At 37.7% G+C, this 1,153,433-nt stretch overlaps 3 protein-coding genes and 4 pseudogenes across 3 annotated transcripts; 4 read left to right on the top strand and 3 right to left on the bottom strand.

Moving 5' to 3' along the window:
* Positions 1 to 293,327: 293,327 nt before the first annotated feature.
* IL1RAPL2 (interleukin 1 receptor accessory protein like 2) lies at positions 293,328 to 1,082,713 on the top strand. The gene is made up of 10 exons (XM_037822409.1): positions 293,328 to 293,426; positions 333,705 to 333,978; positions 379,240 to 379,426; positions 396,094 to 396,247; positions 675,674 to 675,748; positions 951,024 to 951,153; positions 1,019,595 to 1,019,740; positions 1,047,234 to 1,047,377; positions 1,069,960 to 1,070,130; positions 1,081,068 to 1,082,713. Coding segments are annotated over exons 1-10 (1,980 nt in total). The 5' UTR covers positions 293,328 to 293,425; the 3' UTR covers positions 1,081,766 to 1,082,713.
* LOC119523252 lies at positions 312,583 to 322,087 on the top strand (annotated as a pseudogene).
* Positions 361,186 to 362,457, bottom strand: TEX13A (testis expressed 13A). Its single transcript, XM_037822026.1, is given in 2 exon segments — positions 361,186 to 361,897; positions 362,027 to 362,457. Coding segments are annotated over 2 exon segments (1,143 nt in total).
* LOC119523250 (mediator of RNA polymerase II transcription subunit 7-like) lies at positions 367,640 to 374,564 on the bottom strand. The gene is given in 4 exon segments (XM_037822025.1): positions 367,640 to 368,017; positions 368,019 to 368,098; positions 369,992 to 370,007; positions 374,520 to 374,564. Coding segments are annotated over 4 exon segments (519 nt in total).
* Positions 377,386 to 377,556, top strand: LOC119523595 (annotated as a pseudogene).
* On the bottom strand, positions 563,894 to 565,764 carry LOC119523593 (annotated as a pseudogene).
* Positions 1,030,351 to 1,030,969, top strand: LOC119523594 (annotated as a pseudogene).
* Positions 1,082,714 to 1,153,433: the final 70,720 nt, after the last annotated feature.

The raw sequence follows: 1,153,433 nt of genomic DNA, 5'->3' as shown, positions 1-1,153,433 counted from the left end.
GCTCAGACAGACGGAGCTCACAGCTAGCTGGAGCTGAGACAGTCATTTTGAAGACAGCCATTGGAAGCTGATGCAAATATTTTGGAGAACGCCATTTTGAAACGCAACCTAGGAGCAAGCAGACACCAGCCACATGCCTTCCCAGCTAACAGAGGTTTTCCGGATGCCAATGGCCTTTCTCCAGTGAAGGTATGCTTTGTTGATGGACATTTTATGGCCTTAAGACTGTAACTATAACCAAATAAACCCCTTTTATAAAAGCCAATCCATTTCTGGTGTTTTGCATTCTGGCAGCATTAGCAAACTACAACAGATTTTGGTACCAGAGAAGTGGGGTGCTGCTGCGCTTGCAAATACCAAACATGTTGGAACGGCTTTTTAAATGGATAAGGGGAAGATTCTGGAGGAATTGTGAGGAGTTTGACAGAAAAGGCCTAGACTGCTTTGAAGAGACTGTTTATGGAAATATGGACTCTAAAGATACTTCTGATGAGGCCTTGAGCAGAAATGATGAATGTGTGGTTGTGAACTGGAAGAAAGGCGATCCTTGTTTTAAAGTGGCAGAGAATTTGGCAAAATTGAGTCCTGGTATTGGATGGAAGGCAGAATTTGAAAGTGACGAGCTGAGATACTTGGCTGATGAAATTTCAAAACTAAAAGTTGTGGATATAGCATGGCTTTTCCTTGCAGCTTGTAGTAAAATGTGAGCCAAGAGAGAGAAACTTAGAACTGAACTCTTGGGTTCAAAGAAACCAGAAACTGATTGTTTGGAAAATTCCGGGCTTCCAGGGGGTAGAACCCCAGAATCTACAGCTCCATGTGAGGATTTAACCAAACATGGAACCCGACCGCCATTTCAGTACAAGCCAAGATTGGAAAAGGAGTTATCCAGAAAGAATTTGTGGAAAGTCCTATTGTCTGACGGCTTTGACCCCTGTGTGCTTCATGTGAAGCCAACAGAATTTTTGCGAGATCTTTATAGATGGAGCTGCTGCTGGTCAGGACTGGAGGAGATAGAGAAGGAACAAATTGAAGGTAAAATTTCTTCAAAGACAGAGCCATGGAGGTTGAGTTCTGGAGTCAAGAGGTCTCAGGCTGGGAGAGTGGAGTAGCCCACATGCATGGAAAGGGTGAGTTTGCCCCAGAAGTCGAGGGTGGGCCTTCCACCTCGATGTTCAGGAAGAGTTCTGCTACCCCAGGTCCCAAAGAAGATGGAGCACATTCCCAGGGCATTGGGGAGAGCCTGGCCACCACCCCACTGTTCTGAGAGGGTAGAACCTTTGCCCCAGAGAGGCACAGTCCATGCGCTGCCCCGATGTTTGAGGAGGGTGGGGCCAAGAGGGTGGTCTCCCCAGTGTGTGGATATGTTGGATCACTCATTGCAGTGTTTGGAGAGAAAAGGGCTACCACGAAATCCTTTGGAAAGGGTTGGACTCCCACTCTTTCAAACCGCAATGATTCAGTGTCATTCTATTAATGACTCTCAGACTTTGAAATCTAATGGAGTTTGCTCTGTGGGTTTTAGGAATTGTTTTGGTCCTTTAAACTCTGTTTGCCTTTCAGTTTCTCCTTATGGCAATGGGAATGTTTACCCTTTTGTCCCTCCTTTGTATATTGGAAGCAGATAACTTGTTCTAAGTTTCACAGGTACAGAGCCAGAGGGTAATTTTGCTTTTGGACAGACTATGCTTGTAACTGATTTTGATGGGATCTTGTATGTACCTATTGTTACTGAAATGATTTAAGTTTTTGTGATATTGTGATGGGATGAATGTATTTTGTATTTGGAAGAATATGTTTTTCTGGTGTCCAGGGGGTGGAATGTGCTGGTTTGTGTATTTATATTCCCCAGAAAAAGCCATATTCTTTAATGCATTCTTGTGGGGGCAGACATGTTAGTGTGGATTGGGTTGGAACCTATTGGTTCAGTGTCCATAGAGATGTGACCCACCCAACTGTGGGTGATAACTCTGGATAATTTCCATGAAGGCGTGGCCCCACCCATTCAGTGTGGGCCTTGTTTAGTTTACTGGAGCACTATATAAGCTCAGACAGAAGGAGCTCATAGCAAGCTGGAGCTGAGACAGACATTTTGAAGACGACCGTTGGAAGCTGATGCAGACATTTTGGAGAACGCCATTTTGAAACACAACCTAGGAGCAAGCAGATGCCAGCCACATGCCTTCCCAGCTAACAGAGGTTTTCTGGATGCCAATGGCCTTTCTCCAGTGAAGGTATGCTTTGTCGATGGACACTTTATGGCCTTAAGAATGTAACTGTAATCAAGTAACCCTCCTTTTATAAAAACCAATCCATTTCTGGTGTTTTGCACTCTGGCAGCATTAGCAAACTAGAACACCCCTTTTCTCTTCTCTCTTTCTGGGACACCTATAACATATATTTTTGCACTTCATATTGTTCAATTCCCTAAGACCCTGTTCATATTTTATCATTCTTTTGCCTATCTGATCTTTTTTGTGTAGGTTTTCAGATGCTATGTACTCTAGTTCACAAATCCTTTCTTCTGCCTCTTCACATCTGCTGTTTTATATTTCCCTTGTGTTTTTCATCTCTTCTATTATGCCTTTTATTCCCATAAGTTTTGCCATGTGTGTTTTCAAGCTTACAAATTCTTCTTTATTGTCCCCCAGTGTCTTCTTTATATCCTTCATCTGTTTTGCCACATTTTCTTCAGGTTGTTGATTTGATTTAGAAGATTTGTTTGAACATATTTAAGTAGTTGTTTCAACTCCTGCATCTCATTTGAAGTGTTAGTTTGTTCCTTTGACTGGTTCATATCTTCATGCTTCCTAGTATGATTCATGACTTTTTGCTATCAAGGCATCTTATTTCCTTGATTAGTTTATTCTGGAGATCCTTTTCACTCTTTTAACTAGGGTTTTCTTGTTAGTTGGCTTTGTTCTCTGTTCTTTGGCATTCAGTTCCACTTATTCTGGACCTCTAGCATAGCTTCTGTTTAATTGATCAGGATTTTCAGCTCTTATTTTTCTAGTTCTTGCCCTGCCTATATGGTACCTGTTTTTTCGAGGGAGTGTCCCTAGATATGATCTACCCCAATCAGATTTTCCCAGTCCAGATTGTCCCATGTCTTGGGAGGAGGGTGTAATCTGCATTGTTTTCCTGAGAATGAGACCCAGCAGGTTGTCAGACATTCCTGTGAAGCCTCTAGACTCTGTGCTTTTCCTATCCTCTCCAGAAGGTGGCACTTGTCATTTTGCAGCTCCCCACCAGCGAAAAGAGATGTGGTGCTTCTAATTCTTGGTAACCCCTGTCCAGGGGCATCGTTGTCTCGAGATATTTCTGCTTTCCAGCCTCTGGGTTCTGAGTTCTCTGAAGGAGGGCTGCCAATTGAGCTGGTCTCTGCCCCTCCTTTCCTTGGGGAAGATATGCCCTTTATGGAATTATCTCTCAAACTTGACTCATTCTTTTGTCTCTCAGACCTATCTGAACTCTGCCCTTGCCTGGGTCCAGCTGTCAATTGCAAATATCTGAGGCTTTCTCTAATTAGCTACTTAGAATAATTTCAAAAAGGAAGAAAAGCTAAAAAAAAAAAAAAATTAAAGGAAAAAATAACAAGGAAAAAAAGTCCCTTTTCAGAGGCTTTCCCCAGCCCTCAAGGTTCACCAGTCAAGAGCCAGAGTGGTGCCAAGCTCTGTGCACCCCTCTTCTTGGGCCATAGTCCTTTTCTCTGAGCTCAGCCAATTCCAAAAGCCTCCATCTTTACTCTTTTTTATTTTATTTCATTTTGTTTTTTTCTGTCATCCCTGCCTCCTCTCTTCCTTGATTAAAGCTGCAGTTGGATCTTGGCTGAGCTACTTTCCCTTGCTCCCAGTGGAGACTACTTGAAGAGTCACTCTTTAGGAATTATCTTCTTCACCTGACTAATTACTCTCAGACATAGCTTAATTCTGCCCAAGAGACAGTGCTGAAACTTGAGAGTTCCACATTTCTAATGGGCTATTGAAAAGTAAAAGAGAGAGGGGGGAGGGGGAGAGGGGGAGAGGAAAGAAAGGAAAGGAAAGAAAGAAAGGAAATTAAAAAAAGAATCCCTTTTCAGAGCTGGACCCCAGGTCCCCTGGTTTGCCAATCAAGAGCTGGTGTTGGTACCCATTTCTATGTGCCACTCTTTCTTGGGGCCCAGCCCTTTTCTAGTATTCTGAACTCCAAATCCAAAAGTCTCTGTTTTTGTTGTTGTTGTTGTTGTTATCTCCACCTTCTCTCTGCCAGGGTGAAAACTCCTGGTTTCTTTGGTGCTTGTTCTTGATTTATCTGTCCTTGGAACTTTTATTCAGCAGTCCAAATTTGTTAATTAATTCTGAAATTGAAGCCTGTTTAAGCCACCCTCTTTGCTCCCAACAGAGACTGCTTCTTTTTCCCTCAGGGAACGAACTCCAAGACAGCCTGTCATGCTAGTGGGGGAGGGGTGCCAGCCCTCTGGCCAGGGAAACTTACAATTCTTCACTGCAATCTGAGCTATTCCACCTGTTCCAGTCTGGTGTACAATGTGTGTCTGGTTGCAGAAATCCCCCAAACAGTTGTTCTAGACCATTCCTGGCTATTTACCAGTTGCTCTAGAGGAGTAAGTAAATTCATACCTCATCATGCTGCCATCTTGAGCCACTCTAGTGCCATGCTGTTTTGATTATTGTGGTTTAGTAATAACTTTAAGATCAGGAAGTTTGAGTCCTCCAACTTTGTTTTTCTTTTTCAAGATTGCTTTAGATTTGGGGTCCCTTACCCTTCCATATAAAGTTGATAATTGTCTTTTCCATTTTTGCAAAGAAGGTTGTTGGAATTTTTATTGGGATTGCATTGAATCTATAAATCACTTTGGGTAGTATTGAAATTTTAACAATATTTAGTCTTCAAATCCATAAACACAGAATGTCCTTCCATTTATTAATGTCTTCTTTAATTTCATTCAGCATTGTTTTTTAATTGTCTGTCACCAAGTCTTTTACATCCTTGGCTAGATTTGTGTCTAGATATTTAATTCTTTTAATTGCTATTTAGAGTTGAATTTGTTTCTTGATTTCTTCTTCTGATTGTTCACCACTTGTGTATAGAAACACTACTCATTTTTGGATGTTGATCTAGTACACCTCTACTTTGTTGAATTCTTTCTTTAGCACTAGGAGCTTTGTTGTGGATTTTTCCAGGATTTTCTGTATATAGTATCATATTATCTGCAAAAAAGGGAAAGGTTTACTTCTTCGTTACCAATTCTTTTATTTATTTTTCTTGCCTAATTTCTCTGGTGAGAACTTCTAGTACAATGTTCACTTACAGTGGTGTCAGTGGACATCCTTGTCTTGTCCCTGATCTTAGAGGGAAAGGTTTCAGTCTTTCACCATTAAGTAGGATATTAGCTCTGGGCTTTTCACATATACATTGCATCATGTTGAGGAAGTTTCCTTCTATTCCTAGTGTTCTAAGTTGTTTTTTTTTAATAAAGTAAGTGTGCTTTATTTTGTCAGATGACTCTTCTGCCTCAATTGAGATGATCATGTGGTTTTTCCTCCTTCCCTGCCTTAATGTGGTATATTACATTACTTGATTTTTTATGTTGAACCACCCTTGCATACCAGGAGTAACTCACACTTGATCATGGTGTTTAATTCTTTTAATGTGCTTTTGTATTTGGTATGCTAGTATTTTGTTGAGGATTTTTGCATCTATATTCATAAGAGATTTTGGTTTGTAGGTTTCTTTTCTTGTGGTATCTTTTTATGTCTTTGGTATGAGGGTGATGTTGGCCTTGTAGAATGAGTTAGGGTGTGTTCCCTCCTTTTCAATTTTTGGAAGAGTTTGAACAGAATTGGAGTTGTCTTCTTAGAATGTTTGGTAGAATTCCCCTGTGAAGCCACCTGGTCCTGGGCTTTTCTTTGTTTTTTAGGTTTTTGATGACTGATTCAATCTCTTCACTCTAATTGATTTGTTGACATCTTCTATTTCTTCTTGAGTCAATGTAGGTAGCTTGTGTATTTCTAAGAATTTGTCCATTTCATCTAGGTTATCTAATTTATTGAGATACAGTTGTTTATAGTATCCTCTTAAAGGCCTTTATATTTCAGCAGGAGCAGTAGTAATGTCCCTCTTTTCATTCCTGATTTTTGTTGTTTCCTCTCTTTTTTTTTTCTTTGTCAGTCTAGCTAATGTTTTGTCCATTTTATTTATGTTTTCAAAGAACCAACTTTTGGTTTTGTTGATACTCTCTATTGTTTTTGTTTGTTTGTTTTCTATTTAATTTATCCCTGCTCTAATCTTTGTTATTTCCTTCCTTATGCTCATTTTGAATATAGTTTGCTCTTGTTTTTCTAGTTCTTCCAGTTTTGCAGTTAGTTATCTGATTGGAAGTCTTTCTTTTTAACGTAAGCATTTAGACCTATAGATTTCCCTGTCAGCACTGGCTTCTCTGCATCCCATCAGTAGCTTTGGTATGTTGTATTTTCATTTTCATTTGCTTCAAGATAGTTCCTAAAATCCTTTCTGATTTCCCTTAAACCCAATGGTTATTTAAGCTTATGATTTTTATTTTCCACATATTTGTGAATTTTCCATTTCTCCCTCTGTTACTGAATTTTAGCTTAATTTTGTTATTTTCAGAGACTATACATTGTATCATTTCAATATTTTTGAATTTATTACAACTTGTTTTGTGACCCAACTTATTATCTATCCTGCAGAAGGATCCATGTGCACTTGAGAAGAATGTGTATTCTGATCTTATAGGGAGCAGTGTTCTATATATGTCTGTCAGGTCTATTTGGTTTCGAGTATCATTCAAGTACCATATTTTCTTATTGATCTTCTGATTAGATATTCTTTCCATTATTGAGTGGTGTGTTAAAATTTCCTACTATTAATGTAGACCTGTCAGTTTCTCCCTTCAAATTTGTCAGTATATCCTTCATATGTTTTGGGGCTCTACTCTTAGGTGGATATGTATTTATAATTATTACAACTTCTTGTTGAATTGTCTCCTTTGTCAGTATGTAATGACCATCTTTGTACCTTGTAATTTTTGACTTAAAGTCTATTTTATCTAGTATTAATATAGCTACCCCAACTCTCTTTTGGCTACTACCTGCATGGTATATTTTTTTCCATTCTTTCACCATCAACCTACTTTTATATCTGAATTTATGGTGAGTCTCTTGCAGATAGCATTATAGTTGGGTCAGGCCTTTTTGTCCGTTCTGCCAATCTCTGCCTTTTGACTGGAGAGTTTAATCCATTTAAAGTCACTGCTGATAATAATGGGACTTTCTTCAGCCATTTTGTTATTTAGCCTTTGTGAGTCAATAACCTTTTTTGTCCCTCGCTTCTGTTAATGTCTACTTTTATATTTATTTGTTTTTGTGTGTTGTAACATATTGAATGCCTTCTCATTTCTACCTGGATATATTTTTCATCTGTTTTCCTCTTGGTTACCATGGGGTTAAAATTTATCATACTAAATATGTAACAATTATATTTGGTTTGATACCAAATTAACTTCAGTAGCATGCTAATATACTTTTCCTATACTCCTCTGTTCCCCCTATCATTTTCTTTGTTTTTTTTGTTTCCATGTATATCCTTTTACATTGTATGTTCAAAAACATAGAATAGTCATTACTTTTTATGCATTTGCATTTACACACCTGTAGGAAGTAAGAAGTGGATTTACATACTTAACAATACAATACAATGATATTGGCTTGTATGATTACCCAAAGGGTTATCTTTATCCCAGGTGTTCATTTCTTTATGCTGCTTTGAGCTACTGTCTAGTGTCCTTTCCTTTCAGTCTGAAAAACTCCCTATTCAGTTTGCTAAAGCTGCAAAAAATGCAAAATACCAGAAATGGATTGGCTTTTACAATGGGGATTTATTAGGTTGCAAATTTACAGTTCTAAGGCCATGAAAATGTCCAAATTAAGGCATTTTCCGTCTCTGAGGAAAGGCCAATGGCATCTTGGGTTCCTCTGGGTTCCTCTGTCACATGGGAAGGTACATGGCTGGCTCTGCTGAACTTCTCTCCTGGGTTTAGCTTCTAAGGTTTCTGATGAAAATTTGGTACTTGATCTAATTGGGACCTCTTAAACATAAAACGTTACTTTCCTCTTGCAGCTTTCAGAACTCTCTTGTCCTTTGCAAAATAGTGGGATCGATATATAATGGGGTGCGTTTTTCTTCATGTTTATCCTGTTTGGTGTTTTCTGTTTCTTAGATGTGCATATTCACATCTTTTGCTAAGTTGGGGAAGCTCTGTATCATTATTTCTTTGACTATTCCTTCTGCCCTTTTATCTCTTTCTTCTCCTGGGACTCCCATAATGCATATTTTGGTGTGCTTGGAGTTGTCTTAGGCTATTTTCGCTTTTAATATCTCTTTTTTCTTTACACTCCTCAGCCTGAATCATTTCAAGTGTTTTGTCTTCAAGTTTACTGATGCTTTCTTCTGCCTTCTCTAATTTGCTCTTGAAACCCATCTGGGGTTTCATTTCAGTTACTGTGGTCTTAAACTCCAGTGGTTCTGTTTCTTTTTTAAAATTTCTATCCCTTTACTTTGATTCTTATATTGCTCAACTCATTGTTTTCCTGATATCCTTTAGTTCTTTCTCTGTACTTCCCTTCATCTCAATGAACAGTTTTAAGATAATTTTTAAAGGCTCTGTTTAGTATTTCACATTCTTGTCTTCTTCATTGGTGTCTTCTGGATTTTTATCCTCTTCCTTTGGCTGTACCATCATTTCCTGTTTCTTTGTCTTGTATTCTTCTCTTGCACACTGTAAATTTTAATATTTTAAAATGTTACACATGACATATTCCCTGAGATGTCTGTTACTTGGTTTTTTTTAACCAGCTTCTGTCCTCTTGTCAGGAAGTTGTGCCCAAGGTGAGTGCATTGTGTGGGGTTTTCCCTGTCTTTCTGGGCATGTGTCTTGTCCTGGGCTTTTGCTTATTAGTTGTTTTGGAGTTTCCTGTTTACAGAAGTTTGGTTATCCCTCTCTGATTCCCAGAAAACATACCTTCTTCTCATGGGTGTTTGAGGCTGGCAGGCCTTTGACCCAGACTGTCTGCCTCTGTAGTTTTTGACACACCTTTTGTTGCCTCTAGCTGCTTTTGCCTGGAGGGCAAATTCTGGGAGGAGGCACATCCTGAGAGGACTTTCCCAAGTCAGTCTTTCTCAGTCCAAACAGGGCCAGAGACAATGAAGGGAGGTTGACCTGCTCCAGTGTGCCCTGGGAGGGAATCAGGAAAGGCACTAAGCATTTCTCTGATGGCTCCCCAAAGCTGAACTTTTGTGTCCTGCCCAGGTAATTACTGTTCCCCATAGTCCTGTGGAAGTGCTGTATCTTCTTCCACTGTCTCCACCCCTATTCAGGGAGGGTTGAAACAGTGGCTGCCACTTGTCCAGCATGGGTTTGAAACAGTGATTGCCCCTGCCTTTGTCTAGGGCTAGTTGAAACAATTGCTGCCCTCAAGCTGGGACCCAGCAATTCAACTTTGCTAGTCAGAAGGTGTGATCAGTGGTCAGCTGTGCCCACCTCTGTTCTTAGGGAAGAGGATTTTTATGTCCATTTCTGCCATCATTGAGCTAGCCAAGGGCTGGATCCCAAGCTGCCTGCTATAAGAGTGGCAGATGTTTGCCTGTAGCTGCTGTGCAGAGAGAGCAATTTTCTGTTTTTCACTGTCATTTATCAGCCTCTTTCTTCTGCTCTTCACTGGATGCTGTACAGTGTTCTGGCCTCCAGAGTTTCAAAATAATTCTTTCAGGCAATTCCTGCCTGTTTAATTGTTGTTTTGGTGTAAGGACTGAGTCCTGGAGCTACCTACTCTGCCATCTTCCCTGGAAGTCTTCCAATATGTTAATTCTTTATTGGAGTATTTGAAACTCTCTTTCTTGAGTGAATTTTATATATTCTTTGCAATAGGTTATACAACATTAAATTCTTGCCTGAAATCAATTTCTTCCAAATAAGTCCACCTCCCCAAATCTTGTGCAAATTATGGCAATAGTTCTTGTTGGCATGATATATTGTATTTTATAAATGTAGCCAATTGACTTCATCCTCTAAGTAGGTGTGTAGTGAGCTATCATGAGGTGTTTTGTGATAGCTTCTCACTTCTTTTCTGGGTAAGAGACATATGGTTTGTGTAATTCCTTTTTGTTGATGTGGGAGGAAAGTAGAGACTGGAAGTGAGAAACACTCAAAATGACAAGTAAGCTTATCCAAAACAGACTAAGTCTGAACTGAACTATGCCTGAGGTATGGTTTGTAGGCAGCAGAAGGGTTTGGTGAAGTTGCCAATCAATTAGGGTAATATGAAAAGTACAAAAGTAGGTGTGTAGAGTTAATTGATTCCTTGGTAATCAAACTATAGTACCTCTCATTTTCCCCTGCTCAGTCCACAAAATCTGTTTTGCAATACTTTCCTTTCCCTCTGCTACTCTTCATTTCACCTTTAGGTAATTACAGTCAGCCACACATATTCCAGTCAGCTTTTCTGACAAATAGGATTGGAGTTCTCCTCAAAGAATGCCTTCAGCATTCTCCCATAGCCAGCCCCTGAATTAAGCTTCTATGGGACAGCCCTGTCAGAGATTGGCACCCTTCTTAACCCCCAAATTGTCCCTTGGGGATAGGGCTTCTTCAGAAAAAAGTATAGTCCCAATAAGTAGACAACCTCTGGAGTGGTTTCTCATATCATAGGACTTCTAGGAATCGGGTAAAATTGATTTTCCACTCATTTTATGCCAACTTATAGGTATTTTGTTATTGAAGACCAGGACAAATAAGACTGTTTCCTACATCCAATATTTTACAGGAGTATTGCCTTTCCTTCAGATCTCTACTTGTTCACTTTCACCATCCTAATTCAACATCTAGAGCCCTTTCCTAATAAGGAGTCAGAGCTTCATGATACATTTTGCACAAAAGAAATTTAGTGATTAGTATATACAAAATCAAAATTTGCTGTCATTTGGATAAGCCTGTGTGATTCTTACTTTATAAACTATTTTAAATAATGCAATCCTATGGAAGTATAGTTTCTTATAATTTAAAAAATTTGTTACCAAACTATAGATTTTTGTTTTCCCAAATCAAAGGCCCAGTGGAATAAGTGGTCCTTCAAAGTACTTTCAACTTCTGGGTACCATGATTCATTTTTGTATGCAATAAATGAGTCATATTTCACAATATGAAGTGATATAGAATGATTTTAGATACTAAATATTTCAGTAATGGTCTCATTTTACCCAATGGCTATTAATGTATACTGTAGATTAACAGGCACTTCATCCTTTATAAAAGTAGCTTGAAATTCAGATTTTACACAAAATTATTCCAGTCCCTTAAACTTAATTTGATATAAAGTGAGATTTAGTAGTAGAAATGTAGGGTTAGCTTCTCATTTGAAGATGGTGTTTCCTTAATTGAGTAAAAATGCGAATTTTGTAGCTATTTTTCCCTGACCCAGAGAAATTTTAAAGGGTTGAAAAATGAGATTTATCTTTCCTTATGATTATATTCTGTGTAAATGAACATGGGGTTCTTCATTTCTCTTCTTAGAAATGTTGCTGGTTTTAATTCACTAAAAAGTAGTCATTCCTCATATTTATCTGTAAATTACATTGAATCTTGTTGTAGTCACATTAGGAAGTGATGATTTATATGCTAATTATTTATCTGCTTATATAAGCAAAGTTCCATTTTTAAAATCTTATTGAATTAATGCTGTAATACCTGGAACAAAGAGAAATAATTTCCATAGATTAAACTTAGCTTTTCAGGAATATGATCTTATCAAAACATGCCCTTCTCTGTAATATAGGTGTATGTAAGTACCTAACTGGTAATTTATTATAAAATTCAAATAGACTCTGGGAACAGTATATAGAAAATGCTTATCTACTGAAAAATGGCTGTTTCCTTGAATATAAACTCTTAAGAGGCTAAACCATGGTAGTTAAAGTATCTGTCCTGTTTAAGAAATAGGGAAACAATACAACTGGAGGAGATATTGGTTGCTCTCTTTTTCCATGCAGCAATATTGGAATGAGTTGGTGGATGGTGGGTATATTCTCAGGAAACATTCTTATATTCTCTTATATGAGAATTCTTTTGAGAACTTTTTCCTAAGTTAAACTGTTAAATTGAAGCTTAGAAGAGCTGAAAAATAAATGGCTTTTAAGGAAAAGAAGGATACAATGAAAGTTTATGTATTTTGAAAAGATGGCAGTTTTGTAGACAATCCAAGCTTAAAATGAAAAAAAAAAAATATTCTGTCATGTCAGAAGTCATACTTTGAATACAGGTGTATATGCTTCTCTTTATGGAATAATTGTTTTCCAGAAAAAGCCTGAGCATCCTATTGTATAATAGACAGGACATGACTATCTACAGGATGTAAATATGCTTACAGAAATGTACAAATATATTACCCAAATGTTGAAGAGATGCAGAAAAATAATAAAAAGCTGCCATCTGGCTTATGGTGTTTTTTAAGCATTTTAAGCAGAATTTGAAGGATGGAAGGGACATAAGTTGGTGTGAGGAAGAAGAGAAAAACATATACATGATTTGAAATTTTTCTTCTAAATAAGTATTCCATTTTCAATGATCAATCAAGAAAAATAGTTGCCATTTGTTGGAAGCTAATATGGTTATCTATTGCTAAAAACAAACCGTCCTAAACCTGTGGTTTTTACAATAATTTGTTATTATCTGTTATTATTCTATAGATTAGGCTTAACTAGGCAGTTCTCATTTGGGAGCTTATGGGTTGCAATCAAATTGTAGGGCTGAAGTCATGTGAAGGCTTGACTAGGATGAATATCAAGATAACTTCTTCACACACATATCTAGAGACTAGGTTAGTATGACAGGAATTGCTAGGGACTGGCTGGGCATTTCTCTCTTCACATGGCCCTTCCACATGGTAGCATGGGCTTCCTCACAGCATGGTTGTATCAGGGTAGGTGGATTTCTTATATAGTAGATTGCTTCCCTCAGAACAACGGTTCCAAGAGATAGGAAGTGAATATTGCCAATCTTTGACGTTCTGGACTCAGAAACTGGCACAGAGTCATTTCCCCATGTTTGATTAGTCAAAATACTCACAGAGACTACCCAAATTCAAGAAGGATGACATGGATCACACTCCTCAATGGGAGAATTGTCTAAGAATTTGTAGCCGTTATTAACCTACCACAAAACTAAGCATGATAGGTTAGCAGAATACTTCTTATGTTTTTTTTTTTTTTTTTTTTGTTGTTGTTAAAATAGCAGGGACAAGAAAGCAAATCCTCTGGAGAAGCCATTGTATCAACTTCTGCATATGCAAAATCAATAGTAAGTGCAATTCTAGTCAATAGTAAAGCAACTCCTGGCATCATAGTGCCTGTGACTTTGATATCAGAATCAGCTCACCCATGAAAAATGCCATAGACATCACATTTTATAAGTCAAATTCTATTTGTATGCACTAGGGTTGCTGGCTATTTAAAGAAGAAACTTTTGTAAAGTAAGAAAATTTTAAAGGCATTGAACACACATGAGGATGAGGTACAATGATAAATATTTAGTTTATTCCCCATCCCCACCCCCGCATTCCATTAGTATTTGGGCCCCACTTAAAACTTGACTAGGCCAGTCTTAAGCCTTGACTATAAGCTCCAGTTATTGGCCTTGGAATCCAAAAGTAAATGGGTATGATAGAGGGAAGAGGTTGGCAAAGGAAATCCTATAGGAGACATAAGGCTGTAATTTTCAACAGGGTCTACTTGGTTTCCATGGAAATTGGGTCAGGTGGTGTTTCTGTTTCTCAGCTACTAAACCAAATACAGTACAATCAGTTGATCTAAAACAGGAATTTATTGGTTCACTGTTTCAGAAGCTAGAAGGCTTACTTCCTACCAGGATAGGTATCTTCTGCCTAGCCTACAATCTTTGGGGTTCCTTGGCTTTTCTGTCATATGACAATGCACATGGCAGCATTTTATCTTTTCTCTTCTGGGTTCCATTGATTTCCAGCTTCTGGCTGCTCCCAGTGGCTTCTCCTCCATATCCAATGTCCTTTGCTTGTAAGGACTTCAGCCATATTAGATTAAGGCCCACCCTCATTCAGTTTGGGCACACCTTAACTAATAACATCTTCAAAGGTCTTATTTACAAATAGATTCACACCCATAGGACCAGGGGTTGCAACCTAAACATGCCTTTTGTGGGGACATGATTCAATCCCCAACAGATGGTGATTCTCACTGGGTGTTTGTGTGCTTCTATGTACAGATCTTTATCTTTATGGGGGGATAAAATGATAGTGGAGTGTCATTAATAAAAGTTGGAAAGACCAATACAGATCTTGTGTAGCAAAAGAGATTTCTCAGAGTCAGTTATGTTGATTTTATGCTATTGTTACTACTCTGAGCCACATATACCTCATGTAGCATACCTGATGAGAGACAAGTAAGTACAGGTATGTTAGTATTCATAGATGCAAGTGGCACCAAGCTAAATCAAATTTAATAATAACACAAAAATCTGTAACTTTTCTAATTCTTATTTCAAGCAGGAATCAGAAAAACAAAATACTGTTGCTGTCCTTTTTATGTATTGCTTTTCATGTACCTTGGTGGAAGTTTTGGGCTTTTGTCCTGAATTCATTTGAAAATTTGATTTAAAATATTGTTGTTCTCCACCCCTTCCTCACCCCTTTGTAAATTGTCAAGGGATTAAAGGGGGATCATATTAGATGTCCATGTTTTCATGATTGGAAGAATTATGAATAGAGGAGGACTTAATGTATCTGTATCCAGTTACTACTATCCAGTTACTACAGTGACCTTTAAAAATGGCATAATACAATTGAAAAAATTATCTTAGCATTACCTTTTTCCAAAACCAAATGATTTTAATCACACTCTGGATTTTCTAACCATTATTTTTGGTTGAAGGCTTACTGTTTATGATTGCCTCAGTTTTATGGTGACAACAGAGAAGGGAACAAACAAAAAATAAAGAGGGTTGAGTATGAGATATATCTTTACTCTAAGTGATTATTCATAACAACATCAGACAAGCAAATATGTTTTTATAACTCAGTGTTCAGCAAAAGGTTTTATTTGGGAGATATTCCTATAGATTTTAAAGTATGTAGCTGCTAGAGTACTTGACTAGTAATCTGACAAAATTTATTGATTGCCAAGGAATTAGAAGAATAGAAAGAAAATCTCTGTTTTTATTTTTTTTAATGGCTAACCCTCTCTTGCAGAAGCTGATTCATGGCTTCTGTTTTGATAAAGGCAAATTAAAGTTTGGCTGCTTGGCCTAAAATGGCAAATTTTTGAAAAACAATCACATTCCTGGAAATGCAAATATCGTTTATGAACTAATGTCTCAGCCTTTCAAAAATGAAAGCTAAGAACTTTCAATTTTTCTTTCCTCACCATTACTAGATATAACCATCCCCATCAGATTTGGAATGAAGTATCACACTAACAGATGTACACCAAATAAAAAATTAAATGTAAGAGAGGTGACCTACTAGCCTCCCTTATCTACAAAAAGAATCCATCATACATGGGTAGAAACACTGAGTTTTATTCCTTTGGAGTCATATTGAAAGGATTTATTTTCTCTCTTTTTCTAAAGTAGTGTCTAAATCAAAATATTGTCTCACTCATTATGATAAAATATCTGGCTGTCTCCAAAGGAGAACCTTTCTTTTGGATTAGAATGATGGCTATAACATCGTGGTTTACCCGAAACAGTCCTGGTTTATGCCTCTTGTCCAAACATAATTATTAATAGTGCCCCCATTCACTCTCAAAAGTGTCCAAGTTTGAATGATCAGTAACGTGATGACCATATTTATACACTAATACCAAAGCATTAAGGCATTGATAAGCACCTAACTGTTCATGTTGCCTTGTGATACATTAATTATATTAAGAAATAGCAGACACAGAACCTCTGCCCTCTGGGAACTTCCTGTCTCAGAGACACAGTGCTACTGTAAATAGACATATAAGAGATCAATGCATTAAAAACAGTAATCCAAAGACCAAAGTGTATATATCATGCTCTGCAGAAACACATTTATTGTTGGACCAGAGAAAGAGAGGTAGAGAGCTCTGGTCAAGTGAATGTGGGAGATCCACATATAGGAATTCTGTCATGAAGAAAAGCTCTCCTACAGTTTTAGTTTATCTGGAATGGTGTTCTAGAAAAGGGCTGTTTGTATCTCTTTTGCTGTATCATGCTATGGGTTCTCTTCCATGAGTAAGAATGGAAATTAGTTTGGTCTTCAGTAGACTGCCTTTGTCACCCATTATAACACTGGAAACTGCCCACAAATCAGGACTGAGTTTGGCTAGGCAAAAGATTTAATCAGCAACCATTTCTCCGAATTGCTTTTTAGCATTTTCTCACAATGCCTCAACGTGTGAAGTAAAAAGACATACAGTAAGGATGGTAAATTTTATCCCAAAGGCCTATGTTAGCAACATAATATTGCTTTGAAAACATTTTTTAAAGAAGATCTTTATCTAGCATGACACCATCTGACATTGACTGAAGAGTGAATTTTAAAGTAGCTATATATTCTTTAGGCCAATAAGACTCCAGAGTATCAGTGAATTGTACAGTGATTTTAAAAGCATCATTGGGCTAAGACAGGATACTGTTCTGAAGTTCTGTACACAACTTACCTTCCCCTGGCCCTAGGGCTAACAGGAGAAGAATGAAAGAAACTTCTCCGGTTCCCTATCCAAAAAGGCACAGGCAACTTCAGAGACCAAGGGCCTGTGAGGCTTTGGAATTATAAAAATGAGAAAAAGATATCACTGCCATTCGATTTTGGAAGTATCCTTTACCCCATGGGACAGTCCCATTTGTAACCCTGTGGGGAAGCCCCCCACCACCACTCCAGAACTTCACTCACGTAGAAGGGAGTCAAAACTTCAGCCTCAAGTTGGAAGGTTATCAGTAGCTTCTGATCTTCAAGTCATAGTATCAGGATGTATCTGAATTTGGTTGAAAGCATTTTATCTTTCTGCTTCTCTTGCTACTTAGTAAGTCAAGTTATTCCTCTGTGATGCAATGTTGTATAGATACAATTCTTGGATACAGTAAAACCTTGAATACTGAAAACTCTCAGTAAACTCTCAGATATTAGAGTGTACCCGTTATATTTAATTTTTCATGTTAAAGAAGGGTCTTGGGTTAAACCTAACACTTATTAGTTTGGCATAATTGCAATTCCCCAAAAATGCTGTGACTGGTCATACCTCTGGTATTTCATGTTATTTCCTCTGCCTGGAAATCCCTTCTTCTCCCTGTCTGTCTGGAGAACCCCTACTCATCTTTCAACACTTAACTCAAGGATTACTTTCTCTTTAAAGGCAATATTGACTTCCTCCCAAATCCCTTCACTCCATAGCTAGGTAGATGTGATGTCCTTTTCCTTTGTGGCCCCTTCCTGCATGTAATGCTGTATGACATTTACTTGTTATCTATCCTCCCCACTAGATCATAAGCTTCTTGAAGCAAGAGACCTAGAAGAGGCTTGTGTATACTGGGAAATCTATAATTATGTGTGTGTTAATGAATGAAAAGGGAAGGAGAGAATGATCCCCATAGGCTAGATTATATCCTGATGAAGACAACGAGGCTTCTATACAAGGCCCCTGGGCCCCCAGAGCTCATGGACATTCCTATAAAATTTTGAGCTTGCTCCAGAAGATAGCTGGTCTGTCCAACATCAGCCTGCACTGCTACCTTCTTGTTCAGGTAGAAAAGTTGGCACTTTGCTTAACTCTTAGCAAACCAGATATTTAGCCAGAACTCCTACTTCCTGCTGGTTTTGTATAATGACACTATATAATGAAATTTTCAAATTGACTTTTTCCCCCCAAGAAGACTTTTAATGGTCAGTCATCCCCAAGCCTTATTTTTGTTTTAATCTCTGAGCTACACATTTTCTTTTGTTCATTTTTATTTTTCCCTGGAGGCACTCCATTGATGATAATTGTAGGAAATACATTTAAGAAAATGATACTCTTCTATTAGCACTGTAGTCAAAGAATCATTTTGTTTCTTTCTCTGCTGTTCATTTCCTTTTTTGGTGAGTTGTTTTTGTGTGATAAAAGATTAATGAAAGGATATACTTGTTTATTACAAATATTTTGTGTTTTATGCCTCCAGCAGGAGTAGCAGTATAAATGCGAAGCAATCTGAATAAAATAGTTTAAGTAGTAGTATTGCTATTCCAATTGCTTGTCATTACACAGGACATTATGGTTACAGCTGACTATACAGCACTACCTGAGCCATACACTTTACATTTGCAGTCACCCAATTATAGATGAACTGTGAAAATTGGAGAGAGATTTTTATGATAATTGGAAGATGTTTTCCTTGAAGTATGTAAGGCCCTTGAGAGAGCTTGAATTACTTGTCTAATTTTGTTATAAGCTTTAATGTCATTTATTTAACTTGAAGTTTATTGCTTCTGAATATATTGTCCTGTGTCTTCCTATCAAGCAACATACATCCTATAATCTCAATAACATTTTTATTTTGAATATCATTATAAATTTTATTTTGCTTGTTCTCAAAATAAAAGTGTTATCTTCCCTTTGGACATGATTCATAGAAAAACAAAACTACCTCTGGATTTTAAATTAAGAATATGAATGGAAATATAACAGACAGTCTCTCTGATTCTACCTGGCTTTTTTGTGTTTTAAGTAAACTTGACCCGCATTTCAGATACTGACTATGAATCTTTAGGTGACATGTTCAACATATTATTCTACCCTTAATGTGTGTTCTTGTAGTTTTCCTTCTTTCCCTTAAAACCCTTCTCTAGTATGGCTGGTCTCTTCCCTGCTCTCTGAATACCTCATGCTCATTCCTACTTCTAGGTCCTTCCTTAAACTGTTTCTCTCCCTAGAATGTCCTTCCTCTTCATGGCTTATCTAAATCTCCTTATACCCCTCTTTGACAAGATGGTCCAGCTCTACTGCTTCTATAGATATTTACATAATTACTCCAGGCCAAATTGATCTCTCATCTGCCTGCTCATAGCACTTATTTTCTAGCCCTCTTTGTTAGCACCTAATCATAGCAATACACCTTACTTCTCTAGAGATCAGAAGTATGGGAAAGCCCACCTGACAGATGAGCACAAAGCTATTGCAGTATTGGGCATATTTTACTAAGAGCTTTAATACACTATTTAATTCCAATTCTTAGTGAACTTGATTATCTGGTTTCTAAGTCTTCAACTGATGAGACACAATTAACCAGACCTCATTTTATTCATCTGTTAAATGGAAATTATAGCTTCATTTCATCACACCTAAGATCCAATTAATTATAAAATGCATTACTATTTTATGTACCACTAAGAAAGAAGACGCTGCCCATAAAACTATGTCACAAGGGTTTATTATCACTTAGAATTAGCATTTTGTACTTATTGAAAGAATTATTTGATTATTTAAATAATGTTTATCATATCACCCTTTTATGTACCTAGCATATTGAATCAAATGCACTAATGATTTGGTGACAGTTTTTTTAATCTCTGGAATTTTCTCTTCATGATCACTCTTCTGAAGTAGAGTACATTGATACTAGTCAGACGTAAGATCAAACCCTTCCCCTGCCAATTGCTAGCTTCTTAATCTTAGCACATTATTTAAATTTTTGGAGCCTTAGTTTCCTCATCTATAAGTTGGGGACAATAATTCCTACTTCCAATCATTATTTGAAATAAATGAGATAATACAGGTGATATGCAAATGTTATTTCTTTGTCATGCATGACTCTGTACTTTTAGCCTTCTTTTTTATGTGGTTTTAAGAAAATATCAAATATGTTTGTTTAAAATAGATATAATGTCTTGCAGTCTGAACATTCATTATGATTTACTTTGTGTTATATAAAATGAATTAATATCCTATTTTATATCATTGTATATGGTTTGAAATTTTTACAAATTTATTCAAAATAAGGAATGATTAGCTATCTAGTGCATTTATTTATAGTTAGAGAACTGACTAGCATGTCAAGAACATTTCAAATAAATAAAAAAACATCTCTATAGGGCAGACATGCCTTTCATGTCTTCTATATTCTACACTGAATATTACTCAGATTTCCCTGGATGCTCTATAAATATCTGGATGCCTCCCAGACTACCTCCATTATTGTCACCGCTGTAAAATGTTGGGATTTGTTGTTTACAAAACAAAATTTTAAACTTGTGTGGAGACTGTAGAAAGATGCGTATATTGTGCCATCATGCTGCTTTTTAAATGAGACTCAAAGATTTTATGAAAAGTAGTGAGAAATTAGTCAATTGGTAGACACAATTATAAGGTAGCACAGTCTTTTGAAGTTACCATCTTTTAAAGTTACCTACTTAAAGTTACAGTCTTTTAAAGCTACCAACTGTAGATGTACAATTGAACTAGTTCTTCCCCTTACTTTAGATTCCTAAAATGACAGTAGCTAAAAGCCAACCTAGAATTGGACAAAATAAGAACAGATCAGTTTGTGTCTGTTCATCTTGATTTCTCTGTTTTCTATTTCTCTATCTTCCTTCATCCTTAATTTTCTTCTATATTTATTAGATGGCTGGAAATGTAAAATTGAGTAAAACATGGTCCTTTCTTTGGAGGAGCTCAGTCCCTTCACTTTTCCAATGAAACAAAAATGAGGCCCAGAAAGGCTAAGTGATTTGTCCAAAGTCACATAGTTAGTAGGTGACAGAGCTGGGACTAGAATGCATTTCAGTTTTCTACCAATTAATTAAATTCTATAAGTATTAATATGGTATCTAAGTGCAATGGACTCTTCCAGACCCTGCTTTGTCTGTCAGCTGCTTTTCTTTCTAGAATGTAAAACAGAAATGGAAGGTTGGCAGCCATATACCTTGAACTCTGTTGCATGGATACTTATGCAATCATTGTTCATGTGGACTGAGACTGAAGAATCATTCTAAATTTTCAGCCACCAAAAAGTAGCAAATATTATATATTTTATATAAAATAAATACTGCACTTTTCTGAGAGCCAGGCTTGGAAATTCAGATACTCTGCTTTAAGAGACCCAGGGGTCAAAAATCCAAGCTTACCAGAGAGGTAAATAAGGAGAAGATTGTTCTCATTAGAGAAGGATTCTTCAACTTACAAATGGACTCACTGCAGGGTTCCTTTAAAAAGATTCTCTCTTCATACTTTTAAATGTAGTTTGAGTTGATCATTGACTACTCATCAGAAAAACTTAGGAACAGAGAGACAAATAGCTAAAGTGTTAGGAATTGCGATCAAGTGATGATCATTGAAATGAAGATAAAACGCCTCAAACATAATGTAAGTTGATGGGGACCACAGCATATGATTTATATAAAGCTGAATTCAGACACTAATTTTCAAAAATATGTGTATAGCATAGAAAAGCATGCTGGTACTTACATAGTAAGATGCTTTAGAGCCGAGGTTCTTAGCATACAGTACATAGGCTCTAGAGATGGAGAAAGTTCTGTGAAAAGGTGTAGCAGTCAACTATTGCTGCAATAATGCTGCATTAAAAACCACCCCAAAACCCACTTGCTTAAAACAGAGATCATTTATTCCCATTTATAATTTGTAGGTCATGGAAAATTGGCTGATCTAAGTTGGGCTCAGCTGGTCTGGACTCTGTAAGTTGCAGGTTGAGCACAGGTCTGCTCTACCTGTCTCTCATCTGTGGGACCAAAAGACTACCTGGGACACGTTTTTCATGGTGATGGCAGAATTGCAAAAGGGATGAGCAAAAATACCCAATGGCTTTGAAAAGCTAGAGTTGGAATGGACACTGATACTTTTATCCTTGCTTTATTTTGTATATATAATATCTCTCTATCCTGTAAGATATTTTCATGAAGAAATTTCTGAGTCCTATTTCTTCTTATTCTTTGGCTCTTGAAAACCATTATTAGCTGTTTCCTTCTATCATCAGATTCTAGAACCAAAGTCTATTCACATTCACATTTGGCATTTCTATGATATCTGGGCAAAATTTCTTTGCTGGTATGAATGCTGTGGAAATAAAGTGGCTTCTTTTTTCTGGAAGGGGACTGCCAGGGCCAAAAAGAAATTGAACTTTGCCTTCCTAGCCACCTCTGCCCTTTGACATAACAGAGACTTGGGAGATAAAAAATATTTCTTAGTAAGTAAAGTAATTTTTGACACAGTAGATTAAGCAATAATGGAGAAAGTTCTGAGATGCTGTCTTACACAAATTACCACTGAATCTCCAAATTACAACAACTGAGACAATTTTTTGTTCTTTGAACTCTGACACAGATTGAATGTGTCCTCATTGGAAGTGAGAAAAAAATATCTCACTAGATTAGTAGAAATTGGTCTATTTTGAAACATATTCCACCCAGTAAAAGTGCTGTTAAGTTTGAAAATCTAACTAGATCTGAAAAGAAATACTTCAACATCTAAGTATTCTATTATCTTTTTAAAATTTTCTCAGCTTTAAGCCTAACAGATTTAATATCTAGCATTAAGTGACATTGTAGTTCTAGGATGGCAGCTGTGTAATTAATGAATGATAATTTTTAAGATATATTCTGTCTCCCTATACTAGAAAATTGCTGATGTTACAAATAGCAGTCAATTCCAAGTTTGGCCAATGTGTATTAAAAGAAGGCTGGATTAAAAATCTTAAATATTTTAAATCTGAAATGCCTTTATATTTCATTCATTAAAATCTAATGAGAATGGCAATAAACAGGTAAAAAATAAAGGGAGAAAACAGATTATAAATTGTTATGAATGCTCTGGGAGTCCCTATCCAAAGGGACTGAAAAGGTTGCTCTTTAAAAGAACATCTTCACTTGTTATTGCAAAGGAGAAGGTAAGTCTACATAAAATTGTTCCTAAGAGTCACCCCCAGAGAACCTCTTTTGTTGCTCAGATGTGGCCTCTCTCTCTAAGCCCGCTCAGCAGGTAAACTCACTGCCCTCCCCCCTACGTGGGACATGACTCCCTGGGGTGTAAATCTCTCTGGAAATATGGGACATGACTTCCAGGGATGAGCCTGGACCTGGCATCAAGGGATTGAGAAAGTCTTCTTGACCGAAAGGGGGAAGAGAAATGAAACAAAATAAAGTTTCAGTGGCTGAGAGATTTCAAATGAAGTCGAGAGGTCATTCTAGAGGTTATTCTTATCTGTCATATAGATATCCCTTTGTAGTTTTTAGTGTATTGGAACAGCTAGAAGGAAATACCTGAAACTGTTGAACTGCAATCCAGTATCCTTGATTCCTGAAGACAATTGTATAACTATGTAGCTTACATAGTGTGACTGTTTGATTGTGAAGACTTGGTGGCTTACATTCCCTTTATCCAGTGTATGGACAGATGGGTAGAAAAATGGGGACAAAAGTTAAATGAAATTAGGGGGGATGGGTGGATGGAATGCTTTGGGTGTTCTTTTTTACTTTTATTTTTATTCTTATTGTTACTTTTTTGGAGTAAGGAAAATGTTCAAAAATTGTGATGAATGCACAACTATATGATGGTACTGTGAACAGTTGATTATACACTGTGGATAATTGTAGGATATGTGAATATATCTAAAAACTGAATAAAAAAGAGAACATCTTGAATACATTTTTAAATTTCTGTGTGTTAATTTAATCAAATACTACACAATGAGAGATTAAATACCACTCAGCAAATGTATTGTCCTATTAGAGATGTAACTTCTTTTTTGGCTGAGGAGGGGGCGTTAAAGATGGATGGCATTTAATACAATACCCCAAACTTTTTTATTCTATTGTGTATTTGCTAATAAATAGTGAATTCTGTATAAGCCAGAAAGTGAACTATTTTAAGGGCTTTAATTTAGACAAACATGACTAATTATGGTGAAAAAATATTTCTATAAAATGTAGTCAGCTCAGTAAGCAATACATTAAGTTATCACCTTTATATATGTCTGTTGAATGTTATTCCCTCTCCTTTCCCCTGAAAATCTGGTTCTACCAAGATGAAAAGTTTTAAAATAAAAACTCTTTACAAAGTAAATCCCCATTAGGCTTTCACTGGAGATGAGCTCTGGAAACAGCTAGAAATGTAAAGACCACAGTAAAATCTGAAGAACTACTTCTCTTGGGAGCTTACTGAACTGATTTGTAACAAAGGGAAAAGAATGAGTGTCCTCTAGGATTCCTGGACCATTTGAAGTCAGTTATATTGTTCCTATTTTACAGATAAAGATAATGAAACACAGAAGGGATAAGTGAAGTTCTGTTCCATGTCATACAGCTAGCAAGTGTCAAAGCCAGGATTAAAACTCAGAGCATTCTATCTCTAAATGTTCACTCATAGTTTAGATTATTGGGTCCAAGGAGAGGAAGATTTTTGGGTCAGAAATTTACTGAAACAGTCTGCCTGTTGCCTTCTATTCATAAATATTCCTCTCTTTATGTATGAATACTATATTATCACTAATTAAAGGCCATTCCTTACAGTCACTGGGTAAGTAAATCGTTTCTCTCTTGACAATTCTGCTTTGAATTGAAAAGTAATTCTCTGAATGTATTTCAAATACTTGAATTTATTCTTTGGGTATGATCAGCTTATCAAACTTGGATTTCTACAACCTGCTTAAGTGATATCTTGGGTTTTTTTTCTTGCTTCTCTTTTGTTCCTAATGTTTTTATTAAAAAATGTATAACTCTCCTCACTCTCACAGCACCCCTTCCTGTATACCCACCCACACACCTAGATTATGAGTCCACTGAACAAAAAGAAATAATGGGGATGTCTATGGGATGTGCTATTAAACTGAAGTATTTTAAGATGTTCCTTAAATCACTTTCCCTTGCAGCCTTCTACTTCAAAGCCTGAATCATTAGGCTTATTGACCAAGACAAGGGGAAAAAATGGAAAGAAAGGCCCATGTAAGCAATTTTAAGAGTGAAAAAGGCAATATAATGATACATACAATAGAGATTTGAAAAAATCAAAAGAGAATAATATGGAGCAATTTTTGCCAATAAATTTGAAAGTATAAGTAAAATGTACATATTAGAAACAAAATAAAGTTTCAGTGGCTGAGAGATTCCAAATGGAGCCGAGAGGTCACTCTGGTGGACATTCTTACGCACTATATAGGTACTCCTTTTAGGTTTTAATGAATTGGAATAGCTAGTGGTAAATACCTGAAACTATCAAACTGCAACCCAGTATCCTTGACTCTTGAAGATGATTGTGTATCAATGTAACTTATGAGGTGTGACGATGTGATTGTGAAAGCCTTGTGGATCACATTCCCCTTTATCCAGTGTACTGATGGATGAGTTAAAAAATGGGGACAAAAAACTGAAGGAAAAATAGGATGCGGGGGGGGGGGGGCAATTTGGGTGTTCCTTTTTTACTCTTTTTTTAAATTCTTATTTTCACTTTTTCTGGTACAAAGAAAATGTTCAAAAAATAGATCAGAGTGATGAATGAAGAACTATATGATACTAATGTGAGCAATTGATTGTACACTTTGGATGATTGTATGGTATGTGAATGTATCTCAATAGAATTGAAATGTACATATTAAAAGAATATATAATTGTATATATAATGTATGCAGATTCTCTTAAGAAAAATTAGAAAACCTTCATAAACCAATAGGCTTAAGCAGATTGAATTGGAAATAGAAATCAACACCCTCCCAAAAGTCAAGGCACAGGTGATTAGATGCTTTTACTGGCAAATTTTCCCTAACTTTTGAGGACCAAATCATCCAACTTACATTAACAATTTCAGAAAATAGGAAAAAGAAAGCAAGCTACTCAACTTACTTTATGAGACCAGTATAACCTGGATAACAAAACTGGGCAAGGACAGAATAAGGGGGGAAAAAGCATAAGTAAATCTCACTTATGAACGTAAGTAAAATGTCTGAAACAAGAGATGTTAGATAATTGTTGCTCAGGTCAAAACAACAAGAGTCATTGTCATTTATTCTTTTACCCTCATATCCCACCTCTGATGTTGGTAATTGCTGTTGACTGCCTCTGAAACGTATCCCAAATCTGTTCAGTTTTCTCTGTCTCTACTACCTCCACCATAGACTAAGCCACTAACATCGCTCACTGCAGCGGCCTCCTTAAACATCTGTCCACTCTTACCCATACCACAATATATTGTCCTTTAAAATGCCATTCCTGAATCAAAATTCTCTAAAGACTTCCCATGATCCATAGAATAATATCCAAACCTTTTCCCATAGTCTACAAGTCCCTGTATGATCTAGTTTCTGCCTCTTCAAACCCTACTTCCTACTACTCTCTTCCCGGCTCACTCCACTCTAGCCACTCCACTCTAGCCCTGTGGACTTTCTTCCAGTTCTTTTCAAAGTGCAAGCTTGTTTCTACCTCAAAGCTTTTACATTTTCTGTTCTCTCTGCCTGAATAGTCTTCTTCCAGCCTTTTGTACAGCAGTCTCCTTTTCATCATTCTGACCTTTATTCAAATATCATCCCTCAGAGAGGCCTTCCCTAACCTATCTCGTCATTCTCCTTCCACCTTCCCTCCACTCTATATACCCTTACCGTTCTTCATTTTGCTTCATAGGATGCTTTAGTATCCAAAATTATTATTTTCAAATATTTGTTTAGGAATTCATTGTCTTTCTTTTTTAATAGAATGTAAGCTCCAGGAAGGCAGGGACTCTTCTTGTTCTTTGCTGTATTCTTGGCACTTGGAAAAAGGCCTGGTAGGAATTAAATATATATTGAATGAATACATCTAGTCCAACCCTCTTCATTTCATAGACAAGAAAAATCTCAGGGAGGGAATATGACTTGTTTAAGGTCATTTTCCCAACTGGGAATTGAACCCCTTGACATCAGGTCCCATGAGCATAGTCCAGCACTTTTCCTACTATACCACGTGAATCTATCTGCCTCTAGCCCTGTAATTCTAGTTTTTAAAAGACCATCCTGTCTCCTCCTTGGTGGACCAGTATTTCCAGTATTAATTTCTGGAAATATTTATGAAGCATGCTGCAGGCAAATTAATATGATAATGAGACTTAGATATGGATATTGTATTACTCCATGGCTTTCTGATAGTGGCTATGTTTCATTTTAGGAGTGCCTTCATTTCAGAAGTAGGAAAAAGACTTATTTTCCAAGTGTGTATCTCTTTGCAAACACGTTCCTGCATGTTGGGCTGATGACATTAACTTATCCCAAATAACTGTGAGTCAACCGCTTCAGATTAACGTCTCGTAATTCTAATCATGCAAAGTACTTTTATAGTTAAAAAATAATAGAAAAGGTCACACGGCAATGGTGTGTGTGTACATGCTTTAGTGATACAACTGAATAAATACATTTTGCAAGTACCATGTGCCTGTGACTGTGCTGCTGGATAGACAAAAGACACAGCAGGTGTAATCCTTGTCATCAAGGATCTTACAGAATATACTCTTGATAGAACTAAAAAATAATTCTGACAAATTGTATAAACAAGGCAGGATAGTGAGGATAAGACTTTATCTACTAGGACTGGTAAGATTCAGAATAACAGAAAAATCACTCTGAGGTGAAGTTAACCTGAATATGCAACATAAGAGACTATGCAACACAAGAATATGTGTGGCTTTTCTTTCTGCTTTTTGTGGCAAGACTCAGTCTATTGATATATCATTTAAAATAATTTATTTTGTTTGCATTCAGGCTGAAAGCCATCGATCACAGGAGACAGAGTTTTCTAAGGTTTTAAAGTAACTCTTAGAAGATATTAAGGTCTGGTAGTAGCCTTTGATTTTCTAGGTAGAAACACAGTATTCAAATACCCTTTGTCTCTCTTCAGAAGTGAGAGTGGGAATGTTGTCCCTCCACTGTGGAATATTTCATAAGGTTTCATCAAACTTGGAGAAAATCAGTGTGTTTGTGACATAACACTTCAGGTCCCTAGACAAACCGGAAGAGATATGTTCTTTTTTGTTTGCTCTGGGCAGCCTATATCTCTGGATTGTCTGTTTCCTGACAATTGCCACTAGAGAGAGGTTGAGTAAGTGCATTTTATTTGTGGATGGAATTTTAAATGAGACTCTCACTAAACATGCTTAGTCTTTGTAGGACTAATCCTCCAAATTCCAACTCTAACTATGTCCATTAAAGGTATAGACAATTTGTCTGATATGGGCAGCATGGCCAACCTAGACATCTGTGATGGTGGGTAAAGAGGTTATTCAGAACTTTGCAAACATTAAGTGTCTGCAGGAAATTTACATTAGCTTCAAAGTGAGCCTTCCATTTACAACATGCAAGATGCTACCCATGTTTCTTCTTTAAAAAATGTGTTAGGGAAGAAATAATATGCTAGAATATTAGGTTTGTTATAATAAGAACTATGGAGACCTTAAAAATAGATTTTAGATGCTGAGAGTAGAAATTCGGTTCAGAGTGATAAATTTTCTGCATTTATTTATCAAAATAGGGCCTGCCTGCAATAGAATCACCTGGGGAACTTGTTAAAAATGCAGATCCTTAGTTCCCACACTAGTCTTTCTGAATCAAACTCTCTGAAGTTAGTTCCTAGGGATCTTCATTAAAAACAAACATTGTAGAACAATGTTCATAGCAGCCCTATTCACAGTAGTCAAAAGGTGGAAGCAAAAGTGTCCATCAGCATATAAATGGATAAACAAAATGTGGTATATACATTATATACATACAAGGGAATATTATTCAGGTATAAAAAAGGAATGAAGTTCTGATACACACTACAACATGGATGCACCTTGAACACATTATGCCAAATAAAATAAGCGAGACACAGAAGGACAAGTTAGTATGATTCTGTTTATATGAATTATCTAGAATAGCCAAATTAATAGAGACATAAAGTAGATTAGAGGCTACCAGGGCCCACAGGGAGGGGAGGAAAGGGAATTATTGCTTAATGGGTACAGAGTTTGTTTGGGTTAATGAGAAAATTTTGGAAATAGATGGTGGTGATGGTTGCACAGCATTGTGAAAGCGATTTATGCCACTGAATTGTACACTTAAAAATGGTTAAAATGGCAAATTTTATGTTATACTTTACAAAAATTAAAAATGTTAAAAAAGCAAAGAAACATAACTGGCCAGGTGTTTCTGATACGCTCCAAATTTGAAAACATTGGAAGTTGAGAAATTACTTAGAAGAGAAATAAAGTTGGTTGGAAGGGGTTAAAACAGAAGGAGAGTGCGGGAAGAGAGTGCTGGTCATATTCTTGACAGCTTTTTACCTCATCCGCACCCCAGTGTTGTTATCAGAGTGAAAACGTCATGTGCCCAATAAAAGATGATTAGATGTATTGTGACATACCCATGCAATACTATACAGCCATTTTAAATGATTTCATAGAATGATGTATAAGTGCATTGAAGGTTGTTTGGTCTATATTGTTAATTGACAAAAATAAGTTATAAAATGTTATGTACATTGTGATTGCTTTAAAAAATACTGTATCATTATAGGCAAAATAAACTATCTGGAAGGACATATACAAAGGAATTAACAGTATAAGATTACAGGTAATTGTTATAGTCTTCTTTTTATTGATTGGTCCTTTCTTAATTTTCAGTAATGAAAATATATTACAAAAATAATTTCAAAATTGTGATAACAGGAAGAAAGTATCCCCTTTGTCTTAGCTTCCCAGGCTGTTACTGCAAACACTACACAATGGGCTGACTTAAAAAGAGGCATTTATTGTCTCATGGTTTTGGAGGCTAGACATCTAAAATCAAGGCATCAGCCTTGTAATACATGTAATATTGTAGTATTATAAGTCTGTAATATTCTGGTGCTGGCTTGCCACAATCCTTGGGGTTCCTGGGCTTGCATCTCTGCCTCCGGTCACATGGCAATTTTTCTTCCTCTTGAGTCTAGTCTTCAGGTTTCCTCTGACTTCTGGCTTCTTCCTGTTGCTTTCTCTTTATAAAGCCTCCAGTAATATGGATTAAGACCCATCCTAATTCAGCTTGCCACACCTAAATAGGACCTTCGAAGATCCTATTCACAAATGAGTTCACACCCTCGCTCACCTCATCATATGCGAAGATACTGTTTACAAACGATTTCACATCCTCAGGGATATGGATTAGGATTAAGTATTTGTCTTTTGTTGGGGTACATAATTCAATCTACCACAACTTCTTATGCCACAATATGACTTTTAATTTCTTAATTAGAGGACTCCTTTGGTGCCACACTAGTATTTTAGCACCTCAGATGTTGAGGTTATTAAAATAAAAAGTTGTTACTTATTATGTAGTAGCATTACTTTATATAATATAAACCCTGGAAAAAGTTATTTATAAGTTGAGTTTTTGGTAATTGAATGCTGTTTTCAATGGAATGGAAGAAAAGAGTATTTTTATTTTGGTCCACCTTACCTTCATTGAAAAGGATCACTTTCCTATTTTAAATATTTTTATTGCAGCCCTAAATAAACTATTGTATCAAATTTAAAACATTTTTTAAAGAGAGTTGGAGGTCCAGCTTCTAGACCTGTAGTGTCCAATATGGTCCTACCTACATGGTACTACTGAACACTTGATATGTGGCTAGTTTGATTGGATATGTGCTCTAAGTGTAAAATGTACAACTTCTTACAAAAACTTAGTATGAAAAAAATATGTAAACTATTTCATTAATAAAATTTATTTTGATTACATGTTGAAATGATAATATTCTGTATATATTGGGTTAAATTGAATATACTATTAAAATTAATTTCACCAATTCCTTTTACTTTTTTAATGTGCCTTCTAGACTATTTAAAATTATACCCATGGCTCACATAATACATCTGTTTGACAGCACTGCTCAAGTCTAGGTAGCATGTTTTTAAAGGAAACTTTATAGATGACCCAGCTTTCCTGGAGACCAAATTCAGTTTAGAGCAATGGTTCTCAGTTTGGTCTTCATACCCACAGCATCAGCATCCTCTGGGAACTTGAATATTCTTGGGCCCCATCTCAGACCTACTGAGTCAAAAACTTGGGGATAAGGCCCAGCAGTTTGTGTTTTACCAAGCCTGCTTCCCCCAGGTGATTTTGATGCACGTTCAAGTTTGCAAATCACTGATTCAAAGAATCCTGTGGTGAATGTTACCGTAAAAGCAAGAATATTTGCCTCTAGTTTATCATCGTTGAAAATCTGTCTTTTCACCTTTTGTTGCTTGCTTAAATCATGGCCCAGTTGCCTTAAGATGATTACAAAATGGTGATGATGATATTGATGAAAAGGCCCTGATATATAATTATCTTCTATTTAGATTTAGAAAGGAGAATATGACCTTCTACCCCAAAAGTACATGAAGAGTATATATTCACAATCTAAATGTGTATTAAGTAAAAATAACATCTATATGTGTATTATTTGTATTGAATGTAGTCAAAGAAAAAGGCCTGGTAAGAAAAGGATGGGATAAAGAAGAAAGATGATTTCAATGTTTACTTCATTCATTCACTCATTCATTCATTTAGCAAATATTGAGTAACAGTGGGAAGAACTTGGATTCCCTTTCCCTGCCTCTGCACAGGCAATTCCATTAGGGAATTAATGGGGCTACTAAAAGGAATCCATGGAATTATTACTGTAGGCAACTGCAACCTGAGCATGACAAGAGGAAACAGCATTCTTCATAGCCAAGAAGCCAGTGATCTCAAGTATCTCATATCCAGGTGTGGACTGATTAAGAAAGAAAGAAATTTTTAGCATCAACTTTATGTGATAATAATAGTAACAGCTTTTGGGAGCAGAGGCTTTTGTAAGTGGTTTTAAAAAATCCATGAATGCCAATAATGTGTGTGCTTTTCTTTTGACCTGTGATCTGGCTCTTAAAAGCAAATGAAATAATTTTAGATGTCGTACTCTGTCAAGAAATGAACTCATGGTGTCTACTACATATGTAAAGGCCTTTAGGTTACATAGGAGTGTTGATATAACAATATTACCCCTGAGCATTTGGCATAAGTCAAATCTCTTTTTAAAACTCATTTAAAAAGAGCTACAGTTTAAAATATTGTTTCCCAGTTGTTGTGCTAGGTTCTAGGGTAAGGAGAAAAATAAAAGACAGGGTTTACTTTCCTTGAACTCACAGTTTGCTGCTGCTAGTCACCTCTGGCTATACTTTGGAATCCCCTAGAGAGCTTTTGAAAAAACTGCCAAAGCTCAGGGCCCTCCCAATTGAATAAAAGGGGTTGGGATGAGGTATAATCATAGTTGAGAACTTCTGGTAGAGCTAAAACAGACACTTAAATACAATGCTATAGAACTAAACTAAAAGTACAAAGAAAGAGTTACAAGAAGGCAGCTAAATTTTTCAGGGGAAAGTTTCTCAATGTTTGGAAATTTCACCAAAACAGTAAATTGGACAAGAGTCAATAGGGTATCACAACCACCTTCTTGCTCTGCTTTGTCTGAGATCTCTGTTTCCTCTCCTGTTTTCTGGGAACAATACTATTTAGTCATTTTTCTGAATTTCTTCTTCCATTGAGCTTTTTACTCCCCATCATGTATACTAAATATTCTTGGACCATTCTCTTCCGTGTAAATTTTTGTGAACCAGATAGCAAGACTCATTTTACTTAATTATGATGCCCATGGGAATTACTTGCATTCCCAGTTGTTAGTTCCTTTTGTTTTGCTGAACTCCTGGGCAGCCCATTGATTGCTCTTAAGATTGCTTTGAAATTGACATATATCATTAAATTAGTTTTTCATGAATAGGTTGTAAATTCTTTCCCAACTTTATAACCTTTTCCTGTTTTTTTTTTTTTTTTTCCAGATATCCCTCAGTGTGGCAAGTGAATTACCTGATTTTGTCAGCACTGCAATGTAGTCAAGGAGATCCTAACCTTTGATTTTCAGGGGGGTGTCTCATTACAGTCTCACAATTCTCCCTATCTGTAATACCTGGCTAAGGGGTTAAGGGATGGGATGGCAGATGTCTATAACAGATTCTTACTAGGCTTTCTACTAACCATCTTTTCAGTCCCACCCCAAAGCCTGTCTTCAGGGGTACCTGATGTCTTCAATTTCAAGAGTTGTGTAGGGAAAATTGCCTTGTTTCTTATTGCTTTCCTGCCATGTAAGTTTAGGTTTTCACTTTCTTCATTGTTCTAAAGTATTCTAAAGTATATGAAAGAATAGTTAGTTCCTACTCATTTATATTTTTCCCAGCTTTCAAAATTTTATTGACATTTCTTGTTTGCTATTATCTTCTCACCTGTTCTCTTTGTGCATGTTATTTATTTAATGTCAATTTAGTGAGCACATGCTGTTGGAAAAATGACACCAATAGACTTGCTCAACGCAGGGCTGCCACAAACCTTAAATTTGTAAAAAATGCAATATTTGTGAAGAACGATAAAGCAAAGCATAATAAAATGAGGTATTCCTGTACCACAAATAGCAGGTCAAATATGGTAATATATTTGGGAGGGAGCTGGCTATAAATCATCAAGAAGAATCAATGCAACAACCAAATGTAAATCCATTCATTTAACAAATATATTGAGTCTCTAGTGTAAGCCAGGCATTATGTTAGGCCATGTTAGCAATACCAAAATGAATTATATCCCTTGACTTCATGGAACTGATAAGTGAATAAGGCATGTAAACAGTCAAGTGCAATACAGTGTGATAGATGTTTAAAAGTAGAGTTTATAAAAACAGTTATAGAGATGGCAAAAGGATGTCAAATCAGCTTTGGTGGGTCATGAAGTTTTAATAGAACAGTAGAAGCTTGAGCAGAACTTTTCTGAACAGAAAAAAACTAGGGAAGGACACTTAATATAAAAGGAAAAATATTTATAAATACATGAAATGTAAAATAGCTTATTGAAGTTGGGGCCCTACAAGTAGTTCTCCATGGTTGGTACATGTGGTTTGAGACAATAAGTGGTGTATTCATTTTCTATTGGTGTATAACAAAATAATACAAATTTTGTGCCTTAAAATAATACATTTATTATCTCATAGTTTCCATAGTGCAGGATTCTGAACATGGCTTAGAATGTTCATGTTCTCTGCTTAGAGCCTCACAATACTCAAATCAAGGTGTTTACCGAGATGCATTCTCATCTGGAACTTGGGAGGCTTATCCAAGCTCATTCAGGTTGTTGGCAGAATTAATTTCCTTGTGGCTATACAATTCATGGTAGTTTGATTCTTCAAAGCCAGCATTGGAGAAAGAGTCTCTGTTGCTTCATGTCTCTCACTTCATAGAAGGAAGGCCTAGTCCTTCTTCTAAAAGGCTCACCTGATTAGGTCAGGCCCACCCAGGATAATCTCCCTTTTGATTAATTCATGGTCAACTGATTAGGGACTATATATCTGAAAAATCCCTTCACTTTTGCCATTTAATGTAACATAACTAAGGGAGTGATATCACATCATATATTCTGCTGGTTAGAAGCAGGCCATAGGTTCCACCCAAATCAATGTGAGAGGATTACAGGTCAGGAATTACTATAAGGGCATGATTCATTAAGAGTCTATGTAGAGTATATCTGTCACAAATGGGAAGATAAGGTAAGCCAGACAATAGAGGTCATGAGTATCATGCTACAGAGTCTGAATTTTATTCTTTAGTCAGTGGGGAGACCCAGTGGAGTGTTTTAACCAAGGAATAACTTCTTGCCCTACATAAAGACAGCTTGGTCTTTGGCAGACACCCCAAGGGGACATTGCATGCAGAATGTCTGGCTTACCAGTTTCTTGGGCTGTAGCTTCCCAAGTCCCTGCTACCTTGGTTGCACCAAACTCCAACTTCTATCTCCCTAGTGCAGTGAGATTGCTGTGAGTCCCAGACCAATGCTTCCTTTCTGCCTGTATTCTCCACATTGTTAGAATGTGAATGCCCTAGGGAAAAAGCAGATATGAAAGAGGAACTCACTTCAGTGAGTTTTCTATCCAGAATCTTGACCTTTTGGGGTTATATTTCCTTGGATGTTCTCTGATGCTTTCAAATATATATTTTTAAGTTGTATACAGTTTTTGTGGTCATTCTCAGTCTGATAGAAGCTACTCCATCATGGTCAGTAAGCAAGAAATAGCCTTGAAATTTAAAAAAAAAATTCCGGGTTGGTGAACCAATTGTTTTAACCCAATGTCTTAGCTTGTTCCTGTCATTTTGGCTCATGTTCCCAAGAATGTGACCTTTTGCTTTAGTAAGCCTATCCCTGTTATTAGGGAAGAATATTGATTGGCTCTCCACACCCAATCCCTCAGCTCTGAAAAAATCTAGTAGACCATTATTCCATGCTTCCTAGAGGAAGGAGCATGATCTTAATGACAGAAAACAGCTATAGTGTTCTGAATTGTCTGTAGGAGAGAACCATATATAACATCTCACAATGCCAGACCAAAAACCATAATGTAATAAATAGCAGGACTCTGCTAAAATGAGGGTACAAGACTTTCATCAGCAACGGGTAGCTCAGAACAAATCCAGCTACACCACTGGGGTAGCCATACCCTTCTGACAGTAGCCCAGGGGCATTCTTTTTGTACATGGAGGCTAGCACATTACTAACAAGAGACACACAGAAGTCCAGATATTAAGAATTTTGACAGAGCCTTGGAGGGCACAAAAGCAGCTATATAAGTAGCTTCCTTTGTGATTGTTGGCCCACTCTTGGGTCTCATTAGGGCTTTCAAAAACAATTTGCAGCTAGACCTTTAGCATACTTTTCATTTCAAGCTTTGCTGTTGTTTTTAAAAAAATTTGCAACATTATATATCAAGGTTTGGTTAGACCTGAAAGTTTCTTCTTGGGTTTTTAACCTTGAATACTCTGCCAGGCAAGGATGTACTAATGTTCTAGTTTGCTAATGCTGCAGAATGCAAAACACCAGAGATGGATAGGCTTTTATAAAACGGGGGTTTATTTAGCTACACAGTTACAGTCTTAAGGCCACAAAGCATCCAAGGTAACACCTCAGCAATCGGGTACCTTCACCGGAAGATGGCCAATGGCGTCCGGAAAACCTCTGCTAGCTAGGAAGGCAGCTGGCATCTGCTCCAAAGCTCCGGCCTCAAAACGGCTTTCTCCCAGGACGTTCCTCTCTAGCAAGCTTGCTCCTCTTCAAAACATCACTCCCAGCTGCACTCAGTGAGTTCCCTCTCTCTGAGTCAGCTCATTTATATAGCTCCACTGATCAAGGCCCACCCTGAATGGGCGGGGCCACGCCTCCATGGGAACATCTCATCAGAATCATCTCCCACAGCTGGGTGGGGCACACTCCAAGCAAATCCAACCAACACCAAAACGTCTGTCCTACAAGACCACAAAGATAATGGCATTTGGGGGACACAATACACTCAAACCGGCACAACTAACAATATTTTCTTTATGCTAATATACCTGTATTCATGAAAATTCATAAATAAAATGGTGTTTTCAAAGACTAAATACCACTAGTTCACTTCTTGAAGCTTTATTCAGAATGTAGGTTTGAATGACGTAAAACCAATCATTCTTGTTATCAAGATTTGTAGTATGTAACTGAAAAGATACACAAAATGATATTTTTCTTATTAAACTTATTGGATTTATAATTTTCCTTTTTTCTGCTATTACGAATGTTCACATAATAAGTTTAAAATTTTCTTTCTAAAATAATAGCTTCCTGACTAAATAAAATAGATTAAATGAACAAAACAATGCAGTTAGACCAAGTAAACAAAGCAGTGCAACACTCTGGGTTTTAAGGAGTCCTTTTGCCCATAAATGGAACATAAATTGAGTATGATTATACAATTTAAACTAATTTGCTTGCCTGAATCCATCCATCCTTCTTCACTTCTCTTCCCCTTCTTTCTTACTTCCTTCTTTATTTCTTTACTAATTGCAATGGCTAGTACAGAACACATGATTAGATATTCCAAAAATCTGTTTTCAAATTCAGTTGACTCTTGGGTTGGAATTGGTCTTATATATAGAACATTGTTGCAAATTGCCTGACATGAATTGACCCAGTTGAAGGCTGAAGGCAACCAAATGAAGCACATTAAGAGTAAAATAGTGTGATAATAAGTGAACTTGGCCAAAGATATAAAGTACACGTGAATGGATTGGAATTGTCTAGTCGGGAGAAAAAACTCCAGAGGGTAGGAATATGATGGCTACCTTTAAATAATTTAGGATCTGTCATGTTGAAGAGGGATTAACCTCATTCTAAAAGGTCACCAAGGTTAGAAATAAGAAGCTTCCATAAGAAGCTACAAGAAGAAAAATTTCAGCTACCTGTAAGGATGAACTTTCCAATAGTCACTAAAAATAGCATTGTGTTTCCAATTTATGAGAAAAGATTTCTTAAATCTCAAGTGTTGCTTAATTTTTCTCAGTTAATTTAACTAAGGAAATGATTTTTTAATGCAAGAAACAACTATTTGGAAGCTAAGTATTGGAAATTTGTGACCTCTTTAAAGTACTGAAAGAAAATTGCTATTAACCTTGAATTCTGTACCAGCAAAATATTCCCCCCAAAAGAAGGAAAAATTTATTTCAGTGAGAAGCTATTTTTAAAAGGAGATAAAATGGTGTTTTCAGGCAAAAAAAATGAAGGAATTTGCCACCTGTGGGACTGTACTGAAAGAACAATGAAAGGAAGTTCTTCAGGCAATAGGAAAGTAATCGTAGATGGAAGAAAGTGAAAGGTACCGCTGATCCCCAGAGAGGAGAGACAACTGAGGAGTTCAGGCAAAGGCATTTATTCTGAGAGTGGAAAGGAGCCCGCCTGGGCAGTGCACAAAGTGGCGTCTGCACCGGCCGTGGCAGGAAGAATGCATTATATGCACATGGGAACCTGTGGAGGGAGGAGGAGGAGGAAGAAAAGTTTGTAGCAAAAAGTTTTTTAGTTGATGTCAGTCCTGGATGGGGGTGGGGGGGCGGTTAATCTCTTATTGCCGTGGGCTGGTTTCTGTCAAGGCCTCGGAGGCTGCTGTTATCTTTCTGCTGTGGGCTGGTTTTCTTCAAGGCCTCAGAGGCTGCTGCTGCTCTCTGCATTTCTTGAGGAGGCCAGACCTATCACATACTACTACGTTAAAGAAATGAAATAATAAATAACTAAAAAATGCAGGTTTAATGCAAAAAAAAAAAAAAGGAGAAAGATAGGAATAAAAAAAGCTAGGACAAGTACATGGTGGATTTAAACCCAAATATATCAGTAATTTCATTAAATGTAAATGGATTGACTATTCCAGCTAATGATAAAGATCATCAACTGGATTTTTAAAAACTGCATGCACCTCCCCCCTACGTGGGATCAGACACCCAGGGGAGTGAATCTCCCTGGCAACGTGGAATATGACTCCCGGGGAGGAATGTAGACCTGGCATCGTGGGACGGAGAACATCTTCTTGACCAAAAGGGGGATGTGAAAGGAAATGAAATAAGCTTCAGTGGCAGAGAGATTGCAAAAGGAGCCGAGAGGTCACTCTGGTGGGCACTCTTACGCACAATTTAGACAACCCTTTTTAGGTTCTAAAGAATTGGGGTAGCTGGTGGTGGATACCTGAAACTATCAAACTACAACCCAGAACCCATGAATCTCGAAGACAATTGTATAATAATGTAGCTTATGAGGGGTGACAATGGGATTGGGAAAGCCATAAGGACCACACTCCACTTTGTCTAGTTTATGGATGGATGAGTAGAAAAATAGGGGAAGGAAACAAACAAACAGATAAAGGTACCCAGTGTTCTTTTTTTACTTCAATTGCTCTTTTTCACTTTAATTATTATTCTTGTTATTTTTGTGTGTGTGCTAATGAAGGTGTCAGGGATTGATTTAGGTGATGAATGTACAACTATGTAATGGTACTGTGAACAATCGAATGTACGATTTGTTTTGTATGACTGCGTGGTATGTGAATATATCTCAATAAAATGAAGATAAAAAAAACCTGCATGCTACTTTCAAGAGGCATAACTTAAATAGAAGAAGACAGAAAGATTGAAAATGTAGAAAAAGATATACCATGCAAATACTAACTAAAAGGAAACTGCTATAGCTATACTAATATCAAATCATGTCAACTCGAAGGCAAGAAATATTAGTGCTAAAATAAAGGGATATTTAATAATGATTAAAAAAAGTTCAACCTGACAGGAATAACAATCATAAATGTTAATTTACCTAATAACATAGCCTCAACATGTATAAAGCAAAAATTAATAGAATTAAAACCACAATCATAGTTAAAGGCTTTAACATATCACTTTCAGTAATTGGAAGAACAGAAGAAAAAATCAGTAAGTATATAGAACATCTGAGTGAATAATTGGCAACTTGAACTAATTGACATCTATTGTAAACTACACCCAACAACTACAGAATGCTCCCCTCCCCTTTTCCAAATGCATATGAATATTTACCAAATAACTCTTGGGCCATAAAGCATGTTTCAACACATTTCAAAGAATTGAAATCATAAATGGACTTTTTAACACAGTGGAATTAAGCTAGAAAATCCCAGTGTTTGGAAATTAAGCAAAACATTTAAAAATAAAACATGGGTAAAAGAAAAATCAGAAGAGAAATTAGGAAATGTTTTAAACTGAATTGATAATGAAAATATAACATTGTAAAGTGTGGAATGAAGCTTAAAGAGCACTTAGAAAGAAATTCAGAGTCTTGAATCGATATATTCGCAAAGAGAGAATGAAAATCAGTGTCCTAATTATCCATCTACAGATGCTCAAAGAAGAATGTAGAAAGAAGGATATTTATAAGCAATAAGAGCTGAAGTAAATAAAATAGAAAGTAGTCATAAAGAAAATCAATAAAGCAAAAAAAATGATTATTTGAAAAGATTAGTAAAATTGATAAACCTGTACCTTGAGAAAAAACAGAAAACAAAAATTAACAATCAGGAATGACATGTCTTATAGATATTTTAAAAGATCATTAAAATATTATGAAGAACTTTGTGCCAGTTTGAATGTATTATATCCCCCCAAACGCCATTATCTTTGATGTAATCTTGTGTGGGCAGACCTATCAGTGTTAATTAGATTCTAATTCTTTGAGTGTTTCAATGGAGATGCACCCCACCCAACTGTGGGTGATGATTCTGACTGGATAATTTCCATGGAGGTGTTGGCCTGCCCATTGGGTGGGTCTGAATTAAATTACTGGCACACTATATAAGATCAGACAAAAGGAGCTGGCTTGCTACAGCTAAGAGGGACACTTTAAGAAAGCACAGGATCTGCAGATGAGAGACAGTTTGAAAATGGCCGTTGAAAGCAGACTCTTGCTCCAGAGAAGCTGAGAGAGGACAAACATCCCAAGTGCAACTAAGAGGGACATTTTTGAGGAACTGCAGCCTAGAGAAGAACGTCCTGGGAGAAAGCCATTTTGAAACCAGAACTTTGGAGCAGACACCAGCCACATGCCTTTCTAGCTAACAAAGGTTTGCTGGACACCATTGGCCATCCTCCAGTGAAGGTACCCGATTGCTGATGTGTCACCTTGGACACTATGGCCTTAAGACTGTAACTGTGTAACCAAATAAACCCCCTTTTATAAAAGCCAATCCATCTCTGGTGTTTTGCATTACAGCAGCATTAGCAAACTACAACAAACTTTATGCCAAAATTTTTTTAAAAATTTAGATAAAACGTACAAAATCCTTGAAAAACACAACCTAATAAAATTGTCCTAAGAAGAAATAAAACATGTAAATTGTCCTATATTTACTATTTAAAAATTAAGCCATGCTGAGAGATATCAAAGAGAGTCGAAAGGTCATTCTGGAGGTTACTCTTATGCAAGCTTCAACCAGGTATTACAAATTGCCATGATATGTCAAGCCCATACAACAGTATTCCTGAAAACCCTAAAGAAAGCCCAGGGCTCTATCTAAGACTTTATAAAAGTTTTACTTATTAAGTTTATTTTCCAGAAACTTAAGACCTCCAGATTTTTCGTGAGCCAGATAATCTCTGAAATTTAGAGGTACCAGTCTCTCCCAGAACATCAACTAGTTACATTTCCCTACCTCATAATGTTGACACCCCTTTCAACATGAATAAGTTAGAATGGTCATAGCCCAAATATCCCTGAAGACAGAAAATGATCAAATGAGAAGGAGGAATTGTAACAAAGAAGTTAGGATTTAACAAATGATTATGACTACTGAATCATTATATAGATATTTCTTTTTAGTTTCTAGTGTATTAGAACAGTCAGAAGAAAATTCCTGAAATTGTGGAACTGTAACACATACTATACTTTGAAATTTGCTCTATAACTACCTATTAAACTGCATTTTGAAATTTATCACTTTTCTGTATATATGTTATATTTAACAATAAAAAATGTTCTAGAAAATTAAGCCATAATTAAAAATATTACTACGAAAGAAAAGACAAAAAAAGCAAAACAAACAAAAAAAGGCTTAGATGGTGTTCTAGTTTGCTAATGCTGTCGGAATGCAAAACACCAGCGATGGATCGGCTTTTATAAGGGGGGTTATTTGGTTACAAAGTTACAGTCTTTAGGCCGTAAAGTGTCCAAGGTAAGTCATCAACAATCGGGTACCTTCACTGGAGGATGGCCAATGGTGTCCAGAAAACCTCTGTTAGCTGGAAAGGCACGTGGCTTGCATCTGCTCCAAAGTTCTGGTTCCAAAATGGCTTTCTCCCAGGGCATTCCTCTCTAGGCTTCAGTTCCTCAAAAATGTCCCTCTTAGTTGCATTTGGGGTACTTGTCCTCTCTTAGCTTCTCTGGAGCAAGAGTCTGCTTTCAACAGCTGTCTTCAAACTGTCTCTCATCTGCAGCTCCTGTGCTTTCTTCAAAGTGTCCCACTTGGCTGTGTTAGCTTACTCCTTCTGTCTGATCTTATGTAGTGCTCCAGTAATTTAATTCAGACCCACCCTGAATGGGCGGGTCAACACCACCATGGAAATTATCCAATCAGAGTCATCACCCACAGTTGGGTAGGGCACATCTCCATGGAAACACTGAAAGAATTAGAATCTAATTAACACTGATAGGTCTGCCCACACAAGTTTACATCAAAGATAGTGGTGTTTGGGGGAACGTAATACATTCAAACTGGCACAGATGGTTATGTGATGAATTCTTACAAGCATTTAAGGATGAAATAATACTACTCTTAGAACTCAGAGAATTGAAAAAGAAGAAAGATTTTCCACTTCCTCTTATGAAACCAGCTTAAACATGACATGAAAACCTGACAAGCACATTGCAAGAAAATAACATTACAGGCCATTTTCTCTCTTGAGCATTAACAAACATCCTAAACAAAATATTAGCAAATTAATTCCTGCAATATAGAGAAAAGTTCATACATCACAACCAAGTTGGGTTCATTCCAGGGATGCAAGGTAGGCTTAACTTTGAAAATCTAACCAATGATCCCCACCCCAATCAAGATGGTGGGGTAAGATTCTCCAGGGCTCTGTCCCCCTACATAACCTTTGAATAACCAATAAGAACTGCCAGAAACATCTTTCTCAAAGCTTCAGAAAGAGTTGGACTGCAGTAACAGGGCAAGTGCCAAATCAAGAAAAAGTCCATTTGAAAGCAGTAGAATCTCCTGGCTGCCCCCTCCCCACCCTTCACTGGCTTTGAATAGAGCCAGCCCGCACTCCTAGTGTGGATCCCTGGCCCTGATTCCAGAGGGAGCACAGTAATCCACATGCACACACTGGGGGCAGTATGTCTGGCTTAATCTGTCTGGTAGTGGCCTGAGTGACTCGCCATCCCAGAACTTGCCCTGCACATTTAGAAGGTGGCCCACAGAGCACTCCTACAGAACACGGTTGGAGAGCTGTCAAGTTGTGTGGCTTGGGGCAGGGGCTGGCTGGCTGTGGAACACCCAGTGCAGTGCCTGGGACAATGAAGAAACTGTTTCCTAAAGAAGAAGGAACCTTCAGAACCATGCAAACAGGGGAATTCCCAGGGCCACATGTACATGCCTAAGAAAAGGCACTTGTGCAGAAGGATCAGGAGGCCCCTACCCTTTGGCACTGAATTCTTGTCCAAACTCATTGTATGGATAAGCCCTGAAGGAGAGCACTCACAGGTCAATCTGCAAAGTAAAAAAAGGTGTTTCTTTTTTTTTTCCTTTTTTTTTTTTTTTTTTGTTAGATCCTGACATTCAAGGAAAGCTCTGTCATAACATTGGCTGGATATAAGCTTAAGGAACAGATGCCACAGAGTCTAAATTCCAGTGATAACACATTAAAATATCAAAATTTCCAGGTTTCAACAAAAGACTACAAAACATACAAAGAAACAGGAAGCAATGGCCAAGGCAAAGGAGATGATTAAAGTGGTAGACACCATCAATGAGGAGGACCAGACCCGGAACAAAACAAAGACTTTTTAAAAATGGTCTTAAATATTCTCAAAGAGCTAAAGGAAAACATGGACAAAGAACTAAAGGAAATTGGGGAAATGGTAGATGAACCCAAAGCAAGTATCAATAGAGATATGGGAAATCATGAATGGATGTGAATATCCACATTGCTAGAATAAGTGCTGTTTTAATAAAAAATGGAATTCAGCAGACTGCTGTGGATAGAAACAAGATGAAAACCTGCCTTTGTATTAATTGGGAATTTGGTACTTTTATCTATGAATAGAATAAAGCTTCATATTTTAGACTGATCTAATTGAAAACACTTCACCCCCATAATGTGGGAAACCAATGTCTTTCTGTGTTACTTGTAAATTTCAATATATGCTTATTATTTTTGCTTCTTTTAAAAAACTCTTCCTGGGTCTCTTGAATAACTATCATTTTCCATATGGGCTTACATTGCCATCTTTCTCCTTTCTGATGTCTGTCTTTCCCCAGTAATATTTCAGCTTTGTCTTTGATGTCCTGAGCCACGAGAGTGATGTGAATCCTGTCTAAATCACACGCAAAGGTTTCTTCATTCTTTATGTTGAGTGCTCTGGAATTGTCAGCAAGAATGTAAAAGTCTGCATTGCTTCTGAAGTAATTCATAGAAAATAAAAATGTGTCAACTGTGTTGTTAATACAGAATACTAAAATGGCAGAATAAGATTGATAACTTTTTATTTTATTACCTTTGTGGTCTAAAATGTTATTTATTGATATTACATAGGGTAGAGCCAGAGTAACTGATGAAGCAAAACAAGAAACCATCCTTGATAAAAATACATAGCTGGTTTTCTGGTTTATGATAAGAATGAAAAGGAGAAGCAGAGGAGTCTGAAAAGCTCAAGGTCTGATATCAGGGAAAACAATTAACTTCTCATTATATTTCTGATGTAATAGTCAAGAGGAGCAAACTAAGTCTTTGCAAAGGAAGATTCCTTAGGTTATATGTGGTCCTTGGTGGAAATGAAACTAGAAACTCCTCCATGTGATTCTTGCCCTCAGATTTGATTTTTTTTTTTGATCTTAGGGAAGCTTCAAAGTTGGCTGTGGGTTCTAAAGTGAGAATTTTGCCAAGTAAAGTCACCAATATGCAGGAGTGGAGTAACTTCCGCATGTGGACCAAGCAAATTCAGCTCCCCAGTTCCCTGACCTAGAATGGGTTATCTCATTGCTCTCAGAGGAAATGCCTAATTACCCTCTGGAGCAGTCGAACCCTGTCTGCAAGGTAAGAATTTAAACACCAGAGTTTGCAAATAAGTGTGCTTAGCTGAGCTGAGCCAGCAGCTAAAAATTGTGTGAAAGGACAACTGGCCTAAAATGTTGCCTAGAAACAATTAATGGATGCATTTAGAAGCCTGGATATTAAGAATTTCTAATTGAATTCTATACAAGATGAAGCTGCTTCTCAAGTCAGAAGTGTGAGAAAGACCTACAGCTTTTTAAAATCTTTTTTTTTTCTGCTTTCCATGATCTATATTGATTTTCAATAGGTGTGGCTTCTGATTTTACTTTACAAATATTCTAGTTACCACTGTAGGTAATAATACCAGAAGAGATACATTTAGGACTCCAAAAGATAATTTAATAGAACATTTGTTAAAAGTCCAGTGTCGCGCCCATGAGGGCTCTGCCAGTCCAGAGGCCAAAGAAGACACTGGGCATTGTCTGATACATGAACTTTTTTATTCAGGGCTTACCAACAGGGTGGGAAGTTGGTATAGAGATCATGACAGTTCTCTCATGCCAGTCGGGCATTGCATTTGCAGGGAAGTTGACCACGCAATTAAAAAGAGGACAGCAAGCCAGTTATGAGGGTTTGAGACAAAGACATTCCTAAGGGTGCAAGCGTGGGAAAAGAGTCTTGGGGGTGGGGGATGGTGATCAATAGAAAACCACAAGAGTGTTAACATTTGGGAGGCAGGAAGCAGGTAGACTAGATTAACATTTGATGGCAGGAGGTCTGCAGTACATTTACATCTTGCTCTTTTGTGAGAACAAGAGTTTCTCACCTCTTGCTTACTTTCCGTTTCACATTTTAAAGTTACATTTTAAGGTTAATTTACCGTTTTCTCTTTACTGGCTTACAAAGATGATAGGTTAAACATTAGCTGCCTAGGTCACACAGACTGCTGTGCACTAAGGTCCGCAGGCCTGTTCTGTTCAGGCTAGGGGCTGCCACATCCAGTAATTGGAAAATTAGAGAATTAGGTGGTGATTATGTTTTTCTATAGTACAATGCTACCTTTTTCTCAACAATAATTTGGAAATTATATAAACTATGTTAATCTTTCTCAACATTATACCTTTTATCTCAGGCTGACCACCTCAGCAGAATAGAGCATATTCTTAATCAGGCCAAGATTCTAGATTGGTTTCCTATAATAGTAACCTTGACTGTATTACATGACCACATATCGCCAGTTGGCTCCATATAGAGGTCATAAAGGGAACTGAAAGAGTGTCTACTCTACAGAACCTAATTCATACATCAAATAATGATTAAGCAAATACCATCACCATGGCATTTTGTCAGAAAAAGCAAAGAAAGAAATGGGAGGGGGACTCAAATACTATATTTATGATGGATGAATACAGTTATATTAACATGTGATGTTTAGTACATTTATTTAATATTTGGAGAATTGCAAGAAAAAGGAAGTTTGCATTTATTCCATCCTTTGACAATTTGGCTTTGGTTTTTATTTCTGTTGGGAAGATAACTACTCACTTAGAGTCACTACTGAAAATGTATGAAAGAACTTGTTTGTTTATACCTCAGAGGTTATAAGATTTAGGATTCTGACCAGTAATTTTCAATATTTAGGAAGACAAAATGGACAAAAATTAACAAAGGCAAAATTTCAGTTGAGTATTCTGTTGTGTTAGAAAGCTCACTGGACCAGGTTCTAAAAACCTCAATACTGTCCAAAAAGGAATTAGCTTTCTGTTGGTTGTCAAACTTAATTTTAAAGAGATGGTACCCTTTGAGCAAAATAGCACAAGAAGCTCCTCTGTGACCCCCTCCATAAAATGTTAAGGATTGTTCATAGTATCTATGAACTTAGCTTGAAAAGAATCAGGTTACTTGAAAGATGCTAAATGTCCATTACTGGGACATTATGATAATTCTGTTTAACTTTTTAAGGAACTGCCAAACTGTTTTCCACAGTGGCTTCACCAATTTACATTTCCACCAGCAATGCATGAGGTTTCCAATTTTTCCACACCCTGATGAACACTTATTACTTCCCATTTTTTGAAAATAGCCATCCTAGTGTGTGTGAAGTAGTATCTCATTGTGGTTTTGTTTTGCACTTTTATAATGAGTAATGATGTTGAGCATCTTTTCATGTGCATATTGGCCATTCTTCGGAGACGTGTCTATTGAAGTCTTTGCCTATTTTTAAATTGAATTATTTGTCTTAGTTTTTGAGATGTATGTGCTTTTTATATATTCTGGATATTAAACCCTTATCAGATGTATGATTTGTAACTATTTTCTCCCATTCTGTAGGTTGTCTTTTCATTTTCATGTTAATGTCCTTTGATGCAAAATTCTTAATTTGCATGAACTCCAATTTACCTATTTTTTCTTTTGTTGCTTTTGCTTTCACTGCCAAATATAAAAATCCATTGCCAAATCCAAGGTCATGAAGACTTTCCCCTATGTTTTTTTGAAAGATATTGTCTTAGTTTCCCAACTGCTAAAAGAAATAGCATACAATGGCTAGGCTTAAACAACAGGAATTTACTGACTCATGATTTTGAGACTAGGAAAAGTCCAAAATTGAGGCAACATCCAGGTTGTGCTTTCTCCCTGAAGACTGTGGCCCACAGTCCCTCTCTGCCTTGGGCCTATGAGTCCCTGGGATTGGAGGAGGGCTCCTGGCACTTCCGTGTGGCACCCCTGCCTCTAGGCTGTGCACACTGTGGGCTTCTGTGTAGGAAGGGTAGACACCATCAGAAGCCTGCCGAATCCTGAATTCCCTCAAGGATGCTCTCAGCCACAGGACTGTGAAGTATTATTTCCCAGCCAGCTGCAAATATGGCTGCACAGGGTGTGGAAAGCTGCCCTTTCCACACTTGTCTGCCTGCTCCAACCACCAGTCCCTAGCACGTGGGCTCTTGGTCACGGGTCTGTGAAGATTTCTCACCCACCCCAGGTACTGAGGAGGGTGCCCAGGGCATGGAAGGCTACTCCCATCCATGTTGTCCACTGGCTCCAGCCACCCATTTCCTGGCAGCATTCTGGGCCAAACACTTACCCGTCTTGAATGCAGCCTCTCATTTCTCCAAGTACACACTATGGGTGTAGAAGTCCCTGCCCAGCTGGTGGCACCCTAGAACTGCTGTTCTGGAGTACTTTCTGTCCTATATCTAATGTTTTTCATGGAGGAGAATTTTGCTCTGTCTCTACTAATCCACCGTATTGGATGCCCCCCTTCATATGTTTTTGAGCCGTTTGTATTTTTCCTCTTCAGAAAAGTGTCTGTCCATGTCTTTTGTACATTTTAAAATTGGGTTGTTTGTCTTTTTGTTGTTGAATTGTAGAATCTCTTTATATATTGTAGATATTAAACCGTTATCTGGTATGTGGTTTCCAAATATTGTCTCCATTGCATACGCTGCCTTTTTACTTTCCTGACAAAGTCCTTTGATGCGCAATAGTACTCAATTTTGAGGAGATCCCATTTATCTATTTCTTCTTTCATTGCTCACTCTTTGGGCATACAGCTAGGAAACCACCTCCTATCACAAGATCTTTAAGATATTTCCCTACATTTTTTTCTAAAGGTTGTATGATCTTAGCTCAAATATTTAGTTCTTATCAAAGACTAATTGTCCATAGATGAGAGGGTCTATTTCTAAACATTCAATTTGATTCCATTGTTCAGTATATCTGTCTTTAGTCCAGTACCATGCTGTTTTGACTACTGTAGCTTTGTAATATGCTTTAAAGTCAGGTACTGTGAGACCTCCCACTTCTTTGTTCTTTCTCAGGATATTTTTAGCAATTCAGGGCACCCTGCCCTTCCTAATAAATTTGATTATTTGTTTTTCTGTTTCTGCAAAGTAAGTTGTTGGCATTTTAATTAGTATTTCATTGAATCTATAAATCAATTTTGTTAGAATTGACATCTTAACTATATTTAGTCATCCAAACCATGAACACGGTATGTCCTTCCATTTATTTAGGCCCTCCTTGATTTCCTTTAGCAATTTTTTTTGTAGTTTTTGTGGATAGGACTTTTATGCCCTTGATTAAATTTATTCCTAAATATTTGATTCTTTTGGTTGCTATTGTAAATGGAATTTTTTTCTTGAGTTCCTCCTCAGATTGATCCTTAGTAGTGTATAGAAACACTACTGATTTTTGCATGTTGATCTTGTATCCTGCCACTTTGCTGTACTCGTTTGTTAGCTCCAGTAGCTTTGCTGTAGATTTTTTTTAGGATTTTCTACTTATAGGATCATGTCATCTGTAAACAGTGAAAGTTTTACTTCTTCCTTTCCAATTTCTCATTTACTTTTGAAGTTCCCAATTGTCTGGGTTCTTTGTGACTAATAAGAAAAAATCATGTAGAGCTAAGTAGTACTAATGAACTAGTAGAGATTCAGCTCAAGGACTCAATTTGATTAAGGACCAGTGAGTTTCACTTTTCTGTGGCTTTATATGCTGCCTGGTTTACCCAGCTGTATTGGTCCAGGAATCAGCTGTGGTTTCACCTTGACTCACCTGTGTGACTTTGGAAAGATTGCATAACATCTCTGGACTTCAGTTTTCTCATTTGTAAATGAAACATTTGCACTTAAGGGATCTTAACTTTAAAATTATGTGATTCTACCAAAATAAACAAGGAACATTGAGTGAAAGAATTTGGTGAACCTAATGCAAGTTCATTTCTCTTTTTGGAGACAAAGCCAAAATATCACCATTCTTAATACCACTACTTTTCTTACCTCTCTTCCTTTTTAAATCCTACCTTTCTTGGAAGTTCACTGCATTCCCCACTACTTCCATGAAGCCTTCCCTATACATGCCAGCAACACCCAGTGATATCTTCTCTTTTTCAATTATAATATTATTATCATTACTATCCACTTAGTATTCTCTATCACTTTGTATTGCTTTTTAACTCTGGTGCCTTTCAGGACAAGAATGATGAGTTATTAACATTTATATTCAGTATATTGTTTATATAACAGGCTCAGGATTTGTTAAATGGATGAAGAAAGTTTGAAATACATTTTGAACATATTCCAAATTCCCAATTGAAAGTATGATTGAATTTTCCCAGTTTTCTTTCCCAAAAAACACATAAGTATGAAGATATTTAAACAAATCTAAAATAAAATTTGGAATTTACCTTAGATATGAAACCTTTCTCTTTTACTTTCCAAATTTTGTCTCCTCTATAAAGTCAAGAATGCTTCTTTTTTAGCTTGACTGCTCTGCCATGGAAACATTTTTCTTTTACTTCTATAGTCTACAAAATACAACATGATTTATTCAGCCAGTGTATGGCTGGCATATTATTTCCTATTACCCTCTTAATAAACATGACAAATGACATTGTCACCACTCAAGGGAGTGTTTGGTTAATGCTAAGTACCAGAGTCAGTTCTCTAGTGTTCAATGAAAACAGATGATAGTATTCCCAACACAAGGTGAATCTCAAGTCTTCAGGTCTGGTCAGGGGCAAAGTCAAAGTCAATATTCAGCTCAACATTTGATTATATTAATAATAGATACTAACCAATCCTGTCTCAGTTCCTTGAGCATTTTCCACCAAGTGTCTTGTCAGTCCTTTATTCTCTTTCATAGCCTGCACAGAGTGTGTGTTGGAACATAATGCCTAGAAACTCAGAGTTCATCTGGCCCAGGAGTTTGAAGAAACCTTTTAGCTTTAGTCTTCATGCTGAGGGAGCCATGTTGTTCCTCTGTCAGTTTGGGGCCATGACACACTTAGAGAAATTAGTTATTTCAACAAAATTGTTTTCTCTCTCCTTTTATGTGCCAGAATGAGACTCCTTGGAATAAGCAAAGTTGATGTTGCTTGAAGAAATTTCTAGAGTTCCCAATTCCCAGAACTCAAGTAGCCATGGAAATAAGTTCTGGCTAAAACTGTTCTTGGACTGGATGTGAATTGGGAGTCATTTGAGAGAAGGGAACTTAAATATGTGCTATGTGATATTTCTCGGAAGAATTGGAAAGGTTTGTGTTTTAAGGATTAATGGTAAGAAATTGGGCTGCTTAGTGTGGGTTTGTGAGGTGGGTGGTGGTGAGGGGAATGGGTTGGCTTTTCTGTATGAAGGCAGGACTGATGATGATAATGTACATTGAATATTTTTCAAGTAAAGAATTTTTGAAAATAAAATAAACTGGAATTTTCTTAGCTGTATTCCTGCTTTATTTGCTTAAGGAAACTGACTTTTCTCATTGGGATGGCAGAGAAGAAAGAAGTGATTTGCTCTTCTGTTGTGGTTTTACTAGAAAGAAAGCTATGCCATGCTCCTGAGTTAGCCTATATGCAGAACATCTAGTTCAATTGAGACTTTAGGCATGATAAGGTGTTTCAGACACTGGTATCATTCATGGAATTAATGGCATTGTTTTCTTGTGGTTATGAAAATATCAGCCCCGTCAAGAAAATCCTTACTTAGACTTTCATTTTCTTTTTATTATTATTATTATTATTTTTTATTTTGAAATAAATTCAAAGTTATATGAACAGTTGCAAAAACAATACTAGCCCCATACACAGAATTCCATCATACCCTGACCCTCCCTCCCCTGGTAGCTCAATCCACCAACTTTAACATGCTGTCACATTGCTATTTCTTTCCCTCCTTCCCTTCCTCCCTATCATCCATCATCTATTGCTCTGTCATCTGAACACAGGAGAGTTAGCTGCACACATCCTTGAGCATTCACTATAATTCACGTATACACTTCCCATGAACAAGAACATTCCTTCATGCAATCCCATTAAGCGCAGCTAAGAAGTACAATAGATTCAACAATGATAAAAAGCTTACATTCTATATTTCCCTTTCCTTATGTCTCAACTGTGTCCCTTTGAGCCACCTGTCCTCTATCCTCCTGTCCCATCCAAGTTCATCCTTAGTATTCAATTGTCATCTAGATAGACTGACTTTTTTTTTTTCAGTTGTGGAAACATATATATAGCCTAAATCTTCCCATTCCACTCCCTCCCTAGCCTTTCGTTAGTGGGATTAATCACGTTTAGAATATTGTAATGCTCTTCCCCACCATCCATTACTAGAAATTTCCCTTCACCTCAAACAACAACCCTACACTCATTTCTTAACTCCCCATTGCCCCTTCCCCCATTTCTCTTAACCCAAATTCTACTTTTCATCTCTATGGTTATATTCTCTGATAATTTCTTTGTGTTTACTGTGGGGCTTAAAATTAACCTCTTAAATCCATATCAATCTTGTTTTTCTTTGATACCAACTTCACTTCAATAGGGCACATAAACTATGTTCCTATACTCCTTCATTCCCCCACCTTTATATAGTTGTCTAAAATTACATATTTTACATTCAGTTCAAAACCACTGATTTGTCCTTAGAGTTTGTGTATTTTATATCATGTAGGAAGTGACTAGTGGAATTACAGTTCAAAAATTATTGACTTCTATTTGTATTCCATTGTGGTTGGAGAATGTGCTTTGAGTATATTCAATGTTTTTTTTTTTTATTTCTTGAGGCTTGTTTTATGTCCCAGCTTATGGTCCCTTCTCGAGAAAGATCCGTGATCACTAGAGAAAAGTGAGTGTCCTGGTGATTTGGGATGTAAGGTACTATATATGTCTGTTAAAATTCTCTATATCTCTTTCTCCTTTCCCTGTCTCTCCTCCAGCAGGGCTCCCCTCAGAATCTGAAGTAGGGCAGGTCTTTCATTGGCAAAGTCTCTCAGCATTTGTTTGTCTGTGAAAAATTTAAGCTCTCCCTCAAATTTGAAGGAGAGTTTTGCTGGATAAAGTATTCTTGGTTGGAAATTTTTCTCTCTCAGAGTTTTAAATATGTCATGCCACTGCCTTCTCACCTCCATGGTTGCTGCTGAGTAGTCACTACTTAATCTTATGTTGTTTCCTTTGTATGTGGTGAATTGCTTTTCTCTTGCTGCTTTCAGAACTTGCTCCTTCTCTTCAGTATTTGACAGTCTGATCAGAATATGTCTTGGGGTGGGTTTATTTGGATTTATTCTATTTGGAGTTCGCTGGGCATTTATGCTTCGTGTATTTATATTGTGTAGAAGGCTGGGGAAGTTTTCTCCAACAATTTCTTTGAATACTCTTTCTAGACCTTTACCCTTCTCTTCCCCTTCTGGGACACCAATGAGTCTTAAGTTTGGACGTTTTATTTTATCTATCATATCCCTGAGATCCATTTCGATTTTTTTTATTTTTTTCCCCATTCTTTCTTTTGTGCTTTCATTTTCCATTCTGTCATCTTCCAGGTCACTGATTCGTTGTTCAGCTTCCTCTAGTCTTGTACTATGAGTATCCAGAATCTTTTTAATTTGGCCAACAGTTTCTTTTATTTCCATAAGATCCTCTGTTTTTTTATTTACTCTTGCAATGTCTTCTTTATGCTCTTCTAGGGTCTTCTTTATGTAGCTTATATCCTGGGCCATGTTCTTCTTGATGTCCTTTAAATCCTTTGCCATGTTTTTATTCCTCGATTGTAGATCTTTGATTAATTTTGCGAGGTATACTGTATCTTCCGATATTTTGGTTTGTGTGTTTGGAGCTGGATTCTCTATATCTTCTGGTTTTATCATATGCATTAAGATTTTCTGTTGTTTTTGGCCTCTTGGCATTTGTTTTGCTTGATAGGGCTCTTTCAAGTTGTAAAGAAAAAGGGATATCTATCTAATTTTTCAGGAACACAGTTTGGTGACGTACACTTTCTCTAACCAACCAGCAGATGGTGTCTGTGAGTCACCTATAGCCCTCGAGTCAGTTCTCAACCTTTTTTCCACTTTGTGTGGGGAAATGATTCTTGTGGGTTCAGTTGGAGAACTCAGTTTGGGTGTGTTGCTGGAGCTGTCCGCCCTGAATGTGGGGCGTGTGTATGGGTAGCCAGGGAGGAAGGGCAGTTCTAATGTTCAAATCCCCCAGGATCCTGGAGATTCAAGGCCGCCGCAAAAGACTAAGCCTTCATTTCAGTTCAGCCCCAGCCTCTCTCTCTCGCTGATCCATAAACCACCAGACTTGGTGTAGTGTCCCTGTGTTCTCCGAGTGGATCCCCTGTCCCAGCCACGCTCCTCCAGTAGCTCAGCCAAGGGAAGGCTGTGCTGCGTCATCAGTGCGTGAAGTCCCACAAGGGAAGCCCCGGGCCACCGGGCCGTGCGGTGGCGCACTCCCAGCCCGAAGCAAAAATGGCCAAGCGGGGCATCTCAGCCCCCTCCTCCTCGCACCGTTCCTCCTTCCCAGCTCCGGGACAACTGGCGGGGCTTTGGGCTGTGGGCACGGCCCCGGGCAGGAGTTTATCCAGCCCTCCAGGGGCTAGCTGCTAGCTGCGGGGTTTCTTTCTGCTTCCGGCTCTCCCCTCCGTTCCCCCGAACCCAAGGGTATCTGCTGCAGGCTATCTTCCCGGCCAGACAGCAAGAGGCCAGCCCAGCCCCGTCTTGCTGTGTTTTACTGCGTGGTTCCCACAATTGCTACTGGAGCCGCTCTTTTTTTTTTTTTTTTTAAAAACAGCCAGCTGGTCTCCATACGCTGAACCCTGGCTTCCCCAGCCCGCCGCACCGCTGTGGGTCTTCTAGCCAGCTTACTCACTCGTTTCAGAATGCCAACTCTCGGTTTCACCAGGTATACGGCCCCTCTGGAGCTAGGAGCCCTCATCTAGTTGGTGCATCGCTGTAACTGGTATTCTAGGTCACTTTCTGGTTTTTAGCTAGTGTTTTTCACGGAGGCATTTTTTTCGCCCTGTCTCAGCTAGCCGCCATCTTAGTTCCCTCGCCAGACTTTCATTTTCATTCGTTCATAAGCAGACTTCATAAGATTTATAGTCAGTTACTATTCAGTTGTTAACTAGAAAATGAGCAGGGCACCCAGGGAGAGCCAAACTGCTAGGTAAGTAGGTTGTGGCCTGGTCTGTACCCAAAAGACTCAGCCTTCTACTAAGAGCTAAGCCCGAGAAGACTCTGCAATTACATTGTGGGGGCCACTTTCCACACCACCTGCTCATACCTATGTCCAATGCCTTTGGCTGGGCCAGTGGGCCCTCTCTAGCAACAGTAAACTCCAGAGTTTGTCTTGCCAATTTTAGCATACATTCTCACTTCCAGCATTCTAGCGTCATACCTTTAGTGTTACTTGTAGGCTTTCTTATTACGGTGTCTATTGCTCTCACTGCTTCATCATTTTTTATTTATCTGACTCAACTCCTGGTAATTTTTGCTCAATCTCTGGCAGGTTGTTAACCAGCATGTGTGTTTGGGGCAGCAATTCATTCATCCATTTTGACACTCACACCTGACATCTTCATTAATGCACAGCACAGATTTCTCAGATTCCATATCTGTTTGGTGGCTCTGTATTCCTTGTGCATCTAGCTCTTTGTCACAAGTATATTTCATGTAAATGTTACTTTTTCAAATGCTTCACATATTCTACAGGAGAACCATATGCCTTGTAGAAATGATGCCTTTTTAGGTCTATAGCCAAACATAGCTTGTCAATGACTGCTCACAAATTCTATGTCAGCTTGTAAGCCTTTGCACTTTTTTTGAAATGTTTTCTTTGGGGCATATAAACTCCTTCCCATGTTACTGCCTAGTTGCTGTACTCTTGTGTTCTTTTTGACATTAACTACAACCACCTTACCACCTTTTTATTGTCCTTTCAATTCATCACATCAGCTGAGCTGCTGTCTCAGGAGAGTGCTTCCTCTCTATATCTGTTTATTGAGTTTGAGTCTATCTCTATCACAGAAATTCTTCTGCCTTGGTCTTTATTCAATTGTATGACCATCTGCTAAGGTGTTCAGTTCTTAGAGGACCTACATTGGAAAAGAAATAGTGTTGCTAATTTTAGGGAATTAATTTAAGATTTATAGTCAGGTACTGTGAGTTGTTAACTGGAAAATGAGCAGGGCACCCAGGAAGAGCCATACTGCTAGGTAAGTAGGTTGTGGCCTGGTCTGTAAGTGTGACTTGAAGGTTGTTGGTTTTCCTTGTTTACAAAGTTGTGACCATTTGTGTGGCAATAGTTAACATTTATCAAGTGGTCACTAAGTGCTAGGTACTCTGCTGAGGTCCTTATGTGAAGTACCTCATTTGATACAGCAGCCTTGCAAAGTGGTTCTATCATTCTCCCTGTTACACAGACGAGGATGGAATCAGGAGGGTAAGCTTCATGTTTAAGGACATACAGCCAAGAAGTGGTAGAGCAGGTATTAACCTGGCTGTCTAACTCCAGAGCCCACATTTCTTTTAACCTTCTGTATTACACTGCCTTCTTTATAATGGTAGCTAACATTTATTGTGCACTTACCATGAGCCAAGCACACAGTAAAGTTAGCCACCATACACTCGTTAGTTTACTGAACCTTTTCATCAGCCTTTTGAGATATGTGACATTATTTTTCTTTTGCAGGTAAAGAAACTGAGGCTTAGAGAAAATAGGTAGTGTCTCAGAAATTATATAGCTAGCAAGTAGAAGAGAAAGGATTCGAACTCTTATCCTTAACAAAAACAGCAAACTGAAAAGCTGACCCATAAGCTCCTAATCATACCTTTAAACTTGCTACTTGCAAGATCTATTAAATAAAAGACATTGGGATGTATCATTAATATAATTAATTAATTAATGGCTTGTTATTCCTGGGATTAAAAACAGTGATATTTCCAAATGGGCAGGGAATCAGTGTTTCTTCAGGCAGAGAGTTGGTTTACCAAAGATTTCACGAACCATCCTGTCAGAAGTAGCATTAAGGAGGAGTGGAATAGAATGGGGAGTGTACCTCTAGGAAAAGTGACTATATATAAACGAAGAAGAAACAGCAACATAGCAGAAGTAAGTGTGAACCAAGGAATTGTATTGAAATTATGACACCCTCCTTCCACCTAAAAAAGGAACAAAAACCTGCCACTGAGCTAATTGGGTCTATCTTTGAACATTTGGTAGGAGAGATTGGTGCACTTAAGAGACAGGATGTTTTTTTGGAGAAGGGTAGGAATGATAATTTAGGAGTATGAGTTGCTGCACAAGGAAGGTGAGCTGGGGTGGATTTCTACAGTGGGTGGCATGAAGGCCCTGTGAAGGGGGGAAAGTGTGATATTGTTTGCGAGAAGGCTACTGAAAAGATAGGTGGATACTCAGAGATAGAGCTTACCTACTTCAGAACTTTGAACAGGGCTAACTTTAACTTCAGGCATTCCTTATTTCTACTTCTGAGAATCTTCAAATTATCTGAAAAGAAATTAAATAACTTTCTTTTTAATACTAGAGTTTGGGTTGGGAGATTTCTGCTGCCTAACATACTGGTGTTAGCAGGGATTTAGACTTTCCTGCCAAGCTTATCTTGGAATCTTCTTCCCCTGGCACAGCCTTAGAAATGCTAACTTTGAAAAATGGCATCTGCCTGGCAGCCCTTGACACAGCCACTCTTGAATTTCCACTAACAGAAAATGATGAGAACTCATCCGATAATTCAGATCTACAGTCAAATTATTGCCAAAACCAGGGAGAAATTTCCACTAGTTAAAAATCAGAAGGAAACAGATTGAAAAGTGCAACCAGTGAACCACTGATCCTATGCTGCTAGAAATTTGGTAAGCCAATGCATTGACAGTAGTTGAAAAAACTCACCTTTACTCCTGTACAATCTAAATCCTGGTTCTGAAACACAAGTTCTATACCCAGGTAAATGAAGGATAGTTTTTTTTTTTTTTTTTTGCATGCAAGGTATTTTTTTAGAGGGTTGGAAAACTATCTCCAGGCCCTTAAAATATTGCCTTTCTTCCTCTATACTGGGGAACTGAAATGTGCAAAAGACAACTAAGGAAGAAGGCAAAGGATGGTGGTGGCTTTGGAAGTTCTAGTATGAAGCAGTTGTGAATCACAGTCTCAGGTTCAGTCCCCACAACCAAGTTGCTGTCAATGGAAGCAAAGAAAATAAGAACCTTGGTAACAGTGTACTCTAGGGATTGTAGTTTTTCATGTATTCCATCAGTTCAGATTATCAACAAGTCAGGATCAGAAAAGAATCCAATCTTAGTCCAAAGGTACATTAGATGAAATCAATTTAGATGCTGAGAATATTCAGTTGCGAATGAGAGATATATAAATTAACCTATCATGTATCTGTATGTGATATGTCTGCATATAGCTCTATATCCAAGAAAGGGATTTATTTAACACCCAGTTTGAGTACAGCCTAGGGCAACTGTTGTCTTTTAACTATTGGCAAACAAGGGGTCAAGATAGATTGCAACCCCTTTGAGAAAAAGCAATGAAAGAAAAAACATGGAACATACGGAAAAATTTGCAAATATGCTAAAGGAAAATTTATTCCGCAGCCTCAGAGAAAGTATACATTCTGAAAATGAGTTTTTAAAGGGGTCAGAGGAAATATTAGAAACAAAAAATGTTTTGTTATTTTATCTAAACGCAAGATGACAGCTCCTAAGAAGAAGCAGTAGCAGAGGGAAGGGGTTCATAACCTCTTGTGAGTCAAGGACTAGTTTAAAAGTCTATGAAAATTCTGGGCCCTTTCCCAATATAAAATGAATTTATATATATACCCACAATTTTTTGCATTCAGTTTCTGGGGTTTCACATATCCACTGAAGCCTGTCTATGAATCTCAGTTTAAGAACCTCTGCAATAATCAAAGAACAGATGAAGATAGCAAGTCAACAGAATGAGATGTAAAGTCAGAAGGTAATCAAGATAAGGAAAGATTATAGGAAATTAAAATTCAACCTCTGATTTTTATTATCAATGGCAGCTGTGGACAACAGAAGTGACAAATGTTGAAAATGAAAGCAGTGAGAATGCCATACATCCTTGAAAAAAAAAATTTTCAGAAAGCAATGAAAAAGACAAAGATGAAACTAATGTGTGAGCAGATGACAAACTTGAAGAATGGTGTGATGGCTTGAAGCTGTATGTACCCCAGAAAAGTATGTTCTTAAAGTTAATCCGTTCCTGTGGATGTGGGCCCATTGTAAGTAGGATGTTTTGGTGAGGAGTATCTTTACTTAAGATGTGACCCACCTCATTCAGGGTGAGTCTTAATCCTCTTACTGGAGAGAGAGGTATTCAGGAAGAAGGTATTGTCTTGATGATGCCTTGATTTGGACATTTTCATGGCCTCAGAACTGTAAGTTTGTAAGCTAATGAACTCCCATTGTAAAAGCCAACACATTTCATGGTATCTGCTTTGAGCAGCTTAGCAAAGTAGTACAAATGGATATATAATTTAAAAATTTTAAGTATTCCTAAGGAAGAAAATCTAAACAACTAAAACATCAATGAGGCATAAAGAAAAATAAAACTTGAGTTTTAAGAAAAAGCTTCCGTAGGCTCACCCTAGTCTAGGCAAAAATAGAGCCATGCTTTCTGGTTTTTGTTTTTGTTTTTGTTTTTGCCAATTTTTGTTTATTTTGTAGTCTTAGTCATTTCTTTGTGATTTGTAAGAGGCCTATTTATTCTGAAGACATTTTCACATTAAATACAAATGCCAAACTTTATTACAAAGTATATAGAATTTTATAATATTTTTGACCAGTGAGACTAGAGACTATAATTTTTATGGCAAAATGAACAAGGAAAGAGAGCTTCTCTTGAGAGAATTTGTGACTTCTAGCCAAGGCTTTCCTTCTAAGCATGTGAAAATTAACATATCATCTGTTTGATCCATAAATATACTCTTCAGCAATCAGTTTCACTTGAAGATTATGCCATACTAGTAGAGCCAAAATGTTTTTTTTTTCCTTCATTTCTTCTGTTCTCCTGTCTTTTAGTCCCAGAATGTACTGGACACTTTCCAGGGCTGAAATTAGATATCTTACAGGATCTCAGTTCTGGAAAATTTTGTGAATGTGTATGTAACTATTATGACAGAGCAAGACTGTAGTTTAGTAAGAGCATAAAATTTTCATTTCGGGTGTCCCTGGCTATCTTTTCTCAGGTTTTTTTTTTTTTTCCCCAATATCTTTATGTGTACATTCGAAACTGAAACCTCTGGCACTGTTCTTACCTGGGCTACTTCAACCTCTATTGCTCCTACTATGAGCATATTCTATACCAAACCCCGCTGATGGTATGTTCCTTGATCATATGCTATTCTTTTCCTTCTTCTATTGTATTCCCTCCGTTTTCAAGCCTGTCATTATTTCCCTTTTCCCTTTCCCCCCACCTTTAACCATTTTATTATACCTTTCTTCCTCTATTTCTTTACTTGTACAAGTTTTCACTTTCTTGCATTCCAAAAAATAAAGCCAAATGCCATACTAAACAGGAGCCAGAAGGAGCCACTCAAGAGTGTTTGTCAAACTGTGAGTTATGACCTGTTAGTGGGTTTTGAAATCAATTTAGTGGATTGCAACTAGCACCTTAAAATGAAATAAAATAGAAAATATCAGAGCGTATAACATATAATAAGCCAATTACTTTTTCATGATGCAAATGTAGGAGTGTACTGGGTCCAATGTAAGATTAATTTCATGAGTGGGTCAAGGTCAGAAGTGTTGGAGAAACATTGCTATAGAGCACAGTTTAGGATGTGTGACATAGATCTTCAGCCAGGTTAAGGGGTCTGTTAGTCAGGCAGCTGTTCTGGGTGCCAATCTGCAGGTGCTACAATGTTTCTCGGGCAATAAAACATCACTTGGAATAGAATAGAAACAGATGGAGAACATTGCATTTACCAGGATGCTTCTCTATGAGAGTTTTGTATATATGAGTAAGGTAGATGAGTTTGTGAATAGGGTTGTATTGCTTCGAGTAGCAGAGGAGAGGCTGGGTCCTGCCACCAGTAATCCTTTCTTCTATGTTCTTTTCCAGCCTCCTCACAGAGTTCAGCCTTCTGTCACAATAAATGTTGAACAAATATTTAAATAAATTTGGGTTGAAGGGACACCAAATTATTAGCATTCAGAGTTTGCTCATATGTCTTGGCTCAAATCTATATAGACCTTAAACTGAGAGAAAAATGCTGCTGTAAAAAATTCATCTAATTTTTGGGGGTAGTAATAGGTGCTGCAGTAAGTAAATTGCAAAATTTTCAGTGACTTAGCATGATAGATTATTTCTTATTCATTTATAATCCATTGCAGATATAAGCTGATCAGTGGGTAGTTTTCCTCCAAATGGTGATTCAGAAACCCAGATTACTTCTAAGCTGTGGCTCTGCCATCCCATAAGGTTTGGGGAGTCTTCTGCATCCAGCTTGAGGATGGGTAAAGAGGGAGTGGGGAAGACTCGCCCACGTATTAAAAACTCCAGGAAATGATACCCATCCCTTCTGTTCACATTCCGTTGGTAAAATTTGGTTACATAGCCACACCCGGATTCAAGGAGGGGCTGGGAAATGTAGTCCCTGATTAGGCAGCTGCCTGCCAGCCATAGCACTACACTCTGAAGAGGGCATGGGTTTTTGGCGAACAGCTAGCTGTCTCAGGCACAAGAAGTTACAGTACTCAGCAAGGTGTCTCTGGAATTTCCTCCTCTTGCTGTCTCCATGCTTTTTTGCAGTGTAACGGGGTTGTGTTGCATTGGTGTGTTGTTACACTTTTGAATAAAAATAGACCCTCTTATTTTTTATCTTACTAAAGTAGTGATTTGTGCATCCTCACATTCGGCTGCATATCACTTTTAGTTTAAATGAACGTAGTTAGCAAGCATGAAGTATATAAGATAGTAAATCCTAAATTGTAGGCAGCCACCTCATTTATTCAGCTGCTGATTTCCATTTGGTTGACAAGACAAGGCACTTTGCATTATATGATTTGTGATATTTGGATGCAGTAGAATGGCTTTAAGTTTTGATTAAACAGAAAGCTTGAAAAGATTTAAACAGTAAGCCAGAAATATTGAAAACATTGCAATCTGGTTTAGATAAACAGTCTTGTGAATGAATTGGCTATAAACATATTTATTTTGCCCAGAGAGCACTTGTTCAGGAATTACTCTTATGATGTGATTTTTATTTAGGCTTCTAAATATCAGAGTAGTCATTAATTATGTATAACAATTTTGGCAAATGCATTATTACTTTATCAGAATTCCTGTCAGTACCTATATGATATTATTATTTTATAACTTCATTTTGTCTTTCTGATAATCAGAATAAAATGTTGAAATTTGGAATCTTCTAATAGCAATTAGTTTTCTTCATCATCTCTTTCAACTTTGGGGCTATGGAAAATTGTGTTGCCTATTTCTGAGATGTGATGTGCGAATATCTTCAAAATAATGAATGCAGTAGATTTGTTGAATTGCAACTGATAAAATGACTTCACCTTCACTAAAATGATTCTGACATTATACTTATATAATAAATTACTCTCCCTTCTTTCCCTTTTGTTTCCTCCTCTTGTTTAGGAAGCAGGTTAATTAAGTGCTGATATTAAACTTGCTGGAGTTGGTTAAATGGCAAGGTGGAAGGCTGGCCATGATGTTTAATTGGAAACATGGGAGCTGTTTGGTTTCTTTGTGTACTCTGGACATCTGAATCTTGATTCTTTTCTAACAAATGACCAAGGACAAAAAGAAAAATGTGAGAGGAAAAATAGCATTTGCTCATTTAAAAAATATTTGATAAATAACCATTATGAACTTAACTGTTACTTTGCACAAGTTTTTGGCAATGTGTGTTCCTTTGAAATATCTGTCTTATGAAACATTCCTAAGAAAGGGTTCTAGAAGCAAATAAATTAGGGAAACACTAAATACTCTCTCTTAGATAGTCATAATGCATGTTAGGATTTTAAGGAATTTGAGAAATCCTTTATTTAGGAAAACGTTTTGACTTTTTTTTAACAATCTCAATTTATTTTAAACAGCTATTTTTGTTTTATGAGTATTAATTCTAATTTTTGGATCTCTGTCCACCCCCTTTTTTTCTTGTAAGAAAGAGTCGAAAGATAATGCTTATGATGTTTTTAAAGAGCAGAAATATTTTTGCTATCAAAACACTTGAATACACATAAGCTCCTCTTCATAAATATGAGAAATTTTTTATAAAGTTTATGTTGTCCTGAGAAAGCTGCTCATCATTTTAGGATTTTCAGTTTATAAGTCTCACCAGTAGCAATATTATATACCTGAAAATTGGTATATCATATATAATAATAATTTAGGCTACATATGGGTATTTGGTAGTATATACATATACATTTGGTAGATATACATAGTTTCAAATGACCTGGTTTAGAGTAAAATGTAAAGGCATTTAAAATCATATTAATAGAATATTTTCAAAAAGGTGTAGAAATGTAAAGTAATAAAAAATAAATGTCCAATAATAGACACTTAGGAGTATTCAGGCCTCAAGGTTTTGTTGTGAATGTTACAGAAAGGCAGACAAATTTTGCATTTTAGGATTTATTGGTTCTGGTTCCATCTTCGTTACCCTTTCATCTCAGTTTCCTTTGTCAATCCTCTTCTTTTCTCTCATCTCTTAACATTGGAGTGCTGCAGGGCTCAGTCTTTCAACCAATTCTCATCTCTTTCTGCACTGATTCCTTTGGTGATCATGTCATCTTGTGACTTTAGATGATGATTCTAGTTTCTATCTCCAAAAGAGTTTTCTCCCCCAAACTCCTGACTTGTATAGCCAACTTGCCTACTGAACATCTCCATTTGATGTCCAATACATATCTCACATTTAACATGTCCCAAATAAAACTGATCTTTCTCCCAAATCCTACTCCATCCAGTCTTCACTTCTCAGTTAATGGTTAATTCATCTTTCCAGACTCTCAAGTTAAAACCCTAGAGTCACCTTGAGTGATCTCTCTCTCTCATGCTTCAGGCATGCTGCCAACTCAGGTCTTTTGTACTGGCTGTTCTCTCTATCTGGAATGCTCTTCCCTTGCTATCCATATGCTCAAGTCCCCCTCCTCCCTCAAGTCTTTGCTCATATGTCACCTTCCTTCTCAGTGAGGGCCACACCAATCACACCATTTAAAAATGCAACCACTCAGCACCACTGATCCCCTACCCTACTCTATTTATTTTCCATAATACTTACCACAACATCAAACATACTATAAAATTTACTTATGTATCATGTTTGTTGTTTAAATGGTTCTCCCCACTAGAATATAAGCTGGACAGGAACAGAGATTTTTGTCTAATTTGTTCACTTTTGTATCCACAGTGCCAAAAAATGTAATCAGCACATAGTTAATACTGAATAAGTACTCAGTCAATGAATGAATGATGCTATATCAGCAGTCTCTATGTTATTTATCTTTTTAAACTTTTTTTTTAATTAGAGAGTTACTGGTTTATAGAAAGATAATGAAGAAAATCCAGAGTTCCAATATGTCACCCCTCATACAAGCAATTTTCCCTGTTATTAACACTTTGCATTAGTGTGGGAACTTTGTTATAATTGACAAAAGAATATTAGATAATTGAACTATTAACCATAGTCCAATATAGTTTATGTTGTACAATACTGTGGTGCCTTTTTAAAAAATTTTTATTCCAGTAAAATATATACAACCTAAAATTTCCCCTTTTAACCACATTCAAACATATAATTTGGTGGTTTTAAATTTATATTGCTGTGCTACAGTCATCACCATCAATTACCAAGACTTTTCCATCACCCCAAACAGAAACTCTGTATCAATAAATTGCATTAACTCCCCATTTGCTTCCCCCACACTGGCCCCTGGTAACCTATATCATAGTTTCTGACTCTATGAATTGGCTTATTCTAATTATTCTAATTATTTCGTAGTGAGATTATGCAATATTTGTGATTTGTGTTTGGCTTATTTCACTCAACATGTCTTCAGGTTTCATCCATGTTGTAGCATGTATCAGAACATCATCACTTTTTACAGCTGAATACTATTCCATTGTATGTATAGACCACATTCCATTTATCCATTCATTGGTTGATGGACAATTGGGTTTCTTCAATCTTTTAACAATTGTGAATAATGCTGCTATTAACATTGGTGTGCAAATATCTGTTTTAGTCCCTGCCTTCAATTCTTTTGGGTATATACCTAGATGTGGGATTGTCAGGTCATATGATAATTCCATACTTAACTTTCTAAGGAACCACCAAACTGCTCTCCACAGCAGCTGCACAATTTAACATTTCCATCAACAATGAATGAGTATTCCTATTTCTCTATATCCTTCCCGACACTTGTTATTGCCTGTTTTTTTTTAATAGTAACCATTCTAGTAGGTGTAAAATCATATCTCATTGTGGTTTTGATTTTCATTTCTCTAATGGCTAATGATGTTGAGCATCTTTTCATGTGCTGGCCATTGGTATATCTTCTTTGGAGAAATGTCTAGTCATGTCTTTTTTATTTTAAAATTACTTTATTTATCAAATAAAAACATTTCCAAACAAAATAAAGCAAAGCAATGGGAAAACAAATATCCTGAAATAACTTCATTCCTTCCAATATACTCCTACCATACCAAAAGAAAATTAATGAACCACAGTCACACCTGAGCATTCCCATATCATTAAGATTACCCTCAATATCTTGTCTGTTCTTATTATAGTTTCCCCTTCCCTAGCTGCTGTTTTACCTATTTTTAATTTGCGTTGTCTTTTTGTTGCTGCATTTTGAGATTTCTTTATATATTCTGGATATTAAAATCCTTATTGGATATGTGGTTTCCAAATATTTTCTCTAATCTGTAGGTTGTCTTTTTATTTTCATTATCAAGTCCTTTGCACAAAAGTTTTTAATTTTGATGGACTCCCATTTACCTATTTTTTATTTTATTGCTCATGCTTTTGGTGGAAAGTCTAAGAAATCATTGCTAACATGAGGTTCTGAAGATGCTTCCCTATGTTTTCTTCTAGGAGTTTTATAGTTTTTGGTACTTATATTTACATCTTTGTCAATTTTGTTTTAGTTTTTGTATATTGTGTGAGGTAGGGGTCTACCTTCATTCTTTTCTATATGGATATCCAATTTTCCTAGTACCATTTGATGAAGTGACTATTGTTTCCCCATTGAATAGATTTGGTACCCTGCTCAACAATCAGTTGGTCATAGATATGAAAGTTTATTTGTAAACTCTCAATTTTATTCTATTGGTTTATATGTCTGGCTTTATGCCAGTACCATGCTGTTTTGATTATTGGAGCATTGTAATAACTTTTTAAATTGGTAAGTGTGAGTCCTCCAACTTCGTTCTTCTTTTTCAAGACGGTTTTGGCTACTCAAAGTTTCTTGTCCTTTCAAGTAAATTTGAAGATTGGCATTTCCATTTCTGCAAAGAAGGCTGTTAGGATTTTGATTGAAATTGCATTAAATCTGCAAATTGCCTTGAATATAATTGGCACCTGAACAATATTTAGTCTTCCAATCCATGAACATGGAGTATCCTTACATTTATTTAGGTCTTCTTTGATTTCTTTTAGCAATAATTTGTAGTTTTCTATGTGTAAGTCTCTTACCTCCTTGGTTAAATTTATTCCTAGATATTTGATTCTTCTAGTTGGTATTGTAGGTGGAATTTTTTCCTTGATCTCCTCTTCAAATTGTTCATTACTAGTTGTTTTAGTTTCCTAGGTTGCTCAAGAAAATACCATGAAATGGGTTGGATTAAACAATGGGAATTTATTTGAGGCTAGGAAAAACTCTAAATCAAGGTGTAATCAAGGTGATGCTTTCTTTCTGAAGACTGTGGTGTCCTGGGGCTGGCTGCTGGTGATTCTTAGTCCTAACATGTCACAAGGCAAGGCACATGGTGACATCTCCTGGTCCCTCCTTTCTCTTCTGGATTCCATTGATGTTCAGCTTCTTGCTTCCTGTAGCTTTCTTTCACTCTGAATTGTATTCTGCTTTAAAGGACTTCAGTAATAAGATTAAAACCCATCCTGATTGGTCTTGGCCAAACCTTAACTGAAGTAACCTTATCAAAAAGTCCTACAGGGGAGGATCTAAGATGGCGGCATAGAGAGGCGTGGAAGCTAAGTAGTCCCCCTGGAACAACTAAAAAAAAACAGAAACAACTAGTAAATAATCCAGAATAACTGTGGGGGGACAAACGTGACTGTCCACTCATCATACACCAACCTGAATTGGGAGGAATGCCCAAGATCACAGCATAAAATCTGTAAGTAAAACCTGTGGATCCAAATCAGGAGACCCCTCCCCCACAGCCTGAGCTACAAAGCCTTGTGGTGCCAGAGAGAAGCTTTCTCCCAGCAAGTGAATATAGCTCAGCTGAGCTCCAACTGGGGTTTTAATTAGTGAGTTTGAACTGCTCACTACGAGGTACAAATCCCCAACAAGTAGACAGAGGCTTTGGGTGATGACTGACCTTCGAGAGCTGGAGGGTCACCTCAGACTAGCTCTGTTCCTTTTTTGACTCAGTGGAGAAAACCCCAGCCATTTTCAGTTCCCAGTTCTGTGACCGACACAGGTGGAGACAGCACAGGCAGAGAGAGACCATTGAAATGCTAATGACCTCCCCCTAGGGTGTCTATCTTCTCTAAGAGGAAAGGGGTGGGGCCCAGCTCTACTACCTGCCTTTTTTATTCAGAACTTGGGGAAAAAGAGCCACACCTCCTTACACAGTCAAGAATTATAGGCTAACAGGTGCCACCTGCTGGGCAGAAAAGCACAGTGACCGGAGGCATCAGAGGGTGTACCAATTTTCTAAGACACACCCTCAGGGAAACCAGATACTGAATATTTCTTCCTTCTGGGACCTTAGCCCATTCTGGTCTGGGGAGGCCTGATTGGGGTAACCAAGGAAACCATGCCTAGACAATAGAAAACTACAATCTACACTAAGAAAAATGAAGTTATGGCCCAGTCAAAGGAAAAAACTTACACTTCAACTGAAATGCAGGAATTGAAACAACTAATAATAAGTCAATTCAAAAAGTTTAGGGAAGATATGGTGAAAGAGCTGAACCATATAATGAAAACACAGGATGTACATAAGGTAGAAATTGAAAGTTCAAAAAACCAACTGGCAGAATCTATGGAAATGAAAGGCACAACACAAGAGATGAAAGACACACTGGAAACATACAACAGCAGATCTCAAGAGGCAGAAGAAAACACTCAGGAACTGGAGAACAAGGCACCTGAAAGCCTACACAGAAAAGAACAGATAGAGAAAAGAATGGAACAATATGAGCAATGTCTCCGGGAACTTAAAGACAAAATGAAAAGCAAGAATTTATGTGTCATTGGTGTCCCAGAAGGAGAAGAGAAGGGAAAAGGGGCAGAAGCAATAATAGAGGAAATAATCAATGAAAATTTCCCATCTCTTATGAAAGACATAAAATTACAGATCCAAGAAGCACAGCATACCCCAAACAGAATAGATCTGAATAGGCCTATGCCAAGACACTTAATAATCAGATTATCAAACATCAAAGATAAAGAGAGAATCCTGAAAGCAGCAAGAGAGAAATGCTCTATCACATACAAAGGAAGCTTGTTAAGACTATATGTGAATTTCTCAATAGAAACCATGGAGGCAAGAAGGAAATGGGGTGATATATTTAAGATACTGAAAGAGAAAAACAACCAACCAAGAATCTTATATCTGGCAAAACTATCCTTCAGATATGAGGGAAAGCTTAAAATATTCTCTGACAAACAGACAATGACAGAGTTTGTGAACAAGATACCTGCTCTACAGGAAACACTAAAGGAAGCACTGCAAACAGAAAGGAAAAGACAGGAGTGAGAGGTTTGGAAAACAATTTTGGGAGATAGTAGCACAGCAATGTAAGTATACTGACCAAAGTTGACTGTGAATATGGTTGAAAGAGGAAGGCTGGGACCATGTGGGACACCAGAACAAAAGACGAATAATAAAGACTGGGAGTGTGTAACTCAGGGAAACCTAGGGTGCTCAAAAATTATAATAAAGGTACAAATATGTTTTTACATGAGGTAGAACAAGTGAATGTCAACATTGCAAGGTGTTAAAAATAGGGTGGGACTGGGGTGAAAATACAATCAATGCAAACTAGAGGCTAGAATTAACAGAAACATTGTATTATGCTTCCTTTAATGTAACAAAAGCAATATACCAAAGGTAAATGCATATGGGGGGGTGGGGAATAGGGGAAGGGTATGGGACTCCTGGCATTGGTGATGTTGTCTGACTCTTTATTCTACTTTAGGTTAATGCTATCTTTCCTTTTGTTACCTTCTAGCTATCAAGTTTTTTGTTTGTTTGTTTTTCTCTCTTTCTCTTGCCTTTTTCTTTTGCCTCTCTGCCTTCTTTGACTCTTCCTCTGTCTTTGTGGAAAAAATGTCCTTATATAGAGAGTGGTGATGGTTCTTAATACATAAATATGTGACTATACGGGGAACCAATGATTGTTTACTTAGGACAGAATGTACAGTGTTTGAACAAAACCATCTTAAAAGAAATGGGTTGATGAAGAAACCTTGAGGGCACTATATTGAGTGAAATAAGACAGACACATAAAGGCAAATATTGCAGGGTCTCATTGATATGAACTAATTATAATATGTAAACGTATAGACATGAAATATAAGTTACCAGGATATAGAATGAGGCTAAAGAATGGGGAGCGGTTGCTTATTATGAGCAGAATGTTCAACTAGGGTGAACTTAAATATTTGGAAATGGACGGGGTGATGGTAGCATGTAATGAGAATAAGTAACAGTGCTAAAAGGTGTGTGAAAGTGGTGGAAAGAATAAGCTCAGAGTCACGCATGTCACCAGAAGGAAAGTTGGAAGTTAAAAGATGGGAATGTATAAAATAGTGAATCTTGTGGTGGACAATGTCCGTGATTAACTATACAAATATTAGAAATCTCTCTTACAAACTAGAACAAATGTATGACACTATAACTAGAAGTTAATAATAGAGAGGCATATAGCAAAAAATTATATACCTATGGCAAACTATATACTACAGTTAGTAGTATTTTAACATTCTTTCATCAACAGTAACAAATGTACTATACCAAAACTATGAATCAGTAATGGAGGGGGGGCGTGGTTAGGGGTATGGGAGGATCTGAGTTTCCTTTTTTTTCTCTTTATTTCTTTTCTGGAGTAGTGAAAATGTTCTAAAAATTGAAAAAAAAATAATTGTGTTGATGGATGCACAGCTGTATGGTGGTGCTGTGGGCAACTGATTGTACACTTTGGCCCTTTGGATAGTTGTATGGTATCTGAGCAATCTCAATTAAAAAAAAAATATATATATATATATATATATAAAGGCTTACATACAAGTTCACATGAACAGGAGTGGATTAGATTTAAGAACATGTTTTTTCTGGGGTACATACAGCTTATATACTAGTGTATAGAAACACTACTGATTTTTTTTATGTTGATCTTATACCCTACCTCTCTGCTGAATTTGTTTATTAACTTGAGTAACTTTGTCATGAATTTCTCAGGATTTTCTACATATAGGATCATGTCATTTGCAAATATGAAAAGTGTTACTTCTTCCTTTCCAATTTGGATCCTTTTTTTTTTTTGCCTAATTTCTCTGGCTAGAACTTCCAGAACAATGTTGAATAACAGTGGTGACAGTGCACATCCTTGTTTTTTTCCTGTCTTAGAAGGAAAGCTTTTAGTCTTTCAACATTGAGTATGATGTTAGCATTGGATTTTTATGTATTCTCTTTATCATGTTGAGGAAATTTCCTTCTTCTCCTAGTTTTCTAAGTGATTTTTGTAATCAGAATTGGGCCTGGATTTTGTCAAATATCTTTTCTGCATCAATTGAGATGATTATGTGTATATTTTTCCTTTGTTTTATTAATGAGGTATATTACATTAATTGATTTTTTTATATTGAACCACTCTTGTGTATCTAGGATAAATCCCACTTGATTATGTTGTATAATTCCACCCTGCCCCCCAGTGGCAGAGTAAGCTTTAATGAATGCTACATGAAGCAGATTTAAGTTCAATAAAATAAAAACTCAACAACCAGAATTGCCCTCCTGGGGGATGTGTAGTCTCACAAGGTCATTAGCCTTGAACAGGGGTCCAGATGGTTGGTCATAAATCAAGAAGAAGGGATTCCAGTACAGAGTAGTAGGTTTGAATGACTTCAAAGCCCCTTGCAACTCTGACACAGATATTAGTGCAAGCCTTTTACTAGAAATGTTTTTCATCTTGTAGGATGGTACAAAATGCATAGCTTAGTGGGAAAACTGATTTTCATTTCCTAAAGTTGTCCAAGGTGCTTTTGCTTTGTCAAGGAGAATGATGAAGTATTGTAGAGGTATAATGAAATAAACACAAAGTCATCCAAGGACCAGAACAAGTTTCATTGACTGTAGAAATGTAGTCCGCCTTCTTCCATAAGTTATATTTACTTATAATTTTTGGTTTTTTATTTTATTTTTTTTCTGTTAACCATCCTTTTATTTATTTTTACTTTTATTTTTAACTATGCTTATTTATTTTAAAATAATTTATTTTTAATTGTGGTAAAATATACAAGTGGACAATTCTTTGACATTAAGGACTTTGACAGTACTGTGTAAATTTCACCACTATCTATTTCCAGACCATTTTCATCACCCCAAACCAAAATTCATACTCACTTAGCAATGACTTCCTTATGACTCTTGAAGAGGTTCTTTCCTCCAGTTGTTATTTCTAGTCCCTGTGCAATGGTCTTAAGGGACTTTGCTTTAGAGGTTTGTCCAGGAAAATGATTCATTCAAGTATAAAGCTTTGACTTTGGGAAAAATGAGGAACTATAAAATGCTCCTGAATGCCTCAGTATGAGCAATACCTGACCATTTGTAATGAATACATCCTTCAGAAATATGGTGTGGGGGAAAGCCTCCTTCTCAAGGGCCAAAGCTAAAGACTTGTGTCTTTGAGGCAAGACTACCTTTCCTCAGGCAGGGTGATGGCCTAGAGAACTTTATATATAGGGATCTGAAGGAAACTACAGGTTTAAAATAAAATTTAAAAATAAGTAATTAGGAATTGTAGTTAAAGTTATAACTTTGTCTGTAGTCAGGCTAGGATATAAACTCCATTAAGTCAGGAAGTTTTATCTGTTTTGTTCATTGCTCTATTCTCAGCATTCAGATCTTGCCAGGCAAGCATAGAGTATGTACTCAATAAATTATTTAGTGAATAAAATGAAGAACTAAGAGATATTCTGTACTCCCCATGTCAAGGATAGGAATAGGCCACAGTAGTAAGATAATGATATCACTAGGATACTGTGGTGGTTTGAAATTGTTATGTGCCCCAGAAAAGGCCATGTCTTTTAATCCATTCCTGTGGGTGTAGACCTGTTGTAGGTGGGACCTTTTGATTAGGTTATTTCAGTTGAGCTGTGACCCACCTCATTTAAGGTGGGTCTTAATCTCCTTACTGGAGTCCTTTGTAAGAGGATAAAGGACACACAGAAACAGCCCAGAGAGCCCAGAAAAGACCCAGAGAAACTGAGAGACAAGGACATAACCACAGAAATTGAGAGAGGAATCCACTGAAGCCAGATGCTGAAAGCAATGAAACTTGGGAGAGAAGGACCAGCAGACACCAGCCATGTGCCTTCTCATATGATAGATGTGTCCTAGATGCTTCTTCAGAGAAGGTACTGTCCTGTTGATGCCTTAATTTGGACATTTGCACAGCCTTAGAACTATAAGCTAAAAAATCCCCATTATAAAAGCCAACCCATTTCCAGTATACTGTATTCCAGCAGCTTTAGCAAACTGAAATAGATATTATTAATGTGGTGGCAGTACAGACCAATAATTCCCAAAATGTGTTCTGTGATCAAATAGTTTCATGAACTATAGTTGTAAACAAAGTTAAACAAGCTTGTTTATTGCAAGACTTCTGGAGCAATAACTTCTAGAAGCTCCAAGAGGGGATTTGTTACAGGTTTAAAACTTATTTGACCCTTACTTTTTCTGAGTGCAACTTGTAGAACTAATGTTTCTTAGAACACTGTTTTGAAAATACTGAGATACACGAAAAGCTACCATCCTCTGTGTCATTTAATTTCTTCGGATGGCACCATGGGATTATTTACCATTGAGAACACTGTTTGCTCTATGTTTTTCATTGTTGACCTTTATCAGATTGAGGGAGTTCCCTTCCATTCCTAGTTTTTATTTTTCTCTGCTTTTTCCCTTTATTTTTTTTAATATCATATACTGCACTTTATTTTTTTGTTTTTTTTAAATCTTCATTTTATTGAGATATATTCACATACGATGCAGTCATACAAAACAAATCGTACATTCGATTGTTCACAGTACCATTACATAGTTGTACATTCATCACCTAAATCAATCCCCGACACCTTCATTACCACACACACAAAAATAACAAGAATAATAATTAAAGTGAAAAAGAGCAATTGAAGTAAAAAAGAACACTGGGTGCCTTTGTCTGTTTGTTTGTTTGTTTGTTTCCTTCCCCTATTTTTCTACTCATCCATCCATAAACTAGACAAAGGGGAGTGTGGTCCTTATGGCTTTCCCAATCCCATTGTCACCCCTCATAAGCTACATTTTTATACAATTGTCTTTGAGATTCATGGGTTCTGGGTTGTAGTTTGATAGTTTCAGGCATCCACCATCAACTACCTCAATTCTTTAGAACCTAAAAAGGGTTGTCTAAATTGTGCGTAAGAGTGCCCACCAGAGTGACCTCTCGGCTCCTTTTGGAACCTCTCTGCCACTGAAGCTTATTTCATTTCCTTTCACATCCGACTTTTGGTCAAGAAGATGTTCTCCATCCCATGATGCCAGGTCTACATTCCTCCCCGGGAGTCATATTCCACGTTGCCAGGGAGATTCACTAACCTAGGTGTCTGATCCCACGTAGTGGGGAGGGCAGTGATTTCACCTTTCAAGTTGGCTTAGGTAGAGAGAGAGGGCCACATCTGAGCAACAAAGAGGCATTCGGGAGGAGGCTCTTAGGCACAGTTATAGGGAGGCCTAGCCTCTCCTTTGCAGCAACAGTCTTCCCAAGGGTAAATCCTGTGGTAGAGGGCTCAACCCATCATACCACCAGTCCCCTATGTCTGTGGTCATGTTAGCAACCATTGAGGTAGGGCAGGCCAATACCCCTGCATTCTCCACAGGCTCCTCAAGGGGGCACTACATCTTTTTTTCCTTGTTTTTTTTTAACTTTTTTTTTTTTAAATCAACTGTATGAAAAATAAAAAAAATTAAAAAAAATTAAAAAAACATACAATAAAAGAACATTTCAAAGAGACTATAACAAGAGAGTTAGAAAAAGACAATTAACCTAAGATAACTACTTTACTACCAACATGTTCCTACTCTACCCCAAGAAAGTTGCCTAATATAGCAACATTTCTGTGAACTTGTTCAAAATATACCCATCAGAAATTAACAGACCATAGTCATTCCTGGGCATTCCCAGAATGTTAAATTTACCCATGATAGCTTATCTGTTCTTCTCGGATTATTGTTCCCCCTTCCTTAATTGCTCTCTATTGATAGTTCCCCTACATTCTACATTATAAACCATTTGTTTTACATTTTTCAAAGTTCACATTAGTGGTAGCATATAATATTTCTCTTTTTGTGCCTGGCTTATTTCGCTCAGCATTATGTCTTCAAGGTTCATCCATGTTGTCATATGTTTCACCAGATCGTTCCTTCTTACTGCTGTGTAGTATTCCATCGTGTGTATATACCACATTTTATTTATCCACACATCTGTTGCAGGACATTTGGGTTATTTTCATCTCTTGGCAATTGTGAATAATGCTGCTATGAACATTGGCGTGCAGATATCTGTTCGTGTCACTGCTTTCCGATCTTCCAGGTATATACCGAGAAGTGCAGTCGCTGGATCGAAGGGTAACTCTATATCTAGTTTTCTAAGGAACTGCCAGACTGACTTCCAGAGTGGCTGAACCATTATACAGTCCCACCAACAATGAGTAAGAGTTCCAATTTCTCCACATCCCCTCCAGCATTTGTAGTTTCCTGTTTATTTAATGGCAGCCATTCTAACTGGTGTGAGATGGTATCTCATTGTGGTCTTAATTTGCATCTCTCTAGTAGCTAGTGAAGCTGAACATTTTTTCATGTGTTTCTTGGCCATTTGTATTTCCTCTTCAGAGAACTGTCTTCATATCTTTTGCCCATTTTATAGTTGGGCTGTCTGTACTATTGTCATTGAGTTGTAGGATTTCTTTATATATGCAAGATATCAGTCTTTTGTCAGATACATGGTTTCCAAAATTTTTTTCCCATTGAGTTGACTGCCTCTTTATCTTTTTGACAAATTCCTTTGAGGTGCAGAAACTTCTAAGCTTGAGGAGTTCCCATTTATCTATTTTCTCTTTTGTTGCTTGTGCTGTGGGTGTAAAGTCTAGGAAGTGTCCGCTTAATACAGAGGTCTTGAAGATGTTTTCCTACATTATCTTCTAGGAGTTTTATGGTATTTTCTTTTATATTGAGATCTTTGGTCCATTTTGAGTTAATTTTTGTGTAGGGGGTGAGGTAGGGGTCCTCTTTCATTCTTTTGGATATGGATATCCAACTCTCCCAGCCCCATTTGTTGAAAAGACCATTAAGACCTAGTTCAGTGACTTTGGGGGCCTTATCAAAGATCAGTCGGCCATAGATCTGGGGGTCTATCTCCGAATTCTCAATTCGATTCCATTGATCTATATGTCTATCTTTGTGCCAGTACCATGCTGTTTTGACAACTGTGGCTTTATAATAAGCTTCAAAGTCAGGGAGTATAAGTCCTCCCACTTCGTTTTTCTTTTTTAGAGTGTCTTTAGCAATTCGAGGCATCTTCCCTTTCCAAATAAATTTGATAACTAGCTTTTCCAAGTCTGCAAAGTAGGTTGTTGGAATTTTGATTGGGATTGCATTGAATCTGTAGATGAGTTTGGGTAGAATTGACATCTTAATGACATTTAGTCTTCCTATCCATGAACATGGAATATTTTTCCATCTTTTAAGGTCCCCTTCTATTTCTTTTAGTAGAGTTATGTAGTTTTCTTTGTATAGGTCTTCTACATCTTTGGTTAAGTTTATTCCTGGGTACTTGATTTTTTTAGTTGCTATTGAAAATGGTTTCTTTTTCTTGAGTGTCTCTTCAATTTGTTCATTTCTAGCATATAGAAACATTACTGACTTATGTGCATTAATCTTGTATCCCGCTACTTTGTTAAATTTGTTTATTAGCTCTAGTAGCTGTATCATTGATTTCTCAGGGTTTTCCAGATATATGATCATATCACCTACAAGCAATGACAGTTTTACTTCTTCCTTTCCAATTTGGATGCCTTTTATTTCTTTGTCTTGCCGGATTGCCCTGGCTAGCACTTCCAGCACAATGTTGAATAACAGTGGTGACAGTGGGCATTCTTGTCTTGCTCCTGATCTTAGAGGGAAGGCTTTCAGTCTCTCACCATTGAGTACTATGCTGGCTGTGGGTTTTTCATATATGCTCCTTATTATATTGAGGAAGTTTCCTTCAATTCCTACCTTTTGAAGTGTTTTTATCAAAAACGGATGTTGGATTTTGTCAAATGCTTTTTCAGCATCTATTGAGATGATCATTTGATTTTTCCCTTTCGAATTGTTAATGTGTTGTAATACATTGATTTTCTTATGTTGAACCATCCTTGCATGCCTGGAATGAACCCCACTTGGTCATGGTGTATGATTTTTTTAATGTGTCTTTGGATTCGATTTGCAAGTATTTTGTTGAGGATTTTTGCATCTATATTCATTAGGGAGATTGGCTGGTAGTTTTCCTTTTTTGTAGCGTCTTTGCCTGGTTTTGGTATTAGATTGATGTTAGCTTCATAAAATGAGTTAGGTAGTGTTCCATTTTCTTCAATGTTTTGAAAGAGTTTGAGTAAGATTGGTGTCAGTTCTTTCTGGAAAGTTTGGTAGAATTCCCCTGTGAAGCCATCTGGCCCTGGGCATTTATTTGTGGGAAGATTTTTGATGACTGATTGGATCTCTTTGCTTGTGATGGGTTGGTTGAGGTCTTCTATTTCTTCTCTGGTGAGTCTAGGGTGTTCATATGTTTCCAGGAAATTGTCCATTTCCTCTATATTATCCAGTTTGTTGCCATACAGTTGTTCATAGTATCCTCTTATAATTTTTTAAATTTCTTCGGGATCTGCAGTTATGTCACCCTTTTCATTCATTATTTTGTTTATATGGGTCTTCTCTCTTTTTGATTTTGTCAGTCTAGCTAGGGGCTTGTCAATCTTGTTGATCTTCTCAAAGAACCAACTTTTGATGTTATTTATCCTCTCTATTGTTTTTTTGTTCTCTATGTCATTTATTTCTGCTTTCATCCTTGTTATTTCTTTTCTTCTACTTGGTTTATGATTGGTTTGCTGTTCAGTTTCTAGCTTCTTTAGTTGATCCATTAGTTCTTTGATTTTGGCTCTTTTTTCCTTTTTAATATATGCGTTTAGTGCTATAAATTTCCCCCTCAGTACTGCTTTTGCTGCATCCCATAGGTTTTGGTATGTTGTGTTCTCATTTTCATTCGTCTTTATATATTTAGCAATTTCTCTTGCTATTTCTTCTTTAACCCACTGATTGTTTAGGAGCGTGTTGTTTGACCTCCAGGTATTTGTTAATTTTCTAAGTCTCTGATGGTTATTGACTTCTAATTGTATTCCACTGTGGTCAGAGAATGTGCTTTGAATAATTTCAATCATGTTATATTTATTGAGCCTTGTTTTATGTCCCAGCATATGATCTATTCTGGAGAAAGTTCCGTGATCACTAGAGAAGTATGTGTATCCTGGTGATTTGGGATGTAATGTTCTATATATGTCTGTTAAATCTAATTCATTTATCAGATTGTTTACGTTTTCAATTTCCTTATTGGTCTTCTGTCTGGTTGATCTATCTATAGGAGAGAGTGATGTGTTGAAGTCTCCCACAATTATTGTGGAAACATCAATTGCTTCCTTTAGTTTTGCCAGTGTTTCTCTCATGTATTTTGTGGCACCTTGATTGGGTGCATAAACATTTATGATTGTTATTTCTTCTTGTTGAATTGCCCCTTTTATTAGTATGTAGTGGCCTTCTTTGTATCTCAAAACATCCCTGCATTTAAAGTCTATTTTATCTGAGATTAATATTGCTACACCTGCTTTCTTTTGGCTGTAGCTTGCATGAAATATTTTTTTCCATCCTTTCACTTTCAGTTTCTTTGTGTCCCTGTGTCTAAGATGAGTCTCTTGTATGCAACATATTGATGGTTCTTTTTTTTTAATCCATTCTGTGAATCTATATCTTTTAATTGGGGAGTTTAATCCATTTACATTCAACGTTATAACCGTGAAGGCATTTCTTGAATCAGCCATCTTATCCTTTGGTTTATGTTTGTCATATATATTTTTCCCCTCTCTCTATTAATATCCTGTAATGTACCCATACTGAATCTCCTTAGTACTGAACCTTTCTCCAAGTCTCTCTGTCCTTTCTTTGTTTCTCTGTCTGTAGGGCTCCCTTTAGTATCTCCAGTAGGGCAGGTCTCTTGTTAGCAAATTCTCTCAGCATTTGTTTGTCTGTGAAAAATTTAAGCTCTCCCTCAAATTTGAAGGAGAGCTTTGCTGGATAAAGTATTCTTGGTTGGAAATTTTTCTAACTCAAAATTTTAAATATATTCATGCCTTTATATAAAGGCCTTCTCGCTTCCATGGTGGCTGCTGAGTAGTCACTACTTACTCTTATGCTGTTTCCTTTGTATGTGGTGAATTGCTTTTCTCTAGCTGCTTTCAAAACTTGCTCCTTCTCTTCCGTGTTTGACAGTGTGATCAGAATATGTCTCGGAGTGTGTTTATTTGGATTTATTCTATTTGGAGTTCGCTGGGCATTTATGATTTGTGTATTTATGGTGTTTAGAAGATTTGGGAAGTTTTCCCCAACAATTTCTTTGAATACTCTTCCTAGACCTTTATCCTTTTCTTCCCCTTCTGGAACACCAGTGAGTCTTATATTCGGACGTTTTATATCATCTTTCATATCCCTGAGGTCCATTTCGATTTTTTCGATTTTTTTCCCCATTCTTTCTTTTGTGCTTTCATTTTCCATTCTGTCATCTTCCAGGTCACTGATTCGTTGTTCAACTTCCTCTAGTCTTGTACTATGAGTATCCAGAATCTTTTTAATTTGGTCAACAGTTTCTTTAATTTCCATAAGATCATCTATTTTTTTATTTAGTCTTGCAGTGTCTTCTTTATGCTCTTCTAGGGTCTTCTTGATATCCTTTGTATCCCGTACTATGGTCTCATTGTTCATCCTCAGTTCTTTGATTAGTTTCTCTAGGTACTGTTTCTCTTCTGATCTTTTGATTTGGGTGCTTGGGCTTGGGTTATCCATGTCGTCTGGTTTTTTCATATGCTTTATAATTTTCTGTTGTTTTTGGCCTCTTGGCATTTGCTTAACTTGATAGGGTTCTTTTAGGATTTGTAGAACAATTGAAGTCCTTATCTCTAATTTATCAGATCTACAGCTTTGTGGAGTACACTTTCTCTAACTAACCAGCAGGTGGCGTCCACGAGCCACCTGTTCTCCACAAGCCAGTTCTCCCCTGCTTTGCCTTTGTGGTGAGTGGGGGAGTGAGTCTTGTGGGGTCCGATTGGTGTACCAAGCTTGCGTGTGTAGTTGGTGTTGCCTGCCCTGTATATGGGGCGTGTGTCTGGGCAGTCAGGGAGGGGGGGTTGCTCTAATAATCAAATCTCCCTGGTGTTCCTGGAGTTTTAAAGCTGCTGCAATAGTCTAATCCTTCAGTTCAGTCCTGCCACAGTTTGTGTCTGCCCCTGACCCACAAGTCCTTGGTATTGGCGTATGGCTCCTGAGACTTGCTAGTGGGTCCTTCTTCCAGGCCGTGCACCCCCTTGTCCTCTGTTGAGGGATGACTGTGCTGTCACAGGTGAGTGCCATCCCCCCAGGGTGGTTCTGGGCTGCTGGGCTGTGTAGGGAGGCTCCCAGTCTGCTGAAATGATGGCTGAATGGGGCTTTGTTAATTCACACTGCTCCGCCTTCCCAACTCTGGGACAACCAGCTGAGGTTGCAGGGAAGGCTAATGTCCACGCCCAGTTTTGTGGTGTGTGCCTGTTATTTGAAGCACTTCCGTCACACTGGGTTGTCTGGGGCAGCTCTGGGCTATGGGGCTGGCGATGGGCAGGAGTGTTTCCTGTCCACCAGGATGATGGCTGTGAGCGGACACCCCCATTTTCTTGGGAAGTTGTGGTGTTTAGTGAATTTTCTCAGCCACTGGATTATTGCCTTTTGTCTCAGAGCTCTCTTAGTTCTGGTCTTGTCTTGACCTGCCCAAATTGCAAGTCTTTGAGGCTTTCTGTATTGGGCTTCTTAGAGTAATTGTGTTAGAAACAGAAAAAAAAAGTTAAAAAAAAAAAAAAAACAAAAGCAGTCCTGGCAGATCTAATGGGTTATTGAAATGCTAAGAGACAAAGCAATTAGGGCCATTAAGGAAAGATCCAGGGGGCAGAGAGATCAGTTTTTCTTTGGGATTTGCATATGAGCCTCAGGGCCTGAGCTCTGCCCTTCCCCTTTCTAAGATCTCCAGAACTCCAAAAATCCTCTGCTTTTATTTTGGAGTTTTTCTTTGCTGTTTTTTGCTATGCTTGTCTCTTCTCTGCTGGGCTGGCTGGTCTCAGATTCTCTGGTGTCTGGTCTCAGTCTATCTGTGGTTGGAGTTTGGATCAGTAGAATGAGTTTCCGATAAGAGCTGCCACTGCAGTTCTCGCTTCTCCTTCCCAGCACTGACGGCCCCTCCTCCCATGGGACTGAGCCTGGCAGGGAGGGGCATGGGTCCCCTGGCTGCAAAGACTTACAGATTTCGCTGATCTCAGCAGTGACGTGTTCGTGAGTGTTGTATGAAGTATGCCCAAAGTCAAATTGCTCTGTGGTGTCCAGTCCACGCATTTCGTGGCTTTCTACCTACTTTCCTGGAGGAGTAACTAAAACATACAGCTCACCAATCTGCCATCTTGCCCTGCCTCTCTCTCCTTTATTTTTTATTAGGGAAGTTGTAGGTTTACAGAAAAATCATGCATAAAATATAGAGTTCCTGTATACCAATCTTTTATTATTATCTTGCATTAATGTGGTACACTTGTTGAAATTGATATAAGAGCATTTTTATAAATGTGTTATTACATGTATAGTCCATGGTTTACATTAGGATTCACTTTGTGATGTACAGTCCTATGAGTTTTTCATTTGTTTGATTTTTAATTTTTATTCTAGTAACATATATGCAACCTAAAATTTCCCCTTTTGTTAGCTTCACAATGTTTTGTCACCATCACTGCCATCCATTAGATTGTATACCATAATAGAATCTAACATTTCCCCTTTTAATAACCTTTAGATACAGTTCAGTGCTGTTAATTATGTTCACAATGTTGTGCTACCATTACCACCATCCAATACCAAAACTTTTCCATTAACCCAAACATAAACACTGTACGAATTTCAACATTCACTACCTGTCCTAGTTTGCTAATGCTGCAGAATGCAAAACACCAGGGATGGATAGGCTTTTATAAAACGGGTTTATTTCACTACACAGTTACAGTCTTAAGGCCACAAAGTGTCCAAGGTAACACATCAGCAACCGGGCACCTTCACCTGAGGATGGCCAATGGCGTCCGGAAAACCTCTGCTAGCTAGGAAGGCAGCCGGCGTCTGCTCCAAAGCTCCGGCCTCAAAACGGCTTTCTCCCAGGACGCTCCTCTCTAGCAAGCTTGCTCCTCTTCAGAACATCACTCGCAGCTGCACTCTCTTAGTTTCCTCTCTCTGAGTCAGCTCATTTATATAGCTCCACTGATCAAGGCCCGCCCTGAATGGGTGGGGCCACGCCTCTATGGGAACATCTCATCAAAATGATCATTACCCACAGCTGAGTGGGGCACATTCCAAGCAAATCTAACCAGCACCAAAAATGTCTGCCCCACAGAAGACCACAAAGATAATGGCATTTGGGGGACACAATACACTCAAACCGGCACATTCCACTCCCTGGACCCCAAAATGACATCATCTTTCCAAATACAAAATACATTCATTTCATCACAATATCACAAAAATTTAAATAATTTCAGTAACAAAAGTTAAATACAAAACCCCATCAAAATCAATTTAGGCATGGCCATTCCTAAGGCATAATTTTTCTTTAGCTGTGGATCTGTGAACTTAGAACAAATTATGTGCTCCCAATATACAAAGGAGAGACATTCATAGGATAAACATTTCCATTGCCATAAGGAGAAAGAGTAAGGAAAACAGGGTTAACAGGACCAAAACAGTTCCTAAAACCTGCAGGACAAACTCCATTAGATTTCAAAGTCTGAGAGTCATTAACATAACAACGTTGCATCCTTGGGGCTTGAGAGAGCAGGAGCCTAACCCTTCCCAAGGGCCTTTTTGGCAGCTGATTCTTCTCCAAATGCTTGGGTGAGTGCTCCAACACTTCCACACACTGGGGAGACCACCTTCTCGGCTCCACCCTCCTCAAACCTCGGGGCAGCTCCCGGATTCCCTTCCATCTCCGGAGCACACGCTCAACCCCTTCAGAACAGTGTGGTGGCAGCCAGGCTCTCCTCAATTCCCTGGAAATGTGCTCCACCCTCTTTGGGACCTGAGGTGGCAAAACTCTTCCAGAGCATCGAGGCGGAAAGCCCGCCCTCGACCTCCAGGGCAAACTCACCCTTTCCATGCATGTGGGCTGCTCCGCTCTCCCGGCCCGAGACCTCCTGACTCCAGACCTCAACCTCCATGGCTCTGTCTTTGAAGAGATTTTTCCTTTAATTTTTTCTTTGTCTGTCTCCTCCAGTCCAGACCGGCAATGGCTCTGTCTATAAAGATCTCGCAAAAATTCTGTTGGCTTTGCATGAAGCATGCAGGGGTCAAAGCCATCAGACAATAGGACTTTCCACAAATCCTTTCTGGATAATTCCATCTCCAATCCTGGCTTGTACTGAAATGGTGGCTGGGTTCCATGTTTGGTTACATCCTCACGTTGGGCTGTAGCTTCTGGGATTCCACCCCCTGGAAGCTCGTAATTTTCCAAGCCATCAGCTTCTGGTTTCTTGGAACCCAAGAGTTCAGTTCTAAGTTTATCTGTCTCTGCTGGCATTTTACTATAAGCTGCAAGGAGAAGCCAGGGTATATCTTCCACACGTAGTCTGGAGATCTCCTCAGCTAAGTATTCCAGGTTGCCACTTTTAAATTCTTCCTTCCATCTGACACCAGGACTCAATTTTGCCAAATTCTGTGCCACTTTAAAACAAGGATCGCCTTTCTTCCAGTTTACAACAACACATTCACCATTTCTGTTCAAGGCCTCATCAGAAGTATCTTTAGAGTCCATATTTCCACAAACAGTCTCTTTAAAGCAGTTTTGGCCTTTTCTATCAAGCTCCTCACAATTCTTCCAGAATCTTCCCCTTATCCACTTAAAAAGCCGTTCCAACATGTTTGGTATTTGCAGACTCAGCAGCAAAAGCACCCCACTTCTCTGGTACCAAAATCTGTCCTAGTTTGCTAATGCTGCAGAATGCAAAACACCAGAGATGGATAGGCTTTTATAAAACGGGGGTTTATTTCACTACAGAGTTACAGTCTTAAGGCCACAAAGTGTCCAAGGTAACACATCAGCAACCGGGCACCTTCACCTGAGGATGGCCAATGGCGTCTGGAAAACCTCTGCTAGCTGGGAAGGCAGCTGGCGTCTGCTCCAAAGCTCCGGCCTCAAAACGGCTTTCTCCCAGGCCGCTCCTCTCTAGCAAGCTTGCTCCTCTTCAGAACATCACTCCCAGCTGCACTCTCTTAGTTTCCTCTCTCTGAGTCAGCTCATTTATATAGCTCCACTGATCAAGGCCCACCCCGAATGGGTGGGGCCACGCCTCCATGGGAACATCTCATCAAAATGATCATTACCCACAGCTGAGTGGGGCACATTCCAAGCAAATCTAACCAGCACCAAAAATGTCTGCCCCACACAAGACCACAAAGATAATGGCATTTGGGGGACACAATACACTCAAACCGGCACACTACCCTTTCCTTACTACACTGCAGCCCCTTGTAACCTATATTCTGGAATCTGACTCTATGAATTGCCTTATTCTAATTATTTCATATCAGGGGGATCATACAATATTTTTTCTTTTGTGTCTGGCTTATTTCACTCAACGTGATATATTCAGGGTTCATCCATGTTGTCACATGTATCAGAATGTCATTCCTCTTTACAACCATATAATATTGCATTGTATGTATATACCACATTTTATTTATCTGTTCATCAGTGGATGCTTAAGTTGCTTCCATCTTTGGGAAATTGTGAACAATGCCACTATGAATAGCGCTGTGCAAATATCTGTGTAACTTCCTACTTTCAATTCTTTTGGATATATACGTAACAGTGGGATAGCCAGATCATATGGTAAATAAATACTTAATTTTCTAAGAAACCACAAAACTGTCTTCCACAGTAGCTGTGCCATTTTACATTCCCACCAACAATGAGTAACTGTTCCTATTTCTCCACATTCTGTCCAACACTTATTATATCCTCTTTTGTTTTTTTTTTTAAATAGTAACCATCTAGTGAGTGTGAAATGGTATCTCACTGTGGTTTTAATTTGCATTTCCCTAATAACTAATGATGTTGAGCACCTTTTCATGTGCATTTTGGCCACTTGTGTGTCTTCTTTGGCAAAATGTCTATTCATGTCTTTGGCCCATTTTTTAATTGGGTTGTTTGTATTTTTGTTGTTCAGTTTACCATTTCTTTATATATTTTGGACATTAAACCATCATTGGATATAAAGTTACCAAATATTTTCTCCATTCTGTATGTTCTTTTTACTTTCATGATAAAGGCCTTTGATGCACTAAAGTTTTTAATATTGATTACATCCAATTAATATAGTTTTTCTTCTGCTGCTTGTGCTTTTGGTGTAAAGTCTAAGAAAGCATTGCCTAACCCAATGTCCTGAAGATACTCTCCTATGTTTTCGTCTAGGAGTTTTATAGTTCTGGTTCTTATATTCAGGTCTTTGGTCCATTATGAGTTGACTTTGTGTATGGTGTGAGGTAGGGGACCACCAGCATTCTTTTGCATGTGGGCATCCAGTTTTCTCAGCACCAATTGTTGAAGAGACTTCTTTTGCAGTTGAGTGGACTTGGTAGCCATGTCAAAAATGAGTCGGCTATAAATGTAAGTGTTGATTTCTGAACCCTTAATTCAATTCCTTTGGTCTATATGTCTGTCCTTGTGCCAGTACCAGGTTGTTTTGATTACTGTGACTTTGTAGTAAGTTTTAAGTATAGAAAGTGTAAGTCTTCCAACTTCTTTCTTCTGTTGCAAGATGGCTTTGGTTATTTGGGCCCCTTGACCCTCCCATATAAATTTGATGATTGGCTTTTCCATTTCTGCAAAGAAGGCTGTGGTAATTTTGATTGGGATTGCATTGAATCTGTAAAAAGCTTTAGGTAGAATTGGCATCTTAACAATATTTAGGCTTCCAATCCATGAACACAGAATGTCTTTCCTTTTATTTAAATCTTCTTTGATTTCTTTCAGCAATGTTTTATGGTTTTTTGTATACAAGTCCTTTGCATCCTTAGTTAGATTTATTCCTAGATATTTGATTTTTATTTATTATTGTAAATGGAATTTTTTTCTTTATTTTTTTCTTCAGATTGTTTATTATTAGTGTATAAAAACACTACTGATTTTGGGGTGTTGATCTTGGAACCTGCCACTTTGCTGAATTCATTTATTAGCTCCAGTAGCTTTGTTGTAGATTTTTCAAGGTTTTCTATATATAGGAACTGCAAATAGTGAAAGTTTTACTTCTTCCTTTCCAATTTGGATGCCTTTTATTTTTTTTCTCTTGTGTAATTGCTCTTGTTAAAACTTCCAGTCCATTGTTAAGTAACAGTGGTGACAGTGGGCATCCTTACCTTGTTCCTCATCATACAGGGAAAACTTTCAATCTTTCACCATTGAGTATGATGTTAGTTATGGGTTTTTCACATATGCCCTTTATCATGTTGAGAAATTTTCTTTCTATCCTAGTTTTCTAAGTGTTTTTATCAAGAAGGGGTGCTGGATATTGTCAAATTCTTTTTCTTTGTCAGTTGAGTTGATCATGTGGGGTTTCTGTTCCCCTTCATTCTGTTAATGTAGTGTATTGTATCAATTGATTTTCTTATGTTGAAACACCTTTGCATACCTGGGATAAATCCCACTTGATCATGGTGTATAATTCATTTAATGAGCTATTGGATTTGATTTGCTAGTATATTGTTCAGGATTTTTGCATCTATATTCATAAGAGAAATGGTTCTGTGGTTTTCTTTTCTTATAGTATCTTTTTCTGGCTTTGGTATTAGGGTGGTGTAGGCCTTATAGAATGATTTAGATAGTGTTCTCTCCTGGTCAATTTTTTGGAAGAGTTTGATTAGGATTGGTATTAATTTTTTTGGACTCTTTGGTAGAATTCACCTGGAAAGCTATCTGGTCCTGAGCTTTTCTTTGCTGGGAGGCTTTTGATTACTGATTCTATCTTCTGTCTTCCTATTGTTTTATGAGATCTTCTATTTCTTCTGAAGTCAGTGTAGGTTATGTGTGTTTTTCTAGGAATTTTTCCATTTCATCTAGGTTGTCTAATTTGTTGACTTACAGTTCTTCATAGTATCCACTTACGATCCTTTTTATTTCTGAGGGGTTAGTAGTAAAGTCCCCCCTCTCATTTCTGAATTTATTTGCATCTTTTCTCTTCTTTTGTTTGTCAGTCTAGCTAAAGGTTTATCAATTTTATTGCTCTTTTCAAAGAACCAACTTTTGGTGTTGTTAATGCTCTCTATTGCTTTTTTATTCTCTTGTATTTATTTGTGCACTAATATTATTTTTTTTTCCCTTCTGCTTGGTTTGTGTTTAGTTTGCTGTTATTTTAATAGTTCCTCCAGGTGTGTGGTTAGGTCTTTGTTTTTAACTTCTTTCTTCTTTCTTTAATGTAAGCATAAAATTTCCCTCTGAGCACTGCCTTCACTGTATCCCATAATTTTTTTATATTGTATTCTCATTTTCATTCATTACAAGGTGTTTTCTGAATTTCCTTGTGATTTCTTCTTTGACCCATTGATGTTTAACGGTGTGTTTTTTAACTTCCATACTTCTGTGGATTTTCCATTTCTCTGCCTGTTATTGATTTCCAGCTTCATTCTATTTGGTCAATACCCATGTGCACTTCAGAAGAATGTATATCCTGCTGTTTTGGGCTGCGATGTTCTATATATGCCTGTTAGGTCTAGTTCATTTATCATATTATTCAAGTTCTCTATTTCATTATTGGCCTCTATCTACATGTTCTATCCATTGATGAGACTGGTGTATTGAAGTCTCCAACTATTATGGTAGAGGTGTCTGTTTTTCCCTACAGTTTTTGCCATTGTTTGCCTAATGTATTTTGGAGTGCCATGTTTAGTTGCATAAATATTTATGATTGTTATTTCTTCTTGGTGGATTGACCTTTTTATTAATATATAGTGTCCCTCTTTGTATATAGACATATCTTTTGACTTAAAGTCTATTTTGTTCGATGTTTCTATAGCTACCCCAGCTCTCTTTTGGTTACTATTTGTATGGATTATCTTATTCCATCCTTTTACTTTCAACCTATTTGTTTCTTTGGGTCTAAGGTGAGTCCTTATAAACAGCATAGTTGGATCGTGTTTTTTTTTTAATCCGGTCTTCCAATCTGTGTCTTTTGATTTGGAAGTTTAGTCCATTAATATTCAGTGTTATTACTATAAAAGCAATACTTTGTTCAGCCATTTTGTCCTTTGGTTTTTATAGATCGTACATCTCTTTTTTGTCTCTCTTATCCTTTATAACAGCCTCCTTTTCTGTGTTGTTGATCTTTTGTGATGTATCTGACTGATCTATTTCTTATTTATGTTTCTGTATATTTTTAAAATAATTTGTTGTTGTTACTCTGAAGTTTGTATTGTACAACCCAAGCCTATAACTTACAAACTTGAAAAGATTCCAACTTAACTTCAAGAGCATACACGTTCTCTGCTCCCATATCCCTCTGTTTCACCTCTTTATGTTCTGTTTGTCCCACATTACCTCTTTATATTTTGCTTCTCCATTATCAGGAAATATGACTATTTCTTATTCAATTGTATTCCAACTCTTATAGAAATTAAAGAGAGGAGTTATATATTGAAGATAAAGACTATTGGGTTTTGCATTTACCCATTTAGTTACTTTACTGGAGACCTTCACTTAACACTGCTCTAAGTCCTTCTCTCCTGTCTTTTCCCTTCAACTTGAAGAACTCCCTTTAGCTTGTAGGGCAGAATTTTTGGTGACAGACTCTCTCAGTCTGTTTATCTTTTTTGGTATTTTTCTTTTCCCCTTTTTCTTCAATTCAGTGTTTTTGGAGTCCTCCTCCAATCTCTATCATCTTTCAGAGTTACAAGCAAGTAGGGTTTGTCCTTGTATTAGTTGTTTATGAGGGGAGTCTTTTCCAGGGGATATTTTATGTCTCCATGTTGATGATGTCACTGTTCCTGTTTATTTAAAGATAACCTTTAATAATGGCTTCATAGTAAGATGCTTTGCTCATTTTATTAGTTTTTAATTAAGTAAAAAATTACAATAGCATTTGCTACAATTCCAGATCAGAGTGTCGGGTGATCCCTATTTGTGAAAATAAAATAACATGAGTGTGATAAATCCCAATTACCAAAAGAGTAATAAATAGAAAAGAAAATCACTAAATTGAATAGTTGGGAAATGTAAGACCTAAGTTTTGAGATTGTTTTCTTTTTCCTTTTTAAAACAAAAGAGCACAAATCACTTAAAGTGAATATAGAATCATTCATATTTCACCCACTGTATTGAAGTTAAAAAATGGTTAAAGTAACAAATATTCAGCTACTATAGAAGAATTCAAATAAAACTCAGTTCATGAAAGTGGCATTAATTTTTTGGTGTTAAGCTTAACAGTTCAGTTCAACAAACATTTACTCTGAGCAGTGTACCATGGTATTTAAAAGCATGGGCTTTGTAATCAAATAGGCTTGGGTTTGGTTTGTTGTACCACAAGTTATGGCTGACCTTGGGTGAGTTAGTCAACTGCTTTAGAGTGTTAGTTTCTTCAACTGTAAGTTGGGGCTCTAGAACCTACTTTGCAAGAATATAGTAAGGATTCAGTAGGAAAATATGTGTATGTGCCTGGCAATAGTGAGCACTTAGTAAATGGAAATTTCTAATACAAACTCTGTGTCAGTCTCTGTATGTTGGGTATATGAAGATAAATGAGACATTAGCTGGTGTCCTAGTTTGCTAATGCTGCAGAATGCAAAACACCAGAGACGGATAGGCTTTTATAAAACGGGGGTTTATTTTGCTACACAGTTACAGTCTTAAGGCCACAAAGCGTCCAAGGTAACACACCAGCAATTGGGTACCTTCACCGGAGGATGGCCAATGGTGTCCGGGAAAACCTCTGCTAGCTAGGAAGGCAGCCGGCATCTGCTCCAAAGCTCCAGCCTCAAAACAGCTTTCTCCCAGGACGTTCCTCTCTAGCAAGCTTGCGCCTCTTCAAAACATCACTCCCAGCTGTGCTCACTGAGTTTTCTCTCTCTCAGTCAGTTCATTTATATGGCTCCACTGATCAAGGCCCACCCCGAATGGGTGGGGCCACACCTCCATGGGAACATCTCATCAAAATTATTACCCACAGCTGAGTGGGGCACATTCCAAGCAAATCTAACCAGCACCAAAAATGTCTGTCCAACAAGACCACAAAGATAATGGCATTTGGGGGACACAATACATTCAAACTGGCACATTCCACCCCCTGGACCCCAAAATGACATTATCTTTCCAAATACAAAATACAGTCATTTCATCACAATATCACAGAAACTTAAATCATTTCAGTAACAAAAGTTAAGTACAAAATCCCATCAAAATCAATTTAGGCGTGGTCAGTCCTCAGGCATAATTCCCCTCTAGCTGTGGATCTGTGAACTTAGAACAAGTTATATGCTTCCAATATACAAAGGAGGGACATTCATAGGATAAACATTTCCATTGCCATAAGGAGAAACAGTAAGGAAAACAGGGTTAACAGGAGCAAAACAGTTCCTAAAACCTGCAGGACAAACTCCATTAGATTTCAAAGTCTGAGAGTCATTAACAGAACAATGTTGCATCCTTGGGGCTTGAGAGAGCGGGAGCCTAACCCTTCCCAAGGGCCTTTTTGGCAGCTGTTTCCTCTCCAAATGCTTGGGTGAGTGCTCCAACATATCCACACATTGGGGAGACCACCTTCTTGGCCCCACCCTCCTCAAACATTGGGGCAGCTCCGGGATTCCTTTCCATCTCCGGGGCACACGCTCAACCCCTTCAGAACAGTGTGGTGGCAGCCAGGCTCTCCCCAATTCCCTGGGAATGTGCTCCGCCCTCTTTGGGACCTCAGGTGGCAAAACTCTTCCAGAGCATCGAGGCGGAAAGCCCGCCCTCGACCTCCAGGGCAAACTCACCCTTTCCATGCCTGTTGGCTGCTCCGCTCTCCCGGCCCGAGACCTCCTGACTCCAGACCTCAACCTCCATGGCTCTGTCTTTGAAGAGATTTTTCCTTTAATTTTTTCTTTGTCTGTCTCCTCCAGTCCAGACCGGCAATGGCTCTGTCCATAAAGATCTCACAAAAATTCTGTTGGCTTTGCATGAAGCACGCAGGGGTCAAAGCCATCAGACAATAGGACTTCCCACAAATCCTTTCTGCTTAACTCCTTTTCCAATCTTGGCTTGTACTGAAATGGCGGCTGGGTTCCGTGTTTGGTTACATCCTCACATTGGGCTGTAGCTTCTGGGATTCCACCCCCTGGAAGCTCGTAATTTTCCAAGCCATCAGCTTCTGGTTTCTTTGAACCCAAGAGTTCAGTTCTAAGTTTATCTCTCTCCGCTCGCATTTTACTATAAGCTGCAAGGAGAAGCCAGGATACCTCCTCCACATGTAGTCTGGAGATCTCCTCAGCTAAGTATTCCAGGTTGTCGCTTTCAAATTCTTCCTTCCATCTGACACCAGGACTCAATTTTGCCAAATTCTCTGCCACTTTAAAACAAGGATCGCCTTTCTTCCAGTTCACAACAACACGTCCATCATTTCTGTTCAAGACCTCATCAGAAGTATCTTTAGAGTCCATATTTCCACAAACAGTCTCTTCAAAGCAGTTTAGGCCTTTTCTATCAAGCTCCTCACAATTCTTCCAGCATATTCCCCTTATCCATTTGAAAAGCCGTTCCAACATGTTTGGTATTTGCAAACTCAGCAGCAAAAGCACCCCACTCTCGGTACCAAAATCTGTCCTAGTTTGCTAATGCTGCAGAATGCAAAACACCAGAGACGGATAGGCTTTTATAAAACGGGGGTTTATTTTGCTACACAGTTACAGTCTTAAGGCCACAAAACGTCCAAGGTAACACACCAGCAATTGGGTACCTTCACCGGAGGATGGCCAATGGTGTCCGGAAAACCTCTGCTAGCTAGGAAGGCAGCCGGCATCTGCTCCAAAGCTCCGGCCTCAAAATGGCTTTCTCCCAGGACGTTCCTCTCCAGCAAGCTTGCTCCTCTTCAAAACATCACTCCCAGCTGTGCTCACTGAGTTTTCTCTCTCTGAGTCAGCTCATTTATATGGCTCCACTGATCAAGGCCCACCCCGAATGGGCGGGGCCACACCTCCATGGGAACATCTCATCAAAATTATTACCCACAGCTGAGTGGGGCACATTCCAAGCAAATCTAACCAGCACCAAAAACATCTGTCCAACAAGACCACAAATATAATGGCATTTGGGGGACACAATACATTCAAACCGGCACAGCTGGTATTGAGCTTTGAGTAAAGTATAAGCAGAGTAAGTATTTGAGACATGACTATAATGCAGCTGGCTTGACAACACGTACCAATCAACCACAATACTTAGTTGCCTATATTGTACATTTTGCAGGAAATATGTACTACACAAATGATGCTAAATGGGCTCTCTGTGTATAAATGTTCAATAACGTACACATGTTCCAACCCTGACATGAAACTTCTGGTGAGGCATAAGTTGACTGTGGTTTTATAGAACAAAAGATGCTAGTTAGAAGTTTTTTCGGGAAATTCATTATACTTTTAACATCTTTGAAATGAGATCAACATTCTTAAAAATAAAAGTTTGCTTTGTGCTAAAGAGACTCACTTTAAAATAAAATTGATATTTTGTATTTTTTGTTGTTCAAAAGCTTTGCATAAAAAACTTACATAGGGCCAGAAGTGCATGCCTCAAGTATCTACAAGTTTGTCAATCCCTTCAGATTGCTTTATAATTAAAAGAGACAGCCCTCCAGAATGCAGTCAAATGTAGAATAAAACACAAGAACACACCATGACTTAATTTCATAAAGAGTGCATTTACTTTAACAAAGGAAACATCAATATACAGAATAACATTATAATTATCTCATTGAGAATTATGTGTTAACTTCTCAGAAGAGATGAACTTTTGAAATGCACCATAAGCCCTAATCATTCATGAATTAATAGATATTACCTAGATGGTTGATTATATGGTAGATGAGCAAAAGGTGTTTTCCACAGCACCTACTCTTTCCCTGCATCTGTTAGCTGATAGAGTTATAAGAGTACCATTAGAATGATGCCAAATCCTTCTTATACCAAATTTACAAATTTCCATTTTCAACTTAATTTAGCATTTTATCCAGAAGGTACTCTCTCTCAACTAGCAATCCATGCTTGCCAAATTCTAATCAGTGTTCATAATTGTGAGTCCCAATGTTCAGCCAGATTCTTCTGAATCAGAAGAATATTCCTTTATGTTCAGTGTAATATTGAAGTGTGGACTATATTTTGATCTATTCTTAAGCAATTTTTCATCTCTGGATAATATATTAGGTGCAATTGTAAGTAAAGTGACTGCTCTTCTTAGGTGGCTTACAAAAGTGGTTCTGAAGGCAATTGCAAAAGAAGAGTTCAAAAAAAGTGTTTTCAACAACTTTAACATTGCAGTAACTTTAAAGTTATTGAAGATATTTTTTTAACTCTTGCTTCCCATGGCTACCACATTGAAAGGTCACTTTCATTATCTATACCTTGCACTGCTAAGAGGTTATAGAGATGAGAAAGTCTTGCCCCTGTCTTCAAAGATGTTACAGTCTAATGGAAGAGATTAACAAATCAGCAGGCATTTACAGAACAGCATGGTACGTACTCTAATAGAAGAAAACACAGGTGCTGTGGGAGCCCCGAGAAGGGGCAGAAAAATGAAAACATTTATTTGTTTATATAATTTCTGAGATATACATGCCACATAAAATATACATTATTTTTATAAGTCACATTTTGGCATCCTCTCCAGTGGCAAAATCATTAACTAAACTTTCCAGATGAAAAAGTTACACAATTGTTTTGTTTTCCTATTCCAAGGAATTCATGTACCCAGGCTAAGAAGGAAGGTTGCTGGTGTATCAATTACCAGTGCTCTGCAGTTTTGCTGTGAGCCAGGGCCTCAGGCCAAGAATGACTTCTGAGTACAAAGTTATTGGGAATAAGGAAGGAAAAAGTCCCTGAAAGCATTGAGTTTGTAGGGCAATTGCTCCTTGTCCTTGGATGGTACCAACTGGACAGCGAGACCAGTTCTGAAGGACCATCAAAATAGGATAGCACCCAGGCAACTTAGGATTGGGAGGTGAGGTGGACAAGGAGACCCAATTAGATGGAATGCCAATTTCTCATCAGAAACCATGGAAGCAAAAAGGTAGTGGGTTTAACTATTTAAAGTGCTGAAAGAAAACAGCTGCCAGCCAAGAATTTTATATCCAGCAAGATTTTCTTTCAAAAATGAGGGAGAGATTAAGACATTCTCAGATAAACAAAAGCTGAGGGAGTTTTTCTCCATGAGACCTGCCCTACCAGCAATGCTAAAGGGAGTTCATCAGACTGAAAGGGAAAGACACTAGACAGTGGTTCAAAGTGGCATGAAGAAATAAAGATCTGTGGCACAGGTAACCATTTGGGAAATTATGAATCCAGTATTATTGTAGTGTAATGTTTGGTGCATAATTCCACTTCTTACTTAATACATGTGCTAAAATGCAAATGCATAAAAAGTAATGATGCGTCTATGGTTCTGGACATACAATGTACAAGGTTATACGTGGTAACAAGTACAAAAAAATGGTGGAGGGACAGAGGGGTACAGGAAAAGTGTATGTACATGCTATTGAAGTTAATTTAGTATTACACCAAATATGATTGTTAGGTATTTAGAACTTTAAATTTTAACCCCAGGTAACCACAAGGAAAATAGATGAAAAGTATATCCAGATAGAAATGATAAGGCACTCAATATGGTTCAATACAAAAAATCAAATAAATGTAAATGTAAGCATTAATGTAAGTGAGGGACAAAAAAGGTATAAGACTTAGACTAAATAGCAAAATGACAAAAGAAGGTCCCATATTATCAGTAGTGACTTTAAATGTAAATGGGTTACACTCTCCAGTCAGAAGTCAAGGATTGGCAGAATGGATAAAAAAAGCATGACCCAAATATACGTTGTCTGCAAGAGATTCACCTTAAATTCAAAGATACAAGTAGGTTGAAAATGAATGGATATAAAAAATTTACCATGCAAGTAGTATCCAAAGAGAGCTGGCATAGCTATACTAATATCACATAAAGTAGACTTTAAGTCAAAAATACAAGGGACAAAGACAGTCTTTATATACTGAAAAAGGGGACAACTCAACAGGAAGATGTAACAATTATAAATATATATGCACCTTAGAGCAGAGCCCCAAAATATATGAAGCAAATGCTGACAGATTTGAAGGGAGAAATTCATGGTTCTATATTATAGTAGGAGATTTTAATACACTACTTTCAAGTAATGGATATCAGATCTAGGCAGAAGATTGATAAGGAAATAAAATACAAGACATGAATGATACTCTAAATTGAATAGAGCTAACAGACATATATAGAACAGTGCACCCAACCAAAACAGAATACACATTCTTCTCTAGTGCACATCCTTCCCCTGGATAGATCGTATGTTAGATCTCAAAACAAGTCTCAATAAATTCAAAAATATTGAAATCATATATGTATATTCTTCAACCACAACAGAATTAAACTAGAAATCAATAACAGAGGGAGAAATGGAAAATTCCCATCTATGTGGAAAATAAACAGCATACTCCTAAATAGACAATGGGTTAAGGAGGGAATCAGAACTGAAATTAGGAAATATCTTGAGGGGAAAGAAAATGAAAATAGAACCTACCAAAATGGATGAGATGCAGCAAAGGCAGTGCTGAGGGGGAAATATATAGCTTTAAATGCTTATATTAAAAAATAAGAAAGGCTACAAATCAGAATTTCTGTTTGAGGTGATGAAAAAGTTGGAGTAGTGGATATTGGTGATGACTGCCTAATATTATGAATGTAATTAATGCTACTGAATTGTATACTTGAAAATGATTAAAATGGGCAATTTTTAGTTGTATACTTGTTACTACAATAAAAAGTTTAAAGAATAAGAAAGACTACAAATCAGAGACCTAACCTCAAAAACTGAAAGAATGAGAAAAGGAAGAGCAAACTAAACCCAAAGTGAGCAGAAGGAAGGAAATAAGAATTACAGCAGAGCTAAATGCATTAGAATACAAAAAAAAAAAAAAAAAAAAAAAACCAAAAAACTGGAATCAACAAAAAATTGTTTCTTTGAAAAGAGCAATAAAATTGACAAATCTTTAGCTAGACTGACAAAAAGAAAAAGAGAGAGGCTACAGATAACAAAAATCACAAATGAAATGGGGGGGGGGCATTACTACCGATGCAGCTGAAATAAAACAGACTATAAGATGATACTATGAACTACTGTATGCCAATAAATTAGATAACCAAGATGAAATGGACAAAATGTTACAAAGCACAAACTATCCACATTGACTCAAGAAGAAATCAAAGATCCTAACAAACCAATTACTAGTGCAGAGATTGAATCAGTAATCAAAAACCTCCAACAAATAAAGGCCAAAGTCCAGATGGCTTCACAGGTGAATTCTATCAAACACTCCAAGATTTAACTCCAGTTCTGTTCAAACACTTCCAAAAAATTGAAGAGGAGGGCCCCATTCTATGAGGCCAACATCACCCTCATACCAAAGTCAGATAAAGATACCATAAAATAGGGAAACTATAGACTAATATCTTTTATGAATAGAGATGCAAACATCCTCAACAAAATACTGGCAAACTGAATCCAACAGCATATTAAAAGAATTACACACCATTTTCATGTGGTATTTATCCCTGGTAGGCAAGGTGGGTGCAAAATAAGAAAATCAATTAATATAATAATATACCAGATTAGCACAATGAACAAAAAAACAAAAACAAAAACACATGATCTTCTCAATTGACAGAGAAGAGGTATTTGACAAAATCCAGCAACACTTCTTGATAAAAACACTTGGAAAACTAGAAGTAGAAGGAAATTCCTCAACATGAGAAAGGACATATATGAAAAGCCCACAGCCAACATCCTACTTAATGGTGAAAGACTACAAGCTTTCCCTTTAAGACAGGAACAAGGCAAGGATACCCACTGTTACCACTGTTATTCAACATTGTAGTAGAAGTTATTGCCAGAGCAATTAGGTAAGAAAAATAAATACAAGACATCCAACTTGTAAAGGAAGAAGTAAAACTTTTCCTTTTTGCAGATTATAGGACCCTATATACAGAAAATCCTAATAAATCTACAACAAAGCTCCTAGAACTAATAAATTAACTCAGCAAAGTGGTAGGGTACAAGATCAACCCACAAAAATCTGTAGTGTTTTTATACACAAGCAATGAACAATTGGAAGAAGAAATCAAGAAAAAATTCCATTGACAATAGCAATTAAAAGAATCAAATATGTGGGAATAAATCTATCCGAGGATGTAAAGAACTGGTACACAGGAAACTGAAAAACATTGCTAGGAGAAATCAAAGAAGACCTAAACAAATGGAAGGACATTGCATGCTTATGGATTAGAAGACTAAATGTTAAGATTTCAATTCTACTCAAAACAATTTACAGATACAATTCAATCCCAATCAAAATTCCAACAATCTTTTCTGCAGAAATGGAAAAGCCCATCATCAAATTTATATGGAAGGGTAAGGGGCCCTGAATAGCTAAAACTATCTTGAAAATGGAGAATGAATTCGGAGGACAAACCCTTCCCTATCTTAAAAGTTACTACAAAGCCACAGTAATCAAAATAGCATGGTACTGGCACAGGGACACACATATAGACCTGTGGTATCAAATAGAGAGCTCAGAAATCAACCTTCACATTAATAGCTCACTGATTTTTGATATGTGGGCAAAGACTTTCTCCATTGTGAAAGAATACTCTCTTCTGCAAATGGTGATGGTAAAACTGGATCTCTATTTCCAAAAAACAGAAAGAGGGAGGACCCCTACTTCACTCCTTTTACAGAAAATCAGCTCAAAATAGATCAAAGACCTAAATAACAGAGCCAGAACTATCCAACTCCTAGAAGAAATCATAGGGACGCATCTTCAGGACCTTGTGTTAGGCAATGGTTTTTTAGGCTTTACACCCAAAACAACCAAAAAAATCAATAAAGGAGACATCAAAATTAAAAGCTTTCAGATCTCCAAGGACTTGATCATGAAAGTAAAGTGACAGCCTACATAGGGGACAAAATATTTGGAAACCACATATCCAGTAAAGGTTTAATATCCAGAATATATGAGGAAATCCTTCAACTTAAGAACAAAAAGGCAAATAACACAATTGAAAAATGGGCAAAAGACTTGAATAGACATCTCTCCAAAGAAGATATACAAATGGCAAGAAAGCACATGAAAAGATGCTCAATATCATTGTCCATCAAGGAAATGCAAATCAAAACCACAATGAAATACCATTTTACACCCATTAGGGTCACTGCCATTTAAAAGATGGAAATTAATAATTGTTGGAGAGCCTGTGGAGAAATAGGAACACTCATTTGTTCCTGGTGGCAATGGAAAATGGTGCAGCTGCTGTGGAAGACAGTTTGGCAGATCCTCAGAAATCTAAGGATAGAACTACCATATGACCCAGCAATCTCACTACTAGATATATACCCAGAAGAATTGAAAGCAGGGACTCGAACAGATATTTACACACTGACATTCATAGTGGAATTATTCACAATTGCAAAAATATGGAAGCAACCCAAGTGTCTGTCAGCCACTGAATGGATAAATAAAATGTGGTATATACACACAAAATGGAATATTACTCAGCCATAAAAAGGAATGAAGTTCTGATACATGTGACAACATGGATGAACCTTTAAGACATATTGAGTGAAATAAACCAGACAGAAAAAGACAAATATTGTATGATCTCACTGATTTGAAACAATTAGAATAATCATACTTGAAGAGTTAGAATTTAGAATATAGGTTCCCAGGGGACAGGATGGATCAGAGAATAGGAAATTAAGGCTTAGAATGTACAGGATTCCTATTTGGAATGATGGAAACATTTTGATAATGGATAGTGGCGATGGTAGCACAACATTGTGAATGCAATTAACAACAGTGAAATATATATTTGAATTTGATTAAAAGGGAAAATCTAAGAGCATACAAATGGTAACAAAATAAAAATCTTAAAAAAGCCCATGGAATAGCACTACACAAACAGTGAACTCTAAGTTAAACTCTGGACTATTTTTAATAGTACAATTTGCTATCATCAATTGTAACAAATGTTCCACACCAATGCAAGGTGTTAATAGGGTAGTATATGGGAATCCTGTATTTTATGCATGATTGTTCTGTAAACCCACGGCTTCTCTAATAAAGGAAAAAAAACCCACAGTAAGATGTCATTTCATACCCGCTAGTATGGCTACTATTTAAAAAATGGAAAATAACAAGTGGGGAGGATATGGAGAAGTAGAAACACTTGTTCACTGTTGGTGGTACAGACACTGGAAAACAGATTAGTGGTTCCTCAGAAAGTTCAATATAGAGTTACCATATGACTCAGCAATCCCAAGTCTAGTATATACCTTTAAAGAATTGAAAACAGGTACTCGTATGGATATTTGCACACCATTGTTCATAGTGGCATTATTCACAATTGCTAAAAGATGGAAGCAACCCAAGCATCCATCAGCTGAGGAATGAATAAACAAAATGTGGTGTATACCTACAACGGAATAGTATTCATCTGTAAAAAGGAACAAAGTTTTACCTGCGACAACATGGATAAACCTTGAAGACATCATGTTGAGTGAAATAAGCCAGACAAAAAAGGACAAATATTGTTTGTTCTCATTGATGTGAAATAATTAAAATGAGCCAATTCACAGAGTCAGAAAATAGAATACAGTTTACCAGGGGCCATGGTGGGGTAGGGAATGGTGAGTTAATGCTTAAAATTTATAGCATTTCTATTTGGGGTGATGGAAAACTTTTGGTAATGGATGGTGGTGATTGTCGCACGACATTGTGAGCATAATTAACAGTACTGAATTATATATTTGAAAGTGGTTAAAGGGGGATTTGTAGGTTGTACATATATTACTGGAATAAACATTTAAAAAAAACATAGAGAAGTACAGCACGAGTGAACCCTAATGTAAACCATCGACTATTGTTAATACTTCAATTATAATAATATTCGTTCATCAGTTGTAACAAAGGTACCACACTGGTGCAAAGTGTTAATAATAGGGAAAATTGTGTGTGTGTAGGGGGGCGGGTAGTATATATGGGAACTCTGCATTTTTGGCATGATTTTTCTGTAAACCTAAAACTTCTCCAATACAAAAAAATAAAATAAAATCCCAAAGAAGATATGTACTTACTCCTCCCACATTAAGGAAATAGCTTTAAGAAGAGTAACTCAGGGTTGTGAAGCCTGTATGCATCATGCTTGTTGCTTACAGCTTACATTGCCCCATCTGGAAATGGGTTATCATAAATCTTTTCATTTCTAAGCCATTATTTACATTTAATATTAGCAAATTTGGCGTTCAGCACATCCACCAGCAAGTACTTTCAGTGCTCAGGGATTTACAGTGGTCACTTGCAGTTTCTGAAATCAGTCTTGCTCTGAAATGGGGCAACCCAGTTTGTAATTTCTCCCTCCTATAGTCATTTAGTTATTGATCTGCGCTGAAAGAAATCAAAGTTGGAGCACATCTTTTTTAAAAAATAGATTCTTTTTTTAAGGACAGCCAGGAAGATCTACCCCTTTGCCAAATATAATGTGGACTTGTTTGACTCTAGTGCCTGTTCCAGTTTGCTAAACACTGCCTTATGCAAAACACCAGAAATGGATGGGCTTTTACAAAGGGGGTTTATTTGGCTACAAAGCTACAGTCTTAAGGCATCAACAATAGGGTACCTTCACTGGAGAAAGGCCATTGGCATCCAGAAAACCTCTGTTAGCTGGGAAGGCATGTGGCTGGCGGCTGCTTGCTCCCAGATTGCGTTTCAAAATGCCGTTCTCGAAAATGTCAGTGTCAGCTTTCAATGGCCGTCTTCAAAATGTGTCTCTCAGCTGCAGCTAGCCATGAGCTCCTTCTGTCTGAGCTTTTATAGGGCTCCAGTGAACTAATCAAGGCCCACGCTGAATGGGTGGGGCCATACCTCCATGGAAATTATCTAATCAGAGTTATCACCTATAGTTGGGTGGGTCACATCTCCACAGAAACAAACTAATTCGAAGTTTCCAACGTAATCAACACTAATAAGTCTGCCCCAACAAGACTGCATCAAAGAGCATGACTTTTTCTGGGGGACATAATATATACAAACCAGTACAGTGCCTCATTCTTTAGGTTTTCTCTGGCATTGAGAGTATCAACTGGAGATCATGCCCTACTAGCACAGCTAATTACATGTGTTGGTGCAGACAGTGACCATTCCACATCAAAGGCCCGCTCCACTCCTCTGCCATAATGTTTCATTCTCTCTGGCCTGCTAAAATGTGAGATGCCATATTATGTCTTTCCTTTCTTTCTATTGCTCTCCTTTCCTTCCTTTTTTCCCTCTCCCTGCCCAGACCCATCTTTCATGACTCCCTCACATGCCATCTCCATGAAAGCCTTCTCTAAGTACTTCTTCCCAAACCCATTATCTTACCCTCAGAACATGTATGATACTTAAGCTCTGAACCATAATGTTTGACCCTTAATTATCCTGTACCTTGAGTTTCTTTTTCTTGTCCTTGTTCCAGTTCTCCTTAGCCATATAACTCCTACATGGAATATACTTGCTTCTTTTTATTTATTTTTTATCCCACAGAGCACCTACACCACTTATTAAATAAGTCAGTGTAAGGGTTAAATCCCTGATGGCCTCATTAAGAATGTAAATATTATCTGAGAAGAGCAGCCATTTACACCTTCACACAAATTAGCTTATTATGTTAACCCTAGAGGTGGGTATTTTATTGGAAAGAGAGGCGGAAGCAAAAGTGCCTAAGGTGTTTCTTAGAATATTCATCAAAAATATTATCATCCCTGTTTTAAAGATGAGGAATCTGGAGTGTAGAAAAATTAACTGATTTGGATTTGGATTCCATATGTAGTAAGCAACAGAACCAAAATGTGAACCCAATCCTTTAACTAAATGTTATGCTCCTCCCCACAGTAAAACATAGTATCTTGGTAATCCTACTTGCTGTGTGCTTCACTTTTCTGTCTTTCTTAAAACGTAGCACCCAGGAAAGTGTGTGTTGGAGGGGAGGGGGAGCAGAGGAGAATAAAAGAATATCCACTCAATTCTTAGAAATTTGAGGGCTGCCTAATTTCAATATGTGAATCAAAACTGTAATGTTAATACCTCCTCATCATCCCCCTCATTTATCTAACAACCACTCCCCTCCTCATTCATTTCACTCCGCTCTTCACATTCCACCTCCTCCCTTCCACCCCCAAGTATCTCATTACAGTTTTGCAAGGAAAATTACAGACTACGTACGTACTGCTATGTTCACACCTGGAATTTACATCGATTTTACTGAATCGAATTCTGAGTGCCACTTTGTGTTGCATTCCCATAGCAACCCCAAATAGCAAAATGAGAGAAAGAAAGGGAAAAAGCCTTGAAAGCTCAGCAAGTGCAGCTCCTGGATCTTCAGCATTTATGACTTTGCACTTGCCTGACATGTCGCCTACTTTCTAACTTCGCTTTTGAAAATGAGAAACGAATTAGAAATATACCACTTCATATTTTGATTGCTTTGCATTTGAAAAATGCTTGGAAGAGCATTATTCTACACCAACAGAAAATAATGATTTTTAGATGAGAGAGAGGAAAGGGTGTGAAAAAGTTTGTAAAATCATCCGGGGAGCTCTAGTCTTTCTGACCTACTATAGTAAGAATCAGAGGGATCTGGGGGGCCTTCACACTTGCTTTTATCTACAGTGACCCTCCCCATGCCTACCTGCAGGCTCAGTGTCACCCGTGCTCAGAAGGAAGAAGAAAAGCAGCCAGAAGTCAGACGTTGCTGCCTTAGAGACAGAGCACATGTGGAGATAGGAGCTGACCTTCTGGATCCTGAGACCTTGACTTTTTTTTTTATGTCTTGCTTGACCAAAGCTCTGATTTTGCCCCTCAGCTTTGTTTGAGTTGCTGGATCCCTTGTCTCCACCCTGGTAAAATGATGTCTGTTTTGCTGCCAGCCATGTCTTGATACAAAAGGGTTGTTCTGTTAGCATGACTTGGCTCCTTTTAACATGGTTCATATTTTTCAAGGCTCCTTCCAGTTTCAGCTCAATTGTCACTTCACCTGAGGGTTCTTCCCTAACCAACCAGTATAAAGTAGCTCCCCCCATCCATCTACCCCAGGAACTCTCTATGCCATTATTCTGTTTTATTTTTCCATAGAACATATTAATAACTGAAATTATCTAATACATTCGTTTATTGTCTGAGCTCCCCCATTGGAGTGTGAGCTACTTAAGAGCAGAGACCTTGTCTGCCTTATATGCAGCACTTGATCTCTAGCTCCGAGTACAGTGCATGGCCTAGAGTAGGTGCTCAATAAATATTTTCTGAATGAATGATTGAATGATTGAGGGAAGTGTTCACTGAACACCTATTATGTGCTTACCACCTGACTAGATAGTTGGGGGGAAAGTGGAAGTAGGAAATAAAAGGTAGCTTGGTAGTCTCTAAGGGGCTAAAGCTAGCACCAGAGTGCTTTTTTTTTTTGTAATTTTTATTGGGATTGTTCAGATACCATACAATTATCCAAAGATCCAAAGTGTGCAATCAGTTGCCCCTGGTATGCTCATACAGCTCTGCATCCATCACCACACTTAATTTTTGTTCAATTTTTAGAAACTTTTCATTATTCCAGACAAGAAATAAAGTGAAAGATGTAAAAAGAAAAAAAGAAAAAGAAAAGGACACTCAAATCCTCCCATATCCCTAACCAACCCCCCTCAATTGTTGACTCGTAGTGTTGGTATAGTACGTTTGTTACTGTTTATGAAAGAATGTTGAAATACTACTAAATGTAGTATATAGTTTGCAATAGGTATATATTTCTTCCCTATATGCCCCTCTATTATTAACGTCTAGTTGTATTGTCATACATTTGTTCTGGTTCATGGAAGAGTTTTCTAATATTTGTACAGTTAATCATGGACATTGCCCGCCATAGGATTCAGTTTTATACATTCCCATCTTTTGACCTCCAACTTTCCTTCTGGTGACATGTATGACTCTGAGCTTCCACTTTCCACCTCATTCATGCACCATTTGGCACTGTTAGTTATTCTCACATCTTGCTACCGACACCTCTGTTCATTTCCAAACATTTAAGTTCATCCTAGTTGAACATTCTGCTCATACTAAGCAACCACTCCCCATTCTTAAGCCTCGTCCTATATCTTGGTACCTTATATTTCATGTCTATGAGTTTACATATCATAATTAGTTCTTATCAGTGAGACTCTGCAATATTTGTCCTTATGTGTCTGGCTTATTTCACTCAGTATATTGCCCTTGAGGTTTTGTCATCAACCCATTTTTTTTTAAGATGGTTTTGTTCACACACCATACATTCCATCCTAAGTAAACAATTGATGGTTCTCTGTATGGTCACATATTTATGTGTTCACCACCTTCACCACTATCTATATAAGGGCATCTACATTTCTTCCACAAGGCAGGATGGAGAGTCAAAGAAGGTAGAGAGGCAAAAGAAAGAGGAAAAAAAAATGACAGCTAGGAAGCAGCAAAAGGAAAAGTAACCTTAAATAAAAGTAAAGTGTCAGACAACACCACCAATGTCAAGTGTCTAACATGCCTTCCCTATCCCCGCCTCTTATCTGCATTTACCTTGGTATATCGCCTTTGTTACATTAAAGGAAGCATAATACTGATTCTGTTAGTTACAGTCTCTAGTTTACGTTGATTGCATCCCTCCCCCAATGCCTCCCCATTTTTAACACCTTGCAAGGTTGACATTTGTTCTCCCGCACCAGAGCGCTTTTAAAATACAAAACAATCAGTATATAAGTGCCAGTGGGAGTGGGAAATGTACTAAGTGCTATGGGGGAATATCTCTGGGCTTGAGGCAATAAGAAAGGCTTCGTGGGGAATGTGGGCATCAATTTAGATCTGAAGGGTAGACAGAAAAGAGTTGTGTTTGGTTCAACTTAAAATGTCATGAACTGTGTGTGCGTGTGTGTGTGTGTGTGTGTGCAGATGTACAAACATACAAACACTTACAGTGTGTTTACATTCTTCTTTTCTGTGACTTAAATATTGTTTGCCTTGAAACAAGATTAGACTAGAAAGAGAAGTGGACTCAAAATCAGAATACTTGAGTTTGGTTAATAGCTTTGGAGACTCTTGGATATATAACTTCTTAGAAAATAAGTTTACTTGCATGTAAAATGTTTGGATTAAATATGACCACATATGGGGAAGGGCTTAGCATAAGCTGGAGTATAATAACATTTAAAAGATAGTTGACTACCAAATCGATTTCAGTACTTGAAATTACAACATGGGTTCCTATAATAGAAGGGAAATATACTTTCATGGAGGGAATAGCATAAGGAAAGCAAAAGAGGCAGGAGACCAAAGGGAGAAAAACATTTGAAAAGATGAGGCATTGAATGTTTGGTAGGGAACAGACTTGAATTTCCTGTCTGGAAGAGCATTTCCTTTGTGAAGTTCTTAAGCTTCATGTTAGAAGAAAATTTAGGGGATAGGATAATTTTCCAAATGCAAAAAGTATCTATCTTGGAAGAACTTCTTACAGGCTAAAGCTTTAGGTTGAACTGTTATTTTTCAGAATATTGTGTTTAATCCCAGAGCTAGTGAAGGTGGTGAATATAGTTTTGCAAGATTTTTGATAAACAGAAACATGATTCCTTTTCTAATTGCCAAGGACTCATGAAAAAATTCCATTCTGTACAATAGTTTACCACAATAGATTAACCCTATAGGTAAAGTTCCCCAAAGTTGAGCCCCAGAGAGCCCCAGATCTGGAGATAATATGGAGCAATTATCTCTTAGCTGGTCACAATGTCGGTGTTTCCTTACAAAAGATGATGCATAGCATCTGGCATCCTGTGGCTTCACTTTGTTTTCTGTTCCTTATACTCCACTAAGAAGGCAATACTAATGACAGCTTGGGAGAGAGCTGCTTTTGTAGGGTCCTGCATTTTCTTTCTCTTCATCCTATCAGTTAGGGTCTTCTGCAGTATATGGCTTTAGACATATAGTGCACCTGCAGCACCAAATGCCAAAGCATGCCTTTTAGGATATATTTTTTTGGCTATAGTATTCGTTGAACTGAAGAAGCAGTAGAGAGAAGTGATTAAGAGAATGGGTAGTAAAAATCATGGCCTTCGGAGTTAGGTGTCCCAGCTTCAAATTCCTGTTTTGCCATATACTAGCTGTGTAATCTTAGGCATATCACTTAAATTCTTTGTGCCTCTGTATCCTCAACTGTAAAATGGAGTTTACTATTGCATAGGATTGTGTTGAGTACTAAGTGAAATGACACTTAGCAGAGTGTCTGGCACATAAGTGCACTCAGCCTTCACTGTTTTTATTTTTTAATGAAAAAAGTTTCTACATTTCTTTGACATGTTCATTACCAAAATTTTGAGTTTCATAGATTTCATCCCAGTGCTGATTTCCAAGCTTTAGGCACTCCTAACTTTAGGCTGTTTTGGAGAATAGATACTGCTGGCCTCCTGTAGAGTTCACCAGCAGAAATGCCCGCTTTTGAGAGGTTGGTGTGTGCTGTGTTCTTTGTTGCTTCCTGGCACTGGTAGGTCAGGAACTGTTGCAGGCCTTCATGGGCCAAGATATTTCCAAGGCACTGTTCAGAGCTGGAGGGTATGGCTTGGCTTGCTTCAGGTATGTTTCCAGCCACCTTGCATCCTTCTGACTCAGTATTGAACAATTGAGTTCTAAAAATGTTGGCATCTTTAAGTCAGTCTCTTAATGTATGCCCAGAATGATTTCAAAGGTAAGCAAATATGCTTTAGAAGTTCACAGCCAATATTCCTGTCACATGCACTTAAATGTAAAGACCATTAATACAGTGAAACTAAGCAAACCTCTTCACGGTGACTAAGGTATTTTAGCAATTTTCTTTAGGCTTATTGACTTCTTTTCTGTAAGAAGCAATGGAAAGGCTAAGGAACATCACTGCAAGAGGAAAAATCATTTGCCCAGGTGCACAGACTAGAAAACTCTAAATCAGCAGCTGCTACTGATGAAACCCACCACTAGGACTATTTAGGCACATAGCCTACTCTATGCCAGGCACATGCTAAATGGTTTACATGCACTTACCTGGAAGAAGAGGACATGTTATACTATGTTATAATTTACTTTAGGGACGGTGAAAGCTGCTGTTTTGAAGGCCTTAGTTGTACTGTTTTAGCTGCTCTCCACAATCCTGGGGTTACTTTTATAACCTCTCCCTCCCGGCTTCATAATTCACTCACCTTGGCTGGCTATCTGCTTCCCCCATTTGTACAATGAGCCTGATGTTCTAGGCTGTATCTACATAACAGGGTGTTGGGTGGCTGTTCTCTCATTTTTTTCTGCTTGGTAAAAAGTTCATATAAATACTAGGCTTTATTTTGGTTGTTGTTAATGTTCATCATTGTTGCTACTTGCCTGAGTTGCTTCATCCATGAAAAGTACTACTAATAGTGATCAGTTCTCATTACATGTGGCTGCCTGCCAGAATCAAAGTATCCATGGCTGTTGGAGTCTTGGCAACAAGATATCAAATAGCATACTGAATCTCGTAGTATTTTGTTAGTTGTAGCCACTGTATTTAAAAAGTGAGATCTGGATTTAATTGAGCTATGATAGCGTGTTTCCAGGTTTTAGTAGGTGTAGGTTGAGCTTTATTAAAAAAAGAAGCAAGTTATAAAAACTTCTCTTCACATTATTTTGATCCTGAAAAAAATTTTGTATAGTCTTAAGGCAATAGTTGACACATTTGCTCTTAGAACCAGGACATTTCACAATGAATCTAATTCATGTAATCCTATCTCACTGGGTAATGCTATTTGCATAACAATTAACCATTTCCTTAAGGAATGCTGAATTTGTCCTGCCTACATCAGTATGGCTTTATGGAAAACATTGTGACATCTAGGTGTTTCTCATGGGCATTAATGGGGTTAATGCCATCACCTGCCATCTCAAATTAGAAATCACCCCTGGATCTTGTTGTGCCCTTAGAGCTAGTAAATAGATTCCATCCCCCTGGACCTAAATATCATAGCAGTGTCTTTTACCTTCCTTGGTATGTGACCTGAAATAGGTGACAATTTTAAATTTGAAATCTAAAATTGGGGCAGAAAAGGAGCAAAATGCCTCCTTTTTTTGACTCCTCCGTGATTCTTCCAAATCCATTTTCATATTTTTGATGCTAAATTTCTGTCAATCTTGCTTTAATAGGTTCTTCCTATAGGACTTTTTATAAAAACAGTGTATCTTTGCAAATAAGCAAACACAAAGGTAAGTATTTTTCAAGTGTGTAGGATTCATTTTCCATATTTACCAAACTTAATAGGATTGTGCATATGTATGTTTGTATGTATATATAATTATGCAATCAGGTACTCCTCGTTTTTGAATCTATGATAAGATCATAGGGACTTTTGTTGATCTATGAAATCTGACGGTGAGCAGATGATACTCAAAATTCACTGATCAACCCAGAATGGATTTGAAAATTGTCCAATAACTGCTTTTCTGAACTAATATCCATTTATATTCATTGATGTCAACATATTCCTAAACAAAATCTTCAGAGAAAAAAAAATCTCCTATGGCTTTGCCTGAGAAATATGCATAATGGATGACTTGCCATTTTATATTATATTACCTGGTTTTATCATGGTACTACATTTTGCCAGGTATTCCTTTCTTATGTATCCAAGGAAAAGAAGAAATAACTGTCAACACATCTTTCTACCTGAACCAATATAAAATGCATGCAGATACAATTTATGAATATTAGTTTCCTTGGACATTATGGCAGACTAGATGTCTAGAAATCCTCATGATAAAGAGCCTGGAAAACTGGAAAACCTATATTAAAAAAACATTACTTAAAAATGTATAGCTGCTTTCACAAGAAATTCAGAGAAAACTGCCAGGGCCCGAAATAAAGAGGAATCTGGAAACCAGAGTAGTGAGTCAACAGTAAAGTTGTATCTGCCCTGGGAATATTTTCCCATGTTGGCAACATAGCACGTGGAAGACAGAGAGAAAGAGAGAGGGAGGGCTCATAGATAGATGGATGGTAGATATAGATAGATGATAGATAGATGAGATAACACAAATGAACAATATTAGGAATTAAAAAGTGTGATGTGGTTAGAGATCATCAAAACACACCATTAATAATTAGTATCTGGTATAAAATATAAATATAAAGAATTCCTACTAATAAATAAAAACAAAAAACCCAAGAGAAAATTAGCAAAGGTTATGAACAGGCATTTCACAGAAGAGGAAGCCTGAATAGCCAATAAACATAGGAAAAGATGCTTAATTTTACTTGTAATCTGTTTCATGTAAATATATCTAAAATGGTATGTAATTTCTCTACCCATTTGATTAGTAAAAATTTAAAGGTGCACTATACTAAGCATTAATGAAAGTGGGCAAGAATGGGAACTCTTGTACACTGCTAGTGGGAGTTTAAATTGGTGTAATTACTTTGGAGGGAACTTGTTAATATCTAGTAAAATTGAAGATGGGCATATCCTACAAATCAGCAGTTCTACTCCTAGCTATATACACTAGAAAAACTCTTGCACATTTGCACCAGGAGACATGTAAGATATATACAAAAATATCTATTTTGAGAATAAATTGTAGTATAGCCATAAAATAGAACACTAAATAGCAGTGAAAATAAATGAACTAGAGTTATATATGTAACAATATTAATATAACAGTGAACAGAAAAAACAAGTTGCCAAATGAAATGTACAGTATAGTTCATTTCTATAAATTATAACGACATGCATGACAATACTATATATTGATGATACTTCTGCATATGTATGTATCCTCAAAAAAGTACAAGAGAATGATGAACAACTAATTCAAAATAGTGGTTACCTCTTGGGAGGGGAGTAGGAATGGAAATGCACACAAGGGCTTCAACTATATTGGTTATGTTCTAAGCTTAGTGATACCTCGTGGGTGTTCATTATATTAATATTTATGCCTTTTTGAATGTCTGAAATATTTCATAATACATTAAACAGTAGCTTACTATGCCTCCTCCACCCTACATTAGTGTTTCCTACTAAATCCCCTATTTTTATTAATGGTGCTATCAATTTTCCTGTCACCTATCCTTGAAACCTCAGCCTCATCTTAGAATCATCCCTCTTCAGTGCCCTCCACAGCCAATCAGTTGCCAGCCTTATAGCATTTCTTCTGTAAGGTCTCTTATCTGCTCCATTTCCCCCCTTTACTTCTGCTACTGTTCTTGTTTTTTATCTTTCACTATGACCATTGCATTAACTACCTAACTGGTCTTCCTGTTTCTAGACCATTGGTTTTCAACCTTGGCTGCACACTGGAATAAAGCAGTGTACTTTCAAAGAAAAAAAACCCTCATGCCTGGATCCCACTCTAGGGATTCTATTCAAATGGTAGGTTATAGGACTCTGGCATGTGTATTTTTTAAAGCCTTCCACAAAGTTCTAATGGTCAGTCAAGACTGAAAACTATTGCTGTAGGCCAAGGATTGGCAAAAATTTCCTGTAAAGGGCCAGATTGTAAGTATTTTAGGCTTTGCAAGCCAGATAGTCTCTGTTGCTGCTATTCAACTTTTCCATTGTAGCATGAAGGCAACCATCGAAAATACATAAATGAATGAGCATGGCTGCATTCCAATAAACCTTCATTTACAAAAACAGGTAAGAGGGTCGGATTTGGCCTGCAGGCTACAATTGGTGACCCCTGCTCTAGGTCAGTGGTTCTCAGATCGGTGAAGGGCTTATTAAAATACAGATTGCTGGACCCCTCACCCAGAGTTTGTGATTCAGCAGATGGGGGGAGGAGGCAAGAATTTGTATTTCTATCAACTTTCCAGGTGATGCTGCTGCTGCTGGTCTGGAGACCACACTTTCAGAACCACTGATCTAGACCCATTTGATGCTAGTCCATTTTCTACATTGCTTTATGATTAGTCTACTACAGCCCATTTTAAGACTCCCAGTTAAAATTGGTGGAATAGCTGAATAATTCCTTAAATGACAAATATGTTAATAAAATATCAATACAGAACCAACATCATGTTAATTATGAAACTGTAAATGTATTCTCATTGAAATTGGGAACAAGGTAACATCACTACTATTATTTGACTTTGTTCTGGAAGTACCACCCAATGCATACCGATGAAAGAAAGGAAATATTTAAAAATTGAAAAGGAAGAGTCACAGTGATCATCATTTACAAATGATATGATTGTATACCTGGAAAATCCAAGAGCGTCAACTGAAAATTATTAGAATTATGTAATAATAAATATTTAAATATAGAAAATATAAAAATAGATTCCATGTCTAAAGGCAGCTAAAACCGAGGAATAAACTTAAGAAACTTGTAGAAACTTGAAGAAAAATGTTAAAACTCTATTGAGGGACATGAATAAATGGAAAGAAATACCTTGTTCTTGGCTAGAAAAGCAATATTGAAAAGATGTTAAAAAGTAATTTGATCCCAATTAAAATACCAAAGGAATATTTTGGACTAAGGATTCTAAAGTATATACGAAATATGAAAATAAGTGTGAGAATAGCTAGGAAAATTATGAAAAAAGGAGTAATAAGTAAGGATTAACTTTATAATGTATAGTATAAGCTACAGTGATTAAAGGTGCATGAATAGGAAAATAGGTCAAAGAAATAGAAATTTAGTCCAGAAATAGATCCAAACAATAACATGTATAATTAAGGGACCTTATCAAAATAAAGAGAAAATTATATTGGAACTGTTTATCCATTTAGGGAGAAAAAAGTCAATAAAAATAACTTCCAACCTCATTCTTTACACCCAAATTAATTCCAGGAAGATCACAGATTTGAAAATAAAATAAATGAAACTGTAAAAGTATTAGACATAAACATGGGCCAGGGGATGGGAAGCATTTTGAAATCTAGAAGGCCTAAGGCACAAAATCTAGAAACTCTAATGGAAAAATATTAATAAATGTCACTATATAAATGTTCAAATTTCTACACAGAAAAAATATGAACTAGGGAAATGCTGGAAAATATTTACAGCACATATGCCAGCTAAAAGGCTAATAATTGGCACCCTTATGAACCAATAATATGTCACAATTCAATGCCTAAGGAAAGAGATATGAACAGGCAATTCACTAAAAGAGAACTATAAATGGTTTATAAACAGAGGAAAAAATCTTTGAGAGTAAATGCAGATTAAAGTGAGTGGAAAAGATTAAATTTTGTTAATATGAAATGTTTGCTAGTAAGCAGATAACATAGTTAGAAGCAAATCAATTACTAGGGATTTGTCCTACTGATCAGTGGTTCTCAGTCTAGGGTTATTTTGTCCCCCAGTGGACATTTGGCAATGCCTTGGAGACATTTTCGATAGTCACAACTGAATGGGGGGTAGGGATACTACTGGAATCTAGTGGTTAGAGGCCAGGGACATTGCTAAATATCCTGCAATGCACAGGACAGCACCCTACAACAAAGAAATATCTGACCAAAAATGTTCAATAGTGCCAAGATTGAGAAACTCTGTTATAGATACAGATCTATGCAAAGATGCATATTTAAGTGTCTTTGCAAAATTGCTTATAAAAGCAAAAGACAGTAAGCAACCTAAATGTCCATCAATAAGGGTCTGGTCAGATAAAATATGACACACCTGAAGAGTGCTGTAATGCAGTCTATAATATAAAAAGAATAAAGTATATTATTCAGCCATAAAAAAGAATGAAGTTCTGATACATGAAAAACATGGATGAACTTTGAAGACATCATGTTGAGTGTATGATATTACTGATATGAAATAATTAGTATAAGCCAATTCATAGAGTCAGAAACTAGAATACAGTTTGCCAGGGGCCACGGTGGGGATAGGGAAAGAGAAGTCAATGCTTAAATTGTACAGAGTTTCTATTTGGGGTGATGGAACAGTTTTGGTAATGGAAGGTGATGATGACCACAACATTGTGAACATAATTAACAGCACTGACTTATATATTTGAATGTGATTAAAAGGGGAAATTTGAGGTTGTACATGTTACTAGAATAAAAACTTTTTTAAAAACATAGAAATGTACAACACAAGCAGTGAACCCTAATGTAGACCATGAACTATAGTTAATAGTACAATTATAATAATATTCTTTTATCAATTGTAACAAATGTGCCACACTAATGCAAGGTGTTAATAATAGGGGGTGTGTATGGGAACTCTGTATTTTCTGCATGATTTTTCTGTAAAGCTACAACTTCTCTAATAAAAAAAGAATAAGGTAAACCATTCTAATGGGAATATATTTGCAAAATATGTTAAGAAAATAAAAAAAGTTAGGATACAGAACAGTGTGTATAACATGTTTCCATTTGTGAACTAGAAACAGGTATATACGAATATATATATATGTATATATATATATATGCATCTACTGTGAAAATCGGCAAGTATGCACAAGAAATGATTGAAAATGGTCACCTCTACGTAATGAGCCTGGAGTAGGAGACTCACTTTTTAGTGTTCTCTCTTTCATACCATTTGAAATTCTATGCCAGTGTTATTTTCATAATTTGTAAGCAACCCAGGCTGATCTGTTACTCCAACTTACTTTCCTACATCTTCTCTCACATTTTCTCCCTAAACGGGACTTACACTCCAGAGAAAGTGGACCAAATATACTGTCTTCATTCTTGGCCCTCTGCTTATGAAGTCCTTCTTCCAATTCCCATTTTTGCCCTTTAAAATCCTTCAAGAAAAGTCCCATTTCAAAGACCACCTTCTACACCCAGTCCTCCCTAATCCCCTTAGTCATTAGGGATCACCCTTTCATTTAACAATTTGGATTTTTTTTAAAGCACTCATACCCTGTGCTGTAGTGATTTATGAACTTAGAAAAGTTTCTTCTCACCTCCACCCCACCTGCCCACCCACATTAGATTGTGAGTTCTTGCAGGGCAACAGCATATTGTATTCATCTCCAAACATGCTACAGTGCCTAGCATAGTCACTGAAGCATAATAATTGCTCAATAAATATTTAAATTGAATTGAATTGAAAGAAGGTTTAGAATATGTAGGGAAATATAAATAGGTAAACATAAAACCAAAACCAAATAGAAAAAAAATCACACCAAAACCACAACAAAATGTTTCTTCAGGCTATTGGTAGCCTAAACTCTGGCACTGTTTAGTTCTTTCTGACCTTTAACAGTTAAATACACTTTGCATTTTCTGAACAGAAGCCAACCGTGTATACTGTAATATATCTAGGTGATATTTTTGTATTCTATTTCCTTTAATGAAATCTTTTCTATTCTTATAGCAGTTCCACTGAAATTGTAATTGCTACTTTTAAGTGGCAGACATTTTTCATATGTCTCACTGGGGAAAGCACTCTTTATTGTACATGTGGTGCATCAATTGTACAAGTGAATGTGACGTTTCTTTTATCATCTCTAGCCTCTGTTTCTTGACTGTTATATGATGATGCTGAAATCCAATCCAGCATTTCAGATACACATGAGCCTGATACATGTCCATTATCATTGAATTTCCCATTTCTTTAGGGAAAACTGAAGGAGAGAAACTGAAGGTTTTATTTTTCCCTGAGGCATGCTTTATAATCTATTTTATACATTCCATGATAAGGTTAAATGATGGTGGAAATTTTATTGTGAGATTAGGAGTTCTTGATGTTTTAACCACTGTGCATCCTCAAAAAACCTTTCCATCATATCTGGGCTTGGTTGGAAGCTTGAGAGAATTGAGTCTTGCCATTTCCTAGTCTTGCTAGGTAGCTTAGTAAACTCTTAATGAAGAAGCATATTTCTTAATTCTTTCCCAGTTAGAACTTGAAAATTTGTCATTGTACTTCTAATTTCTTTACCAGAGGAGGAAAGTATTCTGCCGTATCTAATAGCCTAGGTATATACCATTCTCTATTTCTGACACAGATTTAGTGTCTAATACAAATGGACAATGGTTTTTGTCTCCCTCTGAAGCAGTATTATATTCATTGACCACCCACTTAACAACAGTCACTGTATTTCAATGTGTTTGCCACTGATAAATGGCTTATTGGCTAGACTATCTGGATTGCTTAGAGCAAACTCATCTCAGTAAGTGGAAAGTGGGTGTGCTCACTTTCTATTGACAGTACTCTGCCCATACAGCAGTTTCACTTGTTAAAATCAAATCACTTTATCAAGGTTAGATGTAGAATTTTGGGAACCTCTGGCCTTTTTGCAGGTATTTTTCTTGGCAAGGGCCCAATTGACAGCCATCTAGTAACCTACATGGGGTGGGGGTGGAGGGCAGAGCGCCATAACAAAAGTTACACAAACATCTAGAACTAACATAGTTTCTGAAACAGAAGGTAAAATGTAAGAACCAGATGTTGTTATTATTACCTTTATTATTTTAGGCAGTGGTAATATTTATTTGATTTCAATCACGGATAAATTTAAGGAAGCAGAAGGGAGAAAATTAGTTTGTAATTTGAAAACATAAACCCAATGTAAGAAAATCTGCCATGGCTCATTATAGTGTCCAGATTAAGCATTTTCAGTCTTTTCCAGATAATATATGAGCATAGATTTAATCACACATGTGAGATTTTCAAAACATTAAGGAAAATTATGAAATGCACTTCTGAGAAAACATGGCCTATAGCAACCCCATTAACCCCCACTGTCAAACTTCCCCCACAGGCTGCTGTTTTACTTATTTATTCGTATCTATACTTTGCTAGGTGCCATGTGAGGGGGCTACAAAAGTAGAATGAGACCTGATCTTTACCTTCAAGCTAGCTCTGGAGACAGGTCTTAATATGGAAACAAGTGTTTCATTGCATGATTCAAAGAAGTATGGTAGGAGCATCAAGATTCAAATGGACTGGGGTAATCAAAGCAGGTCATGGAGTAGGTGAGCCTTGAAACATTACTGTTTCAAAGAGAAAGGTGTAAATTAATGCTAATCATATGGTTCAGAGATTCTATCCTGTATTAAGAGGGTAAAAGGGATAGTCTCAGATTACAGAAAATGATTTAATCTAAAGAAAAGATGTTTTAAAATAGTACCTTGATATATATATATATTTGAAGATGTGTTTATAGTTTTGTTATTGGAAAGTAGCAGAAAGGAAGGATGAGAGTGATGTTTTACTACTTTTAACTTGTGGTTCAGAAATAAATAGAAAGAAAACAGATAAAACTGACTTTAAATAATAAGAATAAAAAGAATGAAAAAGTATTAGGAGATATGTTTAACTAAACATTGAAGAAAACTTAATATATTGATTAAAGCATGCTATTGAAAAGCAAATTCGCTTAATTTTTTCATTATGTTTACAGAAGACTAAATTATATGACCTTACAGCTACAAAATCCATAAATTTATTAAAGCATCAATGCTTACTTATCCCTTCCAAGAATAGATACGAGTGTTTTCAGATAATGGTCAAGTATCAGAGTCCCTCACATCAAATTTTTAGAAATTACAAAAAAGAAACATAACAAGAACCCACTGATGCTTTGCAGTTAAATGACTGGCAATTGGAAATTATACATGCTGAAGATGGGTAGGTGTGTTATTCCAACCTGTATCTGTCCTCAAAGATGTCAGCTTATAATTACTGCCTCTTGTCAGAATGATCCTACTCATACGGATTTTCCAGAATTTAGTGAAGAGAGTCAGAATGGGGAAAGTGAAGGAGTTTTGTCTCAGCAATAAAAAGACATAATATACAACTTTTCCCCCTTAAAAACACATTTCTCAGCATAAGTGAAGCATGTAACAAATGTCTTTGGGCTGTCAAATATTTGTCTTGTCCTGAGATCCTGATACATTAATGTTTACAAACTACTCCATTGTGTGTACCTGTATTTCAATGTTGACATTTTAACTTAGAAACTCATGACATACAAAAGGAGTTGAAAGCTGTCAGTAGACCCCCTATACCAGTCTTAGAAATTCAAACCAATCCATTAATTTTATATTGGTCGATATCACTCATTTAGTATACATGACTATGGCATTCTCCTCCCTTCTTGTTATTTGTCCATGAGGGTTCTGCTCAATTCCCACCTCCTCCGTGAAATTTTTCCTGACTGTTTATCTCCATGTCTTCTTCCCATCTCTGAATGTCTCTGTAGCACTAAAGTCTTGATTATATGATCTTACATTAGTCTCTAGATTCTTATTCTGATTTGCTTCACTATAGTGTCTACTCCTCCAGGACTGTGCACTGCTCAGAACCTCAGTTTCTCTGTCTACACAATGGGGGTGATAAAGAGTAATCTGGAGGATTAAATGAGATAAAACATGTTACCTGTATAGCACAGCATCTGACACACAGAAGTACCCAATGTACATCAGCTGTTATTATTAAATGATTAGAAATTCATAGTTCGATTAAACTTCCTTCAAGTCTGTATTCCAAGACAATACAATTATTCTGCTTGAAAGAGCCTCTGGCTGTGTCTACAGAAGCAAAACAACTGGTTAAAAATTGAAAATACAGTCAACTAGTTACTTTCTCTACATGTCACTAATAACTAGTTTGGCTGAATTATCTGAGGGAAATAATTGGCTGTTTAGATGTCTTGGCATCAGAATGTGCATGATGCATAAATTTCCACAGAAAAAATCATTGCTAAGTAAAAGAATTTGAATAATAAAGTCATGCCTATAAGGCATTTATGTAGAACTGGCACTTAACTCAGGAAAACAACCATTTTGACAGGCATGTTTAAATTTTTCTGACTTCATCAGTTGATTCTCTAATTTGATTAAATTTCTTGGAGTTTCGAGTGCAGACACAGCTTCAGTCTCTTTTGGACCTGGCCTGACTTCTTTTAAGCAACAAACACATGGATCTATACTTACTATCCTTATTCTCCCACTGTTGGGGTTTTTCTGGTGGCAGCAAAGAATTAAGAAATGGCATGAAATACACATGTAGCACCTGCCTCACAGGCTTTAATGTTAATACTAGGCATTTATGCTTGGCAAATCAGCACTGCATGAATAGGGACCTTGTTACCTATATACTTACATATAGTGGTCTGTTCTCCATTCTCATCCCCTCATATTTTGGTGGTATGAAATGCATTCCATTTTGAAATAGATTTCACTGACTATCCAGACAGTAAGTATGCAGTTACCCCAGGCTGTGTGCAAATATATTCTCAGCAGTCAGGGCTGTTCAGGAAAATGACCCTTTCAGCACAGGAAATAGTGCTCCAGGGATATGAGTCAATACAGCTTCTGAAAAGGCCATGGGGTAGCACAGGCTTGTTGAGAATGTGATTCAGCATGATATATACTTCTGACAAATACATCAGGGAAGTGGCAATAATTATTTAGATTTTATACCCTGCTCTCTTTCAGAAGGCTTTGAGGTAGTTTATAAGATGAGCATAATGCAAAAATGGAATAATTAGGTATTAAAACAGAAGAGAGACCATACTTATGACTGCAACCATGTCTCCTGACTATGGAAATTTACTGTTCCTTTCTTATTGAATCAGTAAGGATTTTTCCCCCTTACTCTGTGCCCTATACCAAATTTTGCCCTAAATGAAATATTTTGAGCACTCTATTGTTGGTTAAATCACTGGTGGTATCTGAGATCCCTCCTACCTCTCCTACTCCTCATGAAATTTGCCTAATGAGGGAGTGACAGTTTGGAGCTGTATGTACTCCAGAAAAATATGGTCTTAAATTTAATCCATTCCTGTATGTATGAATCCATTGTAAGTAGGACCTTTTGATGAGGTTACTTCACCTAAGGTATGGCCCACCTCAGTCAGGATAGGTCTTAATCCTATTACTGGATCCTTTATAAAAAGAATGAATTCAGAGAAAGCCACAGAAGCAAGAAGCTGAAATCAACAAAACCTGGAAGAGAAGGGAGAGACCAGCAGATGTTGCCATGTGCATTGCCATGTGACAGAGGCACCCAGGACCAAGGATCACTGGTAGCCAGCACCAGAATGACAGTCTTCAGGGAGAAAGCATTGCCTTGATGATACCTTGATTCAGACTTTCTCTTGGCCTCCAAACCATGAGCCATTAAATTCCCATTGTTTAAGCCATCACTTGCATGGTATTTGCTTAAGCAGTGAAGGAAACTAAAATTTTGGGAGTGGAGTGCTGCTATTGCAAATACCAAAAATGTGGAAATGGCTTTAAATTGCTTAATGGATAGAAGCTGGAAAAATTGTGAGATGCTTGATAGAAAAAGCCTAAATTGCTTTGAAGAGTTTGTTAGTAGAGATATGGATGCTAAAGGTACTTTGGATGAGGCTTTGGAAGGAAACGATAAATGTGTTATTGGAAACTGGAGGAAAGGCGATCCTTGTTTTAAAGTGGTAGAATACTTGGCAAAATTGAGTTCTGATTTCAGCTGGAAGGCAGAATTTGGATATTTAGCTGAGGAGATTTCCAAGCTAAGTGTGGAAGGTGCAGCTTTTTTTCTCCTTGCAGCTTATAGTAAAATGTGAGAGGAACGGATAAGCTGAAAACTGAACTGTTAAGCACAGAGAAGCCAGGCACCTCTCTGAGCTACCAGAAAGTGAAACCAGGAGAATAGTGCTCCATGTAAGGATTTAGCTGAATGTGGAACCAGTCAGCCATTTCAGTGCAAGTCAGTATTGGAAATGCAGTTATGCAGGAAGGATCTGTGAAATGTTGTCTCATGGTTTGCAAAGCCAACAGGGTTTTTTGTGAAACTTGTATGAGCAGAACCACTGCTAGCCTGTACTGAAAGGGACAGAGAAGAGATACATTTAAGGAAGAATGACTTCAAGGGCAGAACCATGGAAGCTGAGGTTTGATACAAAGAGGTCTCCTCAGGTCAAGAGACCAGGCCCACCCATGCTTGAGGAGGCAGGTCATCAGCCCCGGCCCTTGGAGGTGGTAAGCCTTCCACCTCATTGTTCAGGGAGAATGCTGCCACCTCAATGCTTCAAGAGGGTGAGGCCTGTGTCCTGGCATTCGTGGAGTCTGGCTGCCATCCTGGTGCTCAGAGAGGATGGAGCTTTCACCCCAGTGTTCAGGGAGAGCATAGCCATTACTCAAGCACTTGGAAGGGGTGGAGCTACTGCTCCATCAGGCCCAGAGGACAAAACAGCAATCCACAGATGACTCTCAGACCTTGAAATCTAATGGAGTTTTCCCTGCTGGGTTTTGGAATTGTTTGGGACCATTGACCCGTTTTCCTTCCATTTTCTCCCTGTTGGAATGGGAATGTTGATTTTATGTCTATCCCTTCATTGTATATTGGAAACAGATAATTTGTTCTCTATGTTTCACAGGTCCAAGAGGGAAATTGTGCCCCAGGACCATGCCCATAACTGATTTTGATGAGACTTCGTACTTAGCATTGTTTCTGAAATGAATTAAGGCTTTAGAGATATTGTGATGGAATGAAAGCCTTTTGTATGTGGAAAGAACACGTCTTTTTTGTAATCCAGAGGGTGGAGTGTGGTGGTTTGGAGCTGTATGTACCCCCAGAAAAACATATTCCTAAACTTAATCCCTGTGTGTATGAACCCATTTTAAGTAGGACCTTTTGATGAGGTTACTTCAGGTAAGGTATGACCCACCTCAACCAGGATGGGTGTTAATCCTATTACTAGAGTCCTTTATAAGTGGAATGAAATTCAGATGGGCAGAGAAACAGTCGTGGAAAACAAGAAGCTGAAATTCAATAGAACCCAGAAGAGAATGGAGAGGGCACCATGTACATTGCCATGTGACAGAGGAGCCAAGGACCAAGGATTGCTGGCAGCCAGCCCATTGCCAGTCTTCAGGGCAAAAACATCTTGATGACTTAATTTGGACTTTCTTTTAACCTCAAAACCGTGATCTAATACGTACATTCTCATTATTTAAGCCGACCCATTGCATGGTATTTGCTTGAGCAGCCAAAGGAAAGTAAAACAATGGGGTTTGCATTATAGCTTCATCTTGAACAGGGTACATAGGGACCAAGGATGGCCCTACTGAGTCCTGCAGAGGAGCCCTCAGCTGCTTTGTGACAGCAAGTACGAATGGATATGACTTGGGTGCGTGCTTCTCAGTGAATCACTCATTACCTGCATGATGGTTCTCTCCCCAGGCAGTAGGCATGATAGCATAGCCTCTGCGGTAAAGCATGTCTGATAAATTTTGTAGACTGGAAGTGGAAATTTTCAGTGTTTTTCTAAATGCTTTTAGTTTATCTTGCCATCCAAAGGCATAGTAAAAACACCTTTTTGCCAACATCCATGGGACTGCAAGTCCAGGCTCTGCTTTTAAATGTTTGGAAAAGTGATTTGTATTGTTTTATATTGTATTAAATCTTTAGTCTCCTGGATGAAGAGTTAAAGTTGCTACAATTCTGGCTTTAATGGTTTTTCTCTGACCACTAGCCATCTGCTCTGGTGCAGAGACATTTCCTACAGGGATATGTGCCTTAGCAAATTTTTGTCATCACTCTTATCAACTCAGCATTTTCTTTTCATCTTTCAGTTCTTATAAACTGTTTCTGAATTGACAGCTGTCACCAATATGCTTAGGTAGCAATATAGAGGCTAGCCTAATTGACCAAGGTTAAATTTTCTATTTGCTCACTAAATGCTAAGAAATTGGGGGTGGTTTATAGTAAGGAGCTAATGCGTGGTTATGTATAATTTTGTAAATGAGTTATGAGACACTGTAGTTTCTATGCATCCTATTAATAATTGTTCACACAGAATTGGTTATAGAATTTTATTTCCATATGCATCAAATATTGAATTCACAGGCACTCTTAGAGCTCATTTTATTATAGCTTTATTGATAGAAAGGGACCAATATATAAGCTTTGCCGCCTTTTGTTAGCACTTGATATCTTATGCTAGTTAAGCCTTGAGTGCATGAGCAGGAACTGTGTGAAATATTTGTTTTACTTTTTATGGTGCTTTTATTGAAGTCTAATTTTTTTAAAATTTAAAAACATTCACTCCACATGCACTGAAATGCTTTTGAGAAGTTATGTTTTGAAAACTGTGTGCCCAAAAAGTTCACTGATTAAGGAAAGCTACCCTTTCTCCTCAGTTATGTGCAATTTTTCAGTGAGTAGGGACATGTACATTTCTAATGTACAAACATACACGCTATGATAAGGGAACTGCTGATGCTATTTGCACTGCATTTAAGTTAATAAAGAAACTTATCCTGAGCTGACCACAAATTGCATATTCATAAAGTGAATTATATTTCCCCCATTTTATGAATTTATTTTCTCCTCTTCCTTTCCAGCTGGAGAGGCAAGTGTTAACCATGAGTAACTTGCCTCACCCACAGTGACATGATAAATAGTTGGCAGACAAATTGTGTGTACCTTTCAAGAAAAGCCTGCTGGCTTTCTGAAAATGCAGTGTGTAAGAACTGTAGTCCCTCTTTCACTCATTCTCCTGGTGGTTAATTTCAGTGCAGGCATAATGGGGTGCACACCTTGAACTATAGTAGCAGTTAAGGCATAGTGTTTTGCCTTTCTTGTTCTTTGGGTACTGAATACACTAACATCATTATAATTTCTCCTAGAATTGGCTAGCTTTCTTATAAATCTGTGCTTCTAGTCCCAAAGAGAACTGCATGAGTGAGTGTGGATGGCCCAACCTACCCTTGTATAACTGGGAGACCAACTTAGAATGGTTTGTACCTGTTGCAGGGAATAAGCAGTATTTGAAAGAGTAAAAAACCATATTATTAACAAAGTTGATTCACATTAAACCTTTCCTCAGATTTCTGAGTCTCTTCTAGGTGCATCAGTGGCTGCTTTTGCTCCTTTGGACTGCATATTCTCATAAGACAGGAATCATGCCTGTGATTTACCCTTGTACAGGGCCTCTTCCTGCTCATACTTGAGATACTTTATTTTAGGAGAAAAAAATGGACAGAAGACCATATTCCCTCATCACAGAATTGTTTCCTGCATCAGCAGGCTATATTTCTGTTGGCTGGAGAATTTGTTTGGATATCTTTTCTCTTGTTTGGATTTCAAATGTAAACCATAAAATCAATTTTAACCATGTCTATAACTATTCCTCAAATCATCTCATACTAGTTATTTAAACTCCTTATGTCACAATAATCTGTGTAAAAGCCAGATGAAGAAATCATACTGAGATTTGTTCATTCTTGCCTTGTATGCCATTCTTTTGAAGTGTGTCATGGCACCATTTCACTCTTTCATTTCTTCCTCTCTTCCATTTTATTATATACGGTATCAGAATCCACTGCCATACTTTTCTATTTTCTCACGTCCACCTCTTGCTTTTAAAGCAGCCATAAGCAGTGCTCAAGTTCCCCTGGCCTGGTTCATGTTTTAGGTAGTTGATTCACTATTCCTTGTTTTCTTTGCAAAAGTTAGAAACTGGCTCTTGGCTACCTAATGTGCTCTCAGTCACTGTAGTTCTTCCATACATATTAGATAATAGGATATTGTTGCCAAGTCAAAAATGAGCCCTACTGAATTCTGCCTCTGACACCAACCAAAACCTACATATTGGCTAACAAAATAGGGCCAGCGCCGATCTCTTCACTCTTAACAGGAAGTTTGGATGAATTCTCCACGCATATGGCCTCGTTAGCAAACAACATAAATATCTGGAGCCATATCTTTCCTTGTGTGATTTTGCGTGGCTGATGGGAGATATAGAAGTTTCTCCTTCATTTGTATCATGCAAATGAAACTTTATAACATTTTACAATCACCCACCCCCACCACACTGGGGATGAGGAAGGAAGGATGTTTATAACAAGGATAGTATTCTTTGTGATGCAAAAACAAGAGATTTCAAATTACACTGACACAATCCTGTGTTCATGCTTTTTTCTTTACAACTCATCTGAAAGGAAAAATAATATGCTAATCTCCACAGCAAATCATGAGATACTGTGGATCTCACAAAAGATTATAAGGCGACTTAAATATTATAAAAATATAACAAGTATTGAAGACTCTTCAAAAGCACTTACGTCATTGGCCTGAGAGAGAAGGAAGACCTTTGAAGCATTGAAAATTATTATTAAATAGGGCAAATGTGTTGATACTTTCTTTTGGGTCAGTAGCAGTTGAAAGACCTGTGTTGCAAAATTACATTTAAAGGTCAACAGCTGTTTTATTCCAGATGCAACCCACTCCAGAAGCTTTTTAAACAGTTTTTAAAAAAGAAATTGTGTTTACTGTAGTGATGCTAGCCTATCCCCACAGGATGTTTAACACCTATTAGAGAAGAAACAGTTTTAGTAGGATTATCTGCCCTTATCAACCCCAGTGAAACCCAGTGGAAAGAACCAGAAAGTGCCTGAATGTGTGGAAATTGACCCCAAATTCAGTTTCCCAATAGGAGACATTGGACAAAACCATCTGCTATAGATTTAGGGGGACAAATTGCTCTTGAAGAACAATAAATCATGAAAATGCTTAGGATAAAAGATGGGATGAATAGGTATATAAAATTCCCATCAACCACTTGATCTCTGCTCATTTTCTTCTACCCTTTTCTCCAGGCACCCTCCCCCTAAAACCTTGAGCATTTGGAGACTTTAGATATACTACATTTGGTTGTATTTAATGCGTCACCATTTATTAACAAAATGTTAATATATTAGTGTATTTAAGTTATTAGGAAATCTGGGTAAATAAAGATTCCATGCTACCCATGCTTCAGGATCATAGTCAAGGAACCAGACATGTTACTTGAGTTGGTCAAAGGGAGATTCAGAGGGGAAGACATGGAATGCCCAGAGGAAGAGCGAGACTCTTGGAATCAGGTCCCAAAAGGAAGTTGACATGGTAACCAGAATATGGAGGTAGGCCAGAAAGTTTTTCAAAGAATGAACCAAAGGCAGGAGATTTGCTCTCCAACAGGTGGGAGGCCAAAAGGGATGCCCAAAGGGTCATGGAACATAAGTTGGGCACAGAATTGTGTTCATTGTGTTCATATTAAAAGTTTAAAGGTCAAGGTTATCTCTATTAGGAACTCAAAACATGAGTGCCTCAGTTGGAATTTCAAGGGTTATTTTCTTCCTTTTTTATTGAATCATTTAAGCCAACATTTATTGAGCACCCACTTTAAGTCAGGTACTAAGACAGGCTACAGGAAATACAGAAATTTATAAAATAGGGTCCCTGCTTACCACAAGCTTCCAAATAGGGAAGACAATTGAGAAAATCTACAATTATAAAAGCTTTAATTACTATAATAAAGTTATTCAGTGTTCTAGTCTGCTAATGCTGCTTGAATGCAAAACACCAGAAATGGATTGGCTTTTATAAAAGGGGGTTTATTTGGTTACAAAGTTCCAGTCTTAAGGCCATAAAGTGTCCAAGGTGACACATCAACAATCAGGTACCTTCACTGGAGGATGGCCAATGGTGTCTGCAAAACCTCTGTTAGCTGGGAAGGCACGTGGCTGGCATCTGCTCCAAAGTTCTGGTTTCAAAATGGCTTCCTCCCAGGATGCTCCTCTCTAGGCTGCAGTTCCTCAAAAATGTCACTCTTAGTTGCACTTGGGATATTTGTCCTCTCCTAGCTTCTCCAGAGCAAGAGTCTGCTTTCAACGGCCGTCTTCAAACTCTCTCATCTGCAGCTCCTATGCTTTCTTCAAAGTGTCCCTCTTGGCTGTAGCTCCTCTTCAAAAGTTTGCTCTCAGCTGCACTGAGTTCCCTCTGCCTGTCAGCTCATTTATATAGCTCCACTGATCAAGGCCCACCCTCAATGGGTGGGGCCACGCCTCCATGGAAATATCTGATCACTGATCAGAGTTATCACCTACAGTTGGGTGGGGCACATTCCATGGAAACACTCAAAGAATTCCAATCTAATCAGCACTAAAATGTCTGCCCCACAAGATTGCATCAAAGATAATGGCATTTGGGGGACATAATACATTCAAACCGGCACATTCAGTAAGAGCTAAGGGAGAGGAAAGGAGGGACATGTAAGTTTTCTTGTAGGTCTGAGTTGTGAATTGTTGGTCATATGTGAGCAAACCTAAAAATGATCTTAGGAGGTATCACTGGTTTTCAATCTTTAAAAATAAGGAGAATTGGCCAGGTGGATGAGGGGGAGGAAGACACTCAAGTCAGCATGAAAAACATGCCCTAAGGCATTAAGGATGACAGTGGGGCTTTGTGGAGTTGCCATAGGTAGTATGGATCAAGAACTGAGAGTGGAAGGGAAGAGATGGCAGGAGATAATGCCAGAAAGGTAAACAAGGACCAGGTCATGAAGGGCCTTTGTAGGCTCAGTACAGTGTTTGATGTTACCTTGGAAACAGCTGGAAACCACTGAAGGATACTAAGCAGGGGAGTGAGTGACATAATCAGATTTGCACTTTAGGAAAAATATGAAAGTGGCAACTGTGTGATAAGTACTGTAATAGAGGTAAGCGGGGAGTTAAAGGAGTACAGGTGAGGAACACAGAGGGGTGCACCTAACTCAGCTATTAATAACTGACAAGTTAAATAAGCCCATAAAACTGGTGCAAGCATCTTTTGGAATGCAAGTTTTTTTTTTTTCCTTGACCTGAGCTCTTACCCACCCCCCCACCCCACCCCCGAATTTTCAGGGCTTTTTAGTTTACAGGATTTCAGGACATTTGCCCCAATGTGATGGTTGAAAGACATAGTGATTTTAGACATGTTCATGGATTAAAGCTGCCTGAGGTAGACAGGGGGCTATCAAGATTCAATGGCAATTTCCCTAACCTCTGAGGATGACTTCATGAAGACTTTAGCCTACAACATGGCCCTCATGGCTTCATCAGAGGCAGAATCCTGATTTCTTATAGCACTAGGAATGTCATCAGGGAAAATCAGGAATTTGATGTTTCTCTTTGGGCTGTCTCTATTCAAAATGGGAGTTTGAGATTTGGCGCTTTCTGTTCAAAGAATAGAAAAGGCCACAAAATCCAAACAACCTTTCAATTTCCCATTAAAATTCATTTAAGGTTATATAAACTTCAGTGCCCCCCCCCCCCCCGTCAAGCAACACTTTTCAATGATTTAGCTGAGGGAAGAACAGGAAAATCTTAATTTAAGACTTTAGATTTTCAGTTTTCCTTGCATTACAGTCCACAGCTACACCAGTGTTCACAGTTTCCTTTAGAAATGAAATCAAAGGTCACCATTACCTCTTGAATTGTGGCCTGGCATTTGCTGCAGTTATGAAATCAAACCGTTAGACACCTTGACATTGCAAACTGAGCAGTCACTTGAAAGGAAAGAAAAATTCCCCTGATATTTACACATTTGTTTTTTCATTGTCCAATGCTAGCTGACCAAAACTGTATTCAGCAGAGAGTGTCGGGAAATTGACTTTATTGAAATTGATAAGTAAAAAATATATAAATTAGTAATTGCAAAGTCATAAAATGTTTTTATAGTTTTGTCATCCTTATGCATGAGTCTGGTATTAATTGTCTCTAAAGATGCTGAATTGATCCTCCTATTAATACTTTGCAAGATCAGCTGTTAGTATTGGCACCTCCTATGAATGTCAACAATTCACTTTGCAAAGAAGAACATATTAGCACATATATACAGGCCAATATTATTTAACAAGAAATAATGTTGCTGAAGACAAGTTTGTCTGAAGAGTAAGGTGAAAAATAGTCTTTGCTTGTGCATTATTTTTAAGGGGAAATCAGTTAACTTAAATTTTGATTGCTATTAAGCTCAGAGTTTGGTTTTCCTTGTAATTTAATTGCATAATTTTTGGTATATGGTTGCTTTTCATTTTGATGTTATATTCACTGAAGCTTTAAAGGAAATGCTTGTAGGAATTAAGTTCCCTCATCCCTAAATCAATATTTATTGAACCTTTATGAAATGCCCAGGCACTGTCCTAGGTACTTCCATAGAGAATAATATCTTGTTGAATCCTCACTGCACAGTTCTATGAGACAAATGTATTTTACATACAAGGTATCCAAGGTCTAGGATCGTTAAATAACATGCCCAAGGGCTCACAGCTATTAAATGATGATGGAGCCAAGATGTGAATTTAAGCAGTCTGAGTCCAGAAACCTCACTCGTAACTATTATGCTACCTGACTTATACAGTTTTTTTTTTTTTTTTTTTTTCCCAGCCAGAGTCAAGAGTGTCAGCACCCAGAATGGTGTTTATACCATTACAAGCAGGTAGTCTGGCTGTTTAGAGCCAAAGTTTTATATACATTAAAACTCTTAATCCTTTCCTACTCTATGATCCACTGTCTGCTTCTGGATATTTACTCAAGAGAAATGAAAACATACGTCCACAGAAAAACTTGTTCACAATGGTTCATAGCTGCTTTACTCATAATAGCCAAAAATTGGAAACAACCCAACTTTCTATCAGCAGGTAAATGGATTGTGGTATATTTACACAATAGAACACCATTCAGCAATTAAAGGGGGTAAACTGCTGATACATGCAACAGCATGGATGAATCTCTCAGTGCCTAGAATAGTATCTGGCTTATAGCAGGTGATCAATAAATATTTGTTGAAAGTAATATATTAATGATAAGGCCTGATGATGAGAAAAAAATAGTACAGGTTTATCCCAGTGAGAATATGGCCTACTTTTCACATGGTACAAACTCTGTACCTAGAGTTAGTATATTATACTCCGAAACATTGCTGTGTTTCATAAAAAGTGCTCATCATAGCTAACAAAGCTGTTAATGATCAAGAAAGGTTAAGTAAAATCCTAGCATTCAGGCTGAATTGAGTTACCTTCTACTGTAGTTTCTTTTTGCTAGCTGGGCCATGGGGTTCAAATAGTCTCAAGAAGGAAAGCACTTGCTCTAATTCATCTTTGATAGAAGCAGAAACTGCTATTTTTCTATGTGTTGACATCTGTCAGAGCTAGTCTCCTTTCATACTGAAAGAGAAAAATCCTTCATATGATAGAGGATTATCCTCTTTGCCACCCATAAGCTGGCTTTGATCCCTCTTATCTCTCCTGAAAGGGTGTCCCCATTTCACCATTCCTCTAGCAACTTTCAAGGTTCCAAACAAGGCACTATCTTCATTTCATTTACGTCAAGACTTTTATCTATCCAACCACTCGCATACATGGCTGTTTTAGTGGCTTGAACCTTCTTGGATTTTCTGAAATGAAATGTCTGAATATCGAATTCTTATGCAGGATAATAGAGGAAGGGAAAGCCATGATTACCAGAGCAATAAAAAGTTTATGCTATTTTTTGGTCCTATCATAGAGTCATTCCCCAAACATGACAGGTTCAATTTTCCATCATAGTAGGAACTTAGAGTCACTCAATAAGCAAGTATATATTGAAGTTCAGACTTACTAGCCTTAATCCTAGTATGTACAAGTTCATTTTAATTCAGTCCAACAAATATTTAATGAGCTCTTGCTCCATGCCAGGCACTGCACAAGACAGAGGTTTAAAAAACAATAAAAGACCAACACAGCTTCTGCCCTCATGGGGAATATAGTCCATAAGGGGAAAACCAGTATTTAACAATAACTAAAGGTATGTTGAGTAATAAAAAGAGGATATGCAGTGTACTGTGGATACAAACAGCAGGGGAAAATTAGTCTATAGGATCAGGAAATGCTTCCTTGAGGAGTTAATGTTTTAGTTGAAACTTACAAGATAAGTAGAAATTAGCCGTGAATAGATACAAATGGTTACTACTTTTCCCATTAAGTGACCACATTTTTTTTGTTCCTGACATTCATGCTAGCATGCAATTATGCCAAAATCCACTAGCTTTTTTCTTAAGTAGACAAAAAATACCTGGTTATAGAGAGAATATTTTGCCTTGAATGAATTTATCCATTCAACAAATATTTATTGAGTGTGTACTATTTTCCAGACACTGTTCTAGGCTTTTTGAGTAGAGTAGCTAATAAGGTAAGCAAGATTTTTGTGCCGAAGGAGCTTTTACCTATTTGGAGGAGAAAGACAACAAAATGATGAACAGTAAATATCGGGTACTGATGACTATTGAAAATGGAATAGAGTGAGATGAAAGAGAGAGACTAGGGGATCCTTTATGATTAGCTAGTAGGTAATGTTTAAGCTGAGATATAAGTTATAAAATGGAGCCAGTCAGGTGAGGACTGGGGGATGACATCCCCAGAAGAGGTAACATCAAAGGCAAAAGACTTAAGACAGGAAAAATGTGGCAAGCTGGAGGGACAGACAGGCCACAGTGGGCAATAAGGAGAGAGCCATTTGAGATGATAGAATAAAATCCAAAATGCTTTCCTGTCTAAGTGTGAAGGGAATACCCTAGAACTTCACTGCTCAATATGGTAGCCACTAGCCACATGTGGCTATTGAGCCCTAAAACGTGGCTAGTCCAATTTGATATGTACTGAGGTGCAAAAGACACTCTGTATTTCTAAGATTTAATATGGAAAACAAGACGTGTTTTTATATAAACTACATATTGAAATGGTAATAGGATTTGGGTGTTAAATAAAATAAAGTTTAAAATTAATTTTACCTGTTTCATTTTACTTTTTTAAATTACTAAGATAATTAAAATATGCATATGTGACTTGCTTTGTGGCTCACATTATATTTCTATTGGACAGTGATGCCCTTGGAAGTTGTGAGCAAGGAGGGACATGATATTATTTCTAGCTATTTAAAGATCACTGTGACTATTGTATGGAGAAAGGATTAGAAGTAGGCAGTGAGGGAGAAGGGGATTAATTAAGGGATTCTTGGAGTAGCTATAAAAAAAGGATTTAAAAAAAACACAAAGACTTGGGTTTTAAGCTTGAACAATAGGAAATATGGTTGTTACGGGTTGACTTGTGTCATCCCAAAAGACATATTCACATCCTAACCCTCAGTCTTGTGAATGTGACCTTTTTTGCCAATAAGGTCTTTGAAGATGTTATTAGTTAAGATGAGGCCAAACTGGATTATGGTGGGCCCTTATCCAATATGACTGGTGTGCTTAGAAGAAGGAGAGAATTGGACAGAGAGAGACACAAGGGAGAATGCCATGTGACGACTGAGGCAGAGAACACCATGGATTACCAGCAAACCACCAGAAGCTAGAAGAGGCAAGGGAGAATTCTCCCCTATAGGTTTAAAAGGCAGCATGGTCCTGCTGACAACTTGATTTCAGACTTCTAGCCTCCAGAACCCCAAGACAGTAAGCTTCTATTGTTTCAAGCCATACAGTTTGTGGTACTTTGTTATGGCAGACCCAGTGTCACAGGTTCGTCTCTTTACACCTCAAACCTATGATCTCTGTTAGAAAAGGCCTGAGCCTTATCAGGTCATGATCCAGTGGTTTGGGCTTCATCAAGTAACCTCCCACTCAATTAAGAGTATAGGGAGAGACGAGTTTAAAAGTAAAGGGCATTCAAGACAAGAATTCAACTTTAACACATTTTTACTAAAGGAGCACTTAAGGTAAAAGAAACAGGCTTACAATGTAAAAATTGATTGATACATTACAAGCCTGGGAGTCCCTGTTCCTCCAGATGCAGCTGGACATGAGATCAGAGAGCTCCCCTTTATCTCAGTTAGAGAATTTATAGCACTTTTGGTTTACATTCAATCAAATCGTATTCTATTTTTACATTAAATGATGCTTTGTGAACATGAATGGTTCAAGATCAAAGGAAGGTATCTACATTATCAGTCTTAGCCTTGAATGCCTATAAAATTCTACTGATAATATTTTTACTAGTTAAGCTATGATTTCTGTAAGAGCAATATAACCTACATTTACTTGTATAAAAATTAGAAAAGAGATTACTATTACTTGTTTCTAACTGATTAATGTTTTTTATTTTATTCTATTGATTAGTTTAGCCATTACATCATATTGATAAACATACATTTGATTAGGACTGTATTTAACTTTGCTACATTATTTACAACTTCTCTGATTATAGTAACCGCTGCAGCCCATCCTGTTTTCACAGAGGGCCAGGTGATTACATGTTATCTATATTTAAGAAGGCCGAGAGGGCCTTTCTGATTTCTTGAAAACATTCAGTTTTTTTTTTTTTTTTTTTTTTTTTAACTGGCTTCTCCTTCAGTATAATTTTCTAATATGGGACTTGAAGGGTATGAATCATCTGTCCCAATTTTTATAGTAAGGCCTTTCCACTTTTTATCATTTGGAAATTGTACTTGAGTGTTTTTAGGTAAAAGTTCTGTTAAATATGCATCTATATCAGAAGGAATAACTGGTTCTTCACTATTGGAACAGAAAATATGAGAGCAGCATAGAGAGGAGTCAGCATCCTCATTATTAGATTTCTTAGTAGAGATATTATCCTGCAACGTCAGGAAACTAAGACACTTAGATGCGGAAGACAGAGGGAAGGAACAGTTTCTGGCTGAGGGTAGAAATCAAGCATTCTCTTGTAGACATTAAGTTTGAGATACTCATTATATATCCAAGTTGCAGAGGCATGTAGGCAATTGTGCATAACACTCTGAATTTTGGGGAAGAAGTCAGAGCTGGAGATGTAAATTTAGGATTCATAAGCAAGTAAATACCATCTTTGTAAATAGATAACACTACCTAGTTACAGCCTACAGAGAAAATAAGGGGGGCAAGGACAGAGTCCTGGGGCATGGCATCATAAAGAGGTCGAGTGAAAAAAGAATCTAGCTAAAGAGAGAGCAAAGGAGCATCTGGTGTGGTAGAAGAAAAAAACAGGAGTGGTAACACAGAAGTATAGAAAGGGTTGAGAGGAGGAGGAAGTGGGCAACTGTGTCAAATGCTGTTGAAAAATCAAGTAAGGTGAGGGCAGATAAGTGATTATTGTACTTCTTAACATAGAGGTCATTGGGGACCTTGATTAAAGCAGGGTGGTGAAGTGATGGTAGCAGGAGCCACATTGGAGCGAGTTGAAAGGAAGATGTTAGTGAGGAAGTAGATACAGTGAATAAGATGACTCAAGATTTGCTCTGAGGGTTAACAGAAAAATGGGACAGTAGCTGGAGAAAGATGTGTGTGTTTTTATAAAATAGGAGATACTAAAGAATGTTTAAATGCTGATAGGAATAGATCCTATAGAGATGGAGGGATTGACAAGGGAGGAGAGAAAAGGACAATTGTGGGAGTAAGGGCTTGCAAAATTTAGACTGTATGCTTTAACAGAGGGTCATATCATCCCTTGTAGCAGTAGAAGGCAGAGAGTATGACAAGCTGAGATGGGTGCATGGGATGGGAGTGTGTGGTGGGGATGACAGTGGAGTGGGGAAGAGAGCTATTACAGCCACTGTGAGGAGAGTAGAGATGTGTGCAGCATTTTTTTCAAAGCCAAAAGTAAACATACTAGGGAAGTGTAAGAACATCTCTGGGCAGCATTGTGTGCTGTTTGAGATTTGTGGTCATACATTTAAGGTGAGTCCAATATACACAGTTGTGTAGTTTTCTCCAACAACATTCTGGAACTGCAAAGGAACTTTTAAAAGCCTTGCATGACTGATTTGATTTGTTCCCAAGAAATTCTATGGCTAAGGTCACTGAAGGCTACTTCTTACTTTGTGTTGCCTGAAGTTCCTTTAGTCTGGCCTACTAAGCACTGGATTTTCCAGTGTGCAGGCCCTTATGACAGCAACCTAGAGGTTTGCTGGGTGGAGCCCCCTTTTTCTTCACAGCGGTACACCCACTATAACTGCATGAAAACCAGATCTCTAGGTGGAGACTGAAAATGTTGCCCAAGCTTGCCTTATTTCTGGAATACGTTCTGGCCTATGATTGTGATAATGCCAAATGGCATTTTCCCCTTTGTACAAGGCATACATTTAATTTCATGTCTGCCGTTTCCAATTTTCTACTTAGTCTTCTGCCATTTAGCCTTCCACTTCAACATCATTCTCTCTCCCACCCATACCATTTCTTTTTCCTCCCCACATATTACTTTGGTCTTATTTCTCTGCTTTCTCATTCTTTATAAATATCTCTGTTCCTCTGTGGCTCTTCCATCCTTCCTCACTTCCATCTTCCTCTTTCATTTCCTTCTCAAAGCTTCTTACTTGTAGATTCCCTTTTACCTCTTTATATGGGTATATTTTTATTGTGCTCTCTTTCATATGGAATATGTTCTCTCAGCAAAGTATTTACTAATATTCCTTAAAAGGTTCTCTCTGCAGATTATTTTCTTGAACTAGCCTAAGCTATTAGGGAAGGACACTACCCATTATTACATGGAAATGCAATTTTAAGTCCACTTTACATGTACAACTTTTTTTTTTTAATCACTTGGTGTTAGTGATTCAATTAGAAATAGAGGATTGTTCTTGGAAGCTTGTGACAGCAAAAAGATAGGTACTAGGAGTTGGGGAGGTATTTGTCCTCTACTAAGATGGTATGGCATTTAGGTATCAAGGTCCTCACCCGAGATTGTTCAGGTAAGATTCTTCCTCAGTCTCCATCCTGTTGGCGTAAGTATTATTACTGTTTTTAAAATATGATTCCTTCATTATCCCTGGCTTTTTTCTAACAAAACACTCTCACCTGATCAATAACTGCATCCACTGAAGTACAATATAAAATTAATTTTGAATTAAGTTTTTAAAATGCTTTCAAGAAGGTCTAGAGTGTTTTAAAATGCTCTAAATAGTAAAGGGTACATTAAAATGTTGCCTGTTGCCAACAACTGCACTAGTTCCAGTGTGCTAGACAAAGACCAAAGAACTATGTTGTATTGAGTTCTAACTATAATGACAAGCCCGGTTCTCTGCTATACTGCCTTCAGGCCCCATGGCTGGGGCATTTTAATCCCCAGCATTGGTCTAGCACCTGAAGATCAATCTGGCCACTAGTCAGAGGAAATATTGGAGATTTAGGTCCACAGCAGTCAACCTTCTTTTACTCTGCCTCCTATAACCTGATTCTTGTTCCTTGTGACCAGATCCTTGCCTGATACCCAAGTTTAAGTAACTTGGTCTCCATCTTTTTTCCAACACCCTCACCACTTGCTCTCTTATCTGCCCCTGACCCTCTGACACTGTCAACTAGACTGTTGCTGCTGCCAAATTACCCTAACAATTGGTCCTACCTTCCTGTTGAGATGTCCTATGTCACTATACATCAGCCATTCTTGATGTCAACTGCCCATCTAATTAGACTTCCCAATAGGCTTTCTGCTGTAATCTGCACACAGAGTACCTGTCCTACTCAGGCGAGTATATCTAGTCACCAGGATTCTGAGCATCCACTGTCTCGCCTACTCTACAGAAGGATGTTCTTTAGGCTCTTTGTTAGAGTGACACAATATAATCATTACAGGGGAACTGAGTTCCTTCCCTTCTTTGACTAAACAAATTCAGAGAAGAAAGCTGGCCCTCAGGAGGCCCAATCTTTTTTTTAAAATCAGTAAAGTGTGACTTGTCTCTATTTGAGGCCAGACAAACCATTTTAGCCAGAAGAGAGAAGATGAAGCTTGGTTAAAGCCCAAATCAAACAGGCTCAAGAACAGTTAAATAACTGCTTTCTACGAGGGAAAACCAAACAAAGGCATTTGAGTGTTGATTCTTAGAATGAATTTCTTGGGTCAATTGGGCATCCTTTAAAGAGAAGTTTGAAGACTGTAGTTCTATACATGGCATCATAATAGATGGATATACCAAGTGGCGACATAAGGACCTGGTAAAGGGTTTTCTTACTACTCAGCAGGTAAACTCAAGAGGGAGAAAGCAAAAGCAATTCATAGGCTCAGATTTGCATATCAAAAGAATGAGAAGGTGATGTGAAAAGTGAGGGTACTTATTGCTGACAGGGCGACGCAGGAATGAGACACGGACACAAAACTAAGAGTTAAGGGAGCAGGGGGCCCACTTGCCTCTAGGGCGAATGGACGCCAATGCATCTTTGCTCCAGCTATTTATTAGAGCAGATCATGTGCATATGCTAAAGATCCTCGGGCTCGGGAGAGCCCACCAGATACCTACGTTTACATCAGATGCATTTACATCAGGTGCGTACATCTTGTTTACATCAGGAACGTCATAGTCACAAGTTACATCAGGTGTATATCATAGTCACAAGACACATACATCAGGTGTATATCGTTATCATAGTCACAAGGCTTACATCTTTACAGGGCGGGCCTGCATGGCATTCTATGCAGGCCTGCGGCTCGCATTCTCAGCCACCACCCTAGATATGCCTCAGGCAGCATGAAGGCTCGGTTTCCCACAGGTACTCCTGAAGTGAAAGGAAATCAGAATCTAGTTAGGTTGGTAATTGGGACCAAAATGAAAGCAAGGCAGTAAAAATTAAAGTGATGAGTTTCTGCAGAACGAATTTGGGAAGACTGCAGCAAGAGCTGTGTGAAATTGAATGAGTACAATAAGGAAATAGCACGGAATAGAAATGCAAAGCATTAGAGGTCCTTCAATAGGGTCCTAAAGGTTCCGCCTGTCATCCACCAATAAAAATAACAGGAGCTAAAGAGGCCTTCTTGATTGACCTGCTATATGCAAAAAGCATGACAGGAGAAAGGAAGGTCTATTCAAAGAATAAAACATCAGGTTTACAGGGAGACAGGAAAAGATCACAGAACAAGTTTGCGTGTAAAATGAAGATAAGCCTGACAAAGGAAAAGAATGAAAAGAAGAGCTAACATACATAAGATGTCTTGAAAGCCCTCCATTTTACAATTTTGGTTTTCTGAATGATAGGCAGACACGAACTCCACCTAAATAGCATCTTTTGTGACCTGAAAGTTGGACCTTACATATTTTGATCTCCTTGATTTGGGAAATGAAATCTTGGAGTCCTTTTGCAAATCACAAGGAACTGAATGTTTTAAATCTTGTAGAATATGGTCCATGAACTCTATGGGAAATAAAATGATAAATTTCATTTTCATAATCATGGCATTTGTATTGTTTACATATAATACCTTCCTTACCATAGTGAAGAATGTCAGTAACCGCTAGCCCAACCAGTGCAACATATCCACGCATGCCAAAGTCAATTTGTATTAATCCTCTAGGAAAAAGACAATTTTTCTGAAGGGACTACATGAGTTAAGGGCTTTTAAAATGGAGTATTAAGGCAGAAAAGTAGGTTAAAAATATATTCTATGATGTTGTAAAGGACTCAATTTCGGATGATCTAGCTCTGTAAACACCATCATAATGTTCTGTCATACATAATGTTTTATTGAGATCGTATGTGAGGGCTCTAAGGTCCTGCATATCCCAGAGAGTTACTGAGATTGGTAAAGAAATGGGTTGACTGTTTAAGACAATGGATTACTCTGGATGAGAGGATGTGATCAATGGGTTTTCCAAATGTTCTTTGTTTTCACCATTGTGGTGGAATTTATTTGTGATAGATTTGCTTTTATATCAGTGTTGAGAAGGGAAATCACCCAGGACATTCTTAAAAGTATATTTCAGTCCCTTCAGTCTCTTCCAAATGTACAATGCACAGCTGTTTTTAAACCATTTGTTACATTATATAATTTTTTATTACCCTACATTTATTATAAGTATCCAGTGAAAATGAGAGTGAAAATTGGTATGGCCTCTAAAATCAATGAGCCATCAAAGAGTTGACAATAATTTTGATAGAAGTTTGGAGTACTTAATTATCACACAAAATATAGATGCTAACTTTCATCCTTACTCCAGATGTTTTTTTTTTTTAAATATCATATGCTTAGTTTCCCCACTTATAGTTTTGGTTTCACAGGTGAATATAGCAAAGTCCTAACTTTTAGTGCGTAGCAATTTTCCATATCCTATTTGGATTACAGTCTTTCATACACACACAACATGCATACACATTTAAAGAAAGATAATTATTTTTTATCCTTTACTTATCTTTCAGTGCTTTTTCTTACCCATATTTCAACATTTCTGGAACAGGTTTTCTTCCATTTTCAGTCTGTAAATGGGTCACTTGGTAATGGTGGTGGAAGGAGCCATTCTTCTTCTCCATTGCATCTTCCATAACTGGTTCTGCAATTCACTGCTTTAGTCATCTGTCCATCACCCTTGTTACAAGTATTATTTTTTTTCTGTCTGTCTCTGTCCCTCCCTCCATCTCCACATGCTCGGATCCATACTTGCAGAGGTCATTTCTCCTCTCTTCTATGAAGAGAAATAATTATTTTTATAAAATAGCTGATGTTCATTGAAAGCTTACTATGTTCCAGGCACTATTCTAAGAGCTTTACAGAGAGCAATTCATCTAATCCTTATTATAACACTATGACACAGGTACTATTTATTATTATTATTATTGCATACTGATTTAACAGATTAGAAAATTAAGATACAGATAGACTACATAAATTCCTTAAGTTTGCATAGATAGTGAGTGGCAAAGACAGGTTTCAAATTCCAGATAGTCTGGCTCAAGAGATTATATTCTTTATCAATATTCATATTATATTGCATCAAAATGAGGAACTCTAAGATGTTGAGCTGCCTGAAGTACTCCCTATTTAGAGTACTAGGCTTTTCTCCAAATTATTCCCAAAATTCAAGAAAGTTGCAGATATGTAAGGTCACAAAAGGGGGAAAATAATACATCTCACTCCTGAAATTTCCTTCTCCAGGGATTGAAGTATCTTTAGATGGGAGAGACTTTTAGAGTTCTAGGTCACCTAACTACTGCCAGAATGGACTGCCCAATCACTATTCTGTTGGATGACTTAATATCCTGTTTTCAATATATACATGTCTCCTGGTAAAGCAATTTTCATGCTTCAAGTCATCAGAAAAGGAGAGCGACTTGGATTTCAAATGATGAATGGCCAGGATAAGCAGCATGAGGACTGGGTGAAAATAAAGTGCTTGGACAGGGAGAGGTTGAAGTTGGCAGCTGAGTCTTGAATTCATAGTAAAAGAGGTTGATGTCACAAAAATGGAAGACATTTCTTTCTTAATTATTAAGCTTTTTTTTTTTTTTTTTTACAATGCTGGAGGTAGACTTTTAAAAACAGATTATGGGAAACATGCAGTTAGTGAAATGAGAGCAAGTTGAATTTATGATAAAATTTGGTGTCTCGCCCTCAGAGTTCAGCAATATAATTTGATTTTTATTAGAATCCTACTTACCTTTAACATTGAAAATTATATGAAGGATGAAAATTTAGAGAAGCATGTACTTTTCAAGGCTCAGGAATATAATTTTATTTTCGTCAAATTATGATGACATGTAATGTTGAAAATTCAGGGAAGGCAGAAAGTATTGAGGAGACCCTGAGTCCGATTTCCCCTTGTTTTGAATAGGGATCTTGTGGTAACACATGACCCAGAGTATCACTACTATTTGTCTTTAAATGGTGTTTACTGCACCCCTATTTTACATGGTGTGATGTTTCATCTGAAAAATGTGAGATGATGTTATCTAAATTCACTTCACACATTTGGTTCAAGGTTAAAATGCCCCCATCCCCCAATGAGTGGGAGGAGGAAAACCACTTTGTTCAATTTTAATGGAAAATTTTCACCTGTGAAATAACTTCAAATGGTGAAATTAAATTTCGCATATATGATCTATGCTCACTCCCTTAGCCTTCTTCCCCTACCCCGAGCTACTATCCCTTTGGACTCTTCCAAGAAAGTATTTAAATACCCTGTCGCACAGAGAGTGAATCAAGAGACGTGAGCATGAAGGATCAGTTCTATGACCTTGGGGGAAAAATACTCCCCCTAAGTATTGCCTCTCCAACTAGATTGCCAGCTGACTAAGGAAAGCAACGGAGATTTTATTTTCACATAGCCTTCTACGATGCCTCACATAGGGTAGATACTTAATAGAGGTTTAATATGTTAACATGAAATAACCAGTGTTCTTCATCAGTAACACCCCAGATACTCAATAACCTGCTGTTTATGGACATAGCTATGTCTGTGGTCCATGGATCAAAAATATGGGCATCACATGGAAGCTCATAAGAAATGCAGAATCTCAGGCACCATTCCAGATTTACTCAATCAGAATGTGCATTTTAACAAGATCCCTATATGATTTGTATGCACATTAATACCTGAGAAGCACTACTCTGTTGCTTTTGAGGTTGCATTTTACTAATCCTAACTGAAGTGTCTCTTTCTCTTTATCTAATATTTTTCTTATGTGTCCCAGCCACCCTTTTCTCTTTGCCCTTCCTCTTCTACTTGTGTTATAGGCCTGCTAGTTCCACCTTTCTAGTTTGCCAGATAATTCCAAGTTTTGTGAGGGTTAGTGCTCAGTAAAATTCTTGGAACTCTTCATAAAAATCATCGACATCTAACCATCCTTGCTTCCTCAGCTGGCTTTTTAAAAATTATATGAATTTAGATAACAGAGGGGAGAATTTTCAGCCTTCTCAACCTTATGTTCCCTAGGCCAAAGTGGCCTGTCATACATTTATCTAAAAAATCATGGATTCCAATATTGTTCCCTTTAAGTAATGAGCATGGTTTTGGTAGAGAGATGTTTCCTCAAAGGGAATAATTTATGATTCTCATAGCTATGGAATCTCACTTACATTTTGTATAGATAAGGGGCAAGGCAACTAGAGAAAGTTCATTCTGAGATTTCAGACACGTAAAGGATTTTTATCTTTACCTAATGTGGATTTTTGCTGCGTTTTGTCTTTCTAAAAGCCAGGATGCTTCAAAATTTAATGAGATTATATGATGTATTATCATCATTTGTGCATACAGTTATCAGCTGTGATTAATCCTGCTCATTCTGAGAAGCAGTATTAGGTGTTATTTTCCCCCTTAGAGGGTATTTGGGTCACTCTTACTTTATGAACTTTGACCAGAACTACTTTAGAAAGAAAGGGAGAGCAAATGATTGCATTTGGGATAAGACTTTTTATGACTGACTTTATGGGGACTTTTGTGAGTACCTGGGAGGAACATCTCCCAGGAATTCATATCATTTGGAGAGAAAACAATTTAAATTTTAATATATGGATATAATGTAGATTACTAACTTATAGAAGAAAAGTTATAGTGGATATTTCCTGCTGAATTAAAGCTTACATTCTATTAAATTAAAGCAATATTGGCTCCTTGAATGTGACTTTTTCAGGATGTTGTAAACCTGAGATTTCAAGGAACACATAGATGATTAGCCCTAGAGTTCTGAGATTCCTCTATGTGTTTAAGTGGTAAAATTTTAGAACCACAAGATTACAAACCAATTAATCAATTATTGAGCATTTAAGCTTACAAACCAATTAATCAATTATTAAGCATTTAAGCTCACCTGGGACCCTGGCAAACTACTGTCTCCAAGAATGAACGCATTTTGAGATTGTGTTAGTATTGGCTGCCACTTGTGTCATCTTACTACTACCATTATCTTTACCACCACCTAGGCAGGATGACTGAAATCCTTATTGATTCCTTTCTCAGAGGAAGGGAGTGGATTTGTGAGGCTTGGAGTGAGAGCATTCGAATCATGACCCATAATAATTAAATCTCAATCTACCAGTGTGTCTAAAAGCCTTACCTGCTGCAATTCAAAAACAAGTTACTGCAATTACAGCCCCCTACCATGGGGAGGGTCTCTGCCAAGGGAAAAACATCTGTCAGCTGACTTTCCTGTTCCGTATGTGTGATTCACTCTCATAACCACCCCTCGCTCCTATTAACAACTTATATCCCCAACTCTCCCATCAGTGAAAGATTTCATTAAATGCTGAAGCAGGTACAAAGATAAATGAAGGGGAGACTGAAACTGAAAGAAATGAAGTGACTTGTCTTCAATTGCAAAGGTAATGACAGAACTTGCCTATTGATAGGTGCTCAGTTATTTGTTGAATTAAACAGTTCTTCAGACTTTGAGGAAAATTGAAAAGAACAGGTCCTCATCAGGAACAGCTTTGGAATACTGATGTATAGTCCTACAACCTCATGTTATAGATGTGGAACCCATGGCCCAAATGGTTTGATTCATCCAGAACTGACTAAATCTAGGTCATATGACACTGAGGCCAGTGCTGCTTTTTCCAGCATGATGTCTTATTTATATTCCACAAGCCAATCATATCTGCCACTATTTGCCACAGTGTAGGACTATATCTCCTCTGCTTGTGCTGAGGAAGAAAATTCTGTCCTAATTTGAATCCTAGTGACATAAAAGAAGGAAATTCTGTTCTAATCTGAATCCTAGTGACGTAAAATAGGATTTAGGGTTTAAATTGGGTGGCAGATTCTAGATGCAAATCCTTCGGCTCCAAAGGTAAAAATACTTCGTGCTAAGCATAATGCCACACACACTATAGCTCTACTCCTCCTCTTTAAAGAAGATGGAACATTCAATTACTACATAACCATGTTTTCCTTTAAGTGTACTTGTTACCAAGGGTAGTTATGTGGGAGTCATAGTGCGAATGTGACCTGACAATGCTGATATGCTACAGAGATGAGAAATGGCGAAGTCAGAAATGATACAGACATGTGGAACAAGTGAGAAGAGAAAGACCAGGAAGAGAAAAGTCCATGGAAAGAAATTACAAAGGCAAAGTAGTAAAAGTCAGAAGCTTCTTAATAACATAAACACTATACCCTGTGCTGAATTTGGTAATCACAAATGATAAACCAATTAAGAAGATCAATACTACTCTTTCAAAGTGACAACTGCACTTTCTAATAAAAGAGAGAACCATCTTTCCTGTGTCCACATACCAATTTTAGGCTATAATTTTCCATTGTTTACAAGATACAGTGTTATCCCTTACATATTGAACCATGCCTTTTCAGATGGGTTCCCCCCGCTCTGGAGCTCATCTGCATTGAGCTAGCCATATTTTTTCTCTGGGCCTTTATTTTTTTTTCTGGCAACATATAGTGTACATTTGTAATAAGGTCATGGATAGAGGTGTAGAGTCTGTGGTCATCAAATAAAGGAATGATAAATGGGCTAAACAGAGCTTAGAAGTTTGGCCTTGGCTTAGTGAATGCCATCCTTACCCAAGAATGGTGTTTTTTTGTTTGTTATTTTTGTTTTTTTTTTTTGTTTGTTTTGTTTTGTTTTGTATGGGGAAGAGTTATCCCCTATATGGTGCAATTTCAGGCATCAGGAAGGCTGGGGCATTTCCTCTCCCTCTCTTACCTCATACCTCTCTCACAACTAGCACCTAACATACCACTCTCTGAATTTTATTCCATTAGTTTAAGGTCCTTAGTCTCTAGTACACCACCCACCCACCAACAGACCACTCACCAGGTTGTCATGAATCCTTGGCAGCTTAATGTGAATGAAGTGTCTGAGCACATATTTGTAAAGGAAAGACAAAGAGCAACAAGGAGGATCTTGGGCCCCTAGTCCAGGTAAAGGGCTCACAACATGCATGCTACACAGTGATAGAGGTAAATTTCCTACTTCAAAATGTTGCCTCAGGTGGGCCTGGCCTAGAGGCAACTAACAGTGTTTGTCTGGCAAATAAGTGAATAATGCTGATCCTGTTCATCCTGTTTAGAAAGTGAAGGCTGATGCAAACTACTGCTATATGAGACATGGAAGAAATATAAGGCATTATTGTAGGCTTTTTAAAGTTTGAGAGGTCTTTAGAAGGTGCAGCCATGACTGAATTATGCAAAGCAACTTGTCCAAGATTATAGAAGAGAGTGGCAGAGCTCTGACTAAAGAAAGGCACTAAATATTGTTTGGCTTGAACAGATTTTCAATTAGAGAAATAACGTGATGAAAATCGTGTTTTCATCTCTTTGCAATACTGTTTTGCTACGTGTAACTTTCCAAAATTGTGTTTTTAATGGTATGTTTCCCATTGAGTATGTGCTGCTCCTTACCGTCCTCTTGCACATGCCTGTACCTGCTACCTAAATAAGCTTAGCCTTGAGGTCTGTGTGCTCTTTGTAAATAATCTGCATAATAGTTTTTAAATGAATATTATTAAAAAAAATTTTAAATACAGTATATAGTATTTTAATAATTTATCTTGACTCTGCAAGGATGTCATATTATCTTGCAAAATAATTTTTGTTGTATTTTCTGTAGTTTTTTAAAAGTAAAACTGTTTTAAGAGCCAGTAGCTCTCAAGAGTAAATACTGAATCACATATTTGAGTGGCTCCCCCAAAAGTTAGGGTACATTCCATTAGCCAAGAACTGCCAACCTAACAGTGCAAATAGAGATTTTTCCCAAAATAGCACTTGGCACTGTGGCAATGTTCGCATTTCAGCCTGTTTTATTGCCTACTGGGCACAAGGGTTTTACTCTCATTCTGGGATGGACTTTGAGTGTTTCATTTGCATGCTTGTTATGGTGGTAACAGACTTTATAATTTTTTTTAAGATACAGTTTTGCCTTTTATCATCATTTGTTTCTCTTTTACCAGACTTTTAAGTTTGTTGGTAAGATACACAAGGGAACTATCTGCTCGTCTTCTAATGTTAGAAGGTTTACTGGAAGAGAGAATGTCACTGTGGTAATTGGCCATTTCCCCCCACGTTAATAGCATTCCAGAACAAAGTTTGTTTAGATAGCAATGCTCAAAAAGAGGCATTTGTACTTCTTCACCTTTGATTTGTCCATCCTTACATCTTTGAGTCTTTTGAGAGCCTTTGCCAAATGGGCTTACCAAAGAATCTAGGCCTGCTGTTTGGCATTTCCTGCATTGCCAGAGAAAGCTACAGAGAATAGAGCAAAAGCAATTGGAGAATTCTGGAATACTGGAGAATTCTGAATTAAAAAGTGTTTAATATTTTGGGTAAGTTCTAGCTCCAAAGCAATTTTTGACTGTAGCATTTAAAGTATTTTTAAAGCATTTTTATTGAGACATAGTCACACTCCATACAGTCCATCCAAAGTGTACAATCAATAGCTCTCAGAATAGTCACAGATTTGTGCATTCATCACCACAATCAATTTGAGAACATTTTCCTCCCTCCAAAAAGAAAAACCCCATATCCCTTAAGCCCCCCTATTGTTGACACTTACATTGGTGTGGTACCCTTTTTACAATTCATGAAAGACTATTAAAAATTACTGTTAACTATAGTCCATAGTTTGCATTAGGTGTATTTTTTTCTGCATACCACTCTTATATTAACACCTTATAATAGTCAATTACATTTGTTCTAGTTCATGTAAGGACATTCTTATATTTGTACTATTAACCACAGTCATTGTCCACAATGGGGTTCACATGTTTTATCCACTAGCTTTTCTTCTAGAGACATAAATGACCCTGAACTTCTCCTTTCAACTGCATTTACACACAATTCAGCGCTGTTAATTATATTCACAATAATGTGCTACCATCACCTATATCCATTTCCAAATGTTTACAATCAATCTAAATAGAAATTCTGTACAAATTCAATATCAGCTCCCCATTCTCTAGCTTCATTCTATATCCTGGTAACCTGTATTCTAGAGTCTAACTCTATGAGTTTGATTATTATAATTAGTTCATATTAGTGAGCTCATACAATATTTGTCCTTTGGTGCCTGGCTTATTTCACTTCACATAATGTCCTCAAGATTCATCCATGTTGTTGCATGCACTAGGACTTCTTTCCTTCTTACAGCTGAATAATATTCCATCATAGCTGTATACCACATATTGTTTATCCAGTCATTGATTGATGGACACATGGGTTGCTTCCATCTTTTGGCAATTGTGAGTAATATTGCTATGAACGTTGGTGTGCAAATATCTGTTCATGTCCCCACTTCCAGTTCTTCTGGGTATATAGCAAGTAGTGGGATTGCTGAATTATAGGGCAACTCTATACTTAGCTTTCCTGAAGAACCACTAAACTGTCTTCCACAGCGGCTGCACTATTTTACATTCCCACCAGCAGTGAATGAGTGTCCCTCTTTCTCCACATCCTCTTTAACACTTGTAGTTTTATGGGTTTTTTTAGTAGTGGCCATTTTAGTAGTTGTGAAATGATATCTCGTGGTTTTGATTTGAATTTCCCTAATAGGTAGTGATGTTGAGCATCTTTTCATGTGCTTTATGGCCACTTGTAGTTGCTCTTTGGAAAAATGTCTATTCAAGACTTTTGCCCATTTTTTGTGTTGTTAGTCTTTTTCTTATTGAGTTGTAGGATATATTCTGGATATTAAACCCTTATCAGATATCGGTTTTCCAGATATTTTCTCCCACTGAATAGACTGTGTTTTCATTTTGTGTCAAAGTCCTTTGAAGCACAAAAGTTTTCAATTATGAGGAGGCCCCGTTTATCTATTATTTTCTTTTGTTGCTTGTGCTTTGGTTGTAAAGTTTAAGAAATCACAGTATACCACAATATCTTGAAGATGCTACCCTACATTGTCTTCTAGGAGTTTTATGTCCTGGCTTTTATATTTAGGTCTTTGATTCATTTTGAGTTAATTCTTGTTTAAGGTGGGAGGGAGCAGTCCTCTTTCATTCCTTTGGATATGGATATCCTGTTCTCCCAGCACTGTTTGTTGAAGAGGCTGCTCTTTCCCAGTTGAGTGGACTTGGCAGCCTTGTCAAAAGTCAGTTGACCATAAATACAAGGGTGTATTTCTGAACTCTCAATTCAATTCCATTGTTCAATATATCCATCTTTATGCCAGTACCATATGCTGTTTTGAGCACTGTAGCTTTGTAATATACTTTGTAAGAATGTGTGTCTTCTAACTTCATTCTTTTTCAAGATGTTTTGGCTATTCAGGGTCCCTAACACTTCTAATTAATTTGATAATTGGATTTTTCCATTTCTGCAAAGTAGGCTGATAGAATATTGATTGAGATTGCATTGAATCTATAAATCAATTTGGATAAAATTGACATCTTATAATATTAAGTCTTCCAATCCATGTATAAGGAATGCCCTTCCATTTCTTTAGGTCTTCTTCCATTTCTTGTAACAATGTTTTGCAGTTTTCTGTGTACAGGTCCTTTACATCCTTGGATAAATTGATTCCTAGAAATTGCATTCTTTTAGTTGCTATTGTAAATGGATTTTTTTCTTGATTTCCTCCTCAGATTGATGGGTACTAGTGTATAGAAACACCACTGATTTTTCAGTGTTCATTTTGTATCCCACCACATTGCTGAACTCGTTTACTAACTCTAGTAGTAGTTTTGTTGTAGATTTTCTGGGGCTTTCTACATATAGAATCATGTCATCTGCAAAGAGTGAAAGTTTTACTTCTTCTTCCCCAATTTTGATGCCTTTTATTTCTGTCTCTTGCCTAATTGCTCTAGTTAGAACTTTCAGCACAGTGTTGAATAACAGTGGTGACATTGGGCATCCTTGTCTTGTTCCAGATCTTAGAAGGAAAACTTTCATTCTTTCACCATTGAGCATAATGTTAGCTGTGGGTTTTTCGTATATGCCCTTTAGCATGTTGAAGAAGTTTCCTTCTATTCCTATCTTTTGAAATGTTTTTATCAAGAAAGGATGCTGAATTTTGTCAAATGCCTTTTCTGCATCAGTTGAGATGTTCATGTGGTTTTCCCCCTTCAACTTGTTAATGTGGTGAATTATATTAATTGATTTTCTTGTGTTGAACCACCCTTGCATGCTTGAGCTAAAACCCACTTGATCATGGTATATAATTCTTTTAATGTGCTGTTGGATTCAATTTGCAATTATTTTTGAGGGTTTTGTGTCTGTATTTATTAGATAAATTGGTCTGTAATTTTGTTTTATTGTTGTATCTTTATCTGGCTTTGGTGTTAGGGTGATGTTGGCTTCATAGAATGTTAGGTAGTGTTCCTTCCCCTTCAATTTTTTGAAGAGTTTCAGTAGAATTCTTATTAATTCTTCTGGGAATGATTGATAGAGTTCAACCTGTGGGCTTTTCTTTGTTGGGCGGTTTTTGATGACTGAGTCAATCTCTTTACTTTTATTTGGTCTGTTGAGGACTTTTATTTCTTCTGAAGTCATGTAGGTTGTTCTTGTTTTTCCAGGAATTTGTCCATTTCAACTAAGTTATCTAATTTGTTGGCATACAGTTGTTCATAGTATCCTTGTATGATCCTTTTTACTTCTGTGGGGTCAGTAGTAATGCACCCCCCCATTTCTGATTTCATTTATTTGCATATTCTCTCTTTTTCTTCCCTGCAAGTCTGGCTAAGGGTTTGTCAATTTTTTGATGTTCTCAATGAACCAACTTGTGGTTTTGTTGATTCTATTGTTTTTTTAATTCTTAAGTTCATTTGTTTCTGCTTTCATCTTTGTTTTTTTCTTTCCTTTTTCTTGCTTTTGGATTAGTTTGCTGTTCTTTTAATAGTTCCTCCAGGTGTGCAGTTAGTTTGTTCATTTTAGCTTTTTCTTATTTTCTAATGTAGGTTCATAGGGTTATAAATTTTGGCTACTATTTCCTCAAATATTCTTTCTGTCCCTTTCCCCTTTTCTGTTCCATTATGCATGTATTTGTGCACTTCATGCCATTGTTCAATTCCTTGAGACCCTACTACATATTTTCCATTCTTTTCTCTGTCTGTTCTTCTGTGTTTAAGATTTTGAATGTCCTATCTTCTAGTTTGCTGTTTCTTTCTTCTACCTGTTCAAATATGCTGTTGTTTGCATCTAGAGTATTTTAAATCTCTTTTCTTGTGTCTTCCATTCCCATAAGTTCTTTTATGCTTCTTTTCATATTTTCAGTTTCTTCTTTATGCTCACTCAGGGCCTTCTTAATATCCTTTATCTCTTTAGCCATATTTTCCTTCATCTTCTTGAATTGATTTAGGAGATTCATTTGAACACCTTTTATTAGTTGTTCCAAATTCTGTATCTCCTCTGACTTTTAATTTTTTTTCCTTTGAATGGGCCATATCTTTCTGTTTATTAGTATAGCTTGCAATTTTTTGCTGATATCTAGCCATCTGGGTATCTTGATTAGTTTACTCTGAAGGTGTTTCTCCTGTCTAGGGTTTGGTGTTGATTGACTTTGTGTCAAGGCTCTTCTTTGACATTTGGTTCATCAGCATTTCCAGCCAAAATAGGGCAAGGGACCCACAACAGTGGTGCAGATCAGTTCCAATGGGCCCTGGGGAGAGGGTCAGGAAAGATTCCAAAAAGTCTTTTTGTTGGCTCTCCAAGGCTGCACTTTCATGGCCTGCCAAGCAGATGGCACTCTTTGGCAGGCTGTTCACCACAGCCCTAAGAAGGGAGTGTGTTTTTAAATGTCTTCCAGCTTCGCCTCTGTCAGAGGCAGGATCAAAACAATGGTGCAATGGCCCCTGTTCTGGGTAGGCTAAAGCAGCAGGACCTGGCAGTCTAAATTTGTGGACCAAAAGCCATGACATGCACTTGGTCATGACCACCCCCTTCCCATTTGTGGGGAGGAGGGCTTCCATGCCCCTCTCCATTCTCAGCATCCATCCATCCAGGGACTGGACCCAATGCTGCTTGCCTCGAGATTGGGTGATGGGCACCAGCATCTGTGGTGGATCGAGTTACTCACAGTTATTCACCACAGTTTCCATGATTCTTTGTCCTGCTTTCACTAGATGCTGCACAGTGCTCTCCTGGCCTCCAGAGCCCAGAGCAGATGTTTCAGACAGTTTCTGCCTGTCCACTAGCTGTCTTTATAGTATACCCAGATGGCTAGATATCAGCAAAGATTCACTGTTTTATACATTCCCATCCTCTGCCATGTTCCCCCAGAAGTTCTTAAAGTATTTTTTAAAGTCTCTCAAATTATTTAGATCTCCATAGCAGCAAGTGCAGGCAGTAGAGAGACTCTGAGGATAAGGCACTCTGCAGGTGGGTAGAGAAGTGACAGTTTTGGGAACCCAAGGGCAGGGTCTTGAATGGGAGTTAGGAGTAAGAAGTCTACTTGAGGTTTAGAATACCTTGCTAAAGATTTCAACTTTGGTTCCAAATCCTGGCTCTGTCCTTTAGTCTTTAGTAGCTGTGTAACCTTGTATAATTTACATAACCTTTATGAGCCTGTCTTCTCACAAATGGGAAGGGGGTGGTCATGACCAAGTGCATGTCACGGCTTTTGGTCCACAATTTTAGACTGCCAGGTCCTGCTGTTTTAGCCCACTATCTATACATGAAAGAAGTATAGTAATTCTACTTCACGATGTTTCTGTGAGGCTCAAAGGAGATGATATATGTAAAGCTGTTAGTGAAATGCCTGATATATGGTAAGTACTCAATAAATGGCAGGTGGGATGAATAGTTTTTTTGAAATTCTCCATTTTTATTTTGGCTTCCCTAGCTTTCTCCTTTCATTAAAGTTCCTCTGGAAAAAAATGCTCTTCTAGCCATTTCCTTTGCTTTTTTTTTTTTTTTTTTTTTTTTTAACACAGTGCAGTCACAACTTTTTTTTGAATTTAATTTTATTGACATTGTTCACATACCATACAATTATCCAAAGATCCAAAGTGCACAATCAGTTGCCCACGGTACCATCATACAGCTGTGCATTCATCACCACAATTAATTTTTTTCAATTTTTAGAATATTTTCATTACTCCAGAAAAGAAATAAAAACAAAGAAAGAAAACTCAAATTCTCCCATACCCCTAACCACCCCCCTCCATTATTGACTCATACTATTGGTATAGTACATTTGTTACTGTTGATGAAAGGATGTTAAAATACTACTAACTGTAGTACATAGTTTGCAATAGGTATATATTTTTCCCTATATACCCCTCTATTATTAATTTCTAGTAATAGTGTCATACATTTGTTCTAGTTCATGAAAGAGATTTCTAATATTTGTACAGTTAATCATGGACATTGTCCATCACAAGATTCACTGTTTTATACATTCCCATATTTTAACCTCCAACTTTCCTTCTGGTGACATACATGACTCTAAGCTTCACCTTTCCACCACATTCACACACCATTCAGCACTGTTATTCTCACAATAACATGCTACCATCACCTCTGTCCATTTCCAAACACTTAAGTTCAACCTAGTTGAACATTCTGCTCATAATAAGCAACTGCTACCCATTCTTTAGCCTCGTTCTATCTTGTGGTAACTTATATTTCATGTCTATGAGTTTACATATTATAATTAGTTCATATCAGTGACACTATGCAATTTTTGTCCTTACGTGTCTGACTTATTTCACTCAGTATAGTGCCCTCAAGGTTTCTTCATCAACCCATTTTTCTTTTTTTTTTAAGATGGTTTTGTTCACCCACCATACTTGTCATCCTAAGTAAACAATTGATGGTTCCCTGTATAGTCACATATTTACATATTCACCACCATCACCACTATCTATACAAGGACATCTCCATTTTTTCCACAAAGAAGGAGGAAGAGTCAAAGAAGGTAGAGAGAAAAAAGAAAAAGAGAGAAAGAAACATGTCAGTTAAAAGGCAACAAAAGGAAAGATAGAATTAAACTAGAATAAAAGAGTCAGACAGCATCACCAATGCCAAGAGTCCCATACCCTCCCTTATATCCCCCTCTTATAGGCATTTACCTTTGGTATACTGCCTTTGTTACATTAAGCATAATGCAATGTTTCTGTTAACTATAGTCTCTAGTTTGCATTGATTGTATTTTTTCCCCAGTACCACCCAATTTTTAACACCTTGCAAGGTTGACATTCATTTGTTCTCCCTCATGTAAAAACATATTTATATTTGTACATTTTATCACAATTGTTGAGCGTTCTACGTTATAGAATTATTATTAATTCTACTGAGTTATACAGTCCTAGTCTTTATTTTCTTATTCTCGTGTCCCACATGCTTCTAACCTTCTTCTTTCACCCATACTCACAGTCATCTCTGTTCAGTGTGCTTACATTGCTGTGCTACCATCAACCAAAACTGTGTTCCAAACCTCTCACTCCTGTCTTCTCCTGTCTGTCTGTAGTGCTCCCTTTAGTATTTCCTGTAGCACAGGTATCTTGTGCACAAACTCCCTCATTGTCAGTCAGAGAATATTTTAAATTCTCCTTCATATTTGAAGGACAGTTTTGCCAGATATAGGATTCTTGGTTGGTGGTTTTTCTCTTTCAGTATCTTAAATATATCACACCACTTCCTTCTTGCCTCCATGGTTTCTACTGAGAAATCCACACATAGTCTTATCAAGCTTCCTTTGTATGTGATGGATCACTTTTCTCTTGCTGCTTTCAGGATTCTCTCTTTACCTTTGACGTTTGATAATCTGATTATTAAGTGTCTTGGCATAGGCCTCTTCAGATCTTTTCTGTTTGGGGCACACTGTGCTTCTTGGATCTGTAATTGTATGTCTTTCATAAGAGGTGGGAAATTTTCATTGATTATTTCCTCTATTATTGCTTCTGTCCCTTTTCCCTCCTCTTCTCCTTCTGGGACACCCATGACATGCACATTCATGCACTTCATGTTATCATTCAATTCCCTGAGACATTGCTCATATTTTTCCATTGTTTTCCCTATCTGTTCTTTTGTGCATAGGATTTCAGGTGTCTTATTCTCCAGTTTCTGAGTATTTTCTTCTGCCTCTTGAGATCTGCTGTTGTATGTCTCCATTGTGTTTTTCATCTCTTGTGTTGAGCCTTTCATTTCCATAGATTCTGCCAGTTGTTTTTTCAAACTTTTGATTTCTACCTTATGTTTGCCCAGTGTTTTCTTTATAGCCTTCATCTCTTTTGCCATATCTTCCCTGAACTTGTTGATTTGGTTTTTTATTTGATTTAGCATATTTCTTTGAAAATCCTTAATAGATTGTTTCATTAAAGTGAAACAATATCTCAATTGTATCTTGATTGAGGTGTAAGTTCATTCCTTTGACTGGGCCATATCTTCATTTTTCCAATTGTAGATTGTAGTTTTCTATTGTCTAGGCATCTGATTTCCTTGGTTACCCCAATCAGATTTTCCCAGACCAGAATGGGTTCAGATCTCAGAGTTGGGTTTTATTCAGTTTCAAGTCTCCCTGTGGGTGTGTCTTAGAAATTGACTGACTTTCCTGTGAGGTCTCTAGCTACTGTGCTTTTTCCTAACCTGCCCAGGAGGTGGCGCCTGTCAGCCTGTTGCTCCTGACTGGTGTAAGGAGGTGGGGCCTTTTAGTTTCTGTTTTGGCTATTTTCCCCCAGGTTATGGGGTCTAGTTCTGAAGGGAAGACTGGTAGTAGAGCTGAGCTCTACCTCCTTCTTCTTAGCGAAGATACACCCTCTAGGGAGTTATCACCTGCATGTGAATTGTTGTATCTCTGACTTTGTTATCTCCACCCCTGTCTGGGTCAGAGCGCTGCAAACTGAAAACGGCTGAGGCTCTCTCCACTGAAAATGGCTGAGGCTCTCTCCACATGGCCCCTCAGATTGAGAGAGAGAAAAAGGGACAGAAAACCCCCTTTTAGAGCCTGTACACAGCCCCCCAGTTTCACTTGTTGGCCAGAAGTAACACTGGGTCTTCTGGCTCCTCCTCCCGGGACAGATGAGTTTTCTAGTTCTTTAAGGTCAGTCATCACTAAAAGCCTCTGTCTGCTTGTTGGGGGTTTGTAGCCTGTATTCAGCAGCCCACATTTGTTAATTAAAACCCCAGTTGGAGCTCAGCTGAGCTATACTCGCTTGCTTGGAGAGTGCTGCTTTCTACCATAGCAAGGTTTTGCATCTAAGCCTGCTGTGGGGGGAGGGGGCTCCTGGCATGATTCCATAGTTTTTACTTACAGGTTTTATGCTGCAATCTCAGGCATTCCTCCCAATCCACGTTGGTGTATGATGTGTGGACAGTCATGGTTGTCCCCCAGCAGTTGTTCCAGATTATTTGCCAGTTGTTCTTGGTTGTTTATTAGTTGTTCCAGGCTACTAACCAAATTCTACTCCTCTCTATGCCACCATCTTGTCCCCTCTCCTCCTTTGCTTTTTACTGCTTTTAAAAGAAACAACTTTATTGAGGTGAAACTTGCATGCTATAAAAATTACCTATAATAAGTATACAATTAAATGATTTTTAGTAAAGTTACCAACTTTTGCAACCATAACCATAATCTGATTTAGAGCATTTTCATCTCAACCAGCCCCAGGCAACCATTAATCTACTTCTGACCCTATAGGTTTGCCTTTACTGAATGGTGTCATACAGTTTGGGGTCTCTTGTGACTGACTTCATTCTCTTAGCATAATGTTTTCAAGGGTCATCCTTCTTGTACCTTATATCAGTACTTTGTTCGTTTTTATCGCCAAATAATATTACATTGTATGAATATAATGCATTTTTTAAAATCAATTTCATCAATTGATGGTCATTTGGAATGTTTCTACTTTTTGGCTATTGTGAATAGTGCTGCTATGAACATTAGTATGCAAGTCTGTGAGGACATATGCTTTCTTATTTCTTACCCTAGGAGTAAAATTGTGGTTGTATTAATATTACTATTAATAGTAGTATTTATTACTCCCAATAATATTTCATAATTTACCTGAGAGTCATGTACATTGATACCTATGGAAAAACAAACAAGCAAAGTAACTAGTATCAGAGGTTCCTCAAAGTAGCATCTCTTAAGCAAAACATAAGAAAGCAAATAGCCATTGACTAAATAAAATAAAAGTTTCCTGCAAGAAACAAAATTTAATCACAGGAAGGATCCTTTGCAGACATTTTATTCACATAACCTTTGGGAGAATTCAAAAGACAATGGCTTGTTTTGTTTTTGTTTTTTTAACATGTCAAGTTTTGTCTTGTCTACACTTCTGTAAGATCACTATCTGAATGTCAATGGGACATATGATGCCTCAGGATGGCAAAGATTTCCCAGTGATTACTACAGAGCATAAATAATGGTGTCTGAATCTGGGCATCAAAGCAAGGAAGATATATCTTGTGACATCCCTACTTGTATTCCTGGGTTGCACAAATCAGCCCTTAATACTAGGATAAGAGAAGAGGAATGCTTTCATACCAGCCAATGGAATGAAATACAATTCTGTGGCAAAGAAGGCCTAAAGAGTTTGTTTGTCCACAATACACGCATCAAGAAATTCTAGGTTCCCAGCCAAGGGGCTATATTCAGATGCCCCTTGCTTGAATCAGTAAATGAGTTTATGAAAAGCAATCAATACACATATTGTGGGCCTGCTATTAATATTTATCTTAGTACCAACTGTGCAGTCAGCTTTCAGATCTCATCATCAAGACAGGGAGGCAACTCGAGCTTTTTTATACACATTCTCACTCACACACACACACACACCAACAGAGAATGATAAAATACCATATTACTAAGTTCTAATTTATGTGTTACCACAGAATTTCAACAAAAAGCTAGGTAATGTGGAGTACTCAGATTAAACAATCAATGGAGGCCAAGAAAAGCCTCTTGGCCAAAAGTAGTTCTCCCACCCACCGAGATGTGCCTGAAATCCTCACCGCTGAATTCATTTTTTGGTTAAGGCTTTGGTTTCCGAGAGCCATTCATTAAAAGGCAATTTAAATTTACAGGAAGTGTTAAAATACATACAACAGTGATACCCTCTGTGAACTCTTCCCCAAAGATTAGTTTTTAAAGACTACTTTTAAATGTACTCAATACCCAAGAGGACAAAGCACTTCATGATCTGACCTGCCCAGCCTCATCTCTTCATAATCCCCACCCCCTTGCTTGTTACACTGCAGCCATAAATGAGCACATTATGTTCTTTTGTGCTTCTGTGTCTTTGTATGTGTCATTTCCTCTGCTGAGAATGCACTCCTCATCTCTTTCCACCAATTTCAGCTCAAAAAGTCCCTTCTCTGTGAAGCTCTCCTTGAGTTGCCTTTTCCTGTACTTTCACTGCAATTTGCAAATGTCTTACTTTGAGCCATAATGTTGTGTTGTAATTAGTGGCTTTAATATCTATTTTCCTCTTTAGACTACAGTTTCGTGAGGGCTGTTTCCAAAACTCCTAGTAGTACAATGTTGGACTCTATGTAGGTATCCAGTAAATGCTTTAATATGTAGAAGAAGCAGTCTTTGGGTTCATATAAAGAAACTATTAGACATAAATTGCCTCATATGAAGTACTTTAGTATTGAAATAACTAGAGTCCTCTTAAAGTGAGTCCAGAAAGGATATCTTAAACATTAAATTCTGATCTATCTATAATGAATTAATGAGTGGATAAAATGAAATATTGCATGCTGAAATATAATTGGAGACTTGACTCATTCCTTTCCCCCTTACCTGACTATAATTTTCTTCATAGCAGTTATCTGTTTAGTTAATCTGTCATTCCTCAACTATGATGGTAAGCTTGATGAAAGCAGAGACTCTACTGTGTTCACTATTACATCTCAGGAGAACAGTGTGAGGCACATAGTGAGCACTTAGTGAATATTTATCAAATGAATGAATGGTTCTCCTATAGTTCAGACCGTACAAAGATATGGTAGATTCTCCAACCTCATCCCTCCTTATGCCCTGCTATCACCCCACATCAGGCATCTTGAACTACTTTCAATTCCCCAAACCTAAAATTGTTTTTCATTTCTCCACATCTTAGATTAAGCTCCTTTTACAGGTTGAAATGTCATACCCTCTACCTCAGCCCCCATTAGCGCTAAATACATAAGTGAAGCATCTTCTCTTGGAGTGCCTTCCAATGACTTGTTTCCTTCATGCTCCTATAACAACCTGTACTTATTCCATAATCAAATGTACCACATGGTAGAGGCAGTACTATGTTTAATATTTAGGGCACTGGAGTCACGGGAACTTGGGTTGGAATCCCTGCTCTGACATTTCCTAACCGTGTGACCTTGGAAAGTTATATAAACTCTCTGAGACTCAGTTTTATCATTTAAAAACCAGAGATAATAATAATGGCTCAGATAATTATTGAGAGATTTAGATTAAATAATGCCTGTGAAAGTACTTAGTCTGTTCAGAGGTTTTAAGCCTCAATCTATGGAACAATACAAAAGAAACATGACTAGGAGTCAAGAAAATTGAGTGCTATTTTGGGTTCCTGCACTGACTCCCTTTTTATTTCTAGCAGCACATTCAAGGTCCTCATTTCTCCTATTTCCATCAGACACCACCAAGATATTGGTCTCCTACGTTGTCTATGTGACTACTGAGTTTAAACAGAGGGAATAACCTAAAAAGAGACTGGGGTCTTTCAGGTGAGACAACCAAGGAATGTCAGGTGTTGCTATGGCCATGTGTGAAATCGATAATCATCTTAATCACAATGCTGACCATTTTTTTTGAGGATTTACTTATAATGTGCCAGGCACTTAACCAAGTATTTTATTTATAGTTCCCTATTTTTAGTCATGTATAAGCCAAGGCTGGTTGGTCACTGGGCAGTCATGCAATGAGAGTATTCAAGTATAGAACTGAGTAACCTGGGAGGGTATGGCTCTATTCTTTGGTAGTATGTTTTGATTTCTTCTAGAATGAAGTTTTTTTTTCTCTTTCCTTCCTCACTGTCCTTCCAGACATATTTCCTTTGTTCAAAGCAATATGAAGAGAACTGTACCTTCAACTATTGTGTGTTGTCTTATATCATGTCTGGAAGCTAGTTCAGGGGGAAAGCTCTAAAAGTTGAAATGCTAGCTCTGTAAAAACAGCCATAAGTTCCTTCTCGCTGGAGTGAGGTTACTGCTAAGGTATAATTAGTAGTAACACATATATTAGCAATTAGAAAGTCAGGGGAATCGAGACATGAACAAAAGACCATCTGTTATGAGAGAAATAACCAACCCTCAAAATCAGTGGGTAATAGATGCTGTCTTCTTAAAACATAATAAACAGTTAAAGAATAACAAAGGAAGGTCTTATTGCTTGCTAAAAATACTCTTGGGAATTCCCCCAAAAAAGCCACAAAATAATAGTAAAAGCTCTGATCTTTTTTTTTTTTTTTAAATTGAGCTAGAAATAAGAAATGACAACAATTTTCCTCTAAGCTTATCTCGTTGTTCAGGGACCCCCTCAAAACTAATTGTGGACCTCAACTGTTCATTGCTAAGTAAGATGATTTCTGGTTATGATAAAAAAAGACTTTGATTTTAAAAACCCCCTAAATCTTTTCTGAAATTCACATAAAGGATACTTAGATTACCTCCTGAATGTAGCAGAGCTAGCTAGGACACCCTAGAGAGCAGGGGAAAGGGCAGACTTTGGGGCCAGAGATATGTGAGTGTTCAAGTTTTGCCTTCCCCATCTAATGTGGGAACCTCATAAGTTTTTTATTTAACCCCATTAAACCTCCGTTTCCTTCTTTATTAAAGGGAAATAATAACAGTTCCTAGATCATAGTATTATTGTGAGGTTTAAAGGAAATACTACAATCAAAGCATTTAGCACCAGGCTGCCAAAGCTGCTAATTGTTGTCCTTTTAGTCTCTGTGACAGACAGAATTCTGGGCAGGATGGACCAGGAAGCTACCCTGAGTGACAGTCTGATGTCTTTACCTAATGGAGGCAGACTGGTATAGCATCTATAAAATGAAAATTAATAATAGTAGTACTTACTGCATAGGACTATGAGAATGCAAGAGATGATAAAGGTAAAACTTGGCACAGTGCCTGTCATGTAGTAAGCACTCAATAAATGTTAGCTATTATTATTTTTAGCACAGTATCTGGTAATTAGGCTCTCAATAGGTATTAGCTCTTATTATTACTCCTTAGAATCCATCTGTTCACTAAATAATTATCAGGGGGCAGAAATATCCCCAGAATTGGCTGGTATTTTTGGGAAACCCTGCATTGTTGTTGCATTAATCAGTGACTCAGGGAGGCAGACAGACAAGGGACAAAAGAAATGATACTTCTTATATAATATAGATTAGATATAGTGGAATGAGGACTTTATGCTAAATTAAGGTGACTAGGCATTCATTGAAAGATGGTCCCTCCCTGCCTTAGCATTTCCACTTATTTTCACATCATTTATCATGGTTATTGGAACAATGTCAGCAGGTTTCTAAGGCAAAGCTGCACTGCAAAATAAATTGATGTCCTGTTGCTTTTCAATTCTAATCTGATTGCCAGATCTAACTTGAGGAGGTAGACTTGAATTACTTCCAGATAACCTATGTGAACATTCCAGAAATCTCTTGAGATGTACTTAGGTCAAAGTGCTGGTTTACATTCAGTTGTAATGCAAGATCAATTTCAATCCTTTAGTGCTTATTCCCTGAGCAGGACTGTGGATGTTAACTGTAGGGTGCTGTGGCCCCAGGGTCATCCAACAGGCTTTCTTTCACATTTTTATCCCATGAAATCAGGTTAAATGAAGGATCATGAACAATCTGTGAAAAGAAAGGGAAAGCTTATTCCTGAGTATGATACTAGGAGCTTGTGGGTGGCTGTGGGGCTTGTGATACAAAGGAACTAACTAGGGAGCCACTGATCTCTCTTCTGTCTGCCTCACTGAGTCCTGCTCAATTCATCAGAGGTGTAGGTTTCCCAGAACACCAGCCCATGCCAGGGGCATCTCTGTCTCTGATAATTATTTAATGAATTTAATGAATAATTATTAAATTCATTATTTAATGAATAATTATTAAATTCATTATTTAATGAATTTAATGTTTCAGTTTCGTAAAACTGCTGAAATGCAATATACCAGAAATGGGTTGGCTTTTACAATGGGGATTTATTAGTTTACCGATTTACAGTTTTAAGGCCATGAAAATGTCCCAGTTAAGGCATCAACAGGACGATACCTTCTCTAAAGAAAGGCCTCTGGCATCTGGGGTTCCTCTGACAGATAGCGAGGCATATGGCCAGCGTCTGTTTGTCCTTCTCTCCCAGGTTTCATTGCTTTTGGCGCATGGTTCCAGTGGCCTCCTCTCTGAGCTTCTGTGGGTCCTCTCAGCATATCCAGGGCTTTTCTCTCTCTGCTCTCTCCAAATGTCTCTGGTTGTTTCTCTCTGAGCTCTCTCGTCTTTTTCTGTCCTTTTTTTTTTTTAATCCTCTCATAAAGGACTCCAGTAAAAAAGGATTAAGACCCACCTTGAAAGAAGTGGGTCACATCTCAATTGAAATAACTTAACCAAAAGTTCCCACCCACAACAGGTCTGCACCCACAGGAATAGATTAAACTAGCATAGCCTTTTCTGGGGGTACATAACAGCTCCAAACCAGTGCAGGAGTTCTTAGGAGATTGTTTCAAGAGGCTCAGATGTTTATGATAGTGTTTATAAGTTCTTGTTTGCCATTACTGCACCAGCTCTGTTAAGTTTGTTAGTGCTTTGGATGATTTTGGTGATGACTAGGACAGCACTGCCTGAAACAGTAAGTGGGCATTTGTCCATGATAAGCTAATCTGAGCCCCCTTCTCCCCTCCCTGTTTCCTTCCCTCCTTCCCTTTATTTCTTCCTTTTTTTCATTCATTCAAATAATAAAAAATAATTGAGCATATCCCTACTATATAACAGGCACTGTGTAGGATTACAGATATATAATAGCAATCAAAATCAATATGGTCCCTGCTCTCAACTGGTCAGTACAGTTAGGATGTGAACATTAATATCAGCTATACAATTGTACCAAGTATAAGTGAATTGGGACCACTTCCTTAAAGCACATTTCTGAACCCTCTATATGTTATTCTTTTCCTTCACAAGATTTGTGTCAGCTCTCTTTCCTCATTAGGAGCTTTTAAAAAATCTAAATAAAATATATAATTAGATAAGTTTTATGTCTGATTATACCTATTAAATATGTCATACTAAAATTATTGAGGACAGAGTCTATGTGGAGACCTTTGGTACTTGATTTCACTTTCCTCTATGTATAAAGACTGAACCCTAAATATATTCTTGACTTTCCCAGAGTAATGATTCCCTTAATTCGTCTCCACATACGGCTTTCTTCTAAATGTGCCATTGTCAGATGACTCATTGTTCATAAAGGGAACGATAACTTTTCTCCCTCACCTTCATTTCTACTTAGCAGACTGTTGAAGCATGTTTCCACAATTAAGTATAAACAAAGAATTGCTTTAGTCTATGTATTTGTCTAAGAGTATAAACTCAAACTCACTGACCTCAAGTACTAATTATCAAAAACTGCTGAAAAGAAACATTTCTTATGAAGGATTGACCGAAGCCTATGAGATCCATTCATTTCTCTAATATTCTAAAATATATCTATTGTTTAAGTCAGACAATCAAAGAGCTACCCAAACAGCAATCTTTTGTCCCTTTATAGAATTGTCTTCCATTAATGTATGCTTGGCATTTTGTTATCAGCATGTTAGAAAGGATTTAAAAAAACAGGACTATGTACATTGTTGTATTTAGTTTCAGAACATTATTGAAGTCATTGTTCAACACAGTAAAAAGTATCTGTCTTTTTTAAAGTTCTCTTTTAATTAGAAAAGTTGTGGGTTTGTATACATTTATTTTTAACTACAGTTTTGAAATATTTGTAGGTCAAGGTTATTGAAATTCTTGTAAAGATAGGGAGATCAGCACTTGGGAGGATGGGGCAATAGATGGAATATGACAGCTTCCAAAGCGTTCACTTATACTCATTCTGATACAAAAGAAAATCAAGAACCAGATTGCATTCTTTTTTTTTTCTGAAGATTCTGCTATTTTACTTTTTAAGTACCTCTTTTCTAAAGAGTTCACAGTGTCATATGCTGAATGACTTATACACATACCCTCCCCACCCTCCATCTCAACTTAATCAGGAAGTAGAGGAAATTTAAAACTTTCCACTCTAGGTTACTGAGGAGATTAAAAGGGTCTTTTCCTGGTTTGTCCAGGCTCCTTGGCTTTCAGCTCTGTGACCAAAGCTGCTGGCTGACCCCACAGGTAGAATGCAAAGAGACAGCTCATTATACAGAATGTGAGGGACCACAAAAGTTTCCCCCACCAGTCTCCTCAGAGGCAGAGACCCCTCCCCCATTTCAGTGACTCCTTTGGGGCCTCAGAAAGTCTGTATTTGAATGTCAAGTATCTGTTCTGAAAGGGCAATATCACATAGTTCCATCCCATGGAGGGGATGGTTAGTGGGCAAGTGAATTTTTCCCCATTTAGAAGCACTCCATAAAGGTCCAAAACTTATGAAATGCCTTTGCACGGATTGTTACAATTTCAGAGCAGTGGATGCTAAGGCCACTGAATCTTGGTACTACTGATACTAGCTGCAGGCTGAGGCATATATACATTAAAGTGAAAAACATAGGGCACTAAAAGAAAGGGAAATGGGCATGGAAAGGAGATACAATATGAGTGACCTAAAATGAACCTTCTCTATTTTATAATTTTGTTATGGTCATGTTGCCCTAACATGCCTCCTTTATAGAGTTAATCACAATATAAAGGGTTGAGTTCTCGAGTTTTGTATCTATTTGTTTAGTGCAAGCTCTTTGAAGGTAAAAACCTGGTTTGGTATCACTTGCACCTAGGTCTGCCTTAATGCATGATAAATGTTCAGTAAATATAGGGAGAAAAGAGAAATGAATGTTGTTTCAGGTGGCTGAAGCTTTTGAATCTTCTCTCACACATTTTATTCTGGTCAAATATCTCCTGATCAGACATATTCCCTGACCACCCTATCTAAAATTGCACCATCAAGCTCCAGCCCCTTAACTTGCTTTATTTTGCTCTATAGCATTTATCATTGCCTGGAGTTATATAATATAATTAAATCTCTGTCCATCTACTGTCTCTTCCCCCTGCTAGACTCTAATCTTCATAATGGCAGGGGCTTGTCTGTTTCCTACTGAATGAATCTCCAGTACCTAGAATGCAAAATCTCATCTCAGTAAATATTTGTTGAAGAATGTATGAACAGGTTGAGAACATTCTTCCAAATAGTTTTACTTGATGATTTTTATTAAATTTGGATCTCAAAGAATATCAGATAATTTTGGAAGATGATATTAAACACAGACAATTAGGGAGAGAAAAATCTCTTCTAATTCTAGGTTTTATTGCTCCAAATAGTTAATAAAATAAGAGCAAAAAAGTTAAGTAGACATTGAGTAAGAAAGTCACTTGGCAACATCAATATATTAAGTTTTCATATTATCAGAGGCAGGTGGCTTTTGTAAGTACTGATTTATTTCAAAAGGTTGATATTCTTTGATATAATTCACTAGTTACAGCCCTCAGTGTCTGAAAGTGATTTTTCACGTTTAAATTGTCTTCATCTTCTGAAATATTTTCAAGGACAATGACTTCATGCTGAGGGTAGAGAACATACTTGAAGAGCCATATGTAGCTCATGATTAACTGAATCTTTGTGAAATGAGACTCTTCATGTATATGGCAATTATTATACTTTAAAATAAGATTTGAAGGAGAAAAAAAATATTTTACAACCAAAAGAAGTTTTTGCCCCATTTTATTGTATGTCTTGCATCTAACAGGTCACTTAGTAAGTACAGTCCCTTCTGTCAATTTCAAATTCACATTTAGCACTTTTCCCAGGCAAATAGCTTTCTACCCATCATAACAGTGGCATCTTAGCAATGAGAAATATAGGGAGATTTGGAGTCAAATCCTGCTTTAAATCTGGTACTAGAAGCAGTCCTTTATCTTCCAGGTGGATCTTTAGATGACATGTCTGTGATGCTTTCTTTTTCAAAAGTCCACCTTCTGGATTTAGCTATGATCACTATTCATTATAGACAGATATGAACTTAGGTTCTTACAATGGTTAAAGTAGCATAAAAGAAGACAGCAGTGTAGGACCATGATGTGAACAGGAATCCCACCATAAAATTCTGTAGGTAGAATAGAAAGTGGTCAAAAAAAGAACAAAATGAAGCTGTGAGAATGAAATTATGTCCTAGAGGTTCCTAAGATTAGAAGCAGGTGAGAAGTGGTAGTAATAACAAAGACTGAGTGTGAAAATTAAATTATGCTGGTTTTGATGTTGTTTAGGGCAAGTGATAATCTCTGAAAGATTCACTAGTTGAGCAGAGGGGTGTAATTCTATGAACAAAAGAAAAAAGGAATCGTTACCTTTAACTGGCAATCTTTTATAATTCTCTGTCCAATTCCCATAACATATAGCTTCTGGATAGTGTGTTGGGTGGTGTTCCGTTAAAAAGACAGCATCTTTATGTTGACAGAGATGGGGCAGTTATAAATTTCTTAAGTAATTCTCATTAGTTGTTTTTCTGTTAACTTCTTTCCAAATTATGCTTTGTGAATGGTGTTGCTATGCTGTTTTTCACACTTTTCCTTTGCTTTTCTTTAGTAGCAGTGATGTTATCTTTTTTTATGGAAATGCTTTTTCTGTGCCTACTGATACCAAGTCAAGCTTTTACTTTCCTGACCATTTCTCTGTGGTGGCATTTGAAAATGAACTTTCAATGTTTTCCACTGCAGAAGGATTATAGACAAAAACTCTTTTAAGATATCCTGTTTTGTTCTTGCTTAGAACTATTATCAGTTTCACACACTCTTTAGTCTTCTTGTCTTGAGGAAGGATCAAGCAAGAAAAGAGAGGAGTTTCAAAATATATTTTTCTAATTCTCCCTGTTTATTATTACAAGAAAAAATCAAACTTCCTTGCTTAAAACAAGGAAATCCTTTTTAATGTGATTTTATTTGAAAACTTATAGGTATAATTATTGGGCAACCGTGTCAGGACCACTTTTTTTAGTAAAACAGGATTGAATTTGAAGCCATTTCTTTTACCCTCTATCTAGCTAGGCTGCTGCACTTTTCTTAAGCAGTAAGCTGACCAGACTTTATCTCTGACTTCAGCATATTTCTGGCCTGCCCCTAAATACCAAACTAATCTTAAAAAACCCTTAGGATTAATGTTGAAAATTGTTTACTTTTTTTTTATTAGTTCAGCAGTACGGTAAAATGCCCTTTTCCTCTTTCTGGGTATAGGACTGTAAATTTGATTCAATTTTTTAAAGGACTAAAGAGCTATCTTATTAGATTATGTTACTTCAAAAGAAAATAATAAAACAACATTGGGGAAAGATGTTCATAAGTTATATATAGAGCAAAGTCATTCATAAGTGGTTCTCAATGTTTCTTATATTACGTCCCTTTTCAGGAATCCATTAAGAGCCATAACATTCTTTTACAGTCATATTTGGCAAAAAGTACTTCATAAAAGGAAAAAGTAGTTAAATAACTGCAGCTGTTCCTGTAGTCAAAGTGGCAGGAAGAACAAAAACAGCTGCTTGGTTTGGGGAGACACATAAATGAGCCTATTGGTTATGGAGGAAAGGCCCTGGGCTAAGAGTAGAGTTTGAGACAAATGGAAGCTAAATTGCTCTTCTAATAAGAAAACAGCATTTTAAATTTTCTAACATGCCGCCAAAGATACAAGAGTAGAGGGCCAGGAATCTGTGGAAAGGAGCTGATGGGAGAGTGGGCTCCAAAATCATGGCAGCTGGCCAGTAATGGAACAAGACCATGGCAGGAACAGAAATCTGATAGTCAGTTTACCAAGTTGTTACCTGCTCTGTGCAGTAATCCACCTCACTAGCCTAACCTTTAGTAAAAGTCTATTACATACAAGAGAATTATGTTAGTGGTACCTGGAGGAGTCATGAGGAATGGATTGAGTCAGTGTAGAGAAAAAACAGTTGTCAGTAATAAAGATGCCAAGATAGCCAAAGCTGATCAAGAATTGAGCTGGATGCTGGAATTCAGAATTAAAGGTAACAACAAAAACCAGGAAATACAAGGGAATATTGAGGAGAGTGCTGGACTTTCTACAAATCACATGAGAATAGGGACTTGAGGCTTTTCCTTAGCTATTAAAAGAAAGAGTGACCCCAGAAGGCTGGAAAATTGGGGCACCGCTCAATTTATACATGTGTGAGGGCACATGTATAAACATTCACTTGGGGCATGGTAAGTTTATGAATACTTGGATTTTATATATTTGTCATTCTTGTGCTTCACAATTTTATGGTCTTTAAACAAAGCTCTTCAAGCTCTGTTTATAGTACCTATATGTTTTGGTTGGTGGTCCAGTTCATATTTTAGATTTATGAAGTATTTATCATTCTATATCTTTGCTCAAGCCCCAGACATATTTTGCTAGTTGTCCTATAGCTTAATTTTCAAGTTAATGATAAGAATGTTACCATGATTTTATGTAAAGTGCCTTATTAAAAACTGCATTTGTAGGAACAACCAACCCCAAGCATGCAAGAAGTGGAGAGACAGAAGCAAGGTGCAGATAACAGCCAGAAAGGTAAAAATATCCCATCAGGCATGTTCAGGCAAAAAACCCTCTGTAAATCTACTACCCATTCAAGAAAGAGTAAGGCACCATTAAGGCCAACAATATCTGTCTGTTACCACTAGGTGATAAAGAGAGTGAATCAAATAGAGACAGAAAGAGCTAGAGCAGGAACTAGAGACCCTAGGGAACTCTACCACTAAGTAGTAATACCCTGTGCTTTGCAAAGACAAGAGACCTAGAATTATATCTGTTGTTTCTACAGAGGAGAATGTGGAGGAATGGTCAACCACATAAAGACAAATCCTACTCCAACAAGGTACTTGGATGGTGATGATAAATGAAAGCAACAAGCTGTGAAATGCCCCACCTTTCAGGAAAAAAAAAAACTGCATTTGCTAGAGTGTTCTATGACACATTTAATCCTCTACAGAAAGGGAATCATGTTCAAAGAATTTGAGAGACACTATTAGCTAGAATCTACCACAAGCAGTTCCTCAATTCACATGAACAAAGTAATGTTTTTTTTTAAATGCGGTTTTATTGAGGTATATTCACATACCCTACAATCATCCACAGTGTACAGTGTTATTCACAGTGCCATCACATAGTTGTGCTTTCATCAGAATCAATTTTTGAACACTTTACTTATTTCAAAAGACATAAAAGTAAAAAAGAACACCTAAAACATTCCACCCCCCATCCCACCTTATTTTTCATTGAGTTTTTGTCCCCATTTTTCTACTCATCTGTAAATACACTGGATAAAGGGGGTGTGATCCACAGGGTTTTCACAATCACACTGTCACCCCTTGTAATCTACATTGTTATACAGTCATCTTCAGGAGTCCAGACTACTGGGTTGGAGTTTGATAGTTTCAGGTATTTACTTCTAGCTATTCCAATACAATAAAACCTAAAAAGTGTTATCTATATAGTGTGTAAGAATGTCCACCAGAGTGACCTCTCGACTCCATTTGAAATCTCTCAGACACTGAAACTTTGTTTCATTTCGCTTCTTCCTTTGGGTCAAGAAGATTCTCTCAATCCCATGATGCTGGGTCCAGACTCATCCCCGGGTGTCATGTCCTGTGTTGCCAGGGAGATCTACACCCCTGGGAGACAGGTCCCATGTAGGGGGGAGGGCAGCAAGGTCACCCACCAAGGTGGCTTAGAGAGAGGAGGCCACATCTGAGCAACAAAGAGGCACTCAGGGGGAGACACTTAGGCACAATTACATGTAGGCTTAGCCTCTCCTTTGCAGTAACAAGCTTCATAAGGGCAAGCCCTAAGATTGAGGGCTCATCCTACTAAATTGTTAGTCCTCAAAGTTTGTGAGAATATCAGTAATAACCCAGGTGGGGAAGTCCAACATCTCTGCATTTTTCTCCAGTTCCTCAGGGGGTCCCTGCAAATATATTTTTTATTTTCTGCTGAAATTACTTTGGCATATATTGGGACTTCACACTAACCTGTACAAACCTACCAGATCTCACTTCCTATTCAAAGTTCCATGTAATTATGGTGTTTGAATAAACTGACCATGTAAGTTAAATTATTTATTGTGCTGCAGAAAATATAGATCCTGCACCAAATAAACATCTCTTCCCTTGGTCTTACACAGAAGTTGAACTTTTAAAACACAGTCAGTATCATCCTTTACCCTTTGGCCTCATTTGCCTTGGTCCTAACCAGATCCTCTTCATTCATAACTCTAACTGAAGTCTGAACTCTTTTCCAGCTTTTTTTAAACAGGTATTGTATGAGGCAATACTGACATTCATAGCTGCTGAGCTCTAGCTCTGAGTTTCAGGTGTCACAGAGATACCCAAAGTTCCAGAGACCAACCAGGTTGTACACAGAGAGCTCAGCATCTCAGAATTTGGAGATAACCATTACAACCCAGGAATAGATGTGACTGCTGTAAGAGATTACAGTCTAGTGACCATTACAATAAGCATTCCTCTGATAAGCTGTGCTCTAAGATTCAATTCTCAGAATTTACACATTATATTTAGTCCATATTACTGAGGCATTATAATGTTTATCTTTTCATTTCTGGCAGACTTCGCTCAAGATGCTGTCCTCAATATCCATTCACCTAGTTGCGTGTCTCACAGCTTCATTCCTTCTTGCAGCTGCTCAATATTCTATTGTATGCATACACCACAGTTCACCATTTTGTTTATCTGTTGATGTACTCCTAGGTCACCACTGTCCATTGTGAATCGTGAATACTGCCACCATAAACACCAGTGTGCCCATGTCCATTCATGTCCCTGCTCTTAGATCTTCCAAGTATATACCCCATAATGAGGTTACAGGACTTCAATGCACCCACATACTAATCTTCTTGTGGAACCAACACACTGTCCTCCAAATAGTCTACACCATTCTACTTCCCCACCAACAGTGAATAGATACATCCCTCTCTCCATGTTTTCTCCAGCACTTGTATCCCTGTTTGTATTTTTCCCTGCAATATTATAGAGATATATTCACATACCATACAATCATCCACAATGTGCAATTGCTTGTTCACAGTATCATCAGGTAGTTGTGCATTCATCACCATAATCAGCACTTGAACATAATCATTACTCCAAAAAATTTTTAAAGGATAGTAAAAAAGTTTAAAAAATTTAAAATACCGTAAAAAACAATATAATAATAAGATCAGACAAAAACATCACTACCAATAATCCCATATCCCTCCCTTATATCCCCCTCTCATAGACATTTTGCTTTGGTATATTGACTTTGTTACATTTATTGGGAGCATATTACAATGTTACTGTTAATCATAGACTCCAGTTTGCTTTGATTATAATTTTTCCCCAATACCATCCCTTTTTCAACACCTTGCAAAGTTGATGTTAATTTGTTCTCCCACATGTAAAAACATTTTTATATTTGTACATTTAGTAGCAATCCTTGACCACTCTAGGTTTCACTAAGTTATACAGTCCCAGTCTTTATCGCCTATCTTTCCTTCTGGTGTTATACATGCCCCTAGCCCTGCTCTATCAGCTTTACTCAAAAACATCTTTGTTCAGTGTACTTACAATATTGCGCTAACATCACACAGTATTATGCTATCCATTTCTGGATCTATGCAATCAAGCCTGTTGAAAGTTCTATAGTCCTTCAGCATCAAATGTCTGATCTCTACCCCCTTTCTGTTTTCTGATAACCTGTGTTCTCAGCTTTTAACTCTCAACATTTCCTCATTAATGTTAGTTCATATTAGTGAGACTATACAGTATTTGTCCTTTTGTTTCTGGATAACTTAGCTCAACATAACGTGTACAAGATTCATCCACATTATTGTATGTTCTGTGACTTTGTTCTGTCTTACAGATGCATAATATTCAATCATGTGCATATACTACAGTTTGTTTATCCACTTGTCTACCGATGGACATTTGTGCTGTTTCTATCTCTTGGCTATTGTGAATAATGCCGCTATAAACATCGGTTTACAAATGTCCATTCACATCTTAGGTTTCAGTTCCTCTGAGTATATACTTAGCAATGAAATAGCTGGGTCATATGGCAAATCTATACTTAGCTTCCTGAGGAACTTCCACACCGTCGTCCAGAGTGGTTGCACCATTCTACATTCCCACCAACAGTGAATAAGTGTGCCTCTTTCTCCATATTCTCTCCAGCACTTGTAGTTTTCTGTATTTTGGATAATGGCCACTCTAGTAGGTGTGAGATGATATCTCATTGTGGTTTTGAATTGCATTTCCCTTATATCCAGTGAAGTTGAACATCTTTTCATATATTTTTGAGCCATTTGTATTTCCTCTTCAGAAAAGTGTCTGTCCATGTCTTTTGCCCATTTTTTAATTGGGTTGTTTGTCTTTTTGTTGTTGAGCTGTAGGATCACTATATATCCTGGATATTTAACCCTTATCTGATATATGGTTTCCAAATATTGTTTCCCATTGCGTAGGCTGCCTTTTTACTTTTCTGACAAAGTCCTTTGATGTACAAAAGTGTTTGACTTTGAGGAGATTCCATTTGTCTATTTCTTCTTTGATTGCTTGCGCTTTGGGTGTAAGGTCTAGGAAACCACCTCCTAGCATAAGACCTTTAAGATATTTCCCTACATTTTCTTCTAAAAGTCTTATGGTCTTAGTGCTAATGTTTAGGTTTTTGATCCATTTTGAGTTAATTTTTGTATATGGTGTGAGATTGAAGTCTTCCTTCAATCTTTTGGATATGGATATCCAGTTCTCCAAACACCATTTATTGAAGAGACTGCTCTGTCCCAGTTGCTTTGGCTTGACTGCCTTATCAAAGATCAATTCTCTGTAGATGAGAGAGTCTATTTCTGAACACTTAATTCAATTCCATTGGTCAGTATATCTATCTTTAGGCCAGTACCATGCTGTTTTGACCACTGTTGCTTTGGTAGTATGCTTCAAAGTCAGGTAATGTGAGACCTCCCACTTTGTTCCTCATTTTCAAGATATTTTTGGCTATTCAGGGCACCCTGCCCTTCAAAATAAATTTGGTTATTGGCTTTTCTCTATCTGCAAAGTATATTGCTGGGATTTTAATTGGTATTGCATTGAATCTATAAATCAATTTAGGTAGAATTGACATCTTAACTATATTTAGTCTTTCAATCCTTGAACATGGTATGTTCTTCCATTTTTTTAGGTCCTATTCGATTTCTTTTAGCAGTTTTTTTGTAGTTTTCTCTGTATAGGCCTTTTTTGGCCTTGGTTAAGTTTATTTTTAAATACTTGATTCTTTTGTTTGCTATTGTAAATGGATTTTTTTTCTTGATTCCCTCCTCCTGTTGCTCATTACTTGTGAATAGGAAAACTACTGATTTTTGTGTGTTGATCCTGTAGCCTGCCACTTTGCTGTATTCATTGATTAGCTCTAGTAGCTTTGCTGTAAATTTTTCTGGATTTTCTACATATAGGATCATATCATCTGCAAACAGTGAAAGTTTTACTTCTTCCTCTCCAACTTTGATGTTTGTTATTTCTTCTTCTTGCCTAATTGCTCTAGCTAGAACTTCCAGCACAATGTTGAATAACAATGGTGACAGTGTGCATCCCTGTCTTGTTCCTGATCTTAGAGGGAAAGCTTTCAGTCTCTCCCCATTGAGTATGATGTTAGCTGTGGGTTTTCATATATTGGCTTTATCATGTTGAGAAAGTTCCCTTGTATTCCTATCCTTTGAAGTGTTTTCATCGAGAAAGGATGTTGAATTTTGTCAAATGCCATTTCTGCATTGATCGAGATGATTATGTAGTTCTTCTGTTTTGATTTATTGATGTGGTGTATTACATTAATTGATTTTCTTTTGTTGAACTAGCCTTGCATACATGGAGAAAACCCCACCTGGTCATGGTGTATAATTCTTTTAATGTGCTACTGGATTCAATTTGTGAGTATTCTGTTGAGGATTTTTTTAATCTATATTCATTAAAGATATTGGTCTATAATTTTCTTTTTTTGTAGTATCTTTGTCTGATTTTGGAATTAGGGTGACTTTGGCTTCATAGAATGAGTTAGGTAGCTATCCCTCCTCTTCAATTTTTTGAAGAGTTTGAGCAGGATTTGTACTAATTCTTTCTTGAATCCTTGGTAGAATTAACATGTGAAGCCATTTGGTCCTGGGCTTTTCTTTTTTGGGAGCTTTTTGATGACTGATTCAATCTCTTGACTTGTGATTCATTTGTTGAGGTCATCTATTTCTTCTAGAGTCAATATTGGTTGTTTATGCTTTTCTAGGAAGTTGTCCATTTTGTCTAAGTTGTCTAGTATTACTGTATAGTTGCTCATAGTATCCTCTCATTATCTCCTTTATTTCTGCAGGTTCAGTAGTTATGTCCCCTTTCCCATTTCTGATTGTGTTTATTTGCATCTGCTCCCATTTTTTGTCTGTTAGCATAGCTAAGGGTCCATCAGTTTTATTGATTTTCTCAGAGAACCAACTCCTGGTTTTGTTGATTCTCTCTATTGTTTTCCTGTTCTCAATTTCATTTATTTCTGCTCTAACCTTTGTTAGTTCTTTCCTTCTGTTTGCTTTGGTGTTAGTTTGCTGTTCCTCCAGGTGAACAGTTAATTCCTCAATTTTTGCTCCTTCTTCTTTTTTAATATAGGCATTTAGGGCAATAAATTTCCCTCTCAGCACCACCTTTGCTACATCCCTATAAGTTTTGATATGTTGTGTTTTCATTTTCATTTTTCTTGAGTATTTACTAATTTCTCTTGCAATTTCTTCCTTTACCCCCTGGTTGTCTAAGAATGTGTTATTTAGCCTTGATATATTTGTGAATTTCCTTACCTTCTGCCTGTTCTAGATTTCCAACTTCATTCCATTGTGACGCGAAAAGGTGCTTTGTATAATATCAGCTTTTAAATTTGTTGAGACTTTATTTGAGACCCAACATATGGTCTATCCTAGAAAATGGTCCATGAGCACTTGAGAAAAATGTGTTTCCTGCTGTTGTGCGGTGTGGTGTTCTATAAATGTCTGTCAAGTCTACTTTATTTATCATACAATTTAACATCTCTGTTTCCTTATTGATCCTCTGTCTAGATGTTCTGTCCATTAATGAGAGCAGTGTATTGAAGTCCCCAACTATAATTGTAGAGGTATCTACTTCTCCCTCCCTTCAGTGTTGTCAGTGAATGCCTTATGTATTTTGGGGCACTCTGGCTCAGGGCTTAAATATTTATGATTGTTATGTTTCTTGATGAATTGTCCCTTTTATTAATATATAGTGTCCTTCTTTGTCTCTGTTAATTGTTTTATATTTGACATCTAATTTGTTTGATATTAATATAGCTACTCCCGCTTTTTTTCTGGTTGTTGTTTGCATGAGATATCTTTTTCCAACCTTTCACTTTCAGCCTATTTTTGTCCTTGTGTCTAAAGTGAGTTTCTTGTAGACAGCATATAGATGGGTCTTGTTTTTTAATCCATTGTGCCAGTCTTTGTCTTTTTACTTGGGAGTTTAATCCATTAACATTTAGTGTTATTACTGTAAGGGCAGTACTTTCTTCTACTATTTTGTCTTTTGGATTTTATATGTCATATCTTATTTTTTTCTCTCTCTCTACTTTTACACTTCCTGATAGTCCTAATTTCTACACTCTTTGTAAACCCCTCTCTTCTGTCTTTCCCTATCAGCTTGTAGCACTCCCTTTATTATTTCTTGAAGTGCAGGTCTCTTATTCACAGTGTCTGTTTGTCTGAAAATATTTTCATCTCTTCCTCATTTTTAAAGTCAGTTTTGCCTGATATAGAATTCTTGGTTGGCAGTTTTTTTGTTCCTGTATCTTAAGTATATTATACCTCTGCCTTATTGCCTCCATGGTTTCTGCAGAGAAATCTGTCCATGGTCTTATCTAGCTTCCCTTGTATGTGATGGATCACTTTTCTCTTGCTGCTTTCAGAATTCTCTCTTTGTCTTTGACATTGGAGAGTCCAATTAGTAAGTGTCTTGACGTAGGTCTATTGGGATCTATTCTGTTTGGGGTATGCTGCACTTCTTGAATCTGTAATTTTATGTCTTTCATAAGAGTGGGACATTTTCAATTATTATTTTTTCTTTTATTCTTTCTGTCCCTTTTCCCTTCTCTTCTCTTTCTGGGACACCCATAACATGTATATTCATGTACTTCATGTCGTCATTCAGTTCCCTAAGACCCTGCTCATATTTTTCCATTCTTTTCCCTACCTGTTCCTTTGTGTGTAGGATTTCAGATGTCCTATCTTTTAGTTAACTTATCCTTTCTTCTGCCTCTTCAAATGTGGTGTTGTAAATCTCCATTGTGTTTTTCATCTCTTCTATTGTGCCTTTCATTCCCATAAGTTCTGCCATTTGTTTTTTCATACTTTTGAGTTCCTCCTTATGCTCACCCGATGTCTTCTTTATATCTTCATCACTTTTGCCATATCTTCCCTCAACTCATTGATTTGATTTTTGAATTGATTTAGGAGATGTGTTTGATTAATCATTAGTTGTTTCAATTCCTGTATCTCAGTTTAAGTGTTAGTTTGTTCCTTTGGCTGGTCCACAGTTTCATCTTTCCTAGTATGGCTTGTTATTTTTGGCTGTCTAGGCCTCTGATTTTTTTGTTTAGTTTTTTCTGGAGCTCATTTTCTCTCTTTTACCTAGTGTTTTCTTGTTGGTTGGCTTTGTTCTCTATCCTGTGGTGTTCAGTTCAACTTATTCTAGACCTCTAACATGGCTTCAGTTTAGTTGACCAGAGTTTTTCACCTCTTGTTTTTCTGGTTCTTGCCCTGACCTCTGTAATCTTTTTGTGACAGGGTCTCCTCAGATTTGATCAACCCCAGTCAGATTTTCCCAGTCCATACTGGTCCAGGTCTCAGGATTATGGGTTTTCCCTGAGAATGAGACCTTCCTGTGAAGCCTCTAGACTCTGTGCTTTTCCTATCCTGTCCAGCAGGTGGCACTTGTCAGTCTGCAGCTCCCTACCAGTGTAAAGAATTGCCACAGGTGACTTTAATTTTCCTCAAGCCCTGTCCCTAATGGGTACGGCTAACTGAAGCTGGTTTCTGTTTTCCAGTCCCTGGGGTCTGAATTCTATGAATAAGGGCCACCACTTGAGCTGGGCCCTGCCCCCCCTTGTCTTGGGGGAAGTTATGCCCTTTATGGAATTGTCTCCCCCACTAGACTCATTGCTTTATCTCTCAGACCTATCTTAGCTCCACTCTTGCTAGGTCCAGGGTCCAATTGCAAATATCTGAGCCTTTCTCTAATGAGCTACTTGGAATAGCTATTTCAAAAAAAAAAAAAAAAAAGAAAGAAAGAAAAGAAAAAAGAAATCCCTTTTCAAGGCCTTTCCCCAGCCCCTAAGTTTTGTCAGTCCCAGTATGGACTATTTAAAGATAAGCCTTTAGGCTATTAACTCTTTCACTTGAATAGTTACTTTCAGACAACTTTGATTCTTAATTCCACCCTCGCCTGGGGCAGTGCTGAAGCAGGAGCTCTGGTGGGATATTGAAAAATAAAAAGATAAATTGTTGGGGAGCCAGAAAGGAAAAGGGGGAAAAAAAAACCCGTTTCAGAGCAGGACCCCAGCTCCCTGGGTTTGGGAGCCAGAGCTTGAATTGGTACCTGTTTCTATGTGCCCTTTTTTCTTGTAGCCCAGCCGTTTTCCAGTGTTCTGAACACCTCCAACTCCAAAAGTCTCTGTTTTTTTTTTTTTTTTTTTTTTTTTTTTTTTTTTTGCTATTGTTATAAGCCCCACCTCCTCTCTGCTAGACAGATTCCTCTGGCTCCTTGCATGTCTGTTCCTGGTTTATCTGTGCTTGGAGCTTTTATTCACCCATCTGAATTTGTTAATTAATTCTGCAATTAGGGCCATATTGAGCCCCTCCTTACTCCCAGCACAGATTGTTTCTTTTTCCCTCTGGGAACCAGCCCCAAGACAGTCTGCCATGCCTCTGGGGGAGGGGTGCTACTCCCCTGACCAGGGAAACTTAAAGTTTTTTGCTGGTATCTCATCTATTTCACCTGTTCCACATTGGTGTACAATGTGTGACCTGTCATAGAAGTCCCCCCAACATGGCTGTTCCAGACAGTTCCTGGGTATTTACCAGCTGCCCTAGAGGAGTAACTAGATTCCACACCTCATCACTCCACCATCTCACCCCACCCTCAAAATAATGGTTTTGAGAGTTCCCACAGGAAAAAAGAAAACACTATTTAATGTAGTTAATCTAGCTTTATTTGACCATTGAACTCACTTTTTACCTAATACCTAGTTATGTCCCATGGAAATAATGTTCATTAAAACAAAATAACCCGAAGTGTTTTTATATTATCTCATTCATTCACACGAGTATTATATAAAAAAGGATTTATTGGTCAAAAAGAGAAAAAATCATATAACCCCATTTATGTTTAATGCAACTTTTTATATAAAGAGATTATAGTAAAAGCAATTTGTGCTTTTTATTCCATGAAAAAATTAAATTTAATCTGACTTCTTCCATTTTCTCATCTACATATGTTTACAGAATGCTCTATTCTTTCATTATACTCCTCAGTACAATGTTAAATATATGCTGTGTTGCACTGAATAAATATTATGAGGTGTTGCTACAATGCTTTAATGTACTTTCCTTTTTTGTATGAGTGTCTAATTCCTGAATCCAGCATCTTATATAGACTATATAGCTCTCCTCCACCAACCGTGGCCTCCATAGAAAATCATGAGGTATCAACAACATTCTTTTGTTAATGAAACAAAAGCAAAAGGAGCTAAAAGGAATTTGACCAAGTCTATGACAAATCCACTTTAACTGAATTTAGGACTTCTTAAGTCTAAATCTGTGGTTTTCCCTGTACCTGCCCCCACCCCCAGTTCCCCCAGGAGAGGCCCCTGAAACACCCTGGGTTGTAGACAACCGTGCATCCAGACCAACCCCATCAGTTAGATATTAAGAACTGAGAGCACAGAAAGCTTGTTATTTCACCAAGATCACACAGCTAGATACTAGCAAGGTAGAAACAGTAAGTCATTCAACTTTGACCTGGCTTCTCTTTATGTTATAACAATTCTAGGCATTTTGGAGTTTCAAAAACTAACTACTACCCAAAACATACATACTTACCCATAACACACAAACTAAATAGATACTCCACCTGGAAAAGGCATCAATGAGATATCTTATTGGACCATTTATTAAAATGAAATAAAAATGCCAGAAACATTTTCCTTTGGAAATTTCGGTAAGAGTTTTTGTTTCCATATGAGGTTTCACTGAGAAGATTTGCCTGTCTATCTGACATCTGCCCTGATACCATAGCATAGCTGGAACATTCAGTCGGTGTCAAGAACCCACATGTTTGTGACTGACACTCCCTTTACCCAGTGTATGGGCAAATGAGTAATAAAGAAAAAATATATATATAAATAATGGGGGGGATAAGGGGTATGTGATGTTTTGAGTATTCTTTTTTATTTTTAATTTAATTTTTTCTTTATTTTGGAGTAATGTAAATGTTCTAAAATTGATTGTGGCAATGAATGCACAACTATGTGATGATACTGTGAGCCATTTATTGTATACTTTGAATGGATTATATGGATGGATTTATATCTCAATAAAATTGCATTTAAAAAATCCACAAGTTCAAGGATTCCTGAAATCCCATTAATGTTATAAACTACAATGCTTTTATGGCATGAATTTAAACTCTCAACATAGTCAGAAAAATTGATCATGACAATGCTTTTGTAGCTATTGCAGCTGAGTATGATAATAATACACAATAAAAGGGATAAAATAGAAGGTTCATGAATATCTATAGCATGAAACTTTTTATTCAGTATTACTGTATTTTATATTGACCTTAGGGATCTGTCAGAGATAATGGAGAAACTTCATCTTAACTCACAAGTTAACTTCGCATTTGCTTCCAGGAAGCACAGAAACTTAGAAGATGGAGTAATTATTTATGGATATTAACAGGCACACTTTTGCTAATATATAGTGCTTGAGTATCTTCTAGAGGACAAGAAGAGTAGGGGGATTTAGCATGGGTAGAGTGTAGCCTAAAAGGACTGACTGGGAACTTTGTGGGGTGATGCTCATTACCTGAATGTCAAAATTGACCATTGGAACAGAAAAGAAAAGAGAGAAATGAAAGGGAAGATGGTGATATTACTTGAGAGATGCTTATAAGAAAATTGAGGAGAGAAAATCTGTTGGGGAGAACTGAGAGAGGTGTGGGGCTGATGGTGGGGGGGCAGAGGTGGTGGTGAGCCTGAATAGAACAAAGGATTACTGTCAGGGAAGAGAGAGAGGCAAAATTTTGGTTAATTATAGGGGATGAGCAATGCGAGACTGGGGTGTATGGATTAGATACAACAGAATGTGAGATGGCAATGTAAGCAGCAGGAAAGGGAAGCAATATTAAGCACGTTGAATACCTTCTTTCTGCCAGTCTATATGCCTGGAGTTCACACTTATTAACTTCCTGAAATCTTGATAGCAGTCCTATAGGGCATATTTATCACTGAATCCATATCCATGCTCTGATTTCCCTTCTATTACAATGGATGAAGTGTTTAAGTCCCTACCAAAGTCCAGCCCTACCATTTGAGCTCTGAATCCCATCCCCTCAATTTCTTTCTTTTTTACTGAAACATCCCCAATAGCATTCAACCATGCTACACACTCTCCTGTCTTAAATAACAAGCAAACAAAACTCTGTGATCTGCACTTCTCCCTTAGATACTGCGCCATTTCTCAATTCCCCTTTATAGCAAAACTTCTTGAAAGTATTTCTCACTCATTGACTCCATTTCCACACCTCAAATTGGCTTTTGAACATAGAAGTGGAAGCAGAGGAACTCTACTTTCCCTTGAGCCCAATTCTCCAGAAGTATTATGTTGACATGATGATGGTTATGAGTGTATTCAAAGACATTCGAGTAAACTCTATGACAGCATGACCATGAGACAGAGAAAGTAGCCAAAAGTTTTCCCTTTTTTTAAATGTACTTGATCCTCCACCAACCAATTGCCCAGACCCTGTGTGTGGTGGTTTACAGCTGTATGTACCCCATAAAAATATGTCCTTAATCTATTATTGCAGAGTCATCCACATTTTAAGTAGGACCTCTTGATGAGGTTACTTCAGTTAAGGTGTGACCCACCTCAGTCAGGATGGGTCTTAATCTTACTACTGAATCCTTTATAAGCGGAATGAATACAGAGAAAGAGAACCACGGAAGCTAGAAGCTGAAATTCAAGAGAGGCCAGAAGAAAACAGAGAGGCCAGAAGAGGCCACCATGTGCATTGCCATGTGACAGAGAAGCCAAGGATCAAGGATCACCAGCAGCAAGCCCCAGAAGGCCAATCTTCGGGAAGAAAGCATCCCCTTGATGATGACTTGATTCGGACTTTCTTTTACCTCAAAAGGGTGAGCAAATAAATTCCCATTGTTTAAACTGACCCATTTCAGAGTATTTGCTTGAGCACTCTAGGAAACCAAAACACTACCTGTGGTAGGTTGAATTATATACCTCAACAAACACATGTTCTTAATCTTAATCTGTGTCCCTGTGGGTGTGAATGAATTGTAAATAGTTCCTTTTGAAGGTGTTATTTTTAGTTAAGGTGTGGCTAACTGAATTAGGACTGGTCTTAATCCAGATTACTGGAGGCCACAGAAAGGAGCCAGAAGCCAGAAGTCAGGGGAAACAGAAAAAACAGGCAGAAAAGAGAGGACATAGCTATGTGTTGGGAGGCAGAAATAAAAACCAAGGAACCCCTAGGATTGCAGCCAGCCAGCGCCAGAATGCTTCAGTCTTCAGGGAGAAAGCATGCCTTGTCAATATCTTGATTTTGGACTTTTAGCTTCAAAACCGCGAGTCAGTAAATTCCCATTGTTTAAGCCAACTCATTGTGGCTTAAGCCAGCTCAGGCAAACTAAGACACTGCTCCCTCAGGCCTGGACCCTCCCAAAGCCTCAAGCCCAACTTCTTTTCAATCTACTCCAGTTTGGCCTCTGTCCTCTCCAATAGACTGAAACAACTCTTGTTAAAGTTACCAGTGACTGCAATGTTGCAAAATCCAATGGTAACTTTTCTGTCTTTACTCAACCTCTCTGTAGCATCTGGTCCTGTCAATCAGGTCTTCTTGAAGCACAATTTCTCCTAGATAGCTTGACATTATACTCCTTGTTTTTCTCCTAATTTATTGCCCTATCCTTCTCACTCTCCTTTACTTTTTCTTCTTTGTCTACCTGACTTTTAAATCTCAGAATGCAGGGCACTGGGGAAGAGGAAGCATGCACACTAGTGCATGATGTTTGTTAGAATGAAATACCACTTTAGTGGAAGAACACACAGTGCCTATAGAAACTCTCTCTAGGTAGATGATTAGTGACTGGACCCTCTTCCCCCCACCAGTGCCCTGTCTCCTGACGCTGGAGGATCAGTTATCTACATCTTGTCTTAACTTTTAGTTCCTTCTTTGCCCCTCTGCCTTCCCTTTGCATTTTGTGTCTTTATGGGAATAAACCCTTTGAAATTTATCCTTCTGAATTCACTTTGTACTTAATGAAAGTAGTACATTAGAGGGTCAGAAAGGAAATATAATGGAGGATCAATGCCTATAAAGCTATGTTGTCATATCAAAGAAAAAAAAGGCATGTTTCAAAAGTATGAAGAAATGGGTTTCCTTTGTTTAAGCACTGAGAGGGGGTAATTTATAAAGGAAGATTAAAGGAATAAAATACATATAACTTGGTTTATAGGGAGGTCTGAATATCTGTAAATAACTCAAACTGTGCAAACATTAGCTGGAGAAAATATTTATTTAGCTTAGTACAAGGTACAAGGGCTGTAGCTAAGAATAATGAAGATAAACTTAAAGAAACCAGAGAGGATGCAAAATAAATATTAGAATAAACAGATGGTGTAAACCATGGAATGATCTTTAAAGGGAGCCTTTTCTAATAAAGTAAAACCAATTCTGTGAGATGAAACAAATGACTATTATGCAAAATCAGCAACATCCTCAACTTCAAGTCTATGCAGCAACAAAGAGCACTAATTCTCTGTCTTGTGTAGCCTTGATGGGGATGATAGTTCCTGTGCTTCTTAAGATACCTATAAATAGGTTCTGGGTCAACTTCTGCTTGTAGACTTTCCTTGATCCTTTAAAGACAATGATTCCCAATTTTTTTCACATCAGAGCACATATAGAAATGGAGAATATTTGTGTGGTGTGCTGGATATCAGAGGTGACTAGCTGGGGTGCAACCTGCCTCAGGCCCTGTTCAACCTCCCTGAGGACTGAGGGAACCAATATGTTGCCTTGCATGTAACTCATTCTTGGCAAACCAGTTTTCTTCAACACACTGGTTGGCAAGCACTGTTTTAAAACCTTTTGTTTAAGTAGAGAAGACATCCAGTCTCCTGTCCCCCACAAAAGGCATATTCAGGTCCCAAACCCTGGTCTTGTGGATATGAACCCATTTCTAAATAGAACCTTTGAAGGTATTATTGGTTAAGGTGTGCCCAAACTGAATGAGTCTGAAGTCTTTATAAACAAGGGGAATCAGACACATAAAGAGGAGCCATGGGGAACGGGCAGAACGTGTAAGTCAATGAAACTCAGAAGAGAAAAGGAGAAGGCATCACCGTGTGCAATGGCATGTGACATCAAGGCTAAGGACCAAGGATCACCAGCAGCCAGCCCCAAAATGCTAGTCTTTGAGGAGGAAGCGTCATCTTGTTGACGCCTCAGTTTTGGACCTCTAGCCTCAAAGCCATGAGCTAATAAATTCCCATTGTTTAAGCCAACCCATTGCATGGTGTGATGGTTAGCTTTATGTGTCAACTTGGCCAGGTGTGGTGCCCAGGTGTCTGGTCAAGCAAGCACTGGCCTAACCATTACTGCAAGGACATTTGTGGCTGGTTAATGAACCAGAAGGCTAGTTTATTAAATCATCAGTCAATTGGCTGCAGCTGCAACTGATTATATCAAGGAAGGGCATGTCTTCCACAATGAGAGGATCCAATCAGCTGGATTTAATCCAATCAATTGAAGACTTTTAAGGGAGAAGAGAAAGAGAACCTTCACTTCTTCAGCTAGCCACCGAAGCATTTCCTGAGGAGTTCATCAAAGTTGCCACTTCGTTTCCTGAGGAGTTCATCGAACATGTTCATCAAAGTTGCCACTTTGCTGCCTGAGGAGTTCATTGAACATCTTCATTGGAGTTGCCAGTCTGCTGCCTGCCCTATGGAATTTGGACTCGTGCATATCCACAGTTGTGTGAGACACTTTTATAAAATCTTATATTTATAGACATCTCTTGTTGATTATGTTTCCCTAGAGAACCATAACTAATAAACATGGTATTTGTTTTAGCAGCTAGAAAACTAGACTAAATCCCCAATCACCTCTTCCATTCCTCTTCTTTCACTATCTTCATATGGAAGCACTCAGATAAGTCCCTCACCCCTTTCCCTTCCCTGTCCCCTTCTCTTTCCAGTCATTGCTTTGATATAATAGCCCAAATGGTTTTCTCTAAGATCCTTACAATGTGGAATCAGAGCCATACTCAGTATATCCTCAGAAGGTAGGTAGGCATTTTTCTAGTTCGCTGAGAGACATCTGAGTTTACCACTACTTTTTACAAGTTTGAGTGGAAGGGAATCATCTGCCATGAACTTTGTAAAGAACCCAATGGGAGTTTGCCCAGTCCTTATTTAGGTTGCTCTTTTCATTCTGAATAGAACCCCAGTTTACTAACCACCAGCACGAGCTATAACCTTTTTTGAAGTTGCCATATATAAATAGTAACAACAAACTAAGTGCTTAAGTTTTTCTGGCTGCAAAAGCAAATACCATGCAGTTGATTGGTTTAAACGATGAGAATTTATTTGCCCGCAGTTTTGAGGCTAGGAAAAGTCCAAAATCAAACTATCATAAAGACAATGCTTTCTCCAAGAAGACTGTTAGGTTCTGGTGCTGGCTGCCAGTGATCCTTGGTCCTTAGCTTTTCTGTCATGTGGCAATGCACATGGCAGCCTCTCCTGGCTTCTCTTGGTTCTGTTGACTTCCGGTATCTGGCTGCTCCCTGCCGCTTTCTCTCTCAGTGACCCTCCCCATAAAGTCTAATAGGATTAAGACTCATCCTGATTCAGCTGGCCATACCTAAACTGAAGTAACCTCATCAAAAGAGTCTTATTTACAAGAGTTCACATACACAGGAATGAAATAAGTTTAAGAACATGTGTTTCTGGGGTATATAACTCCAAGCCACCATATTAAGATTCTGGTTATTGAGTCAGATTTTATGAGTATCACCTATAGGATTTTAATTATGTATTCTTGAACATACCTAGGCCTGAGTACTGTTTAAAAATTGGCAAAGTAAACAACTCTTGGAGCAATGAGCAATGAAACTAAAGGCATTAAACCTTGTAGTCAGAACACTTGTTACAAAGCTCTAAACACTTATTAGAATGTCAAAACACTTGAGAAGATAGCAGTCTTTGCATCTAAGGGAGTCAGTGAGATATAGTGGAAAGAGCACAGGACCAAGACTTAGAAATTCTGGGTTCTCTCTAGGCCTTTTTCTGTCATTTGCAAACTTTGTAGACTTAGACCTACTGGATGCCCCAGGTCTTAATAATGTTATATTTAAAAATTAATGAGGTTAGACACGGTGAAGTGAACATGAGCATTTATTTCTATTCCACCTTCAAACCCCACTGAAATGAGATTAAAGGAATAAAAAAGGTATAACTTACAGAAAGAAAGAAAGAAGGGAGGAAGAGGGGGAAGGGAAGAGAAGGGAAGAAGAGAAGAATAGAGGAGACAGAAGAGAGAAAAGAGAATAAAGAAAAGAAGAAAAGACAATTGGATAGTTGATGATAGCAGACAAGGATGGCAACAATATCTGGAAAGTGGAAAGCAGATGAGCAAGTCTTACACTGACTCAGGAGACCTTAGAAAACTGAAACCTAAGCTTCTAGAGGAGAGAGATGGGAAGGAAAGAAGCAAGCAAATTCCCACCATGTAATCCCAGAAATGTAAAGAATTAAAAATATCGAGTAACTCTTATTGCAGGGCAGTAGGGTGATTCTGAAAACAGGAGGACTGATGAAATGTCTTTAAAGCAAGCATTTTTTGTTCCAGACCTAGTAAAAGAGTTACCACAAGCAATATGTCTTGAGCATTTCAAAATCTCCCATACTCTTCCCCCCCTCTCCCATTTGGCAGATCAAATGATCTTTAACCTCATGCTTCCCTCTTCCTTCGCTCCTGAATATCTAGAGATTCCTGTTATGGTTCTTTCCACACGTGGGGAAGCACCCCATATCCAGGCCTGTCTCACCCTACAAATACCAAAAAAAAAAATACCTTAGCTGTCTAGATTTCCATCCCGTTTGGGTCGTGTTCTCTGCCAGGGGATTGGTACAGAAAACCTAATTCGAGTGGTAAGGATTGAGGTATATATAATATAATTCCCTTCCCTGGTAATAGCTTTACCTTAACAGGTTCCTTCACCGTACATAACCCTAAGAAGTTGCAGGTGTGTGTGTGGTGCGGTGACTGGAGAATAATGGATAGCAGGGGAGGCAGGACAATTGGGGGTGGGTGGGGAGTGCTCCTGATGTCTTTCACTTCTCATCATATGCAGGGAGTTACATAACTTCCTTACATGTGACATTCCTTTTTTGAAGGTGGACTTAATTTGAGTATTTGAATTTTGGTTTTGAAGATGACACATATTTAATAGACATTATTATTCCAAAAAAAGTACCACAGTTTGGTAACTCATATTTCCTTTAGGCTTCATTTTTCTTCCAGACAAGCAATAATTTTGAATCCTCTATGTAATTTTGGTATGTCATTTTGCTCTATGTAAGATTGGTATGCTGTTTTAGCTAATGAAAACAGAAAATGGCTTTTATTTTGTTTTAATTAATCTATGTAGTTTTTCATTTATTTTTGGCAAAAAAGGGAGTTCACGTCCCTGAAACATTCCCTTCTGGTTGATAATACTTGATGTTAGCTTGAGTGTTACTGTTTTCGGTCCAGCTATTAATGATACAGCATTCCTATGCTCTAGAGAGAAGATTTTACAAGTAATTAACTGTGATTGCCTCCTCATCAGCTTGTCTTCTATGCTAACAAGAATTTTGCTTATTTAAAAGTGCCAGCTCTATTCGTATTCTTCTCAGAACCAGCACTTTAGGATTATGTGATCAAGCCATGTAGTCTCCTCTGATTCAATCCTTGTATTTTGGAGAGAGAGATAATGTGATGGAAAATGGAGATGCTAACTGAAAAACAACTGTGATTTGCTAACACTGTGAAAGATTGGATGGCATCATAGGAAATCTGTGGTGGAAAACTATGCCTAAAACTTGGCTAGTCTGGTAAAAGAACTCTTTCTGGGTATCAATAGATTGAGGAAAAAGAAGAGAGAAAAAGAGATGGCATGTATACAGCAAGTACAATAAAAGAATGGTGACTAAGACTATTTCTGTTTTAGGAATAAATTCACAGACCATCTCTGAGACCAATGCTAAGGCAGAAATGAGGTAAAGAAACAATGAAAGGGGAAAAGAAGGAATGGAGATATCATACCAGGAAGAGAGTCCATTGTGGTAGTCTAGGAATAGGAACCATAGCTCTGAGGGAATAGTTAGTCCCCCATAATATATTAAGGAGGTTTTTATGATATGAATCTTGAAGCACATAGCAAGGAAGGAGTCTGTTTAACAGTGGAATGATCAAAGAACTGTAAAATTTTGCTTGCACTATTTCAATGCTTTTCCACTGACTTGGTATATTTTCATGCTTAATGAACTTAATCATTGACCTGATTTGTTCAGGGCAGTGCTGTCCACAAGAAATATAATGTGAATTACAAAATTAATTTTAGTAGACTAATTTAATTTAATTTCTAGTAACCAAATTAAAAATGTAAAACGAAGCAAGTAAAATTAACTTCAATAATGTTTTATTTAAGCCAATCTATCAAAAAATATCATTTCAATGAACAATCAATATAAAAAGTATTAATGAGATATTGTGTATTCTTTTTTTCATACTAATACTTTGAAACCCAGTGGGCATTTTACACTTACAGCATACGTTAATTTGGACTAGCCACATTTCACGTGTTCAACATCATGTGTGGCCATTGGCTGCCAGATTGGACAATGCAGGTTTAAAGGTACCCTTTTATAGGTCACACTTATGAAGTAATCTTGAAAACAAAACAAATCAAAATGGAATCTGATCAAGCCTCTAGATTGCCCTGTCCAACACAGAGCCACTAGCAACATGTGTGGGCAATTTAAATTTAAATTAATTAAAATGAAATAAAATTAAAAATCCAATTCCTTAGTTGCACTAGCCACATTTCAAGTTCTCAATAACAACATGTGGCCAGTGGCTACCCTACTAGATACTGCAAGTTCAGAGGCCTATTGCCTCTATCCTCTGAATTGGAAACTAGAGAGAGTCATGTTTAAATCTTAGGAAATTTGCATTACCCTCAATGAAAAAAAAAATTCACCATTTGCATTTCATTCCGAATCTGCTTTCACCCTGAGAATCTGCCCCCTGCCTCCCAAAAACCTTACCATAGTGTTGCCTACATGATGACAAATTGTCCCAGAGAATCCTGAAAAATGCAGTCAATTATGTGGATAGCCCTTCTTGCGCAATAATTGCTTTTTTTTTTTTTTTTTCCGGTTTCATAGAGATGTTTGGCATCTTATGTTTGGAATATGTGGCACACCTGGAAAAGAGTGGTGATGAGTGGATTTCTGAAAATGCTGACAATATCATCTTAGTTTGCAATTGTAGAAAGTGCAGTTTGGAAGTTTAAAAGAAAGAAAGAAAAAATGTGAACATACAGCAGCATTCTTCATTCTTCCCCCCACCCCACCCCTTCTCCTATATTTTAGGCTATTTTTTTTTAGTGCTCTGGGCAGGGTTCTAACTTAGTATTTGCAAGTCAATGGCAAGGCCTGCTCAGTGCTGAGGGAATTACATAGTCACAGACAATTAGTCTTTTAAAAGGTCTGCTGCTTGGAAATTTGCCATTAAACTCAGTATAGCCTCAGCACATAATGTAAATTTTTAATGATTATAACTTTTCTAAATTCAGCCTTTAACAAATCTTATAGTAGTGTTTTGAAACTTTTAAATCAAACATAATCCAATTAGGTTGGTATTTGATTAAACTGAACTGCCACTTCATTGAAGTGTTTAAATAAATCATCATTTATATGCTTTACTACAGTAAATAAAGTTACGTCTATATAGTTCAAATGCCAATACTCACACATGGCTCTTGAAAATTAAGTGTTCCCTGCAATCTGAATAATGAATTTAGATTTAATTTGGGGAAAACTATTGATTTCTTTTTATAAACCTGTGGGAGTATTTTACCCCAAAGCTCTACAAGTTCTTAATTAATAAAAAATAATAAACCAAATATTTGTTGAATTCTAAAATCATTATGGACTAATTCGTGGTCTTTTCTCTCTACAATGCAATACTGATTGATTCTTAAAAGAATAGCTATTTAAGGAATCTTTTTCAGTTTAGTAGGATGAAATTGTTAGACCTTTGCCTGCTTTGCTTCTCCAATCAACCACCAAGTACTTGCATTGTTGCCCAAAAATATATTTTCTATAGCAGATAGTCTTTATCAAAGATTAATGAGAATCAGGTGGCAGGATCAAAGTGACTAGACCATACTAGCCCTGCTATGAACCTCTGTACTTGAGTGCATGAAAGAAATAACACATCTGTTTAAACCACTCTTCTTTAAGGTTTTCTGTCACTCATAGCCAAAGCTAACTCTAACTAATCATTGCTGTTCTAGCTGAGACTGTGTAAACATCTTTCCAGTAAGCAAGGCAGACTTGCTTTAGCTTTAACTTTTTAAAGTAAGAGATTCACTATCAGAGGATTAACAAATAAGAATTTAGTGTACTTTGAGACTCATCCTATACAGGCTTCAAGGGCCAGTCAAGAATCAAATAGAATGGTAAAGGATGCATAAAGAGGAAATGTTGCTGAAAATGTAGAACTATGAATGTTACAAAAACTGTGGTATCTTCTTATAGCATCTATCTTTTGAATAGCAACGTAAATGGAAAATGGAAAACTGAATCCAGAAACCCTACCACCACCACCACCACAATATGCCCTGATTCCTTGATATTATTCTAGATGGAAAAATCTAGATCTGTGCTGTCCAAAATAATAGCCAATAGCCATGTATGGCTATTTACATTTACATTTTAATTAATTAATTAAAACAATTAAAATCTCAGTTATTCAGTCATAATAGCCACATATCAGGGCTCATTAGACATCTGTGACTAGTGGCTACCATATTGGATAGTGCAGATATGGATCATTTCTATCATCACATGGAGTTCTAGTGGACAGTGCTGATCTAGATAACTCTGGTACTAACCTAGATTTCTTTTTTGCCTGAGTTTTTGGGCTGTCTGTGTAGATACGGCTGCAGAGAAATAGGTGCAACCTCTTAAAGAAGATATTAGCTAAATTTATCATTTTGCCGCATAAACTCCACATTTGTGAATAAACATTTTTTTTTAATCTTCATTTTATTGAGATATATTCACATACCACGCAGTCATACAAAACAAATCGTACTTTCGATTGTTTACAGTACCATTACATAGTGGTACATTCATCACCCAAATCAATCCCTGACACCTTCATTAGCACACACACAAAAATAACAAGAATAATAATTAGAGTGAAAAAGAGCAATTGAAGTAACAAGGGAGTAAGAAAAAGACAACTAACCTAAGATAACTGCTTAACTTCCAACATGTTCCTACTTTACCCCAAGAAAGTTACCTAATATAGCAACATTTCTGTGAACTTGCTCCTACTATATCCATCAGAAATTAACAGACCATAGGCATTCCTGGGCATCCCCAGAACGTTAAATAGCTTATCTGTTCTTCTTGGATTATTGTTCCCCCTTCCTTAATTGCTCTCTATTGCTAGTTCCCCTACATTCTACATTATAAGCCATTTGTTTTACATTTTGCAAAGTTCACATTAGTGGTAGCATATAATATTTCTCTTTTTGTGCCTGGCTTATTTCGCTCAGCATTATGTCCTCAAGGTTCATCCATGTTGTCATATGTTTCACGAGATCGTTCCTTCTTACTGCCGTGTAGTACTCCATCGTGTGTATATACCACATTTTATTTATCCACTCATCTGTTGAAGGACATTTGGGTTGTTTCCATCTCTTGGCAATTGTGAATAATGCTGCTATGAGCATTGGCGTGCAGATATCTGTTCGTGTCACTGCTTTCCGATCTTCCGGGTATATACCGAGAAGTGCAGTCGCTGGATCGAATGGTAACTCTATATCTAGTTTTCTAAGGAACTGCCAGACTGACTTCCAGAGTGGCTGAACCATTATACAGTCCCACCAACAGTGAATAAGAGTTCCAATTTCTCCACATCCCCTCCAGCATTTGTAGTTTCCTGTTTGTTTAATGGCAGCCATTCTAACCGGTGTTAGATGGTATCTCATTGTGGTCTTAATTTGCATCTCTCTAATATCGAGTGAAGCTGAACATTTTTTCATGTGTTTCTTGGCCATTTGTATTTCTTCTTCAGAGAACTGTCTTTTCATATCTTTTGCCCATTTTATAATTGGGCTGTCTGTACTATTGTCATTGAGTTGTAGGATTTCTTTATATATGCAAGCTATCAGTCTTTTGTCAGATACATGGTTTCCAAAAATTTTTTCCCATTGAGTTGGCTGCCTCTTTACCTTTTTGAGAAATTCCTTTGAGGTGCAGAAACTTCTAAGCTTGAGGAGTTCCCATTTATCTATTTTTTCTTTTGTTGCTTGTGCTTTGGGTGTAAAGTCTAGGAAGTGTCCGCCTAATACAAGGTCTTGAAGATGTTTTCCTACATTATCTTCTAGGAGTTTTATGGTACTTTCTTTGATATTGAGATCTTTGGTCCATTTTGAGTTAATTTTTGTGTAGGGGGTGAGGTAGGGGTCCTCTTTCATTCTTTTGGATATGGATATCCAACTCTCCCAGCCCCATTTGTTGAAAAGACCATTATGACTCAGTTCAGTGACTTTGGGGGTCTTATCAAAGATCAGTCGGCCATAGATCTGAGGGTCTATCTCCGAATTCTCAATTCGATTCCATTGATCTATATGTCTATCTTTGTGCCAGTACCATGCTGTTTTGACAACTGTGGCTTTATAATAAGCTTCAAAGTCAGGGAGTGTAAGTCCTCCCACTTCGTTTTTCTTTTTTAGAGTGTCTTTAGCAATTCAAGGCATCTTCTCTTTCCAAATAAATTTGATAACTAGCTTTTCCAAGTCTGCAAAGTAGGTTGTTGGAATTTTGATTGGGATTGCATTGAATCTGTAGATGAGTTTGGGTAGAATTGACATCTTAATGACATTTAGTCTTCCTATCCATGAACATGGAATATTTTTCCATCTTTTAAGGTCCCCTTCTATTTCTTTTAGTAGAGTTATGTAGTTTTCTTTGTATAGGTCTTTTACATCTTTGGTTAAGTTTATTCCTAGGTACTTGATTATTTTAGTTGCTATTGAAAGTGGTATCTTTTTCTTGAGTGTCTCTTCAGTTTGTTCATTTCTAGCATATAGAAACATTACTGACTTATGTGCATTAACCTTGTATCCCGCTACTTTGCTAAATTTGTTTATTAGCTCTAGTAGCTGTATCGTCGATTTCTCAGGGTTTTCTAGATATAAGATCATATCATCTGCAAACAATGACAGTTTTACTTCTTCTTTTCCAATTTGGATGCCTTTTATTTCTTTGTCTTGCCGGATTGCCCTGGCTAGCACTTCCAGCACAATGTTGAATAACAGTGGTGACAGCGGGCATCCTTGTCTTGTTCCTGATCTTGGAGGGAAGGCTTTCAGTCTCTCACCATTGAGTACTATGCTGGCTGTGGGTTTTTCATATATGCTCTTTATCATGTTGAGGAAGTTTCCTTCAATTCCTACCTTTTGAAGTGTTTTTATCAAAAAGGGATGTTGGATTTTGTCAAATGCTTTTTCAGCATCTATTGAGATGATCAATTGATTTTTCCCTTTTGACTTGTTAATGTGTTGTAATACATTGATTGATTTTCTTATGTTGAACCATCCTTGCATGCCTGGAATAAACCCCACTTGGTCATGGTGTATGATTTTTTTAATGTGTCTTTGGATTCGATTTGCAAGTATTTTGTTGAGGATTTTTGCATCTATATTCATTAGGGAGATTGGCCGGTAGTTTTCCTTTTTTGTAGCATCTTTGCCTGGTTTTGGTATTAGATTGATGTTAGCTTCATAAAATGAGTTAGGTAGTGTTCCATTTTCTTCAATGTTTTGAAAGAGTTTGAGTAAGATTGGTGTCAGTTCTTTCTGGAAAGTTTGGTAGAATTCCCCTGTGAAGCCATCTGGCCCTGGGCATTTATTTGTGGGAAGATTTTTGATGACTGATTGGATCTCTTTGCTTGTGATGGGTTGGTTGAGGTCTTCTATTTCTTCTCTGGTCAGTCTAGGTTGTTCATATGTTTCCAGGAAATTGTCCATTTCCTCTACATTATCCAGTTTGTTGCCATACAGTTGTTCATAGTATCCTCTTATAATTTTTTAAATTTCTTCAGGATCTGCAGTTATGTCATCTTTTTCATTCATTATTTTGTTTATATGGGTCTTCTCTCTTTTTGATTTTGTCAGTCTAGCTAGGGGCTTGTCAATCTTGTTGATCTTCTCAAAGAACCAACTTTTGGTGATATTTATCCTCTCTATTGTTTTTTTGTTCTCTATGTCATTTATTTCTGCTTTAATCCTTGTTATTTCTTTTCTTGTACTTGGTTTAGGATTGGTTTGCTGTTCATTTTCTAGCTTCTTCAGTTGATCCATTAGTTCTTTGATTTTGGCTCTTTCTTCCTTTTTAATATATGCGTTTAGTGCTATAAATTTCCCCCTTAGCACTGCTTTTGCTGCATCCCATAGGTTTTGGTATGTTGTGTTCTCATTTTCATTCGTCTCTATATATTTAGCAATTTCTCTTGCTATTTCTTCTTTAACCCACTGATTGTTTAGGAGTGTGTTGTTTAACCTCCAGGTATTTGTGAATTTTCTAAGTCTCTGATGGTTATTGACTTCTAATTGTATTCCATTGTGGTCAGAGAATGTGCTTTGAATAATTTCAATCTTTTTAAATTTATTGAGGCATGTTTTATGTCCCAGCATATGATCTATTCTGGAGAATGTTCCATGAGCACTAGAAAAGTATGTGTATCCTGGTGATTTGGGATGTAATGTCCTGTATATGTCTGTTAAATCTAATTCATTTATCAGATTGTTTAGGTTTTCAATTTCCTTATTGGTCTTCTGTCTGGTTGATCTATCTATAGGAGAGAGTGATGTGTTGAAGTCTCCCACAATTATTGTGGAAACATCAATGGCTTCCTTTAGTTTTGCCAGTGTTTCTCTCATGTATTTTGTGGCACCTTGATTGGGTGCATAGACATTTAAGATTGTTATTTCTTCTTGCTGAATTGCCCCTTTTATTAGTATGTAGTGGCCTTCTTTGTCTCTCAAAACATCCCTGCATTTGAAGTCTATTTTATCTGAGATTAATATTGCTACACCTGCTTTCTTTTGGCTGTAGCTTGCATGAAATATTTTTTTCCATCCTTTCACTTTCAGTTTCTTTGTGTCCCTGTGTCTAAGATGAGTCTCTTGTATGCAACATATTGATGGTTCATTTTTTTTGATCCATTCTGCGAATCTATATCTTTTAATTGGGGAGTTTAATCCATTTACATTCAACGTTATAACCGTGAAGGCATTTCTTGAATCAGCCATCTTATCCTTTGGTTTATGTTTGTCATATTTTTCCCCTCTGTCTATTATTATCCTTTATTGTACCCATACCGAATCTCTTTAGTACTGAACCTTTCTCCAAGTCTCTCTGTCCTTTCTTTGTTTCTCTGTCTGTAGGGCTCCCTTTAGTATCTCCAGTAGGGCAGGTCTCTTGTTAGCAAATTCTCTCAGCATTTGTTTGTCTGTGAAAAATTTAAGCTCTCCCTCAAATTTGAAGGAGAGCTTTGCTGGATAAAGTATTCTTGGCTGGAAATTTTTCTCACTCAGAATTTTAAATATATCGTGCCTCTGCCTTCTTGCCTCCATGGTGGCTGCTGAGTAGTCACTACTTAGTCTTATGCTGTTTCCTTTGTATGTGGTGAATTGCTTTTCTCTTGCTGCTTTCAGAACTTGCTCCTTCTCTTCTGTGTTTGACAGTGTGATCAGTATATGTCTCGGAGTGGGTTTATTTGGATTTATTCTATTTGGGGTTCGCTGAGCATTTATGATTTGTGTATTTATGTTGTTTAGAAGATTTGGGAAGTTTTCCCCAAAAATTTCTTTGAATACTCTTCCTAGACCTTTACCCTTTTCTTCCCCTTCTGGGACACCAATGAGTCTTATATTTGGACGTTTCATATTATCTATCATATCCCTGAGGTCCATTTCGATTTTTTCAATTTTTTTCCCCATTCTTTCTTTTATGCTTTCATTTTCCATTCTGTCATCTTCGAGGTCACTGATTCGTTGTTCAACTTCCTCTAGTCTTGTACTATGAGTGTCCAGAATCTTTTTAATTTGGTCAACAGTTTCTTTAATTTCCATAAGGTCATCCATTTTTTTATTTAGTCTTGCAATGTCTTCTTTATGCTCTTCTAGGGTCTTCTTGATTTCCTTTGTCTCCCGTACTATGGTCTCATTGTTCATCTTTAGTTCTTTGAGTAGCTGCTCTAGGTGCTGTGTCTCTTCTGATCTTTTGATTTGGGTGCTTGGGCTTGGGTTATCCATATCGTCTGGTTTTTTCATATGCTTTATAATTTTCTGTTGTTTTTGGCCTCGTGGCATTTGCTGAACTTGATAGGGTTCTTTTAGGATTTGTAGACCAATTGAAGTCCTTATCTCTAATTTATCAGATCTACAGCTTTGTGGAGTACACTTTCTCTAACTAACCAGCAGGTGGCATCCACAAGCCACCTGTTCTCCACAAGCCAGTTCTCCCCTGCTTAGCCTTTTTGGTGAGTGGGGGAGTGAGTCTTGTGGGGTCCAATTGGTGTACCAAGCTTGCGTGTGTAGTTGGTGTTGCCTGCCCTGTATATGGGGCGTGTTTCTGGGCAGTCAGGGAGGGGGGGGTGGCTCTAACAATCAAATCTCCCTGGTGATCCTAGAGTTTTAAAGCTGCTGCAATAGTCTAATCCTTCAGTTCAGTCCTGCCACAGTTTGTCTCTGCCACTGACCCACAAGTCCTTGGTATTGGCGTATGGCTCCTGAGACTTGCAAGTGGGCCCCTCTTCCAGGCCGTGCACCCCGGGTCCTCTGTTGAGGGATGACTGTGCTATGTCACATGTGAGTGCCGTCCCCCCAGGGCAGTTCTGGGCTGCTGGGCTGTGTAGGGAGGCTCCCAGTCTGCTGAAATGATGGCTGAATGGGGCTTTGTTAATTCACACTGCTCTACCTTCCCAACTCTGGGACAATCAGCTGAGGTTGCAGGGAAGGCTAATGTCCATGCCCAGTTTTGTGGTGTGTGCCTGTTATTTGAAGCACTTCCGTCACACTGGGTTGTCTGGGGCAGTTCTGGGCTATGGGGCTGGCGATGGGCAGGAGTGTTGCCTGTCCACCAGCATGATGGCTGTGAGCGGACACCCCCCTTTTCTTGGGAAGTTGTGGTGTTTAGTGAATTTTCTCAGCCACTGGATTATTGCGTTTTGTCTCAGAGCTCTCCTAGTTCTGCTCTTGACTTGACCTGCCCAAATTGCAAGTCTTTGAAGCTTTCTGTATTGGGCTTCTTAGAGTAATTGTTTTAGAAAAGGAAAAAAGGATTTAAAAAAAAAAAAAAAAAAAAAACGGGCCCTCCTCAGAGATCTAATGGGTTATTGAAATGCTAAGAGACAAAGCAACCAGGGCCATTAAGGAAAGGTCCACAGGGCAGAGAGATCAGCTTTTCTTCGGGATTTGCATTTGCGCCTCTGGGCCCTTCCCCTTTCTATGTTCACCAGAACTCCAAAAATCCTCCGCTTTTATTTTGGAGTTTTTCGTGTTGTTTTTTTTCTCTGTGCCTGTCTCCTCTCTGCTGGGCTGGCTGCTCTCAGATTCTCTGGTGTCTGGTCTCAGTCTATCTATGGTTGGAGTTTGGATCAGTAGAATGAGTTTCCGATAAGGGCTGCCACTGCAGTTCTCCCTTCTCCTTCCCGGAGCTGACAGCCCCTCCTCCCACGGGACTGAGCCTGGCAGGGAGGGGCGCGTGTCCCCTGGCCGCAAAAACTGACAGATTTCGCTGATCTCAGCAGTTCCACGTTTTCATGAGTGTTGTATGAAGGATGCCCAAAGTCAGATTGCTCTGTGGTGTCCAGTCCACGCAGTTCCTGGCTTTCTACCTACTTTCCTGGAGGAGTAACTAAAACATACAGCTCACCAGTCTGCCATCTTGCCCCGCCTCTGTGAATAAACATTTAAGTGAAAATGTGTATGCTCCTTGAATATTGTTTCTGAAATCATCACCAGCCCATTATCATGTCCTCATCATAACCCTACTCATTGTTATAAAAATTTGATACTCCACTGGTTAAATCATGTCACAGATATAATATTAATTCTATAAAGTCAATATCTGATATAATACTGCTGACCTCCATAGCATTCATGGCATCTGTTAGTTCTTTCAACATAATAATGTAATATCTTTTGTCTTATTTTTCTCTCCAGTATACAGTGCATGTTTTAACAGTGGTAAAAATGAAAAAATGAGAAATACAAAGATATATGTCTGTTGTAGGAACTAAATACAATCACTTGTAATTGTACCCTATTTACTATTTTATGGTTTGATATTTAAGTTAAAGACAGAAAGATAGGTACTTAGAAAAGAAACTAAGGTTATCTGTGAATTTTATGCACAGTCAAATGCAAAATCCTATTCTTTAGACTTGCCAGTAGTTATAACTTCAAAACCTTTGTGGGAAAAGTGCTTTAGTTCCACAAAATCATTCCAGCTTTTATTGAAAAAGCTCAGTGGGTTTACCTATTTGAAAATATTATATTGAGAGAGTACTCTGGTAGCTGGCCAGGGAAAGAGCAACCAAAATGACTTAATATACTACTGCATTCATTTAGGCCCACTTTTCTTTTTTCCCAAAGTGAAAGGAAAAACTTTTAACTTTTAAAATCAACATTTTCCTGTAATTTGAATATCTATTCTCTTTTTGTGCTTAAGAAAACATATTGAGAAGCTAAATTAGCAAATGCCTTTGATATTTTGATTTTCAAAGAAAAAATGACAAGTTTCTTCTGGTGAGCATCACAGTCAAATCAGTCATTTTCCTACCTGTATTCCTTCTGAATTTAAGAGCTCCAACTGAAAATAATAAAATGTCATATTAAGGAAGTGAAAATTCTCACCTTGGTATACTGAAATTCTTGTTAGCACTAATAAGTGTTCTGGAAAAAATAGATTTGCATTTCAATCAAAGAACATCAGCCATGGGATAGAGCAGACTGATGATTTTCCAAAATTCCATTTTAATGCACCTCTGAGATAAAAGGAGACTTCCGATAATTTTCAGCACCCTGTGTTGCATTGTCTAATTTGAGGCACTATGCAACATCCAACAATGTGCTTTCCCATTATAATACTCACACCTCTGAACTAGTTTTAAAAAACATTCTGATGCAAGTATAGTAATCACAGTCTTGATTTGAAGAAAATAAGAAATTTAGGGTTGAGGGAGATATTTAAGATCATCTGAACTAATTCTTTTATTTGAGAGAAAGGTAAGCAGAACCCCTGAGAACTTATTGCCAATGGGTATAGTAGATCAAATCCTGAACTCTGAGAGAGGAAATCTGGATGTATGGCTCAGCTCTGAGATTAATTGTCAAAACTCCTCTGTAAAAAAAAATTAAACCCTTTTCAGATCTTAGGGTTTGTGCATTTCTTGTCATTTGCCAACATTAAGCAGCTAGTTAGTATTTTATAATAGACTCTACTTCACTAAAATTCTAAATTAGCCAGAATATATTATCATTATTATTATTACTATTATTAAGCATTTAATTTGAAGAAGAAAGAGGCTAAAACCCAAGAAAATAGTACTAGGAATTCATTTGAAAACTGGCTTCCAGGAAATGTTCTTAGATCAAACCACACTCTTAGACATTCTCATTTTCCATCTGCAACTCTGTAGAGTGAATGTTGATGTGCACAATGATGATCATGTAGTTCTGAATGATTATCATTACCTAGGGATAATACAACTCTGTTTGCTCGATTGCACTCATGTGAGCTGGAAATTTGCCTGACTGTCTTAAAAGAATTTTCAACAAAGGCTGAAAACAATGAAGAGGCTTTCTGCTCAACTTTTGGCTAGACAATTCAATTACCCACAATATCCTATTCCCCAAGCATACCACTTAACTAAGATTTTACTGTGCATTCTTTAAACTTGCTAGTAAGTGAATTAATTGGAGCAAGTGAATTGTTGGTCCAGGCTACATGTCTGTACTGATGTGACTCCTTGAATTTTATTGTTCTGTTTAGTAAAGAACAAAATTGCATGTACAGTAACATATGTGGGCTTGATTAATACAAAAACACTTTATGATGAACATGGTCAGGCTTTAGCAGAAACAGTTGAAATTGCTGTATGGTACCCTAATCATGCAAAGTTCCCCAGCCAACTCAGCAAAAGACACTGAGGCCTGGACCCAGTATCATGGGATTGAGAAAGCCTTCTTGACCAAAAGGGGGAAGAGAAATGAAACAAAATAAAGTTTCAGTGACTAAGAGATTTCATATGGAGTCGAGTGGTCATTCTGGAGGTTATTCTTATGTATTATATAGATATCCCTTTTTAGTTTTTAGTGTATTGGAATACCTGAATCTGTTGAACTGCAACCCAGTAACCTTAATTTTTGAAGATGATTGTATAACTATGTAGCTTATATGGTGTGATTGTGTGATTGTGAAAACCTTGTGACACACACCCTTTATCCAGTGTATGGACAGATGAGTAGAAAAATGGGAACAAAAAGTAAGTGAATAATAGGGAGGATGGGGGATGGGATGTTTTGGGTGTTCTTCTTTACTTGTATTTTTATTCTTGTTTTTATTTTATTTTATTTTATTTTATTTTATTCTTTTTGGAGCAATGAAAATGTTCAAAAATTGATTGTTGTGATGAATGCACAACTATATGATGGTACTGTGAACAAATGATTGTACACTGTGGATGATTGTAGAGTATGTGAATAAAAAACTGAATTAAAAATAATTAAAAAAAGACACTGATGCCCCATTACCTACTTCTAAGAACATTCATTAGTCAATTCTCTTCTCTGGCCCTACTTCCTATGCCAAGCCATAGTCTAGCTATCTCCATCTAGCATATTTCCCTTGCTGTGAACTGAACAGCAAGGTCTCTCTATTGTGTGGAAGGAACTGGAGTTTTCCATCTTTGTGTCCCCAGCACAGAGCCACAGTGTTTTGCACATAGTAGATACTCTAGAAATAAATGATGAATTAAAAAATGGAACAGCAAGTGGCAGTTAATTTTTGACTAGTAGGTTATTTTCAATGGCAGGGTAGCAGTTGCTCTTTCAGGGCCAGCTTCGTAGCTATCTTAAATCCGGACCCCAAATAAATTTTAGCCAAGATGAAACAGCATGTTATCTGAATGCATTTGGAAACTTACTTCTCCCTTTCCCTTCCCCTGATGTCAATAAGAAAAAATTAGCCAAATCGTTGATAATAAATGTCTTCCATAGTTACACACACAGAGTAGGGACTCAATTAAATATGTCAAATGAATATTTTAGAAACCAGAGCAGCTTAGGAAACAAAGATAGAGCCATTTTGCAGATTTTTCCCTTTGCTCCAGAAAAAAAAATAAATGTTTAACTTAGAATTAACTCAATATAGCTTATGACACTGACAAAGTGGAGAAGGTGTGCATACAGAAGGGAAGAGTTGACACACTAAACAAATGATTTTCTCGTAAATATAAACATAAATCAGCATCAAGTGAGGGGGCTGCCATGTCTGTTTCCATGATGAAAGCCAAATATTTTAATGAGGGTAATCACACAGGCAGTTTTCTGCCTAATTACTTCAAAGCTTTAAAATCCAAGAGTGGGATCAAGGCCATTTTATCTCCAAGAGGAATCCTGACAACTAAGAGGAAAGATGTTTGTATATTGTTGGCAGATAATTATCAACAGTTGTCTGCTTCAGAGGTAAATGCAAATATGCATGCTAGGGACATGCTTCATGACAGTCTACTGACTGACCAAAAACTGAGGTGCTGAAGACACTCTTCATGTTGGAAGAGCTTGGTTTCTGTTTCATTTCTGGTAAGGAACAAGCATCTGATTTTAACAGCAACTACAATGTTGACCTTTTGCTCTCTGGTAAACAATGATCATAGGCCCTCACCTCCATCAGCAACATACAAACTCAGCCCTTTTGCCAGCAGAATTCAGGGCTGGTCTTTGCAGACTTCATGTTTCCATCTTTGATCTCTCTGCCAAAGCATCTAATCAAGAAGCTGGCTTTATTTATTCTTCCTTATTTGCTTAGCCAGCCCATTGCAATTAAATGCAGAGAAGCCTTCAATTTATTTCATGGAAAGTTTCAGAAAATGTTCAGCTTCAACCCTCCTGACAAAACCTTGGAGCTATCTGGTCTGAATAGCTACAAAATGGTTGTGAATTTGCCCTATTGCTCACCAGTCAGCCAGTTCCCTTTGAATCAAAGGAAGGGCAAACCTGTTGAGTTTCTAAAACCTACAGCCCATATATAGTGACACTGTAAGTGAAGAAAGCACTTTGAAATGGTTTAGAGGTTTGCATGTTTTATGTATATATGTTTTCTGGAAAAAAAGCTATGAAGATGAAATGGGCAACTCAAATATAGGAATTTCATTTGACTGAGAAAAATAAAACAAAACCAAAATTTGCTTGTAGTGGAACGTCTGGCTTCTGAAGAGTGAGTCCAATCTAAATAACTAGAAAAGTCAACCATCTGTTAACTGTGTGAAGGTTCAAATGACTAACGTATGGAAACAATGTTTGCTTTTTACTTTGACATATAATACAGCTTCTCTAATGGGGTTTGGTGAAAAATGATGGTGAAAAAAATAATGTGTCCTGGGTGGCTTGAGACCTGATCCCTCAGTATTAATGCGCTCATGGTTATTTTTATTAATATATTTTTCTTGGACTTATATAAATATCTTTCATTGACATCTCATCTTAAAAAGCGCTAGTTTCTCATTCTGATTGGGTACCCTGCCCCTGCAGGCCAATATAAGAAGGGGGCAAGGAGTCAGGTCAAAAACTATTTTGAAAATACAAAGACCCAGCATATGGTCTCCAACAGAATAACCTACTTGAAGTCTTGGAGAAGAGCTAGAGCTGAAGGATATGAAGGACTTTGCAAAAAAGTATATAGTCTCAGTGTTCAAATAAGTAAAATCTATCCCTTTAACTTAAAATGCTGACAGTGGGGTTATATTGCCATTGTTGTTTAAAGAAATGGTTTTAACTATACTTTGTTTGAATTTAATCATCCCTTGACAGGTTGCATTGATTAACACCTACTGTATAGAAGGTACTACCATAGACAAGAGCTGTATTAAATTGGATAACCAAGATAGGATACCTGGCTGTTGGGAGGTGATTTTTTTTTTAGGTTTATCTGTGCGTTTTTATCTTCCCCTTTCCCAACCCCTATTCCATCCCACCCCTTCCCAACTTCAGAAGGGAAGTTCTCAGAAGTGGTTTTCATATTTAGGCTTGATTTTACACAGGAAGTAAAAGGGAGGTTGGAACTATTGGAATTAGTTGAACACTTCAAGTTATTGGTGGTAGGAGAGACAGGAAATAAAGCTGAAGGAACACTCAAAGACTGAATGGAGGGCAGGCTGAAAAGTATTGGCACAGAAACCTGAAAGGCTTTCTATTGTTTTGAAATATTGATGCCAAATTTCACCTTTGTTTCCCCACTCGTGGAATTAGATCTCTTCTTTTTGCTTTTCCCTAATACTTAAGTGAGATATTTGCCTCTGTTCTAGTCTCAGAATATGTCTTCATTAATTTCCCTAGCCATCCTGCCTGCCTACCATATCCAAACCTTGTTGCCTTCTACTTTTTAACCACTTTACATCCAAAATTATCTTTGATTTTCTGAATAACAGCTCACTGAAACAAAACCTTTTGGTAGCAACTGTGATACTGACTAAACTCAAATGTCTCCTAGGAGTTGCTGCTGTGGTTTGGCTGACAAAATATGATAGGTTGAAAGGAAGAGAGCAGGTGGATTTTGTCAGTCACATAAATGCCTAGCCATGCTTTTGCACATGATTTTGGACAAAGACTAATCAGATTGGATTTTGCTCCCAGCCCCATCCAAATTTATTTTTGATTGGTGTCTTAAGGATATGAAACTCAACAAGGACTAACATGAATTTAATACCAATGTCACTTGGTAGAAATTGGGGACTCTAAGTTACAGAGAATACTCTGTATTCTCAAATGATAAACATTTTGATGGTGGGCTACCATGGCCCCCCTTCTCCCTCAATACACATTTTTAATTTACATTTATTAAATATATTTCAGTGCAAGGGAAGGTGCATTAGGGAAGGGTGTGAAAAAAATAGCACTGGAAATATTACAGTGAACTTTTTTTTAAAGCTAAGGCAGAGGCAGCAACAGAGATCTAAGTGATATGCCAAAACTCTTGCTTCCCAGAACCCTTTTTGAAATGCTACCTTATTTAATGCCATATCTCTTTAAGTATGATCTAGACGTGGTATTAGGAGATGCTTCAAGAATTTTTCACTTAGGGTAGGTTGAGAGGATTGATTTGTGCTGTTGAATTAAAAATGGGAACCAGTTTGCTAAATTCTCGTCTTATCATCTCACAGAAAGTTAGAAAGAACCTCACATAGTCACCAAGGTCTAGACCCATTATTTTTTTAACCAAAATTATCTAGGAAACTTTAAAATGAACATGTTCAACACACACACATCAGATTCAGGGACCCTTTCCCCCAAACTTTGCCTCCATTGGAAGTTCAGAGTCAGTAGATCTGGAGTAGGGCCTGAACATCTGCATTTTTAAATGCATAATAGGCCGTTCTGATATACAGCCAAAACTGAAAACCACCTGCCCCAGATAGTTAAATTCAGTTTGGAGTTTGATGGCATCATAGATGCTTTAGTGTGTAGCAGCTTTATTTAACAAATAACATGTGCCAGGCACATTTCCAAGTGTTTAAAATATTAACTCATTTAATCCTTATATCAAACCTTTGAGGTTGGTACTATTATCACCACCCCATTTTGCAGATCAAGGCAAAGACAGGTAGGTAGGTTGTTCAAGATCACCCAAGTCATTTTCTATCATAAGGAAAAAGACAAAAAATGATAAACCATAGAAATATATGAACTATTATTAAATTAATTGTGTATCAAAGCACTATGAACTTTGTGAAATAACTATATGTAATGATAATTTGTGCCATTAACCAGAGTGAGAGGAGACACCTTGGTCTGGTTTATGAATACTGAGTAGTACACGAATCAACTTTTTTTTCCTTAATCTAAAACAAGGTGTGGACTCTCCAGGGAAATTTTATTCTGGGAGAAGGGAACAGATCAAGACATGAGTCAAACAAGTTTTAGTATCTGAATGTTTACTACTATCACATTTTCATCATTGAAATTTATGATTGTGGTCTTCCCTTCTTGTCTTTGTACAAATCAAGAAGAAAACCCCTGGTCTTCTTGATGACCTCAAAATGGACTCCAAGAATATTACCAATGGTAAGACCTGTTACCACCAAATCCAGCAATCAGAACTTCAGAAATTAATCCATAAATGCAGTCTTCTGTGTGTTTAATTCATAGTGCTGTGCTGACCCTTCAAAACAGTCATTTATTAGTAAAGTTAGGTCAGAGAATGATCCAGATCCCAAGGGACCTGGGTGCTTGTTTCAGTTCTGAGACTAATGGGCTCTATGTTCTCTACCCTCTTGGAGCCTCAGTTTCCTGATCTGTAAAGTAGATGGATTTGAGCTAGATGATTTCTGAAAGGCCTCTGCCAGTACTAACATTCTATAATTCCATTAAGAACCATTATGACAGGAAGCTTATGACTTCCATTTCTTTGAAGTAATAATTCGTTCTTGCCTACCTTCTGGGACATATGAGTGAATATCAGTTAGAAAGAATGTAGTGCTCTTCAGTCGACAGATACCTTTTCTTACCCAGCAAAAATGAATCTGTCAACTTTCATTAGGTATTGTCAGGAAACATCATGCTCAGTGATAGATTATACCAGAAGTAGTGTTAGGCTAGCATTCAATTATACCAGAGTTATAAAGAGGCAGTATATTCTACTACTCTTTGAATCCTGAGAATTTGGGATACTACAAAACAGAAAATGGTTGAAGGATGCAGGAAATTAATTGTTCCCCATGCATTTTAATGCTCTCAGTTTGAGCACTGTTGATGCTGCATCTGGTTTTACTGTAGATAGAAGTGTCTTTTAAAATGTGTCAAGGTCAGAAGAAAAGGTTTCTGGAAAACCTCAGTGTGGCAATCACTGCTGAGCCTTTGTGCTTTTAGCCAACTTGCTCCCTGGCCTTTTCCCCAAGATGACAGAAGGTGAGAATGTCCTCCTAGGGAAAATTGTCCAAGAATGAGCAAGGTTGGGGAGAGGGGTTACTCGGAAGCAGGGGAGGTTTAAGAGCTTTGGAGTTATAATTTTTTTCTTCCAACGGGAGTTGAATTGTCAGAACTTTTTTCATTATCAATTTTTCTCCATAATCTAAAAGTTAAAAGCTGTTATTCTCATTGGGGTCGATTTTCTGTTTCTTGCTTTACTTCGCCAACCTTTTTGTGAGTAGCCATTGAATAATTCAGGACTTTGTCCCTGAGATATAAAGTGAGTAAGTATGGCTACCCCTGCTCTTTAATCCCTTTTCTGGATGAGGACGAGCTCAGGATAACTTCTTTAGCTGGGCAGAAGAGGATTTATGATTTTCTTAATGTGGTAATTGCCTGATATTTCAAGAATTTCTCTAAATTTAGCTAGGGAATTCTCATGGTCTGGGCAAAGCCAAGCTAAAGTGACTGTTTTGCCCCTTGGAGAATACTATCTCACTAAAGCTCCTTATTAACTGGGCAAAATTTTAAAAATCTATTCCTCTGCCTTTGGCCCAGCAGATCCTTATTCTAATTAGTACTTTATTTGGCAGTAGACATTCGTTGTGTGTCAGGCACAGAGGAAATAGCCAAGCAGAGCCCTCAGGTGAATATACTTTTCCAGGAAGGGCACCAGCCCCCGCCCCTTCAGGCTTTTCTAGTTTGCTTGGAAGGGCCTTCCTTATCTTAAGATCTTAAATCAGTCTGTGTGTTTGCAAAATTGGTCACTTTCTAAAAACATTACCATATTTTCTTAAATTGCAAAAATAATAATGAATACATTCACCTTTTAGAAGGTTCAAATTATTTACAAACATACAGAACAAGTCATGAAAGTCCTCCTTTCCTCCCTGCCCCATCCCCAGTAGGTTGACATGTATCTCTCCAGTTCCCTTTCTATGGTCTTACATATACATGTATATATAAATGTATGTAACTTTTCATTGTTTGTATGTAATAGAACCCTCTGTGGTTGAAAATGTTCTAAATCTGCACTATCCAAAATGGTAGCAATTAGCTACCATGTGGCTGTTGAGCATTTGAAATGTGACTAGTGTGACTGAGGAGCCAAACGTTTAATTCTGTGTAATTTTAATTAAATTTTAATTTTAATATCCATATTTGACCATTGTCTACTGAATTGGACAATGCAAATCTAAATAGCATGAGCCAGGAACTCAGACAAGATAAAAGCAACAGTGTGAAGAATATTCCTATGGATATTGGGACACCAGTACTTTACATGCATCATCTCCCTTAATCTTCCCAACCCCATGATATCATCTCTATTATTAACAGATAAAGAAACTGAGGCATTGAGAGGTTAAGTAACTTGTCCAAGACCACACAGAGTGAAAGTATTAGATATGGATTCAAACGCAGATAATCTAGCTCCAGAAAGCACCTCCCTGAGCTTATGCAGTGGGAAATCATGTGGTGAGCTGGAAATGGCATGAGCTTGGAGTTAGAAAAACCTAGGTTTCAATCTTGATCCTGCCACTTACTGTACTTCTTAACTGTGCAATACTGGGCAAGTCATTTAGCTTCTCTTAGTCTTAATTATAAAATCTATAAAATGGGGCTTTTAACATTTTCCTTCTTTTCGACTTCAATGGGACAAACCCTTTAAGATAGCATGTGTGCTTTCCCATCTTTGTTCCATCATATCAATAATGTTTGCCTTTGGGGAATGACTATCTATAGTTGGGAATATTGTCACTGGCCATGGAATATTAAAATTAAGTAAGCTTAAAGTAGATTAGAACTAAACATATGCATTGATACTTGTGGGCCAGGTCACATTAGCACAGAATTCTAGTCAGTTGAGATAGTTGAGGATTTACTCTCAAGGGAGGCAAAGGAGTCTCCTAAACTACCACATAAGCCAAGGAATAGTTTGATCTACGGGAGATGAATTTGTTAATGCTCAGGGTTTGTAGTCAGACTGTGTGGTCCAAGTCCCAATGCCAATGCTTACTACCTGTGTGACCTTGGGAAAGTCACCTAGCCTCTTTCTACTTCAATTTTCTCATCTATAAAATGGGGGTAATAATAGGAACTACCTGGTATAGTGAGAATTTAATGAAATGTGCCTGTAAAGTACTTAGGGTCTAACATATGGTATACAGTGGCTGCTGGATACTGCTGCTTCTGCCATGATCACTTCCTACAGCAGCAGCTGCAGTAGCTTAATCATCCCAACAACAACAACCAGAGAACATAGATGCTGGTGACTTAAGTTCTGACCCAAACTCTGCAACACCCTGAGAGACAGAGGGCAGTGTCCCCAAACCCTGTGTCTCAGCTGTTTACTCTGTCTAAGCAGGATTAATGACAACTCTTCCCACAGGACTGCTGTGATGATAATTAGAAACACCTACTAAGTCTCTTGCATACTTAGGCTATATAGATCCTTCCACCTGAAAGTGTTTCTTTAGAGTCAGTACCTGTAAGGATGACAGTTTGTTTGATGTACTGGGAGTGTCCTGACTTTAGTCTGAATTTCATGAGATACCTAATTTCTCCACTGGGCCCTCTTTCCCCCTTAATCTCACTGCCAATTACGTGGTGCCTTGTAACACTTGAGGAAAGATAACATATAAAGCCTATTTCCCTGAGATTCAGTGTGGAGGTTACTTTTGAGTCCTTGGTTATCCCTTCGTTTTCTTAGCTCTGAAAGAAATGTAGGCACTTCTGCTTATGTGGTTTATGAACCTTGCCATGATCCAATTGGAGTAATGTGTTTTTTGTAACACATTTGGAATATATGGTTGTGACATGTTCCATTGCACATTCTGGAAATGTCAGAGTCTGCTTAAAGGAAGCTGTTAAACTGTTAACATAAGAAAGTTTATGGAATTCTTCCAGAAAAGGATACTGTATAAATGATAATATCACTTCAAATGGTCAGCCACCATTAATTCAAACTAATTGTGGGAGAGACCGGGCTGAACTGCTAGTGAATCTAAACAGTAAAAAGAGTGCTGGGTAGTTGGTGATGAGTAAGAATCAGGCTGAACCTGCTTTAATGAAAGGTAAGATAATTTGTAATTGTAATCACTGTAATAATGGGATGGAATTAAAGTATTTGAAAGCACAGTTTGGTCTATTATTTGAATAGTCTTCCAGCAATTCTGTTTATGTCCTTAATTTGCTTAGCAAAGCCTTTCTTCATAGATAATGCAAGGTCAACTTAAACCCAGCCTGAGTCCAAATGATCACAAAACCTAAGTTTATGAGGTCCACCTTAATGAGGATTTATTGTAATAAATCTAGAAGGATCAAAACAGAGCAGGCTATAGTTTTTGCTCTCTTTATTTTATTTAATTTCTTTGTTTTTATTATTGTAAGTTTCACCTTTAGGGACACTCTACATGTGATGTGGGATTAACAGTCACCTGAAAACATCAGAACTAAATGTGTACTTTTAAATAGAGAGCCACTTGTTGGAGCCAGTTAATCTTCAAGGAATGTAGCATTAGTAAAGTAAGCAGATAATACAAAAATGTTTAATTTTATTGCTAATCTTAAATCCTGCTTTAGGAAGAGGAAAAAATACTGTGGCTACAGAGTAAATTCACACTAGATTAGCATTGTTGTACATTAATAATGAAAATAGCTGATCCTGATGAGTGTCACTTAAAGTTTTGTGAATCAGAGTTATGGCCTTACAGTTAAACAGCTTGAATACCAGATAAAGAGTCAAGGAGAATAATTGTTATTAAAAAGTTAAAACCTTCACTTCCCTTCTAAAGGAAAAGTTATCATTGGTATAGAATTACATACCATTCACTCTATAGCATGAAAAGGATGGAACTTTGAAGACCATAAAAAGTGTAATAAAGGAGCCACTAAAATTGATTTTCATTTAAGTACATTTCCAGTGTTTTCTTCCTTAACCGGAAGGAGTGTTCTGTACTTCTCCAACCTATTTTCAGCCAGGATACTCTTTCTACATGCACCAGTAGACACTGCCCCGTTTAGAGATGGTTTAGTCTCCCTTGTGATCTCCATGCTCAACTCCAAAATCTTTTAAAGCCTTGCAAAAGAAGGGACAATGTATAGAAGGAATGTGCAAAAGTTTCAAACAAGTGTACAAACAGATCAAATTATGAGGAAGAAGAAATGTGTCCCCATTATTCTACTCTCTGCACCCTTCTCCCTTTCCAACCCTGCCCAACCCTAATATGCCCAGGGGTCTCCTCTCTAGACCAGAATCTTCTAGGACAATGCCCCAAGCAAGCCTGCACTCCCCTTGCCTGCTGGGCCTTGATAAAACTTACTCATTCTGTAATCCATTTTCTCCAACCTTTGCTGTCTGTCAAGTGTTAGCAGTAATAGTAATGGTAGTAGAAGGAATCATAATGTAAGGATGAAAATAATACATGTTGAGTATGTAATGACTGTTTCATGATGCTCCAGGTAATCTGCAAAGCATTTTACATCTAGTATTTTTACAGAGGGTGGAATTGAGGTTTAGAAAAAATAAGTGACTTGTCTAAGGTCCCACAGTGAGTAAGAGGATGAGCCATGACTAACTCTTGCTTGTTTAATTCCAAAGGCCCAAACTCTTAACCACTACTACTCTATACAGCTTTCTTAATTTTGAGAAAAGTAATTAGTTAACATCAGAAACTATTTTGAAAAAATGGCATTAATGGTTGTTACCTCCTACCATTTATATTTCATTATCAGACTTTGATGAATTCTGCCTTATTAAAACAGAAGGGGGAGAGAAAGGGAAATGAGGAAAGGGTAGCAAGAGGAAGAACGATTGACTCACACAGCCTAGAGTGGACAGTTTGCCTCAGTTGGGTGCCCAAGTGGATAAACTCTAGTTTTCTCATTCTCCTTGGTGAGGTGCAGGCCACCCAAAGCTGAGATGATGCGGTGAAACTGGCTTAAGTGTTCCCCATGTTTCATCTCCATCCACGCACAAATTCCTGTTCCAATCATTTGTGGCCAGGGTAGCAGGGTTGATTTCATTGCAAACAAGTTATAGCAACTTACATGAGAAAGAACTCCTTCAGGACACTTTTCTTAAAAGGTCTATAGACACAGGCTTGGAAGCCCCTTGAGGCTACCTCAGCTTATCCTAGAGCCTATCAAGTATAAGTGGTTTTCCTAGGGGTCTATCAATGTGTGGACAATAAAAAATTGAGGACAGCCTCCAGATGGCTGGAAGAGTAGTCTTGTCTTAGGTGTGGAAGGTCTTCCAACCCCAAGACTATGCCCTGCAACATTTGCTGCTCTCCTTTTGTTTCCTTCTCACTTCAAAAATGAGTACTCTCTTATTGGTATTCTCTAAGGTCTTACTGGTTTCAACTTCTATTCCTAATTAGCCACTTGATTACAAAAATCCTTTTGTTTTCTTTAATATGAACCATGAAGGCTCAGGATCCAGCTGGCCCTAGATACGTAGGGGAACTGCTCAGCTCTATTTTGGTGGCAATTGCCTTTGCTGAGAGAAAGTTCTGCTTTGTTTCCCAACTCTGTGTGTGCATGTGTGTGCAACTTGTATAAATTAACTGCTTTTGGAACTGCAGTTGATTTTACGGTAAAATCTTTCACTCTAATAGATACAAACATGAAGACCATACCTTCTGAAACTAACCTGAAGAAATACTCTTGCATCTGCTTCTTGACCATACTCTAGCTTTTTTCTCCAACTGGAGCAGTACTTTACTGGAGATGGCCTGGAGCTTGTTGCAAAGACACCATAAGTGTACCTAACAGTGGTTTTTCCATGAATGGCCTTTGATGCTAACAATCTCTGGATCATCTGCCCTTTAAATCTCTTCTGTTACTGACTCACTAACCATGATCCATGGCAAAGTCCACAACTATGGAAATTGACCTTAGAATAGGTAGAACCAAGTCACTGTGTCCTAAATGTTAGGGTGACCAACCATCCTGGTTTGCCTGGCGTTGTCCTTGTTATAGCACTGAAAATCCTATGTTCAGGGAAACCGGGATATTTAGCCTACTAGATGAATGCTCAGGGCGTGTGGTGTATTGAAAAGATCACTGGACTTCAAAAACCTGGGCTCAAGTTCTAGCAGTGTCGCTAATTATTCTATTTAATCAAGCCCTCTTCCATTTTTTTTCATAGTATTTATCAAAAGTTTTAATTTTGTCTGGGCATTTATTTAATCTTTGTCTTTCTCACTAAAGCAGTAAACCTCATGAGTGCTAAGGTCTTGTCTTCTGTTGCTCCCCATTGCATCTCCAACACTGAGCGCAATGAAGTGCAGTAGGTACTCAACACTTATCTACTGAATTAATGAATTAATAAGTCACTTAGCTACTCTAGTCTTCTGTTTTCTCATTCATAGTGGAGATATTAATAACCTCTTTCTAAAAGTAGTTGTGAAAAATTAGTGAGAAAATGTATGTGTGAAAGAATTTTGTAAATCGTACAAAAAAAGATTATTGATTGATGTAACTATGGTGTGTGCCTGAAAATAATGCCTGCCATTTATTGAGGAACCTACTGGATGCTAGGACTTTGAATATTATATCCCATTTAATCCTTATAATTATCCTTCAAATAGGTAGGTAGGCAGGTAGTATTATCTCCATTTTAGAAAGGAGGAGACTGGGGTGCAGAGAGGTAAATCAAATTGCTGAAGGTTGCACAGCTGGTACATGTAAACACTAGTCAGCCTTGCTCCAGTGAACCATGCTTTTATTTTCCATTTTGTGCCCTGTGTGCCAGACAAATAACGTTGTAATGTGCTACAGAATGAAGTGTGCTCTCATACATAGATCAAAACAGGGCTTGACTGGAGGGAAAAAATGGGCAGAAACCATGCTCCTTCCCCATCTACTATTTCCCTTCCATAGATCTCAAGCTTGAACCCTTTTTTTATGCCTTGAACCCTAACTTAGGCCTATACTGGGACAAATGCAAAGTGGACAAAATTGGATAGAAAGTTTGTCTGGGCTATGCTCCTATTCCACCAACTTCCCCTCTTGTGGAATAGGGCTTATAAACACAGTCACATGCGCACACACACACACACAAACACACGCACACACTTCTGCTCACAAGGGGCTCTATTCTCCATGGTCTGTTCAAGAAATTCTCTTTTAAATGTTAAAATACAAGTTGATAATTCTTCCTGGGACCATTGTCTTTTTTTTTTTTTTGAGATATATTCACATACCACGCAGTCATACAAAACAAATCGTACATTCGATTGTTCACAGTACCATTACATAGTTGTACATTCATCACCTAAATCAATCCCTGACACCTTCATTAGCACACACACAAAAATAACAAGAATAATAATTAGAGTGAAAAAGAGCAATTGAAGTAAAAAAGAACACTGGGTACCTTTGTCTGTTTGTTTCCTTCCCCTATTTTTCTACTCATCCATCCATAAACTAGACAAAGTGGAGTGTGGTCCTTATGGCTTTCCAAATCCCATTGTCACCCCTCATAAGCTACATTTTTATACAACTGTCTTCGAGATTCATGGGTTCTGGGTTGTAGTTTGATAGTTTCAGGTATCCACCACCAGCTACGCCAATTCTTTAGAACCTAAAAAGGGTTGTCTAAAGTGTGCGTAAGAGTGCCCACCAGAGTGACCTCTCGGCTCCTTTTGGAATCTCTCTGCCACTGAAGCTTATTTCATTTCCTTTCACATCCCCCTTTTGGTCAAGAAGATGTTCTCCGTCCCACGATGCCAGGTCTACATTCCTCCCCGGGAGTCATATTCCACGTTGCCAGGGAGATTCACTCCCCTGGGTGTCTGATCCCACGTAGGGGGGAGGGCAGTGATTTCACCTTTCAAGTTGGCTTAGCTAGAGAGAGGGGGCCACATCTGAGCAACAAAGAGGCATTTGGGAGGAGGCTCTTAGGCACAATTATAGGGAGGCCTAGCCTCTCCTTTGCAGCAACAGTCTTCCCAAGGGTAAAACCTATGGTAGAGGGCTCAGCCCATCAAACCACCAGTCCCCTATGGGACCATTGTCTTTTAAATATGAGTCTTTTGAAGATGGAACAACTGTAACCACTCAAAGAAATTAATATCATTTGATGGTATTTCAAACAGGAGTTTGGGGGAGGGATATCTAATTCTCCTGGGATTACCACAAACCACAGTATAGCCAGCCATCTCCTACACTTCTGTGGTCCTAGGGCCTGGGAGAGGGGATAGAAAAATGACAATGAAAGGAAAGAGAAACATAAAGGAAGGCAGGAGGGATTCTCAGAAGCTCTGAAGTAATCTGCACCTATCCAGAAGCGGGAAAACAGAATTCAAAGGGTTGCACCACACAGAATATCATCCAAAGCTTAAATAAACCAGAGCAAGCCAGGAAAGACTTGAGAAAGGAAGAAAAAGTCTTTGAATATAGCCACTTTTTTGTTATCTTTCTAATGGAGGAGGAGAAAGAATGCAAAATTACAGCCAATCTATTGCCCAAGCTAGCAATAGAAACAGCACTGGCCTTAGAGCGAGACATACCCGTATTTAAATCCCAACTGCATTATTAGCTGTGTGACCATAGGGAAGTTACTTACCTTCTCTGACCCTCAGTTTCCTCACTATAGAAATGGTGCTAATAAATAGAACCTTCCTCTTAGGACATTTACAGTGATTAAATAAGATAATTCATGTAAAGTGTTTAACAGTGTCGGGCACAAAGTGAACCTTCGATAAATGTTAGTCATGATGATGATGATGATGACACATATTTTTCATCTGTAAAATGGATATAACTGACCTGATTATATCACAAGATTATATGAGGGCCTTTTACTATACTGAATGCAAAAGTACTTTCCAAAAAGTGCAATACAAGGCCTTTGAAGTTAGTGTTGCTTCTAACCATTATTTGACAATAAGCAATGTTGCATGAAAGCCTGATGACTGGAGTATATGCTGAGTCATCTCCACAGGTGTCACAAAAATGTTGGTAGAGCTTTATTACCCTGCTTGGTACTTGTAAATATCTTGCATTATGGAGTCACACATCCATGTTATGTTGTGTGCCACTTACAAGTTGTGTGACCTAGATGAAAATAATGAGCCTTTCTGAGACTCAGTTTCTTTATCTGTGAAACAGGGTAATAGCACATATGTTGCAAGTTATGTAAAGGATGTATCCTACAATGTCCAACGTATAGTTAACCCTCAATGGGTATTTTTTTTTTTTTGCTCCCCAGTGTTTGCAGAGACTAAAGAAAAAGGATCTTGCCAAACAGATAGATTCAATAAAATATTTTTGTAAAAACCACTTGTCACACACATGCACTCATACATAATATGTGTGTATAAAAATACAAACATATATTGAAAAGACTATTCTTTCCCTATTAAATGGTCTTGGCACCCTTGATGGAATCGGTTTACTATAGATGTATGTTTTTTTCTAAAGTCTCTATCCTATTCCATTGATCTATTTGTCCATTCTTATGCCAGTACCACACTGTTTTGAGTACTGTAGCTTTGTGGTAAGTTTTGAAATATATAAGTGTGAGACAAAAATAAGCCAAACCTCCTCCAGATGAGTCTGAAAAATAAAATGTATACAAATAATACAAAAATCTATTATCTGCCCTAAGTTTTGCTAGGTGTCTCTGTAATACTTCAAGCTATCTAGCCAGTCCTTCACAAGTTGCAGCAGCTTAAAGGTGCCAGGGTCCCCTCAGGATATTGGCCCAGGTCCAGGCCAATCCGGGATAGTATGGATCCTGCCCTTCTTCCTTTACAATACAAATGAACAGAGATGTTTCATTTCTAAGAAAGGAAGTAAGGAGCCGAGTACAGTGGTCAACTAAGGTCAGCTAAGATGAAAGCTCAGCCTCAAGGTTAAGCAACTTTCCATATCAGCTGGAATTGCATATCTCTTTACATCCACTTTATAAATTCCCCACTTAAGATAACATGAAAACATATTTATTCAGTTGCACACACCATTAAAGTCTGAAAGTTTGATATTCATATGCTGTAGCAGTAATTAACTATAATTGAAAAATATCCCATTTTATGGTTCTCTAAATTCTCCATGATCTTTTCTCCTTACTTTTCCCATAGCTTATTACACCCCACCCCCAAACTGCATTGATAGAAATAAAAACAATTTAAGAAAAGTCTCCAGCACAAGGTTCTGAAATTGGTAAGTCTCCTGCCGAGTCCCCTAGTCTGGCCTATCTTTTAGATATATGACTCTGTGCCTGAAACTGTGGAGAGCAGAGCTGGGAAATGTGCCTATCACATAGGGAAAAAGGCTTCTAAGAATGAAATACAATGCTGTTTCAGTTTGCTAAAGCTGCCGGAATACAATATACCAGAAATGGATTGACTTTCACAGTGGGGGTTAACAGTTCTAACCCAGAAAAATGTCCCAATTAAGGCATCAACAGGATGATACCCTCTCTGAAGAAAGGCCGATGGCATCTGGGGTTCCTCTGTCTCATGGGAAGGCACGTGGCTGGAGTCTGCTGGTCCCGTCCAGGGGTTAGCTTCTCATTTCTGTGGCTTTCTCCAAAATGTCTCTGGGCTTCTGTCTCTCTGAGCTTCTCTCTTAGCTTCTCTCCAAAATGTCTCTGCCTTTTTATCCTCTCATAGAGGACTCCAGCAAGGGGATTAAGTCCTACCTTGAATGGGCTGAGTCACATCTCAATTGGAACAACCTAATCAAAAGGTCCCACCTACAATAGGTCTGTACCCACAAAATTGGATTAAAAGAACATAGCTTTTCTGGGGTACATAACAGATCCAAACCAGCACAAATGCTCATTCCAGAAAGAAGATGGGAGTAGAATACTTCTGATGTGGTAGAGGAAGGGGTCTGTGCCTTTATCAGGGCCCATGAGAGGCCAATGACCTTTGTAAGGCTGGACTATTCTGAATTTTAACATTATCTCCCTCTTTATTGTATGATGTTCCTATATGTCTCTTGTAGGCTTTTTCTCCTTTATTGGCACCTTCAATTTCCTCCTTTGGTCTCTTACCCTCCATCTTTATTCTTTTTTTTCTCTGTTATTTCTTTTGATAGATTCATGTTTTCTTATTCAAGCACAGTTTATAATTCTTCCATTTTTTATTTCTAGGTGAGATTTTCATAACCTGGTCTGCCTGCTTTTCTTGATCAATCCCCTGCTTTCTGGCCACACCTATCTGCTCTGGTTCTACCAATTATTCTTGACTGGATTCCCAATTGACCCTACAACTGATACCCCATAAACTACCAGGAAAAATACCGAGCATACATCTTTCACTTTGAAACACTTTCTGTCTTGCATCAGAGTCCCAGAAATTTGGTCACCTAAGCAAGGGAAACATTTTCAGGTACTTATGGGGTGTCTACCTGGGCACAATTTTGAAATGACTCCTAGGAAAATCTATGATCTTGCATTCCCAAATATTTAGCTATGGTTTGATCTGCAGGCCTTCCCCATGCTATCCACAATTTGTATGAAAGGAGTATGCTTCATAAAGCATCAGGGTGAATACAAGAAATCAATAAGCAATCTGTGTGATAATTAATTAAGGTGCCAGAATGAATTACTGTTTCTTCCCCTCCTGATTTGGGTCAGAGTCATGTTTGATTTGGGAAGTTGTCTATTTTCAATTATGGTTTGTTCTGTTGTTCTTTTGATGTGACTGGAATGAATGACTGGCAGAAAATCATGCTGTGGCAGAAAACTAATGGCATATTTAAACATGGTGAAGATGTTTTTAGAAAAAGTTATTTTCAAGCCAGACCTGATATCAGGGTGAGGTAGTGCAAGGGAAAGTTCTCTCTTCACATCTGCAGGCAAAGACTATGATTCAGCCCTCCACTGCTCTGCCCTGAGTTTTTGTATATTTATTCAACAAACATTTAGTGAGCAAGTACTCTATACCAGGCATTGTACAGTACACTAGGGATACAGCCATGAACAAGAATGCCATGGTCCCTACCCTCAAAGAACTTATAGTCTAACAAAGAAGACCAACATTAAACAAAGAATCATATGTATAATTCATTAATTGTAATTTTTAAAGTGCTACAAAGGAGAAGTACACCTTGTTTGTCTGGATTCTCCCACATCCCTAAGATTACTATCCAAACTAAAGTCAGCAAACATCCTGAAAATTTTCTATAGCCTTCTGCACATCATAAAGTCTAAGGATATAAGTAAATAATGGATAATGGTATCTCCTTCTCAGGGATGCAGTGAAAAGTCTGGGTGACAAAAAAAAAAAAAAAAGTCTGGGTGACCCCAGTTTGGGGTTTAGAGTATCAGGTAACATGACCAGCAAAAGAAAGCCCTAAGTTGTGTAATGCAGCTCATTTCCTACTCCCAGTCCCGGCTTCCTTTATGCTGCTTTTACTTGGATAAGAACTAGTCCTTACTCTACCTGACTTAGACACCCTGATGATAGTAATCAAGCACAGGCTGTTTTAGCGGTTAATGAATGCTTGAGGTGGAGAGAGACCCAATACTCTGGAAGAGGGATGTCCTTCACAAAAAGGACTTCTGGATTGCCTAGTGTTTAAAATGTCAAAATGATTGAATGAAGGAGGTTGGAGTACTTCAAAAGGCCAACAGGTTCTTATTTGTTCTGGATAATGTAGATATCATCAGCCTGAAAGCAGGGGACCTGGAACAGATCTCTTCAGGTATTAGGATTCTGTGAAGTTTGACTTGCTGAAGCACTAGCACTCCTATAAGAATGGCTGAATAACAACGCCACCTTCCTTAAATGTACATTTAAAGAGCACTTACTGGTGCCAATTTATTCTTAACTCTGTGGGCCTTCCCATGTATATGTCACATAGATAGGGACATTACTTATATTTGCTGCTAGTGTCCCAGATTAAATGTACTCATAGTTTCCATAACTTGATTTAGTGTAATTATACTCAACTTAGGGAATGAGTAAGTGCCCCTGTCTCTCCTCTAAGGACACATGATTGATTGGTTTAGTAGTAAAAATGGCTTTAACCGAGACCTAAGCTCCAGTGGGCTCCCACAAGTTTATGTTTTAAATCTAGGTAGAGTTTACTTGGCCCTTCCTCATTAAACTTGAATTAGTCAAGTTTAAAAACTGAGGCCTTTGCATATCAGCAAGGGCAGGAAAAACCTACAGTTAGCACAAAAGTTTACCTAGCTTCCAGACAGATGTCTAATGTTAGCTGACTAGCACACCTTCATGCCAGAAGGTATTTTAATGATTTTGCCCCATTTTAGAATAAGTGGCATTATAATCTTTCTGAGATCTTTTGGGAATAATAATATTTTTAGGTCATTCTGACTCCATTTGCCCGTAAGCACTCATTACTATCTGCTTGGTCTGGGATTTAGTAAGTGTTAATGACCTTAGACATGTTCAAGTATTTGTATAACCAATATTATGTGTACGTAAATGTATTTGTGGCTGTCTGAGGATGAATGTGTGTGTTTCTTTCAGTCCCTCTGTGAGGAATTTGGATTTTGTAGGAATGGAGCAGCCCCTTTGATAGATGTATATGGCTGACCCACCCACAGATTCTGAGAACTCCATAGTCAGGGATTAAAGACAATGTTTCTGTTAAAAAACAAAAAACAAACCAAAAAAGAAAACCTCTAAACACATATTTCTCTAATTGGGGGTAACTGCTTTGCAAGGATTGTATGTTCTAGCAAAGTTGGTTTTAAAATCAGTTCTTGTCACTCAGCCTGTGGTCATAAGCAACTGAGGGCAGGAAACAGGTCTTTTTTCATGTTTGAATCTCCCATAGCATTGTGACCCTGATACCTAGTAGTTGCTCAGGAAATAATTTTGAATGGAAAACTTAAATATGTTAAAGTGCATAGCAGGTGAAATGCGGGATGAAGTGCTATCTAAAGAGCCTCTATAGGGAATTCTTAGTTCCATCTAGTTTCCAAGACCTTGTAATGCAGAAAGTGGCAAATAATACTTTTAGTCTGGACTTGGTTCCTGAGGAATCATGTTTTAAGTGTCTGTCTTCCACGTCATCATAGTCCAATTTAGCTGACCAGTCTAATCCTTCACCCATACCAATTGCACTTTCTGAAAGATTCCAGTTTAGCTGCATGCAGGTAGTTTCTAGGCCTGGAGATAAAGAACGGTAGCTAGAGCTATGGCATCCAGTTGCCTCAGCTCTTGAAGAGACATGATTCTGACCCCACACGCAAATCTGCTAGAGTCTCCATTTATTTCCACTCTTCCCCTAGTCCACTCTTCTCTGTCTTCTGTTTCTGGCAACCCCCATCTTCTCAACTGACTTTCTGGTTCTTTAGCCTCTGCTTTACAATTTGTCTACCTGGTTCAAACTCACTTCCCTTCTCCCCTGTCTGGCTCCCCCTCCTGAACTGACTTCCCCAGCATTTACCTAGTCCAATTGCAGTGATGATAGTTGTCTTTCTTTCCATCCCTGGAAGTGACTGTACCACTGTACCATTCCAACAGCTTTAGTGATGGTGGCCTTCCATCTATCCTACCTGAAAATAATTTGGCATTACTGCTTAAATGATATGGCTAAGGAAGAGTAGGTAGATTATTCAAAGGACCTAATCATGGTCTTCTTTTGATATAGATTCCTTAGAATTAGACCCTCCTGTCATGCCTCATCTAGGAAATACCCTTCATTTCTCTGTTGTCCTTACTTCCCACCTCTAGTCCATGTATATTTAAATAGTCCTTCCTGTTCTACCTTGTGAGATAGCACACCATGGTGGTTATGGGCCAGCCATGTAGGGCATAATAGGTCTTGGTAAAAAGTCTGTGGATTTTCTTCTGAATTAGATGCAGTGTCAATGGCTGGTTTTGAAAAGAGTAGTGACATGATTTGACATATGTTTTAGAAAGATCAATTTGGCTTCTCGATGGAAAATAGATATAGGAGGGCAAAGGTGGAAGTAGGAAGACCAATTATTAGACTATTACAATAATTTAGAGTGGGAGAGGATGGTGATGTGATTAGATTCTGTGCATATATTAAAAGTACAGCTGACAGTATTTGCTGATGGATTGGAATGAAGGGTGTGACAGAAAGAGAGCAAAGATGGTAATGTGGGTTTTTACCCTGAGCAAATGAAAGGATAATGTTTCTGCTTACTATGATGAAGACGATGTGAAAGGTGGTGGGGTTGAAGGAATCATGAGCAGAGGTTTAAACATGTTCAGTTTGATACCTTTTCAACATCATTTTGAGATACAAATTAGATGTCTTCCATGTCCAGAACAGTGCCTCACATTAGGAAGACACTCAATAAATATTTTTAATGAAATATAATAAATGTCTTTTAAGTTCCTTCTACTTCCTCTCAGTCACAACCACATCACCTTATCAAGTCAGTCTGCTCCTTCTCCATGATTGGTTCTCACACTTGGTGTCAGGTGAACCTTGAAAACGATTGATAATTTCCTTTAGCTGCTTTCTAAACTATCTCCACTTAGTCTCACATATTTCCTGTTTTCCGGGAGTATTAAGAAGGCCCTGTTTGCTCTGGTTTCCCATCTGTGTAGATGAAAAACAGCCAGGAAGCCTGTTATTAATCTTCTTGCATCAATACTTACATTGTAAACCTATGCCATCTTCTTTCATTAGTCACAGAGAAGACTAATTACATTGACTAGACTAATGAACTCAGTATGCAAGTGTTTCATGTAATGAAATGATCTGCCCAACTTTCCCCTGCAGTTGTTCAAATGCCTGCCCAAGTTAGATTTATAGCAAAGGCAGCAAGTTCTGTAAAAACCCCACAGTTCACTATTGTTAATAAATACGTATTGTGTATGTATGTATATGTGTGGGCACGTGAACCTATGGATACATAAATATGTACAATTGGGCACACACACTTATCTTTGCAACTGATGGTAGACTAAGCAGAACTGGAATGTTGGAACCAAGAAAGGCATTAGGGAAAGTGACTGTATCCTAAGTGAAGACTGAATACGTGATGGAGATTTACAAACCAGCACCAGCACAAACAAGCTATTACAACTGAGGGAGGACAGAGTGACCCACAAAGATTATTTCTGTCACCCTTATGGTGAGCCAGATTAAGAGAGTTACTGATTCCTTAATAAAGGATAAATGATTAATTCTTTTGTACAGGGCAGTTTTCAAATCCCTGGGTAAAAGTCTTCTGCAGTACTTTCTCTTCCTTAAGGGATGGCCTTAATCACTACAAGTTACCCTGCAGCTTTAGTAACTATGGTGGCTATCGTGAAAACTTGGTGAACAGCATTTCTGTCAGAGAAGAGTATGAGCTTCAGGTCTTTGTCTTCATTGGTGGGTTCTAGTGCAGCTGATAGCTGCCTGCTAAGCAGAACTGCAAGCTCCTCATGGGCTCTACTGACACCAGCTACAGGACCAGAAAAGAATCTTGTGTCATTAAAGATGGGTCATTGGCTATAACTATTTTCTCTCCACAAACAAAACTGTATAACCAAGGGTCATCATCTCCCACTGAATATGGCATTCCATTTTGGAGAAAAGTTCAGAAGCAGCCCCAGAGAAAGAGCTTTATAACAGATGTTGGAGGAGGGGAGTTGTTTTATTCTTGTTTTTTTTGTGTGTAGGCAAGTTTGGTATAAGTTCTAAAAATTAAATAAAAAGACGATAAGGATGGCAACTAAGGGAAGGAAGGAGCAAATTTATTTTGAAATATGGTGAGTATTGTTGGATGTACCATGGATGTAAATGTGAATAGCCTGTCATGACCAAACTAGGGGTAGAGCCCTTAGTCGGACTCTGGGGCAGCTGGGTGACAGAAAGAGCTCACTGGGCAGAGGTACAACTTTATAAATTTAATTAACACTACTGAATTGCATACTTGAAAAGTGATAAAAAGGGAAATTTTAGGTCGGATGTAAGTTACCACCAAAAAGAAAACTTAGAACTATACAATACAAAGAGTAAACCCTAACGTAAACAGTGGGCTAAAGTTAATAGCATAATAATAATATTGTTTCATCAATTGTAACAAAGGTACCACACTAATACAAAATATTGAGAATGGGGAAAGCTGTGTGTGTGAGGGAAGTATGTGGGCATTTTGTACTTTCTGCACAATTTTTCTGTAAACCTACAAATGATCTAATTAAAAAAAAGCCTACTGGACCCTGGAACATGTTCCATGGTCCATGGTGCTAGGGAACCAGGAAGGCAAGATTCATTCATTTATTCATTCAATAGATATTTGTTGACTACTCTGAACTCCATTAAGGCCTTAGGCTACATTGATGAATAAAATAGGCATGGTCTATGTTCTCTTGAAAGTCACATGTCAGTGGTTGAGAGAAACAAATAAACAATAATAAAAAGTTCTAATAAATGCTACTGAATGTTGATCATTGCCAGACACTGCTAGGTCATTTAATCTTGTTACTTCAAAGCAGGGATGGACCCTGTCACTCCCTAGCACATTTTCACTGCCTGATATGATCTTACTTCTCTATTCATGTATTTGTTTTCTGTTTCCTCCAACTATCCTCAGTCTCTGTGAGAGCAAGGACTTTGCCTGTCTTGTTTACAGCTATATCTGCATCATCTTGCACAGTGCTGAATAATTATTTTTAGTTGATCGAATGGATGAATCATATGCCATGTTCATGCTAGTCCTATAAAATGGAAAGTGCAGAAATTATTTTATCCAATTTATAGATGCGTATATGAAGCTCTGGGATGGATGCAGCCTTGGGAGTTAGCATCAAATAAAGATAGCACTAGTACTACTACTAAAGGTAATTTATGGAGTACTTAGTGTGTTGTGTGTCAGGCAGTGTGCTATGTTCCCTATGTTGTGAATCCTCACAACAATCCTGTTAGATAAATATTATTATCCCATTTTTATACATAAGGAGTCTGAGAATTAGGGAGGTTAAGTTCCTTTGAAGGGCATAAAGCCAGGAAGTTATAGAGTCTAGAGTTAATTCCAATGTTTTTTTTCAAAGCCTAAGCTCTCTTTACAACACCAGGGTGCTTGCCTTGGGCTGTGAGGGCTGCTTGGGCTTTATTTGTGTTGCGGAAGAATGCCAGATGGACAGTGTATTTCTGATCTACTTCACTGCCATTTGGGCTTATTAGCTTAGTTTGAGTATAGAAGAGGAAACTAGGACCACTGGGGAAAAGTTAGTTGCTCAAGGTTAATACGGTTTCTCATGACAGAGATAAGGTCAGAACTAGGTTCTTGACTTCCAGTTCAGTTTTCTTTGACACAAGCATGTTATCTCCTCCCTTTTCTTATGGGCTTTTAAATTTAATTCCTCCTAAGAATGTTTACTTTCTGAATGGGGATACAAATATTAAATATTCCTTTCAGGGAACACACATGAGAATATCTTGAACCTGAAGGGACATGCATTCCAATTATGTATCTGGACAACTCCAACTCCATATTTGCTATGTTTACTGTTGAGAAGGAGGGAAATAACCTAAGCATGGTAGAATCCAAAGTCTCTTCAGCCTAAAAATCTATCCTCAGAGAATTTATAGTCTCCGAAATAAGTTCACAACAAATTTGTGGGAGAGAAGTAGCCAAAAAGATCCAAAATAAATGCACATGGTGTAGACAGCTAAGCAAAATGGGCCCACTGACGTTTCCCTAGTACAGATACAGTGAGTAGGCAACCTCAGTTTGGTGTGGATTTGAGAGGCCTCAAAACAGGAAAGTGCCATCATTTGCTCTTCAAAAATAGTTCTTATGTGACCCCTATTAAATCTGTAAATATAAGAATACATGGAATAAGGAAATTTAAAAAAGGTAATGGCACCAACCATTTGTCACTGGTTCATTTATAAATGGAGCTATCACCTAGAAAAGTATGAAGAATGCTCCATAGAAGAGCCAAATTCAGATGAGAGATGTATTTATGGTTAATAGTTTGGTCTCTGGAGTCACTCTACCTACATTTGAAGCCATCTCTGCCATCTACCAACTTTATAGCTAGGGAGTCACTTTATCTTTTTGAGCCTCAGTCACCTATAAATTGGGTTAAAAATAGTACCCACAATCTAGGGTTTTGGTAAATGGGATTATACAAATAAATGGCTTAGACCAGTGTTTGGCATATTAGTAACTAGTAGTAATTGTCGTTGGTATGATGTAGCAGGAAAGATCAGAAAATAAAAACTTGTTTCCTTATACTATACCATGTGATTCAGTAAACTCATTAAGCCTGTCCTCTGGGCCATGCACTGTGCTAGGCACTGGGGAGAGGCATGAGTTGCATCCCTTGCCCTCAGGAGCATCCAGTCTAAGAGGATACAGACTCATACACAACTAACCATAATGCCATATCTGTTTTCAGTAAGCATTTCCAACCACAGGCATTATTTGCCACCATTTATCTCCTTCTCTTAATCACTTTCGTATTCAACATACAGGTTGTTAAAGACCAGATGGTGTTAAGCTGCCAATTATAGGGCTAGTTGTAAAAGTTCATTCCCTATTTTACATTCAACACACTATCTTAATGAGAGAGCCATTAACAAAGCATTCACGGAGTGCTTACTCTTAGTGGGTGCCTTGAGAAGGGTATTTAAAAAAATGTAGCTGAGGGCATTGGGAAAAGCACCAGACTTGAAGCCAGAATTTTTGGGTTTATTTCAGAGTTCTGCCACTGACCAGTTGGGTGATCCTGGATTAGTCAATATCTAGGTTGCTGGGATTATTAAGTGAACTAGAAAATGAGAAACCACCTGGATTTCAAGAATTATCCAGTCTCATTCATTCAGCATAAGATACAAGGGTCTCTGTTTTTAATGAACTCATTCATTTTGAGAATATTTAGAAGCAAGCACATAATAGGCCATATCTCACTTCCCACCCACCCATTCCTCACCATGTCACTGAAATTGACTTTGCTAAGCTCATCAATGATTCTGTTGTTAATAAATCAAATGATCACTTTTGATTCTCATTTTATGTGACTTTTCAACAGCATTCTCCATAGTTGACCACTCTCTCCTTCTTGATACGGTTTTTTCCTTTGGTTTCTGTGACACACTCTCCTTCTTTTCTTCTATAGCTGCTTTTCCTCAGTGTCCTCTTTGAGTCCTTCTGTTTTATTTAATAATTAAATGGCAGAGGTCCTCAAGGCTCATTCCTAGTACTAGACCCTTTTCTTACCAGTCTACCCTCACTCCCTAGAACTTCAGTAACCATCTATACATAAATGTGTCTCAAATCTACATTTCTCTAGCATAACTCTCTACTAGGCTCCAGACTCACATAGCCAACTGCCTTGTCAACATCTGCATTTGGAAGTCCATATTCTATAGGCATCCTGAACTCAACATTTCACAAAATGAACTCATCAACTGCCTCCCTTCTGCAGCTCATCCTGCCTCTCCTCCAGTTTTCCCCATTTCAATGAAAAGTATTTGATTAAGCTAGAAACCTGGGCATCATCCTTGACAGCTCTTCTTCACCCCACTCCTCAATCTAATCCATCAGTAAATTCTGTTATTTTTTACACCAAAATATATCTTGACTCTGTTAAAGTTTTGATCTTCTCTGCAACCATTTTAGTCTGAGCCTCAAATGTGTCTGGGCAAGACAGCTGCAATATTCTCCTAACTGAATTTGGCATGTGCACTTTTGCCACGCCTTCTCCTGCCACTTCCCATAAGGTAACCTGAATGATCTTTTACAAATGTAAATTGGATCATTTCATGTCCCTTCTTAAAACTCCTTAATAGGTTCCCATTGCCCTTAGAATATTGCCTTAAATCATTTACAGTGGAATGACCTGTAGGACCTGACCCATCAGCTTCTGTCCACTTCTCCATCCTCATCTTGTACCTTTCTCCCATTTACTCTCTCTTCTCCTCGTTCTAAAAACATACTGGGCTTCATGTCTTTGAGTCTTCGTGCATAATCTTTATCTCTCCCCTTCTAAACCTTCAGGTTTTAGTTTTATATCACTTCTAACCAGTAAGCCTTCCTTGACCAACCCTTGCCCCCAGGCTAAGTTAAGCCTACATAATTTGTGTTCCATAGTACCCTGAACTTGCCCCTTTTCCTCATGCAGAATTCATTTAATTACTTGTTTACTGTTTTACCTCCCATTGGACTGTAAGTTCCATGAGGGTAGGACTGTCTGTTTTAATCACCAAGCATACCTGGAACATAGAAGATTTGTTAAAAATGAGTGAATGTTACACAAATGTACATTGCGGCATTATTCATAGAGACAAAAAGTGGAAACTACCCACATGTCCATCATCTGATGCATGGATCAGCAAATGTGGCATATCCACACAATGGGATATACTATTCAGCCATAAAAAGGAATGAAGTACTGATTCACGCTACAATATAGATGAACCTTGAAAACAGTATGCTAAATGAAAGAAGCCAGATATAAAAGGCCACATATTATATAATTCCATTTATATAACATGTCTAGAATTGGTAAACCCATAGAGACAGAAAGTAGATTATTGGCTACCTAGGGCTGAGGGCCAGATTCAGAAGGGGAGTGACTGCCAATTGGGTGGGGTTTCTTTTAGGGGTGATGAAATGTTCTAAAATTAGATAATGGTGATGGTTGCACAACTCTGAATATAATAAAATCCAATAATTGTACATTTTATATGAGTAAATTTTGTGTTATGTAAATTACATCTCGATAAAGCTGTTAGAAAATGAATGAATGAGTATAAGCAATGGAAACTACTTACCTGCCAACATAAAATAATACTTGGTGATTTTGAGTTTATTACAGGGTATAGAAACAGGAAATTGTAAAGCTTCATCTTATGAAGTGCAAATGCTGAGTTCGTGCCTTTGTCTTTACCTCCTTGGGAATGGCAACTGGAAGGGAAAACAGAGTCCTAAATTTGGAAAGGACCTCAGAGACTATGTAATTCAACTGTCTCCCTCTACATATAAGAAAATGGAAGTGCACGGGGAAAGTGACTTACCAAGTTCACACAGCAAATTATGACCAAATCTGTATTAAAGCCCTTGCCTCCTGAGTCTCATTGCAGAGTTCTTTCCCAGCCAACTCATCCTCCATAGGAGCTTTCCCAAAAGCCCTTCTCAACAACTTTGCTTACAAATTATTTTTCCCCCAAGTGCAAGGGAAGCTGAGAAATGCAGTCTCTCGTGGTGAGGGAAAAAGGGAGAATGGACTTTGGAGAGGCAACTAGTAGTTTCTATCACAGGTTCTTTTACTAAAAACTTTGGATAGGCCAGTATTTAGATTCAGAAGATATAACTCTGAAGTCAGCATCAACATTTCCAGTAGAGTGTGAAGACAATAGCCACACATCAGAACCCTTTCATGATAAACATCTCTAGCCCCAGAAAACAGGCTCAGCAGTTCCTGAGTAAATTGCATTTGGCAGGGACTGCCTGCAAGGCATCACCTACTCAAATGACTGCAACTTTACTTTAGAAACAAATCAAGGGAACACTCACTATCCTGGAATAAAGAAACAGAAGGTGAAAGACCCTTTTAGAATGCAAATTGCAACCTGTGATGTAAAAATAGTGAGTGACTTTTGTTGCTGTCTTCTTTTAAAAATGAAGGTTCAAAATATTTTCCTACGTTTTCTTCTTGGCTTGCCGAAAAGGTTTGAAAATGCTAAATAATATTTTTATTTAAAATTACTTTAGAATGTAACAAAAATTGCAGGGATTTAAATTTTTTTAATCATTTGCTTTCCTCTTCCCTGTAGTAGATTTAATAAGATGTGATTGACATTTTCCACATTTCTTTTTCTATTTGTTTTCTCTAGTTGTTGGAAACAACCTCTCTGAAGTAAGATTATATTGGGGAGGTCTAGATTGCAGATGGCACAGTGGCCTCTGTTTTCTTTTAGTTTTTAACAACTTTCCTCCAAGAAAATTGATGTTAATGGCACTGAAAAATACCTGGAAGTTTGAAGTCTGGAGAAAAAAAAGGAAAGGGTGGCTAGTTCTTCCCTATTTACTGTATGCTGATAAAGAAACCAGATCTGCAGAATTCCGTCATCTTTTTTGACTTCATTTCATATCTAACCCCAGGAGTCATGTAATATTGTCCATTTGCAGGAAAGAGCAAACAATGACAACAATTCCTCTAAATAAGTTAATTATCCTCCTTGAAGATTGCTTCAAGTTTCTTGATCTACTAATGACATTAGATAGCATGGGCTGTTCTGAAGCATTTTAATGAGTACCCATGCAATGGCAGTCTTCAGGAAAATATTTCTGACTTCTAATTAACTTATAAAGTTTTCTTGAGCATGTTTTGGGGGTTGTTGTTGTTTTGAAACTGAGAATGAAGGAAGGAAATTATATGGTAGATACTCAATGCATTCTTTCTGAGTCTCTCTCTAGATGACATAAATTAGTGGCTGGTCTCATTTTTCATGCTCCCATGCATGAAAAGAAAGAAATTAAGACAGTGATGCTATTTAAATATTACAGCAGGAATTCATTTTTGATCAGAATTATCCAGAGCTTCCCAGCTTTGGCATCTATGTACTTATTGAGCCAACTCCTCAGCCAATGAACCAACTTAGGCTCTGCCAAGTGGGACTGCTTAAATGTTAGCGATTCTGGCCCCAAACCTTACTGACTGTATCCAGTGCATTGGGAGGACACCCTTTTCTAAAGCATAAGGAATTCTATTACCCAGCAGCCTGGGACAAGTTAAATTAGTCCGTAGACAATTTAACTAAAAGAATGCTTGCCTCTAGGAAAATCATTAATTTTGTTTAAAGTGACTCTATTACAAATGTTGGGAACTTTCCAAATTATTTTCTGTTGCCACAGAGCCTTGCTTAAAGAGAAGAATGTTGATTGACTACATGCTTTTCCTTTGCTTGCTTCCCCTCTAAAAAAAAATCACATGCACAAATTTGCATATACAGATATCTAGCTAAATTTTGATTGTATTTTATATGGGTTTTCTGGACAATTAAAATAGGGCTTTTATAGACTACAAAGAGAAACGAGACTCTGGAACTGGATTTGTATTATGTACTGCACTAATGAAAATGCCTCACATAAAGGCATCATATAAAAAAGTGAATGGAAAAGTATTTGAATAAGATATTTTGGGAAAAGTAAGATGTAAGATGTGTAGTTGCCAAAGTTGCTTCAAAGGAAACTGTTAAAATAGATTAATTATGCTTGTAGCTTTATATGTGCCCTTAAGGGCAGCAAATATTCCTGAAGGGAATTATTCATGTTCATTCTTCACTGTTTTCTTCTAAAGGGATCACATTTTATCAGTCAAGGGCCCCATTGATCCCAGGCCTACATTAGAACTGGTTTTTAAAAGATTGTTGGGCATGCCTAACAGTTAAATAAAATACAAAGACAGCCTGAACATATCTCACCTCTGGTAACCAAAGGCAAACATCTTTGTACTAATCTTGTGTTTTAGTTTCCAAGGCTGCTTAAAGCAGATAATGAAATGGGTTGGCTTGAACAATGGGAATTTATTAGGTTACAGTTTGAAGCTGAGGAAATGTCCAAATGAAGGCACCATCAAGGCGATGCTTTCTTCCTGAAGGCCAACTACCAGTGATCCTTGGCTCCTTTGCCACATGGCAAGTCACATGGTGGCATCTGCTGGTGTCTCCCTTCTCTTCCAGGTTTTGTTATTTTAGCTTCTTGGTTCCATAGCTTTTTCTCTCTATGTTTTCTTTCTGTTTATAAAGGATTCCAGTAAGAGGATTAAGACCCATCCTGAATGAGGTGGGTCAAATATTAACTGAAGTAGCCTCCTCAAAAGGTCCTACTTACAATGGGTTTACACTCACAGGAATGGATTAAAGAACATGTTTTTCTGTGGTACCTGCAGCTTCAAGCCCCCACAATCCACACTCTGGGCCCCAAAAAGACATGTTCCTTCCACATACAAAATACAAAATACATTCATTCCATCACAACATCCCAAAACCCTTAAGTTATTTCAGTAACAATGCAAAGTACAAAGCCTCACCAAAACTGATTATTGGTGTGGTCTGTCCGGGGGCACAAGTCTCCTCTGTGGACCTGTAAAACTGAGAGAAAAAGTGATCTGTTTCCAATATACAAAGGAGGGACAGGCGTAGGATAAAGATTCCCATTTCCATAGGGAGAAATTAGAAGGAAAACAAGGGTCACATCTCCCAAAAAATTCTAAAACCTTGCATGACATACTTTTTTTTATTTTGGTAGTTTAATGTATTTTAATAGCAAACTTATAGGAACAAAACGGAAAATAGACAACATTAAAAACATGTACTTGCATGTAGGACAGCTCAGTTAGAAAAGTATAGTGAATGGATGGAATCTACTGTATGATAAAAATGTCATAACACCATTTAGTTGCCATGAATAAGAAATGTACTCGTTTTTTAAAAGATCCAAATGTTGGCATTATCCAGTAAAATGTAACAGATTTATTTATAATTGTTATAAAGTTGAACAGTTGAAACTTGTTCACTGAAACATTTTGACTTACATGAATGCTTTATGTCCCTGCATTTATATTAAAAATTCACACACAAATGAAAATGGAAAAACTGCCAATACCTGATTTCTGTCCCCCATTTTTGAATTCACAATCATATACTCAGTTACCTTTTGACCCCATGGAAAAAAATATCTAATGTTCAGAGCTACCAATAAAAGGAAGAACAGAAAAAAAAATTTTGGAGGGGGGGAATGAAATGTTTCCCATCAAAGTGGATTCTTAAGCATGTTCTCCACTTAAATGTCTGAGAGTCATCTATGGAATGATGCTTTGTCCTCCAGGCCTGACTAAGTGGCAGCTCCACTCCTTCCAAGTGTTTTTACAGTGGCCATGCTCTCTCCAAACACTGAGGTGAAGGTTCTACCCTCTTCAAGCATCAGGGTGATATCCAGACTCTCCAAAATCCCCAGGGAATAGGCTCCACCCAATCTGAAGACTGGTGTGTCAGCACTTTTCCTGAACAACAGGCCAGAAGGTCCGTCCCCTCCAAGCTCTGCGGCACTCACCCTTTCCACACATATGGGTGGGTCTGCTCTCTTGGCCTGAGAAGATGTCCTCAGTCCAGACATCAGCTTCCATGGTTCTGCCTTTGAAGGGATTTTTCCTTCAATCTGTCCCTTTTCTGTCCCTTGAAGTCCAGGCTTGCAGTAGTTCTGTTCTCGCAGAGAGATGCATGTAGTACACAGGATCCAAACCATCAGACAGCGGGACTTCTCACAGATCCTTCCTGGATAACTGCATCTCCAGTCCCGACTTGCACTGAAATTATTGACTGGCTTCATGTTCAGTTAATCCCTCATACAGAGCATGATTCTCTTGGTACTTGCTTTCCAGGAGCTCAGAATTTTCCAAACCATCATTTTCTGGTTTCTTTGTACCCAAGAGTTCAGTTCTCAGCTTATCCCTTTCCTCTCACATTTTACCATAAGCTGCAAGGAGAAACCAGGCTGCACTTTCCACATTTAGCTTGGAAATCTCCTCAGTCAAATATTCAAGCTCATCACTTTCAAATTTGCCTTTCATCTAACATAAGAACTCAATTTTGCCAGTTCTCTGCAACTTTAAAACAAGAATCATCTTTCTTCCCATTTGCAATGACACATTCATCATTTCTGTCTGAGTCCTCATTGGAAGTACCTTCAGCATCCATATTTCTACCAACAGTCTCTTCAAAGTAATCTAGGTTTTTTCCATCAAGAGACTCATAATTCTTCCAGCCTCTTCCCATTACCCATTTCCAAAGCCATCTCCACATTTTTGGAATTTGCAAATAGCAGCACCTCACTCTCCAGGTACCAAAATCTGTTTTAGTTTCCTAGGCTGCTTAAAGCAGATACTATGAAATGGGTTGGCTTAAGCAATGGGAATTTATTAGCTTACTGTTTGAGGCTGAGAAAATGTCCAAATCAAGGCACCAATGAAGGAGATGCTTTCTTCCCAAAGACCAACTGCCAGTGATCCTTGGCTCCTTTGCCACAAGGTAAGGCACTTGTTTGCATCTGCTGGTCTTTCCCTTCTTTCCCAGGTTTCATTGCTTCTATCCTCTTGCTTCTGTGGCTTCCTTCCCCTCTTCCCCTCTTTCTTTCCCTTCCTCCCTCTCTCTCTCTCTCTCTCTCTCTCTCTCTCTCTCTCTCTCTCTCTCTCTCTCTCTCTCTCTCTCTCTCTCTCTCTCTCTCTTCCTCTCTCTCTCTTTTCATTCTGATTATAAAGGACTCTGGTAAGAGGATTAAGACCCATCCTGAATGAGGTGGGTCACACATTAACTGAAGTAGCCTCATCAAAAAGTCCTACTTATAATGGGTCCAAACCCACAGGAATTGATTCAAGAACATGTTTTTCTGGGGTACATAGAGCTTCAAAGCACTACACCTTGCATCATTTGCAATTGGTATTGGGCAAGTGTTGTAATTATATGGGGATGATATTGAACTCTACTGAGAGCCCAAAACTCTATCAGCAGTGCATTTTCCAGAGTCTGACTACCAGCAAACAGAAAATAAACCTATCTAACTTTAGTGAAGACAGCTATTCCCTGGGGAGTTTCTTCAGGGTAGCAGTGAGGCTGTTGTGTGCCACACTTGGGCACTGACTCTGTGTAGCTCATGGTAACTGGGAATAACCTTTTCCCAGACTCTCTACTTACTTCCTCTACTATGAATAATTACATTATGGGGTCTTGGTTGTCCTTTTACAGCTGCAGGACCAAACATTCCTCTGTGTGTATGTGTGTGTGTGTGTGCATGCATGCATTGGGTGAAGGAAGGGAGATTTGGAGGTTGGAGGGTCTGGCCACATTACACTAATCATTTTATTATTCATAATGATGTGTAGCAAAATGAGATTCTCTGTGTATACAGTTTTCCAAGATATATTCCTATTTTCTCTGCCTCAGGGCAGGCCTTGTCAGAGTGGAACATTGTGCCATCACTGATGGCATCTTGCTTTGAATTCTGGCTATGATTATTTATTCCTACTCCCTCTTCCCCAACCTTCATATACCTTCCATGAATCCTCTCTGACATTCAGCTTCTTGTGAATTATATATGAAAATGAAAACTTACTAGACTTTGTCATTTGTTATTGTTGTTCTTTCTCCATATCCTGACTTCAGCTATGAGGAATGGTTACAACTTTTGATTATCCATGATCATTCTGGGGAACTTGAAGGCAGTTAATTTCAAAGTACTACATAGGAAAAATGAGGTCTTTAGAGTGGGGCAGACCTAGGTTCAAGTCCTATCTGTATCACTTACTAGTTTCCTGATCTTGGGCAAATTACTTAACTTCTCTGAGCCTTCTTTACTTCCTCTGAAAAGTGGAGCTAATAAGAGTATATAACATTGGTGCTTTAGGATTGAAAATCATTCCCCTTTCCATATTCTGAGTTAGGAGCCACTCTGAGTCAGGCAAATGAAGGTCAAAATGTCAATCTCATCATTAATAAAGTTGATTTAAACCTGAGACTAATTACTGCTAATATTTTCCTACACCTATACCTCAAATTAAACTTACCCAGTCAGGTAGTTGCAGGCAGAAGTGGACAATTATAGCCCTCCCCCTCAAGGGTGAACTCTTCCAAAAAAGCTTTCCTAATGGCTGAGCTGGGAATTTATAGGTTCTCTGGAGGAATGACTAAAGATAGAAGTGAATGAATCATACTTTCCTCATCACTTCTCAGTATTACCAAGCAGATACATCCCTCCTCCCTTGGGCAGGAGTGGTGAGGAATGGAGAAGGATTGGAATTATTCCTCCCCTATTTCCCCACTAGAAGGGATGTATCCTTCTCTCTGGAAACTTGACTTGTGAGGCATTACAGATTCCCTCTTTACAATTAGGAGTGTTATATGGATTAAATGACATACTGCAAGTTAGGTAGCTTGCACTTTGACAGGCACATAATAGGAGTTCAATTAGATAAAACTGGGATCAAAATCCAGCTCTACTCACTTGTCATGTGGCTTTGGGAAAATTATTTACCAAACATTTCTGAACTTTCAATGTGTAATCTCTAAAGTAAAGATAATAATAACTGCTTTGCACAGTTATAAAAATTAGAGAAAGTGCATATGTAGAGCTGAGCACAGAGTAGGCACTTAGTAAATGGCAACTATTATGATTATTATTACAGTTATATAAATCTGCTTGTAGAAAGTATTACACAATTCTTTTCCACAACAGATTGGTGTTTCTAGATATATTGGATTTGGCTTGTATGGCTTGACAGCCACAGTGCTCACGCCATTGATGGAACCAGTCAAGGGGTGAACTGGTATGAAAGTAGCTCAGAAGCAAGTCCAAGAACCAAGGAATACATGCTGGGAATGGAAGAATTGTGGCTCATCCACAGAGCAGCAAACACACATTATGCTTGATAGGTGACTGGTCTGAAGTGCCCTTTTTTATTTCAGAAAATTTTGAATATTAAAAAGTTTATACATATACAGATATAATTATTATTTTACTAAGGATGATATTTCCAATTCCAAACTAATTCTTATTAGGGAATTGGGGTTGAAGAGCAAATGCTTTAATGTCTTTCACTCTTTCTTAGGCTCACAAAATATACCCTATCTGGAACACCAGCTCATCTTGGCTGATTTAACATTGCTGACAAATGGAAAACTTTTTTTTTTGCTGACAAATGGAAAACTTTAGTATCATCTAGGTCTGGAGAATAATTGCCAAGATATTTCAGAAAAACTCCTTTAAAAAATTATGTTCTTCTCAAGTGAGTGATCTGATACTTCTTGAAACATCTTTTTGAAACATCTTGAAACATCATTTGCAACCATTTTAAGTTCTAGGTTGGTGAACGTATTACTGCTATATTTCATTACTGTGTGTCTCTGGTGTATCTTTCACATGAAAACTATGATTCAAAATATTTTTGTGAACTGAAAGCCGAAGTGTTTTTTTTAATGGCACTTTTTCTTTTCACAAATAAAGAACAAATGTGAATATTCAATATCTGGTAGTCGAGAGTGTATGGCTACTTGTTTGTGGGAAAGATTTGGATTTGATCATGAGTGGGGTAGGGAGATTGGTATAGAGAGAAGGCAAAATTTTGTTTTGGAGTTTTGGGGGTGTTTTTGTAGGGTCTCAGGAAACATTGTTTTATTAGCAATTTGATTCAAATGCTACAGCAGTAACCCTCTGGGATCATCCACAAAAATGACCCAGTTTCCTTCTCAGAGTTGATACACATAAGCATTCAATACATGACTGAATGGGCTTTGACTTTGAGACTGTATCTTTCATCCCAACCAGTTGATACTGCTCATAAGAGGGAAGCCAGAGTAACCCTGCTACCCTCCTGGATAAACAGGTCAAAGCTCAAGGCTTTTTAAACTGAGATCATTAACATCATTTAGTTGCATGAAGGACAGTGACTTACTTTCTACCTTGCAAAGCTTGCAAAGAAAAGATGGAAATAAACTCCCCTTCTAAGCTGCTTCTATTATTTGTTGCTTGAAAGCCTTCAGTATTGGATCCATAAAGTTCTGCAAACATTCAAACGGAAATTCTGAAATTGTTTAACGAGACTAAACTCTCAGCCACTGTAGAGAACAGAAGAGTCTATTTGTGTATACTGTTACTGATTCAAGAAAATATTTGAGGCAACATTATCCAATATTTTAAATGGGGCATTTGGTGATCCAGAAGCAATATCCTCCAGATGAGGAGTTAATCTGTGTTACTGCCAGAGGTCAGGACTAATCAGCCCCAACAGCTGAAAGAAGGTGATAGTGCTAAGAGTCCCTGGTAAGACTAAAAAGTGACTCTTGTGAGATGAGAGGAGACAACATCAGGCAGTTATTCTCCTATGTTTTTATCTTAGAGGCAGCTGGTAATACAATTACTCCATTCACAAATGTGCAAGTAAATTGAGGCCAATTTGTTTCAGTATTAAATTCACTACAAAGATGTGACTCACTTGAATGGTCTGAACAAACCAGCCTTTTAGCAACCTCAGCTCTGTGGGTGAGTTTGGGTATACCAAACTAACCAAATGAAGAAAAGAAAAAAAATTATATAAATTTAAAATCTCCATGGGTATATGTACAATTTCTGTAGTTCTTCTGAAACATATTGCTTTTCCTTTATCCAGATTTGGTGTTTAAGTGATAGCTAACTTTCTGTTTGGGGAGACTCATACACAGATAGCTATTCCCTGTAAGCAGGGATGTGTGAGCAGATTATGAAATGTCCATCATGTGCAATAGTTCAAAAACATGGTACAAAACCCTAATAACAAATGAGATGCAGAAACTAAAATGGGTGAGTGTTTCTGTGTTTTTTTTTTCATTGTTATCCACAACTATGTAAATTTAAAACATTTGTTTTTGCAGGTGAGTTTCTGATATATTGGTTAGTCAAGTCAGTGTCTTGGGGACAGGCCTTATGGATGCCAGTCTTGTAGGGAAACCAGGTTCAGTGCAATTGTTACCTTTCATAGGACCCCCTTTGATCTGTGTTAAAGTCAAGCTTTTAACTACAAGCTCTGTCCTAACAGGGTTCTGGTGTATTTTATACAGTTCAGTGAATCAACTTGAATATGTCTTCTGTTGGAAGAACTTAGGCCAGGTTTAACAAAAATGAGGAAGCAAGCAAGAAGGATTTGAATACAAATTGTGGAATATCATTACCTGGCCCAATTGTCTTAGAGATTATTTGATTACAACGAACAGAAACCCTTAGCAGCTCATCTGGAGTAAAGGAAAATGCATTTTAAGAGTAAAGGGAACCTGATAGAACCCCATCTTCATGGGATTCTTCACAGAACTGGAACTGGTCAGGCAGCTCATCTCTCTGTCCTGTGTTCTCCGTAGCCACACAATCTGTCATCTGTGTCTCTTTCTGCACAGCTGCTTGATCCTGTATTCTGCAGAATGGCTTCCTGTGCCTATTTTTTTTAAATGCAATTTTACTGAGATATACTCACACACCATATAATCCATCCAAAGTATACAATCAGTGGCTCACCATATCAGCATATAGTTGTGCATTCATCGCTTCAATCTATTTGAGAACATTTTCATTATTCCAAAATAAAGAAAAAAAATTAAAATTAAAAAAGAAATAAAAAAGAATGCCCAAAACATCCCATACCCCTCATACCCCCCTATTATTTATATATTTTTGTCATTATTTTGTTACTCATCTGCCCATATACTGGTTAATGGGAGTGTCAGTCACCAGGCTTTCACAATCACACAGTCACACAATAAAATCTATATACTTATACAATTATCATCAAGAATCAAGTCTACTGGATTACTGTTCAACAGATTCAGGTATTTCCTTCTAGCTATTCTAATGCAGTAGAAACTGGAAAGGAATATCTGTCTAATGTAGTAAGAATAACCTCCAGATTGACCTCTCAACTCTATTTGAAATCTCTCAGCCACTGAAACATTATATCGTTTCATTTCTTTTCCCCCTTTTGGTCAAGTCAGCATTCTCAATCCCACGATCTGTGCCTGGTTTTTAATTTTTACTTCCCCATACCTCCAGCATACCAAGGGCTTTGGGTTGTTGTCTTCCCTATTCTGGCCCCAAATGTGTTTGACCTTAGACATACAGTGTTCACCAACTTTTGACCTATTTAGTGTTTGTTTCTTTTTGTTCAAATTCTCAAGAGAATTGGATTGGCTATTGCCAGTCAATGGATTGACTACCACAGCATGTGTGTCCACCCAGGCAGTGGGGAGTAACAAAGAATGTACAGCTGTGAGCAATGTAGGTTAAGCTAGAAGAATTAGTTGGGTACTGCAGGCAAATTGACTAATTCATCAGATACAGCCATTATTATAATGATGATGATAATGATGACTATAGTAATTAAATTACTATAGTAATTAAAACAGCTACGTTTATGGAGCGCTTGTCAAGCATATTACATACACTGTTATTTAATCTTCACAACAACCCTATGAAGTAGATACTATTATCGTCCCCAGCTTTTACCAACAGGAAAATTTAGGCACAAAGAAGTTGTGAGTTGCCCAAGGTCACATGGCTATTAAATAGTTGAACAAGACTCAAACCCAGACAGTCTGACACCAGAGCCTGTGCTCTTAACTACTGTGCTCTACTGCTGATTCTGGCACTGTCACGATGAATTAGTGAGGTGTGGGCTGCACCAACAAAGCCCTTATATTACTTGTACAGTATACCCGTATTCAATTCCCACAAAAGTCCTTACATAGGGAGAAAGGGATTAGGACATAAAGAAATATTTGTCTTTATGTAGGTGGAAAGAGAAGAATTTCTCTCTCATTTGAGTTATTCTAGTGCTTTCAGATAAATGAAATAACCTTTAAATATCCATGGTCAGAGTATTACCCATTTGTCTCTTTGCCTTAATATTTATTTGAATTCAAATTAAATCTGCCTTTTAGCAAAGATCAAGGATAAGATCCGGCACTTTGGAGTGGAAACAGAAGCTGGTGTATGTGATATTACTGCCCTCTTCCCGAGCTACCGTTTTATTGCTCTTCTGGGAATCTAGTTAAATTACAGCTGCTGATATATTGTGGTCTGTGGATCTAAATTCTGGCTTTGACCAAGTCAAGGGCTGGTTTCTTTGGGCAGTATTTCACCTCCTGTTTTATCTGTACTGTCACCTAAATTTAGCACTTAGACTATACTCCCTGATGTCTGCAGAAGTTTTAAATTATTTTCCAGTGATGCATACTGTGTCCATGCAGAGTTGTGTGTGACAGATTTGCAGTAAAATACCGAAGCTCTCCAACTCCTTTTTAAATGAATTAGATCAGTAGCTCCCTCGGATTTGACTTTGGGATGGGTTGTAAGGTGACATGTTTCTCACCAAACTGATTGAGTTCTCTTCAGGACTTTTTTACCCTGCTGTATGCATTTTACCATCTGACAGATCAATCAGCTTCTTGAGAGCAAAAACTGCTTCTTGAAAGCGTCGTTTCCTGTGCCTTAGGAGGTGTCAAATGCCTGGTGCATTATGACCCTTCCTCCTAATTGCAATTATGCCTCAGCTGTGGGCAGACCTTTACTAGTGTTCTAAATTGAGGATGCTTGAATAAGACATAAATCCGCATTCCACACCTTTTTTTATATGTGCTTCAGCAAGTGTCAGCTGTAAACAGTCTGACCTATTAATCCTTAGATAAAAATGATTCAATTAAAGTAAAATATAAATATTGGAGGGAACATAAAACCAATGAAGCACATCACAGAATTTATGTGCAAATAAATTCACTGAATAAAAATTCTCCAGTACATACAAAGTCCATATGCTGTCTTGGTAATGCTATAATTAAGTCAGAGAGTCATGTCATGCTGGCCTTTTCCATCTGCTGTGTGATCTGTTAAGGGACCAATTCAAACAGAATGACAGCTGACCTCAAAATGATACATTCTACTACTGCCCATTTTAACAGGGCTGTTGGTTATGCACATTTTGTCTTCATTTATACTGAGCTATGAGTGGTTTTGCATTAAATCAAGTAAATCAGAGCATCTGGTTTTCTATTAAATGGGTTTATTTAACCCATTATTTTATTGTCTGAATATTTTTTTTTTTAGTTTTCACAAGCAATAGATTTTGTTGGAGGGTTTTTGTTTTGTTATATAAATTCGAGAAGTGTTAAAAAGAAGATAGTGATTTAGAATAGCAAAATAGAGGCACTCCTCTTTTTTTCTTTCTAATTTTTGATATCTGATCAAAGCAAGGTGGTTAATACTTGAAGCCTCAAAATGTTGGGTATGTGCAATTGACAGGAAAGACGTGAAAAAGGAACTAGCATTTATGATCCTAATTGATTCATTTATTTTGCTTCCTTTGTGCATGCCTCACTGTCATTCTTGCCATTATCTTAATGCTGTTGTTTCCAGTAACACTCAGAAAAGTCATTTTAAAGGCAGCGGATCTGGAGCACAGATGTGTCAGGTGTAAAGGCCCTCATCCTCAGAGACATTCAAATTGGCTAAAGGAAACCCCACCGAATGGTATAGCTGAAGATACAGCATTTGTCCATCTGTTTGTATCTAGATTACCTTGTCACAGTCTATTTAATTTTTGGTCCCTAGAGGCTCTCATTTTCAACAGTTCATGCATAATTGTTATTAGAACTGCACAAGGGGGAAAAGGTAACCCTTGGAACCAGGGTGACCTTTAGAAGGTTATGGTTTGGTTTGGTTTTAAATTCAAGTATTAATAAGAGGGTTTGCTCTAGTCAAGCTCCCATTTTCTGAAAGGGGATTTTTAAATGTCCCCTCTTTGACTTTTGAGGAAAAAGAAGGAAAAAAAGAAAGAAAATTTTTTCATGTGATATAACAGTACTTAGAAAACTGAGGTCTAAAATATGCACCAATTTTTTAAAAATCAATAAAACATGAGCCACAAGACAGACAGGCAGTATCCATGTAGTAAGCCAGACTAACTCACCACGAGACTGGGAAATTTAAAAAAGACGGTAACCAGGAAAATGCCTATTGCTATCTGGGGGGTGGGGGGATGACCTTGGCATGATGATTTCTGAATCAAATTGGAGAACTACTTCAGCAATGTGAAAAATATCACTTAATATGTGAGATTTATTCATAAATAAGGATACAAATGGTATTTCCTAGCAAAATGCATCTGGGTTTGTCTATGAGGGGCAAGAAACATATTCATTCATGCACACGGTTGAGAAACATTTGCTACACATCACATAGGTTCCAGGCATTGTTTTAGGTTCAAGGGTTCTGTCAGCATGAAGTCCATGCTCTCATGAACCTAACATTCCAATGGGGGCATGAGGGAGATAGATAATAAACAAATAAACATATTTGTTATCTGTTTTGTACAGTGCCCAGGACCCATTAATTAGCCTTGTATTTGGGTGTGATTCAAAGATAAATATTTATGATGCTTTCTTACAAGCTTTATAGTTAAGAGCATCCTGATGAGCTTAGCTGAAATGGAGCATATATACTTATTTCAATTAAATAATGTTCATATTAGTCATTTACTTTGAAAAATCTCCTTTTGTTGTGCCAAAGTCCAAATAATACTTGACTGCAGTGTGGTAGGAAGGATACAGGATTATGTACTCCCAAGACACTTTTTTTCTGGGATACTTATATCCTGGTTGAGTGAAACAATGACTCCTAAAAAAAGGTAAGGATAGAAACAAGAAACAGAGCCAGAGAAAGAAAGACAGTGGGGGTGGGGTGGGGGTGGGGGTGGGAGCAACCAGGAAAACTTTATTCCTCAGATCATATTTAAGGATTTACTTTATTTTCATATTGGGGCACTATCTAAGTAGCTTAGTTGGAGAGCCCCTATTCGAATGGCATCATAGTTAAAGATTCATTCCTTATTTGAAATTTGATTCCGTTACCTCTGATCTGTCCCATATGCTTACCCAACTAGCCATCATACAAGTACAAGCCACAGATCACAGGTAGGTATATTCCTCTTTCCTCAAAAAAAAGAGAATGTATCAAACTCTCTACACACCATTCCCACAGTAAGTAATAGTATCCTCTTTATGTATGATCAGTGAAGCATGGGAATAATCAATAGATTGATGATCCGAGATTTAGTTGGTGAATTAGAGGCACGAATTCTGCCAGACCTTTGGAATGGAGAAAATATTGAATGGGATTTCTTTGTGGGTGGTGATGGAAGTGGTAATGTGGAAGAGGAGTATTTGAATATTTGTTTAAATGTTCAAAGCTACTCATGCTGGTTTGAAAATGAACTGTTATTTTACTTTATGTGCACGGCCTTGAGATAAAGCTACATCTATCTACATTTTCATTCTATCCCCCACTACAGTCTTCCTTCCAACCTTATAGGATTTTAAACAAAGGCCCTCCATGACTCTAATCAACATATGTGTTCCTGAGCCTCTCCCAAGATGATTTAGAGATAAGTTGCCTTAGAACTGGCTTGGTTCATGCTGTAATCATTTCTGGTTCCTTTTGGTGGTAAAAATTCTCATCAATTTCATATTAATCATGTATCTAAATGTAGCACCATTGGGAAATTTCAATATTTTTTAAGTCACAGCCTTGACTTCTCATCATTTGTAAATTGGCTCCTAACAGTCCTGGCATTCTACTAATATGCTTAACTTGTCATTTTTCCTCCCGTATTACAAAGCCTTTGTGCTGCCACTAGTCCATCTCGCTTTTCTGGTGTCTCTTACCATGTTACCTTTAAAACAGTGCTTTTTTCTTTAACTTTGTAGTTGGGAAGGGGTGAGGGTGGGGGTGAGAGTTGACTGATAGGCCATTTTTGAGAATCAGGAGGAAGCTATGAAATCTCTATAAAGGAAAAAAAAATACACATGTACACATAGTTTTGCGTACATTTTCAGGGTACCATAGACCTGTGAAGACCATCCATAGACTTCAGATCAGGCTTCACAAATATATTTAATTGAAGCAAACCCTCTCTATGCCTAATTATAAGCAAATGGATAGTATAACATTTTAAAATTATTTTATTGAGAAGATGTGACTATTTCTGTTTGTTTTGCCTTTTTAGATTTGTCTTTGAATTTTTTCACCTCCTTCGAAACACTTGGTTGTTCATTAAGTTAGCCACAGTGATGAATTTGAATAAAATGTTCCTGGTATGAAGAAGTTTTTAAAGGACTTCACACCCTATATAACTAAAAATATATCCAAGGACAGTCTTTTTCTAAATTAATTTTTTTTATTAGAGAACTTGTGGGCTTACAGAACACTCATGCATAAAATACGGGATTCCTGTACACCACCCCACCACCAACACTTGCATTGGTGTGGAAAATTTGTTACAATTGATGATAACACTTTTTTTTTGTAATTCTACTATTTTTAACAGTATTTACATTTGTTACAATTGATGAAAGATTATTAAAGCAATACTATAACTATTGTCCATAGTTTATGTAGAGGTATTTTTCCCCATGTTCCCAACCATTATTTTTTTTTTCATGCATGTCTTTATTTTATTACTCATCTACCCATACACTGGATAAAGGGAGTGTCAGTAACAAGGTTTTCGCAAGGACAGTCTTAACTGTCTTTGTTCCAATGACATAGCTTTCTCTGCCAGCTGCTTCTTGTTGATCTCCAGACACATAGAAGGGGGTATATGTGTTTGTTGTTAAGTTCAAATACATTTCTTTACCAAAGGTACAATGGTTAATAGTATAAATTCCATGAGAGAAGATGTTGTCTCTTTTATTTACCACTGTATCTATTCCCAGAGATTAGCACAGTGCCTGGTAGACAGAAAGTGCTCAAGAAATGGATATTGAATGAATAATAAGGCACTAAACTTGCTACTGTGGAAAAAGCTCAGTGTTTTAAAAAGTCGTTTAATCAGCCTAATCCTGCAAGCTTCTTAAATGCTCATCCATTTTTCTCAAAGTTATGTGCTAACTCTTTACTTATTCTGACTGAATGGTGATTATAGTGACAAGTATCCCAGGGAAAGAAGGCCAGTCAGAATAACAGAATATTGAAGGAATGCAATTTTCTTTCATTCAAACACAGAAACTCCAACTAAACTGAAAAAAGAAAAACAAACAAACAAACAAAAAAACCCAAATATTTCCAAGTGGAGGTTCTTTGTGTTAAAGAAATTGGTATTAATTTGTCAGTAGGTACTAATGAAGTACTTAAAAGATGTTCCCCCAAGTAGGTTAGACATGGCCCTAGACATAGCATTTCAAAATTAGATGGGATCTAAGAAACGAGGTAGTTCAAATTCCTTCCCAGAATAGGAAATCCTTTGACAATACCCCTTTGCAGTGACAGAGAACATACCATTTTTCATGGGCAGCTTATTCCATTGTTGAAAGTTCTTCCCTAATTCTTACTCAAATTCTGCTTCCCTATAATTTTCCTATATTTGTTCCTAGTTCAGCCTCTGGAGCCAAACAGAATAAGTTTACTTGTCGTCCATATGAAAGTGCTTCATATATTCTGGGTATATACCTTGTAGAGGGATTCTCAGGTCATATGGTAATTCTATACTTAACTTCCTGAGGAACTGCCAAACTGTCTTCCAGAGTGGCTGCCCCAGTTTACACTCCTACCAGCAGTGCATGAGTGTTCCTATTTCTCTGCATCCTCTTCGTCACGTTTAATTTTGTTTTTTTTTAATAGTAGTCATTCTAGTAGGTGTGAAATGATATCTCATTGAGGTTTGATTTGCATTTCCCTAATAGCTAGTGATGTTGAGCCTCTTTTCATGTGCTTTTTAGCTATTTGTATTTCCTCTTTGGAAAAATGTCTATTCAAGTATTTTGCCCATTTAAAAATTGTGTTGTCTTTTAATTGTTGAGTTGTAGGATTTCTTTATATATTCAGGATATTACACTATTAGTGGATATAGTAGTTTCCAAGTATGTTCACTTGTTGAATAGGTTGTCTTTTCATTTTTGTGATGAAGTGCTTTGATGCACACATTTTTTTTTTTAATTTTAAGGAGGTCCCATTTATCTATTTTTTCATTTGCTGCTTGTGCTTTTCTTGTAAAGTCTAAGAAACCATTGCCTAACCCAAGATCCTAAAGATGTTTCCCAATATTTTCTTCTAGGAGTTTTGTTTTTATATTTCATATGGTTTTTTAAAATTTTTATCATAGTTTTTATTGTAGAATATAACATACATACATAGAAGTCATAACTTTCCAAGTGCAATTTAACAAGTAGTTAGAGAGCAAACTTCAAGGAATGTTATGGGTTACAGTTCCACAGTGTCATATGTTTTTTGTCTTTCTTTTCCTTTATTGCAACCTCCTTTTCTATATAGTTGATATTTCATGATGTATCTGACTGATCCTTTTCTCTTTTCTGTTTCTGTATATTTTTAAAATACTTTCTTTGTGCTTACTCTGGGGTTTATATTAAACAACCTACATCTATAACCTACTAATTTGAAAAGATACCAACTTAACTTCAATAGCATACAAGTTCTCTGCTCCCATATCCCTCTGTTTTCCCTCTTTATGTTGTTTTTGTCCCATTAAAATTCTTTACATTTCATGTCCATTATCAGGAAATATGCCTTTTTCTTATTCAGTTGTATTCTGACTCTTATAGGAATTAAAGAGTAGAGTTGTATATTGAGGATACAGTACTATTGGGTTTTGCATTTGCCATTTTAGTAACCCTTACTGAAGATCTTCATTTCTTGGCACTACTCCAAGCCACTCTTTCCTGTCTTTTCCTTTCAACCTGCAGAACTCCCTTTAGTAATTCTTATAGGGCAAGTCTTTTGTTGATGAACTCTCTCAATTTCTGTTTAATCTGTGAATATTTTAAATTCTCCCTCACTTTTGAAGGACAGTTTTGCCAGATAAAGTCATTTTTTCTCTTTTAGTACCTTAAATATATTATACCACTGCCTTCTCGCCTCCATGGTTTCAGATGAGAAATTGGCACTTAGTCATATTGAGGATCCCTTGTATGTGATCAATCACTGTTCTCTCGCTGCCTACAGGATTCTCTATCTTTGGCATTTGACATTCTGATTAGTATGTGTCTTTGAGTAGGTCTATTAGGATTTATTCTGTTTTGAGTACATTGTACTTCTTTAGCATGTATAGTTTTTCTTCCATAAGAGTTGGGAAATTTTCAGCCATTATTTCCTCAAATATTCTTTCTGCCCCTTTTCTGTTCTCTTCTCCTTCTGGGGACACCCAAACCATGTATGTTTGTGCATTTCATGCTGTCACTCAAATCCCTGAGACACTGCTCAGGTTTTTCTATTATTTGCTCTATCTGTTCTTCTGACTTTATGATTTCTATTTTCCGGTCATCTAGTTCATTGATTCTTTCTTCTGCCTATTCTAAGCTGCTGTTGCATGCCTCTAGTGTCTTTATAATCTCCATTATTGTGCTTTTCATCCCCATAATTTCTGCTAAGTTTCTTTTTAAACTTTCACATTCTTCTTTGTGCTTACACATTGTCTTCTTAACATCCTTTAGCTCTATATCCATATTTTCCTTCCTCTCCTTCAATTAAATGGGGAGATTTGCTTGAACTTCTTTGATTACTTTTTCCAAATTCTGTGTCTCCTCTGAAGTTTTAATTTGTTCCCCTGACTGAGCCATATCTTCTTGTTTCTTACTATTGCTTGTAATTTTTTTTCTGATGTCTGGGCATCTGATTATTTTGATGAGTTAACTCTGAATGTCAGTTTCTCCCTCTTGTCTAGGGTTTTATTGTTGATAAACTTTGTGTCAAGGCTCTTCTTTGACTCTTAGTCTAACTTATTCTGGACCTTTAGAGGAGCCCATGTTTAACTCTTCAGGTTTTCTCAGCTCTTCTTCATCTGATTCTTGCCCTGGATATGTGGTACAATTTTTAGGATTGCACTTTTTGTGCAATTATTTCACCTTCAGCAGAAAGCTCCTTTCCTCTCTTGCTTCTCATAGAATCTTGATCTGTTCTGTTTGTTTTTGTACAGAATTTTCTCTCCAGTTCCTATGATTTGTTTTAAATTCTCTCCCTCATTTAGTGTCCCATTTCCTTACACTTTTCGGTTCAGTTCTGGAATCCATCCTGTCTTACGGAAGTTCAGTGCACACACATCCCTTTTTTAAATTTGAGGCTTTTCTGCCTCCCATGTCTTCCCTGTTAGTGTATCCCATCAATCCAGAGACATGGGTCAATTGAGAATTGTCTGTTTCACATTTATGTGGTCTAGTGAATGGAGAGTGGATTGGGTGTGCACAGCTCTTGTAAATGGTTCTGCTGCAGTCTCGCCCCACCCTTCTCTCTATTCTCCCAGGGGTCCTTTTGTATATAGCACTCCTCAGCAGCTTGTGTTCTGCCTGGGGTCTCTGCAGACTTGGGTCCCTGTGCCTGGATATGCATGGAGTTCTAACTTGCTGCTGTGAGTAGCTCTATAAGCTGCATACACAGCAGAAGGGTTCTGGGCTGTGATGTCTCTGGGCAACAACCAAGCTTCATGGGACTGAGTAAGGAGGAAGTGTCTGGACTGGCATGTCTGGGAAGAATATCTACTACCTGATTTGAGGGATTAATTTTCTTTTTCTTTAATTTGGCATTTGTGGAATCTTTCTCTAGTCTGTATTATCCTACAGTTCTAAGTAATTGGAATTTGTTCTTTTGTTGATTCTTAGGGGAGACTTCCAGGGAATATCTTACATCACTATGTTGATGACATCAATCTTTTTTTTAACTCTTTGCCCTTCCTCTCATCCTTTCCTACCTTCCTCCATCAGTACTACCTCTACCCTCAACCAATATTAACAACCTGGTGTGTATCCTTGCATAACTTTCTCTACACATAAGCACACATGCAGGATGTTTTGTTTGTTTTACAAAAGTGAGATTATGCCATATACATGGCTCTGCACTCTCACTTAATAGTACATTTTGGAAATCTCTCCAAGTTAACTGGTATGATACATCTAATTCATTATTTTAATTACTTTATAATGCTATGAGGTATGAACATATCACAATTTAGTCAATCATTCCCCAAGTGTTTCTTGATTCTATAAATTTGCTAATGGTGCTGCTCCACCCTTTTTTTTTCTTGTGGCCTGGGTTCTATATATTTTTCAAGTCACTTCTCTTACTACTCTTGCCCTGACTGGCCCACCTCTTGAAACACTTGCTTCTATTCTATCTTGCATTGCCCTCCAGTGATTTCTGTATTTAGGCCTTGGTTCTGTAAATGAATTGTAAGCTTCTTGAGGGCATACATGGATTTTGTCTAATATTAGTCACAGTATAAAAGTATGACCTCAAAGCAAGTGTCAGTTTAATAATTTGGCTATCAAGGAATAGAAGTTTTATTGCTGTGAATCTAAGTCAGGGAAGGATAGAAGTACTTCAGCACCTTTAAATTTTCTATTATGCTATTATTTCTGCGAGACATTTTTTTTCCTAAATCCCACTCAAAGTACATCTCTCCTAAGAAGATGCTTGGCTATAATAATTTTTTATTGTTGTCATTTTCCCGTTAAGTTAGGCTTCCTCCTGGACCTTTGATTTTTGTCTTCCTCTTCCTAATGACTGTTAGTCAACAGTTGATTTATTGGCAAAAGAAAAAGACCTCAGGGATTTAGGGTATAGGGGTCATTCCTGATTTGAGGTAACTCTGAATTTTAAAATCTGAGGCTAGGAGGTATCTCTGAGCCCTAGATCAGCTATTATTTAATCTACGTATTGAGGATGACTGGAATTAAAGTGTTCCTAAGATGCAACTCAATGCCACAAGCCTATAGAAAACTAGGTGATACTTCTCAATCTGTTTTGGTCTAGATTCCCTCACCATCCATCAAGGTCCACGTTTATCAAAGCTTGTGTTAAATCCTCTGTTTAGAGTCCTTCAATGATTCTACACTATGTACAAAGTGTGGGTTTATTAGTATGGAATACAGGACCTACATGAGCTCTTCTCTTCCCACCTATGTATGCAACTTCATCATTCACCACTCCTGTTGATGATATAATGATGATGATATCAAAGATAAACTAAGGCATTTAAAAATTTTTTTGTTATAATTTATTTGGGCAACAAATGATTCACAAATCAGGCAGTGCCAAACGAAAAGTGGTAAGGAGCTCCACCAAGGGTATGGAAAGGGGACATTTAAGCTTATATAGGACAAACACAGAAGCAAGCAGGGGAATGTTATCATTGGATGACATTAAGTTTCCATTTTACATAGGGGTATCCTACAAGTAGGGAGCAGATGTACATTGATTAGTTTTGTATGCTGGTCCATTCTGATACACTATTTCTACTAGTCTGAATCTGATTTAGCACCATGTGTTGCTTATCTGCAATTCTGTAGGGTACGATACATTGTTCCATTTTCTTGGAAAGCCCCTGAAGTTCAATTTTTTTTTTTGTCTTCTAGAAAATCCTTTCTCAGAAAGGGGTCCTTTCCAGGAACACCCAGTGAATGCAGGTGGCCATTTTGTTTTACTTAACAGCCCCCACTTCTGCTCATTTTTTCCAATGATCTCATTGGAATCTTTACCAAAACCTTCTGGACACTACAATTGATTTCTTTTCTTGTTGGGCAATCAAGTATGCCTATTCAGTCATTCTGTTCTCTTTTTTTCCCTTTCTTGATTGCAGCAAGGTTCTTTGGGGGAGCGGGGCTGTTCAATTACATTTAAGACCCACAGAGTGGGGTTACTTGCTCAGTTGAGTGGATTATGTATGCAGCCCTCTTTCCAAGTCAGGATATCTATGATTTTTTTAGTTTTGACCCACTAAAGTCAGTCCCATTTCTATCTCATTTTCCTTGTGATTAGCTATCTTAAGAGCAACCATCTGGCTTGAGGGTGACAAGAAATTTGAACAGAATCTTGAAATGCAGTTTGTACAACAAGAAAAACCTATAAACTGATAATCACAATTAAAAACATAAATTCAAACTGTACAAGTTGTCCCCATATTCCATGAAACCAAGAACCTAAGTCAGGAAATAAGTATGTCCATTGAAATGTTTGAGCCTGACTGATATCATGAAACACTTTAACTTGGTCTTTTGAAATATTCAGGCTCTTTATCACTGTACCAGACTTATTAACATAAAAGAAACAGTGTTCATGGGCAGTCAGGGTATCTAGAGCCTGCCTGTTCTGCATGATCACTAATGTTAAGCTATCAACTTTAGCCTGGAGATTGGTGTTTAAGCCTTGTTTCATAACCTTAGATATATTTATAACTGTTTGCTCTAGGCCATATGCTCCTAGGGAAGGTATGATGACGTGCATGAAAGAGTGGAAACCAGTGTCATGATAGGTCAAGGGACTGGAGGTATTATCCCTATTTTGTTGGGTTGAGGCCTGAGGTACTAAAAATACTAAGTTAAAACTTTCTGACTGACATTTAGGTTAAGACAATATATGCAGGATCACAGGACCAAGTCCAATTTACAGGTAGGTAACAAAGCCATGCAGTTATCTGCAGTTTACAAGGGGGGTGCAAAATAGCTTAAACAATGAACAGGAGCAGAGTCTGATAACCCACAGAGGTGTGCTATAGTTTTCTTTTGAAACACAAAATTTCTCTCTATAGCCACCCTCCTTTTGATCAAAGATAACCTCAAGAAAGGTTATTCTTTATCATAAAATAAAGCTCATTGCATTAGCTTTGGTCTGATTATTTACATAAGTATGCTTTGATTGTAGTTTTTACAAGGAACCTCTGAATGGCCTTTTAAAAATCTCTTGAAGGTGGGAAACCAAACAACAAACTTGATACTAGATTACATCTGCAGTATTTTTTAGATTTGAGTGAATTCCTCTTCCTCAAGATCCCTAAAGTATCATATGGTTCCTCTGCTTGCCAGAAAGTAAGCTTCCTGACTGACCTGTAAGGCTGGGAACCTTAGAACCAGATACCAGACCGGTTTTTCCAAGAGGATTTTGTAAGCATTGGCTCTGTAAAGTCAACCTTACTTCCTTATAAGTTTCTGGTCAGTCTGATTAAATGAGCATCATTCTCAAACATGACATTCCAGTCAAAGCCTTGGTTATATAACCAGTGTCTCCAATTGCATTCTGGTAACAAGGAGGACAGATTCTTATTGAACTTATGCAAATAATTATTTTGCCTTAAAAAGAATGTTCAGTAAGAGTTTCTGAATTCTGGAGGAATCAGGCAGGGAGAAAAAAGGTAAATGTTCTATGAATTATAGATAGTTGAAGGGAAAAGAGTAAAGGATTTCTTGTATCTAGAAAAATAGAATATTAAAACAAAAACAGTAATCCAAACAAAACCTATAATAATTCTTTATCAGTTTGTTCAGTCCTAGGTAATAATCCTTGTTCTTCTCAATCTTATTTTAGCCATCTTATAAACCTATCAACTTCTTCACTAGAATACTGGATATCTTGACTCCATCTGGTTGTATGGCCTCAAAGTTATTTAAGCAATTTTATTAGAAGCCAGTGCCCCAGAGTACCTGGCATGTCATTTCTATGGGTCTCTGAGAACAGTCATTTTTGTTAAAGATGAAGCACTCTGGTCTGTGGCTGATTGCAAGTGTTTTTGGGGAAACATCAGACTAAAAACTATCTGTACATGATGAAAGACATAAAATGGCCATGGTTAACTTTGTTTTACAAAGGTGATGAGAGTTCATTGAACTATTTTTTAAGAATAACTGAAATTATGACCAATAACACTATACCATTGAATAATATTAGATCATACTAGGGACATCCCATTGACAGGATATTGACAAATCTCTAGAAACTTTATAGAGCTTATGAAATATTTATATTAATAACCTTATACCTATACAGATTTAAACAACAGTAGGTTAGAAAATCCTTTTTAATTTGACAACACTTCCCATGTAACCCAGAACATATCAGATAAACCTAACTATACTTGGAACCTCTTTTTACAAGGTGAAAGAACAAATCCTTTGTGATTTTCCAGGGGCCCTCTGGAAAATTCCAATGGCAGTTTGAAATCAAGAAGACATCATTTAGGATTTGATTTGGGGAAGGTGAAATGTCAAAAGTTTTCAGGTTTGAATATCTTGTTAAATAGGATCATGAGTCACTGTGAAAAAATACTTCAGTCCCTATTTAACCAAAGTAACAATAAAAGATCTTAAAAGTAAATAGAGGAGTTGGCATGATTGTACAGATTAAAAATAAAACTTAGTTCTTTCAAAATTAGACCTGTTCTCTAAAACAATAAAAGATGATAAGACCAATATAAGGCTCAGGAGATTATCCTGATAAAATACAGACTCTTTCCCTTATAGGCAGATTACTCAGATGGTTAAAAACAATTTTCAGCTCCTGTCAAGGCCCAAGAGGGCTTTTGTAGCCAAAGAACTAAAGAAAGTACAGGACACGTTCTGAGACATGAGCCTTTATTATGGGGCTTACCTACAGGGTGGGAAGTCAAGTCACATTGCCCTGAAATCAGGAGCTTCTCTGAATGGATTCAGGAGCTGCTCTGAATGGCAGTGGGTTCAGAGCACAATGTAGAAATGGTCTGCACTTTGGAGGTGTTGAATAAGCTGGTTATAAGGGCTCGACATTCCGATAGGTATGAGAGCATAAGGCGGGGAGCGGGGCTCATGCAACGTAGGGAGGGATTGATTGTAATCAACAGGAGGTAGTTTCGGGTATAGATTACATTTATCACCTGATATTACAAGGAGAATAGGTCAAACCTTAACTGTCCTAGGTCAAGCAAACTGCTGTGTGCAGTCTTCAAGACACTTGGGGGCCCGGGGCTCCCACGGCCTCTAAGAGCAGACCAGTATTCCAAGATAATGTTGGCATTTTAACAGAGAGAAAACCAAATTCTAATTTTGCATGAAGATACTATTTGATAAGAAAACACTTGGAAAATCTTATAAACCAACTGTCAAAGATTGAATCGTATCCCCCACAAAAGGCATGTTCAGGTTCCAAACCCTGGTCCATGGCTGTGAACCTATTTGTAAATATGACCTTTATAGATGTTATTAGTTATCATGTACCCCAACTGAATGAGAGTGGGCCTTAATCTGATATGGCTGATATTTTATAAGCAAAGGGAATTGGACACAGAAAAAAGAAGCCATGGGAGAAACAAGAAGCTGGAAGTCAATGGAACCCAGAAGAGAAAGGAGAAGACCTTCCATGTGCATTGCCCTGTGATAGAAAAGCTAAGGAACCCTAAAGGTTGCCAGCCATCCAGAAGATACCGACCCTGGCAGGAAGCAAGCCTTATGGCATCTGAAACCATGAGTCAATAAATTCCTGTTGTTAAGCCAACCCATTTGTATGGTATTTGTTTTAGCAGCTTAGGAATCTAAAACACCTGTCAAGTCTTAGCCAACTTTAACCATGACAAATAAAATTCATTATCTGCAAACCTTCTACAACTTTCTGTATCCATTCAGGTTTTATCCTATATACTCCTGTTTCTCATTTCCAACAACCAGTCAATTTACTCTAGGACAAGACTACTCTCTTTTTCCTTAACAAAAATACATCCTGCATACCTTACATATTTAAGTCACCAAAAAGGTCTTGAAAACTGTCTTCAAGCCTACATCCTACAAAACAGAATTACTCTTGAAATAAAGTTTGACAGAATACTACCTATTTGTTTGAACACAAATTTAAATTTTTCATCCTCTTAAATATCTAGTAGATATAATGCTAGCTTCCTTGATCAGTAAACCTGTATAAATTTAGAAACAACATACCCAAGTAAAATAAAATTGTTTGCTTTTATTGTACTTAACATTGATAACCCAGAAAATATGGCTGCTTTTATTTGTCAACATTTACCTAAATTACGTGAGCTTGATTTTTTTTTTTTAACATTTGGGTTTAGTTCTATGAATGCTCTTTTTCACTGGAAATTAGAAGTTTGGTTTCCTTAACTTCTGGGACTTTAGGAGTATCAATTTATATATAAGCACCTATTGATCTTTAAGCTAATTTGAATAGTGCTCTTTTAAGGAGTTTTATAAGTTAATTTGGTAATACCATCCAGAGGTAGGAAAATATCTAACAGCAAACATTCAGACAGACACATATAGAGAGTTTGTAGCTTCGACTTAAAAATTTTCAACCATGAGTCAGACATAAAAACACAGAAAGCATAGAAATACAAAACTCACTAGTTTATACAAAAATAACTGGCTTTCTGTCCTTACCCCACTCTTACATTTTTATCAGAATTTGTTTTGGGCAGATGGGACAATTTGAAGTTAAGTGATTAATATGAGGGCTAAAACTTTCCCATCAATTTTTGTGGAGGAGACTTTTAAGATTTTTTTGCCCTGATGCATAATCGTATAGAAGCTTTGCCCTATTTCTTGGGCCTATTTGACCCTCAGTTTTATTGTGGAAAGAGGGATCCTATAGGTCCCTTTCCGGGTTAGTCCATTCAGCTTTTGCCTTTCAGGATTTAGCATCTGATGTTCAGACCAACATGTGTACAACTTGACATAAGCCAGGTATCCTGGATCTTATGATTCAAAAGAATTCTGAGTTCTGTTTTTGACAACTGGATAAAGTGACAGTGTTCAGGAAGTGAGGGTCTGTGGAGCATCTAACCTTAAAGGGCACCTGTCTAGTTCCCTTTTCTTCCTCATCTTCCAAGTAAAAGGGTAAATGAGAAAGAGAGTTAGATTCAGAGTAATTAGGCAAAGGAGGATAGAGAGACGGAGCTGAAGCCACATTCGGAGTCAAGTCAGTTTGTCTTTAGTATAGAATACCCATTTTTCTAAGTGCCCAGTGCTCGCTTTCTATCTCTTCCAAAGGGTGGATGTCTTACCAGAAGCCTCGTCTGGACCCAGTCCAGTTTTATAAAACACCCATTACCTAAGTGCCCAGCACTCACTTTCCCTTCCAAAGTGACCCTTCCAAAGGGTGGGTATCTTACCTGAGGCCTCATCTAGACCCAGTACAGTTTAGATGTGCCCAAATAAACTTTGACGAGCTTGACACAAGGCCATGACGCTGGGATCCAATGGGGACTTACCTGCGACATCCACATGGAGTGAAAAAAGAAGCGAGCCCAAAATGGCTCTGTGGGTACCTTCACCTGATTATTGCTCTTGGGGGATGCTAAGGGTCTCCTTTGGACCCCACTCTGACACCAGCTTCTGTCAAAGATAAATTGAGGCATTTAAAAAATTTCTTTAAAGTTTATTTGGGCACAAAAAGATTCTTGAACCAGACAGCACCAAACCAAAAGTGATAAGGAGCTCTGCCAAGGGAGTAGAAAGGGGAAGCTATTATATAGGACAAACACAGAAGCAAGGGAGGAAATGTTCTGATTGGCTGACATCAATTTTCCATTTTGCAATGGAGTTTTACAAAATGGGGAGCAGATATACATTAATTAGTATGGTATGCTTGTCTACCCTAATAAGCTATCTGTACTGGACTGAATCTGGTTTATCACCAGGTGTTCCCTATTTGCAATTCTGTAGGGTGCATTCCATTGCTCCATTGTTCTCAGAAATCCCCTGCAGATCAACTGTTTTTGTTTTCTGAAAAATCCTTTCTCAGAAAGGGGTCCCTCCTGGAAACACCCAATGAGGCAGCCATTTTATTTTACTTAATAATGATGATGGTAGTGGTGGTGATAATGATGCTAATTCTGAAATAATAGCTAACATTTACTGAATGCTTCCCATATGCCAGAAACATGTACAGCATTCTCCATTTGAATTTTTACCAAAACTCTGTAAGGTAGGTACTTTTATTATCCCCATTTTACAGATGACTAAATAGAATCTGAAACTGATTAAGTAACATGCCATCACAGTGCTATTAAATAAGAGAACTAGGAATGTCTGACTAAAAAAAATCCATATTCTTAGCCTATACTACTCCAGTGCATCTCAAGTATTATAAGGCATAATAATCACCTGGAGTGCTTTAAAAAAACCTAATTTTCAGACCTCCTCTTCAGAGATTCAGATTCAGTAGATCTAGAATTAGGGCCAAGGAACCTGCATGTTTAGTTAGTACTCCCAGGTGTTTCTGAAGTGTCACAGCCCATGGTTTTGGAAGTACTATTCTATACCAGTGCCCCTCAAACTTTAATGTGCCTACCAATCATCTAGGGATTTTGTTAAAAATGTAGATGCTGATTCAGTAGGCTTGGGAGGGGCCTGGAATTCTATATATCTAACAAACTCTTGGGAAAATGTTGCTAGTCCACAGACTATACTTGGAGTGAAGTCCTGCACTACATTAGCTTAATCAGGGGACCAAGACAGAATGCGAAATGAGCATAAACATGGGGTTAATTTCAGTTGAATAGTATATTATACAATATATCCCAGAAAACTCACATGCAAATCTAATTTATGTTACTTGAATTCCATTTTACATTGACTTTCAGAGTCATGTCAGAGTTAATGTCACTATTTATTTCTGATAGATCTAATAGCCTGCCACTTCAACTTTGTTTATCAGTCAAGTACTTAGTAAGGAATGACCTCTTATACAAATACTGAAGTATCCTAGAGGGAAGAGCTTACTAGATACAGAAACCCTCTGGTGAGTCCTTTAGTAAAGTGAATGTTCCTTTTGTTATGTAAATAAGGTACTTTTAAAAAGAGAAGAAAATCTTAGACTACTAGGTCTGAAAAGAACCACATAAATCACGCAGTTCAAACCTTTAGTTTTACAGGTAAGAGAGAGGCAAGAAAAGGAAAAAACTGTGACTAAATTCACCCAGAGAATTAGTTGGCAGAGCTGGAACTCAATCCCTATCTGGTTGGAATTTTTCTTTATTTGTACTTGTTGGTTGGTTATTTTCATTTTCAAAGAGTTTCCTTAATTCCTTCTTGGGCTAAGTGTTTGAGAGCTGTATTTGTACTACTTTATGTAAGGTGAAAGGGCCCAACATGTGTGACAGTTTTCCCCTAATTAAATATGATTCTAGACTACAAGTTAGCAATCTTTTTTTTCCTGTAAAGGGCCAGATAGTAAGTATTTTAGGCTTTGTGGGCCATATGGTCTCTGTTTCAACTACTCAACTGCTATTGTGGCACAAAAACAGCCATATAGAATTATTACATATATATAATAATATATAAATAAATGAGCATGGCTGTGTTCCAATAAAATTTTAGTTATGGACACTGGATTTCAAATTTTATATAAGTTTCACATGTTACAAAATATTATTTTTTTCTGGATTTTAAAAATAATTTTAAACTGCAAAAACCATTGTAGGCTCATGTTACAAAAAGAAGCAGTGACCAGATTTGGTATCCAGGCCATAATTTGTCAACTCCTCCTGCAAATTAGTTTAGTTCTTCCACTCAAATACTAATATGGTCTTTCCTCAGGTTGAACATGTATTTCTAGAAGATTTTATGGAAAATAATTTAGCAATTTGAAGTTAACTTGTAGGAGCTTGCATGAATTTTGTTAACCAGAAAATGCTAACAGTCAGAATGAGGCACACTCAAATTTATGAGTGGACGTCTCTGCTTTGTTAAATAATTCTAATTTCCAGGAAAAAGGAAAACCCGAGGAGGTAGGCATGCCAAAAAGTGATTTGCTTCACAACAGTTACAATAGTCATTTTGCCTAAAAGTGCAGTGTATTTCTTGTAAACCAGTCTTTGAACTGGCTGCCATGATGCGTTACTCTTGAGTGGGGGAATGGGGGAATTTGCTGAGATGTAAATGGCCTATTCCTTTAATTTAAGGCAGGGAGACAGGAAAATGACAATACTCTGAGGCAACTGATGTATAGTGGGCACTTGGTTAAACAGGAAAGGTTTCAAAGAAAGTCCTCTTGGCTCATTCATTGTCAGATTGCACCAAAGTACCAAGAAAGAAAAGAAAATGTCATATTAGCATAGTTGTTTTGCAAATGTCAGCTTAACAATGCTTAGGTGACAAAGTTGGTGTCCCACCATTTATTTATTTATTTTAATCAAAGGAAAATCACAGTTGGAAATGCAAACATAATGTCAAATGCAATTAGTCTTTTTAAGCTTTATTCAAAATGGTGGATAGTTTCCTTCTCAAAAAGGTTCAATTAAGATAATTTTCAACATTTAAATGTAGGTAAGGACCCTTATAATAATAATAATCAACTTAGAATTCAAGGTTCTTAAAAAAAAGTTTCTGGGAAGAAAACACAAGCAGAACTTTAATCATTTCAGCATGATATTTTCATCAGACTGCCCAGACTTCTGATAACCAACTGCAAGGAAGATGGCCAAGAAAAGGGGGCAATGTACCTGGCTAACTTTCCACCCTATTTCCTTTCTCAAACCAATGACTTCCCTTATCAAAAGTTATCCCATAAGAAAACTCAGGAAAGTATTATTTCTAGTGATGTATATGAAAGAAAAAATTACTATCTCAGAATTTTCACTAGGAAGAGATCACGCTGTTTCTTGTATTCTCTGTATTGTGATTAAAGCACAGAGAAGACATCTGAGGCAAACTCACTAGGGGGAGAACACTGAAGTTTTTTTGGTTCTCAGAGGTGGAACTTAATTGAAATCAATATGGGAAAAGACATGGAGTAAAAAGTGCCATTCTGAACATAGGAAACTTGAATCAGCTGAAAGTGTGAAATGTGTAGATTTCCTTGTCGAGTTGAAGGTGGGTCAATAAAAATGTTTCTATGAAATTACATTGCTCTCCCTATTTCACTGGCAACAGTGAGCCTCAGAATCACCACTATTGTTTGCTTCCTTTTATAACATCCACACTTTTATAAATCTGAAGATTTCTGTAATTATCTAAAAATATAAAAAAAAAAGTTGAAGTGGAGATGGAGCTCACTTTGCCCACTAGACACATTATTGGAAATATTGTTTCTAAAAGGAATCTTTGTGAATCAGATTCTATTTCTCCCCTTATTTTCATGATTTTATAGACATTTAACAGTATTTTTATTGATCTTCAATAGACTGTGACTGCTAACCCTTTAGTGTTGTTTCTTTTCCTTACTATCCCTAACTTTTGTCAAATAGCAAAATATAAAATAAAGATTTAAATGTACTTGCAACTTATAGCAATTCAACTTTAATATTTTTTGTATGGTGAAATTAATATTTATATAGCCACCTCAATTAATCTTCTCTTAATTTTAGGATTTTAAGTTATGGGTTCTACCTGTGTGTATATGGGGGTGTGTGTGTGTATATATATGTACACACACACACACCCATATACACATTCAGGCTGTCTTTCATATAAATTTGCTCTCAGGACAACAATCAAATAGTTCTAAAATGTATTATTTTTATTCTGCACTGTCACAGAAAGACCCATAGATTGTTTTCTTATCAGAAAATGAAGCATTCTACCAACTTTCTATTTCTTTGGAATATTGTATAGCTTAATGTTTGTAAAATTGTCTTGGTAGTATCAGACTACATTTTATTTCCATTTTCTGATTGACTTCAGCTTGGGTGATTTCTGATGCCACCAACTGTTTTATTAACTATAAACATTTACCTGTGATGCCAGAACAATCTAAAGTGGATTCAGTTATATTAGTTACCGGATCAATTCAGCGAGCAAATGTAATTCACACTCTTTTTTTGATGGAATTGGCCAATAGTTTGAATGAAATTTCTGGTCAATTAAATAAAAATTGTAGAACCAGTAATTTAAAATAGAGACAGGCATACTGTAGGCTCCCCCCCCCACCCCATATCACTGAACTAGTATAATATGCAGCATTCTTATTCATTCATTCGTTCAACAAATACTTATTGATTGCCTGTTATGTTTTGGGTACTGCGCTAAATTCTCAAGAAACAGTAAGGAATAAGACATTGTCCCTCTCTTCAGTGTGCTTACACACAATTATTCAAGGGCAGCTGCTTAATTTGTTTCACCTATTCTGGTATCAACATCATAATTTCAATAGCTCAGAACAGTTCATCCTGGTACTCTTTTTCTGAAGGGTGGTGGTTATTTTTCTTTTCTTTATTAGAAAAGTTGTGGGTTTACAGAACAATCATACATAAAATATAGGATTCCCATATACTACCCTATTATTGACAACTTACATTGGTGTGGAACATCTGTTACAATTGATGATAACACATTTTTATAATTGTTCTATTAACTATATAGCCCACGGTTTAACTTAGGGTTCACTGTGTAGTGTAGTTCCATGATTTTTAAAAAAATTTTTATTCTGTTACCATATATACAATCTAATATTGTCAAATGCAATGAGGGAGACTTTATGAACAATATAAGAATGAATTGATGACTATGGAGCCCACACTCTGTAATGGGGACTATATGCATTGTAGAAACTCTAAAGGCTATGCAATCAATTCTAATATCAGCTTCCATTTATTCTTCAGAAAGGAACTCTTGGCCAAGTATGGATCTTCTGTGTGCCCTGTATTTGTATCTATCTCACTGAGTCTGATCTTTCCATTTTTTCCCCTGTAAGACACCTAGTTCTAAGACTTAATCTTTGGTTCAGAATTCTAGAAATTACTGAGACATTGCTATGTCCCTACATCTCCAATTAGAGTTTGCTATCTCTCCATACACTTTTCTTGGATCAGAGTTGTTCTGCAAGTTGGGAACAAGATGGGGCAGAAAAACGGAGTGGTGCTAACTTTGGGAAAGTCCTTTCCTACTTGGATTCAGAGCTAAAACATCTAAGCTCCACTTGCTGTTCTGCTATTTTCCCATGACATCTTTAGTGAAACAAACATCCTTAGGCAATGTAGTTGCTATTTAACACGTTTAATAAGTATGTCTTGCTGCACCCTGTGGGATACACTTGCATCAGGAATCTCCTTTTGGTCTTATTTCAGTTGTCCTCAGGAGTTTAATTGCTGTAGTTGTTGACTTAGTAGTTAAAGCAGTCATTAAATTATTTGGTGTCTTTGTAGGATTCTCCTACAAACATACATTACTGTTATTTAGTTTCCTTTTATGTAGACTGAAATAAAAGGAGAACTTCAAAAGCAAATCTTTATGTCATCCAAGCATTTTATTAACCATTTGCAGGCTGCACATGGGGAAAGTCTCATTCTGCAGTAGTATAGATGATTGCTAAATAAGTATTTTGGACATGACTAATACATGATAATAGAACTAGAATGAAGAATTAGACCATAAGGTCCTTGGGGATATGAGCTGTATCTTAAATTGTATTTTTAATTTCTGTTAACAGCATAGTGATAGACACATACATGCTCAAAATTATTTGATTTTTTAATATATCAAAGTGATCAAGTTGGTAATCTGTTCCTGCTCTTAGCTTAGGGATTTCACAGGATTTCACCTTTCATAGTCTTCCACAAGGAGATATTTTATGCAGATGGCTACACCACCCCACCCCCACCCCCGCAAAGACTACTGCATTTGCACACTGTGCCAGGACAAGATTGGGGCTTTTAATTACTGGTTGTCATTCTCCTCTACTGAAACCTTAAGCAGGAGGTTCTAAAAACACACGCTATGGATTTGGAACTAACTTTACACTTTTACACTTTCTTGAGATTACTACCAAGATTACCACAGTGAGACCTGGGAGAGAAGAAAGTTCCACAGAGGGCCAAGAAGGCAGAATTGTTAGCTTTAATGGAATCAGCTCCATGTATGTCAAGTAAAGCATAGAATTAAGGCTAACCAGGAGCATCAAGGAGGATAGCGTTTTGTGAATTTGAGCATTAGCGAATGTATTCAGGTAACAAAATGATATTCATTGCACCTGAATATGCATCCAGGTTAATGTTTTCTTATTGAAAGAAGTATATTTCATTAAGATAGTATTTATGCACATTGAGCCAGCTGACTTCAGAAGATGCTATATATTTTTCTGCACCCAATGATTGTTATATTAGATTTCCTCAAGTATTAATTTTGCTTACTTTGACCTTTATTGCCTGTTCCTCCTAAACCTCTTTTCTGGGAAGTTGCAAATGAGTGTAGTAAATATCCTCTATGTAGACATGTGCAAATGTGATTTGTATTTTCAGTCACTCTCTGCTATGTGTGATGCACAAATGCTGTAGAATAAATGATCAGTTGAATGACTGATGAGTCACACTGTTGAGGGTGTGCTCAAGTGTGGTGTTTGCTAATATGCAGTAATTGACTCAGAAGAGTGTTCTTTTATCATAATTTGCTCATTGTGTATGTATTCAGTTTCTTTGGAAGAACTGAAGCCATCACGAGAAAATTGCAGTATTATCTCAAAATCTCAACAAAAAACTTTCCCATTTTCTTCTAATCCCTCCCCCTTGCATCACTGACTTGGTGCACTACATACTAAAATGGAGTAGCAAGAGATTAGTTGAGCAGGAGTAGAGAATGGGCAGGACTAATATGGGGAAATTTTCTGGAGAAGTCAACTTCAAAGGTAGCCTTTAAGATGAGAGGGATATGGGTGAGAAGGCAGTAGAGTCTAATTAGAGTGCACTGTTGGGTTCTGCTATGCCCTGCCATAGAGAGATCTTGGGCAGAGATAAATCTATGTAAATTTGCATAAAGCCATGTAAACTCATATGGATAGAGTCATCCCCCCACCCAACCCACTGCCCACCCTGCCAAGTAAGCCAAATAAGGAATGTGGCTTCTGAGTCATTCTGTGCTTCCTGGTGAGAGAGTGAAGACTTAAAAGAAGATAACCTTGATTAATGGAGAGGGAGGGATACCGGATGACCTGAGGGAGATTAACAGAGCAGACAGCACTGTAAGAAGGGACCTGCCTTTCCAAACATTATAGAGGCGTGCACTCCAATGTAATAACCACTAGCCACATGTCAATTTAAATTTAAATGAATGAAAATTTAATTCAATTAAAAATTCAGTTCCTTAGTCATATTAGCCACATTTTAAGTGTTCAATAGCCACAGATGAATAACCACTACCAGACTGGAGAGCACAGATATAGAACATTTCCATCATTGTAGAAAGTTCTATTGAACGGCACTATTGTAGAGCAATGGGCAGAAATAACTATAACCCATTAGGTGATAGGAGCCCCCTAGAGAGCCATGAGTGCCAGAGTGATCACAAACTCTGTGTGTGTGTGTGTGTGTGTGTGTGTGTGTAAGTGAGAACACCAGTAAAAATGAATGACAAAGAAAGAAGCAAAACCACAAATAGGTGTATAGTTCAGCCTCCTTGAATATTCAAATGTAGCTCTGTGATGGTTTCCACTGGAAAAATAAATTTGGCCATATATTTCATTCAAGGTGATTGAGGTTTTGGTCTTTTTGGTTTGGTTTGGGATGGTGTTTTAAATGCACTTGGTTCTCTTAATGGTTAACATCTTAGCTATTTTAATCTGTGTGGGTTCATTGCTTTGATGTACAAGCATTACTAAACTTCCAGTACAGAAATGAAACAGATGAGAGATGCTATATTCTGTGAAAGGGCAATAATTTATGTTCTCTCTACTGTACAGGAGTGTTACAGACTTCAAGAAGATAGGGGATGAAGAAGTAATTTGATAGAAATTAAGTCCTAATCAAATGCAAAATTGTATAGTTATACTACCCATACTATTTAAATGTATACACACATTTTTACATTGAATAGATGTTTGTTTGCATTGTTTTTTTTTTTTTTTTTGCTTATTTCCTATGTGAAATCAATTGGTGTAGCACAAAATACAATCTCCTTATGTGCAAGGATAATGTGATGCAGTTGTTCCCAGTAGGCCATGTTGAATTAAAGGGTAACTGCCTGCCTGTGCTTAGGCAGATGATACTAACTAGTATTAAGTTTTCCCCAAATGCTGCCACTGACCAGCAAGAAAATCCATTTAGATTATTAAAATGTTATTTCTGATGAATTGAGACTTTTTTTCATTCCTTCATTCAACAGTAGAGCACCTACCGTCTGTGAGGCACTATCAGCAGGACTTATGGAGTTTGTGAAGTTAAGTTAGGCACATTTCCTGCTCTCAAGATGCTTGTGTGAATAGACACAGGTAATAACTACAAAAAAAAAAACGGGGAAAATTAGACTCACCAAAAGAGAGATATAGATAAGCAGTTATGAGAAGTCAGAGGAAGTAAGAACTCCTTTGGGGCTGAGAAACTGGAAGGATGGCTGTCATTTATTGAATATTGTGCTGGTTTGAATCTATTATGTCCCCCCAAAAGACATGTACTTTAATGCAATCTTGTGGGAGCAGACTTATTATTCTTTTGATTAGAGTAGGATCTTTTGATTAGGTTGTTACCATGGAGATGTGACCCACCCAACTGTAGGTGAGACCTTTTGATTAGATTATTTCCATGGACATATGACCCCGCCATTCTGGGTGGGTCTTAATTAGATTGCTGGAATCCTTCAAGAGAGCTCATGGAGAGAAGGAGCTCAGAGAAGCTGAGAGAGACATTTTGGAGAGAAGCTAAGATATGTAATCCAGAGTTTGCCTCTGGAAGAAGCTAAGAGCTGACACAGACCCATATGCATGGAGATGCAGACAGAAAGATGTTTGGAGATGCTAAGCTAAGAGATGAAGCCCAAAGTTTACCCCAGAGAAGCTAAGAGAGGACTCCCAGATGCTTAGAGAGAAACACTCCAGGGGAACCAAGCAGAGAGCTGAGAGAGGCTAAGAGAGACAGAAGCCCCAAGACATTTTGGAGAAAGCCATTTTGAAACCAGAACCCGGGAGCAAAGGACCAGCAGACACCAGCCATGTGCCTTCCCAGATGAAAGAGGTGTTCTGGATGCCATCGGCCTTTCTTCAGTGAAGGCATCCTCTTGTTGATGCCTTAGTTTGGACACTTTGATGGCCTTAGAACTGTGAATTTGTAACCTAATAAATCCCCTTTATAAACGTTAATCCATTTCTGGTATTTTGCATAATGGCAGCTTCAGCAAAGTGGAACAAGTATCTACTATATACTAAGTTTAAACCTATGTAACCCTACTGTTATACTCCCCTAAGTTTAAAAGGTTCATTCTGTTATAGAAAGAATACATTTTCAATAGTAGCTAACTATGAATGCTCTTAGATTCCAGAGGATGGTGTAAAGGATTTCTTGACTTTGTAGCCAATAGAAAGTCAGCCTCAAATTAGCACATGCGATTAACTTCCCTCTTCCCTTTTTGACTCCTCTGCCCTCTTCCCAGAGTCCTGGCTCTCCATCATGCTAGTGGCCCTTATGGTAGTCCTTCCAGGCTCTATGCAGTTTCTTTACAGACTTCCACTGGGATAAAGTTAAGTGCTTTTAAATTTTTTTTGATGGTGGAGTGGCTATAAAGAAATATAAATCTCTCTCCTGCTAATAATGATCATTTCTCGTATACAACTTTGATGCCTTAGAGTGCTAAAAAGGACCCTCACCATACATAAGTTTTAAGGCTGGAAAGGAGCTATAGGGGCAGAGGACCTCATCCTGCCTGCCCCATCTCCCAATACTCACATACTCCATTATCTCATTTAATCAAAGAAGATATTATGGAGGATCTTGGGAGAATTTTGATATTAGATACTGAAGATGGTAGGTAAGAAGACAGTGTGACCAAATGGACAAATTCAAGTGCCAGGTTTTTTGGCTATTGTTGTCACTGCTAGTTTGTTTATTCAACCTAGCATATAAGCAACATAAGTAGTATATAGATTGAGTTAAGAATAGTTAATAGTTCAGTTTAAGAAAGGGAAGGGCACATGGAAAAGAGCAGTTGGGACATAAAACTGGAGAGGTTGTTAGGGACAGACTAGTTTGGGGAGGGTCTTAAATGGTAAGTGGTTGAAATTTATTTTGTAGAAAACAAGGAGCCAAACCACCATCTAATGTGATTCAAGCTGTTTAAGAAATGATACATATTGCTTTCTTTCTTTTTATGGACTAGACTCACATTCACACAGACAAATGTTATCTAGCATAGTGGTAGAAAAGATGTGTGGTAGAGCTGACTACTTGGTTCATTCAGTTACCCCCAGACATGGAATGGTTCAAGTATGCTAAGCAAAGAGGGATACAAAATAAATAAAATTAATAACCCCTGACCTCGAGGCATTTATAGTTTAATTAGGGAACAGGTTGTGATCTCATTTAAAATGACTGAAGACACTGGCAGAAAATGCTACTGAAATCTCAATAATCACTCACGTTTCTATCTTTCTACCAGAACCCAAATTTAGTTGTTGAAGCAATCTGCCTTTTCAGATTCCCTTGCACTCAAGGTGACATTGTGATATAGTTCTGCCTAATGACAACATATGCTGAGATTAGGAACCACCTCTTCCTGCTTTCCTTCCCTTCTTGACTAGACTGCAGACATTAGTGAAAGGATGGAACAGCCATCCTGGAACCATGAAGTGACAAGCACAAGAATGAAAATCAAATGAACCTGGAATGTTGATGATGTTTGGAGCAGCTGCACCAGCTCTGGGCTGCTCACCTCTGGCCATTTTGTTTTGTCAGAGGGGGATAAGTTTTACTTCAGCCACAGTGGTTGGATTCTCTGTTATCCAAAGCCAAATGCAAACACAACTGCTTACAGTACTCATGGAATAGCTTATCCCAAAGTACAAGTGAATATGTAAATTCAAAGACCGTAAGAAAGTTTTATGCAAGAGTTTTTAAACTAGGTGTTTGAAGGATTAAAGGAGTAAGAGTAATTTCAGATGTTCAAAAGCAAATGCTAGTGCAGGATTGTGATGTGAAATTATGTTAATGAGAGGAAAACATTTAAAGAAAGCCAGTTGTGGAATAAATTGATATTAGGGGAGTGAGAAGTGGGTGTGGGTGTATGAAGCAGAAAAGGTGCAAGTGTTTGGCAGGTGTGACAGCAATCATGGGTTCAAACAGTAACTAAAATATCTTCCAACCTAATTGGTCCAAAAGGGGGTTGCAGGGGAGTAACCTAGCAAGAGTGCAAAGCCCCTTCCTTGGGGTTCACATTCTCATTTATTCTTATAAGTGAATCTATAATGTGTCTCAGGCCAAGCCTAAATGAATGCCATTCTTTTTCATTAGTAAGTTCTTTAAAATCAATAATGTTTTCTTTAAGGGAAAACTTTAGCTGGTACTAATTTAAATCTCATTAACTTTTCACTTTTTTTTCCAGGTTTCAATCTAAGCTACATCTTTCATTTAGATTTTTTAAGCTATAGGCTATATGTAATTTTGTTGAAATACCCTACGTAGTCAGAAAGTAGTATATGAAACCCATAGGTGAACATTAGTATAGAAAGCTTCAAGTGTTGTAAGCCTTTGAATGATGTTTACCTTTATAGGTCACTTAAGAGTTGTCAAGCAGAAATAACCAGTGGTATCATAGGTTACCGTGTTTGTGTGTGTGTGTGTGTGAGAGAGAGAGAGACAGAGAGAGACAGAGAGACAGAGAAAGAGAGAGAAAGAGAGAGAGAGAGAGAGAATCTTTTACCATCTTATGTTTGTAACTCAAGACAAATTAGGTTACATCTTTTTTTAATGTGTGGCACCTAAGGCAGGTTGACATGTCCCAGAGAAAGAAGCCTCAGATCTCATCATTTTGTATGCCACATTTCAGAATATTTGGTTTTAAATAGAGCCCCAAAATGACATTATAAAGGGTTATGCAGCCTAAGGCAAGCTGTCATAGAGACTAAAATTTTAGTACAGTTTTTGCCCAAAGTGGTTGGCTGGAAGTGTAATATCGGTACCCTATTATTTCCTTTGCATAAAATTAACACATCACAACCAATGGTTATTTTCAATTATGTGGCATCAAATGAGTCTTAAAAGAGATTAGAATAAGATTTGTGGTAGCTTTGGAGAATTCCTGCAATTGACAGTTTGACACAGCGTGGCTTCAGATTATGTCAAATCTGACAAAAGGATGTGTAGCCTGCTTTGGAGGAGGGATTCTTTTCAGTCCTATCTTGTTGGAAATATTTGTCACGAAGTAATAATAATACCTTTAATATGCAAATGATTATAATTGCATTTATTACACTGTCAAATGCAAGCTCAAATACCCGTTCTTTGTTTTACAACCCAGTACATCACACAAAATAAGAGAAATGACTGCTTTCATAATTGAGTTCATAAGGCAAAGAATAAGTTTTCTTTTTCCTGAAGTTGCTTTCGTTTTCTCCCAGATTTGTGCTGTGCCCCCACCCCAGCCCCAAAACAAAGAATTTGACTGAACGCTACAGGATTATGACATTCAGATTTTTTCCTTAGTTTTCATCTCTATCCAGTAATTCCATAGGTGTACAACAATTTTGCTAAGACAAATTGCACCTCTAAAGGGTCTTTGCAGTAAAGTACCCTTTATTCTTATCCAGTATATGATCTTATTGCTTTTTAAAAAATTTCCTCCAGCATCTCATTGTTTCCTCATCATTTAAACAGGCATAATATTTTGCCCCATTCATTTTTCCAGCCAACAGCTCCTGGAACATATCCATCTTCCACTCCTTTCTAGAGAAGCCTGTCTGGATGCAGTGGACGTGCCACCATTATGCACATGCCATGGGGGGTGGGGAGCAGTCCCTCTGCAGCTACAGTGAGGGTTGTTTAAATTCTGTGACTTTCTGAAGACATTTCTAGTATGTGGGACTTCTCTATGTTCTCACATTGAGATCCTTTTATTCAGAACATTAAATACTTCATTCTTTTTGTTTACCTCCTGGACTCCAGTATCACAGTCAGCATCTCCTTTTGACAGATGGTTGTATTTATATGTGGGTGACTCTTTTGCCTTCCCCCGTTTTTCATCTCCCCCATTTGTGCCTGCCAACTTTTCCTGTGGTTTATTTTCCTGTTCCCTTTGCTGACATCACTGCGTCATCATTCCCAAAACTTTATTCCTTTGGTTTATTTTCCACTTTACAATGTCCTTTCTCCCTTCTGCCTATGATAGGTAAATGAGCAGACTCACCATCCATCTTGGGAGATTATAGGCTAAAACAAGCTCTTTCTTTTTATTCCTTTGAATAAAAGATCAATCTCTCAGTTAAGATGCAAATCTTATGAGCATTAAGCCAGCATCAGCTAATTAACTCCTCTATACTAATTAAGTATTCAGCAGCCCTCAAATGGGTGGGACCTAAGATACATAAGTAGTTTGGGCACCAAGGTGGACGGAAAGTGCCAGTTCATCGGGTGTATACCCCAAGAAGGATATAATCTGCTTCCTCATACCACTGTCCTTATGCAAGTTATCTACTGTAGCCTCCAAACCCAGTGTCTACCTCTCAAATTCATCTACTCTGTTGCCAGAATGGTCTTTTCAAAACTAACATATAACTCCAATGGCTTCCCATTGTCTGCAGGATAGAATTTTGGTTCCTGATCATGGCATGAAGACCCTTAAGGACCTGGCCCTAGCACCTATTTTCTATATCTCATCTATCACTTACCCTTTTCTTACTTCACATTCTAGTTTCACAGAGTTATTTCTACTTTCCCTATGCACCCCATGTGGTGTGATGCCACCATATCTTTGATCACAGTGTTTACTATACCTGGAACACACTTTTTCTCATTCTTTGGCCAAGTACTTATTCCCACAACTTAGCACAGAGCCTGGTATATAGTAGCTGCTAAAATTATATTGGTTGGATGATTTGAATGAATGAATGATTTCTATACATCCCTCAAGACTTTGTTCATGGGTTCCTTCACTGGCCATATCCACATCCTTTTTCCACCAGTCCAGCCTAGGAGGGAACCTCTCCTTGCTCCTCAAACACCTCATATTCCCCTCGTCATAACGGAATAGAGTAAGGCTATGAGTTTCTCTCAAGACAAAGCCATGTTTTATCCTGCTCTGTGTCCCCAACAAGTGACACAGGGCCTGGTTCAGAAGGGGTGTTCAGTAAATGTTTCTTGAACCTAATTCTTACTTTGGAGAATAAGGATTAACAAATCCTTGGTCAAGTGAAATCTAATTTCTGCTCTTCTAATAGTAAATCAGTTTCCTGAAACCAGATCTCTTAAGTCTTTTAACAGTGGCCACTAATTTGGATATTAAACTGCAACGACACATATAAAATTGCTTTATAAACCCTAATGTGTTATGCAGTTCAGCTGCATTATTACCTATTGTGTACATGTTAAATGAGAGAAACTACTCAGACTACTACCTGTCAAGGCTTGTTCCCTGCCGTTTCCTACTTCCACCTTTCCCTGTTCCCATTAGCCCCCAGAAAACCCCAGCATTCTCCTGCAGTAATCCACTACACAGGAAAAGGCAGGTTGAAGAAATGCCAGATTAGGGATAATTTTCAACAAAGAATAGCATTAGGGTCTACCTTTCTTAGATTCAAAATAACCCAGCTGTTAAGTTTTAAACACTGGGTTTAAAAGTAGTATTAAATAGATTCACCAGGTACTCCTTGCATGGTCACTTCTTTATAATTTGCTTCCCAGTCTTTGAGAGGGGTAGAAAGTTTCCTCTGTGGTCTCTTTTGGGGGCCCCAGGCCTACCACAGTGATCCAGCCTACACTAATGTCAGAGCCATCTCTTTGCTACTAGATTAGAGTACCTCTCACTCACATCCTAAGAAATCCACTCTGGGTTGTGTGTGATATTAACGTGTTCTGTCCCCTCCTGCAAACTAGATGTGTCTTCCTCTGCCTTTAGTCTGGAGTGGTCCAAGGGGATTCTGTTCCCTTTCCTATCGATCTTATTCCACATTTTTCTGCCACTGAATGTGTACTCTAGGATTTCCTAGGACCTCTCCTTCCTGATCCTTCTATCCTAAGAAAGTTGAGTCTTAGGAAGCATCTTACAGTACTGGTCTATGAGGGGATGGGGAAAGATTCTCAGTCCCACCCATTCCTTCTGTCTGAGCAGTCTAGAGTTTTATTATCTGGATAATATATTTTATATTTGTATTTCAGAAATACAAATATGTATCTAATTCACTAATTTTTTAATATACCAGCTTTAATGAGATATTCACTCATTTAAAATTTACAATTCAGTGGTCTTTAGTATATTTATAGAGTTGTAGAACCATCACTTATATCTAGTTCCAAAACATTTCATCACCCCAAAAGGAAACCCCATACCTATTAAGCAGCCATTACCCATTATCCCCAGCCCCTGCAAACACAAATCTGCTCTTTGTCTCTATGAATTTGCCAATCTGGACATTTCATCTAAATGAATCATACAATATGTGTCCTTTTGTGTCTGGCTTTTTCACTTAGCATAATGTTTTCAAGGTTCATCCATGTTGTGGCATGGATCAGTACTTAATTCCATTTTATGGCTGAATAATATTCCATTGTATGAATACCAGATTTTATTTATCCATCAGTTGATGAACATTTGATTTGTTTCCACTTTTGGGCTATTATGAGTAATGCTGTTATGAACATTCATGTTCAAGTTTTATGTGGACATTTGTTTTCATTCCTTTTGGATGTATACCTAGGAGTGGAATTTCTAATCCCTTTTTAAATTAAGGCTTTCTCTAGAGTTCCAGAAAAGCATAGACATCTACTATGTTCTCTAATGGAAGTGGGAGGAAATAGGTCTCCCTCTCCAAATCAGTAGGGTAAACAAACCTAACTCTTAAAGGAAAGTACCTTTTCCCTGCCTTCAGAGTAATCAAAGCAGGGGATTCTTGGGTTTAAAAACCCCTTATAATGAGGTAGTTTTATTTTTTCTGCTTAGCAAAACTGATATTTGCATTACTAAACACCCTATTTCAAACTGTGAAACACACTTCTCCTAGGATACTACTTTTGCTCCAAATGTGGAACAAAAGCCCCAAAGCTAATTAGCAAATGGGCCTATGGCCACCTACAGGCTGTAACCCATATTCTGTATTCTCAGAAATCTGTACAAATTGAATTCTAATGGCAAATGTAATGATGTCCTAACTCTTGTTTTATACCTGAACAGCAGCAGTAGGTGGCCAATATACAAAGGAATTTACTTGAAAATGTACTTTTATATTCAAATTTTAAAATACCATGTTTTGTGTCATTTGATAGATTTCATGGAACCTCTCAATTTTTCTTGAATTTTCATAACATTTAATTGGAATCTAGGTAACTTGTTTTGGTGCAAAGGAATTAGAGAAGCAACCTTTAATGCAGGGGTGAGCTTGGGGAGGATAGTGATTTATAGTTTTCCCTTAAAGAGAGTTCCAAGTTGCCATTTCACATTCATAATGGGTTCAAATTTCTCCCTGAATCTAAGACATTCTTAAACATTTTCTTCATTAGCAAGGAAATTCTCATATATCACCAGGTGTGCCTGCTCTTTGCCTCTGTCTGCAAGGCAGAAACAATGATTGTCAGGCAGACCATTCTTGAGGGAAGAGAAGATGACACCAGGAGAAGCCAATTTCTCAAAGACTGAGACTTTTTTAAAATGCAATTTTATGGAGATATATTCACATACCAGATAATCATCCAAAGTGTACAATCAGTGATTCACGATATCATCATATAGTTGTACATTCAACACCATAATCAATTTTTGAACATTTTCATTACTCCAGAAAAAGAAAAAAATAAAAATAAGAAAGAACACCCAAAACTTCTTATACCCCTTATCCTCCCTATTATTTATTTATTTTTATCCTTTTTTTCTTACTCATTTGTCCATACACTGGATAAAGAGAGTGTCATTCACAAGGTTTTCACAATTATACAGTCACACCATGAAAGCTATATAGTTATACAATCTTTAAGAATCAAGGCTACTGGATTACAGTTCAACAGTTTCAGGTATTTCCTTCTAGCTATTCTAAAATACTAAAAACTAAAGAGGGATATCTATGTAATATGTACAGATAACCTCCAGAAGGACCTCTCAACTCCATTTGAAATCTCTTAGCCACTGAAACTTTATTTTGTTTCATTTCTCTTCCCCTTTTGGTCCTAGAAGGCTTTCTCAATCCCATGATGTCAGGGCTAGGCTCATCCCCAGGAGTCACGTCCCACTTTGCCAGGGAGATTTATACCCCTGGGACTCATGTCCCAAGTAGGGGGGAGGGCAGTGAGTTTACCTGCAGAGTTGGCTTAGAGAGAGAGAGACCACATATGATCAACAAAAGAGATTCTCTGGGGGTGACATAATTATAAGTAGATTTAGATTCTCCTTTGCAGAAATAGGTTTCATAAGGGCAAGCCCCAAGATCAAGGGCTTGACCTATTAAATTGGTAGTCCCCAAAGCTTGTGATACTGTCAGGAAATCCCCAGGTGGAGAAGTTTAAGATTTCTACATTTTCCTCCAGTCCTTCAAGGGGGCTTTGCAAATAATTTTTTATTCTCTGCCCAAATTTCTCTGGAATGTATTGGGACTTCACACTAACCTGTACAAACCAACCAGATCTCACTTCCTATTCAAGGTTTCATGTAATTATGGTGTTTGAATAAACTGACCATACAAGTTAAATTAGATAGTGTGCTACAGAAAATATAGATTTTGCACCAAATAAACATCTCTTCCTTTGGTCTCACACAGAAGTTGAAGTTTTAAAACACAGTCAATATCATCCTTTACCCTTTCATCTGATTTGCTTTAGTCCTAACCAGATCAACTTCATTCATAGCTCTAATTGAAGTCTGATCTCTTTTTCACCTTTTTTTTTTTTTCAACAGTTGCTGTATGGGGTCATGCTGATTTTCAAAGCTGCAGAACTCTAGCTCTGAGTCTCAGGTGTTACACAGATACCCGATGTTCCAGGGACCAACCAGGTTGTACAAAAAGAGCCCAGCATCTCAGAGTTTAGAAATAACTGTAACAACTCAGAAATGGATATGACTCCTGTAAGAGCTTACAATCTAGGGACCGTTTCAATAAGCCTTCCGCTGATAACCTGTGCTCTCAGATTCAATTCAAGACTGAGACTTAAGGTAACCAATCACACTGCTCTTTAAGTCTGAAGCCCTTTTCTTTGATTTTTTTTTGAGGGGCGAAGTGATGGAAACTTCCTTTTAAATACTAAACATGTATTTATGGTATATCTACATGCATGGTCCCTATAGATTGAAATTTCCCTTGAGCAAATTGAGGGCTTCAAAAGAGGAACATAATGAAAGACCTTAAGTGAACGACTGGAAAAATCTGTAAAATGTAGCAGTAATAGGGGAGAAAGGACTGTGGACTTTTCATTTGGGTCAAGTTCTAGCTCTGCCACATTACTAAATAATGACCATTGAGTACATTTATTTAACTTTTCTGTGCCATTGTTTCTTTATCTATAAAATGGGGGTAATGATAGTAATATCTACTTCATAATGTGGTGGGGATAAAATGAGAACATGTATATGAAAGCAAGGTGTAAATGGTAAGTTACTATACAAATATGTGTTTTTAGTAAGTATTTAATATTCAATTCAAATTTTAGTGAATAATGATATTATTCTTCACAGAAGAGAGTTCCTTATCTGGATAGGTGAAGGGGCAGTCTGGATTTACATGAATTTAAATTTTGATCATTTAACGCATTTGACATTTCCTTTTAAAACCTAGGCTTTTGTGTGTTGCTTCCCTTGACTTCTTCACAGTAAACTATATGGAATGGAGACACTCAGGTATCAGATTAGTTCAACATCAATATAGAATCACCAGCCAAGCAGGAAAGTCATGTCAAAACACAATTAAACCAAACACTAGTTAATTAACTGAGCACTAAAGCTTCCAAATGCTCTTATCAGAAGACACAATTTGCTGTCAGTACTTTTTATTTTATTTACTCTCTTTGGTAATTGTGTTAGAGTTCAATCTTTAACTCTTGTCTTCCAGTCTGGTGGAACAATATCAAGGTGGAGTAACCTGTACCTCCAGGTAAAAGCCAGGTCCCAGCTGGAGCTGTTTCCACTAGGCCTATTGAGGGTTAAAAATCCATCTGTTCAGATATTTCACAGGAGGTAGAAACTGCTTGTTTAAAGGGCCCCCAGGTGCCTTTCTTTCTCTACTCAAAGTGTTCTGTTCTTTTTGGCATTTCTTTGCTTCCTGATCTTGTGGAACATCTTCATTTCTTTCAGTAAATGAACAGCTGCTTTAGTAGAGGGGAGATGTACTGTCTGTCTCAGACTGGACTGGGCTGACATTTGTCAGGCTACCTCAGCCTTAAGGGAAAGAACTAAGTGGTTTGTCTTTCATGGAGGTTAATAGCACTTCTCTTGTTAGCTGGTTTGTCTATAACTGTTCAGGCTTTGGCACTCAATCTGTCATGGAACTTAACAAATTACCCTTCTGCTTATAGACATAGAAAAATCATTTGGATTACTAATATGGGAACCAGCTGCTGAAGCAAATCACCACAGGTGACAAACAGAGCTTACACCATTTGCCCCACTATTTCCTTGACCTTTCTTGGAAAGTGGGAAAACAGAAAGAATCAAGTGATAAAAATGCTTGGCGCTTATGGAGAAACAGAGAGAATAATTTTATTATTAGGGGAAAACACACATAGTAACTATACTTCTAAAGAGATTGTTTTTATTATGCATCAATCTGTTCTAAAATTTGCTTTATATTTTCAAATTGTTAGGACATCTTTCTAAAATGTGTCAATTTTCTTGTCTTAAGAAGTTGATCAAATTGAAGCAGATCTTTCTTTAATGATAGAAACTCTTGCAGTGTCACTGAGAAACTTTATTGTACAATTTTTTGTGCCCAGTGTCTCTGGACCACTGCTCTGACCATTAGTGAACAATGTCCAGAGTAGTAGAAGAAGATACAGAAGGTTTAGAAGATTGAGCTAAATTGTACTAAGACTTCATTGCCAGGAAATATTTTCAATGAATGTCCTGCTATGACTTTTGTGCCCATGTGACTTGCCTCTTCCTTTTATTTCCATGGGAGTTGCCACTTCCTTTTCTAAGTGGAGTATTCAAATCATGATTTGATAGTTCTCTTTAATTGTGATCTGGCTAATCAAGATTTTACTATTATAGAATAATTGAGAGACAGAAACAGATTGAGAGATCAAAATAACCAAACTGATGTCCATTCTATGGGCACATTTATAAAGTAGAAGTTGTTTTAAAGTCTGCAGATTTATCATAGTGGACAGGAAAGAATTTAACTGGAAGGAAAACTCCATTTCCTCTATTTTACTGACTATTGGGAGTGGGGGCAAGATGATAAACATAAATAATAAAATTGGAATATTGCCCAGAGCCTGTGTTATTTCAACATGTTGGAGAATGGGCTATATGGTACATGGAACATTTCACCCCCTAGAAAAATTATTTTTCAGGTGTAAACTGATGACCATGAGTGCAGACAGTTCATCTTGTAAAAGACAGATTTTTGAACTGGTTGATTCACATCCTCTTCATAGTTCACTGAATGTGCTCTATGGTCCATAAAAATAACAAGGGACATTTTTATTATTAGATAAAGAATTATTCCAAGGAGCCACTGCATGGCAACACCTACTTTCTTTGTTGTTTACTATATTCTCTAATCAAATTAAATGAGACATTTTATGTGCCCTGTAATTCATTTGAACCATCATACATATTACAGATTATATGCAAAATCCTGCCTATTTATAAGTAACTTACATGGGCCTTATGCAAGGGTATTTAAAAGTCTAGACAGAAAATTTCCCAATCCCTGAACATCAGTTGAATTCTGAGGCAACTTGTCATTTGTATGTTACTGCATTAATCCTGGGGTTGATTTTGAATAGTTCTTCTAACTTGGAGCCCTTTGGGGCAAATGGGCATGTGTCTGTAAGGGATCATATTTTGTACTGGGTAACGTACTAATGATAAGCACTGTCATAATATTTTTATGGAGCATGTTTTATATTTCAATCACATGACCTATATTAACTTATTTAGTTCTGAGGTGGATATTAGTTTTATTATCCCCAATTTAAAGATGAGGAAAGTGAATCACAGGATGGTTAAATAAATTGCCCAAGTTTGCACAGCTACAAAATGGCAGACATGGAAAACTGAGGCAGTCTGACAGAGTATTTACACTCTTACTCACTACTCCATACAACACAGTGATGTCTCCATATGATAGAATAGAGCCCCATTATGCCAAAATCATTGGCTTGCCCCTCTGTTCCCTTTAGCTTCTGTTCCATTTTTTCCTCTCTTATCCTCCACGTCAAACGTTTATTGCCTCCATTTCTCACCACTCACAGCATCCTACATACTATATAGATGGCTTCGGTCCATAAAACTGGCATCTAAGAGGTTACTGTTGATCTCCTAACAATTAGAATCAGAACTGTTAAGTTTTTTTGTTTTGTTTTGTTTGTTTTCGCCCTTAGAATATTTAAGCACTCTGTTTACGACACTCTCCTATTTCTTTCCGTTGCTACCACATCTCCTCCACTAGATCCTCTTCTCTTGCTCCCCTTCTGATTTTCTTTCAGCATTCTTTCCCTTTGTAAATTCATTCATGATCCTGGCTTCAGTTACTTCCTCTGTGCAGACTTATCTCCAACTGAATCTCTAGTTCTAATATTTTTTACAAGCTCTTTCTCTCCAACAATTTACTACACCTTGCCATGAGTTCAATTAGCCTAAGAAGAAACTCATCACCCTCTTTCCCAAGCCACTTTGATACTCCCTTTTAAATTTTAATGATTTCACTGATATGAAATAATTAGAATAAGCAAACTCACAGATTCAGAATTTAGAATATAGGTTACCAAGTGACAGGGTGGGAATAGGGAATTGGGAGTTAAGGCTTAAAATGTACAGAGTACCTGTTGGGAATGATGGAAATGTCTTGGTAATAGATGGTGGTTATGGTAGCACAACATTGTGAATGTAATTAATAGCACTGAAACGTATATCTGAATGTGGTTAAAAGGAGAAATGTTAGGTTGTATGCATGGTAATAGAATAAAAATTTTTTAAAAATCCATGGAATTACACTAAACAAACAGTGAACCCTGTTTCATGGACTGTAAGCTGTAAGTTAATCCATGGACTATAATTAACAGTACAATTATAAAAATGTACTTTCATCAATTGTACCAAATGTACCACACCAATGCAAGATGTTAAAATAGGTATATACATGATTGTTCTGTAAATCCTCAACTTCTCTAATAAAAAAAATTAATTGGTGTGACTCACACTCAAAATGTGGGATTCAGCAGTTACTCATCTTTCTGGTTCCCATATCTCATTAATCAACAAGTCGTCCCTGTCCTTTTTTTTTGCAGATTTTATTGAGATATATTCCATCCAAAGTATATAATCAATGTCTCACAGTATCATCGCTTAGTTGTGCAATCATCATAACACTAATTTTAGACGATTTTCATTGCTCCAAAGAGAAAAATAATAGACACACAAAAAGAAAACCCAAAACACCCCATATCCTTTATCCCCCACACCCCTATTATTGATCCCTAGTATTGGTGTGATACACATGTTGCTGTTGATGAAAGAATATTAAGGTGTTACTGTTAATTATAGTCTGTAGCTTGCAATAGGTAATTTTCCCCCATATGCCACCCTGTTATTAACTCTTTGTACAAGTGTTGTACCTTTGTAGTAGTTCAGACAAGAACTTATTTATATTTGTAGTGTTACTTGGTGACATACATGACTTTAAACAACTCCTTTCAACCAAATTCAGCTACAATATGGCACTATTACTTATAATCCCAATAATGAGCTACTATTCCTAAGCATTTAAGTTCAACCTCATTAATAATTCTTTACATATTAAATAACCACTCTTTCTCTAGCTTCTGTCTGTCTCTAGGTACCTTATATTCTATGTTTTAAGACTCTGAGTTTGCGAATTCTAGTTAGTTCATATTAGTGAAATCGTACATTATCTGTCCTTTTGTGTCTGACTTATTTCACTCAGCATTATGTCCTCAAGGTTCATCCTTGTTGCATGCTTCAAGACCTCATTCCTTCTTACTGCTGCATAATATTCCATCATATGTATGTACCGCATTTTGATTATCCATTCATCTGTTGATGGACACTTGGATTGTTTCCATCTTTTGGCAATTGTGAATAATGCCACTATGAACATTGGTTTGCAAATGTCTGTTCACGTCCCTGCTTTCAAATCTTCTGGGTAAATACCAAGTAGCAGAATTACCAGGTTGTAGGGCAACTCAATATTTAGTTTTTGGAGGAACTGCCGAACTGTCTTCCACAGCAGCTGTACTATTTTACATTCCCACCAGCAGTGAATAAATACTCCTATTTCTCCACATCCTCTCAAACATTTGTAGTTTCCAATTTTTTTTAATAGTGGTCATTCTTATAGATGTGAGATGCTATCTCACTGTAATTTGGATTTGCATTTCCCTGATAGCTAATGAAAATGAACATCTTTTCATGTGCTTTTTAGGCATTTGTATTTCCTCTTTGGAAAATGTCTATTTATATCTTTTGCCCAATTTATAATTGGGTTGTTTGTCCTTTTATTGTTGAGTTTAGGATTTTTTATATATACTAGATAGCAATCCCTTCTCAGATATATGATTGCTAAATATTCTCTCCCATTGAGTTGAATGCCTCTTTACCTTTCTGACAAAGTCCTTTGAATCACAGAAGTGTTCAATCTTGAGTTGTTCCCGTTTAGCTATTTTTTCTTCTGTTGCTTGTGCTTTGAGTGTAAGGTCTAAGAAGCTACCTCCTATCACTAGGTCTTGAAGATGTTTCCCTATATTTTCTTCTATGAGTTTTATGGTACTAGCCCTTATATTTAGGTCTTTGATCCACTTTGAGTTAATTTTGTATAGGGTGTGAGGTAGAGGTCCTCTTTCATTCCTTTGTCTATGGCTATTCAGTTCTCCCAGCCCCATTTACTGAAGAGACAATTATGTTCCAGTTCAGTGGATTTAGGGGCCTTGTCAAAAATCAATCGATCATAGATCTGAGGGTCTATTTCTGAACTCTCAATTCAAATTAATTGATCAATATGTCTATCTTTGTGCCAATATCATGCTGTTTTGACCACTGTGCCTTTATAATAAACTTTAAAGTCAGGAAGTGTAAGCCCTCCCACTTTGTTATTCTTTTTTTTTTAGGTGTCTATCCTTCTTTTCTAATGTATCTCACCCATTAATTCCTTTGTATTCCCAGGGCCTTAACATTTTCCAGCCATCATTATCTCTTGCTTGTACAAATACAATAACCTTCTAACTGGCCTCCAGACTTCCATGGTGCTTATCCCCTTGTATCTTTTCTGATTTCATATCCCCAGTACCTGTTTGCTGAGGGTAGGAAGGAGGAATACACCCATGATAAATTAGAGTTTAAAAAAAGAAACAAGGGCTGATAGAATAATTTGAATTCAGAAGAGCAAGTTCTCATTGCTAGCTGGGATGATCATGGAAATTTTTATGCAGGAAATGGAATTTTGACTTTATAAAGAGGAATGAGGGAGGCATTTAAGATTTGGGAATACTTGTGTGAACAGAAGCTTAGGACGGAAAAGTAGGAAATGTTTGGGGGTTGGTTTGTAGTCCTGGCTGAACCAGGACATTATTGTAGGAAAAATGAGGTTTGAAATATAGCCTGATATTGTAGGGAGCCTTGAATACTAGGCAAAGGAATTTAAAATGTATCATGTAGGAAATGGATAGAGACATGATGAAAGTAGAATTTCAGGAAAATGAGTCTGGCAGCTGTTTATAGGGTCGATTAGTGGGAGGAGAGACTGGAGAGAAACAGCCTGGTCAGGAGGTTGTAATAGAGTTCAGATGTGAGTTAATGAGGGCTTTGAATAAAATGGCAGTGGGAACAGAACTGATGAGATGGATGCAGATGTGAGAAGCACTATGGAAGGGGATTTGATAAGGTTTGGTGAGAGGCTGAATTTGGAAGAGTGAGGAAGTGGGAGGGTTGGAGTCCGGATGATCAGGAGAATATCTATCAAAATCCATCCATCCTTCAAGCCTCAGTGCTTCCTCCTCTAAGAGGACTTGTCCCAAAGCAGCACTGGGGGCAAGGTGCCTTGCCCAGAATAGATGCTCAAACAAATTTAAGTGAAAGCCCACTGCAGCTGGCAGTGATTTTGCATGCTCTGAACTCCCAGAGCCCTATAGACTGTACTTTCAGTAAGTATTTAGCATAAGCAGCATGCCTTCTACTAAACTTTTTTTTAAAAAAATTATAGAAGTAGATGGTTTACATAAAAATCATACATAAAATACAGGGCTCCCAGATACCACCCTATTATTAGCACCTTGCATTAGGGTGGTACATTTGTTACCATTGATGAAAGCACATTTTTATAATTGTACTATTAACTATAGACTATGGTTTACCTTAGGGTTTGCTATTTGTGTTATACAATCTCATGGATATTTTTTTAAAATTTTTATTCTACTACCATATATACAACCTAAAATTTCCCTTTTCAACCACATTCAAATTTATAATTATGTGCTTTTAATTACATTCACAATGTTGTGCTACCATCACCACCATTCAATAGTAAAACTTTTCCATCATCCCAAATAGAAACTGTAAAATTTCATCATTAACTCCCTATTCCTTACCACCACCCCATCCTCTGAAAAACTATACTATAGATTCTGACTTGGAGTTTGACTATACTATAGATTCTGACTTTGAGTTAAATATTTCATATCACTGAGATTATATGATAATTGTCCTTTTGTGTCTGACTTATTTCACTCAACATGAGGTCTTCAAGGTTCATTCATGTTGTTGCATTTATCAGAACTACATTAATTTTTATGGCCAAATAATATCCTATTGTGTGTATATATGACATTTGGTTTATCCATTCATCAGTTGATGGACACTTGGGTTGCTTCCATCTTTTGGCAATTGTGAATGATGCCACTATGAACATCAATGTGCAAATATCTGTTCAATCCCCGCTTTCAGTTCTTTGGGGTATACCTAGAAATGGGGTTGCTGGCTCACATAGGAATTCTATACTTAACTTTATAAGGAACTGCTAAACTGTTTTCCACAGCGGCTGCACCATTTTACATTCTCACCAACAATGAATGAATGTTCCTATTTCTCCACATCCTCTCCAATACTGGTAATTTTCCATTTTTTTATAGTAGCCATTATAATGGGTGTGAAGTTGTATCTCACTGAGGTATTGACTTGAATTTCTCTAATGGCTAATAATGTTTAGCACCTCTTCATGTGCTTTTTGGCCAATTGTATATCTTCTTTGGAGAAATGTCTATTCATGTCTTTTGCTCACTTTTGATTGGGTTGTTTGTCTTTTTGTTTTTCAGTTGTAAGGTTTATTTATATAGTCTGGATATTAAACCCTTATCACATATGTGGTTTCCAAATATTTTCTCCCATTGTGTATATTGTTCTTTTACTTTCATGGTAAGGTACAAAAAGTACAAAAGTTTTTAACATTGATGAGGTCCCACTTACCTATTTTTTATTGTTGTTGCTTATGATTTGGGTGTAAAGTCTAAGTAACTACTGCTTAATAAAAGGCCCTGAAGATACTTCCCCACATTTTCTTTTAGGAGTTACATAGTTCTGGCTCTTGTATTTAGGTCTATAATCCATTTTGAGTTGATTTTTGTATATTGTGTGAAGTAGGAGTTGCTCTTCATTATTTTGCATCTAGGGTTCCTGTTTTCCCAGTATCATTTGTTGAAGGGACTTTTCTTTCTCAATTGAGTGGTCTTTGCCCCATTGTCAAAAATCAGTTGGCCATAGATGTGAGGGTTGATATATGAACTCTTAATTCAATTGCTTTGGTCTACATTGGTCTATATTTGATCTATTTAAAGATTGGCTTTTCCATTTCTGCAAAGAAGGCTGTTGGAATATTATTGGTGATTGCATTGAATCTGTAAACACCTTTGGGTAGAATTAATATCTTAACAAAATTTAGTCTTCCAATCCATGAACACGGAATATCTTTCCATTTATTTAAATCTTCTTTGATTTCATTTAGCAGTGTTTCATAGTTTTCTTTATACAAGTCCTTTACATCCTTGGTTAAATTTATTCCTAGATATTTGATTTAGTTGCTATTGTAAATGGAATTTTTTTCTTGACTTCTTCTTCTGATTGTTCATTGCTTGTGTATAGAAACCCTGTTGATTTTTGGATGTTGATCTTGTACGCTGCCACTTTGCTGGATTCATTTGTTAATTCAGATAGCTTTCTTTGTGGATTTATCAGGACTTTCTCTATATGAGATCATGTCATATGCAAATAGAGAAAGTTTCATGTATCCTTTCCAATTTGGATTACTTTTATTTCTTTTGCTTACCTAATTCCTCTGACTAGAACTTAAACTATAATATTGGATAATAGTGGCACCCAGTGGGCATCCTTGTCTTGTTACAGATCTTAGAGAGAAAGCTTTCAGGCTTTCACCATTATGTATGATGTCAGCTGTGGGTTTTTCATATATGCCCTTTATCATGTTGAGGAAATATCCTTCTATTTCTATTTTTCCAGGTGTTTTTATCAAGAAGTTGTGCTGGATTTTGTCAAATGCCTTTTCTTCATCAATTGAGATGATCACGTGGTGCTTTCTCCTTTGTTTTATTAATGTGGTATATTACATTTATTGATTTTCTTAAATTGAACCACCTTTGCATACCTGGGATGAATATCACTTGATCTTGGATTCAGTTTGCTGGTATTTTGTTGAGGATTTTTGCATCAATTTTCATAAGAGATATTGGTCTGTAATTTTCTTTTCTTTTGATACCTTTATCTGGCTTTAGTATGAGGGTGATGTTGGCCACATGGAATGAATTAGTGACTGCTCCCTCTTCTTCACTTTTTTGGAAGAGTTTGAGCAGGATTGGTATTAATTCTTCTTGGAATGTTTGGTAAAATTCCCCTGTGAAGCCTCTGGACCTTGGCTTTTCTTTTTTGGGAGGTTTTTGATTACTGATTTAATCTCTTTGCTAGTTATTGGTTTGTTGAGGTCTTCTGTTTCTTCTTGGGTCATTGTAGGTAGTTTTTGTGTTTCTAGGAATTTGTTCACTTCATCTTGGTTATCTAATTTGTTGCCATACAGTTTTCATAGTATTCTCTTATAGTCATTTTTATTTCAGCAGGGTTGTTAGTAATGTCCCGCCTTTTCATCTCTGATTTTAGTTAATTTTGTCCTCTTTGTTTCTTTCTTTATCACTCTAGCTAAAGGTTTGTCAATTTTTATTGATCTTTTTATAGGACCAACTTTTGGTTTTGTTGATTCTATCATTTTTTTAAATTCTCTATTTCATTTATCTGCACTCTAATCTTTGTTACTTTCTTCCTTCTGCTTGCTTTTGGTTTAGTTTGCTCCTTTTTTCTAGTTTTTCCAGTTCTGAGGTTAGGTCTCTGATTGGAAAACTTTCATCTTTTTAAATGTAACCATTTAGAGCTATAAATTTCCTTCTCAACACTGCCTTTTCTGCATCTCATAAGTTTTGGTATGTTGTGTTTTCATATTAATTCACCTGAACATATTTCCTAATTTCCCTTGTCATTTCCTCTTTAACCCATTGGTTGTTTAAGGGTTCATTATTTAATTGCCAGGTATTTGTGAATTTTCCAATTCTCCGTCTGTTACTGATTTCTAGCTTTATTCCACTGTGGTCTGAGTAGGTATCTTGTATTATTTCAATATTTGTAAATTTACTGAAACTTTTATTGTTACCTAGCTAGGCTGGAGAATGATTCATGTGGACTAGAGGAGAATGTGTATTCTGTTGCTCTTGGGTGAAAGTGCTCTATATAGGTCTATTAGGTCTAGTTGGTTTAATGTATCATTCAAATCTTCTATTTCCTTATTGATCTTCTATCTAGATGCTGTCTCCATTACTGAAAGTGTTGTATTAATGTAGAACTGTCTATTTCTCCCTTCAAATAGGTCAATATTTGCTTCATATATTTTGGGGCTCTGCTGTTTCATGCATATGTTTATAATTGTTATGCCTTATTGTTGAACTGTCCCCATTATCAATATATAATCATCTTTTTTGGCCCTCATAACAGTCTTTTACTTAAAGTCTATTTTATCTGATATTAGTATAGCTACCACAGCTCTCTTTTGTTTATTACTTCCATGGTATTTTTCCCCCATCCTATCACTTTCAACCTACTTTTGCCTTTGAATTTGAAATATGTCTCTTGTAAACAGCATAGTTGTGTCATGCTTTATAATCTTTTCTGCCAATCTGTGCCTTTTGACTGGAGAGTTTAATCAATTTACCGTTAAGATAACTACTGATAATGTAGTATTTCCTTCTGCCATTTTGCTAATTAGTCTTTTTAAATTTCCAACTTTTTGGTCCTTCATTTCTTTTTTAAATACCTACTTTCATATTTTTTTTTGTTTTTTTTTTTTTTTTTTTTTTTTTTTGTATTGAACCATATTGAGTCCCTTCTCATTTCTTTCTGGATATATTTTCATATATTTTCTTTGTGGTTACCATGGGGCTAAAATTTAACATCCTAAATATACAGGAATCATATTTCATTAGATACCAAATTAACTTCAGTAGCATAGACATACACTATTCCTTTACTCCTCTGCCTCCCACCTTTTCTTGTCCTTGTTACAAATGATATCATTGTATATTGTATGCTTGAAACCATTGATTTATCATTACTTTTTATGCATATGCATTTTAGCACCTGTAAGAAGAAAGAAGTGGAGTTAAATACCAAAAATACAATACAATAGTACTTGTATTTGTAATTACCTGTATGATTAACTTTACTGGAGGTCTTTATTTCTTTATGCCACCTTGAACCTCTGTCTACTGTGCTTTCCTTTCAGTCTGAAGAACGTCCTTTAGTATTGCTTATATGTCAGATCAACTCCCTCAGCATTTGTTTATCTGAGAATGTCTTAATCTCACCTCCATTTCTGAAAGAAATTCTTGCCAGATGTAAAATTTTATTGGTGACTGTTTTCTCTTGTCACTTTAAATATTGCAACCCACTGCCTTATTGTCTCCATGGTTTCTGATGAGAAATTGGCATTCAGACTATTTGGGACTCCCTTGTATATAATATGTTGCTTTTCTCATGCAGCTTTTTGAACTCTCCCCTTGTACTTTGCACCCAATAGTTTGACTAGTATGTAGCAGGGCATATTTCTCTTCAAGTTTATCCTGTTTGTGGTTCTCTGGGCTTCTTGGATGTGCAGATTCATGTCTTTTGCTAAGTTTGAGACGTTCTTTGTCATTATTTCTTTGACTATTCCTTCTGCCCCTTTCTCTCTTTCTTCTCTTTTTGGGACTCAGATAATGCATGTAATTTGTGTGCTTGATGGTGTCCCATAGCTGTTGTGCCAGTTTGAATGTATTATGCCCCCCAGAAAAAGCCATATTCTTTGATGCAGTCTTGTGGGGCAGACGTTTTGGTGCTGATTAGATTTGCATGGAAATGCACCCTACCCAACTTTAGGTGATAACTCTGATGAGATATTTCCATGGAGGCATGTCCCCATCCATTCAGGGTGGGCCTTGATCTGTGGAGCCATATAGATGAGCTGATGGGCAGAGGGAACTCAGTGCAGCTGTGAGTGAACTTCTGAAGAGGAGCTACAGCCAAGAGGGACACTTTGAAGAAAGCACAGGAGCTGCAGATGAGGGACAGTTTGAAGACGGCTGTTGAAAGCAGACTCTTGCTCCAGAGAAGCTAAGAGAGGACAAACACTCCAAGAGCAACTAAGAGTGACATTTTTGAGGAACTGCAGCCTAGAGAGGAATGTCCTGGGAGAAAGCCATTTTGAAACCAGAACTTTGGAGCAGATGCCAGCCACATGCCTTCCCAGCTAACCAAGGTTTTCCAGATGCCACTGGCCATCTTCCAGTGAACGTACCTGATTGCTGATGTGTTACCTCAGACACTTTATGGCCTTAAAACTGTAACTGTGTAACCAAATAAACCCCCTTTTATAAAAGCCAATCCATCTCTGGTGTTTTGCATTCTGGCAGCATTAGCAAACTACAACAGCTGTCTTAGGCTATTTTCACTTTTAATATTTCTTTTTTCTTTCTGCTCCTCATCCTGGCTCATTTCAATTGTCTTTTCTTCATGTTTACTGATTCTTCTCCTTTTGGTACTTCCAGAGTGTGTATATTGGTATGCTTGATGGTGTCCCACAGGTCTCTTAGACTATTTTCACTTTTGATAATTCTTTCTTCTTTCTGCTCCTCAGCCTGACTCATTTCAATTACCTTGTCTTTGAGTTCACTGAATATTTTTTTTGTCAGCTCCAATCTTCTTTGAAATCCTCCTGGGAATTGTTAATTTCGCTTATTGTGGTCTTCCACTGCAGTATTTCTGTTTGGTTCTTTTTATAAATTTCCATCTCTTTACTGAGATTCTCATATCTTTCATTCATTGTTTTCCTGATATCATTTAGTTCTTTTTCTGTATTTTTCTTCATTTTCTTGAGCATATTGAAGATCTTTTTTTTAAAGTCTTTGGTATTTCTGCGGTCATGTCTTCTTCTTCTTTTTTTTTTTTTTTTAATTTTTTTCTTTTTTTATCTTCATTTTATTGAGATATATTCACATACGATGCAGTCATACAAAACAAATCGTACATTCGATTGTTCACAGTACCATTACATAGTTGTACATTCATCACCTAAATCAATCCCTGACACCTTCATTAGCACACACACAAAAATAACAAGAATAATAATTAAAGTGAAAAAGAGCAATTGAAGTAAAAAAGAACACTGGGTACCTTGTCTGTTTGTTTGTTTGTTTTCTTCCCCTATTTTTCTACTCATCCATCCATAAACTAGACAAAGTGGAGTGTGGTCCTTATGGCTTTCCCAATCCCATTGTCACCCCTCATAAGCTACATTTTTATACAATTGTCTTCGAGATTCATGGGTTCTGGGTTGTAGTTTGATAGTTTCAGGTATCCACCACCAGCTACCCCAATTCTTCAGAACCTAAAAAGGGTTGTCTAAAGTGTGCGTAAGAGTGCCCACCAGAGTGACCTCTCAGCTCCTTTTGGAATCTCTCTGCCACTGAAGCTTATTTCATTTCCTTTCACATCCCCCTTTTGGTCAAGAAGATGTTCTCCGTCCCACGATGCCAGGTCTACATTCCTCCCCGGGAGTCATATTCCACGTTGCCAGGGAGATTCACTCCCCTGGGTGTCTGATCCCACGTAGGGGGGAGGGCAGTGATTTCACCTTTCAAGTTGGCTTAGCTAGAGAGAGAGGGCCACATCTGAGCAACAAAGAGGCATTCGGGAGGAGGTTCTTAGGCACAATTATAAGAAGGCCTAGCCTCTCCTTTGCAGCAACAGTCTTCCCAAGGGTAAATCCTATGGTAGAGGGCTCAACCCATCAAACCACCAGTCCCCTATGTCTGTGGTCATGTTAGCAACCATCGAGGTGGGGTAGGCGAATACCCCTGCATTCTCTACAGGCTCCTCAAGGGGGCTCTACATATTTTTTTCCTTGTTTTTTTTTTTTTTTTTTTTTTAACTTTTTTCTTTTTTAAAATCAACTGCATGGAAAAAAAAATTAAAAAAAAATTAAAAAAAAAAAAAAAAAACGTACAATAAAAGAACATTTCAAAGAGACCATAACAAGGGAGTAAGAAAAAGACAACTAGCCTAAGATAACTGCTTTACTTCCAACATGTTCCTACTTTACCCCAAGAAAGTTACCTAATATAGCAACATTTCTGTGAACTTGTTCCTACTATATCCATCAGAAATTAACAGACCATAGTCATTCCTGGGCATCCCCAGAACGTTAAATAGCTTATCTGTTCTTCTTGGATTATTGTTCCCCCTTCCTTAATTGCTCTCTATTGCTAGTTCCCCTACATTCTACATTATAAACCATTTGTTTTACATTTTTCAAAGTTCACATTAGTGGTAGCGTATAATATTTCTCTTTTTGTGCCTGGCTTATTTCACTCAGCATTATGTCTTCAAGGTTCATCCATGTTGTCATATGTTTCACGAGATCGTTCTTTCTTACTGCCGCGTAGTATTCCATCGTGTGTATATACCACATTTTATTTATCCACTCATCTGTTGAAGGACATTTGGGTTGTTTCCATCTCTTGGCAATTGTGAATAATGCTGCTATGAACATTGGCATGCAGATATCTGTTCATGTCACTGCTTTCTGATCTTCCGGGTATATACCGAGAAGTGCAATCTCTGGGTTGAATGGTAACTCTATATCTAGTTTTCTAAGGAACTTGCAGACTGACTTCCAGAGTGGCTGAACCATTATACAGTCCCACCAACAATGAATAAGAGTTCCAATTTCTCCACATCCCCTCCAGCATTTGTAGTGTCCTGTTTGTTTAATGGCAGCCATTCTAACCGGTGTTAGATGGTATCTCATTGTGGTCTTAATTTGCATCTCTCTAATAGCTAGTGAAGCTGAACATTTTTTCATGTGTTTCTTGGCCATTTGTATTTCCTCTTCAGAGAACTGTCTTTTCATATCTTTTGCCCATTTTATAATTGGGCTGTCTGTACTATTGTCATTGAGTTGTAGGATTTCTTTATATATGCAAGATATCAGTCTTTTGTCAGATACATGGATTCCAAAAATTTTTTCCCATTGAGTTGGCTGCCTCTTTACCTTTTTGAGAAATTCCTTTGAGGTGCAGAAACTTCTAAGCTTGAGGAGTTCCCATTTATCTATTTTTTCTTTTGTTGCTTGTGCTTTGGGTGTAAAGTCTAGGAAGTGGCCTCCTAATACAAGGTCTTGAAGATGTTTTCCTACATTATCTTCTAGGAGTTTTTTGGTACTTTCTTTTATATTGAGATCTTTCATCCATTTTGAGTTAATTTTTGTGTAGGGTATGAGGTAGGGGTCCTCTTTCATTCTTTTGGATATGGATATCCAACTCTCCCAGCCCCATTTGTTGAAAAGACCATTATGACCCAGTTCAGTGACTTTGGGGGCCTTATCAAAGATCAGTCGGCCATAGATCTGAGGGTCTATCTCCGAATTCTCAATTCGATTCCATTGATCTATATGTCTATCTTTGTGCCAGTACCATGCTGTTTTGACAACTGTGGCTTTATAATAAGCTTCAAAGTCAGGGAGTGTAAGTCCTCCCACTTCGTTTTTCATTTTTAGAGTGTCTTTAGCAATTCGAGGCATCGTCCCTTTCCAAATAAATTTGATAACTAGCTTTTCCAAGTCTGCAAAGTAGGTTGTTGGAATTTTGATTGGGATTGCATTGAATCTGTAGATGAGTTTGGGTAGAATTGACATCTTAATGACATTTAGCCTTCCTATCCATGAACATGGAATATTTCTCCATCTTTTAAGGTCCCCTTCTATTTCTTTTAGTAGAGTTATGTAGTTTTCTTTGTATGGGTCTTTTACATCTTTGGTTAAGTTTATTCCTAGGTACTTGATTTTTTTAGTTGCTATTGAAGATGGTATCTTTTTCTTGAGTGTCTCTTCAGTTTGTTCATTTCTAGCATATAGAAACATTACTGACTTTTGTGCATTAATCTTGTATCCCACTACTTTGCTAAATTTGTTTATTAGCTCTAGTAGCTGTATCGTCGATTTCTCAGGGTTTTCCAGATATAAGATCATATCATCTGCAAATGATGACAGCTTTACTTCTTCTTTTCTCATTTGGATGCCTTTTATTTCTTTTTCTTGCCGGATTGCCCTGGCTAGCACTTCCAGCACAATGTTGAATAACAGTGCTGACAGCGGGCATCCTTGTCTTGTTCCTGATCTTAGAGGGAAGGCTTTCAGTCTCTCACCATTGAGTACTATGCTGGCTGTGGGTTTTTCATATATGCTCTTTATCATATTGAGGAAGTTTCCTTCAATTCCTACCTTTTGAAGTGTTTTTATCAAAAAGGGATGTTGGATTTTGTCAAATGCTTTTTCAGCATCTATTGAGATGATCATTTGATTTTTCCTTTCGAATTTTTAATGTGTTGTAATACATTGATTGATTTTCTTATGTTGAACCATCCTTGCATGCCTGGAATGAACCCCACTTGGTCATGGTGTATGATTTTTTTAATGTGTCTTTGGATTCGATTTGCAAGTATTTTGTTGAGGATTTTTGCATCTATATTCTTTAGGGAGATTGGCTGGTAGTTTTCCTTTTTTGTAGCATCTTTGCCTGGTTTTGGTATTAGATTGATGTTTGCTTCATAAAATGAGTTAGGTAGTGTTCCATTTTCTTCAATGTTTTGAAAGAGTTTGAGTAAGATTGGTGTCAGTTCTTTCTGGAAAGTTTGGTAGAATTCCCCTGTGAAGCCATCTGGCCCTGGGCATTTATTTGTGGGAAGATTTTTGATGACTCATTTGATGTCTTTGCTTGTGATGGGTTGATTGAGGTCTTCTATTTCTTCTCTGGTCAGTCTAGGTTGTTCATATGTTTCCAGGAAATTGTCCATTTCCTCTACATTATCCAGTTTGTTGCCATACAGTTGTTCATAGTATCCTCTTATAATTTTTTTAATTTCTTCAGGATCTGCAGTTATGTCACCTTTTTCATTCATTATTATGTTTATATGGGTCTTCTCTCTTTTTGATTTTGTCAGTCTAGCTAGGGGCTTGTCAATCTTGTTGATCTTCTCAAAGAATCAACTTTTGGTGATATTTATCCTCTCTATTGTTTTTTTGATCTCTATGTCATTTATTTCTGCTTTAATCCTTGTTATTTCTTTTCTTCTACTTGATTTGGTATTGGTTTGCTGTTCATTTTCTAGCTTCTTCAGTTGATCCATTAGTTCTTTGATTTTGGCTCTTTTTTCCTTTTTAATATATGCGTTTAGTGCTATAAATTTCCCCCTCAGTACTGCTTTTGCTGCATCCCATAGATTTTGGTATGTTGTGTTCTCATTTTCATTCGTCTCTATATATTTAGCAATTTCTCTTGCTATTTCTTCTTTAACCCACTGATTGTTTAGGAGTGTGTTGTTTAACCTCCAGGTATTTGTGAATTTTCTAAGTCTCTTATGGTTACTGACTTCTAATTGTATTCCATTGTGGTCAGAGAATGTGCTTTGAGTAATGTCAATCTTTTTAAATTTATTGAGGCTTGTTTTATGTCCCAGCATGTGATCTATTCTGGAGAAAGTTCCATGAGCACTAGAAAAGTATGTGTATCCTGGTGATTTGGGATGTAATGTTCTGTATATGTCTGTTAAATCTAATTCATTTATCAGATTGTTTAGGTTTTCAATTTCCTTATTGGTCTTCTGTCTGGTTGATCTATCTATAGGAGAGAGTGATGTGTTGAAGTCTCCCACAATTATTGTGGAAACATCAATTGCTTCCTTTAGTTTTGCCAGTGTTTCTCTCATGTATTTTGTGGCACCTTGATTGGGTGCATAGACATTTATGATTGTTATTTCTTCTTGTTGAATTGCCCCTTTTATTAGTATGTAGTGGCCTTCTTTGTCTCTCAAAACATCCCTGCATTTAAAGTCTATTTTATCTGAGATTAATATTGCTACACCTGCTTTCTTTTGGCTGTAGCTTGTATGAAATATTTTTTTCCATCCTTTCACTTTCAATTTCTTTGTGTCCCTGTGTCTAAGATGAGTCTCTTGTATGCAACAAATTGATGGTTCATTTTTTTTGATCCATTCTGCAAATCTATATCTTTTAATTGGGGAGTTTAATCCATTTACATTCAACGTTATAACCGTGAAGGCATTTCTTGAATCAGCCATCTTATCCTTTGGTTTATGTTTGTCATATATATTTTTCCCATCTCTCTATTAATATCCTTCATTGTACCCATACCGAATCTCTTTAGTACTGAACCTTTCTCCAAGTCTCTCTCTCCTTTCTTTGTTTCTCTGTCTGTAGGGCTCCCTTTAGTATCTCCAGTAGGGCAGGTCTCTTGTTAGCAAATTCTCTCAGCATTTGTTTGTCTGTGAAAAATTTAAGCTCTCCCTCAAATTTGAAGGAGCGCTTTGCTGGATAAAGTATTCTTGGTTGGAAATTTTTCTCACTCAGAATTTTAAATATATCGTACCACTGCCTTCTCACCTCCATGGTAGCTGCTGAGTAGTCACTACTTAGTCTTATGCTGTTTCCTTTGTATGTGGTGAATTGCTTTTCTCTTGCTGCTTTCAGAACTTGCTCCTTCCCTTCTGTGTTTGACAGTGTGATCAGAATATGTCTCGGTTTATTTGGATTTATTCTATTTGGAGTTTGCTGAGCATTTATGATTTGTGTATTTATGTTGTTTAGCAGATTTGGGAAGTTTTCCCCAACAATTTCTTTGAATACTCTTCCTAGATCTTTACCCTTTTCTTCCCCTTCTGGAACACCAATGAGTCTTATATTCGGACATTTTATATTATCTATCATATCCCTGAGGTCCGTTTTGATTTTTTCAATTTTTTCCCCATTCTTTCTTTTATGCTCTCATTTTCCATTCTGTCATCTTCCAGGTCACTGATTCATTGTTCAGCTTCCTCTAGTCTTGTACTCTGAGTGTCCAGAATCTTTTTAATTTGGTCAACAGTTTCTTTAATTTACATAAGATCATCTATTTTTTTATTTAGTCTTGCAATGTCTTCTTTATGCTCTTCTAGGGTCTTCTTGATATCTTTTTTATCCTGTACTGTGGTCTCATTGTTCATCTTTAGTTCTTTGAGTAGCTGCTCTAGGTGCTGTGTCTCTTCTGATCTTTTGATTTGGGTGCTTGGGCTTGGATTATCCATATCGTCTGGTTTTTTCATATGCTTTATAATTTTCTGTTGTTTTTGGTCTCTTGGCATTTGCTGAACTTGATAGGGTTCTTTTAGGATTTGTAGACCAATTGAAGTCCTTATCTCTAATTTATCAGATCTACAGCTTTGTGGAGTACACTTTCTCTAACTAACCAGCAGGTGGCATCCACGAGCCACCTGTTCTCCACAAGCCAGTTCTCCCCTGCTTTGCCTTTGTGGTGAGTGGGGGAGTGAGTCTTGTGGGGTCCAATTGGTGTACCAAGCTTGTGTGTGTAGTTGGTGTTGCCCACCCTGTATATGGGGCGTGTTTCTGGGCGGTCAGGGAGGGGGGGTGGCTCTAACAATCAAATCTCCCTGGTGATCCTGGAGTTTTAAAGCTGGTGCAATAGTCTAATCCTTCAGTTCAGTCCTGCCACAGTTTGTCTCTGCCACTGACCCACACGTCCTTGGTATTGGCGTATGGCTCCTGAGACTTGCGAGTGGGTCCCTCTTCTAGGCCGTGCACCCCCTGGTCCTCTGTTGAGGGATGACTGTGCTATGTCACAGGTGAGTGCCGTCCCCCCAGGGCGGTTCTGGGCTGCTGGGCTGTGTAGGGAGGCTCCCAGTCTGCTGAAATGATGGCTGAATGGGGCTTTGTTAATTCACACTGCTCCACCTTCTCAACTCTGGGACAATCAGCTGAGGTTGCAGGGAAGGCTAATGTCCATGCCCAGTTTTGTGGTGTGTGCCTGTTATTTGAAGCACTTCAGTCACACTGGGTTGTCTGGGGCAGCTCTGGGCTATGGGGCTGGCGATGGGCAGGAGTGTTTCCTGTCCAGGAGGACGATGGCTGTGAGTGGACACCCCCCTTTTCTTGGGAAGTTGTGGTGTTTAGTGAATTTTCTCAGCCACTGCATTATTGCCTTTTGTCTCAGAGCTCTCTTAGTTCTGCTCTTGTCTTGACCTGCCCAAATTGCAAGTCTTTGAGGCTTTCTGTATTGGGCTTCTTAGAGTAATTGTTTTAGAAAAAGAAAAAAGGATTAAAAAAAAGGGCCCTCCTCACAGATCTAATGGGTTACTGAAATGCTAAGAGACAAAGCAATTAGGGCCATTAAGGAAAGGTCCACAGGGCAGAGAGATCAGCTTTTCTTCGGGATTTGCATATGAGCCTCAGGGCCTGAACTCTGCCCTTCCCCTTTCTATGTTCACCAGAACTCCAAAAGTCCTCTGGTTTTATTTTGGAGTTTTTTGTGTTGTTTTTTTCTATGCCTGTCTCCTCTCTGCTGGGCTGGCTGTTCTCAGATTCTCTGGTGTTTGGTCTCAGTCTATCTATGGTTGGAGTTTGGATCAGTAGAATGAGTTTCCGATAAGGGCTGCCCCTGCAGTTCTCCCTTCTCCTTCCCGGAGCTGACAGCCCCCCCTTCCACGGGACTGAGCCTGGCAGGGAGGGGTGCAGGTCCCCTGGCCACAAAAACTTACAGATTTCGCTGATCTCAGCAGTTCCACATTTTCATGAGTGTTGTATGAAGTATGCCCAAAGTCAAATTGCTCTGTGGTGTCCAGTCCACGCAGTTCCTGGCTTTCTACCTACTTTCCTGGAGGAGTAACTAAAACATACAGCTCACCAGTCCGCCATCTTGCCCCGCCATGTCTTCTTCATTGATGTTTCTGGATTTTTATACTTTTCCTTTGGATGGACCATTATTTCATTTTTCTTTCTTTGTTGTGCATTCTTTTGTTGTGCCCTGTAATTTTAATGTTTTTGAGCATTGCTTCTGTGCTTTATGCCCAGAGATACCTGTTTATTGAGTTTGCATCCAGCTAGTGATATGATAGAGTTTTTCTTGAGCATCAAGAGCTAACTAAAGCAAGCAAACCTAAGCAAAAAACACCTTTCACAGTCTTGCAAATTCGCTTGTTCTATCATTCATAATTCAGCCATCCTAACAAGAATGTCACCCTAAGGGGAATGCAAAGTGCTGGGTCCCCCCTTATTTTCTGGGCCTGTGTCTTTTTCTGGGCCTGTGTCTTCTCCTGGGCTTGTGCTTGCTAGTGGCTTTAGGAATTCCCGTTTATAGGAATTTGAATGCCCCCTCTACTCCTCAGGAAACAGATCTCCTTCTCCTGGATGTTTCTGTGCAGGGCTTAATGCAGGTAAGACTTTGCCCAAAGCCATCTGACCCAATTGTTTGTTACCCTGCTTTTGTTGTCTCAGGCTGCTTTTGCCTGGAGGGCAAATTCAGAATGGGGGCAGGCTGAAGAGGATTTTCCCAAGTCAGTCTTTCCTAGCTGTAACAAGGCCAGGGACCCACAAATGGAGATCTGTCCAATTCCAAATTGCCCTGGGGAGAGGATGGGGGGGCAGGAAGGGAACCAAGCCATGGTTTCCCAAACTGGCTTTCCTGACTTTACTTGTCCGGCAAATTCAACGCTTCAGCTTTCCTCCACAGCTCTGGCTTTCCTGACTTTACTTGTCCGGCAAATTCAACGCTTCAACTTTCCTCCACAGCTCTGAGGAAGTATACCATCTTTAAGTCTCCTCTGCCGCTGTTGTCCGGGGCTGGTTGGAACAAAGGCCACTCTCAGAGATGGGGCTCCAGTGATCTGAAGTAGGTAATCAAAAGTAGTAATCAGTGCTTGGGCCATATGTCCCCGGATCTTGGGGAACTGGGTGTTTATGTCTCACTCTGGCTCCAGGAAGCTGAGATAGTACCTTACTGCTGCCTGCCTAGAGGTTGGGGGATGCGTGACGGTACCATGGCACAGAGTGCAAATCACTGGTATTTACCACAGTGTACCAGCCTCTTCCTCCCACTCTTACCTGGATGCTGCACAGTGTTCTACTGGACTCCAAAGTTTTGAAATACAGGTATACCTTGTCTTTTTGCACTTTGCTTTATTTGCACTTTGCAGATGTGGCAATTTTTACAAATTGAAGGCTTGTGACAACCCTGTTTCAAGCAAGTCTATGACATCATTTTTCCAACAATATGTGTTCAGTTCCTGTCTCTGTATCACATTTTGGTCATTTTCACAGTATTTCAAACTTTATGGTGATCTGTGATCACTGTTCTTTGATGTTACTATTGTAATTGTTTTGGGACACCACAAACTGCACTCATAAAAGATGATGAACTTAATCAATAAATGATGCATGCGTTCCGGCTGCTTCACCGACTGGCCATTCCCCCATCTCTCTACCTCTCCTCAGGCCTCCCAATTCCCTGAGACACAACAATGTTGAAATTAGGTCAATTAATAACCCTGCAATGGACTATAAGGGTTCAAGTGAAAGGGAGTCTACATAAGGCTATAGCTGTCATATATAGTAATTCCTCTGATGGATCTGGGCAATGTAAGTTGAAAACCTTCTGGAAAGGAGTCACCATTCTAGATGCCATTAAGAACATTCATGATTTCTGGGAGTAGATCAAAATATCAACATTAACAGGAATTTGGTATAAGTTGATTCCAAACCTCATGGATGACTTTGAGGGGTTCTAGACTTCAGTGGAGGAAGTAACTGCAGATGTGGTGGAAATAATAAGAGAACTAGAGTTAGAAGTGGAGCCTGAAGACATGACTGAATTGCTGCAATCTCCTGATAAAATGTGAACAGAAGAGGAGTTGCTTCTTATGGATGAGCGAAGAAAATGGTTTCATTAGGTGAAATCTACTGCTGGTGAAGGTGATATGAACATTGTTAAAGTGACAACAAAGGATTTAGAATATTACGTGAACTTAGTTGATAAAGTTGTGGCAGGGTTTGAGAGGATTGACTCCAATTTTGAAAGAAGTTCTGCGGGTACAGGGAAATCTTTCATGAAAGGAAGAGCCGATCAATGTGGTAAACTTCATTATTGTCTTATTTTAAGAAGTTGCCATAGCTACCCCAACCTTCAGCACCCACCTCCCTGATCAGCCAACTGGTATCAACATCAAGGCAAAGCTTTCCACCAGCAAAAAGATTATCTCTCACTGAAGGCTCAGATTATGGTTAATGTTTTTTAGCAATAAAGTATTTTAAAATTAAGGTATGTACATTGTTTTTTTAAACATAATGCTATTGTACACGTAATAGATTACAGTGTAGTATAAACATAACTTTTATATGCACCTGGAAACCAAAAATTCATGTGGCTTACTTTATTGTGATATTTGTTTTATTGTGGTGGTCTGGAATGGGACCTACAGTATCTCCAAGGTATGCCAGTAGTTGATTCAGACAGTTCCTGCTTGTTTAATAGTTCTTGTGGTGGAGGGACTGGTTCCTGGAGCTTCATAGTCTGCCATCTTCCCACAATCCTCCCTAAACTGGCTTTTAATTTGAGGATGCTTTACATATTCAGGGAGATATTGGTAGCCTGTTGAGGGCAGAAACCATGTCTTATTCCTTAGATACCCTTCCTACCTAGTCCAGTTCCAGGCCCATAGTAATTAAAATGCAGTTTCTTTGATTGTTTCCTTTAATTCCCTTAGGGGGCTGGATCAGTCATCCTACAGGCATGCTGCCCTGGCCATCCTTATACTGAGGGGGATTACAGTTTAACTATATTACCACACCTGGGCCTCAGGTATTCAAGAGACTTTTGAGGTTTCCTCTTCCATATTCTCTTTACTTCTCCCAGTGGTGTTTACTGAAATAGATCACATATATTATGTTTCAGTAGGTGCTTGGTAAATGTTTGTTGACTTTATTCTAAGATTCCTGGCTGTGGGGTGGGCTCTGCTTCATAGCTAATACAGCTTTAGCTCTTTTTGCATACTTAAGCAGTATTCCAGAAACTGAATGCATGTACCCTGGTGATAGATTTTATTTAATTTTGTAAGCTGTTTAAAATTTGGCTAATTTCATTTAATTCTCAAAATATTTTTTGAAGTGAACTGTATAAGTATTAATCTCTGAAAAGATTTGGTGAAAAATACAATTTGTTTTATGATCTCAATATTATAAAGCAACAAGGGAACAGAATATCTATAAACAAAATATTTATTTGACCCTCATACGCTGATGCCAATTTCTACAAACATACATTACCTTGAATTCATAAAATTTAATATATTTTATAGTATTATTCATTAAAGGAAATTATTACAGGAATTTTTCTGTTATAGCTAAAATTTGAGCACCATGCATTCTAATGCCAGGTCTGTCTCCTAAGTGCTGTGGGAACTTGGGCAAGGGGCTTACTTGACTTTCCTGTGTCTCTTTTTCCCATCTATAAAATGAGGGATCACCTTCTATCTTACTATTATTTTTGGTTTCAATTTAGTTCAAGGAAAAAAAAAGTTTTTTTTTAAAGCATGCAATATGGAAATTTCAGGGACTTGTACTCTAAGGACAGGTTCTGCCCCTGCACACCCGGACCTCATGGAAATTGGAATGAGAGACAGGAAGACCATCAGTATTGGAGGTTACTCTCTCTAAGGATAAAAGCTATTAATCTCTCTCTCCCTCTCTTTCTCTCTCTACTTCTCTTCACTTATCTGTGGCATTCTCTTTCTACCACTGGCTTCCTTGCAGCATCAGGTTACATACGGCCCACAAAATTCCTAGCCCTAAGTCTTTCATGACCTTCTAACTCAATTCCCACAATTATCAAGTGCATTCTCTCAATTTCTAATTATAAAATTTGAGAAGGAAAATGATTGTCACAGCTCATCTTCTCAGAGCCAGGCCTCGTAAGTCATAAGCTGCTGGCCAGCTTATGGAATGAAGACATTTGTATCAAGTGTCCACAAGGGTCCAATTAGTTGTGGCTAGTGGAGGGGCTGGAGGAGGGTCAGTTCATTTGTTACTGAAATGGGAGTTGAGGACAACAGAAGCTGTGTTCCAAAAGTGTGTGTATGTTCAGGCAAACAGGTACCCTGAACTATGCCTAATATATCTTCCGTCTCTGCAATTCCATGAATCAAAAAGTAAATATCATTTCTTATTGAAAACAAAAGAGAAGGTGTTCTAATGGATAGCATTTCAGGAATTAACTAGTGGGTGGGAGAGATTTCTGTGGTTGTTACTGTTAGAATATAAATTTCACTCTAAAAGTAAGATATACTTTAAGCTGTTATTAATTACTTGCATTTAGGGTGGATGGATATTGGCTTCTTTCTTGAGAAACAGGCTTTGTTTGAGATCTGAGAACATGGACTCCTTGGGGGCCAGTATCAAGTAGTTTACAAAGGAAAGTCTCATCTATGGTTCGGCCCATTTTTTGACATATTACCTTCAGAGTCGAGGCAAAGCCCTCAGTAGTGCATCTCAGTCTTAAATATGTCCTAAACCAAACTCTTGATTCTCACTTTTTGCTTTTCTGCTACTTGTCACTTTTTTTCTCTCAATAAATGGTAATTCCGTTCATTTTGGCTCAGGCTCAAAACCTAAGAATTATTCCTGACTCCTCTATTTCTATCACACTCCACATCCAGCCTATCATCCAGTTCTTCAAAATATATTTCAAATTCCATCATCTCTTACATTGTTACCTCACTAATCAAAGCCATTATCATCTCTTACTAGTCTACTGTGAGAGTTTCCTAAGAGATAGTCTTGCTTTCTTTACAAGTCTATACACCAGCCTGGAGAGTATCTTTAAAATTATTCAGCTTATGGTTCTCCCTTCCTCTTGATCCTTTAATGGCTTCCCAACACACCTAGAGAGAAATCCAAAGTCCTTACTGTATTGGTTATCTATGGCTGCATAACAAATTACCCCAAAACACAGTGACTTAAAACAGCATACACCTATCATCTCACAGTTTATGTTGGTCAGGAATCCAGGTGCAGCATAGCTGGCTAACTCAAGATCTCTCATGAGGTTGCAGCCAAGCCATATCTGAAGGCTCATCTGGGGAAAGCCATTTCCAAGCTCATTGCAACATAATAAAAGCACAGACTTTGAATTGGAAGGGTCTTTAAAGTTCGTATATCCCAAGTGCCTCATTTTTCACGAGGAAAAAGACTACATGGGTTAAGTGACTTGCCTAAAGTTACTCAGTTAATGATTATATGCAACAGGTTTAAGGGTCAGCTATTTTTGTTGTGTTGTTGTTTGTAATGAAAATGTTTTCTTTCCATAATTTGTTGCAGCCTGACCTAATATTCAACATGAGGCCCTACTGATTTGAGCATTTTCTGTACAGCCTTTACCAACTACTGTCACCTGTGCTTCTTTCCCACAAAAGTTGACATTGAGGATCCATAGAATTTTTAAACATTCTTTGCAGTCCACTTACAAATGTGAGATTCAATCCTAGGTTTCTTGTGGATGATTCTGAGCTTGTTGCATTAATGACTCATTGGTCTCTGCATTTATTCCACAACTCAATACAAACAGGTATGGAAACTATCCTGGCATCCTGGATACATTTTACAACATTGTTTTTGTTACATCATATGATGACATTTTATATATATGTTTACACCACATCCAGAGATGCCTGCACAATTTAGAGGCAGTGCTATCACATGAAGGGAAAGTGTGAGAATGGATTTAGAACCACATATAATGTATTTTAATTGTTGCTTATGCCTTTAAGGTTTTCCCTATTTCAATTGTCCAAGTGTTCTGAGAAATTTCTCTGAGGGGGAGATATATCTATTTTACTAGTTTATCCTTCTGCCCTTTATTCATCCTTTCCCAAATTAGTCATTTGGAATTTAAAATGGGTAAGAGAGAGAGAAGGGCAAGAGGGAGGGAAAGAGGAAGGGATAGAAAGAGTGGGGGTTGATTGAGAGACTGATTAATTTTGATTAAATTTTATTTATATGATGTCATTCAATTATAAGAAAGGAAACTCAATAGGATATCTGATTGGAATTTGGGCTTTTGGCCCAAGACATGAAAATATCTAAAATGATCCATCTGGATTGTAAGCTGGATTGTAAACTGACCCTGTTGCCTTTGAATTGTGTATAGTTAAAATAACTTGCTACTTAAAGTCACTAGCCTGTTTTAGAAAGTACATCAACAAATTGCTATGGTTTTCCTCATTTGTTTGAATTTAAAATTGGATTGTGGGTAACAAGATAGACAAATGGGTATTATAATGGTACAGAATAAATTTCTCCAGGTGATGGTGCCACAGCAAAATTATTACAGGCAGATGCAAGATGCAAAAATTATTTATTTGACAGCAAGCAGAAAGACAAATTACTCAGAGACTGTGTACATGTGCTTCTATAATTGCTCATAAATTATTATGGCTCATGCTAAAATTCACTCAATTTACTTAGACCACATGGTTTATTTTAAATAAGAAAAATAGAAAGTTGTTAGGAATTGGAAAATATAATCTGCATTATAAAATGATTACTAACATCGGAACATGGTAATTTGTGTGCAACTTTTTCATTTGTTGTCACCTACCTGTAAAAATCTTCATTTCATAACAGCTCTTAAGAACATATCACTTTTAAAACCACACCAGAAAAATCTGATGCTGGAATCTCACTAAAGTATTATTTGCCATAAATTAAAATTGATAATAAGGTGGGTATGCCTTGGATGTTCTCCAAGGGGATTTAGTTACTGTATGGCATAAGGTATTTTCCCTTGTGATGTGACTTTACTGGCTCCAAGCCTAAAAATCATGTTACGGGAGGCTTTGATCGGCTTATATTGGTATAGCTCCTTGAACTGAGTTTTATGATTGAAATAAATTTCCTAGGCCCAGGAATAAATGCCTAGTTATTTAACATAACAATATAAACTATTTAGGTGTCTTATGTTATAGTGGCAAGAACACTGGCTGTCGACTCAAGAATGGAGTTTTAACTTACTATGTGACAAGAAAGTTGCATAGCTTCTTTAGGTCTTTTTCCTATGTAGCTTCGAATTACCTGTACTCTCTGTCTACCACACGACTGTTGTGATGGAGTTCTGTACCCCCAGAAAAAGCATGTTTTTGATCTTAATCCATTACTGTGGGTGTGAACCCATCATAAATAGGACCTTTTGATGAGGTTACTTTAGTTAAGGTTTGGCCCAATTGAATCAGGATGAGTCTTAATCCTATTACTGGAAGCCTTTTGGAGAAAGCCACTCAAAGGAAGGGGGAGCAGCCAGAAGCTGGGAATCAATGGAACCTGGAAGAGAAAGGAGAAGATGCTGTCAGGGGCATTGCAATGTGATGGAAAAATCAAGGACCAAGGATTGCCAGCAACAAGCCACAGAACACCATCTTCAGGAAGAAAGCATCACTTTGTCCACGCTTAGATTCTGGACTTTTCCTAGCCTCAAAAACATGAACGAATGAATTCCCATTGTTTAAGACAACCCATTGTATGGTATTTGCTTTAGCAACCAGAAAACTAAAATAACTGTTTTGAGGAAGAAATGAAAATTTATGTTAAAATGCTTTGTGAATAAAGCCATGTAGAAATGGAAGGTATTTACTTTACTGCTGAAGACCAATTGCTTCAATATTATTCAGAATGTGTGTGGTCAGGAGCAACGTTGGCATTTAGGAAGTACTCAAATGAGACAAGGAAGTATTCCAGGGCATGTTATATATGTGCATGTGTGTGTGTGTGTGTGTGTAGTGGCCATACTTGTGTGAAGAGAAAGCAAACACAAATCTTAAGCAATCATTTTCAGGTGTTTCAAATGATATTAGGACAAATTTGTTTTATCCATTATTTATTTCGTGTAACTGAATCATGTTTTTAAAAATCCTTAATGAGAAAAACTTATTGAGGGCTCTTTTACAAACATACATACATCACACACACTTATGGAAATATAGACATTATGTGTAATGCTCTGTGTGGGGGAAGAGTTAGGCAAGTCTCTTGGGGTTCATTTAAAACCTACACTAGGTGTTAGCAAACTATGACCTAGGGGCCAAATCTGTCCCACTGCCTGTTTTTGTAAATAAAGTTTTATTGGAACACAAACAATTATTTGTTTATGTACTATCTATGGTGGTTTTCATACTACAACAGCAGCATTGGGTAGTTATGAGAGACAGTATGGCTTGCAGGACTGAATATTTACTATGTCGCTCTTTACAGAGAAAGTTTGCCAACTCCTGCTCCCTATCTTGAAGAATAGGGGGCTCAACACCCCCACTTCCCATTTCAAATGAAATGTACCTGTTTTCCCTGAAGTTCAGAAGCTTTTTAGGGACTTACTTTTCCTGAAGAATAAATATAAAAGGGTCAGCTGACAAGGATCCTGCTTCTGCTTTTGGTTCCCTCCTACTGTCTCTCCAAATTTCCCTATATGTCCATTAAGAATAGTAGCTAATCTTCAATAAGTGAAGTTCCCTATTAAGCTTGGAGGATTTTAATTTTCATAAAAGTAAACCATGTTTTCTAGAACCTTTGAAATTTCTACCAATATGCCATATATATTTCACATTGAATTAATAGAACCTGCAAGTGTGCTTTCCACCCTGGTCTCTGGAAGCTCCCATCATTTCTGGATCCCCAGGTCTTGTGGATAGCTGCCCAAACCACACCCAATCCTAAGAGGATGTCTGTTTCAGGCTATTTGAAAGGGAGTAAATGCTCAGAGTCAGGCCTGGCCCAGGGTGAGAAGAGACTGGTCCAAGGTCTTTTCCCACTTGCACTTGTCTGTCATGTCACAGAGCTCTGTTTTAAAGGCCTGCCATTTGATTAAGTTCCTTCCTCCTCACTCCCCTCCCCGAGTTATAAAAAGGAGAGTAAAGAGAACTCTTCCAAAAGTATCAAACTATATACAAGGAATCTGGGCACCTGATGAATTAGACATTTGTTGTGATGAGTTGAGAACAGTCATGTGTTCCTGTCAATATCTGAAGGGCGGAAGAATAACCTAAAAGGATTTCAATTGCTTTTGAAAAACTAAACAGCATTTTTGCATTATCTTGGAGTTTACTAATCCTGAGCTGATGGAAGATTGCCCAGTAATCAGGCTGTGCCCCAGAAGCAGTGACTGATCTATTTCTCATACCTTTCTTTAAATGAGAGATGTTAGTAAGAGTGCAATTGTCCTGAGCTGATCCCAAAGCTTCCCATTTTAGATTTTGTTTGAATGTATCAAGGGTGACAAACTTGTTCTGGTTTGTCCAGGACTATCCTGGTTTTAAAACATAAAGTCCTGCATTCTGGGAAACCCTTCAGTCACCAGCAAACTAGGATAAGTTGGTCACCCCATATATGACTACTGAATAAAATAATAGCTTAACCCTAGATACCATGCGAAGGTATTTGGCAAAGATAGGTGATCAAATGCCAGTTAGTGGCAGAAGTGAAATGTGCCAATAAACAAAATGAACAGAGCAAGGACAAGAGCTCTGTAGGTTATTGCAATAGTTAGCATACTACAGGGACTCCCTGGCATAACTGCATCCTCCCTTAAGTACCTTCAATTCATGCTCTATCTCTGCTGTGGATTGGCAACATAGTATAGTGCTTAAAACCTCAGTCTTGGGAATTGGACAGTGTGGGTTTGAATCCTGGCTCCACCACTTATATGCTGTGTGACTTTGGGCAGGTTACGTAATCTCTATGTGCCTTAATTTTACCATCTCTAAAATAAGGATACTAATAGCCATAGCTACCTTGTGGGATTTAGGGAAATATTAAACAAATTATTAAAAACAAACACTTAGAACAGTGCCTAGAACATAGTAAGTGCTAATGTTAACTATTATTATGATATCATCTCCTGCTTTATTCTTCTTTGCACGTATCACCACCACGTGGATATAATCACTTCCAACTCAGCATATCTAAACTTAAACTTCCTCATCCTTGTCCCGAAACTGCTCTTCCTCCTGTGTTGCCGATTTCAGTGAAGGAAAGGAAGTTACCTGAGCCAGTAACCTTGGACCATTCCTGACTCCTTCCTTTTTGTCACTCTCTACATCCAGACAATGATCTGTTATACTCCCTAAATATCCTACACCGACTATTCCTTTATTCTTTGATTTATATATTCTTCATTTATTATGAAACATTTACTGGGTGCCACCTACTGTGTTGTGAGGTTGGTAGCTTGGTAATACTGCTACCCAAGTAGAAACCTGGGAGCCATTAAGTCTTTCTTTGCTCCCATTCTCCATATGCAATCTCTTACAAGTCTAACCTTTCTACTTCCTTAGCATCACACATCCATCTGCTCTTCTATTCTATTTGCTCTTGCCTTGGTTTGTCTCCGCAGATTTTTTTTTACCTTAACTATGGCAATAATATCATAAATGATCTCTATCTTTCTGGTCATAACTCCTTCCAGTCTTTGCTCTAGAATACCAAAATGATCTTTGTAAAAAGCTAATCTAGAGATCCTTCCGTGGTACCACACAGCTTTCAGGATAATTGTCAAACCCTTTTGGCACAGAATTCAAGGCCTTTTTATGATCTGCCTGTCTACCTTTCTGGTATCTTCTCCTGACGTTTACCCATATGTTTCAGCCATATAGCATTACTTGTAGTTTCCAGAACATGCCATGCTATTTCAGGCCCCCATGACCTCACATGTGTGGTTTCCTCTGCTTCAATGTCCTCTCCCCCGTAGTCATGTAGCTACTGGTAATTCATTCTTCAAAGCTTATTTCAAGTGCATAAAGCCCTCCTTGACCTTCCAATCTGGCTTATTAGCCCCAGTGATACCTCATGCTTTTCTCTGTGGTATCACATTAAGAGGCAGTATAGCTCATGGCTAAGAACATCGCCCCAGGGGGCAGCCTCTGTGAATTTGAGCACTTACCAACAATGTGGCTTTGGGCAGGTTATTTAACCCTCAGTGTCCTTGTCCTAAAATGGGGGAAATAATAATCACAGGACCTACCTCAAAGGGTTGTTGTGAGGATTAAATGAGTTAATGCATGTAAACTGCTTGGTATATGGTAAGCACTTTGTGTTACCTATTAATATCATTATTACTCATAGTTAATTTTTTTAAATCCTGCCATAGTGTAAGCTTCCTGAAAGCAAGGACTGTGTATTATTTGACAGTGTAGCTTCAGGGTCTGCTCTAGTGCCTGACACATAGGTGCTCAACAAATGAATGTTGAAAAATGGATGAGTCAATGAATGAACAAATGCAATAAAGAAATAGAGAACTGAAATGATTCCCTGTACCAAAAGCAATTAACACTCCAACCCACCAATCCCCTTCAGTTTCATATACATGGAAACCTCAGACAGGCTAATGACTTCAGCTGGACCTTTTCTTTTTTTTCTTTTCTTTAGTCATGGCATTTTTAAACATTCAGTTTTATAGAGATATATTCACATACCATACAATTATCCACAGTGTACAATCAACTGTTCACAGTACCATCATATAGTTGTGCATTCATCACAATCCATTTTTGAACATTTCTATTACTCCAAAAAAAAATAATAAAAACAAGAATAACAATACAAGTAAAGAACACCCAAAACATCCCATCCCCCATCTTCCTTATTAGTCATTTAATTTTTGTTCCCGTTTTTCTACTCATCTGTCCATACACTGGATAAAGGGTGTGTGAGCTACAAGGTTTTCACAATCACACAGTCACAGCATGTAGCTATATAGTTATACAATTGTCTTCAAGAATAAAGGCTACTGGGTTGCAGTTCAACAGTTTCAGGTATTTCCTTCTAGCTATTCCAGTACACTAAAGGTTTATCTATATAACGCTTAAGAATAACCTCCAGAATGACCTCTCAACTCCATTTGAAATCGCTCAGTCACTGAAACTTTATTTTGTTTCATTTCTCTTCCCCCTTTTGGTCAAGAAGGCTTTCTCAATCCCATGATGGCGGGTCCAGGGTCGGCCCTTTCTTTTTGCATGTGCTATATCTACTATGCGATTTGGAGGGAAAGAATGCAGTCCTCCAAGCTTGGCTTCATTTTCAAATGCCAGGGGTTTTTGCCTTCACTATCATTTTAAATTTTGGAAAAATAATCAAAGAATGATATCATCCCCTATTCCAAAAGTGAAGTCCTAGCAAATCACAAAGGAAAAAAGGTGGAAAGTCTTATTAATCATGGAGCTGTGCTCCATTCTGCTCATTCTAAGACACTTGGAAAGATGATTTTGAGAATTTGCCACATTCCAGCTAGTCAGAAAGCACATGAACTGGTATGATTGACAGCACAGTAAGAATAATATTTCTGCTTTACATAAATGGAGACAGGCTGACCTAGATTTGAGACTGTACATTTACAAAAGAGAAGCCTTCTTGACAATGCTTTTAATGGGGAGTGGGGAGGAATCTTTGATTTAATTGGCAAGTCTTCTCTAATTAAGACTTAGTCCAAACTCACAGCAAGATCATTCTTAAAAATGCCATCAAATATTACAAGCCTTATTATAAATTATTACCTTATTTCTGTCCATTTCTCTTTGTCATCATTACTACTCTGAGAGATTTGATCTTGCCTTTCTTTAACCAGATAACTAGGCGAGCTAGGCTTAGTGCTCCATCCTCTCTCACCTCTTGTCTGAACCAACCAAGAGTCCCAAGATCACTGACTAGAGCATGAGATAACAGTTTGACCCTGATACTCAGATATAACAAGGTGGGGGAAGAGTTGTTCCAGTGCTCTGTGATGAAGAAGTGGGAGTATTTTTGTTTTACGATCAATGATTTTGCTGGCCTGGCACTAGGGGACTCTTCCTAAGGAATGATTCCCTAACTCTGTGAGCCAGCTATATGAGCTGAGCTGAGATTTCCAGGAGATAAATATTTTTACCTTTATTCGGTCAGTTTTATTTTGTCTTCTTCAGACCTGCTTTTTGTGGACTTGCTCCAGTTGCAACACTACACTCTTGGACTGTCGCTGATAATGGCAAAGAACCTGGTTGATTTAGTTCATTCAATCAGTCCACTAGTCATTCACTTTAACAGGTGACTGAGAAAAACAATTCTGTGGAAACAGCTTTGGGAGGACTGCAGAGCTGAGGGAGCATGCACCACTCCCCATATACTCACACCAACGTAGCACTTTCCAGAACAGCCTCTCCTGCAAGTAGAATTGGGGCAGCTTCATCACAGAACTGTAAAGCTGGGGAAGTGTGTCTTCAGAGAAAAAATGGACTTTGCAATCAGAGACACTGTTTTGTCACTTTATTATTATTGTTGTTATTGTTATTATTAGAACCATTAATTTATAGTGTTTACTAGGCACACAGATCTATGTTGAGTGCTTTATATAATTTACATTTCATTCTCTAATGACCCTTGAGAAAGGTTCTAGTATAATCTCCATTTTATTGATGGCAAAACTGAGACACCGAGAGGTTATTCTACTTGCCCAAAGTCATACAACCACAATCAGTAGCAGATCCTGAATTCAAACATATGTATGTCTGATTTCAATTCCAAAATTCTTAATATTTTCCTTCTTCTGTCATGTAATTTAATCCCTGACTTTCCCAAACAGTGTGCCACAGATAGGTTACAAGGATGCCACGACATTGATCCCTCAGCCCTTGAAATAGCCAATGAGGCCTGGGATGGCCAGTCACTTTAGGCTGCTAGGAGCCTTGTCATTTTACCCCAATATGCCCACATATTTTATAATTTTTATCATTTTCTATGTGTATAATGATGTGAAAAAGTTTGGAAAGCACAATTTAACTTCTGTGTTTTCAGTGTCCTCATCTAAAATGTGGGTCTAATCATATTTAATTGCTAGGGCTTGTTGAGGATTAAATGAGATAATGTGTATAATGCACAATATCTTACACATGGTAACAACTTAATAAAAGTTCCCTCCAGGTTTCCTTCCTCTATCTTTAAAGCAACAACTTTGTCCATTTTACAGATAAGGAAATTGGAGAAAGCCCAGATATTCTCATATCTTGTGTTCTTTCAACTGTATTATGTAACCTTTATGCCAGTCTGTAGCAGATGACATGACTTACTAGAAGCCAGGGAGGATCTAAGGGCCAACTACCGCTTCCTTTTCCCCTTCTTTTATTGCCACCCAATTAAAAATATCCATCAAGGGTCCCATTTCCTCAGCAGATTTGTGCTGGGTGATGATAGAGTATAATGGGTTAATCACCCAAAGGAATCCATGCTAATATATAATAATAATATTCCTGCTAAGAGGTTTGTCATTTCTCCTAGGAAACAAGATATCTTAATTCAATAAAAATGCATGATTTCTGAATGCCCTAAAAGGTAACACAAAGGAGGTAAACCCACATAAACTCCTTTGATCAGGAAGCCTTTCAGTATCTCTCAAACCGAACAAGTGGATGACAGGGTGGGGATGAGGGTAAGGGTTCTGCTTGTTCACGTATAAATTGAGCTGGTCCATGGGCACAGTCAGGAAGAGCAATAGGCTTTGTACTCTGCAGCTTTGAAGGCCGGCAGACACTGATGAGGTGTCCACTTCAGGCTCTCACTTGTCCCCTTTTCCAGCCACCTTATAATATTGGGATTGATGTCACAAAAGACAACAAGTATGTTATCATAGCTTCTGCCTTGTTACAAAAAGCTTCCACCCAGCTTGCTAATAATGACACCATGCAAAAAGATGTAAAACAAAGGGAGAGAGTCTTTTGAATCACTGGTATTTTTCAGCTGGAAAGCAGGTGCAAATATCATAATAGGAAAAAATTTACTAGGGAGTATATTAAATATTTTTAACATCTTGAGAATTTATCAGGATAATGAGTTAAACCATGGTTGCCAATGTTAATGGAAGTATTGCTACCAATATGACACATTATTTTCAATAACATAAAATTATCATTTTATGTTTAACCCCAGCTTGCCACCCCCAAGCTGTCAGAACAACAATTATGACTGAGAGAATAGTCAGAAAAACAACACAGCCAGAATGGCCAGGGAATAGGAACAAACAGCTAGATAACCAGTTAACTGCCAGAGGGACCAGGGAACGAGCCACTGGGGTGAACGATCATTCAGAGGGAAATAGTTCTTGGGGTTGAAAAATTGTCAGGAGGACCAAGGAACAGTTGCAGACTGTGGGGAAAGATCCTGAAAACACCTAGAGATTTCAGAGGGATCTGGGACTTAGCAGAGATACAAAATAGCCAGGATCTCATCACTTACCAAACAGCTTCAGACACTCTGATAGATCCCCAAAAAACTAGATTGCTGCATGCTCTGGTCAGTTACATTCAAGCACTTTGATTGTGCACTTTGAGAAGCACATTATGCCTGTGGGGGTGAGGGTCAGATGTCACTTTTGATGATCCAGCCAGCAGCCTCTGTTCACCCCAGGGCAGAGACGGAATGTCCATGCAGTCAGTCCTGGGAACACTGATGCTTCAGGGTGAAAACAAAACAGGTTACATGTGGCCATTCTGGGGGTCGTGGTATGTCCTCAGCACACAAACAGCCCCATTAGTATCTGAGGGGTGTGGTGGTGCTGCAGGAAAGCCACATTCCCAGCAGTATCCCCAGACTGAAAGCCTATCTCAGACAGCCCCTGTATGGGCAGGTAACCTGTGGTTGGTGAGGGCCCCAAGGTAGGGTGTGGCGGTTCCTGGGTACAAGTGCTTACTGCTAGGTCTGGGCCCTGGGACCCTCCCCCATCTCCCTGTTTTGCAAAACCAGGCTGCAGATCAGACTATGCCTCACGTTGCTGCCCCCTCCCTTTCCCCATTTTTGCACCACTTTCTTTGTTCTCGCCCATCACTGCCCCCACCTCCCTTTCCCTCACAAATTTATTCCCTCCCTCACCTCTCCTGTTCAAATGCACAAACCAGGCATTGCCAAAGTTACAAGATAAACTATGTGTAACCCCCTATTGGCCAAAGTTCACGTATAAAGTTCACCATGTAACCTCCTGGTTGGCAAAAGGCCCTATAAAAGAAATCCCACCACCCGACTGCGTGCTTTCCCCTCCAAGCAGCCTTTCTGCCAGCGGGGGCCGCCCTGAGGCTTCTCTCAAATAAAACTTTTCTTAGATACTTGCCCATTTGGCCTCATTGCCTGTCTTTCAAACCAAAGTACCTTACATTTACTATTGACAATGAGTTCAGGCATGACTTAGAGTCAAAAGTAGTAACTGTCAGGGAGTGACATATGTAGGAACTTGAAGACAGAGTTGAGTTTGGGGACTTTTTCTAGTGTCTCTTTCCATTTGAGAATTTGTCACAATTAGGCAAGGAGTAGGGTAAATGACCCAAGAAGAGCCTAGGCTTCAGAAGTGTTTGGATGAAGCCCTGCTCCTTTAAAAAAATTAATTGGAAGTGAGGTTCAGAGAAAGTCAGACACTGGCAGAAGTCACACAGCTTTAGGCAAGGCACAGCCAGAGACTGGGGCCTAGGTCTGGAGTCCCCATTTAGAAAGACAACAGGCATAGTGAGAGGGTAGTACTTACTCTGGAGATAATAAGTTAATATTTCATTAGGAATTTGTTGAGCCAGTAGAACCAGGACCAAAGTGACAGAAGGATTTAAAGGATAAAGCTGAGCCTTGGTAGAGGGTCTAATACCCTCTTTCAAGCCCTACCACTTCTAGAAAAAAGGGTGTCCAAACCTCCCTGGAATTCACCCTTTTGACCACAGAATTAAAACAGAATGTCCCCATTTGACCATGGGTACCAGGTATCTTAGAGGGCAGACCAAACACACAGCAGACATCCCCACATTGTCACAGAGCCCTGGGGCAGAACCTGTCACAGAGACTCCTGGGGCCTACAGTGGGAGGAAGCTCCTGGGGGTCTCTGAAGTCATCCACACCTGACATGCACTATGAGGTGTGCAGATTGATGCAGAAGAGACACGTATCACTTAAGATGGTTACATAGAACAGTACTGAAGAAATAAGGAAGATGGTGGGGTTCATGGTTCATGGCAAAGACAATATGCTCCCCCCATGCCAACTTGCTCTCCATCCTCCCCTTGCCCCCCCCCCCCCCCAGCCTGATGCAGCAGAGAAGAAGGGCTAGGCTTATATTTTGGGGGCAGTCTCTTGCCTCTGTCTTATATATGTGGGTGTCTGTGGGGGAAGGTGAGTTAGCCTCCATCATATGGCAGGGCCATATCCTGAAACATTGGTCCTGATGTGCCCATCTGTTCCAATGCAGGCTGAAAGTGCTAAGTAAAATAGGAAAAATAGTAGAAAACTTTGTGTATATGATTGTGTCCTGGGGAGACTGAATTAAGCACATTCCTTCTAATCTCTGCCCCAGCTCACTTGGCCTGCTTATCTGATTATATCTACCTGGAAAATACAGACCCAGAAGAGTGGAGGCTGGTGCTGGGAGAACAAAGAAATCCTTTCTCTGGCCGTTTCCACCCCCCAGGGGATTCATGCCTCAGGAAATCTTTTTAGAGGGTTCACCATGTGATAGAGTCAAATCCCAGTTCTCTCTGAATCCAGCCCTCTTCTCTGGCTTAGAGTTCATGGCTGTGTGGGGGGAGAGAAGGAACAGTTTGGCGTGAAAAGGAATAGTACAAGGAAGTGTGGATAGTGGGTTAAAGAGAGAGGGAAGGAGTGAATGAGCGGTTGAGAGGAAGAGGAGGCAAGATTTTCAGTGGTGTGTGGGGTTGTCAGCCAGGGTATTTTTTTCTGGTAAATTTTACTGAAGCATACTATTGGGGAAGACTCTCCTTCATGGGTCCCTCATGCTTCTATACATTTTGCTGAGTATGCCAAGAATGCAAGACCCTGACCGCTCTTTACCTGGGCCATTTCTCAGGGTTGTCATTGTAGTGAGCACACTTGAAGAATGAGGCCATGTCTCCCTCCAGGACAAAGAGCATGCTTGTTTACTTCTTGCTACAAAATGGTGGATTCCTCAAGCTCAGTGTTCCTTGACTCTGATGTAAACTCGCAATGTGTACAACATCTACCTTGGCCGCTCTGTGTTGTTCCCTGTGAGGCTTGGGATGGGGGAAAGCTGAGGCAAATATGCTGATTGTCATGCTGTGTGCCATGCCATGAGGAGTAAAATCCCTTGTCTCTGATCCCGAAGTCTTGGGTCATGAAACACTAATAAGCTAACTCAAATTTCAGATCTGGCAATAACATGTGCAGAAAAGTGTGCATATTTTAAGTGTACAGCATGATGGATTTTCTAAAGTGAACATACTTATGTTTATGAAATTCTGATCAAAAAACAGAATATGATCAGCACAGTGGAAGAGCCAGAGTTGATGGTGTTGGGGATCTTAGGGAAAATGATCATCTTAGGAAATGGAACAAGTCGCAGGAACTCTGTAACCAAGTGTGAAACTGACAGCTGGGATCTATGAGGAATCTTGTCACATTTCCCATGGTGCCTCTTAGGTAGGCAGCTGTTCCAGTTTGCTACTGCTGTCGTTATGCAAAATACCAGAAATGGATTGGCTTTTACAAAGGGGGTTTATTTGGCTACAAATTTACAATTCTTTGGCCATAAAAGTGTCCAAACTAAGGCATCAACAAGAGGATACCTTCGCTGAAGAAAGGCTGATGGCATTTGGAATACCTCTGTCAGCTGGGAAGGCATATGGCTGGTGTCTGCTGGTCCTTTGCTCCAAAATGTCTCTGGGCTTCTGTATTCTCTCCTCTCTCTCAGCTCCTGTGCGTCCTTGCTTCTTTCTCCCAGTGTGTTTCTCTCTAAGCATCTGGGGATCCTCTCTTAGCTTCTCCAGGGCAAACTCTGGTCTTCATCTCTTAGCTTAGCATCTCCAGATATCTTTCTGTCTGCATCTCCCAGTATTTCCAAGTGTCAGCAAGCATCTGGGTCCCTGGCTTAGCATATCCTGGGGCGTTTTTTTCTTTCTGCTCTCTGTGTGATCTCCCTTTAAAGGACTCCAGTAAACTAATCAACACATGCCCTGAATGGATGGGGTCAAATCTCCATGGAAACAGTCAAGAGGTCACACCCTAATCAAAAAGATTAATAACTCTGCCCCCACAAGATTGCATTGAAGAACATGGCTTTTTGAGGGACATAATGTCTCCAAACTGGCACAGCAGCTTAAGTCCATGGCATGGGAACATCCATTGATAGGCACCATGTTTCCTTGGCTTTGGAGCTGGAGGTCAGGCAGGGGAGGCAGGGCAGCATCTGTGGGTGGAGAGGGACACAGCACTGTCCAGCTCCCTTCTCCTCCCACCTCTTGTCATTCTCCTCCATCCTGAAAAGAGAAGAGCCACAGGGGCCTGAGGAGAGGCAGGTGCCCAGTGACAGTTGGGGCTTGGAGTGGCAGGGAGCAATCCCTGAGGCTGTTGGAACACTTTGGAGGGGGGCACAGTCACAGAACAGTGACATGCTTTCCAGAAGGTCCTGTCTCTGCTGAGCTTACATAGAAGTACACCATATTGCATTGTGTGAATTGTTTATTTATGAACCTCAGAGACCCTGGAGGGGGGCAGAGACCATACCCCAAGGGTTAGCTCAGTAAGTTTAAATATCCCTGGACAAGGAGGACACCCTGGGGTCTGCTACCCTGAACACAGGAGGGTCAGGATGCCCTGGGATGGGGATAGAATCAACTGTGGTTGACCAGTCCTGGGGGAATAATTAGAGGAAACTCAGTGTACAAAATACCTCTGAGGCATGTGTGGAAGACCTAAGAGCAAAGGGTTGGAGCAGGGAAAAGGAGACAAGGGTGAGGGGCTGGGTATGAGAGGCCTGATCCATGAGGGATCCTCTGTAGAAAACACTACCTTATGGAAAAATATTCATCTTCCTGGATGGCAAGGAAAAGAACTGGATGTGTGGGGCCTCCTTAGGGCCCTGATAGCCTGTGATGGGAATAGGGGATTGAAAAGTTGTATTTGTTTTCTATTACTGCTACAAAAAGTTACCACAAGATTGCAGAAGTAGGAGAATTTTCTGTTTCTCAGCCCCAACTTCTTTTCTGACTATGGAGAATGCAAAAGGCAAGGAATGGAACTCCACAGAAAAGTCAGGGGAAGAATGCGTGACTCTCAAATTTGAACCTGTGTCAGCAGAAACAAAGAGGAACAGTGGTCTTCCAGCGAACCAAGCACATCAGGTTTACCAAGAACCTCAGTTAAGGGCAGCAAACGAAACAAGTCCATGAAAGATGACAAAGCTTTCTGTTCACAAGAGAATGCACCAAGCAACCACAGCCCCAAACTTCGGAAGAAGATAGCAATCCCTCCGTTACCATCTAAACTGCCACCCGTCAACCTGTTTCACTGAGACTTCCTGTGGGCCTGGTGCCATCAATTAAAGCTGGGCACCAAAGGCTGGAAATTAGAGGCATATAAATGACTCTGTGAACATGCTTACCCAAACCAAAAAGATTTTCCTCACACAGTGAAGGAGACCAAGATCCTGACACAGTCTCAAAGAAAACCAATGGGGGAAATGCCTCTGGAAAATTCTGAGAAAAGGAAGATGTCTTCTAAGAGCACTGACCCTCCAGAAGTGGCTCCTCCCCCTGAGGAGGGAGTATCTGCCCTTGAAGAATCTTGTCTTCTTGAGAGAGTGAATACAGTTGTGGTGATGACTTCCGCTCAGGAGGCTGTGATGGCCTCCTGGACGAGAATTGCAGCCAGGGCCAGCAGGATGGAGGCAGGGGAATCACCACAGGACACCTACATGGAAGAAGTCTCCCTGAAAACACAGATGGTTGGGTTCACCTGCAATTCCATGCTGCACAAGCCTGGGTTCCTGAAAAACAAGGGAGAGTGAGTGCACTCTTCTTGTTACCTGCCTGCAATTTTCCATCCTCACACCTGGAGGACAATATGTTGTGCCCCAAATGTGTTCAGAGGTAACTAACCTGTGCTTTTCTGAAAACTAAAAGTGGGTATCTGAGTTTTAGTTGGGGGAGACGGGAGATACAGATTAATTTTAATCAGCATTATTACAAGCTGCCAGGAAAGAGTTTCAAGAAAATTAGTACCCATGTAAGTTTATCTCCGGGGAAAAGAGCATTTACATGTTGAGGCTTAATGCTTCTAACTGGAGACACATAATTCTGGAAAAACAAATATTGTAGGCTTACCATATTCCAAGTATATGCACTACACAGAAATCATGCTTAAGAAAAAAAAACATTCCTTTAAGAAGCCTACAATCTAATGGGGATGACTAGCATATAAGCAGCTTTAATACTGTGATTGCTGGTGCTGTAACAGAATATGCGGTAGATGTTGAGAGATTATAAAAACAATACCTAACTCAGTTTCTTTGCTTTAGAAGTGGTTACGGAACCTAAACTAAAGGAAGAATTGACTAGTTGGAAATGAGGGATAAGGCCATTTTTCATTATAGGGAACAGCACCACAGCCGTGAAAGAACTTAGGACAACATAGAAATTGCAAGCTCAGTGTGACAGAATATGGTGGTATATGATTGGAAAATAAATCTTTTTTTTTTTTTTCATTTATAAAATAGGCATAATGATACCTATATGAAGTCATTGTCAAAACTAAATCAGTTAATATATGTAAAGTTCTTAACTGTGTATGGCACACAGTTAGCATTCAAAAAATTTATGGTTATTATTGCAATGAGCAAAGTCGTAAAGATGGAAATATACAGTGTATGCAAAAAAAAAAAAAAAAAAACAACCAATGTCACGGCCCAAGTGGGCCTGTGCTGCTGAGAGACCAAAAACGAACTGAGTATGTTCAGAGGCATGAACTTTTTATTCGGGGCTTACTTACAAGGGAAAATGGAAGTTGGTCACATTGCCTGGATTCAGGAGCTTCTCTGAATGGATTCGAGAGCTGCTCTGAATGGCGGCAGGTTCAGAGCTCAATGTAAAGATACTCTGCCCTTGAGGGGTGGGGGGCTGAACAAACTGGTTATAAGGGCTCAACATTCTAATGGGTATGAGAGCATAAGGTGGGAGCCGGGGAGTTTTGTGACGTAGGAAGGGATCGATTGTAATCAACAGGGAGGAGGGGAGGATTATAGATTATCTTGTATCTCAGGGAGTTTCAGGGAGGTACAGGATCAATTAGAAAGGTCCTATGGGGAAAATGTTTTGCCTAGGTTTAAAGTGCTGAGCACCTTCTCGAGGTGCTAAAGGAATCTGGCTGCTGGGTAGTTTTTGTGTGTGTGTGTGTGTTTTATCTAAATATTGATATGGACAAGATTTCTTAGGAACAGTAGGATTTGGCTTTGGGGTGAAGACAGAACCTTGAGGAACAATGATATTTTAGGGGAACAAGGTCTTAATGAAAAGCCTCCAGTGAAATGCAATACCAAGAAAAGGGCACTTCCATGATTGCAATTAATGGTGGAAAAAGTCCAGAGTCAACTCTATGTTGCTGAGTCAACCGCTGAGCCCTGGACCTCATCAGGCCCTCCGTGTTCCCTGCTTACAGGGAACACAAACTGGTGTGTTGCAGATTTTACCCTCAGGCCCCAACAGTGCCTGCTCCTGTGTGGGTTGGGACATAGGAGACTCTTATGTTTAAAAATGGAAAAAAAGACACTTTGCAACTTACTATTCATTCCAGTTTAATAAGGTGAAAAAGTTGTCTGTACTTCCAAATATCTACCTCTTGAAATAGAATTGACTAAAACAGCTCTTTGAAGTGGGATGTTCTTCAGCTGAGCATTGTGGAGTTGAGTGAAGAGATAACAGAAATTTCCTCCTGTACTGGACTTCCAGCCTCAGAATACTGACTCCTTTGGAAACTGCTCCTTTTTAATTGTAAATATAGTGACTTCAAACTGTTGACTGTTTTAAGCTGACAGGGATAGCTGTTATTGCCCCCTGCTCTGCCAAAAACATGATTCTTAATATACAAAACAACATTTTTCAAAAAAGTTATTCTTTAAGCTTCTGTGATTTGGCTCTGGGATCAAGACAGTGTCTCCAGTCTTTATATAATGAATTAGAAATTTATATATAAAATAATTCATTACCCATTGTATATTGTGGGCCATAGTCTTTGCATGTGAATTATTGTTAATGTTATTAGCTCCAAGAAGTATCAAGGCAAAAAGCATGCTTTTTTTTTAAGGATTCATTTTTAATTGTATACATACTAAGTTTATTGTCACGTGAATTTTGGAAAGCTTTTCATTTGTCCTGTGATTTTTATATGGCAGTTTCCATGTTTTATTATGAGTTAGGGAGGTTTATTTTTATTTTACACCAATGAAGATATAAAAGTAATGCAGTGGGAGAAGTGGTAGAGTTGGGAACTTTGTAGCCATTATTTTATTTTATTTTATTTTTTTTCCTGAAAATCTTTTACATTTCATGTTTTATTTTAGGTTTGCATTTTCAGTCTTTAAAAGAGGTTTAGTCTATGATTAAAAACTTGCTCCAACATTTTGGTATATTGCCTGGTCTAATTTTATGAATATTATGGCATAATAGACAAGTGAATTTTACTTGGGGCACAAATTAGGAACCTTATTTATATATTATAAAATTATCATCCATATCAACATATTAAATTTTTTTTGGTTTCTTATTTTTTTTTAATTCATTTTATTGAGATATAGTCACATACCATGCAGTTATACAAAACAAATCGTACATTCGATTGTTCACAGTACCATTACATAGTTTTGCATTCATCACCAAAATCAATCCCTGATACCTTCATTACCACACACACAAAAATAACAAGAATAATAATTAAAGTGAAAAAGAGCAATTAAAGTAAAAAAGAACATTGGGTGCCTTTGTTTGTTTGTTTTTTTCCTTCTCCCATTTTTCTACTCATCCATCCATAAACTAGACAAAGGGGAGTGTGGTCCATATGGCTTTCCCAATCACATTGTCACCCTCATAAGCTACATTTTTATACAATCGTCTTCAAGATTCGTGGGTTCTGGGTTGTAGTTTGATAGTTTCAGGTATTTACTGCTAGCTACTCCAATTCAGTAGAACCTAAAAAGGGTTGTCTGTATTGTGCGTAAGAGTGCCCACCAGAGTGACCTCTCGGCTCCTTTTGGAATCTCTCTTCCACTGAAGCTTATTTCATTTCCTTTCACATCCCCCTTTTGGTCAAGAAGATGTTCTCCGTCCCACGATGCCGGGTCTAGATTCCTCCCCGGGAGTCATATTCCACGTTGCCAGGGAGATTCACTCCCCTGGGTGTAGCCATTATTTTATAGGCTGGTTTGGGCAAGAAGCCTCAATAAATATTAAAGCCGGAGAGAAAAGTTTGTTGAGGGGCAGGATATTTACAATTTCAACTCTGAATCCTCACAAATTGCCCATTAGCCATCAGAGGAAACAGAAATGCAGCAGCCAGCAAGGAGGTTAAGGGGGCTGATACGACCTGAATCTGAGTACCACCACTTAACCAGGCTGTCAGGAGGTGCAATTTACCAAACTTTTCTACGCCTAAATTTCCCCATTTGTAAAAAAGATACACAGGCAGTATCTCAGGGTGGATGTGAGGACTAAATGAATCAAAACCCAACTGAATCACATCTCAGTTTTTGCATCTATACAATGTGGCTAATTTCAATACCCACTTTAGAGGGTTTTTGTGAGGATGAATAGTTACTTTATGTGAAATAGTACTGTGTATGGTACATAATATGTTCTTTAAATATTATCAGTATTACCTGGCACATAGTGAGGACTCTACAGATGTTAATGTGGTATAAAAAGAGAAAATGTGTGTGTGTGTCTAGGTGTGAAATCTCGAAATATTAAATCATTATGGATCAAAAAAAAAGTTACCGGAAACAATGATTTGAAACAGCTTGATTACTAGCTCACAGTCCTATAGGTCAGAAGTTTGGGAGGGCTCACCTGAATTTTTTGCTTAGGGTCTCTCAAGGCCAAAGTCAAGATGTTAGCCAGGCTGGACTCTTATCTAAAGGCACTGGGGAAGGATCCCCTTCCAGAGTCATTCAGGTTGTTGGCAGAATCCAGTTCCTGATGGCTGTAAGGCTGAGGTCCCCATTCCCTTGCTGCATTTCAGCCAGGGTCTGTTCTCTGTTACTAGAGGTTGTCTGCATTCCTTCTCAAGTGGCCCTCTCCACCTTCAAAGCCAGCAAATCATGCATCCAGTCTTTCTCATGCTTCAAATCTCTCTGACTTCCCCTTCTGCCACAGCTGGGAAAAGGTCTCTGCTTTTAAAGGCCCATATGATTAGGTCAGACACACCAGTATACAGTAATCTCTCTACATAACATAACATATTCACAAGAGTGAATATCTCATCATATTCACAGGTTCTGGGGATGAGGGCAGGGCATCTTTAGGGTAACATTTTAGAAATTCTGCCTATCCCAAGAGTGCTTATGGCGAAGGAGGGGCAGGTACTCTGTATTTCACTAACAGCTGTTGTACTCCAAAGATTTGTCCTATAACCTTTCTAAGCCAACTCAGCAGGTAAAGTCACTGCCCTCCCCCCTATGTGGGTCATGACTCCCAGGGGATGAGCCCAGACCTGGCATCAAGGGATTGAGAAAGACTTCTTGACCAAAAGGGGGAAGAGAAATGAAACAAAATAAAATTTCAGTGGCTGAGAGATTTCAAATAGAGTTGAGAGGTCATTCTGGAGATTATTCTTATGCATTACAGAGATATCCGTTTTTAGTCTTTAGTGTATTGGAATAGCTAGAAGGAAATATCTGAAACTGTTGAACTGCAACCCAGTAGCCTTGATTCTTGAAGATGTAGCTTACATGGTGTGACTGTGCGATTTTGAAAACCTTGTGGCTCACATTCCCTTTAGCCAGCATATGGACAGATGAGTAGAAAAATGGGAACAAAAATTAAATGAATAATAAGGGAGATGGGGGGGATGGGATGTTTTGGGTGTTCTTTACTTATATTGTTATTCTTGTTTTTATTTTTATTTTTTGGAGTAATAGAAATGTTCAAAAATTGATTGTGGTGATGAATGCACAACTATATGATGGTACTGTGAACAACTGATTATATACACTGTGGATGATTGTAGGGTATGAGAATATATCTCAATAAAACTGAATTAAAAAAAAAACAACAACAGTGTGCAGAAGCTCCACTCCCCACCCAGCCATTACTTGCTTCTCAGGAATTTCGTGGTGAGATTTATAAGGTAGGGACTTCTCTGGTGTCTCCCCAAACTCACCCATGTCTGAGTCAGAGTAAATGACCTAGAGATATGACAGGTAACAACGGCAGGCTTGCTCAGGAGTGGTCATGAACAGGGGTCAAAGGCAAAGCAGAGGCCAGCAAGAAAATGGGGTCCCTGGCACCTACCTCTTGTCTTCCAGGGACCTGGGGACAGGGAAGGGAGGTGGTCAGGCCTCCATGACCTGGTGGGGGAAATGGGCACTGAGTCTGAAGCTCCTTGTCCCAGAGGCCCTACCCCTGGCAGTCTGGGCTGTGTTACACTCATAAGTTCTGCAGGGTGTCTAAGCTCACTGGTGGATAACTAATCATCAACAGAGGGCTGTGGTCTGGCCTGAGCAGGCATTGCCCATGTAAACCACATCCCCTTTGTCCTACCCTCTCTAGTGATCATTCATCCTGCCTTCTATTGGGGTGTGGACCGGTGTTGGGGGAGTGTATCTAGGATTCTAGTTACTTCTGAAAGGGACTTCCAACCAATCCTTTTTCAAAGCTTCATCTTAATTCCCCCCTTGCTTCTAGAGGGAACTGCTGCTTCCAGTTCCTTCCTATGAGGTGCTGACAAATCTCAAGCACATTAACAAATCTCCCCTGTTCCTTCTCTCAATTCCTCACTCACCCTCCCGTCAACATCATTCATCCCTTCTTTCCCCCAGGGAATGGAGACTCACTCCATACCCTGGGCAGTCTTCCAAGCCATATTGATGGAGCTGGACTTTATCCAAATGTATATTAGACACATTCAGGCTGAAAGCTTTGCATCACTGTGTGATGTCGAATACTTGCTGCATAAACAGCCATAAACAACAAGCTGTTGACATGACATGTCTTCCTTTCGGCAGGGAAGGCAGGGCAGGGCAGGAAGATAAAGGTGGACAGGGTGGTATAATGGCTGGACAGAGACAAGAGCAATTGTCATTCACTTTCTCAGCACGAGCAAACAGTGTCTTTGCCTTTTCCCTTTTTAAATTTGCTTACCCTTTTTACCTGGGCTACTAGGAAGCTAAGAGCCATACTGAAAGATTAATGCATCTTTAAGAAGGATTTATTGTGCACCAACACTTTACCAGGTGCTGTTGGCCTGAGCTACTTCATCTGAGCCTCCCAACAACATTAGTACGAAGAGCTTAATCCCTTCCCACTCTGCACACTGGTCACCCCATGCCTGCCTGGATCCCCAATATCAATACCTCCATCATGAACGACTGCCCATGCTTATGACCATTTTATAGATGAAAAAGGGGGATACTCTCATTCTTCAGTGATATATCATTATAATAACATTGTTATAAGTTGGGGAAAATAGTAGTTATCTATGATAATTATTCTTATTAATAACCATGAAGCAGTAGTGGTTAAGACAATAGAACCTGTACTCAAACTGCCCTGGCTTTGGGACCTTGGGTGAAACATTTAGCCTGTGTCTCAGTTTGCTCAAATATAAAATGGGGATAACTCTAATACCCAACTTATAAAGTTATTTTAAAGATTAAGTGAGTCAATAAATATAGAGTGCTTAAAGCAAAGCTTGACAGGAGTCAATAAACTCTATTATTAATATCATTATTACTGTTATGTATCAGGTTCTAATTCATTTAAATCTGATAAAAACCCTGTAAGATGTGAATTTCCTTCTAGTTTACAAGAAACCCTCATTCCTAACAGTAGCATTAATTGCGATTATAGTGTTAACATAAATGCAATATGTTAACATTCATTAAATGAATAATATCATTGATGCCTGATAATTATGTCCATTTTACAGATGCATGCCAAGATTCTCAGGAGTGGTATTAATTATGATTATAATAGTAACATAATGTAAATTAATGATATCCAAAATCATCCTCATTTCACAGACAGGAACAGGTAACACCATTATTCTTACATTGGTATTCATTATGAGGCTAGATGCTAAAAGAACAGTAATAATAATATTAGCTATGTGATATAATTATGCCATTTCCCAGAGGGGGAAAAACTACACCAGCATTAACAGAAGTGGTAATTACTATAGTTTTTTTTTTTAATATTATAATAATGAAAATAACTGCATTTGCTTTACCTCAGTTATTCTGATGCTGAGGAGATAAAAAGGTAACACCAGGGTTTCTTAGCATTATAGAATTAATTTATTATTAATTAAATATGTTAGTAAATTATTAAAACTGTGTTACACTTAAATATTTGTAGATAATATGATTATGTGTACATAAAAGTTAATAATACAAGTAATTATAATAGTGACTAATTTTATAATCATTTAATTATGACCTTAATTATAATAATTAATGTAAAAGTAAATAATTAACAATAATGTAAGTACAAATAATAGTAATGGATGTACAGTAATTATCCCCATTTAACAAAAGGTAAAGCATAACACAAGCCTTCTTTGTGGTGCTGTTAACTAATAACATACTATTCATATAACTACAAATAATAATATTAAGTTTACATTATAATTATGCCCTTTTCACTGCAGGGACCATCAGTATACCTGAACACAGTGACATACATTAATTCTATAATATTAACCTAAATGCACATCGTAACATTATCGAATGTTCTCTGACCATACCCATTTCCCACAGGGGAAAAAGCAAGTGTAGCATCCTGGGTAGTGACACTATGATTACGTCGGTAACACACTACGCAGACACGGGTTATAGCCAGGAAGTGCTCTGAACGTGGCCATTTCCCTGGCAAGTAACACCAGGGTCTGTTCCGCGAAGGCCCGGGCCAGCTCGGCGGCGGTTTGCATCCTTTTGTGCACGGTCTGGACCACATCGGTGTTACCAGTACTTCACACTCGCAGCGTCGCACCTCTCAGTCACCGCTGAGCCCGGGCATCGCAGGCTCCTTCCAGGCCAGCGGGCATCTCGAGGGCCTTACTCCTCCCTCTTCTCGTGGCGCCCCAATGAACCGAGTGCGCTACCTTTTTCTGGTGGTAGCAGAGGATTGGCGCTCAAAGGCGCCAGTGACGTGGCACTTCCTCCTCAAGGGCACGCGGGCCGGCGGATGGTCCCAGGTGCCTCACTACTGCCACCGCTCCCGGCCGCTGGGTCCAGGAGAGCACGCAGGGGTGAGGAGGGGAAGGGAAGGGAGAGAGCGAGGCTGCCACTGGGAGCTGACAGGCGGGAGAAATTGCCCTCCTCCATTACCGCCCCTACTTGCCACCGACCTGGATGAGGCTGGAGTTCACAGTTCCGTGGTGTTGACTGTGTGCATGTTTGGGGCTGGACGTGGATTGGACGTGCTGGGGGCGAGGAGCGAGACAAGGAGGAGAAGGGCTCAGGGTCTCCGAGCTGGTGTTGGAAACGATGGGGGTGGGGCGAGGTTGTGAAGTTACACCTTCCCTTTGCCATGTCAGTCCTGGAATCATTCCAAGAACCAGTAAATGCTCCTCACCCCACCCGACCTGAATAGAGTTATGTAGGAGGATGACAGCCATTGAGCCATGTGGATAGCTGGCAAAACTGTACTGGGCATTGGGCACAGTTGAACAGGTATGGAGACAAGAAGAATCACCCCTGGTTTTATGAGCTATCTGAAGGGCCCTAGCATATAACAATTTGCTCTGACAAATAATAAAAATGTTTACCAGCTAATACAATAGTTCTTGACTCTATCTGGCTCTACTTCCCTTTTTAGGATAGTTACAACTTTATATAATAAATATTTATTTAGATTTATGATATTTGTTTTATATAAGCTATATATTAAGATGAATCATGTTGTCAATATTTGACATTTTTGACTTAGAAAAACAGCAGTTTCATATGATTCAACCTAATATAGTAAATATATACATGTAATTATAAATATATTTAGTTTTTACAATATATTTTATATTATAGATATAAATTTATAATTATATGCAATATAAACACATATAGTATATACATTTATAACATATAAATATGATAATCAACCTGTAAAAATAGAGTAAATATATGTAATTGATAAAATATAAACATGATAAGCAATCTGTAATAATATTGAAACATACTTTATTATATAATACACCAAATATAACAAATATTACAATAAATAATGAAAATGTAATCTAATGTATTACATAAAAGTATTATAATATAATAACTCCTCCACCATCTTGAAGTGAAATATATAGGTGACTTACCTATGCCTCAAATTTGAAAAACAACTTAATGTCCCATCTTTAATATAAAGATGAAATAAAAGAAGTCATTTATATTGAAATAATATGTATTGCCATATATAAAGTCCTGAAAACTAGAGTGAAAGAATTAACAAAATGGTTAGATATATAAGTAATATTAGAAATAGGAGGAGGAGGAGAAAGAGGAGGAAAAACTTATTGAGTGCCATCTGTGTGCCAGGCACTGTTCTAAGCACTTGAAGTTTATTGACATATTTAATCCTCACTGCCCCCTGCCATTCAGAGTAGGCTTCCAATATTTGGTTAGTTCAACAAGAGGGGTATGTGGTAGCTGAATGATCTATTAACCTTGCAAATGGATAGGTTATCTAAGGAAGAAGATAGTCTGAATGGCATTTTGTATGATGCTTATGTGTTCTTATTGTCCCAGAATTTGATTTGAAATAGAGGCGACCAAGTGTAGAGCAGAAGACATGGGCAAATGTATGTGTTTAACAATAGCCTTAGGTCTAGTCCCTGCCCGTGTTAATAACTTTTTTAGCCTTGCTATTTGATGAGTAACAATTGTGTCCCTGTCATGAATCAGAACTTGCCCCATAATAGACCAGAACTCACACAGTACCAGTGGCCTTGTCCTGAAATCTGTGGCAGCACGTAGCTCATAAACAACCAACTTTGGGCAAAAACGCCCTGTAGACTCTGAGGTTTACCCATACCAGGGCTATCTGTGTGTGAGGGGCAGGGTGTAGGTGTATGCAAGCATGCACATGCCTCCAGGTATGCTCTCTTAAACCGTGATTGACTAGAACCCACCTCACAAGTGCCCTCAGTTAATTGGCCTTTATTTCCACCAATCCCCACTCCTGTCTTGTAGGACAAGCTTTTAATCACTAGAAGTTATTTTTTAGAGGTACCTACTGCCTATGCATGTAAGAGCCCCAAAATTGGAAGGAAGAGTGGTCACTTCTGGGTAGGGATTTGAGGTGAGGATGGGACTGCAGGTGGTGGTTAAAGGGAACATTAACTGTATCTGCATTTTTTTTTATTTCTTTAATGAAACAAATCTCCTGTAAGCAAATTAGGGGAAAATGTTAACATTGTTAATCCTGGGATTTTGTGATATTCTTTTTAGTTCTCTGTTACTTTGAAATTAAGAAAAAGATTAAAATAAAAAGATTGTCAGGGGGAGAGTTTCCAGTTGAGCACATGTGCAGCTCAGTCTTCTTGATTTCACTCTTCTTGACTTCAACAGCCTTTGGATAATCCGTTCTAGTGGTGCTGGGTTAGAGCTTGTTTAGTTTCACTTTTCTTTTCTTTTAGGAGTAGAAACTGATTTTGCCAAGGTCGTGTATCTAGTTAATGAGGCAGAGATGGAATGAGAACTCAGGTTGTTCTGATCCCCAGTCAGCTCTATGCACATTCCATGTTGCCATGCCACCTTCTTATATGGCCTCGGCATTGGAGTCCAGAATGATGACCCCAAGGAACTGACAGGTTCTCAGTCAATCCAGAATGATTTCATTCTCATCATGATTCTCTACTTACTAAGGCAGAAAAGTGGATTCAGACATTTTAGAAAAGATTTTCAAAAATCCAAAGGTTAACCTCCAACTAATGTGAAAATTAATCAAAGTAGTCCACTCCACTAGCACTCAATTATTTGAGGTCTCAAGGGATGAGTATATGTAAATCTATATTCAATAAGACCTACTAAATGTCTAGTCAGAGAGAGGAGATGGAAAAAAAAAAAAGAAAGGAAAAGAAAAACACAAACAGTCTCTGAATTTGATGAATGGGCAAACTGATATGGCAGGCAAGAAAATCAGGACTCTACTTCTAACTTGACATGTGATATGAAGGAGCTGAGTGGGCAAGGGCCAGCACCATATCTGCTCGCTGACAAGGAGGTCTAGGGAAGGACAGGGAGGGATGAAGTCAACCTGTCAAGAAAAGGGAGTTTCTCTTGGTGAGTGTTAGGCAGCCACTTTGATAGGGTAGGGTCTGGTGTGGAAGGGCTTGGGCAATTTTTACTTAGCAGGGAATAGTGAGTTTTGGAACAGGGAGTGGTGGAGTTTATTTTGTTATTACTGTTTCTCATGCCTTTAGATAATGGAAAAGTGGCAGTTATTTATTATTAATATGAACACATTTTATACATTGGGGTCTATCCCCTAACCTTCCTGTCAGAGTTTACACATATCATGGGGGGTGGGCAGTGGGGAGTAGCAAGAAGTGTCTTAATGTGTCTGACAAAAGCAAACAACTTTGGATCCTCAGTGGATTTGTTTGGGAAACAATTACACACGTGATTTAATCCCACAAAGATTTAATGAGTGCCTACTATGTGCAAAGCACTCGTGCTTATCCTAGGGATAAAAAGTAAATAAGATACCCATCTAACTGAGAAGGGCATGTGTAGACAAATAAACAAGTATTGAGAGCACCACAGGGGAAAGAAGTCATATAGAACAGTGAAGTATGATTTCATAAGAAGTGGCATTTGAAGCTGGGTCTTGGAGGATGAGAAGGATTTCAATATACAGGCACAGAGGCAAAGAGTATTCTAGTGGAAAGAACCAGAAGAGCAAAGACAGACAAGTACATGGAAGGTTTAGGGAAGGGTGAGTGCTTGGCTGAAGTGTAGAATAAGCAAAGAGGAGTTGCTGGAGGCGGGAAAGATAAGTAGTTATGGATGAGCCACAGGAGGTAGGCTCAGGGATTTACATAAAGGGAGCCACTGAAGGTTTTGACCAGTAAAGGGACAAGGCCATATACTAGAGAAAGATCACTTTGTTAGCAGTTTAAAGGACAGAATGGCATGGAAAGGTTGGAAGATCATTTAGAAAGCATATTATAATAGTCCAAGCAAGATATTAGCAAGGCCTATCATTGAGGTTGGAGAGGAAAGGGAAGATTTGAGTAAATGTTGAGAAATGTCAAGACATGATATCTTATAGCAGGTGTAGTCAGGAAGTCAGTGTGAAGGGAAAATCAAGATTCAGGGCTGCCTCCAAAGTTTTTGGTTTGGATGACTGTGAACATGGGAGGTGGGGCAAATTTGGCAGGAGAGAGGTCATAAGCTTAACCACCAAGCATCCTAGATTTGAGGGAACTGCAGAAAGCCTGCTAGTGGGGTTGGCCGACAGTGCTGATACCCTGTCTCCCACAAGCAGATCGCCACTGCTGCCTTATTAATATTAGTGCATCGGAGAAGAGCTCTTGGCTAGAGGCTAATTCCCAAGGAGGCTCATCAGACTTCAGGTAATCAGAAGTTGAGGAGTTGGTTGAAATGCCTCAGATGGCTTCACCTCCAAGATGTAACTGAGGCTCATTCATAAAGATTGGAAGAATGATCTTGATAAAGGATAGCATAGATCCAGTAATGAAAGGGAAATGAGGATGTTTGCCAGCCCATTATTTTTTTTTTTCTTTTTTTTTTATTAAATTCAGTTTTATTGAAATACATTCACACACCATACAATCATCCATGATATACAATCCACTGTCCACAGTATGATAACATAGTTATGCGTTCATCACCACAATCTATCTCTGAACATTTTCCTTACATCAGAAAGAACCAGAACAAGAATAAAAAATAAAAGTGAAAAAAGAACACCCAAATCATCCCCCCATCCCACCCCATTTGTCCTTTAGTTTTTATCCCCATTCCTCCACTCATCCATACACTAGATAAAGGGGGTGTGATCCACAAGGTCTTCACAATCACACTGTCACCCCTTGTAATCTACATTATTATATAATTGTCTTCAGGAGTCCAGACTGCTGGGTTGGAGTTTGGTAGTTTCAGGTATTTACTTCTAGCTATTCCAATACATTAAAGCCTAAGAGGTGTTATCTATATAGTGCATAAGAATGTCCACCAGAGTGACCTCTCGACTCCATTTGGAATCTCTCAGCCACTGAAACTATTTCGTCTCATTTTGCATCCCCCTTTTGGTCAAGAAGATACTCTCAGTCCCACGATGCCAGGTCCACATTCATCCCCGGAAGTCATACTCTGCGTTGCCAGGGAGATTTACACCCCTGGGAGTCAGGTCCCACGTAGGGGGGAGGGCAGCGAGTTCGCCTGTCGAGATGGCTCAGTTAGAGAGAGAGAGGGCCACATCTGAGCAACAAAGAGGTACTCAGGGGGAGACTCTTAGGCACCTTTACATACAAGTTTAGACTCTCCTTTGTGGTAATGAGCTTCATAAGGGCAAGTCCCATGCTCGAGGGCTCAGCACATCAAATCGCCAGTCCCAATGTTTGTGACAACATCAACACCAGTCCAGGTGAGGATGTCCAACACATCCGCACCTTCCCCCAGATCCTCGGGGCTGGGGAGGGGGAGGCTGTAAATATATTTTTTATTATCTGCCCAAATTACTCTAGGATGTGTCACTATTTCACTCCAGCCTATACTAACCTACCATATCTCACTTCCTATTCAAAGTTCATGCAATTGTGGTGTTTGAACAAATCGACTGTAGAGTTGTACCGTTTAGAAAATTTAGATCCTGTACCAAATAGATATCTATTCCCTTGGTCTCATATGAAAGTTGAAGTTTTAAAACACAATCAGTTTCAACCTTTACCCTTTGGCCTGGCTTGCCCTGGTCTTAACCAGACCTGCTTCATTCATATCACTAATTGAAGGCTGGGCTCTTTTTCAGCTTTTTTTTTTTTTTTTTGACAGTGTGCCAGCCCATTATTAAATGTAATAACTAGGTTGAAATGAGATGAAAGAGTTCATTTAGGCAAAACTTTCCCATTGAAGAATAGTAGGGGGTAAAAGTATAAAAGGGAAGTGTATAATCCAATTCATAAAAAATGTAAAAATGCTTTTAAAAAGTCTGAATAATCATTCATTGTGTTTATAGAGCTGGAATGGGGAATCTTCTTTACATTAACATACACTGATACATAGATGAAATCAATTAGGGGCCCCTATAAATAAAAAGAAATACATCTTTGGGTGTGTGTGTGGGGAGGGGGGCTGAGAGAAATAGAAGGCATTCAACTCCCCCGTTAAAAAATTAAGAAGAGGGAGCATAAAATTTTGTCCAATGTGTATCACACATAATAAGTACAAATTTTAAGATAAGCACACAACTGTATTCTGTGATTATAATGTTAGGAATTGGGTGATCTTTAGATATTTAATTTTAAATAAATTCATATGGGTGAGATAAAATGTATTCAAGGTTTACATCTGAACTTCAGAGGGTAAATCAAATATATGAATTATTAAAAATTCATTACTGTGTAATTCATAGATAAATAATTGTCATATATTTTTGGATGAGTGTTACTACCACAAAGGTTATTATTTGGGGATATAATATCACTCAGTTGTAAAAGTTGACTCTACTGGACCAGCATGAGCTCTGTGTAATATGTATGTGAGTTTGAACAGAACCAAGCAAATTTTAATCTTTTATGGCTCATGAACTGGGACAAGGAGCATAGGAAGCAGTACATAGAACACACAGTGATTAAGAGCATGGGTTCTGAAGGCTAACTCACCCAGTTTGGTGTCTGAACTCTGTCATTACAACCTGAGTGACCTTGAGCAAGCTCTCTGAGCTTTTATTTTCTTGTCAGTAAATTTTTATTTTCTTAAATTCTCTGAGCTTTTATTTTCTTGTCAGTAAAGTGGGAATAACAAGAGTCCCTACTTCCCAGAGTTGTTATAAGAGAATGGAATGAGAAAAATGCATGCAAAGCACCTAGCACAGTGCCTAGCTGTTTTGCCAGTTGCTGCTGCTGCTGTTGCAACTTCCTGGGTCAAGATATCCACCTCGTGTGTATCTTGTGCAGTTCCCCAGTTTGCATACGATCTTATCTGTGTGCTCAACTTTTGGCCCTCTCTATCACCCACAATTGGTGTGATGCCATCAGTGGACAGTGATCCCTCCCCAGCAAACAGTAGTTGATAGATAGCATATGCTTAGTTTCACAGATTAGGCAGCGAAAACTTAAGTGCTGCACAAAAACTTGGACAGCCCGCCCTCTCGTGGTGATCTGATGAATTGCCCCCAACAATTGCCCTTTTGATTCACAAATAGGACACTAGGGTGTACAAATGAACAGGATATAGTTGATAAAGGTATAAAAAAAATTACCAGGTTTAATAAATAAATTTATTAGTCACAAACACATAATATACAAGTATGGTATACATCCCTGGCATAGGATGTAAGTTGCAATGAACAATATCAAGATACCTGGAGCTTGCATATTTTCTCATGTGCTAATTAGCTATTTTTCCTAACAGGGGATTTCCGATTTGGGGGAAAAAAAAACAGATCTGGCAATTCTAGACACAGTCATATATCCTATACCCTAATGAAAGTTGTAATTTACATGGCCATTAGAGTCTGTAACTGTACTGCACCCAATATTCTTTTTTCCCTAAAATAATATAATCATTATTGTTCATAATGACATCTTATTCTCTTATAGGGATTTATAAACATTTCACAGGGCACAGGGCTTTATGTTGCTTTATTTTCACAGCAGGTAGGTGTGGCAGGATTTGCCCTCCCTGTTGTACTGAGGAAAAAGTGGAGGCTTATTTATAAAGAGACTGAATGGCTTTGCTTGGGTCTCCCAGGGAAATTTCTAGAGGACCACACTAGTGTTTTTTTATTTTTTTTAACCCCTAGGAAGCTCCTGGCAAAATAAATTGCATGGACGCTGGAATATCCCTTAATATGCTTTATATACTTCTTTTTTTTTTTTTTATCTTCATAACAAACTCTCTAAGTATACACTTGTTCTGCAGATTGGAATGAAAATGATTAAAATAGAGAACTGGATTTTAAAAGAGTGGCTTCCTTCACTCCATTATAATTGGGATATTTCAGATATTAAAGCATTTCTGTCAACAAGACTAAGCCAAGAGTAATAATTTTTTGAGCCTTACAGAAATCTAAATCAGGAAAGTAGAGATGAAACTCTAAAGAAACACAATTGTTCTTTTAAATACTTGAATTGCTATTCATAAAACTAAAGAGTGAACACAGAATGGATAACTTAGAAATAGGTATTTTCTAACAGAGTAACAAGAATGTTTATAATGACATTGATTGTGAAGCAGAGGATAGACACACTCATTTCTAGTTTTGAAGGGTTTATTCTGTAAAAAGTTTCAATCCTACTGCAGAATTTCACCTTTTTTGGAGGAAAAATCATCTTCCTTCCTGGAGTGCCTCCATTTACACTTGTGGCTGGTTAGTAAAATCCAGTTATCAGCCCACCTGTGGGAGAAGACAATCTGTCAAAAACACATTTTTCTCAGGAGCCTTGTAGGGTTCTGCTTACACATGTGCCATTGGAGTTGTGAAGAGAATAGGACTGGATTGCTTGTGGGTTTGAGGCCTGTGCTAAAGAGGTCAAGCTTGCAGTTTGGCTCCCTCTGTGGACTATGTAGATCCACTAATGTCTCCAATCTGGTCATAGATGGCACCCTTGTCAAAACTGCAACACATATTTATTTGTTCAGCCACTTGCCAAATATGTACAGAGTGTCAACAACATGCAAGGGGCTCTTTAATTGTGGCATGTTATTGCAAACTCCTTCTTGTGCCAGAAATGTGACTCACGCTCATAACTTCTGATGGCACCATGTTTGATTCCTGGAGTGGCCCTTGGTAAATTGTATGTGACCTTTCACTTCATCCTGCCTTTTCATGACCTCTCCCACCTTTCAGCACTTCCCACTTAACCTCAAGAAGTTTGATTACCTTAACCTTTATGCTGCCTTCCTATCTGATTTTCCAGGCCTCTTACCTCAGTCCATCCTTCTTAGCTGCTTCACTAGTCCCACATCAAAAAATAAATTCACTATATGCTGTTTTATACTCCCTTGCCCCACTCTTGGTTTGTTTTGCTAGAAATTCAATAAAAAAAAATTGTACAAACCTGTTGGAATCTAATAGTGTCCTAATGTTCTCTAGATATAAGGCTAAAATACCTTAATTCATGGGAATTAATTTCTTCTGGTGAAAGTTTAGTGTAGAAAAAATATGGTGGCAGGTGAGCCTTCATGGATTCCCGATATCATACCCTTTGTCTATTTTATGGGAAAATTCCCTGAGGTGTCTTGAGCTACCTTATGCTATAACCTTATCCTGTGAATTCTAAGGGAAAAAATAAAGAGGATAGCATTTAGAAATAGTTTTACCCATTATTGCATTTCTCTCCTCTTTGCATTGATTATAACTAAATACTTCCTCTCTACTACCTAAAGCAAGGAAACAGAAGAAAAGTGGCCATGAATCTATTAAATCAAATACATATTACTCAGTACTTCAAAGGAAACATTCTCAGTGTACTCTCAAGGTCACTATGATAAAGCTAATGGTAATAGCACTTAAATGCCTTAAACTGCCATTGAACATGATTGTTGTGACTCAGGAACAGATATTTTGATTATCTTCAACACCAACCATAACCATCACTAATAGGCCAAGCCAGCCTGCTAATGTTGTAAAGGTGTAGATCATGCAAAGATCGTTTAGAGGAGGTAACTAAAGTGATTTAGGGAGCAAATTGAAAAAAAATTTTTTTTTCTGTCAGATAGGGAATTATGGTGGTTGAGATTACTTTGCCAAGCCAAATTTGTTAATTTGAAAACATTTGCTATGCATCTTATGATTAGGGTAAACAAAAAAAGGAATGTTAAAGAGTTTTGTTTATTTATATGAACTTTAAAAATGAAGTTATCAGAAAAATATATATTTTAAAATGTTAATAAATTAACAAAAGAAGGGTTTATATAAAATTAATTTAAAGATGATAAAATGTTAAAGATTAAAATTGCACTTAATCCAGAGATATATCATGAGTAATTTCTCATAACCCAGAAAGTTCAGCTAATGAGGATTCCCCCACCCCATGTTCTTGACAGTTATGAGAGGGACAAATGACAGGTGAACAAGCCAATACCAATGAGTGAATAAAAAAGACCCTGAAGAGATAGCCAGTGATCAGTCCGTATTTAGTCCATTCCACTGTACCTTCTTGGCTTTAACAGAGAAAACTGGTAATCAAATTCCATAGTGATAAATCTGGTGCCCTCTGAATCTTCAAAAAAAAGTTCAAATGCCCTTCAGTATAAATTTAAAAGAAGTTTGTTTGTTTCCAATAAATACGTCACATACTATAAGAAGATTTGAGACAGCTTATAAAAGTCCATATCCAGCAGGGCAGTGAAAAACAAAGTCAGAAAAAGAGATCAGAAACCATGGAGTTCAAAAAAACTTTCTTGGGTTGTAGATACCTTGAAGATCCAATAAAGAGCTGTGGAAAATTGCCACCCCCACCCCTCCAAAAAGTGTGCCTATGCAAATAGGCACAGTGTTTTGCCAACAAGCATGAAGTCTATCCAGACACCCTCTCCTGTGTATCTTTGAACCCCATGTCAATAACCCCTCAAATAGAAAAAGTAAAATGCCTAGGTAAGATAATTATTACTCTTAGGCATTGCATTTAGCTCTGAACTTCCTGCCAACTGAGGTTAAAAGATAAACACACTAGGTTACAGGGTTCTCGAGGTCTAAAAAAAAAGGCAGATCAGTTCAAGAATTCATAAGAGAAACATATAATTTTTAAAATGGCAATCTTTATAAATATTATAAAAGGGTTATTTTATAAAGGGTAATCAAGTGATATAAAGGGATATAGCATAATTTGATGAAACTCTTTGAAATTAAGCAATTGGAGGGAGAATATCTATGCTAATTATATTGACTAGAGTATTAGTCACAGGGCCTCATTTCCAAACCTTTGAAAAAGAGGGAGTTTATTGTATATGTCTTTTTTATGGTAGATTTACCCACCTAATAATATTTGATTAAAGCTGACAGTATAATATATTCCTGTGAGTGCACACCAGCTGAACAGGAAGGCAGGCCTAAGTGTATAAGGAGAAATCAACCTGTGCTTAATTATGTGCTATTAATAGGTCATAACATGGAAAACTGGCATGTAGATAATAATGAATGATCATCTGGATGTATGCTGCTTCCAACCCAGACATTTACTTTCTCAAAGGCAAATAAATGACACAGTTTCCAGTCACTATCATAGGCAAAGACAGTATAGGGTGGGGGTTATACTCTCTAGAATCAGACTAGAGACTGATTATTTTCACTACTTATTAGCTGTGTGACCTTGGACAAAGTTACTTAACTTCTCTGAGTCTTATTTACCTTGTCTTTAAAATAGGAATAATGAAAGAATCAATATCAGAGCTGCCCCTAGTCTGTGCAGCAGCCCCAGGCAAATATTTGTTTTGCGAGGTTCCTGTCTATAAACAACTTAAATCACCTAAAATCAGCACCTTAGCATCATCCTGGCAGTACAATCTCACACAATCTTGGGAAGGAAATACTACACAGCTAGTGGGATCCACTCTACAGAAAACTCTCCCGGAAAAGGGACCTGACCATGGGGGCCCTAGAACAATTCCATAGGTGTGAGTGCTGGAGTTCCTTGGAGCATCTGGCCAATCCTAAGTAGGAGGTAGTGTAGAGGATTGGAAAACATCCCAAAGGCACAGGACCAAGGCAAGGTTCCTGCTTGCCCAGGCCAAAGAAGAGTACTGGTCTATCTCATAGGATCACTGGTAATATTGAATGAGGTAATCTATGCAAAGTGCTTATCAGTGCCTGGTTCATAATAAACGCATCAATCTCAGACCTACCCCTAGTCTGCGCAGGGGTGAGTACACCTTGGCAATAATTGCTGCTCTTACCATTATTATCAACAATGTTCACTGCATCTCATGCCTTGTCTGGTTTTCTTTCAGTGGATGGCTGCATTGATTGGTCAGTGGATCTCAAGACATACATGGCTTTGGCAGGTGAACCAGTTCGAGTGAAATGTGCCCTTTTCTACAGTTATATTCGCACCAACTACAGCATGGCCCAGAGCACTGGGCTCAGGCTCATGTGGTACAAAAACAAAGGTGATCTGGAAGAGCCCATCATCTTTTCAGAGGTCAGAATGAGCAAAGAGGAAGATTCAATATGGTTTCACTCAGCTGAAGCACAAGACAGTGGATTCTATACTTGTGTATTAAGGTGAGTGCTCTGGAAATATTTCTCAATCACATAGCTGGTAGTCTTTTGATTGGGATACAGTCTGTAGAGGTGTGCTATATGTCATAACAGTGAATGTATTCTTGAAAGGTTGCAGTGCATGTGGAGCTTCAGTAAATTCAATTCTGATATTTATTGGAACCACATAGCAAATTCTTACCAGATTTCCTAAAGTAAATCTCCCATTTATTGCCTGTTCTCATTTAATTTAGAAAATCTTATAATTCATTTCTCCTGCAACACATCCTTGTCCCCAGGGCTTATACTAACAATTGTTTTGCATAGAACCTTTTAGCTCAATGTTCTTGATAACTGCCCATGAAAATGACCAAAAAATATAGGCCAAAGTCTAGACTGTCTTATTAATGGAAAATAGCTTCAAATGCTGCTGGAAAATCTTGAGCATATGAGCTGCTGGTGAAATCCTTCATAGAATTTTCAGTATGCATTTGAGTTCACTGTGTCTAGCAATTCAACATGGAGCCCTATAAATACATGGTCATCCTGGGTACTATACTGGGAAGATATCACAGATATAATTCCTGTTTTCAAGATTTTTATAGTGAAAAGTAATCTATTTTATCCATAGGGATTCCATAACATATCCTCCCCTCCTCTACCCCCATGCTAGGGTCTAGGATTTAGCGTCTCCAATAGAGACTGCATTAGGTATTGAAGTAGGTAGCTGAGATGACTTTTAAACCACCTTTCAGTGCTGTCAGTTTGTGAGTCTTTGATCTTCCTTACCAGAGACTTGCACTCTACCGTTTGATTTTAAATTCTTGGAAATGTAGACCCTTCCTATTTTTGTCTCCTATGGACTTTGTCTGATGCCAAAGCTATGCCACCTCTTCACCAAAAGCACTTGGAAGTCCCTTTCGTTGTTCAAAAGTCCAGGAGAACAAGGCAGTATATAAATAGAGAGCCTTCTTGATGCTTTAAGAATTACTTTTCGGGGGAGATGTTGGAGAAGGGGCAAAGAGTGAGTATAGTCTCTGTTTACGGTGGACAAAACCCCCAGGATCTTAGCAAAAGCAACAATCATTTTCATCATACTGCTAAGCAATATTTTTTCCTACTTGGGCAAATTCTTGGCAAAATTGGGAAATGGGTATCATTCAGCTTCAATAACTGACACTATATTCTTTAGGGTCCTGCTACTCTGCTACTCTTTCCCTGACCACCTCCTCTCTATCCTTCTCCCTCATTAAAACCTGCCAATCTAAAATATATCTCTTTCTCTTTCCACACTAGTTGCTTTTTAAAAAATAAACTTTTAAATTTAGAACAGTTTTGGATTTACAGAATTATTGCAAAGATAATACAGAGAGTTCCTGTATACCCCCCACACAAGGTCCTATATTATTAACATCTTATGTCGGTATGATACATTCATTAGAATTAATGAACCTATATTGGTAAATTATTATTAAGTAAAATAAAATCCATAATTTATTCAGATTTACTCATTTTTTTCTCTAATATCCATTTCTAGAACAGAAATTGTTCTAGAACAGAAACTCAATCCCATTACATTGAGTTATCATGTCTCCTTGGGCTCCTTTTGGCTATAGCAGTTTCTCAGACTTTCCAGTTTTGTTTTGTTTTGTTTTTGATGACCTTGACAGTTTGAGGTGCACTGGTCAAGGATTTTGTAGAATGTTACTCAATTGGGATTTTTCATATGTTTTTCTTATGGTTAGACTGGGGTAATGTGTTTTTTGGAGGACAACCACAGAGGTAGAATGCCATTCTCATTACATTGTATTAAGGATACATGCTATTGACATGACTTACCACTGTAACTGGAGAAGAGTATTAGAAACCAAGATCTGAGTGCTAGATGTGCTTGTTGCTACTGTTGTGTCATTGCTTCTAGGCCTTCTCAGCTGCCATCTATGTGTTCCAAACAAAGCCTTGCACTAATTTCATACACAAGTCCACAGATGGTGCAGGAGTACTCTGGGGGTATCAGAACTTGTCAATGCACCTGAAATCCTTTCCTGTAGGTGGCTCTCTTTTACAAGTACACACTTGCTTGTAACTATTATAGATGCCATCTGAGTTAGTTGTTCTCAACTCACACCTACCTCAGCGGAAGAGAAAGGGATAGCATTTTACTTAGCAGAGGCCTAGATTCAAGCATAACTGGAAAAATCTCTTTTATTAATGTAGCAGGCCCTAGGAAGTGTTTGGGACTGATAGGAGTGGGTGGAACTTGTGAATATGACCCCTCCTGTGTGCTTTAGTAAAGAAAAGAATTTGGGAACCTCCATCCTAAATGAAGCAACCAGTTTTTTGTTAATCCTGAGGTATAGAAACTTCTTCCAAATAGGCATAAATAAAATACCTAACATTTGATTGTAAATAATAAATCTGTTTATAGATCTAGCAGTTACCGCTGATTCCAAATATGTGCTTGGTGAGAAATTAAATCCATATAGGTGATTTTATGGAATTGCCAAGAAAGTGACATTTATAGTGAAAATGGCCCTTAATTTGACAGTGTACATTTACCTACAATCCCCAGTTTTATCCACTTTCAGGTAATCATGGACAAGTTTTCTATGCTTTATTACCTCATTAAAATTACTCTATTGATTTCAGTGTGTTGAAAAATGAAGATATGAAATAATTGGTAATACTCACCCCTTTGAATCATAGAAAGAAAAATTTACTGTTTGTGACCTTTCAACAGCCAATTACTCATTTTTTGTATTTTTCTCTGGCCAGTCTCAAGAATGATTAGTTGAATTTCGTAGCTTGTTAATGGGTTAGTAATAGAGAAATGGTGATCATATGGTAAGTCATATTTTAAGAGGCAGTGACAATCCAAAAATTGCTGTTCCCCCATCTCCCCACTCCAGTCTTTTCAGTGGAGGCACTTAGCAGGATAAAAATGAGAGTAATCTTAATTGACAAAATTCCCATATCCCTTTCTCAACAAGTTGAGAGGTGACTTAGGCTGTGGATGAAGACAGATATATTTATATAATCCTTAATTTAATCAACAGAGTGAAAATAATGATAAAATATAGTTGAACATGTGTAGAAACCTACGTGTGTGGGGATAACCATGGACAACTACAGAGAACTAGTTATAGGTTCAAAAACATTATGACCATTTACTTCTGCAATGAGGTAAATGAATTGCTCAAAATCCGAATTCTTTACAAACCCTGTCTAAGGGATTCCTTAGTTTATTTACCTGGCCTTGAGGCATGGATAGGCTATTTACTTTGCTCTTAATCGTATTTGAACGGATATGGTTATTCCAGCAAAACAACATCAATAGAAAAGTTGAGCAGGGCGTGTGGGGAAGAGATTTGAAACAAGAAATGTAGAATGTTGTTAGTTATTGAATCTGTATGATGCATATATGAGGGTTCATTATATTGTTCTTTCTATATTTCTCTATCTGAAATTTCCCATAATGCATAAAAATAAAAATTGAAAAGTATGTATATAGCACTTTGTCTGATTTTAATTACTTTTAAATGATTCTGACCTATGAATGCCTACACAGCTATTAATATACAGGCAAGTTTTTATATTTCAATCAACAAACATTTATTGAGCATTGTACCATATTGCAAGTAAACCTGTGTACTTAGGAAGAAAAGTGATTGCCTTACTCTACCTAAGACACTAAGAAACAGCTTTTACCATTGTCCATTCTCCTACCCTTCCGTGGTTACCGAGAAATTTTCAAGGGCAGTGAACATTTCTCATAATTCAATTCCAACTTAACTATTAATCCTTGAAAACTTAAGTGTCAACAAGTCAGTTGCCTGGGTAGCAATTTCCAGGAGAGCAGATAATTTCTTCTAGGAAAAATGAGAATCTTAAACTTATAGAATTAACTGACCTCAGAAAAGATCAAGATTGTACAGTAGGGTCTTGAGACAGCAGCAATGACCTCTCTGGCCTGTGTAGGCTAAAATGTGTTACAATTAGTTTTTTTTTTCCACTTATTTTCAGTCATGAGCAGGAGGAAGGCTTTCTAATTCGAAGATATATTTTTCAGCTTCCAAGATGATATTCTAAACATGCTATTATTGTTTATAAAATTACAGCTAAGTGAAAATAGCAAAAAAGTGTCTATTGCAATTTATTTTCATTTCATTAACAGTGAATTAGATGTGTTCTATGTTTAGAAATATAACCATACTGTTGCACAGTAGCTATGTAATTCTCAGCAATATAACCCTTCTATTGTACAATACCTTTGTAATTTCAGCTGTATTCATTCACTTTGTTTATTGGAGGAAAACAGATGTTTACAGCCTAGTCAGTTATCAGGATAACCTGCTTTGTAAGAATTAATGGATCATAGCTGATAACCATAAAACAAGAACTGATTTCAGATAAACACTGATGAGCTGGTTAACACTAGTGTTCATACGTAATTTTTAGTTTCATTCCTTGTATCATTGCACAATCTTCTATGACTTTCTGCTTTATGGTTATTTTGCTCATAATCAAGGTTTTAACCTATTGCAGGAGTTGAAAACATGAAATCTTTGCACAGGCTAAGTGGGTAATGTAATGAGTGTGGGCAGGCTACCTGAAATATTTTGGAATCTTAGAGGCCATGGTAAACACCCACTATAATCTCATTTTCATGCATTCTAATCTCTTGTCACCACTTCCTATTTTTTTCAGCTCCTTGTTTCTATACCCCAACTCCAATAATTTTGACCCCATCAATACTTGCAGCTCATTGGTCATACATTCTTTTTTCACTGTCTCTTGCTTTCTTCAAACCTAAGATAGTTTAAATTCTGTGATCAATTATCTTAATCATATACACCCCCTCCAACTGATCACCCGGACCAAATCCAGCCAATTGCATTCTCTCACTGTGGAAGCACGCCCCTTGATGAATCATCAGTCAGCTGCAGTCAATTGACTGATGATCCGACAAACCAACCAGCCTCAAATAGCCTCACAGGAATCGTCAGGCCAGTGCCCGCTTGACCAGACAGCTAGGCCACCTAGCCAAGTTGACACATGAACCCAACCATCACAGTCCACCCCTTGTCAACTTGGCAGTCGTACACATCACCTAAAACCATATCTTCAAAATGAACGTTACAGCTTATGCCATATGATAAGGGGATAAAACAGAGAAGAAAGCAAAAATATTTTCTTCACAGACAAATACAAACATAATCATCACAAAACGAGGAGGAAATATTCATATCATCATAGTCCTCGTTTCTGTAACTGGTCACGTGGCCGTAGTTCATATTTATCACGACCTTCTTCCACTACCCATTCCATGTTCCCTTTACCCTCAGCAAGCACTTCAGCTGGCCGTGGTTCTTTGCCTGGTGGGGTGACCCAAACCTTCATTCCTGAAGTTTCTTGGCCATTGGTAGTCCTGCCTGGATTGGGTTGTTGCAGTTTTCCATTGACTTGAATCACGGGGCATGGTAGTACTAAGAGACGCCCCAGGGGATCTCCTGTATGCCAGGAAAACTCTTCTTTACTTCCATTGTGTAGTTGCAGTGCTATTTCCCCTTGATAGTCAGGATCAATCACCCCAGCCAGTACAGTAATCCCCTTACTTGCCTGTTGATTCAGAGGCATAAGAAGCCCAAAGTGGCCAGGTGGCAGCCTTAACTTCCAGTTCAATGGGATTATTGTTGTGTTTCCTGGTGGAAGCACTCCTCCTTTTGGAACCAAGACCTGTAGACCAGCAGAGCTTAAACTTGCAGGGACAGGAAGCAAAAATTTCCCTAGTGGATCATTAGGAGTGATAGTGAGTGGTGCTACTCCTGTTTCCACCCCTTGATTCCTGGACCCATGAATCCTGGCTATGGGAGAAACAGCACCATAGAGTGGACGCTGATTCAGAGCATACACAGCCTCCTGGAGAACACTGCCCCAGCCCTGCAAGGTATTGCCACCTAGTTGGCGCCGTAATTGAGTCTTCAATAGTCCATTCCACCGTTCTATCAACCCAGCTGCTTCTGGATGATGGGGCACATGGTAAGACCAGAGAATTCCATGAGCATGTGCCCATCCCCTCACTTCATTTGCTGTGAAGTGGGTTCCTTGGTCCGAAGCAATGCTGTGTGGAATACCATGACGGTGGATGAGGCATTCTGTAAGTCCACGTATTGTAGTTTTGGCAGAAGCATGTCGTGCAGGGAAGGCAAACCCATATCCGGAGTATGTGTCTATTCCAGTAAGAACAAATCGCTGCCCTTTCCATGATGGAAGTGGTCCGATGTAATCAACCTGCCACCAGGTAGCAGGCTGATCACCCCGAGGAATGGTGCCATATCGGGGACTGAGTGTGGGTCTCTGCTGCTGGCAAATTGGACACTCAGCAGTGGCTGTGGCCAGGTCAGCCTTGGTGAGTGGAAGTCCATGTTGCTGAGCCCATGCATAACCTCCATCCCTACCACCATGACCACTTTGTTCATGAGCCCATTGGGCAATGACAGGAGTTGCTGGGGAAAGAGGCTGATTGGTATCCACCAAACGGGTCATTTTATCCACTTGGTTATTAAAACCTTCTTCTGCTGAAGTCACCCTCTGGTGAGCATTCACATGGGACACAAATATCTTCATGTTGTTTGCCCACTCAGAAAGGTCTATCCACATACCCCTTCCCCAGACTTCTTTGTCACCAGTCTTCCAATCATGTTCCTTCCAAGTCCCTGACCATCCAGCCAAACCATTAGCAACAGCCCAGGAATCAGTATACAGATGCACCTCTGGCCAGTTCTCTTTCCAAGCAAAGTGAACAACCAGGTGCACTGCTCGAAGTTCTGCCCACTGGGAGGATTTCCCCTCACCACTGTCCTTCAGGGATATCCCAGAAAGGGGCTGCAGTGCTGCAGCTGTCCACTTTCGGGTGGTACCTGCATATCGTGCAGAACCATCTGTAAACCAGGCCCGAGTCTTCTCTTCCTCAGTCAACTGACTGTAAGGAACTCCCCAAGATGCCATAGCTGTGGGCTGGGCAAGAAAAGGTAAGGTGGAAGGAGTGGGGGCCATGGGCATTTGGGCCACTTCCTCATGTAACTTACTTGTACCTTCAGGACCTGCTCGAGCTCTATCTCGTATATACCATTTCCATTTTATGATGGAGTGCTGCTGTGCACGCCCAACTTTATGGCTTGGTGGGTCAGATAACACCCAGCTCATGATAGGTAACTCAGGTCTCATGGTAACTTGGTGGCCCATGGTTAAGCGTTCTGTCTCTACTAAGGCCCAGTAGCAGGCCAACAGTTGTTTCTCAAATGGAGAGTAGTTGTCTGCAGAGGATGGTAAAGCTTTACTCCAAAATCCTAAGGGCCTGCGTTGTGATTCTCCTATAGGAGCCTGCCAAAGGCTCCAAACAGCATCTCTATTTGCCACTGACACTTCCAGCACCATTGGATCAGCTGGATCATATGGTCCAAGTGGCAGAGCAGCTTGCACAGCAGCCTGGACCTGTTGCAGAGCCTCATCTTGCTCCGGTCCCCACTCAAAACTAGAAGCTTTTCTAGTCACTCGGTAAATGGGCCGGAGTAGCACACCTAAATGAGGAATATGTTGTCTCCAAAACCCAAAGAGGCCAACTAAACGTTGTGCCTCTTTTTTGGTTGTAGGAGGGGCCAGATGCAGCAGCTTATCCTTCACCTTAGAAGGAATATCTCGACAGGCCCCACACCACTGAACACCTAGAAATTTTACTGAGGTGGAAGGGCCTTGTATTTTTGTTGGATTTATCTCCCATCCTCTGCCACGCAAATACCTTACCAACAAATCTAGAGTAGTTGCTACTTCTTGCTCACTAGGTCCAATCAACATGATATCATCAATATAATGGACCAGTGTGATGTCTTGTGGGAGGGAGAAATGATCAAGATCCCTGCGGACAATATTATGACATAGGGCTGGAGAGTTGATATAACCCTGAGGTAGCACGGTGAATGTAAACTGCTGGCCTTGCCAGCTAAATGCAAACTGTTTCTGGTGGTCCTTGCTGACAGCAATTGAGAAAAAAGCATTTGCCAGATCAATAGCTGCATACCAGGTACCAGGGGATGTGTTGATTTGCTCAAGCAATGATACCACATCTGGGACAGCAGCTGCAATTGGAGTCACCACCTGGTTAAGCTTACGATAATCCACAGTCATCCTCCAAGACCCATCTGTTTTCTGCACAGGCCAAATAGGAGAGTTGAATGGGGATGTGGTGGGAATCACCACCCCTGCATCCTTCAAGTCCTTAAGAGTGGCATTAATCTCTGCAATCCCTCCAGGAATCCGGTATTGCTTCTGGTTCACTACTTTGCTAGGCAGAGGCAGCTCTAGTGGCTTCCACTTGGCCTTTCCCACCATAATAGCCCTCACTCCAGGAGTCAGGGAACCAATGTGAGGATTCTGCCAGTTGCTGAGTATGTCTATTCCAATTATGCATTCCGGCACTGGGGAAATAACCACAGAATGGGTCCGGGGACCCACTGGACCCACTGTGAGACGGACCTGGGCTAAAACTCCATCAATCATCTGACCTCCATAAGCCCCAACTCTGACTGGTGGACCAGAGTGACGTTTTGGGTCTCCGGGAATTAATGTCACTTCTGACCCAGTGTCTAATAATCCACGAAATATCTGATCATTTCCTTTTCCCCAATGCACAGTCACCCTGGTAAAAGGCCGTAGGTCCCCCTGGGGAAGGCTGGGAGGAAGATTAACAGTGTAAATTTTTGGCAGTGTGACAGGGTCCTTCTCCAAGGGTACCCGGCCTTCCCTTCATTCAAGAGGCTCTGGATCTGTAAACTGTCTCAAGTCTGGGAATTGATTAAGGGGCCGTGACTCTCTGTTTTTGTAATTCAAGGGAGATTTTTGTTCACGTGGCCTAGAATTCTTCTGCTTATATAGTTCAAACAAGAATTTAGTCGATTGCCCATCTATTTTACTACTTGGTACTCCATGATCCACTAGCCAACGCCATAAGTCTCTGCGAGTCATATTATTTTGATTGCTACTTTGAGCCTGTTTTACATTATGGTAGCCCTGTCCACCTTGTCTGTGGCGATTAACTGCAGCCACTTGGCTTCTGCTGACTCGGGACCCGATTATCCCCATTGTGTTTAAGGATTCCAGCTCAGTGACAGCAGTTCCTACAGTAATATCTGACCTACAGAGAAGGGCGACTACAGAGCTCTTCAGGGATGATGGAGCTAGTTTCACAAATTTATTCCTTACAGTCCTGGTAAAAGGTGTGTCCTCTGGACATTCCAGGGCTGTGTGAGCAGGTTTTCCATGATAAATCCACTCTAACATTCCAATCTCTCTAAGCCTTTGAATCCCCTCCTCCACATTATACCAGGGCAGTTCTGGCATTTCAACTTCTGGTAATGCCGGCCACCTTTTGATCCATGTTTCAGCCAGCCACCCAAACAAACTGTTAACACCCTTTCTAACCCCTCGAGCTACAACATTGAATGCAGAATCTCTGCTTAGTGGGCCCATATCAGTAAATTCAGCCTGATCCAACCTTATATTCCTTCCACCATTATCCCACACTCTCAATATCCATTCCCACACATATTCCCCTGGTTTCTGTCTGTATAAGTTGGAAAACTCATACAGTTCTTTTGGAGTATAGCGTACTTCCTCATGGGTCACACTTTGTACCTCACCCTTTGGGGCTTGTTGGGACTTGAGCCTAGTTATAGGTCTTGAAGCAAAAACTGGTGGTGGGGGTGGGTCATGAAAAGAGTTAGAATTATCTCTCAAGCCATTCACCTCAGGGCACTCTGTTGCATTTTCATCTCTTAAAACAGGATTAGTCTCTCCAGAGGAAAGAGTGAGGGCTGCTTCCTCAGGGGAGGTGATTACAAGATTAGCAGGCATTGAAGGGTCAATCTCCTTAGGTAGGAGTTGCGTGGCAGGCTCCTTAGGGCAGACTGGAGGCAGAGAAGCTGTTTCCCCAGGACAGCCCTCTACAGGTAAATCTAACAATGACCCAGCAGAATCCAGGGTTCCAATGTCCTCACTGTCATTATTATCAATCCATATGTCTCCATCCCAAGTTTCTGGGTCCCATTCTTTTCCAATCAATGCCTTTACTTTAACAGCAGACACCCTGAGAGGTTGAGATTTTAGTTTACGCTGTAAATGTGCTACTCGCACAATAAGAGACTGCGTCTGATTTTCAGAAACCTCCAGTCTGCGGGCACAGGAAATAAGATTTTCTTTCAGGGCACAGATGGAACTCTTTACATCTGTCATACGGCATTCAAGTTTTGAATTTGAAGCCTTTAGCTCATCCCTTTCTCTTACAACTGTATCCAAAGTATCTAAGAGCAGCCAGCCAACATCATTATACTTCTTAATACTGCAAAACTCTGTGAAAGTGTCGAAAACGCTGTCACCCAGAGCCTCGCTTCGTACTAGAGCACAATTAGGAGAATCAAATGGTGCTATTTTGCGTATTTCCTTTGCCAACTCCTGCCATGGACTCTTAGTACCCTCTTGATTATTGGAAATAGAGTCATTAGTGCCTCTGAATCTAATCAGAGTAGAAAACAAGTTGTAAAGCCCATTTTAAGATTCCGTTTCTCAAGAACCACTTCCGGTACCAAGTTGTATTAGTTAGGGTTCTCCTTGGAAACAGAATCAATGAGAGATGTCTCTTATTATCAAATTGTAAAAGTGACTCACGCAACTGCGGGAGCGCACGAGTCCAAATTCTGCAGAGCCGTCAACAAGCTGTCAACTCCAAGGAAGACGTCCGACGAACTCCTCGGGAAACGAACCTACAACTTTGACGAACTCCTCAGGAAACGAACCGGCAACTTTGAAGAACTCAGGAAACGAACCGACAACTTTGACGAACTCCTCAGGAAACGAACTGGCAACTTCGACGAGCTCCCCAGGAAAAGCTTCACTGAGCAGCTGAAGAAGAAGTGAAGGTTCTCTAACTGTCCGGCTTATAAGCCTCCAACTGATCACCCGGACCAAATCCAGCCAATTGCATTCTCTCACTGTGGAAGCACGCCCCTTGATGAATCATCAGTCAGCTGCAGTCAATTGACTGATGATCCGACAAACCAACCAGCCTCAAATAGCCTCACAGGAATCGTCAGGCCAGTGCCCGCTTGACCAGACAGCTAGGCCACCTAGCCAAGTTGACACATGAACCCAACCATCACAATTACCTTGACCCTTTCTCCCTACATTTTACTTGGTGGAGAAAGCCATACAGAACATGATTTAAACCCATCTCTCCATCCATGCTGTGCCTGCATTCTTGCAGCTGAACTTGACTAGAGGAAAATATATAATAATGTTGATTGATCTCACTTTATATTCATTATCTTGAACCTCAAATGAACTGTCAATCTTGCCAGGAAGTTTTACTAGATATTCTTAACCTATTCAGCCTCCCATCCTCATAGATGACTATTTTACATCATTTCCTCTCTCCTCAAACTTCCAACATCTCTTCCACCTTGCTTCCCATTTCACTGAAAAAACTGAAGAAATCAGGAAATAACTTCTGCTACATCTACCCACCTACTGGAATCTGTACCTACATACTCTGCTTCCAAGTTTGTTACTATAGATGAACTGGCCTTGCTCCTATCTAAGGCCAATCCCTTTACTTGTGCACTAGGTCCTACTGCCATTTGACTACTCAAGGATTTCACCCCAACAATTCTCCCATCTCTCTCCTATATCATGGAATTTTCAATTTCTACTCGATCTTTTCCATTTGCATACATGAATGTCAATATTTATGCCATCTAAAAATATCCTCTTGACCCCCACTTTTCCTGCCAGCCACTGCCCCCATTACTTTGCTCCCATTTACAGTAAAACTCATTCAAAGAAAGAGTTGTCTGAACTCACATTCTTGAGTTCCTTTCCACCCATTCCCTCTTTATACCCATTCCAATCAGAATTTCACCTTCACCACTCCACCAAAACTGCTATTATCAAAGTCTTCGATTACTTCAACAATACTAACTTCAATAGTCAATATTCAGACCTCCTATTACTTGATCTATCAGCAGCATTTGGCACAATCACTCCCTTCTTTTTAATATATGTTCTATACCTGATTACCAGAGAATCATATTCTCCTGGTTTTAATTCTAATTCTAGCCCATCAGTCACTCTTTCTTAAGTTCCTTTGCTGACTCCTCCTATTCTCCTTAACTTCTTAATGTTAGAGGGCCTTAGGACTCTCTGTCCTTAGTTGGTTTATTATCTCTATCCACGCTCTCTCCTTCCATAATCTTACTACAGTCTCATAGCTTTATATACTGCCTATACATTGACAGCTCCAAAATATACACCTCCAGTCCAGACCTCTCTCCTAAAATGCAGACTCCTCAATCTAAGAGACTTCTCAGCATCTCCACTTGCTTGTCAAAACCAGTATATCCAAAACTGAAATATTGATCTTCTTTCTGAGCTGGGGGAAAATGGTACTAGATGAGGCTGGAAAGGCAGGGAGAGGCCAGATCCTATTGTATATTGTTCATCAGGATAAGAAGTTGATTTTTATTCCAAGTATTATCAGGGGCAAAAGCAGAGTGTTGTTATTTGTTTGCTTTTTTAAAGCAGAGAAGTAACATGATCAGGTTTTCATTTAAAAAAATTACTTTGGCTGTCCTTGTGGGAATGGATTGTAGGGGTACAAGCAAGGAGAATAGCTGGGAAGCAATGTTAGTTGAGGAGACATGTGATGGTGGCTTAGATTGGCCTGATAACTATGGAGATCAGGAGACGTGAATGGATTGTAGATATATATTGAAGGATGGGCTGACAGGATGTACTGATGCATTGGATGTGAGAAATGAGTAAAACAGTTGAATAACTGATGACTTCTATGTTTTCAACTTAAGCAACTGAGTGAATCATGGTGCTATTAACCAAGAGAGAGAGGACTTGGGGAGGAGCAAGAACAGTAATAGTACCTACCACAGAGTATGTTGACAAGCACTTAGCACCAATGCTGACATATAGTAAGCACTGAATACATTATCGCTTATCTCTCTTTTACCACCACCACCACCACCACCACTGGCTGCCACCACAAACTACTACCTATGTTTTTTCAGCCCTTATCATGTGACAACTCTGTGCTAATCCTCAGAGTAACTCTGTGAAGTAGGAAATTTTATTGGAGATGATAAAACATACTCAGGGGTCAAAGAAATTGCCCAGTCATACATGGTTAGTAAGTGGTGGAGCTGAGACTTAGACCCAAGTCTGATTCTAGAGCACATGCACATAATCAGTTTGCTCTATTGTCTTCATATTTATTACCTATCTTTACTGTCCCTCATAGGTATATGTATCTTTATACCGCAACAAATGAGATAAGGTTATTTATGCTAAATTCTGCTCTGTGATTCTGTTTTTAGTGTCCTCAGTGCACAATGTTGTCAGTAGTGAGGATGGAATGGTACTGATTAAAGAAAAATGGACAACAGAGGGCAGTGAACTGGAGATTCTAACTTTATGAAAAGTGAGGCTCAACTGAAAGCAGAAATTTTCAGAGACAGAACCAGACTACTTGTCTTACAAAGTTTTAAACCCTTTGCAATTATTATTCAGTTTCTAAACAAAGAAAATAGATGGAGGAACTGTACAGGATATATATCCTCAACTGGCTCTTTCTTTTTGTCTGTTTTCTCTGACTCCTAAATCTCCAAAATATAACACTCACTACTTACCAATTAGATAGGCATATATGTCAGTATGTCTTAAAGTGCTGGGATGAATATAGACAGGTTTCATAATTGCCTGGTTATGGTTTTCAAGAACTTATTGCAAAAACCAGTTCCCTCCATTTACCTTGAAGTTGCATATAATATATCATAGTGGTACAGAAATGAGAGCTCATTCCATCCCAACTATAGTTTTGTGGTTTTAAAAAAATTATTTAGTTATTTATTATTTTTTGCTCTTAAACTTTTTATTTTGAAATAAATTCAAACTTATGTCAGTTGCAAAAATAATACAAAACTCATACAGAGAACTCAAACATACCCCCTTGGTATACCAAGATCCACCAACTTTTAACATTTTGCCATATTTGTCATCCGTCCATCCATCCATCCATCCATCCTTCCATCCATCTATCTGTAATGGTTTGAAGCTGTTATGTACCCCAGAAAAGGCCATGTTCTTTTAATCCATTCCTATGGGTGCAGACCTATTGTGGGTGGGACATTTTGGTTAGGTTATTTTGATTGACATGTGGCCCACCTAGTTAAAGGTGGGTCTTAATCCTTTCCATGGGAGTCCTTTATGAGAGGATAAAGGACATAGAGAGTCCAGAGAGCATGGAGAGAGAAACACCCAGAGAAACTTAGAGAAAAGCCTCCAGAGGAGCTGAGAGAGCCACTGAAACCAGGAACTGAAAGAGAGAAACCTGGGAGAAAAGAACCAGCATGTGCCAGCCATGTGCCTTGTTATCTGACAGAGGAACCCCAGATGCCAGCAGCCTTTCTTCAGAGAAGGTATCAGTTCTGTTGATGCCTTAATTTGGCCATTTTCATGGCCTTAGAACTGTAAATTCGTAAACTAATAAGTCCCCATTGTAAAAGCCAACATATTTCTGGTATATTGCACTTCGGCAGCTTTAGCAAACCAAAACAGATTTTGGTAACAGAAGGGTGGGCAGCTGTGATTTGCAAATACCAAAAATGCTGGAATGGCTTATAAATGGGTAAGGGGAAGATTCTGGAAGAATTGTGAGATGTTTGCTAGGAAAGACTTAGATTGCTTTAAAGAGACTGTTGTTAGAAATATGGATGCTAAAGTTACTTCCGATGAGGCTTTAGACAGAAATGATGAATGTGTCATTGCCAACTGGAGGAGAGATAATCCTGTTTTTAAATGGCAGAGAATTTGGCAAAATTGAGTCTTGATGTCAGATGGAAGCCAATTTGAAAGAGACGAGCTGGAATTTTTAGCCAAAGAGATTTCAAATTAAACGTGGAAAGTGTGGCCTGGCTTCTCCTTGCAGCTTATAATAAAATGCAAGAGGAAAGGGATAAGCTGAGAACTGAACCCTTGGGTACAAAGAAACCAGGAATTGATGGTTTAGGTAATTCTGGGCTTCCAGAAAGTGAGACCCCAGTGTCCCATGTGAGGCTAGTGTCACATGTGAGGATTTAACCAAATATGGAAGCACCAGTCAGCCATTTCAGTGCAAGATAGGCTTGGAGATGGAGTTATCCAGAAAAGATTTGTGGAAAGTCCTGTTGTCTAACTGTTGGCACCCCTGTGTACTGAATGTAAAACCAAGAAGAATTTTGTGGGATCTGTATAAACGGAACCACTGCCAGTCTGCACTAAAAGGGACAGAAAATGGACAGATTGAAGGAAAAAATGACTTCAAAGGCAGAACCATGGAAGCTGAGTTCTGGAGCCAGGAAACCTCGAGCCAGGAGAGCAGACCTACCCATGCATGTGGAAAGGGTGAGTTTGCCCCAGAATTTACAGAAGGCAGGCCTTCCTCCCCATTGTTCAGGAAGAGTATTACTGTCCCAGGGCTCCCAGATGCCTGGGGAATTGAGGGGAGCTTGGCCGCTGCCCCATTCTTCAGGAAGAATGCTGTCACACCTGGCCTTAGAGAGGGTGGCGCACATTCCCCTGTGTGCCAGTTTAGATATATTATGTCCCCCAGAAAAGCCATGTACTTCAATACAGTCTTGTGGGGGCAGATTTATTAATCTTTTTGATTAGGGTGTGATATTTTGATTGAATGTTTCCATGGAGATGTGACCCACTCGAATGTGGGTGAGAAGTCTGATTATTTTATTTCCATGGATATGTGGTCCCACCCATTTAGGGAAAATCTTAATTAGATCACTGGAGTCCTTTAAAGAGCTCACACAGAGTGCAGAGAGGACAAAATGCCCCAAGTGAAGCTGAGAGAGGCATTTGGAGAGAAGCTAAGGCTGACATAGACGCTGACACTTGGAGACGCTTGGAGATCTGGACAGAAGGACGTTTGGAGATGCTAAGCTAAGAGATGAAGCCCAGAGTTTGCCCCAGAGACGCTAAGAGAGGACCCCCAGATGCTTAGAGAGAAATGCCCTGGGAGAAAGAAGCAAGGGCACACAGGAGCTGAGAGAGAGGACCAAAGACAGAAGCCCAGAGACGTTTTGGAGAAAGCCACTTTGAAACACAACCCAGGAGCAAAGGACCAACAGATGCCAGCCACGTGCCTTCCCAGCTGATGGAGGTGTTCCAAACGCCATTGGCCTTCCTTCAGTGAATGTATCCTCTTGTTGATGCCTTAGTTTGGACACTTTTATGGCCTTAGAACTGTAAATTTGTAACCAAATAAATCCCTTTTATAAAAGCTGATCCATTTTTGGTATTTTGCATAATGGCAGCATTTAGCAAACCAGAACACCTTTGGATTGGGGAAAGCCTGGCCATGACTGACCCCACTGTTTGGAGAGGAATGAGCCTGTGCCCGAGAGATGGCAGAGAGTCTGGGTGCTGCCCAGATGCTTGAAGAGGGTGGACCAGAGAACGTGGCTGTCTCCCCAGTGTTTGGAGATGATGGAACCCTCACCCCAGTGTTTGGAGAGAGCAGGGCAGCTGTGTAAGTCCTTGGAAAGGGTGGGACTGCTGCTTTCTCAAGCCCTGAGGATAAAATGTCTTTCTGTAGATGACTTTCAGACTTTGAAATCTAATGAAGTTTGCCCTGCAGGTTTTTGGAACTGTTTGGGAACTTTGGTCCTTGTTTTCCTTCCAATTTCTCCCTATGGAAATGGGAATGTTTATCCTATGACTGTCTTTCCTTTGTATATTGGAAGCAGATAACTTGTTCTATGTTGCACAGATCCACAGCTTGAGGAGAATTTTGCCTTAGGACAGACCATGCCTGTAACTGATTTTGATGAGACATTGTATTTAATATTGTTACTGAAATGATTTAACGCTTTTGTGATATTGTGAAAGAATGAATGTTTTTTTTTGTGTATGGAAAGAACGTGTCTTTTTGGGGCCCAGAGGGTGGAGTATGTTGGTTTGGAGCTGTTATGTACCCCAGAAAAGGCCATGTTCTTTTAATCCATTCTTGTGGGTGCAGACCTATTCTGGATGGGACCTTTTGATTAGGTTGTTTCCATTGAGATGTGACCCACCCAATTTAAAGGTGGGTCTTAATCCTTTCCATAGGAGTCCTTTATGAAAAGATATGTGACAGAGAGAGCCCAGAGAGAATAGAGAGAGAAACATCCAGAGAAGCTGGGAGAAAAGCCTCAGGAGGAGCCAGCTATCTATCTATCTATCTATCTATCTATCTATCTATCTATCTATCTATCTGTCATCTGTCTATCTATCTTCTATCCATTCATTCATCTATCTATTTTCTAAGCATTTGAGGGTAGGTTGTATACTTCATCCTCCTTGAACACTTAATACTTATATGTACATTTTCTAAGAACAAGAACATTCACTTATGTAACCACCTTAAGTACAGTTATCAAGTTCAAGAAATTTGACATCTATATAAAGTTTACAGTCTATATTCCTATTTTTTCATATGTCCAAGTAATGTCCTCTTGGGCCTTTTCTCCTCCATTATTAGATCCAGTCCAAGATTATGAAATATATCTATAATGTTTACTTGCCCATCTCAATCGCTCCCAAGATACAACTCACTGAGATTGATCACATTCACAATGTTGTGCTACCCTCACCAACATCCATTACCAGAATACAGTTTTGTTTTTAATGAAAGAGATGTTTTTCAGCCAAAACCATTTCAGCTCTCAGTTATCTATTATTCATTAAACAAGTATTCTGTTGAGCAACTACTCTGTGATAGATACTAAAAAAGGCAAAAGCGAATGACAGGATCCATGTTGTCCAGAATAGAATTTTATTCTAGGAAACATAGTCCAGAAACCAAAAATAATTTTAAAAGTTTGGAATATTTAAGTATTTATAGTAGCCTTTTGAAAAACATGAAGGAGGAGCCAACTGACTCTCAACAGCACTTCCTAAACTCATCTTTTCACAATGCTTTCACTCTCAATATCTCTTACATGCTGTAACTGTCCAGAAGCCTCTTGCATCACTCCTTACTCTCATTGCCCCTAAAAAAACTCTCCCTGGAATGCAAACCCTGGAAATTTTTCCACTTTTGGCCCCTCCTCTTCCTCTATTTTTTTTTCATTCCAAGAAGCTCTTGTTCCCCTTTCCAATGTAATTTAATTAAACTAGCCTTGTTCCTTGCAATTCTTCAGCTCTTTCTGCACATTTACTCCTATTCTGCACAGTAAAAACCCAAGAACTGATTTAGCATACTAAGAATCTCCTTAGAAGTTGGCTGGATTTGCAAAGCCCCAGGCAGCCAAAGAGAAGATTATCTTTAGAGGGCAGGGAGAGGAGGAAAGCTGCAAATGCTAACTCACACACTTATTCCATCACACATGAGAGGAAGTGAAATGTGCTATAAGAAAGATAAAGTAGTAGTAGAGTTGACAGTAGGGAAAAAGCCTTTGGCTTATAGAATCAGGAAAGGCTTCCTAGAAGAAGTGGTGTTTGAGATAGTGCTTGAGGGTCTAAACAGGTGGTGATAGTAGAGGCATTTCCAAGCAGATGAAACATTGCTCATGGGCAAGAAGGCAGTAAAATATGGGCTGTGAACAGGGAAATCAGTTTGGCTGGAACCTGGGTTATCAAGGCCTTTTTTTTTCTGATTGTGAATCTAATGGTACTTAACTCCTGATTTTTGGAAGTTTCAGATATATTTTTGTAGTATGAGATTTTTTTTTAAATTTAATTCAGTTATATTGAAATATATTCACATACCATAAAATCATCCATGGTGTACAATCAACTATTCACAGTGTGATCATATAGTTATGCATTCATCACCACAATCTATTTCTGAACATTTTCCTTACATCAGAAAGAATCAGAATAAGAATAGAAAATAAAAGTAAAAAAGAACACCCAAATCATCCCCCCCAATCCCACCCTATTTTTCACCCCATTTTTCTTATCATCCATATACACTAGATACAGCGAGTGTGATCCACAAGGTTTTCATAATCACACTGTCACCCCTTGTAATCTACATTATCATATAATTGTCTCCAGGAGTCCAGACTACTGGGTTGGAGTTTGGTAGTTTCAGGTATTCACTTCTAGCTATTTCAATACATTAAAACCTAAGAGGTGTTATATATATAGTCCACCAGAGTGACCTCTCGACTCCATTTGAAATCTCTCAGCCACTGAAACTATTTCGCCTCATTCTGCATCCCCCTTTTGATCAAGAAGATATTCTCAATCCCATGATGTCAGGTCCAGAGTCATCCCTGGGAGTCATATCCTGTGTTGTCAGGGAGATTTACACCCCTGGGAATCAGTTCCCACGTAGTAAGGAGAGCAATGAGTTCACCTGCATAATTGGCTTAGCTAGAGAGAGAGGGCCACATCTGAGCAACAAATAGGCACTCAGGGGGAGACCCTTAGACACAATTGTATGCAAGTTTATCCTCTCCTTTGCAGTAATGAGCTTCATAAGGGCAAGTCCCATGACAGGGCTCAGCACATCAAACCACCAGTCCTAATGTTTGTGACAACATCAACATCAGTCCAGGTGAGGAAGTCCCAACATGTAGTGTGAGATTTTAAGACATTAACCACATCTTAGAAAAGAAGCTAAAAGACACAACTAATGAGCACCTTAAATTAAAGTCAGATAATGATAGACGTTTTTTTTGGAGATGATGTTTCCACAGAGAAAAAAATATATTTAAAGGGAGTAAAGGTCCTTCTATGACCCTACCCTTATTAAAGAAATAAGATGCTGCTGACCACAGCATTGCCAATCAGAGCAAGTACTCCATAACTTGTTTTTTCAGAGATGGGAATGAAATCCTATTTATTATAATAAATAAAGAGTGGAGTTACATACTGAAGATACCATACTACTGGGTTTTGCATTTACCTGCATAGTTAGGTTTACTGGAGATCTTCATTTCTTCATATTGTTCCAAGCACTATCCTTTCCTTTAGCGTTTCATATAGGACAGGACTCTTGGTGATGAACTCTCTCAATTGTTTATCCATGAATGTCTTAAGCGCCCCTTCATTTTTGAAGAACAGTTTTGCTGGATATAGAATTCTTGGTGGGCAGTTTTTCTCTTTCATTTCCTTAAATATGTCATACCACTGCCTTCTCACCTCTATGGTTTCTGATGAGAAACTGGCACTTAGTGCTGAGGATCCCTTGTATGTGATGAATCACTTTTCTCTTGCTGCTTTCAGAATTCTTTCTATCTTTGGCATTCAGCATTTTGATTAGCATTTGATCAGTATATGTCTTGGAGAGGTTTATTAGGATTTATTCTGTTTGGAGTCCATTATGCTTTTGGATGTTTTATTCACATCTATCATCAGATTTAGGAAATTTTTGGCCATTATTTTTTAAGTTATTTAGTTGTGTTATTCTGTCACAAATATTCTTTGTGCCCTTTTTTTCACATCTCTCCTTCTGAGACTCTCATAATGCATGTTTGGTACAATTCATTTTGTCCCACAGGTCCCTTGTGCTCTTTTCATTTTGTTTTCAATCTTTTCTCTATCTGCTCTTCAGACTGTATGATTTCAATTCCCTTTCCTTCTAGTATGCTGATTCTTTTGTTTGCCTGTTCAAATTTGCTTTAGAACACCTCTAGTGTATTTTAAATCCCTGTCATTGTGTTTTTCATCCTCATAAGTTCTGTTGTGTTCCTTTTTAAACTTTCTAATTCTTCTTTTTGTTCACATGCCGTCTTCTTTAGTTATATATCCATATTTTCCTTTAGCTCACTGAACTGATTTAGGAGATTTTTCTTCAGTCTTCCTGTACCTGCTTCTTAGCCTGCATATATTCAGTAATTTTCAATATTACCTTAATATGTGCTACTGTTTCCCCTCCAAGAAAGGAATTTGTGTTCCTCCTCCAGGAGTTCTGCATGGTTCTCTTTGTTTTTATACAAATTTTCCTCTCCAGTGACTATGATTTTCTCAATCTCTCTCCCGTACTCTGGGTCTCCCTTTCATTACAGCTTGCAGCCCTGAGTCTGCACTGCCTTACAGCACCTCAATTTCCCCATTTCACTTGGCTTTTTTGCCTCCAGTAACTTTGATATTAGGAGATGCCAACACATGGAGCCAGATGGGGTCAAAGATCAAAGATACCCAATTTTTTTCATTTAGGTACACCTGAAATTAAGGCTTGGGCTGGGAGTGTGCACAGTTTGCCAAAAGTTCTACCACAGATTGCTCTGGTTTCCATGAAGGGCAGTGCGTTTTGAATGTGTGTACTCATCAACTGCTAGTGCTCCACCATGGATCTATGTGGTCTTTGGTCCCTGTGCCTGAATGTGCATGTGATTCTAAACCACTGCCATGGGTGACTCTGTGTTCAGTGACCATGGCAGGAGTTGCTGGCCCTGGAGAGTTGCCTTTGTTTGTGTCTTGAACCATGCAGATCCGAGTGTCAGGGAGTGGTCCAAACTGGTAAGTCTGCCTTGCCTCTCTCCCTACCATTTTAATGTTTTTTTAAAAACTCAATTCAGGCTTATAGAGTTGTTCTCCATCTAAGTTGTCCTTCACAATTCCAAGAGAGCTGACTCTAAGGGGAAACATTTCTGGGGATGTCTTATGCCACCATATGATGGCATCACTCCCTCCACTACATGCATTTTTTAAGTTATTTAGTTGTGTTATTCTGTCACCATCCCAAAACATCCCCCCCCCCAACTCCCCATTAAGAGGTACTGATTAAGGAGGGTGATTTGGCCAGGTTTCATATTTATATTCTTCTCCTTTCCTCTCATGCAAGTGGTATCTCTCTTCCCCATTGTAATTCAGTCTCAAAATTTACCCCTGAACCCCCTCACACAACCCTTAGATCAGGTTTTCCATACATGTTAGTTTTTGACTTACTGACTATAGCCCTCACATCACTAGCTCCTGAAGAGTTTTAGTTTGGTCATGTGAACCTTTTCTTTTCAGTGTGCTAAATTGTGTCAATAGAAATAGAAATAAATGGCAGGAAAGCAATTATTTTGAGGTGGCAATGCAAAGGATGCTGGGAACACCAGTATTTTATAAGAGAGAGCAAAGTCACAGAAAATCTTGATTTTAAGGCCTCTAGGGAAGCTTCCTATTAGATAATTTCTCTTTACAAACATCCTGCAAAACTTTTGGCTTTGATCTCACTTGACATGGATCAAAAATGATAAAGCATTGTTGTTTCTCAATAAAACATTGTTTGAGTCATTTTTACTTTGCATTATTTTAGACACAGGTGTAGCTAAGTGTGCTGGCTTTAATCTATTCTGTCCCCCACAAAAGACATGTTCTTTAATGCAATCTTGTGGGGGCAGACTTATTAGTCTTTTGATTAGGTTGTTTCCATAGAGATGTGACCCACTCAACTGTAGTTGAGACCTTCTGATTAGATCATTTTCATGGAGGTGTGACCCCGCCCATTCCGGTTGGGTCTTAATTAGATCACTGGGGTCATTTAAGTGAGTTCACTGAGAGAAGGAGCACAGAGAAGCTGAGAGAGACATTTTGGAGAGAAGCTAAGGTATGTAATCCAGAGTTTGCCCTCAAGAGAAGCTAAGAGCTGACACAGATGCTGACACTTGGAGATGCAGACAGAAGGATGTTTGGAGATGCTAAGCTAAGAGGTGAAGCCCAGAGTTTGCCCAAGAGAAGCTAAGAGAGGACCCCCAGATGCTTAGAGAGAAATGCCCTGGGAGAAAGAAGCAAGGATGCACAGGAGCTGAGAGAGAGGAGTGAATACAGAAGCCCAGAGACATTTTGGAGAAAGCCATTTCAAAACACAACCAGGAGCACCGGCAGACACCAGCCACATGCCTTTCCAGCTGACAGAGGTATTCCAGACTCCATGGCAGTTCCTCAGTGAAGGTGTCCTGTTGTTGATGCCTTAGTCTGGACACTTTTATGGCCTTAGGACTATAAATTTGTAACCTAATAAATCCCCTTTATAAAAGCTAATCCATGTCTGGTATTTTGCATAACAGCAGCATTAGCAAACTGGAACACCAAGTTTGACTTCCGAGCATGTGGATGGATCATCAGAGAGAGAGGAGGGAGGTCAACAGAGGAACTTTCCCTGGTCTTCCCTTTTACCACTTCACTTGTTGTTACTCAAATGGCAAACACAGAGAGGACTTACATCTTTTCTGAGGCTAAAAATCACTGATTTTGACCAAGCATTGGTCCTCATGAAGGTTTTCACCCCCTCCCTTCCTCTCTCACTAGAACTGGGTCTTCCTTCCAAGCATTGTTTTAAAAGCTTTCTTACTCTGGCTGTGCACACACTAGTACATGCTTGCCAAGGGCTCATCGGCCAAGTAAGATCACTGTGTTGGGCTTCTTGAGGATATTTAGTGATGGAAGAAGAATTAATTTTAGTTTATTAAATATTTTCTTTTGGACTAATGGAGAGAAAAATTTAAAGTGGGCATAACATGTGAAACCATCAGAATGTCAATGTTTTTTCTGAAGTCTACTGTGCCGGTTTGGATATATTGTGTCCCCCAAACGCCATGTTTTTGATGCAATATTGTGGGGGCAGATGTATTAGTGTTGATTAGGTTGGAACCTATTGATTGTTTCCATGGAGATGTGACTCAATCAACTGTTGGCAAGAGCTTCGATTTGATAATTTCCATGGAGATGTTACTCCATCTATTCAGGGTGGGTCTGAATTAAATCAGTGGAGCCATATAAAAGAGCTGACAAACAGAAGGAACTCAGAACAGCTGTGAGTGACATTCTGGAGAGCAACTGAGAGAGGCATTTTGAAGACAGCCGTTGGAAGCTGACATTGACATTTTGGAGAACGCCCTTTTGAAACGCAACCTGGGAGCAAGCAGACAGCAGCCATGTGCCTTCCCAGCTAACAGAGGTTTTCTGACACCAGTGGCCTTTCTCCAGTGAAGGTACCCAATTGTTGATGCCTTACCTTGGACACTGCATGGCCTTAAGACTATAACTTTGTAACCAAATAACCCTCCTTTATAAAAGCCAATCTGTTTCTGGCGTTTTGCAAAACGACAGCATTAGCAAACCGGAACATCTACCAAACATAAAAGCCAAAGGTGAACAAGCTAAATCAATCTTTTACTGAAAAAAAAAATGGAGTTATGAGCACAAGTTATAACACCAGAGAGATTTGTGTCTGGTGCTCCTCCTGGAACTGACCCCCTTTCTTTTCCTCTCAAGTTCCCACTGCTCTCTCCCTTGGTCTTCCATTTGGGTCTTATACCACTCTAAGTAGCTTCATGATCCTTTTCTTCCCATCCTCCCATTCCCTGTTCCAACTCCCACAGTTATCCCCAAATGTGTTATTGCCCAGAAGCCCCCATCCCAACCCTGACCTTCCATGTTCACTCAATCTCAGGTGCCTTGTCTGTCTACATCACTGATACACAGACAGGAGCCCCCTCAGTTGCCCACCCCCTCACTACACAGATCAATATCTGCTCTCCTTCTACCCTCCTGTCCCAGAGGAAGAAGACTTCCAAACCTACCCAAGGCAGTAAATTTACTTCCTTTCAATTTTTCTACTTTTGTAACATTTAATTAATTTACTTTCCACAACACAGAAGAATATAAAGAAGCAAAAGCCCTCCACCTTACTGCCTCCTATACCATCCCACACTGTCTTCCCACATCCCGCTGCCTACATCCCCTGACCCCTAGATAAAATCTTCTTTGGTAAATTGCTTTTCAGACTTTTTTCTGTGCTTAGTCAATCACAACTCTACAATATAAATATAAATCTGGAATTGTAAACAGTATATGTCCTTACAGACCTTTAGGGGGATTGTGTACCAAAAAAAACCAAAAAGGACCCTATCATACGATGGTTTCTTTTTTCATTTAACAATATAGTGGACATGCTTCCAATACAGTGTGCAGGATCTACCTCACTTTCCATTCATTCCTCAGTCCCTTGACTGCTCCCTCACACTCTGTATCTGCTCTAAGATCAACAGTAAATGGCAGACTCAATAGACACTTTTCAACTCATATCTTATGGGGTTGCTTTGCAGCCGTGGGCACTGCTGATGTGCTTCACTTGAAACTCTTCTCCCTCAGCCTCCATGGCCCTCTTCTTTTGGGATTCTCCATCTGTTCTGAATACTCCTAAGTACCTATTACCTCAGTGGTTCCCAACCAGGGGTGACTTTCCCCTCTAGTGGACATATGGCAATATCTGGAGACATTTTTGGTTGTCACAATTGGGGGGAGGGTACTACTGACATCTAGTGGGTAGAGGCTAGAGATGCTGCTAAACATCCTACAATGTACAGGACAGACCCCTGCAACAAAGACTTATGTGATCCCAATGTCAAGAATGCAGAGGTTGAGAAGATATATTAATAAGGCCAAAGGCATTTCTGTCAAGTGAAGGTTCTTTAATAACTAGCTAGGGAGATTTGACCCCTGACAGTGATTGTCCACACCCACCCCAAAGTCACATCTAGCTGCTGCAGAGATGTCCCAGGGCCATAATGCCTTCTCAGTCTCTAGGTCTCCAATACCCAGCTGATGTCCAGGCCTCTTCCAGTCATCTCAGTCTGGTTCAGGTGTGATTCTTCACCATCCTTCCACCTGTGGGCTAAACCATACATTTATAGTCTTCAGAGGTGGAACTTACAGTTTCATCCTCCCACCCACACTGTGACCCACCCCTCTCCCTACCTCTGGGTATTGATTTAGCATTAAGATATATTTTTGTTTTATTTCATATTTCAGAATTCACTGAAAGCTTTATAGCCATATTCCCTCCCACATTTATCACAGTGATGGGGGTAGTGGTAGAAAGAATCCCTCAGGATGGCAGCATACTTTGGTCAGTGGCATAGGCCAGCAAACCCCCAGGGCACCATTAGTTGCTGACTCACCTCCTTGATAGTAGCATGAGGTCCCTGTTCAGATATGACTCCTCCCAGTTCTGCCCACTGGGGACTGGGGAGGATTCTTCTTTCATGAAGCTGTATGGCCATAGCAGTCCTCACCTGCTGCTGATGCTGACATCCTCTGTATGCAACCCTGAGGAAATCCCTTAGGGGTGGCAAATCTCTGCCATGTTGATTTGAGTCTAGCGTAAACCGGGGTTAACCTCAGGCCTGTTTTTATTGTTTATTGTGATGTAACTCCCTCAGAACATTGAGTTTCCTATCAAGTTCATTTTTAGGGCCTCTTGGGATCCAGGAATCTCCACTATTTGCCATATCCTGATGCACTTCCCCAGCCACTTTCAACATTTTCTTTGATAGTCTGTTGTTTGCAACTGCTCTCCTGGTACCAATATCTGACTTGGAAATAATCTGGTAATCTGGAACAGGAACCCACTCAAGCTACTTAAGGAAAAGAGGATCAGTGTAAAGGGGACTTTCATGTAGCGCAACTGTAAGAAGTGGAAAAGAGTTCTGGCAGCAATTCTCTGCATTTTTCTGGAGGTCACAGGATCAACTCCTCTCTGCTTTTCTGCACCTGTCTGCTTCCTAGGACCTCATACTGGTGCTCTAAAAGACACTGAACTCTGTAAAGCATATGGTTTGCTCCCCCACAGCCAAGGCAGGCCTCAGCTATGGGCTTGATGTCCATGGCTCTGACCCAGACCCCAACTTCAAGTGACCCACTAGTTCATTTCCCAACAGCATCCTTACAATAGAATCTGGCTCTCTGTTCAGATTCTCTAGTGTGAGAATTTGTTTGGCTTAGGGTGGGACACTCCTGACCCAACCATTTAAGGCCTAGGTGGGGAAAGGGGTATAGTTTTTTACAATTACAGCTGCTGAGGTCCATAAAATATACTAAGGTGGGGGAGAGTGAGACACAGATAAATGGAAGCTGCCCAGTCTCGAGTGCTGAATGCTTATGCTCTGGAACACAAAGTGGATGGTCAAAACACATCTGTCTCTCTGTCTCTCCCCTCAACTACCCAATCTACACTTTCCCCAGCCACCCACCCCACTTCCCCAGCTCCATCCCACTTCCCTACCTCCCTCCCACCCTTCTTTGCATCATCTTCCCACCCACTTCTTCCCTGCCATTCCACCCAGCCCCCCCCTTTCCCTTCCTCCTGAAAATTGATTTCCCTTTGGGATATGTTTCTGTTCTATTTCATATTTCTGCATTTCACTGAGAGTTTTGTAGCCAGATTCCCCTCCCACAGTGGAAGCAAGTTTCCCGTAGTGAAAAATTCACAGCTTTACACCAAGGGCAGTCCCAATGCCCAGGCCTGCACACTTTTGGAAATCTTCTCTGCTGATGGGGTTTGGAGTCTCTCCTGCCTTTCTGTTGTTCCTGAGGGTCTATTCCCTGGGTCCCCACGTCAGACCACAAGCTAGTATAAGAGCCCCCACAAAAGGGAGGCATCTGAGGTGGGGTTGATGGTGGTGGGGATGGTGTGGGTGCGACTGTGAATGGTGATAAAGGACATGCGTATGAGTAAGTGAATGAGTCAGGGAGTCGGACAGGAAGGAGCGAGGCTATGGATCCCAGCTTCTGGGTCTCAGAGAAATAAAATGTGGCTGTTTCCACTGACCTGAGCTCTCCCTCCCTCTGCCCTCCAGAGGTGTACTTTTTTGGCTCCACAGCTCCTAGAAGCTGCATGAGGCCTCCACCCAGCTCCTTCTCCTCCTCTCCTCCTCCTCCAGAGGTACCAGCAGCCTCCACTGCGGCACATTCAGGACTAGTAGCAATGGCAGCAATCGCCGATGCCAGGCCATGCTCCTGAGCTGCCACCGCCGCCTCTTCTTCCTCTCCTTCTCCTGTGGTCGCAGCCCCACCAGCAGTGGCTGGCCCTGGCCACCCTGCGGCCCGCTCTAGGGGAGACCCCAGATCCTGGAGAGAAGTGGGCAGGGTTGAGACCCTTTCTGGGGGTGGAGAGAGGCCTGCAATGGGGTGGGATGGGCGGGGCGGGGCGGGGACCAGTCTGGGAGATCTTACCGCCTGGAGGAGCTTCCATCTCAGCAGGTCCAGCTCCTTCCGCACCTCCTCAAGACTGGCCTGGGTTAGCTGCAGCCGGAAGGCTGCCTCCTTGCACTCCATCTCCTGCTGCGTCGTAAGCGTCTTCAGGTCTGAGGCAAGGGCCTGCGCGGCCGACCTGTGCAGTCTAGAGAATTCATGCATCCACTGCACCCTGCGCTCCTATAACTGTCCTTGCCTGCAGGTGAAGCGCAGGCCCAGGGCCAGGCCGCCCCAGGCACAGGCCTCCTTGGCCTCGCAGGGCACCTCACTGTCCTCCAGGATGGCCCCAAGCTTGTCCTCCACCTCCTCCCAAGACACGGACATATTCTCGAGGTAGAATTCGGGGCCTTTCGCGTGCAGGGCTATTTTCTCGTTGATGAAGGCCACTACCCCGTCGTGGTGGAACCCAATAGAGGGGTCGTCGGATTTCAAGACCATGATGACTGAGGACCCTAGTGGCTTCACGGGCCCTGTGGGAATGGATCAACCGGTTGTCCCCTCGCCCTCTTCTCAACCTCCCCTCGCCCTCCCCTCACACTCTCCGACCCTCGGAATGACCCGCTGACCAGCTAGCCCCACCCTAGCACACCTCCCACCAAGCCTCACCTCTCCAGCCAGGGGCCAGAGGAGTTTTAAACCGACTACACCCACCTACCAAGCCACCTCTCTCCCTCCCAAGGCTAGGGAAAAGGAATTCTTTACGCCAACTCTATAGTCCTCTACTGTGGGACTGTTCCAACTTCCAAAGTCTGCGGGGGTGGAAGGGAGTGGGAGGACGTACACAAGGAGGGACCCTCTCCCCTCCTCCTGTACTTAAAGGGATCAGCTAAGGGGTTGAGAAGGCTTTGAAGGTGGGAGGAAATAGGAGTGATCAGAGAAGACTTACAATCAAGAAAATAAAGGCTTGTAATGGAATACCCCCCTGCTGTAATGGTTCATCCCACGCCAGTGGGGTAGACTACACCCCCCCCACCTGGAGGTGGAATGTTCTAGAACAATAAAACGCCATAACCTGTCAGTGGCCTCAGGTGGCCCTCACCCCACTCCTCCCCAAGATTCTGTATCTAAAGCTCCTGTTCCAGACTCTCCTGAATTCTAGTTCAGGGGTCAGCAAATCTTTTCTGTATAGAGCAGATAGTAAATATTTGAGGCTTTGTGGGTCAACTGGTCTCTGTCCCAACTACTTGTGGCATGAAAGCAACCATTGACCAATACCTGAAGAAATGCTTGTGGCTGTGATCCAGTAAAACTTTCTTTACAAAAACACGCAGCTGCCAGAATTTGGCTTATAGTCTGCCAGCTCCTGATCTAGAGTCACATTTCCAGCTGACTCCTGGATATTTCCTGCATGTCTCAAAGACACCTCAAAATCAGTAAGTTCATAATATACCCTTTTGCTTGAGACAATTCTCTTTGTATACTCCTATGTCTTGATACTACCTCTGAAAGTTTTCTGAGGGAATGCCCATGTCTTTTCCTAAATAAACTCCATAGCTTTAATATCTAATTCCTAATATCCTGTTTTCCTGCTACTTTTAAATTTAAAAACATTTGATATCTTCTGTGACACACTCCTTGGCCCAACACTCAGGGCTACTTAGAATCTCACCCCAGCTTACCTACTAACTTAACTTTCCTTTCTGTGGATTGAGTTATGTACCCCAGTTTGGACTTGTTCTTGGTCTTCGTCTGCATTCTGGTAGTGTGGACCCATTGTAAATAAGATCTCTTCAAGATGTTACTTCAGTTAAAGCATGGCCCAAGTAAATCAAGTTGGGCTTTAATCTGAATTACTGGAGTTATAAATAAGCAGAGTGAAAAGCACATGGAAAGAGAAGCCACAGGGAACAGTCAGAAGCTGGAGGAGAAGGGAGGAGAGACATCACTATTTGACAGAAAAGCCAAGGACCAAGGGTCATTGGCAGCCAGACCCTGATTGCCACAGTCTTCTGGGAGAAAGCATCAACATGCTGATGCCTCGACTTTGGACTTCTCCTAGACTCGAAACTGTGAGCCAATAAATTCCCATCATTTAAGCCAACCCATTGCAATGTATTTGTTTCAGCAGCTAGGAAAACACTCTTTATTCTCTTCTCCTCCATCATTTATGCACCCTAAGGACTAGCTGTGGAAGGATACAATCATTTTGGATTTTAAATTATTTTTTCCTCGTGAAAAATCAGTATATTCATTATGTTTCGTTTTATGAACTACATTTTAAAAGACAATATTTCTTTTCTAAGGGTTTTATGTCAGGTAGTCAGAGGGAAAAAATTGATAAATTAAGCATTAAAATATTACCAAAGAAGGTCTTTAAATCCCAGAAGTATAAAGTTCTACCTATTTAGCTCTCTTTTTAAATACTGTCTTGGGTTTCCTCACATCAACTTGTGTATTTTATTCATCATTTATTAGTAGAATGTTTTCATGTTTTGGCATTTTCTAGAGTGACTTATGTAGAATGAGTGCTTAGGAAATAATGTAGAAAATGGAATGCTGAGGGAAGATAGGAAGACTCAAGTCAGGGAGACCCAGTAGGGGGATGCCACAGTAGTTCAAGACATGAACTAAGGCAGTACAAGTAGTGTAGAGTCTGTAGAGAGCCATTTAGTAGATAGAATTCATAGGCATATTGGCAACAAGGATGAGGGAATGACTAGGATAACTCCCAGGCTTCTGATATATGGGACTAAATAGTTAAGTGGTGCTATAGACTTCGATGGGGAATGAAGGAAAAGAAGCTGTTCAAGAGGAGTTAACTTTTAGACATATTGATATTCATATACTTGTGGAGCATCCTGGTGGAGATACCCAGTAGGTAGTTGGGATATATGAGTCTGGAAGTTGAGAGAGACATCAGGGCTAGAGATGTATTACTGGGATGTAGAAGTTGAATTCATGGTGGTGGTTGATATCACCCAGGGAGAGGATATAGAGTGAGAAGAACAGAGGGCTGAGGAAAGAACCTGCCCTGCCTCCATGGATTGCTTCCTTTCTACTACAGTCTATTGTCATTGGTGGTATTACAACTGACCCCTTACTCTTTTGCCTTCTTTACCACACTCAGAACATCTTTTATGCTCTTTTATACTTTCTATAATAATTTAAAAAAGATTTTTCAACACATATTTTATTTATTTATTCTTCCTGTGATTCATTTAAAAACTTAAAAACTATAAAAATATCAGTATGTTACTCCCCTGCCAGGAAAAAGGAAGAAAAAAAAAAACAAATAAGAAAACCAACAACACAAAGGAAGCAAGAGCAACTGGAATCTGAGTTTTGAGGAAACACATGGGATTAAAGTATCCACCAAAACACTGCAACTCTATAATAACTTGAACATGGACTTTAGCTTACGATCAGTTGATTCTATGTATTTCCATTCTTCTACTTCTGCTTATAAACACTTCTAAAAAATTAAACATTTTGTTTCTTTTTGGACAAAGAATTGGAGAAGCGAGAAACTGAAGACAGGGAAACCTGTTAGGAAGCTACTTCAACAGTGCAGGCAAAAGATGATTAGGGCTTGAATTGTGGTAGATGAGATGTAAGATGAGAGATTTTTGAAGCAGAATTGGTATGACTTGTTAACCAGTTGTTTATGAGAATACTTATGGGGAGATAGAATGAGTAATTTTGAGGCATGTGACTTGAGAAACTAGGTGGCTAGTGATGACTCTAACCATGATAAAAATAATAGGAGGAAGAACAGATTTTAGGGGACAGATAATAAGTTCAATTTTGGAATGATAAATTGAATTTCTTCATGACAGTCATGAAGTCATAGATGGCTACACTTAGTTGGAACTTTGGAGAACTTAGGAGAAAGGACAGAACTGGAGAAACATATAGATTTGGATGTCTTTGCAGCTTATTTGCATTTGTACCTTGTGCTTGAATAAAGTTGCTGGAGATGAGGTTTGGAGGGAGAGAAGAGAAGAAGGAAAAGCAGAAGAAAGAATCCTGAGGCCTGGGTGTGAGTGACCAAACTTTTGTGGATAGGCTGAGGAAAGACCAACAATAGAGTTATAAGTGTTCAGAGAAATAGACAATCAGAAGAGGGAGTTATAGAAGTAAAGAGAGATTTAGATTTAGAAATTGGAAGGAGTGGTTACTAGTTTCAGATAGTGCAGAGAGATCAGCTAGGATGAGGGTGAAAGAGAGGGCATAGGATTTAGCTAATAAGACATACCTAGTGATCCTAGTGATAGAAATTCAATAGAATGATGCATTAGAAGCCAGATAATAGTGGGCTGTGGAGTGAAGTTAGAGGAGCAGGTAGACATTTTGTATATCGACAAGTATTTCACGATCTCTGGCAGTGCAACTGTGGTGGGTAGGCAACGGTCAGAGAATAGATCATGGAGGTATGACAACTTAGTTGCTGAGACAATTAAGTTATACAGTTTTCAGCACAAAGACAGTGAGAATTCTCAGACATCAACTGCATGAGGAAGGTAACCACATATATAGAAAACTCAGTGCTTTTGAAGAGTATGCAATGTAATCTGGACAGTAAAGCGAAACCTTTGTGAATACTATGAAAATAATTAAAAAGCAACATACTAACAGATGCAAAATGTCACTGTAATCTAAATAAGAAGCAGTGAGGAAGTGAGAAATAGTTACTAGATTCAGTGAAGTTGGTCAGGGAAGGTTTTCTGGAGGAAAAGTTTGTTGTTATTTTCAAATAGGAACATCAGGGTTCTCCACAGACTTATGAAGAGCTCTTTTTTTTGACTTTTTGTGCAAAGAAGTATATTGAATTTGGGTGTCTGGAGTACAATTAAGAATTTAAAAACCCAATGAGTTTCACAGCATGATTTTAAGAACAAATACTTATATTAATTAATTGAATAAAAATGGATATGTGCTGCTGAGGTTCTGTGAAGGACTTTGGCTTGGTTTGGGTAGGCAGGTTTATAGCTACAGAAAGTTGTTTTTTAGAAAGTACTGTCTTGATAAAATAAAATAGAAAACTAGAGCAATAATGAGTAGAACTCATAGCTTTAAGAAAATGCTCTGAAGGCAATAAGTGTTTGTTTACTGCCTGATTTTTCAGAAAACAGGAATAGAAATTATGACAAAAAGTGTTGATGATAATAAGATTCTAGGTAATAATCATTGTAAGGTAGCAAAAAATTAATTTTGTCAGATAGGAAATATCCTTCCATGGCAAAGTGACAGTTATTTTTGATAAATAGTTATTTAATAGAATTTTGCTTCATTTAGTATAACTCATTGGCTATTTTACTAGGAACATTGGTTTGAATGGTAGTGAAAGATCATACTAAAAAGTATCATAATTATCAGTAGGAGGAAAGTTGTATCTTCAAAGTTGTACAGCAATTTCAAAAATAGCAATGTCTTGCACAATAGCAGAAACACGCTACTTTTCAAGGCGACTACTCTTAATGTAGGGATGCTCATTTGCCTATGATTGCTATAAAGTGCCTGCGACATCTCATGATTGACAAAGTTGGAGAGTCAAGGTAAAAGCCATTTAAATGACTTTTAGTTATACCTCTTTTAAGACTGTCTATGAGAAAATAAACTAACATATGATGCTATTTACTGAAAGGAGAAGAGAAAAGCAAGAAAAAAAAAGCAGCATCCTTCATGGTCTTTCATTCGTTTCATCAATTAGAACACACATGGCAGCATCTTTCTCTATAATTTGATCTCTCCTATTACTAGAATTTTCTCTTTGTTGTTGATTCTGTCCAGTGCAATTGTTGCTATCATCAGCTTCCACTGGTTCAGTTTTTACTCTCATTCCTGCTTCTGAATGAGACAAATCATCAGGCAAAGAAGCCAAGCAACTTTGAATCATCTCAATGACCTGTTCCAGATGTTTCAGAACCTCTAAGCACCGTTGACATTTCTGCACCTCCATCATGACTCTCAGTGTCTCTCTGGCTTGGTGGAGTCGGTATTCATTTATAAGATGATGCACGTGTACAAAAAGCATCTTAATTATTTAATTATTTAATTTATTCTAGCTTCTCTTCTTGTTTTATACTCCCAGGGCTCTTTATCAAAATATCTAAGAGGTCTTCAAGAATGGTGACTTGTACTCACCACTAGATCCACAATTCTAAGTTATCTATGAATGGATTTTCAAATATATATACTCGATGTATTATATAAAATACATATATTTTGCAACATATATTTACATATATAGTTTTTATTGAGTAGGTATCTGATTTAAATATTCAACCCCCAAATAAATTATTATTTGTGTTGAATTTAGAGTGAAAGATTTTTTGATGGCAAAATTTTACCTTGAGCAAGTAGTTTTAGAATATATATATATAATTTTTACTATCATTTCTATACCCACAGAAGCCTGCTTTTCCTTTTTTTCTTTTTTTTTAAGAAGAACAAAACAAAATACCCTAGTTCACCTTATGGTCTTGTTTGGGAGTCAGTACATTAACGTGGTAATACTGATGATGATGTTAAAGGTGATTAACGTCTCTGGATTAGCCCTGGTAATAAAACAAATTCACACAAACTCAACTTTCATCTGGATTTTCCAAGTATTGCTTTTCTTCCCAGAGAACCTAAGTTTGGTCAACACTTTCTCTTGGAATTGTTTCTGAAAAAAAGGTGTAAATTATGACCTAAACTAGATAACGTTAAACCTTTGGAATAGCAAACAAAGCTTATTTATAAATTTGCAAATTATTCTGGGATATGCACATTAGAATATTAATCTTTAGATGCTATATTTACACATCTACTTTTCTTTCTATTAGCTTCATCAAGTTGATATGGATAATCAAGAGTTAGTTTAACTGTTTACCCTCGTTGACATCAAGTTCTGAGAGTAGCCTAGTAAAAGGACTTGTGGCTGGTAGCCAAGAAACCTTGGCTCTCCACTAACCAGGAATATGAGCTTGACAAAGTATTTTCCTCGGTATCTACCTTTTACTACTCTGTAAAATGTAGATACTTACCCTGCTCATTTTCAAAAATGGACAATAGGTAAAATTAAGTAAGATAATAAATATTGAAGTTCTTTGAAAAATTACAAATGCATGCAATTTTAAGGATTGTTCACAGCAAGCCTGAATGTACTCCTTGTCCTCCTCAAGATGTGAAGGTGGGAAAGACAAAAAAAACAATTCCCATTCTTGCACACTTGTCAGTTTGCCTACTCAACTTTGCACAGCTCTAATTGTACCTAATGAAAAAAAAGTAACATTTTTAGGTCCCAGTTGCAGGAAACATTTTAAATAGAACTGGCCTGGGGCATTGTTCAAAATAAAATCTAAATAATGCAAGATTGTTAGTGGGAACTGTGCCAAGGCTGGATTACATGACTAATAAAGATCCACCTGAGGAGATTGTGGGAAGAGGGCAGAGTAGAGAGCTCCAGTACTCAGTTCTTCCACCAAAACAACTATTAAACAGGCAGGAACTGTCTGAAAAAAAACTGTTTTGAAACTCTGGAGGCCAGAAGAACACTGTACAGCATCCAGGGAAGAGCAGGAGGAAGAGGCTGACAAATTAGGGTAAAGAACAATAGATTGCTCTCTCCATGCAGCAGCTACTGGAGCCCATCCCCCACTCTCATGGCAGGCTGCTGTGGAGTCCAGCCCCAGGCTAGCTGGCTGGTGCCAGAAAGGGACATAAACATCCTCTTTCCCAAGACCAGGAGTGGGCACAGCTGATCACACATCACGGCTTTTGATTAGTGACCTTGAGTCACTGTGGACCCAGGTGTGAGCCATTGTTTCAACATGCCCCAGACAGAGGCGGTAGCCATTGTTTCAACCTGCCTGGACAAGAGAGGCAGCCTCCATTGTTTCAAACCACCCCACACAGGGGTGGTGGCAGTGGAGACTTAAAGATGCAGAACTTCATCAGGGCTATGGGGGACAGTTAGTTGAAGGGCTGCATTTGCTGGGCAAGCCAGGAAAGTGCAGCTTTGGGAAGCCATCAGAGAAGCTCTTGGCACCCTTCCTGATTTCCTCCTGAGGACACTTTGGAGTCAGTCTGTGTCCCCTTTGTGAGTCCCTGGCCCTGTTTCTTCTGTGTTCCCCTCTTACAAACTATGAACATTTGTCTTCCTTCCATCCCTTGCCACCTTTGCCCCGGTCCTCTGTCTCCCAGATGTAGCCAGTATATTCCATTCTTTGCCAGTATGCTGATAAACAAAACTTGGCTAATCCTTTCCTTGGTGGTTGGTCCAAGAATACATGCAAATTTTTCTGGGTCATATTTATGCAAGTAATGGGATATTTGACTGGCCACATACCTAAATCATAGAATGGTGGGCTTAATATCATATGGGATTGAAGCAAAGGTGGAGCATAGAGGACATGTTTATCAATGTGCAGTTACTGAATATATACCTTTTGATGCCTATTCAATTTTAAAAACAAATATTTACTGAGCACTTACTATCTATTAATTTATATCTTAGGGATTGATTGGTGAACAAGAACCCAAAAGCCTTGCCCTCTTGAGCTTACATTTACCAAGTAAATGAATGTTAGATCAGGGAGTGTTAACTATAATAATTAAGTAAGGACATAGATAGAGAGGAATGGGGAGACAGGCTACTTTAAATCATGTAATGAGATAAAGGCATCTCAGAGGAAGTAATAGTTGAGCATATACCTGAATGGTAAATGACCTAGGCTTTAGAAGATCTGGGGGAAGAGCATTTTGGTCATATAGAAGAGCAAGTGCAAAGGCCCATGGCTCAAATAAGCTTAGTGTTTTCAAGGAACAGAGAAAGTGCTGTGTGGTTGCACTGTAATGAGTGAAGGAGAGAGTTATGAAGGGCTAGATCATGTTCCTACATTGCCTTGTAGGAAGCAATGAAACATGGAAATGTCTATCACTGAAGTATTGAAAATGGGGTCAAGGAAAGCTAAGTTGATTGAGTTGAATTTTATCCTTGGCTGAGATTTTTTTAGTCTAGTGACTTTAGTTTCAAGCCTTTTTAAAGAGACTCTCCAACATCTGACATAAGTATAAAAGTTTCTCCCTGTCACTTGATACCCAGAGGGCATATTTTATGCCCTTTGGTGTTTCTAGAAATCCACATTGAGGAAGATAGACAAGTAATATTGCACAATCTACATTGTATAATGGAGCTGCATCTGAACATCAGAATGGACTGCTTTGATAGAATCCTCTTCAGATGATGAAGGCATGGGCTTAGTCAGGAGTGCTTGCCAGTAATTAACTTCACTAGAAAGCTAAGTAGTAGTCATTTTGATTAACTAGTTTGTAAACCCAATGGAAAGCAGCCCTCTGCACTCCTGTGTTTCCTATGATGCCTGGCATATTGTGAAATTTCAATGAATGTGTAACAAACAGTAAGAAAGTAAGACAAATATTAAAATGTTGGTATGCTAATTCCATCTGTTCGGAGTGTTACCATTTGGTTGTAAAAACACTTGGTTTTGAAGAGTTGTCTTTGGCATTTTGTATTTTTGATAGCAGTTATCCTTTGATATTTAGAACAGATAAGGTTCTGAAATGTCTTCCTTAAAGTGAGAGTAAATACTTTCAAGATTTACAGTTGAGGCTAGGAGACATCAACAAGATGGTGGTGGAGACATGCTGGTGAAAGTCCCCCATTAGAAACAGAAAAAAATGGGCAAAATCAACTTTCTCAAAACTCTGGAAGACGGTAGAGACTAGAGAGCAACTCAATGAATGCTGAAATGGAAAAAAAACACCTAAAAATGGTAAGAGTGCCACAGGACAAGTGTAATGGTCTCGACGCCTCCCCATGCTTGGATCCATGTGGTGATTTGTGCAACTCAAGGTGGCAGCTTGACAGTGCTCAAGTGTGGGTCCCTGTGAGCATATACCTGATAGTGTGGTGGTCAATGCATTCTGTGTATTGGGTCCCTGAGGCCTAATCAGCCCATAGTAGTGGCTTGGTGGCCTGTGCCCATCAACACTGTGGGTTTCTGGGGCCTGATTACTAGTAGGTCCATTTAAATAAAAATATTGGGTATCTTTGTACATTGGCTACACTGGCTCTGTGGAAGACTGTTTCAGGGTGTGGGGCTGGGTCCCCTAACCCAGAAGTTATTAGGGGCAGAAAAGCAACTCAGAAAGGGGCAGCTGAGTTGTAGAGCCATGGAGTGGACCCAGTGCTGAAAGACGAAGTAAAAAGTCAGACCAGAGTGTAAGAGCAGAGCTGAGTTAACCACACTGCTGGGGAGGAAAAACTGATTAAGACCAAGAGCACAGTCCAGTAACATGAGAGGGGAAGCTTCTTTTTTGGAGGGGAAACAGTTGCACATAATGGAGAATTCTTTAAAGCTACTGTGCATGCCCAGGACAAGAGGCAGGCTCAAAGAGTACAGAGAAGAACTAAACTGTTCACCACTGGCTGTTCTATAGGTTCATTATAAACTGAGCTAAGCATTGAAAAAGAGCCTCAGCACAGAGCCAATCTACACTAAAATCCTATGTAAGAGGGAGAGTCTGACTTTCAGAGTTAGGGCATCAAAATAATCAAATGCCTAGACTTCAACAAAAGACCTCAAGAGATACAAAGAAAGAGGAACCAGACAGCTCATTCAAAGGAAAATAATAATACAACAGAGGAAGCACAGACATTGGAGTGATTAATCAAAGATTTAAGTTAATTCTCCTAAATAAGTTCAGTAACTTAAAGGAAAGCATGGACATAGAACTAAAGGAAATAAAGAAGATAGTGCATGAACAAAAGGAGGAATTAGAAAGTTTAAAAAGGAAACAAATGCATATTTGGGATGAAAAACACAATAACAGATTAAAACTACTCTAGAGGGGTTCAACAGCAGATTTGAACAGGTATAAGAAAGGATCAGTGAACTAGAAAACAGGATAATTGAAATTATCCAATGTGAAGAGCAGAAAGAAAAAAATAATGAAAAATATGAGCAGATCTTAGAGGACCTGTGGGACAACATGCAGCACTGCAACATATGTATTATGGGATACCTATAAGGAGAAGAGAACGAGAAAGGGGCAGAAAGAATATTTGAAGAAACAGTGGCCTAAAACTTCTCAAATTGACAAAAGACACGAATATACACATCCAGGAACCCAGTGAACCCCAAACAGCATAAACCCAAATAGACCTATTCTGGACATATCATAATCAAAATGTCAAATGCAAAAGAAAAACAGACAGTTCTTAAAGCAGTAAGAGCAAAGCAATTTGGCCCACGCAAGAGATCCTCAATGAGATTAAGTGCCAATTTCTCATCAAATCATGGAGGAAAGAAGGAAATGGGATGACATAGTTAAAGAAGAAAGAGAAAAATTACTAGCCAAGGATTCTATAACCAGCAAAACTTTTGTTCAAAAAAGGGGAGAGTGAGTTTGAGACATTCCCGGAAATACAAAAGCTGAGTCCATCACTATAAGATCTGCCCTACAAGAAATGCTATGGAGTTCTTCAGGTTGAAAGGGTGTAGACAGTAGCTTGGGGACACATGAAGAAATAAAGATCTCCAGTAAAGGTAACTACACGGGTAAATGCAAATGCCACCATTATCATATTCTTGGTATGTAACTAAACTTTTTATTTCCTACAATATTTTTAATATGTTTTCATAGGAAAAATCATATTTCCACATTATGAGCATGCAAAATATAGAGAGGTAATGTGTGACAAAATAACATAAAGAGGGGAAATGGAGTGGTATAGGAGTAGAAATTACATATGCTACTGAAGTTAAGTTGGTATCATTTCAAATTAGTTTGTTATTGACTTAGGATGTTAAATATAAACCTCAGGCTAACCATAGGGAAAGTAGGTAAAATGTTTACAGAAAGGATATGAAAAGGGGATCAATCTATTTCACTACAAAAGATCAATTATATACAAAAGAGGTCTGCAGTGGAGGAAATGAGGGGCAAAAAAGTAGACGATGTACAAGAAACAAAGGAAAAATGGCTGAAACAAGTCTTACATTAGTAGTTATCTTGGATGTAACTGGATTAAACTATCCAATCAAAAGACACATATTGGAAGAATGAGTAAAAAAACATGATCCAATTATGTGTTGTGTACAAGAGACTCACTTTAGACCCAAAGACACAAATAGGTTGAAAGTGAAAGGATGGAAAAAATATTCCATGCAAAAAGTAACCAAAAGAGAGCTAGGATGACTATAAAGTCACCAAAAGAGAGCTGGGGTGACTATACTAATTTCAGAAAAAAATAGACATTAAGTCAAAATGTGTTAGAAGAAACATTGAATGATACTATACAATTGTCATTCTACCAAGAAGATGTAACAATTATAAACATATATGCATTTAATCACAGAGCTCCAAAATATATGAAGCAAAAATTGATAAAACTGAAAGAAAAACAGATAGTTATATAATAATAGTTAGAGACTTCAATATACAATTTTCAATCATGGATAGAACATCTAGACAGAATATCAATAAAGAAGCAGAAGACTTGAACAGTACTATAAATGAATTAGACTTAGACATATACAGAATACTCCAACCAAAAACAGCAGCATACACGTTGTTCTCAAGAGCGCATGGATCATTCCCCAGGATAGACCACATGTTAGACTACAAAACAAGTCTCAATAAATTTCAAAAGTTGGAAATTATATAAAGCATCTTCTCTGACCATAGTGGAATAAAGTTAGAAATTAATAACAGAAGGAAAATTTAAAAATTCAAAAATACATGGAAATTAAAGAACACACTCTTAATCAATGTGTCAAAGATGAAATCACAATGGAAATTAGGAAATTTCTTGAGATGAATGACAACAAAAACAGAACATACCAAACTTATGGGAAGCAGTGAAGGCAGGACTTAGAGGGGAATCTATAGCCATGAATGCCTATGTTAAAAAAGAAGAAAAGTCTCAAATCAATAACCTAGCTTTGTTTTGGAGGAACTAGGAAAAGAAGAGCAAACTAAACCTAAAGTTTGTAGATGAAAGAAATAATAAAGATTAGAGTCAACATAGATGAAATAGAGAATAAGAAAACAATCAAAAGAATCAATGAAACCAAATATTGGTTCTTTGAAAAGATCAATAAAAATGAAAAAACTTTTTAGCTAGACTGACAAAGAAGAAACGAGATAAGATGCAAATAACTAAAATCCAAAATGAAAATGGGGATATTACCATTGATCTTGCAGAAATTAAAAAGATTATAAAGAATACCATGAATAATTGTGCACCAACAAATTAGAAAATCTAGAATAGACAATTCCTAGCAACACATAACTTAACCTAAGCTGACTCAAGTAGAAATAGAAGATCTCAAGAGACCTATAACAAGTAAAAAGATCAAGTCAATAATCACAAACCTCCCAACAAATGAAAGTATGGGACCAGATGGCTTCACTGGTGAATTCTGGTAAACATTCAAAGATTACCACCAATTCTTCTCCAACTTTTCAAAAAAGTAGAATAGGAGAGAACTCTGCCTAACTCATTCTATGGGCCAATATTACCTGACTACCAAAGCCAGATAAAGATATCACAAAAGAAAAAGTACAGATCTATTTCCCTTAAGAATATAGATGAAAAAATCTTCAATTAAATACTAGCAAGTCAAGTCCAATTGCATTTTAAAAGAATTATACACCATAACCAAGTAGGATATATCATAGGAATGCAAGGGTGGTCAACAAAACAAAATCTATGTAATATTACCACATTAACAGAATGTAGGAAAAAAATAACATGATCATCTCAATCAATGCAGGAAAGGTATTTGACAACATCCAACAGCCTTTCATGTTAAAAACACTCAGAAAAATAGTAACAGAAGGGAACTTCCTCACATGATAAAGGGCATGTAGAAAAAAACCCCACAGACGACAATATATCCAATGGTGAAAAACTGAACATCTTCTTCCTGAGGTCAGGAACAAGGCAAGGATGCCTGTTTTCACCACTGCTATTCAACATGGTACTGGAAGTCCTTGCCAGAACAATTAGACAAGAAAAAGAAATAAAAGGCATCCATATCAGAAAAGAAGAAGTAAAACTAAAAGGCATCCATATTGGAAAAGAAGAAGTAAAACTACCTCTATTTGCAGATGTCATTATCATTTATATAGAATACACCAAAGAATCCACAAGAAAACCACTAGAACTAATAAGCAAATTCAGCAAAATTGCATGCTACAAGATTAACATGCAAAAATCAGTTGTGTTTCTATACACCAGGAACGAATATTCTGAAATGGAAATTAAAAAGACAAAAGCAGTTCCATTCACAATACTTCCTAAAAGAATAAAATACCTAGGAATAAATTTGGCTCAGGAGATGAAGGACATGTACACTGAAAACTACAAAACATTGCTGAAAGAAGCTAAAGACTTAAATAAATGGCAAGGCAGACCATGTTCATGGATAGGAAGACTTAATATTATTAAAATATCAATACTACCCAAAGTGATCTACAGATTCAGTGCAACACCTATCAAAATCCCAGCAGCCATTTTTCCAAAAATGGAAAAGCCAATCCTCAAATTCATATGGAATTGCAAGGGGCCCCATACCAGGCAAATCAATATTGCAATGGAATAACAAAGTTGGAGGTCTCACACTTCCTGATTTTAAAACTTACTACAAAGCCACAGTAATCAAAACAATATGGTTCTTACATATAAATAGACATATGGACCAATGGAATAGAATTTAGAGTTCAGAAACAAAACCATACATTTACGGCCAACTGATTTTTTACGAAGGCATCAAGTACATTAATTGGGGGGAAAGAACAGTCTCTTCAAGAAATAGTGCTAGGAATACTGTATATTCCCTTGCAAAAGAATGAAATTGGGTCCCTTGCTCACACCATATACAAACTTAACTCTAAATGGATCAAGCACCTAAACATAAGAGCTAAAACTATAACACTCCTAGGATAAAACATAGAGGGAGACTTCATAACTTTGGATTTGATAGTGATCTCTTAGATATAATGCCAAAGGCATGAGTCACAAAAAATACATAAAATGGACTTCACCAAAATTAAAACTTTTGTATATCAAGGGACACTATTAAGAAAGTATACAGACAACCTACAGAATGGGAGAATATAATTGCTAACCTTATATCTGATAAGGGTTTAATACCAGCATATATAACAATCTGTGATAATTCAGCAAAAGAAGGATAAATAGCCCAATTAAAAAGTGGGCAAAGGTCTTAAATGAGCATTTCTCCAAGGAAGGTATACAAATGGCCAATAAGCACATGAAAAGATGCTCAAAGTCATTAGCCACCAGGGAAATATAAATAAAAAAACACAGTGAGGTACTGATTCATACCCAAGAGGGTGGCTATTATTAAAAAGACAGAGCCTTTTCCTCGTTGCATCCCTGGAAGCAAGATGGGCCACCAGCAGCTCTACTGGAGTCATCCCTGAAAATTCGTCCAGGGTGCTCGCTCTTGCCATGTCTGCTCAAACCAGCATGGTCTGATCTGGAAATACGGCCTCAATATGTGCTGCCAGTGTTTCTGTCAGTACGCGAAGGATATAGGCTTCATCAAGTTGAACTAAGTGATCTTCCTTGATCTTCCACAACATCTACGTGACTAAGGAAGCAATGCTAGCTCTTTGTATATAAAATAAAACTTAAAAAACTAAAATTATGACTTTAAATGTGAATGGAATAAATTTGTTATAAAAGTCTTACATAAAAAAATAAAATAAAATAAAAAGACAGAAAATAACAAGTGTTGGTGAGGATGTGGATAAATTGGAACCCTTATACATTATTGGCAGCATTGTAAAATGGTGCAGCCACTTTGGAAATCAGTTGGTGGTTCCTCAGATACTGGAACATAGATTACCATATAACCCAGCAATCCCACTTCTTGTATATATCCAAAAGTATTGAAATCACAGACCCAAAGGGAAAATTTTACACCATAGTTTATAGCAGCATTATTAACAATAGCCAAAAGGAGGAAGCAACCAAAATGTCCATCAAGAGATGAATGGATAAACAAAATGTGGCATAAAAATACAATGGAATATTATTTAGCTGTAAAAAGGAATAAAGTTCTGATACAACTTGAATGAACCTTGAAGACAACGTGTTGTGTGACCTAAGCCAGACACAAAAAGACAACTATTGTATGATTTCACTTATCAGAAATACCTAGCATAAGCAAATTTAATAGAGATAGTAGATTATAGGTTATCAGGGACCAGGCAGGGGGAGGGGAAGAGGGATTTATTGTTTAAGAGGTGTAGAGTTTCTGTTTGAAGTGATGAAAAAGTTGGGGTAATGGATGTTGGTGATGGTAGCACAATATTTTGAACGTAATTAATACCACTGAATTGCACCCTTGGAAGTGGGTAAAATGTGAAATTTTGCAATGTATATATGTTATTAAAATAAAAAGTTTTTAAAAAATGATTTACAGTTGGCCTTCTTGGTCTTATCAGGCTTTCTGATCTCTTCCTCACACTTCCATTTTTGTGCATGTGTGATTGACATCTTCTGGAGCCCAGGTAGGATAGGGTAGAGTAGGGAGAAGACATGGAGTACACAGGGATATGAAGGCGCGATTTCATTCCACAAATACCCTGAGGTAATGTGTTAGTCAATTAATGCCAAATTTCTGAAGTGGCCTTATGGAAAAATTCAGTGTTGAAATCCATTTATAGTGTTGATGGATAAAATTAACCCATACTGACTACACTCCACCAAGATTTGTTCTTATAGAAGCCCAGAATTTGACCCCTGACACATCTCAATAAGCACCTTAGAAAGCTATATAAGATAACAAGTATCTTCTGTATGTTGATTTGGTTTTCAGTGATGTATCCTATAAAAGGAAATGTTGGCTAAGAAATCAATGACAAAATGAATCAATCCCTGGAGTACCTATTGAGGGATTAGTATCCCTCGTTATAGAGACTTTTTCACAGATTTTCACTATCAGATTTTCAATGTAGCAATATTTACTACTGGGAAAGAAGTCTGACCATCTTAGAGTTCAGAGGATGAGTACAGCTGCTCTATGTGGCTACCTCATGGCCAACAATGTACACATTAGCATTTTGTTTCATATCTTCTTGTCAATTAAGTAGAAAACTGCTCTGTGTTGTTTTGATCTTGTTTCTGATTTCTAGGCAAGGTCCTAAATGGAAAAGTCAATACTCTTAAAATGTATAGAGTACAAAGTTGTAAATACCCAATAAAGCCATTTTGCTGTTTCTCTGTTCCTACAGAAACTCGACATATTGCATGAAGGTGTCTATGTCCTTGACTGTGGCAGAGAATGAATCAGGCCTGTGCTACAATAGCAGGATCCGCTATTTAGAAAAATCTGAAGTCACTAAAAGAAAGGAGATCTCCTGCCCAGATATGGATGACTTTAAAAAATCCGATCAGGAGCCTGATGTTGTGTGGTACAAGGTAACTCAGCATACTGTCAAATACATTTTTTTCCCTCGGTCTATAGCTGGCTTGAGGATAGGGAAAAGGAAAGGTTTTATTTCTAGTTTTTGGTAATAGATATTTCACTGAGAAGAATCAACAGATCCACAACTAAATAATTCAGTTTTGACTCCTATATACTGCTGGTTTCGGTGCATTTCCATCAGCAGGTGTCAGAAGCAATCTCACCTTCTCCACCTACTAAAAACAAATAAAATCTTCCTTTACCTCAAATCATGAGAACAAATGGGAAGAAGGGTGAAGATTTAAATAAGACATGAATGAAATGATTTGGGGGCATAGAATATTATTTAGTGTTAGGAACAATGACCCATTATTACAAGTAGAAGTACTTGCAAAGAATAACAAGTATTAGCCATGTCTATACGGTGGGAGTTACTGCAGTAAATACAGAAGAGAAATATGGGCCCTGTGCAGGGTGAGTGAACACTGCTAAAGTTACATTTAGCTGGAAATAAGCCACACTCTAAGGTTGAACAGAAGAGAGTTGAATGAAGGGAATATTTACAGGGTTCAGGAACCAACAAGGGAGAAAGGTGTTAGTTACCACCTCTTGGCCTGCAGCGGCAAGGGGAAGAGGCAGTATCTCTGGAAACTGGCAAGAGTGGAGAGGGCTTGTCAGGAAAACTGTGGCCTTAGAGGGACATAACCCTTGTCAGAACTTTGGTAGATAGAGAGGGAGTTGGCAGGATAAATGCCCTAACCCTCTTGACTCCTGCCTTCAGATCTCCTGCTAGTGCCCACGCCCACCCTGGTCGAACCCAAACGGAAGCCAGAGGGGGAAAGAGATAGAGTCAATTGTGTCCAGCTTCCCAAGCCATAGAGCAGGGCAGAAAAGGGTCAGGAATGAATCTAGGGGAGGAAACAGAGAATAACCATATAACTTTCCAGCTATGATATTCTAGCTGCTAACCTGGGGACTCATGATCCTATAGCAGGACTGAGTATCCCCTGCCAGTTCTCAGCCACATCTGACACACTATATAGTTTTAATACATGGTGGCTGCAGGTGACCAAGGAGGCTTTTTGCAAAGGTGCTGTGTGCATTGTGGAACCAAACACCTGTTATAAAATGGTGGAGCAGGTTGTTTCTATAGGATCTGACAGACCCTCAGTTCCCAAAAAGCCTATGCTATAACTGCCACAGCTGTTATGTGCTTTGATATGCTTTAAATTTGGAAGCCTCTCCAACTTTCTACCTGGAGAACTCACCAATAAACCAGCCTATTTTCAATAGGACATCAACAATGAAACTACAAACACACACATGAATGTCTTTGCAAAGGAAAATTTCAAATCTAAAATCAGTTAATATTTCACAGTACATAATATTTAGCAGCAATCTTTCCCAGATATCTTCATAAAATAGCGCGTATAGAAAATAATATTGCACAGTGAAGTGAATGGATGACCTGCCCTGAGGGCTTTGACCGCTCCAGGCTCCTACTGGCTGATTTAGATTTGAGGAGAAAGGAATCAATGAGAATCTATATGGCAGTAATTCTCTCATAGCTCCCCAGAGGGCTGTGGCCCACTGGTTTGGAAGCTCTGGCCTATTTTTCCTTAAAATGTGTCATGTAATTTTTACCTACAGATGACTGAGTAAGCCAATGCTGGAAAAGAATGTGTGGAAGGGGGCTGTTTCTCCTATATCTAGAGTACATCAGTTAGCAAAAAGAGGAGAGGTCCCTATTGGTGGCCATTACTATCTTTTTACAGATAAGGAAACTGAAACAACTTAGAGGATTGCTTAGCTAACACGTGGCCAATTGGGGGCTCAAACCCTGAACTTCTGACTTCTAATGAATGTTCTTCTTATACCACCACTCTGACTGCTCTGCTAACTGTATATCTTATGCACGTATAAGATACATCACAGGTGCAAATAGAATGCTATCTCAAAATTGTTACTTTGGAAGCAGTTCCTGAAATCCTCCCTAAGGATTTGGACTCTTAAGTGTCCAAATGAACTCAAATAAACCAGAAAGATATTTTCACAAGATCAAACCGGAGCTAAGTAGAAGGAATTATAATATCAGTGACCTTAGAGCCTGTCTAGCACAACTCATTCCTCTTACACGTGAGGAAACTGAAGCCCGAAGAGGTTAAGTGGCTTGCTTAAGACATTAAGTCATTAAGTAAGTCGTTTTCCCCTTTCTTTTTTGACATTTGCTGAATTTTACAAAAGGATCTGAAACCAGCCAGAAATAAGTGAATATATGTATCTATACATATATATTTAAAACTGTGATCATTTAGACAAACAACACAGAGCTGTAAAAAATTAGTTGTCTCCTCTTCCACTCCATTTTCACCCTCTAAGGTACCTAATGTTACCTGTTTGTTATCTCCTTCCACACTTTACACTACACACACATACTACATAAATATATATTTATTCACACACATACAAACATACACACATATATCTCCCCTTCCCTTGCTTTTATAAAAATAGGAACATCCTATACCTATCACTCTTCAGCTCTTCCCAACCCACACACACACTTATCATGAACATCCTTCTTTGTCAATAATATACAACTAAATCCTTTTTTAAAAAATGTCTGCATAATAGTTCATAGGATGAAAAGACTTTAACTTATTTAACCATTCTACTACTGAAAGACATTCATGTCTCTTTCTAGTATTTTATAAACAGAATTTCAGTAAACATCCATGTAAAATATATATGTATATCCTTACATCCATGACATGCAAGATGGGAATGCTTTCTGCCACTATTATTATTCAACATTGTTTTGGAGGTTCTAGCTTATGCAATAAGAAAATTAAGTGAAATATGCTGTATAAATATTGGAAAAGAAGAGACAATATAATCTTTTAAAAAAACTTTTATTTACACACCATACAATCCATCCAAAGTGTACAATCAATGGCTCTCACAGAGTTGGGCATTCATCACCACATCAATCAATTTGAAAACATTTCCACTGCTCCAAAAAGAAAAATCCCAACCCCTTATACTCCCCTATTATTGACATCTTGCCTTGGTATACTTTTGTTACAACTGATGAAAAAATATTACAATATTACTTTTAACTATAGTCCATAGTTTGCATTAGTTGTATTTTCCCCATATACCACCCTATTATTAACACTTTGTAACAGTGATGTACATTGGTCCTAGTTCATGGAAGAACATTCTTATATTTGTACTATTAACCACAGTATATCATCCACAACAGGGTTCACTGTGTTGTACAGTCCCATGTTTTATCCTCTAACTTTTCTTCTAATGATATACATGACCCTAAACTTCCCCTTTCAACTACAATCACACCATAATTCAGCGCTGTTAATTACACTTACAATAATGTGCTATCACCTCTATCCATTTACAAACATTTACAATAACTTTATTAAAATTTCTGCACAAATCAAGCACTAGCTCCCCATTCTTTACCCTCATTCTATCTCCTGGTAATCTATACTTTAGATTTTATCTCAATGAGTTTGCTCGTTATAATTAGTTCATATTTGTGAGACCATACAATATTTGTCCTTTTATGTCTGGTTTATTTTACTCAACATAATGTCCTCAAGGTTGATCCATGTTATCGCATGCATCAGGGCTTCAATCCTTCTTACAGCTGAATAATATTCCATTGTATGTATATACCACATTTTGTTTATCTAATCATCACTTGATGTACACTTCGGTTGTTTCCATCTTTTGGCAATTGGGAATAATGCTGCTATAATCGTTGGTGTTCAAATGTCTGTTCGAATCCCTGCTTTCAGTTCTTCTGGGTATATACATAGTAGCAGGATTGCCGGATCATATGGCAATTCTATACTTAGCTTCCTGAAGAACTGCCTAACTGTCTTCCACAGCAGCTGCACCATTTTACATTGCCATCAACAATGAATGAGTGTTCCCATTTCTCTGCATCCTCTCCAACACTTGTTATTTTCTATCTTTTAAATAACATCCATTTTGATGAGTGTGAAATGGTATTTCATTGTGGTTTTAATTTTTATTTTGCTGATAGCTAATAATGTTAATCATCTTTTCATGTGGTTTCTAGCCATTTATATTTCCTCTTTGGAAAAGTGTCTATTCAAGTCTTTTGCTCATTTTTTAATTGGGTTGTTTGTCTTTTTATTGTTGAGTTGTAGAATTTCTTTATATATTCTGGATATTAAACACTTCTTGACATGTAGTTACCAAATATTGTCTCTTATTGAGCAGGCTGCCTTTTCAGTTTCTCGACAAAGTCCTTGAAAGCAGAATGGTATTTAATTTTGAGGAGTTCCCATTTATCTATTCTTTCTTTCATTGTTTGTGCTTTGGGTATAAAGTCTTAGAAGCCATTTCCTACCACAAGATCTTGAAGATGGTTCCCTACATATTCTTCTAGGAGCTGTATGGTCCTGGCACTTATATTTAGGTCTTTGATCCATTTTTAGTTAATTTTTGTATAAGTGCAAGATAGGGATCCTCTTTTGGATATGGGTATCCAGTTCTCCCAGCACTATTTCTTGAAGAGACTGTTCTGTCCTGTGAGGGTCTATTTCTGAACTCTCAATTTGATTCCTTTGGTATTGATCAATATGTCTATCTTTATGCCAGTACCATGGTGTTTTGACCACTGTAGCTTTGTAATATTCTTTAAAATCAGGAAGTGAGAGTCCTCCAATTTTATTCTTCTTTCTCCAGATGTTTTTGGCTATTTTGTGCCCATTACCCTTCCAAATAAATTTAATGATTGGCTTTTCCATTTCTGCAAAGGAGGCTGTTGGAATTTTGACTGTGATAACGTTTAATCTATAAATCACTTTGGGTAGGATTGACATCTTAGAGATATTTAGTCTTCCAATCCATGATCATGGAATGTCCTTCCATTTATTTAGGTCTTCTTTGATTTCTTTTAACAATATTTTGAAGTTTTTTGCATATAGATCCTTTACTTCTTTGGTTAAATTTATTGCTAGATATTTGATTCTTTTAGTTGCTATTGTAAATGGAATTTTTTCTTGATTTGCTCCTCAGATTGCTCATTTGTAGTGTATAGAAACACTACTGATTTTTGCATGTTAATTTTATATTCTGCCATTTTGCTGAACTCATTTATTAACTTTACTAGCTTTGTTGTAGATTTTTTGGGACATTCTAAATATAGGATTATGTCATCTGCAAATAGTGAAAGTTTTACTTCTTCCTTTCTGATTTGGATGCTTTTTATTTCTTTTTGTTGCCTAATTGCTCTAGCTAAAACTTCTGGCAGAATGTTGAATAACGGTAGTGACAGTGGGCATCCTTGTCTTATTCCAGATCTTAGAGGGAAACCTTTCAGTCTTTTACTATTGAGTATGATGTTAGCTGTGGATTTTTCATATATGCCCTTTATCATGTTGAGGAAGTTTCCTTCTATTCCTATCTTTTGAAGTGTTTTTATATGGAAAGGATGCTGGAATTTGTCAAATGCCTTTTCTTCATCAATTGAGATGATTATGTGGTTTTTCCACTTCAATTTGTTAATGGTGGTGTATTACATTAATTTGATTTTCTTGTGTTTAACTGCCCCTTCACACCTGGGCTAAAACCCACTTCATCATGGTGTATAATTCTATTAATGTGCTGTTGGATTTGATTTGCTAGTATTTTGTTGGTGATTTTCAACTGTATCTATGTTCATTAGAGAAATTGCTCTCTGTATAGTCTTAGTTTGAAGATCATATCATTGTATACCTAAAAAACCCCAAAGTCTCAATGGCAGCAGCAAAAAAATATAACTAATGATAATATTTGTTAAGGTAGTTTAATAAAATCTTGAAAAAATTCAGTAGCTGCTGTTTTTGCTGCTAGCAATAATAAATAAACATTTAAAAGTGAAAAATGAAACCATCCCATTCACAACAGTGACAAACTATAAGACACTTTGTAATACATTTACGAAGGATGGGAAGGGACCTATATAAAAGATAATTTTATTGAAGGACTTAAAGTACTATCTAGAGAGGAACCTAAGATGGCGGCTAGGTGAGACAGAGAAAAAAACACCTCCGTGGAAAACACTAGATAAAAAAAACCAGAAAGTGAACCAGAACACCACTTCCAGAGTAGCACCAGCCGGACAAGTTCTGCTAAAGCCACAGGGAACGTGTGTTTGGTGAAACCAGGAATCTGCATTCTGAAACGAGTGAGTGAGTAGGCTGAATCCCTCGGCCACCCTGAGGTGTGGGGAAATGGTGGGTTGGTGTTTTTAAAAAAGAAAAAAAAAAAAAGAAGCCCAGGAACAGCTGCAGATAAGACGGGAGCGGTCTGGACTAACACCTCGGTGTCTGGGGTGGAGGATACCCCTTCCCACACCCACTGCTGATTGTCTCGGGTCCAGGGGAGCAAAGGGGAGATGCACGACTTGCAGCTGTCTCCCCAGAGGGTGGGGCTACTCCTGCCTGGGGCCGAACACACAGCACAGAGCCGAGCCAAGAAACCCAGCCTGACGGAGTCTTTCCTGCAGCACCACTCACACAACACAATATCGGCCGTGAACAGTGGCCTTGAATACACCCACAGCTGATTGTCCCGGAGCTGGGAGAGCGGAGCTGTGTGGAAAGGGGGAAGTTAACGTGTCCCATTCAACCGTCTTTGAAGCGGGCTGGGAACGCCCCTACACAGCCCGGCAGCCCAGGGCTTCCCTGGAGGCTGGCGCTCACTTGTGACGTGGCACGGCCCTCCCCTCCTCAGCAGAGGTCCTGGAAAAGCACAGCAGGGAGGGGGGAACTGCTCAGAAATCCCAGGGAACCTACGCCAATACCAAGGACTTTTGTGTCAGTGGCAGAGAACAACCTTAAATCTCCGGGAACACCTGGGAGGTTTGATTGTTAAACCTGCCCTTCCTCCCTAACCACTCAGGCACACGCCCCTCATTGAGGGCAGACAGCACCGACAACACACCCAAATCAAGTGCACCAATTGGACCCCAAAAGAATCAGATCCCCACACACCACAAAGTTGGGGAGAACTGACTTGAGGGGAATAAGTGACTCACGGACTCCATCTGCTGGTTAGTTAGAGAAAGTGTATGTCACCAAGCTGCAATTCTAACAAATTAAAGATCAAGTAAAGCAAATGCCAAGAGGCCAAAAACAACAGAAAATCTTAAAGCATATGATAAAACCAGACGACATGGAGAACCCGAACCCAAACACTCAAATCAAAACATCTGAAGGCACACAGTTCCTGGCAGAATTAATGAAAGAACTACAGACAGGCAAAGAGAGCATGGCACAGGATATAAAAGACTTGAAGAAGAGCATGGCACAGAATATAAAAGACATAAAGAAGACCCTAGAAGAGCATAAAGAAGATATTGCTAGAGTAAATAAAAAAATGGAAATTAAAGAAACTGTGGGCCAAATTAAAAAGACTCTGGATTCTCATAATACAAGATTAGAGGAAGTTGAACAACAACTTAGCCTCCTCGAGGAGCACAGAACAGAAAATGAAAGAACAAAAGAAAGAATGGGGAAAAAAATTGAAAAAATTGAAATGGATCTCAGGGATACGATAGATAAAATAAAATGTCCAAATTTAAGACTCATTGGTGTCCCAGAAGGGGAAGAGAAGGGTAAAGGTCTAGAAAGAGTATTCAAAGAAATTGTTGGGGAAATCTTCCCAAACCTTCTACACAATATAAATACACAAAGCATAAATGCCCAGCGAACTCCAAATAGAATAAATTCAAACACACCCACTCCAAGACATATTCTGATCAGACTCTCAAATATTGAAGAGAAGGAGCAAGTTCTGAAAGCAGCAAGAGGAAAGCAATTCACCACATACAAAGGAAACAACATAAGACTAAGCAATGACTACTCAGCGGCCACCATGGAGGCGAGAAGGCAGTGGCATGACATATTTAAAATTCTGAGAGAGAAAAATTTCCAACCAAGAATACTTTATCCAGCAAAACTCTCCTTCAAATTTGAGGGAGAGCTTAAATTTTTCACAGACAAACAAATGCTGAGAGAGTTTGCTGATAAAAGACCTGCCCTACTTCAGATACTAAAGCAAGCCCTACTGACAGAGAAACAAAGAAATGAGAGAGAGATATAGAGACTTTTAACAGACATATATAGAATATTACATCCCAGGTCACTGGGGCACACGTTCTTCACTAGTGATCACGGATCTTTCTCCAGAATGGACTGTATGCGGGGACATAAAAACAAGCCTCAATAAAATAAAAAATAAAAAAATGAATTTGTTCAAAGCACATTCTCTGACCACAATGGAATACAAATAGAAGTCAATAACCATCAGAGACTTGGAGAATTCACAAACACCTGAAGGATAAAAATGAGGGGGAGATGAAAACATTCCCGGATAATCAAAAGCTGAGGGACTTCATCACCAGTAGATCAGTCCTAAGCAGGCTGAAAGGAAGGGACACTAAACAATTGACTGAAACCACATGAAGAAATAAAGATTTCCAGTGAAGATCACATGGTAAATATAAAGACCAATACTACTGTATTGTTGATTTATAACTCCACTGTTTACTTCCTACAGGATCTAAAATACATAAACTGTAATGATAAATTGGTGGTTTTGGACTCAATGTAAAATATGTAATTTTTGACAAGAGCTACATAAAGGTGGGGGAATGGAGGAGTATAGGAACACAGTTTACGTGTCCTATTGAAGTTAAGTTGGTATCAAAGAAAAACAAGATTGTTATAGATTTAAGATGTTAAATTTAAGCCCCGTGGTAAAGACAAAGAAAGTATCAGAGAATATGACCAAAGAGATGAAAAGTAGAGTAGGGGTTCCAAGAAGTGGGGGAAGGGGCAATGGGGAGTTAAGAAATGAGAGTAGAGTTTTGTTTGGGGTGAAGGGAAACTTCTAGAAATGGATGGTTGGAAGGTGATAGCATTGCAACATTCTAAATGTTATTAATCCCACTAATGGAATGCTAGGGAGGGGTGGAATAGGAAGATTTAGGCTATATATATCTTTCCACAATTGAAAAAAAAATAAGACAGTCTAAATAGATGACAACTAAATGCCAAGGATGATCCTGGATGGGATCTGAGGTCAGAGGAGAGGAGGCTCAAAGGGACACAGAGGGGACACAAGAAAAAAAAAAAAGGAAATATAAAATGTAAGCTTTATATCAATGTTGAATTTCTTGAACTTCTTAGCTGCGTTTAATGAGATTGCATAAAAGAATGTTCTTGTCCATGGGAAAGGTATATGTGAATTATATTGTTTGTTCAAAGATATGAGCAGCTTGCTCTCATATGTTCGGAAGACAGAGCAATAGATGATGGGTGTTAGGGAGGGAGGGAGAGAGGGAGGGAAAGAAAGAGACAGTGGTGTGACAGGATCTTAAAGGTGATGGATCGGGGTATCGGGGGAGGGGGGTCGGGGTATGATGGAGTTCTATGTATGGGGTTTGTACTGTTTTTGCAACTGTCCCTGTAAGATTGAACTTATTTCAAAATAAAATTTATTATTAAAAAAAAGTACTATCTAAATGAGGCAGAGCATGTGTCTGCGTGAGACTTCTTATAATAAAAAAATCAGCTTTTTCCCAAATTCATATAAATATTTAATGCAATTTTCTAAAATATCAATTTTTTAGAACTGGACAAAAATGATTATAAATTTCTTATGGATGAATGAATGTGCCAGGATTGCCATGAACGTATTGGGTAAAGACATTCACGAGAGGGGATTTATTCTACCAGATGCCAACAATTACTGCAAAATAATGACAATTAAAATAGTAAGTTTAGAAAAAGATATTTGATTAGTTGAATAGAATAGAGAATCCAGAAACAGATTAAAAATACACAGAAACTTAGTTTACAATACTGGTAACATTTGTAACATTTCATTTTAATGGGCATTGAGTGGTATGAAAGTTTATTAAACAACGGTGTGCACATAATTGACTATCCACTTGGAAATAAATAATTATATCTCTGTCTCACATCATATTTAAGAAAAATTCCAGATGGATTGTAAGGAGTTAATTTCATCTACAAATGCTATCACTCATTTTAATGAGTTAAGCTTCCGAAGATATGAGCTTTACATTGGTTATCTTACTATGTATTCTGATAATTTTATTAAAGGGGAAAAAAAGTTCATCTGAGACTTCATAATACCAGAGAGCAAATGACCAACACTTTCTTGCTGAAAAAATGGTTTGTCAAAATGCTTGGGGATTTTGAATCCCTCTTGGAATGTAGTAAAAATTAATCTGTGCCTTCTTTTATAACCATAAAATTGCATTCCATCTTTGAAGTTTTTATATTTTGAAGGGAATTTTCAAAGATGCTTTTTTCAGTTTGGTGTTTCTCGAAACCACAGTGACACCAGATTTAAGATCCATTTGTTATTGTTTTTATTCATAGATATGGCATTAGAATTGGGGGAGGAGTTCTTCACTATTTGTGAATTATTAAATAAGAGGGTTAAGGTGGGAGAAATGGGTATTTGATAGATGTAGGAAGTACTAGGCTTTGTGTCTGTGGACCTGGATTCTGGTCATGATTCCGCCATTAACATGGAGAAGTAATTGAACCTCAGTGGGCCTCAATTTCTGCACATATAAAATAGATGTAATAAGTTCTGCCATATATCCTAGACATGTTATAAAAATTTAATGATAGAAAGGGAAAATGTACATGGAGGCTAGAATTACAGTGACCTACGACATCTTAGATCTAATTTGGAATTTAGGGTTGAGTTTTTTTTTAAGTCCTGTTATTCAGTATAATTTAAAAACAGTAAAATTCATCATTTTCACATGTACATTTTGATGTGTGTTGATAAGTGTATGTACTACAATAAAGATAAAGAATATTTCTTTGCACCAAGTTCCTCCCATCTTCAGGCCCTGGTAAAAACTTACCTGTTTTCTGCTCCTATAGTTTCGGATTGTCCAGGATGTCATATAAATGGAATAATATAATATGTATCATTTTGTGTCTGACTTCTTTCACTTAGCAAAATGCATTTGAGATTCATCTATGTTGTCGCATGTATCTATAGTTTATTCTTTTTTATTTCTGATTATCATTCTGGTATTATGCTGCAGATGTACCACTGTTTTTTTCAACTATTCACCAGTTGAACATTTGGGTTGCTGCCAGTTTTTGGTGATTAGAAATAAAGCTGTTGTAAGGCTGGGTTTTGATTATTCAATTTCTTGATTCATCTACTTGATTTGTTTTTGTCAACTTTATAAAATTCTTTCAACTTGTATGACTTTTCCAAAGTTAACAGTTTACTGTTGATCTTTCCCAAATCGCTATGAGAATCCAGACTTAGAAAGGACTTTAGTCTATCTTTAACAGCATCCATTGGATAAAAAGGGATTGATGCAAATTAAAGCCCCTTAAGCTAAGTTCTACAGTATGACTACCTTCTGTATATCCAGCAGAATAATCTTTCAGAAATGCATATATGATCATAGGATGTCACTATTTAAGGCACTCCAATGATTCCATAAAATCTTTTAGATAATAGTTCCTTTTTATTGGGGGGGGGGGTCGTCACAGGGCTTGGCACTGTGCCAAGCATACTTATGCATTATCTAATTCAATCTTTCGAACAGCCCTGTGAGGTTGGTTACACAGTGGCAGAGCTGGGGTTTGAACCCTGGCAGAAACCAAATATCTTAGGATGGAATGTAAGGCTTTTCATATCTGGTCCTAGCCTACTCAGTGCCACTCTCAACCAAGCAAAACTATTTGTAATTTTATGTCCACTCCATGCTGTTTTCATTTCTGGGAGCTTCTTAACATGTTGTTTCCTTGGTCAAATACATTCTACCTCTAATCTGCCTGCTTAACTTCTATATATTGTTCAAAATTCAGCTCAGATGCTCATAGTAGCCTATCTGCAAACCCAACCCTCTCTCCATGCCCAGCCTGTTAAAACATTGAATGACTCAGCATTAGAACTAAAACTTTGAACTAAGGCATTGTTTCTAGACTCCTTTTGAAACATGAGTCACATTTAACCTCTCACAGTCATTAATATCACAATAGATGTGTATATCATCTGAAAGCAATTTAGTGAGGGTAATAACAATGATAAAATAATAGTTAATATTTATTGAGTGATTTCAGCACTTGATGCCCTATATAACAGGTAATTTACATGTATTACCCCATTTATTCCTCACAATCGACCCAATTGTTAAATATTATTATCACCACCTGCTTTACAGGTGAAGAAACTGAGGCTCAGATTGATTTAAGTAGCATGTTCAAAAACATACAACTTGGGATTCCAACCCAAGTGTTTTAACTCTAGAATGTTTGTTCTTAGTCACTATGCACAACTAATTTCAACATTAGGATTGTGGAGATAGGAGGTTGGAGAAATAGAATTGGGGAGGGGAAGGACTCCCTGGAGTGTGTTGCCCTAGGCATTTGGAGTAGAGGTAGGGCTGAAAAGAGCTAGGTTGATACCTAATTCACAACATTGTTCCTAACTGTCTCTTGCATCTTTCAATTGCAAAGTGTTCAGGTTTTCTACAGATTGTTGGGCAGATGTCTGGATGCTCTATAAGACAGTCCAGTCTCTGGGGAAAGGGAAACAAGTTGGGTGTGAGGGGGTGGGCATTGGGGTGGAACAAAGTTACCTTGAAGAACAGAGGTAACAAGATCGGCTTGTGGTTGCACAGTTGCTTAGTGACTTAACCTCAGAATCAGAAGGGATATTTGAATTTGTTTTCTTGCTATGGGAAATGAGTCATGTGTTCTGAATAGCACCAAAGTAACAACAGCTATCAAATTAAACTGATTAAAAAGCACCTGAGGGTATGATGATGCTATCTCAGAAGTGGACTGTGAATACAGAGGTGACTCTTTCAAGGTGGAGCTTCCAGATCCAAATGTGACTGGCAACAGGATCACTTCAGGGGTTGGTCAACAGATATCTCTGTTGTGCATTCTAGGCTCCTAACCCATCAGCTGCTGGCAAGTGACATCTGCCACTCAGGAAGGTTGTGAGGGAAGGAAGGAAGCTGGGCTTTAAGAGCTGCATTATGTTGACTGAGCAAGGTTGTCCTCCAACAAACTGCTCGTTATTTGAGGCTTTGGTGGTTTTTCCTTGCCTCACATAAACAAGCAACTTGAGACTTGACCTATGTATTTCAAACTTCTTTGCCTAACAAACTGTCAGAATTAAAATGAAACAGGTCTGCCGTGATGAGGTCTGGTAATGTAGTCACATGTCTACTAGGAATGAGGTGATAGGAAGATGGGGGGTCAGAGGAAAGCAGTGATATCAGTAAGCCAGCAGCTTAGGGAAGAGACACTGAAAAATGGAGTCAAGAGTCTGGAAGACTTCAGAGATTCCTTATAGGCACCCAGACCTGGGTAGGCTAATCAATGAGGTAACCTTGTGTTTTAGTTTGCTAATGCTGCCAGAATGTAAAACACCAGAAATGGATTGGCTTTTATAAAAGGGGGTTTATTTGGTTACACAGCACAGTCCCAAGGCCACAAAGTGTCCAAAGTAAGGCATTGACAACTGGGCACCCTTGCTGGAGGATGGCCAATGGCGTCCAGAAAACCTCTGTTAGCTGGAAAGGCACACGGCTGGCATCTGCCTACTCCCAGGTTGCGCCTCAAAATGGTGCTCTCCAAAATGTCTGCATCAGCCTCAAATGGCCGTCCTCAAAATATCTGTCTCTTAGCTTCAGCTACTCTCTCAGCTTCTGTGCATTCTTCAAAGTGTCCCTCTTGGCTGTAGGATGTGCGCCCCTTCTGTCTGAGCTTATATAGTGCTCTAGTAAACTAATCAAGGCCCATGCTGGATGGGCGGAGCCACACCTCCATGGAAACTATCCAATCAGAGTCATTACCCACAGTTGGGTGGGTCGCTTCTCCATGGAAACACTCAAAAGAATTGCAATCTAATCAACACTAATGCATCTGCTCACACAAGATTGCATCAAAGATAATGGTGTTTTGGGGGACGTAATACATCCAAACTGGCACACCTTGTAATGGGTGTGTTGGTGGGGGCAGGATGGTCATCTATATGGATAGATGGAAAGGGTACTTTTAAAGCTCTTCTGACAAAAATATAGCTCTTATGCTAAGATTAGTGTCGGGGTTGCCTCATAGGAGCTGTACATTTTCAGTGAGTTAAAGTATTACATAGCTGGGTGTTGGTTAACCCATTAGTGAAGTTTTGTTTAAAAAGTTGGATTAATTCATTAGCACTGATTTCCACTAACAGAGCTAGAGGTTCTGAGAGACAGAATCCAGGGATGGGAATGTTTCAGGGATGTGAAACATTCTCTCTGCTGGGTGGCCACTATATATAATGTTGCCTAATAAGTGTTCAATGAAAAAACCCTGAAAGCCTCTGTGTTCTGGTTGCTCACGTGGTAGTTAATATTATCCCCATATTGTAGATTAGAAAACTGAGGCCCATAGTTAAGCAAATGTGCAAGATCACAGATGTTGACTGAACCCCATAGTTGAAACTAGAGCTGGCTTGCTCTAAAGCCAGTTTGTCCTTTCATCTATGCTGTATTCCTCTTGAGGGGTGGAAGTGACCTGAAGACAACATCCTCCTAATGCCAGTTTTCCAAAAACACCTGTGCTGGGTACAAATAATTCTTCATAAGGCTAAATGGCAACTTGGAAAGCGCTTAGGACTATCTATATCTATTCGAAAGAACAAGTAAAGATGGCTGGCTCTTCTTCATCAGGAGTAGTTTCTAATTCCTATGTATTGTTTGGTTTTCCTGGGTGGGGGAAACAAAGCAGTGAGCAGGGAAAAGGAAAATGGTTAGAACCAATTGAATATGGACTGGCCCTCAAAATGAAAATTGAAAATGTTGCCATTTGTCTTTGAATGAAATGAGTGTGTGGGCTCATCTGCCTGCCTTTACCACCACTATTTGAAAGTGCAGCAGCTCAGTTTTCATTTTCCTTTCCCCTCAAAATGCCCAGAGGGACCATATTTTTGTTTAATTACCTTCCGAATGATTCTTAGAAATCCGAGGCTATCAGAGTTGGAAGCAATGTGAAAATACTTGTGGAGGGTTACTGTATGACAGTGGCAGCTGGGCTGATTTTTTCTCTCTGTTCAGACTTTCTTCTTCATTTTCCCAGAAACCTTATATCCCAAGGTTTAACTCAGAAGCAAATCTCATATAGGTGATAAACCACGCCAGACGTGGTACATAATATAATTTCAGACAGACCCTTAAACTGTTCTGCAGAAAGACCCTAGGGGGTGAAGCAGCCTTATACCTAGATGCCCTAGATAGTATTACCTTTATTTACTCTCTTTCAAAGTGTGTGGGTATAAAGCAAGCATATCTCTTAAATATATTGTACCTGTGAACTTAAGTGCAAGTTTTTGTGGTTTTGTTGTCAAAACTTCTGCTAACATAAAAGAAAAAAAATTGTTATAATGACTAATAAATGGGGGTTCTCACTCAAATTATTTTACACAGGCACACACCTACACCCAGAGCTGTGGATTAAGAAGTAGCTGTAGATGTAGTATAGAACGAGTTGGGGAAGGTGGAAAGTGCTCTCAAGTTATTTGCATCATCTGCCTCAGAAGCAATTTCTTTATTGCTTTAACTGACAGACTAAGAATTTAGATGATAAAATTCTTTTGCCTTGATCATTCAGCGTTTTCTTACAGCTAACTCCTATGCCTCCACTGATATTTGTACACAACTGACCAACACTTGAGTAGTAGACATACTGGGTCAATGTCTAAATGGTAGTCTGAGAAAATTCCCCAAAACAAAGCCACTTCGCTGAATAGTCTCATATACTTGGCTGTAGATATACATTGTCACTTCCTGCAAAAGTGTCAAATATTTCTTTCTAGGGGAAGTTCAGTCCCAGTAGCAAGACTCCCTGACATTCCCATCAGGAGAGTAGGAAAATTTGCTTCAAAGCCCAAATCTTACTCTCTAGTCATACATCACTGAATTCAGAAAGTAAGTGGATGATGTCTCCATGCTGTTATTATAACACAGTGTACCCTCATGTAGCCTAGCTATGTTTCTAGATATTTTCTTAGGCCTAATTTTCCAGACACTGTCCCCTCCCTTTACCCTGCCCCCCCACTTAAGTGGACATCTTGACTAGGTGGAGGGAGTCTCTGAAGGAAGTATTCACTTTTTTTTCTATATAGAGTAATTCATGAAATGATTGTAGACTTTGTTCCCACTGTAAAAGCATATTGTGAATGTTTAATATTGCCTAAGCCTCCCCCTAAGTGGCTAAATGAACACTATCCTCTTAGGACTCATAGGAGACAAACCTGTCAAATAGAAAGAACCCGGTGACTTTTAAGGTTCTTGCATTTGGGGGACTTGTATGATTTTCAATTTAATTTTTCAAAACGCCTCTAAAGACTTCTTGCTCTTGGGGTCAGGCCTTTAAAGTGGCTTCTAGTGTGATAATTTTGATATGTGAATTGGACACAATAATGGTGGTGTTGCTTGGTCATTGACTTAACTTATTAATTACATATTTAGAAAACTAAAAAAGAAGATAGAAAAAAGTGAACGTACTAACTTGTCAGTTCTATGAATTAGTGATGGGAATTTTTATTTTTTGCTTACTTGAAACTATTTTCTTTGCAGGAATGTAAGCCAAAAATGTGGAGAAGCATAATAATACAGAAAGGAAATGCTCTTCTAATTCAGGAAGTTCAAGAAGAAGATGGAGGAAATTACACTTGTGAACTTAAATATGAAGGAAAACTTGTAAGACGAACAACTGAATTGAAAGTTACAGGTAGGAATTGCTTCAACAAACTATGGCAAATGAGATTTTAAGTGTAATTTGGTTTGGGAAGAAAGAGTTTCCTACAAAGGACCAAACTGCTGTTAATTTAGAATTCGCTGCAAATCAAACAGTTGGGAAACTCACTATTAGTAAGTTGCACTGAGTAAAAGTAATATGCAAAATATGAAAAATTAATTTAGGTAACAAGGGCCCAATTTTTGTATATATGTTCTCTGCCTTTATAAAAGGGTCTTAATTCTTCAAAGTATTATTAATTGTTACAAAGAATCTAAAAACAGATATACTGGAACTTTTCTTGAATGTTGACAATGCACATGTGGAATCTCCTTATAGGTGAAGGCTGCCTTAGAATGAGGTTTCTGTTGGGCTTTTGAAGTGAAAACCACTTTGGCTGCATCTAAAATATCATGCAAAATGCTCCGTAAGTGAGTGGTGATGTTATTGTGAGTTTCTATTGAGAGCAACCCCCAAAATAATAGCACGAACATGTGTTTTTTATATCTGAAGTACAAGAAAACTGTGAACTAGTCATCTCTGATAATAGTAATGGAAGAGGTAAACTCAGAATATTCTTACCTGTAGAGAATGCTAAGAAGTCATTTTCAGAGACATGGGACAGAACCAAATTCCATAAAAGATTCCCTGACAATGGGGGTGATGGACCCTAAACTGGATGGCTGAAAGTCTACTTGCTATTGCTCCTGAGCATATTTGATTAAATTTTCTATTATTATTCATACCTTAAATGTATATGTATATGTGTGTGTATACATATATACACACATATGCACTCACATACACACACACTTTTATGTTGTGTGTAACATCAGAGCCATGGTAAAATTTGACAATTGCAATATTGATTGCATTAATTGACTTATGACCAATGCACTTGAACATTATTCATTTAACCATCTAATGCAACATAAACCAGTTGGTTAATTATAACACTCTCGCTAATGCTAGGAATGTAGATTTACTTCTATATTATTTTTGTTTATTTTTGGCTGAACTTTTCAGGGTAGTGTTAGAATCAGTCAACTAAAATTGACACTTAATGAGTCAACTTCATTGCTATAACCCATATAGTTAATTAAGTTTTTTGATCCCTGAGATTCAATTGTTTATTTTTGTCTTTGCCAAAATTCTGAATGTTAACAGAGGGAGTTAAAAGTATATTTTACTATAAATTAGTATGCTTTAATCTGCTCTCTATTCTGATACATGACAATTTTACTTCTTAATCTGAATTTGTAGAGTGTCTTCTGTGAAGTATTAAGTAATTCTTTTGATTAGAATTGCATGTTCTTTCCTTCATGAGCTTTCAAAATAACTACCATATTGGGCCAACTCCAAATAACAAAGATCTACTTTTGATTGGGTGCTGATTTCCTCAATATGAACCACACTTCTCTGCCTTATTCATGACAAAAGAATCAATCATAAGCAGGTAAACCTCATTAGTAAGTGACCATGCACAAATCCTTGCAGCAGCATCACTTTAACCCAAATTACCCAATCCTTATCAGATGCTTGCAGAGCACTTCCATTTGGGAATAATTTACCAAAATTTGTAACATTGTATTATTTGGTTTGGATTTTAAGTTGGACCAGATTAAAGTAAACACTAAACCTTTTTATGCTCCCATATAACTGGTTATATGGACAGCACATTTGCTTCTTTAGTTTTTTTAAGATTCTGGTAAAACAGAGCTAGAACTACTTCTTTTCTGTATTTGATAGAATGTTAATTCACTGGCTCTGAACTTTTAGGATAGTTGAACAATAATTTAAATTTCATCTGATGGCTGCCCTAGATTTTAGGGTGGGGCACGGATTGAATGGTGGTGAATTCCACTGGGATGTGGAACCAAGGCCCATTGGGCTGTAAGTAGTAGGTACTGAGCTTAGTTCCTTAGTGGTTCATTGAGGTGCCTGTGCATATGCCCTGCAAAGATGTACTTGATAATATGTGTCTGGAGCTCAGGAAAGTGGTCTAGGCTGGAGAGAGTGATATGAGAGTCATCAGCTTTAGATGCAAATGAAATCAGCTAGGCAGAGTGAAAAGAGAACCACATCATTTAAGGACTTGATAGAGGAAGTGACTGAGAAGGAATAGCCCAGTAGGGATAGAAGTAAAACCAGGAGAGTGTGGCATCGTGGAAGCCAGAAAGATGTTTTAAGAAAGGAGTAATCACATGTTATATATTTCCATTTATAGGAAATATCGAAAAAAAAGGCAAATTTATAGAGACAGAAAGTAAATTAGTGGAGTCTGGGAGTCGCCAGGGGCATTAACTGTAAACGGGCATGAGGGATCTTATTGGGTGGGTGAAAATGTTCTAAACCTGATTTATAGTGATGATTGTACTACTCAGTAAAGTTGCTAAAAATCATTGAACACTTGAACTGCGTGAATTGTATATGTAAAGTATACCTCAATAAAACTGTTAAAAATTTCATTTGAACTCTATCCTGCTGGAGGTTCAGACTTCAATGTGAAATAAAATCTTGAGGAGGGACCCAGGTAGGGTGAAGATAGGACTATTTAAATACAGATTACCAAACCTCTCCCTCAGATTCTAATTTAGTACATTAGTAAGTCTCGGAAGTTGCCTTTTTGTCCAGGTGATTCTTATTCAGGTATTCAAGGACCATGCTTTGAGAAAACTAGATGAGAGAATGGTGGTAAAGAACTCAAAATCATTGGTTTAATTATTTGTGAGCATGTTAGGTCATACATATAAAACAACAACAATAACAACTAATTTTCATAGGCTCCAAATTGTTTCCCCTAAACTCCTAAGAGCTGTGATGAAAGTGCAGTCCATTGGTCTCAAAGAGAAACCTGCCAAGGGACTGTGTATGTTAAAACAACCTCAACCACCACAAACAGTCATCTATTCATTTATCATTTAAATAAAAATTTACTGAATATCTATTACATGCCAGACAATGAACTGAGAGCTGAAAAAGATAATTCAAAAATGTATTCATGATTATCCTTGGGTCAGTGGTCATCATTCATATAAGAAGATAGAAAGTTCTTATATATTTATTCACATAATCCAAACTTTATTCTTGATATAGAAGCAATATGGCTTCTAGATATGAAGCCATATTCAAGAGATTGCTCTGCGATGGTTTATTCTTATTTGCATTATTATATAAATTACACTGTGATTTGTATGCTTAATATGTAAAAGCAATTAACAGAGATTGTCCTCTCATAATTAAAAATATAAGGCTGGGCTTATTTAAAAAGTAACCCACTCATACTTATTTCACGTTTAGCAATATGCAGGTATGGGATAAGAGTTTCAATATGAAATTAATAGAATTGGTTAATTACAAAATTTATGTAAACAGAGGTTAAGATTGTATAATGCAAGTTTTAAAAGATTTCATATTTTGAAAAGGTAATTTTCTGACTTTTATGTTAAAATTTATAAATCTGAGAAATATCTCTACTTGCTTTAAGTAGATCAGTTATAAAAAGATCCAGGTACTTAAAACTAATAAATTAGGAGGTAATCATTTGCTTTAGGAAATGCTTTTTTCCCCTACAAAAGAATTTACCATCAGCTTTCTTTATATAGCCAGACTTCCATCATTTGACTGTAATATCCTTTTTGGACATTCACTTTTTGGTCTTCAATACTTTCCTAATGGAATTTAGTTATTCCTAAAAAAAAGGATAAATGTGGCATTTTGGTGTCTAGTCCTTAGCTCTCTATGTGCACCTTGTCTTAATTAAAACAATGAGAGTGGGGTACAAGATTGAATCTGAGCTTGGGGTGGTGACAGGTGAGAAGCAAGGAACACTGACAGGAAAAGCGAGAGTGCATGTTTTGGTGACATCTGACCCTACTAATATGACAAAACATATTGAGAAAAAATAGATCCCAGTGAGGTTCATTGCAGCTATGACAATGATTTCAAGCTAATGGAAGTGAAGCAAAGGAGAACCATCTAGTTAAATTGTGTTGGCTCAGTTGATAAAGATCAGTCAAGACAACTGTGTGCAAAAAAGGATTTCGAGATCCAAGGTTCTAATATGGTTCTGAAAGCAGACAAACAGAGACAGAAGTATGTTCCCTTTGGAACCTATGAAAATGTTAAATTTATGTGCTTCCTGAACCATGTTTTGTGGAGTTCCAATTACAAGAGATGTTAATAGTTATTTTCTGAGGTATGTGGGGGTGGGGGTGGAGGCAGAAGGGGAGGAGAGGAGGAGAGGGTAGAGCCGAGCGGAGCAGAGTGGAGAGGAGAGATAATTGTGGCAATTTGTCTGCTAGGTCAAAGTTAAACATATGTCTTTTTAATCAGGGCATCTCAGGGCATTTCAGTGTCTATAATATTCTAATATGTATTTCAATTTTCTAAGTGGAGGATGAGATATAGTTTGGGATATTTTCTAAACTTGTTTGATCATATAACACTTATTTCACCCTCAGAACATCTGAGCATGCTTGGCTTCCACAGAACAAATTTTAAGAAAGCTGTTATAACATGCCAAGAGAGCACCCATCTCTGTTGACAACCTACTAATGCCCATATCTTCAACAGTTTCAATAAAATATTTACTGGGTATTTATTTTATTTTACAATTACAATTTTTTTATTGTTTTCTATTGTTTGTCTTATTTTCTCAACTAGCCTGTAAGCTCCTTAACGGCGGGGATTTGCTAACTATTTCTTTTTCTTTCTCCTCAAGAGCTGAATGTGTAGAAGATACTTAAAACAATTATTTGTGCCTTCGTTTGGTTGGATAGTTAGGTGATTGATGACTGCTTTTGTTGTGTACAAATAAGACCGCTTTCTATTTGTATAGAACTTTATAATTTCAAAGCACTTTCACTTCTGGGATCATATTCTGTTGCTCCAAAGAACTTTACAGAGTTTGTAACAAATGTATTATTATTACTTCCATTTTTCAGAATAGTATGCTATGTATGACTCAGAGAGTTCAAAGCATTTGCCGTAGTGTGGCTGCTGGTGAACGGCACAGCCAGGTACTAGAATCTCCATCTTCTAAGTCCCATTACAATGTTTTTTCTATACTACCCCTCAGTTACTCTACCCACAGTCACTTAATTCTGGGTGCCATGCGAGAAGAAGAGGAGACACAACCCCAGGGGGACTCCAAAGTTGATGACTCAGAGCTCGTATCTAAGAATCCCTGAAATAACCTGCTAATTAACACGTTCATTTGTCTGTTCTTTTATGAATTGTAACAAATATACCGCACTAATGTAAAGTGTTATTAAAACGGTGGTATATGGTATCTCAATATTTTATATATTTTACGCATGACTATTCTGTAAACGTACAACTTTTCTAATAAAAACAAAACAAAACAAAAACAAGTGTTCATTTGTCAATCTATTGTTTTGTCCTTAAGTAGAAATAGCTCTGATTCTGAAAGGAAAAAGCATTTGCTACTGATGGCTGAATCCAAATCAACAAAGGGTTAACCCTCTAATCAATGTTCAAATCCTTCTAGCAGCCAGGCAGGTCATGTATATGAGTGAGGTGGACTGGATGTGAGAAACAAGAAATAGGGACAAATTGGAGAGTATTGCCATAGCTGATTGCTGTCATGTGAGATTGAGGATCCAATATTGCTAGGCTCTCTAATTTTTCAAGAGATGATGGAAGTTTGTATTTTTAGGTGGAAATCCCTGACTTGTAAAGCACCCTGCAGACCAAATAAAACGTCTGTAGGCTAAATTCGGTGTGGGGCTACCTGTTTGTGACCTTTGCCCTAAAGGATTTGGTTCAATAGGACTTTTAAATAGGTGACTGATTGTGTGGCCATTTCAGATTCAGCTCCACTATTTCCATTTCAGGCAGCAAGTGGTGGTGGTGGTGGTGGGGGCAATCCTTAAATGACCTGGGCAGGAAACAACCCTTAAGTGACCTGGAGAGCAGTTAATAGACAAGCTGAAACCAGCACTCAGAAGCCAACCTAATCACACCATCGAATAGACTTCTTGATCCAAGCAGAGAGTGAAGGGCACAATTTATGGATGTAATGCTACAGGAGGGGAATTGGCAAATTGATCACTTTACAAAGAAGAGCAATTGAGACAATGAAGCAAGTTGCTCTCGAATGTTACAGATAAATGAAGCACCCTGAGGAGAAAGCACCTGCCTTGAAGCTGCCCCGAAGCGGTGTGATAAGAAGCAGTGAAGGGAACAAATCATTGGCATATATTCTCTTTCCTTTATGTTCTCTCTGAGCAGCTAGTTAACATGATCTGAATGCGTGTGTCCTGATTATCATGTAAGAATGTATCTCATTTATACCTTTTGTGTGACTTAATAAGGAAAGACCTCAGCAGTCAATAGTTCTCAGCTGCATTAAGGAAACTTTCACATGATTGACTGTGCACTTCATAATTTACTATTCTTTTGCACAGTCTCAGGTGTAGAAATCTCATGACCAAAGTAGTCCCTTTGCTTTTCCTCCTAGGCCTTTCTCCCCTAAGTGACCCTATCCTTTTCTAGCCCATCCAACCCTCCTTGGATGATTTATTTGTCCCTTCTCTGCCTCTTTTAAAGGTCCTAATGTCTTGTCTTCTCTTTTGCCCATCTCCTCAGATCCTTGCTTTCTGCTGGGGCTAATCTAATACCTCAATGAGCTAAAGAATTCATGACTGATAATAGCCAAAAATGTTTCCTTTATCAGCTAACATATTTGCAATTTAATATATATTCCAATTCTGTAAGTCATAGGCATGACTAATGGTAGGAATTTCTGGCAGCTTTGCAGGACCTGTGGGGGGCCTTTCCCAGAGTGTCATAATTCATAACCTGCAGGTGGCTGCTTGCTCCCTCTAGACATAAGGTCAACCCTACTCATGACCTTGGGAGACTAGAAGGGGAAAAAAAGTCTGTTAGAATTAATGGGAAGGAGAGCCTTGGATGTCAGTGTAAACTTTGATTTTTTTCCCAACATCTTATGCCACTTTTATTTTGTCTCTACCTTCTCCCCTTTATTTCCCTCCATCTCCCCTCAACCTATGTCACAGGGCTATCTATTAAACTTGCTGTTGACAGCCAGGGTCAAAGAGCCTGTTAATCTCTGTTCCGGGCAAATATTTGCATCATGTTTCTATGCCCTACAAGAAGATGAACAAACACTATTAAATGTCCATCAGCAGAAAGACTGTCTTGTTTCTCTGAAATGTCAGGGACTATGAAAACATTCATTCTGGTGTGTTTATTTTGTAAACAGCTGTGCAGGAGACCAACTTGGAGGGATGGGTGTGAATAAGTTAGAGTATATGACAGCAGAATATGGCAGACATGCCCAATCCAGGTCGGTTCCACACCTTTGGCTCTCTCCTAGCACCCAAGGTGATCATTTACTCCTTGGCTGGCTGCCTTGACTCTGAATTAGACATGGGTGTAAGGGGTGCTGGGGGGAAAGATTGCACTGTGATTCCTAGATGGCCAAGCCCCTGAGTTCTATGGTTACAGGTTTTCCTAGGTCCATTTTGCTCATTTGTGAGAGTTTGAGCTACCTTTTTCTCCCCTAGTCTGAAAGAGTTGTTTGAACAAGCTAAGACAATTCTGTCAAGCCACTCACTGTTTTGTAGGATTCAAAATTAGAAGCTTGGTAGGGAAGGAGACCAGCCATGAACTAGATCCGCTAGGGTGGAGCAGGTGCTCAGAGCTACCATTTATTGGCTCAGGCATTGTACTTTACATTCAGTCAAAGCTCACAACAACATTGGAAGGTTGGTGATATTTTCCCTATTTGATAAGGAAAGAAATTGAGACTCAGAGAGGATAAGTTCCTAGTCTGTAGTCACACAGCTAGTAAGTGTTGGAGCTGGGGCTTGAACCTATGTTTGTTCCAAAACCTCGCTGTTAAAGCAACCAGCTACAGACTACCTGCAGGCTCCTGCACAAACAATACTCAAGAAATGCCATTAGTTCCTTTCTTTCCTGCTTGCCTACCTGCCTCATGCCCTTTTCTCCTCTTTGACAATGCACATTTTGCATTTCTGCACTTGTTTTGTGAAGCCTTCAAAGGCTAACCTTATCTTACAATCACTGTTTTTTCTCTCCTAAATTCTCTTGGCACTTTTGCTAAAATATTCACCACACTATCTGACAGGAATTTATATGTATCTTAGAGTTCTTCTTTGTGTAGTTTTTGTCTCACCAGTTAGATTAATGACCTCTGAGATCTGATGCCCCTCCCCCCATACAAGGGTTTACCTTAACATGTAGATGCAACATACATTTACAGAGCTAAGAAATGGGCTCTGTGCTTTCACATATGTGATCTCATTTTAATACTTTCAAAATCCTGTAAGGTAGATCATTTTAGCCTCACTCTACAGATGCAGAAACTGTAAGAGAAGTTAAGTGATTTTCTGAATGTTCTACAGCAATTAAATGATAGAGCTGGAGTGAAGACTGTTTTTTCCTCAGAGCCTGAATCCCTTCCACAATGATCTGACTTGGCTAGAAAAAAATTTCTTATTTATAGAAGGATAAGACATTTGCTGAGCAAAATGTCTAGAGGAAAATATAGATAAAAATAATAAAGAATTTTATCTAGGGAAAAAAACTGATTCTAAGAGAAGGCCCATGGAAAACTCTGGAAACTGGGCTTGGTCCCTTGAATCCTGCTGCAGATCCAGAAAACCATGATTCATGTCCTGAGTCTGACACTTAGTAGCTGGTGACTTTGGGAAAATTAATTTACTACTCTGAACTTCAGTTTCTTCTCCATGTAAAATGGAGATGATGTTGCTGTGTTGAGAGAAGAAAATATGTGTAAAACACTTAGAACAGTGTCTGGGAAATAGTAGTTACTCAATAAATGATATTAATTATTATAATTGGTATTATCAACCTTATTATTACTGGAAAGGCTTGTGAAGGTGGCCTCACAGCAATTTCACAAGAAAGCATTCTGACAAATGATCTAAGACAAATTGCATTTGCTAATAAGGAGCTTCATTTATAGGGGATGAATTAAAAGAAAAATTAGAAAGTTAACCAGGGGCTATGAAGAACTCAAGCAAAGAGATGCATAAATAGGAATTTCAGGCAGAACTATTGCATTCAAGGAGATGCAATCATGTGGAATAATTTGTCAATTAAGGTGGTCAAAGCAAATATTGCTGTCTGTGTAAATGAGCTTTTGCAGCCCGCAAGACATTTTAATGATGTGTGAGCCACGAGCGAAGGCTGCTGAGACAAAGCTGACGTAGAAATGAGTTCTGAGGACAAACATGTTGAGAGTAGCTTTTTCCTGTCCAGCAATTCCTTATGTCATTATGATTCATCACTGGTGGTTTATAAAGGCAGTTTAATGGCCTCCTTCAGTTGTCAAATAGGAAAATAATTCATCAGTTTAAGTCCATAAATCTTTTCTTGTTATCGGGAGTACTTTATATAGCTAGAAATCACCCTGTGATATGACACTATGCTCCCATGGGGATCCTGAGGAGCAACTGGGAACCACCAGATGCAGAAACCAAAGTGATAAGCTTCATAGATATGGGTCTTCAGGAAAAGAAGGTTGATTCTTTTCTGGGGCACATTGCCTTGATCCCCTCTAACTGGCTAGGAGGAACACTCACCCTTGTGTCTGGAATATATTAGTCACTTAAAGAACATTGAATGAATGGATTCGACTGCTTTTTATGTTTGAATCCCTTACATCAGAGCCCACCTATAGTGTCTGTTAATTCTCTCCAGCTGCATTCTGGGAAAATGAGGCAGAAAGGCAATGATAATAATGTTCAGAAGTTATTGGGTGAATACCCTGATTTCTTTGCTCAATTTTCACTGTTGAGGTATCAGAGCCTCACCATAAACTCTTACATGATAGTTGCATGAAAAATATTTGTTTTATTTTTTTGATAAAATGATATTTTTAACACCTAGTAAATAACATTTTGATCACCTAATCCCTCTTGCTTCTTATATCAAACCATTCTTGATACCTTTATCCCTACAGTTCGTGCCAATAAAATTATCTTCATGATGCTATTTAGTTTACCTCCTGGATAGTGTATGAGATGAAAGGGGAAAAGGACATTTTGGGAGTTGTCAGGTGAACAAATATTTGTTATTGAATATAGTGGTTCTCAATCCAGGCTACACAATGAATAAATTTGATATGCTTTTATTACTCATCAAATACTCATTGTGCTGGATACATAGAGGTGAACTATGACATGATCTCTGCCCTCATTGAGCTTGTAGTATAATGGGGGGAATAGATAGGGATTGAACAAATAAACACATGGATAAAGGTATAATTTTAAATTGCACTAAGTGATAAAATGGAAAATAACAGAGTAACTGAGAAGTAGGTAAGTACTTTATATTGAATCATCAAGGAAGGTATACTTGAGGAAGAAAATTTTAGGCAGGTCATTGAGTGTTAAGAAAAAGCCACCCAAGTGGAGAGTGGAAAAAAATGTTTCAGGCAGAGGGAACATCACATGTGGGCTCTTAGATTTTTGCATGCTTGGGGAACAGAAGGAGAGCATGTACGGCAAGATCATAGTGCGTGGTGGGGAGAATGGGACAAAATGAGATTTGAAATGTAGGTAAGTGCCTTATATGATTTTGGTCCTTATCCTAAGAGCAGGAGGAAGCAATTGGATGGTTTTCAGTAGAAAATTGTCACATGGTTTTCAGTAGGAAATTGTCACATTCTTTCTGACTTATACTACAAACAAACTAAACTTGCTCTGGCTGCCCCATGGAGAATAGATGGAGATGGGCAGGGAGAGCAGGTAAGAGGCATCTCAAAGAAAAATGAAGGTGGCTTGGACCAGAGGGGTGATAATAGAGAGAAAAAAAAGTGGACAGTTTTAAGAGCTATTGTGGAGATAGAAATGACTGGATATTCTCATGATTATTCCCATGTTTCTAGTTTTAGTAATAGGGTAGACAGTAGTGCTATTTACTTAAAAGGTGAAGACTGAGAGAGGCAAGATTTTGTAGGGATGTTCAAGAGTTCTGTTTTGCCCATGTTTTATTTGAGATGCCTCTTAGTTATCCAAAAGGAGATGCTAGGTAGGCAATTGGATATATGATTCTGGCGTTTAGGGAGAGTTCTGGGCTAGATATTTGAATTTTGGAGCTTTCTGCATGGTATATAGGGTAGAATATAATGAAGTGCTAAATTGTGTAGAGTAACCAATGATTGCTATAGGAGATTGATGCACTCTGCAGCTTTTAGGCCCTATGTTACATACATTTGCCAGAATAATGACAGTGTAAGAAGTCACTTGTCATGATTTTTTTCAAAAACTCATCAAATTGTTGAGATTATATCCTGCATTTAGCTGACATTTGAATCCTTAGGAGCTAGAAGAATATAACTAATGCCATCTTAAATAAAATCATTTATTATATATGCCAGATGCTATATTAGTCACTTCAAACACATTATTTATAATCTTTTTCACAGCCCTGAAACGTATAGGCCACAATTTATAGATAAAGAAACTAAGACTCAAGAAATTACATGATTCACCCAAGACCAATACTCACTTTCCTTTTGGTAGTTTCTTTTTGCATTCTTCCAATTTCTTCCTAAGTCTTTTTTTTATTATTTTTTTTAATTGTGATTGTTCACATACCATACAATTAGCCAAAGATCCAAAGTGTACATCCATCACCACAATTAATTTTTGTTCAATTTTTAGAACATTTTCATTACTCCAGAAAAGAAATAAAGACAAAAAGAGGAAACTCAAATCCTCCCATGCCCCTAACCACTCCCCCTCCATTGTTGACTCGTAGTATTGGTGTAGTACATTTGTTGCTGTTTATGAAAGAACGTTGAAATACTACTAACTGTAGTATATAGTTTGCAATAGGTATATATTTTTTTCCAATGTACCCCTCTGTTAATAACTTCTAGTTGTAGTGTCATACATTTGTTCTGGTTCATGAAAGAGATTTCTAATATCTGTACAGTTAATCTTGGACATTGCTCACCACAAGGTTTACTGTTTTATACATTCCCATCTTTCAACCTCCAACTTTCTTTCTGGTGACAAAAATGACTCTGAGCTTCTCTTTTCCACCACATTCACACACCATTCAGCACTGTTATTCTCACAATGTGCTACCGTCACCTCTGTTCATTTCCAAATATTTAAGTTCATCCTACTTGAATGTTCTGCTCATGCTAAGCAACCATTCCCCATTCTTTAGCCTCATTCTATATCTTTGTAACTTATATTTCATGTTTATGAGTTTACATATTACAATTAGTTCCTATCAGTGAGACCCTGCAATATTTGTCCTTATGTGTCTGGCTTATTTCACTCAGTATATTGGCCTCAAGGTTTCATCATCAACCCATTTTTTTAAAGATGGTTTTGTTCGCATACCATACATTCCATCCTAAGTAAACAATTGATGGTTCCCTGTATAGTCACATATTTTTGTGTACACCACGCTCACCACTATCTATATAAGGACATCTACATTATTCCACAAAGCAGGAGGAAGAGTCAAAGAAGTAGAGAGGCAAAAGAAAAAGAAAAAAGAAAGAGAGAAACAAACAAACAAAAAACATGACAGCTAGGAAGCAGCAAAAGGAAAGATAAGCTTAGATCAAAGTAGAATAAAAAGTCAGGCAACACCACCAATGGCAAGAGTCTCACACCCCTCCACTATGACCCCCTTTTATCTGCATTTACCTTGGTATATTGCCTTTGTTACATAAAAGGAAGCATAGTATAATGATTCTGTTAATTATAGTCTCTAGTTTACGTTGATTATATTTTTCCCCCAATACCTCCCTATTTTTAACACCTTGGAAGGTTGACATTCGTTTGTTCTCCCTTGTGAAAAAACATATTTGTAAATTTTATCACAATTGTTGAACACTCTAGGTTTCACTGAGTTATACAGTCCCAGTCTTTATCTTTCCTCTTTTCTTCTGGTGTCCCACATGCTCCTCACCTTCCTCTTTCAACCATATTCATAGTTATCTTTGTTCAGTGTACTTACATTGCTGTGCTACCATCACCCAAAATTGTGTTCCAAACCTCTCACTCCTGTCTTCTATCACTCTGTAGTGCTCCCTTTAGTATTTCCTGTAGGGCAGGTATCTTGTTCACAAACTCTCTCATTGTCTGTTTGTCAGAGAATATCTTGAACTCTCCCTCATATTCGAAGGACAGTTTTGCCGGATATAGGATTCTTGGTTGGCGGTTTTTCTCTTTCAGTATCTTAAATATATCACACCACTTCCTTCTTGCCTTCATGGTTTCTGCTGAGAAATCTGCACGTAGTCTTATTGAGCTTCCTTTGTATGTGATGAATCGCTTTTCTCTTGCTGCTTTCAGGATTCTCTCTTTGTCTTTGATGTTTGATAATCTGATGATTAAGTGTCTTGGCATAGGCCTCTTCAGATCTATTCTGTTTGGGGTATGCTGTACTTCTTGGATCTGTAATTTTTTGTCTTTTATAAGAGATGGGAAATTTTTATTGATTATTTCCTCTATTATTGCTTCTGTCCCTTTTCCCTTCTCTTCTCCTTCTGGGACACCAATGATACATACATTCTTGTATTTTGTTTTGTCCTTAAGTTCCTAGAGACATTGCTCATATTTTTCCATTCTTTATTCTATCTGTTCTTTTGCATGTAGGCTTTCAGGTGCCTTGTTCTTCAGTTCCTGAGTGTTTTCTTCTGCCTCTTGAGATCTGCTGTTGTATGTCTCTATTGTGTCTTTTGTCTCTTGTGTTGTGCCTTTCATTTCCATAGATTCTGCCAGTTGTTTTTTCGAACTTTCAATTTCTGCCTTATGTACGCCCAGTATTTTCTTTATAGCCTTTATCTCTTTTGCCATGTCTTCTCTAAACTTTTTGAACTGATTTAGCATTAGTTGTTTAAATTCCTGTATCTCAGTTGAACTGTAAGTTTGTTCCTTTGACTCGGCCATAACTTTGTTTTTCTTAGTGTAGGTTGTTGTTTTCTGTTGTCTATGCATCTGACCTCCTTGGCCACCCCAATCAGGTTTTCCCAGAGGAGAGCAGGCTCAGGTCCCAGAAGGAAGAAGTATTCAGTATCTGGTTTCCCTGATGGTGTGTCTTAGAGGATTGACACACCCTGTGCTTTTCTGCCCAGCAGGTGGTGCCTGTCAGCCTGTCTGGTGTAAGGGGGTGTGGCCCGCGGCTCTCCTCTCCCAGGCTCTGGGGTCTGGCCCTTAATGGAAGGTGGGTAGTAGAGCTGGGCCCCGCTTCTTTTCTCTTGGGAAGCTATGCCCCCTAGAGAGAGGTCATTTGCATATAAATAGATTCTTTGTTTCTCTGACTCTGCTATCTCCACTCTTGTCTGGGTCAGAGTGCTGGGAGTTTAAAATGGCTGAGGATTTCTCTACTGCAGAGCACTGCAGGCTGAAAATGGTTGAGGCTTTCTCCACTGAGCCACCCAGGTTGACAGGGAGAGAAAGAGACAGAAAGCCCCTTATCAGGGTCAATCTTCAGTCCCCAGATTCACCCATCAGCTAGAGATAGCACCCAATTCTTTGGGCTCCCCGTCCTGAGACAGATATGTCCCTTGACTTTCCAAGGTCAGTCATCTCCAAAAGCCTGTCTGCTTGTTGGGGATTTGCAGTCTGTATTGGGCAGTTAGCATTAAAATCCCAGTTGGAGCTGGGCTGAGATATATTCGCTTGTTCAGAGAGTGCTGCTCTCTAGCACTGCCAGGCTTCCATGAGGGAGGGGCTTTTGGCTCTTGGCTTGGGTCCGCAGTTTTTACTTACAGATTTTATGCTGTGATCTCGGGCATTCCTCCCAATTCGGGTTGATGTATGATAAGTGGACAGTCACATTTGTCTCCCCACAGTTATTCCAGGTTATTTAATTGCTGTTCCTGTTGTTTATTAATTGTTCCAGGGGGACTAACTAGCTTCCACGCCTCTCTATGCTGCCATCTTAGCTCCTCCTCCCCCTAAGTCTTTTAAAACCTAAGGGAAAGGAAGAAAATATTGAGATGCACAAATTTACTGTTAGATCTCCTTGATATTGAATAAAATCCTGCTAGACTGGATTATTGCATGGGAACTGTCCTTAGGCTTCTGGTGTACACACACAGCTTGCTACTGGAATCTCCATCACTTGCTATTCATTCTGAAGCTGACTGCCTGCCTAGAGTATCTGTTGCCTTCATACCCCTGGATACCCTGTTCTGAACTCTTAGTTGGAGTCTACTACCTACTTAGGAAGACAACTTACTAAGTATGATATAAAGAAAGGAGCTTAGAGCCTGATACATATTTGATTTGTAATAAATGATCACTACTGTTATTTTAATTTTCATCTTATTGAATGTTTGCAACAGCCCTATGAAGTAGGTTTTATTATTTTATGGATGATGAAATCAAGGCTTAGTGAGGTTAAGTAACTTTCCCAGGATCACATAACTAATTAGGGAGGGAGTTGAGATTTGTAGCCTGTCTTGGTTTGCCAGGTTGCTATGACAGATACCACACAGTGGGTTGGCTTACAACAGGAATTTATTGACTCAAAGTTTGAAAGGCTTGAAGTCAAAAATCTAGGTGTCAGCAGGGCTTGCTTTCCTCCTAAAATCCTGTAGCATTTTCTTGCTGGCTTCCCTCAGCCCTTTGAGTTCCTTGACTTGCATCTCTGCCTCTATCACATGGTGATCTCTTGTCCTTGTGTCAACTCTTCTGGTTTCCACTGGCTTCTGGCTTTTTCTTGTGTGGCCTTCTCCAACTTCTGGCTTCTGGTTTCTTCTCTTTATAATGCCTATAGTAATATGGCTTGAGATCCATCCTCCTTGAGTTGGGCAATACCTTAACTAAAAATAACATATTCAAGAGGTCATATTTAAAATGGATTCACACCCACAGGAATGCAGATTAAGATTAAAAATATGTCTAAATTGGGGTACATAATTCAGTCTACCACAAAGGCCAATTTTCTGATTCATAAGCTTATGATTCATGTATTCTCAAGTTTAATGACTGAGTGAAGTCAGGGGGCTGCAATGGAGAATAGCATTGGATAAGTAAGTTTACATAGGTATAGTATACCCTATTACTGGAGGACCTCAAATGCCTGGGAGAAAAACTCATATTAGTCTATTTAGAAATTTGTGCCATGGAGAGGTTATAATTGTCCTTTATTGATAAAGAAGGTCCATCTTTTGGACATCAGTTACTTGTTTCCCAATGGAAATCCCTCACAGCTGTGCATAACTGCACCTTAAACCTGTGCCTGTAAGAGCTCAGAAGGCATGCCTTCTTTTTGCTATCCAATTTGCACACTTCCCCTCACTTTCCTCATTTTAACTAGATTCAAGGAACATTTTCTAAGTATCTTCTCTCTGCCTAGGCATTATGATAGGCATCCACTTAAATGGTATAGCCAGCTGCTGCTGCATTGGTTGTTGGGAACATGCTAGTACACTGCATCACACCAACTGGTCCATGTAGTTCTAAGGTATGGAGAGGGCTAGGAAAAAGGGTACTTAAGAGATAGCCAATATTATTTCCTTGGAACATCTGCAAGAGAGAGAGCTAAGTTTATCCTGTCCTGTCAGCCAAATATATTCTTCAATTCTCAAAGGCTTCTTTTTAAAATTAATTATTTATTTCTACCAGTTTGCAATCCCACCTACACAGATTTTTTTATTTACCTGGTGATATTTGCAAACTGGAATCAGCTTCAAGAATGGATAAGAGCTAGAAGGGGCTTTGAAGAGCATGTTGTCTGATTCCTTCATTCTGTAGATAAGAGAAGCCCAGAGAAGTTAACTTATATGTGCCAAAGAGTTTGCAACTTTTCCCAAAACAGTGCTGCTTTCTGCCACTCCACAGTATCTTTCTAACTTCGTCTTGAGTCTTGCCTCAGAGGTGTCTTTTTTTATCTTTCTATTTTGAAATATTTTCAAACTTACTAGACAGTTGAAAAAATAATACAAACCCCATACTGAGAACTCCAAATCACACCAATCCCCAAGATACCCAGATCTACCAATTTTAACATTTTGCCACATTTGCCATGTCATTCTTGCTTTCTTTCTTTCTATCTATCTATCTATCTATATCTATCTATCTATCCATCCATTCATTTTCTTTTTTTGATTAAAAATCATTTATTGGATAATTTTTGGATTTACAACACAATCCTGCATAAAATACAGTATTCCCATATCCTACCCCACCATCAACACCTTGCAACAGTGTGGAACATTTGTTAGTAGTGTTGAGAGCACTTTTTAATAATTATACTATTTTTAACAGTAGTTATATTTATCATTGATGAAATATTGTTAAAATAGTGTTATTATCATCCATAGTTTACGTTAGGCTTATATTTTCTCATATATTTGCCTATTATTAACACCTTGCATTAGTGTCATACATTTGTTATAATTCATGAAAGAACTTTCTCATACTTTTAATACTAACTATAGTCCTATGTCTATAATAGGATTCACTGTGTTGTACAGTTCTATGTTTTATCCTTCACTTTTTATTTTAGTAACATATACATCCTAAAGTTTCACCTTTTAATCACACTCATCTATCCAATGCAGTGCTGTTAACTACACTCAGAGTAATGTGTTACCATGACCACCATCCATTTCCAAACATTTAGAAAATTTGTAAAAGTTAAGCATCAACTCTCCATTCTCTAATCCTACATATCTCCTGGTAACCTATATTCTAGTCTCTAACTCCATGAATTTATCATTTATAATTAGATCATAACAGTGTAATCATACAATATTTGCCCTCTTGTGTCTGGCTTATTTTACTCAACATAGTGTCCTTATGGTGCCTCCAAGTTGTCGCATGCTTCAGGACTTCATTCCTTCTTACTGCTGAACAATATTCCATTGTATGTATATACCACATTTTGTTTATCCATTCATCAGTTGATCAGCACTTGGGTTGCTTCCATCTATTGGCAATTATGATTAATGTTGCTATGAACATCGATATGGACATAACTGTTCAAGTCTCTGCATGCAGTGCTTCTGGGTATATCCCTAGTAGTAGGGTTGCAGGATCATATGGTAATTCTATACTTAGCTTCCTGAGGAACCGCCAAACTGTCTTCCACAGCGGCTGCACCATTTTACATTCCCACTAGCAACAAATGAGTGTTCCTGTTTCCCTGCATCCTCTCAAACACTTGTAGTTTTCTGTTTTTTTTAAAATAGCAGCCATTCTAGTAGGTGTGAAATGATATCTCACTGTGGTTTTGATTTGCACTTAACTAATAGCTAGTGATATTGAGTATCTTTTCATGTGCTTTTTAGCCATTTGTATCTCTTCTTTGGAGAAATGTCTATTCAAGACTTTTGCCATTTTTAAACTGGGTTGTTTGTCTTTTTATTGTTGAGTTGTAGGATTACCTTATATATTCTGGATATTAAACCCTTATCAGCTATGTGGTTTCCAAATATTTTCTCCCACTGAGTAGGATGTCTTTTCACTTTCTTGACAAAGACCTTTGATGAACAAAAGTTTTTGATTTTGAGGAGGTCCCATTTATCTATTCTTTATTTCATTGCTTGTACTATGGGTGTAAAGTCTTAGAAGCCATTGCCTACCACAAGATCTTGAAGATGCTTCCCTATATTTTCTTCTAGGAATTTTATAGTCCTGGTTCTGATATTTAGATCTTTGATCCATTTGTGAGATAGGGGTCCTCTTTCATTCTTTTGGATATGAATATCCAGTTATCTCAGCACTATTTGTTGAAGAGACTATTCCTTCCCAATTGAGCGGACTTGGCAGCCTTGTAAAAAATTATTTGGCCATAGATGTGAGTGATTATTTTTGAACTCTTGATTTGATTCTGTTGGTCAATATATCTATCCTTATGTCAGGACAATGCTGTTTTAAACATTGTAGCTTTGTAGTGTGCTTTCAAGTCAGGAAGTGTATGTCCCCCAACTTCATTCTTCTTTTTCAAGATTTTTTTTACTATTCGGGGCCCCTTACCCTTCCAAATAAATTTGATATTGGCTTTTCCATTTCTATAAAGTAGGCTGTTGGAATTTCTATTGGGATTTCATTGAATCTGTAAATCATTTTGGGTAGAATTGACATCTTGACAGTATTTAGTTTTCCTATCTGTGAACACAGAATGTCCTTCCATTTATTTTGGTCTTCTTTTATGTCTTTTAGCAATGATTTTAGTTTTCTGTGTACAAGTCCTTTATATCCTCAGCTAAATTTACTCCTAAATATATGATTTTTTAGTTGCTATTGTAAATGGAATTTTTTTTTTTTGATTTTCTCCTCAGGTTACTCTGTACTAGTGTATAGAAACACTACTGATTTTTGCGTGTTGATCTTTTATCTTGTCACTTTGCTGAACTCATTTATTAACACTAGTAGCTTTGTTGTAGATTTTTCAGGACTTTCCAAATATAGGATCATGTCATTTGCAAATAGGAAAAGTTTTACTTCTTCCTTTCCAATTTGAATGCCCACTAGTTCTTTTTCTTGCCTAACTGCTCTAGCTAGCACTTCTAGCATGATGTTGACTAACAGTGGTGACAATGGGCATCTGTGTCTTGTTCCTGATCTTAGAGGGAAAGCTTTCAGTCTTTCACCATTGAGTACAATGTTAGCTGTAGGTTTATCATATATGCCCTTTATCATATTGATGAATTTTTCCTTCTATTCTTATCTTTCAAAGTGTTTGTATCAGGAAGGTATGCTGTATTTTGTCAACTGCCTTTTCTGTGTCAATTGAGGTGATCATTTGGTTTTTTCCCCTTTGGTTTGTTAATGTGGTGTGTTACATTACTTGATTTTTTGTGTTAAACTGCCCTTGCATTCCTGGGATAAAACCCAATTTATCATGACATATATTTATTTGAATGTGCTATTGGACTCAATTTGAAAGTATTTTGTTGAGTATTTTTCCATCTGAATTCATTAGAGAAATCATTCTATAATTTTCTTTTCTGGTAGTATCTTTATCTGGCTTTCATATTAGGGTGAGGTTGGCTTCATAGAATGAGTTAGGTAGTGTTCTCTCCTCTTCAATTTTTTTGAAGAGTTTGAGCAGAATTGGTATTACTTCTTCTTGGAATGATTGGTAGAATTCACCTGTAAAGTTATCTGTTCCTGGACTTTTCTTTGTTGGGAGGTTTTTGATGAGAGATCTGATCCCTATACTTGTGATTAGTCTGTTATGGGTTTCTATTTCTTCTATAGTCAGTGTAGGCTGTTCATGTATTTCTAGGAATTTGTCCATTTCATCTAAGTTGCCTAATTTGTTAGCATACTGTTGTTTATAATGTCCTCTTATGACCCTTTTTATTTCTGTGGGGTCAGTAGTAATGTTCCCCCTCTCATTTCTGATTGTATTTATTTTCATCTTGTCTTTTTTTTGTCCATCTAGCTAAGGTTTTGTCAACTTCATTGATTTCAAAGAACCAACTTTTGGTATTGTTAATTCTCTGTTTTTTTTTTTTTTTTTTTTTCTATCTTCATGTTCATTTATCTCTGTTCTACTCTTTGTTATTTCTTTCCTTCTTCTTGATTTGGGATTAGTTTGCTGTTCTTTATCTAGTTCCACCAAGTGTGCAGTTAAGTCTTTGATTTTAGCTCTTTTTCTTTTTTAATGTAGGCATTTAGGGCTGTAAATTTCCCTCTCAGCACTGCCTTTGCTGCATCCCGTTTGTTTTGATATGTTGTGTCCTTGTTTTATTCATCTTGAGACATTTATTCTTTCTTCTTTGACCCACTGATTGTTTAAGAGCTTGACTCTTGAAGTTGATTGTATAGCAATGTAGCTTACAAGGGGTGACAGTGTGATTGTGAAAACCTTGTGGATCACACTCCCTTTATCCAGTGTATGGATGGATGAGTAGAAAAATGGGGACAAAAAACTAAATGAAAAATAGGGTGGGAGGGGGGATGATTTGGGTGTTCTTTTTTACTTTTTTTTTTTATTCTTATTTTTACTTTTTCTGGTACAAGGAAAATGTTCAAAAAACAAATTGGGGTGATGAATGCACAACTATATGATTGTACTGTGAACAATTGATTGTACACTTTGGATGACTGTATGGCATGTGAATATATCTCAATAAAATTGAATTTTAAAAAAGAGTATGTTGTTTAATTTCCAAATATTTGTGACTTTTCCAGTTCTCCACCTATTATTGATTTCCAGCTTCATTGCATTATGATCTGAGTGATTTGTATAATATCAATCTTTTTAAACTTATTGAGACCTGTTTTGTGACCCAACATGTGGTCTCTCCTGGAGAATGATCCATGAGAAGAATGTATATCCTGCTAGGGATGCAATGTTCTGTATATGTCTGTTAGGTCTAGTTCATTTATCATATTATTCAAGTTCTCTGTTTCCATATTGATCCTTCATTTAGATGTTCTATCTATTGGTGAAAGTGGTGTATTGAAGTCTGCAACTATTATTGTAGAAATATCTATTTCTCCCTTCAGTTTTGCCAGTGTTTGCCTCATGTTTTTTGAGGCACCTTGGTTAGGTGCATAAATATTTATGATTGTTTATTCTTTTTAGTTGATTGTCCCTTTATTAATATATAGTGCCCTACCTTGTCTCTTAGAACAGTTTTGCATTTAAAGTCCATTTTGTTCAATATTAGTATAGCTACTCCAGCTCTTTTTGGTTACTATTTTCATGGAATATCTTTCTCCAAACTTTCATTTTCAGCCTAGTTGTGTCTTTGGTTCCAAGGTAAGTCTCTTGTAAACTGCATATACTTGGATCATACTTTTTTATCCATTCTGTCAATCTGTGTCTTTTGTTTGGGGAGATTAGTTTATTTACTTTCAATGTTATTACCATAAAGGTGGTATTTTTTGGCCATTTTACCTTGTTTTTAAAATATGTCATACCTCTTTTTTTCTCTGTCTTTACCCTTTTAGTTACCCTTATTGAAAATCTTCATTTCTACAATCTATTCCAAGCTTTTCTCTCCTGTCTTTTCCTTTCAGACTGCAGGTCTCCCTTTAGTATTTCTTGTAGGGCAGGTTTATTGTTGATGAACTCTCTCAGTTTCTGTTTATCTCTGAATATTTTAATCTGTTCCTCATTTCTGAAGGGCAGTTTTGCTTGATAAATTCTGGACTGGCAGTTTTTCTTTTTTAGTACCTTAAATATATCATACAACTGCCTTTTTGCTTCCATTGTTTCTGATGAGAAATCAGCACTTTGTCTTATTGCTGTTGCCTTGTATATGATGAATCACTTTTCTCTTGCTGCTTTCAGGAGTCTCTCCTTATGTTTGGCATTTGACATTCTGATTAGTATGTGTCTTGCATTATGTCTATTAGAATTTATTCTGTTTGGAGTACATTGCACTTCTTGGGCATGCACATTTATGCCCTTTATAAGAGTTGGGAAATTTTCCCCCATTATTTCCTCAAATATTCTTTCTGCCCCCTTTCCCTTGTCTTCTCCTTCTGGGGACACCTAAGATGCATATGTTAGTGCACTTTGTGCTGTCATTCAAATCCCTGAGACTCTGCTCAATTTTTCCCATTCTTTTCTCTATCTGTTTTTCTGTAAGATTTCAATTGTCCCATCTTCTAGTTTTCTGATTCTTTCTTCTGCCTGTTCAAGTCTTATGTTGTATGCCTCTAGTGTATTTTTTCTCTCATCTATTGTGCCTTTCATTCCCATCATTTCTATCTTGTTTCTTTTTATACTTGGAAATTCTTTAGAATTCACCCAGTGTCTTCTTTTTTTTTTTTAAATCATCATTTTATTGAGATATATTCACATACCACGCAGTCATACAAAACAAATTGTACTTTCGATTGTTTACAGTACCATTACATAGTTGTACATTCATCACCTAAATCAATCCCTGACACCTTCATTAGCACACACACAAAAATAACAAGAATAATAATTAGAGTGAAAAAGAGCAATTGAAGTAAAAAAGAACACTGGGTACCTTTGTCTGTCTGTTTCCCTCCCCTACTTTTCTACACATCCATCCATAAACTAGACAAAGTGGTGTTTGGTCCTTATGGCTTTCCCAATCCCATTGTCACCCCTCATAAGCTACATTTTTATACAACTGTCTTCGAGATTCATGGGTTCTGGGTTGTAGTTTGATAGTTTCAGGTATCCACCACCAGCTACCCCAATTCTTTAGAACCTAAAAAGGGTTGTCTAAAGTGTGCATAAGAGTGCCCACCAGAGTGACCTCTCGGCTCCTTTTGGAATCTCTCTGCCACTGAAGCCCATTTCATTTCCTTTCACATCCCCCTTTTGGTCAAGAAGATGTTCTCCGTCCCACGGTGCCAGGTCTACATTCCTCCCTGGGAGTCATATTCCACGTTGCCAGGGAGATTCACTTCCCTGGGTGTCTGATCCCACGTTGGGGGGAGGGCAGTGATTTCACCTTTCAAGTTGGCTTAGCCAGAGAGAGAGGGCCACATCTGAGCAACAAAGAGGCATTCAGGAGGAGACTCTTAGGCACAAATACAGGGAGGCCTAGCCTCTCCTTTGCCGCAACCGTCTTCCCAAGGGTAAAACTTATGGTAGAGGGCTCAACCCATCAAACCACCAGTCCCCTATGTCTGTGGTCATGTTAGCAACCATGGAGGTGGGGTAGGCGAATACCCCTGCATTCTCCACAGGCTCCTCAAGGGGGCACTACATCTTTTTTTTTTTTTTTTTTTTTTCCCCTTGTTTGTCTTTTTTCTTTTTTTTTTTTTTTTTTTTTAACTTTCCCTTCTTTTTTCAAATCACCTGTATGAAAAAAAAGTTAAAAAGAAAACAAACATACAATAAAAGAGCATTTCAAAGAGACCATAGCAAGGGAGTAAGAAAAAGACAACTAACCTAAGATAACTGCTTAACTTCCAACATGTTCCTACTTTACCCCAAGAAAGTTACATAATATAGCAACATTTCAGTGAACTTGTTCCTACTACAACCATCAGAAATTAACAGACCATAGTCATTTCTGGGCATCCCCAGAACGTTAAATAGCTTATCTGTTCTTCCTGGATTATTGTTCCCCCTTCCTTAATTGCTCTCTACTGCTAGTTCCCCTACATTCTACATTATAAACCATTTGTTTTACATTTTTCAAAGTTCACATTAGTGGTAGCATATAATATTTCTCTTTTTGTGCCTGGCTTATTTCGCTCAGCATTATGTCTTCAAGGTTCATCCATGTTGTCATATGTTTCACCAGATCGTTCCTTCTTACTGCCGCGTAGTATTCCATCGTGTGTATATACCACATTTTATTTATCCACTCATCTGTTGAAGGACATTTGGGTTGTTTCCATCTCTTGGCAATTGTGAATAATGCTGCTATGAACATTGGCGTGCAGATATCTGTTCGTGTCACTGCTTTCCGATCTTCCGGGTATATACCGAGGAGTGCAATCGCTGGATCGAATGGTAGCTCTATATCTAGTTTTCTAAGGAACTGCCAGACTGACTTCCAGAGTGGCTGAACCATTATACAGTCCCACCAACAATGAATAAGAGTTCCAATTTCTCCACATCCCCTCCAGCATTTCTAGTTTCCTGTTTGTTTAATGGCAGCCAATCTAACCGGTGTTAGATGGTATCTCATTGTGGTCTTAATTTGCATCTCTCTAATAGCTAGTGAAGCTGAACATTTTTTCATGTGTTTCTTGGTCATTTGTATTTCCTCTTCAGAGAACTGTCTTTTCATATCTTTTGCCCATTTTATAATTGGGCTGTCTGTACTATTGTCATTGAGTTGTAGGATTTCTTTGTATATGCAAGATATCAGTCTTTTGTCAGATACATGGTTTCCAAAAATTTTTTCCCATTGAGTTGGCTGCCTCTTTACCTTTTTGAGAAATTCCTTTGAGGTGCAGAAACTTCTAAGCTTGAGGAGTTCCCATTTATCTATTTTCTCTTTTGTTGCTTGTGCTTTGGGTGTAAAGTCTAGGAAGTGGCCTCCTAATACAAGGTCTTGAAGATGTTTTCCTACATTATCTTCTAGGAGTTTTATGGTACTTTCTTTTATATTGAGATCTTTGGTCCATTTTGAGTTAATTTTTGTGTAGGGGGTGAGGTAGGGGTCCTCCTTCATTCTTTTGGATATGGATATCCAACTCTCCCAGCCCCATTTGTTGAAAAGACCATTATGGCTCAGTTCGGTGACTTTGGGGGCCTTATCAAAGATCAGTCGGCCATAGATCTGAGGGTCTATCTCTGAATTCTCAATTCGATTCCATTGATCTATATGTCTATCTTTGTGCCAGTACCATGCTGTCTTGGCAACTGTGGCTTTATAATAAGCTTCAAAGTCAGGGAGTGTAAGTCCTCCCACTTCGTTTTTCTTTTTTAGAGTGTCTTTAGCAATTCGAGGCATCTTCCCTTTCCAAATAAATTTGATAACTAGCTTTTCCAAGTCTGCAAAGTAGGTTGTTGGAATTTGATTGGGATTGCATTGAATCTGTAGATGAGTTTGGGTAGAATTGACATCTTAATGACATTTAGCCTTCCTATCCATGAACATGGAATATTTTTCCATCTTTTAAGGTCCCCTTCTATTTCTTTTAGTAGAGTTATGTAGTTTTCTTTGTATAGGTCTTTTACATCTTTGGTTAAGTTTATTCCTAGGTACTTGATTTTTTTAGTTGCTATTGAAAATGGTATCTTTTTCTTGAGTGTCTCTTCAGTTTGTTCATTTCTAGCATATAGAAACATTACTGACTTATGTGCATTAATCTTGTATCCCGCTACTTTGCTAAATTTGTTTATTAGCTCTAGTAGGTGTATCGTTGATTTCTCAGGGTTTTCTAGATATAAGATCATATCATCTGCAAACAATGACAGTTTTACTTCTTCTTTTCCAATTTGGATGCCTTTTATTTCTTTGTCTTGCCGGATTGCCCTGGCTAGCACTTCCAGCACAATGTTGAATAACAGTGGTGACAGCGGGCATCCTTGTCTTGTTCCTGATCTTAGAGGGAAGGCTTTCAGTCTCTCACCATTGAGTACTATGCTGGCTGTGGGTTTTTCATATATGCTCTTTATCATGTTGAGGAAGTTTCCTTCAATTCCTACCTTTTGAAGTGTTTTTATCAAAAAGGGATGTTGGATTTTGTCAAATGCTTTTTCAGCATCTATTGAGATGATCAATTGATTTTTCCCTTTCGAGTTTTTAATGTGTTGTAATACATTGATTGTTTTTCTTATGTTGAACCATCCTTGCATGCCTGGAATGAACCCCACTTGGTCATGGTGTATGATTTTTTTAATGTGTCTTTGGATTCGATTTGCAAGTATTTTGTTGAGGATTTTTGCATCTATATTCATTAGGGAGATTGGCCGGTAGTTTTCCTTTTTTGTAGCATCTTTGCCTGGTTTTGGTATTAGATTGATGTTAGCTTCATAAAATGAGTTAGGTAGTGTTCCATTTTTTTCAATGTTTTGAAAGAGTTTGAGTAAGATTGGTGTCAGTTCTTTCTGGAAAGTTTGGTAGAATTCCCCTGTGAAGCCATCTGGCCCTGGGCATTTATTTGTGGGAAGATTTTTGATGACTGATTGGATCTCTTTGCTTGTGATGGGTTGGTTGAGGTCTTCTATTTCTTCTCTGGTCAGTCTAGGTTGTTCATATGTTTCCAGGAAATTGTCCATTTCTTCTACATTATCCAGTTTGTTGCCATACAGTTGTTCATAATATCCTCTTATAATTTTTTTAATTTCTTCAGGATCTGCAGTTATGTCACCTTTTTCATTCATTATTTTGTTTATATGGGTCTTCTCTCTTTTTGATTTTGTCAGTCTAGCTAGGGGCTTGTCAATCTTGTTGATCTTCTCAAAGAACCAACTTTTGGTGATATTTATCCTTTCTATTGTTTTTTTGTTCTCTATGTCATTTATTTCTGCTTTAATCCTTGTTATTTCTTTTCTTCTACTTGGTTTAGGATTGGTTTGCTGTTCATTTTCTAGCTTCTTCAGTTGATCCATTAGTTCTTTGATTTTGGCTCTTTCTTCCTTTTTAATATATGCGTTTAGTGCTATAAATTTCCCCCTTAGCACTGCTTTTGCTGCATCCCATAGGTTTTGGTATGTTGTGTTCTCATTTTCATTCGTCTCTATATATTTAGCAATTTCTCTTGCTATTTCTTCTTTAACCCACTGATTGTTTAGGAGTGTGTTGTTTAACCTCCAGGTATTTGTGAATTTTCTAAGTCTCTGATGGTTATTGACTTCTAATTGTATTCCATTGTGGTCAGAGAATGTGCTTTGAATGATTTCAATCTTTTTAAATTTATTGAGGCTTGTTTTATGTCCCAGCATATGATCTATTCTGGAGAAAGTTCCGTGAGCACTAGAAAAGTATGTGTATCCTGGTGATTTGGGATGTAATGTCCTGTAGATGTCTGTTAAATCTAATTCATTTATCAGATTGTTTAGGTTTTCAATTTCCTTATTGGTCTTCTGTCTGGTTGATCTATCTATAGGAGAGAGTGATGTGTTGAAGTCTCCCACAATTATTGTGGAAACATCAATTGCTTCCTTTAGTTTTGCCAATGTTTCTCTCATGTATTTTGTGGCACCTTGATTGGGTGCATAGACATTTACGATTGTTATTTCTTCTTGCTGAATTGCCCCTTTTATTAGTATGTAGTGGCCTTCTTTGTCTCTCAAAACATCCCTGCATTTGAAGTCTATTTTATCTGAGATTAATATTGCTACACCTGCTTTCTTTTGGCTGTAGCTTGCATGAAATATTTTTTTCCATCCTTTCACTTTCAATTTCTTTGTGTCCCTGTGTCTAAGATGAGTCTCTTGTATGCAACATATTGATGGTTCATTTTTTTTGATCCATTCTGCGAATCTATATCTTTTAATTGGGGAGTTCAATCCATTTACATTCAACGTTAAAACCGTGAAGGCATTTCTTGAATCGGCCATCTTATCCTTTGGATTATGTTTGCCATATTTTTCCCTCTCTCTATTAATATCCTTTATTGTACCCATACCGAATCTCTTTAGTACTGAACCTTTCTCCACATCTCTCTGTCCTGTCTTTGTTTCTCTGTCTGTAGGGCTCCCTTTAGTATCTCCAGTAGGGCAGGTCTCTTGTTAGCAAATTCTCTCAGCATTTCTTTGTCTGTGAAAAATTTAAGCTCTCCCTCAAATTTGAAGGAGAGCTTTGCTGGATAAAGTATTCTTGGCTGGAAATTCCTCTCTCTCAGAATTTTAAATATATCGTGCCATTGCCTTCTCGCCTCCATGGTGGCTGCTGAGTAGTCACTACTTAGTCTTATGCTGTTTCCTTTGTATGTGGTGAATTGCTTTTCTCTTGCTGCTTTCAGAACTTGCTCCTTCTCTTCTATGTTTGACAGTGTGATCAGTATATGTCTCGGAGTGGGTTTTTTTGGATTTATTCTATTTGGAGTTCGCTGAGCATTTATGATTTGTGTATTTATGTTGTTTAGAAGATTTGGGAAGTTTTCCCCAACAATTTCTTTGAATACTCTTCCTAGACCTTTACCCTTTTCTTCCCCTTCTGGGACACCAATGAGTCTTATATTCGGACGCTTCATATTATCTATCATATCCCTGAGGTCCATTTCGAGTTTTTCAATTTTTTTCCCCATTCTTTCTTTTATGCTTTCATTTTCCATTCTGTCATCTTCCAGGTCACTGATTCGTTGTTCAACTTCCTCTAGTCTTGTACTATGAGTGTCCAGAATCTTTTTAATTTGGTCAACAGTTTCTTTAATTTCCATAAGATCATCCATTTTTTTATTTAGTCTTGCAATGTCTTCTTTATGCTCTTCTAGGGTCTTCTTGATTTCCTTCATATCCCGTACTAGGGTCTCATTGTTCATCTTTAGTTCTTTGAGTAGCTGCTCTAGGTGTGTCTCTTCTGGTCTTTTGATTTGGGTGCTTGGGCTTGGGTTATCCATATCGTCTGGTTTTTTCATATGCTTTATAATTTTCTGTTGTTTTTGGCCTCGTGGCATTTGCTGTCCTTGATAGGGTTCTTTTAGGGTTTGTAGACCAGTTGAAGTCCTTATCTCTAATTTATCAGATCTACAGCTTCGTGGAGTACACTTTCTCTAACTAACCAGCAGGTGGCGTCCACGAGCCACCTGTTCTCCACAAGCCAGATCTCCCCTGCTTAGCCTTTTTGGTGAGTGGGGGAGTGAGTCTTGTGGGGCCCAATTGGTGTCCCAAGCTTGCGTGTGTAGTTGGTGTTGCCTGCCCTGTATGTGGGGCGTGTTTCTGGGCAGTCGGGGAGGGGTGGTGGCCCTAACAATCAAATCTCCCTGATGATCCTAGAGTTTTAAAGCTACTGCAATAGTCTAATCCTTCAGTTCAGTCCTGCCACAGTTTGTCTCTGCCACTGACCCACAAGTCTTTGGTATTGGCGTATGGCTCCTGAGACTTGCAAGTGGGCCCCTCTTCCAGGCTGTGCACCCCGGGTCCTCTGTTGAGGGATGACTGTGCTATGTCACACGTGAGTGCCGTCCCCCCAGGGCAGTTCTGGGCTGCTGGGCTGTGTTGGGAGGCTCCCAGTCTGCTCAAATGATGGCTGAATGGGGCTCTGTTAATTCACACTGCTCCCCCTTCCCAGCTCTGGGACATTCAGCTGAGGTTGCAGGGAAGGCTAATGTCCACGCCCAGTTTTGTGGTGTGTGCCTGTTATTTGAAGCACTTCCGTCACACTGGGTTGTCTGGGGCAGCTCTGGGCTATGGGGCTGGCGATGGGCAGGAGTGTTTCCTGTCCACCAGGATGGTGGCTGTGAGCGGACACCCCCCTTTTCTTGGGAAGTTGTGTTGTTTAGTGAATTTTCTCAGCCACTGGATTATTGCCTTTTGTCTCAGAGCTCTCTTATTTCTGCTCTTGACTTGACGTGCCCAAATTTCAATTCTTTGAAGCTTTCTGTATTGAGCTTCTTAGAGTAATTGTTTTAGAAAAAGCAAAAAGGATTTAAAAAAAAAAAAAAAAAAAAAAAAAAAACGGCCCTCCTCAGAGATCTAATGGGTTATTGAAATGCTAATAGACAAAGCAACCAGGGCCATTAAGGAAAGGTGCCCTGGGCAGAGAGATCAGCCTTGCTTCGGGATTTGCATATGCGCCTCAAGGCCTGATCTCCGCCCTTCCCCTTTCTGTGTTCACCAGAACTCCAAAAATCCTCTGCTTTTACTTTGGAGCTTCTCCTGTTGTTTTCCTTCTATGCCCGTCTCCTCTCTGCTGGGCTGGCTGCTCTCAGAGTCTCTGGTGTCTGGCCTCAGTCTATCTATGGTTGGAGTTTGAATCAGTAGAATGAGTTTCCGATGAGAGCAGCCACTGCAATTCTCCCTTCTCCTTCCTGGAGCTGACAGCCCCTCCTCCCCCGGGACTGAGCCTGGCAGGGAGGGGCGCGGGTCCCCTGGCCGCAAAAACTTACAGATTTCGGTGATCTCAGCAGTTCCACGTTTTCATGAGTGTTGTATGAAGTATGCTCAAAGACAGATTGCTCTGTGGTGTCCAGTCCACGCAGTTCCTGGCTTTTTACCTACTTTCCTGGAGGAGTAACTAAAACATACAGCTCACCAGTCTGCCATCTTGCCCCGCCTCCTCCAGTGTCTTCTTAATATCCTTTATCTCCTTAGCCATAGTTTCCTTCTTCTCTTGTATTGATTTAGGAGATTTGTTTGAAATCTTTGATTAGTTGTTCCAAATTCTGTTTCTTCTCTGAAGTTTTGATTTGTTCTTTTGACTGTGCCATATCATTTTGTTTCTTATTATGGCTTGCAATTTTTTACTGATAGCTGGGTGTCTGATTATCTTGATGAATTTACTTTGGAGGTCGTTTCTCTCTGTTGCCCAGGGTTTTATTGTTGATTGGCTTTGTATTAAGGCTCTTATTTGACACTTGGTTCAATTTATTCTAAACCTTTAGAATAGCCCATGTTTAACTGATCATATTTTTTCAGCCCTTCTTCATCTGATTTTTGCCCTGGTTCTACAGTACAATTTTTTAGATTGCACTATTTGTGTAATTGTTTCAGCCTCAGAGAAAGCTTCCTTTCCTCCGTTTTTCTCTGGGACTGTTGATCTGTTGTGTTTGGACTGGGACTGTTGATTTGATCTGATCTGATCTGTTCTGTTTGGACTGTTGATCTGTTCTGTTTGTTTTTTATTTGACTTTATAGTTTTTTAACACTCTTTTCACTGTCTCTATCTGCTTTTGCCTGTAGGGCAAATTCTGAGAGGAGGGTCAACCTGGTGAAGACTTTCCCAAGTCAGTATTTCCCAGTCAAAACAGGGCCAGGGACCCACAAAGGAGGTGTAGACCAGTTCCAAAATGCCCTGAGGAAGAGACCAGGAAGGACATGAAATATCTCTTTGATGTGATGACTCACCAAATCTGTGCTTTCCTGGCCTGCCCAGCAGATGGCAATCTTTAGCAAATTGTTCCCCACAGTCCAAAGAAGGTACTGTGCCTTTAAGTCTCTACCAGCTCCACCCCTGTTGGGGGTGGGGTTGAAACAGAGATTGCTGGCTGCTTTTGTCCAGGGTGGATTAAAACAGTAACTGCCTTCAGAGCCAGGACCCAGCAATCTGAATTCACTAATCAAAAGCAGTGATCCATGCTCAGCCATGAAACCTACCCACTCCGCTCTTGGGGAAGAGCACTTTTATGTCACTTTCTGATGGTAGCTGCCAGCCAGGGACTGGATCCTAAGGCCACCTGCTATGAAAGTGGGGGATGGGCACCAGCTGCTGCTGGTGTGGAGAGTACTACTCATAGTTTTTCACTGCAGTTTATAGATCTCTTCTTCCCGCTCCTCCCTGGATGCTATGCAGTGTTCTTCTGACATCCAGAGCCCCAGAACAGTTGTTTTAGACAGTTTCTGACTGTTTCCTAGCTGCCCTGGAGGGTGGACTGAGTCCTAGAGTTCCCTACTCTTCTATCTTTCCCCAAAATTTCATTTATTTTCTGTACACTTGAAAATAGGTTGTATACATCCTGCTTCTTGGACACTTACTACTGCCATGTACATTTCCTAAGAACAAAGGTATTCACTTATGTAATACCTTAAATGCGGTTATCAAGTTCAAGAAATTTTACATTATTATAAAGCTACAGACTATATTTCAATTTTTTCCTATGCCAGAGGCTTTTTATGCCAAATTTAATTGATGTCTCAGTTTATAATTGAAATATTTATGTTAAATTAATGTAAAGCCTTCAGAGAATTGTGCTGATCTGGTTTACAAGTTATTCAAGCAAAACTGTGGAGGTATATGGGGTTTTTGACATTTTGGAGGCCATTAGCTTATCTTCTTCAATAACTCCAAAGATTTATGTAAAAGGAGAACAATTTTCAAACTGACCTTGGCAGACTCCATATTTTTCCCTTTCTGGTTGGTTTAATCAATTTTCTAACCCAAAGATGTTTTGATTCTCAAAATCTGCACCCTTCCTTACTGATTATATGCACTACAAAATCAGCTCACGAATTACTTCATGAACATTAATGTATATTAGCTGGGAGATATCAGGAAGCAGAACTGTGAAAATCATTCTAACAGTCTCCCTTTTCTGAGAGGCATGATGATGGAGTGGAAAGAACATGAGTTTTTTTTTTTTTTAATTCCGTTTCATTGATGTATACTCATATACTATACAATCATCCATGGTATACAATCAACTGTTCACAGTAACATCATATAGTTGTGCATTCATCACCCCAATCTATTTTTGAACATTTTCCTTATGCCAGAAAGAATCAGAATAAAAAATAAAAATAAAAAAGAACACCCAAGTTATCCCCCCCATCCCACCCTATTTTTCATTTAGTTTTTGCCCCCATTTATCTACTCATCCATCCATAAACTGGATAATGGGAGTGTGAGCCATAAGGTTTTCACAATCACACAGTCACACCATGTAAGCTATATATCGTCTTCAAGAATCAAGATTACTGGGTTTCAGTTAGAAGTTTTAGGTATTTCCTTCTAGCTATTCCAATACACTAAAACCTAAAAAGGGATATCTATATAGTGCATAAGAATCCCCTCCAAGTAACCTCTTGACTCCATTTGAAGTCTTTCAGCCACTGAAACTTTATTTTGTTTCATTTTGCTTCCCCCTTCTGGTCAAGAAGATGTTCTTAATCCCATGATACTGGGTCTGGACTCATCCCTGAGAGTCACATCCTGTGTTGCCAGGAAGATTTACACCCCTGGGAATCAGGTCCCATATATGGGGATAGGCAGTGAGTTTACCTGCTAAATTGGGTCAGCTAGAGAGAGAGGGCCACATCTGAGCAAAAAAGAGGTTTTCTGGGGGAGACTCTTAGGCACAATTATAAGTAGGCTTAGCCATTCCTTTGCAGTAACAAGCCTCATAAGGGCAAGCCCCAATATCAAGGGCCCAGCATTCCAAATTGTTAGTCCTCAATGTTTGTGAGAATATCAGCGATAACCCAGGTGGGAATGTCCAACATTTCCACATTTTCCCCCAGCTCCTCAGGGGGGCTCTGCAAATATATTTTTATTCTCTGCCCAAATTACTTTGGAATGTATCACTATTTCACACTAACCTGTACAAACCTATCAGGCCTCGCTTCCTATTCGAAGTTCCATGTAATTATGGTGTTTGAATAAACTTATCATACAAGTTAAATTGTTTAGTGTGCTGTAGTACATATATAACCAAATAAACATGTCTCCCTTTGGTGTCACAGAGAAGTTGAAGTTTTAAAAGACATCAAAATTGTCCTTTACCCTTTGGCTTGATATGCCTTAGTCCTAACCAGATCTGCTTCATTCATATCTCTAATTGAAGTCTGTACCATTTCAGCTTTTTTAACAGTTGCTATGTGCACTAATACTGACATTCATAGCTGCCGAGCTCAGAGTTTCAGGTGTCACACAGATACCCAAAGTTCCAGAGACTGACCAGGTTATACACAAAGGGATCAGCATCTCAGAATTTGGAGACAGACATTACAATTAAGGAATAGATGTGACTGCTGTAAGAGCTTACAATCTAGGGACCATTACAACAAGCATTCCCCTGATAAACTGTGTTCTAAGATTCAATTCTCAAAGTCTACACATTGTAGTTAGACCATACTGGTGAGGTATTATAACGTTTGTCTTTTTGTTTCTGGCTTAGTTCACTCAAAATGCTGTCTACGGGATCCATTCACCTCGTTCTGTGTCTCACAGCTTCACTCCTCGCAGTTGCTCAATATTCCATTGTATACATACAAAACAGTTCACCATTCTGTTCCTCAGTCGATGTACCCTTAGGCCACCTCCACCCATTGCAAATCATGAATACTGCCTCCATAAACACCAGTGAGCAAATGTTCATTCATGTCCCTGCTCTCAGATCTTCCAAGTATATACCCCATAATGAGGTTGCAGGACCTTATGGCACCCACATACTTAGCTTCTTGTGGAACTACCACACTGTCTTCCAGATGGGCTACACCATTTTACTTCCCCATCAACAGTAAATATGTCCATCCCTCTCTCCATGTTTTCTCCAGCACTTTTACGCCTACTTATATTTTTTCATACATTTTTATAGAGATATAGTCACATACCATACAATCATCCACAGTGTAGTCAGTTGTCCACAGTATCATCATATAGTTGTGCATTCATTACCACAATCAGCACTTGACCATATTCATTACCATGAAAAAAAATTTTTTAAAGAATAAAAACAATAATTAAAACATACCATACAATACAATATAATAATGTCAGATAACACCACCACTGCCAAGAATCCCATATCCCTCCATTATATTCCCCTCTCATACACATTTGGGTTTGGTATGTTGCCTTTGTTACATTTAATGGAAGTATATTACAATGTTACTGTTAACCATAGACTCTGGTTTGCTTTGATTATATTTTTCCCCAATACCATCCCCTTTTCAACACTTTTCAAGGTTGACGTTTGTTCTCCCACATGTAAAAACATTTTTATATTTGTACATGTAATCACAACCATTGACCACTCTAGTTTCCACTAAGTTATACAGCCCCAGTATTTATCATCTATCTTTACTTCTGGTGTCATACATGCCCCTAGCCCTCCTCTTTCAGCTTTACTCACAGGCATCTTTGTTCAGTGTACTTACAATATTGTGCTACCATCATACATTATTATGCTATCCATTTCTGGATCTATACAATCAGTCCTGTTGAGCATTCTATACTCCTTCAGCATTGAATGCCTGATCTCTACCCTCTTTCTATTTCCTCATAACCTGTGTTCTCATTAAAGTTTGCTCATTAATGTTAGTTCATATAATGAGACCATACAGTATTTGTCCTTTTGTTTCTGGCTAACGTCACTCAAGATAACATTCTCAAGGTTCATCCACATTATTATATGTTCCATGACTTTGTTCTGTCTTACAGCTGCATAATATTCCATTGTGTGTTTATACCACGGTTTTTTATCCACTCGTCCCTTGATGGACATTTGGGCTGTTTCCATCTCTTGGCAATCATGAATAATTCCACTATAAACATCAATTTGCAAATGTCCATTCTTGTCTATCTTTCAGTTCCTCTGAGTATATACCTAGTAAAGAAATTGCTGGATTATATGACAAATCTATACTTAATTTCCTTAGGAACCGCTATACTGCCTTCCAGAGTAGCTACACCATTCTACATTCCCACCAACAGTGAATAAGTGTGCCTCTTTCCCCACATCCTCTCCAGTACTTGTAATTATTATTATTATTTTTTTTTGGATAATGGCCATTCTGATTTGTCTGAGATGATAGCTCATTGTGGTTTTGATTTGCATTTCCCTAATAGCCAGTGAAGTTGAGCATTTTTTCATGTTTTTGAGCCATTTATATTTCCTCTTCAGAAACATGTCTGTCCATGTCTTTTGCCCATTTTTTAATTGAGATTTTTTGTCTTTCTGTTGTTGAGTTGTTGGATCCCTTTATATATTCAGGATATTAATTCCTTATCTGACATGTGGTTTCCAAATATTGTCTCCCATTGCGTAGGCCACTTTTTTACTTTTCTGACAAAGTCCTTCAATGTACAAAAGTGTTTAATTTTGTGGAGATCCCATTTACCTATTTCTTCTTTGATTGCTTGTGCTTTGGCTGTCAGGTCTAGGAAACCACCTCCTATCACCAGATCTTTAGGATACTGCCCTACATTTTCTTCTAAGTATCTTATGGCCTTAGCACTAATGTTTAGGTCTTTGATCCATTTTGAGTTAATTTTTGTGTAAGGTGTGAGACAGGAATCCTCTTTCATTCTTTTGGATATGGATATCCAGTTCTCCAAACACCATTTATTGAAGAGACTGCTTTGGCAGCCTCAATACCAGTTGCTTTGGCTCAACTGCTTTATCAAATATTAATTGTTCGTATATGCGAGGGTCTATTTCTGAATGCTCAGTTCATTTCCATTGGTCAGCATATCTATCCTTCTGCCAGTACCATGCTGTTTTGACCACTGTAACTTTGTAAAATATTTCAAAGTCAGATAGTGTGAGACTTCCCACTTTGTTCCTCCTTCTCAAGATGCTTTTGGCTATTCAAGGCACCTTGCCCTTCCAAATAAATTTGGTTATTTGTTTTTCTGTTTTTCCAATGTAAGTTGTTGGAAGACCATGAGTTTTTTTTGTTTGTTTGTTATAATTCAATTTTCTTCAGATATATTCACATACCATACAGTCATCCAAGGTGTACAATTAATTGTTCACAGTACCATCATATAGATGTCCATTCATCACCCCAATCTATTTTTTGAGCATTTTCCTTGTACCAGAAAAAGTGAAAATAAGAATGAAAAAGTAAAATTAAAAAAGAACACCCAAAGTACCCCCCACCCTATTTTTCATTTAGTGTTTTGTCCCCATTTTTCTACTCATCCATCCATACACTGGATAAAGGGAGTGTGATTCACAAGGCTTTCACAATCACACTGTCACCCCTTGTAAACTACATTGCTATATAACTGTCTTCAGGAGTCAAGGGTTGCAGTTTGATAGTTTCAGGTATTTACTTCTAGCTATTCCAAAGCATTAAAACCGAAAAAGGGTTATCTATATAGTGAGTAAGAATGCCCACCAGAGTGACCTCTCAGCTCCATTTGGAATCTCTCAGCCATTGAGACTTTATTTCATTTCATTTTGCATCCCCCTTTTGGTCAAGAAGATGTTCTCAATCCCACAATGCCGAGTTCAGATTTATCCCCAGGAGTCATATCCTGCATTGCCAAGGAGATTTACACCCCTGGGTGTCAGATCCCACATATCGGGGAGGGCAGTGAGTTCACCCACTGAATTGCCTTAGCTAGAGAGAGAGGGCCACATCTGAGCAACAAAGAGGTACTCAGAGGGAGATTCTTAGTCCCAATTATAAGCAGGTTTAGCCTCTCCTTTGCAGTAACAAGCTTCATAAAGGCAAGTCCCGTGATAGAGGGCTGGGCACATCAAACCGCCAGTCAACAATGTTTGTGAGAACATCAGCAACAATCCAGGTGAGAAAGCCAACACCTCCACATTTTCTCCCAGCTCCTCAGGGGCCCTGCATATATATTTTTATTCTCTGTCAAAATTACTTTGGGATGTGTCTCTGTTTCACACTAACCTATGCAAACCTACCAGGTGTCACTTCCTATTAAAATTTCCATGTAATTTTGGTATTTGAACAAACTGTACAAGTTAAATTGTTTAGGAAATATAGATCTTATACCAACTAAACATCTTTTCCCTTGGTCTCACATGGAAGTTGAAGTTTTAAAATACAGTCAGTATTGTCCTTTACCGTTGGCCTGATTTGCCGTAGTGCTAACCACATCTGCTTCATTCATATCTCTAATTGAAGTCTGGACTCTTTTTCAGCATTTTTAACAGTAGAAGAGCATGAGTTTTAAAGCCAGAAGGATTTGGTTTCAGATTCTGACTTTGCTTCTTATTCTCTCAGTGGCTCTGGCCAAGTTATTGAGCTTCTATGAGCCTCCATTTTTAAATCTGTTTCTACATATCTACCTTGTAGAGATGTTGGGAGAATTTGAGAGAACAGTGTAAATGATAGCTATTTCTATAATTGTCATTATTATATGATTATTATTTACTGCTTCTACTCTTGTACTGGCACTATTACTTCTCTGCTTAGTAGGGTACAAAGGAGGAAAATGTCCTTATGTATATATTAGCAAATGTGACCAAGCTCAAGATCACGAAAAGCTTGAGTTGGGTAAGACAAACAATGATAGAACAAAACAGCTTCTAAAAATGTATTACAAGCTAGAAAGTTCAAGCAGTCTTCTGAATAAAACAGTACGTTAGTCAAGTTATAGAAAATACATGTTATAAATTAAATTATTGGGAAAATCACCATTTACCTTGAGTAGCTTGTAAGTTCTATCAGGACAAGTAACATACCTATCTTGCCCCTTTGTATTTCTATCATTTCAGCACATTGGTTGCTATAGTGTGGGAGATTGAAAAATATTTGTTGAATAAACTATTAATTTATTTTAATTATGCTAAAGAGGTCTCTAAAAGTAAAAGTATGTATGTGTATAGCCACTCTTATTTATGTATATGCATATTCATTCACTTATTTTAAAACAGTTGAGTTCCTACTGTATGCCAGGTACTGTGCCAAGTCCTGAGAATGAAGTGAGCAAAATCCTATACAATTATTGCCTTAAGGAGCATAAAATATAGTGGGGGAAAGAGACCTTAAACAATCACACAAATAAATATGAAATTTTAATTGTGAAAGTGCTATGAAAGAAAGAGATATATGGGCTACATTTACATGTCTTGGAGGGATTTGACCACATCAGGGAGGTCAGAGAAGGCTTCTTAGAGGAAATCAAACTTAAGTAGGAAATCAAAGGGTAAGTGAGCATTAATTAGCAAAGGAGAGGGACTAAGGGCTTCTCAGTCAAAAGGGTCAGCACGTGCAAGCCTGCTCTGTTGAGAGATCATGATGACTTCCAGGAGCTAAAATAAGACCAACTGCCACTGGCTATAGTGAAGTGAAGGAGGAGGAGAATAAAATAAGCTGAGGCTGGAGTGATGGTTATGGGACGGACTATGCAGGGCCTTTTTGCCACACCAAAGATTTTCTGTTTATCCTAAGAGCAATGGGAAGCCACTAAAGTGATTTTAAGGAAGTGTGTAGGAGTGATATCATTAGATAGTTTCAGTGTGGAGAATGGATTGGTGGAGAGCTGGAGTAGATGTGGGTAGACTAGGAACGAAATTATTGCAGTAGTCCAAGATAGATTTGATAGTAAGTTGGACTACGGTGGGAGTTATGGCAGTGGAAAAAAGTAGATGGATTTGAGGGCTGGTTAGAAGGTAAAAACAACAAGAATTGTTGATGGATTAGATAATGGAGTATTAGAAAAAGAGCATCACTTAGGTGGTGCTTAGGTTCGTTGCTTCTCCAACTGGATGGATTGTGGTGCTTTTTACTGAGAGGCCCAGGTATGGGGAGGCTCATTCAGTTTCAATGCTAGGTATTGTGCTAGGTGTTGGATATTCAGGGATGAATAAATTATGACCCTTACAGTCAAGAAGCTCATAATCTAATGTGGGAGGTGGTGGAGATAATCAATAGGCAGTTACAACACAACAATGAGTTAAATGCTTTGATAGAGGTATGAAGGGTGCTGTGGAACCAACCTCACAGGACGGGAGTCTCCTAGAGACTGGGCAGTGGGGAACAGTGGGGGAGGCCAAGGAAGAGAAGGATCACTGTAGAGTTGGGCTATTTTGGATTTGGCATGCACTCATTTGCCAGACCTGTTCACATAACATTAAGCTTTGAAAGGGAAAAGACAACTCTTTTTCCCTTTCTCACCTCCATCCTCTGCTTAGTAAAATAATGCAACATACCTGTGATCGATAGGCAATTCGTGATGTCACTGACTGTGATTTCTCAATCTCTAGCAGAACTATTCACATGTCCTCTCCCTTTACAAGAGATGCTAAGTTCCTAAAAAAGTTGTGTGCAAATCAATTTGAGGTATAGTAAATCTTGCTTTAAAAATCCTTAAGAGTTTGTTATTTACTTCTGTAATGTAAAACATCATTCTCTAATCTTTGTTTTTCATATAGTTTCACTTAATTACTCAGGTTTGCTGAAGACAGAGCCCTTTTTTTATTTTCATACATTTTATTTAAATAACTTCTAAATCATTTTTTTCTTACAGACATGTGTTTTTAAATCAACTATATTGAGGTATAATTTATATCCAATAAAATGCAGGCATTTTAAGTGTACAGTTTTAATAAGTTTTGACAAATGCATGTACCCATGTAAAACTAAAAAGTTGCAGCTAATCCCTTTGTCTTCTGCTTTTTTACACTACAGACTAAATTTGACAGTGCTCAATTTTACTGGACTCTTGTGAATATTATGAATGTATACTAGGGCAAGACAGTCCAATTTCTTTTACTTTAAATAAGAATTCTTATATCACAATCTTAAGGCTATATATGTATGACTACATAGACCAGGGTAAAAATGCTGGTCTCATCATGCTTGTTTTATTATGCTTCCTGGAGTTGTGATATTAGTGGCTGTTTTCAAGGAGGGAATTCTGGGAAAGATAACATATGGGGGCTACAAAATAATGGGCCTTTATACACAGTTAGTCATTCCTTCACAAACTAAACTGTTCTCATTTCTTTGTTAAACCTACCATTTTGAAAAAAATTTATAGGTCAAGCATAGTTTATTGGAGTGGGCACAGGACTTGCCATACAGACCAGGGTTTACATATGTTTCCCTCCACTTGCCAGCTATATGAAGTTGGACAAGGAATTTAGCCTCTCCGAGCCTCAGTTTCCCCATCTGTAAAGTGGGAATAATAACATCTTCCTTTTATAGTTATTGTTGCATGTAAATTCTGTCTAGTGGAGAAGAGCCATAAACAAATGGCAGCTCCTTCTAACCTCAAATCATTGACCATTAACAAGTATTTTCTGAATACCCACTCTTCCTGGTAGTGTGCTAAGGAGGCTCTGAGAGGGTTCAGTTAAAGAGTTAGCTATAAGTTCATAGAATGTTAAAACTGGATGGGTCCTTAGTCTAAACTGCTGATTTACTGGATATCTAAAGGGTGTATAGAGGGGTAAAGTGGTATGCTTAAGGTCAACAACCAGTGTGTTCACTCATTCATTCATTCATTCATTTAGTCAGTCAACAAACATTTATTGAACATCTACTGTACTCTGGGTGCTGTTATAGGAGTTGAAAATTTAGCAATTATTAAACAACTACCATCATGGAGCATACATTCTAGTGGGTGGTGATAGACAATAAACAAATAAGCATTGCGTGTGTGTGTATGTTGTGTGTGTGTGTGAGAGAGAGAGAGAGGGAGAGAGAGAATGTGCAGGTGCGCAAAGGTACTATGGAGAAAAGTAAAGCAAGATGGTAGGGAGATTTGGGGGTGCTTATGTTGTACAGAATAGAAGAATGGTCTTGGAAAGCTTCATTGATAAGGTTATATTTGAAAAGAGACATGACAGAAAGTGAGGGAGCTAGCCATGCTAATATCTCATGGAAGATTATTCTAGGCAGAGGGAATAGCAAGTGCAAAGGCCATGAGTGGGAGCTTTCAAGGCTTCAAGGAACATCAAGGAGACTAGAGTGACAGGAGCAGACTGAGCAGTGGAGAAAAAATTGTGAGATGAGGGCAGAGAAGTGGTGATGGTGGGTATCAGATCATGCAGAGCTATGTAGGTGATTCTATGGATTTTGGCTTTTACTCTGAGTCAGATGGTAAGTCTTTGGAGGGTTTTGAACAGAGGCTTGACATGGCCTGGTATATTTTACAAAGATCATTCTGGATGCTAGTTGGAAAGTAGACAAAAGAGGACAAGGACTGGAGCAGGGAGATCAATTACAAGGCTATTCCTACGGTCAAGAAGGAAGGTGATTGTGGCTTGAATCAGGATGTTTGCAGTGGAGGAAACTAGAAGTGATAGAATTCTGTTTATATTTTAAAGGTAGAGCCATGGGTTGTTTTGGATATTTTAAGTATTGGGTAGGAGAGAAAGAAACGAGTCATAGATGATTCCAGGTTTTCTGACCTGCATTAATAGAAGAGTGGAGCTGACAATTTTTGAGATGAAATAGACTAGGAATCAGGGTTTGTCTTTGAATATGATAATTTTGATATGTCTCTTAGACATCTAAGGGGAGATATTGGATGGGAAGATGGATATGAGTTAAGGGGAGAAGTCCAGCATGGAGAAATAAACTTGGGAGTGAATAGCATATAAGTGTGAAGCAAAACCATATGACTGAACAAGATCATTGAAGAATGTAGATAGAAAATAGAATTGGTCCAAGAACTGAGCCATTGGAACATGCCAGTATAGAGGCTGGGGAGAAGGGGGAGCCTGCAAAGGGGACTGAAATAAAACATGCAGTGGGACAGGAAGGAAGCTAAGAGATAATGGTATCTAGGAAGTAAAGTGAAGACAGTGTATCAAAATGGAGGAGTGAAAAAATATGTTAAATAGGAATCAGAATTGATATTTTAATTTAGAAACATGGTGTTTTGGTTTGCTAAAGCTCCCAGAATGAAATATACCAGAAGTGGGTTGACTTTTTCAATGGGGTTTTAATTGGTTACAAATTTACTGTTCTAAGGCCATGAAAACGTCCCAATTAAGGCATCAACAGGATGATACCTTCTTGGAAGAAAGGCCGGTGGCATCCGGGGTTCCTCTGTCACATGGGAAGGCAATTGGTGAAATCTTCTGATCCTTCTCCCCCAGCTTCTGGTTTCAATGGCTGTCTCCAAATGTCTCTGGGCTTGTCAGGGTCCTTCTTGCTTCTCCTGGGGCATTTTCTTTCTAAGCTCTCTCTGAGCTCTCTGAGTTTCATCTGTCTTTTATCCTCTCATAAAGGACTCCAGCAAGGGGATTAAGACCCAACCTGAATGGTCTGGGTCACACCTCCATGGAAACAACCTAATCAAAAGGTCCCAACCATCATAGGTCAGCCCCCACAAGAATGGATTAAAACATAGTTTTTTCTGGGGTACATAACAGGCTCCAGACCAGCACACATGGTGATTGCTGGTTAGGAGGGTATTGAACTTCAAATTTGTGTTCTTTTTACTATTCCACATTGCCCCTCCAGGTTCTTGTCCTTGACAGTATTTATTCATTCCTTTACATAACATTTACCAATATCCTGTTTGCCAGACATTGTCTTAGGTATTAAAACCCAAGGATAAATAAGATATGGTTTTTGCCTTTAGGGAATCTATGGTTCAGAAAAGGAATAATGCAGCACATTTAGTGTGGCAGTAGAGACATGTACAAAATATTATGTTAATCCAGAACTCATCTTGGGTGGAGGTAAGGGGTGGTAGGAGAAGACTCGGCAAAGGAGGTGACTTTTTATAAAGGGATTTCAGTGATGAGTAAGGATCCAGTAAACAAATGCAAAACTTATCCAGAGATACTTCACAGAGCTGAAATATCATTTCTTTGAAAGATGGATTATAATTTATCAGGTTGACAATTGAGGAAGGGCTGGAGAGATATGAAAGGGCCAGATCATTCAGATTCTTGGGTGCCACATTAAGGAGCTCAGATTTTATCTTATAGATGATTGGTTTCCATTGAAGACTTTTAGAGGAGTTTCTGGTGATACATTGGGAAGGCAGAAGAGAAAAGGAATCTAGTGAATAACTTCCACATTTCCTGCTTGGGTGACTGAATTGATGGTTATGCCAAAGTCTCCCTAGATCATTGAAGCTCCTATATTAAGTCTGTCAGAAGGACTATAAGTCTCTTCCCTGAATTTGATGAGTGTCCTTACAATAGAGAAGTGAATACTGAATTACTGAATGGTTCACTAATACTCAGTGGAGCTAGATTTTCCTCTACGTGAACCATCCAAGTTCATAGAAATTTACTCTTTTAATAGGATCATTTCTCTTTGACAGAAAGCTAAGACAAAAGTGGGTCAAGTTCTGGGACACATGGCTGTGAAGGACCATCGAATGAGAGCCACAGCTGGGCCTTTAGTCCCTCATAAAGGCTGCTTCTGCCTATTTAAAGCCTCCTCTAGCCTTACTCAAAATCAAAACCATTTTGCACTATAATGAACTATTACATTTTGTGCTGAATCACTACTTGTCGAAGCTTCTGACATAGAACAGGATGTTTGAGACTTGAGTTCACTGGGACCTTTGTACAGCATTTTTGCTTTTAAAAAAGGAAACAAGAATATTATGGAACAGATATTTAGAGGTGTGTCTTTTCTATGTCAACAGGCCCACCTACTGCATTTAAATATTTGTTTATAGTTTATTAACTATTTGTCAGAAATGCAGGAGAAGCAAAAGTAAAACTTTAGTCTGAAGATCTCTGTCCAACTGAATCATAATAGATTTGTAGTATTTATAAAATGTTCACAAAATTCATCAGGAATATAAGCTACGATTCTCAAGCATAGGCCTCTTGCTCTTTTAAGTATCATTGGTGAAGCCTCTTAGCTTAATTAAGGCAGCAAAGAAAATACCTCTGTGCTTCTTTAATTGTGAATATGCATATGATACTTGTACACAGTTAAAAACAGAACCCAAACAGTGCAAATATGTGTACACTGAAAAATATCCCTTCTGCCTCTGACCTTACCTAGATGCAATCCAGTTTCTTGGATATCTGTCCATCATTATTTTACTGTATGTAACAGTGGTTCTCAAAGTGTGGTTTAAGGGACCCCTATAGGACCCAGGACCCTTTCATGAGGTCCACGAGTTGAAAACTGTTTTCATAATACTACTTATGAAATCATATTAATGAATATATTTTTGATATTGAAGAATCATGAAATGTGACATTTAGAAGATCTAACTCACTAAAACAGGATTTTCCAAATGACCAATGTGTGTTGTTACAATATATTGAAAGTGCAAAGGATCCATTCAAAGAGTAATATAGACCAATGAATTTTAATGTAGCAAAGTACAAAAAGTTAATTGATGTGGTTTCAGATTCTACACTGCCACAAATCCATAAGAAACTACAACTTGTCGAGTTTGGTGTAGTATCAAGAAGAATATCTACAATTTTATGAAAAGGCTATTGAAATATTCCTCCCTTTTATAACCACAAATCTGTGTGAGGCTAGATTTCTTTTATATATTTCAAGCAAAACAACATATCACAACAGGTTGATTGCAGAAGCACATGTGAGAATCCAGCTATCTTCTAATAAGTCAGACATTAAAGGGATTTTCAAAAAGTGTAAAACCAAACTACTCTTCTCACTATATTTGTTTTGGAAAATACAGTTATTTTTCTTAAAAATATGTTGTTAACATATAATGGTTTTATTATTATTTAAAATGAATTATTAAATTATTTTAAAACTGTCAATTATAATTACTAATATAGTAAATATCAATATATAACCTACATAAACAAAAGTTCTTTGGTGGTCCTTAATAATTTTTAAGAGTGTAAAGAGATCCTGAGACCAAACTGATAGAGAACTTCTGGCATATAAAAATATATCTGTAAATATTGTTATTATATCTGTCATTCTATATGTATATAATATATTTAAACACAAACCCACAATAGTAACATACTTTACATATTGTCATGTGACTTGACTTGTTAGACTTAATGATGTTTGGCTATCAATCCATTTCAATAATTATAGATATGTCACTTTTAAATGGCTGCATAGTATTCCATGGTATGGGTAAGCCAAAATTTATATAATCAGTCTACTATAGATGGGGGGGGATTGTTGCAAAAAATGATGCAGTGAATATCTTTGTCCATACTTATTTGTACTCATATGTGACTATATATGTGTGTATATACATATACATATATATATACATGCACATGCACATATACATATACATACACACATACAGTGCTGATTTGGATATATGCACCCCAGAAGAGCCATATTCTTTAATGCAGTCTTGTAGGGGCAGACTGATTAGTCTGTTGATTAGGGTGGAACCTCTGTTTGAATTATTTCCATGGAAGTGTAGACCCCGCCCACTCAGGGAGGGTCTTGATTAGTTCACTAGACTACTTAAGAGAGCTCCAGAGCTGACACTGATGCTTGCTGACACTGAGAGATACTTGGAGATGCGGACAGAAGGACGTTTGGAAATGCTAAGCAAAGAGATGAAACCCAGAATTTGCCCCAGAGAAGCTAAGAGAGGAGCCCCAGATGCTTAGAGAGAAACATCCTGGGAGAAAGAAGCAAGGATGTAGGGGAGCTGAGAGAGGAGCTAAGACACACACCCGGAGATAGTTCTGGGGAAAGCCATTTTGAAACAAACCAGGAGCAAAGGACCAGCAGATACTGGCCACGTGCCTTCCCAGCTGACAGAGGTGTTCTGGATGCCATCGACCTTCCTTCAGTGAAGGTATCCTCTTGTTGATGCCTTAGTTTGGACACTTTAATGGCTGTGGAACTGTAAATTTGTGACCCAATAAATCCCCTTTATAAAGCCAATCCATTTCTGGTATTTTGCATAATGGCAGCATTAGCAAACCAGAACATATACATATACTTACACATACACATACACATAAGCATACACACATATAAAATTCCTGAAGGTGGAATTGCTGGATCAAAGGATATGTACATTTCAAATTTGATAGAAACTGCCTATTTGTTGTACAACATATACTCCACAATTGGTGTCTGAATATGCCTGCTTCCCCACATCCTTCTCAGCAAGATTTACTCAAACATTTTGCTCTTTCCCAAGCAGATAGGAGAAATATTGTATCTCATTGTAGATTTACTTTGATTTATCTTGTGGTTGGTGTTAAACATATTTTGATATATTTAAAAACCATCACATTTTCCTTTTCTGTGAACCATATGCTTTCACTTCTTTAAAGAGAACTTTGACATCTTAGTACAGGTAATCTCTAAATTTATAAACATAATTCTTAGACAAAGTAATGTTCACCTTCAATGTTGGATGGAAATGAGCTCAATATTTCAGACTCTAAGGACTCTTCCTGCTCTGGCATTCAGCCTCAAAATAGTGTCAGATACATCTGGGCTAAGCAAAAAGTTAGCTTAGCATGTTCACTTTACAGTGATTGAATTGTTTGCAATGTGATGTAAGTAAAAGTAGAGACTTGAGCTAAAGCAATTTGAAACAACAGAACATAAATGTAATGAAAAACATTTTTTCTATGTGTTAGTTATGTGATGTTTCCTTGACCTGTCATTTGTGGAAAACAATGGAGGACATTATTCCTGGATTGGTCACTATTTGCCACAGTTCAGTGGACAAGTCCCTCAAGATACTCCAGTTTCAGTTTACCAGACCTCTCTCTGCTTTCTTGGAGCTCTGGTAAACTGAAAATATATAATTTTCTGTATATATTTATCAGAAACCTTGAGCTTAATAATGAGTAATTTGAGGGGTGAGCCTATTCTATAGGAGAATAGGAATGCATTAAAGGTACTATCTTATTTAATATGGTGGGGCATCTCACCCAATTCCAATGCAAAGATTTTCTATAAAAGATTCCAGCCATATAATTCAGACATCTGTTTTGCGCCCCTTAGTGAAATTTAGTGAACAGAGGAGAACACAGCAAAGGGAACTGTTAGGATAGAGGAAGAGTCACAGCAACACATAAGATGATCAGGGAAAAATTACTGCCTATTCAGTATTTATCTGGGGTACTTATTTCTTAAAACATCTTTAGGAACTTCCCATTGTTAATTTTCAACAAAAGTAAACTATATGAAAAAGTAGATGGTTTACCTTTATCTCTGGTTTAGCTGTTTATTTGGCTATGGTGACTGGGGATTTTTTTTAAAAACATGGATGCAGTGATAGTGGAGAATAGAGAATTTATTGATCAGTAAATTAACCAGTTTTTAGTAAGTGTCTATTATGTACTCTAACCTGTGTTATGTTCTGTATAACACGATACCAATTTTCAAGGTATGCGGGAGAAAATAGTTGCTTAGCACCTAATAGGCATTGTGCTAGATCCTTTACACATGTTATCTCATGTAATGTTCACAGTAACCTTTTACCTACTTTAGTTAATAAAGTAGGTACTGTTATTCATACTTAATAGGTACACAGTATAAGGCTTAGAAAATTAATTTGCCAAAGGACATATGACTGGTAAATGGCAGATTCAAGATTTGAACTTAACTCTCTGGTTCCAAAGTTTGTCCTCTTTCCACTAAACACTGTTGTCTCAGATTATGTACATAAAACTCTTACAATTGAAATAGAGAACACAATATGGTAAAGTGAAACACTCTGTGATTCTCTGTGTGTGTGTGTGTGTGTGTTGAATGGATTCAGTGCGAGACAGAGTACTTAACAGCAGACAATTCACCAAATGGGTGGACTATAGTAGGCAGTTTTGTGATTGGTGGAGAAAGAGGGAGAAGGCATTCAAGGTAGAAGCAACAATATGAACAAATTGTGGAGGAAGGAATAAGCACTATGTGTTTGTGGGATTAATTTCAATCTAACATGAGAATGTGTGTTTCAGAGTTGTGGACAATGAAGCTGTATAGGAAGAATTATATAATAATAATAAATAAATTATGGAAGACCTTGAAAGAAAGGGCATGTTCTAGTTTGCTAATGCTGCAGAATGCAAAACACCAGAGATGGACTGGCTTTTATAAAAAGGGGGTTTATTTGGCTATACAGTTACAGTCTTAAGGCCATAAAGTATCCAAGGTAACACATCAGTAATCAGGTACCTTCACTGGAGGATGGCCAATGGCGTCCGGAAAACCTCTGTTAGCTGGGAAGGCACGTGGCTGGCATCTGCTCCAAAGTTCTGGTTTCAAAATGGCTTTCTCCCAGGACATTCCTCTCTAGCAAGCTTGCTCTTCTTCAAAACGTCACTCACAGCTGCACTCCATTTCATCTCTGAGTCAGCATGTTTATATGGCTTCACTGATCAAGGCCCACCCTGAGTGGGTGGGGCCACACCTCCATGGGAAAATCTCATCAAAATTATCATTACCCACAGCTGGGTGGGGCACATTCCAAGCAAATCTCTGCCCCACAAGACCACAAAGATAATGGCATTTGGGGGACACAATACATTCAAACTGACACATTCCACCCCCTGGACCCCAAAATGACAATATCTTTCCAAATACAGAATACATTCATTCCATCACAATATCACAAAAACTCAAATCATTTCAGTAACAAAAGTTAAGCACAAAATCCCATCAAAATCAATTTAGGTGTGGTCAGTCCCAAGGCACAATCTTTCTTTAGCTAGTGGATCTGTGTACTTAGAACAAGTTATGTGCTCCCAATATACAAAGGAGAGACATTCATAGGATAAACATTTCCATTGCCATAAGGAGAAACAGTAAGGAAAACAGGGTTAACAGGACCAAAACAGTTCCTAAAACCTGCAGGACAGACTTCATTAGATTTCAAAGTCTGAGAGTCATTTACAGAATGACATTGCATCCTTGGGGCTTGAGAAAGCGGGAGCCTAACCCTTCCTAAGGGCCTTTTCGGCAGCCCTTTCCCCTCCAAACGCTTAGGTGAGTACTCCAACATACCCACACATTGGGGAGACCACCTTCTCGGCCCCACCCTCCTCAAACATCGGGGCTGCTCCCGGATTCCCTTCCATCTCCGGGGCACACGCTCAACCCCTTCAGAACAGTGTGGTGGCAGCCAGGCTCTCCCCAATTCCCTGGGAATGTGCTCCACCCTCTTTGGGACTTCGGATGGCAAAACTCTTCCAGAGCATCGAGGTGGAATGCCCACCCTCGACCTCCGGGGCAAACTCACCCTTTCCATGCGTGTGGGCTGCTCCACTCTCCCAGCCCAAGGCCTCTTGACTCCAGACCTCAACCTCCATGGCTCTGTCTTTGAAGAAACTTTTCCCTCAGTTTGTTCCTTGTCTCTCTCCTCCAGTCCCAACTGGCAGCGGCTCTGTCTGTAAAGATCTTGCAAAAATTCTGTTGGCTTCGCATGAAGCATGCAGGGGTCAAAGCCATCAGACAACAGGAGTTTCCACAAATCCTTTCTGGATAATTCCATCTCCAATCTTGGCTTGTACTGAAATGGTGGCTGGGTTCCATGTTTGGTTACATCCTCACGTTGGGCTGTAGCTTCTGGGATTCCACCCCCTGGAAGCCCGTAATTTTCCAAGCCATCAGCTTCTGGTTTCTTTGAACCCAAGAGTTCAGTTCTAAGTTTATCTCTTTCCGCTCTCATTTTACTATAAGCTGCAAGGAGAAGCCAGGGTATATCCTCCACAGGTAGTCTGGAGATCTCCTCAGCTAAGTATTCCAGGTTGTCACTTTTAAATTCTTCCTTCCATCTGACACCAGGACTCAATTTTGCCAAATTCTGTGCCACTTTAAAACAAGGATCACCTTTCTTCCAGTTTGCAACAACACATTCATCATTTCTGCTCAAGCCCTCATTAGAAGTATCTTTAGAGTCCATATTGCCATAAACAGTCTCTTTAAAGCAGTTTTGGCCTTTTCTATCAAGCTCCTCACAACTCTTCCAGAAACTCCCCATTATCCATTTAAAAAGCCGTTCCAACATGTTTGGTGTTTGCAAAGTCAGCAGCAAAAGCACCCCACTCTCGGTACCAAAATCTGTTCTAGTTTGCTAATGCTGCAGAATGCAAAATACCAGAGATGGACTGGCTTTTATAAAAAGGGGGTTTATTTGGCTATACAGTTACAGTCTTAAGGCCATAAAGTGTCCAAGGTAACACATCAGTAATCAGGTACCTTCACTGGAGGATGGCCAATGGCGTCCGGAAAACCTCTGTTAGCTGGGAAGGCACGTGGCTGGCATCTGCTCCAAAGTTCTGGTTTCAAAATGGCTTTCTCCCAGGACATTCCTCTCTAGCAAGCTTGCTCTTCTCCAAAACGTCACTCACAGCTGCACTCCGTTTCATCTCTGAGTCAGCATGTTTATATGGCTTCACTGATCAAGGCCCACCCTGAATGGGTGGGGCCACACCTCCATGGGAAAATCTCATCAAAATTATCATTACCCACAGCTGGGTGGGGCACATTCCAAGCAAATCTCTGCCCCACAAGACCACAAAGATAATGGCATTTGGGGGACACAATACATTCAAACCGACACAGGGCATATAGTTTAGACTTTTTGGACTAGGCTATAGGGACCCATAGAAGATTTCTGTAAGGGAATGACATGAAGAAAATGGTTGTAAGCCATTTCCTCAGCAGTGAGGAAGTTGGTGGCAGGGTCACTAGATGTGACATCATTGAAGTAGTTCAGTGTGAGGTAAGCGAGTGTCATGGAAGCATTTGAAAGAGATACATCTCTAAAAGCATAATTTCTTTGGGCTTTTATTTATTTGTTTTGTGTGAAATTGATTAACCCTTGGTAGACAAGTGTAAAGTGAATCCCATGACCTACAGATAAGGGTGAGTTAGTGATATCCAAATCACTAATACTAAAACTGGCAGTGTTTTTCAAGCTGTAGGTTGTGACCCATTAGTAGGTTATAATTCAGTATAGAGGTTATGACTAATATTTTTAAATGAAATAGAAAAAAATAGAAATGATCAGTGTGCATTGTGGATGATAAGAGGGAGCATGTTTGTGAGATAGCATTTCAGTTGTGTGTGTACGTGTGTGCACACACATGCATTGGATCATCATGTAAAATATATTTCTTACTGTGGCTTGTGGTTTAAAACAAAAAGCATGAAAATCTCTGATCTTGAGCACAGCACTGAATTAGTTAATTGTTTTTACTACCATGTAAATTATCAAAATCTGCATGATTTATTTGGATATTAATAGAAAAACACCACCACCACACTCCTAGTTCAAGACCTCTTTCACGCTGGCCTATTTCTAACTACCAAAACTGATCTTTATGCCTTCACTTGTCCTACTATGAATCTGTCTTACACCAGTTACCAAATTAATTTTTCCAAAGCTCTGCTCCCATCGTGTCATTCCCTTTTTCTAAAAGATACAATGGTCATTGATTCATTTATTTAATATTCATCCAACAAGTGATGGTTGAGTATTTAGGAAATGAACTTGAATTCTTTGTTTTGTCAGATGTGCAAAGCCCTTTATATTATTTTTAACCTTTTATTTTGAAATACAGTACAATTGCAAAAATGATACAAACCCTATGCAGAGAACTCCAACATATCCCCTCATAAACATTTTAACATTTTGCCACCTTTGCCGTTATCATTCTGTTCTATTCTCTATCTGCCTCTCCTTTTCCCTCTCCCTCTCCCTCTCTCTGTCTCTGTATCTGTCTTTTTTCTCTTTTTCTCTCTTTTTTGAACATTTCAGAGCAGAAGGCATATATAATACTCCTTGAACACGTAATACTTCCATTTACATTCCCTATGTAAAAGAATATTCACTTACATAATCACTTTATGTGCAGTTATCAAATTCATGAAATTTAACATTGATATAAATCTTACATTCTATATTACATTTTTTATGTCTCAATAAAGTTCTTTTGAGTCTTTTCTCTTATATTCTTAGATCCAGTATGATGTATTGCATTTAATAGTGATTATCCCTTTAGTTTCTCTTTCTTTTTCTTTTTTAACTGTAGAAACATATATGCAGCATAAATCTTCACATCCCAACCCCACCCAAGCATGCTATTCAGTGGGATTTATCACTGATGTTACAGTACCCTCACGATCATCCATTACTATAACTTTCCCTTCACCCCAAACAGAAACCTTCCGGGAATATACCGAGAAGTGCAATCACTGGATCAAAGGGTAAATCTATATCTAGTTTTCTAAGGAACTGCCAGACTGACTTCCAGAGTGGCTGAACCATTATACAGTCCCACCAACAATGACTAAGAGTTCCAATTCCTCCACATCCCCTCCAGCATTTGTAGTTTCCTGTTTGTTTAATGGCAGCCATTCTAATTGGTGTGAGGTGGTATCTCATTGTGGTCTTAATTTATGTCTCTCTAAGAGCTAGTGAAGCTGAACATTTTTCATGTGTTTTTCTGGCCATTTGTACTTCCTCTTCAGACAACTGTCTTTTCATATCTTTTGCCAATTTTATAATTGGGCTGTCTGTACCATTGTCATCGAGTTGTAGGATTTCTTTATATGTGCAAGATATCAGTCTTTTGTCAGATACATGGTTTCCAAACATTTTTTCCCATTGAGTTGGCTGCCTCTTCACCTTTTTGACAAATTCCTTTGAGGTACAGAAACTTCTAAGCTTGAGGAGTTCCTATTTATCTATTTTTTTTCTTATGTTGCTTGTGCTTTGGATGTGAAGTCTAGGAAGTAGCCACCTAATACAAGGGCTTGAAGATGTTTCCCTACATTATCTTCTAGGAGTTTTACGGTACTGTCTTTTATATTGAGAGCTTTGATCCATTTTGAGTAATTTTTGTGTAGGGTACGAGGTAGGGGTCCTCTTTCATTCTTTTGGTTATGGATATCGAACTCTCCCAGCCCCATTTGTTGAAAAGACTGTTATGTCCCAGTTCAGTAGCTTTGGGGGTCTTATCAAAGATCAGTTGGCCATAGATCTGGGGATCTATCTCTGAATTCTCAATTTGATTCCATTGATCAATATGTCTATCTTTGTGCCAGTACCATGCCGTTTTGACAACTGGGGCTTTATAATAAGCTTCAAAGTCAGGGAGTTTAAGTTCTCCCGCTTCGTTTTTTTTTTTTTTTTTAGAGTGTCTTTAGCAATTGGAGGCATCTTCCCTTTCCAAATAAATTTGATAACAAGATTTGCCAAGTCTCCAAAGTAGGTTGTTGGAATTTTGATTGGGACTGCATTGAATCTGTAGTTGAGTTTGGGTAGAATTGACATCTTAATGATGTTTAGCTTTCCTATCCATGAACATGAAATATTTTTCCATCTTTTAAGGTCCCCTTCTATTTCTTTTAGTAGAGTTATGTAGTTTTCTTTGTATAGGTCTTTTACATCTTTGGTTAAGTTTATTCCTATGTACTTGATTTTTTTAGTTGCTATTGAAAATGGTATCTTTTTCTTGAGTGTCTCTTCAATTTGTTCATTTCTAGCATATAGAAATATTACTGACTTATGTGCATTAATCTTGTATCCCGCTACTTTGCTAAATTTGTTTATTAGCTCTAGTAGCTGTATCGTCGATTTCTCAGGGTTTTCCAGATATAAGATCATATCTCCTGCAAACAATGACAGTTTTACTTCTTCCTTTCCAATTTGGATGCCTTTTATTTCTTTGTCTTGATGGATTGCCCTGGCTAGTACTCCCAGCACAATGGTGAATAACAGTGGTGATAGCGGGCATCCTTGTCTTGTTCCTGATCATAGAGGGAAGGCTTCCAGTCTCTCACCATTGAGTACTATGCTGGCTGTGGGTTTTTCAAATATTCTCTTTATCATATTGAAGAAGTTTCCTTCAATTCCTAACTTTTGAAGTGTTTTTATCAAAAATGGATGTTGGATTTTATCGAATGCTTTTTCAGCATCCATTGAGATGATCATTTGATTTTTCTCTTTTGATTTGTTAATGTGTTGTAATTCATTTCTTGATTTTCTAATGTTGAACCATCCTTGCTTGCCTGGAATGAACCCCACTTGGTCATGGTGTATGATTTTTTTAATGTGTCTTTGGATTTGATTTGCAAGTATTTTGTTGAGAATTTTTGCATCTATATTCATGAGAGCGTGAGGCCTGTAGTTTTCCTTTTTTGTAACATCTTTGCCTGGTTTTGGTATTAGATTGATGTTAGCTTCATAAAATGAGTTAGGTAGTGTTCCATTTTCTTCAATGTTTTGAAAGAGTTTAAGTAAGATTGGTGTCAGTTCTTTTTGGAAAGTTTGGTAGACTTCCCCTGTGAAGCTATCTGGCCCTGGGCATTTATTTGTGGGGAGAGTTTTGATGACTGACTGGATCTCTTTGTTTGTGATTGGTTCGGTGAGGTCTTCTGTTTCTTCTCTGGTCAGTCTAGGTTGTTCATATGTTTCCAGGAAATTGTCCATTTCCTCTACATTATCCAGTTTCTTGGCATACAGTCGTTCATAGTATCCTCATAATTTTTTTAATTTCTTCAGTATCCAGAATAATGTCGCCTTTCTCATTCATTATTTTGTTTATATGGGTCTTCTGTCTTTTTGATTTTGTCAGTCTAGCTAGGGGCTTGTCAATCTTGTTGATCTTCTCAAAGAACCAACTTTTGGTCTTATTTATCCTCCCTATTGTTTTTGTGTTCTCTATGTCATGTATTTCTGCTTTAATCCTTGTTATTTCTTTTCTTCTACTTGGTTTAGGATTGGTTTGCTGTTCATTTTCTAGCTTCTTCAGTTGATCCATTAGTTCTTTGATTTTGACTCTTTCTTCCTTTATAATATATGTGTTTAGTGCTATAAATTTCCCTCTCAGTACCATTTTTGCTGCATCCCATAGGTTTTGATATGTTGTGTTCTCATTTTCATTTGCTTCTATATATTTAGCAATTTCTCCTGCTATTTCTTCTTTAACCCACTGATTGTTTAGGAGTGTTTTGTTTAACCTCCAGGTATTTGTGAATTTTCTAAGTCTCTGATGGTTATTGTATTCCATTGTGGTCAGAGAATGTGCTTTGAATAATTTCAATTTTTTTTAAATTTATTGAGGCTTGTTTTATGTCCCAGCATGTGGTCTATTCTGGAAAAAGTTCCGTGAGCACTAGAGAAGAATGTGCATCCTGGTGATTTGTGATGTAATGTTCTATATATGTCTGTTGAATCCAATTCATTTATCAGATTATTTAGGTTTTCAATTTCGTTATTGGTCTTCTGTCTGGTTGATCTATCTATAGGAGAGAGTGATGTGTTGAAGTCTCCCACAATTATTGTGGAAACATCAATTGCTTCCTTTAGTTTTGCCAGTGTTTCTCTCATGTATTTTGTGGCACCTTGATTGGGTGCATAAACATATATGATTGTTATTTCTTCTTGTTGAATTGCCCCTTTTGTCAGTATGTAGTGGCCTTCCTTGACTCTCATAACATCCTTGCATTTAAAGTCTATTTTATCTGAGATTAATATTGCTACTCCTGCTTTCTTTTGGCTGTAGCTTGCATGAAGTATTTTTTCCATCCTTTCACTTTCAGTTTCTTTGTGTCCCTGTGTCTGAGATGAGTCTCTTGTATGCAACATATTGATGGTTCATTTTTTTTTGATCCATTCTGCCAATCTGTATCTCTTAATTGGGGAGTTTAATCCATTTACATTCAATGTTATTACTGTGAAGGCATTTCTTGAATCAGCCATCTTATCCTTTGGTTTATGTTTGTCATATATATTTTTTCCCTCTCTATCTTAATGTCCTTTAATGTACCCATACTGAATCTCTTTAGTACTGAACCTTTCTACATCTCTCTCTCTCCTTTCTTTGTTTCTCTGTCTGTAGGGTTCCCTTTAGTATCTTAAGTAGGGCAGGTCTCTTGTTAGCAAATTCTCTCAGCATTTGTTTGTCTGTGAAACATTTAAGCTCTCCCTCAAATTTGAAGGAGAGCTTTGCTGGATAAAGAATTCTTGGTTGGCAGTTTTTCTCTCTCAGAATTTTAAATATGTCATGCCACTGCCTTCTTGCCTCCATGGTGGCTGCTGAGTAGTCACTACTTAGTCTTATGCTGCTTCCTTTGTATGTGGTGAATCGCTTTTCTCTTGCTGCTTTCAGAACTTGCTCCTTCTCTTCTGTATTTGACAGTGTGATCAGAATATATCTCAGAGTGGGTTTATTTGGATTTATTCTATTTGGAGTTTGCTGGGCATTTATGATTTGTGTATTTATGGTGTTTAAAAGATTTGGGAAGTTTTCTCCAACAATTTCTTTGAATACTCTTCCTAGATCTTTACCCATCGCTTCCCCTTCTGAAACACCAATGAGTCTTAAATTTGGACATTTTATATTATCTATCATATCCCTGAGGTCCGTTTCAATTTTTTCAAATTTTTTTCCCATTCTTTCTTTTGTTCTTTCATTTTCTGTTCTGTCATCCTCCAGGTCACTGATTTGCTTTTCAGCTTCCTCTAGTCTTGTAGTATGAATATCCAGAATCTTTTTCATTTGGTCAACAGTTTCTTTTATTTCCATAAGATCATCTTTTTTTTTTTAATTTACTCTTGCAATTTCTTCTTTATGCTCTTCTAGGGTCTTCATCATATCCTTTATATCCTGTGCCATGCTCTTCTTCATGTCCTTTATATCCTGTGCCATGGTCTCATTGTTCATCTTTAGTTCTTTTATTAATAGCTCCAAGTACTGTGTCTCTTCTGATCTTTTGATTTGGGTGCTTGTGCTTGGGTTATCTATATCGTCTGGTTTTTTCATATGCTTTAAAATTTTCTGTTGTTTTTGGCCTCTTGGAATTTGCTTAACTTGATAGGGTTCTTTTAGGATTTGTAGACCAATTAAAACCATTATCTCTAATTTGTCAGATCTACAACTTTGTGGAGAACATGTTCTCTAACTAACCAGCAGTTGGCGACTGCGAGACACCTATTCCCCTCAAGCCAGTTCTCACCCCTTTGTCTTTGTGGTGGGTGGGGGTGTGAGTCTTGTGGGGTCCAATTGGTGCACCAAGCTTGCATGTGTAGTTGGTGTTGCCCACTCTGTATATGGGACTTCTGTCTGAGCAGTTAGGGTGGGGGGCTGTTCTAACAATCAAATCTTCCTGGTGTTCCTGGAGATTTAAAGGTGCTGCAGTATTCTAATCCTTCAGTTCCGTCCCACCACAGTTTTTCTCTGCCACTGACCCATAAGTCCTTGGTATTGGTGTATGGCCCCTGGGACTTGTGAGTGGATTCCTCTTCCTAGCTGTGCACCCCCAGACCTTCTATTGAGGGATGACTCTGCTGTGTCACAGGTGAGCGCTGTCCCCCCAGAGTGGTTCTGGGCTGCAGGGCTGTGTAGGGGTGTTCCCAGTCTGCTGAAAGGATGGCTAAATTGGTGTGTTAATTCACACAGCTCCACTTTTCCAACTCTGGGACAACCAGCTGAGGGTGCAGGATAGGCTACTGTCCATGCCTGATTTTGTGGTGTGTGCATATGTTGTTGGAAACACTTCCCATTACACTGGTTTGTCTGGGGCAGCTCTGGGCTATGGAGCCGGCACCTGGCAGGAGTGTTCCCTGGCCACAGGGAAGATGGCTGTGAAGGGATGCCCCCCTTTTCTTGGGAAGTTGTGGTGTTTAGCGAATTTTCTCAGCCACTGGACTTATTGCCTTGTGTGTCAGAGCTCTCTTAGCTCTGCTCTTGTCTGGGCCCAAATTTCAGGTCTTTGAATCTTTCTGTAATGGGCTTCTTAGAGTAATTGTTTTAGAAAAAGAGAAAAAGATAAAAAAAAAAAAAGGAAGGGCTCTCCTTGCAGATCTAATGGGCTATTGAAATGCTAAGAGAGAAGGAGATTAGGGCCATGAAGGAATGATCCAGGGAGCAGAGAAACCAGCTTTTCAGACAAAGAAACTTGCCTTCTGGATTTGCATATGAGTCTGACTCTGCCTGAGCTCTGCCCTTCCCAGTTCTGTGTTCACCAGAACTCCAAAAAGTCTCCACTTTTATTTTTGGGTTTTCCTTGCTGTTTTTGCTATCCCTATCTTCTCTCTGCCGTGCTGGCTGCTCCTGGATTCTCCACTGTGTGGTCTTGGTCTATCTATGTTTGGAGTTTGGATCAGTAGAATGAGTTTCCGATAAGAGCCACAACTGCAGTTCTCCCTCCTCGTTCCCAGCACTGCTGTCCCCTCCTCCCATGGGGCTGAGCCTGGGAGGGAGGGGCATGGGTCCTCTGGCTGCAAAAACTTATAGATTTCATGATCTCAGCTGTTCGACGGATTCATGAGTGTTGTATGAAGTATGCCTAAAGTCAAATTGCTCTGTGGTGTCTGGTCCATGCAGTTCCTGGCTTTCTATCTACTGCCCTGGAGGAGTAACTAAAACATACACCTCACCACTCTGCCATCTTGCCGCACCCTTGAAGTCCTTTAAAGGGAGCTTGTACAGTGGGCAGAGAGATGAAAACACCCAGGTATATGCTTAGGAAGTCCCAGATGCTTGCAGAGGCTTGGAGATGCTTGTAGATGCAGACAGCAGGACGTTTGGAGAGGCTAAGTGAAGACAGAAGCCCAGAGACATTTTGAAGAAAGCCATTTTGAAACATAACCTGGGAACAAAGGATCAGTTGTCACCAGCCATGTACCTTCCCAACTGACAGAGATATTCTGGACACCATTGGCTGTTCTTCAGTGAAGGTATCATCTTGTTGATGCCTTAGTTTGGACACTTAGAACTGTAAATTTGTAGCCAAATTACCCCCCCCCCCCATACAAGCCAATTCATTTCTGATATTTTGCATAATGGCAGCATTAGTAAACAGGATCAGGGTCCATGAATTTTACTGATTTTCTCAAAGAAACAACTTCTGGTTTTATTGATTGTCTCTATTGTTTTCCTGTTCTGAATTTCATTTATTCCTACTGTAATCTTTCATATTTCTTTCCTTATGTTTGCTTTGTGGTTAGTTTGCTGTTTTTTCTCTAGCTCCTCCAGGTGAACAGTTAACTCCTCAATTTTTTCTCTTTCTTCTCCTTTAATATAGGCATTCAGGGCAATAAATTTCCCTCTCAGCACCACCTTTGCTGCATCCCATTAAGTTTTGATATGTTGTGTTTTCACTTTCATTTGCCTCAAAATATTTACTACTTTCTCTTGTAGTTTCTTCCTTCACCCACTGCTTATTTAAGAGTGTCTTTTTTAGCCTCCATGTATTTGTGAATTTTCTGACCTCTGCCTGTTATTGATTTCCAACTTCATTACAATATGAAAGTGTTTTGTGTAATTTGAATTTTGTATAATATGAAGTAATTATATTTCAAGAAAGTGTTTTCTATAATATCAATATTTTAAAATTTGTTGAGACTTGCTGTGTGACCCAACATGTGGTCTATCCTAGAGAATGATTCATGAGCACTTGAGAAAAATGTGTATCCTGCTGTTGTGGGTTGTAGTGTTTATAAACATCTGTCAAGTCTAATTCATTTATCATACAATTCAACATCTGTTTCCTTATTTATCCACTGTCTAGATGTACTATCCATTAATGAAAGTGGTGTATTGAAGTCTCCAGCTAGTATTATAGAGGTATCTACTTCTCCCTTCAGTGTTGTCAGTGTTTGCCTTGTATATTTTGGGGCACTTTGGCTCAGTGAATAAATATTTATGTTTGTTAGGTCTTCTTGATTAATTGCCCCCTTTATTAATATGTAGTGTCCTTCTTTGTCACTTTTAATTGTTTTACATTTGAAGTCCAATTCATCTGATATTATTATAGCTACTCCCGCTTTTTACTGGTTGTTGTTTGCATGAAATATCTTTTTCCAACCTTTCACATTCAACTGATTTTGTCCTTGTATATAAAGTGAGTTTATTATTGAGAGCATATAAATGGATCCTGTTTTTTAATCCATTCTGCCAGTCTATGTCTTTTTATTGGGGAGTTTAATCCATTAACATTTAGTGTTATTACTATAAGTGCAGTACCTTTTTCTACCATTTTGTCTTTTGGATTTAATGTCATATCTTATTTTTTCTACCTCTCCTTTTAGCCTTTCTGCTAGTCTTCATTTCTACACTCTTCTCCAAACCAATCTCTCCTGTCTTTTCCTATTAGCCTGTAGTACTCCCTTTAGAATTTCTTGTAGCACAAGTCTCTTATTCTTAAACTCTCTCAGTGTCTGTTTGCCTGAAAATATTTTAATCTCTCCCTCATTTTTGAAAGACAGTTTTGTCGGATATAGAATTCTTTGTTGGCAGTGTTTCTTTTTCATTATTTTAAATATATCATATGACTGCTTTCTCACCTCCATGGTTTATGCAGGAAAATCCGTACATAGTCTTATCAAGCTTCCCTTGTATGTCATGGATTGCTTTTCTCTTGCTGCTTTCAGAATTCTCTCTTTGTGTTTGACATTGGACTATCTGATTAGTAAGCGTCTTGTAGTAATTGTATCAAAATCTATTCTGTTTGGGGCATGCTGTGCTTCTTAAATCTGTAATTTTATGTCTTGCAATTTGGGAAATTTTCAGTGATTATTTATTCTATTATTGTTTCTGCCATTATTCCCTTTTCTTCTCCTTCTGGAAAACACATAACACATACATTTATGAACTTCATGTTGTCATTCAGTTCCCTAAGTCCCTGCTCATATTTTTCCATTCCTTTCCCTATATTATTTTGTGTGTATGATTTCAGATGTCATGTCTTCCAGTTCACTGTCCGGCGCCCTCTCGCTCGGTCCCACGCGTCCCGTCCTCGGCCGGCAAGGAGAACAGAGGGAAAGAGGGAGAGACACAGACAAACTGACACTTGAGGCACACAGCGGCAGTGAACGCAAGCCTTTTACTGGAGCCAGGAAGAAAACTTTCTCTGTTACATATTCCACACGAGGCTTTACACCCCGTGGGAGAACAACCTCTATGCGGCCGTCAGGCACGGCTCCCTGTGGGCTGTCTCTCCGAGGCTAGCGCGGGCAATTTCTTATATACGATAGTTACAACCAATGTGCAGGCACTACGTAAGCGTGTACAATAGGCTAGCAGGCAGCCGCCGCCCTAAGCGTCATATGCGGAAACGGGATGCAGGCGCCATCTTGGCTCACTCGATGGGCGGGGGTAACTCGAGAGCAGGTCTCGGCGTGTCCAACAGGCCCTAACTCTAGAGCAGGCCGCGGCTCGTCCACTAGGCCCCAACCCGGGAAGCGGCTCTCCACATCTCCCCCTTTTTTATATATTTCACCCAGTGTCTCCATTGATGAGTGTACTCCCGTGGGCTCGAGTGACCCACTACATGTTTTGGTGCTTTGGGGAGTCTGGACTAGGCCCCTGCCATTTTACGGCGGAACCTCTGGCACCGACCAGAATGCTTACCTCATATAGAGACCGGAGAGCCCGTGAGCTGGAAACGACGTGACTCTCCCTACCGGACTTTGCCTTGTAACTGGGTAGTGATAGTTGGGACAGGAGAGTGGCATCCAGCGTCAAAGGCGTCACTAGGCATCTCTGTGCAATGGCCAGAGCCCCGTGCAGCCGTCACCGGGCTCCCGCCTACGAGACTCGCCTGAGACAAAATTTGAGACTGCTGGAACTATCAGCTAAATCCGGGATATGGCTATGGACTCTGCCGCGAACCCTGCCCCAGAGTGCCCCACCCCGAAGGGGATCGATCAGTCGAGAGCCTGCTGTTCAATATGAGGGAGGAGTAAAGGGAATCAACGATAGTTCAGCGAGTCGGGGGCTCAGCAGTGACAAGGCGTCTTGTCGATTGTCGATGGCTTAGCTGCTGCGGGCTAGGTGAAGGAGTCACAGGCGGAGGGAGGTTCAAAGTCCAACAGTTCAGAGAAGCCGGAGCGCGGCGTCGGTGCGATGCTTTTGCGACCGAGAAAAGCCTCGTGGCCGTCGAGCCGACCGATGGCGACGGGGTCGCGGAGGATTGGCTGGTCCTCCGGAGCAGTGGTCATCAGAGGTGGCGAGTTGCTGGTAAAAGATAGCACCGGTCTGCTTCCTCACAAGTTGGACGATTCTGCGAATGATGTATGGTCCTAAAGCAAGAGCTAGAATAATTATTATTAGGGGGCCAAGAAAGGGAAGGATATATGGGAGGACGAGAGCGAAGAAACTGGACCAATAACTGGCAGCCTCACGATCTCTTTTACGTTTTTCCAGTCCTTCCCGGACCTTCTCTAGACTGTTCTCTGCAAGACCTGTGGTATTGGCATACACACAACACTCTTCCCCTAGGGCGGCACAGAGGCCTCCCTCTTTGAGGAGCAGAAGATCGAGGCCTCAGCGGTTTTGGAGCACCACCTCAGAGAGGGAATTAATAGAATTTTTAAGATGGGAAATAGCGTCTTGTAGGTGACGGATGTCTTCGTCGACAGCAGCCCGGAGATGAGTTAGGGCGAGACTGTGACTGGCTAATGCAGCAATCCCAGTACCAGCGCCTGCAAGACCTAGGAGGGTGGCAACCGTGAGGGCGGTGATGGGTTCTCGCTTTTGCAGCTTGGCAGGAACTGCAGTTGTTTCCAGGCGGAGGAAGAAGTCTTCCTCACTATGGTATAAGACCCTAGGGAGAAGGACAACTAGGAGGCAAGTTTCTTTATATTCATTGATGACAGTCGTGCTGAGACAGGGGGTAAGTCCTGTAGAGGAGCAGAGCCATTGGGAGGAGTTATGAGGAATGAGAAATTTTGCCGTATCGCTGGGAGATGAATAGCTGGCACAGGCTGTGAGGTTGGGAGAGTTATTTGAGCGAGGGCGGATGCACTTTCCTGTAAAGGAGACTGAATGGAAAGTTAGGGGGACAGTAGAGGTATTCCAATTGCACTCCGAGGGGTTGTCTCCTGATGGGTTACAGCACGAGTTATTGATGCGCTGGAAGAGAAAAGAAAAACATTTTTCTCAGGGAGAGACTTCTACCCTGGAAAGGTTATTATTAAGGGGAGCTTAATTTTGGATACTTGTGAAATTACAAGATGGCTAGCGTAAAATCTGGGGCATGGCTAAGGCCTTTAATTATAGCTTTAAAACCTAAGTAATGGTGGAGCAACACAGGGTTGTTTTCAAACAGAAAGCTCACCATGTGCTTTATATCAAAATCATATTTGAACCAGAGCCCTGATTCGAATTGTTATCTTTTCTAAAGATTTTAAATGCTTCTAAATTAAATTAATATTATTTTAGAGCAAATTTTTCCTTTTCCACCTTATAGAGTTTCTTTTAATCCACAATCTTAAATTTTTATGCCGCTGCAAAATAAAATTATCAGCAAACAAAGATCTGTAAATTAAAAGAGTTCACCATTTTAGTACAGAGTGCATGCAGCTATATGATAAGATTCCTTTAAACTTTAAAGACAATCCATTAGGGAAAAACTTTCCAGTGCATGTTATGGAAATGATTTGCACTGTGATAGTAAAATGAGGTTTTTGTTTTGTTTTATGTTATGTTTTAAAGACAATTCTAAATCATCTCTCTGGAAAGCAAGACCTCAAACTCTTTATCAGGACATTTCCTTCTCATATGCAAATAGACAGTCCGAAGGCAGTGAGTCATCCCAATCGATTGTTCACAGTCAGCCACAGACCGATCTCCCTGCTCCACTCCCTCCCCCCTTCTCACTACCGCACCCGACCAGTCTTACATGGAGGCAAAAGTATAAGCAGACAAATACTGTTTTATTTACTAGTATAGGAAATTTTCTTAATAGTACAATTCAACAGCAAACTGAAAGACGTGGCTCCTTTGTCCAGATCAAATTTTTGTTTATATAATTTATATACTCAGCACCTCTTCTATATGGTTGTCATCATGAACTATGTTTCCCTGAGAATAAAATTATGTAGTCTTTCCTCAAAGCAGCACCACAACATGAATGCATCCATTCCAGTCAACAGCATCGAAATGCCCACCGTAAGAAAGGAGAGTTTCCCAAGCAACACACGGAACACAACTCCAAGAACGTGGCTGCCCCCAGCAGTGTGCTCTCAATGTCAAGGAAACATTGCCCAGGCGGGAGCTCCCATCTGCATCCAGTCCACCCTTTCTCGCCGGCTCTCTCTTCCTCTAAGTGCCTGGACCGCTGCACACACTCTCGCCTCCCGGGTGGCTCGCGGCCAACCCCCAGTTCAAGGATCGCGCGAACGGTCTCCCATATAGGGACTAAAGGTGGATTCAGACAAACGTTAGTCCGACGCGCCCAATCTATATCGTGACCAAACTTCAGCCAAGAAGGCAGACCGAGGCTGCCGGAGGAGGGAGACCAGGGGGCAAAAATTTCAACATCATTAAGAAACTTCTGTAGGGAGCTTTTCTTAACTGAAATACCCCTCTTCTTCAGGAGGGCTTTTAAAGGAGCTAACAAGGGTAAACTTTCAGACTGCCCCATGCTTGCAGTCGGCACTGTACTTTTAGCTAACAAAGATAAACTTTCAGACTGCTCTATGCTTGCAGTCGGCACTGTACTTTCAACCACTCGGAGAGCTCTTCCGAGTCCCCGGGACCGCCTGAGAATCCACGGGCCCTGACTCTCACGTAAAAGGAGCACTCACCTTCTCGCGCTGGCCGGGCGCAGGAAGTCCGCTGTCCACCACCAGCTCAGCTGGTCAGAGCTTGGTCGAGTGTTCGAAGTCCCCGTACGGGCCACCACTTGTCCGGCGCCCTCTCGCTCGGTCCCACGCGTCCCGTCCTCGGCCGGCAAGGAGAACAGAGGGAAAGAGGGAGAGACACAGACAAACTGACACTTGAGGCACACAGCGGCAGTGAACGCAAGCCTTTTACTGGAGCCAGGAAGAAAACTTTCTCTGTTACATATTCCACACGAGGCTTTACACCCCGTGGGAGAACAACCTCTATGCGGCCGTCAGGCACGGCTCCCTGTGGGCTGTCTCTCCGAGGCTAGCGCGGGCAATTTCTTATATACGATAGTTACAACCAATGTGCAGGCACTACGTAAGCGTGTACAATAGGCTAGCAGGCAGCCGCCGCCCTAAGCGTCATATGCGGAAACGGGATGCAGGCGCCATCTTGGCTCACTCGATGGGCGGGGGTAACTCGAGAGCAGGTCTCGGCGTGTCCAACAGGCCCTAACTCTAGAGCAGGCCGCGGCTCGTCCACTAGGCCCCAACCCGGGAAGCGGCTCTCCACAGTTCACTGATCCTTTCTTCTGCCTCTTCAAATCTGTTGTATATCTCCATTGTATTTTTCATCTCTTCTATTGTGCCTTTCATTCCCATAGGTTATGTCATTCATTTTTTCAAGCTTACAAATACTTCTTTATGATCATCCAGTATCTTCTTTATATCCTTCATCTCTTTTGCCACATTTTCCTTCAGTTCATTGATTTTATTTAGGAGCTTTGTTTGAACATCTTTAATTGGTTGTTTCAATTTGTATATCTCATTTGAAGTGTTAGTTTGTTTCTTTGTCTGGTCCATATTTTCATGTTTCCTACTATGGCTTATTTTTAACTGTCTAGGCATCTGATTTTATTGTTTAGTTTATTCTCAAGCTTGTTTTCACTCTTTTTACCTAGGGTTTTCTTATTGGTTGGCTTTGTTCTCTATCTGTTCTTTGGTGTTCAATTCAACTTATTCTAGACCTCTAACATAGTTTATGTTTACTTGATGAGAATTTTTCAACTCTTGTTTTTCTGATTCTTGCCCTGCCTCTATGTAACCTTTTCGTGAGGGAATCTCCCCAGATGTGATCAACCCCAATCAGATTTTCCCAGTCCAGACAGGCTCAGGTCTCAGGAGGAGGGTGTTGTCTATATCACATTTCCCTGAGATTGAGACCCTGCAGGTTTTGAGGCCCTCCTGTGATACCTCTAGACTCTGCGCTTTTCTTATCCTGTCTAGTAGTTGGTGTTTGTCATCCCGCAGCTCCACACCAGTGTAAAGAGGTGCACTGCCTTTATTTCTCTGCAGACTCTGTCCCTGCCAGGGGCATGGCTGACTCAAGTTGTTTATGTTATCCAGCCCCTGGGGTTTGAGTTCTCTGAATAAGTGCCACCAATTGAGCTGTGTCCCACCCCCTCCTTTTCTTGGCGAAGTTATGTTCTTTAGAGTATTATCCCCCCTCTAGGCTTATTGCTTTGTCACTCAGACCTATCTTTTCTCCACCCTTGCCTGGGTCCAGCTGTCAATTATAAATATCTGAGGCTTTCTGTAATGGTCTACTTAGAATAGTTATTTATAAAAAAATGCAATCCCTTTTCAAGGACTTTCCCAAGCCCACAAGTTTTGTCAGTTCCAGTGTAAACTATTTAAAGATACGACCTTTAGGCTGATCTCTTTCACCTGAATAGTTACTCTAAGACAACTTTAATTCTTCCCTTGCCCAGGGCAGTGCTGAAGCCTGAGCCTTCAGGCAGCTGATGGGCTATTGAAAAGTAAAAAAATAAAGAGTCAGAAAGAAAAGATAAAAAATACATTTACAGACCCAGACCCCAGCTCCCCAGGTTTGCAAATGAGTGCCAGAGTGGGTACTCATTTCTATATTCCCCTTTTATCTTGGAGCCTAACCCTTTTCCAGTATTCTGAACACCTTCAACTCCAAAAGTCTCTATTTTGTTGTTGTTGTTGTCGCCCCACCTCATCTCTGCTGGGCCAAGTCCTCCCATTTCCTTTCATGCCTGCTCTTGGTTTATTTGTGCTCAGAGCTTTTATTCAGCAGTCTGAATTTGTTAATTAATTCTGCATTTGGGGACTGGTTGAGCCCTGCCCCCCTTGCTCCCAGCACAGATTGTTTATTTTTCCCTTGGGGAATGAGCTCCAAGACAGTCTTCTGTGCCTGTGGGGGAGAGGTGCCAGACCACTGGCTGAGGAAACCTAGAGTTCTTCACTGCAATCTCAGCTATTACCCATTCCAGACTGGTGTATGATGCATGCTGGTCACAGAAGTCTTGGAAATAGCTGTTCCATACAGTTCCTGGCTATTTACCAGCTGCCCTAGGTGAGTAACTAAATTCCATACCTCACCACTCTGCCATTTTGCCCCAACCTCCCTCTTCTGGATCTTGATGTTTCCAATAATGATGTTTTTCTCGACATATACTGGCCTTTGAAAATGTCTCCTCTTTGTATATATACACATGATTACTTGTTTCTTTACTGAGAACAGAGCTGACTGAAAAAGCTAGGCCACATTGCTTCAGATCACACAGCAAGTTAGAGACAGTGGTGGTTTGTAACTCTGTACCCCAGAAAAACATGTTCTTAAACTTAATCTTTCCTGTGGGTGTGAACCCATTATAAGTAGGACCTTTTATTGAGGTTACTTAAGTTAATATATGACCCACCTCAATCAATATTGGTCTAAATCCTATTACTGGAGTCCTTTATAAGCATAATGAAATTCAGACACACAGAGAGAAAGCTACAGAGGGAGCAGGCAGAAGCTGAAAGTCAGTGGAACCTGGAAGAGAAGGGGGAGGCAAGGAGAAGCCACATGTGCATTGCCATGTGACAGTGGAGTCCAAGACCAAGGATCACTGGCAGTCATCCCCAGAATGCTAGTCTTCAGGAAGATGCAGTCTTGGTTTAGAATTTTCCTAGCCTTAAATTCACGAGGCAATAAATTCCCATTGTTTAAGCCAAGTCATTGCATGGTATTTGCTTTAGGAATGAGTAAACCAAAACAGACAGACCCATTTAGTCAATCTGGTGCTGTCTTTTGACTTATTAGGTCCTTATCCATTTTTTCCCTCTTATTATTTTTATATTCCACCTCATTCCCTAAAGGGTGTGAGCCAGCTTATAAAATACATAATATCTTGGAAGTGGGAGAAAAGGAAAATAAGGGTAAGTATACTACGATGAAGCCAGGATAAGGTCAATAAGTAAATACAAGACATGCTGCTATATGATTCAACTACAGATGCAGAAGAACCTTTCTAAACCTAGCCCAATGCAACTGGGTTCAACCTGGGGTGAGATGGGGTACACAAAATCGCTCGATGTTTGGAACATGTCAGTGCACTTCTTAGTCAGTTATCTAGGGAAGAATAGCAGTCTGTCTAGACAAGGAGAAAAAGAATGGGAAGCAAAAATCCTGTGGATTCATTTTTTTTAAAAATTGTCAAATGTGTCTATTTGCTGGAACAAAAAGAATTTAGCAAAAAACAAGCAAAGTGAAGTTTTCCTTCATCCCCTTGAATCTTTTTTGGATGTATATATCACAATTTATGTATTCATTCAAGGAAAAGACAATTTAGAATTTTGTTATTGTGGTGATATATATATATATATAAATAACATGAAATTTCCAATTTTAACCATTTCAAGTGTACAATTAGTAGTATTAATTACATTCACCACCCCAAACAGAAACTCTATATTCATTAAGCAATGACTCTCCACTGCCCCCCCTTCCCCTTGCCCCTGGTAAATTCTAATCTACTTTCTGTCTCTATGAGTTTGCTTATTCTAATTATTTCAAAGCAATGAGATCATACAATATTTGTCCTTTTGTGTCTGGCTTATTTCATTCAGCATGATGTCTTCAAGGTTCATCCATGTTGTGCATATATCAGAACTCCACTCTCAGTTGAATAATATTCCATTGTACATAGATACTGCATTTTGCTTATCCATTCATCTGTTTATGGACACTTGGGTTGTTTCAAACTTTTGGTTATTGTGAATAATGCTGCTATGAGCATGGGTGTACAGCTATCTCTTCAAGTTCCTGTTTTCAATTCTTTGAGGTATGTACCTAGTGGTAGAATTGCTGGGTCATATGGTAATTGTATATTTAACTTTTTGAAGAACCACCAAAGTGTTTTCCACCATGGCTACATCATATTACATTCCCATCAACAATGCACGAGGGTTCCAATTTCTCTGTATCATCACCAACACTTATTTTCCATTAAAAAAAAGTAGCCATCCTAGTGGAAAAAATAATCTTTAATAGGTGCATAATACTCCACAGTATAGATGTAACATAATGTCTTTAAACATTTCTCTATTGCTGGACATGTAGGTACTTTCCATTTTTAGGCTTATAAAAAATGCTGCAATTTTTATAAATAAATATGTGTCTCCAATTATTTCCTTATGAGAAATTGCTAAGTGTGAAATCAACAGGTCAATATTCTTAAAGTTTTTTTTAAAACAATGACTTCCTGATTATTGAGTATTTCTCAGCATTATACCTAACCCATGGTGATGATAGACTCAGAGTTGTAAGGTCCCTGAGAGCGAGCCATTTAAGCACTCACTCAATTTTTCACCAGGCTTTTAAAACCTGTACCTACTTCTCTTCCGACTTTGATTAAATGGGAAGGCTAACTATAATTAATCTCTATTAATGAGCATGAAGAGCATTTGAAAGTCATGTAGAAACTGATGATTATTAAATCTGCTCATCCAATGTAGTGCCCTTTATTTCATAAGAAAAGAATTCCCTTTTCTGCCAGCTCTATGCAACTCTCCCATGCCTTGCCTCCTGTTTGGCAGGGCATGGTTCTGGGCCCAATATTAGATATATCTAAAATTAAGAGTCAAAACTAAAAATAATGAGCAGTTTCCTAAACTTTTGGTTTCTCCAGCTGTTAACTATGGATACTATAACTCAGCATGGTGATAAATAACTGAAAGCTATCACAATTGGGGGAAATCCAGATGTGCATGCATGAAAATGCACCAGAACAAAGCCAGGTCTCTGGCTATGAGACAGTCTTAAGCCTGTACAGTGAGTCCCTGCTGCATTATTTGGACTCTGATTTGACTTTGCAGAGGTGCAGCAAGTGTGGTTATATTATTCATGTATAATACAGATAGGTTCCCTTGTTACTATTCATATTCCACTTTAAACCCCCTGCTGCTGACATGTACACATCTTGTTAAAAATATTTATTTTGGTTGTGTGAAACAGTACCATGATTGTAAGAGTCAAGGCTTTCCAAAATGTATATTCAGAGAAATGTTGCTACTCCCCTCATCCCTTGTACTCCATTCCCATCCCCCCATCTTTTCTATTCCAGTCTCCCCTACTCCTCACTGGTAACAATCTTATTAGTTTCTGATTTATCCTTCCTGCATTTCTTTTGCACAAATGAGAAGATACATATATATTTTCTTATATATGCTTATTTCTTATAGGAAAGGTAGCATATTATATACAGGCTTTAACAGTTAGCTTTTTCCAGTTGGCAGTATATCCTGTAGATCAATCATATCCATTTATTTGTATCTTTCTCATTCTTTTTATATCAGCATAGTACTCCATTGAGTGGATGTATCATACTTTATCCAACTGGTCTCCTATATATGGACATTTAGGTTGTTTCCAATATTTTGCAATTACAAGTAATGCTGCAATAAATAATCATGCACATATATATTTTTGTATTGTTGGAGGTAGATATTCAGAGTAGATTACTAGGAGTCAGATTACTGATTCAAAAGGTAAGAACATATATGGTTTTGTAAGGTAGTGCCAAATTCTCTTTAAGAAGAGTATTACCAGTTTGCATTCCCATCAACAGTGTATGAGGGTGCCTGTTTCCTCTCAGCCTTGTCAAAGGAAAGTAGGGTCATACTTTTTAATTTCTGTCAATCTGATAGCTGAGAAATGATACCTCCTCCAAACTCTCACCTTCATCTCCTCAACTCAGCAAGATTGCTGAGCTAAGTTCTGTTTAGTAATGAAATTTCCAAAGCTACTCCACTCTAGCTTAAAAATTGGCTCCAAGCAGTAAGCTGCGGCAAAAATAAGGGTCACCTCATTTATGTCACTTTTCTCAGGGATCATAGTCCTGAGTTGCCTATCATCCAATATCTACAAGCGATTGTTTCATATGTTTTGTTCAGTTTCATCATTTTTTAAGGCAAGAGCATAAATGCAGTCTTGTTACTCCATCAGGGGATGAAATGGAAGTTGGTCCAACATCCATTCTAATGGATTATCTGATTAGAATGCCTGCCATAGTATTCACTGATGCTGCTGCAGTTTGCCAATATATAATAGTCTGAGCATACATAGTCCAGGACTGCAGTGGTGGCTTCCAGATTCCTTCCATCTTGTTTCTTGGTCCCCCTCAACACATCACCTCCATCTTGTGGTCTGAGATGGCTGCTCCAGTTTTTACTATCATGTCTACATTTCGCCCAGCAGGAAGGAAGTCAAAACAAAGCAGAGGACCTGGTCTTTCCTGTAAAGACATGAAGAAGATGTCCGGATGGAAGCTGGTCAGGAGAGTGAAGTCAGCTTTCCGCCATTCCACAGAGAGAGCCCCCCTTGAATCTTAATGTACCCATTCCCTTTCTCCCTTAGAGTTACTTAGGTCTTCTATTGAGAGACTATAGACTTACTGAAAATGGACAATGACTGAAACTATAATTAGATTTTTTTAATTTGAAAAGTTGTGGGTTTACAGAAAAATCATGCATAAAATAAAGAGTTCCCATATACCACCCTATTATTAACACTATTTATTGGTGTGGTACATTTGTTTCAGTTGATGAAAGCACATTTTTATACTTATAGTATTAACTGTAGTTCATGTGATAATTAGAATTTGAGACCAAAGTATATGTGCTTCTGTATGGTTGTGGAAAAGTAGATCTGAATGATAATGAATATCTGTACCTGGTCCAGAGCTATGTCTATGCAGCTTTGGCCAGGCAAACCAGACTGTTTCATCAAACAAAAAATGATTTTATCTCAGATGTTGGACCCTTGCACCTGGCCATGTTTCCTTAGTCTTTGTTGTTGGCCTTAATGTCAGCCAAAAGCAACTTTGGAGAAATAGTCCTGTGGATATTTCTGGAACTTCAGGGCCTTTACACTTACTGTCCCCTCTGCCTGGAATGTGCTTCTTCTTTATAGCCGTGTAGCTTACTCCCTCAATAGCTACAAGTCTTTACTTAAACATTGTCTTTTCAATGAGGCCTTCTTTTATCACCCTATTTAAAATTGTGTCTCCCCTCCCCAGTGCAGCCTTGCTTAAATTTTCTCTGTGGCACTTAGCACCTTCTAACATAGAATGTAATTTACTTTCTTGTTTTGTTTATTGTCTGCCTTCTCACACTAGTATATAAGTGCCATGAGGGCAGATTTTTTATTGCATGCTTTTTATTGAGGTGAAATTCACATAACATAAAATTCATCCTTTTAAATTGTACAATACTGTAGCTTTTTAGTATATTCAGAGAGTTGTGAAAGCATCATCACTATCAAGTTCCATAACATTTTCATCACCCTAGAATTAAGCAGTTATTCTTCATTCCTCCTTCCCCCAGCCTCTTCCAGTCATGATTGGAGTTTCTGTCTCTATTGATTTACCTATTCTGTATATTTCATACAAATGGGATCAAACAATTTGTGGCTTTTTGTGTTGAGCTTCTTTCACTTAGCATAATGTTTTCAAAGTTCCTTCACATTGTAGCCTGTATCAGTACTTCATTCTTTCTAATGGCTGAATAATATTCCACTGTATATAGGTGATTTGCTCTTTTTTATTGTGGAAAAATTCACACAATGTAAAATGTACACTTCAGTTGCTTTAGTGCATTCTCTGTGTTGTGCAAGCATTACCACAATCTACTACTTTGAGAACATTTTCATCACCCCAGAAAGAAACTCCATACCCATTAAGCAGTCATCTCCCATTCCCTACTCACCACCCCAATCCCTGCCGACCACTAATCTGCTTTCTGTTGTGCATTCATTTTTGACTATATGCTATTTGATGAGACAGGTGAAAAACAGATGGAACTAATGTGAGGCAAATTAGCCTGGTGGAATAACAAGGGTATTAAAAAATAAATATAGCTGCTAATGAGCCATTATAGAAAACTCAGCTTGCTAATCAATGAAAAAAAGGCATGAAATGAGTGATGGCCAATACTGTGTACTCATTAGTTATATGGCTTTAATCAGAAAAATTAAGCAAAGATATGTAGATGCTTTGAATATAATAAAGATACTGCAAAAATAGTTACTGATGAAACCAGGAAGGAAAAAAAGATAGGAAATTTGTATAATTCGATGTGTAGGATTTCCACCTTAAGGAGGAAAGAATTGGTTACTGTATGACAACATGGATGAACTTTGAAGACAAAATGCTGAGTAAAATAAGCCAGACACAAAAGGACAAAGATTTTATTATCTCACTGATATGAGATAATTAGAAAAAGAAAACTCATGGTCAGAATCTAGAATATAGGTTACCTGGGGATGGGGTGGGGGAAGGGAATAGGAGTTAAGGCTTAAAGTTTGCAGAGTTTGTATTTGGGATGATGGAAATGTTTTGGCAATGGATGGTGGTGATTGTGGCACAACATTGTGAATGTAATTAACAGCACTAAAATATGTATCTGATTCTGATTAAAAGGGGAAATGTTAGGTTTTATATATGATAATAAAATAAAATTTTTAAAAATCCCCATGGAACTACACTACACGAACAGTGAACCCTAAGTTAAAGCATGGACTCTAGTTAATAGCCGAATTATAAAAATGTGCTTTCATCAATTGTAACAAATGTTCCACACCAAAGCATGGTGTTAATAATAAGGTGGTATATGGGAATCTTGTATTTTATGCATGATTTTTCTGTAAACCCACAATTTCTCTAATAATTTTTTTTAAAAGTCAAATACCAAATTAAGAAACTTATTCATGAGAGGAAATTCAACTTAATCCACCTTAAAATGTTTGGCATGTTGGGGGACAGAGGCTACTGGGAGTGATGTGGGGTATAAACTGGAGGAGCCATTTAATACCAGATTAAACTCAATTTTGCCTTTACTACCTAATGGAATAATTCATATTTTACATCCTGGAATCAGATGCACTGGAAATATTGGGAATAAAATGCTGATTTAAGCAGTCATTTTAAACCCATGGCTTAAGGTTGAAGGTCTCCAGCAATTTTTTTTTTTTTTTTTTTTTTTTGAGGTAGAAAGCACGATATCCTTAAAGGCAAACTTGAGATAGCTGGATTAGGAATTGCTAGAGGCTCTAATCCGGGCTTTGCCAGTAATTAGCTTGGTGACTTTAGGCTAGTAATTTACCTTCTCTAATGTGATTTTCTCATTTTACCCTGCCTTTCTCATGGTGATTTTTTAAAGGAAAAAAATAAGCTGGATGTTGAAAAACACTTTGAAATAGAACCCTGCAACATTTAGATTGAATATTTACAAATATATTTCTGTTTGGCCTGTGAATATAAGAAAAAGTATCCTTCTTCTGAGAATTAAATATTTATTAAGTGTTTAATTACTAGCATTGAATTCCTTTACAAAGTGCAGTCACCAGTTGTTCAGATTGGGTTTTTATTTTTTTCATAATTGAGATTTTACTGGTTGTTCTGAAGATTAGCACACAGACATTATGAATAATTTGTACACAATTAATGTATGTACCAAAAATCTAAAAAGCCATATAGTTGTAATTCTTTTCTAAAGTTATTCCAGTGACTTTCCAGTTTAAAATTTGGAGGCAAGTTTTCCCTAAGAGGATATCAAGTACCAATATCTTTAAATGTTGATATGCTGTTACATCATAAGTCCCACTAATTCACAATTTAATAACATACACACTACATACTCACATTTCCAATCTTTCACAGCATATAACAAAGTTATTAGGAAAACTGGATGACCACAACCAAGGATGTTACAGAGTACACACAGTTCTGATAGGGAGAGCCAAGATAAGGGAAGAGTTTTAAGAAACTATTCTACTAAAAAATATTGGAATAAAAGTAATTTAAAATGTTCAAGGCATATGAAATGCAAGACTGTGACTCCAATTTAGTATGCGTTGTATTAAAGGGTATAAAAACTGCCACCTCCCCACCCCATGGAATGTTAAAGTTGACAACCAAGATAGTCAAAGCCTCCCATAATTCAGTATCCCACTATTTTCTGGTTGTACCAAAAAATAAACAATCAGCAAATGATTTCTCCTCTTAAAAAAAAAAGTATTTACACTTTAAAAATGGGATGAGGTGGGATTTCAATCTCCTTCTTAAAAATATTTCTTCTAGAGCTACTAAAAAACTTGCATTTACAAAATAGTTGATAAAAATATTCCCCTGGATTATACAAGAAGGGAGAAACAGGGACCACTGATAAGACATGGTATACCAGATTAATCAGACTTGGCTTCTTTCTCTCCTGCTTCATCAGAGGCTGGACTCTTCATTTTTAGTTTCTTCATTTTCTGCAGGTAAATTTTCTTTAGTTTCTTGGTTAGCCATTTCAGCTTGTCTTCCCTTTGCTCCTCTTTTCCCTTTTGGTTGCACTTTTTTGTCTGAAGACTTATCCTTTCCCGTTGCCTTTTTTGGCTTCGTTTCCACTTTCTCAGGAGGCTGACAGCCTCACCGATCTCCTCTTGGGCTTCTCCTTCCCCGTGCCTTCAGCCAAGGTAACATTCCTCTTGGGCATCTTGGCGGCAGAGTGGGCGCTTGCCAGGTGCTGCAAGCGTGGCATGCCAAGAGCCTTCTTCATGAAGCTGGGCTGCTGGCCTCTGCCGCTCCTTTCACTGCCCGAGCTCCAGATTGGGTTTTTGATAAAGTTTGCAAAAATGTAAAAAGTGTTGATTGTGTTTATCCATTTGCATAGGGTTTTCCCCTTTCTGCTCTGAGCTTCTGACTTAGTTTCCCTTAAAGCCCTCAGTAACTTCCTTTGTCTCTTCAGCCCAAGTCACAATATTTTCTCTGTATGTCCTATGATTTCGAAGAGACCAAGACATTCTTGATGAATTTAAGTAATTATTTTATTGTTGGAATTCACACTTAGGGGAAGGATGCCATAAAGAGGATTCAGATCATGAAGGAACTTTTATGATATGAGCCAGGTTAAGAACTTAAGATTTTATCCTTGACTCTGTGGAACTACTTAAGGGTTTTAAACAAGGTATGATATTATCAGATTTGTATTATAGAAAAAAATCACTCCAGCTGCCCTCTGTAGTAGAGACAGGAAGGACTAGAGGGAAGAGACCAGTTAAGAGGTGAGAGATGATGATGATGCCTAAACTGTGTCTGTGGGGTTGAAGAGAAGGATATGGATCTGAGAGCTATTTGGGAGGTAGAATCAATAGGAATGGGTGACTGATTCAATGTGGGGCATAAGGGGGAAAGAGTAGGTAAGGTTGACATCCATGTTTCTGGTACCATTAATTTAATTTAAAAACAACCAACCAACAAACAGACCATCTACCTTATAGCCAAATTGATTTGGAAAATGTCAGTTAGTAGCTTTCGTTTACTGTTTTCTTTCTTTTTAAAATGTTATTGGAAAGTCAGTGTAACATAATGACTAGGAACACAGGTTGTAGAATCAGATAGATCTGGGTTTGAATCCTGGATCCACTGCTTACTTGCTGTGGGACCTTGGGAAAGTTGCTTAATCTTTCTGTGCCTCAGTTTCCTTGTCTGTAAAATGGGAATAACCATAAAACCCATCTCATAGCATTATGGTAAAGAACGAATGAGTTAATATACACAAAGTATTTAGAACAGTGCCTGGTACTTAATAAGTACTCAGGAAATGTCAGGAAATGTTGTTGTTGTTAGTACTAGTAGTTTTAGTTCACTTTCACAAGTACTGTCTAAGGCTAGGTGTCTTACTTTCAGCCTCCTTCAGGAGCCCACTTTTAGAATATAAATGAACATCATTGATTCCTTACATCCCCAAAGGCACCTTGAGGATGAGATTTAGGAAGAAAAGAAAAATAAGGATGAATATTCTCCTCTTTTCACTCCACGATGTAAGGTCAAAAATCATGTTTGGTGGCCATTCAACCCAGTGATTTAGGTCTGTCTTCCATAGCCTTCTTTACTGAGCAAGTAGACTAAAGCTTCTCTGAAGTATCATTTCCTTTTTTCCCCCTGAGATCCAAAAGCATTAATATGACCTAGAGGGCTGAAATGATATGTGAGAACAGGACAGAGCTAATTCAGTGAGAAAGCTATTACTTTCATTTCACAGATGAGGAAACTGAGGCTTAGTAAAGTTAAATAACTTGCCTGTAGTCACAGAGATTGTTAGTGTTGGAATTGGGATTTAGAAGCTACATGTTTTACCACTAAGCAGTAAGTATTTTACAAATTACCTGTGCTCTTAGATACTATGGACAATATAAGTCTCTGACCTCCAGGAGTTTTATATTAGGGAACTATAGAAGATGGTTTAGAAACAGGAGCCAGGTTATGTGGTATGGCTAGTAAGTACTATAGAAAGAAATAGATGAAGACATTGCTAGAGTTTGTTCAGTCAGGGAAGGCTTCTTGAAGGAGACCGAGCCTGAGCTGGCTCTCAAAGGAAAATGTAAGAAATAGATTGTTTGAATAGAAGTTGGAGGCATGGAAGGGGTTTATTTCAGGAAGAGTCAGTAATAGATTGAAAGCACACAGAGAGAAATGAATATAGCATGTGCTAAAAGGATTCTGACCTGCTACAATGCAAGAGTCATGGTAGAGAGCAATGGAGTGAGGTCTGGTGTGGCAGGGTAGCTAAGCAGATAGAAGGCCTCGAGTGCCAGTCTCAGTCAGAGCTTTTTCTCTGCCTCAGAGATGTTTATTGAATAAGAAAATTTCTGTTTGTCCTGGGCACTCTCACTATTGTTATACATCAAGTGGAACATGAGATGCATCTGCTTTCCAAGATAATGTTACGTATTATGTTTGTAAGGGGGAAATCTGATGAGTCTAGGAGCCCAAAGGGAATCCTAGCTATTGACTTCAATGCAATATGCATCTTCACTGAGGCTGCTGGGATTTCCATGCCCACCAGCAGCCCAGGGATACATCATTTTATATTTCAATTATACATTTTCCCCCATTTCTGTAATGGGCCTGTGTTTCTTTCAATGCTTTGCCATTTCTAGCTGCTCCAGCTGTTGCTGTCACACTTAATAAGGCCTTTGTGGAGCTTAGCTATTGTGCCACTGCACCAACTTTCCCACAGCCAAGAAAAGGAGCTTTGAGATAAGCTGTTCTCTCTGTGTTGGCTGCTGTTTAGGTTTCAACCTAACAAAGATCCCAGGTTGACCTACAACTTATTCTGATACCAGTGGGCAGGTAAGAATCAGTAAGCTTAGCTCCCTCTAATGCCCCAGCAAGGTCACTCACAAAGCTGGTAGCTTGTTGAATTGCATGAAATGATCCTAGCTAGTGCAAAACTCCCATTGTATTAAATATCAGTGCCTGCCTTTGCAAAGTCAGGCATCTGGATTGTGCCTGGTATGAAGCATTAGGCAGTGGTTCTACGAAATTGAGCTCAAGGGCGGGAACATCATAACTTTGGAATTATTGGCATTGATATGGCTATTTTCACCCATAGTGATGGGAATGTGTTCATGAAAAAAGCAAGATTATTATGAAATGTGCCATGCAATAATGAAATATTGAGGAATTAAAAAAAGGGTGCTCTCATATTTACTTTCTTCATACTGATTATTTATTCCCTATTTTACTTTATGGTAATCTATATATCAGTCAAATAAAATATAATTGGTACTGTTTACTATTCGGTGATTTTATTGCTTTTTGTATAACATGTGCAGATGTTCTAAAATGTGTCAATAATGACACAATATCACAAATAAGATGCACACATAAATAAAACAACAGTGTGCACACATAGGAGTCTGAGACTTGCAGTTTTAATAGGCTGTCAGAGAAATGAATGCCAGCAAAAAAGGCAGAGCTCACATTTTCATTGATAAAATACCAGAATGGCTTATATTCTCAAAACTAGGAGGGAGCAGAACCAAAATGTGGACTTTTAAAAACAGAATATAGAGTTATATAAGGTAAGTGGTAGAATGGAGAGAGTGGATTGTGAGTGAAGTGATGGTGTGTTTGGTAACATGGTCATGGTTTGCAAATAGGATATTAAACTAGAAGGATATAGTGAAGCATTGGTATTGGATAAGGAAAGTTGGGGGTACTAGGGTGGTTCGCTGTGGTAGAGCTGGAAGGAATACCCTTAATTTGAACTGAGATGTGGCCCTTTGACTTTATGAATTTGTGTTGAGGTTGCTTTAAGAGATGTAAGCTTTGGAAATCATCAAGGACAAGGTAACCAAATTTCTTATTGGTCAGAACATATTTGGGGTGGAGGATTAGAAGTTATTTCAGGAGGTGTGTCTGGGGCATAAATAGATGAAATGGCTGCACATGTGCAAAATGGTGAGGGGAGGGGACTATTGGTAACATCCATTCAGGGGCAGATCTTGCCTGCCCAGAGACAGAAGAAAATGAGCATCTACAGAACTGCAATTGAGAAAGGCTATCAGCCAGGGAGCATGTGTGTGTGTTTTGTATGTATGTGTGTGTGTGTGTGTGAAGTTCATATGGCCATAGAAGACAGCTGAGAGCCATGGGGAGAGGTAGTTAGTGCAAGAGCTTGCTATAAACTCCAGAACCCCTGACTTGTGAGCCTTTGCTCTGCAATTCTGCACCATCCCTGACTTTGCAAATAAATGTAATCTCTCTCTATGTATTCTTTCTCTGTCTCGGCCTGAGAGATCCTGTCCCATCCCTCAAGGCTCAGCTCAGTTGTAGCCTACTCCATGAAGCCTCCCCTGATTTCATGCCCCCCCTCCACAAAAGAAGTGACCTCTCCTATGGATGTGGGATGGGAAACATAGGGGATGCAGCATCATAACTGGGGTGCAGAGAACTGGGATGGGAACAAGCTGGCAGGAAGGATCAGAAGTTGGTATTTAGTTTGCACTTTGCATTTCTAACAAGCACCACTTGTGATTCTCATGATCAGGCAAGTTTGGAAACATTGGCCCAGTCTTATCACCTCAAATTACAGAGGAGACAACTAAGGTGCAGAGAAGGGAATTGACTTGTCCAAGATCACACAATCATTTAGTGACAGAACCAAGACTAGAATGTAGGTATTCTACTATCCTTTTAGTCTAATTATATCTCCCATTATGTTGTCATCCCACAGCAGAACTAACTATATAAATTGAAAAGCCCATTGTAAAATGAAAATGTGGGGCCCCTTGTTAAAATTAAGAATTTTAAGTCAGTGAGAGAAGAGCATAAAACCAAGGGCAGAGCCCCTATAAACACAGGACCCTGTCCAACTGCATAGATCACACACCCATGAAGTTGTCCTTCTCCCACAGAGAGGGCTGACTAACCTCTCTGTAAATATTTGTTGGATGAATGAATGGATTGGATTAACAGCTCTCATCTGCCAGGATTCTGTGAGAGTAGGACACTAGAAAAGTATGTTTTGATGGAAGCATGGGAGAGAAGAGAATAAAAATAGGTCTGGAACACAAGACATAGGGATGCCCACGTTTGTGTTGAGATTTTGTACCTGAGTTTTTTTTCACATAAGCTGAGGTTGGTACAGAGGCTGACCAGTAATAGCAATAGCAAAGTAACCAAAATGGGGCCTCTGACTGGTAAGAACAACAAATTTCAAACACTTAGCAGCCATGACAGGGATGGAGGCTTTGAAACCATATCAACCAGGGGAAAAATTGACTGCCTGCTGGACAACTGTACATGTATAGTAAGGAAGGGCTTGGGTGCAAAAATAAATCTTCTTTATTAGAGCAGATATGCCTGGAGAAATGGTGTGAAGGAGCTCCCTTGTGTCAAGCTTAGGCCTAGAAAGTAGTAAAAGTTTTTGTGAGATGTCTGGAACTACTGTTTGGAAACCTTATGCTGCCATCTGATATTGGGAAGCCACAACTGACATGGAATATAGCCTGGGTTGTCAATATTACCCCTTTAGACCATAGATTCTGAATTTATTCATATTAGTTTTATATTGTTGCATAACAAGTTACAATAAAAATAACTTTTTTTCCTTTTATTAGAGAAGTTGAGGATTTACAGAATAATCATGCATGAAATACAGAATTTTATAGACCATCTATTATGAACACCTTGATTTGGTGTGGAATATTTGTTACAATTGATAGCACTTTTATATAATTGTGCTATTAACTATAGTTCATAGTTCAACTTACGGTTCACAGTTTGTGTGGTGTACTTCCACAGATTTTAAAAATCACATTCAAATATATTTCAGTGCTGTTAGTTACATTCACAATGTTGTGCTACAATCACCACCATCTAATACAAAAATATTTCCGTCATTCCAAATTTTAAGCCTTAACTTCCCATTTCCTACCCCCACCCTGTCACCTAGTAACCTATATTCTAGATTCTGACTTTATGAGTTTGCTTATTCTAATTATTTCAGGTCAGTGAGATCATAAAATATTTGTCATTTGGTGTCTGGCTTATTTCACTCAACATAATGTCTTCAAGGTTCATCCATTTTATAACATGTATCAGGACTTCATTCCTTTTTATGGCTGAATAATATTCCATTGCATGTCTATACCATGTATATACCACATGTTATTTATCCATTCATTGGTTGATGAATACCTGAGTTGCTTCCATTTTTGGCAATTGTGAATAATACTGCTATGAACATCAGTCTGCAAATATGTTAGAGTTCCTGCTTTCATTTCTTTTGGGTAAATACCTGGTAATGGGATTCCGGTTCATAAGGTATTTCTATACTAAGCTTTCTGCAGTTCTGCCAAACTGTCTTCTACAGTGGCTGCACCATTTCACACTGCCACCAGCAATGAATGAGTGTTCTTATTTCTCTGCATCCTCTCCAACACTTGTTATTTTCTGTTTTTTTTTTTTAAATAGAATCCATTCTAATGGGTGTGAAATTGTATCTTACTGTGATTTTGATTTACATTTCCCACAGGGCTACTGATGTTGGGCATCTTTTCATGTGCTTTCTGGCCATTTGTGTATCTTCTTTGGAGAGATGTCTCTTCAAGTCTTTTGCCCATTTTTAAATTTGGTTATTTGTCTTTTTCTGTTAAGGTGTAGGATTTCTTTATATATTCTGGATACTAATGCTTTATCGGATATGTGGTTTCCAAATATTTTCTTCCATTGTGTAGGTTTTTTTACTTTCATGATAAAGTCCTTTGAGGACCCAAAGTTGTTTTTTTTGTTTTAATTTTGATGAGGTCCCATTTTACCTATTTCTTTTTCTTTTGTTGCTTGTGCTTTCAGTGTACAGTCTAAGAAACCAGTGCATAACACTTAGTCTTGAAGAAGCTTCCCTATGTTTTCTTCTAGAAGTTTGATAGTTCTGGCTCTTATATTTAGGTCTTTGATCTGTTTTGAGTTGGTTTTTATGTAAGGTGTAAAGTAGGGGTCCTACTTCTTCTCCTTTGTCTTTTTTTTTTTTTTTGCAAATGGAAATCCAGTTTTTCCAGTGCCATTTGGTGAAGAAACTATTTTTTCTCAATTGATTGGTCTTTTCCACTTGTCAAAAATCAGTTGGCCATTAATATGAAGGTTGATTTCTGAGCTCTCAATTTTATTCCATTGGTCTATATGTCTGTCCTTGTGCCTGTACCATGCTGTTTTAATTATTGTGGCTTTGAAATAAGCTTTATGATTGGGAAGCATGAGTTTTCCAAATTCATTCTTCTTTTTCAAAATGGCTTTAGCTATTCTCAGCCCCCTACACTTCCAAATAAATTTCATTATTGGCTTTTCCATTTCTGCATAGAAGGTTGTTGGAATTTTGATTAGGATTGCCTTGAATCTGTAAATTACTGTGGGTAGTATTGACATCTTGATGATAATTAGTCTTCAAATACATGAACACAGAATATATTTCCATTTATTTAGGTCTTATTTAGTTGCTTTTAGCAAGGTTTTGTACCTATCTGTTTACAAGTCCTTTACATCCGTGGTTAGATTTATTCCTAGATATTTGATTCTTTAAGTTGCTATTGTGAATGGGATTTTTTTTCTTGATTTCTTCTTCTGATTGTTCATTGCTTGTATATAAACACTACTGATTTTTAGTTGTTGATCTTTTACCCTGCCACTATGCTGAATTAATTTACTAGCACTAGGGGATTTGTTGTAGATTTTTTTCAAGATTTTCTGTATATATAATTATGTCATTGCAATCCTTTCCAATTTGGATGCCTTTATTTCTTTTTCTTGCTGAATTGCTGTTGCAAGAACTTCCTGGATGTGTGATTAACAGTGGTGACATTGGGCATCCTTGCCTTGTTACTGATCTTTGAGGGAAAATTTTTGGTCTTTCATCATTAAGTAGGGTGTTAGCTGTGGGTTTTTCCTACATGCCCTTTATTGTGTTGAGGAAGTTTCCTTCTATTCCTAGTGTTCTAAGTGGTTTTATCAAAAAGGAATTCTGGATTTTTGCCAAATGCCTTTTCTGCATCAATGGAGATGGTCATGTGTATTTTTCCCCTTCATTGTGTTAATGTAATATATTACATTAATTGACCATTTTTGACCCTTGTAACTGTTTTGGACTTAAAGTGTATTTTGCCTGATATTAGTTGTCATGATTAGTTGTGATGTGTCAACTTGGCCAGGTTTTCTGCTGAGTTGTTTTGGTCAACCAAGCTCTGGCCTGATTGCTACTGTGAGGGCATTTCATGGAGTTAAATGATCAGTAATTAGATTGAATCTATGGCTGATTACATTTAAAATCAACTGAGGATATTACCTTCAACAATAAGAGAAGTCTCATCCAATTACTTGAAGGCTTTAAAAGGAGAAGTGATTATTTCAATAGTCAGAAGAGAGAATTTCCATCTCTACTTCAGCCAGCCAGCTTCTCATGGGTAATTCATCAAAAATCATCAGAGTTCCTAGCTTGCAGGCTGTCCTGTGGAACTTGGACTTGTGCATCCCTACATTTTTGTGAGGCAATTGCTATAAAAATCTCTTAATATTTGAAGATATCTCCTGTCAGTTCTTTTTCCCTAATGAATCCTGATTAATATGTTAGTATAGCTACTTCAGCTTTCTTTTGGTTGCTACTTGCATGGTATATTTTTTCCATCCTTCCGTTTCAAACTACTTGTATCTCTCTTTGAATGTAAAATGAGTCTCTTGCACACAGCATGTAGTTGGATCATGCTTTTTAATCCATTCTGCAAATATATGCCTTTTGACTGGAGAGTTTAATCTACTTACATTTGAAGTCACTACTGAGAATGTATTTTTTTGCCATTTTGCTATTTAGCCTTTGTAAGTCTTATAACGTTTTTGACCCCAATTATTCCATTACTGCCACTTTTGTATTTATTGGATTTTGTGTTGTAATCTTTTTGATTCCCTTCTCAATTCTATCTGGATATATTTTTTTTAATTTTATTTTGAAATAAATTCAAAGTTATAGGAAAAGTTGCAAAAACAATACAAATCCCATACACAAAACTCCAGCATACCCTGACCCCCATCCCCTGATACCCCGATCCACCAACTTTAACAACCTATCTCACCATTTCTTTCTTTCCCTCCCTCCCTCCCTATCATCCATCATCTATTGCTCTGTCTTCTGAACATATGAGAGCAAGCTGCACACATCCTTGAACAAACACTATAATTCACATATACAATTCCCATGAACAAGAACATTCTTTTATGCAATCCCATTAAACACAGCTAAGAAGTTCAAGAAATTCAACATTGATACAAAGCTTTCATTCTATATTTCCTTTTTTTTTTCCTTATGTCTCAACTGTGTCCCTTTGAGCCTCCTGTCCTCCATCCTCAGATCCCATCCAGGATCATCCTTGGCATTCAGTTGTCATCTATTTAGACTGTCTTTTTTTTTTTTTTCAATTGTGGAAACATATATACAGCTTAAATCTTCCCATTCCACCCCCTCCCTAGCATTCCATTAGTGGGATTAATCACATTTAGAATGTTGTAATGCTATCACCTTCCCACCTTCCATTACTAGAAATTTCCCTTCACCTCAAACAGCAACCCTACACTCATTTCTTAACTCCCCATTGCCCCTTCCCCCACTTCTCATAACCCATCCTCTACTTTTCATCTCTATGGTCATATTCTCTGATAATTTCTTTGTGTTTACTGTGGGGCTTAAATTTAACCTCTTAAATCCATAGCAATCTTGATTTTCTTTGCTACCAACTTAACTTCAATAGGACACGTGAACTATGTTCCTATATGCCTCCATTCCCTGACCTTTATATAGTTCTTGTCAAAAATTACATATTTTACATTGAGTCCAAAACCACTGATTTGTCATTAGAGTTTGTGTATTTTATATCATGTAGGAAGTAAATAGTGGAGTTACAAATCAAAAATTATTGACTTCTATTTGTATTCCATTGTGGTCAGAGAATGTGCTTTGAATATATTCAATTGTTTGTTTTTTTTTTTTTTAATTTATTGAGGCTTGTTTTATATCCCAGCATATGGTCTATTCTGGAGAAAGATCCGTGATCACTGGAGAAAAACATGTGTCTTGGTGATTTGGGATGTAAGGTTCTATATATGTCTGTTAAAATTCTCTATATCTCTCTCTCCTTTCTTTGTTTCTCTGTCAGTAGGGCTCCCTTTAGTATCTGAAATAAGGCAGGTCTTTTATTAGCAAAATCTCTCAGCATTTGTTTGTCTGTGAAAAATTTAAGCTCTCCCTCAAATTTGAAGGAGAGTTTTGCTGGATAAAGTATTCTTGGTTGGAAATTTTTCGCTCTCAGAATTTTAAATATGTCATGCCACTGCCTTCTCACCTCCATGGTGGCCACTGAGTAGTCACTACTGAGTCTTATGTTGTTTCCTTTGTATGTGGTGAATTGCTTTTCTCTTGCTGCTTTCAGAACTTGCTCCTTCTCTTCAGTATTTGACAGTCTGATCAGAATATGTCTTGGAGTGGGTTTATTTGGATTTATTCTATTTGGAGTTCACTGGGCATTTATGCTTTGTGTATTTACATTGTGTAGAAGGTTTGGGAAGTTTCCCCAACAATTTCTTTGAATACTCTTTCTAGACCTTTACCCTTCTCTTCCCCTTCTGGGACACCAATGAGTCTTAAATTTGGACGTTTTATTTTTTCTATCGTATCCCTGAGATCCATTTCAATTTTTTCGATTTTTTCTCCATTCTTTCTTTTGTTCTTTCATTTTCTGTTCTCTGGTCCTCTAGGACACTGAGTCATTGTTCAACTTCCTCTAATTTTATATTATGAGTATCCAGAGTCTCTTTAATTTGGCCAACAGTTTCTTTTATTTCCATAAGATCTTCTATTTTTTTATTTACTCTTGCAATTTCTTCTTTATGCTCTTCTAGGATCTTCTTTATGTCCTTTATATCCTGTACCATGCTCTTCTTCATGTCCTTTATATCCTGTGCCATGTTCTCATTCTTTGATTGTAGTCCTTTGATTAATTGCGCCAAGTACTGTGTCTCTTCTGATATTTTGATTTGGGTGTTTGGGTTTGGGTTCTCCATATCATCTGGTTTTATCATATGCTTTAAGATTTTCTGTTGTCTTTGGCCTCTTGGCATTTACTTTGCTTGATAGGGTTCTTTCAAGTTGTAAAAAATACAACTTGTGGGGCGTGTGTCTGGGTGGTTAGGGAGGCAGGGCAGCTTTAATAATCAAACCTCCCAGATGTTCCCAGAGATTCAAGGCTGTTGTAAGAGTCTAAGCCTTCATTTCAGTTTTGCCCCAGATATTCTCTGCCGCTGACCCACAAGTCCCCGGCATTGATGTAGCGTCCCTGGGTTTTCCGAGCGGGCCCCCCTTCTCAGCTGTGATGTTCCAGGACCTCTGCTGAGGGAAGGCTGTGCTATGTCACAAGTGTGCGCCATCCCTCAAGGGAAGCCCCGGGCTGCCAGGCCATGCAGGAGTGCTCCCAGCCTGATGCAAAGATGGCTTAATGGGGCATCTCAAACCAACCCCCGTTTTCGCACAGCTCCCCCTTCCCAGCTCCAGGACAACTAGCTGTGTATACACCCAAGTCCACTGTCCACGGCCGATATTGTGGCGTGTGCGCGGTGCCGTGGGATACACTCCCTGTCACACTGGGTTTCCTGGTGCGGCTCTGGGCTGTGGGTACAGCCCCAGGCAGGAGTGTCTCCAGCCCACCGGGGAGCTGGCTGCAAGCAGCGTGGTTTCTTTCTCCTTTTGGCTTGCTCCTCTGCCCCCCCTGGCCCTGAGGGAATCAGCAGCGGTCTATCCTCCACGCCAGACACTGAGAGATTGGCACAGCCCGCTCCTGCCATGCTTCACTGCACAGTTCTCACCATCGTAACTGCAGCCACTCCTGGGTTTTCTTTTTAAAAAGAACTAGTCCATCTTCAAAAGCCAACCCCTGGTTTCCCCACACAACAGCACGGCCACGGGACTTTCAGCCGGCTTACTCACTCGTTTCAGAATGCAGACTCCCGGTTTCACCAAGTGCACGGTCCCTGTAGATTTAGAAGATCTTGTCTGGCTGGTGCATCGCTGAAACTGGTGTTCTGGGTCACTTTCTGGTTTTTATCTAGTATTTTTCATGGAGGTGTTTTTTTTGCCCTGTCTCACCTAGCCATCATCTTAGGTTCTCTGGATATATTTTTAATGTATTTCCTTGTGGTTACCATGGGGTTAAATTTTAACATCATAAATATATAAAACAACTTAATTTCAATAGCATACACATATTCTTTTCCTGTTTCCCTCTGTCACCCCACCATTTTTTGTACTTGTTGCCACTTGTATTGTATGTCCAAAAGTATAGATTTATCATTACTTTTTATGTATTTGCATTTTAGTGCCTGTAGGAAGTAAGAAGTGGTGGTACATACTAAACAATAGATTAAAATAATACTGGAATTTCTAATTACCCAAATGGTTACCTTTATCACAGGTCTTTATTTCTTTAGGCCGCTTTATCTAGTACCCTTTCCTTCCAGGCTGAAGAACTCACTTTGGCATTACTGAGAGGGCAGATCTATTGGTGATGAATTCCCTCAGCTTTTGATCATCTCAGAATGTCTTAATCTCTCCCTCATTTTTGAAAATCTCACCAGATGTAACATTCATGGTTAGAGTTGTTTTCTTTCAACACTTTGAATATTTCAACCCCCTGCCTTTTTGCCTCCATGGTTTCTGATGAGAAATTGGCACTCCCTTGTATGTAACATATTGCTTTTCTCTTGCAGCTTTCAGAATCCTCTCCTTGTCCTTTACATTCAATAGTGTAATAAATATATGACAGTGCATATGTTTCCTCATGTTTATCCTGTTTGGTGTCCTCTAGGTTTCTTGGATGGGCATATTCACGTCTATTGCTTAGTTCAGGAAGCTCCCTATCATTATTTCTTTGAATATTCCTGCCCTTTTCTCTCTTCTCTTTCTGGGACTCCCATAATGAGTATATTGGTACACTTGATGGTGTCCCAGAGGTGTCTTAGGCTATTTTTGCTTTTTATAATTCTTTTTCCTTTCTGCTCCTCAGCTTGACACATTTCAAGTGTCTTGTCTTTGAGTTCATTGATTCTCTCTTCTGCCAGCTCCAGTCTGCTCTTGCAACCCTCATGGTCATTTTTCATTTTAGTTATTGTGATCTTCAACTCCAGTAGTTCTATGTGGTTCCCCTTTAAAATTTCTATCTGTTTACAGACTCTCATATTGCTCATTGTTTTCCTGATATCCTGTAGTTCTTTCTCTGCATTTTCCTTCATCTTCTTGAACATTTTGAAGATAATTTTTTACAGGTCTTGTTCATTATGTCTACATTCTTGTCTTCATTGGTGTTTTCTGGATTTTTATCATCTTCCCTTGGATGGGCCTTAATTTCCTGTTTCTTTATTGGTCTTGCAGTCCTTTGTTGCTCACTGTGCATTTCAATGTTTAAAAATTTTAACTCTGGGATTTATTCCCTTGCATGTCTGTTTCTTGATTTTGTGACCAGTTGGTGATAAGACAGAGATTTTCTTGAGCTTCAGCCGTCCTATCATGAAGGTCTGCCCAAGGTGAATGCAGAGTGTGGGGATTTCCCTGTCTTTCTAGGCCTGTGTCTTGTCTTTGGCCTTTGCTTGTTAGTTGTTTTGGAGTTCCCCTTTTTCAGGAGTTTGATTGCTCCCTCTCTTTCCTAGGAGACAGACCTTCTCTCTCCTGGGTATTTTAAGCTGGCAAGCCTTTTCCTGGTATTGTCTACCTCTATAGTTTATTACATTCCCTTCATTGTCTCAAGCTGCTTTTGCCTGGAAAGAAAATTCTGGGAGGTGGGGCATGCCAGAAGGGCTTTCCCAAGTCAGTCTTTCCCAACCAAAAACATGCTAGGGGCCTGGAAGAAAGCAAATAACCTTGTTAAGAACTGCATATGGAGGGAGCAATGTCAGTAGGACCTGAAGGCAGCCTCTAGGAGCCGAACATGACCCCTAGGCCACAACCAGCAAGAAAATGTGGACGGCTGTCCTATAACCACAAAGAACTGGATTCGGCCAGCAACCTGAATGAGTTTCAAAGAGCACCTCAAGTTTGATCTCAGCGTTGAGATATCCTGATCAGAGAAACCAGCTGCACTGTGGCTGGACTTCTGACTTACAGAAAATATGGGATAATAAATAAATGGCTTTAAAGCCATTAAATTCAGGGGATAAGGGGAAGATGACAGAGTACAGATCTCCAATACTCAGCCCTTCTACCAGGCAGGAATTGTCTGAAACAACTATTTTCAAACTGGAATGTCCTCACTTCATTTTTTTGTCCAGAAAAATAATACTTCACATAGTTTTTTTTGTTTTTTTTGTTTTTTTTTTTTTTGGTCTGAGTTGGATCCTGGCCTTCCAGTCCTATTTTTGATGGTAAAAGTGTATCTGTATGCCCTGCTTATTTATTGAAATACATATCTGGAATATGGTTATCTAGTTGTGGAAGCTCATATATTCCATTTGATAAATGCATAATGCTGTCCAAATGGAATATATGGCAACATTTCAGACTCCATGCTCATGAACAGTCAAACTGAAGTAACCAAAGCTTCCTAGACAGTGAATTGAACAGCTAATTTTTGTAAACAGAACAGCAGGTGGTCTCCTGGTGTATCCAAACTCAAAGGAAAAAAGAATTGTTAGTGACTTTCAAACAGAAACTGGCTGCTTAAAAACAAATGGTTTTGATCAGACTATTATATGTACAGTTTTAAAGCATTATTGCTTGGTGTTTTTCTCCTCTTTCATTTAAAATAATTAGTCCCAATTAGAATTACAGGCATAACTCACTTTATAAAATATATCTATATTTGAAGAGGTATAGTTCAGTGGAATTACTTCAAATAAGATCATATCATAAAAGCATTAAGCAAATTTGGAATATAAAGGAATGTGAATCCTATCAGGATATCACCTCCTAACTTAATGTTTCCTTATGTGTGGATTCTGGATAACCTGCTTCAGCATTGCTTGTGGGTGCCTGTGTAACTTCCAGATTCCTCATTAGCACCTCACAAAATGTTCATTCTTAACAAGCATCCTGTCACCAAGTGGTGAAGATGCACATAAGTGTTTGAGAAACACCAGAATAAGGCTTTAATTTGCTTCATCTGGATTTGCTGCTGGTCCTCAACAGGAACATTCTGCTATAATTCATTTGGGTTGGTGTGGCAGTTTTTAGAGCATGCATTGTTCCTTTCTGCCTACCATTGTTGGCTTGGGCTGGTACTTCTGCCTTTGATCCTCTTCATATGTTACTATTGTCTCTTTTTATGTCTTTTTAAAATTTTTTTGCTTTTCTAATGCTCTATAGTTAAAGATGCTTTCTGTGGGCCCTGCAGTTGGGAGTAACCTCTCTCCTTCTCTTGCTAAGTATTTAGTGTGTACCACTCATGGAATCTTTTTTTTTTTTTTTTTTTTTTCACTCATGGAATCTTGCACATATTGATTTGGGCTCCTGGTATTAGAATTAGCATCTTAGTCTTATTCCTCCTATTATGAACCTCAATGTCTTATTAACCACTCACAGCCGGCATGTATGTTTTTACACACACATACCATCCCTCATATGGCAAAAAATGCAACAAAACTTGAAGAAAAGGTAAATACATTTTTAAATGTAGGTTTTCCTAAAGTGAAATATTGGCATAATCCAGCAGGGTAACTGGATATGCCAGAGTGAAACCTTGAAACAAAGGTATGATAAGGTGCAGCTTGGTAGAGTAAAGCCTAAAGATATATTCTTCTCAACCTCTGTCTGCCCAGACTATCCCTCTGTTCAAACATTCAATTCCCCTACCTTTGTATTCCAAGGGCTTCTATGTTCTTGCCTTCAGTTTGGTGAGCTTACAGTGGTTCCCACATTGATGTCTGGCAGGAATTTGGCCCTTGTCCTCAGTCCTGACCTCCAATCCTGACCCCATATTAGCTGCACCACAGCTGTTCACTAGGGAGGGCCAGATCACTTCCCTCAACAATCTAGCATGTATGTAAGAAGTTACGTTTTGCTAACTGACGATTAAGCTGACACCCTCAGAGCTAACTGGTGCCACCATATTGCGAGTTGTGTCACACAAAGAGCTCCCCTTGGTGTATTTCTTTGAAGTAAAGGAAAAGGTGAGTGCTTAAGCCTAATGCCTTTCTTCTAGCACTACAACATTGCTTTACCTTCTAAATCCTGGCCTAATTATTTCAAACTAGGGAAAAAGCCTTGGTATTGAACTAGGACATACCTCAGGTCCACGACAGTGATTTTAAATGAATGTCTGAAGTATCCAAGCATGTAAGGACACAGACAAATACATATAAAATCCATTTGTACTGGGGAAAAAGTTAGATGAAAGTCTTTGCAGTCTACTACCTCAAATTGTTTAATCCATTGTTAATAAATGTGTTCTGTTTTGGAGCAGCCACCTTTGAGTTGGGAACAGATGAGATAGATCAGTATGGTGAAAGGCTGAAAACAGGGTTCCCAGTAAAGCACAAACCAACCTTCAATGTTGCCTGGCTCTCACAAACCTTTTACATGGCCAATTCTGTTCTCACCACACAGTAACAGAAAGCATGGGTTGGAGAAGTTAATGTCCTCAAATTTTTCTCTGGAGAAATTTTTTTGCTCTACCACAAAAGAACGTCTGCTTTATCAAAAATGAAGACCGAAATAAGTGAAGTTATTGGTTGAGATTAAATCTTTCTCATTTAGAACTGTCGTGGATGTTATAAAGAAAATTTCAGCAGCCCTTCACAAAGCTTGAAACTGCCTGAAACCAATTGAATTATAGTACTGGTGAATAGCCACATGTTTTGTACTTTGAAAATATAGGTGATCAGAGAGGCATTCATCTCAAAAGAAAATGATTGTCATTCAAGAAGGAAGTGTTTTGAACCTTATAAAATAGATAAGACAAAGTTATAAAATGATAGTATCATTAACTTACTCACTGAAGAGTTAAAATTGAGAGGCTCAGTGGCTGGTGGTAATTAAGATGTTCTTGTCCTTTTGCAAAAGGCTCTGATGTGGCTTGATTTTCTTGCCTTCTATGCTATGGGTCCTTTTGAGGCATCACTCATTCACTCAACAAATCTTTATTATATGCCTACTATGGGCCGAGCACTTTGATAGTGTTTCAAAGCTATACTATTCCTTAAAACTTTCTCCTTCTTTGGGTTCCAAGATACTACATTTTCCTGGTTCTGCTCCTTAGTCGTGGATGCAGACTTCTCTTTCTCTATTTACCTCTAAAATATAGGTATTCCCTAGGGCTTTTTCCTTGGCTCTTTTCTCTTCTTGCTGTACACTCTCTCTGGGTGATATCCCATATTCATCATAACCTCTAGGTTTATGACTCCTAAAATTTATGTCTCTACCTCTGGCTTCTCTCCTGAATTCCAGAAACAAACATCCAGCTGCTCTACTGGTAATGTCATTGTACCTGCTCGGCTGATATCTTCCAAACCTCAATTATTATCTTCTGCCTAATCCCCAGCTCTACATCCAAACCTTTTCCTCCCTGCCTAGATAATTTATAGATAAATGGCACCACCATCTTCCCTGCCCTCCAGGCAAGAAATGTAGGCATCTCTGATGCCATTTTTCTTTCCCATCAAACATAAGAACAGTTTTCACACCAGCTTAATTATACCTTTCCTGTCAATCTCTATTTTCCATCTCCACCTCCAACACCTTGGATTAGACCAGTCATTACACACTGGCAACCTGCAGGCCATATATGTTTGCTTTAACAGCACAATGCTTATCCATTTGTTTTTAATGTGACTCCATCTAAAATGGACATGTACTCTCCAGTTCAACATATTTCTGCTCTGTTGTCCATGGTACACAGCCAGTATCTTGCATCTAATAGGTGTTCAAGAAATATCTTGAATTGAGGACCTACTCCTCAAGAAGCTGGAAAACATGAAATATATGTATGTGAAATCATTTAGTAACAAATGAATGCTGAATAAAAGAATATCACAAAAAAATGAAACAGGAAGTTAGTTCTCAGAGGAAGGAGAGATCATTTTGTTTGGGAATACTCAGATAAGGATTTACAGAGGAGAAGGGATTTGATCTGAGCCTTGAAGGATTGACAGAATATATAAAATATGAAATAAATTTGTTTTATTTTGACATTTGCATCATAAATAAGGATGAAATTGCAAATACTCTGGGTACAAAGGAATTGGAGAGGGAGAATAGGTACTTATTTTGCTCAGACTCCAAAGACTAAAACAAATGAGGGGGGCTCCAATCCAGATTGAAGATAGTAAATACAAAAGTGATAAATGGAGGCATTACTCCAGAGGGCAAGATGTACATTTCCAAAAGTATCAAAAGGGTCAAATAAATTTAGAACATTCAATAAACACATTAAATAAATTTATGACTGACAAATAATCAATGATTTTAAGGGAAACCGGAATGTTTTGAGAAAAGATGCTGGGAAAATTAGTCATGCCTTCCCATCACATTCTTCTTGGTTCTCTATTAAAAGACAAAATATTGGGCTGAGTGGTGAATACTGCAGGCCCAGAAGCCCAGTTTTGATGTTCTTATTACCTTTGCTTTCTACTAGAGTAGGATAGGATACAGTGGAGGACTTTGTCATAGCTCATGGTAGTGGCAGGATTATAGCTAGAGGTAACCAGATACTCTTTGTTGATGAAGAGGCCAGCCTGTAAACAAACAGCTTGGAGAGAAAGACCATGCCTTAAATCTCTAGAATCACTACTACAAACACAGAGGCTTTGCCTAAACTTTTATTTAACATATTTCCTCTGGCTGAATCTAAAGGTTCAGTTGGCCCCAAACCTTTGTCTATGCCCAGGCACGGATTATGACTGATTTCTGCTAGTCCTTCTTCCACCATGCCCTCCTCCCCAGAGCCTGTGGTGCCCTATGCATCATCATTTTAAAAATTTCTAGCAATTCCGTCATCAGAGCATTGCAGACAGGCTGGGGCTATGGTGAAGCCAAGGGGAGCCAAAATGCACCTGCTGTACTCCAGTTGGGTCCAACAATACTGAGTTTGAAGAATTAGGTTTCTGAGAGACAATCTATTCCATTGTATTCCCTCCTCCTCTCTCTTTTTCCCTCCCTCCCTCCGTCCCTCCCTCCCTCTATCTCTCTTTCTCTCTGTTACTTTGAACAGTTTTCACTGTCCCCACATCTACCTATAACTGATTATCTGAAGTGGTTTAACTGTTCATATAAAACAGCATCACAGCAACCTATTTGACACATGCTTCCTACTAGTGCAACAATACTAGTGTCTAGCTATCACTGCCAGGACAGATCCCAGTTGTTTGACCCCAGAAGGCTAACATGGTTCTTGGTGATTTCTATTGGATGCTCTACTCTGTCATCTGCCTTGTAGGTTCCTTTTTAAAATAAAGCCTTCATACTTAACAGCTGATCTCAGATTTTAGCTATTGGAACTCTCTCACGAGAAATATTTTCATAATATCAAAATCAATAGTATATAAAGATTTGGGAAGGAGCTAAAGTTGGGGAAATGTTGGGGGATTTGGGGAGATATAGTAAATATGTGCATGAAGGTAAGAGAAGACATGTTTTAAGATAAAATACCAGAGCAAAAGATCATTTAAAAATTGAAATTCCTGGTTTTCCTATTGATAATGCAATGTTATCCTTAAGAGACTCTTATGCTTATACCAGGCTGGGCACAGGGCAGACATGTCATCTCAGAAACCACTTGCCTGCTTGTTTTGGTTTCCTAGGTTGCTCAAGCAAATATCATGAAATGGGTTGGGTTAAACAATGAAAATTTTTTCACTCATGGTTTGGGACTGGGAAGAAGTCCAAATCAAGACATCATCAAGGTGATGCTCTCTTCCCAAAGACCATGGGAAGACATGGCTGGCTGCCAGCGATCTTTGGTTCTTACTTTTTCACATGGCAATGCACATGGCAGCCTCTCCTGGCCTCTCCTTTCTCTTCCAGGTTCCATTCAAAAGTTCAGCTTCTGACTGTTCCCTGTAGCTTTCTCTCTGCCTGTCTGACTTTCATTCCATTTATAAAGGACTCCAGTCCTTTATAAATGATTGAGATGGGCCACACCTTAACTGAAGTAACCTCATCAAAAGGTCCTACTTGCAATGGGTTTATAAAGGACTGGGACTCCAGTCCTTTATAAATGATTGGGATGGGCCACACCTTAACTGAAGTAACCTCATCAAAAGGTCCTACTTGCAATGGGTTCATAACCACAGGAATGAATTAGATTTAAGAATATGTTTTTTCTCAGGTACATACAGCTTCAAACCACCACACTGCTCGATAGCTCAAGGGAAACCTGATGAGGGAGGCGTCTAATTAGAACAAAGAGAAACAAAGGCAGAGGATAATCAGATGCAAAACTGTTGAAGAATGCACATAGAACAAAAGCCAGGTTGCTTAATTATTTCAGATTTTAAACTAGAGAGTGCAGCGCATACTCAGTGGCACACTAAGGGTAGGTTGATGGGAGCAGTCCACTCTGAGTGCAGACAATAAAGGGGTACATTATCTGTATAGACAATAAAAAATACTAAAAGACAAAATCAGTATACTTTTTATCATCATCATGTGATGGCAAATTCTAAATAATGCCTATGATAAAAAAAAAAGTTCCCCTGCTGCCAGGTTAGACTACTCACCTCCCCCAAACACTGTACCTTACTTAGCCTGCTGCTTTTTACTTACTTGTTGCTTCTCTGTCTTCTCTCTAACCTTTAAACTTTGGAGTACCCCAGGATTAATCTTAGATTGTCTTTCTTTTCTGTCTTTATTTACTCCTCTACTTTCAATATGCTGATTACGCTCAAATTAATATCTCTGCACCTATCCAACTGCCAACTTCACATCTGCATGTGGAAGTCTAATAAACATCTCAAATGTAATATTTCCAAAATTGAATTCCTGATATCTCTCTAAAACCTGCTTCACCTTCAGTCTTCCCCATCTCAGTTGATAGGGACTTCATCCTTCCAGTTGGTCAAACCCAAAATCTTGTAGTCACTTTTGATTCATTCTCCTTTTCTCACACATTATAGCCAGTCCATCAGGAAATCAGTTTGGCTCTAATTTCAGAATACATCCAGATGAGTCCTCACCACTACCACTGCTACTATCCTGGTCTGAGTCACTATCATGTCTTGCCTGATTTACTGCAAAAACCTCCTGACTGGTATCCTTGCTTTTCTCATAGTAAAAGTTGGAATCCGTTTAATGGCCCACAAGACCATATACATCTGGCATCCCAATACCTGTGTAACCTCATCTCCTCTTTCTCTCCCTTTCACTCCCTTCACTTCAGCCAGACTGTCCAACTTTATGTTCCTTGAACACACAGAGCACATCCCAGCCTTAGGCCTTTGCATGGGCTCTTTCCTCTGCCTGGAATGTTCTTCCACTGTGATATCTGCATGCTTCACTTCCTCATCTCCTTCATGTCTGTGCTCCAATATCACAATGAGGCCTACCTTGACCTGTCTGGTTAATATGCAGCTTACCCTCACTTTACTCCTAACTCTCTATACTCTCAAGCCACGTTATCCTATTCTAGGACATTCTTTTCTCCATATAATTTATTATTTTTTTAACATTCTATGAAATTTACTTATTAATTTTTCTTACTGTTTATTGTTTTTTTTCCCTCAGTAGGGTGTAACTTTCATAAAGGCAGGGATTTTTGTCTATTTTATTCGTACCCTTATTCTCAGTTCCTAGAATAGTTTCTGACATATAGCACATGTTCAATAAATTGTTGTTGAATGAATAAGTGACTCTTATTTAATAATATCGCACTACCTACAAAAGTGACTTAACAAATTGACTGAAGTTAGAGACAGCCAGGCACATGATAGGCCTACACATAACAACTGCACACTTCAATACAGACTTCCTTGTGCTCTAAAAACTCTGTGGATATTTGTGTGTTGTCTCATTTAGATTATAGCCTCATTCTTGACAGAAACTGTAAATACTTGTTGATACACACTTGTAATTTGTCACTTTCTGTCAACCTAGGTGAAAACTAAATTTTAAGAATTCCTGTGGTTTAAAACAAGACAGTAACTGTTTGGAGATTTGTGTGTTCCTTAACCAAGGATTGTTTTGAAAGTAATTACGTAGGATTTTTATTTTTTTTTTTTATCAGCAATGATTGTTTACTTATTCTCTTATTCATCCAGATATTTCCAGTGAGAACAAATGAAATCAAAACAGAGAAATCATTTCGAAAATTACCTGACATAACCCTTAACTTACTGGCATTTTATACTAACCTTTAGTCTCTAACTGGCCTAAAAAGATTTATTACTTTACTGATTTGGTTTAAGTATAAACCAAACACCTTTATCATATAGCCTTAAGATATCTCCCTGCAGCCACATAACAAAATATTAAGATTATTTTCTTCATTTTGGAGGCAAAAAACATAATTCAGGAATCTCTTAAGCCTATACTGAAATAATTCATTACAATCTTATTTTTTAATTTTGTGACCTTTTTCTTTTCCCTCATTAGCCATGATATTTCCCTCCAAACATTCTTAACAACTTTCCACAAGGAAATGTTGCTGTCTAACCATATCTAGTGCAGTTGTCCCCAAATACTTTTGTTGAGGAGAGGGGAAATTCACTGGCTAGCTTCATAGGACAGAGTATAATGGGATGGTAAATATAACCTCAGAGGAGACTCAGTTTTACATGTTTTGACAATTAATGAGCCAGACAAACCAGTTATATTTATGAAGTGAGCCAACAGTCAAGAAAGATAGGATGTTACCTTCCAGGATAAAATGTTGAAAATAGTCATTCTGTAATAAGATTGAACCTGTTTTTTATTCATTTAATCTCAATTAAGGCACAACAGACTATTCAGTGATTTATATAAAAAGAAACAAGAAGAAGAATGTTGCAATTAAGTTTAATTTTTAAATCGGGAGGCCCTTGCAATTGGGTCTTACATGATATTACATTGGGGGATAAATTTTGAAACTACCTGCTCTGCAATAAGGAAGAACTCATTTCTGTCTTTCCAAGGTCTCATACATCATGTTTTTTTTTTTTAATTGTTTTAATTGTTTAAAATTTTTTTTTTTATTAAATTCAGTTTTATTGAAATACATTCACACACCATACAATCATCCATGGTATACAATCCACTGTCCACAGTATAACATAGTTATGCGTTCATCACCACAATCTATCTCTGAACATTTTCCTTACGTCAGAAAGAACCAGAACAAGAATAAAAAATAAAAGTGAAAAAAGAACACCCAAATCATCCCCCCATCCCACCCCATTTGTCCTTTAGTTTTTATCCCCACTTTTCTACTCATCCATACACTAGATAAAGGGGGTGTGATCCACAAGGTCTTCACAATCACACTGTCACCCCTTGTAATCTACATTATTATATAATTGTCTTCAGGAGTCCAGACTGCTGGGTTGGAGTTTGGTAGTTTCAGGTATTTACTTCTAGCTATTCCAATACTTTAAAACCTAAGACGTGTTATCTATATAGTGCATAAGAATGTCCACCAGAGTGACCTCTCGACTCCATTTGAAATCACTCAGCCACTGAAACTATTTCGTCTCATTTTGCATCCCCCTTTTGGTCAAGAAGATACTCTCAGTCCCACGATGCCGGGTCCACATTCATCCCCAGGAGTCATATTCTGCATTGCCAGGGAGATTTACACCCCTGGGAGTCAGGTCCCACGTAGGGGGGAGGGCAGCGAGTTCACCTGTCGAGATGGCTCAGTTAGAGAGAGAGAGGGCCACATCTGAGCAACAAAGAGGTACTCAGGGGGAGACTCTTAGGCACCATTACATGCAAGTTTAGACTCTCCTTTGTGGTAACAAGCTTCATAAGGGCAAGTCCCATGCTCGAGGGCTCAGCACATCAAACCGCCAGTCCCAATGTTTGTGACAATATCAACACCAGTCCAAGTGAGGATGTCCAACACATCCGCACCTTCCCCCAGATCCTCGGGGCTGGGGAGGGGGAGGCTTCATACATCATGTTTTATCTTAAAAGAAAAACAGTGAAGTACAGCAATTGACTACATTCTGAATCCTAGGCAATAGATATGACATAGCAACTCTCTTGAAAAAAAATGAGGTATCCTCTTAAATAGAAAACATTCTACACAAGGTTGGTTGGGTAGCTAAGTTGAAGAGTCATAGTCCTTGGAAAGCCCGTTTATTCTCAGGAAGTCATTAGGCATAGCTAGTGAATTTCTGACTTTCCATCAAGCAATGCAGGGCTAGCTTTATATGTAGGCAATATGTTCTTTGTGGTATGTTTTTTTTTCCCTGTTATGTCTTTAAAATGGAAAACAATTAATTAGAAAACTGCATTGCAAACATTTGTAAAATATAGAATGGATTTAAAAATATTTACCCCAATGCTGTTCTTCTTATAAAAGTGCAGTTGGCATTCTAGTGTATTTCATTTCAGTCTTTTTTCCTACGCAGAAAGGTTACATAGTTGTACTTACACTGTCCTTATGTTTTTGATTGCCGTTTTTTAAAACTTAATATTATATGATAAGGATTTCCCAAACTGTTGCTAAATTCTCATAACCATGATTTTAATGACTGTATAATGGTACATTGAATAAATGTACCATGATGAACATTTGGATTCTTTCCAATATGAACCATTGTAAATCACTACTTGATGGGCATGTATCCATAGTTATTTTTCCATAATTGAATATTTTTTTCTAGTGTAGACTCCCTCAAATCAAATAATTGGGTCAAATGGTACAGCTATTTTATAAAATATTACAGTTTGGTTTTGTTTTTGCAAAAGATGTGCATGTGTGTATGTGTTTGTGTCTGTCTGTGTGTGTGTCTGTGTCTGTGTCTGGAAAGATATATAAGTTATTAAAATTTAACAGTGATTATTTCTGCTAGCGTGTTTGCAAGTAAATAATTACTTTTATTTCTTTTAAAATTTTCATTATTATAAAAATTTTCCACAATGCATATATTTTATGTGTTTACTTAAGAAATGATAATAGGGAAAGAACAGAGTGATGTGTAGTGATTTAAAGCATAGGTTCTGGAGGCAGACTGCCTAGGTTTGAAATTCTGCTTAGCCATTTACTAGCTCTATGATCTTAGGTGAGTAACTTAACCTCTCTTTGCCTCAGCTTTATCTGTAAATAAGGAATAATAATGGTGCCTACCCACACAGGTGTTGATCTCCCATCTCTGTTGTGAGGATTAATGAGTTAATCCATGTGAAGTGCTGATAAAAATATTTGGCATATAATAAATACTCCATAAATGTCAGCCATCATTATTATTCAGTACCAGAATAGCCCTCAAATCTACCTCCCCCACCACACTGATCATTCCCAGTGAAATTCTACTGTCAGCAATTCAATCCAGTACAGTCTTTTCATAAGACAAATATACTTGACTTTACTAAAGAGTTGCAGTAATGAGGACAGGAGGCATCTGAATTCCAGATCCTTCTAACATCCTATATATATGATCATTTCTGCTCTCCAGAATAGTTAGTTGAAGGAGAAACCAGGATATCCTGAGAGGGCTAGGTGCTTTGATAGGAGGAAAATATGTAGCAGTCTTTCAAAGAGAATCTTCATGTACCTTACAATTTTATCTATGATTGGCACTGAACTTAAATAAAATGCAGTGAAAGAAAAGTCTGAAAATTTGCAAAAGTGGATCTGTCTTGGTACAAATCTCTGAAATTCCCAACAGTGGCTTTTTCCTAGAAGCAGAATGGATTGTCTTGCTTCACCAAACATTGCAAAATCAAATGTTTTATTTACTGTCCCATGTACCAAAGATTTATAAGATATAGCTTATCCATTAAGGTAAAAATGAGAACTGAGTTTCATTTATTTTATAATTTCAGGATGAGTAACCTACCTAGAGATTTACATTTCATTTTAGGGAATAATCTATACATTCTCTAGTGGATATAGGAGGTTGATGCTTTTTATCATAATTACTTCAATTTAAAAATCGTTTACTAGATGCCCATTCAGTATCTACTGTCTACCTTTCTATTTGCCCATAAAATCTGTAAGTAAACAAGCGTACTAGAGAAGGGTCACCAGGGAGATTAGGTCATTGAGTGAATAATCATTATTTTATCTATCTGTTAGTTAAGCTTTGAATTTTCCTATATGTAACTCAAAATGTACTTCCACAACATGAGATGGGTGAGCTCGTCCTAACACAAGGCCCTCCTATCCTTCCAAAACCCATAGGACTCTTTTGCAGTCTTCTGATGGTTTAATACTTTGAAGAAAGAAAAGTATATATCCAGCCAGTTAGCTCGGATTTTTTTTTGTCAATTCAAAGGTTTAATAGCATATGTGAAATGGACATCAGGTCAATATTTTCCAATTAGAATCTTCTTGTCTGAGCATTTGGATGGCATTTTAGGCTATTCACCAAACAAGGTGCTGTTCCTGTTTCCCTAGAGGTTATCATCTTTATTTTTCATGCCCTAGGATATACCACAGGATGTTTGCTGAGGAGGAAGATAGGAATTTAATGAAAAGACATCAACTAGTGGTATATGCTAGTCATGGCTTGAGCCATTTGTCGGCATTTCCATTCCAGGAAGCAATAAGAAAATCATACTAAGTGTAATCAGAAGGCACATTACATTCAGGGCATATCTGCTGTCCTATTTGTGACAGTCTCTAGACAGGAAATTATTATCTGGACCATCAAGGCAGGTACTATAACCAACAACTGTGATATTACTCAAGTTTCCTGTAAACTTTTCTTAAACTCTCCCTTACTTAACGTATGAAATACTGAAAAGTTGAGAAAAAAAAAGGAAAACAACAAATGCACGAGCCTTATCTTAAGCAGAAACCACTGAGTATTGGGCCAATGAGATTTTTGAATGAGCTACCTTTCACTTAGGCCTAATAAATTCTGATTTTATTAGGAAATACAGTTTAATAACTCCCATAAACCAGGAATCAATGATTCTGTGTCCTAGAAAAATAAAATCAAATGAAAAAAGTTGGGTAATATCGAGAGCTTTGAACACACAATTCAGTGTATGAACTCCAGGCATTTCACTTTTGATTTCTGTTAGCAATGCTTTTTTTGGTTATAAAACTATGAAAAAAGAAAACTACTGGAGTGCTCAGAAACTCATTTCCCTGCACTAGTATAACCCACAAGGCAACAAAAGCTCTGCCTATGAATAAGCTCTAAAATCTATCAGAAAAGAAAGTGGCTTCATTTTCATTGTCACCAGAGAGCCTTCTGCCAAATAGGGAAGTAGATGTCTTACTGACTAAGGCTTCATTGTGTGACAGCACAAAAATAGGATCTGACTTGAAAGGCCCTAAAGAAGAATGTCAGGCCTTTGTAATGCTGGTTTTGGGGGACAGGACTAACATCAGTGTCACAAGCTAGCTAGGATAGAGCTGGTTTTGACTGACTGGGGTTGTTATAGTTCCAAGATGCAGCCTGGCCTCTGGAATATCATAAGCAATTCAAGTGTAAGGGGGCCCTACTCTAGTTTGAAAGCAGTTTTTTAAAAGACTTCATTGTGTAATAATTTAGCATTGAAAACAACAGTAAATGTAGCTGTTTTTCTTTAGGTAGAATTATAGAAAGGTGCAATTTTAAACAGCCTTCTCCACTTTTGGCAGAGATAATACACAGGTTGTCCTTGGTGAGAAAGAAGGCTGCCTGCCAAGTCCAGAAGGAATGTGAATGTGGAATGGAGTTTGAAATAAACTGATTCCCAATGGTTCCTTTCATAAAATGGCATACAGACCTGCTTGTTTAGTGATGTAGAATCCTTTTAGAAAATTCACTAATTTAAACCAGTGTTTTTTTGTTCTTTTTTTTTTTTTTTACTCAAACTCTCTCCATAGCACCCCTTAGTACCTGGAAAGTGTTTATCTTGTATTCCATCCTTGCTCCTGACTCCTGTACCAAGTGTAAACTCTTAGCCAATTGTGTACATAGTGTAGAGTGTAGTGGTTCTAGAGTCAAATAGACTTAGGTGTGAATCCTTATTGGGTCACTTACTCTCTATATGATCTTGAACAAGGTACTTAAGTTCTCTGAGACATATTTTCCACATGTGTAAAGTGGGACTAGTAACAGCATCTACCTTATAGATTTGCTTTGTGGATTAAGAGAGATGTATTTAAGCGCTTTGCATAGTATCTACAAAACACTCCAAAATTCTGCTTTTATAATTTTTGTTGGGGTATTGGTAATTCATTTTCCTCCTCTTCCTCCTCTTGTTCCTTCTTCTTCTCCATCATCATCATCATCATCATCATCACCTTAGACCAACATCACTTATAAGGGCTGCCTTGTCAGGGTTGGTCATAGAATCAAGCAGAAGCCTCTAGATCAGAGTTTCTCAACAGCAGCACTCTTCACATTTTGGGCCAGATTATTCTTTGTTATAGAGAGTTGTCCTGTGCATTGTAGGATGTTTACCAGCATCCCTGGCCTCTAAACCACTGGATACCAGTAGCAACCCACCCTCACCCCCCACATTCCCACAGTTTTAACAACAAAAAAAGTCTTCAGATATTGCCAATTATCCTCTGGGGGCCAGAATTACCCCCAGTTGAGAACCATGGCTCTAGAAATCCTTTGGTTTAATGATTTCCATGAAAATTACCTGCCATTCTACCATTTATATATCCTTTTCTCTTCATTGGCTTGACTTTGGCTTTATCTGGCAACCTTGTCTCTTCATCTTGAACTTTCCTTTTGGTTCCTTGAGGCCCCCTGCTTTGGGCCTTGAGTTTCGAACGTAATACTCTCTACTTGCCTTATTCCAAATGAGCAACACTGTGATAGCCTTTTCTGACCCTTAATGTGTCTCTGGACCAAGTGCTGTTCCCTTCCCAGCCCTTACTTGTCAATCCCTAGTGCTAGTCCAGTGGTCTTCCATCAGTGATTTTCTTATAAATTTTTTTATAAAAGGTAGTTGAAATGTCAGCTGTGGAGCCAGACAACCTGGGTTAGATTCCCAGATCTTCCAAAAATAGGTTGAATGGCCTTAACTGTAACCTCTCTAGTAAAATAAGGATATTAGTAGTCATTACTTCATAGGGTTGTTGTGGGATTAGATAAGCTAAAATATGTAAATCCCTTAGAAAACTGCCTGGCACATGGTAAACACCATGTTTGCATAAACTATTATTATTATTGCTCTCCTAAAAACTACTGTGTGGGAAGTGTTAGCATAACACAAGAGTTAACTAACCTCCAGGCCTCATCTCAGTGCTCCAGCAAGGCTGCCAACCTTTCTCATACATGGTGCATATTGAGAATGATAAATATTTTCCAGCATAATGTAATAAAGGCAGGAGGCTCTCACCCCCAAAGGACTGAGGAGATCAGTATCTCAGCTATATGTAACACATTTGTGACTTGCAATGGGCCACAGCACTCTGTTTTAAAAGTTTTGCACCAGACTCATCAAAATTAGTGCAGAAAGCTTCCAAATGGTGACTGAGTTAGAAATACTGATTTCTAGTTTTTACACTTAAGATCCCAGCACCTTCTAGATCCACAGGCCTTATAAGGCCTATAGCTGTCGTCTGGTTTTCCAACTTATACAAGTAAAAACAAAACAAACAAACAAAAACCCAATTTCTGTTAAATAGCATAAGATTTTATACATGAATAATTTTTTTTTCTCTGCAATGACAGAATCTGGCAGCTCCCACAAATGTAGAGGTATGAGAATTTAACCCATTAATTTTAGAGAACAGCAGCTCTTCAATCAAATGTCACATGATGACCCATGCTTTCTCTTTTTAAAATTTTCTTTGGAAAGAGTTGAAGCAAAAATAGCTCAGGATAAAAAAGGGCCATTTTCTCTGATTTTCTGTTTAAGTCCTGTGGCTTTGATTTTATGGCATGATAGGACTGTTTTTTCATTTGTGACCTCTCCCGGCACTGATTTGAAGCAACTCATTAGCATATGCTTCCTTTTCATGATTCACCCCATTCAAGCAATTGATTCCTTGGTCCCTTCAGCACAATATGAATAATATGCTATCTTCCCCCCAGAGACATTCTAAATTGTGGCTTAAATATGTTGAGCCAGAAAATAAATGTTGTTTTTGAGTCAACTTCTTGAAAATTCTCCTGGACAAAAGGAAGGTGGTACAAATGGATCTTTTGAGGTAAAGCAGGGTTTTGGCCAGAAAAACAACAGAGCCTGCTGTCAGCCCCATCAGAATCTATGGCACTGGACACTTTTATTCCAATTTTCCATTCCCATTGTCAATACCCTAATTTAGGCCTTTGTCTCTTCAGACTTTGTCTATGGTTATAGCCACACAGGGGACTGTTGTGTTTCCTCTTCCAAGACCTCCTGTATTAACTTCCTAAAACATAGCTTTGGTAGCATTTACCTACTCAAAAGTATTCAATGGCTCCCTTCTGCTTGATGAGTAAAGCCCTAAGGATCATAGAAATCCTAGAATGCCAATGTTAGAAGGAATTTTCTAGTATAATCCAGTGGTTGTCACTCTGGTCTCTGGACCAGCGCGAGAAGTCCTCAGCAGAATGAGACAAATAAGAACAATGAAGTAAGCATTTCATAAACTTAATTTATTCATTTAAAAGTTCTTTGAAAGTATTTGAATATTGTGTTGAAATATCCTTCATTTAACAGAATGACAGCATGCTAGTAGATGGTAGTTTTTTGTTTGTTGTTTTTAATGTCCATATTTGCCAACGTGATATTGGCAGTGCTTTGTTGGCCCCCCAACTTCTAAAATTTTAATGATCCATAAAATCCAAAAGTCCGGAACCCACTCATTTCATACATGAGAAAACTGAAGAAAGAGTGATTAAATGACTTGCCTAAGGCCATACTGATGGGTTGGTCCCAATGCTGGACAGAAAACCTTCATGATAGCCTCAACTCTTTACCATGGTATTCAAAGCCCTCTGTAATCTAAACTCTAGTATCTTTGCACCTCTATCATCAGGATGCCCTAAAAGAAACCCTGTGTTCTAACCAGTCATGATTATTTGCCATTTATTAAATGTGCCTTGCATTCTTTCACTACCCCACCTACTCTCCTAATATCAAACCTATTTCAATTCTACCTCTTTTATAATACCTCAATAAGTGTCAGAAGAGAACCTTCTCTTTTCTGTCTTCTCATAAATTTATTACTACTTATCAGCATATCATATCTTGTCCAGCCTGTCATCATCTATGGCCTATGTTCTCTAGCTCAGTAAATGGTACCAACATCTACCCAACTGCTCAAGAAAATACCATGAAATCATCTCTTATTATTCCCTACTCTGATATATAATTAATCACAAAGGCCTGTCATTTCTATCAAAATTCATCCTGCATATATCGACTTTTATCCTTTAAACTGGACTACTGAATAATTTTACCTGTGTCTTCTTGTTCCTCCCTACAATCCATTCTTTACCCAGTGGCCACTTTTAGGTCTGGCCACTCTCCTCATAAAATCCTTCAATGGTCTTCCATAGCTTTCTGGATAAAGTCCAGAATATTTAACATGTTATACAAGATATGTATTGCCCTTGCCAATTTCTCCAGCCTCATCTTTTGTTATTCGTTGCTTTGCACTCTTTGCTCCAGCCTTACTGAACTTTCAATTCCTCAAATATATATTTCTCACTCTTGCTATTGCATTATTTTGCTTGCTGACTCTAATTCCCTCTTACCTCTCTAGACCTTCATACATGATGTTTACACTAATTGGAACACTCTTCCTTTAGGAAGCCTTCCTTGATACCTTAAGTTTTGGTTGTGTGCCTCATGGCACTGTATCTTTCCCTCACTATAACACTTACTACATTGTATTGTAAATTCTGGTTCAATTACTTTATTTTCTAGCTTGACTGTAAGAATCATGAAGTCAGGAATCATGTTTATCATGCTCGCACTGTATTCTAGCTCTTAGCTCTGGCATATAGTAGGCACTCAATAAATGAATGCTGTATGGATGAAAGTTTCATACTATATCAATCATATTTCCTCTTACACTATTAAGACTTATCTACCTATGTTATTTCTTTGGTTAGATTATAATTGCCTGCAAGCCAAGAGCAGTCTTCTATGATTTAATACCTTTTTGTAGCACTATACACATCATAGGCTGCTGGTAAATATTTTGTAAATACATGATTAAGCTATTTTTTTCCACCAGGGGTCACAGAAAGGAGTGAAGCCAGGGATAAGAATTAGAGTGCATATTTATAATAAACCCAGGACACAGCACAACAAAATGGGTTATACTATCCAAGGTTTTTAGGCTAGTACTAGTACTGATTGTTTATAACCTTGCATTTCATGTGCCCCCCTTTCCCATAAAATACAACTACTTACCTGGTTTAAATTGGGAAATATGCTGTAACTTCATTAAGGTAGGATATTAATTTTCAAATATGGAATCTGCTGCATTTTAAGGTAATTTATAAACAATTGTAAGCATCTTAAAGGTGACCTAGGATACACCAGGCCTTTGTGTGTGTGTGTGAGTGTGTGTGCATGCGTGAGAGAGAGAGAGAGAGAGAGAGAGAGAGAGAGAGAGAGAGAGAGAGAGAGAGAGAGAGAGATTTGTTGTTTGTTTGTTTCTTGGGGACTGAACTCATGGTAGACTTTCCAAGAAGCTATGGTGAGGGTGATAGCTTCACATTGAAAGCAAATATTTTACTTTAGCTATCTAAAATCAATCCAGTGTGTGTGTATGTGCGTGTGAGGGGGGAGGTGGATTTTATCTGTTGAAAATATATTTTTGAACTTCCTGTTTATTGATTCTCTTTTCAAAATCCAGAATATACCGGAGATGTCATTGGTCACAAATACTTCATGCTGCACATAATGGGCTCTAATGTCAGCTTCTTTTCATGTATCATAATATCTGAATTGTTCAATAAAATAACCCATAAGGCAGTAAGCTTCTGTTCTGTTCTGTTTTGTTTTGTTTTGTTTTCCACAGACTCAATCTAAACAGATACTGTTTTTTGTAAAAGGTGGGCAAAACATCAGCACTGGGGACGTTTGTTTAACAGGTTGTGCCACAAGCCTGGCTCACTCCTCTTGCTTACAAGGGTTCTTCCTTCTCAGACCATTTGGATTTATTAGACCAGTGCAAAGTGCAACAGGGTGATGAGAAATAGTTTCACTTTAAAATAACCTATTTGAATGACAAGCCATTTTACATGTCAGAGGACAGTAAAAAACGACATGTTAGGCTCAAAAGTGGGAATTGTGACAAGCTTTAGTGCCTATCTTCAAAGAAATCTTCTCTGACCTCCAGGTGTAAGTCAATGCCTTTTCCCCCATTTATGATGCCATGTCAAACCCAACAGGCCTGGGTAATGGATTGAATGAGGTGGGCGAGGGAAAGGTAGGAAGACTTAAGAATGTGTTTGCCACTATAGTCCCAGCATTATTACTTGGCTTATGGTAGGTTCTAAATAAATATTTGTTGAAAGAATGAGTAGCTGGGAATAGTATACGTTTTAGCACTCTCGACCACAATATGCAGACTTTAAAATTAATGCTTGTTGATATTGCTAGGCAGCCATATGCTTAGTTGACAAGACCATACAATTTTTGGAGTCAGAAAGTATTGGGTTCAAATCCTGGAGTCACCATTCAAGCTATGTGACCTTGGGAGAGTTACTTAATCTCTCTAAGCCTTGCTTTCTCTGCCTATATGGAAATTTTATCGTACCAATAAGGATTGGGGGATTAGATGAGATAATGCATTTAATATGTCTAGAACAGTGCTTGCCACTATATTCCATAAGTGGTAGCTATTGTGGTTCTTGTTGTTGTTATTGTGGTGGTGTTGGTTGTTATTAGCATGTAATCCACTTAAGTATCTGGAAAATAGTAAATATTCAATTGTTAACTGTAGGTATTATAATTATTTTCATCATTATAGTTTTCTGTTACTTAAATTATTTTCAAAAGAATGCTCTCATGGGGATAAAACTTGTACTTTTTAATATTATTGAGCACAGATTATTAGTGTTAATTTCATAAATTGTTAAAGTGTTTGTGGCAGATGTGGAATATATTTACATGTAAATCAATAAAGGCATTGGTTGTTGCTCTTATCATTCAAGTAAATTGCTCAAAAGTGAAAAAATTAAAGGATAAGTTTGTTCTAAATCTGTGAGGTTGCCAAAAAAAATCAGGATGGTTAAAGTAGGATTTGGAAATAATGGCTACATGGTTTTCCTTTCTTTAATAAACTGTATTTCAAATCTATTCAAGGATATCCTTGTTTCCATGAATCTGAGATATCTTCTCCAGTTACCAAAAGTGTGTGTACATGTATATATTTGCATATGGGTGTATGAATGTAGATATAATATTAGAATATATATGTATATATGTTTGTTATGTTTGTGTGTGTGTGTGTGTGTGTGTATATATAAATGTTTGTTCCCTAGGCAATCATGGGGGATAGTTGAGGGAAGTGATGAAGTTCAGAAGTTTAGGTAAATGGTATTTACTGTTGGCAACCATAGATTGAGCCAATGCAAATTTCAGGCTTTTGAAAGATACCTCTGCTGTTTTCCAGGTTTACTTTATAATTTGGCCTTATGTGTTTTATTTTTTAACAGTCATTTTTCTTTCACTATCTCATAAATTTTTTGTTGTTATGCTGTGAGTGGATATACAGGAGTAAACAAATCTTACATTGTTGAAAAACTGTCTGATTTTTTCTTAAGTCATGGAAACATTTTTCTGATGTTACGTAAAGCGAACCAATAAAATATCCAGAATCTCATTGAACACTTACTATGTGTCCCATTTTATGGGAGTCAATGAAGAAAATATGATTCTCTGTCTCTACCCTCGAGGAACCTAAAATCTAGTTGAGGAGATGTGATATACATTCCCAGAAATACAGCTCACCATGAAAGGTAGAATACACTATATTGATAAATGAGTATGGAACCTCAGAGGAGCAAAACCCCTTAGGAGTTCCCATGGTCAAAAAAGACTCTTGGGAACTCTCATACATTTCTGGTAGGAATGTAAAATGGTTCAGCCACTGTGGAAATCAGTTTGGTGGTTCCTCCAAAAGTTAAACATAGTATTACTATATGACCTAGCAACTTCAGTTTTAGGTATATACCCCAAAGAATTGAAAGCAGGGGCTCAAACAGATACCTGTACACCAGTGTTCACAGCTGCATTATTTACCACACTCAAAAGATGTAAACAACACAAATGTCTGTCAACAGATTAATGGATGTATAAAATGTGGTATAGCCATACAATGGGATACTAATGAGACATGAAAAGAAATGAAATTCTGATACACATTACAGCATAGATGAATCTCAAAAACATTATGCTAACTGAAATAGCCTTACATAAAAAGGCAAATATTGTATGGTTCCACTGAAATGAATCAGCAGGAAGACTGGAGATTAAAAGGGGGTTGGGCTGAGATGGGGAGTTATTGCTTAAAAGGTAAAGAGTTTCTGTTTTAGATGATGAAAAAGTTTTAGTAATGGGAGATAGTAAAAGTAATTAATTTCACAGAATTTTACATTTAAATATTGTCACTATAGAAAATTTTATGTTATTTATATGTTACCACAATAAAAAAGAAGGCCTTTGAATTCTGAAATGTGGAGTTGCATGCATTAGTTGGCCCATGTTCTGGTTTGCTAAAACTGCTGGAATGAAAAATACAAAAAATGGATTGGCTTTTACAATGGGGGTTTATTAAGTTACAAATTTACAGTTCTAAGGCCATAGAAGTGTCCAAATTAAGGCATCAACAAGAGGATACCTTCACTGAAGAAAGGCCAATGGCATCTGGGGTTCTTCTAAGCAGAGATTCTGGATCCAATGTTGTAGCTTGAGGGGTTAGAAAAAGGGCGTTAATAATTTGGGTGGTTGGCTGAAACATGGATCAAAATGTGGCCAACATTACCTGATGTTGAAATGCCAGAACTGCCTTGGTATAATGTAGATGAGGGGATCCAAAGTCTTAGAGGCACATGATCGGAGTCTGCTGGCTCTCTCCCAGGGTTAGCTTCTAGTTTCCTTTGCTTTCTCCAACATATCTCTGGGCTTCTGTCTTAGCTTCTCTCTCTTAGCTTCTGTGCATCCTTGCTTGTTTCTCACAGGGCATGTCTCTCTTATTGTCTGGGGGTCCTCTCTTAGCTTCTCTGGGGATAACTCTGGATTTCATCTCTTAGCTTCTCTCCTGATTCAGATTTCAATGGCTGTCTCCCAAATGTCTCTGGGCATTTTCTCTATAAGCATCTCTCTGCTCTCCTCAAAATATATCTGTCTTTTAACTTTTCATGGAGGACATCAGTAAACTAATTAAGACCCACCTTGAATGGGCGGGATCACATCTCCATGGAAATAATCTAATCAAAAGTTCCCACCCACAATTGGGTGGGTCACATCTCCATGGAAACAACCTAATCCAAAGATCTCACCCACAATAAGTTTGCCCCCACAAGATTGGATTAAAAGAACATGACTTTCCTGGGTACATAATAGATTCAAGCCAGTGCAGCCCATATAAATAAATTCAACATGATCCATCTTTATATTCCTTCCACCATTATTCCACACCCTTAATATCCATTCCCACATGTATTTCCCTGATTTCTGTCTATATAAATTGGAAAACTCATGCAGGTCTTTTGGAGTATAGCATACCTCCTTATGAGTCACACTTTGTACCTCACCTTTTGGGTCCTTTTGGGACTTCAGTTTAGTTAAAGGTCTGGAAGAAAAGAGTTGGTACAGAGGGTCATGAGAAGAATTAGAAGTGTCTTGCAAGTTAGCTACTTCAGGGCATTCCATTGTCGTTTCATCTGGTGAAACACGATTAATCTCTTCAGACAGAGGAGTGAGGGCTGTTTGCTCAGGGGAGATGGTTACAGGTTTACTAGGCACAGCAGGGGTAATCTCTTAGGGTGGGTTAGATGGCCAGTTCCTCAGGGCAGACTAGAGGTCATGAAGCTGCTTCCTCAGGGTAGACTGGTGGTTAGGTGGCTGATTCCTCATGGCAGACTGGAGGTCGGATGGCTGTTTCCTCATGGCAGACCATTACAGGGTTATCTGGCAAATACTCAGCGGAATCTAGGGATTCAGTGTCCCCAAAGTTGTTATTATCAACACATATGTCCCCATTCCAATCTTCAGGATCCCATTCCTTTCCAATCAATGCTCTCATTTTAACATCAGACACCCTGCAAGTTTGGGAATTTAGTTTATATTGTAATTCAGCCATTCATACAATGAGACTCTGGATCTAGTTTTCAGAAATCTCAAGTCTGGCTACATGAATTATGATTTTCTTTCAGAGAACACATAGAAGCTATCACGTCCTTCATGCGGTGCTTAAGTTGCAAATTTGAAGGCTTGAACTCGTCTCTTTCTTTTATAACAGTATCCTGCATATTTAAGAACAGCCAGCCAACATCATTATACATTTTAACTCCACAAAACTCTGTGAAGGTGTCAAAAATACTCTCACCCAGAGCCTTGCCTCTTATAAACTTTAGACTAGCCATATACAGTAGTGATATTTTGCATATCTTTATTGCCAACTCGTGCCATGGGCTATCAGTGCCAACTTGACTAGACTCAAAGGCACTAGACTCAATGCCTTTGAGTCTAATCAGATTAGAGAACCAATTCAGAAATCTCATCTTTAAGATTCCGTTTCTCAAGAATCACTCCTGGTACCAAAGCTGTATCAGGGTTGTCTAGGGAAACAGAACTGAGAGGAAATATCAGTAAATATTGTGAGATTTTTATAAGAATTGTCTCACACAACTATGGGGATGTACAAGTCCAAATTCCATAGGTCATGCCACAACCTGGGAACTCCAATGAAGGTTTTAAATGAATTCCCCAGAAGAAGCTGGCTGGCTGAAGTAGAGATGGAAATTCTCTCTTCTGACTGCTGAAATCATCACTTCTCCTTTTAAAGCCTTCAACTGATTGGATGAGACTTCTCTCATTGTTGAAGGCAATCTCCTCAGTAGATTGTAGATGTAATCAGCCATAGATGCAATCAACTTTCTAATGATTTAAGTTGAAGAAATGTCCTCAGAGTAACAATCAAGTCAGTGCTTGCTGTATCAAACAGCTGGGCATCTTAACCTTGCCAAGTTGACACATGAACTTAACCATCACTGTGAGTAAGCAAGAAAGTGGCTTCCAAGGGAGGATTGATTGGTACATAGATTCAAGTGTTTATTTACATACATATTTATGTCCTTTCTTCTACTACAAAGGAGTTGAAGTAGGTTATAGTGCTATGTATATAATACACAAGATAAAATTTAAGTGGGAAAATCAGCAGGAAAGAATAAGAGTAGGAAAAATAAGATAAGATGAAATTAGGGGTAAGACTAATGTCTAAACTGCATGCCATAATATCTTGTACACTTAACTAGAGGTGAGTCACACACATTTAGCTCTGAGGTTTTTAGAAACAATTGAAAAAGCCCAGAGAATGATCTGTTCTTTGATATGTAGTTCCCATATGATAGACTAACCAGAGGTTCAGGAGACACAGGAGAGAATTTTGTCCTCTCTCTGTGGCAGGTAGGCTCTAAAGTGATCACCAAAGATTCCCCACATCTTGATGTTAATGCCTCTGGGTAATTCCCTCCTGTTGACTGTGGGAGTTCCTGTGTCGTGCTTGTAACCAGTAGAACATGGCAAAGTATGGGATGTCACTCTGGTGTCACATTGTTATATAAAACTGTGTCTTGGCAGCCTGCAGTGAGAGACTCTCTCCACTGCTGGCTTTGAAGAAGTAAGCTGCCGTGTTGTGAGAGAGCATATAAAGAAGGCCACATGGGAAGAAGTGCCTTCAGCCTCTAGGAGCAGAGAACAGTCCCTGACTTATAGCTATCAAGAAAATGGGATTCCATTCCCTGAACCACATGGAGATAAATTCTGTCAACAATATGAATGTGGAAGGGGATCTTTCCTCTGTCAAGCCTCTGATGAGACTGCAGTCCCACCCAACTCTTGAATTGCTGCCTGTTGAGATCTGAGAGCAGAGGATCCGGGTGAGCTGTGCCTGGACTCCTGACCCATGGAAACTATGAGATAAACTTGTATTGTTTTATACTGAGTTCTGTTTCAAAACATTCCTCAGGTAGCACTCTTTGATATGCCTCCAAGGGAAGTGGGGGAACTCCCTTCCATGGTGCTTTTAAGAATACACTGCCCTCCTCCATTTCTCACAGAGGGCTTAGCTGCACGTCTATCTAGAATTAGGATGAACAAGTTATGTGATTGTTTACAGCCACTGGGAGATCTTTCCTTTTATGCCAAATGCTAGCTTGGCTTTTGAGATACTCGAATGTAGCAAACGGAATCTTCTGGAATGGGGTCTGTCATCCTCCACATGGGGGCTGCCTTTTGTATGGTATCTATCCACCTTCTTTGTACTTTGAACACTTTAGCTTTTTATTGAGTATGTAATTACTCTGCTGGCTGCTAAACAATGTCATTTGCTGAATTCCTTTATCACCAGGCACATAATCATCTGTTCAAAAACAATTATGCAAGATTCTCATTGATCTGCAGAATGTCTTTAAAGTTTTTTCAACTTACAATTAACACCTGTAGTTGTCTACTTTGCTCTTGCACATGTGAAAAAGAAGTTTGCCTACTGCTGCAGCATTTTCATCGTTCGCCAGTCTTCACTGTAATCCTTGAAAATGTGAAGGTGGATGGGTTCATTTTGCTTAACAATTCGGTGTGATAAAACCCAGTTACTGTTCAAGAGTTCCACCTAATTTAAAAGAGAAAGGGACTACTTTGATTCCAAATTAATACTTTTTGTCATGCAGGAGACTGGTGGCATTATATAATTCTCTCAAAGTAGATAGTAAAGTTTTAAGGCATATTTCATAGCTTTTCATTTATACCTCTTGGAAGCCTAGCTTTTTTCCTCCTTTACTGCTTGAGGGGGTATAAACGTTTATAAACTCCACTTCCCGAGAGACTACAGGTTTCATCCTCAGCAATGGGGGAAAATATTCTAACTAAAAAGACTTGTTATTTCATTAAAATACTATGCCCCCACCCTAACCTACCAGCAAATATCCTTTGGAAGCAGGCAAGCTAACAGTAATAAAGGAAAACAAACAAAAAAATCAAACTAAACATATTATTTAGGGAATAATGAGTTTGAGTTATGGCACTGAACTGGACAGTTATTTTGTTCATGATGTGCTATAGCCTTAAGAATCAAGACTAAATCATCATGGGGATCTGTGGAGTTTTATTCCTCACCAGGCTAATGGGTTTGCATTCAAATACCCCCAAATTAGTATGGTCTTGATTAAACAATATCCAAGGTATTGTGAATCTTAATTAACCAGATTTTTTTCATCAGTAAATCATTAGAAATTAAACTGATTTCAAAGATCTTTTCAAGAAAAACAACAGCAACCAAACAACAAAAAAGAGAAAGAAAACAACAGTTGCTGGCAGGGCTTAGGCCCTATAAATATTTAAATTGGTCTGTACTTTTCCTGAGTCCATCTCCAGCCCTTCACAACGAGTCTTAGTTCCTCTGCTCATGACATCTTCAATCAAAAAAAATTAATCATACAATAATGATAATAACAACACTACAGTAGTTGGCACTTAATGAGTTCTTATTCTGTGTAAACCATTTAGTTCAACAATAATCCTATATGTAAGCAGTGTTGTCATTTCCACTTTTATAGTTACAAAAAATGAGGCTCAGAAACATTAAGTAAGTTGTCCAAGATCACATGGTTAGTTAGGAAGGCAGAATTAGGACCAAAGGCCAGTTTTCCTGGATCCCAGTGTACTGATTCCATTTACTTTTCTTATCTATAAGGTAGGAATAACAAGGTCATAAGCTTTGAGGGCAGAATAAACTGGTAAAGAATCCAAACCTTTGACACTAGATGTATGACTTTTGGGATGTTATTTTACCACTCTGAAACTCAGTTTCCTTATCAGCATTTCTTAGGTGTATTACCCTCGTAAGGTTAGTTATTGTAAACATTTTTTTTTCTTTTTAAATTTCACAAAATTCAAAATATCAAACAAAAATAGCTTGTGTACTTAACCACTTTTAATAAAGGAACTTTAAAAAAGGAAACAGAGACTCCCATGCAATTTGGAAGCCATTTAAGCAAGCAAATATTTAATAAGCAAAAGGACAGCATTAAAAACTAGAAATGCTCAAATTTAGGGAAAATGCCTTTTCAAGTCCTGATATGCATTTATGTGCACACAAAAAAACATACAGAAATATTTTAATTTAAAAAACAAACCAAGTCTGAGTGTTTATCCTGTTTTCAAATGGACTCTCCTGTCTGGTCTTCACTTCATGACTGCATACCCCTCACACTATATTGTAAACATTAAGTGAGACAATCCATGTAATATCTTTAGCAAGTGGTTATCCATAATAAGTGCTCAATAAAGATTAGCCACTTTTATTATTATCAATAATATTATTGGTTGTAGTGATTGTATTTAGTAGTATAATTGCCATAATAATTGCTTAACCATGACTGTTCTGCTCACTTTTTAGCAGAACAGGAAGACCTGGTTGGAAATGGCTTGAGGGACACTAAAAGACCTCCTTGAACCTAAATATCTTTCCACAGGCCTGAGGTACAGTTCCATCATTAGCATGAACTTTTAGAGGGTTTTCAAATATATATGTACGCATATTAGTGTGATATTAACCCATTTTTACTGGAGAGCAATGCCCTCGGTGAAATGAAAATTTGTTTCATACAGTTTTGATGGAGGTGATTAAAAGAAACATCATCATATTTATATGTGCCAGGCACTATTCTACATTCTTCACATTTGATTCCCTCAGCAAACAAAGTAGGTGCTATTATTCTCCTCATTTTATAGATGAGGAAACTGAAGTGACTTGCTCATGGTCAGTGTTCCAGTTTTCTAAAGCTGCCATTATGCAAAATACCAGAAATGGATTGGCTTTTATAAAGGGGATTTATTAGGTCACAAATTTACAGTTCTAAGGCCATAAAAGTGTCCAACTAAGCATCAACAAGAGGATACCTTCACTGAAGAAAGGCCGATGACATCCAGAACACCTCTGTCAGTTGGGAAGGCACGTGGCTGGCGTCTGCTGGTACTTTGCTCCTGGGTTGTGTTTCAAAATGGCTTTCTCCAAAATGTCTCTGAGCTTCTGTTGTTCTTAAGTTCTCTCTTTCAGCCTCTGGACATCCTTGCTTGTTCTCCCAGGGTGTTTCTCTCCAAGCGTCTAGGCATCCTCTCTTAGCTTCTCCAGGGCAAACTCTGGGCTTCATCTCTTAGCTTAGCATCTCCAAACATCCTTCTGTCTGCATCTCCAAGCATCTCCAAGCATCTGGGTCTGTGTCTACTCTTAGCTTCTCTTGAGGGCAAACTCTGGATTACATATCTTAGCTTCTCTCCAAAATGTCTCTCTCAGCTTCTCTGAGCTCCTTGTTTCCATGGGCTCTCTTAAAGGACTCCAGTGATCTAATTAAGACCCACCCTGAATGGGTGGGGTCACATCTCTATGGAAATAATTTAATCAAAGTTCTCACCTACATTTGGGTGAGTCACATCTCCATGGGAACAATCCAAATTTCCACCCAACAAAATTGGATTAAAAGATCTTCTCTTGTGGGGTCCATAACAGTTTCAAACCGGCACAGTCAGTCACTAGCAGTAACTCGGATTCAAATTCAGAATTTTCCAACTCCAGAGTCCCTGCTCTTAATGACTATTGTATATCGCTGGCATATAATCTCCTTAGTGTAGGAACTCAGCAGCCAGAGGGATCCCAAACTAACCTCTGCTAAATCCAATATTAACCCTTTATAGATAATGAATCAAGGATTTTTCTAGGGGGTCTGCTATGTCTGCCTGTTAGAGAGTGACAATATCTGGACCATGAGTATTACTTTGACAATTCAGTGAAAAGATGTACCATTTACCACACAGGTCTTTTGGGGAGTCATAATAAGTTAATTCTTATGGAGGGACATTTTATTAGCAAACAACTTTCTTTTCCAATCTTAAACCTTGTCACTTTAACACAGAGGTGATCATACTGGAAAGAGTGATAGTGTTCAACTGGCAAACTTTATTTATTTTTGATGATTTGAAGACTCTAAAAGAATATCAGTAAGGCTCCAATACATTATTCTGCAGTTGAAATAGTAATTTTCTTTACCACAAAGTCTTCCCAAAAGCCAGACGGGACTCATTTATTATTCCTCATTTTTTCTTCCTCCTTATTTGTAATTGTACCCTCAGGTAATCAATTCCTCTTCACCCAGTGAGCACATACCTGGAGCTTGAACTGTGTTCCCTATTCTTGAATTCCAGTCTATCTGCCTTCTTCCCTCTTACTTCTACTGTTCCCAGTACATGCCACATATTCCCATGAAACCAAACTACTGAGTGAATTTCCCATGATTCCTCCCTGTCAAACGTCCAAGTAACCCATTCTTATTTCTTGTTCAGAATGTTCATGTTTGTTGATCACATGATATTACTGTGTTTTTCATGTAAATCTAAGTCTTATTTTGAGGGACTTGGGGTACCTCTGTGAGAATGGCAACAGAGCCATGACCTAATACCAGAGTTTCAGATTTGCAATGTGTGTACTTGTTTCAAATGTGGTAACTGATGATGTGCAGGATGAATCTGGTCACATACCTATTTTGTTTAGACACCAGTGTTTTACAAATTTGTATTAATTCCCAACATTTGTACATCTAAAATTCACATGAAGAATTAATTTCCAGCTTCTCTTCAATTCCCTTATGTTCATATCAGCTAGTTGAGTAGCAGTCACTCCCTTTAAAAAGGGAATATATTCTCCTGACTATACTAGTCCCCACTCTACCCCATTGTCTTACACCTTGGCCCATTTATTCATTTATTTTACCAGCCTAAATACTATAGCATATATATTTGGAAACTCTGATTATTTTGCAAAAATTTAGTTTAAGAAACAAATAGAAGGTAAAAATAAGCAACAAGAAAATAATAACCATCTGTAAACCCCACTGCCCAGAATCAACTAATTAATGTCTTGGTGTATATTCTTCCAGTCAGTTATCTCAAATAGATAGATAAGTAGGTAAATAGAAAAAGTTTACAATATGTTTTTATAATAATGATGATACATCAATATTATTTATTATTTTTGCTTATTTCAATGCAGTGAAGACAGACTGCTCAGGGAATGAGGGTTCAGGTTCGTTTTCTAGTAAACTGAGAGGTGAACAGAAGCACCTTTAGTTTCAATGTCTCCTATGCTGGAATTATCACAATAGCATCATTCTCAGGGGTTTTCTAAGTCCATACTTTATTGCCTCCAATAACAGATAACTTGTTACCTCTGGAGCTATGACCTGTCCTTTTTGGTCAGCTTTCTTTTTAATGAGCTGAAATTGGTGTCCCTATAACTTCTATCTGTTAAACTTAGTTCTATTCTTTGGGGCCATAGAGAATAAATTTGCTTCCTTTTCCTCACAGAAATCCTCTTAATACCTGAAAAGAACTATCATGGATTCTAAATGTTTCTTCCCTAAAATCAAACCCCAACTCCTTCAATAGATCTTCATATTGTTGGTGTGTTTTTCAGTCCTTTCATCGTCTTGGGGGACCCCTCTGAAGATGCTGTAATCTGCTAATATCCCAGATATTGGCACTCATAAAAGAAAAAAAGTATAGAAACCAATCCTATTTTAATAAGAATTTAGTTTCTTTGAGGTTTAATTTGGGCCAGTTTTTGTTGCTTTTTTGGGGGGCACATGGTGCTGAATCATACAAGCAATTGCATCAACTTTTCATTGCATTCTCCCTGTTGCAGATAGTTTTGGTGCACTCTTTCCCTTTACATCTTTTGCCCAATTTCAGGGATCTTATTTATTCGGGGTGAAATTAACTATTTGCCTCTTTTAAAATTAACTTCATCTACAGGGGTAAGGTTCCTAACAACTTCTCTTACTATATCGGTCAGTATCAGAATAATAAGTGAGAGGAGGCCTAGTGAGTCATTCAGGGCATGCTGCCTCAAAAACTCTTCCAATCCAACAGGATCAGAGTTTTGGAGGGTAATCAGGCTTGTGTGAAATGGCCAAAAGAACAACCTGGACTTGCTATAGTTTTCAGAGTATTTGGGAGAGACACAAAAGCCATCATTTGTTACTTTAAAGTAGAGTTGGCATTCTGGAAATTGGTCAACTTGTTTGAAGGACATATGTTAGCCATTTACTGTCACATTGCATACTTTTGAGATAACTGACATGTGTCCTAATTTATGAGATTTTAGAAGCTGGCTCAGTTTGTTGAATCTCAGTACCAATGATTTGATCCTATAACATTCATAATCTGTTCCTTATCACCTAGCACTTGATTACATGATGACTTTATTGTTTGCTAGTTGTTTCACATGCACAAGTCTTGTCTGGCCTTGTTTTATAAGTTCTTTGAAAGCAAAATTCATGTTTTCTCCTTTTATGAATTTTCCCCTCATAATATCTAGTACAGTAAGCACTTAATAATTACTTCCTAACTAGGCAGGTTCTGCATATGGGCTATGTGGCTTGGCTCTGTTCAAACATCCCAGTTTGTGCCATTAACTCCATCCAGCATTCTAGGAAGGCTTCAGTCATATGAGGAGTGGGCAGGGGAGTTTAAATGACTTAATGAAGCCAGCTCTCACTGCTGGAGAAAAAAACTAAAGATGACTGTGCTATTGTTCCAGGCATGCTATTTCTTACAAGTAGTACATTTATGAGCCTAGCTAGTCCTAGCAAGTTTAAGGCTCTACACATAGCTATAACATGCTCTTTGTCAACTGGATAAAAAGTGTTCACAAAGTAGGCCAAGTGCTCCTGCAAGCCATGGCTTACATGTTTACTTTGAGAGATTTACTCTTCCTCCTGGCAAGTGTTCATCCCACTCCCTCCTGTAAGAAATATAAAATTTGTCTCTGATCATGAAGATTTTATATTAACCTATTTTTCAATCTTTACTGAAGAAAATCCTTTTTTTCTGCTGCTCATGCTTCAATCAACTAAGAAATGGAAGCCACCTTGCTTGAGTGCTTCTAAGTTCACTACTCAGCATTTCTCAAATTACCCGAGGTTTTGTTGTTCTTTATGGTATAAGATAAACTTCTATACTCTTTTTTTTTCAGAAATTATCACTACTCTTAAAGAGTCACTGAGGTATTCTTAGTCTGGGTATTAAAAAATAAATCATCCATTTTTTTCCAAGTCCTATTATCATAATAGAAGTATGTGTATGAAGAGGAAACTAGTTATTGATTAAGGAATTTTGGTGGTCTAAATGTCCTGTTTTAGGATATCAACCTATAGGGATTCTTAAAGCAAAGTTGCAGTAATTTTGCCTTGTAGAACAATCTGTATTTGATTGGCAAACAGTGGAGAAAATTGCCAAATCAGCTATTCCATTAGGCATTTGAATCATTAATCTACCAAAAATTTAAATTAATTGGTTATATTAATTGAAAAACAAACACATATGTACAGTGAATAAAATGTTCAAGCAGCATAAATTTGCATGTAATGAAAGGAACTATACCTCCAATCCCAGACCATCAATCCTGCGTGAGCGGCAACCATGTTTATCAGATTTTTTGTTTAAATGCTCTGAAAATTTCTGTACTTTTACAAGCTTATAGGGGCTTGTCTTTATTGTCTATATATTCTTTTCTTCTTTTACATAAATGCAGGCAAAATTGATATAAATTTCTATACCTTGTGATTTTTCTTTCCCTTCCCTAGCAAAATGTCTTGGAGATCATTTCTTTCCAACACATATGGTTTTTCATCATTCTTTTAAAGAACTGCATAGAATTTCATTACATGGATATTCCATAGTTTATTTTAACCCCCCAATCAGTAGACATTTACCTGTGTGCACATATGTATGTCTATGTGTATGTGTGTACATGTGTGAATGCTGAGAGAATCTTAAATATTCAATTTCTCAGTGGATGAATTTGCCAAATAGATTGGATTAAAGATTTGTTGATATGATTTTTTCTTGATATTTGACAGTTATACTAGGTAGGAAAAAATCAATCAATTCAATTCCATAAGAATTTATGAAGGCTTACTCTGTACTAGTACTGGACAAGACACTGTTGTCTGTAAAAAAGATTATAACAAGGCTCCTGCTCACACATATTTTACTTTGTACTTTAGAAAGCCAGGGTTATACAACAGAAATAATTAAAGAATGGTATGATATTGGTTATACCAGAAAAGGAGCTCCAATTTCTACTTACATTGGTGTCCAGTATAAAAGGGAGGCTCCCAGGATGCAGCAGGCTAAGTGTAGGACAGCTGAAGTGACTCTGTCAGAAAAAGTCCACACTGGGAATTTGCCTTTCTGGGACATCTGAGGTTTAAACTAAACCTAAATTTGAAGGCTGTCGGCACATTTTAAAGACCACGAGGCTGCCTTTCTCACAGAGAAACAGCTTTGTAAGCAAATCTTAAAAAAAAAAAAAACCGTCCAAATTGAAATAATATTTCTCTGTAACGAGGCTGCTTTTGCCCTCAGAAAAGCTGAGTAACAGTCTTTCCATCCTGTGCAGATATGAGATTCTCTATGGTATATAGATCCAGTGGCATGACCATTGTAATTCATTTTCAAAAGGGCATTCTACTTGTTTCACTGTAAAATACTGTTCAGGAACAAATAGTCCCCGTTTCAGAGAATGTAAATTAGAAGAAATAATAGTGGAGGAAGCTGATATTGGTTGCCTGCTGAAACTTTGAGGTTTTGGATGGAGGGCAGATTCTTGAGGTTTAGAATACTGTGCATGGAAGTTGAAAAGGGTAAAGGTTTGAGAGAAAATAGGAATCATCATTTTCACTATATGCCAATTGCTATGTTTTACTTATGTCCTTTAGCTTATATTTCCAAATTAGGAATTTGGGAACCTTTGAAAGATGGATGAGGTAGAAATTAGAATCCAACATTTGGTGGGTCATAGGCTTGTAAAGTTCTCCCCTGTGCTAACACAATCATTTGAGCAAAATGATATGGTGGTAAAAGGTGATAAAATGCATTTTTAGAAAAGCCTGTTGTGCTAGATATTCAGAATTTTGGAAAATGTGTTGTGATAACAGAATGAATGAGCAGCTTTCACTGAGTACATTTAGTTAAGATAAAAACAGGGAATGGAAAAAATGCCTTTCCTGTAACAGATTTTGTATCTGGACTGTAAAACATTTAGTGAAATATGTCTTTTCATCCAAATAAATATTTCAGTCAGCCACTTACCTCCTATTCTCTGTAATATGTTCACCAACTAGGAGCATATGCTCTAACATTTAACAAAGTACAAAATGCATACGCTTCTAAGAATGTACTGTTTTGCCAAATTTTCTATTCTAGTCAACAAATATTTCTTGAAAAGCTATAAAGTGCAAAGCATCATGGTAGGTATCATGGGGAATGTGAACTCAAGAGGCAGCCCACTGGTCTTAGAGTCAGGAGACTTGCCTTCTAGTCCCAGATCTGCCACTTACTAGTTTTATGGCCTGAAGAAATTTACTTCCTGATTCAGAGCTGAGGGACTGGATTAAGTGATCTCTAAGGTCCCTTTCAGACATAATATGTTCCAATCCAGTGAGTGAAACTTTTTGTATCCCCAAGAAGTTTACAGACTTCTATGGGGGTTGAAACTGTTAGAGAAGTAACTATGAGAGAAGGCATAATGATATTGATGATTTTAAGAGATGGGTACAAAAAAATTTATGGAGGGTTTCAAAAGAAGGAGCCATCATATCAAGAGGTGAATTCATCAATGACTTCATGGAGGGTTTGGCCTTAAGGGAATAGGCTTCTGACTGGCAGAAATAGGGGTCATGGGAACTACTCTGCTCCTCTTGTGGAATTCTTCATCCTGGCTATTACCACGGATTTATTATTGGGAAAGTAAAGATGGCAGAAGGTCAGCTTTTGAAAGCTTGTGTTTCTTAGCTAGCCAGGGTCTAGATTGGAGCTGTAGACAATGAAACTAAAAGGGAGATGTTAGGCTGGGAAAATAGGGAAGGGTCATAGGAATAGAATTCACCACAAATGCCAGTAGCAATTGTTTCTTACATTTGTATATTGCTTAACAATCTTCAAAGTTCTTTGATATCTTTTTTCTAGAGGATATGAGAGTCAGTGTGACACAGATGTAAAGAGTGTAACTTTGTACTCAAACAGACCTGGGTTTATATCCCAGCTCTGCCAATTACCAGTGGTGTAACCTTGGGCAATTACTTGGTCTCTTAAGACTCAGTTTCCTCATTTCTAAAATGGAGATAACAAATACCTCACAAGATGGTTTTAATGAGGTCATGCATATAAAGCACTTAGCAAAGGGAATGACACATAGGAAGTACTCAAAAATACTATGAGATAGTATGTCAGGTATTGTTCTCCCCTGTTAACAGAAAGTGAAAACTGAGCCTCTGAGATTCTGTATCGTTTATTAGAATTCAGTATTTTTTCTATTATGCAGCAAATCCTGACCTGAGTTTTCGGCCCACACCCTCTCCTGGGGAGGGGTGGGGGGAATCTGTGACGGTAATAATGGAGACTCCACTAGTCATCTTCAATATTTGAAAGGAGCCTAACAGACAGCATTCATTTACTTGTGGTAAATTACACAACCTGACTAAAATGTCAAGTTTCTTTGCTTTTGCCTGAAATTGTATCAACTCGTTATGGTAATACTGGCTATCTTATACTGATGGGAAACTGATTGGCAGCTATATATGTCTTTGATGAATAGAAATGGGGAAATGAATTTTATATCATAAATGGAGTTGATCTGGGAGATAATTTTTCAAAGCTTGGGAGAACTTTGAGGAAACATGAAATCTTACTTGTTGCTGAAAAGATTGAGAACCATTTCACTGCATCATGCATTCTCCCTGGCTCGGAGGGGAGTGGGGCATAAGATAGGAAGTTGTGGTCAGAAGGAATTTCAGAGTTTAAGAGCTGAAAGGTAATTTTTTCACATAATAAGGGTACCTGAAATGAGGGCATGAATTGTAGTTTCTTCCTGTGAGAAGGAGATAAGGAAACTGAGGCAGAAAGAGAGGTAAGGAATTGGCCAAGTTGCCAGAAGCAACTTGTGGCAGAGACAGTATTTCAACACCGTCTCATTACTCTGTGTTGCATAGCTCTTTTCATACCAAAGAAAGAAATGTAGCCATCCTGTCTTAAATTGTCATAATGTCCACAATGGGTTGTTCTTAGGCCTGATTTTAATACTGAACAGTTCTATTTAAACAGAGAAAATACTTATTGTAGGAAGAATGAAAATGCAATTAGGGATTTACAGACAGCTAACATACAAAATTCTCCTTTGTATTGATGGGGTTCTTTATTGACTTGACAGTCCAGGTCACCATCTCCTGCTCTAAGCTTGCTGAGGATTCTCTAGTTACACTTCACTTTGCAGAGTTGTACAGATGCAACAGGTATAGAGGGAAGATGGGGATGAATAATAATAATAGCTATCATTTACAAAGTGTCCACTATGTGCCAGGAACTTTATTCATACATCTCTATTTATTAAATTTCTACTGTGGGCCAGATACTAGTCTAGTCTAGGAAGGGATATAGCAATGAACAAGATAGACAAAAGCCCCTACCCTCATGGAACCAAGACCTGTTTGACTCCTGAATGCAGGTTTTTTCTATATTCTATCCTAATATTATTCTGCACTATGCTACCTCAGTAGAGAATACCTTTCTGCCATTACTCTCCTTTTTAATATATGCATTTAGGGCTATAAATTTCCCCCTGAATACCACCTTCACTGCATCCCATAAATTTTGATATGTTGTGTTCTTGATTTCATTCATCTCTAGATATTTAGCAATTTCTCTTGCAGTTTCTTCTTTGACCCACTGATTGTTTCAGAGTGTTTTGTTTAACCTCCACATATTTGTGAATGTTCTAAGTCTTTGATGGTTATTGACTTCTAGTTGCATTCTATTTTGGTCAGAGAATGTGCTTTGAATAATTTCAATCTTTTTAAATTTATTGAGGCCTGTTTTATGCCCCAGCATACGATCTATCCTGTAGAAAGTTCCATGAGAACTTGAGAAGCATATATATCCTGGTAATTTGGTGTTCTTGAGCCACCTCTTACCTTCATGCCAGTTCCCCCTCAACTTCATTCATGCACTGAGTGGGTGTCCAAACCATGTGGAAGTCCAATGAGTGCACCAATTTTCTGTGTGCACTGGGGTCTGCCACCCCTTTGAGTGGGGGGCATGCCCTGTGCAGTTTGGCAGGGAGTTTGCTCCAGGACATAGTGGTTCTGACCATTCCTGGGGCTGTGGGTGGAGTACTCCTGGGGCTACAGAGCTGTGTGTGTCACCTTCCAGCTCCACTCCCCACAGTCCCTCTCTGCTGTGTGCCCATGAGTCCCTGGGATTGGAGTAGGTCTCCTGGCACTTCCATGCAGTGCCTCTGCCTCTAGGCTGTGCACACCATGGGCTTCTGTGGAGGAAGGTTGGACACCATCACAAAACCACCGAATCTTGAGTTCCCACAAGGAAGCTCTTGGCCGCAGGGCTGTGAAGGGTCGTCTCCCCAGCCAACTGCAAAGATGGCTGCAGAGAGCTTGGAAAGCTGCCCTCTTCTGCACTCATCTGCCTGCTACATTGGCCGGTTCTAGGCTCTGGGACTCTTGGCCGTGGTTCTGTGAAGGGTTATCATCCAAGCCAAATGCTGAGGAGGGTGCCCAGGGCTTGGAAGGCTGCTCACCTCTGGCTTCTCCCCTCCATGCTCATCCACCAGCTCCAACCACCCATTCCCCAGTGCTGTTCTGGGCCGAACACTCACTGATTTTAAACACAGCCTCTCAAATTCTCAATGTACACACTCACTATGGGTGTAGAAGTCCCTGCCCAGCTGCTAGAACCCTGGAACTGCTGTTCTGGAGCGATTTCTGTCCTTTTTCATGGAGGAGAATTTTGCTCTGTCTCTCCTAATCCACCATCTTCCCAGCCAGATAGGAGACTTTTTATGTTAATAGGCAGCATTTATTGGCTACTTATATATCAGGAACTATACTGTTATATATTAAATACATTTAATTCTTATATCAACCTGACAAGATAAGTAACATTGTTATTATCATCCCATTATCTATATAGGGAAACGAAGGCACAGAGTGGTTAAATGATGTGCCAAGATTTCTCTGGTATTAAGTGGCAAACTGAGATATAAACCCAGACAATCAATTTTCAAAGTCTGTGCTTTTAATCACCAGGGTAGTACTTATAACACTGGTAACATAATGAAAAGATTGTTTGCAATACTCTAGGTATAAGGAGATAAAGGAACAATCTAGGGCAGTAACAATGAGAACAGAAAGGACAGTATGAAAAGATTAGATATTTTAGAGAAAGAAGCAACTGGTTTTGCCAAGTCTCAGACTTGAGTGACAAGGAGATTGATTGTGCCTTGATAGAGTTTTTTTTTTTTTTTTTTTTAATCCAAAGAGATCAAAGACTTGGGAGGGGAAATACTTAATTTGGTTTCTGACATTCTGAGTTGATAAGATTTCCAAGTAGAAGTATCTTTAAACAGTTGAAATATGGGACTGAAGCTCAAATGTAAAGACAAAACCAGACTCTGGAGGCAGAAGAAAGGTGTAAGTAGTGATGATAGTGGAAGCCAAGAGAAATGATGAAAACACAAAAGGAGCAAAGTCTTAGAAGATATAGACTTGTCCTCCTTTCTCTTTCCCTGTGGTGTTAATATTGAAATAGTATTCAACCTCAGATTTAAGTTGTTCAAGGATAGTTGCTGCCACAGACCTATCTATAACAATATGAAACTATAATAGGATGTAGTTCCATTCTGAAAAGAAACCATTTAGCAAATTAAGGCAATGTTCCACAAACTTCAGTCACATAAAGTTACCTCAGAAAGGAAGAAAACTTCCTGTGGATTCCTATCATGGCTTTAAATTGTGTTTATTATATCTTTTTTAAAATTCCAAACAAAATTTAGCCTGGTTTAAAATCCTTTAATGTACAACTTCCATTCAACCTTGAGGCAAAAATAGACGTACAAATGAAATATAAATAAAACCATAGAACTGATAAATTTAAAGCTAATGTTAATTAACTGGGTTTTTTTGAAATAAAATCACTACTTGAAATATGAATATGTACTGACCTATAAGTTTAGGTTCTTTTGAGCTGCATGTGGCTGGGTTTCTCTGTGCTGTAAGGTGCTTTAATTTCTCTTTTTTGTTTTATTCTTTTTATTTGCTTATTCTATATGCTAAAGAATGTCTGCATTCATTGAAAGCAGCCAAATGATAAATAATGGATTTTTCAAAGTGCAGTGACTATAACTCCTAAAATCAGGAAACTGGAATACAGCTGTTTTCATCATATTGTTGTGGTCCCAAGGTTCTGGACAAGCTGCTTATAAGATATTTATCTCTAGAAACGCTGAGGTTTCTCATGCATCTTATAGTTTTCTTGCTGCCTTTTAGGAGAAAAGAAATTTCATTTTGACACAATAAAAAATTAAAAAGGGTACTTTTTACAAATCATCTGCACAAACAAAATATGTTCCTTATCAAAAGTTTCCCATTAATCTAATCAACACAAATATATATAGTCACACATTCACTGCAATCAATGTTCTTCAACAATTACTATCAAAAATTTTAAAAAAATGTTTTTTATAAAGGTACTGAGAAGAAAGAACATTAATTATTAAACTAAGGACCATCTAAAGAGAAAAGAAGTTTAGTGACATTTCTGACATGAACAGCTGATAGCCAGCCCAGAATTATTAAGCAATATGTGCTCTAACTTTGTATCCCTCCATCCATTCTTTCACCCCATAGCTGGGAAATGATGAGACCCAGGAAGAAAAGTGATTGAACCTTCATTTACATAGACTGAGGCAGATGGAACCCTGGTGCCAATAGAGAAAAAGACCTCCAATTGGTCATCAACTGGAACAAACCCATAACACTTGTTTTCTGTGTGTTGGGCCTAGGGGTGATAATTTTTTCCCTCTGTGTTCTAAATTTTCTATACTGGTATGTATTATTCTTTTTTGCCTTTATTAGAGAAACTGTGGGTTTACAGAACAATCATGCATAAAATATAGGATTCTCCTATACCACCCCACAACCAACACCTTGCATTGGTATGGCACATTTCTTACAATTGATGATAGCACATTTTTATAATTGTACTATTAATTAAAATCCTTGTTTGTTTAGGGTAGTTCCATGGATTTTTAAAAAATATTTTTTCTGTTACCATATATACAAACTAACATTTCCCTTTAATCATATTCAGATATATTTTTCAGTGCTGTAAATTGGGTTCAAAATCTAGTACTACCATCAACTCCATCGAATACCAAAACATTTCTGTCATTCCAAGTAGGAACTGTGCACATTTTTAAATGCAATTTTATTGAGATATATTCACATACCATACAATCATCCATAGTGTACAATCAGTTGTTCACAGTGTCATCATATAGTTGTGCATTCACCCCAAAAATCAACTTTTTGAACATTTTCATATATTAGTTTCTGTCCCCCTTTTTTCTATTCATCTGGCCATACACTGAATAGAGGGAGTGTGAGCCACAAGGTTTTCACAATCACACAGTCACACTGTGTAAGCTACATAGTTATGCAGTCATCTTCAAGAATCAAGGCTATTGGGTTGCAGTTCAACAGTTTCAGGTATTTCCTTCTAGCTATTTTAATACACTAAAAACTAAAAAGGGATATCTATATAGTGCATAAGAATGCCCTCCAGAGTGACCTCTCAACTCCATTTGAAATCTCTCAGCCACTGAAACTTTATTTTGTTTCATTTCTCTTCTCCCCTTTGATCAAGGTTTTCTCAATCCCACAATGCAGGGCCCAGGCTCATCCCCAGGAGTCATGTCCCATGTTGCCAGGGAGATTTACACCCTGGGAGTCATGTCCAACATAGGGGGAGGGCAGTGAGTTTACCCGTAATGTTGGCTTAGAGAGAGAGGCCACATCTGAGCAATGAAAGAGGTTCTCTGGCAGTGACCCTTAGGCACAATTATAAGTAGGCTTAGCTTCTCCTTTGCAATAACAAGCTTCATAAGGGCAAGCCCCAAGATCAAGGGTTTGACCTATTATATTGGTAGTCCCCAATGCGTGTGAGAATATCAGGAATTCCCCAGGTGGGGAAATTTAATATTTCCAATTTTCCCCAGTCCCTAAAGGGTGCTTTGCAAATACATTTTTATTCTCTGCCCTAATTACTTTGGGATGTATTGGGACTTCATGCTAACCTGTACAAACCAGATCTTACCCCCTATTCAAGGTTCCATGTAATTATGGTGTCACCTCCATCCATTGCGAATCGTGAATACTGCTACCATAAACACCAGTGTGCAATGTCCATTCATATCCCTGCTCTCAGTTCTTCCAAGTATATATCCAATAATGTTGTTACAGGACCATATGGAAACGCCATAATTAGCTTCCTGTGGAACCACCACACTGTGCTCCCGATGGGCTGCACCATTCTACTTCCCTACCAAGAGTGAATAGGTACATCCCTCTCTCCACATTTTCTCCAGCATTTGTATCCCTCTGTTTATTTTTTAAACAGTTTTATTCAACATAATACAAGCCATTCTAAGTAAACAACCATGATTCCTGGTATAGTCACATAGTTATGCATTCACCTCCACAATCTGCATGCGGACATTTCCATTTCTACCACAAAGAAAGAGGAAAAGAAGAAAAAATGAATAAAAATATATAAATGATAGAAAAAATAAAAATGAAGTACAATACAATGAAAATGTCAGTCAACAACACCATCACCAAGAATTCCATATCACTCCCTTTTCCATCTTATAGACATTTAGCTTTGGTATATTGCCTTTGTTGCAATTAATGGAAGCATCTTACAATGTTACCATTAACTATAGACTCTAATTTGCATTGATTGTATTTTTCCCACCTATCATCCAATTTTCAACATCTTGCAATATTGACATTCATTTGTTCTCCCTCTTTGAAAAATATTCTTATATTTGTACATTTAATCACCATCATTGACCATTCTAGGTTTCACTAAGTTATACAATCCCAGTCTTTTCTGTCTTTCTTCCTGGTATCATACTTGCCCCTAGCCTTCCTCTTTGAACCATACTCACACTCATGTTTGTTCAGAGTACTTACAATATTGTGCCACCATCACAGAGTATTATGCTATCCATTTCTGGATCTGTACAATCAATCCTGTCTACCCTTATGTACTCCTTCAGCATCAAATGCCCAATTTCTAACCTCTTTCTGTCTCCTGATAACCTGTGTTCTCAACTTTAACTCTCAAATTTCGCTCATCTATGTTAGATCATATTAGTAAGTCCATAGAGTAGCCATCCTTTTTTTCTGGCTAATTTCACTCAACGTAATGTCTACTGTCTACCTTTTTGACTTTTGGAATTTATATGACATTTTTATTTTATTTTATTTTATTTATTTTTCCCCCTCTCTCTCTTTTTTACTGTCACTGATAATCTTCCTTTCTACTCACTTCTCCAAAATTCTCTCTTCTGTCTTTTACTATCTGCCTGTAGTGCTTCCTTTACTATTTCTTATAGAGCAGGTCTCTTGTTCACAAACTCTCTCATTGTCTGTTTGTCTGAAAATATTTTAAACTGTCCTTAAATTTTTAAGGAAAATTCTGCCAGATATAAAATTCTTGGTTGGCAGTTTTTCTCTTTCAGTATCTTAAATACATCATGCCACTGCCTTCTCGCATCCATGGTTTCTACTGAGAAATCTGCACATAGTCTTATTGAGCTTCCTTTGTATGTGGTGGATTGCTTTTCTCTTGCTGCTTTCAGAATTCTCTCTTTGTCTTTGACATTTGATAATCTGATTATTAAGTGTCTTGGAGTAGGTCTGTTCGGATCTATTCTGTTTGAGCTATGCTGCACTTCTTGGATCTGCAATTTTATGTCTTTCGTAAAAGACGGGAAATTTTCAGTGATTATTTTCTCCATTATTGTTTCTGCCCCTTTTCCCCTCTCTTCTCCTTCTGCAACACCCATGATACATATATTCATGTGCCTTGTGTTGTCATTCAGTTTCCCCAGACCCTGTTCATATTTTTCCATTCTTTTCTGTATCTGTTCTTTTTTTGTGTAGGATTTCAGATGTCCTGTTCTCTAATTCCTGAATCCTTTTTTGTGCCCCTTCAAATCTGCTGTTGTATGTTTCCATTGTGTTTTTAATCTCTTCTCTTGTGCCTGTCATTCCCTTAAGTTCTGCTAATTGTTTTTTCAACTTTCAAGTTCTTCCTTATGTTTGCCCAATGTCTTCTTTATGTACTTCAATTTTTTTGCCATATCTTTCCTCAACTCATTGATTTGATTTTTGAATTGATTTAGCATATTTGTTTTAAGATATTTAATTATTTGTTTCAACACCTGTATCTCATTTGAAGTGTATGTTTGTTCCTTTGACCTGGCCATATCTTCATTTTTTCTAGTGTGATTCATAATTTTTTTGTGTGTAAGCATCTGGTTTCCTAGATTACCCCAATCAGATTTTCCCGAACCATACAGGCCCAGGTCTCAGGAAGAGGGTGTAATCAATATCAAGTTTCACTGAGGATGTGTACTAGAAGATTGACAGACTTTCCCATAAGGCCTCTAGACACTGAGCTTTTCCTAACCTTCCCAGCAGGTGGCACCTGTCAGCCTGTCGCTCCCCATGGGTGTAAAGACACACAGTCCCATTAATTCACAGTGGACCCAGTCCTGGCCGGAGACCGAGGGTGTCAGAAGCAAAGCTTAAGTTGTTTCTGGTTTGATTGTTTGTTCTACTCCTGGCCCTGTGGTCTGAGTTCTGAATGTAGGGCAGCCATTTGAGCTGGGCCCTGCCCCCCTCCTCTAAGAGAAGATACCCCCCCCCAGGGAGTTATCTTTTGCATTTGAATTACTCCTTTGTCTCTCTGACTCTGTTAACTCCACCCCTTCCTGGGTCAGCATGCCCGAGAACTGAAAATGCCTGAGACTTTTTCCACTGAGCCACTCAGATTGAGAGAGAAAAAAAGGAGAGAGAAAGCCCCCTTTCAGTGCCAGTGCCTGGCCCCCCAGTTTCACCTGTCAGCCAGAGATAGTACCCAGTCCTCTGTGCTCCTTTTCTTGGGAAACAGCTATTTTCCAGTATTCTAAGCCCAGCTGTCTCCAAAAGCCTCTGTATTTTTTTTTCCATCAGCTCCACCTCCTCTCCACTGGGAGTGACCTCAGGGTACTTTGCTGCTTATTACAGGTTTGGCTGTATTTGTAGCTTGTATTCAGCAGTCTGTATTTGTTAATTGAAACTGCGGTTGGAGCTTGGTTGAGCTATATTCACTTGCACCCAGCAAGGACTGCTGCTTTCTCCCACAGTGAAGTTTTGCAGCTTAGCCTGCTGTGGGGGGAGGGGTGCCGGTTCTGCAGTTTTTACTTACAGCTTTTATGCTGCAGTCTCAGCCATTCCACCCATTCCTGGCTGGTGCACAATGTGTGGACAGTCACAGATGTCCCCTAACAGTTGTTCCAGACTATTTACTAGATGTTCCTGGCTATTTACTAGTTGCTCTAGAGGACTTACTAAATTGCACACCTCTTGCCCTGCCTCCTACAGTGGCTTTTTAATAAGATTTAAGATCAGGAAGTGCGAGACCTCTAACTTCATTCTTCATTTTTAAGACGGCTTAACCTATTTGGGGCCCCTTACCCTTCCATATAATTTCTTTTCCATGTCTGCAAAGAAAGTTGTTGGAATTTTGATTGAAACTACATTGAATCTATATATTAATGTGGGTACTATTGACAGCTTGATGATATTAGGCTTTCAATTCATGAACACAGAATATCTTTTCATTTATTTAGGTCTTTTTTAATTTCTTTTAACAGTGTTTTACATTTTTATGTGTACAAGTCCTTTATACCCATGGTTAGGCTTATTCTTACAGGTTTGATTCTTTTAGTTGCTATTGTGAATGTAATTTATTTCTTGATTCTTCTTCCAGTTATTCATTGGTTGTGTATAGAAACACTAGTGATTTGGGCTGTTGGTCTCACACCCTGTCCCTTTGCTGAATTCATTCATTAACTCTAGGAGCTTTATTATGGATTTTTTCAGGATTTTTTGTATGTATTATAATATCATCTACAAAAAGGGAAAGTTTTACTTCTTCCTTTCCAGTTTGGATGCCTTTTAATTATTTTTCCTGACTCATTTCTCTGGCAAGAACTTCCAGTACAAAGTGGAATAACAGTGATGACAGTGGGTGTCCTTATGTTCTTCCTGTTCTTAGAAGGAAAGATTTCAGTCTTCACCATTAAGTAGGATATTATTTGCAGTCTTTTCAAATACTCTCTTTATCATGTTGAGGTAGTTTCCTTCTGTTCCTAGTGTTCTAAGTGTTTTTATCAAAAAGCGTGCTGCCTTTTGTCAAATGCATTTTCTGCCTCGATTGAGATGATCATATGTTTTTGTTCCCTTCATTCTGTTAATGTGGTGAATTACATTAATTGATTTTCTTATATTGAACCAACCTTGCATACCAGGGATGATCCCACTTGATCATAGTGTAAAATTCTTTTAACATGCTGTTGTATTTGGTTTGCTAGTATTTTCCTGATGACTTTTGCATCTATATTCATAAGAGATGTTGGTCTCTAGTTTTCTTTTCTTGTGGTATCTTTATCCAGCTTTGATATGAAAATAATGTTGGTCTCATAGAATGAGTTAGGAAGTTTTCCCTCCTCTTCAATTTTTTGGAAGAGTTTGTGCAGAACTGGAGTTAAGTCTTCTTGGAATGTTTTGCAGAATCCCCCTGTGAAGCCATCTGGTCCTGGGCTTTTGTTTGTTGGGAGGCTTTTGATGTCTGTTTCAATCTCCTTTCTAGTGATTGGCTTCTTGAGATCTGCTGTTTCTTCTTGAGGCAATGCAGATAGTTTCTGTGTATCTAAGAATTTTTCCATTTTTTGGCATAGTATCCACTTATAGTCCCTTTTATTTCAAAGAGGTTACTGGTAATGCCCCCCTTTTCCTTTCTGATTTTTGTTATTTGTATCCTCTATTTTTTTTCGTCAGTGTACCTAAAGGTTTGTCAATTTTGTTGAGCTTTTCAAAGAATGAACTTTTGGTTTTGTTGATTCTATTTTTTTTTTTTAATTTTCTATTGCATTTATCACTGCTCCAGTGTCTGCTATTTCCTTCTTTCTGCTTGCTTTGGGTTTAGTTTGCTCTCCTTCTACTAGTTCTTCCAGTTTTGAGGCTACATCTCTGATTTCATGTCTTTCTTCTTTCTTGACATAAGCATTTAGAGCTATTAATTTCCCTCTCAGCACTGTCTTTGCTGCATCCAATAAGTTTTGACATGTTGTATTTCCATTTTCATTTGCCTCAAGATATTTCCTAATTTTCTGATTTTCTCTTTAACTCATTGGTTGTTTAAGAGTATTTTGTTTTATTTACACGTTTGTGAATTTTCTATTTCTCCCTCTGCTATTGATTTTTAGCTTCATTCCATTGTGGGTGGAGAATATACATTGTATGATTTCAATAGTTTTTAATTTATTGAGACTTGTTTTGTGACCCAACATAAAGTCTATCTTGAGAATGATCCATATGCACTCAAGAAGAATGTGTCTTCTGTTTTATTGGGTGCAGTGTTCTATATATGTGTCAGGTCTTGTTGGTTTAGTGAATCATTCAAGTTCTGTACTTCCTTATTGATCTTCTGACTAGATGTTCTGTTCATTATTGAGAGTGCTATGTTAAAGTCTCCTACTGTTAATGTTATAATAGTATATGGATGTATAACATTTGTTTCCATTATTGCAGTTACCAACTCCAGTAGTTTTCTTTGGTTCATTTTTAAAATTTCTAGCTCTTTGCTTAGACTCTCACAATGTCCATTTATTGTTTTCCAGTAGTTCTTTGTACTTTCCTTCATCTCCTTAAGCATTTTTTAAAATATTTACAAATTTATTACAAAAAAATGGAATACTGTTGTATCTGTTGTTTTATAATCTGCTGTTTCCATTTAACAACAAATGATAGATTTTTTTCCCTTTAATTATAATATTCTTTAAACATATTCATGAGTAAAATACTAAAACCTACAGAAAGAAATATGGGAATGGCATCTTGGCTCATTCTTTCATTTTTGTAAAATATTTAGCACACTGCCTGGTTTGTAGTAAATGCTCAAAAAATGTTGAAAATTTATTACCACTGTAATCATGAATTTATTCATTAATAATTATGAAGTTATTCATGGATAATTTATTGAGAATCTACTATGTACCAGGCATGGTGCTCTGTGCTGGGAATGCTGAAAGTGTGAAATGAAGAGGGGCAGGATGGGATTGGGGATACAATAGGAATATTCATTTTTTTAAATTCAATTTTATTGAGACATATTCACATACCATACAATCATTCAAAGTGTACAATCATTCACAGTATGATTATATAGTTGTGCATTCATCACCCCAATTTATCTTTTGAACATTTTCCTTGTACCAGAAAAAATGAAAATAAGAATTAAAAAATAAAGTAAAAAAGAACACCAAAATCATTCCCCCCTCCCACCCTATTTTTCATTTAGTTTTTTGTCACAATTTTCCTACTCATCCATCCATACACTGGATAAAGGGAGTGTGAGCCACAAGACTTTCACAATCACACTGTCACCCCTTGTAAGCTACGTTGTTATATAATCATCTTCAAGGGTCAAGGCTACTGGATTGCAGTTTGATACTTTCAGGTATTTACTTCTAGCTATTCCAAAGCATTAAAACCTAAAAATGATTATCTAAATAGTGCATAAGAATGTCCACCAGAGTGACCTCTTTGCTCCGTTTGGAATCTCTTAGCCACTGAAACTTTATTTCATTTCATTTTGCATACCCCTTTTGGTCAAGAAGATGTTCTCAATCCCACGATGTTGGGCCCAGATTCATCCCCAGGAGTCATATTCCACATTACCAGGGAGATTTACACCCCTGGGAGTCAGATCCCATGTAGGGGGTGAGGGTAGTAAGTTCACCTGCCAAGTTGTCTTAGCTAGAGAGCAATGGCCACATCTGAGCAACAAAGAGGCACTCAGGGGGAGACTCTTAGGCACAATTATAAGCAGGTTTACCTCTCCTTGGCAGTAATGATCTTTATAAGGGCAAACCCATGATAGAGGGCTTGGCATACCAAACCACCAGTCCTCAATGTTTGTGAGAACATCAGCAAAAATCCAGGTGAGGAAGCCCAACACCTCCATATTTTCCCCCAGCTCCTCAGGGGCATATAGGTTTTTATTTTCTGTACAAATTACTTTGGGAACTGTCACTATTTCACACTAATCTATGCAGACTTATCAGGTCTCACTTCCTGTTAAAAGTTCCATGTAATTATGGTATTTGAACAAACTGTATGAGTTAAATTGTTTATGAAATATAGATCTAGCACCAACTAAACATATCTTCCCTTTGTCTCACATGGAATTTGAAGTTTTTAAACACAAGTCAGTATTGTCCTTTACCCTTTGGCCTGATTTGCCCTAGTCCGAACCAGATCTGCTTCATTCATATCTCTAGTTGAAGTCTGGACTCTTTATCAGCTTTGTTAACAGTTGCTATATGTGCTAATACTGACATTCATATCTGCCGAGTTCTAGCTCTGAGTTTCGGGTGTCACACAGATACTTAAAGTTCCAGGAATTGATCAGGTTATACACAAAGGGATCAGCACCTCGGAATCTGGAGATGGTGATTACAATTCAGGAATAGATGTGACTGTTGTAAGAGCTTACAATCTAGGGACTGTTACAATAAGTGTTCCCCTGAGAAGCTCTACTCTAAGGTTCAATTCTGAGTTTACACATTGTAGTTAGCCCATATTGGTGAGGCATTATAGTGTTTGCCTTTGTTTCTGGCATAGTTCACTCAAAATGCTGTCTACAGGTTCCATTTACCTCATTGTGTCTCACAGCTTCACTCCTCACAGTTGCTCAAAATTCCATTGTATGCACATACAACAGTTCACCATTCTGTTCATTTGTTGTACCCTTAGGCCACCTCAACCCGTTGCACATCATGCATACTGTCTCCATAAACACCAGTGTGCAAATGTCCATTCATGTCCCTGTTCTCAGAACTTCCAAGTAAATTCCCCCTAATGAGGTTGCAGAACCTTATGGCCCCCACATACTTAGCTTCTTGTGGAACCATCACAGTGATCTCCAGAAAGGCTACACTATTCTGCCTCCTAACTGACAGTAAATGTGTACATCCCTCTCTCCATGTTTTCACGAGGACTTTTGTCCCTGTTTTTATTTTCCCATACCATTTTGTAGTGCTATATTCACATACCATATAATTATCCACAGTGTACAATGAGTTGTTCACGGTATCATCATGCAGTTGTGCATTTATCACCACAGTCAGCACTTGAATATATTGATTAATATGAAAGAAAGTTTTTTAGTGAATAATAAAAAAGATAATAAAAAGAAAAATAAAATACCATAAAATACAATACAGTAGTAGGGTCAGACAACAACACCACTACCAAGAATCCCATATCCCTCCTTTATATCCCCCTCTCAAACACATTTAGCTTTGGTATATTGCCTTTGTTACATTTAATGGAAGCATATTACAATGTTACTGTTGAACCATAGACTCCAGTTTGCTTTGATTACTTTTTTTTCCCTAATACCATCCCCTTTCCAGCACTCTGCACGGGTGACATTCATTTCATCTCCCATATGCAAGAACAGTTTTATATTTGTATATTTAGTCATTGACCATTCCACTTTTTGCTGAGGTAAACACCCCCAGTCTTTATCTTCTATCTTTACCTCAGGTGTAATTCATGCCCCTAGCTCACCTCTGTCAGCTTTATGCATGGACATCTTTGTTCATTGTGGTTACAATATTGTGCTACCATCACATAGTATTAGGCTATCTATTTCTGTATCTACAATCAATCCTGGTGAACACTCTGTAGTCCTTCACCATCAAATCCCTGATCTCTACCCTCTTTCTATGTCCTGGTGGCCTGTGTTCTCAGCTTTAACTCTGAAAGTTTGTTCCTTAATGTTTGTTCATATTAGTGAGACCATACAATATTTGTCCTTTTGTTTCTGGCTAACTTTGCTCAACATAATGTCCTCAAGGTTCATCCATGTTATTATGTGTTCTGTCTTTGTTCTGTCTTACAGCTGTGTAATATTCCATCATGTATATGTACCACATTTGTTTATCCACTCCCATTGATGGACATTTGAGCTGTTTCCATCTCTTGGCTACTGTGAATAATGCTGTGATAAACATCAGTTTACAAATACCCATTCATGTCTTAACTTTCAGTTCCTCTGAGTATATACCTAGCAGTGGAGTAGCTGGGTTATATGGCAAATCTATACTTAGCTTCCTGAGGAACTGCCACACTGCCTTCCAGAGTGGTTGCACCATTGTACATTCCCACCAACAGTGAATAAGTGTGCCCCTTTCTCCAAATCCTCTCCAGCACTTGTAATTTTCTGTTTTTTGGATAATGACCATTATGGTAGGTATAAGATGATATCTCATTGAAGTTTTCATTTGCAATTCCTAAATAGCCAGTGAAGTTGAGCATTTTTTCATATGTTTTTAAGCCATTTGTATTTCCTCCTCAGAAAAGAGTCTGTCCATGTCTTTTGCCCATTTTTTTTTATTTTGAAATAAATTCAAAGTTACATGAATAGTTGCAAAAACAATACCAGCCCCATACACGGAATTCCATCATACCCTGACCCCCCTCCCCTGATAGCTCAATCCACCAACTTTAACATGCTGTCACATCACTATTTCTTTCTCTCCCTATCTATCATCCATCATCTATTGCTCTGTCTTCTGAACATATGAGAGTTAGCTGCACACATCCTTGAAGATACACTATAATTCACGTATACATTTCCCATGAACAAGAACATTCTTTTATGCAATTCCATTAAGCACAGCTAAGAAGTATAAGAGATTCAACAATGATACAAAGCTTACATTCTATATTTCCTTTTCCTTATGTCTCAACTGTGTCTCTTTGAGGCACCTGTCCTCTATCCTCCAATCCCATCCAAGTTCATCCTTAACATTCAATTGTCGTCTAGTTAGACTCTCTTTTTTTTTTTTTTTTTTCTTTTTTCAGTTGTGGAAACATATATACAGCCTAAATCTTCCCATTCCACCCCCTCCCTAGCCTTCCATTAGTGGGATTAATCACATTTAGAATGTTGTAATGCTCTTTCCCACCATCCATTACTAGAAATTTCCCTTCACCTCAAACAGCAACCCTACACTCATTTCTTAACTCCCCATTGCCCCTTCCCCCATTTCTCTTAACCCAAACTCTACATTTCATCTCTATGGTTATATTCTCTGATAATTTCTTTGTGTTTACTGTGGGGCTTAAAATTAACCTCTTAAATCCCTATCAATCTTGTTTTTCTTTGATACCACCTTTACTTCAATAGGGCACATAAACTATGTTCCTATACTCCTTCATTCCCCCACCTTTATATAGTTGTCTAAAATTACATATTTTACATTCAGTTCAAAACCACTGATTTGTCCTTAGAGTTTGTGTATTTTTTATCATGTAGGAAGTAAATAGTGGAGTTACAGTTCAAAAATTATTGACTTCTATTTGTATTCCATTGTGGTTGGAGAATGTGCTTTGAGTATATTCCAATTTTTTTTTTAAATTTCTTGAGGCTTGTTTTATGTCCCAGTTTATGGTCCCTTCTGGAGAAAGATCTGTGATCACTAGAAAAAAATGAGTGTCCTGGTGATTTGGGATGTAAGGTACTATATATGTCTGTTAAAATTCTCTATATCTCTTTCTCCTTTCTTTGTTTCTCTGTTGGTAGGGCTCCCTTTAGTATCTGAAGTAGGGCAGGTCTTTTATTGGCAAAGTCTCTCAGCATTTGTTTGTGAAAAATTTAAGCTCTCCCTCAAATCTGAAGGAAAGTTTTGCTGGATAAAGTATTCTTGGTTGGAAATTTTTGTCTCTCAGAATTTTAAATATGTCATGCCACTGCCTTCTCGCCTCCATGGTGGCCTCTGAGTAGTCACAACTTAGTCTTATGTTGTTTCCTTTGTATATGGTGAATTGCTTTTCTCTTGCTCCTTCTCTTCAGTATTTGAGAGTCTGATCAGAATATGTCTTGGGGTGGGTTTATTTGGATTTATTCTATTTGGAGCTCACTGGGCATTTATGCTTTGTGCATTTATATTGTGTAGAAGGTTGGGGAAGTTTTCCCCAACAATTTCTTTGAATACTCTTTCCAGACCTTTACCCTTCTCTTCCCCTTCTGGGACAGCAATGAGTCTTAAATTTGGATGTTTTATTTTATCTATCATATCCCTGAGATCCATTTTGATTTTTTTAATTTTTTTCTCCATTCTTTCTTTTGTTCTTTCATTTTCTGTTCTGTGGACTTCTAGGACACTGAGATGTTGTTCAGCTTCCTCTAGTCTTGTATTGTGAATATCCAGAGTCTTTTTAATTTGGCCAACAGTTTCTTTTATTTCCATGAGATCTTCTATTTTTTTATTTACTCTTGCAATGTCTTCTTTATGCTCTTCTAGGGTCTTCTTTATGTCACTTATATCCCGGGCCATGGTCTTCTTGATGTCCTTTAAATCCTTTGCCATGTTTTCGTTCCTCGATTGTAGTTCTTTGATTAATTGTGCGAGGTACAGTGTTTCTTCCGAAATCTTGATTTGTGTGTTTGGAGTTGGAGTCTCCATATCGTCTGGTTTTATCATATGCATTAAGATTTTCTGTTGTTTTTGGCCTCTTGGCATTTGTTTTGCTTGATAGGGTTCTTTCAAGTTGTAACAAAAAAAAGGATATCGATCTAATTTTTCAGAGACACAGTTTGGTGATGTACACTTTCTCTAATTAACCAGTAGATGGCGTCTGTGAGTCACCTATATCCCTCAAGTCAGTTCACAACCTTGTTCCTGCGGTGTGTGGGGAAATGATTCTTGTGGGTTCAGTTGGAGAACTCAGTTTGGGTGTGTTGCTGGAGCCGTCTGCCCTGAATCCCACATTCAGGGCGTGTGTACGGGTGGCCAGGGAGGAAGGGCAGTTCTAATGTTCAAATCCCCTAGGTTCCAGGAGATTCAAGGCTGCCGCAAGAGTCTAAGCCTTTATTTCAGTTCAGCCCAAGACCCTCTCTCTCGCTGATCCACAAACCACCAGGCTTGGCATAGCGCCCCTGGGTTCTCTGAGCAGGTCCCCCCTCCCAGCCGCGATCCTCCAGGAGCTCAGCCGAGGGAATGCCGTGCTACATCACCAGTGCGCGCCGTCCATCAAGGGAAGCCCTGGGCTGCCGGGCCATGCCGCGGCGCGCTTTCAGCTCGTATCAGAATGCAGAATGTCTGAGGCTGTCTTTACTGCAACGCCTTGCGGGCTGAGAACAGCTGAGGTTTTCTCCACAGAGAGAGAGAGAGGGACAGAAAAACTCCCAGATTCACCCATCAGCCAGAGATAGCACCCAATCCTCTGGGCTCCCTATCCTGAGACAGATATTCCCCCCAATTCTCCCAAGGTCAGTTGTCACCAAAAGCCTCAGTCTGCTTGTTGAGGATTCACTGTCCGTATTGAGCAGTTAATATTAAAACCTCACTTGGAGCTGGGCTGAGAGAGTGCACAGCGCGGCTTCCATGAGGGAGGGGCTCTCGGCTGTAGGCGCTCGGCTCTCAGTGTGGGTCCGCAGTTTTACTTACAGATTTTATGCTGTGATCTCAGGCATTCCTCCAAATTCAGGTTGGTGGATGATGAGTGGACAGTCACGTTTCTCTCCCTGCTATTATTCCAGGTTATTTACTGGTTTTTTGTTCATTTATGAATTGTTCTGGGGGAGACTAAGTCTTCCACTTCTCTCTATGCTGCCATCTTCCCAGAATCTTTTGCCCATTTTTAAATTGAGTTCTTTGTCTTTCTGTTGTTGAGTTGCACGACTGCTTTATATATTCAGGATATTAAACACATATCTGATATGTGGTTTCCAAATATTGTCTCCCATTATGTAGGCTGCCTTTTTACCTTTTTGACAAAGTCCTTTGATGTAAAACAGTGTTTAGATTTGAGGAGACCTCATTTTTCTATTTGTTCTTTGGTTGCTCGCAGTTTGGGTGTAAGATCTTGGAAACCACCTCCTGTCACAAGATCTTTGAGATATTGCCCTACATTTTCTTCTAAGAGTCTTATAGTCTTAGCACTGATGTTTAGGTCTTTGATCCATTTCGAGTTAATTTCTGTATACGGTATGAGGTAGGGGTCTTCTTTCATTCTTTTGGAATTGGATGTCCAGTTATCCAAACACCATTTATTGAATAGGCTGCTCTGTCCCAGTTGCTTTGGCTTGACTGCCTTATCAAAGATCAATTGTCCATACATGCAAGAGTCTATTTCTGAACACTCAATTTTATTCCATTGGATGGAATATCTATCCTTATGCCAGTACCATGCTGTTTTGAGCACTGTAGCTTTGTAATATGCTTCAAAGCCAGGTAGTGTGAGACCTCCCATTTCATTCCTCTTCCTCAAGATATTTTTGGCTATTCGGGGTGCCTTGCCCTTCCAAATAAATTTAATTACTGGTTTTCTGTTCCTGCAAAGTAAGTTGTTGGGATTTTAAGTGGTATCATATTGAATCTATAAATCACTTTAGGTATAATTGACATCTTAATTTATTTAGTCTTCCAATCCATGAACACAGTATGTTCTTCCATTTTTTAAGGTCCTGTTTGACTTCTTTTAGCAGTTTCTTGTAGTTTTCTTTTAATAGGTCTTTTGTGGCCTTTGTTAAGTCTATTCCTAAATACTTGATTCTTTTGGTTGCTATTTTACATGGAATTTTTCTCTTGATTTCCTCCTCTTGTTGCACATTACTTGTGTATAAGATTTTTGCATGTTGAGCTTTTAGCCTGCCAGTTTGCTGTATTCATTGATTAGCTCTAATAGCTTTGCTGTAGATTTTTCTGGATTTTCTACATATAGAATCATGTCATCTGAAAAGAGTGAATGTTTTACTTCTTCCTCTCCAATTTGGATGCCTTTTGTTTCTTTTTCTTGCCTAATTGCTGTCGCTAGAACTTCCAGCACAATGTTGAATAACAATGGTGACAGTGGGCATCCCTCTCTTGTTGCTGATCTTAGAGGGAAAACTCTCTGTATCCGCCCATTGAGTATGATGTTAGCTGTGGGTTTTTCATATATTGCCTTTATCATATTGAGAAAATTCCCTTTTATTCCTATCCTTTTAAGTGTTTCATCAAGAATGGATGTTTAATTTTGTCAAGTGCCTTTTCTGCATCGATCAAGATGATCGTGTGGTTCTTCTGCTTTGATTTACTGATGTTGTGTATTACATTAATTGATTTTCTTGTGTTGAACCAGCCTTGTATACCTGGAAAAAACCCCACCTGGTCATGGTGTATAATTCTTTTAATGTGCTGCTGGATTCAATTTGCAAGTGTTTTGTTGAGGATTTTTGCATCTATATTCATTAAAGAGATTGGTTTACAATTTTCTTTTTTTGTAGTATCTTTGTCTGATTTTGGTATTAGGGTGATGTTGGCTTCATAGAATGGGTTGGGTAGCTTTCTGTCCTCTTCAATTTTTTTGAAGAGTTGGAGCAGGATTGGTACTAATTCTTTCTTGAATGCTTGGTAGAATTCACATGGGAAGCCATCTGGTCCTGGGCTTATCTTTTTTGGGAGCTTTTTGATGACTGAGTGAATCTCTTTATTTATGATTGGTTTGTTGACATCATCTATTTCTTCTCGAATCAATGTTTGTTGTTTATGCTTTTCCAGAAAGTTGTCCTTTTCATCTAAGTTGTCTAGTTTATTAGCATATAGTTGCTCATAGTATCTTCTCATTATCTCCTTTATTTCTGCAGGGTCAGTAGTTATGTTTTCTTTCCCATTTCTGATTTCATTTATTTGAATCCACTCTCTCTTTTTTCGTTGTTAGCCTAACTAGGGGTCCATCAATTTTGTTGATTTTCTCAAAGAAGGAACTTATGGTTTTGCTGATTCTCTCTATTGGTTTCCTGTTCTCAATTTCATTTCTTTTCTGCTCTAATCTTTGCTATTTCTTTCCTTTTGTTTGCTTTGGTTTAGTTTGCTTTTCTTTCTCTAGTTCCTCCAGGTGAACAGTTAATTCCTCAATTTTTCTCTCTCTTCTCTTTTAATATAGGCATTTAGGGCAATAAATTTCCCTCTCAGCTGCACCTATGCTACATTCCATAAGTTTTGATATATTGTGTTTTCATTGTCATTTGCCTCAAGGTCTTTAATAATTTCTCTGGGAATTTCTTCATTTACTCACTTGCTTTCTAATAGTGTGTTGTTTAGCAGCCACATATTTGTGAATTTTACAATCTTCTGCTTGTTATTTATTTCCAACTTCATTTCATTATGATCTGAGAAAGTGTTTTTTATAATATCGTTATTTTTAAATTTGTTGAGACTTGCTTTGTGACCCCACATATGTTCTATCCTAGAGAATGTTCCCTCAGCACTTGAGAAAAATGTGTATCCTGCTGTTGAGGGGTGTAGTGTTCTATAAATGTCTGTCATGTCCAGTTCATTTATTGTACAATTCAATGTCTCCATTTCCTTATTGGTCCTCTGTCTAGATGTTCTATCCATTGATGAGAGTGGTGCACTGAAGTCTCCAACTACTACTGTAGAGGTATCTACTTCTTGTTTCTGTGTTCTCAGTGTTTGCCTCATGAATTTTGGGGCCCTCTGGCTTGGTGCATAAATATTTATGATTGTTATTTTTTTATGAATTCACCTTTTTATTAATATGTTGTCCTTCTTTGTCTCTTTTAATTGTTTTACTTTAGAAGTTTAAATTTTCTGATATTAATGTAGGTAATCCTGCCTTTTTCTGATTTTTGTTTGCATGAAGTATATTTTTCCAACCTTTCACTTTTAGCCTATTTTTGTCCTTGTGTCTAAAGTGAGTTTCTTGTAGACAGCATATAGATGGGTACTGTTTTTTAATACAGTCTGCCAGTCTGTGTCTTTCTACTGGGCAATTTAATCCATTAAACTTTATTGTTATTACTGTAAGGGCAGTACTTTCTTCTACAATTTTGTCTTTTGGATTTTATATGTGAAGTCTTTTTTTTTTCCTGTCTCTCCTTTTGCCCTTCCTGATTATCATTTCTACACTATTCTCCAAACCCCTCTTTCCTGTCTTTTCCTGTCTGCCTGTAGTACTCCCTTTAGTATTTCTTGTAGCACCGGTCTCTTATTCAGAAACTCTTGCAGTGGCTGTTTGTGTGAAAATATTTTAATCTCCCCCTACTTTTTTGATGGACAGTTTTTCCAGATATAGAATTCTTGCTTGGCAGTTCTTCTCTTTCTGCATCTTAAATATATCCAACCACTGTCTCCTCTCCTCTGTGGTTTTTGAGAAATCTGTACATAGTCTTATTGAGCTTCCCTTGCATGTGATGGATTTTTTTCTCTTGCTGCTTTCAGAATTCTCTCTTTGCCTTTTGCATTGGGCAATCTCATCAGTAAGTGCCTTGGAGTAGGTCTATTGGGATCTATTCTTTTTGGGGTATGCTGTACTTCTTGAACCTGTAATTTTCTGTCTTTCATAAGAGTTGGGAAATTTTCAGTGAATATTTCTTCTATTATTCTTTCTGCCCCCTTTCTCCTCTCTTCTCCCTCTGGGACATCCATGATGTTTCTGAATTCCAGCCCCTGGAATCTGAGTTCCCCAAAGAAGGGCTTCCAGACACACTAGACCATGCCCCCCTTTTCTTGAGGAAGTTATGACCTTCAGTGAATTGTTTCCCCCACTAGACTTATTGCTTTGTTTCTCTGAGCTATCTTAGCTCTGCTCTTGCCTGGGCCCAAATTGCAAGTCTTTGAGGCTTTCTGTAACGGGCTACTTAGAATAGTTATTTTTTAAAAAGAACAAAAAGACAAAAATTAGAAAACAGAAAAAGGTCCAGTATAGACTATTCAAAGAATAGTGCTTTAATTCAGTCCTTGCAGTTCTGATGGGCTATTGAAATGCAAAAAGATGAGGAGTTGGAGAATAATTGAGGAGCAAACAAGAAACCAGAAAAACTGGCTTTTCAGAGAAGGGCCCTGGCCCCCTGGGTTTGCATATGTGCCTGATCCTGTTTGAGCCCAGGACGTCTCTGTATTATGTTCACCCTCAACTCCAAAAGCCTCTGTTTTTGTTTTTGTTTTTTATTATGTTGTTTTTGCTAGCCCTATCTCCTCTCTGCCGGGTTGACTGCTCCCAGATTCTCCAGTGTCTGGTCTCAGTTTACCTGTGGTTGGGGGTTTTGTTCAGTAGTCTAAGTTTATTAATCACTTCTGCAACTGCAGTTCTCCCTCCTGGTTCCCAGCACTGATGGCCCCTCTTCCCTCAGGAAACCAACTGCAAAACAGTCTGTTGTGCCTTGCAGAGAGGGGTTCAGGCCCCCTGGCTGGGAGAACTTACAGATTTCACTGATCTCAGCTGCTCCATGTGCTGGAGACTGTTGTATGATGTGTGTCCAAACTCAGATTTCCCTGAGGTGTCCGATCCACACAGTTCCTAGGTATCTACTAGCTGCCCCAGAGGAGTAACTAAAAGCCACACCTCACCACTCTGCCATCTTGCCTCCTTAAGCATTTTTAAGAACATTTTTTTAAAGGCTTTGTTCACTATGTCCTGATTCTTGTCTTCTTCTTTGGTGTATTCTGTATTTTTATGCTCTTCCTTTGTCTGGGCCATCATTTCCTGTTTCTCTGTTTTTCTTGTTCTTTTTTTGCACAATATACATTTTGATACTTTAAAATTTTAATTCTGGATTTACTTCCAGGGATATCTGTTTCCTGGTTTTGTAGCCAGCTGGTGATAAAACAATGATTTTCTTGAGTTTCAGTCCTCCTATCAAGAAGGTCTGTCCAAGGCAAATTCATTTTTCAGTGTTTTCCTTGTCTTACTGAGCCTCTGTCTTGTCCTGGGCTTTTACCTGTTAGTTGTTTTGGAGTTCCCCTGTTTACAGGAGTTTGGTTGTCCCCTCTGTTTCTGGGGGACAAACATCCCTCTCCCATTTTTCTGAAGCCAGCAGTCTTTTGTCCCAGACTGTTTGCCTCTTTCGATTTTTACTCTCCTTTTGTTGTCTCTTGCCACTTTTGCCTTGAGGGCAAATTCTGGGAGGACACCCTGGGGAGGGCTTTCCAAATTGGTCTTTCCCAGTCAAAACAGGATCAGGGTTCATGATGGGGCACAGACAGACTCCAAGTGCCCTGTGGAGGGGGTTAGGAAGGGTGCCAGAAACATCTGATGGATCTTCAAAACTCAGCTTTCCTGGCCTTCCCAGCAAATGCAGCCCTTCAGGTAACTTTCCACTGTAGCCCTGAGAAAATGCTTCATCTTTAAATCTCCACCACCTCTGTTCAGTCTCCAAGATGTTGAAACAAAAGCTGCCACTGCATTTGTCCAGGGCAGGTTGAAACAATAGGTGCCCTCAGAGCAGGGACCCAGCGATCCAAATTTGCTAATCCAAAGCCATGAACAGTGATTGGCCATGCCCACCCCTGTTCATGGAAGAGGATGTTTATGTCCCTTTCTGTCATGAGTGAGCTAGCCAGGGGCCTTACTCAATCAACCCTGGGATTATAACCAACAAGGTGATTCTGGAATGAATATAGATAAGAGAAAGACCACTGTTCCCTATAGGTTAATCATAGCAGTGAGGGTCCTCCAGGAGCAGGTATAGTATCCTAATAGGGCATATTGGGCAATAGCAACTGCAAAGAAGAAGACTGTGATCCATCCTGCCAGTGCCCAGTAGGCAGTGCTCACACATTCATTCAGCAAGACAAAGGCCATCAATGACATCCCTCCATTCATTATGAGCACCAGGAAGCGAGTCATTGCAGAAAACTCATAGGAGGGAGAAAATCCATTTACAAAAGCACATAAGATGTCAAAAGAAAAACCTGTGAGATAGACTTTTTTTTCCTTCCAAAGCCATCTGAAATCTGACCAAAAGTGAGAACTCCCACAAACGCCACTGAAGAAAAAAGAGCTTGCTGCACTGACTTTGTGAAGCCTATTGGTAATTAAAAGCCTCTCGGGTGATGGAAGTGAAGCTTCTGCAGAAATTCATGTGTTTATGGATCTTGCTGCCTTTGTCTGTGAGGAGTCTGTCCCCCAAAGCTGACTCTTGAGCAGTTGACTGGTTGCCATGACTCTGCTTTGGCAGGAGCTAGGCCAGATCCAGTGGTACGATGGCATGGCCCTGACCAGTGCATTGAGGATCACGTCTGTGGCCATGTAGAGCTGCATACAGCAGTTTGGCCAGCCAGAAGTGCAAGTACTTCTGATAGATGTTCCACTGTCTGGAATGTCTCCTACTTCTCCAGGACCTGACTGGGTCACAAGTCTAGCGTGACCTGCAGCCACCATCCTCTCCACCCCACCCAGAGCCCCACCACTTTATATCATTTGCATTATAGTGCACCATGATGTCCCTTGCTTCTTATCTGACATGAAAGCTTCATTTATATGTTGTATTTCTCTGCTCTCAGTCAGTACTGCTTGGCACCAATAAATCATAAACAAATATGCAAAAGCTGACACTTAAAATCATTCAGCAGAATTCAGTTATGAAGTGATCGCCTAGAATATCCTACATATACTTTAATTTATTTTTGTTGAAACACAAAAGTTGAAGGAAAAAAAAAATGAGAAATATTGTCATAGAAAAAGTACTTGCTTCCCAAAACTCCAGTTTGTGAAATACTAATTTGAAGGTAGGAGGTACATATGCATTCCTGCTGTGGCTTAATAAGTTAGGACATTTCCCCAACACTACTAAATTTAATTTTGTCTATATGCTCATATAATGAAAGTGTGATATAGAAGACATGAGTTCTCACACTGGCTATGCCACTATCCTGTTATGTGACCTTTGGGAAAGTGCTTTACCACTCTGGACTTTAGTTTCATCATCTGTAAAATGGAGAAGAGACAGGTTGAATTACAGTGTCACTAAGATCCCTTCTGTTTTTCAAGTCTACCATGCTTTTGAGGTTCAGAGCAGATGATAAACATGTAAATGCCTAATGGTGATTAACTCATATAATGTTTAACACCATGCATCTCCATTCATTTGCAGAGAGAGCATGACTCCAAATTCATTATAAAGAATAACATTTTTGCTGCTATTTTGGACTTCTAATCAGAAATTTTATACCTATTCGTTAACCTTGTCACCTGTATATCTTTCATAATAGCATTCACTCTGCATTTCTTATAAAAAAAATCTAAATGATCATGGGTGGGCAGCTTTGTTTCTTTTTATTTATGCAATCATGGTAATCAGTACTATTTCCTTACTATGAAACATAAAATCACACTGTAAGTAAACTGTGGTTACAATGTGTAATTATTTCATCATAAGCTATAATTTAATAAATATTCCTTTTCAAATTATGGAATAAAAGACTTGCAATATGTTAAAAAAAATTAAGACCACTTCAGCTTATAAGATTTTAGGTTAATTTACAAGACATAAAATGATTGGTTCATATTATGCTTCAAGTCTCTAGAAAATGGGTAATTGAAGAAAACTAGCTATTTTATAAAAGCATAAATTAGCAAATCTGACGATGACAGCTGCCACAATTTTGCGTGCCTAAACAAAAGATTTAGAATGTACATGCTCAAAACAGAAAGTTTTGTTTCATTAATAGTGACTCAAAGTTAATACTATTAATAAGACAAAAAAATTGCTGTGACCACACATTTTCTGCAAACATAATTAAAACTGACACCTTTATGCTTATTAGTTGATAGATCTTTGCAATTTATAGCTTAACTTCCCCTCTAAAAACAAACCAGTTTGACTATTGGAAAGGAAAAAGAAGAGAGAGAGACCGATAACCAGAGTCTTTGAAGGAACCTATTTAGTAATGGTCTCAGTTACCGTTGAAAATAGTGGATGGCTTGCATTCCTTGATTTCTCGGTCAATGACTATTTTGCTCTTTGAAATCACCCTTTAATTAAGCCAAAGTCTGCATTTTCTTGTATCTAGATTTATCAGATCTTTTTACATAAAGTATCTCTCTTATCCACAATTTTACTTTATTTAATACACCTTGATTGCATCTTATTATCATATTGTCTTAATTTACTTTGTGTCTTGTTACATAAAAGAGTACTAATCTTTGGTAATTAATTTCTTATTAGAATCAATTGAGATTTGCAACTTGTGATGCAAGCTTGTATTTTTAATTATAAGTAATTGGCTGCAAATAATTCCTAGCATGATATATTATCAGGATAAATTATTAGGTTTTAATTTTAATGTGTTTTTTAAATATGCTCACAGGAATGGTTTTCCTCCTACTTAATTTTGGCAGAAGATTATTTTGTGCCTTCCACTTCCATTTCTGGTATGGATTCCAAATATACCACTTGCTTGATAGTGCCATAAGTTTATAAGTTTGTTGCTACAGGCGACTTATAGAATATCTTATTAGTAATTTTTAAACTTTCTTTGACATAAAGTGGGTCTCCAGACTGAGCTGGATTCTGTTTATCTTTGAAATCAAGTTATACTTTTAGTACCAACCACCCATTGGCACTTACTGGCCCAGTCTACAGATAACCCAAAAAGGAGATTACCATTTCCTGTCCTCCTCAACTTTCTTCTCCAGCCAGGAGCTGGGCATAGGCATTCAATTACCATTTTTCCTTAATGATAGTCCATTTTAATCCCTATCTTAGTTATCAAATGCTACTGTAGTGCAGCTTGAACTTTATTATGTACAATTGTTGGGCAATCACTATTCAGGAGCTCTGAATATCATAGAAATGCTTCCATGGGGTAATTTTGCTCAATGTTTTCAGAATAAGAACTGGCACCTAGTCAGTCATAGGTTTGCAAAACAACCAAATATTCATCTCATGTTGTTCTTTGCTGGAAATGTCTGGTCTTTTAGGTGGAGCAAATGTAGAGGGGGTTTCAATTTTCTCTATCTAGTCCAGAAGCTGGGATCCTCAAGATTGTTCTTTTTAAAATGACTCCCAAGGGGATGAATGAATATTTTGTTAGTTGAGAATTCACCTTTACATAGAATGGACACATAATTTATCATCCAAACAGGAAAACTTCTGAGAATGAAAGGGATTCTTACTGATAATCATACTGAGACAACTCACATAAATTGGAACTGTCCCAGGCAAATTACATTATGTCTCCTCACCTTAAGACATCAAGGAGACAGCACCCCCACACTCCTCTCTTATGGAAATGTTCAGTGAAACACATAGCTCAGGTCGATTTGTATTTCTTTTCAATCATGTTGATTTGTGTTCTTCTTTTAGGGATCGCTTAAAAGTAAACATTGCGCACTGGTCTTCAAATAAATCCAAATAAGGTTTTTCATTATATATCTTCATGTTCCCCTCCTCTGCTGTTGTGCCCCTTTTAACAGTCAGAATTTCATAGATAAAGGAAGATGTCCCTGTGCTCTTTCTTTTTTTTAATCATTTTATTGAGATATATTCAAATACCATGCAGTCATACAAAAAAAGTGTACATTCAGTTGTTTACAGTACCATTATACAGTTGTGCATTCATCACCAAAATTATTTTTGACATTTTCATTACCACACACAAAAATAATACGGATAAAAATTAAAGTGAAAAAGAACAATTAAAGTAAAAAAGAACACTGGGTGCCTTTTTTTTTTTTCTTCCCCCATTTTTCTACTCATCCATCCATAAACTAGACAAAGGGGAGTGTGGTCTATATGGCTTTCCCAATCACATTGTCACCCCTCATAAGCTACATTTTTATACAATCGTCTTCAAGATTCAAGGGTTCTGGGTTGTAGTTTGATAGTTTCAGGTATTTACTGCTAGCTATTCCAATTCATTAGAACCGAAAAAGCATTGTCTATATGGTGCGTAAGAGTGCCCACCAGAGTGACCTCTAAGCTTCTTTTGGAATCTCTGCCACTGAAGCTTATTTCATTTCCTTTCACATGCCCTTTTGATCAAGAAGATGTTCTCTATCCCACGATACTGGATCTAGATTCCTCCCCAGGAGTCATATTCCACGTTGCTAGGGAGATTCACTCCCCTGGGTGTCTGATCCCATGTAGGGGGGAGGGCAGTGATTTCACCTGCCAAGTTGGCTTAGCTAGAGAGAGAGGGCCACATCTGAGCAACAAAGACGCATTCAGGAGGAGGCTCTTAGGCACAATTATAGGGAGGCCTAGCCTCTCCTTTGCAACAGTCTTCCCAAGGGCAACTCCTGTGGTAGAGGGCTCAGCTCATCAAACCACCAAGCCCCTATGTCTGTGAGCACATCGGCAGCCTTTGAGGTGGGGTAGCCCTACACCCCTGCATTCTCCACCAGCTCCTCAAGGGGGCTCTGTATATTTTTTTCATTATTTTTTTTCAATTAACTCTTTTTTTTTAACTCAACTATATCAAAAAAAATTTTAAAAATACAATAAAAAAAATTTCAAACAAACCATAATAAGGGAGTAAGAAAAAGACAACTAACCTAAGATAACTACTTTACTTCCAACATGTTCCTACTCTACCCCAAGAAAATAACCTAATATAGCAACATTTCTGTGAACTTGTTCCTACCATACCCATCAGAAATTAACAGACCATAGTCATTCCTGGGCATCCCCAGAACATTAAATTTACCCATGATAGCTTATCTGTTCTTATTGGGTTATCATTCCCCCACCATTAATTGCTTTCTACCACTAGTTCCCCTACATTCTACATTACAAACCATTTGTTTTACATTTTTCAGTGTTCATATTAGTGGTAGCATATAATATTTCTCTTTTTGTGCCTGGCTTATTTCGCTCAGCATTATGTCTTCAAGGTTCATCCATGTTGTCATATGTTTTATGACATCATTCCTTCTTACAGCCACGTCGTATTCCATCATGTGTATATGCCACATTTTATTTATCCACTCATCTGTTGAAGGACATTTGGGTTGTTTCCATCTCTTGGCAATTGTGAATAATGCTGTTATGAACATTGGCATGCAGATATCTGTTCGTGTCATTGCTTTCAGATCTTCCGGGTATATACCGAGAAGTGCAATTGCTGGATCGAAGGGTAACTCTGTATCTAGTTTTCTAAGGAACTGCCAGACTGACTTCCAGAGTGGCTGAACCATTATACAGTCCCACCAACAATGAATAAGAGTTCCAATTCCTCCACATCCCCTCCAGCATTTGTAGTTTCCTGTTTGTTTAATGGCAGCCATTCTAACCGGTGTTAGATGGTATCTCATTGTGGTCTTAATTTGCATCTCTCTAATATCGAGTGAAGCTGAAAATTTTTTCATGTGTTTCTTGGCCATTTGTATTTCCTCTTCAGAGAACTGTCTTTTCATATCTTTTGCCCATTTTATGATTTGGCTATCTGTACTAGTGTCACCGAGTTGTAGGATTTCTTTATATATGCAAGATAATCAGTCTTTTGTCAGACACATGGTTTCCAAAAATTTTTTCCCATTGAGTTGGCTGCCTCTTCACCTTTTTGAAAAATTCCTTTGAGGTATAGAAACTTCCAAGCTGGAGGAGTTCCCATTTATCTATTGTTTTTTTTGTTGCTTGTGCTTTGCTTGTGAAGTCTAGGAAGTGGTCACCTAATACAAGGGCTTGAAGATGTTTCCCTACATTATCTTCTAGGAGTTTCATGTTACTGTCTTTTATATTGAGATCTTTGATCCAATTTGAGTTAATTTTTGTGTACATTGTGAGGTAAGGGTCCTCTTTCATTCTTTTGTGTATGGATATCCAACTCTCCCAGCCCCATTTGTTGAAAAGACTGTTATGTCCCAGTTCAGTGGCTTTGGGGGTCTTATCAAAAATCAGTTGACCATAGATCTGGGGGTCTATCTCTGAATTCTCAATTTGATTCCATTGAGCAATATGTCTATCTTTGTGCCAGTACCATGCTGTTTTGACAACTGTGGCTTTATAATAAGCTTCGAAGTCGGAGAGTGTAAGTCCTCCTACTATGTTGCTTCTTTTTTTTTTTTTTTTGAGCGTCTTTAGCAATTGGAGGCATCTTCCCTTTCCAAATAAATTTGATAACTAGCTTTTCCAAGTCTCCAAAATAGGTTGCTGGAATTTTGATTGGGATTGCATTGAATATGTAGTTGAGTTTGGGTAGAATTGACATCTTAATGACATTTAGCTTTCCTATCCATGAACATGGAATATTTTTCCATCTTTTAAGGTCCCCTTCTATTTCTTTTAGTAGAGTTATGTAGTTTTCTTTGTATAGGTCTTTTACATCTTTGGTTAAGTTTATTCCTATGTACTTGATTTTTTTAGTTGCTATTGAAAATGGTATCTTTTTCTTGAGTGTCTCTTCAATTTGTTCATTTCTGGCATATAGAAACATTATTGACTTATGTGCATTAATCTTGTATCCTGCTACTTTGCTAAATTTGTTTCTTAGCTCTAGTAGCTGTATCGTCGATTTCTCAGGGTTTTCTAGATATAAGATCATATCACCTGCAAACAATGACAGTTTTATTTCCTCCTTTCCAATCTGGATGCCTTTTATTTCTTTGTCTTGATGTATTGCCCTGGCTAGCACTTCCAGCACAATGGTGAATAACAGTGGTGACAGTGGGCATCCTTATCTTGTTCCTGATCTTAGAGGGAAGGCTTTCAGTCTCTCACCATTGAGTACTATGCTGGCTGTGGGTTTTTCAAATATGCTCTTTATCATATTGAAGAAGTTTCCTTCAATTCCTAACTTTTGAAATGTTTTTATCAAAAAGGGATGTTGGATTTTGTCAAATGCTTTTTCAGCATCTATTGAGATGATCATTTGATTTTTCTCTTTTGATTTGTTAATGTGTTGTAATTCATTGCTTGATTTTCTTATGTTGAACCATCCTTGCATGCCTGGAATGAACCCCACTTGGTCATGGTGTATGATTTTTTAAATGTGTCTTTGGATTTGATTTGCAAGTATTTTGTTGAGAATTTTTGCATCTATATTCATTAGGGAGATAGGCTTGTAGTTTTCCTTTTCTGTAGCATCTTTGCCTGGTTTTGGTATTAGATTGATATTAGCTTCATAAAATGAGTTAGGTAGTGTTCCATTTTCTTCAATGTTTTGAAAGAGTTTAAGCAATACTGGTGTCAGTTCTTTTTGGAAAGTTTGGTAGACTTCCCCTGTGAAGACATCTGGCCCTGAGCATTTATTTGTGGGAAGCTTTTTGATGACTGATTGGATCTCTTTGCTTGTGATGGGTTGGTTGAGGTCTTCTATTTCTTCTCTGGTCAGTCTAGGTTGTTCATATGGTTCCAGGAAATTGTCCATTTTCTCTACATTATCCAGTTTCTTGGCATACAGTTGTTCATAGTATCCTCATAATTTTTTTTAATTTCTTCAGTATCCAGAGTAATGTCACCTTTCTCATTCATTATTTTGTTTATATGGATCTTCTCTCTTTTTGATTTTGTCAGTCTAGCTAGGGGCTTGTCAATCTTGTTGATTTTCTCAAAGAACCAACTTTTGGTCTTATTTATCCTCCCTATTATTTTTTTGTTCTCTATGTCATTTATTTCTGCTTTAATCCTTGTTATTTCTTTTCTTCTACTTGGTTGAGGATTGGTTTGCTGTTCATTTTCTAGCTTCTTCAGTTGATCCATTAGTTCTTTGATTTTGGCTGTTTCTTCCTTTTTAATATATGTGTTAATGCTATAAATTTCCCCTTCAGTACTGCTTTTGCTGCATCCCATAGGTTTTGATATGTTGTGTTCTCATTTTCATTTGCTTCTATATATTTAGCAATTTCTCCTGCTATTTCTTCTTTAACCCACTGATTGTTTAGGAGTGTCATGTTTAACCTGCAGGTATTTATGAATTTTCTAAGTCTCTGATGGTTATTGACTTCTAATTGTATTCCATTGTGGTCAGAGAATGTGCTTTGAATAATTTCAATTTTTTTAAATTTATTGAGCCTTGTTTTATGTCTCAGCATATGGTCTGTTCTGGAGAAAGTTCCCTGAGCACTAGAGAAGAATGTGCATCCTGGTGATTTGTGATGTAATGTTCTATATATGTCTGTTAAATCCAATTCATTTATCAGATTGTTTAGGTTTTCAATTTCTTTATTGGTCTTCTGTCTGATTGATCAATCTATAGGAGACAGTGATGTCTTGAAGTCTCCCACAATTATTGTGGAAACATCGATTGCTTCCTTTAGTTTTGCCAGTGTTTGTCTCATGTATTTTGTGGCACCTTGATTGTGTGCATAAACATTTATGATTGTTATTTCTTCTTGTTGAATTGCCCCTTTTGTTAGTATGTAGTGGCCTTCTTTGTCTCTCAAAACATCCCTGCATGTAAAGTCTATTTTATCTGAGATTATTATTGCTACTCTTGCTTTCTTTTGGCTGTAGCTTGCATGAAGTATTTTTTCCATCCTTTCACTTTCAATTTCTTTGTGTCCCTATGTCTGAGATGAGTGTCTTGTATGCAACATATTGATGGTTCATTTTTTTTGATCCATTCTTCCAATCTATCTCTCTTAATTGTGGAGTTTAATCCATTTACATTCAGTGTTATTACTGTGAAGGCATTTCTTGAATCAGCCATCTTATCCTTTGGTTTATGTTTGTCATATATATTTGTTCCCTCTCTCTCTTAATGTCCTTTAGTGTACTCATAATGATTCTCTTTAGTACTGTACCTTTCTACATTTCTCTCTCTCCTTTCTTTGCTTCTCTGTGGGTAGGGTTCCCTTTAGTATCTCAAGTAGGGCAGGTGTCTTGTTAGCAAATTCTTTCAGCATTTATTTGTCTGTGAAACATTTAAGCTCTCCCTCAAATTTGAAGGAGAGCTTTGCTGGATAAAGAATTCTTGGTTGGCAGTTTTTCTCTCTCAGAATTTTAAATATATCGTGCCACTGCCTTCTCGCCTCCATGGTGGCTGCTGAGTAGTCACTACTTAGTCTTATGCTGTTTCCTTTGTATGTGGTGAATTGCTTTTCTCTTGCTGCTTTCAGAACTTGCTCCTTCTCTTCCATATTTTACAGTGTGATCAGAATATATCTCAGAGTGTGTTTATTTGGATTTATTCTATTTGGAGTTTGCTGGGCATTTATGATTTGTGTATTTATGGTGTTTAAAGGATTTGGGACGTTTTCCCCAACAATTTCTTTGAATACTCTTCCTAGATCTTTACCCTTCTCTTCCCCTTCTGGAACACCAATGAGTCTTAAATTTGGACATTTTATATTGTCTATCATATCCCTGAGGTCCATTTCGATTTTTTCAAATTTTTTTCCCATTCTTTCTTTTGTTCTTTCATTTTCTGTTCTGTCATCCTCCAGGTCAGTGATTCACTGTTCAGCTTCCTCTAGTCTTCTAGTATAAATATCCAGAATCTTTTTCATTTGGTCAACAACTTCTTTTATTTCCATAAGATCATCCTTTTTTTTTTTTTAATTTACTCTTGCAATTTCTTCTTTATGCTCTTCTAGGGTCTTCTTCATGTCCTTTATATCCTGTGCCATGGTCTTGTTGTTCATCTTTAGTTCTTTTATTAATAGCTCCATGTACTGTGTCTCCTCTGATCTTTTGATTTGGGTGCTTGTGCTTGGTTATCTATATCGTCTGGGTTTTTCATATGCTTTAAAATTTTCTGTTGTTTTTGGCCTCTTGGCATTTGCTTAACTTGATAGGGTTCTTTTAGGATTTGTAGACCAATTAAAACCCTTATCTCTAATTTGTCAGATCTACAGCTTTGTGGAGAAGACTTTCTCTAACTAACCAGCAGGTGGCGACCGTGAGCCACCTGTTCCCCTCAAGCCAGTTCTCACCCACTTTGTCTTTGTGGTGAGTGGGGGTGTGAGTCTTGTGGGGTCCAATTGGTGCACCAAGCTTGCATGTGTAGTTGGTGTTGCCCGCCCTGTATATGGGGCGTCTGTCTGAGCAGTCAGGGAGCGGGGCTGCTCTAACAATCAGATCTCCCTGGTGTTCCTGGAGATTTAGACCTGCTGCAGTATTCTAATCCTTCAGTTCAGTCCCGCCACAGTTTTTCCCTGCCACTGACCCAGAAGTCCTTGGTATTGGTGTATGGCCCCTGGGACTTGTGAGTGGATTCCTCTTCCAAGCTGTGCACCCCCAGTTCTTCTATTGAGGCATGACTCTGCTGTGTCACAGGTGAGTGCTGTCCCCCCAGGGTGGTTCTGGGCTGCAGGGCTGTGTAGGGGCATTCCCAGTCTGCTGAAAGGATGGCTAAACGTGTGTGTTAATTCACACAGCTCCACCTTTCCAACTCTGGGACAACCAGCTGAGGGTGCAGGATAGGCTACTGTCCATGCCTTATTTTGTGGTGTGTGCATATGTTGTTGGAAACACTTCCCATTACACTGGGTTGTCTGGGACAGCTCCGGGCTATGGAGCCGGCACGTGGCAGGAGTGTTCCCTGGCCACTGGGAAGATGGCTGTGAAGTGATGCCCCCCTTTTCTTGGGAAGTTGTGGTGTTTAGCGAATTTTCTCAGTTACTGGACTTATTGCCTTGTGTGTCAGAGGTCTCTTAGCTCTGCTCATGTCTGGGCCCAAATTGCAAGTCTTTGAGTCTTTCTGTAATGGGCTTCTTAGAGTTATTGTTTTAGAAAAAGAGAAAAAGATAAAAAAGAAAAAGAAGGGCCCTCCTTGCAGATCTAATGGGCTATTGAAATGCTAAGAGACGAGGGGATTAGGGCCAGTAAGGAACAATCAAGAAAGCAATGAAACTGATTCTTCAGACAAGGAAACTCCCCTTCTGGATTTACACATGAGCCTGACTCTGAGCCCTGCTCGTCTCCGTTCTATGTTCACCAGAAGTCCAAAAAGTCTCTGTTTTTATTTTTGGGTGTTTTTTTTGCTGTTTTTGCTAGTCCTATCTCTTCTTCACCAGGTTGACTGCTCCCAGATTCTCTGGTGTCTGGTCTCAGTCTATCTATGTTTGGAATTTGGATCGGCAGACTGAGGTTTCAATAAGAGCTGCAACTGCAGTTCTCCCTTCTCGTTCCCAGCACAGATGGCCCCTCCTTCCATGGGACTGATCCTGGCAGGGAGGGGCACGGGTCCCCTGGCCACTGGAACTTACAGATTTCGCTGATCTCAGCTGTTCCACGCATTCATGAGTGTTGTATGAAGTATGCCCTAAGTCAAATTGCTCTCTGGTGTCTGGTCCATGCAGTTCCTCACTTTATATCCACTGCCCTGGAGGAGTAACTAAAACCTACACCTCACGACTCCACCATCTTGCCCTGCCTCCCCCATGCTCTTTCTAAATTGCAAATTCTAATCACATCGCTCCACTAGGCAAAAATACTTTGAGTTCCCATCAGCGAGGCCTTTGTAATCTGGTCCCTACCTCATATACCACCCTTCACTACTTCCCTCCTTTCACTAATTATGGATGTATTCCCATTCATAAGCTGATATTTCAATGATACAGAAACATTATACTTCCCTACATACCATTCTTTCTTAACTCTCTGCTGTCAACCGTGTTTCCCCATCATACACTCATATCCTAGAGAGTAAAGTGGGTGCCTATACATCAAAATTGCCACATCATCTATCATAGTGCCTGACTTATAATTGGTGTTTAATAAATATTTGTTGAGTAAAGGAATGAATGAAGTGTTAAATGCCAAAAGATGACTTTTACTTAAAGCCATATATTTGTAATATGAATTAGTATGTAGCAACCATTATCCTCTTGATCTGCTTAATTCAGAGTTTTCTACATTTTTTTCTTAAAGCACAGAGGTATTGCTTTGTAACATAATATTCCACACTATCTTATGGGTCTTTAACATGCATAAGGGAAGTTACTGTATTAGTAATAGGAAGCCAATTCCCAGTGTCTTAATTAACCAAATTTCATTCTTTCAAATTCTGTCAGAGGGAGATATCTTCAGAGTTAAACTATCCATGGTATAAGTTTTTGCCTATGATATATCAAGGGTGAAATTTAGCTTCATAAATCTGCCCTTCAGTTAGCATTCTTAAGGTAAATGTAATAAGAGGCTGACTGACAAAAACTGAATTCATAAAATCAGCAAGTAAATAAAATAATGATGAAATAAATTAAAGAACTGGAATCATTATCACCAACATCACAATAATGCTTTTTCATTATAGCATACAAACATTTTCACAGACATTTTCTTAATTTAATCCTTGGAGGTTGCGGTGAAGGACTCTGAAAGGTAGGCAAAGTACTTATTATTATCCATATTTTACACATGAACAGAGCTTGTGATATTTGGTTCATTTATTTCAGCCAATGTTGTTAGATTTCAATTATTTATGAGACTCCAGAATGAATAATAATCATGTCATATGATGTTCCAAGAAGTTAGTGACATCTAAGGAGTCTCAGTATTTAGCATAACTTTGGTTGTTTCAAATATGCTGAACTGCAAAACGAAGCCACTAGGCTTGAAGAGGACTGACAGTGTCTGAAAATTAGAAAGAAAAGGTTTAGCCCAGTCCTAATGGTTATTTACTCTGAATACCCAGGGAGAATCAGAAACCTGTGAAGTTTTGTTCAAGTAAACAAACAAAACAAAAGGTAAAAATGATGCCCTCTGACTTTGACCTCAGTTGATGAAAAGTAAGTAGAAGTTTAAACTAGGTATGATTACCTAGCAGTTCACCAGTATTTGAATTACTGAATTGTCAACAAAATGTATGTCATATATTTTAAGACATTGTGTAGCATGCCACAGATCTCAGGAGAAGATGAGGAACTTTGACAGTGACATAATTTTAAAGGTGCGAAGAGCGTATTTGTGAGTTATGAGCCTTATTCTCAGTAGTCCTATTAATACATTTATCCCTCTTAGTGAAAGTATCTCATACATCAGCCATGACAATGTGCAGTGTTCTCAAATTCATGTATGGATGTATATGTATGCCTTCAGTATTCCCATCAGATGGTTGTGCTAAGGATTGGTGAATGACTGAGAGAGTGTGTATGTATGTTTCCCCTGAATTGTGACTTTGATGAAAACATTGACACTTTCTAATAGAACCCTTTTTCAGTTTAACAAATCATAGTGTACATCTGTTGGCTATACTCTTGATTTAAGTTCCTGGTTCTTTTAGGCATCTAGTTTTAAAATTGTGAGACTGCTACAAAATAATTAGAACTAGTAAATTGATTAAGAGAAGTTTTCCAAGATCCTGGTGGTCTCATGAAGAGTTCAATAAATACTTTTGATATGTACATATATAACTATGCTAGGCACTTGGACATACCTCATCTTATTTATTTTTTCACAGCAACACTGTGAGGAAATTATTATTATTTCCTCATCTAAATAATGAGGAAACTGAGGCTCAGAGAAGTGATATGACTGGCCTCTGGTCATAAGCTTTCTACAATCATTTTTTTTTTAAATTTAGATTTTTTTTTATTTAAAAAAATCAAAATTGTCATTTCTTCATCATTGTCATCAACAACTGTAAAATATATAAGGGTACATTCAATTTACATTCCCAAAGTGGATCATCATTTTTATATTCTATGAAATATGTCTCTCTAAATATATAGGTATAGATATATGTTCATATGTCCACATTATGCCAGAAGGCAAGAGAAATCTTCATATATATATTTCACATAAAATAACCAAAACACTAAAAGTAGCAGCAACACTGGTCTTTAAATATGTAAATTACAGTAGATTGTTCCCAAAAGGTAGATATTTTGGTAGCTCTTTCATTATTAATGTTATCTAATATCAACATACAATTTACAAATGCTGAGGTCTTGGTCTCATCTTTAAATAAATTAAGAGTCTAGATTCAATAAATACTATACAAAAAATAATTGTAGAGCACGGACTGCAGAACATTCTCCAGCCCAGAGAGGAAGTCATACCAAAAGATTTTGGGAAGAATCAGACATAAAGGAGTTTAAAGGCATACATGGAATCTGAAGGATTCCCAAAGCAAAAAAGAATGAACTGACAAAGCTCTCTGAAATGTTGTAAACCTAGTCCAGAGAAATGTGCAAATGAGGAAAAGAAGGCTCTGCAACCTCTCCATGGCTTTGTTTCATTTGAAGTTGGCATTAAATTGATGAACAACTGGAAAATTTCCCCATGAACAGGGGATAGAATCATTTCTCACCAGAAGGCAAGACACTGGATCAGGAAGTTGATGTTTATTTTTCAGCATTTACATTTTTTCTGATGACCAAAGACATAAAAAACCAAAATTTCAACAGGACCTTGTATCCTTAAGCCTGCCTGATAAATTACACAGCATGCCAGGTGGCAGGAAAATCCCCTATTCCTGATCTAAGGCACTGGGCCAACATACTAATCCTGTCAACTTGAAAGGAATCCCCAAATATGGTGGGACATTTATAGTGTGTGAATGGGATATAAGGGATTCCTTATACCTAAAATCGCTTACGGAAGTTGCTTTTTATATTTTGAAGATTATTCAAAACAGATAAATTCTAAGTCTCACAATGGTGTTGGACCTGTTTGCCTTATAATAAATACTTCCATCTGACACTTCTATAGTTTATATCCATTTTCAAACCATGTCAAGTACTATCTCAATTGACTCACACACACATACACACACACACAACTTGTGAGGAAGCCAGGATAGGCTTTCATGTCCTCATTTCAAAAACCAGGAGAACTGAGGTTTTCCATACCAAAGTGACTTAACTGGTCCACAGTCACACACACTAAATAATTAGTAAGGACTTTTAGTAGGACTCAGCTCTATAGAAGGGTTACTTACTGTTCCAGTTTGCTAATGCTGCCATCAGGCAAAATGCCAGAAATGGGTTGGCTTTTATAAAGGGGGTTTATTTGGTTACACAGTTATAGTCTTAAGGCCATAAAGTGTCCAAGGTAAGACATCAACAATAGAGTACCTTCACTGAAGGATGGCCAATGGCATCTGGAAAACCTGTGTTAGGTGGGAAGGCATGTGGCTGGTGTCTGCTCCAAAGTTCTGGTTTCAAAATGACTTTCTCCCAGGACGTTCCTCTCTAGACGTCTGCTTGCTCCTGGGTTGCATTCTCCAAAATGTCTCTGTAAGCTGTAGCTCCTCCAAAATGTCACTCTCAGTTGCTCTGAGGTCCCTCTGTGTGTGAACTCCTTTATATGACTCCAGTGATGCAATTAACACCCACCCTGAATGGGCAGGATAACACCTCCATGGAAATTATCCAAACGTTTCACAGTTGATTGAGTCACATCTCCATGCAAACACTCAAAGAATTCCAATCTAATCAACACTAATATGTCTGCCCCTTCGAGATTGCATTAAAGAATATGGCTTTTTCTGGAGGACATAATATATACAAACCAGCACACTTATTTTTAAGAACAAGGGCTTGGTAATAGTTCTTTTCTGAAGAATGATGTACTTTGAATGGGGTAGAAAAAAAGGAAAACTGAGTTAAAGAGGAAAAGAAAAGGAGAGACAAGTAGTACCACTCCACAGTATCATGAACTTTAAAAGAAATAATCAAAGTGTATTTTAAATGTAGAAAACAGATTTTTTTTTAAAATACTGAAATATTTCAGAGTTCCAAATAGTCTCATTTTGGAATTGATAAGTACGTCTTTAAGGAGTTACTGAGGCAGACGTTGACACACTAGCTCACAAAGAAATTTTTACATAAATTCCATGATTCCAAAAAGACTGGTTTATAAGCTAGTAATTCTCCAATCATTTCCAGGATCATGCTCCCCCACCCCAATCTCACCTAAAGCACAATACAGTTACATTAAAATATTTGTATATTTGACTCTTTTGGTAGTTTTCTAAGGTGTGGATTTTACAAAATATCACTACGTTCTTGCTGTGTCCTGAGGAAAATGAGCTTTTTCTTTCTGGATCTAAGCTGAGAAATGGAAGACTGCAATGAATTTAGAGCTTTTTTATAATTTTAAATTTGTATTCTACTCAGAGAGATGCCAGAGAAGAAGAAAATTTTTCAAGACCATATTAAATTTTAAAAGCTGTCAAATTTCACATAACCTTAAGAAAATTCAGTGACTCTTAGCTTGAGCATTCCATAAAGCAAAATTACATTAATTCAATCAAAAGGATTCCATTGCAAAGAAACTTGCCTATAGCAGTAATCTATGAACTGGAAGACTTAGGTTCAGTGTTCTGTTTTGTGACACTTTGAACTATTGGTTCTTATTTTTATCAGCAAATGTGTTTTAAAGAAACAGATGAGTTAAAAATGAGGCCATTCTTGATACCATTGTGTAACATAAAGGAGAAGTTGCACAAATCCTTTTTTCCTTCTCAGGTGCCACCTCCCCCAGTCCACTTACCCTAACATTCATATACTATAAATGCCCCTCCAGCACTATCTCCATGGCCCTCAACAGATAGACTACAAGTAAATGATGCTTTGGCAAGCAGGAAACTGGACAATTCTTAGAGCTCTTCTGAGGTAATGGAGTCTCTCCTCCTCACATTCTCTTGGTTAAGAAAGAAGTCTAGAGGGATGAGATAAGAGACAAATGGAGATTTGATCATTGGACTTAAACAGTATTCTGATGGATGGTTTATATATGATAGATTACCACATGTCCCCAAAGCATCTTCAGTGAAATCCTGATTGTTACATGAAGAAATTAAAGCTGTGTGATTAGGACAAGCCACAGTTTCTCAAGGCCATTATGTAACTCATTACAACTTAATTCTTACACTTTTTCTAAAAAAATGTCTGGCATACAGTAGGTGCTCCATACATGTTTGATGACTGACTGAATGTTTAAGATCTGTGATTTAGCTCAGTGAGATTATAAGCTAAAAACAAATGTTAGAAAAAATCAACAGGGGGATGTGAAAGGAAATGAAATAAGCTTCAGTGGCAGAGAGATTCCAAAAGGAGTCGAGAGGCCACTCTGGTGGGCACTCTTACACACAATATAGATAACCCTTTTTAGGTTTTAATGAATTGGAATAGCTAGCAGTAAATACCTGAAACTATCAAACTACAACCCAGAACCCATGAATCTTGAAGATGATTGTATAAAAATGTAGCTTATGAGGGGTGACAATGGGATTGGGAAAGCCATAAGGACCACACTCCTCTTTGTCTAGTTTATGGATGGATGAGTAGAAAAATGGGGGAAGGAAAACAAAACAAAACAAAACAAAAAAAAGGCACCCAGTGTTCTTTTTTACTTTAATTGCTCTTTCACTTTAATTTTTATTCTTATTATTTTTGTGTGTGTGGTAATGAAAATGTCAAAAATTAATTTTGGTGATGAATGCACAACTATATAATGGTATTGTAAACAATTGAATGTATGCTTTGTTTTGTATGACTGCATGGTATGTGAATATATCTCAATAAAATGAATAAAAAAAATCAACAGCTACAGGTTATCATCAAAGGCCAGGTCACCTTCTTTTGTGCTGTTTCAAACCATGAGAGGCTTAAGTTCAAATGTTACTGAACATGGTGTTGTATGCAATTCCATATTAACACTGTTTATCAGACACCCTCTTATTTCCAACATGATTTTACTATAATGATATGATTGTAGGTTTTTTTTTAATCTATAAATAACTTTTCTGAAGACAAAATGATCCATTCTTTCTGTTATTCTTCAAGCTTTTCTGCCAAATATTTATTCAAGACTGGTCCACCCTAGAGTCAAATTTATTAGCAAACCAATGTCCATCTTTTATAAGCCACCTTAATTCTGCTGCTCCATAAATACACACACTTTTGAGGTGAGAGCCAATACAACTGGGATAGAAAAGGTCTTCATGATAATACCATTTGACAAAACTGGTCTTACTCTGTAGGTGAGGCACATCTTGGGCTGACCTGGAAATCTCACCAGGTACTCCTGGTACCCAAATTAAGGTAGCCCAAAAGTGTTCATCAGGCAAGTATATCTTTAGACCAGCAAAAAGTCTTTAATGAGGGTGTTGTTGAAAATATACTTAACAAATACTCGGTTTAAGAGAAAATAAGCACTGCCAACAAATATCTCAATGTTATGGGGTGGGGGTGTGTTTCCTTGAAGATGTTTGTCCTTATCGTTAGCTTCACGTATTCATAAGGCACCTGTCTGAGTTCATGGTGATCAAGTGAATCTTTCCTTTTAACTGTTAGGTGGTCTCTGATATATTTGCTCCATCAAGTTTCTTCAATTACGATACTAATTCAAAGTTTGATTTCAGTGGAAAATCTTGCCCACACTGGTTGATACTGAACTGAAGATTTGAGAACGTCTGACAAGCAATTTAAATCAGCCCAGAGTCTGGAAATTGGGCATATTCCACAGCCTCTAATTTGGAAGCAATGAAAATATTGGAGAAGCACTTAGCTAAATTGTTCATAGCAACTTTGAAGGTTTCAGGTGACTTGTGGTCATAATGGTTGCAGTAAATATTGTGACATTTATATATAGGACAGATTAGTCTTTCAACCATAATTGCATCTTTGTGAACGACCAAAGAATAGGCTATCAGGAATCTTTTCTCCTCCCATGAAACAAGCTTTTGATGGTACCTTCTTAAGGTCTGTGTGATGGTTAGGTTCATGTGTCAACTTGGCCAGGTGATAGTACCCAGCTGTCTGGTCAAGCAAACACTGGCCTAACAATTGCTGTGAGGACGTTTGTGGCTGGTTAATAAACCAATAGGCTGGTTTATGAAATCATCAGTCAATTGACTGCAGCTGTGACTGATGACTCACCAAAGCGCGTGTCTTCCACAATGAGAGAATGCAATTGGCTGGATTTAATCCAATTAATCAGTTTAAGACTTACAAACGAGACAGTTAGAGGACCTTCACTTCTTCTTCGGCTGCCCAGTGAAGCGTTTCCTGAGGAGTTCGTAGAACACGTTTGTCGAAGATCCCAGTTCATTTCCTGAGGAGTTCGTCGAAGTTGCCGGTTCGTTTCCTTAGGAGTTCGTTGGACATCTTCCTTGGAGTTGACAGTTTGCTGACTGCTCTACAGAATTTGGACTCGTGCATACCCACAGTTCTGTGAGTCACTTTTACAAATTTTATAGTCAGAGACACCTCTCATTGATTCTGTTTCCCTAGAGAACCCTAACTAATACAGTCTGATAAATCTCACAATCGCTGGTCATTACCACAACATATTCATCATCCAAGTCAATGATGTCTTTTCTTATTTCCAGACTCTTGCCAATTTCCAAAGGCTCCTGTTCATAGACACCTGAGCAATTAACTTCATACTGGAGTTCACCCATAACGTGGGTGTATCTGTTTTTTACAAAAGGTGAAGTACTTAAGGAGTACTCAACCAAGTAAATGCCTCTTTGAGGGAAGAGGAGTCTTCTCACATTTAGAAGTTTTAATAAGAAGAACAGCCATAGAATTAAAAATAGGATGAAAACTTTCTGCTCTAGTGGGTATTTAAAACAACATTTAAATCTCTTCATTCTACTTAACCAGTTGGGCAACATCTACTATTAAGCCTTTACTGTAAGCCCATAAGTAGCAAGTTCTTGTGAATATGCTGTGTGATACGCTATGCTGTGCTTGTATTTCTGCACTTTCAGATATCTTTCATGGTGTTCCATGTCCTCCTAGGGCCAGAGGCTCCCAGGGCCTGCCTTACAGGTTAAGGGCCACAGGGACAACAGGCAAGTCAATCCCAGTTGGTTTGTTCTTTCCGTCAGTCGTCAATCGATGTTAACTCTCTACAATCATTTAATATGTCTGTGCTTTTCTATAAAATGAGTATAACCAACTCCACGGTACTGTTTGATCAAATGAAATGATACATGTGAAATGGCTTTTGTACACTCTGAACCACCAAGAGATGTTTATTGTTGTCTAATTTTACAACCAGCATTGGATTGCCTAATGGACAGATTAAGCATGTGCTCAAAGCCTTAGCAATGTAGTAATATCAACAAATCTTGATGACTATTTTAAAACATGGAAGTAGCCAGGAGAAAAAGTAAATCCTTTTGGATTTCCTGACACTTCTGTTGCAGTTTAGAATTGTCTTTACTTTGAATTATATATGTTTGGGGTTATGATCTCTTCAAAACTGAAAGACTCTAAATGTCTTAATCTAGCCCTGGTTGAATTCTTGGGATTTGGGCATTCATTCATTTGTTCACCATTTCCAAAATCTAATAAAAGTCCTGTTTTTCTTTCCTTCTCAAATTCTCAGACAATTACCCTTTGATAATTCACTGCCAATACATTAGATCAGGCCCTCATCATGTCTGGCTTGGACCATTGTAGTAGTCTCATAAACAGTCCCCCCTTTCCAGTTTCTCTCTTCTTCTAAATGAATTCATTACTGTTACTACTTACAGACTTTCCTTTCCAAAACTCTGCTGCTTTCATTTAGCAACATGTAAAGAAACCCTGTTGCTTAATCTCTGTTAAGAATAAACCCCTCTATTTGGTTTTTAAGACCTTTCAAACACTGGCTCCTGCCCACCTATTTGCTCTCTTTTTAATTCTGCCCTGAACTTCTATTCTGGTTAACCTGACCTCCTCATTGTCTTCCACACAAGCTGTGTTAATTCCTGCCTTCATGATTTTGCTTTTGCTATTGCCCTAACATGCCATGTTCTTTCTCCTCTCCATCTATCCAAATTCTCACTAACTGCCAAGGTTCAGCTCAAGCCCTGAATCCTCTATGAATTCTTCTCTATTACTTCAGGTGATGCTCAGCTCTCCTTCCTCTGATTATTCTATTATAACTATAGCACACATTTTAGAATTAATTGCTCTCTAATTATTTGGTATGTGCTGGTTTTGTGTCTGCAAGCAGACTGTAAATCCCCAGAGAGTTTAACAGAGCACTCCATAGTAAGTATATAATAATACAACAATTTTTTGTTATTTGTTTATTAGGTAGGCCGTATAGAGATTCTATGAATTTACCATTACCTAATGTGACTAGATGGAATCAGGAATAGTGCGTAGGGTTATGTCTGTCTTTTTTCATTCACAGATGTTTGGACTTTCTTCAAACACTGAAATCTTGGTTCTAGAAAAAGCCAAAAACCACTTATTCAATCATTTTATCTCCTCTGGGCCTGAAAGTATACTCACTCACATCTGTATTTAAGTATCATAAGGAAAAGGAGATATTCTTCTTAATCTAATTTTAGAGATGAGAAAATGGAGGCTGAGAAGGAACATTAAAATGAGGAAGAGATGCTTAAGCTGGGTCATAACAGACTTAGGATATTCATAAGAAAAGATGGGTGAAGGGCATTCTAGACATATAGAGCCCTGGAAGAGATATGATGTATCTTCAGTGCATTCAATAACTTGTAAATAGCACAGTATGTCTGGAACCTAAGGTTAGTACAAGGTGAGTAAGAACAGGGAAATAAAGGATACAGTTTGAAACCATACCTCAAATGTCTAAAATTGAGCTTATTACATTTACTGCCTCCTTCCCAACTAACTTCTCATCCTATTATCCTCCTTCTCAATGATTTCACCGTTAACCAACCAGCTTCTGTTTTTAAAATTTATTCGTATTTTTAAAAGTATTTACAAACACACTTCCCCTTCCCCCTCCCTCTACCCTGCCCTGTAACCTCTAATCTACTTTCTGTCTTTGGGATTGCTATTTCTAGTTATTTCTTACAAGTGATGTCATACAATTTCTGTCCCTATGTACCTTTCTTATTTAGCTGAATATAATGTTTTCAAGGTTCTTCCATTCTGCAGTATTTCTCATAACTTCATTATTTTTTATGGCCAAATGGTATTCCATTGTGTGTCTGTACCACATATTGCTTATCCATTCATTTGTTGATGTATATGGACTATTTCTACCTTTTGCCTGTTGTAAATAATGGTGCTGTAAACATTGGTGTACAAGTGTCTGTTTGAAGCCCTGTTTTCATTCTGTTTGTGTATATACCTAGAACCTATCCAGTTTCTTAAGCCAGAAATCAGCTGTCATCCTTTACTCTTCATTTTTCCTTACCCTCTCTACATGGCCAAATGCCAAGTTCTGATGAATGTACATCCAAATTAACCTGGGAATTTATTAGAAATGCAAATTCTGAGTCCCAACACCAGAACTGCTGAATCAGAAACTCTAGAGCTAGGGCCCAACACTCTGTGTTTTAACAAGTCCCTTAGGGGATTCTGATGCATACTAAAGTTTGAGCACAAATGCTGCAGGCAATGAGGAATCACTGAGAGGCTTGAAACAGGAAAGTGACCTAGCAAGATATACATTTTAGAAAGGTCATTCTGGTATTTATGTGGAGGATGGATTGGAAGGGAGTAAAACTAAAGGTAATAACACTAATGCACAGGTGTAAAAGTAAGGAAAATCATGTGTGTGAGGGGTATATATGGGAACTCTATTTTCTGCATGACTTTTATGGAAGACTATAACTTCTCTAATAAAAAAAAAACTGAACTGAAGGTAACAGTACCAGTTAGTAGAATAAAAAAAGAAATTCTAAAAAAGAGATGATGAAGGAATGAGCTACAGTAGTAGCAGTGGATATGAAAAGAAGATAGATTTATAAGATATTGAAGAGTTAGAATTGATAGATTTATGTTATCATTTGGATACATAGGGTAGAGAAGAGGAAGTAGCAAGGTTTCATATCTTGCAGACTAGATAAATATGATGGTCAGAGTTTGGGGAAACATAATCAATGCTTTGTTTTTCTGATTCATTGAGATGACTTTTAGTCATCAGGTATAAATATTTAGGAAACAGCTGGATATTTGAGTCTGGACCTCAGGATAGAGGTCAAGGCTACTGATAAAGATTTTGGAGTCAGCAGTGTGCTAGGAGATAGTAATGTCTGAATGGATTAGATAACCCAGGGTGAAAAGAGAACTAAGGTTAAAGTTCTGGAGAATACTGATATTTAAGGGAGGACTTCAGAGAAGACTGAGGAATGGCTAGAGAATTAGGGAGAGAGCCAGAAAATTAATGACATGGAGATAGAAGGAGGATAGAATCTAAATGAGGTCAACAGTATCAAATGTCATAGATAGATCAAGTAAGATAAGAACTAAGTTATTGTATTTGTCATTTAGGGGGTCACTTATGTCTTTAGCAATAGCAGCTTCAGGGAAATTTTGAGAGAAGACAGCAGTGAATTAAGCAATGAATTGGAATAGAGTAAATGGAAACTTTAAATATACTTTGTGAAAGGAAGGAGAGTGACAGCTAGAATAAGACATAATATCAATGGAATTTTCTTTTATTAACTGAGAGAATTGTTTGTTTTTGCAATCTGAAAGAAAAAGAATGAGTTAAGAAGGAAACTTTGAAGGTACAAAAGAGAGAGGGAGAACTTGATGGAGTAAGGTCTTGGGGGATAGGTGAGGAGATGAGAACCAGGGCACAAGTGGAAGTTGTAGCTTTGAATATTGTACTATCATTATTTATTAATGTATTTGTCTCCACAAACTAAATTGAGAACCCTTTAAATGAATGGACAGGGTCTTATTCATTTCCTGGTGTAACAGGCTCAATACATGTTTGTTGAATGAATAAAGACCACTTCTCAGTTTCTTTTGATGCTTCCTCTCTGCCCCACTTACTCTTTGTTGTTTTTATTCCCAATTTTCCATCCTCAGCAATCCTTTCTTCTTGGTATATATTCTCTTTCTAGGAGATAATATCCAAGTCCAAATTTCTCTTCTGAGACAGAAGAGGCTGAGTTGTGGCTAGATCTTTTATACTAAGGGTAACTGAATAATTATACTGCTTCAAGCTTTCTTTTTTCTTCCCATTGAGCTATGTTAAGTAGAATTTGATTGGCTTTGAGGAGCAAGACCAATATGTTGCAGACACCTGATGTATACCATTTCACTTCTTAATCTTCCTTTCAGGCCCCTCCCCAAACCCTCCCACCACAGGAACTCTCCATTCTCATCCCTGTTCACTTCTGTCAGTAGAAAGTAACCCTTATTGTGCACCTGCTTGGTCTGGGAAGAACTTCAGAGAAGCTTTTAGATGGTGATTCCAAAGTGAATGTTTTGACTTTGTTGACCTGTCATTTGCTGAAGGAAATTAGCAGCTTTGCAGTAAAAGAGGGCATATTATACACAGGTTGAAGCATGATAAGTATTTTTGTCCCAAGAGAAAAATCTGATCTAAAGATATATTTGATTTTTTCCATGTATGTAATTAGGAATGACCATTTGAAATAGAAGCAGAGATGCCCAAGAGCCCAATTTTCAAAGTAGTAATTTGCTATATTTATTTCAAAGTATGGCTCGATGGCTAATTTTAGGAAATGCCTCGGAACTGAACCAATATACTTTAAGAAGATACAAATGTTTAGCTTTTAACCCTTCCACACTTGCTTTTAAACAATTCTAATATTTGCCTGTGAATGAAATCCGTTATACATATAAGAAAAAAGGGTGATTTTCCTGTCAGTGTCTTTCTGTAGCAAATATAAGGTTAATTAGCATTCCAGCTGTTATAATAAAAGTACATTAATCTTTCTCTAGGGCAAGGCTGGTCTTATTTTTCTCCGTTGTGCCTAATGCAGTCTAGATGAAACAGTAGAAACTCAGTCCATATGTGTTGATTTGAAAATGTACAGAATCAACGTCTTGTCCTCTACCTCCTCCTTGAGAATATCCCTGGTAACCCTATATTTAGAAAATGGGTTCTTGTCTAAGTTTGGAGAAAAGGTTATATCTGTAGAACAGATGTTCATTATAGCTCACATGCATATTGAACAAAATTTCAAATAATTGATGATGTAATTTGTATACTGTTCAGAAATCTCCCTAAAAGGACCACTAGAACAGGAGGTCGGTAAACTCATCGTCCTATCTCTTCTGTTCCCTTGCTGACACCACCAGTGTTCTGGGTTCCAATTCTTTGAGTCATTTTTTATTCCTGTACATTTTTTAAATCTATAGACTTTAAAAACATTTGGTTACTATATACTAATATTGCTTGACCGGTAACTTTTTGTCTTTTTCCTTATACAATTAACATATTCAGGTCAAAAATCAGTTTAAATATTGTCTCTAACAGGCATTCATCCCTTACAATCCCTCTCCTTTATAGAAGCCCCTTCCTTGGTGCTCCAAAAGCACTCAGTTCTTCCTTGTATCACAACACTGATCATCCTGTATTGTAATTGCCTGTTATTTTTGTCTGTCTCTTCCATTAGACTGAGTAGACAACAAGCAGGAACTATCTGCTGTCTTTGAATCTCCTATAGCTGGTACAAAATCTGGTGCATAATAAATATTCAAAATACATTTGTTAGCTAAATCAATGAATGATTCTCCAGTATAGCCAAATTTGCTAGCCTACTTCATTAATCTGACATTATTTTAGTTATCCATTTTCATTCATTTATTTCTGAGCACCTATGATGTGACAGGCACTGTGCTGAGTACTCAAAATATAATGTGAATAAAATAGAAAAGATCCCTACTCTTAAAGAACTAATAATGCATTGGTGGAGGGAGGCACATAATAACACAAATAAAGGTAAAATTACAGCTGTGATAATTGTTATGAAGAAAAAGTACACAGTGCTATAAGAGCTAATAATGGGTCAGAATGGGAACTTGACCTAATCTGGGAGGCAGTGTTGCTTGAGGTGAGATTTGAAAGATGAATAGGGGTTATTTAGGAAAAAAGTGGGAAAAAATGTTCCAGGAAGAGCAAACAGTATGTTCAAGTGTCCTATGAGGTTGTATTAGAGGTAGCAAAAAGGAGAGACAAGGCAGAAGTAAGCAAAGGCTGAATCATGTAGTACTTTATAAGCATGTTAAGGATCTATTGCCTTTATCTGAAAAGCAATGGGATATATGTACTACAACACTCTTGATCTTTGTGTTGTTTTCCAGAACTTCAAATCTTAGTCTTTGTAGTATTCTGTTTGCACTATTCTTCACTTCTATTCTAATCGCCACTTCTTTCCACTTATTCAAACCTTGATTGTTGTTCAGGTCCCATTCAAGTTTTATGTCTTCCAAGATTACGTCTTGATTATTTCATTCTGGATGGAGTAAACATTCAAGTTGTATAACTCTGATTTGTACTACTGATATACTCATTATAAAAGCTCTTATGTCATCCAATCTTATATTTTTTAATGGTTTCATATATGATTTTAGGCTCAAGGAACTACGTAGTATTCATCTTCTGAATCCCCCTTAACATTCATAACCCTGTATTTTATTCATCCTGCACTCTCAAGATATATCGAGCTATGAAAGCAGTTACAAACAAATAATTGGAATAGATGAAAGGAAATACTTTGATATAAACACTATTCCCAATGACATAAGAGAAACCATTTGAAAATGCAAAATAGAATCACTTCAAATGTTTTTATTGACTACATCATAGCAATTCTTACTCTGAGATGACTTTTCTTTTCACTATGTTTAATCAATCAGCATTTCTCTCATTCAACAAAGATATATTGAATGCATGTTATAAGCCAGTAATTATCCAGGGCACTGGGGATTAAAAGGTGACTATACCATGGTCTTGTCCATCATAAAGCTTAAGAATATGATATCCATAGCTATTAGCGATAAGCACATTTTAATTCCCCCCCAAATTATTTGGGATTCCTTGACAGTCATAGTCCTTAAGCATTTTGCAAATGATGGATTTCATTTTCATAGGAAATGCAGCCTCACCAAAAGCTTAGGAATAGAAACTCTGGGTATTGCAGAATGCATTTAGCATTAAAGTAATGCAACAAAATACAATTTCCTCTGTGATTATTATACTTCTTGATAATAGAGCCACTAGGCACTGCACAGGTTATTTAAAAAGCAGAGTTTTGTAGGTATAACAACTCATCCATAATTTTCAGAAGGACAGGTAATTTTATAGTGCTTCAATTTGTGAGGCAATCCAGAGCCAAGACCCTCTGAGGTCAGTGATTCCCTTTGTGATGCTACTAGAGAGCTGTGGGGAAGCCCAGAGATAGACTTCAGCAATCAGCTGAATTAGTTTTCTTGAAAATTTAATTATTAGTGTTTTAAAAAATGTATTTATTAAGAAAAGTTTAGCCAAGCATATAGAATTCTGGATATTCACCCTAATTTCTGAAACTTACTCCAACCTGACTAAAATCTCTTTCCTATTGGAGGGTGTATTAGTTAGGGTTCTCCTTGGAAACAGAATCAATGAGAGATGTCTCTTATTATCAAATTGTAAAAGTGACTCACGCAACTGCGGGAGCGCACGAGTCCAAATTCTGCAGAGCCGTCAACAAGCTGTCAACTCCAAGGAAGACGTCTGACGAACTCCTCGGGAAACGAACCGACAACTTTGACGAACTCCTCAGGAAACGAACCGGCAACTTTGAAGAACTCAGGAAACGAACCGACAACTTTGACGAACTCCTCAGGAAACGAACTGGCAACTTCGACGAGCTCCCCAGGAAAAGCTTCACTGAGCAGCTGAAGAAGAAGTGAAGGTTCTCTAACTGTCCGGCTTATAAGCCTCCAACTGATCACCCGGACCAAATCCAGCCAATTGCATTCTCTAACTGTGGAAGCACGCCCCTTGATGAATCATCAGTCAGCTGCAGTCAATTGACTGATGATCCGACAAACCAACCAGCCTCAAATAGCCTCCCAGGAATCGTCAGGCCAGTGCCCGCTTGACCAGACAGCTAGGCCACCTAGCCAAGTTGACACATGAACCCAACCATCACAGTCCACCCCTTGTCAACTTGGCAGTCGTACACATCACCTAAAACCATATCTTCAAAATGAACGTTACAGCTTATGCCATATGATAAGGGGATAAGACAGAGAAGAAAGCAAAAATATTTTCTTCACAGACAAATACAAACATAATCATCACAAAACGAGGAGGAAATATTCATATCATCATAGTCCTCGTTTCTGTAACTGGTCACGTGGCCGTAGTTCATATTTATCACGACCTTCTTCCACTACCCATTCCATGTTCCCTTTACCCTCAGCAAGCACTTCAGCTGGCCGTGGTTCTTTGCCTGGTGGGGTGACCCAAACCTTCATTCCTGAAGTTTCTTGGCCATTGGTAGTCCTGCCTGGATTGGGTTGTTGCAGTTTTCCATTGACTTGAATCACGGGGCATGGTAGTACTAAGAGACGCCCCAGGGGATCTCCTGTATGCCAGGAAAACTCTTCTTTACTTCCATTGTGTAGTTGCAGTGCTATTTCCCCTTGATAGTCAGGATCAATCACCCCAGCCAGTACAGTAATCCCCCTACTTGCCTGTTGATTCAGAGGCATAAGAAGCCCAAAGTGGCCAGGTGGCAGCCTTAACTTCCAGTTCAATGGGATTATTGTTGTGTTTCCTGGTGGAAGCACTCCTCCTTTTGGAACCAAGACCTGTAGACCAGCAGAGCTTAAACTTGCAGGGACAGGAAGCAAAAATTTCCCTAGTGGATCACTAGGAGTGATAGTGAGTGGTGCTACTCCTGTTTCCACCCCTTGATTCCTGGACCCATGAATCCTGGCTATGGGAGAAACAGCACCATAGAGTGGACGCTGATTCAGAGCATACACAGCCTCCTGGAGAACACTGCCCCAGCCCTGCAAGGTATTGCCACCTAGTTGGTGCCGTAATTGAGTCTTCAATAGGCCATTCCACCGTTCTATCAACCCAGCTGCTTCTGGATGATGGGGAACATGGTAAGACCACAGAATTCCATGAGCATGTGCCCATCCCCTCACTTCATTTGCTGTGAAGTGGGTTCCTTGGTCCGAAGCAATGCTGTGTGGAATACCATGACGGTGGATGAGGCATTCTGTAAGTCCACGTATCGTAGTTTTGGCAGAAGCATGTCGTGCAGGGAAGGCAAACCCATATCCGGAGTATGTGTCTATTCCAGTAAGAACAAATCGCTGCCCTTTCCATGATGGAAGTGGTCCGATGTAATCAACCTGCCACCAGGTAGCAGGCTGATCACCCCGAGGAATGGTGCCATATCGGGGACTGAGTGTGGGTCTCTGCTGCTGGCAAATTGGATACTCAGCAGTGGCTGTGGCCAGGTCAGCCTTGGTGAGTGGAAGTCCATGTTGCTGAGCCCATGCATAACCTCCATCCCTACCACCATGACCACTTTGTTCATGAGCCCATTGGGCAATGACAGGAGTTGCTGGGGAAAGAGGCTGATTGGTATCCACCAAACGGGTCATTTTATCCACTTGGTTATTAAAACCTTCTTCTGCTGAAGTCACCCTCTGGTGAGCATTCACATGGGACACAAATATCTTCATGTTGTTTGCCCACTCAGAAAGGTCTATCCACATACCCCTTCCCCAGACTTCTTTGTCACCAATCTTCCAATCATGTTCCTTCCAAGTCCCTGACCATCCAGCCAAACCATTAGCAACAGCCCAGGAATCAGTATACAGACGCACCTCTGGCCAGTTCTCCTTCCAAGCAAAGTGAACAACCAGGTGCACTGCTCGAAGTTCTGCCCACTGGGAGGATTTCCCCTCACCACTGTCCTTCAGGGATATCCCAGAAAGGGGCTGCAGTGCTGCAGCTCTCCACTTTCGGGTGGTACCTGCATATCGTGCAGAACCATCTGTAAACCAGGCCCGAGTCTTCTCTTCCTCAGTCAACTGACTGTAAGGAACTCCCCAAGATGCCATAGCTGTGGGCTGGGCAAGAAAAGGTAAGGTGGAAAGAGTGGGGGCCATGGGCATTTGGGCCACTTCCTCATGTAACTTACTTGTACCTTCAGGACCTGCTCGAGCTCTATCTCGTATATACCATTTCCATTTTATGATGGAGTGCTGCTGTGCACGCCCAACTTTATGGCTTGGTGGGTCAGATAACACCCAGCTCATGATAGGTAACTCAGGTCTCATGGTAACTTGGTGGCCCATGGTTAAGCGTTCTGTCTCTACTAAGGCCCAGTAGCAGGCCAACAGTTGTTTCTCAAATGGAGAGTAGTTATCTGCAGAGGATGGTAAAGCTTTACTCCAAAATCCTAAGGGCCTGCGTTGTGATTCTCCTATAGGAGCCTGCCAAAGGCTCCAAACAGCATCTCTATTTGCCACTGACACTTCCAGCACCATTGGATCAGCTGGATCATATGGTCCAAGCGGCAGAGCAGCTTGCACAGCAGCCTGGACCTGTTGCAGAGCCTCATCTTGCTCCGGTCCCCACTCAAAACTAGAAGCTTTTCTAGTCACTCGGTAAATGGGCCGGAGCAGCACACCTAAATGAGGAATATGTTGTCTCCAAAACCCAAAGAGGCCAACTAAACATTGTGCCTCTTTTTTGGTTGTAGGAGGGGCCAGATGCAGCAGCTTATCCTTCACCTTAGAAGGAATATCTCGACAGGCCCCACACCACTGAACACCTAGAAATTTTACTGAGGTGGAAGGGCCTTGTATTTTTGTTGGATTTATCTCCCATCCTCTGCCACGCAAATACCTTACCAACAAATCTAGAGTAGTTGCTACTTCTTGCTCACTAGGTCCAATCAACATGATATCATCAATATAATGGACCAGTGTGATGTCTTGTGGGAGGGAGAAATGATCAAGATCCCTGCGGACAATATTATGACATAGGGCTGGAGAGTTGATATAACCCTGAGGTAGCACGGTGAATGTAAACTGCTGGCCTTGCCAGCTAAATGCAAACTGTTTCCGGTGGTCCTTGCTGACAGCAATTGAGAAAAAAGCATTTGCCAGATCAATAGCTGCATACCAGGTACCAGGGGATGTTTTGATTTGCTCAAGCAATGATACCACATCTGGGACAGCAGCTGCAATTGGAGTCACCACCTGGTTAAGCTTACGATAATCCACAGTCATCCTCCAAGACCCATCTGTTTTCTGCACAGGCCAAATAGGAGAGTTGAATGGGGATGTGGTGGGAATCACCACCCCTGCATCCTTCAAGTCCTTAAGAGTGGCATTAATCTCTGCAATCCCTCCAGGAATCCGGTATTGCTTCTGGTTCACTACTTTGCTAGGCAGAGGCAGCTCTAGTGGCTTCCACTTGGCCTTTCCCACCATAATAGCCCTCACTCCAGGAGTCAGGGAACCAATGTGAGGATTCTGCCAGTTGCTGAGTATGTCTATTCCAATTATGCATTCCGGCACTGGGGAAATAACCACAGAATGGGTCCGGGGACCCACTGGACCCACTGTGAGACGGACCTGGGCTAAAACTCCATCAATCATCTGACCTCCATAAGCCCCAACTCTGACTGGTGGACCAGAGTGACGTTTTGGGTCTCCGGGAATTAATGTCACTTCTGACCCAGTGTCTAATAATCCACGAAATATCTGATCATTTCCTTTTCCCCAATGCACAGTCACCCTGGTAAAAGGCCATAGGTCCCCCTGGGGAAGGCTGGGAGGAAGATTAACAGTGTAAATTTTTGGCAGTGTGACAGGGTCCTTCTCCAAGGGTACCCGGCCTTCCCTTCATTCAAGATGCTCTGGATCTGTAAACTGTCTCAAGTCTGGGAATTGATTAAGGGGCCGTGACTCTCTGTTTTTGTAATTCAAGGGAGATTTTTGTTCACGTGGCCTAGAATTCTTCTGCTTATATAGTTCAAACAAGAATTTAGTCGATTGCCCATCTATTTTACTACTTGGTACTCCATGATCCACTAGCCAACGCCATAAGTCTCTGCGAGTCATATTATTTTGATTGCTACTTTGAGCCTGTTTTCCATTATGGTAGCCCTGTCCACCTTGTCTGTGGCGATTAACTGCAGCCACTTGGCTTCTGCTGACTCGGGACCCGATTATCCCCATTGTGTTTAAGGATTCCAGCTCAGTGACAGCAGTTCCTACAGTAATATCTGACCTACAGAGAAGGGCGACTACAGAGCTCTTCAGGGATGATGGAGCTAGTTTCACAAATTTATTCCTTACAGTCCTGGTAAAAGGTGTGTCCTCTGGACATTCCAGGACTGTGTGAGCAGGTTTTCCATGATAAATCCACTCTAACATTCCAATCTCTCTAAGCCTTTGAATCCCCTCCTCCACATTATACCAGGGCAGTTCTGGCATTTCAACTTCTGGTAATGCTGGCCACCTTTTGATCCATGTTTCAGCCAGCCACCCAAACAAACTGTTAACACCCTTTCTAACCCCTCGAGCTACAACATTGAATGCAGAATCTCTGCTTAGTGGGCCCATATCAGTAAATTCAGCCTGATCCAACCTTATATTCCTTCCACCATTATCCCACACTCTCAATATCCATTCCCACACATATTCCCCTGGTTTCTGTCTGTATAAGTTGGAAAACTCATACAGTTCTTTTGGAGTATAGTGTACTTCCTCATGGGTCACACTTTGTACCTCACCCTTTGGGGCTTGTTGGGACTTGAGCCTAGTTATAGGTCTTGAAGCAAAAACTGGTGGTGGGGGTGGGTCATGAAAAGAGTTAGAATTATCTCTCAAGCCATTCACCTCAGGGCACTCTGTTGCATTTTCATCTCTTAAAACAGGATTAGTCTCTCCAGAGGAAAGAGTGAGGGCTGCTTCCTCAGGGGAGGTGATTACAAGATTAGCAGGCATTGAAGGGTCAATCTCCTTAGGTGGGAGTTGCGTGGCAGGCTCCTTAGGGCAGACTGGAGGCAGAGAAGCTGTTTCCCCAGGACAGCCCTCTACAGGTAAATCTAACAATGACCCAGCAGAATCCAGGGTTCCAATGTCCTCACTGTCATTATTATCAATCCATATGTCTCCATCCCAAGTTTCTGGGTCCCATTCTTTTCCAATCAATGCCTTTACTTTAACAGCAGACACCCTGAGAGGTTGAGATTTTAGTTTACGCTGTAAATGTGCTACTCGCACAATAAGAGACTGCGTCTGATTTTCAGAAACCTCCAGTCTGCGGGCACAGGAAATAAGATTTTCTTTCAGGGCACAGATGGAACTCTTTACATCTGTCATACGGCATTCAAGTTTTGAATTTGAAGCCTTTAGCTCATCCCTTTCTCTTACAACTGTATCCAAAGTATCTAAGAGCAGCCAGCCAACATCATTATACTTCTTAATACTGCAAAACTCTGTGAAAGTGTCAAAAACGCTGTCACCCAGAGCCTCGCTTCGTACTAGAGCACAATTAGGAGAATCAAATGGTGCTATTTTGCGTATTTCCTTTGCCAACTCCTGCCATGGACTCTTAGTACCCTCTTGATTATTGGAAATAGAGTCATTAGTGCCTCTGAATCTAATCAGAGTAGAAAACAAGTTGTAAAAGCCCATTTTAAGATTCCGTTTCTCAAGAACCACTCTCGGTACCAAGTTGTATTAGTTAGGGTTCTCCTTGGAAACAGAATCAATGAGAGATGTCTCTTATTATCAAATTGTAAAAGTGACTCACACAACTGCGGGAGCGCACGAGTCCAAATTCTGCAGAGCCGTCAACAAGCTGTCAACTCCAAGGAAGACGTCCGACGAACTCCTCGGGAAACGAACCGACAACTTTGACGAACTCCTCAGGAAACGAACCGGCAACTTTGAAGAACTCAGGAAACGAACCGACAACTTTGACGAACTCCTCAGGAAACGAACTGGCAACTTCGACGAGCTCCCCAGGAAAAGCTTCACTGAGCAGCTGAAGAAGAAGTGAAGGTTCTCTAACTGTCCGGCTTATAAGCCTCCAACTGATCACCCGGACCAAATCCAGCCAATTGCATTCTCTAACTGTGGAAGCACGCCCCTTGATGAGTCATCAGTCAGCTGCAGTCAATTGACTGATGATCCGACAAATCAACCAGCCTCAAATAGCCTCACAGGAATCGTCAGGCCAGTGCCCGCTTGACCAGACAGCTAGGCCACCTAGCCAAGTTGACACATGAACCCAACCATCACAGAGGGGACACAGCAAGATGGTCATTCTATTAACCAACATATATATTTTAAGCATCCCAAAGATAACAAGCAGAGTTTAGGTGCTTGATAAAAATCTCTCCTTTCATAAGCTTACATTTGAAGAAAACTACTACTAATTTAAACAACTACTGTGTTTAATTCTGCAACATCAGGAGCTGTTTCCTAAAGATCTCATACATAAGTAGTCAAAAAATCTTGTAAAAATGAAAATAAAAATTAAAAAACCCCAACATTCATTGAGAATCTTTTTCTTTTAAATCTTGAGTTATTTCATCTTAAGTAATACAGAGTCACAAGACACATCAGCATTAAATTATAAGAATTTTTCAAAAGGTCATACCACCCTGCTATGATACATTCATTTCAAATTATTGATGATTGTGAGGCAAAGATTCTGTAAACAGACACCTCAACTTTGAATAGTGGCAAGATTTTCAGCAAGATAAGGGCAACAAGAAAACTTATTTTTCCTAGCCTGCTTTCAAAGCAGAAATAAATTTGAAAAGAGAGTTTTGTAAAAATATATTATTTTAACTATTCCCTGAATAAATTTATTTTAGGTCTCTTTTTATTCAAATCTTTTATGTCTCCATCATAGCAACTGTACTCTTATACAATGAAAATAGGATGAAAACAAAACCACTGAGAATTTCTTTGTCTTTGTTGTTGTTGGAGGACACATGGTAACCTGAGTCATGGGTTGCTTTGGCTTTGATTAAAGTTAAAATCTTATACAGATTCCATTTCTGACATATGTCTCAAACTGTGCCCATGTTATTGTGCATTCAAAATATTTTATGCTAACACATTACAGTAGGTAACAATATGCCTTTGTTTCCTACAAAGGATTGAGCCAGTAAATTGTTCTACTCGGTGGTTAAAAGACCAGCTCAAGATGCAAATATATCCCAATATCTATAAATTCCACTGTAATTCTTCCTAATTTAAGGCATTTATGAACTCATAACAGAGGCTCAAGCTGTTCATATTTCTAGTTTATTTTATTTCTCTTTCTCTTATTGCTTACCCAACTCAAAGTTTTGCAAATCTTGAAAATCCTGCACTTGTTAAAGGAGAGACTTTGTCAATTGAAGTGTACTGCAACATAGTGAAAAGAATAGAACCATTGTGTGGTGCATGAGGACTGCATGATTTATTTGAGCTTATTTTTCATTCCCTGATTTTTTTATACCAGGCAGATTTACCTGGTCATGTCATGATTAGAGGGTTCTAAGTTCTTCGATTAGACTTTGTATTTCAAAGTACCTGTTCAACTGGGTGAGGAGAGAGTGGCCCTTTTTCACAATGGGGGGAAAAAGAAACTATAAAGTATTGAAATCCTACCCCCGTTCAAGCTCTTTGTCCCCTCCTTTGTTAATGGAAATATTTGCCAATTAATTTTTCTTTAAGAAACAAAAGTATATCACAAGCAATATTTTCGATGGCAAACTTCTTATGGATAAGTCTTATGCTTCTTTCTTCCAAAGTGCCTCACATTGTGCTAGTTATAAAATTTATATCTATCTGATTTATTAATTTATTGATCCCTGTGTCCTGTCACTCAGCAAGTATTATATATTATTTTTTCAGAAGATAAAGTGGGGAAATTTTCATCTTGCCTCATGGTTCCTCCAGCCACAGAAATATGTAATAGTAACAAAGCACCAGGAAAAAGAGCAGACTATCAGCTTCATCCTAGTCTATTAGAGCATGAGATTGGTTTAGATGTTTAGAGATTTAGGTTTAGAGATTTTTGGTTTAGAGATTTGCCTAGCTGATATTAACCACATTCTCTCATTTCCTTTGGCCTTACAGATCAACAACTAGACTAGTGTAATACATGTCCTCATCTCTTCTTAGCCTCTAGGTTACCTTATCTAAACACCATGGACTAGAATGTTAATATTTGTTGCAGATGATTTCTAATATGTAATTGGTGATCACCAAAAGATGGATGGTGCTTTCTTCTTCCCTGAAATTTTCTGCTCTCTTTTTTCTTTCCTCTGCTATTCAGAGACAGAAGTACAGAAACAAATTTATTCTTGGCAAAGGGAGCTGATACAGTAGTTGTTAGGGATGTCAAGACCTCCTGAACGTACAATTCTATATTTTACATATTTATATTCAAGATGTTGTGTCATCTAAATAAGGTTTCTTTCCTCATAGCTTGAGAAGAAATTAAAGCAGGGCTGTTAGTATACATTCAACCTGTACTGCAGGAGAAGTAAAGATTCTTTTTGCTTATAGAATGAAATGAACACATGTTAAATTTTTTTTTTACCATACTTTCTTAAAATATTCACTGCTAAATAGATGACTAGGTAACTAATAAAAACTCTGTGACCAAATTTATACATTTCGCCTATAAGCAGACTTTTAGTTTGCGTTTTGAAAACATTCTAAACCAGTAGTATTGATACTTTACTCTCACACATGGTGATATATGGATATAGATAAGGATATATTTGTTTTTGGTAAATGCGTGGTTCATATAAGTGTCATTATTATGTATTACATGTAGGGTTAGTTTGTGTAGATGAGTTTAGTTTGATTTTTGGAATTTCAAAGAACTGTATGTGAAAATTCTTTTGGTTCAATAATAAAAAATAATATAATCATTATTGAATAAAATCCACATGTATTTTTATACATATATACTTTTGCAATATAAGATTAACAATTTGGGTTGCTCTAGAGAAAAATGAATTGAGACCACTGTTGTATACCAAGATTAAATGTCCTTCATTAATATCCTGTAATTGTATGAGAACTTGGGCTTCAAAAAAAATAAAATATAATAGAATCCTTTTACAGTACAATGTAGCATTTATTTTGAACTTGGATGAAATTTAGGAGTGATGCAGCCTAGTTTGTAGGTATAGTTCTACTACTTACTTGCTATATGATATTTGGCAAATTATTTTCCTTCTCTGGCAATTAGTGCCATTATTTATAAAATGCAGTGTAACAGTAGATCATTCTAAGTCAAAGCCTTGATTCCAAAATTTTTTTCATGGCTAATACTGGATTTATTTCCTAAATCACTCTGTCTTTTGAAATGCTTAGGTATGTATATGAGCATATAGAATCAGCATAAAATGTCAAGCAAAAAATTCTTGTTTACCTTTATTAACATTTTTATAGCTTTAATTTATGAGTACTTATGATTCTATAACAGTCAAATTAATTTCTGTGTATAATGAAATTGTTAAAAGCATAAGTAAAGTTCAGGATAAAGTGCCATTGGCCCATGACAAATGCTATAGATTAGATGGTCTGAAAAAATTCTATATATTTGAAAGCTATTTTTTGAAATATCCCAGGCAAGGGATAATGGTGAATTGGAACAAGGTGCTAATAACAGGAATAGGGGTGAAGGAATAGATTTGGAATGTGTCTTGGATTTAGAGTCAAAGGCACTGGATAATGAGTTAGATATAGGCAGTGACGGAGAAAAATTAAGTATAACTCCTAGAAGTTTGACTTGAACACTTGGGTAAATAGAGGGGCCATTAATTGAGATAGGGAAGACTGGGGCAGAGCAGATTTGGTAGGGAGTGGGAGGCACAGATCAAGAGCTTTTCTTTGTCTGTCTTAAGTTTGAGATGTTTGTTAGACATCCATAAAGAGAAGTTCGCTGGGTAGTTGCATACATGAGTGTGGGTTTATTGGGAGAAGTCAGGCAGGAGATGTATACATGGGAATCATCAACAAATACATATTATTTAAAGCTTTGGGACTTGATGAAGTCACTTAGGGAGAGTGCATAGATAGGAGGCTCTAATACAAAATCTTAGACACCCAATATTTAGAGTTTAAGCTCAGAAGGAAGGAGTAAGCAAAGAGGATTGGTCGGTGAGGTAGGAGGAAAACAAGAGAGACTGCTGTTAAGGAAGTCAAGAGAAAGAAAGCATTTAAAGTAGGTGGAAGTAGTAAACTATATCAAATATTGCTGAGACAAAATATCCTAGAATGAGAACTGAAAAATGAACATTGGACTTGGCAGTGTGTAGATCACTGAGTGGTGGTAAAGGCAAACCCAACTAATGTACATTGAAGAGAGAATGTGGAATGAGAAAATGGTGTTAGCAGTTTCAACCTACTCTCTCAAGGAGTTACTGTGAAGCGGAGGAGACATGAGGCCGTAGCTGGAAGGACATATGAAATCAAGGGAGAGTTTTCGTTTTCTTTGTTTTAAGAACGGTGATACTATAGCTTGATGTTTGTTGATGGAAATAAATCAGTAGTAAAAAAGAAGAAATTTATGCTAGAGGAGAGGAAGTGGATAATCACAGAAACAAAGTTCCTGAAGAGGTGAAAGTGGTGGTATCCATTGCAAGAGGAAGATGGCCTTAAGTGGGGGAGGAACTTCTTATCTATAGCCATAGGAACGAAGGCAGACTATGAGCATTATATTTGAGTAGGTTACTAGTGAGGGAATTCCTGTCTAGTTACTCCCATTTTCTTGATGAAATATGGCAATGTTATCCGCCAAGGATCCAGGGATTCAGATAATGAGTTGTAGAAGGGCTGAAGAGAAAAGAGAAGGCTCAAAATAGTAACTATGGACTGTGAAAAAGAGAAACTAAAAGGAAAACAGAAGAATAATTTACTCTTTGATTTTAGGAAATTCACTCTCTAAGCTTCAGGTTCTTTTCTCTCTAAAATGTGAGTATCTGAAAATATTTAAAGTTCAAAACATGGAGTTTAAATGTGAAATGATTTGGCTCTCAATATTTTCATAAACTTTTTTTAAACCTCAGAGAGATATTTGAGTAATTAATATCTCTTCTGGTGAAAAAATATATTTGAACTTCAGAAATTCCTTTGCATTCAGTTAGATTTCTTTTTCTTCTGTTAAATTCAAGTAAAATTAAGTATAAATATTTTTACTCAAAATAGAATATAGAATGTGGTCCTATTTTTGTAAAATTATTTCTTTCTCTTCATCCTCCCATCTGTATTAGCATAAAGTGATGGCTGGAATGATGTTTAATAAGTGTTAATAATAAAATGTTTCTGGGTGGTGTGATTTCGTGTTTTGCTGTTGGTTGTTTAATTTCTTCTTTGTGCTTTTATATTTTGTATGAATTTTTGTTATAAGAATGTATCATTTCTATGAAATAGCAAATTCATTATTGTTTCAAATCATTTTTTAATGTGGGTAAACATGTTTACTTGCTGTGGTAGGTAAGATAAAAATGTCCACATCTGACTCCCTAGAACCTATGAATATGTTTGGTTACATGGCAAAGGGGAATTAAGGTTGCAGATGGTATTAAGTTACTTAATCAGTTGACCTTGAGGAGGGAAGATTAACCTAGATTATCCAGGTGTACTCAATGTAATCACAATGGCCCTCATTAGTGGAAGAAGGAGACAGAAGAAAAAGAACCAGAAAAATAGCAGCATGAGAAAGACTCAGTTAATATTGCTGGGTTTCAAGATGTAGGAAGGGTTCATGAGCCAAGAGATGTGGGCAGCCTCTAGAAGTTGGTAAAGGCAAGGAAACAGATTATCCCCTAGAGTCTCCAGAAGGAATGCAACTCTGCCTACAACTTTCATTTAGACAAATGAAACCTGTATTGGACTTCTGACCTTACCGACTATAAGAAAATAAATTTGCATTGTTTTAAGCCACTAAGCTTGTGGTAATTTGTTACAGCAGCAATAGGAGACTAATGCACTTGCTTTAACCCAATCCTCTCCAATTTATTCTCTACACAGCAGCCAGAGTGACTTTTATAGAGCTGTTTTTGTGTAAATGTACTTGTCTTCAAAAACCAAAAGCATATTGAAATCGAAAGTAAATTCAGCACTTCAAGGCAGATCTGATACACTTCTAGTTTGAATGCTCAATGCAACTTATTTGCTTGCTTAATCACAATTATCAATACAACCAATGCACAGTAGCCAGGTAAAAGGCGCACAAGGGATTTAAAGGTAGAGGGTACTAGAGTCTGAAGTCCATCTTCCTGATGGCAGGGAAAAAAAAAAGGCAAGAGATCCTTTTTTTTTTTTAAATGTGGCTACTAGAAATGTTTAAATTACTTATATGGATCACATTATATTTCTATTGGACAGCATTGGTATAGAAACTAAATAGGATACTGTCATTTACATATTTAAAGCCTGTCAGTAGCTTTGCACTGTACTTCGAACACACTTCAAACTCCTTAACTTGAACTTGTAAGGTCCTGCATTATCTGGTTTCTGGTATCTGCCTATCTTTATCATTTGCATCTTCTCTCCATTCTAATGGGCCAAGTTTGTTTTGCCTCAGGGCCTTTGAACATGCTACTCAGCAAGCCTAGAAAGCTCTTCATCCCACTCGTCATCTGACTGACAACTTCTCATTCTTCCATCTCAGCTCAACTGTTACTCAAAAAGACCTTCTCTGGCCTCCACATGTAAAGTAGGTCCATTGTGCTCTCTCATTCCATGAAGGAAAAAGTACCCTGTTCTTTTCCTTCATGGAATTTTTCACAAATTCTAATGATAATTTATTTGCTTGTTCTTTTAATTCCTGTCAGAAAAGGTAAGCTCAATAAATGTTTTATTCACTACTGTATACTTATGTCCAGGCAAGGCATAGATTCTCAATAAATATTTATTAAGTGAATGTAGAATGATCAAATGAGATAATGTCTATGTAATCACTTTGTAAACTGTAACACACTACACAGATGTAATAGCCTTAGAGTATTAATAGTTATAGGAAGAAAAGGAGGAAGAAGGGGAGGGAAAAGGAAGAAAAAGAAGAAATTGAAGTAGGTGTAAATTCTTTGCCTTGCCACAATTTTTTTTTTAATATTAGTGACATTTATTACATTCAAAATATTTTGCAGGCATCACCACTATCAAGATCCAGAAAACTTCATCTCCCAAAACGAAAACCCATATTCTTTAAGCTTTCACTGCCTGTTCTACCCTCCCTTCATCCCCTGGCAGCCACTAATCTGTTTTCTAGCTCTAAGGATTTGCCAACTCGAGATATTACATATAAATGGAATCATTCAATTTATGGTCTTTTATGTCTAGCTTCTTACAGTTAACATAATGTTTTCAAAGTTTTCTATGTTGTAGCATGTATAAGTACTTGTTTTCCCTTTTCATTGCTGAATAATACTCCATTGTATAGATATACCACCTTTAGTAGATCCATTCATCAGTTTATGGACATTTGGGTTGTTTCCATCTTTTAGCTATTGTGAATAGTGTTGATATGAATATCTGTGTACAATTTTTGTTTGAACACCTGTTTTCAATTCTTTTGGGTATATACCCTGATGTGGAATTGCCAGATCACATGGTAATGCTAAGTTTAACTAATTAAGGAACTACCTAAATGTTTTGATCAGTGGCTGCATCATTTTACATTCCCACCAGCAATAGACAAGCGTAGCAATTTCTCCACACCCTTGCTAACATTTGTTATTTTCCTTTCATTGATTATAACCATCCTAGTGGGTATGAAATGGTATCTTTTTGTGGTTTTGATTTGCATTTCCCTAATGGTTAATGATGTTGATCATCTTTTCATGAGCATATTGGCCATTTATATATATATACTTACTTACTATATAGAGAATTGTCTATTCAAGTCTTTTGCCCATTGTAAAACACTTTTTATTGTGGTAATATATATAATTTAAAAATTCCTCTTTTAACCACTTTCAAGTGTACAATTCAGTGGTATTAATTACATTTACAGTATTGTGCTATCCTCACCAATATCAATTACCCCAAGTTTTTCATCATCTTAAACATATACTCTCTGAACCCATTAAGCAATAACTCCCTCTTTACCACCATACTCTGGCCCATGGTAACCTATAATCTGCTACCTGTCTCTATGAGATTTACTTCTTCTAGGTATTTCATATAAACAAGATCACAAAATATTTGTCTTTTTGTGTCTGGCTCATTTCACTCAGTATGATGTTTTTAAGATTCATCCAAGACAGTATGCTCAGAACTTCATTCCTTTTTATAGCTTTATAATATTCCATTGTATATACCATGTTTTTTAATCCATTCATCTGTTGATGGACACTTTGGAAGTTTACATAACTTTTAAAATAGATTTTCTTGGTATCCTGTGTTATATCTTCAAAACTTTTGGGAATAATTGTCATAAATGGTAGCTATATTCTTCTGCATTAAAAAACTTGTATTTTAAAAAACATGTTCTAATTTATTCTTAAAGAAAGTCTGCTAAACTGCTCAGATTCCCACTTCCATTCTCTAAGGCACAAAGGAGTAGGAAGGCTAGGAGAAAGAAATGCAAAAGAATTTTGGTAATGTATGTAATATGATAGTAATTTTAGTAATGTTTGGTATAATAATAGGAAATCAGAGCACATCTGAGTAAATAAGTAAATGAATCAAAGAAAAAGTATTTCTACTGTTCATTGTTACCTTCAGTTTCCTACTTGACCAGTCTCTTCTGCTCCTCTTATCCCATCACTCATTGATCGTTTCAAGAACTGGCTACGTTTTTGGCAACATTATTGACAAGAACTTTTGAATGAATTCCATTAAAGTGGCTGATCTTGTAGCTCTGTATAGATACACATGGTGCAGGAAAGATTTTACAAGCCATTGCAATGGGCAGTAGGATATGAGTCACTATTTTCTGGCCAAAAATAGGAAATTGAATACTGGGAAAGATAAAGCCTTTGGTTGATTCAGAAAACTCCAAACATACCTGAAGCCGCTCTGCATCTTCTCTATTAGGACTTGTGCAATTTATCATATTTAGGAGAGTAAATATTTGTACAATTGGTTAATTCACTAATCATACTTGAGTTGAAAATGTCCAGAGAGTTAGGTCTACTTGAGATTGTTAGTTTTTCCAACATCAAAATGAAACAATGTATCCCTTAGTTGTTATGCTCAGCAATATTGCTATAAAGAAGTATAAATTCATTCTGCTTTCTTTATATTTCTCCTTAAGAAATTTATTTTTTGACTAAGTCATAGAGCTTAAGTCTTGCCTTTCTTAAATTACTATAAAGTAAATTCTCCTACTTTTTAACATTTCTCCACAAGTTTCCTGACTTAAAGTTAACCTTCAATTAGCATTTTAATAGCTAAAAACCATCCACCTTGTACTTAGTAGCACTTTACAATCTGCTTTTAAATGGGAATGTTGCAAAAGAGCGATATAAAAAATTAATTATGTTATAAAACTTTTTCTGGGTTTGGTTTTTGTGTTTTCCTTATGGCATAACATCTCTGTATCTTTTTTTTTAACATACATTGCATATACAATTTACAGGAATTGTCCTTAAAGGAGGTTGATGTGCCCTTCTTTCCCCCTTTCATGCTTCCCACTGTCTGCAATGTAGACAGTCGCTGGCACTCAACATTTCAGCAGCTGTCTTGCACAATGTAGATGCCTTAGGAGTAGGGCAAAGCAGATGAGATAGAAGGAACCTAATTCTCTAACAGCATGGAATGCCATACCAACTTTGGACTGTCAACCTCATGGACTAAAAAGGCTTCTGGAATGTAACAGAGAAGCACACTTCTATCTTATTTAAGTCACTATTATTTGGGGTATTTTTTTATTGTGAACTTTAACATATATACATAACAGTGATAACTTTCAAAGGACGATTTAACAAGTAGTTAAAGAGGAAATCTCAAAGAATGTCATGGGTCACAGTTCCACAATTTCAGCTATTTCCATTATTGTAAAAAATAAAACTTCATACTGAAAGGTGTTAACTTTTGATGTGCAGCTCATTAAGCAGTCATATAGGTAATTTCAAAAATTGTTATGGGTTACATTTCCACAGTTTTAGTTCTTTCCCCATTATGCAATAGAGGGTATATACAGAAAGGTGAAGAGTTTAAAAGCACAATTCAATGAGTAGCTTTAGTACAAATTTCAAAGGATGTTATAGGTGACAGTTCCACCATGTCATTTACCTCCTTCCAGCTGTACCAACACCGCAATATCTGTCTATCTATCTATCTAAAGTTTTAGTATTCATAGACCTTGGTTAAATCTTATCTTGCTTTTGCTACCCCTTCCTCTCACTTAATCTCTTTCTCTATCTTCAGGGGTTTCTGGACAGTAAGCACCCTGACTTGTTCATAGTGAAAGGGGGTGTCAACAGTATGGGGAAGGAGGCTGCATCTGATTGTTGATCTTAAACAGGCTGTTGCTTCTGGGTTTTAGGACTTGTCTGGCATAGGAATACTCTGGTGGATTTAATTTTCTGAAACATAAAAATTAGTGAGTGAATTTTTTATGGGCTATCACGTAGGGACCTAGGTATTTGGGAACTACTTTTGGTAAGGGTATGGCATACTGTGGCCATTTGGGATGTCTAGAAGGAGCTTTCAGAAGAGAAACCTCCAGGATAGCCTCTTGACTCTATTTGGGATCTGTCAGCCACTGTGACCTCAGCTTGCTGCCTTTCTTTTTTCCCTGTTTTGGTCAAGTAGGCATTTTCAATCCCTTGCTGCCAGGGCCAGGCTCGTTCCTGGGAGTCATGTCCAACATCACCAGGGAGATTCATTCTGCTGGGAGTCATGTCCCTCGTGGCATGGGGGGGGGGAGTGGGGTGGGTGGGGGGGTGGGGTGTTAATGAATTTATTTGCTGAGTTGGGCTTAGAGAGAGAAAGGTCACATCTGAGCAACAAAAGAGGTTCCCTGGAGGTACCTTTTAGGCATAGTTATAGGAGGGCTCAGCCTCCCATTTACAATCCTAAATTTTACAAGAGCCAGCCTTAAGTCGAAGGCTTGATTTATTAAATAGTGGGTTCCTAATTTCAATTAGTATATATTCTATCCCAAGATAAATGGTCAGTTGTTTACATTATCTTCATTTAGGTATACAATACTCATCACTCTCAACTTTAAACGATTATCATAACATAACACATTCCAGAGCTCTTATGAGCTGCTAATTTATTCATCCCTAGTATTAGTGTAGTGTTGGTAAGATATTCCAATTAAATATAGTCTTTAATATTTAATGAGAAGTTTTTCCATATCTCTCTGTTGTTAATCCTCTGCACCAGTGTCATAACTTATATCATGCTAACACTTATTTAGGTTTGTGGTGCTACTCTGTGGGTTATATGCCTTTAAACAGCCATTTATGAACATGTTTGCCTTCAGTGCTTCACTGATACTTATAATCCCATTAATGAACCATAGTCACACCTGACCATTCCCATACCATTAAGTACACCCTCATTATCATATGTGTACATATTAGATTATCATTCCCCCTTCACTAGCTTCTATCTAGCTCTAGGACCCCTATATTTTACATTATAAGACACTGATTTTACATTTTTCATGGAGTTCACATTAGTAAGAAAATACAATATCTCTCCTTTTGTGTTTGGCTTATTTCACTCAGCATTATGTTTTCAAGGTTCCTCCATGTTGTCATATGTTTCATGACCTCATTCCTTCTTACTGCTGTGTAGTATTCCATCACATGTATATACCATATTTTGTTTATCCACTCATCTGTTGAAGGACATTTGGACTGTTTCCATCTCTTGGCAATTGTGAACAACACAACGATGAACATAGGAGTGAAAATATCTGTTCATGTCACTGCTTTTGGATCTTCTGGGTATATATCGAGAAGTGAAATTGCTGGATCATAGGGTAACTCGATATCTAGATTTCTGAGGAACCACCAAGCTGTCTTCCAGAGTGGCTGTACCATGATACAGTCGCACCAGCAATGAATAAGAGTTCTGATTTCTCCACATCCTCTCCAGCATTTATAGTTTCCTATTTATTTAATGGCAGCTGTTCTAATTGATATGAGATGATATCTCATTTTGGTCTTGATTTTCATCTCCATAATAGCTAGTGAAGATGAACATTTTTCATGTTTTTTTAACCATGATGTGTCCTCTTTGGAGAAATGTCTTTTCATATATTTTACATATTTTATAGTTGGACTGTTTGTACTGTTGTCTTTGAGTTGTAGGATTTCTTTATATATGCATGATATCAGTCTCTTATCAGATACATCGTTTCCAAATATTTTCTCCCATTGTGTTGGCTGTCTCTTCACTTTTTGACAAATTCCTTTGAGGTGCAGAAGTTTTTGATTTTTGAGGACTTCCCATTTATCTATTTTTTCTTTTGTTTCTTTCTTGTGCTCTGGGTGTAAGGTATAAGAAGGACCTCCTAATACTAGGTCTTGAAGCTGTTCTCCTGCATTATCTTCTAGGAGTTTTATGATACCGCCTCTTATATTGAGATCTTTGATCCACTTTTGAGTTAATTTTTGTGTAGGGTGTGAGGTAGGGGTCCTCTTTCATTCTTTTGAATATAGATATCCAGTTCTCCTAGCCCCATTTGTTGAAGAGACAATTCTGTCCCAGTTCAGTGGATTTGGGGGCCTTATCAAAATTAGTTGACCATAGATCTGGGGGTCTATTTCTGAAGTCTATATGCAATTCCATCAATTAATGTGTCTCTCTTTGTGCCAATACCATGCTATTTTGACTACTGTGGCTTTATAGTAGGCTTCAAAGTCAGGAAGTGTAAGTCCTCCCATTTCATTTTTCTTTTTTAGAATGTTTTTGGCAATTCAAAGCCTCTTTCCCTTCCAAATAAATTTGATAATTAGCTTTTCCAAGTCTGCAAAGTAGGTTGTTGGAATTTTGATTGGAATTGCATTGAATCTGTAGATCAGTTTGAGTAGGATTGACATCCTAACAATGTTTAGCCTTCCTATCCATGAAAACAGAGTATCTTTCCATCTCTTTAGGTCACATTTGATTTCTTTTAGTAAAGTTATATAATTTTCTGTGTTGAGGTCTTTCACAACCTTGGTTAAGTTTATTCCTAGGTACTTGATTTTCTTAGTTGCTATTGAGAATGGAATCTTTTTCTTGAGTGTCTCTTCAGTTAGGTCATTTCTAGTATATAGGAACATTACTGACTTATGTACATTAATCTTGTATCCTGCCACTTTGTTGAATTTGTTTATTAGCTCAAGTAGCTGTGTCATCAATTTCTCAGGTTTTTCCAAATGTAAGATCATATCATCTGCAAATAATGACAGTTTTACTTCTTCCTTTCCAATTTGGATGCCTTTTATTTCTTTGCCTTCTAGCACAATGTTGAATAATAGTGGTGATAGTGGGCATCCTTGTCTCATTCCTGATCTTAGAGGGAAGGCTTTCAGTCTCTCACCATTGAGTACTATGCTGGCTGTGGGTTTTTCATATATGCTCTTTATCATATTGAGGAAGTTTCCTTCAATTACTACTTTTTGAAGTGTTTTTATCAAAAAGGATGATGAATTTTGTCAAATACTTTTTCAGCATCTATTGAGATGATCATTTGATTTTTCCCTTTTGATTTGTTAATGTCCTCTTTTACATTGATTGATTTTCTTGTGTTGAACCAACCTTGCATCTTGCATGCCTGGGATGATCCCCACTTGGTCATGGTGTATGATTTTTTAATGTGTCTTTGGATTCAATTTGCAATTATTTGTTGAGAATTTTTGCATCTATATACATTAGGGAAAATGGCCTGTAGTTTTCCTTTCTTGTAGCATCTTTATCTTGTTTTGGTATTAGAGGGATGTTGGCTACATTAAATGAGTTAAGTAGTATTCAGTTTTCTTTAATTTTTTGAAAGAGTTTGAGTAGGATTGGTGTTAGCTCATTTTGGAAAGTTTGGTAGAATTCCCCTGTGAAGCCATCTGGCTCTGTGATTTTATTTGTAGGAAGCTTTTTGATGACTGATTGGATCTCTTTACTTTCGATTGGTTTGTTTAAGTCTTCTATTTCTGCTTTAGTCAGTCTAGGTTGTTCATGTGTTTCCAGGAAATTTCCCATTTCCTCTAGGTTGTCTAGTTAGTTGGCATACAGTTGTTCATAGTATCCTTTTATGATTTTTTAAAATTTCTTTGGGATCTACAGTAACGTACCCCCTCTCATTTATTATTTTGTTATTTGGGTGTTCTCTCTTTTTGACTTTGTCAGTCTAGCTAAAGTTTCATCAATCTTGTTGAGCTTCTCAAAGAACCTACTTTTGGTTTTATTTATTCTCTCTATTGTTTTTTGTTTTTTTTTGTTCTCCATATCATTTATTTCTTCTTTAATCCTTGTTTTTTTCTTTTCTTCTACTTGCTTTAGGATTAGTTTGCTGATCATTTTCTAGCTTCTTCAGTTATTCCATTAATTCATTGATTTTAGCTCTTTCTTCCTTTTTAATGTATGCATTTAGAGCTATAAATTTCCCCCTTGATATGGCCTTTGCTGCATCCCATAATTTTGACATGTTGTGTTCTTGTTTTCATTTGTCTCTTGATATTTAACAATTCCTCTTGCAATTTCTTCTTTGAGCACTGATTGCTTAGGAGAGTGTTGTTTAACCTCCAGCTATTTATGAATGTTCTATATCTTTGATGTTTTTTGATTTCTAGTTGCATTCCATTGTAGTCAGAGAATGAGCTTTGAATAATTTCAATCTTTTTAAATTTATTGAGGCTTGTTTTATGCCCCAGCATATGATCTATCCTGGAGAAAGATTCATGAGTACTAGAGACAAATGTATTTCCTGGTAATTTGGGATGTAATGCTCTATACATGTCTGTTAAATCTAATTCATTTATCACATTGTTTAGGTTATCAATTTTCTTATTGCTCCTCTGTCTGGTTGATCTATCTATAGGAGAGAGTAGTGTATTGAAGTCTCCCACAATTTTTGTGGAAACATCTATTGCTTCTTTCAATTTTGCCAAGATTTGTCTCATGTACTTTGGAGCATCTTGATTGGGTGCATAAACATTTTTGATTGTTATTTCTTCTCAGTGAATTGTCCCTTTTATTAGTATATAGTGTCCTTTTTGTCTCTTATGACATCCTTGCATGTAAAGTCTATGTCATCTGAAATTAGTATTGCTAACCCCCTTTTTTTGGCTGTAACTTGCATGGAATATTTTTTCCATCCTTTCATTTTCAATTTCTGTTGGTTGCTGGGTCTAAGCTGAGTCTCTTGTAAACAGCATATTGATGGTTCATATTTTTAGTCCATCCTGGCAATCTATATCTTTTAATTGGTGTGTTTAATCCATTCACATTCAATGTTATTACTGTGAAGGCAGTTCTTGAATCAGGCATCTTTTGGTTTTTATTTGTGAGATCTGTTTTTTCCCCCACTCTATTAGTTAGGGTTCTCTAGGGAAACAGAATCAACAAGAGATAGCTGTAAAATATAAGATTTTATAAAAGTGTCTCACACAACTGTGGGGATTCATGAGTCCAAATTCCATAGGGCAGGATGCACGAGTCCAAATTCCATAGGGCAGTCAGCGAACTGGCAACTCCAATGAAGGTGTTCAATGAACTCCTCAGGAAACACTTCACTGGCTATCTGAAGAAGAAGCAAAGGTCCTCTCTCGTACATTAAAAGTCTTCAGCTAATTAGATTAAATACACCTGATTGAATTCTCTCATTGAGGAAGACATGCTGTTGTTGTTATCAGTCACAGGTGCAATCAATTGACTGATGATTTACTAAACCAGTCTTCTGTTTTATTAGCCAGCCACAAATGTCCTTGCGGTAATGGTAAGTCCAGTCCTTGCTTGACAAGACACCTGGACATCATCACCTTCCCAAGTTGACACATAAACCTAAACATCACACCCACTCTCTCTTTATTTCCTTTAAGTTGCACTTACTAAACCTCTTCAGTTCTGTGCCCTTCTCCAGACCTCACTCCTCTGTCTTTTTTTCTCAGCTGGTAGATCTCCCTTTAGTATTTCTTATAGGGCAAGTCTCTTGTTAGCAAATTCTCTCAGCATTTGTTTGTCTGTGAAGATTTTAAGCTCTCCCTCAAATTTGAAGGAGAGCTTTGCTGGATAAAGAATTCTTGGCTGGCAATTTTTCTTTTTCAGAATTTTAGTTATGTCATACTGCTGCCTTCTTGCCTCCGTGGTGGCCGCTGAGTAGTCACTACTTAGTCTTATGTAGTCTTATGTTGTATGTGGTGAATCACTTCTTTCTTGCTGCTTTCAGAACTTTCTCCTTCTCTTCAGCATTTGACAATCTGATTAGAATATGTCTTGGAGTGGGTTTATTTGGAATTATTCTATTTGGAGGTCATTGGGTATCTTTGTTTTGCATATTTATGTTGTTTAGAAGGGTTGGGAAGTTTTCTCCAATGATGTCTTTGAATACTTTTCCTAGCCCTTTGCTCTTCTCTTCCCCTTCTGGAACACCAATGATTTCTCATATCTGTGCACTTCATCTTGTCCATCATTTCCCTTGGATCCATTTGGAAATTTTGGATTTTTTTTTTTTACCATTCTTTCTTTTGTGCTTTCAGATTCCTTCACCCTGTCTTCAAGTTCACCAATTCGTTCCTGTACCTCTTCAAATCTGAATATTTTTAATTTTATCAACAGTATCTTTTATCTCCATAAGATCTGCTATTTTTTAAATTTACTCTAGCAAATTGTTCTTTATGTTCTTCTAGGTTCTTCTTCATGTTCTTTATATCCTGACCCACAATACTGATGTTTGTGTTTACTTCTTTGACTAATTGTTTCAAGTTTTGTGTCTGCTCTGGCTTTTTAATTTGGATGTTTGGATTATCCATATCTTCTGGTTTCTTCATATGCTTTATAATTTTCTGTTCTTTTTGGCCTCTTCACATTTGCTTTTCTTGATAGGGTTCTTTTAGGATATGTAGGATTATTTGAACATTTATCTATAATGTGGTAGAGCTACAGCTTGGTGGAGTGAACTTCCCCTGACCTACCCGCAGATGACACTCCTGAGCCACCTCTTACCATCAATCCAGGTCTCCCCAACTTCATCTATGCACTGAGTGGGGGTTCAAACCATGTGGATGTCCAATCTGTGCACCAATTTTCCGTGTGCACTGGGGACTTCCAGCCCTGTGGGTGGGGGGGCATGCCCTGTGCAGTTTGGCAGCAAGTCTGCTCCAGGACACAGCAGTCCCGGTTGTTCCCAGGGCTGTGGGTCGAGTACTCTGGGGCTGCAGAGCTACGCATCTCACTTTCCAGCTCCTGTGCTACACAGTCCCTATTTGCTTTGTGCCCATGAGTCCCTGAAATTTGGGGAGGGCTCCTGGCATTTCCGTGCAGTGGCCTTACCTCTAGGCTGTTCACACCACAGGATTTCATGGATGAAGTGTGGACGGTGTCACAAGCCTGCTGAATCCTGAATTCCCTCAAGGAAGCTCTTGGCTGTGGGGCTGTGAAGGGATATCTCCCTAACCACCTGCAAAGATGGCTACACGGGGCATGGAAAGCTGCACTTTCTGCACTTGTCTGCCTACTCAACCTCCAGTGGCTGCAACAGAGGCTCTTGGCCACGAGTCTGTGAAGGGTTGTCACCTGAGCTAAGTGCTGAGGGGGGTGCCCGTGGTGTGGAAGGCTGCTCCCCTCCATGCCAGTCAGCCAGCTCCAACCTTCCATTCCCTGGCAGTGTTCTGGGCTGAACACTCACCTGTCTTAAGCGCAGTCTCTCAGTTTCTCTGAGTACATGCTCACTGTGGGTGTAGAAGCCCCTGCCCAGCCGTTGGAATCCTGAAACTGCTGTTCTAGAGCGCTTTCTGTCCTTTATCTGGTGTTTTTCATGGAAGAGAATTTTGCTCTGTCTCTCCTAATCCACCATCTTTGTTCCCCCTCAACATCTCCGTATCTTAAGACAAAGATTAAGGTGTCTCTTTTTGAGGTTATTGAATGTATTCTGCAGGAACAACTATCAGAACCAATCCTTTACCTTTAATCAGAAAGTCCTAATCTGATATTTGAAGAATAATACCCAGGAAATGATGCCTTCAAAATCAAGATTGATTTGCTCATTTCATATTTGGAAAACCAAAGGTAAACTAAAAACATTTTCACTTGTATTTGTTAGATATAAATATAGATGTAGATGATATAGATGCAGATGTAGATGTAAGTATATAGAGTTAGATATATGGATATAATCCAACTCAAGACCATTTTGAAGAATGGATGTGTGTCTTTATTATTACAAGATACCATTGTAAGTTTTTAGTAAGCCACAATCAGAAAAATCTGATTCCATGATTCCTGGATCCCCTACACTGTGTGCCTTAGATATGTTTCTATCTTTCTTTCTTCACTATTCCCCCCTCCCCTATACACATGTACCTATATTATCTCTGGCAATACACCCAAAGTTCTCCCTTCTCTTCCCCAGCACCTTCTAAGCATGGTATCTCAAATCAGACTCCTGATTCAAATGCTGTTTTCACCACTCACCGTGTAGCCTTGGCAAGTCACCTAATCTCTCTGTGCCTCAATATTTGTATCTGTAAACTGTGGTAATGAGCAGTAGTACTACTTCAGAGAATTGTTCTGAAGATGAAAAATAGTTCATGCAAAATATTTGGGCACAGTGCCGGCAATAAATGTAAACTATTATTTTTACTACTTTAGATTTTGCTATCAATTCTACTACTACTATTTTTCTACTATCAGCCCTCTAAATAACCTACATTTATTAAACCCAGTACCTTAAAGCATCTTCTTCCCCAGAGCCTTCCTGGAATAAAGAGAATAGATAATGGCTCTTCTCCCTCCACCTTCCACCCCTCACCTCCCAACCTCCCCTTGCCTCATTCTCATTTCAGCCTCATTTTCATGAGAAAGAGATGAACAGGTTAGCAGCAGCCTATCTTTGGCTAAAGTAATTTGAACCCAAAAAGCAACATATTGAAAACAAAGCAGAATATCATAACCGGTTGTTTAATAACACCTCTATTTCCCTCAGCTTCTTAACACCTTAGTCACAGTGTTTCTTGATACTCTGTCCTTGTCCACTATCCCTTGTTTTGCCAACCTAGCTCAGTCTTTCTCCTTTTTTCTGTATTTGGTTGATTTCATTGGAGATAAAAAAGTATTTAATGAGCATCTACCTCAGTGCCTGGCCCTGTTTTTGGAAGTAGGAGGACAGGGGTGGACATGTTCTTAAGAAATAAAGTCACAAGGCACCACCTTCTCTCCTACCAAATAGGAGATTAGGTTTGTATGAAAATTATATGAAATTATTAGAAAATATTTGAAGAAAGAGTATTCATTCATTTGGTCAGCATTCATCACATGTACTTAGCACCATATGAGTTCCTTCAGGACAGAGTCAAAACCTCAGTAATTCGGTGTATCTGCTCTAGTATCTGCCTGGTATGAGACACTCAGAAGATGTTTATTGAATGAACAGATGAAAGGATGAAAGGAGGAGACCTGGATCTTAATGTGAAGAAGCTTCTAATCTAGTAGAAATGAAGAGCTGTGTACAGTCTCTTCCTTCATCCACTCTCCCATGCACATGGTCCATAGAGAATATGCCCTGTACTCTCACACCTCTCTTCTACAGATCCTTCTGCCTAAAATGCCGTTCCCCTTATTTTCTGCTTAGCGAACTCATTCATTTGTCAAGGTATAACTTTACTAGTGTCTTCTCAGTGAAATCTTCTCTGAGTCTCCACCCTGAGCAGAATTAATCCCTCCCTCCTCTGCCCACTTGTAGCACTTTTCATATACCTCTCTTAGCATGTAGCACTTTGACCATAATTACTGATTTATAATTTCTCCAGCTCTAATGCAAACTCAGAAATGATTGAGACTTTATATGACTGAACTTTGTCATTCTAGGGCCGAGGACAGTGTCTGGCATATAGTTTGTGCTCAACACATGGTTGAGTGAAAAAAAAAATGAATGCATGGACCAGTTACTCCACATATAATTATGGCAAATAACCTGAGAGGTAAAATAAGAATATAAATAATTGTTAGATTGTGTTGTATGGTTCCAAATGGCAAGTTCAATTTTTTTTCTTGGTTTAAGCCCTCCCTGCTTCACTCCTACTCCTCTTTCATAGTTTTCAGTTCCTATACCATCTGCCTCTCTTTGACTTTTCTGCCACCTTTGCCTGTTATTATGGTATATTCCACGAGCACTCAGAACACGTGTGTTTAGAAAAACAATCAAGATAAAATTAACCATAGATGAAATTATATCACCTGAAGCATAATGTTAACATGAATAACTAATTGTAAAATGTTCTGGTTAATTGCATTTTTTGATTAATCCTTATGCAAGGAATAATTAGTGACTGATTTTCATGGATTTAGAATGCAGTAATAAACACTCACCATTACAAATATACTAAACACAGTCAAGTCTTTGATCTGGTATTCATTCAGGCACTCTGTGTTCATTGGATGGTAGATATGGCAGATGGAGAAGATTGGTTTGAATCTACACTAATCCCAAGATGCGCATGGGAATTTGTTCTTTAAAAAATACCTGGAAACTTGCTTATTTGTCATTTACCTTATTTTTATAAAAGTCAAGAGCAGAAAATATCCCAATTACTTTTGCTTTCCAGTTGTTTGGAGATCTGATAAAAGGAAGGATTTTCAAAGTGGCTCCAACATAACTGACAAAAGCCCTCTGGAGATCATATACTGTATCATTCTCAGGAACATTACTGGTTTGCTCAGCTGACATTAGCAAATTCCTTAATCTGTATAGTCATTGACTTAGGGGTAAAAACACAGAATCACCTAATTAGCACCACAAAAAATAGATTGATTCTATATCTGAGTGATTCAAAAATTCAGAATAACACATGGCAAATTCCGTTATTGTTTTGTTAAAATTCATCATGAAGCAAGTCTGCCAGCAGCCACATCTTGAAAATCTATTTGTTCTAAAGGAAATTTTCAGTTTCCATACTTTTTTTCATGGGGTTTTTGAAATATGACAATAATAGCCTTTTTGGAACCATAAGGTTTATATTTAGATTTTCTTGATTTTCTAAGAATTGAATGGACTTGTGATAGAAATACAGTATCATTCAACATAACAATAATTTTAGTTACTTTGAGTATTCTATATGTACCAGGGATTCTACATCTAACTATTTTCATAAACCTTCTTCAAAGCCAGAATTCTACTGAATTAAGAGTTGGGATGTTGTTTGTTGTTTTCCTGAAATAGACTTGAATGTTACTATATTTTGGGCAGATGATCACAAACACATCCGCATGAGAAGGCAACAGATGTAAAGAAAAAAGTGCTATATTTATTTCAAGCCCAGAGAGCAATGCAAGTATCACAGCAAATTTGTGCCAACAATTATATATATTCTTTTGCTGACAGCTTGGTCTACAAAGCTGCTGGAGTACAGAATCATCAAGTGTAACACAGAGGCAACTATGAAGCAATGGATAATATTTGATCAGTAAATAAAATCAAGTAGGAGTTTTAAAACTAGTTACATCTTTCATCAGACATTTCTTCATTTTGTCACTCCTTTTATTTGTAGACTAAAATTCAGAAGAAACCCTATTTGTAGGGTTTCTTTAAAGCATGTTTTAAAGCAAAACCATTCATGAAAGGAGGAGAGTTACAAAGCATGTTTTAAAGCAAAACCATTCATGAAAGGAGGAGAGTTACAAATGCATATTTGTTGCTAGTAGATGATAGTATGAATGATACAGCATTTCTGTCTTCTTCACCTTTAAAATATAGTTTAAACAACATTGTGAACATGATGAACAACAATGAATTATATATTTAAATATGGTTAAAAGGAGGAATTTTAGGTTGTATGTATGCTACTAGAATAAAAATTATAAAAACAAATAAACATAGAACTGCACACACAAACAGTAAACCCTAAGTTAAAGCATGGACTATATAGTTAACAGCACAATTATAAAAATGTGCTTTTATCAGTTGTAACAAATGTACCACACCAATGCAAGGTGTTAATAATAGGGTGATATATGGGAACCCTGTATTTTATGCATGATTTTCTTGTAAACCCACAACTTCTCTAATAAAATATATATATGTGTGTGTATATATATATATACACACACATGTTGGAGAGGAGAAAATTGAAGCCAATTTTTTTTGTAACAAATAAAAGGAAAATTTAATCTGGAAAGGGTTTTTTAGGTCATTTGATTCACTGATTCCCAGAATTTTCTTCACATTATAAAATACCTAATACACGTTTTAAAAATATGGCCTTGGGTTCCTCTCTGAGATTCTGATTCAGGAGAGCTGAAATGGGGCCAGAGAAGCAACATTATAAATAAGCATACTGGGTACTTTCAGTATAGTTGGTCACTGCCCTATTTTGGATCTATTGTTCTAGTTCAACTCCTTACCTAATGTGGAACTTCCTACAGAAAATTCTTAACATATGGCCTTTCAACCACTCAAAGCAACCCATTCCATTGTTGGATAACAGTAATTGAGGGAAAATTCTTGTATGTTTATCCAAAGTCCTTGCAACTTCACCCCATGGTATGTGTCTAACAACTTCTGAATGAACCCTGCACTGTTGGACATGCAGTTGGCACATTGGGGGACTCCTTGTTTTGATTAGTTAATTCTGTCTTAGGGCTGAAGGAGTGTGCATATTAAGAAACCAAATTGTAATGCAAGATGCATTTATACTGATGAAGCAAAATATCCATAGGTTTTTATACCCCTTCATTAGCAGCTGTGCTATATTGGAATGTTTTCTCAGCAATAGCTTCCAATAGCAACTTAAATCTTAGCTGAGTATTTAAGATTTAGATTTTCTACTTTAATCACAGGCAACAGCTCAGTCAGTATTGGGAAGCTTTAGAAATTTGATGGCAAAAGCCCCACTAGCCTACTCACAGTTGTCAGAGTTACAACTGGATGTTATTAACCTCAGCCTCAGGAAGCTCCTAGACAGAAAGAGCTTCCTCAAGAAAGAAAGACAGGCCTAAGAAACCTGTGCCAAGATAATCATGCCACTGGGGATAAAAATATGCAATTGGGGTAGGAAGTGGGATGAGAAAGAGGTTTTACATTGAAACTGGATGTTAAGAGGAGGGCTGCAGGGAAGCTGGTTAAACAGTGAACAAAGGGACTATGTGTGCAATGAAAAGCCTTGTCTTTCCATCGTGTGTTCCTTCCCAGTAAGAGTGTCTCTTGCTTAGCTCATTTCACAGCTCTGCTATGCCATGTGATTCTGTGAGACACCACCTAGGGGAGTCCTGTTCTGGTAACCAGCTGGGGTTACTCTAGTCTCTGTCCAACTGAGGCACCAGAGCAGGGTCAGACTTGAAAGAAATCCAGGGCAATTAAGTCTGCCTCTCAGATGGACCAGCTTCTTCATTCAGTTCCAGAGAGCAGCCAACCTGGAAGATGAGTGTTTAAATCTCTCCTTGCTGAGGAGAGGCTGTTACAGCTTATACCCCTAAAGGAGAGCAACACACTGTGACTAAACCATGGAGGGGTGTGGGCAGAATAAAGGAAATCATCTGGTTTAGAACTCAACAACTCTCCTTGCACTTAAGGCATCTTGGGAGGCATATGTCACCTTCCAGGTGAGCACCTGGTAGACAGAAGGCCAAGACAGGCAGTGGAAGAGACAGAAAAAAATGGGGAGGAAATAAAAGAAGACGAGAGTAGAGAAAACTCAGGAAAAAGGAAACTGAAGAGAAAAGAAAGGGATATAGTTAAGGGGTAGGAGCATGCTCCTCACCTCCCTTCACCCCCCACCAGGATTTATTAGTACCACCATTACTCTTTAACGGTTTTTTTCTCTCCTGGAGTCAATTTCTGTGGTATGGATTCAGCAAGTTTGAAATCAAATGACACTAATCAGTTTTTCAACTCATTGTAACTGTTATCCCCTGCCAACTACTTCTTGTTCTTTGTTGGTTTATGTTGCAGGCCCACTATCTGGGGAAGGAGAAGTGAGAGAGTGTGCAGGCCCCTAATTATTCTTTGTAGGTGTGGAGTGAAGTTTTAATTTTATTTCTTACATCTGGTAACTAGAAAGCAAAGGAATGAATTTCTGCTTTCTCTGATGACACAAATAATTTTCCAGATTTAATTTTGCAAAAAAAAAAAAATCTAAAACCCCAACTGCAATAAAACTCATGCCAGGTGGTGAAATTGATTAAAGAAGCCCCCTCTCTAGTATATCTCTATTATTCTCTATTGTTTATTTCTGCCATAGCACATATCAAAATCTATATTTTGTTTATATTTCCTGTTTTATTATTTATTGTGTCTCTTCCTTCCAGTAGAATGTCAGCTCCATGAAGGCAGGGATTATTAACTCTTTTGTTCCTTCCTCTATATATTCCCCCAGGGCCTAGACAACTACCTGAAAGTAGCAGGCACTAAATAAACATTAATTGAATAAGTTAATGAATAGCAAGGCTCACACATCAAGCAGAACAAGCCCTTAGGAAAGACTCAAACTGCTAGCCTGTGAAGCCTTATGTTATCTGAACCCTGCCTACCTTCCAACCTCATAGTCTGCTCTCCCCCTAGCCTTTCAACAAATCTACATACCATGCTCTTCCTAACTAAAGGTGTCACACATGCCATTCCAACTACCTGGAATGCTCTTTCCTTGCTTGACATCCTCTCATCCTTCAGTTCTCTCTCTAAAAGTCACCTAAGTGAGACCTCCTTGACTGCCCCTTTCTAAGCAGTTCCCTCCCCCTTGTTCTCACCCACTGTACCCTGCTCATTTCCTTCAAGGTACTTGTCACAATTTGTAATTATGTATTTATTTACTTTTAAAAATCTCTATCTTCTACCCATCCCCCCATTGTGATATCCATGAGGTCTGTGATTGTGTCTCTTTTTGCTCATCCCTGTATCCCTAGCAGCTAACACAATTTTTGGTACAGAGTTGGCACTTAAATATTTCTTGATTGAATGAGTAACTAAGTGAGTGAATAGAAGAATTACTAGTATTCCTTCCTCTAGCCCTCAATTTGCAGATATGCCATCCTGAAGCCTGGTATTTTTATGATACTCATGGCTATGTACTCTCAGTCCAGAACAGAGGAAACCTTGGGTTAGGAAAGCCTAAATAGTCCCAATTACATTTCTATGATTTGAAATGAAGATTACAAAAATAATTTAATTTGTGAGGAAGAAATATAAGGAAGGGAAATTTTTTGTGTGTGTGCGCTCAAAGTAGTTTCGGTCCAAAGCTGGATTTTCTTTATAAAAATAGCACACTTGCAGCAACACAATATACCATATTATTTTTGTCACAGGCAACAAATTCCCTAATGGAGTCTATAGAGTCCTTTGGGAACTTGGCTAGCTGACCCTAGTATGGTGTCCCAATTTTGAAGTAGTATTAAATGAAGTAGTATTAAATGAACTAGTATTAAAATGAAGGAAACAATAATGTCTAAAAGAGAAAACTATAAAATATTTGATGCAGTAGATATATTGAATTATGAAGGATTGCCAAAGGCCTAAAGTTTCTTACATACAGGCACTAGTGATCAAAATTTTGTTTGTGTTGTAAAACACCCCAGTTCCAGACTCTAGGGATATAAATAAATATGGTAGCTTTTCCTTTATCTGTTAAAACTTATTTTCTCTAGTTCTCACTTTTATTCTCACCCCCGGGTTTTGCTAACTCAGACTTTGTACTTTGTCCAAATACCTTTTGCTTTGATAATCTCAGGAGCCATTTCTTTGGGAGATCCTGACAAGCTTCAGCTCCAACTGAGACCCCACTTCCACCATATGTTTCTTTCATTCACCTTTGTAAAGAGAGGGAGATTTGCTCACCTTTTATTTTTGCATTTAGCAAATGGAAGCAGCCAATAGTATTTACAATTTCTAGCATATATAATTGAGAGACAAAGCTGTATCATATAGAGGCAGACCTCTAAGATTTAGTCAGTACTAAATATCTGTTGCATTTTTATAGATTCCTGATTAGGGTACTTTAGTGATGTGTCATTTATTGAACTAGCCATTCATGCTGCTTAGCCCTCATTTATTTTCTTACTCTCAAGATCGCAGTGGTGTATGTAAAGTGGGTGCAAAAAGGTCAGGTACCTTAAAAATTCACATCTGGTTGAGAGATTTAGAAACGAGGTGGACTGTGCTTGCTTTTCCCCTCTAAATCTGAAAAGCCTGTGATTTTCCTTTCCCTGGAGGCAGTCTGCTGGATTAGATGGAGACACTTTCTGCCCCAAGGACAAACACTCAAGAACAACCAGAAATATCTTGATCTGAAAGGAAAGCCATGCAAGACTTCACTGAAGAAAGCTTTGGGATATAAAAATAAGATTAGAATAAGAATCTCAGAGTCCTATGCTAAATCTTACCTTTTAATCACAAAAAAAATGTTCTCTACTTGGCATTTTGTCTTATGCTATGCAGAGTCTAGATAAAAATGGGATTACGTAAAATTAATATGTTGATCAAAAATTATGAAAATGAGTTTCAAGTTATCAATGAGTTGTAGCTGAACCCCAACAAGGGCAGAATGCTGAATTCTCATGGGGAGTAAAAAAAAGTGGAATTTCTGTTACATAGCTCTAGGTACACCATGAAAGTATTCAATCAATCTGGCAGATTAAAGATACTGCAGGCATCCCTCACGGTCAGGAAATTTGATTCAGAATCCATATTTATTAAATTTGGTGACACAAAACCATGATTTTCAAAATCTAATATGCTTCAGAATTACCTGTTATGCTTGATAAAATGCAGATTCCTTGGCCCTTACTGAGGAGAGTGTCATTCAGAGGGTTTGGTGTTGGCCCAGGAATCTGCATTTTCAGAAGCAATGAAAGAGATTCTAAAGCAAGTTGACTACAGATTACCTTTGGGTAATCTAACAAATCAGGGAACAGCAAACATTTTGTGTAAAGGGCCAGATAGTAAATATTTTCTGCTTGTAAGCTAAACAGTCTCTGTCACAACTATTCAATTCTGCTGCGGTAGCACAGAAGCATCCATTGACAATAGGTAAACAAATGGGAGTGGTTGTAAGCGCCAATAAATTTTTATTTACAAAAACAGGAGGCTGTGAATGCAGTTTTCAGACCCCTGACCTAAATAATTAACTCTTCTTGCAAGCATAAAACCTCTAGTCTCAGTATTTATTTTGTAACCAGTGTACAGTTTATGATAGAGAGGAACATCTGTCAGTCAACTGTGGTTTTGAAAGTCCAGCCCTTTTTAATATTGTAAATACCAAGTAAAGGGGAGAACAAATTTCCTTGAATTTTGTGAACAAAATATTGAGTAATTCTCATGATCCACTTTCTCCAGAAAATATTTCTGATTGACCAAGCCCAATCTCCACTGAGCCAACATATTCCCTTGCCAAAGTTTTCTCCATAATTCACATTGATAATTCTGAACCCCTGTATGACAATAGTATGGGGCCACAGGATTGATCAAGATTTCAATAGAGCAACATTGGAATCTACATGGATTTATGTGGCCATTTCCATTTCCTACACCCATTATAGATGTTGCCAACTGAGTATAATATTCTTTTCTTCTGAGTACATATATGGCCACAAAACCAGTCTTGGTAATTCCAAGTATTCATTACCAGCCAAGTAGAGTTGGCATGTGAAATACTTGTGTGCATTCCCTTAATAAGCCAGCCTTGCTGAATGGTGTTTTTATTACCTGTGTTTTTTCTAATTGGGTGCACACAATATAAATTTTACTATATCTTAATCCATGTAATTATGAGCTTTGTTCAGTGGGCATTCCATAATATATATTTTAATTGGTTGTCACTGTTTTCCTGTTAGAATATAAATATCTTAATTTCCAAGAGTATGCCAAGTCTATCATGTTTCATCCTGTGAACATTTCAGAAAAACTTGTTGCAAGGTTTATAGTGCATCATTTCTCTTTAAAATGTCAATGTTCATTCATGACTATGGTATCATAAGTATACTAAAATTCCACTAATAGTTAACTTATTAAAGGACATTTAAAATCATAAAAACTCATGTTATTGATTATTTGGAAATTGAAGAGATCTGTAGGCTATTTTATGGTGAGATATGTATGAAACTATAGCATATTCTTTGAAATAATATTTTAGATTAACATGGGTTAATACTGTTAAAGAATTGTTTGGCTACATAATCAGAATGTTTGCTTGCTAAGTACAGTGTAGTTTATAGCATTAAATGGACTCTGTTCCATAATGTTGTCCTGACTCCACAATCTCATGAAATGGTATGCTGGTTACTTTAGTAAAATGTATTTAGTAAAAATTTGAAGAAAAATTACCATTTAACAAAGCAAAGCAATTTTAAAAGCATTTGCAATTTCATCCTAAGTGCATAGCGCTCATGTGTAATATGACAATATCTAAATATTTACTGAGCTTATTGCAAGTACTTTACTGTTGTCAGGATCAGTCATGAAAAAGCATTTGAATTGAAACTCAAATTGAATAGGACTAAAAGCTAAGTGAAGAGGATTAATAGTTCAACCAGGTGGCTTGCCCCAAAGTTTCTAGGATAATACAACCAGTAAATGGAACTTCCCTCATAGACCTTGTTTTTCACCTAACAGATTTGGTAGATTCTCAAACACCAAAATAAAACAGATGAATAGAGGCATCCCTTTATATCTAATGTTGGTGATTCAGCACCAAAACCTGCCTTACAGACAACAGTCTACAGGCTTTTCCTGTATGCCAATGTTAGGCCCCAGGGAATGTGATCTGATCTCTGGCATTTCCAAACTCCATAGCAGGAGTTTAAATCTTTTATTCAATTGTATTGAGATATATTCATATACCATAAAATCATCCAAAGTGTATAATCACTTTGTTTACAGTACCATTATAGAGTTGTGCATTCATCACCACAATTAATTTTTGAACATTTTCATTACTGCAAAAAAAACAGAATAAAAATTAAAGTAAAAAAGAACACCCAAAACATCCCATTCCCCATCCCCCCCTATAATTCATTTACTATTTGTCCTCATTTTTCTACTTATTTGTCCATACACTGGACAAAGGGATTGTGAGCCACAAGGTTTTCACAATCACACAGTCACACTGTATAAGCTATATAGTTATACAATTGCCTTCAAGAATCAAGGCTACTGAGTTGCAGTTCAATGGCTTCAGGTATTTCCTTCTAGCTATTCCAATACACTAAAAACTAAAAAGGGATACCTGTATAATGCATAAGAATAACCTCCAGAATGTCCTTTTGACTCAATTTGAAATCTCTGTCACTGAAACTTTATTTTATTTATCTTCTCCCTTTTGGTTAAGAAGGCTTTCTCAATCCCTCGATGCTGGGTCCAGGTTCATCCCTGGGAGTCATGTCCCATGTTGCCAGGGAAAATTTATACCCCTTGGAGTCATGTGCCACATGGGGGTGGGGCAGTGAGTTTAACTGCATAATTGGCTTAGAGAGAGAGAGGCCAAGTCTGAGCAACAAAAGAGGTTCTCTGGAAGTGAATCTTAGGCACAATTGTATGTAGCTTAACCTTTCCTTTGCAGTAATAAGCTTCATAAGGGCAAGCTCCAAGATAGAGGGCTCAGCCTTCTAAATTGGTAGTCCCCAATGCTTGTGAGAATATCAGTAATTCCCCAGGTGGGGAAGTTCAGTGTTTCCACATTTTCCCCCAGTCCCTCAAGGGGGCTTTGCAAATATATTTTTATTCTCTGTCCAAATTACTTTGGGATAAATCATGGCATCACACTAACCTGTACAAACCAACAAGAACTCATCCCCTATTCAATGTTCCATATAATTATGGTGTTCAAATAAATTGACCATACAAGTTAAATTATATAGTGTGCTACAGAAAATATAGATTTTGCACCAAATAACATCTCTTCCTTTGGTCTCACACAGAAGCTGAAGTTTTAAAACACCATTCTCAGTATAATTAAGTAGTTATGCATTCACCACCACAATCCATATGAGGAAATTTCCTTTTCTGATATTTCTTCTCTTTCTTCAATTTGGCATTTGCAGAGTCCTTCTCCAATCTATATCTTCCTCCAGAGTTTCAAACAATTCAGAATTGTACTTTTTTCATTGAATCTCTGGAGAGACATTTTCAGTAGCTGTTTATGTTGCCATGTTGATGATGTCACCTCCTAACTGTGTTTATTTTTAACCAACTTCCTACTCTTAAAACATGGAATATCTCTTCTAGCCACTCAACAAACTGTCAACAGCTATAAGCAAAGAGGACATTTGTTAGATTCTCTATGGGGAACCATCTCCAGAAATAATGTGTTCCTTACCTTTATAATTCTGACATCTGTCTTTGAGACAGACACAAATTTCTCTACTCTAGATTTTCTCTAGTCCAGGCACTTACCAAGAGCATAGCAGAAGTAAAGAAGGTTTATAAGTAAATGTAGGAGAATGAAAGACATGGACAATCATGTGCAAATTACAGGGAGAGAAGAGACAGTGGGAAAGAAGTCTTGGTGCAACTGTGGCCTGGTAAAAGACAGTGGGGTTAAGAGATCTGTGATGAGGGCTTTGAATATACTGCAGGAAATCAGATCCAGGTTGTTTTGAGACATAAACCAAAGCTGTGGCCAAGCTTGCAAACAGCATATTGACAAGCACAATTTACTAAACCAAGGTTTGGCTAGGCAGGACTGGCTCTCAGCAAATTTGGGTAGTAGATTCAGTGTCCTCAGTATGCTTTTGCTGAAATATTCCTGCTGTGACTATCACATACGGTGCCCAATAACCTCCCATGCACCAACCCTTCCACCAAAATCTCAGCAGCTGGAACAGATTTGGGGAACATATTCACTCTAAGGTGTTAATGACTGGTGAGGGATTCAATGTGTTGCCTTTCCCAGAGGGATGTGTGTTGGATCCAAGAAATGACCTGTTTATGCAATTTCAGACATCCTCAGTTACATGGAGGAGGCATTTAATGATGTAGCTGGCCTTTTTACTGCCACTGAAATCACAGTACACATAGGAAATTGCCCACTCATAAAGTCTGCCCTGTGGCTGGAGGTGGAAATACATGTAGGGAATTTGGAAGGAGCTAACTCTCCCAGTGTTTGGCCTGGTAATAATGCTGAGCTCCTTTTTGCTTTCGTTTGGTTTGGTTTGGTTTTAGATTTCTTGACGTGCAACTCTGATAAGAGTGCTAAAGAATTCTGAAAGACTTATCCAATATTTTCTTTTAAAAACAACATATATATTATTTTTTTGTTTAAGGTTATTTGGGGAGTGGGATAGGGGAGCATTCAGAGAGTTCAGGGTGAGGGATAGAATATATTCAACCACCTACAAATAGAGTGCCAACCAGGCCTTGTGAAAGCTACTTACCACACCCAGGAACCACTGCTAATTCAAAAGATCAATGTGTTATTTTTTAACCCAAAGTTAGTTCTCATCAAGTCATTTTCTGAATCCAAACAATTATCTGGCAGTGGATGTAATAATTGATTTTTTTGTCTTTTTGACAGATGGGAAACTTAGACTTGTTATGTTATAGGCCGTGCCCGAGTATGAATCATTATACCAACTTGAATTTTAATATGCAAAACTATTCTTGCCTTTAATACATGGCTTGCTCATTAGTATAGAAGATACATTTTATTATCCTTTTTATTACTTTGCATATTGTCCATGTTTCAATATTCCAGTCCAGTCAGACATTTGGTTATGAAATTGACACACATGCCTATCATTGAGAACAATAATAGTGATTGTCAATGTGTTTTATCCTACCAGTGGCTATATCTACAACCTGTTAGAATTGAGTGTCATCAAGTATTTGGCTCATATCATTTCTCTTAGTTTATTAAAACTGCTTCCCAAGTGGTAGGGACCCCTAGTCCACTTTACTGGAGCAATATATGCCAAACTAAATGAGTTAAGTGGTTCTATTAGTTGCTGCATCTATAAAATTAGGAAGTTGGGTAGGATGAATATAAGGTACTATAGATAATGTCCTTCAAGAAATAAACATCCATGAATCCATGTTTAGATTTGGTTCCATAAACATAATGCCCTACATCTGATAAGACTCGCTTATTTACATGAGCTTATTTGATCCTTGCAATTACCCTATTCATTTATAGTCTACTAAGTACCTACTAAGTTTCTGCAATATTTTTAGACTCTGATATTATAAAGTTGAGATAGACAGTCCAGGAATTATTATCCTCATTTTAGAGGGGGAGAATCAGCAAATCAAAATAGCTTACTGATTTACCAAAGGCCAAAGAGCTCTCATTTGTGGACATGGGTCAGAATTCAAAGTATTTTGACTTATTCTGTTAATTATTATTACTTCCATTTTACCTTTTGTGTCCAAGTGCATCAAACATCCTGAAATGCAAAAGTTATTTATATAGATATGACACAAAAATCATGATTCATAAAAGTAAAAATTGATAAATTGGACTTCATCAAAATTACAAAACTTTTGTTCTGTGAAAGACACTATTAAGAGAATGACAAGACAAGTCACAAACTGGGAGAAAATATTTACAAATCACATATCCGACAAAGGATTTGAATCCAGAATATCTGAAGAACTGTCAAAACTCAACAATAAGAAAACCAGCAACTCAACTGAAAATGGGTTGAACAGACACTTCACCAAAGAAGATATACTGATGACAAATAAGCACGTGCAAAGATAACATCATTAATCATTAAGGATGTGCAAATCAAAACTGCAATGAGCTACCATTACACACCCATTAGAATGGCTAAAATTTTAAGAAAATACTGACAATACCAATGCTAGCAAGTATGTGGAGCAACTAGAACTCTTATGCACTGCTGGTAGGAATGCAAAAGGTTCAACTGGAAAATTGTTTGGCAGGTTCTTTTAAAGTTAAGCATATACTTACCAAATGATCCAGCAATCACACAATGAAAGTTGATGTTTACACAAAAAGCATGTAAATTAATGTTTATAGCAGCATTATTTATAATTATGTAAAAACTGGAAACAACCCAAATGTCTTTCAACAATGAATAGATAAACTGTGGTGCATCCATACAATGAAATGCTACTAACAATGAAAAGAAATGAACTATTGATACATGCAATAGCATAAATGAATCTCAAATACATTATATTCAGTGAAAGAAGCCAGCCTCAAAAGACTACATACTGTATGCTTTCATGTAGATGACAGTCTTGAAAAGGTGAAACTATGTGGAGCGAGAAAAGATCACTGGTTGCCAAGTGGTTAGAAGTAGGGAAATGGGCTGACTTCAAAAGTGAAACATGAGGAAAATCTTTGGGGTGTTCTTACTTTTCTGCATACTTTTTCTCATGGTGGTTACAAGAATCTATGTATGTGTTAAAACTCATAGAACAGTACATCCAAAAAAGTTAATAAGATAATTATTACACATTAATCCTGATAGTTAAAATTGGTCCTAGCCAAAATTTTAAAGTGAGATTTGAATTCAGCACTATGCACTTCCTTTGAGCTTATCAGCAACACATCTCTAGGCATGTACTCTTCCCTCAGTTCCTTCACTCATGTTTCAGGATATAATCTAATGAACAAATTCATGCAAAAGTTCAAATGACTACAAATAGCTACACGTCTTTCCTCTAGTAGGGTCATTTTCATTTGAGCAGTTCATGGAAGTTTAAAGTCATCTCCATCATTGGGTGGGATTCCAGGCATCGGTCACAGGGTAAAGGACACACTGTAGGGAAGAAGAGCCATGACAGCCTTCTTTGCTTTTCCAGAATTAATACATATTTTGCTTAGCTTTCCAAATTTGTTTTGGAGTTTGTGTAAAAATATGGTATAGTATAAGCTGGCACTGTAGAAGAATATATAAATATGTATATGACCGTCCCAAATACTGAATACACTTGGACCAGGAAGGGAAATCTTAGATAGAACAATGAAAATACATGTCTTGAAATCTTAACTTCTTAATAAAAGAAATCATTTAATTGATGGCTTGTTACAACAAAATTCTGAAACTATGCAAGAGCATTATAAAATGTATCTATTCATTATTTTAACTGTTGTCACTTTCTGAGAGCTGAGTAACTATAGTTTCATTTAAATTCTTTTCAAAAGTTATCTAAAGGTGAGAGTCCTTTTGTAAAATACAAAATGTTTAAAGCAAAAAGCCACCCATTATCTTATCTATTTTTAAAAGCAGTTTTATTGAGATACAGTCACACACAATATAATCCATCCTAAGCGTACAGTCCATGGCTCACAGTATATTCACAGAGTTGTGTACTCATCACTACAATAAATTTTTGAAAATTTTCATTACTCCAAAAAGAAAAAATCCACTCTCATTATACCCCTCCCCCCATTTTTATTAACACTTAGCATTGGTGTGGTACCTTTTTTTTACAACTGATGAAATAATAATACAATATTACTGTTAAGTATAATCCATAGTTTATGTATTTTTAATTTTGTTACTTCTGCTTTGCGTGTGAAATCAAAGAAAGCATTGCCTACTCCAAGATCTTGAAGATGCTTCCTTACATTTTCTTCTAGGAGTTTTATGGTCCTGGCCCTTATATTTATTTCATTGATCCATTTTGAGTTAATTTTTATATGTGGTGTGAGGTAAGGATCCTATTTCATTCTTTTGGATATGGATATCCAGTTCTGGCAGCACAATGTTTTTTTAATTCAGTTTTATTGAGATATAGTCACATATCATACAGTCCTCCATGGTGTACAATCATACAGTTGTGCATTTGTCACCCCAATCTATTTTTTGAACATTTTCCTTATATCAGAAAAAGTAAAAATAAGAATAAAAAATAAAAGTAAAAAAGAACACCCAAATCATCTCCCCCATCCCACCCTATTTTTCATTTATTTTTTGTCCCCATTTTTCTACTCATCCATCCATACACTGGATAAAGGGAGTGTGATCCACAAGGCTTTCACAATCACACTGTCACCCCTTGTAAGCTACATTGTTATACAATTGTCTTCAAGAGTCAAGGACACTGGGTTGCAGTTTGAGTTTCAGGTATGTACTTCTAGCTATTCCAATACTTTAAAACCTAAAAAGGGTTATCTATATAGTGCATAAGAGTGCCCACCAGAGTGACCTCTTGACTCCATTTGGAATCTCTCAGCCACTGAAACTTTATTTTGTTTCATTTCATATCCCCATTTTGGTCAAGAGGATGTTCTCAATCCCAAGATATTGGGGCCAGATTCACCCCTGGGAGTCATATCCTGCATTGTCAGGGAGATTTACACCCCTGGGAGTCTGATCCCACATAGGGGGGAGGGCAGTGAATTCTCCTGCCAAATTGGCTTAGCTAGAGAGAGAGGGCCACATCTGAGCAACAAAGAGGCACTCTGGGGGAGACTCTGAAGCACAACCACAAGTAGGATTAGCCTCTCCTTTGCAGTAACAAACTTCATAAGGGCATGTCCCGAGACAGGGGGGTTAGCATACCAAACCTCCAGTCCTCAGTGTTTGTGAGAACATTAGCAACAATCCAGGTGAGGAAGCCCAATACCTCTGCATTTCCCCCCAGCTCCTCAGGAGGGGTGGGGCCTGCATATATGTTTTTATTCTCTGTCCACATTACTTTGGGATGTGTCTCTATTTCACACTAACCTATACAAACCTACCAGGTCTCACTTCCTATTCAAATTTCCATGTAATTATGGTATTTGAACAAACTGTGTGAGTTAAATTGTTAAGGAAATATAGATTCTGCACCAATTAAACATCTCTTCCCTTGGTCTCACATGGACGTTGAAGTTTTAAAATACAGTCAGTATCGTCCTTTACCCTTTGGCCCAATTTGCCCTAGTCTTAACCAGTTCTGCTTCATTCATATCTCTAATTGAAATCTGGACAGTTTTTCAGGTTTTTAAACAGTTGCTGTATGCGCTAATACTGACATTCATATCTGCTGAGTTCTAGCTCTGAGTTTCAGGTGTCACACAGCTATCCAAAGTTCCAGGGATCTGTCAGGTTATACACAAAGTGATCAGTGTCTCAGAATCTGGGGATAGCCATTACAATTCAGGAATAGATGTGACTGCTGTAAGAGCTTACAATCTAGGGACCATTACAGTAAGTGTTCCCCTGATAAGCTGTGCTCTAAGATTCAATTATGAGTTTACACATTGTAGTTAGTCCATATTTCTGAGGCATTATAGTGTTTGCCTTTGTTTCTGGAGTAGTTCACTCAAAATGCTGTCTACAGGATCCATTCACCTCGTTATGTTTCTCACAGCTTCACTCCTTCTTGCAGTTGCTCAATATTCCATTATATATACACACAACAGTTCACCATTCTGTTCCTCATTGGATGTACCCTTAGGCCACCTCCACCCATTGAAAATCATGCATACTGCCTCCATAAGCACCAGTGTGCAAATGTCCATTCACATCCCTGCTCTCAGATCCTCCAAGTATATGCCCCCTAATGAGGTTGCAGGACCTTATGGCCAACACACAGTTAACTTCTTGTGGAACCAACACATTGTCCTCCAGGAAGTCCGCACCATTCTGCCTCCTAACCCACAGTAAATACGTACATCCTTCCCTCCATGTTTTCTCCAGCACTTTTATCCCTGTTTATATTTTCCCTATAATTTAATAGAGCTATATTCACATACCATATAATTATCCACAGTGTACAATCAGTAGTTCATGGTATCATCATATAGTTGTGCATTTCTCACAATAGTCAGCACTTGAACATATTGATTACCACAAGAAAATTTTTTAACAAATAATAAAAAAGGTAATAAAAGGAAAAATAAAGTATCATACAATACAATATAATAGTAGGATCAGCACAAGTTTTTGAAGAGATTTTTCTGTCCCAGTTAAGTGGACTTGGCAGGCTTGTAAAAAATCAGTTGACTATATGTGGAGGTCTATTTCTGAGCTCTAAATTTGATTCCATTGGCCAATATATCTTCCTTTATACCAGTACTGTGCTGTTTTGACCACTGTAGCTTTGCAATATGCTTCAAAGTCGGGAAATGTAAGTCCTCCAACTTCTTTCTTCTATTTCAAGATGCTTTCAGCTACTTGGAGTCCCTTACCATTCCAAATATATTTGATAATTGGCTTTTCCATTTCTGAAAAGTAGGCTGTTGGAATTTTGATTGGGATTGCGTTGAACCTGTAAATCAATTTGGGTAGAATTTACATCTTGATGATATTTAGTCTTCTAATCAATGAACATGGAATGTCCTTCCATTTATTTCAGTCTTTGATTTCTTTTAGTGATGTTATGTAGTTATCTGTGTACAGGTCTTTTACATCCATGGTTAGGTTTATTCCTAGATATTTTATTGTTTTAGTTGCTATTGTAAATGGAATTTTTTCCTTGAGTTCCTCCTCAACTTGATCATTACTAGTGTATAGAAAAACTACTGATTTTTGCCTGTTGATCTTGTATCCCACCACTTTGCTAACTTGTTTATTAGCTCTGTTAGCTTTGTTGTAGATTTTTGGGACTTTCTATATATAGGGTCATGTAATCTGCAAATAGGGGAAGGGTTACTTTTTCCTTTCTGATTTGGATACCTTTTAATTTACTTTTATTGCCTACCTGCTCTAGGAAGAACTTCCAGTACAATGTTGAATAACAGTGGTGACAGTGGGCATCCTTGTCTTGTTCCAGATCTTAGAAGGCAAGCTTTCAATATTTCACCATTGAGAATGATGTTAGCTGTGGGTTTTTCACATATGCCCTTTATCATATTCAGGAAGTTTCCTTCTATTCCTATCTTTCAAAGTGTTCTTATCAAGAAAGGATGCTGGATTTTGTCAAATTTCTTTTCTGCATCAATTGAGATGTTCATGTGGTTCTCCCCCTTTGATTTGTTAATGTGGTATATTACATTAATTGATTTTCTCGTGTTGAACAACCCTTGAATATGTGGGATAAAATTTACTTGATCATGGTATACGATTCTTTTATTGTGCTATTGGATTCAATTTTGCAAGTATTTTGCTGAGGATATTTTGCATCTATATTCATTAGAGAAATTAGTATGTAGTTTTCTTTTCTTGTAGTATCTTTATCTGGCTTTAGTAATAGTGTGATGTTGGCTTCTTAGAATGAGTTAGGTTGTGTTCCCTCCTGTTCAACTTTTTGGAAGAGTTAGAGCAGGGATATTAAATCTTCTTGGAATGATTGTTACAATTCACCTTTGAAGTCATCTGGGCTTTTCTATTTTGGGATTCCTTTCATGACTGATTCAATCTCTTTACATGTTATTGGTCTGTGAGGTTTTCCATTACTTTGAAAGTCAGTGTAGATAGTTCCTATGTTTCTAGGAATTTGTCTATTTCATCTAAGTTGCCTAATTTGTTGGCATACAGTTGTTCATAGTGCCTTCTTTTGACACTTTTTATTTCTGTAGGGTCAGTAGTAATGTTTCCCTTCTCATTTCTGATTTTATTTGTTTGCATCTTCTCTCTCTCTCTCTTTTTTTTTCTTTTTCAGTCTATTGAAGAGTTTGACAATTTTATTAATCTTCTCAAAGAACCAACTTTTGGTTGTGTTGATTCTCTCTGTTGTTTTTGATTCTCAATTTCATTTATTTCTTCTCTAATCTTTATTATTTCTTTATTTTTGCTTGCTTTGGGATTAGTTTGCTGTTCTTTATCTAGTTCCTCCAAGTGCACAATTAGGTCTTTGATTTTAGCTCTTTCTTCTTTCTTAAGGAAGGCATTTAGAGCTATAAATTTCCCATTCTGCATTGCCTTTGCTGCATCCCATGAATATTGTTATGTTGCATTCTCATTTGCATTTCTCTCCAGATATTTACTGGTGTCTCTTGCAATTTCTTCTTTGACCCACTGCTTGCCTAAGAGTGTGTTGTTTACCTGCATTAGATTTGTGAATTTTCTGGTTCCATACCTGTTACTAATTTCCAGCTTCATTCCATTATGGTCAGAAAGAGTGCTTTGCATAATTTCAGTCTTTTAAAAATTATTGATACCTATTTTTTTGGCCCAATATGTGGTTCTCTCCTGGAGAATCATCCATGAGCACTTGAGAATAATGTATATCCTGCTGTTCTGTGGTGCAATGTTCTGTATATGTGTGTTAAGCCTAGTTCTTTTATCATATTATACAAGTTGCCTATTTCCTTATTGATCCTCTGTCTAGATGTTCTATCTATTGATGAGGGCGGTGTATGATATAGCATCCTTCTTTGGCTCTTATAACTATTTTGCATTTAGAGTCTGTTTTGTCCAATATTAGCATGGCTACCCCAGCTCTTTTTTGGTTACCGTTTGTTTGGAATCTTTTTCTACCTTTCATTTTCAACCTATCCATGTTTTGGGGTATAAAGTGAGTCTCTTTATGTAGGCAGCATATAAATCGATCATACTTTTTTACCCATTCTTCCAATCTTTCTCTTTTGATTGGGAAGATTAATCCATTAACATTCAATGATATTGCTGTAAAGGTGGTACTTACTTCAACTATGTTATCCTTTGGTTTTTATATGTCATATTTTATTTTTGTCTCTTTTTAAAATTTTAGTTCCTCTTACTGATAATCTTCATTTCTGCATTCTCCTCCAAGCCTCTCCTCTAATTTTCTTTCAGCCTGCAAAACTCCCTTTAGTATTTCTTGTAAGGCAGGTCTCTGTTGACAAACTCTCCCAGTTTCTGTTTATCTGTGGCTATTTTAAAGTCTCTCATTTTTGAAGAACAGTTTTGCCAGATAAAGAATTTCCTGGATGGCAGATTTTCTCTTTCAGTATCTTAAATATATCATGCCACTGCCTTCTCGTCTCCATAGTTTCTGATGAGAAATCAGCACTTACCTTTATTGCATTTCCCTTGTATGTGAAGAATCACATTTCTCTTGGTGTTTTCAGGATACTTTCCTTATTCTGTAGTTTGACATTCTGATTAGTATGTGTCTCACAGTAGTTCTATTAGGATTTATTATGTTTGGAGTACATTTTGCTTCTAGGACATGAACTTTTATGTCCTCCATATGAGTTGGGAAATTTTCTGCCATTATTTCCTCAAATATTCTTTATGCCCCTTTCCCTTCCTTCTCTTCTTCTTCTGGTACACCCATGATGAGTCTGTTTCTGTGCTTTGTGCTGTCATTGAAATCCATGAGACCCTGCTCAATTTTTCCTATTCTTTTCTCTATCTGTTCTTCAGTCTGTAGGATTTATTTTTTAACATTATTTATCAAATAATTAAAAAGCAAACAATAAAAAAAACATTTCAAGCAAAACCAAAACAAAGGAATAAGAAAAACAAATAATATAAAATAACTACATTGCTTCCAACATGTTCCTACCCTACCCAAGAAAATAAACAAACTATAACCAAATGAATAAGAAAAACAAATAACCTAAAATAGCTAATTGCTTCCAACATGTTCCTACCATACCCCACAAAAATTAACAAACCATAGTCATTCCTGAGCATTCCCATAACATTAAGTTTACCCTCCATAACTTATTTTTTCTTATTAGATTATTGTTCCCCCTTCACTATTTGCTGTCTATTGCTAGGTCCTCCACATTCTACAATATAAAACATGTATTTTACATTTTTTATGGAGTTCACATTAGTGGTAACATACAATGTTTACTCTTTTTGTGCCTGGCTTATTTCACTCAACATTATGTCTTCAAGGTTCATCCATGTTGTCATATGTTTCATGACATCATTCCTTCTTACTGAGTGTAGAATTCCATCGTGTGTATATACATTTTGTTTATCCACTCATCTGTTGAAGGACATTGGGATTGTTTCCATCTCTTGGCAATTGTGAATAATGCTGCTATGAACATCAGTGTGCAAATATCTGTTTGTGTCACTCCTTTCAGGTCTTCCGGGTATATACCAAGAAGTGAAGTTGCTGGAATGAAGGGTAACTCGATATCTAGTTTTCTAAGGAACCACCAGACTGTCTTCCAGAGTGGCTTTACCATTATACAGTCCTACCAACAATGAATAAGTGTTCTAATTTCTCCACATCCTCTCCAGAATTTGTAGTTTCCTGTTTGTTTAATGGCATGCCATTCTACTTGGTGTGAGGTGATATCTCATTGTGGTCTTGATTTACATCTCCTTAATAGCTAGTGAAGATGAATATTTTTTCATGTGTTTTTTAGCCATCTGTACTTCCTATTCAGAGAAATGTCTTTTCACATCTTTTGCCCATTTTATACTTCAGCTGTTTGTGCTATTTTCATTGAGTTGCAGGGTTTCTTTATATATGCAAGGCATCAGACTTTTGTCAGATACATGGTTTCTGAATATTTTTCCCATTGAGTTGGCTGCCTCTTCACCTTTTTGACAAATTCCTTTGAGTTACAGAGCTTTTAATTTTGAGGAGTTCCCATTTATCTATTTTTTCTTTTGTTGCTTGTGCTTTGGGTATAAGATCTAAGAAGTGACCTCCTAATACAAGGTCACTTGAAGATGTTTCCCTACATTATCTTCTAGGAGTTTTATGGTACTGTCTCTTATATTGAGGTCTTTAATCCATTTTGAGTTAATTTTTATGTAGGGTGTGAGGTAGGGGTCCACTTCATTCTTTTGGACGTGGATATCCAGCTCTCTGAGCCCCATTTGTTGAAAAGACTGTTATGTCCCAGTTCAGTGGTTTTGGGGGCCTTATCAAAGATCAGTAGACCATAGATCTGGAGGTCTATCTCTGAATTCTCAATTTGATTCCATTGATCAATATGTCTCTCTTTTTGCCAGTACCATGCTGTTTTCACTACTGTAGCTTTATAATAAGCTTCAAAGTCAGGAAGTGTAAGTCTTCCTGCTTTGCTTTTCTTTTCTTTTTTAGAATGTTTTCAGCAATTCAAGGCATCTTTCCCTTCCAGTTGAATTTGATAACTAGCTTTTCCAAGTCTGCAAAGTAGGTTGTTAGAATTTTGATAGGAATTGCATTGAATTTGTAGATGAGTTTGGGTAGAATTGACATCTTAATGACATTTAGCCTTCCTATCCATAAATGTGGAATATTTTTCCATCTTTTCAGGTCCCCTTCTATTTCTTTTAGTAAAATTATGTAGTTTTCTATGGATAGGTCTTTTACATCCTTGGTTAATTTTATTTTTTGGTACTTGATTTTTTTAGTTTGCTATTGAGAATGATATCTTTTTCTTGAGTGTGTCCTCAGTTAGGTCATTTCTGGTGTATAGGAACATCATTGATGTATGTGCATTAATCTTGTATCCAGCTATTTTGCTAAATTTGCTTATTAGCTCAAGTAGCTGTGTCATTGATTTCTCAGAGTTTTCAAAATATAAGATCATATCATCTGCAAATAATGACAGTTTTACTTCTTCCTTTCCAATTTGTATGCCTTTTATTTCTTTGTCTTTTCAGATTAATCTGGCTAGTACTTGTAGCAAAATGTTGAATAACAGTGGTGACGGCAGGCATCCTTGTCTCATTCCTGATCTTAGAGGGCAGGCTTTTGGTCTCTCACCATTGAGTGCTATGCTGGCTGTGGGTTTTTCATATATGCCCTTTATCATATTGAGGAAGTTTCCTTCAATTCTTATGTTTTGAAGTGTTTTTATCAAAGTAGGATGCTGGATTTTGTTGAATGCTTTTTTGGCATCTATTGAGTTGATCTTTTGATTTTTCCTTTTTGATTTGTTAATGTGTTGTATTGCATTGATTGCTTTTCTTATGTTGAACCATCCTTGCATGCCTGGAATGAACCCCACTTGGTCATGGTGTATGATTTTCTTTAATGTGCCTTTGGATTCAATTTGCAAGTATTTTGTTGAGAATTTTTGCATCTATATTCATTAGGGAGATTGGCCTGTAGTATTCCTTTCTTGTAGCATCTTTATCTTGTTTTGGTGTTAGAGTGATTTTGCCTTCATAAAATGAGGTAGTATTCCATTTTCTTCAAGTTTTTTAAAGAGTTTAAGTAATATTGGTGTCAGTTCTTTTTGGAAAATTTGGTAGAATTCCCCTGTGAAGCCACATGGCCCTGTGATTTTATTTGTGGGAAGCTTTTTGATGACTGATTGGATCTCTTTGCTTGTGACTGGTTGGTTCAGGTCTTCTATTTCTCCTCTTGTCAGTCTAGGTTGTTCCTGTGTTTCCAGGAAATTGTCCATTTCCTCTACATTATCTAGTTTGTTGGCATACAGTTGTTCATAGTATCCTCTTATAATGTTTTTAATTTCTTTGGGATCTGCAGTAATGTCACTTCTCTCATTTATTATTTTGTTTATGTGTGTCTTCTCTCTTTTTGATTTTGTCAGTCTAGATCAGGGCTTGTCAATATTGTTGATCTTCTCAGAGAACCAACTTTTGCTCTTACTTATTTTCTCTATTTTTTTATTCTCTATCATTTATTTCTGCTTTAATTCTTGTTATTTCTTTTCTTCTACTTGGTTTAGGATTAGTTTGCTATTCATTTTATAACTTCTTCAGTTGTTCCATTAGTTCTTTGATTTTAGCTCTTTCTTCCTTTTTAATGTATGCATTTAGTGCTATAAATTAAATTTCCCCCTGAATACTGCCTCCACTGCATCCCATAAGTTTTGTTATGTTGTGCTCTCATTTTCATTCATCTCTAGATATTTTGCAATTTCTCTTGCTATTTCTTCTTTAATCCACTGATTGTTTAGGAGATATTTGTGAAGGTTCTAAATTTTTGATGGTTATTAACTTCTAATTGTATTCCATTGTTATCAGAGAATGTGCTTTGAATAATGTCAATCTTTTTTAATTTATTGAGGCTTGTTTTATGGCCCAGTGTATGATCTATTCTGGGGAAAGTTCTGTGAGCACTAGACAAGAATGTGTATCCTTGTGATTTGGGATGTAATGTTCTATATATGTCTTTTAAGTCAAATTCATTTATCACATTATTTACATTTTGAATTTCCTTATTGGTCCTCTGTCTGGTTGATCTATGTGTAGGAAAGAGTGATGTTTTGAAGTCTTCCACAATTATTGTGGAAACATCTATTGCTTCCTTCAGTTTTGCCAATGTTTGTCTCATGTACTTTGGTGCATCTTGATTGGGTGCATGGACATCTATGGCTTTTATTTCTTCTTGTTGAGTTGTCCCTTTTATTAGTATATAATGACCTTCTTTGTCTCTTATGACATCCTTGCATTTAACATCTATTTTATCTGAGATTAATATTGCTATTGCTGCTTTCTTTTGGCTGATGCTTGCATGGAATATTTTTTTCCATCCCTTAACTTTCAATTTCTTTGTGCCTCTTGTTCTAAGATGAGTCTCTTGTAAGCAACATATTGATGGTTCATACTTTTTAATTCATTCTGCCAATTTTTATCTTTTAATTGGGGAGTTTAATCCATTCACATTCAAGGTTATTACTGTGAAGGCAGTTCTTGACTCAGCCATCATATTCTTTGGTTTTTATTTGTCAGATATATTTTTCCCCTCTCTCTTTATTTCCTTTAATGTACCCTTACTATGACTCTTTATTTCTTAGCCTTTCTTCAGACCTCTCCTTTACTTTTTCCTCTGCCGGTAGGGCTCCCTTTAGTATTTCTTGTAGGACAGGTCTCTTGTTAACAAATTCTCTCAGCATTTGTTTATCTGTGAAAATTTTAAGCCCTCCCTCAAATTTGAAGGAGAGCTTTGCTGGATAAAGAAATGTCAATGGCAAATTTTCTTTTTCAGAATTTTAAATATGTCATACTGCTGCCTTCTTGCCTCCATGATGATGGCTGACTAGTCACTGCTTAGTCTTATGTTGTTTCCCTTGTATGTCATGAATTGCTTCTCTCTTGCTGCTTTCAGAACTTGTTCCTTCTCTTCAGCATTGTACAATCTGATCAGAATATATCTTGGAGTAGATTTATTTGGATTTATTCTATTTGGAATTTGTTGGGCATCTATGATTTGCATATTTATGTCATTTAGAAGGGTTGGGAAGTTTTCCCCAACAACATGTTTGAATTCTCTTCCTAGACCATTACCCTTCTATTCTGGTTTGCTAATGCTGCCTGAATGCAAAACACGAGAAATGGATTGGCTTTTATAAAGGGGGTTTATTTGGTTATGAAGTTACAGTCTTGAGGCCATAAAGTGTCCAAAGTAAGTCATCAACAATCAGGTACTTTCACTGGAGGATGGCCAATGGTGTCTGGAAAACCTCTGTTAGCTGGGAAGGCACATGGCTGGCATGTGCTCCAAAGTTCTGGTTTCAAAATGGCTTTCTCCCAGGACATTCCTCTCTAGGCTGCAGTTCCTCAAAAATGTCACTCTTAGTTGTTCTTGGGGTGTTTTTCCTCTCTTGGCTTCTCTGGAGCAAATGTCTGCTTTCAACAGCCATCTTCAAACTGTCTCTCAGCTGCAGCTACTCTCAGCTCCTGTGCATTCTTCAAAGTATCCCTCTTATCTGTAGCAAGCTTGCTCCTTCTGTCTGAGCTTATATACTGCTCCAGTAATCAAGGCCCATGCTGAATGGGTAGGGCCATGCCTCCATGGAAATTATCTCATCAGAGTTATCACCTACTGTTGGGTGGGTCACAATTCCACAGAAATACCCTAATCCAAACATTTGAACTTAATCCCACTAATATGTCTGCCCCCACAAGATTGCATCAAAGAACATGGCTTTTTCTGGGGGACATAATATATACAAACCAGTACATTCCACCCCCAGACCCCAGAAAAACATGATCTTTTCATATAAAAACAACATTCATCTCATCACAATATCACAAAAGCTTAAATCATTTCAGTAACAATAGTTAAGTACGAGATCCCATCAAAATCAATTATAGGTGTGGTCAGTCCTAAGGTATAATTCTCCTTTAGCTGTGGATCTGTGAACTTAGAACAAGTTATGTGCTTCCAATATACAAAGGAGGGACATTCATAGGATAAATATTCCCATTGCCATAAGGATAAACTGAAAGGAAAACAGGGTTCACAGTACCAAAATAGTTCCTAAAATCTGCAGGACAAACTCCATTAGATTTCAAAGTCTGAGAGTCATTTACAGAATGACGTTGCATCCTTGGGGCTTGAGAGAGTGGGAGTCTAACCCTTCCTAAGGGCCTTTGTGGCAGCCCTTTCCTCTCCAAATGCTGGGGTGAGTTCTCCACCATATCCACATATTGGGGAGACCACCTTCTCAGCCCCACCCTCCTCAAACATTGGGGCAGCACCTGGATTCTCTTCCATCTCCGGGGCACATGCTCAACCACTTCCGAACAGTGGGGTGTCAGCCAGGCTCTCCCCATTACCCTGGGAATGTGCTCCACCCTCTTTGTGTCCTGGGGTGGCAAAACTCTTCCAGAGCATTGAGGCCAAAGGCCCACCCTCGACCTCTGGGGCAAACTCACCCTTTCCATGCATGTGGGCCACTCTACTCTCTCAGCCCAAGGCCTCTTGACTCCAGACCTCAACCTCCATGGCTGTCTTTGAAGAAATTTTTCCTTCAATTTGTTCCTTGTCTGTCCCCTCTAGTCCAGACTGGCAGTGGCTCTGTGTATAAAGATCTCACAAAAATTCTGTTGGCTTCTCATGAAGCACACAGGGGTCAAAGCCATCAGACAATAGGACTTTCCACAAATCCTTTCTGGATAACTCTGTCTCCAATCTTGGCTTGTACTGAAATGGTGGCTGGGTTCCAAGTTTGGTTAAATCCTCACATTGGGCTATAGCTTCTGGAGTTCCACTCCCTGGAAGCCTGGAATTTTACAAACCATCAGTTTCTGGTTTCTTTGAACCCAAGAGTTCAGTTCTAAGTTTATCTCTGTCCTGTCACATTTTACTATAAGCTGCAAGTAGAAGCCAGGCTACTTCTTCTATATTTTGCTTGGAGATGTCATCAGCTAAATATTCCAGGTCATTGCTTTCAAATTCTGCCTTCCATCCAACAACAGGACTCAATTTTTCCAAATTCTCTGCCACTTTAAAACAAGGATTGCCTTCCTTCCAGTTTGCAACAACACATTCATCATTTCTGCTCAAGGCCTCATCAGAAGTATCTTTACAGTCCATATTTCCACAGTCTCTTCAAGGCACTTTAGGCCTTTTCTATCAAGCTCCTCACAATTTTTCCAGAATCTTCCCATTATCCATTTAAAAATCCATTCCAACATGTTTGGTATTTGCAAACTCAGCAGCACCCCAGTTCTCTGGTACCAAAATCTGTTCTGGTTTGCTAATGCTGCTGGAATACAAAACATGAGAAATGGATCAGCTTTTGTAAAGGGGGTTTCTTTGGTTACAAAGTTACTGTCTTGAGGCCATAAAGTGTCCAAGGTAAGTCATCAACAATCGGGTACCTTCACTGGAGGATGGCCAATGGTGTCTGGAAAACCTCTGTTAGCTGGGAAGGCACGTGGCTGGTGTGTGCTCCAAAGTTCTGGTTTCAAAATGGCTTTCTCCCAGGATGTTCCTCTCTAGGCTGAAGTTCCTCAAAAATGTCACTCTTAGTTGCTCTTGGCCATTTTTCCTCTCTTGGCTTCTCCGGAGCAAAAGTCTGCTTTCAACGGCCATCTTCAAACTGTCTCTCAGTTGCAGCTACTCTCAGCTCCTGTGTGTTCCTCAAAGTGTCCCTCTTGTCTGTAGCAAGCTCACTTCTTCTGTCTGAGCTTATATACTGCTCCAGTAATCAAGGCCAATCCTGAATGGGTGAGGCCATGCCTCCATGGAAATTATCTCATCAGAGTTACCACCTACAGTTGGGTGGGTCACAACTCCACAGAAACACCCTAATCCAAACATTTGAACTTAATACCCACTAATATGTCTGCCCCCACAAGATTGCATCAAAGAACATGGCTTTTTCTGGGGGGCAATATATACAAACCGATACACCTTCTCTTCCCCTTCTGGAACACCAATGATTCTTATATTTGCATGCTTCATGTTGTCCATCATGTCCCCGAGCTCCATTTCAAATTTTTTTTATTTTTTCTCCATTTATTCTTTTGTGTTTTCGCTCTCCAAAACATTTTAAGTTCACTTATTCGTTCTTTGACTACATCTAATCTGCTATTATGTGTTTCCAGAATCCTTTTAATTTGATCAAGAGATTCTTTTATTTCCATAAGTTCCTCTATTTTTTTAATTTGTTCTTGCAAATTCTTCTTTATGCTCTTGTAGGGTCTTCTTGATGTCCATTATATCCTGAGCCCTGATATTGGTGTTTGTGATTTCTTCTTTGATTTATTGCTCCAAGTTCTGTGTCTCCTCTGGTTTTTGATTTGGGCATTTGGGTTATCCATATCTTCTGGTTTCTTCATAAACTTTAAAATTTTCTGTTGTTTTTGGCATCTTGGCATTTATTTTTCTTGATAGGGTTCTTTTAGGATATGCAGGCTTATTTGAACAATTATCTATAATTTGACAGAGCTACAGCTTGGTGGAGCATACTTTCCCTGACCTACCATCAAATGGCACTCCTGAGCCACCTCTTACCCTCAAGTCAGTTCTCCCCAACTTCGTCTATGCAGCTAGTGGGGGTCCATCCTTGTGGAGGTCCAATCAGTGCACCAATTTTCCGTGTGCATTTGGGACCACCAGCCCTGAGGAGGGGAGGCATGCCCTGTGCAGTTAGGCAGGGAAGACGGCTTTAAGACCCATTCCTGGGGCTATGGCTGGAATCCCCTGGGGCTGCAGCAGGGGTCTAACCCTTCAGCTCAGATTCCCTACAGTCCCTCTCTGCCATGGGCCCACAAGTTCCTGGGATTGGTGTAGGACTGTTGGCACTTCCATCTGGGACCCCTGCCTTTAGGCTGTGCCCTCCATGGGCTTCTGCTTCCACAGGTGAGCAGAATCCCTAAGGTAAGCTCTTGGCTGCTGCACTGCAAAGGGGTGTCTCCCAGCCCACTGAAAAGATGGCTCTATGTGGCATGGAAACTTCCCACTTCTGTGGTCCTCCACCTGCTGCAGTGGCCTGTTCCTGGCTCAGGGGCTGTTAGCTGCAGGTGTGCAAAGGGCTATCACCCACACCAGATACTGAGTAGGTGCCCGGGGTATGGAAGTCACTCCTCACTGTGCTCGACTGTGGCTCTTGCTGCTGGTTCTGCAGCCACTTTCCAGGATTTTAAACTAACCTGCCCCCAAACACTCTCCCTAGGTTTCTCCCCACCATGGCATGGCTTGGCTGCCATTTTCCCAGCATCTTCAAAGACTCACGTTTCCAAAAGCAGTCTCTCAGTTTCTCCAAGTGCACAGTCACTGTGGTTGTAGAAGACCTTGCCCAGCCAGTGGAACCATGGGACTGTTACTCTGGAGCACTTTCTGTCTTTTTTCTAGTGTTTTTCATGGAGGAGAATTTTGTTCTATCTCTCCTAATCTGCCATCTTGGATCCCCTGTAAGATTTCAACTCTGCTTTCCTCTAGCTCACTGTTTCTTTCTTCTACCTGTTTGAATATGCATCTAGTATTTTTAATTTCCTCTATTGTGTTTCATTCCCATCAGTTCTGTTTCTTTTAATATTTTCATATTCTTCTTTGTGTCATAGTATGTCTTCTTAATATCCTTTATCTCTTTAGCCATATTTTCCTTCATCTCAAATTGATTTAGGAGATTTGTTTGAACAATTTTGACTAATTGTTCCAATTCTGTGTCTCTTCTGAAGTTTTAATTTGTTCCTGTGACTAGGCCATACCATCTTTTTACTTAGTATGGCTTGTAATTTTTTGTTGCTGTCTAAGCATCTGTTTATCTTGATGAGTTTACTCGGGAGGTCAGTTTATCTCTCTTGCCTAGGGTTTTCTTGTTGATTGGTTTGTGCTAAGGCACTTTTTTGACAGTTGGTTCCTGTTTAACTGATCAGATTTTTTTAGCTCTTATTTCTCTGTTTCTTGCCCTGGGTATGCTGTAAAATTTTTGAGATTGCACTATTTGTGCAATTGTTTCACCCCCAGGAGAACGCTTCTTTTCCCTTGTCTCCTCTGTGAATGTTGATCTGTTCTGTTTGTTTTTTGTTCCTATATGTACTTAATAGTCCTTTCATCATCTCTAGCTGCTTTTGCCTGAAGGGAAAATTCTGGGAGTAGAGTCACTCCAGAGAGGGCTTTCCTAAGTCAGTGTTTCCCAGTCAAAACAGCTCCAGAGCCCCACAGAGGCAGCAGAGATTGGTTCCAAAATGCCCTGGGGAGGTGACCCAGAAAGATGCCAAACTTTTCCTTGATAACTTCCCAAATCTGTGCATTCTTGGCCTGGCCAGCAGATGGCACTCTTTAGTAAACTATTCCCTGCTGTCCTGACGTGGTACTGTGCCTTTAAGTCTCTACCAACTCTAGCCCTCTTGGGAGCAAGGTTGAAAAAGAGGCTGCCATCTACTTTTGCCGAGGGTGGTTTGAAATGCAAGTACAGAGCCAGGACCCAGTGATCTGAATTTGCTAATCAAGACCCATGAACACTGCTGGGCTGTGTCCCCCATGGCCTTTACTTGGGGAAGAGCTGCCCTTCAGCAAACTGTTCCCTGCAACCCCAAGAAAGCATTGTGTCTTTAAATCATCCCCACTTCCACTGCTGTCAAGGTTGGGGTTGAAACAGAGTCTTCTGACTGCTTTTTGTCCTGGTCTGGTTGAAACTGTGGCTGCCCTCAGATCTGCTACCCAGCATTTCAAGTTCACTAATCAAAAGGCACGGTCAGTGCTCAGCTGTGCCCACCACCACCCTGTTTCTTACGGAAGAGGCCTTTTAATTCCTATCAGGGACTGGATCCCAGGGCAGCCTTCCATGAGCATAGGGGATGGGCACTTGCCTCTGCAGCTTGGAGAGTTTTACTCACAGATCTTCAATGCATGTTATCACTCTTCCTTCTACTCTTCCCTGGATGGTGTACAGTGTTCTTCTGGTCTCCAGAGCCCCTAAACAGTTTTTCAGACAGTCCCTGGCTTTTTATAGCTGCCCTGGAGGATCAACTGTATTTTGAAACTCTCTATTCTGCCATCGTACCCAGAAACTCCCTCAATTTATCTATTTTTTATAGCTAAATTGGCATGTCAGTTTTCCTTAAAGTGAGGTACACCTGTGTATGATTTGGGAGGTTTTGAGAACTGCAAAATTTATCCTTTTCTTCTCTTTCATTCTTATTGATATCAAATGTGTGTAAACCCCTCTTTGTAAGGCATTCTGCAAACAGTGTAGGAAGTGCCTGTAAATCCATCATATAAATGCATGTTTATCAGATCTCAGTAAAAGTAATAAAGGTACTCAAAATAAATTGGACCTGTGGTTCTTTTAAAAATGACCCCAACAATGTGTCTGAATTGGATTATTTTACCTATCGATTTTCATTTTCATACCAAGTTTGAAAAATATTTCAGGTGTACTTCATAGGTACATAAGGCATATGTTCTTAATTGTACTTATTTGGTACTCTCCATGTCTTAGTTTACCATGGACTAGTTAGCTAAAAACAGATACCTCACATTTCTGGAAGCTAGAAGTCTGAAATAAAGGTTCAACAGAGCCATGTTCTTAAAGGGAAATATCCATTCCATGCCTCCCCCTGGCTTCTGGTTGTTGGCTGACAATCCATTATTTTCCTTGCCTTGTGGCATACTCAATCTCTGTCTCCATCATTTGGCCATTTCTTTCCATTTATTCTGTCTTACTGTGTCCAAATTTCCTCTGCTTATAAGAAAAACAGTCATGTTGGATTAAGGACCCACCCTAATCCAGTTTGGATTTATCCTGACCAAAAACATCTTCAAAGACCTTATTTACAAATATGTTCACATTCACAGGACTGAGGGTTGAGACTAAAATATGACTTTTTGGGAAATATAATTCCATCCATAAGACTCCATATCACAAGCACTGGAAACAATAATTACTGAAACTATAACAGGGTGTTTACCTTACCCATTCTAAGAACTCCCAATCTTGGGTTATATCTAACCAGTCTCACTATCACTAATTAATTCAATTTAAAACCATTGCAGATCAGAATTTTCCTTGAGGAAAACAACAGTAAAACAGAAAGCATTACAGTGGGTTAAAATATAGTTGATAGTTGAATTTTAGTCACATCCAATAAACTTTAATTTGAATGATTTGGATTGAGGAAGAGGGTTGTTTTTTTTTATTATTTCAGCATGGCTCTTGAGTAAAGCAACAGCTGATCAAAGTTTACTTTCAGTTTTGGAAGTATGAGATTAGTAATATGGTATCAAAGAGGCCAGTAAAGTCACAAAAGAAATAGTTTCAACCTGAGAGAGAGAAGAACCCATCACATTTAACTGCCAGGGCAAGTCTTGATACTCCTATTTCATCGAAATAAAAAGGCTGTAATTCAGTGCTTAACTATCAATATTATAAACTCCACTTCTTCCAGGTGTTCTAGGCTCTTATCCCTCCCACCTAAATTTTAAGCAATTCTATCTTACCTCAACCCCTCTAACTAGAGAAAATGTATAAAAGTAAATGAAGACTTGATAAATGGCATAAAGGTGCATAACTTTAGAAATACTGACTGGGATAAGCAACAGCTACAGGGTATATGCCAAGGACTGAGGAGAATCTTGGGCTTAGAACAGGAGAAAGACTGAATTGGCATAAGACACAAGATCCTCGAGCATCCAGATCCAGATAAGGGGGACAGGACTATTAAATCAGTACTTGATTAAAGACCAAACTTTGTAAACCAAAGGAGTAACTATTTTGAAATGCTTTGTTTGGGGGTGACTTTAGTTAGTAAAGGAGTATTTGTGTGCATCAGAGAGAAGTGGTGTTGGGAAAAAGGGGTCTTGATGATATAGAAACCCTTTATGTGCCCATAATTTGGACTAAGCCGATATCCCTGCAGTTTTTGCTCCTGCCAGATAGGCTGGTTGGTGGTGAACTCCAACAAATTTGACTTTACTTAAAATTGAGTCCCTCCATACATCAAAGTGACAAGATTGCAGGGTATTCCTGTGGCCTCTGTCCTCTATCATTAGTCCTCAAGACCAAAGGAGAAGGCAAATAGCAGGGCATAAGGAAGTTATGCAGACCTCAAGTTTACGTAGAGGATGGGAAGCCCCACTGTGCCCTCTTTCCTCTCGGCTGGTGACCTGCCTTTCTAGTCATACCCTGTTGCCATTTGTGAGATTGAACACTCCCTCTCCTGACTGTGATCTTAGCTTGGTAAATTGGCCGAGATCTGTGTATTTATGACAGCACTCCCTTTTTGCTGCATCTGCTTTACCTCAGATCCTGATTAGATCCTGTATTTCTGATCCTAGCAGCCCAACCACAAGTCCTAATTGCCCCTTGCTCTAAAATTTGGTTTTGGCAATTTTTACTTGGGCTGAACTCTGCTTCTTATTAATTCCACCACAGTGGCTGAGCCAAAAGAGCCCAAGACCCTTCCCCTGGCAATATAACTTTTGCTGAATGGGAAAATGTGGGAAAGGAGGAGAGAAGGGAAAATGATACTAAGGGGGCATTCAGGTAGCTCAGAGATCCTCCTTAGCATTTTGCATTTTATTTCACAGTTAACAAGAACTGTCTTCTCCTATAAAATCTTTCTTGGTATGAGTCAGACAAAAAAATACTGCCCAACATGGATAATTACTTTGGCCCAGAGTGGTGTTATGTAGGTTTGCAAAGGAGCCAGGTTCAACTGGGACAGAAAATATCAATGAAAATGGGATAGGAAGTTGAAACCCAAGATTATCTTACCTAATGAAAAACATCTGGTGACCTTAGCAGACTATTAAATTAAACCTGACTTAAAAGATGGTTTGAGCCTTTAGGAATAAGAGTCCTCAGGTGTATTTCCCTGTCGACAACTATTTGTAACTGCAGAAATTAGGTTGAGAACTGCCTGGGTGAATGCCTTTCACAGCTAAATTGAAACAGACTCAGGTAGAAAAAGTCATGGATGTTTACCTTTCAAAATAAATTCATATACCAACTGAGCAAACATCCCCCAAAATGACAGCATATGAAGAGTTTTCCCCTTGGAAAAGGAATTCAATTTTGAATTATCTCTACGATAGACCTTGGGAGTCTTAGTTGCTTCATCCACTGAAAAATGGAGAGATTTGACTTAGTGACAGATGATCTGCTCAGCAGTGTTTTCTTTCTTCTGTTGTTGCTTCAATTGTATATTTAGTGAATTAGTTGTGATTGATGATACCATTTTAAGCACTTGCTAGTTTTTCTGGTGAAAAGATGTCATATTTTAACTATATTAATGGTCTTAGATTTAAGTGTAGCACAATATATTTTTATAATACTTCAATAGTGAAGCCACAATTTATACAAATGGATTCATTCTGTCTTTAGCCCAAGCAACTCTGACAAAAAGATGTCATTTAAAGTAATGTTGCTCATCATTCAGAGATGCAAAAACTGAAGGCTACATTGCTTTCACTTTGGAGTTTTGAATGCCTGGCAAAATCTGTATATGCCACTAATGGTAATTTCAGTGGTTTGTACAGCCAGAGCAAAATGTGTTCTTAAGGAAAAAAAAAAAAATACCTAGAATTGTAACTTTAATATAAATATTAGGGCTAATGAAACAGTTTTGCCCAGAAAGACCAACTTCCCTAAAAACTGGTTATGGAGGTTCAAGAAGTTTAAAGGTTTATAAATATAACTTTGCACAATGTAAAGTGTTAGGAATTACAACCCACTGTAGAGATGTTGTTTTGTCTCAGGCAGCATTATTTGGGATCTGAAGTATAGCAGATTTAGGGTGAGAACCCTAAAGCTTTAGGAAAAATTATATAAAATGAATGTTATTGTCCACTTGTTATAATCCTTACTGAAGAAAAATAGTTTGTGCCCTTACTTAAATGTCACTGTGGGGAGAAAATACAAGGGTATGCCCATATTGTCTCCTTCAGTATAACTACCAAATCACAGTATTGTGTGGCTCTTAGTGCAATGTGAATGTCGGTAGCTAAGCTTTGTAAACGAAGAAGAAAGAGCATTTGGGAAATTGATAAGAGATAGCGTTATCTCTCTGTATGTCTATAGTGCTGGGTAATCAAATGTTCACTTAAACCTATAGGCCTTTAATAGAACACCCAATATTTCTAATACTGATTGAATCCAGGCCTCTCCTAAAACATGCCAGTTCAGCATTATATTCACAACATTCAAGACATTCTCTCATACTGACAGAATGCCTTGAAAGGAGGTACACTTAGCTTATTAATATCAAACTAAGATATGACAGGTTCCCAAAGACATGTAAACATGACCTTACTCCCACTAATGAATGCACTGGGAATTGGATCTTATTTATAGACAGCAGCTTCCATTCTGTTCTATGTCTGGTATATGTGTGTGTGTGAACGTGCGTGCATGTTTGAAGTCAATTATATGAGTGTGTGAACTTATTCAAACCTTTGCTGTGTTTCTCCGTGGAATCTATGAGTGGTACCTCATCAAGTACAGGGAGATAACAGGGCACCAAGGAGTGAGAGATGGGATTCCTTTGCAAGTGATTTCTTTAGAAGGATATTTTGAGTCTAGAGAAATCATATTTATTTCTAATTCTTCTATTCTCTGATAGGTATAGTAGTAACTTGGTTGATTCATTCTGATTTAGGTGTGAAGTATCCTCTTAATACTATAACTGTTTTCTAACCAGAGCATTTGGGTTATAGAATTCATATGTAACAACTACAGAAAAGCCTCATTATTATGACTCAGGATCTCATATACTTGAGGAATAAGGATGTCTTCTGCTCCTAGCTGCAGGCAAACAAATTCATGAGGCACAAACTTTGTTTAATCCCTTAAGTACTACCGTCTATCACTACACACAAATATTAGCTCCTTATTATCCCCATATTTGAATGCATATTTAAAAGCTGTTCATGACCTCTAATGACTCCAAATGATACCAACCCTCCATCTACTGCATGGTTATCATTTTCAGCTGTGACAGAAACATACATAAAACTCTACATATCTTTGCATTATTAACACCCACAGTTTGTAATCTTTTCCCACCCAAGTCCCCTTATACTATGCAGCTGAAGCTCTGTGCCCTGATTATTTTGGCACATGCCCATTTTTTGGGTCCCTTCTCCTTTGAGGGAGAATGAAGGTCCTCGGTTCAAAGGGTAGATCGTAACATATGAGCACCTCATAGGAAATGTCTTCATTGGATTCATGATTTAAGCCTGTTTGACTGGTTTCTACTTCAGTCTAACAAGCAACCAGTAACCAATTAAAAACATTAAAATCGGTAATAAAATTAGACTTTGCTTGTCTAAAAGGTACCCTCAGTCCCTCAATCATCCCCATGGAACATGTTATAAATAGTTCCAGTGAAGAACTCTGGGAGGAAGAAACAAAGCTATTTGTATTGAAGTCATCAGTGTGTATTTCTGGGGATTTTCCGAGTGTTGTGGTTTGTGAGGGAAATCAACTTTGCATAATATTTAATAATCTCTTCCATTTAAGTATATCTTTATATTTTCAGACCACATTCACACATATTAGTGGATTTGATTTCCACCAAAATTTTGTGAGGAAATTATGACAGGTGTTATTATTCCTATTTTACAGATAAGGAAACTTAATGAAAGTTTTCAAGGACACACAGACATAAATGATGGCGGCCACAACTCGATCCTAGGTGTCTCTCTCTCGCTTGCTCTCTCGCTCGCTCTCTCTCTGTACTTCTGTTAAAATTACGACAGTCACTAATGATACCCATTTTTTTTTAATGGGATGGATTAATTAATGACGTTGCTCATTTGTATCTCTAGAACCTTTCAGGGTGTTCTCTTGCCCACAATGTCCTTCTCCCTTCCTCCTAGACTTAGCTGAAATTCTACCTCCTCCATGAAGATTTCTCTGATTGTTCAAGTATCTCTGCCTTCTCAGAACTGCTATAGGTCTTTTAGTTTGTGCTGTAAAATCTGGCACTTAATTTTTACTCTCTTGTATTTTATCCGAAGTGAACTTTGGGAATGAAACAGAAACTGCTTTCTTTGTACAGCTGGCCTTTAAAACCTCTGTATCTCTTGACTTCTCCCCTTATTACCATGGGCTTTTCTGATGACCCATGTCTGAAATTGTCCCTTAACAGGACAATTATCAGATTTATCTTTCTCTCAGTTTTCTTGCCTGCCTGATGTGGATAATTACTATTTTACAAGACAGTAAGGGTTGAATGAAAATAAATGCAAAAGTGCCTCAATAAATCAATAAATGGTAGCTAGTAGTGTTTGGGTCGGTAATAAAATATTAAACAGTGTAAAAGAAAGGGAAGACAGTGTTTTAAGTATCTTTTAGCCTTTTTTAGTGATCTCCTTTGGCTTTAGGCATGCCTGCATTTATATTGTTCTCTCCATGAACATCTGCTTTGATTGCATAAATATTCTTGTTTCCCAAATTAGTTTATCCATAATAACATCTGTGAAAAAATGAGGTATGTGTGTAAGCATAATATCTATAAAGAGAAGTTAAAATCACTTCTGCACACATATTGTCTGCAGGTACCCATGTCATCAAGTCTAACTTAATGCTGCCTTTGCATGTTTTTTGTATGAAAAATACAAAGATATTTGGTGAATTACCCATTGACCATATTCAATACAGACACAGGAGGAGTGTTTTACCCACGGATAGTCATGAATTTATAGACATTATTTTCTGATTGCCCTGTGAAAAGTCCTCCAGTATATAATTACTAATCCAAATATAGTCATGTGGCCTAAAAAAAAAGAAACTACTGTAACACTTTTAGATGCTTCCTGAGGCTACATTTTCAATTGTACCTTTTGATATAGGAGGTATTTAAAACTATGCTTCATCCTTGGCAAAATTTCCAGTGTTGAATCTTTCCTGTTATGATAAGTAACACCACTGAAAGAGGTTTGCGTCATTTGGCAATGATCTAAACTTGATGTGTACATTAAAATAAGGGGTGGGAAAACAAGTTCATATGCAAAAGGAGAAACCCCTGCAATTTTAGCCAATTTTAGAAACAAATCAAAACTTTCTCCTATTTTTGAGGTTAATCTTAATGCTCTTTCTTAACTTATTTTTTTCTAATGATGAGGGGAATAATAGAACACGGTATCAGAAATCATAGATTTCAAATTCAGGTAAGTTTCAGAAGTGTTCATATTCATTTTCTTGCCCAAACCAGTAAATAGAGTTGTACAACTAACTGATAATTTAGGAACACTGCTTATAGAAGCCACAGTAAAATTCCCATGCAGAGAATAGTCCAGCAATTGACATCCCACATAACAAATCTTATTTTGACCCTTTGTACCCCAGGGAAGTAGTAAAAAGATCCTTGTAGGGAAGACCTGGCTTTGTTAATGTATCTGAAATATCTTTCCTACATTTATTGGGCTCTATATTGCTCTTGTGAGAGCAAGATTTGTTTTATTTTGCATTTACTTCCAATAGAATTTACATGTAGTGTTGACTGTATTAAAGATTCTCAACATTATAAATGATAGTTTTAAGCTCTCAAGGGACCAAAATACTCAACTGAAGATTTTTCCAGACTCTTCATGTCGTTTATAGCCAGCACGTCCCTATTGCCTGTCCCACTAAAGAATGAAAAATGAGAATCCTGACAGATTTGGTGTTGGGTTTAGAGATTAATACCCTCGGCTCTGCAATGGACATTTTTATTGGCATTTTGAAAATATTCTTAAAAACCTGTAAAACAGAGATTTGAAATGACTTGACAAGTGTAGTAAGATGATGCATGGTGCACATTCAGTTCACAATACAAGTTGAACATTATAGAGAATCTTTAAATGGTTGATATCTACTTTTGAGAAGGAACACTGGGATATTCAAGGTACCTTATCTCCACTGGGAAGTAAAATTAGGAAATAGCCTAAGTATGGTTTTAGGATCCCTCCAACCCACTCTCTAAACCCTGCTTTGAGTGAACTCACATCAGTCAAGTGCCTTATGTCTTCAAACTGACCCAAGGGTCTGCATAGAATCTTCTACATCTTAGATACAGAGTAAGCACTTGGTAAATATTGCATAATAGTGAGGATGAAGGTCCCATTGGCCTAGTTTTAGCCACTTTTCCCCATGCACTAGGCTGACCTCAAAATAAGTTCTAAGTTCAGAGTTCCAAAATAATTTAGGCTGTGTATACTACATGTCAGATAAGTCACCTGAGGTGCATTCATTCTTTTTGACCATTGGCATTGAAACCTATCTAAGCCACTTGTTCAGTCCTATTTAATCATTAAGCCCAATCAGATAACTAGCTAAAATCTGCAGCATAGTTATTTGGGATGCCAGAATAATCAAATCGGATTGACATTTTTGCAGTCCGTTCTCTTGCTCTACAGTTAACATGTAAACAGCCAATCCAACCAAGAGTAAAGATGCAACCTTGTGCAAATTCATAATACAGTCTCTTTTCCTCTTACATTATTTCAGTTGCCGCCTTCTAGGGTAAGGAAAAAGACTTATACATCCTGATTACTTTCTTTCACACTACTGTTTACCTTATTGCCACCCCTCCAGTCATTGCTCTGAAGTGAGATTATAGTGCCAAGTCAGCAGAGAAGAAACAAATGGCAAAAAGTACAAGTTAATCAGGAAGCAAGATCATAAAAAAATATTACATCCATTATATTTCTAGCATGTGGAATCACAGGCTGTGATCCCAGATTTTTTCAGTTAGCTCACAACCACTCTATCCTCTTTCAGCAGCTTTTTAAAAATTAAATGTTTTATTCTGAGATAATTGTAGATTTTCATGCAGCTGTAAGAAGTAATGCAGAGAAGTCCCGCATACCCTTTACCCACTTTCCCCCAATGGTAACATATTGCAAAACTATAATACTGTATCACAACCAGGATATTCATGTTGATACAACCCACCAATCTTGTATGGCTTTCCCCAGAATTAGTATAGTCATTTGTGTATGTATGTGTGTTTTTAATCCTATGCAATTTTATCACATCTATGGATTTGTGTATCCACCACCAAAGTCAAGATACTGAGCAGTTCTATCACACAAGGATTCCTCGTGTTGCCATTTTATAACCATACCAACCTCCCTCCAAAACCTGGCATTAACCTCTGGCAATTACTAATCTGTTCTCCATTCTAAATTAGTCATTTCAAAAATGTTACAAAAATGGAATCAACAGTATGTGGCCATTTGGGATTGGCTTTTTTCACTCAGAATAATTCCCTGGAGATTCATCAAAGTTGATATATTTATCAATAGTTTGTTCCTTTATATTGCTGAATTGTATTCCACGATATGGATGTACCACAGATTTTTAAATTATTCTCCTGTTGAAGGACATCTTGCTGGTTCTAGTTTTTGGCTATTATGAATAAAGCTGCTATGAGCATTCATATATAGTTTTTTGTGTGAATGTTAAGTTTTCATGTCTCTGGGATAAATGCTCACAAGTGCAATTAATGAGTTGTATGGTCATTTCATTTTTAATATTATAAAAAAACTGCCTAACTATTTTCCAGACTGGCTGTACAATTTTACATTCCCAACAGCAATGTATGAGTTTATCCACATTCTTGTTAGCATTTATGTTACCACATTTTTATATCTTAGCTATTTTGATAGTTGTATAGTAACATGTCATTGTGGTTTTAATTCACATTTTCTTGAGGGCTAAGGATGCTAAACATCATTTCCTGTGCTTATTTACCATCTGTATATCCTTTTTGGTGAAATGTTTCTTCATGTCTTTTGCCCATTTTCTAATTGTATTGTTCATTTTACCACTGAATTTTGAGAATTCTTTATATATTCTAGATGTCAGTCATTTGCTGGCTAAGTGGTTTGCACATGCTTTCTTCCAGTATGTAGCTCATCTTTTCATTCTTTGAAGAGGGTCTTTTGCAGACCATTTTTAATTTGGTGATTTTCAATCTATTTTTTTTTTTCTTTTTAGGGATCATGATTTTGTTTTGAAGTCTAAGAACTCTTTACATAGCCATAGACATTGAGGATTTTCTCCTACATTTCTTCTAAAAGTTTTATACTTTAAAATTTTACATTTAAGTCTGTGACTCAATTAGAGTTAATTTTTGTACAAGATGTGTGAGTTTTAGATTGAGGTTCATTATCTCCCCATGAATGTCCAATTGCTCCAGCATCATTTGTTGGAAAGTGTATGCCTCTTCTATTGAATTGCTTTCCCACCTTTGTCAAAAAGCGGTTGGCAGATATCCCTGAAGATTGAGAGAATGATCAAATGAGAGGGAGGAGTTGTAACTGAGAAGTTAGGATTTAACAAATGATTATGACTACTGACTCATTAGATAGATATTTCTTTTTCATTTCTGGTGTATTAGAATAGCCAGAAGGAAATACGTAAAATTGTTGAACTGTAATCCAGTAGCCTTGATCTTTGATAATGATAGTATACTTACATAGCTTTCATCCGTGTGATTGTAAAACCTTGTGACTGACAACACCTTTGTCCAGCATATGGGTAGATAAGTAATAAAATAGACATGCATGAAACAAATTATAGGTTGGGAATATGGGGAAAAATGCCCCTACATAAACTATGAACAGTAGTTAATAGTGCTATTTTAATAATCTTTCATCAATTGTAACAAATATAACTGCTGTTAAAAATAGTAGAATTTAAAAAACAGTGCTATCATCAAGTGTAAGAAAATTTCCTCACCAATGCAAGTGTTGGTGGTGGGGAGTTGTATGAGAGTCCTATATTTTACGAATGATTGTTCTATAAACCCACAATTTCTCTAATAATTTTTGTTTCTTAAAAAAAGAGGAATGAGGATAGTAGGCTTTGAAAAGCAATATTTTAATAGCACAGTCACATTTTATCCCAATATGGAGAAATAGGTGAGGCATTTCAATAAACCATGTTGTCACACAGTCTAGGGTTTAAAAGGACATATACAAAAGACGGAAAGAGGGGAACTTTTGGGAGAATATGAAACTAGCAGATATTTGTAAGATGTGTAAAGAAAATACATTTGGCATTGAAAAAATGATGAGGCAATAAAAAAGGATTTTAAGTGACTGCTGGAACTAGAAGAAGACCAAAATATGGATAGGCTCAATGTTAGTGGAAAAAAAGTGACAGAGAAAAAGTAATACTATGCTATTGCTGTTTTGTGGTTGCTTTTTCTCTTTAGGAAAACTGCAAGGCTGTGTTTCTAGAAAGCCCCCACAACCAACCTGGAACAGCAGTTTCTTGGCTCATTGTTGGGAGGTTCCCTGCTAGAACAGAAGCCTCCAGAGAACTGTGGCCAACACTGGTACATTGGCTGCTAAGTTTTACTGAGTTAGATCTCCTTCCTCTGCTAGTGTTATTTTACCTACATACCTCAACAATTGTGTGTGTTTGTGTAAAATTTGATAGTATTGTCTAACCCTCAAATTTTGTTTTTCTTTGTGAGATGGAGATATACAATATACTTAAAGAGTACAATATATACATAAAAATGATTTTTTCCAAAGCATTAGAGTGAAAAGATAGTGAAGGTAATAAAAGATTCACATTTTCTATAATAAAAAATCAGTTGGGCATATTTGTGTGGGTCTAGTACTGGGTTTTTGAGTTCTGTTCCATTGATCTATGCTTCTATTCCTCTACCAATACCACACTGTCTTAATAATTGTGACTATATAGTAATCCTTCCTGTCAGGTAGAGGGATTCCTCCCAAATAATTCTTTGTCAGGATTGTTTTCAAAATTCTGGTGCCTGTGGGATGCCATATAAATTTGGGATAATCTTGTCTATGTGTGCAACATACCTTGCTGATATTTTGAATGGTATTGTATAAGTGAATTTGGGGAGAATTGACTATGTTGAGTCTTCAATCCACTAACATGGTATGTCTCTCCAATTATTTAATACACAGCATCTTGTAATTTTCACCATAAAGATCCTGTACATATTTTGTTAAGTACTTACCTAATTGCTTTATTTTTTTGTAGAAAGATTATAGATGGTATTGTTTGTTTTTTTAATTGTGGTTTCCACATGTTTACTGTTAGTATACAGAAACGCAATTGCTATTTTGTGTGTTGATTCTGCAAACTTGTTGAACTCATTATTACTAGTGCTTTTGCGTAGCTTCTTTGGGATTTTCTACATAGGCAATCATGTCATTTGCAAATATGGACAGTTTTATTTCTTCCTTTTCAATACGTATGATTTTTATATCCTTTCTTGTCTTACTGCAGTGGCTAAAACTTCCAGTACTGTGTTGGATAAGTGTGGTAACAGCAGTCATCCTTGCCTTGCTCCCCATATTAGGAGAAAACATTGTGTCTTTCATATTTAAGTATATTTGCTATAGGTTTGGGGTATATACACCTTGTCAAGTTGACATAATTCTCCTGTATTCCTAGCTTGCTGAGAGGTAGATTTTTTTTCATAAATAGGTGTTAGATTTTGTCAAATGCGTTTCCTGCATCAATTAGTATGATTTAATTTTTTTTTTCATTCCCACTTCACTAGCTTCTGACTATCTCTAGTTCCCATGTATTCTACATTATGAGACATTTATTTTACATTTTTCACAGAGTTCATGTTAGTGGTAACATACATCTCTTTCTGTGTCTGCATTATTTCAGTCAGCATTATGTCTTCAAGGTTCATCCATGTTGTCATATGTTTATATGACATTGGAATAAAAAATAAATATTTCTATTATTTAGCAGCTTATTAATAGGGTGGATTACATTGATTGAATGTCTAACACTGGTTCAGGTTTGCACACTTGGTACAAATGCCACTTGGCCATGTTGAATAATTCTTTCTATACATTGTTGAATTCTACTTCCTAATACTTTGTTAGAGGGATTTTGTGTCTAAATTCATGAGAGATATTGTTCTATAGTTTTCTTTTTTCTTTATTTTTTTATTTTTTTCAGGTTTTAGTATCAGGGTAATTCTGTCTTCAAAAAATGAGATGCAAAGTATTCCCTCCTGTTCTATTTTCTGGAAAAGATTGTGTAAAGTTGGTGTTTATTTTTCCTTAAATATTTGGAAGAATTTTCCAGTAAAATAATCTGAGCCTGAAGATTTCCTTTTCAGGAGATTTTAAATCATGAATTCAACTTCTTGAGTGATTATTGGCTTGTTTGGATAATCTATTTTATGTTGTTTGATTTTGGTAGTTTTCAAAAAGATTGTTACATTTCTTCCAAGTTGTCAAATTTCTGAGTGTAAATTTGTTCATAGTATTCCTAGTTATTACCCTTTTAATGGCTGCATATTCTAGAGTAATAAACCCTGTTTTATTGGTGAGTTGTGTCTTCTCTTTTTTGAACTTTTGTCTGCCTTGTAGAGGATTATCAATTTTAATGAGTTTTTTTTAAGAAACAGCTTTCTGTTTCACTGATCTCTACTGTTTTCCTGTTTCCAATTTCATTGAAGTATGACCTTAGATTATTGATTGGAGATCACTATTTGTTTCTAATGTAAACACTTAGTACTATAAATTTCCATCTCTAAACTTCTTTATTCTTGAGCTACATCCCATTTATTGATGTGTTGTATTTTCATTTCACTTAATTCTATGTATTTTTTGTATTTCCTTTGAGAGTTCCTCTTTGATCCATGTATTATTTAGAAGAGTGTTAAATTTCCAAGTATTTAGAGATTTTCCTATTGTATTTGTGTGATTGGTTTCTAGTTAGATTCCATGATGATCCGTAATATAATCTGTATGATTTCAGATCAATTTGTCAGTATTTGTATTATGACATGGGATATGGTCTGTCTCAGTGAATGTTTTTTGGATGTTTTAAAAATGTGTATTCTGATATTGGGGTGTTCTGCAGCTTTCAATTAGGTACTGTTGGTTGATTTTGTTATCAGTTCTTCCATATAGTTGCTGATTTTCTGTCTAGCAGTTCTATCAGTTGTTGAAATGGAGGTTTTGATGCCTCCAACTATAATTGTTGATTTCTCTATTTCTTCTTACATCTCTATCAGATTTTGTTTCATTTATTTTAAGGTTCTGTTGTTTGTTGCATATACATTTAAAATCATTGTTATCTGCCTGTTTGATTATTCTATCATTATGTAATTTCTCTCTTCATCTCTAGTAATTTACTTTGCTTCTATGTCTACTTTATCTGGTATTAATATGCCACTCCTGCTCTTCTTCTGATTAATCATTGCATGATATATATTTTTCCACCCTTTTACCTTAAACATAGCTATGCTGTTGAATTTGAAGTGAGTTTCTTGTAAACAGCATATAGTTGGGTCATGATCTTTTATCCATTCTGCTAATCTCTATCTTTTGATTAGCTTATTTAGAAAATTTATATTTAATGTAATTATTGATTTTATTTTTCTGTTTGTTTCCTTTAGTTCTCATTCCTCTGTTTTGCTTTACTTGTCTTCCTGTGTCTTATGTGTATGATGGGTGATTTTCAGTTGTTTTCATGACGTTGTGTATTTTATATTTGGAGATTCCAGGACCTATGTAAATCTTTTATTTTAGTAGGCCATTACCCTGTTTAGGTTTAGCACACAGGTCCTAGCTTTCTTTTGTAGGCTGTGGTTCCAATGACCATTTACTTTTTATAGGCTCTGCAGTGCTCTTTTGGCCTGCTTGTTTTATCTGGTACTGCTAAAATGAAAACATACATCTATACATAAACTTGTACATGAATGTTCACAGGAATACTATTCACAATAGCTGAAAGGTGAAAAAATACCAAACATCCATCAATTGATGAATGGATAAATAAAACATGATATAAACATACAATGGGATATTATTTGGCAATAAAAATGAATGAAATAATGATGCATGTTACAACATGGGTAAATTTTGAAAACATTATGCTAATTTAGTATATTCACAGAGTTGTACAACCATTGCCACAATCAATTTTAGGTCCTTTTAATCACCCCAAAAAGAAACGCATAGACATTAGGAAGCCTTCTCAGATCTATCCTGGGCACATGCACAGTCTTGCTTATATATGTAGCCTCCTATATGCCCAGGAATTTCTAAGAGTTTTTCAAAACCCCCTATAGACGTCTCATTCACTATTTTGTCCTTTTTACATTTTTTGTTCAGTCTCTTGTTTTCTTATAACTGGTAAGGCCACCTCAGGCAGCTGCCATGTTCCTGCTTATTTTTTTCAACAAATGCCTGACAATAAGGCTGTTCACAAAGAGAAAGCTCTATGTTAGGTCAAAGACAAACCCTGAGTATGGAGCTTTTCATATCGAGCTACTAAAGAAGTCAGATAGTGACAGTTCTCTGGGGCTGAGGCTTTTGGATTGCTGCAAACCTGTTCTGCCTCCTCTAGTGGCTTCTAGGCTCCTTATTTTTGTGGCTACCATAGTTGTGAAGCTGTTGGTTTCCAAGGCTACCACAGAGCAGGGGAGAGGAGGATGGGAACAGGACAAGTTAAAATGCCACAAAGCTCATTGTTCTTACTAAAATTCAGCCATTTTTTACTTGCATAAACACTCCTTGAATTGTAGCAAGTCTTTAGTTAATTTCCAGAGTTCTGTAAAGTTGCTCTTGACAGCTTTTGCCTGTGTTGCCATTGCTTTTATGGAGGAGCAGATATTTGGAGGTCTTTACTCTGCCGTTCCGAAGTGCCCCTCTCAGATAAATGGTTTTAAAATATTTAGTTTTTAGTTTACTGTGGAATGAATGAATTAATGAATAACTATATATATATATATATATATGTTTCTATTCTATTCATCTACTTTGTTTACTTTCTGTCTCTGTGTTGGTTTTGCGTGGTTCTTGAATATTTGTTTTAAAGATATGTTATTTATACAGAATCTTTCTGGTTCTTCTTTAAAGGCCAGCCTCCTTTCCCCTTATATCATTATCCATATATCTGTGTTTGGCTTTTAGCAGCAGTCCAAAATTCCTGTTATTATCTTCTTGGCTTGGGCACGTGAGAAGAACACAAAGGATAATAGCCCATTATGTTTCAAAAAAGCAAGCAAGTTGCTGTAATAATAGAAAATCTATTAAAATATATTCAGCAATTTTTTATTTAGAAACTAAAAAAAATGTAGCATAAATGTCATGAGTTTTTGGCACCTGTGTATGTGAGTGTGTGTTTTCTGTTTAAAAAGTAAATGAAACTTTATTATTAAAGTCTTCTAAGTTTATTTTTCTAATTTGCTTTGAAATTCTAGCCAGGATCATGATCCAAACCAAGCATCCAAATCACAAATATGTGAAAAAAATAAATATATGCTCATTTAATGCCCATGAAGAAAACTCAGTGGCAAAAAGTAATACTAACCTAGGTGTGAATATATTCAATTTGCCAATATAATCCTGTACTTCAGTTAATTTAGCCATGCAGAGTTGAAATGTCGCTACTCGCTCGGGAATATTAAATGATCTTTTGCTATTAAATTGTCCAATAGCTAATCATGTTTGCGCAAGAACTGTTCTTGATAAAATGGTACAACAGGCTAAGTGCTGTTTTAAGCACCCACCAAACCCCTGATTCAGTTTCTTCTGTTTCGTCTGTCCATGAGCATGCAAGTATCCTTACTTTGTAAAAGGCTCCCCAAGTGACCACAAAAATGTTTTAGGAGCAAGCATTCTCATTTAATAAAGGAAGCAAAAGCTGCAGGTTAAGAGGGAAAACTTCCTAATCTAAAGAATTTCGCCATGTGTCTCCTTGTAAAATAAAGACTGGTGATGCTCTGATTTCACCTTTCTTCTTTTCCTTCCTTCCTTCCTTCCTTCCCTCCCTCCTTCCTTCCTTCCTTCCCTCCTTCCTTCCCTTCCTCCCTCCCACCCTTTCTCCCTTCCTCCCTCCCTTCTTTCCTTCCAGACATATGAAACACTTCTTTTTATATTGTGCCTCTCAAATACAGAACATTAATCACATAAGCACAAAAATAATGATACACTGTTCATCTGGGAATTTTTCCAAGCAATGGAAGATAGCAAGCTGTATAATTAGCTTGCTGTAACCCTTCCTCTTCCCTCATGCTGAAATGAAATGGCAGGGATCCGTGACTAGAATGTTACAATATTAAACAGGCCAAAACATCTGATACTGCTTAGTTACCAATGGGCAAGAAGTGTTTCCTGGTCTCTTCCATCTTTTTTTTAAATTCTCCTCTTGGGAAACCATCTGTAATTCAGCAAATCATGAACTTTTACAACAATGTGTAGTTAAAATTCAGTCACCTATCTGCCCAGACCAAACAGTCAACAATGATTCACTCATTTCCCTAGAATAAAGCCATGTCTGTGTGCATACATGTGCAGTGTGGTTAAAATGGGTCATTTCAAGTTGTTGCTGGAGTAGAAAATGTTAAAGGAACACAGGCACTTGAGTCAGACAAACATAGGCTGAAATCTATGCTCTGTTTTATATACATTAGTGTCCTTATATATAAAATTGAAAATTTCTTACCTTGTATAATTTTGAGAGGATTAAGTGAAATAGTATATGCAAAGTGCCTATCCACTGTGTCTAGCACATAGAGAGCACTCTGTGCTTATTATAGTAGGCTGCTACTGACATTCAAGGAGAATTTCCAGGGTCCCCATTCCTATGGATCCCCAAATGGATCCAATCTTCACTTTACAGATTCTTTTTGTAATGTCAGTTTTCTTTAGTGCATTCTAGTAGGAGAAGAACATAGTTTCCCTCAGCTTAATTGTATATAGGGGAGTCAATTAGGGAATGGGGCAGGAAGAAGCCACTGCTAATTAGTTTGTCCCCATGGACCCCTTCCTTTAAATCTTTTTATCGTCATCAAAACCTATTTGGGTTAGAATGTCTGTCTTACTAAATGTCACCCTAGCTCCTTTAAAGGGTTAATGTCCCTTCAAAATGGAGTACGTTAGGCCTTTAAAAATCTGAACACAAATACACAAACACTTGCTTAATCACAGTCTGCTTTTCTTTCCTCTGAAGTCTCAGGCTGTCTGAAGAGTAAGTTTCTAGCTTCTGTTAAGCACTCGACATTTAAGCAAATCTTCAGAAGTACCTAATTTCATTGTAGAGAACAATCCTATCCTGCCATACCTCTGCAATAGAAATGAAGTGAGTAATAATAGCAGAGTATAGTTTAATAACAAGAAAAGAGGCTGAGGTGAACTATAAGAAAGAGATGCATGAATTATTAATTACAACATATAGAATAAAGACTCAATATGTAGGTATATGCATGTTGTATGTGTGTAAGTGTGTGTGAGTATATGTGTGTATGCATGTGTGTGTGTGTCTGTGTAAAACTTATAAAGTGCAGCTCCTTAGGAAAGAAGCACTTTGTGTCTTGTTATAGATATTGTTCTTTTGGTTCTAAAACATATAGGACACTGAAAAACATCATCCTTCACCTGTACTCTGAGTTTGCACAGCCCTTCCTCCTACCATCTCTTCCCACTATGCAAATCTTTCATACTACATCATTAATTCCTCCTGCCTGAGGATGGGGCCCCAAATTAACTTATTACTTGGCTGCTTAAGGCTATAAAAATTTGGATTATTAAGGAGCTGTGTGAGGCCTTGTTTCCTAATAACGAAAGCACAATGGCCATCTGGATGGAGAATAATATCTCACTTGGGGTTATGTAATATTTTCTTTATTCCATTCTAGTTGCAGTCCCCTTCTTAATTTTTCAAAATGCCACTGAAGCCCATTTCATGAAATTGCAAAGAAATCTGACGGTGATGAATCACTTTTAGAAGGAGAAAATTTGCTAAAGCTATGGATTGCATTCCCCATGTCAGTTTAGTTAAAATGAGGAATGTTTGGAATTTATACATAAACAACATTGTATTTTGGCCTTACTTATTACAGAAGGCTCTTGAAATAGCTGCTGATTTTAATTATATTTTGCCATTGTGTGAAGAGAGGAAAAAATTGTTCTCTTGCACTTAGCTATTTGTTATCAGTTTAGGACTTTTAAGGAATAGTTTGTTAAAATAGCTATTGAAAAAGTTCAGGTCAAAATGACTGTTCTCAGAGACAGATCTATGAATTCACTTTCTACCTGGCGATTAATCAAAACAGTTCCTCTGAGAGAGGCAGCCCAGTTTCTTTGACATCGATACTCTCCCTCACTTTATTCACAGTCCTCTTTTCCAATATAATTCTTCAGGCCCACATCAAAATTAAGAGGTTAAATTCCCTTCCAGCCCCAGCACACATAGTCCATTGCCTAACTTAGGTCAGTTCACACTACCCACTGTTGGTTCAAATCACTAGAATACTTTCCTGACCTGCCATCTGTGGCTCTCACCCCCATTTTTTCTTCCTTCTGAGAGGTCATAGAAAAACAATTTCAGGTTTCTGACTCATATCATGAAACACTTACTTTGAAATCACTGGGTAATCCACTTAACTGAATGGTTAACACTATGAAGTGTAATTATTTGATATAACAACAGGTAAGAATCTTGTTAATTTGATACACTTGGTACAGAAGAAAAGATCACTGGTGTTTTCTTTAGTAACAATAAGTTTACCCTCTGTGGAATGGATGAGTCCATGGATCTTTTTCACCAATGTTGAATCAAGCCACAAGAGTATCCTTTCATTAGATAAGCATTTAGTGTGCCCTCCACACAAAGGGTGGGAGATTAGGTCGTGGCAAAGGATAATGAAGATGTGAGACCACTCATAAAAGCATGAATAAGCTCTTGGCTTCCTTTGAAATAACTGAGTTATTGATTTGATAATCCACTCAGGGCCTAGAAAGTTGTTAGATTCAGAGCTCAGGGTTCCAATTTTGGTTTTGTTAATAACCAGGTATTTGACTTTAGGCAAAGTCTCTTTACCTCTTTGGGTCACGGTTTATATAAAATCAGGGTATTGGGCTAAATAAGCCATGTTCTTTGATGCAATCTTGTGGGGGCAGACATATTAGTGGGGATTAAGTTCAAACGTTTGGATTTGAGTGTTTCCGTGGAGATGCGCCCCACTCAGCTGTGGGTGATGACTCTGATTGGATAATTTCCAGGGAGGTGTTACCCCACCCATTCAGGGTGGGTCTAAATTAAATCACTGGAGCCATAAAAATGAGCTGACAAACAGAAGGAATGCAGTGCACCTGAGAGTGACATTTTGAAGAGGAGCTGCAGCCAAGAGGGACACTTTGAAGATTGCACAGAAGATGAGAGAGTAGCTGCAGATGAGAGACAGTTTGAAGATGGCTGTTGAAAGCAGACTCTTGCTCCGGAGAAGCTAAGAGAGGACAGACGCCCCAAGAGCAACTAATAGTGACATTTTTGAGGAGCTGAAGCCTAGAGTGGAATGTCCTGGGAGAAAGCCATTTTGAAACCAGAACTTGGAGCAGACACTGGCCATGTGCCTTCTCAGCTAACAGAGGTTTTCTGGATGCCATTGGCCATCTTCCAGTGAAGGTACCCGATTGTTGATACGTTACCTTGGACACTTTATGGCCTTAAGACTGTAATTGTGTAACCAAATAAACCCCCTTTTATAAAAGCCAATCCATTTCTGGTGTTTTGCATTCCAGCAGCATTAGCAAACTAGAACAAGCATGCTCAATGGGAATTTTTTATCCCTGACATTATCGATGTAGCACATATATCTTCTTAGACCATCCAAATTGGCATATTCCAAGGATTTGCAAGGGATAGAGGTGCCACCACTGAAAGCAGAATTGATGGTCCAAGTCACCCAGCCAAGTGGCAATTTTTTTCTCCTGAATCAGAAATCAGAACTCTACAAGTCCCCAGCCATGACTATGGTCCTTTGGAAGCCGACCTTTCTGGGGCTGCATCCCCCAGTGACATTGATTTTTGGAGTACCTAATCTCAAATAATTTAGGCCTTTTATTCAGCTGCTTTTCATTGTTGAGGCATATTCAGTCAAAATATTTTTGAAAAATATGTCTTTTAGCATAAATGAATAATACATTGACTCAAGTTGGTTGAAAATCACAAGTTAAAACTGCTCTGTCTTCTGTAGCTAATAATTCTTGTCATGGGATTGTATTTCAGGATGGGAGAATAGTTCTGTGAGTGCTCTGATTGGTTATGGAATATTAATTGGCTATAGATGTAGTGTTTGGAGCTTCAGCTTAAGGTTGACAAGAATGATAGCTTTCATTTGTATGCAAAAGTTCCAACTGTCCCTTCAAGACAAATGATAAGATCCTGCTTCATCCATCACTCTTTCTTTACTTTTTAATAGATGAAATGGAAAGGAGTCTGAAAGAGAACCATTTCCAAACATGCTTTGCAAAATCTCCTTGAAACAAACAGGGAACCTCAATCATCTTCTTGCTTCTCAAGCATGTGTATATTTTCTTTATCAGGTTAAAAATTCCATGAACTGGTATAAAGTGAAGACTTTATTCATTGAAATGTATCAAATAGAGTTATTTCTCTTGCCTCTTATGAGATATTTCTTGTTGACAAAAAAGTAACACAATCTGATTCTTAAATCACCCCAGTGAAATGAAATATGGAGTTATCTCAGCTCCACCATGCCCCTCAATTGCTTGAACAAATTGTTCATGGAAGTCCTTGTTTTATGTGAAAGCAGAGCAACCATCAGCGTAAAGAAATGTAAAAGAGTACCGCATCCCAACATAATTCCTTGGAAGCTGAGGATTAAATTCTAGTAAATATAACAGAAAACCCTACCTAATTACTTAAACACATAAGCATCTATTCTGTCAAGCAAAAAAAAAAAAAAATCAGGAGTTAGACAGTGCAGGGTTGGTATGGCAGCTTCAAGAATTGATCATGGATCTAGGTTTCTTCTCTTTATCTGCTTCTTTATCATTTGCACATGACTTCCATTCCCAAATTTACAAGATGGCTGCTGGAACTCCAGCCATAAGTTTATATCCCATGGTGCAGATTAATTAAAGAGATGAAGTAATTGTAACCTTGGCAAAAGAACCACGAAGAAATGAAAAATAGACTGGCACATTTTGTTAGGAAAAGTGGAAAGGAAATCCTAGAGCAAAGGATCTGCAGACTCTCATCATCCAAATCAACTATGGGAGGCTTGTTAAAAGTCCAGATTCCTACTCTCCACCCCAGACCCATGGAATATAATTTCTGGCAGAGGGAATTGAGAATCTGAATTTTAACCAGCCTTCCAGGTAATTCTGATGATCAGGTAATGTATTATTTCAGATGAAAGTAGCTGCTGTGACAAGCAAACCCAAAGATGTATAATGATTGGATCATGATAGAAATTTATTTTTTGCTCACATGCAGTCCTGAACAAGTGTTTTTTTTTTTTTTTTTTTTTTTTTTAATTTAGGAGCACTTTTTCCTCATAGAGCAATCCAAGGAACTGAGCTCTTTCATTATTCGCCATGTGAATTCCAAGGTCCCCATTATCATCTGTATCAAGCTGGTGGAATAGAAAATGCCATGAAAAATCTTGTGTGGGATATTTTTATGGGTCAGGACTAGAAGTGGTGAATATCACTCTGCTCACATTGCATTGGCCAGAACTCAGACACATTGTCACGTGTACTTCAAGGGAGACTGGAAAATGTCCAAGTGTGTGGTGAGAAAGAACAGGAAACAGATTTTTCTGAACAGGCAGCAGTCTCTGTCACAGGAAAGTTTGGGAACAGGCAATCATACAGAATCCCATGCTTAGAAGGGTCCCACACTTGGCTCAATGATCTGATGTCCCTGCCTTGAAATTCTTAATAATTTTTGAACAAAGGGCACCACATTTTAGGGTTTTTTTTAATTGAATTAGGAGAAATTTTATTGAATTAGGAGAACAACAAACATGGAAAACCTAGGTTTCCAAATTTAACATACATGTTAACTACACACTTTAGAAAGCACTTATATCAGATATACATCATTTCATTTTTAATTAAAGCATTCATTTCATTATAAAACTGTATTTAGAGGGTGATTTATCCCAACATTTAATTCTTGAATCCTAAGCCCTAAGACCTAGGAAATACTTTGTATTATTTTCCAGCCCATATATCAAGGGATCAACATCAATGATAAAAATTGAGACTGACTAGTACAAATATAACCACTAACTATCATACATAAGCACAAAGAAGAAAATGTAAACCCTGATTGGGACATTCCTTATGGATTTTAGGTACAAAAGAAAAAGAAAAAGAAAACTTGTAACATTACTCAATTATCACTGGTAGATGATCCTATTATCTGCAGTTCCTGAGGGGAATTTGCATTTATTTGATAAAACACTTTCATGTCATAGAATAGCTGGTAATACAAGACTTACAAAAGAGTAACTCATCTAATAGGGAAATCAGGAAAGAATTTGAAGCTCTTTAACCTATTAAATGTCTAAAATAAACCAAATCAACACATCTGACTACATATATCTAGGTATCATCTATGATAAAGCTCCCAAAATACTACTAGAATACACACGTGCATATGTACATATATAAGGGACCCTGACATAGAAGGTACATACACGCTAGGAAGCTGAGAAAGGGATAAGGGGTAGAGACTAGGGCTAAAGAACAAAATACCCCTGTGGGTATTCTGGCTATTTCAATTAAAAAATAAACTGTCTTTCTAAAAGTTTAGATTATTTATAACCTTGAAGTTTTCTCAAAAGTTAAATTTTACATATGAGAATTTTTCTCAAAAGTTAAATTTTACATATGAGAATTACAGGGATTTCAGACCAGCATAAATGCCTATTGAAAACTCAAGCTATAGCTGCAGAAAACTAAGATTTAAAATATATCTGTGGTAATCAAAATACAATTAAAACTTTGGCTACCATTTATTGGGTACATAAGATGTCTCAGGCACTAGCAGGTGCTGTACTTCTTTATATAATCATCAACAACCTTATGAGAACCAGTTACCCCCACTTCATAGATTAGAAAACTGATACTTAGAGTGGTTAAGTAGCTTGCTGTAGGTCACATGGCAGGAAGCCTGCATTCAACACTAGGCCTTTCTGGTTTCATAGTCCACAGCTTGCTGCTTTGCAACACCTATCATAAGAAAGAAGTTCCTTGTGAGGAATGATATGGTCTGGGATATACAGAGTTTAGATACAGGGATATTACAATTTTGGGGCTATGCTAATGTTTTGTAGGGAAATTAGGACAAAACACCTCAAAATGGGACCTAACCAGAAATACCAAAGTGTATGCTTTTGTAACCATACCAAGCCAGTGGCAACCATGATGTTGTTTCTATGGGAAAAAGCTTTCCAAGTTTCAATCAATATTGATATGAACATAATGTCTCCACTACAGCTGCATAAGGAAAGGAATTTCTCTTGGACAGCCACTTGCAGAAATTATGAATTGGAAAAGATAGAATGATGGCATATGTTATCTGTTGTTGGTACAGATGATCATAAATTGGAGTCTAGCTCACTTTGGACCTTGGTGGTGTAGATCAGGTTCTGTACAAAAAGAACATTTCAAACATGTGCGCAATGATGCTAGTTCCTCAAACACTCACCTGTATCTGCTTTTTATCTGCCTCCCCCTCTTCCTGTCAGTACCTCAGTCACTGGTTTCAACAGTTTTCTACTCATATATCCCTTAAGCTTGTTGAATGATTCAGTTTTATCTGGTATTGGACCTCATCACAGCAGTAAAACTGAGTTATTTGGGCAATACCCTTTTTTTTTAAATTTTATTTTGAAATAAATTCAAACTTACAGGAACAATTGCAAAAACAATACAAACCCCATACACATAACTCCAGCATACCCCGACCCCCCTCGCCCGATACCCCGATCCACCAACTTTAACATCCTGTCACACCACCATTTCTTTCTTTCCCTCCCTATCTATTATCCATCATCTATTGCTCTGTCTTCTGAACGTGAGCGCAAGCTGCACACATCCTTGAACAAACAATATAATTCACATATACAATTCCCATGAACAAGAACATTCTTTTATGCAATCCCATTAAGCTCAGCTAAAAAGTTCAAGAAATTCAACATTGATACAAAGCTTACATTCTATATTTCCTTTTTTTTTCTTATGTCCCATTTGTGTCCCTTTGAGCCTCCTCTCCTCCATCCTCAGATCCCATCCAGGATCATTCTTGGCATTTAGTCATCATCTATTTAGACTGTCTTTTTTTTTTTTTTCAATTGTGGAAACATATATATAGCCCAAATCTTCCCATTCCAAACCTTCCCTAGGATTCCATTAGTGGGATTAAGCACATTTAGAATGTTGTAATGCTATCACCTTCCCACCATCCATTACTAGAAATTTCCCTTCACCCCAAATAGCAACCCTACACTCATTTCTTAACTCCCCATTCCCCTTTCCCCCACTTCTCATAACCCATACTCTGCTTTTCATCTCTATGGTCATATTCTCTGACACTTTCTTTGTGTTTACCATGGGGCTTAAATTTAACCCCTTAAATCTATAACAAACTTGTTTTTCTTTGATACCAACTTAACTTCAATAGGACACATAAACTATGTTCCTATACTCCTCCATTCCCCCACCTTTATGTAGTTCTTGTCAAAAATTACCTATTTTACATTGAGTCCAAAACCACTGATTTATCATTACAGTTTATGTATTTTAGGTCCTGTAGGAAGTAAATAGTGGAGTTACAAATCAAAAATACAATAGTATTGGTATTTATATTTACCATGTGATCTTTACTGGAAATCTTTATTTCTTCATGTAGTTTCAATCAATTGTTTAGTGTCCCTTCCTTTCAGCCTGCTCAACTCCCTTTAGCATTTCTTATAGGACTGATCTACTGGTGATGAAGTCCCTCAGCTTTTGATTATCCGGGAGTGTTTTCATCTCCCCCTCATTTTTACCCTCCAGGTGTTTGTGAATTCTCCAAGTCTCTGATGGTTATTGACTTCTATTTGTATTCCATTGTGGTCAGAGAATGTGCTTTGAACAAATTCAATTTTTTTTTGATTTATTAATTTTTTGAGGCTTGTTTTATGTCCCAGCATACAGTCCATTCTGGAGAAAGAGCCATGATCACTAGAGAAGAATGTATGTCCCGGTGACCTGGGATGTAATGTTCTATATATGTCTGTTAAATTTCTCTATCTCTCTCTCTCCTTTTTTGTTTCTCTGTTGGTAGGGCTCCCTTTAGTATCTGAAGCAGGGCAGGTCTTTCGTTAGCAAAATCTCTCAGCATTTGTTTGTCTGTGAAAAATTTAAGCTCTCCCTCAAATTTGAAGGAGAGTTTTGCTGGATAAAGTATTCTTGGTTGGAAATTTTTCTCTCTCAGAATTTTAAATATGTCATGCCACTGCCTTCTTGCCTCCATGGTGGCCACTGAGTAGTCACTACTTAGTCTTATGTTGTTTCCTTTGTATGTGGTGAATTGCTTTTCTCTTGCTGCTTTCAGAACTTGCTCCTTCTCTTCAGTATTTGACAGTCTGATCAGAATATGTCTTGGAGTGGGTTTATTTGGATTTATTTTATTTGGAGTTCACTGGGCATTTATGCTTTGTGTATTTATATTGTGTAGAAGGTTTGGGAAGTTTCCCCAACAATTTCTTTGAATACTCTTTCTAGACATTTACCCTTCTCTTCCCCTTCTGGGACTCCAATGAGTCTTAAATTTGGACGTTTTATTTTATCTATCATTTCCCTGAGATCCATTTCGATTTTTTCAATTTTTTCTCCATTCTTTCTTTTGTTCTTTCCTTTTCTGTTCTGTGGTCCTCGCGGACACTGAGTTGTTGTTCAGCTTCTTCTAATCTTGTATTATGAGTATCCAGAGTCTTTTTAATTTGGCCAACAATTTCTTTTATTTCCATTAGATCTTCTATTTTTTTATTTACTCTTGCAATTTCTTTTTTATGGTCTTCTAGGGTCTTCTTTATATCCTTAATATCCTGTGCCATGCTCTTCTTCATGTCCTTTATATCCTGTACCATGCTCTCATTGTTTGTCTTTAGTTCTTTGATTAATTGCTCCAAGTACTATGTCTCTTCTGATCTTTTGATTTGCGTGTTTGGGTTTGGGTTCTCCATATCATCTGGTTTTATCATATGCTTTAAGATTTTCTGTTGTTTTCGCCTCTTAGCATTTGCTTTACTTGATAGAGTTCTTTTAGGATATGTAGGATTATCCAAAGATGAATCTCTAATTTGTCCGATCTACAGCTTGGTGGCATACACTTTCTCTGTCTAACCAGCAGATGGCATCTGCAAGTCACCTATTCCCCTCAAGTCAGTTCTCCCCAACTTTGTCTTTGTGGTATGTGGGGATCTGGTTCTTGTAGGGTTCAATTGGTGCACTAAGTTTGGGTGTGTTGTTGGTGCTGTCCACCCTGAATGTGGGGTGTGTGTCTGGGTGGTTAGGGAGGCAGGGGAGCTTTATTAATCAAACCTCCCAGGTGTTCCCAGAGATTTAAGGCTGTTGCAAGAGTTTAAGCCTTCATTTCAGTCTTGCCACAGATTGTCTCTGACTCACAAGTCCTTGATATTGGCATAGGGTCCCTGGGATTTCTGAGTGGGTCCCCCTCCTCAGCCGTGCTCTTCCAGGACCTCTGCCAAGGAAAGGTTGTGCCACGTCACAAGTGTGTGCCAGCCCTCCAGGGAAGCCCTGGGCCGCTGGACCATGCAGGGGTGTTCCCAGCCTGATGTAAAGATGGTTGAATGGGGCATGTTAATTTCCCCCTTTTCACACAGCTCTGTCTTCCCAGCTCTGGGACAATTAGCTGTGGGTGGACTAAAGGCCACTGTCCACAGCTGATATTGTGGCATGTGTGCGGTGCTGTGGGAAACACTCTCCATCACACTGGGTTTCTTGGTGCCGCTCTGGGCTGTGGGTCCAGCCCCAGGCAGGAGCATCCCCAGCCCGCCGGGGAGATGGCTGCAAGGGGCACAGTTTCTTTCTCCTTTTGGCTCCCCTCTGCCCCCCTGGCCCTGAGACAATCAGTAGTGGGTGTGGGAAGGGCTATCCTCCACGCCAGACACCGAGGCGTTGGTACAGCCCACTCCTGCCGTACTTCACTGAACGGTTCTCCCTGTCATATCTGCAGCCACTCCTGGGTTTTTTTTGTTTTTTAAAGAAATAGTCCTTCTTCAAATGCCAACCCATGGTTTCCCCATGCCGCAGCGCAGCTGCCAGACTTTCAGCTGGCTCACTCGTTTCAGAATGCAGACTCCCGGTTTCACCAAATGCATGGTCCCTGCGGATTTAACAGACCTTGTCCAGGTGGTGCATCACTGGAACTGGTGTTCTGCATCACTTTCTGGTTTTTAGCTAGTATTTTTCGTGGAGGTTTTTTTTTTTTTCCCTGTCTCACCTAGCTGCCCTCTTAGGTTCCTCTGGGCAGTGCCCTTTTGACTTAAATGGCTCCAAAGATCCTGTTCCTAAACATCCTCCCTTGAATGGTCTTTTACACAAGTCTATTTTTGGCCTTTCTGGAAGGAGCCACTCAATTGGAGAATGTCTATAGCCTGAAAAATGAAAAGAATACCAAGCTGATAGAGATCAATAATGTCAACAATCTCACAAAATGTGGCAAAGGGAATATTATCTGCTCTTGGGAAGTTTCTCTCTTTCCAGAATTTGTATAAAATACATCAGTATGTGAAATTCTCAAACACAGCTTACATACTTAAGAAGGCAAGAGTGCAAAGATTTTTTTTAAAGTCTGAGGAGAAACCTTTGGAAGTCAGCAACCAACTTGACATCAGCTATGACCATCTTATGCTCAATAATCATGTAATTTAGAAGTTTGTCTTGCTCAGCCACAGGAAAATGTTCTTCACAGAAAATACAAGGCATAGATGGATAACCTTCTAAAGTGTTGGTGTCACCTGTATTTTCTGGCAGGGAAAGTGGCTCCAGGATACAATCCTTACTGTCCTCATCATGGACACCCTCAACTCCACTGTGGCTACCATTGCCGTCCTCCTCCCCTCCAGCAGCAGCCCCCTGGGTCTTAAGAGCAGCCATTACATGGCTCAGGACCACATTTTAGTTTTGCACTGGAGCCTGAAAATTATATAACTGCTCCAGTTTGGGAAAGAATGGCCCAGAGCATGAGGCAGAAACAGAGGAGTATGGCACAGTAAGGGGCTCTGGGCAGTCAGCAGGCACTGTATTTCAGAAGAGTTGATTAATGAACCAATGTCGTTGAACACCAGAGAATACTCTCTCAAGGTGCTGCCCTGTTCTGCATTTTTATCAGTGACTTAGATGGCATACAAATTATATTTATCACATTAGCAGATGAGAGGAAGTCAGGAGGGACAGCTTTTTTTCTTTGGAGGATATAACTGTTATTCAAAATGATCTCAGTAGTTTGGAATGATGGGTTGAAACTAAGCAGATGACATATAATAGGAAAAAAATATGAGGCTTTTCACTCAGGTCCAAAAATCCAATTGCAAAAGTACAGTCTCAGGATTTTATTTGGCTAAGAGCACAAGCAGGGTGACTAGATTGCCAAAAATGTTAATTCAGTCTTAGTTTTCATCACAGAAAGGGAAGGTCCAGAAAAATAGAAGTATTAGTTCCACTGCACTTCAGATGACATTTGAAATCCTGTGTCCAGTTTATTGTACCATATTTAGGAGGCCCATTGGCAGACCAGATTGTGTCCAAAAAAAAGCATATATAGGATGATAAAAGGTTTTGGAAAGCATGTTACCTAAAAGTCAATGAATTAAAGGAACTGGAAAGGGGAAGGTTTGCAGAGAGGCAGAGAGTGAAAGAGATCAAGAAATCTATCTGCAAATATTTTAGGCATTGTTATATGGAAAAAGTATGCTGAATTTATTCTGTGTTAAACCAGAGAGCAGAAATTGGACCAACAGTTAAAGTGTACAAAGAGGTGAATTTTAGCTGAATATAAAGAAGAAAAGTTTAATATATTTATTCAAAAATGGAAATGAGCAACCCTGTGTGATAGTGAGCTTCCCTATTTCAGAAGAGTTATAAAGCAAAGGCAGAATGCTGGGTACTGTGTAGAAGGAACCATACATTAGGTAGAAAACTAGAGTCTTTCTAATTGTAAGATTCTGTAGGATGAAATGCTTGTCCAAATTTCCCAAATTGATCAGGATCCTGTTAAGCTTATATTTAACAAGGACTTTGGAGCTAGACTGAGTTCAAACCTCAGTTATGTAGTTATGTCTCTTACTAGCTATGTAATCTTAGGAAAGTCACCTAATTTCTTGGTTCTTCAGTCTCTTATCTGTGAAATGTTGTTAATAATAGTATGTACCTCATATATAGAGTTATTGTATGCATTAAATGAATTAATATGTAAGTGCTTAGAACATAATCCTACTCATAATAAGTATTATATAAGTATTAGATATTGTTATTTTGCAGAAATGTTGGTGATGATTCTTCTCCCTTTTCTTCGGTGGATATAGCCTCTCACAACAGTTGGATAAATTTACACTAGACATAAAATAGAATGTCATTAAGGGCCAAACCTTTTAAAACACTGGAAAAGCAACCAAAATGGTCCTGTAGATTTTCTCCTCAGGTACTTACAGCTATATCTCTAGGATGCATTCTTGGAAACTGAATTTAGGAGGTCATTTCCAGCTTATATTTTTAGAAGATTTTTGTTTTTGTATTTACCTCATAGGGGCTTTTATATTTCATTTGATCATCATATTAACCCTGCGAATGATAAAGGGCAGTTATCACCCCCAATTTGCAGATGGGAAAGCTAAGCAACAGAAGAGCAAACTGAACTGCCTAAGGTCACACAATAAATTATTAGCCAAGCCAAGATTAGAACCTGGTCTCTTGAATTCCAGCTCAAGGCTCTGGCAATATACCACATGGATAGTGAGCTGCTTTCAATCTACCAAATCTGTGAAAGCCACTTCAAGTAGCTTATATTATTCTACCAATAATTTGCCTATATTCTTTCATCATTATGGACGTCAGCCTGACCCTCTAGCCACCCAGCTTAATTTCCTTTTGATCTTGCAGGGAGTAGGGGGAGTCAGTTAAATCATGGCCTTAGTTTATCGTCCACATAGATACTACTGAAACACATCTGCTGATCCATTCATAGATGTTTTTTTAAGTGTGTAAGGGAAAACACAATCCACATACCAAGGCAGAAGCTGGGTATGTGAGTTTAAGATCTGGATCTCTGTGTACAAGTACGATGATGGCTCAACATTTTGGAAAATTGAATTTTTGATATGGGTAAGACTTGCTTTGGTGGTCCTGGTGCTCTGTATCTGTATGTACTCTACTTACACTTCCTCCCTTCAGTGCTCAGAGTTCTGTCCTTTCAACCTTCCTATCCTTGTAATACCTATTCTCAGTCATTCATTTTCAGTGGGGAAATTCATTAGGTTCCCTCCTGAAGGGTAGATCCAACTAAATGTTCTCTTTAATTGGAAAATTAATAATGGCTATCATCTATTGAGAACAAACTCTGAGCTGGGCCTATGCTTCACAATTTAGAAGCATGATCTCATTTAATCTTCACAACAATCATATAAAGTGGGTACTATTACCATCCACAGTGCATTAAGGAAATGGAGTACCAGAGAGTTTACGCAGTATGATCATTTTCACATAGTTAATAAGGGGCAGAGCCAAAATTCAAACTCATGTATTCTTAATCCAGAGCCTATGCTTTCATCTGCAACATTATACAAGGACAGGTTTTGTGACCTAGATAGTAGGTGGCGGGTGTTTTTGAAAGTTGGGAGAGGCTTTCCCTATAAAATCATAGCACATAAGCAGCCATCTGCTCTGACTTAGAATGAGATCAGCCTGATTCTGATGAACGTCACAGACATTTCCAAGGTCTGGATACACATGCAACAGGCAGGGATGAGAAGCTTTTGCCATCCCAAGAACTAAAATCCCTACCTCAGGAGCTAGGCATTCCCTTTTTTTTCTGGCCTCTGAGAGTAAATGGCATATGACAGTGAGCTCTGGATGTCAAGTTCATACTAAAGCATTGATGGGACATCAGCCCATAAACAAAGATGTTAAGGCCTGGGTTTCATTTACATTTAAGTAGTCTGTCAGGTCAAGAGTAGAGTAGTAGAAACAGAGTCACCTAATGCAGTAAGATTGATATTTTCAATGGTTTGTAACCCCAGGCAACCACCCCCACAAAAGAGTTTCCTGAAAAGCCTTTTGTTCTCTCACAAACCAATTGACAACTTCTTGACTAAAGAAACTCAGAGAAAGTACACATTACTGCTGAAACGTCCAATAGTATAAGATCAATTTGGCATAAGGCCAGAGAAATCTTGCGCACCTGTGTTTCCATTTGTACTGGATTGTTCTGCAGGGGAAGCATTAGTTAAGTTCAGAAAATGATATGGGGGAGGGGGGCGGCAACATGTACAGACATTCAAGTGAATTGACCACACCTGGGGGTTGCTTCCTGTTAACCAGTAGAAAGAAGGCTCCGTGACTTCCCTGTCAAAACATTAGCCTGCCCTATGATATTGCAAAAACTGCTATTTAGAAACTTAGGCTCTTCTTCTGATATGAAAAAGTTATATCAGGAGATGAATGCTAATGATATCTGATGAAATGATTATTCTATTGGAAAACAAAAGATCATCTTTAAGTTAGAAGGGATGTTATGAGGTTGACTGAAAAAAGGCAAGGTACCCTATTTTGGAAAACTTCACTTATTTGAAATATTCCTGAACTTGCATATCTCAGTTTCTGGATGCGGCAATTCTTGCCCTACTAGATGCCTAGTTGAACTTAATGAGATAATAATGAAAAGGAGAAATTGCTTTATAAAATCAGTTGATTTTTTCTCTCTTTCTTTGATTCTTCTGCATCCAATAATGGTATCTTGAAATCACCTAGCTTATATTTTCTCCTTGGAACTGTGAGCAGTCATAATTGGCTTCATGTGAGAAATCAATTTCACCATCATAGGTCATCAACTTATATTTGATTAATTAAATTTGTGCTCATCAGTGTTATGAAGACAGGGAACAAGCTTGGAAACCTCCCAGAGGGCTGCCATCATGTGGGAAATTAATCAAGATTTCTAAGAGCCAAGTTCTGAATTCAGTGATGAAAATGGAAAGCAAAATGACTTTATTTTCAGGCACTGTTCTATTATTATTGAGTTGATTTGAAATATTATTACATATTCATCCTAGAGAGATTCGGGGAAAGATCTCAGCTTTAAAGCTAACAGACATTGGTTTGTATGACAGCTCTGCCACATACCAGCTGGATGACCTTGGTCAAGTTACCTAACCTCGCTGAATCTTAATTTCCTCAATGGTAAAACAGGGATAATAGTAGTACTCATAAGAATGTCGTGAGGATTAAATGAGACTAAGAAACTATAGAACAGGAATCAGGAAATTGGGGTCTAAATTCTTGTTCTGACCCTTTCTAGCTGGTGTCCTTAGGTGATAACTCTTTGAACCTCAGTTTCCACATATGTAAAGTGAAAATGACATGCTGTAATTTAAACTGTTTTTTTTTTGACCATGTATTCTGTTTGTTCTTATGCAAGCAGATGAGTTACTCACAATCATGAAAAGTTCTCTGAAAATGAAAAGCTGACGTGGAATTGTGTGCATGTGTTGGAGGGGTAAAAGAATAATGACTTATCATTGACATCAGCTCTATTTTCCATTTCAAACCCCAAAAGAAGTAAGATTTATGTAACAATGGCTCTCCACTTAGAAGGACAATTGCTTTCTGAGCTCTTCAATATCACATCATATTTAATATTCACCAAAAGATTATTCTGTGAATTAGAATATTATCCTTATTATGAAACTTTTGTTTCTAAAGAAATTACTTATTTAATATCCACAGTTGTAGTCCTCATTGGGGCCCGTTAGTTCATGCAAATCCATAAACTTGCTTAAGTTATATTTTGCTTTTCCTTACTCTTTTGCATTACAAAACATTATGTGGATAGGCTCTGAATGCCTAATGAGTTCAGCAGGCATAAATAAATAAGCCTAATGGCTGAAAACAAAAGTATCAATACCAGCCCGATCCACCCAAATAATTGCTTTGATGGACTTTGGTTTGAAATGCGAAGATTATGTCTATATTCACAAACTGATTTGGTTGAGGTAAAACCACTAAAGTTCATTTCATAAAATTGCAGCCCATGCAATGTACATTTTTGTTCCATATAACAGTCAAGATGTCATAGTCTCCTTCTTTAAACTCCATTTGTATTTTTTATTATCTCTTGTGACATAGTGGTAGGCAGAATAATGCCCCCCAAATATGCCACATCCTAATCTCTAGAACCTGTGAATGTGTTACATTATATGGAATAGGTGAATTAATGCTGCAGATAGCAAGTTCGCTAATCAGCTGACCATAAAATAGGGTACATATCTGGAATTATCCAGGTGGGCCCAATGTAATCACACGAGTCCTTAACAGTAGAAGAAGGAGACTGAAGAGAAGATAGAGTGATGCAATGTAAGAAGGACTCAACCTACAGTGCTGGCTTTGAAGATGGAAGAGGGCCATGGGCCAAGGAATGCAGGTGGTCTCTAGAAGCTGGAAAAGTCAAGGAAATGAATTCTCCCCTAGATCTTCCAGATAAGGATGCACCCCTTACAATACCTCTTATGAGACCCACCTCAGGCTTCTGTCCTAAAGAACTGTAAGATAATGTATTTCCCTTGTATTAAGCCACTAAGTTTGTGGTAATTTGTTGTAGCAGCAATAGAAATCTAATACAAGAACCTACTGCTTTTTTTTGTCATGTACAGCAGCCATTTGTACACATCTCTCTCTCCTACTAGACTAAATCTTTTGAAATGGTTATGATTATGTGCATTCTTCAAATTTGTACCCTTATATCCCTGCCCCACTCACAGATACATTTTTCTATAATAGAAGAATGACAAATAGTTGATGACATTGAAAAAAATGAATGACACCAAATAATTCAATTTTCCTCCCGCTCTTAATCCTATGGGATACAGCATACACAGTTTAAGACAATCAGTCAATTCATGCTCAAACTCTATAATTCAGTAAATATTAAGATATTTTGGTGATGCTTTTAGGAGACATAGGATACATTTTGAATACAGAGAAATAGAATCAAAAAACAAGAAAGAGAGATGACAATTTAGAATAGTAGGTATAAACTTGGACTCAAGAGTCTGTCAGATATTCTTATGCACTATATAGATATCCCTTTTTAATTTTTAGTGTATTGGAATAGCTGGAAGGAAATACCTGAAACTGTTGAACTGTAACCCAGTATCCTTGATTTTTGAAGATAATTGTATAACTATATAGTTTGCATGGTGTGACCAATTGTGAAAACCTTGTGGCTCACACTCACTTTATCCAGTGTATGAGCAGATGAGTAATAAGATAATGACAAAAAATATATATAAATAATAGGGGTGGGATAAGGTGTATGAGATGGTTTAGTGTTCTTTTTTATTTTTATATTTATTTTTTCTTTATTTTGGGGTAATGAAAAAGTTCAATAATTGCTTGTGATGATGAATGCACAACTATGTGATGGTAGTGAACAATTGTACACTTTGGATGATTGTATGGTATGTGAATGTATCACAGTAAAATTGAATTAAAAAAAGGAGTCAATCAGATTTTGGTTGAATCCTAGACCCATAATGTATTGACCAGCCATATGACTTTGGGCAAGTCACTTAATCTCACTGAGCCTCGGCTTCATCATTCATCAAATGTTGATAATAATAGGACCTACTTCATACATTATTTTGAGAATTAAGTGAAGAAATGAATGTAAAAGTGTTTGGCATAGAATGTATGTTTAATCAATGTTAGCCATGATGCAGTGGCAAGAATATTGACTCTAATTCAGGGAACTTGTGTCTTGGTCTTCTGCTGTGTCACTAATTTGCAATATTATATTGAGCAAATCCTTTACTTTCCTGGGTTTCAGTTTCTTCATCTGTCAAAATAGGCAGATGAATAGATCACTAAGGATTCTTCCAGCTCTAAAATTATCCATCCTTGGGAATCTTATTGTATTCCTAGGCATCACTACTTGGGCTAAATTTCTAGAACTTGACAGATCGGTAACTACTGAGAAAAACAACTGATGGTCTCGATGCAAGATGAAAAATTGATTCATTTTATATGTTTAACTTCTCATGTTTATTTTAATGCTGACTACATCCCAAGTTCTGTGTGGAAGCTTGAAGTACACTATCTTGTGTAATTTATTTTGTATAATTTAACTGATGGCAACCACATTTGGAATTTGTTTGACATCAATCATATAAGGATTCGGGGAGTACTATGTTAGAGAGAGAATGCAAAATCCTACTTGAGAAGGAAAAGGAAAGGAGCGAAGATAAAACATATACTGCGAAGTAAAGGGGGGGTGCAGAATCTACTAAAGCAACTTCAGTTAAGTTTCCTTTTCCCCCAAGTTTGTTTTCTTTTCAAGTTTGAAGAAACTGCTTTGTTTCTGGGCATATGTGTGCTGAATCAACATTCTTATATCCAGAGAAGTGCCTTGTGTCAAATGGTGCTGAGAATAAATTGTCCTCCCTTTATGCTCAACCTTTCCCAAAGCTCAGGCATTGCTCAAAACTCAAATATTAGTGGAAATAAATATGGGATCTAGAGGAAAGAGCTCCTCAGGGCAACTTCACAGCAGCCCTAACCATTCACCACCCTCAGGGCACATCCGCTGAATCACAAGGCAGAACAGAGTATCTGAGCCAGATAGCTGCCCAGAGCAATTGCTGGGCACCCTTGAGATGTGCAGGGGCAATGGCCAGATGGTTTGCACAGCACTCCCTTGCAAATTAGCATCTGCCTGTTAAAGTATCACTTATATTCGTTCAAAGAAAAGACCTCATTTTGAGTTCTGTGTTTAATAAAGGCAAACACTTGCAATGGCTTTAAATGATGGAAGTTTTTTTAGTGTCACTAGACTGTGTATGTTTGTTTTCCAGCAGGTTTTCATTAGGCAGACTGGGTGCCTAAAAGCAGGCAAAAGGAAAAACTTCTCAAAATTAAGGAGCACCTAAGGAGGAAGCTTAGGGAAAAGGAGATGCATTGTATCCAAGACTGGTCCTGTTTGGGCTTATAAATTTGGAGGATTAAGGATGATATTAAATGATCATGTTTATTGGATTTTTCTTTTCCAGGATGATCATCTAAATTAAAGACACTCAGCCTAGCAATCCTAGAAATGAAATATGCATAACTTATGGGGCTTTAGGTTAGGTGATCAATAAAATGTGTGAATCATAATTCTGAGTTAAGATGTCTATATGGTTAATTCAGAAGGAGATATTCCTTGCCTAAAGAACAATTCTTAGCCAATCACATAAGAAGAAAATGCAAAGTTTTCTGAAGAATAATAGCACTTTGGTGTTTCCAGAATAGTAATTTCTGAACTCACCCTATGTTCAATTTATGAAATCTTCCTCCTAGTCAACCACGTGGACTAGGCTTGGCTAATCTCCCTTTATGATTAAAAGGAACCATTAAGTATATTGACAGGATCCCTGGCTCTGCCTAGATATAATTTGCTTGGTAAGGACCTCCATTTTGTCTTCCAACATGCAGGATATCCCCAACCTTTCCTTCCCAAGATCCTCACTTCCCTCAGAACACCAGGCAATTGATGGTACTTGTGTACCTAGGTACACTGGAGCAAAGGACCATAGGACTGCTATATCATGTACTCCAAGGAATGCCATTTACAAAGATGCTAATGTAATGTGCCCCTGGAGTTGGGCAATGAGGTGGTACTGCCCACTGTTACTTTCAGTCATTCCTCTTACAAACATTATCTTAAGTTTCCTTTAGGTCAATTGTTCTCATCCAGGGACCATTTTGCTCTGTCGGGGGCATTTGGTAGTCTCTGTGTATATTTGGCAATATCTGGAGACATTGTTGGTTGTCACAACCGGGGGAGGGTGGTACAGGCATCTAGTATTCAGAGATGCTGCTAAATTTCTCTAATGCACAGGACAGCCACCTACAACAGAGAATTATCCAGCCCTGAATGTCAATAGTGCTGAGGTTGAGAAACCCTGCTTTAGGGGAATCTTCTTTTCCTCATGGTATGCAGTTTTGACTAAGGCTTGAGCTCAGAACTTGTCTATTCAGCTTCTCTTTCTTGGGCTTTTGAATCTTGATCAAAGTGACACAAGGACAAAAAATACACACAACAAAACAAAACAAAATTTTGAAAAAGCAAAACCAGTTGGAATGAATTCAATACAATTTATGGGGTGAAGATGAAATCATCGTGTACCCCTTTTTGCCTGGTTTCTTTCCTGTCTCTAAACTTAGATCCATGAGACTAAGATATCCTTCTGATAAATTTCCTTTTTGCTTAAATTAACAAGAGTTTGTTTCTGTTCGTTGTAACCTAAGAACACAAAGGGATGCACCCGTTTTTAGAGAAAGAACACCGTGGGAAATTTGATTTGGTGATTGTGTTTACTTGTTCCAAAACATCAGACACTATCTTAATTGCTCAGTTTTATGAGACATAATCGTCATCTTCCAGGAGCTTAAAAATCTAGCTGGGGAGACTAGATATACCCATATAAAGTGAGGTAGTTTGTATTCAAGGAAGTGTGTATGCTTTGAACCAAATGAGTAGCTTAAAGAAATAGCAAATGCTTCAGGATTTCAGAGAGGGGAGAGATTAGTTTGAGCTGTTATTAGGGAAGGCTTTCTGGTGGGTATAGGACTTAATCTGATATTTGGAGGATAGGTAGGACTTGGGATGCCAAAAAAGACGGAAAATATCTTGTAGAGGCATTATGTGCATGGTTAAATCAGCAGAACTAAGTTCAGATCTCTGCAATTCAAAAGTTGCTTGACTTTGGGCAAGGTATTTGCATACTGTAATATAAAATACCTTAGAACAGTGCCTGATACACAGTAGGCACTAAATAAATGGTAACTATGATAACTATTATTATTTGTTTCCAGGCTTAGGGGATGAGTTCAGGCCAAGGTGCACAGTTGGAAATTAATGAAGCATGTTAATGGTGCAAATGGGGAAAGTAAATTGGGTATAGCATAAATTAAATATAAAAAGAGTGAGTAAAAAGGCAGGAAAAGTTTTTGAGGTTGTACTATGATTAGCTTTAGAATCCCAGCTGATAAGTTCAAATTTCATCCTCTTGTAAATGTAGGAGACATTGGTAGGTTTCCAATGATAGGTTAAATATTAGGTTGATGGTAGGTTAAATGCTGTGATAAAAATAGTGATTTTGCAATATGATTTCAGTGCTGCTATGTTGAATGGATTGGGGGGAATCCAAGTCTTTCACCTTAAAATATACATCCCAAAAGGTCTTCATTCATAGAACTTGAGTTACTTTATGATCATAGCGTGTTCACACATTTAGAGTCCTTTGCATAAAGCTATGCTACCATTGCCTCCCACTGTGTCTCTCTGGCATGTCAAATTAAACAGAGGACAAAGATAATTGTAATAATAATATGTAACACTTGGGCAATGTATTCTAATAAACTGACATATTCAATCAAACAACTTATTTCTTATACTAAGAAATTTCTTATCTGATTCCTTATACTAAGTTCTTGGAAATTAACCAACTATTTCAGTCAAACCAATTGATCTGGTTGTACATGTAGACATAGCCTTTGCCTACAATGGAAAAGAAAGATAATCTGGGCATTCTTCCAGTGAAAGTTAGTGTCAAACATATAAAACCTAGCTTTAGGAAGAAGCATGCAGTAACAGTGGTAGCTTTACTGACACATTAAGACTGGTGTCATGCTATACTCAGTAGAACAATTATATTTAAGGATAATTAAACATAAACAGCTACAGATGGAAACTCAGAGAAGGAATTGTAGACTGAAACATTAGTATCAAACTACATCCCTTGCTCCCATTCTTTTAATCAAAACACAATACTTGAGTAGCAAATTAAAAGACTAGCTCAGACCCCAATTAGTCCCTCTAGAGTTACAGAACAAGTTTTCTAATGAAATTGTAAATCTCCACTCTGTTGTTCAGGGGGCTTGGTATCAACACTTCTCTTCATTCTGAGATCTGAGTTTCATATGAGATTTTAAAAAATAAGAACAAAATGAGTTTGCTGGCCCATGCAATATGCTCTCTTAATCTGCAAATGCTATAATTATGCTGGGTGCTGATGTATTTGTCTCTGCGCTGGTGGTCAGGATCCAGATGAACTGCCGCAGTTGCTGCTTTATCATCACACATGTACTGCACTTCTTGGCAATTCCCAGGCCGAGACGTGATATTGGAATTTAACGAGGCTCCATGCCCATACACTCCAATGGATTGTGTTGGAGTAAGTGTAAGTTTCCCCCTCCCATTCATGGGTTTAGGGAAAAAAGTGGATGTATGTGAGGTGTACTACAGGAATCATGTTTCAGCTGGCTGTTTGCCACAAAGCCACTCCCATTCATCTAGGAGCCTTAGCATAATTAATTAGTGTGGAGTCAGAGGCTAAAACCATTGATACAGTACTGAGCACTTTTACCTGTCTCCTGCTTACAACTTGCATTTGCAACCTACAGATGGTGGCTTTGGGTCACAAAGGGGCACCACATGAGACAACGTGAGCTTCATTTAGCTTCATCTCTAAATTGACCATAATTATAACTGACTTCCTTACCTTCCAAGGTCATTGCATAGATCACATAAGATAATATATCTGAAAGCACTTTGAAAATTATGAACCACCTATAAATGTAAGGCACTTAAAATTATTAATATTAATAAGTGTCACATCAGTAATTAATATTTAACAATAATAAAATCAGAGTAAATATATCCATAGTCCAATGCAGGAGGTAAGGGTGGGGGACAACAGTGACCCAAAATCATATCCTTCTGAAAGTAGGGCAAGAGCATCATATTTGTATGTGAAATACATTACTAATAGTTGTTTCTCACCCATCACAGTCCAGTTAATTCATTTGGATGCAAGAAATATTAAAAAATAAAACTAAGAAGAGTTTCAGCAAGCTGAATGTCTATAAACTGGATGTATAAGGAAAACTGACAATGATTCTACAAAGAAATCAAAATGACTTTTTTATAAATACAATACAGAATGACTACATTTAATTTTAATATTATTCATGTCTTGAATATAAAGTATATGCATGTTGTACAAAGTTCAAAATATACAAAAGGTATATAGTGAAAAATAAATATTCTTTTTCCTGCCTATACAACCTCCCACCATTCTCAGCCAACCAGTTGAGAAAACCACTGTTACCAGTTTCACATGTATCCTTCTAGAGATGTTTCAAACATACACAAATAAATTTATATGCATGCTTTTACACACACACACACACACACACACACGTACCCATGCACACATATGCATATCTACTTTTACACCAAGGATAGTATACTGTTTAGAGCCTTGCTTTTCTTTGCATTAAACAGTATATATTGGAGGTGTTTTCATATTTTCATATACTGATATTCCTGGTTCTTTTTAACAGCTACATCATAATATGATGCAGTCATGTATTTCATTGTACAAAAGAACCATAACTTTATTTAACCAGTTTCTTATTGATGGACATTAAGGTTGTTTCCAATATTTTGCCATTGAAAACAGTAACAAAATCTGAATATCTGAATATCTCTTAGGACTGGATTTTTAATTCAAATATTTAAAAAACTTTGTTTTTTAAGTATATCTCTTGTGTTTCAAATATTAGAAAGATCAGATTATTAATAGTAACTGAAGACACCATGAATGAACCTCAAAACATTATGCTAAGTATAAGAAGCCAGATACAAAAGGTCACATATTGTATGATTTCATTTATATGAAATATCCAGTATAGATAAATCCATAGAGATAGAATGCAGATTGGTGGCAACCAGGAACTACTGGGAGAGGAAATGGGGGGTGTGATGGTTAGGTACATGTGTCAACTTGACCAGGTGATGGTGCCCAGGTGTCTGGTCAAGCAAGCACTGGCCTAGCCATTACTGCAAGGACATTTGTGGCTGGTTAATAAACCAGAAAGCTGGTGTATTAGGGTTCTCTAGGGAAACAGAATCAACAAGAGATATCTATAAATACAAGATTTTATAAAAGTGTCTCATGCAACTGTGGGTATGCATGAGTCCAAGTTCCATAGGGCAGGCTGCAAACTGGCAACTCCAATGAAGGTGTTTGATGAACTCCTCAGGAATGAACTGGCAACTTCGATGAACTCAGGAAATGCTTCATTGGTTAGCTGAAGAAGAAGTGAAGGTCCTCTATCTGTCTCACTTAAAAGTCTTCAACTGATTGATTAAATCCAGCTGATTGCATTCTCTCATTGTGGAAGACACACCCTTCATTGATGTAATGAGTCACTGCTGTGGCCAATTGATTGATGGTTTAGTAAACCAGCCTTCTTCTGGTTTTTTAACCAGCCAAAAATGTCCTTGCAGTAACAGTTAGGCCAATGCTTGCTTGACCAGACACCTGGGTACCATCATCTGGCCAAGTTGACACATGAACCTAACCATCACACCTGGTTTATTAAATCATCAGTTAACTGCATCTGTGACTGATTACATCAAAGAAGGGTGTGTCTTCCTCAATGAGAGAATTCAATCAGCTGGATTTAGTCCAGTCAATTGAAAACTTTTAAGGGAGAAGAGAGAACCTTCACTTCTTCAGCTAGCCAGCATCTCCCGGGGAGTTCATCAAACACCTTCATTGGAGTTGCCAGTTCACTGCCTGCCCTACGGAATTAGACTCGGACATCCTGCTTTACAGAATTTGGACTCATGCATCCTGCCCTATGGAATTTGGACTTGTGCATCCTGCCCTGTGGAATTTGGAATAGTGAATCCCCACAGTTGCATGAAACACTTTAATGGAGTCTCATGTTTACAGATATCTCCTGTTGATTCTGTTTCCCTGGAGAACCCTAACTAATAGAGGGGGCAATTGCTTAATGGGTACTGGGTTTTCTTTGGGGGTGATGAAAATGTTTTGGGACTACATAGAAGTGGTAGCAGTACAACGTTGTGAATGTACTAAATGCCATTGAATTGTTCACTATAAAATGGCTAATGTTATGATATGTTAATTTCACCTCAATTTAAAGAAAGAGTAACTGAAGTTGAAGTATTTAGGAAATGAAGGGTAGATATTTGTAGGTCTGTCTACCTGACGCCGAAATCAGCTTGGTTAAAAAAAAGTATATATATGTGTGTGTGTGTGTGTGCGTGTGTGTATATATATATATATATTTGATTCCATAAGGACAAGACATCTTGTGGATCATCAATAAAGATTTCTTAGAAAACGAGAACAATTAATCCACTAAAATTTTCCCATTTAGGGAAGTCATTTGGATATCAGGAATATGAAGCTAATGTTATATAAAACTCTTTCCTAAGTGAATTTCTGGTGCATTTTTTTGTTATCAATATCTATTTGGGGAGCCTCACCAAATTTGTGTATTTCCTTAACCTCAGCTGTGCTTTGATCAATTCTTGATTCTCTCTTTCTCTTCTAAATATCCTTGCAAGTATGAGGTCAGCCTCTCTCCTGCTCACAGGCAATTCCTAAACCAGTTCATTAATAGTGGTTTAATAATTATCTCTTATATAGCCAACCTTATGCCATGCCTCCTGTGAATTACAGAGAAGTATAAGACATTTCCCTTTGGAAGTAAGAGTCTAGTTTGATAGTTGAAGCGAGACATAAATATAAGAATAATTAAAATGAATTCAGGGCATAAATAGTAGTTCAATATAAGGATTATCATAAGGCATCATGTACCTGTGTGCCAATTCCTGCCTTTTCTTTTTTCCTGATGCATCTCAGATTTGCCCCCTTTATCTTTAGGACCCCAGCCTCCAACCAAGAATCTATAGTGACCCTCTAATCCACCACATCCTTCCCAAATACCTCTGCATATTTCCCGGGACCCTCCAGAATCGAGCCCCACCCTATATATCCAGTTTCATTTCCAACTACTTAACATCGTGAAGCAACTTGCCCTCCACCACACCCATCCAACCCCACCTCATCAGACCTTCTAACCACAGTGTGCTTGCTAAGTTCTACATCTGTGCCTTGGTTTGTGTTGTTAAAATTTCCTGAAATTCTTCTTCCTTACTATCTGCCTTTGTAAATATTCTCTATCCCTTTAGGTCCGTATGGAGACCCATTTCCTTCACTAAACTTTCCCCAACCCTGCCAGGCAATATTGATTTCTCCTCCATTTCTTTAGCACATATTGCTGTATAGCTCAAATGCTACAATTCTTCACTATATAGTGTTCTAGTGAAACATGGTGTTCCCTGTTTATTTTGGTATGCTAATTCTGTATTCAAACCTTGTATAAATTAATTGTGGGTAAGGATAAAGACTTTTATTTCCTTTTCTTTTAGCAGCTAGCACAAGACTTTGTGCACAAAAACAATCAGTATTTTTGATCAATTATACTAGTGCTTATTATATTGTTTTACATTTTGGAGTGGAAAGTGTGGGATGATTGAGAGACTTAGAAAGTTCATTCCTCCAGAAATGTCCATTAGGGTTGTATTTCATTGAGAGTATGTAGAGCTGCAGAGAAGTAGATAAAGGAATTTAATATTCCTCTGATTATGATTTTAAAATCTATATTTCTCTACACTCAGAAGCTTATAAAAACCACTTGAAAAGTCCATTTGTTTAATCTTCTTGGAAAATGTAGCTGTTCAAATGGTCTCTTTACAGTGAATCAATGGTGCTCTAAATGTGCTGGGAAATGGATATTGTATGGCTAGAGTAACAAGCCAAGTAGGAACACTGCCTAATAAATGTTTAGACACCATCAAGTATACAAACATTAAATATTGTATATGATAGAATCTTTCCTATCCTATACTTTATCTCAATTTTTCGATTACCTTCTTTCATTTTCTCTTCTAGCTTTACTCACAGACAAGCCTCCCAAGCCATTGTTCCCCATGGAGAATCAGCCAAGTGTTATAGATGTCCAGCTGGGTAAGTCCCCTTCTGGGAATAATAGATCCTAAACTTCCTCTCTGTTAACAGATGGAGAAAATTACATGAACCAGGAAAGGTTGATTGCCACTGTTATTACATGTGAATCAATTTGTGTCTGTTCATTTATAACCCTGTAGTTCAGTGCAATAGCAGTTTAAGGAAATGAGTTTGTATTGCATCAAGGAATGGTAATACTAATTGGTTACACTGGGTATTAAGTGTGCTGTATAACAAACCTTTTTAACTCTGTGATTGATAGATTCATGGGTGTATTACATTGGTGATTGGTACTGAAAACTTTTCATGCATGTCAGCTCCCAATTTTTATTTGGGGAAAGTTAAGTCCTGGAGAACTGCCACTTCTTAAGATAAATTACAGCCTTTCAGTGCAGTCTATAAAATGATTTGCTAATATTATTTCCAATGGCATAATCCAGTGCTATTTAAAACTTGTTTGTAGGTTGGAACCCTGAATATTTATGAATCTATGGTGTTGATAAAAGTAACAAGTTGATTTATGGGTGCTACTGTCTTTTTACAGACTCAAATAAGGACACAAGATGTTGAAACTTTTTAAGCCCCCTACCACAAATCCTTGTATTTCAAAAAATGTAAGTTTGAAGCTCAGAGGCCAACTAGGATCTCTTTCAAACTGTGGCCTTTAATCTTAAACATTTTCTTTAGCATCTGTGAGCTTTTATCTATCTTGGGTTTCAGACTAGTAATCAGAATTTCTTCATTTCTCAAAAAGAGAACCACAAAACAACTGAGTAAATATGCTGGAAATGTATTAGGCTTACTTTGGGTATATGATTAATTGAAATCTGTGACTGTAGTGGTACCCACCAATTATACAGCCAGGGAAGATGAACTGGCCCAAATATTTCACTCACTTTGTAAGGTTTTGACTCAATTTTTTATCTTAGCAGTTCAACTTGGATTGTTATAGGCTTATTTCTATCTTGAATATGGGAGAGGGGAAATTACATTCCTAAAAGCTTGTTCATTTTTTTAAAAAAATGAAACATAGCACATTATAGTTTTTAAATGCAACCTAACAATATGAGTGCCAAAATTAAGTATTTAAAAAATAGTTGGAAGAGAAAATAATAAACATGTTGTCAAGAATGGCCTATGGAAATGATGAATATTTTGTAGCTAACGCTTGAAGTATTACACTGTGGCACTCCTGCCTTCCTCTCCCTTGGTATTATTTTTAGAGCCATTACATTTTTTTTTATGGACTGCCTTGAAAGTGTCTCAGCATTTATGCCATTACAGAGATCCCTGGCCAGCACAAAATACAGCAACAAATCAAAGCGATAACACATCATGGAAAACAAACCTCATTTCAAGTAGAACTTCTTGACAGGGCAAACTCATCCCAGGTGCCCATGGTTTCCTTGATATCAAGTGGTCTATTGGAATGTGCATGCCCAAACCCCACTGTGGGCCCTGGTCACAGTGAGAACCAGGGATGCTAAGTGCCCAACCTGAAATCCAGATAGCTTCTGTGCCACTCAAAAGAGATGTGATCCAAAACATGGCCAAGGGTACTTATCTTACACCCCAAGCAGCCCAATTACCAGGAAGCCCCCTGGAATATTTGGCACGATATCATCTTGGGAGAGCCAAATGCTCACCATCCATTAGGGGTGCAGCAGATCCTGTGGAGCCGTTACATTTTATTAAAGTCAAATCTGGATGTGCTGACCTCCTCTTCCCAATATTTTTTACTAACATCTTTCCATCTCAAAATGGGATAAAGATATCCCAAGGGTACTCTGTGATTTGCCAGAGGTTAAGTGAAGCCATAATATTATCCTGTATCATTAGTTTACATGAGAATTTGAATGGAGAAATTGTTTTCATATGAAATCTTATATATTATAGAGTAGAAAGAAAAATTCACAAAAATAATTCAAATAAAGCATGAGTTAGTTTTGTTTTCATGGGCCCTGGGGAGATACCAGGGCCCATGCCATTAGCCAAATTTCAACAGAAAAGTTTGAGAAGTACTGCACTAAAGCAAAGGGGGGAAGCCTTGTAGGAGGTACATTTAATTCAGGTTCACTGGGTGCAACACCTATATGTACTGTTCAGGACATCTTAAGATGTGTGCTTTGTATAAATATGAATTCAAAGCAAGGGATATATGCCAAAATACTCCACCCACCAGTAAAATTACCAAAATAATTCACTTCTAATTTTCATTACATGCAAGGCTGAACTCTTCAGTTTTCAGTTTATAACACAATTTGGAAACCACTTTATTGATAGAAAGGCTGTTTCTCTGAGATGATAAAACAACATTATAATTCAGGGAAAAACAAGATCAGTCAAATCAAATATTTGGCATTTCAAAGAGCACATGACTGGTTAATTTAAAGTAATTTTAACTTTCCCATGAATTGATTTAGCATAACTTATTCACAACTTGAAATCATTGTGTAACTTGCTCTTATACCTCAACAGTATAGTGGCAGTAGGAGCCCTATAAATGTCAGAGAGTTTCTTATTGTCAGTGGGAATTCTGCATTCAGAATAATGATGGTTTTGAAAACCCCAGGTGTAAAAAACGATATAAGGAAAGATAACTATGGCAATTAGACATCTCTGTCCCTGTCTGGAAAACTTTCAGAATTCAGTAAGATAATGAAAACTTTTGGAAATGATTTTCCTTCTGTATCTAAAGTTTATCAAGTACATTCAGCTGTAGAGATCCTCAAACTATATAATTAAAAAATACAAAATTCCAATCCAAATGGGTAAGCACTTTACCAACTTTGTTTCCCAAATCCCAGCACCTAAAATTTGAGGCAACATTGTATTAGACTAAAGTTGGCCACAGATGTATTTGTTTCTCCTGCCATCTAAAGGCAGTTTCTCATCCCCCTCCCCTTGAATCTGGGTTATCCTTAGGGACATCTTTGACTAATATCATATAACAGAAGTGATGCTCTGCAATTGTAGAGTCTGGGTCAAAAGAATCCTTGCAACTTCTCTTTGGGTCTTTTGGTCTGCTACTCTGGGGTAAGCAAGCTACAATGTAGAAGGCCAATTCCTGAAGCCACCATGTTGTGAGAAGCTCAAGCCGCCACATGGAGGGGCCCTGGAGGATGAGACACCATGTGAAGAGAGAGAAGCCATAAAGCACTGAAGTCCTAGACATGTGAATGAAGAAGCCAACTTGGAAGTGAATCCCCCAACCCCAGCTGCCCTGACTTAATGCTATGTAGATCAGAGACAAACCATGCAGATGAACCCTTCTCAAATTTTTGACCCCCCCTATTGTGAGTTTTCTCCAGAGCACTCTCAATTCCATTTTACCATGGGCAAGAATGCCATGCAGCCATTTTGTGCAAAATGAGAATTTATGGTAAATATTTAAGTACCAACTTTAAGGTAGTTTTGGAAAACATGGTTTCAGAAAATTGCTTATATATTTTTTGAAGGGTTACATTTAGTTCTCAGTTCTGCATGTTTATAAAGGCAATCCAGTAAATGAAAATTTTCAGTAGAAGTAAATACTTTTCAGTTCATGAAGTTGGCATCAGTACGATATTTTGTTGTGTCTCTAGAGGAAAATAAACATCTTGAGTGTTTCCTATTATGTAATCTGTTAGTCATCCACAAGGTCCTAGAAATTTACGTATGTTTATGCTGGCATAGAGATGACAGTTTGGTTGTTGCTAAATTGTGTTCACATTGTAATGCTGAAAGAAGATTAATCTTAACCAAATAACCATGAATTTGAGATAATAAACACATTCTTACCAAAATAATCTGAAAACTATTGCTCTCATAAAGCAAGACTATGCAACTAAAGCTGCCTTTGGTAATGTAGGAAATATAAAGACAAAAGTGGTGTACAAAATACTTAAAAATCCAATTCAGTCCTGTTATCTTCAATTTATTTTCTCTCTCTGAAGATAAATTTAGCTTTAAATTTGAGAAATAAGCCTTTACTATTCCAGGGCTAATTGTTTTCTCAGCAGTTGAAATGGAATATATTTTCAATAATTTTTCTAAGAAAAAATAATACTGCATTACAGTATATTAATTTATATTGCACCTTTAATACCAAAGTGCTAAAACATCATAGCAACATGTTCCCCACCTGAAATCTTTATGCAATGCTTTTTATAGTATCCAAATGAAAGCTTTGCAAACCATAACACCCTCCTAGATGCTTTGAAAAAAACGTGAACAAATTTGGATGCAAAGATGTGAGATCTGCAGTCTAATTTTAATTGAGGATGAATTTTAAATATGCCCTGTTCTTCTCATTGATGATGATAATTTTCTTCTTGGACATTTCCTAAAACTTAAAATAAGCCATACAGTGTTATGCAGAACATAAATATAGACTCCATTTACTTTCTCCTTCTGTGTCAAAAAGTTAAAATGAAGACTTAGGGGTGTAAGGGATATCAGAAAAACTCATACCAGTGTAATAGTCCAAGCTAATTAGATTACCTCAGATGTTTCAAAAAGCCAAATAGTTCATCCCTAGATGAATCTGATCTAGTATGAAAGATTCTTTCTATTCTCTTTTCTATTCTCGTTTAGAATTTATTTTATTTTTATAGGCTATTCAAATTCTTATATCCTGACTGTATTACATGCTACTGGCTCAATCTTTTTCTATGTATATAAGGAATGTTAATCTTCTTCAGAAATCAATTTCCCCAGCATATCAGTTTCTACTGAAAATTATATTCAATACCCTAAGAGACTACCGTAAAAGACTCTGCAAGCAAATAAAGCAAAATAAAGCATTTAATGTAATAGCCAGGACTAAAAAGCAAAAAGGAATTAAACTATTAACTGGACTCCAAATTACAAAATCAGCTGTTCAATGAAATCTGTCTTTTTCTTTTAATTAACTATAATCCATGATTTAACTTAGGGTTGACTGCTTGTGTAGGGTGGTTTAACAGATTTTTTAAAATGCAATTTTGTTGAGATATATTACCATACAATCATCCACAGTGTACAATCAGTTATACACAGTATCATCATATAGCTGTGCATTCATCACCACAATAAATTTTCTGAACATTTCATTACTCCAATAAATAAAAATGAAAATGAGAATAAAATAAAAATTAACGTATGCAAGAACACCCAAAACATCTCATACTCCTTCCCTCACCCCCTATTATCCATTTACTTTTTGTCCCTTGTTTTTCTACTCATCTGTGCATACACTGGATAAGGGGAGTGTCACCCACAATGTTTTCACAGTCACACAGTCACACCATATAAGCTATAGAGTCATACAATCGTCTTCAAGAATCAAGGATACTGGATTGTGTGGTTCAACAGTTTCAGGTATTTTCAAGCTATTCTAATACACTAATAACTAAAATGGAATATCTGTAAAATGCAAAAGAATAACCTCCAGAATGTCCTCTCAACTCCATTTGAAATCTCTCAGCCACTGAAAGTTTATTTCATTTCATTTCACTTCCCCCTTTTTTTCAAGAAATCTTTCTCAATCCCATGATGCTGAGTCCAGGCTCATCCCTGGGAGTCATATCCCATGGAAGGGGTGGGGCAGAGAGTTTACCTGCAGTGTTGGCTTAGAGAGAGAGGCAACATCTGAGCATCTGGGATGTATCAGGGCTTCATGCTAACCTGTACAAAACAACCAGATTTCACCCACTATTCAAGGTTCCATGTAATTATGGTGTTTAAATAAACTGACCATTCAAGTTAAATTATATAGTGTGCTACAGAAAATATAGGTTTCCACAAAATAAACATCTCTTCCTTTGGTCTCACATAGAAGTTGAAGTTTTAAAACACAATCAATATCATCCTTTTCCCTTTAGTCTGGTTTACCTTAGTCCTAACCAAATCCATTTTGTTCATATCTCTAATTAAAGTCTGATCTCTTTTTCAGCTTCTTTAACATTTGCTATATGAGGTAATGTTGTTATTCATAGCTGCCGAACTCTGGCTCTGAGTCTCAGGTGTCACACAGATACCCAAAGTTCCAGGGAATGACCAGGTTATACACAAATAGCTCATCATCTCATAATATAGAAATAACCATTACAACTCATGAATAGATATGGCTGCTATAAGAGCTTCCAATCTAGGAACCTTTACCATAAGCATTCCCCTGATAACCTATGCTCTCAAATTCAATTTTCAGAGTTTGCACGTTAGAGTTAGTCCATATTAGTGAGGCATTATAATGTTTATCTTTTAGATTCTGGTTTATTTCACTCAAGATCTTGTCCTCAAGTTACATTCACCTAGTTGCATGCCTCACAACTTCATTTCTTCTTGCCTCTGCTCAATATTCCATTGAATGTATACACTGCAGTTCACCATTCTCTTTATCAGTAGATGTACCCTTAGGTCACCTCCATCCAATGAAAATCGTGATTACTGCCACCATAAATACCAGGTGCAGTGTCTATTCATGTCCCTGCTTTCAGTTCTTCCAAGTAATACCCAATAATGGGGTTGCAGGACTATATGGAAACTCCATAGTTAGCTTCCTGTGGAACCAACACACTGCCCTCCAAATGGGCTGCACCATTCTACTTCCCTACCAACAGTGAATAGGTGCATCCTTCTAGTATCCCTCTGTTTATTTTTTAAACAGTTTTATTCATACATCAGGCATTCCATTGTAAGTAAACAATTAGTGATTCCCAGTATAGTCACATAGTTATGTATCCATCTCCACAACCTATATGAGGACATTTCCATTTCTTCTGCAAAGAAAGAGGAAAAGGAGAAAAAATGAAGAATAAACATATAAAAGATAGAAGAAAAATAAAAATGAAGTAAAATACAATGAAAAGGTCATACGACAACACCACTACCAAGAATCCCATATCACTCCCTTTTAACCCACTCTTATATACATTTAGCTCTGGTATATTGCCTTTGTTACAATTAATTGAAGCATCTTATAATGTTACCATTAACTATAGGCTCTAGTTTGCATTGAGTGTATTTTCCCTTGTACCATCCAATTTTCAACACCTTGTAATGTTGACATTCATTTGTTCCTCCTCTTTTAAAAACATTCTTATATTTGTACATTTAATCACCATCATTGACCCCTCTAGGTTTCACTAAGTTATACAGTCCCAGTCTTTATCTTCTATCTTTCTTCTGGTATCATACATCCCCCTAGCCTTCAACCATACTCACACTCATCTTTGTTCAAAGTACTTAAAAATTGTGCTACCATCACACAGTATTCTGCTATCAATTTCTGCATCTATACAATCAATCCTGTTTACCCTTTCATATTCCTTCAGCATCAAATGCCCAATTTCTAACCTCTTTCTCTCTCCTGATAACCTGTGTTCTCAACTTTAACTCTCAAATTTTGCTCATCAATGTTCGTTCATGTTAGTGAGTCCATAGAGAATCCATCCTTTTGTTTGTGACTAATTTCACTCTATGTAATGTCTACTGTCTACCATTTTGACTTTTGGAATTTATATGTCATATCTTATTTTATTTTATTTCATTTTCCTTCTCTCTCTTTACTCTCACTTATAGTCTTCATTTCTGCTCTCTTCTCCAAACCTCTCTCTCTTGTATTTTCCTATCTGCCTGTAGTGCTCCCTTTACTACTTTTTGTAGAGCAGGTCTCTTGTTCACAAAGTCTCTCAGTGTCTATTTCTCTGAAAATATTTTAAACTCTCTCTCTCATTGCTGAAGGACAGTTTTGTCAGATATAGAATTCTTGGCTGGCAGTTTTTCTTTTTCAGTATCTTAAATATATCATACCACTGCCTTCTTTTCACCATGTTTTCTACTGAGAAGTCTGCACATAGTCTTATCGAGCTTCCTTTTTCTGTGATCAATCACTTTTCTCTTGCTGCTTTCAAAATTCTGTTTGTCTTTGACATATGATAATTGGATTATTAAGTGTCTTGGAATAGCTCTATTCATATCTATTCTGTTTGGGGTATGCTGCATTTCTTGGATCTGCAATTTTATGTCTTTCATAAGAGATGGGAAATTTTCAGTGATTATTTCCTCCATTATTCTTCCTGCCCCCTTTCCCTTCTCTTCTCCTTCTGAGACACCCATGACATGTATATTCATGTGCTTCATGTTGTCATTCAATTCCTTGAGACCCTGCTCATATTTTTCCATTCTTTCCCTACTGTTCTTTTTGAGTAGGATTTCAGATGTTCTGTCCTCCAGTTCCTGAATCCTTGCTTCTGCTGCTTCAAACCTGCTGTTGTATGTCTCCATTGTGTTTTTCATCTCTTCTATTGTGCTTTTCATTCCCTTAAGTTCTGCCAATTGTTTTTTCAAGCTTTCAAGTTCTTCCTTATGTTTGCCCAATGTCTTCTTTATGTCCTTCATCTCTTTTGCCATGTCTTCACTCAACTCATTGATTTGATTTTTGAATTGATTTAGAAGATTTGTTTGATAATTAGTTGTTTCAATTCCTGTATCTCAGTTGAAGTGTAGGTTTGTTCCTTTGACTGGACCATATCTTCATTTTTCCTAATGTGACTCATAATTTTTTATTGTCTAGGCATCTGGTTTCCTAGATTACCCCAATAAGATTTTCCCAGACCAGACTGGCCCAGATCTTAGGAAGAGGGGATAATCAATGTCAAGTTTCCCTGAGGGTGAGACCAGCAAATTGTGAGACTTTCCTGTGAGACCTCTAGATGCTGTGCTTTTCCTATCCTGCCCAGCAGGTGATGCTAGTCAGCCTGCAGTTCCCCACTGGCATAAAGGGGTGTGTTGCCTTTAATTCTTGGTATACCCTGTCCCTGCCAGGGGCTGAGAGTGTCATAAGCCAAGCTTAAGCTGTTTATATTTTTTTCCCAGACCCAAGGGTCTGAGTTCTCTGAGGGAGGGAAGCCACTTTAGCTGTGCCCTGCCTCCCCCTTTTCTTAGGCAAGATAAGCCCTTTAGGGTTAATCTACATTTGACTTCTTCCTTTGTCTCTCTATCTTAACTCCACCCTTGCCTGGGTCAGAGCCGACAAATTGAAAATGCCTGAGATTCTCTCTATTGAGCTACTTAGAATGAGAGAAAGAAAAGGAAAAAAGAAAGAAATCCCCTTTTCAGAGCCAGTCCCCAGCCCCCCAGTTACCAGTCAAGAACCAGAGCTGGTGCCCAGTTCTATGTGCCCCTTTTCTTAGCATGCAGCCCTTTTTCAGTATTCTGAGCTCAGCCTACTCCAAAGGCCTCTGTTTTTTTTTTATTTATTTATGTTTTTTTCCCATAAGCCCAGCCTCCTCTTTTCCAAGAGAATCCTCCAGCTTCCTTTCTTGCTTGCTCTGCATTTATCTGTGCTTGTAGCTTGTATTCAGTAGTTAATTCAAACTGCAATTGGAGCTTGGTTGAGCTACCTTCCCTTCCTCCTAGTAGATTGCTTCTTTTTCTTACAGGGAAGTGTTTCAGCTCAGCTAGCCATGCCAGTGTGGGAGGGACTCCAGCTCTGCAGTTTGGGCTGCTTTACTTACAGTTCTATGCTGCATTCTCAGCCATTATACCCATTCCAGACTGGTGTACAATGTGTGTCCAGTAACAGATGTCCCCCAACAGTTGTTCCAGACTATTTACTAGCTGTTCCTGGCTATATGCTAGTTGTTCCAGAAGACTAATTTCCACACCTCCTTATGCTGCCATTTTACCCTGCCTCCCTATTCCATGAATTTAAAAAAAAAGGTTTATTCCATTACCATATATGCAATATAACATTCTCCCTTTTAATCACATTCAGATATATATTTCAGTGCTGTTTATTACATTCACATACCATACACACCATTCACATACCATAGCCACCATCTATTACCAAAACATTTCCATCATTCCAAATAGGAACCCTATATATTTTAAGCCTTAACTTCCCATTCCCTATACCCACTACATGCCCTGGTAACATATATTCTAGATTTGGACTCTATGACTTTGCTTATTCAACTTATTTCAAGTCAGTAAGATTAGCTTTTAAAAACTTTATCCACATAAAATTATTAACTGAGTTCTGACTAGAACTGTGTTAGATCCTGGGAATATAGAGATGAATAAAATTCAGTCCTGGCCAAAAGGAGTTTTTCAGTATAGTGGAGAAGACAGATATGTAATCAGAAATACAATGCAATGTGATAATTGCCAAATTGGAAATGAGCAAAGGGAGAAGAGAGTGATTTTTATGGCAGGCATTCATTTATTAATGCTTCTATAGTCTGTGGCTTTCACTTAGTACAGTTATGAATGTAAACTCAACCCAAGTACAAGATTTATTTGAAAATAATTAAAATAATTAAAAATTGTAAAAAATATATTTTGAATATGGCAGATGAACACTGAAAATGGGAACTCAAGATATCTGTGTCTTTTCAGTTTAGCAAAATCAGCCAACTCCTTCTAAAGTTGTCATAGGACAAATGATACAAAGCATGTCTCCTTCCAATTTAGCTAAAACATTAAAGCAGAATTACCCAATCAATACAAATAGCAATACATAAACAATTCATTAACTGGAGTCATGGCTTAGTGTATGCATTGTATGTTACTGGTATTAGCATGGAAATTTCTTTGAATTATTATTTTTTGTATGCTAACCCTACCTCCTTAGCTTCAGATAACTCCTTGAAAAACTTCATATAATCAAAAAGAAACCTCATACTGGTTAACAGTTACTCCTCAGTTTCCCCTTCCCCAAGCCACCCAGCTCTAGGTCACCTTTAATCTACTCTCTGTCTCTCTTTATTTTCCTATTATAGATATTTCATAAAAATGAAATCATGTGATATGTGGTTTTTCATGACTGACTTCTTACAATTAGTGTAATGTTCTCAACATTCAATCACATTGTAACATGTTTACATATTTCATTCCTTTTTATTGCCAAAATACTACATTAGATGGTGTGTTGGTTTGAATCTGTAATGTACCCCACAAAACCCATGTTGTTTTAATCCAATCTTGTGGGGGCAGATCTTTTGTGGGTGGGATTTTTGATTAGATTATTTCCATGGAGATGTTACAATGCTCAGTCAGGGTGGATCTTAATAAGTTAACTGGAGTCCTTAAGAGAGCTCAGGGAGAGAGAGAGAGAGCTCAGAGCCAACCAGACCATTACGCTTGGAGATACAGACAGAAAGAAGTTTGGAGCAGCTAAGCTAAGAGATGAAACCCAGAATTTGCCCCAGAGAAGCTAAATGAGAACCCACAGATGCTTAAAGAGATGGTGTATTAGGGTTCTCTAGGGAAACAGAACCAACAAGTGATATCTGTAAATATGAGATTTTATAAAAGTGTCTCACGCAACTGTGGGGATACATGAGTCCAAATTCCATAGGACAGGCTGCAAGCTGGCAAGTTCGATGAAGGTTTTTGATGATTTCCCCAGGAGAGGCCGGCTGTGTGAAGTAGAGATGAAAATTATCTCTTCTGACTGCTGAAATCATCATTTTCCCTTTGAAGCCTCCAACTGATTGGATTAAACATCTCACACTGCAGAAGACACTCCCCCTAGCTGATTGTAGATGTAATCAGCCATAGATGCAATCAACATACTGATGATTTAAGTCCATGAAATATATTCACAGTAGCAGCCAGGCCAGTGCTTGCTTGACCAAACAGCTGGGCACCATTACCTGGCCAAGGTGACACATGAACCTAACCATCACAGTCCACCCTTGTCAATGTGACAGCTATACACATCACCTTAAACCATAAAGAACCACTAAATAAAAAACAAGAACACACATATATTTCACCTAACATTACTCTGCTGTCCTGTGTACAACCTGAAATGCACTAAATCTCTCCAGAATAAGGTGCAAGTCCTTGGGTGATGTTAACTCTTGAAATTGATTTCCTTTAACTTATATACTGCAAAATGAAAAATACAGCTTATGTCATATGATAAGGGGATAAGATAGAGAAGAAAACAAAGATATTTGCTTTAGAGAAAAATACAAACATACTCTTAACAAAACAAGGAAAAAATATTCATACCATTACAGTCCTTGTTTCTGTAACTGGTCATGTGGCTGTGGTTCTTACTGCTGGGGTGACCCAAACCTTTATTCCTGAAGTTTCTGGGCCATTGGTAGTCCTGTGTGGATTGGGTTGTTGCAGCTTTCCATTGATTTTTAATCACAGGTCATGATAGTACTAAGAGATGCCCTGGGGGAATCTCCTGTATTCCATGAAAACTCATCTATACCTCCATTGTGTAGTTGCAGCTCAATTTCCCTTGATAGTCAGGCTCAATCACCAAAGCCAGTACAGTAATCCCCTTCTTTGCTTGTTGATTCAGAGGCATGAGAAGCCCAAAGTGGGCGGGTGGCAGTCTTAGCTTCCAGTTCAATGGAATCATTGTTATGTCTCTTGGTGGAGTACACAAATGAATTTATAAGAGTGTGTACCAGTTTGAATGTATTGTGTCCCCCAAACGCCATTATCTTTGATGTAGTCTTGTGGGGCAGACGTTTTGGTGCTGATTAGATTTCCTTGGAATGTGCCCCACCCAGCTGTGGGTGATGACTCTGATGAGATATTCCCATGGAGGCATGGGCCCACCCATTCAGGGTGGGACTGGATCAGTGGAGCCATATAAATGAGCTGACTCAAAGAGAAGGAACTCAGCGCAGCTGTGAGTGACGTTTTGAAGAGGAGCAAGCTTGCTAGAGAGGAATGTCTTGGGAGAAAGCCATTTTGAAACCAGAACTTTGGAGCAGACGCCAGCCACGTGCCTTCCCAGCTAACAGAGGTTTTCCGGACGCCATTGGCCATCCTCCAGTGAAGGTACCTGATTACTGATGTGTTACCTTGGACACTTTATGGCCTTAAGACTGTAACTGTGTAGCCAAATAAACCCCCTTTTTATAAAAGCCAATCCATCTCTGGTGTTTTGCATTCCGCAGCATTAGCAAACTAGAACAGAGTGCATAGACACAAACACACACACATATACCCATGCACACATATGCATATTTACTTTTATACCAAGGATAGTATACTGTTTAGAACCTTGTTTTTTTGCATTAAACAGTATATATTGGAGATGTTTTAATATTTTCATGTACTGTTATTCCTGGTTCTTTTTAACAGCTGCATCATAATATGATGCATTCATGTATTTCATTGTACAAAAGAACCATAATTTTATTTAACCAGTTTCTTATTGATGGACATTAAGGTTGTTTCCAATATTTTGCTATTGAAAACAGTAACAAAATCTGAACATCTGAACATCTCTTAGGACTGGATTTTTAATTCAAATATTTAAAAAATTTGTTTTTTAAGTGTATCTCTTGTGTTTCAAATATTAGAAAGATCAGATTATTAATAGTAACTGAAGGCACCATGAGCCTCAAAACATTATGTTAAGTATAAGAAGCCAGATACAAAAGGTCACATATTGTATGATTTCATTTATATGAAATATCCAGTATAGATAAATCCATAGAGATAGAATGCAGATTGGTGGTAACCAGGAACTACTGGGAGAGGAAATGGGGGGTGTGATGGTTAGGTGCACGTGTCAACTTGGCCAGGTGATGGTGCCCAGGTGTCTGGTCAAGCAAGCACTGGCCTAGCCATTACTGCAAGGACATTTGTGGCTGGTTAATAAACCAGAAAGCTGGTGTATTAGGGTTCTCTAGGGAAACAGAATCAACAAGAGACATCTATAAATATAAGATTTTATAAAAGTGTCTCACACAGCTGTGGATATGCATGAGTCCAAATTCCAAAGGGCAGGCAGCAAACTGGCAACTCCAATGAAGTTGCTTGATGAACTCCTCAGGCAGAAAACTGGCAACTTCGATGAACTCGGGAAATGCTTCACTGGTCAGCCGAAGAAGAAGTGTAGGTCCTCTATCTGTCTCACTTAAAAGTCTTCAACTGATTGCTTTCTCTCATTGTGGAATACACGCCCTTCGTTGATATAATCAGTCACAACTGCAGCCAATTGATTGATGATTTAATAAACCAGCCTTCTGGTTTATTAACCAGCCACAAATGTCCTTGCAATAATGGTTAGGCCTGTGCTTGCTTGACCAGACACCTGGGTGGATCACCTGGCCAAGTTGACACATGAACCTAACCATCACAGTCCACTCCTTGTCAACTTGGCAGTTATACACATCACCTTAAACCATACTTCATCTCTAAGTAGAGAACAATAACAGAGGTGTATTACCCTATCCATCTTTTTCCTGCCCCTACCCAGGTTCTTGAAATATATACATAGAGCTTCTATTTTATTATATCTTCTTCACTTTTCAGCTCTCTGCAACCTGACTTCAACCTCACCACCCTGTTGAAGTTCATTTCTCAGTAGTCTTCTTTTAATTAATGTATCAGTCAGGATTTATATGTACATATGTATTTATTTATTTATAAATAAAGAGACTTATTTTAGGGAATTGCCTCATGTGATTTTGGCAGCTGTAATGTCCAAAATCTGTAGGACAGATTGGCAGGCTGGAAACTCAGGCAAAAGTTGATGTTGTAGTCTTGAGGCAAAATATCTTCTTCTCCAGGAAACATTTATTTTTTTGCTCCTAAGGTCATCAACTGATTAGATGAGGCCCACCAACATTATTGAGGTAATTGCCTTTACTTAAAGTCAATTGATTGTAGATGTTAATCACATCTACAAAATACTTTCACAGCAACATCTAGGCTAGTATTTGATCAAACAACTAGACACCATAGACTAGCCAAATTGACACATAAAATTAACCATCACAATTGCCTAATTCAGTAGCATCCTCTAGGGCCACTTCCTCCTCAAGATCTTTTTACACCCTTTTGGCACCATTGAACAGGTTCTTTCCTAGCACATTGACTAGCATACAATAGAATTCAGTGAGTAATGAACACCTGCTCTTTCTTCAAACTCTTCTGTTGACTCTCCTAGTTCTTCCCTTAATTCTCTTTTTGTTTCTTCTCAATATCTCCTTCTGACCTTTCTTTCTCCAACTGTTTAATTTGTTTTGGTATGAAAGAGAATGAGTACAAGATACAACTATAAGGAGAATTCTAAAATCTTTGCAAACTTGGATCATGAGAACACAGGTTTGGCCTTTCCAATATGTAGGCATTTCCTAAACAAGATTGGTGCACCTGCTTTGATTTATTTGCTAAAGAGAAAAGCCTTCTTTTAATTAAGGAAAACTTTAGGAAGGACTCTCTTATTCTAACTAGGATTGTTGATAGGACTCACCCAGTCAATAAGATATTTATTGAACACATACTGTTCATAAGGGTCTGTGGAGACATAAAGCTGGCTAAGACATGGACATGGCCCATAAGGAAACTAGAATTTAGTTGACTGGAGAGAGACAAACAAACAATATAGGGCAATTGGTAACAAGTGTTATGATAACCAGAAATCTCAGTCTTAAAGTATATTCTTCCTCTCCTTCATCTTGCATATTCTGCCACCAATGGTTAAAAAGTCTACTTGCTTAGAATCTTGTTTCATTCAGATCAGGCTTCCATATTTCTCATTGGCCTAGTATTATAATTAATTCCAAATTGGTCTCTTTGCTTCCAGTCTTGCTAACCCTTAATTAATTTTCATTGCTATAACGAGTAAAATGTAAATGTAGAATTGTAAATCTTACCATCTGATTAAACTGCTTCAATAACTCCCCACTACCTACCTAGAGAATAAAATACAAATTTCTTTCCCTGATTACTGGCTGCCACCTATTTCTCCAGTCCCAACTTCCCTTTGTACCTGTTATTCCAGCTATAACAGTTTCCCTTACCTTTACTCTTATATAAAATCATGCCTTTTCCCACCCTAGCTATCTGGTAAACATATTCTTTAATGTATCAATACCAAGTTTAGCATCACCTCCTAATGATACTTTTTCTAATCCCTCCACAATATATGTCTCTACTGAATCTTATAAATACTTTTGTCCTAGCATGTATAGCTTATAATTGTGCCTTTATTTATTGATATGTCTCTATCCCTTTACTAGAATGTGAAATTGATACTCTGGTATGTTGTTCAACATTTCTTCCTCAGCATTTAGCACAGTACCTGAAGCTCAGTAATTGTTTGTTACATCTATGTGTGCGTATACATATATATATTATATAATATATAATATATATATATATAAACAGATGCACAAATATTCAAATGAGTGAAACAAACAAGTGGATGAATTTCTGAGACAACCAAATGTCAGATTATTGGCAGTATCTCTCACTGCTGCCCCCTGTTGACTTACATGTATTTTCTAAATCCACCTTTACTTTAGAAGACAAGCTTGTGGTTGTATTTGGTACTGTCAAGAACCATAGAATCTTAAAATTGGAAATAACCTTAGTGGTTTTCTTAGTAAGGGTAGGTGACTCTAGCAATTTAAGAAATAAGTGCAAAATTGCAGTGGATTAGTGTAAGTTTACTTCTTATGCACATAACGTCTAGGTGGGTGTTTGGGTGACTTTGCAGGTCAAGTTTTTCTATCTAGTGGCTCCACCATCCCCTGGTGACATTTCGGAGACTTCTACTGGAGTCTCTGTGTTTATCCAGTCCAGAGGGAAAGTGTGGAGGGTAATATAGGAATTTTTTTGTGCCAGGCCCGAAAGTAGTGTACATTGCTTCCAACTATAGTTATTGACCAAGCATGTGGCCAACATAATTTTAAAGGAGGCTGCAGAATGTAGACGAATACATGGATATGGATGAGAACTGACTATCCCCACAGAGGTAATCTAGTCCTACCCAAAGTAGGAATTCCTCCAGGAGCTTCTCTAAAAAGGATGGTCTGGAAGAAGAGAGTCCTATGACAATGCAGAACTAATTATCTCCTCAAGACAGCTTATTCAATTATTGTACAACTCTAGTTTCTAACAAGTTCTTCAGGTTGAGCCATATAGCAAGACAGAATAAGCCTATTTTTTCTTCCATATACGCCTTCAAACATTTGACCAAACTAGCAGGTTCCCCCAGCATCTTATCTTCATTAGGGTAAATATTTCTAGTTTTAATCATTGCTTGTAGGACTTTTATGATAATGGCTCCCCTCCTCTGGATATACTCTAATGAAGGGTTTCAGTGTACTTCTTCTATTTTTGATGTTTAAGCAATTTTTATTCTGGGGTGGAGTGTTGGGGCAAGAAATCAGAAAATTGAAGAGGAGTTCTGGGTTACACAAAGAATTTTAACATATATGAGAATGAACATCTCATTGAAATTAATGATACATTACATTTATATTCCTTAATATTCTGGAATTAAAACTTTCAGCATCTTCTGGACTAATTGGGTAGTAGAAAACAGAGCACAAAAACAGCTGTTAAAATGTATAGACAGAGGTCTTGATTGACATCAGCCAACCATTGGGTAGGAGAGCCTAACTGAATGTTTCACAGGCTTAACAAAATATTGATACTCAGCCCCATAGTTTCCTAAGGGAAGAATTGTAGTTGAGTATAGGTAGAAATAAAGGAGAAGACAAATATGACTGCATATGCAGTTTTTTTATGTATGTTATACTCTTTTTGAGGTAATACAGTATCATTTATGTTACAAATGAGAAAATGTCTTGGATTCTCCTTTCAGAGCACCTTAATCTTCATAGTGCACGATTAATTTTTGTTGTGTTGAGGGCAGGATGTGCCCTATTAACACCCATAAATTCCCTTTAAATTGGAAAGAGAGGCTCCTTTGGTTTGTTTATTTGATTTTTGTTTTCCTTTCCCCTAAAGGAAGACACCCTCTGGTATTAAGACCAGCATCATTTTATTAAATTTCTATCTCCTTTTATTCTTAATTTCAATAATATAAATTTTCTATTTCCAATGTATCAGTATAAACCTTATGTTTTATTCTTTTTTTGTTTTCATTTACATGTTTTATTGTGATATATAACATATATATGGAAATTGATAACCTTCAAAGTATGATTTAACAAGTAGTTAGAGAGCAAATCTCAAAGAATGTTATGTATTACAGTTCTGCAATTTCGGTTATTTCCTTATTGTGAATTATAACATATATACAGAAATGTGATAACTTTCAAAGTATAATTTAACAAGTAACTATAGAGCAAATTTCAAAGCATGTTATATATTACATTTCCACCATCAGTTATTTCCTTCTAGCTATTCTAGTACTAAACTAAAAAAAGTTATATAATGATTCAGTATTTGTAATCCTTTGTTAAATCCCATCTTGTCAGTTGCTACCCCTCTCTCTTGTTTGATCACTGTCTCAAATTTCATTGATATCTGGACAACCTAACTTCATATTGAAAAGGAGTGTCAACATTATGGGAAGGGGGATGAATCTGGTTGATGCTCTCAGACAGGCTATTGCCTCTGGGTTTTGGGATTTATCTGGCATAGGAACACTCTGGGAGATTTAAGTTTCAGTAAAGTAAATTTAGTGAGTGTAACTTTTACAGAGTCTCAGATAGGAACATAGGTATTCTTTAGTATTTTGGGGACTACTGTTGGTGAGGGCTTAGCATACTGTGGGCATTTGAAATATTTACCTGGAGCTTGCATATGAGTAACCTCCAGGGTAGCCTCTGGACTCTATTTGAAATCTCTTAGACACAAACCTTATTTTGTTGTCTTTCGCTTCCCCCTTTTGGTAAAAAAGGCATTCTCCATCCCTTGATGACAGGGCCAGGCTCATTCCTTGGAGTTTTGACCCATGTTGCTGGGGAGAATTACTCCCCTGGGAGTCATGTTCCATGTAGGAGGGAGGGTAATGAATTTATTTTCAGAGTTGGGCTTAGAGAGAGAAAGGCAACATCTGAGCAACAAAAGAGGTTCTCTGGGGGTGACTCCTAGGCATAAATATAGGTTGGCTGAGCCTCCCCTTTACAGCCATAAGTTTCACTAGAGCAAGCCTCAAGATAGAGGGCTCAACTTATTAAGTAGGGGATTCATAATTTCACATAACATATTCTGTCCAAGATAAACAATCAGTGACTCATATTATCTTCACTTAGTTGTACAATCATCATCACTCTAGATTTTAAACAATTATCATAAATCAAAACACCTCAAAGCTCTTTTCAGCCCCTAGTTATATATCCCTAGTATTAGTGTGGTACTGGTAAGGTGTTCCTATCAAATATAGTCTATAATATGCAATGGGTAGTTTTTCCCATATACCACTCTGTTGTTAACTCTTCATACCAGTGTCATATCTTAGAAGTAGATCATGCAAGCACTTGAGGGATACAAACCTTTACACAAGCCCTTTCAATCATGTTCGCCTTCAATGCAGCACTGATACTAATAACCTCATTAATGAACCGTCATCAACTCTGTTCATTCCCATACATTTAAGTTCACCCTTATTGATATGTCTGTACATATTAATCATTCCCCCTTCACTCAATTCTGACTATCTCTAGGTCTCCTATATTCTACATTATAAAACACTGATTTTACATTGTTCAGGGAGTTCATGTTAGTGGTAACATACAATATCACTCCTTTTATGTCTGACTTATTTCACCCAGCATTATGTCTTCAAGGTTCATCCATGTTGTCATATATTTCAAGACATCATTCCTTCTTACTGCTGTGTAGTATTCCATCACATGTATATACCACATTTTGTTTATCCACTCATCTGTTGAAGGAAACCTGGATTGTCTTCAACTCTTGGCAATTGAGAACCATCCTACTGTGAACGTCAGTATGCAAATGTATGTTCCTGTCAGTACTCTCAGAACTTCTGGGTATATACCGAGAAGTGACATTGCCAGACCTTAGGGTAACTTGATATCTGGTTTCCTGAGGGACTGCCAAACTGTCTGTCACAGCAGTTGTGCCATTATACATTCCCACCAGCCATGTATAAGAGTTCCAATTTCTCCACATCCTCCAGCATTTGTACTTTCCTATTTGTTTAATAGCGACCATTCATATTGGTGTGAGATATCTCATTGTGGTTTTGATTTACATTTCCCTAATAGCTAGTGAAGATGAACATTTTTTCATGTGTTTTTAACCCATTTGTACTTTCTCTTCAGAAAACTGTCTTCACATATCTTTTGCCCATTTTATAATTGGGCTGTTTGTATGATTCTCATTGAGTTGTAGGATTTCTTTATATATGCTGGATATCAGTCTCTTATCAGATATATGGTTTCCAAATATTTTCTTCCATTGAGTTGGCTAGCTCTTCCCCTTTTGACAAAGTCCTTTGAGGTACAGAAGCTTTTGACTTTGAGGAGTTCCCATTTATCTATTTTTTTTTCATTGCTTGGGCCTTCAATGTAAGATCTTAAAAACTACCACTTCCAGGAGTTTTATGGTAATGTCTCTTTTATTGAGGTCTTTGATACACTTTGAGTTAATTTTTGTATAGAGTGTGAGGTAGGGGTCCTCTTTCATTCTTTTGGATATGGTATCCAGCTCTCCATACACCATTTCTTGAAGATACTATTCAGTACCAGTTCAGTGGATTTGAGGGGCTTATCAAAAATCAGTTGACCATAGATTATTGATCAATATGTCTATCTTTGTGCCAGTACCATGCTGTTTTGATCACTGTGGCTTTGTAGTAGGCTTTAAAGTCAGGAAGGTTAAGTCCTCCCACTTTGTTCTTCTTTTTTAGAATGTTTTTGGCAATTTGAGACACTTTCCCTTCCAAATAAATTTGATAACTAGCTTCTCCAAGTCTGCAAATAGGTTGTTGGAATTTGGATTGGAATTGCATTGAATCTATAGATCAGTTTGTGTAGAATTGACATATTAATAATGTTTCGCCTTCTTATCCATGAACATGGAATATCTTTTCACCTATTTAGGTCTTATTTGATTTCTTTCAGTAAAGTTTTCTAACTTTCTCTATAGAGGTCTTGGATGTTCTTGGTTAAATTTATTCCTAGGTACTTGATATTTTTAGTATTGTGAATGGAATTTTTCTTGAGTGTCTCTTCAGTTAGATCATTTCTGCATATGGGAATATTACTGATTTTTGCACATTAAACTTGTGTCTCATCACTTTGCTGAATTTATTAGCTCATGTAACTTTGTTGTCAATTTCTCAGGACTTTCCAAATATATGATCATATCATCCACAAATAATGACAGTTTTATTTCTTCCTTTCCAATTTAGATACCTTTTATTTCTTTGTCTTGCAGGATTTCTCTGGCTAGAACTTCTAACACAATGTTGAATGATAATGGTGACAGTGGCATATTGTCTCATTCCTTCTCTTAGGGTGAAGGCTTTCAGTTTCTTACCATTGAGTAGTATACTAGCTGTGGGTTTTTCATACATGCCCTTTATCATATTGAGGAAGTCTCCTTCGATTCCTACCTTTTGAAGTGATTTTACAGATAAAGGATTCTGAATTTTGTCAAATGCTTTTTCAGTGTCTATCAAGATGATCATTTGATTTTTCCCTTTCAATTTGTTAATGTGTTGTATTACATTGATTGATTTTCTTATGTTGAACCACCCTCACATGCTTGGAATGAATCCCACTTGGTCATGGTGTATGATTCTTTTAATGTGTCTTTGGATTTGATTTGCAAGTATTTTTTTGAGAATTTTTGCATCTATATTCATTAGGGATATTGGCCTGTAGTTTTCCATTCCTGTATTATCTTTATCGAGTTTTGGTAATATGGTGAGATTAGCTTATAAAATGAATTAAGTAGTGTTCCTTTTTCTTCAAATTTGAAATAGTTTGAGCAGGAATAATGTCAGTTCTTTTGGAAAGTTTGGTAAAATTCCCCTGTGAAGTCATCTGGCCCTGGGCTTTTATTTGTAGGAAGATTTTTGTTCACTGATTGCATCTCATTTCTTGTGTCTTTTTCTTCATCACATTTTCATAGTGATTGTTCATGTACCATACAACCATACAGTTATCCAGAGATCCAAAGTGTACAATCAGTTGCTCACAGTACCGTCATACAGCTGTGCATCCATCACCACAATTTTTTTTTCAATTTTTAGAACGTTTTCATTCCTCCAGAAAAGAAATAAAGACAAAAAAAAAAGGAAACTCAAGTCCTCCCATATCCCTAACCACCACCCCTCCATTGTTAACTCATAGTATTGGTAAAGTACATTTATTACTGTTTATGAAAGAATGTTAAAATACTACTAACTGTAGTATATAGTTTTCAACAGATATAGTTTTCCCTATATGCCCTTCCATTATTAACTTCTAGTTATAGTGTATCATACATTTGTTCAGGTTCATGAAAGAGATTTCTAATATTTGTACAGCTAATCATGGACATTGCCCACCACAAGGTTCACTGTTTTATACATTCCCACCATATCCTCCAACTTTCATACATGACACTGAGCTTCCCCTTTCCACCACATTCACACACCATTCAGCACTGTTAGTTATTCTCACAACATGCTACCATCACCTCTGTTCATTTCCAAATACTTAAGTTCAACCTAGTTGAACATTCTGCTCATAATAAGCAACTGCTCCCCATTGTTTAGCCTCGTTCTATATCCTGGTAACTTATATTTCATAGCTACACATTTACATATTATAATTAGTTCCTATCAATGAGACCTGCAATATTTGTCCTTATGTGTCTGATTTATTTCACTCAATATAGTGAAATAACCCTCAAGGTTTCTTCATCAACCCATCTTTTTAAGATGGTTTTGTTCACACACCATACATTCCATCCTAAGTAAACAATTGAGGGGTCCCTGTATAGTCACATATTTATGTATTCACCACCCTCACCACTATCTGTATAAGGACATCTCCATTTATTCCACAAAGAAGGAGGAAGAGTCAAAGAAGGTAGAGAGACAAAAGAAAAAGGAAAAAGAAAAAGAAAACATGAGAGCTAGGAAGCAACAAAAGAAAAGATAGAATTAAACTAAAGCAGAATAAAGAGTCAGACAACATTACCAATGCCAACAGTCCCATACCCCTCCCTTATGCCCCCCTCTTATAAGCATTTAGCCTTTGTATATTGCCTTTGTTGTATTAAAGGAAGCATAATACAATGTTTCTGTTAATTATAGTCCCTAGTTTACATTGATTGTATTTTTCCCCCAATACCTCCCTATTTTTGACACCTTGCAAGGATGATATTCGTTTGTTCTCCCTCATGAAAAAACATGTTGGTACATTTTATCACAATTGTTTTACACTCTAGGTTTCACTTAGTTATACAGTCCCAGTCTTTATCTTTCCTCTTTCCATCTGGTGTCCCACATGCTCCTAACCTTCTTCTTTCAAGCATATTCATAGTTACTTTTGTTCAGTGTACTTACCTTGCTGTGATACCATCACTCAAAATTGTGTTCCAAACCTCTCACTCCTGTCCTTTCCTATCTGTCTATAGTGCTCCCTTTAGTATTTCCTGTAGAGCAAGTATCTTGTTCACAAACTCTCTCATTGTCTGTTTGTCAGAGAATGTTGTGAACTCTCCCTCATATTTGAAGGACAGTTTTGCCAGATATAGGATTCTTGGTTGGTGGTTTTTCTTTTTCAGTATCTTAAATATATCACACCACTTCCTTCTTGCCTCCATGGTTTCTACTGAGAAATCTGCACATAGTCTTATCAAGCTTCTTTTGTATGTGATGGGATCGCTTTTCTTTTGCCGCTTTCAGGATTCTCTTTGTCTTTGACATTTGATAATCTGATTATTAAGTGTCTTGGCATAGACCTATTCAGATCTATTCTGTTTGGAGTACCCTGCGCTTCTTGGATCTGTAATTTTATGTCTTTCGTAAGAGATGGGAAATTTTCATTGATTATTTCCTCTATTATTGCTTCTGCTTCTTTTCCCTTCTCTTCTCCTTCTGGGACACCCATGACACACATTCCTGCATTTTGTATTGTTCAGTTCCCAGAGACATTGCCCATATTTTTCCATTCTTTTCTCTATCTGCTCTTTTGTATGTAGGCTTTCAGGTGTCTTGTTCTCCAGTTCCTGAGTGTTTTCTTCTCTCTCTTGAGATCTTGTATGTTTCCATTGTGTCTTTCATCTCTTGTGTTGTGCCTTTCATTTCCATATATTCTGCTAGTTGTTTTTTCAAACTTTCAGTTTCTACCTTATATACACCCAGGGTTTTGTTTATAGCCTTTATCTCTTTTGCCATATCTTCCCTAAACTTTTTAAATTGGTTTAGCATTAGTTTTTTAAATTCCTGTATCTCAGTTGAAGTGTAAGTTTGTTCCTTTGACTGGGCCATAACTTCATTTGTCCTAGTGTAAGTTGTAGTTTTCTGTTGTCTAGGCATATGGTTTCCTTCATTACCCCAATCAGGTTTTTCCAGACAGGAACAGGCTCAGGTTCCAGAAGGAAGAAATATCCAGTGTCTGGTTTCCCTGATGGTGTGTCTTAGAGGATTGACACACCCTGTGCTTTTCTGACCAGCAGGTGGGGCCTCTCAGCCTGTCACTCCCAACTGGTGTAAGGAGGTGTGGCCCATGGCTATTTTCCCCCAGGCTCTGGGGCCTGGTTCTGAATGGAATGTGGGTAATAGAGCTTGGCACCACCTTTTTCCTCTTAGGGAAGATACACCCCCCCAGGGAGTTTTCATTTGCATATAAATAGATTCTTTATTTCTCTGACTCTGCTGTCTCCACCATTGTCTGGGTCAGAGTGCTGCAAGCTTAAAATAGCTGAGGTTTTCTCTACTGCAGAGCACTGTGGGCTGAAAATGGCTGAGGCTTTCTTCATTGAGCTGGCCAGGCTGAGAGAGAGAAAAAAGGACACAAAGTCCCTTTTCAGGGCTAGTCCCCGGCCCCCAGTTTCACCCATCAGCCAGAGATATCACCTGGTCCTCTGGGCTCCCCCTCCTGGGACAGAGAAGTCCCCTGGCTCTTCAAGGTCAGTCATCACTGAAAGCCTCTGTCTGCTTTTTGGGGATTTGCAGCTTGCATTGATCAGTCCATGTTTGCCAATCAAAACCCCAGTTGTAACTGGACTGAGATATATTTGCTTGTTCAGATAGTGCTGCTCTCTATCACAGCGAGGCTTTACAGTTCACGCTGCCATGGGGGAGGGGGCTCCTGGCACGATTCCACAGCTTTTACTTACAGATTCCATGCTGTGATCTCAGGCATTTCTCCCAGTCCAGGCTGGTGCACAATGTGTGGACAGTCACGGTCATCCCCCAGCAGTTATTCCAGATCATTTACTAGTTGTTCCTAGTTGTTTATTACTTGCTCTGGGGGGCATACTAACTTCCATTCCTCTATGCCACCATCTTCTTCCATTATCTTGTGTCTTTTTGATGAGGTCAGTCTAGGCTGTTAATGTGTTTCCAGAAAATTATCCATTTACTCTAAATTGTCTAGTTTGTTGGCATAGAGTTGTTCATAGTATCCTCTTATGATTTTCTTATTTCTTCAGAATCCACAGTAATACCCCCCTCTCATTTCTGATTTTGTTTACTTGCGTATTCCCACTTTTTGACCTTGTAAGTCTAGTGAAGGGTTGGTCAATCTTGTTGATCTTCTCAAAGAACCAACTTTTGGTTTTATTTCTTCTCTTTATTGTTTTGTTGTTGTTGTTGTTCTTCTTCATATCATTTATTTCAGCTTTGATCACTGTTATTTATTTTCTTCTACTGGCTTTCAGGTTAGTTTGCTGATCATTCTCTTGCTTCTTCACTCATTCAGTTAGGTCTTTGATTTTAGCTCTTTCTTCCTTTTTAATATATGCATTTAGAGCTATAAATTTCCCCCTCAGCACCACCTTCACTGCATCCCATAGGTTTTGATATGTTGTATTCTCATATTCATTCATCTCTAGATATTTACTGATTTCTCTTAAAATTTCTTCTTTGACCCACTGTTTAGGAGTGTGTTGTTTAGCCTCAAAATATCTGTGAATGTTCTGTTTCTTTGATGGTTATTGATTTCTACTTGTATTCCATTATGGTCAGAAAATGTGCTTTGAATAATTTCAATCTTTTTTAAATTTACTGAGGCTTGTTTGTACCCCAGCATATGATCTGTCCTGGAGAATATTCCATGAGCACTTGAGAAGAATGTGTGTCCTGGTAATTTGTGATATAATGCTCTCTATATATCTGTTAAATCTAACTCATTTATCACATTATTTAAGTTCTCAATTTCCTTATTAGTCCTCTAGTTGTTCTATCTATAGAAGAGTGTATTGTATTTAAGTCTCCCACTGTTATTGTAGCAACAACTATTGCTCCTTTCAGTTTTGCCAACATTTATCTCATGTACTTGGAGCACCTTTATTAGGTGCATACTCATTTATGATTATTATTTCTTCTCGGTGAATTGTCCCTTTTTAAATATATAGTGCCCTTCTTTGTCTCTTATGATGTCTTTTCATTTAAATCTATTTTTTGTGATATTAGTATTGCTACCCCTGCTTTCTTTCAGCTGCAGCTTGCATGGAATATTTTTTTCCATCTGCTCACTTTCAATCTCTTTGTGTTGCTGGGTCTAAGATGAATCTCTTGTATACAACATATCAATAGACCATATTTTTTTTAATCCATTCTGCCAGTCTGTATCTTTTAATTGGGGAGTTTAATCCATTCACATTCACTGCTATTTCTGTGAAGGCAGTTCTTGAATCAATTATCTTATCCTTTTGTTTTTATTTGTTACATCTGTTTTATCCCCCCATTTCTTTTTTTCCTTTGTTACTCTTACTAATACTCTTCAGTTCTGTGCCCTTCTCCCAACCTCTCCTTAAAGTCTTTTTTTCTCAGCAGGTAGAACTCCCTTTAATATTTCTTGCAGGGCCAATCTCTTGTTATCAAATTCTCTCAGCATTTGTTTGTGAAAATTTTAAACTCTCCCTCAATTTTCAGGGAGAGATTTGCTGGATAAAGTGTTCTTGGTTGGGAATTTTTTTCTTTCAGATCTTAAATATGTCATATCACTGCCTTCTCATCTCTCTGGTGCCCACTGTGTAGTCAGTACTTAGTGTTATGTGGTTTCCTTTGTGTGTGGTGAGACACTTCTCTCTTGCTGCTTTCAGGATTTTCTCATTTTCTTCAGCATTTGACATTCTGATTTGTATATATCTCAGAGTGGTTTTATTTGGATTTATTCTATTTGAAGTTTGTTGGGCATCTGTGATGGTTGGGTTCATGTGTCAACTTGGCCAGGTGATGGTACCCAGGTGTCTGGTCAAGCAAGCACTGACCTAACCCTTACTGCAAGGACATTTTTGGCTGGTTAATAAAACAGAATGCTGGTTTATTAAATCATCAGTCAATTGGCTGCAGCTGTGACTGATTACATCAATGAAGGGCATGTCTTCCACAATGTGAGAATACAATCAGCTGGATTTTATCCAGTCAGTTGAAGACTTTTAAGTGAGACAGATAGAGGACCTTCACTTCTTCTTCTGCTAACCAGCGAAGCACCTCCTGAGGAGTTCATCAAAGTTGCCAGTTCTTTCTTGAGGAGTTCATCAAGCACATTCATCAAAGTTGCCAGTTTGCTGCCTCAGGAGTTCATTGAACATCTTCTTTGGAGTAACGAGTTTGCTGCCTGCCCTATGGAATTTAGACTTGTGCATACCCACAGTTGTGTGAGACACTTTTATAAAGTCTTGTATTTATAGATATTTCATGTTGATTCTATTTCCCTAGAGAACCCTAACTAATACAGCATCTTTGATTTGCATACTTATGTCATTTAGAAAGGTTGGGGAGTTTTCCCCAAATATGTCTTCAAATACTCTTCCTAGCCCTTTACTCTTCTCCATATATTACACCAATGGTTCTTATATTTGCATGCTTCATATTGTCCATCATGTCCCTGAGATCCACTTCAAAATTTTTAGCTTTTTTTCACCATTTTTTTGGTGTATTTTCATTCAATTGTCAGGTCCTGTAGTTCACTTATTCTCTGTTCTGTCCCTTCAAATCTGCTGTTGTTTGTCTCTAGTATATTTTTAATTTGATCAACAGTGTCTTTTACTTATTTCCATAAGATCTGCTATTATTTTATTTACTCTTTCAAATTCTTCTTTATGCTCTTCTTGAGTCTTCTTGATGTCCTTTATTTCCTTGGCCAACTGATGGAAGTTGTTTTGGAGATTTGTTAGTATTTCTTTGATTAATTGCTTCAATTTCTGTTTTTCTTCTGGCTTTTTATTTGGTCATTTGGCTTGTCTCTATCTTCTTGTTTCTTCATGTGTTTTATGATTTTTTGTTGGCTTTGGGGCTTTTGCTTATCTTGATAAAGTTATTTTGGGAAATGCAGGATTATTTGAACATTTATATATATATGCATTTTTGGCAGAGCTACAGCTTTCTGGAGTGCACTTTCCCTTTTTTCCCAGTAGATGGTGCTGTTGAGCCACCTCTCACCCTCAAGCCAGGTTTCCTCCAACTTTTCCTAAGTGCTAGGCAGGGTCCAAGCCTGGTGGATATCCAACCAGCACACCAGTTCTCCATGTGCACTTAGGACTGCCAGCCCTGTGGGTGCTGTGTGGGCCATGTGCAGTTTGGCAGGGAGTCCACTTAAGGGCACCATGGGTGTGCTGATTCCTGGACCTCTGAGTGGATCAGTCTTGGGCTATGGGGTTTCACATCTCACCCTCTAGCTTCAACTTGCCCTGCTCCTTGCCTGCAATGCACTCATGAGCCTACAGGTTGTGGGAGTGCTCTTGGTGCTTCTGCGATGCACCCTTACCTATCACTGCATCTCATCCATGCATATCATGACCTTCTGTGGAGGGAGAGTAAATATAGTCAACACTGGTCTGCTGTTTCCTGAGTTCCTTCACAGGATCTCCTAGCCACAGGGCTGAGGAGGATTATCTCCCCAGCTAATTGCTGAGATGGGTGCACGGGAGTGGAGAGCTGCTCATTCCCCTGCTAGGTGACTGTCATGCCTCTGCCAGCCCCTGGCAGCAGTCCTGCCTAAATAATCTCACCTCATCCTTTGAGATGTAGTTTCTCCACTTTTTGGACCAAGTCCCCACCACGTATTGTAGAAGTCCCTCTCTGGCTGCTTGCACCCTGAAACTGCTGTCCTGGGCATCCTCTGGTCCTTCTCTAGTTTATTTAATGGAGGAGAATTTTGTTCTGCCTCACCTATTCTCCCATCTCCCCATAAGTTCAAACCTTATGTTTTCTTTTTAAATGCAATTTTATTGAGATATATTCACATACCATACAGTCATCCAAAGTGTATAATCAGTTGTTCACAGTATCATCACATAGTTGTGCATTCATCCCCACAATCAATTTTTTGCACATTTTCATTACTCCAAAAAATAAGAATACAAATAAAAGTAAAAAAGAATACCCAAAACATTTCAAACTCCCTTTCCCCCCCATATTATTCATTTAACTTTTGTCCTCCTTTTTTCTATTCATTTGTCCATGCACTGGATAAAGGGAGTGTGAGCCACAAGTTTTTCACAATCACAATCACACCATATAAGCTATTACTTATATTATCATCTTCAAGAATCAAGGATACTGGATTGCAGTTCAACAGTTTCAGGTATTTTCTTCAAGTTATTCTAGTACACTAAAAACTAAAAAGGGATATCAATAAAATGCATAAGGATAACCTCCAGAATGACCTCTCAACTCCATTTGCGATCTCTCAGCCACTGAAACTTTATTTTGTTTCATTTATTTTCTGCCTTTTGGTCAGGAAGGCTTTCTCAATCCCATGATGCCAGGTCCAGGCTCATCCCCAAGCATCATGTCCCATGTTGCCAGGGAGATTTACTCCCCTGGGAATCATGTCCCATGTAGGGGGGAGGGCAGTGGGTTTACCTGCAGAGTTGGCTTAGAGAGACAGGCCACATAAGAGCAACAAAGAAGTTCTCTGTGGGTGACTCTTAGGCACCATTACAAGTAGGCTTAGCCTTTCATTTTCAGCTTCATAAGGGCAAGTCTGAAGATTGAGGACTTTGCCTACTACAATGGTAATCCCCAATGCTTGCAAGAATATCAAGAATTCCCCAGGTGGGGAAGTTTAATGTTTCCACATTTTTCCCCAGGCCCTCAAGGGGGTCCTGCAAATACTCCTTACTCTCTGCCCAAATTACACTGGGATGTATCAGGGTTTCACACTAACCTGTAAAAACCAACCAGCTCTCACCCCCTATTCAACGATCTATGTAATTATCGTGTTTGAAAAAACTGACTATACAAGTTAAATTATATAGTGTGCTACAGACAGTATAGACTTTGCACCAAATAAATGTCTCTTCCTTTGGCCTTACATGGAAGTTGAGGTTTTAAAACCCAGCCAATATCATCCTTTATCCTTTAGTCTGGTTTATCTTAGTTCTAATCAAATCCATTTTGTTTGTATCTCTAATTGAAATCTGATCCCTTTTTCAGCTTTTTAAAAAACATTTCCTGTATGGGGTAATGCTGACATTCATAGCTGGCTGAACTCTGGCACTGGGTCTCAGATATCACACAGATACCCACAGTTCAAGGGACCAACCAGGTTATACACGAACAGCTCAGCATCTCAGAATTTAGAGATAACCACTATATCTCATGAATAGATGTGACTGCTGTAAGAGCTTACAATCTAGGAATCTTTACCATAAGCCTTCTCCTGATTACCTATGCTCTCAGATTCAATTCTCAGAGTTTGCACATTATAGTTAGTCCATATAGTGGGGTGTTATTATGTTTGTCTTTTCCATTCTGGCTTATTTCAGTCAACATACTGTCCTCAAGGTCCATTCATCTAGGTGTATACCTCACAACTTCATTTCTTCTTGTCACCACTCAGTATTCCATTGTATGTATACACCACAGTTCACCTTTCCATTTATCAGTTTATACACCCTTAGGCTGCCTCCATCCAATGAGAATTGTGAATATGGTTGCCATAAACACCAGTGTGCAATGTCCACTCATGTCCCTGCTCTCAGTTCTTCCAAGTATATACCCAATAACAGTGTTTCAGAACCATTTGACAACCCCATAGTTAGCTTCCTGTTGAACCACCACACTGTCCTCTGGCTGGGCTGTGCCATTCTACTTCCCTACCAACAGAGAATTGGTACATCCCTCTCTCCACATTTTCTCCAGCACTTGTATCCCTCTCTTTATTTTTTTAACAGTTTTGTTCACACACTATACAATCCACCCTAAGTAAACAATCAATGATTCACAGTATAATCACATAATTATGCATTCACCAACATAAATACTTCCTTATGTTTGCCCAATGTCTTCTTTATATCCTTCATCTCTTTTGCCATATCTTCCTTCAATTCATTGATTTCATTTCTGAATTGATTTAGGGTTTTTTTAATTATTAATGAGCTGTTTCAATTCCTGTATCACAGTTGAAGTGCAAATTTTTCCTTTGACTGGGCCATATCTCCACTCTGCATAGTGTGATCTGTAATTTTCTGTTCTCTAGGCATTTGGTTTCCTTGATTACCCCAATCAGATTTTCCCAGACCAGACCGGCCCTGGTCTCAGGAGGGTGTAATCTGTATCAAGTTTCCCTGAGGGTGAGACCCAGAAGGTTGTCAGGCTTTCCTTTGAAGCCCCTAGATGCTGTGCTTTTCCTATCCTGCCCAGCATGTGGCACTTGTCAACCCACAGCTCCCCATCAGCATAAAGAGGTGAGTTACCTTTAATTCTTAGTAGACCCTGTCCCTGCCAGGGCTGAGAGTGTCAGAAGCCAAACCCAAGCTGTTTCTGTTTTGTTTTGTTTTGTTTTGTTTTGTTTTGTTTTGTTTTTACCTCAGGCCCTAGGGTCTGAGTTCTCTGAGTGAGGGCTTCCACTTGAGCTGGGCCCTGCCTCCCTTTCCTTAGGGAAGATAAACCCTTTAGAGAATTGTCTCCTACACTTGAGTTTTTCCTTTGACTCTGTCTTAACTCCACCATTGCCTGGATCAGTGCTGACAATTGAAAATGCCTGAGGCTTTCTCTAATCAGCTACCTAGTATGAGAGAAAAAAAGGAAAAAAGGAAGAAGTCCCCTTTTCAGAGCCAGTCCCCAGCCAGGATTTGGTACCCAGTTCTGTGTGCCCCTTTTCTTGGGACACAGCCCTTTTCTAGTATTCTGAGAGCCCAGTGGTCTCCAAAAGCCTCTGTTTTTATTTATTTATATATTTTTTTCTGTCAACCCCACCTCCTCTCTGCCAGGTTAAACCTCTGGGTTCTTTTCTGGCTTGCTCTGGGTTTATCTTGCTCATAGTGTGTATTCAGTAGTCCAAATTTGTTAATTAAAACCACAAGTGGATCTTTGCTGAGCTGAGTCCCCAGCAGGGACTGCTTCTTTCTCCCACAGTGAAGTTTTGCAACTCAACCTTTCGTGCTGCTGTGGGGAGGAGTGCCAGCTCCACAGTTTGGGGGCTCTACTTAGTGTTCTATGGTGCAATCTCATCCATTCCACCCATTCCTGACAGGAATATGATGTTGTCTGGTCATAGATGTCCCCCAACAGTTGTTCTGGACTATTTACTATTTGTTCCCGGCTATTTACTAGTTGCTCTAGGGGACTATCCAAATTCCACAACTCCCTATGCTGCCATCTTGCCCCGACTCCCCCAAACCTTATATTTTTTGAAGACTTTTTCTTGATAGAATTCACCTTAGTCAATGGTTGAAATGCTTTTCTATTTCTTTTTCACCAAACTCACTTTCCTAACTGTAGCAATTCATTGACATTCCAGGTATTGCATGTGAACTTTACCTTATCATTTATTTTCATTTAATGTTTATCAGTTTTATCTCACAGTCTTGTTTTAAGGATTAAAGAAATAAATAAAAGGAAGTCAAAATTCATTGAGAGTTATTAAATGACAGAAAATGTTCCTAATTATAGCATTTAATCTTTGCACTAAATTAATAAAATAAAAGGTATTACTCATTAAAATTTAGAAAACTTAAGTTCATTTATAGAGTGCTATACTAATATCAGAAATTCTCATTAACATTATCATTATTATACTGGGAATTTGAACTCTGCTATATTAAATGAAATGTTCACACATATTTATTTTTTTTTCATTCAACTTCCTCACATTTTCTGCTGCTTATCCTTGTCCATTTCTTCATCATTCTATATGTACCTTTTTTAATGTAATTTTTTGAGATATACTCATATAACCTACAATCATCCAAAGTGTACAATCAGTTTTTCACAGTATTAGCATATAGCTGTGTCAGTGTACTTCTTAAAAGACAAATATTATGTGATCTTGCTTTTATGAAATATGTAGAATAAGAAAATTCATTGAATGATACAGTAGAATACAGGTTACCATGGGACAGGAGGTGAGGGGAAGGAGGAGTTATTGCTTCATGGGTACAGGTTTCTATTTGAGGTTATGAAAAAGTTTGGATAATGGATATTGGCGATAGTAGTATAATATCATGAACATAATTAGTACTACTGAATCATACATTTGAAGATGTTTAAAATGGGAAATTTTGAGTTGTATATATGTTACTACGATAAAACATTTTTAAAAAGATACATTAAACCATACTCCAAATTTGGCCTAACTCATATAGAGAAAAGGATATGGACTCCTGTAATTTGGTCAGTATGTAAAATGAAATCATCTGTATGAAAGCACTTTACAATGTAAAGCAGCACAGTCATGGAAGGTATCATTATTATTATAAATGTAGTTTGAGGTTGTGTGAGCTTATTCAGCAGCCACATCACACTGTTGGCTTGTATTTTAACTTTGTGGTCAGCTAAACCCCCAAACCTTTCTCACAAGAATTGTTACATGAAAGAGCCCCATAATAATTTGTTTCATGGTCAGTGATAAATACTTCATTCAATTTTTTGCCTTTGAAAAAATGGGCTTAATAGTGTCTGGATTTCTAGAACTAATTTTCAGTTTAAAATTCTTGAAGTTTTAGTCCCTATCAGCCCACACAAACTACTTTGACTAAATTCAGTGTTTTTTTTAGAGTATGAATTACTCTTTTATTTCATAAGTTAGCTAAACATTTTTTTTGTTTGCATGAAAAGAAATACCTGATGTAAAATCTCTTTTATGCACTTGTGGCATTGGTGTGGAGATGGCCTTAAACTTTTGATTTCCTCTTTAGTAGCTAATGATTTTGTTTTCATTAACTATTCTCTGTGATCAAGAACTGCACATTTTCTTGGAATTTTGCAAACCATGTGAGCAATCTAAATTTTATAGAATCACTGAAACCATAAGCAATAGCAGCCTTGAGATCAAATGATTAGTAAAGTTAAAGCAGAAATATGGAAAACATACTTTTTCCACCACATTCTTCTCCCTCTATAGGAGCATTCTGGATCATTTACTTCTCAAGCCCATAAATTGGAACCATCTCTTAAATTCAGGATTGGCATTCCAGGATGAAAGGGTCAGAATTTTTTGGTAAATTCAGTCATTTTTATTGATTTTTTATTTGTGCTTTTCCATAGTGAATGGTGATGGTGTTTTCAAATATTGGGCTTCAGTAAAAGTTTCCAGTGAGCTAGACTACTTCAATCAGTGAAAGGTGACATAATATAATGTTTGAAGTATATTAAGTCTCTTTGATCTTGGTAGACCAGGATTTCCAGTTTTCTAATTAAGATTAAAAAAAAGAAGTCAGCCTTCTTATTTGATAGAGAAAAGTACACAGCAGTTTTGACTAAGTCTTACAAACTCAGAACAGATCTCTGAATGTTTACCACAGGGATCAAAGTGGTAGGTGCAACCTATGTAGGTGGATTTGGTGCATATTTCTTTGGCATGCCCTCTCTTTGCCTTGCCATGCCTACTGATATCCATGTGATGTTGAATACCTCGATTAGAAGTAAAATACTCAGTCCCAAAGGGAGAAGGTTGCTGTAATAATATCTGAATATGTGGAAACCTGGAAATTTGAGTTTTCCTTATCATTTGTGGCTCCTGGAAAGATTTATTATTAGACAAACACATATGGGCTTCAGGCAGTACCTTAAAGGCATGTCTTATATAAAATGGGCTGTAGCCTCGGTGCTGACTCTACAAGTCTAGTTTACCAAGTCCTGGAGAGGAAACCCCTGTGTGTATATGTAGGTCTTTTCAAAAGTGGGCCTCTTTGAAGTACTATTTTTAACTCCCTATCTTAGGGCCTTAAGGGCTCCCTCATTTTAGCTGTCTCCCACAATAGAAATATTTTTCCATCACCCAGGAAATTCTGAGATCCTGATGTTTATAAAGTTTGTATTTATGGAGCAATATCAGTTTATAGATCAGAAAAAAACAGGCTAAAATTGTTTTAGTTTCCCAACTGCTAAAGCAAATACCATGCAGTGGATTGGCTTAAACAATGGGAATTTATTGGCTTATGGTTTTGAGGCTATAAGAAATGAAAATCAAGGCATCATCAAAGCAAGTCTTCCATTCCAAAGACAAGTGTTCTGGAACTGGCTGCTAGTGATCCTTGGCCCTTGGCTCCTCTGTCACTTGGCAATACACATGGCAGCCTCTCTTTGCTTCTCCCTCCTCTTCTGGGTTCCATTGACGTTCAGCTTCTTGCTGTTCCTCTGTCTTTCTCATTGTCTGAATTTAATTCTGCTTATAAAGGACTCCAGTAATAGGATGGAGACCCCATCCTGATTGAGTTGGGCCAAACTTTAATGGAAACAACCTTATCACAAAGTCCACTTACAGTGGATTCACAGGAATGGATTAAGTTTAAGAACATGTTTTTCTGGGGTACATAGCTCTTAACCACCACAAAAATCTATCATTATAATACAGCATTGGGGAGAGCAAAATATGGCCTATGTAATCTTAAGGGTATATGTATATACCACAGAAATATTATACTAAGCAAGTGCAATTTCAGGGCTATGTTTTCTTCTCATCAGAGCCTAAAAAATGTTCAAGTAAAGGGGTAGTTTGGGAAGTAGAACGTAATAGCCAACACACAGTTACTGGTTTCCTAAGTAGATTACAAACAATAATAAACTGAGCTTTTAGATTCTTATTGGGTATGATTAATACCACTGGCATTTCTTTAAGTCTAAACATATGGTGCAACCTGTCTCTTCTTTCTAGTACCTAATACATGGTAGTATAAACAACAGAAGATCAAAAAGTGCTGAACAAATCAATGTAATATTACCATGGTCTAGTAAATAAAGGTGTAGCATTCATTTCTGCTCTGGTCCCTGGATCCTTTAAGTGCTGGTATGATGATGCAGGATGGTTTAGTCTTTTTTTTCTGTCTAGAGTGATAAAATAACCTCTCACCTTCCCTTCTTTACCTGAGGACTCTATGACCATAAACATAGCCTTGGTCAATGTACTCTAAATTGCATATATTACAAATAGTACTTTATACAAGTAGATAATTTAAGTGATAGTCCATTAGATTTAACTCCCTAAACAGTTTTCAGGTGCCAATGATGTACCAGGAACTGTCCTAAACACTGGGGATATAAGACATACATGGTCTATTCCCTCATGGACAAAATTATCTAGCAGGGGAGATAGAGATTAAGTAAATTAACCTACTATTTTACATGAATGAAGAATTACAAATTGTGATTAAGTACTATGAATGAGTAAAGGAGAGTTCTATGAGAGAACATCAATTTGATTGCAGGTGGGTAGAGATGCATGGTTTCAGAAAGTTCAGAACCTAAAACTGAAAGGGTGAAAAGAAAGAAACCTTTTGGAAAATGAGAAGTGTGTTTCATGAACAGGGAATAGCATGGGTTAATGTCTGTCAGAAGGGATAAACTTTGAAGCATTTGAGAAACTTGTAGCTACATTGTAATCTTAAGAGGCAGGGGAGTAGAGGGTGAGAGTAGCATGAAGTGAGGTCAGAGAGGAAGGGAGTGGTTACATCATGCAGGGCCTCATAGGAGAATTTAAGGAGAGAAGTGTCATGATGCAATTTTCATACATTTTTTAAACTTTTTACTTGGAAATAATTTTAGACTTATGGAGAGTTCCTATATACCTTTCACACAACTTCTTCTAATGAGGACCTTAGTTAGAAGACTACTGCATTATTTTAGGCAAAAGATGAAGATGACTCAGATGAAGGTGGCGGTAGAGATGGGGAGAAGTGTTTGAGATGAGGTAAGATCAATAGCACTTCTATTAAGTTAGCCTACTATTTCTCACACACTATGTTAAGTGCTGGGGATGCATTATTTTGCAAAGGACACATGGTCCCTGTCTTCACAAAGGTTGCAGAATAGTGAACTTGGTAATGGATTAGCTATATGGTAGTGAGAACAAGGACAGTGTAATGAGTCTTCCAAGTTTTGACTTGAGCAACCGAATGGGTAGGGAAGTCATTTACTAAAGTGGGCAACTCAATTATCTATTACACTATAACCACCACCCCAAAATTTAATGACTTAAATTAAGAATAATTTATTATTTCTCATGAAACAGTGGTTGGCTGGGTGGTTCTGCTGCTGCACATGATTTCAACCATGGTTACTCATGTGGTTGCATTCAGCTAAGAGCTTGGTTGGGCTTGAAACATCTATTGTGGTCTTACTCGCATTTCTGGGGCCCTGGTGCTGACCTTTATCAGGAGCATCTCATTTTTCTTCCACGTGGCTTCTTTCTCTCCACATGGTATTTCATTTTTCACCCTTTTGGCCCAGGCTTCTTTACATGGTAGCTATCTTCTAAGACAGGCAGAAAATGTCAAGATTCTTAAGACTAGGCCTGGAACGGGTGTCATCTTCACCAAATTCACTGGGGCAAAGTCACAAAACAAGCACAAAATTCAAGGAGAAGGGAAATCAATTCCATATCTTGATAGGAGGAACTGCTTGTGCATAATTGTTGGTGGCCATCTTTGGAAACAAACTACCACAGTAGGAAAGTCTGGAAGGGGATTTGATTATAAATCAGATCATCAAAGAAGAGATCAAAACGTTAAAGCTAGAAAGGTCCTAAGAGAGCCTATCCATCTGTGTCATTTGTCACATGAAGAAACTCAAGTCCACAGAGGAAAAATGGAGTATTTAAGGTCCTACAGCTAATTAGTACATGGTATCTCATGTACAGTTATCCCAGGTCTCCTGATTCCCAGGCCAGTACTTTTTACATTATTACATTCCTGCTACATCTTCGTATAAGAAAATGTCATCTATTCTTAAATTTTCCTTCTTTCAACATTTCTCAAGCTAACATTTAAAGGAAATGTAACTTGTTTCCAGGGAACTTCATAGGTTTCCTGTGCCTGTGGAAGGGCAAGTAAGCAGAGCACCCTTTTAGGAAGCCAAGAAAGAAATTGCACACTGGCTATGCTTTATTTCTAGTGCCTATTTTCCAAATGGATTCATGTTCTGCCATTTTATGTTGTTCTTACTCTGTCAAGAGGATGAATTATTTGAATTTGAATGCTTCATATATTCTGTAAATTACAAATAGTAACATTCAGCTCTACTATTTTGACCTTTTCAACAATGTATAATTTTCAGGGTGTGCCATTGCACATCTTCTCTTGTTTACAGCCTCAGTGAACTGTGGAAAAGAGGTGTAATGGCTATCAAATCAAAATATACAATACAGAGAAGGTCAGAATAATGTATCATGAGACTAGTTTTCAAAGAAAGAATTAAAATCAAGATAAATCTCTCTTATTACTCCCTCCCTCCCCCCTACACACACAAGGAGAGAATCAGATTTAAATGACTAAGTGCAAGATGATGGTGTGGACAGCATGAATAATATAATGATTAAAGTTGCACTAATTTTTGGACTTCATTTTGAAAAGGAATTTTAGCATATATAGGCAGACTATAGCTCCATTTCAAAAGTAGTTTTATAGTGCTGCATTTATTAGTCTTGATCTTGGCACTTTCTTAAGGATCTCTAATGGTCTCCATTTAAAAAATTAATTACAAATTTAATTTTAATTAATTCTAATGTTAAGACTGGAAAAACATCTAGCACATGCTTAGGAGAAGCAAAGCATGTATCTGGAAATCAAAATAATTTTGGAACTTTACAGAAGTTAAGAATCATTATTTTTTCATTATCATTACCAAGGTGAAGTAAATCAGAAGTCCAACATGAAAACCTATTGAGGAGAAGCAGCAATAAGCAATCTTGGAGGTGGAAGGCCCTAATGAGGTCCCAGCCACACTGGGTCCCAGTCATTGCCATGGATTCCCCAGGACTCTGCAGAGTGGCTTTTGAAAATCTCTGTTCTACTCTAATGTATGGCAGCCTGAAAGAGCCACTGAGCCTTTATAAAGTGAGCTTTAATTATTTTGCCCCAAAGAAGGATGAGACCCAGAAATTTTCTAAGCAAAAAGCGCAAAGTTGGAGTCTATTCAATACTTGGGACTACTTATCAACCTTGCTCTTCAGCAAGATTTTCAGAGATAATATTGCTAAGATTAGCACAAATAACTGTTTTCTGAAACTGTAACCAAAACTAACGAGGGCCATAAGCCCATATATGTTGGGCTGGTCACATGGCTTAGCTTTAATCATCATGCCTTTTCTCTTTTATTAAAATGAATACATACCTGCATTTGAATTCCACATTGCCTCCACACTGCTACTTACATATCATAAGGTTTACCTCAAGTAGCTAGTATTTTCCAGCTCTGAAACAAAACCCTCAATAGATGCTCTTAGACTTCAGAAGTTGGAAAGAATATTCACATGTCAACTCATAGAAGGACTCACAGAAACTGGAAGAAATGGAAAAGGAGAAATCATTTCTTTACTGCTGCCTTCTAAAAGGAAGAAATGGGAACTTTTCCATTTCTCTCTACCTATAATCAACACTGGGAGTTTTATTCATTGATCAAGCACCAGTGCTTATAGATTCATTCTTACAGCAGTGGCAGAAAGTACTATTAACTACCAACTAAATCACAGTAGATCCATAGGCCAGTAATTAGCAAATTACCTTCTATAGAGCAAAGAACAGTGCTCTGCATCAGATGACGGATATGGTTACGGCTGCATCACAGAAGAGGTTTGGTGATACCAGACAACTAATTTTACCTCTGTAACTCAACTTTTCCTTCTTAATACACAAAATAGGGATTAATTCATTCATTGAATAGGTATTTATTGACTATTTGCTATGTGTCAGGCACAATTCTAGGCATTAGAAATATAGTAATGAACAAGACCAATAAAGTCCCTGCCCTCATGAAACTTTCATTTTAATTGGAGAAAGATAATTACTATGTAAACAAATGAGTACATAAGGTACAGATTCTGATACCTTGTATGAAATAAAAGAACAAGATGACATGATAGAAACTAACTGAGGGAGACTACTTTGTACAGGGTGATAAGAGAAGGCCTCACTGAAGAGATGACATTTAGGCTGAGAACTGAAAGATAAGAATGGGACATCAATGGATAAAGCTTGAGGAGTGTACTAGTTAGGGTTCTCTAGGGAAACAGAACCAACAGGAGATGTCTGTAAATATGAGATTTTATAAAAGTGTCTCACAACTGTGGTGATGCATGAGTCTAAACTCCATAGGGAAGGATGCACGAGTCCAAATTCTGTAGGGCAGGCCATGAGCTGAAGGTCTTCGATGAACTTCCCAGGAAAGGCTGGTCGGCTGAAGAAGTAAAGGTCTCTCTTCTCCCTTAAAAGTCTTCAGCTGATTGGATTCTCCCATTGTGGAAGACACCCCCTTAGTTGATCATAGGTGTAATCAGTCACAGATACAATCAACTGACTACTGATTTAATAAACCAGCCTTCTGGTTTATTAACCAGCCGCAAAATGTCCTTGCAGTAATGGTTAGTCCAGTGTTTGCTTAACCAGACAACTGGGCACCATCACAAGTTGAGACATGAACCTAACCATCACAAGGATCTTAGACCAAAAAAACAGCCTTTCATTGGCCAACATAAGGATAACAGACTGGGATAATGATAATGGGCATGGACTAGAAAGAAGCTTATTGATTTGTCTTTATAACAACTGGACCCAGGAAGTTCGCCTTTTTAGTAGCCTCTGGCTAAAAGAAAAAAAAATCACAAGTTAACACTTTTGAAAATACATGAATCATGCTTAATTTCATAAGGTAAGAGATATGAGTACATATGAGTACATATATATGTGTGTGTGCTAGGTCCTTCTCACTGACAGTGAGCAGTGAGCCAGTAACTAATGAAAAACATTTCAAAGATGTAAGATCAGTGATTGGATATAGTCTGTATACACAGAAGGGACTAATCTGCCTGTTGTCCAGTTGACCTTATTAGCTGTTTGTCTCTAAAAGCACCTGGAACTCAGTGGCAAAAACCATAAGGTATTGTTTCCCTGTAGGTCATGTGATTTGAGTTGTTTTTGTAGCCACCAAGAATTATCCCTGAACCAACCACCCACTCATATGTGTCCCTTGCCTAAACAAATAGCCAACATTTCAACATGCAAGATCTAGATTACAGACTGGGACAATGACTGTGTGCATTGACTAAAGAAAAGCTGATTGGCCTTCATAGCAACTAGAGCAATGAACTTGGCTTCATTGGTATTCAGGTGAGCTAACAGAAGAAAAAAGTTGATATTTCTAATTTAGCTTTGAGAATGATTATCTTAGCATCTTCTGGTCAGTATAGCATTGAGCAAAAGGCTGTCTCTCATATCAAACATCTTGATATAAGCATCAAAGTGAATGAGACTCTATTAATACCCACGTTCAACTGAATATTTTACAAGAAAAATATTTTGTGTTTTTATTGAACTTCTGTATATGTATATATTATAAATTACAAATACACAAGTACTTTTTCAGATGGATAGCTCCTTCAGTGACAGATAACAGAGGAACTAAAAATTTGAATGACAGCAAGTATAAAATACATTAACTAATGCAAACATTTAAGGACTCAAATTCCAAATTTTTCTTCCCTTATTCCAATGTTACCATATGATGCTTCTGGGTGAAAAGGCAGCTTTTGTTTTCACTTAATTTATTAAATTTGTTCCAATTGAATAGCTCTCAAGATAGATACTGTAATTGGACCTAAGTCTTTCACCTCTTCTCTGTGATTTTCTTACTGAGCTCAGGTCAGTACCAAGAACTAACTCTAGAATCTTTTGATGCATTCCATTCCAATAGAGCTGTCTCTCTGAATCTACAAGGTGACATTTTCCTGGTGTTTTTCTTTAGCTAGGAAGCCCTTTTCTGTATCTTTAGGAAACACAGAGGCCAAAGTGGTACTTCAACTAAGACCTTTCTTATGTTCATCAAATCCAAGGTCATATTAATAACTATATTTACCAAACCAAACTTAGAATGCATTATCTAACATTTTCTTTCCTCTGATATGTTCATTTATTTATGTGGAAAGTCTTACAGAGGTGAAAAAATTAAATCACATTTGGTTATATATTTCACATACCGCATTTCCTGAAAAGAATAAAATTCATGAGATGAGGACAGTTGCTGAAAATTCAAATAATAAAGAGTCATCCTTCAAACTACGGTCAGACAGTATCCACAAACAAGATAGAGAAAAAAAAATCCAGATATGCCAGATATTTTTTTTATTCTATTTACTAATATATACTCATGTACAGCTGTATTTTTTTTAACTCTTCAGCCAGCCTTATATTTGTATATAGGGCTTTTCTCAAATCTCGGGAGCACAAAGGGAACAAAAGAATCAAGAAAGTACTCAATAATCTAGTGCTTATATTATTTGATACCACTATTTGTTCAACTTTTAAAAAATTGACTGAATCTTTTCAATTTTTAAAAATTGTATTTTCTGGGCAAATGTCCTCTGTGGGAGGCCTACTCTGGGTTGAATATATTTCTTGGCCAGGAATTTGCCCTCCCCTCAAAGTGTAGCATCTCATTTTCTTATACAGTTCTCAATAGTTTCTAAATCATTCAAACTGATTCATTCAGGACCTGGCAATTTCAGTTACCTTCAGGGTTTGGATCAGTTGGCATGTGGAATGAGATTATCACCCTCAAATCTGCTCCATTCCAGAAGCATAGATCCAGCACTTTTCTAGTGCTCTGCCTTCACTTAATTTCATTGAAATAATTGACTGTAACCATCCTTTGTCACTGCTTAGAGTATTCTTTCTAGAATCCATGAAAATTTAAAAAAGAAAACAGAGACATATGACATTTCTGTTGACAGTAAAAGATGAATGATTTTGCAAATTAAGTAGGGGACAAGAGGACAGCTGCCAGACATGTGCATAAACTTTTAATTTTCTAGCTGCACCTTTGAAACCAGCAATTTAAAAATTTTTAAGCTGACTGCATCAAATATAATTTAGATTCCCTATCAAATCATATGAAATGGCAATAGAACAGAGAAGGCTGATGTTCACTAACTTGAAGTCTATGGGTTGTCAGAAAAGTGATGAGTCAAAAAACCACCTGTTTCTAACAAACATAAATCTACTATCAGTAGGAATTTCCCAAGAAGAGTTGGATATCTGGCTAATATTCCACCTGCAGGCTTTGGCCAGGAAATCAACATCTCTTTCATTAGATAGCACCCTGAAATGCTGCCCATCCCAGTTTGATATTTGCAAGTAATAACCATTGGAGAAATTCAGCATTGGGTCTGAAATTATTGAGTACAGGAGAAGCAGTGTGATCCAGTTTAATATGGAGGCATCAATAAACTTCAGTTCCAATCCTGGCTGAATCTTCAACAAATTGCCACACCTTTCTATGCCTTAGTTTATCCATTTCCCAGTTGAAGTCACTGATGCCTGCAAGAGCAAGATAAAAAAAGTATGTGGTAAAAGACTGGAACAATGACACTAAAAAAGTCTAAAGACAGGGTGTTGTGAGAAACAGATGCTACATTGTAACCAAAAATGATCAGTGTAGCTAAGATATGTGAAAAGAAATTCCCCAGAGGTATATATGGTAGCCCAAGAAGCAAAAACAGGCAATAAGAGGAGGCTTATGATGAAAACTATTATGAACTGGTGGGATGACAGTAGAAGCAAGAGGGAAGCAAAGGGTTAAAATAGAGTATTTGCTTTACATTTCTACTTAACAAAGTTCCTTAAGAACCAGCTGCACCAGTAAGCCAGTGTAAACAAAAGTTCTACTTTCTTTAATTTGTTTAAAACATTAACTTTTGTCAGCCCCCAGGGCAGATCCTGCTAGAGAAAGTCAATGGAATCAGGGTTGAGGGGAAGAGGAGGTGGGAGGCAGGACAGAGTAGGATAGGAGTGGAGGTAATGCATAAAAAGAGCTTTGTAAAATTTTCAGCACTATGAACATGTCAAGAAGAAAATAAATACTAATGATAATAATAATGCTACTCCTAGGCTCTGATCACAGAGTTTCTTTTCTTTAGGGACATCCATGGGTTTGTAGCTCCTCTTCCTTCACAGTCCTGCAAAGTCAGTGAAGTATGTTCACTGATCATGACATCTGTTAGGCTGAAGACAGAACCACAGAACCACAGACCAAAATTTTTCTAACAAGGCCAGGAGTTACAAACCCCAATATTTCTTAACCATGTGGAGATCATAGATCACTTTAAGAATTTGACAAAAATGACAAAAACTCTGCAGAGAATATAATGTCCATAAGCTCAAAATTTTGCATACAATTTCAAGAAGTTCATGGTGCCATGGACACCAAGTTAGAAACTTCTGTTTATCATTAGACTACTGTCATATCTCTATGGATGCTCATTTGCCAGTTCCACCACTGAGGAGGAAGCTCATTATGGACATTACAGTGTATTCTGACTTAGGCATATTTAGGCCTTAAAAATTTAATGAATTGTCAGTTCAGGGATTGGCAAGACTGAGTGTGACATGAATGTACTGGACAATAAGCATTTTAAGAGCTCACTGGAGGCTGGAATGACCAGGGAATCTTCAGTGAAGTCTCAAGGATCTGAGCTAGGCCTTTGGGCATTTGAAGCAGGAGAGAAAGAAAAAAAGACTTGCTCTGGTTATTACAGAATTCCCTGGTCTAGGATAGATGTGCCCATTAGGGGTATAGTGTGGAAGAAAACTGGGGACTCCTGATCAGGAGGAGTGGAAGGAGTTGCAGCTATGACCTGGACTCCTTGAGATCTGCTTTGTGGCTTGGTATAAGGGATATTTATCAGGCATACTTCATAAAAGTAAATGTGAAAATACCATATAAACTTGTAAGAAGTGCACCTTTATCTGTATGATTTGTTTTAGTTTAGGTGACAAGGGCATATGCTCTCATTCACAGTAAATCTATTCCTAGATAAGTAGTGCAGTTTTCAGTAGAGATTAGAAGTTTTTAAGGTACAAGAATGTGTTTCTGAGAGAAATCAAAGCCCACAAGTTATGGGAATGAGGGGGAAATAGATAGGAAAAAATAATATGGACAATCAAACTTTTAAAAATATGTGTGATTCAGTGTCTGGGGAGAGATAGTTGAGATGGTTTTCCATACACTTTCTGTGCTCTCACCAAGTGCTTATTGTTTACTTAGCAAATAATGCTGCATAGCAGTGATTTGGCAAAATGGAGCTTTATTCCTCTTGCCCTGGGCAGGAATTTTTCATTTAATCCCTCATTCCAAACATGCTGCATTATTTCCAAAAAGTCACAGCAGGTTATTCAGTGCTGCCTTTGACAGCAGCCCTAGAATTCAGGGGCAATTTACCCCATGATGACAAGATGGCATGACATCTGGAGGAAAAGTCAGGAATCAGCCAGTGTTGGGTATCCAGGATGCTAAACACCTGGATTCAATGAAAGACTTTTAGGGAGCAGTGTATTTTTTGTACAGATGACATTTCCTCCAATAGGCCAAAAGGTCTTTGAGTAAAGAATCCCTGTGATACCCTGATATACCCATTAGAATGTTGTATTAGTCAGGGCTCTCTAGGGAAACAGAAAAGTCAGGATAAATATAAATATTATTAACTTTTTTATAGTAATAGGCTCATGCAGCTTTGGGGATGGTCAAGTCCAAATTCCATAGGGCAGGCCACAGGCTGGGAACTCCAATGAAGGTTTTCTATGAATTCCCCAAGAAAAATTGGCTGGCTGAAGTAGAGATGGAAATTCTCCCTTTTGACTGCTGAAATCATCACTTCTCCTTTTAAAGCCTTCAACTGATCAGATGAGACTTCTCTCAGCTAAAAGAATACTGCATGGAATAAAGGGAAGAGTGGGTGGAAGAGACTGATAAATTACAATAAAGAACTGTAAATTTCTCTCTCTGTGCAGTGGCTACTGACACCCTGGCTAACAGCTGGTGATGTAAAGAGACATAAAATCCTCTTCCCCAAGAACAGGGGTGGACACAGCCAATCACTGATCACAGCTTTTTATGAGTGAATTTGGATCACTGGGTCCAGCTCTGAGGGCAGCCATCGTTTCAACTCTGCCTTGGACAAAGGCAGCAGCAGACATTGCTAAAAACATTCCTGGACAGGGGCAGAGGTGGTGGCGATTTAAAGATACAGAGCTTCTTCAGAGCTCTGGGGTACAGTCTGCTAAATGGATGCATTTGCTGGGAAGGCCAGGAAAGCTCAGCTTTGGGAAGCCATGAGTGGAGCTTTTGGTGCCCTTCCTGACCCCCTCTACAGGGCACTTTGAAACTGATCTGTGCCCTCATTGTGGAACCCTCACCCTGTTTTGTCTGGGAAAGACTGACTTGGAAAAGTTCTTCCCAGGGTGACACTTCTCCCAGAATTTTCCCTCCAGGCAAAAGCAGCTTTGAGACTAGGTGGAAAGTCTGGGACAAAGGACTGTTGGCTTCAAACATCCATGAGAAGGAGGTTTGTCTCCTAGAAAACAGAGGGGGCAAGGAAACTCCTAAAAACAGGGAACTCCAAAACAACTAACAAGCAAAAGCCCAGGACAAAACAGAGACCCAGAAAGACAGGGATATCCCTGCACACTGCATTCGCCTTGGGCAGACCTTTCTGGTAGGAGCATGGAAGCTCAAGAAAATCTCTGTCTTATCACTAGCTGGTTACAGTACCAAGAAACAGACAGCCCAGGAAGTAAATACCAGAATTAATATCTTAAAATATTAAAATGAACAGTGTGCAATAGAGTACAAGACAAACAAAGAAACAGGAAATCATGGCCCATCTAAAGGAAGAAGATAAAAATACAGAAAATACCAGTGAAGAAAATGAGAATGTAGACATACTGAACAAAGCCTTTTAAAAAATGATCTTAAAATGCTCAAAGAGATGAAAGAAAGTATAGAAAGTACAGAGAAAGAACTATAGGATCAGGAAAACAATGAATTTGCAATGAGAATCTAAGTTAAAAGATAGAAATTTTAAAAAGGGATGAAACAGAACTACTGGAGTTGTACAACACAATACCTAAAATGAAGAATGTCCAGGAGGGTTTCAAGAGCAGATTGGTGCTGGCAGAGGAAGGAATCAGTGAACTTGAAGACAAGACACTGGAAATGAGTCAGGCTAAGGAGCCAAAAGAAATATTAAAGCAAAAATAGCCTAAGACAACTACGGGAAACCATCAAGCACACCAATATACACATCATGGGAGTCCCAGAAGGAGAAGAAAGATAGAAAGGGGTAAAGAGAATAGTCAAAGAAATGACAGAGAACTTCTCAAACTTAGCAGAAGATGTGAATAGTCACATCCAAGAAGCCCAGAGAACACCAAACAGGATAAACACAAAGAAGAATATACCTGTCATATATTGATCACACTATCAAATGCAAAGGACAAGGAGAGAGTTCTGAAAGCTGCAGGAGAAATGCAACATGTTACATACAAGAGAGTCTCAATAAGATTGAGTCCCAATTTCTCATCAGAAACCATGGAGTCAAGAAGAGAGTGGGTTGGAATACTTAAAGTGCTGAATGAAAAGAAAAATGCCAGCCAAGAATTTTATATCCAGTGAGACTCTCTTTCAAAAATGAGGAACAGATTAAGATGTTATCAGATAAACAAAAGCTAAGAAATTTCATCACCATTATGAGCAATGCTAATGGGAGTTCTTCAGACTGAAAGGAAAGGAAACTAGACAATGGCTCAAAGCAGCACAATGATAGAAAGATATGCAGTAATTGTGTAACTGAAAATGCCAATACTATTGTACTGTACTGTTTGGTGTTTAACTCAACTTCTTATTTGCTACAGGTGCTAAAAAACAAATGCATAAAGAGTAGTGATGTATCTAGGATTTTGGACATACAATGTAGAAAGATATAAGCAGTAAGAATTAAACAAAAATGGTGGGGGAACAAAAAGGTATAGGAAAAATACATGTGCATGTTATTAAAGTTAAGTTGGTATCAAACTAAATAAAATTATTATATATTTAAGATATTAATTTTTTTGGCTTTTACATTGGGAGTTTATTAGTTCACAAATCTACAGTTCTAAGGCCATGAAAATGTCCCAATTAAAGCATAAATATGACAATACCTTCTTGGAAGAAAGGCCTATAGCATCTGGGGTTCCTCTGTCACATGGGAAAGTACATGGCCAGAGACTGCTGGTCCTCTCCCGGGGTTAGCTTCTTGTTTCCATTGCTTTCTCACAAATGTCTCTGGGTTTCTGTCTTAGCTTCACTCTCTCAACTCCTGTGTGTCCTTGCTTGTTTCTTCCAGGGATTTCTCTCTAAGCAACTGGGAGTCCTCTCTTAGCTTCTCCAGGGAAAACTGTGGGCTCATCTCTTAGCTTAGCATTTCCAAACATCTTTCTGCCTTCATCTCTAAGCATCTTGGTCTGTGTCGGCTCTGAGCTCTCTCCCTCCCTCTCTCTCTCTCTCTCTCTCTCTCTCTCTCTCTCTCTCTCTCTCTCTCTCTCTCTCTCCTCTCTTAAGGACTCCAATGGACTAAAGCCCACCTTGAATGGGCAGGGTCACACCTCCATGGAAACAAGCTAATCAAAAGATACCACCCACCATAAGTCTGCCCCCACAAGAGTGGATTTAAAGAACATAGTCTTGTGGGTTACCCAACAGATGCAAACCAGCACATTCCACCCTCTGGACCCCAAAAATACATGTTCTTGCCAAATGCAAAACACATTCATTCCATCACAATATCACAAAAGCTTAAATCATTTCAGTAACAATAGATAAGTACAAAGAATTGTCAAAATCAGTTACAGGTGTGGTTTGTTCTAAGGCAAAATTTCCCTCCAGTTGTGGACCTGTGAAACTTAGAACAAATTATCTGCTTCTGATATACAAAAGAGGGACAGTCATAGGATAAACATTGCCATTACCATAGGGAGAAATTGAAAGGAAAACAGGGGTCATGGGATCCAAACAACTCTTAAAACCTTCAGGGCAAACTCCATTAGATTTCAAAGTCTGAGAGTCACCTACAGAAAGAGGCTTTATCCTCAGGGCTTGAGAGAGTGGCAGTCCCACCCATTCCAAATGCTGTTCTCTCCAAATGCTGGGGTGATTGCTCCAACATATCCAAAAATTGGGGAGGCCACCTTGTTCTTGGCCCCACCCTCCTCAAGCATCAGGGTGCCATCCGGACTCTCTTCCATCTTTGGGGCACATGCTCAACTCCTTCAGAGCAGTGCATGGTGGCCAGGCTCATCCCAACCCCAGGGAATGTGCTCCACCCTCTCTGAGGCCTGAAGCAGCAACATTCTTCTTGCACATCACAGTGGAAGGCCTGCCCTCTGTCTCCAGGGCAAACTCACCCTCTCCACATGCATGGGTGTGTCCACTCTCTTGACCCAAGATTTCATGACTTCAGACTTTGACTTCCATGGTTCTGCCTTTGAAGTCATCTTTCCTTCAATTTGTCCCTTTTCTGTCCCTTTTAATCCAGACTGGCAGTGATTCTGTTTACACAGATCTTTCAGAAAATTTGTTGGCTTGGCATGCAGCATACAGAGGTCAAAACTGTCAGACAATAGAACTTTCCACAAATCCTTCCTGGATAATTCCATTTCCAATCCTGGCTTGAACTGAAAGGGCTGTTGGGTTCCATGTTTGATTAAATCCTCACATAGAGCACAATCCTCTGGGATCTCACTTTCTGGAAACCCAGAATTTTCCAGACCATTAGTTTCTGTTTTCTTTGTATCCAAGAGTTCAGTTCTCAATTTATCTCTTTCCTCTCGCATTTTACTATAAGCTGCAAGGAGAAGCCAGGCTACTTCTTCTGTATTTTGCTTGGAGATCTCATCAGCTAAATATTCCAGGTTGTCGCTTTCAAATTCTGCCTTCCATCCAACACCAGGACTCAATTTTGCCAAATTCTCTGCATCTTTAAAACAAGGATCACCTTTCTTCCAGTTCGCAAGAATACATTCATCATTTCTGCTCAAGGCCTCATCCAAAGTATCTTTAGAGTCCATATGCCTACCAACAGTCTCTTCAAAACAATCTAGGCCTTTTATATCAAGCTTCTTACAATTCTTCCAGAATCTTCCCCTTATCCATTTAAAAAGCCATTCCAACATGTTTGGCATTTGCAAACTCAGTAGCACCCCACTTCTCTGGTACCAAAATCTGTTTTAGTTTGCTAAAGCTAACAGAATGCAAAATACCAGAAATGAATTGGCTTTTACATTGGGGATTTATTAGTTCACAAATTTACAGTTCTAAGGCAATGAAAATGTCCCAATTAAGGCATCAACAGGATGATACCCTCTCTGAAGAAAGGCCAATGGCATCTGGGGTTCCTCTGTCACTTGGAAAGGCACATGGCTAAAGTCCTCTTGTCCTCCCCCTGGGGTTAGCTTCTCATTTTCATTGCTTCTTCCAAAATGTCTCTTGGTTTCTGTCTTAGCTTCTCTCTCTCAGCTCCTGTGTGTCCTTGCTTGTTTCTCCCAGGGTGCTTCTCTCTATGTGTCTGGCGATCCTCTCTTAGCTTCTTCAGGGCAAATTCTGGGCTTCATATCTCAGCTTATCATCTCCAAACGTCTTTCTATCTGCATCTCCAAGCATCTGCATCTGTTTTTGGGTCTAAGATGTTAAATTTTAACCCTATGTTAGCCACAAGGAAAACAGATAAAAATTTTAGCTAGATATAAATGAGGAGTCACTAAATATGATACAACACAAGAAAGCAAATAAATATAAAAGTAGGCTTTCATGGAAGTTAGGGTCAAAAAAGGTACAAAGACTTGGAAAGGCTAAATAGCAAAATGGCAGAGGAAAGTCCCATTTTGTCAGTTGTGACTTTAAGTGTAAATGGATTAAACTCTTCATTTGAAAGGCAGAGATTAGAAGATTGGATAAAAAAGCATGACACAACTATGTGCTGTCTGCAAGAGACTCACCTTAAAGTCAAAGATACAAGAAGTTGATGGTGAAAGGATGGAAAAAATATACCATGCAAGTAGTAACCAAAGGAGAGATGGGGTGGCTATGCAAATATTAGAATAAATGGATTTTAAGTCAAAAACAGTTACAAGAGTCAAAGATGGCCATTAGATAATGACAAAGGGGACAATTCAACAAAAAGATAGTTATCTAATTTATTGGCATAAAGTTGTTCATAGTACCCTCTTATAATCATTTTTATTTCAATGGGGTCAATAGTAATGTCCCCTTTTTAATTTTGATTTTCATTATTTGTGTCCTCCCTTTTTTTTCCTTTGTTATTCTAGTTAAAGGTTTGCCAACTTTATTTATCTTTTCAGAGAACCAACTTTTGGTTTTGTTGATTCTCTCTGTTGTTTTTTTTTCTACTTCATTTACCTCTGCTCTTATCTTTGTTATTTCCTTTCTTCTTTTGTAATGTAAGCATTTATGGTCTCATTGATTTGAAACAATTAGAATAAGCAAACTCATAGAGGTAGAGTCTAGAATATAGATTACCAAGGGATGGGGTAGCAATAGAGAATGTGAAGTTAAGGCCTAAAATGTACAGGGTTCCTATTTGGAATCATGGAAATGTTTTGGTAATGGATGGTGGTTATGGTAACACAACATTGTGAACACAGTTAACAGCACTGAAATGTATAAATGAATATGATTAAAAGGGGAAATGTTAGATTGTATATATGGTAACAGATAAGAATTAAAATAAAAAGTCCATGGAACAACACTACACAAACCAGAAGATGTGATAATTAGAAATATATATGCACTTAACAGAAGAGTCTCAAAATATATGAAGAAATATGACATATTTGAAAGGAGAAATTGATGGTTCTACATTAATAGTAGGAGACTTTAACATACCACTCTCAATAATGGACAGAACATCTAGTCAGAAGATCAATAAGGAAGTACAGGATTTGAATGACACACTAAACCAACTAGACCTAACAGACATATACAGAACACTGCACCTAACAAAAACAAAATATACATTCTTCTCCAGTGCACATGGATAATTCTCTGGGATAGACCTTATGTTGGGTCATAAAAACATCTCACGAAATTCAAAAATATTGAAATCATACAATATATATTCTCCAACCAGAAAGGAATGAAACTGGAAATCAATAACAGAAGGAGAAAGGGAAAAGTCACAAATACATGGAAATTAAACCATATACTCTTAAACAACCAATGTGTTAAAAAAGGAAATCAGAAGCAAAACTAGGAAATAGCTTGAGGCAAATGAAAATGAAATTACACCGTATCAAAATTTATGGGATACAGTGAAGGCAGTACTGAGAAGGAAATTTATAGCTCTGAATGCTTACATTAAGAAAGAAGAAAGACTTCAAATCAGAGACCTAACCCCAAAACTGGAAGAACTAGAAGAAAATCAAACTAAGCAAACCCAAAGTAAGCAGAAGGAGGGAAATAACAAAGATTAGAGCAGAGATAAGTGAAATAAAAAACAGTGATAGAAAGAGTCAACAAAATAAAAAATTGGTTCTTTGAAAACATCAACAGTCTACAAAACTTTAGCTAGACTGACAAAGAAAAAAAGAGAAAGGATGCAAATAATGAAAGTCAGAAATGAAAAGGGGGTCATTATGAACAACCCAACTGAAGAAAAAGGACTATAAGTGAATACTATGAACAAATGTATGTCAGCAAATGGGATAAATTAGAGATGAAATGGACAAATTCTTAGAAACACAGAAACTACCTACATTGTCTCAAGAAGAAATAGGAGATATCAACAAACCAATTACTGGAAAATAGATTGAATTGGTAACCAAAACCTCCCTACAAGAAAAAGCCCAGGACCAGATGGCTTCATAAGGGAATTCTTCCAAACTTTCCAAGAATTACCTCCAATTCTGCACAAACTTCCAAAAAATTGAAGAAGATGGAACGCTCCCTAACTCACTTCATATGTCCAACATCACTCTCATACCAAAGCCGGAAAAGAAAACTACAGAGCAATATCTCTTATGAATATAGATGCAAAAGTCATCAACTAAATACCACCAAACTGAATCCAATAGTATATTAAAAAAATTTTATACCTTGATCATGTGGGATTTATCCCTTTTTATGCAAGGTTGGTTCAACATAAGAAAAACAATTAATGTAACACACCACATTAACAGAATGAAGGAAAAAAAACCACATTACTTTCTCAATGAATTTAGAAAATGCATTTGATGAAATACAGTGCACTTTCTTGATTAAATCACTTGGAACACTAGAAAAGGAAGGAAACTTCCTTAGCGTGATAAATGGCATATATGAGAAGCCCACAGCTAACATCTTACTTAATGGAGAAGACTGAAAACTTTGCCTCTAAAATCAGGAACAAGGCATGGATGCCCACTGTCACCACTGTTTTTCCATTTAGTGGAAATTCTTGACAAAGATGTAGGCAAGAAAGAGATATAAAAGACATCCAAACTGGAAAGGAAGAAGTATAACTTTCCCTATTTGCAGATTATATGATCATATATACAGAAAATCCTACAACAAAGCTCCTAGAGCTAATAATTGAATTCAGCAGGGTGTTGGGGTATGAGATCAACACCCAAAAATCAGTAGCATTTCTATACGCAGACAATGAACAATCAGAAGAATAAATCAAGAAATAAATTCTATTCACAATAGCAACTAAAAGAATCAAATATCTAGGAATAAATCTAACCATGGATTTAAATGACCTGTACACAGAAAACCACAAAAGATTGCTAAAATAAATAAACAAGGTCTAAATAAATGGAAAGATATTCCATGTTCATGGATTGAAAGACAAAATTTCATCAAGATGTCAATCCTACCCAAAGCAATTTATGGATTCTATGCAATCCCAATAAAGATTCCAACCATAACAGCCTTCTTTGCAGAAATGGAAAAGGTAATCATGAAAAATTTTTGGAAGGGTAAGGGGCCCCGAATAGCTAATACCATCTTGAAAAAGAAGAATGAAGTTTGAGGACTCACATTTCCCACTCTTAAAAGTTATTACAAAGCCACAGTAATCAAAATAACAATATACTGGCAAAAATGGACTCAAATTGAGAGCTAAGAAATTAACCCTCACATTGATAGCCAACTGATTTTTGACACTGTGGAAAATACTACTCAACTGGGAAAAATTAGTCTCTTCAACAAATGGTGCTGGGAACACTGAATCTCCATTTGTTGGAAGGAAGGGAGGAAGGGAGGAAGGGAGGAAGGAAGGAAGGAAGGAAGGAAGGAAGGAAGGAAGAGAAAGAGGACCCCTACCTCACACCATATACAAAATTCAGCTCAAAATGGATCAAGGACCTAAATATAAGAGCTATAATTATCAAACTCCTAGAAGAAAACATATGGAAACATCTTCAAGACCTTGTGTTAGGTATTGGTTCCTAGACTTTACATACAAAGCACATGCAATAAAAGAAAAATTAGATAAATGGGACCTCATCAAAATAAAAAACTTTTGCACTTCAGAGAACTTTATCATTAAAGTAAAATGAGAGCCTACACAATGGAAGAAAATATTTGGAAAGCACATATCTGATAAAGGATTAAAATCCAGAATATATAAAGAAATCCTTCAACTTAACAACAAAAATTCAAATAACCTAATTTAAAAGTAGGCAAAATACTTGAACAGACATCTCTCCATAGAAGGCATACAAATGGTCAGAAACACATGAATAGATGTTCAACATCATTAGCTATCAGGGAAATACAAATGAAAACCTTAATGAGATGCCATTTCACACCCATTAGAATGGCTACTATTAAAACAACAAAAAATAACAGGTGTGGGAAAGAATGTGCAGGAATAGGAACACTCATTCATTGTTGGTGGCAATATAAAATGGTACAGTTGTGGTGGAAGACAGTTTGGCAATTCCTCAGAAAGCTAAGTACAGAACTACCATATGACCTGGAAATCTCGCTAGTAGGTATGTACCCCAAAGTATTGAAATCAAGGACTCAGATACTTGCACACTGATGTTCATAGCAGGATTATTCACAATTGCCAAAAGAGGAAGCAACCCATGTGTCCATCAACCAATGGGTGGCTAAATAAAATGTGTTATATACATACAATGGAATATTCTTCAGTTGAAAAAAAAGGAATGAAATCCAGTTACATTTCACAACATGCACGAACCTTGAAGAAATCATGTTGAGTGAAATATGCCAGATACAAAAGGATAAATATTGTATGATCTCATTGATTTGAAGCAATTAGCATAAGCAAACTCATAGAGTCAGAATATAGAATATAGGTTACCAGGGAACAAGGTGGGGATAGGGAATAGGAAGTTAAGGCTTATAATGTACAGGTTCCTATTTGGAATTATGGAAATATTTTGGTAATAGATTGTGGTGATGGCAGCACAATGTTGTGAATGCATTTAGCACCAAAATATATATCTGAATATGATTAAAAAGGGAAATGTTAGATTGTATATATGGTAATAGAATAACAATTTTTAAAAAATCCATGGAACCACACTATACAAAGAGTGAATCCCAAGTTAAACCGTGGACTTTAATTAATAGTATAATTTTATCATTATATATAGCATTATACTTTACTAAAAAGTGCTATCATCAATTTTAACAAATATTCCACACCAATGCAAGTTGTTATTAGTTAGGTTGTATATGGGAATCCTCTATTTTATGCATGATTGTTCTGTAAACCCACAATTTCTCCAATAAAGAAAAAAAGTAGAGATTATATGCAGAAGCTCTAGTTAGGATGGTATTTAATAGAAGACATACAATCAGGTTTCAGATTTTCAGATCATTAGACACAAGAATATGTTGTGTAAATCATAGAAATCAAGGGACAGGAGTATTTTGAAAGGCAACATTGCCAATAATTGAGTGGGTGTCATGTGTTCCTTTATTGACTCAAATGCTTATAGGATGGTGTGGGTAATCAATATAAAATGGCCATGATAACTCACAGTCTTGTGTTAAGAGAAAAGACAAGCATACAAATAATTAAATCAAGTATTATACTGTAAATACAATGGTGAATTTTCTCCCTAAATCCAATTTCCTATATGCAGCTCTCTACTGAATATTTCAACCTGGTTATTTTACTAGTACCTCTAAATCAACTGCAGTAAAAATTCCCATGGCTAGCACTCAGGACCCACGAATCTCAGCAAACATTAATTCTCACTAATCCCATTCTTTCATTCTATAATGCAAATTGAATTGCTTGCTATTTCTCATACATACGCTTCCATTTCCTACCAATGTGTTTTGTTCATGCAGTTTCCTCTATTGGAAAACCTTTCCTACAACATTTGCATATTCAAATTGTACCCTCAACTTTCAGGCCTCATTCAAAAGTCACCCCCTGGGGACATCTCTGATTCATACTCCATCATACTTTAGAAAAAAATACTGGAAGTGACTGCTACTTCAAATTTTCATAACATTTTACCTATACTTTTATATTAGAAAGAGAGATTTGGGTCTCATGCGGAGATAATATAATTGAAGCCTTAAAGTAAAATGAAATTGTCAAAGATCAAAGTATGGAGAGAGAACAGAAGAATGCCAAGATCAGAGGTTAGGAAAATACACTTAGGGGATCTGAGGAGAAAAGAAGCCAGAGACAGGTACACAGGAGTGATCAAATAAATAGGAAAAGAAGAAAGAGAGAAAACAAGAAAGAGTGCTTACCAGTATTGAATAAGGTAGAGAGACCAAGAAAGAGGAATGAGCAAACAATAAATATCTGTTAAATGAATGAAAGCATGTAAAAAGAATGAACAAATGAAAGACGGAAAGAATCAGAGGCCTTTGGATTAGAAAAATAGGAGTTATCTGGTAGGCAAAGAGTGACCATATGGGGACATTTTGAAGACAAGAGAAAAAGTACAGAATTAGAATCAGAAAATCTGGTTTGGACTCCTAAGTCTTTGTGTAACCTTAAGCAGATTACTTAACCTCTCTGAAACTGTATCCCATCTGTAAATTGAGGAAAATTGCCACCTACTTCACCTACCTCCCAGGGTTCTTGTAAAGATTTGATAAGAATGTAAAAAGTCCAGCAAAATGCAAAGTGCTATACAAATGTAAGATGGTATAATTAGTATCATTCCAATGTGTTCCTCCAATGAGAAGGTATTCAATCACCAGGCAAGTTTGCAGAACTCAGGGTAATAGTCATCATGACTCACCATGAATCTGCTGGAATTGAGCTCAGTACCAGCTATTGTATGTATTGAATTTTATTTTTAGCTAGGATCCCATTAGAGAAGCAATGCAGTATATCTTGCTTTATAAAATTAATTATTATGTTTATTAATAGAAGAAAAGAGATATCTCTTCTATGAGTTTCTCTAGGACTGGTGTAACTCTTCCTGACACTTCTTGGAGAAATTAGAGTCACAGAACCGTGTTCCAGACCATTAGTTTTCAGCCTCCAGGTTATCATATACTAGTAACATATTTCAAGTACTTGGTTACTAATAAAAATTATAAATATATTCAAGAATAGCCCTATTATAGCATCATTCATGGGTTTAAGATTTGATCTGAATTATTGAATGGGAGAGAAAGACTAATATGCCTGGAATTGTTCATAATATACAACCTGTCTTACCCATGCTACAACCCAGGCATCTGAACATCCTCCACCATGAGTGTCCTGGCAGAAAAAAGATCAAGAATCAACCACAGCTTCAAAGATCATCCAGTCCTGTCTTTTCATTTTATAGGTGAGAAAAGTGAGGCTCAGATAGGGGAAGGATTTACCCAAGAATCCCCAAGTAGTTAGAAACAGAGTCAGGGTTGGAACCCAGATACCCTGATCACAGTCCAAGGTCCTTTCCCCTATTTCAGCATTTCTCAAAGTGTGTGGATGTGTGATGTGCTATATGCACACGGAGAGACACACATTCAGTTACATGAACATGTGCATAATGGGGGGAGTGGTCAAATAAATTTAGAATGTGATGTACCTTTTACTTCCATCTTAAAGGGAGAACACCACTTTCACAAGGCTTTGGAAGTGTCTCAGCAGTGGGGGGAGGAAAGGAAAGAATTTATTAAGAAGTGTATGTTTGATTTAAGGTAAGTCTTTCAGTGTGGGGACTTGGCTGGGATTGAGTAACACTCATGATATACAAACAATCCAGAATCGCTGGAAATAGAAAGGTGGGGATTTGAGTGGAGCATTCAACAAATATTAGGGTTCAAACTGCCTATGGATACTTTCCATTGAAGAGTTGATGGGTCTTTTGGGAAGTTCCTGTAATGAACAATTGAACCATTTGCTTATGCAGGACAGTCCTGGAAGAGGAAAGAACTGATAATGAAGACAGTGGAATAGCAAAGTCATGTTAATATTGACAGTGAAGTATATAGTTTCAGTTCTCAGTATCCAGGCTGAGTGTGGGAATAGACAGCTTTGGTTCTCAATTCACAATGCATATTAGCATATTAAAATCTCCCAGAAGTCCTGCATTAATTAAATTTGTTTAACTTTGATTTTTTCAACACCTATATGCTGCTTTTCACTTAATGGAAAACTGCATTCTACTTTATTCTCTCTACAATGCATACTTCTTTGTAACCCATTCAGAAGCTGATCAGTTATAACTTGTCTTAAAAGATTAAATGGAAGTTAGCAACTATCCGTCTCCAAATGGTGGCATTTGTTTCAGGTAGCTGATCTAACCATTCCGCCTGACTAAACTCCTTCTATTATGTGTTACATAACGGTTGCTTATCCCGATGAGAACTGCTCAAGTTGTGAAGCTTTTAATTGAGGATCCATTAGTGCTGCAAGAATTAAGTATCTGGAATGGATCATAGCATTTACTCTTTTATCACTTTCAAGCAGAATAATCTTTCTTTGTACCCATATTGATTACACCTCATTTGTCAATGAGTTGGTGTCATCATTTGCATTTTGAGACATACACACTGAGGTGATACTCAGATATTGCTTTTCAGCTGAATTTTATATACTTTTGAAAATTGTTTTCCAAGCCATTTTAATTACTATTTATTACAGACTGATCACCTGTCAAATTTGATATGCAAAACTGAGACCATTTTGAGTTCTGTCAGCTGCGTAAGTAAACTATCCCTAAAGCCTTAAATTCTTTATCCAATTTTAAGTCACCATACTGTCAAGACTGGATTTTACCTCTTTTCAACTTAAAAACATGCCATATATTTATTTCTCTTAGACACAAGAGTTTATGACCCACCCATTTCCCCAAATTAATCAGATCCATACAGAGAGTTGACTACATAGTCACCCAGAACTTTTACTGGGAAAAGACTCAGTGACTTCAAAGGTAGCTATGTGTGCACATATGAATTGAACAGAAACTTACAAATCAGGGATGTGATCTTGATGCTGTACTTGCTAAAACTGCAATAGCTTAGACTCCTCCATTAGTTTAGGATTAGTTGATCTCAAGATGATAAACCAGATAGTGGCTATATTATAGCTATTTCCAATAGGACAAGGGAATTCAAGTTTGGGGCATATGGGTTTTGCCAGTTGCATTACACAGGCCAGGTGTGTATGTCGGGATTTGGAAGGCAATGGCTACAAAAAATAGGACCAGAGTATAGCAAATTAACTGTGACATTTACTAATGTTTTGTTCTCTAGAAGCCTTTAAATGAAGTTATATGGCACCAAGACACTTAGATGGAAAGGAAAGTTAGTCATCTGGTGTTTAGATGCACATCATGAAGCTATGCATGTCTTGGTCATGTAAATCATCCTTACCACCAAGTACAAGTGACATAAGGGGCCATGCCTATACACATACATTCCAAAGGCCTATAGGATGCATACATGGTTTGGGGAAATTTCATTAAATTGATTTTAAATTTTAACATTTTCTAACATTTACTATGGACCAGCACTTTAACACATATTATCTCAGTTTATCCTCTCAATAACTCTGTGACTTGGCCAATATGATATAGCCTTAATATCACATATCCCTAAAATATATGAAACCAAATACCAAAGCTTCAGTACTTGGTGGGCCATCAGTGAATTGTAATTGAATTTAAACCCTGTACTCCAAGCATTAGAGCATTATTCTATCTATGACAAGTTATCAAGTTTTTACTATATGAAATTGTTTGGTTTGAGAGAAGTGATTTGACAGAAAGTACATCTTAGTTAGTATAATGATAAATCTCATTGGCTATATTAGTATTTTCATTCAACACATCTAGGAAAATAGTCGAATTTTATTTAGTCGTCAAGATAAATTTCCCACATGATGTCACCATCTGCATATTCAAAACCATACATCAATCAAATTTGGAGCCATCTGGGCATTTGCCATTGCTAAGAAAGAAATAAAATGATATTCAGGCCTTCATATGTTACTCTAACTTTCAGAGCTGTGACCAGTAATTACATGCCTGTAGGTTCAATCCCACCCTAGATTCTACATAGGGGAATATAAGGAGCTCTAATTGCTCCATGACTTCGTACCTAGTTCAATGGTATAAACATTGGCTGCAGATTATAACCAATTGAGAGCTTTAGAAAGTGATGCTTCAGTCTCACCCGGAGAAATTTTGATGTAATTGCTCTGGGGTGTAGCCCCTACATCAGGAGTTTTTAAAAGTTTGCTAGGTATTTCTAATGTGAAGGAAATTTTATGAACCACACTGATCTAGTTGATTCACCTGCCTATCCTGCTCTGCCCCTGGTATCTCAGTACTTCCCCAGTAATCAGTTTCCTGCTTAGTACATCAATTCCCCAGAGATCTTCAATGACTGGGTCCCTGAAAATATTTCTCTCATATCAGTCACCTTCCCGCATGAATACCTGCCATTTCTTTCCACATAAAACTCAGTTACTTGCTTGATCTGAATCTGACTTGGCAGAACTTGGAATCTGTTTTTGTCTCCTTTTTTTTGACCAGTCTCCTGTTTTCCAGAACATTATGCCTTTTTCCCATGTTCTGACATCCCACTTTTACCAAATCTAGGGATCTGACTAGGCTTTCAATCCTGACCTTGCTCAGTCTGCCCTTTCCTACCACTTGCAATTTGATTTATGACATCCATATATAGATTGATGATTATGTTTTGTTTTTCCCATATCCTGCAACTATCATGCTGCCACAAATGGTATAGCATGATAGTTAACATTATGAGTTCATATTTAGGCTGCCTGAATTAAAATCTTGGTTCCACCACTTATTAGCTGTGTGACCTTGGATCATTTATATAACCTCTTAACCTCAATTTCCACATCTATAATGTGGAGATAATGATTGTAATTTGTAGGGCATGTGAGCATTATTTTAAATAATGTCCATAGCTTTTTTTTTTCACAGAGCCTGACACAGTAAGTGCTCAAATCCATGTTAGTAACTATATCTATTTAACCGATGAAGATTTGGCAGGTAATAATTGGAGTTTGTTTAAAATCAACAAAGAATCATTTGGCAATCAAAACAAATTGTCTCACTCATCATATTTGCCATTCATATGCTAGGCCTCTCCATATTTAAGCATCCATTCAAACAGTGAATTTGCTTTGGAAGTACTGAATTTCTTGGGGAAAAGTAGACAGGGATCCACTTTACTTCTAATGCTCAAGAAGGCCATTACCTTTGATAACATAGATAAATTCGAAGATACTTACTTTATAAGTGCATTATTGCCAGGGGTTTTCAATGAAGCCATAAAAGAAAAAAAATGATCAGCCTAATTGCCTCAAGATGGATACGTAATGCATAAATCTCTTGTTTAATGGATTTAGTAATAGCCCACCTGTTTCACCTGCCTCCTTCCCAGTTCAGATTATGAATGGCTAGTGCTTTCTGAAGTGAACAAACCCAGACTTTGAGATGCAGTAATGCTTTAATTTAATGACAGCTCATCTCAGTTTTGCATCTTACCTAATCATGTAATTTTAGATTTTAAGAATGGATCTGTGTGTCATGCTTATCATTTTGATTGCACAGTCATCATTGAGCTGTCCTCTAAATAGAAGTTCTGGGCTCAAAGGCCCCACTTAGAAGATGAATAAGAAATAAGTAGAGGAGAGGAAACAGAGGTAAGCAGATGGTGGGGTACTTTGATTTGTTCAGAACCAAATTCACAGTATGCTAGCATAACTTGACTTAACATTAAGTCAGGCCACTTGGCATTCATTTTTTCACCACTTGAATTCATTATTTAATCTATCTCAACCTCAAAGTCTGCCACACATGATCCCATCCAGAATAAGTATAAATTAAGTCCACATTGGCCCTGGCACTTTTAACATGTCAGAGATTTAGGTTCCAGTAATTCAAACTTCTGTGTTAAAAGGGGGTGTAGAATTAAAGCAAGATGGTGGCATAGAGGAGTGGAATTTAGTTAGTCCCATAGAACAACTAATTAACAAGCAGGAACAACCAGTAAATAATTTAGAATAACTGCTGGGAGACAACTGTGACTGTCCACACATCATACACCAACCTAGATTGGGAGGAATGCCTGAGATTGCAGCATAAAATCTGTAAGAAAAAATTGAGGAACAGTGCCAGGAACCCCCTCCCCCCATGGCAGGCTGAGCTGCAAAACCTTACTGTGGGAGAGATCAGCACTCTCCCAGCAAGCAAATATAGCTCAACTGAGCTCCAACTGGGGTTTTAATTAACAAATGTGGACTTCCGAATACAAGCTACAAACCCCCAACAAGCAGACAGAGGCTCTTAGTGATGACTGACCTTAAAGAACCAGTTGATTCATTGGTCCCAGGTGGGGGAGCCCAGAAGACCAGGTGTTACCTCTGGCCAAGGAGTAAAAGTGGGGGACCATGTACTGGCTCTAAAAGGGGGCTTTTTGTCTGTGTTTCTCTCTCTTAACCTGAGGGGCTCAGAGGAGAGAGCCACAGCCATTTTTGGTTCTCAGTGCTTTGACCCAGACAGGGGTGGAGGTAACAGAGTCAGAGAGACGATTCAAATGCAAATGATAACTCCCTAGGGACTGTATCTTCCCTAAGTGTAAGGAGGTGGGGCCCAGCTTTCCCTTCAGAACCAGACCCCAGAGCCTGGGGGAAAACAGCCAAAACACAAACTGAAGTCAAAACACACCTCCTTACACCAGTCAGGAGTGAGAGGCTGACAGGCATCACCTGCTGGGCAAGTTAGGAAAAGCACAGTGACTGGAGACCTCACAGGAAAGTCTGTCATTCTTCTAAGATGCACCCTGAATATAACCCCATTCTGAGACCTGAACCCGTTCTGGTCTGGGAAAATCTGACTAGGGTAACCAAGGAAACCAGATTCCTAGACAACAGAAAGCTACAATCTATACTAGGAAAAATGAAGATATGGCCCAGTCAAAGGAATGAACTTACACCTCAATCAAGATACAGTTGAGATATTGTTTCATTTTAATGAAACAATCTATTAAAGATTTTCAAAGAAATATGCTAAATCAAATAAAAAATCAAATCAATGAGTTCAGGGAAGATATAACAAAAGAGATGAGGGCTATAAAGAAAGCACTGGGAGAACATAAGGTAGAAATCAAAAGTTTGAAAAAACAACTGGCAGAATCTATGGAAATGAAAGGCACAACACAAGAGATGAAAAACACAATGGATACATACAACAGCAGATCTGAAGAGGCAGAAGAAAACACTCAGGAACTGGAGAACAAGACACCTGAAAGCCTACATACAAAAGAACAGATAGGGAAAAGAATGGAAAAATATGAGTAATGTCTCAGAGATTTGAGTGACAACATGAAACAATAATAGAGGAAATAATCAATGAAAATTTAGCATCTCTTATGAAGAACATAAAATTACGGATCCAAGAAGCACAGTGTACTCCAAACAGAATAGATCTGAATAGACCTATTAATAATCAGATTGTCAAACGTCAAAGATAAAGAGAGACTCCTGAAAGCAGCAAGAGAAAAGCCATCCATTACATACAAAGGAAGCTTGATAAGACTATGTGCGGATTTCTCAGTAGAAACCATGGAGGCAAGAAGGAAGTGGTGTGATATATTTAAGACAATGAAAGAGAAAAACCACCAATCAAGAATCCTATATCTGGCAAAACTGTCCTTCAAATATGAGGGAGAGTTTCAAATATTCTCTGACAGACAATGAGAGAGTTTGTGAACAAGATAGCTGCTCTACAGGAAATACAAAAGGGAGCACTACAGACAATTAGGAAAAGACAGGAGTGAGAGGTTTGGAACACAATTTTGTGTGATGGTAGCACAACAATGTAAGTACACTGAACAAAGATGACTGTGAGTATGGTTGAAAGAGGAAGGTTAGGAGCATGTGGGATACCAGAAGGAAAGAGGAAAGATAAAGACTGGGACTGTATAACTCAGTGAAACCTAGAGTGCTCAACACTTGTGATAAAATGTGCAAATATGTTTTTTCATGAGGGAGAACAAATGAATGTCATCCTTGCAAGGTGTTAAAAATAGGGTGGCATTGGGGAAAAAAAACAATCAATGCAAACTAGAGACTATAGTTAACAGAAACATTGTATTATGCTTCCTTTAATGTAACAAGGGCAATATACCAAAGCTAAATGCCTTTAAGAGGGGGACATAAGGGAGGGGTATGGGGTCTTGGCATTGGTGATGTTTTCTGGCTCTTTTATTCTACTTCAGGTTAACTCTATCTTTCCTTTTGTTGCTTTTTAGGTGTTATGTTTTTTTTTTTCTCTTTCTTTTTCTTTTTCTTTTTCTTTTGTCTCTCTACCTTCTTTGACTCTTCCTCCTTCTTTGTGGAAGAAATGGAGATGTTCTTATGTAGATAGTGGTGATGGTGGTGAATACATAAATATATGAATATACAGTGAACCATCAATTGTTTACTTAGGACAGAAAGTATGGTGGGTGAACAAAACTGTCTTTAAAAAAAACAGGTCGATGAAGAAACCTTGAGGGCACTACACTAAGTGAAATAAGTCAGACATAAGGACAAATATTGCATGGTCTCACTGACATGAAGTAATTATAATATGTAAACTCATAGACATAAAATATAGAATATAGGTTACCAGGATATAGAATGAGGCTAAAGAATGGGGAGCAGTTGCTTATTATGAGCAGAATGTTCAACTAGGCTGAAATTAAACGTTTGGAAATGGACAAAGGTGATGGTAGCACATTGTGAGAATAACTAATAGTGCTGAAAGGTGTGTGAAGGTGGTAGAAAGGGTAAGCTCAGAGACACGTATGTCACCAGAAGGAAAGCTGGAGGTTAAAAGATGGGAATGTATAAAACAGCGAATCTTGTGGTGGACAATCTTCATGATTAACTGTACAAATATTAGAAATCTCTTTCATGAACTAGAACAAATGTATGACACTATAACTAGAAGTTAATAATAGAGGAAAAATATACACCTATTTCAAACTATGTACTATAGTTAGTAGTATTTTAACATTCTTTCATCAACAGTAACAGATGTACTGTACCAATACTATGAGTCAATAATGGAGGGGGGTGGTTAGGGGTATGGGAGGATTTGAGTTTTCTTTTTTTGCCTTTATTTCTTTTCTGGAGTAATGAAAATTTTCTAAAAGTTGAAAAAATATAATTGTGGTGATGAATGCACAGCTGTATGATGGTACTGTGGGCAATTGATTGTGCACTTTAGATTTTTGGATAATTGTATGGTATGTGAACAATCTCAAAATTAAATAAAAAAAGGGGGTGTAATTATTCTTGGCAGATTAACAGTGTCAGCAGATTGAAGGAGGGATGTTTAAGTTTCTTAAAACACATCATTTTCAAGCACATAAGAACACATTTGCTACAAATACTGGCTATGATAATTATGAATCATCATGACTAGCCCTTTGAAATCTGCCACTGTATTTACAGTAAAGATTTTTTGAGGAACCTAGATTTTACAGTTGGAAAATTTTTAACATTTGCTTCTTCTTTTTTTCCAATTTTGTTTTAATTTAATTATAAATATCATGATGTTTAACCCCTAAATACTTCAGCATGCATGGTTAATAAATAAGGATATTTTCATTTGTATCCAAATTATTATTAAAACACCTCACAAATTAACAATATGAGTTAGTGAATTTTAAGAGACTAGTGCTTCGTGAAGGGCAGGGATGGTGGTTTCTGTTATTCTTGATATAGTAACTATTTTAATTATTACTACCAAAACCATTTCAACTGTGGGATACTTATGAGTGGCATATTTATGAGTGTATGTGCACTGTAGGTTCTTGTAAGTAGACTGGTCAATTAATTGTTTCATGCAGTTTTATCATATTTGCTCAGTTATTCCCTCTGGAGTATAAAAGGTAGAAAACCCTTCTCTGCTGCTCTTGTTCCCTCTTACTTGTCTCAGGTCAGCAAGAGAGAAAGGAATGGTGGGACATTAAATTCTTCTACCCCTTGTAAACTCATAGAGGTTGTCCCTGCCCCATGGCACACTGCATCTGTAGGCAAGTTATTAACACTCTTTCCCCTCTGGCAAAAATTATTGACTTTTTTCTTCTCACGAACTGTAGTAGTTAATATTTGCTAGATATTTTGAAATTTACAGATGGAAGTTGCAATATATACAGAGCTATCTTAATCCCACAGTTGAAATGGATTTTGTTAGTAATAATTAAAATAGTTACTATATCAACTCTAGCTTCAGCTGTTGTTCTAAGATGAGACACATTAACCACTAACACCAATCTCTTCTCATGGATTTTAATATTGGATTCGTGTCCTGCTTATCATTTTCATTATACAGTCATCATTGAGATATCCTCTTGGTAGAAGTTCTGGGCTCAAAGGCACTCCCTTAGAAGATGAATAAGAAATAAGTAAAGGAAAGGAGACCGGTATGTTTCCCCACATTTTCCCATCTAGAATACCTTTATCCTTCATAAATCCTTTTATTCTTTCATCATTTTGAAAAATATTTAATAATTCTCTGCATGCTAGAAAGATGAAACCTCCTTGAATTTTTGTCAGATATGATCAGTGTGTTGCCCATTAGAGGCTTTGCCTATTGTGTTTAAGAAATATGATTAATCACATCATTCTCCATCTAGGGGAATTCAGTCCAAAATATTGCTATTGGAAAGATCAAACTCCTCAAAATGCTTCGTCATGTGGAAAAGGTACCTAATTATTCAATAACTGCTTTCATCAGCATTTCCCCCAATTCATTCTTCTTTGATTGTGTTCTCACTTTTATTAAGGATTAAGTCTTTAGTCAAATATTTAATCTTTGACAAAACTTCACATTTGGAAGTAACATGGGTTCCATCATACCTAAACAAGCACCGTACAGCTCTTGTTCCCATATTGGCAGTGACTGTTAGGACTGCTGTCACTCTTTGCTATTATGGGCTCAATTAATACTGCCAGGAAAAAAGAACTCTGACATTTCAGCAGTAGCTCTTTGCAAGGCTGTAAACTTTCTTCTAAGGTTTATTACTTGGCTACACAGGGATTTTAGTAGTGCTATTTGACATCTTGGGTGTTAATTTAGTCATAATTGAAAAATACACTGTTTAATTTCTCTCTGTGTGTGTATGAGTGTGTGTGAGTTTCTTTAGTTCCTGATGTGTCAAATGCTCTCTGGGCAAGAGATATGTATTTTGCACATGCCAAAGTTTGATGCAAACTAATGTTTACATTTGATAATATGGATCCTCTTATATGTATTTCTGGATATGATCATCATAATAATACTAAGGTTGGGCAAGAACCATTAGGTCCATTTTACAGACGAGGAAGAGGAAGCTAAGAACATTTTTAAAAAATTTCCTAAGATCACAAAGGAAGGGAAGAGAGCCCTGCTCTTTTGAATTCTCTCCAAATATAAGAATATGCTGCTCCTAATATAATTGTTAAACTTGGTTATCCTATTAATGAAAATTTGACACAGAGAACTTTATGATGAGCCAGGAGCCTAGGTCCTATAGCCAGTTGTTGGAATTAAATGAATGAGTGGCAGTAGACATGATTTAAAGTGAGATTGGTCAGTAGCCTTATATATAAGATGGTATAACTGAATGAACCTTTATTTCTAGGTCTCTATTATTTATGTTCCTATGTAGAACTATGTCACCATCATCAAGTAAATAGTACTTACAGTGATCCTTAAGTCACAAATGTGGCTTTCTCCCCAAAGCCTATAGGAGAAAGAGAAAATGCAGTGAATTTGTGTGTTTATTTCTTTTCCTTTCCAAAATAGTTTGGGGAGCTTAATACTTTTTATCGATTAATAACCTCAGATTAACTATGCTACAATTTGTACACCAAGGATATAGACTCAACAATTAAGTGAAAAATTAGTCCTGCCCCCACGTATGATTATTGAAACAAAACTAACTTGGATATTTCCAAATAGTGTGAATGAGACCCTGACTTTTGGACAGTTTTCTTACCGCCAACCACATGGCAAATGAGTGACCAATGTGCGGTAATTGGTTGTTCTAGTGAAAAAGTCAGGATGCCCTAAGGAAGTAGATATCTGTATGTGTCAGTGTCAGGACTTTCTGGTTCTCTCCCTTAAAATGTATCAAGTAGTCTCTTCATGCTCTTGCCACTTTTTCTTCTATCCTTCCCTACATGTCCTTTCTGCTCACCATCTTCTCTGGTTACACTCGATTTAATCAGACCTCCTACCACTGACTCAAATGGAAAATATGCAGAACTGCTGCCCAGAATCCTCTTGGATGCCAGTGGTCTCATTCAGTGCTAATGATAGCCTGCAGAGGCTATCATTCATTTCAGGGAATACCCATGTCATAGGATACAAAGATTTCAAAAGCAAAAGGGTAAATGCATACCATTCAGTGTGCAAATCGGTAGTTGTCAGTTGCCAGCAAAGGATTTGGTAGTGGCCAGTGTCAAAATATTCTGACTGAGATGACAGTAACAATAACAGTGTTACGAATTTGAGTAGCACTTTTGCTCTTGTCTGTATACTTTCCCATCTGTTATTTCATTTAATCCTCACACCAGCCCTATAAAGTAGGCATGGCAAGGTGGTATTATCACCCTCTATTTGACCCATGAGAAAATCCAAGTGAAATGATGAGTTAATCACAGAACCTGGACTAGAATTTAGGGGATCTGACTCTGAGCTATTTATCTAGCCATCCATCCATTCCATTCTTTCTTCAAATACATCAGCTACAGCCCCAGCATATTAGGTCACTTTCAGGAGAGACAGTGGATATCTTTTTTTTAAGTTTTTATTTTATTTTATTTTTCACATTTTTTTGTATTTGGAAAAATTTCAAATCCACAGAATAATTGCAAGAAAATTACAATGAAAACCCATATACCTAGATTCATCAATTATTAACATTGTGCCATATTTGTATTATCTCTGTCTATACATTTGTGCCTACATATGACTGTATGCTTTTTTTTTTCTGAACCATTTGAGATAGTTGCAGATTCATTTCACTCTTAAGTAACCTAACATGTCTTGTAAGAATAAAGACCTTCTCCTATATAACCAGAGTATACATAACATATTTAGGAAATTTAACATTGATACAATACTATACATAGTACCTATTCTATATTCAAACCTCTCCAATTGTCCCAGTACTCTCCTTTAGAGTTGTTTTGTTTCTGATTCAGAATCCTATCGAAGGGCATGCATCACATTTAGTTGTCATGTCTTTCTCCTTTAATCTACAATTCCCTAACCATTCTTTTTGCCTTTCATAACATTGACACTTTTGGAACAACCAGGCCAATTGTTGCATAGAATTGCCTTCAGTTTGAATTTGTCTGATTGTTTCTTCATGGTTAGATTCAGGTTACACATTTTTGACAGGAATGCTACCTGGGCGATCCTGTGTCCTTCTCAGTGTCTCACATTAAGAGGCACATGATTTTTATCCCATTATTGGTTGTTCTGAGTTTGATCTTTTTTTTATTAAGGCACTGTCTGCCAGATTAATCCACTGTAAATGCAATTTTTATCCTTTATAATTAATAAGTAATCAGTTGGGTGATACACTGAGACCATCTGACTTTCCTATTCCCTGAAACATTTCACTGATGATACTTTTCTGAATCAGTTATTACAATGGTGGTTGCAAACTCATGATTTCCTAACTCCTTCTACATGCATTAGTTGTATTCTTGTATGAAAAGGAGCAAACCCCCCTCTTTTGTTATATTGCTATGAACATATGGGCTCTTTACTCATCTTTTTCATTTGATATGTTATCCATTTTGCACAAATCCTAAATGTGTATTTCTGTGAACTTTTACATGTAAATGAACCTATGTAATCAATATATCAAGATACAGAATATTTCTGTCATCACAGAAATTCTTTTCATGCCCCTTTCTGGTCAATCCCCCAACCACAAAACCATCATTGTGACATCTATTACTATGGATTAGATTGGCCTGTCTTGGACTTTATATAATAGAATCAAGCAGTATGCACCCTATGGCTCAACATGTTTTGAGATGTATCCATAATATCCATGTATAAGTAATTTATTCTTTTTATTTCTGAAGAGGGTCCATTGAATAAATATACCAAAATTTGTATATCCATTCTCCTGTTGATGGACATTAGGGTGTTTTCCAGGTTTTGGCTTCTATAAATAAAGCTTCTATTAACATATTTTAAGGTTTTTGGTAAAAATATGTATTCATTTCTCTTGGATATCTATCTAGTTTTGGAATCACTAGGTCATATGCTGGGTGTATGTTCAGTTTTAAAAGGAACTGCCAAACCTTTTTTCAAAGTGGTTGTACACTCTGGGTATTGTAATTCTTTGTCATTTTGGCCTTTCTGCTGTGTATCTCATGGTGGCTTTAATTTGCATTTCCCTGATGACCAGTGATATTTAGCACCTTTGCATATGCTTCTAATTGGCCATTCAGATATCTTCTCTGATAATGTGCCTTTTCAGGACTTTCGACCATTTTTCTATTGTTTGTTTTCCTCACTGAGTTTTTAGTAGATCTTTATATAGTCTGAATGGGAGAGAGAAACAGATTGAGATTGAATATTTTCTCCCAGTCTGTGGCTTGACTTTTCAGTTTTTAACCATTTTTTACAAAGTGAAGACATTTGGAATTTTCATGAAGTGTATATTATTCTCTTTTAAAAAAATTAAAGTGAAAATGAACAATTAAAGTAAAAAAGATTACTGGGTGCCTTTTTTTTTCCTTCCCCCATTTTTCTACTCATCCATCCAAAAACTAGACAAAGGGGTGTGTGGTCCATATGGCTTTCCCAATCACATTGTCACCCCCCATAAGCTACATTTTTATACAATTGTCTTCAAGATTCATGGGTTCTGGGTTGTAGTTTCATAGTTTCAGGTATTTACTGCTAGCTATTCCAATTCATTAGAACCTAAAAAGCATTGTCTATATTGTGCATAAGAGTGCCCACCAGAGTGACCTCTCGACTCCTTTTGGAATCTCTCTGCCACTGAAGCTTATTTCATTTCCTTTTACATCCCTCTTTTGGTCAAGAAGATGTTCTCCATCCCATGATACTGGGTCTAGATTCCTCCCCGGGAGTCATATTCCACGTTGCCAGGGAGATTCACTCCCTTGGGCGTCTGATCCCATGTAGGGGGGAGGGCAGTGATTTCACCTGCCAAGTTGGCTTAGCTAGAGAGAGAGGGCCACATCTGAGCAACAAAGAGGCATTCAGGAGGAGAGTCTTAGACACAATTATAGGTACACCTAGCCTCTCCTTTGCAGCAAAAGTCTTCCAAAGGGCAAGTCCTGTGGTAGAGGGTCAGCCCATCAAACCACCAATCCTCTATGTATGTGAGTACATCAGAAACCATCGAGGTGGGGAAGCCTAACATCCCTGCATTCTCCACCAGCTCCTCAGGGGGGCTCTGCATATGTTTTTCATTGGTTTTTTTTTTTTTAATTAACTCTTTTTTTAAAATCAACTATGTCAAAAAAAATTTAAAAAAACATACAATAAAAAAAACATTTCAAACAAACGATAACAAGGGAGTAAGAAAAAGACAACTAACCTAAGATAACTACTTTACTTCCAACATGTAACTACTCTCCCCCAAGAAAATAACCTAATATAGCAACATTTCTGTGAACTTGTTCCTGCCATACCCATCAGAAATTAACAGACCATAGTCATTCCTGGGCATTCCCAGAACGTTAAATTTATCCACGATAGCTTATCTGTTCTTACTGGTTTATCATTCCCCCTTCCTCAATTGCTCTCTATCACTAGTTCCCCTACATTCTACATTATAAACCATTTATTTTACATTTTTCAATGTTCACATTAGTGGTAGCATATAATATTTCTCTTTTTGTGCCTGGCTTATTTCATTCAGCATTATGTCCTCAAGGTTCATCCATGTTGTCATATGTTTCACAACATCGTTCCTTCTTACTGCCGCATAGTATTCCATCGTGTGTATATACCACATTTTATTTATCCACTCATCTGTTGAAGGACATTTGGGTTGTTTCCATCTCTTGGCAATTGTGAATAATGCTGCTATGAACATTGGCGTGCAGATATCTGTTCGTGTCGCTGCTTTCCGATCTTCCGGGTATATACCGAGAAGTGCAATCGCTGGATCGAATGGTAACTCTATATCTAGTTTTCTAAGGAACTGCCAGACTGACTTCCAGAGTGGCTGAACCATTATACAGTCCCACCAACAATGAATAAGAGTTCCAATTTCTCCACATCCCCTCCAGCATTTGTAGTTTCCTGTTTGTTTAATGGCAGCCACTCTAATAGGTGTGAGATGGTATCTCATTGTGGTCTTAATTTGCATCTCTCTAATAGCTAGTGAAGCTGAACATTTTTTCATGTGTTTCTTGGCCATTTGTATTTCCTCTTCAGAGAACTGTCTTTTCATATCTTTTGCCCATTTTATAATTGGGCTGTCTGTACTATTGTCATTGAGTTGTAGGATTTCTTTATATATGCAAGATATCAGTCTTTTGTCAGATACATGGCTTCCAAAAAATTTTTCCCATTGACTTGGCTGCCTCTTTACCTTTTTGAGAAATTCCTTTGAGGTGCAGAAACTTCTAAGCTTGAGGAGTTCCCATTTATCTATTTTTTCTTTTGTTGCTTGTGCTTTGGGTGTAAAATCTAGGAAGTGGCTGCCTAATACAAGGTTTTGAAGATGTTTCCCTACATTATCTTCTAGGAGTTTTATGGTACTGTCTTTTTTATTGAGATCTTTGATCCACTTTGAGTTAATTTTTGTGTAGGGTGTGAGGTAGGGGTCCTCTTTCATTCTTTTGGATATGGATATCCAACCTTCCCAGCCCCATTTGTTGAAAAGAGTGTTATGTCCCAGTTCAGTGGCTTTGGGGCCTTACCAAAGATCAGTCGGCTATAGATCTGGGGGTCCATCTCCGAATTCTCAATCTGATTCCATTAATCAATATATCTATCTCTGTGCCAGTACCATGCTGTTTTGACAACTGTGGCTTTATAATAAGCTTCAAAGTCAGGGAGTGTAAGTCCTCCAACTTCGTTTTTCTTTTTTAGAGTGTTTTTAGCAATTTGAGGCATCTTCCCTTTCCAAATAAATTTGATAACTAGCTTTTCCAAGTCTGCAGAAAAGGTTGTTGGAATTTTGATTGGGATTGCATTGAATCTGTAGATGAGTTTGGGTAGAATTGACATCTTAATGATATTTAGCCTTCCTATCCATGAACATGGAATATTTTTCCTTCTTTTAAGGTCCCCTTCTATTTCTTTTAGTAGAGTTATGTAGTTTTCTTTGTATAGGTCTTTTACATCTTTGGTTAAGTTTACTCCTAGGTATTTGATTTTTTTACTTGCTTGAGTGTCTCTTCAATTTGTTCATTTCTAGCATATAGAAACATTACTGACTTATGTGCATTAATCTTGTATCCCGCCACTTTGCTAAATTTGTTTATTAGCTCTAGTAGCTGTATCATTGATTTCTCAGGGGTTTCCAGATATATGATCATATCACCTGCAAGCAATGACAGTTTTACTTCTTCCTTTCCAATTTGGATGCCTTTTATTTCTTTGTCTTGCTGGATTGCCCTGGCTAGCACTTCCAGCACAATGTTGAATAACAGTGGTGACAGTGGGCATTCTTGTCTTGTTCCTGATCTTAGAGGGAAGGCTTTCAGTCTCTCACCATTGAGTACTATGCTGGCTGTGGGTTTTTCATATATGCTCCTTATTATATTGAGGAAGTTTCCTTCAATTTCTACCTTTTGAAGTGTTTTTATCAAAAAAGGATGTTGGATTTTGTCGAATGCTTTTTCAGCATCTATTGAGATGATCATTTGATTTTTCTCTTTTGATTTGTTAATGTGTTGTAATACATTGATTGATTTTCTTATGTTGAACCATCCTTGCATGCCTGGAATGAACCCCACTTGGTCATGGTGTATGATTTTTAAATGTGTCTTTGGATTCAATTCGAAATTACTTTGTTGAGGATTTTTGCATCTATATTCATTAGGGAGATAGGCCTATCCTTTTCCTTTTTTGTAGCATCTTTGCCTGGTTTTGGTATTAGATTGATGTTAGCTTCATAAAATGAGTTAGGTAGTGTTCCACTTTCTCTGATGTTTTGAAAGAGTTTAAGTAAGATTGATGTTAGTTCTTTTTGGAAAGTTTGGTAGAATTCCCCTGTGAAGCCATCTGGCCATGGACATTTATTTGTGGGAAGCTTTTTGATGACTGATTGGATCTCTTTGCTTGTGATTGGTTGGTTGAAGTCTTCTATTTTTTTCTCTTCTTCTCTGTTCAGTCTATGTTGTTCATATGTTTCCAGGAAATTGTCCATTTCCTCTACATTGTCCAGTTTGTTGGCATACAATTGCTCATAGTATCCTCTTATAATTTTTTAAATTTCTTCAGGATCTGCAGTAGTGTCACCTTTGTCATTCATTATTTCATTTATATGGGTCTTCTCTCTTTTTGATTTTGTCAGTCTATCTAGGGGCTTGTCAATCTTGTTGATCTTCTCAAAGAACCAACTTTTGGTGCTATTTATTGTCTCTATTTTTTTTGTTCTCTATGTCATTTATTTCTGCTTTAATCCTTATTATTTCTTTTCTTCTACTTGGCTTAGGATTGGTTTGCTGTTCATTTTCTAGCCTCTTCAGTTGAACCATTAGTTCTTTGATTTTAGCTCTTTCTTCCTTTTTAATGTATGCATTTAGTGCTATAAATTTACCCCTCAGTACCACTTTTTCTGCATCCTATAGGTTTTGGTATGTTGTGTTCTCATTTTTATTCATCTCTATATATTTAGAAATTTCTCTTGCTATTTCTTCTTTAACCCACTAATTGTTAGGAGCATGTTGTTTAACCTCCAGGTATTTGTGAATGTTGTAAGTCTCTGATGTTATTGACTTCTAATTGTATTCCACTGTGGTGAGAGAATGTACTTTGAATAATTTAAAATTTTTTTTTAAATTTATTAAGGCTTGTTTTATGTCCCAGCATATGATCTATTCTGGAGAAAGTTCCGTGAGCACTAGAGAAGAATGTGTATCCTGGTGATTTGTAAGGTAATGTTCTATATATGTCTGTTAAATCCAATTCATTTATCAGATTGTTTAGGTTTTCAATTTCCTTATTGGTCTTCTGTCTGGTTGATCTATCTATAGGAGAGAGTGATGTGTTGAAGTCTCCCACAATCACTGTGGAAACATCAATTGCTTCCTTTAGTTTTGCCAGTGTTTGTCTCATGTATTTTGTGGCACCTTGATTGGGTGCAGAAACATTTATGATTGTTATTTCTTCTTGTTGAATTGCCCCTTTTATTAGTATGTAGTGGCTTTCTTTGTCTCTCATAACATCCTTGCATTTAAAGTCAGTTTTTTCTGAGATTAATATTGTTACTCCTGCTTTCTTTTGGCTGTAGCTTGCATGAACTATTTTTTTGCATCCTTTCACTTTCAATTTCTTTGTGTCCCTGTGTCTAAGATGAGTCTCTTGTATGCAACATATTGATGGTTCATTTTTCTCGATCCATTCTGCCAATCTATATCTTTTGATTGTGGAGTTTAATCCATTTACATTCAATGTTATTACTGTGAAGGCATTTCTTGAATCATCTTATCCTTTGGTTTATGTTTGTCATATATATTTTTTCCCTCTCTCTCTTAATGTCCTTTAACATACCCATACCGATTCTCTTTAGTACTGAACCTTTCTCCATATCTCTCGCTCCTTTCTTTGTTTCTCTGTTGGTAGGGCTCCCTTTAGTATCTGAAGTAGGGCATGTTTCTTGTTAGCAATTTTTTGCAGCATTTGCTTGTCTGTGAAAAATTTAAGCTCTCCCTCAAATTTGAAGGAGAGCTTTGCTGGATAAAGAATTCTTGGTTGTCAGTTTTTCTCTCTCAGAATTTTAAATATGTCATGCCACTGCCTTCTCGCTTCCATGGTGGCTGTTGAGTAGTCACTACTTTGTCTTATGCTGTTTCCATTGTATGTGGTGAGTTGCTTTTCTCTTGCTGCTTTCAGAACTTGCTCCCTCTCTTCAGTATTTGACAGTCTGATCAGAATACGTCTCAGAGTGGGTTTATTTGGATTTATTCTATTTGGAGTTTGCTGGGCATTTATGATTTGTGTATTTATGGTGTTTAGAAGATTTGGGAAGTTTTCCCCAACAATTTCTTTGAATACTCTTCTAGACCTTTACCCTTCTCTTCCCCTTCTGGAACACCAATGAGTCTTATATTTGGATGTTTTATATTATCTATCATATCCATGAAGTCCATTTCAATTTTTTTGATTTTTTTCCCCATTCTTTCTTTTGTTCTTTCATTTTCTGTTCTGTTATCCTCTAGGTCGGTGATTCACTGTTCAGCTTTCTCTAGTCTTGTAGTATGAGTATCTAGAATCTTTTTAATTTAGTCAAGAGTTTCTTTTATTTCCATAAGATCATCTATTTTTTTATTTACTCTTGCAATTTCTTCTTTATGCTCTTCTAGGGTCTTCTTCATGTCCTTTATATCTTGTGCCATGCTCTTCTTCATGTCCTTTATATCCTGTGCCATGCTCTCATTGTTTGTCTTTAGTTCTTTGATTAATTGCTCCAAGTACTGTGTCTCCTCTGATCTTTTGATTTGGGTGTTTGGGCTTGGGTTATCCATATCATCTGTTTTTTTCATGGGCTTTAAAATTTTCTGTTGTTTTTGGCCTCTTGGCATTTGCTTAACTTGATAGGGTTATTTTAGGATATGTAGACTAATTCAAACCTTATCTCTAATTTGTCAGATCTACAGCTTTGTGGAGTACACTTTCTCTAACTAACCGGCATGTGGCATCTGTGAGCCACCTATTCCCCACAAGCCAGTTCTCCTCCACTTTGTCTTTGTGGTGAGTAGGGGTGTGAGTCTTGTGGGGTCCAGTTGATGCACCAAGCTTGCCTGTGTAGTTGGTGTTGCCCACCCTGCATATGGGGCGTGTGTCTGAGTGGTTATGGAGGGGGGCGTCTTTAATAATCAAGTCTCCCAGGTGTTCCTGGGGATTTAAAGCTGTTGCAATAGTCTAATCCTTCAGTTCAGTCTTGCCAGTTTGTCTCTGCTGCTGATCCACAAGTCCTTGGTATTGACGTATGGTCCCTGAGATTTACGATTGGGTCCCTCTTCCCAATCCTCCTAGGTCCTCTGCTGAGGGACGACTGTGCTATGTCACAGGTGAGTGCCATCCCCCAAGGGTGGTTCTGGGCTGCCGGGCTGTGTAGGGTCATTCCTAGTCTCTTAACGGTGAATTTTATCCAAGCACTTGCACCCTATTCTGGAGAGATTTAGTGTGTTTCCAGTTGTATACAGTAAAGTTGAGCATTGTTAATTGAAAAATATGTGTTTTCTTGTTTTTTATTTAGAGATTAACCATAGTTTAAGGTGATGTGTATAGCTGCCAAATTGACAAGGGTTGGACTGTGATGGTTAGTTTCATGTGTCAACTTGACCAGGTGAATGTGCCCAGCTGTCTGGACAGGCAAGCACTGGCCTATCTTTTGCTGTGAGGACATTTTGTGGACTTAAATCATCATTACATGGATTGCATCTGTGGCTAGTTTACATCTGCAGTTGGCCAAAGGGAGTGTCTTCCAAAGTGAGAGATATTTAATCTAATCAGTTGAAGGCTTTTATGGGGGAGGTGATAGCTTCTGTGGTCAGAAGAGAGAACTTTCATCTCTATTTCATCCAGCTAGCCTCTCATGGGAAATTCATCAGAAACCTTTATCAAAGTGCCTGCTTTCAGCCCTCCCTATGGATTTTGGACTCCTGTATCCCCACAGTTGTGTGAGACACTTTTATAAAATTTCATACTGTTTACAGATATCTACTGTTGGTTCTGTTTCCCTAGAGAACCCTGACTTATAAAGCTTGTCTTCTAATTCACTGATTCTTTCTTTTGCTGGCTCTAATCTATTGAAATCCTCCTGAGATTTTTCATTTCTGTTATTATTTTCATCAACTCTAGTACTTATATTTGGTTCACTTTTAAAATTTCTGTCTCTTTATTGAGATTCTCATATTATTCGTTGATTGTTTTCCTGATACCCTTTGATTCTTCCTCTGTATTTTCCTTCATCTCCATGAGTGTTTTCAAGATCATTTCTTTATAGTTTTCTCCAGTATGTCCACATTCTGGTCTTCTTTTTTTGTTGTTTTTTTTCCTGGATTTTTATGCTCTTCCTTTAGATGGGCCATTATTTCCTATTTCTTTGTTTGTCTTGTAATCTTTTGTTGTATACTGTATATTTTAATATTTTAAAATATTAATTCTGGGATTTATTTCCTTAGCTGTTTGTTTGTTGAGCCTTATCCAGCTAGTGATGTGATAAAATTTTTTGAGTTCCAGGAGCTACCAAAACCAAGCAAACCAATGCAAAAAAATAACACCTTTCACAGTCTTTGCAAATTGTCTTTGCATTGCCTGGTGCTCCCCTTCAGAATTCAGCCCTTTTATCAAGAAGTTCAGCCAAGGTGAATGCAAAGTACATGGTCCTCCCTGTCTTTTCTGAACCTGTGTCTTGTCCTGGGCTCATACTTGCTAATGACCTTAGGAGTGCCCCCTGTTAACAGAAATTTGAATGCCCTCTCTACTCCCCATGAAATAGACTTTCTCTTTTCCTTGGGTGTTCCACTGCAGGACTTGAAGCAGGTAAGCCTTTGCCCCAGGCCTCCCAATTCAATTGTTTCTTTCACTTCTTTAGCTCTCTCAAGCTGCTTTTGCCTGAAGAGCAAATTTGAAGTAGTGGGGGAGGCAAGTTTGAGAGGAGTTTCCCAGGTCAGTCTATCCAGGTGGAACTAGGCCAGAGACCACAAAGGGAGCTCCAGTGGGAAGGCCCAGCAAGATTGCCAAGGGCTTCTCATTTGGCTCTTTGAAGCTGCATTTCCTTGATTTGTCACTTGCCCCTTTAATGCAGCCCTTTTAGTTTTGCGGAAGGTTCTGTCTGTATCTCCTCTGTCAGTTTTGCCCAAGGCAGGTTGGAAAAATGGCTGCTGTCAGAGCCAGGCACCCCAGGGAGCTGAATTAACTAATTAAAATTAGTAATCAGCAATTGGACTGTACCCTTGGATGTTGGATAACTAGTTCGTTGTATCTGACCCTGGCACCAGCAAGCTGTACATGTGCTGGAATTGAGTACCTCACTGCTGCTTGCTGTGAGGCTGGGGGATGGGCCATAGTAGCTGCTGCACTCAAAGTGCAATTCACAGATATTTACTATGATTTACCAGCCTCTTCCTCCTGCTCATCCCTAGTATTCTATAGACTCTGGTATTTCAATATATTTGATTCAGACAATTCCTGCCTGTTTAATAGTTGTTCTTGTGGAGGGATTGATTCCTGGAGCTTCCTACTCTGCCATCTTCCCACAGTCTCATTCTTTTTTATTTATTTTTTTAAATTTTTGGAATTAAAATTAATTAAAAGTCACTACAATTGAGATATTTAACTGTAGCATCACTACAAGACTCCTTAGACTTGCTCCTTTATAGACACACTCATTCCCTTCCTCCTCTACCATCCCTAACTTCTTGCAACCACTAATTGATTCTTTGTATAATTATATTATTTCACAGATGTTATATACATGAAATTAGACAATATGTATCTGTTTTCATTTGCTAAAGCTACCAGCATGAAATATACTGGAAATAGACTGGCTTTTTTTCAATGGGGATTTATTAGGTTGCAAATTTACAGTTCTAAGGCCATGAAAATGTTCAAATTAAGGCATCAATAGGTAGATACCTTCCTGGAAGAAAGGCCAATGGCATCTGGGTTTCCTCTGTCACATGGGAAGGTGCATGGCTAGAGTCTGCTGGTCCTCTCCTGGGTTTAGCATCTGGTTTCCGTGGCTTTCTCCAAAATGTCTCTGAGCTTCTGTCTTAGCTTTTCTCTTGGCTTCTGTCTTAGCTTCTCTCTTAGCTTCTCCCGGAGACAAACTCTGCATTACATATCTTAGCTTCTCCAAAATGTCTCTGCCTTTTATCCTCTCATAGAGGACTCCAGCAAGGCTAAGACACCTTGAATTGGTGGGGTCGCATCTCCATGGAAACAACATAATCAAAAGGTCCCACCCACAATAGGTCTGCTCCCTCAAGATTGGATTAAAAGAACATAGTCTTTTCTGCGGTACAGAACAGATCCAAACCAGCACAGCATCCTATTGAGATTGGAATTTTTTCACTGAACAAAATTTCCTTGAAATTTATCCAAGTTGTTGCATGCATTAAGTTTGTTCCTTGTTATTGCTGAATGGTTGTTCCACAGTTTAACCATTCACCCATTGAAGGACATTTTATTAGTTCCCACTCTTTGGCTATAATCAATAAAGCTACTATGGACATTTCTGTACAAGTTTCTGCATCCTCATTGTCTTTTACAATCACATAGAACTTTACTGTGTGTATTTCCTATGAATGAACATATAGTTTTTTTTCCAATATTTTTATATTATAAACAATTCTGCAATGAATAATCTTTTGCATGTGTATTTTTGTATTATTGAAGATATATCTTTAAATTCCTAGAAGTGGGTATGTTGGGTGAAAGGGTAAATGTGTATCTAGCTTTTCCGCTGTTTCAGTGATGCACTCAAAAGGGCTCAGTCTGGCTTGCATAAGTCAAATGTTACATTTTCAGGAATTTTGAGAGCTGGTTGATAAACATAGCTATTATTAGAAATTAACTCATATAGATGTACAATTAAATAAATTATATTTAAAAATAAGATAATACATAATCTAAACTCATCACTACCTAATTCTTTTTAACTACATTTTACCTTTATCTATGTTCTTATAGTTATTTAGATTAATTATATCTGTATGAAAGAAATTCTCCATAATCGTGTGTTAATGTGCATCTCTTCCCAATTTTCCTTCAGTGACTTCACTTTGGTAGCTTAAAATTGTCCACAGTGTGTGTATTTTCTCCAGGGAAAGCAACAAATGCTATGTAGCAGGGCTTTTGGCTTGGGCTTTATTTTTTTTCCTGGAAAACCAGCTGTCAAATATTTACCAGCCCACTGTTGGCTATTTATAAATTCACCTCTAAGGGGTCATATTATTTTACACTCTTGTCAGCATTATATGAGACTTTCCCCACAGCTTCACCAACAATGTATCATCAAGCTTTGGAATTTTTTCAACCTGATGGATGAGAAGTTGTATCTCATTATAATATTGATTTTCATTTCTCTTATTACAAGTAAAGTCAAGCATCTTTCTATATATTTATGGGGCAATTGTATATATTTTGTGAAATATCTGTTCATATATTTTCTCACTTTTTAAGTACCATTTAAATCTTTATTTCCTCTATTTTGAGGTGAAATAAAACACACACTGATACTAGGGATATCACCCCTTTTTAATTATACATATTGCAAATAACATTTTTACCAGTTTTTCATTTGACATTTGACTTTGCTTATGATGTTTCATTGCTGCCTGGAAATTTTTATGTAATCAAATTTACCAGTGTTTTCTTTTTATGCACCTGGATTTTGAATCATAGTTAGAACGTCTGTTCCCACAGAGAGTAAATTTTTTTTGCAATTCTCTTTCATGTGAATTTAATTGGGAGCAATAGATCAAACAAACTCAAATAGATATTAGGTACCTGTTATTTGCAGGATACTGTGGTGAATACACAAGCAAGAAAGTCATATCCTTCATCACAATGGGCCTATAATTTCATGGGGAAGAAAGACTTATACATGACTTTTCTGAACCTGCTGCTGCTCATAACTGACTAGTTTCTCTTTAAATTAAGATCTCAAACCTAAAATAGACATTAAATACAATGCAGTAATTCTACTGTGTATCTCTAGTAGACTCACCTTCCCACTTATCAAGATGACTATTTCATATGTTTTCCTCCTTCATCCAAGCTTTTCCATCTTTGCTTGTACATGGTTACCTTATCTCAGACCTCACTAGAAAATTAATTTATGGTTAAAAGCATGAATTTTGAATCTATACTAGATTGTCTGGATGTGAATTCCAGTTTAACTACTTACCAACTGTGTGACCCTGAGCAAATTTCTTAACCTTTCTGGGTGTCAGTTTCTTCAGATGTAAGAAAATGATTGTACTTACCTCATAGGTTTGAATATATATTCATATTTATAAATGTTTATATAACATATATGATATAACTAAAAAAATAAATCTTAGGACCATGTCTGGCAAATAATAAGTGCCTATAAGTGTCTCTCATCATCATCATCATCATCATCATCATTGTCGTCGTCGTCACATCATATGGGAACTCCCTCATCTTCCCATGCTCACATCTATAATACTACCTGTGTCTGCATTCATATTCTTCCCTGTTCCTCCAGTTTCCAATGGAGGAAGTAGACGTACCTAGCACAGGCAAATCCATCTGTTCTTTAGTTCACATCCTATTTCTCCTCTTCAAGAATTTCGTTTATCTTCTCCCATTTCTGCACCATTAATTTTCCTTTCTTTACTGGATCATTCCCATCAACATTAACATACTTTAGTGTTTCACAGTCTCCCATCTTACCAAACTTAGCCCCACAGCCCATCTAATCCAACTCTTACTCCATTTCTCTGCTACTTGTCACAGGCAAACACAAAGATTTATTTGCATTTACTTTCTCCGCTCTTTGAACTTCAACCCCCTCCAATCTGGCTTCTATCCCCACAAATGAACTGAAAACACTCTTGACATGGTCAACAATAACTTCCATGATGCAAAATCCAATAGGGAACCCTTCTCTGCCATCTTATTTTACCTCAGTAGTATGTGGCACAATTGACTTCACTATTTTCTTGAAATATTCTTTGCCTTCAGCAATATCATTCTCCTGTTGTTGTTTTTTTATTTTTTTTCCTGCCTCACTAGCTGCTTTAAACATATCTCTTTTGTAGGCTTCTCCTCCTTTACCTTCTAAATGTTGAAGTTCCTTATGACTCAGTGCTTGTTTTCCTTTTGTTCTCTTTCTCCATTCTTTCCCTAAAAAAATCTCATCCAGTCCCATTGCTTTAACTACCACCTGTATTTCATCAATTCTAAAATCTTTTTCTCCAGATCAATCTCCTTCATTTAATTCCTGATTCATATCTAACTACCCAGCTGACATCTTCATTTGCTATCTAATACATATATCAAAATAAAAATGTCCAATATTGAACTCTTTGTCTTTCTTCTCCAAGCCTATCTGCTACATGAGTAGTCTGCAATTCAGTAAAAGGCACTACCCTCTACTTGGTTACCCATACCAGTAACTTAACTATCACCTTTGATTATTTATTTTCTCCCACATCCAGTTTATTATCACACCCTGACAATTATATTACCAAAATATGTATTGAGTCTGCCCTATTTCCTCCATATCCTAAGGTTAGGCCACCATCATTTATTTCTTAGACTATTACAATAGCTTCCTACCTGGTCTCCAATAACCAGTCCTGTTCTTACATTACCCAAATAAAAGTAAAAGTGATTATTTTTAAATATAAATCAAATAATATTACTCTTCTACCTAAAATTTTTAAGTGGACCCAGTCAAGATGGCGGAGTAAGACAATTTAGGGCTCTGTCCTCCAACAGAAACTTTGAGCAACCATCAAGATCAGGCAGAAACATATTTCTAAAAGCTCCAAAAAACAGTTTAAAAATTGTAGTAACAGAGAAAGCACCTAATCAAGAAAAGGAACTCTTAAAAGGATCTTGTGGTGTCCTGGCTGGCCCCTTCCCCACCACTCACCAGCTCACACTCTGCAGGCCTACACTTTCCGTACATATCACTGGTCCCAGCTTTGGAAGGAGCAGAGTAACCCTTGTGCACATAGTGGGAACATATGTATTTGACCCGATGTCTAGTCACTGTACCAGAACCTGCCCTACATGTAGTAGGTGGCTCACTAAGCTCTCTTACAGAAAGCTGTGGGAGATCAGTAAAGTAGTGGTACCTGGGGCAAGAGATTGCTGGCTATGGGACATACAGGTAATTGTTTCTTAAAGAAGAGGGAACAATCATATCCCTGTAAATGGGGAAATCCCTAGGACCATAGTGTATGCCCAAGACAGAGGTGCAGATAGGATCAGGGAGGTCCCTTCATTTTGGCCTCACGCTATTCTCCAATCTCATTGATTGTATAAGCCCTGAAGGAGAGCATTCACACTGGTCAATCTGCAATGACTGGGAAAGGAGTTTTCTTTTTCCCTTATTTTTTGGTTGTTAAATCTTGGCATTCAAGTAAAGCTATGTCATAATACTGATTGGATACAAGTTTGAGGAACAGATGCTTCAGAATCTGAATTCCAGCAGTACTACACTAAAATATCAAAATGTCCAGGTTTCAGCAAAAGATTACAAAACATAAAGAGAAACAGGAAGTGATGGTTCAGACAAAGGAGAATATTAAAGCATTAGAAACAGTCAATGAGGAAGATCAGACCTGGGATATTCCAAAGACATTTAAAAAATGGTCGTAAATATGTTCAAAGGGCTAGAGGAAAACCTGAACAAAAAATGAAATGAACTCAGGAAAATGATAGTTGAACACAAAGACAATATCAAAAGAGAGATGGAAATTATGTAAAAGAACCAAACATATCTGGAGTCCACAATAACAGAAATTTAAAATTCCCTAGAGGGGGGTCAATGGCAGATTGGAGCTTCCAGAAGAAAGAATCAGTGGACTTGATGATAAGACAATTGAAATCATTCAGTCTGAGGAGCAGAAAGAAGACAGAATAAAGAAAAGAGGAACCTGTGGGACAGCATCATGCATACCAATATACAAATTGTGGGGGTCCCAGAAGGAGAAGAATGAGAGAAACAGCAGATAAAATATCCAAACAGATATTCAAAGAAATAATTCATGAAATAATTCCTTTCAAATTTAATGAAAGACTTGAATATTCACATCCAAGATGCTCAATAAACTCCCAACAGGATAAACACAAATAGACCCTCACCATACCATATTATAATTGAACTGTAAAATGACAAGCATAAAGAGGGAATTCTGAAATCTGCAAGAGAGAAGCAACATGTCACATAAAAGGGAGTCTCCATAAGATTAAGTTCCAATTTCTCATTGGAAACCATGGAGGCAAGAAGGCAGTGGGAAAACATTTAGAGTACTGAAATAAAAACTTACCACCCAAGAATTCTGTATCTGGCAAAACTGTCTTTCAAAATGAGGGAAGATTTGAAACATTCCCAGATTAACAAAAGCTGAGGGACTTCATCACCACTAGACCAGCCCTACAAGAAATGCTAAAGGGAGTTCTGCTGTTGGATAGGAAAGGACACTAGAAAATTGACTGAAATCACATGAAGAAATAAAGATCTCCAGTAAAAATAATGACATGGATAAATGTAAATACCATGCTACTGTATTTTTTACGTGTAACTCCACATTTTATGTTCTACAGGATCTAAAACACAAATGCAAAAATATAATGATAAACGAATGGTTTTGGTCTCATATTGTATAAATATGCAATTTGTGTTCAAAACTACATAAAAGTGGGGGAATGGAGGGGTACAAGAACATAATTTATGTATGCCATTGAATCTGTTACATTCGTATCAAAGCAAATGAGATTGTTACAGATTTAGGATGTTAAACTGAAGTCCCATGGTATCTACAAAGAAAATATCAGAGAATGTGAAAAATCATAGAGATAGAAATAGAGTACAGATTACCAGGGGCAGGGGGAAGGGCAATGGGGAGTTAATGCAAAATCAGGGTGGGGATTCTGCTTGGGGTGAAAGGAAAGTGATAGTAATGAATAATAGTGAGGATACTGCAATATTGTGAATATGATCAATCCCATTGAATGTTTGTGAGGGGTTGGGATGGGAAGAGTTATGTTCTATATATGTTTGTACAACTAAAAAAAAGAAAGAAACTAAAGAGATATTGAAGTTAAACGCAATACATGGTACTGGATGGGTACTAAGAATGGAGGAGAAAAGACTCAAAAGGACATTATTGGGCTATAAGGAAAATGGAGTATAGAACACAAAGTTCATATCAATGTTAAATTTCTTGACCTGATAACTGCACTTAAGATGATTATATAAGAAAATATCCTGGGAGAGAACCTAAGATGGCAGCTAGGTGAGACAAGGCAAAAAAACACCTCTGTGAAAAATACTAGATAAAACCAGTGATCCAGAACATCAGTTTCAGCGATGCACCAGCTGGACAAGGTCTGCTAAAACCACAGGGACTGTGCACTTGGTGAAACCGGGAGTCTGCATTCTGAAATGAGTGAGTAAGCCAGCTGAAAGACCCGTGGCCGCACTACGGTGTGGGGAAACTGGGGGTTGGCATTTGGAGACAGACTAGTTCTTTAAAAAAAAAAAAAAACCCAGGAGCGGCTGCAGTTACGATGGTGAGAAACGCACAGTGAAGCACGGCAGGAGCGGGCTGTGCCAACCTCTTGGTGTCTGGCATGGAGAATAGACTGCTGCTGATTCCCTCAGGGCCAGGGGGTAGAGGGGAGAGCCAAAAGGAGAAAGAAATCACGCTTCTTGCAGCCGGCTCCCCGATGGGCTGGAGACACTCCTGCCTGGGGCCGTACCCACAGCCCAGAGCTGTGCCAGGAAACCCAGTGTGATGGGGAGTGTATCCCATGGCACTGCACACACGCCACAATATCGGCCGTGGACAGTGACCTTGGTTTCATACACAGCTAGTTGTCCCAGAGCTGGGAAGGCAGACCTGTGCGAAAAGCGGGGGGTTCAGACAACCCATTCAGCCATCTTTGCATCAGGCTGGGAGTGCCCCTGCATGGCCCAGTGGCCCAGGGCTTCCCATGAGGGATGGCATGCACTTGTGACGTAGCACAGCCTTCCCTCAGCAGAGGTCCTGGAAGATCACAGCAGAGAAGGGGGGCCCACTCGGAAAACCCAGGGTTGCTATGTCAATGCCGGGGACTTGTGGGTCAGTGGCAGAGAAAATCTGGGGCAAAACTGAAATGAAGGCTTAGACTCTTGCAACAGCCTTGAATCTCTGGGAACACCTGGGAGGTTTGATTATTAAAGCTGCCCTGCCTCCCTAACCACCCAGACATACACCCCACATTCGGAGTGGACAGCACCAACAACACACCCAAACTGAGTTCACCAATTGAACCCCACAAAAATCATTTCCCCACACACCACAAAGACAAAGTTGAGGAGAACTGACTTGAGGGGAATAGGTGACTCACAGACACCATCTGCTGGTTAGTTAGAGAAAGTGTACGCCACCAAGTTGTAGAACTGAAAAATTAGATTAGTATTTTTTACAACTTGAAAGAACCCTATCAAGCAAAGCAAATGCCAAGCGGCCAAAAACAACAGAAAATCTTAAAGCATATGATAAAACCAGACAATATGGAGAACCCAATCCCAAACACCCAAATCAAAATATCAGAAGAGACACAGTACTTGGCGCAATTAATCAAAGGACTACAATCAAAGAACGAGAGCATGGCACAGGATATAAAGGACATGAAGAAGAACATGGCACAGGATATAAAGGACATAAAGAAGACCGTAGAAGAGCATAAAGAAGAAATTGCAAGAGTAAATAAAAAAATAGAAGATCTTATGGAAATAAAAGAAACTGTTGGCCAAATTAAAAAGACTCTGGATACTCATAATACAAGATTAGAGGAAGTTGAACAATGACTCAGTGTCCTAGATGACCACAGAACAGAAAATGAAAAAACAAAAGAAAGAATGGAGAAAAAAATAAAAAATAAATAAAAATGGATCTCAGGGATATGATAGATAAAATAAAACGTCCAAATTTAAGACTTCTTGGTGTCCCAGAAGGGGAAGAGAAGGGTAAAGATCTAGAAGGAGTATTCAAAGAAATTTTGGGGGAAAACTTCCCAAACCTTCTACATAATATAAATACACAAAGCATAAATGCCCAGCGAACTCCAAATAGAATAAATCCAAATAAACCCACTCCAAGACATATTCTGATCAGACTGTCAAATACTGAAGAGAAGGAGCAAGTTCTGAAAGCAGCAAGAGAAAAGCAATTCACCACATACAAAGGAAACAACATAAGACTAAGTAGTGACTACTCAGCAGCCACCATGGAGGGGAGAAGGCAGTGGCATGACATATTTAAAATTCTGAGAGAGACAAATTTCCAGCCAAGAATACTTTATCCGGCAAAACTCTCCTTCAAATTTGAGGGAGAGCTTAAATTTTTCACAGATAAAGAAATGCTGAGAGATTTTGCCAATAAAAGACCTGCCCTACTTCAGATACTAAAGGGAGCCCTACCGACAGGGAAACAAAGAAAGGAGAGAGAGATATAGAGAATTTTAACAGACATATATAGAACCTTACATCCCAAATCACCAGGACACACATTTTTCTCTAATGATCACAGATCTTTCTCCAGAATAGACCATATGCTGGGACATAAAACAAGCCTCAATAAATTAAAAAAAAATTGACTATATTCAAAGCACATTCTCTGACCACAATGGAATACAAATAGAAGTCAATAATTTTTTATTTCTAACTCCACTATTTACTTCCTACAGGATATAAAATACAGAAACTCTAATGACAAATCATTGGTTTTGGACTCAATGTAAAATATGTAATTTTTGACAAGAACTATATAAAGGTGGGGTAATGGAGGAGTATAGGAACATAGGTTACGTGTCCTATTGAAGTTAAGTTGGTATCAAAGAAAACCAAGATTGTTATGGATTTAAGAGGTTAATTTTAATCCCCATAGTAAACACAAAGAAATTATCAGAGAATATGACCATAGAGATGAAAAGTAGAGTATGGGTTATGAGAAGTGGGGGAAGGGGCAATGGGGAGTTAAGAAATGAGTGTAGAGTTGCTGTTTGAGGGGAAGGGAAATTTCTAGTAATGGATGGTGGGAAGTTGATAGCAATACAACATTCTAAATGTGACTAATCCCACTAATGGAATGCTAGGGAGGGGTTGGAATGGGAAGATTTAGGCTGAATATATGTTTCCACAATTGAAAAAAAAAAGACAGTCTAAATAGATGACAATTGAATGCCAAGGATGATCCTGGATGGGATCTGAGGATGGAGGACAGGAGGCTCAAAGGGACACAGTTGAGACATAAGGAAAAAAAAAGGAAATATGAATGTAAGCTTTGTATCAATGTTGAATTTCTTGTACTTCTTAGCTGTGCTTAATGGGATTGCATAAAAGAATGTTCTTGTTCATGGGAATTGTATATGTGAATTATATTGTTTGTTCAAGGATGTGTGCAGCTTGCTCTCATATGTTCAGAAGACAGAGCAATAGATGAAAGATGATAGATAGCGAGGGAAGGAGGGAAAGAGAACTGGCGGTGTGACAGCATGTTAAATTTGGTGGATTGGGGTATCAGGGGATGGGGGTCAGTGTATGCTGGAGTTCTGTGTATGGGGTTTGTATTGTTTTTGCAACTGTTCCTATAGCTTTGAACTTATTTCAAAGTAAATTTAAAAAAAAAAGAAAAGAAAATATCCTTGTTCATAGGAAATGTACATTTAAGTACTGTGTGTTTGAATATGATGTGTGCAATCTGCTCTCAAATGTTCAGAAAATAGACAGGTAAATTAATAGATAGACACACACAGATAGATAGATGATAGAATGATACAGCAAAGGTGGCAAAATTTTAAAATTGGTGTATCTGGGTATCTGGGGACTGGGAATACATTCAGAGTTCTCTATATGGGGTTTGTATTGTTTTTGCAGTTGTCCTGTAAAGTTTGAAATTATTTCAAATAAGAAGTTTTTTAAAAAAATTCTTAAGTGGCTTTTCACTGAACTTAAAATGTTAAAGTCCTTACCATGTCCTACACCCCCTAATCCTATCTGTATATCCTCACCTCATACCATTCTTCTCCTCATTCACTGTCCTCGCCCCACATCAGATTTCTTTCAGTGCTTTGAAATACCAAGCCTTTCCTATCTCAGTGCCTTTGCACATCCTATGTATTTCTTTTGCCTGGGAAGCCCTCCCTCATACTTTTCTCAAAGCTACTTCATTCTTATCCTTTAGGTTTCAACTATAATATATCTTCAGTTTGGCCTTTGTTGACCAACTTAATTAAAATAGGATTTTCCTCTTTTTGCCGTATTCTTCTCAATATCAGCCCCTTGTGCATGCCTTTCATATCAATTACCCAACTCTCAATCAACTTATTTGTTTACTTGCTTGTTTTTACCTCTTCCATGAGGATAGGAACTATGTCTATCTTCTCCCTGTTGTACCTACGGGTCTGAGCGAAGTGCCTGGCATATTGTAGGTACTCAAATATTTGTTGGATGAATTAATTAATAAATTAATTAATGACCAAATAACTAATTCCTTTTTTCTTTTTTTGCTAATGGACTTGAATGTCATGCTAAGGCTTTTGAATTTTATTTCTTGGGTGATTGAATACTGTGCAAAGTACATATAAAGTGGGATGAGTACTGGACCAAAGGCACAAATTAAATGCTGTGGGAGAATAAAGAAGGGAGAAGTTAATTTTCACTGGAAAAGAATCCGGAAGGTTTAATGGAAGAGAGGGCATTTGACGTGGACCTTCAAGGACGAGTCAGATTTGTACATGAGGAGATAAGGGGAGTAATTGGAAAAATACAGGGTATCCTTCAATAAAGAAACATGATCCAATACAGCTTGGAGAATGTGGCAAGTGCATGCTAACTAAAAGGTAAATCTGGAAAATTAAGACAGATTGTGGAGAGCAGTAAATGCCAAGCTGTGACATAGCCTAAGCAGAGGATGGATATGATGGAATTGCCAAATCCTCCTTTATACTGCCTTCTGAAATGTCTCTTGTGTCTGTCCCCTCCTTTGCCCATTGCCTCTGTCCTGGCTATAGATCAAATTACCTCTTGCCTGAACTATTCAAATAACTTCTTAACTAGTCTCTACTCTTCTTCCCCTCCCCCAATCATCTTCCACAACAGACTAATCTTCCTAAAACACAGGTCTGATCGTGCCACACCCTTCCTCAAAATCCTTCAGCCATTCTCTGTTGCTCACAGGATAAAATCTTAACTCAATAGCAGGGTAGTTCAAGCCCTGCCCACCCCCATGCAATTTAACCTACATTTCCAGCTTTTGTTTCCTCTACCCTCTCTTAATGAATCTTATCTTCCCTCACACAATCCCCTCTGCACATCCTGTGCTTTTTCCCTCTGCCTATGCTCATGACATTGCTTCCTCTTGTAGTAACTTCTCCCAACTCCATTTCTCTTCAGCTGAGCGTATCTGAATCCTACCCAGCTCCAATATCTTCTTCACAAACATTTCACTGCTTTTTCACCTTCCCAAGTTCGTAGTAATTTCTCTCCTCTGAATTTCAATACTACTTTATCTGTACCTCTCCTGTGGAGAGCAGTGAATAAGACTCAGCTTTACACTATTCTTTAAACTCTGCTACAATTTAAGGACCATGTATGTAGGAGATTGTGTGATGCAGCCTGCTTGATTAATTATCTCCACAGAGTGTTGAATAAACTTCTCCCTTGGCCTGTATGGAAAATAGGCTATACAAATATCTTTCATTTGAGAAACTAGATTATGTATCATCTCTATACCACTAATAGCACTGTGACAATCCCTTCGAGGCTTTGCGTTCTTCTTTTTTCCACTTTTCTGAGGGTGTACTGGAAGAGGAAGGATGGTAGTGGCCTACATTTATTGAACACTCACTATGTCATTTAATCCTCACAAGAGTTCTAAAAAATGTATTTTCTTATTAAGCTCATTTTACAGATGAAATAACAGAAGCATAGAATGGAGAAGTCAAGATACAAATCCAGGCAGTCTAGTAAATGGAGATGTTGGAATTAAAATCCATGTAGTTGAGCTCCATAATATCCATAGCATACTTAACTGCTAGGCTGCACTGCATAATGGCCACTGTTTAATAGAAATAAATATGTTAGTTCATTGTGTGTGTGTGTGTGTGGGGGGTTCCTCAGACCTGAAAAGAATTTGTAACACTGATCTCTCTATAAGTAGACATTGCCCTTTTATGGAACCAAGGGATAATAACTCCTTCTGCAAACATGTTTTAAGGAAGTAACTTGGCATCTTCTCTCATCTATACCCTATAAAAGTAGTAGTTCACCTGCAAAGTTCAATCAATCAACTAGTAAGTCTTGAGTATATATTGTGTGGCACAACCCTGTAAGGAATAGGAGAAAAGAAATATGGTTATATAAAAATATTCAGCAATCCAGGAGAAATACATTAATGGGTTGAAAAAGTACTTGAATGAGTACTGTAGAGTGGGAGAAGAAACACAAATATGAAAGCTTCTGATCTTTTTCCATACGTCACACGGTGGCTCCCTCTTCCCCAGAGAGAACATCGGAGCTATGGAGATGCACTGAATGTGAGCTATGCTAAGTTTATTTATAGGGCCTTTTCTAGATGGCACTAGTGCTTGTGTAACCTGGATGGCTGGCTGAGGCTGTGAACTTTCTTGGAGAATCAGTATGTGACCTCTGAAGACAAGAAAGACCACAGCAGTGGCTGAACACCTACTCTAAGTTAAGCACAGTTTACTAACTATGGAATCATAAAATATGTCATCCTTTATAATTGTCTTCTTTCACTTAGTGTAATATTTTTTAGATTCATCCATGTTGCCACATGTATCAGTACTTCATTCCTTTTTATAGCTGAATAATATTCCCTTACATAGGTATACCACATTTGTCCATTTATCGGTTGATGGACATCTGTGTTATTCCCACTTTTTGGCTATTATGAATAATTTGCTATGAACATTCATGTGAATATTTTTGTGTGGACATATGTTTTCATTTCTCTTAGGTATATGACAAGGAGCGGAATTGCTGGGTCATATGGTAATGCTATGCTTAACTTTTTGAAGAACTGCTCAACTGCTTTCCAAAGTGGTTACATGATTTTACAATCCCATCAGCAAAGCATAAGGGTTCCAATTTCTCCACAACCCTGCTAACACGTGATTTTTCCATTTAAAAAAATCATAGCCCTCCTGGTGGTTGTGAAGTGGTATCTCATAATGGTTTTGATTTGCATTTCCCTAATGGCTAATGTCCTTGAGCAACTTTTCATGTGTTTCTTGTCAATTTGCATATCTTCTTTGGAGAAATGTCTATTCAAATCCTTGACCCATTTTTAAAGTGAGTTATTTATTTATTAGAGTTGTAGGTGTTCTTTATATATTCTGGATCCAAGTCATTTAACAGATATGTGATATGCAAATACGTTCTCCCAGGCTTTCTTTCCTTTAAATTTGATTAATTGTGCCTTTTGAAGTACAATGTAAAGAAGTCCAATTTATCAGTTTTTTTTCCTTTTATGGATTATGCCTTTGGTGCCATACCTAAAATCTCTTTGTCCAAGTCAAGGTCACAAAGATTTTTATCCTATGATTTCTTCTAGAAATTTTATTCTTTTATTCTTAAACTTAGGTCTGTGATCCATTTTGAATGAAATTTTGCATTTGTTGTGGCACTTTAGTTGAAAATCAATAGATCATCACGGTAAACAGTTTATTTCTGGGTTCTCAATTCTGTTCCATTGATCTATATGCTTATTCTTGTGCTATTACCACTTTGTGGTTATAATAAGTTTTGAAATCAAGAAGTGTGAATCCTTCAGCATTCTTCTTTCTCAAGATTGTTTTGGCTCTCCTGGGTCCCTTGCATTTCCATATAATTTTAGGACCTGCTGGTCAATTTCTATAGAAAATCTTGCTGGGATTTTGATAAGGCTGCATTAAATTTATAGATCAATTTGAGGAGAATTGCCTTCTTGAAAGTATTGTCTTCCAATCCATAAACATGAAATTTGTCTCCATGTATTTATATTTTCTGTAATTTCTCTCAACAGTGTTTTATAGTTTGCAGTATATGTCTTACACTTCTTCTGATAAATTTATTTTTAAGTATTTTACTTTTTTGATGATGTGAATAGAATTGTTTTTTAATTTTATTTTTCAGTTGTTCACTGATATTATTCTTATATACAATTCTTCTCTGCATATTAATCTTGCATCTTGCAATCATGCTAAATTCCTTTCTTTGATTAGAAGGTGTTTTGTGAATTTCAAGTTGCATTGTACACTTTTTGTTAATTCGCAGGTGAAAGGGTTTTATTTCTTCCTTTCCAATCCAGATACTTTAACTTCTTTCTTTCTTCCTTTCTTTTTCTCTCTGCTTTTTCCTTCCTTCCTTCCTTCCTTCCTTCCTTCCTTCCTTTCCTCCCTCCCTCCCTTCCTTACATTTCTTTTTCATTTTCCCTTATTGCATTGGCTAAAACCTCTAATACAGCATTGAATATAAGTGGCAAAAGCAGCAACTTTGCCTTTTTTACAATCTTAGGGTTAAAGCATTCAGTACTTTGCAATTAAATATGATGTTAGCTGTGGGTTATTTGTAGATATCCTTTATCAGTTCAAGATATTCCTCTTATATTCCTAGTTTAAGTTTTTATCAGAAAAGGGTGTTGGATTTTGTCAAAGCTTTTTTTGGCATCTATTGAGTTGATGATGTTGTTTTTGACTTTTATTCTATTATTATGGTATTATTACATTAATTGATTTTCAGGTGCTATACTAACCTTGTGTTCCTGTGATAAACCCCACTTAAGTCATGGTGTATAATCATTTTTTTATATGTTGATGGATTTGGATTGCTAGTATTTTGTTAGGATTTTTGTTTATATATTCATAAGGGATATTGGTCTGTAGTTTTCTTTTCTTATGATTTATTTGGTTTTGGTATCAGAATAATACTAGCCTCATGAATGAGTTGGAAAACATTCTCCCTTCCTCTTCTGTTTTTTGTTTTGTTTTGTGTTTTGTTTTGCTTTGTTTTGTTTTTGGAATGTTTGTGAAGGACTCTTGTTGGGTATTGAATTATGTACCCCACAAAAGACACGTTCAAGTCTTAATCCACATTTATGTGAGTATGAATCCATTTTCATATAGGACCTTTGGAAATGTAATTAGTTAAGGTGTGGCCAAACTAAATAAGGGTAGATCTTAATCCATATTACTGGAGGTCTTATAAAGAGAGGAAAGTTGGATGCAGAAGTAGAAGCCAGAAGTAAGAAGAAACCAGAGAGGAGGGAGAGATTGCCATGTGACAGAGGTCTGCCATTAGCAGAATGCTACCAAATCTGGGAAAGTATGGCTGTGCCAACATCTTAATTTTGAACTTAGTCTAGCCTTCTAAACCATGAAACAATAAATTCTTGTTCTATAACATAACTCATTATGTGGTATTTATCATGGCAGCTGTGGCAAACTAAGAGAGCTGTTATTAATTCTTCTTTTAAATATTTGTTAGAATTAATTGATGAGGCTATCCAGGCCTGAGCTTGTCTTTAATTCAGTAGTGGTTGGGAATATATTTTACATAATTTTAATCCTTTTAAATATTTTGAGACTTGTTTTATGGTTTAGCATTTGATCTTTTCTGGAGAATAGTTCATATATACTCAGAGTTATTATTTTGTAGTCATTGAGTAGACTGTTGTATATGTCACTTAGGTCAAGTTGATTTATAGTGCTGTTTATGTTTTTTATATCCTTTTGATTTTCCATCTAGTAGTTTTATCTGTTATTGAGAGTTGATAGTGAGAACTCCAATTATTATTGTTGAATTGTTATTTCTTTTCAATTCTTTCTGTTTTTGCTTATGTTATAGCTTGCTGATGCATGACTCTTTTATCATTATAAAATGTTATTCTTTGTCTTTGTCTCTTTGTCTGATGTTAATATAGCCACTCCAACTCTTTTATGGTCACTGTTTTCATGGGATGTCTTTTTTCATCCTTTTTCATTCAACTTATTTGTGTCTTTGAATCTAAGTGAATCTTTTGTAAACAACATGTAGTACCATATTGTTTTTTTATCCAGTCTGACAATCTCTTTTGAACAGGGTATTTAGATCATTCACATTGAAGATCTTATTGCTGTGGTTGGATTTACATTTTTATTTTGCTATTTGTTTTCTATATATCTCCTGTCTTTTCCTGTTGCTTTATTTCTCTGGACTGCTTTTTTTACAAGTTAAGTAAAACATATTTTAGCGTACTATCTTAATTCCTCTGTTGATTTTTACATTTTTTTTTTAGTTTATTTTCTTAGTAGTTTCTCTAGGGATTATAATATGCACCTAATTTATCATAATCTACTTCCAATTAATACTAACATAATTCCATTAAAGCATAGAACTCTAGCACTAGTAAAGCTCCATTCCTTCTTCTTTATGTTATTACTGTCATATAATATATAAGTATATATGTATATACAACATATATGTCCAACTGTATAATATTGTGTTAAAATTATTACTTCATGAATTTTTTATCTTTGATAGGAATATAAAGTGTTTTATATTAACCTACATATTTACCTTTTCTGATGCTCTTCATTTCTTCCTCTGGTTTCAAGTTTTTTGTCATTACCTTTCAGCCTTGATGCTGTACCTTTAGTATTTCTTAAAAGGCAGGTGTGTAGCAACAGATATTCTCAATCTTTGGTAAACTGGGAACAGCTTTATTTAGCACTCGTTTATTAAGGATAATTTCAGTGGATGTAGAGTTATTGGTTGATAGTTTTTCTTTCAGCACAGACTATATTTTTCTAACCATTGTTTCAGTTGTGAAGTCAGCATTAATCATGTTGATGCTCCCCTAAACATGATTAGCTATTTTTTTCTTACTGCTCTCAGGATTTTCTCTTTGGCTTTCAACAGTTTGCATAAATTTAGGGTGGGGTGGGGCACCACGAGTGCCCACTGTTCTTACCCAAAGTTTATCAGCTTTTCAAGAATAAATGATTCCCATATTGTTGTATGCCTTTGGTTGATTTCCATATACTTGAATGTTTATTTTTGTCAATTTTGTTGATCTTTATAGTTGCTTTTTGAAGAGGATTTGCCAATCACCTTACTCAGCCATAGTCAGAACTCCCATCTCCTGCATTGCCTCTCTGCTTTTTAGATTACTGAATTTTTTTCAGGAGATGGAATGTCATAAATATGAAATAAACTAAAGAAATAAACAAAGCCCTCCAGAATCCTAATGAATAAATGGATGTACAGTATATTGCTTTTCACGAGGTTTTTGTTAAATATAAATTGATACTCTAATTAACATAGTATTTCAAAATCATTCGTGCATTCATAGATTCAACACATAATTTCTTACCCACCTAATATGTGCCATCTTTTCATCACATATCATGAGTCAAATGGTACCCACATCCTCAAGGGCTCCAATATTTAGTTTGGGAAACAGACATACAGATATAGCAATACAATGAGATAAATGAAATGGAGAGAGGGAGGAAGATAAATAAAGGTAGAACCAGGGGCTCCTGCTGCTTAAAGGAATCTTATGTTGGGTTTTTGTAAAGCTAATAATATTCACTGCCTACTAGTGCAGAATTGAGTGGGTACAATAGGAAAGAGGAATCTGCATACATTGGTGAATCTGAGAGGATGTCCTGAAAAATGTCATGTTGGAACTTGACCTTTGAAGGTGGAGAAACATGAGTTATGGCAAAAGGGAAAAAAATATGCCTTTGAGTAGTTTAATTCATCTTTATCAGAGGTCTAGTTAACTCTAGTTATAAACTACATTTTCTATAGATACATGAAATTTTCAAATGATTTGGAATCTTAACACCAAATATAATGAAAAGAATTACACTCTCCTCTTCTTTTTTCTGAAATATATTATAGTTGATTATTGTCAGTGAACTTGAGCATATGGTCCTAAAATGGCTCTAAATGATCTTATACATTTTCTGTTTTATTATTATCCATCTGATAGTCTGAATGAGGCAGCATACGGCAGTTAATCTCTCCTCCAGTCCCTTGTGCTCAATATTAAACCAATTCAAAGCAGTGCATATTTCAGCTGCCTTTTATGGATGAATTATACCTCCTGCAGTCTGTACATAGAGACATAGAACAGGCCATGAGACAGATTTCAGCATAAATATTATTTTGTTTGCTAGGAAGGATTTAGTGAATGTATTTAAAATTATGTGAGCTTTAAGCTGAAATGCTTCTTTAATTATGTCATGTACAGTAAATCCAAACAAACTGATGAATAGCCTCTATGGTACATTTCTAATAGAAAGGGACTTGTTAGTAATTTCAAATAAGACATTTGAGTATGTAAAACAGATATTCGGTATAAGTATAGATTAAGATTGAAAGTGCCATTTAAGACCATCTAGTAAACCCCTCTAGCTGTTTTGAAACACTTCCTACAAAAGTTAACTATCGCTGCATAACCAACCCTCCCACATCCTAGTGGCTTAAAACAACAAATATACTATTTGCTCACAATTATGTGGGTCACAAATTTGGGCTAAACTTAGATAGACAGTTCTTCTGCTGGTTTCTCCTTGGTTCACTCATGTGACTACAGTCATCTGGCAGTTCTACCATCTGGCAATGGTCTTAATATGGGCTCAGTCATGTGTCTGGTGGTTGCTACAGGCTGTTGGCTACATCTCTCTCCATGTGGTCTTTCATTCTCAAGAAGGTTAGCCTAAACTCCATGTGATGAGACCAGGTTTCAAGAGGGAATACGTTTCAATGTGCATACAGTTTTTAAGCCTCTACTTATGTCATCTTTGCTGATGCCCCACTGCAAAATCAAATCACATAGCCAGCTTCAAAGAAGGGAAAGATAAACTGTACCTCTTGAGGGGAGGAGTGGAAGTCACAATGAAAAGGGGCATGCACAAATGGATGGGAAGAATTTGTGGTAATTAAATAAGCCATCATGTTCTGTTACTGGGATTGCCCATCTCTTGTTTGAACATCTCCAATGGAAAGAAGTTTAGTAACTTCCAAAATAGGCCCTTTCACCATAGTTCAGCTCAGACTCTGTGTAACTTCCATTCATTGATGATAGCAAACAAACAAGCACCTGTTATGCTAAGCACTAAATAGCATAGAAAACGTAGTGAATACAATAGATCTTTCCTTGCTCTCATGAAGCTCGCACTTTACTGGGGGGAGACAGACAACAAACAAGAAAACAAGCAAATATATTTTGAAAAAAATATATGTGCCTTGAAGAAGTTAAGGGAGATATGAAAGCATGTAACAGTGGTGTTCCAGTTTGCTAATGCTGCTGTTATGCAAAATTCCAGAAATGGATTGGCTTTTATAAAGGGGGTTTATTTGGTTACACAGTTACAGTCTGAAGGCCATGTAAATGGGTTTATTTGGTTACACAGTTACAGTCTGAAGGCCATGCTCCTGTGTGCTCCTGTGTGTTCTTCAGAGTTTTAGTCTTGGGGTGTTTTGTCCTCTCTTAGCTTCCCCGGAGCAAAATGTCATCAAAAGCCATCTCCAAAATGTCTCTCTTGACTACAGCAGCTCTGAGGTCCTTCTGTTTGTGAGCTTTTATAGGGCTCCAGTATACTAATCGAGACCCATGCTGAATGGCGGGGTCACACCTCCATGGAAATAATCTAATCAAAGGTATTACCCACAGTTGGGTGTGTCACATCTCCATGGAAATAGCCTAATCCAAAGATTCCAACCTAATCAACTGTAATACGTTGGCGCCCACAAGATTGCATTAAAGAATATTGCATTTTGGGGGACATAATACATCCAAATCGGCACATGGCATATCTAAACTAGTTGGGGTGAGGATTGGGGAAGTCTTTACTTGAAGAAATGACATAAAGTTCAAACAGATGAAGAGCAAGGAAATGAGCATTCTGGCCAGAGTAAATAGCATATGCAAAAGCCATGAAGTGGAATGTATTTACTTGTTCCTAGCCAAAGTGAGCAAAGTGGGGGGTGGGTAGTAGGCAGCAGACAGATTTTTCAAGGCCTTGTGGAGTTTTGTCATTTTACTTCTTAGAGTCATAGAGATGACTCTTTGATATGATAGCAGTATAGGATGGTGATTAAGAGAGTGGGCTCTGGAGTCAGACTGTCTGGATGAGAATCCACACACCACCACTTGCTATGTGATCTTGGACCTATTTCTTCCTCTGAAAAATGGAGTTAATAATAACTACCTCGTAGATTGTTGTGAGGCTTAATTAGAATAATTTATGGCAATGGTTTAGCACAGTCCCTGACACACGGTAATTAAATGGTAGCTCTTATTTATATTATTATCAATCTTCATTTTTTGTATCGTCATCATATTTTGTCATTCTTCTCCAAATATGTTCCAAACATGGGTTTTAACTGGACTTCCTTTTCTGACTATTAATACACTGTTAGGCAGATTATTCAAAAATCAAACCCGAGTCCTTCCTTCTGTGATAAAATTAACCCAATGTCTTGAATTTGGTCCCTACCAGGTATGGAGAACATGTAGTTAGTTTTCTATTGTACAGATTCTGGTATGAAGTATCTTATTATTTATACCTTGACATGCATATTGTGTGTGTGTATGTGTGTGTGTGTATATGTGCATGTTTAACACTAATTGAGTCACAGTCCTCAAGTTAATAGTGAAGACTGGAATCTCTTTCACTGTAATATGGCTGTTTTACTTCTTTCTTGACAACAGGTATTGATTTTTTAAAATTATCCCAATCTGATATTTTATTATTATTATTATTAAAACAGTATGATTTTAGGGCTAAGTGAAAACTTAATCATCATCAAATCTAACTCTCTCACACTTCACTTCTCTTTTGTGGTGGACAGAGAGATACACTGCCAAGATCCCCATTAAGGGAAGGACTTATTGGATCATCCATGGGAGTGCTGAGAGCAGACACGCTCTCACTGTCAGTTACTTCAGGGTTTGTCTCAGCTAGAGAGCTGTTTTGTACATTTGCATATCCTTCCCATCCAGTGACTGATTATAGTGGGGGTATAAAGAACTAGACTAGTCATCCAGGCCTAATATGATATATGTTGATTGGTCATATACACTCCAGAGCTCCCTGCAGGGTTTGCTGATGAGACTTTATTGGGCCTGTATGGTCAGTTTTCTCTCCCTGTCCAATCCTGCTTCTTCCCTCTCACTTCCCCAGTTGTTAATCCCAAATAAACACCCAGCATGCCAAATTCTATCTCAGTATCTACTTCCACAGTACTCGACTTGTAACATCCCTTAACTCCCAAGGGCTACATTTACTTGTGGACTTAGACATATAATTTACTCTCTAGATTCCAAATCTTAGACTCTACTCATTCTGGACATTAAATGTTCCTTCATAGGTTCCATTTTCTATTCTTCATTTTTTGTTGCTTTTCTACATGACCAGAAAAACGTGAGCTCCTCATAGGTTCCAGAATTTATGAAACTTGCCTGGCTCTTTTCTGAGATATATTTCTATATCAGGTATTATCTCTAGGTCTGAGAATGGCACTGTTATACAAACCAATGGGTTTTACATTGCACCTCAGTTCCAGAAGATAGAATCTGAGAACTCTGAAATTGTCATTGATAAAAAGGGAGAGGCAGGGGAAGAGGCAGTAGTCAGGAAGATGAGCAGATAATTCACTGGGGTCCACCTCCCTGAGTGTCCTCCACTGCAATTAGCTCAGCTAATATAAATCCCCTCATGTCTTATGTTCTGTATTGTCTCTCTTTGCTCTTGTCTGGGCCCAAATTGCAAGTCTTTGAGGCTTTCTGTAATGGGCTTCTTAGAGTAATTGTTTTAGAAAAAGAGAAAAAGATAAAAAAAAAAAAGAAGGGCCCTCCTTGCGGATCTAATGGGCTATTGAAATGCTAAGAGACAAGGAGATTAGGGCCATTAAGGAACAATCAGGAAAGCAGAGAAACTGGCTCTTCAGATGAGGGTTTTTATTGCTGTTTTTGCTAGCCCTATCTCCTCTCCACTGGGCTCACTACTCCCAGATTCTCCTGTGTCTGGTCTCAGTCTATCTATGTTTGGAGTTTGGATCAGCCATCTGAGGTTTCAATAACAGCTGCAACTGCAGTTCTCCCTCCTTGTTCCCAGCACTGATGGCCCCTCCCCCCATGTGACTGAGCCTGGCAGGGAGGGGTACGAGTCCCCTGGCCATGAGAACTTACAGATTTCACTGATCTCAGCTGTTCCACGCATTCAAGAGTGTTGTATGACGTATACCCAAAGTCAAATTGCTCTCTGGTGTCCAGTCCATGCAGTTCCTGGCTTTCTACCTACTGCCCTGGAGGAGTAACTAAAACATACACCTCACCATTGCACCATCTTGCCCCACCTCTAGGCAAAATAAACAAATACATAAAGAGATAAATGTATTTTTGTCTTACAGTGATAATTATCAAGAATAAAAATGAAGCAAGGTAAGGTAAGAAAGAGTGAGGGTGATGGCTACTATTTTACATAAGGTTGTCAGAGAAGGCCTTTCTGAGAAGGTAACATTTGATTTGTTAAAACACACACTTGTTGAGCCTCTATCATGTGCCAGTCACATGAACTAACTTATTCCATCTTCAAAATCCTTTGAGGAGGACTTTCAGAAAGATGGTGCATTAGGAGAGGCAAAGAAAACTTCCCCTCTGTGAAAAAGAATAGGCAAAGGGCAGAAATTGCCCCAGAACAGCAGTTCCATGGTGTGACCAGCCAGACAAGGAACTCTACAGCACATAGTGGGAACATAGATGGAGAGACAGAGAGATTGCACTTGAAAGGATGGAGTGAGTGTGTTTGGCCAGGACTGCTGCCAAGGACTGGTGGCTGGAGCAAGTTGCTGAGCATGGGAGGGAGCAGCTTTCCATGACCTGTGCATCCATCTCAGTAGTTGGCTGGGGAGATAAATCACCACAGCCCCATGGCTGGGAACTCCCATAGAAGACTTGGGATTTGGTGGACTTGTGGTGGTCATATTTACTCTTCCTCCACCAAAGCCTGCAGCATGAATAGTTGGAAGGTGGGGAGCTGCAGGGGTGCCACACAGAAATTCCAGGAGCCCCTCCCTAACTACAGAGGCTTGTGGGCATGCAGCAGACAGGGCTCAGGACACATTTGAGCTAGGGGCAGAAACACATAGTCCCACAGCACAAGAGTGGCCCACTTGGAGACCTGGGAATTGCTGGACCCACTGTGCCCTGGAGCAGTTTCCCTGCTGAACTTGTGTGGGGCTCAAACCCCTCCCACAGGGCTGGTAGTCTCCAGTGCATCCAGAGAACTGGAGTGCTCATTGGATTTCCACCCAGTTTGAACCCTGCCCAGTGCACAGAGGAAGTTTGGGAGAAGCTGGCTTGAGAGTAAGACATGGCCCAAGAGCACCAACTGCTGAGATGACAGGGAATGTGCACTCCAGCAAGCTGTAGCTCTGCCTAATTATAGATAAATGTTCAAATAATCCTGCATATCCCAAAATAAACTTACCAAGTTAAGCAAAAAGAAGCCAACAACAGAAAATCATAAAACACATGAAGAAACAAGAAGATACAGACAAGCCAAATGACCAAATTAAAAAGTCAGAAGAAAAACAGAAATTGGAGCCATTAATCAAAGAAGTTCACACATATCTCCAAAACAACTTCAGTGGGTTAGCTAAAGACATAAAGGAAATCAAGAGGACACTAGAAGAGCATAAAGAAGAATGTGAAAGAGCAAATAGAAAACAGATTTCAGAAATGAAAGATACTGTAGATCAAATTAAAACTATACTACAGAAGACAACAACATATTTTATGAGGCAGAAGGAAGAATAAGTGAACTAGAGAACATGCCAATTAAATGCGAATGCACAAAAGAAGAAATGGTGAAAAAATTGAAAAATTTGAAATGGATCTCGGGGAAATGATGGACAACACGAAGTGCACAAATAGAAGAATCAGCGGTGTCCAAGAAGGAGAAGAGGAAAGGACTAGGAAGAGTATTTGAAGACATACTTGGGGAAAACTTCCCAACCCTTTTAATGAAATAAATATGCAAATCAAAGATGCCAAACAAACTCCAAATAGAATAAATCCAAATAAACCCACTCTGAGATATATACTAATCAGATTGTCAAATGCTGAAGAGGAGAAAGTTCTGAAAGCAACAAGAGAGAAGTGCTGCACCACATTCAAGGAAATCCCCATAAGACTAAGTACTGACTACTCATTGGGCACCACTGAAGCAAGAAGGAAGTGGTATGACATATTGAAGATTCTGAAAGAGAAAAATTGCCAGCCAAGAATTCTTTATCCAGCAAAGCTCTCCTTCAAAATTGAGGGAAAGTTTACAATTTTCACAGAAAGACAAATGATGAGAGAATTTATTAACAAGAGACCTGCCCTGCAAGAAATACTAAAAGGAGCTCTATTGGCTGAGAAAAAAAGAAACGAGAGAGGTCTGGAGAAGGGCACAGAAGTGAAGAATATTAGTAAGTGTAACTTAAAGGAATAAAAGGGGGGTATACATCTGACAAATAAAAACAAAAGGATAAGATGATTGATTCAAGAACTGCCTTCACAGTAATAATATTGAATGTGAATAAATTAAACTCCCCAATTAAAAGATACAGAATGGCAGAATGGGTTAAAAAGCATGATCCATTGATGTGCTGTTTACAAGAGTCTCAGCTTAGACCTAGTGACACAAAGAGATTGAAAGTGAAAGGATGGGAAAAAAAAATACTCCATGCAAGCTGCAGCCAAAAGAAAGCAGAGGTAGCTATACTAATATCAGACAAAATAGACTTTAAATACAAAGATATAGAAAAAGAAGGACACTATATCTTAATAAAAGGGACAATTCATCAAGAAATAACAAATATAAACGTTTATGCACCCAATCAAGGTGCTCCAAAGTACATGAGACAAACATTGGGAAACCTGAAGGAAGCAATAAATGTTTATACAATAATAATGGGAGATTTCCATACACCACTCTTTTCTATAGATAGAAAAACCAGACAGAGGACCAATAAGGAAATTGAGAACCTAAACAATGTGATAAATGAATTGGACTTAAGCCTTATATTCCAAATGATCAGGCTATATATTCTTCACTAGTGCTCTTGGAATGTTCTCCAGATAGATCATATGCTAGGGCACAAACAAGACTCAATAAATTAAAAAACAATGAAATCATTCATAGCACATTCTATGACCATAATGGAATGCAACTATAAATCAATAACCACCAAAGAACCAGAGCATTCACAAATATGTGGAGGTTAAACACCACACACCTAAACAATCAGTGGGTCAAAGAAGAAATTGCAGGAGAAAATGGTAAATATCTAGAGAAGAATGAAAATGAGAACAAAACACATCAACAACTATGGGATCCAGCAAATGCAGTGCAAGGGGAAATTTATAGCTCTAAATGCATACATTAAAAAGGAAGAAAGAGGTAAAACCAAAGAACTAGCAGAACAAATGAAGAGGCTAGAGTATGATCAGCAAACTAACCCTAAAGCAAGTAGAAGAAAAGAAATAACAAGGATTAAATCAGAAATAAATGACATAGAGAACAAAAAATCAATAGAGAGAATAAATAACACCAAAAGTTGGTTCTTTGAGAAGATCAACAAGATTGACCAACCTTTAGCTAGACTGACAAAGTCCAAAAGAGAGAAGACCCAAATAAACAAAATCAAAGATGAAAGGAGGGACATTAGTGTGGGTCCCAAAGAAAGTAAAAAAAAATCATGATGTGAGACTATGCACAACTGTATGCCAACAAACTGGACAATTTAGAGGAAATGGATAATTTCCAGGAAACACATGAACAGCTAGACTGACCTGAGAAGAAATAGAAGACCTCAACAAACAAATCACAAGTAAAGGGATTCAATTAGTCATCAAAAAGCTTCCTGCAAATAAAAGTCTAGGGATAGATGGCATCACAGGGGAATTTTACCAAACTTTCCAAAAATAACAGACACCATTCATGCTGAAGCTTTTTCAAAAACTTCAAGAAAAAATAACACTAACTACCTAACTCATTTTATGACGCTAACATCACTCTAATACCAAAACCAGGTAAAGATACTACAAGAAAGGAAAACTACAGGCCAGTCTCCCTAATGAATACAGATGGGAAAATTCTCAACAAAATACTTTAAAATTGAATCCAAAGAGAAATTAAGAATCATACACCAGGAACAAGTGGGCTTCATTTCAGGAATGCAAGGGTGGTTCAACATAAGAAAATCGATCAACATAATACAACATATTAACAAATTTAAAGGGAAAAATCAAATGATCACCTCAATAGATGCTGTAAAAGTACTTGACAAAATTCAGCGTCTTTTTTTTTTGATGAAAATCACTTCAAAATGTAGGAATTGAAGGAAACATTATATGATAAAGGGCATATATGAAAACATAGTTGAGTCTGAAAGCCTTCCCTCTAAGATTGAGAATGAGACAAGGATGCCTGCTGTCACCACTATTATTCAACATTGTGCTAGAAGTTTTAGTCAGAGCAATCCAGCAAGACAAAGAAAAGGCATCCAAATTTGAAAGGAAGAACAAAAACTGTTATTATTTGAAGATGATATGGTTATATATTTGGAAAATCATGATAAATCAATGACACAGCTACTTAAGATAATAAATAAATTCAGCAAACTGGTGGGATACAAGATTAATGTGCAAAAATCAGTAATGTTCATATACACTAGTAATGACCTAACTGAAGAGACACTCAAGAAAAAACTTACATTCACAATAACAATGAAATAAATCAAGTATATAAGAATAAACTTAACCAAGGATGCAAGAGACCTCTACACAAAATATTATATAAATATACTAAAAGAAATAAAAGGGGACCTAAATAGGTGGAAAGATATTCCATGTTCATGGATAGGAAGGTTAAACATCATTAAGATGTCAATTCTACACAAACTGATCTACAGATTCAATGCAATGCCAATCAAAGTTCCAAAAGCCTCTCACAAATAAGAATGGCTGCCATTAAAGAAACAGGTAACTACAAATGCTGAAGAGGATATGGAAAAATTGGAACTCTTCTTCATTGCTGGTGGGAATGTATAATGGTACAGTCACTATGGAAGACAGTTTGGTGGTTCCTCAGAAAACTAGATATCAAGTTACCCTAGGATCTGGCAATTCCACTTCCTGAGATATACCCAGAATATCTGAAAGGGGTGACACGAACAGACATTTGCACACTGATGTTCATAGTGGCATTGTTCCCAATTGCCAAGTGATGGAAACAATACAAGTGTCCTTCAACAGACAAGTGGATAAACAAAATGTGGTATATACATACAATGGAATACTAAGCAGCAGTAAGAAGGAACAAGGTCCTGAAACATGACAACATGGATGTACCTTGAAGACATAATGCTGAGTGAAATAAGTCAGACACAAAAGGAGAGATATTGTATGTTACCCCTACAATGAACTCCAGAAACAATGTAAAATCAGTGTCTTACAATGTAGAATATAGAGGACCTAGAGATACACAGTAGTGAAGGGGGAATGATAAGCTAATATGTACAGATATGTTAATGAGGGTGAACTTAAAGGTATGGGAATCGACAGGGGTGATGATAGTTCATTAACAGGACTGTAAGTATCAGTGCTGCATTGAAGGCAAACATGATTGAAAGGGCTTGTTTAAAGGCATGCATCCCACAGATTATCACTACAAATATAAATACGTGTTTGCATGATATACTTCTAAGTTATGACACTGATACTAAGAGTTAACAACAGAGTGGTATATGGGAAAAACTACCCACTGCATATTATAGACTATATTTAATAGGAACACCTTACCAGTACCGCCCTAATCCTAGGGATAAATAACTAGGGGCTGATAAGAGCTTTGGGGTGTTTTGTTTTATGATAATTGCTTAAAATTGAGTGTGATTATGATTGTACAAATAAGTGAAAATAATGTGAGACACTGATTGTTTATCTTGGACAGAATATATCCTATTTGAAATTAGGAACCCCCTACTTAATAAGTCAAGCTCTTGATCTTGAGTCTTGCTCATGTGCAACTTATAGCTGTAAAGGGAGGCTAAGCCTAGTCATAATTATGCCTAGGAGGCATCTCCAGAAGCCCTCTTTTGTTGCTCAGATGTGACCTTTCTCTCTCTAAGCCCAACTCTTTAAATAAATTCATTACCCTCCCCCCTATGTAGGACATGAATCTCAGGGTGGTGACTCTCCTTGGTGACTTGAGACATGACTCCTGGGGATGAGCCTGGCCCTGGCATTGAGGGAGTGAAAAGGCATTATTGAATAAAAGGGGGAAAGAATGGTAACAACATAAGGTTACAGTGGCTAAGAGATTTCAAATAGAGTTGAGATGCTATACTAGAGGTTACTCTTATGCAAGGTCCAGCCAGATATCCCAAATGGCCACAGTATGACAAGTCCTAACCAAGAGTAGTCCCAAATACCTTGGTCCCTATCTGAGACTCCATAAAAATTTCACTCACTAAATTTACTTTTCAGAAACTTCAATCCCCCAGAGTGTTCCTATGCCAGATAAGCACCAAAACCCAGAGGCAAAGAGCCTCTTCATGAACATCAACCAGATGCATCCCCCTTCCCCATAATGTCAACACCCCTTTTCAATATGAACAAGTTAGGGTGATCACTGACATCCGTAGATATCACTAGACATCCCTGAAGATCAAGAAAGTGATTAAAAGAGAGGAAGTGGTAGCGACAGACAACATAGGACTTAACAAAGGATTTCGAATACTGAATCTTTGTGTGTGTGTGTGTGTGTGTATATATATATATACACACACACACATATATATATATATATATATATATACATATATATATATATATATATTTAGATGCTAGGGTATTAGAATACCTAGAAGGAAATAACTGAAATGGTGGAACTGTAAACCATAAAATTCTTTGAAATTTGCTAACTATGTGTTAAACCATACTCTGAAAGTTATCACTGTTCTGTACATATGTTATGTTTCACAATAAAAAATGTATTAAAAAATCCTATGAGACAGACCCCATTGTTATCCTCATTATACAAATTGGGCCCTATAGGGGTTAAGTATCTTCCCTGAGGAAACACAGTTAGTAAATGATAGAGCTGGGGTTTGAACTCAAGCAGTCTGGCACCAAATCTCATGCTTGGATTCACTGTGATGCTTGGCATTTTGGCTTCTGCCTAAAGGCAGAAGGTTGTGCACTAGATCAGTGCTGCATTGTCTCATAAGCCCTGCGAGGAGCCAAGAGGACTGTGTAGGAGGAAGCAGTTATTCAATCCAAGTGTGGCCTCAGAAAGGGAGACCTCTGAGATGGGAGGGGAAATGAGATGACTGATATTTCAGTAATTTTTATATTCCAGATATTTTCCACATACAGCATCATTTAATCCTCGCAACAAAACCACGGGTTGGCCATAAACATACCCTACTTTTCAGATGAGAAAATTCAGGTACAGAGAGTCTAAGAAAATTGCCGAAGTTTTCATGGCACCGAAAGACCAAGATTATGAATTTGGGTCACCCTATCACCAAAGTCTACATTCTTTCTAATATACCATGTTGTTTCCAGAGAGAAGAAAAAGAAAGTCAAGGAACTCCAGAGAGAAATACATGAAGACAAAGTGAGAAAGAGTAGCAAAAGAGAGAAAAGCAAAAGAAAAAATTCATAGGTTTGGAGGGCCAGAGGACTCACAGTGGCTTAAGGGACATTTAATGGCAACTTTTCCCTCAATACCTCCCCCCACATCAAGTTAAGTGGATTCTTCAGAATTTCTATGATTTGGGGATTTCAAAGACTGACATGTCTAATTCCTCACCAAGACATGGTGTTTGTATGTGAATAGTCCTTGAGCAGTGCATCACCTATAACTGCTGCTGTCATTGAACGAGTTGCTACAGGAAAGAGAGGCATGTAAACTAAGTAAAGACATGAAAGAAAATTTAAGAATCATTTGGTATTTGAGGTCTAGTTTGTAATTGTTTGATAACCAGTTGCTATTTTCCCCTCAGAGGCACATTTTAAAGCTGTCTCCCAGTGGCAACCCGTGGCTTGAGCAAAACAGGGCTGCAGAACTTTGGTGCACAGCAGTCTGCATGACCTAGGCAGCTAAATGTTTAACCTATTGTCTTTCTAAGCCAGTAAAGAGAAAAAGGGTAAATTGACCTTAAAATGTAACTTTATGGGAAGCAGGCAGGAAGTGAGAGGCTCTTAGTCTCACAAAAGAGCAAAATGTAATTGTTCAAGTGTTATTCTAGTCCTTCCTGCACCACTTCTCAGGTCAGAGTGACCTGTTTCCGCATCTATGCTCCCCCCCCATCCTTAGGAAGGCCTTTGTCTTAAACCCTTATAAAAACTTTCTGTCCTCTTTGCATCGCTCAGTAATCTTCCCTGCGAATGCAATGCCTGCCTGGCCTGAGAGAGCCGTCATGATCTCTCCACGACTTCTCACCCTGTAAGTAAGCCCTGAATAAAAGTTCATGTATCAGAAAATGCTTGTTGTCTTCTTTGGCCTTTGGACTGGCATGGCCCTCTTGGGCTGCGACACTGCCTTACCAAATTAACTTTAGATATGCATTGCCTGCCGCCTTTCCCTTTGTAATAGCACAGCAGAAGCACTATGGGAATGTAAGTATAATAAGCTGAGGGGCAGTGTTTGTAAAGAAAGCTAAATGCAGCACTGCTTGTCTTCTTCTACAGCCACTGTGTAGTTTGGAGAAGCCAGGATGTGGTCACATAACTTGTGGGGTGGGATCAACTCAACCATTCATTATTCTGGATGAGCATCAGGTCTGCCTTTTACTCCATGACTGCTCTGCCTTGCCTAGCCTGGCCTTTCCCTTCCCTCTCCTCATCATAGTCAAAGGCTTTGATTTTTGTTGAATACTAGGCAAACAAACAAAGCAGCAAAGAGCCTTGCCTGTTCTATCTTTATCAGAGCCTTAGGAGTCTCCCAGCATAAGGAAGCTAAGAGGGGCTCAATGTGGGAGACAAGACAGTTCCATCATTTGTATTCTTCGGGTAACTCTCTTAAGCCCCCATTTTTTCAACAGCTATTGCTTCATCAAAACTTTCAAGGATTCATTACACATCCTTGAGAACTAGGTGTTTGTGAATTCTAATGTCTATTGAAAACTGAATTAGAATTGGAAGTTGAATATAAGTAAAATATCATGAGTGAGGTTGATTTTTTAAGAGATTTTTGAAATTACATAGTTTTGAGGACCTAGAAACCAAGTGATTCTACTCTGTTATGAATTTTCCAATTTAAGAGACTAAGTAGAACATCTCTATGAGTTCTCCTCTCAACAGTGGCCCATCTGCAAAATAGGTGTAGTGCCACTTTAACCATAAATATTCTGAGCCAATGTCTTTAAGGAGTTTTAATCTCAATTTATAAACTAAGTGCAGAAAAACTGAGTTGACTGTTAATGGACCGATATGCTATGGTTACATATCTGGATGTTGTCTCCATAACACTTTCCCACACTGTTCCTCTACCCTCAGACCTGGCCACCTATGCAGTTAAGTATGGAAAAGCCTAATCTCCCATCACAGTCTGTACTTGGCAAATACTAGTTAATAGAATCACAATTTCTGTTGCTTTGGGTTGAATTTGTGTCAGGTCTCTTTCCAAGACACCACTGACTACCTGCTGTCAGCAGAGTGAAGGAAATGGGGCAAAGAAATAAGGAGAAGGAAAGGTTGTAATGTAGTCAGGAGAAAAATGTGATTATGAAACATGTCCCACAAAGTAAGCAATCTATGGAGAGAAATTTGGCTGGTGAAGATCTTCAGAGTGCCATGTCAGCCTCAGAAGCAGAGAGCTGCCATCCTAACTTGGCTTAGAGTGATTCACATGGGAGTGTGGGTCAAAGGGTGCCAGTACAGATGGAGGTCAGCCAAGAGGAAAACAAAACAAAGTGCCTTATTTATAGAAGTGTCCTCAGAGAAATAATACCATTACCAATACCATTCTATATTAATGGCAGCAATATAGAAAGAGCCTGGTGTATATGTCTAGCATGATGTTCCTAAAGGCAGGTCACTTGTGAGTAGTAAGGTAGGAAAAAGAGTACCAGGTATGGGTAAATGCATGTAGTCATCTCTCACTCTGCTTCCTGGCCACAGTTTCTAAGTAGCTTTCAGTTTCTGCCTTTAACACTCTGGCTACTAAACCTGGAGACCCTGGCTTCCAAGTTTTTTCCTAATCAGTCAGAACTGGGAAACTGGACTATTACCTCTATTTCTTGATAAACTGTAAGAGGTTCCATGCCTTTTGACTCTGTTAAGAACTTTGAAAACTTAAGTTTCTTGTTGCCCAAACTGACATAGGCCAGCCTTTCAAATGAGATATAAATAACAGCTTGGAATGTACTCTATCATTCACCCATCCTAAAAAGTTTTCAGAGCACCAACTCTTTGGTAGGCACTGTATTAGGCATTGCAAATATAAAGGGGATCAGATGTAGTCCTTTTCAGTCTAGTGTAAAGAAATTGTTTAATTATAATGAGTTAAGAATTAAAAGAGGCATGTCAAAAGCTATGCCTGGGAGATTGGAGACAGCACCACAAAGATCATAATGTTTAAGCAGGTTAAAGGAGGAATAGATGTTCACAAGGCAGATTCATAAGGGAAACATATTCTAGACAGAGGGGAACAAGTGAAAAGGCACAAAGGAATGAAAAGGTGTGGTCTGTTTAATGATCTACAAGTAACCTAGTACAATGGAGGGACATATGGTATAACTGGAGAGCTGAAAGTTATTGAAGCCAAAGTGATAAGCTACAGCAAGCTCATGTAGGGCCTCCTATTCCTAGATTTAAAACAAAAAAGCATACACTTCATTCTCAAGTAATAGGGATCCTCTGAAAATATGTAAGGAGAAGAAGGCATATTCAGGTCTTCATTTTAGGAATGTAGCATTGTGGTATTGTGTGGAAGATGAATTCCAGGAATACAAGAGATAGGGAGGCTGGCTAGGAATCTGTTAAAGTAACTCTCATACAAACTGCTGAATACTTTGACTTGAGTAGTGTATAGGGTGTGTTTGTGTGTGTGTGTGTGTGTGTGCATGTGTGAAAGTGGGGGGGAGCAGAGGGAGAGGGAGAGAGGGAGATTTAGAGAGAGAGAGGAAGATGGGTGAAGGGGGAAGGGGCTTGGTTTCAGAGATAGTTAGGAGTAGAAATGCCAGGGTTTGGTGACTGATTACATGTGCAGTGCAGTGGGGAGGAGAGGAAGCAGTAGAGGCTGATGTCCAGGTTTCTGATTTTGACTAGTGGGTGAATGGTAGTGCTGGAAACATATATTCCCTCTCCAAGCCATCTGCTCTCTTTTTTCACTTTCCTTTCTTCACTATTGACTTCCCCCCTTGTCTTACGTCAGATAATCCCTTGTCAAGAAGTTGGCAAAGAGTTTTGAGAAACCCAGAACACTACACGTTAAGGATATCTGAGAACCCAGACAGACTGAGAAATTGTGGCTTGAAGAATGACCAAATTAATGTCTTCAAATATAAGAAAGATTTTTTAAAGGAGACTTTTGTATGAGTGATTTCCATCTATGCAGAAGAGCAAATGAGGAAATTTGATAAAATTGTGGGAAGAAACACTTCAATGGGACATAAGGAAGGTGGTTTTAATTATTCTTGGGCAACAGACTAGAATGAAACCCCTGGAAACTATGGAAATCTTCAAGGGGAGATGTGATAATCCTGAGACCTGACTAAATTAGACATGAGCTCAATGCAGGGGCCTTGACTAGTTTGAAATCCTCAAGGAACCATTCTGCAAATGTCCTTCTAGTCTGCTCCAGATGGCCTCAGAGGAGCTATCATCCCATTGATCTGGCTGAGGGATGCAATGAAGGGAAGGGTGTAGCAGATAGTTGAAATAATCTAACCCTGATGGCTCTAGAAATGGAGATAGAGACCAGAAGAAGAAAATTGCTTACTTCAATTTTGAAAGTATTTTTTAAGTGGAGTCTTTAAGGCCAATTCTTGTTAGGGGAAGAAATGCACCCAAGAACCAGAACTTAGAACATATTAACTATCCACGATAAAGGAGAGGAGTGGTACAGATAGAGAGATGCAAAACAATGAATCAAGCACTTCACTAAGCATGAAATCAGAGCCGTACACTCCCCTCAAGGCTAAGGTTGTATAGATTTATGGAGGAAGTAGCTTAGATATGAGGCCCCTGGAGTCTGCAAGACATGATAGCTCTCAACACTCTGATACACAGGCACAGAGACATTTATATAGATTCATACACAAATAGTACAAATATACGCATTGCTAAACCATGGCTCCAGCAGAAAATCAGAATAAGTTCTAATAATTAGATGTCAGCCAGACTTCCAGAGGAGAATTATGCCAAAAGAATTGCCAAAAGAATACTAGGGGACCAGACAACTTCCAGCTAAATAAGGCAGCATATTACCAAAGGTATAGATCTGAGAAAGAACTCATTAACATTTAAGTCATTAATTCTATTGCAATGGATTATGTCATTCTAAATTATTTGGTATGTTCTACCATACCATTATTCATGGAAGACGAATATAAAATCTCATTTGTCAGTTCAGCTTGGATTTTCTTGGCCTGGGAAGTTTTATAGGCTTTGTTAAATATAACATTATTGATGCATTAAAAATCTCAGTCTATTTTCCAGGGAATTTTTGCTAACTATCTATAGCCCATGGCATTTATATAGGGATTTGTGGAGAGTTTTCTTCAAAGGAAGATAAAGCCCTAAAAAAGAAAAAAAAAATCCAGATATTTGCCTTCATGGGGTCAATTTTCTTTAGTTCTTTCACTCACTTAGCAGATTTTACGAAAGGTGCTCTCTGCCACCAGGCCCCAGGGGTATATTAACATAATTTAAATAGAAGAAGATAATTAAACTGTCAAAACAGACAGAGACAAAGACTTAAAAATAACAGCCATAAATACAGCAGTCACTACATCCTTTTATGTTAAAGCTAAATCAGAAAGAACAGTTTCCCTCAAGAAGATAAAACTTGAGTGGTGATACCTCCCATTTTTATTCAAGCGTTATCCCCTATGACCCTAAGTTTGATTCTGTGACATTCTCTGCTACTCCTGGATGTACCATGTAGCATACATTTATTAAAAAGAAAATCAGGTATGTGGATTACATCTGAATAAAGCTGTTATTAAAAAAGAAAGAAAGAAAATCAGGAGACTGTGAAAATCCTTTACTTTAGTATTCTTACTAGAATCTTGTGACAATGTTGGTATAACTGAAAACACTCCTGGTATGGGCGATGGGGAATAGGAGTGTCATAAAACCGGGGTTAGATAGGGTGTGACGATAAGTATCTGCATCAACATTTTAGGCATCCCTGAAGTTCAACACAATCAACATGTTTTAAAACTGATGGTTACTTGGTGCACAGAAGCAAAGAGGGAATTTTTGGTTACCTGCTTGTTAAAACACCTTTTATCTTTCCCCAGCCATATCAATCCAGGAATCACCATTTTTTTTCATTTTTTTTTCTTTATTAGAGAAAACATGGGTTTAGGATAATCATGCATAAAATACAGGATTCCCGTTACCACCCCACTACCAATACCTTGCATTTGTGTGGAATATCTGTTACCATTGTTGATAACACATTTTTAAAATTGTAATATTAATTAAAGTTTAGCTTTGGGTTTACTATTTCTGTAGTATAGTTCTATGGATATTTTAAAGCAGTTTTATTAAGATATGTTCAAATATAATAAAATCCATCCAGGGTGTACAATCCATAGCTTTTAATATTTTCACAGAATTGTGCATTCATCACCACAATCAAATTTAGAACATTTTCATTACTCCGAAAAGAAAAACCACATACCCCTTAGTAGTCACCTCTCAATTCCTCTACCCTTCCATAGTCCTATATAAATACTAATCTATTTCTGTCTCTGAATATTTATTTATATTTACATTTTATAAAAATGGAATCATACCATATGTAGTACTCTGTGTTTGTTTCTTTCACTTAGCATAATGTTTTTAATTATTATTATTATTTAATTAGAAAAGTTGTAGGTTTACTGAAAAGTAAAAAATAAAATGTTCCCATATAAACCCCTATTATTGACACTTTGCATTAGTGTGGTACTTTTGTTACAACTGATGAAAGAATATTAAAACTGTGTATTAACTATGGTCCATAGTTTACATTAGGTGTATTTTCCCATATGCCACCCTGTTATTAACAACTTATATTAGTGTCATGTATTTGTTATAATTCCTGAAAGAACAGTCTTATATTTGTACTATTAACCCCAGTCCAATGCCAAAACGGGGTTCACTGTGTTAAACAGTCTCATGTTTTATCTTCTAACTTTCATTCTAGTAACATACACTACCAAAAACTTCCCCTTTCAACCACATTCACATACATAATTCAACACTGTTACTTATACTCACTGTAATGTGCTACCATCATCACTATCTAGTTCCAAACCTTCACAATCAAGCTAGATAGAAATTCCGTACAAATTATGCATCAGCTAACCATTCTCTAACACCAATCTATCCCCTGGTAACCCATATTCTAGATTCTAACTCTATGAGTTTGCGTATTACAATTAGTTCATATCAGTGAGATCATACAATGTTTGTCTTTTTGTGTCTGGCTTTTTTCACTCAGCATAATGTCCTCAAGATTCATCCATAAGGTTGCATGCATCAGGACTTCATTTTACAGCTAAATAATATATATACCACACTTTGTTTATCCATTCATCTGTTGATGGACACTTGGATGGCTTTTATCTTTTGGCAGTTATGAATGCCACTATAAACATCATTGTGCAAATGTCTGTTTGAGTCCCTGCTTTCAGTACTTCTGGGTATACCCCTAGTAGTGAGATTGCCAGATCATATGGCAATTCTATACTTAGCTTTGCCAAACTGTCTTCCACAGTAGCTGCACCATTTTAAATTCCTAGAAGCAGTGCATGAGTGTTGCTATTTCTCCACATCCTCTCCAACACTTGTAGTTTTCTGTTTTTTTTTTTTTTTTTTTTTTGACAGTGGCCATTCTAGCAGTTGTGAGACGATATCTTGTTGTAGTTTTTATTTGCATTTCCCTGCTAGCAAGTGATGTTCAGTACCTTTTCATGTGCTTTTTACCCATTTGGTTTTCCTCCTTGAGAAATGTCTATTCAATTCTTTTGCCCATTTTTTAATTGAGTTGTTTTTTTATAGGTGATTTGTGGGATTTCTTTAAATTTTTTAATATATTCTGGATATTAAACCCTTATTGAAAATATGGTTTCCAAATATTTTTGCTCATTGAGTAGGTTCTCTTTTTACTTTCTTGACAAAGTCATTTGATGAACAAAGGGTTTTAATCATGAGGGGGTCCCATTTATCTAGTCTTCCTTTCGTTGCTTGTGTAAAGTCTAAGAAACCATTGCCTATGCCAAGATCTTGAAGATGCTTCCCTACATTTTCTTCTAGGATTTTTATGGTTCTGGTTCTTATATTTAGATCTTTGATCCATTTTGATTTAATTCTTGTATAGGGTGTGATGGGGTCCTCTTTCATTATGTTGCATATGGATACCCAATTCTCCCAGCATCATTTGTTGAAGAGACTATTCTTCCCAGTTGACTGGACTTGGCAGCCTTGTCTAATATCAATTGGCTATAGATGTATGGGTCTATTTCTGAACTCTCACTTCAATTTGCAGCTTGGGCTGTGGGAAGAGGGGTCTCCTGGCTTAGATCTGCAGTTTTTACTTACAGATTTTATGCTGTGATCTCAAGCATTCCTCCCAATTCAGGTTGGTGTATGATGAGTGGACAGTCATGTTTGTCCCCCCCCCCCCCGGCAGTTATTCCAGATTATTTACTAGTTGTTCCTGGTTTTTTATTAGTTGTTCCAGGGGGACTAACTAGCTTCCACTCCTCTCTATGCCACCATCTTAGATCTCCTCCTCTCTATGTTTCTTTTTAAACTTTCAAATTCTTCTTTATGCTCATGAAGTGTCTTCTTAATATCCTTTATCTGTTTAGCCATAGTTTCTTTCATATCCTTGAATTGTTTTAGGAGATTTGTTTGAGCATCTTTGATTAATTTTTCCAAATTCTGTGTTTCTTTTGGAGTTTTAATTCTTTCCTGTGTGGGGACCATATCTTCCTGTTTCTTAACATGGCTTGTAATTTTTTGCTGATGCTTAAGCATCTGATTATCTTGATGACTTTACTCTAAAGGTCAGTTTCTCTCTTGCTTGGGGTTTTATTGTTGATTGGCTTTGTGTTAAGGCCCTTCTTTGACACTTGGTCAACTTATTCTAGACCTTTAGAATAGCCCATGTTTGATCAGATTTTTTCAGCTATTCTTCATCTGCTTCTTGCCCTGGATATTTAGTATAACTTTTAATATTGCACTATTTGCACAATTGTTTCACACCCAGGAGAAAGCTTCCTTTCCTCTGTTCCTTCTCTATGAATCTTGATGTGTTCTGTTTAATTTTTTTCTTTTGCCTCTATAGTTTTTTTATACTCCTTTTGTTGTCCCTAGCTGTCTTTGCTTGCAGGGCAAGTTCTGGGAGGAGGGTCACTCCAGAGTGGACTTTCTTAAATTACTCTTTCCTAACCAAAACAGGACCAGGGATCCATGAAGGGAGCGCAGACTGGCTCCAATGTGTCCTGGTGAGAGGATCAGGAAAGACATCAAAAGCCTTTTTGGTGGTTCCCTGAAGCTGTGGTTTCCTGACCTGCCTGGCAGTTGACACCCTTTAGCAAATAGTTCCTCACAGCCCTAAAGAGGCTGTGTCTTTAAGCCTCCATGGACTCTGCATCTTTTGGGGGCTGGGTTGAAACAGTGGCTGCTGCTGCTTTTGTCCAGGGTGGATTGAAAAGAGTAGCTCAGATCCGGGACCCAGCAGTCTGAATTAGCTAATCAAAACCCATTTTCAGGGCTTGGCTGTGCCCCACCCCCCCCCCCCATTCTTGTGGGAGAGGGTAGTTATATCCCTTTCTGACAGCAGCAGCTAGCCAGGGGCTGGATCCCAAGGCAGACCACATAAGAGTGGCAGATGGGTGCTAGTAGCTGACACATGGTGAAAGCTACTAACAGTTCTTTACTGCAATTTATCCACCACTTTCTCCCACTTTTCCCTGGATGCTATACAGTGTTATTCTGGCTTCTGGAGCCCCAGAACAGTTGTTTCAGTGAGTTCCTGTTTACTAGCTGTTTGGGACGAAGGAGTGAGTCTTGGAGATCCCTACTCTGCTGTCTTCCCCAGAAGTTCTAACCCCATGGAATTTTTTAATCATATTCATATATATATATGTATGTATATATATATGTATATGTATATATATGTACAGTGTTGTGCTACCATTACAAAAACATTTCCATCATTCCAAATAGGAACCCTGTACATTTTAAGCCTTAACTTCCAGTCCCTATCCCCACAACATCTTCTGGTAAACTATATTCTAGATTCTGACTATGAATTTGCTTATTCTAATTGTTTCAAATCAGTGAGATAATACAATATTTGTCCTTTTGTGTCTGGCATATTTCATTCAATATGATGTCTTCATGGTTCATCCATGTTGTCGCATGTATCAGGACTTCATTCCTTTTTACAGCTGAATAATATGCCATCGTATGTTTGTACAACATTTTATTTATCCTTTCATTGGTTGAGGACACCTGGGTTGCTTCCTTATTTTGACAATTGTGAATAATGCTGCCATGAACATTGGTGTGCAAATATCTTTCCAAGTCCCTGCTTTCAAATCTTTTGGGTGTATACCTAGTAGTGGGATTGCCAGGTCATATGGTAGTTCTATACTTAGCTTTTTGAGGAACCACCAAACTGTCTTCCACAGTGGCTGCACCATTTTACATTGCCACCAGCAATGAATAAGCATTTTTATTTCTTTGCATCCTCTCTGAAATTTGTTATTTTCATTTTTTTTTTAAATAGCAGCTGTTCTAAGGTGTAAATTGTATTTTATTTTGGCTTTGATTTGTATTTCCCTGATAGCTGATGATGTTGAGCATCTCCTCATGTGCTTTCTGGCCATTTGTATATCTTCCTTGGAGAGATGTTTATTCAAGTCTTTTGCCCATTTTTTAATTGTTTTTTTAATCTTTTTGATATTAAATTTAAGGATTTCTTTATATTATCTGGATATTAAACCTTTATTGGATATGTGGTTTCCAAATATTTTCGCCCATTTTGTAAGTTGTCATTTTTCTTTCATGATAAATTCCTTTGCAGCACAAAAGCTTTTAATTTTGATGAGGTTCCATTTATGTATTTTTTCTCCTGTTGCTAGTGCTTTGGGTATAAAGTCTAAGAAACCATTGCCTAACACAAGGTCCTGGAGATGCTTCCCTAAATTTTCTTCTAGGGTTTGATAGTTCTGACTTTTAAATTTGGGTCTTTCATCCATTTTGAGTTGAGTTTTGTATATGGTGTGAGGTGAGGGTTTTCCTTCTTTTTTTTTTTCTGCAAGTGGAGTTACAGTTTTCCCAGCATGTGTATTGAAGTCTTTTCTTTCCCAATTGAGTGATCTTTGCCACCTTTTCAAAAATGAGTTGTTAAGGCTAATTTTAATTTATTTAGTTAATTAATTAAATGAATGCATAGCAATTCATTGAATTAGCACTTTTGATTATACACTGCATGGAATGCTGGCTTAAAGATAGAAGTTAGCTGAATGTGAGAGTGGTTTCCATTTTCATTGAATGCATAAAATAATTGGCATTTCTAGCACACTCCAACACAGACCCTGATCTCTGGACTATCAGTATTCTCCCCAGGGCTACACTGGCCCTATTTTTACTTTTAATGAGGGGTCAAATACTATACCCTCTCAAGGAAGTAATGAGGTATATACCTTTTATAAATAATAATTTATTGCTGTATTGTTACTGATATATTATTGCCATCTCAGATTCCCACAAACTGAATTTTTACCCTCTGAGTAGATTAGAAGCAATCATGCCTATATTTTTAGATCAAAAATTCACCATAAAACATGGGTAATTAAAACATTACCTTACATTTAATTAATAGTTTATACTTTTCCTTTTCCATTACTTCTTTGATCCTTACAACAAACCAGTGTTGAAGATTATGAGGTCTATTCAGTTTAAATGTTGTGGGTCACATATCTAAGAGAAGAAATAAAACTGTACCCTTGTCACATGGCTTGCATTCTTGTACTCTGTGGTAATCAGTAAGGCTTCCAGCAATATTTCAGTACTATTTGCAGCCACATGGTAGGATTACACTTTCCTGTCTCCTTGAAGTTAGGGATGGCCATATGACTTGCTTCGGCCACTGAAATGTGAGCAGAGTGACACATGCCATTTCTTGATGGAGGCATTTAATTGTCAGTACTCTGTTCCAGCCTTTCTTTTATCCTGCTATAGTAATTGTGGAAGCATGTGTCAAAATGGTTTCTCCTTCAGCCTGGGTCCTTGAGTGAACATGTACAGGGAACCTCCACACCACCAACCTACACTGTACATGAAATATGAATCAGAAATAAACTTTTGTTGTTTAAGCTAATGGAATTAAGGGATCATTTGTTCTTATGGCATAACTTAGCATATCCTGACTTATAGATACACTTTTTCTATAAGAAATACCAATATATTTTCCATTTAAGTACCTCATCGTCACAGCTTCATACCTGGCAAACCTTGATCCTCTGGGGCCAGTACTATTTTTACACAGCTACCTGTTCCAGTTTGCTAATGCTGCCATGTTGCAAAACACCAGATATGGATTGGCTTTTATAAAGGGGGTTTATTTGGTTACAAAATTACATTCTTAAAGCCATAAAGTGTCCAAGGTAAGGCATCAACAATCAAGTACCTTCACTGAAGAATGGCCATTGGCATCTGGAAAACCTCTGTTAGCTCAGAAGGCACGTGGCTGGTGTCCACTTGCTTCCAGGTTGTGTTTCAAAATGAAGTTTTGAAAATGTTGCTCTTGGGGTGTTCTGTCCTCTCTTAGCTGTAGCTCCTCTTCAAAATGTCACTCTCAGTTGCTCTGAGGTCCTTGTTCCTTTATACAGCTCCAGGGATCCAATTGACACCTACCCTGAATGGGTGGGGTAACACCTCCATGGAATTTATCCAATCGAATGTGTCACTCACAGTTGATTGAGTCACATCTCCATGGAAACACTCAATCAACAGATTCCTGTCTAACGAACACTAATAGATCTGCCCCCACAAGATTGCATCAAAGAATATGGCTTTGGGCGGACATAATATATCCAAACTAGCACGCTACCTTAGCAACATTTTGTGACTACACTCAGAATGAAGCATTTTGGAATTGGTAGATGTTCTAAATACGAAGAGACTGTCCTATTTCTTTAAATGTAGTGATGATCACAGATTCAGAGCTTGAAGGACTGTCATGAATCCAGCAATTCTACCTCCCTATTTTAAGCAGTTGAGCACTTTCTTTTCCCTCCATTATAAATTCTTTGCATCATAAAGGAATATATTTGGCATGAAAGGGAAAGACTGAATAGAAGTAGAGAAAACCATGGCAATGATCACAATGTTATGCCTTTAGAGACTCCTGCACCCTCTTGAGCTTAAGTGCACTAAGAGAATGCATAGGAATTGTGGAGGGAGGACGATTATCTTTAGCACCACTTTAAAACCAAAAATTTGCTTCTGTCAAGATAGAAGCAGGTTTCTCTGCATATAATAGATCATTTTTGAGAGTGCAAATACCAGATGTTGCCATCACAGCATTAAAAAACTTAATAATCAATTTCTTTCAGCCATGATTCAAGCTTCAGTGTGGCTTTCCCCTCACCATGTTCAAAATTCCCTTTTGTTTCAATGATTGACCTTACCAAATCACTCCCATGGAAACAGTGCAGAAGAGCCTACAGACTCTTAGAATTATAACTTTCACAGATGAAGGAGCCTTAGAAATCATGTGCTTCTTTTCCTTTCTTACAGATGAGGAAACTGAGACCCAGAACAAAGAAGGGACTAGGCTCAGTTCATATATAACTATCTAAATTTTCTAGATATATACATTATGACTGTCAGGGTTCATATCTACTTAATAAAGTATTAAATGTATCTCATAGCCAAAATTCCTAACTTTTCTATGAGTCTTTTTGGTAGCCTAAAACATAAACTAGATTCATGGAATGTTGACAAATGAGGATATAGTTGCTGTTGTTGTTGATGTTGATAATGATGTTATGGTTAGGCTTCTGTAACAAAGAAAACATAATACATAATGTCTTAAGCAAGATTGATTTTTTTCCACATGTAAGTAGTCCAGGGTTGATATAGTGGATCCATGTTGTGAAGGATCCAGGCTACTCTCTTGTTGCTCCATATTGCCCTGTTGCCTCATCCACATGGTCAAAGATGAAAATTTCATACAGTGGCTCTAATGGGTGATGAAAGCTTCATGTATTATTCCTCATTGATGGGAACTTGTTTTTACTTTTGTTATTCTTGAAGCATTTTGCCTTAATCCAAATGGGACATTGTATAGAATAATTAACACATTAAACTTAACAGATTTGCTTTCTGTAAAGGAGGGCACTGAGGGAAAAATGATAACTCATGACTACTAATGTTTGTAATTAGACAATATGGTTAGGGAGGCCTGAGGAGGCCCACAAGAACTAGCTCACAGATAACCACCCACTCCACTATGTATAGGAGTAAACCCTTGCTTTGCCTCTAATTTTCCCTCTTCCTACTAAGGAGGAAATTATCGAAGCCCTCCTTAGTAACCAGTCCCTAGATCAGATAAGAATTTACCATCAGAAAAATATTTTTTGTATTTTACCTCCATCCTAGAAATGAAAATATTCCAAATATTTCCACTTGGACTTTTATTTAGAGTAAGAACACTCAGTCTGTATGCCTGATTGATATATCAGGTCACAGGAGCATTTGGTGTTATCAGTCTTCCCCCAACATGCACAATATTTATCAGACTCTGAATTTCCCCCTACCCTGGAAGCATAAACACCTAGAAAGAGAGAGGAAATAATTTACAAGACATTTTAGCATCAGGAAAATGGAAAAGACAATGTAAGGGTAAATGAAAACGTCAAATCCAATAAAGCAAAGAATTCCTAGAAGATTTTTTTTCCAAGTGAAAGGACAAATTTATGGAATGCTTAGGAAAGCTTAAATCTGTATTGTGGCCAGGAAGATAGTTCATGGGTGGAAATTAATTAATATTTGTCCCTAGATCCTTCAGAGGTTAGTTATGACTTTTAGTCTTAACTACAAGTTAAAACTTGTAGTTAACAACATTTGCAAATCCTAACTGACATGCAAAAAATCAAGATTAGTTCTTAGCTTTATAAAAGGATTTGAGGCAGGATTTCTTTAAATAAACAGTTCCTCTAGTTCAGAGGTCAGCAAATTATGACCTTTGAGCCAAATCTGCCAGCCTGTTTTTGTAAATAAAGTCTTATTAGCACACAGCCATTCCCATTTATTTAATTTATGGATTGATTATGACTGTTTACACACTACAATGTCAGACTTGTTGCAACAGAGACTGCATAGCCCACAAAGCCTAAATTATTTACTATCTGGCCCTTTATAGATAAAGTTTGCTGACACCTACTCTAGTCCATTAAAATGTTTTTCATTTTATATTAATTTGACTTATTTGGAGAAATTAAACTTATCCTGATATGGCTGTTAAAAGATGCACATGTGCAGAAGTGTTAAAGATGAGGCTAGTGGATCCAAATCATGAGGTGTTTTGTGCATGTAACTAAGGACTTTAAAGTTTATTCAGAAAGTATTAGGAAGTCAGTGGACTGACATGATCCACTCTGATGTAAATGTGGCATATGGGTTGGAGGGAGATCAATTAGGAAATTATTGTAAGCCAGGTGAGAAATAGTGAATGTCTGAATTTAGGTGGTAAGAATGAAACTGAAGGAAGCAAATGTTAATGTTACTAAGATTGCAGCATTAACATGATTTGGTAAAGGGCTAAATGGAAGTTAGTAGTAAGGGAAAGGGAAGAGTATGAGATTACTTGCAGATTTCTGACCTAGAAAACTATATGGATGATGGTACCATTTTCAGAAATAGGAACATAGGATAGAGGGGACATTTTTAGAGAAATAAGATAGGTTCAGTTTTTTACATGTTGAATATGATATGATTGTGAGGAATCCAGGTAGAAATATGCTTTAGGCACGTTGAACATATGAGTTTGAAACAAAATAAAGAGTTCTGCAATAGAGATGTAGACTTGCAAGGCATCAGATATAAATAGCAATTCAAGCCATGGCTTGGAATAAGTCACTCAGAAGAACTCAATAGAGTAAGGACATCAGAAGGCCTAGGACAAGTACCAGAGGAACAATAGTATTTAAACAATTGCACAGGAAGCCCATGAAGAAGAACGGAAAGACCATAAAGGACACTAAAAAAATGCTGCCAGTGGATAAGAAAAAAAAAAGCAAAGGAGTATAATGTAAACCAAGAGAAAAGTAAATTTTAAAAGGAAATGTCAAATGCCTAAGGGAGTGAAGTAATAAAGTAATAGCATGGCGGAAAATTATGCACTGGGATTGTAAATATGGAGGTCACTAGTGACCTTAGTGAAAGCAGTGACTGGGAAGGAAGAAAAGGAAACAGAAAATATAAGATAGTCATTCAAGTAATTTTTCCATGAAGGAATGGAGAAGGCAATAGCTAGAGGGATTTTTTAATCAATGGAGTGTTTCTTAAGAATGGGAAAGACTTGAGTAATAGTTATTATGTGGAAGGTAAGGATCCCAGAGGGGAAAGGGAGAAGATTCAGGAGAAGACCCACCAGAGCTTCAGACTTATGGATGAAGCAAGATATCTGCCTAACAGTCCCGTCTTCTAGCCTCTCAGGTCACTGATGGCCAGTATAATCCAAAAGGAGATAATGTTGAGACTTTATAGTTATCATACAAAGTCTAAACATTAGCTCCTTTTGGATTTATCTGGAGAATATGATATGTCATATCCTGAGAATATGATTCACAGCTGAATGGCAGTTGCTTTCCCAGAGCTGTCTTTCTTTAATAGGGCCAACAAAGAGGAACATGTTTTAATTTTCTTTTCCCTCAGGCAGGAATCATTGGAAGGTCCAGAGGAAGGCTGGATAGCACATAGGCACATGGAATGCTGAATGGTCCCTTTGCTTCCTGTGATGACACTTGAATGCAAAATCAGCTCTATGTTAATGCTGTGTTCAGAGAAGTAAAATAGTAGTGTTAAGTATACTTGGAGGCAACCTGAGCTCCTTCTTCTCTGTGGCAGATAGTACAATTTTGTGAGACTGCAGCAGTGCACATTGCTAGATACATTGTGGAGAAAAAGAAGAATTCTATACAACATGCTGATGGGTACAATTTATTAAAACATCCTTTTACTCTTACAGACATTAATCAAATTACCCATTAGTCAAAGTTAGAATTAAAGATACAGAAGTGGGTTATTTCATGTTTTGCTTCTGAAACCAAACACCACCTATGAGGAATCAGTTTGGCATTACTAAGCCTTCTGAATACATATGCCCAACCTCCAATAGGTCAATAAGTCATCATAATATAATGCGATCTTCCCCTGCACTCAGACCCAATTGTAGTCTCCTTGGGGACATTCAGATGGCTTAGCCCAGTCATTTACTTTGAGGAATTTGTGTCCTGTTAGGGAGGTAAGACCTAGTTATGTGAAGAAAAAAACCACAACACTTTCATTCAACACTTACATGACGTTACTACCTGATTGGTGTCAGAAATGCCCCAGAAGTAGAGATGGCATGAGCGTATTGCAGAGAGTAATGCATAACAGCTATATGATTATGACTTTTAGAGGTGACAACTTCAGAAATTCATTCAACAAATTTTTATCAAGCACCCACTTTGGGCAGAATGTTTCTTGGGTAATAGAGTTGAAGACTGAAAATCTCACCAACATTTTCAGGTGGGCTTTTGTGACATTAGCAGAAAGTCACTTCTAGAAACAATTGCAAAAAAAAAAATTGCCTAATACTTTGATATTCTCATTGATGACTGCTTGATGGAGCAATTTATAAAAGGTTGATCCAAAGAATTTCTTACCCAATAACTCTCATGCTGTGCCTTTGCCCTCGTGCTTAAACACTGATGACCCTAATACAGTGAAACATGATTTATCACAATTTATGTATGTTTTGTCACACCAATTAGGTTGTAGCTATATCAAAAGACAGTGTATCTCTTCTACTTCCTTTTTCCTCCCATATTATGGGCACTCAGTACATGCAATTGTGATTGATTTCATTGATGGTCTTTTTGTTTTTAATATTAGGTGTAACTCTTCTCAGCTCCAACTGAGGGGACATTTTTCAGACTACAATGATCTATGAGAAAGTATGTATTCACCCTTCTATCACCCACCCATTACCCTATGTTAAAGACATTTAAAGTGCCAGAATATAATAGTTTCTACTGACCTCACTCCTCTACTCCCCCACCCAACCTCTTCTCTTTTTCCATTCTGTGGTAGGTCCTAGGACACAGTAAAAATGTGGTTTCCATTGCTCTGAAGTTTTGTAAGCCTAGAAGAGTTTAAGATGTTTTCACTTGTAGGAAAATTTTAACTTTCTTGGTATGAGACATACTTTATAATCTGTTAACAGGAGAAAGGCTATAAGTTCTTTTGACCAGCTTCCATGAATGTCATTATAGATCAACAAATACATAAATGTGATTGTCTCACACTGAGGAGAAGTGCTGAAGCAAACTATGTTTTTTAAAGGAGGGATCACCTACTATGTTCAAGGTTAAGTTGTATGTCAGAAATAGGAGTTGTGTAAGACATAGAACAGGTCTTCTTGGCTGGGTTTGATATTTTAATATTTACTTTTGACATTTTCCTACAGGTGCTTTTAATTATGTTTAAATCACTTTAAATCAGAGTGACTAATACCTTTTCTGAAATAATGCAGTCTATTTCATTTGGACTGGATTATTTTCATTTTCGTTTTTACCTCCTAGAATTCCAAATAACAAAGATAAAAAGACAGAGAAGAAAAAAAAAAGAAAAAGAAAAACTAAACTGATGGAAATGTTATTGTAGCTCAGTATTGAGTGAGATGCTTTCAAAGCTGTTGATCCCTTGAAAATATACCACTAATAATTACAAAGGGAACAGAAGCCAAACTTCAGACCTAGTACTTATCGCACAAATTCATAACTGTTCCTATCACTAGTGTTAACAGGAGACACTGAAAATCCATCAGTGACTTCCAAAGTCTGTATACTGGACCCTTGCTTTAATGCCTTTCCAGAGATTTTTGATCAATAAATGTTTGTTAAATAAATGAATAAAATAATCGGTCCATGTTGCCCTCAAGTTCCAGGTAGTGGGGTTGTCTTATAATTGAAATGCATTTTATATTGAGGGCTTTCTTCTTCGGGAATTAAATCCCATTAGATAGAATTGCCATCTACTCAGTCTACTGAAGTATCCAACCCTCTCTCTAGGGAATAATGTTTGAGGTAGACTCTTGGTATTTGTCAGCTGCCTGACTTTCGCTTGGCTTGCATGTCTTATGGATGAATTTTCCATTGGGGGAAAATTCTAGTTATAATTACACTTGGCATTTGGGAATATCACTGCTAAAATAGACTAATATTTTTTCTTTCCAACTTTTCATGTCCATATTTTTATACTAATAACTATAGTTGTACTTTCAAGAAAAAAATTCAAACACTACAGTGATTTTTCAAACCCTAAAATAAACTCACATGAGAAAGACGAATATTTAAATAGGAACCATGGTTAAAACTTTAACAACTATCTTAAACTTAAAAAAGTGATCAAACACATTTTTTTTAATTTTTCCAGAGAAACATTAACAAACTGGCCTGAATCATGGCATCCAGAAATCTGTATTTAGTAATCACTGAAATAGCAGGCTAAGAACAAATATTAACAACAACAAAACAATAACTACTACTACTTCTATGTTTTTCTACTGCTAGTATTAGTAATAAACATTGAGACTTTACTATGAAAGCTAGTAAAGCTAGCTTTACTAGAAAGCTAACTGCTTTCTCTTCATTATAACACTTGTTATTCACAATAAATCTGTGCTATAGGTTTTATTACCCCACATGGAAGATAAGGAACCTAGACATAAAGAGGAACGTTGACTTGTTCAAGATCACATAAATATGAAGAGGTGAAGCCAATACTCAATTTTTTCTCCACCACCACAGTTTATGTTATTATCCATCATCCATATTGCCTCAGAATATCAGCAGGGTAGAAAAAAGTGTTGCAAAACAAAATATCACACAAAATTCCAAAGCCCAAGATAAATGATTTTGGATGGTTGTAGTGCCCTTACAGACTACTACATTGATAGCTAAGATAGTAATTGGAGTCCAGGTTTCATTCTTTTGCCTTACTATGCACAACAATGAACAAGACCCAAATTGCACTTCTCTCTCTCTCTCTCTCTCTCTCTCTCTCTCTCTCTCTCTCTCTGAAATATAGAAGCACAAATTGCTTTTAGAATTTATTTGCTACAAGTAAATTGTTCAGGTAAAACCATCTTTCCACTCTGCACTTGGTAAATATATCTTGGTAGACAAGTCTATGATACTGTTAAGGCTAGTCAATAGAGCACTGATCACAAATCATCTTGCGTGCTTTTCTACCCCAACCCCCACAACCTCCACAATTGTATCAAGTGAAATCAGGCAAAGATGAACCAAAATTAAAAAGAGCTTTTATATTTTATATATTCAGAGAGAGGGACTTCAAGAAGGATATTCCTAGGTAATGTTTGTGCCTTGAGGCTGGCAGAAGGAGAAAGGCTAAGGGGCTAAAGACTGATGTTAAGTGAGCTTCATGTATTTTTTGGCATACGCTGGGAAAGGCCACTTCTTTTTTTCCATCAGGTGAATTACTGTACAGCTTCCAACATTATGTATCCTCCATTTCCCCAAACAAGGGGCCTAGGGCAATCACCTTGACTCAATAACTCTAGAGATAGCTGGATATTCTGCTAATTCAAGAAGTTTGACGAATAACAGAATACCCTAAATTCTGTAAGAGAAGAACCAGAAGCAGATAGATTTCACAGCGTAAGTTCCTAATGGCTGCAGGACAGGAACAGCAAACAAATCTGTCAATCCAAAGAGTTGTCAAACCAAGATCTTGGCCCTCCAGGAAAGGCTGCACAGAGAGTAAGAGAGAAGAGAGGATCACTAGGATAACCTTTAAAAGGAGAGGCTTTGGCAAACCCTTTTAATTTAATTGTTTTAGGATGGATTCTGCTAGGTGTCATTATGTCAACTTTGTACAATTTTAAGCATTTTATGAACATTTAAAAATAAATTTATAAATCTCTTAATATTCTATGCTGCTAAATAGGAGGGAGAAATTTAACAATTTAAAGGGGGGGGGCAGATAATCCTAAATCATTTACATTTGGCTTTGAAATGCATTCTGGAGTATTTTTAATTCTGCACACTCACCTTAGTTTTTGCTCAGACTAACATCCAAAGTAGTTGGAAGTCCCCGAATGCACACCAACTGGCATAGGGCAGGGAACCTAGAAGCAAGGGTTTAACCCAGAATCTGGGCTGTACCATCTGCTTTAGATGACCTAGAGCGGGATTAATTGCACACAGTTAATTTGGACTTGACTGTATTGCTATGCTTGTGCAATTTCCCTTTCCACAGCCAAAAAGGAGCATTAAAAATCCTGTTCATTTCTGCACTTGACAAATAATGCTTGCTCTTGTTTATTTGCTGATTGTAAAAGTTATAAACATTTATTATAAATAATGGGAAAATACATAAAATGATGAAGAAGAAAATTAAAATCACCCATAGTGCCACCATTTAAAAATAAAGGCTGTTAATAATTCAGTGTATATATGGCCAGTTTTCATATATTATTATAAATACAGATAGATTATGAACTTGAGATCTGTATATTTAATTTTTATCCCTTTTTAATTTAATATTTTATTAAGAACATTCCCCATGTAGTTAAATATCTTCACAAGCATACTGACTATATGTATGACTTTTGTTTATCATTTGGATATACCATAATTTACTTAATCATTTCACTTTTCTCAGACATTTAGGCTACATCTAATTTTTCACTAACATAATGACTGTTATTATAAATAAATGTTAAGCTACATCTCTGCTTATTTCCTTGGGGTGGGGTCCTAGATCTGGAGATGACAGTATCAGAGAGAATACATATTTGTGAGCTCTTAATAACAATCAAACTGCTTTCCAGAAATGTTGTATAATTTTACAACCATACCACCAGTATATAAAAGCGTTCATATGGTCAAACACTCCAAGACCTAGAACACACATCTACATACATATGCTTGAATATTTTAGGTGGGAAAATGATTTTCAATTATTAGCAATTTCATTTATTTAATTTACGTTTGGTTTTGGGTTTATTGGAAATTTGTATTTTTTTTCTGAGTTATCTATTCAGGTACTTCACCAATTTTTAATTGGAATGTTAATCTTTTTATCATTGATTTATACTAGTTCTATATAAATCAAGGATGTAAACCTTCATCTTCCATATTTGTTGCAAAGATTAGCCCACCTTTATTGAAGCATAATTTGCATATAATAAAATTCACCCATTTTACGTTTGATGAGTTTTGGTCATTGTTAGTGGTGTAACCATTACAACAATGAAGCTGTAAAATATTTGCATCACCCTAAATGTGTTCTCTTGTTCACCTTTGCAATCAATTCCCCCTTTCTATCCAGTCCAGCAAACCAATGATCTGCTGTCTATCATTATAATATATTGCCTTTTCTAGAATTATATAAAATGAAAGTATACACTATGTGGTATTTTGTGTCTGGCAAAATGCTTTAGAGATTCATCTATGTTTTCAATGTGTGTCATTAGTCCTAGTTATTCTTTTTTATTGCATGGCTATTCCACAAATTGTTTATCCATTCACTAGTGTGTGAGCATTTCGGGTTTTTCTAGTCTGGATCTATTTTGAATAAAGCTGCTATGAATATTCATTGTGAGGACATATGTCTTCACTTCCCATGAGGAAATATTTAAAAATGGAATTGCTGGGTCATATGATGATAAATGTAAGTTTGAAAGAAACAAACAGTTTTCTAAAGTTCTGTACCAATTTGCATTTCCTGAAGCAACGTATAGGAGTTCTAGTTTCTCCACATCCTTGTCAGCACATGGTAAAGTCAATATTATTTAATGTTAGCCATTCTATTTTCTGTGTAGTAACATCTCAATGTGGTATTAATTTGCATTCCCCTAATGACTGATGATGTTGAACATTTTTTCAGGGTTAGTTTGCCATTCATTTATCTTCTTTGTTGAAGTAACTGTTCAAATCTTTTTGCCCGTTTTTTTTTCTTAATCAGGGAGCTTGCCTTCTTGAGTTTTAAGTCTTCGTATATATTCTGGATATAGGTTCTTTATCATTTACTTTGAAAATATTTTCTTCCAGTCTGGGACTTGCCCTTCATTTTCTTAATAGTATATAATGAAGAGCAAAAGTTTTTAAAATTTTGATGAAGGACAGTTTATCCATTTTTTCTTTAGTAGTTCATGCTTTTTTGTGTCCTACTTGAGAAAAATTTGCTTAATCTAAGGTTACTTGTTTTCTTCAGAAATTTTATAAATTTAGATTTACATTTAGGTCTATCATCTAATTTGAGTTAATTTTTATATATAGTGTCAGGTAAGGGTTGAGGTTATTTTTTTTTCCATTAAATATCCAATTGTTCCAAGATGGTTTGTTGAAAAGACTTTCTTTTCTCCCTTGAATTACTTTGGCACCTCTTACAGATTTCAGTTGACAGTGTATGTGTGGATCTATTTCTTGACCCTTATCTGTTCCATTGATCTATATGTCTTTCTTTTCACCAATACCACATGGTATTTATTAATATAACATTGTAGTATGTCTTAAAATCCAGCATGTCTTCCAAATTTGTTCTTTTTTCCAGGTCCTTTACATTTCCAGATATATTCTAGAATTGGCTTGTCAATTTCAACAATAAAATAGTCTGCTAGAAATTTGACTGAAATCACACTGAACCTCTGGATAAATCTGGGAAGAACTGATATCTTAATATTAAGTCTTCTGCTCCATGAACTGGATATATTTCTCCATTTATTTAGATATTCTTTAATTTCTCTCAGTGATGTCTTGTAGCTTTCAGTGTACAAATTTGCACATATTTTAAAATATATATCTGATTGTTTCATATTTTATGCCATTGTAAATAGCGTTTTTTTTTTACACGTTGATCTCCCATTGTTCATTTTAGTATATGGGATTACAATTGGTTTATATATATTGACTTTGTATCTTGTGACCATGATATCCCCACTTATTAGTTCTAGGATTTTAAGTAGATTCCTTCAGGATTTTCTACCTAGATAATTATGCCATCTGGTTATGAAGAGAGCTTCCTTTCCAATCTATGTGTCATTTATTTATTTTTCTTGTCTTATTTCACTGCTCAGGAGCTCCAATATTGAATAGAAATAGTGAGAGCAAAAACCTTATCTTGTTCCCAGTCTAAAGGGGAAAGCCTACAGTGTTTAACCATAAAGTATGACGTTGGCTGTATATTTTTCACATGTGCCATATATCATATGGAGGAAGTTCCTTAAAAAACGGAAGTTTTTTATCATATGGTACTAAATTTTGTCAAATGCTTTTGTGTATCTATTGACATGGTAGTATATTGTTTCTGTTTAATCTGTTTATATAGTGAAATACATTAATTGATTTTGATAATGTTGCAATAATGATCCATAAGATAATAGCACTTTACCATGAGGTATAATCTTTTTAATATATTACTGGATTTGATTTTGTTAAATTTTTGTTAAGTATCAATGTGTCTATGATCATTAACAATATCGATGTGTATTTTTCCTCTTTTTGTAATGTCTTCTTCTGGTTTTGGAATTTGGTGGTGTTTATCTCACAAATTGACGTAGCAAGTGTCTCTTCCTCTTCTATTTTCCAGAAGAATTTGTGCATGATTGGTATTATTTACTTCTTAAATTTTAGGGAGAGTTAATGAGTGAGGCCATCTGGGCCATCTTCTTTGTGGAAGATTTTTAACTTTGAATTCATTTATTTAATTGATACAGGGCTACCAAGGTTATTTATTTCTTCAGAGTGAGCATCACTAGTTTGCATCTTTTAAGAGTTTTGACTATTTCATCTATGTTGTTGTATTTATTAGCATAAAGTTGCTAATAATATTCTCTTACTATCCTTCTAATGTTTGTAGGATATGTAGTGATGTCTCCTTTACATCCCTGATATACATTATTTGAGTCTTTTTCTATTTCTCTCATCAGTCTGTCTAGAGTTTATTGAATTATATTAATGTTTTCAACAAATTGCCTTTTTTTCTTTATTAGAGAAATTGTGGGTTTACAGAACCATCATGAATAAAATACAGGATTCTTATATACTTCCCTATTATTAACACCTTGCATTGGTGTGGAAAATTTGTTACAATTTGTGCCAGTTTGTATATATTATGTCCCCCAGAAAAAGCCATATTCTTTAATGCATTCTTGTGGGGGCAGACGTATTAGTGTGGATTGGGTTGGAACCTATTGGTTCAGTGTCCGTGGAGATGTGACCCACCCAACTGTAGGTGATAACTCTGATTGGATAATTTCCATGGAGGCGTGGCCCCACCCATTCAGCATGGGCCTTGTTTAGTTACTGGAGCACTATATAAGCTCAGACAGAAGGAGCTCATAGCTAGCTGGAGCTGAGAAAGACATTTTGAAGATGGCCTTTGGAAGCTGATGCAGACATTTTGGAGAACACCACTTTGAAATGCAACCTGGGAGCAAGCAGGTGCCAGCCACATGCTTTCCCAGTTCACAGAGGTTTTCCAGATGCCAATGGCCTTTCTCCAGTGAAGGTATCCTTTGTTAATGGACACTTTATAGCCTCTGGACTGTAACTGTGTAACCAAATAAACCCCCTTTTATAAAAGCCAGTCCATTTCTGGTATTTTGCATAATGGGCAGTATTAGCAAACTAGAACACAATTGATGATAGTACATTTTTATAATTGTACTATTAGTTAAAGACAATGGTTTAACCTAGGGTTTGCTGTTTGTGTAGTGTAGTTCCATGGATTTTTAAAACTTTTTATTCTGTCACCATATATGCAATCTAACATTTCACCTGTTAATCACATTTGGATATACATTTCAATGTTATTAATTACATTCACAGTGTTTTGTTACCATCACCACTGTTCATTACCAAAACATTTCCATTACTCCAAATAAGAACCCTACATTTCAAGCCTTAATTTCACATTGTATAATCTCTGATTTGAAATAATTAGAATAAGAAAACTCATAGAGTTGGAATCTAAAATATATGATACCATGGGAAAGGATGGTGATCTCAAATTTGCTTTTATTTTATTTATTTTATCTATTTCTTTTTAATTTATTTCTAGTCTTTATCTTTTATTTCCTTTTACTTACTTTGGCATTGATTTCCTCTTCTTTTTCTAGTTTCTCAAGGTGGAAGCTTAAATCATTGATTGAGAATTTTCTACTTTTCCAATATTAGTATTTAATATAAATTTCTCTCTAAGTCCTACTTTTGCTGCATCACAAAAATTTTGATAAGTTTTTTCACTTTTATTCAGGTCAGAATATTTTCTAATTTCCTTTGTGGTTTCTTCTTTGGGCCATGGGTCATTGAGAAGTATACTGTTGAATTTCCAAATATTTGAGAGGATTTTCCAGATATCTACCTCTTTTATTTTAATTACATTGAAGTCAAAGATGCACTTTATAGGACTTGAATAATTTCAAATTCATTAAGACTTGTTTTGTGGTCCCAAATATGGTCTATTTTGGTGAATGTTTCATGTGCACTTGAAAAATAAGTTATGTATTCTGCTGCTTTTGTGCATAGGGTCACAATACCAATTGGGTCAAGTTAGTCAATAATGTTGTTCAAGTCACCTTTATCCTTTATGACTTTCTGACTACTTGTTCTATGAATTATTTGACAGAAGTGTATGAAAAGTACAACTTTATTGGTAGATTTTCCTATTTCTCTTTTCAGATCAGTTTTTCCTTTGTGTGTTCTGTAACTCTCTATTATTTGGTGAATACAGGTTTAGAATTGTTATATTATCTTGATGAATTGACTATGTTGCATCATGAAATGTTCTTCTTTAACCATAGTAATATTCCTTGCTCTGGAATATACTTTGTGTGGCATTAACATTAATATTAATTAATATCATTCCAGTTTTCTTTTGATTAAGGTCTGTGTGACTTATTGTCCCCCATCCTTTTACTTTTAAACTATTTATATCTTTACTTTTAAAGTATGTTTCTTGAGGGTAGAACATAGTTGTGTCTTGCTTTTTATCCATTCTGACAATCTATGGCTTTTAATCACATTCAATTGCATGATTTATTACTAAGGTAATACCCTTTTGGGGACCCTGTCTTATGACCTATGTATGAAGAGGTATTTCCACTCTGACTGGTAGGAATACAAACTCCACCCTGGTGTATGATGCAAGAATTATTCTTTCTATTCCATTCTGATGGTTCTTTCTCTGACCTCATTCTGTTTCCTCCTATGCATGCACAGGCCAGTACTCAGGCAGACTTGTGGGGTTCCCTCTACAGATCTCCAGGAATTTTCTCTCTGTGTATGTTTAAGTCCCTCATCATTAGTATTTTGAACTAGAATTTCTAGGTTCCTGTCCTCCTCAAACTCTGAATTCGGTCTACTCAATCAAAGAGATCGCTGGTGTCTGTTGGGACTCACTTTCCCTGTGCCATAGCCTGGAAAGTCTCCCCAGGCCTCAATTTTTCGCACCTCAATTTTCCCTTCTTTTAGGAATCATTGGCTTACATTACCTCTCATTGAATGTCTGAAAACTATCTCATATATTTTATCTAATTTTCTCCTTATTTGAGATAGAAGTTAATTTTGGCCCCTGTTACTCCATCATGGACAATAGTGGTAGTCCTCTATTTCTTCTTGAATCAATTTTGTTAAGATATACTTTTCGATAAAACTTTCCATTTCATCAAAGTTTTAAAGTTTATTGACATGAGCTTGTTTATAAATGTTTCTCTTTTAATATGTGCTTTATCTCTAGCTACATCTCCTTTCTTATTTATAAAAATGTTTATTTGTGCTTTTCCTTTTTTTCTTGATCAATTTTTCTAAAACTGTGTAAAATTTCTTAAGTTCTTCAGTAAACCAAATTTGCTTTCATTGATTCTCTTTACTATTTATCTTCCATTTAGTTACTTCCCCTGTTATTTTTTTACTAAATTTTACTATTATTATTACTTCCTTCTACTGTCATTACTATTATCTTTCCTTCTACTTTGTATGAGTTTATTCTGTTGTTCCTTTTTTATCATCTTAGTTGACATTTGCCTTATTAATTTTCTGCCTTTATTCCTTTTTGTAATTTAAGCATTTAAGACTAGTAATTTCCCTTGAATCATGGCTTTCACTGCATCCCACAAATTTTGATGTCAGATATTGTCATTGTCACCCAGTTTTAAGAATTACTTTCATTTTATTATGATTTCTTCTTTGACCCTAAAAGTGTGCATTTTAAATTTGCAAATATATGAGGATTTTAATTGTTTATTATTTTTATATTTTATTCAATTATTATTTCTTTTATTATCTAATTTTATTATTACATCTAACTTCATTGTACAATGCACAGAGAATATTATTGGTATGATACCTATGCCTCAAATTTGTTAAGACTTGCTTTATAGCCTGCTGAATGAACAATGTTTGTAAAATATGTACTTGAGAACAATGCATGTTCTTTAATAGCAGAATGGAAATTTTAAAGTTCATGACTTAAATGAGAGAGTAGAATACATTAAACCTTTCTTTTTTTGTTGCCCCATTGATTTTTTACTCAGAAAGTTGTACCTTTTACCATAATTTGATAAATATTCATCTATGTATTTTCTTAGTTTTTTATATTCCCCCCCTTCATTTAGCATTTCCAAGGCATTTTTCATTTAATTCAATATGAAGCATGGGGTTAGAATTTGCTTGATTTCTATATATTTAAAAGCAATGACCCTATAACCAAAAAGAGAATAATTTTATGACCATTTCAATTCATTTTAGCATATGGTAGGACAAGTCCTGTCTTACTGTTCTTCTTTTCGAAAATTTTGTGAACTATTTGTTATACTTTATTCCTACAGATGGAATGTACAATGACTGCCAAGTATAAAAATATCATGCTAAGGTAAATTAATTCAATTCATTGGGTACAATTAGTTGAACAACTCTTGATTGCATCCGATTGCTTCTTTATCATTATATCACCACAGCAATAACACAGAACATTTTATGATCAGATAAAAGGAAGGACTTATTTTGATGACTAAAATTTGCAAATTATGTTTCAAACTTATTTCTTCCTCTCCATTTCCACTGCAACCAGCATTATCTATAAAGTTCCCAAAATGTGTTCCTTTGGAATATTTGCATAGATAGAATTTTATTGATAAAAATATTTATTCCACTAAATAGGTTTGTGAGAGTCTAGGATAAACAATATTAAACAGGCATGTTACCCTGAAAGTTCTCTGAATATTTAATATGCTGATGAGTATATAACTGAAGTTATCCAATACGGGAGAATGGTAAGTAGCATTTCCCAAACTTTTTAGCCCAACAAACAGGGTTCTTTAATGTTCTTATTCTTATCCCAGAGAGTAGGCTGTGAGGAATAAATGAGTTAATACCTGTAAAGTACTTCAACTAGTATCTGGCATGTAATGAGTATTCAGTACAAGTGTGTTATTTTTGTTATTTCCTCAAATTGTTCCATCTGCCCAAAATGCCTTTCTCCCCATATCCAAATCTTCAAATTCTTTAAGTATTATCTGCAATGTAACCACTTCCATGAGCTGTTTCCTTATATCCAAAATCCCCTCCCCCCACCATCACCAGATGGATACTCCCTCTCTATCCTTTGAAATTATGTCACACACTTTCACTTATCATTATGACAACCAAAAATATCCTTACACATTTTCAAATGTCCCTATGGGTACTCTACTGCCCCTGGTTAACCACTGAAAGGAGAGCTAAGCAAGTGTTTGATAAATACATGTTCATTGATTGTTAAAGTGAGTGTTTAATAAATACTTCTTTGTTATTGTTACCCAAAAATAGGCACAAGAATTCACATTGAACAATTAATGATTTACCTTTTCCAGTCTCCCTTCCTCAAAATAAGGTGGAACTAATAGATCTGCATTCAAGTTTACACAGCTTTATGACTCTTCTCTTAGACAATATGGATCAAATCACTGAGAACCTATATACCCAGATCCTACTTCTAACAAGAATTATTTTCTAAATGTCTCTGACAGATGGTGAGCAATGCAAAGTACAGCATGCTCCCATGGCTTGTGTGCCGAGGGTAAGACTAAATTGCCAAATAGTTACATGGAAAATATGTAAAGCATGTTTGGGCTTCGTTAACTGTTATCATTGAAAGTCAGCACAGATCCATTGTACTAATGAAGTGAAACAAAATAAAATTGTGCAGAAACTCAGAGAGATGGTTAACATCTGCTTTGAGGCTAAGGAACCTGGGTTTGAATCCCAGCTCTGTGACTTAGTGGCTTACTAGCTGTGTGATCTTAGACAAAATTTCTCACCTGTACAATGGATGTAATAATATTAGGGTGAGGTGAATGGGGCACTCACCTTGAGTGCAAAATTTAGGAGGCACCAAAGAAAAACAGTAATCAAGACAAATAATATTTTAATGCCTTATTATACAAAATCAAATTAATGCAAAAATCCATGATTAACAAAATGTCTACATTTAAAATAAGGACAGGATGTGAACCTGCACGTGGATGACTTAGCCTCACTCCCCCTTCCTGTATGTTAGGGAAGTTAAATGAGATAATAGATGTATGAATAGTGTCCTTTGTTTAATTCCTGCTTTGAGTAGTCTGTTTTAGTCTTGGTAAAAAAAAAAAAGCCATAGTGAAAAATGTTCATACACAAATCAATCTAAGCTATTTCTTACTCTTTATTTTTATTTTTTAATTATATAAGTAGCACATAAATATATTATAGGTAGGGTCAACATCCCCTTAAACCAGAACTTTTTCTTAGCGTTTGCATACATAGATACATACCAGTAGAAAATACACAGTATTATTTTGGTTCCCTATTTTTTAAATTAAACTCAGTTTTATTGAGATATATTCATTTATACCATACAATCATCTATGGTGTACAATCCACTGTTCACATCATATAGTTATGCCTTCATCACCCCAATCTATTTTTGACCACTTTCCTTACACCAGAAAGAATCAGAATCAAAATAAGAAATAAAAGTAAAAAAGCACATCCAAATCATCCCCCCCATCCCACCCTATTTTTCATTCACTCTTTGTCCCCATTCTTCTACTCATCCATCCTTACACTGGATAAAGAGAGCATGATCCACAAGGTTTTCACAATCGCTGTCACCTGTTGTAAGCTACACTGTTATACAATTGTCTTCAAGAATCAAGGCTACTGGATTGGAGTTTGATAATTTCAGGTATTTACTTCTAGCTATTCCAATACATTAAAACCTAAAAAGTGTTATCTATATAGTGCATAAGAGGGTCCACCAGAGTGACCTCTCAACTCCATTTGAATTCTCTCAGCCACTGAAACTTTATTTTGTTTCATTTCACATCCCCCTTTTGGTCAAGAAGATGTTCTCAATCCAATGATGCTGGGTCCAGGCTCATCCCCGGGAGTCATATCCCACATTGCCAGGGAGATTTACATCCCTGGGAGTCCAGTCCCACATTGGGGGGGGGGTGAGATCACCTGCCAAGGTGGCTTAGTTAGAGAGAGGGCCACGTCTGAGCAACGGAGTTTCTCTGGGGGTGACTCAGGCACAATTATAAGTTGAATTAGCCTCCCCTTTGCAGTAACAAGCCTCATAATGGCAAGCTCCAAGATCAAGGGCTTAGCCTTCTAAATTGGTCCCCAATACTTGAGAGAATATCAGGTTTTCCCCAGTTGGGAAAAGTTTTATGTTTCCACATTTTTCCCCAGTCCCGCAAGGGAGCTTTGCAAATACTTTTTACTTCTGTGCCCAAATTACTCTGGGATATATCTGTGCTTCACACTAATCTGTACAAACCAATCAGATCTATTCCCTATTCAAGGGTCCTTTAATTATTTTTGTGTTTGGATAAACTGAAAATACAAGTTAAATTACATAGTGAGCTACAGAAAGTATAGATTTTGCACCAAATAAACATAACTTCCTTTGGTCTCACACAGAATTTGAAGTTTTAAAACACAGTCAATATCATCTTTTACCCTTTATTCTGATTTATCTTGGTCCTAACCAAGTCCATTTCATTCATATCTCTAACTGAAATATGATCTCTTTTTCTACTTCTTTACAGTTGCTGCATGGGGTAATGCTGATATTCATAGAGTCCATAGTCTGGCTCTGAGTCTCAGGTTTTACACAGATACCCGAAATTCCAGGACAGACCAGGTTATACAAAAAGAGGTCAACATCTCAGAATTCACAGATAACTATTACAACTCAGGTACAGATGTCACTGCTGTAAGAGCTAACAATCTAGGAACCATTACAGTAAGCCTTCCCCTGATAACCTGTGCTCTCAGATTCAATTCTCAGAGTTTGTACATTATAGTTAGTCCATATTTGTGAGGCATTATAATGTTTGTCTTTTCATTTCTGTCTTCTTTCATGCAACATAGTTTCCTCAATTTCCATTCACCTAGTTACATGACTCACAACTTCATTCCTTCTTGAGCTGATCAGTATTCCATGGTATATATACACCACAGTTCACCATTCCATTCATCAGTTGATGTAACCTTAGGCCACCTCCATCCATTGCAAATCATGAATGCTGCCACCATAAATGCCAGTGTGCAAATGTCTATTCATGCCTCTGCTCTCAGCTCCTCCAAGTATATACCCAATACCAAGGTTGCAGGACCATATGGCAAACCCATACTTAGCTTCCTATAGAACTACCATATTGCTTTCCAAATGGGATGCACCATTCTACTCTGCCACCAACAATGAATAGGTACATCCCCCCTCCACATTTTCCCCAGCACTTGTATCACTCTGTTTATTTTTTAAACAGTTTTATTCTTACCACATACAATCCATCCTAATTAAACCATTGATAGTTTCTGGTATAATCACATTGTTATGCATTCACCACCACAGTCTATATGAGGACATTTCCATGTATTCCACAATGAAAGAAGAAGAAGAAAAAAAATGAAAAAGAAAAAAAGAAAAAATAAAAATTAAATAAAATACAATAAAACTGTCAGACAACAATGACAGCACCCAGAAACCCATACCACCCCTTATTTCCCCCTCTTATTGGCATTTAGCTTTGATATATTGCCTTTGTTACAATTAATGGAAGCATATTACAATGTTACTGTTAACTATAGGCTCTAGTTTGCATCGATTGTTATTTTTCCCCTATGCGATCCAATTTTCAACACCTTGAAATGTTGACATTCATTTATTCTCCCTCATGTAAAAACATTCTTATATTTTTACATTTAATCACTATCATTGACCACTCTAGATTTCACTAATTTGTACAGTCCCAGTCTTTATCTTTTTCTTTCCATCTGGTGTCATACCTGCCCCTAGTCTTCCTCTCTCAAATGTACTCACACTTACCTTTGTTCAGTGTACTTGCAATATTATGCTAACAACACACAGTATTGTCCTATCCATTCTGGATCTATATACTCAATCATGTTGAACATCTGTACTACTTCAAACATCAAATGCCTTATCTCTACCCTTTCTATCTCCTGATAACCTGTGTTCTGGACTTTAACTCTCAAAATTTGCTCATTAATGTTAGTTCCTATTAGTGAGACCATACACTATTTATCCCTTTGTTTCTGCCTAATTTAACTCAACATAATGTCCTCAAGATTCACCCATGTTATTGCATGATTCATGACTTTATTCTGTCTTACCACTGCTTGATATTCCATGATATGTGTGCACCACAGTTTGTTTAACCACTCATCTGTTGATGGACATTTGCACTGTTTCCATCTCTTGGAAATCCTGAGTAATGCCACTATAAGCATCGGTATGCATATGTCTGTTTGTATCACTGCCTTCAGTTCCTCTGAATATATACCTAGAAATCAGATTGCTGGATCATATGGAAATTCTATACTTGTCTTCCTGAGGAACTGCCACACTGCTTTCCAGAGTAGTTGCAACATTCTACATTCCCACCAACAGTGAATAAGTGTGCTTCTTTCTGCACATCCTCTCCAGCAACTGTAATTTTCTCTTTTTTTATGACCATTCTAATAATTGTGAGGTGCTATCTCATTGTGGTTTTGATTTTCATTTCCCTAATTGCCTGTGAAATTGAGCATGTTTTCATATGTTTTTGAGCCATTTGTATTTGCATACCTGGAATAAACCCAACTTGGTCATGTTGTATAATTCTTTTAATGTACAGAATCAATTTGTGGGTATTTTGCTGAGGATTTTTGCATCTATATTCATTAAAGAGATTGGCCTATAATTTTCTTTTCTTGTGGTATCTTTGTCTGGCTCTGGTATTGGGGTGATGTTGGCTTTATATAATGAGTTAGGTAGCTTTCACTTTCTTCATTTTTTTTTTTTTTTTGGAGAGTTTGAGTAGTATTGGTATTAATTCTTTCTTGAATACTTGGTAGAAATTCACATGTGAAGCCATCTGGCCCTGGACTATTCTCTCTTGGAAGCTTTATGATGACTGATCTAATGTCTTTAATTGTGATTGGTTTGTTGAGGTCATCTATTTCTTCTTGAGTCAATGTTGGTTGTTTATGCTTTTCTACGACGTTGACCATTTCATCTAAGTCATCTAGTTTATTAGCATATAGTTGCTGGTAGTATCCTTTCATCTCCTTTATCTCTGTGGGTCAGTGGTTACTTCCCCTTTCCCATTTTAGATTTTATTTATCTGCATCCTCTCTCTCACTTTTTTTTAGCCTACCAAGAGTCAATCAATTTTACTGATTTTCATCAAGAACCCATTTCTGGTTTTGTTGATTCTCTCTATTGTTTTCATGTTCTCAATTTCATTTATTTATCCTCTAATCGTTGTTATTTCTTTTCTTCTATTTGCTTTTGAGTTAGGTTGCTATACTTTCTCTAGTTTCTCTGGGTGAAAAGAGTTAATTCCTTGATTTTTGTTCTTTCTTCTTTTTTAATATAGGCATTTAGGGCAGTACATTTCACTGTCAGCCCTGCCTTTCCTGCAACCCATAAGTTTTGATATGTTGTGTTTCTATTTTCATTTGCCTCAAGATATTTACTAATTTCTTTTGTATTTTCTTCCTTGATCCATTGGTTGTTTAAGAGTGTGTTGTTTACCCTCCATATATTTCTGAATTTTCTGGCCTTCCACCTGCAATATTTTTAAATTTATTGAGACTTGCTTTGTGACCCAACATGTGGTCTATCCTGAAGAATAATAGATGAGCACTTGAGAAAAATGTGTATCCTGCTGTGATGGGCTGTAATGTTCTATAAATATTGGTTAAGTCTAGTTCATTTATCGTACTATTCCACATCTGTTTCCTTATTGATCCTCTGTCTAGATGTTCTATCCATAGATGAGAGTGGTGTATTGAAGTCTACAACTATTATTTTAGAGGTATCTACTTCTCTCTTCTGTGTTGTCAGTGTGTGCCTCATGTATTTTGGAGCACTCTGGCTCAGTGCATAAATATTCATGACTGTTATGTCTTCTTGATCATTGGCCCTTTTATTAATATAGTGTCCTTCTTTGTCTCTTTTAATTGTTTTACATTTGAAGTCTAGTTTTTCTGATATTAGTATAGCTATGCCTGCTCTTTTTCCAACCACTCACTTTCAAACTATTTTTTCCTTGTGTCTAAAGTGAGTGTCTTGTAGACAGCATATAGATGAGTCCTGTTTTTTAATCCATTCAGCCAGTCTATGTTATTTTATTGGAGAGTTTAATCCATTAATATTTAATGTTATTATTGTAAGGGCAGTACAGTTTGTCTTTTGTATTTTATACATCATATATTATTTTTTCTCTCTCTCTCCTTTTACTTTTCCCGATAGTCTTAATTTTCTACACTCTTCTCCAATCCTCTCTTGTCTTTTCCTATGAGCCTTTAGCATTCACTTTAGTATTTCTTGTAGTGGAGGACTTTGTTCACAAAGTCTCTGTGTCTGTTTTTCTGAAAATATTTTAAACTCTCCCTCATTTTTGTAGGAGAGTTTTATCAGATATAGAATTCTTCATTGGCAGTTATTCTCTTTCGGTATCTTAAATATGTTATACCATTGCCTTCTTTCCTCCATGGTTTCTGCAGAAAAATCTGTACATTGTCTTTTCAAGCTACCCTTTTATGGGATGGATTGCTTTTCTCTTACTGGTTTCAGAATTCTCTCTTTGTCTTTGTCATTTGACAATCTGATTAGTAAGTGTCTAGGAGTAGGTCTATTTGGAGCTATTCTGCTTGGGGTTTGCTGCACTTTCTGGATCTCTAATTTTATGACTTTCATAAGAGTTGGGAAATTTTCAGCAATTGTTTACTCCATTATTCTTTCTGCCCCCTTTCCCTCCTCTTCTCCTTCTGGGACACCCATGACACATATATTCATGTTTTCATTCAATTCCCTGAGACACTGCTCAAATTTTTCCATTCTTTTCCCTATCTTTTCTTTTGTGTGTGGAATTTCAGTTGTTGTCCTCTAGTTCACTAATCCTTTCTTCTCCCTCTTCAAATCTGCTGTTGTGTGTCTCCATTGTGGTGTTTAATCTCTTCTATTGTGCTTTTCATTCTCATAAGTTCTAGTTTTTCAAACTCCCGAGTTCTTCTTTATGTTCTCCCAATGCCTTCTTTATATCCTTCATCTCTTTTCCCATATCTTCCTTCAACTAATTGATTTGATTTTTGATGTGATAGTGCATGTTTGTTTGAACATCCTTAATTAGTTTTTTCAGCTACTGTATCTCGTTTGCAAGGTTAGTTTGTTCTTTTGGCTGGGCCATATCTTGTTTTTCCTTGTATGACTCGTAGTTCTTTGCTGGTGTCTATTCATTTGATTTCCTTGATTAGTTTATTCTGGTGGTCATTTTCACTCTTTTACCTAGGGTTTTCATGTTGGTTGGCTTTATTCTCTATCTGTTCTTTGGTGTTCAGGTTAACTTATTTTAGATCTCTACCACAGCTTCTGTTTAACTGATCAGAATTTTTCAGCTCTTGTTTTTCTCTTCTTGCCCTGCCTATTTCTAAACTTTTTTTTTTTTGTTTGAGGAGTCTCTACACAGATATGATTGACCCCAATCAGAGTTTTCCAGAACAGACAGGCCCAGGTCTCAGGAAGAGGGTGTAATCAGTATCAAGTTTCCCTAAGAATGAGACCCAGCAGGTTGTCAGACTTTCCTGTGAGGCCCCTAGACTCTGTGCTTTTCCTATCTTGCCCAACTGGTGACAGTTGTCAGCCCACAGCTTCCCACCAGCATAAAGAGGTTTGATGCCTTTAATTCTCAGCAGACCCTGTCCCTACCAGGGATATGGCTAATGCAACCTTAAGCTCTTTCTTTTTTTTCAGCCTCTTGGGTCTGAATTATCTGAAATAGGGCCACCACTTGAGCTGGGGCCTACCCCCCTTTTTTTGGAGAAGAAAAGCACTTTGGGGAATTATCACCTTCTCTTGATTCCTTACTTTGTCTCTCAGACCTATCTTAACTCCACCTTTGCCATGGGTCGTCCCTGACAATTGAGAATTTCTGAGGCTTTCTCTAAGGAGCTACTTGAAATAGTTTAACGAAGAGAGAGAGAGAGAGAGAGAGAGAGAGAGAGAGAGAGAGGAAATCCCCTTTTCAGAGCCAATCCTCAGGTCCCAAAGTTCAACACTCAAGAACCAGTGTTAGTACCCAGCTCTGTGTGGCTCTTTTCTTGGGTCACAGACCTTTTCCAGTATTTTGAGCTCATTCATCCTCAGAAGTCTCTGTTTTTTTGTTGTTGTTGTTGTTAGCCCCACCTCCTCTCTGCCAGGATTAAAACTGCAGTGGGAGCTTACTGAGCCAACTTCCCTTGCTCCCAGTTGAGACTATTTAAAGATATTCCCTTTAGGGAATTATCTCCTTCACCTGACTAGTTACTCTCAGACATACCTTAAATTCCACCCTTGTCTGGTGCAGTGCTGAAACCTGAGAATGCCCCCATTTCTAATGGTATATTACAAAGTAAAAAAAATAAATAAATTAAAAAATAAAAAAAAAAAAAACAGAGAGAAAAAAAAAAAACCCTTTTCAGAGCTGGGCCCCAGCCCACCAGTTCACCAATCTAGAGCTGGCTCCATATGCCCCCTTTTCTTTTTATTGTGTCCCAGACATTTTGTAGTATTCTGAGCTCCTGCAATTCCAAAAGCCTCATATTTTTGTTGTTGTTGTTGTTTTTGTTAGCTCTGCATCCTCTCTGCTGGGATTAAACTTCTTGGTTCCTTTTATGCTTGCTGATGGTTTATCTGTGCTTGGAGATTTTATTCAGCAGTCTAAATTTCTTAATTAATTCTGTAATTGGAGACTATTTGTGCCCCTTCCTTGCTCCCAGCAGAGACTACTTCTTTTTCCCTTGGGGAATCAGCTCCAAGACAGTCTGCCATGCCAGTTGGGGACTTACAGTTCTTCATTGTGGTCTCATCTGTTCCACTCTTTCCAGACTAGTGTATGATGTGTGTCCGGTCACACAAGTCCCCCAAATGGCTGTTCCAGAGAGTTCCTGGCTATTTACCAGCTTCCCTAGAGGAATAACTAAATGCTGCAACTCACCACTCCACCATCTTGCCCCAGCCAGTCTGTATTTTTAAATTGGGCAGTTTAATCTGTTCACACTCATTACTGTAAAGGCAGTACTTGAACCAATCATTTTCTCCTTTGTTTTATATTTATCAGATCTCTTTTTTCCCTCTTTCTCTTTTTATCCTTTAAATTACCTTTACTAATACTCTTCAATTCTGTGCCCTTCTCCAGACCTCTCCTTTCTTTTTTTCTCAGCCAGTAGAACTACCTTTAATATTTCTTGTAGGGCATGTCTCTTTTGAACAAATTCTGTCAGCATTTGTCTGTGAAAATTTTAAACTCTAGTTTTTCAAGGAGAGCTTTGCTGGATAAAGAATCCTTGGCTGGCAATTTTTCTCTTTCAGAATCTTAAATTTGTCATGCTACTGCCGTCTCACCACCATGGTGCCCATTGAGGAGTCAGTACTTAGTCTTATGTGGTTTCCCTTGGATGTGGTGAATTGCTTCTCTCTTGCAGCTTTCAGGACTTTTGGCATTTGATGATCTAATTAGTATGTCTTGGATTGGGTCTATTTGGAATTATTCTATTTGGAGTTCATTGGTCCTCTTTGGTTTGAATATTTATGTATTTTATAAGGGTTGGGAAGTTTTCCCCAACTATTTCCTCAAATACTCTTCCTAGCCCTTTACTCTCCTCTTCTCCTTCTGTGACATCAATGATTCTTATATTTGTGTGCTTCATGTTGTACATCATTTCCCTGAGATCCATTTCAAATTTTTTTAAAAATCTTTTTCACCATTTGTTCTTTGGTGCATTCATGTTCAATTGTCCTTTCCTTTTGTTCACTTATTCTTTCTTCTGCCTCTTCAAATCTGCTGTTGTGTGTCTCTTGAATATTTTTAATTTGATCCACAGTATCTTTCATTTCCATAAGATCTGCTATTTTTCTATTTACTCATTCATGTTCTTCTTTATGCTCTTCTAGTGTCCTCTTGGTGTCCTTTATGTCTTTAGCCAACCCACTGACATTGTTTTGGAGATTTGTATGTATTTATTTGATTAGTTTTTCCAAGTTCTGTGTCTCATTCTGCTTTTTTGTAAAATTTTGTCCTTTGGCTTGGCCATATTTTCTTGAATCTTCATTTGCTTTGTGATTTTCTGTTGATTTCATGACATTTGCTTATCTTAATAAGATTATATTGGAACATGCATCTATTCGGACATCTGTTTTAAATTTGACAGAACCACTGTTTGGCAGGGTGCACTTTCCCTGTTTTCCCAGCAAATGGTGCTCTTGGATCACCTCTTCCTCTCAAGTCTGCTTTTCCCTGACTGTGGCTTCATTCTGGGCTGGGTCCAAACCAGGTGGAAACCCAATCAGCACAGCAGTCTTCCAAGCACACTGGAGACTGCCAACCCCAGGGGTGAGGGGTGTGGGTGCTGTGCAGTTTTGTGGAGAATCTGCTTAAGGGGACAGTGGGTCTGGTGATTCCCAGGATGCAGAGTGGAGCAATCTCTGGCTGTGAGGCAGCAAGTTTCCCCTTCCCTGGCCCCCAGCCAGCTCAGAAGAGCACTTTTATCTGGCTCACAAGTTCCCTGCACTGTGTGCATCTTCAGGCCTCTGTGGTGGAGAGAGCCTCCTGTTTCTTCCATGTGGCACCTTCCCTTATCCCTGCCTCTCTGCCTGTGCTCATCATTGGCTTCTATGGAGGAAGAGAAAAGGTAGTGACACACTGACTGTCTCTCTTGCCTGCTAATTGTCAGACTGGCTCTGCTCAGCTCTGCATCTCCTCTCCTCCCATAGGAGGGTCCCAAATCCTCCCCAGAGTCAAGCCCCCACAGTGGTCCACCTCAGAACTGAAGAGTAGGCACTTTGTGCTGCACCAAGATTTCTGAGCATGTCTGACAGAAGTCTGTTCATTCCTGAATTCCCTCATGGGAGCTCCCAGCTCTGGGGCTGAGAGCAGTTATCTCCCCAGTGGGTTGTTGAAATGGGAGTGCTGGAATGCAGAGTTCCTCCCTCTCCAGCTCTGTCCTGCATATAGCTTCCAGCCCTGGCAGAGGTCATGATTGAATAAACTCACCCCATCCTTTCAGATGTAATTTCTCCACTTTTTCATCCAGATCCCCACTATATATTGTAGAGGTCCTGCTCTGGCTACTCATAACCTGGAACTGCTATCCCAATCATTTTCTGCCTTTTCTCTAGTTATTCCACAGGGGAGAAGTTTGCTCTGCCTTTCCTATTTTTCCATCTTCCCCAACACCATTGAGTTTTGCATGTTGATCTTTTAGACTGCCACTTTGCTGAACTTGTTTATTAGCTCAAGTAGCTTTGTTGTTTTTTTTTTTCAGGATTTTCTAAATGTAAGATCATGGTATCTGCAAATAGTGACACTTTTACTTCTTTCTGTCCAGTTTGGATTTCTTTTCATTTCTTTTTCTAGCATAGTTGCTCTAGTTAGAAATTCTAGCCCCAATGTTAAATAGCAGTGATGACAGTGGGCATCATTGCCTTGTTCCCAACCTTAGAGGGAAAACTTTCAGTCTCTCACCATTAAGTATGATGTTAACTATGGGTTTTTCATATATGCCCCTTATCATGTTGAAGAATTTTCCCTTGATTCCTACTTTTTGAAGTGTTTTTATCATGAAAGGATTCTGGATTTTGTCAAATGAATTTTCTGCATCAATCGAGATGATCATGTGGTTTTACCCTTTTGATTTGTTAATGTGGTGTATTACATTAATTGATTTTCTTGTGTTGAACCACCCTTGCATGCCTGGAATAAAACCCAATTGGTCATGGTGTATAATTTTTTAATATGCTGTTAAATTTGATTTGCAATTATTTTGTTGAGGATTTTTGCATCTATATTCATTAGAGAGATCGGTCTAAAGTTTTTTTTTTTTTCTTGTAGTGTCTTTATCTGGCTTTGGTGTTAGGGTAATATTGTCTTCATAGAATGAGTTAGGTAGTGTTCCATCTTCAATTTTTTTAAGAGTTTGAGCAGGAAAGTTATTAATTCTTGGAATGCATGGTGAAGCCAACCAGTCCTGGGCTTTTCTTTGTTGGTAGGTTTTTGATGGCTGATTCAATCTCTTTCCTTGTGATTGTTTTGTTGAAGTATTCTATTTCTCCTCAAGTCAGTGTAGTTTGTTCATGTATTTCTAGAAGTTTTCCATTTCATCTAATTTGTATATTTTGTTGGCATACAGTTTTCATAGTAACCTTTTATGAACTTTTTTTTTTATTTCTTAAAGGTCCATGGTAATGTCTTCACTTTCATGTCTGATTTTGTTTATTTTCAGCTTGTCTCTTTATGTCTTTGTCAATCTAGCTAAGGTTTGTCAAGTTTATTGATCTTCTCAAAGAACCATCTTTTGGTTTTATTGATTATCTCTATTGTTTTTTTTCTCCATTTCATTAATTTCTGCTCTAATCTTTGTTAGTTTTTTCCTTCTGCTTGCTTTGGGATTAGTTTGCTGTTCTCTCTCCAGTTTATCCAGTTTGTCAGTTAGGTCATTAGTTTTAGCTTGTTCTTCCTTTTTAATGTAGGCACTTAGGGCTATAAATTTCCCTCTCAGCACTGCCTTCACTGCATCCCATAAATTTTGATATATTGTGTTCTCATTTTCATTTGTCTCCAGATATTTACTGATTTCTCTTGCAATTTCTTCTTTGACCCACTGATTGTTTAAGAGTGTGTTGTTTAACCTCCATATATTTGTGTATTTTTGTTTCTCTGTTTGTTATTGATTTACAGCTTCATTCCATTGTGGTCAGAGAAAGTGATTTGTATCATTTCAATCTTTTTAGATTTATTAATACATGTTTTGTTTCCCAGCATATGGTCTATCCTGTAGAATGTATTTCTCAGCCAAAATAGGTCCAGTAATCTGTGCAGTGGTGAAGACCAGCTCCAATATGCCTGAGATAGGGTCTGGAGAGGCTCTGAAAAGCCCTGCAGTATTCTCCTGCACTTTCCAGCCTGCCCAGCATATGGAAATCTTTGGTTCCTCAAGCATCCTCAGAAGCTATTTATCTCCTGGAGCCTAGCAGCACCTGATTGGACAGGGCTAAAACTGCAGGGTTCCTATACCCTCACTTTGCCAGCCAAAATCTGGCTCAATGTGGGGCTGTCACCCACTTTAATTGTGCTGGAGGACTCCCCTAGCTGCCCCAGTCTGTAGCCATCCCCCAGGCAAGGATCATGCGGCCCACTGCTTTTTCCCTCAATGGTGGGGGATGAGCACCAAGACCCATGGCTGGAATTACAGTCTCTGTTCATGTTTTCTCAGATTCTTTGTCCTTCATCGACCTGGGCTTTGAAATGTCCTCCATTGTCCCTCAGGTCCCCAATTCAGATAGCTTCTGCCAGGCTACTTGCTGCTTTTGGGAAAGATCCTGCAATTCCCTCTCTAATCCTCCATTTTGGAAAGTCCTTATTGCCCTTTTACATTCCACCTTCCTCAGTGGCTTAAGTCCTGCCAAGGGTCCCTTTGGGCTTGGGTCTCTGTGTCTGGATATAGGTGGGGATCTGTCTCATTGCTGTGAGATATTTTATAGTTTATGTCCCTGGTGCGAGGTGGGAGAGATCCCAGCTGCTGCCTCTGGACACTTCCCAAGCTGTGTGGGACCGAGTGAGGGGGAGGGAGAGGACTGGCTGGTCCAGAATAGAAGTTTCCTACTTGATATTTTTCTTTTTATTTGACTCAGTATTTGTGGGCTCCTTCTGCATTCTTTACCTTCCTCCAGAGTTCTGAAAAAAGCAGGAATTGTCCTTTTTTTGCTGTATCTCTGGGAGTGGTTTCTAGTAGCTGTTTATGTCTTAATGTTGATGGCATCAATTCAGTGTGCCTTTTTGTGTCAGCAAAGCCTAATGGGATATTTTAAACCTTGAAATTTAATTGTTTAAAATCTGTTTTTAATATCAAGTACTTAAGTCCAGAGTTCTTTATAGAATCAGTGAAACAACCTGTTGGTAGAAGGACAAACAGAAAAAGTTAAAAATATTTCATACATTTACATTTTTTCCCACTTGATCTATGTGGATTTGTATGGTTAACCTAATTGGCACAAGCAATGTGACATTTTCTTAGGATTCAGACGATGAAGTTTCAGAACAGATCCTAAAGAGCAGTTGAGTTTCTCCCTACTGAGCTTTGCCTTTATTTAAGGAATTTGCCACTGGGTAATTTGTGGTGAGTCACCAGGCTAGAATAGCAAGTATGGATTTTCTTAGACCTAGGTAAACTAAGAAAAAATTTTGTAGTTCACTCTATATCCCCATGAATATTTATCTTTTTTTATATTAAATTCAGTTTTATTGAAATACATTCACACACCATACAATCATCCATGGTATACAATCCACTGTCCACAGTATGATAACATAGTTATGCGTTCATCACCACAATCTATCTCTGAACATTTTCCTTACATCAGAAAGAACCAGAACAAGAATAAAAAATAAAAGTGAAAAAAGAACACCCAAATCATCCCCCCATCCCACCCCATTTGTCCTTTAGTTTTTATCCCCATTTTTCTACTCATCCATTCACTAGATAAAGGGGGTGTGATCCACAAGGTCTTCACAATCACACTGTCACCCCTTGTGATATACATTATTATATAATTGTCTTCAGGAGTCCAGACTGCTGGGTTGGAGTTTGGTAGTTTCAGGTATTTACTTCTAGCTATTCCAATACATTAAAGCCTAAGAGGTGTTATCTATATAGTGCATAAGAATGTCCACCAGAGTGACCTCGTGACTCCATTTGAAATCTCTCAGCCACTGAAACTATTTCGTCTCATTTTGCATCCCCCTTTTGGTCAAGAAGATACTCTCAGTCCCACGATGCCGGGTCCACATTCATCCCTGGGAGTCATATTCTGCATTGCCAGGGAGATTTACACCCCTGGGAGTCAGGTCCCACGTAGGGGGGAGGGCAGCGAGTTCACCTGTCGAGATGGCTCAGTTAGAGAGAGAGAGGGCCACATCTGAGCAACAAAGAGGTACTCAGGGGGAGACTCTTAGGCACCATTACATGCAAGTTTAGACTCTCCTTTGTGGTAATGAGCTTCATAAGGGCAAGTCCCATGCTCGAGGGCTCAGCACATCAAACCGCCAGTCCCAATGTTTGTGACGACATCAACACCAGTCCAGGTGAGGATGTCCAACACATCCGCACCTTCCCCCAGATCCTCGGGGCTGGGGAGGGGGAGGCTGTAATTATATTTTTTATTATCTGCCCAAATTACTCTGGGATGTGTCACTATTTCACTCCAGCCTATACTAAACTACCGTATCTTACTTCCTATTCAAAGTTCCATGCAGTTGTGGGGTTTGAACAAATCGACTGTACAGTTGTACCATTTAGAAAATTTAGATCCTGTACCAAATAGATATCTATTCCCTTGGTCTCATATGGAAGTTGAAGTTTTAAAACACAATCAGTTTCAACCTTTACCCTTTGGCCTGGCTTGCCCTGGTCTTAACCAGACCTGCTTCATTCATATCACTAATTGAAGGCTGGGCTCTTTTTCAGCTTTTTTTTTTTTTTTTTGACAGTGGCTGTATGCACTAATACTGACATTCATATCTGCTGAGCTCTAGCTCTGAGTTTCAGGTGTCTCAGAGATATGCATTGTTCCAGAGACCAATCAGGTTATATGCTAGGGGATCAGCATCTCAAAGTTTAGAGACAGGCATTACAATTCAGGGATAGAGTTAACTGCTGTAAGAGCTTACAATCTAGGGACTATTACAATTATTATGTCCACGTTAGGCTATGTTCTAAGATTCAATTCTGAGTTTACACATTGTAGTTAGTCCATATTGGTGAGGCATCATCCCTCTCACCGAATATTTATCTTTTAAGTTATTTTGAGTTGAATAAATTAGCTAAAATAGATAAACTCTTTGTGAGTAAACTGCTATTGTGAACAACTTCTCAAAAATGGTTTGGTTCTGTATGTTCAAAATATTTTAAATAATTTAGAAAGGAAAAAGAAATGGGAAGGGGCCTTCTCTTTAAAATCCAGTTACTTGTAAACTGCAAATAATGGGCAGAAACTAGAGGTTTTTAAGCTAGGAGATCAACTATTGACACTATTATTCACTAAAATAGAGATAGAGTTAGGGGTATTTTAGATAACTGGCTGCTTAAAAAAAGTGTGGTACAAAAGGTTGGCTTAACAGCAGGAACTTATTGACTCATGGTTCAGAGGCTAGAGGGCTTGCTTCTTTCTGGGGTGTATATCTTCTGGATGGCTTCTAATCTTTGTGGCTCCTTGTTTTTTCCATTACATGGCAGTGCACATGGTGGCATCTTCTTCTTTCCCTTCCAGGTTCCATTGACTTCCAGCTTTTGTCTGCTCCCCATGGCTTCTTTCTCCATGGCCTTTCCGATAAAGTCTCCAGTAATAATAGGTTTAAGACCCATACAGATTCAACTGGGTCACACATTAACTGAATTAATCTCATCAAAAAGTCATATTTATAATGGGTTCACACCCACAGTAATGGACAGTAATGGGTTAAGTTTAAGAACATGTATTTCTGGGGTACATAATTCCAAACTGCCAAAGTCTACGCAGTCTATGCTATAGATAACAAAAAGACATGTTCTTCCCTCATGTAAAATACATTAATTTCATCAAAATACCCCCAAAACCTTAAGCTATTTTAAAGCAATACTAAGTACAAAGTCTCATCAAAATCAGTTATGAGTGTGATCCGTCCTAGGGCAAAATTCGTCTGTCTGATGGACCCATGAAACCTGGAAAACAAGTTGTCTGCTTCCAAAATTCAAGGGATGGACAGGCATAGGATAAATATTCCCATCACAGAAGACATAAATTGGAAGGTAAACAGGGGTCACAGATCCCAAACAAGTCCAAAACCCAGCAGGGCAAATTCCATTAGATTTGATGGTCTGAGAGTCATCAATAGATCAATGTTTTGTCCTCCAAGCCTAATGGAGTGGCAGCTCCACCCCTTCCAGATGCTTGTGCTTTGGCCTTGCTCTTCCCAAACACAGAGGTGTAGGCCCTACCATCTTCAAGCATTGGCTGATAGCAATTTCCATGAACAATGGGGTGCAAGGCTTGCCCCCTCCATGTACTAGGGCATATGGCCTACCCCAACAAATGCAGGGGAGACCCACCCCTTCCTCATACACAGATGGGCTTGCTGTCTTGGCCCAAGGCAAACTTTTTGGTATAGACTTTTGCTTCCATGGTTCTGTCCTTGAAGTCATTCTTTCTTCAATTCTGTCCCTTTCCATTCAGGCTGGCAGTCGTTCTGCTCACAGCAATTTTGTTAAAACCTTGTTGGCTTTGCATGCAGTATAAGAGAGTCCAAACCATCAGACAATAGAATATTCCACAGATCCTCCTTGGATAACTGCATTTCCAATTTTGGCTTCCATTGCAATAAATGCCTGATTGGATCCACGTTTAGCCACACCATCATTAGCGAAGATTGTTCTGTTAAACTCTCACATAGAGCCCTGTCCTCTAGAGACTCACTTGCTGGAAGCTCACGGAGGCCCCTGATAGAGCTGCTTCTGGCCCTAGTCTCAGAGCACACTATCTGGATATTCTCAAAAATTTCCAAATCATCTATTTCTGGCTCCTTTGTGCTTAAGAGTTTAATTCTCAGTTTAACTCTTTCTTCTCTCATTTCATTCTAAGCTTCAAGGGGAAGCCAAGTAGCACCTTTTACACTTAGCTTGGAAATCTCCTCAGCTAAATATCCAAGTTCCTCTCTTATAAGTTCCACTTTCAAACTGACATTGGATTTTGCCAAGTTCTCTGCTACTTTATAACAAGAATCACTTTTCTTCCAATTTCCAGTGACTCCTTGTAATTTCCTTCTGCATCCTCATCAGAAGTCCACATTTAACATCCACGTTTCTACTAGCGTTCTGTTAATGATAAATTTAGTATTCTCTAAAACAATAAAAACTTTTTCTACAGCTTTTGCTCATTGTTGAACCCTCAGAATTCTTCCAGCCTCTATCTATTACCCAATTCCAAAGCCATTTCCACATTTTTAGGTATTTATAATATCAGTACCCCACTTTCTGGTACCAGAAAATTGTTTTAGTTTCTTGGCTGCTACATAACATACAATAGTTTGGCTTTACAGTAATTTGTTGGCTCATGGTTTCAGAAGCTAGAAGGCTTGCTTCCTCCAAGGTCAGAATTTCTGGATGGCTTCTAATCTTTGGGGTTCCTTGGCTTTTCTGTCACATGGCAATGCACATGGTGGCATCCTCTCCTGTGCCTTCCAGGTTCTATTGACTTCCAATATCTGGCTGCTATCTGTGGCTTCTCTCTCTGTGGCCTTCTCTATAAGGACTCCAGTAATAGGATTAAGATCCATCCTGATTCATTTGGGCCACATCTTAACTGAAATAACCTCATCAAAAGGTTTCATTTACAATGAGTTCATACCCACAAGAATAGATTAAGTTTAAGAACATGTTTTTCTGGGATATATAACTCCAAGTCACCACAGAGGTAATCACGAGGAGTCCCCCAAAAGGAGCTTTTTTCAAGTAGGGGAACAATTATTCTTTATCATATTGCTGTCTTGGTTAAGTTTTGGCTGTACCTTTTTTTTTCTTAAGCACGTGGAACCTGTGTAAGTTAAGGGTGTTTTCTACACCCTCTGTCCTGGAAGAATACTAGCAGTATAAACTGATATGAGAACAGCTTGTGAGTCAGGAATAGATGAGGTCTTGGCAGAGAGTAATTATAGTTAGCAAGTGATTAAAAGCTTCAGTGCCTAGAGTGAGCAGCTTCATGCCAGCCTTGATTAGAGCCAAGGGATCAGGCAGGCGGCAAACAGCACTAGTGCCCAGGCCAAGATCTGGCACAGCTTTTCAAAGCTGAGATGTTTCAAAGCAGTTCTAATTTGATTGAGGGGATACTGGGGTTTGATAAAGCTAATTTAGATTGAGAGGAGTCTATATTATTAGGATGTGTTTTTTTATTTAAGGTATTTTTTTGTCTTATGATTTTTCTCTTGGTAGATTCATGCATCTACCCTTCAAGTTGATAGTTATTTTTAATAGAAATTATATGTGGACAGAAAATAATTTTGATATATGGTTATGTATGATATCTTAATGATTCATGGCCGCATGGATCTGAATAGCAAAGATTAGTTGGACAACCCACATCGGCACTACCATGTGGTGGTGATTACCTGATTTGCATGTTTATTAAACTGGGCTCAAATAACCCAACTTCCAAGGTCTTGACTTGTATACAGAATGCTTGAAAATTCTGGAGATTTTTATTTTTAAACAATATGTTAGTTTTCCTTCAACCTTGAAACATTTGCAGGCAAAGTGCCACTAAATATAGTCCATGGAAACAATCATTAATGTGAAAAAGTACAATATAGAAATAAAATATTTCCCTGTTTCTGTAGTTTTCATACACCCCATAATTGCACAGATCTTACATGCAACACTCCATGCAATGGAATTTGTATTCTAATTGTATTTGCATGTCATGACGCTAAAGAGCAGTACCCTTTTCTTGACCAAACCCACTTAATTATGATTGTGCCTTTTACCCAGGGTGCATTTTATTCTTTAAATACCATGAGTTTGAAATTAAGGGATTTAATTGAAATTTAATTTATATCTCAATTTTTTTAAATGATGAGATATCTGTGATTGTGCATCTATGCTTAAGGCAGGAAACAAAGGAAATTTGGGTGTGAATTCAGATATTTATAGGAAAGATTAAAGGGCTCCATGCTTAAACTACTCAGAGTACTACCTCAGAGAGTTTTAGGGTCCATCTTAAACCAAAAGTCAGAAGCCTAATGCCCAACCTCTGGGTACAGAATAGAGAAATAAGGGTACAATGAAAAGTGACACTGTGTAGGAATAATTAAAGTTGTTTACCTTAATGCAACATCAGGGCCCTTTGCATGTGTTCTTTGATCTCTGTAGGAATAGTTGCCTTCAAAGGGCTAGCAGGGACCTGAATATGGACCCATCTTGGTATTCATGCTTAGGGATTCACTGATCTCTCCAACTTCCAAAGGACATATGAATTCATCAAGAAATAAGTTGGACACTGGGAAGGTATGGTGTATCTAATGAGAGCAGCCAACAGGAGAAATTGCTCGGCTACTTGCCTACCTGTGGCTCCCATTGATAACAGCTCCCAATGGGAAAAGCTCCCATCCATGGGAGTAACAGCTAAGAATAAGAGCTAGCACATGTGCATCTTCATGTAACAGGTACTTCCTTAACTGTTGGGTTGGATATGGTTTTTAGAAGACAGAATCTTGGATACCATCTTAACAAGAGTGACTTATTTTATTGAGAGGATATATTATTGATCTAGATTTTCTTTCAATCAGCTTTATCTTTTAAAGACATTTTTCTTTATAATAATTTTCAAAATCTTCTGTATTAAAGTATAATTCATATACAATAAAGCTGATGTTTTAAATATACAGCTCAATGAGATTTGGTAAATGTAAACACCCATGTTACTACCACTCCAATCAAGATATTAAACATTTTCATCTTCCCGAAAAGTTCCTTTGTACCCTTTGGTAGGTAATCGCTAACATCTCCCCCATCCTTGTTATAGACAACCACTGAATTTTTTAAAAATATTTGACTATAGATTACTTTTATCTATTCTAGAAATTCATGTAAATGGAATCATGTAGAATATACTCCTTGGTGCCTGGCTTTTTTTGCTCAACAAAAGTCTATGAGCTTCATCTATGCTTTTGTGTACATTAGCAGTTTATTCTTTTTTTTTATTGTGATTGTAACAGTTTTTTAGTCAATTCAACAGCTGATAGGCACTTGGGTTCTTTCTAGTTTTTTTGTTTGTTTGTTTTGTTATTATGAATTATGCTGCTATGAACCCTCATATAAAAGTCTTTGTGTGGACATATGCTTTTATTTTTTCTTGGGTAAATACCTAATTGCTGGGGTCATATGATAAACGTATATTTACCATTATAAGAAACAACCAAATTGTGTTACAAGATAGCTGTGCCATTTTTCAATTCTACCAGCAATGTATGAGAATTGCAATTGCTGCCCTTCCCCACCAACACTTGATATTATCAACCTTTTTAATTATAGCCATTATAATAGGTATGAAGTGGTACCTCATTGTGGTTTTAATTTGCATTTCCCTGATGAATAATAATGATGACCATTTTTTCATGTACTTATTGATCATTTGTGTATTTTCTTTAATGAAATGTCTATACAAGTCTTTTGCTCATTTTATTGGGTAGTTTGTGTTTTGATTACTGATTTAGAGGAGTTATTTATATATACTGAATACCATTCCTTGTCAGTACAGGTTTTCCAAATATTTTTCCCCAGTCTATGGCTTGCTTTTCCAAATTCTTAATGGTGTCTTTTGAAGAATAGTTCTTACATTAGATAAAGTCCAATTTATCAATTTTTCCTTTATTATTCATATTTAGGTCCTATCCAAGAAGTTATTATGTTAAGAAGAATTAATAATAATAATAGTGGTATTTATTGTTGCTGTTTTCATTATGTTAAGAACTACTAAGTGCTTGGGCTTGGAAGTTACTCAGAATTCATTCCAGTGGCTCTGCCACTTACTATGTGACCCTGGGTAAATGACCTAATCTGTCTTTCTCACTTTCCCCACAGATAAATTGGGATAATTCTATTATCTACCTTCCAGGGCTGTGGCAAGGATTAAATTATATTTCTAAAGTACTTGATGAAGTTCCTGATACCTATCAATAACTTACTAAATGATAGCTTTTATTATTAGTAGTATTAGCAAATGTGTGTCTTTGGTACCTTGTCATCATCTTTTTTAAACTCCTTTTACTTTTCTTCCCCCAACTTAGGCAGCAGCTAAATCAATAAGGGGATTTTAACTAAAGATGGCTGTAGCACTTTTTGGCTCTTAGTGAAGCAGTCAAGATAGCATTCCCTTGAAACCAAGGGGGAACATAGGAACTAGTGAGCAGACCCCTGTGTGGCTACTGACCATCACAAGTAGCAGCTACCCAATTCTGGGGACTTGCTTCTTTGAGCCCAGAGCCTCATGTAACTCATAGGAGGTTATCAAGCTCCCTTTTCTTCAGACATAATATCATGTACTTGATTTTGGGTTTCATTCTACTCTAAGACATTTTGTTATTATTTTTAATATCTCCCAAATTTGGAAAGATATTACTTTTTTGACCTTGTCATAATTAAAAATAGCTATTACTTGCTAATGAGCTATTACTTGCAACTCCTTATTATTCTGCTGACAGACTGACAGAATTAGCTAATTAACAAGTTTGACCACCATCTCAAATCAGCTGGCAAAGCTATGGGCTTTGATACTGAAAAAGGTCTTTAAAGCTTACATACCAATCTGATCTACTGTATGTCAATAATAAATACAGGATTGCTGTATACCAGAGTTTGTCCTCAGCATGTGCTCAGCATACAAAGCCATCTTGAAGTGCTCTTTAATGGATTATCTCAACTACTTCCACATGGATAAACAGCTACTTAGAGCATTATCAATAAACAATTTTCTTAAAGACAATGGTTTTGAAGATATCATTCAAAACATACTATTAACCAGTCCCATCCTCTCTTTAAGAGTGCCTTAACCTGATTAATTTGGAGATGGCTCTTTTTTTTAACTCATGTGTGACTTTCACCCATACTTCTAGTAATGAAAGAAAAAAAAAAAGAATACAAGAAGCCTCAATTAAGAATCATGGGGGAAATGGAGTTTTCTGCTCAACTAAGGTCTGGTTAGGGTAGTGAGGCATAGTGGAAAGAATGCTGGAGTTTAGAGTCAAAAGTAGAGGATTTAAGTCCCCTTGTCACCAGTTATTAACTTATGACTTTGAATTATAGCCTCTCTGATCCACAATTTCATTGTGTGAAAAATTGGATAGAAATGCTTATGTAACAGAGCCATGGAGAAAATTCAAAGAAAAGCATAAGATCTTTGTAAAATCTAAATGTTCTACAACCATAAGGGAATATCAGAGACTTATCCATTATATACTGGAACCATCTAGGTAAGGGCTTTCAATTAGGATATCCATTGTGATGAACATGGAGTCATACTTTCAGATTCCCCTTCAAATAGGAACTCATTGCTCCAGCTACTGGAAGTACTATCAGAAGACAACCTTCAGCTTTTAACCCCTTCATGGAGTGCTTCACCTACACAGAGCTGTCTCATGTATTTCATAAGGAGGCCTACATTCAATATCTTATTGAGGGAAAGATATAAAGACCAAAAGTAGAAGCAGGGAGACCAGTCTAAATGCTATTACAGTTCTCCAGGTAGGGCAACCATAGGCTTGGCCTATAGTAGTGGCAGTGGAGATATAGAGAAAATAGGTATATTGAAGTTAGACTTTGGATGTAGACTCAACAAGACTCAGGGGTAAGAGGAAGAAAGGAATAAAGGATAAGCCATAGATTTTGGCTAGGCATTAAGTTTTAATTTGTAGATCATATTGTTTGAGATGCCTAGTAGATATCTAAGTGGAGATGTAAAGAAGGTAGGTGAATATATGAGTTTGGAGCTCAGAGGAGAAATACAGGAAACAGATTTAGGAGTCTTCTGCATAAGGGCATGGGAGTAAATGAGATCATCTCCCTAGGATAGGAGAGCCTGGGTCTCTGCAACCCTCATATAAAGAGAATTGTTTGTTGACCTCATAGGTGTACAATTGTATAAGTACAACACTTCATCAATGTTATGACTTAATCCAGTGAGCAGAACATTTAGAAAGAGCCCTCATTAAAATGGAGGTTTTTGTATTGCTTTATTTACACTAATAATTACAGAGCTCCTACTACGTGCTAAGTTGTTTCTGTGCATCTCATCCTGTAATCTTCACAACAAGTCTAGGTGGGCACTACTATCATCTTTATGTTACAGATGAGGAGGAAGTTCAGAGAAATGAAGTTTGATGAAGATTACTGTTAGTAAGTAATGGAGGTGGTGTCACCACCATTTATCATATGCATTATAATAACAACATAAAAGTATCCATTCATGAAGTGCCTAGTATGTCCAGATCCAGTGCTAAAGTGATTTATGTGACTAGTCCTATATTATTTTCACAGAAACCCTACTTATTATCTCCATTTTACAGATAAGGAAACTGAGGTTTAGAGATGCTAGTAACTTGGAAAAAATCTCTTAGCTAGTAAATAGGAGAGTAGGTTTTCAAATCCATATTTGTCTGACACCAGAGCTTATACTCTTAACCACTATGTTATACTGCCTTCAATCTCCTACGACCTTAGTTAAGTAGAAGGACAAAATTTCCCTAGAAGGAAAAATAAATCTCCCCAAATTCCAAGCATATTGAAAGCATAACATTAAAATGATGGGTTATTAAAGAATAAATCTGATTAGAAATAAGAAGCTGAAGGTGATTACTGCAAATCAACAAGATATTTGGAAACATCTGTTCAAGTATTTTCTAAAGCTATCAGCTTTAAGGAAGCAATGGAAAAAATCTGAATTTGCCTCTGGATCTAAATTGTTTGTGGCCATTAAATATAATGAATATAGTCAGTCAACATGGGATTGGATCCATGGCCTTGGTTTATAAGGACAGTGCTCTCAAAAACTTAGTGTACTTGAAGATTCTTCTATTAACCATTTTGGAAAGATCAAGAAATAGCCCAAAGTCAAGGAGATTTGTTTGATTGTGTCCAATAACTCTCAGCATAACATCAGCATAAACGTATATCTGTAGTATATCTCTTCTGTCAAGCAGTTTCTTGGCACCCAAGGAAAGGGTCATAAATATATCTAATATCAATAGTTTCTCCAGAGACACCAAATTGTTCTTGAGTGTTTTGAATGAGTCTCTTATGGAGACCTAAAGATAGACAAATTATTCTCTGGAGGCCCACTGATACATTTGATTTTCTGCAATATTTAGTACAGAGTCTGAAACTTACTAGGCATTCAATAAACATTTGTTGAATTAATAAATGAGACTTCAAAACTTCAAGCCAAAGTAATGTCCAGTAGCATGAATTTAATGCATCATGGCAATCTCATTGGTTTTCAATGTCCAACTTATATGTACATCTTCTATGAGTAGTAAACCTTCCTCTGGAATAAGGTTCAAGGCCAAGATAAAATGGATGCCTCATTGTCCATGATCTTTTCAAAACCAAATGCTGAAGGGATTAGTATATCCAGTTGTTGACTGTTGGATGGATGAAAATAAAGTCTCAAGTTTTCTGCAAGACAGACATGCTAGTCAACAATGAACGAACATGTGTAAAATCTTTATCTGTTTGGCTTAAAATAATGCTAAAAGGAGTATGAATACTGATGGGCAATAATGTTCCCAGTGAGTAGAGTCTTTATTCTCAGATTCTCTTAAGCTACTGTCACATGCATATGTCCTTAACCTGACCCTTCTGTGTAGCTCACCACATTCAGTCAGGCCAGTGCTTCCAAGAATCATCATTCTTTCTGGCCTGAATGTGTGTGTAGAGGGGGAAGGGGTGGTAGGAGTATTGATAGTTCAGTTCAGTGGCATTCACTTCTCTGTCATCACTATCAAGCAAGTTTAAATGCACCTAGTAAGTATTCTTCAATCTCCAGATTGAAAAATTTTACTTGACTCATTTCAATTCCCCTATGTTTTTAATAATACAACAGTTATAACATATTTGCTAGTAGCCTGATAATAAAATGTTTTAAAATATTCATTTAGTTTATATACTTTTCTAATGTGCATTCAGTGTAAGGAAAGTAAATAATGTCCATTTTCATGAGCTGAATTAAAAGGAATAATAATAATAGCATTAATAATAACAGCAGTATCAGAGACTGCCTAGGATCTTCAAAATACCAGTTCAGCTAAGCATGATGTCCTGTGGGCATATGTACAGCTAAACACATAACAGCTGGCAGACACCAGCTAGAAAAGCAGCAGTGTGTTTCTCAGCAGGAATCTTTTGTTTCTGGGTATTGTAAATGGGATGTGTGTTTATATTTCTGTTATTATCTTCCAATTATAGAATCTCAGAGTACATAGGATTTTTTGAGATCATCTCTTCCAACTTCACTACCAATGAAGTTATCCTTTCTATAATACTTGACTGGTGACCAATTACACTTTCTTTGAATGTGTCCAGTGATGGAGAATTCACATCCTCAAAAAGCAGCCTGTTCCATTGTTAAAAAAGGCTGACTTCAGATTTTGTGGCAAGATGGCAGCATAGAGAGGAGTGGAAGCTAAGTAGTCCCCCTGGAACAACTACAAAAAACCAGAAACAACTAGTAAATAATCCAGAATAACTGCGGGGGGACAAACGAGACCATCCACTCATCATACACCAACCCGAATTGGGAGGAATGCCCAAGAACACAGCATAAAATCTGTAAGTAAAACCTGCGGATCCAAGTCACGAGACCCCCTCCCCCATAGCCCGAGCTGGAAAGCCTCGTGGTGCCAGAGAGAAGCTCTCTCCCAGCAAGCGAATATAGCTCAGCTGAGCTACAATTGGGGTTTTAAGTAGCGAGTGTGAACTGTTCACTACGGGTACGCATCCCCAAAAAACAGACAGAGGCTTTGGGTGACAACTGACCTTGGAGAGCCGGAGGGTCGTCTTGGACTGGGTCTGAAGGGGACTATCTGTTTCTTTTTTGGCTCAGTGGAGAAAGCCCCAGTCATTTTCAGTTTCCAGGGCTGTGACTCTGGGAAGGGTGGAGGCAGCACAAGCAGAGAGCAAGACCATTGAAATGCTAATGACTTCCACCTGGGGGCTCTGTCTTCTCTAGGAGGAAAGGGGTGGGGCCCTTTCCATTCAGAACCAGACCCCAGAACCTGGGGGAACACGGCCATACCTCCTCATACCAGTCAAGAATTATAGGCTAACAGGCGTCACCTGCTGGGCAGAAAAGCACAGTGACCTGAGGAATCAAAGGGTGGAGCAATTTTCTAAGACACACCAGCAGGGAAACCAGGTACTGAATATTTCTTCCCTCTGGGACCTGAGCCTGTTCTGGTCTGGGAAAACCTGATTTGGATAACCAAGGAAACCATGCCTAGACAACAGAAAATTAAAACCTACACTAAGAAAAACAAAGTTATGGCCCAGTCAAAGGAACAAACGTACACTTCAACTGAGATACAGGAATTTAAACAACTAATGCTAAATCAATTCAAAAAGTTTAGAGAAGATATTGCAAAAGAGATAGAGGCTGTAAAGGAAGCACTGGACATGTATACGGCAGAAATCAAAAGTTCAAAAAAACAACTAGTAGAATCTATGGAAATGAAAGGCACAACACAAGAGATGAAAGACACAATGGAAACATACAACAGCAGATCTCAAGAGGCAGAAGAAAACACTCAGGAACTGGAGAACAAAACTGAAAGCCTACACGCAAAGGAGCAGATGGAGAAAAGAATGAAAAAATATGAGCAACGTCTCCGGGAACTCAAGGATGAAACAAAGTACAATAATGTATGTATCATTGGTGTCCCAGAAGGAGAAGAGAAGGGAAAGGGGGCAGAAGCAATAATAGAGGAAATAATTAATGAAAATTTCCCATGTCTTATGAAAGACATAAAATTACAGATCCAAGAAGCGCAGCGAACTCCAAACAGAAGAGATATGAATAGGCCTACGCCAAGACACTTAATAATCAGATTATCAAATGTCAAAGACAAAGAGAGAATCCTGAAAGCAGCAAGAGAAAAGCGATCCATTACATACAAAGGAAGCTTAATAAGACTATGTGCGGATCTCTCCGCAGAAACCATGGAGGCAAGAAGGAAGTGGTGTGATATATTTAAGATACTGAAAGAGAAAAACCACCAACCAAGAATCCTATATCCAGCAAAGCTTTCCTTCAAATATGAGGGAGAGCTCAAAATATTTTCTGACAAACAGACAATGAGAGACTTTGTAAACAAGACACCTGCCCTACAGGAAATACTAAAGGGAGCACTACAGGGTGATAGAAGACAGGAGTGCGTGGTTTGGAACACAATTTTGGGAGATGGTAGCACAACAATGTAAGTACACTGAACAAAGGTATCTATGAATACGGTTGAGAGAGGAAGGTGGGGAGCATGTGAGACACCAGAAGAAAGGAGAAAAGATAAAGACTGGGACTGTGTAACTTGGTGAAATCTAGAGTATTCAACAATTGTGATAAAATGTACAAATATGTTCTTTTACGAGGGAGAACAAGCAAATGTCAACCTTGCAAGGTGTTAAAAATGGGGAGGCATTGGGGGAGGGATGCAATCAGCATAAACTAGAGACTGTAACAAATAGAATCATTGTATTATGCTTCCTTTAATGTAACAAAGGTGATATACCAAGGAAAATTCAGATAAGAGGGGGGAATGGGGGATGCATGTTGGACACTTGACGTTGGTGGTGTTGTCTGATCCTTTATTCTACTTTGATTTAGGGTTGTTTTTCCTTTTGCTGCTTCCTAGCTGTCATTTTTTTTCCTCTTTCTTTTGCCTCTCTGCCTTCTTTGACTCTCCCTCCTGCCTTGTGGAAGAAATGTAGATGCCCTTATATAGATAGTGGTGAAGGTGGTGAACACATAAATGTATGACCATGCAGAGAACCATCGATTGTTTACTTGGGATGGAATGTATGGTGAGTGAACAAAACCATATTAAAAAAAAAATGGGTTGATGACAAAACCTCGAGGGCAATATACTGAGTGAAATAAGGCAGACACATAAGGACAATTATTGCAGGGTCTCACTGATAGGAACTAATTATAATATGTAAACTCATAGACATGAAATATAAGGTACCAAGATATAGGATGAGGCTTAAGAATGGGGAGTGGTTGCTTAGTATGAACAGAATGTCCAACTAGGATGAACTTAAATGTTTGGAAATGAACAGAGGTGTCGGTAGCAAGATGTGAGAGTAACTAACAGTGCCAAATGGTGCGTGAATGAGGTGGAAAGGGGAAGCTCAGAGTCATATATGTCACCAGAAGGAAAGTTGGAGGTCAAAAGATGGGAATGTATAAAACTGAATCCTATGGTTGGCAATGTCCATGATCAACTGTACAAATACTAGAAATCGCTTCCATGAACCAGAACAAATGTATGACAATACAATTGGAAGTTAATATTAGAGGGGCATATAAGGAAGAACTATATACCTATTACAAACTATATACTACAGTTAGTAGTATTTCAACATTTTTTCATAAACAGTAACAAATGTACTATATCAATACTATGAGTCAACAATTGAGGGGGGTTGGTTAGGGATGGGGAGGATTAGAGTTTCCTTTTCTTTTTTTCTTTTTTCATCTTTCACTTTATTTCTTGTCTGGAGTAATGAAAAGTTTCTAAAAATTGAACAAAAATTAAGTGTGATGGATGCACAGCTGTATGAGGGTACCCAGGGGCAAGTGATTGTACACTTTGGATCTTTGGATAATTGTATGGTATCTGAACAATCTCAATAAAAATGAAAATTAAAAAAAAGGCTGACTTCTAGAAAAGTACCTTTCTATGTTGAGTAAGATCTATTTCCTTACAACTCTTGCCATCACTACTACTTTTACTCCTTTGAAGTAAAGTTAATCCTTTTCTATATAACATCTCTTGATGTTTTCTGAATAGAGCAACCATTACCCACCTATGACTGCAAACCCTAGTTACCTCTTCTCAAGCTTGAAACCCCTAGTTCCCTTATTTGTTTGTCTGTTCCTCATGTAAATTAGTCTTGAAAACATCTCCTTTTCCTTTGCAGTCATATAGCCCTGGGTTCAAATTTTGGCTCCCCTCATCTATGCTCTGTTAAGTGTGAAAAATATTTACTACCTGAGGAGATTTTGCGAGAATTAAATTGGTAGGTGACACTTATTTAATATTATTGGTTGAGCATTTTTCTGTTTTCCACATATTAACTCAATTAATTTTAATAAAAACCTATGAGGTAGTATATTAATTTCCTAGAGCTGCTGTAACAAATTACCACAAACTAGGTGGCTTAAAACAACACAGATTTATTCTCTCACATTTCTGTATGCCAGAAGTTTGGAATCAATGTGTTGGCAGGGTTAGTTCCTTCTGGAGGCTTTGAGGGAGAAACTGTTCCATGCTTCTAGTGGTTCCCAGCAATTCTTAGTGTTCCTTGGCTTGTAGACACATCACTCCAATCTCTGCCTCCATCTTCACAGTGTTCTCATCTGTGTCTCTATGTCCTATACTCTTCTTGGAAAGACACAAGTCATTGAATTTAGCACCCTAAATTAAGGATGATTTCCTCTTAACTTACATCTTAATTACATCTGCAAAGACCCTATTTCCAAATAAGGTTGTATTCACAGGTATTGGGAGATAGGACTTGAGCGTATCTTTTGGGGAGACACAATTCAGTCTACAAAAGAAAGTTATTATTATTATTTTCCCATTTTATACATAATAGCATTGAGAAAATAAACAACTTGCTGAAGGTTGCCTAACTAATTAGTGGCAGAATAAGGATTCAGATGCAGACAATCTGGCTTTAGAGCCTTCACCTTTAATCACCATACAGTACTACTTCTATTGAAGGTAATATATAAATTAACTTTATATAATTTATAAAAGATAATATAAATATATAAAAGGCAATGTTTAAAAATACCTAGCTCTTGAAAAAATTTTGCTAAATTCAATAAGCCTGACACAAAAGGACAAGTATTTCACTCATGTGAAATGTCTAGAAAAAGCAAATTCATACAGAAAGAAAGCAGATTAGAAGTTACCGGGGACAGGGGATATGGGCGAATGAGGAGTTATGCTTAATGGATACAGTTTGTGTTTGAGGTGATAAATTTTTTTTGGAAATAGATAGTGGCAATGGTTACATTCAATATGGTGAATGTAATTAATGCCACTGAATCGTACACTTAAACTGGTTCAAAAGGCAAATTTTAGGGTATAGATAGATAGATAGATAGATATAGATGTAACCATAATAAAACTTTTTAAACAGTACTTAGCATAGTTTCTGCTATAGTAGTAGCTTGATAAAGGTTAATTTTCTTTCTCACTCACCATTCTGTTTACTCTCCAATAAGTACTCTTAAGTTTTTCAGAATCCCAAATGTGGGTCTGAAACTCCATTTGGAATGTCTCCAAATGAAGTTGGAAAGGAGGGCAAGGGCTAGATCATGCTAGGTGATTGTCCTGAAGTAATGCTGTCATTGGGACTAAGGGAGACAACATTGCAGAGCTGTAGTCAGTGTTCTTGGAGAGGCAACTTGAAAGGAGGCAGCTTGAAAAGATACAGCAAGGAAACTCCACCCGTTGCTTTTATAAGCAAGCATGCAATCAGACCATAAATATTGATAGACCCTTCTCATTACTACCATTGCTATCTTTTATTTCCTTGCCCTGTATCTACAACTCCTATTTCAGTTTGCCCTTTTGTGCCTATGTTTTGTCCTTCAGTCTTCCTCAGATATTCTTTCTAATCAGAGCACCTATATACAAGTATTGAGGGGAAGTCTATTCAATGTGATTTACACAAACATCATTCACTCCTAGACATGGGGCTGGAAACTACATACTGAGGTTAGGGTTTATCTAGACATATTCCAGCTTGTTCTGCTAATAACAATAACATCAAATCCCAAAGTTAGGCTCTGAAGTCATACTGAAATAGTATGAATCCATACTCATGGACTATTTCTACCACTAATTCTCTGTATCACCTAGAACAAATGAGTCAACCTCTCTGAGCCTCAGTTTCCTTATTTGTAAACATAGCGCTAATGAGACCTATCTAGGAGAGTGTTCAAGATAATTAAATTAAATAAAATACTTAATGTGTGAAAATGTTGTCACAATACATGACATGCAGTAGATAGACTCTTAATAAATGATAGATTTATTTATTTATGTTATGAAATAATGTTTCTCCTCTACAAAGTCACCAGAGGGTGATCCTTCACATCTAAATAATAAAAATGTATTTTTGTTGTGTTATGTCTGGATAGAGATGTCTTGTTTGGGTTTTGCTAATTTCAATTTCTATAGTGTTTTTATGGAACCATGTAACAAGTATCTACAGGAGCCTTAGGGAATGTTTTTTATACTCACCTTCTAGTGAAAATAGTGATGAAGAGTGCTAATCCTGAAACATACACAACACACACATACATTTATGCATGCATACATACATACCTACATATAACAAAATACTGTTGTATCCTTTGTGCAAGATTCTGTGCTAGATCCTGGAGATAAGATGAATTAACATAATCTATGCCTTCAAGAAGTTCATATTCCAGTGGGTATGACAGAAATGTTTAGAGCTAACCATATTACAAGGCAGAATAAAACAAGTGTTAAATACATGTTGTGCAAGCACAGAAGAAAGAGCAGTAAATTCTGCCTGTGGATGTGGCCACAATGGTTAGACCTCTTGTTCTGTGTATCTGACTACAATAGGCATGCTGACATCTCCAGACTCACTTGCTTCATAGCAACTTAATAGTTGCATTTCATCTTGTACCTGCTGAGCCAGTTCTGATTTGGAGCATATATTCCTCAGAGCAATCAATCAACAAGTCTTTCCTAATCATCAAATCCATGCCAAGGGCTGTGGAGGAGAGAGAAGAAGCAGATTATTTGGTGCCTGCCTTCAAGGTGCCTATAGCCCCTTGTGTCTATAGCCTCACTGAAAACCAAAAGTCCCCCAAGTTGCCAATTAGAGAACAATAAACTACTAGTCAGAGTGGAGTTGCCTCTAAGTTCAGAGAAGAGAGAGCTCAAGGTGGATTGGAGTAACTAGAAAAAAGCTGAAATAATTGTTCTAGCAGATTCAAAAGTCACTTCAGACTTTTAGAAACTGCCTACAGATGTTTAGAGAGCCATTCAAATATTCTCTACTGCATAATAACTCAAAAGAGAAAAATAAGTTCAGTGTATCACAATCTCTCCCAATGCTTGTTAATCTGAATTTATAACACATTGCTTTAGGAGTGCCTTATTTAAATTCTGTTAAAAGACCTTAGTTGGAATATTCTTAGTTGGTCCAAAGGACAGGTAGGTTAAGCGTGTACTAGTGAAGATAATAGAATTATAGGATCTCAGAGCTGTATACATTTCAGAATAGAAGCAACCTGACATAAGAAAAAAGCAGGTATGCAACGAAATTCTATAAAATCTTGTTTTTTGTCAGGTGAGCCTTTAAAAAGGGAGTTTTGAATTTTTGACATGTGGACACATCCTTTGTCAGTGAAATGCCACAAGAAAGTGTATTTGGGAAGAATCTGATGCAGAGTGAGAAATGAGGAATGTTGCTGAAAGACATTAATGGGTTGAAAGAAGGTTAACAACCCATTCTAGCTCATTAAATCTGTTTTCTTAGTTCAGATTAGTCCCTGGTGGAATTTGTGCTGACATATCCAGAACTCCCTTTCCAGCCCCCCAAAAAATGGAAAAAAGAGGAAGGTAAATCTGATGATGGTTTTTAGGCTACCCCTTACTCCTAAATATGATAAATAGAAATTTCAGACTCCTCAGTTTGAGGGGTAGATTTTAAATATGAACATGGTAAAAGGAAAGTGTGTTTAAGAGGTAAACATTTTTATTAGGTTTGGGAAAAAACACAAATAATTTAAAAGATCTCCAAGTTGGTCATTTAAAATTCACTGAGACATTATTCTCTGCCTGCCCTTAAAATCATTGCTGTCTTCTTGGCCTAGCAGGTCTCAACCTGCTGGATGCATCAGAATCATTTGGAGAAATTATAGAATGCCGATTTCTGCTCCTCCTCCCACCAAAGATCCTGATTCAGTAGGTCTGAGGATTAGACCAGGAATCTGAAGGAGTAGTGACAATAAAACATAAAGTAATATTTAAGTGGGAAACAGCTTCTCAGTTCATCTTAGAAACTGCCTTTGTATTTATTTATTATTGATTTTAACAGAAATGAATCAAAGAGCAAGGTTTCTGTATTTTTAGAGGATTTATTTCTTTAGTAAGAGATGAAATTGCATTAAAACATAAAAATACGTTATGATTGTGCCAAGAACAAGGAGAGAGTTCTGAAAGCTACAGGATAAAAGTAATGAGTTATGTACAAGAGAATTCCAATTAGATTAAGTACTGATTTCTCATCAAAAACTATGGATGCAAATAAGGCAGGGGTATGAAATATTTAAAGTGCTGAAAAAAGCAATTGTCAACCAAGAATTTTATATTCAGCAAGACTTTCTTTCAAAAATGAGGGAGAAATTAAGACATTACTAGAAAAACAAAGGCTGAGGGAGTTTATTACCACTGGACCTAACCTACAAGCAATGCTGAAGGGAGTTCTTCAGACCGAAAGGAAGGACACTAAAGACTGGATCATAGCATCGTAAAGAAATAAAGGTGCTAAAAAGCAAATGCATAAAAAGTAATAATAAATCTATGGGTTTGGACATACAATTTTAAAAATACTTTGTTAAAAGTACAAAAGGGGTGCTGGAGGGGTATAGGAGCAATGTATGTGTTGACTATTGAAGATAAGTTGCTAACAAAAGTTGTTTCAGATTTAGGATTTTTTTTAGTATTTATATTGATTTTTATATGAGATTTGTTCAAAATTATTCCCTTAACTATTGTTAGTTTATAAAACTAACAAATATGTATTTTCTAGTGTCATTATAGGATGTTGCATTTTAACCCCATGGTAATCACAATGAAAATATATGAAAAATATATTCAGAAAGAAATGAGAAGGGACTCAGAATGGTACAATACAAAAAGCAAAGTTAATATGGGAGTAGACATTAATGGAAGAATCTAGGGTCAAAAAAGGTATAAGACTTACCAAAGACCAAATTCAAAATGGCAAAAGAAAGTACTGCATTATCAATAGTTACTTTAAATGTAAATGGATTAAGCTCTTCAGTCAAGAAGTAGAGATGGGAAGAATGGATTAAAAAAAAAAAGCATGACCCAACCATATACTGTTTGCAAGAGACTTATCTTAAATTTAAAGATATAAGCAGGTTGAAAGTGAAAGGATAGAAAAATATATACTGTGCAAATAGTAACTGTTCTAGTTTGCTAATGCTGTGGAATGCAAAACACCAGAGATGGATAGGCTTTTATAAAACGGGGGTTTATTTCACTACACAGTTACAGTCTTAAGGCCACAAAGCGTCCAAGGTAACATCTCAGCAATCGGGTACCTTCACTGGAGGATGGCCAATGGCGTCCTCTAAACCTCTGCTAGCTAGGAAGGCAGCTGGCGTCTGCTCCAAAACTCTGGCCTCAAAACGGCTTTCTCCCAGGACGTTCCTCTCCAGCAAGCTTGCTTCTCTTCAAAACATCACTCCCAGCTGCACTCTCTTTTCTCTCTTTGAGTCAGCTCATTTATATAGCTCCACCAATCAAGGCCCACCCCGAATGGGTGGGGCCACACCTCCATGGGAACATCTCATCAAAATTATCTCCCACAGCTGGGTGGGGCACACTCCAAGCAAATCTAACCAGCACCAAAACTTCTGCCCCACACAAGACTACAAAGATAATGGCATTTGGGGGACACAATACACTCAAACCAGCACAGTAACCAAAAGAAAGCTGTTATAGCTAGATTAATAACAGATAAAGTAGACTTTAAGTCAAAAGTTGTTACAAGGGAGAAAGAAGGTCATTATATACTGATAAAGGGGTCAATTAAAAAAGAAGACTAACAATTATAAATATATACACACCTAAGAGTAGAGCCCCAAATTATATGAAGCAAATATTGACATATATGAAAGGAGAAATAGACGGTTCTATATAAATAGTAGGAGATGTCAATGCACCACTTGAAATAATGAATAGAAAATCTAGATGGATGATCAGTAAGGAAATCAAGACTTGAACAATATTACAGAACAGTTAGACCTAACAGATAAATATAGAAAATTTCACCCAACAGCAGCAATATACATTCTACAGGATAGACAATATGTTAGTTCACAAAACAAGTTTCAATAAATTAAAAACTATTGAAATCATACAGTGTACATTATCTGACCTCAATAGAATGAAGCTAGAAATAAATGAAAGAGGGAGAAATGGAAAACACACAAATAAATGAAAATTAAAGAATGTTCTCTTAAACAACCAATGGTTCAAGGGATAAGTCACAAGGGAAATTAGCAAATATCTTGAGGCAAATGAAAATGAAAACATAGCATAAATAAGCTTATGAGATGCAGTAAAGGCAGTGTTGAGAGGAAAATTTATAGCTCTAAATGTTTACATTAAGAAAGAAGAAAGATCTCAAATCACACACATAACCTCAAAACTGGAGGATCTACAAAGAGAAGAACAAACTAACCCAAAGTGAGCAGAAAGAAGGAAATAACAAAAATTATAGCAGAGATAAATGACAGAGAATTTAAAAAATAGAGAAAATCAGCAAAACCAAAAGATCAATAAAATTGACAAACCTTTAGCTAGTCTAACAAAGAAAAAAGAAGATCCAAGTAACAAAAATCAAAAATCAAAAGAGATCTATTACAACCAACCACACAGAAATAAAAAGGACTCTAAGAGGATACTATTAACAATTGTATACCAATAAATTAGAAAAGCTAGGTGAAATGGAAAAATTCCTGAAATCACACATATTACCTACACTGAATCAAGAAAAAATAGAAGATCTCAACAAATCAATTACTAGTAAAAAAGAATTGAAACAGTAGTACAAAATCTCCCAACAGCAGCAACAACAACAACAAAAAGCCCAGGGCCAGATGACTTCAAAAGGGAATTTTGCCAAAGATTTCTGGAAGAATCAACACCAATCCTGCTCAAACTCTTTTAAAAAGTTGTAGAGGATGGAATACTCCCTAACTCTTTCTATGAGGCCAATATCACTCTCAAATCAAAGCCAGAGAAAGACACCAAAAGAAAAGAAAATTACAGACCAATATGCTTTATGAATATAGATGAAAAAATCCTCAACAAAGAACTAGCAAACCAAATCAAAGAGCACATTAAAAGAATTGTACACTATGATCAAGTGGGATTTATCCTTGGTATGCAAGGGTGGTTCAGGATAAGAGAAGCAATTCATGTAATACACCAAATTAAGAGAACAAAGGAACAAAAGCCACATGATAATCTCAACTGAGGCAGAAAGTCATTTGACAAAATCCAGCACCTCTTCTTGACAAAAACACTTAGAAAACTAGGAATAGAAGGAACCTTCTTCAACATGATAGAGGGCATATATGTAAAACCCACGGCTAACATCATATTCGATGCTGAAAGACTGAATTCTTTCCCTCTGAGATCAGTACTGCCCACTGTTACCATTGTTATTCACTATTGTCCTGGAAGTTCTAGGAAGTTCTAGCCAGAACAATTAGTCAAGAGAAAGAAATAAAAGGCATCCAAATTGGGAAGGAAGAAGTGAAACTTTCCCTATTTACAGATGACATGATCCTAAATGCAGAAAATTCTGAAAAATCTACAACAAAGCTCCTAGAACTAATAAATGAATTCAGCAAAGTGGCGGGGTATAAGATCAACAGGCAAAAATCTATACTGTCTCTATACATTATTAATGAACAATCTGAAGAAGAAATCAAGAAAGAATTCGATTTACAACTATTCCATTTAGCAGCTAAAAGAATCAAATATGTAGGATTAAATGTAACCAAGAGGTAAAGGACATGTACGAAGAAAACTGAAAAATTTTCCTAAGGAAATCAAAGAAGACCTAAATAAATTGAAAGACATTCTGAGTTCATGGATTAGAACACTAAATATTGTTAAGATGTCAATTCTACCCAAAGTGATTTACAGAATCAGTGCAATCCCAATCAAAAATCCAACAACTTTATTTGCAGAAATGGGAAAGCCAATTATCAAATTTTTATGGAAGGGTAAAGGGCCATGAATATCCAAAACCTTCTTGAAAAAGAAGAATAAAGTTGGAGGACTAACACTTCTTGATCTTAAATCTTATTACAAAGTCACAGTAATCAAAACAGGGTGGTACTGGCATATAGACAAATGGTATCAAATTGAGAGTTCAGAAATTAACCCTCATATTTATGGCCAACTGATTTTTGACAAGGGTGCCAAGTCCATTCAATTGGGAGATAACAGTCTCTTCAACAAAGAGTGCTGGTAAACCTGGATGTACATAAACAGAAAAATGACAACCTCTACTTCACAACATATACAAAAATCAACTCAAAATCGATCATAGACCTAAATATAAGAGTCAGAACTATAAAACTCCTCAGAGAAAACATAAGGAAGTATCTTCAGGACTTTGTGTTAGGCAATGGATTCTTAGACCTTACACTAAGAGCAAAAGCAGCAAAAGAATAAAAGTAGGTAAATGGAACCTCCTCAAAATTAAAAACTTTTGTGCAAAGGACACTATCATGAAAGTAAAAAGACAACCTACACAATGGGAGAAAATATTTGGAAACCATGTCTGATAAGGCTTAATATCCACAATATATAAAGAAATCCTACAACTCAGCAACAAAAAGACATACAATCCAATAAAAAAAGGGCAAAAGACTAGAATAGACATTTCTCCAAGGAAGGTATACAAATTGCCAGAAAGCACATGAAAAGTTACTCAACATCATTAGCTATTAGGGAAATGCAAATCAAAACCACAATAAGCACTAGAATGTCTTCTATTTAAACAATGGAAAATTAACAGTTGTTGGAGAGGATGTGGAGGAAGAGAAACACTTATTCATTGTTGGCAAAAATGTAAAATGATGCAGCAACTGTGGAAGACAATTTGATGTTTCCTCAGAAAGTGCAATATAGAATTACCATTTGACCTGGCAATCCCACTTCTAGGTATGTACCCAAAAGAATTGAAAGCAGGGACTCAAAGAGATATTTGCACACTGTGGTTCATTGCAGCAATGTTCACAATTGCCAAATGATGGAAGCAACCTAAGTGTGCATCAACCGATGAATGGATAAATAAAATGTGGTATATACACTCAATGGAATATTATTCAGTCATAAAAAATAATGAAGTTCTGATACATGTGACAGCATTGATGAACCTTGAGGACATCATGTTGAAATAAGCCAGACACAAAAGAACAAATATTGTATGATCTCACTGATGAAATAATTAAAATAAGCAAATTCATAGAGTTGGAAATTAGAATATAGGTAACCAGGGCTGGGGTTGGAGAAAGGAATAGGAAGTTAATACTTAAATTGTACAGAGTTTCTATTTGGAGTAATGGAAAAGTTTTAGTAATGGATGGTGTTAATGGTAGCACAACACTGTGACTGTAATTAATATCACTGAATTAGATTTTTGAATGTGGTTAAAAGAGGAAATTTTATTTTAGATGTTCTTAAAATAAAACAATTTCAAATCACCTGGGGCTATACAATACAAACAGTGAACCCTAATGTAAACCATGGACTACACTTATTACAGTCATATAAATATTGTTTCATCAATTGTAACTAATGCACCACAATGATGCAAGGTGTTAATAATAGGGTGATATATGATGACTGTATTTTGTACATGGTTTTTCTGTAAACCTACAACTTCTCTAAAAAAAACTTTATGATTATAATTTGAGCCACAGTGATATTTATTGCTTTACTAAAAAATAACCTGTCATAATGTCCACAATGATTTATATTTAAAGATTATCCTGTATTGAACATCCTCCTTTCGTTGAGTATGGATTTGTTTTCCAATTCAAAGGATCCTGGCCAAGTATTTAGGAATAAGCATCCATTTTACATTTATGAGTCTATTTCACAAGTAAAGCCAAGTTTTCAGAGAAGTCAAGTGACTAGCCTAAGGTCAAACTGGCCAAGAACAGGCTAGTATCTATTTTCTGAATCCCAATCCAGAATTCTGTCAGGCAGTGCTGCTTTTAGATCAAAAGTATGGGTGGAAGACTTTAAGAGTTGACATTCTGAGCCATGGATACCAAAATGTTTCCCTGCCCCACCCTACCAACCCTTACCCCTTATCCTTATGACTCCTGATCTACTTTCAACCTGAAGCTCCCTTTCAATTACTAAAGGATTCATTTTGTTACTTAACACCCTTGAAAAATCAGAAAGTTGTTCTTGATGACAGGAAGTTGTACTGATCACCACTTCAAATCAGATCTTTGAGCCCTGAAGAAAATAGTTTTATCATATCATTTTGTGGCTCGGGTGTGAATAGGCCCAAAGGTGTATGCTGAGAACATGTTTCAGAATCCCATTCAATAATTCAGGAACTTAGTTGACTTCACAAAGTAAGCTCTCATCAGCTATTCTACAAATGGCAGATTCAGAATATCACCTTAGTTGCTGAAGTCATTGAGAGTAGAGTCACAGGCTAGACTGTCCCCAGAATTCCTTAATTTTGCTGGGGCTTTTGTGTCTGAGGGTGGAGGAAGTGGTTGTGGGTGGGAGAAGCATTTTCCAGGTGCTGATTGTGCTTTTTGCCTATAGGCTTACAGGGTACCCTGAGGGAGCTGCTTTGATGACAGTTACATTCGTCTTGCCACTCATTTTCAAAATGATAAGAACTTTCTTGCTTACCCTAGCTCAACAGAGATTAGTCCACCAAACATGGGGGGGCGGGATCACAACTTGCCCATAACTATATCTGAAAGAAATGAATTATCAGTCAAAGCCTTCCTTCCTAACTTTTAAAATCTGCTGCCTGCTGCATATGGTGTCTATATAGCTAAGGGACAGGGGCCTTTTATATCCTTGGCATAGCTGTTGTTAAAAGATAACTTTCAAAAAAATGTAAAATCATGCCTATGATACAGACATAAAAATAAACACATGCTAAAATTTTTGTTTAACTTATTAAAGAGGAAACTGATGAGGTGTTACAACCAGTTTCAGGGAGAATCCAAAAATTAGGACACACCAGGAATACTTAAATAGATGTGCAAATGGAGGCAAACTGTCCTTTTTCAAAATGTGTGTGTGTAGGGGGCAGTCAGTTGAACATCCATGAGGCATAATTTACATGTTTATGGACATGAATTATTTCACATTGCTATCAGTTATCTACAGATTGAAGAATTCTAAAATTGCTCAAAGACAGTAAAAGACTAGAACCAGATAACCTGGACGGGTGTGATCTAAACAATGCTAGTTTTCCATTGAAAGACCATTTTTCCCCTACACTGTGGTTGAAGAAATGGTATAGATTTTGACAGAGCTAACCATTGGGCTAGAAATCGTAGACTCCTGACTGCCAGGCCTCCTTGATCTCTTTATGCCCGAACTGACCAATTTATAAAAATATTTCTTGAACCTTGTTTTAGGATACCTTCAGCCTGCCACTGGATTCTTTTAATTGTTCATATGATCTTTGCAATGTCATGACAAGAAAATAAGAAGAAGGGATTAATAACTTCACAGAAAAAGTCAGAAGTTGAAATGTCACAGTTTCCCATTGGGTTTCCACTCCCGATTCCCTTTCCTCAAAGAAAGTGAATAATCCAAGGTACTCCACTCTCCCATACCATAAAGCCTAGCTTGCCACAGCAGTTTGCCTTTGACTTGGTAAACTTACTACTGTCTTCTATTTGACATTGTCTCTATTTTTCTTTTCTGTATGTTTCATTCACTGAGAGTATATGCAGGAAACCTGATACACACACACCCGCATACATCATACACAAATATGTACAACCCTTAAGAATTAAATCTTCAAGTTTATCCCCAATTATGTTATCATCCATTTATTTATTCATTCTAAAGAAGAAGAGCAGAGGCATGGCTAATCTAAATTGCTAGGTAACATCCAAATCATGTGGTGTGGCTTTGGAGTATGTTTTTGTGCTGATGTTTGAAATCAGATGAGCTTTGTGGAAGCAGGCATTAAGTTATAGTGAAAAGAGTACTGGAAAGGAACCCCAGAGATTCAATGTATGATCTTACGTCAACTAGGTTTGTGATCAAGACAAATTCATTTTACCTCTCTGAACCTCACTTTCCAACTCTATAAAATAAGGGGTTTGAATAAAGTCATCTCTAAAGCCCCTTCCAGTTCTAACAATTTCAGGATATTCTAGGAATTGGTTTTAAGCAAACAATGAAGCAAAAAAGCCATCCAAAGTCTAATTCAAGGGGGGACAAGGAAGCTATTCAATTTCCCATATTGACCCTCTGTTTAACGTTTCATTGTGACCGTCATGTTGTGATTAGAACTCTCACACTTGCAGGTATTCACTCACCCTCTCACTCACTTATCAATATGAATGTCACCAGTTTTTTTTAGTTCTTCCTAGCAGAGACACTCTGCTAGGCATTGGGATGCATGTCAGTTATCACCACAGCCCTGAGAGGAATATACTACCTTCAGTTCCATTTTATGGATGCAGAAATGAGGGTCCAATGTGGGAAATAACTTACTCAAGACCACATAGCTAGTAAGCATCATTGCTAGAATGCAAACCCAGCCTGTCTGGCTTCAAATTCAGAGCTCTCTTCACCAACTATGCTGCTTATCCATATATTTATCAAACCAGTTATGTGCAAGAACTGTGAAGGACACTATGGAGAACAGAAATTTGTATAAGATTCAACCACTGCCCTTAAAGAGGTTTCAACCAAAGTGGAAAACTGGTTACTCATTTGGGTTTCAAGAAAAAAAGCTGCTGGAAACTAAGCATTAAGCGAATGAAGTGTCAATAAATTGAAAGGTGAAGTATTATAAGAATAAATCACCTAAGAAATGAAGAGATATTTAATATGAAACATCTTATAATCCTACTTATTCACTCCTGTCCATGGCAGAGCTTCCAGCTTTGCCATAAATCGCTGTGTGAATTTGGGCAAATCCTATTTCCTCTCTGGGTCTCGGTTTCCTCATTTCTTAAATGATGAGGATGACTAAATGATCACTAGTTCTCTCAGGCTGAGGTTCTGAAATTATATGATAACTTGGGGCTCTTATGCCTATATCATCTGGAATTTAAGAATGAAGACTGAGTAGGAGGATTTCATGCAGGATCTGATCCAATTGTAGGTTAAGAATTCTTTAAAGGAAAATAACCTCTGGAAAAGCACCTGATAACTTACATAAACTTTTTCTCTACAAAAAACTTAATTATGATAGGAAAAAGTGATACATTCCACAATTATACTTTAAAATGTGTCCACAGCACCTTTTTAAATAGAACACTTTTATATCTGGGGTAAAGTGTTCAGGAAAATAAGAGATACCAGACAAGTGGAGACAGAGTTAGTGCATCTGGTGCATCTGGTGAAATGAATAGGCCAGCCAAAGGTTAAAGCTGAATAGCCTTAATTGCTGGGAATTCAGATTAGGCATATTCAAAAGTTATGAATGCCTCAACCATCCATCATCCTGTCTAGTCCCACTTCACAGCAAATGGAGAGGGATGGTGAGAACATGCTGCCCTGACACCTACTCTGATTTCCTTAAAAAACAGCCCCTCTTTCTTCCAGCATCCGGAGTCCAATTTCAGGAAAGAATAAACAACCCAGGTCTGCATCTGCAGGGAGCAATATTGTAGCCCAGTCATGTATTGACTAGAAATTTAGCCTCAATGTAAGAAGCAAGATGGCCCAGCAATATTCAAACCTCTATACCCTATTCAGTGAGAAGGTGAGATTCACTCTCAGTGCAAGCTTAGGAGCTTCCAAGGTCTTGACACTTTGAAAGGCAGATGAAGGAATTCAAACACAGCAAAGGCCTCTGTCCTTTTTCCTTCTTTCAGTTGCTTCCAGCATGAAACCACAGCTAATCTACCTGTGGATCCTGGCATTTAAGGAAGCCAGTAGTTTTAAAGTTGATGTGTATATTAATTAAAGAGGGGAGGCAGCCTAAAGTTTAAGTACACAAGGCAGTCTTCCCTCTTCCTAACCACTGCTCTCCTCACCCGTATCTTTTATACCTTCATTTTTAAAATTTTTATGCTTTCATTCCTTTGTCTCCTCCAACTCTCCCATGTCGTCTCTCTTTCGTTTTCTTTTCTCCCTGGCGTTTAAGCCTGTCTGTGCTCACTATGGCTTAACTCTGCTGACAGTCACACAGAACTAAAGAAGTCACTGGCCCCTAACCTTCAGATATTTGGGTGTGGTCTTCATAAACTCTCTGAGATTAAGGGTTTGTAATATACTTTTGCCTTCTCCATAGCATCTAGGACTGGATGCTTAGTAAATGGTCAATAAATCTTTTTTAGTCAAATGTAATAGGTGAATCACTCTTCTAGGCTTCCATATGTTTCTGAGAATAAGAAATTTTGGCTTTTGACAGCAAACAGAGTTTAACATTGATTTGAGGACTCAGAATTTGGCCCATTTGAGAGACCATAGAAATTTTTTTGCAATTTTATTGAGATATATTCATACACCATATTGACCATTCAAAGTATACAATTAATGGCTCAAGTATCATCACATAGTTGTCCATACATCCCCAGAATTTTATTGTTCCTATTTTGATGGTAATATATGAGAAGCATTAGAAGCCACAACAGGAAAGTCAAAGTTGTCATTTTTAGTGAAGGTAGTGGAACCAGGATTTAGACAGACTTCCTTATAACAATTCTTGGCAACAATCACTCTTCCGTTTTGCACCAAAAAAGACATCCAATTTTTAGGAAATTATTCCAAATCTTAAGCAAGATGTTAAATCAATTTTACTTCTGTTGAATAGAACAGAAGTTTTGATATTTGAGTTCTAATAAGCTGTGGGCTTTTCTACTATTCCATTATAATGTGCCTTCACTGAGGCCATATAATTTAACTTGTATAAAACTTGTCATTATTGAGGAAATGACTATAAATATAACAAATGAAAATGGTTAACTTTCTCAACAGGGGAAGTCACTCTCCCAGACAGAGCTGGTCATACATGCTGGTTCTCACTTAGGGGAGTTTCAGCTGCAAAGCCCAGTTTCTCTTCTTTGCTACTTTGAGGAAATCAGTTTGGCACCAAATTTTATCTTGGTGCTCAAGTGTGAAGGTGTACCATCAACACATTCATTTATCAAATTTTCCTCCAAGTCAGGAAAACTTCTCTAACTTGTCAGAGGAAAAATAGAAATATGGGCACTGACTAAGCATGAAAATAGATCAAGTAGATTGAACATTATGATGCTGCTTCTCCACCCCACCCCCTTTTACTATTTCATTCCTTGCTAAATATTTCTTTACTGTTATATAGGAAATTACACCAAAAGACCTTGCAGATAAAGGGGGCAACCAAGAAATATCAGCTGAGTCTTTAGGCAGCACATTGTGAAACTAATAGGGAATGAACCAATTCATAAATCCATAAGTCCTTCCATAGGATGATTTTTGATAATTACTCTTTGCTTTATATTTTCCCCAGGGAGATATGATAAACCCAAAGTGTCCTCAGTTGGCATCTTAGTTAAGCTTGTCTAATTGTTTACTAATTTTTTCCTTGTTTATTGATCTTCAGAGGATATGAACAAAGGAACAACTTTACAACTTGTCTTGAAATTCCAAAATAAAAGATCAAGAGTAATAGTTTTGTTATTGAGCCTAATACTCATTTGACAGCAAGTTTGTTAAGGTGGGCATTATATGTAGGCAGAGCATGTGACCTATGTGATGTGGAATTAAATGCCCTGGGAAAGCTTCCTTATCCCCCTCATTCCCAAGATTTTCTACTAATACCACCACCTATTACATACTGTTTAAAATCCAATCATCAAAGTGTCAACTTTTAGAATTAAAGTTTTAATCCCTATTAAAAATGTAAGAAACACACATACACACAAAATGGGACTCCCTAACCCTAAGGTGTTCTTACTGTTTTATACCTGAGTGTGAATAAGAGATGGCTAATTGGTTTTGGATTTGGATTTAGGAAGAAAACATTTGGTGCTCATCACCAGAAATGGGCCATGGAAGGGGTCACATAGATCAGGAGCAAAAAACATGGACACATGATGAATGCCTTTGTATCATGACTTTGCCTACATTTGACTCTAATACTGCCCCCAATGGGGGTAATTCTTAACTCTTTGCTTTCCAATTTCTTCTCTCTCACCTTTGAGTCTACTGTCTTACAGCTCAGGAAAGAGACTATGGACATAAACTGAGTTCTTTTTAGGGTTGAGAGTGTATCTTCCACTTCTCTTATATGCCTTTCCATGCCTAAGGGTCTGTACACAAAAATGAATCAATGAATAATATTGACTGGATTTCCCAGTCCAAAGAGAACAGCATAAATCAGAGTATCTAAAAGAGGCAAAGAAAGGAAAGCTAAGCTTTTCCCTCCTTATAGTCAAGCCTACAATTTTCCCCATTATCTCTAAAGCTAAGCCCCCTACCCACTTACCTCCAGTCAACACAATCCCTAAGTTAACAAGTTTCCACATGAAACCAAGCAAAGGAAAGCCAGAATCCATTCACAGGCAGAAGGCAAATATTACAATGAAGTGTCTTACATTCTTAAACTAATCACAACTGTTTCCTTTGGAACTGAACAAAAGAGGAGGTAAGAAAAATGCCAAAACGGCTCAGCAGGAAATTTCACAAAAGCATATTGAGCCCCCATGCAATATGATGAGGAAGACATGGTCCTTGTCCTCATATTCTAGTAATTTGAGGGGGTGCTAGTGACGGGTTACAATCATATAGATAAGTAGTCTTTAAAAAAGTTAGAATTATATAAGTTCAACTGATAAAGGCAGAACCCAATTTCTCTGGAGTTCCAAATGAAGAAACTATGAGAGTATCAATACCAATAATAACAATAATAATAATAATAATAACATCAACAATAACTACTACCATCTATTGGGATTTTATTGTATGTCAGATACTATGCAAAGAACTTTTATAAGAATGTTCTCCTACCAATTTGGTCAGTTAGGGATCATGACTCTCCTCATGTTCTGAATGAGGAAACTCAGAAAAGAGACTGAAAGAACTTTTCAGTGTTCACACAGCTAGAAAGTGATAGAACTAGATTATTCCAGAGCCTATGCTGATAGGAAAGATTTCACATAAGAGATGACACTAAAGATGGGCTTTGAGGAATGGGTTGGACTTAAACAGGAAAGAAGGACCAATACAAGCCAAGTAATGGAGGCTGTAAAGCATGTGTGGAATGTTCAGAGGTTTGCAAATGGTACAGCTTACCTGGAGGAAAGCCTTATCTGTGATGCTAAAAATGGAAAGAGCAAAGCCAGGAGGAAAGCCAATTTGGAAAGGAAAGATGATGGGTGTGGCTGTGGACATGCAATAACCTCGCTTATGTATTCCAGACTCATATTTCATGTTCATTGAGGGAGTGATTTAGAGAGAAAGAAGAATAGGCCAAAAACAGAACCTTAGAACATCGTGATCACATTGATGGGATTGGAGGAGGAAGAGTCATCAGTAATGAGGATGGAAACAATGCAGTTTGAATGGTAAGGGGAAAATCAGAGATTGGCAGTATGGTGGAAGCCATGGAAGGTCAGAGTGGCCAGGAGAAGGTGTTTAGTCCTTAGTGTTACAGGCTAAGATAGAAAAGAATCAGGAGTTACATTAGGCTAAATTGCTACCACTTATTGATCACTTTTTATGTACTGGTACTGTGCTAAACACTTTATAGGAATTATCCCGTTTAATCATCAGAAACACAAGGTAGGAAGGAACATTTTACAGATGAAGTAACTGATATTTAAAGAGGTTAAGAAACTTGCTCAAGGTCTCATAGCTGGTTAAGAGGCCCAGCCTGGACTCAAATACAAATCTGTTTAACTCTGAAGCCCATGCTCTTAATTTCTGGATCTATGCCATTGAATTTATTGACCAGGAGGTCACCTTTGAGAGAAAGGTTTCAGCAGAGTAATAAGGGTAGGAATCAGATAACAAAGATTGATTGGAAAGTAGAGGGCAATTGTGAGAATGATTGTGGAATGAGTGGGTGGTAAGACACTGGAGATTATGGCTATGAAATTATTCTGTTTATGGTTTAGAAGGGTTTGCAAAGAAAGATAAACTGTGGGGGTGGGTAGCTTGAGGGGAAAAAAAAGAGTCAAGGGAAATTTCTTTTAAGATGGAGAAAGACTGAGCCTATTGTTGACCGAAGAGTAGAAGAGTAGCCAGTGTGGAGGGAGATCGAGGGCATAATTTATGGAACAGGAATGTGGTGGAGACAGGAAGTGTAAGAGTGAAAGGATAAGGGGAAAAGTTCAACTAGGCAAAGAAGAAAAGCATTTTTTAGGTAACCAATTTTGTTAACTTTTTCTCCTCTCTCTGATCCCGTCAAAATGTGACTTCCCTGTGTTGAATTCAGTTAGAACCTTACTTGGTTAACTATAATTACTCATTAATTATAATTGGTATATATTATTTGAACTGTTATTCATATAATAAATATAAATAAAATAAGATGATTATGAAATACTAAATATAATTAATTAGGAATTATGAGTAATGAATAAATTAGAAGTAACAAGGTATTAGAGAGTGACATAATGTATTACCTCCCTCTGATAGTTGAATTTTCATACAAATGTAGGAAACAGAGAATAAATGTACAAGCGCACACAGTGACACAGACACAAAATATGTTAATGTGAACCTGTTACTGATTCATCAAGCATTTATTTGAAGTCTGCTAAGTACCAAGCTTCCTGCTAGGCATTGGAGATACACAGATAAATACAGGGTTCATATCCCCAGAGATCCCACAGCCTAGTGGGGAAAACAGAATAATCAAAATGGTATTGTGCAGCATGATGAAGGCTGTGATGGAGGTAAAAACTGTGAAATGCTGAAGCACTGGGGAGAGGGGGTCAAAAGAAGGCTCTCCAAAGAAGGTGATATTTGAGCTGAATTTTGACCTTGTACTGATTCTTTTATAGGGACCTGCACAAGGGGCCAGGCATTCCCCTAAGGTGTCACATTACAGGCAACAGCTGCAACTCACCACCATAGCTTCATCCTCAATGTCTGACATCAAAGTTAATGAGCTGAAAGTCTAAGGAGAATAGCATATAAGGGTTCTAAATATAACCTCTTTGCTATTGGGTAGTAAGAGAAGATGAGGGTTATAGGTTCCAAATTATGTTCTAAATGAGTAGCCTCCCCTTCTCTAGGGTTTGTGAAGGTGAGAAATTGAAAAGGGAAAGCGAACAGGGGATAGAGGAAGAAGGAAGGAAGCATCTGCTACCTCCTTATTAGATTTTTCGGCCTGCTAGGCAGAAAGCCTTTTCTCTGCATACACACTGCTTGCTTGCCTTGTTTCAGTCTTTATTCTTTCACATTTTTCCACATGAAAAGGGCAGTGAATATATCTCAACTCAGTGCTGAGAAATTTAGTAATGAGATGTCCAACCAAAGCTCTACTTCTCCCTTCTTTTTAGGTCAGTTTCTATTTTATCTGGAATAGTCACCCTAGGAAATTAAAAACTAAATTTAAATTTTATGAAGAGGAAATTCTGAAATGATTCCCTCAATTTGATCAAACACACTCTGTTACATCCCTCTTTCCATGGCATGATGCTGAGCCTCAGAAGAAATTCTGAATGCCAGTTGTCTGTTCTTAGTATTAAATTATTTACATCCCTTCCCATCTTCATTCATTTGCATTCTCGGACATATGCTATAAAAGACTCAGCTTGAACAATTTAACTTTTGAATTCACAACTCATTTTTCTTTCCTTAACAAGAGGAAATAACCTTAAATTGAAGCAGGAAAGATTATGGTTAGACATAAGGAAGACCAATCAGCTAGAAAAAATACTGGGTTTTGCAGTTCTGGAAGACATTATGGTCCTGGAGATTTTGAAAGGTTCTTGTCTTTCTTTTTCTTTTTTTTTATTCATTTGTTTGTTGTTATTGTTATTCTTGCTTTTTGGGAGAAGGTTTTTGTTTTGTTTTGTTTTGTTTTATAAAAGAACACATGCTTACTAAAGACAATTTGAGAGAGAAAAAGCAGCCAATTATTCTGGATGGTTTACCAGTCTGAAAGGGGAAAAAGGAGATGTTTCACATAGAAAATTCTAAGATTCTACTCTATAATCCTCAGGTGACCTACAGATCTGCATTAGCCCTGCAACATTGAACATTTTCTCTTGTGCCTGGGAAGGTCTCCTCCATTAGAGGCCCCTTTAATGCTGTGGAGGAAGCATAATTCCAATCAATACAAAAGCTTTTGAAGTGAACCATTGCCTCAAATATGGCTCTTCAAGGAAAAGGGGGAACAAAAAGCAATGTAATTCTAAATAATTAAAACTGTTGGAGGAAATTGAATTGCAATTGAGTTAAATATTACTAAAAATGAAAGATTTAAGTTTTGGTACCAGGGACTTTGTACCATTGTGGGTACCATATATAGTGAAGAGAATATCTTATTCTTAAAAAAAACAGAGCTTTTGTACTCATATGCTGAAAGTACTCTGATCCAGCTCAGTCTTTAATGTTGACCTGGGTTATATTTTTCTCTTATTCTTTGTCCAGAACCATCCAGAAGTGATTCCTAGTGGAAAAAAGTATATAGAAGAAAATTACATTAATTATCAAATCAGTATTTCATTCTTAAATCTAAATTAACACATAAAATGTTCAGTAGCTTCACCAAAGAGGGATTCTAAGTAGAAATATAAGTTCTATTTGGGGAGATTTATTTTTTTATTTTCATGTAAGATTTTCCCAGTTAGAATTAAATGGTATCCAGTTTAGTATTACATATTAGTATCCAGGATAGAGTTTGTTACATCTGTGTTTAGGAGAAAAGTCAGTAAATATTTTGAGCTTAAAAATCAATCTGGATATCTCCATGCTATATCAGTTTACAATTTCACAAACAATTCTTTCTTGTATTGACCTTATATCATGATTATACATTTTTAATCCTCATCTAATAGCCATCAGAAACTCACCACATTGCATGGGGCACAAGCTACCATAACTTTCCACTGAACATTTTCCATCCACAGCCAAGCTAAATCCTTGCTCTTGGGAAATCGAGCACAAGCAAGATGTGAACATCTGTGCAGCATTCAGAATGTCACCATTAAGAAGATACTGAAAATAGAAATTCTTAAAGGGTAAATAACAGAGGACTTAGAACACATCTGAAAGCAGAAGAGCTGTGTTCTTGGAATTAAAAAATAATACCTTGTAGAAATGGAGAGCCTGACACAAGGAGAATCCTTTTTTATTAATTAATTTATTATTTATTATTTATTAATTATTCTTTCCATATAAGGTTTTTAATTTTACAATTCAGTTTATCATCACACAAATTTTTTTCTAACTGAAATCACCTTATCACCCCCCCAAAAAAAGAAAAGGTAAAGAAAAAGAAAGAACAAAAAAAGGAAAACAAAATATACACTCATGAAAAAAAAAAAGCCATCATGAGTTCAAAATACCCAAGGCATGAAGCATATTGACAGAAATGGCAGTTACCATATGGCATAATGCTCTTCATAATCCTCTTTGGGGTCCTTGGTTTCTCATTACAGCCAGTCAACTCATGTCATTCTTGGAGTCTGCTCTTTACCATCATTTATATCTGCTAAAGCTCCAAATAGATTCTGTGAAAAACCAGAACTATATCTATCTGTCACATTTTATATATGGGAAGGGCTCTTAGTAGTTGTTATAGTTGATATAAATGATGTCTAAACTCATTCAGATTTGTGTTAGGGATTTGATTTTGGGCCAAGAACTAAAAAAAATCAATTTGCAAAACAACTTTTACTGGCTTCGCTGCTCCCAACTGCCTACAGTCAGCATGGACCAGTCACAGACTCACTACCAGACATCTCCTCAGACCCTCCCTCCCTCTCTGTGTCACCCATCACAGGAATCCTCTTGCTATTTCAGCCAATTTTCTCTTGTGTAATAATCACAAATAATGCTGCAACAGACTTAAAATATTCACATCCACTGAGGACCAGTTACAGGAGGAACATATAGGCCAGATTGTTGTGTTTGGAGATTTAACTTCTGATAGTTTTTGCTTTCACTGTGCACAGATGTAACCAAACATATTTGGGTGGACTAACCAGCTATTTGCCTAAAATAGTCACAGTTCCACAACTTCAGCTATTTCCATTATTGTAAAATATAATACACTTCAAAGATTTTAAAAAAACAATGCAAAAATTGGTCATTAAGGTATGCAAAGACTTTTCAGTAAAAATATATATATATATATTAACACAGTCAAACTGTTTTGAACATTTGTGGATTTTTTCCTCCCATAAGCCTGGGTTCTTGTGCTTCCCAACTAATCTGTTAATGACTGGAACTCATTAACAGGTGCAACAATGCCAGTGTAAGCACAGTGGAGGTCTTAATTGGGTAATTCTTTATAGAGGTAATTGACAGCTAAGTAAATACAGTTTTGAAAATAGATGGTAAATTCATGATAATAAGGCACAAACTAGCTATACTTATGCACTAAATACTTAAGATTTGAGGACTCTGGATAAGAATCTCAGGTTCTGTAGTTTATTCAGCTTATAGGAATGTGAAGCCATTGGAGAACAGATTTTCTTGAGTTATGTCTACATGTAAAATTCCTTAATATGCATTTGAAAACCTAGTCTGCTCATTAGAGAAGATGGGATCCAACAATTCATTTTTAAATAAAGTCTTTGTGTTCCTATATTAATTTATTCATTCAGCAAACATTTACTGAGCACCTACACTATGCCAGGATAGGTGCAGAGTACAGAGATCAATAAGATATATCCCCTGTCTCTTTGGAGCTCACAATGTAGTAGAGAGACCGGAAAAAATAACTAGATAATCTTGATACAGTGGCAAGGACTACAGCAGAGCTAGGTATAGTATGCTATGAGACTGATTACAGAGTCAATGCAATTCCAATCAAAATTCCAACAATCTAGTTTGCAGACTTGGAAAAGATAGTTATCAAATTTATTTGGAAGGGAAAGGGGCCTCATATTGCCAAAAACATTCTCAAAAAGAAGAACGAAGTGGGAGGACTTATACTTCCTGACTTTAAAGCCTGTTATGCAACCACAGTGGTTAAAACAGCATGGTACTGGAACAAAGATAGACATATTCATCAATGGAATCAAATCGAGAGTTTGGAAATAGACACCCAGATCTATGGATGGCTGATTTTTGATAAGGCCCCCAAATCCACTGAACTGGGACAGAACAGTCTCTTCAACAAATTGGGCTGGGAGAACTGGATATCTATATCCAAAAGAATGAAAGAGGACCCCTACCTCACACGTATACAACAATTAACTCAGAGTGGATCAAAGACCTCAAAATAACAGACAGTACCATAAAACTTCTAGAAGATAATGCAGGGAAACTTCTTCAAGACATAGTATTAGGAGGTAGCTTCTTATACATTACACCCAAAACACAAGCAATGAAAGAATATACAGATGAAAAGGAACTCCTCAAAATCAAAAACTTCTGCACCTCAAAGGACTTTGACAAAAAGGTGAAGAGGCAGCCAACTCAATGGGCAAAAATATTTGGAAACCATATATCTAATAAGAGATATATCCAGCATACATAAAGAAATCCTACAACTCAAAGACAATAATACAAACAGCCCAATTATAAAATGTGCAAAAGTTATGAAAAGACATTTTTCCAAAGAGGAAATACAAATGGCTAAAACACTCTTGAAAAAATGTTCATCTTAACTAGCTGTTATGGAGATGCAAGTCAAAACCACAATTAGATATCATCTCACACCAATAAGAATGGCTGCATTAATCAAACAGAAAACTACAAATGCTAGAGAAGATGTGGAGAAATTAGAACTCTTCTTCATAGCTGGTGGGAATGAATAATGGCACAGCCACTGTGGAATACATTTTGGTGGTTCCTCAGGAAACTACATATCGAGTTACCCTATGATCCAGCAATTCCACTTATGGGGATATACCCAGAATATCTGAAAGCAGTGACATGAACAGACATTTCTTAATGCATTTTTTAGTTGTGAACTTTAACATATATACATAACAGTGATAATTTTCAAAGTATGATGTAACATACTTTGTTTCAAAGAATGTCATGGGTCACAATTCCACAACTTCAGCTATTTTCATTATTGTAAAATGTAACATAAGTACAGAAAGGTCCTGATGTACAGCTCAACAAGCAGTTACATAGGTAATTTCAAAAATTGTTATGGGATACAGTTTCACAGTTTCAGTTCTTTCCTAAATATGAAACATAGGGTATACACAGAAATGTGAGTACTTTCAAAGCACAATTCAATGAGTACCTATAGAGCGATTTTTAAAAAAATGTTATAGGTTACAGTTCCACCATGTCATTTACCTCCTTCCAGCTATTCCAACACCCCAGCATCTAAATATATATATATACACATTGTGATGGTTAGATTCATGTGTCAACTTGGCCAGGTGATAGTAGCCAGCTGTCTGGTCAAGCAAGCACTGGCCTAATCATTGCTGTGAGGACATTTGTGGCTGCTTAAGAAACCAACAGGCTGGTTTATTAAATCATCAGTCAATTGGCTGCAGCTGTGACTGATGACTCAATGAAGGATGTGTCTTCCACAATGAGAGAATGCAGTTGGCTGGATTTAATCTAATCAATCAGTTGAAGACTTTTAAGTGAGACAGATAGAGGACCTTCACTTCTTCTTCAGCTGCCCAGCAAAGCATTTCCTGAGGAATTCATCGAATTTGCCGGTTTGTTTCCTGAGGAGTTCATCGAATATCTTCATTAGAGTTGCCAGTTTGCTGACTGCCCTGTGGAATTTGGACTCATGCATACCCACAGTTGCGTGAGTCACTTTTATAAATCTTATATTCATAGATATCTCTCATTGATTGTTTCCCTAGAGAACCTTAAATAATACACACACATATATATATTTATGTAAAATTTTGAGTATTCATAGACCTTTGTTAAATCTTATCTTGTTTGTTGCTACCCCTTTCTCTCATTTAATCTCTTTCTCCATCTTTAGGGGTGTCGAGGCAGTGACCATCCTAACTCATTCATATTGAAAGGGATGTCAACAGTATGGAAAAGGGGACGACATCTGAATGTTTTTCTTCAAGAGGCTGTTGCCTCTTGGTTTTAGGACTTGTCTGGCATAGGAACACTCTGATGGATTTAAGTTTCTGAGAGATAAAACTTAGTGAGTGCATCTTTTAGAGAATCTCAGGTAGGGACTTAGGTATTTGGGGACTACTTTTGGTAAGGGCATGGCATACTGTGGCCATTTGGGATGTCTAGCTGGAGCTTGCATTAGAGAAACCTCCGGGATAGACTCTTGACTCTATTTGGGATCTCTCAGCCACTGTAACCTTGTTACCTTTCTATTCCCCATTTTTGTAAAGTAGAAATTGTCAATACTTTGCTGCCAGGGCCAGGCTAATTCTTGGGAATCATGTCCCACATCACCAGGGAGATTCATTCCCCTGGGAGTCACGTCCCTCGTGGGGAAGAGGTTAATGAATTTATTTGCTGAATTGGGCTTAGAGAGAGAAAGGCCACATCTGAGCAACAAAAGAGGTTCCCTGGAGGTGCCTCTTAGGCATAATTATAGGAAGGCTCAGACTCCCATTTACAGTCCTAAGTTTCACAGGAGCAAGCCTCAAATTGAGAGTCTGATTTATTAAGTAGTGAGTTCCTAATTTTGCTTAATATATATTCTGTCCCAAGATAAACAGTCATTTTCTTACATTATCTTCACTTGGTTACCATCATTATCACTCGCAACTTAAAACAATTATCATAACATAAAACATCCCAGAGCTCTTATCTGCTGCAGTTTTGTGGTGCTACTCTGTGGGTTACATGCCTTTAAACAACCCTTTATGAACATGTTCACCTTCAATGAGTCACTGATACTTACAATTCCATTAATGAACCATAGTCACACCTGACCATTCCCATACCATTAAGTTCATCCTCATTATCATATCTGTACATATTAGATTATCATTCCCCCTTCACTAGCTTCTGTCTATCTCTAGGTCCCCCATATTCTACATTATAAGACATGTATTTACATTTTTCACTGAGTTCACATTAGTGGTATCATACAATATCTCTCCTTTTGTGTCTGGCTTATTTCACTCAGCACTACGTCTTCAAGGTTCATCCATGTTGTCATATGTTTCATGACTTCGTTCCTTCTTACTGCTGCATAGTATTCCATTGTATGTATATACCACATTTTTTTAATCCACTCTTTTGATTGAAGGACATTTGGATTGTTTCCATCTCTTGGCAACTGTGAACAATGCCACTATGTCACTGCTTTTGGATCTTCGAGGTATTTACTGAGAAGTGAAATTGCTGGATCATAGGGTAACTCAATAACTAGTTTTCTGAGGAACTGCCAAACTGTCTTCCAAAGTGGCTGTACAATTATACAGTCTCACCAGCAATGAATAAGACACGAACAGACATTTGCACACTGCATACGATGGAATACTATGCAGCAGTAAGAAGAAATGAGGTCTTGAAACATATGGCAATGTGGATGAACCTTGGAGACATAATGCTGAGGAAATAAGTCATACACCAAAAGAGAGATATTGTATGTTACCAGTAGTATGAACTCCCTGAACAATGTAAAATCAGTGTCTTATAATGCAGAATATGGGGGACGGAGGGATAGACAGAAGCTAGAGAAGGGGGAATGATAATCTAACATTTACAGCCATGTTAATGAGGGTGAACTTAAAGGTATGGGAATGAACAAGGGTGATGATTATTCGTTAATGGAATTATAAGTATCAGTGCTGCATTGAAGGTGAACATGATTGAAAGTGGTTGTTTAAAGGCATGCAACCCACAGAGTAGGACTACAAATATAAATAAGGGCTTGCATGATATACTTCTAAGGTATGACACTGGTACAAAGAGTTAACAACAGAGTGGTATTTCGGAAAACCTACCCATTGCATGTTAGACTCTATTTAATAGGAATACCTTACCACTACTATACTAATATCAGAGACGAATAATTTGGTACTGATAAGTGCTTTGGGGTGTTTTGTGTTATGATAATTGTTTAAAATTTAGTGTAATGATTGCACAACTAAGTGAAGATAATATGAGACATTGTTTGTTTATCTTGGACAGAATATATGCTCAGTGAAATTAGGAACCCCCTACTTAATAAGTCAAGCCTTCAATCTTGAGGCTTGCTCTTGTGAAAACTTACGGCTGTAAAAGGGAGCCTACCTATAATTATGCCTGAGAGGCACTGCCCGGGAACCTCTTCTGTTGCTTAGATGTGGCCTTTCTCTCTTTAAGCCCAATTCTGCATATAAATTCATTAACCTGCCCCCTTCATGGGACATGACTCCCAGGGGGGTGAATCTCCCTGATGATGTGGGACACAACTCCAAGGAATGAGCCTGGCCCTGGCATTAAGGGATTGAAAATGCCTTCTTGACCAAAATGGGAAATAAGGGTAACAAAATAAGGTTATGGTGGCTAAGAGACTTCAAATAGAGTCGAGAGGCTATTCTCAATGTTACTCTTATGCAGGTTCCAGCTAAATATGCCCAATGGCCACAGTGTGCCAAGCCCTAACCAACATTAGTCCTGAAATACCTAGGTCTCTGTCTGAGACTATAAAATTTTCGCTCACTAGGTTTATTTTTCAGAAATTTAAATCTTCCAGAGTGTTCCTAAGCCAGATAAATCCCCAAACCCAGAGGCAACAGCCTCTTCAAGAACATCAACCTGATGCACTCCCCTTCTCCATAATGTTTGCACTCTGTTTCTATATGAATAATTTAGGGTAGTCACTGCCTAGACATCCCTGAAGATCTAGCAAATGATTAAATGAGAGGAAGGGGTAGCAACAGAAAGGATAGGATTCAACAAAGGATTACAAATACTGAATCTTTATATCATTTTTTTTAGATGCTAGGGTATTAGAATAGCTGGAAGGAAATAATGGAAATGGTGGAACTGTAATACATAACATTCTTTGAAATTTGCTTTATAACTACTTGTTAAATTGTACTTTGAAATTATCACCTCTCTGTATAGATGTTATATTTCACAATAAGGAAATAACTGAAACTGTGAAATTGTAGCCCATAACATTCTTTGAAATTATCTATGTTGCTACTTGGTAAATCGTACTTTGAAAGTTATCACTTTTCTGTAAGTATGTTATATTTCACTACAAGGAAATAACTGAAATTGTGGAACTGTAACTCATAACATTCTTTGAAATTTGCTAACTACTTGTTAAATTGTACTTTGAAAGTTATCACTGTTCTGTATCTATGTTATATTTCACAATAAAAACTAAAAAAAAATGCTGTGAGAGCATGGTGGAAGCATACCTCACCTATTTGGGGAAAAGAGTGGAGGGGGCAGAGATGTAGGCTTTCATGAGGAGGGGATACCTGAACTGAGTCCCAATGGGTGTAAAATTAGCTAGCTTAAAATGGGTGATGGACAGAGTAATTTGCATGTCAAAGGCACATGGCTGTGAATTGAATCAGCATTGCAAATTTGGGGAAACAATTTCGTTTAGGCTTCAGTAAAAGGAACTTGTGGGAAAGTGATTGAAGACAAAAGCAGAGAGGTAAACAGATGCCAAATCATGCCTTATAAGACATGTGGAGTTGGGGATTACTCTATAGGCAGCTGGAAGCTAACAGTGATGTTCAAAGGTGTAACGTGATTAGAATTACATCTTAGATTACTTTTTGTCAACATTATAGAGGGTGTTCTGATGGGTATTGGTGGAGGGGATTTGGATACAGGCAGATTGGTTAAGAGGCTATTGACAGTAGTCCAAACAGTAAGCAAGAAGGACTTGAACTAAGTCAATGACAGAGAGATTAGAAAGGAAGTGACAAACAACTGAATTGTTTTTTTAAAAAATCTAGATTATAAGGACTTGGTGATGGTTCAATGGGGAGGTGGAGTGATGAGAAAAAGAATAAAAAAAAGGATGTAGAATGACTTCTGTTTTTGAAGGTATTTGGATGGTGGGACCATCATTCAGGATGGAGAATACAGGAAGAAGGTATTTACAGATACTGTTGATACCTTCCATTATGGCCATATTTCATTTTTGAAGTGTTTAGTGGGACATCCAACTGTGCATGTCCAGCACATAATTTAATACTTGGGTCTGGAGCTCAGCAGAGAGACCTGAACCTTTATGCTTGTATGCCTTTAATGGATATTTACAAAGTCTCTGCATCTGCTTTCACTTTCTGACCCTTTCTATGTATGGCCTCCTTCCTAACCCCATAAGCTTTCTTCAGGTTCTCTATGTCCTTCTAGTATTTACTGACTGCCCAAGGATTCCTACTGGGAAAGAAGGGCAGAGTGTGTAACAAGGTCTCTACTCCTAAATAGCCTGCGACATTCTGGGACATTTTCCCATGCTTGCCTCGTTCCTGCAGTCCCTCCACCCACCCTTTCCCCCTCAACAATATCTCTCCTTTTGTGTCTAGCTTATTTCACTCAGCATTATGTCTTCAAGGTTCATCCATGTTGTCATATGTTTCACGAGATCGTTCCTTCTTACTGCTTCATAGTATTCCATTGTATGCATATACCACATTTTGTTTATCCACTCTTTTAATGAAGGACATTTGGATTGTTTCCAAAGGACAATTGGATTGCATCTCATTCCGCCAAAGCCCTGCTAGCTTGTTGACTAATATGAATAAATTAGCTTGTGCTTAGGTGTAAGTGATCAGAATTATGTGCCATAGTTCCCTAGGAATATACTCGCTTTCTAAGAGAAGCAAAGAATGTGGGAATTACAAGTGCAATGGTAGGATAGCAGAGAAAGCATTTGGCATCAATTTGACCCCTTCATTGTTCCTTAAACACCATCACCTAAACATCATTACACACATATACTTGTGCCTCTTCAAAAACTCTCCTTTTAGATTTTAGTCCACCAAGTCTTTGCTCCAAGTGAATTACCCCTCACCAACTGTACTTCCTTTGTCCTGACCCATAATATACAACCAATGTCCAATTCCTGATCTCTCTTATGCAGCTTTGCAGTTTATATTGCAATTTCCAACAATTAAGCTGCCTACTTACAATTAACTTCAGAGCACACACAAAGAGTCATTTCTACCTTCTTCACTTGTACTGCTTATTTAGCAGTTAGTTAGTCCTACATCATGAGAGGGGAAATTGACCTCAGTAGGTCATTTAAACCAACTCTTTCTTTATTAGATGAGAAATATGAGATGCAGGGAGGGAATAGGACTGTCCCAAGCTCTCACAACCATCAGTAGCTGATTATGGCTGTAACCCAGGTCTTCTGACACATAGGCCCATTTTTTTCTCTACTATATCACTGCTTCCTCTGTGAGCATGTTGCCATCACCTGCTCTAGATAAAATCCCATTTCACATCTTAGAATTAATTATCTTGACTAACAAGGCTCAGTGCCCATAATTCCCCTTTGGGTGTTTGGAAGCCTACATGCAACTAAATACAACTTTTGGATTTTTCAAACTGTCTTTTCAATGAAGAAATATTCCTATGTGCTAAGTATCCCATCTCTTATTTTTTCAAGGATTCCGAGTAAACTGTCACAATTAGTGTGGCCCTAAAGAGCTGGGGTGGATAGCAGGACTGTCACTTGCATACAACTGCAGGTGTTTGTGATGCTGATGACGTATAAAAAGTTGAAAGTTGAAAATCAGATATGGAGAGCAGAGGCAAATGTTTTAGTTTCCTTGGCTGCTCAAGCAAATACCGTGCAGTGGGTTGGCTTAAACAATGGGAATTTATTAGCACATGGTTTTGAAGATAAGAGAAAATCCAAATCAAGGTGTCATCAAGATGATGCTTTCTTCCAGAAGACTGCCTTTCTGGGGCTGGCTGCCGATGATCTTTGGCCCTGGGCTCCTCTCTCACATGGCAAGGAACATTGCGTCATCTGCTGGTCTCTCCGTTATCTTCTGGGTTTCACTGATTTCAGCTTCTTGCTTCTGTGGCTTTCTCTGTGTGTGTATTCACTCCATTTATAAAGGATTCCTATAATAGGATTAAGACTCATTCAGATTGAGGTGGGTCACACCTTAACTGAAGTAACCTTATCAAAAGGTCCTACTTACATTGGGCTCAACAGTTAAGAACATGTTTTTCTGGGGCACATAAGGCTCCAAAACACCATAGTAAATAAACCAGGGAAATAAGCTTGAATAGATTGTCAAAGCAAGAATGGCTTAAGGAAAGCATAAGCATCCAGGGTATAGAGTCATTAGGATCTAAGAGACAGAAAAACTACACCTGATTAAAATAAGCAAGAAGGAGAGCAAGAAGTTAAATATCTAAGGCTGTGTGCTGCTGCCTGAACTTGGGCTTTTGTGTGCTCCCTTTAGCATAATACAGAAACGGGCCAAATCCATTTAAAGGACCAGGGACAGGGACAGAGACAACACTGGAGACATAGAAAATAGCTCAAATGTTTGTCCTCCCTGCATCATACTTCTAGCCCTTTATTTCTTTGCAAGAAAATTGGAGCCAAATTTTTGGTCCTAGGATTTTACCTACTCTGGCCTAGAAAAGGTTTAACAGCTGGACAAAGTTTTACACAGTGTCAGCAGCTGGGCAAGCTCCTTGTCAGCACTGTCCATCTGCCACCTTTCATGCCAAGTCAGCCTTTGGCATCTTGGCTGAAACTGCTCAAGAGGGTGTCATTTGTGCTGGTGATTTGATCCCACCAAGTGGTAACACTTTCTGATGATGACCTGCTTGGCTCATATTGACAATGTTGTCTTATGGTACAAGAGTATAAATTCAAGCAAGCTTTTCCATCATATCTCTTGTTCCAGAAATCAGTTCAAGGCCTGATGTCTGAGTTTTCAGCACTCCTTTTCCAGGCAGTCCTGCAAAATTCCTGTATCATTTTTTTCTCAAAAAATAATGGCAAAATTCTGTTCTAAATATCTAATCATGGTATATTTTTCTTCCCTTTTTGATTTTGTATTTCAAGATTGCTACATCCTCACCACGTTTTTACTGATGGATTCAACCCAGTCTCCAACCTGCTGTAATGATTCCCTTCTTCCAATACACTTTTGTAAATTTTTATCCCTGGATTTCTTTTTCTGTGTTTGTTTAAATAAGTAATATGAACAGACTTGATTGGCTAGGAAGCAAAATAGTATAGAGGGTAAGCAAATGTGACAGAATGGGTTCATGCCTGAGTTCTGCCATTTGTTACCTGTGTGACTTTCAGCAAATAACTTAATATGTTGAGCCTTCAAAAATATGTTTCATCTGAAAATTTCATATATTAGTATGACATTCACAGGGTTGTTAAAAATAAATTTTTTAGATAACTCACAAAAAGTGCTTAGCACAGTACCTGACACATAATTAGTATTCAATACATGGAAGCTATTATTAAGGTTGGTGTTTATTCAGATGAGTTGTCCAAACCACTGAGCTCCAATGTCTACAGTAACTGGCATATGCAGTTTGTGGCCTTGGTCTGCCCCCATACCCACAAGATCATTATTTTTTTATTTTTTTAATTCATTTTTATTGAGATATATTCACATACCATGCAGTCATACAAAACAAAGTGTACATTCGATTGTTCACAGTACCATTACATAGTTGTGCATTCATCACCAAAATCAATCCCTGACACCTTCATTACCACACACACAAAAATAATAAGAAAAAAATTTTAGTGAAAAAGAACAATTAAAGTAAAAAAGAACACTGGGTGCCTTTTTTTTTTCCTTCCCCCATTTTTCTACTCATCCATCCATACACCGGAAAAAGAGGAGTGTGGTCCATATGGCTTTCCCAATTACATTGTCACCCCCCCATAAGCTACATTTTTATACAATCGTCTTCAAGATTCATGGGTTCTGGGTTGTAGTTTGATAGTTTCAGGTATCTACCACCAGCTACCCCAATTCATTAGAACCTAAAAAGGGTTGTCTGTATTGTGCATAAGAGTGCCCACCAGAGTGACTTCTCGGCTCCTTTTGGAATCTCTCTGCCACTGAAGCTTATTTCTTTTCCTTTCACATCCACCTTTTGGTCAAGAAGATGTTCTCCATCCCACGATGCCGGGTCTAGATTCCTCCCCAGGAGTCATATTCAAAGTTTCCAGGGAGATTCACTCCCCTGGGTGTCTGATCCCATGTAGGGGGGAGGGCAGTGATCTTACCTGCCAAGTTGGCTTAGCTAGAGAGAGAGGGCCACATCTGAGCAACAAAGAGGCATTCGGGAGGAGGCTCTTAGGCACAATTATAGGGAGGCCTAGCCTCTCCTTTGCAGCAACAGTCTTGCCAAGGGCAAGTCCTGTGGTAGAGGGCTCAGCCCATCAAACCACCAGTCCCTTATGTCTGTGAGCACACCAGCAGCCATCGAGGTGGGGAAGCCCAACACCCCTGCATTTTCCTTCAGCTCCTCAAGGGGGCTCTGCATATTTTTTCGGTTTTTTTTAATTGACTCTTTTTTTTATATCAACTATATAAAAAAAAAATAAAAAACAAACATACAATAAAGTAACATTTCAAACAAACCCTAACAAGGGAGTAAGAAAAAGACAACTAACCTAAGATAACTACTTTACTTCCAACATGTTCCTATTCTAGCCCAAGAAAATAACCTAATATAGCAACATATCTGTGAACTTGTTCCTACCATACCCATCAGAAATTAACCAACCATAGTCATTCCTGGGCATTCCCAGAATGTTAAATTTACCCATGATAGCTTATCTGTTCTTATTAGGGTATCATTCCCCCTTCACTAATTGGTCTCTATCACTAGGTCCCCTACATTCTACATTATAAACCATTTGTTTTACATTTTTCAATGTTCACATTAGTGGTAGCATATAATATTTCTCTTTTTATGCCTGGTTTATTTCACTCAATATTATGTCTTCAAGATTCATCCATGTTGTCATATGTTTCATGACATCGTTCCTTCTTACAGCCACGTGGTATTCCATCATGTTCATATACCACATTTTATTTATCCACTCATCTGTTGAAGGACATTTGGGTTGTTTCCATCTCTTGGCAGTTGTGAATAATGCTGCTATGAACATTGGTGTGCAGATATCTGTTCATGTCAATGCTTTCAGATCTTCCAGGTATATATCGAGAAGTGCAATCGCTGGATCGAAGGGTAACTCTATATCTAGTTTTCTAAGGAAGTGCCAGACTGACTTCCAGAGTGGCTGAACCATTATACAGTCCCACCAAGAATGAATAAGAGTTTCGATTTCTCCACATCCTCTCCAGCATTTGTAGTTTCCTGTTTGTTTAATGGCAGCCATTCTAACTGGTGTGAGATGGTATCTCATTGTGGTCTTAATTTGCATCTCTCTAATAGCTAGTGAAGCTGAACATTTTTTCATGTGTTTCTTGGCCATTTGTATTTCCTCTTCAGAGAAGTGTCTTTTCATATCCTTTGCCATTTTATAATTGCACTGTCTGTACTATTGTCATTGAGTTGTAGGATTTCTTTATATATGCAAGATATCAGTCTTTTTTCAGAGACATGGTTTCCAAAAATTTTTTCCCATTGAGTTGGCTGCCTCTTCACCTTTTTTGACAAATTCCTTTGAGGTACAGAGACTTCTAAGCTTGAGGAGTCCCCATTTATCTGTTTTTTTCTTTTGTTGCTTGTGTTTGGGTGTGAAGTCTAGGAAGTGGCCGCCTAATACAAGGTCTTGAAGATGTTTCCCTACATTATCATCTAGGAGTTTTATGGTACTGTCTTTTATATTGAGATCTTTGATCCACTTTGAGTTAATTTTTTTGTAGGGTGTGAGGTAGAGGTCCTCTTTCATTTTTTTTTGGATATGGATAGCCTACTCTCCCAGCCCCATTTGTTGAAAAGACTGTTATGTCCCAGTTCAGTGGCTTTGGGCGCCTTATCAAAGATCAGTCAGCCGTAGATCTGGGGGTCTATCTCTGAATTCTCAATTCAATTCCATTGATCAGTATGTCTACCTTTGTGCCAGTACCATGCTGTTTTGACAACTGTGGCTTTATAATAAGCTTCAAAGTGAGGGAGTATAACTCCTCCACTTCCTTTCTCTTTTTTAGAGTGTCTTTAGCAATTTGAGGCATCTTCCCTTTCCAGAGAAATTTGATAACTAGCTTTTCCAAGTCTGCAGAATAGGTTGTTAGAATTTTGATTGGGATTGCATTGAATCTGTAGTTGAGTTTGGGTAGAATTGACATCTTAATGACATTTAGCCTTCCTATCCATGAACATGGAATATTTTTCCATCTTTGAAGGTCCCCTTCTATTTCTTTTAGTAGAGCTATGTAGTTTTCTTTGTTTAGGTCTTTTACATCTTTCATTAATTTTATTCCTATGTACTTGATTTTTTTAGTTGCTATTGAATCACAAGATCTTTATTGCAAGTTTGCTCCTCTCTATAGCATAAATGTGGCTTTATTTCCCCTTCTCTCTTCTCTTTTGTTCTCTCCCTTATGCTTCTTTACTTCACTTTACCCTATCTCCTTAATTCTCTGTCACTTCCTTTTTGTCTTCTTATTCTATCCATGGCACAGACCTGATTCCACACTGGGTACCCTCTTGCTTTAATGGTGATCCTCTGGGTGAAAGTTCTTTTGTGTGTCCAGATCTGCTTTGTACTCCAGAATGAAGGCATGACTGTATTATATTAAGTTGAAATTAAATGACAGCAATCAGCAATGTATGGGAGGATGAGTGTGTATGTGCTTATGTGTGTATGTGTCTGGGCTTGTGTGCATTGATTTATCAGTGATTCTGTGAGGCTTTGTCCAGTAGTTCAAATCCTGAGGCCTTTCATTCTGCAAAGAAGAGCTAGATTAGGAAAGGCAAAGGATTATAATTACTGCTTTTACTCTTAAAGATTGTAATAGTAATTAACAGTATTTGTCAGCTTTGTGTCTCTAGGGATAGTCATTTTAGGAGTCATTTAAGGAAATTATCATTCCCATTTGCAAAGTGTCATCAGATCATTTTCATTACTTTGTGGCAGGGCAGACTGCTGCTGTCAAAGTCATGCTGAGACAAAATCAGTGAGCACCTATTTTGTAACTAATCAGTGCTATGAAAGATACAAAAATGGGTAATATTCAACTCCTGCTTTCAAAAGATTTTTGTTATTAAGAGATTTGGTAAATAGACCTTCCTACGAAGTCAAAAGCCTCAAGTCAACCCCTGAATCTAATCCAGCCTGTATCCAATGGCAGCAATGAAAATGTACCTATCACTACTACTCTGGGGAATGTAATAAACAGGCCTAGCTGCTATGCACTGAATCTAGCCCTGTGCTAGGGGTCATGCATCCCACAGGCTGCTCCCAGTCAAAGAATCAACCTAGCAAGAACACTAAGACAAACCTGTTCCTGGGAGATGCAGGACTCCTCTGATAGGTGACTTTAGCTCAAAGACTCCCCATAGGCTTTGTGAAACTTTCTTAGAACTGCACTGCAGCTTAAAATTCTTTTTCTTCTTCTTTTTTTTTTTTTTTTTTGAGTGAACAAGGAACTTTATTGGAAAGATACAGGTGTAGTTCTTGGAATCCTAGGGTAAAGTGAACAATCAACACAAGGTATTGCAAGAACTAGGGTAGTTCTGGGGATTTCAGCAACAGGACTTTATTTTCTCCCTCTAAATCTCTGCCATGGCTTGACCTGGCTTCTAAGTTCAAGACTCTGGTCCATAAGTTAAATTGTTCAAGAGAGAGAATCTGATTGGCCCATCTTGGGTTAAGTATCTTCTTTTTTTTTCCCCCTTTTTAATTTTTATAGGGATTGTTCAGATACCATACAATTATCCAAAGATCCAAAGTGTACAATCACTTGCCCCTGGTACCCTCATACAGCTGTGCATCCATCACCACACTTAATTTTTGTTCAATTTTTAGAAACTTTTCATTACTCCAGACAAGAAATAAAGTGAAAGATGAAAAAAGAAAAAAAGAAAAGGAAACTCACATCCTCCCATATCCCTAACCAACCCCCCTCAATTGTTGACTCATAGTGTTGGTATAGTACATTTGTTACTGTTTATGAAAAAATGTTGAAATACTACTAACTGTAGTATATGGTTTGCAATAGGTATATATTTCTTTCCTATATGCTCCTCTATCATTAACTTCTAATTGTATTGTCTTACATTTGTTCTGGTTCATGGAAGAGATTTCTAATATTTGTACAGTTAATCATGGACATTGCCCACCATAGGATTCAGTTTTATACATTCCCATCTTTTGATCTCCAACTTCCCTTCTGGTGACATATATGACTCTGAGCTCCCCCTTCCCACCTCATTCATGCACCATTCGACACTGTTAGTTATTCTCACATCTTGCTACTGACACATCTGTTCATTTCCAAACATTTAAGTTCATCCTAGATGAACATTCTGCCTATACTAAGCAACTGCTCCCCATTCTTAAGCTTCGTCCTATATCTTGGTACCTTATATTTCATGTCTATGAGTTTACATATTATAATTAGTTCCTATCAGTGAGACCCTGCAATATTTGTCCTTATGTGTCTGGCTTATTTCAGTCAATATATTGCCCTTGAGGTTTTGTCATCAACCCATTCTTTTTTAAGATGGTTTTGTTCACTCACCATACATTTCATCCTAAGTAAATAATCGATGGTTCTCTGTATGGTCCTATATTTATGGGTTCACCACCTTCACCACTCTCTATATAAGGGCATCTACATTTCTTCCACAAGGCAGGAGGGAGAGTCAAAGAAGGTAGAGAGGCAAAAGAAAGAGGGGAAAAAAATGACAGCTAGGAAGCAGCAAAAGGAAAAATAACCTTAAATCAAAGTAGAGTAAAGAGTCAGACAACACCACCAATGTCAAGTGTCTAATATGCCTTCCCTATCTCCCCCTCTTATCTGCATTTACCTTGGTATATCACCTTTGTTACATTAAAGGAAGCATAATACAATGATTCTGGTAGTTACGGTCTCTAGTTTACTTTGATTGCATCCCTCCCCCAATGCCTCCCCATTTTTAACACCTTGCAAGGTTGACATTTGCTTGTTCTCCCTTGTAAAAGAACATATTTGTACATTTTATCACAATTGTTGAACACTCTAGATTTCACCAAGTTACGCAGTCCCAGTCTTTAGCTTTCCTCCTTTCTTGTGGTGTCTCACATGCTCCCCACCTTCCTCTCTCAACCATATTCATAGTTATCTTTGTTCAGTGTACTTACATTGCTCTGCTACCATCTCCCAAAACTGTGTTCCAAACTACGTACTCCTGTCTTCTCCTATCACTTTGTAGTGCTCCCTTTAGTATTTCCTGTAGGGCGGATGTCTTGTTCACAAAGTCTCTCATTGTTTGTCAGAAAATATTTTGAGTTCTCCCTCATATTTGAAGGACAGCTTTGTCGGATATAGGATTCTTGGTTGGTGGTTTTCCTCTTTCAGTATCTTAAATATATCACACCACTTTCTTCTTGCCTCCATGGTTTCTGCTGAGAGATCCACAGATAGTCTTATTAAGCTTCCTTTGTATGTGATGGATTGCTTTTCTCTTGCTGCTTTCAGGATTCTCTCTTTGTCTTTGACATTTGATAATCTGATTATTAAGTGTCTTGGCGTAGGCCTATTCAGATCTATTCCGTTTGGAGTATGCTGCGCTTCTTGGATCTGTAATCTTATGTCTTTCATAAGAGATGGGAAATTTTCATTAATTATTTCCTCTATTATTGCTTCTGCCCCCTTTCCCTTCTCTTTTCCTTCTGGGACATCAATGATATATACATTCTTGTACTTTGTTTCATCCTTAAGTTCCCTGAGACATTGCTCATATTTTCCATTCCTCTCTCTATCTGTTCTTTTGTATGTAGGCTTTCAGATGCCTTGTTCTCCAGTTCCTGAGTGTTTCCTTCTGCCTCTTGAGATCTGCTGTTGTATGTTTCCATTGTGTCTTTCATCTGTTGTGTTGTGCCTTTCATTTCCATAGATTCTACTAGTTGTTTTTTTGAACTTTTGATTTCTGCCGTATATATGCCCAGTGTTTCCTTTACGGCCTCTATCTCTTTTGCAATATCTTCTCTAAACTTTTTGAATTGATTTAGCATTAGTTGTTTAAATTCCTGTATCTCAGTTGAAGTGTACGTTTGTTCCTTTGACTGGGCCATAACTTTGTTTTCCTTAGTGTAGGTTGTAGTTTTCTGTTGTTTAGGCATGGTTTCCTTGGTTACCCCAATCAAGTTTTCCCAGACCAGAATAGGCTCAGGTCCCAGAGGGAACAAATATTCAGTATCTGGTTTCCCTGAGGGTGTGTCTTAGAAAATTGGTACCTGTGATGCCTCAGGTCACTGTGCTTTTCTGCCCAGCAGGTGGCACCTGTTAGCCTATAATTCTTGACTGGTGTGAGGAGGTATGGCCATGTTCCCCCAGGCTCTGGGGTCTGGTTCTGAATGGAAAGGGCCCCACCCCTTTCCTCTTAGAGAAGATAGACCCCCTAGGGGGAGGTAATTAGCATTTCAATGATCTCTCTCTCTGCTTGTGCTATCTCCACCCTTCTCTGAGTCACAGCACTGGGAACTGAAAATGGCTGGGGCTTTCGCCACTGAGCTGAAAAAGAAACAGATAGTCCCCTTCAGACCTAGTCCAAGGTGACCCTCCAGCTCTCCGAGATCAGTCGTCACCCAAAGCCTCTGTCTGTTTTTTGGGGATTCGTACCTGTAGTGAGCAGTTCACACTCACTACTTAAAACCCGAGTTGGAGGTCAGCTGAGCTATATTCGCTTGCTTCTCTCTGGCACCACGAGGCTTTTCAGCTCAAGCTATGGGGGAGGGGGTCTCATGACTTGGATCCACAGGTTTTACTTACAGATTTTATGCTGTGATCTCGGGCATTCCTCCCAATTCAGGTTGGTGTATGATGACTGGATGGCCTCATTTGTCCCCCCGCAGTTATTCTGGATTATTTACTAGTTGTTTCTGTTTTTTTTTAGTTGTTCCAGGGGGACTACTTAGCTTCCACTCCTCTCTATGCTGCCATCTTCCTGTTCTTCTAAGTCTCTTCTTAACTAACCCTCCATCCTTCTCTCTCTCCTCTGCAAGGGTCAGACCTGCATTCATTGCTGTCTACTGGGTTTCCCAGGTCCCTTTGTCTCCTTACATATTTTCCCTCACAGATTTCTCCCTCCTCCAATATCAGATAAATTTCTTATAGTCTAATCCTATCATGGCATCTGCTTCTTAGAGTACTTGAAATAATACATCTCACAAATCTGTTAGCTAACTTGATGACAATGTGGGTTGGTCACAAGTTAGAACAGATAAAGCAAACCAATGATTCATTAACCATAACACAGTGTAAGAAAAAGTTCTCTGAGCCTGTTGTCTTATATATAAAATGGGGTTCATGATACTACCTTGCAGTGTTGTTGAGAAGAATCATGATAATGTTTGTAAAATTCCTGTAACATTGTAAGCATTTGATATATTTATTCATATTAATGAGAAAGTAACATTTCTACTATTGACAGATCTTATTCAGAGATTTTGTAAATGAATGACAATAGTTTCTCACTTGGAAAAACTATATATATATATTCTTCAAAGAGGAATTAGGAATTTTTCTGGTCCTCAGCTTTGTAATTTTTGTTCCTTTCTGGTAAAAATAATGAGATGTAGAAGATGTTCAGTACAGGGGTCTGGGCCCCTGGAAACTGCCTGTGGTCTATCATGCTGGGAACTTGTTCAGCTTGCTTTATGCAGGTTGTCTGAGTCTTTTTTTATTTATAGGAAAATAAAAAAATAGAGAGTGAGAAAGTGAATTAAAGTTCTAAGATGCAGATTAGTAATCAAATTTGCAGATCTAGCTATGTTCTTGTTTTGCTTGTTTTGTTTTGTTTTTGAGACATGGCTATATTTAACTATTCTCAACAATTTCACTGGGTTTGTGATATTGCAGATACTGTGATACACACTCTTTATGAAGTATTCTGTAAGAAGAAGAAAGAAAAAAGAGGGGGAAATTATTTCTGATCTCCTCAGTGCTGCATCTCTATGATCTTCTATCATTTTTTGTGCAAAGAGAGAAGCTGTTATGTATTTAACATACTTGGCATGGAGCTATTGTACTGTCTTCTGTTGTCCAAGGCAACAAAACAAAACTGTGATGGTAGCTTCTTCAGCAAAAGACACAAGCAAGCTGGTCATCAAGTTCATGTACTTGCCTGAGTGTGCATGTGAACCCACTAAAAGAGCCAAGGGAAGATTAATAATGCAGTCAACTGCCAAGTCCTAGTACAGTCTCAGAGCCCTAGGCTGAAGGCAAAGCAGAATGCAACACACCTAGTCTTAGTGATGGTCAAGGAAAGGCAGCAGGTTATTTAAAGCTAGGGTTAAAACCTTTTACGTTGCACAAGTAACATTTTCTGGGTTAATAGTAGATGACAGTAGGAAATTACAGCTGAGAGTTACATGCAATACACAGCTGAACATTTTTAGCTCTCTTCTTTGCATGTTTCTAGATGGAAAATGTGTCAAGACTTAGAAAACAGATTTCCATAATGGGGTTTTCTCTATCCCCTTACCTTCGTCAGCCAGTAATATTCACTAACAGCCCAATTCTGGTTCCTAGATTCTTTAATTGAACCTATCCAGCATCTTCTATCCAGGATCAGACAAACAAAAGGGGAAATAGAGAGGCTTCTAACAATAACCCCAAGGCAATCAAAGTAGCTAATGAACCATTTAAATTACCAAGTAAGGATTAAATAATGTTTGCTATAGTTTTAATGTTTAGCATATTTGATTTCTTTACAATTTCTTGATAAAATTGTCAGTGATTCTGGCATGGTACCTCTAATGACTCTCAGTTAACCTGAGTTTTTGATTAATCAGAATTACTCATCTTGCTTCCAGTTCTAAATTATAGTTATTACTAACTTGAAAACATATTAGCTAGGCTTAAATCACCATGTAGGTAACTTCCCAACAAATACTTGAATTGGGTGCACACAGTTGTAGCCAGAAGCTATAGAGAGGTAGACACCAAACCTCTAGTGTAAGAGTGTGGGAAATCTGCCTGCAGGTAGAAATGGAAGTTGTCAAGGGGTGGGGCAGAGAAGCTTGGCCCTCTGTGCACTAGAAAGAAAAACACTCTTGTCATCTCATAAAAGAAACAGGACATGATCCCTCTGAAACTTCCCACAAGACTAGAGATTGAGGAACATGCAGCAGGAAGTATACAGCCTTTAGGAATGGGAGTTGGTACTGTCTTCCCAAAGAGGTGAGAAGAGGTATCTTGAGTCTTCTCAGGTATTACCATCCTTCAGAAAGTAAAGAGGCAGAGAGAGGTAGCAAAGCCAAGCATGCAGCACATTGGTAGAGAAGCAGCATCCCTAGTAAGGCACACTGTGACATAGGGTCCAGACTATACAAGAGCTGTCCTTTATAGATAGTGGTGTTGGTCAGTGGGCAATTTTTAGATTAGGCCGGGGTTTCTTAACTGCAGCACTGTTGACATTAAAAGCTGGAAAATTCTTTGTTGTAGGGGATGTCCTGTGCATTGTTTAACAGCATCCCTGGCCTCTGTCTACTAGATGCAAGTGGCACCCCCAGTTGTGAATACCAAAAATGTCTCCAGGCATTTCCACATATCCCCTAGGGGGCAATTGTCCCTAGTCAAGGACAGGAACATTTGAGGAACCACCCTCATGGTGATGGTGGGTGTTGACATTCCCAGAGGGTGGCTCAGTTTCAGCTACTACCTTATAAGGTAATAACCACCTCATGATGGTTTTGTTTGTTTGTTTCTGACCAATGTTATTGAGACTTATATTCTTCACATTTTTACCAAATCAATCTGGTGGGGCTTAGGGAAAGTGCCTGCTATTTATTGAACAATGTGGCATTTTCCCAAATTCTTTTCTTTTTAGAAATAATAATACTACGTTGCATTTTGTAAAGAAAACAGGCATTTTACCCTGAGTTGTCCACCCTTACTTGCCAACTACTTTTGTAAACAACAGCAATTTGCAAACTGCCTGGTCCCGATTAGGGATTCCCAAGGTTCCCTGTGCACAGGTTACATACGAAGCTAAAAAAATTCATACGAGAATCTAACTACATTCTTATCCTCTTTAATATAGGCCTTATGCCTACATTGTGGCAGGGGTCCAAGGGCCCAGGTTCCAAGTAAAGGAGAAGTCATCAAGATTTTGTAAGTTGCATAATGTGCAATTATGTAGATAATTGTATTGCCTTAGAAACAATATGTATATAGTTTCATCTGAATTGCAGGGATGAGGTGGTGGTTAACAGTTGGCTTACTATATTTTATGTGTCAACATTTTCTAAAATTGGTTAAGACTTTCTCAACCCTCTGGCAGTCTTTATCCCTTAGGTTTGAGGAAAGAGTTCTTTTATCATTTGAAGGACTAGGGATTTTACTCTACTTTTAGTTCCATTTAGGTTTCAGAAGGGGCCTAGGAAAAGTGGGTTCAAAGTTGAGGAATATGACCTTTGCCTGAGGCTATGTAAGTTAGAAAAACTTTCTATGTTAGTAGCACTTTGAGTAATCTTTCCCTTTATGTAACTACAAGACTTACCCATGAAGATGGAAAAAAAAAAGGTTGATCTCTGTCCTCAGAAGAAATAATTGTGCACAGCTCAACTCCTTAGAGAAATATTGCTTTTTAGGATAAGATTTCCCAGTCATTTGTCATCTAGAAAAATAAAAGAAGCTAGTTTTTAAAAAAATATTCTTGGCCTTGGAAGTTTAGGTGGATATATGTTCTTTTTGTAAGTTAGAGTTTTAATTGTATGACTGTTTGGCATGAAAGATATCAAGATTTTTTTTCTTATTATGAAGCTACAATAAAGTTTAGTAAACAAAAAAGGAAAAAAGAAACAACACCAATATGATGCTGAACTGTGTAGCACTATGTAGTATAGGGCTGGGGAAAGAATATCTTTGGGGTTCTGAGAACACACCCTCCTTTTGAATTTCAGTTTTCTTTGGCAACTTGGATTTCCCACATTTCCTTGCGCATGGCATAAAAACATACATGTAAATGTGACATAACAGAATAATAAGAATGTGTGTTGCTCAAAAGCAGAGCCTCTACCCATTGTTTGGTTAAGTAATGGCATATTACACGTGTAGCATAAAATGGAACCTCTTTGAAACACAATGAGATTATGAATCCAAGAATAGGGATTCACTCCATATCTGATATAACAATGATAATTTATGTACCCTGGGCCGTGTGGTCTTTCTATCTATCTACGTATCTATAATTATCTATATATATCATCTTTATTTCTTTCAGCTGCAAATCTTTCTTTTAAGGGATAGAGCAATGAGAAGTAGAATGGAAGTAGAACAAGTTTTAAAATCCAGGAAAAAGAGAGAAAAATATGTTACTATCGTCACCCTCAGAAAATTATCCATATGAAGTTTTATCTTTAAGATGTGTATTCAGAATTGCTCAGGGTTAATGTTGCTTTCTTTCTGATATAAAATGACTTTGTTTAAGAGAACCAGGACCATCCAGTACTTGCTGTGTAAATGTATGCTTGCTTGTGCATGTATTTGGGAAGATAGGTTAGGAGGCAGAATATCCATCTCCTTTATGAAATGATTTTGAACCTTTACTTTATGGCTCCCAAAAATATATACCTTGTGCTACAGAATAGAAGTGCTACAAGTAACATGCTTCAAATGTGCCCAAGTTGATCCAGGGATGAAAAAAGGAGCTACAAAATGTCAGAAGCAAGCCCTGGAGACTCCACTTGCTTGGCTGTGTTAGCCATTCTTTGACCTTTGAGGTGCTGGCTGAAACTGAACAATCAAATCTTTTGAACTCCTCACTCCATATATTTGTGAAGTATCATTAACAATTGCCAATATTTCCAGAGGCAAGTAGGAAGACAGGAATTAGGTCTCCCTCTTCCCTACCCAAATGGGAGAGCAAGAGATAAAGTTTTTATTTTAGGCCATTTACTTTCTTGCTAAGTCAACACTTCATAGGCTCAAATTCCACTTTTGAGCCTTCCCTTAACTTATGAAAAATGAAGTTAAACCTAGAATGAAGAGGTTTTTTTCTTTGATATTTTGAATAAAAATCATATTCTATATTGAATATTAATATAGATTATATCCATATTAATTCAAGGAGAAGTTGATAAGTGGCTTACCTCAGAAGCTATATCAAATATGGTCCTTTTCAATGATTTTGAGTCAGATATTTCCTTATGAAACAAGTAAAAGTCCCCAGCCTTCCCTTCCTGTCCTTCATTATTGCTTGTGTACACCTATTCCCAAACAGGCTAAAGACTTCTAATTTTTTTTATTTTTCTATAAGTAAGCAAGCTGCATTTTAAAACTAAGACCAGGTTTCTGGCATTTTTTGACTTCTCAATTTAGAAAAAAATTCCCTCGCTGCTTCTTAGAACACTTCACTGTGGATTTGAGGAACACATCATCTTTTCCTGTCATCAGAATTTTGGCTGAAGGCAAATGAATTTGGACAGTCCATGAGACCTAGATACAGCCCACTCTTCAGTTTAATTCTTCCTTCCTGGCCTCCACCTGTCCCAATGACAGATAATCTCTGGAACAGAGGGTGGACAGAAGCTCAGGGGAAATGTGGAATTTTCAAATAATTTTAGAAATGATTTAAATCATAGAAAAACCTCAGATGGTTCAGAAATGGAGCATCTTAAATAGTACTATGCAGCCAACTGCTTTTCATTTGGTACTTTAAAATTTTATTTGTATGTTTCTTATTACCGTGAACTGGACATAAAGAAAGCAACATTAAGTCATATCCTTGATCTATTGAGCCAGTGATTCTATTCCTAACAAATGCCCAAGTATCACTTTTCTGGACTGAAGACAAATATGTAACTTGGGCCCTAAGCCACAGCCCAGGCACCAAGCACTGGACTTGGTCTGTCACACAGTACATATTTTCTCCATGCTATGTCCCATCACATCTCATCCCAACCCATCGCGTTCCATGTACATACATAATTTCTTTAATTACAAAATAAAGATTTCTCTTCTTGTTATGAAATTATTTTCTGTATTGTCAATTACTTTGTAACTTTTGGCTTGTTCATCTCTACACTATCATTTTCTAGGCATTATGTTGTTCTTATGTTCCAATGGACTGGTATGGCTGCAAAATATTTGATAAATAGACCCAACATATTTTGCAACTATCTGTATTACCTCAAAGTTAGGGTATCAAATAAAAAACATTTTGGATGAGGAGAACCCATTTATCATTTCAGCTAAAAACTGGGTCTTTGAAAAGGCATGAATCATACAGTAGAAAGAATACCAATGATATCACTATGTGTTTCTGTTTTTTAATCCTTCTAACAACAATATTTTATGATTAAGGAATTAGATCATTGGCATCAACATGATACATCTGAAAGCAGCCTTTTTATCATTGTAAGTTATCAGGCTTTTTTCCTGAGTTGAAATATTGGAAGATTGGCCTTTTTATTTTTTCAGTCCTCATTTTTTTATCTGCTTATTGTTATGGAGGGGAGCAGTTGGAGGGAGAAGATTGGGGCAAGTGAGCTGTATGTATCCATGCTACTTTTATTTGTTTCTTTGTTTTGGGCTGGAGGGTAGACAGATGGGAGGAAAGGAATCACTGTACCTTAATAGCAAGTGATTATATGGCAGTCCATTTGTTTGTTTGTTTGTTTGTTTACTACTATTGAACACAAAAGAAAATTTGGAGACCATAAGACCTAACCCATCAATCATTTGGACCCCTGCTAAGAAGTGGTACCTCGTATTCTACTGGCCTTTCTGACAATACTTTTTGCTCAAGAGGTCTTTTGATTCTCCCTCTCTTTTCATAGGGTATGTAGTTGACAAAAGTTCTACAAAGGATATTACAGATTCAATTGTCTTTCAAATCAGCAGTCCTGGATTTAACTGCATAAGAAGCACACATTCTCTGTTCTAAAGAAAGCAACAACTCACTGTTCAGAATGTTGTTTGTTCTACTTCTGGTTTGCCCCAGGCTCATGGATCACACATAGGTTTCACATAACTTTCCATTAATATCCTTGACTGTTTGAAACAATTTTATATTATTATTTTTTTCCATTCCCTTCTTGTCACATTTATAAGCCCTACAATATGTACCATCTCTCCTCCTACTCCTGAAACACATACACACATGCACACATGCATACACAAAGACACACACACACATACCACATGTTCATGACAGGATGATGTTATCCATGATATCAACATCAAAAAGTTAAGGATATTCCCATATATTCTTAGCTGTCCTTAACATATTATAAGCCTACCATCTAGGAATTTATTCTAAATATTCCTTGAGCCTAATTATATTTTAAGTCACTTCTACCTCTTGGTATAACAAGCTGTAAGTGTCTACTACCTACTGTGGGAAGTGTTAAGTGTTCTGTTTAACTTTCTAAAAGTTATCCATAAATAAGTTCCTCTCTTTTGAGTAGTCTCAGATAATTTTGTGACAAATTATGTGCTTTATCACCAATCTCTGTCATGATATAGTAAACATCTACTTTACTAAGGGTTATACTACCTTGGCTTGCTTCTAGCTCCCAGTATGAGTTCAGAAGGCAGTGGTGTATGAAAAGACTTAAATTATCATTATTATTACAATCACTATCATAATCATCATTCTAATGGCCCTGTACAGTGAGAATCTATTATGTTTGGGGATATCAAGTAAGTAAATGGACTTTCTAGAATATACTTAAACAACCCTCAACCCTATTAATAAGATTATTATAACATGCTTGTCCAAGCAGAATTTACAGTGTAATACCATTAGCTTATGTGAACTACTAAAATGAGTAATTAATACATAAGACTTACCCTTCTCATAGGAAGCTTCATGGACTTCTTAGACAGAAAAGAATCCATTCTAGTTCTAGTTTACTTACATTATCTTGAGTCCAGTATCCCATGTATGGCTAATCTGCTAGTGAGATGTTGCTACTCCAGCTGTCAGCGTTAGTGGCAGTAGCAGACTGTGGGCAATGAGATTATGACATAGATCATAAATGACACACAGAATGAACTGACAATGATTTTGTCACGTATGGAACAAATGAAATATATGGTTGAAATTAAAATCTCTATCTCCTACAAAATGTGTTTCTTTCTTTGAGTAAGAAAATGCCACTTTATGAAAAATAGTGAACTGTCTTTACCCTGAGTCTGAGAAATGATTCATTTTTTGATGGGCCAGTTGGTGAAACAATCTTATATGTTCTTTGCTTTCCATAAGAGATACAGTGCAGTTTGGAGAGCCCCAGATATCATGATTGTCTAATACCTATCAGCTGTCTAGTTTCTATCATCTGATGAGTCATAAAGCAGCTTACTACTTTCAAAAAAGGAAGAGCTAGAAAGACATCTTCAATCCCTTCCTACTTCTCGGTTATAAATGGAGTTCCTGCCAGGGGTTCCCTCTAAAATTAGTTAAAATTAGTTAAAAAATAATCCATACATATTCATGCAATTTTTTTTTCATTTTTCTATTTCTTTTCTTTAGTAAGGATATGGATTTACTTAACAAGGTCTTTTTTACTGCAAAGTAACATTTGGTAATACTGCATTAAGTTCATCCCATTGCAAATTTAAGATAAAATCCAGCAATAAAAACAGACAGTTAAATGACTAGCCAGTTATCACAGTATATTCTCAAGGCTTAGGCATGCCACCTGTTGTCACTCATAAAAGCCTTCCCCACCATAGACAAATCTTTAATATTTTGATCAGTGTTTCTCTCTCATCCCTTCCCCCCACTCTCCTTCCTGCTTTATCCGTTACCCTCCACCAAAGCCAGTGACGGAATGATTGTCTCATCCTTATTTTTTGCATATACATTGAAAACTCTTCCATATATTCTTATAGAACCCCATGCTTATGAAGCCTTATCTAGGAAGCCTCTGTTAGCATGGCATCTGTCACGGCCCAAGGGGGCTTTTGCAGCCGAAGGACTAAAAAAGGCCACAGGCAAGGTTTAGGACATGAGCTTTTATTCAGGGCTTACTTACAAGGAAATGGAAGTCAGTTACTCCAAATGGTGGTGAGTTCAGAGCTCAGTGTGTAGGTACTCTGCAATTTGGGGGAGCTGATCAGGTTGGTTATAAGGGCTGGAAAGCAGAGGGAGGAAGTCCAACGTGGGAGTGGGGGGTCTTGTGACATAGGGAAGGATCGATTGTAGTCAGCAGGAAAGAGGGGAGGATTACAGGTTATCCTGTAGATAACAGTATCTCAGGGAGTTTCAGGGAGGGAGGTAGTTTCAGGAGGGAGGTAAGCTATGGATTACATTTAGCACCAGAGGCCTGATCTTACAGGGAGAGTAAGTCAAACCTTAACTGACCTAGGTCATGCAAGCTGCTGTGTGCACAGTCTTCAAGGCCCTTAGAGAAGGCCCTGGGCCCAGGGCTCCCACAGCATCTCTTTGTGAATACAGATGTTATAAATAAAATATGGAATAGTCCATACTTTAGGCAGAACTCTTAGAGACTTCAGTTTTAAAATCATCCTGTTTTCAATTCTTTGGGTGATACTGAGTGTTGTGTTCTATGATTAGAGTTTTATGTGACTGAAATCTTATTTGATTATGACTAATATTAGTTTTATCAACTAAGTGCAAGACAGGATACCCAGAATAAACTGAAGTTAGCCACTATGGTGGTTTTTAATTATGCCCACAAATTTTTTGAAACTCTTCCCTTCAAGAGGTCGATCGTAATTCCCCTCTTTTGAAGTATGAACTTAACTTTTTGAATCACTTTTAACATAATATAGAAGTAATGGTGTGTGACTTTGGGAACTAGATCAGGCTTCCCCCTTGCTCACTCTCTCTCTCTTAAGTTGTTCGCTTTGGGAGAAGTTAACTGCCATGTCATGAAGACAATCAAGAAGCCCATGTAGAGACCCACCATGGTGAGGAACTGAGGCCTCCTGCTAACAGCCATTTGAGTGAGTCATCTTGGAAGCAGATCTTTAAACAGTAAAGTTTCCAGATTACTGCATCCTTGGCCAACATTTGTTGATTATATCCTTTTAGAGATGCTGAACCAGAACCACCTAGTTAAGCCTCTCCTGAATTCTTGACTAACAGAAACTGTGAAATAATGGTTCATTGTTTTAAGTCACTAAAGTTTTGGGGTAATTTGTTCCATAGTAGTAGATAATACAGACACTAGTATGTTTAAACAATTAGACTATCACATCTCTCATCAATAGACAACTAAGGGTATTTCCTATATGATACTTAACCTATAGGTAATAGATGATAGTTCAAGCCATCAAGCAAAATGGATTTTCATACTTTGACCCTCATCCTTAATTGCTATAACCCAAGGAGAAAAGTATTAGATAAAAGGAAATTAAATGGCCCCTTTGTGTGTGTGTGAAAGTTTAACCACCCTTATTTACTTTAGCACAGTGGCGTGTTATACTGTTTTTCTTAATTTCATTTGGAAGAAATAAGCCAAACTATAAGAGAAAAGCTGTTACATTTTTATGGATGAACTTCTAAAATGCTCGACCTTTTAAAAAAATATATCCACCATAGTAGTATTTAAAATTACTTATTTTTATGAAGAGAACAAATAACAAGATGTTTTCTTTCATTTTGACAGATTACAAGAGATTAAATTTCACTGTAAATTGTTTACTGAGTGACCAATAAAATATTGATTCACTAGCTTAGTATATATTTACCCAAACTGAATTTATTTTTATCTTCTTTTTGTAGTTTTCTCAAAATGGGTTTTGCGGTCTTGAGCAAACATGGAGTGCAAAATATAAAATTATTAGTAGGATTCCCTAACTCAAAAGCCAAAAAAAAATAAATAAAAGCAATTTAGTTTTTGTGATTGATCAAAATTATCTAACATTATTTTAATAGCTAGCTATCACACACAATTAGTTGATTTCATGATTTTAAAATGTATTCAACATTAATATTTAACTAAAAGGATAATTATTTATTATTGTGAATTGTATAGATTCCAAAATACCCTATATAAACCTTGTTCAAACAAACAACAAAAAAAGATTTCCCATGTTGGTAATCTCTCATTCAATACTCTTTCTGGGTCTCATTGTTTCAGGTTTTCCCAGTCTTTTGAACATGTACTCATTATCTCCAAAGGACAAGAAAGAAACAAATATTTATATAACTTATGGATAGAAAAGCCTGGCTTTTTCCACCCCCAAACTACAAAATTTTTAAATACTTCCACCCCAAACCAACCAAATATTTGTAAATATCATTTCCGAATATCTGAGAAGATTTCATTTCCTGAAAGATAAATCCAAACACTACACTGTCATTGCCTTGCTGTTTTGTTTTCTTTATTTTCTTCTCTTGAAACAGTTTTTGAATTAAGCAGACTATTTTGACTTAATCATAGATTCACCTGCAGGAATAAGATAGTACAGAGCACTCCCTTGTTCCCTTTACCTATATTCTCCCAATAGTAACATCTGTCAAAACTATAATACAATATCACACCTGGGATATTGACATTGATACAGTCATAATACAGAATCATTCCATCACCACAAAGATCCTTCATATTGTTTTTACATAGCCACACCCACTTCCATCCTTCCCGTACCTCCTCCTTGACTCACAGCAACCACTAAACTGTTCTCCATTTTTGTAATTGTCATTTAAAGGATATTATATAAATGGAATCATATTGTACATAATTTTTTGGTATTGGCTTTTTTTTTCATTCAACATAGTACCTTGAATATTCATCCAGGTTGTTGTGTCTATCACTAATTTGTTCTTTTTTATTGCTGAATATTAGTCCCTGGTATAGATTTTCTAAAGTTTGCTTACCCAGTCACCCATTGAAGGGCATCTGGGTTGTTTCCAGATTTGGGCTATTATGAATAAAGCTGCCATAAATATTCATCTACAAGATCTTGAGCATATGTGAAAGTAAGTTTTCATTTATCTGGAATAAATGCCTAGAAATGCAAGTGCTATGTCATATGGTAATTACATCTTTATTTTTTTAAGAAACTGCCAAACTGGCAAATGACATGATCCTATATATAGAAAATCCTAAAAAATACACAAGCCACTACAACAAATAAATGAATTCAGCAAAGTTGCAGGGTACAAGATCAACACATGAAATCAGTGTTTTTATATACCAGTAATAAAAAATCCAAAAAGGAAATTCTTAAAAATTAAATTTACAGTAGATCTAAAACAATAAAATTCCTGAGAGTAAATTTAACCATGGAGATAAAACACTTGTACATTGAAAACCACAAAACATTTCGGAAAGATATTAAAAAACACCTAAATAATTGGAAAGATATCCTGTATTCATGGACTGGAAAACGTATTATTGTTAAGGTGGCAATACTACCAAAAGCAATCTGCAGATTCAGCTCAATCTCTATCAAAATTCCAACAGCCTCTTATGCAGAAATGGAAAAGTGAATCCTCAAATTCATATGGAATTGCAAGAGGCTCTAAATAGTCCAAAAAAACCTTGAAAAAGAACCAACTTGCAACACTCTTGCTTCCTGGTTTCAAAACTTACTACATTAAGCAAAACAGTGTGGTACCAGCATAAGGAAAGATGTAGAGACCAACAAAATAGAATGGAGAGTCCAGAAATAGACCCACATAACTATGGGCAATTGATTTTCTACAAGGGTGCCAAGTCCAGTCAATGGGGAAAGAGTAATCTGTTCAACAAATGGTGCTGAGGAAACTGCATTTCTACATGCAAAAGAATGAAGTTCGAAACCTACCTTATACCATTTAAAAAATTTAACTCAAAATGGATCAATGCCTTAAATAAGAGCTAAAACCAGTAAACACTTGGAGGAAAACTGGGGTAAATCTTTATGTCCTTGGATTTAGCAATAGATTCCTAAAACTATGTAAATTGGACTTCATCACTATGAAAAACTTCTGCATTGAATGACATTATCAAGACGACAAAAAGACAATCTAGAGAAGGGGGAGAAAATATTTGCAAATCATATATCTCATAAGGTTTTATTTTTTATTATTTTTTCTCTGATAAGTTTTTAATATCCAGAATACATAAAGAAATTCTACAATTCAACAACAAAAGACAAACAATTCAATTTAAAAATGGGCAAAGGATTTGAATAAAAAGTTCTCCAAAGAAGATATACAAATGGCCAATAAGTACATGAAAAGAGGCTCAACATCATTGGTCTTCAGGAAAATGCAAATTGAATCCTCAGTGAGATACCAATCCACATCCGCTGTGATGTCTATTACTAGGTATTTTAAAAAGTACAGTAACAAGTGTTGGCAAGGATGTAGAGAAATTGGAACGCTTGTGCATTGTTGGGAATGTAACATGATGCAGCCACTGTGCAAAACACTTTCCTAGTTCCTCAAGAAGTTTTACATAGAATTATCATATGACCCAGTAATTCCACTCCTAAGTATGTACCCAAATAATTAAAAACAGGGACTCAAACACCAATATTCATAAAAGCCTTATTCACAATAGCTTAAAGGAGGAAACAACCCAAGAGTCTATCAACAGATGAATCGATAAACAATTTATGGGATATACACACAGTACAATATTATTCAGTTGTAAAAAGGAATGTAGTTCTGATACATGCAGAACATGGAGAAACCTTGAAAATACTATGCTACATGAAATAAGCCAGACACAAAACGACAAATATTGTATGACTCTACCTATATGAAATATCTAGAATAGTCAAATTCATAGAGACAGAAAATATATTAGAGGTTACCAGGGGCTGGCAGGAGGGGACAATGGGTAGTTATTGCTTAATGGGTACAGAGTTTCTGGTCAGGGTTAAGAAAAAGTTTTTGAAATATAATCATTAAGGTTGCATAACATTTTGAGTATAATTAATGCCATTTGAATTGTACACTTAAACATGGCTAAAATGGCAAATTTTGTGTTATAAAATCAAATAATAAAAAATGAAACTACCAAACTTTTTTCCAGAGTGGCTGCACCATTTTACATTCCCACCAGCAATGTATGAATGATCCAGTTTCTCCTTATCTTCATCAGCATTTGGTGTTGTCAATGATTTTTATTTTAGCCATTCTGAAAGGTATGTAGTGATATTTCCTTGTGGTTTTAATTTGCATTTTCCTAATGCCTAGTGATGTTGGACATTTTATCATATGTTATTGTCCATCTGCATATCCCCTTCAGTGAAATTTCTCTTCATGTCTTTTGCCCATTTTCTCATTGATTTATTGACTTTTTACTGTTATGTTTTGAGATCCTATTTAATTCATAGATATTATTCTAGATAATATTATTTTTTATTTTATTCATTGGTCAGATTGTGGTTTGCAGTTTAAAAAAATGTATTGGAGACAATCCCATTGATTTCTAAAAATTTTTATTCTAGCCACATATATACAACTTAAACCATAGTTCTTTTTTTAAAAAAAGAATATTTTTATAATTTTACTGTTAACTATAGTCTATCATTTACAGTAGAATCCAATGTGATGTATAGTCTTATGTGTTACCTTTCAATTGTTATTCTAGTAACATATATACGACCTACAATTCCTCCTTTTAACCACCTTCACATAGATAATTTATTGCTATTAATTACACACACATATGATGCTACCATCACCACCATCCATTTCCAAAACTTTACAATCAACCTAAATAGAAATTCTGTACCAATTAAGCATTTACTCCCCATTCCCTAACCCACAAGCCAGCCCCTGGAAACCTACATTCTAGATACTAATTCTGAGTTTGCTTGTTCAAATTATTTCATATCAGTAAGATCATACACTATTTGTCCTTTTGTGTCTGGCTTATTTCAATCAGCATAATGTCTTCAAGGTTCATCCATATTGTCGCATGAACCAGAACTTCATTCCATTTTAATGCTGAATAATATATATATACCACATTTTGTTTGTCCATTCATTGGTTGATGAGCACTTGCGTTAATTCCATCTTTTGGCAATTGTGAATAATGCTGCTATGAACATAGGTGTGCAAGTCCCTGCTTTCAATCCTTTTGAGTATATATACCTAGTAGGGAAATTGCCAGGTAATATGTAATTCTATATCTAGATTTATGAGGAATTGCCAGTATGTCTCTCACAGTGACCACACCTTTTTACATCCCACCAGAAATAAATGAGTTTTCCTGTTTCTCCATATCCTCTCCAAAATATGAATTTTCTGTTTTCTTTCTAATAGTAGCCTTTCTAGTGGATGTGAAACGGTATCTCACTGTAGTTTTGATTTTCATCTTCCTAATAGCTAATGATGTTGCACATCTCTTCATATGATTTTTGACCATTTGTACATCCTCTTTGGAAAAATGTCTATTCAAGTCTTTTGCCCATTTTTAAATTGGGTTGTTTGTCTTCTTATTGTCAATTTGTAGGATTTCTTTATATATTCTGGATATTAAACTCTTATCAGATATGTGGTTTTCAAATATTTTCTCCCATTGAGTAGGTTCTCTTTTCACTTTCTTGACAAAATCCTTTTATGCACAAAAGTTTTTAATTTTGATGAGGTCATATTTATTGATTTTTTTCTTTCATTGCTTGTGCTTTGAATGTAAAGTCTAAGAAACCATTGCCTAACACAAGATCCTGGAGATCTTTCCTTACATTTTCTTCTATGACTTTTATAGTCTTGGCTTTTATATTTAGGCATTTGATCCATTTTAAGTTAATTTTTGTGTATGCTGTGAGATAGCGGTCCTCCTTCATTCTTTCACATATAGAAATCCAGTTCTTCCAGCACCAATTATCTAAGAGACTATTTTTCCCAACTGATTGGACTTGGCATTTTGTCAAAAATCAGTTGGTCATATATGTGAAAAGGTTTCTTTCTGAACAATCAATTAGATTCCACTGGTCTATATATCTATCCTTGTGCCAGCACTGTGCTGTTTTGACCAATGTAGCTTTGAAAAAACATTTTAAGTCAGGAAGCGTGAGTCCTACGAATTTGTCCTTCTTTTTCAAGATGGTTTTGGCTATCTGGGGCTCCTTACCCTTCCAAATAAATTTGACACATGGCTTTTCAATTTCTGCAAAGTAGACTATTAGAAGTTTTTAATTCATTTTTATTGAGATATATTCACATACCATGCAGTCATACAATGCGTACATTCAATTGTTCATAGTACCATTATATAGATCTGTGTTCATCACCAAAATTAATTTTTAAACATTTTCATTACCACACACACACAAATAATAAGAATAAAAATTTAAGTGAAAAAGAACAATTAAAGTAAAAGAGAACACTGGGTGCCTTTTTTTTTGCCCCCGTTTTTCTACTCATTCATCCATACAATGGACAAAGGGGAGTGTTGTCCATATGGCTTTCCCAATTACATTGTCACCCCTCATATGCTACATCGTTATACAATCGTCCTCAAGATTCATGGGTTCTGGGTTGTAGTTTGATAGTTTCAGGTATTTACTGCTAGCTATTCCAATTCATTAGAACCTAAAAAGGGTTGTCTATATTGTGCATAAGAGTGCCCATCAGAGTGACCTCTAGGCTCCTTTTGGAATCTCTCTGCCACTGAAGCTTATTTCATTTCCTTTCACATCCACCTTTTGGTCAAGAAGATGCTCTCCATCCCATGATGCCAGGTCTAGATTCCTCCCCAGGAGTCATATTCCATGTTGCCAGGGAGATTCACTGCCCTGGGTGTCAGATCACAAGTAGTGGGGAGGGCAGTGATTTCACCTGCCAAGTTGGCTTAGCTAGAGAGAGAGGGCCACATCTGAGCAACAAAGAGGCATTCAGGAGGAGGCTCTTAGGCACAATTATAGGGAGGCCTAGCCTCTGCTTTGCAGCCACAGACTTGCCAAGGGCAAGTCCTGTGGTAGAGGGCTCAGCCCATCAAACCACCAGTCCCCTGTCTGTGAGCACATCAGAAATCATCAAGGTGGGGAAGCCCAACACCCCTGCATTCTCCACCAGCTCCTCAAGGGGACTTTGTGTATTTTTTTCATTGTTTTTTTTTAAATTAGCCCTTTTTTAAAAAAATTATAAAAAAAAATTAAAATAAAACATACAGTAAAAAAAACATTTCAAACAAACATAACAAGGGAGTAAGAAAAAGACAACTAACCTAAAATAACTACTTTATTTCCAACATGTTCCTACTCTACCCCAAGAAAATAACCTAATATAGCAACATTTCTGTGAACTTGTTCCTACCATACCCATCAGAAATTAACAAACCATAGTAATTTCTGGGCATTCCCAGAATGTTAAATTTACCCACAATAGCTTATCTGTTCTTATTGGGTTATCACATTCCCCCTCCATTAATTGCTCTTTATCGCTAGTTCCCCTACGTTCTACATTATAAACCATTTATTTTACATTTTTCAATGTTCACATTAGTGGTAGCATATAATATTTCTCTTTTTGTGCCTGGCTTATTTCACTCAGCATTATGTCTTCAAGGTTCATCCATGTTGTTATATGTTTCATGACATCATTCCTTCTCACTGCCGCATAGTATTCCATCGTGTGTATATACCACATTTTATTTATCCACTCATCTGTTGAAGGACATTTGGGTTGTTTCCATCTCTTGGCAATTGTGAATAATGCTGCTATGAACATTGGCGTGCAGATATCTGTTCATGTCACTGCTTTCAGATCTTCCAGGTATATACCGAGAAGTGCAATCGCTGGATTGAAGGGTAACTCTATATCTAGTCGAGAAGTGCAATTGCTGGATTGAAGGGTAACTCTATATCTAGTTTTCTAAGGAAGTGCCAGACTGACTTCCAGAGTGGCTGAACCATTATACAGTCCCACCAACAATGAATAAGAGTTCCAGCTTCTCCACATCCTCTCCAGCATTTGTAGTTTTCTGTTTGTTTAATGGCAGCCATTCTAATTGGTGTGAAATGGTATCTTGTGGTCTTAATTTGCATTTCTCTAATAGCTAGTGAAGCTGAACACTTTTTCATGTGTTTCTTGGCCATTTGTATTTCCTCTTCAGAGAACTTTTTCATATCTTTTGCCCATTTTATACTCTGTACTATTGTTATTGAGTTGTAGGCTTTCCTTATATATGCAAGATATCAGTCTTTTGTCAGATACATGGTTTCCAAAAATTTTTTCCCAATGAATTGGCTGCCTCTTCACCTTTTTGACAAATTCCTTTGAGGTACAGAAACTTTTAAGCTTGCAGAGTTCCCATTTATCTATTTTTTTCTTTTGTTGCTTGTGTTTTGGGTGTAAGGTCTAGGAAGTGGCTGCCTAATACAAGGTGTTGAAGAGGTTTCCCTACATTATCTTCTAGGAGTCTTATGGTACTGTCTTTTACATTGAGCTCTTTGATCCACTTTGAGTTAATTTTTGTGTAGGGTGTGAGGTAGGGGTCCTCTTTCATTCTTTTGGATATGGATATCCAACTCTCCCAGCCCATTTGTTGAAAAAAATTATTATGTCCTAGTTCAGTGGCTTTGGGGGCTTATCAAAGATCAGATGGCCATAGATCTGGGGGTATATCTCTGAATTCTCAATTTGATTCCATTGATCAATATGTCTATCTCTGTGCCAGTACCATGCTGTTTTGACAACTGTGGCTTTATAATAATCTTCAAAGTCAGGGAGTGTAACTCCTCCCACTTTGGTTTTTTTTTTGAGTGTTTTGAGCAATTTGAGGCATCTTCCCTTTCCAAAGAAATTTGATAACTAGCTTTTCCAAGCCTGCAGAATAGGTTGTTGGAATTTTGATTGGGATTGCATTGAATCTGTAGATGAGTTTGGGTAAAACTGACATCTTAATGACATTTAGCCTTCCTATCCATGAACATGGAATATTTTTCCATCTTTAAAGGTACCCTTGTATTTCTTTTATTAAAGTTATGTAGTTTTCTTTGTATAGGTCTTTTACATCTTTGGTTAAGTTTATTCCTAGGTACTTGATTTTTTTAGTTGCTATTGAAAATGGTATCTTTTTCTTGAGTGTCTCTTCAATTTGTTCATTTCTAGCATACAGAAACATTACTGACTTATGTGCATTAATCTTGTATCCCGCTACTTTGCTAAATTTGTTTATTAGCTCTAGTAGCTGTATCATCGATTTCTCAGTGTTTTCCAGATATAAGATCATGTCATCTGCAAATAATGACAGTTTTACTTCTTCCTTTCCAATTTGGATGCCTTTTATTTCTTTGTCTTGCTGGATTGCCCTGGCTAGCCCTTCCAGCACAATGTTGAATAACAGTGGTGATAGCGGGTATCCTTATCTTGTTCCTGATCTTAGGGGGAAGGCTTTCAGTCTCTCACCATTGAGTGCTATGCTGGCTGTGGGTTTTTCATATATGCTCTTTATCATATTGAGGAAGTTTCTTTCAATTCCTACTTTTTGAAGTGTTTTTATCAAAAAGGGATGTTGGATTTTGTCTAATTGTTTTTTAGCATTTATTGAGATGATCACTTGATTTTTCTCTTTTGATTTGTTAATTTGCTGTAACACATTGATTGATTATCTTATGTTGAACCGTCCTTGCGTGCCTGGAATGAACCCCACTTGGTCATGGTGTAAGATTTTTTTTAATGTGTGTTTGGGTTCGACTTGCAAGTATTTTGTTGAGAATTTTTGCATCTATGTTCATTAGGGAGATTGGCCTGTAGTTTTCCTTTTTTGTAGCATCTTTGCCTGGTTTTGGTATTAGATTGATGTTAGCTTCATAAAATGTGTTAGGTAGTGTTCCATTTTCTTCAATGTTTTGAAAGAGTTTAAGTAAGATTGGTGTCAGTTCTTTTTGGAAAGTTTGGTAGACTTCTCCTGTGAAGCCATCTGACCATGGGCATTTATTTGTGGGAAGCTTTTTGATGACTGATTGGATCTCTTTGCTTGTGATTGGTTGGTCGAGGTCTTCTATTTCTTCTCTGGTCATTCTAGGTTATTCATATGTTTCCAGGAAATTGTCCATTTCCTCCAAATTGTCCAGTTTGTTGGCATACAGTTGTTCATAGTATCTTCTTATAATTTTTTAAATTTCTTCAGGATCTGCAGTAATGTCACCTTTCTCATTCATTATTTTGTTTATATGGGTCTTCTCTCTTTTTGATTTTGTCATTCTAGCTAGGGGCTTGTCCATCTTGTTGATCTTCTCAAAGAACCAACTTTTGGTCTTATTTATCTTCTCTATTGTTTTTTTTGTTCTCTATGTCATTTATTTCTGCTTCAATCCTTGTTATTTCTTTTCTTCTACTTGGCCCTTGTGGGACAGTGCTCACCGGTGATGTGGCACAGTCTTCCCACAGCAGTGGACCTAGGAGGGCATGGCTTGGAAGAGGGACCCACTCGCAAGTTCCAGGAACCATACACCAATACCAAGGGCTTGTGGGTCAGCAACAGAGACAAACTGTGGTGAGACTCAACTGAAGGATTAGACTATTGTAACAGCTTTAAATCTCCAGGAACAACTGGGAGATTTGGTTATTAAAGCCACCTCCCCTCCCTAACTGCTCAGACACATGCCCCACATTCAGGGTGGGAAGCACCAGCTACACACATAAACCTGGTGCACCAGTTGGTCCCCACAAGACTCACACCCCCACTTATGACAAAGACAAATTTGGGAAGAACTGGCTTGAGGGCAATAGGTGGTTCATGGACACCACCTGCTGGTTAATTAGGGAAAATATACTCCATGAAGGTGTAGATCTGACGAATTGTAGATAATGTTTGAATCAGCCAACATATCCTAAAAGAACCCTATCAGTTTAAGCAAATGCCAAGAGGCCAAAAACAATAGAATATTTTAAAGCATATGAAAAAACCAGACAATATGGATAACCCAAACACAAGCACCCAAATCGAAAGGTCAGAGGAGACACAGTACTTGGAGCAATGAATCAAAGAACTAAAGACAAACAATAAGAGCATGTCACAGGATATAAAGGACATGAAGATGACCCCAGAAGACCATAAAGAAGAAATTGCAAGAGTAAATAAAAAAATAGATGATCTTATGGAAATAAAAGAAGCTGTTGACCAAACTAAAAAGATTCTGGATACTCATAGTACAAGACTAGAGCAAGCTGAACAGCGAATCAGTGAACTCAAGGATGACAGAATGGAAAATGAAAGAACAAAAGAATGAATGGGGGAAAAATTGAAAAAATGAAAATGTACCTCAGGGGTATGATAGATAATATAAAACAGCTAAATATAAGACTCATTGGTGTCCCAGAAGGGGAAGGGAAGGGTAAAGATATAGGAAGAGTATTCAAAGAAATTGTTGGGGAAAACTTCCCAAATCTTCTGAACACCATAAATACACAAATCATAAATGCCCAGCGACCTCCAAATAGAATAAATCCAAATAAACCCACTCCAAGACATATTCTGATCAGATTGTCAAATACTGAAGAGACGGAGCAAGTTCTGAAAGCAGCAAGAGAAAAGCAATTCACCACATACAAAGGAAATAGCATAAGACTAAGTAGTGACAACTCAGTGGCCACCATGGAGGCAAGAAGGCAGTGGCATGACATATTTAAAATTCTGAGAGAGAGAAATTGCCAACTAAGAATTCTTTATCCAGCAAAGCTCTCCTTCAAATTTGAAGGAAAGCTTAAATTTTTCACAGACAAACAAATGTTGAGAGAATTTGCTAACAGGAGACCTGCCCTACTTGAGATACTAAAGGGAGCCCTACCAACAGAGAAACAAAGAAAGGAGAGAGAGAGATGGAGAAAGGTTCAGTACTAAAGAGATTCAGTATGGGTACATTAAAGGGCATTAAGTGAGAGAGGGAAAAAATATATATGACAAGCATAAACCAAAGGATAAGATGGCTGATTCAAGAAATGCCTTCACGGTTATAACGTTGAATGTAAATGGATTAAACTCCCCAATTAAAAGATATAGATTCGCAGAATGGATTAAAAAAATGAACCATCAATATGTTGCATACAAGAGACTCATCTTAGACACAGGGACACAAAGAAATTGAAAGAGAAAGGGTGGAAAAAATATTTCGTGCAAGCTACAGCCAAAAGAAAGCAGGAATAGCAAGATTAATCTCAGATAAAATAGACTTTAAATGCAAGGAAGTTATGAGAGACAAAGAAGGCCACTACATACTAATAAAAGGGGCAATTCAACAAGAAGGAATAACAATCGTAAATGTTTAAACACCCAATCAAGGCACCACAAAATACAAGAGACAAACACTGGCAAAACTCAAGGAAGCAATTGATTTTTCCACAATAATTGTGGGAGACGTCAACACTCTCTTATAGATAGATCAACCAGGCAGAAGACTAATAAGGAAATTGAAAACTTAAACAATCTGATAATTGAATTGGATTTAACAGACATATATAGAAAAATACATCCCAAATCACAAGGATACACATTCTTCTCTAGTGCTCATGGGACTTTCTCCAGAATAGATCATATGCTGGGACATAAAACAAGCCTCAATAAATTTAAAATAATTGAAATTATTCAAAGCACATTCTCTGACCACAACGGAATACAATTAGAAGTCAATAACCATCAGAGACTTAGAAAGTTCACAAATACCTGGAGGTTAAACAACACACTCCTAAACAATCAGTGGGTTAAAGATGAAATAGCAAGAGAAATTGCTAAATATATAGAGGTGAATGAAAATGAGAACACAACATATCAAAACCTATGGGATGCAGCAAAAGTGGTACTGAGGGGGAAATTTATAGCACTAAATGCATACATCAAAAAGGAAGAAAGGGCTAAAATCAAAGAACTAATGGATCAACTGAAGAAGCTAGAAAATGAACAGCAAACCAAACCTCAACCAAGTAGGCTATTAGAATTTTGGGATTGTGTTGAATATATAATTCATTTTTAATGCAATTTTGAGATATATTCACATAACATGCAATCCTCCAAAGTGTAAGATCAGTTGTTCATAGTATCATCATATAGTTGTGCATTCATCACCATAATCTCTGAACATTTTCATTACTCCAAAATCTATAAATTATTTTGTATAGAATTGGCATCTTAACAATATTTAGTCTTTTAATACATAAGCAGTGAATGTCCTTCCATTTATTTAGATTTTCTTTGATTTCTTTTAGCAAAGTTTTGTAGTCTTCTGTGTAAAAGCCCTTTACATTCTCAGTTAAATTTATCCCTAGATGTTTTATTCTTTTAGTTTCTATTGTAAATATAATTTTTTCTTGATTTCCTCCTCATATTGTTCATTACTAGTGTACATTTTCAAATATTTTCTCCCACTCCATAGACTATCTACATTTTCGAATATTTTCTATCACTCCATAGACTATATTTTATCTTCTTAGCAGGGTATTTCACAAAGCAAAAGTTTTTAATTTTGATGAAGTCCATTTCATCCACTTTTGCTTTTATGGGCTATACTTTTGGAGTCAAGTACAAGAACTCAACCTAGTCATCAATCCTGAGGATTTTCTCCAATTTTTTTCTAAATCTTTTATAGTTTACATTTTACATTTAAATCCTTGATCCATTTGGAGTTAATTTTATTGTAGGGTATAAGACTTAGGTTGAGGATTGTTATTTTTGCCTATGGATGTCCAACTGTCCCAGCACCACTTGTTGAAAACACTATCTTTCCTCCATTGAATATCTTTTACACTTTTGCCCAAAATAAATTGGGCATATTTGTATAGATCTGTTTCTACATTTTCTGTCTGTTTCACTGATATATGTATCTATCTATCCGCTGACTCCACACAGTCTTAATTAATGTAGGTATATAATAGATCTTGAAATCAGGTAGATAGATTCCTCCCACTTTATTCTTTTTCTGCATTGTTTTTGCTTTTCTAGGTCCTTTGCCTTTCCATAAAATTTTAGAATAATCTTGTCAATATCTACAAGAATTTTTGCTAGAATTTTGATAGCATTATCTTAAGCCAGTATATTAATTTGGGAAGAATTGACATCTTTACTGTGTTGAATCTTCCAATCTATGAACATAGTGTATCTCTTCATTTATTTAGATCCTCTTTGATTCCTTTCTTTGGTATTATGTAGTTTCAGGCATGTAAGTTCTGTATATGTTTTGTTAGATTTACATATATGTATTTACTTTTTTGAGTGAATATAACTGATAGTTTTAATTTTGGTGACCATGTGTTCATTGCTGGTTATAGAAATACCATTGATTCTTGTTTGTATATATTGTATCCTTTGACCTTTCTGAACTTACCTATAAGTCATAAGAGTTTTTGGTAGATTCCTTGAGATTTTCTACATAGATATCATGCCATATGCAAATAGGCACAGTTTTATTTTTTTTCTCCCTAATCTACATGCTTTTTCTTTTCTTTGCTTGCCTTATTGCACTGGCTAGAACTATGAGCACTGTGTTGTATAGAAGTAGAATTTTTCACCTATATGAAACATGTCATTTTTCTTTAGCTGCTTTCAAATTTAATCATTGTGTTCAGCTTTCAGAAGTTTATGATGTGTCTTGGTGTGGATTTCTTTGTGTTTATTCTATTGGGGTTCACTCAGCTTCTAGGTTTTTGTGTCATTATTTTTTCAAGCACTTTTTAAGATCCACCTTCTTTTTCCTCTCCTTCCAGGACTGTGATCACATGAATGCTATATCTTTTATTATACTACAACAGATCCCTGAGACTGTTCATTTTTTCCAGTCTATTTTCTCTTTGTTGCTAAGACTGGGTAATTTCTATTATTCTAGCTCCAATTCACTGATTTCTTCCACTACCCCATCCATTCTGCTGTTTAGCCCATCCACTGTGATTTTTATTTTGGCTATTGTATTTTTTGGTTCTAGGACTTCCATTCGGTTCTTCTTTATATCTTCTATTTTTTGACTGTGAGTTTCTATTTCTCTGCTAAGATTTCCTATTTTCTCATTTTTTCAAATGTGTCCATAATTATTCATTGAAACATTTTTATCATGGCTGCTTAAAATCTTTGTCAGATAATTCCAACACATGTATCATCTTGGCATCTGTTAATTGTCTTTTTTCCTAGTGTTTGGTATGAAGAGTGGTTTTCAATCTAAACCTTGACATTTTTGTATTTATGTTCTTATTTAAATCTTCTGTTGTAGTCGGGTTTCCCTGACACAACATCAGCAGGGGAGTAGGGTGTAGAACCATATATTATTGCCAGTTGGAGGTAGATGTTCAAGTTCCCCACTCAGCTTCCACTGACCCCTGAATTGTGGGGTTCCTTGTTATTGCTAGATGGGGGAATGAAGGAATGGTCTCTATTGGTGGTGTGGGTGAGCTCATTACCACTGGACAATGGTGAAAGGCCTCCTCTGCTACCACCCCAGTGGACAACTGAATGAGTGCCTCATTTCAGCCAGGTGGAGATGGAAGTTCAGACTGCCCAAGTGGTCTCCATTAACACAGTGGGACAGTCATATTATCAACTGGCAGGGATAACAGTCCTGGCTCCCTGTTTGGATTTCTCTGACACCACCTCAATGTAGGTGTTGAGGCACCTCATTATAGCCTATTAAGGGTGAAAGTCTAGGATTCACAATCACCCTTTGGTAGCATGTGTGGGGGTAGGAACACTGCCTTTTCTGTGGTGTTTGGCTGGAGTAGGGTGACTATTTTCTAATTTTTTCTGTCTTGCTATGTTACCCCTTTTTTTGTCCTTCAGCTAGAGATAGAAGAACTTTATTGGAACTATTTTTTTCTGTGCTTGTTATACTTTTGAGACGTTGACTTCTTCAGCATCAGTCTGGGATATATAAGACCCAAAGAAAACCCAGAAAGCCCACCAATTTCTTATTTCTTGGGTCCCATTATCCTAAACCAGTTTGCCTTCTTCTCTTCAACTTTCAAAGTCTTATGTTGGTTTATACATATAATGCCCAGTATTCTTGGTTATACTTAGCAGGAAGAATAGGGGAAAATACATCTACTCCATCTTTCCAGAAGCAGAAGCCTTCCAAAACATTTTTTTTACATTTCCATGCATATATATATATATATATATATTGAAATTGTTCACACATCATAAAACTATACAAAGATCCAAAGTGTAAAATCAATTGCCCATGGTAGTGTCATACAGCTGTGCATCCATCACCACAATTATTTTTTTTCAATTTTAGAAAATTTTCATTACTCCAGAAAAGAAATAAAGACAAAAAAAGGAAACTCAAATCCTCCCATACCCCTAACCATGCCCCCTCCATTATTGATTCATAGTATTGTATAGTACATTTGTTACTGTTGATGGAAGAATGTTAAAATACTACTAACTGTAGTATATAGTTTGCAATAGGTGTATATTTTTTCCTATATGCCTCTCTATTATTAACTTCTAGTTATAATGTCATACATTTGTTCTAGTTCATGAGAGAGATTTCTAATATTTGTTTAGTTAATCATGGACATTGTCCACCACAAGATTCACTGTTTTATACATTCCCATCTTTTAACCTCCAACTTTCCTTCTGGTGACATGCGTGACTCAGAGCTTACCCTTTCCACCACCTTCACACACCTTTCAGCACTGCTATTCTCACAACATGCTGCCATCACCCCTGTCCGTTTCCAAATGTTTAAGTTCACCCTAGTTGAACATTCTGCTCATAATAAGCAACTGCTCCCCATTTTTTAGCATCATTCTATATCCTGGTAATTTATATTTCATGTCTATGAGTTTACATATTATAACTAGTTCATATAAGTGAGACCCTGCAATATTTGCCTTTACATCTCTGTCTTATTTCACTCAATATAGTGCCCCCAAGGTTTCTTCATCAACCCATTTCTTTTAAGATGTTTTTGTTCACACACCATACATTCCATCCTAGGTAAACAATCATTAGTTCCCTTTATAGTCATGTATTTATGTATTCAGCACCATCGCCACTATCTGTATAAGGACATCTACATTACTTCCACAAAGAAGGAGGAAAAGTCAAAGAAGGCAGAGAGACAAAAGAAAAAGAAAAGAGAAAGGGACAGAGAGAAATAAAAAAACAAAACATGGCAGCTAGAAAGGAACAAAAGGAAAGATAGCATTAAGCTAAGGTAGAATAAAGAGTCAGACAACATCACCAATGCCAGGAGTCCCATACCCTTCCCGTATTCCACCCCCATATGCATTTAGCTTTGGTGTATTGCCTTTGTTGTATTAAAGGAAGCATAATTCAATGTTTCTGTTAATTATAGTCTCCAGTTTGCATTGATTCTATTTCCCCCCCAATCCCACCCTATTTTTGACAACTTGTGATGTTGACATTCATTTGTTGTAACTCATGTAAAAACATATTTGTACCTTTTATCACAATCATTGAGCACGCTAGGTTTCACTGAGTTATACAGTACCAGTCTTTATTTTTCCTCTTTCCTTCTGCTGTCCCATATGCTCCTAACCTTCCTCTTTCAACCGTACTCACAGTCATCTTTGTTAAGTGTACTTACATTGCTGTTCTACTATCTCCCAAAATTGTTTTCCAAACCTCTCACTCTTGTCTTTTCCTTTCTGTCTGCAGTGCTTCTTTTGGTGTTTCCTGTAGAGCAAGTATCTTGTTCACAATCTGCCATTGTCTGTTTGTCAGAGAATAATTTAAGCTCTGCCTCATATTTGAAGGATAGTTTTGCCAGATATAGGATTCTTGGTTGGTCATTTTTCTCTTTCAGTATCTTAAATATATCTCCCCACTTCCTTCTTACCTTCGTGGTTTCTATTGAGAAATCCGCACATAGTCTTATCAAGCTTCCTTTGTATGTGATATACTGCTTTTCTCTTGCTGCTTTCAGGATTCTCTCTTTATCTTTGTTGTTTGATAATCTATTAAGTGTCTTGGCATAGGCCTATTCAGATTTATTCTGTTTGGGGTACACTGTGCTTCTTGGATCTGTAATTTTACATCTTTCCTAAGACATGGGAAATTTTCATCAATGACTTCCTCTATTACTGCTTCTGCCCCTTTTTCCTTCTCTTCTCCTTCTGGGACACCAATGACACATACATTCCTGTTTTTCATTTTGTCCTTAAGTTCCTGGAGATGTTGCTTGTGTTTTTCCATTCTTTTCTCTATCTGTTCTTTTGTGTGTAGGATTTCAGGTGCCTTGTTTTCCAGTTCCTGAGTGTTTTCTTCTGCCTCTTGAGATCTGCTCTTGTATGTTTCCATTGTGCCTTTCATCTCTTGTGTTGTGCCTTTCATTTCCATAGATTCTGCCAGTTGGTTTCTTGAACTTTCAATTTCTACCTTATGTATGCCCAGTGTTTGCATTATACGGTTCATCTCTTTCACCATATCTTCCCTAAACTTTTTGAATTGACTTAGTATTAGTTGTTTAAATTCCTGTATCTCAGTTGAAGTATGTTTCTTCCTTTGACTGGGCCATAACTTTGTTTTTCTTAGTGTAGGTTGTAGTTTTCTGTTGTTTAGGCATCTGGTTTCCTTGGTTACCCCAGTTAGGTTTTCCCAGACCAGGACAGGCTCAGGTCTTGGAAGGGGGGAAATAGTATCCAGTTTCCCTTAGGATGTCTTAGAAGATTGATACACCCAGTGAGGCCTCAAGTCACTGTGCTTTTCTGCCCAGAAGTTGGTGCCTGTCAGCATGTAACTCCAGACTGGTGTAAGGAGGTGTGGCCCATGGCTGTTTCCCCTGAGTCTCTGGGGTCTGGTTCTGAATGGAAGGCAGGTAGTAGAGCTTGGCACCACCTTCTTCTTCTTAGGGAAGATACACCCTCTAGGGAGAGGTCATTTACATTTCAATAGACTCTCTGCCTGTGCTATCTCCACCCTTGTCTGGGTCAGAGCACTGGGAACCAAAAATGGCTGAGGCTTTCTCCACTGAGCCGAAACAGGGGCAGAAAGACCCCCTTCAGGGCCAGTCCATAGCAACCCTCTGGCTCTCCAAGGTTAGTCATCACCCAAATCCTCTGTCTGCTTGTTGGGGATTTGTACCTTGTACAGAGCAGACCATGTTTGTTAATTAAAACCCCAGTTGGAGCTCAGCTGAGCTGTATTCACTTGCTTGGAGAGAGCTGCTCTCCAGTACCATAAGGCTTTGCAGCTCAGGCCATAGGAGGAGGGGTCTCCTGGCTTGGATCCACAGTTTTTACTTACAGATTTTATGCTGTGATCTCAGGCATTCCTCTCAATTCAGGTTGGTGTATGATGAGTGGACAGTCACATTTTCCCCACCCCAACCCCCACTTCTATTCTGGATTATTTACTAGTTGTTCCTGGTTGTTGATTAATTGTTCCAGGGGGACTAACTAGCTTCTACTCCTCTCTATGCTGCCATCTTAGATGTGTCTCCCCAAAGCAATTTAAAAAAAAATAAAATTTGCATCAATATGGGTGCTACCCCTGTTGGTAAAAGGTAATGAGCTTTTTCAAGATCAGTGTAACATCACAGGCCAAATGAAAGCTCATTCACAGTAGATCCTTCTCATGGTTGTATGATATAAGTTGTTGGTAATGATAAATAGCCGCTCAGACACAATTTTTCTTTTATTGGTCAGTGGAAAGGCAGAACTATTTGGATTCTCCATAGATGGTAAGAATTTATTATGAAGTTACCACAAAAATGTTATCATTCCCTTCATGAAAATAAGCTCATCAAAAACCACTTAGGGAGTGCTCAGAGGCTAGTAAGATGGAACCAATTAAAGCAATGTAGAATAAAAGTATACCTATTCCCTTGTACCTGATCACTCTCCCTTAGGCCAAAGGGAATCTCTACAACTTGAACATCTTCATCCCTGAAGTGATCAGCTAAAGATTACTGTTAGAAATTTGGAGATGTTTGTTTCACTGTTTGACTCTGCTTGGTATCACATTTCAGGGGCTGCCTCCCAAGGCACTGGAAATGTTAGATGAATGGGCACCTCAGTAATTACATAGCAACAACTGAAAGTATTAACTACACAGCACCTTGTTAAAACTGGATAATTATTACTGAATGTTTTCCAGTCCCTCAACTAATGCTATTATATCCAAGAAATAGCAAGGTACTAAGTTGCAATGCTTTAGTAATAACTGCATATTTGTTTACTGAATAACCAGGTAGGACATAAAATTATTTTCTTAAGTAATATTTGAGAAGACACAGTAATTTCATTGTTTTCTGCTGTTTTCCATGTAAAGTAAACCTCCCATTTTTTAAAGTTTCAAATGTGTCTTGGGGTTATTGTTGTTTTGTTATTACAGCTTTTTGTTAACACTTGTGTTGCATTAAAGAAGCAGTCTTCCAGTTTCCAGCTCTGTGTGTTGGAGATTTCTAAAGTTGATCATCTAGATTACAATGGAAAAATGTCACTGAATACTGTTAGATGAAAGAAAGTGCCACAAGTTCTAACAGTTCCTGATAAATTGTCCTTATTTGCATGAAATGTAAACATTGGATCCCATAGGATAAGTAAAGCATGCTTCACTTTATAAAATGACTTTGTTCAGTGAGCATCTATATGAACCGCACATTCTAAAACACGCACTATTTCCCACATTCTGTGTTGTTTAAGCTTCTGTGATCCTCTGCCTCTGCTTATTGACATGCTCCATCGAACAAGAAGAGAGAAGTACTTGGGTAAAATTGCAGACATCATTAATGGTCTGATTCTAAGAAAGTTTGAAAAGTGCTTTTTCAAGGTAGATGTAATTTGACATGTAGTTCGATATCAGGCAAATGATAATAGTATTGGCTCACTAGGCCAGGTTTTCTCAGTCTTGGCACTAGTGACATTTAGAGCCAGATAATTCTTTTTTTGTGGGGGAGGGGTACTGTCCTGTGTTGTTTAGCAGCATCTCTGACTTACTGACTAAATGCTACTATCACTTCTCTCCAGTTATGACAACCTAAAATGGCTCCAGACATTGCCAAATGCTCTCTGGGGAGCAAAACTTCCCAGTACTTAGTATACTACTAAGCACTGTGAGAAATTTAAATGGATGTTTCAAAAATGTTATGGAGATTGCAGTAACATCAAATCCTACTACAAATTGTAGGATATTAGTAAAGCTAAGCTGTTCCAGGGGTACAATATCCTGAAAGGAAAACTGTTTCATGCTTTTTTCTAGTGAAGTGCAAATAGGTAGTGTCTGTCACTTCTTGAATGTCTGATTCATCACCTGATATCAAAAGTATGGAACACTATCCTCTGATTAGTGGCCTTAATCAAGAGATGTCACAAACATATGGAATAGAAGTGGACAATATAAGAAAAGAGAATAAATAGAAATACTCTATAGATACTTTAATCTGTAATATGCTGTACTAAACATTTTGCATGGGTAATAGATGATCAAAGGCTTAATGAAATTAGGAGACAGTAACCCTGATTTTTATAAGAAGGCCTAGAATTAGTAGCTGACCTTCGGGTTATGGAATCAACCACTATTGATTTTCTTGCCTTGTTCTGTCTTCTGGATAGTTCATGCTAGGAGTCAACAGCATAGTAGTCACAGTGTCTAGAGTAAAAATGAGATTCTCTGACACTTTACTCTCCCAGCCCCTACAAGAGGGCCCTAAGGAGATCTTCATGTCTTATCAGAGAGCAACAATTCATTTAAGTCTTTCTTTAGCATACTAGTAAGTAATGAAGGCTAATTTGTATTGCAGTACTGAATAGTAATAATTTTCTCCAAACTAACAAGCAGATACATTAGTTTTAAAATAGGCATATAGAACAGGAATAGAGAAAATAAAGCATAAATGGAGAAGGCCAAATATGATTTGCTTAGGGGATGAATTACATTCTATGAATATGTCAAGGGATGGTTTCCAGAAAAGTTCCTTTCGATAGGAAGAGTTTTTGCCTGATTACTCTCCATAGCCTCTGATCCCCTAGATTTTTTATACAGTGTAATATTGAAAGATAAGAACAGATCATGAAACATAAATGGCACTTGGGGTTCTACTTATTAAGCAGTAGCCCACTTTATATGTCATGGAAGGTCAAGCTCTTCTTGTCATGAATTATTTTTGTTAAATCATAAAGCACAAGAAACACAATCTACTCTATGATCTAAACTCATGTAACCAGAAAAATAAATTGTTAAAAGATCACTTCCAGAAAAAGGTAAAATCATGACTCTAGTACAAATGTAAAAATGAGCATGGATTAAATATTTTATTTTAATCATATGATATGATGGAACCAGGCAAATATTATAATTGGTTTAAATGAAAAGTCAAAAGAACAAAAGTTTTAATGAGTAAAGGGAGTGTTAAAATGAATTGCAAATGGTGACAAAATGGGTTTTTTCCATGGTAAGGTGGGGGAGTCAATTAAATCTCTACCAGACAGAACAAAATTTATGCATCAGTTACAAACAAAGAGTTGCAAATTAAGTCAAAATCAATGAACAAGGCTAGAATCAGACAGACCTTAAGGGTTTGTTATAGATGACTCCTCGTCTACCACTGAAACACAAGTTTTTTTCCTAGATATTCCCCTTTTGATCAGAATTAATCTTGAAGAAAAGATTGTTCTTGATTACAAAATAAGATAGGTCTCATCACGTTTCATTTTATTATTGATGTAGCTGCAGCAAGCATGTTAATTTGCCATATGGGCCTTCTTAAGTTTGCTTTGCTGAAAGTTTTCATAAGGAATCTCAGATTGGACTTTAAAAAGCCTCTTACTATTTGCAGTTATGAGGCTAGGAGGCAAGCTATATATCACCTGTAGTACCTATAGGTGCTATTGGGTGAATTCCTCTTTTCTCCAGATCATCAAAATATCCTAAGATTTCTGGGCCTGCCAAGAAGTGCCCTTCCTTACTCACTAAGGAGTCCTGGGAGCCAGGTACCAAGCAATTTTTCCCAAAAGGACTTTGTAAGCATTGGCTTTTTAAATTCAGCCTTATTTCCTTAAGTGTGTCTGGTTATATATGATTAAATGAGCATTATCCCGAAACATGACATCCTTGGCAAGTCCTTGGTTGCATAACCAGTGTTTCCAATTATGTCCTAATAAAAAGGAGGACAGATTCTCACTGAATTTATGAAAATAACTATATTGCTATGAAAATAAGAATATTCAATAAGGGTTTCTGAATTGTGAAGTGGTCAGAAAGGGAGAATAAGATATAATTTATATCTATTTCATTTCAGTTTACAAAAGTAGAGTCTACTAAGTAGTTATGAGTTATATACAGCTTAAGAAGAAAAAGAAAGGGCTTCCATATATATTAAAAATTAGAACACTAAAACATCAACAATATACTAAACAAAAGCCACATCAGTTCATTCAGTCTTAGGTAATTAATTATTGTCCCATTGGAACTTGTGTTAGCAGAAGCCTGTACCCAAAAGTACCTGGCATAATCCTTTTCCATATGTTCTTTTTCTGAGACATTCTTTTTTGAAAATGAAGCACTCAAGCTGGTAGCTGATTCCAAATGCTTTCAAGGAAGCATCAGAGTAAAACAAACAAAGATATCTATAGATGGCAAAGAACTGATAATTTTCAAAAGTGAAAGATGTGATGAAAGTTTATTATAAAAATATTTCAACTGACATGGATATTTGGTTGTTTCTGTGGCATGCAAAACAATGAATTCAATAGAAAATAGTTTTAGACAACAGAATTATAAGTATACTATTAACCTTATTTTCAAAGAAGACAGTGATTATTACATCCAATATATAAAAATGGATGAACTTAATTTTTACAGAGAAAAATCTCAAGATATATAATAATCTTGAAATAATATATCATGAATATACCTAGCATATAGTAAGAATATACAAAGAGTATATCAATGCCAAGTAAAGATATTCAATAACCCTGGAGTAGGTCCTAAACATCTGTATAATAATAAAACTCCATAAATAAGTGATGTGAATTTCCAGTTGAAAAACCACTGGCTTAGAAAATACTAGATTTGAATCAAAGAAGCAAAGTTGCAACCAAGTTGACATTTTTAAAATAATTGAAATTATGGCTGATAACACTATACCACTGTTATCTAATATTAGGCAAAGCACTACCAGAACTCTGATAAATAGAACCGTGAACAGCAAGGCTTTGACAAATCTCTTGGAACTTCCATAAAGCATATAATTTCTGAACTATTTATATTAATAATATTTCACTCATATAAATTATGTCTAGGAAAGGCTGAGCATCTCTTCTGATTTAAAAACTCTTCCCATGCAAGTCATCAGTAATAACATATCAAATAAACCTAATTATTCCTAGCAGATTTCTTTTTACAAGTTAAAAGAACAAATCTTTGCAAATTTTCAGGGGGCCTCTGGGAAATCTTAAAGAGAGCTTTAGGTGTAAAAGATTCCTGAAAGTTTTATTTTATTTTACATTTAGGATTCGATTTTGGGAAGTCAAAAATAAAAAGCTGTCAGGATATGTTCACAAGTAAGATAGGAATTGGATTATGGGTGCCCAAGAAACAATACTTGTCTACATACTTCAAAGTGACAATTAACATTTAATTTGTAGAATAGAACATGATTGTGAAGAACTGTAGGTCTTTCCTAATTGAGAAATCTTTGTTTTCTTAAATAATAAAAGAAAATAGATGTAGAAGATAACACGATTGTAAACAACTGTAGCTCTTTCCTAAATGAGAAATCTTTATTTTTGTAAATAATCAAAGATGATAAAAAGCTGACATTATAAATTCAACATAAACCAGAGAAGGTTATTCTGGTAAGACTCAGAATCTTTGTTATTGAGGCAGATTAATAGGGGGAAAAACCAACAAATAACACTTCACGTTGAGGTGAAGGCAATGAATAGTAAACCAAGGAAACATGCCCATGAAAATTGAGCAAATTCTACTGAAATTTTAACATAGTTCATAGTTTTTCAAACTCATGTATTAGGAAGCAAGGAAAATAAAATGTATTTCCAAATTTTGTCTTTCGTTATGCTCTTTCAGATTCTAGAACAAGTTAACACCTTACTTTAGGATTGATCCGAGGAGGGCCATGATATCATAAGTAATTTCATAACATTACTAAGATACTATTTACATGCAATGTGTTCATCATTGCTATCTTCAAATGAATCTATAAGTAAGCATTTAAAAAACTTGTCAGTGACAATTTCCAATAGCATAAGTATCAATACTTATAACCCACAAAAAGTTCTTTGGATTCCTTAATAAATTGTAAGAGCACAAAGGGATTTGAAGACAAAGACAAGTAAACAAACAAGCAAAAACCTAATCCATTAGGACAAAACTACTTTGTACCTTGAAAAGTAGAAGTAAGTACACAATTGTTTTCTCTGAACTATTGCTCCTAAGTAGAGTCTCATACATGTCATAACTTTTAACCAAAGTAACTTCTATTTCCCAGAGAAAACTGGGAAGTGGAACTGTGAATGTTACACACCAGCATTTTTGCAGTCCAACAGAGTTCATGAATACATGTAACATAACTTTCCACAGCTGTACTTTATACAATTTCTCAGAGCAGCAAAAGTGAACATGGTCATTAGCAGACCCAAAGATATAATCTCTATAGAGGAAATAAGAAGAAAAAGCATATAAACTTAATATTATGCTTAGGAATCAATATTTCAGTATTCTGTCTTAGAAATGATTTAGATATCTAACAAATATCCATTAAATCACATTAATATTAGCCTAAGGTTTTAAGTAACCTAAAATCTTATCTTCAAGTTGCCATATTACAAAATATAATTACTGTTGAAATAGAGTTTGTCAGAATAATGATTCAATTTGGTTAAACACAAATTTACATTTTTTATCATCTTAAACATTAAGTAGAAGTAATGCTAGCTGATTCAAGCAGTAAACCTGTATAAGTTTAGTAAGAGTATACCCAAGTAGAATAAAAATCTGCACATATTAAACTTAACACTAATAAATCAGAGATGACAAAGCTGTTTTTTTAATCAAAAATTGTAAACTAGTTTTGTTTCCCACAGATTTACCTAAATAATATGATGTTGAATTCTTAAAACATTTCCAAATCGGTTTCCATTAGAACACTTTTTAATTCTAGTACACTGAAAATATTACAAGTTTGATTTCCATATTTTGGGGAATTTTAAGAGCATTCTATTTATATATACACTTGTCTTTATAAGGCAAAGAGAGTAGAGCTCCTTTAATGTAAGAGATTTTATAACCTAATTTATGATTACCACCTATATATAAGGAAATACTACACCCTCACACAAAAAGAAGTAAAGTCACTTCCAAAGTATGGACACATAGACATGCAGGCATAGATAGGGAGAGCTTATAGCTTCAATTTTAAAATTTCAGTCATGGGTCAAGAGTAAACACAGAAGCACATAACTCACTGGTCCATATCAAAGAGCTCTTCTCTTCCCAGTGGGTATAAATTCTTAATTGATTTGAGCTCAAAAGAGACAAGTAGACAAAAAAAAGACCAACAAATGAAATTCTGTGTTCTCTCTCACCCAACAGACACAATATCTTTGTAGAACTATTGATCTGTTTATAGAGATCACGAAATGATCAGACTGTAAATCCATATTCCCAATAAAAAAAGCTAACAAACCATATTTTCCATCATCTCTCACCAAATAGAAGAACAGATCTCTATATACCATTAATTCATTTACAAAGGTGACTAAACGAAATTCTCAATGGAGAAAAACTTATTAGCTGCAAAAAAAAAAAAAATTAGTGGAGAACAAAATTAAATTGGAGAAATGGAGTCAGTCAAGTTCCATTGCTTCTTTGGATTCACTACTGTGAGCCAGGAAAAGACACTCTGACTAAAACTATTAAAAGATCATTTGGGGGGGCAAGATGGCAGACTGGTGAGCTGTAAGTTTTAGTTACTCCTCCAGGAAAGTAGGTAAAAAGCCAGGAACTGCGTGGACTGGACACCACAGAGCAATCTGACTTTGGGCATACTTCATACAACACTCATGAAAACGTGGAACTGCTGAGATCAGCGAAATCTGTGGGTTTTTGCGGCCGGGGGACCCGCGCCCCTCCCTGCCAGGCTCAGTCCTGGGGGAGGAGGGGCTGTCAGCTCCGGGAAGGAGAAGGGAGAACTGCAGTGGCTGCTCTTAGCGAAAACTCATTCTACTGATTCAAACTCCAACCATAGATAGACTGAGACCAGACACCAGAGACTCTGAGAGCAGCCAGCCCAGCAGAGAGGAGACAGGCATAGAAAAAAAACAACACGAAAAACTCCAAAATAAAAGCAGAGGATTTTTGGAGTTCTGGTGAACACAGAAAGGGGAAGGGAGGAGCTCAGGCTTTGAGGCGCATATGCAAATCCCGAAGCAAAGCTGATCTCTCTGCCCTGTGCACCTTTCCTTAATGGCCCTGGTTGCTTTGTCTATTAGCATTTCAATAACCCATTAGATCTCTGAGGAGGGCCGTTTTTTTTTTTTTTTTTTTTTTTTAAATCCTTTTTGCTTTTTCTAAAACAATTACTCTAAGAAGCTCAATACAGAAAGCTTCAAAGAATTGCAATTTGGGCACGTCAAGTCAAGAGCAGAACTAAGAGAGCTCTGAGACAAAAGGCAATAATCCAGTGGCTGAGAAAATTCACTAAACAACACAACTTCCCAAGAAAAGGGGGGTGTCCGCTCACAGCCACCATCCTGGTGGACAGGAAACACTCCTGCCCATCGCCAGCCCCATAGCCCAGAGCTGCCCCAGACAACCCAGTGTGACGGAAGTGCTTCAAATAACAGGCACACACCACAAAACTGGGCGTGGACATTAGCCTTCCCTGCAACCTCAGCTGAATGTCCCAGAGCTGGGAAGGTGGAGCAGTGTGAATTAACAAAGCCCCATTCAGCCATCATTTGAGCAGACTGGGAGCCTCCCTACACAGCCCAGCAGCCCAGAACTGCCCTGGGGGGATGGCACTCACCTGTGACATAGCACAGTCATCCCTCAACAGAGGACCCGGGGTGCACAGCCTGGAAGAGGGGCCCACTTGCAAGTCTCAGGAGCCATACGCCAATACCAAAGACTTGTGGGTCAGTGGCAGAGACAAACTGTGGCAGGACTGAACTGAAGGATTAGACTATTGCAGCAGCTTTAAAACTCTAGGATCATCAAGGAGATTTGATTGTTAGGGCCACCCCCCCTCCCCGACTGCCCAGAAACACGCCCCACATACAGGGCAGGCAACACCAACTACACACGCAAGCTTGGTACACCAGTTGGGCCCTACAAGACTCACTCCCCCACTCACCAAAAAGGCTAAGCAAGGGAGAACTGGCTTGTGGAGAACAGCTGGCTCGTGGACGCCACCTGCTGGTTAGTTAGAGAAAGTGTACTCCACGAAGCTGTAGATCTGATAAATTAGAGATAAGGACTTCAATAGGTCTACAAACCCTAAAAGAACCCTATCAAGTTCAGCAAATGCCACGAGGCCAAAAACAACAGAAAATTATAAAGCATATGAAAAAACCAGACGATATGGATAACCCAAGCCCAAGCACCCAAATCAAAAGACCAGAAGAGACACAGCACCTAGAGCAGCTACTCAAAGAACTAAAGATGAACAATGAGACCATAGTACAGGATATGAAGGAAATCAAGAAGACCCTAGAAGAGCATAAAGAAGACATTGCAAGACTAAAAAAATGGATGATCTTATGGAAATTAAAGAAACTGTTGACCAAATTAAAAAGATTCTGGACACTCATAGTACAAGACTAGAGGAAGTTGAACAACGAATCAGTGACCTGGAAGATGACAGAATGGAAAATGAAAGCATAAAAGAAAGAATGGGGAAAAAAATTGAAAAACTCGAAATGGACCTCAGGGATATGATAGATAATATGAAACGTCCGAATATAAGACTCATTGGTGTCCCAGAAGGGGAAGAAAAGGGTAAAGGTCTAGGAAGAGTATTCAAAGAAATTGTTGGGGAAAACTTCCCAAATCTTCTAAACAACATAAATACACAAATCATAAATGCCCAGCAAACTCCAAATAGAATAAATCCAAAAAAACCCACTCCGAGACATATACTGATCACACTGTCAAACATAGAAGAGAAGGAGCAAGTTCTGAAAGCAGCAAGAGAAAAGCAATTCACCACATACAAAGGAAACAGCATAAGACTAAGTAGTGACTACTCAGCAGCTACCATGGAGGCAAGAAGGCATGGCACGATATATTTAAAATTCTGAGTGAGAGGAATTTCCAGCCAAGAATACTTTATCCAGCAAAGCTCTCCTTCAAATTTGAGGGAGAGCTTAAATTTTTCACAGACAAAAAATGCTGAGAGAATTTGCTAACAAGAGACCTGCCCTACTGGAGATACTAAAGGGAGCCCTACAGACAGAGAAACAAAGACAGGACAGAGAGACTTGGAGAAAGGTTCAGTACTAAAGAGATTCGGTATGGGTACAATAAAGGATATTAATAGAGAGAGGGAAAAATATGGCAAACATAATCCAAAGGATAAGATGGCCGATTCAAGAAATGCCTTCACGGTTTTAACGTTGAATGTAAATGGATTAAACTCCCCAATTAAAAGATATAGATTCGCAGAATGGATCAAAAAAAATGAACCATCAATATGTTGCATACAAGAGACTCATCTTAGACACAGGGACACAAAGAAACTGAAAGTGAAAGGATGGAAAAAATATTTCATGCAAGCTACAGCCAAAAGAAAGCAGGTGTAGCAATATTAATCTCAGATAAAATAGACTTCAAATGCAGGGATGTTTTGAGAGACAAAGAAGGCCACTACATACTAATAAAAGGGGCAATTCAGCAAGAAGAATTAACAATCGTAAATGTCTATGCACCCAATCAAGGTGCCACAAAATACATGAGAGAAACACTGGCAAAACTAAAGGAAGCAATTGATGTTTCCACAATAATTGTGGGAGACTTCAACACATCACTCTCTCCTATAGACAGATCAACCAGACAGAAGACCAATAAGGAAATTGAAAACCTAAACAATCTGATAAATGAATTAGATTTAACAGACATCTACAGGACATTACATCCTAAATCACCAGGATACACATACTTTTCTAGTGCTCACGGAACTTTCTCCAGAATAGATCATATGCTGGGACATAAAACAAGCCTCAATAAATTTAAAAAGATTGAAATTATTCAAAGCACATTCTCTGACCACAATGGAATACAATTAGAAGTCAATAACCATCAGAGACTTAGAAAATTCACAAATACCTGGAGGTTAAACAACACACTCCTAAACAATCAGTGGGTTAAAGAAGAAATAGCAAGAGAAATTGCTAAATATATACAGACGAATGAAAATGAGAACACAACATACCAAAACCTATGGGATGCAGCAAAAGCACTGCTAAGGGGGAAATTTATAGCACTAAACGCATATATTAAAAAGGAAGAAAGAGCCAAAATCAAAGAACTAATGGATCAACTGAAGAAGCTAGAAAATGAACAGCAAACCAATCCTAAACCAAGTAGAAGAAAAGAAATAACAAGGATTAAAGCAGAAATAAATGACATAGAGAACAAAAAAACAATAGAGAGGATAAATATCACCAAAAGTTGGTTCTTTGAGAAGATCAACAAGATTGACAAGCCCCTAGCTAGACTGACAAAATCAAAAAGAGAGAAGACCCATATAAACAAAATAATGAATGAAAAAGGTGACATAACTGCAGATCCTGAAGAAATTAAAAAAATTATAAGAGGATATTATGAACAACTGTATGGCAACAAACTGGATAATGTAGAAGAAATGGACAATTTCCTGGAAACATATGAACAACCTAGACTGACCAGAGAAGAAATAGAAGACCTCAACCAACCCATCACAAGCAAAGAGATCCAATCAGTCATCAAAAATCTTCCCACAAATAAATGCCCAGGGCCAGATGGCTTCACAGGGGAATTCTACCAAACTTTCCAGAAAGAACTGACACCAATCTTACTCAAACTCTTTCAAAACATTGAAAAAAATGGAACACTACCTAACTCATTTTATGAAGCTAACATCAATCTAATACCAAAACCAGGCAAAGATGCTACAAAAAAGGAAAACTACCGGCCAATCTCCCTAATGAATATAGATGCAAAAATCCTCAACAAAATACTTGCAAATCGAATCCAAAGACACATTAAAAAAATCATACACCATGACCAAGTGGGGTTCATTCCAGGCATGCAAGGATGGTTCAACATAAGAAAAACAATCAATGTATTACAACACATTAAAAACTCGAAAGGGAAAAATCAATTGATCATCTCAATAGATGCTGAAAAAGCATTTGACAAAATCCAACATCCCTTTTTGATAAAAACATTTCAAAAGGTAGGAATTGAAGGAAACTTCCTCAACATGATAAAGAGCATATATGAAAAACCCACAGCCAGCATAGTACTCAATGGTGAGAGACTGAAAGCCTTCCCTCTAAGATCAGGAACAAGACAAGGATGCCCGCTGTCACCACTGTTATTCAACATTGTGCTGGAAGTGCTAGCCAGGGCAATCCGGCAAGACAAAGAAATAAAAGGCATCCAAATTGGAAAAGAAGAAGTAAAACTGTCATTGTTTGCAGATGATATGATCTTATATCTAGAAAACCCTGAGAAATCAACGATACACCTACTAGAGCTAATAAACAAATTTAGCAAAGTAGCGGGATACAAGATTAATGCACATAAGTCAGTAATGTTTCTATATGCTAGAAATGAACAAACTGAAGAGACACTCAAGAAAAAGATACCATTTTCAATAGCAACTAAAAAAAATCAAGTACCTAGGAATAAATTTAACCAAAGATGTAAAAGACCTATACAAAGAAAACTACATAACTCTACTAAAAGAAATAGAAGGGGACCTTAAAAGATGGAAAAATATTCCATGTTCATGGATAGGAAGGCTAAATGTCATTAAGATGTCAATTCTAACCAAACTCATCTACAGATTCAATGCAATCCCAATCAAAATTCCAACAACCTACTTTGCAGACTTGGAAAAGCTAGTTATCAAATTTATTTGGAAAGGGAAGATGCCTCGAATAGCTAAAGACACTCTAAAAAAGAAAAACGAAGTGGGAGGACTTACACTCCCTGACTTTGAAGCTTATTATAAAGCCACAGTTGCCAAAACAGCATGGTACTGGCACAAAGATAGACATATAGATCAATGGAATCGAATTGAGAATTCGGAGATAGACCCTCAGATCTATGGCCGACTGATCTTTGATAAGGCCCCCAAAGTCACCGAACTGAGCCATAATGGTCTTTTCAACAAATGGGGCTGGGAGAGTTGGATATCCATATCCAAAAGAATGAAAGAGGACCCCTACCTCACCCCCTACACAAAAATTAACTCAAAATGGACCAAAGATCTCAATATAAAAGAAAGTACCATTAAACTCCTAGAAGATAATGTAGGAAAACATCTTCAAGACCTTGTATTAGGAGGCCACTTCCTAGACTTTACACCCAAAGCACAAGCAACAAAAGAGAAAATAGATAAATGGGAACTCCTCAAGCTTAGAAGTTTCTGCACCTCAAAGGAATTTCTCAAAAAGGTAAAGAGGCAGCCAACTCAATGGGAAAAAATTTTTGGAAACCATGTATCTGACAAAAGACTGATATCTTGCATATACAAAGAAATCCTACAACTCAATGACAATAGTACAGACAGCCCAATTATAAAATGGGCAAAAGATATGAAAAGACAGTTCTCTGAAGAGGAAATACAAATGGCCAAGAAACACATGAAAAAATGTTCAGCTTCACTAGCTATTAGAGAGATGCAAATTAAGACCACAATGAGATACCATCTAACACCGGTTAGAATGGCTGCCATTAAACAAACAGGAAACTAGAAATGCTGGAGGGGATGTGGAGAAATTGGAACTCTTATTCATTGTTGGTGGGACTGTATAATGGTTCAGCCACTCTGGAAGTCAGTCTGGCAGTTTCTTAGAAAACTAGATATAGAGCTACCATTCGATCCAGCGATTGCACTTCTCGGTATATACCCGGAAGATCGGAAAGCAGTGACACGAACAGATATCTGCACGCCAATGTTCATAGCAGCATTATTCACAATTGCCAAGAGATGGAAACTACCCAAATGTCCTTCAACAGATGAGTGGATAAATAAAATGTGGTATATACACACGATGGAATACTACGCGGCAGTAAGAAGGAACGATCTGGTGAAACATATGACAACATGGATGAACCTTGAAGACATAATGCTGAGCGAAATAAGCCAGGCACAAAAAGAGAAATATTATATGCTACCACTAATGTGAACTTTGAAAAATGTAAAACAAATGGTTTATAATGTAGAATGTAGGGGAACTAGCAGTAGAGAGCAATTAAGGAAGGGGGAACAATAATCCAAGAAGAACAGATAAGCTATTTAACGTTCTGGGGATGCCCAGAAATGACTATGGTCTGTTAATTTCTGATGGATGTAGTAGGAACAAGTTCACTGAAATGTTGCTATATTATGTAACTTTCTTGGGGTAAAGTAGGAACATGTTGGAAGTTAAGCAGTTATCTTAGGTTAGTTGTCTTTTTCTTACTCCCTTGTTATGGTCTCTTTGAAATGTTCTTTTATTGTATGTTTGTTTTCTTTTTAACTTTTTTTTCATACAGTTGATTTAAAAAAGACGGGAAAGTTAAAAAAAAAAAGAAAAAAGAAAAAAGACAAACAAGGAAAAAAAAAAAAAGATGTAGTGCCCCCTTGAGGAGCCTGTGGAGAATGCAGGGGTATTCGCCTACCCCACCTCCATGGTTGCTAACATGACCACAGACATAGGGGACTGGTGGTTTGATGGGTTGAGCCCTCTACCATAAGTTTTACCCTTGGGAAGACGGTTGCTGCAAAGGAGAGGCTAGGCCTCCCTGTATTTGTGCCTAAGAGTCTCCTCCTGAATGCCTCTTTGTTGCTCAGATGTGGCCCTCTCTCTCTGGCTAAGCCAACTTGAAAGGTGAAATCACTGCCCTCCCCCCTACGTGGGATCAGACACCCAGGGAAGTGAATCTCCCTGGCAACGTGGAATATGACTCCCGGGGAGGAATGTAGACCCGGCATCGTGGGATGGAGAACATCTTCTTGACCAAAAGGGGGATGTGAAAGGAAATGAAATAAGCTTCAGTGGCAGAGAGATTCCAAAACCAGCCGAGAGATCACTCTGGTGGGCACTCTTACGCACACTTTAGACAACCTTTTTTAGGTTCTAAAGAATTGGGGGTAGCTGGTGGTGGATACCTGAAACTATTAAACTACAACCCAGAACCCATGAATCTCGAAGACAGTTGTATAAAAATGTAGCTTATGAGGGGTGACAGTGGGATTGGGAATGCCATAAGGACCAAACTCCACTTTGTCTAGTTTATGGATGGATGTGTAGAAAAGTAGGGGAAGGAAACAAACAGACAAAGGTACCCAGTGTTCTTTTTTACTTCAATTGCTCTTTTTCACTCTAATTATTATTCTTGTTATTTTTGTGTGTGTGCTAATGAAGGTGTCAGGGATTGATTTAGGTGATGAATGTACAACTATGTAATGGTACTGTAAACAATCGAAAGTACGATTTGTTTTGTATGACTGCGTGGTATGTGAATATATCTCAATAAAATGATGATAAAAAAAAAAAGATCATTTGAAGAAAAAGGTAAAATCATGACTTTCATGCAGATGTAAAAATAAACACATATTAAAGATTTTATTTTACTCATATAATATGAGGGAGCCAGGCAGATCTTATAACTGGTTTAAAGGAAAAGACAAAAGAACTCAAAAGTATATGGAGTAAGGGAACATCAAGATGAATTGCATGGAAACAAAATTGCTTTTTCCACAGGTGAGATTGTGTGAGTGTGTGAATGTGTGTGTAGAAGTCAATTAAATCTCTGCCAGATAGGTCAGAATTTGTATATTTTTCAGTTACCTACAATTTATCAACAGTTGCAAAATAGTCATAAGACAGTGAACAGGGCTAAAATCAGAATGGCCACAAGTTTTCCATTGAAACAAAATTTTTTTTCAAGAAATGCAAATTTAGGACTGTTTTGTTTTAGAATACATTCTGAAATTAGTTTTGTTGGGAATATTGCAGTTTACATTCCTAACATGGTTTTGTTCGGGCTAATCTTCAAATGAGTTCATATACCCCAAAGACTGTAGGGGTAACAGCCACCTCAATCACTATCACCACCACCACTAAAATAATTATAATGATACTTAGTACTTGTGTCAAGCATGCTTCTAAGCACTTTACATATATTAATTCATTTATTCCCACAACAACTTTAAAAGGTAGGCACTAATATTATCCCTATTTTACAGACAAAGTGACTAAGATGCAGAGGATTGAAATAACCTGTCTAAAGTCAAACTGATAGCAATAGCCAGATCAGAAGCTAGGCCACTGAGAAGTGAGCTAGTTATTTGGAAAATCTTGCCTGAATTTTGAAAAGTTGGTTCATGTGATCTTCAAAATGCAGAAAACTGAACATTCCTAAAAATGAAAGCTCCTTTATTCTTGCATTGGTTTATTCAATAATTATTAATTGAGTGCTCTTATATCCCAGATACTGTGCTAAGTGCTGTAAATACAGACATAAGTGAAGCAACATCCATAGCTTTGAGTTTCCAGTCTAGGGAGTGAGACAGATGTGTACCCAGAGAGTTATAAAGCAAGAAGCTGTAACAGGAGCAAGTAGTTCACTGATGCAGGAACATACATTTCAAAGAAATGAATACTGAACAAAAGGAAAGGTTGGAGAGATGGGCAGGACTGAGCCTGAATACCAGGCTAAGTGATTTGACTTTTATACGGGAAGACCAGGGTTTTAAGCAAGAGAGTGACATAATCAGAATTGCATTTTAGAAAGATCACTCTAGGAACCATGTGGAAAAAGGATTGAACAAGCAGTAGGTGATCCAGAGAAACTAGTGTATCAGTTATCTATTCCTGCATTTAAAATAAACCTTCAAAATTTAGTGATCTATTTATTTGCCCAGTATTCTGTGGATCAGCAATTTGGGCTGTGCTCAACTAAACTGTTCTGCAGGTTTCTACAGTGGCCAAACATCTGGCAATATAACCAGGGCTAGATAATACCAAATGGCCCCATTAACAGGTCTGATTTTTAGTGCTAGCTGTTTCCTGGACCTCTCTATGGCCTTTCATCCTTAAGAAGTCTAACCCATGCTTCTTTATATGATGTGGTAGGCAGAATAATGGCTACCCAAAGGTGCCTATGTCCCAAACCCCAGAACCTGTGAATATGTTACCTTACATGGCAAAAGGGACCTTGTAGACGTAATTACTTTAAGGATCTCGAGATTGGGCAAGTATCCTGAATTATCTGACTGGGCTCAGTGTTATCACAGGGTTCTTAAAAGAGGAAGGTAGGAGGGTTAGAGTTAGAGAAAGAGATTTAATGACAGAAGCAGAGGTCAGAGGGTTGGAGAGAAATTTGAAAATGCTTTGAAGATGGTGGAAAGGCCCATAGCCAAGGAGTGTAGGAAGTCTTTAAAAGGTGGAAAAGACAAGGAAAAGGATTGTCCCCTATAGCCTGCAGGAAGAACCAGCCCTGCTGATACCTTGACTTTAGCCCAGTGAGGCTGATTTTGGACTTCTGACCTCCAGTAAGGTAAATTTTTATTATTTGAAGCCACTAAGTTTGTGGTAATTTGTTGCAGCAGCCATGAAAAGTTAATACAAGTGGCAATCTCAGGGTGACAACTGAAAAATAAAACAGAAGTTGCGAGGCCTCCTGAGACCTTGCTCAGAAGTTACACAATGCCACTTTTGTCCCATTCTATTAGTCAAAGCAAGTCACAAGACCAAGCCAGATGCAGTGATGGGGAAATAAGCCCATCTGTTGAAGGAAAGAGCTATAAAGAACTTGCCACATTTTTAAATGCCTAACAACCAGTTAGGAAGAAGTTAGAGCAATCCAGGTAAAAGGTTTTAAACTGAGTTGTTTTGAGAAGGATGGAAAAGAAGGGAGAAGTTAAAAATATTTAGTAGCAAAATCATCAAAGTTTGATGATTGGATGTGGAGGTTGATGGAGAGGAAAGGGTCAATCTATTCAAAAGTAGCACTTCTAATGTTCCAAAGTTTCTATTTATTATCTTATTTGATAATCAAAACCTCACATCAAACTTGTGAGGTTTGGTAAACATTATTACCTACCTTTAGTAAATGAGGAAACTGAAGCCAAGAGAGATAAAATGATTTGTCTGATGTCCCATAGCTTGAATTAGCACACAAGACTCCTAAACCCCTGATCTTTTCTCCTGGCTGGACTATGTTGCTCTTTACTTTTTTAATTCAGTTTTATTGAGATATATTCACATACCATACAATCATCCATGGTGTACAATCAACTGTTCACAGTACCATCATATAGTTGTGCATTCATCACTCCAATCTATTTTTGAACATTTTCCTTATACCAGAAAGAATCAGAATAAAAATAAAAAATAAAAATAAAAAAGAATACCCAAATCATCCCCCCATCCCATCCTATTTTTCATTTAGTTTTTGTCCCCATTTTTCTACTCATCCATCCATACACTAGATAAAGGGAGTGTGATCCACAAGGTTTTCACAATCACACTGTCACCCCTTGTAATCTACATTGTTATACAGTCATCTTCAAGAGTCAAGGCTACTGGGTTGGAGTTTCGTAGTTTCAGGTATTTACTTCTAGCTATTCCAATACATTAAAACCTAAAAAGTGTTATCTATATAGTGCATAAGAATGTCCACCAGAGTGACCTCTTGACTCCATTTGAAATTTCTCAGCCCCTGAAAGCTTTATTTCATTTCATTTCGCATCTCCCTTTTGGTCAAGAAGATATTCTCAATCCCACGATGCTGGGTCCAGATTCATCCCCGGTAGTCATATCCTGCATTGCTAGGGAGATTTACACCCCTGGGAGTCAGGTCCCGAGGGCAGTGAGATCATCTGCCAAGGTGGCTTAGTTAGAGACAGGGGGCCACATCTGAGCAACAAAGAGGCACTCAGGGGGAGACTCTTAGGCATAATTATAAGCAGGTTTAGCCTCTCCTTTGAGTAACAAGCTTCATAGGGGCAAGCGCCAAGACAGAGGGCTCAGCATGTCAAGCCGTCAGTCTCCAGTGTTTGTGAGAACATCAGCAACAATCCAGGTGAGGAAGTCCAACACCTCTGCATCCTCCCCCAGCTCTTCAGGGGGGCCCTGAATATATATTTTTATTCTCCACACAAATTACTTTGGGATGTGTTGCTATTTCACTCTAACCTATACAGACCTACCATATCTCACTCCCTATTCAAAGTTCCATGTAATTGTGGTGTTTGAACAAACTGACTGTAGAAGTTATATTCTTTAGAAAATATAGATCCTACACCAAACAAACATCTCTTCCTTTCATCTCACATGGAAATTGAAGTTTTGGCACACAGTCAGTTTCAACCTTTACCCTTTGGCCCGATTTGCCCTAGTCTTAACCAGATCTGCTTCATTCATATCTCTAATTGAAGTCTGGGCTCTTTTTCAGCTTTTTTTTTTTTTTTTAACAGTTGCTGTATGCATTAACTGACATTCATATCTTCCGAGCTCTTGCTCTGAGTTTCAGGTATCACACAGATACACAATGTTCCAGAGACCAATCAGGTTATACACCAAGGGATCAACATCTCAGAGTTTGGAGATAGCCATTACAATTCAGGAATAGATTTGATTGCTGTAATAGCTTACAATCTAGGAACCACTACAATAATCATTTCCCTATTAGGCTGTGCTCTAAGATTCAATTCTGAGTTTACACACTGTATTTAGTCCATATCGGTGAGGCATTATAGTGTTTGCCTTTGTTTCTGGCGTACTTCACTCAAAATGCTGTCTACAGGATCCATTCACCTCCTTGTGTGTCTCACAACTTCACTCCTTCTCGTGGTTGCTCAATATTCCATTGCATGCATACAACACAGTTCACCATTCTGTTCCTCAGTCAATGTACCCTTAGGTAACCTCCACCCACTGCAAATCATGAATACTGCCTCCATAAACACCAATGTGCAAATGTCCATTCATGTCTCTGCTCTCAGATCTTCCAAGAACATACCCCATAATGAGGCTGCAGGACCTTATGACCCCCACATACATAGCTTCTTGTGGAGCCACCACAGTGACCTCCAGAAAGGCTATACCATTCTGCCTCCTCATCAATAGTAAATAGGTACATCCCTCTCTCCATATTTTCTCCAGCACTTTTACCCCATTTATATTTTTTCCTACGATTTTATAGAGATCTATTCACATAACATACAATTATCTGCAGTGTACAATCAGTTGTTCATGGTACCATCATATAGTTGTACCTTTAACACCACAGTCAGCACTTGAACATATTGATTACTATGAAAAAGTTTTTTTTTTGTGAATAATAAAAGAGATAATAATAAAAAGAAAAATAGTGTCATACAATACAAATATTAGTAAGAACAGAAAACAACACCACTACCAAGAATCCCATATCCCTCCCTTTATGTTGCTTTTATATCCCCATACCCCCATATTCCCTGCCCTACTCATCTCCACCTGAGATCCCAGATCAATGGAAATATGACCCCACTTACTCATTCATCTGGAACGGGTACCCATGCTTAATTTCACTCTTTGGATTTTATATAACTAGTACAGCAACATAAATACATTCCAAGCCAGATAATGTGGAAAATTGAAAGGAAAGCTAATATTGTAAATGCAGAGCAAAATAAAGCCACCTTTTAGTAATCATACCAGTAGGACAATAGGTATGAGATGCTGATTTTTTGGGCTGTGGTTTGTAAAGGAAGGAATGGTCTTTAAGCCTTTTTTTCTGTGGAAATGAGAATGTTTTTGCTTCTTTCACTTTCTCCTTAAGAACCATTAGTGAGTCCGGGAAGTAGCAAACACTTGAAGTTCAGGAAGGTCAACTTGATTTCTTAAGAGCTATTATATCACGTAGCTAGTTTCCTTAGCAACTATGTACATATCTCCCCACATAGTATCTTGACAATCGAAACGACAAATATGGTAAGTGGTGGTGTTCCTAAAGTTGTCAAAAATTTTCTTCTAAATGCTCTTACATTGAATTTCAATGTAAAAAGTTATATTTTAGCTTTTGGTCTAAATCCTGATGGACATTTATTCTAACATTATTTTATGGATAAATAGATAAGTGAGATAGTCAAGCAACAACAAAATGTATCATATTTTCAAGGAAAAAAAGTGTCAGATCCAAAGTAAACTTTGCCACTGAAAACCCCGATGCCACCAAAGACAAAATGTCATGCATTATAGAATACACATATTACTTCCATGAGGCTTACAGTTACATGGTATTGGCCTAGGAAACTTTTCCTTTGGAAGGAAACCTATAACAAACACACAATAAGTATTCAGTGATGGACACCAGTATTATTATCATTATTATTTTTTTTCATTTTTATTGAGATTGTTCAGTTACCATACAATTATCCAAAGATCCAAAGTGTACAATCACTTGCCCCTGGGTACCCTCATACAGCTGTGCATCCATCACCACACTTAATTTTTGTTCAATTTTTAGAAACTTTTCATTACTCCAGACAAGAAATAAAGTGAAAGATGAAAAAAGAAAAAAAGAAAAGGAAACTCTAATCCTCCGCTATCCCTAACCAACCTCCCTCAATTGTTGACTCGTAGTATTGGTATAGTACATTTGTTACTGTTTTTAAAAAAATGTTGAAATACTAACTGTAGTATAGAGTTTGCAATAGGTATACATTTCTTCCCTATATGCCCCTCTATTATTAACTTCTAATTGTATTGTCATACATTTGTTCTGGTTCATGGAAGTGATTTCTAGTATTTGTACAGTTGGTCACGGACATTGCCCACCACAGGATTCAGTCTTATACATTCCCATCTTTTGACCTCCAACTTTCCTTCTGGTGACATATATGACTCTGAGCTTCCCCTTTCCACCTCATTCACACACCATTCGGCGCTGTTAGTTATTCTCACATCTTGCTACCAACACCCCTGTTCATTTCCAAACATTTGAGTGCATCCTAACTGAACATTCTGCTCATACTAAGCAACCACTCCCCATTCTTAAGCCTCGTCCTATATCTTGGTACCTTATATTTCATGTCTATGAGTTTACATATTATAATTAGTTCCTATCAGTGAGACCCTGCAATAATTGTCCTTATGTGTCTGGCTTATTTCACTCAGTGTATTGCCCTCAAGGTTTTGTCATCAACCCATTTTTTTTTTTTAATATGGTTTTGTTCACACACCATACATTCCATCCTAAGTAAACAATCCATGATTCTCTGTATGGTCATATATTTATGTGTTCACTACCTTCACCACTATCTATATAAGGGCATCTACATTTCTTCCACAAGGCAGGAGGGAGAGTCAAAGAAGGTAGAGAGGCAAAAGAAAGAGGGGAAAACAAAATGACAGCTAGGAAGCAGCAAAAGGAAAAATAACCTTAAATCAAAGCAGAATAAAGAATCAGACAATACCACCAATGTCAAGTGTCTAACATGCCTCCCCTATCCCCCCCTCTTATCTGCATTTACCTTGGTATATCACCTTTGTTACATTAAAGGAAGCATGATACAATGATTCTATTAGTTACAGTCTCTAGTTTATGCTGATTGCATCCCTCCCCCAATGCCTCCCCATTTTTAACACCTTGCAAGGTTGACATTTGCTTGTTCTCCCTCGTAAAAGAACATATTTGTACATTTTATCACAATTGTTGAATACTCTAGATTTCACCAAGTTACACAGTCCCAGTCTTTATCTTTCCTCCTTTCTTCTGGTGTCTCACATGCTCCCCACCTTCCTCTCTCAACCATATTCATAGTTACCTTTGTTCAGTGTACTTACATTGTTGTGCTACCATCTCCCAAAATTGTGTTCCAAACCACACACTCCTGTCTTTGTCACTCTGTAGTGCTCCCTTTAGTATTTCCTGTAAGGCGGGTGTCTTGTTTACAAAGTCTCTCATTGTCTGTTTGTCAGAAAATATTTTGAGGTCTCCCTCATATTTGAAGGACAGCTTTGCTGGATATAGGATTCTTGGTTGGTGGTTTTTCTCTTTCAGTATCTTAAATATATCATACCACTTCCTTCTTACCTCCATGGTTTCTGCTGACAGATCCACACATAGTCTTATTAAGCTTCCTTTGTATGTAATGGATGGCTTTTCTCTTGCTGCTTTCAAGATTCTCTCTTTGTCTTTGACATTTGATAATCTGATTATTAGGTGTCTTGGCATAGGCCTATTCATATCTCTTCTGTTTGGAGCACGCTGCGCTTCTTGGATCTGTAATTTTATGTCTTTCATAAGACATGGGAAATTTTCATTAATTATTTCCTCTATTATTGCTTCTGCCCCTTTTCCCTTCTCTTCTCCTTCTGGGACACCAATGATACGTACATTATTGTACTTTGTTTCATCCTTGAGTTCCCGGAGACGTTGCTCATATTTTTTCATTCTTTTCTCCATCTGCTCCTTTGCATGTAGGCTTTCAGGTGTTTTGTTCTTCAGTTCCTGAGTGTTTCCTTCTGCCTCTTGAGATCTGCTGTTGTATGTTTCCATTGTGTCTTTCATCTCTTGTGTTGTGCCTTTCATTTCCATAGATTCTACTAGTTGTTTTTTTGAACTTTGGATTTCTGCCTTATACATGCCCAGTGTTTCCTTTACAGCCTCTATCTCTTTTGCAATATCTTCTCTAAACTTTTTGAATTGATTTAGCATTAGTTGTTTAAATTCCTGTATCTCAGTTGAAGTGTACGTTTGTTCCTCTGACTGGGCCATAACTTTGTTTTTCTTAGTGTAGGTTGTAATTTTCTGTTGTCTAGGCATGGTTTCCTTGGTTATCCAAATCAGGTTTTTCCAGATGGAGAACAGGCACAGGTCCCAGAGGGAAGAAATATTCAGTACCTGATTTCCCTGAGGGTGTGTCTTAGAAAATTGCTCCACCCTGTGATGCCTCAGGTCACTGTGCTTTTCTGTGCAGCAGGTGATGCCTGTTAGCCTATAATTCTTGACTGGTGTGAGGAGGTATGGCTATGTTCCCCCAGGCTCTGGGGTCTGGTTCTGAATGGAAAGGGCCCCACCCCTTTCCTCTTAGAGAAGATAGACCCCCTAGGGGGAGGTCATTAGCATTTCAGTGGTCTCTCTCTCTGCTTGTGCTATCTCCACCCTTCCCAGGGTCACAGCCCTGGAAACTGAAAATGACTGGGGCTTTCTCCACTGAGCCAAAAAAGAAACAGATAGTCCCCTTCAGACCTAGTCCAAGGCAACCCTCCGCCTCTCCAAGGTCAGTTGTCACCCAAATCCTCCGTCTGTTTTTTGGGGATGCGTACCTGTAGTGAGCAGTTCACACTCGCTACTTAAAACCCCAGTTGGAGCTCAGCTGAGCTATATTCGCTTGCTGGGAGAGAGCTTCTCTCTGGCACCAGGAGGCTTTGCAGCTTGGGCTATGGGGTAGGGGGTCTCATGACTTGGATCCGCAGGTTTTACTTACAGATTTTATGCTGTGTTCTCAGGCATTCCTCCCAATTCAGGTTGGTGTATGATGAGTGGATGGTCTCGTTTGTCCCCCCGCAGTTATTCTGGATTATTTACTAGTTGTTTCTGGTTTTTTGTAGTTGTTCCAGGGGGACTACTTAGCTTCCACTCCTCTCTATGCTGCCATCTTGCCCCACCTCCCTCCTTCAGCATTTTAAGTATTTTAACCTACTGCCTTCTTGCCTCCATGGCTTCTGATGAGAAATCAACACTCAATCTAATTGGGACTCCCTTACAAATAGTGCATTGTTTTCCTCTTGCAGCTTTCAGATCTCTCTCCTGGTCCTTTGCATTTGATGTGTAACCAATATATGATGGGTTATAATTTTCTTCATGTTTATCTTCTTTGCTGTTCTCTGAGATCTTGGATATGCATATTCTCATCTTTTGCTATGTCTGAGAATTCTCTGTCAATATGTCTTTGAATACTCCTTCTTCCCCCTTCTCTCTTCTCTGTCTTGGATGCAGATAATGTGTATATTGGTGCACTTGATGGTGTCACATAACTGTCTTAGGCTATTTTCACTATTTTTTGTTTTTGTTTTAATTTAATTTTATTGAGATTGTTCACATACCAACTATCCAAAGATCCAAAGCGTACAATCAGTTGCCCATGGTACCATCATACAGCTGTGCATCCAGCACTACAATTATTTTTTTTCAATTTTTAGAATATTTTCATTACTCAGGAAAAGAAATAAAGACAAAAAAAGGAAACTCAAATCCTCCCATACCCCTAACCACCCCCCTCCATTGTTGACTCATAGTATTGGTATAGTACATTTGTTAGTGTTGATGAAAGAATGTTAAAATACTACTAACTGTAGTATATAGTTGGCAATAAGTATATTTTTTCCCTATGTGCCTCTCTATTATTAACTTCTAGTTATAGTGTCATTCATTTGTTCTGGTTCATGAAAGAGATTTCTAATATTTGTACAGTTAATCATGGACATTGTTCACCACAAGGTTCACTGTTTTATACATTCCCATCTTTTAATCTCCAACTTTCCTTCTGGTGACATACATGACTCTGAGCTTCCCCTTTCCACCATATTCACGCACCATTCAGCACTGTTAGTTATTCTCACAATGTGCTACCATCACCTCTGTTCATTTCCAAACATTTAAGTTCAACCTAGTTGAACATTCTACTCATAATAAGCAACTGCTCCCCATTCTTTTGCCTTGGTCTATATCCTGATAACTTATATTTCATATCTATGGGTTTACATATTATAATTAGTTCATATCAGTGGGACCCTGCAATATTTGTCCTTATGCGTCTGACTTATTTAACTCAATATAGTGCTCTCAAGGGTTCATCAACCCATTATATATATATATATAAAACTGAGATTGCTCACATACCATACAACTATCCAAAGATCCAAAGTGTACAGTTGCCCACAAAACCATCATACAGCTGTGCATCCATCACCATAATTATTTTTTTTTCAATTTTTAGAAGATTTTCATAACTCCAGAAAAGAAGTAAAGATAAAAAAAGGAAACTCAAATCCTCCCATACCCCTTACCACCCCCCCCCATTATTGATTCATAGTTTTGGTATAGTACATTTGTTACTGTTGATGAAAGAATGTTAAAATACTACTAACTGTAGTATATAGTTTGCAATAGGTATATATATTTTTCCTATATGCCCCTTTATTATTAACTTCTAGTTATAGTGTCATACATTTGTTCTAGCTAGTGAGAGAGATTTCTAATACTTGTTCACCTTTAGCATTTCTTTTTTTTCTGCTCCTCAGCTGACTCATTTCATGTGTCTTTCCTTCAAGTTCACTGATTCTTTCTTCTGGCTTCTCCAATCTGCTCTTGAAACCTTCCTGGGCATTTTTCATTTCAGTTATTGGGTCTTCAACTCCAGTAGTTCTGTTTGGTTCCTTTCTAAAATTTCTGTCTCTTTACTTAGACTCTCATACTGTTCATTCTTTGTTTTCCTGATATCCTTTAGAACTTTCTCTGTACTTTCCTTCATTTCCTTGAGCATTTTTAAGATCATTTTTTGAAAGGGATTTTTGGTATGTCCACATTCTTTCTTCTTTGTTGGTGTTTTCTGTATTTTTATCCTATTCCTTTGGATGAGCCATCTTTTTCTTGTTTCTTTGAATGGTACTATTTTGTTACACTCTGTACATTTTAATATTTTGAAATGTTTACTCTCTGATTTACTCTATGGGATGTCTGGTTCTTGATTTTGTAACCACCTGGTGATAAGACAGAAATTTTCTTGAGCTTCAGCCCTCCTATCAGGAAGGTCTGCCCAAGGAGAATACACTGTGCAGGGCTTTCCTTGTCCTTCTTGGTCTCTGTCTTATCCTGGGCTTTTTATTGTTAGTTGTTTTGATGTTCCCCTGTTTGCAGGAGTTTGGTTGTTCCCTCTGTTTCCCAGGAGACTAATTTCCCTCTTCCAGGTATTTGATGTCAGCATGCCTTTGTCCCAGACTCTCCACCACTATAGTTTCTACACTCCTTTCATTGCCTACACTGTTTTTACCTGAAAGGAAAATTCAGGAAGGACAGTCACCCCAGAAAGTGCTTTTCCAAGTCACTCTTTCCTAGCCAAATCAGGGCCAGGGACCCAGGAATGGTGTGCATTCTGGCTCCAGAATGCCCTGGAGACATGATCAGGAATGGCACCAAAAGCCACTCTGATGGCTCCTGGAGCCGAGTTTTCCAGGCTTGCCCAGCAAATGCAGCCTTTCAGCTAACTATCCCCTGCAGCCCTGAAGAAGTACTGCTCCGTTAAATCTAATCTCCACTGCCTCTGCCCCATCTGGTGTGTGTGGGGCAGCACGTTGTTGAAACAGTGTCTACCACCATCTTTGTCCAGGGTGGTTTGGAATAATAGCTGCCCTCAGAGCCTGGAGCCAGCAATCTGAATTCAGTAATCAAAAGCCATGATCAGCAATCAGTCATGCCCATCCCTGGTCTTGGGGAAGAGAATTTTTAATGCAATTTTATTGAGATATATTCACATACCAGAAAATCATCCAAAGTGTACAATCAATGTTTCACGGTATTGTCATATAGTTGTGCATTCATCATCACAATCAATTCTTGAACATTTTCATTACTCCAAAAAAAATAATAAAAATAAAAAAGAACAAAAACATCCCATATCCTTATCCCTTATCCTCCCCTATCATGTAAATATGTGTGTGTGTGTGTGTGTGTGTGTGTGTGTGTGTATAGTCTTTATTTTGTTAGTCATCTCCCCATGCACTGGGTAAAGGGAGCATCAGCCACAAGGTTTTCACATCACACAGTCACACAATAAAAGCTATGTTATACAATCATCATCAAAAATCAAGTCTACTAAATTACACTTCAACAGATCCAGGTATTTCCTTCTGGCTGTTCTAATAGACTAGAAACTAAAAAGTAATATCTGTATAATGCATGAGAATAACCTCCAGAGTGATCTCGCAACTCTATTTGAAATCTCTTAGCCACTGAAAATTTACTTTGTTTCATTTCTTTTACCCCTTTTGGTCACAAAGGCATCCTCAATCCCATGCTATGATGCCAGGTCCAAACTCATCCCTGAGAGTCATGTCCCACATTGCCAGGGGGACTTACACCCCTGGGAGTCATGTCCCATGTAGAGGGGAGGGTACTGAGTTTATTTGCAGGGTTGGCTGTGAGAGAGACGCCACCTCTGAGCAACAAAAGAGGTTCTCTGGGGGTGGCTCAGGCATAATTATAAGTAGGCTTAGCTTCTCCTTTGCAGGAAAAAGTTTCATAAGGTCAAGCTCCAAGATCAAGGACCCAACCATCTAAATTGGTAGTTGGGGAAGAGGATTTTTAAGACTCTGTCACTGGCACCTATCCAGGGACTGTACCTTGTGGCAGCCTTCTGTGAGGTTGGGGGATGGGCACCAGTAGCTGCCACATGGGGAGAGCAATTGACAGTTCTTTACCATAAATGTATCTGCCTCTTCCTCCCACTCTTCCCTAGATGCTGTATAGTGTTCTTCTGGCCACTGGAGTTTCAATATAGCTGTTTCAGACAGTTCATGCCTGCTCAATAGTTGTTTTGATAGAAGGAATGAGACAGCATCCTGGAACTCCTTACTCCTCCATCTTCCCTGGAAATCAGTTCCATGGATTTACTTTTTACTTTTTATTTTATTACTGTATATACAACCTAACATTTCCCCTTTTAACTACATTCAGATTTATGTTTCAGTGCTGTTAATTATGTTCACAATGTTGTGCTACCATCACCACCATCCATTACCAAACTATTCTCATGGTTCCCAATAGGAACTCTACATTTTAAACCTTAGCTTCTGATTCCCTATCCCCACCCTGTCCCTGCTATCCTCCAAAAAAGATTTTTCTGGCTTCACATGCATTGTAATACAAGAAACAGTTGAAAGTTTAAGGGATATTCCTTCTCTGTCTTTTTCTCTCTCTTGAAATCTCTCTCTCTCTCTCACACATACACACATGCACCCACCCACACACACACATTTTTAACCATTTGTAAATAATTATTCTAATCCAAAGGTACTCAAGGATATTTACCGAGTCTTCTTCCTTCCCAGATTAATTATCATTGGTATGGACTTTCTTCTTTCATAAAGGTATAATGTCTTCTTGATAGAAAACTCTACTTTTCTGCAGTTCCCATCATATGGAACAACTAACCCATTTCTGTCTACCGCATCTACTTTTCAGCTACTGTTTGATCTTACTGGAAGAAATACATTCTTTTCCCTGCTCTGAGCTTCACAATAGCTTGCTCTCAACTATAATTTAGAATTTACCTCAGTGGCTGTATCATTTAATTTGGAAAACAATGGGGAGGGTGCTCTACTTTAGAAAGAATCACTTTGGAATGTCAAGGATTCTTTATTTTTCTGAGGTTTAGAAACAAAGAAGCAACATTATCTATAGTAGGTTGAACACTGGACTAGATATTAGAAGATATAAATTCTTTTTTCAACCTTCAAACTGGCTCATTTTTAACCTCAGGAATATTATTTGATTTCTGTCTGAGCCTCTTTCTAAAAAGTCAATGTTCAATTCAATTTATTTGAGACTGTAATCTCAGAGAAAGCAAAGATCCTGGTGTTTTCACCAGTATAACCTTGGCTGCAAATGGGTAGTTAACATATTTCATGGGACCAATAGGAAAGGCCAGTGTGAGGAAGATGGAGAGATCTTGTGATGAAATCATGGGCAAATCACATCCATGGATCAGTAGTCCTCAAATTTTTCCCTCTTAACACACTGGGCAGATGATATTTGTTACAAGGCACACTCCTATGGATGTTCCCATATGCAAGTTATGACTCCACCCTTTATCTCCCACTCAAGGAAAAGCATACTGGAATATATATGAGTAAGATTGACAATGATGACCTCAGTTCTGCTCTAATTTTTTGAAGAACTAATTCACAAACTTTGGTACATCATTAGCAAAAAAGTTCTTAAAATATGTCTCACAACTGAATGTAACATGCCCCTGTGTCCTGTGTGTTCTGACACTGATCTACTAGATTGGAACATGTGTTTCAGGGAACCCTAAGCACCTATTGTACAAATAAACAAAATTTTGAAACCCTAATTGTGGATTCTTTTCTTAGAGAAGGACTAAAGCTTTGAAATTTGAAGTGAAAAGCTTTAAATGCATAAAGAACAGCAGTATGGTGAATGGCTTTACATTAACATCACAACTATCCATACCACTCTTCCTCTCATCTCTTAATGACAAAATCTAAAGTGTGAACCCAGGCAGGAAAAGAAGAATCTCCATTTATTTTAGCAATAACAAGATTAGAAACTATACTTCTAACTCCTTGGCAAGAATATTGAAAATAAAATTAAGTTGGTCCTTTGTGTGGTGGACCTTCAGACATCTGGTCAATAGAGTAGACTGAATTGATATGTTAATGTGCCAGTTTGAATGTACTGTGTCCCCCAAACGCCATTATCTTTGATGTAGTCATGGGGCAGACATTTTGGTGCTGATTAGATTTGCTTGGAATGTGCCCCACCCAGCTGTGGGTGGTGACTCTGGTGGGATACTCCCATGGAGGAGTGGCCCCACCCATTCAGGGTGGGCCTTGATCAGTGGAGCCATATAAATGAGCTACTCAAAGAGAAGGAACTCAGTGCAGCTGTGAGTGACGTTTTGAAGAGGAGCAAGCTTGCTAGAGAGGAAAGTCCTGGGAGAAAGCCATTTTGAAACCAGAACTTTGGAGCAGACACCAACCACGTGCCTTCCCAGCTAACAGAGGTTTTCCAGATGCCATTTGTCATCCTCCAGTGAAGGTACCTGATTACTGATGTGTTACCTTGGACACTTTTATGGCCTTAAGACTGTAACTGTATAGCCAAATAAACCCCCTTTTTATAAAAGCCAATCCATCTCTGGTGTTTTGCATTCTGCAGCATTAGCAAACTAGAACAGTTAATGACTCAATTCTTGTGCTAAACACAGAGAAATGTTAGTCAAAATAAAACAAAGAATTTGTGTCCTTAGCCCAGCTTGAAAGCAAGGATGGAAATTCAGAATGAAAGGGAAACTCAAAGCCAGAGAAGGGAGTATAAACTGAGCCTAATACCTCCTAAGGATACCAGAGCCAGATATGGACCTTAGGGGTCTAAGAGCTTGGGCTCAGGGTCAGGTGAGAAGGACACAGATCTGTGTAAAATGTCAAGCTAGAACTGATATCCCAGCCAAAATCCAGAAGCCCTAAAAGGTGTAAAAATCTATGACAAGCCATGGCCATGAATTTGGAAAAGATACCCTCAGAAGAAATCAGAACTCTAAACTTGTACCAAGCATGGGTATGGGCTCTTAATTTACCCAACCCACTTGGGGCACAAACCCCCAAGTTAAGAAATTAATACAGGAAAACTAGTTCCAAGTGAGTGAAACTTGTAGGACCTTGGCAGAACTGGCAAACTTGGAACCACTCTGCGGGAATGCCTCCACATCCCTGGGCACCTGGGACTCCCACACAAAGCAATCCCTGCTGCAGATGAAAACACAATAATAAAATTACAAACCTCACAAGAAAATAATTCACCATGGGGTGCTTCTGCTGACACAAATGGGAAAAAAATGCATCCCAACAAATAGAGATAATAGAATAATTTGAAAGAGATGTTAAAAGAGATTTGATAAAATGGTTTGTTGAAAATTGTTTAAGAAGAAAAACAGAATGAAGGAGCATATGCTAAGAATAGGACATTGATGATCATCTGTGGCCTTTATACAATTCCTAATCCATCCTGGGGTGGGAGCAGAGCTGGTAGAGGAATTGAAAATCAAATTGTTGCAGGTGAGAAACTCTTCAAAAATCCTGGTAGAGGAGGAATTTATGATGTCTGGCTAAAATAAAATAGACTTTATCTTTCCACACCCACGATTCTATCACATCAGAAAATTCAGTCTCCAGTTCTTTTAAAGTTCATCTCAGAGCAATTTTGTATACTTCAAATGCAAAACAGAATCTAACTGAGCTAGCTGGAAGCGTGTGTCTAGACCACTCAATGATTAGTGTGATGTATTCAACTCTGAAAACAGGGTTGAGATCTCTTAGAAACTGTGTACAACATGCATTATATTTAACTTACCTTGCTTATTGTCTTTCACACCCCCCCATCCCCCCCACCCCCAGATTTAAGCTTCCTGAGGCCAGGGGTTTTTTAACAGCTTGATTGAGGCATAGTTTATATTTGCAATTCATCCATTGTGCATGTAAACTTTGATGGCTTTTAATAAAATTTAGTAAACAATACAACTTTAGAACATTTCCCAAGAGTTTCTTATAGCTTTTCAGTCAATCATTGCACCCAACCTAACCCCAAGCAATTATTTATCTACTTTCTGTTTCTATAGCCATACCTTTTCTAGAAATTTCATATAAATGGAATCATACAATATGTACCCTTTTCTGCCTGTTTTTTTCATTCAACATAATGATTTTGAGGTTCATTCATATTATAGTACATATTAGTAGTTCCTTTTTATTGCTGAGTACAATTCCATTGTATGGATATACCACGGTCTATGAATTAACCTGTTGATGGAAAATTGAGTTGTTTCCAGTTTGGGGCTGTTACAAATAAAGCTGCTATGAATATTGTTGTAGAAACTTTTTAAGCATGTATGCTATCATATGGAATGTCTGGATCATATGATAGGTATAGATTTAACTTTTGAGAAACTGTAGATTAATTTTAACTTCCTAGAATTTTATATAAATGGACTCATAAAGCATGTACTCTTTTTTGTCTAGTTTTTTTTCATGCAACATAATTGTTTTGAGATTCATCTATGTTGTAGCATGTATTAGTACTTCATTCCTTTTTATTACTTAATAATATTCCATTTTATGGATATACCACAGTTTGTTTATTCATTCACCTTTCGATGGACATTTGGACTCTGCAGTTTGGAGCTGTTACAGACAAAGCTGTTATGAATGTTCATATACAAGTCTTTATAAGGACATATGTTTTGTTGACTGTCTTGACTTTAGAAAGTGATTGAGAACATGTTAATAATTCAGATTAAACCTAAAAGAAAGACATGCCATAGTCATTTCCTTGTGAATAGCACAAAAAAACTGACAAAAAATTCTAGTATTCAAAAACTACTATCCAATTCAGCAAAGATGTTGCTTATATAACTGAAGAATGAGTAAAGTTCTTATGTTTGTCTCTGTTGTTTCACTTTCTTCTTTCTTACCAATGTAAATGAAAATGTCAACCATGATTTGTCATTTACAAACATAGGCAAGCTATAGATAAAAATTTCAGCAAATATCAATGAAAGCATTCCATTAGAATCAATTGGCTATATTGAATTTACAATAAGGGACATATATTTTATATATATTACTTGTAAATTGTGTGGTGGTATACATCCTTTATAATGGTGAAATACATAATAAATGTATGTATGTATGTATGTGCATAGTTTTCCCCCTAGAAATCTAGTAGTTAAATATTTACCAACACACCAGTGATGTACATTTTCTTTATTTAGAAATGGAGGAAATAACAATATGTGGATCCTCTCCTTCTCCAGCTCTCACTCCCTTCCTAACCCCATCCTGGCACACAGACATATGCCCAGATATACAAGCCCTACTACTACTACCACCATCACAACCTCCACTATATTTTTGTTTTGTTATCTCATAATCTGGTTTTGAAAATTTGGGTCTTTGGCACCTGAGAATTCCCATGAAGTCTCTCCTCAGAAACTCTCCTCCTGAGTGAATTGATAATATGAGTTTATACAGTTCAGGGCAAGTGTCCAGCAATAAAGATTTGAGCCTGTTAAGATATCTAGATTGCTAAGGTCTCTAAGTAACCTTCTCACAATGCAGATGCCCACAGACCTCTCTGAGAAACAGAATTGAGGAAATGCTAAGGCAATGGAGATCCAATACACTCTATGTATGCCACTTCCCAGCAAACCTCATTTACATCATTAAGTAACATTTATCCACCAACTTACAATTCTTTTATTTTTTATTGTCTTCAACCTTCTGTACTAGCTCCTTTGGATGAAAATGTGAGTTATCCATCCCTATAAGTAACAGAGGGCATACAGTAACATAGGAATGACTTTGAAAATGTCAGGAGGCAAAGCAATACAGTAGCAAACAGATGCAAATCCTGGATAGGAGTTTGCACATAAGCCAGCATTTAGAAATTCCTGGAGAGATTCTGTTTTGGGTTATTTGCCCAATCTATGCAGAAATTCCACCCACACCTTTTAGAAGAGTAGAGGCCTACTCCTTTGTACATATTGAGCCTCAATATCTGGCACAAGAGCTGATCATTTTGGGGACTCTTCTCAGGGTATTGCATATGATGGTTGGACAGTTTTCTTCTTTTGGCCATTGACAAAAGGCTTCAGGATACTTCTTGCTGAAATATCTTGTCTCTTGCAGTTATTTAACAAGAACCTGTCTGAAGGGAGTGTAAAAACTTTTCTAGGAAAAATTGCTGCAATAGCCAGTACCCAGTATGGAGTGCCAAGTTGAAGGCAGATGCTGTCATTTTTGATAGCTCATCTCAAGGAGGTTCCTTTTTGCACATTGCTATAATTGTCTTTCTCCATTAAAATCAAACCAGGCCTGAGCACCCAAATGCTAGAAATCACTAAAAGGTATTTTATTTTATATATTCCCTCAACATATGTCAAATGAATGAGAACCACAATTTATATGTGTAAATGTATATTTTAGTAGTTTCAGCAACTGGAAGTCTTTATAATAATGTTTATTGTAATCTCAGGATTTTATACCATCTGGTTTGACATTCCTTAATACCTTAAATTTCAAGGGAATAGAGAGCAGTAAGGCATAGAAAAGACCCTGTATTCAGGTTTAGAGGAACCAGGACCTGCTCGGGTGAATCACAGCTATTCTAGAATCTAGGAAAAATTAACAGAACATTGATAAGACATGGATATTGCTCCCAGGAGCTAATAAATAAGAGAAGGGCATGAGGTTTACAGGGTCAAAATAAACCTGAATCTTAGTATCCACAAGAGATTATGCCTCAAATTTTACTTCTACCTGAATGACCAAGCCTCAGAAGGAAAATAACACTATCCTAGTTTGGAAGAGTTTATTGAGTTCACCAAGCACTTTTACATACATTGTCTTTCCTGAGCTTCCCAAGTACTATAATCCTCAATACATATATGAGAAATTAGATTCCAAAAGGTTAAGTAATCTGTTCAGGGCCATTCTGCTTGTTCATGATAGATCCAAACTAGCATCCAAGTCTCGTAACTCCTATTCCAGTACACTTTCCACTATACCAGGCTACCTTTCACTTTTACACAACCTTGTGACAGAGCACATGTTCAAAGCAACAATGAACAACTTTGTTTCAGATTTGAATAAGACACATATGAAAGACTCTTAACATCAAAGTTATTGACACTTACTGAGCAATCCCAAAGGTCCACAATGTGTCATTTTGCTGAAGTATACATTTGACTATAATGAGACTAATATTTGGCAATAAGTTACTTATTATTGGATAAGCTCAACCTATCACCCACCATCTTCACATTTCTATGATGTTTTCTTGACCTCCATTTTGCCTTAGTGTAGACTCTAATGCATGTTAAAATCGATTCTTTGTGAAAATGGTCCTCAAAGAAAGCTGTCTGCTTGTTCTTGTGATTAAAATGAAAGAGTCACAGAAAGTAATGATTCTTAGAACATGGAAGGAAGTATTGGGTTAATTTAACAGTAGAATGGAGAATTTGTCCATGGCTCAGTGTGATAATGGGAACAAGTACAACATGTACTCTACATGGAAAAAAAATACCTTTGAAATGGATTTCCCTCATGCTTCATCCAGGGCAAAAAATGTATGTTATGAAGAAAATTATATGCTCTATTACAATTTATAAATTGTGGGATTACTGTAAGTGTAATAAATATCAAAGATTAGGCCCTATGCCATTTTTTCCTTACTGATTATGTTTGCAAGAAGAAACAATTGTTGCCAGCCAAAAGCAACTGCATATATCTTTGATGAGAAATTAGCAATTAAGTTTTAGCTATAATCACAAAATGCATAATACAAAATGCTGAATTACTTCCTAGAATTGTTTAAGTACTGTGGGTGACACAAAGAATGCAGAAGATATGATAACACCGAGTTTTTCCTGCATGTGCTTTATATTTATATTTATATTTATAATTAAAAACAAATTATCCTTTTGGTTTATATTATCCAATCTTTTTAGAATAGACAATAATCGAAACAAACAAATTTTCCCTGTGTAATCTTTTCCCCTATGCGATCTGTGGGTAATATATTATGTTGTCTTTTCACCAATTAAAAACTAACATATTCTTTATTTTGGTAGCTTCAAAGGCAACTCTAAGTGGAAAGTAAGCAGTAATTAATAGTCTCAAAAAAGAAAAATTAAAAGAGGAGTCTTTCCATTTGATTCTTTCATATTAGTTCCTGGGAGGAGGGAAACTGAGTTACTTTCTTTACATTTCCATTTTTGATTAAACCTTGAATTTAAAAATTTCCCTCGTCTCTCTTTAAAAGTTTTTCTCACATACAATGATAAGATGATTGGAAGAAGAGTTGAAAAAAGGGTCACCTCTGAGTTTTCCTTTGGATGTTAATGGTCCCTTCCTGTCTCCCAGAGATAGCTATGAGCCACTTTTTTTCATTTAATTTTCTCTGTCATTCTCAGGTAAGCCCCTGAACATCCCTTGCAAAGCATTCTTTGGATTCAGTGGAGAATCTGGACCTATGATCTACTGGATGAAAGGGGAGAAGTTTATTGAAGAACTGGCAGGTCACATTAGAGAAGGCGAAATAAGGTACAGGACTTGAACTGCTTATTTTTCTTTGCTGTATTTTCAGTTAAAGAATGAAATATCATAGAAGTGCTTCTGCCTAGGATTATAATTGCAACTTCAAGTCATTCCAGTCTCTCAAAGCTGATCTTGTGGAGTAAATAAAGCTGACTACCTTAAGAACTGCACATATGTAGGATCCAAATATAAGGAGGTTTTTCTCATGTTCTAAGAATACTGCATCAGGATGTAATGACCACTGTGAAGCTACCTAAGCAAATCCTGTTTAAGTTTGCAGAGTTCAGGTCAGTGCTATGCTAACCAGTCACAGTGAAGGTCCAAAATTTGTAGGTGACTCCTCAGATCACTGGGCTCATTTATCCCCTGGAAATAGACAAGCTTCATATGTCATAGGTGTAAAGCTGCTGTGACAATATTGAGCTGGTACTTAGCCAAAATAACTGTTGACTCATGTTGAGCAGTGTTTGCTTTTACCATTACCCACTGCTCATCCTGAATGTGACTATTCCTTGAGTTAACTCCCCTCCCTAGACCTCATTTCACTCTGCTGTTACATAACTACCTCCCTGGTGTATAGATATAAATTCTGTTGGATTTCTAATCTTATTTAGTACCTACTCATTTATACAAAAGCCAAATAGATAATCTTTCCTTCCTCACTAAGTCTACTGAATTGCCTTTGGATTTCAGAGACAGTGATGTACAGTGTGTATTTCTCATTCTGAAAAGAATTGGGACTCCCTCCCCTCCAACCCTGTTAAGAATCATAGTGGAAATCAATGCAATATTTCAGTTTAACTAATGTTAAAATACTTTATTTCACTTTTCTTATTGAATATATACCAGTATAAAATAGTAAACTATATATTATTCACTATAATTGAATACAATTTATAATAACTTCCATAACAATTTCTCTGCATGTGTCCACCTAATAACTTTAATTGAGTTCATAACTATGAGGGGCCATGAACTCCCTGACACCTATGCAAAATATTGACTATATGAGGACATTTCTAGGAAGAAGATTGATAGCTTTTGAATTATTTTCCTATTGCTGCCATAATAAGTTACCACAAATTAAGTGGCTTAAACAGTGCAAATTTATTATCTTACAGTCCTGGATGTACTAAGTCCAATATGGGTCTTACTGTACTAATATAAAGGTGTTAGCAGGGCTGTGTTCCTTTCTGGAAGCTCTGTGGAGAATCAATTTATTTGCCTATTCTAGCTTCTTTCTAGAGGCTACCCACATTCCTTAGCTTGTGGTCCCTTATCTCTATCTTCAAAGCAATAAATAGTGGGTCAAGTCCTACTTACACTGCCATCTCTCTGGTTGTCTCCTAATTCCCTTTTCCTCTTATAAGGAACCTTATGATATAATGGACCCACCCAGATAATACAGGATTATCTCTCCATCTCACTGTCAGCTGATTAGAAAACTGAAATCCATTAGCAACCATAATTCTCCTTTGCCATGTAACCCAAAATATTCACAGATTCTGTGGAATAGGATGTGGACATCTTCGGGGGGGGGGGCATTATTCTGCCTATCACAGCTTTTATCAGGTTTTCAGAATTCCGTGATCCAAAAAGGGTTGAATCACTACTTTAATACAAAAGTATCCTTCAACAAGAATGTGCTAGTATGTATGTAACTTCATAATGCTGCCAGTTTTTATTCTTCTTCAATTAGTTAATACTTAAATTGACACCTGGAGTGAAAAGTGAGTTCAGATTGCTTTTGTAACATTCATGGAAATAAAATAAGTGAATAGCACAAACAAGGCAGTTGAGAAGATATGCAAACAAAGTTGTAAAAGAAAGTTTTCAAATGTATTAAAAATCTGCTTGCAAAACATAATTAACATATTAGAAGGAAAGAAAGGAGCAGAAATTATTGAAAGAAATAGTGACTGAAAAATTCCCAAATTTACTGAAAAACATGAATCTATAAATTAGGAGGCTCAATGAACTCCAAGTTTTATAAACACAAAGAGATCCATAAATAGACCTATCAGAGTAAAGATGCTGAAAGCCAAATACGAGGAGACAGTTTGAAAGCAGCAAGAGAGAAAAATGACATGTTATAAGTATGATAGTGAGAAGATGGTGGAGTAGGAAGCTCCACCATTCAGTCCTTCCACCAGAACAACTGTTAAACAGGTAGGAACTGTCTGAACAGCTATTTTGAAGCTCCTGAGGCCAGTAGAATGCTGTACACCATCCAGGGAATTGTGGGAGAAACAGGCTGATAAATTACATTGAAGACCAGTAAAATACTCTATCTGTGTGGCAGATACTAGCACCCATCCACAACTTGTTCTGCAGATCACTGGGGGATCCAGCCCTGGCAAGCTTGCTGGAGACAGAAAAGGACTTAAAAATCCTCTTCCCCAAGACCGGGGGGGGCATGGCCCACCACTGATCATAGCTTTTGATTAGCAACTTTAGATCACTGTGGGTCAAGCTCTGAGAATGGCCATTGACAATATGCCCTGGACAAAGGTGACAGTTGAGGTGGCTTAAAAATGCTATACTTCCTCAGGACTGTTGGGGACAGATAGTTGAAGGGTTGCATTTGCTGGGCATCTCAAGAAAGCTCAGCTTTGGAGAGCCATGGAAGAAGCTCCTGGCACAATTCCTGATCCCCTCCCCAAGGCACTTGGGAGCAGTTTGTGCCTCCTTCCCGGGTCCCTGGGCCTGTTTCAGCTTGGAAAAACTGACCTGGGAAACTTCTATCCAGCCTGAACACCCTCCCAGAATTTTCCTTCCAGGCCAAAGCAGCTTAGGACTATGAAAGAAGTGTAAGAAACTATAGAGGCAGACACTCTAGGGCAAAGTCTTGTCTGCTTTAAACATCTGGGAAGGAGAAGTCTGTATGCTGGGAAATAGAGGGGGCATTCAAACTCCTGTAAACACAGGAACTCCAAAACAGCTAACAAGCATGAGCTCAGGACAAGACAAAGGCCCAGAAAATACAGTAGGGACCCTGCACTTTGCATTCACCTTGGGCAAACCTTCCTGATAGGAGGGATAAAGGTGAAGAAAATCTCTGTTTTGTTACCAGCTGATTACAAAATGAAGAAGCAGACATTGCAGGGAATAAATTCCAGATTTAACATTTAAATATTAAAATGTATAGTATATGCCCTACCCCACTATGTGGGATATGTTCCTGGTAACATGGGACATGACTTCTTGGGATGAGCCTGGACCTGGCATCGTGGGATTAAGAAAGCCTTCTTGACCAAAAGAGAGACAAGAAATGAAACAAAACAAAATTTCAGTGGCTGAGAGATTTCAAATGGAGTCGAGAGGTCATTGTGGAGGTTATTCTTATGCATTATATATAGATATCCCTTTTTAGTCTTTAGTGTATTGGAATAGCTAGAAGGAAATGCCTGAAACTGTTGAACTGCAACCCAGTAGCCTTGATTCTTGAAGATGATTTTATGACTATATAGCTTACACAGTGTGACTGTATGATTGTGGAAACCTATGGCTCACACTCCCTTTATCCAGTGTATGGACAGATGAGTAGAAAAATGGGGACAAAAATAAAATGAATAATAGGAATGGGATGGGGCATGTGATTTTGGGGTGTTCTTTTTTACTTGTATTTTTATTCTTATTTATATATTTTTTGGAGTAACAAAAATGTTCAAAAATTGATTGTGGTGATGAATGCACAAATATATGATGGCACTGTGAACAACTGATCATAAACTATGGATGATTGTATTGTATATGAACATATCTCAATAAAACTGAATTTAAAAAATGTACAGTGTGCAACAAAATAATACAAGGCAAACAAAGAAACAGGAAATGATGGCCCATCCAAAGGAAGAGTAAACAAAAATCCAGAAACACCAATGAAGAAAACCAAAGTGTGCAAATATCAAACAAAGACTTAAAAATGATCTTAAAAATGCTCAAAAGGATGAAAGGTAATGCAGAGAAAGAATTAAAGAATATCATGAAGAAAGTGAGTGAACAATATGAGAATCTTAGTAAAGGGGAAGAAATTTTAGAAAGAAACCAAACAGAACTACTGGAGTTGAAGATGACTGAACTTCAGCTTAGATGTTTAACTTAACTTAGGGTTTAACTTAGAAGAAATTCCTAGAAGGATACAAACTATTGAAACTGACTCAAGAAAAAACACAAAATATGAATAGGTATAGAAGTAAAATGATTAAATCATTAATCAAAAAACTACCCACAAAGAAAAGCCCAGATGACTTTTCTGGTGACTACTACAAAAAATTTAAAAAATATTTACTGCATATTTGTGGTGATTTGGAACTGTATGTTCCCCAGCAAAAACATGTTCTTAAAGTTAATTTATTCTTGTGGGTGTGAACCCATTGTAAGTAAGACCTTTTGGTGAGACTACTTCCGTTAAGGTATGAATCACCTCAATCAGGATGGGTCTCAATCCTATCACTGGAGTCCTTTATAAATGGAAGCAAGACCAATAAAGACAAAGAAGCAAGGAGCTGAAATGAACAAAACATGGAAGAGAAGGAGGAGACCATCAGATGACACCATGTGTCTTGCCATGGGGCAGAGGGGTCAAGGACTACTGGTAGCCAGTCTTTGGGAAGAAAGCTTCACCTTGATGTTGCCTTGATTCAGACATTCTCTTGGACAGTAAACGTGAGCAAATAAATTCTCATTGTTTTAGCTGAGCCATTTCATGGTATTTTCTTTAAGTAATCCAGGAAATTAAAACACTATTCTTCACAAATTCTTCAAAAATACCAACAGGGAAACACTTTCCAATTCGTTCTCTGATGCCAGTGTTACCCTGACACCTAAACTGAAGACATCAAAAGAAAAGAACACTACAGAGCAATATTTCTTATGAATATGGATGCAAAAATTCCTCAACAAAATACTAGCAAATTTAATCCAACAGCATATAAAAAGAATTATACAGCACAACCATGGTATTTATCCCAGGAGTGCATGGTTACTTTAACCTCTGAAAAACAATTGATGTAATAAAACATATCAATAAAGTAAAAATCAAAAACCACATCATATCAATAGTTGCAGAAAAATAATTTGACAAAATTCAACACCCTTTCATCATAAAAGCTCTCAAAAATGAAGGAAAAGTAGGGAATTTCCTCAATCTGATAATGGGTGTCTAGAATACACACAACTAACATCATACTTAATGGTGAAAGACTGGATGCTTTCCCTATAAGATCAGGAATATGTAAGGTTGTCTGCTTTCAGTCATTCTATTCAACATTGTATTAGAGGTTCTAGCCAGAACAATTAAGCAAGAGAAATAAATAAAAGGAAGAAGTAAAACTATCTCTGCTTGCAGATTATATGACTTTACACATAGGAAATCCTAAGGAATCCACAAAAAAACTATTAGAGGTAATAATCTAATCCATCAAGGTTATAGGCTACAAGATCAACATACAAATTTCAATTGTATTTCTATCCACTTGTGCTGGGGATTGAATCATGTCCCCCAGGAAAGACATGTCATGTTCCAACCCCTGATCCTGTGTGTATGAACCCATTTGTAAATAGGAACTTAGAAGATGTTATTAGTTAAATTGTGTCCAAACTGGGTGACAGTTATAATCCAATACAGCTGAATATACAGCTGAAGTCATTCTAAGCAAAGGAAATTGGACATGAAAGGAGAAGCCATGGAAAGCAGCCAGAAGCTGGCATTCAATGGAACCTAGCAGAAAGGACAAGATGCTACCATGTGATAGAAAAGCCAAGGAACCTCAAAGATTGCCAGCCAGCCAAAAGATACTGGCCTCAGGAGGAAGCAAACCTTCTAACCTCTGAAACCATGAATCAATAAATTCATTGCATTGTTTAAGCAGCTTTAGAACTAAAAAACTTGCAATTAACAGTAAGAAAATGTAACTAAGAAAATCATAGTTACAATAGCATCAAAAGAATAAAATACTTAGGAGTAAATTAAACCAAGTAGGTGTAAGACTTGTGCACTGAAAACTATAAAACATTACTGAAAGAAATTAAATAATTTCTAAGTAAATAGAAAGATATCACATTTTCAAGGATCAGAAAACTCAATATTGTTAAGATAGCCCTACTCCCCAAATTGATCTACAGATTAAATGCAATATCTGTCACAATCCCATCTGGCTTCTCTGTAGAAATTCATAAGTTGTTTATAAAATTCTTATGGAATGGCAGGGGACTCCAAATAGCCAAAGCAACTTTTAAAAAGAAAAAGTTTGAGAATTCATACTTCTTGATTGCAAAACTTCATACTAAGTTAATGTAATCAAAAGAATTTCATACTGGAATGAGAATAGACATATAAACCAATGGAAAAGAATTTTGATTACAGAAATAAACCCATACATATATAGTAAATTTGTTTTGACAAGGGCATCAAGTCCATCTAAGGGGTAAAGACTAGTCTCTTCAACAAACGTTGCTGGGACAACTGGATATCCACATGCAAAAGAATTAAGGTGGGCAGCCATCTTCCTGGTGGGCTGGGAATGCTCCTGCCCAGCACTGTAGCCACAGCCCAGAGCTGCACCAAAAAACCCAGTGTGACAGGAAGCATTTCTAGCAACATGCGCACACGCCACAATATCGGGCATGGACAATAGCCTTTCGCGCACCCACAGCTAATTGTCCCAGAGCTGGGAAGGTGGAACTGTGTTAAAAGGGGGAAATTAACATGTCCCATACAGCCATCCTAACAGCAGGCTGGGAACGCACCTACATGGCTCAGCGGCCCAGAACTTCCCTTGAGGGATGGTGCGCACTTGTGACATAGCACAACCTTCCCTCAGCAGAGGCCCTAGAAGGGCATGGCTTGGAAGAGGGCCCCACTCAGAAATCCCAGGGACCATACACCAATACCAAGGACTTGTGGGTCAGTGGCAGAGACAATCTGTGGTGAGACTAAAATGAAGGTTTAGACTCTTGCAACAGCCTTAAATCTCCAGGAACACCTGGGAGGTTTGATTATTAAAGCTGCCCTCCCTCCCTAACCGCTCAGACACACGCCCCACATTCAGAGTGGACAGCACCAACAACACTCCCAAACTTGGTGCACCAATTGGACCCCACAAGAATCAGACCCCAACGTACCAAAAAGACAAAGTTGGGGAGAACTGACTTGAGGGGAATAGGTGACTTGTGGATGCCATCTGCTGGTTAGTTAGAGAAAGTGTATGCCACCAAGCTGTAGATCTGACAAATTAGAGATTAGTCTTTGAATAATCCTACGTATCCTAAAAGAACCCTGTCAAGTAAAGCAAATGCCAAGAGGCCAAAAACAACAGAAAATTTTAAAGCATATGAGAAACCAGACGATATGGATAACCCAAACCCAAATACCCAAATCAAAATATCAGAGGAGACACAGTACTTGGAGCAATTAATCAAAGAACTAAAGACAAACAATGAGAGCATGGCACAGGATATAAAAGACATGAAGAAGACCCTAGAAGAGCATAAAGAAGAAATTGCAAGTAAAAGAAACTGTTGACCAAATTAAAAAGATTCTGGATATTCATAGTACAAGACTAGAGGAAGCTGAACAACAAATCAGCGACCTCAAAGGCCACAGAATGGAAAATTAAAGAACAAAAGAAAGAATGGGGAAAAAAATGAAAAAATTGAAATGGACTTCAGTGATATGATAGATAAAATAAAATGTCCAAATTTAAGACTCATTGGTGTCCCAGAAGGGGAAGAGAAGGGTAAAGGTCTAGAAAGAGTATTCAAAGAAATTGTTGGGGAAAACTTCCCAAACCTTCTACACAATGTAAATACACAAAGCATAAATGTCCAGTGAACTCCAAATAGAATAAATCCAAATAAACCCACTCCAAGACATATTCTGATCAGACTGTCAAATACTGAAGAGAAGGAGCAAGTTCTGAAAGCAGCAAGAGAAAAGCAATTCACCAACTACAAAGGAAACAACATGAGACTAAGTAGTCACTACTCAGCAGCCACCATGGAGGCCAGAAGGCAGTGGCATGACATATTTAAAATTCCAAGAGAGAAAAATTTCCAACCAAGAATACTTTATCCAGCAAAGCTCTCCTTCAAATTTGAGGGAGAGCTTAAATTTTTCACAAACAAATGCTGAGAGATATTGCTAATAAAAGACCTGCCCTACTTCAGATAGTAAATGGAGCCCTACCAACTGAGAAACAAAGAAAGAAGAGAGAGATATGGAGAAAGGTTCATTACTAAAGAGATTCAATATTGGTTCATTAAAGGACAATAAGAGAGAGAGGGGAAAAATATATCTGACAAACATAAACCAAAGGATATGATGGCTGGTTCAAGAAATGCCTTCACAGTAATAACGTTGGATGTAAATGGATTAAACTCCAAAATCAAAAGATATAGATTGGCAGAATGGATCAAAAAATATAAACCATCAATATGTTGCATACAAGAGACTCATCTTAGACACAGGGACACAAAGAAATTGAAAGTGAAAGGATGGAAAAAATATTTCATGCAAGCTACAGCCAAAAGAAAGCAGGAGTAGCAATATTAATCTCAGATAAAATAGACTTTAAATGCAAGGATGTTAGGAGAGACAAAGAAGGCCACTACATACTAATAAAAGCAGCAATTCAACAAGAAGAAATAACAATCATAAATGTTTATGCACCCAATCAAGGTGCCACAAAATACATGAGACAAACACTGGCAAAACTAAAGGAAGCAATTGATGTTTCCACAATAATTGTGGGAGACTTTAATACATCAGTCTCTCCTATAGATAGATCAACCAGACAGAAGGCCAATGAGGAAATTGAAAACCTAAACAATCAGATAATGAATTTGTTTTAACAGACATATATAGAACATTACATCCCAAATACCAGGATACACATTCTTCTCTAGTGCTCACAGAACTTTCTCCAGCATAGACCATATTCCAGGACATAAAACAAGCCTCAATAAATTTAAAAAAAATTGAAATGATTCAAAGCTCATTCTCTGACCACAGTGGAATACAATTAGAAGTCAATAACCATCAGAGACTTAGAAAATTCACAAACACCTGGAGGTTAAACAACATACTCCTAAAACAAATGGTTTACAATGTAGAATGTAGGGGAACTAGTGATAGCAATTAATGAAGGGGGAATTATAACCTAATAAGAACAGATAAGCTATCTTGGGTACATTTAATGTTCTGGGAATGCCCAGGAATGACTATGGTTTGTTAATTTCTGATGGGTATGGTAGTTACAAGTTCACAGAAATGTTGCTATATTAGGTTATTTTCTTGGGGTAGAATAGGAACATGTTGGACTCCCTTGTTATGGTTTGTTTGAAATGTTTTTTTAATTGTGTGTTTTTTTAAAATTTTTTTGGAAAAAGTTGATTTAGAAAAAGAGTTAATTAAAAAAAAATGAAAAAAAATATGCAGAGCCCCCTTGAGGAGCTCGTGGAGAATGCAGCAGTGTTGGGTTCCTCCACCTCGATGGTTGCTGATGTGGTCACAGACACAGGGTACTGGTGGTTTGATGGGCTGGGCCCTCTACCACAGGACTTGCTCTTGGGAAGACTGTTGCTGCAAAGGAGAGGCTATGCCTGCCTATAATTGTGCCTAAGAGCCTCCTCCCAAATGCCTCTTTGTTGCTCAGATGTGGCCCTCTGTCTCTAGCTAAGCCAACTTGAAAGGTGAAGTCACTGCCCTCCCCCGTACATGGGATCTGACACCCAGGGGAGTGAATCTCCCTGGCAATGTGGAATATGACTCCCAGGGAAGAATGTAGACCTGGCATCGTGGGATGGAGAACATCACCTTGACCAAAAGAGGGAAATGAAGGGAAATGAAATAAGCTTCAGTGGCAGAGAGATTCCAAAAGGAGCCTAGAGGTCACTCTGGTGGGCACTCTAACGCACAATATAGACAATCCTTTTTAGGTTCTAATGAATTGGGGTAGCTGGCAGTAGATACCTGAAGCTATCAAACTACAATCCAGAACCCATGAATTTTGAAGACAATTGTATAAAAATGTAGCTTATGAGGGGTGACAATGGGATTGGGAAAGCCATAAGGACCACAGTCCCCTTTGTCTAGTTTATGGATGGATGAGTAGAAAAATGGGGGAAGGAAACAAACAAACAAACAGACAAAGGCACCCAGTGTTCTTTTTTACTTTAATTGCTCTTTTTCACTTTAATTATTATTCTTGTTATTTTTGTGTATGTGGTAATGAAGGTGTCAGGGATTGATTTTGGTGATGAATGTACAACTATGTAATGGTACTGTGAACAATCAAATGTATGATTTGTTTTGTATGACTGTGTGGTATGTGAATATATCTCAATAAAATGAATATGAAAAAAATGGACAAAGGGCTTGAATAGACTTTCTCCAAAGAAGATATACAAATAGCCAAAATGTATATGTAAAGATAGTCAACATCTTTATCCATCAGGGAAATGCAAATCAAAACTACAGTGAGTCCCTCCTTTTATCCAGTGTATGGACAGATGAGTGGAAAAATGGGGACAAAAAGGAAATGAATAATAGGGGGAGATGGAGGGTAGGGGATGTTTTGGGTGTTCTTTTTTACTTTTATTTTTATTTTTATTCTTATTTTTCTTTTTTGGGAGTAATGAAAATGTTAAAAAAATTGACTGTGTTGATGAATGCACAACTATATGATGATACTGTGAACAATTGATTGTACATTTTGGATGATTGTATGTTATGTGACTATATCTCAATAAAATTGCATTTAAAAACCTATATATATATAATTTGAAATGCAATGAATGAAAAAAAAAGAATTAAGTTGGATGCCTGCCTCACAAAATACACAAGAAAATCACTCAAAATGGATGAAAAATCTAATATAAACATTAAAACTAAAAAAAAAAAAACTTAGAAGAAAACATGGAAATAAATCTTCATGACCTCGGATTTCACAACATAATTTTAGATATAGCACATCAAAGCACAAGCAACAAAAGAAAAATATAGATAATTGGATTTCATCAAAATTAAAAAATTTGGTGCATCAAAGAACACTATCAATAAAGTAAAAAGATAAACCCAAGAATGGAGAAAATATTTGCAAATCTTATATCTGAAAAATGTTTCATATCCAGAAATTAAATAGAACTCTTACAACTCTACAACAAAAAGACAAACAACCTGATTTTAAAATGGACAAAGGACTGGAAGAGACATTTCTTCAAAGAGATATACAAATGGCCAACGGACATATGAACATTGCTCAACATCATTAAGCCTTGGAGAAATACAAATCAAAACCACAATAAGGTATCATTTCACACCCACGGGACACCTGTTATCAAAATAACAGAAAATAACAAGTGTTATGAAGTATATGGATAAATTGAAACCCTCTTGCTTTGATGGTAGGAAAGCAAAATGGTGTAACCACTGTGGAAAGCAGCTTGGTGGTTCTTGAAAAAGTTAAACATAGAATTATTATATGACCCAGCAATTCCATAAACACAGAGAGACAGAAAATACATTAGTGATGGTTTAGAGCTTGGGGAGTGAGATGGTGGGGGTGATAGCTAAAGTGTATGTTTTTTATTGTGGTAAAATACACACAACATAAAATTTACCATCCTAAAGTGTAAAATTCAGTAGCATTTACTAATTTCACAATATTGTGCAAGAACCACCACTATCTAGTTCTAGAACATTTTCATCACCCCAAAAGGAAGTCTTGTACCCATTTAGCAGTCTGGGCTTTTTCTTTGAAGTGTTCTAAAATGGACTCTGGTGATGGTTGCAGATTATCTGTGAATATACTAAAAACTATTGAGTTTTACATTCTAAGTGGGTGAGTTGTATGGTATGTGAATTATATATGAAAAAAGCTGATTAAAAATTCAAATTGCCTGGCACAGAGCAGATTATTAGAAGAAAATTAAAAATCAATATGCTACTTACAAATATGGATGAACTTTGAAGACATCATCTTGAGTGAAATAAGCCAGACACAAAAGGACAAATATTGTATGATCTCACTGATGTTATAATTAGAATAAGCAAGCACACAGAGTCAGACTCTACAATATAGGTTACCAGGAGATGGCATGAGGGAACGGAATAGTGACTTAAGGCTTAAAATGTACAGTTTTATATTTGGAACTATGGAAATAATGGATAATGGTGATGGTAGCACAGCACTGTGAATGTAATTAACAGCACCGAGTTGTATATTTGAATGAGGTTAAAGGGAAAATTTTAGTTTGTACATATGTTATTAGAATTTTTTTAAATCCATAGAACTGCACAACAAAAACAGTGAAACTTAAGTTAAAATGTGGGCTATAGTTAATAGTACAATTATAAAAATATGTTTTCATCAGTTGTAACAAATGTACCACACCAATGTAAAGTGTTAATAATGGTTGGTGTATGGAAATTCTGTATTTTATGCATGATTATTCTGTAAACCCAAAACTTCTGTATTAAAAAAGACTAAAGTCAAATCAAAAAATCAATTTACTACTTACAAATAATTCTTAACTCTTACTTCACATTTGACCATTAAGTGATCTTAATTTGTAACACTTGATTCACCAATTGCAAATTAAGTTTTAACCTGAAAGCAATGGAACTGAATTTCTTTTAAATTATTTTAGAAAGTACAGGCTTAAGGTTATTATAAATATGTCTGCGTGTATAAAATTTAAGGGTCACAGTTCATTTTTCAGAGAAAGAAACTGGCCTCAAAAAGAGCTAGTGGTAAATACAATGGTATGTAGAGATTTAGTAGTAGGGTTTTCATTACCAAAATGCTGAGAACTGGGCAAAAAGTGCTCAAGAAGATGATTGAGTCAGACATTCCAAGGTTCTATCCTCCCAGAGAAGTTTTAAGCAACAAACAAGAACTGGCAGTTCCATCTTTCTCAAAGCTCTGGAAAACAGTTAAGGGTTGCAGAAAGAGGTTGAGCACTGAATAAAGTTAAGGCCAATTAAAAACAATGAGATATCATGGTGCTGTTGTTGGACCTTCCCTCATTGGTGTGGTATGGAACTGGCTGGTGCTTTCACTGCAGATGCTTGTTCCTGGTTCTGGAGGGAGAAGAGTAACCCTTGTGAAAACACTAGGGTGCATGTATGTCTGTGCCAATCTGTTTTATGTTGGCCAAATGGACTGAACCAGGTCACTCATTACAGGCTCAACATTCCAGGACTTGCTCTATACATAGATATGACTCACAGAGCTCTCTTACAGAATGCTGTAGGAAAGCAGTCAAATCTTGGCACCAAATGAAATTGTTATAGATTTAGGACATTAAATTTAAGGTAAAGGATCACCACCTGTGAGACATGGAGTATAGTTCCTAAGATGACGAAGAAACACCATTTCCCAGAGCAAAGGGGACATTCATATCCATGTAAATGGGGGAATTCCTAGTGCCATCCATGTGTGTCTAGGACAAGATTAATGCATAGAAAAGATGGGGGATGACTCTAAGCTTTTGCCTAAGGCTGCTCTCTAAACTCATTGTTAGAACTGCTAGTCTCTGAGAAATTACTTGTACAGGCCAATCCACAAAGACAGGGAAATTTTTATTTTCCCTTTTTTTTGTTATCTCCTGGCTTTCAAGGAAATGTCTTTCATTATACAAGCTGATACAACACAGGAAAGAGATGCCTTGGTGTCTAAATTCCAGAGATAATGCATTAAAATACCAAAATTTCCAGGTTTCAATAAAATATTACAAAACATACAAGACACAGGAAAAGATGGCTCATGGAAGAGAGCAGGATAAAGCACTACAAATAGTAACAAGGAATACCAGGCCTTGGACATACCAGATAAGTACTTTAGAAAAATGTTACTATATATGTTCAAAGAGCTAAAGAAAAACAAAGAAAAAGAACTGAGGAAATCTAAAAAGGATAGATGAACACAAAGAGAATATCAATAGGGAGATGGAAATTATTAAAAGGAACCAAACAGTGCTGAAGAACAGAGTAACAGAAATTAAAAATTCCCTAGAGTGGTTTAACAGCAGATTGGAGCTGGTGGTAGAAAGAATCAGTAGACTTGAATATAGGACAATTGAAATATTCAGTCTAAGGAGCAGAAAGAAGAGAGAATGAAGAAAATTGAACAGAGTCTGAGAGGCTTATGGGACACCATCAAGTGTACAAATATAAACATTGTGAGATTCCCAGAAGGAGAAGAAAGAAAGAGGTAGAAAGACTATCCAAAGGACTAATGACTGAAAATGTCCCAAATTGAAAGTCATGAATGTACAAATCCAAGAAGCTCAAGAAACTCCAAACAGGATAAACACAAATAGATACACACCAAGATAAATTATAATGAATCAGTCAAATGTGAAAAATAGAGAATTCTGAAAGCTGCAAGAAATTAGCAAAATTCCACAAACAAGGGATCCTCAATAACATTAAGCTCCAATTTCTCATTGGAAACCCAGGAGGCAAGCAGGAAGTGGGATGATATATTTAGAGGGTTGAAAAGAAAAAATTGCCAACCAAGAATTCTGTATCTGACAAATATGACTTTCAAAATTGAATTAAAACATTCCCAGATAAACAAAAGCTAAGGGACATCATCAGCAATAGACCAAAACTACAAAAAATGCTAGAGGGAGTTCTACAGGTTGAAAGGAAAGGACGCTGGACAATTGACTGAATCCACATGAAGAAATAAAGATCTCTTGTAAAGGTAATGACTAGGTAAATATAAATGCCAGTAATGTTATGTTTTTGTTTGTAACTCTATTTATTACTTTTTATAGTATTTAAAATATGAATTCATGAAAGTAATGATAATCTATGTTTATAGACTCATAATGTATGAATATGTAATTTATGACAAGAACTACATAATGGTGCAGGGACAGAGAGATATAGAACATAGTTTTTGTATGCTATTGAAGTTACATTGTGAACAATCCAAATGAAATTGTTATAGATTTAGGATGTTAAACTTAAGTCACAAGGTAACCACAAAGAAAATATCAGAAAAATATGCAGAGAAGGAGATGAGAAGGGATTCTAAAGGGTTCATAGCAAAAGATTAACTATTTTAAAAATAGGCAGTAATGGAACAATTGAGGGACCAATAACTTATTAGACATACAAACAACAAGCAGCAAAATGGCAGAAGAAAGTCCTGCATTGTCAGTAGTTACTTTAAATGTAAATGAGTTAAATTCTCCACTTAAAAGGCAGATATTTGAAAACTGGATAAAAACCATAACCTATGTAGTCTTTGTAAGAGACTCACATTAAATTCAAAGTTGCAAGAAGGCTGAAAGTGGAAGAATGTAAAAAAAATTCCATTCAAATAGTAGCCAAAGAGCAGGGGTGGCTATACTAATATCATACAAAATAAACTTTAATTCAGAAACTGTTAAAAGGGGTTATAAGGACACTGTATATTGAGAAAAAAGTCAATTCATCAAGAAGATATGATTATAAACATATATGCACCTAACAGCAGAGCCTGAAATATATGAATCAAACATCAACAGATTTGAAAGGATAAATAGATGGTTCTACATTTGTAGTAGGACATTTCAATACACCACTTTCAATAATGATAGAATATCTAGAAATAAGATCAATAAGGAAATAGATGACATAAAAAATACTATAAATCACCTATACCTAGCACAGATATAGAGAACTCTTCAACAACAGGAGAATACACATTCTTGTCAAGTGCACATAGATCATTCTCTAGAGGAGGCCATATGTTAGATCAGAAAATGAGTCTCAAAAAATTTATAAACATGGATTCATACAACGTGTCTCCTACAAACATAATGAAGCTAGGAATCAGTGACAGAGGAAAAACTGGAAAATCCACAAATACATGGAAATTAAACCTTACCTTCTAAACAACTAATGAATCAAAGGAGAAATTACAAGGGAAAATAGGAAATACCTTGAGATGAATTTAACAAAATCCCAATCAAAATTCCAACAACCTTCTTTTCAGAAATGGAAAAGCTAATTAGTAAATTCATATGGAAGGTCAAGTGACCCTGAAGGGCAAAAACCATCTTCAAAAAGTAGAAAAAAGTTGTAAGACTCACATGTCCCAATTTCAGCAATTATTATAAAGCTAAAATAATCAAAACAGTGTGGTACTGGCACAAGGATAGACAAATAAAGCAATGTAATAAAATTGAGAGCAAAGAAACCCACATATATGGCCAATTGATTTTTTATTGAGCTTAAGATTTTAATAATTGAAAAACTATGTTATATATTCATTATTCATTAATTAACTTTATTATTGAACACTACAGTGAAAAACATAATTGAGTTAAATACTAGAGAAGTATAAATGCACCTTCTGTATCAGTTTAACTTTCCATGAGTCCCCCTAGAAAGTTTTATTTTATTTTGCCACCCACCGTCTCCTACACCATACCACCTTGTCCCCCAAGCCCTTTTTCTCAAGAACAGTGATGTGCATAATTGAACACTGATCATGGCTTTTCATTAGCAAATTCAGATCATTGGGGGCAGGTTCTCAGGGCCACTATTGTTTCAACCCTCCTGGACAAAGGGGTCAGAGAACATTATTTCAACCTGCCCTAAGAAAAGGTGGCAGAAGCCATTGTTTCAACCCTCCCCAGACAGGGGTGATGGCAGTAGAGATTTAAAGATGCTTCACTTCCCGAGGACTATAGGACAGTTATTTGAAGGGCTGGATTTGCTGGGCAGGCCAGGAAACTCAACTTTAGGGAGCCATCAAAGAAGCTCTTGGTGTCCTTACTGATCCCCCTCCACAGGGCACTTTGGAGTCTTTCTGCACCCATTTTGTGGGTCCCTGTCCCAGTTTTGGCTGAGAAAGAGTGACTTGGGAAAGTCCTCTCCAGTGTACAACTCTCCCCAGAATTCATCCTCAAGGCAAAGCAGCTTGATACAATGAAATGAATATAAGAAACTAAAGAGGCAGGCAGTCTGTGTAAAAGGCCTGCCAGCTTCAAACACCTGAGAGAAGGATATCTGTCCCCTGGGTAACAGAGAAAACAACCAAAATCCTTTAAACAGGGGAACTTTGAAGCAACTAACAAGTAAAAGCCCCAAATGAGGGAAAACCCTGCACACTGCATTTGCCTTGGGCAGACTTTCCTGATAGGAGGGAAGAAGCTCAAGAAAATAGTTGTATAATCACCAAATGGTTAAAAAATCAAGAAACTGTCATCTCATGGAATAAATCACAAAGTTAACATTTTAAAATATTAAAATGTACAGTGTGCAACAAAAGGGTACAAGAAAAATAAACAGGAAATGATGGCCCATCTAAAGGCAGAGGGAAAAATCCAGAAAGCACCAAGAAGGCAGATGAGAATGTGGAAATACAAAAACAAACAAACAAACAAACAAACAAAAAAAAAGCCTTTCATTGGGAAAACAATGAATGGGCAATATTCATTATATAGTAAAGAGATAAAAATTTTGAAAGGAACCAAATGGAACTATTGGAGTTGAAGACCACAATAAGTGAAAGAAAAATGCCCAAGAGGGTTTCTGGAGCAGATTGGAGCTGGCAGAAGAAACAATCATTGCACTTGAATATAAGACACTTGAAATGAGTCAGGCTTAGGAGCAGAAAGAAAAGAAAAATATTTGAAGTGAAAATAGCCTAAGATGCCACTTTGACACCATCAAGCACACTAGTATATGCATTATGGGAGTCCCAGAAGGAGAAGGAATAGAGAAAGGAGAAAAAGGAATATTCAAAGAAATAATGACAGAGAACTTCAAAAACTTAACAAAAGACATGAATATGCACACTCAAGAAGTTGAGAGAACACCAAACAGAATAAACATGAATAAAAATTCAACCCATCAAATACTGATCACACTTACAAATGCAAATTTCAAGGAGAGAGTTCTGAAAGCTGCAAGAGAAAAGCAATGTGTTATGTACAAGGGCATCTCAATTAGATTGAGTGTCAATTTCTCATCAGAAACCATGAAGGCAAGAATGCAGTAGGTTGAAATACTTAAAATGCTGAAAGAAAACATCTGCCAGCCAAGAATATTATATCTGACAAGACTTTCTTTCAAAAATGAGGCAGAATAAAACATTCACAGATAAAAGCTGAGGAAGTTCATAACCACGAGACCTGCCCTACAAGCAATGCTAAAGGGAGTTCTTCAAACTGAAAGGAAAGGACACTAGACTGAAGTTCAAACTGGCATAAAGAAATAAAGATCTGTGGTAAAGGTAACCATTTGGGACATTATAAATTCCAGTATTATTTTACTGTATTGTTTGGTATATAACTCCACTTCTTATTTCCTACAGGTGATAAAATGCAAATGCTTACATAATAATAGCAAATCAATGTTTTGGGGCAGACAAGTAGGAACAAGTACCAAAAAAAAAAATGTGTGGGGGGAAGAGGGGTAGAGGAAAAGTATATTTGCATGCTATTGGAGCTAAGCTGGTAGCAAACCAAGTATGATTGCCATATATATAGGATGTTAAATTTTACCCCATGGTAACCACAAGGAAAATAGGTAAAAAATATATCCAGATAGAAACAAGAAAGCACTCAATATGGTACAACACAAAAAATCAAATAAATATAAAAGTAGGCATTAGTGGAAGTGAGGGACAAAATAGGTATAAGCCATTCAAAGGCTAAATAGCAAAATGGCAGAAGGAAGTTCAGTATTATCAGTAGTGGCTTTAAATGTAAATGGATTACACTCTCCAGTCAAAAGGCAGAGATTGGCAGAATGGATAAAAAAGCATGACCCAACTATATGCTGTCTGCAAGAAACTCACCTTAAAGTCAAAGATACAAGGAATTTGAAAGTAAAAAGATGGAAAAATATATACCATGCAGGCAGGTTCCAAAAGAGTGCTGGGGCAGCTATACTAGTATCAGATAAAATAGGCATTAAGACAAAAAACAGTTACAAGGGACACAGATGGTCATTATGTACCAATGAAGGGGACAGTTGAACAAGAAGATGTCAATTATAAATATGTACAAATGTACCTAACAGCAGAACCCCAAAATATAGGAAGCAAACACTGACAGATTTGAAAGGAGAAATTGTTCTACGCAAATAGTTGAAGACTTTACTAAACCACTCTCAGTAATGGAAGAGCATCTAGTCAGAAGGTCCATAAGGAAACAATTCAAGACTTGAATAATACCCGATACCAACTACATCCAACAGAAATATGTAGAATACTTCACCCAATTAAAACAGAATACACATTTTTCTTGAGTCCACAGGTATATATCTCCAGGATAGACCATATGTTAAGTCACAAAACAAGTTTCAATAAATTCAAAAATGTTGGAATCATACTATTTATCTTTTATCACCACAGCAGAAGGAAGCTAGAAAGCAATAACAGAGGGAGAAATGGAAAATTCAAAAATATGTGGAAATTAAATGACATACACTAAACAAACAATGGGTCAAACAGGAAATAAGAGGCAAAATTAGGAAATATCTTGAGGCAAATGAAAATGAAAATACAGTATACCAAAACTTATGTGAAGCAGCAAATGCAATGTTGAAAGGAAAATTTATAGCTCTAAATGTTGACATTAAAAGAAGAAAAGAAGGCTTCAAATCAGAGACATACCCTCAAAAAAAAAAAAAAAAAAAAAACAAGAAGAGCAAAGCAAGCAGAAGAAAGGAAATAAGAAAGATTAGAGTGGAGATAAATGAAAAAGAAAACAAACAAACAATAGAGAGAATCAACAAAACCAAAGTAGGTTCTTTGAAAAGATCAATAAAATTGATATTTTTAAAAAAGGAGGAGGACCCATGTCTCATACTATATACAAAAATCAACTTGGTGTGCAAATATCTGGTCAAGTCCCTGCTTTCAATTGTTTGGAGTATATACCTAGAAATGGAATTGCTAGATATTATAATTCTATACTTAGCTTTATGAGGAACTGCTGAACTGTTTTCCACAGCAGCTTCCCCATTTTACATTCCCACCAACAATGTATGAGGGTCCTTATTTCTCCACATCCTCTCCAACACTTATTTTATGACTTTTTAATAGTAGCCATTCTAGTGGTTGTTAAATATTGTTATCATGGTTCAGTTTGTAGTTCTGTAACAGCTAATGGGGCTATGCATCTTTTTAAGTGCTTCTTGGCCTTTCATATTTCTTCTTTTGAGAAATGTTTATTCAAGTCTAGCCAATTGGATTATTTATCAGTTTGGTATTGAGTTGTAGGAATTCTTTGTCTGTAATTGATGCTAAATTCTCATTATATATATGGTTTCTAAATATTTTTCTTCAATTCAGTAGTTAGTCTTTTTAGTTTCATGAAGTCCTTTGATGCACAAGGATTTTGATTTTGATGAAGTCCCTTTTATCTCTTTTTCCGTTATTGCATATGCTTTTGGTGTATAGTCTTAGAAACCATTTACTAGCACAAGATCTTGAAGAGGCTTCCTTATGTTTTTGTCCAGTTTTATGGTTATTGTTCTTACAGTAGAGTCTTTAGTACTTTTTGAGTTATATTTTGTATATGGTGTGAGGAAAGGGACCATCTCCATTCTCTTGTATGAGGACATCCAATTTTTGTAGAACCATTTGTTGAAGAGATTACTTTTCCCATTGATGAATTTGGCACCATCATCAAACATCAGTTGTCCATAGATGTGAGGGTTTATTTCTGCATTCTCTCTATAATTCCATTATTCTGTATGTCTGTCCATGTGCAAGTACCACCATGTTCTTATTACAATAGCTTTGTAGTAAGTTTTAAAATCGAGAAGTATTAGTTTTAGGTTAACAAAAAAAATTATCAGAAAGTACAGAGTTTGCATATGGCCCCCTTCCATCATACAGTGTCCACTATTATTAACATCTTGCATTAGCTTGGTATGTTTGTCACAATTTATGAATCAATATTGATACATTAGTTTACATCAGGGCTCAATCCTTGTGTTGTACAGTTCTATGAGTTTTGAAGAATGCATAATGTCATGTATTCAGCATTACAGTACCATACTGAACAGTTTCACTGCCCTAGAAATTCCCTCTGATCCCCCTATTCATTCCTCCCTCCCTCTGAACCACTGTCAACATCTTATTATTTTATTTTTATTTTAGCAACTTATATACAACCTAAATTCCCCCCTTTAACCACATTAAGATATATAATTCAGTGGTGCAGATTATTTTCACAATGTTGTGCAGCTAACACAATCATCCATTACCACAACTTTTCCATCACACCTGACAGAAATTCTGTAAGAATTAAAATTTAATTTCCCCTTCCTTAGACCTATGCAGCCCCTGATAACCTGTGTTCTGGCTTATGGCTCTATGAATTTGCTTTTACTAATTGTCTCATATCAGTGAGATCATACAATCTTTGTCCTTTGTTGCCAGCTTATTTCACTCAAGATGATGTCTTCAAGGTTCAACCATGTTGTGGCATGCATCATAACCTCATTGCTTTTTCACAGCTGCATAACATTCCACTGAACGTATATACAACATTTTGCTTATCCATTCTTTGGCTGATGGACCCTCGGACTGCTTCCATATTTTGTCAATTGTAAATAATGCTGCTATGAACATCCATGTGCAAACATCTGTTCATGCCCCTGCTTTCAGTTCATTTCACTATACATCCAGAAATGGGATTGCTGATTCATAAGATAATTCTATACTTAATTTTGCAGAGAAACTGCCAAACTGTTTTCCACAGTCGCTGCATCACTTTACATTCCTACCAATGAGGAATGAGGGTTCCTCTTTCTCCAAATCATTTCCAACAATTGTTATATTTGGTTTTTTAGTAGTAGCCATTCTATTTAGAGTAAACTGGTATCTTGTGTTTTTAAAGCAGTTGTATTGAGATATAGTCACACACCATACAGTCCATACAAAGTGTACAATCAATGGCTCTCAGTATAATCAGAGAGTTGTGCATTCATGACCACAATCAATTTTAGAACATATTTATTACTCCAAAAAGAAAAACCCTATATCACTTATACATTCCTATTATTGACAACTAGGATTCATGTGGTACCTTTGTTGCAACTGATGACATAATATTAAAATATTACTGTTAACTATAATACATAGTTTGTATTAGTTTTTTCCCTATTGAGTAGGCTGCCTTTTCACTTTCTTACAATAGTAACATCGATTTGTTCTAGTTCTGAAAGGACATTCATATATCTGTGCTATTAACCACAGTTGTCATCTACAACAGGATACACTGTGTTATACAGTCCCATGTTTTCTCCTCTTTCCTCCTAGGGACATATACAACCCAAATTTCCCCTTTCAACTACATTCACATGTGTGATTCAGTGCTGTTAATTACACTTACAATAATATGCTACCATCACCTCTATCCATTTCCAAATATTTACAATCAAGCTAATTTAGAATTCTACACAAATTAAGCATCAGCTCCCCATTCTGTATCCTCATTCTATCTCTTAATGATATCTCATTTTGGTTTTGATTTGCATATGCCTAATAGCTAGTGATGTTAAGCATCTTTTCATGTTCTTTTTAGCTACTTGTGTTTCCTCTTTGGAAAAATGTCTATTCAATTCTTTTGCCCATTTTTACATTGGGTTGTTTGTCTTTTTATTGTTGAATTGTAAACTTTCTGTATATATTCAAGATATTAATCCCTTATTGGATGTGTGGTTTCTGAATATTTTTTCCCATTGAGTAGGCTGCCTTTTCACTTTCTTGACAAAGTCCTTTGAAGCCCAAAAGTTTTTAATTTTGAGGAGGTTCCATTTATCTATTTTTTCTTTCATTGCTTGTGCTTTGGGTGTAAAGTCTAAGAAACCATTGCCTACCACAAGATCTGGAAGATGCTATCCTAAATTTTTTTGTAGGATTATTATGATCCTGGCTTTTATGTTTAGGTTTTGTTCTATTTTGAATTAATTTTTGTATAAGGTGTGAGATAGGGGTCCTCTCTCATTCTTTTGGATATGGATGTCCAGTTCTCCCGGCATCATTTTTTGAAGAGACTGTTCTGTCCCAGTTGAGTATACTTGGCAGACTTGTCAAAAATCAATTAGGCATAGGTTAAAAAGTCTGCAGGATAGTGGAGTAAGGAGCTCCAGGACTCACTCCTTCCTCCACAACAACTACTAAATGGGCAGGGATTGTCTGAAACAACTGTTCTGGGGCTCTGGAAACCAGAGGAACACTGCACAACATACAGGGAAGAGCGAGAGGAAGAGGCAGATAAACTGCGGTAAAGAACCATAAGTAGGTCCCTCTACATGGCCATTGCTAGTGGTAATCCCCCACTCTCTCAGCAGGCCACCTTAGGGTCCAGTTCCTGGCAGGCTTTGTTTTCAGAAAGGAATACAAAGATCCTCTTCCCCAAGAAGAAGGGGAGGGAATGTCTGAGCACTGACCACGGCTTTTGATTAGTGAATTCAGATGACTGGGTCCTGGGTCTGAGCTAGTTTTCAAATGGCCCTGCATAAATGTGGTGGCAGCTATTGTTTCAATCCTGCCTCCAACAGGGGCAGAGACAGTAGAAGTTTAAAGACACAGTGTCTTTTTAGGATGAATGGGAACAGTTTTCTGAAGGGTGCCATCTTCTGGAAAAACCAGGAAAGCACAGCTTTGGGAAGAAACAAAAAGGCTTTTGGCATCTTTCCTGACCATCTCCCCAGGGCAGTTTGGAGCCATTCACCCCCCAGTTCATGGGCCCCTGGCTCTGTTTTGGCTGGGAAATACTGACCAGGGAAAGTCCTTTCTGGGGTGACCCTCCTCCCAGAATTTTCCCTCTAGGCAAAAGCAGCCAGAGACAATGAAATGAGTGTAAAAAACAACTATAGAGGCAAAACAAAACCAAACAGAACAGATCAAGGTTCACAGAGAAGGAACAGAGGAAAGGAAGCTCTCTCCTGGGGGTGAAACAATTACAGATGTTGCAAACTTAAAAATTGTATCACATATCCACAGCAAGAATCAGATGAAAAAGAGTTGAAGGTAGTTTATGAGTTTCTAAGAAGTTGTCCGTTTCATCTTGATTTCCTACTCAGATTGCATATTGCTACTATATAGAAACTACAGATTTTGGCATGTAGCTCGTGTATCCCCCCACTTTGCTGAACTTTTTCTTTTTAAAGTTGTAATAGTTTTACTGTGTATTTTTCAGGACAGTCTCTATATAGGATCCAGTCATCTGCAAATAGAGAAAGTTTTACTTCTTCCATTCCAAAATGGATAACTTTTATTTATTTTTCTTGCCTAACTGCTCTAGCTAGAACTTCTAGCACAGTGTTAAATAACAGGGATGACAGTGGGCATCCTTGACTTGTCCCAGAACTTAGAAGGAAAGATTTCAGCCTTTCACCATTGAGTACAATGTAAACTAAGGATTTTTCATATATGCCCTTTATCATGTTGAGGAAGTTGTCTTCTATTCGTATTTCTCTAATTGCTTTTTTTCTTATCAAGAAAGGATGCTAGATTTGTCAAATGCCTTTTCTATGTCAGTTGAGATGATCATGTGATTTTTCCCCTTTGATTTGTTAATGTGGTATATTATATTCTTGTGTCAAATCACCATTGCATACCTGGGATAAAATCCACTTGATAATGGTATATGGTTCTTTTAATGTGCTGTTGGATTCAATTGGCATGTATTTTATTGAGGATTTCTGCATCTATATTCATTAGACAATTTGTTCTGTAATTTTCTTTTCTTGTATTATCTTTATCTGCCTTTGTTATTATGGTGATTTTGACCTCATAGAATGAGAAAGATAGTGTTCACACCTCTTCATTATTTTGGAAGAGTTTGAGCAGGATTAGTATTAATACTTCTTGGAATGATTGGTAGAATTCACCCATGAATCCATCTGGTACTGGAATTTTCTTTTGTGGGAGGTTTTTGATGCCCAATTCAATGTCCTTAATTCTAATTAGTCTGTTGAGGTCTTCTATCCCTTCCAGAGTCAATGTAGGTTGTTCATGTGTTTCTATGAATTTCTCCATTTCATCAAAGTTGTCTAATTTGTTGGCATACAGTTGTTCATAGTATCCTCTTATGATCCTTTTTATTTCTGTGAGGTCAAAAGTAATACCCCACTCTCACTTCTGATTTTATTTATTTGCATCCTCTCCACTTTTTCTTTGTCAGTCTAGCTAAGGGTTTATTGATTTTATTGATTTTCTCAAAAAACCTACTATTAGTTTTGTTAAATCTCTGTATTTTTTAATTTTCAGTTGTAATTGTATCTGCTCTAATCTTTATTATTTCTTTCCTTCTGCTTCCTTTGTGATTAGTTTTCTAGTTCTTCCACATGTGCTTTTAGGTATTTGATTTTAACTCCTTCTTCTTTTTTAGTGTGGGTGTTTAGGGCTATAAATTTCCTTCCCAGCACTGCCATTGCTGCATACCATAAGTTTTCATATGTTGTGGTCTCATTTTCATTGCTCTAAAGATATTTACTGATTTATCTTGCAATTTCTACCTATATTGACTCAAGAAGTAAATGGAGATCTCAACAAGCCAACTAATAGTACAGATATTGAATCAGGTCAAAAACCTTCCAATATGGCTTCCAAATGTCTTCACAGTGGGATTCTATTAAACAGTCCAAGAAGACTTAACTCAAATTCTCCTCAAACTCTTCCAAAAATTGAAGAGGAGGGAACATGCACTAATTCATTCTAGGGAACCAATATCACATTCATACCAAAGCCAGATAAACATACCACAAACAACGAAAACTACAGCCCAATATTTCTTATGACTATAGATACAAAAATCCTTAGAAAATACTAGCAAACAAAATCCAACAATATATTACAATCATATACCATGATCAATTGGGATTTATCCCTAGTATGGAAGGTTAGTTCAGTGTAAGAAAATCAATTAATGTAATATACCACATTAACAGAATGGAGGAAAAAAATCACAAGATCTTCTCAATTGATGTATAAAAGACATTTTACAAAATCCAGCACCCCTTCTTGATAAAAACACTTAATAACTAGGAATAGAAGGAAACTTCCTCAACATGATGAAGGGCATATATGGAAAGCTTACAGCAAGCATCCTACTTAATGATGAAAGAGTGAAAGCTTTCCCTCTAAGGTCAGGAACAAGACAAGGATTCCCACTATCACCACTGTTGTTCAACATTGTACTGGAAGTTCTTGCCAGAGCAATTAAGAAAGAAAAAGAAATAAAAGGCATCTAAATTGGAAAGGAAAAAGTATAAATTTCCCTGTTCATAGATATGATGCAGTCTTGTGTGGGTAGGAAATGTACTGGTGTTGATTGGGTTGGAGAGTTTTGATTGGATGTTTCCATGGAGATGTGATCACTCAACTGTGGGTGAGATCTTTCATTGGATAATTTCTATGCAGGTGTGACCCCGCCCATTCAGCATGGGCCTTGATTAGTTTACTGGAGTACTACATAAGTTCAGACAGAAGGAGCAAGCTTGCTACAGCTAAGAGGGACACTTTGAAGAATGCACAGGAGCTGAGAGAGGAGCTGCAGATGAGAGACAGTTTGAAGATGGCCATTGAAAGCAGACTTTTGCTCTGGAGAAGCTAAAAGAGGAAAAATGTCCCAAGAGTAACTAAGAGTGACACTTTTGAGGAACTGCAACCTAGAGAGGAATGTCCTGGGAGAAAGCCATTTGGAAACCAGAACTCTGGATCAGATTCCAGCCACATGCCTTCCCAGCTAACAGAGGATTTCCAGACACAATTGGCCATCCTCCAGTGAAGGTACCCGATTGTCGATGTATTATCTTGGACACTTTATGGCCTTAAAGACTGTAACTGTGTAACCAAATAAACCCCCTTTTATAAAAGTAAATCTGTTTCTGGTGTTTTGCATTCTGGCAGCAGCATTAGCAAACTAGAACAGATGCTATATTCAGAAAATTTTGATAAATCCATAACAAAGCTACTAGAGCTAATAAATGAATTTATGAAAGTGGCAGGGAACAGGATCAACACCCCAAATCACTTGTATTTCTATACACCAACAATGAACAATCAGAAGTATAAACCAAGAAAAAAATTCCATTCACAATATCAATGAAAAGATTCAAATATTTAAGAATAAATTTAACCAAGGATGTAAAGGACTTGTACATAGAAAACTACAAAGCATTGCTAAAAATATCAAAGAAGACCTAAATAAATGAAGGACATTCTGTGTTTACTGAATGGAAGACAATATTGTAAAGATTACAATTCTACCTAAACTGACTTACAGTTTCAATGCAATCCCAATCTAAATTCTAACAAAGCCTACTTTGCATAAATATAAAGGCCAATTATCAAATTTATTTGTAAGGGTAAGTGACCCTGAATAGCTAAAGCCATCTTGAAAAACAAGAATGAAGTTGGAGGACTCACACTTCTGGTCTTTGAAGCATTTTATAAACCCACAGTGGTCAAAACAGCATGGTACCTGCATAAAGATAGATATAGTGATCAAAGGAATCAAATTGAAGGTTCAGAAATTGACCCTCACATCTATGGCAAATTGATATTTGGCAAGGCTGCCAACTCCACTCAACCACTCAACTGGGAAAGAATATTCTCTTCAATAAATTGTCCTGGGAGAACTGGATATCCATGTGCAAAAAAAAATGAGAGAAGACCCTTATCTCACACCATATATGAATATTTACCCAAAATGGATCAAAGGCCTAAATATAAAAACAAGGAATATAAAACTCCTTGAATAAAATGTAGCGAGGCATCTTCCAAATCTTGTGGTAGGCAGTGGTTTCTTAGACTTTACATGTAAACCACAAGCAACAAAAGAAAAAAAATGGATAAATGACAACTCCTCAAAGTTAAAAACTTTTGGGCATCAAAAGACTTTATCAGAAAACTCAAAAGATAACCTACTCAATGTGAGAAAATATTTGGAAACCACACATATGATAAGGGTTTACTATCTAGAATATGTAAGAAATCCTACAACTCAACAATGGAAAGACAGGCAATCCAATTTAAAAATGGGCAAAAGACTTGAATAGAAGTTTCTCCAAAGAGGATATAAAAATGGCTAAAAAGCATATGAAAAGAAGCTCAGTAACATTAGTTATTAGGGACGTGGAATTCAAATCCACAATGAGATATCATTTCATACCTACTAGAATGGCCATCATTTAAAAAAATCTGAAAACTACAAGTGTTGGAGAGGATGTGGTGAAAACAGGAATGCTCATTCACTGCTGGTAGGAATGTAAAATGGTGCATCACCTGTGAAATGCAATCTGGTGGTTCCTCAGAAAGCTAAGTATAGAAGTGCCACATGATCCATTAATCTAGCTTCTAGGTATATACCCAGAAGAACTGAAAGCAGGGACTCAGACATTGGTATGCCTATGTTCATAGTGTATTACTCACAGTTGCCAGAAGATGGAAGCAACCAAGTGTCCATCAACCAATAAATGGTTAAACAAAATGTGATATACACATACAATGGAATAGTATGCAGCTGTAAAAAGTAACGGAGTCCTGATGCATGTGACAAAATGGATTAACATTGTCTAAATTATGTTGAGTGAACTAAGGCAGACACAATAAGGCAAATATTGCATTATCTCACTTTTATGAACTAATTATAATCAGCAAATCATAGAGTTAGAATCTAGAATATAGGTTACCAGGGAATAGACAGGGGCTAGAGAATGGAGAGTTGGTGTTTAGCTTGAACAGAATTTCTATTTAGGCTGATGGTAAAGGTTTGGAGATGGATTGTTGTGATTGTAGCATATTAGTGTGAATGTAATCAACAGCACTGAACTATATAGGTGCATGTTGTTAAAGGGGAATCTTTAGGAAGTATGTTCTAGTTTGCTAATGCTGCTCTTATGCAAAATACCAGAAACAGATTGGATTTTATAAAGGGGGTTTATTAGGTTACAAAGTTACAGTCTTAAGGCCATGAAGTGTCCAAAGTAAGGCAACAGCAAACAGGGTACCTTCACTGAAGGATGGCCATTGGTGTCTGGGAAACCTCTGTTAGCTTGGAAGGCATGTGGCTGGTATCTGCTTGATCCAAGGTTGCATTTCAAAATGGCGTTCTCCAAAATGTTGCTCTTAGGGCGTTTTGTCCTCTCTTAGATGCAGCTCTTCTTCAAAATGTCACTCTCAGTTGCTCTCCAAATTGTCTCTCTTAGCTACTCTGAGTTCCCTCTGTCTGTGAACTCCTTTATAGTTCCCCTAGTGATCCAATTAACACCTATCCTGAATGGGTGGGGTAACACTTCCATGGAAATTATCCAATCAAATGTTTCACTCACAGTTGGTTGAGTCACATCTTCCTGGAAACACTCAATCAAAGGATTCCAATCTAATCAACACCAATATGTCTGCCTCCACAAGACTGCATCAAAGATAATGGCATTTTGGGAGCCATAATACATCCAAACTGGCACATTCCACCCCCTGCACCCCAAAATGACATGATCTTTCCATATACAAAATGCATTCATTCCATCACAATATCACAGAGACTTAAATCATTTCAGTAACAATAGTTAAGATCCCACCGAATAAATCACAGGCATGGTCTTGTCATAAAGCAAAGTTCCCCTCTAGCTGTGGATCTGTGAAACTTAGAACAAGTTATCTGCTTCCAATATACAAAGGAGGGACTGACATAGGATAAACATTCTCATTGCCATAAGGAGAAACAGTAAGGAAAACAGGGTTTAAAGGACCAAAAACAGTTCCTAAAACCTGCCAGGCAAACACCATTAGATTTCAAAGTCTCAGATTCATTTATAGAATGGTGTTTTATCCTTGGGGCTTGAGAGAGCAGGAGTCCAACCCTTTCCAATGGCCTACATGGCAGCCCTTTTCTCTCCAAACACTAGGGTGAGTGCTCCAACATATCCACACATTGGGGAGACCACCTTCTTCCTGGCCCCACCCTCCTCAAACATTGGGGTGCCACCCAGACTCTGCCTCTCCAGGGTAAATCTCTCCCCTCTCTGAACAGTGGGGTAGTGGCCAGGCCCTCCCCAATTCCCAGGGAATATGCTCCACCCTCTCTGGAGCCTGAGGTGACAGCACTCTTCCTGAACATTGAGGCAGAATGCCTGCACTCTGCCTCCGGGGCAAACTCACCCTTTCTACGTGCATGGGCTGCGCCACTCTCCCAGCCCAAGACCTCTTGACTCCAGACCTCAACTTCCATGGCTCTGTTTTTGAAGACATTTTTCCTTCAATTTGTTCCTTGTCTGTCTCCTCCAGTCCAGACCAGCCATGGCTCCGGCTATACAGTTCTCTCAAAAATTTCATTGGCTTGGCATGAAGCACACGGGTCTAAACCTTCAGACAATAGGACTTTCCACAAATCCTTTCTGGATAACTCCATCTCCAATCCTGGCTTATACTGAAATAGTGGTCGGGTTCCATGTTTGGTTAAATCCTCATGTGGGGCTGCAGCTTCTGGGGTCTTACTTTCTAGAAGCCCAGAATTTTCCAAACTATCAATTTCTGGTTTCTTTGAACTCAAGAGTTCATTTCTCAGATTATCCCTCTCTTCTCACATTTTACTATAAGCTGCAAGGAGAAAAGGCCATACTTTTGATATTTAGTGTTGAAATCTCTTCTGCTAAGTATCCCAGCTCATCATTTTCAAATTCTGCCTTCCATCTGACACCAGGACACAATTTTGCCAAATTCTCTGCCACTTTAAAACAAAGATCACCTTCCTTCCAGTTTGCAATAACACATTCATCATTTCTGCTCAAGGCCTCATCAGAAGTATCTTTAAGAGAATGTATTTCCACAAACAGTCTCTTCAAAGCCATCTAGGCCTTTTCTATCAAGCTCCTCAAAATTCTTTCAGAATCTTCCCCTTATCCATTTAAAAAGCCATTCCAACACGTTTTGTATTTGCAAACTCAGCAGCACCCCACTTCTCTGGTACCAAAATCTGTTCTGGTTTGCTAATGCTGTTCTTATGCAAAGTACCAGAAATGGTTCTTTATTTGGGTTTTTTTTTTTTTCTGGTTACAAAGTTATAGTCTTAAGGCCATGAAGTGTCCAAAGTAAGGCAACAACAACAGGGTGCCTTCACTGAAGGATGGCCATTGGCGTCTGAGAAACCTCTGTTAGCTCGGAAGGCACGTTGCTGGCATCCACCACTTGCTCCAAGGTTGCATTTCAAAATGGCATTCTCCAAAATGTTGCTCTTGGGGCATTTTGTCCTCTCTTAGCTGCAGCTCTTCTTCAAAATGTCACTCAGTTGCTCTCTCAAATTTCTCTTGGCTGCTCTGAGTTCCCTCTGTCTGTGTACTCCTTTATAGGGCTCCAGTGATCCAATTAACACCCACCCTGAATGGGTGGGGTAACACCTCCAAGGAAATTATCCAATCAAATGTTTCACTCACAGTTGGTTGAGTCACATCTTCCTGGAAACACTCAAAGGATTACAATCTAATCAACACCAATATGTCTGCCTCCACAAGATTGCATCAAAGATAATGGCATTTTGGGGGCCATAATACATCCAAACTGGCACAGTGTATCTATTACTAGAATAAATATTAAAAGATAAAACACATGACTGTACAGCTCTTTGAGTCCTATTGTAAATGATGGACTATAGTTAATAGTACACATATCTGAATGTTCTTTCTTGGGTTATAAAAATATATGACAAGTTGGTCATAATAGTGTGGCATATGGGGAAAAATACACCTAATGTAATTAATGGACAATAGGTAGAACTAATTTAATAATCTTTAACGAATTGTAACAAAGATAACTTCTTTAAAAAACAATACAATTATTTAAAAAATGCTATCATTAATAGTAACAAATGCTCCGCACCAATGCAAGGTATTGGTGGTGGAGTGGTTCATTTATGGGAATCCAATATTTTATGCATCCTTGTTTTGTAAACTCACAACATCACTTAAAAATATTCAACTATTAATCAAAACAAAAAAGTCAATTAGCCATAGATGTGATGGTCTATTTCTGAACTCTCAATTAGATTCCATCAGCCTACATATCTATCCTTGTGCTAGTACCATGGTGTTTTGACCACTGTAGCTTGATAATAAGTTTTAAAGTCAGGAATTATGAGTCCTCCAATTTCTTTCTTCCTTTTCAAGACGGTTTTGGCTTTTTGAAGCCCCTTACCTTTCCAAATAAATTTGATAATTAGATTGTCCATTTGTGCCAAGAAGGCTGTTGGAATTTTGATTGGAATTCATTGAATCTGCAAATCAATTTGGGGAGAACTGATATCTTCTCAATATTTAGTCTTCTGATAAATGAGCATGGAATGTCCTTCCATTTGTTTAGATCTTTGATTTCTTTTAGCAATGTTTCATTGGTTTCCATGTATAAGTCCTGTACATCTTTGGTTTGGTTTATTCCCAGATATTTGATTCTTTTAATTGCTATTGTAAATGGAATATTTATCTTGATTTTCTCCTCAGATTGCTCATTACTAGTGTATAAAACATTACTGATTTTGCTTGTTGATATTGTACCCTGCCACTTTGCTGAATTCTTTTATCAGCTCTAGTAGCTTTGTTGTAGATTTTTGGGACTTTATATAGGATCATGTCTTGTGAAAATAGTGAAAATTTTACTTCTCCCTTTCCAGTTTTGATTACTTTTATTTATTTTTCTTGGCTAATGGCTCCAGCTAGAACTTCTAGCACAATGTTGAATAACAGTGGTGACAGAGGTTACCTTTGTCTTGTTCCCGATCTTAGAGGGAAACCATTTGGTCTTTCAACATTGAGTATAATGTTAGCAGTGGTTTTTTATCCTGTTGAGGAACTTTCTTCAATGACATTGGAACTATTTCTATTTATCTAATTGTTTTTAATCAAAAAATGGTGCTGGACTTTATCAAATGCCTTTTCTGTGTCAATCAAGATGATATGTGTTTTTCCCCTTCATTCTGTTAATGTGGTGTATTATATTATTTGGTTTTCTCATGTTGAACCACCCTTGCATACCTGGGAGAAATCCCACTTGGCTATGGTATAAAATTTTTAGTGTGCTGTTTACTCCAATTCATAATAAAACTGGTCTGTAATTTTCTTTTCTTGTGGTATCTTTATCTGGTTTAGGTAATAGGGCAATGTTTATGGTCAATTGATTTTTGACAAGGGTTCCAATTCCACTCAATGAGGAAAGAATAATGTCCTTAACCAGTGATGCTGGGAAAACTGAACATCCATGTACAAAATAATGAAAGTGAATAACTATCTCACTCCATATATAAAAATTACCTCTCAATTGCTCATCAATCTAAATATGAGAGGTATACCTATAAAAACTCCTAGACAGAATATAGGTAAATATCTTCTGGACCATGTGCTAGGCCACAAATTCTTAGACTTTATACCCAATGAATGAGCCATAAGAGAAAAAATAAATTGAATTTTATCAAAATTTAAAAAAAATTGTGCTTGAAAGGAAACTATGAAGAAAATGAAAAGATGATCAACAGAATGGGAGAATATATTTGAAAATCAAAAATCAGATAAGTGTTTAATATCCTGCATATATAAAGAACACAAACAACTCAACAACAAAAAGACAAATAACCCAATTTTAAAATGGTCAAAGAACTTGAATATACATTTCTATGAAAAGATATACAAATTGCCAATAAGCACTTGGAAATATGCTCAACATCATTAGCCACTAGGGACATGCAAATAAAAACCACAATCAGATACCCCCTCACACCCACTAGAATTTCTATTGCTAAAAAAAAGGAAAATAACAAATGCTATTGAATATGCTGAGAAATAGGAATGTTTGTATATTTTTGGTCACAATGTAAACTGGTGCAGCTGCTGTAGAAATCATCCAGTGGTTCCTCAAAAAGTTGAACATACAACTACCATAAGTTCTAACTGCCACTTTTAGGTTTATACTGAAAAGAATTGAAAATGGAGACTACAGAAGATATTTGTTTAGCATTATTCACAATAGCCAAAAGTTGGAAGCAACCCAAATGTACATCAACAAATAAATGGATAAACAAAATGTGGTATTTATACACAATGGAATATTATTCAGGCATAGAAAGGAATGAAGTTCTGATATATGCTACTACATGTATGAACCTTGAAGACATCATATTAAGTGAAATAAATCAGATACAAAGGGACAAATATTGTATGGGTCTACTTACATGAAAAAGCTATAATATTTTAGAAAATAGATAAATATATAGACGGATGGATAGATGGATGGATGGGTAGATCAATATATGGATAGATAGAATGATAGATCATATGTGGCAAAATGTTAAAAGTCGGTGGATTTGGGTATTTGGGTGGGGGGTAATTTGGGGTTTTCTGTGTGGGCTTTGCATTAGTTTGAAATTATTTCAAAGTTTTTTTTTTTAGGTTGAGAGCTTTGTTTTGTGATCAACTGCAGTAATAATAAGAGCCTAAGATAATGAGCTCCTTTTTCCTGTGCATGACCAACTGGGTCATTTTTTTTATAAATTGCTTTATTAGGGTATAATTGATATACAATACACAGAAAATACTGAAAATTTGCAACATATAAGTGTTGACTGATATATATTTGTCTGTGAAATAAAAACCTAAATGAAGATAATGAAAGTATCAATTATCCCTAAGTTTCCTAGTGCCCCTTTAACAACCCTCCCTCTTGCTGGAGCCACTAATCTTTCTGTCACAATAAAATACTTTGAATTTTTTAGAGTTTTATATAAATGGAATCATATAGTATGTACTCTTTTTTGTCTGGATTATTTCACTTAACGTAATTATTTTGATATTCATCCATGTTTTTTTATCCCCAAGTAATATTCCATTGTATGGATTTACAGCACTTTGGTTTTCCAATCACCTGTTGGTGGACTTTGGGTTATTTCCAGTTTGGGGACTATTACAAATAAAGCTGCTATGAAAATTCATGTATATCTCTTTGTTTTCACATATATTTCCTTTATTCTTGGGGTAATATCTAGATGTGGAATGGCTGAATTATATGGTAGGTGTATATTTAAATTTTTTGGTTTGTAGCCATCTTTTTAAGCAAAAAAAATTTTTTTAGAATAGCTTTAGATTCACAGAAGATTTAGATTGCAAAGTTGTTGTGGAGAATTCCCACATACCTCATACCCAATTTTCCTTGTTATTACCACCTTATGTTAGTATGGTACATTTGTTATAATTAATGAACCAAAATTTATACATTTTTATTAACTAAAATTCATACTTTATTCAGATTTCCTTAGCTTTTCCATAATCTGCTCTATGATTGTTGTACTTTTTTTAAGAATCTGCCAAACAGGTTTCCAAAGTGATTAATCATTTATGGAAGAAAAGTTAGACACTGCTGCTGCTCTCTCTAGCAGTGCTCTCTAGATACTGCTGCTGGTAGAGGGGTGGAAGATAAAACATAAATACATGAAACAATTCTGTCCAGTCCAAACTACTACATGATTAGATCCCAAATGAGTGAACCTTATAGTAAATACTATAGGAAGCCAGCCTTTAAGGACTTGCAAAACATCGTTTATTTGATTTTGTTACATCCTCTTTTTCCACCCTCTCTAATACCCCTTTAAAGGGGGCACATACCTATATGTGCAGTGGAAAAGGTAATGTGCAATTTGTTTTGAAAAATCACACTTCTTTATCTAACTAGAGCCACCTTCAGAGAAGTGCAAATGTAGAGGCAAAAATTCCTGGCCAAGATAAACACACAGTTGGCCATTTTGTAATATTCATTGTATGATCTGTGATCTATTTGGGAGCTTGTGTGGGTATGAGAATTCCTTCAAGCTATGGCCATTTATACTAACACAGGAATTAATTAGTAGATCCTGTCTTGTAGACTCCTAAGCCAATGTCCTTGAGAGAAAGCATAATAGATTTTTACACAGCATGGCAGATTGAAACATATCTAGGAGCTTAGTTGAAGAAAATCACACCACTAGGTAAACCAAGAGAATATCTGCATTCTATCATCACCCACACATTTTCTCCAAAAGGACCAGATTTAACTACAGAATGCTGAGGGTGTTAATTATGGGATTCCTCTGTAAGATATTTCTGGATACAAAATTTCTTTCTGGATGTATGATTCTCCTTCAGTGTATTGTATTGGGCTCATATTTTAATTGAATCGTTCTCTTCTGTTATGCACACGTGTCAGTAGTGCCTATCCCAGTAGAACTAAGAGGTAAAGATATAAATAAATCACTCTCAAGCAGTTGACTTGCTGAGAAGCTGCACAATAGGCACAGGATCTGGCATGAGGACTGGCAGCACTGCCTATGTTCTCAATTTCCTGAGCAGCAGTTTTATCCTAAAAGTATGTGCTGCAATTTTTTTTTTTTTGTCTCATGGTATTACCACAAGGAATAAAGGACTTTGAAAAAATCTACCTAGGGACGCAGTTTGGATAGTGAACAGATGGCTTCATTAGATAATGTCCCTCAGACTTTAGTAAGTGCAACCACTGTGTTCAGCAGTTTCCCTGTGGCTTGACTAGTATAGTTGATAAAATCCTGGCCAAGATTTTGGAGTTCTCATTTTATTTTGCTTTCTGGGTCCCATTGACTGCCATGGTCCCTAGCATCTCTTGAATATGCAGCTCATTGCCAAAACATTTATATTTCATTCTGGACATACAGATCCCCCTTTGTCTCCCTTTAAGCAGAGATTGGCATATCCCTCCCATGTTTCTGATGCTGCTAAGAGAAAAGTGGTGATGATATGACTGAGCACAATGGAAACTGACACAAATGTATCCATTCACAACTGCCATTTTTTCTAACACAACCTTTCCATTGACCCCAGAAGATGTAATTTGTAGCAGTGCTAAGGGAATTTGGTGTGCGCAGAAGCATAAGCTGCAATTGGGTGAGTTTGGTTATTTTTATCTATCATTTTAAAGTCATTGTAAACAAGCTTCTCTCTACAAGCTCTACCATGTCTATTCAGAGAAGTCAAATAATTATTTGGAGGATACCCAGTGGGAGCCATCGCTAGGAGATGACTTTCTAATTTTGGTCCCTCTGTTAAAGCTTCATGGGAACTGTTTGCAAAATGGGAGGAGAGGTCATGGAAAGGAGTAGCCTTTAGAATGAGCAGTCTATGAAAGTCACCCTGGTTCCACACTTTCTACACAACTAACTTTTAATTACTATCACCAGAGGCTTGAGAATATTTTTTTTAAAAAAAGCAAAAGAATTTTCTAGTAAGGTATGTATTCCACACAGTGCTAATAAAAATTCCATATAAATTGTACCAGTCCCATTAAATAAGAATTAATAGTCTTTAAGCTTGCTTGCAGGATTGTGAATTGTATCTGATTGCCAAAAGTGAATGCATGAAATTCAATACAATTGCTTTGCCCCAACAGAGAGTATTTTTGTATCATAACTCTCACTTTACAAATCACTCTATCAAAACCTAATGTTTTCTTCCTGAGGCAATACCTTTAAATAATTTACCATATCATTGATAATTCTTAACCTCAAAAACATATATTTAAGTTTCCTAGGCTGCTTCAGCAAATACCATGAAATGGGTTGCATTAAACAATGGGAATTTATTTGCTCACAGTTTTGAGGCTTGGAAAATGTCCAAATCAAGGTATCATTAAGGCTTTCTCCCCAAAGATTGTGTCTTTCTGGGACTCACTGACAGTGAGCTTTGATTCCTCTGTCACATGGCAAGGCACGTCCTGTCTCATCCTTCTCTTCTGGATTCTGTTTCAGCTTTTTGCTTCCTATGGCTTTTCTCTCCCTTTATGAATTTTATTCCACTTATATAGGACTCAAATAACAGGCTTAAGACCCATTCTGACTGAGGTGGACCACACCTTAACTGAAGTAGCTCCATCAAAAGGTCCTACTTACAATGGGTTCACCCCCACATCAATGGATTAAATTCAAGAACATGTTTTCCTGGTGTACTTAGAGCTTCCAACTATCACGACATATTCAATTTAAAGTTTTTCATAAAAGTATCTGAAAATGCAAATCATTTCATTTACATTCACAAAAGAATACAAGTTGAATATGTTTTTTGTTTGCTTTTTTGTTTGCTTTTGTTTTCTCCCTCCTGCTTCCATCCCTTTCTGCCCCTCTGTTTTATCCCTTTGTCTTAACGTCCTCTCTTTGAATGAATGAAATGCTATAATAAAGACAGGAGAGTGATATATGAGAAAAGATTTACTTCGTGAAATAAGGTGAGTCTTAATCTTGAAGCTCTGAAATAACCTATTAATAACCTGTCCTTTTTTTAAAAAAATGGAGCTCTGATTATGTGGTTGGTCTCCAAAGTATAAAGGAAAGTCTTGAAGTCCTGGGAAGTCCTAGGCTAAATAACAGGCTCTGTTCTTGAAACTTTCCACCGCACTTTCCAGTGCCCTGAAGCATCTCACCTGCCCTTGGTCATACCAAAGTTAAGTCCTCTCCACAAACAATTCCATCGCTTCCTTTTCCTTACTCTCAGCCATTCCAGTGGAAGAAGGAACACTTTAATCAATCACTTCACCTTTGATTTCAATAAGTTTCAGAATTAATCACACCTATATGTGAATGCAGATTTTCTAAGTCCTGAGGAAGCTTCAGTGGAAAAGGTAAACCTCATCAACAGTATAATTTTACCTAACCCAAGCCTTGATTGCCAGTTATCTGGAGGATGTTGTTTGGAGGGGGGAATAGGGAGGTGACTCTACTATTTCTAATCTTCACCGTTTAATGGTGGGTCTTAGCCTTGACAAATACATAAAGTTTTTATAGCTTACCTAAGATATATTTGTTACCTCTATTGATTTACTAAATGCACTTTAGATGACCAGTCTTACAATGTTGGATTGTAAGCTGCTCTAGGCAAGAAACTAATTTTTCAATAATAATAATAATAATACTTCACAATTTTATGTACACAGTAGATTACAAAAGCATTTTGGCATCTGATATCACAGTGGATTCTCTTCACAACCATTTGAGATAAATAGTGTTAGCCTTATTTTACAGAAAAAGAAACTTGAGGTTTAGAAACTGAGGAAGAGTTACCCATGTGCAGTTCACAGTTCCAGTACGGTTAGATCAAATTTATCAGAATACAGCTAACAATAAGCCTCAATGACCCGGGACTTTTTGTTTTACTCCCTATTTAGGGTTTAAATAATCAAAACTTGTCTGGGACTGAAAGAGTGAAAATCAGCATGGACTGAGAAAAAGCAGCCCTGACATTAACCAGGCTTGACACAGATAAAGCCAGCTGCAAAATTAACAGAAAACACTTTCTCCCAAGGTCATGTAGTAGTTGTAAAATGCAATAAGCACACCACCCTCCTTCTCTGCGAGACTCCTGCTTTCTTACTAATGATGTCTCAGACATGCTTTTCATACTGGAGATACCCAATTGCTAAATCTCCCTTGCCTTATGACCCAATCCCTAGTCAATTCCCCCTTCTCCTGATCCTGCTACAGAAACTGTAACCAATACAGAACTAATCCTGTTTCCATGAACCCTCCTCAGAATCCTTCATTGAGAACCCAAACCTTACAAAAGATGCTTTCTTCCTCCTTCCAATCAAAGAACAAACATGGCCCCTCTGGAGTGCCCTTCCCTCAATTCATTGAGTCAGTAAATCTGATTTTGTCAGACTACAGGCTTGTTCTAGGTCTTTGGCTAATTAGGCTTTAATAGGGGGAGAAAACACCAAAAGAGAGATTTTGTTTAAGTGCTTTTTTTTAAAATTCAGTTTTATTGAGATATATTCACATACCGTATGGTCATCCATGGTGTACAATCAACTGTTCACAGTACCATCATATAGTTGTGCATTCACCACCCCAATCTATTTTTGTACATTTTTCTTATACCAGAAAGAATCAGAATAAAAATAACAAATAAAAGTAAAAAAAAAGAATACCCAAATCATCCCCCCATCTCATCCTATTTTTTCATTTAGTTTTTGTCCCCATTTATCTACTCATCCATCCATACACTGGATAAAGGGAGTGCGATCCACAAGGTTTTCACAATCACGCTGTCAGCCCTTGTAATCTACATTATTATACAATCATCTTCAAGAGTCAGATCTACTGGGTTGGAGTTTGATAGTTTCAGGTATTTTCTTCTAGCTATTCCAGTACCTTAAAATATAAGAGGTGTTATCTATATAGTGTGTAAGAGTGTCCACCAGAGTGATCTCTTGACTCCATCTGAAATCTCTCAGCCACTAAGCTTTATTTCATTTCATTTCATGTCACCCTTTTGGTCAAGAAGACTTCTCAATCCTTTGATGCCAGGTCCAGATTCATCCCTGGGAGTCATATCCTGCATTTCCAGGGAGATTTAAACCCCTGGGAGCTGGATCCCACATGGGGGGAGGGCAGTGAGGTCGCCTGCTGAAGTGGCTCAGTTAGAGAGAGGGAGGGCCACATCTGAGCAACAAAGAGGTATCAGGGGAAGACTCTCAGGCACAATTATAAGTAGGCTTAGCCTCTCCTTTGCAGTAACAAGCTTCATAGGGGCAAGCCCCAAGACAGAGGGCTCAGCATATCAACCTGTCAGTCCCCAGTGTTTGTGAGAACATCAGCAATAATCCAGGTGAGGAAGTCCAACACCTCCGCATCCTCCCCCAGCTTCTCAGGGGATTCCTCCATATATATTTTTATTTTCCACCCAAATTACTTTGGGATGTATTGCTATTTCACTCTAACCTATACAGACCTAAAATATATCACTTCCTATTCAAAGTTTCATGTAATTGTGGAGTTTGAACAAACTGACAGTAGAAGTTATATTGCTTAGAAAATATAGATCCTGCACTAAATAAACATCTCTTCCCTTGGTCTCACATGGAAGTTGAAGTTTTAAGATACAGTCAGTTTCAGTCTTTACCCTTTGGCCAGATTTTCCCTAGTCTTAACCAGATCTGCTTCATTCATATCTCTAATTGAAGTCCGGGCTCTTTTCAGCTTTTTTTTTTTTTTTTTGTAACAGTTGTATGCATTAATACTGACATTCATATGTGCCTAGCTCTAGCTCTGAGTCTCAGGTGTCACACAGCTATCCAATGGTCCAGAGATCAATCAGGTTATATACAAAGGAATCAACATCTCAGAGTTTGAAGATAGCCATTGCAATTCAGGAATAGATTTGACTGCTGTAAGAGCTTACAATCTAGGGAACATTACAATAATCATTTCCCTGTTAGGCTGTGTTCTAAGATTCAATTCTGCATTTACACATTGTAGTTAGTCCATACTGGTGAGGCATTATAGTGTTTGCCTTTGTTTCTGGCATACTTCACTCAAAATGCTGTCTACAGGATCCATTCACCTCCTTGAGTGTCTCACAACTTCACTCCTTCTTGTAGTTCCTCAATATTCCATTGTATGCATACACCACAGTTCACCATTCTTTTCCTCAGTTAGTGTACCATTAGGCCACCTCCACCCACTGCAAATCATAAATACTGCCTCCATAAACACCAATATGCAAATGTCCATTCATGTCTCTGCTCTCAGATATTCCAAGTACATACCCCATAATGAGGTTTCAGGACCTTATGGCCCCCACATACTTAGCTTCTTATGGAGCCACCAAGTGACCTCCAGAAAGGATACACCATTCTGCCTCCTCATCGATAGTAAATAGGTACATCCCTCTCTCCATATTTTCTCCAGCACTTTTACACCTATTTATATTTTTCCTACAATTTTATAGAGATCTATTCACATAACATATAATTATCCACAGTGTACAATCAGTTGTTCATGGTATCATCATATAGATGTACATTTATCACCACAGTCAACGCTTGAACATATTGATTACTATGAAAAGGCTTTTTTTGTGAATAATAAAAAAGATAATAAAAAGAAAAATAAAGTGTTATACAATACAAAATAATAGTAAGGACAGAAAACAACACCACTACCAAGAATCCCATACCCTTCCCTTATATCCCCCTCTCATACATATTTAACTTTCATATATTGCCTTTGTTACATTTAATGGAAACATATTACAATGTTACTGTTGACCATAGACTCCAGTTTGCTTTGATTATGTTTTTTCCCAAATACCATCCCTTTTTCAACACTTTGCATGGTTGACCTTCATTTGTTCTCCCACATGTGAGAATATTTTTATATTTGTACATTTGGTAAGAGCCATTGGCCACTCCAGTTTTTGCCAAGTTATACAGTCCCAGTCTTCATCATCTATCTTTATCTCTGCTGTCATACATTCCCCTATCCTACCTCTGTCAGCTTTATTCACAGACATCTTTGTTCAGCGTACTTACAATACTGTGCTACCATCACACAGTATTATGCTATTTCTGGATCTATACAATCAAACCTGTTGAACATTCCGTAGTCCTTCAGCATCTCGTGCCTGATCTCTACCCTCTTTCTATCACCTGGTAGCCTGCGTTACCAGCTTTAAGCTCTCAAAGTTTTCACATTAATGTTAGTTCATATTAGTGAGACCATACAGTATTTGCCCTTTTGTTTCTGGCTAACTTCACTCAACATAATGTCCTCAAGGTTCATCCATGTTATTATATGTTCCGTGTTTTTGTTCATTCTTACAGCTGCATAATATTCCATCATGTGTATATACCACAGTTTTTTTTATCCACTCATCCATTGATGGATATTTGGGCTGCTTCCATCTCTTGGCAATCATGAATAAAGCCACAATAAACATCAGTTTACAAATGTCTGTTTGTGTCTTAACTTTCAGTTCTTTGAGTATATACCTAGCAGTGGAATAGCTGGGTCAAATGGCAAATCTATACTTAGCTCCCTGAGGAACCTCCACACTGTCTTCCACAGTGGTTGCACCATTCTGCATCCCCACCGGCAATGAATAAGTGTGCCTCTTTCTCTACATCCTCTCCAGCATTTATAACTTACTGTTTTCTGGATAATGGCCATTCTGGTAGGTGTGAGACGTTATCTCATTGTGGTTTTGATTTGCGTTTCCCTAATAGCCAGTGAAGTTGAGCATTTTTTCATATGTTTTTGAGCCATTTGTATTTCCTCTTCAGAAAAGTGTCATCCATGTCTTTTGCCCATTTTTAAATTGGGTTGTTTGTCTTTTTGTTGTTGAGTTGTAGGATTGCTTTATATATTCGGGATATTAAACCCTTAATTGATATATGGTTTCCAAATATTGTCTCCCATTGTGTAGGCTGCCTTTTTACTTTTCTAACAAAGTCCTTTGATGTACAAAAGTGTTTAATTTTGAGGAGATCCCATTTGTCTATTTGTTCTTTGGTTGCTCACAGTTTGGGTATAAGGTCTAGGAAACCAACACCTATCACAAGATCTTTTAAGATATTGCCCTATGTTTCCTTCTAAGAGTCTTATGGTCTTTGTGTTTATGTTTAGGTCTTTGATCCAATTGGAGTTAATTTTTGCATAAGGTGTGAGGTAGGAGTCCTCTTTCATTCTGTTGGAAATGGATATCCAGTTCTACCAACACCATTTATTGAAGAGGCTTCTCTGTCCCAGTTGCATTGGCTTGACTGCCTTACCAAGATCAATTGTCCATAGATGCGAGAGTCTATTTCTGAACACTCAGTTCAATTCCATTGGTCAGTTTCTCTGTCCTTATGCCAGTACCATGCTGTTTTGAGCACTGTAGCTTTGTAATATGCTTCAAAGTCAGGTAGTGTGAGAACTCCCACTTTGTTCCTCTTCCTCAAGATATTTTTGGCTATTTAGGGCACCTTGCCCTTCCAAATAAATTAATTTATTGGTTTTTCTTTCTTTTTTCCCATTTTTTATTGAGATTGTTCACATACCATGCAATTATCCAAACATCCAAATTGTAGAATCACTTGCCCATGGTACCATCATACAGCTGTGCATCAATCACCATAGTTAAGTCTTTTATGCAATTGCTATAACATTTTCATTACTCCAGAAAAGAATTTAAAACACACGCAAAAAAGGAAACTTAAATCCTCCCACACACCTTACCAACCCCCTCCATTATTGATTCATAGTATTGGTATAGTAGATTTGTAACTGTTGATGAAAGGATGATAAAATACTACTAACTGTAGTATATAGTTTGCAATAGGTATATATGTTTTTCCCATATGCCCCTCTATTATTAACTTCTAATTATAGTGTCACATATTTGTTCTACTTCATGAGAGGGATTTTTAATATTTGTACAGTTAATCACTGACATTGTCCACCACAAGATTCACTGTTTTATACATTCCCATCTTTTAACCTGCAACTTTCCTTCTGGTGACATGTGTGACTCTGAGCTTCCCCTATCCACCATATTCACACACCATTCAGCACTACTAGTTATTCTCACAATGTGGTACCATCACCTCTGTCCATTTCGAAACATTTAAGTTCACCCTAGTTGAACATTCTGCTCATAATAAGCAACCATTCCCCATTCTTTAGCCTCGTTCTGATTCCTGATAATTGACATTTCATGTCTATGAGTTTACATATTATAATTAGTTCATATCAGTGAGATCCTGCAATATTTGTCCTTATGTGTCTATCTTATTTCACTCAATATAGTGCCTTCAAGTTTTCTTCATCAACCTATTTTTTAAGATGGTTTTGTTCACACACCATACATTCCATCCTAAGTAAGCAATCCATGGTTCCCTGTATAGTCACGTATTCATGTATTCACCACCATTGCCACTATCTGTATAAGGACATCTCCATTTCTTCCACAAAGGAGGAGGAAGAGTCAAAGAAGGTAGAGAGACAGGAGAAAAAGAAAAAAAAAGAGAGGGGAAAAAAAGAAAAACAAAACACGACAGCTAGGAAGCAACAAAAGGAAAGATAGCATTAAACTAAAATAGAATAAAGAGTCAGGCAACATCACCAATGCCAAGAGTCCCATACCCTTCCCCTATGTCCCCTCACATATGCATTTAGCTTTAGTATATTGCCTATTTTATTTTAAAGGAAGCATAATACAATGTTTCTGTTAACTGTAGTCTCTAGTTTGCATTGATTGTATTTTCCCCCATTCCCACCCCATTTTTAACACCTTGCAATGTTGACATTCATTAGTTCTACCTCATGTAAAAACATATTTGTACCTTTTATCACAATCATTGAGCACCCTAGGTTTCACTGAGATATACAGTCCCAGTCTTTATCTTTTCTCTTTCCTTCTGGTGTCCCACATGCTACTAACTTTCCTCTTTCAACCATACTCACCGTCATCTTTGTTCAGTGTACTTACATTGCTGTGCTACTATCTCCCAAAATTGTGTTCCAAACCTCACATTCCTGTCTTTTCCTTTTTGTCTGTAGTGCTCCCTTTAGTGTTTCCTGTAGAGCAGGTATCTTGTTCACAAACTCTCTCATTGTCTGTTTGTCAGAGAATATTTTAAGCTCTCCCTCATATTTGAAGGACAGTTTTGCCAGATATAGGATTCTTGGTTAGTGGTTTTTCACTTTAGTATCTTAAATATATCACCCCACTTCCTTCTTGCCTCCATGGTTTCTATAGAGAAATCCGCACATAGTCTTATCAAGCTTCCTTTGTATGTGATGGATTGCTTTTCTCTTGCTGCTTTCAGGAATCTCTCTTTATCTTTGACATCTGATAATCTGATTATTAAGTGTTTTGGCATAGGCCTATTCAGATCTATTCTGTTTGGGGTATGCTGTGCTTCTTGGATCCATAATTTTATGTTTTTCATAAGAGATGGGAAATTTTCATTGATTATTTCCTCTATTATTGCTTCTGCCCCTTTTCCCTTCTTTTCTCCTTCTGAGACACCAATGACACATACATTCTTGCTTTTCATACATTCTTGCTTTTCATACATTCTTGCTTTTCATTTTGTCCTTAAGTTCCCGGAGACATTGCTCATATTTTTCCATTCTTTTCTCTATCTGTTATTTTGTGTGTAGGCTTTCAGATGCCTTGTTCTCCAGTTCCTGAGTGTTTTCCTCTGCCTGTTGAGATCTACTGTTGTATGCCTCCATTGTGTCCTTCATCTCGTGAGTTGTGCCTTTCCTTTCCATAGATTCCATCAGTTTGTTTTTCAAACTTTTGATTTCTACCTTATGTACACCCAGTATTTTCATTATACACTTCATCTCTTTTGCCATATCTTCCCTAAACTTTCTGAATGGATCCAGCGCTAGTTGTTTCAATTCCTGTATCTCAGTTGAAGTGTAAGTTTGTTCCCTTGACTGGGCCATAACTTTGCCCCTCCTAGTTTAGGTTGTAGTTTTCTGTTGTCTAGGCAGCTGGCCTCCTTGGATACCCCATCAGGTTTTCCTAGACCAGAATGGGCTCTGGTCTTGGAAGGAGGCAATAGTTGCAGGTCTCCCTGAGGGTGTCTTAGAATATTGATGCACCCTGTGAGGCCTCCAGTCACTGTGCTTTTCTGCCCAACAGGTGGCGCCTGTCAGCCTGTAGCTCCAGACTGGTGTAAGGAGGTGTGGCCCATGGCTGTTTTCCCCCAGGCTCTGGGGTCTGGTTCTGAATGGAAGGCAGGCAGTAGGGCTTGGCACTGCCTCTTTTCTCTTAGGGAAGTTACACCCCCCTGTGGAGAGGTCATTTGCATTTGAATTTTCTCTGACTCTGCTATCTCCAACCTTGTCTGGGTCTTAGAACTGGGAATTGAAAATGCCTGAGGCTTTCTCCACTGAGCTGAAAAAGGGACAGAAAGACCCTCTTCAGGGTCAGTCTGTGGCCCCCCTCAGTTTCACCCCTCAGTCAGAGACTGAACCCAGTCCTCTGAGCTCCCCCTCCCTCCAAGAGAGGTCCTCCAGCTCTCCAATGTCAGTCATCACCAAAAGCCTTTGTCTGCTTGTTGGGGATTCGTAGCAGTCCACATGTGCTAATTAAAACCCCAGTTGGGGAGAAACTAACATGGTGGCTAGGTGAGACAGGGCAAAAAAACACCTCTATGAAAATTACTAGATAAAAACCAGAAAGTGACCCAGAATACCACTTCCAGTGATGCACCAGCTGGACAAGGTCTGCTAAAACCACAGGGACCATGCACTTGGTGAAACTGGGAGCCTGCATTCTGAAATGAGTGAGTAACCTGGCTGAAAGTCCCACAGCCATGCTGTGGTGTGGGGAAATTGCGGGTTGGCATTTCGAGATGGACTAGTTCTTTTAAAAAAAAAAAAAAAAAAACCTGGGAGCAGCTGCAGATATGGCAGTGAGAACCACTCAGTGAAGCACTGCAGGAGCGGGCTGTAGCCAACACCTCGGTGTCTGGCATGGAGGATAGCCCTCCCCACACCTGCTGATGATTGTCCCAGGGCCAGAGGGACAGAGGGGAGAGCCAAAAGGAGAAAGAAACTGTAACCCTTGCAGCCAGCTTCCCGGCGTGCTGGTGACACTCCTGCCTGGGGCTGTATCCACAGCCCAGAGTCGCGCCAGGAAACCCAGACTGATGGGGAGTGTATCCCACAGCACAGCTAGTTGTCCCAGAGCTGGGAAGGTGGAGCTGTGCAAAAAGGGGGGGGGGTATGAGACGCCCCATTCAGCCATTTTTACATCAGGCTGGGAGCACCCCTGTACGGCCCAGCACCCCTGGGCTTCCCTTGAGGGAAGGCCCACACTTGTGATGTAGCACAGCCTTCCCTCAGCAGCAGTCCTGGAAGATCACATCTATCAAGCAAAGCAAATGCCAAGAGGCCCAAAATAACAGAAAATCTTAAAGCATTTGCTAAAACCAGACGATATGGAGAACCCAAACCCAAACACCCAAATCAAACGATTGGAGGAGACACAGTACTTGGCGCAATTAACCAAAGGACTACAGTCAAAGAATGAGAGCATGGCACAGGTTATAAAGGACATGAAGAAGTACATGGCACAGGATATAAAGGACATAAAGAAGACCCTAGAAGAGCATAAAGAAGAAATTGCAAGAGTAAATAAGAAAAAGATCTTATGGAAATAAAAGAAACTGTTGGCCAAATTAAAAAGACTCTGGATACTCATAATACAAGATTAGAGGAAGTTGAACAACAAGTCAGTGTCCTAGAGGACCACAGAACATAAAATGAAAGAAAAAAGAATGGAGAAAAAAATTGAAAAAATCGAAATGGATCTCAGGGAAATGATAGATAAAATAAAACATCCAAATTTAAGACTCATTGGTGTCCCAGAAGGGGAAGAGAAGGGTAAGGGTCTAGGAAGAGTATTCAAAGAAATTGTTGGGGAAAACTTCCCAAACCTTCTACACAATATAATACACAAAGCATAAATGCCCAGCAAACTCCAAATAGAATAAATCCAAATAAACCTGCTCCAAGACATATTCTGACCAGACTGTCAAATACTGAAGAGGAGGAGCAAGTTCTGAAAGCAGCAAGACAAAAACAATTCACCACATACAAAAGAAACAACATAATACTAAGTAGTGACTACTCAGCGGCCACCATGGAGGAGAGAAGGCAGTGGCATGACATATTTAAAATTCTGAGAGAGAAAAATTTCCAACCAAGAATACTTTATCCAGCAAAACTCTCCTTCAAATTTGAGGAGAGCTTTAATTCTTCACAGACAAACAAATACTGAGAGATTTTGCCAATAAAAGACCTGCCCTACTTCAGATACTAAAGGGAGCCCTACTGACAGAGAAACAAAGAAAGGAGAAAGAGATATAGAGAATTGTCACAGACATATATAGAACATTACATCCCAAATCACCAGGACACACATTTTTCTCTAGTGATCATGGATCTTTCTCCAGAATAGACCATATGCTGGGACATAAAAAAAGCCTCAATAAATTAAAAAAATATGATTGAATATATTCAAAGCACATTCTCTGACTACAATGGAATAGAAATAGAAGTCAATAATTTTTGATTTCTAACTCCACTATTTACTTCCTACAGGATATAAAATACAGAAACTCTAATGACAAATCAGTGGTTTTGGACTCAATGTAAAATATGTAATTTTTGACAAGAACTATATAAAGATGGGGGAATGGAGTAGTATAGCAACATAGTTTATGGGTCCTATTGAAGTTAAGTTGGTATCAAAGAAAAACAAGATTGTTATGGATTTAAGAGGTTAAATTTAATCCCCACAGTAAACACAAAGAAATTATCAGAGAATATGACCATAGAGATGAAAAGTAGAGTATAGGTTATGAGAAGTGGGGGAAGGGGCAATGGGGTGTTAAGAAATGAGTGTAGGGTTGCTGTTTGAGGTGAAGGGAAATTTCTAGTAATGGAAGGTGGGAAGGTGATAGCATTACAACATTCTACATGTGATTAATCCCACTAATGGAATGCTAGGGAGGGGTTGGAATGGGAAGATTTAGGTTGTATATATGTTTCCACAATTGAAAAAAAAAAGTCTAAATAGATGACAATTGAATGCCAAGGATGATCCTGGATGGGATCTGAGGATGGAGGAGAGGAGGCTCAAAGGGACACAGTTGGGACATAAGGAAAAAAAAAGGAAATGTAGAATGTAAGCTTTGTATCAATGTTGAATTTCTTGAACTTCTTAGCTGTGCTTAATGGGATTGCATAAAAGAATGTTCTTGTTCATGGGAATTGTATACATGAATTATAGTGTTTGTTCAAGCATGTGTGCAGCATGCTCTCATATGTTCAGAAGATAGAGCAATAGATGATGGATGATAGGGAAGGAGGAGGGAGGGAGGGAAAGAAAGAAATGGTGTGACAGCATGTTAAAGTTGATGGATTGGGGTATCAGGGGAGGGTGGGTCAGGGTATGCTGTGTATGGGTTTTGTATTGTTTTTGCAACTGTTCCTGTAACCTTGAATTTATTTCAAAATAGAATTAAAAAAAAAAACCCAGTTGGAGCTCAGCTGATCTATATTTGCTTGCTCAGTGAGTGCTGCTCTCTAGCACAGTGAAGCTTTGCACTTTGGGAAAGTGTTCCTCTCTAGTACCATGAGGCTTTGTAGTTTGGGCCATGTGGGGAGGGGGGTCCTAGCTTGGGAATGCAGTTTTTACTTACAGATTTTATGCTGTGATCTCGGGCATTCTTCCCAATTCAGGTTGGTGAATGATGAGGGGATGGTCACGTTAGTCCCCCCACAGTTATTCCAGATTATTTTCCAGTTGTTCCTGGCTGTTTATTAGTTGTTCCAGAAGGACTAACTAACTTCCTCACCTCTCTATGCCACCATCTTCTTTCTCAAGTTGTTGGAATTTTAATTGGTATTGCATTGAATCTATGAATCAGTTTATGTAGAGTTGACTTCTTAATTATATTTAGTCTTCCTATCTATGAACATGGTATTTTCTTCCATTTTTTTTAGGTCCTGTTCAATTTATTTTAGCAGTTTCTTGTAGTTTTCTTTGTATAGGTCTTTTTTGACCTTCATTAAGTTTATTCCTAAATACTTGATTCTTTTGTTTGCTATTGTAAATGGATTTTTTTTATTTTTTCCTCTTGTTGCACATTACTTGTGTATAAGAACACTACAGATTTTTGCATGTTGATCTTGTAGCCTGCCACTTTGCTGTATTCATCAATTAGCTATAATAGCTTTTTGTAGATTTTTTTCTGGATTTTCTACATATAGAATCAGATCATCTGAAATGAGTGAAAGTTTTACTTCTTCCTCTCCAATTTGGATGTGTTTTATTTCTTTTCCTTGCCTAATAACTCTAGCTAGAACTTCCCACAGAATGTTGAATAACAATGGTGACAGTGGGCATCCCTGTCTTGTTCCTGATCTTAGAGGGAATGCTTTCAGTCTCTCCCCATTGAGTAGGATGTTAGCTTTGGGATTTTAATATATTGCCTTTATTATATTGAGAAAATTCCCTAGTGTTCCTCAATACTGAATTTTGTCACATGCCTATTCTGCATCAATTGAGATGATCATGTAGTTCTTTTGCTTTGATTTATTGATGTGGTGTATTACATTAATTGATTTTCTTGTGTTGAACCCACCTTGCATAACTGGAATAAACCCCACTTGGTCATGGTGTATAATTCTTTTAATGTGCTGCTGGATTCAATTTGCAAGTAATTTTTGAGGATTTTTGCTTTTTATATTCATTAAAGTGATGGGTCTGTAATTTTCTTTTTTTGTCATATCTTTGTCTGATTTTGGTATTAGGGTGATGTTGGCTTCATAGAATGATCTGGTCCTGGGCTTTTCTTTTTTGGTATCATTTTGATGACTGACTCAATCTTTTTGCTTGTGATCGGTTTGTAGAAGTCGTTTATTTCTTCTCAGATCAATGTTGGTTGTTTATGCTTTTCTAGGAAGTTGTCCATTTCATGTAAGTTGTCCAGTTTATTAGCATATAGTTTTTCATAGTATCTTCTCATTATCTCCTTTATTTTTGCAGGGTCAATGGTTATGTATCCTTTCCCATTTCTGATTGCATTTATTTGCATCCACTCTCTCTCTCTCTGTCTTTTTTTTGTGTGTGAGCCTAGCTAGGGGTCCATCAATTTTGTTGATTTTCTCAAAGAACCAGCTTCTGGTTTTGTTGATTCTCTCTATTGTTTTCCTGTTCTTAGTTTCATTTATTTCTGCTCTAATTTTTGTTATTTCTTTCTGATGTTTCCTTTGGTGTTTATTTGCTGTTCTTTCACTAGTCCTTCAATGTGGACAGTTAAGTCCTCAATTTTTGCTCTCTCTCCTCTTTTAATATAGGCATTTTGGGCAATAAATTTCCCTCTCAGTCCTCTCTTTGATGCATCCCATAAGTTTTGATATGTTGTGTTTTCATTGTGATTTGCCTCAAGGTATTTACTAATTTCCCTTGTAGTTTCTTCCTTCACCCACTGGTTTTCTAAGAATGTGTTGTTTAGTCTCCATATATTTGTGAATTTTACAGTCTTCTCCCTGTTATTTATTTTCAACTTCATTCTGTGATGATCTGGGATAATATTTTTTATAATATCAGTATTTTTAAATTTGTTGAGATTTGCTTTGTGACCCAGCATGTGGTCTGTTCTAGAGGATGTTCCATGGGCACTTGAGAAAAATATGTATCCTGCTGTTGTGGTATGTATTGTTCTATAAATGTCTGTCAAGTCTAGTTCATTTATCATACAATTCAACATCTCTCTTTCCTTTGATCCTCTGTCTAGATATTCAGTCCATTCATGAGAGTGGTGTACTGAAGTCTCCAACTATTAGGTGGAGTTATCTACTTCTCCTTTCAGTGTTCTCTGTGTTTGCCTCATGAATTTTGGTGCAGTGTGGCTTGGTGCATAAATATTTATGAGTGTTTTGTTTTCTTGATGAATTGACCTTTTTATTAATATATAGTGTCCTTCTTTGTCTCTTTTGAAGTCTGTTTACTTTTGAAGTCTACTATGTCTGATATTAATATAGCTACTCCCACTTTTTTCTGGTTGCTGTTTGCATGAAATAACTTTTTGCAACCCTTCACTTTCAGCCTATTTTTGTCCTTGTGTCCAAGGTGAGTTTCTTGTAGACAGCATATAGATGGTTCCTGTTTTTTAATCCATTCTGCCAGCCTGTGTCTTTTTATTGGGGAGTTTAATCCATTAACATTTAGTGTTATTACTATAAGGGCAGTACTTCTATCATTTTGTCTTTTGGATTTTATATGTCATGTCTTATTTTTTCATCTCTCTCCTTTTACCCTTTCTGATAATCTTCATTTCTACACTCTTCTCCAAACCTCTCTCTCCTGTCTTTCCTTATCAGCCTGTAGTGCTCCCTTTAGTATTTCTTGTATCTCCAGTCTCCTATTCACCAACTCTTTCAGTGTCTGTTTGTGTGAAAATATTTTAATGTCTCCCTCTTTTTGAAGGACAGTTTTGCTGGATATAGAATTCTTGGTTGGCAGTTCTCTTTCAGTATCTTAAATATATCATACCACTGTCTTCTCGCTTCCATAGTTTCTGCAGAGAAATCTGTACATGGTCTTATCGAGCTTCCCTTGTATGTGATGGATTGCTTTTCTCTTGCTGTTTTCAGAATTCTCTCTTTGTCTTTGTCATTGGACAATCTGATGAGTAATTGTCTTGGAGTAGGTCTATTGGGGTCTATTCTGTTTGGGGTGTGCTGTACTTCTTGAATCTGTAATTTTCTGTCTTTCATAAGAGTGGGGAAATTTTCAGTGATTATTTCTTCTATTATTCTTTCTGCCCTCTTTTCCCTCTCTTCTCCCTCTGGGACACCCATAACACATATATTTGTGCATTTCATGTTGTCACTCAGCTCTGTAATACCATGCTCATATTTTTCCATTCTTTTCACCATCTGCTCTTTCGTGTGTGTGAATTCAGATGTCTGGTCTTCCAATTCACTGATCCTTTCTTCTGCCTGTTCACATCTACTGTTGTATCCCTCCATTGTCTTTTTCATCTCCTCCATTATGCCCTTCATTCACATAAGGTCTGCCATTTGCTTTTTGAAGTTTATGAATTCCTTCTTATGGTCATCCAGTGTCCTCCTTATATCCTTCATCTCTTTTGCTATGACTTCCCCAAGTTCATTGACTTGATTTTTGAATTGATTCAGATTTGTTTGAACTTCTCCAATTAGTTCTTCCTTCAGTTCATTGAATTTACTTTGCAATAATTGCTTCAACTCCTGTATCTCAGGTGAACTATTAGTTCATTCCTTTGGTCCATATTTTTGTGTTTCCTAGTATGGCTGGTTATCTTAAGCTGTCTAGGCATCTGACTTTCTTGATTAGTTTATTCTGGTGCTTGTTTTCTCTCTTTTACTTAGGGTTTTCTTGTTGGTTGGCTTTGTTCTCTAACCCTTGGTTTTAAGTTCAGCTTATTCTAGATGTTTAACTTAGATTCTGTTTAGTTGATCAGAGTTTTTCCCCTCTTGCTTTTTCTGTTCCTTGCGCTGCCTCTATGTAGACTTTTTGTGTGATGGTCTCCTCAGATGTGGTCAACCCCAGTCAAGTTTTCCCAGTCCAGAGGGGCCCAGGTCTCAAAAAGAGGGTATGAAGTTTCTTTGAGAATGAGACTCTCCTGTGTGGCCTTTAGACCCTGAGCTTCTCCTATGCTGTCCAGCAGGTGGTGTTTGCCAGCCCTCCATTCCCCCAGCAGTGTAAGGAGGCATGGAGCCTTTAGTTCTCCCATTGACCCTGACCTTGTCAGGGGTGTGGCTGACTGAAGCTGGTTTCTGAATTCCAGCCTCTGGGATCTGAGTTCTCAGAAGGAGGGCTGCCACTGGAGCTGTGCCATGCTCCCCTTTTTTTGGGAAGTTATGGTATTTAGTGAATTTTCTCTGCCACTAGACTTATTGCTTTGTCTCTCAGAGCTATCTTAGCTCTGCTCTTGCCTAGGCCCAAATTGCAAGTCTTTGAGGCTTTCTGTAATGGGCCTCTTAGAATAATCGTTCTACAAAAGAAGAGAAAAACTTTATAAAAAAGAGAAAAAAAGAAAAAGAAAAAGAAGAGCCCAGTATGGTCTATTTACAATCCTTGCAGATCTAATGGGCTATTGAAATACTAAAAGACAAGGACTTGAGGGTGATTAAGGAACAATCAAGAAAGCAGAGAAACCAGCTTTTCAGTTAAGGGCCCTCACCATCTGGATTTGCATATGTGCCTGATTTTGTTTGAGCCCTGCCCGTCTCTGTATTATGTTCACCCAAACTCCAAAAAGTCTCTGTTTCTATTTTATTTATTTATTTATTTATTTGCTGTTTTTGCCAGCACTATCTCCTCTCCACTGGGCTGACTGCTACCAGATTCTCTGGTGTCAGGTCTCAGTCTATCTACGGTTGGAGTTTTTGATCAGCACTCTAAGTTTTTAATCAGTGCTATAACTGCAGTTCTCCCTCCTGGTTCCCAGCACCCATGGCCCCTCCTCCCATGGGACTGTGCCTGGCAGGGAGGGGTGTGGGCCCCCTGGCCATGAGTACTTACAGATTTTGCTGTTCTCAGCTGTTCCACACATTCACGAGTGTTGCATGAAGTATGACCAAACTCAAATTGCTCTGCAGTGTCTGGTGCATGCAGCTCTTGGCTTTCTACTAACTGCTCTGGAGGAGTAACTGAAACCCACAACTCCTTAAGTGCTTTTTAAAACACTTTAATTTCTTATTCTCAATTATCATTCCTGGACAGTGACTACTCATAATAAAAATACTGACCCAGAGACTCTGAAAATACATATATATTAAAGAAGGACTCAATTTGGTTCACTGTACAATTTACAATGAATGGAAATTGGACTTAAACATTTTAGAATTATTTGCATCCATGGAAGAAACCAACAGGACTTTCTATTTAAATCTCATGTAAACAGATTTCCTTTCTCTGAACACTTCCATTAACCAAGATTTCTGTGCTTTTTCTCTAAATGTTGTTACCATTACTTTTAGTATTGTTTCTTTTAGACAATAACCTTTAGGGGATCAGGGAGCACTTCTGTGCAAAGATCAATATAGTACCTAGCATAGCAGATTGTTGCTTACTAATAAATACTTTCTGATGACGATGACAGTGATAGTAATAAGAGTGGTATTGCTGATATGGTCAGGAACTGGAGAGGATAAACTGTGGGTTCTCTGGTGACAATTCAAAAGTACCCTTAATGTTGGAAGAACCTGGAAAATAGTTTGGAATTTCCCTGTTCTTGAAACATAATGCTTTTTTACTTTTTCCTCCCCAACTATAGTCATTTTTTTTAGAGGAAGTCAATAATAAAGGTAATACAAAATAGTTTGAGATAATATTGGTTTTATTAATATATCCCAGCATATCACAATGCTAGGCACATAGAGCTTTTAAAGTACCTGTTTAACATCATCAAATTGTACTAAATTATATTAATATAGTGCCTTTCTAGATTACATTTTAATAATAGGTCCCAACTATGTAATATTTTCAAAATAGTGATTTCTGACATGTCAATTTTGTTATTATTCATTTACCCAGTGTTCATATTACATAAAATTTGCATGGTAATTCTCAGAATGAGATACTTCTGAAGTTATTTCACAGATATTCCAAAATCCTCCTCATCTGTATCCTCCATTGTAATGTCAGTCTCTTACACATTTTGCAAAGACCTGCTCCTGTTTTCCCTTCTAGAAAACCTTCCCATCTTCTTTTTGTCTAGCTAGGGTATTCTGAAGCTTTTTCCACCTAGTTTAGTCTACAGTAGTCTCTGTTCTTTGAAATCCCATTGTAAGCTCTACTGAACTTCCTTCCTTCACCCTCTCTATATTTGTTTTCCATGTGTGTAGGCCTTGACACACCCTTTAAATTTAAATTGCAATGAGAGCAGGAACAGGCCTTTTAATATTTATATTTCTTTTACAGCAAATATCTAGCCCAAGTATAGGTATTATTAGGGGATTCAGAAAGAATCATTGATAGATTATTATGTATCAATATTTTCCAGAAAATTACCAGAGTGTCAATATTTGCCAGTCATTTATCATAGTCACCAACTTGTTCTTTGATGCTCAAAAAGCAAGTCACCTCTAGATTTTCAAGAGCTAATTTAGACTATATATATATATATATATGGACTAAGTATCATTTTTCAAATCCTCTCTCCAGATTCTTTTTGCAGCTTGTGATGAGCTGTTTTTGGAAACTGCATTAGAAATGAAAAGGAAAAGTCTTGATCTGGAGGGACAGGATCAGCTTTCTGTCTTGTGCCTGTCAGAGGCTGTGGCTGACCTACACATAAATCTTTAAATCAAACTGGATTTATGGTGACTAAGCAGCTTCTGGAACTAAAGGTATTCTTCCTTAGCAGGTTACTCAGAGCTAAAAGAATTGGATGTGGTGGGAATTACAAATAACAGGGAGAGAATGGAGAAAGCAAAAGCCAAAGGAAAACAGTGAAGATAGTAAATTCTCAGATTTTCCTTGGTTAGGTATAGTTTGGGAAAAGGGAGGAAAAAGAAAACTACAACTTCAGCCATGGAAATAAATAAGAGAAAGACTAATGGTAAAACACAGTTCCAAAAACCTCATTTTGAAAATTCTAGGGCAACTTACCACTTCATCCCTTTATAATTGTCTGGTTCAGTAATGGTACTAAGAGATCCATAAATATAAACAGTAGTAGAGGGAAACTTAAACTACAAATGCCAGGATTATGTATCAAGTACATCTACTATTGGAAGGGAAAAGAATCTAGGTTAATTTTAAAAGGAAATCTATTTGGAATAAAATTTGGCCTCAGATTTCAGTATGGGAGACTCTCAGATTCTAGGAACTATCTTCCACCAACCCAAATTTAAGGTCTGTCTTTCAAAAGAGAGTCAGATATGATTGATCCAAGCCAATCTCTTTTTTTTCACGTATGTCTTTATTTTAGTACTCATCTACCCATACACTGGATAAACGCAGTGTCAGTCACAAGGTTTTCACAATCATATGATCCCACAATAAAAGTTATATAGTTACACAATCATTATCAAAGATCAAGGCTACAGAATTGCAGCTCAGCAATTTCAGGTATTTCCTTCTGGCTATTCTACTACACTAGAAACTAAAAAGAAATATGTTTCTAGTGAGTCATAGTCATAATCATTTGTTAAATACTAATTTCTCATTTATACCTCCTCCCTCTCATTTCATCATTCTCTCAATCTTCAGGGATACCTGGGCAATAACCATTTTAAACTCCTTGTGCTGGAAGGGGTTGTCAACCCTATAGGATAGAGTAATGAAACTGGTTTATGTTCTAGGAGAGACTGGTACCTCTGTTTCAGAGTTTATCTGACATAGGAACAATCTGGAGGCCTTAAGTTTCTGAAAAAATAGTAAGTAAAACATTTATAGATTCTTAAATGGAGCCCAGGATATTCTTTAGGGTTTTCAGGAATACTGTAGGTTGAGGCTTGGCATATGGTGGCAATTTGCAATATCAGGGGGGGAAGCTTGCATAAGAGTAACCTCCAGAATCATCTGTTGACTCCATTTGAAATCTTTTAGCCACTGAAACTTTATTTTCTTTCATTTCTTTTCCCCTTTTTGGTCAAGAATGCATTCTCAATCCCACAATGCCAGGGCCAGGCTCATTCCTGGGAGTCATGTCCCCTGTTGCCAGGGAGATTTACACCCCTGAGAATCATGTCTCATGTAGTGGGAGGGTAGTGAGTTTATTTGAAGAGTTGGCTGAGAGAAAGAGGCCACATGTGAGCAACAAAAGAGGTTCTCTGGGGTGACTTGGGCATAATTATAAGTAGGCTTAGCTTTGCATTGCAGAAATAAGTTTCATAAGGGCATGCCTCAAGATCGAGGGCTTGGCTTCTTAAATTGGGAGTCCCTAATGCTTGAGAGAATATCAGGAATTCCCCAGGTGGGAAAGTTTAATACTTCCACATTTTTCTCCAGTCCTCTAAGGGGACTTTGCAAATACTTTTTGATTTTCTGTCCAAAATACTCTAGAATGTGTCAGGGTATTACATTACCCTGTACAGACTAATAAGCTCTCATTCCCTATTCTAGTTTTCATGTTAGTAGGTTGTTTAAATAAACTGACCAGACAGGTTAAATTAGGTAGTGTGCTACAGAAACTATAAATTTTGAATAAAATATACCTCTTTTCCTTTGGTCTTATGTAGAAGTTGAAGTTTTAAAATAGAGTCAATATAATCCTTTACCCTGTATTCTGATTTACCTTAGTCCTAACCAAAGGTAAATCATTCATTCATATCTATAATTGAAGTCTGATCTCTTTTTCTCCTTCTTTATCAGTTGCTGTATGGACTAATGCTGACTTTCAGAGCTGCAGAACTCTAACTCTGAGTCTCAACCATCACACAGATACCCAAAGTTCCAGGGAACTACCAGGTTATACACAAAGAGCACAGCATCTCAGAATTTAGTAATAACAGTTAAAACTCAGGAATAAATGTGACTGCTGTAAGAGTTACAATTTAGGAACCTTTACAATGAGTCTTATTGACCATTCTGTGCTTCTTCATCAATTCCCTGATCTTTGCCTGCTTCCTATCCCCTGATAACCTATGCTCTTGAATTCAATTCTCAGAATTTGCTCATTATACTTAGTTTGTATTAGTGAAACCATACAATATTTGTCCTTTTGTTTCTGGCTTATTTCACTCAACATAATGTCCTCAAGGTTGATTCTCCCAGTTGCATGCCTCAAAACTTCATTCCTTTCTGCAGATGCACAGTATTGCATCATATCACATTTTACCATTCCACTCATCAGTCAATGTATCCTTAGGCCACCACCAACCATTGGCATTCATGAATAGTGCTGCCATAAACACCAGTGTGCAAATGTCTTTTCATGCTCCTGCTTTCAATTCTTCCAAGAATATACCTAATAATGGGTTTGTAGGATCATATGGCAGCCATACACCCAGCCTCCTGTGGAACCACCACACTGCCCTCCAGAGGGGCTACACCATTCTACTTTCCCACCAACAGTAAATAGGTATATCTTTCTTGCCACATCATCTCCAGTATGTACCTTTCTGCTATTTTTTTAAAGTTTTATTCACACACCATACAATCCATCCGAAGTGAACTATCAATGGCTCCTGTTATAACCACATAGTTATGCATTCATCATCACAATCTTTATGAGAACATTGGCATTTCTTCTGCAAAGAAAGAAGAAGAGAAAAAAGGAGAAACAGCAACAACAAAAATCTCGTACCCCTCCCTTGTATCGCCCTCTTATTAGCATTAGCTTTGGTGTATTGCCTTTGTTACAACTAATGAAAGAATGTTACAATGTTACTGTTAACTATAAAGCCTAGTTTGCATTGATTGCAGTTTTTTTCCATATACCATCCCATTTTCAACACCTTTCAATGACGACATTCATTTGTTCTCCCTCATGTAAAAATTTTCTTATATTTGTACATTTAATCACCATCAATGTCCACTCTAGGTTTTGGTAAGTTATGCAGTCCCAGTTTTTATCCTTTATCTTTCCTTCTGGTATCATACATACCCCTAGCCTTCCTCTTCCAACCATACTCACTCTCAGCTTTATTCCTTATACTTAAAATACTGTGCTAACTTCAGAGAGTATTGTGCTATCCATTTCTGGATCTTTACAGTCAATCCTCTTGAACATTCTGTACTCCATCATCAAATGCCCAATCTCCACCCTCTTTCTACCTCCTGGTAACCTGTGTTCTCAACTTTAACTCACATAGATTGTTCATTATAGTTAGTTCATATTAGTGAGACCATACAGTATCTGTCTTTTTTTTATGGCTAATTTTGCTCAACATAATGGCCTTAAGGTTCATCCACATTATTGCATGCATCATGACTTTATTGTGTCTTACAGCTATGTAATATTCCATCATATGTATATACCACAGTTTGTTTATCCCCTTATCCATTGATGGACATTTGGGCTGTTTCTATCTATTCAATCCAATCTTAAATGTCAATAATCATAAATACAAATTTTATTGGAGGAGCCAAAATGTAAACAACCTACCTTTGGGTAATGAAGAGTTCACGTTTAATAGCATTTCTGTGCATGTGTATAGTACTGTTTACTTTTGAAAACATTTTAAACCATTTTTTAAATTTTATTCACATTATTCACATACCATACAATCATCCAAAGTGTGCAAACAATTGTTCATGGTACCACTGTATAGTTGTGCATTCATCACCAGAATTAATTTTTTTCCATTTTAGAATATTTTCATTACTCCAGAAAAGAAAAATAGAGAACTCAAATCCTCCCATACCCCTAACTCCCCCCTCCATTATTGACTTATAGTATTGGTGTAGTACATTTGTTACTGTTGATGAAAGAATGTTAAAATACTACTAACTGTAGTATAGGTATATTTTTCCCTATATAATCCTCTATTATTAACTTCTAGTTATAGTGTCATACATTTGTTCTAGTTCATGGAAGAGATTTCTAATATTTGTACAGTTAATCACAGGGATAGTCCACCACAAGATTCACTGTGTTATACATTCCCATATTTTAACCTCCAACTTTCCTGGTAACATACGTGACACTAAACTTCCCTTTCCACCACAGTCACACACCATTCAGCACTGTTAGTTATTCTCACAAGAAAATGCTACCATCACCTCTGTCCATTTCCATATGCTTAAGTTCAACCTAGTTAAACATTCTGCATATATTAAGCAACTGCTCCCCATTCTTTAGCCTCATTCCATACCCTGGTAACCTATATTTCATGTCTAAGACTTTACATTTTATAATTAGTTCACATCAGTGAGATCATACAATATTTGTTCAATTGTGTGTGACCTATTTCACTCAATATAATGCCCTCAAGTTTCATGCATCAACCCTTTTTTTAAGATGGTTTTGTTCATGCACCATACATTCCATCCTAAGTAAACAATCAATTGTCCCCTGTATAATCATGTAGCTATGCATTCACCACCACCACTAGAACTATCAATATAAGGACATTACCATTTCTTCCACAAAGAAGCAGGAAGAGTAAAAAAAAAAAAGGTAGAAATTCAAAAGAAAAAGAAAGACAAAAGATGACAGCTAAGAAGCAATAAAAGAAAAGATAATATTAAAATAAAATACAGAAGATGGCGGCATAGAGAGGAGTGGAAGCTAAGTAGTCCCCCTGGAACAACTGCAAAAAACCAGAAACAACTAGTAAATAATCCAGAATAACTGTAGGGGGACAAACGAGACCATCCACTCATCATACACCAACCTGAATTGGGAGGAATGCCCGAGAACACAGCATAAAATCTGTAAGTAAAACCTGCGGATCCAAGTCGCGAGACCCCCTCCCCCATAGCCCGAGCTGCAAAGCCTCCTGGTGCCAGAGAGAAGCTCTCTCCCAGCAAGCGAATATAGCTCAGCTGAGCTCCAACTGGGGTTTTAAGTAGCGAGTGTGAACTGCTCACTACAGGTACACATCCCAAAAAAGAGAGGCTTTGGGAGACGACTGACCTTGGAGAGCCAGAGGGTTGCCTTGGACTGGGTCTGAAGGGGACTATCTGTTTCTTTTTTGGCTCAGTGGAGAAAGCCCCAGTCATATTCAGTTTCCAGGGCTGTGACTTGGCGAAGGGTGGAGACAGCACAAGCAGAGAGAGAGACCATTGAAATGCTAATGACCTCCACCTGGGGGCTCTGTCTTCTCTAGGAGGAAAGGGGTGGGGCCCTTTCCATTCAGAACCAGACCCCAGAGCCTGGGGGAACATAGCCATACCTCCTCACACCAGTCAAGAATTATAGGCTAACAGGCATCACCTGCTGAGCAGAAAAGCACAGTGACCTGAGGCATCAAAGGCTGGAGCAATTTTCCAAGACACACCCGCAGGGAAACCAGATACTGAATATTTCTTCCCTCTGGGACCTGAGCCTGTTCTGGTCTGGGAAAACCTGATTTGGATAACCAAGGAAACCATGCCTAGACAACAGAAAATTACAACCTACACTAAGGAAAACAAAGTTATGGCCCAGTCAAAGGAACAAATGTACACTTCAACTGAGATACAGGAATTTAAACTAATGCTAAACCAATTCAAAAAGTTTAGAGAAGATATTGCAAAAGAGATAGAGGCTGTAAAGGAAGCACTGGGCATGTATACGGCAGAAATCAAAAGTTCAAAAAAACAACTAGAAGAATCTATGGAAATGAAAGGCACAACACAAGAGATGAAAGACACAATGGAAACATAAAACAGCAGATCTCAAGAGACAGAAGAAAACACTCAGGAACCGGAGAACAAAACACCTGAAAGCCTACATGCAAAGGAGCAGATGGAGAAAAGAATGAAAAAATATGAGCAATGTCTCTGGAAACTCAAGGATGAAACAAAGTACAATAATGTACATATCATTGGTGTCCCAGAAGGAGAAGAGAAGGGGAAGTGGGCAGAAGCAATAATAGAGGAAATAATTAATGAAAATTTCCCATCTCTTATGAAAGACATAAAATTACAGATCCAAGAAGCACAGCGTACTCCAAACAGAAGAGATCTGTATAGGCCTACGCCAAGACACTTAATAATCAGATTATCAAATGTCAAAGACAAAGAGAGAATCCTGAAAGCAGCAAGAGAAAAGTGATCCATTACATACAAAGGAAGCTTAATAAGACTATGTGCGGATCTCTCAGCAGAAACCATGGAGGCAAGAAGGAAGTGGTGTGATATATTTAAGATACTGAAAGAGAAAAACCGCCAACCAAGAATCCTATATCCAGCAAAGCTGTCCTTCAAATATGAGGGAGAGCTCAAAATATTTTCTGACAAACAGACAATGAGAGACTTTGTGAACAAGACACCTGTCCTACAGGAAATACTAAAGGGAGCACTACAGGGTGATAGAAGACAGGAGTGCGTGGTTTGGAACACAATTTTGGAAGATGGTAGCACAACAATGTAAGTACACTGAACAAAGATAACTATGAATATGAATGAGAGAGGAAGGTGGGGAGCATGTGAGACACCACAAGAAAGGAGGAAAGATAAAGACTGGGACTATGTAACTTGGTGAACTATAGAGTATTCAACAATTGTGATAAAATGTACAAATATGTTCTTTTACGAGGAAGAACAAGCAAATGTCAACCTTGCAAGGTGTTGAAAATGGGGAGGCATTGGGGGAGGGATGCAATCAGCATAAACTAGAGACTGTAACTAATAGAATCATTGTATGATGCTTTCTTTAATGTAACAAATGTGATATACCAAGGTAAATGCAGATAAGGGGGGGGGATGGGGAGGCATGTTAGACACTTGACATTGGTGGTATTGTCTGATTCTTTATTCTACTTTGATTTAAGGTTATTTTTCCTTTTGCTACTTCCTAGCTGTCATTTTTTTTTCCTCTTTATTTTGCCTCTCTACCTTCTTTGACTCTCCCTCCTGCCTTGTGGAAGAAATGTAGATGCCCTTATATAGATAGTGGTGAAGATGACAAAACCTCGAGGGCAATATACTGAGTGAAATAAGCCAGACACATAAGGACAATTATTGCAGGGTCTCACTGACAGGAACTAATTATAATATGTAAGCTCATAGACATGAAATATAAGGTGCCAGGATATAGGATGAGGTTTAAGAATGGGGAGTGGTTGCTCAGTATGAGCAGAATGTTCAACTAGGATGAACTTAAATGTTTGGAAATGAACAGGGGTGTTGGTAGCAAGATGTGAGAATAACTAACAGAGCCGAATGGTGTGTGAATGAGGTGGAAAGGGGAAGCTCAGAGTCATATATGTCACCAGAAGGAAAGTTGGAGGTCAAAAGATGGGAATGTATAAAACTGAATCCTATGGTGGGCAATGTCTATGATCAACTGTACAAATACTAGAAATCGCTTCCATGAACCAGAACAAATGTACAACAAGACAATTAGAAGTTAATAATAGAGGGGCATATAGGGAAGAACTATATACCTATTACAAACTATATACTACAGTTAGTAGTATTTCAACATTTTTTCATAAACAGTAACAAATGTACTATAGCAATACTAGGAGTCAACAATTGAGGGGGGTTGGTTAGGGATAGTGGAGGATTAGAGTTTCCTTTTCTTTTTTTCTTTTTTCATCTTTCACTTTATTTCTTGTCTGGAGTAATGAAAAGTTTCTAAAAATTGAACAAAAATTAAGTGTGATGGATGCACAGCTGTATGAGGGTACCCAGGGGCAAGTGATTGTACACTTCGGATCTTTGGATAATTGTATGGTATCTGAACAATCTCAATAAAAAGGAAAAAAAATAAAATAAAATAAAATACAATTAAAAAGTCAGACAACATCACCAATGCAAAGAATCCCATATGCCTCCCTTATATTCCCGTCTCATAGGCATTTCGCTTTGGTATATTGCCTTTGTTACATTAAAGGAAGCATAATACAATGTTTCTGTTAACTATAGTCTCTAGTTTGCAATGATTGTGTTTTTTCCCCAATACCATCCCATTGTTAACACCTTGCAAGGTTGACATTCATTTGTTCTCTCTCGTGTAAAAACATATTTGCACATTTTATCACAATTGTTGAGCAGAGTTATACAGTCCCAGTCTTTTTCCTCTTTCCTTCTGGTGACCCACATGCTCCTAACCTTCCCCTTTCAACCATACTCACAGTCATATTTGTTCAATGTCCTTACATTATTGTGCTCCCATCACCCCAAATTGTGTTCCAAACATCTCCCTCTTGTCTTTTCCTATCTGTCTGTAGTGCTCCCTTTAGTATTTCCTGTAGCACAGGTATCTTATTTACAAACTCTCTCATTGTCTGTTTGTCAGAGAATATTTTAAACTCTCCCTCATTTTTGAAGGACAGTTTTGCCAGATATAAAATTCTTGGTTGGTGGTTTCTCTCTTTCAGTATCTTAAATATATCAAGCCACTGCATTCTTGCCTCCATGGTTTCTACTGAGAAATCTGCACAGTCTTATCAGTCTTCCCTTGTATGTGATTGATTGCTGTTCTCTTGCTGCTTTCAGGATTCTCTCTTTGTCTTTGACATTTGATAATCTGATTAAGTGTCTTGGCATAGGTCTATTCAGATCTATTCTGTTTGGGTTATGCTACAACTTCTTGGATTTGTAATTTTATACCTTTCATGAGAGATGGGATTTCTTCAATGATTATTTCCTCCACTATTGCTTCTGCCCCTTTTCCCATCTCCTTCTGGGACACCCATGACATGTACATTCATGTGCTTCATGTTGCATTCAATTCCCTGAGACATTGCTCATATGTCTTTCATTCTTTTCCTTATCTGTTCTTTTGTGTGTAGGATTTTGGGTGTCTTGTTCTCCAGTTCCTGAGTGTTTTCTTCCGTCTCTTGAACTCTGCTCTTGTATGCCTCCATTGTGTTTTTCATTTCTTGTGTTATGCTTTTCATTTCCATAGGTTCTGCCAGTTGTTTTTTTCAAACTTTCAAGTTCTTCCTTATGTTCACCCAATGTTTTCTTTATATCCTTCATCTCTTTTGCCATGTCTTCCCTCAACTTGTTGACTTGGTTTTTGAATTGATTTAGCATATTTATTTGAAGATCTTTAATTAGTTGTTTCAATTCCTTTATCTCAGTTGAAGTATAAGTTTATTCCTTTGACCAGGCCATATCTTTGTTTTTCCTAGTGTTATTTGTAGTTTTATGTTGTCTAGGCATCTGGTTTCTTTGATTACCCCAGATTTTCCCATACCAGAACGGGTTCAGATCAGATTCCCTGAATGTATGTCCTAGAAGATTGATACTTTTCCATGAGGCCTCTAGATGCTGTGCTTTTCCTAACCTACCCAGCAGGTGGCACCTCTCAGGCTGTCATTCCCCACTGGTGTAAAGAGGGTTGGTCCCTTTAATTCTCAGCTTAAGTTGTTTCTGGTTTGATTGTTTCCCCCAAGGCCCTGTGGTCTGAATTCTGAAGGGAGGGCAGCCACTTGAGCTGGGCCCCACATCCCTCCTCTTAAGGAAGATACACCCCCTAGGGAGTTATCTTCTGCCCTTGAATTACTCCTTTGTCTCTCTGACTCTGTTAACTCCACCTCTGCCTGGGTCAGCTAGCCAGGAACTGAAAATGCCTGAGGCTTTCTCCACTGAGCCACTCAGATTGAGAGAGAAAAAAGGGGGGAAGAAAGCCTATTTTCAGAGCCAATCCCTGGCCCCCATTTTCACCTGTCAGCCAGAGATAGTACCCAGTCCTGTGTGTTCCTTTTCTTGGGATACAGCCATTTTCCAGTATTCTAAGCTCAGCCATCTCCAAAAGCCTCTGTATTTTTTTCCCATCATCCCTACCTCCTCTCCACTGTGAGAAACCTCAGGGTACCTTGCTGCCTGTTAAGGGGTTGTCTGTGTTTGTAGCTTGTATTCAGCAGTCCATATTTGTTAATTAAAACCCCAGTTGGAGCTTTGTTGAGCTATATTTGCTTGCTCCTGGCATGGACTTCTTCTTTGTCCAACAGTGAAGTTTTGCAGCTTAGCCTGCCATTGGGGGAGGGGGCTCCCAGCACGGTTCCACAGTTTTTACTTACAGCTTTTATGCTGTAATCCCAGCCATTCCACCCATTCCAGGCTGGTGTATGATGTTTGGACATCACTGTTGTCCCCCAGCAGTTGTTCCAGACTATTTACTAATTGTTCCTGGCTATTTACTAGTTGCTCTAGAGGGCTAACTAAATTCCACACCTCTCTATGCCACCATCTTCCATTTTAACCCATTTTATTCTCACAACAAAGTTAAGTTAACTAAGGCAGGTATTTTTGCTAATTTATAGATGAGTTAAATTAAGGCACTATTGAGGTAGTAGCTTTGTAAGGACCCAGCTTGAGCTTGTAAATGGGAGGCCTGCAAACAGAACCCAGTTTTCTCTGAACACAGAATCCTTTTTCCAACTTCATGTTAAGTGAATCAGAATCTAGTGAAATCTAAATCTAGGTTCATGATAAATGAATTCAGAGTCTGAGTGAAATGAATCTAGTTAATCAGAGGGGCCCTCTCTGCTTACATACCCAGGTGTCCAAAAAGAAGGTGATAATTACTTTTGGTGCCCCAATTCCTCATCTAAATTATTTCATGCTTGGAAATATATGTATTTAAGAACCTTAGAATTTAAGGGTAGGATTGCTGCCATGCAGAATCATCATGATTTGCTCTTCCTTTGATCAAAAGCAGGAAGAGGAGACAGAAAAGCAAATGTGAGCAAGGCACCCACTTTCACCTTACCTAGGAGGTAACCAGTCATTTTGAGAGTATCACTCTCTGGAGAAACAGGAGGCAGACTCCTCAGGAAAGTTTCCTGGCTACTCAGCTTCTCTGTGAAGAATGGCACCTAAAGGCATTTTTGCCCCTTCACTTGAAAAAGGAAAAAGCAGGACTATGAGAAAATGGTACATGGTTTCTCATGTGAGCTGGGAAAGGAGTGGGACAACTTGATGCAGTGTCTGGAGAAAAGCAAGGCCAGTGGTGGTGGTGGGATGGGGTGGGGTGATTAGGGATGCAGGACACATGATTGCTTTGGGGAAAAGACAGGTAAAAAGCAGAGAACAGGCTTCTCACTGATATTTGGGGATAATAGGCCCACTTCCTACCCTCAGTTCACTTCTCATAAGGCAGCTGTTTTCAAGGCCCCCTTCTTTACCACTTTCCCCACACTATGAAAACTCTAACCTGTAACACAAAGCCTACTCTTCCACAGTATTTTTCCCTTCATGCATGATGCAAAGATCCATTAGGTCTTATAAGTTCACCTTAGAACTTGGAACCCAATGTTTCTTCTTTTTCCCACAGAAATTGTGTTGGCTGCATTTCTAAAAGCCTAATAGCATGTGAAAATTTCATTTTGTTTACTGAATTCCTCACTTCTTTTCTTTCCAATCTGATCTTCAGGTTGAGATCCATTTTTGTGTTCTCTTGTTGAAGGCCCTATACATACACCCATCCAGGACTCTCAGTGCCCATCCAAGACCTGTGTGAAGTGGATAACCATATGCAGTCTTTGCAATGCTGCTCTTTCCCCAAATCAAAATAATTCAGCCAATAATACTGTCTGTATTTCAGGCTCCTCAAAGAACATCTTGGAGAAAAAGAAGTTGAGTTGACACTCATCTTTGACTCTGTGGTGGAGGCTGACCTGGCAAATTATACCTGCCATGTAGAAAACCGAAATGGAAGGAAACATGCCAGTGTTCTCCTGCGTAAAAAAGGTATTTATTGTTCCAACTATGTTTTGTTTATCTGTCAAATGACTATTGAAGTGAAATTAGATATATTTCATGACTTTATTTCATTATTTAGTATATACTTCTATGAACCCTTTTTGTCTTTAAGGAAAAATATCTCTCTTGCTGTTGATATTAGTGTAAAATGCCAATGACCTTCAATGCTACTAGGAAGTAGATAAATTAAATGGAATATTGTTGTGTATTATATATAGTGAGATAAAGTGCACCTTGGCTATAAGTGTTATGTAAAATTTGATAGATATTTTCATCCAATGTTTTTCCATATTTCACCTTATATCTTTATATTGTTTAAATGAAATGCTAAGAATTTTATTATTGGATTAGAAAGAAAGTCACTTTTTAATTTTGTGACTAAAATAAACCAAGGTAATTAATAGTACTGTATAATATTCTTATGAGTATCATCATAAAAATTATAAATATTGTTTCATGATATGGTCCAGTGTTAAAAGGACTTCAAACTAGTATGTATATTTTTAAATAATTTGACATTAATGGAGATCACTCTCCAGAGTTGGTTTTAGGTGGGGTGGACATTGCATATAATGGGAAAACAAAAGAAACTCTAAATTCACAGATAAAGAAGATAAAACAGACATTGGAACAATTATCTCAGCAGCTAGAGCAACTTCTAAGATCAGCTCTCCTTTCACCATGACTCTTGTTTCTTTGTTTTAATGCAATTTTATTGAGATATATTCACACCAAATAATCATCCACAGTGTACAATCAGTGGCTCGTAGTATCATCTTATAATTGTGCTTTCATCAGCACGATCAATATTTGAACACTTTCATTACTCCAAACATTTAAAATAGGAATTAAAATTAAAAAAGAACACCCAAAGCATCCCATACACCTTATTCTCCCTATTATTTATTTATTTTTGTCTTTGTTTTCTTTACTTATCTGTCCATACACTGGACAAAGGGAGTGGGAGCCACAAGGTTTTCACAATTACACAGTCACACCATAAAAGCTATATAGTTATACAATGATCTTCAAGAATCAAGGCTACTGGATTACATTTCAACAGTTTCAGGTATTTCCTTCTAGCTATTCCAATACACCAAAAACTAAACAGGGTGATCTATATAATGTATACAAATAACCTCCAGAATGACCTCTTGACTTTATTTGAATTCTCTTTGCCACTGAAAGTCCATTTTGTTTCATTTCTCTTCCCCCTTTTGGTCTAAGAAGGCTTGCCATGACTCTTGATTACTGCAAAAGTCTAAATATTTTCTGTATGTGTGCTTCTGGCAAAGGTTTTGCAAATGTAGCAGAGAAAATGTTCTTGTTGCCTAGGCTATGGAGCAATAGAACAGATTCAGTCAGCAAGGTCACTAGTTGTACCTCCTGGCCAAAATGGAATTACTGTTTTCCAGCCAGCCTTAATACTCCACCTTTATCAGTAGCTCAAGAAGAAGCAGGGAAATTCTGAAAACAATGCTTCTATCTCTCTAGTAAATATCTTACTTTGTTGGACTTGATTCCACCTTAAAGTAATGGTATATTAAATATAAAGGCATCTAATATGGAAAGCGAAGTCAGGATACCCAGGTCCAAATCCTGGTTTAGCCACTAGTTTAGCCACCTGTTTCAGTTGGGCTAACTTGCCTGATTAGACTCCCTTGCCAGTTTCCTTATCTCTAAAATAGGGTTAAGAATATCTACCTTGTAGGGTCATTTTCAGGTAAAAATGATATAATGTATGTGAACTGTACCATGCTCAAAAAGTATTTGTTGTTATATTGAACATGGATAATTTCTTCTAGGCACTAGGCAAACACTTAGTCCACCTACATGAATAGCAGTCATTGATCATGTCCAGATACATGGCTGCAAGGCTCACTTTGTTCCTGTCCATCTAAGTCTTATTTTAGGCTCAGAGATCCTCCAAGGCAGAGCCTGTTGGACCACTGTAATCTATGACGTTTAGGTAGTATCTGGCTACAAATAAGTACTCAGAACCAATTCTGGTTGAATTAATTACCATTATCTTTTATTATTGAGGAGTATATTTTTTTTTCTTTTGTTTTGATAAGCAGAGATAAGATTCAAACCCAGTTTATTTGAACTCCTTTTTGATTCATCACTTTGTGATTCAGCAACTCAGCATCACTTATGACCCTTTTTTCACATATTTTCCTCCAGGCCAACAGCAGTTTGGGTGATGCACCATTTCTTTTTGTTTGCTTGCATTTATTGTTTTTTTAGTTTTTTTACCCTTTATTGAAATATATTCACATACCATACAATCATCCAAAGTGTAAAACAATTGTTCACAGTATCTTCATATAGTTGTGCATTCATCACCACAATAAATTTTTGAACATTTTCACTACTCCAAAAAATAAAAAATAAGAATAAAAAAAAAGTAAAAAGAGAAGCAGGTGATCTAAGATGGCAGCATAGAGAGGAGTGGAAGCTAGTTAGTCCCCCTGGAACAACTAATAAACAACCAGGATAAACTAGTAAATAATCCAGGAAAACTTCAGAGGGACAAACGTGACTGTCTACTCATCATACACCAACCTGATTTGGGAAGAATGCCTGATATTGCAGCATAAAATCTGTAAGTAAAAACTGCAGATCCAAGCTGGGACCCCCTCCCCCCACAGCCCAAGCTGCAAAGCCTTGTGTTGCTAGAGAGCAGCTCTCTCTGAGCAAGTGAATACAGCTCAGTTGAGTTCCAACTGGGGTTTTAATTAACAAACATGGACTGCTCAATACAAGTGATGAATCCCCAACAAGCAGACAGAGGGTTTCAGTGACTGACCTTGGAGAGCCAGAGGGTGGATGTGGACTGGCCCTGAAGGTGGTTTTCTGTCCCTGTTTTGTCTCAGTGGAGAAAGCCTCAGCCATTTTCAGTTCCCAGTGCTCTGAGCCAGACAAGGGTGGAGATAGCACAGGCAGAGAGAGACCATTCAAATGCTAATGACCTCTCCCTAGGGGATCTATCTTCCCTAAGGGGAAAGAGGTGGGGCCCAGCTCTACTACCTGCCTTCCATTCAGAACCAGACCCCAGAGACTGGGGGAAAACAGCTATGGGCCACACCTCCTTCCAACACTCTGGAGTTACAGGCTGACAGGCACCACCTGCTGGGCAGAAAAGCACAGTGACCTGAGGTATCACAGGGTGCATGAATTTTCTAAGACACACCCTCAGGGAAACCAGATACTGAATATTCTTCCTTCTGGGACTGGAGCCTGTTTTGTTCTGGGAAAACCTGATTGGGGTAACCACAGAAACCATGCCTAGGCAACAGAAAACTACAACGTACACTAAGAAAAATGAAGTTATAGCCCAGTCAAAGGAAGAAATTTACACTTCAACTGAGATACAGGAATTTAAACAACTAATGTTAAATCAATTCAAAAAGTTTAGGGAAGATATGGCAAAAAAGATGAACCATGTAATGAAAACACTGGGCATATATAATGTAGAAATTGAAAGTTTGAAAAACCAGCTGGCAGAATCTATGGAAATGAAAGGCACAACACAAGAGATAAAAGACACAATGGAAACATACAATAGCAGATCTCAAGAGGCAGAGGAAAGCACTCAGGAACTGGAGAACAAGGCACTTGAAAAACTACACACAAAGGAACTGCAGAACAAGGCACTTGAAAAACTACACACAAAAGAACAGATAGAGAAAAATGAGCAACATCTCTGGGAACTTAAGGACAAAGCCAAAAGCAGGAAAATATGTGTCATTGGTGTCCCAGAAGGAGAAGAGAAGGGAAAAGGGGCAGAAGCAATAATAGAGGAAATAATCAATGAAAATTTCCCATCTCTTTTGAAAGACATAAAATTATGGATCCAAGAAATGCAGCATGCCCCAAACAGAATAGATCTGAATAGGCCTATGCCAAGACACTTAATAATCAGATTATCAGATGTCAAAGATAAAGAGAGAATCCTGAAAGCAGCAAGAGAAAAGTGATCCATCACATACAAAGGAAGCTTGATAAGACAATATGTGGATTTCTCAATAGAAACCATGGAGGCAAGAAGGAAGTGGGGTGATATATTTAAGTTACTGAAAGAGAAATACTGCCAACCAAGATTCCTATATCTGGCAAAATTGTCTTTCAAATATGAGGGAGAGCTTGAAATATTCTCTGACAGACAATGAGAGACTTTGTGAACAAGATGCCTGCTCTACAGGAAACATTAAAGGAAGCACTGCAGACAGAAAGGAAAAGACAGGAGTGAGAGGTTTGGGAAGCAATGTAAGTACACAGAACAAAGATGACTGTGAGTATGGTTGAAACAGGAAGGTTGGGAACATGTTGGATACCAGAACAAAAGATGAAGGATAAAGACTGGGACTGTGTAACTCAGGGGAAACCTAGGGTGCTCAATGATTGTAATAAAAGGTACAAATTTGTTTTTACATGAGGTAGAACAAATGAATGTCAACATTGTGAGGTGTTAAAAATAGGGTTGGATTGGGGGGAAAATACAATCAATGCAATCTAGAGACTAATTAACAGAAAAATTTTATTATTCTTCCTTTAATATAACAAAGGCAATATACCAAAGCTGAATGCTCATGGGGGGGCAGGATAGGGGAAGAGTATGGGACTCCTGGCATTGGTGATGTTGTCTCACTCTTTATTCTACTTTAGGTTAGTGCTATCTTTCCTTTTGTTGCTTTCTAGCTGTCATGTTTTTTGTTTTTCCTCTCTCTCTTTCTCTTTTTCTTTTGTCTGTCTGCCTACTTTGGTTCTTCCTCCTTCTTTGTGGAAGAAATGGAGATGTCCTTATATAGATAGTGCTGATGGTGCAGAATACATAAATACATGACTATACAGGGAACTAATGATTGTTTACTTAGGGTGGAATGTATTGTGTGTGAACAAAACCATCTTAAAAGAAATGGATTGATGAAGAAACCTTGAGGGCACTATAATGAGTGAAATAAGACAGACACATAAAATATTACAGGGTCTCACTGATATGAACTATTTATAATATATACTCATAGACATGAAATATAAGTTACCAGGATATAGAATGAGGCTAAAGAATGGGGAGTAGTTGCTTATTATGAGCAGAATGTTCAACTAGGGTGAACCTAAATGTTTGGAAATGGACAGGGATGATGGTAGCATGTTCTTGTGAGACTAACTAACAGTGCTGAAATGTGTGTGAAAGTGGTGGAAAGGGGAAGCTCAGAGTCACATATTTCATCAGAAAGAAAATTGGAGGTTAAAAGAGGAATGTATAAAACAGTGAATCTTGTAATGGGCAATGTCTGTGATTAACTAAACAAATATTAGAAATCTCTCTCACAAACTAGAACAAATGTATGACAGCATAACTAGAAGTTAATAATAGAGAGGCATATAGGAAAAAATATATACCCATTGAAAACCATATACTACAGTTAGTAGTATTTTAATGTTCTTTCATCAACAGTAATGAATGTACTATACCAAAACTATGAATCAATAATGGAGAGGGGTGGTTAGGGGTATGGGAGAATTTGAGTTTCCTTTTTTCATCTTTATTTCTTTTTTGGAGTAATGAAAATGTCCTAAAAATTGGAAAAAAAATTAATTATGGTGATGGATTCACAGCTGTATGATGGTACCATGGGCAATCTATGTACACTTTGGATCTTTGGATAGTTGTATGGTATGTGAACAATCTCAACATATATATATGTAAAAAGAACATTCAAAACACCCCATACCCCTCCTTCCCAATATTAGTCATTTAGTTTTTGTCCACATTTTTCTACTCATTTGTCCATACACTGGGTAAAAGGAGTGTGAGCCATATGTTCTCACAATCACATGGTCACACCATATAAGCCATATGTTATACATTTGCCTTTAAGAATCAAGGATACTGGATTGCAGTTCAACTGTTTCAGATATTTTTGCCTAACTATTCTGATAAACTAAAAACTAAAGAGGGATATCTATATAATGCATAAGAGTTACCTCCAGAATTACCTCTCGACTCCATTTGAAAACTCTCAGCCACTGAAACTTTATTTTGTTTCATTTCACTTCCCCATTTTGATCCAGAAGGTTCTCAATCACATGATGCAGGGTCAAGGCTCATCCCTGGGAGTCAGAACCCACACTTCCAGGGAGATTTACAACCCTGGGAGTCATGTCCCACGTAGTGGTGAAGGCAGTGAGTTTACCTGCCCAGTTGGCTTACAGAGAGAGGCCACATCTCGGCCACAAAAGAGGCCCTATGGGGGTGACTGTTAGGCACAATTATGAGTAGGCTTAGCCTATCTTTGCAGTAATAAGCTTCATAAGGGCAAGCCCCAAGATTAAGGTCTAGGCCTACCAAGCTGGTAGTCCCCAATGCCTGTGAGTATGTCAGGAATTCCCCAGCTGGGAAGGCTCAACATCTCTGCATTTTTCTCTAGTCCCTCAAGGGTGGTTTGCAAAAACTTTTTATTCTCTGCCCAAATTACTCTGGGTTGTACTGGGGCTTCTTGCTGACCTGTACAAACCAACAAGAGCTCACTCTCTAGTCAAGGTTCCATGTAATTATGACATTTGAGAGAACTGGCCATGCAAGTTAAATTATATAGTGTGCTACAGAAAATATAAATTTTGCACCATATTACCATCTCTTCCACTGGTTCCACACAGAAGCCAAAGTTTTAAAACATCCTCTACCCCTTTAGGCTGAGCTGCCCCAATCTCAACCAAGTCCATTTCATTCACATCTCCAATCGAAATCTGTTCTCCTTTTCAGCCTCTTTAATAGCTGATTCATGGGGCAATGCCAACACTCACAGCTGCCAAACTCGGCTCCAAGTCCCAGGCAACACAGACCCCTGAAGCTCCAGGGACTGACCATGTCACACACAAACAGCTCAGAATCTCAAACTTTAGACATAACTGTTACAACTCATGAATAGATGTGACCACTGTAAGAGCTTACAATCTAGGAACCTTTACATAAGCCTTCCCCTGATAACCCATGCTTCCACTTTCAATTCTCAGGGTTTACACATTGTTATTAGTCCATATTAATGAGGCATTATTATGTTTGTCTTTTTATTCTTGGCTTATTTCACTCAACCTACTGTCCTCACAGTCCATTTACCTCATTGCATACCTCACAACTTCATTCCTTCTTGCTGCTCCCTCATGCAAAAACATTCTTATATTTGTACATTTAATCACCCTCATCAACCATGCTAGGTTTCACTAAGTTATACAGTCCCAGTCTTCATTGTCTATCTTTACCTCTGGTGTCATACATTTCCCTATCCCACCTCTTTCAGCCTTACTCACAGTCATCTTTGTTAAGTGTACTTACAATATTGTGCTGCCATCGACCAGTATTGTGCTATCCATTTCTGGATCTATACAATCAATCCCTAGAACATTCTATACTACTTCACCATCAAATGTCTAATCTCTACTCTATTTCTAACTCCTGATATCTTCATTTCTACACTCTTCTCCAAACCTCTCTCTCCTGTCTTTTCCTATTTGCCTGTAGCACTCCCTTTAGTATTTCCTATAGAGGAGGTCTCCTGTTCACAAACTCTCTCAGTGTCTATCTTTAAATATTTTAAACTCTCCTTCATTTTTGAAGGACAGTTTTGCCAGATATAGGATTCTTGGTTGGCAGTTTTTATCTTTCAGTATCTTAAATATATCATACTACTGCCTTCTCAGCTCCATGGTTTCTGCTGAGAGATCTGCACTTAGTCTTATCAAGCTTCCCTTGTATGTGATGGATTGCTTTTCCCTTGCTGCTTTCAGCAGTCTCTCTTTGTCTTTGACATTTGAAAATCTGATTAGTGTCTTGGAGTAGGTCTATTTGGATCAATTCTGTTTGGGTATGCTGTGCTTCTTGGGTCTATAATTTTATGTCTTTCAAAAGAGTTGGTAAATTTTCATTGATTATGTCCTCTATTATTCCTTTTGCTGCATTTCCCTTCTCTTCTCCTTCTGTGACACCTATAACATGTATATTTGTGCACTTCATTTTGTCCTTCAATTCCTTGTGACCCTGCTCATATTTTTCCATTCTTTTCCCCATCCTGTCCTGTCCTGTCCTCCAGCTCACTGATCCTTTCTTCTGCCTCTCCAAGTCTGCTGCTGTATGTCTCCATTGTGTTTTTCATCTCTTCTATTGTGCCTTTCATTGCAATAAGTTCTGCTATTTGTTTCTTCAAGCTTACAAATTCTTCCTTATGATCACCCAGTGTCTTCTGTATATCATTCATGACTTTTGTCACATTCTCTTTCAATTTGTTGATTTGATTTAAAAGATTCACTAGAACATCTATAATTAGTTGTTTCAACTCCTGACTCTCAGTTGAGGTATAGTTTATTCCCTTGACTGGGCCATATCTTCCCATTTCCTGATGTGGCTCATGATTTTTTGCTGGCTAGGCATCTAATTTTCTGGACTGGTTTATTCAGGAGGTTGTTTTCTCTCTTTCGCCTAAGGTTTTCTTGTTGGCTGACTTTGATCTCTATCTTCTCTTTGTTTCTCTCCCTGGCCAGTTGTCAGATTGGCTCTACTCCCCAGTCTTCCCCCCCAAATCAGGCACTCACCATGGCCTGCCACAGGGTTGGGAGGTAGACACTGGGCACCCCAGCAAGTTCACTGTGTGTGGTAATACAAATCTTCTGGCTTCTAGTGGTGCTCTTTTTTCCACCAGCTAGTAAATCCTGGGTTTGTTTAGGGGCCCTGCTTTAATGGTTGGATCTTCCCTATTTCTCAGACAAAACAGGGCTGGGTTTCCATACAGGGCATGTAGACCAGATTCTTTGCTCCTAAGAAAGGGTATGAAGCATCTTTTAAAAAGTATTTTACTTCCCTTGCCCTTTCTGGACTGTCCAGCAGATGGTGCTGCTCAGTAACTTAATCATCCTCCGAGGCTGCTTTGCCTCTGAGCACAGGCTTTGTATGACCCCACGAGGCTGAAACTGCAGGATTCCTATGTCCTCACTTTGCTGGCCAAAATCTGGCTCAGTGTGGGGCTCCACCTGTGGCAAAGTACTCCCTCAGCTGACCCAGCACTCCAGCTGTCTTCAAGGCAAGGAAAAAGCTGCCAGCTGCTGCTTCTCTCAAGGGTGGGGGAAGGAATTTCAAACCCAAGGCTGGAAACAGTCTCTGTCCAAATTTTCTGTCTTTTTGTTCCTCACTGATCTGGGCCTTGAAATATCCTCCCTTATCCACTGGGTCTTCAAACAAAGTGTATTTTTCATTGCTGTGAGAGATTTTTAAATTTGTGTCCCTGGTGGGAGGGTTCTGGTCTGCTGTTTCTGTGCCTTTCTCACATGGAGACTGATGGAGGGGGAGGGAAGAGGACTGGCTGGTCTGGGATGGAAAATTCCTACCTGATATTTCTTCTCTTTCTTCAATTCAGCATTTGCAGGGTCTTTCCCCAGTCTATATCCTCATGCAGAGTTTTAAACAATTCAGAATTGTCCTTTTTTAAATTGAATCTCTGGAGAGAAATTTTCAGTAGCTATTCATGTCACCATGATGACACCACTCACTGAGAACTATATGTTTTAACAGGCAGAGTGCTGAATAAGACATATTCTCAAGTCCTCCTAGAGCTTATGATCTTCAGGGAGGGGAAGATGCAAAAAAAGACAACATTGAACAGTAAACAAAAAATCATGCAAAAGATATATAACATTATAATTAAAAACCTGCTATGAGGAAAAAAGAATAGGTCTTATTCAGCCAGTGGAGACAGAGATAGCTTTGTGATTTAAAGTAGATACATCTCTCTCTACTGCATAAAGTAACCACTAGCAGCCCTTAAATCTGCTAAAAAAGTCTGATACTATAAACCAAGGCACACCATCAAATTCCAACTGTCATGGCTTCTGTAAGAAAACATGTCTAAATAATGAATAACTGAAAATATTAATTCTCATCTTCCTGACCTCTAAGTATTGGAGTGCCTCAGGGTGTAGGTCTCAATCTTTCCCTCTTCTTACTCACTCGGTAGGTAATTTCACTTGGTCTCCATCTCATGGATTGCAACATTGAAATGCTGAGAAATCCCAAATATGTATCTCCAGTTTAGACTTCTTGCTTGAACTCCAGACTTATATATATCCAACTGCCTACTCAGCAACTACACTTAGACATTTAATAGGTATATCGAACTTGGCTAGTTTGTCCCAAACTGGATTCTTAATTTCTCCTTCTACAAGCCTGATCCTCCAGTTGCCTTCTCCATCTGGGTAGATGGCATCACCATCCTTACAATTGATCAGGGCAAAATTCTTGGAGACATTTTTGTCTTTTTTTCTCTACATACATCCTGTATCTGGTCCTCCAGCAAAACCTATTACTCCACTCTCAAAATGTATCCAGATGGTGTTCACCAGGGCAGTTGGGTGAATTAGTGAGCCTTTTCTGTGGTGCACATCAGTGACTCCAGCTACAAGGAGCAAGAATGGGCTGGTCGTGGGTCTTGTGCAAGGCACCGCTGCCATGGCTACATGCGTTCACTGCAATGATTAAGCATTTCCACCCTGTGTGAGCCATATTCTGTTTTTGAATTACCAGTTCTCTATGCTTCAACAGCTGTAAAATGAATCTCAGCATGAAGCAGAAATAAGAACTCCAAGAGAATGTAAAGAATAATCCTGTCTGAAGAAACACTCTGAAGATGATTTAATCTTCTGCAGCCACATCTCTTGTTGGAAGAGAATGAGTTAGCCAAAGGCTTATCCAAGAAGAAGCATGGGAATGGTTAGTTAACATCTAAGATTTCCAGCTCTGGAGTAATTCTTGACCCAGAATATAGTGAAAGTATAAATCTCAGAGAAGTCACCCAAGAATCATTTGATTTCATGATTAAAGAAAATCCATCCTCTCAATATTGGAAAGAAGTGGCAGAAAAATGGAGGAAGGTGCTCTATGAAACACTTAAGGAAAAATGAGAAACTTCATAAAGAAATTGAACAAAAGGACAATGAAATTGTCATCCTGAAAAAAGAGTATAAAGAACTGGCAGAAGTAGCAGAATGTACAATATATGGTAGAGGTGATAGATTGAAAGATGAAACTTGGGATAACTGAATCACTGGATAGTCAGAAATTCAATTCTGAAGGTGAAACTGATGAGGATTCTGAAGTGGAAGACAGAGATTGGCACATATGCTGAAGAAATTGTATCTTCCTCTACAGACAAAAAGCCAAGTGTATGAAATTTGTTAGTACTTGACTTTTCAGAAATACAATGTCAAATTTACCTCCACTTTGTAGCAGAATAAGTAACTATATAATACAAAAAAAGTATCCAGATTCTGACCACTTTTCCCTACCTTCACTGCTACTATCCCCCTAGTCTGACTCACCTTTCTCAATCATCTGGATCACTGCTACTACCCTAGTCTGAATCAACTTTATCAATCATTTGGATCACTGCCATAGGTTCCTAACTGGTCTCCCTGCTTCCACCCTTGCCCCCTTACAGTCTATTCTCAATACAGAAGTCAAAGTGATTATTTTTCAATGCAATTTTATTTTGATATATTCACACACTATATAATCCATTCATTCAAACCGTACAATCAGTGGCTCACAGTGTCATCATATAATTGTGTATTCATTACCAAAATCAATTTCAGAACATTTTCATTACTCCCAAAAAATAAATAAAAATAAAAAGTAACATTTAAAACATTCCACACCCCTCATCTCCCACCTATTATTTATATTTTTGTCTATATTTTATTACACATCTGCCAATGTACTGGATAAAGGGAGTGCCAATCACAAGGTTTTCACAATCACACAGTCACCTGATAAAAGCTATATAGTTATACAATCATCATTGAGAATCAGGGCTACTGCATTACACTTCAACAGTTTCAGGTGCTTCCTTCTAGCTATTCTAATGCACTAGACATGAAAAAGGAATGTCTATGAATGCATAGGACTAACCTTCAGAATGAACTCTCCACTCTGAATTCTCTCAGCCCCTGAAACTTTATTTTGTTTCATTTCTCATCCCCTTTTTCATCATATTAAATATATAATATTTAATTGCTGTTATTAGTTAAAACCTGTTTGTTAATATAGAAGGCTTTTTTAATCCCACAATGCTGGGTCCAGACACATCCCTGGGAGTCAAGAAGGCTTTTTTAATCCCACAATGCTGGGTCCAGACACATCCCTGGGAGTCATATCCCATGTTGCCAGGGAGATTTACACCCCTGGGAGTCATGTGTCATGTAGGGGGAGGGCAGTGAGTTAATTTGCAGTGTTGGCTAAGAGTGAGAGGCCACATATGAGCAACAAAAGAAAGAGGTTTTCTGGGGGTAACTCTAAGGCATAGTTATAAGTAGGCTTAGGTTTGCCATTGGAGAGATAAATTTCTCAATACAGAAGTCAAAATGATCATTTTAATATGTAAGTCAGATCACTTTATTCTCCTGATCAGAATGCTCCAATTATAAAACCCTCCCCATTACACTTAGAATGGCATATTAGATCCTTACCATGTCTTACAAGGCCCGACATGATCTGGTCTCATTTATTACTTTATTTACTACTACCATCTGCTCAGAACACCTCACACACTAGCTTCATTTCCATTCTTAATGTTTACCAAGGATAGTCTGCCTCAGACCATTTGCACCTGCTATTTCCTCTACCTAGAACACTCTTCTCCAATGTGTTCCTATGCCTCATTCCCTTCCTTCATTCAGGTCTTTGCTTAAACACTACCTAACCAATGGACATTACTTGACCACCCTATATGAAGCAGAACTATCCACCATTCTCTTTTTCCTCTAATTCAGCTCTATATTTCTTTATTAGAGAAGGTGTGAGTCTACAAAACAATCATGCATAAAATACAGGATCTCCATGCATGACCCCACCCCATCCCCAACATCTTGCATTGGTATCGAACATCTGTTACTATTGATGATAACACTTTTTTTATAAAGCAATTTTATTGAGGTATATTCACATGCCAGATAATCATCCAAAGCATACAATCAATGGTTCATGGTCTCATAATATACTTGTACATTCGTCACCACAATCGATATTTTTTGATTAAATAGTATGAAATTTTATTAGGAGGAACAACATAAATAAACTACCAAAATACATCCCTGAGCCATATATATATATAATATTTAATTGTTATTAGTTAAAACCTGTTTGTTAATATAGATTTTTTTTCAATTTTTTGGAGATATATTCACATACTATACAATATTCCAAAGTGTACAATCACTTGTTCACAGTACCATGATATAGTTGTACATTCACCACCACTGTAAATTTTTGAACATTTTCACTTCTCAAAAAATAAAATAAAAATAGAAGAAAAAGAAAAAGGTAAAATAAACACCCTAAACATCCCATACCCCTTATACCCCCCATTATTTATTTATTTATTTTTGTCTTTATTTTCTTACTCATATGTCCATACACTGGATAAAGGGACTGTCAGTCACAAGGTTTTCACAATTACACAGTCACACCCTAAAAGCTATATAGTTATACAGTCATCTTCAAGAATAAAGGCTACTGGATTACAGTTCAACAGTTTCAGATCTTTCCTTCTAGCTATTCCAATACACTAAAAACTAAAAAGGGATATCTATATAATGCATAAGAATAACTTCCAGAATGACCTCTTGACTCTATTTGAAATCTCTCAGGCAGATAAATTTAATTTTGTTACATTTCTCTTCCCCATTTTGGTCTGAGAAGGCTTTCTCAATCCCACAATGCCAGGGCCAGGCTTATCTCCAGAAGTCATGACATACATTGGCAGAGAGATTTACACCTCTTGGTGTCATGTCCCACATAGTGGGGAGGGCAGTGAGTTTATCTGCAGAGTTGATTTAGAGAGAGAGGCCACATCTGAGCAACAGAAAGGATTTTCTGGGGGTGACTCTTAGGCATAATTGTAAGTAGGCTGAGCTTCTCCTTTGCAGGAATAAGTTTCATAAGGGCAAGTCCAAAAATTGAAGGCATGGCCTGTTAAATTGGTAGTCCCCAATTCTTGTGAGAATATCCACAGTTGGGGAAGTTCAATATTTCCACATTTTCCCCCATTCCCTCAATGGGGCTTTGCAAATACTTTTTTATTATCTGCCCAAATTACTCTGGGATGAATCATGGAATCACATTAGCCTGTACAGACCAACAAGAACTCACCCCTATTCAAGGTTCCATATAATTATGGTGTTCGAATAAACTGACCATACAAGTTAAATTAGATAGGGTGCTACAGAAAATATAAATTTTGGACAAAATAAACATTTCTTCCTTTGGTCTCACACAGAAGTTGAAGTTTTAAAACACAGTCAATATTGTCCTTTACCCTTTTGCCATATTTGCCTTAGTCCTAATCAGATCAGCTTCATCTCTAATTGTAGTCTGATCTTTTTCAGCTTTTTTTTAACAGTTGCCGTATGGAGTAATGGTGACTTTCATAGCTGCAGAACTCTAGCTCTGAGTCTCTGTTGTCACACAGATACCCAAAGTTCCAGGGAGCTCAGCATCTCAGAATTTAGAAATAACCATAACAACTCAGGAATAGATGTCACTGCTGTGAGAGCTTACACTCTAGGAACCTTTACAATAAGCCTTCCCCTGATAATGTATGCTCTCAAATTCAATTCTCAGAGTTTCCACATTATATTTAGTCCAGATTAGTGAGGCATTATAATTTTCATCTTTTTTGTTTCTGACTTATTTCACTCAACATACTGTCCTCAAGGTTCATTCAGCTAGTTGCCTGCCTCACGACTTCATTCCTTCTTGCCACTGCTCAATATTCCATTGTATGTACCCTTAGGCCACCTCCATCCATTGCAAATCGTGCATAGTGCTTCCATAAACACCAGTGTGCCAATGTCCATTCATGTCCCTGTTTTCAGTTCTTACAAGTATATACTATAAAACAAGGTCGCAGGATCATATGGCAACCCTATACTTAGCCTCCTGTGGAATCACCACACACTGCCTCCAGATGGGCTGCAGCATTTTACTTCCCTAATAACAATAAATAGGTACATCCTTATCTCCACATTTTCTCCAGCACTTGTATATTTCTTAAACAGTTTTATTTCTTAAACAGTTTTATTCACACACTATACAATCCATTCTAAGTAAGCAACCAATGTTCCTGGTGTGATCACATAGTTATGCATTCACCACCACAGTCTATATGACAACATTTCCAGTCTTCCTCCAAGAAAGAAGAGGGAAAAATGAATAAAAAATAAAAAATAAAATAAAAAGGAGAAATCACAACAATAATACCAAGAATCCCATAACCCTCCCATATATCCCCCTCTTATTGACATTTAGCTTTTTTATATTCCCTTTGTTACATTTAATGGAAGTATATCACAATGTTAATGTCAAATATAGACTCTAATTTTCATTGATTGTATTTTTCCATACACCATACCATTTTCAACACCTTGCAATGTTAACATTCATTTGTTCTCCTGCATGTAAAAACATTCCTATATCTGTACATTTAATCACCTTCATTGTTCATCCAGGTTTGCTAAGTTATGCATTCCCAGTCCTTATCTTCTATCTTTCCTTCTGGTGTCATACATGTCCCTGGCCTTCCTCTTTCAACTATAGTCACACTCATCTTTGTTTGTTATACTTAAAATATTGTGTTCCCATCAGGTAGTATTGTGCTATCCATTTTTGAATCTTTACAATCAATCCCATTGAACATTCTTTTCTCCTTTAGCATCAAATGCCCAATCTCTACCCTCTTTCTACTCCTGATAATCTGTGTTTTCAACTTTAACCCTCAAAGTGTGCTCATAAATGTTAGTTCATATTAGTAAGACCATACAGTATTTGTCCTTTTGTTTCTGGCTAATTTTACTCAACATAATGTCCTCAAGGTTCATCCATGTTGTTATATGCTTCATGACTTTATTCTATCTTATAGCTGCATAATATTCCATCATATGTATATACTACAGTTTGTTTATTAACTTGTCCATTGATGGATATTTGGGCTCTTTCCATCTCTTGGCAATTGTGAATAATTCTTCTATAAACATTGGTGTGCAAATGTTCTTTCGTGTCCCTGTTTTCTGTTCCTCTGAATATATACCTAGTCATGGAATTACTGGATCATATGGTAATTCTATACTTAGCTTCCTGAGGAACTGCCACACTGCCTTCAAGAGTGGTTTCACCATTTTACATTCCCACCAACAGTGAATAAGTGTGCCTTTCTCCACATCCTCTCCAGCACTTGCAGTTTCCTGCTGTTGTTTTTTTTTTTTTTTGATAATGTCCATTCTAGTAGGTATGAAATGATATCTCATTTTGGTTTTGATTTGCATTTCCCTAACAGCCAGTGATGTTGAGCAAGTTTTCATGTTTTTTAGCCATTTGTATTCCTCTTCAGAAATTGTCCATGTCTTTTGCCCATTTTTAAATTGAGTATTTTGTCTTTTTGTTGTTGAGTTGTAGGATCTCTTTATATATTCAGGATATTAAACTCTTATCTGATATGTGGTTTCCAAATATTGTCTCCCATTGCATAGGCTTTGTTTTATTTTCTAACAAAGTCCTTTGATGCACAAAAGTGTTCAATTTTGAGGAAATCCTATTTATCTATTTCTTTTTTCATTGCTCATGCTTTGGGTGTAAGTTCTAGGAAAACATACCCTGCCACAAAATCTTTGATATATTTCCCTACATTTTCTTCTAAAAGTTTTATGTTCCTAACTCTAAATTTTAGGTCTTTGATCCATTTTGAGTTAATTTTCATATAACGTGTGAGATAGGGGTTCTTTTTCATTCTTTTGAATATGGATATCCAGTTCTCCAAATACCATTTATTGAAGAGACTGCTTTGTCCCAGTTCAGTTGACTTTATTGCCTTATCAAAGATCAATTGTCCATAGATGACAGGGTCAATTTCTGAACACTCCATTAAATTCCATTGGTTAATTTATCTATCTTTATGCCAGTTCCATGCTGTTTTGACCACTGTGGCTTTGTAATATGCTTTAAAGTCAGGTAGTGTGAGACCTCCCACCTCATTCACCTTTCTCAAGATATTTTTAGCTATTTGGAGCACTCTGCTCTTCCAAATAAATTTGGTTATTGGTTTTGCTATATCTGCAAAGTAACATGTTGGGATTTTAATTGGTATTGCATTGAATCTATAAATCAGTTTGGGTAGAATTGATATCTTAATTATATTTAGTCTTTCAATTCATGAACATGGAATAGATTTTGAATAGTATGATAAATGAACTAGACTTAACAGATATTTACAGAACATTATACCCACAACAGGAGGATGCACATTTTTCTCAAGTACCCATGGATCATCCTCCAGGATAGACCACATGTTGGGTCCCAAATCAAGTCTTAGTAAATTTAAAAAGGTTGAAATTATACAAACACCTTCTTGGAGCATAATAGAAAGGTGTTGGAAATCAATAACAGTTGGAAGGATGGAAAATTCACATATATATGGAAGTTAAACAACACACTCTTAAACAGCTAGTGAAGGATGAATTACAACATAAATCAGTTACAATCTCAAAGAAAATGAGAATAAAAACACAACTTATCAAAACTTATGGGCTGCAACAAAGGCAGTACAAAAAGGGAAATTTATTTCCCTAAATGCCTGTATTAAAAATGAGGAAAGATTAAAAAAAATGAGGAATCAGCTGTTCACCTGGAGGGACTAGAGAAAGAACAGCAAACTAACCCCAAAACAAACAGAAGGAAAGAAATAAAAAAGATTAGAGCAGAAATAAATGAAATTGAGAACATGAAACAATAGAGAGAATCAAGAAAACCAGAAGTTGTTTCTTTGAGAAAGTCAGTAAGATCAGTGGACCCTTAGCTAGGCTGACAAAAAAAGAGAGAGGATGCAAATAACTAAAATATGAAATGGGAGATTTTATTTGCTGAAATAAAATTTTATTTTATTTAAGATTTTATTTATTTATTTTATTTACTGACACAACAGAAATAAAGGAGATAATGACAGGATACTATGAGCAACTATATGCTACTAAACTAAACAATTTAGATGAATTGGACAACTTCTTAGAAAAGCATGAACAACAAACATTGACTCCAGAAGAAATCAATGACATCAACAAAACAATCACAAGTAAAGAGATTGAATCAATCATCAAAAAGCTCCCAAAAAAGAATAGTTTAGGACCAGATGGCTCCACATGTGATTTCTATCAAGCATTCAAGAAAGAATTAGTACCAATCCTGCTGAAACTCTTCAAAAACCCTGAAGAGAAGGGAAAGCTATCTAACTCATTCTGTGAAGCCAACATCACCCTAATACCAAAGCCAGACAATGACAATAGCACTTTGGAAATAATTATACTATTTTTGTTACACTTGATGAGAGATTATTAAATTAGTTTTATCTATCATCCATTAATTACATTAGATGTATTTTTTGCCATATACCATCCTATTAAACCACCTTGTATTAGCGTTATACATTTGTTATAATTCCTAAAAGAACATTCTTATACTTTACTATATTCCATCATCTCCAACTGTGTTCTATGGTCCTATGTTTTATTTTTAAATTTTATTTTAGTGATATATACATCCTAAAGTTTCCTCTTTTATCCACATTCACTGATACAGTTCACTGCATTTGATTATACTCACAACAATGTGCTACCATCACCACAATCCATTTCCAAACCTTCACCATCCAGCCTAAAGAGAAAATCTGTACAATTTAAGCATCAACTCCCCATTCTCTAAACCCAATCTATTGCCTGGTAACCTATACTATAGATTCTAACTCTAAGATTTTGCATATTATAATTAGTTCATAACAGTGAAATCATACATAATTTGTCTCTTTGTGTCTGGCTTGGCATAGTGTCTTCAAGGTTCATCTATGTTGTCACATGCATCAGGATTTCATTCCTTTTTATAGCAGAATAATATTCCATTGTATGCATATACCACATTTTATTTATCTACCCATCAGTTGATGGACACTTGGGTTGCTTCCATCTTTTGGCAATTGTGAATAATGCTGATATGAACACTGGTGTGCAAATATCTGCTCAAGGCCCTGCTTTCAGTTCTTCTGGGTACATACCTAGTAGCAGGATTGCTGAATTATATCATAACTCTATACTTAGCTTCCTGAGGAACTGCCAAATTGTCTTCCACAGCAGTTGCAACATTTTACATTCCCACCAAAACTGATGAGTGTTCCTATTTCTCCACATCCTCTCCACCACTTGTAGTTTTTTGTTCTTTTAATAGTGGCCATTCTAGTAGATGTGAAATAATATCTCATTGTGGTTTTGATTTGCATGTCCCTAATATCTAGGGATGTTGTGCATCTTTCCAAATGCTCATTAGTCATTTATATTTCCTTTTTGGAGAAATGTCTATGCAAGTCTTTTGCCCATTTTTTAATTGGGTTGTCTTTTTATTGTTGAGTTGTAGGACTACTTCATATGTTTTGGATATTAAAACCTTATTAGAAATGACAAAAATATATAAATAATAGTGTAAAGGATAATGGGATGCTTTAGGTGTTCTTTTTATTTCTTTTTTCTTTTTTATATATTTTTTATTTTGGAGAATTGAAAATTGTGGCAAGGAATGCACAATTATATGATGATACTGTGAGCTACTGATTGTATACCTTGGCTGGATTATATGGTGTGTGAGTATATCTCAGTAACATTGCATTAAAAAAAAACCTTATTGGATATGTGGTTTCCAAATACTTCCTCTAATTGAGTAGGTTGTCTTTTCATTTCCTTGACAAAGTCCTTTGATGTACAAAAGTTTTTAATTTTGAGTCGGTCCCATTTGTCTATGTTTTCTTTCATTCCTTGTGCTTTCGGTATAACATCTAAGAATCCATTGCTTACCACAAGATCTTGAAAATGTTACACTATACTTTCCTTTAGGAATTTATAGTCTTGGTTCTTATATTTAGGTCTTTGATACATTTTGAGTTAATTTTTGTATATAGAGTGAGATAGGAGTCCTATTTCATTCTTTTAAATATGGATATAATGTTTTCCCAGAACCATTTGTTGAAGAGACTATTCTTTTCTGGTTGAGTGGACTTGGAAGCCTTGTCAAATATCAATTGGCCATAGATGTGAAACTCAATTTCTGAACTCTCAACTCAATTCTGTTGGTCAATATATCTCTCTTTATGCCAGCACCATGCTGTTTTGACCACTGTAGGTTTGTAATATGCTTTAAAGTCAGGAAGTGTGAGTCTTCCAATTTTGGTATTTTTTTCAAGATGCTTTTGGCTCTTTGGGGCCCCTTACCCTTCCAAATAAATTTGATAATTGGCTTTTCCAGTTCTGCAGAATAGTGTGTTGGAATATTGATTGGGATTGCATTGAATATGCAAATAAATCTGGGGAGAACTGACATCTTGACAATATTTTTTCTTACAGTCTAGGAACATGGAATGTTCTTCTATACATTTAAGTCTACTTTGATTTCTTTGGCAATATTTTTTGGTTTTCTGTGTATACTTGGTTAAATTTATCACTATGTATGTGATTACTTTATTTGCTATTGTATGCGGAATTTTTTCTTGGTTTCCTCCTCAGATTGCTCATTACTAGTATATGGAAAAATTACTGATTTTTGTGTGTTGATCTTGTTTTCTGCCACTTTGCTGAACTAATAATAGTTTGGTTAGCTTTGTTGTAGATTTTTTCAGGACCTTCTATATATAGAATCATACCATCTGCAAATAGTGAAAAATTTACTTCTTCTTTTCCAATTTGGATGCATTTTATTTCTTTTTTTTTTCCTGACTGCTCTGGCTAGAACTTCTAGCACAATGTTGAATGACAGTGATGACAGTGGACATCCTTTTCTTGTTCCAGATCCTAGAGGAAATCTGTCAGTTTTTCCCTATTGAGTATGAAGTTAGCTGTGTGTTTTTCATATATGCTCTTTATCATGTGGAGGAAGTTTCCTTCTATTCCTATTTTTTGAAGTGTTTTTATCAAGAAAGGATACTGAATTTTTCAAATGCATTTTCTGCATCAATCCAGTTGAGCATGTGGCTTTTCCCCTTTGATTTGATAATGTGTGTATTACATTAATGGATTTTCCTGTATTGAACAACCTTTGCATACCTGGGATAAAATCCCCTTGATCATTGCATATAATTCTTTTAGTGTGCTATTGGATTTGATTGCAAGTATTTTTGAGCATTTTTGCATCTATATTCATAATAGAAATTGTTCTATAATTTTCTTTTCTTGTAGTATCTTTACCTGGCTTTGGAATCAGAGTGATGTTGGCCTGATAGAATGAGTTAAGCAGTGTTCCCTCCTCTTCAATTTTTGGAAGAGTTTGAGCAGGATTTTGTTAATACTTCTTGGAATGTTTGGTAGAATTCACCTGTGAATCCATCCGGTCCTGGTCTTTTCTTTGTTGGGAGACTTTTGATGACTGATTGAATCTCTTTATATGTTATTGGTCTATTGAGGTATTCTCTTTCTTATAGAGTCTGTGTAGGTTTTTCATGTCTTTCTAGGAATTTATTCATTTCATCTAGGCTGTCTAATTTGTTGGCATACAGTTGTTCATAGTATCCTTTAATGATCCTTTTATTTCTATGGGTTCAATATTAATGGCCCTCTTTCATTTCTGATATTACTTATTTGCATCTTTTCTCTTTCTTCCTTTTTCAGCCTAGCTAAGAGTTTCTCAATTTTGTTTATCTTTTCAAAGAACCAACTTTTGGTGTGGTTCATTTTATTTGATAATAAAAATTGTTTTTTTTATTCTCAACTCCATTAATTTTTAATCTATTCTTTGTTATTTCTTTCCTTTTGCTTGCTTTGGGATTAGTTTGCTGTTTTCTTCTAGATCCTCCAGGTGCAGTTAGTTCTTTGATTTTAGCTCTTTCTTCTTTTTTAATGTGGGCATTTAGGGTTATAGATTTTCCTCTCAGCACTGCCTTCACTGCATCTCATAAGTTTTGATATGTTGTGTTTTCATTCCTCAAGAGATATTTACTGCTTTCTCTTGAAATTTATTCCTCGACTCACTCATTGTTTAAGAGTGTGTTGTTTAACCTCTGTATGTTTGTGAATTTTCTAGTTCTCTGCCTGCTATTAATTTCCAGCTTCATTCCATTTTGGGCAGAAAAAGTGTTTTTTATAATTTCAATCTTCTTGAATTTATTGAGACTTGTTTTGTGACATAAGATGTTACCTATCCTGCAGAATGGTCCAAGCACACTTGAAAAGAAGATATATCCTGCTATTTGGGGGTGAAATATTATGTATATGTCTGTTAGGTCTAATTCAGTTATCGTATTATTCAAGTTTTCTGTTTCCTTATTGATCTTCTGTCTAGATGTTCTATCTATTAATGAGAGTGGTGTATTGAAGTGTCCCACTATTATTGTAGAAGTGTTTATTTCTCCCTTCAGTTTTTCTAGCATTTGCCTCATATATTCTGGGGCACCATGGTTAGGTGCTTAAATATTTATGATTGTTATTTCTTCTTGGTGGATTGCACCTTTTATTAATATACAGTGTCCTTCTTCATCCCTTACAACTGCTTTGCATTGAAAGTCTATTTTGTGCAATATTATTATAGCTACCCCACCTCTTTTTTTGTTACTGTTTGCATGGAATATCTTTCTCCAACCTTTCATTTTCAAGCTGTTTGTGTCTTTGGGTCTAAGATGATGCTCTTGTAAAGAGCATATACTTGGATCATACTTTTTTTTAATCTATCCTGCCAATATGCATCTTTTGATTGGGGAGTTTAATCCATTAACATTCATTGTTATCGCTGTAAAGGCAGTACTTATTTCCACCATTTTATTCTTTGGTTTTTATATGTTCATATCTTTTTTATCTCTCTTTTTACACTATTCACTACCCTTATTGATAATCTTCATTTCTTTACTCTACTACAAGCCTCTCTCTTGTCTTTTCCTTTCATCCTGCAGAACTCCCTCTGGTATTTCTTGTAGGGCAGTTCCCTTGTTGATGAACTTTCTCAGTTTCTGTTTATCTATGAATATTTTAAATGCTCCCAAATTTTTGAAGAATAGTTTTGCTGGATAACAAATTCTTGTCTGGCATTTTTTCTCTTTCATTACCTTAAATATATCATACCACTGCCTTCTCACCTCCATGGTTTCTGATGAGAAATACCTTATTTTATGGTGTGATCCTAGTTCATCAAGTATAGTAAGTGCTCAGAAATATTTGTGGATGAATCTTCTCTTCCTAGAGGACCAGCACAATGAGGTGGGGGATGGATAATAAGGGATTGGTAAAGAGAGGATTTGATCTCTGATTATGGCTTGACCAATAATGTAATGTCTTCCCTAGGTTATCTAAAGACATTTTCTCTTTTCAAAGCTATTTATATTTCAGATTGGGGGTTGAAAACTCAATTGCCTCAAGACCCAAACAGATATTGAAATTTTCAAAAAGAGGGCTGAATATTAGAAAAATCAAAACACAGACTATAAAAAGCATGCCTTACTTTAAAAGAGTAACCACTACTCTGTTCTGGATGATTGTTTCCATACCAGAATATGGGCCCAGGAATACCATAGTTTCAAAGTTGTCAAACGTATCTCAAAGACTTGATGTGAAATCATATGATTTTTAAATGTTAGCTTTCAATTTTTTTAAAAAAAACACTGTACAGGCCAACAAAACCTTGCCCTATGTTATACCAGTTTTCACTCTTTGTTCTAGGTAATGAATCCTCTCATATAGTTAAATGTCCTTTTGTACAGTGAAAACTCACTTCTAATGTATGATATTAATAGATTCAGGTTTTCTAAAGGCAAGACAGTTCTTACCTACAGATCTTCTATCTGCACCTACCCATTTCCTCACTCTGATGAACTATTTGGGATTAAGTACAAATAACATTTCAGTAAGGTGTTCATCCTAAATTTTTTCTTTGGTAATTCAAGGATTTAACCTCATGCTAAATAAATTCTGAAAATAATTTCTGCTTATCTGGATATACTCCCTTTCCACAAATCAAAACTATATCCCTGAATCTTCTTTTAATTTCCAGTGCTGTTGCCCATCCTCTTCCCTAAACCTGTATAGGAAGCCCACAGGTGGTATCTCTAAACCTTCTTCCCAACTCATGAGTCAGAAGAGCAAGCTCATTATCTCAAAACATTCCCAATCTTCTCAATCTCCAGTCACTTTGCTTCAGTTGCTAGTTGTCCCATTCTATAATATCTGATATTTGTGTTCACAGTGAAGAAATAGTTGGGTTCAAACCAAGAAGGTTAAAGAGAACTATGCTTACACATTGGGTGCCTAGAAATAGTCACAACCCCATAAATATTTGTTGTTCTGGCTAAAGCTGTCCTTATGAAGTATGTATAAGACAAAGCCCAAATAAAATGACTTTAACATTCTCAGTCAGGAAATCTTCCTAAAAGTATAGATCTTGCTGAGATAGAAAATGACAGCTGAAAACAGAAGAGTGGAGAAAAGCCAGGTGTCATTTAGGTGATAGCAATATTGCCCTCTGATTATAGCAAGATTTTTCCCTTTTGATGCAACTGCTTGAGCTAAATCATAGAATACTGGATGAGTCTCGGGGTCTAGGTTCACAGTTTTCCACTTAAATAGCCCTCATTAAGAAATGTCTTTCAAAGGCATTTTTATGAAATGGACCCCAAAACCACAAACATACTTTTCACACCAGTTTTCTTCCATAAATTTACTGCCAAAAATGGTGTCAGCTACTTGGGAGCACAAATTGTACCTTCTGCTGAAGTTTTCCATTGACCTAATAGCAAGTCTACTCTGTAAATAACATAGAAATTGGTGAAAAATTCCCATTCAGTGACTTTGAAAAAAGTTGAAAGTTCTGATAAAGAGAGAGAGAGAAAGAGAGAGAGAACAATATTTACAGCACAAAATGAACATCTTAGAACTAGGAAAGCATGTTGAATCAAGTGAAGCCATGTTGAATCAAGTGAAGCCATGTTGAAATGATAAAAGTGAAGTCAGTTTTCAGAGTAACAAAAAAAATGTATTGCTCTTTCAATTTAACACTGACTGTTAAGAAAGAATAATTGATATAAGATGGTAAAAAAAAACAAGCAAAGATTGTGATATTGCAGCTCCACAGAAGTCTCATAAGCCAGCTTGCCTTACTACCCACATGGAGGCAGACAGTGGTTCTTGGGGAGCCACTTTCTATATCAAGGGCAAGAGGCAAAGTTAATGTGTGGTGGGAATATTTTATCTCATATTTTGCAGTTCAGTTTTCAAAATGACCACCTCTTGCAGCAGGCAGGACAGAGATAGATTCCAATTCCCTGTTCCTACTCATTATGTGTCTTTTCATATTTTGGCCCTCATAGCAGCCCCCACTCCCTTCCTTTTTCTATCCTTCCCCCTCTCTCCTTTCTCAGAAAGAGTGACATTTGTGTTTCTTACATTTCTTTTCCATTACTTTCCTGATTGGCTATGCTGTTTCTGTCCACCATCATCTCCCCTCTCACTTCACCTGCTTTCCAAGACTAAATTCCTTCTCTTTCCACAAAACCTAGCACTCTTCTAGGGAGCCCCTCTTTCCTCACTCCCTACAATGGAATGTCTGAGATATGCCTAGTTTTTTCATTCTGACCGATGAATTGTAGTTTATCTTCTTCCCTGGGATCTTAAATGGCAGGAAGAAAAGTTCCAGCAGGTCACATGTTCTCAGGAAGCGTTACCAAGAGTTCTGATAGTGAAAGAGGAGAGGCTTTCTATTCTCGCTTTCCAGGCTGGAGCTTATGGGTAATGTGGAGCTGTGGTATAATGAAAAGACCTTCAAATTTAAAGTTAGGAAATTTGGGTTCAAGCCCCATCTTGGCCATTTCTTAGGTGTAGGACCTTGGATGAGTGAGTTAAGCTTACTGAATCTCAGATTCTTCATATGTAAATTTAGACTAACAATTCTTATCCTGAAGTATTATTTAGAGACAGATGACAGACTTGTTGAAATTTTTGCTACATATATATATTATTTGTTAGATGTATTATATATATGTTTATATTTATTGTAAACTATAAAGTGATGAATGGATCTTAATTAGTATATTGCACCTAATTTCTCTTAAGCAATACCCCTACATAGAGATGAGGGACATCTCCAGGGAAAGCTTGGCTATCTGACTGCCAAACGACTCTCAAAAGTGGCAACCTGTCATGGTCATAAATTTGATTTAACAGTGCCCCAGAATTGATCCATCCAGGGAGACTGATGCCAACCAAACTCACAAGCAACTGATGTACAAACTAAAATGTCACTTCCTTTCCCAGGTTCTAGTTACATGGTAAACTGGATCATGATTAGTAATAAAAGAGTCACTTCATAATTACAGAATTAGATTAAGGGGAAATTCGCTATCCTTGTAGGCATTTCTTCTGTACTATGTCAAGTCTAATGAAATATCCCTGTCTCACAGTGGAAAATACATTTCTGGTCTGGTGTTTCCTCTATTCAGCATTTCTCTGATGAACATTGTTGAACTCATATTTTAAATTCTCCTCTGACTTCCCAGTTCTCTAAATTCCATGATACCGCCCCCTTTCTTTTGATGAAACACTCTTTAGCTTTGTTAATATCACTAATTAAGCTACAGGCAAGTCACTCTTCCTTGAGCCTGGAAAACATTGTATCTCCTTCCATTATGTGTTTACTTTATTGTTCTAACTCTCAGAGTTCTAGGGGTGCCCCACAGGAGCAGCCTAAGGCTGCTATCAGGTAGCCTTGTGTTAGTTGAATAGGCCAAGTGATTAGCCTGCAGTTCTCATCCCGTTTAGCCCCATTGGGCATATTATATCAGGTACATATTATTGTGATTTATTCAAATAAATAGGGGAAATAGATAAGCTGTTTTCCCCTGCTTAGCTTGTATTTGACTTTGTTCTACCGTCATTAAATGAAACAGTTAAATCCTTGAAAATCATTAAATTTTATTCAATTCTGAGAGTAATTTTATAATGCTGTTCCCCTGTAGAAGACTAGTACCCGTGAACTGAGGAGTACTAGGTGTAATCTTGCTAAACCAATAAGGTAATTTAACAGAAATAACAAAAATTTTGGCCCTGGAGTCAGAATAAGGCATCTCTAATAGTTACCTGACATACACTAAAAGTGAAAGTATATATGTGAAAATTTAGATGTATGTGAAACAAATTGGGAGTGACTTTTCCTTTTCACATGAATTTACCACTTTCAATAGTAAATTGCTGGAGTGTTTAGAAAAGAGTTAATTTTACAAAAATCTGATTGAAAGAAGCTTATCAAGGACAAAGGTACTACATTAGGCAAGAATTTCTGGAAAGAAAAACAGGATGGGCAGTACATCTTGGGGACTAGAAATATTGGAAGATCTCAAATGTTCTTGGTTTAATTACCTTTTCTTGCTTATTCTGCTTGTTCCAGATTTAATCTACAAAATTGAGCTGGCAGGGGGCCTGGGAGCTATATTCCTCCTCCTTGTACTGCTTGTGGTCATCTACAAATGCTACAACATTGAGTTGATGCTCTTCTACCGACAGCATTTTGGAGGTGATGAAACTACCGAGGGTAAGCTTCTTCCTATAGTTCAAACTCAATTAAAAGACATGAGTTTGTGGTTGTGTAAGAGAATATCCATGTTCTTAGGAAATACACACTGAAGTATTTAGGAGTAAAGGACTATGATCTATGCAAATTATCCTCAAATAGTTCAGAAAAACAATTTATCTATCTAGAAATAGAGCCAACGGGGGATATTAACAATAGGTGAAACTGTGTAAAGGATACATGGGTGTTCTTTGAAATATTTTTAGTTTTTAAATATTCCTATACATTTAAAATTATGTCCAAATAAAAAGTTTAATGAGGAAACATTATTTGGCAAAGAGATTATTACTATTATAGCCCTTTCCCCCTGTAAGAAACAAATTAAGAATCAATTCAATTTTTCCCTCAAGAGAATTTAAATTTATGTACAGATCATAATTAACCATTCCTGGCATTGAGAAAATAAGTGAATCATATGAGAAATAGACTAAAAGCTACAGAGATTCTCCTTTTAAAGTTCAAAGGACATTTAGAACCACATCTATTGGATGATTGTAGTACCATTCTCAAAGTTGGCCTCAAAGGATAGAAATTCAGAATGTGGCTTCTAACTTTCATTATCTTTGCCATTTATGTCCTTTGGAAATCTTACAAATGAGTTATCAATAAAGCATTTTGCTGAACCTTATTTCTTTGAATGTTCAAGGATGATTTCATTTTTTCAAGAAAAAAGTATCACATTTCCAATCAATACCCAATAAGAAATTGTGACATACTGTTTTTTATCCATAAAGTCCTCACCCACAAAATACTGCAAACCTTGGAAATATGTGTCTAGAATGCTTTAGGTAGGCTAAGATAAATGCTTCAGCCCGACTCAACCCCGAGACCAAAGAACATGCCAGGCAAAAGTTCCCCATGAATTTTGACAGGGACTTACAAGAGGATGTTTTTCAATGGCGGCCTGTTGGGAAATGGAAGTCAATGATCCTGCAAACAAGAGGAAGAGGAGTGCCTTATAAAGCACAGCAGAGCCTCACAAAATTTGGTTGCAGAGAAACCTCATCTGAGTCTCTTGCAAGTTGATTAAGCTCAATGTCTGTGCTCCGGTCATGCAGGCCACTCGGTGCTCAAGGCTCCACCTTTTTCCCTAATTCAGGCCCCTGGGCTGCCACAGTAAAGTCCATTTTTAAGTCATTACATTAAAAAGGCAGAATGAAAAATCAGTTTTCAGTGTGTTGAAATAATGAAGATTAGTAGATCTCTTATTTCCTTTTTTTCTGAGTTGAAGATCTTACCTCAAAGGAGAGGGGTTCATGATGTTGTATTATTTATAGAGTGATAGATGAAGAGCTGAGCGATGATTGTAACATCAAAATTTCTGAGGAATCTTTGGTTTAGGTTTTATTGTTACTGTTATGCAAAAACTGATATGAGTTATTTTTAATTGACTTTTATGTTGTCACAATAAATTAGAGAATTGCTGTTGGATGAGTACATAAGCATGTTAATTTTCAAAGCAATACATTTGCTTAACAATTATAGCATCCCATTTAAAATATTACAGACTCTTATTCAGATATATGCTCAAAATTGGAAATTAGGGACTGTTCTGACCATGATATACTTTGACACAACTACTATATATGAAAATGTGGCCAATTACCTTTAGTTCCTATATATAGCAGTTAATATTGTATCTGTATATATAAAATAACTAGATGAAATATGCTATTGAGGACAGGGTCACTTTTTCCCAGTTGCAAACAAGTGGCTAAAGAAGCCAACTGGAAATATAAAAGATGCATTGTCAATGCCAAAAACATAAATGGGAAATTCCTGTGATTCATTTGTTTTGATTCATGCTCAAAAGCAATTTGTTGATAATCTTTGTAAAAAATGAGATAGTTTATTAAATTAATCTTCAATAATTATTTTCTCATTCATACCCAATATCCCGGGCTAACTGGTTGTAGTACACATTTGCATGATTAAGTTGAGGCTAATATCATAAGACTCTTCAGGGCTTAAATATCCCATTTTACATCTATACCTCTCAATGTGGCTCATGTGGTCAAATGTGACTAGTAAATTCAAACATTTTCATTATAGAATTGTAGTACTGATTTAAGGGTTTTCATTAGGAAGGAGAATTAAAATATATTGTATTCCTACATGGAGCATCGGATCTTAAGAGCACAACCTCTCTACTGGCAGAATGGTGTAGTAAAAAATCTGCATGTATGTGGTGTGGATGAATAAATTAATATTAACACCCTTTCAGAAATATCCAGTTGAATGATTTTATATAGACCAAATAGGTAACAGATAAAAAATTCTCAATTCTTCATTTGAATATTTTATCATATCACAGATAAAACTTAGTTTTATTCTTTTAAACTTTTCCAGGTTTAGTTTTTTTTGTTTTTTTTTAATTCAATTTTATTGAGATATATTCACATAACATACAATCATCCATGGTGTACACCTTTTCACAGTACCATCATATAGTTGTGCATTCAACACAAATTTTGAACATTTTCCTTGTACCAGAAAAAGTGAAAATAAGAATAAAAAATTAAAGTATAAAAGAGCACACAAATCATCCCCCCATATCACCCTATTTTGCATTTAGTTTTTTGTCCCCATTTTTTTACTCATCCATCCACACACTGCATAAAAGGACTACGATCCACAAGGCTTTCACAATCACACTGTCACCCTTGTAAGCTGCATTGCTATAAAATCATCTTCAAGAGTCAAGCCTACTGGGTTGTAGTTTGATAGTTTCAGGTATTTATTTCTAGCTATTCCAATACATTAAAAGCTAAAAAGGGTTATCTATATAGTACACAAGAATGCCCACCAGAGTGACCTCTCAATCCATTTGGAATCTCTCAGCCACAAAAATTTTGTTTTGTTTCATTTTGCATCCCCCTTTTGGTCAAGAAGATGTTCTCAATTCCATGGCGTCAGGTCCAGATTCATCCCCAGGAGCCATATCCCATGTTTCCAGGGAGATTTACACCCCTGGTAGTCAGACCCCACATAGAGGGGAAGGCAGTGAGTTCACCCACTGAGTTGGCTTAGCTAGAGAGAGAGGGCCACATCTGAGGAATAAAGAGGTACTCAGGGGGAGACTCTTAGGCACAATGATAAGTAGGTTTAGCCTCTCTTTTGCAGTAACAAGCTTCATAAGGGCAAGTCCCGTAATAGAGGGCTGGGCACATCAAACTTCCAGTCTTCAATGTTTGTGAGAACATCAGCAACAATCCAGGTGAAGAAGCTCAACACCTCTGCATTTCCCCCCAGCTTCTCAGGGAGGCCCTGCATATATATTTTTATTATCTGCCCAAATTACTTTGGGGTGTGTGGCTATTTCACACTAACATATGCAAACCTACCAGGTCTCACTTCCTATTACAAGTTCCATGTAATTATGGTATTTGAACAAACTGTATAAGTTAAATTGTTTAGTAAATGTAGATCTTGCACCAACTAAACATCTCTTCCCTTGGTCTCCCATGGAATTTGAGGTATTAAAATGCAGTCAGTATTATCCTTTACCCTTTTGGCCTGATTTGCCTTAGTACTAACCACATCTGCTTCATTCATATCTCTAGTTGAAGTCTGGACTCCTTTTCAGCTTTTTTAACAGTTGCTGTATGTTCTAATACTGACATTTATATCTGCTGAGATCTAGCTCTGAGTTACAGGTGTCACACAAATACCCAAAGTTCCAGGGATCAGCATCTCAGAATCTGGAGACAGGCATTACAATTCAGGAACAGACGTGACTGCTGTAAGAGCTTACAACCTAGGGACCATTACAATAAGCATTCCCCTGATAAGCTGTGCTCTAAGGTTCAATTCTGAGTTTACACATTGTAGTTAGCCCGTATTGGTGAGGCATTATAGTGTTTGCCTTTGTTTCTAGGGGCAGAGTTCACTCAGAATGCTGTCTGTAGGTTCCATTCACCTCATTGCATGTCTCACAGCTTCACTCCTTGCAGTTGCTCAATATTCCATTGTACGCACACACAACAGTTCACCATTCTGTTCCTCAGTCGATGTACTCTTAGGCCACCTGAAACCATTGCAAATCATGCATACTCTCTCCACAAAGACCAGTGTGCAAATGTCCATTCATGTCCCTGCTCTCAGATCCTCCAAGTAAATGCCCCCTAATGAGGTTGCAGGAGCTTATGGCACCCACATACTTAGTTTCATGTGGAAACACCCCAATGTCCTCCAGAAAGGCTACACCACTCTACCTCCTAACTGACAGTAAATACATACGTCCGTATCTCCATGTTGTCTCCAGCACTTTATCCCTATTTATATTTTTCCATACAATTTTATAGAGATATATTCACAAAGCAAATAATTATCCACAGTGTGCAATCAGTTGTTCATGGTATCATCATAGATTTGTGCGTTTATCACCACAGTCAGCCCTTGAACATATTGATTACTATGAAAAAGTGTTTTAATGAATAATTAAAAAGATAAGAAAAAGAAAAATAAAATAGCATACAATACAATATAATAATATGGTCAGACAACAACACAACTACCAAGAATCCCATATCCCTCCCTTATATGCCCCTCTCATACACATTTAGCTTTGGTATATTGCCTTTGTTACATTTAGTGGAAGCATATTACAATGTTATTGTTGACCATAGACTCCAGTTTGCTTTGATTCTACTTTTTGCCCAATACAACCCCCTTTCCAACACTCTGCATGGTTGACATTCCTTTGTTCTCCCACATAAAAGAACATTTTATATTTGTACATTTAGTCACAATCATTGAACACTCCAGTTTCTGCTAAGTTGAACAGTCCCAGTCTTTATCTTCCATCTTTACCTCAGGTGTCATTCATGCCCCTAGCCCACCTCTTTCACCTTTACTCATGGAAATCTTTGTTCAGTGTAGTTACAATATTGTGCTACTATCACACAGTATTATGCTATCTATTTCTGGATCTATACAACCAATCCTGCTGAACATTCTGTAGTCCTTTAGCATCAAAGCCTGTTCTCTACCCTCTTTCTATCTCCTGATAGCCTGTGTTATCAGCTTTTGACTCCCAAAGTTTGCGTATTAATATTAGTTCATATTAGTGAGAACATACAGTATTTATCCTTTTGTTTCTGGGTAACTTCACTCAAATAATGTCCTCAAGGTTCATACACATTATTATATGTTCCGTGTCTTTGTTCTGTCTTACAGCTGCGTAATATTCCATTGTGTATATATACCACAGTTTGTTTATCCACTTGTCCGATGATGGACATTTGGGCTGATTCCTTCTCTTGGCTATTGTGAATAATGCTGTGATAAACATCGGTTTACAAATGTCCATTCATGTCTTAAATTTCAGTTCCTCTGAGTATATACCTAGTAATGGAATAGTAATGGGTCATATGCAAATCTATACTTATCTTCCTGAGGAACCACCACACTGCCTTCCAGAGTGTTTGCACCATTCTACATTCCCAAGAACAGTGAATAAGTGTGCCTCTTTCTCCACATCCTCTCCAGCACTTGTCATTTTCTGTTTTTTGGGTAATGGCCATTCTGGTAGGTGTGAGACGATATCTCATTGTGGTTTTGATTTGCATTTCCCTAATAGCCAGTGAAGTTGAGCATTTTTTCATATGTTTATTAGCCATTTGTATTTCCTCTTCAGAAAAATGTCTGTCCATGTCTTTTCCCCATTTTTTAATTGGGTTGTTTTGTCATTCTGTTGTTGAGTTGTAGGATCACTTTATATATTTGGGATATTAAACCCTTATCTGATACGTGGTTTCCAAATATTGTCTCCCATTGTATAGGTTGCCTTTTCACTTTTCTAACAAAGTCCTTTGATGTACAAAAGTGTTTAATTTTGAGGAGATCCCATTCGTCCATTTGTTCTTTGGTTGATCGCGCTTTGGGTGTAATGTCTAGGAAACCACCTCCTATCACAAGGTCTTTAAGAAATTGTGCTACATTTTCTTCAAAGAGTCTTATGATCTTAGTGCTAATGCTTAGGTCTTTGATACATTTTGAGTTAATTTTTGTATCAGGTGTGAGATAGGGGTCCTCTTTCCTTCTTTTGGAAATGGATATCCAGTTCTCCAAACACCATTTATTGAATAGGCTGCTCTGTCCCAGTTTCATTGGCTTGACTGTCTTATCAAAGATCAATTGTCCATAGATGAAAGAGTCTATTTCTCAACACTCGGTTTGATTCCATTGGTTAGTATATCTATCCTTATGCCAGTACCATGCTGTTTTGAGCACTGTAGCTTTGTAATATGCTTCAAAGTCAGGTAGTGTGAGACCTCCCACTTCATTCCTCCTTCTCAAGTCATTTTTGGCTATTCAGGGCACCTTGCCCTTCCAAATAAATTTGGTTATTGGTTTTTATATTTCTGCAAAGTAAGTTGTTGGGATTTTAATTGGTATTGCATTGAATCTATAAATCAGTTTAGGTAAAATTGACCTCTTAATTATATTTAGTCTTCCAATCCATGAACATGGTATGCTCTTCCATCTTTTCAGGTCCTGTTTTATTTCTCTTAGCAGTTTCTTGTAGTTTTCTTTGTATAGGTCTCTTGAGGACTTCAATAAGTTTATTCCTAAATACTTGATTCTTTTGGTTGCTATTGTAAATGGAATTTTTTTCTTGATTTCTTCCTCTTGTTGCATATTACTCGTGTACAAGAACACTACAGATTTTCGCGTGTTTATCTTGTAGCCTGCTACTTTGCTGTATTCATTGATTACTTCTAATAGCTTTGCTGCAGATTTTTCTGGATTTTCTACATGTAGAAACGTCATCTGAAAAGAGTGAAACTTTTACTTCTTCCTCTCCAATTTGGATGCCTTTTATTCCTTTTTCTTGCCTAATTGCTCTAGCTAGAACTTCCAGAACAATGTTGATTAACAGTGGTGACAGTGGGCATCCCTGTCTTGTTCCTGATCTTAGAGGGAATGCTTTCAGTCTCTCCCCATTGAGTACAATGTTAGCTCTGGGTTTTTCATATATTGCCTTTATCATATTGAGAAAATTCTCTTCTATTCCTATCCTTTGAAGTGTTTTCATCAAGAAAGGATGTTGAATTTTGTCAGATGCCTTTTCTGCATCAATTGAGATGATCGTGTGGTTCTGCTGCTTTGATTTGTTGATGTGGTGTATTACATTAATTGATTTTCTTTTGTTGAACCATCCTTGCATACCTGGAATAAACCCCACTTGGTCATGGTGTATAATTCTTTTAATATGTTGCTGGATTCTGTTTGTGAGTATTTTGTTGTGGATTTTTGCATCTATATTCATCAGAGATTGCCTATAATTTTCTTTTTTTGTATTATCACTGATTTTGGTATTAGAGTGATGTTGGCTTCATAGAATGAGTTGGGTAGCTTTCCCTCCTCTTCAATTCTTTTGAAGAACTTGAGGATTGGTATTAATTCTTTTTTGAATGATTGGTAGAATTCACACGTGAGGCCATCTATTCCTGGGCTTCTCTTTTTTGGGAGTTTTTTGGTGACTGATTCAATCTCTTTGCTTGTGTTTGGTTTGTCGAGGTCGTCTGTACATCCTTGAGTCAACATTGGTTGTTTATTCTTTTCTAGGAAGTTTTCCATTTTGTCTAACTTGTCTAGTTTATTAGCATATAGTTGCTCATAGTATCTTCTCATTATCTTCTTTACTTCTGCAGGGTCAGTAGTTATGTATCCTTTCCCATTTCTGGTTGCATTTATTTGCATCCACTCTCTTTTTTTTTCAGCTTAGCAAGGGGTCCATCAGTTTTGTTGATGTTCTCAAAGAACCAACTTCTGGTTTTGTTGATTCTCTCTATTATTTTCCTATTCTCAATTTCATTTATTTATGCTCTGATATTCATTATTTGTTTCCTTCTGTTTGCTTTGGGGTTAGTTTGCTGTTTTTTCTCTAGTTCCACCACATGAACAGTTAATTCCTCAATTTTTGCTCTCTTTTCTCTTTTAATATAGACATTTAGGGCAATAAATTTCCCTCTCAGCACCACCTTTGCTGCATCCTGTGAGTTTTGGTATGTTGTGTTTTCATGCTCATTTGCCTTGTGGTATTTACTAAGTTCTCTTGTAATTTCTTCCTTAACCCACTGGTTTTCTATGACTGTTGTTTAGACTCCATACATTTGTGAATTTTACAGTCTTCTGCCTGTTATTTATTTCTAGCTTTATTCCATTATGATCTGAGACAGTTGTTTTTATAATATAAATATTTTTAAATTTGTTGAGACTTGCTTTGTGACCCCACATGTGGTCTACCATAGAGAATAATCCATGAGCCCTTGGGAAAAATGTGTATATTGCTGTTTTGGGGTGTAGGGCTCTGTAAATATCTGTCACGTCTAGTTCATTCTTGTACAATTTAACATTTCCATTTCCTTATTGATCCTTTTTCTAGACGTTCTATCCATTCAGGAGAGTGGTGTATTGAAGTCTCCAACTATTATTGCAAAGTTATCTACTTCTCCTTTCAGTGTTCTCAGTGTTTGCCTCATGAATTTTGGGGCACTCTGGTTGGTGCATTAATATTTATGATTGTTATGTTTTCTTGATGAACTGACCTTTTTAATTAATATATAGTTTATTTCTTTGTGTCTTTTGTTTTACTTTTGAAGTCTACTTTGTCTGATATTAATGTGGCTACTCCCACTTATATCTGGTTGCTATTTGCATGAAATATCTTTTTCCAACCTTTCACTTTCAGCCTATTTTTGTCCTTATGTCTAAAGTGAGTTTCTTGTAGACAGCATGTAGATAGGTCCTGTTTTTCAATCCATTCTGCCAGTCTGTGTCTTTTTATTGGGGAGTGTAATCCATTAACATTTAATGCTATTACTCTAAGGGCAGTAATTTCTTCTAGCATTTTGTCTTTTGGATTTTATATGTCATGTTTTATTTTTTCATCTCTCTCCTTTTACCTTTCCTGATAATCTTCATTTCTACCCTCTTCTCCAAACCTCTCTCTCTTGTCTTTTCCTATCAGCCTGTAGCACTCCCTTTAGTATTTCTTGTTTTGCCCATCTCTTATTCACAAACTCTCTCAGTGTCTGTTTGTCTGAAAATATTTTAATCTCTCCCTCATTTTTGAAGCACAGTTTTGCTGGATATAGAATTCTTGGTTGGCAGTACTTCTCTTTCTGTATCTTAAATAAATTGTACCACTGTCTTCTTGCCTCCATGGTTCTGTGGAAAAATCTGTACATAGTCTTATTGAGCGACCCTTGTATGTGATGGATTGCTTTTCTCTTGCTGCTTTCAGAATTCTCTCCTTGTCTTTGACATTGGACAATCTGATCAGTAAATGTCTTCGTTTAGGCCTATTGGGACCTATTCTGTTTGGGGTACACTGTACTTCTTGAATCTCTAATTTTCTGTCTTTCATAAGAGTTGGGAAATTTTCAGTGATTATTTCTTGTATTATTCTTTCTGACCCTTTTACCCTCTTATCTCCCCCTTGAGCATCCATAACACATATATTCATGTGCTTCATGTTGTCACTAAGCTCCCTAAGACTGTGCTTGTATTTTTACATTCTTTTCACCATCTGTTCTTTCGTGTGTATGAATTCAAATGTCTTGACTTCCAATTCACTGATCCTTTCTTCTGCCTGTTCAAATCTACTGTTGTATCCCTCCATTGTCTTTTTCATCTCCTCCATTATGCCCTTCATTGCCATAAGTTCTGCCATTTGTTTTTCCAAGTTTATGAATTTTTATTTTTGGTCATCCAGTGTCTTCCTTATATTCTTCATCAGTTTTGCTATGTCTTCCCTCAGATCATTGACTTGATTTTTGAATTGATTTAGATTTGTTTGAACATCTTTAATTAGTTCTTCCTGTAGTTCTATTTAGCATTAATTACTTCAACCTCTGTATCTTGGCTGAACTATTAGTTTGTTCCTTTGGCTGGTCCATAATTTTGTGTTTCCTAGTATGGCTCATTATCTTGAGCTGTCTAGGCATCTGAATTTCCTGATTAGTTTACTCTGGGACTTGTTTTCTCTCTTTTACCTAGGGTTTTCTTGTTGGTTGGCTTTGTTCTCTAACCTTTGGTGTTCAGTTCAGCTTATTCTAGACCTCTAATTTAGGTTCTTTTTAGTTGATCAGAATTCTTCATCTCTTGTTTTTCTGTTTCTTGCCCTGCCTCTATGTAGCCTTTTTGTGTGAGGGTCTCCTCATATATGATCAACCCCAGTCAGGTTTTCCCTTTCAAGAGTGGCCCAGGTCTCAGGAGGAGGGTATGGCATTTCCTTGAGAATGACACCCTCCTGTGAGGCCTATAAACACTGTGCTTTTCCTATTCTGTCCAGCAGGTCACACTTGTCAGCCCTCTGTTCCCCCACCAGTGTAAGGAGTCATGGACCCTTTAGTTCTCCCAGTGACCCTGAACTTGTTGGGGGTGTGGCTGACTGAAGCTGGCTTCTGAATTCCAGCCCCTGGCATCTGAGTTCCCCAAAGGAGGGCTGCCACTGGAGCTGGGCCGTGCCCCCCTTTTTGGGGGGGGATGTTATGCTCTTTAGTGAATTTTCTCCCCCACTAGACTTATTGCTTTGTCTTTCAGAGCTATCTTAGCTCTGCTCTTGCCTGGGCCCAAATTGCAAGTCTTTGAGCCTCTCTGTAATGGGCTACTTCGAATAGTTATTTTTTAAAAGAGAGAAAAAGATAAAAAAAAAAGAAAAGAAAAAGAAAGGTCCAGCATAGACTATTTAAAGAAAATCCCTTTAGTTCTGTCCTTGCAGTTCTAATGGGATATTGAAATGCAAAAAGACAATGGAGAGCAATTAAGTAGCAAACATGAAACCAGAAAAACTGGCTTTTCAAAGAAGGGCCCTGGCCCCCTGTGTTTGCATATGTGCCAGGTTCTGTTTGAACCCAGCCCTTTTCTGTATTATGTTCACACCCCAACTCCAAAAGTCTCTGTTTTTGTTTTTGTTTTTTTCTGATGTTTTTGCTAGCCCTATCTCTTCTCTGCTGGGCCGACTGCTCCCAGATTCTCCAGTGTCTGCAGTCAGTTTATCTATGGTTGGAGTTTTTGTTCAGCAGTCTGAGTTTTTTAATCAATGCTACAACTGCAGTTTTACCTCCTGGTTCCCAGCACCAACAGCCCCTCCTTCCTCAGGAGATCAGCCACAAAACAGTCTGTTGTGCCTGGCACGGAGGGGCATGATCCTTCTGGCCACAATAACTTACAGATTTCACTAATCTCAGCTGGTCCACGTGCTGGAGACTGCTGTATGATGTGTGTCCAAACTCATATTCCTCTGCGGTGTCCATTTCACACAGTTTCTGGCTATCTACCAGCTGCCCCAGAGGAGTAACTAAAACACACACCTCACCATTCTGCCATCTTGCCCCACCCCTCCCATGTTTAGTTTTTGATCCATATCTGTAGTGGAATTTCCTGAAATTTCTTATAAAGATACTTTGTTGTTTATAAAATAAAATGTATCCAATAAACTTTGACAGCTTATCCATTTCTACTATCCATTTCATTTTAACCCACCAAACAATGATGACTTCATTTATTCAACTTTTCATTTAGTCGGCCAATAAATAGTTATTGTCTACCATGTGTCAGGCACTATGCAAGATGCATTTATATTTTTCATCTGGATCAATGCTTTACACACACACACACACACACACACACACACACACAGACACAGTTATTGAGTGTTTGAATCCCAGGCACTATAGTAGGCATTAGGAATACAATAATCAACCAGGTACCCAATCACTGCACTTAAGAAGCTAAGGGCTAAGCACTGTGTTTAGCATAGCCCTAGGAGAACTGAGTTGTAAACAGGAATGACTTCCTGATGGTGAACAGAATTAAAATTAGATTTAAAAGCAGGGAAGGACAGTTGTGACATTGGGAAAATTCTTCCACTGTCACTTTGCTCCTATTCTCTTCTTTATAACTCCTGTCTTCATTAGAAACAGAATACCTATGGCAACCACTCTGCCAGCCTTCTTCTTTATAGTCTTCTTCTTTGTGCTCTATTTTCCGCTTCTTCAGATGAGCTTATAGAGCATGATTTAACACATAAGAAGGGTTATCAGCCTTGTCTAACAAGGTGGTATCCCTGAATTGCCATTCAGTTTTAAAACAATTTTCAGGCCTTGTTAACCTTATTTGCATCATGTTATTGCTTTTACTCTACCCATTTTTCTCTTCTTTGTGAGCAACAGCTGTAGCTATTCATGAGGTTTTCTTGGCTGTCTATATAAGGCTGAGGCACATTTTTAAAACTGTGGCATCGGCATCATTGCTGTCTCACCAGCTGGCATCCTAGAGGTTATGGGACATCTGACATGCTGGTTTTGAGAACTCTCTTCCTGCCCTGGCCAGCACCCATAAGCTCTTCTTCTTTAGATCAGCTTAAAAAGACATGATTGAAATAAGAAGCAATAATTTTCCAAATAATGATGTGCATCCAGAATGTTAGGTAATATTTATCATCCAGGCATGTTTGGTGTTACCAAATATAAAAAACATCCATGTTCTTTGTCACAACTTGATTTGGGTTATACAAATATAGCAATAATTTTCTAGAGGAAAGTCTTTGCAGCATTGAATTCTAATGACAGGATGTAAGTTGGAACAAATAAGGGTAGGACCAGGTATACGTGAGTTTAGGCACATTTGGAAGGCAAAGAGCCATAGTCAGGACAAGCAAACGGGCAGGAATCAAGGTCTGCTTAGGTGGGTGAAGGAGTCAAGTAGCAACTGCAGATTGCTAGCTCATAGTAGACACTCAACAAATCATTGTTGCATGAATTAATGAGTAGTTGAATTTATGAAGGCTTATGAAATAGGAAACATACCAAAGTCAGAGCAAACAAGGGTCTAGTCTGACATTATGGAATTTGAGGCAACAATACTATTCACCAAGAACATGGAAATATATTCTGCTCATAGGAATGGAGGTGTTTGTCCTTTGGCCTGTTTTATTCTTCCAGCTGTGTATCATAAGCAGCTCTGGGTCCCAGGGGTGTAATTATAGCTGGAGAAAGGCAAGAGCCTGCAGGTGCATCCTGCTCTTGATTATAAGAGGGGCAGAGGTGCTAGGATTACCAGGAGGTTCTTACGTTAGAATTGCCTATGAACATTCTCACTTCCAAGTGGAATTTTATGATAACAGCAGAATGTGTCCAGCTGTGGGCCAAATGATCTCCTTAAAGTATCCAGGACAGTCCTTCATGCATGTGCTTCTAGGCAGTCAAGTAACCCAACCAAGGTTTATGGAAGCCTTTTCCAGCCAGGGGACATGCTAAAGAGTATTAACCCTTCCTCCTGGCTTCAGGTACCATCTTAATATAAATAGAGTTTCTTTCATGTGTGTTTGTGTGAAGGGGTGTCTGTGAAGGCTGAAATATTATTAGAATTAGGACAATGTAATCCTACCTCAGATATCTTTAAATAGTCAGGGAGTGCAACCTTCTCCTACCATAAGGTATTTATATATCTCTTTATATGTCCAGCATTTATTCCTCCTTCAGCAGGTAGAACCAAATCACTAATTGTGTAGGTTAGTGAGTGGCTGCTTTATTTTACAAATTACCATTTGGTCAGATTTTAGCTATATTCTAATCAACTATGTTTTAATGGAAAATATTAATGTGTTTTAGAAAGAAATCCCAAAATGTTTGCCAGTCTTATAAAATTACTATTTATAGAAAACTGGGTTGAATAAGAACTAATAGTTCCATATAATTTATGCTCATGACATTAACTTTTTAAAAATAGCATATTCTATAAATAATGGAATTTTGAGGTTGCCACTGTAACTTTTCCAGTGCTGTCCTACTAAAGCCTATGGGTACTAATACCTTGGGTAGCTGTGTTCGTTAACATTCTGCAGAAAAAAAAGTGCATGTACATATGCACATTTTCTCTTTGGAGAGTCTGGCTCTGAGCCAATAGAGCAAAGGAGAAAAAAATGTACTCATATAGCACAGTTAACTCCCTGACTAAATGTATGAAGGGAAAACCTAAGTTGGCAATACTGGAAGGATATATATTTTGAAACAAAGGCTTCTTTTGGAACTTGCGTCAAATTAGTTGGCCATGGATTGAACATGAATAATAGGCAGTGCACTTATATAAAACCCAGCTGCTGGCTTTCCAGGAGGCGGGGCAAGATGGCAGACTGGTGAGCTGTATGTTTTAGTTACTCCTCCAGGAAAGTAGGTAGAAAGCCAGGAACTGCGTGGACTGGACACCACAGAGCAATCTGACTTTGGGCATACTTCATACAACACTCATGAAAACGTCGAACTGCTGAGATCAGCGAAATCTGTAAGTTTTTGCGGCCAGGGGACCCGCGCCCCTCCCTGCCAGGCTCAGTCCCGGGGGAGGAGGGGCTGTCAGCTCCGGGAAGGAGAAGGGAGAACTGCAGTGGCAGCCCTTATCGGAAACTCATTCTGCTGATCCAAACTCCAACCATAGACAGACTGAGACCAGACACCAGAGAATCTGAGAGCAGCCAGCCCAGCAGAGAGGAGACAGGCATAGAAAAAAAACAACATGAAAAACTCCAAAATAAAAGCGGAGGATTTTTGGAGTTCTGGTGAACATAGAAAGGGGAAGGGCCCTGAGGCGCATATGCAAATTCCGAAGAAAAGCTGATCTCTCTGCCCTGTGGACCTTTCCTTAATGGCCCTGGTTGCTTTGTCTCTTAGCATTTCAATAACCCATTAGATCTCTGAGGAGGGCCCGTTTTTTTTTGTTTGTCTGTTTGTTTGTTTGTTTGTTTGTTTTTTAATCCTTTTTTCTTTTTCTAAAACAATTACTCTAAGAAGCCCAATACAGAAAGCTTCAAAGACTTGCTATTTGGGCAGGTCAAGTCAAGAGCAGAACTAGGAGAGCTCTGAGACAAAACGCAATAATCCAGTGGCTGAGAAAATTCACTAAACACCACAACTTCCCAAGAAAAGGGGGGTGTCCGCTCACAGCCATCATCCTGGTGGACAGGAAACACTCCTGCCCATCGCCAGCCCCATAGCCCAGAACTGCCCCAGACAACCCAGTGTGATGGAAGTGCTTCAAATAACAGGCACACACCACAAAACTGGGCGTGGACATTAGCCTTCCCTGCAATCTCAGCTGATTGTCCCAGAGTTGGGAAGGTAGAGCAGTGTGAATTAACAAAACCACATTCAGCCATCATTTCAGCAGACTGGGAGCCTCCCTACACAGCCCAGCAGCCCAGAACTGCCCTGGGGGGATGGCACTCACCTGTGACATAGCACAGTCATCCCTCAACAGAGGACCCGGGGTGCACGGCCTGGAAGAGGGGCCCACTTGCAAGTCTCAGGAGCCATACGCCAATACCAAGGACTTGTGGGTCAGTGGCAGGGACAAACTGTGGCAGGACTGAACTGAAGGATTAGACTATTGCAGCAGCTTTAAAACTCTAGGATCACCAGGGAGATTTGATTGTTAGAGCCACCCCCCCCTCCCTGACTGCCCAGAAACATGCCCCATATACAGGGCAGGCAACACCAACTACACACGCAAGCTTGGTACACCAATTGGACCCCACAAGACTCACTCCCCCACTCACCAAAAAGGCTAAGCAAGGGAGAACTGACTTGTGGAGAACAGGTGGCTCGTGGACGCCACCTGCTGGCTAGTTAGAGAAAGTGTACTCCACGAAGCTGTAGATCTGATAAATTAGAGATAAGGACTTCAGTTGGTCTACAAATCCTAAAAGAACCCTATCAAGTTCAGCAAATGCCATGAGGCCAAAAACAACAGAAAATTATAAAGCATATGAAAAAACCAGACGATATGGATAACCCAAGCCCAAGCACCCAAATCAAAAGACCAGAAGAGACACAGCACCTAGAGCAGCTACTCAAAGAACTAAAGATGAACAATGAGACCATAGTACGGGAGATAAAGGAAATCAAGAAGACCCTAGAAGAGCATAACATAAAGAAGACATTGCAAGACTAAATAAAAAAATGGATGATCTTATGGAAATTAAAGAAACTGTTGACCAAATTAAAAAGATTCTGGACACTCATAGTACAAGACTAGAGGAAGTTGAACAACGAATCAGTGACCTGGAAGATGACAGAATGGAAAATGAAAGCATAAAAGAAAGAATGGGGAAAAAAATTGAAAAAATCGAAATGGACCTCAGGGATATGATAGATAATATGAAACATCCAAATATAAGACTCATTGGTGTCCCAGAAGGGGAAGAAAAGGGTAAAGGACTAGGAAGATTATTCAAAGAAATTGTTGGGGAAAACTTCCCAAATCTTCTGAACAAAATAAATACACAAATCATAAATGCTCAGCGAACTCCAAATAGAATAAATCCAAATAAACCCACTCCAAGACATATACTGATCACACTATCAAACACAGAAGAGAAGGAGCAAGTTCTGAAAGCAGGAAGAGAAAAGCAATTCACCACATACAAAGGAAACAGCATAAGACTAAGTAGTGACTACTCAGCAGCCACCATGGAGGCAAGAAGGCAGTGGCACGATATATTTAAAATTCTGAGTGAGAAAAATTTCCAGCCAAGAATACTTTATCCAGCAAAGCTCTCCTTCAAATTTGAGGGAGAGCTTAAATTTTTCACAGACAAACAAATGCTGAGAGAATTTTCTAACAAGAGACCTGCCCTACTGGAGATACTCAAGGGAGCCCTACAGACAGAGAAACAAAGACAGGACAGAGAGACTTGGAGAAAGGTTCAGTACTAAAGAGATTTGGTATGGGTACAATAAAGGATATTAATAGAGAGAGGGGAAAAATATGACAAACATAAACCAAAGGATAAGATGGCTGATTCAAGAAATGCCTTCACGGTTATAACGTTGAATGTAAATGGATTAAACTCCCCAATTAAAAGATATAGATTCGCAGAATGGATTAAAAAAAAATGAACCATCAATATGTTGCATACAAGAGACTCATCTTAGACACAGGGACACAAAGAAACTTAAAGTGAAAGGATGGAAAAAAATATTTCATGCAAGCTACAGCCAAAAGAAAGCAGGTGTAGCAATATTAATCTCAGATAAAATAGACTTCAAATGCAGGGATGTTTTGAGAGACAAAGAAGGCCACTACGTACTAATAAAAGGGGCAATTCAGCAAGAAGAAATAACAATCATAAATGTCTATGCACCCAACCAAGGTGCCACAAAATACATGAGAGAAACACTGGCAAAACTAAAGGAAGCAATTGATGTTTCCACAATAATTGTGGGAGACTGCAACACATCACTCTCTCCTATAGATAGATCAACCAGACAGAAGACCAATAAGGAAATTGAAAACCTAAACAATCTGATAAATGAATTAGATTTAACAGACATATACAGGACATTACATCCCAAATCACCAGGATACACATACTTTTCTAGTGCTCATGGAACTTTCTCCAGAATAGATCATATGCTGGGACATAAAACAAGCCTCAATAAATTTAAAAAGATTGAAATTATTCAAAGCACATTCTCTGACCACAATGGAATACAATTAGAAGTCAATAACCATCAGAGACTTAGAAAATTCACGAATACCTGGAGGTTAAACAACACACTCCTAAACAATCAGTGGGTTAAAGAAGAAATAGCAAGAGAAATTGCTAAATATATAGAGACGAATGAAAATGAGAACACAACATACCAAAACCTATGGGATGCAGCAAAAGCAGTGCTAAGGGCGAAATTTATAGCACTAAACGCATATATTAAAAAGGAAGAAAGAGCCAAAATCAAAGAACTAATGGATCAACTGAAGAAGCTAGAAAATGAACAGCAAACCAATCCTAAACCAAGTAGAAGAAAAGAAATAACAAGGATTAAAGCAGAAATAAATGACATAGAGAACAAAAAAATAATAGAGAGGATAAATATCACCAAAAGTTGGTTCTTTGAGAAGATCAACAAGATTGACAAGCCCCTAGCTAGACTGACAAAATCAAAAAGAGAGAAGACCCATATAAACAAAATAATGAATGAAAAAGGTGACATAACTGCAGATCCTGAAGAAATTAAAAAAATTATAAGAGGATACTATGAACAACTGTATGGCAACAAACTGGATAATGTAGAGGAAATGGACAATTTCCTGGAAACATATGAACAACCTAGACTGACCAGCGAAGAAATAGAAGACCTCAACCAAGCCATCAAAAGCAAAGAGATCCAATCAGTCATCAAAAATCTTCCCACAAATAAATGCCCAGGGCCAGATGGCATCACAGGGGAATTCTACCAAACTTTCCAGAAAGAACTGACACCAATCTTACTCAAACTCTTTCAAAACATTGAAGAAAATGGAACACTATCTAACTCATTTTATGAAGCTAACATCAATCTAATACCAAAACCAGGCAAAGATGTTACAAAAAAGGAAAACTACCGGCCAATCTCCCTAATGAATATAGATGCAAAAATCCTCAACAAAATACTTGCAAATCGAATCCAAAGACACATTAAAAAAATCGTACACCATGACCAAGTGGGGTTTATTCCAGGCATGCAAGGATGGTTCAACATAAGAAAATCAATCAATGTATTACAACACATTAACAAGTCAAAAGGGAAAAATCAATTGATCATCTCAATAGATGCTGAAAAAGCATTTGACAAAATCCAACATCCCTTTTTGATAAAAACACTTCAAAAGGTAGGAATTGAAGGAAACTTCCTCAACATGATAAAGAGCATATATGAAAAACCCACAGCCAGCATAGTACTCAATGGTGAGAGACTGAAAGCCTTCCCTCTAAGATCAGGAACAAGACAAGGATGCCCGCTATCACCACTGTTATTCAACATTGTGCTGGAAGTGCTAGCCAGGGCAATCCGGCAAGACAAAGAAATAAAAGGCATCCAAATTGGAAAAGAAGAAGTAAAACTGTCATTGTTTGCAGATGATATGATCTTATATCTAGAAAACCCTAAGAAATCGACGATACAGCTACTAGAGCTAATAAACAAATTTAGCAAAGTAGCGGGATACAAGGTTAATGCACATAAGTCAGTAATGTTTCTATATGCTAGAAATGAACAAACTGAAGAGACACTCAAGAAAAAGATACCATTTTCAATAGCAACTAAAAAAATCAAGTACCTAGGAATAAACTTAACCAAAGATGTAAAAGACCTATACAAAGATAACTACATAACTCTACTAAAAGAAATAGAAGAGGACCTTAAAAGATGGAAAAATATTCCATGTTCATGGATAGGAAGACTAAATGTCATTAAGATGTCAATTCTACCCAAACTCATCTACAGATTCAATGCAATCCCAATCAAAATTCCAACAACCTACTTTGAAGACTTGGAAAAGCTAGTTATCAAATTTATTTGGAAAGGGAAGATGCCTCGAATTGCTAAAGACACTCTAAAAAAGAAAAACGAAGTGGGAGGACTTACACTCCCTGACTCTGAAGCTTATGATAAAGCCACAGTTGCCAAAACAGCATGGTACTGGCTCAAAGATAGACATATAGATCAGTGGAATCGAATTGAGAATTCGGAGATAGACCCTCAGATCTATGGCCGAGTGATCTTTGATAAGGCCCACAAAGTCACTGAACTGAGTCATAATGGTCTTTTCAACAAATGGGGCTGGGAGAGTTGGATATCCATATCCAAAAGAATGAAAGAGGACCCCTACCTCACCCCCTACACAAAAATTAACTCAAAATGGACCAAAGATCTCAATATAAAAGAAAGTACCATAAAACTCCTAGAAGATAATGTAGGAAAACATCTTCAAGACCTTGTATTAGGCGGCCACTTCCTAGACTTTACACCCAAAGCACAAGCAACAAAAGAGAAAATAGATAAATGGGAACTCCTCAAGCTTAGAAGTTTCTGCACCTCAAAGGAATTTCTCAAAAAGGTAAAGAGGCAGCCAACTCAATGGGAAAAAATTTTTGGAAACCATGTATCTGACAAAAGACTGATATCTTGCATATATAAAGAAACCCTACAACTCAATGACAATAGTACAGTCGGCCCAATTATAAAATGGGCAAAAGATATGAAAAGACAGTTCTCTGAAGAGGAAATACAAATGGCCAAGAAACACATGAAAAAATGTTCAGCTTCACTAGCTATTAGAGAGATGCAAATTAAGACCACAATGAGATACCATCTAACACCGGTTAGAATGGCTGCCATTAAAGAAACAGGAAACTACAAATGCTGGAGGGGATGTGGAGAAATTAGAACTCTTATTCACTGTTGGTGGGACTGTATAATGGTTCAGCCACTCTGGAAGTCAGTCTGGCAGTTCCTTAGAAAACTAGATATAGAGTTACCATTCGATCCAGCGATTGCACTTCTCGGTATATACCCGGAAGATCGGAAAGCAGTGACACGAACAGATATCTGCACGCCAATGTTCATAGCAGCATTATTCACAATTGCCAAAAGATGGAAACAACCCAAATGTCCTTCAACAGATGAGTGGATAAATAAAATGTGGTATATACACACGATGGAATACTACACGGCAGTAAGAAGGAACGATCTCGTGAAACATATGACAACATGGATGAACCCTGAAGACATAATGCTAAGCGAAATAAGCCAGGCACAAAAAGAGAAATATTATATGCTACCACTAATGTGAACTTTGAAAAATGTAAAACAAATGGCTTATAATGTAGAATGTAGGGGAACTAGCAATAGAGAGCAATTAAGGAAGGGGGAACAATAATCCAAGAAGAACAGATAAGCTATTTAACGTTCTGGGGATGCCCAGGAATGACTATGGTCTGTTAATTTCTGATGGATATAGTAGGAGCAAGTTCACAGAAATGTTGCTATATTAGGTAACTTTCTTGGGGTAAAGTAGGAACATGTTGGAAGTTAAGCAGTTATCTTAGGTTAGTTGTCTTTTTCTTACTCCCTTGTTATGGTCTCTTTGAAATGTTCTTTTATTGTATGTTTGTTTTCTTTTTAACTTTTTCTTTTTCATACAGTTGATTTAAAAAAGAAGGGAAAGTTAAAAAAAAAAAAAAACAAGGAAAAAAAAAAGATGCAGTGCCCCCTTGAGGAGCCTGTGGAGAATGCAGGGGTATTCGCCTACCCCACCTCGATGGTTGCTAACATGACCACAGACATAGGGGACTGGTGGTTTGATGGGTTGAGCCCTCTACCACAGGTTTTACCCTTGGGAAGATGGTTGCTGCAAAGGAGAGGCTAGGCCTCCCTATGGTTGTGCCTAAGAGCCTCCTCCCGAATGCCTCTTCGTTGCTCAGATGTGGCCCTGTCTCTCTAGCTAAGCCAACTTGAAAGGTGAAATCACTGCCCTCCCCCCTACGTGGGATCAGACACCCAGGGGAGTGAATCTCCCTGGCAACGTGGAATATGACTCCTGGGGAGGAATGTAGACCTGGCATCGTGGGACGGAAAACATCTTCTTGACCAAAAGGGGGATGTGAAAGGATATGAAATAAGCTTCAGTGGCAGAGAGAATCCAAAAGGAGCCGAGAGGTCACTCTGGTGGGCACTCTTACGCACACTTTAGACAACCCTTTTTAGGTTCTAAAGAATTGGGGAACTGGTGGTGGATACCTGAAACTATCAAACTACAACCCAGAACCCATGAATCTCGAAGACAGTTGTATAAAAATGTAGCTTATGAGGGGTGACAAGGGGATTGGGAAAGCCATAAGGACCACACTCCACTTTGTCTAGTTTATGGATGGATGAGTAGAAAAATAGGGGAAGGAAACAAACAGACAAAGGTACCCAGTGTTCTTTTTTACTTCAATTGCTCTTTTTCACTCTAATTATTATTCTTGTTATTCTTGTGTGTGTGCTAATGAAGGTGTCAGGGATTGATTTGGGTGATGAATGTACAACTATGTAATGGTACTGTGAACAATCGAAAGTACGATTTGTTTTGTATGACTGCGTGGTATATGAATATATCTCAATAAAATGAAGATAAAAAAAAAAAAACCAGCTGCTGCCTCTCATATATGGTAATGAACTGCTTTTTGTATATGACTATGACAACACTAACCAACTGGAAGTATGATATGTGCTGTGAATAGTGTCTCCAGGAGAGAGGCTGGATTATTTTGATCTTCCACACTTAGGGTTCAGCCCCTCTTGGATCTCTTGAACATATTTGTGCAAACAAGGTGTAGTTTGTGACCAAGTAACAGAGGCTAGCCAACTGGCACAGAAAGGGTTCAAATCTATGACTTTGGTCCATTTATTCCTGCATTCAAACACACTGAGCTAATCATTCACACATCACTGAAAATCATAAATATGTATAGTCACTGAAAGTCACAAATAATAACTCTTTCTTTTATTCAGTCCTGGCTATAGGTGGCCTATTGCATAATAGTTTCATTTCACATTATGTGAATAGGTCATGTTGAAATGGACCAGATTTCCTAAATCTTGGCATGTGGCTTATTTTTCCACTAAAGATTCAAGCATAGTGCTTATTCAAGCCTATTAGTGGTTATAGATTTTTAGTATTTAAAGAGAACTTACTAATACTTACAACCCTTTTGTTGTTTTTTACATTTAAGACAACAAAGAGTATGATGCCTATCTCTCTTACACAAAACTGGACCAAGATACTTTAGACTGTGAAAATCCTGAAGAAGAGCAATTTGCTCTTGAAATACTGCCAGATGTCCTGGAAAAACACTATGGATATAAACTTTTCATCCCAGAAAGGGACCTGATTCCAAGTGGAAGTAAGTACTTTCACATTTCATATTTAAAATGTTTGGTTTCTTTTAAGAAGTTATATGGAGACTTCAAATGTCAGAGCCAGGTATTTAGACAGCTGCTTCTCACAGGAGATTTTATTAAATTCAAATTTCTTCCCAATGCCTGTGCTCTGACTTTCTAACATGTGACTTTTTTTAAAAGGCACTCTAACTTGTATTTTAGGTGTGGTTTTAAAATTGCAGTTGTGCCTTAATGGTACTTTTTATTATTTTGCCTTCTTCTTAGAAAATGATTAATCTTTTAAAATATGATCTGTATAAGACTGTTAAAGCCTTTTCTATGTGTTTCTGTTCCAAAAGCTGGTATTCTGTCATTGTGTTTCTACTTACACTTACAATCATTGTCACTAATAACTCTGAGCCTATGCCTTTCAACCTTGTTGTTCATTATGTCTTGTTACTCATTCCCAGATTTATGGGGAATTCCACTTTAAAAGGTACATGAAGCCATTGGCACATTCACTGTGTATTCAAATTATTTTCAATAAGTGCTGGACACTATGGGCTACTTTAATTAGGCTACACATTAGAAGCTACATTTGAGAATTCAGAATAAATTCAGTTAAATCAAAATATATACTTTGCATCTGTTAATGTTCAGCGCTCAGTACAAAGTAACACTGCAGAGTAAAGCATAAGGTTAATATAGAGAGCCTAGGATTTTGTCTCTGTCCTCAAAGACCTTAAAATGCCATTGAACAAAAACAAAAGTGTTAGAATCAGTTTTCGTATGTGTCTGTTAATATCTTTGAGAGGGTTAGGCTGAGTTGATGACCACAAATCAGAAGATGGTAACTTAGACCCATGTGATGATAACAAAATTACAAAGGCTTATCTTTTCAAATACTTTTACATACATTATCTCATTTCATCTTTAAAATAACCCTATGCTGAGAGAATGCAGGTACTATTATCCTCATTTTACATATGAGGAAATAAAGCCTAAAAGAAGTCCAACATCAGACAGCTCGCAAATGATAGAGCTGAGATTAGAACCTAGATCTTCTTGACTCTGGTTCTCATTCTGCTAGATCATGTTGTTCCTTAGTAACATTTATTCAGATTATCAGATATCCCCTGTGGTCACTAAGCTGACAATAAATAAATTGAAACTGACTTTGGTTGTTCATCTATTTTCTCAGGGTGCACGTGTGTTTGTATGTACGTGAGTATGCACACTTATACGTGCACTAAATGGAATAAAGAAGATCATATTTACTTGTCCATTACTTTCTTGCCCCACAAGTGTAAGAATTCCTCATATTCTTCTTACAATCCTCTGCTCTTTCTGTAATCTCCCCCATTTTCATTACTTGAACTACCACTTCCAATTTGATCAATCCCTGAGGAACATCCTGATATTGTGGTCATTTTGTATTCTTCTGTATCTCTCTCCTAAATCTAATGTCCCTTGCATCTTTTCCATTCCCACTTCTATCATCTAGTATAGGCCCTAATCACCTCATTTGTGCAAGGCTGATTATCTTTCCACCTTCCTTGTCTTTCCTTCCAGCCATATAGCCCCACTAAATCATGTACATCTCTTTGATCATGTTACTCCCATGTTCAGCAATGTTTAATTGTTCACCATTTCCTATAGGATAAAATCCATAACCCTTAGCTAAACACTTCTATAGTCTAGAACCACCCCAGATTTATCTCCCTAAACTTGTCTTCCCCTTACCTTTCCCCTACTGGTACCTACACTCCAGCAAAACTGGTTTCATTTACTGTACCTTTGATAAACACTGTGTTTCCTTTCTGAATTACTTTTGGTCACATTAATCTTATCTGCCTTTACAAATCCCATGACATGTATTGAGGACTGTAACACTGCGAAAGAGGTGATAGGAGAGTTTACCCTGGCATTTAAAAGACCTCAACATAAAAACATCCAAGACTATGCCATCAGGATGGACAGAGATGTTATAGTCCATGGAAGATCATTTTAATATTTTTGAGATTGTACAACCATAAGACTGAGCAGGTACTTGGACCATGTGTATTCAGTAGTACACAGAAAGACTCTTTTTACAAAATAAGCCATTTGGGACAACTTTGCAGTTTTTAGATTCAGCCACTGGAGGGTGTTTGATTTTAATCCTTCCTTCCTGAACGAGGAAATTCATGTTCTCTGAATTCCGATTTGCGAGTGTAACCTGCAGAGGTTCTTAAAAAGGCCCTTTGACAATTTTTCTTTTCCATCAACATGTCAGAGCTAGCTGAGCAGTCACCATGTCACGATTAACAAGTTTTTTCTTAGCATTTTTAACATGCCTTCAGGAAGTTGATGAAGTATATGAATAATATACTTGATTTACACATGAATGACAGAGTAGAACATTTTGAACTTGGTGTATGTGTGTTATTAAAGAAGCTTCTGTGATCTGTATTTGCAGCCATTGGTACAGTTTTAACAGGTTATGCTGTATAAATATAGACACATTCCTGTGGGAAAATTTCTAGTTACAATATTATGAGCTGTTTTTGTCCCTCACATCTCATTTAAAACTTGTTGACTCAAGGCTACTTCTTCCTCCAGAAAACTAGCAATGAGGCCTTTGAGGACTGTAAAAGCAGACTTCATAAGGTCTTTCTTGATCTACAACAATAATTTTCTGTGAATCAAATTAATGAAGTCTATGGCATAAATCCATTCATGTTTACTATCTTTGCTTTTGATCTTTCTTCAGTTTCTTTTATGCCACTCTCATGGTATTCCAACTTAACCTCATCAACACTGAAACCTTTCAAATGCATACAGTTTTCAAAAGTACATGAATGGGTCTCTCTCTCTCTCTCTCTCTCTCTCTCTCTCTCTCTCTCTCTCTCTCTCTCTCTCGGATATGAAGTTATCATTTTGCAAAGTGAGCTGGATGTGTCTGTACCTTTCTCACATGCCCTGCTAGGGAAGCATTGCCCTTTGGCCATCATTAACGAGCAGAAATGGGGACACCTAAATGCTGAAATTAAAAGTCTTCAGATCTGGATATTATTTTCCTGGTAATGATCTACCTTTCCATCTTTAGCCTGTGGCCAGAAAATTCCTTGTGTTTTCTCAGCTTGGCTGCCTGAATGTGGCAGGATTTCACACTTTCCAGTAAAAGTTTGTTCTGTCTTTTCCCAGGCTAGAAACATCTGTCCCTGAGAATAGCAAAAGCAACTTTGTTGCCAGCAGGCATCTGAATGTCAGAAGTGACAGGCAACCAAAAGAAAGCCAGATAAAAAACACCCTACTCAAACTGCCTAGAGACACAAACTTGAGAAGTAGAGCTTTCCTCACTGCTGCAGCTGCTGGTTTTTGTGGCATAAAGTACTCTACACAGAGCACATAGTGTTCATGGGGCCTAGTGGATCCTTGAGGAATGAACAGATGTGCTTGGAAGCTGACATGTGACCAATAGAACCCAGCTGTGAAATGAGATCCTGAGATTGGGGATATTTTTGGATGAGTACCATTTAGACTTTTGGTCCCATCTTATTTCAGTGTTTCTGCAGAAATTAAAAAAAACAAAAAATATAAAAGATTATTGAATTGGGCTGAGGGCCACTAGTCAGATGGAGAAAATAGCATTCTAAGAGTAAAAGTAGGAACAGCCCAATCCTGTAGCCTTTGTTTGCCTATAAGAAAAATCAAGCAAGATGCTTAGGTGCATATGCAATATTTACTGACAGTTATAAATTGGGCCAGTTTTGACTGAAGTTTTAAACAAAGTTATTGATGTCTGTCTAAGTGAAATTTGATGACAAAAAAAAAAACCTTCTAAGTCTCTTACCTCAGTTTCCACTTCTATTAATAGGAAGACTATTAGGTTCTCTGTGTGGGTTATGCATACTGATTGCACAAGGAAAAGAAACTAGTGAATGAAAAATATTATCATGCAAATGGCTGAGTATCCATGTCTGTTGAAATTAGGAGTTTGGCTTTAAATATCAAATTGTCTTTCTTTGTTTTCATATCCAATTTTCATGCATTTCTCTCACTCAAGTATCCTAGCACTCCTTCAGTAATTTAAGGAAAAAAGTTATAATGCCTGATTACATTCTTGCATTTGCAAGACTTTCCTCACCTGACTAATCTTCAGTTCTTAATGCTTAGCACTAGCCATGTGATTGTGCTGACAATGAAATGACAAATGACTTGAGAATACATCTGGTGTCAGATGATCCCTAGTCACTTCTGAAGTGAGGCATGCAAAAAACATTTTTGTACATGGATCTGCAAGTATTCATTGCCAATAGTTCCTCTAATAGTCAGACAGATTGGACACCATTCAAGTAAATTGTCCTAGGGGAGTAATAAAATCCTTTTGCAGGCAGTCTGACGTCTGTAACCTAAAAACTGAGACAGGGGTGACATGCACAACCATGAAAATTTAACACATTGTGAGAAATATGCTTCTTCTATGGTATAAAATTATATATGCCTACTATCACCTTCATCCTAGAGTCAAGAGAGAGGGAAGTGAACTTTAATATGCCCAGAAATGTAACTGAGGTCAATGAAGTAAAGTTTCTCATGAAAATCTGAGGTAAAGTTAGAACCCACTGTGTAGAATTTAAATTAAAAGACCTACTCTTTGAGTGGCACAAAAAAACAGAGCCTTTAAAAAATACTAAAAGACCAGGATAAAATTAATTGTCTTAAGTACTGAAAGAGACAAAGAAAAAACTATATAACTAGCAAGTAGTCTTGTCCCATATTCAGTAAGGTTGCACTGATTGGAATTAGTTATACCTATAAGTTTCTAGGGCATGAGATAAAAGGAGAAAAGAGGAGAGGAAGGATATTTTGCAGATTCCTTCTTTGCTATTTTCTACATTTACTTTCAATATCCTCCCCCCTTATCCATCTCTATTCTAGGTGAAGAGGTACGGATAGAAGAGAAGGAAGATAAGAAAGAAGAAGGGTACATGTGTAGGGTGAAGGCAATTGGAGGGGTGGCAGTTAACAAGGCAAAAGATATGTGGACAGCATTCCAGAGTGGATTCTGCCTGCTATCATACTTCCCTGTCTTCTGACAAATAAAATCAAGTAACAAGAGTAAAGGACTCATTACCAAAAATATAGCCTCCAAAGACAGAACTATAAATAAACATAGTTCCCTGCACCCATGAGGTCTCAGCAAATCAATGTTCACTCTTGGTCAACTGGATTAATTCAGCAGAATTAGTTAGGAATCTCATACCAATCAATAAAGAACAAAAATCCTGCCTAAGAAATTTATCACAGCTAACTATTTGTGAATTATAAACCCAAGGACATGGAGTGGGAGGGGAACAGGAAAGGTTTATGTAGGGCAAGCAATGTCACACACAGTTTAGAAAGTTTGCCCCAACCCCACCTGGCTAAATAAAAACTGGGTAGCCTCTATCTACATGGCAGAAAACACAGAAAGAATCTTACATCTGCCAAAGGCAGAATCAATGCATAGTATCTTTAACAACATCAGCCAAGAAAAAGTCGGATTGTCAACCTATATAATTCTTTCATCTGGTTGGTATTTAGTATCACTATTTAAAATGTAGACTATTTTCAGTAAGATTACATTATACAGTAGTTACATTATAAAGTCCCTCACTATAAGCCTCTAGTTACACCAAAGATCTAATAATTTCTCCAAGTATACAGTGCTGAATCTTTCCCATCTTTCCTTGATACAGAGGAAACATATATTAATTTTCCTCGTTTCTCCACACCAGCCCTAGGAAGGGATCCATTTCAATAACTATCAAAAATTTAAGGCTTGATTTTAAGTCTTGATATATTAACCCACAGGCTTTATAAATATCATTGCTGAAAGATATCAACACCAAAAAATTAATGGAGTATTATTTGTTTTGATGCATCCTGTCTAACCCTTAGTGATTTGTCTGTTTAACTAATAGCTGCTATACATAAGCATATTAAACTGCTATTTGAACATGGCAAAGTAATTATTCCTTTGTCTACAGGCGAAGTATTTGGATTTTAACTTTTTCTTAATATTATAACTGCCCCTAATAGTGACCTTAACATAAGTGGAAGAGTCAACACAAAAATAATTTACAAGTAACTAATTGATTAGTTTGAGAAATCATATCGTTATTAGGCAGTAGCAAGTCCACACGGAAATTCATGAATACAGAGGTGTTTTTTTTTTTTTTTTTTTCCTCCCTGGTCCTTCTGCCTACATCTGCTATAGATGCAAAGCCTGATTGAGAGAAGAAACGAATTAGGAGAGTACTGAGTTCTTTTGGGAAAGTATACACATCCTATTAGGAGCAATTTATTGGGACCACCACTCTTCTTGCTTCTATTTTGTCTTTTCATTTCCTCCTTCAGTTTGCTTTTTCACTTTGTTTATGTGTCAGGGCACTACTAATTTATTTTCCAGTCAATTTTTCTAGATCTAATCCTGCTTTTCCTCTAAATATGCTAGAATTTTGGTTTATAAAACTGCCCCTGAAAGGGATTTTAAAATGGAATTTACTTGGTTTTTATTAAGGTTTGTAGGTAGTTGCTTTTCTTCTTTCCTACAAATATTGATCTACAAGCATACTTTTTCTTCTTTTCTCTAATAGGTACATATCTTAAGGAGATTCTAGTGAAAATGCAATTTCTTGTAGAATATTTTCCCAACTTTCTGTCAACTTCCAATATAGATAAAAGGTTCTTTGCAGTTGCACGTACAATGTGAAAAGTGAATTTGTACCAAATTAAGCATTCCTTTCAAAACTGCCTTCAAGGGGATTTTTCCTTACCTAATTGTGAAAATCACAAATAGGTTAAATGTAACTGGCTTTGTTTCATGTCTGATAATCCCACATGGTTTCATGGCCTTGTCTAGAGAAACAGAAGACAGACACAGTCCCCTTTGGTATTTTCTAACATCATAATTTACTTCAAAAAATTTCCAAAGAAATGACCTACAGACTTTTATTAAGAAATATGTTACATTTTGATGTGGAAAAGAGCCTTTTAAGGTATTCCTGCTGCTGAGTTGATAGATTTACTTGAACAAGTCAGAGCAAGATTTAGTGAGTGTCCATATGTACTGTGGATTTAGAGAATTTTTTGAAAAACATTTCCTTATTATCTCTCCATGGTAACAAGCTTTTTAAAACGGTTTCTAAAATGTCTCCCACAAAACCACAGCCCAACCAAGGGAAACTTCACTGCCTGTAAGGAACTACACCAGCTATGGACCAGTAATAGCTTAACTTGATACCTGTTTCTGCTTGGTTTGTTTTGGAACTTTACCAAACCTAAACACCCTGATTGGCCTCTAATTCAGAGGCCAGGAGAGCTTCTGTGTAGAAGTGCAGATGGTAAATTCTTTATGCTTTGTGAGTCACATACAGTCTCTATTGTTGCTATTTCTTCTTCTTTTTCTTCTCCTTCTTCCTCTCCATCTCCCTCTCCTTCTCCCTCTCCTCCTCCTCCTCCTCCTCCTCCTTCTTCAAACCCTTTAAACATGTTAAAAACATACTTAGCTCATGGACCATACATATAAAAACAGGACATGATCCTAATGGCTCAGACTCTAATTCTCACTCTTTGGATGCAGTCACATATCTCTGGGGTGAGGAGGAATTATTCTGGGTACCTGTTTGCAGGCCAGTAAAAGCTCCCTGGCTAAAGATTAGCAAGTAAAAAGTATTACCTCTGTCTGCTTGGTCTCTTCCTAATTTATTTATATCTTCCATGATGACTAGGTACCTATTTTTTCCCAAAGAAAAAGAGAAAGAAAGGACTTAAGAAGGGAGGAAGAAAGGGTGTAGAAGGAAGGGAGGGAGAAAGGGTGCAGAAGGAGATGAGAGATTGGAAGGGGAGGAGGAGGGGGAAAGGCAAAAGAATGAGTGAGAATGAAAGCAAAGTGGGAGATAAAACAAAAAGAAGAAGAAAATAGAGGGAAAGAAAGGTATAAAAAGAGAGGTAGATGGGGAAATAGGTGGAGAAAGAGAGAGAAAAACATAGAGGAAAAAAAAACAGATCAAGAGCCAGAGTATGGAAGCTAGGGCACAGTCTCTCTTTTTCCTTAGGGCCAGGCAACTCTTAGAGTTACCTCCCCAGCTGCTTTCAAACATTGAAGTTGCTGCCCAGCCACTGATCATCATCCCAAAAAGTGCAATGTGGGCTTCACATCTGAAAACTTCCACTTGGTTTTTCACCAAATGAAATGGAACATGATATTCAAGGCCCAAGCAAATGGTTCATGTTTTCTTTGGGACACTTGGGCTGTGTCTACCCAGGGAAAATTTTGGTGTAGTGACTGACTGACACTAATGCATATGATTAATGTATATATAGGGCAAACCAGGATAATTCAGGCCTTTTTTCTTCCACAGCAGGTTTTCAGCCAGAATTATCTGGATCGTTGCCTCAACTCTCCATTAGCCTTTGCCAGGATAAGCACAACCAGTGCTGTATGCAGGAGACAGGGACCACTCCCTCTCTCCAAGGTTCCCTTCAACACCCACACCCTGTGCAGCTGAGCTGAATGGGATCTGTCCTGACAGGCATTCCTTTTGGGGACGAACATAAATTCTGTCTAATGAGTCCTTAAGAAGTCCCAAGAATCTTAAATGTTGCATTCTGCTTAGCTGTCAAATGGCAAAATATAGTAGAAGGATGAAGGGGAAAGAACCATACTAATGGGACAAAATGGTGCCCCACTCTCTTCCCCAATCCAGAAAGAGGATTCCAAAACCAAAGCAGATAAGATCCCGGTCGAATTAATGAGTGTGTATGTGTGTAGTTTCTTTTAAGATTGTGGAAACCTGGCTTGTAATGTTTTCTTTAAGTTAGATAGAGATATTATAGATATAGCTTTTGTTTTTAAAAGTCTAGCTAACAAAGTAAATTTAGACTACACCCCAACATGCAGAAATAGTGTTTTATATTGAGGTATACTTCATGTGACAAAAGTGCTCCTGACAACGTTTGTACAGATCACTTCTTAATTAAATTAAGAAATACAATTAATACAAATACTACTCAGAGTAACCCCTTGGTAAACTATTCCATAAAGAATCTTTCTATGAAATTAACAATTAACCCATAATTTACCTGGTTAAACTGTATTTTCATGGACTCATGCACTTATACCATGATTCTGGGTTTGGGTTTTTTGTTTGCTTGTTTGTTTTTGGAGGAAAGGTGTAAAGAATAAAGGGAAAGATGCATGGTAGTTTATTTTACTGTATCTTACAGATCCAACTTCTAATGATGAAGCTTCCCACATAACTTCTTTCTTTTTGGGAGCAGAAAGAAAGGAAGAAAATGAAGAGTCAGAGCTGTTGATACATTGGGATAATAGTTTTCCACTCTATTGAAACTTTCTACCTTTCCTTCCATTTTGTTTTGCCAGTTCTCTGAATGAATAACTAAAGAGGGATAACTTCCCCCATTGCTACTGATGTAGTCTCTCTCTCTCTCTCTCTCTCTCTCTCTCTCTCTCTCTCTCTCTCTCTCTCTCCAGGTAGCAATGCTGATTTTTTCCCTATGTAAAGTAAAACATTTAAAATTCTTAAGAGGTTTCCTACCCACTTAGAAATTGTCTTATCCCCTTCAGATACAGTCATTGTAACTACTGTATAAGAAATGTATTAAGTAAAAATCAAAACAGCAGTAACAACAAATTGTTAAATAGCAACTCTGTGTATTTCTTAAAAGGTTTTTTTTGTTTTGTTTATCTGTAGGGTGTGTAGAAAGTTTGCTCATTTTCACCTGTGAAAGTTTTCATGCTGCCAATTGGTAGAAATAAAACCCTGGAAAAGAGAGATCATCTGTAAAATATACATCTGTGAAATAAGTTTAAGCTCTTTTCAAATGGCTTGTATCAGGCTGTTTGGTGGCTCCTACACTATGTACTAGACGTGATTCCTTGAAAGCAGTCTGTAACCTTGGGCAGATTTGCAGTGAAAAATGTTACTATGCTTCTGTAAGCACTGCTTCTGCTAGAAGGCATTGTACATTACACAAGGCCTTGTGCTTTGCTTAGTAAAGAGAGCCCTCTCTTGCAGCACCTGTGTCCAAGTCTCCATTTGTTAACACATATGCGTTTCCCTTTTCGGCAGATAAGACTTTGGGAAGCATGATTCCAAAAGGATTATTCCATGGAATAAATAAATTTAGAGTTAATCTGAGTGTTTTCCTATCATGAAAAGGCCATAATGTATTCAACTCACTTTCAGAATTATTCCGTGAATGGGGCCAAGTCTTATTTCTCAGTTGATAGTCTCCCCTCCTTCACTGTTCATTCTACACCATTCCCAGATCCAGCTCCACCCCTCCTCAAACAAAGAGCAGCTGGTTTATATTAAGCTCATGGGCACACACACCACTTGGAGGACCTAGGTTGCAAATACTAAAAAGTTTTCTGAGAAACAAACTGTGATTCTAGAAGAGATTTTCCAGCATCTCTATATCACAATTATCTTTCAAGTACCTGGTGTATTCAGATCCTGTACTTGTTTAGTAGTTGAAAACTTGGGGCAGGGGGGTGTGTGCAAACCAAACCTGTAAATATATTAACTCTGCATTTATTAAAAGCCTCTATTCTTTTCATCAGTCCATTTATTGCTCATTCACACAGACTAGGCATGGAAGCCTGCCTTGAATTAAAATATTAAATAAATAAAAATCACTGAATACACTTTAAGCTCTGAAAAAGTCAGAGTTTATGTTAGCTAATAGAACATTTTATGTAATACTGAGGGGAAATAAAATGACAATTATAAGCAGATGCTTTTTAAAAAAAATTTTTAAGGAAATGGGGTTTCTGAATGTGCAATAAAAGAAAACATGATTGCCTTAGTGAAAGACTGGATATTTACTTATGCTAGAGTGCAAACCTAATGCTTTAAAAACTGGAAATGTCTTTGTTTTACTCTTTCTCTCTTTCTGTGATTTATAGCATACATTGAAGATCTCACAAGATGTGTTGAGCAAAGCAGAAGACTTATTATCGTGCTAACTCCAGACTATATTCTCAGACGGGGATGGAGTATTTTCGAATTGGAAAGCAGACTCCATAACATGCTAGTCAGTGGAGAAATCAAAGTGATTTTGATTGAGTGTACAGAATCAAAAGGGAAGGTGAATTGCCAGGAAGTGGAATCACTAAAGCGCAGCATCAAACTTCTGTCCCTGGTCAAGTGGAAGGGACCCAAAAGCAGCAAATTAAATTCTAAGTTTTGGAAGCACTTAGTATATGAAATGCCCATCAAGAAAAAAGAAATGCTATCTCAGTGCCATGTTCTGGACTCTGCAGAACAAGGACTTTTTGGAGAACTGCAGCCTATACCCTCTATTGCCATGACCAGTACCTCAGCTACTCTGGTGTCACCTCAAGCTGATATCCCTGATTTCCACCATTCAGATTCAATGCAAATGAGGCACTGTTGCAGAGGTTATAAACATGAGATGACAACCACGACCTTGCCAGTACCTTCCTTAGGCAACCAGCACACTTACTGTAACCTGCCTCTGACACTACTTAATGGACAGCTACCCCTTAATAATGCCCTGAAGGATACCCAAGAATTTCATAGGAACAGTTCCCTGCTACCGTTATCATCCAAAGAGCTTAGCTTCACCAGTGATATTTGGTAGCGAAAAATCTGAATTCTTCTGCACAGCTATGTGAGCATACAGAATTTCTGCTGTTCCAAGCATAAACTACATCTAATATCACTGAGGTTCTGAAAAAGTGTTTGAAGATAAAGGCACAGAAATTGCTTTTATACTTAAATATTTTTATTTAAATTTCCAGAATAGTTGGGGGTGGGGGGAGGATCAGCTTTTGTAGTAGGGTACCTTGTTCCAATGCACAATTTTGATTTCTTCCTGAAAAAAAAATCTTGTTTTAGAGTAGGTTTTAATGAACCACATGGACTGGAAAGCTTAATAGGTGAGCTATCTTTCTCATATTTATTAATATTTAAGTATTTATACAGTATTTAAAATAAGGAAAACTTTAAAAATTTAATTGAATTTGAAAATTCTGAACTAAGTTTAAGGGGGAAAGGGAACTTATATAGAGTAACTGAAAAATTAGGAATTATCAGGAAAGCTTTATTGAGGCACCCCAATTGGAAGACTGTTTTTAGGGGAAGATCAGATGAGATAATATGTGATTGAAATGTTTGGAACATCTTCAACTTAATGGACAACTTCTGTAAACTAAATAATCATCTCATAATAACAGCTTTTAGTTTTATTAAGCAAGCACATCTTCTGTAGGCAAATTGGTAGGTAGGTAAACACTGTGCATTTCTTAAGCAAATGAATAGACAGACTGTACAAGCTGTTTTAAGATAATTTTGAACAACCCATATGACTTTTTAGCTAATTTCAAAAGTTTTACAACTATGAAAACACATTTTAAGGTTCACAGTTCATTTTTTTCCTAACAAACTCACATTTGGATTTTTTTTTCCCCAAATGATCTCTTAACCTGCAATAAGCTCTGTGCAAATATGTGAGCATCTTCCTACTTTTGTTAAGCATTGTTGGAGTTTGAATTTAAATACATAACGACTGCAAGTGTCAGCAATAGAAAATAATCAATACAACAGCATTCACAGATGAAGTGCTAAATGCTTCATGTTTACTAGTGGTAGAGCAGCAATTGCAGTGATTCACATCTGAAACATAGTTGTGAACACACTATTCTGTACATATACAGTATCTGCTTGGCCATGTGTACAAGTCTCCTGCAGAAGTAGCTCTTCCTGGTGCTTCTCACTCCCTCACATAGTAAATGTCATTCTATCATACCAGAAAATCCCTGTAGGCATTCTAACATATTGCATATTTGCTGTAAGGAATGTGTCCGTATTCTAGTATTTATTGTGGGTTACTATTTTATGTTCTTCCAGTTATTCAAATTTGGAGAGTAATTAATTGCTCTCCACCTAGATGCCTGTGGGGGTCAAATTGTTACTCAAGAATTCTGGCATTTTGCAAGTGGTTCTTGAATCATGTTTTGGGACAAATATAAACAATGACATGTACTCAGTGTGTAAAAATTAAGAGTTTGCCCAGCACTCGTCATTGTGAAACTCACATGTGCAAGAGAACATTAGATAATGTGTTGATCATGTCTTTCAATAAGTTTTCATTATTGATTCCCTGCGACCAACGATTTTGTTCAAAGTACTTGTTATCTGTTGCTTTTCTATATCCAGCCTTTCACAAAATGCGTTTTACACCAACAATATGTGAAACAAGTAGTGATAAATGTTCATTTCACAGGACAATTAGTTGCTCATTTGAAAAGTCCTGTTCAACACTTGTAATTGTTCATAGATGTATTTTTTTCCTCTGAGAAAGGTGATTTTGCTTCTGTAAAAACTATAGGTATTTCAAAATGGAAATTTATAAATTCTGACCTGTTTTCCAAGTGTTATAAAGTTGTATTTTATCTGGTTGTTCTTTAATGGTATGTGTAATTACTAAGTTAATAATGTGCATGAAGTGAGTGGTATATGTTTAAGTGACCAATTGTAACTTTTACTATTTTGTTTCTCACAGAAGTCTAGATTAATTCAAATAGAATGTTTAGTGGTATTTACAAACTAATAGTTCTGTATTCCGCATGCCAGTTCTGAAAATATAACATGGGTCTCTCTGCTTCCTTTATTTACAATAATTAAACATGGGTAGCAATTTGAGTTGGCTGGCCACAATGTGTCCTTTCACTACTAGTGGGTACTCAGAAACAGAGCATTCACACTTGTGCTGGGGAATTTGACAAGAAACCTTTTCTACCATTTTCAGGAACCAATATGTACACTAACTTTTAAAAATGTATTTCTAGATGACACTTTAAAATTTGATTTTCATCTGGTATTTTTAAAAGATACAGCCCATAAGTGTATAATATATATTTAGTCTAAAAAATGATGTATTCCTCCAATTGTTCACACTATGGGAAAAATTACTTACTTTTTTATGGAAATGGATTTTGGAAATCTAGAAAAATACTGGTATAAGTATCCCCACATATACATAACAAATATATTTAGTTCAGCCATCAAGAATATACATACTATAGAAAATTGAGGTTATTTTAAGGTGAAATATTCTGAAAGTATCATAAGATGAGGCAAATGACAAAATAGTAATATCAATAGATACATAGGAACTGAAAACTGCGTTGAAAACAAACAATGCTCAGGGAGATGTACAACATGTACATGGGTTTAATTTAACAAAATATGAAATCTGGTGGATTGAGCTCCAATCTAAGGAAACTCTGGAAGGTAATTGGATGGTTCCTGAAAAGAAGTAAGTCAATATCTCTCCTTGCCCCCTCCAAGCCTCACTTGAGTAAGAGCCAAATCTGTTCTGCTTTCAATCACTCATACAAAAAATAGATACAAAGACACTTGTGGGCTTCTAGTAAGGCTTGAACCCAAGGTAGCATAATGTGAAAGGTTGATATTTTGTTTGAGGATTGATGACTAAGATTGTGGTTGTAAAAGTAGGAAAAAGAGTGCAATGAGAGGGGGGAACAGAGTTCAGTTACTAAAGAGTTTATAGAGAAATTCAAGAGGACATAAAAATGAGTAGTATCATAAGGATTACTTCTGTAACAAGTTGGAAATTAGTAGGTGTGAGAAGGAAGGAAATTCTGGAAAGAAAGAGAAGGAGGCTGCTTAACACACTTGGTATTTAAAGGGCTTATAAGAGTATGGAACCACTGGTTTAAAGCATTTACTGCCCTGTGGCAGTATATTTTTAAATAAATTGCTTGGTTTGTGACAAGTGTTTTCTAGAAAATTAAGTAATGACCAAGGGAAATATCCTGAAAATTGAATGTAGAAGTCTTTAAACTCCTTGATTTGTTTCCCAAGGTGAGATATTAAATTGATAAAACCATAGTCAAACTAAGACAGAAAGCATTTCCATGGTGACCAGTTAAGACTGAACACTTGCAATCATTGTTGCTCTTTCTTGGGAGAGAATTAATGTTGATAATTGTCTGGCTCCAATTTCTCTATTACTCATGCATTTTTGTTCTAAGATATTTCATAGGAGGGCACAGGGTTTAGTATTAAAGGTCTCTGATGAAAGCATGGGGCTGTTTGATAAGCAATAATAATTTGCTTCAAACTCTGTCACATCGAACTTGCCTTTTCTTTAGAACTGAAATCAGCCACAGGCAATTTGAGAAGGTTAGTCAATACCTCATTTAATTACTGTAACATCAGAACTTGAAAAATCACCTACACTCATCTAAACTTTTCTTCCCAAATGACCACTGCTGTTTGCTTAACCACATTATCTCAAGATGGTACTAAAGTCAATCATGAGTATTTATTTAGTGTTCACCATGTGCTAAACACTGCATAAAGTGTAATAGGAATTTTTTTCAAAAAATTAAAGCCTTGTCCCCAAAAGTTTACAAATCATATGCAAGGAATAAAGGAGTATTTGTAAAACACATCCCAGTTTATGAAAATTAATGTCTATACAGAATAGATAAGTGATGTGGGGTGATTCAGTGCCAATGTGGGAAAGAGATAAATTAGGAATAGAGGGAACAATGGTGAGAAAATGGAATTTCCCAGGTTCAGAGAATAGCATATGTGAAGGTTGAGGGAAGAACAGCGTTATATTTAGCCAATAGCAAGCATACTTGGCTAGCAAGAGCAGAAATCTATCTGAGGACATGATAAGAAATAAGGTTGGAAGAGGTTCTGTAGCATTCATCTGATAGCAGCATGTGGGAAGAACAGGATAGAGAAAGAGACTGGAAGCAAGGAGACAAGCTAGGAAGCTGTTGTAATAGTCCAGGTGTGAGGTGATGAGAGATGGAGCTAGGGTGTGACTTGGATTTTCAGAGAAAAGGCAGATCTGAGGAGGAAGAGGAATATGGGAGAAGAAAAAACAAGAATTAACAAAGACCATGGATCAAGAAAGTCAGTTGAATCAAAGGAATTCCTTTCAAGTGTTTAACCTACCTTCTTAACTGAGCAGCTTGACACTGTAAGGAAAAGAATAGAGCCAACATAACGACAGTTGTATTTGCTACTGGAACAATCACTGAGGTGTTTTGAAATAGTCAGGAAAGGAAAAGTGCTTCTGCAAAACTTGTTTAGGAATAAAGAATTCATGCATTCCATTGGTTATAATTTAAGTTCTCAAAGAGGAAATGATAGAGTTTGAATCTTTAGATCTCATCTTCTAACACTCTTTAAATTCTTCAGCTTACTTTAGAATAAAGAATTCTGATCTTAAAATGAAGTGCTTTAATCAAAGAGAAACAAACTCGAGCAGGCAGAGATTGGGGGTGTTTGACACTAGTTTTAAAATAATGTAGAGAAGCTGAATGAGGTATACAAATAGCAACAAAGGATATTTTTAAGTGTGTTGAAGTGATGAAAGGAGGTGCAGAGTGTGATCCTGTGAAAACGAGAGGAATCAGGTAAGGCTTGAACCCAAGGAACCCAATAACCAATTTTTAAGGAAAAGTGATTAGATGATTACCATCTTTAAGATTATGAAGGAAATTTTATAAGGGAGATTGTATTATTCGAGGAAGATGACTTTTGTTAACCGCAACTAAAATCTCTTCAGCTTAACATAGTAAAAATTTACTGCTTACTCACATTACAGTCTACTGAGGATTGGGCAGGGTTATGGGAAGAGGTCCTGTCCCTACACAGTCATTTAGAGTTAGCCCTTTTCCATTTTGTTGCTCTGTTCTCTTTTAGGTCCAAGAAGTCCTCTCCATTCAGCAAGTAAATTGGTAAAGAGAGAGCACTTGGAGGTTGGCCCAAGTTGACCCATAAAACCGCTCACATTCCAAGCAGGGGCAGGGGAGGGGTTGGAACTGCAGTCTAGCTTTGTGCCCAGAAGGAAAAGGAAATAGGGTTTAATGAACACAGTTCATAAAACATAGAACATAGTTCTCTGATACTTAGATGTTGTGCAATTATTTTAGATAACACCAGAAGATGAAACAGAGAAAATCGTCAAGAAATTTATAGGCAGTACAGCCTTCAACCTCTGAGGCAGAAAACACCACAATTGATGAGTTTCTGAAGATCAGTGACCATCTTATTCCCAGCTACAGTTTAAGTAACCATAACAATGCTGGTCACAGATTAGGTGCTCACATCACATTTGTTAATCAAATGAATAGATTTGAGAACCATCCATAAAATTTCAATCCCTGGAGTCCTTTAAAAATATGAGGGAAGAATCTTTCTTTCCTCCATTTTTTGCCTCATTCAGAGCAATAAAAAAAGAAAGTAAAAAAAAATTTTGGAATAGATTTTTCTCTCTATGTCCTGTCTAGGTTTAGGATTTTAGGATTCTTAATCAATTAGTAGTTGGAGATCAAACTTTCTCAAGCATTTTGCCAAAAAAAAATCATTCTTCTTCAGAACATTCAGACAATTTAGTTCTATGAGGCCACCCAGCAGAGTTCATTGCTCTTAACCACATGGTGCTTTTTCTTAAATATTTATTTTATATGTTGACTTATTGCCCACTAAAACATTGCCTCTCTTTTTTTGCAAAGGGTACTTTCTGTGCCTATAATTATCATGTTGGGTGGAATGATGAATCCAATTAATCTACTGTACTGCGCATAAGGCATGCCACAGTGGCAGTTTTACCAAGAAAATCAGTTTGTAAAATAACAGTTCCTGTCTCCTTTGCTATATGTTCTAGACAACCAATACATTGAGAGTCCCAACATTCTTGACAGAAGAGATGTGGGAAAATGCATAAAAAATAAGGGCTTCATCAAATTTGACCTTGGGCAAGTTACCTAACGATTCTCTGCCTCCATTTCCTCATCTGTTAAGTGGGGATGTTGTTCCTGTACACATAGCATTGTTGTGAACATTATGAACATTATGAGTTAATGTATGTAAAGTGTTCAGAAAAATGTTTGGCACAGAAAGAGCTATATATGTGTTACTGTTATAATTATTGTTTTATACAAAAATACCACTGCTGACTCACCTTCCATGGTAAATGCAGTTTTTACTATACTTTCCAAGTGACATACCTGGCCATTCTGTTTCTTATGTGACTGCCTGTAGGACCAAGGACACCCATTCAAGAAGCTGGCTGAGGCTTGAGGTGAATTCTGTTGTCATGGAATAGATCAGGATTAACTGGTCCATAAAAGGAACAAACCTACAGCAACTTTGACCTTATTTGTAATGTCTTCTGAGCTAGACAAAAAGCAGGACTCTCAAAACATGGATTATTCAGATTTGCTGCTCATGTTGATCAAAGTCCCCAGAGCTTGATATTCTGCTTCACTTTGGCTAGATTTACATAAGACCAAAACCTCTGGATGAGAAGTGAAAAATGAAGATGATGGGAAACATCCAAATGTCTCAAATTTGAATTTGTCATTTTTTATTTTCTTTTAAAAGAAAGAGAAGCCAGAAGACAAAAAGAGATCTGCCATAGTTTTCCTTTCCCATAATCTGTGCAAAATCAAGCTGGTTTTTTGTTATAAAAGTTTCAAATGCCCAAAAGATGATTAGGAAGCTTGTTGATATTATCACTAGATGAGCTGTTTCAAGAGAAGATTTTTTTAACTTAAAGAAGTCACCTGATGAGTAGCATTTGTAAGAGATGGGTGCTTTTAGAGTGAGACAATATCTTGGAAGAGTGGATCATAATGAACTATTTGGGCAAGTGTGGCTGGAATGATACCAACACTAAATGAAAGTTTGCTAAATAAACTCTTCACAAATATTGTTTATTTCCTAAGAAGTCCTGGCTTCTCCTAAATGTGTAAGGAGTTAAATCCAAATGAATACATATAAATCTCTTCTGCTGTTTTTGAGATGAATGTGAATATGTGCTACCTGGAAACCAGTTGAGAGTTGGTTGTAGGCATAAGTAACATAGGCATTTATGGAGTGTGGGATTTAAAGGAAATCAAAATTCATGAGGATGTCCCTGAAATGTCTATCACTAGTGTCTTAAAGAATTTTAAGTAGGTTAAATCCTGCTGTTCCCAGGGAGTTGCAACAATCTGGCCCTATAGTTACACCAATCTCCTCTATCAAGAAGGGAAGTACATTTGCTAGAAAACACATTAATGCAGTTATTGATTCATGCAATCTTAGAACTGGATTGGGCCTTCAAGATCATCTATTGCAATCCTTTAATTTTATTTATGGGAAACAGGCCTGGAAACTAACTGACTTGCTCAAGAGAAAAATATTGTTAACATGGAATACAGAAGTCTACAATTTTAAGACAACTGATTGTAAGTTTTGATAAGGGTATAAAGAGAGAGCGACAGACAGTAGGAGTAGGAGAGGTTCTGGAATTCATGAAGGCACAGGACACATGGAGAATGCTGGTAATATGCTAACGATAGGAATAGGAGTTAGGTGGACATCAAGAAGAGAAGTCATAAGAAGCCCAAAATATGTAAGCTTTACCTATGATTAATTTTGTCAATACTAACATAACAGCAATGCAAATAGCGTCCTCTTACCATTACCCCGTCTTACACAGTGGTTAAAAATCATTGAGTATAAATTTCTTTGAGACCTGGATCAGCTCATTTGACAGATGAAGGAAAAAAGGTCTAAGCTTTCCCTCAAAGACTCAAATAAGGTGTCAAATGACCTAAGCTCAGGTTTTGGGAGTTGGTTTTGATTATCAGGCAGTGTTCAATTGCACAAACACATGGCAAGCAAAAACACCTTCAGATCAGAGTAAATCTTTGGCAATGCATATGGAGAAAACACAAATCAATTGTTCTCAAATGCTTTTAAAGGCATGGTTAAAAATAAATTAGGAAAATATTCAGCACACCAGGGTTTCCCCAAGTTAAAAAAAAAAAAAAGGAGAATTTTTTTTCCTCAGAGTTTCCTGGTCTTCTTGAAAGAACTCTTGCACACAATGAACAGAAGCCTAAATAAAGAGATATCTGTTTTCAAGCATTAGGACAAAAATCCATATAATTGTTCATTGATTACAATTATCACATGATTGCCTTTTTGTCTAAGACAGTAGAAATCTACCTGGGAATAAAAATACATTCATTAAAGAGAAATATGGAATATCAGTATAGAATTCAAGACTAAACCATTGCACCATTCCTGATCATTTATCATTTCAATTTAAAAACAGTAATACTGCCAGTGGAAATGGAAAATATTTTGTCAGCATTTCTCCTTCAGCACGATAGAACCACAAAGCCATAGACCAGGCAGTAAAATTTGTTTAAAAAGCTCAAGATTTCAAGACAAGCCAGATTATTACAGGAGATATATTGTAAACTACTCATCTAATTTATTTTGCACTGATGCCAACTCACATAAAATTAGCTTTATTTGGTTGAAAGATTCCTTTTTTCCTTCCCTTTCCTTTAATGTGAGCAAACCCAGTTCTGAGCCACATTTTGGAAGATGAGGGTCATCGATCTCTTTTCTTGCTTTCCAATTCCAGCCACAACTCATGGATGATTAAATATGGGAAATCCAAAGCTTGACTATATTCCATTATTTGCAACAATTCTTTAAACTTTTTCTCTACTCTCAGTTCATTGGTTTCCTTTAATCTCTAAAAACATGGAATATTAACAGTGGGAAGGATTCCTCTTATTTAAAAGACAAAGAAACTGAGACTCAGAAAGGTTAACTGACTTATCCAAAGTCAGATAACTAATTAGTGACAGAGCTAAAGTTATAATCCAGGATTTCGGATTGACTGTACTCCTTCTACTATTCTACTAAGTCTTGCAACTATTCGTAAAACAGATTCTTTTTTTAAAAATTCAGTTTTATTGAGATATATTCACATACCATACAATGATCCATGGTGTAGAATCAACTGTTCACAGTACCATCATATAGTTGTGCCTTCATCACCCCAATCCATTTTGAACATTTTCTTTACACCATAAAGAATAAAAATAAGAATAAAAAACAAAAGTAAAAACAAACAACCGAATCATACCCCCCATCCCACCCCAATCTTCATTTAGTCCCTGTCCCCATTTTTCTACTCACCCATCCATACACTGGATAAAGGGAGTGTGATCCCCAAGGTTTTCACCATCACACTGTCACCCCTTGTAAGCTACATAGTTATACAATCATCTGCAAGAGTCAAGGCCACTGGGTTGCCATTGGATAGTTTTAGGCATTTACTTCTAGCTATTCCAATTCACTAAAGCTTAGAAAGGGATATTTATATAATGCATAACAGTGCCCACCAGAGTGACCTCTCACCTCCATTTGAAATCTCGCAGCCATTGAACCTTTATTTTGTTTCATTCCACCTCCCCCTTTTGGTCAAAAATATGTTCTCAATCCCACAATGCTGGGTTCATACTCATCCCCGGGAGTCATATCCTGCATTGCCAGGGAGATTTGCACCCCTGGGAGTCAGGTCCCACATAGTGGGGAGGGCAGTGAGCTCACCTGCAGAGTTGGCCTAGCTACAGAGAGAGGGCCACATCTGAGCAACACAGAGGCACTCGGCGGGAGACTCTTAGGCACAATTATAAGCAGGTTTAGCCTCTCCTTGGAGCAACCAGCTTCATGGGGGCAAGCCCCAAGACAGAGGGCTCAGCACATCAAGCCGTCAGTCCCCAATGTTTGTGAGACCACCACCAGCAACCCAAGTGAGGAAGTCCAACACTTCCACATTTTCCACCAGCTCCTCAGAGGAGACCTGAATATATATTTTTATTCTCTGTCTGAATTACTCTGGGATGTGTTGCTATTTCACACTAACCTGTGCATACCTACAAGATCTCACTTCCTGTTCAAAGTTCCATGTAATTGTGATGTTTGAAGAAGCTGATTGTACAAGTTAAATTGTTTAGTATGCTACAGAAAATATAGATCCTGCTCCAGATAGCCATCTCTTCCCTTGGTCTCCCATGGAATTTGAAGTTTTAAAATGCAGTCAGTATTGTCCTTCACCCTTTGGGCTGATTTGCCTTAGTACTAACCATATCTGCTTCATTCATATCTCTAATTGAAGTCTGGACTCTTTTTCAGCTTTTTTTAACAGTTGCTGTATGTTCTAATACTGACATTCATGTCTACCAAGCTCTAGCTCTGAGTTTCAGGTGTCACACAGATACCCAAAGTTCCAGAGACCATTCAGGTCATCCACAAAGGGATCAGCATCTCAGAATCTGGAAATAGCCATTACAATTCAGGAATAGATGTGACTGCTGTAAGAGCTTACAATCTAGAGACCTTCACAATAAGCATTCCCCTGATAAGCTGTGTCCTAAGATTCAATTCTGAGTTTACACATTGTAGTTAGTCCATATTGGTGAGGCATTTTAGTGTTTGCTTTTGTTTCTGGTGTACTTCACTCAAATTGCTGTCTACAGGATGCATTCATCTTGTTACATGTCTCACAGCTTCACTCCTTTTTGCAGTGTAAACCAGATTCTTAAGGCATTCATCCATTCATCTACATTTTTAGGTGGAAGGCTGCCAATGCCTTGCAAATTCGCAAAACTGTATATACTTTCAAACATCTTTATGTCACACATTCTTCTGTGAGAACCTAAAACATTTAACCATATATACTACATACACAAAAGGACTGGAATCAAATGTGAAACTTCCTCCTCCATTACCACCACAACCACATGTAGGGGAGGTAATATATTAGTCTGGACTATGGGAGCTTTACTCACCCTTAAATTTGATCTTCCTAGCCAAAGCACACTAGTAATTTTCTAGATACTGCAAGATATTATTTGGATTCTACTATTTTGATTGGGATGAGTTTTTGGATGTGAGAGGGACTATGGTGTTAAGAGTACAAACTATGGCATCAGATCACCAAGATTCAAATTACAGATTTGAATTTGCTTTGGAAATGTTACTTAAACACTCAGTGCCTCAGTTTTCTCAGCTGTAAAATAGGGATGAGCAGAATGATAATAACAATAGTTCTCACATTATAGGATTGTTGGGAAGATTAAATGAGTATGTAAAGTGCTTTGAAGAAAGTTTAGCATATATTAAGTGTTGTAAAAGTTTTAGCTGTTACTTGTGTTTACCTCTCCGCTGCATAAGAATAAAAAAGATAGCACAGTAAATTAAGGCCCAACATTGAGCTTTACAAGGGACTGTTTTAAAAGATTTTAACCATTAAATATATAGAAGGAAAGGCATTGCTAATTAGTAATCATGTCTATAGGTTAGAGCTTGTTGAGCAGGTCCTTTACTTGCAAACATCAATATCGTCTTTATTCCAGTTTACTATTTTTATTTCAAATAGCATTTTTTTTCAAATTAGAATGCAATTTAGGCTTTTCACTAATTCATTAAACAGATACTCCAACTACTCTGAATTAGTAAATTGTGACTGTACCTCAATACTCTCCTCTCCTCCAAAATAATAACAAGCCTACATATTTTTTAGAAAAAAATGCAGATTTTCAACTTGCCAAATTCCCTGAATTTTCCACTCACCAAAACCTTAACAGGTTTGAAAGGACAAAATAAGAGGGAGCACACCAGGTCAACAAGCCATTGCATAGTTGTGGTTTGTAGGCAATCACAAGCTGAAATAAGTCAATAGTGTGATATAACTGCTCAGAAAGCAAATGCAGTGTTGGAATACAAGTAGAGTACCCAGTTCAAGGGAGGAACTCGGAATTAGTCAGACCACATTTGGAAGGCTGTGTTCATTTCTGGACACCCACATTCTAATAGGAATTTTTCCAGTCTAGAGAGATTTCAGAAAAAGATGGTCCAGATGGTAAAGTTTCTGAAATCATGCCATGGAAGGGATGAATGAAGGAACTTGAAGGGATTTTCCTGAAGAAGAGAAGATTTAGCCAAAACGTGACATAGAAACAAAATTAGACATATTCAGTGTAGCCCCAGAGGGAGAACCAGGATAATGAGTATGTCCTAGTTTGCTAATGCTGCAGAATGCAAAACACCAGAGATGGATAAGCGTTTATAAAATGGGGGTTTATTTCACTACACAGTTACAGTCTTAAGGCCACAAAACGTCCAAGGTAACACATCAGTAATCGGGTACCTTCACTGGAGATGGCCAATGGCGTCCGGAAAACCTCTCTTAGCTGGGAAGGCACATGGCTGGCGTCTGCTCCAAAGTTCTGGTTTCAAAATGGCTTTCTCCCAGGACATTCCTCTCTAGCAAGCTTGCTCTTCTTCAAAACATCACTCACAGCTGCACTCCGTTTCCTCTCCTTGAGCCAGCTCATTTATATGGCTCCACTGATCAAGGCCCACCCCGAATGGGTGGGGCCATGCCTCCACAGAAATATCCCATCAGTTATCCTCCACAGTTGGGTGGGGCGCATCTCCATGCAAACAACCTAATTCAAACTTTCCAACTTAATCCCCACTATTATGTCTGCCCCACAAGATTGCATCAAAGAATATGGCTTTTTCTGGGGGACATAATACATTCAAACCGGCACAGAGTAGAAATCATGAGGAGGCAAATTTAGGCTCAGTATCAGAATGCTCCTTCTAAGGGTATAAACAATCCATAAATAAAATGGACTACCTTACAAAACAGTAAACTCTGTCACTGCAAATTATCTGAGACTGGAAAATGGAGAAAGGATTTCTAATTTTAGTATGAGTTTGAAATAGGGGATATCTAAGAATATTTCCATCTCTGATATGATTGTAGCTCTGTGACTATATGCTTAGACTGCTTAAATAGCCATCTAACTGGTATGCCTTTTATTCTACCCTGTATACCACTGTCAGACTAATCTTTCTACTTGGCTTTTGTTAGCCGTGTCTCTCTCTCTCTCTCTCTCTCTCTCTCTCTCTCTCTCTCTCATCTTTCTTACATACACACATATAAAACAGCTGAGACTTATATGGAGTTCAGGTGTGCCAAGCACTGTTCTAAGAACTATGTGTATATACATACAATAAACCACAAACCACACACTTTAAATATGCATTGAATCCAAACTTCTGTCTTGAATTTTGTACTTCTATCTGAACTCTTCCCTCTTGAAAACATCATTTCTTCCTCTTCTCCAAAACATTCTCCACTACTAAAGCCATCATATTAATGGCAAACTCATTGCCCCATATCTTTGTATTACTGTATTTCTTAAAATTCTCCCAGTCCTTCCATCCACAAAGCTAAATGCTGCTCATCCTTCCAGGCCAAGTTCTGGTCCATATTTTACCTGATGCTTTGACTACTACAGCCCACTTTGTCTCTTGTTTCTCTGCATTTGTAAACATAGAACTATCTTATTTCAATCTCTAAATTTATCTGATCCACAGTTTTCCAAATAAAGAAACTACATTGACCCTAAATAAAGTGACTTGATCAAGTCAACTTAGCTTGTTAGTAGCAGAGCCAGAGAGTGAACTCACGCCTTTCTGTTCTTGTTCTGGGTGCTTTAGCAAATACTTGTTTTATATCTGCTCATTTCACCTTTTCAGATGGATTCTAAGCTCATTGAGAATAAGTACTGCTACATTTTAACTATTTTTCTTTTTACCTCCAGAGAACTTTCCACCTTTTTAAGCACATAGGTGCCACTCAGTTAGATCTTGTTAATTGACTGACTCAGAAAATTTTATAGAGCACCCTCTCTGCCAGTCACTGCTTTAGTCACTGTGATACTTCAGTGAACAAACTGACACAAATATATGTCCCAATGTAGCTTAAATTTTAGTTCATGATGAATAAACTCTTTTAAGATGAAATAAAGAGAGAAATCTATTAAAGAAGGAATAGTTTAAAGAACAGTTTATCTGACTTGCCCTTCTGTAAAACTTCCTTGCACACCACCAAACTGACTTGAACTAAACAACACTGACTTCATCATGTGGAACAATTTTGAAAACTAGATTCCCTTCCCTGGGTTTAGCATACCCTTTAGAAGTAAGTCCTGGAAGCTTCCACTCTTGTCCAGTCTAACTGGATCCAAACCGAATTGACCACCACTAAGGACAGAATGATTGAGTTTGGCTGTCCAAAGCCACACCTGTCCAATGAAACCTGTTATTTGGCTTTATACCTTTAAGTAAAAATATAACCATTCCATCTGTAAGAGTTAGTGATATTATTTTAGGCTACTAAAGGCCAGAAACAGCTGCTCAACACAAACATTGAAATCAACCAGTAGATGTTCATTATCTATTATATGCTAAGCATTATACTAGATATGCAGGAGAATCCAAAGTATAAGTCATGGCCCTTGCTTTCAGTAATGCTAGACAAAGAATAAATGTAAGAAATATGGTAGGGAAGCAGAAACTCTGTCAAGCTTAGTTAAATGGTTGTAAACACAAGAATACCAAGTATGAAATATAAGCACTTCATATGCATTACCATTACTAAACCAAATAAAGCAGGGAACGGGGTTGAAGAAGGGGATGACATAAGGGCAGAAATGAGAGCTCCAAACTGACTAACTGAAAATGAACAAATTCTGATGTGCTTCAAAGGATAAAACTCTATTTCTGAGAGAGTACTTTAAGAAGTTGAAGGAGCTATGTTTCTCCTCACTCTTCACTTCCCCCACAGACCAATGCAGACTACAGAATGTGAGTCCACAAACCGCCACATCTCCAGTCTTTACCTTGTGAGGAGGCCAAAAATGTTTAGCTATGTCAGTGGATCCAGTGGCCAAACCTCATATTTTTATGCATAAATAATTGAGAGTATGTGTAACACTCTGTCCTCAGGGTTTTCAGGGACTGGGAGGATGTAAATCATCTTAGAGTGCTGAATAAATGCAGATTATTGATAAAGAAATGTACACAGGTTTGCATATATAAATTCACAAATATTAGTATGCTGGAACATTTTCTCCAGCAACCTACAAATAACAACTGGACCTGAAATATTTGAAAAAGATTTATAACAGTAAAAAAGTAACAGTTCCTGTGCTGTTTCTCCATTAGGAGCTACAACTGACAATTTTTGTGTGACTTCTAACAACTCTACCAGTGGTCTGTAAATTCCAGAACCTTGAATGAAGAGACTTAATATCAAGCTGTGAGGGATAAATCCAAAACTAGTTTTTACTATCTTTAATGTTCTAGTCCCAGAGAACTCTCCAAAGAAAGAGAAAGATGCTATGGGGAGTAAACTTTTTGATTCAGAGACCCTTATTTTATTCTCTGAAGAGTTCTCATGAAGCAAGTTTGTACAGGTTTCTATGGAATGATGGTTCTGAACTTATTTTTGCCTCATGGACCACTTTGAGAATCTGGTGAATGTTATGGGCCTTTCCTTCAGAAAAAAATGCACACATAAACAAATGCACATAATTTACTCACAATTTGAGGAAGTTCAAGTATCTCCAGAAACTCTTCTATTGATACTATTAAGGACCAATGGTTCCCAAATTAAGAGTACCTTCTCTAGAATTTGAAAACTGAACATGTGATCACCTAGGAAGAAGGAAGATATGAGATATAACAATGCTTTCAAGTGACACAAAAACGCAAAAAAGTGAGCAATCCAGAATTATAGCTGTAATAGCCCCCTCCCAAGAACAAATCAAAGAAAGATAATGTGAATAATTGTCACAAAACTGTGAGCCTTTAACTCTGCAAAATTAGAGCAAAATATGTTTAAAGATATTCTTTCAGAATGTAGAAACTGTGACCCTTGGCTGCTATCAACTTTTTTTCTATTTTTCCTGCCAAACACATGTTATGAAAGAATATCTCCAAGTATTCCATCTACCCTGAGGGTTAAAAACATGTACAGGATGAACTGGCAGAATGCTGAGATTGGCAGATTCATCTGCTTGCTAAAGCTTCTAAAGACCTTCAAGGACTCTAGGGATGAGGGAGTTGTCTTTTCTGGAGAAAATTAGGTCACAAAATGAGTGTCCAAGTCTTCAGAACAATTGAGCCATGGCAGCAGACACAACTAGAAAAAGTTCTTTAGTGTAGATCCCATGATCTCAGAATGCTGTATTTTACATTAAGAACATCTACAGGATGTACTCTTGCCAGCACAAATGATCAGGAACCTTTCTCAAATGGAGAAGCTGGCAACAAAACAGCAGAGACATCGTATCTTGAAAGATGGTAAGTGATTCAGGCTTTGAGACAGGATTCCTTGGGGCTAAAATTCTCAAAAAAGAATTCTATGGCAGCCAAAATCACCCTCAGATAACACCAGATTTCCAAGTATCTTTTTCATTATTTTCCTGTCTCCAAGAAAACCAAAATCATGCCATTTTGTTTTTGTATAATTAAGTGTCTCAAAAAACTTTACTGAGTTCCTCTTGTATACTCTGCATTTTTCTACAAGCCCAAGATAGCAAAATGGACATTGTTCCTATTCTTAAGGAGCTCACAGTCCAGTGGGGAAAATAAGCATGCAAGCATATAATTATAATTAAATTTTCTAAATGCATTAATAGAAGTATAAACAAGATACTAAATAGAACAGAGGAAGGAGAAAATAAGTCTGCTTGAGGAGGTGACACTTGGACTTGGAGCTTTAAAAAGGAGTAGATGGTTGCTAGGTGACTAAGGGGAAGAAGGGCATTACAAGTAAAAAGGGCAAAAACACAAAGGGATCAAGAAATGAAATAACAATTATGTCTGGGGAAGTAAAAATAAGATATTGTTCTTAAGCATAACATGTGACAAGCTAAACAGAAGAAAGTTAGTGCTTCAATTAGACACACTGATTTCCAATGGCCACTTCTATGACACACAAGAGAGTTATAATTAAAGATTAAGTTGACCTAGATGAACAGAAAACCCAAAGTAGGTGATCCCGAGTAGTATTATTCATAATAATCTTAGGACTCCAGATTTCCCTTTAACTTGTTGTTCTATTTTGTGGGAATTTTATTTCTAAGATCACCTCATGGTTCAAGATGGCTGCTGGAGTTTCAGCCATTTTATCCTTATTCCAGCTAACAAGAAGAAGTGGCAGAGAAAGGAACACTTTCTTTAAGGAGACTTCCTGTAAGTCACACATTCTACTCCTACATTTGTCCCTATATTCATTACCAATTGTTGCATAACAAATTACTCCAAAATTTAGCAGCATAAAACAACTTGCAGTTTTGTGGATCAGGAATCTGGGCACAGCTTAGCTGCATCCTCTGTCTTGGTCTCTTACAATGCTGCAATAAAGAGGTTGTCTTTGGTATCACCTGAAGGCTCGACTGGGGACCAGATATGCTTCCAAGCTTACTCACATGGCAGTTGACACAATTCAGTTCTTTGTTGGCAGGTGGCTAAGGTCTGTTTTTAGTTCCTTGCCAGTTCCTTGCCTCTTCAACATGATCCCACTGGTCAGAAATTAGTCATATGGCCACATCCAGCTGCAAAAGAGCCTTGCAAATGAACTCTTTGTTCCAGTTCACCATGTGAAAAATTAATGTTTCTGTTACTGAGGAAGGATAGTACAGAAGAGAACTTCCTGGATTCTGCCACGGGTATTTTATACATTTTATCTTACAGAACCTCATAATCACCCTGTAAGTTAAACAGTATTATCCCCATTATACAGATGAGGACTTTAAAGCTCAGTTTCTGGTAAGTAACATTTCCAGAGTTACAAAATCAATTAGGTTTGGTGGAGAGAAGAAAGGAAATAATAGATGGAACAACCCAGCCGTAAATCACCCTAATCTTCAGAGCTGTATGAGGACATGTACCTCCTGCTTTCCATTATTTTAAGAAGAATGAAACTTCCACAGAGATGAATGTAGAATCTTGCTCATAGTCAGCCATTATTAAACATTGTTACTTTAGCATATTATTGTGATATAACCTAGCCAATAAGAACTGATATACCAAGGAGACACTACAAGCTACAAAACTACTGGGATAAAACCAGCTGGACTGTAAATTCCTTGAGGGTATACTACTCATTTTTTTTATTCCCAAAAATACAGTGATGGTAGCCACCTCCAATTTCTTGGGGTGTGATGGGCTTTATTTTTTTTAAGCTGGTCAAGAAATGTTAATGAATACATTGATGATTTTTTTAGATAAATAGGAAATATATGTCTAAGAGTGAAATAACTGTGACCTTGATTATCTAATGGCTGCTCCAATAGGCTCAGCTGAGTTGACACCCTGGTATGAGAAAATAAAATGATCTAAATTTGTGATTCCTGTTTTATATAACATTGGAGATAATTTCATAATTTGAAATTGGTTTGCACAAAAAGTGTAGTTCTCCATCTCTAGTGAGCTCAGAGTCCCAGATCCTTATCTCAACCATCTAACCCCTTACCATCTAGACCCTTAAGTAAAAGAGTAAAAGATATGGGTAAAAGATCATATCTAGTGATAAAATATGTGAAAAATGGAAATAACTCACTCATGTTCAAGTCCATTATCAGCCTGAAATATGTCTATTGTACCCAATGAGTATTGGCTGGGCCAAAAATGATTTCTCAGGTCTGATTAAACTTAACAGGATTCATTTTAAGAAATAAAGGTCTCTTTGAATTCCTTGGGATATATTGAAGGGGGAAAATTCAGAAGCACCCAGGATCAATTTGTCTATATACTCTTGTAGGTTGAATTCATCACCTCCATTTAGCTGCTTTGCAGAAGCCCTCAAATTTATGATTAAAATCTGGATGGATCTGTAAATCACAAATATTTATAAGTGACACAGAAATATGTTTATAACTGGGGCAGAAATGTAGGAAGACTCAGCTTTAGCTATAACTTCTATGATATATTCTTCACCTTTTGCACCACTTCTCAACCAACATCAGTAATAAAACCATGTCTGTAATAGAATGTTGATATGTCCTTAGTTCTGGCAAAGCATCTGTGAGTGTCATAAAAGACAAAGGAAATCCTGAGTATATGGTGTACTCAGAAAATAATGCCTAGTTTCAAAGGCAAGGATATCGCAGAGACATGAAACCTCATTTGTGAATTATAATAACAGATGAGGTTGATATCTGTAAATTTTTGTGCCTATCAAGCATTCTAAGAAAAACTTTGGAAATTAATTCTTATGTTAATGTCCATGTAGGGAAACCACCAGGCCCTGTTGTAACTAAGACCTACTTTGTTAGGAAGTGGTCTATCAACCCTGTTTAAATGTACTGAAATAACAAGGACAATTCAAAGTCAACACAAATGTCAACAAACTGAGAAAAGGTTATCAGAAGTGTGAATGCATTTCCTTGGAAAGTTTACATGGGTGGATAGCTGTTCCCAGAACTTTCTATTCTTTGGGAAAAGTACCTCTCCCAGCTAGCACTCCATGTTTCAACTTGCTTTTTCCCCTCTCTTTTTGATCACTTGCTCTCATTTCTTAACCATCTTTAAAAATGTTACCCAAGAAACTTGGGAAGGAACCACCTTGTCCTTAAAGGTGAGTAATTGGAAACTGCAATGTAATCCTGACTATTTTAAGTTCTATTGATTGGCTAAAAGACATTAACTTTGAGCAGCGATTGTTAAATCTTCTGTAGCTTTTCACTTCAGTGACTTAAAAGCATAGCAGACAGATAGTATGTCCTTTGTTCAGAAAAAAAGAGAAAATTAATTAAATTTACTATTAGTATTTAAATATTTTTAAAAATTTCCAAAGGGTAGTTTTGTTTTTAAGCAGATTAAATAATTTTCTTAGGCTTTTTCTGAGGGTCTTAACCTATCAGCAAACAAGTTCCAGCCTCAACTCTCTATACGAAGTTAGAAACCATTTTGGGAGAAGAGGAATTTAACACATTTTTAAATGACCTTCAAGAGAGAAATGATATGACTCTTTAAAAAAAAGGAAGAAAAAGAAAGAGAAGACTTCCAACATAGTTTGCAAAGTGAGGGAAAAAAAGGGAAACACCAAACCAATGTCAAATAAGAACAAACCATAATATGGAAATGATCAGGATAGGCAATGTTTAATGCAATATGCTGCAATGCAAACAGGGTTAGGCCACTTGGGTATGCTTTGAATTGGGATCAGTTGGCAAAATTATTGAGTTTATCCAAACCTGCATTCCTAGTTTGCTCTCCAATCTCCAAAAATATTCAAAATATTTCCCTCCCCCATTTCTTCCTATTAAAACTTTTCTATTGTATGCCCCATTCCTTTAGTAGCCTGTTTTCTTCTAGATATAATCTGATAAACTCATTTAAGCTAATGAATTAAAGGTTCAGGATGATTTATTACCTGCAAGGGAAACACACATTTTAGCACAGGACTACAACAAAGACTTAATCCAAGGGAATAAAAGATTCTCTAATGGTGGGAATATGGGGCACTGGTGCAGTCTGATTAGAGCGAGCCTTAGCACAGGACTACAACAAAGACTTAATCCAAGGGAATAAAAGATTCTCTAATGGTGGGAATATGGGGCACTGGTGCAGTCTGATTAGAGCGAGCCATTGGGGACAGGGAGCAAGTTCAGCACCTTTCAGTTTACACCATGGAAGCCTACATACAATGGTATATCTGCCATAAATGTACAAATTTCTCAGAAACAGGGCCATTTTTGAGGTTGATAAGCCATACAATGAAGCAATAAAACACAATGGGGTTACAGAGACTGAGTTGGGCAAAACTTATGGTTTCCCTACTAATCAGAGCATTAGAGAGAAGAAAGCAGTGGGGAGAGAGACAAAGTATCTGCCAATAACACACATATCCTACCTCTTGTCTCCAACACCCCAACCTAAGCAACACAATGTTTTTTAATTAGAGAAGTTGCAGTTTTAAAAAACAATCATGCATAAAATATAGAATTTCCATATACCACCTTATTAATAACACCATGGTGTGGTAATTTGTTACAATTGATGAAAGCACATTTTTATATTTGTACTACAAACTACATTCCATGGATTAACTTAGGGTTCACTGTCGCACAATTCAATGGATTTTTTTTCCTAAGCAACACACGTTTTGGCACATGTAGAAGAAGGAGAGCAAAAGGAGTATCTGAGAGGAGGGAACTATGAGTGAGCAGCTTCGTGATCAGAGACCAGACTTAATGCCACCAAACCAATTATGGGAGCAATGTTCTTTCTGCTCTACTCCTCTCACCCTACATATACCCAAGTCCTTTCAAATACTGATTTCCCTATCATTGAGAATAACCAAATAAAAAAAAAAACAACTATGGCATGATTTTCTAGTTTAAAAAAATACAGCAATAATAGTGACAATGTTTTTTCATAAGAAGGCCAAGATACTGAATCAAAGATGAATCAATCAGGGAGCAGTGAGAATTAAGGGAACTCCTTTCCTCAAGAAGAGCAGGTGTTAATCAGAATTTAGCAAATACATGCTATTCATTTACATAAAGCTATTCATCTCTAAAATGGGTGACCCCCATGACAACTTATACAGAGATAAGCCTCTAATTTCACTTTGCAACACCAACTACCTAAACATGTGTAGATACCTAGGTATGAAGGGGTTTCAGAGGTTGCTTCAAATATTACACTGCTGCTATTAGCCAAGTGACCAAATAGTTCATATAGGAAGTGACCCTGGCAGCAAGACAAAAGAAAGTAAATAAAAATGGATACAAATTTCAATCTAATCTAATGTGATATAAATCAAGTTGAAAATGAAAACAGAATTGAGTAAACTTTTTCCCAAAAGGAAACACTTAGACATCATGATGACATATTCCAAATACATATTAGAGAAAAAAATATAATTAGAACATATTTCCTTTTCACTGCAACTTAGTTTATCCTGATCTAGAAGAATACATACATTGCTTGATAATACATTGAGACCTTCAATGACAGTGAAAGTTGACAATATGAAAAATAGAAAACAAACATTTATATATTAAAGCAAAACTGCATTAAATGGACCTTAAAGTACTTTCTTTTCCCTTTAGAAATCAACAAAATACAGTATTTTTGTTGATGAATTTGGCACAGTAGTTTGATTTGAAGACACATATGTATTAGCCTAAAGCAAAAATGCTTTCATTAGTTGTGATCCTTTGCATAGTTGAAATTGAATTACAAATCAATGAAAAATAGGATTTGAATCTGATGGCATAGACCAAAGGAAACCAACCCTAGACCACTAATCAAATGAAGGAGGAACTTATGTGGAAGAAGCCAGACACCAAAGAGTATATTCAATAGGGTTCTATTTGTTTGAAGTTCAAGAACAGGCAAAGCTAATCTAATGTGATATAAATCAGAAACATCATTGTCTATGGGGGTTAGAAATTGACTGGAATGAGCATGAAAATACCTTTCGAAATGATGGAGATGTTCAATATTTTTATTGGGGGTATTTGTTGCACTTTGAATTGGATGATTCACTTACAGTTTGTATGTTTCACTGTACATATACTTTACTTCATTAAAAAGAATAAAGAGGAGAACTTAAGATGGCGGCTAGGTGAGACAGGGCAAAAAACACCTCCATGAAAAATACTAGATAAAAGCCAGAAAGTGATCCAGAATACTTTCACTTCTAGTTTAAAAAAATACAGAAATAATAATGATAATGTTTTTTCATAAGAAGGCCAAGATACTGAATCAAAGATGAATCAATCAGGGAGCAGTGAGAATTAAGGCAACTCCTTTCCAGCAATGCACCAGCCAGACAAAGTCTGCTAACTCCACAGGGAAATTGCATTTGGTGAAACTGGGAGTCTGCATTCTGAAACGAGTGAGTGAGCCGGCTGAAAGTCTGGCAGCCATGCAGCGGTGTGGGGAAACCATGGGTTGGTGTTTGGAGATGGACTAATTCTTTAAAAAAAAAAAAAAAACCAGGAGTAGCTGTGGATATGGTGGCAAGAACTGCACAGTGAAGTGTGGGAGGAATGGGCTGTGCCAACGCCTCAATATCTGGCATGGAAGACAGTCCTTCCCACACCTGCTGCTAATCGTCTCAGAGCCAGGAGGGCAGAGGGGAGCCAAAAGGAGAAAGAAACCATGCCCCTTGCAGCCATCTTCCTGGCTGGCTGGGGATGCTCCTGCCTGGGGCTGGAGCCACAGCCTAGAGCCGCGCCAAGGGTTCCAGTGTTATGGGGAGTGTTTCCCGCAGCACTGTGCACACACAACAATGTTGGCCACGGACAGTGGCCTTTACTGCACCCACAGCTAATTGTCCCAGAGCTGGGAAGGTGGAGCTGTGAGAAAAGGGGGAAATGAACACACCCCATTCAGCCATCTTTACAGCAGGCTGGGAATGCCACTGCATGGCCCGGTGGCCCAGGGCTTCCCTGGAGGGCAGGCATGCACTTGTGACATGGCACAACCTTCCATCAGCAGAGGTCCTGGAAGAACATAGCTGAGAAGGCGTACTCACTCGGAAATCCCAGGGAACCTACGCCAATACCAAGGACTTGTTGGTCAGCAGCAGAGACAATCTGTGGCAAGGCTGAAATGAAGGTTTAGACTCTTGCAATAGCCTTAAATCTCCAGGAACACCTGAGAGACTTGATTATTAAAGCTGCCCTGCCTACCGCTCAGACACATGCTGCACATTCAGGGCAGACAGCACCAACAACACACCCAAACTGAGGGCACCAATTGAGCCCCACAAGAATCAGACCCCCACACACCACAAAGCCAAAGTTGGGGAGAACTGACTTGAGGGGACTAGGTGACTCATGGATGCCATCTGCTGGTTAAAGTGTATGCCACCAAACTGTAGATCTGACAAATTAGAGATTGGTATTTTTCATATCCTGAAAGAACCCTATCAAGTAAAGCAAATGCCAAGAGGCCAAAAACAACAGAAAATTTTAAAGCATATGATAAAACCAGATGATATGGAGAACCCAAACCCAAGCACCCAAATCAAAAGATCAGAAGAGACACAGTACTTGGAGCAATTAATCAAAGAACTAAAGGCAAGCAATGAGAGCATGGCACAGAATATAAAGGACATGAAGAAGAACATGGCAAGGGATATAAAGGACATAAAGAAGACCCTAGAAGAGCATAAAGAAGAAATTGCAGGGCTAAATAAAAAAATAGATGATCTTATGGAAATAAAAGAAACTGTTGACCAAATTAAAAAGAATCTGGATACTCATAGTACAAGACTAGAGGAAGCTGAACAATGACTCAGCATCCTCAAGGAACACAGAATGGAAAATGAAAGAACAAAAGAAAGATTGGGGAAAAAATCAAAAAAAATTGAAATGGATCTCAGGGATATGATAGAGAAAATAAAATGTCCAAATTTAAGACTCATTGGTTTCCAGAAGGGGAAGAGAAGGGTAAAGGTCTAGAAAGAGTATTCAAAGAAATTGTTGGAGAAACTTCCCAAATCTTCTACACAATATGAATACACAAAGCATAAATTCCCAGCAAACTCCAAATAGAATAAATCCAAATAAACCCACTCTAAGACATATTCTGATCAGACTTTCAAATACTGAGGAGAAGGAGCAGGTTCTGAAAGCAGCAAGAGAAAAGCAATTCACCACATACAAAGGAAACAACATAAGACTAAGTACTGACTACTCAGCAGCCACCATGGAGGCAAGAAGGCAGTGGCATGACATATTTATTTAAAATTCTGAGAGAGAAAAATTTCCAGCCAAGACTACTTTATCCAACAAAACTCTCCTTCAAATTTGAAGGAGAGCTTAAATTTTTCACAGACAAGCAAATGCTGAGAGATTTTTCTAATAAAAGACCTGCCCTACTTCAGATACTAAAGGGAGCCCTACTGACAGAGAAACAAAGAAAGGAGAGAAAGATATAGACAAATTTAAAAGACATATATGGAACATTACATTCCAAATCACCAGGATACACATTCTTCTCTAGTGATCATGGATCTTTCTCCAGAATAGACCACATGCTGGGGCATAAAACAAGCCTCAATAAATTCAAAAAATTGAATTTATTCAAAGCACATTCTCTGACCACAATGGAATACAAATGAAAGTCATTAACCATCAGAGACTTAGAAAATTCACAAATACCTGGAGGTTAAAAATGAGGGGGAGATGAAAACATTCCCAGATAATCAAAAGCTGAGGGACTTCATCACCAGTAGATCAGTCCTATAAGAAATGCTAAAGGGAATTGTGCAGGCTAAAAGGAAGGGACACTAAACAATTGACTGAAACCACATGAAGAAATAAAGATTTCCAGTAAAGATCACATTATAAATATAAATACCAATACTACTGTATTTTTTATTTGTAGCTCCACTATTTACTTCCTACAGGATCTAAAATACATAAAGTGCAATGATAAATCAGTGGTTTTGGACTCAATGTAAAATATGTAATTTTTGGCAAGAACTACATAAAGGTGGGAGAATGAAGGAGTATAGGAACATAGTTTATGTGTCCTATTTAAGTTAAGTTGGTATCAAAGAAAAGCAAGACTGTTATAGATTTAAGATGTTAAATTTAAGCCCCATGGTAAACACAAAGAAAGTATTAGAGAATATGACCATAGAGATGAAAAGTAGAGTATGGGTTATGAGAAGTGGGGGAAGGGGCAATGGGGAGTTAAGAAATGAGTGTAGGGTTTCTGTTTGGGGTGAAGGGAAATTTCTAGTAATGGATGGGGGGAAGGTGATGGCATTGCAACATTCTAAATGTGATTAATCCCACTAATGGAATGGTAGGGAGGGGTTGGAATGGGAAGATTTAGGCTGTATATATGTTTCCACAATTGAAAAATAAAAGTTTAAGTAGATAATGACAATTAAATGCCAAAGATGATCCTGGAAGGGATCTGAGGATGGAGGAGAGGAGGATCAAAGGGACACATTTGGGACATAAGGAAGAAAAAGGAAATATAGAATGTAAGCTTTGTATCAATGTTGAATTTCTTGAACTTCTTAGCTGTGCTTAATGGGATTGCATAAAAGAATGTTCTTGTTCATGGGAAATGTATATGTGAATTATATTGTTTGTTCAAGGATGTGTGCATCTTGCTCTCATATGTTCAGAGGACAGAGCAATAGATGATGGATGATAGGGAGGGAGGGAGGGAAAGAAAGAAATGGTGGTGTGACAGAATGTTAAAGTTGGTGGATCAGGGTATCAGGGGAGGGGGGTTGGGGTATGCTGAAGTTCTGTGTATGGGGTTTGTATTGTTTTTGCAATTGTTCCTGTAAGTTTGAATTTATTTCAAAATAAAATTTAAAGAAAAAAGAATAAAGAAAAGCAATTGTATTTACAGGAACCTATCTTTAGGAAAAAATCAGAAAAGTGGGTAAAGATTTATGCTTATAGACTTATTAATTGTAGTATAGAAACAATGAAAATAAAGAAAGGTTTGAACATTACAGAATTTGTTTAACAAATTGCAATATATTAACACAATGACATACTATCAAACCAATAAGAATGATGTGTAGCTATATAGTTATTGCACGTAAAGAAGTTCAGATGTCCACAATGTATTATTGAATGAAATATATATATATATATATATATATTAGACAGGGCATACAAATAACCCAAATGTCCATCAACTGATAGTTTATCCACTTATCATAAAATTTATCCATATTATAAAATTTGGTATAGAGACTTCAGGGAAAGGTGATGGATTAGGGAGCTCTAGGACTCAGTCTTCCCATAAAAGCAACTATTAAGGAGTTAGGAATTGTCTGAAACAAGTGTTTTGAAACTCCAGAGGCCAGAAGAACACTGTGAAGCTTCCAGAGAAGAGTGGGAGGAAGAGGAAAATAAATTATGGTAAAAAATGGTAAATTACTCTCTCCAAATGACAGCTAGCAGCACCCATGCCACACTCTCATGGAAGGCCACTGTAGGGTCCAGTTCCTGACTAGAGGCTGCTGACAAAGACAGACATGAAAATCTTCTTGCCCAAGAACCACGGTGGGCAGAGCAGATCATAGATCATGACTTTTGATTAGCGAATTCAGATCACTGGTCCCAGCTCTGAGGTTCAATTGTTTAAACTCACCTGGGACAAAATCAGAGGCAGCCACTGTTTCAACCCTCCAAAGACAGGTGCAGAGGTGGTGGAGATTTAAAGATACAGTGCTTCCTCAAGGCTTCGGGGGGCAGCTGAAGGGCTACATTTGCTGGGCAGGCCAGAAAAGCTAGCTTTGGGGATCCATCAGAGAAGTTTTGGAGCCCTTCCTGATCCTCTCCCTGTGGCACTTTGGAATAGGTGTACACCCCATTCATAGGTCCCTGGCCCTGTTTTGATTAGAAAGCCTGACTTGGGAAAGTCTTCTCTGGGGTGACCCTCCTCCCCAAATTTATTCTTCAGGCAAAAACAGCAGGAGACAATAAAAGGAGTGCCAAAAATATAGAGGTGGACAGTCTGGAACAAAGGCCCGCCAACATCAAATACCTGGGAAGGGAGATCTGTCTACTGGGAAACAGAGGGATAACCAAATTCCTGTAAACAGAGGATCTCCAAAACAGCTAACAAGAAAAAGCCCAGTACAAGAAAGAGGCCCAAAAAGAGGACAAACCCTGCACACCGCATTTGCCTTGGGCAGACCTAACTGATAGGAAGGATGAGGTCAAGAAAATCTGTTTCTTATCACCAGCTGGTTATGAAACCAAGAAACACACATCCCAGGAGGTAAATTCCCAGAGTTAACATTTTAAAATAATAAAACATAGCTGTATTAGTTAAGATTCTCTAGGGAAACAGAACCAAAAGGAGATATCTATAAATATGAGATTTTAAAGGTGTCACACAAATGTGGGGCTGCATGAGCCCAAATTCCATAGGGCAGACTGCAAGTTGACAACTCTGATGAAGGTCTGTGATGAACTTCCCAGGAGAGGCTGGCTGGCTGAAGCAGGAATGAAAGTTTTCTCTTCTCCCTTAAAAGTCTTCAGCTGATTGGATTAAATCCAACTCATTGTATTCTCTCATTGTGGAAAACACTCCCTTAGTTGATTGTAGATGTATTCAGTCACAGATGCAATCAGCTTACTGATGATTTAAAAAAAAATCCTTCTGATTTATTAACTAGCCATGAACCATCCTTGCAGCAATGTTAGGCCAGTGCTTGCCTGACCAGACAACTGGGCACAATCACATGACCAAGTTGACACAGGAACTTAACCATCACAATAGCATATGCAACAAAATAGAACAAGACAAACCAAGAAACAGAAAATAATGGCCCACCCAAAGGAAGAGAATAAAAATCCAGAAAATAACAAAGAAAAGTATGGAATGTGGACATAATGAACAAAGACTTTTTAAAAAATGATCTTAAAAATGCTCAAGAAGATGAAGAAAAATACAGAGAAAGAAATAAAGGATATCTGGAAAATAATGAATGTACAATGTGACAATCTTAGTAAAGAGAAATAAATTTTCTAAAGAGCTAAATGGGACTACTGGAGTTAAAGACCACAATAACTGAAATGAAAAGTGCCCAAGAAGGTTTCAAAAACAGATTGGAGCTGGCAGAAGAAAAAATCAGTAAACTTGAAGGCAAGAAACTTGAAATGCATCAGGCTGAAGAGCAGAAAGAAAAGAGAAATATTAAAAACCAAAATAGCCTAAGACAACTATGGGCAGCTATCAAGTGTACCAATATATGCATTATGGGAGTCCCAGAAGGAAAAAAAAGAGAGAAAAGGGAAGAAGGAATAGTCAAAGAAATAATGACAGAGAACTTCCCAAATGTAGCAAAAGATGTGAATATGCACACCCAAAGAAGATCAGAGAACAACAAACAGAATAAACATGAAGAAAAATAGGCAACATCATATATTGATTACACTGTGAAATGAAAAGGACAATGAGAGATTTCTGAAAGCTACAAGAGAAAAGCAGGTGTTATGTACAAAGGAGTCCCAAATAGATTGAGTGCTGATTTGTCATCAGAAACCATGAAGGCAAGAAGTAAGTGGGTAGAAATACTTAAAATACTGAAGGAAAAAGTGCCAGCCAAGAATTTTATAGCCAGTGAGACACTCTTTCAAAAACAATGGAGAGAGAGAAGATGGTGGAGTGGTGAGATGTGGGTTTTAGTTACTCCTTTGGGGCAGTTGGTAGATAGCCAGGAACTGTGTGGAACAGCCACTTCAGGGAAATCTGTGATCAGTCACAAAACATACAACAGTCTAGAAAGGGTGAAGCAGTTGAGATCACATCAAAACTTGTAAGTTTTCCCAGTGCCCCTCCCTGTCAGGCATGGCAGACTGTCTTGTAGCTGGTTTCCTGAGGGAGGAGGAAGTAATCTGTGCTGAGAACCAGAAGGGAGGCTCAACCCGGCCCCAGTAGCAAAATTGATTAACAAACTCAGACTACTGAATAAAAGCTCCAACCACAGATAAACTGAGACCAGACATGAAAGAATCTGGGAGCAGTCAGCCCAGTGGAGAGGAGACAGGGTTAGCAAAAACAGAAAAAAAACAAAAACAAAACAAAACAACAACAACAAACCCCAGAGATTTTTGGAGTTGGGGATTATCAGAATATGGAAAAGGGCTAGGACCAACAGAAAGGGACACATATGCCAATCCAGGAAGCTGGGGCCCTTCTCTGAAAAGCTGGTTTTTCTGTTTCTTGTTTCCTCTTTTCTTGCTCTCTAACTCCTTATCTTCTTGCATTTCAACAGCCCATCAGAGCTCCTGCGTCAACCCAAGCACCTCTGCAAGGGTGGAATTAAAGTTGATTCAGAATTACTATTAAGTAGGAAGAGATAATAGCCTAAAGGGCTTATCTATAAATAGTCCATACTGGGATCGACAAAACATACCAGCTGGGGAAAGGCCTTTCTTTTTCCTTTTCTTTTCCTTTTTTCTTGTTTTTCATTTTTTTCTTCTTTTGTTGTTTTTTTTTTTTTAATAACTATTCTAAGTAGCCCATTACACAAAGACTCAAAGATTTGCAATTGGCTGCTGGACCCAGGCAAGAGCAGGTCTAAGATAGCTCTGAAAGCCAAGGCAATGAGTCTAGTAGGGGAAAAATTCCCTAAAGGGAATAAATTCCCCAAGAAAAGGGGATGGTGGGGCCCAGCTCAAATGGCCAGCCCTCCTTCAGAGAACTCAGTGCCCAGGGTCTGGAAAACAGAAAATAGTTTAAGTCAGCCATGCCTCCAACAGGGACAAGGTCTGCAGAGAATTAAAGGCACCAGTGACACTGCTTTACACTGGTGAGGAGCTGCAGGTTGAAAAGTGCCACCTGCTGGATAGGATAGGAAAAGTAAAGAGTTTCGAGGCTTCACAGGAGGGTCTGACAACTTGCAGATTCTTATTCTCAGGGAAACTCCATACCCTCCTCCTGAGACTTGGGCATGTTTGCATTGGGAAAATCTGATTGGAGTCCATCTTATCTGAGGAGACTCTCTCACAAAATGGTGACATAGAGGTAGAGGAAAAACCAGAAAAACAAGAGGTGAAAAACTCTTATCAACTAAACACAAGTTACAGTAGAGGTCAAAAATAAGTTGAACTGAATGCCAAAGAACAGATAGAGAACAAAGACAATAAACAAGAAAACCCCAGGTAAAAGAGTGAAAACAAGCTCCAGAATAAATTAATCAAGAAAACCAGATGCCTAGACAGCTTAAGATAACAAACCACACTAGGAAACATGAAAATATGGATCAGCCAAAGGAACAAACTAACACTTTAACTGAGATACAGCAATTGAAACAGCTAATTAATAATCAAACAGATCTCCTGGATCAATTAAAAAAATCAAGTCAAAAATCAATTCAATGAGCTGATAGAACATACAGCAAAGAGATGAAAGATAAAAAGAAGATGTAAGGTGAACACAAGGAAGAACTTGAAAGTATGAAAAAGCAAATGGCAGAACTTATGGGAATGAAAGACTCAAAAGAAGAGACGAAAAACACAATGGAGACTTACAGCACCAGATTTGAAGAGGCAGCAGAAAGGATAAGGGAACTAGAAGACAAAACATCTGAAAGCCCACAAATAAAGGAACAGATGGGGAAAGAATGGAAAAATAAGAGCAGGGTCGTAGGGAACTGAATGACAACACGAAGCACATGAATATATGTCTTATGGGTGCCCTAGAAGGAGAAGAGAAGGGAAAGTGGGCAGAAAGAATAATAGAAGAAATAATCACTGAAAATTTCACAACTCTAATAAAAGACATAAAATTACAGATTCAAGGTGTGCAGTGTGCCCCAAACAGAATAGATCCCAATAGACCTACTCCAAGGCACTTACTGATCAAACTGTCCAATGTCAAAGATGAAGAGAGAATTCTGAGAGCAGCAAGGGAAAAGTCATCCATCACATACAAGGGAAGCTTGATAAGACTATGTACAGATTTCTCTGCAGAAACCATGGGGGTGAGAAAGCAGTGGTATGATATTTTAAGATACTGAAAGAGAAAAACTGCCAACCAAGAATTCTAGACACAGAACTGTCTTTCAAAAATGAGGGAGATATCAAAACATTTTCAGACAAACACAGAGAGTTTGTGAATAAGAGACCTGTGCTTCAAGAAATATTAAAGGGAGTGCTAAAGGCTGATAGAAAAAGTCAGGAAAGAGAGGTTTGGAGTAGAGTAGAAATTAAGACTATCAGGAAGGGTAAAAGGAGACAGAGATAAAAAAGTTATGACATATAAAATTCAATTCAGTCACAAACACTGGGGACTGACGGCTTGACATGCTGAGCCCTCTGTCTTGGGGCTTGCCCCTATGAAGCTTGTTACTGCAAAGGAGAGGCTAAACCTGATTATAATTGTGCCTAAGAGTTTCCCCCTGAGTGCCTCTGTGTTTCTCAGATGTGGCCCTCTCTCTCTAACTAAGCCACCTTGGCAGATGATCTCACTGCCCTACATGGGAACTGACTCCCAGGGGTGTAAATCTCCCTGGCAATGCAAGATATTACTCCTGGGAATGAATCTGGAACCAGCATCATGGGGTTGAGAACATCTTCTTGACCAAAAGGGGGATGCAAAATGAAATGAAATAAAGTTTCAGTGGCTGAGAGATTTCAAATTGAGTTGAGCGATCACTCTGGTGGACATTCTTACACACTATATAGATAACACTTTTTAGGTTTTATTGTATTGGAATAGCTAGAAGTAAATACCTGAAACTACCAAACTCCAACCCAGTAGCCTTGACTCTTGAAGATGATTGTATAACAATGTAGCTTACAAGGGTTGACAGTGGATTGTGAAAACCTTGTGGATCACACTCCCTTTATCCAGTGTATGGATGGATGAGTAGATAAATGGGGAGAAAAACTAAATGAAAAATAGTGTGGGATGGGGGGATGATTTGGGTGTTCTTTTTTATTTTAATTTTTTATTCTTATTCTGATTCTTTCTGGTATAAGGAAATGTTGAAAAAGAGATTGGGGTGATGAATGCACAATTATATGATGGTACTGTCAACAGTTGATTGTACATCGTGGATGACTGTATGGTATGTGAATATATCTCAATAAAACTGAATTTAAAATAAAAAAATCCAATCAACTTACTTTGCAGAAATAGAAAAACCAACAACCAAATTCATTTGGAAGGGTAAGGTGTCCTGATTAGCCAAAAATATCTTGAGAAAGAGGAAAGAAATGGTAGGTCTCTCACTACCTGACTTTGAAGCATACTGCAAAGCAACAGTGGTTAAAACAGCATGGTACTGGCATAAAGATAGATAAGCTGACCAATGGAATCAAATTGAGTGTTCAGAAATAGATCCTCTCATCTATGGACATTTGATCTTTGATAAGGCAGTCAAGCAAAAACAACTGGGACAGAGTAGCCTCTTCAATAAATGGTGTTTGGAGAACTGGATATCCATATCCAAAATAATGAAAGAAGACTCCTCTCTGACACCTTGTACAAAAATTAACTCAAAATGGATTAAGAATCTAAACATTATTGCTAAGATCATAAGACTTTTAGAAGAAAATGTGGGGAAATATCTTAAGGATCTAGTGGTAGGAGGTGGCTTCCTAGACCTTACACCCAAAGCGTGAGCAATCAAAATGAAATAGATAAATGGCATCTCCTCAAAATTAAACACTTTGTACATCAAAGGATTTTATCAGAAAGTAAACAGGCAGCCTATGCAATGGGAGACAATATTTGGAAATGACATATCAGACAAGGTTACTATCCAGAATATATAAAGAAATCCTGCAATTCAACAAGAGAAAGACAAACAACCCAATTTAAAACTGGAAAAACACATGGATAGACACTTTTCTGAAGAGGAAATACAAATGGCTCCAAACATATGAAAAGATGTTCAATTTCACTGGCTGTCAGGGAAATGCAAGTCAAAACCACAATGGGCTATCATCTCACACCTCAAAGAATGGCCATTATCCAAAAAAAAAAAAAAAAACACAGAAAATTACAAGTGCTGGAGAGGATGTGGAGAATGAGGCACACTTGTTCACTGTTGGTGGGAATGTAGAATGGTGCAGCCACTCTGGATGGCAGTATGGTGGTTCCTCAGGAAGCTAACTATAGAAATACCATATGATCCAGCAATTACTAGATGCATACCCAGAGGAACTGAAAGCTAAGACATGAACAGACATTTGTAAACCAATGTTTATAGTGGCATTTTTCAGGATTGCCAAGATATGGAAACAGCCCAGATGTCCATCAGTGGAAGAGTGGATAAACAAACTGTGGTATATACACACAATGGAATATTACACAGCTGTAAGACAGAACAAAGTCATGGAACAAATAATGTGGATGAACCTTGAGGATGTTATGTTGAGCAAAGTTAGCCAGAAACCAAAGGACAAATACTGTATGGTCTCACTAATATGAACTAAAATTAATGAAAAAACTTTGAGAGTTAAAATTGAGAACACAGGTTACCAGGAAATAGAAAGTTGTTAGAGATCAGACACTTCATGCTGAAGGATTATAGAATGTTCAACAGGATTGACTGTGTATATTCAGAAATGGAGAGTGCAGTGCTGTGTGATGGTAGCACAGTATTGTAGGTACACTGACCAAGGATGTCTGTGAGTAGGGTTGAAGGGGGAGGGCTGGAGGCATGTGTGATACCAGAGGGAAGGAATGTCAATAGAGACTGGGAATGTGTAGCTTGGTGAAACCTAGAGTAGTCAGTGATGGTGACTACACAAAAGTAAAAATGTTTTTACACAGGGGAGAACAGATGAGTGGTAAACTTGTGGGATGTTGTAAAGGGGAAGGTATGGGGGAAGAATATAACCAATGCGACTGGAGTCTGGGGTTAACAATAACATTGTTGTATGCTCCCATTGCATGTGACAGGGGCAATACAGCAAAGCTGAAGGTCTGGGAGAGAGAGGTGTAGGGGAGGGGTATGGGAGTCTTGGTAGTGGTGTTGTTGACTGACATTATTGCTGATTTTATTTTACTTTTACTTTTACTTTTATCCTTTTTATTATTCTTTTGTTTCAGTTCTTTTTTTGAGTAATGAGCATATGTAAGTGCTGATTGTGGTGATGAATGCACAACCATATGATGACACTGTAAACAATTGATTGTACACTGTGGATGATCATATGGTATTTGAATATATCCTTATAACATTGCAGGGAAAAAATAAACAGAAGGACACAAGTGCTGGAGAGAACTTGTAGACAGAGATGTATGTAACCACTGTTGGTGGAGAAGTAGAATTGTGTAGGCTATCTGGAGGACAGTATTGTGGTCCCACAAGAAGCTAGGTATGTGGGGGCTTAAAGGCCCTGTAACCTCAGTGTGGGGTATATGCTTGGAAGATCAGAAAGCAGGGACATGAATGGATATTTATGCACCAGTATATATGGTGGCAGTATTCAATATTTGCTATACATGGAGGTGGCCTAAGAATATATTGATTGATTGTGATGGTTAGGTTCATGTGTCAACTTGGCCAGGTGATAGTGCCCAGCTGTCTGGTCAAGCAAGCACTGGCCTAATCATTGCTGTGAGGACATTTGTGGCTGGTTAATAAATCAACAGGCTGGTTTATTAAATCATCAGTCAATCGGATGCAGCTGACTGAAGACTCAGCAAAGGGCATGTCTTCCACAATCAGAGAATGCAGTTGGCTGGATTTAATCCAATCAATCAGTTGAGGACTTTTAAGCAAGACAGATAGAGGACCTTCACTTCTTCTTCAGCTGCCCAGTGAAGCATTTCCTGAGTTTATTGAAGTTGCCAGTTCATTTCCTGAGGAGTTCATCGAAGTTGCCAGTTCATTTCCTGAGTTCATTGAACATCTTCATTGGAGTTGCCAGTTTGCTGACTGCCCCACAGAATTTGGACTCATGCAAACACACAGTTGCATGAATCACTTTTATAAATCTTATATTCATAGATATCTCTCATTGATTCTGTTTCCCTAGAGAACCCTAAATAATACACTGACAAACAGAATAGGGAACTTTAAAATGAACAACACAGCTTATGTCATAATAAGGGGATAAGGTAGAAAAGAAAACAAAGATATTTGCTTTCATACAAATACAAACATACTCATAACAAAACAAGGAGGAAATATTCATGTCATCATAGTCTTCATTTCTGTAAGTAGTCATGTGGTTGTAGTTCATATCTATCACTACCTTCTTCCACTACCAATTCCATGTTCCCTTTACCCTCAGCAAACACTTCAGCCGACTGTGGTTCTTTGCGTGTCAGTGTGACCCAAACCTTCATTCCTGAAGTTTCTTGGCCATTGGTAGTCCTGCCTGGATTGGGTTGTTGCAGTTTTCCATGGACTTTAATCACAGGGCATGGTTGTGCTAAGAGATGCCCAAGGGGATCTCCTGTATTCCAGGAAAACTCTACCTCCATTGTGTAGTTGCAGTGCTATTTCCCCTTGATGGAATCAATCACCTCAGCCAGTAAAGTAATCCCCTTCCTTGCCTGTTGATTCAGAGGCATAAGAAGCCCAAAGTGGCCAGGTGGCAGTCTTAACTTTCAGTTCAATGGAATTACTGTTCTGTTTCCTGGTGGAAGCACTCCTCCTTTTGGAACTAAGACTTGTAGACCAGCAGAGCTTAAGGTTGCAGGGACAGGAAGCAAAAATTTTCCTAGTGGATCACTAGGAGTGATAGTGAGTGGTGCCACTCCTGTTTCCACCCCTTGATTCCTGGACCCATGAATCTTGGCTATGGGAGAAACAGCACCATAGAGTGGATGCTGATTCAGAGCATATACAATCTCCTAGAGAACACTGCCCCAGCTCTGCAAGGAACTGCCACCAAGATGGTGTTATTATTGAGTATTCAAAAGGCCATTCCACTATTCTATCAACCCAGCTGCTTCTGGATGATGGAGAACATGGTAAGATCAGAGAATTCAATAAGCATGTGCCCCTTACCTCATTTCATTTGCTTTGAAGTGGGTTCCTTGGTCAGAAGCAATGCTGTGTTTAATATCATGATGGTGGATAAGGCATTCTGTAAATCCACAGATGGTAGTTTTGGCAGAAGCATTTCATGCAGAAAATGAAAACCCATATCTGAAGTGTATGCCTATTCCAGTAAGAACAGATTGCTGTCCCTTCCATGATGGAAGTAGTCCAATGTAATCAACCTGCCACCAGATAGCAGGCTGATCACCTCGGTGAATGGTTCCATATTTAAGACTGAGTGTGGGTCTCTGTTGCTGGCAGATTGGGCACTCAGCAGCGGCTGTGGCCAAGTCAGCCTTGGTGAGTGGAAGTCCATGTTGCCAAGCCCATGCATAACCTCCATCCCTACCACCATGACCACTTTGTTCATGATCCCATTGGGCAATGACAAGAGTGGCTGCGGAAAGAGTCTGACTGGTATCCACCAAATGGGTCATCTTATCCAATTGATTATTAAAATCTTCTGCTGAAGTCATCCTCTGGTGGGCACTCACATGGGACACAAATATATTCATGTTTTTTGCCCACTCAGAAATGTCTATCCATATGCCTTTCCCCAGACTTCTTTGTCACCAATTTTTCAATCATGTTCCTTCCAAGTCCCTGACCATCCAGCCAAATCATTAGCAACAGCCCATGAATCAGTATACAAATGCACCTCAGGCCAGTTCTCCTTCCAAGCAAAGTGGACAACCAGGTGCACTTCTTGACGTTCTGCCCACTGGGAGGATTTCCTCTCACCATTGTCCTTCAGGGACATCCCAGAAAGGGGCTGCAGTGCTGCAGCTTTTCCCTTTCAGGTGGTGCCTTCATATCGTGCAAAACCATCTGTAAACCAGGCCCAAATTTCCTCTTCCTCAGTCAACTGATTGTAAGGAACTCCCCTAGACACCATAGCTGTGGGCTGGGAAAGAGAAGGTAATGTGGCAGTAGTGGGGGCCATGGGCATTTGGTCCACTACCTCATGTAACTTACTTGTGCCTTCAGGACCCACTTGAGCTCTATCACATATAAACCATTTCCATTTTATGATGGAGGGCTGTTGTTCATGCCCAATTTCATGGCTTGGTGGGTCAAACAACACCCAGCTCTTGATAGGTAACTCAGGACTCATGGTAAATTGGTGGCCTGTGGTTAAGTGTTCTGTCTCTACTAAGGCCCAATAGCAGGCCAAAAGCTGTTTCTCAAATGGAGAGTAGTTATCTGAAGAGGATGGTAAGGTTTACTCCAAAATCCTAAGGGCCTGCATTGTGATTCTCCTATAGGAGCCTTCCAGAGGCTCCAAACAGCACCTCTATTTGCCACTGACACTTTCAGCACCATTGGATCAGCTGGATCATTTGGTCCAAGTGGCAGAGCAGCTTGCACAGCAGTCTGGAACTGTCACAGAGCCTCATCTTGTTCTGGTCTCCACTCAAAACAAGAAGCTTTTCTGGTCACTTGGTAAATGGGCCAGAGTAGCACACCAAAATGAGGAATATGTTGTGTCAAAATCCAAAGAGGCCAACTAAGCATTGTGTCTCTTTTTTTGGTCATAGGACTAACCAGATGCAACAGTTTATCCTTCACCTTAGAAGGGATGTCTCAACATGCCCCATGCCACTGGACACCTAGAAATTTTGCTGAGGTGGAAGACCCCTGTATTTTTGTTGGATTCATCTCCCATCCTCTGACATGCAAATACCTTACCAACAAATATAGAGTAGTTGCTACTTCTTGCTCACTAGGTCCAATCAACATGATATCTTCAATATAATGGACATGTGTGATGTCTTGTGGGAGAGAGAAACAATCAAGATCCCTGTGGACAATGTTATGACATAAGGCTGGAGATTTGTTATACCCCTGAGGTAGCATAGTTGTTGGATACTGCTGGCCTTACCAACTGAATGCAAACTGTTTCTGGTGGTCCTTATTAACAGCTATTGAGAAAAAATGCATTTGCCAGATCAATAGCTGCATACCAGGTACCAGGATATGTGTTGATTTGCTCTAGCAATCATACTACATCTGGAAAAGCAGCTGCAATTGGAGTCACCACCTGGTTAAGTTTATAATAATCCACTGTCATCTTCCAAGACCCAACTGTTTTCTGCACAGGCCAAATAGGAGAGTTGAATGGGGAGGTATTTGGTATCACCACCCTTCATCCTTCAAGTCCTTAAGAGTGGCATTAATCTCTGCAGTCCCTCCAGGAATTTGGTATTGCTTCTGATTTACTATTTTGCTAGGCAGGGGCAGTTCTAGGGCTTCCACTTGGCCTTTCCCACAATAATAGCTCTCACTCCACAAGTCAGGGAACCAGTGTGAAGATTCTGCCAGTTGCTGAATATGTCTATTCTTATTCTGCATTCAAGAACTGGGGAACTAACCACAGGATGGGTCTGGGGACCCACTGGACCCACTGTGAGATGGACCTGGGCTAGAACACCATTGATCACCTGACCTCCATAAGCTCCAACTCTGACTCGTAGACCAGAGTGATGTTTTGGGTCCCCTGGAATTAATGTCACTTCTGAACCAGTGTCTAATAATCCCCAAAACATCTGATCACTTCCTTTTCTCCAATCCACAGTTACCCTGGTAAAGGGCCATAGGTCCCCCTGGGGAAGGCTAGGAGGAAGATTAACAGTATAAAATTTTGACAGTGTAACAGGGTCATTCCCCAAGGGTTCCTGGCCTTCCCATCATTCAAGGGGCTCTGGATCAGTAAACCATCTCAAGTCTGTGATTGATTAAGGGGCCATGACTCTCTGTTTTTGTAATTCAAGGTATACTTTTGTTCAATTGACCTAGAATTCTTCTGCTTATGCAGCTCATCTATTTTACTGCTAGGTACTCCATGATCTACTAGCCAACACCATAAGTCTCTGTGAGACAGATTATTTTGACTGTTGCCCTGAAACTGTTTTCCATTATGGTAGCCACACCCACCTTGCCTTTGATGATTAACCACTGCCATGTGGCTTCTGCCTACTCAGGATCTGATTATCCCCATTGTGTTTAGGATTCCAGCTCAGTGACAGCAGCTCCCACAGTAATATCTGACCTTCAGTGAAAGGCAACTATAGAGCTCTTCAGGGATGAGGGAGCTATTTTCACAAATTTATTCCTCACAGTCCTGGTAAAACGTGTGTTCTCTGGACATTCCAGAGGTGTGTGACTGGTCTACCATGATATACCCACTCTAACATTCCAATCACTCTAAGCCTTTGAATCCCCTTCTCTACATTATACCAGCAAAGTTCTGGCATTTTGACCTCAGGTAATGTCAGTCACTTTTGATACACGATTCAGCCAACAATGCAAACAAACTATTAACACCCTTGCCAACCCCTCGAGCTACAACACTGATTGTAGAATCTCTGCTTAGTGGGCCCATATCAATAAATTCAGCCTGATCCACCTTTATATTCATTCCACCATTATCCCACACCCTTAGTATCCATTCCCATGCATATTTCCCTGATTTCTGTCTGTATAAGTTGGAAAACTCATTAGGTTCTTTTGGAGTACAGCATACTTCCTTATGGGTGACACTTTGTACCTCACTCTTCAGGGTCTGTTGGGACTTTAGTCTAGTTATAGGTCTTGAAGCAAAGACTGGTGGTGAGGGTGGGTCATGAAAAGAATTAGAAGTATCACTCAAGCCATTTACCTCAGGAAATTCTGTGGCAGTTTCATCTCATGAAAAAAGATTAATCTCTCTAGACAGAGGAGTGAGGGCTGCTTCTTAAGGGGAGGTGATTACAGGTTTAATAAGCACTGAAGGGTTAATCTCTTTAGGTGGAGGTTGGATGGCAGACTCTTTAGGGCAGGCTCAAGGTTGGGAAGCTGTTTCTTCAAAGCAGGCTGGAGGTTGGGTATCTGTCTCCTCACGGCAGACTGGAGTTTGGGGGGTTTTGTTTCCTCAGGACACACCACTACAGGTATATCTAACAAAGACTCAGCAGAATGCAGGGTTCAATGTCCTCACTGCCATTATTATCAATCCATATGTCCCCATCCAAAGTTTCAGGATCCCACTCTTTTTCAATCAAGGCCTTTACTTTAACAGCAGAAACACAGCAAGGTTGAGATTTCATTTTTCATTGTAAATCTGCTACTCACACAATGACACTCTGGGTCTGATTTTCAGAAATCTCAAGTCTGTTGCCACATGAAATAAGATTTTATTTCAGAGCACACATAGAAATCTTTATATCTGTCATACAGCCCTCAAGTTTCAAATTTGAAGCATTTAGCTCATCCCTTTCTCTTATAACTTTATCCAGTGTGTCTAAGAGCAATGAACCAACATCATTATACCTCTTAACTCTGCAAACTCTGTTAATGTGTCAAAAGCACTGTCACCCAGAGCCTTGCCTCATGGAAGAGTATGATTAGGAGAATCAAATGGTAATATTTTGTGTATCTCCATTCCTAACTCATGCCATGGGCTGTCAGTGCCCTCTTGATTATTGGAAATGGAGTCATTAGTGCCTTTGAATCTAATCAGAGTATAAAACTAATTATAAAAGCCCATTTTAAGATTCTGTTTCTCAGGAACCATTTCTGATACCAAGTTGTATTAGTTAGGGTTCTCTATGGAAACAGAATCCACATGAGATATCTAAATATAAGATTTTATAAAAGTGTTTCATGCAACTGTGGGGCTGCACAATTCTAAATTCCATAGGGCAGGCAGTGAACTGGCAACTCCAGTGAAGGTGTTCAATGAAATCCTCAGGAAATGCTTCACTGGCTAGCCAAAGAAGAAGTGACAGTTGTCTATCTGTCTCACTTAAAAGTCTTCAACTGACTGGGTGAAATCCAGCTGATTGAATTCTCTCATTGTGGAAGGCACACCCTTTTTTGATGTAAAAATTCACAGCTTCAGCCAATGGACTGATAATTTAATAAACCAGATTTCTGGTTTATTACCCAGCCACAAATGTCCTTGCACTAATGGTTAGGCCAGTGCTTGCTGGACCAAACACCTGGACACCATCACCTGGCCAAGTTGACACATGAACCTAACCATCACAGCAGCATAGTAACAAAAAGAAAATAAACAAAAGTGGGAAGGCACTCAATGTTGTACAACACAAAAAAGTAAATGAATATAAATAGGCTTTAACAGAAGTGAGGGACAAACCAAGTATAAGACTTACAAATGATAAATAGCAAAATGGCAGAAGTCCTGTATTATCAGTAGTGACTGTAAATGTAAATGGATTAAACTCTTCAGTCAAAAACAGTGACTGACAGAATGGATAAAAAAGAATTATCTAACTATATGCTGGCTGCAAGAGACTCACCTGAAAGTCAAAGATACTGGTAGGTTGAGGGTGAAGAGATGGAAAAATATATATACCATAAAATCATTAACCAAAAGAGAACAGGGGTGGATATACTAATATCAGATAAAAATGACTTTAAGTCAACAATATTTACAAGGGACAAAGGTGGTCAAGGGGGGAATTCAAAAGGAAAGTGTAACAATTATAAATATATATGCACATACCAGCAGAGCTTCCAAATATATGAAGCAAGACTTAAAGATTCTAAGGGTGCAATTGAAGGTTCTGCATTAACAGCAGGAGAGTTTACCACACCATTCTCAAAGGAATTAAACATCTAGTCAGTACATCAAAATTGCATTACAGGACTTGAATGATTCACTAAATCAACTAGACCTAACAGATATATATAGAACACTGCATCCAATGAAAGCAGTATACACATTCTTCTTGAGTGCAATGAATAATGTCCCAGCATAGTCCATATGTTGGGTCACCAAACTAGTCTAAACAAATTTTTAAAATATTGAAATCATACAATGCATATTCTCTGACCACAACAGAATGCAGCTAGAAATAAATAACAGAAGGAGAAACAGAAAATACACAAATATATGGAAATAAAATGGCATTGTCTTAAACATCCAAAGGTTTAAAGAGGAAATAAGAAGCAAAATCAAGAACTATCTTCATGCAAATGCAAATGAAAATACATTACTTATGGGAGGCAACAAAGGCTGTGCTGTGAGGGAATTTATAGCTATAAATGTTTACATTAAGAAAGAAGAAAGACTTCAAGTCAGAAACCTAACATCAAAACAGGAAAATTATATAAATAAGAACAATGTAAACCCAAGGGGAGCAGAAGGAAGGAGATAATACAAAAAAAGACCACAGAAAAATGAAATAGAAAACTAAGAAAAAAATAATTAAAAAAACTAAAGTTTGGTTCCTTGAAAATATCAATAAAACCAACCATCTTTCAGTTAGAAAGAAAAAAGGGAGTTGATGCAAATAATGAAAACCAGAAATGAAAAGGGAGTCATTGCTACTGACCCCACTAAAATTACAAGGACTATCAGATTATACTCTGAACAACTGTATGTCTGTATATTAGACAAGCAAGATGAACTGGACAAACTTTCATAAACACACAAACTGCCTGTATTGGCTCAACAAGAAATGGAATATTGCAGCAAATGAAATACTAGTAAAGAGATTGAATCCATTGTAAAAATCTTCCCAATAAAGAAAAGTCCAGGACCAGATGGCTTCACAGGGAATTCTACCAAACATTCCAAGAAGACTTAACTCCAATTCTTCTCCAACTCTTCCAAACAATCAACATAAGAGAACATTTTCTGACTCATTGTAGAAGGCCAACCCTTGCCCTCATATCAAAGCCAGATAAAGATACCACAAGAGAGGGTGGGGCAAGATAGTGGAATTGTGAGCTGTGGAATTTAGTTACTCTTCTAGGGAAGCTGGTAATTAGCCAGGAACTGTCTGGAACTGCTGTTTCTGGGACTTCTGTGACTGGACACATATTGAACACCAGTGTGGCATGGGTGGAACAGCTGTGTTCCATGCAGATATAACAATGGGCTAACAACAACAACAACACTAAAACAAAAAACAAAAAACAAAAACAGACACTTCTGGAGTTGAATGAGTGCAGAAAACTGGAAAAGGGCTGCACCACAAGAAAAGGGCCACAGACAGCTGGGTACCAACTCTGGCACCTGACTGGCACATCTTGGGGGCTTGGGCCTGGCTCTGAAAAAGGGATCTTCTTTTTTCTTATTCCTTCTCCTCTTGTTTTTCTATTTTTTAAACTATTCTAAGTGGCTCATTTGAGAAAGCCTCAGGCAGTTTCAATTGTCAGCACTGACCCAAGTAAGGAAGGAGTTAAGATAGGTCTGAGAGAAAAAGTAAGGAGCCAAGTGAAAGAGATAATTCCTGAAAGTGCATATCTTCCCCAAGAAAAGGGAGGGTCAGGCCTTGCTCAAATGTTGGAATTTCTTCAGGGAATTCAGACACCAGGGGCTGGGAAAAAAAAAACAGAAACAGCTGAATCTTGCCTTAACCATGCCCCTGGCAGGGACAGGTTCTTCTAAGAATTTAAGGCACCACACCTCTTTACACCAGTAGAGAACTGTGAGCTGACAAGTGCCACCTGCATAGTAGTATAGGAAAAGCACAGAATCTAGTGGCATCAAAGGAAAATCTGACAACCTCCTGGGTCTCATCTTCAGGGAAACTTGATTTTGAGTAAACCCTCCTCCTGAGTCTTGGGCCTGATTGGTCTGGGAAAATCTGATTGAGGTTGATCTTGGTAGTCCTCAAAAAAAAAAAAAAAAAAAAAAGGGTCCATGTAGACAGGGCAAGAATCAGTAAAATAAAAGTTGAAAAATTCTGATCAATTAAACAAATGCTATGCCAGAGGTCTAGAATAAGTTGAACTGAGCAACAAAGAACAGATAGAGAACACAGCCAACCAACAAGAAAACCCTAGGTAAAATAGTGAGACTGACATCAAAATAAAGTAACCAAGAAAATCAGATGCCTAGACACTAGCAAAAATTTAGGAGTCACACTAGGAAAAATAAAGATATGGCTCAGTCACAAGAACAAACATTTCAAATGAGATACAGGGATTGAAACAACTAATTAAAGATGTTCAAACAAACATGCAATACCATATCAAAAGTCAAATCAATGAGTTGAGGGAAGATATGACAAAAAAGATGAAGATTACAAAGAATATATTGGGCAAACATAAAGAAGAACTTGAAAGTATGAAAAAACAAATGGCAGAATGTATGGGAATGAAAGGCACATTAGAAGAGATGAAAACACAATGGAGACTTACAACAGCAGATTTTAAGAAGCAGAAGAAATAATTAGTGAACTAGAGGACAGGACACCTGACATCCTACACAAAAATGAACAGATAGGAAAAAGAATGGAAAAATTTGAGTGGGGTCTCATGGAATTGAATGACAACATGAAGCTCATGAATATACATTTTATGGGTGTCCCAGAGGAAGAAGAGAAAAGGGGCAGAATGAATAGCAGAGTAAATAATAACTGAAAATTTCTCAACTCTTGTGAAAAACATAAAAGTACACATCCAAGAAGTGCAGCATACCCCAAAGAGAATAGATCTGAATAAACCTAATCCAAAGATGAAGAGAGAATTCTGAAATAATGAGAGAAAGGTGACCCATCAAATACAAAAGTTGTTCTATAAGACTATGTGTAGATTTCTCAGCAGAAACCATGCAGTCGAGAAGGCAGTGGTATGATATATTTAATACACTGAAAGAGCAAAACTGCCAACAAAGAATTCTATATCTGGAAAAACTGTTCTTCAAAAGTGAGGGAGAGTTTAAAATATTTTCAGACAAACAGACACTGAGAGAGTTTGTGAACAAGAGATTTGTTCTAAAAGAATTTAGGGTGTGCTACAGGCTGATAGGAAAAGACAAAAGCAAGACATTAGGAGAAAAGAGTAATAATGAAGACTATATGGAAAGGTAAATGGAGAGAGAGAAAAAAGTAAGATATGACATATAAAATCCAAAACACAACATGGTGGAAGACAAGTACTGTCCTTACAGTAAAAACATTAAATGTTAATGGATTAACTCCTGAATCAAAAGACATAGATTGGCAGAATGGATTAAAAAACAGGATCCATCAATACACTGTCTAAAAGAGACTCACTATAGACACAAGGGAAGAATAGGTTGAAAGTTATAGGTTGGAAAAATATATTTCATGCAAACAACAACTAGAAAAGGGTGAGGGTAGCTATACAAATATCATAAAAATTAGACTTCAAATGTAAAACAATTAAAAGAGACAAAGAAGGACACTATATATTAATAAATGGTACAATTCATCAAGAAGACATAATAGCCATAAATATTTATGCACCAAACCAGAATTCCCAAAATACATGAGTCACACACGGACAACACTGAAGGGAGAAGTAGACACCACTATAATAGTTACATATTTCAATGCATCACTGTCATCAATGAATAGAACATCTAAACAGAGGGTCAATAAGGAAACAGAGATGTTGAATAGTATAATAAATGAACTAGATTTATCATTTATAGAACACTATACCCCACAAAAACAGGATACACATTTTTCTCAAGGGTTCATGTATAATTCTCCAGGATAGAACAAATGTTGTGTTACAAAGAAAGTCTCTCTAAATTTAAAAATATTGATATTTTACAAAACAAATGAAGCTGGAAATCATTACCAGAAGGTCAGAAAATCCACTAGTATATGAAGAATAAACAATACACTCCTAAATAATGAGTGGATCAAGGAAAAAATTACAAGAAAAATTAGCAAATGTCTTGAGTTAAATGAAAATGAAAACACAATGTATCAAAACTTATGGAATGCAGCAAAGGCAGTTCTGAGAGGGAAATGCATTGCCATAAATGCCTACATTAACAAAGCCAGAAGTAGGTTTTTTGAGAAAATCAATAAAATTTATGGATCCTTAGCCAAGATAACAAGAGATAGAGAGATAGATAGAGATAGAGATAGAGATAGTGATAGAGATAGATAGATAGAGACAGAGAGAGAAAGAGAGAGAGAGCAAGAGAAGGGGATATAAATAAAGCAAAAAATGGGAAAGGGTACATAACCACTGATCTGCAAAAATAAAGGAGATAATGAGAAGATACCATGAGCAACTATATGCAAATAAACTGGAAAACATAGACAAAATCTACAACTTCCGAGAAAAGAATGAACAACCAATATTGACTCAAGAAGAAATAGATGAACCTGACAAATCAATCACAAGGGATTGAATGAGTCATCAAAAACCTCCCAAAAAAGAAAATTCCAGTACGAGATGGCTTCAAATGTGAATTCTACAAAGCATTCAAGGAAGAATTATTACCAATCCTGCTCAAACTCCTCAAAAAAATAGAAGAGAGAAAGCTACCTAACTCATTCTATGAAGCCAAAATCACCCTAGCACCAAAGCCAGACAAAGACATTAGAAGAAAAGACAATTATAGACCAATCATTTTAATGAATATAGATGTGAAAATCCTCAGCAATAAGCTCGCACATCGAATCCAGCAGCACACTAAAAGAATTATACACCACGATCAAGTGGGATTTATTCCAGGTTTGCAAGGCTGGCTCAAAACAAGAAAATCAATTAGTGCAAAACACTATCAATAAAATAAAGCAGAAAACCACATGATCCTCTCAATTGATGCAGAAAAGGCATTTGACAAAATTCAACATCCTTTCTTGATGAAAACACTCAAAAGGATAGGAATAGAAGGATTCTTCCTCACAATGATAACAGCAATATGTGAAAAACCCACAGCTAACATCATTCTCAATGCAGAAAGACTGAAAGACTTTCTGTCTAAGATCTGAAACAAGAAAAGAATGCCCACTGTCACCATTGTTATTCAACATTGTGCTGGACGTTCTAGCAAGAACAATTAGGAAAGAAAAGAAATGAAAGGCATCCAAATTGGAGAGTAAGAAGTAAAACTTTCACTGTTGGCAGATGACATGATCCTATAAGTAGAAAATCCTGAAAAATCTACAGCAAAGCTACTAGAGGTAATAAATGAATACAGCAAAGTGGCAAGGTACAAGATCAACATGCAAAAATCAGTAATATTCTTATTCACTAGTAATGAGCAACATGAGAAGGAAATCAAGAATACAATTTCCATCTACAATAGCAACAAAAAGAATAAAATATTTAGGACACAAAAGACCTATACACCAAAAAGTACAAGAAGTTGCTAAAAGAAATCATGGATGACCTAAACAAATGGAAGGACATACTGTGTTCATGGATTAGAAGACTAAATATAGTTATGACATCAATTCTACCTAAATTGATTTATAGATTCAATGCAACACCAACTAAAATCCTAAAAACCTACTTTCAGAAATAGAAAAACAAACAACCAAATTTATTTGGAAGGGCAAGGTGCCCTGAATAGCCAAAAATACATTGAGAATGAGGGATGAAGATGAAGGTCACACAATACCTGAATTTAAAGCATATTACCAACTATGGGGGTCAAAACATCTTGGTACTGCATAAAGATAAATATACTGACCAATGGAATTGAATTGAGTTTTCAGAAATAGACCCTCTCATTTATGAAAAATTGATCTTTGATAAGGCCATCAAGCCTACACAACTGGGACAGAGCTGCCTATTCAATTGATGGTGTTTGGAGAATTGGATATCCATATGCAAAATAATGAAAGAGATCATCTATCTCATATAATACAAAAATTAACTCAAAATAGATAAAAAAATAACATCAGAGTTAAGAATATAAAACTTTTAGAAGAAAATGTAGGAAAGTATCTTAAAGATCTTGTGATGGGATGTGGTTTCCTAGACCTTATATGAAAAACACAAACAATGAAAGAAGAAATAGATAAATGGGATCTCCTCAAATTCAACACAATTATTCATCAAAGTACTCTGTCAGCAAAGTAAAAATTCAGCCTACATAATGGAAGACAATATTTGGAAACCTCATATCATCAGATAATTGTTTAATATTCAGAATATATAAAGAGATCCTACAACTCAACAACAAAAAGATGAGCAGCACAATTAAAAAATGGGCAAAAGACATGGGCAGACATTTTTCTGAAGAGAAAATACAAATGTCTTAAAAATACATGAAAAGATGCTAAACTTCACAGGCTGTTAGGGAAATTCAAATCAAAACCACATGAGATATTTCACACTTACTAGAATGGCATCATCAAAAAAAACAGAAAACTACAAGTGCTGGAGAGGACGTGGAGAAAGAAGCACACTTACTGTTGGTGGGAATGTAGAATGGTTCAACCAGTCTGAAGTGCAGTTTGGTGGTTCCTCAGGAAGCTAAGTATAGAATTGCCATATGATCCAGCAATCCCATTACTAGGTATATATGCAGAGGAACTGAAGGCAGGGACATGAACGGATATTTGCACACCAATGTTGAGTGTGGCATTATTCATGATTGCCAAGCAATGGAAAAGGCCCAAATGTCCATCAATGGAAGAGTGGATAAACAAGCTGTGGTATGTACCAATGATTAAATATTACACAGTTGTAAGAAAGAATAAAGTCATAGTGCATATAACAACATGGATGAACCTTAAGGAAATTATGTTGAGCAAAATTACTCAGAAACTAAGGGACAAATACTCTGTGGTCTCACTAATACAAAGTAACATTAATGAGTGAACTTAGAGAGTTAAAGTGTAGAACACAGGTTATCAGGAGATAAAAAGAGGGTAGAGATTGGGCATTTGATGTGGAAGAAATAGAATGTTCAACAGAACTGATTTGCATAGATCCAGAAATGGCTAGCACAATACTGTGTGATGATAGCACAAAATTATAACTATACTGAACAAAAATGAGTGTGAGTATGGTTGAAGGCTAGGGGCATTAATGACACCAGAAGAAAGATAGAAACTAAAGACTGGGACTGTATAACTTAACAAGACCTAGAGTGGAAAATTATGGCGATTATATGTACAGATATAAGAATGTTTTTACATGAGGGAGTACAAATGAATGTCAACTTTGCAAGGTGTTGATAATGGGATGTTATAGGGGAAATAAGTAAATCAATGCAAATTATTATCTAAGTTTAACAGTAGCATTGTAATATGTTTCCATTAATTGCAACAAAGGCAATATACCAAAACTAAATGTCAATAAGGGGGATATAAGGGAGAGAGAGGGGATTGTTGGTGCTGCTGTTGCTGTTGACCTTTTATTGTATTGCACTCTATTTTTATTTTTTCTGTAATTTTTAATTTTTCATTTATTTTTTATCCTTTTCCTCTTTCTTTGTGGAAGAAATGGAAATATCCTCATATAGATTGTGGTGGTGAATGCATAATTTACTGGGAATCATTGATTATTTACTTAGGATGGATTGTATGGGGTGTGAGTAAAACTGTATAAATAATAAACAGAGTGATACAAGTGCTGGAGAAAATATGGAGAGAAGGATGTACCTATTCACTGTTGGTGGGGATGTAGAATGGTGCAGCCCATCTGGAGCGCAGTATGGTGGTTCCACAGGAAGCTGAATATGGGGTTGCCACATTGTCCTGCAGCCCCATTATTGGATATACACTTGGAAGAATGCAGAGTTGGGGCACAAATGGACATTTGCACACTGGCAGCAGTATTTATGATTTGCTATGGATGGAGGTGGCCTAAGGGTATATCAAATGATAAAATGAATTGTGAACTGTGGTGTATGCATACAATGGGATATTGAGTGGCTACAGGAGGGAAAGAATTTGTGAGGCATGCAACTAGGAGAATGGAACTGAAGAAGTATGTTGAGTGAAATAAGCCAAATCAAAAAGACAAACATTATAACACCTCACTAATATGGACTAACTATAATGTGCAAACTTTGCAAATTGAATCTGAGAGCATAGGTTATCAGGGGAAGGTTTATTATAATGGTCCTTAGATTGTAATCTCTTAGAGCAGTCATGTCTATTTCTGAGTGGTAATGGTTGTCAGTAAATTCTGAGATGATGAGCACTTTTTTTATAACCTGGTTGGTCCCTGGAACTTCGAGTATCTGTGTGACATCTAAGACTCCAAGCCAGAGTTTGGCCACTTTGAATGTCAGCATTACCTGATACAGCAACTGTTGAAGAAGCTGAAAAAGAATTCAGACTTCAATTAGTGATAAGAATGAAATGGAATTGGTTAGGACCAAGGTAAATTATACTAAAATGTAAAGGATAATATGGACTGTGCTTTAAAACTTCAACTTCTGCATGAGAGCAAAGGGAGAGATGTTTATTTGGTGGAAAATTTATATTTTCTTTAGCACACTAACTAATTTAACTTGTATGGTCAGTTTATTCGAACACCATAGTTACATGGAACCTGGAATAGGGAGTGAGGCCTGGTTGGTGTGTACAGGTTAGCGTGAAGGACTGATACATCCCAGAGTAATTTGGGGGCAGAGAATAAAATATATTTGCAAAGCCCAATTGAGGGTCTGGGAAAAAAACGTGGAAATATTAAATTTCTCCACCTGGGGAATTCCTGATATTCTTGCAAGCATTGGGGACTACCAATTTAGAAGTCTGAGCCCTCCATCTTTTGACTTGCCCTTATGAAGCTTGTTACTGAAAAAAAGAGGCCAAGTTTACTTATAATTGTGTCTGAGAGTCATCCCCAGAGAACCTCTTTTGTTGCTCAGGTGTGGCCTTTCTGTGACAACTCAGTAGGGGGATTCACTACCCGCCCCCCACTATGTGGGACATGACTCCCAGGGTGTAAATATCCCTGGCAACATGGGACATGACCTCCAGGGATGAGCCTGACCCTGACATCATGAATTTACAGATAACCATTACAACTCAGGAATACATATGACTGCTGTAAGAGCTCACAATGTAGGAAATTTTACAATAAGCCTTTCCCTGATATCCTATGCTCTCAGATTCAATTTGAAGAATTTGCACATTATAGTTAGTCCATATTAGTGAGGAATTATAATGTATGTCTTCATTTCTGGCTTATTTCATGCAACATAATATCCTCAAGGTCCATTTACCTAGTTGTGTACCTCACAACTTCATTTCTTCTGTGGTGTGTATACACCACAGTTCAGCATTCCTTTCATCACTTGGTGTACCCTTAGGCTACCTCCATCCATTGCAAATCTTGAATATTATCACCATAAACACCAGTGTGCAAATGTTGATTCATGCCCCAGTGCTCAGGACTTCCTAGTATATACCCAATAATGGGGTTGCAGGACCATATGGCAACCCCATATTTAGCTTCCTTTGGAAACACCACAGTGCACTCCAGATGGACTGCACCATTCTTCCCCACCAGCAGTGATTAGGTACATCCCTCTCTCCACAGTTTCTTCACCACTAGTATCCCTCTGTTTATTTTTTAAACATTCCATCCTAAGTAAAAAATCAGTGGTTACAGGTATAATTACACAGTTATGCATTCACCACCACAATCTATATGTATACATTTCCATTTTTCCTCAAAGAAGAGGAAGTCGAAAAAAAAGAAAAAAGGAAAGAAGATGAATAAAAAATAAAAGAGATAAATAAAAATAAAATACATTAAAAAGTTCAGACAACAAGAACATAACCAAGAATCCCAAACCTCTCCCTTATAACTCCCTATTATAGACATTTAGCTTTGGAGTATTGCCTTTGTTGCAATTAGTGGAAGCATATTACAATGTCACTGTTAACTATAGACTATAGTTTGAATTGATTGTATTTTTCTCCCAATAACATCCCAATCCCAACACCTTGCAAAATTGATATTCATTCATTCTTCTTCGTGTAAAAACATTCTTATATTTGCACATTTAATCTCCATCATTGACCACTCCAGATTTTACTAAGTTATACAGTCCCAGTTTTTATCTTCTTTCTTTCCTTCTGGTGTCCTACATGCCCCTAGCTTTCCACTTTAAAACATAGTTACATTCATCTTTGTTCAGTGTACTTAAATTATTGTGCTACAATCACACAGTATTGTGCTATCTATTTCTGGATCTATGCAATCAATCCTTTTTAACATTCTATACTTCTTCAGAATCAAATGCCCCATCTACCCTCTATCTCCTGATATACTGTGTTCTCCACTTTGACTCTCAAAGTTTGCTCATTAATGTTAGTTCATATTAGTGAGACCATACAGTGTTTGTCCTTTTGTTTCTACCTAATTTTGTTCAACATAATGTCCTCTGGTTCATCCATGTTGTTATGTGCTTTGGGACTTTATTCTGTCTTAGAGTTGCATCATATTCCATCATATGTATGTACTCCATTTTATTTATCCATTCTTCCATTGAAGGCCATTTGGGCTGTTTACAACTCTTGACAATAGTGAATAATCCATTAAACATTGCTGTCAAATGTCCAATTGTGTCCTTGTCTCCAGTTCCTCCACCTGGTATTTGGATTGCTGGATTATAAGGCAATTCTATGCTTAGATTCCTGAGGAATTGCCACATATCCTTCCAGCATGGTTGTACCATTCTACATTCCCCAAAACAGTGAAGAAGTGTGCCTCTTTCTCCACATCCTCTGCAGCACTTGTAATTTTCTGTTTTTTTTTTTTTAATAATTGTCATCCTACTAGGTGTGAGATGATATCTCATTGTGGTTTTGATTTACATTTCCTTAACAGCCAGTGATGTTGAGCATCTTTTCATATGTATTTGAGCTATTTGTATTTCCTCTTCAGAAAATTGTCTGTCCATGTCTTTTACCCATTTTATTTGGGTTGTTTGTCTTTTGGTTGTTGAGTTATAGGATCTCTTTATATATTCTGAATATTAAATCCTTATCTGAATATGTGGTTCCCAAATATTGTCTCCCATTGTGTAGTCTGCCTTTTAACTTTTCTTGCAAAGTCCTTTGATGCATGAAAGTGTTCAGTTTTGAGGAGGTTGCTTTTATCTATTTCTTCTTTCACTGCTTGCACTTTTGGTGTGAAGTCTAAGAAACCACATCCTATCAAAGTCTTTAAGATAATTCCCTACATTTTCTTATAAAATTTTCATGGTCTTAGCCCTGAAGCGTAGGTCTTTGGTCCATTTCATGTTAATTTTTTATACGGTGTGAAATAGGAGTCCTCTTTCATTCTTTTGGATATGGAAATCCAGTTCTACAAACACCATTTATTGAAGAGGCTTCTCTGTCCCAGTTGCATTGGCTTGACTGCCTTATCAAGATCAATTGTCCATAGAGGAGAGAGTCAATTTCTGAACACTCAATTCAATTCCATTGGTCAGTATATTTATCCTTATGCCAGTACCATGCTGTTTTGACTACTGTAGCTTTGTAATATGCCTTAGAGTCAGGTAGTGTGAGACCTCCCACTTCATTCCTGTTTCTCAAGATATTTTTGGCTATTTGGGGCATGCTGCTCTTCCAAGTAAATGTGGTTATTGGTTTTCCTATTTATGCAAAGTAAATTGTTGGGATTTTAATTGGTATTGTGTTTAACCTATAAATCATTTTAGATACAATTGACATCTTAACTATATTTAGTCTTCTAATGCATCAACACAGTAAGTCCTTCCATTTATTTTGGTCCTCTGTGATTTCTTTTAACAATTTTTGTAGTTTTCTGTGAATAGGTATTTTGTGTCCTTGGTTAAGATTATTCATAAATATTTTATTCTTTATGTTGTTATTGTAAATGGAATTTTTTTTAAATTTCTCCTTAGATTGCTCCTTACTAGTGTACAGAAACACTACTGATTTTTGCATGTTGATCTTCTACCCTGCCACTTTGCTCTATTCATTGATTAGTTCAAGTATCTGGACTGTGGATTTTTCGGGATTTTCTACAAATAGGATCATGTCATCTGCAAACAGAGAATGTTTTACTCTTACTCTCCAATTTGGATACCTTTAATTTCTTTTTCTTGCATAATTGCTCTAGCTAGAACATCCAGCACAATGTTGAATAACAAAGGTGATAGTGGGCATCTTTGTCTTGTTCCTGATCTTAGAGGGAAAGTTTTCAGTCTTTCTCCATTAAGTATGATGCTGGCTGTGAGTTTTTCATGTATTCCCTTTATCACATTGAGGAAGCTTCCTTTCATTCCTATCCTTTGAAGTGTATTCATCAAGAAGTGATGTTGAATTTTGTCAAATGCCTATTCTGCATTAATTGAGATGATTGTGTGGTTTTTCCACTTTGAGTTATTGATATGGTGTGTTGCATTAATTGATTTTCTTGTGTTGAATGAACTTTGCATACCTGGAATAAATCCCACTTGGTAATTGTGTATAATTCTTTTAGTGTGCTGCTGGATTTGATTTGTGAATATTTTGTTGAGGATTTTTGCATATATATTCATTAAAGAGATGGTTCTATAATTTTCTTTATTTGTATCATCTGGCTTTGGCCCAAGGGTGATGTTGGCTTCATAGACTTAGATAGCTTTCCCTCCTCTTCAATTTTTTTGAAGCGTTTGAGCAAATTTGGTACTAATTCCTTCTGGAATGCTTGGGAGAGTTCACATTGAAGCCATCTGGTCCTGTACTTTTCTTTTTTAGGAGCTTTTGGATGACTGATTCAATCTCTTGTGATTGGTTTGTTGAGGTCCTCTGTTTCTTCTTGGGTCAATGTTGGTTGTTCATACTTTTCCAGGAATTTGTACATTTTGTCTAAGTTTTCTGGTTTATTAGCATATAGTTGCTCTTTGCAGCTTCACATTATCTCCTGTATTTCTGTAGGGTCAATGGTTATATCCCCTTTCCCATTTCTGATATTATTTACTTGCATGTTTTCTGTTGTTTTTTGTTAACCTGTGTAAAAGTCCATTGATTTTATTGATTTTCTCAAAGAAACAACTTCTTTTTTTAATTCTCTCTATTGTTTTCATGTTCTCAATTTCATTTATTTCTGTTCCAATGTTTGTTATTTCTTTCTGTTTGCTTTTCAGTTATTTTGTTCTTCTTTATCTAGCTCCTCCCAAAGTGAACAGTTAATTCTTTGACTTTTGCTCTTTTTCTTCTTTAATATAGACATTTAGGGTAATAAATTTGCTTCTCTGAACTGCCTTTGCTGCATCCCAAATGTTTTGTTATGTGTGTTTTCATTGTCATTTGCCTATTGATGTTTAGTAATTTCTCCTGTAATTTTTTCCTTGATCCTTTGGTTTTTTAAGAGTGTGTTGCTTAGCCTTCATATTTGTGAATTTTCTGGCCTTCTGCCTGTTAGTGATTTCCAACTCCATCCCATTATGGTCTTAGAAAGTGTTTTGTATAATATCAATACTTTTTATTTATTGAGATTTGCTTTGTGACTAACATGTGGTCTATCCTGGAGAATGATTGATGTGCATTTGAGAAAAATGTGTATCCTGCTGTAGTGGGGTGTAGTGTTCTATAAATATCTGTTAATTCTGGTTCATTTATCATACTATTCAACATCTCTGTTTCTTTATTGATCCTCTGTCTAGATGTTGTATCCATTGATGAGAGTGGTGCATTGAAATATCCAACTATTTTTTCTAGGGGTGTCTACTTCTCCCTTCAATGCTGTCAATGTGTACCTTATGTATTTTGAGGCACTCTGGTTCAGTTCATAAATATTTATGATTGTTATGTCTTCTTGAGGAATTGCCCCTTTTATTCATAAATAGTGTCCTATTTGTCTCTTTTAAATTTTTACATTTGAAGTCTAATTTGTCTGATATTAGGATAGCTACCCCCACTCTTTTCTGTTTGTTGTTTGCATGAAATATCTTTTTCCAGCCTTTCAATTTCAACCAATTTTTGTCCTTGTGTCTAAAATGAGTCTCTTTTAGACAGCATATAGATGGAACCTATTTTTTAATCCATTCTGCCAGTCTATGTCTTTTCATTGGGGAGTTTAATCCATTAACATTTAATGCTGTTATTGCAAGGGCAGTACTTTCTTCTGCCATTTTGTCTTTTGGCTTTTATATGTCATATCTTATTTTTTCACTTTTTCCTTTTACTTTTATTGATAGTTTTCATTTCTACACTCTTCTCCATACCTCTTTCTCTTGTCTTTTCCTATCAGTGTTTAGTAGCCCTTTTACTATTTCTTGTAAAGCAGGTCTCTTGTTCACAAACTATTTCAGTGTTTGTTTGTCTGAAAAAAATTTAAACTCTCTTTCATTTTTGAAGGACACTTTTACTATATACAGAATTCTTGGTTGGCAGTTTTCCCTTTCAGTATCTTAAATATATATTACCACTGCCTTCTTGCCTCCATGGTTTCTGCTAAGAAATCTGCATATAATCTTATGAAGTTTACCTTGTATGTGATGGTTCACTTTTCTCTTGCTTCTTTCAGAATTATCTCTTTGTCTTCGACATTGGCCAATCTAATTAGTAAGTGTCTTTGACAAGGCCTATTTGGGTCTATTCTCTTTGGGTTATGCTGTGCTTCTCAGATCTCTAATTTTATGTCTTTCTTCAAAGATGGAATATTTTCAGTGATTATTTCGTCCATTATTCTTTCTTCCCCTTTTCTCTTCTCTTCTCCTTCTGGGACATCAATGACATGTATATTTGCATGCTTCATGTTGTCTTTCAATTCCATGAGACCCAGCTCACATTTTTCCAGTAGTTGTTTTCACACTTTTACATTGGGTTTTCTTGTTGGTTGGCTTTGTTCTCTCTCTGTTCTTTGGCATTCAGTTCTACTTATTCTAGACCTCTAGTGTAGCTTCTCTTTTACTGATCTGAATGTTTTAGCTCTTCTTAATCTGGTCCTTGCCCTGTCTATGTCTCTCTCACTGCCCAGTTGTCAGATTAGCTCTGTTCCCTAGTCACCCCAACCATGCACCCACAGCAGCCTTTCTTTGGATGCAGAACCTGGGCCCCACAGCAAGTTCTCTGTGTGGGGGTAAAACAAGTCTGCTGTCTCCCAGTGGTGTTCTGGTTTCCATTGTTGAACATGTCCTGGGTTTGTTTTAAAGCACTACTTTAACTGCTAAGTCATCTGTATTTCTCAACTTAAAACACTACTTTAACTGCTAGGTTATCTGTATTTCTCAACTTAAACTCAGCTGGTTTCCCATGCAGGGGGTGTAGACCAGATACACTGAGCCTTAGATAAGGTCTGGAAAGGTTCTGTGTAGCCCTAAAATTCTCTTGCACTTTCTGGTCTGCCCAGCAGATGACATTGTTTGGTGACACAAGCATTCTAAGAAGGTGTTTACCTTCTGGATCCAAGGGTGTGTCTGAGCTGGCAAGGTTGCTCTTGGGGCCCAGTTAAGTCTTGCAGTGGGGGCACTGAATTACCTCTTGTTGCCTGTCTGAGTCTGGTTGGGCAGGGCTGGATTATTTCTTAGAGCCCAGCTGAGTCTTGTTGGGTTAGGTTTAATTTCCTCCTAGATCCCATCTGAATCTGGCTGTGTGGGGCTGAATTACCTCTTGGTGCTCAGCTGAGTCTGGCTGTGTGGGACTGAATTATCTCTTGGAGCCCAGGTGAATCTGGCTGGGTAAGGCTGAGTTGCCTCCTGACACTCTGTCTGACTGGGTGGGGCTTAAGCTGTGGGTTTCCTGTGCCTTCACTTTACTGGATAAAGTCTGACTCAATGTGGGCTGTGTCCCCCATTCTCTCTGCAGCAGAGGACTCACCCAGCTTCCACAGTTTTCAGCCAACCCCGAGGCAAGTATCAGGCCACAGATTACTATGTTCCTCAAGTGTGGGGGAAGGGCTTTCTGAGCCAGCACTGGAAACAGTCTCTGCCCATGTTTTTTCAGACTCTTTGTCCCTAACTAATCTGGGCCTTGATATTTCCTCCCCTATCCCCCGATCTCCAAATGGTGGGGATATGTCTCAGTGCTATGAGTGATTTTACAGTCTGTGTCCTCAGTGCAAGGTGAGAGGAATCCTAACTTCTGGTTCTGTGTTCTTTCCATGCTGCATGAGACTGAGTAAGGGGGAAGGGAGAGGACCTGCTAGCCTGGAATGGAGTTCTCCTACCTGATATCTCTCTTCTTTAATTCAGCAACTGTAGGGTCCTTTTCCCATCCATATGCTCCTCCAGAGTTCCAAACAAGTCAGAGTTATCCTCTTTTTTTGCTGAATATCTAAGGAGAAGCTTTCAGTAGCTGTTTACATCAACATGTTGATGATCTCACTGCTATTTTTTTGTTTTTATTATTTTTGGTGTAATGAAAATGTTATGAAATTTATTGTGGTGATGAATGCACAAATATATGATGATACTGTGTGTCATTGCTTTTATACTTTGAATGGATTATATGGTGTATGAATATATCTCATACAAATTGCATTTAAAAATTATACACCATCACCACTTGAGATGCATCCCAGGTATACAAGGGTAGTTCAAAATGAGAACACTTATGTAATACACCACAGTAATAGAATAGAAGAAAAAGCAGCTAATTATCACCATGAATCAGAAAAGGAATTTGGCAAAATTCAGCACTGTTTCTTCATAAAAACCCTCAGAAAACAAGGAATAGAAGGAAACTTCCTCAACATGATAAATGGAATATATGAAAAACCCACAGCTAACATCATACTCAATATTGAGAGACTTAAAGCTTTCCCTCTAAGACCAGGAACAAGGTAACAGTCAATGCTGTTATTTGACATTATGCTGGAAGTTATAGCCAGAGCAGTTATGCAAGAAAAAGAAATAACATGCACCATAATTGGAAAGGAAGAAGTAAAACTCCTCCTATTTGCAAATGAGGTGATCCTATATAACAAAATCCTGAAAAATCCACAACAAAGCTATTAGTGCTAATACACAAATTCAGCAATTTCATAAATAGCAATAACAATTTGCAAAATCATCACTGTTTCTATACACTATTGTTGAACAATTTGAAGATGAAATAAAAAAAATTCCACTTAGAAAAGCAATGGAAACAATCAAATATATAGGAATAAATTTAACCAAATATATAGAGAACTCATACATGGGGAAAAAAAAACACAAAAAATATTGCAAAAAGAAATCAAGGGATACCTAAATAAATGGAATGACATATGACATTGGAAGACTAAATATTAGGATGACATTTAAAAACCAAAGTGATTAACAGATTCAACATAATCCCATCAAAATTCCAACAAATTTCTTTGCAGAAACAGAAATGCCAGTCATCAAACTAATATAGAAGAGTAAGGAGGCCTGAAGAGCCAAAACCATATTAAAAGGAAGAACGAAATTGGAAGACTCACACTTCCTGATTTTAAAACTTATTACAAAGCTATAGTAATCCACATATCACAGTACCTGCACAAGGACAGATATATGGACCAATGGAATTGGATTTAGAGTTCAGAAATAAGCCATCCAGTTTATGGCCAACTGATTTTTGACAAGGTTTCCAAGACCACTCAATGGGGAGAGAATAGTCTCTTCAACAAATGGTGCTGGGAAAACTGGACATCCTTTTGCAAAAGATTGAAGGTGGGCCCTTACCTCATACCATATACAAAAATCAATTCAAATTGATCAAAAGCCTCAATGTAAGTACCCAAAATATAAAATTCCTAGAAGAAAACTCAGTGAAGCATCTTCAGGAACTTGTGTTAGGCAATGGTTTCTTAGACATTACATCAAAATTGTGAGCCAAAAAGGAAAAGAAATGATAAACAGGAATTCATGAAAATTTAAAACTTTTGTGAATGGAAGGACTTCATTATAAAATTAAAAAAGACAACCTACTGAAAGGGAGAAAATATTGGGAGACTACACATCTGATTAGGGTTTAATATCCAGAATTTACAAATAAATCCTACAACTTAACAATAAAAAAACAACTCGATTTAAAAATAAGCCAAAGATTTGAACATACATTTATACAAAGAATACAAACAAATGGTCAGTGTTCCAGTTTGGTAATGCTGCTGTTATGCAAAACATCAGAAATGGAATGACTTTTATAAAGGGGGTGTGATGGTTAGGTTCATGTGTCAACTTGGCCAGGTGATAGTACCCTTGTCTGGTCAAGCAAACACTGGCCTAACAATTGCTGTGAGGACGTTTGAGGCTGGTTTATTAAATCATCAGTCAATTGACTGCAGTTGTGACTGATGACTCACCAAAGGGTGTGCCTTCCACAATGAGAGAATGCAATTGGCTGGATTTAATCCAATTAATCAGTTGAAGACTTATAAGCAAGACAGATAGAGGACCTTCATTTCTTCTTCGGCTTCCCAGTGAAGCATTTCCTGAGGAGTTCATCTAACACGTTCGTCGAAGATCCCGGTTCATTTCCTGAGGAGTTTGTTGAAGTTGCCGGTTCGTTTCCTAAGGAGTTCATCGGACATCTTCCTTGGAGTTGACAGTTTGTTGACTGCTCTACAGAATTGGGACTCTTGCATACCCACAGTTGCGTGAGTCACTTTTGCAATTTGATTGTCAGAGACACCTCTCATTGATTCTGTTTCCCTAGAGAACCCTAACTAATACAACTTGGTACCAGGAGTGGTTCTTGAGAAACAGAATCTTAAAATGGGCTTTTATAATTTGTTTTCTACTCTGATTAGATTCAGAGGCACTAATGGCTCTATTTCCAATAATCAAGAGGGCACTGACAGTCCATGGCATGAGTTGGCAAAGGAAATACACAAAATAGCACCGTTTGATTCTCCTAATTATACTCTAGTACGAAGCAAGGCTCTGGGTGACAGTGTTTTCAACACCTTCACAAAGTTTTGCAGTATTAAGAGGTAAAATGATGTTGGCTGGCTGATCTTAGATACTTTGGATAAAGTTGTAAGAGAAAGGGATGAGCTAAAGGCTTCAAATTCAAAACTTAAATGCCATGTGACAAATGTAAAGGTTTCTATGTGTGCCCTGGAAGAAAATCTTATTTCCTGTGCCCGCAGGCTGGAAGTTTCTGAAAACCAGATGCAGTCTCTCACGGTGTGAGTAGCACATTTACAACGTAAACTAAAATCTCAACCTCTCAGGGTGTCTGCTGTTAAAGTAAATGCATTGATTGGAAAAGAATGGGATCCGGAAACGGGATGGGGACATATGGATTGATAATAATGGCAGTGAGGACATTGGAACCCTGGATTCTGCTGGGTCATTGTTAGATTTACCTGTAGAGGGCTGTCCTGGGGAAACAGCTTCCCTACCTCCAGTCTGCCCTAAGGAGCCTGCCATCCAACCCCCACCTAAGGAGATTAACTCTTCAGTGCCTGCTAATCCTGTAATCACCTCCCCTGAGGAAGCAGCCCTCACTCCTTTGTCTGGAGAGATTAATCCTGTTTTAAGAGATGAAAATGCAACAGAGTGTCCTGAGGTGAATGGCTTGAGGGATAATTCTAACTCTTTTCCTGACCCACCCCCACCACCAGTTTTTGCTTCAAGACCTATAACTAGGCTCAAGTCCCAACAAGCCCCAAAGGGGTGAGATACAAAGTGTGACCCATGAAGAGGTACGCTATACTCCAAAGAAACTGTATGAGTTTTCCAACGTATACAGACAGAAACCAGGGGAATATGTGTGGGAATGAATATTGAGAGTGTGGGATAATGGTGGAAGGAATATAAGGTTGGATCAGGCTGAATTTACTGATATGGGTCCACTAAGCAGAGATTCTGCATTCAATGTTGTAGCTCGAGGGGTTAGAAAGGGTGTTAACAGTTTGTTTGGGTGGCTGGCTGAAACATGGATCAAAAGGTGGCCAGCATTACCAGAGGTTGAAATGCCAGAACTGCCCTGGTACAATGTGGAGACGGGGATTCAAAGGCTTAGAGAGATTGGAATGTTAGAGTGGATTTATCATGGAAGACCTGCTCACACAGCCCTGGAATGTCCAGAGGACACACCTTTTACCAGGACTGTAAGGAATAAATTTGTGAGAGTAGCTGCATCATCTCTGAAGAGCTCTGTAGTCGCCCTTCTCTGTAGGTCAGATATTACTGTAGGAACTGCTGTCACTGAGCTGGAATCCTTAAACACAATGGGGATAACCAGGTCCTGAGTCGGTAGAAGCCAAGTGGCTGCAGTTAATCGCCACAGACAAGGTGGGTGTGGCTACCATAATGGAAAACAGGCTCAAAGCAGCAATCAAAATAATATGACTTGCAGAGACGTATGGCATTGGCTAGTGGATAATGGCGTACCAAGTAGTAAAATAGATGGGCAATCGACTAAATTCTTGTTTGAACTATATAGGCAGAAGAATTCTAGGTCACGTGAACAAAAATCTCCCTTGAATTACAAACACAGAGAATCACGGTCCCTTAATCAATTCCCAGACTTGAGACAGTTTACAGATCCAGAGCCCCTTGAATGAAGGGAAGGCCAGGTACCCTTGGGGAAGGGCCCTGTTACACTGCCAAAAATTTATACTGTTAATCTTCCTCCCAGCCTTCCCCAGGGGGGCCTACAGCCTTTTACCAGGGTAACTGTGCATTGGGGAAAAGGAAATGATCAGATATTTTGGGGATTATTAGACACTGGTTCAGAAGTGACATTAATTCCTGGAGACCCAAAACGTCACTCTGGTCCACCAGTCAGAGTTGGGGCTTATGGAAGTCAGGTGATTGATGGAGTTTTAGCTCAGGTCCATCTCACAGTGGGTTCAGTGCGTCCCCAGACCCATTCTGTGGTTATTTCCCCAGTGCCGGAATGCATAATTGTAATAGACATACTCAGCATCTGGCAGAATCCTCACATTGGTTCCCTGACTCCTGGAGTGAGGGCTATTATGGTGGGAAAGGGCAAGTGGAAGCCCCTGCCTGGCAAAATAGTGAACCAGAAGCAATACCGAATTCCTGGAGGGATAGCAGAGATTAATGCCACTCTTAAGGACTTGAAGGATGCAGGGGTGGTGATTCCCACCACATCCCCATTCAACTCTCCTATTTGGCCTGTGCACAAAACAGATGGGTCTTGGAGGATGACTGTGGATTATTGTAAACTTAACCAGGTGGTGACTCCAATTGCAGCTGCTGTCCCAGATGTGGTATCATTGCTTGAGCAAATCAACACATCCCCTGGTACCTGGTATGCAGCTATTGATCTGGCAAATGCTTTTTTCTCAATCGCTGTCAGTAAAGACCACCAGAAACAGTTTGCATTCAGCTGGCAAGGCCAGCAGTTTACATTCACTGTGCTACCTCAGGGTTATATCAACTCTCCAGCCCTATGTCATAATATTGTCCACAGAGAACTTGATCGTTTATCCCTCCCGCAAGACATCACACTGGTTCATTATATTGATGAGATCATGTTGATTGGACCTAGTGAGCAAGAAGTAGCAACTACTCTAGATTTGTTGGTAAGGTATTTGTGTGGCAGAGGATGGGAGATAAATCCAACAAAAATACAGGGGCTTTCCACCTCAGTAAAATTTCTAGGTGTCCAGTGGTGTGGGACCTGTCGAGATATTCCTTCTAAGGTGAAGGGTAAGCTGTTGCATCTGGCCCCTCCTACAACCAAAAAAGAGGCACAATGCTTAGTTGGCCTCTTTGGGTTTTGGAGACAACATATTCCTCATTTAGGTGTGCTACTCCGGCCCATTTACTGAGTGACCAGAAAAGCTTCTAGTTTTGTGTGGGGACCGGAACAAGATGAGGATCTGTGACAGGTCCAGGCTGCTGCGCAAGCTGCTCTGTCGCTTGGACCATATGATCCAGCTGACCCAATGGTGCTGGAAGTGTCAGTGGCAAACAGAGATGCTGTTTGGAGCCTTGGCAGGCTCCGATAGGAGAATCACAGTGCAGGCCCTTAGGATTTTGGAGTAAACCTTACCATCCTCTGCAGATAACTACTCTCCATTTGAGAAACAGCTGTTGGCCTGCTACTGGGCCTTAGCAGAGACAGAATGCTTAACCATGGGCCACCAAGTTACCATGAGACCTGAGTTACCTATCATGAGCTGGGTATTGTCTGACCCACCAAGCCATAAAGTTGGGCGTGCACAGCAGCACTCCATCATAAAATGGAAATGGTATATACGAGATAGAGCTCGCGCAGGTCCTGAAGGTACAAGTAAGTTACATGAGGAAGTGGCCCAAATGCCCATGGCCCCCACTCCTTCCACCTTACCTTCTCTTTCCCAGCCCATAGCTATGGCATCTTGGGGAGTTCCTTACAGTCAGTTGACTGAGGAAGAGAAGACTCGGGCCTGGTTTACAGATGGTTCTGCACGATATGCAGGCACCACCCGAAAGTGGACAGCTGCAGCACTGCAGCCCCTTTCTGGGATGACCCTGAAGTACAGTGGTGAGGGGAAATCCTCCCAGTGGGCAGAACTTTGAGCAGTGCACCTGGTTGTTCACTTTGCTTCGAAGGAGAATGGGCCAGAGGTGCATTTGTATTCTGATTCCTGGGCTGTTGCTAATGATTTGGCTGGATGGTCAGGGACTTGGAAGGAACATGATTGGAAGATTGGTGACAAAGAAGTCTGGGGAAAGGCATATGGATAGACATTTCTGAGTGGGCAAAAAACATGAATATATTTGTGTCCCATGTGAATGCTTGCCAGAGGGTGACTTCAGCAGAAGATTTTAATAACCAAGTGGATAAAATGACCCATTTGGTGGATACCAATCAGCCTCTTTCCCCAGCAACTCATGTCATTGCCCGATGGGCTCATGAACAAAGTGGTCATGGTGGTAGGGATGGAGGTTATGCATGGGCTCAGCAACATGGACTTCCACTCACCAAGGCTGACCTGGCCACAGCCACTGCTGAGTGTCCAATCTGCCAGCAGCAGGCACCCACACTCAGTCCCTGATATGACACCATTCCCTGAGGTGATCAGCCTGCTAGCTGGTGGCAGGTTGATTACATTGGACCACTTCCATCATGGAAGGGGCAGCAGTTTGGTCTTACTGGAATAGACACATACTCCGGATATGGGTTTGCCTTCCCTGCACAACATGCTCCTGCCAAAACTACCATCCATGGACTTACAGAATGCCTTATCCACCATCATGGTATTCAACACAGCATTGCTTCTGACCAAGGAACCCACTTCACAGCAAATGAAGTGAGGGAATGGGCACATGCTCATGGAATCCTGTGGTCTTACCATGTTCCCCATAATCCAGAGGCAGCTGGGTTGATAGAACAGTGGAATGGCCTGTTGAAGACTCAATTACAGCATCAACTATGTGGCAATACCTTGCAGGGCTGGGGCATTGTTCTCCAGGAGGCTGTGTATGCTCTGAATCAGCATCCACTCTATGGTGCTGTTTCTCCCATAGCCAGGATTCATGGGTCTAGGAATCAAGGGGTGGAAACAGGAGTGGCACCACTCACTATCACTCCTAGTGATCCACTAGGTAAATTTTTGCTTCCTGTCCCTGCAAGTTTAAGCTCTGCTGGTCTACAAGTCTTGGTTCCAAAAGGAGGAGTGCTTCCACCAGGAAACACAACAGTAATCCCTTTGAACTGGAGGTTAAGACTGCCACCTGGCCACTTTGGGCTTCTTATGCCTCTGAATCAGCAGGCAAGGAAGGGGATTACTGTACTGGCTGGGGTGATTGATCCTGACTATCAAGGGGAAATAGCACTGCAGCTACACAATGGAAGTAAAGAAGAGTTTTCCTGGAATACAGGAGATCCCCTAGGACATCTCTTAGTACTACCATGCCCTGTGATTAAAGTCAATGGAAAACTGCAACAACCCAATCCAGGCAGGACTACGAATGGCCAAGAAACTTCAGGAATGAAGGTTTGGGTCACCCCACCAGGCAAAGAACCATGGCCAGCTGAAGTGCTTGCTGAGGGTAAAGGGAACATGGAATGGGTAGTGGAAGAAGGTAGTGATAAATATGAACTACAGCCACATGACCAGTTACAGAAACAAGGACTATGATGACATGAATATTTCCTCCTCATTTGCTTTCTTCTCTCTCTTATCCCCTTATCATATGGCATAACCTGTACTGTTCATTTTGCTGTATTTAAGCTAAAGGAAATCAATTTTAAGAGCGAATGTCACCCAAGGACTTGCACCCCATTCTGAAGAGATTTAGTGCATTTCCAGATGTATGCTGCACAGCAGAGTATTGTTAGGCAAAGTATATGTCTGTTATTGTTATCTACTTAGACATAAAGTATGGTTTTAGGTGATGTATATAACTGCCAAGTTGACAAGGGGTGGACTGTGATGGTTAGGTTCATGTGTCAACTTGGCCAGGTGATAGTACCCAGCTGTCTGGTCAAGCAAACACTGGCCTAACAATTGCTGTGAGGATGTTTGAGGCTGGTTAATAAACCAACAGGCTGGTTTATTAAATCATCAGTCAATTGACTGCAGCTGTGACTGATGACTCACCAAATGGTGTGCCTTCCACAATGAGAGAATGCAATTGGCTGGATTTAATCCAATTAATCAGTTGAAGACTTATAAGCAAGACAGATAGAGGACCTTCATTTCTTCTTCGGCTGCCCAGTGAAGCATTTCCTGAGGAGTTCATCAAAGTTGCCAGTTCATTTCCTGAGGAGTTCATCAGACATCTTCCTTGGAGTTGACAGTTCATTGACTGCTCTACAGAATTTGGACTCTTGCATACCCACAGTTGCGTGAGTCACTTTTGCAATTTGATTGTCAGAGACACCTCTCATTGATTCTGTTTCCCTAGAGAACCCTAACTAATACAGGGAGTTTATTTGGTTACAAAGTTATAGTCTAAAGGCCATGAAAATGTCCAAATGAAGGCATCAACACAAGTATACCTTCACCAAAGGAACGCCAATGGCATCTGGAAAACATCTGTTAGCTGGGAAGGCATGTGGCTGGTGTCTGCTGATGCCAGGTTGTTTTCCATCTCCACTCTCAGTTCCTGTGCATTCTTCAAAGTGTCTCTCTTGACTGCAGCTCTTCTAAAATGTCACTCTTAGTTGCTCTCCAAAATGTTACTCACAGCTGCTCTGAGTTCCTTCTGTTTGTCAGCTCTTTTATTTGGCTCCAGTGATTTAATTCAGACCCAATTAACACCCACCCTGAATGAGTGGGGTAACACCTCCATGGAAATAATTCAATCAAAAGTTTCACTCACATATGATTGGGTCACATCTCCATGAAAACACTCAATTGAAGAAATCCAATCCTATCAACACTAATATATCTGCTCCCACAAGATTACATCAAATAACATGGCATTTTGGGGGACATAATACATCCAAACTGGCACAGCCAGAAAGCACAAGAAAAGATGCTTAACATCATTAGCCATTCAATAAATGCAATTCAAAATCCACAAAGAGGTACCATTTCCCACTCACTAGAATGGCTACTATTCAGAAAATGAAAACAACAACAACAACAACAAGTGTTGGAGAGGACCGGCAGAAATAGGAATACTCATTCATTTTGGGGTGAAATGTACATTGGTGCAATCACTGTGGATAACAGTGTGGAGGTTTCTTAGAAAGATAAGGAGAGAATTAGCATATGACCTGCCAATTCCACTTCTAGGTGTAGGCCTAAAACAATTGAAAACAGGGACTCAAAAAGACATTTTCACACTGATGTTCATAGCAGCATTATTCACAACTGCAGAAAGATGGAAGCAACCCAAGTGTCCATTATCAAATGAATGGATATACAAAGTATGTTATTTACATACAATGCTATATTAATCAGCCATGGAAAGGAATGAAGTTCTCATACAAATGGCAACTCAGATGAACCTTGAAGATGTCATGTTGAGTGAAATAAGCCAAACACAAAAGGACAAATTTGTATGATCTCACTGATATGAAATAATTGGAATAAGCACATTTGTGGAGTCATAGTTTAGAGTAAAGGATAACAGGGTTTAGGGTGGTTGTAGGGAATGTGGAGTAAATGCATATTTAGAATGGAATTTCTGTTTGGGATGGCAGAAAACTTTTGGTGCTGTATGGTGTTAATGGACAACATTGAGAATGTAATTAGCACTGCTGAATTACAGATTTAAACATGGTTAAAATGCTAAATTTTAGGTTGTATGTAAGTTAAAAGAATAAAAACAAAACAGAACTGAACAACACAAACTGTGAACACTAACATAACCTATGGACTATTGCTAATAGTACAATTATAATATTTTGTCATCAATTTTTACCTAATAAAAATATAGTATAAATAATATAAATAAGACACATAATATAAATAAGAGACATGTAGGTTGAAAGTGAAATTAAGAAAAAAATGTATTCCATGCAAAGAGTTATGACAAAAATGCTGCAGTAACTCTAACATCAGATAAAATACACATCAAGTCAAAAATTGTTACAAAGGCAAAGAAAGTCACTATACACTGATAAATGGGTCAATTCAACAAGAGGATATAGCAATTATAAATGTATCTCAATCTAACAGCAGAGCCCAAAAATATCTGAAATGAATATGATGTATTTGCAGGGAGAAATAGATGGTTCTTTATTAATAGTAGGAGACTTCACTACACCACTTTCAATAATTGATAGAACTTCTAGATCAAAGATCACCAAGAAAACATAAGACCTGAATGATAATATAAGCCAAATAAATCTAACACACATACCCAGGCACTTCGCCAACAGCAGAATACACATGTGATCTTTCTGTATAATAGAGCATATGTTACATCACAAAGCATTCTCAATAAATTTTATATTAAAGTCATACAACATATCTTCGTTGACCATGATTGAATGAAGTTAGAAAGCCATAGCAAGGAGAGCTGGAGAATTCACAAATATGTGGAAATTGCAAAATAAAAATACCCTTATACATCCAATCCTAACCCTTATACATCCAACCCTAACCCTGAGAGGGAAATTTATAGCTTTCTATGCTGTGCTGGTTTGGATGTATTATGTCCCCCAAAACTCCATGTTCTTTGATGTAATCTTGTGGGGGCAGGTTGAGTAATCTTTTTGAATAGGGTGTGACCTTTTGATTGGATGTTTCCATGGATATATGACCCACCCAACCGTGGGTAATGAATTTGATTGGATAATTTCCATGGAGGTGTTATCCCACCCATTCAGGGTGGGTTTGAATTAAATCACTGGAGCCACATAAATGAGCTGACAAACAGAAGGAACTCAGTGCAGCTGTTAGTGACATTTTGGAGAGCAACTGAGAGTGACATTTTGGAGGAGCTGCAGCTTACAGAGAATACAACCCAGGAGCAAGCAGATGCCTAAAGAGGAACATCATGGGAGAAAGCCATTTTGAACCAGAGCTCCAGAACATGTGCCAGCTACATGCCTTCCCAGCTAGCAGAGGTTTTCCAGATGCCATTGGCCATCCTCCAGTGAAGGTACCTGATTGTTGATGCCTTACCTTAGACACTTTATGGGCTTAAGACTGTAACTCTATAAACAAATAAACCCCCTTTTATAAACACCAATCCATTTCTGACATTTTGCATTCTGGCAGCATTAGCAAACCAGAACATATACCCATATCAAGAAAGAAAGGTCTAAAATCAGAAACATAAACACACCTGGAAGAAATAAAAAAGAAGGGTGAACTAAACCCAAAGTGAGTAGAAGGGAGGAAATAAAATAGATTAGAGCAGATAAATGAGAGTGAGAGAATAAAACCAAAAGAGAACATTAACAAACAAATGGTGGTTATTTGGAAAAATCAATAAAATTAACTAACCTTTAGATACACTGTAAAGAAAAACAGAGGATGCAAATAACTAAAGTAAGAAGTGAAAAGGAGACATTACTACTGACCCACAGAAATAAAAAGGATTATAAGAGGACACAATAAAAAACTGTATGTCAATCAACTAGATAACATAGGTGAATGGACAAATTCCTAGAAACATGCAAAAACTGCACTGAATCTAGAAGAAATAGAATATCTCAACAGGCAAAAGTAAAAGATGGAATCAGTCATCAAAAATTTCCCAAGAAAGAAAAGTCCAGAACCAGAGGGATTCACAGGTGAATTCTACCAAACATTCCAAGAAGAATTAACAATAACAATGCTCATACTCTTCCAAAAAATTGAACAGGAAGGAAAAATACCTAACTCATTCTTTGAAGGCAACACATCATTCTAATACCAAAACCAGATAAAGGAACTACAAGAAAAGAAAACTACAGACCAATACCTCTTATGAAAAGAGATGTGAAAATCCTAAACAAAATACTTGCTAACCATATCCAACATCATATTAAAAGAATTATACACCATGACCAAGTGGGATTTATACCTGGCATGCAAGGGTGGTTCAACACAAGAAAATCAAATAATGCAATACATCACATTAACAGAAAAAATGGAAAAAATGCACATGTTAGACTCAAGTGACACAGAAAATATATTTCACAAAGTCCAGCATCCATTCTTGATAAAAACACTTAGAAAAATAGGAAAAGAAAGAAACTCCACAGTATTGTAAATGACATATATGAAAAGCCCCTGCTAACTTATCTAATATCTGGAACAAGACAAGATTGCCTGTTCCGAGTACTGTTATTCAACATCATACTGGAAGTTCTGGGCAGAACTATTAGGCAAGGAAAAGAAATTAAAGGCATGCAAATTGGAAAGGAAGAAATACATTTTCAGTATTTGCAGAAGACATGAACCTATCTATAGACAGTCCCCCAAAATCTACAACAAAAATCAGTAATGTTTCTTTACATTAGTAATAAGAAATCTGAATCTGAGGAGGAAGTCAAGAAAAAAATCCATTTACAATAGTAACTAAATTAATCAAATATCTAGGAAAAATTTTAACCAAGAATGTGAAGTGTTTATATATGTAAAATTACAAAACTCTGTTAAAAGATATGAAAAAGTTCTAAATAAATGGAACAATGTTCCATGCTCATGGATTTGAAAATGAAATATTGTCAAGATGTAAATTCTACTCACAATAATTTACAGATTCAACACAATCCCAATAAAATATCCAATGCCTTTTTGGCAGAAATGGAAAAGCCAATCATCAAATTTGTTTAGAATGGTAAGTGCCCTGAACAGACAAACCATTCAGAAAAAGAAGAACAAAGTTGGAGTACTTACTTTTTCTTATTTAAAACTTATTACAAAACTACCTTGCCAAAAGCAAGTACTGGAACAAAAACAGACATATAGACCAATTGAATTGAATTGAAAGTTCAGAAATAGGTCTTATATCTATTTCCAATTGATTTTTAACAAGAGTGCCAAGTCACTCAATTAAAAAAGAATTGTCTCTTCAAAAAATGGTGTTGGTTGAACTGCATATCCATATGACAAATAATGAAGGGGAACCCTATTTCACATTATTACCCAAATT

The sequence above is a fragment of the Choloepus didactylus genome, chromosome X (genome assembly GCF_015220235.1).
Source record: "Choloepus didactylus isolate mChoDid1 chromosome X, mChoDid1.pri, whole genome shotgun sequence".
In the NCBI taxonomy this organism is placed as follows: Eukaryota; Metazoa; Chordata; class Mammalia; order Pilosa; family Megalonychidae; genus Choloepus; species Choloepus didactylus.
Note: the sequence above shows the minus strand (reverse complement) of the source record. Positions and strands in the feature narration are given on the sequence as shown.

Coding starts and splice junctions, on each gene's coding strand:
- IL1RAPL2 (XM_037822409.1), top strand. Junction 333,979..379,239: donor TTCTATACTTGTGTATTAAG/GTGAGTGCTCTG, acceptor CTGTTCCTACAG/AAACTCGACATATTGCATGA. Junction 675,749..951,023: donor TGTTATAGATGTCCAGCTGG/GTAAGTCCCCTT, acceptor TGTCATTCTCAG/GTAAGCCCCTGAACATCCCT.